Raw genomic sequence first — 1,153,433 nt, forward strand, 5'->3', positions numbered from 1 at the left:
GGAGAGGGCAGCGCTTGGAGGCTCAGAGGTTGGCCCATGGGACAGGGCAGCGCTTGGAGGCTCAGGGGTTGGGCTAGGGAAGAGGGGGGTGCTTAGAGGCTCAGAGGTTGGCCTAGGGGAGAGGGCAGCGCTTGGAGAGGCCAAGGTTGGCCTAGGGGAGAGGGCAGCTCTTTGAGGCTCTGAGGTTTGCCTAGAGTAGAGGGCAGTGCTTGGAGGCTCTGATGCTGGCTTTGGGGAGAGGGCAGCACTTGGAGGCTTAGGGTTTGGGGTAGGGAAGAGGGGGTGCTTAGAGGCTCAGAGGTTGGCCTAGGGGAGAGAGCAGTGCATGGAGGCTCAGAGGTTGGCATAGGGGACAGGGCAGCGCATGGAGGCTCTGAGGCTGGCTTAGGGGACAGGGCAGCGCTTGGTGGCTCAGGGGTTGGGCTAGGGAAGAGGGGGGTGCTTAGAGGCTCAGAGGTTGGCTTAGGGGAGAGAGCAGTGCATGGATTCTCAGAGGTTGCCCTATGGGACAGGGCAGCGCTTGGAGGCTCAGAGGTTGGCCTAGGGGAGAGGGCAGTGCTTTGAGGCTCTGATGCTGGCTTTGGGGAGAGGGCAGCACTTTGAAGCTCAGAGGTTGGCTTAGGGGACAGGACAGCACTTGGAAACTCAGAGGTTGGCATAGGGGAGAGGGCAGCACCTGGAGGCTCTGAGGCTGGCTTAGGGGACAGGGGCTCAGGAGTTGGGCTAGGGAAGAGGGGGGTGCTTAGAGGCTCAGAGGTTGGTCTATCGGAGAGGGCAGCACTTGGAGGCTCGAAGGTTTGCCTAGGGGAGAGGGCAGCTCTTGGAAGCTCAGAGGTTGGCCTATGGGACAGGGCAGCACTTGGAGGCTCAGAGGTAGGCCTATGGGGCAGGGCAGCACTTCGAGGCTCAGGGGTTGGGCTAGGGAAGAAGGGGGTGCTTAGAGGCTCAGAGGTTGGCCTAGGGGAGAGGACAGCACTTGGAGAGACCACGTTTGGCTTAGGGGAGAGGGCAGCTCCTGGTGGCTCGAAGGTTGGCCTAAGGGAGAGGGCAGCACTTGGAGGCTCAGGGGTTGGGCTAGGGAAGAGGGGGGTGCTTTGAGGCTCTGAGGTTTGCCTAGGGGAGAGGGCAGTGCTTGGAGGCTCTGCGGCTGGCTTTGGGGAGAGGACAGCACTTGGAGGCTAAGAGGTTGGCATAGGGGAGAGGGCAGCGCCTGGAGGTTCTGAGGCTGGCTTAGGGGACAGGGCAGTGCTTGGTGGCTCAGAGGTTGGCTTAGGGGAGAGAGTAGTGCATGGAGGCTCAGAGGTTGGCCTATGGGAGAGGGCAGCACTTGGAGGCTCGAAGGTTGGCCTAGGGGAGAGGGCAGCTCTTGGAGGCTCAGAGGTTGGCCTATGGGAGATGGCAGCGCTTGGAGGCTCAGAGGTTGGCCTATGGGGCAGGGCAGCGCTTGGAGGCTCAGGGGTTGGGCTAGGGAAGAGGGGGGTGCTTAGAGGCTCAGAGGTTGGCCTAGGGGAGAGGGCAGCGCTTGGAGAGGCCACGGTTGGCGTAGGGGAGAGGGCAGCTCTTTGAGGCACCGAGGTTTGCCTAGGGGAGAGGGCAGTGCTTGGAGGCCCTGAGGCTGGCTTTGGGGAGAGGGCAGCTCTTGGAGGCTCAGAGGTTGGCCTATGGGACAGGGCAGCGCTTGGAGGCTCTGAGGCTGGCTTTGGGGAAAGGGCAGCACTTGGAGGCTCAGAGGTTGGCCTATGGGACAGGACAGCGCTTGGAGGGTCAGAGGTTGGCATAGGGGAGAGGGCAGCTCTTGGAGGCTCCGAGGTTGGCCTATGGGAGAGGGCAGTGCTTGGAGGCTCTGAGGCTGGCGTTTTTTGCTTGAACATACATTACATACACCTGTGTCAAGTTTCCAAGATGATGTGTGGGTGATCCGCACAGAATATGTACAGAACGAACCTATTGTACTTCTTACCTGCTCTTCATATTTACATGTGTTTGTATAGATGGTCACTTCTTGCCCCAATTTATCACCTGTCTTCAAGTCTCTAATATGCATGGAGCAGCCACATGCATTTGCAGCTCATCTGTGTGTTTAGAACTGATGGTGTGAGGCAGGGACAGCCTTGAGCATGGTCGAGCTGGACCCAAGCCCGGGGCGCTAATATTCCGAGGGGCGCAGCAGGGAGCTGCTTGATTTAATGTTATGCGCACAGCAACTCGCCCATCCCACTTGGTTTCAATCGGGTCCCGTTAAAGAAATTGAAATCAACCTTTAATATACCTCGGACAAATTGTTAGAACCCCATCAACCCCCTGCCTTCCTCCTATCTTCCTCACACCTCCTGCCATCACACCACAAGGACTCCCGCTCCCACAACCAACACCAAATTTTCTTTCTGATCAGGATGCTGTTCCTGTCAATCTGATTTTGGGCTGGCCCTGGTTTGAGGCTATATGTTATGGCACTAGGTATCAGTGGATGCTGGTCAGTAGACTCTATGGTGGCGGTCGTTTACCACTGGTGGACTTTGGGCACCATACTGGTGCGCTCCAATTGGAGACCCAACTTCTCCCTCTGGACACGACATTCAAGATAGCAGGGGTAACCAGCAAAGCCTGACCATAGGAGACGATGGCGTTCAGAAACTAATATACACTATGAACAAAAGATAGAGACGCAGGGACACTGGACCCCAATCTCATACTGATCCGACCTGGATAGCTCATAGGATGGAACCCTAATGGCCTGAATTGTCGGGTGCTGAAGAAAAATGACAAGTGTCCCACCGAACATCTGGCCACCCATATGATGCTTCTTTTTGCCAGCGGGGATGAAATGGCCCCCATGCAGATCTTTCAGTCAGCTGGGCCTCATGCAGGTCTTTATGGGATCCCATCAGCTCCTCCTCCAGTCAGGTGCAGGGCGGCTCTCTTGCAGGTAAGCATTCTGTCTCACCACGGGTCACAGAAGCAAGGCGGCTTTGAAAACGTCCCAGAATTATGTCCCCTCTGGAGGGAGAGCAGCAACCCGGAAGAGTCCCTCCCGGAAGAGCCCCTCCATCTGTGGGGCTGGAATAATTGTCAGAGTGGGGGTGCTGCCATCAATATCACACCATTGTAGTCCTAGGGGTTTTGAAAACTCCAAGCATCACACAACAGACAAGTGTACAAATGAGCCACGTCCGTTCAACAAGAGAGTGGTCACAGTGTGGTACGTTGCCGGTGGAGCATTTTGGAGCACACTTTCACAAATATATAATATATATATAATATGGTGTGGTAGTGCTTTGCCACTTACAGAGAGCATGTTTTCTGTTGAAATGACCACTTAATTTACAGATGCAGTTTTACTGATATACCTATATAACACACAAACGATAATGTGTGGAAGGTGGGTTTCAGCAAATATTTGTGATTTGCACATCACCAAGAAAAGTGCCCTGATTTGTTTGATCCTATTAAAATCTTTGTTTCCATCACACTTCAGAATTACAAAAAAGTGCTTCATTTGTGCTTTCCTAACTACTTATTTTGAAATATGTCTATAGTTAATTTACAACAAAAAACAACTATAACCTTCAGCCTTTCCTTTCACACCAGCAAGATGTTCACATAGTTCACTTTGCCAAATTCTTTCACTTTGAAGTCAGAGAAGGAAAAGTAAAGACTTTTCCTCGTGTTAAAGGAATAAGCAGCAATTTGTCAGAAGACACCTCCTGACATTGGACCTCTGGCTTTGATCACACAGCAAATGTGACAAGAAAAAACAATCTAAGCTCCTCTATATTGCTCATTCACCTTTGGAACTCCAACATGGCTATTGTGGGGGGGCTGCAACGCGCACCTCTACTTGCAGCACCGGGGGGCTCTTTCAATTCCGCATCCTTCCACCTGTTCCACATCTTTTCTTGGGGCTGCAGCCATGAGCCCCAGTCAAGCATGTTTGAACTGGATATAGTGGATTTATGGAATGGACTCAGAGTCAGCTATCTGTTCCTGTTACCAGGAACATCACTAACAACCCAGGTAGTGGGATATGAACATGTTTCCCTCAGGCACAAGAACACCTTCCAGACAAAACAATGGGCTGATAATCCCACTCACCCACTAGGTAGAAGAGGTCTTGGGAGGGTGGCCCAGGAAAGTGAACCTGCACACTGGCATGTTCAACACCAATGTAACACCAGTGTAACCAACCTTTCCAATGGAAAGCTACCAATGTGTGCAATATACACATAGTAGCCCAAACCAATCCCACTATTCACTAAGCTATCCACCAACCACCTGCACGTGCTTACCCTCATACATGTCCCACAATCAAGACAAGGGAGTCCAAGCAAGAGGAAGTGAATGGACCTTTAACAGAGAAGAGCTTGTGGGCAGGCATCTCAGAGGGATGTGTGTGGATTATCAGGTCTCTGCCACCACAGTGTGTTGCGGTGTCTGTAGCCACCCCAGTCAGAAACTGGGGTACAATGTGTAGGTCCACCAGGTCATCAGAGCATTGCTCTGGTGACAAGCAGCACGGTAGGAAATGCACAGGGTAAAATCAGAAAGAAGCTTACAGGGCCGGGCCGCACAACATTTCCAAGCCATGGAGCAATCTCATGTCCCAACAAACCTCACTGTGCACTGTACAGGTGTAAGAGACTGGTGTTTTGAACCTCTCCTCTTCCACTACCACAGTCCAGACCCAGCCAAGGGATTATGGTCTGCTGCATTCTTCAGGACTTATTACACCCCTATATGGTAACTCATCGCAGTAATCAGAACCCCAGTAGTGTTTTCCCCGGGTGCCACATCAAAGGGCCATGTGGGCTAGAAGTGGCCCGAAGGCTGCATAGGGAGTAGCCTCGTACAGGGTATTCGGGAGCTTCATGAAGCATTGTAGTACCAGAGGATAATATTTTAGTGGTGGTGGCAGAAACAAAGTGAAATTAGTGTTACGTATAACTTGATTAAATAGCAAGCAGCTTGGTGCACATCATTTAGCAGACTAAGATTATCACTTCAAGAAGAGTTGCACAATCAAGTCTATTTGGAATTTCCTAAAAAACAAAAAAAAGCAACAAAAAAGCAGACGAGCAGTGGGTTTCCTTCTGATACGCAGTTGGTGGAGGAGGAACATGGGGCCTGATTAAGATGGTGGTCCGACGAGCGTCCGACAGCCATCATGTCGGGAACGGGACCGGCCGACAGGGAGTCAGCGATCCCGCCAGACAAATTGAGATTCAACCACCGTGGAGGCGGCCGCACACATGCCTCTTAGCATCGAGGCTTGTCCTGCAGCCCGAAAAAGGGGCTGCAGCACAAGCCTCACTGTTAAAAGGCATGTTTGAAAGCATCTGTGCACCTTGTGACAGGCACCATGTGGTGTCTGCCACAGGGTGCAGGAATGCCCCCCAGGCCCCACAATGAAGGACCAGGTGGCAAGGGGGGCTCGCTAGGGGCTCCCACAGTTACTTTCCACTGCCTTTTCATGGCAGGCAGACCGCTGGCAGGCAGAAAGGGACATTGTAATCCCTCTGGCAGCGCCTGAGCAGGCCCTGCCCCTATTGTAGGGATTGCAGTCCCACCGACGGTCTGACGGACTCCTTGGAGGCGAGGCGGACGGTCCTTCTGCCAGATGCCTCCACCCGCCGCATCCTAATGCAGCAGGCGGTCCTGCAGGGGCCAATGGCGGTGGGACCGCCACCGACAGCCTGACAGTGGCAGTCCCACCGCCATCGTAATCAGGCACATAGTTCCAATAGATGTTTGTGGTTCCAGAGAATGAGAGGTTTGGGGCAGGAAATGTTTTGAATTCAGTACTTAAGAAACCCCACTTCTGATTTCACTTTGGTCCCCAGATATGGGGGCAAGATTAGACAGGTCTGTGTGCTCCTTGCAGTGAGTGGCTTTGCAGGTATTGCCAGAGATGTTTTAAGGCATTGGCAAAGGGGGCAATTGCTCATGGCCCCCACCTTCCAAGGTGCCCCCTGGTAAAGTACGTTTTTCTCTATTTGGCCTCTGTCCATCCTACTTGGCGATATAAATGACTCTAGCTACCTCTCATTCTCTCTCTTTCTCTTTGCCCTGTTTCAGTGTAAAGATTTTTGGGGTCCAAAGCAAGACATATTTCAATTGTTTTAGCACAATCTTACTAAAGCTTAACAGATAATTTAATATTTTTGGCATCATGGAGGCTTGAATTAGCAAGAAACGGGCAATAAATCCAAATATATTCTGTACAGGGAGCCCCCAAATATGTCATCCCCGGACCCCCAAAATCCTTAAGGCAGTACTGAGTGCTCCAGTTTACTCTGAATGTATTTCTTGCTATGACTGACAGCTAATGCACACTTCTTGCGTTGTCATGAGCATGGGAAGAACTGACAACGAACTGGCGCTGGTGAGTCACCGTGGATTCCAAGACAGTCCTGTCATCAAGACACTGACTGCTCATGAGGGAAGCCAATCACAGCTGCCAAACCTGGGACTTAGCTGGGGGCAGAGAGGCAACGAGTAGGCACAGGACTGGCATCAAACATTTATGGAAAGATTCACACCCCAGTGTGGAGCACAAATTGCCCGGAGGGTGCACATTTGCTAAACCTCGCCCAGATTTTTACAAGGCGCTGTTATACCGAGCAGCACTTCTACAGAACTCAGCAAACTATTTTTCACATGGCTCTACTAAAATAGAAAATGTTCTTCCCCTTGGAAACAGGCTGGCAGAAATAACCCTACGACAAACTGGTCTTTGTGTTTGTGCCATATTTTACTTGTGTCTTTTTTTAGGCCTGGTTAGTTTTCTGTTAATGTTTTCATATAGAAATTTTAGCTATGATATGCTATTTTTCTCTTATTTATGATGCATGCACTATGTCTGAAAGCTGAGTGTGCAGATGCTTAAATTAATAAAGCATAAACCCTGAGAAGGTCTGTTGAACTGCACTCTTTGATTGTGTTGGGAAATGGTAACTTCTCCCTGTAAACATGGTGCCCCCATGCTCTAAACAATCAAGGGGCAAGCCAGTGGGTCTGGCACTGGCTGCTGACCTTTTGGCTTTGCCAGTGATTACTGTGTTTGCAAATGTGTTCTGTACAATGACACTTGATGCACAAGGGGCCCTGTAGCAGGGCCCGGGGAGCTGCGGGGCCCTCACTTTAGTAAAACATGCATTATCTAAATGTCAAATCCTATATTTTTTATGTAAAAGCATATATTGCACCAATAGTACCAAGCTCTGAAGGGGACTACTTATTATGCGGATGTGCACATTGTGCAATAGCAGAATGCCGTCACTCGCCGTGGGTAGGCCGATGGCTGAAGTAGGCTGACCTTGTGACCCACGCTGTGTATAGTGTCGTGGGCAGAGGCAAAATATGACACTGCGACAGACCACAGGAGGAAAACGTGATAGGCTGAAAGCCCCTGTATGGAAGTATTAATAATGTTTATATTTGTATTAAAAACAAAAGATTTTGGCTAAATTAGAACTAAAAAGTAAACATGAAAAGTGTGAAGTGTCTCCTTAAGAGGATCACAAAGAGGAGGAAAAACCCAAATGTTAAACATCCACCTTGGAAATCTTGTAGCTCTTGACTGTAGATGAAAAGATCATGTAGAGAGAAGACAACAAGCTACACATGACATCATGGAGAAGGAAGAGCCAAGCAAGATAAATCCAGGTGAAACCCAGCAGAGTGAACTGTTACAACAGATCAAAAATCAGGGAAAAAAAATAATAGCAAAGGCCACAAAAAAGGAATTGAAGGTGTTACGACACAACCATCGCATGTAGATGACTCCTTATATATATGATTCAAACAGGAACTGACATCACTGGAAGCCTCCTCTTCCATCTTGGATTGGAAATCTCAAACGGGTTTCCCTGGATGTGTCGCCATCTTGGAAAGGACTCATTAAACCGCTTGTCCATGTTTCCTTCCTGAAACTAATGGCTTCAATTGGTCATAGGACGCAGAAGTCCAAGTTTGAAATGCTTTGGTCTACATTATACTCTGTTTCCATGGAACTTGCAGAACACTCCTCTGGGTGACCAGAACAACAGAAACACCAGAGCCGACAGTGAAAAAGCTGCATGTCAAATTTTACATTATTTAGAACCCCAATGTTGTACCACTCTTGGGCATCGATTAAGTTGCAGGGTACATTGGACCCTAGTCATCCTATGACGCTAATGGAAGGACAGTTTATGCCACAAATTTCTTCAAAATTTCTAAATTCCTTAGGAATCAATTGACGATTTTTCCGCTGCACTCAGGACACTTGCAGCTACATGCATCTACAGGGGATTTCAAGACAAAATCATCTCAGATCAGTTAATTGAAAGAACAAGCAATAGGAAAGTTCAGGAGAAGCTATTATCCACTGAGGACCCTGATTTGGAGACAGCTCTAAATCTCACCAGAAGCATTGAGGATTCTCAGTTTTGCATGAAGGCGATGAATGAGTGTGTGAAGTCTAGTGAAGTAAACAACTCAACATGAAACACAATCCTAAACAACCTAAGAAAGGAACAAATACCAATATTTTGCGCAATTCTGAGGCCTTAGCATCTAAGACAAGAAGCAAGAAGAATTAGATTTTATGTTTACATTGTGATAGCAAGTCTCATCTAGGAAATGCTAAATGTTGTTGTGCTGTGAACCAAATGTGTTTGAAATGTGGCAAGAAATGGTATTTTGCACATGTATGCAAAGCTAGTTCAGGACAGAAAACCACTCCTTTGCAGACTGTTAAAACTGTTGAGGGTGATTTTAGTAACTTTGATGAGGAGAGCAAAGTTTTCCTAATGGTATCTTCCATATGTCAGCAAAAGAGTGGAGTGGTGGTGATATCATCCATGATTAGGTCAAGCAAAAGAAAACCATCATCTTGCGTTACCACTGTGAATAATAGGGATGTTAAATTCATGGTAGATTCTAGTTCCTTTTTCATGCTAATTAATGTGAAGGATTTTACTGGGTTGGGGACATTTAAGTTCATCAATCATGCATAAAATGTTTCGCGTATGAGGGCAAGTGGGTAGAGATCATGGGTAAATTTGATGCGAACTAGGAATTTGATGGAGACTTTGCTACAGGACCAGAATACATTGTCAAGAAAGGTGCACATTTGTTAGGTTGGGATGAGCAAGGGGAGCTTGGGATTGTTTTTGACCCCAATCATCCTTATATGGTATCATCTAAACAAAAATCGAAGGGTGCACAACAAACGGCCCCAATTCCAGCCCGGTTTGTCAGTTGCAGGCTGATGAGTGGGTCCAGGGATTATCCTGAGGTATTTAATGAGGAATTGGGAAAACTCAAGGGTTTTCAGCATCACATAATTCTTAAAGACGATGCGCAAGCGGTGGCTTACAAGGTACACAAAGTGCCATTAAGCTTGTGGGGTAAATTGAAACTTGAATTAGAGAGATTGTGTTTTGATGGGTATAATCAAGCTCATTGAGGGGTCGGAATGGTTGGCCCACATAGTTCTAGTGTGTAAAGCTGACGAGTCTCTGAGAGTTTGTGTGGATTGCGAGAACTAAATTCAAATATTTGGGTGGGTTACCAACCTATGCCTAACATCATTGAAAGGCTGGTGACTTTGGGTGGTGCTAGTTTCTTCACTTCTTTAGGTGTCTCTTCAGCCTACCACCAGATTGAATTGAGTAGGGATTCTAGATACCTCACAGCGTTCGTTATGTCGAACATTAGCATCAGCCGTGTTCCAGCGATTGATGAGCAATTTATTTAAAAACACCATAGTTGTCGCATTCTTCCATGGCAACATCTTGATAATTGACAAGAGAGAGTCGAAACATGATGACAGAGTGAGGCATGTGAGGTCTAGTGGATTGACTTTAAGAAAAGACAAATGCGAGTTTTTCGAAGATGGGGTGGATTATTTGGGTCACCATGCATCTAGTAGGGGAGCTGAGCCCAAAGTGAAAATCCTAGAAGCTATCCAAGGTGCCCCAAAACCCAAAGACCAGCTCAACTCATTCCTCGGTTTAGTGGAGTACTATGCCAAATTTGTCAATGCCTCCTCAGGCAAAACAACGTGTCTTCGTAAGCTTCTAAAAAATAAGAGACATATGTGAGAGGAGGAATGTGAGATGAATGTTGAATTAATCAAGAAGGAGATTGTGTGAGCGGACCTCCTTAAACCGTTTGACATAAATGATTTGTGTATCATCTTCACCCATGCAAGCAATCTAGGACTCAGTGCAGTGCTTATGCAAAAAAAGGGGCGATGGGCGTGAGGAAACCGTAGCTTTCTCTTCCAGGACTTTAAGGGGAGCTGAAATTACATATCCAACAATAGAGAATGAAGCTTCGACTTTGTGCTCGAGAGTGCAACATTTTGAAAACTATTTGTGGAGAAATAAATTTGTTCTTAGGACGGATCACAAATCGTGGGTGGATCGTTTTACAGAAAAAGGGGTTGGAAGAGCTACTCTGCGTATACCACATGGCAAGACAGATTGCAAGAGTTTCATTACAAGATGGAATATGTGGCAGGGGCCAAGAATTATTTGGCTGATTGTCTGTCTAGGTTACCACTGGAGGAGAGTGCGGAATGTGACAATAATGTTGGATAAGCTTGAGATGGTGTGTGCTGTATGTTCAGCTGATAACACTATGAGAGGAGCTCTATCAGAGCAGGAGCGGCTGGAGGCAATGTCAGATGATAGGGAGCTTCAGGATGTGGCAAACTTTGTTTTGTAGGGTTGGCTCGACAACAAAGATACCCCTACAGTATTGATTCCTTACACGATGGTAGAAGAGGAACTAGCCACTGTTGGGGGCATTGTAAGCAGGGGTGGACAATTGGTTTTCCGGAGAGCCTTTGCAGAAGAGTTTTGGATTTAACCCATGAAGGTCATTTTAAGATTCGTGCTATAAAGCATAGAGTAAGGGAGGATATTTTGTGGCCCGGGATGGACAAAGCTATCGAACATTATGTTTGGGAATGTTGCATGTGTGTCCTTTGCGACAAATCGCAAGTGACATGTCCCTCCCCTGCCAACCTGGTCATGACTTAAAACGCACCTAGGTGTAAGGTGACATTTGATGTGGCTGGACCCTTCGGAGTTACAGGTGGCACACCAAAGTATGCTTTAGTTTTAGTAGACTACACGACTAAGTGGCCTTGAGTGAAGTTTGTGGACAACATAAATTAAGAAGCAAGCATTAAATTAAATTCTTCAGGCAAGTATTCTTGAGAGAGTAATCAAGCAATCAACACAAAACCTTACCTATTCAGATTGGGTAAGGATCAAGAGGCCTGGTTTTATTACCATGAGTGTGTCAATGTTGTCTGCACCCATTTGTGTGAAGGAAGTGAAACATCATGTGGTAGTGTTAGAAAAAAGCAAAACGTGGAACAATTGTTTTGTGTCAGTGGTGCCCGAAATCAAAGCTGTGTAACATGTAGGTGGCAAAATGAGGATACAATCTGACTCTTTGTTTGTTTCTAATAAGAGGGTTCCATGTAAAGTAAGATTAAGTACTGTGAAGTTTAGGGATTAAACCATGTATTAACCATACCTTTATTGAGTTCTGCATACCTACGTTTATATACATTTTGTATTTCAGCTCTGAGTGTCCTTGAATTTATGATATTCTCTGCATGTTATTTTCTTTATATTTCATTATATTTATTTGTATATATTGTTTTCTTCAAATTGTTTATTCACTTCATTTTTGTGTAGGAAGGAGATTATGTACTGGGCTGGGGGCGGATTAGAATGGCGGGTAGAATGGAATGTGGGTAGTCCTGAGTTCTTAGAGTTCCCTCTGTGGAACTCTGTGTGGGGTGGCATGGAATGTGGCTAGTCTTGAATTCTTAGTGTTCCCTCTGTGGAACTTTGTGTGGGGTGGCTGAATGTGGGTAGTCCTGAGTTCTTAGAGTTCCCTCTGTGGAACTTTGTGTGGGGTGGCATGGAATGTGGGTGGTCCTGAGTTCTTAGAGTTCCCTCTGTGGAACTTTGTGTGGGGTGGCATGGAATGAGGGTAGTCCTGAGTTCTTAGAGTTCCCTCTGTGGAACTCTGTGTGGGGTGGCATGAAATGTGGCTAGTCTTGAGTTCTTAGAGTTCCCTCTGTGGAACTTTTAGTGGGGTGGCATGGAATGTGGGTAGTCCTGAGTTCTTAGAGTTCCCTCTGTGGAACTTTGTGTGTGGTGCTTTTGGCAGTTGCTGGCGGGTGTTGGAGCCAATAGGTACATGAAGCATTTGCTCCTCCCCGCTGTGTCTGCAGTCTCATTTCACCACTCACAGTCACTGAGTAAGCCACCGGTTACATTGAATACTAAACATACTATGACCCTAATGGAAGGGCAGTTTAGTGCTGCTGCCTGTGGGACTCAGGCACAATCAGGTGCTTCTTATGACAAATATTGCCAGTGCCCTTTGACCCACAGGAGCCAGTGGGTCAAAGTGCATTTCATTCTAGGGAGCACCAGTTCAATGTTAGCCAGGCCACAGAAGACCTGTCACTGGACTTGTTGATTGGGGTGAATGCCACCTCTTGCTGTTCCTGGACTTTTGGCTCTCCAGAACAATAGGTTGAATGAGTTGGGAAAAAATCCTACGGCGGTGCCTATCTTTGTGGAAGTTGTGCAGTCTGTGCAGTAGCCATCACCTCAGTTTTGTTTGCATTGCATCTCTCAAGCCACAGTCGGACCCTACAATAGCAGGTGTAGAGGAGTTTGGCTCTGGTTCACCCCTCGGCCAGCACCTACCCAGCCGGACATCGGACATTGTTTTCCTCACCTTCCCGTTGTGTTTCCTACCTGCATTCCTTACCCCTGTTTACCATTCCCCCTCTACCTTTTCACTCCCCATAAGACGTGTTTACGCTCTAATAACTCACATTATTGTGTAATTCTCATGTTTTTTTTCTCCTATGTCTATACCTGTCTATGTAATTATGTAACCTGTAACTCACTGATCCTCGTGTAAAGCGCTCTGATACCTCTGGGTCTAGCCAGCGCTATATAAAACTTTGCAACAAAAAAAAAATAGTAGATCTTTACTGCTCACCTCAGTGATTGAGAATTTAGAAATTAGACCTGCGCTTAGCTTTACAATGTCTTCTGCATGGAGGGGAGACATGGGAGAGCAACTGAGGAAAACATGCAGTGATGGAGAGCAGCAGCACTGGGTACCAATCAACGCTATGGAGGACCCTACGCCAGTGATTCTTAGCCTTTTGACTTCTGCGGATCCCCACTTAATCATTACTGGACTATGGGGACCCCTGAATCATGATTGGAATCCATGGACCCCCCCCCCCCCCCACTCAGACATTACTGGGAGCTGGGGACCCCAGCTTAAGCAATTGTGGGGATTTAAACCACAAAGCAATACACAAATACACAGAAACAAACTTTCATAAAACAAATACACAAATACACAGATGATGAAATATTTTATTTAATTCACAAACAAATTTAAAAATCTAATTTCTATTTATTTGGGGGGATTTACCTTTTTTCAATTCAACTGAGGCCACCCGTCGTCCATACTGTATTCTGTGTGATGCACATGCACTGGTCCCACAAATCAATCTGAGAACACCAACTTAATTTGTATCCTCAAATTGCTAATTCCTTTATATTTACTTAACATTTTCACATTTTCAATTTTACATTTAGTTTCTTTATTTACATACACTTTATTATTCTGTTAATAGTATTTATTTTTAAGTAGTCACAGACCCCCCGAGTATGCATCGTGGACCTCCAGGGTCCCCGGACCACAGGTTAAGAAACACTGCCTTACACCTTTAGTGGCTATATTAATAAGAGGGGCCCCCACCTCTCCTGTACCAAAGCGCCCTCATGCAAACCACCTACAATCAGGGGAATAAGGGTTATTAAACACTACAAGAAATATACAAGGAAAGCTAGAAGTCAGCATCCACACTGGAGTGCAAATAAAACATATGTACTGAACAAATATTCAACGCCCTTGTTAAAAGGAGTGCCACTCTGGGTGCACTACATTCAGCCGACAGAGTCTAGCACTCTATTGGTGAGCGGAAGAAAAATATCAAGTACAGCAATTTGGACCTGTGACACGGGTTTACTGCACCAGAAAACATGCAGGTGGAAATCAAAAAAGGAGGAGCAGTTTGGCACCGTAGGCGCTACGCTCAGGACTTTCAACTTTGCAGCCATTCAAAAGCCCATGTCAAGTGCATGGGAAGGAAGCACTCTGTTAGGTAAGTAGGTGGACAAGAGGGCCGGCCAAACAGTCATGTGCACTTAGGAGTGGGCAAACAACACAAACCAGTCCTCCCCTGCCCTGCTCCGAGTGCAGAGCAGCCCCGCCCACCCATCCGCCCTCAAAGCAGAACAAGCATAAAATGATAACTTTGAGTTATTTTCATTTTATGTTAATACTTCACACTGCTGGGGTAATTCGTTTAGGCTTAGATCCCCTTTGATCTTCCTTATATTGCTTTGAGGACGTTTTTTATTTTTTTCCCTATTTTGCTCCCCACCCTTTTTGTGCACTTGTTCTGGTATAGTGTGTTTAAAATCCCTCCCGGAGGAAGCCTCCCTTGTTCCTTTCATTGGCAAAAGAATTTTGCCCATTTGAGCTCCCTATCTGCTAGGCTCACTGATTAACGTCCTATTTCTTTTCTTTCATTTGTGACAATAGCTGCTCAACCTCCTTTGGGTCTCTAATGTTGAGCATTTTATTTCTCCACATAATTTTTAAAGAAGCTGGAAACCTCATTTGCACTGTCGCCCCAAGTTCTCTTAGTTCGGGCATAAATTGTCCAAGTTGCCACTGTCTATCTTGCGTCGCCTTGGCGACATCAGCTCTAATTCGGGAGTTCCAGTTGTCTTTGTTATACACTCCCTTTTTTAGTGCCTCACCTAGGATTCTTTCTTTAAGAGAATAAGATTTAAAGTTTATAAGGATTTTCCTTGGATTTTTCCTCAGTTTGTCTTTCCCGAAAGGATCTTGGTGCACTCTTTGTATATCTTCTTCCAAGACTACAGGATCTGACCAGGGGAAGTTTTCATTCAAGAGCGATATTATGAATTTTTTTATGTCGCCACCTTCTCTGCCTTCCGGTATATTCAGAATTTTGATGTTGTTTCTTCTGGACTGGTTCTCTATAGATTCTAGCTTATCTCGGAGAACTGCTTCACTTGACTTTAGTGCATTGATTTCTCTTTGTGAAGATTCTACTTCTTTACTGAGAGAGTCCATTGCTGTTTCCACTACTTTAACTCTTTCATCTAGGGCATTTAGCTTGGTATCGAAGGCCTCGCAAGTCTCTTGAATTTTTATTTGGTTCTTTTCAGAGATAGCAAAGTTATTTCTCATCTCTAATAATACAGTTTCAAGTAGATTGTTTGAAGAATTCGGACTCTGTTGGTCCATCATACTTGCATCTGTAAGTATAACCTCAGATGGATCAGTTGTCTTAGGTTCCGGATCTGCATCTGGGACAGAATCCATCGTAATCTCTAACTCTGTGTCGATCAGTTTAATCGCGGTAGTGTTTGTCGTTGCTTTGTCTTGAGTGGAGAAAGTGCTTGTTGGAGTGTTTTCCAGGGTCGTTTCTGGTGCTTGTTCCACTTGGGCTTGTATTTTGAAGAAAGATCTAAGTGAGGGAGTAACCTTCGGTCTTGGACCCGGCTCTGACAGATGTACCTTGGACCTGGGTTGTTTTTTTATTTTTATAAATGGAGCTGAAGGGGTTTTTCCAACTTGCTCAGTCTTTCTAGGTTTTATTTTTTTTGTACTAGCGAGAGTAATCTGAGGGGTGCTGGGATTAAGGGAGGTCGGGGGACAGTCTGACAGAAATTGTCTATTCCTAAGACAATAACTGGTTCCAATTCCGCCACCACTACCGATTTTGTCTAACTCGCCTACATCCCCCAAAAAACTCGAGAAATAATTCATTTTATGGATAATTCATCGCTAGTAAAGATCTTATCCTGGAATGTCAATGGTCTCAGAGTTAAAAAACGAAGGAGGTTGATCTTTGAGTATCTAAAGTTGTCCGACTGCAGTATTCTAATCCTTCAGGAGACTCACTTGTTGAAAGAAGAGTGGGAAAGTATCACAAAAAACCATAGATGGATAGACTCTTATGTCTGTACTAACCAGAATTGCAATGCGAAGGGAGTGGCTATTATATTTAAAAAAACAGCTAAAGTATCAGTAATAACAAGTATTATGGATAACAAAGGGAGATGGGCCATTGCGAATATAAAAATACAAGGTGCATTATACACTATAGTTGGCTACTATGGTCCTAACTCGGATGATCCAGAGCCTCTTCAAAATCTCTACTCTCAATTACTAACAACTCCCTACCCTATAATTTGGGGGGGAGACTTTAACATAATACTAGATCCAAAACTTGACAGACACCCTACTATGAAGATCAACCTACCAAAAATGAGACAGTGGATCTCATTATGTACAAAAGATCTAGGTCTAGTAGATATCTGGAGGGTGAAAAACCCTGGTATTAAAGGATTTACCTTTCAAAACAAAAGTTTGGGCCACTCTTCCCGAATCGATTTTTTTCTCCTAGACTCTAATTTAATCCCAAACATCACTAACACAGATCATATTCCAGCACATTTATCTGATCACTCAGCATTAGTCTTAAACCTACAAGTGAGAAAAAATATCACCCTCGGACGATGGACAGTAGATCGCTCAATCTTTCTAGATAATCAGTATACTGACTCACTTATGTCGGAAACTATAGACTTCTTCAAGGCAAATAAAGAAGGGATGCCTCCTCAGGTGGTCTGGGATACCTATAAGGCAGTAATGAGAGGTAAAATACTCAACATAGCAGCCTGGAAATCAAAAATGAGTAAATCCAAGATCAGACTCATCGAGGAAGAGATAGTAACTCTTGACAGTAAACTCGAAGGAGACCTACCAGACCTTACCAGAGTGCAACTAACAGCTGAAAGAAATCTAAAAAAGGAGAATTTAGCTGATCATCTAGAGGAGAGACTTAGAGAGAAACGGGAGACGAGTCAACTCTCCCACCATGAGTATGGCGAAGGATGTGGGAAGATACTGGCATGGAAAACTAAGACCGAACAAACCAGGAACAAGATATCTAGAATATGTAAAGCCCAATCGAATATACTGACATCAGAGGATTCAGAAGTGAGAAATGAATTTCAAAATTTCTTTAGTGAACTATATAAAGAAGAAAGCTTCCCGAACGAAACTCAACTCCAAAACTATCTGGAAACCATAGACCTGCCTTCTATAACCAACGAAGAGAGAATAGAGCTTAACAAACCAATAGAACAAGAAGAAGTCGAAACGGCTAACAAAAGCCTTAAGAGAGGGAAAGCACCAGGACCAGATGCTCTACCAAACGAACTATATCAGTCACTAAATAGAGTCTTAATTCCGCACTTAACAGAACTAATGAATGAAATCTTCATTAACAAAATAGATCTCCCTGCTTCATGGAATGAAGCAGTCATCAGTATTATATTGAAACCTGGTAAACATCCAGACCATTGCGAATCTTACAGACCCATATCCCTCTTAAATTGTGACTACAAGATCTACACTCAAATTCTAACAAAAAGATTGACTAAAGTAGTTAACCACCTAATTAACATCAACCAGAAGGGCTTCATGAAGGGACGACAGATTCAAGAACTAACCCAAGAACTCATTTCAGCAATCGATGTAGCAACTCAGGAAAAAATACCCTTAGCCATTATTACCATGGATGCAGCAAAGGCGTTCGATAGTTTTAACTGGCTATACTTGAACGCCGTACTAAATAGATATGAACTAGGAGATAACTTCCAGGACTCGATTAAATCAATCTATAGATATCCAACAACAAGAGTTTTAGTTAACAACAATCTTTCAGAGAAGCTACAGATCACGAGAGGCACTAGACAGGGATGTCCCCTGTCTCCACTTCTGTTTAATCTTTATATCGAGCCTCTAGCGACCAAGCTAATGACTAATCCTAAAATTTCGCCATTTACATACAATGGCTGGACGAAAAAAGTAGCTCTTTTTGCGGATGATCTGATGATCTTCACTGATAATTTTTTTAATTGTTATCATGATATCAAAGACACAATAAACCAATTTGGTGCAATATCCGGATATATGGTTAATCAGTCTAAGTCTGAAATTATGGAGTGGAATTGTTCCAGTAACCATCCCCTTCAAAAAAAGAGAATACGATATCTGGGTCTCGACATAATTAAGGATATACATAAAATTGCGGAAGTTAACTTTAAAAGGTTACTAAGTGAAACCAGGAAACTCCTAAACACGTGGAGTGGAATACCCCTAACCTTTATGGGGAGATCTAACATCATAAAAATGATGATTCTGCCCAAATGTACCTATATATTTAGCACAATCCCCCTAGAGTTTGATCAAACAGCAATAAAAAAACTACAGGGGGAACTAAACTCTTTTATCTGGGCTGCTAAAAGCCCCCGAATCGCATGGAACAAGCTTAAAATGAAGAAAGAACAGGGGGGTATAGCAAGCCCGGACTTGATTCAGTATTGTAGAGCCTTCCAGTTCAAATATGCAAGAGTCTTACTAAAAGAATATGAGTTATATCCACCCCATCTCAAAGCCCTAGTAGGACCAGTGGGAAACTTTTTGTATAAATTTGGACACTCAAAATTCTTCAAAAAAATCAAACTAAAAGTTCTCTTTTCTGCAGCTAAACTCTGGACTCAGATAAGAAGAATAACCAAAATCCCCTACTATAGCGACTGGGCACCGATCTGGGACTCACCAGGCACTCCGGAATGCCTCCAAGACAGCCTCTCAGCTCCTTTAATCTTAGCTGGAATTACTAGATGGGGGCAACTCATAAAGCAAGATAAAATTATAACTTGGTCACTTCTTGACAATCTTGTGGGAGGCTCCCTATCTAAATTTAAATATTATCAACTATCTAGCTGGGTAAAAGCAGAGCTGGAAATACACGAAGGAGACAAAGATCTGGAATCCAAAATGCTAACTACTGGAACTCAAAAGAAAGAAATTTCTCTTTGGTATTGGGCCCTTATCGAATCAGGAGAAGATATCACCAAGATAACAGAAAAGATCTGGAGGAGGGCACTGCCTACAGCAGACATCGAGAATTCTTGACAAGTATCTATGGGAAAATGTTGGGGTAATATAAAATCTGCTGCCCTAAGGAGAAATCACCTGTTTACTCTTCATAGAGCGTACTGGACACCGAAAAGGCTTTCAAAATTTAACACCACCGACCGGAAAAAATGCCCGAAGTGTGGAGAAGAGGAAGTAGACGACTTGCACATGTTTAGGCAGTGCCCCCAGATCAACGACTTTTGGAGCGAAGTTGGTAAGACCTTAGAGAGGATATTTAACTACCCAGTCAATGTAAGTATACATTTGGTTATCTTTGGGATTAGTGAGGAGGGGGCAAATCTTGTTAAATTAACAAAAGATCAAGAGAACTTGCTCTTTACTTTAATATTACTCGCAAGAAGGGAAATATGTGTTAACTGGATAAAATCCAACCCCCCCTCATTTACGGCTTGGATTAACTATATACATAGGATTTCCAGATTAGATAGAAAAGGGAAGACCAGCAAAAGATATAAATATTGGGATGTTTGGGAACAACAGAATATGCTAAACTAATTAAAACGGTCCAATGATTAAGCAACGGCAATACAATGGAAGCATTGTCTTCTAGAGTAGCCTGGAAGGCTAGCTCCACCCACTCCCCCTACAAGGGTTAAAGAGATGTAGAGATCTTGACAGACAAAGGGAAGCTCCCCCTACTGGTAATTCGTAAAAGGGGTAGCGAAAGGAAACTACGCAACTGTTATAAAGATCCCTGAGAAATCTCCAAACTCAGTATTGCAAAATGAGGACTAAAAAAAAAAAAAAAAAAGCAGCGGGGCGACGCTCCTCCGCCATAGCAGAGGTGCCGCCACTGCTATACATTGCAGATATTTTCAACTTTTACCAAACCTACAGAATTCCAAGGCATACACCTGGATATCTACGAGATTCATACTTTTAATTGATGAATAAGCTGCTTGTCATATAACCCCTTATGCATTTATAGAGCCCAATTCACAAACCTGCACAGATCAGAAAATATAAGTTTTGCCATGTGTGAATTCAGAAGATGTATTGGCCGATGTGCAAGATTAGCATACATGCCAACCCTTCCGATTCAGGTGGGAGACTACCGGTTCTAAGGTAGTCTCCCGCCTCCCGATTCAGGTGGGAGAGTACCGGTTCTAAGGTAGTCTCCCGCCTCCCGATTCAGGTGGGAGAGTACCGGTTCTAAGGTAGTCTCCCGCCTCCCGATTCAGGTGGGAGAGTACCGGTTCTAAGGTAGTCTTCCGCCTCCCGATTCAGGTGGGAGAGTACCGGTTCTAAGGTAGTCTCCCACCTCCCGATTCCTGCATGCAAAATTCCAATTTCTCGATGGGCTTCTGCTGACAGGGACTGGTCTTGAGTGCCTCGGAGTATGCACTGCCAGGAACCTGCTCTTGAAGGGCAGAGCACAACATTTGTGTCATGCTCTCACTGCCTACCACAGCGCCTACTCTGTGCTCCTGACAGATAAAAAAAGAAAAAGTATATTTGCATTTCTGATATCTGATCCTGCAGCAGCACGCTCTCAAATCCCATACATGAAAATACACCGACTCAGGCTTCCATAGAAGTCAATGGGAGAAATACATTCTCCTGCTTATTTTTTTTTAAAATCTCTCACTTTTCTGTTCTAAAATATTGGCATGTATGGATTAGATGCATGACTGCAAATTGGCTTACTCACACACTTTACCCCTGCAGATGTTTTTCATGGAGGGGAATAACAGGGTGGGTAACATTTCCAGATTCAAGTGTACCCACTTTACAAAGAGGCGCTTAAATCTGCACTTAGCCCACCGTCCTGTTGCAAAGGGCAGTCCTAACTTAGCACATGGCTACCACAGGGGAAGGCACAATGTAGTCAGGGGACTTCACTGGCTCCTGGTGCTCTAGTGGGTGATATTCTTATTGGTAGATGGGACCGAGCTGCGTCATAAGGCCTCAGTCGGCATGGCTCATGGGAGCCAATGAAAAGCAGCAGCGTCATGCCTGACGCTTTCATACTCATGGAGGACCAGATAAACAATGTGTGTTCTTTAACCCCTTCCACGCGGGGGTAATTCCCCCGCGGCGCGGGGGGGGCGGCGGCAGTGGCGCTGTGCTCGTGACGAGCCCAGCTCGTCATGAGGCACAGTGGAGCTGTGCTCATGACGAGCTGAGCTCGTCAAGACCCCGCCCACTGACTGATTCTCCCGCACAGGTGGGGAATCAATCGCGCGTGACCGGGCCGCGACCGTTATGACGAGCCCAGCTCGTCATGAGCACAGCTCCACTGTGCCTCATGACGAGCTGCGCTCGTCATGAGCACCGAAGCGGTTAAATGTTCTTTCTTCAACCCTCTGGCCGAATGCAGGCTCTGATTAATGAGCTCAGGAAATACACCCACACATTTTTTGCTCAGAAGCTATCGAAGGTTCGGGTGCCAAATACCAAGGCTGAGTGATCTTGATTCCACCTCATGCCAGTTTAATCCACCACAAGACACTCCCAGCTCCTTTATGTCACTCTTTTGGGCTCTTTTTCGTTGCTTCTTTCTCCCCTTGCCACAGTTTTAACTGCTTTTTCTTCCTCCTTCTTCCGTTCACCCTTTTGTGTTTTTTCTTGCTCTGGATCAAAGTTTGTTGAGAAAAGAAAGTGCCAGTCCTGAAAAATGAGTGCCACTGGCCCCACCTGCAACCACCGGCTCAAATTAAGCACTGCCCACAAATGAGCAGAGGCGTCCAATACACCCCTGAAAAATATGGGTTATGTATCCTCCTCTTTGTCACAGTTCTTGCACCCCTTGTACATGGAAATTGTCGAAGTAAGTTTAGGCGCACACGCGTGTGAGAGGAAAGCAGCGCAGATATTTGTGAACCATTGCATAGTTACACCACTATGGAGCACACCCTGACACCACTTGAAACATATGCACATCTTGGGCAGTTATAAGTGTCATTTGTGCATGTAGAACTCCTCAGATCCTGACTTTCTTAAAAAGGGTTCAAATTTCAAAGGCACATTTGAGATTTTCACCCTCTTTATTTCATTTACATAGTGTAAGAGTTTTGTGAATTGGGACAGGGGTGTCCACTTGACCATCAGCGAAACTAAACTGAAACCTATACAAGATACCCCCGGTTCCCATTCACAGACCCTCTGGAGAGCAGGTCTGGTTGTTGTAAACAGTCTTTTGATGACTTCCTGGCCACTTCTGCAATTCACAGATGTCAGCTGTGAGTTTGTAAAACGATTGCTCAGACAGCTGTTCCATGTATGGTGATCTCTTGTGTGTGTGGGGGGGGAGGGGGTCCCTGGGCGGGTTTTCCAGGGCCGGAATGCCCGGGAAGTTTTAAACACCCACAAACTTACCTGTTTCAGGTTCTTCCCAAACTATTTACCAACCCATTTCTGGCCTGAAAATGTTAAGAGGAGTTTTTCTTTAAAGGCTAGGGGTAAATCCCATTTTTCACAGGGAAAAGAATTCCCAGTTGGAAAAAAGCAAAAGCTTGCATTTGCACAGTGTGCTTTTTCACATGCATTTGAGTTTGTTATTGGATGTGAGTGGTGCTCGTCTGGCTTCGGAGTCCTTTGGACCTGGGGGGGGGGGGGGGGGGGGGGTGTCTAGCAGGAGCAGGTATGATCTGACTCTTTTCAAGAGTGTGGGTTCTGCTCGGGTTGCCAGCCTCGGTTGCCCTTCCACTTCCTTCTTCGTTCATGTGGTGTATTCAGTGCTTAATTTGTCAAATTATAGGTGTCAGGGCCCTGACCAGGACGCCACTGCTGCTTGCACTACCCATTGCCCAATCATGGCTGCCAATGACGTACCAAAACAACTACTAACCCTCTCTCTCGCCTGCAAGTGCTCAGTTCAGATTATTCCAGGCCCCCAAAGATAAAGGAATGACTGGGGAGACAGGTATTAATATTTTTTTATGTATATCTATTCATAAACAACTGTTGTTCTAAATTAGGAGAGCAGCGACACCATGTGGCAGACTGTCATAAGTGCAGTGTTGACAACTAAGTGCCAGTGCCCAGCACCAGAAACCACCGGCTCAAATTAAGCACTGGGTTTATTTGTTCAGCAGTAGACAGTAGCCTAGTTTTTTTTTTTAAATGCATGGCTACTGCTCGTGCACCAGTGCCAGTCCTTGTCTTTTTGAAATCCTACTATCACTCACCTCCATCTCTGCCTGGCCCATGTTGCTGTATGGATCCCGGGTTCTTCTCTGATTGGCCCGTTTTTTTGGTTCAGACACTAAGCATCCCACTGCTCTGAAGGTCAGGCTGGTACTCCGTAACTGCCCATATGTTTAGTCCTTATTACAATCATAATTTGCACGCCCATCTTTCACATACCCTCAACCGTCATACCCCCAGGGTCTTTGTCCCATAACAGGATAACCACCCCTGGGTAGTGACCACACACGACACGGGCACACCTCCCACCTAGGGCCGAACAAAAAAGAACACCCTTCCAACCACACATCCTATACGGTGCAGCTCGTTCTCCGTGTGGTCAAGCGCTTCAGCGCCCACACGGGGTAGTAAGCACTATGCGGATGCTACAGTACAATACATACAGAATTTTCACAGTGTTACATCTGGATGAAGTGACTGGTGTAGCTGTCCAGGTGTTACTTGGAAAAAAATTTGTAAATTCAAAACAAAAAGCTGCACCTTTTCTAGGTGGGAAGCCTGCAGTGCGGAGTGGATTTGAGAATCAGAAACTTCCATCGCCTTTTCGTGTCCCAGGGCACCCACACACTTTACACTTTTCCATGTGGGTTTTTTAGGATAATTCCCTCCTCCCTTCAGTTATCTCAACCCTTCACCCTTAACATGGGGCATTGCTTCAGGGGGAATATTTGGGGTGTTACACCCCCTAATAAGTGTATTCTGTATTAAATGGTTGGGTACAGGAGCTTTAACTCGGGTATGGTGAGCTGCTCCTTGGCCCCCCCACCCCCGCTTTGCTTCTCGTCTAATATAATTCAAAGCGCATTATTGTTGGGAAATCTGAAGCTCACCCCCCCCCCCCCACACACACACACCCAAGCTTACTGGCCCAGCTACGCCCCTGCCCTCTACTTATTTTAATCTTATTCTTTTTATTATTTACTGCACCTTCCTGGTTTTCTTTTTCCTGTATGTATTTAACTGGAAGAGACTGCTACCCCGCCTCTCTAGCCCCTTACCATTTTTTTAACCTCATCTCAATTTTTTTCTTTACGTTTTACTCTCTCCCAGCCCCATTTGACCTTCCTTTTGAATTTGTTTTCTATGTTTTTATTTTATTGGGCTAATTACCCCAAGTTTTTTGAGTCCAGGGATCATTGATCCAAGAAAAACATCTCACCCCGTTGGCATCGCCAGCGCCAGAGTCCCCAAAATGTCGGGATCTTTGAACACCTGTAGGTAGGTACACGACATTATGGGCAGATGTAGAGGGTGGTATTGATTCTGAACAATCTCCAGATTATCAAAATAGGTGGAGAAAGTGGTAAATCCGCACAGGAACCTGTAGGCGGAATTAACTCCCCCAAATTACCTCTACACTGACCAACATAAAGCATTACTCATAAAGTCCTCCACCAAAACACTCCGCATTACCTCTCAAAGAAACTGCACACTGCGGGCTCCACTCGACCTCTGAGAAGCACCAACACCCTACTCCTAATCCCACCTCTGCATAAAAAGAAAGCCACACAATCTCGCTCCTTCTCTGGTAATGTCCCTATTATCTGGAATGCCCTCCCAAAAAACCTGCGCTGTAATCCCTCCTATTCTAGTTTCAAAAAAGACCTCAAAACCCACCTCCTCAATTATTATTGGGGTTCCTAACCTGTGTCCTACTCCTGATCTCTTATCAATCACACGATATTTGTTCAGTAATATATACCCTGTTCACCATTTACCTAATTACTTAACCCCTTCAGTGCCCCGCCCTTTCCCCCTCCTGTGCCGGGCGTTACATTAGCGGGCGGGGTTCATGACGAGATAGTCTCGTCATGGGCACAGCGCAACCGTGCTCCATAACGAGACTATCTCGTCATGGGCATAGAAGAGGTTCAATGTATAGATCCTGCCCCTGTTTATTTATCTTGATTTGCATAATGCTCATGTTGTTTGTACTTGTATATTTCAAATTTTTGTTGCACTGCCTTTCATATGCTTTTATACCTATGCGCCTTATACTATCCTTATCTTGTAAAGCGCTCTGATACCTCTGGGTCTAGCCAGCGCTATATAAAACCTTCAAAATAATTAAAAATAAATAACTTTCCCAATTACCACCCTACTCTTATTCAGGCCCTTATTATTCTTGTGAAACGGGAGTTCACACTATGGTACCCTGCCCCACCTCCCCCCCCCAGTGATGTAAGAGCAAGAAAGTGCAAAAAAGAAATGAGCGTAAAGTCTGCAAGTGCCCAAAAGTTTCAAAAAGTTTTCCCAGTTTAAGCAAGGAGTTGAGGTTCATATTCCCCGATTTGTCAGGAAAACAAAAAGCATAAACCCACCTAAAGTCCTAAAACATGTCTGAGTGGCTGATGCTGCGCCAGGCGCACCCACTCACTCGGGGGAGGGGGGTGGGGCGACCGCTTTCTTGGTAAAGAGATAAAAAAAAAGCTTTGCTAAAATCATTTCCTTTTCCCCCTTATTTCTTTAGAACTTTCCCCTGTATAGAACAGCTTAGCTCTGATTCAAAGCTGTTGTTCCTGGGGGCCAATGAAAGGCCGCCGATCAAAGGCGAAGACAGAGAGCCGGGGGTGTAGTCTGCACGTGAGTAATTCAACCTAGAAGCAGGAATCCTCGGCAAACAAACGCAGACACCCCCCTTCACCTGGCAGCCAGAGGCAGGCAAGGGGAGCTGGATGCAGCCTGCATTTAAATAGCACGGGGCCATTGGCTGCTGGGGGCGCGAGGGGAGGGCCCGAGGTGCAGCTCCGGCGTAATTAGCTCACCGACGCAATTTCTGCCTCTTGGGGGCATAAATCAAAAGGGAGAAGTTTAAGGAGTGAAGCGCGAAGTTGAGAGGAAGGAAAGAAGGAGGCGAGAGAAAACAGGAGAGATAAGAAAGAAAGAAAGAAAGAAAGAAAGAAAGAAAGAAAGAAAGAAAGAAAGAAAGAAAGAAAGAAAGAAAATAAAAAGATTGAGTGCAAGAGGGGAAGCGAAAAGAAAAGAAGGAAAAATACAGAAAAAAGAAAGAACTACAGAAAGAAGAAGAAACTGGACTCACCGTCCCTGGGAAACCCTGCACTTCTCCCACTCTTGTAACCCAGATACTCCCCCCTCCCCCACGGCGCTTTGGGACTCGAGGAATATAAAGGGGGTAATCATCCGAGGACCGTGACCCAGGCAGGAGGAGGGACCCGGCGGCGCTTCCACCCCCCGCAGGAGCCCCCCACAACTGTGGATTATGCGTGCACCGAGAAGGTAAAGTGCAACCCCTGCCTGCGTTCTCAGCTGCGCCTGCTCCCTGCGCGCCTCAGCTGCCTGCGCCAGATCCCTGCGCGTCTCAGCTGCGCCGGTTCCCTACGCACCATGCGCTCCTCTGCTTCACCTCTCTCTGCGCGCCTCATCTGCGCCCGCTCCCTGCGCTCCTCCGGACCCGCTCCTGGTGAGGCGGGCTCTGGGTGCCTGGGCTCGCCTGGGACGGGGAGAGCTCCAGGCTACATTCATTGCCGCGCAGATCACATTTCACGCATGAAACAGGTTATTTTTAAGGGAGCCACATGGCCTGCGCGACGCAGCACGTGCAGAACCCATCTCTGATTAGACCATGCCGGGAGAAACCAGTGTGACACGGGCAGTAGTGCAAGGAAGGAATGGCACCTAGCCACTTTTTTATTAAAATGTGGAATTAAGCAATAACCAGGTTTCAGTTTGCCTCATGGGCCCCGGTGCAACTGCACCTGCTGCGCCGATGGGACCCTACGCTCCCGGAGGGAGCCCTGCACGTGTCTTTCTCCAGGGCTTGGCATCTGCTTGACATACGATACACTTTTCATATAGTGGTTTCCGCTGCAGTAGTTTGCACAGAAAGGTGAATACCAGTGTCGTTAGAAAGGCAATGTCAACTTCCTTGTAGGCGCGTTCAGTATTGTCATATACGAGAACCCAGGGAGGGGATGTACTCGATATCTAGTCATGGCGTCACAAGTCAATGACACTACTTTGGATGAAAGGCGGAGCGGGCATCTTTCGATTACAAACATGGGAATGAAATATGAAATGCGTTGATGTTATGGCGAGGATGTCGACACGCTTTACTATGTACATAATCTAAGTTTACTCCGCTCCACGGCTGGAGATGCCACTTGTGTATTTATACCAGTCCCGCTGGCTGCTACCCTGAAGATTTTCCCTAATCACTAAAACTCCCATGGAAGGGGGGGGGGGGGGGGGAGGGCTTAGTGTGCTGACATGTACCTGCCCGCGTTTCTCTCTCCCTCTCAATAATGCCCCTCACCCCAGACTTTCCCCAACCACTAAAACCCCCATGCCCAGGGGGGCGGCACAGTGAGCTGACCTGTGCCTCCCCCCCTGTGAAGACTTTCCCTGATCACTAACATTCCCATGCCTGTTGGGGGGGGGGGGGGGCGGGGGGCGCTCAGTTAGGTGATTGTACCTGCCCGCTGCCCCCCCCCCAGACTTTCCCTAAGGGTGGGGGGGTGCTCGGTAAGCTGATTGTACCTGCCGAGCCGTCCCCGAGCAGCCCCTCCCGTGCTCCACGCCCCCTCGGTTCTGCTCCGCAGGCTGTGCCGGGCAGGCTGCACGGTGGTCCCGGGGCTGCCTCTCACAGGCCTAGAACAGCCAGAAGCGCTCAGCCATGAAACCGTCGGTATAAGATCAAAGGCAGAACTGGGAATGAGGTCAGTGTGAGAGCAAAGGTAGAGCTGGGAATGAGCTCAGTGTGAGAGCAAAGGTAGAGCCGGGAATGAACTCAGTGTGAGAGCAAAGGTAGAGCTGGGCATGAACTCAGTGTGAGCGCAAAGGTAGAGCTGGGAATGAACTCAGTGTGAGAGCAAAGGTAGAGCTGGGAATGAACTCAGTGTAAGAGCAAAGGTAGAGCTGGGAATGAACTCAGTGTAAGAGCAAAGGTAGAGCTGGGCATGAACTCAGTGTGAGCGCAAAGGTAGAGCTGGGAGTGAGCTCAGTGTGAGAGCAAAGGTAGAGCTGGGAATGAACTCAGTGTGAGAGCAAAGGTAGAGCTGGGAATGAGCTCAGTGTGAGCGCAAAGGTAGAGTTGGGAGTGTGAGAGAAAAGGTAGAGCTGGGAATGAACTCAGTGTGAGAGCAAAGGTAGAGCTGGGAATGAACTCAGTGTGAGAGCAAAGGTAGAGCTGGGAATGAACTCAGTGTGAGAGCAAAGGTAGAGCTGGGCATGAACTCAGTGTGAGCGCAAAGGTAGAGCTGGGAATGAACTCAGTGTGAGAGCAAAGGTAGAGCTGGGAATGAACTCAGTGTGAGAGCAAAGGTAGAGCTGGGAATGAACTCAGTGTGAGAGCAAAGGTAGAGCTGGGAATGAACTCAGTGTGAGAGCAAAGGTAGAGCTGGGAATGAACTCAGTGTGAGAGCAAAGGTAGAGCTGGGAATGAGCTCAGTGTGAGCGCAAAGGTAGAGCTGGGAGTGTGAGAGAAAAGGTAGAGCTGGGAATGAACTCAGTGTGAGAGCAAAGGTAGAGCTGGGAGTGTGAGAGCAAAGGCAGAGCTGGGAATGAACTCAGTGTGAGAGCAAAGGTAGAGCTGGGAATGAGCTCAGTGTGAGCGCAAAGGTAGAGCTGGGAGTGTGAGAGAAAAGGTAGAGCTGGGAATGAGCTCAGTGTGAGAGCAAAGGTAGAGCTGGGAGTGTGAGAGCAAAGGTAGAGCTGGGAATGAACTCAGTGTGAGAGCAATGATAGAGCTGGGAATGAGCTCAGTGTGAGAACAAAGGTAGAGCTGGGAATGAACTCAGTGTGAGAGCAAAGGTAGAGCTGGGAATGAACTCAGTGTGAGAGGAAAGGTAGAGCTGGGAATGAACTCAGTGTGAGAGCAAAGGTAGAGCTGGGAATGAACTCAGTGTGAGAGCAAAGGTAGAGCTGGGAATGAGCTCAGTGTGAGCGCAAAGGTAGAGCTGGGAGTGTGAGAGAAAAGGTAGAGCTGGGAATGAGCTCAGTGTGAGAGCAAAGGTAGAGCTGGGAGTGTGAGAGCAAAGGTAGAGCTGGGAATGAACTCAGTGTGAGAGCAATGATAGAGCTGGGAATGAGCTCAGTGTGAGAGCAAAGGTAGAGCTGGGAATGAACTCAGTGTGAGAGCAAAGGTAGAGCTGGGAATGAACTCAGTGTGAGAGCAAAGGTAGAGCTGGGAATGAACTCAGTGTGAGAGCAAAGGTAGAGCTGGGCATGAACTCAGTGTGAGCGCAAAGGTAGAGCTGGGAGTGTGAGAGCAAAGGTAGAGCTGGGAATGAACTCAGTGTGAGAGCAAAGGTAGAGCTGGGAATGAGCTCAGTGTGAGCGCAAAGGTAGAGCTGGGAGTGTGAGAGAAAAGGTAGAGCTGGGAATGAGCTCAGTGTGAGAGCAAAGGTAGAGCTGGGAGTGTGAGAGCAAAGGTAGAGCGGGGAATGAACTCAGTGTGAGAGCAATGATAGAGCTGGGAATGAGCTCAGTGTGAGAGCAATGATAGAGCTGGGAATGAGCTCAGTGTGAGAGCAAAGGTAGAGCTGGGAATGAACTCAGTGTGAGAGCAAAGGTAGAGCTGGGAATGAACTCAGTGTGAGAGCAAAGGTAGAGCTGGGCATGAACTCAGTGTGAGCGCAAAGGTAGAGCTGGGAGTGTGAGAGCAAAGGTAGAGCTGGGAATGAACTCAGTGTGAGAGCAAAGGTAGAGCTGGGAATGAGCTCAGTGTGAGCGCAAAGGTAGAGCTGGGAGTGTGAGAGAAAAGGTAGAGCTGGGAATGAGCTCAGTGTGAGAGCAAAGGTAGAGCTGGGAGTGTGAGAGCAAAGGTAGAGCTGGGAATGAACTCAGTGTGAGAGCAATGATAGAGCTGGGAATGAGCTCAGTGTGAGAGCAATTATAGAGCTGGGAATGAGCTCAGTGTGAGAGCAAAGGTAGAGCTGGGAATGAACTCAGTGTGAGAGCAAAGGTAGAGCTGGGAATGAACTCAGTGTGAGAGCAAAGGTAGAGCTGGGAATGAACTCAGTGTGAGAGCAAAGGTAGAGCTGGGCATGAACTCAGTGTGAGCGCAAAGGTAGAGCTGGGAGTGTGAGAGCAAAGGTAGAGCTGGGAATGAACTCAGTGTGAGAGCAAAGGTAGAGCTGGGAATGAGCTCAGTGTGAGCGCAAAGGTAGAGCTGGGAGTTTGAGAGAAAAGGTAGAGCTGGGAATGAGCTCAGTGTGAGAGCAAAGGTAGAGCTGGGAGTGTGAGAGCAAAGGTAGAGCTGGGAATGAACTCAGTGTGAGAGCAATGATAGAGCTGGGAATGAGCTCAGTGTGAGAGCAATGACAGAGCTGAGAATGAGCTCAGTGTGAGAGCAAAGGTAGAGCTGGGAATGAGCTCAGTGTGAGAGCAATGACAGAGCTGAGAATGAGCTCAGTGTGAGCGCAAAGGTAGAGCTGGGAGTGTGAGAGCAAAGGTAGAGCTGGGAATGAACTCAGTGTGAGAGCAAAGGTAGAGCTGGGAATGAACTCAGTGTGAGAGCAAAGGTAGAGCTGGGAATGAGCTCAGTGTGAGCGCAAAGGTAGAGCTGGGAGTGTGAGAGAAAAGGTAGAGCTGGGAATGAGCTCAGTGTGAGAGCAAAGGTAGAGCTGGGAGTGTGAGAGCAAAGGTAGAGCTGGGAATGAACTCAGTGTGAGAGCAAAGGTAGAGCTGGGAGTGTGAGAGCAAAGGCAGAGCTGGGAATGAACTCAGTGTGAGAGCAAAGGTAGAGCTGGGAATGAGCTCAGTGTGAGCGCAAAGGTAGAGCTGGGAGTGTGAGAGAAAAGGTAGAGCTGGGAATGAGCTCAGTGTGAGAGCAAAGGTAGAGCTGGGAGTGTGAGAGCAAAGGTAGAGCTGGGAATGAACTCAGTGTGAGAGCAATGATAGAGCTGGGAATGAGCTCAGTGTGAGAGCAAAGGTAGAGCTGGGAATGAACTCAGTGTGAGAGCAAAGGTAGAGCTGGGAATGAACTCAGTGTGAGAGGAAAGGTAGAGCTGGGAATGAACTCAGTGTGAGAGCAAAGGTAGAGCTGGGAATGAACTCAGTGTGAGAGCAAAGGTAGAGCTGGGAATGAGCTCAGTGTGAGCGCAAAGGTAGAGCTGGGAGTGTGAGAGAAAAGGTAGAGCTGGGAATGAGCTCAGTGTGAGAGCAAAGGTAGAGCTGGGAGTGTGAGAGCAAAGGTAGAGCTGGGAATGAACTCAGTGTGAGAGCAATGATAGAGCTGGGAATGAGCTCAGTGTGAGAGCAAAGGTAGAGCTGGGAATGAACTCAGTGTGAGAGCAAAGGTAGAGCTGGGAATGAACTCAGTGTGAGAGCAAAGGTAGAGCTGGGAATGAACTCAGTGTGAGAGCAAAGGTAGAGCTGGGCATGAACTCAGTGTGAGCGCAAAGGTAGAGCTGGGAGTGTGAGAGCAAAGGTAGAGCTGGGAATGAACTCAGTGTGAGAGCAAAGGTAGAGCTGGGAATGAGCTCAGTGTGAGCGCAAAGGTAGAGCTGGGAGTGTGAGAGAAAAGGTAGAGCTGGGAATGAGCTCAGTGTGAGAGCAAAGGTAGAGCTGGGAGTGTGAGAGCAAAGGTAGAGCGGGGAATGAACTCAGTGTGAGAGCAATGATAGAGCTGGGAATGAGCTCAGTGTGAGAGCAATGATAGAGCTGGGAATGAGCTCAGTGTGAGAGCAATGGTAGAGCTGGGAATGAACTCAGTGTGAGAGCAAAGGTAGAGCTGGGAATGAACTCAGTGTGAGAGCAAAGGTAGAGCTGGGCATGAACTCAGTGTGAGCGCAAAGGTAGAGCTGGGAGTGTGAGAGCAAAGGTAGAGCTGGGAATGAACTCAGTGTGAGAGCAAAGGTAGAGCTGGGAATGAGCTCAGTGTGAGCGCAAAGGTAGAGCTGGGAGTGTGAGAGAAAAGGTAGAGCTGGGAATGAGCTCAGTGTGAGAGCAAAGGTAGAGCTGGGAGTGTGAGAGCAAAGGTAGAGCTGGGAATGAACTCAGTGTGAGAGCAATGATAGAGCTGGGAATGAGCTCAGTGTGAGAGCAATTATAGAGCTGGGAATGAGCTCAGTGTGAGAGCAAAGGTAGAGCTGGGAATGAACTCAGTGTGAGAGCAAAGGTAGAGCTGGGAATGAACTCAGTGTGAGAGCAAAGGTAGAGCTGGGAATGAACTCAGTGTGAGAGCAAAGGTAGAGCTGGGAATGAACTCAGTGTGAGAGCAAAGGTAGAGCTGGGCATGAACTCAGTGTGAGCGCAAAGGTAGAGCTGGGAGTGTGAGAGCAAAGGTAGAGCTGGGAATGAACTCAGTGTGAGAGCAAAGGTAGAGCTGGGAATGAGCTCAGTGTGAGCGCAAAGGTAGAGCTGGGAGTTTGAGAGAAAAGGTAGAGCTGGGAATGAGCTCAGTGTGAGAGCAAAGGTAGAGCTGGGAGTGTGAGAGCAAAGGTAGAGCTGGGAATGAACTCAGTGTGAGAGCAATGATAGAGCTGGGAATGAGCTCAGTGTGAGAGCAATGACAGAGCTGAGAATGAGCTCAGTGTGAGAGCAAAGGTAGAGCTGGGAATGAACTCAGTGTGAGAGCAAAGGTAGAGCTGGGAATGAACTCAGTGTGAGAGCAAAGGTAGAGCTGGGAATGAACTCAGTGTGAGAGCAAAGGTAGAGCTGGGAGTGTGAGAGCAAAGGCAGAGCTGGGAATGAACTCAGTGTGAGAGCAAAGGTAGAGCTGGGAATGAACTCAGTGTGAGAGCAAAGGTAGAGCTGGAATGAACTCAGTGTAAGAGCAAAGGTAGAGCTGGGAATGAACTCAGTGTGAGAGCAAAGGTAGAGCTGGGAATGAACTCAGTGTGAGAGCAAAGGTAGAGCTGGGCATGAACTCAGTGTGAGCGCAAAGGTAGAGCTGGGAATGAACTCAGTGTGAGAGCAAAGGTAGAGCTGGGAATGAACTCAGTGTGAGAGCAAAGGTAGAGCTGGGAATGAACTCAGTGTGAGAGCAAAGGTAGAGCTGGGAATGAACTCAGTGTGAGAGCAAAGGTAGAGCTGGGAATGAACTCAGTGTGAGAGCAAAGGTAGAGCTGGGAATGAGCTCAGTGTGAGCGCAAAGGTAGAGCTGGGAGTGTGAGAGAAAAGGTAGAGCTGGGAATGAACTCAGTGTGAGAGCAAAGGTAGAGCTGGGAGTGTGAGAGCAAAGGCAGAGCTGGGAATGAACTCAGTGTGAGAGCAAAGGTAGAGCTGGGAATGAGCTCAGTGTGAGCGCAAAGGTAGAGCTGGGAGTGTGAGAGAAAAGGTAGAGCTGGGAATGAGCTCAGTGTGAGAGCAAAGGTAGAGCTGGGAGTGTGAGAGCAAAGGTAGAGCTGGGAATGAACTCAGTGTGAGAGCAATGATAGAGCTGGGAATGAGCTTAGTGTGAGAGCAAAGGTAGAGCTGGGAATGAACTCAGTGTGAGAGCAAAGGTAGAGCTGGGAATGAACTCAGTGTGAGAGGAAAGGTAGAGCTGGGAATGAACTCAGTGTGAGAGCAAAGGTAGAGCTGGGAATGAACTCAGTGTGAGAGCAAAGGTAGAGCTGGGAATGAGCTCAGTGTGAGCGCAAAGGTAGAGCTGGGAGTGTGAGAGAAAAGGTAGAGCTGGGAATGAGCTCAGTGTGAGAGCAAAGGTAGAGCTGGGAGTGTGAGAGCAAAGGTAGAGCTGGGAATGAACTCAGTGTGAGAGCAAAGGTAGAGCTGGGCATGAACTCAGTGTGAGCGCAAAGGTAGAGCTGGGAGTGTGAGAGCAAAGGTAGAGCTGGGAATGAACTCAGTGTGAGAGCAAAGGTAGAGCTGGGAATGAGCTCAGTGTGAGCGCAAAGGTAGAGCTGGGAGTGTGAGAGAAAAGGTAGAGCTGGGAATGAGCTCAGTGTGAGAGCAAAGGTAGAGCTGGGAGTGTGAGAGCAAAGGTAGAGCGGGGAATGAACTCAGTGTGAGAGCAATGATAGAGCTGGGAATGAGCTCAGTGTGAGAGCAATGATAGAGCTGGGAATGAGCTCAGTGTGAGAGCAAAGGTAGAGCTGGGAATGAACTCAGTGTGAGAGCAAAGGTAGAGCTGGGAATGAACTCAGTGTGAGAGCAAAGGTAGAGCTGGGCATGAACTCAGTGTGAGCGCAAAGGTAGAGCTGGGAGTGTGAGAGCAAAGGTAGAGCTGGGAATGAACTCAGTGTGAGAGCAAAGGTAGAGCTGGGAATGTGAGAGAAAAGGTAGAGCTGGGAATGAGCTCAGTGTGAGAGCAAAGGTAGAGCTGGGAGTGTGAGAGCAAAGGTAGAGCTGGGAATGAACTCAGTGTGAGAGCAATGATAGAGCTGGGAATGAGCTCAGTGTGAGAGCAATTATAGAGCTGGGAATGAGCTCAGTGTGAGAGCAAAGGTAGAGCTGGGAATGAACTCAGTGTGAGAGCAAAGGTAGAGCTGGGAATGAACTCAGTGTGAGAGCAAAGGTAGAGCTGGGAATGAACTCAGTGTGAGAGCAAAGGTAGAGCTGGGCATGAACTCAGTGTGAGCGCAAAGGTAGAGCTGGGAGTGTGAGAGCAAAGGTAGAGCTGGGAATGAACTCAGTGTGAGAGCAAAGGTAGAGCTGGGAATGAGCTCAGTGTGAGCGCAAAGGTAGAGCTGGGAGTTTGAGAGAAAAGGTAGAGCTGGGAATGAGCTCAGTGTGAGAGCAAAGGTAGAGCTGGGAGTGTGAGAGCAAAGGTAGAGCTGGGAATGAACTCAGTGTGAGAGCAATGATAGAGCTGGGAATGAGCTCAGTGTGAGAGCAATGACAGAGCTGAGAATGAGCTCAGTGTGAGAGCAAAGGTAGAGCTGGGAATGAACTCAGTGTGAGAGCAAAGGTAGAGCTGGGAATGAACTCAGTGTGAGAGCAAAGGTAGAGCTGGGAATGAGCTCAGTGTGAGCGCAAAGGTAGAGCTGGGAGTGTGAGAGAAAAGGTAGAGCTGGGAATGAGCTCAGTGTGAGAGCAAAGGTAGAGCTGGGAGTGTGAGAGCAAAGGTAGAGCTGGGAATGAACTCAGTGTGAGAGCAATGATAGAGCTGGGAATGAGCTCAGTGTGAGAGCAAAGGTAGAGCTGGGAATGAACTCAGTGTGAGAGCAAAGGTAGAGCTGGGAATGAACTCAGTGTGAGAGCAAAGGTAGAGCTGGGAATGAACTCAGTGTGAGAGCAAAGGTAGAGCTGGGCATGAACTCAGTGTGAGCGCAAAGGTAGAGCTGGGAGTGTGAGAGCAAAGGTAGAGCTGGGAATGAACTCAGTGTGAGAGCAAAGGTAGAGCTGGGAATGAGCTCAGTGTGAGCGCAAAGGTAGAGCTGGGAGTGTGAGAGAAAAGGTAGAGCTGGGAATGAGCTCAGTGTGAGAGCAAAGGTAGAGCTGGGAGTGTGAGAGCAAAGGTAGAGCGGGGAATGAACTCAGTGTGAGAGCAATGATAGAGCTGGGAATGAGCTCAGTGTGAGAGCAATGATAGAGCTGGGAATGAGCTCAGTGTGAGAGCAATGGTAGAGCTGGGAATGAACTCAGTGTGAGAGCAAAGGTAGAGCTGGGAATGAACTCAGTGTGAGAGCAAAGGTAGAGCTGGGCATGAACTCAGTGTGAGCGCAAAGGTAGAGCTGGGAGTGTGAGAGCAAAGGTAGAGCTGGGAATGAACTCAGTGTGAGAGCAAAGGTAGAGCTGGGAATGAGCTCAGTGTGAGCGCAAAGGTAGAGCTGGGAGTGTGAGAGAAAAGGTAGAGCTGGGAATGAGCTCAGTGTGAGAGCAAAGGTAGAGCTGGGAGTGTGAGAGCAAAGGTAGAGCTGGGAATGAACTCAGTGTGAGAGCAATGATAGAGCTGGGAATGAGCTCAGTGTGAGAGCAATTATAGAGCTGGGAATGAGCTCAGTGTGAGAGCAAAGGTAGAGCTGGGAATGAACTCAGTGTGAGAGCAAAGGTAGAGTTGGGAATGAACTCAGTGTGAGAGCAAAGGTAGAGCTGGGAATGAACTCAGTGTGAGAGCAAAGGTAGAGCTGGGAATGAACTCAGTGTGAGAGCAAAGGTAGAGCTGGGCATGAACTCAGTGTGAGCGCAAAGGTAGAGCTGGGAGTGTGAGAGCAAAGGTAGAGCTGGGAATGAACTCAGTGTGAGAGCAAAGGTAGAGCTGGGAATGAGCTCAGTGTGAGCGCAAAGGTAGAGCTGGGAGTTTGAGAGAAAAGGTAGAGCTGGGAATGAGCTCAGTGTGAGAGCAAAGGTAGAGCTGGGAGTGTGAGAGCAAAGGTAGAGCTGGGAATGAACTCAGTGTGAGAGCAATGATAGAGCTGGGAATGAGCTCAGTGTGAGAGCAATGACAGAGCTGAGAATGAGCTCAGTGTGAGAGCAAAGGTAGAGCTGGGAATGAACTCAGTGTGAGAGCAAAGGTAGAGCTGGGAATGAACTCAGTGTGAGAGCAAAGGTAGAGCTGGGAATGAACTCAGTGTGAGAGCAAAGGTAGAGCTGGGAGTGTGAGAGCAAAGGCAGAGCTGGGAATGAACTCAGTGTGAGAGCAAAGGTAGAGCTGGGAATGAACTCAGTGTGAGAGCAAAGGTAGAGCTGGAATGAACTCAGTGTAAGAGCAAAGGTAGAGCTGGGAATGAACTCAGTGTGAGAGCAAAGGTAGAGCTGGGAATGAACTCAGTGTGAGAGCAAAGGTAGAGCTGGGCATGAACTCAGTGTGAGCGCAAAGGTAGAGCTGGGAATGAACTCAGTGTGAGAGCAAAGGTAGAGCTGGGAATGAACTCAGTGTGAGAGCAAAGGTAGAGCTGGGAATGAACTCAGTGTGAGAGCAAAGGTAGAGCTGGGAATGAACTCAGTGTGAGAGCAAAGGTAGAGCTGGGAATGAACTCAGTGTGAGAGCAAAGGTAGAGCTGGGAATGAGCTCAGTGTGAGCGCAAAGGTAGAGCTGGGAGTGTGAGAGAAAAGGTAGAGCTGGGAATGAACTCAGTGTGAGAGCAAAGGTAGAGCTGGGAGTGTGAGAGCAAAGGCAGAGCTGGGAATGAACTCAGTGTGAGAGCAAAGGTAGAGCTGGGAATGAGCTCAGTGTGAGCGCAAAGGTAGAGCTGGGAGTGTGAGAGAAAAGGTAGAGCTGGGAATGAGCTCAGTGTGAGAGCAAAGGTAGAGCTGGGAGTGTGAGAGCAAAGGTAGAGCTGGGAATGAACTCAGTGTGAGAGCAATGATAGAGCTGGGAATGAGCTCAGTGTGAGAGCAAAGGTAGAGCTGGGAATGAACTCAGTGTGAGAGCAAAGGTAGAGCTGGGAATGAACTCAGTGTGAGAGGAAAGGTAGAGCTGGGAATGAACTCAGTGTGAGAGCAAAGGTAGAGCTGGGAATGAACTCAGTGTGAGAGCAAAGGTAGAGCTGGGAATGAGCTCAGTGTGAGCGCAAAGGTAGAGCTGGGAGTGTGAGAGAAAAGGTAGAGCTGGGAATGAGCTCAGTGTGAGAGCAAAGGTAGAGCTGGGAGTGTGAGAGCAAAGGTAGAGCTGGGAATGAACTCAGTGTGAGAGCAATGATAGAGCTGGGAATGAGCTCAGTGTGAGAGCAAAGGTAGAGCTGGGAATGAACTCAGTGTGAGAGCAAAGGTAGAGCTGGGAATGAACTCAGTGTGAGAGCAAAGGTAGAGCTGGGAATGAACTCAGTGTGAGAGCAAAGGTAGAGCTGGGCATGAACTCAGTGTGAGCGCAAAGGTAGAGCTGGGAGTGTGAGAGCAAAGGTAGAGCTGGGAATGAACTCAGTGTGAGAGCAAAGGTAGAGCTGGGAATGAGCTCAGTGTGAGCGCAAAGGTAGAGCTGGGAGTGTGAGAGAAAAGGTAGAGCTGGGAATGAGCTCAGTGTGAGAGCAAAGGTAGAGCTGGGAGTGTGAGAGCAAAGGTAGAGCGGGGAATGAACTCAGTGTGAGAGCAATGATAGAGCTGGGAATGAGCTCAGTGTGAGAGCAATGATAGAGCTGGGAATGAGCTCAGTGTGAGAGCAAAGGTAGAGCTGGGAATGAACTCAGTGTGAGAGCAAAGGTAGAGCTGGGAATGAACTCAGTGTGAGAGCAAAGGTAGAGCTGGGCATGAACTCAGTGTGAGCGCAAAGGTAGAGCTGGGAGTGTGAGAGCAAAGGTAGAGCTGGGAATGAACTCAGTGTGAGAGCAAAGGTAGAGCTGGGAATGAGCTCAGTGTGAGCGCAAAGGTAGAGCTGGGAGTGTGAGAGAAAAGGTAGAGCTGGGAATGAGCTCAGTGTGAGAGCAAAGGTAGAGCTGGGAGTGTGAGAGCAAAGGTAGAGCTGGGAATGAACTCAGTGTGAGAGCAATGATAGAGCTGGGAATGAGCTCAGTGTGAGAGCAATTATAGAGCTGGGAATGAGCTCAGTGTGAGAGCAAAGGTAGAGCTGGGAATGAACTCAGTGTGAGAGCAAAGGTAGAGCTGGGAATGAACTCAGTGTGAGAGCAAAGGTAGAGCTGGGAATGAACTCAGTGTGAGAGCAAAGGTAGAGCTGGGCATGAACTCAGTGTGAGCGCAAAGGTAGAGCTGGGAGTGTGAGAGCAAAGGTAGAGCTGGGAATGAACTCAGTGTGAGAGCAAAGGTAGAGCTGGGAATGAGCTCAGTGTGAGCGCAAAGGTAGAGCTGGGAGTTTGAGAGAAAAGGTAGAGCTGGGAATGAGCTCAGTGTGAGAGCAAAGGTAGAGCTGGGAGTGTGAGAGCAAAGGTAGAGCTGGGAATGAACTCAGTGTGAGAGCAATGATAGAGCTGGGAATGAGCTCAGTGTGAGAGCAATGACAGAGCTGAGAATGAGCTCAGTGTGAGAGCAAAGGTAGAGCTGGGAATGAGCTCAGTGTGGGAGCAATGACAGAGCTGAGAATGAGCTCAGTGTGAGCGCAAAGGTAGAGCTGGGAGTGTGAGAGCAAAGGTAGAGCTGGGAATGAACTCAGTGTGAGAGCAAAGGTAGAGCTGGGAATGAACTCAGTGTGAGAGCATAGGTAGAGCTGGGAATGAGCTCAGTGTGAGCGCAAAGGTAGAGCTGGGAGTGTGAGAGAAAAGGTAGAGCTGGGAATGAGCTCAGTGTGAGAGCAAAGGTAGAGCTGGGAGTGTGAGAGCAAAGGTAGAGCTGGGAATGAACTCAGTGTGAGAGCAAAGGTAGAGCTGGGAGTGTGAGAGCAAAGGCAGAGCTGGGAATGAACTCAGTGTGAGAGCAAAGGTAGAGCTGGGAATGAGCTCAGTGTGAGCGCAAAGGTAGAGCTGGGAGTGTGAGAGAAAAGGTAGAGCTGGGAATGAGCTCAGTGTGAGAGCAAAGGTAGAGCTGGGAGTGTGAGAGCAAAGGTAGAGCTGGGAATGAACTCAGTGTGAGAGCAATGATAGAGCTGGGAATGAGCTCAGTGTGAGAGCAAAGGTAGAGCTGGGAATGAACTCAGTGTGAGAGCAAAGGTAGAGCTGGGAATGAACTCAGTGTGAGAGGAAAGGTAGAGCTGGGAATGAACTCAGTGTGAGAGCAAAGGTAGAGCTGGGAATGAACTCAGTGTGAGAGCAAAGGTAGAGCTGGGAATGAGCTCAGTGTGAGCGCAAAGGTAGAGCTGGGAGTGTGAGAGAAAAGGTAGAGCTGGGAATGAGCTCAGTGTGAGAGCAAAGGTAGAGCTGGGAGTGTGAGAGCAAAGGTAGAGCTGGGAATGAACTCAGTGTGAGAGCAATGATAGAGCTGGGAATGAGCTCAGTGTGAGAGCAAAGGTAGAGCTGGGAATGAACTCAGTGTGAGAGCAAAGGTAGAGCTGGGAATGAACTCAGTGTGAGAGCAAAGGTAGAGCTGGGAATGAACTCAGTGTGAGAGCAAAGGTAGAGCTGGGCATGAACTCAGTGTGAGCGCAAAGGTAGAGCTGGGAGTGTGAGAGCAAAGGTAGAGCTGGGAATGAACTCAGTGTGAGAGCAAAGGTAGAGCTGGGAATGAGCTCAGTGTGAGCGCAAAGGTAGAGCTGGGAGTGTGAGAGAAAAGGTAGAGCTGGGAATGAGCTCAGTGTGAGAGCAAAGGTAGAGCTGGAGTGTGAGAGCAAAGGTAGAGCGGGGAATGAACTCAGTGTGAGAGCAATGATAGAGCTGGGAATGAGCTCAGTGTGAGAGCAATGATAGAGCTGGGAATGAGCTCAGTGTGAGAGCAATGGTAGAGCTGGGAATGAACTCAGTGTGAGAGCAAAGGTAGAGCTGGGAATGAACTCAGTGTGAGAGCAAAGGTAGAGCTGGGAGTGTGAGAGAAAAGGTAGAGCTGGGAATGAGCTCAGTGTGAGAGCAAAGGTAGAGCTGGAGTGTGAGAGCAAAGGTAGAGCGGGGAATGAACTCAGTGTGAGAGCAATGATAGAGCTGGGAATGAGCTCAGTGTGAGAGCAATGATAGAGCTGGGAATGAGCTCAGTGTGAGAGCAATGGTAGAGCTGGGCATGAACTCAGTGTGAGCGCAAAGGTAGAGCTGGGAGTGTGAGAGCAAAGGTAGAGCTGGGAATGAACTCAGTGTGAGAGCAAAGGTAGAGCTGGGAATGAGCTCAGTGTGAGCGCAAAGGTAGAGCTGGGAGTGTGAGAGAAAAGGTAGAGCTGGGAATGAGCTCAGTGTGAGAGCAAAGGTAGAGCTGGGAGTGTGAGAGCAAAGGTAGAGCTGGGAATGAACTCAGTGTGAGAGCAATGATAGAGCTGGGAATGAGCTCAGTGTGAGAGCAATTATAGAGCTGGGAATGAGCTCAGTGTGAGAGCAAAGGTAGAGCTGGGAATGAACTCAGTGTGAGAGCAAAGGTAGAGCTGGGAATGAACTCAGTGTGAGAGCAAAGGTAGAGCTGGGAATGAACTCAGTGTGAGAGCAAAGGTAGAGCTGGGAATGAACTCAGTGTGAGAGCAAAGGTAGAGCTGGGCATGAACTCAGTGTGAGCGCAAAGGTAGAGCTGGGAGTGTGAGAGCAAAGGTAGAGCTGGGAATGAACTCAGTGTGAGAGCAAAGGTAGAGCTGGGAATGAGCTCAGTGTGAGCGCAAAGGTAGAGCTGAGAGTTTGAGAGAAAAGGTAGAGCTGGGAATGAGCTCAGTGTGAGAGCAAAGGTAGAGCTGGGAGTGTGAGAGCAAAGGTAGAGCTGGGAATGAACTCAGTGTGAGAGCAATGATAGAGCTGGGAATGAGCTCAGTGTGAGAGCAATGACAGAGCTGAGAATGAGCTCAGTGTGAGAGCAAAGGTAGAGCTGGGAATGAACTCAGTGTGAGAGCAAAGGTAGAGCTGGGAATGAACTCAGTGTGAGAGCAAAGGTAGAGCTGGGAGTGTGAGAGCAAAGGCAGAGCTGGGAATGAACTCAGTGTGAGAGCAAAGGTAGAGCTGGGAATGAGCTCAGTGTGAGAGCAAAGGTAGAGCTGGGAATGAACTCAGTGTGAGAGCAAAGGTAGAGCTGGAAATGAACTCAGTGTGAGAGCAAAGGTAGAGCTGGGAATGAACTCAGTGTGAGAGCAAAGGTAGAGCTGGGAATGAACTCAGTGTGAGAGCAAAGGTAGAGCTGGGAATGAACTCAGTGTGAGAGCAAAGGTAGAGCTGGGAATGAACTCAGTGTGAGAGCAAAGGTAGAGCTGGGAATGAACTCAGTGTGAGAGCAAAGGTAGAGCTGGGAATGAGCTCAGTGTGAGAGCAAAGGTAGAGCTGGGAATGAACTCAGTGTGAGAGCAAAGGTAGAGCTCGGAATGAACTCAGTGTGAGAGCAAAGGTAGAGCTGGGCATGAACTCAGTGTGAGCGCAAAGGTAGAGCTGGGAGTGTGAGAGCAAAGGCAGAGCTGGGAATGAACTCAGTGTGAGAGCAAAGGTAGAGCTGGGCATGAACTCAGTGTGAGAGCAAAAGCAGAGCTGGAACTGACATAATAGGATGTGAGTCGAGCTGGGAACTAGAAGGCGTATTTAATAATACAGTTCAGTTAGTTGAGCTCCTGCTGCAGAGATGTGTTACAGACTTATTTGCAGGCTACAAATTCAGAACTATGCAGGGTCAACTGAGCCTTTTATGTGTCCAAGGTCGACAATTGAGTTGGTTCATCCTCACATCTCTAATTTAACTGCAATAGTATCTTCTAAAAACATCGGCCCTTTAATAAGTAAAATCCGGCTAGAAAGAGCAACCTCGTTTTGGCAGCTTTCCTAAGGGCTCTGCTACCTATACTTCTGTGTGAGGGATCTCTCCTGCACAACTGAGGCTGTGATAGGATTTGTCAAGCGAAGAAGAGACAGTGGGGTATTCTAACTGCGAGGCGCTTCAGAACTGGTGTGGAGCCTGACGTCTGATTGATTCTGCTCCACCGGCCATACTGACTCTGTTCATGCTCCACAGGCTGTACCAACCCCACCGCAGCTCCAGCAGCCTCACTGACCCCACCCCAGCTCCACCGGTCCTACTAACTATGTCCCAGCTCCACCGGCCCTACTGACTCCATCCCGGAGCACCGGCCCTACTGACTCTGTTCATGCTCCACAGGCTGTACCAACCCCACCGCAGCTCCAGCAGCCTCACTGACCCCACCCCAGCTCCACCGGTCCTACTAACTATGTCCCAGCTCCACCGGCCCTACTGACTCCATCCCAGAGCACCGGCCCTACTAACTCTGCCCCATCTCCGCGGGCCCTACTGACTCTGTCCCAGCTCCACCGGCTCTACTGACTCTGTTCCAGTCCCACTGGTCCTACTGACTTTGTTCCAGCCCCACCGGCCCTACTGACGCTGGACCTACTGACGCTGCTTCAGGCTCACCGGTCCTACTGACTCTGTCCCAGCTCCATCGGCCATACTAACCCCACCCCAGCTCCACCGGCCTCACTGACCCCATCCCAGCTCCACCGGTCCTACTGACTCCATCCCAGAGCACCGGCCCTACTGACTCTGCCCCATCTCCGCGGGCCCTACTGACTCTGTCCCAGCTCCACCAGCTCTACTGCCTCTGTTCCAGCCCCACTGGCCCTACTGACTTTGTTCCAGCCGCACCGGCCCTACTGACGCTGGACCTACTGACGCTGCTTCAGGCCCACCGGTCCTACTGACTCTGTGCCAGCTCCATAGGCCGTACTAACCCCACCCCAGCTCCACCGGCCTCACTTACCCCATCCCAGCTCCACAGGCCGTCCTAACCCCATCCCAGCTCCACCGATCCTACTGACTCTGTCCCAGCTCCACCGGCCCTACTGACTCCATCCCCGTGCAACGGCCCTACTGAGTCTGTCCATGCTCCACAGGCCGTACTAACCCCACCCCAACTCCACCAGCCTCACTCACTTCATCCCAGCTGCACCAGCCCTACTGACTCCATCCCAGCTCCACCGGTACTACTGACTCTGTCCCAGCTCCACCGGCCATTCTGACTCTGTCCTAGCTTCACCGGTCATACTGACTCCGCTCCAGCAGCCGTACTGACTCTGCCCCATCTCCGCCGGCCGTACTGATTCTGTCCCAGCTTCTGCGACCCGACTGACTCTGCTCCAGGCCCACCTGACTGTCAGAGATATTGGAATTGTACAGTATGTTTACTTAAAGAACTACAGAGCAGTCGGTGTTGCCTTCCTCGCGCCTTCAATCGGGTGTACAGTGTAGTGTAATGTGTATATAATACAGAGTTAGTATACACTGTGGTCCATATACGATGTATATTGTGTATACGTACTGTGTATTTTATACTGTGTATAATAAGAACATTGTGTACGCTGTACTGTGTATTCTATGTCCTGAATACTCTGTATATAGTGTATACTGTACTGTATAAATTGTACTGTGTATGCTATGTGTATGGTGTATACTGTACACTATATAAGGTAGTACATATAGTAATACTGTAGTGTGTATTTTATACTATGCACAGTATGTACAGTGTGCACACAGTACTTACTGTGTATACTAGGCTGTGGATACTCTGTATATGGTGTATACTGTACAGTGTAAAATATGTATATTGTGTCTCCCGTAGTGTGTTTTTTATGCTGTGTATAGTATATAGGTGGGGTACACTGTACTGTGTATACAGGTTGTGAATCCTCTGTATATGGCGCAAACTGTGCTGCATTTACTGCATTTACCATCCTAACGGCCAATATTCGCGTCTCCCGAGAGAGAGAGAGATACAGATAGAGAGAGAGAGAGAGAGAGAGAGAGAGATACAGAGAGAGAGAGAGAGAGAGATGGAGAGAGAGTGAAAGAGAGAGAGGGAGAAAGAGAGAGAGAGAGATTGAGAGAGAGTGAAAGAGAGAGAGAGAGAGAGGGAGAAAGAGAGAGAGATGGAGAGAGAGTGAAAGAGAGAGGGAGAAAGAGAGAGAGAGATGGAGAGAGAGTGAAAGAGAGAGAGAGGGAGAAAGAGAGAGAGAGAGAGAGAGAGAGAGAGAGAGAGAGAGAGATGGAGAGAGAGTGAATGAGAGAGAGATGGAGAGAGAGAGAGGGAGAGAGGGAAAGGAATAAACACAGACACACTTACATTTGTGGACACTTCATTTTACTACCCGGTTAATTGGCCCTCATTTGATGTACTTCTTAAAAAGAGGAGTTTACTTCACACTGCAAGGCTTGAACCCTATGCCAGACAGAGCACATATGGATATTTACAGCAGACACACAATGCACTGAGCTGTTCTCCAGGGATTCGAACGTGCAGTCTGTAGGTTAGAAACAGACCTCTGCAGCCACCACATGCACCATATGAGCTGCCCTGCAGGGGCTGGTACCTTGCAGATCACACTCAGTGCTACACAGAAGACACATTAACATTGCTGCAAGTTGCATGTTCAAAATCAAACATAGCTGTGACATGCATGTGTGAATGGATTGTGTGTGAAAGGGAACCCTGCAAGTGGCCCATAACTTTCCAACAGTCGAAGCTTGAAGTCAGATCTCAGAGCAGCAAAGGTGGTACCCAAGGAGCAGCAGACCAGGGGAGACCCTGGGTGCGCAGAGGATGCTGGGGCCTGGGAACTCAGTGGCTACAGTGCTGAGGCGAGGGTGGCAGGGAGGCACATGGACTCTGGGGGTGGCAGAGGTGTCTACAAGGCTCTGGGTGATGAGGAGGAACAGCTTTGAAGCCTCGATGGCTCGCAGAGGTGTTTTGAAGGTATGAGAGGATCAGTAGAATCACACCAGGATCAGACGAGGCGCTCTCCGGGGCAGCTCTGCGGGGGGGGGGGGGGGGGTAGCCGACAGGGTGGCAGCGATAGCTGTTAAGGAGCAGCTGAGAGTCCTTGCGGTCTTGCTGAGGCAAGGTGAGTGCTAGTTTAGGGCTTCTGAGATTAAATAAGGCCTCCTGTTACCAGAGAACGGTCTCTTGGGCCCCCTGAGGGCCAGCAGCGGGTTCTGTGTGGTGGTGGAAGGCAGGGTTAGGTAGTCTGTGGTGGAGCGGGGCCACAGCTGACTGACTGGCCGAGTGCAGACAAAGAGGGTCTGACGTTTGCCTGAGGGTCGGCTGAGGGTGTCTAAGGGCTGGTAGAGTCTATCTGAGGTGGCTGTCGTCTAACATGGAATATATTAGGTTTGGATCAAGGGCGTTAAGGGCTTGCTGAGGCCTATAATCAGGGTCACTGGAATTATGCGATTCTGCGGCGATTATCGCATAATCATAGATTTGCCGCATTTGAACCATAACCCATCATCTGCTGCATAATCTGCAGATTGTAACAAAAAAAATTGTTTCTAGGGCAAACAGTTCAACATTTACTAAAAATGCAGCGACATGTGTTGCCGCGCAGTGGAAAGCCCTTTGCAAAGCTTGACTGGTCAACTTCCTGTTGCTTATTGCTATATTTGGGTGTTAAACTGGTACTAATGAGGTGCACTCAATGCCCAGACGGTGTTAACCAGTGTAAAAAATACAAAATAATGAAGTAATACTGTAAATAAATGTGACACATTATGCCGCATAATTTGTGCTTTCTTGCCACATAATTTATTCAACCTGGCTGCCTAATTTGGCCCTCCCTGCCGCATAATTCCAGTGGCTCTGCCTATGAGGTCTGTGAAAATGAAGGTAATGTGAGGGTCACCTAAGACTCCAGGAGAACTGAAAGTTGATCCGTGGTGCCAGGCTGAGAACCCTCTGCATAGGTGGCTCAGGGTGAATGAGTGCAAGATGAGGGACTACCAGGGGCCAGTGGAAGCCTAACTGGCTTTAAGGCCTTTTGGTGGTCTCTTAGGGGGTGTTCTGGTTGAGGGGTGCAGCGTTCAGAGCAGGCCTCTGCAGCAACCGGAGGGGACCTGTAATGTGTGTGCTACAGATGCTTGCATTTCTGTTATACTGTGACTGCTCAGTGTGTGTTTGTGTGTGTGTGTGCGCGCGCTCGCGCGCGTGTGTGTGTGTGTGAAGCTTGTACTGCTGTTGCCTGTGCTGTATACACAACGAGACACAATCTACATTCAGTGCTGGGTCAGGTGGAGACATGCACCACTGAGCATCCTGTTTGTGCCCAAAAACTTAGAGTTTAACCTCAAATATGGTTTTAAGTTTAATGCAATATGTTGACTATTCAGCAGTAACGATTAAATATCTTAGGAGGTTAGGTGGCTTAGGGGTCCAGCTAAATGTCTTTTTAATCAGGGGGACTGGGCGTAAACAAGACCGAAGACCACTGTCATACGTCATAACATTCTGTCTGGCACCGTCATTTGCATCGACTGGAAACTCATAAACAAGCATTTGTAATGCAAAGGGTCTCGCATTTGTTGCATTTAGAGCTATTGGCTTTGCAAATGAGAATGGTTTTTTTTTTGATTTTTTGTCTACAAATATCCTTTCAGTAGCATAGCTACAAAAGTCAATAATTTTTTTTTTTTAAAGTATGTGTCTGCTGTTTTCTTCCCTATTTTTAATTACTTTTGTGGCAATTGTGGCACGCCGCGCTTTAGCTTTAGATGTTTCAAGCTGAAGCCCAGCGTGCCGCCATTCCCACAAAAGTCAATAAATAGAAAAAAAGTGTGTGGCTGCCGTATTTTTTTTAAACATTTATTTAACTTTTGTAGAAATACAGTTGTGCGGGCTGGGCACAGCAAAACAAACCATGGGCAGCCAAGCGGCAAGATAATGAAACAGAAACAAGACTGTGGCTGCCATTGTTAACATTTAAGCGTGGTGTTCGGGAACTGCAGTTGGGGAAGTGTGTAACCGTTCTCCCTGCAATACCAGCAGACCAAAAGTCATTCACAACATAGTGCAAACAAACTGTAAACAAAACATGCCAAGTAAGAGTACATGTAATAGGGCCTGTACTTATGGGAGGTTACAACAGTAGAAAGGGAGGGACTAAGGAGGGACTACTGAACAAATTAACCAATGAAAGAAAAGCAGTCAAAAGAGCCAATTGAAAACCTGGACGGGCAATGGGTGGAGCTTGAAGGCAATATACTGAACACAGCATGTCTTGAAGAGACAGCGCAAGCGCTGAACAGGCAAAACCTAGAAACACAGTAAGAGGACAGAGACCGGAAGGTGAGAAAGGATGTGGCATAATGACCAGAGCTGCCGACTTCGGAGATGGGAGAACCATGTTCCTGTCTCGGTGTCCACTCAACATCCTGCGATTCTGGGCAAATCACTTAATCTACCCGTGCCTACAATTCAGTGATTTGTCACCATTACTGGTGATTTGCTGCGATTTACAAATCCTGGATTTACTAAGGTTTCTGTGGAGAGCCATGAACTGATAAAGCTGCTTTCGTACATTAATATTGCCATAAATTCTCCAGTTATCTAAACTTCACTCCATTACTGCCTGAGCCCCATCCTTAAGCTTAAGGTTGTATGTTGCTGCCCTGGAGTTGCTAGAAACTCCTATTTTGTTTTGTCATCCCTCATTTGAACCTCCTTCGATGTCCTGCAAATAAGTAAACACTTGTACCTTTTTCAAAGCCATATCTGCCGTGGGCATTGAAATATATTTTGTCTGGTCACTGTGTCCTGCTGTATCTGAGTTCTGGCCCTAATACCCCCTCCAGGGAGAGCCTTAACTGGTGTCTTTGATACTTTTGAAGAGTCAAGTGTACAAAGGGAGCGACTTGATATCTAAGTGGAGTACGGGAGCAGACGTGGCCCTGGAATACCAGTGGTAGATGGCAGGACCCACCTCAGACCCTGTTTAGTAATCACAGACTGCCTCAGGACCACTTGAAGAAGCCTGGTGCATCCTATGGAGGCCTTCTGTGACACCAGGGGGACTGACTGGTGTCCGTGGAAGCCCATTGTGATGCTGCAGAGGGCTCCAAAAATGTAAGCAGTTTTGATACTATGCATTAGGACCACCCGCTGTTCAGTGCTAAATGAGATACGCTCTGAGACAAACCTATATATTGATGGAGAGCTGCTATGCTTCTGTTGTGTGAGACCTCAAGGCACACAACCCCCATGTTCACACTGTAGCCAACTTGTGCTTCCTTTCTCCATGCACAAGGATGCCACTCTGCATACTTCTGGTGAGATAACAAAAGGTTGCGTGGAAAGGGCTGTGACATCAGAGCAATCCTTTGCATCAAGCACTCTTGTTACTGACCCCTGTATCGGGCAGGCGAGACCTCACCAACGAGCTTTGAGACCACACCACTTCTAAAAGCCAGTAGACACTACAACTGGGGCATGGGCAGGCCATGGTGCCCTACTCAAGCCTCTTACAAAGCTCTCAAATAGCTTGCAATGGTGCCTGTGTGATCTCAGAGCCATATTCTCATGCCCTTGCTGCAAGGCTACATGAAGAGAGTACCTGCTCTGGTGGCAAAGGGTTCCTCGTGCTGCGTGTGCGCGGCCAGCCTCACCCAAGCTCTAGAGTTTTCGGTCTGGAGAGATTGACCGGTGTCTTTCTACTCAACACTGATTGGAGGCTTTTCTGTAATGAAATTGATGTCAGAGACCTCATAGAAGTCTTAAAAACAAACTTATCATCTTCCAACACCTCAAATCATGTCACACAAGGCGGCGCTATGTACGTCTATACAAAGGTCGTGAGGTATTTACTCTACCATGACTGGAAATGTTCTGTAAAAGTGACCATAATACCCACTCTGCAGTAGATGACGTACTCATAGCATCTCAACAATGTTTTCAGCGTACCGTGGACAGTGGCTGAACCTATGACATGTTTCATGTAGCTCTCACCCACAGGAATAATGCAGCACTCAAGCGATATGAATGAAATATAACATTACATGTATGATGCATCATATATTCAGAACTGTAGAAAGGGCGACAGAGATGTAAATATCCGCCCGTTGTGACATAAACATAGACTTATATTATCAAATATAGTGATGGAGGAAGTAACTCAGTCTCTAGAAGGAAATTGTCAAATTCCTACAAAACGTTCATTTGTATATACTCGTTCCCACTACTCACACATGCATTTGGGCACGCTATCTCAATTGTGATATGGCCCCATTTCTCATTTTATATTTTGTATTAAGATTCTGTGTTGACTTTAGTAAGACTGTTCCCACATTGCCCCTAATGAACATCGCTACAAGGTACATAAACTTGATGCCAAACATCTAACAATTAGTTAGCATGCAAGTTAGCTTGTGAAAAACTGAAAGGAAAGGAAGTAACATATTTCCGCAATTCTTTATTGAGCTGGAAAGGCCGGTGCCAACATGTTTCGGTTGAACCTGAAGCAGGCCGGATAAGCAGCAGCACTGTGTTGTTGCATGTCCTAATGTACTTAATCGCCAGATTTTACGGTCATGAAGATTCTTGGGTGATTCTGAAGAGTGAGCAGCCGCACCCCACCTGCGAATGCTCTTCCAAAGGTCAGTGGTCCTCACTCCAAGAGATCTGGTGATACCAGCCGCGTGTTACTTCGCCTCGAGGACAATAACTTCTAGTTGACCTCCATTGATGTCAGAGTTTACAACACCATCTTAGGGTCAGGCAGAGTTGGAGCAGTTAGAGAAGATGAATTAGGTACAGTTTAACGATGGAAATCAGACAAGATAGCATTCCCAGTGACTCCCACTCTGCTACATACAGTACCCCACCTCTTTGCCTTTACTTTTTGAACATTTTAATATTTTACAGAATTGTTAGAATTGTTATTTCATTAATATCTCGTGCCTAATATCCTTGTAGACACAGAGAAAATAAGTATTTATAAGACAGTATTTACACAGCATTTAGTGAATTAGTCAGATCATATATAAACACAGGACCACAGGACATACATTATTTAGTTATTATACATTGATTTTCTCTTACTGCTCAAGGCTACCACGTTACTGAATGTACACTCCTTCTTACAACAAATGACTTAATGGTAATGAAGTTGTATTTTTATTATAATAACAATAATAATTACAAAACCAGTAACGTTTACCAAACAATTTAGAAGGAATAACACCACCACTAATAACTTTACTACTACAACTACTACTAGTATTACTACGACTACTACTATTAATAGTAATATTAGTAATAATTCATTTATCTGGCATTTTTTCGGAGTGTGCAAAGTTGCAATGGTTTTCCTCTACAAACTTTGATATCTTTTTTTCAACACCTGGAGGCTTCTTGAGGTTTGTGAAGTTTAAAAAGTTTTTTTTAATTTGCAGGGGAAAAAAACAGCAAAAGTATGTTTCGTGGGATACACCCCCTAACAATCCCACTTTTAAGCAGGGCATTTTTAGTGAAAACTGTTTTGCAGGAGAATACTTCCAAAAAACTCGTTTTCAAGTATTTTTTTTTTGCATAAAAGTTTTGCAAACTTTGACAAAGTTGGTAAATTCGTGAATTTACGAACTTTGCTGGTGGAATTATAATTCTGCACACCGGTAATGTTTTTTAGGGCTCTTGTTAGGTGCATGACATGAGGTTACAGGTGGGAAAGGGGCATAACTCTGGAACTAGTGGCATATCCGGAAATATTGAGCGTGTCTGTCCTTTCCTGGATCCCTCCAGGTTCAGGAAGATGAATGCCATGCTCTGTTTCAAGTTGTTGCTCATGGAAACCTTAGTGCTGCCGAGGATCACACACTCACTCGACTTTCACTCACTCCACAGAGAATCGTGTGGAATTTCCACCAAAAGGCAGACCTGTAGGAGTTTCAATGTACTTGAACTTCCAAAGACAGCTCTCAATGCTTGAGAATGTCAGGAGGTAAACAATGGATTTTACCCACTTTTATTGCAAGAGAAGTCAAGAATTGCTACTAATTACTCCATATGTATATTTTCACCTGAGGGATGGAGTGAGTTTCTTCCAAAGATATTATAGACGAAAGATGGAAGTGTGAAATTTCTGGATATCGGGCTAAAATTGTATAAGGAGGACATTTGGCTGCAAAATCACAGACTGGCACATTTGCCACGCTGGCAGTGAGCGAAGAGAGGTCTGATGGACACAAGAGGGGTTCATGCATTACTTTATTGGGGGGTTAGCGTGTCTCATGTGCAGTACCATGTCAGGAATGAAAGGGCACACAGTCCACATTACCTTGACAAAGGCAAGGGGTTTTTATGTCTTTGTTTGTAAGCTCTTGATCACGTCTTCACACTTCTGGGGGTGACATAAGAGTCCAGTGCAGCACCAGGTTTTCTACTTGGGCACAAGGCACGGGTGCCAGGCCCAGGTGGTAGCGCGCCTGCCACCCTCATACAGAAGCAACGCGCGCTGCCTGGCATCAGTGTCACTTTGACAACCCTGGTCAGTGATGGTGACCGAAGGGGCGGTGCATCTGAGTGCCAGGTCTCGAGGTGATAGGCGAACAGTTTGTTCGCTGGAGAATGGACAAAACATTTCCGAACTCAGCCCAAAAGGAACACCCCTAAACTGAGGAAGGGGGTCCCAGGCACGGAAGGCAACAGTTGGATGATGGGCCTTGTTGCATTTCAGGGTCGAACCCTCATATGAAGGGGGTGTCTAAGGTGTACACAGTGAGGGTGGATCTACAAAAGGGATTTGTTTTTTCTTGCACCAGTCACCGCCCCACCCCACCCCAGTCCTCTTGGACTCACCCTGGTCCAGTTGGTAGTGTCCAGCCTGCTGTGCCCCATGGGTACTGTATATATATGAGTGGACACACCGAGTCCCTCCCGCCAAGCCTGATGAGCCCAACCGCAGCATACCACGCCCACCCCCCTCCCAAACTTACTCAGCCTGAGACCTCACTTGGTTTTGGAAAGAGATTTGTAAACAACTCAGGCGGTATTTATTCATAAACTTTAGGCAAACATTCAGTAGTCAGATAACCACAGCAAAATTTCAAACATTTTTTGCATGAGTTTACATTCAGTCAAGTGTTTAACAGAGTCAGCTATACACCGAGTCACCTAACCCCTCTACCACCCTGGCAGTAAGTTTCAGTGAGTTCATGTTTGACTCGTGCCCGGTCACTCCTACCCTTACCAGGACGTTACTCGTTATGTGTCAATTCCCCAATCGTCTCTTAAAGAGGCTCATTTGAACTACTGCACCTTAAGCCACATGTGGGTGCCTGCTCGCCACAGAGCACTTACACCTTGGGCACCCCCGCACCCATCATAGTGCCAGCCCGTACAACCGGACCATGCCTTGGTCCCCTGGCTCGGACTGCACTCTTCAACCCCCAATGTGCCAGTGTACCAAAAGCGCCACAAGGCATGTGTTGAGCTAGGCTGGGGCTGCGGAAGCGACCGTCCCAACTCCTCCACTGGCACCCTATGTACCGAATGCTGCAAGAACACCCCTTTGAGGTCCCACAGACAAAGTTATCATGAAGGCATTCCTTAGTGACTTGCAAGGGTGACCTAGACATTCCTACCAACCATGAACTCACCCCACCTCAATACCACAAAAGGCAATTGGAAACTTGGACAAACCTGAAAAGCAAAAGACAAGGTTAGCTCAGTATAAGCAACCCCAACACACCACATAAAACCTAAGGGTAGGGTGGAAGGGAGAAACAGGGGGAAATCACGGGTCTTCTCCTGCGGCGCAGCATCGGGTGGTCAGTAAGAGAGATTTGGTGTCCGAAAAGGTCGAGCCCGAGTCCGGATCCTTGCGACACTGCACCACGAGACCCGCAATAACCCTGGGTCCTGCAGCGGGCCATGTCCCTTGACCTGGGGTGTACACCAGAAATGCCGACCGATCCCGCCGTGCCACACATAACGCCCGGCTCGCCACATTCGGGGTGCGCCTTTTGCCTTTTTCCTTTTGTAGGAATATTGCTGCCTTTGCACATTTCACAGTTGCATTGTTTGGTGTGCTCCTCTCATTGTGACTAAGTGGCCGTTGTGTGATGCGTGACTCCTTCTGCTAGTCCTGGTGTTTAAGAACAAACCATGACAAACCCAACAGGTCTGGCTTTTTTGTTAGGGATACTTGTGTGATTTTGTGGGTTTTGCCCGCAGCTGGCTTAGAAATAAAATCACACAAAGAATAGCAATAACTTGGGTTACAACAATAAGGAAGCTGGGAGTAGGTCCCTTTCGTGAGTAGTCGGCATCAGTAGAGTTAAGCTATGACCTCAAGAAAGAGAACTATGGAAAGGAGTAGAAGGTACTTTCAACAAAGTGTTGCATCTCTAGTAAGACGTTGTGCATGCATGTCTTTACTTTGTAAAAAGGAAAAACTTCAACCCAACAGCATGCAATCAAAGACAGTGATGCAAACCAAATGATCCTGCAGGCATAATTACTAAATAGACCTATGTCTTTTTGGCAGGCTAGGGAAACCAAGAAACATGTTCTTCTTAAACCAAAAAGCAATGAAGCAGAAATTGAAATGTCACAACCGGGTAAATACAAAGAACACGCGCTGGCTCAATTACAAGCTACACGTTGTGTTGCATTTGCAGTCTAACAAAAGGACTGCATGATACCCCCTCACCAGAATCTAATGGTAACAGAAATGGTACAAGGTAGCCATACACACAGTGCAATGACATTGACAGACATCCCATCCAAGCAATAGCAAAGGACGAAAACACAAGAAAGCCAATACCTTGTGGGGGCTGACTCAAAGCTCACTCTTTCTCTCTGCATTTCCACCTATGGAATATTTTTGAATATTGATGAAGTGAGATCCTCCAGATATTAAAGCTGGCTGCAGGCAGACATGATAAGGATCTTTGCATTATCTGGGGCCTGTAGTTTTTTTCCTGTGATAAGTGAAGTTGGCAAGAGCAGAAGTGGCTGTGTTGTTTGCAGTGTGCGGCCCTTTGGCAGCACTGGTCACATTTGCTTTACAAACTCAAACTCATGCAGGTTTCTTGGCTGGTTGTGTTTCATGTTCATTGCTATTTTTCTTTTTATTAGAGCTTTCTTCTTCAGTGCTAGTTAATAGCTAAAAAGAAGCTTTTAAACCTGTCATTAGATGAGGAGATTGTGGGGGACGAAGGGCGGGTGATGGGAAAGAAACGGACCCAGAGAGAGACGCTGCCGGCTCAGGAGGGAGTGACACAAACTGCAGGCAGAAAAAAGCCGACACGTCGGCAGCCAGCTCCAACACCTTCTGCCCCGCGGGCACAAACTTCTCGCTGGGACACGCCCGCCGTGGGCAGGACGCGGCTGTGCTCAGAGAGTGCTGTTCACGTGCCAAGACCGTGCACAAGGCGCTCTGCTCTGCTTTGTACTGAATATGAGAGAAGCATTGGACACGACGGGGTGCGCCCGGAGGAGCCCGATCCAAGATGGCTGCCCCCAGGCACGCGCGTGGTCTGGAACAGCACAGGGGCCTTCGTTTCTTCTGTACACTGGACATAACACAGCGGCAGCGCAACTAACTCGCCACTTTCAGAGATCGAAAAGAGCAAGAATTTTCAAGTTTAAAAATCACTAACTACAAAATGATGACATGCACCTGACCCCTCTGGCCTGGTGTTGGCATCACAAGAAATCACATTACATGATATGTCACCTGGATTAACGAAAAGGTACATGACGTGGTGTTAAGAGAATTCAATGTCATGGCATACATGAGTGATCTTTCAGTACTGTGGTTGCTTCTATTCCAGCCAGTGGAGCTTTTCATCAGGATACCCACCAGAAGCTATGTCAGCCACTAACTAACCTATAGCATCACTGCATTTTAGAAAACTCTGCTCCTTTCAGAGAATAATTGCAAACTCTCTTCCTGTTCTGAAATCTGGGTTTCATCTCATAGTGCTTTTTTTGTCCTGGGGTTGCAAGTGGTGGGCCCAGAACTCATTTTTGTGGACCAAGACTTATTTTTAATAATCAGCGTTAACCCGGCAAAGGCAAGAGTAAGGCTGGAAAGGAAGAGAGAAGGAGGATGAGAAAGACAGGAAAACTGCGACAAATGGAGCAAATAGGGAGGAAAAAGGACCTGCAACAGTGATATAAGAGGCGAGAAGTGTAGGGCGATGGACGAAAGAGCCAAAAGGAGGAATCGAGACGAGGTAGCTTTGGTATTTGCCACATTCGGCAGTGGCGGCAGAGGTCTCAGGCTCCTGATGAAAACTTTAGGCCTCTGAATGCATTTATTTATGTAATCCTTTATATATTTATTTGTGGATTACAAATTAAGCACTATATAACAGTTTCAATCTGCAGCTTGCCGAAACCGTAGGATTACTTGGGCAAATGTGTAGGCAGTTATTTTGTCAAAAAGAAGTGCTTGCCTAAATTCTACAAAAGTAGGTTTGGCAAGTAGGATGAAAGAGTGAGTGCAATTAGACCTGCGCCTGTCTCATCACAGTGCTGTCTGTTGGCCCGGCTGTAAAAGGCATTAGCTCCCTGAAGGCCTCTATATTGCAGCAAGGTGGGAGCTGACAGGAAGTTCTGACAACCAGCATGCCGCTAAGTCGTGAGATGCACCACTTCTTTCTGATTATTGCTGTATTTCAGAGTTCAAACCGTGGCTAAGGGCCCATTTCTTTCCTTGCACTAGGGTTCATGACTCACTGGCTATGCCGTAGCTCCACCCACCTCATCTTTTTATTTAGTGCACTTTATTTTTTTTACTATTAAAGTCGAATAGTGATGTAATATGGTGCCACCAGCCCCAGTGCAGGCAACGAAAATGTGCCTCACTGCCCCCTCTGTTGGGTGATGAAAGAAAGTCATAACTGTAGTGCGGTGGACCCCTCACAGCCCATAGCCCCTGAGCACCTGCTGCACTCATGACAGCTGAAGCTGTAATTCATCTGCGGCATCCTTTGTCCGTCAACACTTTCCCAGAAGAAGAGAAGTGCGGCCCGGAAGAAAGGGATGTATTGTACCAGGAGCGGCCTATTGTGACGCTGCACAGACACAAAAGAAAGACTTTGGCTGCTCGATTGAGGGCGTGAGCTCCCAGGTCACAGGAGGGGGTTAAATGGAATCTGCAGCAAATAAAATAACAAGGTTATGACACTAAAAGGTCACAGTGACTCTGGGGGGCCTGTGCTAGCTAACTCTGGTGCCATCAACTGATACTAGCTATGTTAGACGCATTCATGCTTTACAATCTATAAATGTTGCATGGGCTGTGAAAAAATTGAGAGGTCTGGAGAATAATGCTCCTCTTTGCACCCGTTTCTTTCTGAGGGCCCTAAACCGAGGATAAAGCAAGGGTGGAAGGCGATATAAACAACAAAATTACCACAATCAGGTCTCAAGCCAAATATGCATAATCAAAGCCCTCTTCACCAAAAGGAAGCCACCCTCTGGATCTTGTTCCTGACTCAGTATTTTATTTATTTATTTTATTTAGAAAGTTTTATATAGCGTGAACATGACCACCGAGAGTATCCGAGCGCTTTACAGTTTATGCACCAAGAAGGGTACAAGCAAACAAAACGCAAAATTCACAGTCTTATAATGTCCGACATTCTCGAGAGCCAGGCAGGTGGGCCACAAATCTACGACTATGGCCCCAGCATCAAATGGAGAAGCCGGACTGAGGCAAACATTTCTCCATCAGGAGCCCTTTGACTTCTTTTTTGAAGAGGACCATGGAAGGGTTCAACCTGACTTCGGGGGGAAGGGTGATCTGAAGATTCACACCAGAATAATCAGAGTAAATTCAGTCATTGCACATTACTCTTGTGATACCAAATTACCGAAATTATGCGATTAGGAAGCTTGAGTATTTAAGAGTAATTTGGGGCGAAAATCTTACCCCAGGAGCACAGGAACAACAAACTAAGAGAGAGCGAGCTCGCTGCTGCTGTCCGTGTCCGGTAGCATTTAGTGCTATTTTCTTAGCGCAAAATGCTTCGTCAGGGAGGGGCCTTTTGGGCACGAGGGTGCATTTTGCTCAATTTAGCTTCTCATTTAATTACGCATAATTATGAGTACGTTTGCGGTAATTACGAGTAACTATGCTAGAGACAATTATGCCAGTTACGCCCACCCCTACTGCTGTGCAGAGCTGGGGTGAAACGATACAGAAAACCCGACCGAACAATTTCAAATACACCTCCGCAAAGCAACAACCCACGTTTTCAGCTGAAGCCAAGACCCTCCTTACTGTAAAGTCGATAAAAACCCATAGTACTGTTGGGCAGCAGCACACACTTACTAAGGGCCTCAGTTAGAGTTCAGCGGACTCAGTGACAAATATGGTGGATATCCCTTCCGCTTTATTACAAGTGCATTAAATCCCATTGTCAGTGGTAATAAGGGGGACAGGTTATCCGCAGCGTTAGTGATGGAGTAACTTATCTGCTAAATCAGAACTTCAGAACCAACATGTATTGGGTGCTGCATGAATGGTATACGTGAGCGTACTTGCAAACGCTGAATCCACAGAGAATGCGCAGACCTACATGTCTTGAACACATGCTGTTCCTGAGATTGAAAGTCTAAATATTAACTTTCAGGTCTCAATATTTCTCTCTCAACTTGTGAAGTGACTTGCTGCTTTTGTTTCTGAGTTTCTGCTAATGGACAAGTCGTTGGGCTCCAGCTGTGCTCAGTCCGAGCTCCAGCTGGGACACAAATGGACCAATGAGAGCAGATAGTCCTTACATGCCCTCTCCTCGGTGTGTGCTGCCACCACTGCTGTGTCTCCGAATGGACACACATCACCAGGACACCGAACGAGACAATAGTCTGGGACCAGCCCGAATCCCCGATGCGACTCAAGAGTAGTGACCAGATCCAGTTCCAGCACTAAGCAGGAAGACATCTGAGGATATAGAAGCCTTATTTATTGTGCCACTAGTCCATGTTGTCAAATGTGACCAACCTTTGGTATAATTTGGTGGAGAATTTGGATCTTTCTGTCCAGGTGTTCATCTTCTCCAGCGGATCACAGGGGCCAGTTGCCACGGTGTCACGCAACACATTGAAATAAACACACCTGTGGTTAACAGAGCAGCTGCCTTTCTCTATACATGAGGTCCTGTTCGAAAGCCCGACTACAAATGACATCACCACTCACCATACCATACTGATCTGTACCATACCATACCATGCCACCCACCCCCACACCACACCATACCATACCACGCCACCCACTGCCACACCACACCATACCATACCATACAAACCATAGGTTTTCCAAGTATTAGGCGTGTCTCTCGTGTTTATTAAGCAATTCGGTGCGGATAGGTGTTCATGCAGGAGTTACACTAATTGAAACTGGTGGCCAGCCTTATATCTAAAGGAAGTTCCTTCTAGTTTTATCCCCAAGGCCTGCATAGTTTTGTTGCCCAGTCGCTGCCAGAAACCTGCATCTGGCTAAACAGGTACCCAGTTTCTTCAGTTCTGGGCTGTCGAGTGCCAATGGATATCGGTTGTCCAATGTTCAGACCCGCTCCCATGAACGAATTGCCACATTAGGATCAGAGTATGGACGCAGTCATACTTTGGATAGGCAGCCAGTGCAGATGTTGAGACCGGGCATAGCATATTTGCATTTTCAGCTCCTATCACTATTCTCCATGATTTTATTTAAGCCTTGTATCAGCCCGGCAAGGCCTCCTAGAGACAGAGCACCACCGAAGTGGACCCTGGATCCACTAATGACCCTTGCATTGGATGCTTGTGATGCCTCCTAGACCGATAGCTTAAGATGCATAGAGGTGGCTCAGTTTAACAGTTACTGCTATGGTGATCACCTGGTCTTCTACTGAAAGCCGTGGATGGAAAATAAAGCCCAGCGATTCAGGGCCTTATTTAGATCTCAGCGGATGGAATACCCCGTCACAAACGTGACAGATATCCCGTCCTCCATATTATGATCTCCTTAGTATATAATTGGATCGTAATATGGCGGACGGGATCTACGTCTCATTTGTGACTGAGTATTCCCCTCCGCCAAGAACTAAATTCTTCGAGATGTGATTCACCATAACGTTTGAGGACTCCGGGCCTGGTATAGAGTTCGACAGACAGAATACTCCTTCACTAACGTGACAAATAGCCCGTCCGCCATATCACAAGTGCCGTAGGATATAGTGTAGATTGGATACGATCAAAACTTTTGTTCTAGCGCTCCGTTGCTCTTGAGCTAGGGTCAAAGTCTACTAATACCAGCACATACGTGCACACACACACATAGTTCCTCCTGGTGTTGTTGAAAGTCTTTTGTTAGGGGAAGATCATCTAAGACTCGTCCTCACACATCGCCTACATGGAAGTCCTCTCTGAATCCTCTAGTTGGCCATACTGAGGCTGCAAGCAATAACGTATGATCATAAAGGGAAGTGAGTGGTTTTGAGTGTAGGAATAATGGCGCCACTTTAAGGAGAGTACCATCTAAGGAGTACCCTGAGCAGTCTGTATTGGTAACGGTGCTGAAAGGTGAGGAGCACCAGTATTCTCCCCAGATAATGGGCATATGCCAATTGGCTAAACAAGAAAATGTCCCCAGCACACGTAAACAACAATAAAATGGGTTAATTAAGCACGCTCTAAGCATCAAGTAGATGACGGCATTCCGTACTCGGAGTGAAACGAGAGGCGACTGCATTTTCACGGACCACAACAAATCAGGATTGTGGATTTTGAATAGTGAGACTTATTGGGATCTCCGTGACTGGCATATCGCGAATGTCGCCTTTACATTAGAACCCCCTTTTGCGGGTTGGAATTATCACCGTAAGCAAAACCTAACTAAAGAAGAACATAGCCTTGATAAAGTCGCGGGTGTAATACCCTGTGCGACGAAACACGTGCTGGCTGTTGGATGAACAAAGGAATAAAAGAAAGAAAATCTCAAGAATCATCGTACTTTGTTCTACTTGATGCTTACAGCGTGCTTAATTAACCCATTTTATTGTTGTTTACGTGTGCTGGGGACATTTTCTTCAATAGTGTATGGTCTAAAGCCTCACCAGAGGAAACAGGTACTTAAACACGTCCATTTTCTGTAAAAAATAAACTCTGACTTTTGTAAAGATTCTAATGGTAAAAAGGTCAACATGGGACCAAGTAAAACATATTGTTACAAAGTAACATTGACAGCGTTTTGTTGAAAGACATGGTTTTCTTTTTTAGTGTAAACAAGCATTGCAGTTGTCTCACACTCTCTGTCAGTGCCCCCAGGGCTCATCTCTCGGTCTGTCCATGTACCGTGTTGACACCACATGATTCAAGGTGCCCTTTCACCCCTATCTGAGAGCACTCAACTCCTTCTTCTAACTTTTTGGACTCATCCTCCTGTTCAGATGTCTCTGCTTCATAGAAGTTACAATCATATAGGGAAACCCTATATCCCATTCCAGGCTCAGTTTATGGCTACCTAGGAAAAAGGCTTGTTTAGAAAAAGACTTGAAAAATAGGGGTGTGCACATATGTGGAGACTTTAATTCACATATAATTATAAAAGCTGTATTGTTTGCAAACAGCATAGAAAAGGTAATCAGTGCACAGCAATATCAAAATAAGTACAGCATTCCTATCCGGTTTTAAAATCAGTAATCTAGACTAGAGCTGTTTACAGACACAATTTTCTTTAATTAAAAAAACAACTTAGTTATAGTGAGAGGTAATGAAAGAGACAGGAGAGCGTTCAAGTACCATAGGTACAAGCTACATAGTGCAGAGCTATGAGGCTGTGATGTAAACAAAAGTTGGTGACAAGTTTTGAAAGGTTTCCTTAGTAGTAAATAGTGGTCCTAGCAATTGACAGAACACAAGTGTTGGCAATGTTTCGGATACTGATATCTTCACCTATGATCTTCTTCAGGATGTGGTTATCTGTTTTGTTTAAGTCCTTTGCGATGAAATGCACATCCACTTTTCCGCAAGCAAACAATGTCAGCCATAGCAAAGATGCATGCAGAACCTAACATTACTATACATGTGTGAACACAGAGGCATTTAAAATAGTACTTACTCCCTTTTTATTTAATCTTTTTGAGAAACATACCTTGTGAGCAAAAATTGAATCAATTGTGGCATACCTTCGAACAACAACCCAATGTTACCTGAGACATATAAATGATACCATAGGTAGTGCATTCAAAAATGTGTTCCTTACTTTTTCTCAGAATGGTGTTAGTACATCTTCAGAAGCGAGGAGGAAGCCACGCTGTATCCAATACACTCACCCTATCTGGAACATTATGCATCAACTCAATAGTGTGAGCATGAACAGATGCATGATATATGACTGCTGAAAGCATCAGTCATGGGCCAGGAAAGTATGACTTTGTCCCATCCTTGTCAGCTGTCAAGAAGCACAGATACAAAGCTGTACATTGTGTTAACCCTTGGCGACAGAACCTAAACACCAGCCACTCTCTGGAGCGGGGCACATGCATTGCAATAGCAATGACAGCAAATGACCCTTGGAGTCTACGGTGGTTTAAGCGACACAAAACTCACGGTTGCTCAAAAGAATGATGCACAGCTTCACCACTTGCAGGAGGAACTCGCTGACCTCGCGTAGACACAAATATTTAGCCGTTAGAGCACATTTTAGACATTCTTTGATGCAGGGATTGTGCGGGGCGCCTTATTTGGGGAGTTTCTAGGTTTTGATATTGATTTCCATAAACACAACTCACACAGTGTAAACTAATGATGCAACTACCCTGGAAGTATGCGACAAGGATTTTCTGGGCTTCACTGCTTGTTCGCACAAGCGGATGGAGATGCCACGTATGCGAATGTTTGTCCTGGGTGGTGAGTCCTTCAGTTCTTCTCGCTCTCATCTCTTGTTTCAGTCACCTTAGTGGTTTGTGTGCTGAAAAAGTATTGACTTTCTTATCAAAAGGCAGATTCCCAGACAGGCAGGAGCTTTTGATAGGCCAGCGGTGCTGGCTCAGAGTCAGTCACATGTTGGGTACACAGTTAGGCCTTCCTCATTTTCTAGGCTTATATCATGGTCGCAGGATGGAAACAAAAAAGAATTGATCACCTTCATGTAACCTTTATATTGTCTGATGTTGAAAAAGCCGCAGATTGCTCTTGCACTCATTTTACGCTCACCACCGTGGTCCGAATACCCTACTCGGGGTGTGATTACAAGTGGGCCATTAAATTGCGACTCCTGAACAAACACCAGTTCCGCCTTTATTTGTGGTATGATATTTAAAGTGCCCAGTAAATGCTAGTGTGATAAATGTCACATCCTTCATTAAGTTTCAGCAGGTCAAACCTTTCCGAATTTACCACGGGAAAATGGCAGGGTTTACCGGCGCATGAGGACTTTGGTGCAACAAGCACCAACATCCACGTTATTCCCGAAAGAGCCAGATTAGGCAATAATAATTGCACCCAATAATTTCCAAACACCTTGGCGACAGATTTTATCAGGTGTGATATTTGACGGTACTCTGTAGGTCTGAAGCAGGTGGGACAATAAAGACACCGTTTGATAGTGGCGGCTGGTGGTTGTGCGTAATACTTGCCCTGAATTCCAACGAGTGAGCGAGCCCAATTTTCTAAAAGGGTTTAGGAGTTGCATTGTTTTCATAAATTTGTCCTGGTACCCTCTTATGCCAACAATTATACACCTTATGCCTGTGTCATAATTTTCCTATCGATGCATCCAGACAACATGGGTCAAAAATTATCTCTAGTATATCAAAGCCAGCACCTTGTTATAATTGCCTGCCTCACACCAATGCTTGTCGTCCTTAATGCCAAGAACTACCTCCAGTATGTTAGCACCACCGTTTTGCCATGGTTCTCCCATATGACAAGAACTAACCTCTAGTGTGCCAGTGCTAGCATTTTGCTATGGGCATCACTTTTGCTAAGAATTACCCCCAACATGCCAGTGTCAGCCTTTTCCCATGGTTAACCCTTATGTCAAGAATTGCCTACAACATGCCAACATTTTGCTCTCAGTCTCACTTAGTTTCATCTTATCCTTATCATTATCACTCACAGTTACACTCACTCTCATGTATACTCACTCACTTCCCTATCACTCACTCCCACTTACTTCCTTTAAAACACATATGCACACTCTGTCTCACTTCTGCTGGATTAAAATCACTCACTAACACTCATTCTCACTCAGATGCTTTCACCATCATTCATTCTCACTCACTCAGTCACACATACACTCAGTCACACACTCACTTTCTTATTCTTAGTCTACCTGGTTTTAAGTCATGGACTCACTACTCCTTACTCACATTTGCAATGTCACTCATGTCACTTAGTGTCACTCATTCCAGCAGACAGTCACTTTCACCCACACACACCCACTTACACATACACATGCTCTCTCTCTCTCTCTTCCTGCAGCATTAGCTGTGTTTTCAGAGATGGTCTAAAGTCAACGTAGCAGAGTCCAGAGTGGTAAGAACAACTCCTTCTTCTATTTCAGGAAGATCTTTCTTTGCATTTCTCTGGCTCCAAAGTGATGGAAATCCTGTAACATAAGCATTGGTAACACCCTTGAAGGGTTCACCAAGCGGTTGAAACGTGACCTAAAAACACAGATATAATAAAGCAATTTCTAATTTCCTTTCTAACGTTTACACATTCTAAAACCAAGGCCCGCTGGGACCCTAAAAGCTGGAATCTGATGGGAACAAAGAACTGAAGTAGGCTCAGAAAACAAACCTGCAGTATCAGTTTCACCTTTATGCCACACACACAAGACAAGCACTGCTCTGATTGGTCGTTGCTAAGGAGACACGCGTCCTTTCTTCAGTTAAAACTGCCACTCATGGCGACCCACAAATCCTTCAATTTTGTGACAAGATTTGTTGCGAGATGACGGGCGCACAGTGGCAACACTCTCCACTTCTAAACTTCGTATCTCAGTTTTTGATCGTGGAAGCTTTTTTTAACATTTTCTCTGTGTGCCTATACAGTGTACAGTATATAGTGCATTATCACTTTACATCATAATTAGTGTAGGTCGTTTTCTTATTTGAGTATTTGTGCAATACTTACATAAACCAGGCCCCAGCGTAATCTCACATAATGTTGGTAATTTTGCATTACACTTGTTACGTGAACCACCCAAAATTTAGCGATTATGCCACATTACGTAATTATGCGGCATTCACAGCAAATGTCCTGAATGAGAGGAGCAGCTATTTGCAGCACTTGTGTTTTTTGCGTTATTTTGTTGCGTGAAGTGCGTCCTTGTGTCTAAAACGTACATGAGGACACATTCCGCACTAAACTATAGCGCCAAGTGCAGGGTTTTCATTTGCATAATTAAACAACATTTCACATAATTTTCATGAAATTTCGCATAATTGTGCAAATGCAAAGTGCACAAACTTCGACTTCCCCAACATAAACCCACTGAGGTACCACAGTTGGCACTTAGAAGTCTTCTCTTGATCCTCCCCTGCGACTGTGCTTATGTAGCGGGCACTAATAAAATGCAAGTGCCATGTCAGGAACTACTTTTGAAAACATGCTTTTCAACACAAAGCTTGGTCAATACACTTGCATCAGAGCCCGAGTGAATCTGGGCAGAGCTCTGAGTGAGTCTGAGCACCATCATGGGGCAGAAGTGTGAGTCTGGTTACTTAAAAAAGCACAGCTCTTAGCAAGCCTGCATTACCAAGCGCTGTGCTCTGAGGGGGTATGCGCGTCACCAGGAGCACAGCTATCAGACTACTTGTATTGCAGAAAATGTACTACAGAAATATCATGATGCAAGAATATTTGAGCTCTCAGTGAACCTCTGTTATCAAGAGCAGTGATCAGAGTGAGTCTGGAATGACCATGGTCAGAGCTCTGATTGAATCTGTGTATCAAAGATACCAGAGCTGATTGCCTATAGCAGAGTTGAGTGTGGGCAGTGTAAGGTGTTAACTACACCATTGCTGTGGGTAAAAGTGGGTGTATTATCAAGAGTAGAACTCTGTGTGACTCTTATTAGACATTTACAACACCAGCACTTTGAGTTATTGATGACAGAAGAGATCTGAATGAATCTGGAGTGAACAAGCACATTATTCTATTGGATCTCATATTATCGAAAGTGATTGAATCTATCATTATCAAGGATCTCAGTATTGACACAGTAGCGGCCCGAGTAAGACTGTGTATTATCAAGGGGAGAGCTCTGAGAGAGTCTAGGTATTAGAAAGAACAGAGCTACCAGTCAGTATTATCAACATAAGAGCCATGAGTGAGTCTGGGTATTAACAAGATTAGAGCTCTGAGTGAATATAGCATTGTTAAGGATCTCAGTATTAACAACAGTAGCGGCCGAGTAAGACTGTCTATTATCGATGAGAGAGCTCTGAGAGAGTCTAGGTATTAGAAAGAACAGAGCTCGCAGTCAGTATTATCAACAGAAGAGCTATGAGTGAGTCTGGGTATTAACAAGATGAGAGCTCTGAGTGAATCTAGCATTATCAAGGATCTCAGTATTAACAACAGTAGCGGCCGAGTAAGACTGTGTATTATCAAGGGGAGAGCTCGGAGAGAGTCTAGGTATTAGAAAGAACAGAGCTCGCAGTCAGTATTATCAACAGAAGAGCTATGAGTGAGTTTGGGTATTAACACGAACAGAGCTCTGAGTGAATATAGCATTGTTAAGGATCTCAGTATTGACAACAGTAGCGGCCGAGTAAGACTGTCTATTATCAAGGGGAGAGCTCGGAGAGAGTCTAGGTATTAGAAAGAACAGAGCTCGCAGTCAGTATTATCAACAGAAGAGCTATGAGTGAGTTTGGGTATTAACACGAACAGAGCTCTGAGTGAATATAGCATTGTTAAGGATCTCAGTATTGACAACAGTAGCGGCCGAGTAAGACTGTCTATTATCAAGGGGAGAGCTCGGAGAGAGTCTAGGTATTAGAAAGAACAGAGCTCGCAGTCAGTATTATCAACAGAAGAGCCATGAGTGAGTCTGGGCATTAACAAGATTAGAGCTCTGAGTGAATCTAGCATTATCAAGGATCTCAGTATTAACAACAGTAGCGGCCGAGTAAGACTGTGTATTATCAAGGGGAGAGCTCGGAGAGAGTCTAGGTATTAGAAAGAACAGAGCTCGCAGTCAGTATTATCAACAGAAGAGCTATGAGTGAGTTTGGGTATTAACACGAACAGAGCTCTGAGTGAATATAGCATTGTTAAGGATCTCAGTATTGACAACAGTAGCGGCCGAGTAAGACTGTCTATTATCAAGGGGAGAGCTCGGAGAGAGTCTAGGTATTAGAAAGAACAGAGCTACCAGTCAGTATTATCAACAGAAGAGCCATGAGTGAGTCTGGGCATTAACAAGATTAGAGCTCTGAGTGAATCTAGCATTATCAAGGATCTCAGTAGTGACAACAGTAGCGGCCCGAGTAAGAGTGTCTATTATCAAGGGGAGAGCTCGGAGAGAGTCTAGGTATTAGAAAGAACAGAGCTCGCAGTCAGTATTATCAACAGAAGAGCTATGAGTGAGTCTGGGTATTAACAAGATTAGAGCTCTGAGTGAATCTAGCATTATCAAGGATCTCAGTAGTGACAACAGTAGCGGCCCGAGTAAGAGTGTCTATTATCGATGAGCGAGCTCGGAGAGAGTCTAGGTATTAGAAAGAACAGAGCTCGCAGTCAGTATTATCAACAGAAGGGCCATGAGTGAGTCTGGGTATTGACACGAACAGAGCTCTGCGTGAATCTCAGCTCTGGGCAATTCTTGTGTTATTGAGTGTGGAGCTCTGAGTCAACATGAGTATTTTTGAAGAAATGTCTCTGCTTTAGCAAGAGCGGAGCTTTGAGTAAGGATGCTGTTATTATGAGTAGAGTTTTTAGTGACTCTGGGTACTCATAAGAGATTACCTCAATGCCAGCAAGAAGTGATCTTTTAGTGGCTTTGCAGTGTTCAAGAAATGAGGTTGAAGGACTCTGGATATAATAAATGCCAAAATGTCAGGTAGAGTCTGAGCAGCTGTTATCAATAGCAGAGGACTGAGGGATTCTATTTACTTTTAGGACCACACTGCTGACTGAGTCTTTGTACCATCTAGAGTAAACCTATGAAGGACTCTGGATAGTACCAAGAATGAAGCCATTTTACAATATTAAAGAAAAAACTGTACAATAGAAAATGCACTTAGAGCCCTTAACCAAGAAGACATCTTCCATTTTATCGGGGCCTACATAGATGATTGTACCACTGAATATTGACACCAACAACATCGGGACAGACTGATATGACAAGACATAAGGGGACAAAAGAGTGAATGGTAAATGTATATAGAGACGTATAGATTTACTATTCCTAACTCTACATCTACGTATCTTGAAGATATATGTACCGAGTAGGTCCATATATATGGATCTAGGTATAGAAAGTCTAGACTTAGCTACCTGTTGATATTTTATTTTCGATTTTCTGCTCTAAATATTCTGTCCCATCGATATTGTCGATTTGATATTCAGGGGGCACACCACACAGACGGCAGAATATGAACAAATTGTTGATCTTTAACATTGTCATGGGACATATCAGACGTAGGTGTTAATGAATGAGTTGACGTACTAAGGGCACCATTAGGATGGCGGGAGAATGGGACCGCCCGCCATTGGTGCGGGGGTCCCGTCGGTGACATTAGGATGCGCCCGCCACACTGGCGGGCGCATCCTGCATACTTGACATTGCGGCGGAAGGTACTCTCAGCACCGTCCGCCGCAATGCCAAGAAGGCATGTCCTGCTGTTCCATGCACAATGTGGCAGGCACTGTGCGGTGCCTGCCATGTTTTGCATGGAACTGCAGGGGGTACCATAGGTACCCCCATATGCACCCCCCACCCCCCAGAATCCCTGGGGGCCCGCTACGGGCCCCCAGTGGCGAGAACCGCCTACCTTTCGCCGCCAAGGAAAGGCATGTCCCTGCCTGCATTCCAATATGGATGGTGGTGTCTACCAGACACCGCCACCATATTAACTGCTTTTCCGCCCGGTAGGCAATCGGGCGGATTGCCTACCGGCGATAAAAACGGCGGACGGTCTTTCCATCCGCCTGGGTCCCCCCCGCCATAGTAATATGGTGGGGGGAGAATGGCATGCGGGAGGGAAAGAATGTCAGGCGGATCGCCACCCCCATGCGAGAGGTGGCGATCCGCCCGACATTCTAATGGGCCTCTAAGTGTTAAGGTGTATAAAACATAACGCATCGTTTATGTCTCCAGAAATCCATGACGGGCCTTGATTCCAGAGCTCAGTATATTGGCCCAGTGATCTGAGGGTATAGTCAAGGCCTGGTTTTCTGAGGAGTGTTGCTGCATGGCACAGCATTCTGGGGGTCATTATCCCCTCAAACAGCACTAATTTGGGCATTATTTATTCTAAAGGCAACTCTTCCTTGTGGTATTTAACAATTTTAGAACAGTCTCACAGTTATTGATGTTCATTATTTCTCTGTGGTGCAAAGTTTTATTTTTATTTTAAAAAGTTGCATTTTTAAAAAACCTACAGCTCGAAACCAGTGCAGCCACGAAGAAACATAAGCGCTAAACTCAAAACACCGGTTTCTCCCAGCATGACTTTTGCCCGTTAAAATTGGGTGGAATTTGTGCTGGGAAAACCCGGAGCATTCCAAGTATCTCCCCTCAGAACGGCGGGAAAAGTATATTGTATCATATTAGAATACATGGCCTTATTCACAAAAAAGAGGATATTTATGTAGTTTGGCTTAAATCTGCATTCGTCACAGATATGCGTTTTTTGGTGAATTCACAACATTCCTCAAAGTTGAATTTTTGTGCAGGTTTGGGAACTCTTTCCTCCACCACCCAAACCTCACCAGGTTCATATTGGTTTCCACAGGAACATTCACAATCTGTCAATTGAGATTCATGTTTTTGTCCTGAAATTCCGGTTTAAATATATCACTTTTTAGATAAAAAAGCAGTCGATTGGACCCACCGCCTCGTTGAATAGTCAGTATCTAGGCATGCAGTTTCAATGCATGCAGTTTCAATGCATGCAGTTTCAATGCAGTTTCAATGCATGCAGTTTCAATGCAGTGTTTTAAGGCAACAGCACACAGTAACATGGAAGCAGCAGACTCGAAAACTTTAGCCTTTGGGAATAGGCTTGCTGGATATTTTCTGAGCCTCTGCTGTAATTCTGTAAATACCGCACATCTCCAGGTAATTACCGAACTGCCCCAGACGGGCTTTGCTGCTCGAGGTCACTTTCTGTAATATACAGTGGACACTCCAACTGGTCCACAAAATAACATTTTAATGTTGCAGAAGCGGTTATCGATGACGGCATTACAGACCCCGCCTCAAGACTGCAGGCATTTTGTACATAAAAGTAAATTCTAACTTTGTGAATTTTTTATAAATTAGCCAACTTCACCTCAAAGTTTGCAAACTTAAAATTACAATAGCAGGTGAAAAATCCTGCCAATGGTAGGTTTTGGGGAATAACGCTCCCCCCCCACCCTCCCCCAAAACATACCATTTTGGAGAAGTTTATGATAAAAAAAATCTACCAACCCACATTTCTTTTGACTGGAAATTTTATCCACAGGTGAAACTTTTCTAAGCAGACAAATTTAGAAAATTTCTGAAAAGCAAAGGTGTTCGTTCACCTTTGTAAATTTCACCAGTGGGATTATAATTTGGCTCACGGCTGGTTAGGACTGGGAATATTTTATCCCTGCTTTTCCAGTAAACTCTTTGTGTTGTGAAAATTTAGGTCCACAAATCAGTTGCCCGTAACTTTGTGCGGCAACACTCCGGTATATCCGGTAAATATGGAAACTCCTAAAATGGAGTCTATACCCGATAGAGGATTATCTCACTATTGCTAGTTCGGGTCCTCAAAAGGGGAATACCGCTGTAATACCCCATGTTTTCATCCAACCCCATTCCTGGCTTCTAAACTTCCATCCAGGTCTGAATCCGAATTACCAAGGGACTTCAGATATGGTTCTAGGCTCTCTTTCCAAGGCCCATGGCAATCCCGGCTCGATTAGAAAAAGCGGATAACGCCTGAATTGGGGGACAAGTTGTGGGAAAATACCACACTTTTTCCTTTTACTAATTTTGCAAAGTAAACCCTGGTTCTATTTATGTGAGGAAAAATTGAATATTCTAAATTTCATGGAATGGAATGTGGAAAAACATGCGGTATAACTGGTTTATCCCACATTCCCAGGGGTGGAACTTGGAATGACAGGTATTACCGCACACTGTAAATACCACACCCTGCAATATCAGTATTTACAAGTGTGGCATTGTGCGTTTATTGTGCAGCCAGGCAGCGTGTTGCAGGATGTCACATGGAGTAGACCGCTCCATCATTTTTGTGGCACGGTCACGAACAGGAGTGTTGGGCAGGAAGAGCGTTGTAACTTCTGGCAAATAAGAAGGAAACTTGACAGACGTTCACAGTGTCCAGTCCTTGGCCATCCTTAATCCAGGTGTAGGTGGGACTTTCTTCAATTTCCGGTGTCCTGGCATGATGGTTTTTGGCAATAACTTTGAATGTGTAGTGTCTATACTGTTACAGTCAAATATCTTTAATGTGTACATTCCTGGCAGCCTGCTGCATTGTATGGTCTTTGAATGTACTGGGCCTTGGCATGGCATCATAGTTTACAGGCTTTGCATGTTGTGTCAAAGAATGGCGGTATAGTGCAGCTATTATGCAGTATCCTGTCTTGTTGTTATAGTTTGATGTCTTTTATTTTCTAGTTTCCTGGAAAGCTGTTATATTGCATCATCTTTGAATAGCTAGTGCTGTGACTTGGTATTATAATTAGGCCCGGGCGAAATTTGCATTACGCTGGTGTAATTAGCATAATTTTGTGTTACTCTAGTCACAGGAAGTTCACTAAATTATGCATGTATGCCACATCACATAAATGCAGGGCGTTCATTGTGAAATTGTTACTGTGAATGCGCTATTTGCTGTAAAAAAAAATATAGAGGGATTGCATGACGCGAATGACAGTGCACGAGTGACTGTTTTGTGCCTTGCTTTTTGGGGGGGACTTTTTTTTTAACATGAAATATATATATTCTTATCATCAAAGAAGAGACGATGATTCATTTCTAGCTAAAATACAGTAAAAAATGTCAGTTTTGCAATTCATGTGATTTTGCCAAAATTCTGAGTAATTGCACAAAAGCAAATTACATGAATTACGCACACCCCTAGGTAAAATGCAAAGTCTTTCAATCGTCAGGTCATAGTATGTACCAAAAATGCAGATTTCATGCTCTTGAATACTTTAACATGCAATTAACATGTAGTGTCTGTGATTGTCAAGTTTACAAGCATGCAGTCAGAATGCAATTTGGAATCTGTGAATTGTAATTCAGTTCATAAGTTTATGTACAAAATAGGTAATAGAGAAAACTATTTTTCAAAGTTAGCAAGTCCATCTTGAATAAGGGTTGTGAAATGTCCAAGTTAAGGGCCAAGAGTGATGGAGTGAGCCAGCAGGCTGCTATGCATTGCATCAATCTGATGTACTATTCCTTCTATCCAATTAGAACACAGTAACTAACTCCAAACCTCATGGACCTCAGCATCCTCTGGTACTCATGGACCTCGGCATCCTCTGGTACTCATGGCCTCTAGCCCTACTGGACCACCATTCTGTTGGGAAGAGTAGAACTCAATCTGTTGGCCCGCAGCATGTTGTTTGGACTCAGAATCACTCAACATGTGGACTTTACCATGAGGGCCCACCCAACAGCATTCATTCTTCTGGGCATCAGCATAAAACTCCCTACTGCCCAATGTGTGAAATCCCCGGATGGTGTCAGGATGAGTGGTCATTCAATCTCACCCGGCATGTTGTTGGACAAAGTGTAACCCAATCTGGTGGGCTGCAGCCTTCTCGTGTGATGGAGTGTCATTTTGTCTGCCGGGTGCACATGCTGTTAGGATGAGATATCACTCTGTCTGTTAGACCTGGAATGCTATTGGGCACAAAACAACCCAATCTGGTGGACTGCAGCCTTCTCGTGTGATGGAGTGCCACTGAGTCTGCCGGATGCACATGCCCATAGGATGCTGTGCCAATATATCTCTTAGGCTGAAGGCCTCATGGGCACAGCATGCTGTTATGATGAACTATATCTGTATCCCTTGAACTCCCACCATTCTGTAGGTTCCAGCATTAATCGTTCACTTGGACCCCGTGCGCTGTTAAAATATTAACTTGCTTTTATGTGTGGCTAATGCAGTTTTACCACTTCCTAATGCTGCAAATGGCAGGTGATACTAGTGTTAAATTTAATCACATTTGAATAATCAACCACAGAAGGATGAAAGGTTGAGGTGACATTGCCACAAATAAACTCATGGCCTGCACATACCACATGGCAATTGCCAACTTGATGTCTATTAGATGCAGCGTCACTCATTCTGCCGAACTCACATGCTGTCAGAAACGAAGTGTCAATCCTTCTTTTAAGATTGAGTCTGTTTCAATCGTTAGGACCCATCTGTCCTTTAGGTTGCCGCGCCAAATAAGCGCTTGGACCCGGCATGCTGCGCGAGAACGTATATGTATCTCAGTCTCCTGGAGCTGGCGTGCTGTTAGAATGAGGTATTACACAGTCTTAGATTCCAACATAATGTTGGGATAATGTTAGGCATGACTCATCCTGAACCAAGAACGAGAAGATCTTATAGCTTTGCATGTCCTGGGATTGTACTACTGAATACCGACACCAACAATATCATGGTACAAGAATATCGAGGACAGAATATCGAACCGTAACCGTATGTTGCGAAGTATATATTTACTATTCCTAACTCCACATCTACGTACCTTGAATGTATATGTACCAGTTAGGTCGATATATGTGGGTTTAGGTATAAACAATTTAGAGTTACTTACCTGTTGATATTTGTTTTTGACATTCTGTCCCCAATATTCTGTCCCATAGATATTGTGGATTCGATATTCATGGGGCACTCCAATTCCGGGCATATACCTACTCTATCCAAGTAGATGACCTGCCATCCAGGAGGGAGTAGCCTGATGGACTTCACGGGTAAAAGGATCAGTGTAGGACTGAGGCAGATCCAACGGGTTGCATCTCTCAATGTGACATCTTCTTACTGATGCTTCTCACTCTCTCATCTTCTTACTGATGCTTCTCAACGTCCCAACTTCTTACTGATGCTTCTCAATGTCCCATCTTCTTACTGATGCTCCTCAGTGTCCCATCTTCTTACTGATGCTTCTCAATGTCCCAACTTCTTACTGATGCTTCTCAATGTCCCATCTTCTTACTGATGCTTCTGAATGTCCCAACTTCTTACTGATGCTTCTCAATGTCCCATCTTCTTACTGATGCTCCTCAGTGTCCCATCTTCTTACTGATGCTTCTCAATGTCCCAACTTCTTACTGATGCTTCTCAATGTCCCATCTTCTTACTGATGCTTCTGAATGTCCCAACTTCTTACTGATGCTTCTCAATGTCCCATCTTCTTACTGATGCTTCTCAATGTCCCATCTCTTTACTGATGCTTCTCACTCTCTCATCTTCTTACTGATGCTTTTCAATGTCCCGTCTTCTTACTGATGCTTCTCAATATCCCAACTTCTTACTGATGCTTCTGAATACCTCGGCCAGGCATGCAAATTACTCTTTCTGGACGCAGAAACTTCAGCCAGATGGGACTGTGTGAGGTTCCTTTGTAGGTGTTTGCCCATGAGAGGTGGAAGCAGTTCATCATCTCTATAGAGGTGGTCCCCAACTCCTAACTGGGCAGTTAGAGGCACGAGTGGAAGGTATAGACTGAGTGGAAGAGGTGGACAGATTTTAGAGTGTGGGCAGTGTCTCAACTGATTGGCATCTGATGCAGCTGGTGCCCTTCCAGGGAGTGGAAAGAGTATGCCCAGACATGGGTCCTGTGCTCTCTGTCCACATACAGAACCCTAGAGCTTGCTAGGGGAGGGAACTAGAGGCTACGGGGTGTTCAGGGTGAGCTGGCCTCCAAACCTAGTATGCACACACAAAAGAAGCCACCCTGAATAGATCTATGATTCTATACACATAAGCAAGCACTGTACACTCGATTAAGTGGGGTGCTGGGCATCTAAAAAAATGTGAAGGACTGTCCTCACACACCACCAGGTGTCATGCTTCATCATTGGCAGTCCTCGCTCTCTAGAAACTGTGTTTGGTAGAGAGTGGGCCTACACCTTGAGACAGTGAGGCCCTTCTAAAAGCTAAGTGGGGGCCGTGGTTAAGTGAAAGTTTAAAAACCAATGTAAACACCAAAATACATTTATTTATTAGGTGCTTACTTGATATTAAAAATCAAGAGTCGGGATTGGGGGAGCTAGTATTTCATCATCACCAGTGTTGTCAACATGTTTCTGCCATATTGGCCCGGAGGGTCCTTGGCATTCATCAGGACGAAATAGCTAGGGCTCCTATCTAACCTCTTCTGGTTAAGATACTACCACTTGGTAGGGTGACTTATGCCAACCACTACCTAAAGTTGGGATTTATTAAAACCTGTAAAATAAAGGTTAACATTGTGTCAAAGAAGCTGATGCTCAAGCATGTTTAAAGAATCAGAAATAACAGCAACTACATCATGCTTATTAACAAAATTATGCATGTGGATGTGGAACATGTGTCACTACAAACGTGGCACACATACATATTTGAAATCCTTACGTTTTGTGAGACCAGCTCACATTCCTACCCCAAATCAGGGACTAAGTTGCCCCATGAGAAGGGGGACTGAGGGACCCCTGTGGTCACACTCTAAGGTTAGAGTAAAAGAAATTAATGGAAGGTAAATGATTACGAATGCACTATGTCCACTTACTCTGACCAGGGGCTCAGAAGTGCGAAGCCTCTGGTTTCTCAAGCATACACCCATGCACACTCTTACTGTCTCAAGGTACGTCCCTTGCCGTTCTCCTAAAAGCGTTCTGTCATCACTGTGCCACTGGATTCAAGCTAGCCTCCTTGATATGGGGTGATACCCCGAAACCGGTCCCAAGAGGCTTGTTTTCGGTCCAGGGAGGGCCTGGCAGTTTGGGTGGACTGTTCCCATGAGGAGCAGGGTCAAGATTGATTTGCATATGACTTGGTCCAAACTAGTGTGGTGTGACGGACAAAACAACGATGGATTGAACCCGGATCTGTGACTGGTGGTGAATGCTTGATTTGTTCAGCATTCCGTCCATCATCTGTTCTTTTTGCACTTCCAGGGAGTCCCAGCAGCTAGATTTTAAAGAATTCCCAGTGGCGCCCACGTTCGCTCTGTGTGATTGTTTGTTTTCTGTTTCCTCACCCTGGGGTTCATTCATGGCCATGCTTGCTCAAGGATTAATCTGTGCAGACAGTATCAAAACTCCTGAGTAAACATAATGTGGATTATTGATTGCCGATTAGTCATGTTAAAGGCTTGAAACCCTTTGGCAGCCTGGTGCTAGCAGTATGAAGACGGAAGGCGCATGCCAGTGCCCGGGCATTCTCAGAACGACACCCTACACATCATGACGTCAGAACCATGGTGATCTGGTCTTTCAATGAGCCTGGCCACTACATAATGTCCATTTAAAGCACTGCAGTAAGGCTGTACCCTGCCATTATTCATTTTAAAATTGCATTTTTTTGCTTCGTTTTCTGTTTGCACGCTGTTCAAATGAGGGAATTTATAGGGGGGAGAAAATGAATGTTTTAAACTGTGGGAACTTGCCTTGAGTTACCTTCTTGGAACGTGCCTTGTACACGGGGCGTTCGTCTGGGAGACGTTTTTCTGGCATTTTAGCGGCCATCTTGAGTGCGACGCGCGTTTTTCGCGGTCAGCACTCTAGATGTTGCACGCTGTTCCTCGAGCCCAGCCACGCCCTTTAAGTAGGATGCCTGACAGGAAGCGCAGCGGACGAGCGCAGCGGGCGCGCCGACAGCGCGCCGAAGGCGCGCCAAAGGCAAGCCCTTCTGCGCCCGTCAGCGCACTGTCAGGGCATAGGGCATGTCATTCTGCCCGTCCTACCTCTGAGGTCCCCAGTCCACTTATCTCTTCGGCTGAGTGGCTCAAATCCTTACAGCCTCCTCGATGCCCTATTGATAAAATCTGCCCTAACCTCCCCTCCTCAGACTTTGTATGTGGTAGCTGTGCCTTTCGCTTTGCCCCAGAGCTTATACCATCTGATTCAGGTGCTGTTCTTTCCAGCTCCGTCTCCATCAGCGCCTGCCTCATTAATGCAAGATCTGTAAAAAAGCACTATTTGGATGTGTTCGACTTGATCATAGATAATAATCTGGATATCTTGTTTGTAACTGAGACTTGGCTTGATGCCGCTTCTAATCCCTTAGTGAATATGGCCACACCCATAGGATTTAAAGTTCACCGACTGGATCGCGGCACTGGCAGAGGTGGTGGCTTGGCCATCTGGTATAGGGACAATTGGACCTTTCGAAGTGAAACTTCTACTCTTTGGGGTAACTGCGAGGCCTTGCATTTCAGCTTGCAACTTTCGGCCCATTTCACTCTTGGTGGCTCTCTGATTTACCGCCCCCCTGGCTCAGCTGCGAACTTCTTAGCTCTCTGCAGTGAGGCTTTAGCTGAGCGAGCTTTGAGGTTTTCGAAATGTATCCTCCTTGGGGATGTCAACATCCACCTCGATTGCAGCGAAGAGGTAGATTCAGTTGCTCTTCTTGACTCTTTACATCTTGCAAACCTATCCCAAATGGTCGTGTTTCCTACTCATCAGGGTGGTCACACTCTTGACATGATTTGTACTAATTTCCCTACTTCTGTCATGGAGCCGCGCCCTGTGTCATGGTCAGATCATTTTCCCATCTTTTTCTCCTGGGCATTACAAGACGCTTGGAGACCGCCCAACAGTTATTGCCCGCCTCTTTCATTGAAGTTGGTTTCCACCCAGCTTAGCCTCGCGCTCGATGCCTCTCGAGCCGTCTTTGGCTCAGTTCTGGAGGCTAATCTTATCCAATTCAATGAGTGGATTACAGGTGCTGTTGCTTCGGTGTCGGCGGCTGGGCAGCCCAGCTTGAGAAGAGAGTCCCCCTCCAAACCATGGTTCACCCCCTTGCTACAGAGTCTTAAGCACAGCTGCAAAGTTGCAGAAAGGTCCTGGCGCTCCGGTGGATACCAGCTCCACGACAAAGTGCTTCTTAGATCTAAGCAAAAACGCTATTATAGAGCGACTGGGGAGGCCAAGGGCCTGTACTATGCTGCTCGTATTGAACGGGCTAATAACAACGCTAAAGAGATCTTTGCCATAGTACAGACTTTCCTTGCCCCTAGTGCTCAGGTAGCTGTGGCCCCTGCATCGGACACCTGGTGCAACACTCTGGCATCTTTTTTCAAGGATAAGATTATCAGCATCCAGGAGACATTTCGGCCTCGGATGAAGTCGGCTAGCACTGAGCTGGTTCCCACCCTGCCTAAGATCTCTTCAATCTCCTGCTTCTCTGAGTTCTGTCCGATTGACTTACTTGACTCTCTTAAAATTCTTAAAGCCCTCAAGTCTGGCTCGCCTTGCGATCCGTGCGCCGCCAGATTACTTTCTGATCTGGCAGATACCATCAACTCTGAGGTCAACTATTTGGTCAATCAATCACTCAGGGAAGCACTTGTACCCATGGCATGGAAACATGCTCTAATTCTGCCACTTCTCAAAAAGCCCTCCCTTGAGCCTCTGCTCCCAGAGAACTATCGACCTATTTCACTCTTGCCTAGTCTGGCCAAAGTTTGCGAGAAGGCAGTCACGTTCCAACTGACTAATTATTTTGAGGCGGCTGGCGTTCTTCATCCTGTGCAGTCTGGATTCCGCGCCTCCTACAGCACCGAATCCGCCCTGTTGGAGGTTTCGGAGTCGATTCGTGAGTGTCTGGACGCCGGCGGCAAAGCGGCACTTATATTGCTTGATCTCTCGGCGGCATTCGACACGGTGCCCCACGCCATGCTCCTTGAACGCCTCTCGGACATTGGAGTGTCTGGGAAAGCTTTGCTTTGGATCAGGTCCTTTTTGGAGGGAAGGCTGCAGCAGGTCTGGCTCCCTCCGTGTGCTTCGGTCCCCTTGAGAGTTACCACGGGGGTTCCGCAGGGGTCGTCACTTAGCCCTCTGCTTTTTAATATCTATGTGACTCCGCTGGTTTTCCTGGCGGAGTCCTTGCGGGCTAAAGTGATGGCCTACGCGGACGATACCCAACTGCTGTTCACTTGGAACAAAGAAGATGACTCGGTGATCAGACCTCATCAGTGTCTGTCCTCTGTCTTTCAGTGGCTGGCCAATGCACAGCTGAAATGCAATGAGGCAAAGTCGGAAGTCCTGCTGTTCGGCTCTTTTTCCTCTGAGTTTAGAACAAGACTTTGGCCCTCGGGCTTTCCATGTCCCCCAGTGATCAATGGAGCCGTCAAAAACCTCGGCGTTTGGTTTGATGAAAACCTGAACTTTGCCTCGCATATAAAAAAACTTGCTGGCACATGCTTTGGGCTTCTGAGGAGTCTTAAGAAGTTTCTTCCCTTGCTCCCAGACAGGGTTAGAGAAACGGTGGTGCGCGCTCTGCTTCTCTCCCGTCTAGACTATGCTAACGCCCTCTTGGTAGGGAGCCCTGGACACCTTGTAAGGAAATTGCAGGTGGTCCAGAATTCGGCAGCTAGACTTCTGGGCGGCCTGTCCTCCCGGCAAAGTGCCCGGGCCCAACTGCGGGCACTTCATTGGCTTCCCGTCGAGTCACGTCTTAAATTTAAAATGTTGTCAATTGTACAACAGGCCCTTCATGGTCTGGGCCCTAAGTATCTGCAGGACAGATTCTCCTTTTATATTCCTAGGAGACAGCTGAGGTCATCCTCATTGCTGCTCATGCAGACCCCAAAATTTAAGCGTGCTCGTTTGGGGGGCAACTCGTTCCCCGTAGAGCCTGCCTTGCCTGGAACGCTCTTCCCCTGTCTCTGAGGGCTATCTGTGACCCGCACCTGTTTAGAAAATCCCTGAAGACACTGCTGTTTTGATGGATATCGGTGGATGGCTGCCTTTTCTGTTGCTAGCGCCGGGACACTTCCGAGTATCTGTGCGCTCAATAAATCAAAATAACATAACATAACATAACATAGATCCCTGGCTGGATCACTATGCAGCAATTTGGTCAACTTGTACAATCTACCTCCCATATCATTAAAATTCATGAGACAGGCTTCATTCTATGAATCATGGTGAACAACTGTGACCACACGGGCAAAGAGACAGCAAGCCACCCTGGTAACTCTGTAAAGAAAAGATATTTCTTAACCAGGGGGAGACGTTCAGCAGAATGTCTGCCGAAATACAATTGCGTTGGTAATACATACTTTAAAGTAGGGTTGTCTATCATAGGTCCAGCAGGGCTGGATCTATTCCAGATCGTTTAGATAGCAACATTAGATTAATTTACTATAATTAATATAAATGGAACACATTTTCATTTTCAGTGATTATCCTGACAACTGCCTGGATCTGGACCTCTGGGACTTCTTTATGACCCTCTACTTTACACTTCCTTTTCCATCTCTTCATCCCAGGATGTGAAACAACATCCCCGTATCCATCAGGACTGGCCAGCGATGCTCCAATTTAGGAAAGAGCTGAAGACTAACCTCTTTAAATAGCACTACATCAAAATGCATTTACTGTCTACAAATTGACTCCAACTCCTATCACCAGGGCCACTGGAATTATGCGATTGTGCGGCCACAGCGATTTTTGCATGATTATAGATTTGCCACATTTGCCACATAATACATCATCTGCTGCATAATTTACAGATTTTAACAAAAAATAGTTTTTAACTCAAACAGTTCAAAAGTAACAAAAAATGAGATGACACATTTTGTCGCCCAGTGGAAGGCCCTTTGCAAAGCTGGACTGCACACCTTTCTGATGAAATACAGAAGTAACACTATTCCAAAATGTGCCTCATTATGCCACATAATCTGCCTTTTCTTGCCACATAATTTAGTCAACCCGTGAATTTCACGTAGGTGGCAAGGCAATCATATCTAATAGTAGACTTTGTCATGAAATTACCCTCACCAGAAATGTTTCTTGTAAACGTTTTCTAATGAATTATTTAGTTTTTGCATGAATTTTCGTCCCACTGCTGAAATGTGGAAAGGTAACAAAATTAAGTCGACAATTGTGGCTCCTTTGAAAAGTTCCCTCATCAGCATTATAATTGTGTACATGTTCCCTCAGGAGGAGACGCTGGCACATTGGTGCGAGGGCCAAGAGCCTATAACATGCCCTCAGAATGTATCCAAAGGTCAGCTGACGTCAGAGGTTGAATCTAGTCCTGCAGGGGAGGGGCGGGGACACCAGAGAGGGCCCCGTTTTGTGGACAGCCAAGCAGTGTCCATTAGAACATGGTATATATAACCCGAAAATGTCTCACCCCAGCTCGGGGGACGCTCCTGGAAGCGCCTGGCCTGCAGCCAGTTTAAGAATACGTCGGAGGCTCCACAGCTGAGAAAGATATTTTGAGCGCTTCAGTCTGTGGTGGTTTCTCACTCCCTGGCTTCTAACTTTGGAAGTTTGTCTACATTTCTGGAATCGGTAACGTTGGAGATGAGGCCAAATGAAACATTGAATCCATGTTACATTTTACACAACAATGCTGCTGCAAACATTAACAACGTGTTTAATGAAGCGCTGCATACCGACTTCTACCATTTCTAAGCGCTATTTATAACAGCTGATATTGTTTCCCCTTTAAATCCTAATCTATTTACAGTTCTAAAAAGGGTAGAAAGCTGAGCTGCTTTTGCCCCTATTCAAACTCGCAACCTGTAAACCACAAAAGATGTCAGCAGCGAGAGTTTAACTAACGGAGTCATCTTGCAGAACCTGAGCACCGTGGCGAGGTGACTAATTGAGAAAGCAGTGTGTCCCCTTCGAAATGTACAATACCTCACGTGTGGACAGTAAGGGCAGTTTACACAATAGGAACACAGTTGTTTTAGTTAAAGTTAACTTTAACTGCTCCAGATGTTCCACATAAGGCTGTGCGGCTCATGTTGGGGGCACACAGATTTGACATTGCACTGCCTGTCCTTTGATTTCTTTAGAAATCGTGCCCACTGCCCCCTGGGCATCACATGAGATGGCTCCGAATTTTGGAAAGGACAACCCCCTTACAGCGCCTCTTTGAATCTGCTGCGGGTCACACCCCTGTGGTTCATAAAACAAGTCAGGGGAGGGTGGATTGGTCTGTTTTGGCCCCCAAGGCATGCAATGCCCTTGGCAAGCATCCTAACTCACAGTTACCCTTCTGAAATTTAGAAAACAGATGGAACGCTTCTCTTCCTGCTGTTTCTACCGTCCAGTAAGTTTTCTTTGTCTGGACTACGAGTCAATGTAAACAGTTTCAGCCCTCAGAGGGAGTTCCTTTCAATTTTAGCACTCGTCTCAGTTTTTTAATCTTTAAAACCACCCAGCCTCTTACACCACATTGAATTTAGGCCTGGGCGAAATTTTAATTACAACAGCGAAATTCGTGAAGTTTTTGAATCTCGTGTTATGTGAAACTTCTCTAAAATTAACATTAAGCAGTTTACTTTTTTTTTCTTACCAGAGTGTGCATGTTGTACTAAAAAGTCTCACGCGATACCAGCAGGAGACTAGTTCACACATACAATTTCCTGCTGGAATCTCGTGAGAATTTATCTGCATGTGGTTCACACTTGTGGGGAAAAAGGGCCTTGAGACACAGACAAATCACATTTCTTTATGAAAGAATAATTTCATGATATTTTCATGAAACTTTGAGAAAGATTGCAAGACAAAAAGAAACAATTTTTGTCCAATCTCAGCAAATTGAAATCACGGCTGTTAAATAAATTAGGGGAAAGGAGCATTTCACAGAATGTTCTAATCAAAGCTCCTCGTTGTGATGAGCCCCGATACACTCATATGGCCAGGTATTGCCGAGTCCCTACCATCAGGCCGCCCCAAAATGCACACACGGTCCCTTCACCTGCCGGAACTGCAGCTACACCAGCCTCAGAGCCGACGAACCACCCGCCAAGAAAGACCCCAACCATCTCCGATACATACTACTGAACACCCGCTCCGCACGCAAAAACACGCTGTCGAGCTCTGGGACCTGCTCGACACAACATTCCCGGACGTCGCCTTCCTGACAGAGACCTGGCTGAACGACTCCTCCGCACCCGACATCGCCATAGCCATCCCAGACGGCTACAACATCACCCGCCGAGACCGCACCAACGGAGTCGGAGGAAGAATCGCCATTGTCCACAAGAACAGCATCAGGGTCTCGACTAGCACCGCCGACGCGCTCAGCGCCGCCGAACACATGCACTTCCAGATCCACACAGACCCTTACTCCACCCTCAGAGGCACCCTTGTCTACTGACCCCCCGGACCCAGTCCCCAGTTCAGCGACTCCATCGCCGACTTCATCAGCATGCACGCCCTGACTTCCACCGACTACATCCTCCTCGGAGACCTGAACTTTCACCTTGAGAACAACAACGACAACAACTCCACAACCCTGATCGATAACCTCGCCAACCTCGGACTGAAGCAACTTGTCACAACGCCCACCCACTCTGCCGGCCACACAAGCGACCCCGTCTTCTCCTCAAGCCTGCACGTCTCCATCAGCCACACCACCGAACTCCCCTGGACCGACCACCGCTGCATCCACTTCGCCTTTCAGAAACCCACCACACACCACCGCACCCAACAGATCCCCCGCCGCTGCTGGAGCAAAATCACTGAAGACCAACTACATGCAAACCTCGCTCTCAGCCCACCCACCGAATCCTCCAACACCGACGATGCTGCCCACAGCCTCAGACGCTGGATCGAGGACTGCTCCAACAACCTCGCCCTGCTGAAGAAACCCCCCCCACAGAGACACCAGCAAGAGGGCCAGTTGGTTCACCCCAGAACTCCTTGCCTCCAAGCAAGCCTGCTGGAAACTAGAGAAGGAATGGCACAGTGAACAAACTCCGAACACCCACGCAGCACACAAGGACGCCATCCGCAACCACCACCACCTCATCAGGGCGGCCAAGAGGACCTCCTTCAAAGACCGCCTCGACAACAAAGCACACAATAGCAAGGAGCTCTTCAACATCGTGAAGGAACTCTCCAACCCCAGCTCCAACACCAATGACATCCCGCCGTCGCAAGCCCTGTGCGACTCCCTCGCCACCTTCTTCCACCGCAAGCAGACATCCACAACAGCTTCATCACCCAGACAGCCCCAACAGACAGCAACACAACAGACCCTCCGCACACCATCGACCACGACACCCTGCAAGCCTGGGCCAGCGTGAGCGTCGATGACACCATCAAGACCATGAGCACAATCCACTCCGGCTCCCCATCAGACCCATTCCCGCACCACGTCTTCAACAAAGCAAGCAGCTCCATCTCACCCCACCTGCGCAGCGTCATCAACCTCTCCCTCGAGACTGCGACCTTCCCAGAGAGCTGGAAACACGCCGAGATAAACGCCCTACTCAAAAAACCTAAGGCAGACCCAAGAGACCTTAAGAACTTTCGGCTCATCTCTCGGCTCCCCTTCCCGGCCATGGTCATCGAGAAAATCGTCAACAGACAGTTAACCCGATACCTCGAAGAAAACAGAATCCTGGACCCTTCCCAGTCAGGGTTCCGCAGCAACCACAGCACAGAGACTGCCCTCATCGCTGCCACTGACGACAGGACTCTGCTGGACAACGGTGAGACCGCAGCACTCATCCTCCTAGACCTCTCCGCCGCCTTCGACACCGTCTGCCACCGCACACTACGTGCACGCCTCCACGCCGCAGGGATCTGAGACAAGGCTCTGGAATGGACCACCTCCTTCCTCTCCGGCAGAACCCAGAGCATCCGCCTCCCCCTATTCAGTTCCAAAGCCTCCGAGATCATCTGCGGCATACCCCAGGGATCCTCCCTCAACCCAACACTGTTCAACATTTCCATGGCCCCGCTCGCACACGTCGCCCGACAGCACAACCTCAACATAATCTCCTACGCCGACGACACTCAACTGATCCTCTCCCTCACCAAGGACCCCATCACCACCAAAGCCAACCTCCACGAAGGAATGAAGGCCGTCGCCGACTGGATGAAGATCAGCCGTCTGAAGCTGAACTCGGACAAGACGGAGGTCCACATCCTCGGCTCCAACCCTTCAGCCTGGGACGACTCCTGGTGGCCGACGGCACTAGGGGCAGCCCCGACACCCACCGACCACGCACGCAACCTGGGAATCATCCTCGACTCAACGCTCTCAATGACCAAGCAAGTCAACGCAGTCTCCTCCTCCTGCTTTAACACCCTCCGCATGCTCTGCAAGATCTACAGATGGATCTCGGCAGATACAAGAAAGACAGTCACCCAGGCCCTCGTCAGCAGCAGACTCGACTACGGAAATACCCTCTACGCGGGAGCCCTGACCAAGCTCATCAAACGACTACAACGCATCCAAAACGCCTTGGCACGACGTACCACGACACGGCCACATCACCCCCCACTTGAGAAACCTGCACTGGCTCCCCGTCAACAAGAGGATATCCTTCAAGCTCCTCATCCATGCACACAAAGCACTCCACAAGACCTGCCCAGCCTACCTCAACAGACGGCTCTCCTTCTACATCCCCAACCGCCAGCTACGCTCCGCCGACCTCTCACTCGCCACCGTCCCGTGCATCCGGAGAACAACCACCGGCAGGAGATCATTCTCCCACCTCGCCGCCAAGACATGGAACACCCTCTCACTGAGCCTACGACAGACCCAAAACCTGCTGACCTTCAGGAGGATACTCAAGACCTGGCTGTTCGATCAGTAGCGCCCCTCCCCCCCCCCCCCAGCGCCTTGAGACCCTCGCGGGTATGTAGTGTGCTTTACAAATGATTGATTGTTTGAACCTCCTTTCCAGAAACCCGGGGGCATTTTCCGTCTCCCTCTCCACCCCCCCCCCGCCCGAGGCACAGGGAATAAATGAACATCCAACACAAAATCTTGGATTAGGGTCGGATAACACCAGTGTAGAGCTACATGTGTAAAGTTATGTTTGTGAATAATGCTCCTTGGTGTAGTGTTTTTTTAACCCTGGGCGTAGTTCGCGAAGTAGCGCTACGCGTAGCTACGCAAAGTGCACTTCGCACTACGCGAGCTACGCGTAGCACTTCGCGAACTGCGTAGTACCCTGTTCGCACTGTGCAAGATGTCGTTTTCAATGATTGCACAGTGCGGACAAGCATCCGGCACTGTGCAATCATTGAAAACGGCATCTTGCACAGTGCGAGCTGTAGTTTTCTGCCGCTCGAGTAGATTTTTACTCGAGCTGCAGCTTTCTCAACGCAGACTGGTAGTTTCTCATCGCGAGCAGTCGCGAGCATACGCAACCACTCGCAATGAGAAACATGACCTCCCCGCATTGAGAATCTCGCCGGGAGGTTCATTTTCCACGCTCGCGATCGCCAACTTGATGTTGCTGATCGCGAACGAGGAAAAAGTCTCGCCGGGATGTCATTTTGCTTGCTCGCGGTCGCCAACTTGACGTTGAGGACCGCGAACAAGCAAAAAATGACCGCTGCACTACGCAATGCTACGCTACGCGTGTTTGCACTGTGCTACGTGCAATTCGCATAGTGCGAAGTAGCACAAACTTCGCAAACTACGCGAGCGTAGCGTAGTGCTTTGCCCAGGCTTAGTGTTTTTTTAAAAACCTTTGTCAACTGCACAAGGCTGGTGAAATTTAAGAATGTTGGTTGGAAAATTGAGTTTTATAGAACAATTAATGCAATCCATACTTTAGTTGCAAGAAAACGCCCCCTCCCCCCCCAAAAAAGCTTCTCTAGGGAAAATCACCAAGAGAACTTTTTAAGGAAATGTCACCGGCTTGTGAATTTTAACAGAGGTGACAGACTTCAGAGTTTGTAAAGGTTTCCACTTTTGCAAAACCTTGGTTGCAGTATTATATTTAAGATTCACAATTTTCGATTTTTAATCATTTTCTCCACAGAAATCAAGATATAAACCAGTCTGTTATCCTGTCTGTATTTTTTTTTTAAAATGGAAAATTAAAGTGATTGGACCTTTTACTGAGTGTCTTACTGTGCTGTGACCGCCAGACGAACACCTGTTTAACTGTATTAACTGAACTGAACTAACGAAGGTTAAACGGTATCAGCGTGCTAGCAGAGTAATGGAAGTATTTACTGCTAAATTCATTGTTTTGTTAATCAAATATTACTATTTATCAGTTGCGGCTCCTGCAGGTATGCGCAGTGGAACGGGGCGAGGCGGGGGGAGGGGGCGATGTCGATAGATGACGGAATAGGGAAAAATAAATAAATAAATAAATCCTATTCTGTCATCTGTCGGCATCCCCCCCTCGCCCCCCCCCTCCCTCCCACCGCACTTGCCTACAGGAGTTGCAACTGCTGTTTATCACTATTTATCATTAAACTCCTATTGTTCTGGAAGTGTACTGGTACACGTATAAGTTAAATACTTATACAAATAAGCCAGTTGAAATATTTTCAATGCACAAAATGTAAATGTGGATGCATATTAGAAATATGTGACATATAAAAATGGATAAATAAAGAGAGAGATGTAAAAAAAAAATAAGACAAGGAGTCATAATTTTACTTGAGCACAATCCAATTAAAACATTGTTTTTTTTACATAACATCACAAGACATTGGGGGTCTCAGTTGTATCAAGTGATAATTTCAAAGGTTAAATTAAGTGCAATAGTACAGCACATTCCCATCCTCCGTAGCGCCAGGAATGGGGTCGCTTCTTAGGGTCTGGGTCATCGCAGACCAGAGTCAAGAGACCCTGTTAATACTGTAGGAGTCTTTCATATTGTTCGGCTGTGAATCCTGGTAGAAAGTGGCCAGTAGGTTTGGAGTCGGCTTTTGTTTGGCTTAGTAGGGCGTCACATTGGACAGTAGCATCTGGATTCACATGTGGGTCTTTCAGGGGCATTGCCTGCATCAGGTGGGTGTTGTGTTTCACAATATCTTTCTCCATTGTGTGTATTTGATGCCTTTCTGTGCATACATGGATGTGGTTATATGAACATGGATGTACCAATGAGGCCGCAAACCCTCAGCAAACTAGATGGATTGGAGAAGTATTTCTTGGCCATGCCAGTGTCGGGAACTGTGTCTAATGCAGGGGTCTCCAACGAGTACCTTGGGAGGTGCTGGTAGCTCACTAGAACCCACAAAGTAGATCTCACGCCAAGCCCAGTATCTCATTCAGAGAGTCTGTGCATATTAAAGAAGGCCGCACCGCTCAACTCAAGACCCTTAGATTGACAGCCAGCCAATCCAATGGCAGGGCCTTATGATAACACTCAAACTCATACTGTGCTGTATGTGCGGTATGCCACATGGCCACCTGTATCCACTCTCTGTCCAACTAAACCACAACAAAACTGGCCATGTTCTAGGTGCTGCTCTATCCGTTGCACCATTTGTGTAAACAACAGACCATGAAGAGAGAGCGGCAACAGAACCTTGAGCTGTAACCAGGGTTGTCACTATTTTACAGTGACAAAATTTGCTAGTAGCTTAGGAGTATTTTCCTTGAACAGAAGTAGCTCTCACTACAGAACAGGTTGTAGACTCCTAGTCCAATGGTTCTGCAGGAGGCTGTTTGGTGTTGAGTGCTGGTGGTACCTCAACAACAGCCATTGAAAGCCTATCTGAGATGTGGTTGGTGCATGCGTTGTCTTGCCCTCTAAGATCCTCATTATGAGAGGGTTGGAATTCTGAGTTGTGTGGAGTTTACCTCACCCAACAATTACTGGGTACTATAAAGATTTGCCCTTGATTACATTTCAGCAGTTCAAACCTGCCCTCATTTAAAAGGGACTAGAGCATAGTGTTTACCAGTGCATTGAGAGTATGGCAAAGTGTATTCCAAAATGTACAAGTTACTCCACAAAAACTCAAAATAGGTGCAAATATCGCACCTGATAAATTCCAAACCAGGGGAAGTCGAATTGTACCAGGTGTGATAAATTGCACCTTCTCTGAGCCCTACTCAGTATCAGGAGCAATAAGTATTCTAGGGCCCACCAGTGGGCCTGTTACCAATCTGATAGAGGGAAACCAGGGCAGAGCCAGGCGGTCCCTCCCACACATTACCATAAAGATACAGGGAATCCTGAGCCAAGGTAGCCTGTCCCTCCCACACATTACCATACTGATACAGGGAATCCAGAGCCAAGCTAGCCTGTCACTCCCACACATTACCATAATGATACAGGGAACCCAGAGCAGAGCCAGGCGGTCCCTCCCACACATGGCACCATAACAATACAGGGAGTCCAGACCACAGCTAGCCTGTCCCTCCCACACATTACCATAAAGATACAGGGAATCATGAGCCAAGCTAGCCTGTCACTCCCACACATTACCATACTGATACAGGGAATCCTGAGCCAAGGTAGTCTGTCCCTCCCACACGTTACCATAATGATACAGGGAACCCAGAGCAGAGCCAGGCGGTCCCTCCCACACATGGCACCATAACAATACAGGGAGTCCAGACCACAGCTAGCCTGTCCCTCCCACACATTACCATGCTGCTACAGGGGACCCAGAGCCCAGCCAGCCTGTCCCTTCTACATAGGTTACCATACCCATGCAGGAAATCCAGAGCCCAACCAGCCTGTCCCTCCCACACATGGCACCATAACAATACAGGGAGTGCAGACCATAGCTAGCCTGTTCCTCCCACACATTACCATACTGATACAGGGCACCCATAGCTCAGCCTGCCTGCCCCTCTCACACACGTTACCATGATGACACAGGGAACCCAGAGCAGAGCCAGGCGGTCCCTCCCACACATTACCATGCTGGTACAGGGGATCCAGAGCAGAGCCAGGCGGTCCCTCCCACATTTGGCACCATAACAATACAGGGAGTCCAGGCCATAGCTAGCCTGTCACTCCCACACATTACCATACTGGTACAGGGAATCCAGAGCCCGGGGAGCCTGTCCCATATACACGTTACCATGCTGATAGAGGGAGCCCAGAGTTCAGTCAGTCTGTCCCTCCCACACATGTTACTTTACAGACACAGCGAATCGACGCCACAGACAGCCTGTCCCTCCTACTCATGTCATGTTACCATGATGATACATTGAGTCTATGTATCATCGCGCTAAGAAGCTTTCTTTCCTACCGTGAGGGGAACGGTTGCCAAGTGTTGCTGCATTTTGTCCCTGGACTGCTGTGTACCAGTTCCCCCAAACCCGTGAAGGGAACAATACCGGCCCGTTGCAGGGCTCGAACTTCAACCCCCAGAAGGCCTTGCGCTTTAGCGCGCGCATCACCAGCTGAGGGGAATCCCTCATAAGCACAGGCCGATCACCGCAGCGCGGGACGCGCTAAGAAGCTTTCTTTCCTACCGTGAGGGGAACGGTTGCCAAGTGTTGCTGCATTTTGTCCCTGGACTGCTGTGTACCAGTTCCCCCAAACCCGTGAAGGGAACAATACCGGCCCGTTGCAGGGCTCGAACTTCAACCCCCAGAAGGCCTTGCGCTTTAGCGCGCGCATCACCAGCTGAGGGGAATCCCTCATAAGCACAGGCCGATCACCGCAGCGCGGGACGCGCGCGGGCAGCGCCCGGGCGAAGCCCGGGACAAGGGCGGGACCGTTTGTGGCCGGAAGAGGCTGGGCTGGACCATCCCTCTGAGTCCCACTTCTTTGAGCACTGACAGTCCGAAAGGTTTGTCAAACCATTTGTAAATTCTGGCCATTGGTGTAGTATCTATAGTTTGTGCTATAGCAAACTGTGATAGGGGAGTCGTTAATATCATATTGTAATTCATTTGTTGTGTATATGTATATGGTTATTTAGCTGGTTCACCATCCTCTATAATACGCTTTAGGTTTGTATTCTCTAATAGAACTTGCACAATGAGAAAGCGTAATACCCATAAAACCTTACTTGCTCACAACCAAGATGCTATTACACCACAGCTTCCTAGCTTAACAGCGATAGACCGTATGTTACAAAAGACGATTGGCGTGGTGGCAAACGCCATTGAAAGTACGGAACGTCGCTTATCATTGCCCATGGGCTGTGTCCCTCCCCTCCCCTATCCTGATCTGTCACTACTTACTACCAATTCTCAGGATTCCACCCTATTACCTTCCTTTGTATCGCTTCCAATGACTCGTCAGGTTCCTGACACCGTAGTTGTGTCTTCTATGGATAATAATGTGTCCCTTAACCCTCCCCCTTTGCCATTCCACTCAAGGCTATCCCAGTCGCCGATCATATCAGCATCCCCTCGAGGTGGTTCCCAATTAATTACTAATTGTTCGAGGTCACCTAATCTGTCTGGGATGTCAGAGGATGCCCAAAACATGAGCTCGCCTCATGTAATTACCCGAGGTCAGTCTGCTAGGCTTAGATCTGAGCTATCCCATGGGGTAAATCCCTTTGACCAAAGATCTAGTGGGGGTAGGGGAACTGTAAAAAACAAAAAGTACCAAAAATCCAAGAAGCGCAAGATAACTCTTGAAAACTCTGATGTTAGCCATTTATCTGACAACCCTATTATAATATCCGAAACTGGTGGTGTTATTCCTGGAGACTCACCCTCACATAGGCTTGAAGCACTAGTAGGAAGACTTCCGGTACAACCCAACAACGAAACTACTAATACTAGTCCCATATTACCCCAGAGTGATGCTTCAAACCGGAAACATCTCTTAAGTCGTGCTCAAGAGGTTCCTCTAATTGACTGTATTGAAAAAACTATGAAGTCTCTTTTACTTCCGGTCAATGAGAGGCTTAAAGCTTTATCTACTAGGTTGGATAGGCTTGAGCAAGATATCCTTGACAACTTCTTTTCCTTAAAATCTCTTATTAAATTGCACGCAAAAAATAGTTCTACCTTACAGGAACAGAAGTCACAAGATCCATTGCTAATGCATACTGTTGCTATCTTAGAAAATAATAATGTTACCCCTGGTAATGTGGGTAGTGACAACTCTTCTGCATTAAGCTCGAAAAAAGGAAATAAAACGAGCAAAAGTTTAGCAACAAAAACTAATAAGGTGTTAAGAGCCGACCAAGCCTCTCAACCTAAGGCCACCCTCAATATCCCTAACAATGGAGCTATTGCGGGAAGTGAGAGAGTCGGTCCTGCCACACCTTCACAAAATTCCGGTGATAAATCCACTCCTAAGAATGCAATTGCAGTGAGGGCAAAATTGTTAAATAGTGTAGACAGGGGTGACAATGAACAGTCTAGTCCGCCCAATATTGACCTACCTTCAGCCAGCATGCCTTATGTGGTAGTATTGGTAGGAGTCCCTCAGCTGCCATCTGGTAAGATTGAAGCATACTCGGAACTGAAAAACAAAACTATTTATCACTTGAATAAAACCTGTCCTCTCCCTCGACAGCTAGATGGGAAGGTCCTGTTTGTTAGAAGGGTTGGCTGGGTAGGCAACAGACGCAAGGAGGTCCCTGGTGACTGTATCATAGTTAATTTTCGTGATGCACAGGCCGCGAAGTTTATTTGTAACCACCAGAATGAGTCCTCTAGCAGCACAATCAGAGTAGTTGGTTTAGATTTCTTTTATCCCTGTCAAGCTTCCCAAATACAATGGCCAGCACAGGGCAATAGATTTTGGGTTAGGCATATGAATGAGCACCATCCTTGTGCTACTTCTACCTATGGCTATATGGGGGAATTTTTTGACCACAACTTAGGTTTTTGACGTATCCATCAGTCCCCCTCGTATTTACAAATCAACCCCACTGATTCCTTCTCTTTGGTGCCCCCTTTAGTGGATATAAGTAGCACTCTGGATCTGGAAACCTCTTTCCATTGTACTCCCACTCTCAATCAAACCAATGTAGTGGTTAATTCCCCCAGAGATCAATTTGATCCAACATTGAATTGTATTAGTCCTACCCTGGAACCATTTAAAATTATTAGTTGGAACGTGGCTGGCATAAATAGGAAGTTGGGCCTGCCAGAATGGAACTCTCTGGTAGAAGACCATAAGATCTGTATTTTTCAGGAGACCTGGAGTCTGAAGCCCCTCCACAAAGTCGGGTATGTTACTTTCTTCCTGCCCGCAATACCCTCAAGTACAGGGAAGGGCCGCCCATCCGGGGGTCTCCTTATATGGGTAAGCGTTACGCTTGGTTGTAATATCACGCAAAAAGATACTAATTGCCCGGATATAATGAGAATTTTACTGAGAGGTCCCAATAGGGGGAGAGCCCTGGAAATAATTAATGTTTATGCCAGGGGTCCTAAAAATGGCTCCATTTCCCCTACAGTAACTCTACTCGAAAATGAGCTTAGAGCCGGCAGTGATGGGGCTCAGGTGTTGGTTGCGGGAGATTTTAATTGCTCATTTGAGCCCCTTGCGACCGAAGATATTTTGGACCTGGTGGAAGATGATTTAAAAAGAGGCATACCACCATTAACCATTAAACCAATTAAAAAGTGGTCCCAAAGGGTGATACAACTAAATGCGTTGACTATGGAGTTCGGATTGAGAGCTGTAAATGGCCGCACTGTCTCAGACTCAATGGGTGCAGACACTTACAATAGGGTGAATTGCTCTTCACGGATCGACTATATCCTACTTGATTTTTCACTTTGGAACTCGGTTCAGGATATGACGGTCCTATCTACTATTGAGAGTGATCATAACCCGCTGTCTCTAACCCTTAATGATCTATGGCCCAGTAAGACAAATGGATTGAGTCATAAGCCTGCCCCTAAAGTTTTACTATCCAATTGTGGGCGGCGTCTAAAGTGGAACAAAATAGCTCTAGACGAAATTAAACTCAATCTCATAGACCAGACCTTGTTGACCTCTCAAATAGAGCTTGATGCTATTTCTCAAAGTCCCCTTGCAATAGGTAGGGTAACCCTAATTTTTGAAGAAGCAATCAAAACTATAGGGGAGATTTTCTTTAAACAAGTGCCCCGGGGTAAACCCATAACAAATTCACAGCCGAAGGGCACCCACGATTGGTTTACTCCTGCATGTAGGCAGGCAAAAACAGCATTAATCAAAGCAATTAAGGGTAAAACACAATCCCTAATACAGTCCAATAGGACAAATTACAAACGGGTGATAGCTAGTGCCAAAAAGGATTGGGAGGATGAGTACTGGTATACCCTGAAAAAGGCTAGCTCTGCTAAGGATCCTAGACTTTTTTGGGATACTATCAGAGCTAGGAATAGACCTGATAGTAACCATATCACATGCAGTATCACCGGCCAAGCATGGTTTACCCATTTCTCCCAACTGTATACTTGCCCACAGGGGTCTAGCATTGGAGCACCATTTGACTACTTTGATTTAGAGGGTGATATGACCGAGCCCGATTATACAACTAAAGAAGTAGAGTCTGCTATTAAAACTATCTTACCCCAAAAAGCGGCAGGGCGTGACGGTATTCCTGGCGACTTGCTCCGCTACGATATTCCAACGTGGGGGAAGCTTATACACTCCCTGCTTGTTGCCATCCATAAAGGTGCGACAGTCCCGGAATCATGGAAGGGCGCGGAGGTAGTCCCTATTTTTAAAAAGGGCTTAAGGGACGAGCCTTCTAACTACCGCCCTATAAGCTTATTGGATACAACCCAGAAGGTAGTCGGGAAGGTCCTATTGGGGAGGATCCAACAATGGATTGAAGATAATGATATCCTCTCCAATTACCAAGCGGGGTTCAGAACAGGCACGGGAACAATTGAGCAAGTATTTAGATTAATGCTGATCTATTGGAAGGTCGTGGTTATAGGCAAAGGCAGTCTTTATCTCGCTTTCATTGACTTAAAGACTGCCTTTGACCTTGTGCCTAGGGAGATCTTATGGGAGGTCCTTTATAAAATGGGCCTCCCACGCTATATTCTCTCAATGTTGATGAGGCTCCACGATGGTAATTTTGCCCAAATTAGATGGGGTACACAGGGCGAAAAAACAAACAAAATCCCGGTGGATAGAGGGGTCCGTCAGGGATGTGTTCTTGCTCCCACCCTTTTTTCTTTATATGTCAACGGTGTGGTTGAGCATCTGTTAAAAGACCCTTCAGACGAACCATCCCTGGCGGGCGAGCGTGTTCCAACTCTCCTCTTTGCGGATGACACGCTGTTGTTATCCAAATCCCCAATGGGCCTACAGAAGCTCCTTAACAATTTTCAGACCTTTTGCTTGGAGCGGGGATTGGTCATTAATACTGACAAAACCAAATATTTGGTGATGAACCCCCCAAAAAAACTTGCCCGACCCCCTGTCCTGAATTCAGTACCCTTAGGTAGGGAGAGGGTATTTGATTACTTAGGAATACGCATCTCGCAAACAATGCAATGGACCTCCCACTTATCCAAAATGCTTCTAAATCATAAGAGGGTCACAGGGGCTCTACTAAAGGAACAGCGTCTCTGCACAATAAGACCGATAGCCCCGATTGTAGACATCTATAAAGCAAGAGGAGTTAGTTCAGCTCTATATGGAGCAGAACTATGGGGCACCCAAAATATAGATGAACTCTCCAAATCGGAAAACAAATTTTGTAGGTCATTGATGTTGCTCCCTCAGGGTACGCCAACTTTACCGATGATGTTTGATTTAGGCTGTCGTTCTATAGCAGATCTTGCAAAACTCCGGCCATTGCTCTTATGGGCCCGGTTGTGGCGGGTCCCAGAACTCGCCAAATACGCTAAAGGACTGTCCGAAATAATGGCATCATCAGGATGGCACAAAATAAAGTGGTTGAGAGATGTAAAAGCTTTACTTATTGCTCTTGGACTAAGTGAAGCATGGGACAATAGATCATCTCCACCAAAGGCAACTCTAAAGTCTCTATACTGGAATTGGGTTATGTCCCGAACATATGTTGATCAGTCTTTGGGAAAACTAACGGAGGACTTCCTGAAGTTTAAGGACTCACCCATTCGGGAACTGTATCTGGACATTATTGAAAAACCGTTCGATAGAGCTCTCTATTTCAAGTTTAGAGTTGGGACTCTCCCACTAAGAGCATTTACAGCACGATGGAAAATTCCGGCACAGACAACTGCCTTTTGCCCTTTTTGTACAACTTGCACCGAGACCCTAGCGCATTTCTTGTTCCAATGCCCGGAATATGTAAAACCCAGGAAAAAGTGGCTCAAAGCACTGTGTCGGCTGTTAGGCACTAGGTCACACATTGAGGCCCTGCGTATCCTAACGTCAGACTCACGCCCACTTTATGTCTGTGGTTTATCTAAATTTTTATCATGGGCCTGGTATTTACGTAGCAAAAGGCTTAAAATTAATGTTTAATTCCTTTTTATTGTTAAATTGCTAATTGCTTTTAACTTGTACAGAATGTATTTATCTCTTTGTTGAAAATTTGATGAAATCTAGTGATTCCTGTAAATGTTTTTAAAAAAATGGAAAATCTATTTATATTCAGCTTTTATGATATGTTTTATCGAAATAAAGCCTTTTTGACTTGACTTGACATTGAGTCTATGCAACGACAACCTGGTACTATGCAGATGCATAGCATGTCATGTTATCACGGTGGGTTGTAGCACGGGGGCTGCGTTCAGAGCTGAGAAGGATGCCACGAATCAACCATGAACACCCCCCTTTCTGAAACCCGGGGATGAACTCTTGCCAGGGCTGGTTTGGGTTTCCAGCCTGGCCTGGGATAGGCCTGTTGTCTCTGACAGACTGGCAGGGGTGAGCAGAGTGAGTGCCACGTGTCAGGCAGACAGACACTGCCCCAGCTCTACCAGCCCTCGGTACAGTAGCCTGTTTGTCTTGAGCCCTGGGGCAAGGAATGAAATGGTCCCTTGGCTGCTGTTTTATCTGTGGAATACAGTAATAACCAGGGATCGACGAGCCTCTCAGACCTTTGGGCCCTGGTGCCACTGCACCCGCTGTACCAATGGAAGCTAGGCCCCTGGCAGCCTTTCAGAGACAGCAATGCTCGCTAAAGTCTCCCTCCTTCCCTGCCGACCAGCCCACCCTGATTTCAATAAAACCGGGCCTTGTGACCGGGGCCCATTATGGCAAAGTTCACACGTTGCATGAGAACTGGCGCCGGGTCCTAACCCATACCCATTGTTTTCTGCCCGGTCGTTAACAGCAAGAGCTTCGGCTCCCTGCTCACAATGAGCGCTTTGTCTGCAGGGGCAGAACCCTGCCCCGCCCATAAGTGTTTTTTCTGTGTGTGTCTGATAGTTTGAAGATTTAATGCCCTTGTGTCGGGGCACGCCCCAGAGGCCGTGCCCACACGCGCCTCTGTACCCTGGCATGTTCATGAATGGAGACGAGGCTGGGGAGCTGTGCCAACATTCCTTCGTGACGTGTTCCAGTTTGTTTAAGGAGTAATAAATTGTTGTGCACATGCCAGGGCTTTTCAATGTGCCTCGAGGCCCTTGTGCTAACCCAAGAGCTGTGTTCACACTCGAGAATCTGAGAAACACTTTTATACAATGTATCACGTATACACTTTATAACGCTGTTCCATGGGTTCCACACGCCTGTACTATTTCACATTATCTTTGCGGAAGCTTCAGCTTCAAGTGGTGGATAGTTTTATTATTAATATTCCGCCTCTGTATAGCGCACAAACTGTAATTAGCCTGGCGTCACAGCGCTTGTCAACTGTTGGTTACTTTTTCAAATTAGGTCTTCCTCGATTTCGCTATGTGTGAAACGTGTAACGTTAGCTTCTTTTGTTTTCTATTCCGCTTTTTGTGGTTACTTCCTCTCCCCCGTTACAGCAAGTCTTCTAAACAAGCATTGACAAAGACAATGGGGCAGATCTATATTGGAGATGCGCCACTTTTACGCCGCCGTTGCGTCACTTTTGTGACGCAGCGGCGGTGTAAACCCTGCGCCACGTTGCGCCATATTTACATCGTGACGCATCTATGGAGATGCGTCACGATGTAAAGCCCTGCGCCACGTAAAACCTGCGTCAGGTTTCACGTGGGCGTGTCGACAGAGGGGGGGGCGTTCCGTCGCAGGAACGCCCCTGAAAAGTGACTCAGTCAAATCTATAAGATTTGACTGAGTCACTTTCCCAACGCTGATGCGCCAAAACCCTGCGCCTGCTTGAAGCAGGCGTAAGGCTTGACGCACCATGTTAGGGATAGGGTAGGTTGGAACAGTGCTGGAGTTGCGTCGCGACGCAACTGAAGCACTGCGCCAACCTTACGCCATCGGATGCGTCACGCATCTGTTTATTCCTGCGCCATGATGCGCCGCATTGTAAATGCGGCGCATCGTGTGTGGCGCAAGAGTAAACTTGCGTGACGCATCATTCCTGGCGCATCCTTGCTGATTTGCAGGGATGCGCCAGGAAACATAAATCTGCCCCAATATGTTTAGCTTTGCATCGTGAATCCACACGCGAAGCACAACGTATGGGCGGTAATACCACGAAATGACAGCCACATATTGCCAGGCCCGGTCATCTTTAAAACCTTGTGGAGACTCTGCTTGCACAGTTTCTTCCGCATCACTTGTCAGGGTTAGGTCAGTGTTTGCTGCTGGTGTTAACAGGCACAGCATGTTGTGCTGTCAGGTGTCATTAGTGCATGTTTGATGTATTTAAAGAGACAGGATTTACCGAGGGCCAATGGGATTATGCGGTTGTGCGGCTGCATTGTATAGTTATGGATTTGCCGTATTTGCCACATAATCTATAATCTGTTGCACAGTATTCTAGTTTAAACGGATCAAAAGTTACTTAGAACGCTTCGACACGTGCTGTCGTGCAGTGGAAGGTGCTTCACAAACGTCTACTCACCTTTCAATTGCGTATTGTTCTATTTGAGTGTCAAACTGTTACTAATGAAGAGGAAACTTTGTCTAGATAGTGTTAGCATATGTAAACATGCATTGGTAAATGCATTAGGTTTCGCCTATGTGATTAGTAATAAGCTGTTTTTTGTTGTAAGTTGTAGCTCGCTGAGTAGTTGTACAATGTAAGTTACAGAAAGTCTGTTAAAGCGATATGACTTGTTTATGTACAAAAAGGTAATATATTATGCTGTCACTTGTGGTATAGTGCAGGTAAGTGATAGCAACATTTTGAAAAATAAAATGAAAAAGGAAATAATAGAATTAATTGAAAGATCTGTTTAGATGAGTTCTGACAACGTTTGGGCTCGGTGTCACTGCACCTGCTGCATCATTCAACTCCTGTCCCTACTGACTGCAAGATAACTGCATTTGTGACTGCCTGTTTAGTAGTAAAATATAGAAATATTTGGTGTTTAGAGGAGTTATGACAACTTGTGGACCTGGTGCCCCTGCACCTGCTGCACCATTCAAATAATGACCCTATCGCCTGTAAGGTAACTGTACTTGTGACTGGCTGTTTAGTAGTAAAATCTTGCAATATTTGGTGTTTAGAGGGGTTCCTAGAGCTTTGGGCCCCGGTGTCACTGCACCTGCTGCACAATTGAAATCATGACCCTAGTGACTGCAAGATAACTGCACTTGTAACTTCCTATTTAGTAGTTAAATATCACAGTATTTGGTGTTTAGAGGAGTTCTGACTACTTGTGTCCCTGATGCCACTGCACCTGCAGCACCGTTGAAATAAATCATGGCCTGAGTGCCTGCTACATAACTGTACTCATGACTGCCTGTTTAGTAGTAACATTTTGCAATATTTTGTGTTTAGTGGGGACCCTAGGGCTTTTGGCCCCGGTGCCACTGCACCTGCTGTACCCTTCACATCAAGTCCTTTTTAACTGCTTGGTAACTGTAATTGCGACTGCCTGTTTAGTAGTCAACTATAGCAATATTATGTATTTAGAGGAGTTTTGACAACTTTGGCCTGGTGCTACTGCACCTGCTGCACCATTCAAATCATGACCTTGTTATCTGCAAGGTAACTGCACTTGTGGCTGCCTGTTTAGTAGTAAAATATAGCATAGCTCTTATATAGTTACTTTATTTTTAACGTGCAATGTTTATTAAAACATTTAGAATTTGATCATAATGACCAAATAGATTAAGTTGAAAAAATCTATCCAATAATGCCAACAAAGTGCAAAGAAAGATACTGAGGCTTGAATAGGAAATGCCACAAACATTCTAAGGCTAAAGCATCTGCTTTACACAAGTAAGTAATAAAAAGCAAGCATTCCAGCATACTGTTAGAAGCTGTCTGACTTTTATGTGGGAAGAGATCTTATCTTGCCAGTGAATGGGGCTTAAACAGTGAGAACAGCTTTATTAGAAGTATGATAAATGCTTGCAGCCAGAAGTTAACAAAAAAAAGTTCCACACAAAGCGAATTAACACAGATATTCCGGGACTGGAACTGATAAGAGCCCCCTTTTAAGATATATTAAATACAATAGATTTCATAAGCACAGTGCAAGCACTGTGCAGGCGAAACCTAAAAAAAGAAAAATAATGCAGTGATTCTGTCACAAAATGTGCGCATTACGCTGTATAATTTGCCTTTTCTTGCATATGATTTAGTCAACCCTGCCACATACTTGGTTAATTCCAGTGGCCCTGGATATAAATGCTTTAAATAGCGAAAAGGTTTTACAGTTGCTGTCGCCCGGTTAATTACCACTTAGCAATACTTTGCAATAAATACAATCTTCTCTAAAAGATGATCTTCAAAAACACACACACATACACACATATAGCTTGCGCACTATAGGACACAGAATATCTGAGTGAGTAAATGGGTGGATGTGAGTGAGCATATATATGAATGAGTGAGCGAGTGAGTGAGCAAATTAGTGAATATGTGAGTGAGCAAGTGTGGCTGAGCCAGTGAGTGAATGGGCGAGGAAGCGAGAGAGCAAATCAGTGAATGTGACTGACTAAATACATTGGTGAGTTAATACATAAGTCAGTGAGTAGATAAGCAACTGAATTTGTGTGAGTGAACATATGTGTGAGCAAACAAGCACAAATGAGTGCACGAATTCACATGTTAGTAAGTGAGGGAGTGACTACAAGTGAATGTGCAAGCGACTGAGTGAAGGAATATACCAGCGAGTGAGCACACAATAAGTGACTATGTGGGGATACATACATTTTTTATTATCTTGTTATGTGGAGCCCAATATTACAGCACCAAAGCACCATCCATTAGTTTTCAATTGTCTTTAGCTGCTCTTTCCTGGACTCCGCACTTTAAGTCTGCTTGCTTTCACACGCTCGTCGCACTGTGCACTTTACTCTTCATTTGTTTTTAAAATTGCTTAAAGAACTGCAACTTTTAATGTTATTTGGTGCTGCCTAGAATCTCTTAAAAAATTGATACTGACATCTTTTTAAAAGAATTGAATTGCTTGGGGCGTAATTTGAATTTTGTTGAGGGCTTGAAACATTTCTAGTGTGTTTCTACTGTTTCCATCACTGGGGCTATAATCACCTCCCCTGTAACCTTGCAAAGCCGCCATCTTCAGTGAGCTTACCAGTCTAGATGAGTCCTTGGGAGGTAGGGCTTAGAACAAACCAGGATAGGTGCAGGCCCACGGCGGCGATGACCGCGCAGTGGGCACACCGCTGGTGTGCCAAAGGCAAGCCCATATGTAGCTATCTGCGCCCGTTCAGTGGCCATCGCCAGCCCCCTGGTCTTTTAACGCCAGGTATTTATAAACAGCTTTATTCATAAAGTACCCTACTGTGGTCACACACTTGACCGCACTCGCTTAGATGGCATAGTGTCCTGTATATATTGCAAAAGCGTGTTTGGCTTAAGCTTTTCCTATGAGCCACCTCCTGTTAATAGATTTCTTGCGGGTGGACTGGTTAATGCACGTTCCCTCCCCAAACACGCGCAAGAAGTTCACGACATGATCATCGACCTACATCTTGATTTCTGGTTCATCACCGAGTCCTGGCTTAAACCTTGGCCCGACCTTGTCCTCGCTATTGCTCTCCCCCGGGGATATGCTCTCCTCAGATGTGACAGGGCTGAGGCATGTGGAGAACTCCTAGCCATTATTTTCCGCAACTTTTTTCAATTTAGCTTCTTTGAGATGGTCACCTTGAAGGGGGACGAAAGTTCCGTCTCTTGTTTCAAAATTAGCTCCTCTCAATCCTTTGCCGGGTGTTTAACCTATCCCCCTCCAGGCTCTGTTACGCAAATTTCACCCTATTAGATGATTTTAACTACTACTTTGACAATACTGGTGATCCTTTTGCAACTAGCCTCAGAGAGACTCTAACAATCATAGGCATCTCCAACTAGCGGTAGCACCTACCCATTCAGCGAGATGGGATCTGAACCAACCATCCTCTAGGGGTTTCTGAGGAAGCGGTAATTTAATCACGGTCAGATCATCCACTAGTCCCTTTTAGACAGATGAATGATGCTAGTAGCCTACCCAACCCCCTAGCTGACCACAGTCCCTATACCTTTCGTAAATGGGGTAAAATGACAAACCCCAATCTCACCCCCCCAACTATCTATGACTTCCCCTCCCCCCATGGGAAGACTTTCAGATTACCTCAATTTTCCCAAACAATGGATCACAAATACTGCCAACGAACCAGCACCCTTGTTCTGCCCTGGCAAACGACGCCCAAACCCATCTTCACCCTGGTACTCCCCTGCCCTAGTCGAAGGAAAGCTCCGCTGCAAGCAGTTCAAAAGTAAATGGCGCCAGGCCTACAAACCTGAGGGCCTGACTAGCTTTAGACAGGCCCAGAAATCATATCATAAATTGATTAGGGAGGCCAAGGAAACCTGCTTCACCAGCCAAGTCGAGCAGGTTAACTTTGTCCCCAAGAAAATCTTCCAAATATCGAAATCTCTTCTGCAGCCCAAAGTCATATCAAGAGATATCCCTCTCTTACAGACCCTCGGAGATCAGATATCCGCCTTCTTTGAAGTTAAGAAAAAATAATTTTACAACATGGATTTACCCCCCCCCCCCGGTCAGCCGGCCAATGCCACGTTAGTCTCCCTCCCGGAGATCTCGCTATCTCAATCTCGCCAAGCTATTCTGTCATTCAATTCAGGCTCTCCTCGAGATCCCTGCCCATCAACCACACTACATAAGGCCATGGACACAGTAAACCCATTACTTAATCAGATATTAAATGACTTTCTCTTCATGACTGAAGTTCCTGAAGCCTGGAGATTGTTGGTGGTTAAACCTCTGTTAAAAAAAACCCTACAGACCCTTCAATTCTGGCCAAATTAAGTCCCATTTTACTGATTCCCACACTGGCCAAAATGCTGGAAACAATTGCGAATGGAACTCACCTCCTTCCTGGAGAGTTCCAACACACTACACGTCTGCCAATCAGGCTTCAGACCTAAGCACTCTACAGAATCTGGTTTAGAGCGTTTCTGACAGATGGGGAAACAACTGGTAGCTATGGGACAATTCTCTTCAGCCAAGAGATCAGTGGCTTTTGGCGTTCCGCAGGGCTCGTCGCTCAGCCCTGCGTTATTTAATTTTTATATGGCTCTACTCATGTCACTGATAGCCCACTTTGGAATTGATTCCACATCATATGCGGACCACACACAATTGATCCTATCTCTTGAAAAGAACTCCTCTGGGTCCAAGCTGAAGTTCACAAACTACTTTGCCAGTGTTATCTGCTGGATGGAAAAGAATCCTCTAAAATGTAATACGAATAAAACCCCAATTCTCTTGTTCAGAAAGACCAACCTGTTCTCCCCTACGCAGTGTTGGTCTAACTCCGCCCCCCCTTCCCCTGCAACAGTCGAAGTGACAACAAATTTGATACTCAAATTTCACACCACTCTCTCCTTCTGCCTGTAAGTTCTTGCAGTGGTTGGTATGTGTTCACTCTGATTAAATCTCTAAAAGAATCCTTTGACTTCTTTCCTCTAGCTACAAAGAAAATAGTTGCCTTTGCCCTAATTAATAACTTCCAGTCTTGACTATTGTAACAGTCGTTATGCAGGAAGTTCAAAACAGCTGCTTCACAATCTTCAGATGGTACCGCATGCGCCTGCCAGATCGATGCTTAAACTCCCCAGACAGAGTTCGGCATCTGAAGTGCTTAGAAGACTACACTAGCCTCCAATCCACAAGAGGGTCTTATTCAAGATCCTAGCTCTGATGTTCAGAGCCCTAATGCCACTGGCCTAAGCCACCTCACTGCCCGATTCTGTCGCCACAAGACTTGGAGGATGCTGAGATCTTCTGATGCCAACCTTCTAAAACGTCCACATTTCAGAATTAAATCCCAGGGTTGGAAGTCTTCTATGGTGCCAAAGCCTGGAAGCAACATCCGGGTCAGCTTCTATTTATAGACAATAAAGCCGGCTTCCAAAAGAGTCTGAAGACTTGGGTCTCCCTTGCACCTGACACTTTTTGTTACTCTTTAATTTAGTTGGTGGCCCCTCTCTCTCTCCCTTGTAGTATCAAGAACAGGTTTTAAGCCGGCATCCAAGTAACCGCCAGGATGTTCTTTTATGAGTGACAGCATGCCATACAAATGCTTTATTCATTCATTCATTTATTCATAGAAGGTCCCTCTGGTACATGCCATTTCTGAGACATAAATTGCACATTTTATGTGGATTCCAGTGAAGATGGTTGGTAAATAGCCCGATGGAAGGTTTGAAATAGTCGGAAATACTATGTCCATTACAGTTCTAGGCATCAATTGTGAGCACAGGGATAACAATTAAAAAGAAATATACCTGCAGGGAATGGAATCCAATCAGTTATAACTCTGGGGAACCTATGGTAGTATCTGGTTCACCTCTGTCTGATACATTCCTAGACATTATAATGTATTCAGAGACCTACCGGACATCTTTGGCCTTCGAGGAGATATCGGCCATCTCTGTTAGACCATTGAGCGCTCTTCAGTAGCAGAGATCCTGATAGAGCTCTTTCAGACTGACAACCACAGAAGCATCTGATGGGGTCACAATCCTACGGCACACACTGAGAGATCTGCGTAAACCAAACCTTATCTAAGACGTCACCAAAGTCTTGGCTGCCATTTTGCATCAGTCAATTCACAGCCATAGTTAGTGGTAACTACAGGTGAATGGATTATAGTACCATCTGGGGTAGGTTGACCATCTCATTTCATGCCATTATGGACACTGTTTCCGGCCCTGAATTTTGTGTGATCACCTAATGCATTATGGGTGTTGTAGTCTTGCTTTGCTTCCATTGACATAATTAGGGTAACCCATCTAAAGAGAATGATTTGGCATTGGACATGTTCAGGACTGGAGGCTGTGCCCATAATACCCAGGAGAGAGGCAGACACCGTACAGCTTAGAAGGCAGAGAAAGGCTTATGAGAGGACTTCACTGCGTTCTGGAGTAAAAGCAACCCCATGAGTAACACAATGTCAGGTAACCAAACGCAACAATACCTTTAATACATCACCACAACCAATGCAAGAGTTCTATGTGTGAGGGTCATTCTGGTACTGGCAACTCCCTGGAAAAATACACACCTACAGTGCTCTAGTACACTGGTGAGCTGAGTGAATGAGTGAGTAAGCAAGAGAGTAAGTAAGTGAGCATGTGTCTGAGTGAATGAGTGAACAAGTGAGTGAGTATCTGAGTGAGTGGGTGAGTGACTGATCAAGCGATTAAGTGAGCATGTGACTTAGTGTGCAAGTAAGAGAAAGAGTTAATGAACAAGTGGGTGAGTATGTTACTAATAAACTGAGTGATGAGAGTGCAGGCGAGTGATTAAGTTAACGAGCAAGTGAGTGATCAAGCAAGCCAGTTAGTGAGTGAGTGACTGAATGAGTAAGTGAGTGAGGGAGTAAGTAGTGCATAAATGAGACAGATGATTTATTAAGTGTACTCTTTGGAATGTGTGGTTGTAGCGGGTAGTCCTAGATTGAAAGCATCGGGGTATTTGAGTCTTGGCGCTATAATGCGGCCCCCTCATTGAGTACTCTCCTAATGCAGCATGAGAGGCAATATCCGAAGAAGATTTAATGGGAACTGTGTTTTAACTACAAAGGTCTGGTTGATATGTGTTGTTTGCTTTAGAGAAGACAAGTATTCACAAGAAGCGCTGTTAGCTTTAGTCTGGGTGTTGGTTCTTGTGTGATTATAGGAAAGTTGCCAATGATGATAAAGCAAGTACGTTAGTGAGTAACAGCCAACTGGCTATGGGTGGTCGCTTATGTGAGGCACTTCCTATATTTTTATATAATTTTTATGACCCGGTTGTTTTGCATGTCCCTTGTCACGGGGCCTGATAAAAGTATCACACCTGGGCATAGGCTCTGTCTCTGAATGGGTATTCCATAATAAAGACTCAGGCGCCATGGTGTTGCACTTCGAGAAGCATATATTATGTGTGGCACATATCAAGGGCAGTGTTGTTGATATGGTTAACTACAAAGTTAGCCTGGCTGTCCAGGGATTGGTAGCACCCATAGCTAAGAAGCTAGATATCACCACTTGTATTGGTTTAAAGACAACATGCAATACTTTGAAGTAAACTTTGAGTCGACCGAGCTTCAATGCCATGATACTTCTTTCCTTTACAATGCAAGTTTAATTACTTGTCGCTCCATCCACGTAAGAGTTAGTTGCCGCCGGGAGCGTAGTACCTTAATATTTGAATGAATGTATTTGTAATATAAAGTCTTATGGCCCTAATCAATAACCATTGGGGTCTTGCTCTCGTAGGGAGACTTATTTCTTTAGAGAAAATGTACGGCTATATTGGAGTTCACAGAGTAACCCAAAAGTATTAGAGGAATGTAGAACGCTGTAATGTAATATGTTACATTTAGGTTTTTACCTCAAAAAATTAACACGTTTTATCACTAAAGTAAAAACCCAGGGACAGCCTTAGATTTCCTGGACTATTCAAACGGATAAATGTATGCATGTGGACTTTGCCACTTGGTGAGACAATGTATATGTGGAAATGTGAATCCAATGTGCCTTTGCACATTAACAGTTTCCATGGGGAAAATATTTTTTCCCTCGCAGAAACCCATCAAGAACAAGATTGTTTCCTACCAATTCCCACCCTAGAGCGGTAAAACTTGCATCTGCCCGGGACCGAAATACTGGGCATATCGGCAACAACCAGCGATAATTATCGCTCAGCGTTCTTAGCGTGAGGATAATTATCGCCGGGTAACGTGGATTTTTATCGCTGAGATAGCGTGCTATTAGCAACGCTTATCTCCTCAGCGATAAAAATCCTCACACTAGCTGCCTAACGTGAGATTATCGCTGGAAACCCAGCGATAATCTCACGCAATGTGGCGTTAGCTTCCTGATAGGGACTCACAAACTGAGCCATGATATCCACCTTCCATAGGATATCATGGCTAAGTCAGTCCTGAAGCAGGCGTAAGGAAAGTAGCGATAACAGGGGTTATCGCTACTTTTCCGGCCGCTATGCTTCATAGCGTGAGGCTTGATGATAGGAGAAATGTCGCTTAGCGACATTTCCAATCATGTCAGGTCAGGAACGCCCACTTTGCATTTCATTAGAGATGCAAAGCTAGGCGTTAGGAATCCCGACGCTAAAGCAAGGTTTCACGCGTTAGCGTGACCTTGCTAATTAGGCAATAAAATTATCGCCGCTTTTCGGCCGAAAACGGCCGCAAAAGCGGCGATAATTTTTTATCGGCACCTTGTAAATATGCCCCAAAATTTGGGTGCATTACTCGAGGGGACATTATATACCACAAATTGTGAGAGCTTTTGTTATTCCACTATATTTACATGTAGACCGTACCAGAAATGTACACAAATGTTTACATTTAGATCCTACTTAAGGAAATGTCAAATAGGCAAATGAACCTTGCGAATGCACAATTTCACCAGGTTTGGTTCTTGTGAATCACTGTTCGGCATTTACAGGCACGGAGGGAATCTTTTGTGCCTATTAGTATAACTTAAGGGTACAAAATGCTTTGAGACTCAGTCCCTAAGCATTTGCTAAGTAGTGTTAGGAAAGTGTTGGAAAACTTGAAGAGATCGACAAATCTCCCGCCTCCCTTCGATGTCTCACACAAGCACAGGGTGTGGATTAGCAGCAGTGTCTTCTCCCCCTCCCCCCACCCCTGGAGAGGTCTGTAGTCCTTTCCTTAGGGTATGAGGTGCCTATGTCCTTGAAAGGATACTTGTAGGCATGAGGCAAAGGAACACAAATTCATCACAGATTGGAACCACCAACCAATGGGAAAGCCTTTGGTTGTTCTGGTCAAGAGAGTGAAAAAAAATTTTTTTTTCATGAAACTGTGCAAAAATTACTTCAAAATTACTCAAAATGTCATGCCATTCCCCTTGGTGGAAACTTGTGTGAAATTGCGTGCAGGCGCCCACCTCATATTCCAAAGTCACATGAATTACCTAAAAGATGGACATTCAACTAGAAATTGACCCCGTATGCACTTTCTGCTCCCGCGAGACATTTTCCTGCTCGAACCTGTCCACCACGAGAAACACATTCTGATCAATTTCAGGATCAGCAAATTCTGCAAAATTCTCGTGCTGTACAATTTGCACCTTTTGAGACTTTCACAGGGGCAACAAACATTTTGCCTGGCCTTGGACTAAAGAGACTGTGGTGTAGATCCATGTATGTTGGATGTAATTGTCCACCCAGTTGTTGCTCAGTGTGTCCCATGACAACCTTCTGCTTTTGTCAGCTGGGTCATAGGGTGTTTACAGGTGTGCTCATTTGAACCTAGGAACATTCAATGATTCCATCTGTACGTTTTTTGAGGAAGAGTTTTTCATAGAACCAAAGTTCTAGCAGATCTTCTAAGAGTGATTTTGTTCCTAGGAACAAGGCATGGAGTGTGGCATGTGCAGGAGGTGGGGGCCTCAGCCCCAGCGCCTGAAGCTTTGACATGGAAGTTTCTAGGCGCTGTTGCCCTCTCATCGTGTTCACACTGCCTGCTGCCCTCTCAAGAAGGAATTACCGGCAGCTGGCTGCCTGCTCTGCTGCTGTGGGCGTGTGCTGAAGACATGTGCATAATGAGGGAAAGGTAATTAACTCCTGTTAACATCTGGCAGCATCTGGGCAACAAAACTATTGGCACAAGTGTCTCTAACCTCAGTCAACACCAGTGAACAAACACACCCTCTGCCTTTGCCTACTGCGTGACCCCACCTGAACCCAGAAAAGGAGGCAGACACCAGGAGCTAGAGGCTGGTTGGTTGAGCCAGCCTCAGTCTTCCATAGAGGCTGCGAATGAGCTGTGTAGAAAGCTCTCGAAGGCGTGTATCCAGGGCTATGAGGGTACCTTCTCTCTGGGTTAATCTGAAGCACACCTGGGTAGCATCCCCTTAGGGTACACACGTCCCAGTTATTGTGGGGTGATGGGTGATGGAGAGGGTAAGTGGGGAGAACCCCAAAGGGCTCCCAAATAGCAGGGTGTGAATGGAGAGGCCTTGAGCCATGGCTATGAAGTTACCTACTTTCTTGGTTAATCTGAAATGTACCTGGGTAGCATCCCCTTAGGGTACACGTGTCCCAGTTATTGTGGGGTGATGGGTGATGGAGAGGGTAAGTGGGCACAACCTCAAAGGGCTCCCAAAGATCAGGGCGTGGGTGGAGAGATATTAAACCAGGGCTGTGAAGTTACCTACTTTTTTGGTTAATCTCAAATGTACCTGGGTAGCATCCCCTTAGGGTACACGCGTCCCAGTTATTGTGGGGTGATGGGTGATGCAGACAGTAACCGGGTGTGGAGAGAACCCCAAAGGGCTCCAAAGAGCAGGGCGTGAATGGAGAGGCCTTGAGCCAGGGCTGTGAAGTCACCTTCTTTCTTGGTTCATCTGAAGCACACCTGGGTAGCATCCCCTTAGTGTACATGCATTCCCATCATTGGGGGTGATGGGTGATGGAGAGGGTACACGTGCGCGTGGAGAACCCCAAAGGGCTCTGAACCAACAGGGCATGGCTAAAGAGGCGTACAGCCAGTTTGACTTTTGGATGTAAGTCACTTCAGTCAGAGCTCAGTTCACTTCCACTGAAGTTCACACTCATGTACCTGAGACTCCTTAAAGTACCAACAAAGATGACAAAATAATCAAGACCTTTTAAGCTCCCAGGAAGTTTAGTGCCGGTGGGGGCGGCGATCCTCTTTGTGGGAGAGCACACTGCTGAGGGCCTGAGATGGCTCTGGGTGAGGGAGACTGTGCCACATGAAACTGGCACAGTGGGATGATTGTGCGCTTGTTAATCACGCCACACGTTCAGCAGTGTTTACTAAACTGGCACGCAGAGCGTGGCCTTCACAAAATACTGTTTAGTATCATTATAAACCATTTGTAAAGACCACAAACTCATCAGTCTCCTAGAGCTTCAGTCTCCGTTTCTATTGTTGCCCCTCTAAATATTAGTCAAAGCATGAGACTGTGAAAGATGAGGGGCTGGACTGGCCCTGCTGGGCTTCGAACCTTTAGCCAGCAGGTCACTCACATATCTTTGCAGGAAGTGCATGAACTATCTCAGCTACAATGCTGGTATTGAGACCCTGTGGTTTGCAATTTATAGTCGAATCTCTGCGGGAGGTGCCTCAACCCACTGAGATATGTTACTGCAATCTAAATGTGTGTAGCACAGATCCGCATAAAGGCCTTTAGGTCATAGTTACTTTGATTACAATCTGCTATCTGAATATTAGACTTAGATATCTTTGTCCGTCACATTATCCCCCTATCGTGCGAGCAAAAAGAGGGCAGAAAGGGAAGTGACCAGTGCTTAAATTGAGCCATTGGACTTAATTGTCAGCACCAGCGTTTGTGACACTCTGCCACAAGGTGGCGCTGTCTGGCTAATACAGAGATGACCACAACAACAGGTAATTATTAATTCAATATACAATAAATATGACTTATCTGCCGCGCAAGCCATTCTTCTAGCTTTGGGGGCCTGGAGTCGTCTGAATTGTCACTCTTGTAGGAGGAGTGTGGTGGTCAGCAGGTGTGTTGTTGCTATTATTGGCCGCGTGGCACGGGCATGTGGTGTAAGCGGCATTGGCCTCCAGACGAGAGCTCTGGCACTTTTTTTTTTTTTACAAATGAGGCGCTGGCAGAGTCGGCCTAGGCAGTAGAGATGGAGGTGGGAGGGGTGACCTTCAGATGGTAAAGAGGGCAGTGAAAGTGGGCAGAGATGGAAAAGAGGACAGTGATGCCAAAGCAGGCCTTTCATCAGATGGGACTAGGGCAGCCAGATCAGGTCTTTAAGGGGGGCAAAAAAAATTGGGAGGGGTTTTCCAAAAGGGGAATAATTAAGAATACTTTACTAGGGGCTTGGCCTAAGTAAAGAGGGGCGTGGCTTATAATATTTAAACTAAAATTCTGAACTTCCCAGAGCATGCTACCCAAAAAGGGTTTAGGGCCTCTCTGTCAGCTTTCTGTTATTGCATCCAGACATGTCACATACTAACAGACATGCATGGAGAACAAAGACCTATTGACATTGGCAATCTTATCTGTATCAGATACATGAGTGACAATGATTTGGTTGTGACAAATTAGAATTGAAAATCTTTATATGATGAAAATATGAGACTATGAATTAAACATTGCTAGGTTCTCTGGGCTTCAGAGTGTCTTAATATTTCCCATTTGTCCCTTTGCACCATTTTTTTGCAGTTTCTCGCTCTGTTAGACACTTGCATCCTTTTTCTCTCCATCTTTCTGAATTGCTCTAATTGTGCACGTCACATCTCATCGCCTTCCTTTCCTTCACCCTCTTTTCACTCTCTCCTGCATGCACTTCCTTGCTTCTGCTTCACTTACCACCCCCCACACAAAACAAAACACAAGCACTCCCCTGTAAGCACGGTTTGTCCTTTTACTTTAGCTCTACCAATATTTCAACAGCTGTGCACGTCCCTCACACACTCTTCCATAGAATCACAATGAGAATTGCCACTAGTGACTATTGCTCTGTGCGCTCTGCAAAGAGGCCAAGGTGTGGATGTGCATGAGTTATGACTCCTTGATCCACTGACAAGCACGGTGAGAAACGTGCACTGCCTTCAGCCTCAACTCTAGAGGTCTTAATCCTCGTTATAACCGCCCCCCCCCAACAAACTGGGCACCCACAAACCAAGCTGACACCAATCACCTTAACCGTTTTTACAGTCGTCGTTTACAAATCAACTACTGTTTTCCTTGCAAAGCTAGAAGCTTGACTATATGGTCAGATAGGGTCCATTTCAAGGTTAGGTTTTAACCACTGCTGGGTCTGAGACCCGAAGGGACCCGGCCCACTTAAATCCCTGGGTCTGTGTAGGAAGGAAATGGAGATTTGCTGACACCCTGGCGCCCTCCAAAGAGCCACAGAGAAGGGACAGCACAAGTTACATGTTATGAACTCTGCCCCCACTAGTCTGCCTTTTGGGGGCGCGAGCCCATCAAGCTGGGGAGAGCAGGTTGGTGGTTTGATGAACTAAAGCGCCTTGGGACTCGAGATGTACGTGAAAGGTTAGACCATCACTGTATGAGAAGACAGGAATCATCATTGGAGATCAAAGGACCCCAAGTTCGACCTCTGGTGACCCCTAAATGCTGTCCCTGACCCCACTGACTTCCTTACATCCCTTGTTGCCATAAAGTGGCAATACATACTAAAAAAAAGCATATTTTCATGTTCCAAACCCAGTCCCTGGACTCAGTCCGTCCTTCAATCCATCTTCACAGTTTTTACACGATGTCTGAAAATAAATTCTTTTTTACCCTTTATGTGTTTTCTATGATTTATTCTGTTTTATTTGTTTCCTCCTTGTTCTGGGTTGCATCTTCGAAGGCGCTCCAGTGCCTGCAGCAGCTGTAAATTAAACTTGTCATAAAACGACTGGTAAACGAAATAACATACTTACTATTTGATCATTTCAGTGCCCCTTGGGACAAAGACCATCAAAGCAGATAGATTTTTAAGGCTCGATTGTAATGTGTTTTAAACAACATGCAGGCACTGCTCAGGCCTCTCAAACTTTTCCTGGATATTTTTTTTAAAATGTATTCTGCAAATAAGACTTTTTACATCTGGAAAAGTAATTTTTCTTAATTTAGTGCAACATACCACCTTGGTACTATTGTGAATTCTTATATTTGTACATTTGCCACCATTTGATGGACTTAACGCCTGAGTGCAGTTTTACACACAGGAGGAAGTAGCTTATACTGAATCACACAAGCTGTCAAGTGAGAGAGCTGAGATTAGAATGCAGTGCTTTTGGCTTAGTACTTGGTAATTCAGGTAACAGACCACACCTTGTGCACAAAGGGGGGGCCAGGAGAGTGCCTGTAGCTTAGCAGAGCGATGTGTATTTCGTTTCTGAGGCCTGATATAAAGTGAGGAGATAATGGAACACGCTTCAGTTTCTGGAGAAAGTGCTAAATCCAGGGCAGAAACCAAGGGCTGAATTTCCCCACTCACATTATATCTCTTATGTCCTTCTGTAAGAGGATGAAAATAAAACAATATTCCAAATGCTTCAGAGATCTAGACCTGGTCAATAATCTGCGGGCGCTGCACTGGTCCATATTATAAGGGATTCCATACTATAAGGGATTCCATACTATAAGGGATTCCATATCCCACTGCAAGTCCTTGAACATTCTGGGCGCTGTGCCCAAAGGTAAACTTTCACATGCGTAACTCTGCACATGCGAGTTTACTCTTTTGTTTGAGTTACTTTACTACTTTTGGCTATCCACCATTTACAAGATTAAAGTTACTCGAAAGTTTAGACTTACATACCCCCCACCCCCGAAATAGGGGGTTGGGGAGTCAGTAAAAACTTCATATGCGAACGTAAAGTTACTACAGTTAGTGACTTTGTGACCTTATTGGACATTCCATACACCTGGCAGAGACCTCTGTAATGAGGCGGAGCTCGCTCTATGCTAAAGGATAGGGAAAAGTTTATTAAATTCAAATAATAATTAAAATATATACATGTTAAATGTTAACATAAATTAACTTCATATATTTATTTTAAAAGTAGTACAAATTAAATGCCAGCGAATGATGAACTTAATTTTGAATTAAATATTTAATTAATGTAAGTATATTACATTAAATACAAATTATGTTTTAAAAGATTTATTTAAAAATAAAATCAGCCTAAATTAAAATGTCATATCTATTTATTATGTATTAAAACTTACGTAAAGTTATATTTAGAAATGCATTTAATTAGTCTATTTCATTTTTAAACAATATAATATTACATTTATTTTTAAATGTAAAAAAGTACTTCAATATAAAGGTACATTAATATTTATTTATAGTTTATATTTATTTTTAACATTAAACTAAATCTATATATATTTTGAACAATGTTAAGTTAGTTAAGTCATTTTAATATTATTTCCTATGTGGTTCTGTTTTAAGTCCTTACCGCCATTACTCTTTATGGGACGCTGTTGCAGTAGCAGTGGTTGGCCATGGGTGGTGCTGGACGTACTTTATATCTGAGCTGGAGTACATTTACAACTGCTTTGGGAACTTTCATTTTAGAAGTTGACTTTGTGAATAGCAATGGTTTTACTCTTTAGTGGATGAGCACATGTCCCTCCCTAAACCCCTGCCTTAACCCTTCCCTTTTAGACGTAAGTATTCCCACTTTTGTGAACGCTCCCCCTTGTACCACCCACACTTACTGCTAAAGCGTATACCTATCTGTGTGGAAGCGGAGACCCCCGCACGTAGGTTCGTGAGCAGCAGTGTGTTGTGTTTGACAGGACTATTCTAGCTCCACTAAAAACACTACAAAGTGCAGTTGTAAATCGTCTCCTCTGTATTTCCTTTGTCCTACTTTCCTTGAGCTTCACTGAGGCCTGGAGGCTGTACATGCCTCAGCACTTGCCTGATTCTCCTAAGTGGCTAGTCCTTCCCTCCTATGCACATCACATTCGTTTTCATTAAAAATAAAACTATTTTATGTACCTCAAGCCTGTTGCAACTTGTGAAGCGCATTAAACCACAGGGAGCCTTCAGGCCAGTTTAGGAATCTAACCTCTCTTCTTAATTTAAACATAAACTCACATCTTCCTGTTGGTTGCAAACAATTTGAGACACATGATGAAACTCACAAATGTGAAATTTAGTGGACAAGACATTGATCTAAATCTTAATTTTATTCAAAGGTCATAAAATGTCAGTTAAAACGTCACCATGAACTGGAATGGGATTTTCAGCGCGGCCTTGATAAAAGTCAACGTGGCTCACAAATGAGGCAGAAGAGGCCAGCTTTCAAAGGTAGACCCCAGGGTCTTTACCCACAGTGCAAAGCTCTTTCCATTGGAATCAGCAAAGTCCTATAGGTCCTGGAGGAAGGCACATAGCTCTAGAAAGAGCCTACCTTTACCCTCTTCACATTGTGCAGCTCCGGGCTCCCAACCTCAGCTCTGGACTCTTAGCTCTAAATGACTGAGCACAGCTTCACCCCTGACAGACCCTCCTGGACAGACAACTCATTTCCTATGAAAAAAACAATTAGTACATTTATATAGTGCTTTTACCATTTGTCTAGTCTGTAGGCGCTACATTTCACAGGAAGATTGACATCCTTGGGCAATGATTGTCTCGACTCTATTTTGATTCCTGTCCAGGTGAAATCTCATTCCACGTTGTGGATGTCAATCAGACTGGAATAAAGCCATTTAAGCTACTTCCTAGGCCTTGATATCTGCCCCCCCCCACCAACGTTGGCCAACATCTCTGTACTCCTAGGTTTCTGGTTGTGAAAGGGGTCCTGGTTAGAACTTCTGTGTCTCTCTTTACCATAACCTCAGTCTGGGAAATCTACTGAGAACCCCAGTCCCTCCTCTCTCCCCAGGAGTCACTAAGTACATGAAAACCAGGGTTAACTAATCCTCTCCCCTGGGTAACCAGCAATCTTAGAGCCCACTCCGGGGTCTTTGAGAGCCCTGGCGCTCCTCATCATTGGTGAGCTGGCGACAAAAGCCCCCGTTACCTCAACAACCTGTGAGGGAAACTATTTGGACCCAACCTACAAAAACGGTGAACATTTACACCTGTGCATGTAGCAATAAGTGCGGGTGGCCAGTGTTGGGATTCGCAAACATTTTCTTTACTACGCCGGGAAAGATGCACAGTTGTAGGTCAGATGTCCTACTGGACTATGGGTAGCGCCAGGCAACCATTCTGCACATAGTTATCTGCCCGTCGTGGAGCTGTACCAGGGGTACAGCTCTGCATGGGGAAGTCCTTTTGTCTCCTCGGGCAAACATTTCCGGTTGAACAACCCCTTTCCTTATAGAACATTTGGGGGTGTTCTATTCCTCCACCACCCTGGAAGAGGGTTTAATACAGCTCTTTGCTGGAGCAAAACTGCGAGCATTTCCAGGGTGGAAAGGGGTCTGAGCTGAGTTTGTGGGCGCTCACACGTTCTCAAGGAAACTAGGCCTGGGCAAAAATTTCGTTCCGTTCGCGGAAATTGCGATAATTTGACATTTTTGCGTTCCGCGGAGAGCGCGAAAATGTCAAAAATTCCGGTTTCCGCAGCTTGGCGATAATTTGTTTCTTGCTCGCGCTGTAAAATGATACATTCTCGCGCGCGCGCGATCGCCTTACCTGAATCCCTGCGTTCGCCGACAAGTTTTCTTGATCCGGTCGCGTTCTCCATGAGATGTTGTATTGTTTTTAGCCATTTGCGCTGTCTCGCGACAGTTCGCGCCCGCAGTGACGTCATGCGTCGCGCGATCACGTCTTTCTTCTCGCGATCATGCACCGCGAGAACAACTCAAAACAAGATGGCCGCGCCCGCAAGCAACCACATGGGTAAGTTGGCGACCCGCAACCATGCAGAAAATCTCGCGAACATGCCGGAAAAAAACTTCCGCATCTTCGCGATATTTCTGCTTGTTTGCGATAATTTTAAACATTCTCGCGATAATTTGCGAAGGTTAATTCCGCAAATTCCGCCCACCTCTAAAGGAAACCCTTCCTGGCTCTACCCACTCCCGATCCCTTGCAGGGCTTTACTACTGTGAACATGTATGCCGTTGTAGCATAGACATGCCTGTACGTCTGCTGTGAATCCATTTGGGGATATCTAACAGGCAGAAATGCAACCATGTTCTGCTGCAAGCACACTTGGATGTGGCCTTCAGTTTGTTTTCTGTCTGGGTAGGAAGTGACCTCTTCCCTCCACCCCTTGGACATGGTTCTGCACCCCAGTCCTGCCCTGCATAACCCCATCTTTAGATAAGTCTCTCTCAAGTCTACCAGCTTTAGTGTAATCAAATTCTGATGTAACGCTACAATAAAATGGCTCACGTTGCGCTCTGCAGCAGTCACATTGTAAAGCTTCTTGTGTTTCTGTATAGTTTGTGTTACTACTGCCAATTCGCGACCTCAGTGTCGTAGTCACGTGGCCCTTAGTGGTAAGCCCACAAACTTTCTCAGCTATTGCTCTGAGGTCAGAGTACACTTTCTTCGCACACCTTCCATCTGCTGGTGTTCATTGTTTTCTGCTTTTAAAATATTGTGAAATTTACAGTGCTGGCCCACCTAAACAAGCATTTGCAATGCAATCAGTCTCGCCATTGGGACCTTATATGTATTTATCTATGCAGCACATTAGCCTAGGTGCTGAAATATCGACTGTTCTTTAACATGGATGAAATGTAAGCATTAAACTGCGTGACACGCCAGGTATGGGAACACATGAAGAGAAATATTGCCTTTCAGCGGGAAATGGCATAGTCCAAAGCTCTGTTTTTAATATAAAATCAGGGCCTTCAGTGGTCATTTCACTGAAACTACAAGATTTGAAAAAAATATTGTCTACGGGTGCTTCTGGAAGACAAATTCTATGGACTGGAATCTAGAGAATGCTAAAGTGATTCTGGTATTTCACTGACCTCTGCTGGTCGTTTTCTATCAAGAAAGTTAAATAGAGGCAGTTCCCAGAAATGTAAAAAAAGGAAAGTCTCTCAGCAGAAAGCAATTCTGGTATTTTACTGACCTTAGCTGGTAGTTTTCCATCAAGACAGTTAAATAGAGGCAGTTGAACAGAAAAATAAGTCCCTAAGCGGAAGGAGACAAGTCCTAGGGCTGATCTCCAGAGCCCACAAAGTACATACACATATAAGTATTCACTAAAAAAACCATAGGTTTCAGGGACGTTATAGTTAGTTGAACATTTGACTCATATAAAACCAGAGAAATTCGCCTGTTATAGTTAGTTGAGCTAACTATAACTCGCGCGCCCGCAATGCACTGCTGATGATGTCACATATTACATCACTCATGACATGGTCAGTGACATCACTGATGACATCACTGATGACATCTCAAATGACATCACTCATGACATCACTCATGACATCATCCAGTGAATGTGCGTTTCTATAAAATGTAAATATGTTTTATATATATATGCCAAGGTATATTGAAGAATGAATGCATTTACAAGTGCCTAAAGGAATTATTTTGTATGTGTGTGACTGACTGTATAAGTGAGTGATTGAACGTGTCTTACTGAATGCATGGATTAGTGACTAAACTGTGTAAAAGTCTGTATTAGTCTCTCCATTGGTGTGTAAGCAACTGCTTGGGTTGCTGAATACCTACATGAGTGTCTATATAGGTTGTTGATTTGTTGTCTGAGTATCTGTATGGGTCCCTGAGTGTCTGTGTGGGTGGGTGGGTGTATGAGTCTGTGCATAGATGTCTGAGTGGGTGATTCAGTGGTTGTACGGATTAAAAAGTGCATCTGGAAAGGGCTGTATGGGTGAGTTAGAGTGTCTATGGGTGTGTTGGTGAGTGAATAAATATCTCAGTGGTATATCTGTGACTAACTACATATGTTTTAAGCCACTATATGTGAGTGTTGGAGTATATAAATGAGTATACGTGAGACTAAGTTATTTCAAGAGTGGGTGTATAAATAAGTGTCTGCTTCTATCAGCTGACACTACTTGCACAGATGTGGCACAGCGGCCAGAGCACATGACTTAACAGCATATGACACACAGTTTGGGCTTACGCTTTAATCCCCGACTCCGGCAGCAGCTCAGCTTAGCAACATGAGACTCTAGACAATACCTCACATATATTCCGTACCCCAGGACTTTCATACCAGTACGGGTCAGTAGTTCGTCCTAGTAGTTATAAACACATCCGGATGCTACTTCCACAACTGTAGTGCAGCGGCCACGGCACATGACTTCACAGCATAAAACACACAATTTGGGCTCATGTTTTAAACCCAGAGTCCCGCACCAGCTCACCGTACCTGCATCAGACTCTACCCAATACCTCACTTAATTTCCATAGCCCACCACTTACACAGCGGTAGGGGTAAATACTTCGCTTCGCACCCCCTCTATAGCACACCCTAAACACCCCACAGAGGATACAGTGCTCTTACCCTCCTATTTCCCACTTCCCCCCCCCCTTTTTTCACCTTACTCACTTCAACGGAATCACAAAATGGTGGCCAACACTTCCTAGTTGCAACAGCTCACACCGCTCGCAGCCAATCAGCAACAAGCTCGTGCTTGTAACGCCTCAGCCAATCAGATGGCAGAATTCCCAAATATTGATTTCTGTAAATTTCGATATTTCTCAAAAACTACTGAACAAATTTACACCAAATAAACAAAAGCGTGATTTCTTGACCAAGACCCTTCTCCCTGCCAAATTTGTTGTAATTCCATTCACCCGTTCGACCTGTAGCCTTGTCTAAAGTTTCCTATGGAAATTAACATGGAGAAAACACGTTTTGGACCCCACTTTTTTCTTGGCCCACCCTTGACGAATCACACCAAAACTTTCAACATAGGAGATGATCTCAACAAAGAATTAGTTTTGAAAATTTCGGGAAGATTCGTCAATCGGCGCCAAAGTTATTGGGAATAGAATGTTGCCATTTTCCTATGGTAACTAAGTCTTAACTATAACTAACTACTGGTGACCGCCAGTCGGTAAAATACTAAAGTATATAAGTATATACTAAAGTAATTACAAGAGGTCTTGAATGCTCGACCTAAAAATTGAGATTTCCTGGTTTCTCTTCAGTATGTTAAGTTCTTCTCCACATGGCAAGATAAGTTTCACACTAATTCAACTTAGTCAACCTGGAAAATGTATTCAGAATGTTTCTGTCAATTTGACCAGTTGCAGAGTTTTTCTGTGCATAATGGCACAGTGCTGAAAACACCAGGGACTGCAGCACATAAAGCGAGCACAAAAGTGCTGATTTAAGACATGTCACCGCCACAGTTTTACTCAGATTGGTTTCCTAAATAGTTGAAGAAGTCCAGCAGCACCTGTCAGGAGTAAATGGCTGCCTGACATGGGAACTTTGCTGGCATATGATGCTTGTGGTGGAACATGTAGCAGCATTTTTAAACGTATCTCAGCGCATAATACAACATTAAAAACAAAACAACCTAATAACACAATTAAAACATAACAGGGCACAAACTAGTCAAAAGACATCTCAATACAGCAGTGACATTGCAAAACAACACCACATTGCAATAATAGGGCACAGAAAGATACCTTGTCACACATTACCATCTCCGAAACCCACTTTCATAATGTTGGTAAAAAGTGTTGCCCCAAAACACTGCCTTAAGGTACCACATAGGAGATGAAATAGAGCCAGCCAAAACTTGTGGTGTTCCGGCCTCAGCTGTTTTCAATATATCATGCACAATCATTTTATTAGTCCGGGAATAAAGATATATACACCAATTACATTTTCATAAAAGTCATTCGTTTGACGTGGGTGCAGCAAAGTGGAAAGCTTTGCAGACTGCAAAGTTCCAAAGATTTCCATAGCACTTAAAATATACAACTTCACTCATCTCCACTTTTTTCATATATATGTGCATAATCGGTTTATTTCCGGCCTCTGAATCTAAGATCATATCAAAACGCTGGGCATGTCATCTCTCATCAGGACCACTTCCCAGTGCACCTGCAACAGTGGAAAGTCCACCCACATGGTAGTATTTCCACTGTTGTAAGTTCAGACTTAGAGGCAGAAACGATTGTGGACCACAGAGAGTGAAGCTGCAAAATGCAGCTAACACCACAAAAGATGTAGATTTGTCCATCATCCCCTTTGGTTTTGCTTTGTTCGCCCCAAGTTGGCAGGGTATGCCCAGACGTGGGTCCCTTGCTCACTTTGCCACTGGATTCAAGATAGCCAGGCTGATGAGGGTTATGAACCTGAAACCGGTCCCAGGATGCTCTGGCCCAGGGAAGTTCGGGCTGGACTGTTCCCATGAGGCACAGGGTCAAGACTGATTTGCATATGGCCATGTCTGAACTGGGGTGGTAGAGTGAGCTAAAGGATGATGATGGATTAATCCCAGATCAGTTGACTGGGGGTGAGTGTTTGATTTGCTCAAACGCTCTGTCCATCATTCCCATTGGTATCGATTTGTATTTTGAACATTTTGCAGAAAATTTAGCACAGTAAATGCACTATTAGTTCTGTTCTGTTCCTGTTGAAGGTGGGTGTAGGCAACTATTCATAGTTTCAAAGCAACGTGGCTGTAGTGGAGGGTTGGCCCTCCTAGACCTACGCTGGACACCCCTTCAATAGTTTTAGACAGTATAACTCGGGATATGAATTTGTAACGCCTCACCTCTAGGTTCTACACAGTCACCTCCAGTATCTCACTTTCAGAGTGCACTTACTCTGAGATCGGTGTTATTTTCACGAGTCACCACTTGTACTGTGTGTTGAAAAGCTGAGCCGCTTCCCAAGATCCAGGTACCTGTAGCACAGGGGTGTCCAAAGTGCACCCACATGGGCAGATTCATGCAGATTATCAGGCTGGAGACATAACATGGATTTACAGTTAAATGATACTGAAGGGAATCTGTAGTTATCCTGATAATTAGGCATGGATCCGGCCCCCATGGACCAACATTTATGTTAAATTCTTGGAATGTTTTGACATAGGTAATCCACGTGATGATTCATTTTCTAACACACGGTGCCTATGTGGACCTCATATCACTAACGTTGCAGGTTGTAAACAACCAATCACTGAAGGGTTTATAGAGTGCGGATAATCACCCGTGTTGGTCTTAAGGCGCTGTCTCCAATCAGCAGTTCTTGGGGTTTGCAGAGTTGAATGGTTGCACCAGCCCCTTTGAATGGTGTAGATACAGGAGTGCAGGGCTCTGATTGGCCACCGTGGGATGTCACATACAAGGCATCACGTTTGAAGTGTGAAGGCATGGCCTGAGTTTCAGGGCTTCTTAGGGAACAGCCAGAGTGGCAGATGGGGCTTCTCACTGACAAAGCTCATGTGGTTAAAGATGGTTAAAGATCAGTTAGCAACTAGTGTGTCACCATATTTATTGCATTTTATAATCATGTACTCTGGGTACTATCAGAGCACGAGCTGCAGGCAGAGGGCTGGGCAGCAACAACACGTGGGTTGAGGACATTACATTGGCGACCCAGTACAGTCTGACCTTCCCTGGCAATCACTGTACCAGTGTTCATGGGGTGGAGAGCAGGGGGGCTCTCAGGGTGTTGAAAGTCTATCTCTTGGTGTTGTATTGGCCTGAAACCCATACTGTGTTAGATGTGAGGTCCCTTACTCTTTTCCAGCTGCTCTGTAACCTCCTGTTGCTTTTCTTCCTCCAGGCTCCGACGATGAAGGCGTGGATCCCGTTACTGACGGTACTGTACAGCGTGGTCTTCTCTCCTGAAGGGGCGGCCGGCCAGCGACGTAAGTGGCACCCACAATTGGCAGTCAGGTCTTTTTTTGGGGTAGGCATGAGTGGAAGGGGAAATGTGTGACATCCACAAAGGCACCCTTTTTTAAATGGGATGTGGAGGGAGCAAGGGGGGTTCAATGGCCAACTTCTCCCATGGTTGGTCGTTAACAAGGTTGAATGTCCCATCACAGAAGTTTTCTGGGCAGCCACCTGGCCTTCTCCGCACACCTTCATTTCGTCTGTGAAGGCGCAGCCGACACCCAGTATCTGCAGGGACAGTGTTGACATTGATCTTGCCGTTACTTCGGTCGAGGGACAATCCACCAACAGGTTTATTCAGACATATTCATTCACCCGCTTACGGATCCCTTCATAAAGCAGGTCTTCTCTAAAGTGTCTTTGTCAAGTGTTTGGAAGAAAGAGGCAAAGTCCACTCAAAAAATGAAGGAGGTTGAATGTCCAAGTCTGAACCCCTTCTTGGAATAGTGTCAGAGTAGGCGCGATCGGGGACAAATGATGGAGACGGGATCTGATTTATCCAGCAGTAAATTTACAACGAGGATCCGACCTGAAGAGCATCGATGAGAGCCAATAGCTGTCAAGTTTCCCAGGTCCATGCGTGATGTGGTGTTCCATTTCTGTTTCTTCCTTTGAATTCTGGGACTTGTAGTCTTGTTTTCTAATGGGATAAACAACACTACGAGTCCCAGAATTCAAAGGCAAAACCTGGACTGGAGCAGCACATGGACCTGGGAAACTTGACAGGGATGGAGCGCAGCCAGGTATCTTTATATAGTTCTTGATTCGAAGCTCTCTGCCAGAGGCATCAATTGTTTCCCTGTTCACCAACAGATCATGAACCACATTCCCTATTAACCATGGTGCTTCACTCAGATTAAAAAATGTGGAGTCCTTCTGGACCTCAAAATGATTTGGACACAAATTCAATGCTTATATGAGGCAACATTCAAAATATCTATGGTTTGGTCAATCATCCATATTTGACTGATCTCCAGATATTGATCTTCTGAAAATGTCCTCAATTTCAGACCAGGCTACCGTTGACTGAAGTCAGGTTGCAAATGCATGTATAAGCCAAAGCCGGCGCTCATACGGGTGTGGCGCAGTGGAACGAGTGTGGAGTGACTTGTACAGTTCCTGCTGACCAAGTGGGCATGCATAGAAGGCCTCTCCATGCACCAGTGGATTGTTTGTGCACTTTGTGAAAACATGGCACTAGGCCCTGAAGATTTTAAGGGTGCCCACACCCCTTGAGTACAACAAACCCTTCAAATCTTCTCCAGACATCAACCCTTCATGAGGTCAGGCAGGGAGCGGGAACGTGTGGTTGCCAGTGAGATATGGCTGCTCTAAGCACAACATTCTGTTTTCTGGAAGGGTGACCAGTTGTTCCTATAAGCAGCTCATTCCTTTCCTTTCCTCTCACTTCTTCCCTCTCTGGTTTCCTCCTCTTTCTCTTTCTTCATCTCTTCCGCCCTTCTCTCTCCATTCTTCCCCACGTCTCCTCCCGGGGGTGGATATTTACCCTCGTCCACCCATAGCAGCAGAGACATTCCCACATATCTCCACGAGAGATTACTGGCCAACGGTATCTCTTTCTGACTATCTTCAGTCACAATTAAAAATTTGCGAACATTCGTGACAAGAATTTTCAATTCTATTAAGGACAACGGAGGCGAGGATTATGCTTCTCATTCTTTGCTTTATTCCAACAGCAGCCAATAAAAAAACATATTTTTTTATTCCAAACTACAAATCCCATGAGTCCAATGCATCACGATACCATAGAGACTAACACAACATAAGGGCCCGTCGAGGCAGACACCTCCTCTTTCTTTGTGTGACCATTAACTGTTAAGTCCATAATTTGAACAAATTACTCCTCTTTGAACTGAGATCCTGAACCATTGTCTCTGTGAACCAAACATCCGGAAACCAATAGGTGAACTTCGGCTCCGAGGAACGAAACCCAGATGATCACAACAGGTGAGCGAGCCTCACATCGCAAAGGGAAAACCATTCCCAACGAACTCCTGAACAGAGAGCAATTTTCACTTGCCACTGGAATCTGAAACAAAGATAAAAATTCCGTAATAACGGTAATCCCCAAACCATGTTCCAATCTGAAATGGCATAAACTCTTCAGACATAAAAAGGGGGGGAAAGAGAGAGAATAATGAAGGCAATATAATGCAACCTAAAACCAACATCAATTGATTTACATATACATTCAATAATCATGTAAACTCTGGGTGGGATAATCCTCGCCTCCGTTGTCCTTAATAGAATTGAAAATTCTTGTCACGAATGTTCGCAAATGTTTAATTCTATGTCAGGACCGGAGGCTCCTATTATGATTGTTTAACCCCTTCAGTGCCCATGACGAGATGGTCTCGTCATGGGCCGCGGTTGCGCTGTGCCCATGACGAGACAATCTCGTCATGAACTCCACCCGCTAATAGAAAGCCCGGCACAGGGCGGGGAAAGGGCAGGGCACGCAAGAGGTTAAAGCCTAGCCACCACCACTGATGCAATATCCAATATAGGTTTGTAATAAAATGATTTAAAGGTAGACTCATTTGACCAATCCGCAGTGCTCATGATGTCGGATAGGGTTACGCCTAAGGAAAAAGATTTAGACGCCATTGCGCCCCGCACAGAATGTGCACCAAACTGAGAAACATCAATGCCTGCTTCATTCATGATCCAACGCACCCATCTCGCCAAAGTAGCTGACGACACTGGGCGAAAAGGCTTCTGCAATGCAATCAACAGTTGACCCTGCATGTCAGAACGGAAACTAGCTGTACTCACCTCGTACGCTTTGACACATTGCACCACACATAAATTGGGATTATCCGGAAAGGCCGAATAAGACACTGAAGTGGAATTGCTTTTGGTCCGTCTGGTGATAGAGAAAGTCACCCCTTCTGGGGAGAACCGACGCCCCGCGAGATCCAAAGCTCTAATATCAGAAACTCTCTTGCACGAGACCAAACATAACAACATCACCAGCTTGGCGGAAAGCCGTTAGGTGGCCAAGACTCCAAAAAGCGAAGCACCACTGTCACGTCCCACAAAAAAGTGTATTTTGGACACGGAGGTTTGACCATCCGGATACCCCTAAGCAGTTTACACACCAGAGGGTGTTCTCCCACTGGCTTGCCCTCCAAAGGAGCATGTCCAGCGGAAATAGCAGATCTAAAATTGTTTACTGTCCTATAAGCAAAACCAGATGACGCCAAAGAAGCAAGGAAATTCATGACCTTGGAGACATTAGCTGTAGTGGGATCGACGTCCCATTGAATACACCAGCTACACCACTTGTTCCATGCTGATGAATACCGCTTATGGGTATTATCTGACCATGCCTGCTTGACGAAGTTGGAAGCGTCTGTCGAAAGACCCGGGACCTTTCATCTGTCCCTGAAACTCGCCACGCTACGAGAAGTAGCTGACCTGAGATCACTAACGGATGAGGGGCCTTGAAAGGGTCCAGCAACAGGTTCCATCTCTGAGGTAGGAGAATTGGTGTCGCACAAGACATTTCCAGAACTATCGGGAACCAAGCTTGTGCTCTCCACAAAGGTGTAACCAACACCATCTCCATTCGCTGGCGTCTGGCCTGAGCCAGGACCCTGGAAATCATGACAAACGGCGGGAAGGCATAACAAAGGACTGATGGCCAGGTTTGAAGAAACGCATCCGAGGCTAGTGCCTCCGGATCCGGGCGCCAGCTGTAGAAATCCGGAAGTTGCTTGTTCAGCCGTGACGCGAACAGGTCCAACTGACACGGACCCCATAGGAGGTTCAGCATCCGGAAGACTCGAGGGTGTAACCGCCAATCGCTGTAATCCCGTAGGTACCGGGGATGCCAGTCAGCCACCTCGTTCTTCCGGCCCGGGAGGTATTCTGCCACTATTGACAGATTGTACTGAAGACAGTAATGCCAAAAATCCTTGGCAATCTCCGCTAGGATGCGAGATCGTGTACCCCCTAGTTTATTTACGTACCGGACTGCTGATATGTTGTCCATTCTTAGAAGAATGCAGCAGTTCATCTTCTGCGGGGAGAGACTGCGAATTGCGATCGATCCCGCTAACAACTCCAGACAATTGATGTGAAGGGAGAGTTCCTTCCGGAGACCAACGACCCCCCCGTCGAGATCGGACCGCAGCGGGCTCCCCAGCCCCAACGACTGGCGTCCGACTCGATCACTACTTCTGGATTGGACCTGAAAATGGCTCTGCCATTCCACGATTCCATGTGGTCGAGCCACCACAACATTTCCCACCTCGCTTCCTCTGAAAGAGGGATCTGATCGTTATAGCTGAGGCCTTTGCGGAGATGTTGAATCTTTTATCGTTGGAGAGCACGGTAGTGAAGGGGTCCCGGAAAGATGGCCTGAATCGAGGAGGCCAACAAGCCCACTACCCGGGCTATGGATCGTAAGGACACAGTCCGCTTGTTCACTATCGACCTCAACTCTTTCTTGATCGTTTTGATCTTGGGTGTGGGAAGGAGAAGCTGGCAGGTGCGAGAATCCACCTGAAAGCCCAGAAATTCTATGGACTGCGTGGGTACCAGAACGGATTTCTGAGAATTCACAATGAAGCCAAGGTTTTGAAGAAGGAGAATGAACCACTCCAGATGTGTCATCACTAAACGCAGACATTGCGCCATGATAATGACGTCGTCCAGATAGACGATCAGCCTCACTCCGCGGGAGCGCAGTGACTCCATCACTGGACGAAGGAGTTTCGTGAAGCACCATGGTGCTGACGAAAGTCCGAAAGGAAGAACTGCGTACTCGTAACAGACGCCTCGCCACAGAAATTGAAGAAAACGGCGATGAGGAGCGTATATGGGCACGGCCAGGTAGGCGTCCTTCAGGTCCAGACGGACCATCCAATCGCCTTCCTGCAGCAGATCGCGCAGAAGGTGGATGCCCTCCATTTTGAAATGGCGGTAAACGATCCATCCATTGAATTCTTTGAGGTTCAGAACCAACCTGTACCCGCCCCCTTTCTTCTCGACCAGGAACACGTTGCTGAGGAAACCGTGGGAATGGAGCCGAGACTCGACAACTGCCCCCTTCTGTAAGAGAGAGTGTATTTCACCTGTGATAAAACTCTGATCGAGTTGGGAAAAATGGATGGGAGGGGGGGGAAAATGCTGGACGGGGGTGTTGTACATTTCCAATTTGTAACCCTGTACCGTTTTCCAGGATCCAGGGATCCTGCGAGAGCGTTTGCCAAGCATGCAGGAAATATTGAATGCGACCCCCCCAACTGTACCTCTGAACAAAGGATAAGTCTCACCTGCAGATCCTGACTCCTGGTGGTTTCCCTGGTTGCCACCGAACCTGCCTCTGCGGAAACGGTTCCGCGCCCGTCTGGAGGGGTAGAAATTGGAGTTCCCAGAATAGTTGTCTTGGTAACCTCCTCTGTTGTGGTGTTGACCACGCGGGGCGCCTTTGCGATGACCTCGGCCGGACGACCGCCCTCGATTTCTTCCGGCCCTGGCGAAAACCGGTCGGAAGGCCCGCCGTAGCAATTCCTGCGCCTTATCGAGGCCGCTGAAAGTACCCACGAATTTGGTGAGCTCCTTCAAAAAAGTTGCCCGAAAAGGAGACCCTGGGCTACTGGACCTGCCTCCGATGAAGATAATTCCGCCAGTTTAGGGTCTAGCTTGAGGAGGATCGATCTCCTCCGTTCGCTAGACATAGCGCAGTTAGCATTGCCCAACAAGCACACCCCACGCTGCGCCCAACCAATGAGGTCATCGGGATTCACTGGAGACCCGGACTCTTTTGCCTGGAGACCCAACTCAAGAATTTTTGCCAACGGCCCGGACAAATCTAAAAGCTTGTCCTGGCATGACCGCCAGGCGCGGTCAAAGCCCTTTTTCGGGTCCTTAGAATATTTCCGAAGGTAGGTTATCATGGTCGGGTCAACTTCAGGGGTCTCCGCCACTCAGGCCGCCAAATCAGGTCTGGGGCACTCAGATTTAAGGGGTGCCCTGACGTCCTTTTCGAAAGGGCGACGGAGGTTTGATTGGAGGTAGTCCGCTACTTCCTGCAAGGGGGTCCATGCCGAAGAATTGGGGTGAATGATATCCGACGGATCGAAGGTCAGGTGTCTAGGCGGTGGCGTGGGCTCCACATGATGCTCCTTCCTAGTCTTTTTAGCATGGTGAGTGCATCCTTCCTGATCGGACTCACTGTTCGCCGAGGAATCTCCCTTGTCTTCGTGAGAAGACTCATTCTGGTCAGAATGCGCCAAATAAGCGTGATCATTCGCTAAGGCCTTGGATAGCCGAGCAAAGTCCTCCAAGTGAGGATTAGAGGCCTTCTTACCAGTTGGCTTGGGATGGCCCGTAATAATGGAAAGAGGACGCGCGCGAGCAGAGACGCGTCGTCCTCAGTGCCCCGTTCACTCCCGCTCCACTTTGAATACAGGCTACGGGCACAGAGCGCCCTGCCGGGGAGGCCGAAGCGCTCCCGATGATCAGTCACACACGCGAGTGACCCGCTACACGAGCAGCATACAGAACCAACGGACAACGAGCGGTAACGTCTCGTCATGCAAGTAAGCAATAAACGCTTTGTCAACAGTAAACTACCATAAAGACATTAAATAGTATAATGAAACTAATTATCATGCCCAGTGCGCGTCAAACCCATACACCACAATCAAATAAAAGCAGTAAGGGAGAGGCACTTAACTGGCTGCAGAGCAGCAAAGAAAGAGGAGGTGTCTGCCTCGACGGGACCTTATGTAGTGTTAGTCTCTATGGTATCGTGATGCATTGGACTCATGGGCTTTGTAGTTTGGAATAAAAAAAGATGTTTTTTTATTGGCTGCTGTTGGAATAAAGCAAAGAATGAGAAGCATAATCGGAGCCTCCGGTCCTGACATAGAATTCAGCTCTGCTGATGAGAGAGCGTGTGCCATGCTGCATCAGCAGTGTGAGTGTGCCATTGAGTGACATCAGTTAGCGGTCTAGTGTTGTGTGCTTGCTGGGCCCTGCAGTCCCCTCATATGCATCTGATTGGATGGTCACTCTCTCAGTTGAAACCAGGAGGGGGGGGGAGCAGCAAGCCGGAGCAGATCCACATTTTTAGACTGTGGAGGTCTCCTTTCCAGACACTGTTCGGGTGAAGACATCTCTCACCAGGGGGTCCCCCATTTTGAAAACTCCAGGGAGCCCCTTCCTTAATAAGTAGGTTCTCCCTTGATCTTTCCATCAGTGACCTTGAATAATAACGCCTTCCTGGTGAGTGCGTTTTGAGGGTGGGAGTGGGCATCGGTATCTGGTCTGGCCCAGTGACCGTATCACGTGACATTGTCAAGTCAAGACACTGACTGGTGAAGCCAGCAGCTCTGTCTGCATGTGTGAGGGTGGGAGTGGTCCGACTCCTGTTGCAAATGGATGAAATGCTGTCAAACACGGGGTCCAGGAGGGCCAGGAAACCCTGGAGAAAATGAGGGGGTCTTACAGCTTAGCTCAAATATTGAGGTTGTTCTGTTCCCACAGGTGTCTATTTCACTTCCATTCGATCATTCTGTTCCACCGAGTAAGTCACTTATAAGAAGGGAGCTTACAGTGAAGTCAGTTACTTCATGTGTATCAGTCGGACACATGGGAGCCTTCAGTGGTGATGGAATTCCAGTGAGAGGTGCAGATCAAAGCAGCACAGCGCCTTGTGAGTTGGAAGTGAAACACAACAGTGAGGCTTCTAGCAGTGTGCAGTGTGCAGTGCACTTATTGATGTATTGTCACTGAGATGAGCACATGCGTGAAACGGGTTCATGTGTGACTGAGTTCAGGAAGTTTGTTGCTGCTCATAATAATGTGAAGTGTAAACAGGACAGAGGGGGTCGCTGCAGCTCTGCAGGTTGTTTCTGTTTTATGATCAGTGGTTGCTCTAAAGGGGGGGATTGATTGTAACAGGGGCCGCCCAAAGCACCTGGAACCAGGGGCAATGATGTATAAATGTGCATTAGTAGCTCCAAGTAGAACCAAAAGAAGACACGTGGGTAATCACATTCAGGATCGGAAAAGTTCATCAACGAGTATCCATCAGTGGCAATAAGCAAAAGACTGAGTCCACAAAAGCGTTTTATATTTACAGTGTCAATCATGACTCAACATGTATGTGTGCTCAGTTCTCAGGCGATCACACAGTGAATATAAAATAAATAGTACCCAGTGTATATAAAAGAAAGCGACAATGGAACATCTCTGTAGTCTTTCTAAAAGGTACAGTTCTTTGACTCCCAACAGAACGACAAATTAAAGACCAATAATCCTTGTCCAGTTGTGGGAAGCGTCAGTGGTGTTTCGGCCCAAGTGAATGAACGGGTCATCATCAGGACGAGGCGAGCTTTATTGAGCGAGAGCATGGATTCGTACTTGGAATTACTAATGTAATTCAGTAACGGGAACACGCACCCTGAATCAACTGGGCGTAGGTGAACAGGGGTAAACTTTAGCCACACGAAGGCTACCGGGCTCAGCATGTAGAAGGCGTAGGCATCAGTCGGAGTGCCGCTTGGAACTGAAAGGATCAGGATGCCCAACACTATCATGTGCCCCATCCCTGCCACTCTTCCAGTCTATAAATCCCTCCCCATCGCTGTTGCCCACATTCCTGTCACACTTATAGTCATTGACACTCACCCTAGCTATCACCTCCCCTATCTCTGTCTCACTCCTAACCCCTGTCGAGCAGTCAGTCCCCATCCTCCTGTCCATCCCTGCCACACTCCCATACTATGTCACTCTCCAGTCACACTCCTAGCCTTTGTCACCCTCCCTATCCATGTCACACCCACAGCATCTGTCCCCCGCCCCATCCCTAAAACACTCATAGTCTCTGCTACCCTCCCACTACCTCCCACCCTCCCCGTTGCTGCCATCTCATCCTTGTGACACTCTCAGCCTTTGCCACCCTCCCTGGCCTTTCCACACTCTTACTCTCTGTCACACATGCAGTGCCTGCCGCCCTCCCGGTGCCTGTCACTTCCGCACACCATATATGACCCTTCCCATCACCTTCATACTTGGAGACCTTGCCACACTCTTTGTCCCTGTCAGACTGCCAATCCCTGCCACCTCTTTCTGCCGCCACCACATCCCTGTGGTACTTTTCTCCAGTGAAGCAGCAATTCTGGAAAACAAAAGTGATTGGCAAAAGATAAGTTGGGCTAGAGGGACTTTCTTGGGTTGGGAATACCAGGCCTCCCTTGCACTCTGATCGCAGGATGAGGTGTCCACCCCAGACCTGTGATCACAGGATGAGGTGTCCACCCTGGACCTCTGATCACAGGATGAGGTGGCTACTCCGAGACTATGATCACAGGATGAGGTGGCCACTCCGAGACTATGATCGCAGGTTGAGGTGTCCACCCCAGACCTGTGATCACAGGATGAGGTGTCCACCCTGGACCTCTGATCACAGGATGAGGTGGCCACTCCGAGACTATGATCACAGGATGAGGTGGCCACTCCGAGACTATGATCGCAGGTTGAGGTGTCCACCCCAGACCTGTGATCACAGGATGAGGTGTCCACCCTGGACCTCTGATCACAGGATGAGGTGGCCACTCCGAGACTATGATCACAGGATGAGGTAGCCATCCCGACACTCTGATCGCAGGATGAGGTGGCCATCCCGGCACTGTGATCGCAGGATGAGGTGGCCATCCCGGCACTGTGATCGCAGGATGAGGTGGCCATCCCGGCACTCTGATCGCAGGATGAGGTGTCCACCCTGTACCTGTGATCACAGGATGTGGTGGTGACTCCAGGACTCTGATCGCAGGATGAGGTAGCCACCCCAGAGCTCTGATCACAAGGTGAGGGATCCACCATGGCACTGTGATCACAGGATGAGGTAGTTACTGCATGAGTGCAGGATAGATAGAGTTAGGACAGAGTGGAAGAGCAGAGATGGAAGAGACAAAGAGAGAGACAAAGAGAGAGAGAGTAGCCATTTAAACTGCACCCACCGACCCTCTCTGGCAGTGTAACCCTCCATTTCCTCATCTCAGATACCTTCTCTGACCCATTACAATGTAGTGACCGAGCAGCACCAAATGTGCCGGATCTGAGATTCCAGTGTAAGATTATGCATTCCCCGCACCTTGCCCCCACACCGTCCCCCACTTTGCATGGGCCAGAAGGGGGGTCGCATGATTCTGTAATGGGATGCACGTCAAGGAAGATTCTATTTGAATGCACGTGCATGCTGCATTCACAGTACATCCATTGGATAAGGATGTGCGCTGTCAGCAGCAACATGTTGTGCCCTGTGTAGGTTTAGAAGTGACGCCCCTTCCACACCATGCGTGCATTCCCAGACTCCTGAGTCTGACAGTCCAGGGCATTCATGGAGGGGTGTCTGCCGCTTCTGGGTCCAGGCCATTGCACTCAGTGTGCATGAATGCTCCTTCTCAAACTGCAGGACTGAACCTCACAGCCCCGTCTGGAAGGAACCTCAGATTTGAGCTTTCCTCCACTGGACTGCTGCTCACAGGAGTCTGGGCGTGCGTGCACGTGATGGAGGGGCTCCTACTCACCTGCGGGTACATTTAGGGCCTTATTCAGATATTGTCGGATGCACTGCTTGAAATGGAAAAACAGAAGTGCAGGGACTCTGCAATTAAAAGTATAGCAGTTCTCTTGAGAAGTGCCGGTACTCTTCCTCTCAAAATAAAAAATTGCCGGTACGCTGTACCGGACAGTACCGGTCCATTTAAAGCACTGGACTCGGATGGAATATTCGCACAAATGCGACGGATATCTCTTCCGCCCTATTACGCTCTCCATAGGATATAATGGGATCGTAAAACGGCGGACGGGATATCCATCTTGTAGTATTCTCCTCCGCCAAGATCTAAATGAGGCCCTAGGTATAAGACATCTGAGTTTGGGAGTCTGTCTTAGGGGAAATATTACTTTCCCTCTGGACTGGACCTGAAGCTTCAGATTGAGTAATCGGAGCGTGTCTGCTCGTGAGGCATAAACGGCGTAACTCTGCAAGATGTCTCACTTCAAGACCTAGGCCAGTCCACATCACGGGCATTTAAAACTCCGCTAGATGTGCAAGGAGTCTCACTTCTAGACCTAGGCCAGTCCACATTACGGGCATTTAAAACTCTGCAAGATGTGCAAGGAGTCTCACTCCTAGACCTAGGCCAGTCCACATCACGGGCATTTAAAACTCTGCAAGATGTGCAAGGAGTCTCACTTCTAGACCTAGGCCAGTCCACATCATGGGCATTTAAAACTCCACAAGATGTGCAAGGAGTCTCACTTCTAGACCTAGGGCAGTCCACATCACGGGCATTTAAAACTCCACTAGATGTGTAAGGAGTCTCACTTCTAGACCTAGGCCAGTCCACATCACGGGCATTTAAAACTCCGCAAGATGTGCAAGGAGTCTCACTTCTAGACCTAGGCCAGTCCACATCACGGGCATTTAAAACTCCGCAAGATGTGCAAGGAGTCTCACTTATAGACCTAGGCCAGTCCACATCACGGGCATTTAAAACTCCGCAAGATGTGCAAGGAGTCTCACTTCTAGACCTAGGCCAGTCCACATCATGGGCATTTAAAACTCTGCAAGATGTGCAAGGAGTCTCACTCCTAGACCTAGGCCAGTGCACATCACGGGCATTTAAAACTCCACAACATGTGCATGTGCAAGGAGTCTCACTTCTAGACCTAGGCCAGTCCACATCACGTACATTTAAAACTCCGCAAGATGTGCAAGGAGTCTCACTTCTAGACCTAGGCCAGTCCACATCACGGGCATTTAAAACTCCGCAAGATGTGCAAGGAGTCTCACTTCTAGACCTAGGCCAGTCCACATCACGGGCATTTAAAACTCCGCTAGATGTGCAAGGAGTCTCACTTCTAGACCTAGGGCAGTCCACATCACGGGCATTTAAAACTCTGCAAGATGTGCAAGGAGTCTCACTTCTAGACCTAGGCCAGTCCACATCACGGGCATTTAAAACTCTGCAAGATGTGCAAGGAGTCTCACTTCTAGACCTAGGCCAGTCCACATCACGGGCATTTAAAACTCCGCAAGATGTGCAAGGAGTCTCACTTCTAGACCTAGGGCAGTCCACATCACGGGCATTTAAAACTCCGCTAGATGTGCAAGGAGTCTCACTTCTAGACCTAGGCCAGTCCACATCACGGGCATTTAAAACTCCGCAAAATGTGCAAGGAGTCTCACTTCTAGACCTAGGCCAGTCCACATCACGGGCATTTAAAACTCTGCAAAATGTGCAAGGAGTCTCACTTCTAGACCTAGGCCAGTCCACATCACGGGCATTTAAAACTCCGCAAGATGTGCAAGGAGTCTCACTCCTAGACCTAGGCCAGTCCACATCATGGGCATTTAAAACTCTGCAAGATGTGCAAGGAGTCTCACTTCTAGACCTAGGCCAGTCCACATCATGGGCTTTTAAAACTCCGCAAGATGTGCAAGGAGTCTCACTTCTAGACCTAGGCCAGTCCACATCACGGGCATTTAAAACTCCGCAAGATGTGCAAGGAGTCTCACTTCTAGACCTAGGCCAGTCCACATCACGGGCATTTAAAACTCCACAAGATGTGCAAGGAGTCTCACTTCTAGACCTAGGCCAGTCCACATCACGGGCATTTAAAACTCCACAAGATGTGCAAGGAGTCTCACTTCTAGACCTAGGCCAGTCCACATCACGGGCATTTAAAACTCCACAAGATGTGCAAGGAGTGTCACTTCTAGACCTAGGGCAGTCCACATCACGGGCATTTAAAACTCCGCTAGATGTGCAAGGAGTCTCACTTCTAGACCTAGGCCAGTCCACATCACGGGCATTTAAAACTCCGCTAGATGTGCAAGGAGTCTCACTTCTAGACCTAGGCCAGTCCACATCATGGGCATTTAAAACTCTGCAAAATGTGCAAGGAGTCTCACTCCTAGACCTAGGCCAGTCCACATCACGGGCATTTAAAACTCTGCAAGATGTGCAAGGAGTCTCACTTCTAGACCTAGGCCAGTCCACATCACGGGCATTTAAAACTCCGCAACATGTGCAAGGAGTCTCACTTCTAGACCTAGGCCAGTCCACATCACGGGCATTTAAAACTCCGCTAGATGTGCAAGGAGTCTCACTTCTAGACCTAGGCCAGTCCACATCACGGGCATTTAAAACTCCACAACATGTGCATGTGCAAGGAGTCTCACTTCTAGACCTAGGCCAGTCCACATCACGGGCATTTAAAACTCCGCAAGATGTGCAAGGAGTCTCACTTCTAGACCTAGGCCAGTCCACATCACGGGCATTTAAAACTCCGCTAGATGTGCAAGGAGTCTCACTTCTAGACCTAGGCCAGTCCACATTACGGGCATTTAAAACTCTGCAAGATGTGCAAGGAGTCTCACTTCTAGACCTAGGCCAGTCCACATCACGGGCATTTAAAACTCTGCAAGAGGTGCAAGAAGTCTCACTTCTAGACCTAGGCCAGTCCACATCACGGGCATTTAAAACTCTGCAAGATGTGCAAGGAGTCTCACTCCTAGACCTAGGCCAGTCCACATTACGGGCATTTAAAACTCCACAAGATGTGCAAGGAGTCTCACTCCTAGACCTAGGCCAGTCCACATCACGGGCATTTAAAACTCCACAAGATGTGCAAGGAGTGTCACTTCTAGACCTAGGCCAGTCCACATCACGGGCATTTAAAACTCCGCTAGATGTGCAAGGAGTCTCACTTCTAGACCTAGGCCAGTCCACATCACGGGCATTTAAAACTCCGCTAGATGTGCAAGGGGTCTCACTTCTAGACCTAGGCCAGTCCACATCATGGGCATTTAAAACTCTGCAAAATGTGCAAGGAGTCTCACTCCTAGACCTAGGCCAGTCCACATCACGGGCATTTAAAACTCTGCAAGATGTGCAAGGAGTCTCACTTCTAGACCTAGGCCAGTCCATATCACGGGCATTAAAAACTCCGCAACATGTGCAAGGAGTCTCACTTCTAGACCTAGGCCAGTCCACATCACGGGCATTTAAAACTCCGCTAGATGTGCAAGGAGTCTCACTTCTAGACCTAGGCCAGTCCACATCACGGGCATTTAAAACTCCACAACATGTGCATGTGCAAGGAGTCTCACTTCTAGACCTAGGCCAGTCCACATCACGGGCATTTAAAACTCCGCAAGATGTGCAAGGAGTCTCACTTCTAGACCTAGGCCAGTCCACATCACGGGCATTTAAAACTCCGCTAGATGTGCAAGGAGTCTCACTTCTAGACCTAGGCCAGTCCACATTACGGGCATTTAAAACTCTGCAAGATGTGCAAGGAGTCTCACTCCTAGACCTAGGCCAGTCCACATCACGGGCATTTAAAACTCCACAAGATGTGCAAGGAGTCTCACTTCTATACCTAGGCCAGTCCACATCACGGGCATTTAAAACTCCGCAAAATGTGCAAGGAGTCTCACTCCTAGACCTAGGCCAGTCCACATCACGGGCATTTAAAACTCCGCGAAATGTGCAAGGAGTCTCACTTTTAGACCTAGGCCAGTCCACATCACGGGCATTTAAAACTCCGCTAGATGTGCAAGGAGTCTCACTTCTAGACCTAGGCCAGTCCACATCACGGGCATTTAAAACTCCGCAAAATGTGCAAGGAGTCTCACTTCTAGACCTAGGCCAGTCCACATCACGGGCATTTAAAACTCCGCAAAATGTGCAAGGAGTGTCACTTCTAGACCTAGGCTAGTCCACATCACGGGCATTTAAAACTCCGCAAAATGTGCAAGGAGTGTCACTTCTAGACCTAGGCCAGTCCACATCACGGGCATTTAAAACTCCGCAACATGTGCATGTGCAAGGAGTCTCACTTCTAGACCTAGGCCTGTCCACATCACGTGCATTTAAAACTCCGCAAGATGTGCAAGGAGTCTCACTTCTAGACCTAGGCCAGTCCACATCACGGGCATTTAAAACTCCGCAAAATGTGCAAGGAGTCTCACTTCTAGACCTAGGCCAGTCCACATCACGGGCATTTAAAACTCCGCTAGATGTGCAAGGAGTCTCACTTCTAGACCTAGGGCAGTCCACATCACGGGCATTTAAAACTCTGCAAGATGTGCAAGGAGTCTCACTTCTAGACCTAGGCCAGTCCACATCACGGGCATTTAAAACTCTGCAAGATGTGCAAGGAGTCTCACTTCTAGACCTAGGCCAGTCCACATCACGGGCATTTAAAACTCCGCAAGATGTGCAAGGAGTCTCACTTCTAGACCTAGGGCAGTCCACATCACGGGCATTTAAAACTCCGCTAGATGTGCAAGGAGTCTCACTTCTAGACCTAGGCCAGTCCACATCACGGGCATTTAAAACTCCGCAAAATGTGCAAGGAGTCTCACTTCTAGACCTAGGCCAGTCCACATCACGGGCATTTAAAACTCTGCAAAATGTGCAAGGAGTCTCACTTCTAGACCTAGGCCAGTCCACATCACGGGCATTTAAAACTCCGCAAGATGTGCAAGGAGTCTCACTCCTAGACCTAGGCCAGTCCACATCATGGGCATTTAAAACTCTGCAAGATGTGCAAGGAGTCTCACTTCTAGACCTAGGCCAGTCCACATCATGGGCTTTTAAAACTCCGCAAGATGTGCAAGGAGTCTCACTTCTAGACCTAGGCCAGTCCACATCACGGGCATTTAAGACTCCGCAAGATGTGCAAGGAGTCTCACTTCTAGACCTAGGCCAGTCCACATCACGGGCATTTAAAACTCCACAAGATGTGCAAGGAGTCTCACTTCTAGACCTAGGCCAGTCCACATCACGGGCATTTAAAACTCCACAAGATGTGCAAGGAGTCTCACTTCTAGACCTAGGCCAGTCCACATCACGGGCATTTAAAACTCCACAAGATGTGCAAGGAGTGTCACTTCTAGACCAAGGCCAGTCCACATCACGGGCATTTAAAACTCCGCTAGATGTGCAAGGAGTCTCATTTCTAGACCTAGGCCAGTCCACATCACGGGCATTTAAAACTCCGCTAGATGTGCAAGGAGTCTCACTTCTAGACCTAGGCCAGTCCACATCATGGGCATTTAAAACTCTGCAAAATGTGCAAGGAGTCTCACTCCTAGACCTAGGCCAGTCCACATCACGGGCATTTAAAACTCTGCAAGATGTGCAAGGAGTCTCACTTCTAGACCTAGGCCAGTCCACATCACGGGCATTTAAAACTCCGCAACATGTGCAAGGAGTCTCACTTCTAGACCTAGGCCAGTCCACATCACGGGAATTTAAAACTCCGCTAGATGTGCAAGGAGTCTCACTTCTAGACCTAGGCCAGTCCACATCACGGGCATTTAAAACTCCACAACATGTGCATGTGCAAGGAGTCTCACTTCTAGACCTAGGCCAGTCCACATCACGGGCATTTAAAACTCCGCAAGATGTGCAAGGAGTCTCACTTCTAGACCTAGGCCAGTCCACATCACGGGCATTTAAAACTCCGCTAGATGTGCAAGGAGTCTCACTTCTAGACCTAGGCCAGTCCACATTACGGGCATTTAAAACTCTGCAAGATGTGCAAGGAGTCTCACTTCTAGACCTAGGCCAGTCCACATCACGGGCATTTAAAACTCTGCAAGAGGTGCAAGGAGTCTCACTTCTAGACCTAGGCCAGTCCACATCACGGGCATTTAAAACTCTGCAAGATGTGCAAGGAGTCTCACTCCTAGACCTAGGCCAGTCCACATTACGGGCATTTAAAACTCCACAAGATGTGCAAGGAGTCTCACTCCTAGACCTAGGCCAGTCCACATCACAGGCATTTAAAACTCCACAAGATGTGCAAGGAGTCTCACTTCTAGACCTAGGCCAGTCCACATCACGGGCATTTAAAACTCCGCAAAATGTGCAAGGAGTCTCACTCCTAGACCTAGGCCAGTCCACATCACGGGCATTTAAATCTCCGCAAAATGTGCAAGGAGTCTCACTTTTAGACCTAGACCAGTCCACATCACGGGCATTTAAAACTCCGCTAGATGTGCAAGGAGTCTCACTTCTAGACCTAGGCCAGTCCACATCACGGGCATTTAAAACGCCGCAAAATGTGCAAGGAGTCTCACTTCTAGACCTAGGCCAGTCCACATCACGGGCATTTAAAACTCCGCAAAATGTGCAAGGAGTGTCACTTCTAGACCTAGGCCAGTCCACATCACGGGCATTTAAAACTCCGCAAAATGTGCAAGGAGTGTCACTTCTAGACCTAGGTCAGTCCACATCACGGGCATTTAAAACTCCACAACATGTGCATGTGCAAGGAGTCTCACTTCTAGACCTAGGCCTGTCCACATCACGTGCATTTAAAACTCCGCAAGATGTGCAAGGAGTCTCACTTCTAGACCTAGGCCAGTCCACATCACGGGCATTTAAAACTCCGCAAGATGTGCAAGGAGTCTCACTTCTAGACCTAGGCCAGTCCACATCACGGGCATTTAAAACTCCGCTAGATGTGCAAGGAGTCTCACTTCTAGACCTAGGGCAGTCCACATCACGGGCATTTAAAACTCTGCAAGATGTGCAAGGAGTCTCACTTCTAGACCTAGGCCAGTCCACATCACGGGCATTTAAAACTCTGCAAGATGTGCAAGGAGTCTCACTTCTAGACCTAGGCCAGTCCACATCACGGGCATTTAAAACTCCACAAGATGTGCAAGGAGTCTCACTTCTATACCTAGGCCAGTCCACATCATGGGCATTTAAAACTCCGCAAAATGTGCAAGGAGTCTCACTTCTAGACCTAGGCCAGTCCACATCACGGGCATTTAAAACTCTGCAAAATGTGCAAGGAGTCTCACTTCTAGACCTAGGCCAGTCCACATCACGGGCATTTAAAACTCCGCAAGATGTGCAAGGAGTCTCACTTCTAGACCTAGGCCAGTCCACATCATGGGCATTTAAAACTCCGCAAGATGTGCAAGGAGTCTCACTTCTAGACCTAGGCCAGTCCACATCACGGGCATTTAAAACTCCGCAAGATGTGCAAGGAGTCTCACTTCTAGACCTGGGCCAGTCCACATCACGGGCATTTAAAACTCCGCAAGATGTGCAAGGAGTCTCACTTCTAGACCTAGGCCAGTCCACATCATGGGCATTTAAAACTCTGCAAGATGTGCAAGGAGTCTCACTTCTAGACCTAGGCCAGTCCACATAATGGGCTTTTAAAACTCCGCAAGATGTGCAAGGAGTCTCACTTCTAGACCTAGGCCAGTCCACATCACGGGCATTTAAAACTCCGCAAGATGTGCAAGGAGTCTCACTTCTAGACCCAGGCCAGTCCACATCACGGGCATTTAAAACTCCGCAAGATGTGCAAGGAGTGTCACTTCTAGACCTATGCCAGTCCACATCATGGGCATTTAAAACTCTGCAAGATGTGCAAGGAGTCTCACTTCTAGACCTAGGCCAGTCCACATAATGGGCTTTTAAAACTCCGCAAGATGTGCAAGGAGTCTCACTTCTAGACCTAGGCCAGTCCACATCACGGGCATTTAAAACTCCGCAAGATGTGCAAGGAGTCTCACTTCTAGACCCAGGCCAGTCCACATCACGGGCATTTAAAACTCCGCAAGATGTGCAAGGAGTGTCACTTCTAGACCTAGGCCAGTCCACATCACGGGCATTTAAAACTCCGCTAGATGTGCAAGGAGTCTCACTTCTAGACCTAGGCCAGTCCTCATCACGGGCATTTAGAACTCCACAAGATGTGCAAGGAGTCTCACTTCTAGACCTAGGCCAGTCCACATCACGGGCATTTAAAACTCCGCTAGAGGTGCAAGGAGTCTCACTTCTAGACCTAGGCCAGTCCACATCACGGGCATTTAAAACTCCACAAGATGTGCACGGAGTCTCACTTCTAGACCTAGGCCAGTCCACATCATGGGCATTTAAAACTCCACAAGATGTGCAAGGAGTCTCACTTCTAGACCTAGGTCAGTCCACATCACCGGCATTTAGTGTGAGAGTCCAATCCAGAAGACATCCTAAATCGGGGCTTTTCTCTGGACTGGCATGTTACTCTGAGCAGGGCGAGCATGGTTGCACGAAATGTGTAAGGGGCATCCCTCTCAATCTACTCAAATCTGTAGTCTGGCTCGTCAGACACGGTAGACTGAACATGCCTGCTCAAGTGGATGTGGGATCTCTGGAAAAGCCTCTTTCCCTAACTTTTGTAAAATTAGAGAGAAGCCCCTTTTACTCCCACTGTCTGGTGGGGTCTTCATCCCTCTGTGTTTGCTTAAGTGTGTGACATGTTGAGGCTACTTCTTGGGCGGGTGGGCGGCAGTAAAGAGTACGTGTCTGTCCTCCACATAGAAGTATCTTCGGTCAGTGACCCTTAGCATCTCAAGCCAGCAAGCCTGGGAGCCTCTGTGCCATGATGAGGGCCACCCTGACATAACAGTGGCAATTCTTGGGGTGGGAGGGTGGAGTAAGGAGTGTGGGTCTGTCCTCCACATAGAAGTATCTTCTGTCAGTGACCCTTAGCATCTCAAGCCAGCGAGCCTGGCAGCACCTGTGCCCTGATGAGGGCCACCCTGAGATAACAGTGGCAATTCTTGGGGGGGGGGGGAGAGGAGGGGGAGTAAAGAGTGCGTGCCCGTCCTCCACATAGAAGTATCTTCTGCCAGTGATCTTTACCATCTCAAGCCAGCGAGTCTAGGAGCATCAGTGACATGTTGAGGGCCACCCTGAGATAACAGTGGCAATTCTTGGGGGGGGGGGGAGAGGAGGGGTAGTAAAGAGTGCGTGCCCGTCCTCCACATAGAAGTATCTTCTGTCAGTGATCTTTACCATCTCAAGCCAGCGAGTCTAGGAGCATCAGTGACATGTTGAGGGCCACCCTGAGATAACAGTGGCAATTCTTGGGGGGGGGGGGGAGAGGAGGGGTAGTAAAGAGTGCGTGCCCGTCCTCCACATAGAAGTATCTTCTGTCAGTGATCTTTACCATCTCAAGCCAGCGAGTCTAGGAGCATCAGTGACATGTTGAGGGCCACCCTGAGATAACAGTGGCAATTCTTGGGGGGGGGGGGGAGAGGAGGGGGAGTAAAGAGTGCATGCCCGTCCTCCACATAGAAGTATCTTCTGTCAGTGATCTTTACCATCTCAAGCCAGCGAGTCTAGGAGCATCAGTGACATGTTGAGGGCACCTCTTCCATAATGGTAGCAGTTCTTGGAATTTTCTGCGTATCTGTGACAAGACGGTACACACCCACGGCATAAAGCTATCTCTTGCATAAATGTAAATGTTGTAGACTTGTAAAGCGCACAGCTGCCCCAGCAACGGGGCGTCCCAGCGCTGTAGACCGCTGGGGAACCCATCCTGGCTATCCCTGTGAGATGGTCCCTTTCTGGGTATCTCCAAGGTGAAACCAGGCATCCCCGGCGTCTGTGGGGGGCCGTTGTAGAGATGAGGCAAGCTTAATGCCCAGAGTTGCCGAGTGTGTTCCTGGTTAGAGTAGGTACCGAGGCGAGAATTATCAAGTCCGTTTTGACCCTGGTCCAAGACCCTGCCGCGTCGGGAATTGAACCCTGGTCCCCAGCCGATTCTCTGCTTACGGGTCTGCCGCCTCTAACTAGTGAGCCACACCTCTCCACAACGATGTTTATTTGGGATATAATAAGAGGATGCATCAAACTTTGGTGCCCACCCCTGATGTAATGCTTACCATGACATAATGGTGGTTATTCTTGGCATACTTTCGGCATTCAGGTCACGGGCCACAATAGTGCCCACCTCTGAAACAATACTGACCCTGGCATAATGGTGGGAATTCTTGGTATAGTGAGGGGCTATGCAGGGAGGGGCACCCATCCTTGACATAATTCTGGCCATGGAATAATGGTGGTAATTTGTGGTATATTATGGTATTCATTGAACGATGACGCCCACCCCTGGCATTATAACTAATCAGGGTATAGCTGTGGTATTTTTGGCCTAAAGTGGGCATCTATGTCACGTTGGTACCCAGTCTTGATAAATTCTTGGCCATCCCATACGGTGCTAATACTTTATGTATTGTTTATATTCGTGATATGTGCCCCAGTGATGCCCAAGCAAGCAGCATACTTCCTCTTAGTGGTTGGCATATTGTGGGCCTCCATTACACGAGGGTGCCCACCCCCACATAATGACAGCAGAAATGTTTGGCATGTTATAGACATTCTTTTCATACGGCGATGATAGATATGCATGGAAGACTGTGATATTTGCAGAACAAACATATTTACTAAAAACAATTTATTACCAGTATTTAGGACAAGGGTGGTTTTTTTTCATAAAAAGGAGGGACATATTTGGGAAATTTGAGTTAATTTATCTAAAAAAACATAAAATTCATGGCAAAGCAGATCCTTTAGAAGTCAAAGATTGTATATCATGGTGAGTTTTGGAGACTTGTCACTGAAATATTTTTTCCTTGATGATATCTGTATTATTTCATGACTGGTGAAGACATTTCATCAACTGTTTTGCTTAAGCTTTTCAAAGCATTATGACTAAACAAACTTTGATTCCTGAGCCTGTATTATTTTAGCTGTAGCTCTGATGTTGGACTTTTTAAGGTCAATTGAGCTCAGTTCACTAGAGCCTGATATTGTGAGTTCTGCTTACCTTTTAATATTATCTCACTGTCCCTTAAAAAGTAGATTTTTATCATAAGGTACGAGTGAGAAAATGTAGAATAGAAAAGTGGAAGAAAGTGGAATGTAGAAGTGAAAAAGGTGCCAAATACAATTGAAAAATGAATAGACCATGTGAAATTGATTTGGCCTTTTATACATTTGTTAGTGGAAGTGGGTTGAAAAAAATCACAGTTGTCCCCCAGTTTTTTAAAGTTTTTTCAATGGAGGGTAATCTACAAACACCCTGGTGAGTGTAGGACTTGCTTGGCTATGATGCGCCTTGCTATATCATGAGTGTCCCTTCATAACCTATGGTTCTATAGGTAATTTAGGCAGTACAAATTAAAGTTACTATCTGAGAGTTGATTTCCCTGCTTCCCTGGAAGCATTTATGGCTCATTCACTGTGTGACGTTCATACCGGGTATCTACACCCCGACACTGCCAGTCTTTCCCAACCACCACTGACCATTGCTTCCATTAATATCACCTCCATTTTGGAATTTCAACAGCTGTAACTGACCAAGGTGCACCACCAGTAGCATTTTATTCTCCCAGCACAAAAACCTGCCTCTCCCACTGATTCTGCCAGATCACAGATTACCTGTAAAGTACTGGACTGTTTGTTCTTCAAATACTTGAATTTAGAAACAGCCGAAAAGTGTGTTATTAAAATACGAATTATTCATTCCTACAGGCAAAACTAGCTCCTGTAGTGTAACCCAAGTCACTTAGCGGGTGAGACACATTTGATGTGTACTATAGGATAAAATCACTGTTTTGCCTATTTCTGTTTATAGATAAAAGGAATCTGGATGGTAAAAAGTCCTAAAGGATGTGCAGGGCACTTGCTATCAAATAATGTAATATTACATTGAATTCAAATGATATTATTATATACACATACTGTGTTGGCCAATGCAGGATAGGAATTCTTAGAAAGATGACACAATGTTAAGAAGAATTAGTTTAGCAAGAACATGAAAATTCAAAAGGGAAAGCTGCACAATCTCCTAGTAAGGATGGTCCAAGCAAAACGGAACATAATGTAGGCTTAAATGTACCCCGTATGGAGTAAGTAATGGGTGTTATACCTGACCAAGTTGGATAAACTGTGTTCTCACTAAGGGTGGGTTTAGTAGGCAATATGGCCTCATATAAAGAGCCTAATATTGATATATGATGTAAGATTGATTCTCCTGCTAGATCTTGTATTGAGGAAGAATGTGTTGGTAAAAGTGACCTACAAGATATTCAGAGCCATACTTGAAATTACTGTTCATCCTCCAATATTATAAAAAAAACAGCCCTTAAAGAAAGAAGACCTACCGACGAAGGAGGAAGAGGCAGATAGATGCTCCGAGTCAAGGAATAAAGTTTTGAATACCTTTGAAGAACCAGTAGATTGTGTTTGTGTTAGACTATGGACTCCCAAAACCTTCCAATTCACTAGAATCATTATTATTGACATTGAAAGAATAAGGCGTGATGCCTTGTTTAAATTATTTTATGTAAGCCGAGAACTCCTTCAGAGAGTAAGACAGTCTTGTCATCCTCTTTAGCTCTAGGAGAATAAGATCCTGGGGCAATGATGATTCAACCCCAGCTAAATGGACATCTTGTGGCCACTATTGAAGGGTACCGAAAGAGGATTACCAGGGGCTGCTTAGAAGTTACGGTTCAATAAAGACCTCTTCTCCGAATACAACTTTTAATACGCAGTCTCCACCATTTCTAATTGTGTTACTGAGTACTCCACTTATAGAAAAGGGTCAGCAGGTGGAACCAGAGGCAACTTTGAATATGTCCATACACACAAATCCTACCCATTTGAACGCTTGTAGTAAAATTATGGCAGAACATTGACTTTAACAGAGCCTTACTAGACAACCCAACCCGGCGATTGTATTGTGATAAAATTCAGTGATCCGAGTAGGGTGGAAAGTGGAAAGAATCGTACTAGAACAGAGTGATCAAGGGTTACCAGAGATGGCAATTCCTCAGATTTTTCACCATTAATAATTTTTACCCGTTGTAAAATCTCCACAAAACTTTCCAGACCAATTATTTTCTACTTTGGAAGATGGTGCAAAATTTGGCTATTTTCCATAGACTTTGTACTCATGCGTAGCGACCAATCGCTGTTGCAATACTCAAGTTCCACCATGGAAGAGAACTTGTAAATTGCCAACTCAGCTTATGGACAGTCAACAATTGCAGATCCAAGTAATGTGGCAGGTGAACAGGACTTGGTCCATGTTATGGAATACAATGCTTAATAAAGGTCTTGACATCTGTCACAGATGTGATGTCATTCGTCCTCGCAGTTTAACACTTGATATTTAGGGGTGGAGGCTGTGCCTTCCTTACGTTTGTCAGATCGTTACATAAACCCTAGGAATAAAATGTGCAGGTATATCCGCACTAAACTACACGCATTATATCGCGAGATAATATTTGATCATCAACTTCGCCATACCACCACATCACAAGGTAAGTGTAATAGGGTTAGATAGATGAAAAAGTAAAACAATAATACCATTTCTACTATGACAATGTATGGTTGGTGATGGGCTGGATATGATCAATTGTAGGTCACAATCATTCACCTCCAAATAGTCTCATACAAGCCCATAACACTAGTGCTTTAAGGAAACATAGAACCAGAGAGATCTCCGAGGACCTCTGAGGCAACTTTGACTGAAATACAGAAAGGTGTTCCAAACAAAAGCAATGATAACAGGAAATCGTTCCTGCTTTCCTGGAAAAAATCTGGACTATCAGCAAAAATGTATATTAAATGAACCTTCTGGTTTAGATGTTTTACCAATCTCCTGCATCAATGCAAGAAAACCCATGCGGCCGGCCTTGGCGGAGGCTTGACCTTTTTATCTCGGAACATGTATTGTATACTAAGGGGCAGATTTACAAGCCCGTTGCGACACTTTTACGCCGCCGTTGCGTCACTTTTGTGACGCAGTGGCGGCGTAACCCATGCGCCACGTTACGACTTATTTACAACTTGACGCATCTAGGCAGATGCGTCACGTTGTAAAGCACTGCGCCACATGCAACCTGCGTCAGGTTTCATGTGGGAGTTCCGTCGCAGTATGGGCGTTCCGTCGGAGGAAAGCCTTGGAAAAGTGACGCAGTGAAATCTACAAGATTTCACTCAGTCACTTTTCCGATGCCGCTGCGTCAAAACCATGCGCCTGCTTGAAGCAGGCGTAAGGCGTGACGCAGCATGTTGGAGATAGGCCGGGTTGGAACAGTGCTGGAGTTGCGTTGTGCCCGCGACGCGACTCTCGGACTGCGCCAACCTTACGCCGGCAGATACATCATGCATCTGCTTATCCATGTGCCAAGGCGCGCCGCATTCTAAATGCGGCGCATCCATGGTGGCGCACGGGTAGTTTTGCGTGACGCGTCTTTCTTGGTGCATCCCTGCTGATTTGCAGGGATGCGCCAGAAGTTGTAGATCTGCCCCTAAAGGTTCTAGACACACACACCACCATAATGTTTAGACCACAAAACGGAGTCACCGTTGATCCGTGTTAATCTTTACGTTAGTTGTTTTTGTTTGGATGAGTCTTCTTTGTAGATACTAAAATCATATACGGGAAACACCGAATTAGATCTGCAGCAAGAGTTCTGCAATTATAAAAGAGGGGGTAATTTTAACACAAACAAGCACTGGCAAAACCAATCGGCTTTGCCTTTGTCACCTACTGGCTTTTCCAATGGTTTTTGCTGATGCTCTGCAGCTTTGGCAAAAAGCAAAATGCCCAGATGGGGTTCCAGGTGATAAATTGAAAGATCAATCGTTTCTGACTCTTTGGTACTGATTGTTTAATCAGAAGAGGTTTAATGGAAACAGCATGGAACTAGTCACTTATAATTCTGATTTTCAAATGGGGAGATAGGGATGTCCCTCCTGTTTTTAAGCCTCATCTTTTCTAGATTCCACTACGAGGCTCATCAGTAGCTTATTATCACAGCACATCCAGCCTTGGTCAGCGAAAGAGCACGGTGTGATAGAGATAGATAGATATAGAGCTTTGGAGCCAGTGTTGACATCACAGAACAATCAGCCTTTGACTGTTAGTAGACTTATGTTGTGATCAGTACTATTGGAGGTGGGGCTGTCTGCAGGTGGCCGCCATATTGGAAAGGTTGCACTGTAATTTTTGACTTTGGTGAAGAATCCTCTGAAGGCGGATGCAGTTCTTTTAAATGAACACTAGGCGTCAGACATGTACTTCCTGGAGACCTCTTCACACGGTGGGGGGCAATCGATTCATCAAAGGGGCGATGAATGCTGCTCTTGATCAATGCTGCAGTGCTTTATTATTAGAAATGTTCATGTTCTGCAGGGATTAATTTCTATAGTTCCCGAAATTCAACAAAGACCACACACTTACAATGAATACTGTAAAATCTCAAAATGATAATACGTCAATGAAGACGCAGCAGAAAACCTTTTATAAAAAAAAACTATACGAGTGAAAATGTTACATTCCATGGGTGTGTGAAGTTGCCAAATGTTTGCAAGCTATGCAAAGGACTATGAAAAACATCTCAACTTCGCAAAGGTTGTACATTTTTGATTTTCCACATCAGCATGAAAAATCTTGATTTTTGCAACAATATTTGCTGCACGCCTTCCCATTTATCACTAGGAAAATGCTTCTGCCTAATAGATACATTGGAAAAAGCTATTCTGCCAAGAAGCGCCATTATGCTTAGAAAAGGTAAACGTCCAGACAAAGATTCCTCATACATTTTTTTTTGGTTCAATTTAATTAGAGAGAAAAATCTCTCACAATGTAGAAAAAAGCCCAGGACTGCAAAGTCTAATCTTCTGGTAAAATTAGACTGGCTTCAATCTCTGTACTCCCTCCATCCTAAGATTGTGTCTTGTGTTTGGGGTTGCCACGGCGGAATGTTGATGGTGGACATTGGAAGGGTCACAGATGCGCTCCTGGCCTATGGCGCGCTAACCAGGTTGTCTTCTCACCTCTTCCTTCCAGAAACATGTTCCAACGTGTACTCCTCCGACGTGGTCTTCGTGGTGGACGGATCCTCCAGTATCGGGAGGAGCAACTTTGTGATGATCAAACAGTTCATGGAAGGGCTGGTGGTCCCATTCGTGAACGTGGTCAGCGCGGAGGGGGTGCGATTCGGAGTGGTGCAGTACAGTGATGACCCCAGGTAAGAGCCTTTGAGTCGCCCCCTTCTGACAGTGCCCCAATGTCCTGGGAGATCGTCTCCAGTGGCGCTCCCCATACTTACCCTGTTGCTTGTTTGCATCCCATTCATGCTTTCACCTCTCTGGTTCTTTGCATCAAACACCAGGATCTGGGTGTGAACCCTGTGCCCAGGATCTCTCTCTCATAAGTCATAATAGCCTATTTTAATATTCCTGCAAACTGTTTTTGAATAATGTGATTTTATTTTACTGAACAACTGGGACATATTGTGCTTAGGGTTTTCTAGCCAGTGACCATCAAGAAGCACAGTATGTGGCAACCACATGTTTGCTAAATTAGTGCCCATCATGTGTCCCATTTCTACCTCTATGACTCTTACCTATGATAGGGACATCCCTGTGTGATTACACAGGTGGACATCTGATTTTGAGTGCACGCTCCATGCCTGGATGCATTGGTATGCATAATGAGTCACACAACTGTGACGCACGGTATGAATATTAATGAGGCAGGCTGGATGTGATTGGTTGCACCTGCCCTATTTACCCAATCCCAGTCTAGTGTCATGGAGAGAGTGATGTGATATATATATATATATATTCACTTAAAAAAACATAGGTTTCACACATGTTATAGTTAGCTGGACATTTCACTCGTAAAAAACCACTGAAATTCCCCCGTTATAGTTACTGCAGGCAACTATAACTCACACGACCGCAATCCTCTGCTGATGACGACAGATATTACATCACTGTATTTAGACACTTATTTACCCATGTCTTCTTTCATTAATCTTTAGCTATACATATATTACAATTTTTTTTTTTTCATAAAGACACATATGTCATCAGTGATGTAATATCTGACGTCATCAGCAGAGGATTGCGGTTGCGTGAGTTATAGTTGCCTGCAGTAACTATAACGGGGGAATTTCATTGGTTTTTTACGAGTGAAATGTCCAGCTAACTATAACATGTGTGAAACCTATGGTTTTTTAAGTGAATTTGCAAGGTTTTTTAAATGCTAATTCGTAACTATAACGTGTGTGAATGCTAAGTTCAAATCAAATCAAATCAAATCAAATGAGCTTTATTCAGTAAGTTAATTTCAAACCATAAAAGCGTATACAATATTACATTTCAACATTAATACAATACAAAACATATAAGTTAAAAAAAGTTAATAGACGATTTAAAAAGGATCTCATAAAGGCAGTACAGTTAGGATATGTGCAAAATAGCAATCTTTGGAGCGAGAAAGGTCAAATAGCGTTTCTGATTAAATGTTCATAAGTTTAGCTCTCAGTATGTACAAATCTACAATCAAGAATTTAGTTCTGTATGATATAAAAATAGATTACGAAGTAATATAAAACAAAATATACAAAGCAATGAAATGTACATACAAAACCTCAAACATAGAAAAAGGTCAGATATTGTCGTAATGTATTGCGAGATCAAAGTTGAACAAGTTTATGACTCTTTAAAGCGGGAGAAAAAAAAAAAAAGAGATAACCCCCAACTACAATATTAGGAAGCTTTGGGGGATATATCCAAAACAACGTTTGGTATCTTATGATTACAGTACTCCAGCTTAACATCTATGCGTAGTTAATTACTGTATGTTCAATGATATTTAAACACTATCGCTATTGTTAAGAGAGTCTAAAGCTATGCTATTATGACGTTTGAAAAGATTTTTTAAAAAGAAAATGACATTTAAAATTATGCAATCATTATCAAGACATTGGAGAGCCATGAAAGCGGGACGACATTGGCGAATGCCCCAAATTTTCAAGATTGGAATTATCCATTTTCTTCTCAGGTCTTTATAAAATTTACAAAACAAAATAGCATGAATTGTTGATTGCTCAGAAATGGCGTCACATGGGCAGTTTGGTAAGTTTTTAGACCAATTATTAACAGATGGAAAGGTGACCAACCTATGAAAGGTGTTCAATCGGAATCGGGTAAGAACAAATCTATCATAACCATTTTCAGTATTTTGTAAATACAATTGCATACCAAAGGAGGATGCTAAGTTATGTATTTATAATATTTTTTTTCAGGTTTTTCACCGTGCGCGCACCGTGAATTATTTATTTATTTTTTTAAATCGCGAGGTGCGCGCACCGTGCACGCACGGTATGCTTCACGCACCGTGCGCGCGCTGTGGGCACTCGGTGCGCTTCGCGCACCGAGCACGCACGGTTCGCAGTGCGTGCCGTGCCGAGTGCCCACAGCGCGCGCACAGTGTGTGAAGCGTACCGTGCGTGCACGGTGTGCGCACCTCGCGATTTAAAAAAAAATATATATATATTTTTTTCTCCCTTGTGGGTCCTTGGCTAGGGGGTCAGGAACTGTCCACTCTGCCCCTTTTTCATGTTCTCCAACTTTTGTTTTCACCCCCTCAGACAAAATGGCGGCCGACACTTCCTGGTTTCGGCCGAATCGAATGTTTACCGACATCTAACAACCAATCAGAATTGCGCTCGCGCACGGCAGGGTGCGCGCACAGTGCGCGCACGGTGCGCGCGTATAGATATTGATAGGCTTTTAAATGCTATTTTCTCAGGAAATACTGAACAGATTTTCACCAGACCTGCAAAAGGCACTTCCTTGATCTTATGGCTACCTCTCTGCCAAATTTCACGTAATTCTGTTCAGCCGTTCGGGCTGTAGCTGCGACTAAAGGTCCTATGGAAAAATGCATGGGGAAAATGCGTTTTGGGAACCCCCCTTTTTCTCGGCCCCCGCTTGACGAATCACCCCGAGACTTTCAGGGTAGGAGCTGAGCGGAGCGCCCCATTAGTTTTGAAAATTTCGCAAGGATTCGTCAACCGGCGCCAAAGTTATTCAAAATAGAATTTTGAGATTTCCTATGGAAACTAGGTTGTAACTATAACTATCTACTGGCGACCGCCAGTAGATAATATAATAATATATATATATATATATATATATATATATATATATATATATCCAGAAGAAGAAGCCCAGCTTCAGATAGCCACCAAGCATTCATTCGCAGTGGAAATGGCTGCACGCAAATGATCCCGACCCGTTTTTGCAGTTATGCTTTGATTACAGGTATGTGGTCCACATTCAGCAAGCCACAGGTGTATTTAAAATCAAATGTCACATGATTCTAAAATAGAGTCAAACATCTCCCATAATGCATGACTAATGTTCCAGCAGTTAGGAGCGAGGATTGCAAGATTTGCACACTAATTTTAGTCAAATGCACACGGCCACTTTACTCCGATAGACTATGGTAATGTGAACTATAACTGCAAGTGATTTAATGCTATCAAGCATGACCGTAATATTGGAATGCAGTACCAATAATTGCTGGAACATTATTGATGCATATGTGTATATTAGCGTTAGGGTGTTTTTTGATTTTTGTGGTGGTTGAGGGTATAGGGTGGTAAGAGTATTTTTTTTTTAGTTCAGGGGTGGGTAAGGGAATAGGGTGGTAAGGCTGTTTTTATGGTTTAGGGATGGGTAAGGGTAAGGGTATTATTATTATTGTTAGAAGCACTCAGCTACCCAAGCAGGGTTTCCCGGCGCTTAGGTCGAGGCAGGGCCAGACCGGGCCACCAGGTTCTTGCAAACGACGGTCAGTGGGGTGCAGCTTCACTGAGACTCAGGTAATTCCAAAACGTATAGCCCAGGGATGCAAAGGTGCGACATCCCATACGTACAAGCCAGTCTGACTCTAGGAAACATTCTGAAGGACCGGTTGAGTGATCGCAGTGTGTGAACAGGCTGGTAAGGAACCACCAATTTTTGTAAGTATCGCAGACCTGTGCCTGATAAACTAGCCTTAGGCATGTAGTATATCAATCAATCATGGCATTTGCAAAGCGCACTACATACCCGCGAGGTCTAGGGGGGGGGGGGGGGAAGCTGCTACTGTTCGAAGAGCCAGGTATAAGGCTTTAAACTGCATTCGTTTTACCACAGTGAGCAAGTGAAGCTTGCAGAGGAGGTTCAACACAGAGGCACGTTTAGGGAGTCGATATAAGAGCACAGCCACAGAATTCTGGACTACTTTTAGGCGTTTAATAGAGGCCTTGTTTGCTTCTAGATATAGGATGTTTCCGTAGTCCAGTCTTGAAAGTATCAAGGCCTTGGACCACCGTCCTTTGTGCTGAAAGTTCAATCATCCAAATGATTTATTTTAACCACTTCCACACCACAACGCAGGTGGAGACCACCTTAGCATCCTGAGGTCTCATTGACAGATTCTCATCCAGCCAAAAGCCTAGGTTCTTTATCTTGGGGGGGGGGGGCAATTTATGCCGGGTGTGGTGGCTTAGTGGGCTAATGCATTCACTGTAAGGGCCTGTGTTTGACCTCATGGTCACAGGTGCACTCAGCATTTCATTCTTCTGAGGTCAATAAAATGAGTACTGTTGGGTAACAATAAAGATCTATTATTCAGTGCCAAGATACCCTTCTGGGTGAACATGTGCTTTACAAATACACTTGTTTATGGAGTGCCCTGAGAGTCTCAGGCCAATGCTTGCTATGGACTCCAGAGCTGAGATTTATTGGCTAAGACCATTACCCATCCGGGTATAGGGTGGTAATCGTGGGTTTTGGTATGGGCAAAGGGGTGTTTCAGGGTTTAGGGTTGGTTAAGGTAATAAGGGTGTCGTTTTGGGCAGGTAAGGGCATAGAGTTGTAAGGTTATTTTTAGGGTTTAGGGGTGGGTCAGTGTACAGAGTGGTAAAGTTACAAAATTTAAAAAGTAGGGAGTATGGTTATCCCCTCCCATTTTAGAAAGCATTTTAATGTATAATAAAAAAAACAAAAGGAGGAGGTTGTCGGGTCTCTCCCAATAAAGCTTTGTGGTAACCACTCTGTAGTGATGGTTAGCGGTAACAGAGATGGGAATTCCTCTGATTTTACACCATTAATAAATTTGCACCCGTTTGACGAATCTCCACGAAACTTTCCAGACCTATTCTTTTCTACTTTGGAATATGGTGCAAAGTTTTGTAGTGATTAGTCATGGGGGTGCAAAGATAAAAGGGGTGGGTCCCAAAAACAAGTTTTGGCCCCAAGGCATTTTCCATAGACTTTGTACTCACGCGTAGCAACCAATCCCGCAGTTGGATTTGGTTGAAATTTGGCAGGATTGTAGACTATGGTGCGCCGATGATCATTTTGGGGACTGAAGGGAAGTAGGTAAGAACCTTTTAAGTTATAAGGCATTTAAACGTAGGCATACCTGTTGTTGCAGTAGTTGTGCGAAATGTCGCAGTAGTTTGCTGTATACCGTGGTATATATCAATGATAAGTTGTTATGTGATTGGCTGATGACTGCCTTTACAAAAATTAAAATCACCCATATTGTTTTTCAGTACACTTTTGCTGTATTCTATGTTGCACCCTTAGATATAGGTAAGTATTAGGTTTTGATATTTTTCCAAACCTATTACCAGTTTATTAAAGTGGTAATAGGTAGGGAAAATGATTTATAAGTCTTTATATATATATATATATATATATATATATATATATATATATATATATATTCACTGAAAAAACCATAGGTTTCACACACGTTATAGTTAGGAATTAGCATTTAAAAAACCCTGCAAATTCACTGAAAAAACCAAAGGTTTCACACACGTTATAGTTAGCTGGACATTTCACTCGTGAAAAACCATTGAAATTCCCCCGTTATAGTTAGCGCAGGCAACTATAACTCACGCGACCGCAATCCTCTGCTGATGACGTCAAATATTACATCACTGTATTTAGACACCTATTTACCCATGTCTTCTTCCATTAATCTTTAGCTATACATATATTACAAATATTTTTTTTTCAGAAAGACACATATCTCATCAGTGATGTAATATCTGACGTCATCAGCAGAGGATTGCGGTCGCGTGAGTTATAGTTGCCTGCGCTAACTATAACGGGGGAATTTCAATGGTTTTTCACGAGTGAAATGTCCAGCTAACTATAACGTGTGTGAAACCTATGGTTTTTTCAGTGAATTTGCAAGGTTTTTTAAATGCTAATTCCTAACTATAACGTGTGTGAAACCTATGTTTTTTTCAGTGAATTTTTACGTTTTTTTAAATGCTAAGTTCTGTATTTATTTATTTATTTTTTTAAGGTTTTTCACCGTGCGCGTACCGTACGCGCACGGTGCGCTTTGCGCTCCGTGCGTGCGCTGTGGGCGCGCGGTGCGCTTCGCGCACCGCGCCCCCACGTTACGCAGTTCGCGTAATTTTTCCGTTTCTACCGTACACGCACGTTAAGCGCACTTCGCGATTTTTTAAAAAAAAATTAAAAGAAATTTTGGCCCTTTGGGGTCCTTCTGGGACCCCCTGACAAAGGCTAGGGGGTCAGGAACTGTCCACCCTGCCCCCTTTTCACGTTCTCCACCTTTGTTTTTCACCCCCTCAGACTGCGAGAGACAAAATGGCGTCCGACACTTCCTGGTTTCGACCGATTCGAATGTTTACTAAGATCTAACAACCAATCAGAATCGTGCTCGCGCACGGCCGTGCGCGTACGGTACATTATACCATACGCGCACGGAGCGCGCCTATAGATATATATATTGATTTAAATGCTATTTTCTCAGGAAAAACTGAACAGATTTACACCAGACCTGCAAAAGGCACATCCCTGACCTGAGGACTACCTCTCTGCCAAATTTCAAGTAATTCTGTTCAGCCGTTCGGGCTGTAGCTTGGACTAAAGGTCCTATGGAAAAATGCATGGGGAAAACGCGTTTTGGGACCCCCCCTTTTTCTCAGCCCCCGCTTGACGAATCCCCCCGAGACTTTCAGGGAAGGAGCGGCCCACCTATTTTGAAAATTTCACGAGGATTCGTCAATCGGCGCCAAAGTTATTCCAAATAGAATGTTGCGGATTTCCTATGGAAGCACGGTCCTAACTATAACTATCTACTGGCGACCGCCAGTAGATAATATATATATATATATATATATATATATATATATATATATATATATATATATATATATATATATATATATATATATATATATATATATTCAAATGTACGGAGTACAGCGATACTTTCTAGGAAGTACCATGGTACTTAAAAAGATTTTTTTTAAAAGCAGGTTCAAAAATTAAAAATACACTGTACTGCACTAGATTTAACAGTGTATTTTCAATTTTTTATTTTACATATTTAATTCTTTACAAAAATATTTATGGAGTACATGGTAACACCTAAAAATGACTGTGTTATTTACAAAAATGTTAAAAGTCTCTGTACAGTGCTGTAAAAATATATAGAAAAATATAAATACACTCCACTACCTATTAATAGTTGAATAAATTGGTACTAGGTTAGGGAACAAAAATAAAACCTAATACTTATCGTTATCTAAGGCCCTAATCCAGAACGCAGTGAAACGCAGAATACACTGCGTCCTCAGATGTATATTTTTGCTCTGTCTGGATTTACTGAGACTGCAATAAACAGCTTCTTTACGTGCCTTTTCTTTTCAGGACAGAGTTTACATTTACCCGGTACAGAAATGGCACACAAGTGATGCAGGCCATCCGGAACATTTCCTACAAGGGGGGTAATACGCGGACTGGAACCGGCTTGAGATACACAGCTGATAACTTCTTTGGCCCCAACGTGATCCGACGGGATGTGCCAAAGGTAATAATTTGATTTTTTTTTAAACAGGGTTGAATGCATTTAATTGATAGGTAACATGTTACGTTGAAACATGTCGACAAGAAAATGGTGCATTTATTATGTTCACTACATTCTTGGCTGTGGAGCCTAGAAGACACACGTTCCAATCATAGCTTCTCTGATGGAGCCACGTGTCTGATCCTGGGAGAATCACTTAGTCAACCTGTGGGTTTTACAAGTTGGCATAGTTATACTTCACCAACGTTTTCAAATTAGTGTTGAAAATTATGGAAACCTAATGAAGTTTTAAAAAAAAGAGTATGTTACACTGGAAAAAAAAACTGCAAAAACTTTTGCAGGAAAAATCAACCTCCCAGAAATATTTTGCAGGTAATTTCACACAGGAGAAATTTTTGCGAAGGCGATAACTGTTCAACTTGATGAAGTTGTGAAGTTTGTCATCACCCTTACCTTAGATACCTTTTCTACCAAAATTGAAAGCAAGTTGATTCTTATTACCTCTTCATTCAAGTCTCAATCTTTACTAAAACCAGGTAGCCTTTACAGCATGAGACAGTACCGCTGTACCTAAACATTAACACATTCTGTGTACCATAGTTTGAAAACATCGAAGTCTGCCCTATTAAAGGCCATCTATCGCAGAATGGTCTCTTTGTAGGTTTTGCCTACAGAGTACAGCCTTTGTCTGTTTCATGATGTAAGGAATATTGTGGACAGTACCAAGACTTACTGCAGGTTTTGGGTCCGCCCACTGCTTATCACTGGTTTGCTTTCTTGTCAATCTCACTGGCTTGTTTCTTATTTCGCAGCTTTTCTTCCTCTTATTGGTTCCCCATTCCACCTTGCACCTCCAGCATGGCTTCTTTACCATCCTTTTCATTAGATGACTCGATTCTTTCACTGGTTACATTTAGGAAACTACTTTTTTCATTTACTTTAGTCCTCTATTGAAGTGCATGTGTTTTCTTGCTCTCTTCCTATCCCCGTCCCATTTATTTATTTAATGCCTTTTGTTCCGACTTTTAAGAATTTTCAGATTGCTGCAACTTGCTACCAGGCTGCTGCTCTCCGTAAATGCACCTTTGCACACGTTGAAAAAAAAATCTACCTATCCAAAGTAGGTGTCTACCATCTTTGAATGTTAAATTTGCAAAAAAAGTCAAAATGGCTACCATTCGGAAGAAGGGCGAGGTCAAATATGAGAATACGAAGGTGATGGTCTTCCCTGACTACTCCAGAGACGTGCAAAAACAGCGCCGCACCTTTGACCCAGTGAAGGTGAAACTCTGAGCTCTTGGGATCCAATATATGCTCCTGTTTCCTGCCAAACTAAAGGTTCTTTTTCAAGACAAGACACATCTTTTCCAGACACCAGAGCAGGCATGGTCATGGATTGAGGAAAGACCTCTGTTGAGGCAGGCAACCCTGCCGGCGGCTCTTTCAATGGCCGACACACAGCGGGGCCTGGACTGGGGCCTGAGCAAAGAAAGGCGACGGAGACGACAGCCCAGGCGCCGGACTCAGGGTATGACTACCCCGGGAAGATCCCTACGACCCAAGGGCCGGAGAAACATTAACACAGATACGGATGATGCTACTGCCCTCGAATGTATGTCAAAAACCTCGCAGAGGTCAAGTGGAGACGAGACCTCTGCAGAAGCCTTCAGATCTGCGGTCGAAGATGGCGTGCACGCCCTTCTGGAACAGATCCAACACGTGGAGGCGTCAGGCTCGGACCCTCCATGCAATAACCCTCAAATCCAGCAGTTGTACAGTGGAGATGAAGTGAAAGGATGAACTGGGGCGAGCCGCCCTCTGAGGGACGATGTGGGCTTCCTGAGGTTTGGAGGACTCTGGCCACTTTTTGGGTAGAGGGAGGCACACAGTGAATTGTCCCCTTAGTGTTCTATAGTTGAGTGGGCAGGGGAGGGGGTGGGCAAGAGACCTCTGGGTGGTCTACCTGCACCAGTGTTGTCCTGTTGACCAGTTAAGGGGTGACAGGAGTGCCTGCAGAGTATGGGGAGGGGGGTATGCTGGGGGTAGCTTGTTATTTGAGACTTAGAGTTTGGGGTAAGAGGGGGGATTGTTTTGTTTAACAGAATTACACGTGCAATGACATTGATGCAGGGTGGCATAGCAATGAAAAGGCAAATACTGTGATATTACAAAATAGACAGCGGTGGGAAGGAGGCAAAGGGATCGCTGACATGTCAGACATAATACACCACCGGGATGGCTACATCTAATTCAGAAATGCACTCGATCCTCTCATGGAACGTGAATGGGATGGGAAGCAAGGTTAAGAGGGGACTAGTGGCTGCGTACTTCAAAAGGTTGAAACCTGATGTCATCCTCCTGCAAGAGACACCTTTGAATGGCACTAAATGTGGGTTCCTAGGCAGGGGGGCCTATAGACTTGTGGCACACGCTGAATTCTCCACAGGGGTGAGGGGCGTGGCAATACTACTCAGGAAAAACCCGCCCTTCAGAGTGGAATGCAGCTGGGCAGACCCCAATGGCACATATGTGGCGATTAAAGGGGTATGGAATAGGAGGCACATCACATTTATCAGCGTATATGCACCACTTAAGCTCCAAAAGCAAACAATGGACAAACTCATAGCAATTCTCTTAGAAGCTGGGTCAGACACGCACATTATAGGGGGCGACTTTAATGATGTTATGGACCCCACGACGGACCGCACGACTGTCCCAACTGGGAACACTAAGGAGACACCGCTTAAACGGTTTACACATACCCTAGCGCTTGCGGATATATGGCGTCGACAACATCCTCAGTCTAGAGTCTACTCATTTTACTCAGGGGCACACAAGGCCTTTTCACAGATTGATTACATATTTGCTCCAGTGGGGGAACTTGGGGAGGTCCACAAAGTGGAGTACCTGGCAAGGGGCCTCTCGGATCACTCACCCCTGTGGCTCACGGTGGGCTCTCGTACACACCGACAGAAGGGAGAGTGGAAACTGAGCCCGTGGGAACTTAAAGACCCTCAGGTCGCATAAGGAGCTTAGGGTGGATACGGAGTTGTATTTTAAAGAAAATCTGGGGTCGGTGGATTCGGCCATCACCCTGTGGGAGGCCTACAAACTGGTGCTAAGAGACAGGGCACAAAATATTATACCACATAAGACACATAAGAAACAAAAAGAACATGAGGATATCACGGGGCTGGAATCCCAGTTGCTGCAGCTCGAGTCACAGGCAAGCGCGGGTAGTGACCCCTCAATGCTACGCAGTCTACAACTCCTCAGACAGGAATACTTTTCATTGGCCAAAAACGATGCACAGAATGCGATACAGGCCATGTACCTGCGCATATATGACGTAGGTGAAAAGACTGGTAGGTTACTTACATGGCTTAGTAAGAAAAAGCTCGACAGTAGGTGGGTTGAACAGATAGAAACAGAGGATGGTCGGACTCACACGACCCCTACCTCAATAGCTAATGCCTTTGCAGACTATTATGAGGCCTTTTACACGTGGCGTCACCTGGCCGAAATGTCCCACATACAAACATATCTTCATGATATACAACTCCCCAAATTAGTGGACACTGAGTCCAAGATGTTGGATGACAAAATCACAGCAGAAGAACTCGCATCAGCAATTGGCCAAATGAAAGCAGGAAAGGCGCCAGGACCTAACATGCTACCTCCGGAGTTCTTTAAGCAACATGCAGCACTTTTTGGCCCGCATCTTCTCCAACTATACTTGGAGGCGCATGAGGCGGGCAGCCTCCCCAGAGACTTGCGGTCGGCCACAATTGTAGTAATCCCCAAAAAGGACAGGTCACCGCAAGAGTGTAGTTCATATCGCCCAATCTCTCTCCTTAATATGGAGACAAAGATATTGGCTAGAATTTTAGCAAACAGGCTAGCCGTAATCATTACCAGTCTCATTTACAGGGACCAATCCGGCTTTATGCCCAAACGATCGACAAGGCTTAATTTGAGGAGATTGCACAATTGGTTAGAAGAGGTTGACGGTAGAGAGGATCCACACCTGGTACTCTCCCTCGATGCTGAAAAGGCATTCGATACTGTCCACTGGCCTTTCCTCATGTCTGTATTGGAGGAATTTGGAATTGGTCCGATATGCAGACGCTGGATCGCTGTGCTTTACGAGAGACCAGTGGCCAGGGTCAATGGAGCTGTGTCACGGGAATTCCCAATAGGTAGAGGCACCCGACAGGGTTGCCCCTTGTCACCCCTGCTCTTCGCCATGGTGTTGGAACCACTCGCCTGTGTGATCCGACTGCACCCGGACATCACGGGATTTAGTAGCAGAGGAGATGCAGAGACGGATGAACGCATATCCTTATATGCGGACGACATCTTGATGTACGTTACAAACCCAGAGAGGATGCTCCCCTCAATTATGGATAGCTGCGAGACTTATGGTTTTCATGCTGGGTACAAAATTAATTGGGAGAAATCGTACATATATCCAGTAGGTAAGAGTAAAGACCAGGCTCTTGGCCACAGTCACCTTCAGTTGGCCCGGGAGGATTTTAAGTATTTAGGGATTTATGTTACCACCAATGCCGCAAGGGCATTGGAACGCAATCTCTATAGGGTGCTCAGGGAGTTTCGAGTGGACGTCGAAAGGTGGGGGTCTCTGCCGCTAACGTTGTTGGGCAGGGCAGCACTGTATGAAATGATAGTGCTCCCCAAATTTCTTTACGTAATGCAGAATACCTACCAGTTCATACCAGTCGAGGTGCTCAATAAAATTGATGATCAGTTGCGCAGATTTATCTGGGAGGGGAAGCCTCCTAGGATAGCATTGGCGACACTGCAACGTAACCAATACAGCGGCGGTATATCGCCACCTGACCTTCGGGCGTATTACTGGCCGGCCCACCTAGTCGTTTTGAACGAGTGGCAGCTTCCAGTGAGAGATCACCCCACATATGTACTTGAACGCACACAGTTTGCCAAGCGCCCACACACATATTACTTATATGGAGGGAAGGGGGCAGCTCGACTCCTGACTGCGTCACAGATTTTTTATAACAGCCTGGAAACAGGCAGACCGACAAATGAAGTGGGATGGCCGGATCACTAGGGAAACCCCTCTTTGGGTCGGCACCCGGCTTCAGGAAATTACAAAACTCTGAGGCTTCCAACAATGGGACCTACTAGGCTTTTCACAACTCAAAGATATCATACACCGTAAAGAACTGGTCACATTCTCACACCTACAGACTGAATATGACATGAGCAAGACTCAACACTACAAATACTTGCAGCTGACCCATGCCTGGCGAGCACAACACCTAGACACTAATGACATTCCGGAATATGCGCCACTGGAGGGGCGACTACTAATGGGAGAAATTGCGGAGAAAGCAGTTTCATGGACCTATAGGACGATAATTAACAACAAGCCGGACACTTTACAGAAGTTGCGGGTGAAATGGGAAGCAGAGTTAGGTGAGATGGAAGACTTAGATTGGGAAATGGCACTGATGCATCCACGTGAGGTGGCTATTAAGTCCAAGCTCCGACTGATACAATTTAAATACCTTCACAGAGCATATTATGATAGGCCGCGACTACCTCGTATAGGGAGGGCGGAAACACCAGACTGTTTGAGATGTGGAGTGTCGCGGGGTACATTTTTTCACACGGTGTGGGACTGCCCACGGATTCAACAGTATTGGCCCAACATGCTGGGAAGGTTGGGTACGGTCCTGGGAGAGACGATACCACTCAGTCCGCAGTTCGTATTTCTGGGGATATCCACTGACATTGATCTCCCTAAACCAAAGTTAACCTTACTTCAGTTGGGATTGGTGGTTGAGAAACGTGACTTGGCCAAGGCATGGGGGGCTGTGGCGATCCCGTCCCCGACGGAGTGGGGAAAAAGTATGGATATGTATATGTTGGGGGGAAAAGAAGACCTATAAAGCACGGTGCTTCCCCTAAAAAGTTCTGGAAAATATGGAAGCCATGGTTGACACACTATGGGGTTGTCGCTCTCTGATTCACAGTGATCTCTTGCGATGGACTTGTGGGTTATGCAGCTGAAAGATGCTCCCAACAAATGTATAAGACTCTAGAACAGTTACTAGATTATCCGCCACTGTTGTTCTTATATGATGCCGATGTCTCGCTGAAGGTGCCACTGTGTGCTGCTATTAATCAATGTCTTTGTAATGTATTAAAGAAAATGTTAAAAAATAAATAAAAAAATTAAAAAAATGGCTACCATTGCATATGCATGATGACATGCATGGTATACATCATCATGCAGGGACATTTTTTTAGCTGAAGGAAATCACCAATTAGCAATAACCATTTTTTTCTGTTTGCCAATGCTGACCATCAGGGTCGGACTGAGAAACCAAAGCAGTCCTGGCAAATTGTGTCAGACCAACCCCCGTACAGTGCACAGAGAGTGCAGCGAGCAAGCCTTACCACTACAAGGGGGGCTGGTGTTAATGTTAATGTTAGGAGGATTTATAGAGCGAGTGGCTAACCAAAGGCTTCCCAGCGCTAAGCGATGGACTGATGAACTGACAGCGGGAGAACAGGCACTGAGTTGACCTCGGTGCACAACCATGTTTTTAATTTGCTCGCGGGAGTGAGTTCCGCAGCTTGGGCGCCAAGTGGGAAAAAGCTCTCCCACCCCATCTGGCCCTTTTTATTCTGGTGGTTTTTAACAGGTGCTCAGAGCCTGGTCTCAAACATCTGTTGGGAAGATGTCGGCACACCAGCTTCCTAATCTTGCTGGGCCCTTTGTTATTTATAGCTCTGTGGGTTAGGCAAAGGGCTTTGAACATAGTTCTGGCCTCGATCGGAAGCCAGTGTAAGTTTCTGCAGTGTTCTGAACTACCTGTAACTTCCTAATCACATGTTTGGGCGCGCCCAAGAAGAGTGAGTTCCCGTAATCCAGTCGTGAGGTGACCAAGGAATGTATGACCATTTTCCTTAGCTGTGCAGGGATAAGCACAAGGATCTTGCGCAGCATTCTTAGTCGCCCAAAGTACGTGCCCACCTGCTGGGGTTCTCTCCCCAAGAAAATTAGGGCAAAAGAGAGTGTTTTCTGGGACAGTACCTACATGTCCTTCCATCTTAAATGAATGATCTGTCAGTATGGGACCCTTTTTGTCGGCTACAATGCAGCCCAGTGGGTGCATCCCCAACAACTTACAATGCAAAGGTGAAAACATTCACATCACAACTTTTGGATTTAGTTTTTAATTAGCCCTACAGACTGCATGTTGTGAGAGGTTCTCACAGATTTTACATCACAGGAAGCAACAATAATTTGCCCAGGACCACACGTTTTTGGCTCACAGGAGAAGTCTGGGATATGTTCTGGATCACGTCATTATTTTTGCTGATCATAGGACTGTTTCTGTTTGCTTACGTCCATGTGTGCTTGTCTCCTCTGCCTGGAGCGGTGTCCTCCTTGAAGAGGCTGCGTGTGACCTGCCCTGACGAGGACCCATGCTGTCTGCCTTGTATCCAGTTGTCCATGCCTTGGACTTTGAAGCTGTGTCAGGCACATCCTCCCAGCAGAACGAGCATCCCCTCTCCATCTGCAGCAGTCACCCCTCTGGATGAGTTCAAACAGAGGGGGCTGCTGCTTTGCATCTGGCTCTGGGGGTCTGCAAGCAATCTGCGTTATGTCCCCCCCCCCCCCCCTCCCCTCCCCAAGGTCTTCCTGGCCAACGGAGGGTTCATGCAGCACGGTTTGCCCTCGTAAGACTGTAGGGCAGGCAGGATGTGCAATCCACGAGTGGCAGGGACTAAAATGAGGGACACTAAAGGTTTGCTCACAAACATTGTGAAGTTGTCCGGGTCCCCTCCAGAGAAATTCACTCACTGTTTCCTTGTTTTTGTTGTTGTTTTTTTTGTTTTGTTTAAAGCTTCTCCCGCAAAGTTGGATGAAGTTGGAGGACTCGGAAATCTTTGCATACTGAAAGAAAGTGCAACATTGGGCACTTGTGCTCAACTTTGAGGCAAACCCCTGCTTGTAGCATGTTTCTTAAGGTATTTTGCAGCCAGTAAAAAGTGCCAGAACTTAAAATGTTCGATCAAGAAGTCAAGAAAGAATCAAGTTGAGCAGGTTAGCCTGGACGGATACATTTAGCTTAAAATCTAATGTAATTCTTCTAAAATACCTTTACCATCCCAAATCTAAAGTTAATCTATTTTATTCTCAAGTTTAGAATATTACACAAATCAAAATGCCTTAAAAGAGATATTGATTAGTCTGAAAGTGTCCTGGTGCTTGTCGCCTGCAAGTGGCCTGTTTGAGATTCATGCTATGGACAGTCCCAATTTTTAAAGGTATAGGGCTCACAAAATTATGGCTGAATTATTAAGCCTACCCAGTAGTGAAACCTTGCCGGCCTTTCAAGAAGACCACCAAATATGGAAAACATCTCCCATGATATTAATCATATGTACATTTTCCACAGAAATAATAATTTTGCCTAGCACTATTCTGTAGGTTGACAAGATTATTTAAGACAATTTTATGTTTGGGAAGCTACTGGGTCTGAGGGCCAGTCTAAGCTTTGCATCAACCCCTGATAGTCTATTTGTCCACTGGCCAGTATCATTGCAGAACCGCAACGCTTTCAGCGCAGAGTCACGTCTTCTGATTGGCCTCCTCTTAAGTGACTTCATCAAACAGCTGTGGGTTTTATAAGTCATATGTGGCACCACAGGATGTATATGTTATTGCATGTCAGATCGATTTTGTAGGATTTATCCCTCAACAGCAGTGCTTAATTTGAGCAGATGGTTGCAGGTGAGGCCCACCCGCACTCATTTTTGGGGACCGGCTCCTATTTTTCCTGTATAACAACGTGCTGGCAGAAATGCTGCAATTAATCTCAGCAATTGGCATTTGCTAGGTCACATTCCAGTCCATCGTTTTTTGCCCACCATGCCTCGCTAGACAAAGGCAGCTTTCTGCAGATCTGTAATGCTGCTGCTCCTCATGGGAACAGCCTGTCTCAAAACACCAAACGTGACCCTGGCCACTAGCAAGCCTAGACTGGTTTAGCCCTACCAGGTGCTCATCAGTAGGGTGTAGATTGTGTCCTATGGCATAGTAAGCTCACGATCCATGTCTGGGCATACCTGTCGCACTTAGGTCATCAGCTGCAACAAGAACATGGTAATGGATGGAATTCCTGGATTAATCTTATCCACTGGCGACCACTCAGGCCACATTCCAGTCCATTATTTTTCGCACACCATGCCACTCTAGACAAAGGCCAACCTTATGCAAATCAGTACTAGCCCTGCTCCTCTTGGGAAAAGTGCATCCTTACCCGGTAGGCAAGACCCCTCCAGAAGGTACCACAAGCATCCAGAGACCAGGGCTGGAATAGGAACTTAAATCAGCCCTGGCAATTGTGTCGGACCAGCCTTCCCTGGGGGGGCAAGTGTGAAGCACCGCTGCTTTCGTTACTGGGGGCCAATATTGCAGCACTACTGCAAAACTGGCCCCCAGTGACAAACCAGGCCCCTGCCACTTCAAAACCAGCCCCCACCCTTCCAGCCTTCTGGGGAAACGCCTGTTGCCTGCTACGGCCAGTCCGGCCCTGCCAGAGACCAGTTTCGGCCTACTTAGGGAATGTGGAAATTAGGTATGAGTAGTTCTCTGAGGTGTAAGGTTGCATTGAGGATATGCGAAATTGGGGAAGAGCTGTACCCTTTTGCAGGAGGAAACCTAAAGATGTGTTGTACCCCTTGTGTTGCGCCTGGAAGCCCCAAGTTCTGCCTAGTGTCCTCTGGGACGAGTCATCACTGTGACTGAACGGAAAGTTTCCATAGGTGCGTGGTACTGGAGATATAGTGTGTCTTTGTTTTCTGTTGTGTTTGTTTCACATAAATGTACACTGGACCAGTCATCATTTTGTTTAAACGGCAGAGAACACTGGTGATTGTTCATTTTCCAGAGGGTGTGGTGTAGGGTGCAGATCTCGGTGCTTTCTTCCATTTAGCACTTGATCATGTTGGTTTTGCCAGCTGGTGTGACTGGGTGTTTGGCATGTTGAAGTGTGGGGCTGCTCTTTTGTGAAGGAGTGCATTGACCTTGTGGGCATGTGTGCATTGCTTGTGGAAGATAGAGAAAGTGTGTGCTTTGTCTTGTTGTTCCCAAGGGGATGATGTGGTGTCATGACAAGTCTGGTTTGTCCTGAGTGTAGGGAAAGAGGATTTTCTAGTGACTTGTTCTATCTGTGTATGCATGTGCTGAGTGGGCATGCTGTAGAATGCTGAGCGTGGATGGTGAGAGAGAGAGAATGTCATGATAAATGGTATGTTGATGTGAATTCTGTGAGAATGTGATGATGCATGGAATGTTGAGTGTGGATGCTGTGAGAATATGATGATGCATGGAATGCTGAGTGTGGATGCTGTGAGAATATGATGATGCATGGAATGTTGAGTATGGGGGCTGTAAGAATGTGATGGTGCATGGAATGCCGAGTGTGGATGCTGTGAAAATGTGATGATGCATGGAATGTTGAGTGTGGATGCTGTGAGAATATGATGATGAATGGAATGTTGAGTGGGGATTCTGCAAGAATGTGATGATGCATGGAATGTTGAGTGTGGATGCTGTGAGAATATGATGATGAATGGAATGTTGAGTGTGGATGCTGCGAGAATGTGATGATTCATGGAATGTTGAGTGTGAATGCTGTGAGAATGTGATGTTGCATGGTATGCTGAGTGTGGATGCTGTGAAAATGTGATGATTCATGGAATGTTGAGTGTGGATGCTGTGAGAATAGATGATGAATGGAATGTTGAGTGTGGATGCTGTGAGAATATGATGATGAATGAAATGTTGAGTGTGGATGCTGCAAGAATGTGATGATTCATGGAATGTTGAGCGTGAATGCTGTGAGAATGTGATGTTGCATGGTATGCTGAGTGTGGATGCTCTGAGAATGTGATGGTGCATGAAATGTTGATGTAGGTGGTCTGGGTGAAGCTTTGGAGCTGATTACAGTTGGATGGAGAATGGAAAAGCGTATCTCTTACCTGAGTAGCTCCAGACTACAACACACAATAGTGGAAACTCAGGGATAAGGGGAGGAGCCCACCACAGGGTGGTGAAAGGCTTGGCCCTGGCACTCGCCTGGCCTAGTGTATCAAGAGATTATGACAACGGCAAGTATTACAATCTTCTATTATACACTACGCCGGCGTTCTGGAATCTTCCTCTGCTTTCCCTGCTCTCTATGCAGGTCAGTAATATTCTATTCCTCTCTCTGAACATTGTGCAGAGTGTTTGGGCTAAATGTGTCTGCTGCAGAGAGGCCTGCAGTGGCGGCTTCTTCTCTATGGTGGAGGAGCGTCACCCCACTGCTTTTAAGCAGTGCAATATGAAAACAAAATTATAATAACTGAGTTATTATCATTTTATGTGTTTTGTGCTGCTTTGTGGAGGAGTGGGTGGGCGGAGCGCGGCTGCTCTGCTCTAAGAGTAGGTTTGACCACTTCTAAGTGCATATGACTGTTTGGCTGGCCCTTTTGGGCCGCCCAAAACAGTCACACGCACTTCCTGTTTTTCATGCAGGCTGCTTTACAGCCTGCATGGAGAACACACCCAGACCCCCATTCCCTGGCTGAGCGTCGAACCAGGACGCTCAGACCAATCACAACGCTGTATTGCAGCATTGTAATTGGTAAGAAGGGGAGCCTGGGTGCTTACCAATCACAACGCTGCATTGCAGTGTTGTGATTGGTCAGTGGGGCCTGGCTGTGCTTCCTGTTCCTCGAGTTCAATGAGGAGAGCAGGAAGCACAGCCAGGACGGGGGACCCGGCGGTAAGGTATGTTTTTTTAATTTTTATATGGCGCACATCCCCCCTCCCCCCCGCCCCGCTTGACCCACAACCCCCAGCAACCACCCGGCCACCCGCAAGCCATGACTGCCGCCACTGGGTGCCTGAACAGGGCCAGAACCCGTCCAATTTAACCAGTCAGACTACTGATCTCGTAAAAGGCATTCTACCTTTAGCTGGGTGTTTGCTAATGTATTCAAGCTCTGTTTAATATTATGATGCAGCCTCATGCCTCATGTTTAAAACAAGCATTGTCAATGCCAATAGTTCTTACTTTTAAGGAATGATGCATGGTAATGTGAAGCATTACAAGTATATAGCAAGGGAATAGATATATATTTGTGTGGAAGCAACGAACTGTAGGATAGTATTGGTTATTATGTTTTAAAGGTCAGGTGACAATTGAACATTCGAGCCAAACCTAAACATCCACGTTAATGACTGCCCAAACCCCGTCTGTGCTGCTGCCAGAGAAAAACACCATCACTTTTCTAGTTATCTAACACACTTTAATAGCTTTACAATGTCATGTGTGTACCCCTAAAAGTTAATGCTCAGGCAGCTGGATAAATAAAAAAAAGGATCACAGCTGTGTGGCAGGCAAGCACTCTGTGTGGAAGCACACAACTTCTGCCCCATCAAAACATGTACTCCTGGCTCTGAACATTTGGGCGGAGCCAAAGCCCCTCTCTAGTGGTCCTCAAATAATAGACCATAAACATGCAGTGACACATCAGCGAGGTTCATATGCTGTGTGACGTAAGTTCCTGTAATGTAACTACATACTTTCACTTTCACTTCCCCTATGCTTTTGGTGAAATTACAGCACTGACAAAGGAATTATCAGAGACTAAATATTGGTATGATCCCATGTTTCAGTGTCCTATTGACAATAGCCCTCAAGGATGTGGTGTGATTACCAGATGTGGCACTAGTAATGATGGCTTGATTGAACACTGCAGAAGCATTGCTCCCTTCCTGTCTCTTGAGGCTTGTCAGCCATGATGACACTCATAGGTGTACTGAGTCACAGGTCCACACCACTCTTGCTCTGTGGAGCTCTGTGGAGCTGTGTGGAACTCCATAACTATGTCCATGTCAACACAGTGGGGGCCTGGAAGGATGTCTTTACCAGTTGACCTGTCCACTGACGCTATCTCACTTGCCCCTTCCTAGGTCGCTATTTTGATAACAGACGGGAAGTCGCAGGACGACGTGGACCAGCCAGCGCAGAAGCTCAAGAGCCAAGGCATCAAAGTATTTGCAGTGGGTAAGTGTCTGTCATACCTTTGGGGGAGGCTGATCTTAGCACTGGGTGGAGTAATACGTCCCATGGTCTCCCACATCACTCCTTCCACTGTGTCCATACATCATTAGGACCATATGTACAGAGACACTTAAGATTGACAGCAGAAGAGGAGGCAGTGACCCTTCTGATCTGCCTGCTGCCTGTCGCGTCTTACCTAGTCATTTTTTACACCTGCGCATTTGAATGGATTTAAACTCAATATGCCCCCGATTAACAAATGTACATTTGCACCTGTACATGAACTCCTAGGGACGGATTTAAATGTATAACTTTTTGGAAGTCACAAACATTTCCAGTAGTGTGCTACCACATCATATACACAAGATGCACCACAAACTGTCATAGTGGTATCAGACTCAAGAAAGGAAGAATCTTAATAAATGGAAAGAAATCTTAAATCAAACCTCTTCTTGATTTCAGTGTTGTGAGGTGATCCTACAGGTACACCCCAGAGGACAGGTGTTTCAGGGCAGTGGAACCCTCTTTTTTCCAACCTCACATGCTGCATTCACTCCACTTATATTGAAGTATCATCTGTGCAGCCACGAGGCCCACTGGACACATCCTTCATGTGATCCACACATCTCTACAGAGTATGAGTACCACAAATTGATAATTGTCTTCCAGAACTTTCCAAACATTTTGTTGAACCTATTGACAATGATTCAGATACCTACTGGCCTTTGCTCATTTGGAAGATGTACTTTATAGCTTCAAGACCAGTTCACTGTAATAGTCCACGCTACACCAAATATGTGGAAGTAATGTCAGGTTGCCACACTGATTCAGTCTTATCAGCCCATGATAAACCTATTCTCTTGCTTTCCTATGTCATCAGCACTGTGAATTTTAAAAAAAGGGAGTGAAAAGGGGGATCCATGCATTAGTGCAGATGTACCCGCTGCCGCTGACGTCCCTCTACCCACGCAGCGGTGCAGGTTGCATTCCCTGGTGCATAAAGTTCCAGGGCCTGACTATCCACATTTGGAAAGTGATCACGTGGCTGGTGAGTGGTGCCCTTGCCTCTCCCCTGGTACAACTTACGTATATGAGAAGTGATGACCTAGTAAACATTGCCTTGCTGCCTTGGTCCTGTCCACTTTGGATGGGATATCTGGGGGGATATCTGGCTGCAGGGAATGGTCGAGTGAAGTTACACTTCACCTCTGATGAAAATCAGGAACATTTCCTATCGTTGTGAAGATTGAAACTGCCCAACTTTACGGGCAAAGTTTTATTTTCGTCCTCCCCCCCATTTTCCCTGTTCTACACCTCTTTATGTGGAACACAAGCACAGCATTGCAGAATGGGTGGAGTTGGCTAAACTTTCACAAAACCCACCCCAAAAAGCTCATCAGATATTTCTGAAACCTCCCTGAAAAATTGTGCAAAATGTTGCAACAATACTTTTGGACACATGTTCCCAGTCTATCTCCCTGCCCGGCCATAGATGAGTCCAGAGACGTTCACCGTGTGCAGAGAGGGTCCATGCTGAGTGTGACCACATCCATATATATGATTCTGGGGCACCTCATTCATTCGGTCTAGAGTCATATGTATTGTCTCGAGCGCAAGCCCGCTGCCCATCAGGGTGTGTGTAGAAGGAATGGAGGTCACAGAGTCACCTAAACACATCTGGCTGTTTTGCATTTAACTGATGTCTGCTTTCAATATTTTAATAAAAATATCGTATTTTGTAATATTTCTATTACTGTGTATTTCCTGTGTACTTCCAAAACAACAGTCTCCATCTGCCTGTCTGGAAAGGAGCCACCAGGTTGATGTGGTTGCCCTCCCCCTCCCCCAGCAGACACCTGCGGAGACTTCATTACATCACTCATTGGGGGTCTTCAGGGGATGGGTTGACACCCTATTGTACATATGTTGTGGTTTGTGGTATGGAAACGATTTTCAATTTGCCTAGCATGACAGCTTTTTGGAGTATGAACATTCTTTCTGTGGCCCCACTACATATATATTAAAGCATTAATTTGTTCAAGATGGCCGTGAGAGCGCGTTGCACCAGGAATGGTGCAAAGATTTTCAGCTTAAAATGGTGCTTCCCCGAGTTCCTTGCAGTAACTCGGAGCCACCACCAGGTGGTGATCACACCGGTGCATCCTTACCTCACCCGTAGGAAGTGTCACCCTGGCAGCCATTGGTTTAGAGGGAAGCTGAGCTAATGGTCACCTTAGCTTCCATTTAAAATTCTAATTAAACTTATAATAACAATTATTATTACTCAATTCCTCTAGGACTTATGCTAATGGTGTAAGAATGTAGCTGCCAGTGCAGAATTTCTAATGCCCCTGAAGGCAGTATATTTCTATGGGAACCTCACCGTATGGAGAACATCTGTCATCCAGTTTGACAAGAAGCGCGGGAGTGTGGGGCAATTAACAGCCACCAACAAACTGCGTGAAAAATAATAAAAGATGTGTAATATTATTGTTTGGTTCTGTACCTTTTACAATAGTCCAGAAATGAAAATGTGAAGAATGGAATGCAAACCGACACCAAGAGCTGGCAAGTTACTGGTGCCAAATACACCTAGAGAGGGGAAACTATTCATGTTCATAGGTGCAGAAAAAACAGAAAAGCCCACAAGCGTTGGGGAGGCCACTAATAGGGAACTCTGCAAGCTACAGGCAGGATAAAACTATGGAACTATGGAAGCTACAGGCAGGCTAAAACTATGGAACTTTGCAAGCTACAGGCAGGATAAAACTATGGAACTATGGAAGCTACAGGCAGGCTAAAACTATGGAACTTTGCAAGCTACAGGCAGGATAAAACTATGGAACTATGGAAGCTACAGGCAGGCTAAAACTATGGAACTTTGCAAGCTACAGGCAGGATAAAACTATGGAACTATGGAAGCTATTGGTAGACCAATATTAGAGAACTCCAGTATTAAGTGGACCAATAATACAGAACTCCACAACTACGCATAGGCCAATAATAGGGATCTCCACTACTATGAGTAGGCCAATAATAAAGAACTCCACAACTACGGCATGCCAATAATAGGAAACTCCACAACTACGGGCAGGCCAATAATAGGAAACTCCACAACTACGGACAGGCCAATAATAGGGAACTCCACAACTACGGGCATGCCAATAATAGGAAACTCCACAACTACGGGCAGGCCAATAATAGGGAACTCCACAACTACGGGTAGGCCAATAATAGGGAACTCCACTACAGCAGGTAGGCCAATAAAACGGAACTCCTCAACTACGCGTGGGCCAATAATAGGGAACTTCACTACTACAGGTAGGCCAATAATAAGGAACTCCTAAACTACGGGTAAGCCAATAATATGGAACTCCACAACTCTGGGTATGCCAATAATACGGAACTCCTCAACTAAGCGCAGGCCAATAATAGGGAACTCCACTACTATGGGTAGGTCAATAATAAGGAACTCCATAACTACGGGTAGGGCAATAATAAGGAACTCCACATCTACAGGTAGGCAAATAAAAGAAAACTAAGCATAGGTCAATAATAAGGAACTCCACAACTACGGGTAGGCCAATAATAGGAAACTCCACAACTACGGGTAGGCCAATAATAGGGAACTCCTAAACTATGGGTAGGCCAATAATAGGAAACTCCACAACTACGGGTAGGCCAATAATAGGGAACTCCTAAACTATGGGGAGGCCAATAATAGGAAACTCCACAACTATGGGTAGGCTAATAATAGGGAACTCCTAAACTATGGGTAGGCCAATAATAAGGAACTCCACAACTACGGGTAGGTCAATAATAGGAAACTCCACAACTACGGGTAGGCCAATAATATGGAACTTCTAAACTATGGGTAGGCCAATAATAGGAAACTCCACAACTACGGATAGGCCAATAATATGGAACTCCACAACTACGGGTAGGCAAATAATACGGAACTCCACAGCTACAGGTAGGCCAATAAAACAAAACTAAGCATAGGCCAATAATAAGGAACTCCACTACTATGGGTAGGCCAATAATAAGGAACTCCACAACTACGGGTAGGCCAATAATAGGAAACTCCACAACTATGGGTAGGCCAATAATAGGGTACTCCTAAACTACGGGTAAGCCAATAATAGTGAGCTCCACAACTATGGGTAGGCCAATAATACGGAACTCCACAACTAGGGGTAGGCCAATAATATGGAACACCTCAACTATTCATAGGCCAATAATAGGGAACTCCACTACTATGGGTAGGCCAACAATAAGGAACTCCACAACTAGGGGCAGGCTAATAATATGGAACTCCACAACTATGGGTAGGCCAATAATACGGAACTCTGCAAGTCACAGATAGGCCAATATTAGGGAACTCTGCAACTACAGGTAGGTCAACAATAGGGAACTCCACAACTGTGGGTAAACTAATAATACGAAACTCCATAACTACGGGTAGGCCAATAATAGGGAACTCCACAACTATGGGTCGGCCAATATTAGGGAACTCGTAAACTACGGGTAAGCCAATAATATGGAACTCTGCAAGCTACAGCCAGGCTAAAACTATGGAACTCTGGGAGCTATTGGTAAACCAATAATAGAGAACTCCAGTTATGAGTAGACCAATGATAGGGAGCTAAACGACTATGGTGAGGGCTATAATAGGGAACTCTATGACTATGGGTAGGGCAATAATAGGGAACTCTACAGCTACGGGTAGACCAATAATAGGGAACTCCTCAACTACTGGTAGACCAATAATACGGACCCCCACAACTATGCGTAGGTCAATAATAAGGAACTCTGCAAGTCACAGGTAGGCCAAAAATAGGGAACTCTACAACTACCAATAGGCCAATAATAGGGAACTCCTTAACTATGCGTAGGCCAGTAATACAGAACTCCACAACTATGGGCAGGCCAATAATAGGGATCTCCACAACTACGGGTAGGCCAATAATAGGGAACTCCACAACTACGGGTAGGCCAATAATAGGGAACTCCTCAACTATGGGTAGGCCAATAATAGGAAAGTCCACTAATACGGGTAGACCAATGATAGGGAACTCCACATCTACAGGTAGGCCAATAATACAGAATTCCTCAACTACGGGTAGGTCAATATTAGGGATCTCCACTACTATGGGTACGCCAATAATAGGGAACTCTACAAGTTACGGGTAGGCCAATAATAGGGAGCCCACAATTACGGCTAGACCAATAATACGGAACTCCACAACTATGGGTAGGCCAATAATACGGACCTCCAAAACTATGCGTAGGTCAATAATATGGAACTTTGCAAGTCACAGGTAGGCCAATAATAGGGAGGTCTACAACTACAGATAGGGCAATAATAGGGAACTCCTTAACTACACGTAGGCCAATAATACGGAACTTCACAACTACGGGTAGGCCAATAATAGGGAACTCCACAACTACGGGTAGGCCAATAATAGGGAACTCCAAAACTACGGGTCGGCCAATAATAGGGAACTCGTAAAGTACAGGTAAGCCAAAAATAGGGAGCTCCGCTACTACGGGTAGACCAACAATACGGAACTCTGAAAGTCACAGGTAGGCCAATAAAAGGGGACACTGCAAGATTGTGTATGTGCAGACAAACTTGGCAAAGCTATGGCTTACTGGAGTTAATATTTGGCTTATATGGTCAAACTGCAGTCTGTCTTCTTTGTTCATGATTGATTATTCTGATCAAGGGAGCGTAGGACGGATGGGCAGAGAGTTGGCAGGAATAGTAAAGGGGAAAGAAGTTCAGCGTAACAGATATACAAGGAGGCACAGTAGCAGATGGACTCTGAGCTCCACTGAAAAAAACAGGCAGGTCAAGAAGCAGACAAAAGACACCATCAGAGGTTGAAAATGCCCACCAAGAAAATAAATCCATTCACAGATGTGTCAGCACAAGAGGGAAAGGCAGAGACGAATGGTGAGGTAACAAGTCGGGCATTAAGCGGAGGTGTCGATTAGTAGCAGCTGCTGTCCCTGGGGTTCCCATTGGTAACTACCCTTTCACCCTACAGTGAAAGAGGGCAAAGTAGGACGAGAGATCATATTAGGTTTTGCTGGAGAAAAAAACAACACATCGGAAGCCAGCATTTAGCTTGAAAGTTCTCCCTTAAAGATAGTCTTAATGGGAAAATTCTCCTCCAAGAATATTGTTACAGAGATGCGTGTCGAAGGCAAAGTGCTAAGTTCACAAATTCTGAAATTTTGAGAAGTGCAACATTTGTGAACTTTGATAGGGTTTTATTTCTGCTCCCCTCACACATGTAGTGTCTCTTGCCCACATCACAGAAACCTTGCACTACAGAAACAAGCATTTACAATGCAATGGTCTCGGCATTGTTAAAGTTAGAGCTATTGGCATTGCTCATAACCCCCACCACAAATCTTCAACACATCACTTAACCAGCACTCTTAACCCCCTTTATTCTCCCGATGTAGGCAGCAGTAGAACGAAAGCACCAGCTGGCAGAGTTATATATTTATATAGCGCGAACTCGCCCGGAAGTTATTGGAGCGCTTTACATAACCCCGTATTTACATTACACATTCAGGATTGGGAGATTTGGAGCGCCCCGCATTAGTGCCGGCTACGTTACACATTCAAGCACGGGGAAGGATGTGGACGCGACCCCGAGGGACGAACTCTGGCTTCCAGCACAAAAGTCGGCAGTCTAGCCGACGGGCAAAGTAGTGATATAGCCTGAACTCGCCCGGAAGGTATTGGAGCGCCTTACATGGCCCCGTATTTACATTACACATTCAGGCATGGGGAGATTTGGAGCGCCTTACATGAGTGCCGGTTACGTTACACATTCGGGGAAGGATGTGGACGCGACCCTCAACACAACACTTAACCAGCACTCTTAACCCCCTTTATTCTCCCGATGTAGGCAGCAGTAGAACGAAAGCACCAGCTGGCAGAGTTATATATTTATATGGCGCGAACTCGCCCGGAAGTTATTGGAGCGCTTTACATAACCCCGTATTTACATTACACATTCAGGCACGGGGAGATTTGGAGCGCCCCGCACGAGTGCCGGCTACGTTACATATTCAAGTACGGGGAAGGATGTGGACGCGACCCCGAGGAACGAACTCTGGCTTCCAGCACAAAAGTCGGCAGTGTAGCTGACGGACAAAGTAATGATATAGCGTGAACTCGCCCGGAAGGTATTGGAGCGCTTTACATAGCACCGTATTTACCTTACACATTTCAGCACGGGGAGATTAGTAGCGCCTTACATGAGCGCCGGTCACGTTACACATTCAGGCACGGGGAAGGATGTGGACGCTACCCCGAGGGATGAACTCCGGTCTCCAGCACAAAAGTCGGCAGTCTAGCCGACGGACAAAGCAATGATATAGCGTGAACTCGACCGGAAGGTGTTGGAGCGCGCCACATAGCACCGTTTTTTCATTACACATCTCGGCACGGGGAGATTAGTAGCGCCTTACATGAGCGCCGGTTACGTCACCCATTCAGGCACGGGGAAGGATGTGGACGTGACTCCGAGGGACGAACTCTGGATTCCAGCACACGGCGAGGCAGAAAACAGGCACACAGGCAGCATCTGAATACAGAGAATCTTACTCCCAGAAGAAAACAAGCACACCACTGCCTTTCTCCGAGGTGAAAGCAGAAATGCCTCGGAGAAAGGCAGCGGCGTTTTCGGATTCGGGGGCGTGTTTTTCTCAAACAACACGCCCAGAGAAAAATCGACAAAAAACACGCCCCCGAATCGCAAAAAGACGGGGCTTGTTTGGAGAGACAAGCCTCTTCTCCAATGGCTGACCAGCATTTAAGAGGCCAGCCAATGGAGAAGAGGAGAGAAGAAGGGTGGGTTCAAGCCCCTCTTCTCCAAGTCATTAAATCTCGCGAGCGAGACTGCGCAAGCGCAGCCTTCGCTAGCCGAGACCTAAAAATGAAGCCTTTAATGCCCCTTGTGTAAAAGAGAACGGGACAAACAGTATTCGCACCAGAGCAAACACAGACAAGCACATTTCCATCTATTTTGCTGAGTTCGTACAATAAACAGATGAAATACAGTGTTCCATTTTTCAATAGTAAATTATGTGACTAAGCTTGAGGCGAAATCCAGACTTCTTACATAAGTAGAAAATTAGACCAAAATCATTTTGTTCTCATTTTTAAGGAGTTTTCCTGACAGGTTTTCGTTGTTGAGATCTCAATAAACACATACAATGATTTATTTTTTGAAAAGTGTGTTATACATTTTTTTACATTGGTTCTACAATCTGTATTTTCTATTCTGCTCTGGTGCAAAATGTTTGTGATATGAATGGAGGGACTTAATGGTGCAGTTTGTACGGTGCAAGCAGCACAATATTGCAAAACAGATTTGACATTTCCAGAGCAAAGTTCAATTGAAAAGGCACCATATCTTCAGAAGGGAATCACAGACTGGTTACAGTCGATATCCAATGCCAAAAAAATCCCAATAACTCGGTTGAACAGTTGTTCTCATTCCCAGTAACTGTTTATCAGCCTCCCCATGATCACAGTGCTAAAAAGAAATGCACAATGGCCTGCCCCCCATGAGTCTAAAGTTAAAGGAAATCCGAAAGAATGGGAATTCATGACTAACACTAGGACATGCATTTGTGGTTTTCTTTTTTTTTTTGGGGGGGGGGGGGGGTTACATAGCGCAAAGTCAACCTGAAGGCATCAGAGCGCTTTACATGAGCACCAGTTGTGCTATAGACGGACACATTCATTTTGTTAGCTACGGGGAGAATAAGTGATTTGCCCAGAATCACAGGATGCTGAGTACCCCTGCCGAGACTCGGACCTAGTTCCCCAGGTTTGAGGTTGACCGCTCTGGCCATTAGATCACATCCTCTCCACAAAGTGGCACTCTCTTCACCCCCACTACCCTCTCCTCCCTTGAGTGAATTCGATGCTTTCCTAGACGACTTGCAGGTGGTCGATCGGCTTTCCACAGTGGATCATGATACGTTTTCCAAAGTTATCCACAATGCTGAGGACCCTTTTCCATTCTGATCCATATGACTGGGGCAAAACTTCATTATTTACAAATATTTTGTCTTGGAAACAAGCCAGTGAAGCTTTGGTTTAATTTAATGAAGACCTGATGGGCCAGGTGTCCCAGTATGGGAAAACGCTCTTTCGACACATCTGATTTCATGGATTCTTTTGAGGAAGTACCAACCATCTCCCTTGGATCCCCCATATATCAGCTCCCTTCATACTCCAGAGAGGTTGGTACAGATATGCTGAGCGCCAGTCCACTGATACCACCCGTTACATTCTGCATGACTGGATCAGCAGGCCAGGGCAATGCTCGCTTCTGTAGTGCGGCACCTAAGACTAACAATGCTTGCTGGTATAGAGATGGCATCTGGAGTTAGCAGCCACCTTCCAGAAGATATGAGGACATAATTTTCTGGTTTGTATCGGAGAGGGATGGATGCTACGCCTGCTGTTCGAGTTGGTATGGATTCAGTTATTAGACGACATTGATGGAAGAGGATGACTGGTTTCTCAGGAGATGTTCAGGCCCACCTTCTTAATATCCCTCTGCGTGGATTCAAGTGCTTTGGCGAGAGAGGTGTTAATTCCAACGAGGGTTAAACAGAGTAAGGCTACATAAAGCTCTAGGTTTAGCCTGACCTACCAGAAAATTCCATCGCCAATACAGAAAGGTAGGCGGCTTTGGCAGACAGGGAGGATACTCCAGGTATTTTCTGTTGCCAAAAAGAAGTAGGTCTCTGGCAAATTTCGGATTTCCGATTCCTAGAGATGTTTCTATAGAAATAGTTAAAAATGATGCGCTCTTTCATGTTTTTGCTGCCTTGTATTCGCAAAACTGAATAGTGTCTCTGGATTTGCAGGACACTTACTTTCATGCTGCAGTATGTCCTCAGCACAGGCTGTATTAATGACTCATTGTTGGTGCCCTACGTTCGCAATGGAAGGTCCTTCCATGTGGCCTCACGACAGCTCCAAGTGTACTCACAAAAGGGTTAGCTGTAGTTGCAGCTAAACTTCACCGGCAGGCAATCTATGTGTATCAGCATTTAGATGATTAGCTCCCTGAAGATGCATTCTCCTCAAGCGAGGTTAAGATATTTAGACATTACAACTTGGCATGATTTGAGGTTCTCAATAAATTGTGAAGATCTCAATTGGTAGCAACTTAGAACTCAGTCGATCCACTATATGTGCCGGATACTCATCAGATTGAAGCTTTTGCTCCTTCCGACAGCCTCGGTCTCATTAAGTGGATGATGTCTCAATTTTCTTTTTTTCAGAATCAAGTGGCTAGACTAATACTCAGGGTAGTGAGTGTGATGGCTTCTTGTTTGTTTCATCGTGCTCACGTGCACATACATTGGCTCCAGTTGACACTGCAGTCAGTAGAACAAGTTTTGCAGAAATCCTAAAGATTTGCTTGTTTTGCACCTCCAGACTATTCAGCATCTGGATTGGTGGGCAATCTGAGACAACCCTTTGAAGGGGCAGGTGTGTCATCCAGCTTGACCCGACGTGATGTTGGTGACGGACTCTTCCCTATTCGGGTGGGATGCCCTGCTTACCTGGGTGATCTGAATTTCAGTGCTATGTGGTCTTGGAGGGAAACCAGACTACATATCTAATAGATGGAAAGGAAGGTGATGCGTTTGGCTCTCAAAGTATTCCTGCACACTGTCCAGGGCAAGCAGGTGCAGATTCGTACCTAGAGGAGAGGAAACTGAATAAAGAGGTGCCAGAACAAACACTCCTCTTGTGGGTTGGGGGGAGTGGGAGGGAGTGGCTGGGGGGAGCACTTTGCCAAGTGTCCTACAGGAAATGCCTTCTGGTTTGATCAAGACATGGTTCAGGTCAGGGGCCCCTAGTGGAAGCTTTCAGGATACATTGGACCTACAGTCTTCATACCACCTATACCATTTATTCAATCAGCACTAAAAAAATATCAGATTTCAAAAATCAAAGGTCATCTTGGTGTTCCAGGAGGCCTTGGTTTCCTCATCAGCTACGGTTAGTGCAGGATGCACAGTGAAGTCTTTCACTCAGGGAGGATTTGATGTCCTAGAGCAGCCCTCAATTTCAACATTTTCTCTGAAGGGGCAAGTTTTCTTTCTTGTCTAAAGTTGCATCTACTTTTAACTGTCCTAAGTGATATTGGTATCTTCTTTCTTTCCGCCGACTCATTATCCAAATGAGGACTAACAATTGCCCCATCTGGATCTTCATGGGGCCTTGAGTTTTTACATTAAATCGACTAAGGATTTTAGGACAGATGATAATCTATGTAAATGCTTTTTGGGTGCACAGAGCTGAGTAAAGCAGTCCGAAAGCAGACCATCTCTGTGTGGATCTCAGTAGCAGTTGCTCGATGTTAGGAACTGGCTCAAAGCAGTGCCTCGCGGCTCCAGAGTTCGTTCCACCATGGGCACTGCAGCAGCTACCTATGCTGTCTTGAGGAGTGTTCCAACCCATGACATATGCAGCGCAGTGACACGATCATCAGTCCAATCATCTGCTAAGCATTGCTGCATTTCTTCTGATGAGAGTGAACATCCTGAATTTGGTAGAGCGGTCCTTCATTCTTTTATGCTTTGGGGTAGGATCCTTGACCGGCCTGCTGAATACTGCTGTGTGAGGGTTCGCGTAAGGAGTCTGTGGGGCGAGTGGAACCATTAGAAGAACATGTTACTGTCGGTAACATTCTTGCTGATGGATACAAGGTCTCATATGAATGTTACCAAAGGTATGTAACTTTTTTACAACTTTGCAGCAGGACCATGCGAAGTTCAGACTCTAGATATTCTGTGATTTGCAAAAGTGCTAATTAAATGCTTAGCCTCCTTCATACATTCAAGCACAAGAATACTCTTCAGAAGAACCGATGGATAAAAATAGTGAATTGATCATGAAAAGCTGGTGGTGTGCACAGGGGAACCAAGTACAACTGAGGCCATGTTGGGTGTGAGTTTAAAGAACTGGGTGACAAAGGGTAAACTAGGTGGACCTTCTTGCTGTCTGGCTGCAGTCAAAATATAATTCTGATATTTATTTTCAGCTACTGTTGGTTCAGTGGTACTCCCAGTGCCTGATGTGTCCTCTCTCACCTTCACAGGGATCAAGAACGCTGACAGTCAAGAGCTCATCAGGGTGGCATCCACCCCGTCCGACGACTACTTCTTTTACGTCACCGACTTCAAGATCCTGGGGACGCTCTTGCCGCTGGTGTCTCGGAGAGTGTGCACCAGCACCGGAGGGATCCTGGAAACCGAAGGCAGTAAGCAACGACCACCCATCTTTGGGGTCCGCCTCTCTAGTAGGAGAATGATAACAAAGAAGCAGAACCTTATGACATGGACTAATATTTAGCTTTTGTTATACTCACTTTTTTAGCATGTCTGCATCACACTAACCACATGGCTTCTCTCCCTGTGCCGAAGATTTTTATAGAGTTAGTAGTGACATGGGCACCGGGGTATAGTTCTGTTCAATAACAATGTTTAGGACAGTGGTGTTGGTTTTTAAAGGATACTTTGGGTCATTAAGGTAGAGTGCAGAGGTTGAACATGGCTGGTGGAGACTTAGAAGGTGGGAGGCAAAAAGAATGGAAGGCAGTGAGAACAGTTGTATTGTAGCTGCGTAATTAAAAGGGGAAGGTTTGCAAGTTTTTATGAAGTTAAAGAGACAGGCAGCAGCAAGTGTCAAATAGAGACCTTTGTTTGAGATAACTTTATATTTCACGACTGTAGTAACATGGAGTTAGTGGCTCTCATTGGGTGTTTTTTACACATTGGGATCGGCGTAGTGCACATAAGTACTCACCTCCTTGTCGCCTATGATACAGAATGGACTACAATCATGATGGACTATGGATTCAAGGAATCACATAAGTAGCAAATACAGTTCCAAATGCAGAGTTTCCTATATTCTTTCCAGATAACGTCGCCTCAGTGCTTCACTCTTGTGGATTTGGTCTGGATTAGAGGTTGCATTAGATATGGATTAGATGTAGGATGGGATGTGGTGAGATGTGGGTTAGATGCAGATTTTATGCAAGTTAAAGATAACGTGCATCGATGCTGTCCAGTAGTTACTAGCAGCTTAAACTGGCTCCATACCTTAGTTCGACATACTCTGTCTTTATGAAGCAGAATGCCACTCTTCGACACACCACTTTCCCATCTTTGGCAGAGAAACCACTAGGCCAAGCGGAAGAGGGCACTACTTGTCGTTTATGTGGTTCACCCAGAGAAGACCTAAACCATCTCGTTGGTATCTGCCCAAACCTAAAGAAAGCTAGGTGAGACTTATAGATAAAAAAACATTCAATTCCAGAGGGATTCGAATTCGTAGGCAGGCCATTATTGCCTGCTTAAATACTGATGACCCTATATTAAACTATCGATTCATTTAATTCCTCACCAAATTCCAACAAGTTCTGGTCATTAAGTGCAGAACGTTGTGATTATGTTTTTGGCTCCTGTTCTAATGTAGTTCGCCACACGTACTGAGAAATTTGTACATACTTTTAATGAGCTATTTATTGTAACTTATTCCTTTTCTATGGTTTTAATTAACTGATGCAAATAAAAATAAATTGAATTGAAAATTAAATGGAAATTAGACATGTATTAGATTCAGAGGAGGTGTGGATTCAGAACGAATTAGAAGAATATTGGAAGTATGTGAGATGTGGATGTGAAGGAGGTGTGGATTAGATGTAAATTAGAATTGGATTGGATGCAGAATAAACGCTGGTTATAAATCGATTATACGTGGATGAGGTGTGTATTAGATGCAGATTAATTAATATTGAAAGCATGGTAGATGTGGATGAGGTGTGGATTAGATGTAAATTAGAATTGGATTGGATGCAGAAGAAATGCTGGTTATAAATCGATTATACGTGGATGAGGTGTGGATTACAGGCAGAATAATTAATATTGAAAGCATGTTAGATGTGGATTAGATGTAAATTCGAATTGGACTGATGCAGAATAGACAATGGTTATAAATCGATTATATGTGGATGAGGTGTGGATTAGATGCAGAATAATTAATATTGAAAGCATGTTAGATGTGGATGAGGTGAGGATTACATGTAAATTAGAATTGGATTGGATGCAGAATAAACGCTGGTTATAAATCGATTATACGTGGATGAGGTGCGGATTAGATGCAGAATAATTAATATTGAAAAAATGTTAGATGTGGATGAGGTGTGGATTAGATGTAAATTAGAATTGGATTGGATGCAGAATAAACGTTGGTTATAAATCAATTACACGGGGATGAGGTGTGGATTAGATGCAGAATAATTAATATCGAAAGCATGTTAGATGTGGATGAGGTGTGGATTAGATGTAAATTAGAATTGGATTGGATGCAGAATAAACGCTGGTTATAAATCGATTATACGTGGATGAGGTGTTGATTAGATGCAGAATAATTAATATTGAAAAAATGTTAGATGTGGATGAGGTGTGGATTAGATGTAAATTAGAATTGGATTGGATGCAGAATAAACGTTGGTTATAAATCAATTATACATGGATGAGGTGTGGATTAGATGCAGAATAATTAATATCGAAAGCATGTTAGATGTGGATGAGGTGTGGATTAGATGTAAATTAGAATTGGATTGGATGCAGAATAGACAATGGTTATAAATCGATTATATGTGGCTGAGGTGTGGATTAGATGCAGACTAACTAATATTGAAAGCATGTTAGATGTGCATGAGGTGTGGATTAGATGTAAATTAGAATTGGATTGATGCAGAATAGACAATGGCTATAAATCAATCATATGTGGATGAGGTGTGAATTAGATGTAAATTAGAAGTGGATTGGATGCAGAATAAACGCTGGTTATAAATCGATTATACGTGGATTATACGCAGATTATACGTGGATTATACGCAGATTATTTAATATTGAAAGCATGTTAGATGTGGATGAGGTGTGGATTAGATATAAATTAGAATTGGACTGATGCAGAATAGACAATGGTTATAAATCGATTATATGTGGATGAGGTGTGGATTAGATGTAAATTAGAAGTGGACTGGATGCAGACTAGACGCTGTTTATAAATCAATTATAGGTGAATGAGGTGTGGATTAAATGCAGATTTGATGTCGATTAGAACTGGATTGGATGTGGATGGCATGTGAATTAGATACAGGTTAGATATGGTTATAATGCACATTAGGTATAGGTTTAAACTATAGATTAGATGAGGATGCAGTGTAAACCAGTTGCAGTTAGATGCAGGTGAGAAGTAGATTAGATGTGGACGAAGTGTGGATTAGACATTGATTTGATGCAGATTAGAAGTGGTTTTGATGTGGAGGAAGTGTGGAATAGATGCAGATTAGGCATCGATTGGGTCTGGATTAGCTGAATGGAAGACCGGAAATAGATGCAGACTACATGCAGATGAGAAGCACATTAGATGTGGATGAGGAATTGATTATATCAAATGCAGTTTATAAACATATTAGATGTGCAAGAAGTGTGGATTAAATGCAGATTACAAAGACATAAGAAGTGGATTAGATGTGGGTAACTATGGTTGAGATGTAGATCCATTAGATGGTGATCAGATGTGCCATTTATGTTCCATTGACCCCCTGTAGGTACAGACTCTATGTCAAGATGGCTAAACACTGAGCTGGAGGGAAAGCACCCTTTGTGTTACCTTTCGGAAAGCAAAAATCTCATACAATGCTCCTAAACTAATTCTATATTCATTTCCCATAGGACATTAGTCTAAATGAGTGGTCTTCCAGGGAGTGCCTAGTAGTTATATCAGATTTTACATCTTTACTGCAGTCCAAATGAGCCATACTACAGTTCTAGCTGAACTCCTTAAGAAGGCTTTTTCTACAGTTCAGATGCATAGATTCCAGGCTTCCTGTGACATACTTTTGGAATACACCATAAAGCCTAGAAGAATGACTACCTAAAGAACATCTGGGATGGGCTACATCTTTTAAAATGACTTAAAATCAATCCACTTCCAGCATAGTTGAGTGACCTAAAACTTATGAGTAGATGGTTAGAAAGCCCTTTAGCTCCATGCCAGGGATAGCTGTTCGATCAAGCCTGCCCTTCCCTGGGCATCCCTAAATGGCCATGATGGGGTCGCAGGTATTATGTCGCTTGGTGTTCTTCATCCAGGACTCAGTTTCAGCTGCAGAGACTCTAAAGCTGATTGTTGTTACTGGGTTTTAATTAAAGTTTTTTTGCATCACAGAGTTGACATGGAAATAAAAGCTCCCCTGTAAGATGTCCTATTTGAGAACCCTGTTGGCTCTTTTAAAACCAGAGGGTACACTAGGATTCAGGAGCACTGTGTGCCCAAGAACTGCATTTATATAAATGAGGCCATTAATTGAATTTACAGTTTAATTGTCCAAATGTATTGACTAAAAATTAATAAAAGTAGTATCCATGTCATATCTGAATAGAAGTATTCCAACATTTCAGGGTCAGGCATAGTATTCGAGACATTGTGGGGCATATTTACGACTTTTGTGGCGTAGAGTAGCGCAGCAAGTCACCTTGCTGCGCTGCACTGCGTCATAGGGAAAAGGCAGGAATGTACGGTATTTATCCTCTATGGCATATTCCTGTCCTATTTCCTTGCGGTGGCACCAGTTTGGCAGCCTAGCGCTAACGAAGGCATCTTTGCACCATGGTGCATGGGTGCCTGTGTTGTAGGCAGGATTGTTTTGTGCAGGACGGGGCACCTCGCACAAAAAGAATCCTGAGGGGCTTTTTCCTCTTTCTATGCAGCGCACAGTAATAACGAGGAGAAGTAAAGATATTTCTCCTCGTTACACCTCACCTGGAGAGGGGTATATTTTTTGCGCATCCCCAGGTTTACAAGGTTTTGTAAATCTGGGAATGCGTCAAAAACCATGAGAGTTGCATTGGAACACCCATGCAGTGCCCATGGAACGCCAAACCAGGGAAAATTAACGCAGCGATTTGCACTGCGTTGCATTGCTTCAGATTTGTAGAGCCACTCAAAGCCACGCAAAGTGGATTTGTGTGGCTTCAAAAATCTGACATAAGGTTTGCGTCGCTCTTGAACCACCTTGCGTGGTGCAAGAGTGATGCAAACTGAGTAATAAATATGGCCCTGTATTTCAGTCTATGAGAAGAGGGGGTGCTAATTACCCAGAGTTCTGGCTCATTCCATCAGCCTGGGAAAGCCTCCTCTCTACCCAGATCCCCGGGATTGTTCACCCTTGCTGCCCATGACCCATCCAGCCGGACTCCTCGACCATCTTTATGGCTCTGGTTCCCCCTGGACGTCTTTATGCCATGATATTGCATCAGGAGCACATTTAATTTAATTTGTTTATTTTTAATGTAGCTATAATCAAGCTTTATAACAGTGGATTCAGTGTAGGAATATGAAAAAAGAGCCTTAAAAGCCACATTAGGGCTACACCTTAACAGAACATGACTAACAGTGAGAATGTGTAACATCTGGTCAGATGTCAGTGTTCACAGAAAAATGGGACGTACAGAAGCAAATGTGCAAATATAATAAAAGTATATAAAACTGTTGTCAAAATGTCATCAGAGAGGAATGTTCCCAGATATCTGAAGTGTGACTCGTCGCGTTGGTGTTATGCACGCATTTTAATAACTCATGCACCACACTCACAAATGTACCTACTCACCAGTAAGAAAACAAGTTAGTGTTTTTCCAGGCTGAATAAAAGAAAAGTGCAGTGGACCTTTATGTTTGTTGCCATGTAGCATGAGCTGCGGCAGGAAGGGGGCAGTGCATGGTATGTGGAGGGGCTGCTGAGCGCCATGTTGGAAGGGCACTGCATGCCATTTCACGCCTGGTGTCCATGTCGTGTTCACTCTGCCTTAGGTACTTACAAAGGACCAACGAACCTGGTGATCTCCGAGCCCACAACAGAGTCTTTGAGGATTCGCTGGACTGCAGCGACCGGCCCGCTGACGGGGTACAAAGTGCAGTACCTCCCACTGACCGCTGTGGGGCAGCAGATCCCTGCTGAGCTTCAGGAGGTAGGTGCGCTCTTCTGAAACATGCGCCTTTAGACAATGACGCGCGTAGTAGAGATGGGCGAGCCACCAAATGAAGTGGGAGAGCCAAAGCCAAGTCAAAGGTCTGGCTTGGCTCTGAGGGCCGGATTCATAGAACAAACTTAAGACAAAATCCTAAACTTACTACTTTTGGTATTCACAGAAGACATTTAGTAGTAGTAAAGTTAGGATTTTGTATTAAGTCTGTCTTAAGTCTGTCTTAAGTCTGTCTTAAGTGTGTCCTAAGTTTGTCCTAAGTCTGTCTTAAGTCTGTCTTAAATCTGTCTTAAGTCAAACTTAAGACAAAATCCTAACTTAGGACAGACTTAAGACAGACTGAAAACAGACATAAGACAGACTTAAGACAGAATTAAGACACAATCCTAACTTTACTGCTACTAAATGCCTTCTGTGAATACCAAAAGTAGTACGTTTAGGATTTTGTCTCAGATGATTCTGCGACCTTTTTTTCCTTTTAACTCGCATTTAGGGAATAAGCCACATGGGGTGGGGCTTTTGAAGGTGGTCGAGCCATCGCAGAGTGAGACAGCGCTCCAAGTTGTGAGATTCTGGGCAGTGCGCGAGGCTTGGCCCTCCGCTCTCAGTGATGCCCCCCACCCCCAGTTTTTGAGCTGCTGTGGGCTGGCTGGTCTGGCGTCTTATCGCAGCCGCACCCGAGTATTTCAGGGGTCTTTACAAGACCATTTACTTGATAGCGAGGCTATGTTGCTTTTTCACCCCTTCTTAGAGCCCCTGCATCTCCACTCTGCCTATTGCTGGAAGAATCCCCCCCCCCTTCCGAAATGCTTCAGTCTTACACCTGCCATGAGGCAGGTGTAAGATATTGACGCAATGTCGTCCTAGAAGTGGTGCACTGAGTTCTCATAGATTTCAATGCGCCATTTCTGAGGCTTTTTGAAGGGGAACACCCACCCTGCATACAATATACCTGGCGCTGGTATAATGTGGTGCAGGGGTTTACAAAGTGATGCATCGGCCTAGATGCGTCACTTTGTAAATAGGGCTCAACATGGCACATTTTTTATGCTGGCAGTGCGTCACAAAAAGTGACGCACCGGCGGCATAAAAGTAAAGCAAGGCCTCATAAATAAGGCACTTAGAATTTGGACGAGTGTTCCTTTGCACTGTCAGGGACCTAATGAAATGAAATAGTGTATTTAATAAAGCGTGCAGCTACTCAGACTACAGTATCCTGGCGAGTGACAGCGGGAGGAAAACGTGTATAAAAGACCCATCAGTTATTAAAAAGACAGGTTTTTAAGTTCTTCCCGAAAGAGAGTAGGTCTGTGATTAGTCTCAGAAACTCAGGGAGTCTATTCCACAATTTTGCACCTAGAAAGCCGAGGGATCTGCCTCCAGTGGGGGCACAGCATGTTTTAGGCATAATGGCCAGGTTGGCATTGGAAGATCTTAGGGGTCTAGATGTTGTGTAGCGATTAACACGCTTATGTAGGTAGCCGGCTCCTAAGCCGTGGAAAGCTTTAAAGAAGATGGTCATCGCTTTGAAGTCGATCCGTTCTTTTATGGAGGGCCAGTTTAGAGACTTAAGAATAGGGGTCATACTAGATCTGTGTTTAGGTCTCAGGATGGCTTTGGCTGCCGCATTTTGTACCACTTGTAGGTGCTGTATAAGGTATTTGGGAAGACCGAGGTAGAAGCGGTTGACATAGTCAAGCTTTGATGTCACCAGGGCTTGCACCACGATCGTTCTGCTCTCAAGCGGTAACCTTGGCAGGATTTTTTTTTTAGCATCCGGTGTATGCCTAGGCAATCTTTTGGATTTGAAAGTGCATAGAGAGTGTCTTGTCTATGACAATTCATACGTTTTTTTTTTCTCCATTTCCGCGGGTGGGGGTGGCAGCTCTTTTGGCCACAAAGAGTTCCAGTCAGGCGTTTCTGGATAACCAAAGAAAACAACTTCAGTTTTGTCAGGATTGCACTTCAGCTGATTGATCTTAAGCCAGTTAAAAACCTTTTTGAGGCAAGACCTAATCATTGCCTGTCAAAGTCGGTTCCTTTTTCACATGTAAAAATCAGCTGAGTGTCATCAGCATAGGAAACTATTTTGGCGCCCTCTTCCTCTACCAGAAATGCAAGGGGGATAGATATATATTAAAAGGGTACTGAGAATGGAGCCCTGAGGGACACCTACATTCATGGCCAGAACCGGGGATGAGAAAGAGGGGAGCCAGATGTCTTGAGATCTATTTGCCAAGAAGGATGACATCCACATTAAGGCGGTTCCACCCCCCCAGGCCGATGTTAGCAAGTCTTTCCAGGAGCCTCTCATGTGGGACCGTGTCGATGGGCGCTGACAGATCGAGCAGTATCAGAACAACCTTGCCTCCCTGGTCCAGCTTACCCTTGAGAAATTCAGTCACTTCCAGCAGAGCGTACTCTGTACTGTAGTTAGCCCTAAAACCGGATTGGGACTCATGAATGAGCTTCCCAACTTCACTGTGTTTTTGGAGGGCCTTGTTTACATGCTTCTCTGATACTTTGCAGAGGGCCGGGAGAAGGGAGATTGGCCTGTAGGTGGCAGGGTCTGTCGGTTTGGCGTTAGCCTTTTTGTTCAGTGGAAGAATCTTAGCATTCTTCCATAAATTCGGCATGTTGCCTGAGGAGAGGGAAACATTAATGAGCTGGTTTACCAGGGGGTTTATGGTGGGAACTAATAGGTTCAGGATATTCGCTGGATATGGGTCAGTAGGAGAGCCAGACTTAATGCTTTGGAGAAGGGTCAGTGACTCTTGAAGCTGAAACGCAGGAAAAGCTAGTAAAGATGGAGGATCCAAGAGGTGAAATTTGCTAGAAGAACTAAGGTATAAGGTCATTTCTTCTTCTGAGATGTCAGTGAAGGCTTGTTGGATCACAGAGATCTTTTTGTAGAAGAATTGAGCTATTTGATTATACCATTCTTCCGTGCATGGCCCTTCCTTTGTGCTGGCTTGCGGGTGGTAAAGGTAAAGGATTTAACTATGCTAAAGATTTCCTTACTCCTATTTTGGGCATTTTCTATCTTAGTTTGTAAGAAGTTTTTCTTGGCTGCCTTCACGAGAATGTAATGATCTTTTAAGGTGTCTTTATACTCCTTGTCCTCGGGTCGATAGGATTTACACCATTTCCGTTCCATTTTTCTACAATTTGTTTTGCTAGATCTGAGGGAATCGTTTAACCATGTAGCTGGTGGGGCCGACCTCTTTGAGGAGCGGGAAACAATCGGTACCGCTGCACCAATGTTGGTTCAGAACCATGAATCTATTGAGAGGGCGTCCGAGTCGGGCTGCCAGACAGCTCTGTTGAGGAACGACCAAGGGCACCTGCTAACATCGGGATGGATATTTTATGGAACTTCCTGTAATTAGGGACCCTCTGCCCTGCGTTAGCCTGAGGGGCTGTGGCAGAGTTGGGAATGACACATTTTAATATGAGGTCGTCACACCAGGTAATGGTAAGAGGTAGACTTACAGATATGTCAAAGTTGTGAAAGATTTGGTTTAGGGTATGACCCTTCTCATGGGTGGCCGAAGAAATAGATGAAAACATGTTGCAGGCCTGCAGCGTCTCCAACAAGGAAATTGTTTGAGGGCCTTTTCCATTGTCCATATGTATATTGAAATCTCCCAGAATAAGGCAGTTGTTGTATTTTAAGGCCAGGGAGGTGGTGGCTGTTTTAAGCGTAGTAATACATTTTCCAATTGCACCGGGAGGTCTGTAAATCAGAAAAACAGCTATGCTATAATGGGGGACTAAGGTACAGCGGAAGCCTAAGGACTCTGCACCCTCGATGTTTTCCATCGGGATGGGAGAGCAGTCTAGTTTTTTTATTGTAAATTATGGCGACAGCGCCCTTCCCTTACCACTCGGTCGGTCCCTCCTAAGGATTTTATAACCTTTAAGCATGGCCGAGGTGATAGTAGGGTTGGAGGCTTCAGACAGCCAGGTCTCAGTGAGAAATAAAAGATCAGGCCGTTTGTCTAAAAGTAGGTGACACATGTGTGGTTCATGCTTTTGCATAGAGCGACAATTCAAAAGGGTGGCCTTTAAGTTCTCCTTTTTCCTATTGTTTTTACACTTATTGTTGCGTGGAAAGATCTTGGGTGCAAGTTTCCTGGGCTGGAGGAGGGACCAGTTGCACTTATTGCATCGAAAGGCTACCTCCAGGCTCGGATCAGCCGCTGTACACTGACGTAATGGTAGCCGCCTAAGGCTAAGCAGTTTTTCCCTATTGTAATATAGTGGAAGAAACTCGCCGGAGGAGAACTGGGTAGCATGGCCGGTGCCAGATGCCTCCGGGATGCTGACGGGCACAGATGGGCCTGACTTTGGGGCGCCAGTGGCGTGCCCGCTGCACGTATCCGTTTGCATCAGGAATATATAGGCTAATGCCTATGATGCAAACTGGATCGCTAACGCAGCTGAGGAAGCAGAAACTGCATGGGTGGAAGTGAGGAGCCTGATAGTAACCCCATCCCTCTGCACAATCGGTGTATCAGCCGCGGCGGACCTGGACTGGAGGAAAAGCGAGATGCGAATCGGAGCAGCTACGGAGGTGTAGGCAAGCAGAATCAAGTAAAGTGCAAGTGCGCGTAGGTAGGAGAAATTGTTAAAAAGCACAGAGTAATTCAGCCACACATATACAATTTTAAAAGTATTAAAAACCTAGTAGCAGGGCAGAAAACACGAAATCCTACCGCTGTCAGCTGCACACGTCCGTGTACATCGGGAATATATAGGTTAATGCCTATGATGCAAACTGGATGGCTAACGCAGCTGAGGAAGCGGAAACTGCGTGGGAAACAGGGGCTCAAATTGGATCATAAATTCAAAGCTGTTCTGAACAGGGGCCCCCAAAATATGTTTGGCCCAGGGCCCCCAGAATCCTTAAGATGTCCCTGCGGTATTTCTCACCCGGGGGCGCCTTCAAGACACCGGATCATAACATATCAAGGCTTGGTGCAAAGAGCTCCCCGGGGCGCGTGGTTCCTCTCGCCCTGGGTGTGGTGACCAGAGATGATGGATATGTAGCCATATTTCCAAATGTCGAGGGGGTGTGTGATCTGCTGACGCCAGGGGACGCTGTCACTTACTACGAGATTACTCTCCTCTCTGAGACCAGCCACCTGAGGCTGTGTCAGGCATGGTCCGTGCAGTGACGCGCTGCTCCACTGCCCTCGAGGGTGGGGAAAGAGCAGAAGGAAGCAGAGAAAGAACACGAGGAAAGTGACAGATAGGGAGCAAAAGAGAGACCCGAGCACGAAGGAAAGGAAATAAATCATTTACAAAAGAGAGGGCGAGAGAGGAAAGAGGCGAAAAAGAAGGCGAGCGCTTACAAAAGAGAACTGAACGAGGGCGCGAGAGAATGACGGGGACAGAAAACACAAGACTGGGATATGGACAGAGAGAAGAGAGGGGGTAAGTGGGAAGGAGAGGCCACGGCGAGAATTAAAGAGAAAGGAGAGAGTGAGACAGCAGACGAGAGTGCGAGAGAGAAAGAAAAGGGGGGAAGAAAACAGTTACAAGAGACAAGTGAAAGATGGTGGAATATTGAAAGGGGGGATCATGAGAATGATAGAAAGAGAGAGTATGGCGAGAAGGAGAGCAGGGCAGAGGAGAGAACACGGGCAATTCAGGAAAACAAGAGAAAAAAGAAAGAAGAGAGAGGTAGCGGGAGACATTAATAAAGAGGAAAAGACTTTGCAAAGGGAAAGCGGCAAAAGAAAGAGAAAGGAACAAGGACAGGGACAAGAGATTGAATAAAGAGGAAACAACAATAGAGAAAGAGAAGAAGTAAAAGAACAGAGAGGAAAAGGTGTTTGGACAGAAAGAGAAAGGGCCTTACCATACGGGAAGTGAATGAATGGGCATGGAGAGAAGAAGGAGAAGACAGAAAAGGACTAAAGATTTGGAGAGTAGGAAATAGTCGGACAACAAAAGAGGAAGAGTTATGGGTTCCGGGGTACAGAATGAAAAGAGAGAGAGAGAGAAGGGAGCAAGCGAAGAGATGGCCCGAAAAATAAAGAACTGAAGTTACTTCAGGTGAAGAAACAAAATGAGACGATAACAATGTGGAAAGAGGAGGTGAGCAATAGTGAGGTGAAGGAAGGAGAGAGAGAAACGGTCGTGAACGTGAGAGTAAACGGCAGCAGTAGGGGAGACAGAACAGAGCGTGCACTATATTTCTGTAGCTGTGGAGCGTCTCATGGCTGACGAGCCCAAAAGGAACAATTTGATCGGCTTTTGACATTTGAGGGTTCCTGCTGTCTGGTGGAGTGCTGCACGATATGTGAATCTAGAGAGGCCTCTAGCCGCTATCAAGGGTTTGAGATCCACCAGAATCCTGACTGGTCATAAAAAGAGAATAAGTACTGACAGGGAGACATCCCTCTAAGCAGGGCATGTCACCTACCTGGACTGTGACTGTTGATGAGATCATAAGGTATGCTATGGTCGTCACAGGGTGACATCTACCTGGGAGGCGCCCTGGACCCAGCAGGCGGCATGCTGTCCATGAGGACATAGGGTGCCCCAGGATCCTCCCCGAGACTGCAGTGCTTAATTTGAGCCGGTGGTTTCCGATGCAGGGCACCGGCAATTAATTGTCAACACCGGCACTTATATCAGTATTCCACTTGGTGGTGCTATTTGTATAATTCAGTGATGAACATAACAACAGATGTTTATTAATTCAATATAGATTAAGAATGACTAATACCTGCCACCCAGGTCATTCTTATATCTTTGGGGGCCTGGAACAGTATGAATTGTCGCACTTGTAAGAGTGCGATGGTTACTAGTTGTGTTGGCACTGTCATTGGCTGTACAGACACAACTACCTCAACACAGCCCGGTGGAGAACATGCTAAGCGCGCATGACTGTTTGGCCGGCCCAAGACAGCCGGCCAAACTGTCGGTCGCACTTACAGAGTGCCACCACTCTTGCCCCTGCTTCTCCGACACATTCCAGCCCTGCCCCGCCCCAAACCAGCTGAGCAAGGACGGAAGAATAAAATGATATTACCAATGCTTTATTATCATTTTCTTTTTTCTTTTTCACCAGCTCACAGAGCAGTGGGGCGACGCTCCTCCGCCTTAGCAGAGCAGCCGCCCCTGCAATAGAGCCCTCACACAGCAACATCTCTCTAAGAGGTGCCTGAGAGTAGACCCAGAGGACATAGGGTACAGTAGGGTCCTCATAGAGAGACATCTCTCTAGGAGAAGCTTCAGACCAATCGTTAAACATGATGTCCATCACAATATAGAGTACAGAAGGTCCCTCACAAAGCAACATCTCTTTGATGGAGGCCTGAAACCCCAAGGGACACATTCTGTCCATAACGGCACAAGGACACTATGGACCTCACTGAGAGACATCTCTGTGAGAGGGTTATTAGACCATGCAGGACAAACACTGTCTATAAGGAAATTGCAGAGGCTAGTATGCTGACTCAGACATCTCTCGTGACGGGTTCCAAATGTCTAGATGCAGCACTCTCCATGAAAGGTATGAAGTCAAGCTCCCAAAGCTCTTCATTTTGTTGGACAGATCTTTACTGACTGGTCCTGGGTGGAGAAACTCACTCAAGATGATGTTCAGGGGCAGACATGGATATTCTGGGCATCTGAATGATGGAAACATCCCAGAACGACATCACTCAATATGAAAGAAGTGAATTACTCACGGATCTGACAGACTGATCATGAATCTTAAAAATTACCATAGACTCTATAACACTAATGTCACTGTGAATAGCACAAATAGCTAAATAAGATTTGTAACTGCCTTTCACATACAATACACAGAGAATTAAGGTTGTGGTATTTAACCATGTGCAGTCCTCTAACAATTAAACTGCTATGTACCGAAACGTCAATTTTTCTGAACTCCAAATTTAACTCTTGCACCCCATGTTTTTCTCAGACTAATGGTTTTTAGACCCATTTAGTGCCCCTGTCCCACCACAAATAACCCCTCCCAATGTCTGCAAATGCAGACAAGAACTGCTTAGGAAGTTCTGTAAGTTAGTAATGTATCCCGTATCATCTCCTCTGTGATTACCTCACTTTGGGGAGAGCAGGAACTGTTAAAGGCAAAGATACCTACCCCTTTCTTTACATTTTCTACTTTGGTTTGCAATTTTCCTGATTTAGTTATCAAATGAATTGAAAAAAACAATATTGCCAATCCATCTTGACCATTGGAGTTAAGTAACAAATGTGCTATTGGTACCGTTTTGCAGCTCAGTGTCAGAGCCGGCGAGACAACGGCTGTGCTTCGTGGGCTGAGGGCTGGCACGGAATACGCCATAACTGTGATTGCACAATACGCAAACAGCATTGGAGAGTCAGTGTCTGGTAATGGACGAACAGGTAAGTTACCATCTTTTTCCTGATTGATTTGAGAGAGAGGGAGCAAGGAGACTGCCTGGGCATTTTAGTTTGTCACAATATGGATGGAAAGATTGGAGCCAGCATGCGCATAGCCATGGAAATAAAAGAAATACTTTGAGGTAAAGTATGTAAAGATGGGTCTATTGGAGAAAGTGGAAGAACACCAGGCACAGTGTATTTGATCTATAAAACACGTCAACTCTAGAAGAAAAGCAATACTTCTAAATTGGAGATACAATCATTAATAAAACAATGAAATTGTTTATGAATTATTTTTTTTTAGAATTTATTCTTATTTCCTTTTTTTTAAATCGACATGATTAGATTTTTTTGATAAATGAAGAATGTACATAAAACAGAATTCATAACCACAATTGGTCACATCCATAGACCAAAGCTAATTACATGAGTCTATATTTTCATTACATTGAGTTTGAATTAGTGCACATGATATAACTTAAATACATCACATCTTAATACAATACCTTCTGTTATTTAAATCTGCAATAATCGATGCTAGACAATGAAATCTTAGCGGCTTGTGGACAAACTATTGGCGACTGGGTGACAAACAACGCGTTTCGGCAATGCCTTCGTCAGGAATCCGCTCATTGTGGTTCACTTATTTAAAAATGTTCTGTATCTCTTTCTTTGTGATATACATATATGGATTTGCCTCTAGGTTAGAGCTGTCCAATAGGCTTCAAACCTTTTGATAGCCAGTCAGGAATTCAATACTGAATGTTTCAATTAGTTTTCAGGATAGACTATCAAATCAGGATTAGCTTGCCTTATAATGATAATGATGAGAGAAAACTGTCCTCTTCTTATTGAATACTGTTCAAGGCTACTTCATAACATCTCTGTATCCGTCATTAAGATGAATAGAACTCCCGGCAGCATAAAGATCCTCTGCTCAGATTGGAGTCAACCGTCCTCCAAGATGGGTCTTCCAGGATGATCAGAGTCTTTCTCTGAAAGGCAAAAAATGACGTCATTGGCTTAATTTAATAGAAAGATTATTTTCGGCTTTCACTACTGAAATATGGATACAATATTTTTAAGAACACTGTTTAAAATCAAATTACCTTTCCAACAAGAAAGTATAACTTTGATTTCCATCGCAAATGTTACTTATTTTGTTATTGCTTTTTTAATCTTCAATATAAAAAATATAACACAAAAAAAAATCTAAGTACCATGTGATCTCTTTTCAAAGTCAGTCTTACAATAACTAGCCCACGGTGGTGTTTCTTTTTCCGCATTTAACACATACACAAGAAACGTTAGGGTGCAGCGAGACAGATGCAACTGTGTGTACATTAGTACATCGTGTAGTTCTTGTTGTGATGGTGAGCGGTGGTTTAGCCACATATACAGCGTCCGCAAATCAACATTTATGGTTCCATTAATAATAATAAATGCACTACCATATAATAATTTTAGAGTTAGCGTAAAAAAATGTCATAAGAATTTTAGTGTTAGTTTAAGGATAAAGAAAACTAATTAGAAATTAAAGGCACATGATAAGTAAATATTTAGATAAGAAAAATAACATAAGCAAAATAGCATACACAAAAAGAAGAGTGGTGCAATACTAGAAAAGAAAGAATATAATTCTACAAAATGTAATGTATGACCTTCACTATAGATGATGTAGCTGTAAACAGAACATAGAGTCATCACAATGTAGGGTCATTATGATGAAGTGCTCTTGTTGTAGTGTCCCATCATATAATCCTCGCAATAAGTCCCACGACACAGTGGTACTCGATGTAGTGACAACCAGCCAAACTGTTCCATACATATGCCGGACAAAATAATGTCAAATTCCTACTTCATCAATCCAGCTCTAAGGTAAAGAGACCTTTTTTGAGCTTAGTGTCTCATGTTCACCTCCATCACTGTCCATTTCGCGCTATGAATTCTTAAGCCTCGATGTGTGCCAGCTATGGTTGGCATGGCTGTTGTAAGAGTGAAATACATGCTGTCCTAACCATATCTTAAGCATTTCAGTGGTATTTACATGTTACTTCGTAACCACAGCTGCCCTTTAACACTATTTTTAAGTGAAAAAGATGTATTTATTTGTGGTGATCCAACAGTTTTGCTTGATGTATATTAATCTTAGTATTTTTATATTTTACATACCATACGTAACTTACATACTTACCGGTCCACACTCTGGTATCCAGAATTAGTGGATCTGAAATTGTGGTAAACCCAAGGGGGCAGATTTACAAGCCCCTTGCGTGACTTTTGCGCTGCAGTTGCGTCACTTTTTTGACGCAACAGCGGCGCAAACAACCTGGCCTATTTACAACGTGACGCATTTAGGGAGATGCATCACGTTGTAAAGCCCTGCGTCACATTATACCTGCGTCAGGTATAATGTATGCTGGGTGGGCGTTCCCACACAGGAAGGCCTCGTAAAAGTGACTCAGTGAAATCTACAAGATTTCACTGCGCCACTTTTAGGACGCCACTGCGTCAAAATCTTACGCCTGCTACAAGCAGGCATAAGTAGTGACGCAGTGTAGTGGGAATAGGCCTCAACACGCATTGCTGGAGTTGTGTCGTACTTTTGACACGACTCCAGCAATGCGTAACTTTTCCGCCAAAAGATGCGTCAGAATGTCTGACGCATCTGTCAATCATTGCGCCATAGTGCGCCGTATTGTAAATACGGCGCATCTATGGTGGCGCAAGTGTTTCTAAGGGTGGCGCAGGGAAAGTGACGAAACGGTACAGATGCGTCCCTTTCTTGTAAATCTGCCCCAAGGTCTTGTATCGGAATGATTGTAAACTGAACATCTCACCCTCTACAAAGCCCCCCGGAATGTCCTGGAGGAGCGCTGCAATTCACATCTACTTTAAAATAATGAACTTCTGTATTCATTGTATGTGAATATATCATGCAAACTCCCATAGCTGCAATAAAACATCATTAGTTAATAGTGTTTTTATTCCTTTTACATGCTATGCCCCAACCCACAATACACGCACACGTTATCAGAACTGGTCTTACAAGCGGTGAAGAGTTTGTCCCTCCTTTGTGTTCACAGTCACTGTGCTTCAGTGTTTAACTAATGCCTTTGGTGGGTTTCCTTCTGTTTTGTTTCTCACAGGGAGCCAGGCTGGAGTGCTAAACTTCAGAGTGGTGGAAGCGGGGCCTACCTCCTTACGGCTAGCGTGGGCGGTGGGCGCGGAACCACCCCTGACCTACAGAATCACGTACACAGCTAGAGGTAAGGCTACTAAATGCACCTTCATGGGAGATAAGTGAAAATTACAGCCAACAAACTCTTGAGCCAATCAATTATCAGCGAGTTAATTCCATGGTACGTTGTTGCATGCGTTCAGACTGCCATTCTGTAAATGCTGATTGGTTGTTCCCACTGCCTTAGGTTCTGCCTCTTCTCTAAGGTAGCACTTTTTGATTGACTGCTCCGTGCGCTATTTGGCACACTTGGCTATCATCAAGATGTATTTTTGAATGGCAAAGACCCCTGTCCTGATGAAAGTCCCTTTTAAAATAACAGTAGTCTGAAACATGTTGACACACACCAGTTGCAGCACACACTGGATACCTCGGAACCAGTGGTTCTCTAATTAATTCATGCATGTCTCTAAGCCAGCATATCATTAGCTCATGTAGCACTTATTAGTGAGTGTTTACAGCTGAAATTTAAACCAAAGGGGATAATGGACGGAGTGTTGAACATTGCAAGCACTCACCCTCAGTCAACTGATCTGGGTTTAATCCATCATCATTCTTTAGATCACTCTGCCACCCCAGTTCAGACATGGCCATATGCAAATCAGTCTGACCCTGTGCCTCATGGGAACTGTCCAGCCCGAACTTCCAAGCTATGTCTTCCCTGGACCGGAAACAAGCATCCAGGGACCGGTTTCGGGTTCATAACCCTCATCAGCCAGGCTATCTTGAATCCAGTGGCAAAGTGAGCAAGGGACCCACGTCTAGGCATACCCTGCCAACTTAGGGCGAACAAAGCAAAACCAAAGGGGATGATGGACGGAGTGTTGAACATTGCAAGCACTCACCCTCAGTCAACATATCTGGGTTTAATCCATCATCATTCTTTAGATCACTCTGCCACCCCAGTTCAGACATGGCCATATGCAAATCAGTCTGACCCTGTGCCTCATGGGAACAGTCCAGCCCGAACTGCCAAGCTTTGTCTTCCCTGGACCGGAAACAAGCATCCTGGGACCGGTTTCGGGATCATAACCCTCATCAGCCAGGCTATCGTGAATCCAGTGGTGAAATGAGCAAGGGACCCATGTCTGGGCATACCCTGCCAATTTAGGGCGAACAAAGCAAAACCAAAGGGGATGATGGACAGAGTGTTGAACATTGCAAGCACTCACCCCCAGTCAACTGACCTGGGTTTAATCCATCATCATTCTTTAGCTCACTCCGCCACCCCAGTTCAGACATGGCCATATGCAAATCAGTCTGACCCTGTGCCTCATGGGAACAGCCCAGCCCGAACTGCCAAGCCATGTCTTCCCTGGACTGGAAACAAGCCTCCTGGGACCAGTTTTGGGTTCATAACCCTCATCAGCCAGGCTATCTTGAATCCAGTGGCAAAGTGAGCAAGGGACCCACGTCTGGGCATACCCTGCCAACTTAGGGCGAACAAAGCAAAACCAAAGGGGATGATAGATGGAGTGTTGAATATTGCAAGCACTCACCCCCAGTCAACTGATCTGGGTTTAATCCATCATCATTCTTTAGCTCACTCCGCCACCCCAGTTCAGACATGGCCATATGCATATCAGTCTGACCCTGTGCCTCATGGGAACAGTACAGCTGAAATTTATACAGCACTATTTTTTTAATATATTTAGCAGTATTTTACACAAGTGGCTTCTTCTGTACACTTTAATGAAATTATTGTTTGAAGGCAATGCAATACCGTAATATTAGACACAATGGCCCAAATGTATAACATTTTCACTCAACCCAGCAACCACATTTGCTGCTGTGCGTTGCGCAGGGGGAAAACACAGCGCAAGGTCTTATTTAGTAAGAATAGCCTGCTGCTGCCCCCCTCCCCCTTGCATTGACACACATAGAGGCTGCCCTGCACCATGCAGAATCTTGCACCGTGGCACAGAGGTCAGTGTGGTCTGTCTAGCTTGGGATTTGTACTGAAAGCATACCTTACCAGTTCAAATGCTTATGCCTAGACAAACTCAGAAGGTTCTGACGCATAAGCTGTATGCTGTACACTATAGAAAACATGCAATGCTTTGGGGTTTGTGAGAAATGATCACATTTCCTCTTGTGTATGCCTGTTTCCAAGAGGCATTAGATTTCGACTTTAAACCCAGTTTGTCTGTCTTAGTAGATCGGGGTTTGCATCAAAACCTGCTTGTATCTGGGCTGATCCGACCTGTTAATGCCCCAGAAACACCCCTCCTCTTGATGCAAACCATGTCAATTGGATCCAGGGCCGGACTGGCTGTAGCGGGCATCGGGTGTTTCCCCGGGAGGCTAGAAGGGTGGGGGGCGATTTTTCAGTGGAGGGGGCTTTTTTTGTTTCTGGCGGGCGGTTTTTGTAGTGGGGCTGCTATATCGGCCCCCAGTAACAAAAGAAGCAGGGCTCCTCTGAGTTCGCAGTCCGGCCCTGATTGGCTCAAACCAGGGAAAGCGGGTTTGTTCTCAGAAAAGGGCATCTGAGGAAAGCCTTAGTACATTTGGGCAATTGATATATAAAAATTAGGTGCAAATCCATCAGTAAGCAGCTACAATACATGGAGGACCTGAAGGAGTCAGGGGAGCGGGAGGGGGGGTGGGGCAGCAAGGATTAATTGGGAAAGACTCCCAATAAGTACAATTTTGCTTCCTTGTCTCTGCCCACCCCCAAGAGTGGGCAAAGACAAGGAAGCGAAATGTTATTTACTGGGAGCTCCAATTTGTACAAACAGTACTGCACCTCGGTGTTTTGCCCATTCCCACAAGACCTGTGCCCTTTGTGTGCTTTGCCCAGTGCAGGGAGTGAGGGCAGGTGTTCTGCAAGCTCAGTGACGTCATGAGATGTGCCTTACCACGGCTGTAGGGGAGCTGCAGGGCGGGGCCTTACACTCACAGTGGACGTTGAGCCCGCCCGGAAGCCCTGCTCAGTTGCGGTGTTTTGTGCTCCGCTTGGTTGTTCCAGCTGCCAAACGCCAAGATGAATAGAGAAAGCATAGCGGCTCGAAGCTCAAGCCTCGGAGTGCCTCGGCGAGCGAAGCACCTGCCTCTAGAGACACCAGCTCCTCCATACGTGGCACCCCTCCAGGGCTTAACATGCCGACAGGAGCGCTGGTTCAAAGAGAGGGTCTCTTCCGGAACGGGTGTAACCCCTTCTGCTTATGTAACCCCTTGTCGGTAGCTTTTACCCGTTAATGAGTATTTATCAGCAGTGGTCAAGCCAGATTTGATATTACTATTTTGGAAAAGATGCTTTTAGAATTTTTTTAATTTTCTGCCTAAGCCAAAAGGCTGGTGTACAGTGCCAACTGGCTTATCATAGCCACACTCTGGGATGGGCACTGAGAGCTCTGCCCAGGGGAAAAACGTTTTTAGTGTGTAGGGTCGTCTGTGGGAACTTTTACCCTATTGGTAGGTAGTGAACAGGCGTTTCCCCCACCCACAGGCTAGCATGGGCAGAAATATGGCATCTCATGTACCCTCCTCAGAACTCTCCTGGACCTGGGGAGAATCCGAAGAAGGGCTGCCATACTGTCTGAAGAATCCGAAGAAAGACTGAACCCACCGGCTTTGAACCTAGGGCCCCAGAAGCGGCTCTAAGGGTCAGTTGGCTGCCCTCCTGTTTGAGCTACTGGGACACAGCAAGTTCCAGAGGCCTCTCTCCGTGCAACTGCACAGCTGACCAGTTCCAACTGGAGCTGCTCTGGACCGTGCTGCTGGCCTCTGTTGGAGTGAGTCCTAACCCCCAAGTGCTGCCCACCAGGGCCTGGACCCTTTCCAAGTGTTAGAGGGCACTCCTCATGTCTACTCTACAAACTCTGAGAGTAAGAAACTTTTTCAAACTTTTTGCCTGGAGAACTGACGTGGACCGGCATAGCTGTCAAAGCCGCACCAGCTGATGTCAAATCGCCGGTCAGTCTCAGCTTTCTGGTTTGCCCCACTGAAGGAGATCTGACTTCCAGAAAAGTTTCCAAGGCCAAACTTAGAGGGCTTAGTCGGGAGCGACACTGAGCAGCATCCCATCGATGTAAAGGCCTTCATGGGCACAGACCTCAGACTTTGCCCGCTCAGAGCTTTCCCGCCTTCGTCAATGATTGCACCAGGACCCCGCTCTCCAGCAGCCCACTGTTGCTGAGCCCTGCTTTGGATCCTGCCTGCCTTGCCAATGACTCATTGACAACCACTTTTTTGCTATTAAATTTTCTAAGTCCGAAGTAAACTTTCCACAGGACGAACCTATCCTTGTATCTGACCGGTGATCCATTGTGGTCTGTCTTAACTTTTGACTTTGACCCGGTCTAGTGCGACGAGATAACAGAGGTTGGCAATTTGTGCCTTTTAGTGCATTTTTAATTCAAACATTAGAAATTCATATCTCTGGTTCTACTTGTTGGATTTCTGTCGTTTTGGGGTAATTTAGTTTATTAAAATGTACTGTTTTTTTAAATTGGTTTGGGATTTCTAGCCTCTATCTCTTGGAACATAAGGTGGTACCTGGGACCCCAGCTCCAACACAGAATTTATTGTTGGTGACCTCAGCACTTTCTAGCAATTTAGGGACCTCCCCCCTGTCCTTTGAGCCCACTTTCCACTTTTTGTCTTAAGAAGGACTCAGCCATGCCTCTGAGAGTCAATACTTCCTCAATAACTGGCCAACTAAAGATACTCATATTAAGCAAATGCTTTGCATTATCAAGGTAGTCCTCTTGCACATTTCTGAAATTCTGTACTCTTCTTGGCACCCTCTTCCAACTTTCAAAGTGGCAGCTCAGTTTCTGCCAGTGTTTTCCCCTATGTGCCATATTCTTTTTAAAATCCATCACTCCTTTTTAGGTCTCGCCTGGCGTAGGCTGCGCACATGCGCAGTCTCGCTGGTGAGATTTAATGATATGGGGTATTTTCTGTAAAGGGCATTAAGCTCCGCCCTCTTTTCCATTGGCTGGCGTCACCGTTTATGCTAAACGGTGGCCAGCCAATGGAAAAAAGCTGTTGGTGACGTATTTGCTCTTCTTTCTGAGCTGTCCCATTTGGACGGGCTCGTCTGCCTTCCTTTGGTCGTGAAAGTTTTCTTATCTTTATGGGGCCATGTGTTTCAAACAGATGGCCCTATAAAGACAAAAAAACTTTCACTACGGACGAAAGTGAAAGCGGACCGTGCTTGTACGTGGTCCGTCTCGGCCGCGCTTGTGTTTTTTCTCTCCCTCCACCTTTCCCTGCATCGCCTTCTTTTTTTATGAAGTAAGTGTCCTGTGTTTGTTAACAATGCCTCGTTGTGAGAAGGCCGTGATTGCAGCTAAGAATGTGGCCCAGGCAGTTGCTGTAGTTACAGAGGGGAAAGGTAAGGCGAGAGAAGTGAACCGACAGGAATGAGTGCGTCACCTGTCTGCTGCTTGGGTGTTTAGTCACAACGCGGGATCGCTGGTCTCAGCGAGAGCAGACCTAACTGCCTTTTGCGCGCTTTCTACCTCAGAAGGACAGGTTCTCAGAGTCAACAGCTACCTGTCATGTTTTTAAACTCTGCTACAAACTGCTCGGAAGCCAGGCTTGTGTATTTTAGATTTGATGAGTAATGGCACTTGTTCCTTTGGGTTCGGGAGGGGGGGCAGAGCAGTTAATATGCCACGCCCCACACTGCTTCCAGCTGCCCGACCTCCGCTCGTTGTCGCCGTGTTTACAACTGCGACACCCGTCTTTACAGCAAACTCATTAGCCAGGATGGGGATCCTATGTCGTCACCAGATTCTCATCATGCCCTGGGCTGTATCGCAGGCACACTGAGACAAAACTCCAAAGGCTTCGGCGAGTGCAGACAAGCAAGATGGCGGGCTCCTCTGATCCCCTGGAGGAGATGCTCTTCTCCGAGGTGGACGAAAAAGCCGTCAGCAACTTAGTGGGTTCTCTCGAATCGCAGCTGACTGGACATGGGCCTGGTGCAGCAGGGGGTGTAACTTGGGCTTCTCGGGGGCTGAGCACTGCTCAGCAGCAGCACAGAACTGGTGGCTCAGTGCTCAGTAGAGGAGTGACTGTAAGCGGCGGCAAGAGCCAACTTCTCTCTACTGTCAGTGCTCAGCCTGTTGCAGGTGCGCATGTAAACAGTCAGGGCAGGCAGCAGCAGCCATCGCATGGGGCACCCCATGTCACAACATCGATGGCTCCCCATGCCAGTGTATCACTAATGAGCCCATCTGTCCCAACCACAGCACTAAGAAGTTTCAAATCACCAGCAGCCACTTTGCCACCGGTGAGCCCTTCAGCCCCTGCAATAAAAATGAACTGCTCGCCCCTACCTTCTTTATCTACACCTATCAGGAGCTCGACTCTGCCTGCTGCTAACAGTCACTTCCACCAGCCTACTCAGCACAGCTCCACGTTGCATACGCATCCTGCAGGGGCAGTCGGCAGTGCAAGCAGCAGTAGTTCAACCATGACTATTCTATGCAGTCCCAAAAGTGCATCTCCCACCGCTCATCAAAGTCCGCTTCAAGCCAACTTGATGTATGACGCCAACCAGTCCTCTGTCCATTTTCAAAGTCCTCAAGCTTACATAGCAGCCATTACACAAAATGGGCATTGTAGCTCAGTTGACCGTGTATTTATGCAGAATGTGGACTGTGCAAGGCACACTTACGCACCAACGTCAGTAACACACGTTGTCAACCACCAGAATCCATCTATAACTCACTGTAAACTGGACTTGCAAATGCAGCCTAAAACATCAGTTGTGCAATTTCACCATGCTGCAGGAGCCGCGCCTTGCAAACCCTCAACGTCTCTTCCAATGATGATGCCTCCCACAAGCATAACGCACAATACTCCATGTTCTGCCTCTGTAGTGTCCAACAACGACACCCTGCGCACCAGTATTACACCGTCACCCCTTGGGTTGGGTGTTCCATGTTCTGGCATGCAGCATAGCACAGTTGCACATGTCATGTCCAACCCATCACTGTCGCCATCACTGAGGCATGCGATGGTGACTCCTCCGAGAATAGTTGCCCCACAGCTCATTATGCGGCCTCCTCAACAAAGCACAATCCAGTTACCTCCAGGTCTTTCTATACCACCTGGTAAGTGAAATTGTAATAATTGGAGCCTTCTTAAGTTTTTTATTTGGACACACCATTCTGTATTCCATATTTGTATTGATGATACCCATACATGAATCATAGTTATGGAAAAAACTTTCTAGACTTTTCACATATTGTAAAACTATGCATCGATATGAATAGATTATTAATTCCTCAGTGATTTCTGAATTTAAGGACCATGGTGAGATCCTAAAGAAAAAATCATCTAAAGGATTAAGTGTTTATAGTTGTTTTGTTTTTGTTTCATGTAAAAATATCTGTTGGACTTGTGAATTTGTTTTGATGGACTCAGGTGAGATCCAAACCTTGTATATTTTGATTGAAACATAACAGGCTCATCGTGAGATCGCCTCAAGAAAGCATAATTCAGTTGCCTCCAGGTCTTACCACATGGTAGGGAAAATTGTAATCCATGGAGCCTTCTTGCCTTTTCAATTTGGATACAACATTCTGCATTCCAGGAATACAGAGTGGTGTGTGATACCACCCCATTGGTTAAACAAGCATTTGCAATGCAATAGGTCTTGCATTTACGCGAGTTTGAGCTATTGACATTGCAAATAATAATGCCTTTTATTTTGTTTTGTTTTAAAAACATAAATAAAAGGCAGTTATTTACAATGCCAATAGCTGAAACTCTCGTAACTGCGAGACCTATTGCATTGCAAATGCTTGTTTACTTTTCCAAGGGTGGGGATATAGTAGGTACTTTTTTTTTAGTCCAACCAGTATGCAAATGAAGCGGCCTATTCACAAAGGTAAACTTACATGTGATTAAAACTACATGTGTAAGTTTACTCTTACACTTTTGAGTAACCTTGCTACTTTAGGCAAATAAATATTTACGAGTGTAAGGTTACTCAAAAGTGTAGACTTATATGTCTTCAACCCATATCTTCTGGGTTTGGAGTCTAATTTATGAATATAAAGTTACTACTTGTAACATTTCACATGTAGGCAAATATCTCTGTCACAGTGGTTGAGATTTCCTTGTGGTAAAGTATAGGGAAAAGTTTATAAAAGTTTTTTTTTGTTTAAATGTTTATAAATACATGCTCAGCTTTCTATGGGATTCAAGCCTAATGCGTAAAGGCATGGTGTTCCACGATGGGGGTCCTTGTACGGTGAACCAGAAGCCACATCTGGAAATAGGCTTCATTTGGGAACCAGAAGCATTTTCTTGTTTTTTCTGCTGAGTGCTATGGATTACCCCCTCCCCCGTCTTGCATTTTATCTATGCATGCACCATCGCAAAAAGAATGGAGATGGTGTCTGAAAGGCCCCCCCCCCCCCCCCCCCTTGGCCAAAGTGCAGGATGTCTTTGACCCACCTGCTTACCTGGGGGCAGGAGGGGGCTCTTTGTCCAGCAGTTTACTAGAGGGTGAGGGCATTTTTAGAGCTCTTTCCCATAGTCGGGTTATCGTGTGCCCCACAAAGGGCTGCAGCGTATATTCTCTGCACCACACCCATTCCAGTGTCAAGCATGGCATAAGTAAGCCCCCATACTTTGCCCAGTGTGCTCGGGGAGTGTATTCTTTAATCTCTCCCAGTATTCACAAACATAAGGGGCGATTGTAAAATTAACATTTCTGGCATTTCTGATTTTGTACACCCCCACCTTTACTAATGCGGAGAGGAGGCCTTTATGGGACTTAGCCCCCACCTTGCCTAAGGTCAAAGGGCTTGATGCTTTTATTTATGTGAGCCTGGCCCGGTTCAGGAGTGGTGTGTATTCCATCCTTCGCGGAGTGTGAAGGGTCCTAACAAACTTTTACCCCCAGCCTTCCCCAGGTCTGGCAGTATATCTCTTTATCCACCCCACCTTGTGCAATGGGGGAAGGAGCCATATGCAATTTTTAAACCTCATCTTACCAAGGGCCAGGACTTTATGTATTTCCCTACCCTTCTCACGTGCCGGCTCGATGTGTGTCCCCCTTTCTCTAAGTACCAGGGTATGTATTTTTATCCACCTCTGTCTTGCCCAAGTGGAGGGTATTGTATGACCCCAACACCGCTGCATTTTCAGAGTTATTTTCAACAAAAATCTAGCAGGGAAAAAACACTTATTTGGAAAAGCTACCCACCAGGGGTGTAATACAGGCCCCCGCGGTGCGGGAGGGGGGCAAGCTCCAGGGGGCCCCCTCAGCACAGTGCTCCGGCCGGGAGCTCCTGATTGAGTCCAGAGGGGCCCCTCCACGTACCTTGCAGGGGGCCCCCTCAAGTTTCGTTATGCCACTGCTGCCCACTTATCCTTTTGGCACAGTCTACACCAAATTTGGTATGGTCAGAACTTGGATTTTTAATGGGGTTTCCTCCTAGTTGCCCCACTTTGGTCCCCCTTTCTCCTGCGAGGCTGCCCAAAAACATGTCCAACAGCCAGTACTGGTTTTCCATAGGAAAAGTGAGGCAGCAGTCTTAGAGCTCCACTTAGTGGTGGCATGAAATTACAGCATAAGGCACCGTAAATGTTTGCCTTTCGGTGTATGTGGCGCTCTCGAGAGAGCTTAAAATCGCCATAGAACACGTGCACACCCAATCATTTGGTAGTGACCCAGAGATCTTTTAACGTATTCACTAGGGTGTGAGGCCACAGTAATGGTGCACCGCATTATACGACTGTCAATAACATATCGAGCACTGAGACAATATTGAGATGCTGCAACTTCTTCGAGATACTTGCTTGGAAAAAGATTTTGGGGCTGATGCCTGAGCGGGCGATTCGCAAATAGTTGGTTCAAATTGCAAACCAGGCACTGAACGCTGCTCACAAGGGCGGGAATCCAGCCCTCCTGGCACGTGGCGGCAGAGGCCAAGTACAGGGGCTGCTTTTCTGCAGAATGGGCAACGAGCACTAGTGGTGGGGGGACTCTAGCCTGTATGTGGGATATGTTTCAAAGGAAGCCTTCCATATTTTATTGCATCATTTTTAAAGTGATTGACGTGCGAGAGTGATGGAGGGAGTGTATTTTCAAAGTGGCTTAGTGCAACCTTGATCACCTCTTGGTGCTTGAGAATTTAGAGAGTGGTTCTGGGGTTTAAGTAAGATATCAGGTTAATATGGCAGCTCTCTATTGTAGTCCATGCTTCTCGGATGTGACTGACTCTGTACCAGCCCTAAAGCCATAATGTTAATGAATATTTCATCTTTTTGTTTTTCCTGCCACCAAAGGAGATACTCAGACAGAGGAGAAATCCCTGGTTGGAAGTGCTGTTTCCGACACACTCAGCGACCTGCTCCCCAACACCGAGTATGTCATCACCCTGTACCCCCAGTTCCTGCGGCAGACTGGGGCACCCTCTTCCATCACGGGCCGGACACGTAAGTACTGCAGTCTCTCAAGGCATGTTCCTCTGACACATCTGTCAATGCCTCAAATAACATGTGGGTCAAATTTACAGAGACATCCCTTCTCCAGTCCTGGGCGTTCATTGACCAAAGCCATCCATTCTGCAAGTTGTATTCATCAGAACCTTTCGGACTACAATGACCAGAATGCTATGGTTTGTAAAAAGAAAGCCCTGATCCGAGAACACAGATCCCTAGTGCCATGGCAGCATTTGAGCACCAGAGAAAGGTGCAGTTCAGTCTTATCCTTTCACCAGTGCGAACAACCAAATGAACGAAAGGACAGAGGGTTGCAAGCCACGTATCAATATGCCATCGTCCTTGGGAGGGGGGGGGGGGGGTTGACATCATTTAGTGGGCAGGTAACTTTTACCTGAATTCAACAAAAGTAAAGGAAATATAAAAAGTGCTAATAGAATGGAGCAATACATATAAGTACCTAAATGGGTCCAGTTGGCAGAGAAGGGGGAGAGGTTGGAAAAGACAGGGATATCTACGCACCTCACCTTAAGAAGAGGAACCCCTTTCAGAGGCGCAGAGGCGCTAATCTACGCAGAGGCGCTAATCTACAGGCCGCAGAGTGAGGCTAGAAGGGCGCGGAACCAGAAAATAAACTGCTAAATGATTGGTGAATTAATTGAGCTGGAAACACGAAAGGGGCTGGCTATGATCGATGCACTACTTCTAGTAGTGTGGGAAAAAAGTAGAGGTGCCAGCCCAGTGCAAGCGGGACTTCTTCAATTCACAATCGAGAACCAATGAAGGAAATGTGTTTACTATGAAATGCACATTTTTCCTTTTCTCACATGTTTGATATGAAACATCCTGTGAGTAGAACAAGAAGTTACCTAAATGGGTAGGCATCCAAGGGGTCTTGAAACTCAATATTTTGAAATACTGTAAATACATTATAGAGCCGACCTAAAGCCTGTATGAAAAGGGGGCCCCCATCAAATTCAAATTTATCTGGGACAAAGGTACAGGCATCTATGTAATCCACCATGAGCCTCTCTCTTCTGGTTCAACAGAAAATACATTTAAAAAAGACAATCAGGCACATGCATCAAGGTTGGATTTTGCGAGTCCTTAATTGCGATAATTAAGGAATCGCAATTAAGGACTCGCAAAAGCCTATGCATGAAGGAATCGCTGTAAAAATAGCGATTCCTACACATTCCTTATTTGCGAGTCGCAAATAAGGAATGGCTTCCCATTCATTCCTATGGGAATGAATGGGAAATTGCATGCGCAATTTGTGAGTACCAATTCGGACCTCGCAAATTGCGCATGCTATTTCAGGGCACAGGGGTGCGAAAAGGACACCCTGTTGCACCCCTGAAATTGATCTGTGCACATATGTTGCGCACACACATGCCCTAAGGGCATTTGTGTGCACAGCATGAAACTTTGAAAAATGCACAAAAGTGCATTTTTAAAAGTTTTTGCAAATTACCATGAAGTTCAGCTTCATGGTAATTTGCGCCCCCTATTAGCGAAATCACTATTTTTTTTACTTGAATGCATTGCATTTAAGGAATCTCAATTTGCGATTCCTTAAATGCAATCACAATTTAAGCAATCACAATTTAGAGATTACTTAAATTGCGATTTTTGCATTTGAGATGATGCATCCCAAATGCAAAAATACCGGTCGCAAAGGGGCAGATTCTGAGAATCTGGCCGTTTGCGACCGGTTTTTCTTTTGATGCACGTGCCTGATACATTCTTAATTCTATCACTTTTCTCATGGCTGTAGTCAATAAAGGGTGTCAATTATCCACCCTTTGTAACAAAAGACATAGGTCGCAATCTGGAATGCTGGAAGCCAGACAATTTTTTTTTTTTTAAATGATGGAAGAGGGGGGAGGGGGTTTCCATTTGTTTCTTTTAACTCAGACATTTGTCACCTGCTGGGATTTGCTCCAGGGGTTACGTCTATAAGAACTGGCACCTATTTTGATCATGGCAGGTTCCACCCCCCCAAAACTGCAGTATGCGGTTGTTTTCATCTCTTATGAAGCAAAATGCATTTCCTCTGAGTTGGAACTTTAATGACGCACAAATGAAAGGCTTAATAATATGTGTTGGATAGACTGCCAGTGGGCAACAAGTTTTCAAACAAAACATCTCATTCCTTCTGTCAGTCACTAGGCCTTGGCAAGTAATAGTGAAACCACTTGAAAGTAAGTGCAGCACCTCACTCATGTCAACAGTCCAAAGGGTCACCGCTCATTGTCATTTTTTAGTTTCATAGGTTGTAGGTCTTGTGGCCAGAACTACTCTATGCGCGGAACAATTCGGCTCTTAGGGCCTTTCCTGAAGGTGAGATTTTCAAATCTTGAGCCAAATGCCCGCATTAGCTCTGGAATAAAAACAACTGGAATTTTAAAAAAAATCAGAAAAGCTGTGGAATTGTGCTCTGCACTGACTACCGGCTGACATGACATCTCCAGGAGTCAGAGTACTTCAGACTTTGGGGGTTGTGGCTGCATCGGGGGCGTGGCTGCTTTGGGGGGTGGGGAGACCTTGCCGCTTTGGGGGCGTGGCTGAATGGATTTCAAGGGAGGAACCAGTCTCGGTCCAAGAGGAGCATTTAATAGACCCAGGGCCGGCTTTAGGGCTGGTGGCGCCCTGTGCGACAATGTCTGTTGGTGCCCCCCCAATGACCACATCTGCCACGGATGCCCTCGCTAGCACCCTTTAACAGAGCCCCTCAAGTCTCCATAACCACTGTCTCTGATTAATTTAGCTTTATAGCACCGCCTATACCAGTGTAAGGTGTCAGAGCACTTTACATCACACACATATGTATGTAAATCAGTGTATAGGAAATGTTACATCAGACTACAGGGTGCAGGAGAGACATGTCATCGATACTCGTAGGCAATAACGTTTAAGAGTCCTTATTCTGGAAAAGCACAAATTCAGAATTTAAAACGTAACAGCATTGTTAGGGGTTCTCTTTTATAATAAGAATTGTTTTCTACCCAAATGAACCCTTTTCGCAAGATTAGGATGATGAAAGACTGGGCAAAAAAACCTATAGCTCTAACATATACCTTGCAGTTAGCAGCAGCTCTTTGAGGAGAGTTAATAGCTCATTGTTCTATATTAGGATTTTGCCTTAGAAACAACAAGTTACAAAAGGAGCTCTCTTATAGAAGCAGGAACCCACTGACCTGTTTACATTATGTGCACTTCGTTATCTGCATGGTGCTCGTTCTTAGCAGCAGGCATTTTAACCCTCTGCGCTACCTTATGATGAGTCAAAGGTTCCATTAGACAAACCTCCGTTCTCCTTCCAGGGAGACCATTAATCACCAAAGTTATCTTGACATTTTAATTGATGCCTGGAAATTGCTGGAGGCCTTGAAGGCGGCAGCAGGTGCTTTAAAAATGATAACTAAACTAGTAAAAATGACGCCCCCACCTGAAGTCAGCGCCCGGCACTGTGGCACCGACCGCACAGTCCTAGAGCTGGACCTGAATAGACCCCTAGGGGACCGCGATAAAGTGCTGAACACAGTGTTGTATTTTTAATGAAATACAACAATGAACCACTCTTTAATGGGCCATCAGTAATATTTTTGTCACTCATATCTTGTAGATATCAACGTTTTGAGGGAGAGTGGTTAAGAATCAAATATCCTTCAAAGTTACTCACACTGTGGGTATTTTTGGACTTTTAGGGAGTTTGGTATTGGCAATCATGCATTTGCAGTCAGAAAATATTTAACTAAGCAAAGCTGTAATGTTTGGATTGTGAAGTATTGCTGATTTTAGTGTGAGAAAATATGTGTGTCATTCAAGGGGTGCCCTTGTGATTTTTATTTTTGCAGGAGTCATGGTGGGACGCTTAGCATTACAAAGTTTGAAGACCGCCTCCATAGATGCACTCACTCATAATCTCTATCCTGGCTTCTTCTTCTCCCCCGAAGCAATACCTTTTCTATTCTAAAAATTTTCCAAAAATCTAGCGCCATAGCACAGGCTTTTTAGTACTCCACCTTTTGTTCTCCTTCGTCATCAGAAATGGACTCACCCTTGCACCGCGAGTGCACCGCTTCTGTGGATAAAGATCTCATCCCAAACCATGCGCATTATTTTAAAGGGTACACACAAAAGCTCTTTCTCGGTCTCGCCATGGAATGGGTTGGCACCCTTCCCAGGTAAAAGCACCGGCAGTTGGTTCACTGTTCTGCAGAGCCCCGGGCATGACCCTTGAACAGAACCTTACAGAAATCTTCAGTGTTCATTTTTAGGTCTCGCCTGACCCAGCGCATGCGCTGGTCTGGCGAGACTTATTGAGAGGGCTCCAAAAAGTGCTACCAGGCCAGCCTAGAGCTACAGTGCATGTGCGCAGGCGTGTGCGCCGCACTTTACCGCGATTGCTTTCACTTTCACGGCCGCGCGGCAGCTTTGATGTTTGATCGTGATCGCGATCACTTTCATTTTCGCGGCCGCTTGGCATAGCCAATAGGTCTCGCTTTTGGGACCTTATAAGTATTTAGTTATGCAACTGTTGCATGGCTAAACACTTATAAGGTCCCAAAGGCGAGACCTATTGGCTATGCCAATGCTTGTTAACAAGGCCTCTCTGTCTTCGTTCACTCTATAAGACAGAGGTCATCAGGGCACCTATAGAACCATTTTAACGTGCTTTCTTCTAATGTTCACTGTTTAAAGAATGTAGGGGGATATTATCAAGACAGGCGGCGATAAGTTTATCGCCTGTCTTTATAATATGCCCCCTAGTGATAAGGGAACCGATGATCAGCATTTGGTGATTTTCCTAATTAGGTCGAGCCTCGGCAGTGCATACGCTGCTCTGCAGCATGTTGTATTGGAGTTTGGAATTGAAGTCCCGCCCACTCTCTGCCCATATTTGTCATTGCCCTTCGTAAATGCTGGCTTCTGATTCGTTAATAGGCTTGTTAGTCCCTCCTTAGTACCGCCTTGTCTTCATTTGTAACCTCCCATGAGGACTGGCCCTTTTACTTCAGTTATTACATGTATGTCTTTTTTTAGTCTGTGAGCACTATTTTCTTTAATGAGTTTCTCCTGCTGCAGGCACGGCATGCTTTCCTGCAAGATTCAGCCAGCCATGCGAGCTTTAACTTTCCGAGCAGCCCGGGACAATGGCGGTCACTTCTTTGAACAGGTCTCACATTTACAAGAGTTTGAGCTATTGGCATTGTAAATAACAATGGCTTTAATTTTATGTTTTAATAATTAACGCATAAATAAAAGGCATTGTCATTTACAATGCCAATAGCTTAAACTCTCGCAAATGCGAGACCTATTGCATTGCAAATACTTGCTTTTATACCGGCCGCGAGTAGACATTAAAATACCAGTCAGGTCTATTGCGTATAGCTTGGTATACAATACAACACAGAGGCAATCCTTGCTCAGGATTGGAGGGCTTTTGCGTCAATCTCAGCTGCATTGCTCTTATTTGTGTCTTTCCTCCCTTTCTGTGTTTAACCCTGCGTGTTGTCATTTCCTGTGCATCCAAACAGAGCCTCATTAAGCAACACCAGTTTCCTGCCTTTTACTGCCACCTAGTGGTCACTAGAAAAACTGAATCAAAATCTAGCTCTGGCGAATCAATATAATGAATTGTCAGTGCCAAGTATGAAGAAATAATACATTACCAAGGCTTGCTTTCATCATGTCAAACACATCTGGATAAACTGCAAAGTTAAAGAAATGAATGTTTCTGTAGTTAATGTAATACATAAAACTTCGTCCTTTAACCTTTGCAGAATCTTTGTAAATATATATTACATTACATGGCCTCAATACTGGGACTCAGTTTAATTTCCCTATTACGGTCTGCTTATGATATTACATATCTATGGTAAGTAAAAGTTTTTCTATTGTAATAATTTATTACAGTTTAGCTGTGACGTCACAATAGCCAGCAGACAGTCTGAATGGCAGAATTACAAATGCAATCACATTTAGAGAACTAGGGCCTATTACGAATTATTTGGTGCAAGGATACTGGGGTCCAGATGGTATTCCCGCCAAAAATAACTGACATTACAAGTTACTTTATACGGATTGACAATACCATGGAGACCTGGGAATACCAGGGCCTTTCCATATGAATTCACCCTTTCAGGCTAAAAAACGGGTCCTTCTTACCACCTGATTTAACAGGTGGTGAATGGTGTCAGAGGGTGGTGAAGGGCAGATAGGGGGGAGGCTGGGAGGCCACCTGGGGGATCATAGGTTGATAGCCCATGGTGCTGGAAGAGGTGGGCGGGGCCATCCTGTGTAGCTAGTGTCTGGCCCTGCTGCTATCCAGATACAGTTGTACCAGGTGCGGATCCAAATCAGGCAAAAAATGGTCCGGTGTTTCCTGACCTGGTAAATTCAGGACCAGAAACATTAGACCACTTGTGGGCGCCCAGAGCGCACTGCTCCAAGCAACTCTAGTCGTAATCAGGACCTAAAAAGGAAAAATGTCGTTCATGCCCCCCCTCCCCACTTCTGAACTTACATCCTGAAAATCCAGTCTTTAGCTCCTAAAAAACATTTTTTGTAGCGTATTTATTGCTCTTCTGGGATTCAATAAAGGAGAACAGGCTGCAAGTTGCCGCGCATTCAACAGTCCATGATCAGCTTGGATAGCATGTACATACGGATATTGATACAGAAATGTACAGACATTACAGAGAGATGGTTCACAGGTAAATTCCTGTGGTGTGTGGGATGAACGTTTCTTGTAGAGTTGAATCCTCAGCTTTTTCTGAATTGCAGGTTGTTTGGAGCAGTGATTGACAGCGGTGCTGTTCCATATTTTACGATGTAAAAGAAGGCGGCCAGTCTTCTGCTTTTCAGGTCTTGCCTAAAGACAGCTTTAGCAGTCTTGTCAGCCTCATATTTTCCAAAGCAAATTATACAAAAATACATATATATGTAGGAGCTCCCAATCAACACTCTTACACCATTGGTCTGCTGACATGTCATTCCAATTATACTCCCTCCCAAACCTCTATAAGGTATAGATCAACAGACCAGTCCCTTTCAGTGATTGGATGCTTTCACTTTGACTGACTGCATCTTGTGCTTGCACATGTACAAATGCACCAAAAATATTGTTCCCTAACAATAGGACTTGTAACTCACTTGCACTTCCCAATGACTGATAATCCCTACCCTGTGCATAGTAGGGTTTCATCAAATATTTCCATAACTCTCAAGGCATAATTGAGAATGTTGATTCCTCACTATAAATCAGCTTTGGTATATTTATTTTTCCTACAGTAAATGAGCCCAGGTAATTAGAACAACTAGAGTGTGTATGTAGATTTCTACGTTGAAGCCACACCCCCTCAGGTTTGTGATTGATAGTTCAACCACTTCTATCTGGCTTAAAAGTGACCTCTAGTAACATCTTGTGAACTGCACCTCTTCAAGAACAAGTTGGTCAGTACATAGGTATAGCCCAGGAACTAAACCAGGGTGCCAAAATATTAATTGAAAACACTCCTCCTTCTCTTAACAAGCTGTCAACATCAACATGCATAAAATTAACTCACTCTAGGAAATGCACTTGTACTTACCAGTGAATGTTCCTATACAAAGTAAGGTGTAATCACTTAGTTTTAATAAAAATCGTGAAATGTATTGAAATTGTAATTTTGACTCCTTACTATAAAACAATAATCCTATGGGAAACAAGCACAAATGATTAAAACAGCAAACTTATGTATGCAAATTTATATATTAAAGCCACACCCCCTCAGCACGGTGCATGTCAATTGAAGCAGTGTCATGTGACTTGAGCAGGAGCTCTGTTGACAAGAAGTGGAACTGCAGCTTCATGAAAGAATTTCAATGCGTTTGCATTTGACTCAAGAGGGACACCTAGTAGCGACTAGTGGAACTGCAGCTTCATGCAAGAATTTCAATGCTTTTGTATTTGACTCGAGAAGGACACCTGGTAATGACTTGTGGTCCATTGGCTTTGACTGCATTTTGCTGCTTTCTACCAAGTGCGTAGCATAAGGCAGGGGCCATGTTACTGGGACATCAATAATGTACCGCTTGAAAACAGTTTCCCAACAATATCTTTGAAGGCATCCATATATATTAAGCTGTCTTCATAAGCGTTCCGTAGTAATCAAGACATTTATTGAAAGTTGCAATATTGATTCATCAGCATATATCAGCGTTGGCATGGTTACTTAGCCTATTGAAATCAAGCACAATGTATTACAGTAGCAAAAGTGGATATGTACGTTTTGATGTTGAAGCCGCACTCCCTCAGCTTTGTGGAGGACAGTTGTAGCAGTTGCATCTTACTCAAAAGGAACATTTACTAACATGAGCTTTGGGACAGACTTGTTAAGCAGTTGCTTCTGACTCAAGAAGGACATCCCGTATTTACTGGAGGTACTGCAGCAATGTGAAAGGCCAGACCCATTGACTTTGCTAATACTTGTTTTCTTCTGAGTTGAGGTGGCCGCATATAATTTATGGAGGGCTCTTTATGAACTTGAAATGTTCCTCCACCAATCCACGGTTGATAAAATGTACGAGACATATCCTGTCTGCTTTGAAGTGATTTTTTTTTTCATTACAGACATCTGATGGGATCAGGTTTCTGGCTGGAAGCCCATTTTTATGTAGTATTTGGAGAGGGGAGAGCCCTGTCAGAGCATGTCTACACAAAGAAACTGTCTTTGCAATTCTGATTCCCTCTGAGTGCATGCTGATGAAATCAAATAGAGCTGGGCTTGTGTTAGGTAAAATGGGAATTATATGTTCTGATCTATTTCTTTTTTAATTAATTTCACTTTCAAGGGTAAAGGATGTAAATTCTCCTTGATCCTAAACCACGCCCGCGCTTCTCTGATCCAAGATGGGGAGTAGCAGCAAATCGCTAACGTAATTAGCGTTTTGTGTTTTTTCCCCCAGTGAGCTCAACTATCTTGTGGGCTCACTGAGGGTCCTCTCTGTGTATTGGATTGAGACACCAACCCTACCGTCTAAGGCTGAGAAGTGTGTCTCTCGTTCAGAGAGTGACTGCTGCTGTTCTAACGGGGCTTTGTGGCACTAGTGGTGGTGGCCGTGTGATTTGTGGTGCACGGACAGGGCGTTTTCCAGGTACCCAACCAAGAGACAATGCCTATTGGTGTCCCCTTTGTAAAAGGTCTGCCAGGCTCCCTCAGTCAGAATCCTTTGCTTCCATGTGTGTGGGGCATGCATGGGGGGTGTACATGTCTGAAAGGATTAGTGCATAAGGGAGCTCATTGTGACAAGATGTCTGTCGCAACCGAAAATGATGGAGGGCTTTACGCGCGGCTGCACTGGTCTCTGCTCACCTGAGAGCTTGTTCCTTCAATTCCTTTCTCTCTTGCCGCAGTAAAATCTGGGGGGGACAGGTCTTTCCTCCTTTGTAGTTGCAGTCTTGACTTTGGCAGAGCTCTACCAGCACAGATCTATTTTCTGCTATTTTCTATTTTCTTTGGTGATCCTGGTTCATCCGTGACTCCCATACTCACTAAAGGGAGAAGTCTTGGAGAAACAAGATAGACAACCATACCTTGTTTAAGTCTAATTCTAGCAATACACACAGGAATGGTAGAATGAATTAATGCACTAATTTATATTATTTATATGGCACAGCAAATAGCCTAAAAAAGGGTGTCATGGTGCTAAAGGTTAGACAAGCAATCAGGATGGATAAGCAGAAAGTAATTTTTTTTCAATTCCTTCTGAAACTGCAAGTGGTTGGAGTTGCTCCTGATCCTGCTAGGAAGGGTGTTCCAGAGTTTGGCTGCTGCCGGAGCGGCTACGCAGAATGTGAGGAACCTTCACAACACCAGATGATAAAGAACACAGGGTGTGCCAATGGCAGTGCCGCTCAAAGTTGTGTCTGAAATATGGTCGGTGCTGGAGATGGCCTGGTGGGCAAAACATGGTGCCTTGAAACAGACACATTTCTGAACTGGAAGCCAGTGAAGATCTTTTATGTCGCTTAGATGGAGATGCACAATGCAAATTAAGTAAGAGCCGTGCAGCGGAGATTTGTACAGTTTCAATCTCTGTAGAACGAAAGAAGGAAGACCAAAATAGAGAGAGTTTCAGAAGCAAAAAAATGCCCAGAACACCGGCTTGTGAGCAGATACAGAGAGAAACTGGATGATCTTATGAAACATTCCCACCTCTGACTATGGAAAGTCTGACCTAACTATAACTACACAGTGGTATCCGCCTCTGTGTAAAATATATATGATATATGTATAAACCCAGGACAGGGGACTAAGTACCAGAGTCCTGTATATAATTCGGAAAAGCCTTTTTTGTTTTGCTAATAACTTTCGGCGAATCTTCATAAAACTTTCCAAAAATGCTCTTTATTGCCTAGTTTGAGCATGAAAAGTTTCGGGGTAATCCACCAAGTGGAAGTCGAGAAAAAGAGGGGTTCCCAAAACCCAAAATCCCCTATCATTTTCAGTAGACTTTTCTAAGAATCATTAAAGTGAAAACTGAAATTACACCAAATTTGTGAAGAAGCTAGATTTTGGACCAGAAAGTGTGCTTTTCGTGTTTTGGTGAAATCCGTTTATTTGTTTTTGAGCTATTAAGGAACAAAAATATTTGTATGTCTGGACAGTCACATTACAGCGATGCTTGCAAGAGTCTGTCTAACCCAATTTTAAAAAATAGAGTGTTTTGATTGGCCCTGGGTGCTTTTTTTCCCTTGGGCCAGTTCATTTCTGTGGGAGCAAGAGCTCTCATTGGCTGCCTGCAGCTTAGCAAAATGTTGCAGGCAACCAATATAAGACTCAGGGACTTAGTGCCCTGTCCTGAATTTATTGTAAAAAATGATATAAACAAGAAGGGTAGGGTTTCTATGCTCCCCTAGTCCCCGTGGAAGTGTCCCAGAGGAATCCCCTGAGACAAAATTATATATATTTTTTTTTAAGAAAAAAGCTGCGATCCAGTGGAAGACCATCTTTTAAGTTCTTTTATAAAATGCTGGCTGGCATTTTATATTGTAATATTTGGACCCCCGGGGTAGGCTGGTATTTGGGAAGGGGGCGTGAGTGAAGCCCCTCCCCTCAAGCCAGTCCAGACCCTAGGGACCCCATCCCCGGGCCAAGGGGAAAGGGCATATATATATATGTGTGTATTAAAGAGTGGCAGTAGCCACTCTCTGGATACAGTTAGGGTGACCAGAGATAGTATTTGTCCCTTGATAACTTGGCACCCATTTGATGAATGTCCTCAAAACTTTGCAGGCCTGGTGTCCCCCATTTCATTCTTGAAGTCCTGAAAGTTTAGTGGCGGTTCATCAAGGGGGCACAGAGAAAAAAGGGGCGATCCCAAAACGGGTGTAAAATTCAATGCATTTTACATGGACTTTTTATTTCATGTAGCGCGAAAACCGTCACTCGAATTGCGACGAAATTCAGAAGGATTATAAATTATGGTGCGCAGATGACTCTGTGTGGTACTGCATTAGGTAGGATAAGTATTTCATAAGTGTTTATAATTTAGCTATGTCTGTGGACGCAGTAGTTCCGCAGTACTCCCAAGGTATGTTGTGAAGGCAAGTCATTAGCTGATTGACTAATGACTGCTTTTACAAAAGTTAAAGGCAGCCATCTTGTTTACACCTCGAGTTTCCCTGTGTTCTGTGTTACGCTATTCAATGTAGATAAGTATTAGGTTTGCTATTTTTTCTATGCATAGTACCACTTTAGTAAAGTGGTAATAGGTAAGAGAAACTATTTATAAGTTTATATATACGGTTTTTTTTTAAATGGAGTTTCGCAGAACTAGAATGGTACTGCGAATCCCCTCAAATAAAAAAAAAACAATCGGAAATACAGTGTAAGACACTATATTTTATTAACATAGTGTGCTAAAGTGTTTTTACAGTTTTAGATATTTAAATATTCACATAAAAGTGTACAGAGTAGTGCTGTAATTACTAAAAATTACCACGCTACTCTGAAAACAAAAACACACTTCACCAGTGATATAAACATGTAGAAAAATTTATAAACAAAAATGTTAACCTTTGAAAAAAGTTTTGGGGTCCTGCACTACTCTGTAGTTTTAAAAACAAATATATAGAAAGTTATAACTATTTTACTCTATCTAGTACCACTTTACTAAAGTGGTAATAGTTAGGGCAAAAACACAAAACCTTGTACTTAAACTACACAAACATGAGAAATTGTGCAGTTCTAGTAATATCTTAAATGTGTGCACCACTTTTACACTAATATAAGTCATACTTAATATTCACATTTCAACTTACACACCACCTCGAAATTCACATAACTCGTGCACATCTGTACTCAGTCTTCTCATCTCACTCGCCACACTACATTAACTATAACTCGCTATTTTATCATGCAGCGTGGTCAGGCAAATCATGTATGCACACGTCATAAGTGTTTTTATTAATGCAGGGATTTTACATGCTCTAACTTCTGTAATACGCAAGTGTATAGGTAGTGGATGGAGAAGGAGAGAATTATAGTTAATGTAGTGTGGCGAGTGAGGTGAGAAGTCTCTGTACAGATGTGCGCGAGTTATGTGAATTTTGAGGCGGTGATTCATTGATTACCAACACCTGCTCCGCAGCACAAGGATTTAGGATTATGCTTAATTCCCATTGGTTCTCCACCCTAATACATTGACTCCTTTTTAAACTACATAAAGTTTTATGTTAGTATTCCTATCTTTGAATAGAAAAATGATTCTGTGTTAACCTAGTATGTCTTTTGTGTCCTTCAAAGGTGGCTGACTTTGTATCTGACCTTTCTAACTCTAATAGACTAATCATATTACCAAACTGTTCATTAAATCTTTCTTTAGTATTAATAGTGCATGGAGTCCCACAATTAGATATTAATGAGAGATCTTTCCCTAAAGTCCTTACCTCACGCTTAGGCTGGCTCTTTGGTGCATTGGCTGCGACCACTTCTTTCCCTAGTTAACCGCCCTCTTCACGATAATCATTACTAGTATGCTATTCATGTGGTATCAGCTTCGTAACCATCTTAAACACATCGGGTGTTGCTTCTAAAAAAATTATATTATCTTTAGTATCACTACGTACTCTAGCAAAATGCCCAGTTCTCCCACAGTTCTTACAATATTTCCCAGTTGCAGGAATAATTTCAAAGAGACCACAAAACTAACTACCACATTTATAACATTTCATTGAACTTTTCTTCATATGTGGCTCTTCTTTGGTCATGCATGTGGTACACTACATACCTCATGAGTTTTCCTTCTTTTTATTGACTGATTTGACCCATGACGTTGACTGCACTATAACCTTGGCTGTAGCTATGGTTTCATGGAGAGTGGCGTCACCAATAATCTATAGGTTCTCCTGTAGTTTCCTGCTGCTTATGTGGTTGGTTGTCTGATCTCTTATCATTTTGTCAGTCATGTTCCCAAAATGACACAATCTGAGTAAGAACTGAGGACCATTTGAGAAGTCACCAAACGATTCCCATTGTAAACCCCGATTCCCTTCAGTGCAGTGCTCTCTCTAGCTTTCAAAGGATTGTCCAGCCTTGCTGCATACAGGTCAGGCATTCCATCGTGAAATCAAGAATGCACGTGCAGAGGGTTGACAGTTGCTGCTTTGGTTGGTAGAATGTTTAGTCAGGAGGGGTAAAGGCGGATGGAGAAAATGAGACTGGGAGGAGAGGCTCAAGTGTAATATTAGAAAATATATTGTCACTGAAAGGGCACTGAAACCCGAACACTCAATCCAGCAGTGGGACTGATGAATGAATGAGAGTGATTTATAAAGCACAAACCTCTGCCCAGGGGCGTCTTGGTGCTATAAAGATGGGTACAGCTACAAAAATGGTAGTCCTTGCAGATACTCTAACATCTCCTAATCCTGAGAGAAGAGCCACGTTTTCCAGGCCTTTCTGAAGGTAGCGAGGGCACAGCTTTGAGTTCCAAAGGTAGGCTAACCCAGCAAGCTCCCATGTTTAAAAGGTTGTAGGAAGGGTGCTACTACCCCTTTTATGGCACCTATCACTGCAGGGAGCTTTCTCTAAGTATGTATTGCAGCTCCAATCCCTGCAGAAAGAGAACCTTCACCGGTATGCTCATCTCTCTAAAGACCTGCCCCTTTCTCCTGTGATTTCCCCCTGCAATAGAAAAAGGGAAGTACTTCCGGGAGATGGTGGTCACTTCCCTGGTATGCAAAAGACAGCAGTCCTTTAAAGCCAGGATTTGGGTGGTGTTTCTGTCCCTAAAGAGAATAAAGATAGACAGAGGCAAAGAGAGTGGCAATGGTATAAAGGCAAAGCTGCAGACCTCACCCCCTTAAAGCTTGTTCTATGAGCAGGTGTAAGTAATTTCAGGAGTAAATCAAGAGCATGTCATGCTCACATACAAATTGTTGTATCTTGGGTCTTTATTTGGGGTTTGTAAGTAATAACTGAGAACTGCGGCTTGCCTTGCCACATGCGTGTAATACACGTTTGTGCTAAGGCTTTTGATTTTCATGTTATTTCTTTTTGTTTTTACTACAGTGCGCCTGGAAGCGGTCCAAGGACTGTCAGCGCAAAACATCACGTCCCAGAGCGCAGAGATGTCATGGAGGGGTGTGAGCGGCGCCACTGGATATCGTATCTCCTGGAGACTCCTGTCAGGTGGGTTGCCCTGCACACCGTGGCATAGGCAGGGACTGTGTTTCCATAAGGCAAGGTGCATCTGCAGCCTTAGGGCGCCGCTGGACACTGCATTTCCTGGAGGCTCCTGTCAGAGGGGTGACTGTGTGAGATGTGGGAAAGGTTTGGGTGGCTCTCCATATGACAAGGTTAAGCAGTAGCCTCAGGATGCCGCTGGATATTACATCTCCTACAGACTCCTGTTAGGTGGACCACCCTAGACGCAGCAGCAAACCTAGGAATGGTGCTTTATAAGTAGAGCTGAAGCATCAGCCTCAGGACACCACCAGATACCACATCTCCTGGAATCTCCTGTCAGGTGGATACATGCAACATAAGCAGGGACGGTGCTTCCATAGGACGAGGGAACCGAGCAGTCCAAGTGCACCTCAGGATAGCACATCTCCCAGAGACCCCTGTCAAGTGGTTCATACCCTCTCCTGTGGCTTATGGGGTGTTCAGTCACTAGCCGTAGGCTCTAGCCCACCACGTTTGAGCCTGCTCTCATGGTTTACTGCTGAGACAGGGAGTGTGGGCCCAAACGGCAAATAAACCAGGTGTCTAAACAAGGCAATGGTACTCCTTTAACAATTTAACACTCATAAACTGTGCACGATTTCAAGTGGTGGGTAACAGTAAGGTCAATGGGGATGCAGGCCTCTCCTAAGGGACCCTGTCCAGGGTCACAGTCTGCTCCCCAACTTAAGAAGACTGATATACCTGATGGCAACCATACCAATGAAGGAGCAAGTCATCTTGCTAATGTCGCTCGATATAGTAAAAGCATTCGACTCACTGATTTGGGGTATTCCAGATTAAATGCATGATCCTTGGCCTTGGATTGATAGGCTAATTTAGCTGTTGTTTGCTGATCTGACCGCAAAATCTAGGACAGGAGAAATTGTTTAGAACCAATGGACGGTAAGCAAGGGCCCTTGTCAGGGATGTCCTTTGTCTCCATTGCAGTTAACCCTGGCCTGGCCGATGCACCAAAGAGCCAGAGGGAACGGCATCATGAAACATGAATGTCAAACATGGAACATATCTCCTTGCTCCCTTATGACATTCTTTTTTACATTAGAAATCTAGAGGTAGATCTAAACCCAATAATTACAATAATAGATAAGTTTGGTCTTGTGTCTGGTTTGAGGGTCATCCGGGGAATATCTTGCCTTATTCCCTTGAAGCCACAAGACGGGTGTACCCCACTAAGATGGGCATCAACACATTGAAATCCCTGGGAGTTTAAGTGCACCAGACCAGAGACGACCTACTAGAGGGCAACATACGGCAGGCACTAGCGGCACTGAGAAAGTCAGTGGCATTCTGGGCTCCACTATCATTTTCAATAAGGTAGCCCTCTCCCAAATAATTATGTTACTCCGCCTACTGTATTTTTGTGACTATTCCGGAAATTATGCCAACGGGGCTCTTTTATGAGCTATAATCAACGTTAGTGGGTGTGATATGGGACGCGGGCCGATGAGGAATGGCAGTGGAGAACGTGCAGCAGTCAGTGACTGAAGGGGGCGGGAGGCTCCCGACTATGAGCTTTAATATGTTGGACCCCAACTACCCTGTGTCACCCACTGGTTCATTATGCACAGAAATGAAGAGACCTATTTTTTGCAAAATCAAAAACTGTTGACGTTAGCACAGCCAAAGTGGGCAAATAGAGAGAACGTGTCTCTCCCGATGATAATGCTGGGAACGCTGCTGGAATAGAACTCAAAGAAAGGCAGCATGCACACCGGGGATCCCCCTGAGAGGCCTTACAAGACTTCATGATATATAACTCCAAGTAGACATAAATGGTTGAGAGCCAGCTTAAAAAGGAAGGAGACCTGTTTTCAACAAATTTCCTGTGTACCCTTCTGCGGGTTATGTAGTGTAGTAAGGGCAACTATGGAACCTTGCAATCAAGTGATGATCCAGTGGATAAAGGCAACCTTATATCAGGCACTCCTCAAATACAATTGGAGGGATCATCTGGGTGTGAAGCTCAAATGGTAACGCAAGACTGGGTATGAGATGTCGGATGAGGAATGGATCAAAGTGAAGGAATATACCACAAGGATATTGTTGTGCCCCGGACTTGTTGAAAACAGGACACGGCAAGTTAAGGCAAAAGCATTTATGGTAGGTTCTTCGAGCCACTGCTGCTCTCACGCCTAGCGAGTGCCGTCAACTATCGCACTTCAAGTCCACCCACGCACGAGAGCACCACAGCATCACATGGACGTTCCAAAGAGAACCTTTAAACAAGCATAGCTAAGCACAACATATTACCTCTTTTATTTAAAAACACAAATGAACAAAGGAAAAAGAAAGAGCACCCACAACTCCCAAAAAGAGGTACCCCAGAAAGGCAAAGAAGAAAAAGACATAAAAAATTAAATAGCATTACAAACATGAAATAAGATGGCACAGGAAGTACAATATGGCTTGTAGATACATTGGGCACAATCCTATTTCAAATAGCATTACAAACATGAAATAAGATTGCACAGGAAGTACTATATAGCTTGTAGATACATTGGGCACATCATCTTAGTTTCCAGAGAACACGTCTAGCACGACACGACCTCCTTGGTGCCACGCTAGACCCATGCTCACCAGAAGAAGGAGTAGAGGTTACCTCAACCTCATTCCTGGAATAGTTGGAGGATTCCGGCCTTTGGCTGCTCCTGAAACGTTCACAACTTTGCTAGCATTCTACAAATGCCCACCACGTACCATACCAGCACCACCACACCTTTTCTCGACACACACAGGATCATCAAAAGACAAACCACCTTTTTTAACAAAATTTGTGTATTTGACGCGAACCATGTCACCAGGGAGCAATGCAACAGGCTTTGCGGAATTCTTTTGATCTTACCTATCACAAATGTTTTTGTGCCACTTCAACCCTGGATTCCAACGCACTATGGTCCACTATGGTCCACCCAGCATGACACCTTGTCACGAACAGTTCTGAAAAGCCAAGCCGGGTTAAAGCAGACGTGGGCACCCGACCTCTGAGAGACACGAAGGGCACTACTTTAGTGAGAGAATGGGGTGTAGTGCGGTAGACCACAATATGGATCTGACTGCAGCCTCCACGTCGTATCAACCAATCCATTGGTTTGAGTGTGTCCAACTGAGCTTCTCAAATGCTTAACTCTGGATTCACACAGAAACACACCCAATTCCTGACTTACAAACTGCACACCATTATCAGAAACTAGTGCTTTCGGGAATCCCTCTCTCATAAAAATCTATTTTAGGAAATTAATGGCACTGCTCGCAGTGGGAGAAGCACAAAAGCATACTTCTGGCCACTTGCTGTGAAAATCCATCAACACAAACGCAAAGCGAAGATGGTGAGGAAGAAAACCCACCAAATCAATTCCCACCTTAAGCCAAGGCTTTTCTGGAAAAGGGATGGGCTGTAGAGGTGGTGTGACAACTTTGTAACCCTTCTCTGTGCCACAACCGATGATACACTCTTTGACTTTAGACTCAATGTCCTTGTCCATTGAAGGCCACCAATAGTGCAATCTGACACGTCTCTTTGTCATAGTAGCCCATAAATGTCCTTCATGGGCACAGACAACCAGCTTGGCACGAACATTGAGAGGGGGAATGCACCTTCCATCCCTCATGATGATTCCATCTTCAATGGACAGCTCATCAGCAATCTTGCAGAACCGTTGACTATCAGGAGACACACATCTCTCTCTGGGCCAAGCATTCACAATATATTCTTTAACTTTCCCCAGAACTAAGTCTTCACACAACGCCTTTTGCTACTCACTCTCACTGCAAGCTTTATTTTTCACAGCATCCACTGAAGCAATAAAACAGTCCTCCTTGACCTTTTCCACATCAAGCATATCATCGTCATTGATGGGAAGTCTGGACAGCAAATCAGCTCTGATATTTTCCTTTGCCGGAATGTGTTTGGCCACAAAATCATATTGAAGCATTTTAGTGGTGAGGCGATCAATGCGAGTTGTGGCATACATAAGACGCCCCCCCCCCCCCCAGATGTATATGAGAGGCTTATGGTCAGTTTGAATAACAAATTTCCTGCCCCAAACATAAGTCCTGTGAACTTTTCACATGCTCAATAGCACGTTAGATGCTCCTTTTCAATCACAGAGTAATTCAATTCTGGATCACGCAGCACTCTGGAAGCGCAACTGACAGTAACTTCACCTTCACCAGAATGTTGGGTCAAAACAGCTCCCAAGCCATAGTTACTGGCATCTACCGTTATAGTGCAAGGAACACATGGGTCATATGCGCTAAGGGTTTTTGCATTAATCATCTCTGACTAGACCAGCTCAAACGTTTCTTGGCAATTTTCATTCCACTGAAAAGTAGCATTCGCTCTTAACATACTGGAGAAGACCTTCATTTTGCCAGCATAATCTGGAATGAAACATGAGTAGAACTCACACAGACCCAAAAAGGAGCGTAAATCATCCTTGTTTCTGGGACTGGGACACTCAACAACAGCCTTCACCAGACCAGGCCTAGGACTAACACCTTTAGCAGACACCAAATGCCCCTAAAATTCAATCTCTTTCTTCCAGAACTCACACTTATTTGTTTTACGACAATACCCTTATCCTCAAATATGCGAAGCACAGTCTTCAAAACAATATCATGTTCTTCCAAATGTTTAGAAAAAATAAGGACATCATCTTGAAAGATGACCACACCTTTTTCATCGAGAAGAATCGTCTGCATTATGCATTGGAAAACAGAGGCCGCTGAAGCGAGCCCGAAAGGCATTCTACAGAACTGAATTGAACTAAAAGGGGAATTGAAAGCTGTTTAGTGATGAGAGTCATCATCCAAAAGAACTTGGTGGTACGCAAAGGCAAGATCTATCTTTGAAAACCACTCTGCGCCCCTCAACTCTTCCAACAGGTCACCAATTTGGGGAGAGGGTGGGAATCAACCCAAATTTCTTTGTTTAGGCTTCACAGGTCAATGCACAAGCGTATATCGCCAATACGTTTACGAGCAACAACCAAACGACTCAACCACAAACTAGATTCTATGGGTTCAATAACCCCACAACTGTGTAATCTGTCCAATTCTTTCTTGAGATCCGACCTGAGGCTAAACGGCACAGACCTAACCTTGTGCTTCACGGGGTCTTAGTACCATGTCTTAGTACCATGCCGAAAAGGCCTTGGTGGTACCATGCAAGAATAGTAAGTCCACGAACAGCTACATAAATTTTGCCCTGCATTCTACGCCCCCTGAACTCAAGTACATCTTCGATAAACCCCTCCAGCTCAATTCAGCGTCCCTCGTAAGAAACAGGTGCTCTGTCAGGAGGAAAAAGATTTCTTAAACTAATCATAAGTAATCACATATATACGAGCTCCAGAATCCACAAGCAGTTTCAGGCAAACGCCACCTACCAACACATCTACATAAGGGTCCACACAATCAGCCGGATCACCAGAGACAACACCATCATCCGTGACAACTACAATCATATCTTATAAACTTTGGACGAGTTAACTCTCACATAAGGGTTCATTCTGCATTACACAATTGATTTTGTCAGATTTACTGAAATTGACTGGCACACTTTGGCAGGATGTCCTACTTTGCCACAATTGTGACACTAAGCATTCCTGGCAGGGCAAATTCTGTTGTCTTTACCATGTGGTGCATAACCACACCCAAAAAATGTAATGGTTCTTTTGAAGAAAGATTTCTCATTAGACTTTTCTTTGCGCGAAATGTTGCTAGAAACATTTGCAGTAGCAATTGCATTTCCGAACTCCTTTGGAGTGCAATTTACATTATTAGTCACATGCATCAAAGGAAAAACCGGTCGCAAACGGGTAGATTCTTAGAATCTGCCCCTTTGCGACCGGTATTTTTGCATTTGGGATGCATCATCCCAAATGCAAAAATCGCAATTTAAGGAATCTCTAAATTACGATTACTTAAATTGCGATTGCATTTAAGGAATCCCAAATTGAGATTCCTTAAATGCAATGCATTAAAGTAAAAATATTAGCGATTTCGCTAATAGGGGGAGCAATTTACCATGAAGTTGAACTTCATGGTAATTTGCAATAACTTTGAAAAATGCACTTTTGTGCATTTTTCAAAGTGTCATGTTGCGCACACACATGCCCTTAGGGCATGTGTGTGTGCAACATATGTGCACAGATCAATTTCAGGGGTGCAATAGGGTGTCATTTTGACACCCTTGCACCCTTGAAATTGCATGAGTAATTTGCGAGTACCTACTGGTACTCGCAAATTGCTCATGCAATCTCCCATTCATTCCTATGGGCCTGGAGGCCCATAGGAATGAATGGGACGGCATTCCTTAATTGCGACTCACAATTTGCGAGTCGCAATTAAAGAATGTTTAGGAATCGCTATTTTTTTAGCGATTCCTACATGCATAGGCTTTTGCGATTCGTTAATTGCGATTCCTTAATAATCGCAATTAAGGAATCGCAAAAGCCTACGCGGATGCATGTGCCAGTTAGTTCTTTGAGAAATTGTTGTGCTAATTCAACACTTTTTGCCACTTTTATGACGTCTTCAAGACTAGGGTTACCCATAGTAAGCAATTTCTGTTGAATCTGCTTGTCCAAACAATGTGCAACGAACTGGTCCCTGACCAACTGGTCAAGGAATTCACCAAAATGACAGTCAGCGCAGAGTTTACGCCTGGCACTTATGTAGGTATCAACATTCTCACTTTGTAAATGTACATGTTTAAAAAACTTGTGATTTAATACAACTAAACTAGGTTGCACATCAAATTTGGTAACTAGTTGCTTCACAGCTTCTTGGTATTCATTGATGACTTCACCCTCACCCAATACCAAATCAGGAAGATGTTCGTAGACATCTCTACCTTCGAAAAATAAGGAGTGAAGAAGAAGCCACTTCTTCCTTTCAGCCCTTAAGCGTGAAGCCCCAATGGCCCCCAAGTACGTTGCGAAAGCGTCAAACTACTGTCTCCATTAAATATTAGGACTTCCAGGACTTTCCAAAAATGGCGGTGGAGGGTTGACAGACTGCATATCAAGATGTAAATGGGTATAGAAGCAAATATAAGTATGCAGTGTAAATACTAACAGGAACCATAAGCAAGGGATATTGATGTCAATGGTATGCACAACACATCCAAAGCAGAAAACAAGTAGAGAAAAAACAATGTCACACTAGAATCCAGTGGGTGTAAGTGTCACAGCTTCTCCAATGTTGCACGTTAAACGTGTTTAAAAAGGAAAGTACGTAAGGTAAGTTTAACCTTTGGTATGCGTATCACCGAACATCAGCTGTTACACGCTTTGTATATTAACGGTTTGCGTATCACCGTTTAAAAAAAAAGAACGAGCGCAGGCAACCTCAACCTTACCGCACAGATGATAGGATAATGCCAGAGTTGCTTGAAGGTGAGAACAACAACATCCTCGTAGGCGCACACGTGCACTCGTTCAACCACAGATGTGTGACCAACTTGAGGTTGGGCTCTTTTCTTTATTAAACTAAGAAGACAGCTGTAAATTGTCTGCGCAGGCGAGCCCGTGAAGTAAGACCAGACAGCCAACTGACAGGTAGGAGACAGCAAATAGCCGTGCGATGGTTGAGCGAAGGTCAGCGTTGTAGCTTATTTAAATCGTGCGTGTTAATGCGCAGGCATGCGCATTGGTTGCAGAAAAAAAAAATCAGTCCTGCGAGCTGCAAACCACAGATGCCGCCTGTTAGAAGGGCGCTCTCCGGGGAGTCAGAGGGTGTCGGACTGACCACCCCGAGAGCCACCGTTCCGTAGGAAAGTAGCCGAGCGCCGCTGAGAAGCCTCCTGGGCGAGGTCCTTCTCCTATGATCGTACCAGCCAAGCAACCCCACCACCACAAAGGGACACAACAAGGGTATCAATTCTCACAAGTCTTTATCGGTATTAACAGGCAGGTTTTCGGTGGCAATATTCGCTGGGACGGAGGCCGGGGCGGGCCGCGTCGCGAAGGCTGGTGCGGGTAGCGGGGTACAATCCAGGGGGACTCCGAAGGGTTGGGGCTGCCCCCGTCGGGTCGGGTAGGAGGGTTCAGGACCACGCCACGAGGCCGGGTCCAACACCGCCCCTTCAGCGCACCGACTCACCTCCAATGCTGGCTCACCATACTGGTACTTCAGGAGTCGGGAGAGGCAGCACTTGGATCTTCCAACTTTAGGCAGGTAAGATGTGCTGTAGGGTATCTGCGTATTCTCAGCTGAAGAGATGCGCCGGGAACGTTACAGTGGCTCACCCCGTCATCGCCAAAACGATGTTGTGCCCCCGGACTTGTTGAAGACAGGATATGGCGAGTTTAGGCAAAAGCGTTTATTGTAGGTTCTTTGAGCCACCGCTGCTCTCACCCTTAGCGAGAGCCACCAACTGTTGCACTTCGAATCCCCCCACGCACGAGAGCACCACATGGAGGTTCCAAAGAGAACTTTTAAACAAGCATAGCTAAGCACAACAGGTATCCTATGAATGCTGATTTATTCATACTAAATTCTGTTTTCCTCAGCAGAACTAACTGAGTCTGAGAAAGTCGAGTAAGATGAACACAAGAATAAAAGACTAATGCCCTAGGTGCAACGGAGCTAAAGCTGGGTTTTTTATTTCTACAAGGCCTAATACCAAGGCCCAAAAGGATGAACTACAACTCCAAATTTGCTGACTTAACCCTTGCTCACTTTGCCACTGGATTCAAGATAGCCTGGCTGATGAGGGTTATGAACCCGAAACCGGTCCCAGGATGCTTGTTTCCGGTCCAGGGAAGACATGGCTTGGCAGTTCGGGCTAGACTGTTCCCATGAGGCACAGGGTCAGACTGATTTGCATATGGCCATGTCTGAACTGGGGTGGTGGAGTGAGCTAAAGAATGATGATGGATTAAACCCAGATCAGTTGACTGGGGGTGAGTGTTTGATTTGCTCATATGCTCCGTCCATCACCCCCTTTGGTATCGCTTAACCCTAATCATAGCAAAACACTGTATTTCCATGTCTTTGGGAAACGACCAAGGCGCCAGACAGGGAGATCTGGTTGAAGGAAACTCAAAAGTGTGCAGAGGCGAACTGCATGGTGGTGAAACTGATGATTGTCCATTTGAGAGGCAGAAATTGCTGAGAGTATGGGGCCCAGTATTGTTGGAACTAGAAAGGCTTGTTGAGTATAGATTCCTCTTAATAACGTTTCCAAAAGGAAGTCAGTTAGAAAAGCGGGCAAACGGGTAATAGATTAGCATGTCAGCAAACTACAGCGAGTGCACTATGTGTCTTAACTTCATGGACACTACTTTCCGGTGACACAATGATGTGTATCACTAATTGCCACTGATATCCAATTGCAACAAGCCATGTGTGAGATATCATACCGTATATGTATAAAAACTTTCCAACAATTATGGACTGAACTGACCATACAACTTAATGAAATGGTTATAAAAAGAGAAGGTGCCTCCAGAGGAAGATCTAGGAGTGGTCCATCAACAGTGATCCCACTGAAGGTCTCACAATCTACATTCCTTTGTCTGCTCATTGAATTGTCAAATATAATAGCAAATGTCTATTCTTTTCTGCAAATTCCCATCATCAGTACGATGGTGGCAGGACCGGTGAGAGAGCGCATCACCCAACCTTCAAATCCCTAGTCTTTCCAAGTTTCAAGGTGTCTCCCATACCACTTGTTTTACATCCAGATCCTGATATTTACACCAAACAAAGAGGCTTTCTTCTGGCTGTATTCTGATCTGGTTTTGCAAAATCGTTCATCTGGTACAGGTAGGCGTTGGAGAACAGGGATGCAGACTAGCCATGTTTACTTTTTACAATCGGATTCCCATTGGGGTTGGTTGCAAATGCTAGGGGCAGCTAAAGTATTTTAAAGGTGATCTCAAGCCAAAAATTTATTTTTAATTCCTGAAGTCTCTATCCCCAAGACCTCTTTTTAAGGCCCAGTACAGATTACGATAAAAAATCCTGCTAAATCTGTTCTAGAGCTCAAGCTTTCTCGATAATTTAAAAACCCAAAATGTAAATTCTTATATGAACTTCAATCATGTTAAATGCTACTGGAACCCTGCATCTTTTACCTTTTAATCAAGCCTACATTCATGTTCCACAGGGCAAGGTGAGCAGGACGATGAAGTGGAAGGCGACCAGAGCTCCTACGTGATCCAGAGCCTTCTGCCCAGCACCGTCTACCGCGTGACAGTCACTCCCCTCTATGGCACCAGCGAAGGCAGAGGGACCTCAGCTGAGATCAGAACAGGTAGGTGGAGCAAAAGTCTATGGGGCTTCCTCAATGAAAGGTGACAGAGGCCCTCAACTGATAGTAGCAATGGTGCAGAACTCTGGTTTCTGGTTTCTGGCATGTGACCACCTCCAGCTGCTTCCAGTGTGGTCCACTTGAGGTTTTCTATACATCTACCCAAAGCGGCAGTTCTGTGTATGATGCTGCTGGTGCTAACATGTGCAAACAATTAATGTGTTGGTGATGGATGTAAGATGTCCCGCCATGGTAATAAGGTAGGTGCTTCCTTAAAATGAGTGCTGTCAGCCATCAAGACCCAATGGGGCAGATTTATAATAACTGGCGCATGCCTGCATATCAGCAGGGATGCGCCAGTTATTGTGCGCCACAGCTCCGCCACCAAGGATGCGCCGCATTTACAATGCGGCGCACCATGGGGCAAAAACGGCACAGATGCGTGATGCATCTGTGCCGTAAAAGTGGCGCATTGCTGGAGTTGCGTCGCAAGCGCGACGCAGCTCCAGCAATGCTTTGGGGGGACCTATCTTCACAATGCTGCGTCAATCCTTACGCCTGCTTCAAGCAGGCGCAGGGTTTTGACGCAGCATGGGCTCAAAAGTGACTGAGTGAAATCTTGTAGATTTCACTCAGCCACTTTTAGGAGGCGTTCCTGCGACAGAACGCCCCCCCCTGCACAGGTACGCCTACTGCTGGCGCAGGGCTTTACAACGTGACGCATCTCCCAGATGCGTCACGTTGTAAGTACCCCGCACCATGGCGCAGGATTTGCGCCGCCGCTGCGTCACAAAAGTGACGCAACGGCGGCGTAAATGAGGCGCAAGGGCCTCGTAAATCTGCCCCAATGTTTCTAAAGAACCCTCTCACCTCACAACTAAATTCAAACACCCTGTACACTCAACCTCTAGCTTTGTAATACTGACTTTGTACCTAATAGATAGAAAGGTACAACCTATATTATTTTAGGTCCTAGAGGAGGGGAAGCAACAAGAAGCTGAGAAGAACTCCTAAACCGACCTAGATCATTTATACAACTGGCCAATAAGGCTCATACATCAAACATCTTCTGAAACCGAAATGAGTTCATAGAACTGTATTTATTATTTATAAAAATATTTTTTCTTTTTTCTTTTTCAAAACTTCATTACTATAAATTGGCACTAAACATAGAAAAAAACATACACCATAAATAACAATCCAATAATATCAATACTTTAATACATTTTATGAGCCTTGCTTCATAAATATCTTAATACCTCAGTTGGCCTAACGTGACTAAATGAAACAGACAGTGCAATATCTTAAAAAACAAATAATCAATACAAATGCAAAAATGACAAAAACAAAGATAACCCCACACTCATCCATCAAACCTGCAATCATACCTATCAACTAACTCATCCATTCTCATCCATGAGCTAGGTCGATTTAGAGGTTCTTCTCAGCTTCGTACTGACTTCATACCTCCATAATCAACAGCTGCCACTTTTATTTTGGAGATTTGGTTTAGACTTCTTTTGGAAAAAAATATTTATGCAGAAATGTGTAATAAACTCAATAGAAATATATATCCGTTTCATGAATGACTGTGTAGGATGTCTGTCAGTTTATAGCTAGGCAGCTCTTCTGATTGAATTAGGTATCATAGAGTTGTGTGAAATCGTATTTTTTTATTTTTAAAATTAATCTTAGAAATAAAAAGTGAGGTTCTTTTCAGATGTCATGATTTGTGATGAATGATAATTGTAGTGTTATGGTATCCCTTAAAAATCATATATTGATATTGAGAAAAGGGATTCATTAATAATAGCCCGCCTTGAAGGGGCATCCATATTAATTGTGAGTGTTCCTAGAAAATCTGTATGAGTCATCGTCCCTCTTTACAGGTCTACACCACCACATACGCAAGTTCTTTATCACTTTTGCCATTAAAGTAAAGCTAAATACTGGTCCACCCAGGCTGCCTTCAAAGGCCCTGAGTCGGACGATTGGGAATCCCAGTATGAAATTCCGCTCAATAATGACTAGTGCATTGCCCCCGCTCTCACATTTACCAGGTGTCGGGACAATGGGCCTCATTTGACCGACAAGGATATCCAATCAGAAACATTGGTTCGGAATAACACCAGGACACTCTAGTTTGAGTAGCTGTGCGCTATACCTAATTCTCCTCATTCATTCATTCACTCATTCAACAGGCAGCATTGCAGCCTGGACCCATTTTCCTTCCTCTGCTCGTTCCTATACTGGGTCTTCCTTGCAACATACAAGTCTCCTTTGCCCTCCCCGCACCCCCACCCTTCACACCCTCATCTCCCCATCCAGCAGCAGGCCCTTGTTAGGTACCCACTGCAGCTTGCACCGCCACTTGCCACTGCTAGTGCTGCCAATGACAGTGCTAACGCAGCTACTAACCATCACACACTAATGCGACAACTCGGACTATTCCAGGTGCCCGAAGCAAAGCAGCAGGTATGTGTTGTTTTTAATGTATGTTGAATTAACAAACAACTGTTGTTCTGCTCATCTCTAAATTACACAAACAGAACCACCAAGTGGCAGCTGACAATTAAGTGCCAGTGCCGAGGACGGAAACCACCTCTAAAGTTCAGCACTGCCCCCACTCACATTTATCATCTGCTCCGAGGAGTGGCAAATGTGAGCAAGGCTGGTTCTAGGGACGTGCGACCGGTTGCACTGCACCGGATGATGACTTCAGTGGGCGAAGTACCATTTCTTCAAATGTATTATGGGTTTAAGAGCACCTACTGCCACGTTCCTTGCCTCCAACATTTTTCCGGCAACAATAAAAATGTCAAGGTAACTCTGGTGATTGATGGACCTGCTGCAGAGAGACTGGAGTTTTGTCTGGTGGAAGTTTTGACTCATAAAGTAGCGCAGAGGGTTAATATGCCTGCTGCAAAGCATCCGTACCATGCAGATCACAGAAGTGCATATAATGTAAATAGTTCAGTAGGTTACTGCTTTTGTCAGAAATATCATTTTGTTACTTGCAGTTTATAAGTTAAAATCCTAATATAGAACAGTGAGCTATTTCCTGTCATCAAGGTGTCGCGTGTAGAAATACTTGTGACAGAGCGTGGTTATGAAAACTTGTGCAGCACTACCAAAGGGTGATAGTTAGGGAAGCATGGAGAAGGAGGTCATTGGGGGCACCAACAAACATTGTCGCACTGGGCGCCACCAGCACTTAAGCCTGCCTTGAATGTGAGTAAGAATCCCATGTGAAAAAGAACACTGTGTGTAATTCCACACGGTAAAACTGTGTCCACATGGTAATACCCATTCTAAGGGGATAAACTCGTGATTGCATGGTACAGGCTGGGTGTTACGTCATGGTGCTAGTTTTTCCAGGTGCGGCTTACTATCCCCTGGCACTGTGCAACTTATAATCCGCCAGCAGGACAGCGGCAGCCGACACAGGTAAACGCAGTGGGGCAGTAGGGTGGGACAGGAGTGGGACGGGGTGGGAAGGGGGGATAGTCGACAGACGACGAAATAGGTATAATTCAATAAATAAATGATACCTATTCCATGGTCTATCGGCTTCCCCCCTGCCGCGCCCTGCCCCGCCCCACCGCGCTTACCTGTGCCATCTGCCACTGCTGCAGGATAGCTCCAGGATTTATCTAGAAGAGTATCTACTTCACTCCCCCCAGGCCTTTCTCCTCAGCTCTCTGCACCTCAAGGAAGACAGAAGGCCTCACTTTATGGGAGTCTTAGGTACTCTAAACCCAATACATGGAAGGCATGATGCACAGCAACCCATGGACAGGGATAGTCAACAACCTCCTCGCTTCTCCCTCGGAAGTAAGAGTTGAAAAGTTATATCTTTACTTTCCTGTAGGAAAACCTCCTGTCATTTGTCACCATTGTCAGCCATCCTCCTTAAGAGAAGGCACAAGGTCTTCATTAGACCTAGATGCGGCTGTGTGTCACATACAGTCTAGAAGCCTAGCACCTGAGAGGGGTTGGTTATTATAGTAACCATTCCTTATAAGCCTAAGGGGTGCAGTTCCCTCCAATTTAATTTTTTTGATCTCTTAACCAGAGTGTCATGTTCTTACTTGTTCCCAAAGTTTTTAATCATTTTTGAAATATTGTTTCTGTTCATTTTTTATTAATAATTTTAGGTCTTTAGAAAGAAAAGTGTTTAAAAACGTGAAAAATAAGTAACTACATACATACTAAAGTACAATCTATGCACATAAAATGGTAAGTAAAATTATCATATTGCCATAAAGTCAGAGTTCAATAAAACCTTATGATGTGTTAACATAGTACCATTTCCTTTATACACCATAATAGTCACAGAACTCCATAAACTACTACAGAATACTAGAATGAGTGTATGTCAGTCTTACTTAAATTAAGAAAAAACATAAAAACATAATTTCCACTGCACACAGCATAATTTCACTTCACAGTGGTCCTGCAAATCCAACTGTGTGGACTAAATGTGCAATAACTTCCAGCCTGATGTAGAAAGCCCTTTTGCAGTTGCAGTTAAAACTAACACAGACTTTGTGATCAATATATGGCATTTTACAATTAACAGAAAGCCCTTCTAACCTGTAAAAGGGCTCTTGTGACCCTTTGCAAATCTCATGTACCAATGCTTTATGACCGCAACTGAGACACAAAGCAGGCTGCTTAAAGTATTATATATTTTCAATTTGGGAATGTAAAAATTAGGGTAAACGGTCTGGCCCTTGCTGACCTCCATCCCTTGCATTCACAGCCATTGACAGGAATTCTCAAATTTCGACATGCCTAATTAATATTTATTAGGTAGGTCATTTTGCATGCTTCTCCATGAATGGAAAATGTATGATGCAGCCTATAAGTACATGGGTCGCCTCTCATATTGCACATCCATTCGCTAACCAATCAATATGTAAACTGCATATTCTGATTTGCAAATGGCGATTGGCACATCAGGGCTATAGTATCAGATCACAGCTTCCCATAGTTCCATTTACAATTTCTGGAGCCAATCTCCCAAAAAGGAGTCCCAAATAACAAAAATGTACTAACTACTCACAGTCAACCGACAAAAGGGAACTCTTACTCTGGTTCACAGAAAGCGATAAACTGACTGTGCCAGAGCACTGACCACAAAAGGCAAAGTTCTAGCTATCAATTAAGGGGACCACCAGGGTCTGGTGACTAAAGGGCAGTGGACACGGTTCAATGAAAGCCCATTTACTGCAATAACTGGTCTACAAAGTCAGAGCAATGAAACCGCTGGTGGCCAAAGACTCCCAGTCCACCCCAAAGTACTAAACTTCAGGGACACATTAGACTTAGTGGACATTTGTGGTACAAAGTCTTGGGTTTTGAGGAAACCAATTGCAACTGTTGAACTATGATTTAGGGTTTTGATCCAGTAGCACCTTCAGATAATATCTCTGGAACCTTATTGTGTACAGAGATTGTTCAAATGATACCATATAATTCAATCTCTCCTGTTGGTCATCGAACATATTGTGTTTTAAGTTTAGCTTCAGCCAGCTGGGAATCAAGGGACTTAGGTACTTCCTAAGAGAACATTCGCACAGGGTTCAGTTAACTGGGCATGGCTTCTTGTCCTCCTGGACAATACAACCTCCTCTGTTTAAGGGCTGATCTCACAAGCAGAGATTTCTGCAGGGTCTTTTGCCAGTGAATGGCCTTAGGCAAACAATTTCCAGGGTTCTGGTATTGCTCAGACATTTTACTGTGTTGGTGCAGTAGGGCCTTTTCAGAAGTCCAGACAAGTCAATCCTACAAGCTCAATTTGGCAAGTATTTCACTGAAACCGGGGTCAGGGTAGGGAAGGGAGGGCCATTCAAGTCAGAGTGATTGGTTCAGAAATTCTAAATCCAGGAAATCAAAGTCAAGAGTATCTTTGTAGGCTTTCCCTTTGGGCTTTTTCAGCAGATGGGGAGCACAAGTATTAACTGGTCAAGTACAGAGCAGACTCCTTGCAAGGGGACTCTGCAACTTTCTGGCAATAGTCTGACTGGGACTTGTGACAAGGTAGACAAACCTGCCCGAGATCACACAGGGAGTTGAGGTAGAATAAGAATCACATACTTAAGCTCTGCACAAGGTAACAAAGAACATCACAACTCAGCAAATAAAGACATCCAAGAGACAGATCAACATTCAGCACAACTAACTCCCAGGGCATGGAAGACAAACTTAGACAGTATTAACTAGAAAGTGAGGCAAAGCACTCTAGGGTTCCACATGTTACGGCTGAAGCTCTGTAAATTTCTTACCCACAACCGCTGTTACCAAAGCTGACTGCAAAAAATCGACATGTAAGTCAATATGAAAAGGCACAGCTTGGGGAGCTTGCACCTACGGTGACATTATAACTGTAATGCAAAGACAACACAGTGGCTGAGAAACACCACCAGGGATGTTAGCTGTGCCTGAGTCCTGGCAGTCAAACAGGAATGTGGAAAGCAGTAATAGCAAGACTGGAGAACTGAATACACAGCTACAATCAACAAGAATCTAGAGAGGAGTATTAACTACCAGGAGAGAATGAAAAATGTAAGAAACACTTGACACAAAACAAGCAAACGTATCACACTAGAAAACTGGAAACTCAGGCAGAAGGGATAGGAAAGCAATACACTGAGAAACACAGGAGGAGGGAGTCAGAGAGGAAAGTCTAGGACTTGGAAACAGGAATCCAAAGAAGTGAGAGTTCAACCAATCAAGTTACACTGACCTATGCACCAATCTCCATGTTACTTACTGTATATTGAGGCTATGAAATTATGGTAAAAGAATGTTGTGGACAAAATATTGAAAAGACCAAAATATGGAAAGGTAAGTGCATATACTATAAGTACAGATTTACTCCTCTTAACAAATAGTATATAAGATGCATATATATATATATATACATATGTCGAGAAAACGGGATTCCACTCGAGCTCTCAAAAACTTCTGACACAGTAAACCAGGTTCTAGTTCATATCCAAGTGGGGGTTTATTCTCTTCATAAACCCACCGTGACGCGTTTCGCCACCGTGGTGGCTTGTTCACACAGTGATTTTCAATAAAGATGCCAATACATATACTTCCGTGTTGGTAGTCAATAAACATAGTGAAAGGACACCGTTAGTACAACAGGTAGCCGTATTTTGGGCGCCATCTTGTAACATCTTAACATAATGTAAAATCATGTAAAATCATGCATAACTGTTCTTAAACACGGTTTTTACGCTATACATTCATTGATCCACAATTGTTAATCTAAACATGTGGGAACTGTCCTATGCACATTCGTATGTATGCGTTGTAAATTTCCGTGAGGTTACGCTCATAGTGGGTGCGCATCCTCGTGTATGCTGGACTATGTGAGCAATTTGTCTCACAATTGCACTCGAAACATAACAAGATGCAAATGAAAAAGTAATCAACAAACGTCTAAAATATTATGAAACACCCTGGCTAGTGGGTATAGCGCTGTCCTTCATTTCCGCGTTACTCGTTTCATGTGGAATAATGCTAGAATTCCCCTGATTAGTGGGTAATGATTATGTGATTGGTGCGCGTCCTCGTGTAGGTGCTAGACTTTGTCTCACAGTTAAGTATTCAATATACCAAATGGAAAAGAAATACATCCTTAAGGCGTCTAGGTTGTTGTGAAATACCCGGGCTAGTGGGTGTAACGCTGTTCTTCATGTAAGATGGCTATTTTGTACAAACATTTAAAGGTATATGAATCATGATTATAGGCAACAGATATGTATAAATGCTACCCATTAGTCCTTCAGCAAACTGTAAATGGAAAGTAACATAACAGATAAACCGGCATCCAACTTAATACCCCCTACTCCTACGAGTAACCCGTGATTTCCCAATAACACAATCAAAGTAATATAGTCAAAAGTGTGTGTTAAAATCTTATCTCAGTGTTGTGGCTGCAGGATGATCTGAAGAAAGGGTAGGGATCACGTTGGCACCATAGATGACAATTCCCTTCCTTTCCTCCTGTGGGAAATAGAAATGTAGTTGTCAGACTCATGAGGTATTGTTAGACAAAGACCTTTACCAGCTCACATTTTAGGATAAAAGATAAAAGATAAAACAATGAATAACACAGGTATGTTGTATATGTACAGTACTTTGCAGCATAGTCATACAGCGATGTGAATCATGACTGTTTTATCATAGTTTGAGAATTAAACACATAGTATCATGATGCCCTCATTCCTCTTGTAAGTGAATGGCCATTTCTTCATCCAAGTTATGGCCTTCGGGAAAGAGGGTGCACATACCTATGATGTGTCTTGATTCTCGTTGCCTAAGTCTTAGCACACGATTTCCACCTCTCACTTTCGGTAGAACCTGCTCAATTGCATAATATCTTAGCTTTTTGTAATCTGAAAAATGGTGACTGGCAAAATGGCGGGCTATCGGGTATTGTTTATCATTGTTAGTGATAGCCCGCATGTGTTCAAGTACACGTTTTTTTGCCATATGTGTTGTACTGCCCACATACCGTAGTTTGCACGGGCATTCCAACACGTATATGACAAAAGTGCTGGCACATGTGAGAAATTGGGAAATGGTGATCATGGTGTTTGTACTCGTATTCCAGAATTCTTTCACCATTTTGCTGTTACTGCACGCCTTACAGTGGCCGCATGGATAGAAGCCCTTTATATCTAGACCCCTCCCTTCAACATTGGTTGTCAGATCGCTATGCACCAAAGAATCTCTGAGGCTGCGGCCCTTTCTGTATGTTATACTGGGTCTTTCTGATAACGACTTGCCAACTATGGGGTCATTTCTTAGAATGTTCCAATGACGATTGATTACCTTGCGAATCTGGGTAGAATTACCATTATACGTCATAATCAAGCGTGTGTTGTTGCCCTCTTCATTTTCGCTTTCAAGTGCTTCTTTCTCAATTTGAGCTAGAGTACTCGATCTCTCAACCTCGGTTACCCTGGCGACTGCTCTTTTGAGAACCCATGCTGGATAGCCTCTAGCTTTAAATCTCTCTATCATGATTTGTTGTTCACTCAGGAAGTCAGCGGGCGAGCTACAGTTCTTCTTAGCCCTGAGCAACTCCCCATAGGGTATACTCCACTTGAGGTTGTCGGGATGGCTGCACAGAGCATGAAGAAGAGTATTGCCCGCTGTGCATTTCCGATAGAGAGTTGTGTGGATGGTATTGCTTCTCACTACTACTTGTGTGTCCAAGTATTCAACTTTCTCCTTACAGCGTGAGATTTTTTTCATTGTTATTGAGTTCTTCTATGAACTGCAAAGCATCTCTTTCTGTGCCCTCCCACACAACAAAAATGTCGTCGATGTACCTGAGCCACATTTTTACATTTGTAAGGGCTTTCTCGAAGTTCTTGTTTTTCTGAATTTCCTCTTCCCAAGCCCCCATAAAAAGGTTGGCAAAGCTTGGGGCAAAGCATGTGCCCATCGCGGTACCATGTCTTTGTCTATAGACTGACCCATTGAACAAAAAATAGTTGTTCGTGAGACAGTACCTCATCATTTCAAGAATCATATTGGTATGTTCTAAATATCCAATATTTCTGCGTTTCAAATAGTGGGCACAGGCCTGTACCCCTTGATCATGGTTAATTACTGTATAAAGCGAATTAACATCTAAAGTTATAAGGATATAATCCTCTTTCCACACCAAATTGGCTATTTTGTTTAAATAATCTTTGGTGTCCCATACATATGAGGGAAGGGTACATACAAAATCCCTCAGAAAATGGTCCACATACCTTGAGATGTTTTCCAGCACACTGCCTCTTGAGGAAATAATAGGTCTGCCTGGGGGGTTTTCTTTATTTTTGTGTATCTTAGGGAGCAGATACATCACTGGTAAAATGGGATAGTCTTTCTTTAGAAAACAGAATTCCTCCCATTCTAGCAATCCCATCTCCCTCCACTCATTTAGTAACTCCCAGATCTTGCAGACACTGTTGTTGTATTCTGCTTTGGTGGAGATTGTGTAGGTGTTACTGTCACTGAGTTGGCGCTGAGCTTCGCTGACATACTTTTCCCTTGGTAGAATGACGATATTGCCACCTTTGTCGGCTGGTCTAACCACCAGACTTACATCGGTTGCAAGCTCATTAATGACGTTTTTCTGTATGGCTGTCAGGTTGTGTTTGACATTTTTCATCTTTTTGGGCCAGTTATTCTGCCTAAACTTCAACATTTCATTATTTACAACATCCTGAAAGGTATCAATATTGTCGTGCCCTAATTTGGGTACAAAAGTTGACCTAGGTCTGAAAAGGCTACATGCAGATTTGTCATATTTGATTTCCAACTCATCTAAAATGTGAAGAGATTCTGGGCTCATATGTGTTTCGTCCTGATTAGTTTGGAGCTCATGTAGGGCAATCACGGTGTCAATATCCCCTATCGATAAATCATCTTCTTGTGTGTTTCTTGTTACCTGTTGTTCCCTACTCTTCACTGGTTTCATTTTGTGCCACTTCTTAAGTTTCAATTTTCTGCAAAATTTAAATACATCAATTTTACTATTGACATAATTCATAGGTACTGCAGGGCAAAATGACAGTCCTAAACATAGTGTTCTTTTGTCTTTGTTACTCAGAGTTTTAGAAGTTAGATTTACAATAGTCTGATTTACCATTACATCATCCATTATTGGTTCTTCTTGGAGTATGTCTGTTTTCTTCCCATGTACTCCATATTTTTCTCTCTTCTCTCTTCTCTGTCGGGACCTTTTCCTCCTCTTCCTCTGGTACCCCTTCCTCTTCCTCTTCCCCTTCCTCTCGGAATCGGTGAGTCTTCCTTCCGGTTCATCCTGGACATTGATCTCGTTGTTTGCCGGCTCTCCTTCATGAGCCGGTATTCGTCTAAAAAAGTTGTTTTTGGTCTGGTTCCCAAGTCCGGATCAGAAATTGAACCCTCCGATGTTCTTGTTGTCTCTGAGTCCTCAGTGTTAGTATCACTGTGGTCTGTTAGTTCCTCCTCACATTGTTCCTGTTCGTGCCTTATATTCTTTTCTGGGACTTGACCCTTTTCATACAGATGATCATATTTCTTGCTGTATGTTAGGACCCTGCCAGATTCGTAGTCTCCACAATCTCTGTGCAGCTTGCGTTGTTTCCTCCTTTTGATGTCATCCTCCATAAGCTTTAGACGTTTCTTCATTTCATCTAAAAACTTCTTGATTGTTTCTTGGTCATCATGTGCGCTGAGCACCTCCTTTATCTGTTCTATTTCTTGTTTGATCTTCTCTCTATCAGACCAAGCATACTTCACAAGTATTTCAAGCATGTTTCTGGAACTTGTCGCAGAGTTGGTTGACCAGTCCTCCAACATTCGGGGGTCTGGAGAGTCATAAGAGGGGGTTATATAAATCCTTAATCCTCGAGGTACCATAGATTTATCGATGTAATCTTGCAGAGATGTTGCCTCCCACCATTTGGAGGTTTCTTGTTTATGTAGCTTTTCAAATTTTTTAAGAGTTTCATGAATGGTTTTCTCCTTTGGTGTGACGGTCTGGGTATGTTTCCCAACTCCTGGTGCCCTCGCAAATAATGCCTGTGCCGCTTCCCTGCGTTCCCTTTCTTCCTCCATCCTTAATTTTCTGGGAAACCAGAGGAATCCCTTATGAACTTGGTACCCGGTACTACTATGCGTGTCAGAGAGTTCTCCTCTATAAAGTATAGAGTTCCCCTAGCCCCAGGGTCATTGCCATGCGCTTTCTGAATGATATGGAATATCACATATGTGGGACTATCCAGATTCCATATCATTCAGAAAGCGCATGGCAATGACCCTGGGGCTAGGGGAACTCTATACTTTATAGAGGAGAACTCTCTGACACGCATAGTAGTACCGGGTACCAAGTTCATAAGGGATTCCTCTGGTTTCCCAGAAAATTAAGGATGGAGGAAGAAAGGGAACGCAGGGAAGCGGCACAGGCATTATTTGCGAGGGCACCAGGAGTTGGGAAACATACCCAGACCGTCACACCAAAGGAGAAAACCATTCATGAAACTCTTAAAAAATTTGAAAAGCTACATAAACAAGAAACCTCCAAATGGTGGGAGGCAACATCTCTGCAAGATTACATCGATAAATCTATGGTACCTCGAGGATTAAGGATTTATATAACCCCCTCTTATGACTCTCCAGACCCCCGAATGTTGGAGGACTGGTCAACCAACTCTGCGACAAGTTCCAGAAACATGCTTGAAATACTTGTGAAGTATGCTTGGTCTGATAGAGAGAAGATCAAACAAGAAATAGAACAGATAAAGGAGGTGCTCAGCGCACATGATGACCAAGAAACAATCAAGAAGTTTTTAGATGAAATGAAGAAACGTCTAAAGCTTATGGAGGATGACATCAAAAGGAGGAAACAACGCAAGCTGCACAGAGATTGTGGAGACTACGAATCTGGCAGGGTCCTAACATACAGCAAGAAATATGATCATCTGTATGAAAAGGGTCAAGTCCCAGAAAAGAATATAAGGCACGAACAGGAACAATGTGAGGAGGAACTAACAGACCACAGTGATACTAACACTGAGGACTCAGAGACAACAAGAACATCGGAGGGTTCAATTTCTGATCCGGACTTGGGAACCAGACCAAAAACAACTTTTTTAGACGAATACCGGCTCATGAAGGAGAGCCGGCAAACAACGAGATCAATGTCCAGGATGAACCGGAAGGAAGACTCACCGATTCCGAGAGGAAGGGGAAGAGGAAGAGGAAGGGGTACCAGAGGAAGAGGAGGAAAAGGTCCCGACAGAGAAGAGAGAAAAATATGGAGTACATGGGAAGAAAACAGACATACTACAAGAAGAACCAATAATGGATGATGTAATGGTAAATCAGACTATTGTAAATCTAACTTCTAAAACTCTGAGTAACAAAGACAAAAGAACACTATGTTTAGGACTGTCATTTTGCCCTGCAGTACCTATGAATTATGTCAATAGTAAAATTGATGTATTTAAATTTTGCAGAAAATTGAAACTTAAGAAGTGGCACAAAATGAAACCAGTGAAGAGTAGGGAACAACAGGTAACAAGAAACACACAAGAAGATGATTTATCGATAGGGGATATTGACACCGTGATTGCCCTACATGAGCTCCAAACTAATCAGGACGAAACACATATGAGCCCAGAATCTCTTCACATTTTAGATGAGTTGGAAATCAAATATGACAAATCTGCATGTAGCCTTTTCAGACCTAGGTCAACTTTTGTACCCAAATTAGGGCACGACAATATTGATACCTTTCAGGATGTTGTAAATAATGAAATGTTGAAGTTTAGGCAGAATAACTGGCCCAAAAAGATGAAAAATTTCAAACACAACTGACAGCCATACAGAAAAACGTCATTAATGAGCTTGCAACAGATGAAAGTCTGGTGGTTAGACCAGCCGACAAAGGTGGCAATATCGTCATTCTACCAAGGGAAATGTATGTCAGCGAAGCTCAGCGCCAACTCAGTGACAGTAACACCTACACAATCTCCACCAAAGCAGAATACAACAACAGTGTCTGCAAGATCTGGGAGTTACTAAATGAGTGGAGGGAGATGGGATTGCTAGAATGGGAGGAATTCTGTTTTCTAAAGAAAGACTATCCCATTTTACCAGTGATGTATCTGCTCCCTAAGATACACAAAAATAAAGAAAACCCCCCAGGCAGACCTATTATTTCCTCAAGAGGCAGTGTGCTGGAAAACATCTCAAGGTATGTGGACCATTTTCTGAGGGATTTTGTATGTACCCTTCCCTCATATGTACGGGACACCAAAGATTTTTTAAACAAAATAGCCAATTTGGTGTGGAAAGAGGATTATATCCTTATAACGTTGGATGTTAATTCGCTTTATACAGTAATTAACCATGATCAAGGGGTACAGGCCTGTGCCCACTATTTGAAACGCAGAAATATTGGATATTTAGAACAAACCAATATGATTCTTGAAATGATGAGGTACTGTCTCACGAACAACTATTTTTTGTTCAATGGGTCAGTCTATAGACAAAGACATGGTACCGCGATGGGCACATGCTTTGCCCCAAGCTTTGCCAACCTTTTTATGGGGGCTTGGGAAGAGGAAATTCAGAAAAACAAGAACTTCGAGAAAGCCCTTACAAATGTAAAAATGTGGCTCAGGTACATCGACGACATTTTTGTTGTGTGGGAGGGCACAGAAAGAGATGCTTTGCAGTTCATAGAAGAACTCAATAACAATGAAAAAAATCTCACGCTTACCTGCACCATAAGTAAGGAGAAAGTTGAATACTTGGACACACAAGTAGTAGTGAGAAGCAATACCATCCACACAACTCTCTATCGGAAATGCACAGCGGGCAATACTCTTCTTCATGCTCTGAGCAGCCATCCCGACAACCTCAAGTGGAGTATACCCTATGGGGAGTTGCTCAGGGCTAAGAGGAACTGTAGCTCGCCCGCTGACTTCCTGAGTGAACAACAAATCATGATAGAGAGATTTAAAGCTAGAGGCTATCCAGCATGGGTTCTCAAAAGAGCAGTCGCCAGGGTAACCGAGGTTGAGAGATCGAGTACTCTAGCTCAAATCGAGAAAGAAGCACTTGAAAGCGAAAATGAAGAGGGCAACAACACACGCTTGATTATGACGTATAATGGTAATTCTACCCAGATTCGCAAGGTAATCAATCGTCATTGGAACATTCTAAGAAATGACCCCATAGTTGGCAAGTTGTTATCAGAAAGACCCAGTATAACATACAGAAAGGGCCGCAGCCTCAGAGATTCTTTGGTGCATAGCGATCTGACAACCAATGTTGAAGGGAGGGGTCTAGATATAAAGGGCTTCTATCCATGCGGCCACTGTAAGGCGTGCAGTAACAGCAAAATGGTGAAAGAATTCTGGAATACGAGTACAAACACCATGATCACCATTTCCCAATTTCTCACATGTGCCAGCACTTTTGTCATATACGTGTTGGAATGCCCGTGCAAACTACGGTATGTGGGCAGTACAACACATATGGCAAAAAAACGTGTACTTGAACACATGCGGGCTATCACTAACAATGATAAACAATACCCGATAGCCCGCCATTTTGCCAGTCACCATTTTTCAGATTACAAAAAGCTAAGATATTATGCAATTGAGCAGGTTCTACCGAAAGTGAGAGGTGGAAATCGTGTGCGAAGACTTAGGCAACGAGAATCAAGACACATCATAGGTATGTGCACCCTCTTTCCCGAAGGCCATAACTTGGATGAAGAAATGGCCATTCACTTACAAGAGGAATGAGGGCATCATGATACTATGTGTTTAATTCTCAAACTATGATAAAACAGTCATGATTCACATCGCTGTATGACTATGCTGCAAAGTACTGTACATATACAACATACCTGTGTTATTCATTGTTTTATCTTTTATCTTTTATCTTTTATCCTAAAATGTGAGCTGGTAAAGGTCTTTGTCTAACAATACCTCATGAGTCAGACATCTACATTTCTATTTCCCACAGGAGGAAAGGAAGGGAATTGTCATCTATGGTGCCAACGTAATCCCTACCCTTTCTTCAGATCATCCTGCAGCCACAACACTGAGATAAGATTTTAACACACACTTTTGACTATATTACTTTGATTGTGTTATTGGGAAATCACGGGTTACTCGTAGGAGTAGGGGGTATTAAGTTGGATGCCGGTTTATCTGTTATGTTACTTTCCATTTACAGTTTGCTGAAGGACTAATGGGTAGCATTTATACATATCTGTTGCCTATAATCATGATTCATATACCTTTAAATGTTTGTACAAAATAGCCATCTTACATGAAGAACAGCGTTACACCCACTAGCCAGGGTATTTCACAACAACCTAGACGCCTTAAGGATGTATTTCTTTTCCATTTGGTATATTGAATACTTAACTGTGAGACAAAGTCTAGCACCTACACGAGGACGCGCACCAATCACATAATCATTACCCACTAATCAGGGGAATTCTAGCATTATTCCACATGAAACGAGTAACGCGGAAATGAAGGACAGCGCTATACCCACTAGCCAGGGTGTTTCATAATATTTTAGACGTTTGTTGATTACTTTTTCATTTGCATCTTGTTATATTTCGAGTGCAATTGTGAGACAAATTGCTCACATAGTCCAGCATACACGAGGATGCGCACCCACTATGAGCGTAACCTCACGGAAATTTACAACGCATACATACGAATGTGCATAGGACAGTTCCCACATGTTTAGATTAACAATTGTGGATCAATGAATGTATAGCGTAAAAACCGTGTTTAAGAACAGTTATGCATGATTTTACATGATTTTACATTATGTTAAGATGTTACAAGATGGCGCCCAAAATACGGCTACCTGTTGTACTAACGGTGTCCTTTCACTATGTTTATTGACTACCGACACGGAAGTATATGTATTGGCATCTTTATTGAAAATCACTGTGTGAACAAGCCACCACGGTGGCGAAACGCGTCACGGTGGGTTTATGAAGAGAATAAACCCCCACTTGGATATGAACTAGAACCTGGTTTACTGTGTCAGAAGTTTTTGAGAGCTCGAGTGGAATCCCGTTTTCTCGACATATTGATTTACCGGTTCTCCGCCGGTCTCGCGCCACCCCTCAACGGATTGGGAATGCTTAAGGAGTAACTTGGATTGATATATACATATATATAGGTCTCTCAAACTGTCACAAGAATGAGTTCAATTACGCAAACTGCAGAATGGACTTGTACAAATTTGTTCGAAAGTTAAAACTGTCAAAACTACATAAGATCAAACGCCTCCAAGGGACCATGGAATCCCTACCAATGAATACTCCCCAAGAGAAATGAACTAATCTAACTATAATGGATGTACCTGTTCTCAAAGAACTGTGTTCTCTATAAAATGAGAACAATAATGAAAATTATACAATTGACACGCGCTCGATGGAAAATGAAGAAACTGACTCTATAAATCTGCAATTGGAGAGTGAAGATCATACCCCTTTTTGTCCTAGGTCACGCTTCATACCCCAAATGATGAGGGATAACTTGGACATTTTTTCTGAAAATGTGACAATGGATTTAAGACGATTGTATTACAACATGGGTAATCAAAAGAGGATGACTGAGCCCAAAGAAGTACAAATCCAGAGAGTTATAAATAAAATCCAAAAAGAACAAGGAGTCCTAGTGAAACCTTCAGACAAGGGGGGTAATGTTGTGCTTTGGGGACGAGATATGTATAAAAATGAAGCATTAAGTCAATTAAATAACAGAGAATGCTACAAACAAATTGAAAGAGTGGACTATTAAAGAGTAAAGGATACATTTTTTGAAAGACTGCATAGCTGGAAGGAACAGGAACTTTTAAGCGGGGACGAGTTCATGTTTGTGAAGCAGGATAATCCGGTTATTCCAGTATTTAATATAATCCCGAAAGTACACAAAAGTATTGATAACTCACCAGGGAGGCCTATAATTTCATCATGCAACAGTGTATTCAAGAATGTTTCCAAGTATAAAGACTATTTTTTAAATCAGATTGTGAGGACATTTACATATAAGAGATTCAACTGACTTTTTGAAACATAAATATGATGTACGATGGGATGAGAATATGGTGTTACTAACTCTTGATATTGCTACATTATATACCAGTATACGACATGTTGTTGGGTTAAGGGCCACAGAATATTTTTTAAGAACAAAACCAATGAGATTTTTAAACCATAACAAAATGCTGCTGGAAATGATGGAGCGGTGCCTCACTAAAAATATTTTTATGTTTGGAAATGAGATGTTCCAGCAAGAACAGGGGACAGCTATGGGCACCTGCTTCGCCCCCAGTTATGCTAATCTAAATCTTGGCTGGTGGGAGGAGCAGGTGCTCGGTGGCCCTAAACTGGAACATTGGACAGAGAATGTTTTGATATGGTTAAGGTTTATTGATGATGTTTTCATGTTGTGGCAGGGCACTGAAGCCAACATTGATCTGTTCATCAATGACCTTAACAAAAATGATCTCAATTTGAAATTTGTGGGGAGGGAATAGAGAAAAAGAACTTCTGAAATTAGAAACATATTTTATTCTTGAGTTCGATAGTAAAGAACCCAATGATTTGAATATCGATGAGGATTTCTTTACATGCCTGTATTGAGCACTGCTTTAAAGTTTGCATATTTAAAGGAACTATTTTGTCTAATTTTAAGAGTTATTACATTTAAGGAGAAGGACAAATGACACAAGCACTTTAACACTAAGCACTTTCGAGTACTATTGGAAGCTGCTAAGCACTTGCACTTTGTATTGAAATGTTAAAAATGGAAAAGCATATGAATTTTAATATACCGAAGCAGTAAAGAAAGAGAACAGAAATTCAGCACTTGCACTTTAGTAAAAATTTAATGTAAAAAAAATAAGAATTGAAGTCATGCACTGGCACTTTAACAAGGATATGTTCGTTGTGAACCTAGAAATTGTAAGTGAAATATGAGCAGCTAAGGAACGTTATGCACTGCAGCACTTAATGTAAAAATAGGGAAATTTCAATTTTTTATGTATCTTTTGCTTTTAATTTATTGAGTAAATCATGAATTATATTGCTCAAATTGAATCAAAAGAAGACAATGTGCACTAGCATATAAAGTGTTGAATATGTAAAGCATTACAACATGTTCCAAAATGGCGCCTGAATTTACACAGTGAACTGCTTTGATGTGCAATGGGGTTTGTCCTTTGTCAATGTCTATGTATCACTAAATGTATATAATGATTTTTAAAACGGCGCACTGCATAGTGAACGAGGCTGCATGTAGCAGCTGAAGCGCGTAGATGCCATCACCGTGTGAATAAAGAATCGAATGAAAAAAAAACTTGGAGTATATATATATATATATATTTATATATATAGTCAAGGTACAAATATGTGTAGGTAGGTATAGAAAATCTATACTTACTTACCTTTCCATTTTTTTTATTCAATATTTTGTCCTCGACATTGCCTTCTCTCGAAAATCTGGTTTCGATATGTAGGGTGCGCGCCTTTTAGACAGGTATATGCTGCATGTATGAAGGTGGCACATTCAGTGCCACTTGAGGAAAGCTTGATAGTGCCTTCAGTGCCAGACATCTGCCTCAATGAAGTTTCTTTTGTGTGTTCATTCAGCCTTCTATGTAGGCCATTATGAGCAGGAATATTTTTAGTTTTTTCTTAAGAGTTGCAAAGTCAAGCATGGTTAGATGTGAGGTGAATCTGCTGTAAATTCTTCGCGGTTTGTTGCTGTGCTGTGCTCCATGAAGTTCTACAGTTCTACAGTTTGCTGTGCTGTTACCTGGAAGGAGGATTCGCTGCTGCAGAAGGGAGGACCCAGTCAACACCTCGCGGAACCCGCTTCGCGGGTCCCGCATCGCCAAGGTCGCCAAGCCGAGTGTTGTTACCTGCAGTGTGTGTGCACGAGTGACAGGGCTGCGAGCGCTGGGAACCGGGACTCACTCTCCCAGGAGCCCCGGCGATCCCAAGGCCAAGTCACCTGGCCCGCTCTCCCTGACCGCCCCGCCCCTCATGTTCCTCCTAACCAACGCCTACAAGAAGTGACGTGCCTCGCTGCGCGGGAGCGCGCGGGAGTGCCCGGGGCTAAGCCCGGGCAAAGGGCGGGCCCTCTGTGGCCCTCAGAGGCACGAGAAGGCGAGGCGAGGCCACCCCCCTAAGGTTCGCCGTCTGGGATTAGTAAGGTACAGAACTCTATTAACCCTCATTACCCTCAGGTCTTCTGCCATCTGCCTGTGGATCCTGACACATACCTTGGTCAATTGGCTCGGTCGTTTGTAAGAGGTAGGCATTATGGTAAGGAAAAAGCCCGCATCTGCTGCGACGGAGCCCCTCAACACAATGCTCTCATATGTGGTTCAAAAAGTCAATAAGATCAACAATGAGAGGAGGCAATCGCTAGGCTTGAGCCAATCGCCAGTTCTTCCGTTAGAAAGCCCGCCCGCAAGGGCATCTGCTCCAGAGTTACTGACCACACCGCCAGTTCTTCCCCAGTCGAATAGCCTAGTTCATATCCCACAAGACTTGGCTAGCGATGCAGAAGATCCTCATGTTTTGGTTAACTCGTCGGCCAATAACGGCAATACCTCAGAGCATAATCACCAGTCATTTTCCATCGAGGAAGTACCGTCACCGGGGCAGCCCGTTCCACGGCCAGTGAGAACCTGTAGAAAATCTCACTCAAAGAGAGGGGGGAAACAACAAGGCAGGAGAAAGGCAGCTACACCACCCCCAAGACGTGAAGGGCAACAAATTGACTTTGATGCCGATGCAGAATCCAGACGTATTGTTGATGATGAACTCTTTAATCGGATCCAAGATATGATTGATATAAAAATTAGGACAATCATCAAGCCCTTGATTGGTAAACTGGATAAATTAACTTCGGAGGTTAAGAAGGCGGGGGGTGCACAAAGTAATCTGGTGGTAGAGGTGGCCAATCTATCTGCTCTTGTCACAAAATTGGCATCGGGAGCCGTAGAGGCTCTACCAAAAGAGAGTGTCCCACAGCCTACACTGCCAGAGGGCCCCTTAGCAGTAGCTTCAACTCTATTAACGGCTCCCAGTCAGGACCTAGCAGGCGGAGCCGCGCCGACATCATCATCAGGGGACATAATTGGGACAATACATGAGGATATATCAGCCCAATTTATTTTGGAAGCCTCCCCAGTTGTGCTAGTACTAGCAAATGTCCCAGTCTTAGCACAAAACAAAATAGAATCGAAACAGGACTTGAAGGATAAAGCTCTTCATTGGCTTACTACAAACATGACCATGGCCCCCCAAGGGATGGATAGTTTAGCAAGGGATATTGTTATGACCAGGAGGGTACCTTGGATTGGGTCCAATCCCAAAAAATTTAAGGGGGACTGTGTGATTATAAACTTTGCCAACACAGAGGTCCTCCCAAAAATTTTGAATAACATCTTCCCACCCCAAAGGCGAAGCGGCTCTATAGTCCCGCTCACCCTAAAATTCTTCTATAGTGAGGCTCAGCTCCCTACCTTTTCTAACCCTACTAGAGTTAGGAGAGCGAATAACGCCCCAAACTGGGATGGCGGTTTTAGACATAGATTCCCCAACGAGCACCCTGGGCCTATATTTAACTTTGAGCACGGAAGATCTAACCACGCGCATGAGTCAAATTTGTGGCCTCCCATGCCACCAGACCCTGCCGTTAATGGTTGGGGCCCGGGTTGGATGGGCCAGGATCCCATTGGGCGAATCAATAGGTTCGTACCATGGGCGAGAAACGATTACTTTCCGATACGCCCAAATACCCCTTTACCTATGTGGAACATCGCAGCTATGGGTCAAGGTCAGGCAGCTACCCCTTTTGATTGGGGGGGCGGATTGGGGAATAGGTATGCTCCCTTAGCGGATCTAAACAACTGCGATTGACTTAAACCTTGCAATGTCCGAGCAAGTGAGTCCATAACTAGACCCGAAATAAACCTTAGCCAGTGTTACACCAATGACGGTCTCCGCCTGCTTACATTTTATGAAACACTTGAGAGTTATGTCCCGTTGGACAACCCTGGGCTATCATACCAGGGGGAGGGTTGCATAGCGTCAACCCTGAACATCGTTCCAACACAGAACGCACCTGAGGTAGCTCAGAACAAGGCGGTCAGATCCTTAAGCTTAGCTGAGGGGTGTTTGTTGGGGGAAAAAGAGCTGAGGTTACCTACCAACGCCTGTAAAATTATAACTTGGAACATAGCTGGCTCATCTGCAAAACGACAGGACAAAGCATGTGTGAGCTTTATTTCTAAGCAACATATAATTGCCCTGCAAGAAACGTGGGACATATCGGCTAATTTCTGGTGGGATGGATTCACCTGCTTCTCTATCCCTGCAGTCCCTAGCCGCATGGGCAGAGCTAAAGGAGGTTTGGCCATTATGTTTTCTCTAGATCTGAAGGGCACCTATAGGCAGATAAATACAGATTCCGTAAACATCCTAATGGTTGAAAGGACGACTAGTAACAATTGCAGGACGATATATATTAATTTTTACAACTCTAGGAACAGCGAACACAGTGGGAGTAATGTCGCTAACCTAGATAATATCTTAAATAAAGTGTCTCAGAATATCTATTTAGTTTATGAGTTTATCCTATTAGGAGATTTTAATATTCATCTATGTAATCTGGGTTGTATGGGAAGAGGTGACAATGTAACTGAGGGGGGCGAGGAGGCCCCTCGGGGCCCCCACTTTGAACACTCTACAGAGGGGCTTGAGTTAGAAGAATTATTAGCAAACCATGACCTTTATGAACCCGATAAGGGCGTTAGGGCGCCAACCTACATTGGCAGTCACCATGGCTCAGTGATAGACTACATCTTTGTTTCACAAGGTATTTTAAACCGGTCTATGGTCTATTGTACAGTCATAATACCCTACAGTGACCACAACCCTGTACTACTTGAAGTGGCCTGGGGTGGCCAGATGGGAGCACCGCCAAAAGCACTTAAACCAGCACACCCCCTGAAACCCTGCGACCAAGACAGACGACTGAAATGGGCCAAAGTGATCCCGGATAATTTCTATGAAATAAATTTTCCAAAAATAAAGGACAAAGTGGCCATCTGTCAAAAATCGGGGGCGCAAGGTAAAGAAATTATAGAGGCTTTTGAGGAAATTTGTGGCCAGGTGGCTAAGGATCTTTTAGTCAAGCCAAAAAAAGGATTTTCTGGAACAAAACGTTGGTTTGATTCTGCTTGTTCAAAAGCGCACAGAGCATTGTTGACAGCGTTAAAAACCTCTCCCAGGGCTGGGGAGGATATTGTTAGAATAAGGAAACGCTACAAGGTTGCCATTAAGAACCGCAAAGAATCCCTTCAACGCGAAGCATGGGAAAATCTCCTCTCAGCTGCAGTACTGAAGGACAGTAAAAGATTCTGGGAGATCATTAGACAACCGTTATTTTCTGAAGACAATAATGCTCTTATGGACTGTGTGATCACCGACGACAAATGGCTAAACCACTTTAAAAATGTATATGAGGGTGGGTCCAAAGGAACTGCAGATGTTTCAGTACCTGCTATAGTGGCAGACCCGTTGGTCTTCAACCCCGAAGAAGTAGAAAAAGCCCTGATGGCCACAACAAGACATAAAGCTCCCGGCCCTGACGGTGTTCCCGCTGATTTTTTCATGTACTCTCCCAAATTGTGGTCGGCGGTATTGTCGAAAGTGTTTAACGCAGCCAACAACCATGTACCCAGTTCTTGGGCCACATCCACCATAGTCCCTATCTATAAAAATAAAGGCCAGCGAGATGATCCCGCCTCCTATAGGCCCATATCTCTTTTGGACTCAACGGTAAAAATATTAGGCAGAGTTCTTCTAGCCAGACTTAATGACAACGTTGAGAGCCGTGGAGGGTTGTCTGAACTACAATATGGATTCAGAGAAAAAAAGGGGACGATCGAACAATGTATAAACTTACATCTATTAATTTCTAAATATACAGTGGCAAAGGAGGGCTCCATGTTCCTTGCATTTATGGACCTCTCCTCTGCCTTTGATCTGGTGAATAGGTCGAAATTGTGGCAGTTATTGTTGGAGATGGGCATTGATGAGTCTTTGGTTGTGTTTATGGCTAAACTGCACCAGGAGCTTTTTGCAGCTGTCCGAGTCACAAATGATGGCAGACGTACCCCCCTGTTTAAATCCCTTAAGGGGGTGCGGCAAGGCTGTATTCTAGCCCCTGTATTATTCACCATCTACATCAACAGGCTGGGCAGTCACCTGCAGGGACAGGCAGCCGACGTTCCGCATGCAGGAGATGTCAAAATTCCAGCGCTCCTGTATGCGGACGATGCAGTGCTGATAGCCCGCACTGGGGTAGGCTTACAGCATCTCCTGGACGCTTTTGGTAGCTTCATGGAGACGCTGGACCTTAAGGTAAATGCCTCTAAATCACACACGATGGTCATGGGGCGTGAATGCAACAAAAAAAGACACAAAACATTTTTTTGCAGGGGAGTCCCTGTCACCAACGTGTCCACATTTCCATATTTGGGGGTAATATTTGACCAGAAAGGAACTTGGGGCCCTCAGATAAGAGCAAAAAGATTGGCGGTAATAAGATCCTCCTCAGCGGTTTTGGGCTTTGCTGGGAAGCTAGGGGCTAGGCCCATGCAAGCCCTTCTGAAAATCTACAAGAGCAAACCAGTGGCCATAGCGGCCTATGGTTCCCAACTGTGGGGTTACGTAAACCTGGATCCAATTCAGAGAGCAGAAAATAGATTCATTAGATCCTTGCTCTCAGTCCCGCAATCCACCCCAACGTATTCCATCCATAAGGAGGTGGGTCTGCCCTATCTGTCTGATACCCTGAGCCTTGCTCCGCTAACCTTGAGGCTGAAATTGTGGACAAATGATGACCTACCTCTGAACCACAAGATTTTGCACGATGTCTTATCCTTGGATAAATACACCAGTATCCCTTGGTTGGCATATGTAGCTAAAACCCTTGCAGATCTGGGTCGCCCAGATCTTTTTTCATCTCCGGAAAATATTAGGAGACAGGACATAGTAACCATCAAAGAGTTATTTAGGGATAGGCAGGAAGCACGGAGGGAGGATCTCGAAGTGTTGAAACCCGCAGTAAGGGCACATAACCTCCTGGTTTGTACACCCTCACTCGCCCCCTACTTGAACTTTGTCACATTCCCATATCACAGGTTTTTATTATCAAAGTTCCGATTTAATTTGATACATTTTTATCTAGGTTCATTTAAGACCTGGCAGAAGCCTGAGCAGGCCCCACCGTGCTGCTGCGACAATTTTTCGGTGCAGGATACTCTGCACTTTGTTATGTTTTGTAGTATATACCATGAGCAGAGAAAGAAATATTTGTTGCCTATTTTGAAAAAAGCTGGTTTTGTCCAAGTAAGACCAGCCCTGCTCTTTCTACAACTACTACCTAACATACATGTTACTTTTTGTATGGCAAACTTTCTGGTAGCCGCAATGCGGGCGAAACCTGTTAGCCATAGCTTACTTTAAAACTTCTCTTGTTGTTAGAGCATGTTTACGTGATAGATTTGTATAGAAATATTTTATCCATGTCTAAAAAAAATTTTTCTGTTTGTTTATTAGGTTTTTTTGTGTGTGGGAAATGTAAATAGATGTATAGTAGGCATTGCATTGCAAAGTAATTTTTTTTCGTTCTTTGTATGACTTGTAATAAGTCGAATAAAGATATTCTGACTGACTGACTGATGTAAAGTCTAGTTGCATTAGTACTATATGGTGACATGTCACTCGTGAGTACCTTTCCAATGGGCCGCAGCCTAGTGGAGCAGACTGGACATGTTTGTAACTATGCTTTCTTCTCAGAATCAGGAATAGTGCAGACCCTCCGCACATACATCGTGGGTCCCACAACAATCCGAGTGAACTGGAACATCATTCCTGAGGCCAGAGGCTACAGGCTGGAGTGGAGGAGGGCCACAGGTAAGTGGAATCAAGCCCTTGTGTCCCTGCTCTTTTAACACACTCTAGATACCTTCTGTGTCAATAGAAGACGCACTGGTTTCTTGGTCAAGGAAGCCTTGAATCTGAAGAGACATCTCTTGATGTGGGGCTTAAGGGGTCTTGAGTGTGGGCTAGACTCTCATGTGGTCTGTACTGCTCAAATGTGACCTTTGGGGGGATAGTGCAGTCCATTGCGCTTTACAAACATTGCATTTATCGACCTATCATGGAAGATGTATGTGTCATTTCAGAGTGGTACTCGTTCAGTAAATTAGATTAAATGATACGCCTCAAACCAACAGACCTGTATAGAATTCTGTGAATAGTTTAGCAACCCAAGACATATAAAATAATATAGTTTGTACTTCAATCAGAGGGGGATCAGAAGTGTTACCTTCATTAATTAGGCCAAAAATACATTTTTTCACAAATAAACTGTCAATAACGCATTCATTTTCTTGACATTCTCACTGCTTCTGATGAGAAGTTCCAGAGTGGAGCTGGGCTCATCTTGTTACTTTGCCCCAGTTTTATTTTTGCAGTAAAATCAATGTGTAAGGCATCTGAACTCCAAAGCTATCCAGGCACCATCACAAAGCCTGGGCCTTGGTAGGACCAGAACAAAAAGTTGACTTTCTCTAAATCGCTCTGGACTCAAGCCATTTCTTAATTCCAGGGGAACATCAATACACCACCTTGCCCCAGCTACCTGCATCTGCCTACCACTCAATATAGGTTTCTTGAAATTATTAGAGACCAACACAGCCTAATCACAGGACCTTAGCCACCTAGACAGTACATGAAGTTTCAAAACTGAAATGCCATTGACGCGGGCCTATTTGACGTGTGCTTTTCTTACTCACGACCAAGACTGGTTATTTATTTATTTATTAGGCGTACAAATCACACCTGAGGGGATCTCTTGGTGCCCTAGCAGCGGAAGACAGTTCGCAGTGCAATATCGAGGCTAGAGATTGAACAGCCAGGTTTTCTGAAGTTTTTTTAAAGAGAGGAAAATCAGGCAGGACTTTCACCTACTGCGCAATTAGAATCCAGAGTAATTTACAATGTTTGCCCGATATAGTCCCAATGTTGAGCACCAGGAACAGCCCTTATAGTGGCATTTTGGATTTATTTGAAGCCTTCTCATGAACTTCTGGGGTACTCAGTTGAAAAGGGGGCATTAATAGTCCTGTCTAGCTCCAAGATGGCTCTGTTGCTTTCTGATAAGTGTTGCCATAAACATGAATATGGTAGGCAATAGTATTGGCATTGTCTTCCGTTATGAGTTGACTATCTAAAACCACCTTTAGAAACTCCACTCTTTTTCTTGATTTTACTTCAGAAGTCCCTACAATCATGGTGTTATCGGTGATCGTTTATCCCCTACGGCCCTCAAACCCACTGGTAACAGTTCAGTTTTACTAGAGTTGAAAGCTAAGCAGGATAAAGTGTTTGTCATTACAAAGCTCTGCTCTTTGAACAGGAGGACGGTGCATTATTTTAGCCTCAACTTCCTCTTTTGGAGGTGGGACATCTTGGTATTCTCTAAGGTTATGAGTCAGAACAGGTATGGAGCATATCAACCTTCCGTTGCAATTCATTCTCGTAGAGGAGGGGGCTTATTTAGTGCAGTATGCACTGACCTCTCATCCCACAGGATATCTGTAAGTTCCTCCTCTTAAACAGAAACTCCAAGCAGAAAGAACTTGGTGGTCTCCAGTTCTGAAATGGGAGGCTCTTTCATAGGAAGTACTTGCTTCACAAAGGTCAATAAAAAAGTTATGTCGGGACTAAAAGACATCCCATAGTCTAGCCGTTGACTTAAAAACTATTTCCAGTCACAAGGTCTTCTCTTTTTGCGTGTAATTGTAATACTCTTAAGGCATTGGTGTTGTGCCAAGATGCACACTGGTCTCATTTCCACTCAAAAGATTTCTCCTTGTTTCCTCTGTGACCCTTCAGCTTTCACGGTCCTTTCTTTATTTTTGCCCATCATTGATTGGATAGCAATAGGATGGAAACCAAAAGTTGAAGATGAGTAGAGCTGATAAGGTAAGGCAGGAAGAGAAATTCTTGTCCTTAGACAGCACACGGAATAAAGCGTAAAAAACAGGAAAGTAAATGGTGTGATTAAACAAAGAGAATGATCGCAGAGATGTTAAAAATCAGGTCCAAACTAACATTGTGTAGAGACTAAGCAAAGGATGTTATATGAATCAGGATGGTGTGGGAACTCTGTTTCATTATTATCATTTCTCCTTCGCAGGGTCAAAGACACCCCAAACTGTGCAGATGTCCACTGATACCGACACATACGAAATCACTGGCCTTAGACCGGGTACAGAGTATCGGATCACTCTCTACACATTGTATGATGGGCGCGAGGTAGCAACCCCCGCAACAACCTCCCCCACTGGTAAGTTGTACCACATTGAAGGCCAATAACATTAGGGATGGAAGAACTGGATTTGGGCTGCTGAGGGATGCAGCCAGCGGCCAACAGGGCGATGGACCTTTGCAGATATCTGGAGTCATTCTGGGCACTTTATGAACTATAGTAGATCGGAAAATGTGTCAATCGCCCAGTATGATTTTGATATTTTCAAATAATCTGGCACTGCAGACTGTGAATGACCACTAATTGTCCCAACTATGAAGACAAGACAGAGCTGAAGGGACTCTGAGATGTAGGCCTTCCTTATATTTGTTTAGATGTAAACTGGCTATACCGAAGGTAGAAGGTTTCACTATAGGCTGTGCCACAAAATGGCTGGCAGAAGTGGGGAAGATAACAGATAGACTGAGCCAAGCTAGTGGTTCCTCTCCATGGGACATTAAAGGTGTCGGGTGAGTTGAACTGAATGAAACCTTTTATCCATATTGGTCTTTCATATTCATTGTTGTGTGAAGAAATACCTCATTACCCAGTTTGTCAGACTGCTGACCCTTCTGATAAACAACACACATTACCAAGACCAGGTTGCCTTTTCTGAGTGTTATCTAGGGCTCTGGGAAGCAGAAGGCGTAAGAGGACAGTACCACTGAGTGTGATTTGGAACCTGGTGTACAGGTGACATCGGATGACGACTGATGCACGAGATCCAGTAACAGCAGAGAAGTGGTAGTGGAAGGACACCTGCCTAAGTAACCAAGTGTTTAGTTAGGCTGGATATGGGCTAAATCTAGTAAATATTATTGAGTCAAGCACTGGCCACAGAGGTCAACGATAAAGTCACACAGGGTGGCTATTTACCATTGGTTCCTAGTGTCAGTCTTTCTACCCACAAAAAGTCGCAAAAAGTGGTAAGAAGCAACTCTTAAAACAGTCACTTGTTCTGTAGGACTGCTACTTTTTGCCTCACAACCGGATAACATTACTCAGTCAAAGTCAATGCACCATAGAAGTCTAACCATGGCTGCTCAGAGCTCTCAGTATTCCTCATCACCTAGGCTGCCTGGCTGTGGGTTGCGAGGCTTCACCTCTAAGAGCGTCCTTTTTTGGGATATTAATAAGGTAAAATCCAGAATCAAAGAAAATTACTGAGGAGCAAAAATATCTGCCTCATTATTTCTTATTTAATATTCCTTTTATTGTTCCTTAGTTACTCCAGCAAAGTGGTGTGCACCCTGAATATCAAACCCACTATATCAGTGGAAGAGAACATCAAGGAAAAAATATCAAGAAAAAATATAGACAGTTGAGATTTTCTATACCCAACTCTACATATATGTACTTAAGTGGCATATTTATATATATATATATATATATATATATATATATATATATATATTACCTACTGGCGGTCGCCAGTAGGTAGTTATAGTTAGGACCACGTTTCCATAGGAAATCCGCAACATTCTATTTGGAATAACTTTTGCGCCGGCTGACGAATCCTCGCGAATTTTTCAAAATAGGTGGGGCGCTACGCTCCGCTCCTACCCTGAAAGTCTCGGGGGGATTCGTCAAGCGGGGGCTGAGATAAAAGGGGGGTCCCAAAACGCGTTTTTCCTATGCATTTTTCCATAGGACCTTTAGACACAGCTACAGCCCGAACGGCTGAACAGAATTACTTGAAATTTGGCAGAGAGGTAGTCCTCAGGTCAAGGAAGTGCCTTTTGTAGGTTTGGTGTAAATCTGTTCAGTAGATTCTGAGAAAATAGCCTTTAAATCAATATATATATCTGAGCCAGCTTACGGTGCGCTTACGGTACGCTTACCGTACGCGTACGGTGGCGTGCGCGAGCGCGATTTTGATTGGCTCTTAGATCTTATATATATATATATATATATATATATATATATATATATATATATATATATATATACATGGATAGATAGATAGATAGATAGATAGATAGATAGATAGATAGATAGATAGATAGATAGATAGATAGATAGATATGGTGCATACATGTGGAGTTAGTAATAGTAAATATACACTTCCCTAGGTCCACTTACCTTCGGTGTTTTGTCCTTCGATATTCTGTCCTCGATATTCTTGTATCTCAATATGATGTCAATATTCAGTTGTACAAGCAGTAAAGCTTCTAGAGACCAATTACAGTTTTCGTCCACTCGATCCACCTGAAACAAACTGTGGCTGATCAGCAGCAATTACCTTTTGGGACCTCACCCACCCTGTGTGATGGAAGAGGCCTCTGTCTAGAACACCAAGGGACTTGCTGAACTTTAAGTGCCATGAACACACAATTTGTCCTCCTCACTAAGTCCCTTCTCCCTTGTTCCTGTTCTACTGTATGTTCATTCAATAATTGGTCCTTCACTGGCATCGCAACTCTCTGTGGGACCCAGATGAGAGGCAGGTCTGAAAGCCACTGGGGCATATTTACAAGGCCTTTGCACCACAGAAGTGTCACTTTTGTTTATGCTCCGTGGCGCCGAATGCTGAGCCATATTTACAATGCCAAGCAAAATCATTCTGCATGGCTTTTCATGGCCTTGTAAATATGGCCCTTTCAAGCATTACTCTGTATGAAAGGGGCGTTCCATGGGTGTTGCTGTGAGTGTTCCAACACAACACCCATAGATTCTAACGCATTCCCAAATCTACAAGGTTTTGTAAACCTGGGAATGCATCAGATTGTAACGCCTCCCCAGTGAATGCGTTAAAGTGGCACAATGAGGGGAAATACCTGTATTTCTCCTCGAGGAAAGCACAGGGATGTGCCGTACTGTTGTAAATACAAATTATCCCTGCACTTTCCTTATGGTGCTGCTCGGCGCAGTAAGATGGCATGGTGCACCACGCTGCCTCATTTTCTAGTAAATATGCCCCCCTGTGCTGTACAAACACAGACCCAAGACCTACTCACCTTCAGAAGACTCTTCAAGCCCTGGCTCTTCGAGCAGTAGCGGCCCCCCCCCCCCCCAGCGCCTTGAGACCATCACGGGTAAGCAGTGCGCTTTATAAGTACTTTGATTGATTGATTGACACACATTAACCCTTGCTTGTCCTTGCAGTGGGCTCTATTTCCAATCTGAGGGTCACTGAAACTTTCGGCAAGACAATTCGCCTCGCCTGGACAGGAGTGGTTGGAGCCAACCAGTACAAGATAGTGATCCGAAGCGCAGATGGTAAGTATCTCTTTAAAAAGACTTATAGATAATCCTAAATTGTGTAATATTTTTCTGAAAAGTAGCAACATTTCCAAAAACTTGGAGGCATATCAGCAAGGGCCGGCGATAATTATCGCTAAGCGCACTTAGCGCTAGGATAATTATCGCCGGCTATCACTGCTTACTATCGTGGAGATAGCGTGCTATCAGCAATGCTTATCTCCAAAGCGATAGGAATGCAAGAGTTAGCTGGAAAATAATGTGATTATCGCTGAAAATCCAGCGATAATCACACTACGACCAGCGATACCTTGCTGATAGGGCAGGGTGGTCGTAGCCATGTAATCCACCTCCCATTGGATTACATGGCGTAAGGAAAGGAAAGTAGCGATAACTGTGGTTAGCGCTACTTTTCTTATCGCTATGCTTGTTAGCGATTCCCTTGATAATTGGAGAAATGTCGGTTAGCGGCATTTCTCCAGTTATTTCGGGAAGGAACGCCCACTTTGCATCTCATTAGAGATGCAAAGCTGGGCGTTCAGTAAACAGGCGCTAAGGCATGGATTCACGTGTTAGCGTGTTCATGCTGATAGGGCGATAAAATTATCACCGCTTTTCGTCCGAAAACGGACGCTAAAGCGGCGATAATTTTATCTCCTCGCCTTGCTGATATGCCCCTTAATTGCTTGCTGAGATGGAAACTATTTGTTCGGGAAATCCTGGCAGCATTAGTAATGGGAAACTTATCTCCCAAGTCCTGTTTATTGATTAAATTCTTGAAAAGCTGCTGGTGAAATTCAGCACAGCCAAAGCAAAGTTCAGGTTATAAAGGGATAAAGGTCAGGGAGCACTGTAGCAATGTTCAGAAAATTCTCTCGTAAAGGTCACTTAAGCAGTGGTAACGTTCACCAAACCCCACAGTGAGGTTCACTCAAACCAGTGATAATGTTCAGACAACCCAATATTATAATACTGGAATTCCAGTAAAGCTTCGGAACCCCTGAAGTAAAATATAGGTTACCAAGTTGAAGAATCTTTTAAAAACTGTGATTCTAGAACCTCAGGAAAGCCAGTAGTATAGTTATCACAATTATTAACTATTAATAATAATAATAATAACTTGTTTATAAATAGCACTTATGCTATATACTCATCTCTTAGGCATGGAAGCTGAAAACTTCCATGCAGGTTCAAACTCAGGCTCCACATATCATCACATCTGATAGCAGAATTTTTTCATGACACTGAATCATCGTCCCAGCTAAAATTTGTGTAAACCAGTATTACCATATTCCAGATTGTGAGATAAATCACAGAGGTAAAGTTGGTTGGTTTGGCACAACAAAATAGACAAGTCTCGGTCCATGCACCATTAAAAAAGCCTCCAGCATCCAATAACAGAACAGTTTACAGAGATACAATGATCCTCATACTTTCAATGCATTATGTGGCGGGGACTGGAGGGTGCAGATATCAGGGGACACCTCAGTCCAGGAGCTACTTGTCAAACTAGATTATCTCAGCCAGTAGTAAAGCACATGTTCTTTAGGAGCTAAATGTGTTTACGTCAGCCCCCAGTACACCATAAGAGGAATCCTTTCTATTACAAGGGCATGCTGAAACATTCACTATCTTCTATGTGACCAAGATTTGACATTCAGAACGTGTTACTGACAAAGAAGTGAATCCCCTGGACCACCTCTGTCAGTTACCTTCTAGTTGAGTACACAACTCAGTAACAGTTGAGAACTTCACAAGTGTGCTGCAGATCCCAAAATACTCCTGCCTCTTCACAGTCTGCTTGACAGCACTACCTACAGAAGAGTTCTGTGAGGTCCTGGACTGATTGATCATGTTCAGTCATTCACACACTCAGCCTGGAATCTGGTTCACCTGACTTGAAAAGCACCACAGTGACCTTCCTCTTGAATGAACCCACCATGGAGTCCACTACTCTGAGTACATAGATTCCTGACTTGATGGTGGTGAACCAGTGGCAGACGTTCATAGAGTGGGAGTGACCTTTGGGGCATCTGTGGTGCAATCTCCCCCGACATGGGATTTAGATGGCACTAATATGCTACCCTGGAGGTCTCTCCTCTGAGGTCATTCTGTACCTGTCGATGGCATGCAGCCCTGTGGCCCATGCTCTCCGTCTGGAACTCTGTGCTCTAGTTGTCTTTGTCTCTGAAGCAGTTCTGAGATAGAGCAGGTCTTGAAGGACAGGTTGAACCAGCAGAGCCTGGGGTCCTTCAGGCCATCCCTCTTCTCTATGCCTTGCAGTGTTTCAGAGGGTTTCCCTCTATCCTGCCACTTTTTCTTACTTTTCTTTTAAAGCCCCTAGGTTCCCATCTTACACTCACAATGTATATATTCTTCTTCATGTCAGTGCCTTCTATAAAAGATTTGTCACTGCATCATGGAGGCTGTAGATAGGGGGAAATTGGCTGAATGACAACACCGCTAAACCGACATCATGTTACTCACGCCTCATCATGTGGTATCTAATGCGACAGCCGGCCCACCTCCTCCCACCTATTTAGACACTTCATACAATATTCAACAAGGGCAAACAACCTAGCCTTGGACTCCAGCACATGGGGTCCTCTTTGGAGTTATTCTAACTTCATTCTGTACTGCCTTTCACCCTCATTCCTCTTCCCCCCAAATCCTCCCCCTCCTGGCATGCATTGGGTCCTTTAATTACTCAAACCTCATTGTGGCAACACTTTGCAGGAGATACTTTACCAGTGCAACAATTCACCCACGGAAATTTCAACTGATGTTTGGCCCAATAAATAGTGACTCCGGTTCTAGTGTTTGGTGGTCATTGAAACCCTTAACTTTCAATGGCCGTCACCCTTTTGCCCCTCGCTGTCTAACCAGGATGCTAGCTTTGCATTTCGTAGGTAGATGGGGCTCCTGTAAAAATGTTTGGTAATTTTGGTCACATGGCTTACTCAGTTACATTTTGTTCATCAAGGTTAGGGATTTGCTGAATGATTCAATGGTGAGATGAGGTGTATCTTAGCGTTGTCAACAGTCTTCTCTAATGGCATTTTAGCATTGCTTGTTGTGGATTGTAAGACAGTGATGGATTGTCTGTTGGTTTTCATTCTTTCACTGGTGAATTTCGTAGGGAACCAGATGGAAAGTGAGTCGAATTCCACTTTTCTTTTTGCTTGCTGTCAGAGTGAGTTTATATGCATTTGTATAATATCATCCATATGCATATGTGCTTCTTCTTAAATAAATAAGCAATCAGACATATAGATTTATTTGTGCTTATTTATGAAGTAATATTGCCATCTGGTCAAGCCTCTTGGGCATTTCCAGGTTATGCCTCAATTTTCCTTCATGGTTAATGTGTTTTAGGTCAGAGGGCAATGATGATCCACTACAAACCATAGCTACATTAGTTAATTTGATTTTACTTAGTTTTTGTTTATATAGGGCCCAATTAACAAAAGAAATCTGAGACAAAATCCTAACTCTACGACTTTCGGTATACACAAAAGGCATTTAGGAGTAGTCAAGTTAGGATTCCTAACTTTACTACTCCTAAACTGAGACAAAATCCTAACTTTACAACTTTCGGTATCCACAAACGACATTTAGTAGTAGTACTATTAGGATTCCTAACTTTATGCTCTGAGTGATATCAACCTGATTATCTTGATCTCCAAGGCCACGCCTTGGGCAGATAGCCTTGTGGAGATAGTTCTGGACTTGCAAGGGTAAAAAATTTAAAGTCCCCACTTTTCCAACTTTTCGGAGTAGCTGCTCTTAGTCACTTCTAACACTCCAGGATCTTAAGCACAGTACTAAGGGGCGGATTATGACATTTGGTGCGCCACCGCTATTCACCCGCTGCCTCAAAGCCATGGGAGGGGATGCATGGGGAGGGGTAGTTATAAAAAATCACTTATCTGAAGCTGCTGGCCACCTCGCGCCTCGGTGTTCTGCTGCTTCCTGGTCCCAGCAGACACTGGAGCAGCATCAGAGAATCCCTGTGCAATCCCAACACTGCTCTCATGCTATTTGTAATAGCATGAGAGCAGCATGGGGATTGGTCAGAGCGGGTTGGTTTAATGATCGTTCAGGCACAGGGAGTCTGTGCTGTTTCTCCAACCCATCTGTGGAATACAGCTGGGTGGGAGAAACCTATCTGCACATGTCTGTGTGGCCAGCCTAAGACGGCCGGCCAAACAGACATGCACACTTAAAAGTGCACACACCACTTGTTCCTCCTCCTTCCCATGGCCCGTCCCCGCCCCTCCCTACACATGTTGTCTCAGCAAGCTGCTGAAAAATATAACGATTATAAAATGTCCTTATATATGGCTCTGAGCCATGTTTTAGATGCCAGCCAAGTGGATGGCACAATAAGTTCTGCTGTCCACATTGACGTTTAACTTCAATGCTGTTAGTGTATTTTCTGCACCACACACTAGGGCTTTACAGATTAAATGTGTCATTTGAGGATTAGCCAATTTTACTGTGGTTTAGGTTTTAGGGGTCAGAGTGCATACACTAGGGACAGGACGGCAGTATCCCAGCCCACATAGTTCAGAAACCAGCAGCATCAGTCCAAAACGAAATGAGGTTTACCATGTAAAAAAGTTATCTTCTAACATTTCTGGTAAATCAAAGGTTTGTGAAAGCACAAATGATGACAAAAAGAATGATTATAATTTGTTATTTTAAGAAAAACAGCTGCAAATTGGCAGAAAAAATATGGTGTCTCCTCATGCATACGGCGCCCCACTGTAATACTTCTGATAAAGTCGGATTCTTATCTGTCCTACCATCACCAAGAATCCTCTCAGGTCGCCAGGATCTTTTTATCTGCTAAATGGTGTAGAGGGGAGGAAATCCAATTTTTAGCACATAACCAAATTAATCGAATTTGAACTCTAAAGGACCACTGACTCCAAATCTCAAATTTTAGGGATTTATTACAAAGCCAAAAATAATTGCACGTACAAGCACCTCAGCACGAGGTTAAGGAAATAAATGGGCACTAATACATAAGGAGAATAGTCAGCTCCAGAAGCATTAGACAGGCAATAGTCGCTCCAATCTCTATATTAGAAGTCATTAACCTAAAAGAAAATCAGTTAGTCTATCCCTACTCTATCTCTAAGGTGACATAAGTGAAGACTTCCTTAGAAGTGCACTCACTTTGCTCAGAGCTCGTTCTAAGATGCTCCTTCCAGCTTCCCATCTAAACCTCAACTGCTCAACCCATGGGGCACTGTCCCTAATTCAAAATCTCAAAACGTAGAGCACGCCCTCCGTCACACCTCTCCAAACAGGTCTTCTTCCAGTACTTTTCCACTGAAACTTGTATCCCATCCACTGACGGTTTGCTTGGCCTTGGGTCCCAGGCACCTTCTCCGCCGAAAGTTTCATCCCTACATTCCAGTATACTCCCATGTTGGCTTCTCATGCCATCCTAACTCCTGAAACAAAGGGTTAGTTTTACTAACGAGCTAGGTGTCCTTGCACCTGCAACAGAAACATGGGAACGAAAACTTTCCACTTCTCTGAGACTTTCTAACATCTCTAAAACCCAAAGCCTTACCAAGGGAAACCATTTTCGGCCTACAATGTTTAGCTAACATAAGAAACAAACAGGCCTTTCTCTTAAACATATATGCGGTTAGGCCTTTGCACATTTTAACACACATTTCTAAAATCACTCTATAAGGATTGATGTCATTACACTTCATATAAGAGTAATCAAAACTACACGTGCAGACTTTAATATGGTGCACGTTTAAACCTAAGGCATCACATTATACGGGAACCAGTCATTATGCGTTTCTAAAATACATTTTCGATTAACCACTACATTGAGCTTCATAAATGGCATGATTACATTTCTATTTGCACTATTATATGCTGATTTTAGTATTACATTTCTAAGTCACACGTTAATACAATCCCGCTAAATAAATGGGTGCGGACTAACAGTGATTATGATGCACCCCTACACATTTCAGAATAACATGGCGCTCTGTCAATTCCATCAGCTCTTGGGAAACGATTCAAAAAAATGAGCCATAAAGTTGTGTCCTATGTTGGTACCACTATGTTTGCTCTCAGCAAGAAAAATGCCCCCACATTACAAAAGTGGGCACTTGTATCTACCATTATAGTTTCTGTTCTGGTAGGCTGCATCATTGCTATTTTTTGTGATGATGGATATTCCCCGAAATCACAATCACAGAGGTAAAATACGGTAGAACAATTCACTAGTAAATTTACTAAGTAGCTATCTGACATTACTTTTTATATAGAAATATGGTGTATAAAACCATCTCCACAATATTTACAAAACATGCCATTGGAAGTGCACCTCCTTCAAAATTGATTCAACAAATATATATTAGCTGTATGTGTTTTAAAACTTAAATGATTCTTTTCAGTTCTTAAAATGAAGGTAGCATTATTATTATAAATCTGGTCTTCACGTTGCAACATTTCATCCATTTCTATTCTTCCCTGTGTCTGGTCGGATCACTCTATGATCTCTTTCTCCATCCATCTGGGCTCTGCCGAGAAAGCTCCTCCTTCTAAAACCATCTTGGCACGCAGCTGGAACCAGATTGATCTTAATTCTCTCTCATCTTCTCTGGCCCTATCCGCTCCTGACCTCACTAACTTGCCCTTGGAAGATCAGGCCGAAGCCATTACTGTTTGGCTCTCCTCCTCTTGTGATCAGGCCGCCCCCCTCAAGAGGGTTAAGCGTGTTCGACCTTATGATGCCCACAAATGGTTTACTTGTGAACTAAAAACTCTTAAACTGGGTCTCAGGCGCTCTGAACGTCAGTGGAGACGGAACTACTGTCCCACTCTCCGGCTCAAATACAAAACCCTCTTGAACGAGTACAAAAGTGCTATTTTAGCGGCCAAGACCAAATACTTCACTGAGAGAGTTACCTTCTCTGCCAACAAATCGCGTGAAATTTTTTCTTTAGTTCATAGTCTTGCCACTTCTGACCGCACTTGCACATCTTTGGTTCCTTCCCAATCTTTATGTTCCTCACTCAATGATTACTTTATTGATAAGATCCTTACTATTAAGGCCAACATCCCTCCCGTGCCCCAACCTGAACTCTCTGCCTTTTCTTCTTCACCCTCTTCTTTTAATTACTTTCAACCCATTTCCTCTCTGCTTTTTTTGGATCTGCTTGCCAAAGTTAAGTCCGGTTCTCCTGCGGACTGTGCTCCTGCTCGCATCCTTAGAACTCTCTTTTCTAGCTGCCCTGCTCCCCCTCTTGCTCTTCTTAATGCTTCTCTTACTTTGGCTACTGTCCCCTCCTCATTCAAATCTGCTATCGTTCTTCCTATTCTTAAAAAACCTAGTCTTGACCCCTCTTTGTTATCTAATTTCAGGCCCATTTCTCTGCTTCCCTATCTTGGGAAGATCCTTGAAAGCTACGTCACCACTTGCTTATCCACCTATCTCGAGGAGAATCGTCTTTTGGCCTCCCACCAGGCGGGTTTCCGCCCTGGCCACTCTACAGAGGGCGTGGTGCTGGCAGTCATGGATGAACTTAAGGGGAAAGCTGATAGCAGTCTCCCCTAGGCCCTGGTTCTCCTCGACCTGTCCGCTGCGTTTGACACGGTCGATCATGCCATTCTTCTCGACCGCGTCAGCGCAGTGGGCATTCAGGGCGCTGCCCTTTCTTGGATCGCGTCCTTCCTTTTAGGCAGGACGCAAGCGGTTCATCTTTCCGGATTTTCCGCTCCCCCCGTTCAGTCACCTGTGGGGTGCCGCAGGGCTCTTCTCTTTCCCCTCTTCTTTTTAATCTTTATATACGCCCTCTTGTCTCTTCTCTTCTCGAGCTGGGGGTTTCTGTGTATAACTACGCTGATGACCTCCAGCTTGTTTTCGATCTTTCATCCCCTTCTCTTTCCCTTCCCAAATTTTGCTCTACTCTAGTTTTTATTTCGCAGTGGATGAGCTCCAATCATTTGAAGCTCAATCCGGATAAAACGGAGCTTGTCCTCACCGGTGGTCCTTCCAACCCCTGGTCCCCTGTTCATTGGCCTCTTTCTTTTGGTCCTCCCCCGGTACCCGTCTCTTTTGTCCGGACTTTGGGCATCAAGATCAGCCAAGACCTGTCTATGCACTCACAAATTAGTTCTGTTGTTTCTTCATGTTTCCTTTCCCTTCGTATCATTCGCAAGATCTCTCGGTTTTTTTCGGTTGATGCTCTCAAAACTATAGTCATCGCTTTAATCATCTCCCGCCTTGACTATGGGAATGGCCTGTATGCTGGCATCCCGGCCTATGAAACCCGCCGTCTTCAGGCCATCCAAAATCAGGCGGCCCGACTTATTCTTCACTTACCCAAATGCTCTCACATCACTCCTGCCCTTAGGTCTCTCCACTGGCTCCCAGTACATTTCAGATCTTCTTTCAAACTCGCCTGCCTGGCCTTCCTGGCCCACCATCGTTCTGCCCCCCTGTTCATTAACTCCCTTATCACCTCTCATGCCCCTGCTCGCACTCTTCGTTCCTCATCACTGTCTTTGCTTCACATTCCCCGCTTTTGTAAAACTCGTACCGGGGGCACTCGCTTCTCGGTTCTGGCCCCTCGGCTTTGGAATAGCCTCCCTCTTGCTATCCGCTCCATCCCCATCTACCGTCACTTCCGCAAGGCCCTCAAAACTTTTCTTTTTTCCCAGGCTTTTCCCGGCTAGTCCTTTTGGGTTTTTTCTGTGAGCATGTTTGAGCCCCCAGCGCCAGGAAGCCGCTCTGGCCGCAGTGCGCTTTATTAAATTCCTCTTTTCGTTTCATTTCATTTCACTGTATTTGTAACTGCACTAATCATGTTAACTGGTACAAAGAATATGGCTAATGCAGTTATTATGCCAAGAAAATGGCCATCATAATTACAGGGTGTGTTGCTAAGTGTAGAACCGTTTGTTGTAATAACCCTTTAGTCCCTTAGATTGATAGAAAAAAGGTTGCCTAACTCATCACTGCCAAATGCTTGGGAGGGGAAGGGGATCAGAAATATGAAGGATGGTGAACTTTTTTGGGCGTTCCCATTGCGGAGCCCATTTTAAGGGGCACTGCTATGGGACTGCCAAAAAAAGGCAACCCGACACGAAGAAACTCGTGATTTGGCGGGCGGTGGGCACATTTGTTTTGTTTTGGGTTTAGTGGTGCGGGAGCGGTCCGCTCCCATACCATCAACCCATAATCTGGCCCTAAGTGTTTAAAACTAAAAGAACTTCAAACTAAAAGTTTGAATCTAATTACTTAGATTAATTGTCATAGAACAGATATTGCAAAAGTATAGCTTATTTCATAAAAAACACCAGCAAGATCAAACTGTTTAAGAGTCTGAAATTGAATCTTAATATTAAAAGGATTAATACAATCCTTAAATTGTTAAAATAACATAATGGTAATAATATACGGGAATTCATTTTCAGAAGGTGCACTGCCTTTGGCATGATTTCTACTAACATCAGTGTGGCATTTTTCAGTTAAGGTTTCATAAACCATACTTACAAATGAACAACAATGTGACAGAAATGTCAAATGGATGAATGCACTTTAATTAAATTATATCCCATCCTATCTGTTGTTCACAGATCTACGGCTTGGTCTTACTTTGACTGTTTCTTGCAGGTACCTACGAGAGGACAAGACTGATCCCAGGAACACAAAACACAATTGAAATTGATGACCTGAGTGAGGACATAAAATACACCCTGCGTATCTCTGCTCTGGCTGGACGGAGTGAAGGCATTGCCGTCCCAATTACAGTGCGCATAGGTAGGTATTGCATGGTCACTATCAAATTGTAATAAAAACCTTCTAAATGTCAGCTACTGAATTTCACTGAGGAAGGAGAAACTGGACCTCTTAGATTAAGGGCATTTTGTTTTTCATAATGACTGTATGGATGAGCTATTGGTTTGGATTCAGTCGGTCTGCTATCTAGTGAGTCAGTTAGTGAGTCAGGTAATCATCCTCCAGTGAATGAGTTAGCTAATCATCCATTCATTGAGTGAATTAGCTAAAATGTGATTGAGTCAGTGAAAAGCTACATCGGGTAGTCATTTGCAGAGTTAGACGCTCTAGCATTCAGCGTGTTAATGACTGAGGGCCCGATTCACAGAACTAACTTAAGACAAATTCCTAAACGTACTACTTTTGGTATTCACAGAAGTTAGGATTTTGTCTTAAGTTTGTCTTAAGACAGACTTAAGACAAATTTAAGACACACTTAAGACAGATTTAAGATAGACTTAAGACAGACTTAAGTTAGGATTTTGTCTTAAGTCTGTCTTAAGTCTGTCTTAAGTTTGTCTTAAGTTTATCTTAAGTCTGTCTTAAGTCTGTCTTAAGTTTGTATTAAGACAAACTTAAGACAAAATCCTAACTTCTGTGAATACCAAAAGTAGTACGTTTAGGATTTTGTCTTAAGTTAGTTCTGTGAATCGGCCCCTGACTGAGCTGTTCAGCCAGTGAGGGAGAAATTCAGGAATTCATTGAGTCCATCAGTCGGTCTCTCAGTCATTCAAAGTCTTTTATTGAATAAGCTATCACTTGAATCAGTCAGTCAGCCACTTACAGCATAGAGCTCCTTAGGTGAAACCCTGGAAGATAGTACAAGTTAGAGCCTCCATGTACACATTGTGTTTTCTAGGGAGTGATGGGAACTTCTGTCTTGGTCGTTAACTCCACTATTTGGTATTCTGTGCATTTATGGATTTCAGTATTTTGTGGTTTTCTCATGTTTCAAGTATTAGCTTATTTTATCTTATGTTTTGTTTTTATTTCTTAATTTTTGCACAATAGCTTTTAAGCAAAAATGAGAAGTAAGCCAATTAATCAGTCAATCATTCAGTAAAGAATGAGTGGGTCAGTCGTTCTGTTAGCCGGTTATCATTAGTAGGAAAGTGATTCTACAAATCAAAATGTCAGACTGACTATCAGTAAGTAGTTTTGCTTCAGTGAGTGAATGTGAAAGTCATCAACAAAGTGAGCCAGTAAGTCAGTCAGTCAGTCAATACTTAGGGACTAGGTGAGCAATAGCACCGGTGATTCTTTCGATTAGGTAAAGCATCACTTAAAGAGTAGTGAATGGATGTGCTTGAATGTTACTATAAGAAATTGGGTTATTAGTTGAGGGGGTAAGTACCCGCCTCTGGTTATAATCATAGTTCTTGTCAGGATGAACCACTGAAGTCAACAACTGAACCTGAGCTCAATCCCCTTGTAGCCAGAGCACAGAGCAGACAAGCTTAACTTAGAGACAATGTTTAAAGTATTTATGCAGTACTAAAACAGTAATAAAAATCCCCAAAATAATAATAAAAATAGAGTGAAATTTAATAAACAAAATAACACCAAAATGGCAAAAATCCAATAAAGGGATTAAAAAAATGTTTTTAGTAAGAAATAGCGCCAAAAAGCACAAACTGGCAATGATAATAATAATAATACAATTTACAAAGTGCACGGCTAACTTAATGCAAGGTGTCCCAGCTCCGGTATCTGATCTCTGCCCCCTGCCTATGGCTTTGACATTCTCGAGCACCCTGATTTAAACTGACAATCTATAGTCACAGTACAACAAGACCTAGGCACAATTTGACACTGACCATAATCGAGTGCGGGTCTGATACCACAACCAGGTTCATCCTGGGGAAACAGTTTACCTTCTGACTTCCTTTTCAATCCCAGTCCCCCACAGGAGTACACTCCTAAAGCTCCCCAGGACCTCTGGGGAGGTCCTTAGAGACGCAGAGGGTGGCAAGCAGAAGCTAGCAGCAGGGTCTAGTTCAGGTCTAGTTCGTACTGGTCAGCTGTGTAGTTGTAGGAAAGGCCTATTCTATGTTGTTGTGTCCCTGTAGCTTCAAAAGAAGGTCACCCCTACGACCCTTGGAGTGCACTTCTTTGTCCTGGTTACAAGAGTGAGAGCAGGTCAAGTGTTCTAGGCTCTCAGTTCCAGACAGTAGGTTCAGTCCTCTCCTGATCTTCGATAGATCCATGGGTGTTCTGAAGTGGGTACATGTAGGAGATTGCCGTGCACACCATTATTAGTACTCTTACTCATTTTAACACATCTTTCCAATTTAAATCTGTATGCGTGCTCACTGGATGACGTGATCTGCTCTCTTATCACGTAAGTAATAAACAGCGTTCAAGTATGGAGCGAACTTGCACTCCAGATCCAGGGGCACAGCTGAATGTCACCTGATGGATGACTTATGTCTTTCTTTTCCGTTCACATTAATCCAAAAATAATCCATGTAATCCAAAACTTTCAATTTAGTTTCATTTTATTTGTTCTTTCCACACGTGATTGGCATTTACGCATTTTCAAAGCTTCTCAGTAGCTTTGAAAATGCGTAAATGCCAATCACGTGTGGAAAGAACAAATAAAATGAAACTAAGTTGAAAGTTTTGGATTACATGGATTATTTTTGGATTAATGTGAACGGAAAAGAAAGACATAAGTCATCCATCAGGTGACATTCAGCTGTGCCCCTGGATCTGGAGTGCAAGTTCGCTCCATACTTGAACGCTGTTCTGAAGTGGGTGCCTGAAAGTGCCACATGTATGCCTGGCACAAGCTAGTAGGTGGAAATGACCCCTAGGCATGCCCTAACCAATGGGTTAGAGGTTCCTGGGGCTAAACCTACCAACTTGGGGAATTTTCAAGATGGCAAAAGCCTTAGTTCACACTGAACTTGTCACTGAGGATTGGGGGGTTGTGGGGAGAGTACTATGGCAATCCTAATATCCTCCCATATCTAACAATTAAGTCCAGTGTGAGGCTGGTGCCGTATCCACAATGTTTTCAGAGGCGGTAGTCGAGTAGAGCAAAAGCTTAGTTTTCAGTAACAAGACAGTAGTTGCACAAGAATTGTTTAGCCATCTTGTTTCTCTCTTTTGATATGTGACCCACGTGTTATATTTAAACCCAGCAAACCTGGCAAACAGATTTTGATACTGGAATAACGCAGTGATGGAAGCCTGCCTCACTGAAGAGACAATTAAACGGGCCAGCCTAAGTATCAGCTAACATTTGTCGGTGACAGACAGTGGAGGCCTTATTAAAGTGCGCCATGATTGTCAAATAAAAATCCATAGCTGACCTGTCAAGCAGAATTTGACACTTTAATATCAAATAGGGTCATCTCAGCCCCATCCTGCATATTCTGTCATGTTCAGAGGGGTCGCCTCTCAAAAAGGATAATCTCAGCCCCATCCTGCATATTCTGTCATGTTCAGACAGGTCACCTCTGCCCATTCAGGTCAGTCCATTGTTTTCTCCTGGGTGAATTTCATGCTAATTCACAGCTATTCAAATGCTAATTACTAGGGGTGGGCGGAATTTGCGTAGTCGCGCTACGCAAAGCTCCACGAAACGGTAAAAAATCTCCGCGAGCACGCAGAAATTCAGCAAACATGCGGAATTGCTTGTTCGCGATTCTTTTTTCCTGTTCGCGAACACTGTTTGCGTGCTCGGGGGAAATATCTTGCAAACACACATTTTGAGAACACGAACAAGCAAAAAATTCCGCAGAATTTTGGACAATTCCGTGTTCTCCGCAGAACGCGAAATTACCCAAAGTCCGCAAATTCCGTGAGCGGAACGGAATTTATCGCCCAGGCCACTAATTACTGCCTGGCAGAAGTGGGAAAGTAAAAAGCAGATTAGCCTGTAGCAGGGAAAAGGTAACTTTCAAAAAGTTACTTTTCCTAATATTGAGTAAAAATCTAACTTCACCATTGAATTGGATTTTTAATACCTTTTAAAAATTGTTGTTTGCATGTCCTACTTTTAAATGCCATACACCCTGACCATAAGGCAATACGGCTTACTTAAAGGTAATTTATAAATAATTAAAAGGAAGGTGTAGGCCATCAAAAGAGGTTATTTTTACACATCAAATTTGTTGTTTAAACTTCAAAGCCAGGCTACAAAATGTAGGCCTGCACTTATGTTTGCATTGTCACTGTAGCGGATGACTCAATGGGTGCTGCTGTTCACTAGTGACATTTAACTTACATCCCCTTGTTACATTTTGTACCGTGTATTAGGGACATAAGTAAGTTAAATATGTCAATTAGGAGTATTCCAATTTCACCATGTTGAAACGAGGAGCACTAGTACTGCTTAGCGGGGATAAAGTGCACAGAGTTATATGGCCAGCATGAATACAGGGCCCAGCAAAAGGCAAAAATGTGACCATGTAGACAAGGTAGATTTCCTACATTTACTCTGAGAGCAATTTATTAAGGGATTGAGTTCACCAACCAATAGATCTGTTGCCAAGCCATTTGGTTGGTGTTCCATTGAGTGAGGTATTTTGTCAATGAACCATTCGAGGAGCATGCCAGTAAGTTCATCATTGTCTCAAGTGCTCATTGCTCATTTCACTCAGTCACATTCAGAGAGTGACTAAGTGACTGAGCGATTAAGTGAAGAATTTGCCTATTTTCCTGTGAAAACCAAACTTCTATCAGGAACTTTGTCAAAAAAACACATTAGAGCACATTTCCATGAAGTGTTTATAAGACAAATGATTCTTCAGACCAAACAAAAGCATATCTGATTGCTTTGGTATTGGAGAAATTGTGGGTGATTAGTCTAAAGATGGTAACCCAGCGCCACACATTTTCTCACTTCTATGAGATTATGGGGCATATCAACAACAACTGGCGATAATTATCGCTAAGCGCACTTAGCGCTAGGATAATTATCGCCGGCTAGCGTTGGTTTTTATCGCTGAGATAGCGTGCTATTAGCAACGCTTATCTCAATAGCGATAAAAATCCTCACGCTAAGTGGCTAACATGAGATTATCGCTGGAAACCCAGCGATAATCTCACGTTAGCTTGTTGATAGGGACAGACAAACTTAGCCATGATATCCTCCTTCCATAAGATATCATGGCTAAGTCAGAAAAATACCAGACGTAAAAAAGCAGCGTTAACCGCGGTTAGCGTTATTTTTTTTGTCTCTAACAGGGTTAGCGATATTCTTGATAATAGGAGAAATGTCGCTTAGCGACATTTCTCCTATTATTTTACTCTGGAACGCCCCCTTTGCATCTCATTAGAGATGCAAGGCGAAGCGTAGAGTAAAAGGGTGCTAACATGCAAATTTGCATGTTAGCACCCTGCTGTTGATAGGGTGCTAGTTTTATCTCTGCTTTTTTGGCTTTTAAAGCCAAAAAAGCAGAGATAAAGCCCTTGTTGATATGCCCCTAAGTTATGCTATATGTGAGAAAGGGGCTCTGTATATACTGTTCCCAAATAGGTACAGGGTGTACATAGTCCACAGTCCCCAGAGGTTTGGCAGAGGCTAAAGTTAGATATAACCTTACTCTCTAAAGTGGTAGCTTGGTCGAGCAGTAAAGCAGTTTCAGAGGACAGTGTAAAGCATTTGTTGCACACACTCAGCTAGCAAATGGTCTCACACACTCAATAACTGAACTCTAGGCCAATGGTTTATATATAAAAAATATATTTTAGAACCAACAATAGGTATTAAAATATACTTTCTCAGAATGAGATGCTTTATATAAATACTTTTGCAATATGCAATTGACTTTTGTAGAAAGTTACAAGTGGTTGCAATAGGCAACCCAATTTTAAACACAATAATGCATTGAGTTCAATGAAAGTTTCAAGTTATTTGCAACAGATTACTTTTAGGATTACTTTTGGAATTCCAGGACTGGATCCTAGATTCAGTCCTGGGTCAGTACTTAGAATCAAGTGATAAAAGTCGACTTAATTACTGTGATGATTTTAGACAATATTTTGCTATTTTAAAAGTTGACAGAAAATATTTCATAGAAAACAGTCAATGATTCCCTTTGGAAGAAAATTCAAGTTGCAGGTATAGTATGTTCTCGTTACTTTTGTAATCCAGTACTGGGTACCTAGACTTAGTACTGGGACCTTTATCCAAAACAGGTACGCAATTACGTTTTCAGAAGTTATACGATTTTTAAAGAATATTTAAAGTTTGCAGAAATTGACTCAGAAGAAATTTCACAGAAAAACAGTCAATGGTTTCCTATGGGAGAAAATTGGGTTACTGGTAAGTACAGTTGTAAGTATTTTTCAGAGTCAGTGCTGGGCACCAAGATCCAGCACTGGGAGCTCACCTAATAGCAGGTGAGTATTTTCGTTTTCGTTACTCGGCTGATTTTTGGTGAATATTTTAAGATTTGAAAAGTCCACACTTGGAAGAAATTTCAGGAAAAAGCCAGTCAATGTTACCCTACGAAGAAAATTGAGTTATCGGTTTAAAGGTAAGTACTCGACTGGCAGAGTTAAGGTTCTGGGCATAGACTCGGGGGTCTCCCAGGGTCAGGTAGGTACAGTTGGTTCACCCTCAGCGGCACAAGGGCGGCCGGGTGCAGAGAGAGTTAGGCCCAATGTTATCCTATGAGAGGTAGGGGGGCCTTGGTTGGTGGCTGCTGACTAGCAGGCCACGCGGCTGTGGGAGCTGGGCTCCTGGTCACTTACTCAGGGCAAGTGGGGAAGTAGGTAGGTGTAGAGATTGCACTGCCAGGGCCACTCGGGCGGCTGGGTGCAGGGTGCTTTTGAGCCTTCGGGCGCTCAATTGATTTCAATGGGAAATCTCCGGTTTAGAAAAAGACTGCAAGCTCGGGGACGAAGATTCTTCAGGTGCCACCACCACTTCGAGAAGTAAGTTGGGTAGTTGGAGGATAAGTAGGTACCCCGGGATTGGGCACAGGGGGCCGGGGGGTGCCGGGTGCAGGGGTGCCTTTTGGTGTCGGGAAATCTTACCCTCTGTTGATCGCGGTTGGGAGGGCACCTGGTTCTGAGGCTGCAGGCTTCTTCAGGAGTGTCGAGGGAGGTCCTTGGGTGCCGGACTCGGGGTCACAGTCGCCGTGGGGTCGTTCTCGTGGTCTTTGTTCACTCCGGCACAGGCCAGGCTTGGCTGGTGCAGAGTGTGCTGGGTTTGCGGTTCCGGGCTGCTGCCAGGGATTAGAAGTAGATTTTGAGTAGAGCCTCTACTCATAGGAGTCCCAGGGGGCTTAGAGTCAAAAGGTAGCCAGGTCCTCCAGGGTTTGTGAGGTTGCTGGCCACAAGAGATGCCGGGTTGGAGCAGGAGCAGGTTCGAGGGTCGACAGGCCGGTAGGGCTGGGGCCAAAGCAGTTCATGTCTTCCTCTTCTTAGCAGCTGCAGGGCAGGTCTTCTTTCTTCTAGCTCTTCTTCGGATTTCGGAATCTGGAATCTGGGGAAGGAAGGTTAAGGGTGCCCATAAATACTAGATTTAGGGGCGTTACAGGTAGGTGAAGGGCAGGGACCAATGGGTCCCTGTCCTGGGGTGGGTACACCCCCTATCCTACCTCTCTCCTGTGGGAGGGGGGCAGTAGCCTAATCCTGATTGGGCAGGGCTCCCCATGTTCAAGATGGCGAGAGCCCGGGGATGTGCTTCACCTTGCCTCCCCCACCTGAGGGGTGGGCAGGCTGACACATCCCCTGTCCTTATTTGGGGTTTCTGGCCAAGCTTCCCGCCAGAGTGGGGGGTTGCAGTGGCCTGGGGAAGCTCACAGAGGCGGCATGCCTTTGAAGCTTTCCCCTGCCCATCCTGGGGGAGGAGATTTAGCACCTCGCCCAGGATGTGCATTGTTGCAGACCCAGGAGAGCAGGGGCTCTCCTACCCAGGGGTCCAGCCACATGTCTGCTGTGTGGCAGCCTAGGCAGCCTCAGAACAGACGTGGATTGTAGGTTAGGTTTCAGGGGGCCTCTCTAAGATGCCCTCTGTGGTGCTTGGTACATTAAATCCCACACTGGCATCAGTGTGGATTTAATGTGCTGAGCAGTTTGATACCAAACTTCTCAGTCTTCAGTGCTGCCATTATGGTGCTGTGGAGTTCGTGTTTGACAAGCTCCCAGCACCAAGTACTCTTAAATGGCAGCACTGCACTTACAGGGCCCATGAATGGACCTGGGTACTGTAGGGGCACAGGGCTCCTGCCTCTGTGCCCACACCACTGGCATAGGGCACCCAGCTAGAGGGGTGGCTGATGTATGCCAGGGCACTGTAGGTTGTGGGCATGGCACACAGGGATGTGTGCCATGTTGTCTCTCTGTTTTGTCTTGTACCAAGACACTCAGCCTGCCTGGGCAGTGTGTGTGTGTTAGGGTACAGGGCCTTTAAGGGTGGCACAATGAGTGCTGCAGCCCTTAGAGGCCTTCCCTGGTCACAAGGCCCTGGGTACCTAGGGTACCACATACCAGGGGCTGACATGTGACCAGAGTTTGCCAATTTGGTTTTGAGGTTTCTGTTTAGGGAAGGAACATAGGCCATGGGCACCTGAATGGCAGGAGTCCAGGGCACACTCAGTCAAAGTACATTCAGCAAAAAGTGGGGGCATACCATGCAAGAAAGATGGCACTTTCTCACACTATACAATTAGCATGTAGAGCAGTATTCACAGATTACCTCTCCACTTGGCATTTAATGTGGCATCTTTGGTCACAATCCTGGGGTTTCAAAATGATGGGTTTCTATGAGCTGGAGATTGGTAGCTCACCACCTGGTCTGAATGATTGTGGATGTTGTTTTGGCAGAGAGTGTTTTCAGATAGAAGGGTCTCAATGAGACGGAGATGGTTAGACCTTCCTGTGGCCTGAATGATTGTGGGTCATGTTCGGAAGGAGGGGTCTTTCCTATTAAAGAGTCTCTATAAGGTGAAGGTCATCAAACCATTCCTAGATCTAAATGATTGTGGGTTATGTTGTTCAGTGTTTTCTCATTGACTGATCTCTATGATGTAGAGATCACCCCCTGGCCTGAATGATTGCGTGTGACGCTGTTTGGAGGGTGGGTATTTTCAGATTGGATTCCTGTGAGGTGGAGATCATTAGACCACCCCCCATCCTCAATGTGGTTGATGTCATTTGGAGGGTGAGTGTTTTCACATGGAATGGTCTCTCTGGGGTGGAGATCTTTATGCCATCTTCTGTCTCAGTGACTGTATATGACATTGTTTAGAGAGTGGGTATTTTCCCAGCAAAGGGTCTCTATGACGTGGAGATTGATAGATCCAACCCCTAGCCTGAATTATTGTGGTTGATATTGTTTGGTAGGTGTATTTTTTACCATTTAAGATTTTATATGAAGTCGGGATCATTAGACCAACTCCTGGCCCATATAATTGTGGGTGATGTTGTTGGAAGGTGAGTGTTTTACCATGGAAGGGTATCTATGAGGTAAAGATTGTTAGACTGTCCACTGGCCTGCATGATTACGAGTGATGTTGTTTGGAGGGTGAGAATGCTTGATTTGGGTTGTATTTATAGAAGGAACAACAGTAACAAAAGAATATTTGTCAAAAATATTTTTATAAAATATTTTATTAACTTATTGCAAAATAGAAAAATAAAACATTGATATACATTCATTAAAACTAGTTACATATTTTTTTTAATCAAACAACACAGAAATAATGAATATCATTTTCATAAGAATTCCAATGCTGTTTGGCTATCTTGTTTTCACATGCCTATACACATCGATGTTATATAGAAATCAAATGATTTCACATCTTTTTATCTAAAACTTTTCTTATCATTTCATTTAATAATTCATGTCCATTTTCATTTTCATATTTGTACTTTGATGAAAACATAAATCCAATTAGACTTTGGCTGATCCTCTTCGTCTCCCTGCGGGACTTTGCATCATGGAATTACTGGAACAGAGTGACTAAGAATAAGCATGTGATAAATCTTTGTTTCCTATTTAGTCTTTCCAAGGGCTGGTGGCAATACTACTAATTTGATATACTCTGAAAAAGGTGCATTATATGCCTTATAACATTTTCTGATATAACTGTCAGGCTGATCACGTAGTGGATTTGATGAGGAGAATATCATTCAGTCAAACTGAGAAACAAATTCTCCTGAGTTTTGCCACTTTAGCCCTGAAGAAGCGCACAGCCACACGAAACATGTGTTGTCCAAGGAAGCTAAGAAAATAAGACAATACATCTATTTTTTTCTTCAAAATACAAAAAAGAAAAGTGAAAGGACCATGGATTATTAACTGAAATTATAAATAAACTGTGTTAAATCAATGTTGAAACCATTGGATTTGTATATAACATTGGTGTGTATAGATATATGAAAACACGATAACAAAGTGATCAATGGCATAATGTATTATAAATCCCTCTGTCACTCATAAATAAGGGTCTTTACATGTCCCTTTGATTTGCAATTTGTTTAGGATCGCAAAAGGGTAGTCGGAAAGACTTCTCTAACTCATAAAAGTGCTTTTGCATATTGGAAAAAGCCCTTTGGTGGGGGCAAACTCAGTGGTTTTGTGAATCGCAGGCTTTGCAAACTTAAACAGTCTTTGCATACCAAGCCCCCAGCTTCTTAAATGGAGATGTCCTCTCCTGTTCAATCAGTCAAAGGTTTAGGGGGAGGAGGTTGTGCTTAAGGCGGACAAAGAAGATCGAGTGACCTGCTCTGCCTCTCATTTAAACAAGATTTGATCATTATCAGCCAGACCTGTTTGGAAATCCTTGCATAAAGCACTTCCAATAGTTAATCGGAAAGATAAATGTGCAATTTAATACTCCGCTCACTATTATGCTTGCACTTTTTTCTTTTTTCATTTAAAATTGCCCTCTCTCAGGTCGGAGGCCTTACGACTCACATCGTCAGTTTCAATTTCGACTGGATGATTTTGATTCAGCTGGTCGGAATTGAAACCTGCCGGTCATAGTTATGGCTCATGAAACCCGTTCGTCAGTCGGAATCGTCACGTAATCCAAATGGGCGGTGGTTTACGCCATCCGGATTACGATGCATGGTTTTCAGCAGGATTTCCATTCAGTCCTTTTCGCCATTGAAACCCTATCGGAAAGCGTGTTTGGGGACCCCTAGCAGGGCCCCCTTTCCCTTGCGGCCCCACCATAGGTGCCCCCTGTTAATGCCTGCACCCTCTGGCAGGCACCTTGAGGTCCGCCCGACATCGTAATCGGCCCCTCAGTCTTTTTATATTCCTGCCATTTTCTTGTTTATCTAAAGTTGCTCTTGTTATTTTAATTTGTTAGATAAAAGTCACAGCTTATATCTAAGTTTTCAAAAAGGTTTCCGAATGAAAAATTTGATTTTGTTAATATTTAAGCCATGTTTTAGAACCATGGCATTGTCCATAGATAATATTGTGGTGTAAGCAATCGTAGTGTTCTTTCAGTCCTAACCTGATTTCTCATGTTTCTTTAAATATGTTGTTGTCACGGACAAGGCCAAAGCATCTTCATCTTTTAAAACATGCGCTATGTCACTCACACATCCTTTCTCTTCTACCACTCCAGAACCAGCACCCATTGGTACAGTCACCAACCTGCGGGTCCTCGACATGAGAGGAGGCCGGATACGCCTCTCATGGAATGGAGTGGCCGGAGCCACAGAGTACCTGATCGTGGTCAGAAACACAGTGGGTAAGAATGGTCAATGGAGGTGAAGGTAATTGAGATTGTTGAGCACTGATGATTTGGAGCTATTACGTATCTACATGGTATTTATGGAGAGTGAACCTAACCAAAAGGCAGTGGAGCGCCGTACAGGATCAGAAGCAAAGACAGAAGTGTAGTGTTCTTTAAGGAGGTTGTTATTCCAGATCCTGGTTGAATAAATGGAGAAGCCCTGTTGACTTTTTATTTTTATTTTGCACTTTTCGACTCCAGTCTGATGGTGCCATGGCTGGGTGTGTACATAGAGTCACTTGGGGGTAGTAAGATTTTCATCCAGATAGGAAAGAGCACCTATCTAGGTTTCTTTGGCTATCACACTGGGTTCATAAAATATTCCAAATCTACTCGAAAAATTAGAAACATTGACTGAAGTTATGATAGATCTTATTGTGTTATTCAGTAAAGATTGATGTATTCAATATATTGTTTTGATGACTGTATTGGTTGCATGAAATCTGGAACACCATCTCCACCCTTTCCCCTGACATTGCCTTCATCACCGAAAAGTGGCTCAACCCCTCCTCGAACCCTGACATTGCCACCGCAGCACCCGACTGCTACAACATAATACACAGAGACTGTACCAACAAACATTGCGGGGGCATCGCCATCATCTTCAAGGAAATCATCTGATGGACCATCACCAACGACGACTCCATGCCTCTCATGGAAACCTCAATTTCCAACTACAGACCGATGCCAAGACCACGTTAAGAGACACCCTCATATACAGACGCGGGGACACTTAACAGCTTCTGCAACGCCATCCCCAACCTCATCGCCCCCCTGCTGACTCCTACCACTACATCTGACTCGGCAACCTCAATTTCCACGTCGATAACCACAACAACACTAACTCCATCACCCTCCTGGAGAACCTGAAAAAACATTGGCCTCACCCAACTGGTCATCAAACTCACGCACAAGGCGGGACGCACACTCAACTCCATCTTCACCCCCAGCAACAGAATCAAATTCAGCCACATCACAGACCTCACCTGAACCGACCACGCCATTGTTCACTTCACCTTCTTCAACACTCAGCACACCATCATGAAGCATCACAGCTCCTGCCTCTTTAGCTGGGGTATGGTAACTGAGACACAGTGGACACAGGCCCTTACACCACTCAACCAAAAGCTTCATCAGACTTTGACCAGGCCATCCTGAATTCCTCCACATGGATCACTAAATGTGCTAACAGAGTCGCCCCTTTTGAAACCAGCAAAAATAAACAAAACCTCAAAACAAGCCAGTTGGTACATCCCATGGCTCAGAACCACCAAGCGCAACTGCTACCTACTCGAGAAATAATTGCGCCCCAGAAGGAACCCCTCTCACAACAAAGTAGCCCTCAGCAACTACCACCTCTGCATCAGCCAAGAAAGCAGCTATCGCAGCCTGCATCAATTCAGCGCTCAACCACACGAAAGAACTCTTCAAAATAGTCAAGAAATTCTCCCCTCCCAAGAACGCTGCAACACCCTCTTGGACAACTTCCACAACAAGATTGCCACCATCTACAACAACTTCGACCCCCAACCCACCGCTCTCAACCTCAACAGCCTCAACCAACCAGCGCACACCAGCCGAATGATCACCACTTGGTCTCCACTCACCACTCAGGCCACCATGGCCATCATGTCTTCCATCCACTCCAGGATACCCACCAACCCCTGCCCTCACCGTCTCTTCAAACTTCGAACCAACCCAATCAGCACGGAACTCACCATCATCATCAACACCTCCATTACCACAGCAGTCTTCCTGTACAGAGGGAAATACGCAGAGGTCAGACCTCCTCCTAAAGAAACCCTCCGCCAACCCCAGCGATCTCAATAATTATTGATGGATCTCCCTGCTCCCGTACCCTGTCAAAGTATTCGAAAAAGTCATCAGTCAACAACTCCCCGAATACCTGGAACAAAACCACCTACTTGACGCCTCAAAATCAGGATTCCATGCCTACCACAGCACTGAGAATGCACTGATGTTGCCACAGACGACATCAGGACTCTCCTCAGGTGCAGAGAGACAGTGGCCCTGATTCTCCCCAACCTCCCTGCCGCATACGACACTCTTTTTCCACACCCTCATCGACAGACTCTACACCATCGACATTCAGCAAAATGCCCTCAAGTGGCTCGCCTCTTTTCATACAGGATGCACAAAGAACATCCAGCTACCTCCCTTCACCTCTGAACCCAAGGGCATTATATGCGGTGAACCCCAAGGATGATCCCTCAGCCCGCCCTTGTTCAACACCTACATGACCCCTCTCTCAGATGTAGTCAGATCCTACAGCCTCAACATAATCTCCTACGCTGATGATGCTCAACTAATCCTCTCTCTCACCGAGGACCCCTCCAACGCCAAAACCAACTTCTGCGACGTCATGACCTATGCAGCAAACTGGATAAGAGACAACTGCCTTAAACTCAACTCCGACAAGACTGAAGTCCTAATCTTCAGGAAGAACCCCTCCTTTTGGGATCCCAGCTGGTGGACAGCAGAACTCAGACCAACACCCACACCAACAGATCATGTGTGCAACCTAGATATTATCCTCAGCAACGAACTGACCATGAAACGACAAGTCAACACAGTCTCCTCCTCCTGCTTCCACACCTTCTGCATGCTCAGCAGAATCTTCAGCTGGATCCCAGTCAACACCAGAAAGACCTCCACTTAGGTCCTTGTTACCAGTCGCCTTGATGACGGCAACGTTCTCTACGCCTGCATCTCCGCCCAGCTCCTCCGAAGACACCAGACCATACAGAATGCAGCAGCCAGACTCATCCTGGACCTCCCCAAACGGACTCACATCACTTCCTACCCAAGAAACCTCAGTTCAAGACACTCATGCATGCCTACAAAGCTCTACATTAGAAATATATTTCAATTTTAGAAGTTACAAATGTTTCTGACAGTTGCTGGTTCCATGGAGTAATCCTGAAAAATATTAGCAAATTCCTATTTATGATAGCATAAAGACATTTCTGCATGTTTAAGCATGCATTGTAGATTTCCACTTTATATGAGTGCTGTTGACCTTTGACGCTTTTTTCGCCTCAAGGAAAATATTTTGGGGTTGCTATGTATAAGTAATATTTATCACCATTCTAGCTAGACCCTAAAACAATTCTTAAAGAAAATGGCATCTTTATTCTTGGAAGATTACCCCTAAGTTTGGAATAGATTTATGATTTTGTTTGGAATTCACAAAAAATCCAGTATTTCTGAAAAGCTGCGATATTTACAGCTTTGGAGAAATACAGACATTCTGAAACGTTTCATTTGTATACATTTAGTTGGTGTATGTTTATGTATTTGTAAAAGTGTGTTTGCGCCTGTGAACTTTCTTATTCTGTTTTCAATGGGAAAACTATTTTTGCTTCTGGAGACGTCCTTTCACCTCAGCAGCCACCAATTCTGCTGTTGGTTCTTCCCCATTCCCATCATGGATAAGTACGTACTCCTGCCATTTAAAGGGGTAATTCTCCTCCCATAGTCAGATTTGCAGCATGACATGTAAATGTTTGTGAATATACACATCCTCTCAAGTCTTTTGTTGTTCATCTACTTTCCAGAGCATCCATTACCAGCCCTGTGAGTAGATGATTTTCTCCCCCATAATATATAATCATATTTTGTGTGCTTGTATGTGTGTGTAAATTGAGTTGCAACTAAAAATTACCATTATGTGAACACAAAATGTTACTTTAAACTTATGAAGCAAGTTACTTGAGCACCTAAGCTCAACTTAGATTTGCAAAGGCTCTAAGAACCAGGCCCTCATCCACACCTGGCATCACTTTCTTTGGAGCATCCAAGTAGTGTAGCAAATGTAAGTGGTGGTCCTCACAGAGCCCTCACGGAATGGAAGAAGTGTGGAAGCAATGTCCAAATGGTCTGATGCTCTCTGTGCCTCCAGGATTGGCAAAGCGTATCCCTCACTCCTTACACTCCTCAGTAGCCACATTATTGAAGGAGGTCCACAAATGTATCAGTCCATGCACCCTCATTTTCACCAGGGTTGTCCTACAATCCAACCTGGCTGCATCATCACCCAGCCACCCTTATCCTATGTTGATTCCAATGAGAGACAATTCACGTCATAGGGCATGCCTTTTAAGAAACATGACATCTAGGGACTGAAACTGCATTTGTACTTCCATTCTGTACAGTCCAACTCAGTCGCCTCACACATGCTCCTTATGCCTCTCTCCCACTTTTCATCATTACTTGCTGCTTGACTCCTTATTTTTTGTTCTTCTTCCCTTTCCAGATGGCACAGAAGTAACAAGCCGTGTCCGTGGTGATCAGAACATCTTTGATCTTCAAGATCTCAAGGAAGGTGTTCCATATAACGTTAGACTGACAACTCTAGTAGGCACGAGGGAAGGGCCAGCCGTCACCATCACTGTCCGGACAGGTAGGCAAACTCTGGCAGGTTTTGGCGGTAGGTATCAAATGAAGAAGCAAGCTCAATATAACTTGGAAAATCCAGTGCCCTGTGGGAGGGATGCTGGAATATTAGAGGCGAGGCGAGTCTCGGTTTCTAAGTCGCTTTAGCCTTTCATATTCTCTACAGTAAAGTTATTTCAGATTATAGCTGGCAAATAGGATAAAAAATTGTTTGGCTTTTTAGAAACGTGCTTGTCCATGGCTGAGTCCAATTCGCTATGTAAATTTTGATATGCTTTTGTCCCACTGTCCTCTGATGGGATAAAACATCGAGATGGAGGCAAGAGATACCAAAATTCATACCAAATAGTGGTAATAAACTCATGATTATAGTTTACAAAGTGATTAGGAAGCACTGAGGTAAATAGTAATATCTTAATGCCTCCATGTCTTTGAAAACCAACCCAAGGGTGGGGGGGGGGCATGACCATCTGCACACAATGGTGGCTGCATTGTGAGCTTGCTCCGCAGAGCCAACCAGAATCCTATATTGCACATTCGACCCAGTGCTGTTATTGATGTTTTCTTCTGCCGCTTGAGAACTACCTTCCTCCAAGAACATAGGGCCCAAGAGTTCATCAGGCTGCGAGCCAAGGGGGGGCCGAATCAACAGCTGGTGCTTGTGGCCTGGCCATCTCGCTGGGTCCCATCTGCGCTCACCATCGAGGAGGCATGCGGCGCCACCGACCCAGAGTTGCAGAACACCGGAAGAAGGGGAAGAGCCCACCAGCAAGTTCCCAGCAGAACACGGCCCCCATAAATTGGAATGGTATAACGTCTGAAGTGAGGAGTGCTGCAGACCTGCCAAGGGCTAACCATGTGGCCGGTGGGAAATGCCCAAGAGAGGGGTGCAAGCACCTGACTTTGACCCCGAGTTGGCAGGGGCCTGCAATGGAGGGAGTGGTAGAGTGAAGCCTCAGCGGGGCACTGCCGCTGGTTCTGCGGGTCATCCGTGGGGGAAGGACCATTAGACTGTGGGCCCCAGTCTCATTGCATGAGGAGGTACCTGCCTGGAGATTCTGCAGAGCCATCTGCCGCTGCCGGCTGATGATGCTGGAGTGAGTAGGGCTGACGGCCTACGGGCCTGTGGCGCAACTCCCCTGCCTGTGAGGAGGGACAAAACACAATATAACTTCCCCACTCACCCCCGCTTCCCTGTCCTGGTGGTGATGGGGCCCGGTGGAAGACTGGCGAGCCTGCCATATGTAAGGGACCCCAGCTCCCTCAAAATCTATTCTTAAGGTAGCTATCACCCTGAGTATAACCCCTCCCCTCAGCACCACAAGAAGCACGACATAAGGAGTAACCTGAAGGGTTCCCTGTACACACTTGGTTTTACCGGGCACAATTCCCTTTCCAAATGATGGGGAAATCAAAAACATCTTCCGTGCAACAAAACAAAATTGATAAGTATGCCAAAAACACGCCAGGAACTCCATAGGGGGAACCTCACCAGGGGATACTACTGATTCACAAATCACTCCGGAGCAGATTTTTCAAGCCATCTGTGAACTCAGCACCAATATAGTGAGAGAGGTTGGAGGGGTTGGTGTGGAGGTCGGACTGCTCCACCAAGACGTAAGAAAAATAGCAGACAGTCACAGATACCGATAAACGAATATCCACTACAGAGGATATAATGCAGACTCTATCCACTGATGTGATCAGCCTATGGGCAAGAGTGGTCCATTTTGACTCAGAGTAGTAGATGCGGAGGGCAGCTCCTGAAGGTACAACCCCCGCCTTGTTGGCATTATGGAGGGAGCGGACGGATCAAACCTGGAGGCCTTCCTACCTACATGGTTGAAGTCATGGTTACCTGCGGAGATCTTTTCACCATGCTTTATTGTTGAGAGGGTGCACAAGTGCAACCAGATTCTACACGAATCAGTATGTACTCTGACTACACTATCCTGGTACAAAAGAAGATCCTCTCTGGCAGTCAAACAAAAGCTGAAAGCGATGCAGATGACCCTCCTATGTTTCCAGCAAAACTGAAAGTTGTACACAATGGAAAAACTAATTTCTTAAAAACACCCCGAGCAGTTTGGGACTGGCTGAAAATAATGGATTCTAGAAAATGTGGAAGACCCACCGACCACACCCGTCCCAGAACCTGAAGGGGCACAAGGAGTGGATTCTGCACCCATTGAGAACAGGCAGATCAAGGGGATCAGGATGGAGACTACACCCCCAGAAAGAGGGGACAGAACTGATATCCTCATCACCACAGCTCTAATGAGAGGGCCAGAGGCAGCGAGTCCTGCTCCAATGCTGAAGTAGATGCCAGGGACGATCCTCTAAGAACATCGGACCTTGTAACTAACTGATACCTGTATATCCTTTTGATAAAGACGCTCATTTGATAGATCATGGGAGAGTGTCGGGATGTGGTGAGCTGGCAGGGACATTGGGACATGCAGGGACAACACATTAATCACACATTGACTCACCCATTTTCAAGGCTTGAGGTTTTGCAAGGGCCACACACCCCGCAGACCATATGCACAAACGTTGGGGACGAGCGATGGATACTTCATGTTTAGAAGTGTAATGAGGTGGGGGGGGGGGGTAGTTGGGATACTGTTTAGTTTAGTTAGTCTGAATTTGTGTTCACACTTCACACAACGGCGCACAGGCCATCATTTCCAGCTTCTGCACCACTCTAATCCACCATGACAGACTCCTGAAATGTATTTTATTTTAAATACTTTTGTGGAATGTCAGTGGGTCGTATAACAAAATTAAGAGGAGTGCAGTCTTTCCCAACCTCAAAGGACACTCACTATCCATCATATTACTGCAGGAGACTCACCTAATGGGCAACAACAGTTGCATTCTATGCCGAGGTGACTACACCAGGGTATACCACACCGGCCATACCAATACCTCCAGAGGGATGGCTGTCCTCCTACATAAACAATTTCTGTTACAAGTCCCCAAAGCATATCAAAAGCTGGCCAGATTTACAGTTATAGAAGGGAGTATGGGTGACGGACACTGGCCCATTGACTCTGTCTACGCCCCCCACCCTGGTAGAGGATACACTCTAAGCACTCACACACATCCTGCTAAAACCCTTCACGAGATGAACAATGGGGGGTGGGGCCTTCAACACTGTTATGTGTCCTACCCTCAACACAAACAGCACTCAACCTTGCAAATATGCCGCATATTTCAGCCCTGCAATAAAGAATACACATTCTACTCCCACCTGCATAGTTCCTCTACCAGTATTGATTACTTCTTCCTACCCTCTGTTGATGCCACACTGGTAATACAGGCAAGCATTCTACCCTGTGCATTGACAGACTATGCCCCCACAATGATAATATTAAAATCACCTATAGCAGCCTGGACTATGGTGCGTGAGCGCCTGGTGTGTACAGGACATTTCCTTCGCTGACATCCTTAGGCAGCAGATTACTGACTATATATAAGGGGTCTGTGAACTCCCAGGCAGTGATTTGGGAGGCACTGAAGGCAGTCCTACGGGGGCAGGCAATGTCTTATCAAACAGCGGCGAAACGATAGAAATACCTTAAACTAACAGAGCTTGAGGTAGCCTACACCATAAAGAGGGGGGAGGTGAGGGACCCAAGGATGAAGACTATCAGCACAAGATAGGGCTAATGCGGCTGTCACTCTGGCAAAAACTGCCAGACTCCGCAGCCCTCTCTCATATGGCAATGTGGAAGGAATGCCAGCCACAAAGTGCGTTTCGCAAATGTGTACTGGGACCTTAAGATGGAGGCGTCAGAATCACTTATGCAAATCTATACTAGTGGACAAGCCATATCACCCTAGTCAATGACTGGCTCTTTGCGGATCACGCAGAACCTGCAATTTCTGTGGAACTACGGCTCTCAAACAACATAATGTATTCGATCTCCTCTAGGAGCCCCACAAATGCACTAACCTCCCCTGGCGACCATGACATCACTAACGTACTGTCACCAGGCATTGCGGTGGATTAAATGGTATGACGTACCAAGTGGGGAAACACCACTATGGACTGGAAACTGGCTGAAACACAAAGCAAGTTTAAAAGGATTTCAAACTTGGGACCCCATTAGAATTTCCAAGCAGTAAGGCACATGGGAAGGCAATTTAATATGCCCCTTTCAGTATCTCAAAGACACATATGAAATGCGCAAGTCTCAAGTCTACCTGTGTCTTCAAAATAAGACATGCACTTGAGCAGCACTGTGCAAACCTGCAGGCACTCCCAGATCACAACCCCATGAAAATACCAAACTACGTGCTTTACAGCAGACTTGGACCTCATGTATGACCGACTTTGCCCAAGCCCTTATCGCCTTCTGGGTAAGTGGGAAAACGCAGCTGAAAGTCTCAATATTTTGCTTAATCCTGTTGAGCATTTTATGTCAAGTAACGTGTTATGCCCAATAACACGAGAAAGCACACCCAAAACAGATAATTTCATAATTTCTCTCAAGCTCTTGGAAGGTGTTGAGTTGGCCCTTTGGACGCTTTTGTATATTTCGCTGTCACTCATCCACTTCAGAGAGAAACCATGGCCTAGTGCAGTGGCTCTTAAACTTTTGACTTCTGGGGACCCCCACTTAATCATTACTGGAATCAGTGAGCCTCCACTGAGTTATTATTGGAATCCGGTGAGTGGGGACCCCTAAGCAATTTCAATGATTTGAACTGCAAAACAAGTCACAAAAATACAAAAACAAGCATTCATCAAACAAATACACAAAAGTTTAAATATTTAAGTTAATTCACAAACGAATATAAAAAATCTAAAAGTTTATTTTAATGGGACGGTGGAGCTTTTCTAAATTCAATAGGCCATATTATTTTCTGTTTGATGGACTTGCACTGCTCCCACGAATCAATCTGAGGATACTAACTTCATTTTTAGTGTCCAATTTCAAATTCCTTCACATTAACAGAATGTTTTAAAATTGAAATTTTACATTTTGCTTCCTTATTTATATACCCTTTAAGAATATGTTTCTATTATTTAAATGTATAAGTAGTCCGCTGACCCCCTGAATAGGTGTTGCAGACCTCAAGGGGTCACCAGACCGCAGGTTAACCATCATTGGTCTAGTGGATAGTTTCGTATTGGGAAAACACAAGACCTTGGCAGTGCCCGATTCCGGACAAATCACTTCATCTTTTTTTGACTCAGTCCCTTGTCAACAGCAGATGATAGCACCTTGAGGCGCATCAGCTCACGCTGTACTCACTCACACTCAAACCGTGTGCCTCATACACCTGTAGGGACATTTGCAAATGTATGCCCCCATCAGGGGGCACTAGCACAGCTCTAGTTTATTTTTAGCATCCTGCCAGCATTGCTCTCTCTGGATGATATCTGTATTTGGCTTTTTGTAGTTTACTCACATCACAAAATCACTGGGCATTTTAAAGGACCCCTCGTCTCAGTCATACACGAACATTATGTCGCTGAGTCACCAAGTCTTTGAAAACCATCTGTAAAGTATGAGCAATGCTTGCATTTGTACATTATCTATGACTTTATTCCTAGTCAAGCATTCCCTTTTGACTCGCGTGGAATGTTCATACGTCAGGAGGTATGTATGCATGCGTATAGTATTCTCATAGCATGACAATTCATCATCATTCTCCCACTGATGTGTGCTTAGTTTACAAAGGTATATGGTGAAGGATAGCCTTTTAACCTATTTTATCATCTAACCCACTTTTTAAAACATCTATGGAACTATGCCCTGCACAAACCCATGAAAACCTTGTTTGATGGGTGCAGTTACCCACCTGTCTAGCATTAAGCCTGGGCAAAGCACTACGCTACGCTCGCGTAGTTTGCGAAGTTTGCGCTACTTCGCACTACGCGAATTGCATTTAGCACAATGCAAACACGCGTAGCGTTGCGTAGTGCAGCGGTCATTTTTTGCTTGCTCGCGGTCCTCAATGTCAAGTTGGCGACCGCGAGCAAGCAATATGACATCCCGGCGAGACTTTTTCCTCGTTCGCAATCAGCAACATCAAGTTGGCGATCACGAGCGTGGAAAATAAACCTCCCGGTGAGATTCTCAACGCGGGGAGGTCAGGTTTCTCATTGCGAGTGGTCGCGTATGATCTCGACCGCTCTCGATGAGAAACTACCAGTCCGCGTTGAGAAAGCTGCAGCGCAGAAAACTACAGCTCACACTGTGCAAGATGCTGTTTTCAATGATTGCACAGTGCCGGATGCTTGTCCGCACTGTGCAATCATTGAAAACGGCATCTTGCACAGTGCGAACAGGGAACTACGAATTTCGCGAAGTGCTACGCGTAGCTCACGTAGTGCGAAGTGCACTTTGCGTAGCTACGCGTAGCGCTACTTCGCGAACTACGATGTCAGATCCATTAGGGTGTAAGAGAGATGCTGAGTTAACTGGTGAAAATTCTATAATGTTTGTGAAAGAACACACAAAGCTTTTAGGGGCATATCAACAACAACCGGCGATAATTATCGCAAAGCGCACTTAGCGCTTGGATAATTATCGCCGGCTAGCGTGAATTTTTATCGCTGAGATAGCGTGCTATTAGCAACTCTTATCTCCATAGCGATAAAAATCTACACGCTAACAGGCTAACGTGAGATTATCGCTGGAAACCCAGCGATAATCTCACGTTAGATTGTTGATAGAGACAGGCAAACTTAGCCATGATACCCTCCTTCCATAGGATATCATGGCTAAGTATGAAAATTAGCAGACGTAAAAAAGCAGCGTTAACCGCGGTTAGCGCTGCTTTTTTTGTCTCTAACAGGGTTAGCGACATTCTTGATAATAGGAGAAATGTCGCTTAGCGACATTTCTCCTATTATTTTACTCTGGAACGCCCCTTCGCATCTCATTAGAGATGCAAGGGGAAGCGTAGAGTAAAAGGGTGCTAACATGCAAATTTGCGTGTTAGCACCCTGTTGTTGATAGGGTGCTAGTTTTATTTCTGCTGTTTTGGCTTTTAAAGCCAAAAAAGCAGAGATAAAGCCCTTGTTGATATGCCCCAAACTCTCTTGATGCTAACTGAATAAGCCCTAAATTCATTGCCCATTCCTCTGACCCTGCTTCTGCTAAGTTTCTGCATTTCCTCCACAGGTCAGGTTCACAAAACTACTTACTCACGAAAGTGCAACCTAACTGTGCAAATCACTTTTGAATGAGTGAATGGCCACTTTTGTTATCACACTGATGCATGATATTACCCCAGAAGGTTGTGATGTTACAGTCCATGTCCAAGAAGCACTTGAATGTTTATTTATACCCATACTCCTGCTAGTCTGTAGGTATTTGCTACCTTTTCTCTGCCCATTCACACTTCAAGAATGGTACCAGATTTAATAAAATGAAGTGCAGGAGTAAATCCCTTTCCCGGGCGAGTATGTGCAAGCAATACCCCCAAACTGGTGGTGAAATGATACGAAAAATGAAAAGTCGAACCACAGTAATGCAGAGGCACTTTCAGATGTGCAGTTATATACTGTTTACACTGATTGGGAATTGGGAATTGGGAATTCATAAAGGTTTTCAGAGAGTACTCATGGAAGCTGCAAGCGTCACAGGATTCCAGAAGTACTCTTGGAAAACTCTTGTGAATTCTAAAAAATTTAAAATCACCCCTGAAATGTGAGAGTAATCCTACGGGTGCCGATGTCACCAATTTGGCTTTAAGCGATACTGTATTTTGTCACCTTTACTTTTTAATCTGTACCTCGCGAATTTGAATGACAACCTCAGCAGAGCTTACTGCTTTCCACCAAAACTCCAAGGGAAGACGGTGCAGATGTTACAATATGCCAATTGCACGATATTTATGGATCAAACAGCAACTGGCCTTCAAAGGGCCTTATCATCTCTGGCTGAGTACTGTGAGAAAAATAAACTCAGCATTAACACATCGAAAACTGAGATCGTAGTCTTCGGGAATAAGAAAAACAAAAAAGGTGCTTGGTATATATATGCCCAGAAGATTGAAAGAGCACCTAGCATCAAGTCCCTAGGGGTCTGGCTTAATGAACGCGGCCTTCCTACTCCAAACATCAAGGCTCTAGCAACATCAGCCAACGCCTTGACTTTAGCTTTTCAGTGACTACTTCGAAATCTCCCTGGCCCAGACTTGACAGCAATCTGCAAAGTCAAAGAAAGCAAACCAATGCCCACATTGGAATACAGAGCATTTGTTTATCTAAATCAGACCAGACTCAATGCCAATATTATAGGTGCTTATTCAAGTTACCGGCATGTTCTGCACACGCTCAGGTCAGTTTCGAGTGCAACCTGCTTCAACAAAACTATGTGTTGCTCGCCAGCTTCTTATCCATGTGCTACAAGCTTGCATTAGCTGAGCAGGGTAAAATAAATACAAAGAAGGGGTCGTCTCTACCTATGATTTTCAGAACGTACAATGTATCGTTTTTTAGGTATATCAACACTAGGACTAAGACAAAAGGAAAAAGCAGATAATTAAATCAGAACATGATCAAAAAACAAATTTATAAGTGTTTAATTTTTTAATTTTTTGAATTAGATCGATTTCAGACAGATAAATTCAGTGCATTGACTGATGAATAATTGATACAAAAAAACTTTCAAAATAACAATGAAAATACTAAACGAGGTCCCAGGCGTACTCAAATACTCACTGACTTACACATTCATACCGAAATCAATCCACAACATCAGCACTCAAATCACACATTCACATATAAAAAGAATACTCAATTAATGAACAAGGCTCAATATGTACACAAAATCATATGAACATTCGGGATCGTGTTAAGTGACATATGTTCAAATTTGAGGAATTAGGACTTGGGTGGGCCACATGTAGACGCCAGGTGAGCAGGGGTCATTAAAAAAACTCCTGTGGGCCATTACACACGATTTCGCAATCTGTCTCCTAGAAGCTTGTCCAGGTAGCCACAGACCATCTGGTTGCCAGAGGCCTATTGAAGACTGCTTTGCCCCCCAAAAGAATGAAAGCACTGAGGAAGCAAGCAAGGCTCTTGACAACTCATGAGGAGGTACGCTCTATTAACATCTGCACTCGGCGCGCCGTGGAGCACGTGGAGCTCTGAAAAGCCAATTTTTGTTTTCCTCGCTTGCGCTCCCCAACAGGTTGGCGAGCGTTAGCACGGAAAATCCACCTCCTAATGAGATTTTTGCTCATTTGTGCTCCCCAATGCCAAGTTTGTGATCGCAAGTGAGAAAAATCCTCCTCCCTGCAAGATTTCTCAATTCAGACAGTCGTATTTCTCAATACGGGTGGTCGTGGGTGGTTGCGACCGCTCGCGTTGAAAAACATTCTGTTTGCATTGAGAAAGTTGCCGCTCGGGTAGAAAATCTACTTGAGTGGCAACAAAGAAGCAGAATCCTCTTGCGCTGTGCATGATGCCGTTTGTGTTGATTTTCCAGCGCAGGGCAAACATCCAGCGCTGAAAATCAATGCGAACAATCATTAGCAAGCAAGCGTAGTGTGGCGGAGTTTTTTTGTCACTTCACGGAGTTCCGCGTAGCTGAACTCTGCCCAGGCTTACTGATGGCAAGATTTATCAAATCATGACAATTGCCTCGTCAATGCTTAAAAATGTTGCAGCTTGAGAGCAAAGCCCATACCACTATGCTGGGCATGCTCCCCTTCAAGATGGACCAGATGCCCTTATTCTTAGCTGGAACTTGCACGCCTTGCGCTTTAATTTTAGTATATATAGACAAAGGTCCTGTCACTTCTGTAGGTTCTGATTAGCACTTGCACTTTTGCTGAGCATTTGTCTGAGCTTTCCTGTGAACTCGCGTGACTGCTATCAGGAATAGGGTTTTTGCTGCTATATTGTTAATCATGTGTCAGTGTGCATTTTATCCTGTTATTGGTATATTTTATAAACTGTATGATACATGATCTCCCGCTGCTGCTGTTATGAATGGGGGTTTTCTGCTACTTTTTTAAATATTATTAATCATGCAATTGTGCATGCTGTTTCTTGTCAATGGCGTCTTGTATAATCTGCATTGAACTGGGTGCCCTTTTTATTGTGAATGTTTGCCATGTTATTAATTAAACGTGCAAATCAAAATAAACCTAAACTTTAAATTTAAGCTACTGGTGCAGATGTGTGCTATTCTATAAGAGAAGCGTGACATGTATATCACAAATACGAGTACACACTACTTTGGTAAGGTAGGTACAATATAACTTTATCATGGAGTCAATACATAATAGAACCGTATAAAGGTCTGTGAATTGGCCAATAATTGTGAGATCATGTAATGTGCAATTTTCTTCTTAAATGTGAAAGAAACCCAAGAAGAATATTAGAGGGATGGAAAAGGTAGATATTCTGTTATTGAACTCTGTGCCAGCAAGCGCTAGTGCCCCGTCACTTGTAGATTGTATTCCACTGAGCATCCTAAACCCCATCATGAGCAATCTGCTTTCTCTTCTCCGGCAGAGGATGTGTCTGTACCCGTGGTCTCAAACCTGCGAGTGACTGAAGCAGAAGCTAACCGACTACGGGTGGCGTGGACCGGGGTAGCACGAGCGACAGGGTACAAAATCATCTGGCGGCACAGTGATGGTAAGTGTAACCCATTTTACCCCCTCTAATGATATCTGTTCCATTTATCTGATGATGTTGTCAGTGCTTAATTTGAGCCGCTAAGCACCGGCACTTAATTGGTTTCCGGCGCTCGGCACCGGCACCTAATTGTCAACACCACACTTAGGGCAGTCTGCCACAAGGTGGCGCTGCCCATGTAATTTAGAGATGAGCAGTATAACAGTTGTTTAGGAAAACAATATACATAAAAAAAAATACTAATACCTGCCTCCTCAGCCATTCCTTTAGCTTTGGGGGCCTGGAATAATCTGAACTGTCGCATTTACATGCGATAGAGATGGTTAGGAGTTGTTTTGTCAGTGATGACAGGGGCGATGGGTTGTGCAAGCTACAGTAGCCTCCTGGTCAGACCCCTGGCACTTAATAGTTTACAAATTAAGCACTGGATATTGTCTGTCTTGAGTCAAGAGAAATAAAATAACAATGGGAAACCCTGAAAAACTTGACAATGATGGTCCTTCAAACATTCAATCGAATGGGCTTTACAGAATAGAGCCTTGCGGAAAGGTTAACTAGAGACATGTTTATTAAAGGGCATTCCTGTGTGATGGACTTTCCCAAATATTATAATACACCTACATTTCCGAAATAACATGCTAGGTTTAAAGTAAATATTGATGTTGGTGAAAGTTTGGAAAATGGGTGCATTTTTGGAAATGTCACATTTGCAAATGTTGGAATGTAAGTGGGTTAGCCCACACACAGGAAAGAAAATGTCACAGGTTCTTGATATGGCATTTCATAGATATGTAAAGGAGGACTAGAATAAAAATAGAAATCAGACTTAAATCCCGAATTTGGTATAGTATGAAAGCAAAGCCCAGTAATCATATGTGCTGTGTTTCTAAACCACAGATGCGTTTTGCGGGAAAAGATGTGTACACGTTTATACCATGTCCATGAGATTTTACTGAGGTTTTAAAAATTTTAAAACACATGGAGCCTGATTCAGATCTTGGTGGATCGGGTCCCCCATCGCTTTTTTTGCGGATTTCCCACCCAAAGCTTTGGTCGTCTACCTGCTTGATTTATATGTTGGCTGGTTACTGGAGGGAAGACTTCTGCAGTCCCACTGACTGCCCCAGGATCTTTCTCGTGCATCAACAGCGTCCGAGGCAGAAGCTGTTTTTGGAGGAAGTCCTGCCAACATTCCCGCGGTGCAGATTATTCGGAGCCTTTCCATCGAGGCAACTGAGGCGGGGACACCTCCAAGCGCGAGTTGGCGGAATCAAAGAAAAAGAGCTAAAAACTCACCTTTTTACGGGCCCCTCCACCGATTCATTCTTAAACGCCATTGTCCATGTCCTTCCTGTGCTGCTGCTACTTGACCTTGGAGCTTACCCACCCCATTGTCATGGGGATGTAAGGTAGGCATTTGTGGTGGGTGCGGGTGTACATTCAATGGTGTATGTATGTTGCTGGTGTGCAATGCTATACGTGAAAAATATGGGCAGTACACATTACCGACATAGACATATAGGAAGATACACAACATATATCTGTTTTGTGATGAAAATAAAAAGTACTTACCAGTCTCCACACCACCATGGCCTCACTCCGTGAGCACACCCCAGCTTGGCCAAACCCACCATCATGACGGCAACATAGTACTGATAGCCATCAGAGAAGACCCTCCCTGCGGCACACTGTCTGTTGATGCCACATCTAAATACGGTGGGGGGGACGCCATAAGCTTGATGGCCCACCACCACGGCAGGACCGCGGTCGTCCCGCCAAGATCTAAATCAGACCCATAGACCCATAGTTTGAGATACAGCATTGTAGAAACATTTTGAATTAAGTTATAAAATAGTAAAATAAAATATTTTATTGAAGTTAACGATGGTAAATAAATCCATGAAAGTAGTAATAAATTAAAGAGCTCATTGTTTGCTAGACTACTAAACTGTATTCCATTCAGTTTATTATAGGGTTGAGCAACTGTCTTTTGAAAATAAATGTGAAAAAATGTATCCTTATTTTTAAAAAAGTACTATTAAAAACACAGAATACTTTTAAACAATTTACAAATTCCTATCTCAAATAACTTTACCCTAACAATTATCCCTTTAAACTGAGAACTCTTATTGCAACAGCTGCAATTATTTTGCCCATAAAATATCAATAGTCCATATTTAATCATTTACTGTGCAACAGAAAACGTTTGCATGCAGTTGTACAGAAGATAGCTTTATTTTCCCCTTGGTATATTAACTTTGTTGCCAGCTCTCATTATACATTTGAGTTCTGTAAAAACAATTCTCAAAAGTCTTTTCTTTCGAACAGTATGTATTATCCGTAAATTCTCTCTATTTTATTACTAAGCCATTTGAACTAAAACAACAATCTATCTGTTTAGAAAGACAAGATCTTGGATACCTGTCATCCCTAAAAAGTGCATCTGAAAAAAATAGAATTTGCTACATCTCTCCAATAGCTTTCCAAAAGTATTTGAGTCAAGTATACCTGCACTGTTGTTGTCTGTCCATGGATACAAAAGACAAATTATCAAAGTATAAAGGTCTGTAAAATCACTGTCATAGCTCTTCAGCTGAATAGCTGTCAAAATGAGATCTTTAAAGATTCTTAGTTGTCTGTCAAAGTCAATTAATCTAAATCCCAACCTAGGTCTGTGCCATGTTTCCTTGTAGCCACCAGATGGTTAGGTAAACTCCTTCTAGGCTTATAGGATTTATCGAAGAAGAACCATTAATGGAGCTTCAAACAGGTCAAGTATAACTTTCCCGTAATTCAACAGTTGATGTGTTAACCAAATCTCAAATAAATCATTTGAAATACCTATAGATATTCTAAAATTGAGTAGATTTTTTGGTTTGGCTTAGAGTTTCAAAACTTTTATTGCTGTATTAAATATTTGGAAAATATGTCATATCACGGAATTATAGGTAAAGGGGGAATACTTTTAGGCTTTCACATGTTTATAAAGTGCATAAAAGTATATCAGTCAACCTTGGCATTAAGCTCCAAGAGTGAACCCTTGAAGCTGCAAATCTAACAGTTCAGTTCAGTGTCTTCCCCAGTAACATTTCACATAAAGGTCACACCTAGATAAGCAAAACTTATGACTCACTATAAAGAATGGTTGGGTAACGAAAGAAAAAGCAATCCTAGGTTTTCAGGCATCCTCATGAGAAAGTTGATATAAAATTCATCTAAATCGGAATCATTTACATTTACACTATCATGAAAATCTGGCATGGTTCTGGCGCTCATGAACCCAGGTGTGTAATTATCATCCATAGGCCATATGATGAACTAATTTAATCTTTACTCATCCAAGTGCATGATCTTTGTCTTATTATAATCTTTAGTAAACTTATTCTTCTATAATACTAAGGCTCAAATGCACACTAAATACTGATCAGTTTGTAAGAAAAAAACAGTTTTGACCGTATACACCACAGACTAAAGGAAATTTCCCCAGGTATCGATAGATGAGAATCTGTGTGCTATACACACCTTTGGGAATCTGCTATAAGTAAGGTAAATACCCAGAGATAAAAGAATGCTCCCCTGCCTCAGTCCATCATTTCTCACAATGCATCTGATATGATGAAACAGTTAGATCTCAGGTATCAGTATACAAGAACCATACTGCCGTCAACAGGTTTGGTCTCTCTGTGAGATGCCCTGACAGATATAGGGCAGTTGCTATTTGGTCATACTCCTTTTCTGAAATCAAATTGATTAAATTAAATTAAATTGTAATTACTCACCCCGCTTTGGAGCTGAAGCAATACATCTTCTAACAAAGATTGTTGCTTTCACTAACAAAGTGCTCTTAGCTGGCAACTCAATTCTGCCTGTCACATTTAGTTAAGATTAGGAAACTTGTGCTACCATTCCCATTCCCCAAGAGTCTGGTTGATAAAGTATACACAAGAAAATGATATCAAAATTAAGTTCTGGAACCAGATTTTAACATTGAAAGAGATATTTTGGTCTTGGAGCTCTGGAGTCATTACAGCCAGGAATCACCTTGGTATTCTTGGGCAAAGTAGTAAATTTGCCTATGAAGTCTCTTTTTTTCTTTCCTTGTTTCCTTTGTGTCTTTTGTTGACTTGACACTTTTATTTCCCTTTCAATACGTCTCTCATTCTTTTATACTGGTTTTATAGTTTGCTAAGGTATAACCTTAAGTTTATTTATAATCTCATGTATAATTGAAATGCTATGAGAATGTAAATTAGCTGTTCTGTATCTCTTTTTTCCTGCTGTTATGAAATTTTAAATGTGATTATAATAAGTAAATGAAAGTTTGAACTGTTCAGATGTGGCCTGTGCACACAGAAATGACTGTCCCGAGGTACTGGTGGCATGCCTAACTCAGCAAGCGCCATGGACCTGACAATTGGCGGATTGTCATAAGTGCCGGTGTTGACAATTAAGTGGAGGTGCTGAGAACCGGAAAGCGCTGGCTCAAATTAAGCACTGCATATGACCATTTGACAGGATTGATTTTTCAAGACTTTAAAATAAAAATAAAAGAAAGTATTTGATTCACAAAACAAGCATAAATTGTGCCTCACATTAAATACACCTACTTATGCATACGTTATACCTCCTAAAGTGATTCACAAAACATTCTACTTTTCTCAAGTCAGAAGAAACATGTGTTAATGACTAGTATTAATGTAAGCGCACCCTTTACCCGAACCTCTGTGGACGTGGTCTGTGCATTTCGTTAAGTGCTGAGGCTTATCGTTCAGAAAGATTGAAGATTATTTGAATTCATATTATATATTATCCTACACACCCTCTGTGAAAACTGAGGTAGTTGGTAAACTTTCTCAACCTTTCAGTTTTAACATCTGCATTTTTCAGGTGTAATAGAAATGTGCTGAAGGTGTGGAAACTTAATTTACAAATATTTGTGAATTGCAGATTCTCCTAACGATTTGTGACAGACAGCCTGCTTTTATTTAAGACAAAGGAGGCGCGTATTATGCAGTCTCTTTGTTACTGTTTATTAGCACAGCACTTCCACGCACCACAATACCCAAAATCCTGCACACCCAGGGAGGAAGTGACGCAAAACAAAATAATTACCCATAGTATAATTAGCACCAATCACAAGTGACTTCCTCTTTTTTTGATACATCCACAAAATCTATAGTCCACGTGTAATGCAGATAACAAAAACAACAGAAGAAATCCAAGTGAAAGCCACACACATTTAGGGCCTAATTATGATCTTGACGGATGAGATACTGCATCACAAACGTAATGGATATCCCGGCCGCTGAATTACAATTACATTATTTACTATGGAATTTGTAATACGGCGGACGGGATAGCCGTCATGTTTGTGATAGACTGTCCCATCCGCCAAGATCATAATCAGGCCCTTCTTGGTCTTGGCACTTCTCCTCCTAACACGCAATCTCGGTCCCAAGCTGGTTACACCCTCCAGTCCATTCAGTGGTTGACATCTCGGGTTGGCCTCTGATTGGTTGCCCTCTGAGCTAAAGATAATCAAAGGATGTATATTAATAACCATTCTCAGGGTGGGCAAAAGCATTTGTTGGATAATATTCACCTCCATTTTCTTTAATGAAATCAGGATTCTCCTTCAAACCTGGTTAGGAGACTCTTCAATTCTATTACAAGACAAGGGGCTCATAATAGCATGTTCTAAGCATATTAAAAGCTGTGATTGCTGCATGTTTTACAAGTTTACAGTAAAATGTCTTACAAGTTGATACCCTGACCAATCCGTGGGTTTCAGAATGTCCTCTAACCATGTTCCAACAAGGAGAGCCTTAGAAGACACAGCCCTCCTTGGCTAAATGAGCCTCAAATTATCCTGTGTCAACACCTGATAACGACATCACCTCTTTCACTCGTCTACTCAACATTGTTGACGTTACTGCAGCAAATCGTTTTCTTAGAGTTATCGATCACTGAAGAGAAGTCGTTACCTCTCCTATTATGTGGACAAACTGTTTAAGACAACTCTCTGCACAAAGTTTCGGCTGTGATGGAAAACTCGGAAACCACATATGTAGATGTATCTTTAGTGCTCCTTGTAATATTACAATGCATTTACAAGGGGCTTTATGGCAGTGAAATCTGGGGGTACATTAACTCAGATGATCTCTAAATTGCATGATTCAAGACCAAGTTAACTTCCCACATAGTGGAATATGCAACCTTCACATCAATGGATACTTCCCAACTGGTTTCCCATCAACATTCTGGTGTCCTGCTGACACTACCAACTAATAACTGTTAATCGTCCTGTAAGATTTCTGTCTCTCACCTAGCCACGCTAAGAAAATTGACACCTCTACCACGACATCAGATGAAACGGGATCCATACCCCTTTGAAAACACCAGCCATTCACATTCCAGGCTGACCTGCAAGCTTTGACTGTTCCCTTGGCCCATGAAGCTCTGAGGTAGCCTGAAGCTGTAGACAAAATTCTTGGCACATCTGTGAGCATCCTGAGAGGTTCCATTCCTCTTGCAACAACTTGTCCCGCAACACCAGACTGTGAGTCGGACCATAGGTGCTCGTCAACACCTATTGAAAGACCGGCTGTTGGACTGAACAGTCTATTGACAGTTACAACAGAGTGGAGTACCAGGGCAGACTCCTCTACAAAGGCTTTTCCATCACCACCTCTGCAGATTTCCTACGTATCTGAGTCAGAAACCAAGGGGTCATAGCACAGGGTAAAAAGTATAGAGCATTCCCTGAGACCAATCCTGGAGAGAAGCATCCATTCCTAGGGCCTCCAGATCCAACCTCCAGTTGAAGCATTTCCCCAGCTGAGTTGTCAGCCTGGACGCGAGTAGATCTATACCAGTGGGACTCTTACTTTCTCCAAAGCCTTGAAAACCTTCCAATCTAAACTCCGTTAGCTGCTGTCGCAAAGAGTCCGCTGCCCTGTTGGACGACCCTGGAAGATACTGTGCCACAGGTGAGATTCCTTGTTTGAGGCAAACTTACCATAGGGTCTTTGATAACTCTCTCACTGCTTTTGATCTCGTCCTCCCCAACTTGCTGATCTACCTGAGTGCCGTCACATTGTTCACTTTACCAGGGTTTGAAGTGAAAATAAGCCTGCAAAAAGCTCCTAACACGAAGGGCCTTACTACGAGTTTGGCGGTCCTCCTGTCGGCCTGCCACTGCCGTGCGAACAGGAAGACCGCCAAGCCCATCAGGCGCCCCCTGTCGGATTACAACTGTAATTCATGGTAGGCAGGCGGTGCTGCAGCAGTCTCACAGCGTCGGCAGTATAAGGCTAATAGGTGAGCCTTTATTGCAGACGCTGCTGTGACAGCACTTGCAGCACGTTCCTGCATGTATGCCACACCATGCAGGAACTGGGGTGCAATTCCAGGGAGGTACAACACGTGCCCCCCCTGCATGCACCCCCAGATCTGGCGGGGACCCTGTTAGGGCCCTTTAGTTGCCTCTCCAGCACCCTTTTCATGGCAGGCACACCGCCATGAAAAGGGCGGTGAAAAGGCAACTCATAATATGCTCTGCGGTGGCGGTAGTGACACCGTCAGCATATTGAGACCGCCAGAGCAGCAGCATCCCTGATCCCATCGGAGCCGGTGGTCTTGTGGCGGTCTGATCGCCACACTCAAAATACAGCTGGCAGACCCGCAGTGTGTTGTGGTCGGACTGCCCCCACGAGTTCGGCGGTCCGGACGACCACCGTCCTAGCAATAAGGCCCTTATTGTGCATTGAGGACTCCCTCCTAGACCATCTTCCTTCATTTGAAAAGGTGCCACACCTGCTCCCCCATCCCCAGAGACTTGCATCCGATTCATGACTAGATGTAGGAACGTAGGGATGATGGCGATCTGTTCCAGGCGTCTGCATTGGATAGCCACTAATCTAAGTTTGCTTTCGCTTCTGTATCTAATGAAGCCTCTTGTGAACAACCATGACTTCTGTTATAGGATGCCTCATTTTTAACCTCTGGAGTGCCCTGTAAAAAAGGTGCCCTGGGAATGTCACCTGTAGCAGAGTTGCCTATATAATCTGCAACATTTTTAAATGAAGAAGACAACACTTATGAGATAGAATTTGACACTGAAGTGTCCAAAACACACATAGATTTCTTTTAGATATTTCCTCCTCCAATTCCACAATATGCTCTGTATGGTTTTTACCGGCTTCATTTCCCACGGCTGCTTATTACCAAACCCCGGGGAATCAATTGAACCCCCACAGTAGTTTAGTATGGCTTTCAAATCTCATGGGAGAAATACCCTTCCCGTTAATTGTGGTCTCAATAAAATAATCCTTACACTTTTCAAAAGATATCGGCCCTCAATACATGCATGTATATGACATTTCAAGAAGTAAAAAAAAAAAAATCAGTTTTACTTTCACAAAATCCATTTTTTTTCCCAAAATGATCCTATTTGAATGAATTTTTATTGCAGGCACACAAACAGGGAGACTCCCGATCTCGAAACCCCTCACCGCTGCAAACATTTAGAGCACGTGTAACAGACGCCCATCCCCTTCGCAGGCCTCTCTCCGATGATAGCAACAAGGTAGCTTCCTGCTACTTCTACCGCACATCCCACCTGTTATAAGGTATCCAAACGGATACACTGTCAATGAAACTTGACAACAGGGGCAACACTCACATAGATCCCTTGCCACAAAGTATCCATTGAAAACAAAGGCCCAGGAGGACAGCAAGTGCTTTCCACTAACATCAAACTCTAAAAAACACAAAAGAACACTCTCGACCACATGTACGACCATTTAATTTTGCGATTTGCAAATTGCGATTTTTAGCGAGTTGCAACTAGCGAGTCACTAAATTAAATGTACTAATGTGTCTCGCAATGGGGTCGCAAATTACCTGCCTCATTAATATTCATGAGGCAAGTCACAATTTGCAACCCGTTGGGAATGGCAATGACACAGGGATGGCGGCCGCTGGGCCTGCTGAGACAGTAGACTCCCCTGCCTGTGTTTGCTTTTCAACCAAGCAATATATTTTTTTTAAAGCAGCCGTTTTCCTTAAAGATTTCTCATTTTTTAAGGGCAGGCATTCACAAAGGGGAAGGGGTCCTTCTGGGACCCCTACTTGAAGTAGGTGGTAAACTGCCGCATTCCGGTCCCAAAATAACCCTAACCCTAGTTTGCAAGTTGGTAACAGGTTACCGACTCACAAAATATGGTTGGTGCATGGCAAACAGCTTTTTAGCAGTCGCTAACGGCCTGATTCTCCATTAGCGACTGCAAAAACAGTCTTATATGTGCCGATCTATTACTTTATCACTTCTACAACAACACCAAGCAAAAAAAAAGTTATTGCAACAACAAGAAAAAAAAAAGTCACTTTTGATTAGTGCTGTTTATACTGAGGTTAATCGTTCTGTTTGGTGCCACTTCCTGCCTTGCCTGGAAGTACAGAATTATGGGCATTGCAGTGCATTGAAGTGCGGTGTAAATAAGCAGGGAGAAAACAGACCTTATAGTATAAGCCTCATGTCTTGTAATAGAACTGCTGGTATGTTAAGATGCACAGAGTGTTCCCACATTTGTGTATAATGTCCCTTATTCTTATTCTCAGACATCCCCGGGAGTGGCCTTAGGTATAACATGAGGTCAACACATGTACACTTTCTTGTTCTTTTTTATGGAGTAGATTATGCAGTTGTATGCGGATGCATTTACACCTGACTCATGCTATCTGGGTTAGGCATAAGTTATGTTTTTTTTTTACTTATAACATACTTGCACATACTGGCACCCCAATTCAATACGTACGGCACAATTTATCAAGTTGTGGTAACCATGTTTACAGGGAAAATCAGAGGTAACGTGATGACCTCATATTTTTTTCAATTTGCAGTAAAGTTTTACCTGCATCAAAACTGAGAAATCTGCTACCAACATTTCACTTGTGGTACATGTTGACAAAAATCTGCAGTGATTGTTTTATCACATATTACATCACCTTCTCTAAGTCTGTTGTAAATACCAAGCACTAAGTAATTACCACTAATGATACCTCCAGGTTTACCACAGTTTCCATCTCCAGCTTCACTTTGGGATTAAACTCACTTTTTTGCACATGCCTAATGGCTTTTTTTAATCTATAACAAAATTTTCATAAGTCCTACTTCGCTTTTTGATTGTCTATTTGGTTTTCTTCAGGGCGCGAATTCTCAAGGTTGTTGCCGGCTGAACCGACCTCTTTTTACATTGACGGCCTGGAAGCCAACACAGTCTATGTGATAGCGGTGTCTGCTCAGATCGGGAGCAGGGAGAGCGCTCCAGTCACCTTGACAGCCAGGACAGGTGAGCGACATCCTTGTCAATACAATAATAGTGTCCCACCAAATGTCTCATAGAAGGCCTGATTTTGTAATGGGACTTTTTTGAAATGTACATATATGCTGCGTTTCAGGCGAAACTGCTCCTTCTGACACTCAGGTGTTGTTATTTATGTTTCTGAATATGGTTTTCTGAAGAGTGAATGTGCTGGTGAAAATAGACACAAGTAGCACATAAAATAACAAACATCAAACATCAATAGACTGATGCAGAGGTAATAAAGTTTCAATGTAAGAGCTGCAGGTGCCCTTCAGAAGTGTTTCACAGCCATTCCCACCGTTGCGGGGTCTTGCTCAGTCCGGTGTTACGGTGCTGTACCCGGATGCTTTCTTGGAAGAGGGATGGGCAAATCCTGGCCCAGGAGGTATTCAGAAAGTCAAACTGCCAGGATCTCTTCACACACAAGCTTTAATGAACATAGAGACATTAGACATGGAAACGTGTGTCGGCTGAATTTCTGGCACAATGATTTACCTTTTCATCAAATGCTCACCAACCACAATAGACTGTTTCAATCATCTTTGTAATACGAAGACACTAGTTGGGTGTTTTGTCATGGGTGTGACTCCATCACATTTAAGAATTGATTTTAGGGATGACATTCAGTTTTTTTTTTTTGCTGGTTTAAGTTAATCCTGTATTTTCCTTGTGATATTTTTCTTTTCATTTTTACAAGATAAGGTATTATGTCATCCTAGAAGCTTAGGGCAGATTTGATTTCAAAGCACATGCTTTTACTAGCCCCAGCAACCACTCACTTGCTCTTTCTTGCTGCTCCCCAGTGGCTTTACCTCTGAAGAGCCCTAGGAGCCCAGCGACTCATGTGTTGGATGTGCTGCGGCCATGGGGTTACTCCTTCTCCACTGCCATTATTTATTCCCTCTCTGCCCTTTTGTGTTGTTACCACAGACTCCATGTTGTTTTGTGGTTGCAGTTTGTTTAGTGGTTTTAGTCCCACAGCCCTGCTCGCTGTTGCTTTTTATTTTCCCCAGTGAGGCCACACCCTCTGTATAAAGTACCTTTGCCCATTTGTGCATGTTGAAGAGGCCATTTTGTGCCAGTGGTCACAGGCTTATTTTCTTTGCCCCCAGTACACTGCCTCTCCTCATCTGCCCTGGCCATGTGGGTCACCTCAAGGTCGGCCTCAGTGTAGACTTCCAAATTCTGATCCCTGGTATGTGACTTCTGGTCACGTGAGTGTGTTACTGTTCAATTGTGGTTCCGTCTAGATTCCGTAGAATGATGATGGTAATGTTCCTCCGGTGTGTTCCACCAATGTCCCTTTTTTATGCCTATTTTTGTCACCTCTGGTTGCCTTTCTTCTCCTCTCTTTGCTCCATCTCCAGCAACCGCTGACTGAACTCTTTCCTGTGCCTCTTTAGGAGATGTGGCTGTGGGCAGAGTTACTAACCTGCGAGTTACGGGAAGTGAAGACACCAAGATCAGGATTGCATGGTCCGCGGTCTCGAGAGCCACAGGATACAGAGTGACGTGGAGACGAAGTGATGGTGAGCCAGACCTCTTTAACACTAGGCTAGAGCTACACTTCATTATATTTTTCTTATTTTCAGGCTTGGGGAGGATGTGACTCTTCTGAATCAGGTGTGACACATTCTGTGCTAAGCACTTTCATCCTTCACTTGGGGGAGGGATCCGAATGAGGGAGATGCTCTGTGGAGCCAATCAACTCATTCCAAACCAAAAGATGGGCCAAACAGAAGAAGGGAGAGTTCAAATCGAGAATTTAGTGTTTATGACCATAACTTGAAAATGAAAGAAGCTGTTTTGTGTTTTGTAGGCTAATTTGCATACGACTGTTCCCCGTCTGTTGTGACAAAGTGAGCATAAAAATGGAGATGAATTCGACTAAGAGTAATTAACAGTAGCAGAGATTAATTAGTGCATACCACTTATAATTATTTTCTTAGACTATTTTGTATGAGCAGTGTGTAAAACCTAAATTTACACTAGCGTTCTTGGGACATTATATCTCAATAAAACAGGCAGAAGACTCCACAATGTGCGAACACATGAATTCTCTAAACTGACCCTTATTACTCAGCTAGGCTTCAAAAAGGCATTGCACTCGGTCGAATGACCCTTCCTCTAATCAGTTGTAAAACACGTGAACTTGTTAGTATACTTTCGCAAATGCGTTCAACTACTCTACAGCAGCCCATTGGCCAGGGTAAGAGTCAATCAGGCATTATCCCAAAAGTTCCTGATACAGAGGTGTTCTGGATAGGTCTGCTCTTGTTACCCTCCCTCTTTGCTCTAGTAGCCGAGCCATTGGCCGAATTGACCAGGCGTGATGCTCTGCTCTGGTGGTTAAGATGGGCCGAAGGCTCAGACGACTGCATCTCTCTGGATGTAGACAATGTCCTATTGTTGCTTGGCTAATACATATGTTTCAGGTTTACGGGATGTATCAGGCCTAAGGTAAATCACCATTTTTCCCGCTGGTGGAGCCATACAGATACCTCAACATCCAGTAGGTGAAAGGCCCCTTCACGTACCTGGTGGGTGCAGGTGTTGATAGTCTTGGATATTTGCTGGGGGGATATGAGCATTGCCCCCACACCCCTCCCAGCTCATGGCCAGGGGCCACATGGCATGCTGGAGCTCACTCCCCCTAAATCTCCTGGGATGTATTGCTTTACTTAAGATGTTTGCTGTTCCCTAGCTGATGTATACCCAACAGAACTATCTTTACAAGATGCCACCCTAATGATTCACCAAGTGACAAACTGAGATCCATAGGGGAGGATCTCCTCCAAGAGGTGCACACAAAAAATATATCCAGGTGCCACTGTGTTGGGGTCTCGGAGCGAGAGATATGCAACTCTACTACTGGGCAGCACAAATGCTTCCAATCAATGACTGGATACTTGGGGACAGGGACAACCCGGCCACCTGATTGGAAGTAGCTGAATTTCAAGACTCTGCCCCATGGTCATGGCTCTATGACACCAGGATGCCTTCATGAGTATCCCTTTCACAGCCATCACTATTGTATGTTGGCACAAAGCCCTAAAGTGCATGGGGTGTGCCACAAGGCTCACCCAGGAAACACCCTTATGGCTGGGGAACTGGTTCAAACATGCAACACAGCTGAAAGGGTTCCAGAGGTGAGAAAATTGGGCATTTCGAAGCTCGGAGATTTGTGGACACACAGGCACATTCTTTCCATTGAGCAATTAAACACGGAATACAACCTACACCAATCCCAGTTTATCGTCTAACTGCAACTGAGACACGCTTTAGAAAATATAAGGAATGCTTCCAACCTGCTCTCTGAATACAACCTATCTGACCCCAAACTCACGCTGGTGAAAAGTGGGTAGAAGGGCATCTCGCATTTGTACAAGGCCCAAGTAGTCAACACATCTGATCCCATGGCACCCTTGCGAGAACGCTGGGTCTCTGACATAGGAGAAACCAACGAGGAACACTTGGTAGAAGCCAAAATGGTAGCCAAGCAGCTTGTGATTTCAAGGCATTTAATGTTAATCTAATTTAAATACCTCCCAAGAGTGTACTACACACCCCATAGGCTATGGAAGATGGGAAGGGCCCTTAGTCCCAGGTGGCTAAGATGAAGACATCCCGTAGGGATCTGGTTCCACATCATATGGGAATGCCTGGTCATACGGATCTGCTGGAAGAGAATACTCTCTGTGTTGGAAGAGGTAACAGGGAGTGTTCCCCGGATGGGATGGTCTTCAAGACAACACATCTTGGTGGGTATCGAGTGTGTATTGGCCAAGCGGGACATAGCCATATACTGGAGATCCAGAAGGCCCTCTTCATCCAGGAGTGGATAAGGAAAATGGAGTTTTGGGCAATAGCTGAGCAGGCGGTCTATAGATTAAGACAAAAATACACCACAATATGGGGACCCTGGAACAACCACTTTCACATTTCGTGAACCAGGGGCGGCCAGTGGGCCCACACCCTGTGATAAGGACCTGCTCTGCTACTTGTTTGTCATCCGAAGTGGTAGTGGGGGTAAATGTGGTGGGGGGATCCAACCCTGCGGAGTTCTTCTAAAACAATGCAGGGTGCTTCTTGTGTCTAATGCTGTTAAAAATGTACCCGATTTATGGTTTTCTTACTGCAAAAGCAATAAAAAGGATTTTAAAATACAACAAAAATAAAACAAATACAGATAGAAGACATGCTTTCCGATCGTTAAGGGTTAGTGGTTTGTTTACAAAACTGAAATAGTAGTTTGTGAGCTAGGTACAACATGTGCCACTGCTGACCAAAAATGTCCCTTATTTTAGTTTTATGGTTTTGGGTTATAAGGTTATATCTGTGGGCAGATCCCAAAAGACCAAAGAAAAACAATACCCCAAATTCAGGTGTCCTAACAGACCTATGCCTCCAGCTAAGCAAATTTCTTTCAATCCACAGGTATCGAGGTCTCTAGGACAGTGACGGGCAACATCTTGTCTGCAGAGATCACCGATCTTGAGCCGGAAACAGCCTACACGATAAGGGTCGTTGCCTTAGTGGGAAGCAGGGAGGGAAGCCCAACTTCCATCAGTGCCCGAACAGGTAAGTCGACCAGAGAGTTGAAGGGATTGGCATCACCCAGGGTACTACTTTAAAATACTTGGAAAGTGATGCAGTGATGAGCTGGGTTATGCAAATACTCATTGCATTCCAATTTTTACCTCAAGGAATTTCACAGTTGATTAACTCCACGGATGTGTAGAGCATGGAGTGTCCATCTTAAAACACTTCTTTCTAGGGATGTCATTCAGGCGGATTCTTAATGTGTCCAGATCACTGCTGGCATGACAAATTTGGGCCACAATTTTACCTAAAATAGTCTAATGATAATATATTTTATAATATAATAATTATTTTATATAATCGAATAATTCTACAACACTGACAGAAAATTGGGCCATGTGCTCATTTCTTAACTTACCAGATGGTTGGAAATACGTTTTTTGCTCCAAAAGTGTCACCACACACCACTAATGTAGCTGGCAGGGTTAGGCAGGCGTCCTTTTATTATGGCGATGCTTGTAGAGTGTGGATAGTTTTCTATTTTCCCCTGTTGTGGGTGGGAGCAGGGGTTTGCCTAGGCTGCAACACAGCAAAGGCATGCCTATGTCCAACACAAAAAACCTATTCTGACGAGTGGAGATGGTGCGTATTAAAAAATAATATACTATTAAATGGACTACGTTTTCTTTCTATTCAAGTGCAGGAAACCCATTATCCACTGAGAACCTAAAGGAACCCAGCCTCTTTTGGAAACATTAAGGCTGCTTACTTCATGGAATGTACAAGTGTATGAAATAATTTTATGACTTGCACACTTCTTAAAGATTTAGAAGAACCTACACCGTGATTGGTGGGAGAGGGTGCAATTCATTTATTTATTTATAAAGTTTTATATAGCGCGAATATGACCACCGGGGGTATCAGAGCGCTTTACAATATATGTGGCAAGAGGGTACATGTAAACAACCAAGAGTAACCAAAGAGAAGGAATCATATACATGAAATATGGAATTGGAGCTTGATCTAGTATTTTAAGTGAGCTTATTACAGAATTATATTATAGACTCCACCTCCATATCCCATCTCAATACATAGCTGGATCGACACTTATTTTCACCAAGAGATTCTCCGTAGAATGGGCATAGTCTATACACTCAGTGTCATACAGGAGCAGTGCCCAACAACTGTGCATTGTGTGAAGTCTGACGGTCTAAGATAAATATATTTTGTTTTATGTAGTATATATTTCTAGCCTTGATCCAAGTGAGGGTGAGAGTTAATGGAGCTAATGATTGTGGACTTTTCCCGATCAATGCTGAAGCCTCAATAGTTGTCGGTTTTCTTGTAACCAATTGTTCTGTAACAAATAGATATTCTCTTAGTTATTGTATTTGTCATGTTTATGATTATCCACACAAATGCTCTCAGCTTCTCTTGACCATAATTTCAAGGTCCCCACTTTAGTGCCCAGGAATTTAGAAAGGTTCCCTTGCTCTTATAAAATGTTTTCCTTTATGTGTCATCTGTTTCCTGCATGGCCCATTGTAGTTTTCCCTATGTTAGCCTAATTTTGCACATTGTAGAGCGCATTGTTTTTTGTTTTGCACACATCACTATATAAACACGCTTGCTTTTGTTCCACATTATATCTTCACACAGAACCTGCGCATGTTTTTGTGTACTGTTCTTTTCTTGGATTTAGTCTTAACACCACAGACAAGGTCAAGCAACAATGTCCCTACGGGGTCTGCCAGTAATCCTATAGATCTTTCATATATAATCATATGTACTCATTTAGCTTCACCAGCAAGGTAGAGGAATTTAGGTTATGCTGGCTTATAAAAGTACAGGGTTTTTCGTGGCTTATGGATTATTAACCATGCTAACAGTATTTTTAGTATGCATTTGTTTTCTAATTGTGGCACAAATACTGCATTTTAGAGTAACATAGTTTAAATAAATATTTTAAACTTCCTTTGTGTCTCTTGTTTATCTTATTGTGGACGAGTACGAGTGAGAGAGCAAAAGGGTGTGTCCTGTTCCCGCGATTCCTGAGAGGGTCGAGAGTGTTGTGTTCCGGGGTGCCAATTCACTAGTTTCTCTGGTGAGGTTAGGAGGGCAAGTGAAGCACTATAGCTAGTCGGACTCTGGCTCATAGGTATTGAGGTGGTATGGTGACTCACTCTCTACATACTGATGTTCTATAGTCCGAAGCATAGTTCTGTTCCTGAGCAGAATCCCTGCAAAGGATGGTGACTGTACATGTATTTTATAAGAAACCATCCTGGCTCTTGACTCCTACCCAAAACCACAATTATCCCCACTTTCCTAGCTTGACTGTCAAATGGGCCATAACAGTAGCCTCTATGTGCCATGCTTATCCTGAGTGTTATATACAGTGTCGAAGGCAGGGCTATCTTGAGGCATTATCCATCATAGGTCTCTTAACTTCCTTCTCACAGTTTCCCAGTAATTGGGCCTGACCTTCCGCTATGAACTGTTCTACATATTTGCTCTGCCCATCTTCATCATATATTAGTACCAGAGAGGTCCACAGCTTGATTCTTTTTTCAAGTCCAGTGCCAACCATTCAGGGCCGTAGAGTCAGCCAACCTTATATTACCCTATCATTTGCCTTGACGTTCCCTAGTGCAGGTCATACCTACTAGTGTTGTTCAAACTGAACATCTCTGAGATATTTGCACTTCATTTTGAGGTATGTGGATAAGACTTTAGTGTATAGTATGTCAATCAGAGCAGCAAATTGTGGCGAATGAACCTCTACCTTTCCCTCAACCTTAAAGATTCTGGTCACTGTGCCGGTATTTCCCATCACTACTGTGTGTGTTTTGGTGGAGTAGAAGGCGGTGTCTGAGTTGTAGGTGTTCCAGTGCCAGTGGGCATGTATGGTATGGTGTTTGTAGCTTCTGAAAACCACTTGCTCATGCTCCAGGACTATTTGCGTCTGTGTCACAACCACTGTCTTGAGTAGATTATGTGTCCTATTCCACTGACATCTATTACAAGCTTTTAATTTTCTTGTGCAGTGTGCAGGTGTGTCTCTACAAGTAGCACATTCCCAGTGTGGACCCTTATGGCCGATTACGATGCGACCCATAAAGACTCCGACCGCAGGGCCGCATGGTAATAGGCTACTCGGTTTCCTTACTGACCGTCTCATTATGATAGAGGCGGTCGGATAGGAAACCGGCCGTTCATTCCGGCTGGCTTCTGATGTGCTCGGAGAGCCCGTCCCCCAGTTGGAAGCTGGCTAGTAACCTCAAGGGCGGGCCTTTCTGCCCTTGAGATTACGATGCACGTATATGACATGGTATCCATGCTGGCCTGTCTGACATAGAAACCATGTCAGAAAGTGTGTTTGGGGGCCCCCAGCAGGCCCCCTTTTGGTGCTCAGCCTCCGGTTGGAGGCTGTTGATCCCTGCATCTTGGGCAGGCACCTTGAGGTGCTTGCCGCGGGGTGCAGGGGTGAACTGTACCTCCCATTTCACTATGGAGCATTCATTATGGCCAGTTTACGACCATAATGCATGCTCCCATAGTGAAATATAGGAATGTGACCGAGCAGTGTTCGGTCGTATTCTAATGAGGTGGTCGGGACCGCCGACCGGGTGTCCGTCAGTCGGTCCCAGGACTAAGTCGGTGTTGGGCGGAAGGAATTCAGCCTCACATCATAATAAGGATCTCAGAGTCTTCTGACTTTCTGACTGAGCTACAAATAGATTTTACATTTTGAGTCTAGGACTGAAATCCTACTGTACATTTGTTTTTATTCCTGATGAAGCTGGGGGCCTTCTTGGACTAGGACATAGATCTTGAGGCATTCATCATTTTGATCTCCTGTCATTTGCCCACTGCAAGATACCCAGTTTATCCTATCTTCTGACGTCTGAACAGATAACATTCCATTATTTCCGAGTACTAACTTGAATCACATAGCCCCCATTAATCACATACATCTGCCCTCATGAATCACATAAACTTGCCCTTATGTAACCCATTAACACTCTTCTGCTCCCAGGCAAAACTCTGGGTTTATTTTTTCAAGACTAAGGAGGGGAATGAGTAGCCGTGTTTTCAGCTAGGAAGCATTGATTGAAACAAATGAACAGAGACTGGGTTTAAATTAGGAAGGTGAGCTAAGGCAAACTAAGTGGCTATGTTGCAGACTTATGATGCTGGTGACGTAGGTTCTAACCCTGGCTAGATGTGCAATGTAAGTTATGCGTAAATGTTGCTTTTTGTATTGCCCTATCCATGACTAACCAGTTGCGGCAATGATCTGCGTAACCATTCTTCCTCCTAGAAGCTGATGCACTGCTGCGTTATTCTGTAGAGTTTGCAAAATAAATGCATTGAATGATATTCGCTGGGTGCGGTCTGGGATGCCATTCATCTTGTGTCTCATAGCATCACAAGGTGATAGATTCCCTCTAAGGGCATATCCCTAAGACTGGACTCACTTCTCTGCCATGTTGCAGCCGGTGCATGAACGATGTGATAATGCTCAAGGCTCTTCTGTCTGATCCAGTGTGTGCGCTTGGAATGTCGCTGTCACTCTGGAGTACATCATCCCATCCGAGGTTTGTGAAGAACATGAAGACCAGATGCGAAAGAGGACTCATTAAAAGGGAGTTACGACACAGCCATTGTAACCCCCAATGAGAAGAAACCCAGTATAAGAGGATGCACCTTTATGTGGACAAGTAATCCAAGATGGTGGTAATGTTAGTCTGATGGCCTGGAGAAGGCTCCGTGTAACAGAACCATATATTCAATGAGAGGGTAGTGGGTGCCTGGAAGAGACTCTTAGCAGAAGAAGCCACAAAGAATAAATCAGGCGTAAAACCCCTACAGCAGCAAAGGAACATAGTAAGCCACAATTTCTTTTATCAGAGTCAGAGTCAGAGTCAAATTTACTTTATTCGGCTAATTGTAGCCATCAAAGTACATAAAACAAATCAAATCTGCAATCGATAAGAGCCATAAAATGATTATTATTAATCTTCATAGGGTCCTGCCCGACTCAAAATTCATTATCCACGATAGGACAAGGTACACTCCTTCAAATAATGCCACAGTTCATACAAAAATGGAAATACAGACCACTAACACATAATTAAGCCTGGGAATAAATAAATAAATAGAATAAATATATAAAATACAGTTAGCCCAGCATTAGTCTTATCCAGCATTACATATAAAAAAAGCATCTTGTCTGCAGAGATCACCGATCTTGAGCCGGAAACAGCCTACACGATAAGGGTCGTTGCCTTAGTGGGAAGCAGGGAGGGAAGCCCAACTTCCATCAGTGCCCGAACAGGTAAGTCGACCAGAGAGTTGAAGGGATTGGCATCACCCAGGGTACTACTTTAAAATACTTGGAAAGTGATGCAGTGATGAGCTGGGTTATGCAAATACTCATTGCATTCCAATTTTTACCTCAAGGAATTTCACAGTTGATTAACTCCACGGATGTGTAGAGCATGGAGTGTCCATCTTAAAACACTTCTTTCTAGGGATGTCATTCAGGCGGATTCTTAATGTGTCCAGATCACTGCTGGCATGACAAATTTGGGCCACAATTTTACCTAAAATAGTCTAATGATAATATATTTTATAATATAATAATTATTTTATATAATCGAATAATTCTACAACACTGACAGAAAATTGGGCCATGTGCTCATTTCTTAACTTACCAGATGGTTGGAAATACGTTTTTTGCTCCAAAAGTGTCACCACACACCACTAATGTAGCTGGCAGGGTTAGGCAGGCGTCCTTTTATTATGGCGATGCTTGTAGAGTGTGGATAGTTTTCTATTTTCCCCTGTTGTGGGTGGGAGCAGGGGTTTGCCTAGGCTGCAACACAGCAAAGGCATGCCTATGTCCAACACAAAAAACCTATTCTGACGAGTGGAGATGGTGCGTATTAAAAAATAATATACTATTAAATGGACTACGTTTTCTTTCTATTCAAGTGCAGGAAACCCATTATCCACTGAGAACCTAAAGGAACCCAGCCTCTTTTGGAAACATTAAGGCTGCTTACTTCATGGAATGTACAAGTGTATGAAATAATTTTATGACTTGCACACTTCTTAAAGATTTAGAAGAACCTACACCGTGATTGGTGGGAGAGGGTGCAATTCATTTATTTATTTATAAAGTTTTATATAGCGCGAATATGACCACCGGGGGTATCAGAGCGCTTTACAATATATGTGGCAAGAGGGTACATGTAAACAACCAAGAGTAACCAAAGAGAAGGAATCATATACATGAAATATGGAATTGGAGCTTGATCTAGTATTTTAAGTGAGCTTATTACAGAATTATATTATAGACTCCACCTCCATATCCCATCTCAATACATAGCTGGATCGACACTTATTTTCACCAAGAGATTCTCCGTAGAATGGGCATAGTCTATACACTCAGTGTCATACAGGAGCAGTGCCCAACAACTGTGCATTGTGTGAAGTCTGACGGTCTAAGATAAATATATTTTGTTTTATGTAGTATATATTTCTAGCCTTGATCCAAGTGAGGGTGAGAGTTAATGGAGCTAATGATTGTGGACTTTTCCCGATCAATGCTGAAGCCTCAATAGTTGTCGGTTTTCTTGTAACCAATTGTTCTGTAACAAATAGATATTCTCTTAGTTATTGTATTTGTCATGTTTATGATTATCCACACAAATGCTCTCAGCTTCTCTTGACCATAATTTCAAGGTCCCCACTTTAGTGCCCAGGAATTTAGAAAGGTTCCCTTGCTCTTATAAAATGTTTTCCTTTATGTGTCATCTGTTTCCTGCATGGCCCATTGTAGTTTTCCCTATGTTAGCCTAATTTTGCACATTGTAGAGCGCATTGTTTTTTGTTTTGCACACATCACTATATAAACACGCTTGCTTTTGTTCCACATTATATCTTCACACAGAACCTGCGCATGTTTTTGTGTACTGTTCTTTTCTTGGATTTAGTCTTAACACCACAGACAAGGTCAAGCAACAATGTCCCTACGGGGTCTGCCAGTAATCCTATAGATCTTTCATATATAATCATATGTACTCATTTAGCTTCACCAGCAAGGTAGAGGAATTTAGGTTATGCTGGCTTATAAAAGTACAGGGTTTTTCGTGGCTTATGGATTATTAACCATGCTAACAGTATTTTTAGTATGCATTTGTTTTCTAATTGTGGCACAAATACTGCATTTTAGAGTAACATAGTTTAAATAAATATTTTAAACTTCCTTTGTGTCTCTTGTTTATCTTATTGTGGACGAGTACGAGTGAGAGAGCAAAAGGGTGTGTCCTGTTCCCGCGATTCCTGAGAGGGTCGAGAGTGTTGTGTTCCGGGGTGCCAATTCACTAGTTTCTCTGGTGAGGTTAGGAGGGCAAGTGAAGCACTATAGCTAGTCGGACTCTGGCTCATAGGTATTGAGGTGGTATGGTGACTCACTCTCTACATACTGATGTTCTATAGTCCGAAGCATAGTTCTGTTCCTGAGCAGAATCCCTGCAAAGGATGGTGACTGTACATGTATTTTATAAGAAACCATCCTGGCTCTTGACTCCTACCCAAAACCACAATTATCCCCACTTTCCTAGCTTGACTGTCAAATGGGCCATAACAGTAGCCTCTATGTGCCATGCTTATCCTGAGTGTTATATACAGTGTCGAAGGCAGGGCTATCTTGAGGCATTATCCATCATAGGTCTCTTAACTTCCTTCTCACAGTTTCCCAGTAATTGGGCCTGACCTTCCGCTATGAACTGTTCTACATATTTGCTCTGCCCATCTTCATCATATATTAGTACCAGAGAGGTCCACAGCTTGATTCTTTTTTCAAGTCCAGTGCCAACCATTCAGGGCCGTAGAGTCAGCCAACCTTATATTACCCTATCATTTGCCTTGACGTTCCCTAGTGCAGGTCATACCTACTAGTGTTGTTCAAACTGAACATCTCTGAGATATTTGCACTTCATTTTGAGGTATGTGGATAAGACTTTAGTGTACAGTATGTCAATCAGAGCAGCAAATTGTGGCGAATGAACCTCTACCTTTCCCTCAACCTTAAAGATTCTGGTCACTGTGCCGGTATTTCCCATCACTACTGTGTGTGTTTTGGTGGAGTAGAAGGCGGTGTCTGAGTTGTAGGTGTTCCAGTGCCAGTGGGCATGTATGGTATGGTGTTTGTAGCTTCTGAAAACCACTTGCTCATGCTCCAGGACTATTTGCGTCTGTGTCACAACCACTGTCTTGAGTAGATTATGTGTCCTATTCCACTGACATCTATTACAAGCTTTTAATTTTCTTGTGCAGTGTGCAGGTGTGTCTCTACAAGTAGCACATTCCCAGTGTGGACCCTTATGGCCGATTACGATGCGACCCATAAAGACTCCGACCGCAGGGCCGCATGGTAATAGGCTACTCGGTTTCCTTACTGACCGTCTCATTATGATAGAGGCGGTCGGATAGGAAACCGGCCGTTCATTCCGGCTGGCTTCTGATGTGCTCGGAGAGCCCGTCCCCCAGTTGGAAGCTGGCTAGTAACCTCAAGGGCGGGCCTTTCTGCCCTTGAGATTACGATGCACGTATATGACATGGTATCCATGCTGGCCTGTCTGACATAGAAACCATGTCAGAAAGTGTGTTTGGGGGCCCCCAGCAGGCCCCCTTTTGGTGCTCAGCCTCCGGTTGGAGGCTGTTGATCCCTGCATCTTGGGCAGGCACCTTGAGGTGCTTGCCGCGGGGTGCAGGGGTGAACTGTACCTCCCATTTCACTATGGAGCATTCATTATGGCCAGTTTACGACCATAATGCATGCTCCCATAGTGAAATATAGGAATGTGACCGAGCAGTGTTCGGTCGTATTCTAATGAGGTGGTCGGGACCGCCGACCGGGTGTCCGTCAGTCGGTCCCAGGACTAAGTCGGTGTTGGGCGGAAGGAATTCAGCCTCACATCATAATAAGGATCTCAGAGTCTTCTGACTTTCTGACTGAGCTACAAATAGATTTTACATTTTGAGTCTAGGACTGAAATCCTACTGTACATTTGTTTTTATTCCTGATGAAGCTGGGGGCCTTCTTGGACTAGGACATAGATCTTGAGGCATTCATCATTTTGATCTCCTGTCATTTGCCCACTGCAAGATACCCAGTTTATCCTATCTTCTGACGTCTGAACAGATAACATTCCATTATTTCCGAGTACTAACTTGAATCACATAGCCCCCATTAATCACATACATCTGCCCTCATGAATCACATAAACTTGCCCTTATGTAACCCATTAACACTCTTCTGCTCCCAGGCAAAACTCTGGGTTTATTTTTTCAAGACTAAGGAGGGGAATGAGTAGCCGTGTTTTCAGCTAGGAAGCATTGATTGAAACAAATGAACAGAGACTGGGTTTAAATTAGGAAGGTGAGCTAAGGCAAACTAAGTGGCTATGTTGCAGACTTATGATGCTGGTGACGTAGGTTCTAACCCTGGCTAGATGTGCAATGTAAGTTATGCGTAAATGTTGCTTTTTGTATTGCCCTATCCATGACTAACCAGTTGCGGCAATGATCTGCGTAACCATTCTTCCTCCTAGAAGCTGATGCACTGCTGCGTTATTCTGTAGAGTTTGCAAAATAAATGCATTGAATGATATTCGCTGGGTGCGGTCTGGGATGCCATTCATCTTGTGTCTCATAGCATCACAAGGTGATAGATTCCCTCTAAGGGCATATCCCTAAGACTGGACTCACTTCTCTGCCATGTTGCAGCCGGTGCATGAACGATGTGATAATGCTCAAGGCTCTTCTGTCTGATCCAGTGTGTGCGCTTGGAATGTCGCTGTCACTCTGGAGTACATCATCCCATCCGAGGTTTGTGAAGAACATGAAGACCAGATGCGAAAGAGGACTCATTAAAAGGGAGTTACGACACAGCCATTGTAACCCCCAATGAGAAGAAACCCAGTATAAGAGGATGCACCTTTATGTGGACAAGTAATCCAAGATGGTGGTAATGTTAGTCTGATGGCCTGGAGAAGGCTCCGTGTAACAGAACCATATATTCAATGAGAGGGTAGTGGGTGCCTGGAAGAGACTCTTAGCAGAAGAAGCCACAAAGAATAAATCAGGCGTAAAACCCCTACAGCAGCAAAGGAACATAGTAAGCCACAATTTCTTTTATCAGAGTCAGAGTCAGAGTCAAATTTACTTTATTCGGCTAATTGTAGCCATCAAAGTACATAAAACAAATCAAATCTGCAATCGATAAGAGCCATAAAATGATTATTATTAATCTTCATAGGGTCCTGCCCGACTCAAAATTCATTATCCACGATAGGACAAGGTACACTCCTTCAAATAATGCCACAGTTCATACAAAAATGGAAATACAGACCACTAACACATAATTAAGCCTGGGAATAAATAAATAAATAGAATAAATATATAAAATACAGTTAGCCCAGCATTAGTCTTATCCAGCATTACATATAAAAAAAGCATAAAAATACATTTTTACGTAACAGGATTCAAAGCCCTGTCCACAGGGAGATTCATAGATAGCCTATTCCTACACCTGATTGCACCTATTATAAAACTTGCTACCACAAAACAGACCATAGGTGAGGCCAGCATTTGTAAATATACCAACGCCGGCCTAACTTGCTCAAAGTTACATCCTCTAAGCAAGGGAATAATACATTTTCTGCGCAAGGAGTTATAATATGCGCAGAAAAATATTATATGAAGAGTATTCTGGTCTGAGAAATTGTTGCAAGGACAAGGATTTAATGTTCCCTCTTTGAAATACCTTTTGGGGAATGCAAGGAGCCAGGGAACCATGTTCATCCTAAATCTTATTAAGACATAAAGATGGTATGGTTTGTTTATATAGGATAAATATGGTTGTGTCTGCCGACCCAGGCTCAATATAGCAAAACTTCTCACCATGGGTTTTTTCAGCTCATTCTCCTCCCTTAGTACTCTTCGTCTATCTAAGAACTCCTGCTTGAGGTCTCTAATGGCCGATTTACTCAGGCTCAAAAATAAGTCGGGACGGCCAAGAATTTCCATCTGGTCCTTAACCCCTTGTGTGCCCCGCCCTTTCCACGCCCTGTGCCGGGCGTTTCATTAGCGGGCGGGGCTCATGACGAGATAGTCTCGTCATGGGCACAGCGCAACCGTGGCCCATGACGAGACCATCTCGTCATGGGCACTCAAGGGGTTAATGTATCTAAGCCACGGAATGTCTAACATCTTTTCCAGGGTAAGACACTCTCCAATGACCAATTGATTAAGATTTGGGGTAGCTTGTGCCCAAATTCTCAGCCAACGCAATAACGGGGCAACCGCAATTTGGTCAGAAATAAAACCTGCTCCTAATTCCTCGTGTATGTTAAAAACTGGCGAAGAAGCACGGACCGAGACCAATCTGCGGAAGAAAATATTTTCGACCCCCTGAATTTCTCTTACATCTGCATAACCCCAGATGTCACTCCCATAAGTCGCCATAGGGAGACACTTAGCATTATAGATCTTTATAAGCGCGGGGATTGCTTTTGAGCCTATTCTTTTTGCAAAGTCTAGAGTGGCCCCCGATGCTCTGGCTAATGCATTCTTCGTGTGTGCACGCTGCCTGCATCATGAGCGCTGGTCGTCAAAAAGTACCCCTAGGTATGGGAACACGGAGACTTTTACTAACACAAGACCCTTGCAATAGAATTTGACCTTCCTTGCCCTTTTTGACCCTATGGACATAGCATGTGATTTTTTAAAATTGGTAATTAAATCTAAAGACTCCATAAAATTTAAAAAACAGTTAAAAAGGATTTGCACAATTTCTTTTATCATTTATGTTAGGGTATAACAAAATATAAAACTTTCTCTAATAGCCTGCACACAAAATTAGAAAAATAAAATTAGGGGCTAAAGAGAATAACCTATAGGAAAAATACAAAACCTTAAAAATTTGCAGAAAAAGGAGGAAAAATACAGATAATCAACGTATGACAAGCCTCACGGGGCTTACACCTCTTTGTGAATCAGCCCTGAAATATCCACCTCTCTAGTGGACACCTTCCTTTCTACTTGCACTAATTGCATATAAATATTACCCAAATAGTCCCATTGTATTCCTATTTTAGATCTTTTGGGTCAAATTCACAATGTAAGCGTACTTAAATGAGTAATTCAGGAGTGCTAATTACATACTCCAGTCCAGAATGTCTTTATGAAAAGGCCCTGTGTACAAAATGCACTCAGGAGCCACATTATGTGCCTCTTTGAGGATGTCAATGGGAATAAGGCATCAAAGTCAGTGTCAAAACTCCCAGAGCAGTGAAACATGGCCACTGCTGGAGATATTGCATACCAATGATTGACATCCTCACTGCACCATTCTCTTACACTCCATGTCACACTGGCAGTGACTGATGCGCATCACTGCACACTGTTCCCCTATTATCCTTGTCATTCTGACAGTCATTCATGCCCTTACTGCACCCCTCTTCCTACAATCCATGTCATTATGTCAGTGACCGATACCCTCACAGCACCGTTTTCTTTATAATCCAGGTCACTCTACCAGTGATGGACACCCTCATTGCACCACTTCTTTTAACCTCCTTGTCAATCTGCCAGTGATCGATGCCCTCAGTGCACCACTTCTCTTAACCTCCTTGTCAATCTGCCAGTGATCAATACCGTCAGTGCACCACTTTTCTTAACCTCCTTGTCAATCTGCCAGTGATTGATACCCTCACTGCACAGTATTTTCTATAATCCAGGTCAATCTGCCAGTGATTGATTCCCTCAGTGCACCACTTCCTTCAACCTCCTTGTCAATCTGCCAGTGATTGATACCCTCAGTGACAACTTCTCTTAACCTCTTGTCAACCTGCCAGTGATTGATGCCCTCAGTGCACCACTTCCTTCAACCTCCTTGTCAATCTGCCAGTGATTGATACCCTCAGTGAACCACTTCTTTCAACCTCCTTGTCAATCTGCCAGTGATCGATACCCTCATTGCACCACTTCTCTTAACCTCTGTGTCACTCTGCCAGTAATTGATACCCTCAGTGACCACTTCTCTTAACCTCTATTTCACTCTGCCAGTGATTGATACCCTCAGAGACAACTTCTCTTAACCTCCTTGTGAATCTGCCAGGGATTTATGCCATTAGCGCATCACTTCTCTTAACCTCTGTGTCACTCTGCCAGTGATTGATACCCTCAGTGCACCACTTCTCTTAACCTCTGTGTCACTCTGCCAATGATTGATACTCTCAGTGCACCACTTCTTTTAACCTCCTTGTCAATCTGTCAGTGATTGATACCCTCACGGCCCGACTTTTGCAAACCTCCATGTTACTGTCGAGTTGTAAATACAGTCACAAAACCACTTCTGCTGTAATGTAATTCATGTCACTGCCATAGGTTGATGCTCTCGCATCACCATTTCTCCTATTATCCATGGCTCTGTGCCAGTTTTCGATGCCCTCACAGTACCCCTTTCCATATAATTCATCCCACTGTGCCAGTGATTGATGCCCTGGCTGCTCCCATATTCTTCTCATCCATGTCACTCTGCCAGTGATTGATCACCTTACTGCACCACTTCTGCTGTAATCCAGGCTATTCTGGCAGTGATTGTTCCCTTCTCTGCACCACCTCCCTTATTATATATGTCCCTCTGCCACTGATTGGTGCCCTCACTGCATAATCCATGTAACTCCTTCAGAGTTGATGTTGTCACTGCACAACTTCTTTCTCTAATACACAATACTATGCCAGTCTCATTGATGCAATCACTGCCCCTTGTCTTAGAAAAATGCAACTCTGGTAGCGATTGCTGTCCCCACTGCCCGTTCTCCGAAGGTGAATGACACAAATATCAATTCCAATCTATTATGTAACCTAAATATAGTGTCAAAAACATCGTCACTACACAAATATCGTGGACCAGAATACCAAAGGTAAGAATATTGTTTTTTTAATGCATATAATATCATTTTTACAAATTTTGTTCTATATAATATTGTTTACCTCAATATAGATGTAGTAAATATCCTTTTATATGAATTTAATATATATTAGTACTTATATTAATTTTATCTGTTAGTATTATTAATATAATAGTTCCACGTTTTTTCAAAGAGAGTTTTTGACTTTTAATGTGTAATTTATTTATTTTTTAAAATATTTAATCATTTATATTGAAGTAGCAGGTTGTTGGGTTTGTAGTGGAATAGGGCAGGAAGTAATTGAAATTATAAATCATTGTTTTTTAATTTTATTTTTTTATGGCAAATAAATATTTGTTGGCAATTATGTATGTAAATTAGCTAAATGATAAATTGTTATATAAATAATTTAAGTGTATTTTGTGATTTTTAATGTAATTATTTTTCTATATAGTTTAATTAGTCATTTATACTTTAGTAGCGGCTTTTAGGGGGTGCCATAAAATAGGGTAGGAAGATATTTGAATAATAACTTTTTATATCACTTTTTTAATGTAAATTCAATATTTATGTGGTAATCAGGTATGTAAATTGTTTAGTTGTTTATTGTGTGATTAGTTTGATGTATTTTAATTAATTATTAGTTTGTTGATAAGTGTATGTAAATATTACGTTTGTGAAGTATATTTGATATTTATTATTGGTTTTATATCTATTTGTTTTATATAATTTCTATTTTATTACTAATGTTATGGGATTTATATTTTTTGGCATGTTTGTGGTTATTTTATGGTTATAGGGACAGAAGTATGCTTATTGGTAATGCTTTTTTTTAGTTTTTAATTATTTCATTACATTTTATTTATTTATATAATATATATATTTTATTTTGAATATGTTTTAATAATATAGGGGCTCATTACGTTAACAGACAGTCGGACCGCTGCCCTTTATCACTTCGGACAGGAGACCGACTGACGAGCAGGCAGCGGTCCAACCACCCATTTTGGATGAGACCGCTGTGCTGGCAGTCGCTAAAAGTGCTGTTTTAAATTGCGGCCTGTTCTGCGGCTCAGGAATCGGCCCGCAGCACAAGCTGCAGTTTGAAAGAGCACTTTGTTCACATCCATACACCGTGTGCCAGGCACCATGTGGTGCCTGGCTCACGGTGCATGAATATGTGTGCCATGGCCACTTTAAGGTGGCCCATGGGGGCCCTACATGGGGCCCCCAAAGTACGTTTCCGACAGGGTGTCGGAAAGGAACATAGTAATCCCTACAGCGGTTCCTGTGCAGGCACCACCTCCATACTAGGGATATGATTTTGAGATCCTAAATCCTGTCGTAGGCAGTAGTCTTTCCCCCCAACCTCTGCGCTGTGACCGCCTGCATCCTAATGCAGCAGTCATACCGTAGGCCTGTCTGTCGGTAGGACCACCACTGATGGCATGTCGGTGGTGGTCTCACCAACATCCTAATCAGGCTTTTTGTTTTGGTAGCTATTTCAATATTTTGTTAAAAATATTAGTACTTAAATGCTATATTTAACTTCTTAAGCCCAACATTTTCCATTTTTTTGCTTACATTGGTATGGGAATAATAAATATGACTCCTCCAAAGTTCAACACTTTTCCTGATTTTTCTTACGTTTTGAGTGGAAATATTAAATCTAACACCTCTAAAGTTTAACACTCCCTGCTTTTGATTACAAATACAAGGGAGTAGGTATAGTAAATCTAGTCCCTTCAAAGTGGAACACTTTGCTTACGGTACTTTACATTGGAGTTACATCACTTAGTTTTGCTACTGTTGATTAATTTTAAGTATTTTTGTTTTTATATTTTGTATTTTTTTATTTATACATTTTTTTAATGTATATTTATTTGACATTATTTCTTTATTTGTGCTAGATGTTTTTGTTTATATATGTTTATTTTGATTTTACTTTTTCAGTTATTGTTAATATTGCTGCTGTATTTTTAATTGTTTAAATGTTGTTTTATATTTTTAAAATATAGATATATATATTTTATTCATATACTTAGTTCACAGTCATTAAAACTAATTGTATACATTATTTTTCATATTTAAATTAGATTATCTATATGTGTTACTTTTATTTTATTGTTAACATTTTTTATTTAATGTAATTAAAACAAATGTTTCATTTTATTTTTTATATGTTTTAATAATATTTTATATCTATAAATATAGCTATATATGTAGCTACACGTATCTATATATGTACTATTAAAACTTTATTTTACATTATATGTGTATTCAGTACCTTATTATTTTCAATAAATTCATTATAATGCTATATATGTGTATATATTTATATACTGCTAAATCAGTATCCTTTTTGATAATATTCTGTTCAATAATATTTATGACACAATATTTTCTTACTTTACATACAAGGTATGTAAACTCGATATTTTTGTTGCCGATATTTTTGAAGCAACATTTTTGTCATTCGATATTTTTGTTCTCGATATTCTGTTATACAACCTTTCCGATAATGCTTATCATTCTGCTATTAATTGATAACCGGCTTGCAAACCATTTGCTTGCGCTTGCTGTTACTCTGCAATTGATCGTTCCCCTCTTCATATAATTTTCCCATAATGCCACTCTGCCATTGGACTACCTCTGCCCTTTTTTCCATATAATTCCAGTTATGCTGCAAATAATTGATCCCCTTGATATATAATTCTTCAATAATGTCACCTAGTCATTGATTGATACTCTCCTTAAATTCCCTTCCCTTATACTTTTCATCACCGTGCCAGTGATTGATGCTATTTTGGCTCCCTTTCCACCATATTCCATATCACGCTCCCGGTGATTGATGGCCTTAGTGAACTACCTCTATCATCTGTGTCACTCTGTCAGTAATTAATGCCCTCACTATACCAATATTCCTATAATTCATGATTGATACCCATGCTAAACCAGCTATAATCCATGCTTGCCTGCTAGTGACAGCCAATGATTGTTGCACTCGATGTACCAATTCTCCTATAATCCATGTCACGCTGTCAGTGAATGCTGCACTCACTGCATCCCTTCTCGCATAATGCTTTTCACTATGCCATCGAATGATATCTTGCTATACTCTACCTGCGAAGGATTCCACCTCATCGTTTCTTCTTCTCCATCTTGCAGGGTTTGAGGAGGTGGGTATCGTGAGCCGACTGCGGATCTTTGAGTCGAAAACTAATCGTATACGAGTAACATGGATTGGGATCCCAGGGGCCACTTCCTACAGGATCATGTGGAGTCGAACAGATGGTAATGTATCATTCAACCACATGTGCAGTGAGTCGGAGAAGTAGTATCTGTCTTATGCATAGCACCAAGAAAAAGGTCAAGGAGGGGCTTTCCTGAAATCTGTAAATCAAGAAGCCCCATTATATGTGTATTGGGCTATCTAAATCAAAACATGGAGTATTTTAGGGGCACAGCAAACATCTCTGGTAGTCATGCTCATCATGTCAATATTCTGTTTTTTAGGGATTGGCACTGAGGGTACAAGAGAGGTGCCTGGGGACACCACATCCTTTGACCTGGTGGACTTAGATGGAGGCGTGAACTACACAGTGAAAGTAATTGCAGTGATACGAAATCAAGAAGGAGACCCTGTCTCTATCAATGTCAAGACACGTAGGTTCTTCACACTGTTTGTTTTAGTTGTCACAATGGTTTTGCCATTATTTTGGCCACCAATTGAGGGGCTCTGCATTTTCCAAATTGTGAAAACCATGTTAATTACATGAAATCATAAAAATTGTTCAATTAATTGATTTATTCATCGTGTTTTTTTAAGAACTATGTGCTTCTTGGCCTCCACTTCCACTGACGTTTAGATAGTGGCGCAGTAGAGTTACCATATTATTCAATGTTGACCGGACACAACACTTCTAATCAAAGGTCTGCTTTCTACAAATCATTGTGTGTTTAGAGCTGTATTCTCTATTTTCTTCAACGGAAACAACTGGATTGGCACACCTTTAAACAAAGTCCAGGACTGGCGACATGGTGCCCTGCTAATGTGGAGTGAACTTCACCCTTCAGTGGTTCAAGGAGAGAATTGTTGAAAAAACGACACCCAGCAGTACTCGATTTGAACCAGTGGTCGCTGGTAGGGTCCACAGAAACTGATTTCTGGTGAGTGAAACGTATATTCCTCACCGGACTTTGGCCCAGAGCAAGATGGAGAAAAATAACCAAAAAGGGGAAAGAAGAAGGAAGACACAGACTGAAAAACAGTAACAAAGAAAGAAAGCAGTTATGAAAATGAACCTAAAAGGCTGAGACAATGGCAGGTAATGTCTGTTGGCGGATGAAAGAGGCATGAGGTTGAATCAACACTACGAAGCCCTGGTATTCACTACCCCTAAAATTTGCTAGCGTCAACCTTAGACTTCTGAGCAAAACCTTGGGACCAGGCACTTTTACAAATTAGGCACTGGCATCCATGGCAACAGAGAGTATGCCAACATCATTCCTATTGTGATGTTGATAAGTCTGACTTGGTAGTAAGGATGAGCTGGAAAATAAACAGCATAGAGTTGACAATCTCTACTCAGGCCTTGCATTCACCAGTTTGTTAACAATTTGTTGGGCATTAGTCTCATCCATCTGCACAGGAAGTGACATCACTAGATTTCCCATCATCCATCTGGACAGGAAGTGACACTGCAGGATTTCCCTTGATCCATTTCACACAGGTAGTGGCATCACTGGATTTCCCATCATTCATCAGCACAGGAAGGGACATCATTGATTTCCAGCCAAAAATATCTTTACTTAATGGAGGCTGCAGCACGGACATGCAGCAGACGCGTGCAGCACGTGCGCTCGTAGCACGCATAAGGCGTACCAAAAACAAACCCTACAGCACCTATTTGTGCTCATCCACGACCAGTGTCAGGAGCCTTGGTCAACACCTACATGCCCCCATTTGCAAGCATCATCTGAGCCCACGGAATGAACATTATATCCTATGCTGACGACACCCAGCTCAAACTCTTCCTCTCTGATAAGACGCCAAACACCAGGACCAGTTCTTACGCCTGCTTGACCAAAGCCGCCAGATGTATGAAACCAACTGCCTTAAGCTCAACATAGACAAGACAGAAGTAGTGATCTTCAGCAAAGAGACCTCGCTTTGGGACTCCAACTGGGGACTGATGAATTTGACCCACAACCCTCCTGATAACCCATGCAAAGAACCTCGGAATAGTAATCCGCAACCAACTAACCATGACTAGCCAAGTGAATGCAGTCTTCATCTTCTGCTTCCACACACTCGATGCTCAAGGCAATCTTCAATTGCACCCCACCAACACTTGCAGAACCGTCACCCAAGCCCTCATCATCATCACTAGATTATGGCAGCACACTCTATACTGGCATCAACACTTAACTAACCAGAAAACTCCAGACCATACAAAGCTCTGCTGCCAGGCTCACCCTCAACTTCCCACCCTGCACTAACAACACCTCGCAGCTCAGATCGCTCCACTGGCTCCCAATCTACAAACAAGCATACTTCAAACTCCTCACGCACACATACAAAGCTTTAGACATTGACTCCATGGAGCACAACAACCACAAAAACTTCCACAAACCTACCAGACAGCCGGACTCCTACTTCCACCCTTCCCCAACCCCGCACAAGCAGAACCAGATCCGTCAGTTGTGCCTTCTCCTATCTTCACTCCTGAACAACCTGCGTCGGAAAGTCAAAGCCTCCTCCTCAGTTCTTGAATTCCACAAGAAGCTGAAGACCTGGCTCTTCACCTAGCCCTCATCCTGGCTCGGCCCTTACAGCTCCTTCTTCAGGATCTCCTCCCAGGTACGCTGTGCACAATACAAAACAACATAACATAACATAAAATGAAATAACATAATGTAGCATAGCATAACATAACATAGCATAACGTAATATAACAAAACATTCCATAACATAACAAAACATAACATAACAGGCATATGAAACCTGCATTTCTATACTGTTGTAGGGAACATTTATGCCCGGTGAATGATCGTGGTTAGACCACATCCGACCCATAGGCATCATAGGAAATGTGTCTTTAATGAGGTACAAAGTCTCGGGAAGTCTTTGGTGCTGCTGGAAGGTACCGAAGAGAGCTGAGCCTTGGACATGCAGTGATCGGCCTCTGAATATTAGTATCTGGCTCACCCTATGATAAAGAGGTTGTTGGACCTCAGGTTTCGGGTCTATAAATAGCTAGTGCTGGGTATTCTTGATGAAACAGCCCAGGACTGGAAGCATGGTGCCCTGCTGATGTGGAGTGAAGAGCACCCTCAGGAGATGGAAGGAGAAGAAGAATGGAAAAAGGACATCCAAGATGGGCAAAGGCAGGCTGACTATCGATGCCAACCAAGATGACTGATTTAAGCATGACTTGTAAGGATTAGTCTCTAAATCCCAGCTTTGAGTTGTACAGATGTCCAACAATCCTAGTTTCACAAGTGTGTCCTATCGTGTTTTGTTGTATAAATGACACCATCATCACGCAGTTGTAAAAGCTGGGGAATAAAATATATTTTTGGTATTTTTCATTCATTGTGGTTTTTAACATAATACACATACCATGAAGTATGAGTGCATCTGTGACAGATGATGTTATTAAACCAGATATGTGGAGTAAAGGGATGAGTATTGACAGCCTTTATCTGAATCTGAACTCACTGCGGGCAGCCATTGTGCCCCTGAACCCACTACATACAGCCTTGGCTGTGTGCAGCAGCGCTAGACACAAGTTTGGCTTTTGATCATGCCCCGTGGCCAGTCCCTATGCACCTAAACCCACTGTGCATGGCCTCTGAATCCACTGCCAATGGCCTTTGGCCATATACAGCAGGCTTTGAGAACATGGCATGCCTTTCACCCAGGTCTGTGCCCAGTCCTTGTGTCCCCGAACCCACTGTCGTCATCCATCCAAAGCAAAACCAAAGGGGGTGATGGACGGAGTGTTGAACATTGCAAGCACTCACCCCCAGTCAACTGATCTGGGTTTAATCCATCATTCTTTAGCTCACTCCGCCACCCCAGTTCTGACATGGCCATATGAAAATCAGTCTGACCCTGTGCCTCATGGGAACAGTCTAGCCCGAACTGCCAAGCCATGTCTTCCCTGGACCGGAAACAAGCATCCTGGGACCGGTTTCGCATTTGTCACCCCGAGTGGGAAGGGTATGCCCAGACGTGGGTCCCGTGCTCTCCATGCCACTGGGATCAAGCTATCCTGGCTGAAGAGGGGTAAACCCCCAAAACCGGTCCTAGGATGCTTGTTTCCAGTCCAGGAAGGACCTGGCTTGGCAGTTCGGGCTGGACTGTTCCCATGAGGCACAGGGTCAAGACTGATTTGCATATGGCTGGGTTCAAACTGGAACGGCATGGTGAGCAAAAAAACGATGGATTTAGGCCCAGATCTCTGTACTGGGGTGAATGTATGACATTGTTCTCCATTCTGTCCATCAACTGTTGTTTTTGCTTTGGTCATCCATCCAAGGCATCCTCTGATTGCGAATCAAATGCGACATAAACAAGGTGGCTCCCTGACAATTTTTCAGTTTTTACAAATATTTTCATTTATGTTTGCAACGTTTAGGAACAATCTGCCAATCAGAGGGCTTCTTTTAATTTTTTACTGTTCCCAATGCTCATAAACAGAGTAACTACAAGTATATTTACAACTCACACATTCACATCGGACAGGTACAATTTTGTGAATTGGCTTGACCAAATTTCATGAAACCTTCCAAATATGGTGACTTTTTGTTGAGACTGGTACTGACAGGCACTGAGTAAAGGCACTTCCTTAATTAGAAGGTAAAGTAGGTAAAGAACCTGCACTCCTCAGCAGGGATGCAGTGTGTATAATGGGAGAGTATCAGCACTCCTCAGCATGGGTAACATATTTGTAATTGGAGAGTACCATCTCTCCTGATCAGGGGTAAAATACTTATAACATGAGAGTACCAGCACTCTTCTGCTGCAGTAAAATACTTATAACGGGAGAGTACCAGCGCTCTTCAGCTGCAGTAGAATACTTATAACGGGAGAGTACCAGCACTCTTCTGCTGCAGTAAAATACTTATAATGGGAGAGTACCAGCGCTCTTCTGCTGCAGTAAAATACTTATAACGGGAGAGTACCAGCACTCTTCTGCTGCAGTAAAATACTTATAACATGAGAGTACCAGGGGGGCGGAGCCAGGCCGGCGGCCAAGATGGCCGCCCGGGCTCCCGGCTCCGTCGACTCTCTCTTTTTGCTGCTGGACCTAGCTGTCGGGGCAGCTCTGCCGACACTCTCCTGGATGTTGGAGAAGGACCGATTTCACCGAGAGTCGCTCCGGCGGCTCTCCGAGCTTCAGGGACGAAGATATGCTTCCCGGTCGGTGTGGCCTACGCGGGTCCCGGAGCCGGGACCTCACGTGATACTGTAGCCGGTGGCGAGTGGAACAACAACGGCCGGGAAAACACGGTCACCCGCGGGGGCGCTCGAACCCGCCCTGAACAACATCCTAGCGCCCATTGCTGAGTGCCGTCCCCTCATGCCGGACGGGCCCACCCACCCGAACGCTGCCTCGCTAAATGTGGACGTGTGACGCTGCTCTGTGTCTCTCTGCTGGAGATTGGTACGACCCGCTAGCTGCTGCCTGTATCCCGCGATTTGGCGGATCGGGGCCGATTGCTGCATGGCGATTTGGAGTCGTTCGGATACACTGGATGGCGCAGATGAGACCTCTGGGGGGCAGTTGCGATGGCTATCACAACGGGTGCCACCGGGGAGACGTCCGGATGGCACAAATGATGGAGGCTCTAGTGTGAACTCTGGTGGCTTTAATGCTGTGCGCCCCATTTGGTAGTGATACCCTCATGGAACCCTGCCCGCCCGAGTCGATGGCGATGCGCATTTCAAAAGGAGTGTGGAGTTCGGAAGCCCCTTCCCGTGTTTTGGAAGCACAGCGAGTGGGTTTGGTTCGCATGGCGATTAGTCCCCGGCATAAGTGGAAGTATGAGAGAGCCTGATGCGGTATTTTCACTGTGTGCCTTTGCCTGGTGACTCCCTCTACGATCTGTGGTATGTCCCGGATGGGTATCTCTACGGGACCCTATACGTTGCTGATGAGTGGACGTTGGTGACTGGGGTCTACTTGATCGCTACAAAGGGCATCGTCGGAATGGAACTTGGTCCATGGACTAATGGAGTGTTCGGGGATTCCATCGGATGTGAGACTGTGGGGACTCCTTTATTGCCCTCTCCCTTGTGGCAGACATCGTCGCGCAACCCATTTAAATTGAACTGCCTACTCTTCCTGAACCGGACTATGTCTTGCTGCGTGGGAGGCGGTTGTGGGCTGTGAACGGCTGTGCAATGTGTCGTGTCCTGGCGTATTGGAAGAACTCCTACTCTTCTTTGGATATCCTTGTCTATTGTACTCTTGGTGCTTTGTTGGCTACGTTTTGTGTGGACTGGGACATGTTTCTGATAATGGCCGGGTGGGGCTGGGTTACGAAATAGTGATTGTTGAGTCGATGGGTTCCTCGGCTGTCCTGCAGCGGAACGGATATACCTGTAAGTTACGCGGAGGGGCCGGGGGCCTGTACTGGTGAACCCCCCAATATATCTTTCTCTTTTATATTTCCTTCTTTTATATTTCTCCTTTCTTCTATATTTCGGGTTCCGTACACCGGGCGACAGGCACGCTGTTAAGGGGGAGGCCGTAGCCATTGGCAGAGGTGCAGGGTGGGGGGTTAGGGGGGAGGGGTACTACTGTTCTTTCCTTTTATGTTCCTAGGGCCTCTTTCTTATTCTTTGTCTCTCTTGGCTTTCTCCTACTTCTCCTCTTTCTTTTTTATTTCTTTTGGGAACTGTCTCACAGGTTCCTCTCTATACGTCCTGGTATTACAGATTACAGGGGTGGATGTTTCTTTAACGTTTTTATATTGCAGCGGGCATGAATCTGTATTGGTGGGCGAATTGTATAGCTCATTGTCTATCCTGTTTAAGGTGCGTCACCGCCAACGTCCTGCCTACAGTAGTCCCGCCTGTGAATATCCTGAGCTGTGGTAACCCCTGTCCTTTGTATTATTGGATTGTGCGGCATTAGATCCTGTTCTTTCTTAAAACTCTAAAAGAAACCTCTTTCATCCTGGTGCCGATATGGTACCGATACTATCCTGAGTTACGACGGGGCATTTGGGAGGCGGGTTGTTGTACTCTTGTGGATTGACTGATTTGCTTTGATCGACTCTGTACTACTGGCCGACTGTGATGGTTTCAGGCCCGGGTTTGTAACTGCTTTATGTACCAATAAAGGTTTATAAAAAAATAAAAAAAAACATGAGAGTACCAGCACTCTTCTGCTGCAGTAAAATACTTATAACGGGAGAGTACCAGCGCTCTTCAGCTGCAGTAAAATACTTATAACGGGAGAGTACCAGCACTCTTCAGCTGCAGTAGAATACTTATAACGGGAGAGTACCAGCACTCTTCTGCTGCAGTAAAATACTTATAACGGGAGAGTACCAGCGCTCTTCAGCTGCAGTAAAATACTTATAACGGGAGAGTACCAGCACTCTTCAGCTGCAGTAGAATACTTATAACGGGAGAGTACCAGCACTCTTCTGCTGCAGTAAAATACTTATAATGGGAGAGTACCAGCACTCTTCAGCTGCAGTAGAATACTTATAACGGGAGAGTACCAGCACTCTTCTGCTGCAGTAAAATACTTATAATGGGAGAGTACCAGCGCTCTTCTGCTGCAGTAAAATACTTATAACGGGAGAGTACCAGCACTCTTCTGCTGCAGTAAAATATTCATAGTGATAGAGAACCGGCACTCCTCAGCAGAGGTGCAACACTTATAATGGAAGAGTACCAGCACTCCTCAGTGGGAGTAAAATACGTATAATGGGAGAGTACCAGTACTCCTCAGCATGGATGCTGTACCTATAATTTGACAGTAGTGGGACTCCTCAGCAGAGGTGCAATGCCTACAATGGGAGAGTACGAGCACTCCTCTGCAGGGGTAAAATATGCATAATCGGAGAGTATGAGCACTGTTCAGCAGGGGTGCATTACCTAGGATGGGAGAGTACCAGTACTCCTCAGCAGGGCTGCAGTACTAATTATGCAAGAATACAGTACTTCTCAGCATGGGTGCAATGCTTCTAATGGGAGAGTACCGGCACTCCTCAGCAGGGGTAAAATACTCATAATCAGAGACTACAAGCAATTCTGAGCAAGTGTGCAATGCTTATAATGGGAGAGTACCAGCACTCCTCAGCAGGTGTGCAATGCTTATAATGGGAGAGTACCAGCACTCCTCAGCAGAGGTAAAATATGCATAATCGGAGAGTACCAGCACTCCTCAGCAGAGGTAAAATATGCATAATGGAAGAATAGCAGCACTCCTCAGCAGGGGTACAATGCTTATAATGGGAGAATAGCACTACTCCTCAGCAGGGGTGCATTACCTATGATGGGAGAGTACCAGCACTCCTGAGCAGGGATGCAGTGCTTATAAATAGAGAGTACCAGCACTCCTCAGCAGGGGTGCTATGCTTATAATGAGAGAGTACCAGCACTCCTCAGCAGGGGTAAAATACTCATAATCGGAGAGTACCAGCACTCCTCAGCAGGGGTAAAATACTCATAACCGGAGAGAACCAGCACTCTTCAGCAGGGCACAAATATGATAATGTGAGAATAGCAGCCCTCCCCAGAAGGGGTGCATTACCTATGATGGGAGAGTACCAGCACTCCTCAACAGGGGTACAATGCTTATAATGGGAAAGTACTAGCACTCCTCAGAAGGAGTGCATTACATATGATGGGAGAGTAGCAGTACTCCTGAGCACTGATGCAATGCTTATAATGGGAGAGTACCAGCAGGCCTCTGCAAACAGTTATGCGGTGATAGTCAGTATCACCACTTTAATATTTCCATTTCAAACACTGTTGGAGGAAGTTTCTTATTGGGGTCGCATGCAAACCTGTACCATTGGACCCTGACCTTACAAACCCCACAACATTGATCCCTTCATTGGCCATTCTGCCCAGAATTAGGCAAAATCAACATGAGTATATTATGCCGTCTTTACAAAGGTGTGGTGCTTGTTGCATAAGACAATATAATTATTGATGAACACGTTTAATTATATTTACTAAAAATACAAATAAAGAGACCTTATCTTTCACCGCTGAGAAAATAACTACTGTTATAAACAGATCCAAAGCAATTCTCCCAAAAATCATCAGTTGGAGGATAGTCCTGGTTATGATGCAAAACTAAAAACCACTACAATTCACAAATTATGCTGATGGATATAGCAATATCTCTCAACACCCCCAACTCTCTTCCCCCTTTCCATCCCTCCCAACCCTCCATTAGAAATGCACAGAAAGCAGTGAGCTCTGGCATGGGTTTTAAGTTTCGGCTACAGCGCCCATGCGTTCTCAGTGAAAGGTATTGTGAATAAAAAAAAGCTTAAAAACAGACTTAGAGCTCACCCATACTTACCAATACTTACCATTGGTTGGCTCCTACGTTGCTGTAATTTCCTTGCTTCTCATTGGTCAGGGCCCGCTGCTGCTTCCACTTTCTCTTCGGTTCTTCATCCCGTCCGGGAAGTTTGGACCATTTCCTGTCTCTGCGGGCAGTGTCCGTCCACTGGGCTGCAGATTGGAGAGGTACTTTCTTATTTTTAATCCAGCACTCTTTGAGAGTTCCTGTGTTTGCAGGCAATCTCTTCCCCTCCACATACCTCCCCCCCTCTCTCACAACATTGTTGTTTTCTCTGTCCTTCTTACCCCTTCCTGCATTGATGTTGCCTATGTAGGGTTTTTTGCAGTTTCTTTTTACTTTTTATTTTTTTATATATGGCACAAACTCGACCCAAACATACTGGAGTGCTTTACATGAGCACCAGTTACATTACACAAGGACACATTCATTTTTGGTAGGCATGGGGAGATTAAGTGATTTGCCCAGAATCACAGGATGTTGAACTGACGCTGAGACTCGAACCTGGTTCCACAGCTCAAATGTCGGCAGCTCGGGCCATTATGCCATATCCTCTTCCTCTCTTGCATGACTGTGTGAGTAAGGGTGGCTTCATGAGAATTCAGTTAGAGTCGTAGTGATACTGGAGAAGCATTTTCAGGGCATTCTGTTTTGTTCTTTTTAGGTCTCAGCTAGACAGCGCATGTGTGTCTCGAAGAGACATGTAGTATATACTTTGTGGGCTTCAGCCTGCCCATAGGCTTCCCATTTGCTATCACCATCGTCGCTCTCGTTATCTTTTTCCCCATTTGTCCATAGCATGTATTTGTCATGCCTCTTCCTGTGTTTAGTCCTCCCCTAGAGCATGGACCAATTACACTATCTCTCCACTGCTTTCATTTTAAGATCTGTTGGAGGAACTACTTTTTATTTGTTAAAGAGCACTTAACACAAGTGCTTGTGTTTTCACTCACTGCTCTAACTCCTCAGTAAACAGGCGTGTAAATCTTGTTTACATTTGCTGTGCATTCAAAGACCGAGGTCAAATGCCAGACGCTGTGTTCCAAAGGCGCTTGTTTAGCTATTTTACATATGATTGCTGTACATCAACACTCAGGTGCGGCATCAGTATGAGATACTTGTAATACTGCGTGCCCGTGATTGACTTTCAAAATACGTGGCTAAATCACACTTCTATCACTTTTATTTACCAAGTTTATTTGGGTGCGCATTACAAACAAAATCAAGTGAAGCAAAGCCTTTGTTTAAGTGCATGAAGTAAAAGAAACTCACACGCATTCATAATTAAATGTAATGTTGCACAAGCAAATCAAAGTTAAATACTTTCAACATACTGTGTTTCTTTTTTATTTTAAAATTTGCTGGTGCAGCATTACTTTTAATTCTGAGTGCATGTGATTTAATTGTAAAATATACGATTAAACAAAGGCTTTTAATCACATGATTTTCTTTGTAAATATATACCTAAATAAACTATTTCCATTGCTGTGATAGAAGTGCAATTTATTTATTTATTTATTTATTTATTTCAATTTAAGTACACTATTTCTGTTGCACTGTATATTTTATGAATCCTGTTTTGTAAAGTAAGGATTTTCAAGTCAACATGGGAGACGTAACAAAGTCATAATACTTTTTTTTGTTTTTTAAGTAATCTCCTGTAATACGAGTGAGTCTTATCAGAATTGTCATCTCTGGTTACCCTGAAGGAGTCTTGTAATAACAGTCTAAAGAATGAGGTTGCCTTCATAAAGTTACTGATCACGCTCTATACCAATAGTTCTACTTTATTCTGCGTAATTTACAGCAATACATGGGCCCGAAGTTTGCTGTGAGGTGAGGCACGATGAGGTCCCCCACCCTGCTTGTGCTGTGAACACAAAACGTGTTGAATACAGTTTGCGGAAGTGGCTCTGGTCCTCTAGTCCAACATGGACGCCATGGTCTGTGGCTGCCAGCTCTGCAGCTCTCTGGACCACAGACTCGTTCTGCAGCTGGGAAAGGGAGCACGTAGAATAGACAGCGCTGCCACCAGGCTTCAGAGAGCGGACGCTGGACACAAGCGACTCAACCTGAAGCAATGGCAACATCTGCCGCTCTTTCGTTCTCAACTTGTGGAAAATGTTATTGTCTTCTTCCATGAGGGAGTGTCTGTCAGTGGTACAAGGGACATGGACCAGCACCTTGTCATATCTGCTACTCTCGACTTCACCAATCCTTCTCCCATCCCATGAAGTAATACGGACACTCTCTGAATTGCTCTCGTTTTCGGGGATGTAGCTGTGGAGAACTCTTTGGAGTCGTGGGGTGCGGGAAGCAGAGATATCATTGGCTGCAAGCTAACAACACATCAGAGTCTGAAGAAGGGCTAGTGTTTTTCCGCCTGGTGTCCACATGTCCAGGACAACATCACCTGGTCGCACACCACGAGCCAAGACAGGCATGACCGATACAGCATCCATCAGATAATATGAAAGAATTCTACTTTCATCTGGCTCAGAGTTTTGTATTTTCTTGTGAGACTCGTAGATGAAATCTTGTGCATTAAGAAGCTCCTGAATCACCTTTTCTGTCTCTCCAAAATTGTTGACGAGCTCCATATTTCATTCCTGATAAGAGAGTGATCCGAATGGAGGGCCACTGGTCTCTAAATTGGACACTGTAGTTCATGTCAAAGTTCTGCAGCTCCATTTTAGCATGAAATCTTCGGCATGGTGGCAGCCCATTTCTTCTTGTATTTGTATCGGCAGAATGTCATTACAGGGACGCACGCCCTGAGTGTGCACTGACACTCAACCAACGCCGCCGCCATTTCCATAAAAGTGCAATTTAAGTGTATGTTTTGGGTGCAATCACAATTAAAAATGTTCCACCAGCAAATAAGGGTACAAATAAATGCAATGGTTTGCCAGTGCAACATTACTTTTAATTCTGATGTACTTTTAAAATACTTTCTTAAACATTTTTTTTTAAAAAAAAAGGCTTTACATCGGTTTCACATTTCAGGTTTCAGACATGCGCTCACATAAAGCTTCTATGAAATACACAGAAGTACACGCTTATATTTACATCTCCCCATGACACGCTATGATATCAGGCCTGTGCGCTTGATTTCAATTTTCACAACCATCAGATTAAAATTGACCATCACATGGAAACAACATTGACTATTTTTTATTTATCAACATACATTTCATTTATATACCTTTTATTAATGTCTTTCATGTGATGGAACATGAAATGTATAGTGGAAACAAACATACTTAGAAGGAACATATACATTGTTTTATGCAGGCAGGAAGACCACAGTAACAAAAAACAGTTGCTTACTTTATGCCAGCTAATGTAAATAACATTGTTATTACAGTGTAATTACATCATGCCATTTGTAAACGGAGAACTGCTGTGGAGCCGTCGCTTCTCTATGTCGATGCGTGTCTGCTGCTCTGCTTTCAGTGCTCCGCCCCCGGAGGGGCGAGGGCACATTGCACGCTCCGCCGGTGATTCTGCCAGGAGGGCAGGCCTCACCTGGCACTGAGTGCGCATGACTGTGCTGATATGCCGTTAGAATTGACAACGCCTATAGACATTAACATTGACAACGCCTATAGCTCTTGGATTGCCGAGAACTATTGGCTTTGTAAATGCTTGTTTGTTTTTTTAGTTTGCAGTTGCCATAACTTGTTTCATTTTGCAGTAAACTTTCATTCATTGTACCAGTGCATCAATGGAAAGTAAACTTGCTTAATGGCCCAATCAAACAGAGCCGCGACAAAGGCCACGGTGTTTCATTCACATGAACATAGGGGCAGATTTACAAGCCCCTTGCGCCACTTTTGCGTCACATTTCCCATGTTAAAAGTGACGCAAAAGTGGCTTGTAAATCTGCCCCATAGATTTTAGTTTCTAGCCTTTCTTCCTCCTAATGGTGATTAGATGAGTGGCTTGACTTGAGTACAAATAAACATTTGTTGTAGAGCGCAAAAAAACATTGAGGCAAATGTTTGCTTTACAAATACACGTCCTCATACGTGTCAGCTGCGCACGTGTACATTTCCAGTGAGCTTTAATTATTGCTTGCGCTGATGAATTTCCACTCACAGCAGAAAGATTTGGACTGCCGAGGAAGCAAATAGCATTTTTAGGTCTCGCCTGACCCAGCGCATGCGCTGCTCTGGCGAGACTTATTGAGAGGGCTCCAAAAAGTGCTACCAGGCCAGCCTAGAGCTACAGTGCATGTCCGCGGGCGCGCGCGCGCCACACTTTACCGCGATTACTTTCGCTTTAGCGGCCGCATGGCCACCTTGATGTTTGCACGTGATCGCGTCACTTTCACGGCCGCAGGGCCGCTTGGCATAGCCAATAGGTCTCGCTTTTGGGACCTTATAAGTATTTAGTTATGCAACTGTTGCATGGCTAAACACTTATAAGGTCCCAAAGGCGAGACCTATTGGCTATGCCAATGCTTGTTTCTCTATGTGTTTGTATTTGCCATGCATCATTCCTCTAGAGTGAGTCTAGACTACCCCTGGGCAAAGCACATCTGAGTGAAAAATCTGTTTTCATAGCACTGTCACCCTGCAACAAGGCACCCAATATGTGCTGGTTTGATGTGGTTCTTTTCTAGCACATTCACTGTTCATCCTCTTTTATTTCCGCTGCACTTTAACAGACCGGGCCGGACTGGCCGTAGCAGGCAGCATCTTTTCCCCAGTGGGCCACCAGGGTGGGGCCCGGTTTTGGACCCCTGGTGGGCCACTTTTGTAACTGGGGGCAGGTTTTGCAGCATAAATGCAATGTCAGGCTCCGGTAACAAAAGTGGCAGAGGTGAGACGGGGTGGTTCTTTCTACTAGCGCCCCAAGGGTCCGGCCGCGGGCCGAGCTGTCGAGCTGTTTGCCAGGGCCGGTTCGGTTCCAAGGCCGGCCGTATCGAACAGTTATTATATATGTTTTTTTATTCGATTAGCAACCACTGGTCAGGTAAACGCATTTCACTGACTGTGACATAAGTATCTCGAATGTGCTCTCTGCCTCACCTCTCTCTTTTTAATTCACTGCCTTCTTCCTGCTCCGGGCAAGCGAAGAGTCAAGCTACCTGACCTAATGACCACCTGAAAAGTGACCTGCGTGCACTTAGAAACCTCAAAACTGCAATACTTTGCAAGCAGAATACTTCTCGCAGCATGAGTTGATTAGGACATCCATTTGCATAATTAAACAAGCATTGGCAAAGCCAATAGGTTTTGCCTTTGCAGTACCTTTGGGCGGCATCAATATATTTTTTAAGACGGGTTGCTGTGCAACTTGGCTTAAAGTAAACAAAAAAAGTGCTGTGACACAGTTAATGATGGTCGCACCTTAGCGTGTTGTTTTATTTACTTTAAGCCATGCAACATCTTTAAAAAACATTGACAACGCCACTAGGTGTCTCATAAGCGAAACCATTTAGCTTTGCCAATGCTTGTTGGTCATGCTCTGCTCCCAGTGAAACTACATCTGGTGTTGGCTGGTCTCTACCATGTCCAATGAGAACTGAATGCAGTACGTGCCCTTCAGCCCCCAGTCTGCACATTCCTTATTACCTTAATCATGGCCTTGGGCCCTGAGCACCAGGAAGTGGGAACGTTTTTTAACTTCTCAAATCTTAGTAATTTACATGGTCATTTGATAGTAAATGTCAACTTATGACCTCACCCATATAACTTTATCTCACCTTGACTTAATTAGCATGCAACTTCCCTTCATCCACCTTTAGTTAACATTTCAGTTTTTGCTAAGTTAGCACAGCTTTGTATTACTAGCTCAAAGATATAAGCAATCCAAAAATGTTTTTTCTCCTGCTGCAAACAATTCAGGTATGTAGCAGTCCCGGGAGAGGGCATGCCCTTGTGTGCAATTCATATTGGTGTAAGTGCAGAGTTTGGGTTAGAGCGAAGACCACGGATTCGGGTTGTAAGGTAGAAAAACACGCTCCTGTGACTAAATACAGTACTTTTTTTCTGGGAAAGGGGGATTTTCCAACTCTCTGGCAAGTGTTTTGTTTCCCACTGAGGTTGGGCTGTGCCCTCGTGCCCTCACATGGCCCCACACAATTTGTTCATGAGTGTGATACCTTGAACCACAGTTCGTGACTTGCGAAGCATTGCATCATTAGATGGGGCCATAGTGAAAATGTTCTTTTTTTGCCAGGTAATCAGATTACTTTTATATTTCAAACTATCTATTATGAACTGGCATTGGAACATATTGGTCCAGATTTACAAATCATCAAGGTGGCCATTTATATTGTGGTGATTGTCTTCCAGGCAGGTGAAGGACATCACTTCCACCTTCCTGGCTGAAGACCTCCTGCCATACTAAGTTTCTCCGCCAGGCAGTCAGGGATCTCTCTGCCCTCAGTGGGGTCTTCACTATGGTGGTTCCATTGGTGGCAGTGAAGCTTTGCTAAGTGGGCGCCATGTTTGATGCGCTCGCTTTGCAGCATTTTTTTTTCAAGAATAAACTAACAAAGCGGAAGTTAATTCTTAAAATGTAAAAAGATCCATGCGCCCGATGCGCAGGGGGGGTTTTCCCAATGTGTGGGGTCATTGGGCAATTTCCCTCCTTAGGACTGCCATACAAGGGTAGAGAAATTGAGTGACCGTCGTGCTGCCCAAAATAGGGTGGAATGACCGCCACTATGACCAGCCGGCCCTGCGGTTGACACCACAAAGAGCTGGCAGTTGTCCTTGAAAAAACATTGGAGGAAGATAGACTGAGTTTCTCAGGTTTTGCTTGCTAAATTCCCACAACTCCCAATTTGAAAATCAAAAAATAACTAAAAAAAAAATGAATGATGGCAAACAATGAAAAACTAATAAAACTGCTGGGTGTTGAGATAGTATTCTACAGCAAATTAAAATTCACTAAGAAACGTACATAAAAGAAAGCTAAGGTTAAGTTATAACACCATATTCCTCTGAAAGTTCCCAGTCGAGATTACCGCACTACTGAAACCATTACACACCCATGGCAAGCTCTAATGCAAAGAGATGTGGATGATGTAAGGTGTGTTAGGGCCCGATTCACAGAACTAACGTGAGGCAAAATCCTATACTTACTACTTTTGGTATTCGCAGAAGTTAGGATTTTGTCTTAAGTTTGTCTTAAGACAAACTTAAGACAGACTTAAGACAGACTTAAGACAGACTTAAGACAAACTTAAGACAGACTTAAGACAAACTTAAGACAGACTTAAGACAGGCTTAAGACAAACTTAAGACAGACTCAAGACAAACTTAAGACAGACTTAAGACAGACTTAAGACAGACTTAAGTTAGGATTTTGTCTTAAGTTTGTCTTAAGTCTGTTTTAAGTCTGTCTTAAGTTTGTCTTAAGTCTGTCTTAAGTTTGTCTTAAGACAAACTTAAGACAAAATCCTAACTTCTGTGAATACCAAAAGTAGTAAGTTTAGGATTTTGTCTTAAGTTAGTTCTGTGAATCGGCCCCTTAGAGTAGAAGTAGTGATGTTAACCATATTTGGCCGATTTCAGAGGATTTATGATTTATTCCATTAGTGGAGGTCCCCTCAATATGACTCACAGCTGAGTGACCTGTATTTCTCCTTCTCTCCCTTCGCTCCTCTGGGTGGATCTTCTTGCAGCGGAAATCACTCCTGTAAGCGGCGTTGGAAATCTGCGTATAATTGAATCAGCCGGGCAACGTATAAGGATCACGTGGACCCCAGTGGCAGGAAGTTCTGGCTATAGGGTGAGCTGGCGACTGGCCGAAGGTAAGCATGGGTCGAATCTCCAGCCCGCATGATCCCTTCACTTGCATTTTTGAAACAATTCATTTAGAGTTTTAAGGACTTGTCTTATAAAATGACAACAGTATAGATGGGGAGAATACAGTCGTCGACAATGTCAGCTAAGGTAATCCTTTCTACATTCTTCTTTGATATAGCCCTATATTAACTCTCTTAAATGTTACAAAAACACAATCTTGATTTTTTTGACAGATGCATCCATTGGCCTTTCTGTGGTGCAATAAGTTTTCAAGCCATATTGATAAGATGTGCAAAGTAAACATGACTTTTTATTTTTACTGAGATGGAAAAAAACAAATAATTAGTTTTAGACTTGCCCAATTTACACAGTTTCAGTTGAAGGCTGTGCACAGCGGGTATTGGCTCCCAACAGGAGGTTGGCCATGAGCAGTGGGGATTGACTGATGGAAGGAGGTTGTGAGCAATGCAGTTGGAAAACTTCCTTCAACACCCAGACAGAGTAAGGGCCGCCGGAAGAAGGACATTACAGTGCCTGGCCTGTGAGGAAGATGTCATTTTTTTCCCCAATACATCACTGCCAGGAAAACCCTAGTGGTGAGGGAAAGAAAACAATCAATGACCCTATGAGAACATGTCCAGGTTTTGGCAGTGGCGTAGCTACTCACTTTGCCGCCCATGGCGGTTCTTTCCTTTGCCACCCCACATGGAACAGCAGGGGGGAGGTTGCTGGCGAGTCCTGTGTTTGCGCCCCGCGGCGAACTCAGATAAGAGCAGGGGAGGGGGGCCGCCGCCCCTAAAACTCACGCCGCCTGGGGCGGACCACCCACCCGCCCCTCCCTTGCTACGCCACTTGAGTGGGGGGGGTACTAGTTTATAGTTTTTCTGAAACAAACTCCCACTTTGGGAGTTTATTTCAGAAAAACAAAAGTGTTTGAAAGGTTTAGGGATCGGCTTTCAAAACCGACCGAAACAGCAGTTCATTTGAATGTACCGGCCGCTGGGCTGGTGGTCATCTCTAACTTTGACGGACGGTAGTCTATCAGGAGGGTGGAGGAACTGTCCTTCAAATGCTAAATCAGGCCCTTAAGCAGTTGACGCATCTAGAACTGGGCATGTGAGGCTTGTAACAGCCAGTTAAATGGTTGATGTTGGAGTGCTAGAGCCATCATACCTTTATTCAGAAATATAACAAAATATTAATTTCAAATGGCAGTAGGTCTTAATTTATTATTCTATGGTTAAACCTTCAAATATTTTGGCAATAAAACGTGTACTCAATCTTGCACTCTCAGGTTGTACATGTCCTGAGAGAAGGGAGTAGTGATTACGTGGGGGCTTTAATATCAAGATGTGGCAGAACATGTGGGTGGCGTAGTCTACGCAACGACGCTCAGCTATCCGTCGTTTTGGATAGCCTCCAGCAGCTTCCACACTTATATCCATCAAAATGAGATGAATACGTGGTCATACCAAGGTGCCCTGGTTGGGTTTTACAGATTGTGGGATTAACAAGATATGTTGTTGGAAAGAATGCTTCGCCCCCTTTGTAGCTGAAGCAGCTCCAAAGATTTTGATATGTCGGGAGCCATTTTTGAGTGACCATTTCCCAGCTGAGGATATATCTTGCAAGTAGACAGATGGGCACCAGAAAGCAACCAATCCAGACCCTGTCCTGAAATGTCTTTTTTGATCAAAGCTTATGAGCTGAGGCATCATTTCATTGATATTTAAGACTTGAAGACTAACCATTTATGCAAAAGGTAATATGTCCCACTCCACCCATCAGCTGTTGTGAGCAGGTGATGTGTGGGCCACAGTAAAAAACAGAAATGGGTAGGACTACCCTCAGGTGTATTCTGCTCTGAGGCTGCATAAACCCCGCATCAGTCTGAGATAATAGGTAGGGCCACAGTACAGAGAGGCGTCCCATTTGTATAAACTGGACTTTTGCACAGTTCACCTTTAACCTGGACTATTATTAAGAGGGTTTGTTTCCTATGTATGTCTTGATTTGTGCTGCCTGTACCTAGATTAAAAAAAATATGAGTTTGCACATTTTTGAGCATTAAGATGAAGACATTCCTCTTCCAAAACGTTAACCAAAGCTCTGCATAATATATATATATACGCAATATTGCTTTTTGATGTAACTCTTACATGTCCTCTGACCCTTCCGTAGCTAGCTTGAATGATAACAGGTCACATCATTCCTGGTACCTTATCTCCTCATTCCACTGCTCCTCTCCATACCCTACGACGGTCTTCTCGTGGCACCTTCCCTCTGCACACCCAGACGTTCCTTTCCTACTGTTGTTCCTCCCCCAGATCTGCCTCTCCTGATTTCCCCCTACTTCTGTCAGTGACACTTCCCTAGCTCCTTCTGCCCCACTGCCTCATTCTGTCAGCCCCACTTTACTTCTGCCCTGCCCTAGACTGCCAGTCCCTTTAATGCCTCTCTGCTCTAGTCTGTAGGCCTGTCCAATGTTTCTGAAAGGAATGAGGCCAAAGCAATGCGGGCCCTCTGGATGCTTCACCTATGTTTTTAAAAGGTGCCGTATGCATCTGTTTCTAAGTGTTAGTTTGAAAAATCTACTTCTGGTAAAGAGACACTATCCAGCGCCATCTTTTGGGATGTCTATGTAAGTCGCCTCATTATTACTCAAGATGGCAGGCTTGCTGACAATTAAAAATCTATACATATATTTTGCTGAAGGAGTGCATAGCTCTGGAAAGAGTGGGGTCTGGGTTATGGCTTCTTCGCCCATCCCCTTGTGAGGGCCTTCTTCGTCTACCTTTCCTAATCCCTTTTTTCTTTGCTGTTGTATACCTAGGCCCGTCTGCTTCACATTCTTACACCCTTATGCATCCATGTGTCAATAATTTGCCCCGTCCCCAGTTTGTGCCATTTGCTGTCTCTTAATCTAAATCCTCGGACACTCACTGTCACATTTTCACCTTCATTTTTCCTCTGTCTCAATCAGGACTGTCTACCTGTCATGCTTTCCACTCCCAACACCTGGAAGCCTTGAGCACACTTCTTCTGCCTATTCCTCACGTACTGCCCTTGTCTGCCTTTCCTGCTTTTCTTCTCCTCTCTCCAGAGTACTGAGGTGACCTACAGTTCCTAGTCCAATCTCTTATTTTCTCTTTTCCCCTTGTTCACTACACTGCTCTGGTCACCAGTCTGACTCCTTTGAGCCCCCAAGTAGTTCTGCTCACTGTAATTCATCCTCTCATTCAATAAACTCTCTGCCCCCACACCATCAGTTGGAACCACTCTCCCACTGCCTACCTTGACTGTTGCTCTCAATTTGCCCTCACCACCGAATAGGTCTGTGTGCCCCACCCACTCACCCCCACCTTACAGTGCCCTGCTTCACCCCCTTTCACCTGCTGTGACATCATTGTCTGTCTGCCTCACATCTTCCCATCAGTTAGTCCCAATTTTCTGCTCCCTTCCTTATCTTCCCCTGACCCCTGCCGCCACCACTGCGCTGGTCTGTTTGTCCCATTCCTTCCCGTCCACCTTTGTATCTTCAGCTTATTCCTTATCTCTTTCCTCAGCCTCTCGGTTCATCTGTCTCATTTCTCTTCATCTATTGGTCCCTCTCTTGCGCTTCCCGCCCTGATAATCCTGGTCTCTCTGTCCGCACCTTCTTCCATGCAACAAAGAGCTTTCTAATTCATGAAACGGGGCCTTGAAGCCAAATCTTTTCAGGGTTATTTGAGATCTACCTTTCTTGATTGACTGACCCTTGAATTTACTATTGTCTTTCTAACTCTGTATCACAAAAGTGCCCCTCTTCAGTGAGAGGCTGAGGACAGAGGTAGGTGACCTCAGCAGAGTGATGAGTGTTCTGGATTCAGTAAACCAGGTCCAAGTCTTGTTTGTTCTTTCCATCTGGCAGGTGGTTCGGAGATAACTCGGGAGATCGGTGGGGATGCCTCCTCCTACGAGATCGGTAGTCTCCAGCCAGGTGGTCGTTACTTGATCCGAATCACAACCCTTCTCGGAGATAGAGAAAGTGAACCAGTGTCGATCACAGCCACCACCGGTAAGTGTGAGGTGCACAGCAGAATAACATTTTGCAATTTGGGAAGGCAGAAGGGGCCCTGCCTATGCCCACAGTCTGACACTTTCCATAGACTTTTATAGTAATATATAGTAAGTGCCTGAGGATGTTCACCTGTAAGCCCAGGGCTTCTACACTCAAACTGATAATGATGACCGGATACAAGGCAGTGTTTCTGTGGTAGACAATTGTTTGATTGTTACAAGTAAAAAAGTTCAATAATGATAACTAAAATACAAAATACTACAAAAAGGTGCCAAAAAGCAACACATGGTTGAAAAAACTAGTCTGCGAGCAGCAGAGAGGAACTTCCAAATAACAAAATGTCATTTTTCCTGTGGTTATGAACATTCTAGCACCAGCATGTGGTTCTGAAAAAGTGCAAAGTGCACAGCTACCACATTATATCCATAACGCGTATGTGATTTAACTGCAGGGTGACATGTTAGTGCAATATAAAATACTGTAACAACAATGTTATGTTATGGTATGGTATGTTATGGTATGTTAGGTTAGGTTAGGTTAGCTTAGGTTAGGTTGTACCATGCCACTAGTATTTACACTGCATATTTCACCAACTTGTATAGACTCAATGTGCTTTTGGAGACCAGCTGTCCCTTTTGCACTGGCAGGGTGTTCTTCATTGACTTGAGTCTTAAAGTTCTTATATCATTGTGTTTGGTCAGTGAAGGTCGGTCTGTTGCATTTAGTATTTAGTGGTGGTTACTGTTGTCCAGAGGTGTGGTGACAATGTGTCCAATCCTGCCAGGACTCATTATAGTGTCATTTCTATGTGGTTATGGTTGCCACTTATTTATTTCCATGGTGCTGTTTCTGTGCCAGGCTCTCCCTATATGTTTTTGTTTAAACCCACACAGTCCAGTGTTCCCTCTTGGTAACTTATTTGTGTTATAAATGAAGAAATAGAGTTATTTATTTAACTAAATGTCTTTGGGGTTACTCCTTAGCCCAGTTACCACCAGTCACCAACCTCCGAGTAACAGAGGTCCAAAAAGATGCTGTAACGCTGACGTGGAACCCAGTGCCGGGCGCTGTCAATTATATCCTATCGTGGAAACTGCCAACCGGTAATTGTCAACATTTTAATGTTTGGAATATTCACCCAATGAAGATATTGTTGCAAGGGACCTTCCTCCAGATGTTGTGGAAATCTCTGAGCACAGCTGGCTGCTGATCTCTGTTCTCCCTCATCCTGTCTCATGGCTTCTTTCCTAGAGCGAGAGGAGACCCAAAGGACCCTGTCCGGGTCGAGGAACGTCTACCAGGTGACCGGCCTCCGACTAGGGCGCCAGTACAGCTTCTCCATCCGCCCTGTGTATGATGCGGGGAGGGGACCAGAATCAACCATCACAGAGCGTACAGGTGAGAAAGATGGATGCAAAGTCAGTCCACATGGAGGATAAGTATTGCCCAATGTCAACATATTGGACGCGTTTGTTTGTATCCCTCGCCTGCCTTTTCACTCCTGTGTGGAAGGGTCCCAATAACAACATAGACAACCTGAGCCTTGGTCTCGTTGTCTACGATGCCTCTTGGAACACATACATGAAAAACTTCCCTTTTCTTACTAGTCACACATCTACAGTGCTACATACTATAAGAAGCAGCAGCTATTTCTATTGAAACATCTGTACTTTCTTTTCTTAATATTGGTAGTTTGTGATGCCAGAGTGTGCCTGTAACAAGAATATTACATCAATACTCTCTGGTAATAAATCATTACGAGTACAACATCATAGTGTCTTCTTCTGCGACCCCAGCCCTGTTGGGTTTGCGACACCCTCACTCAGTAACCTCACTCTCTGGTGGAGGGCGGCCTGTCACAGCTGCCGGAAGAAGTAAAACCTGTACCAGACCAGACACACTGAGCGTAGACTGCAAAGTCCCCAAATGCTTCTCACTGGGGCAGCTTAAACCCTAAACCCACAACCCTCTGACAGTTAAACACCAACGCTGTGCAGCCACAGATAGGCTTCCACAGAAAAGGATTGGCCGACCACTGATCTCAGGTTCTTCCGCCCCTGCACCTCTGGAAGACCTCAGAATAGAAACACGAGGGGCAAAGGTCCAAGGTGGTCCCACCCCAAGTGTACACTGTGCATTCTGTCCTGTACAGGCTGTGCATTCTGGATTTCCAATAGGGCCAACAAACCTAGAAGTCTCACAATGCAAAAATAAACAGGCCAGGAAGAGCTACTTATACATTTCCTGCACAAAATGGAGATGATGGGGGCTGATATATTACATTGGCAAAAGGATAATAAAGCGCCTTGGTGCACCCTGAACACATGGAGGCGCTTGGTCCGCAGCCTCGTTTATCAGTATTGCCACACAACTTCTTGGTGACGTACAATATACATGTAATGCACTTTTGGAAGAACGTTATCCCATATGTAATACATGAAAAGCTGTAACATCTCTCTACTCCTGTACCTGGTTTCCATATAACATTCTTGCTGTGGTATCAATATTCACCTTTTATAACACAATTACATCCCTAGTCTGTTGTAATAACTTATTACGGTTAAGTTGTAACATCAAAGGCCTGCTGCCAGAGCCTTTCAACAGTCTTGAGCTCAGGCTGAGCACAAAATCAATTGGCACATAACACTTGAACGATGCTAGCTTTTCAGATGCCTTACACCTGCACTTTTGTATCCAGTTCATTCATTCACTAGCTATAAGGAGACATTTATAGCACTATGTTTAGTGATTACATTGCTGTTGCCTGTTTGATGCTACCCCACTAAGCCAGGATTTACCATGGTTTGCATTATGCTGCTTTAAATATGTTTACAATGTGAATACTGTGTTTATTTCACAGTGCCAATCCACAAGTGTTCTGCACATCTGCAACGGGAGGATCTCTTTACTCAGAAGCAGGAGGCCTATTCGCAAAGTCTTTCCAGGAGCCAAGTGCCTTATTATGACTTTGGCGGTCCTCCAGCTGCGCCGCCAGTGCCGTCTGCTGGAGAACCGCCAAAGCCGCGGTGCGCCCGCCCGTTGGATTACGAGTGTGATCCTAGTCGGGAGGCGATCTGATGGCAGGGGTCTGTTAGGCACATACAAGAGCCTAACATGCAGCCCGCCGCTGTGAGACCATCTGCAGCACGTTCCTGCACAGTTTGGCATGCATGTCACACCATGCAGGCAAAGGGGTGCAATTATAGGGGGCACAACATGTGCCCTCCTGCATGCACGTCCAGGCCCAGTAGCAGCCAGGGATCCTGTTAGTGCCCCCTTAGTTGACTTTCCGCCAACTTTTTCATGGCAGGCTCACTGCCATGAAAAGGGCGGTGGACAGGGAACTCAGAATATGCTCAGCAGTGCCACAGCAGAACCGGCAGCCTAATCCTGCTCCTGACTCTTGCGCGACTGCTGCGGGATCGGGATCCCCTAGCGGATGCAGCGGTCCTGTGGTGGTTCAACTGCCACACTCGTAATACTGCGGGCAGGGCGGACCCACAGTGTGGCGATTGTTGGAAACAGACACAGTACTCATAATAAGTCCCTTAGTTTTGCAAGTGGATATGGCACCTACAAATACGTATTTTCCGTTAAATTTACAGATGTTACGCATACATGAGTGGGGTTTAGAAGGACATTTGGGGGGCATTTGACGGGGAGAGTACGGAGGTGGTCAGAAAATATCTATTTGTTAATTTAATTTATGAATGTTCACGAAAATTTCCAATGCATATCATAAACATATTTGAACTTTCAAACATTTCTATGTGTCAAAGGTGCAAGGAGTGTGGGCTCATGGGTTAATATTATCCATGTGCACAGGACATGCGGGTGTAGAAAGGACTTTCATGGAGAATCATTTTCCATGAAAAGGACAAACATAAGAAAGCTATTCTAATATTGTCTATAATTCTTTATCCGGCATGTGACATCATGATAATAGCCAGGACGCATGCATGTGTGTTAGGACGCACTTTTGCATGGAAAATCTGTAAATCAAACAGTTCTCAATCTCCACAATGTGTGCATCTGCAGATTTAAAACTATTTTCAAAAACGGGTCCTATGGATTTAAAAGAAGGTTAAGAAGTGGGGTGATGGTGTGGTTATGCATTTAATGAAATTATGTACCCCCTAATATTCAGTGACTTTAGAGAGACACCAGGCCATCGGCCTCTTTCCTCTATTTGGACACGGCAATCCTCCATATGTTGTGGGGGTATTTTATATGATTGCCGGTTTTCCATCTTCGCAGATAAAAGTTCAAGAACAGCAATACAAAACATTGTTTCCATGGCCGGACTGGCAATTCATCCCATTGGGAATTTCCCCAGTGGGTGGAGGGGCTGGATTCATTGGAGGTCAGTTTTTGAAAGGTCAGCAGCCACTGCCTCTGTGTCCAGCTCCCCAGAGATGTATGGCAGCAGGTCCAACGTGATAACGAGAGAGAGAATAAAGAGATAGGGAGGACACCTTCGCAGGTGATAGTGCCCTTTACAAATATGCATAACATACCAGGGAGGAACTTGGGGCGGGTTTGAATATTTTTGGGAGGGCGACTTTTGGATTCTAGTCTCGTCCTGCCTGTTTCCCACTAGTATCTCTTACCATCTTGTTCCAAGAAGCTGCTATCCTCATTGTACATATATTTTGTCCAATGACCAGTTCTAAAAATTCCCTTCCTCACTCATTCTCACAAGTCGCTGTGTGTCGCTGTGAAGCAGTGTTACAGGGAGCGAGAGTCCGCGCAGAGGGCTGCCGCCGCCGCTGCTGCAAGCAGGCTGAGAGCCGCTGAGAACCGCGAGCTGCGCCCCGCTGTGTTTCCACCGTAATTTCACCATCTTCTGCCGCTGGGGGCCTCCCCGGGAGAGGACGTGCCGCTGGTGTGGGCCTGCGGCGGACGCGGTCGCAGTCGCAGGTCACTGGAGCTGAGCGGCTCGGCCTCACGGGCGGGAGAGCACGGAGAGCCAGCGCGGTCCGTGGTCTGTTGCTGGTTTGCTGCAGAAGCCCCCGCCTACATTGTACTGTAGGCCACTGGGCCGCCGCTATCCGGAAGCTGTAGGAAGCTGGGGGAGTTGGGGGAGTTGGAACGCTGTTGGATTGAAGGAACCGGAGGAATTAGTGGTGGCGCACGGAGCTGGGAGCCGGGAGCCTCCCTCCACCTGCCTTTGCGCCTGCCTTTGCCTCTGCCTTTGCCTTGCTCTCCTTCCCTCGCTCCTCACACATTGGCACCAACAACAGCAGTGACAGCGACGGAATTGACCCCACTTTCGCCTGAGAGGGTAGGACAGAGAGACGGGGGACTATTCTAGAAAAACGGACTCCAATTTAAGTACGCCTTTAGACCCGACAGGTGAGGAGTGAGTGTGTTTGCACGAGTCGGGCCCTAGGGGATTCCCTGAGATTGAAACTGACAGAATCTGAATCTGTATCTGAGAAATCTATGAGCTACTGGTTCTTGCACTAGTTAAACAGATCCCAGGGGGGGAGATACAAGATCGCAATGAGCAACCAGGCATCATAAAGCCCTCAATAGGCTCTTGAATACGAACATAGATTAAAAGATTACAGATTGAATATTAAATTATTAAATTATAATCATGCGATCAGGGAGAATAAGGAAAACGATAATAAAGGCGAAGTCAAAAGCTCAACTCAAAGCAGAGAAAAGGAAAGCGGAGAATGTAAATAACAGTACTTTACAAGAGCAGAATCTTAATGAATCTTACGTGGACTTTTTAAAGATAAAACGCGAAAACTGGACATAACGGAGACAAAAGGAAAAAATAATGATAAAGACAACGACAAAGATAAAGATAAAGATAAAGATATAAACTCAACAAACACAAATTTAGAAAAAAGTTAGTCTCAACTCATCATTCCAACTATAGCCCCTGCATGGAATAAATGGGAAATGAATAATCCTCCGCCAATTATTCAAATTGTTACAATTTGCACACCAAAAAATACAACTAATGGAAACAAGGGAAACAACCCTTGTATTTACCAACCTAAGATATACACGAAATCTTCTTTCTTGAAAGACCCAACAACTGCAATTTTCTCAAAAACCAGTGTGTTAAAAGGCTTACAAACCCCTCTTTTGCCTCTTGAATCAAACTGTTTTAATTTGACACCTCAAAGTAACCCAGGAATGCAACAATCTATACCAGTTCAGCAAGGAATTACCGTTAAAACAGACACCAGGAACACCGAATCAGCTAGGTCGGCTCTTCAAATAAATAATGAACCAACAAAATTAACGGAGACCCCTTGTGCGAAAGGACTTCAAACAAATAATGTTATTACACAATTCGATATCCAATTCGAAACGGCAAGTAACATAAATCTGGAACATAAAAATCAACTGTTAACTCCGTCTACACAGGATACTTCGCCATTTTTTGACGATTTAAGTGAACTTGCCCATCAACTGCAAAATGAAAAACATGATAACATCGATAAAAATACACAAAGCCCACAAATTATACAGGGACTGGTAGTTGATATTTCACCTATGGCAAATATAAAACCATTTGTTAACATGAAGCCACAGGAAGACAAAACAACAGGGGAGTCCATGGTAAAACACCTACATGAGAATACAGTAAAAGATAAAAATTCAAAGGAAGTAAAAATAAAAGACATGGAAACAAAGGGATCCCCACTTAAATTAGAACAAAATAGGGGTCCAGGCATAGATCCAAACCAATTACTACCAAACCAGGCGGAAACAACATCATCTAAAAATATCCTTTCAGACAGCACCCACCAGATCTCACTTGTGGACAAATCAAATAAAAGCGATATGTCCTTCCTAGCCACGCAAGAATGGGAAGAAATGGTCGCTTCTTATGATCAAGATACAATACCAGATAAAAATTCTCCGGAAGATAAAACATATTTAAATAATAATATAATTTGGGAGGCAATGCTAAGCACAATGCAATATTCAACAGCGGCATTGCAGTACCAATCACACAAAATGGACCTTCAGCTGACAATTTTACAGGCCCTTGCTGATTCGACAGTGGGAATAGATAAGAAATTAGCTGGCCTGAATGATTTAATAAAGAGGGGCCAGGAAGGTACTTATGCTATACAACAAGTTAGCCAAGAATGCACATGTGCACCAATAATTGAAAAGCTATCTATACTACCAACTATATTAGGAGACTTATTACTCGACATAAAAAAAGTTCTCATCGATCAAACATTATTAAAAATCGCAAACACGACGGTTAAAGAAGTACTTTTATCAACAGATAAAACGGAAATTCTTGCAGATAAAAACTCTCCGCAAAAACAAAATGAATCTCAAGAGGAAAGCGGGCGAGTAGAGACCTTGGGAAATGACACTCTGGGAGTAAAAAATGTCCGTAAAAACAAAAGGAAAGGAAGAAAAAATAAACAGTTAAGTATAGGACATCATTCCTTTACTGATATCACAAGTGATCAACGGCTAATATCTCAAAATACTCCTCCACAAGTTTTGAAGTCAATTAAGAATAAACCACAACAAATAGTAACACGGAAAGATAGCCGCTCGGGAAAACTCATAGCTGTAATAGAGAAGCAAGACTCCTCACCAACCATTCAAAACCAAAGGGAAAGGTCAGAAGAAATGAAACGTAATCAAGATACATGTCCCCAAGGAAGACCGCCCCCTCAAAAGGAGGATACAAATCAGACCTCAAATATTCAACTTAACTCTCACGAATATAACGCTGTGGCTCACAGAAATAAAATCGATACGAACTCTGGGGCAATCGAACAACTAGTAGGGTCTAATGACCTAGAAAAGATAAGGCCGGTACAGAACACACGGGTAAACACAAGCCACATGATCGTTAGTCGATCCTACGATAATCATCAACAGGAAAATAAAGTAGAATCGAATATCATTATATTTCATCCGCTATATGAATCGAGAGGGCCTATGGACATACTAAATAGACAGAACATCTTACAACTCTTACACTCTAATAAAAAATTAGAAAACATCATGTCCTCTGACTTACGATCGATTGAATTTTTACGAAAAAATATCCAAAACTCAGAATCCACTAGAGCGACATGGCAAAATTCTGAGATTACAAGAAGAATTTATCAGGAAAAGGATTGCTTCAAAAACTGGGGAATAGATTTGGAGCTAGTTATAATACCATCATATCCTACTCCTTTTCTAACAAACAGAACAACTAACTCAGATAAAACAATTAATTCAGTATTAACTTAAGAGGCGCTAGAAGTAGAAGCCCCGGAGTCAATAGGGATGAGAACTCTCTAACTACAATAGCGAATGGCGTTCCTCAACTTACACAACCACAACTTTCAATATATAAAAATTGGCAAGGAATCCAATGTGCCATTACAATAGAGGCCAATAAATGACCTGACCGGACAATTACTCATTTACCACAAACTAAACAAAGTGGGATAAAAATAAGCACCTGGAACATCAATGGTCTAGCGGCTAAAATGTCAGAGCAAGAATTTTTGAGCTATATAGAAAAATTCGACATAATACTCCTGGAAGAGACCTGGAAAGATAATTTATTTAGTTTGAAAGGATTTGCATCACTTTCGACTCTAGCAACTAAGACCTCAAATCCAGGTCGTAGCTCAGGAGGCTTATCGATATTAACCTCTGCAACAACTATTGGAGAAACTATACCAATAAACATTAAAATATCACCTCCAAATAGTGTGCAAGCCATAAAAATAGAGCTGAATATAGATAAACAAATACAGACAGTAATAATAATAAATATCTATTTACACCAAAACGGGAAGAAAAAAGCTATTATAGAATTACCTGCCGAATTAGACAGGTTGATGGAAGAGGAAAAAACGGACCATATTATTCTTGCAGGAGATTTTAATATGCATCTTATAGAAACGGCTCAAACCCCAGACTTTATACAAGAGATATCAGACGCCTGGGAAGTACCAATCCAGACCCCTGAACCTAAAATTAAAATGATTAGTGGAGCAAAAAAACTTCTGCAGGAATTAGAACATCGTAATTTGAGGGCTCTGAATGGCCGCTTTAGCGAGGACCAACCACCGGCGGCAACTTTCCACACGACTAAAATTTCAACACACTTGGACTATACCTTCGCGAGCCTAGGTCTTTTTAATAATATAACGGCTTTTGAAATTGGTAATATTGACCTTAGTGATCATTTTCCCCAAGAATTAACCTTGAGAGCAAATCCAGCAGAGATATTTCCAGCAGCCACAGAAATAGTCCAAACTAATACCATCAATCTCAAGCGAATAAGATGCAACTCGGAAAATATAGAGACAATAGCTGCAACCGCAAAACAACTCTACGCACAAACGGACAAAAAGAGTTGCAACCCTTTAGAACGCTGGAATAATTTCACCAAAACTCTCAGAGAGACATTTCCGAGCAAATCAAAGAAGAAGGAAAAATCAGCCTCATATAATTCCAACAAAATAGCGAAATGCCCGGAGATTAAGAGATTGACCCGAATTATAAACCAAACATTAAAATTATTACGTAAACATCCATTTAACTGGCAACTGCAAAACACCTTGCGACAAACAAGGAAAATATTAAAGCAAAAAAGGTGGAGAGCTAAGCAAGAGAAAGATCATAAAGCTTGGGCATTACTGTACTACGAGGCAAAGCAAAAAAACAGTGCTAAATTTTGGAAAAAGGCTTCAATGCTGCTGAGACCAGGACATCACGGGATAAACTCCAACGTCACCGAAGCAAGATGATATACTTACTTATACAAACACTTTAATGATTCGGAACCAACTGTGGATACTCAGATAACAGGTGCAACAATAAGAAATTCTGCCCTTAAACCAGCCCCAGAGATTAGTAAAACAGCGACAAGCGAGGCAAGACACAAAATACTCTACCTGCCAGAACAGAACAAAGAGCAGTCGATTAAAACATACTTAATGAGCTCATCAGAAGAGAACCCAGACAGAGAATTACAACTTATCAGGAAACAAATAGCAAAAGGTTGGAGATTAGGAGCACATGGGCCTAATGGAATTCCTCCAATGCTATTTAAGCAAGATCCCGATTTTTGGAGTAAAGTTCTGGATCCAGTTTATAGATATGCCTTAACATATATGAAACTACCAGATTCATGGAGAGGTTCGATTGTAAGCCCGATATATAAACAAGGAGGACGCGACAATCCAAACAACTATCGGTTAATTGCCCTAATAGATGTAGAGGCCAAATATTATGCAGGGATCCTTCTGGAAGAACTCACAAGATGGACAGCTGAAAACAACATCATTCCCATAACGCAGACCGGTTTCCAAAAAGGCCAAGGAACAACAACGAACATCTTGGCCCTGTCCATACTTATGGATGCTGCAAGAGAGAAAAAACATGCATTGTACCTCTGTTTTATAGACTATGCAGCAGCATTCGATCATGTGGACCGTAATATACTCTGGTATAAACTGACAAAATGGGGGATACCTTCGCCACTTCTGAACCAACTCAGACACCTATATACAGACACATGGATTAGGATAAAACTGGGAGAAGGTTCACGATTATCGAGAAAAATTCCAACAAACAAGGGCCTCAAACAAGGATGCGTCCTTTCACCAGTATTATTTAACCTCTTCATGGCTGATTTGCCAGAAGAATTGGACAAATGTTCATCTCATGGTCCATCACTAGGAGGAAAAACCTTGACAAACCTACTCTATGCCGATGACCTAGTTTTACTCAGTCGCACTCCGATTGGCCTACAACGCCTTTTGGATACAACTAACAGATTTTCAAAAAGAAACATCTTAAATATAAACTATTCAAAAACCAAAATTATGGTAGTGAATTACCATAAAAAATCCACGCCAAAATGGTACCTGGATGGGCAAAGAATACAACAAGCCACTACTTATAAGTATCTGGGGATCCTCCTGGATCACAACAACTCGTGCAAACCACAGCTGGAGACCTTAAAGAAAAAAGGTATGACATCCTACCTGGCACTCAAACCATTGAAGAATCAGCTACCAGACCTCTCCCTGGAACCTTTCTTAAAAATAATGAGAGCCAAATTTCAGCCTACAATCTTATATGGGAGTGAACAAATGAGAGGGAGAGACGCTTTAACGCTAAATAATATTATAACAACTGCATATCGGGTGATATTCCAACTTCCAAGATATGCCTCTCCAGCCCAACTTCGATTGGAATTTGGTGTACAAAATCAAATAGTGGAGAGAATGGGAGCTTATGCAAAAAGCTGGCACAAAATCAGACTAGCTGAAAAAGGCACTTTAAACGACCTTTTATGGACAGAATTCACACGAAACAGCAAATCCCCATCTAATAAATATCTCAAAGATTCAATCGAGAAACTGGGCTTAGAGAACCTATGGAATACTCCAGTATCCCACAATGTTTTTAAAAAACTGGCGACAAAGGCAACAAAAAGCATCTCCCTTGCACTAGATAAGGAAACATTGTCAAGACGAACCCATGGATGGACAGTTATAAACAACTATAAAAATGGCAACCCTCAAACCTATCTAAACCTAGGAATAAAGATCCATACAAAACAAAAATTCTTGAAGTTAAGATTGGGGGTTGGACCCATAAAAGCACTATTGCCGCCATGGAAAAGAACAGGACAAGACAGTGAATGTAGATTATACGGCCTGGGTGAAGAGAACATTACCCACATCATCTGAATATGTGAAAAACTGAAAGACATAAGGGTATCCTTATTAAAACCTTTTTTTATACAGCATGGTGTGAGGACTTGCAGACAAGGAATACTTCTATGTTATAATCCGACTGTTACTCAATTAAACTGTCGCCTTACAAAATTTTTGGATATTACAGAGAAAAGATTAAATATCCAATTAGATTCGCTAATGGTTTAACGAAACAGCGACAATTTCTCGGATGATCGGCAAATTCCTCCTATTTGCACGTTTTAAGAATATTAACCTTTTCTCTTTTTATATTGTATAATATTTTCCGATTTTTAGAAAAGTGTTCCTTTTATTTTTAAATGTATAGATGTTATATTAACAAGAAATTGTGTTTTCTTTGTATGATCACCATATGCAATGATTTTAATTAATTATGCATAATACATTTACTTACTTACTTACTTACATATATTTTATTTAGACCAGCCGGTTCATTAACAAAGTTAACTTACACTTGTGAGTAATTTACATGTGTATGTTTACTTTTACACTTTTAAGTTACTTTACTACTTTTGGCAGTTCATAAAATCCCAATGTATTGTTAGTCAAAAGTGTGGACTTACACATCTCCACCAGCTGAAAAGGAGGGTGCAGCCAAATTCACAAGTGTAAGTTACTACTGCCAAAAAGAAATGGTAGCAAGTTCAGCACCACACATGGCCAACCACTGATACTGCAACACCCTCTCATAGAAAATAATAGACACAGAACTTAAAATATTGATAAATTAAATTAAATGACAATATTTCAGATAGTTAAAAATAGATAAAAATATAATTTCCTTATTTTTTTCAAATCTAAAAATAAAACACCCACCTCACACATCATCAAAGAGTTCAGGCTTCCTATTCAAAGAGAAGCATTCTTTTTCTCAAAGTTAAAAGTTCTTTGAAACAATTGTCAGTCTTAGCAGATCCCGTCACTTCATGGTTGCATGTACAGCAAGGTGCTTCTTGTGAGAGTTCAGCTTCTTACCCATGTATGATTCTTCTTTTATTTTTCAGTTTGTGGCAGAGGTCGTGCGGACATAGTCTTTCTGGTCCATGGAACTCAAGACAATGCATACACTGAAAGTGCTGTCAAAACCTTCCTCACCGATGTGGTGTCCTCGTTAGGAGGACTTGGGCCTGATGCCACCCAGGTATGTGTTCCTTTGATTCAGAAAATTATTCCTCATTGTTTTATTTTGAGTCCAGAAAGGCTATGCCTGGCGAAATGTAATCTTCCTAGATCCATCTGCTATTAATGTGACTCAAGCTGTGCTATCATACGTCATAGTGTACAGAGGGGTGCATGGAAAAGTCCTCAGATATTTCACTTGTGCCGCACACCACTAACAGTCATCCAGATGCTTAAGATTTCTTTGGCGCGCCAGCTATCCCTGTGAGTAGTTACAAGGTATGTGGTGGAGGGTTCTTCAGCACTCATTGCTTCTCCCTCTAGAAAACCATCCCCATTGCAGCAGGTTTGAAAGATGGTTCCTGAGAGTCAGGAGAGTGTCAAAGACCCAGAAATTCACTACTACTGAAGAACTGTAGAGGACATAGTGCTTAGAAACAATAACCCCTCATCATTGGCTCTATAGTTTTCCCCTCCGCCCTTTGCCTGGACATGCTCCGACGTACCTGCCGAGTAGCATCAAGCATTAGTATATCCCAAATAAATAGAACAGTGGTCTTACAATTACTCCGTAACAGTATAAAAGTGATGGATGAAAATTGTTGAATCAATTGTAACCAATCAGTCGTAACCACTGCAAATTCCTCTGGGTAGATATTGCTTCCATTTCATTGTTTTTAGCTCATTTATGCAGTTACAGAAGTGGACCTGACTTTATGCCGATCAGTTTGTCTTTACCCCTAAGAGAGCATTCAAGTATGAGCTGGCAAGGCACGTCTTCTTAAAGAAAGAACACAGAAACGCATGTTGGCATCATGGGTCTTCGGGGCAAAACCTAAGGAGGAGAAAGCATGTGACCCACTTTGGGGTGCTCCCTCTAACTTTGGGGAGTCTCATTCAGACAAGAATATTGTGATTAAATAAATGCATAAATCCATCTCAGTCACTGGGAATTTCCCTGAGTATCTTTCCATTACATGATTGTTGCTTACTATTACATGATTGTTTCTTTCCATTACATGCTTGTTGCTTACTATTACATGATTGTTGAGCTCATCTGTGGAGTTGCAGATGTAGAACAACCTTATGCTGATCAGTCGTTGCCCCGCCCAATAGCAGCATTTGAACCTGCACTGTCTGGACGTATCACCCTTGAACTGTACCCCAGCAGAACAGAAAGAGGATTCATCTTTGTTTGGCCTCATCCGCTGAGTGTTGGTTCAGTCCCTTTGCATAGTGACCTCAGGAAGCCTTATTCTGAAGAAGATGTGTGACCAGGGGGCACCACCAAGACACTGTGAACAGTGTGTGACAGCAGTTCAGAGGGCCTGCTTTCTGTATTTTATTTTTTTATCCTGGTTGCACATGTTGTTATCTGAGTGTACAGAGAAGAGGTCTTCCATTTTGTATAAAGGTCTGCCCTTTTGAGGCACTGAGAGATGCACTCCATGGCCCTTGCTGAGATATTTCCCAAATCCCTTGTCGGCCATCCCCAGAGGAGTGTGTTGTCTCTCCCAGAAGCCTTTGTCCTTTCCTTCTTCTGTGATGCTCCTAATACCTCTCTGCCTGGCTTCCACACAGATAGGTCTGGCTGTTTACAGCTTCCGAGCCCGTCCTTGGATCCTGCTCAACCGCTCCAGTGAAATTAGCACTGTCGTGCAGCAAATTCGGACCATCCCATATCAAGAGCCCAGTGGAACATCGATGGGTAAGATACAACGAAGTGTTCGAGTCAGCGACTCTCTGTGAGATTACACTGAGGGAAACATTGAGCTGTGCTGCCCTTACACCCCCTATGCTGATCCTAGGTCTACATCATATGGAAATCTCTACCCCCTAAATGAAAATCCCATACTCTCAAAAATACATTTACTGAAGGTGAGGAGTGGGAGAGAAATGGGGAGGTTTGAGGGAGGTTATCCCTAAAATAAAGGGACCCGTGATAAACAAAATAATGTAAAAAATTGTGGTAATGGTTTGTTGGTGATGGGTGGTGCTGAAAAGTTCCTTTAGCTGAATATAGATCCCCCTAGGTCGGTAATGCTGAAGCAGTGACATTGACACTGAGCGGCAGCAGTGCTGTAGTGTCGGATTGGTGTATTCTTTCGTTAGTGTTGTACATTGGTGTGTGTCCACATTGAAGCAGTGCACACGTGTTGTATGTTTCTTCCAGCTACTTAAGGCAGTTAAGTGCCTGGTCGCAGAGATATGTTTGTAGCCCTCAAGTTAGTGTATGAAACGTATGTAAATCTTATATATCCTATAGGAAACCCCAAAAGCCAATCCAGTTTGTGGTGCGGCCCAAACAAATAGTGCTTTGAGCCTAGTGTTAAGGGTCTCTGACCTGGCAGCGAGGCACATGAGTTGTTATAATGTGTACTTGGAGTTAATTTAATTTAATTTAATTAATTTAATAACGATTTCTAAAGCGCCTGGTGACCAAAGGGCATCCCCGCGCTGTGAATTTGCAATCCTGTTGAGGGGAAAGGGGGGGGGAGAGGTACTCATAAGGGAACACTATTTAGGGAATAGGTGTGTTTTAAGTTTCTTGCGGAAAGCCAGGTAGTTAGGTTCAAGTCTGAGGGTCCGTGGAAGGGCGTTCCATCCAGCAGCCGCCTGTACGGAGAATTGTCGTCCTCCTGTGCGAGTTTTTTTAAATCTAGGTATGCTGGCCAGGTTCTCATTCTGAGATCGTAGAGATCTGGTTGTTGTGTAGGGGGTAATTATTTTTCTGAGAATCTCGGGGCCAGTACCGTTGATCAGCTTATGTGTTGTGCACATCGCTTTGAATTGCACCCTTTGGCGCACAGGGAGCCAGTGCAGAGCTTTGAGGGCCGGCTTGGCGGACACTCTGGAGGGGAGGTTGGTGAGAAGGCGTGCCGCTACGTTCTGTGTCCGCTGAAGTTTTGTTAGGGTGGCCTCAGGGGCTCCTAGGTAGACCATATTACTGTAGTCCAGGCGGGACAGTACCAGTCCCTGGATGAGTAGTTTCCTAGAGTTAGGTGGAAGTAGGGGGAGAATCTTGCGGGTTGTGCGTAGGAGCCCGAAGCAGGTGCCTGAGGTTTTCGCTGCTTGTGTCTTCATAGACAACTCGGGTTCGAGCCACACGCCGAGTGTTTTAATTTCACGCTTTGGGGGTGGGATTTCCCCGAATACGTCAGGCCAGAGTGCTGGGGGGATGGTCGTCCATTGTTTCCCTAGGAGCATGACCTCCGTCTTTGACCCATTGAGTTTTAATGATGAATTATTCATCCAGTTATGAATCCCTGTAAGACAGTTGGTTAGGTTTTCTGGGTGGTCTATCAGTTGGGACAGGGAGACGACCAGCTGAGTGTCGTCAGCATAACTTACCATTTTTATATTAAATGGTGTCACCACATCCTCAAGGGGGGCCATATACGCGTTGAAAAGCGTCGGACTCAGGGAGGAGCCCTGAGGGACACCGCTTGTGAGAGGAAGGATGGATGAGTGGTGATTGTTGTCCCATACTTGGAATGTGCGCCCTGTCAGGAATGACTCAATCCAACTGTGTGCCGTCCCAGTTAATCCTGCATCCGCCAGTCTATGAAGAAGGACACGATGGTTGACTGTGTCGAAGGCAGCGCTTAGATCATTAGTCGTTAAATGTATTCAAATACAGACTTTACCTTAGCCATGTCCATGTTGGTGAACTATACAAAAGACAAATTGGAAATAAAATACATAAAAAGAAAAACTAGCCAGAGAGAGGAATGGAGTCATGCAGATGCAATAGAGGATGTATGAATTAGTAAAGGCTTCAGGAGTAGGTGGAGTTTGGGAGGTGCCATCTAGCAGGAGGCTTGCCAGTGTGGGATCTGAATACATCTCTCATTTCATCCCTCCTCATTCAGTACTGAAGGAAGGGCAGACAGAGAATGACAATGACATTTTACATCTCTCCATGTTTCAAAAAAATTCCCTTTAATTTGTATTTCATAATACTTGTTGGAAAAGTATTTGTTCTAAAAGAAGGCAAGGTTCATAGAACTTGAATATATATTTTATTTAGTCAACATTTTTTTACCCTATTAACTGAACACACATTGAATGAAATGTAATCAAAAACAAAGGCTCAACATGAGAGAAACACTACAAACACAGCTTATTGGCCCAATTTTCTGAGTCCTTATTTGACCTCAGATTGACCCTTGAGGGACACGGTTGGACCAGTTTATGTCTGTCAGAGTTGGTCACACGCTTGACAGTTCTCCTTAGACACTGATGGCAGGTTAGCACGACCAATCCCTTGAAACATTTCACGTAACCCGACAGCTACAATTTTATAGATTGTACTTTTCTCTAACTCCTTTAGCAGGCTTTTGTTTTTTGTAGGAATATCTATTGTTTCCAACACATAACATATACTTACAGTGCGCTTTGAGGGAGTCCCTTGCTCCTGATTGGATGTCTTTGTTGTCCATCTAAATTGTTTGCTCTTGATTCGATGGCTTTTCTCCCTAATCATGTTTTTGTCCTACCCAGGCGCATTTTGGTCTGTCGGTGTTCTGGCTCGATGAGTTGTATCCTTCATTTGCTAACTTCAGGGGATTCTTTTTTTGCCCTTGTTATCTCTCTTCTGGTTGTCCTTCCTCACCCATGCCCTCTCTTTTTGCTCAATAATAACTTCCACTTTATTGCACTGCTTTGCTCTTTGTTTTTTACTTTTTTAGTTTAATCTAACTATTAAAGAATTGCCTTCTTGTGTTGTGATGTGTAAACATGTGGGTGTGTCAACACTTCCGTTTGTGCATCAGCAGCCATTTTGGAATGGATTTCCTTTAACAGAACGCCCATCGCTATTTTGCCATTCATTCATGCACATATGTCATAATGCACTTGCCCACATGTTAACAGCAGGAAAAAAGCATTGGCAAAGCCAATTGCTCAGTCTTTTAGAGTCGAGACCTACTACTGGCTTTGCCAATGAAGCTTAAATGTTGTTGCTTTTGCCCTCACCATTTTGGCAGATATCTTATCCATGCATCTGGCGCGCTTTCTGTGAAGCACTTTCCGAGGTTACTCTTGAGCCTTGCGCTAAGTGCTTTGTACTTATACTCCTGAATGATGTAAAAGTCTTATTCACGTCAAGCTCCTCCGTATACGTTTCTGCTCTTGCATTCCTCCCCATTAGAGTTCAGCATTCATTGCTCCCCTCTTTTTTTCTTTGCTTTATTGTCGTTAATCGTGTCCTCTTGGAGGTGCCGCCATCAGAGCTGTGTATTGAGGTATCAAGGGTGTCATGGGCCCTAGTGCAAGTAGGGGAAGTGGGCTCAGTGTGGATTATAAAATGCAGCAACACTCTGGGTTCATTGGGCTCCTCAGGTTTCTGGGCCCTGGTGCCACTGCATCTGCTGCACCATGGATAGCTCCGCCTCTGGGAGACAATATTCTTGGCTTTAGAGAGAAAATAAAGCATTCTTTTTCTTGCTTGTTGTACCTCTACATTTGCACTCCATGATTCTTTCTGACCACATTGCCCTGACACTCTGAAGGTGCTTGAACCACATCACAGGACATCGCCTGAGTGTGTCATTGCCTTTTTTCATGTTCAAGAGGTGACACCATGTCTCTCTTCTCTCTCTCAGGCGTAGCAATCGATTTTGCGAAGAATTTCATGTTCACTCCCAGCTATGGCAGGAGAGCAAATGTACCTGGAATACTGGTGATCTTTGCCGATGGACCGTCTGGGGATGACGTCTTGGAACCAGCAAGAGCGATAAAGGCAACTGGTAAGTTCTTATCAATCCTCAGACTACTGATATAACTGACATTGTTCATTAGAGAGATGTACGCAGGAGACTGAATCATAGGTATGGGGAGATGGGGAAAGTATTTCCTCCAAACTTCAAAAGCAGCATTTCTTAACATAAGATTTCTGAATTGCTAGTTCTAAAATGAAATACATTCAAAAGGAACATTTCCCAAAGTGTTTGTTCTAAAAACATAGAAAAGTATGGGGAATGTGAAAGGGTTGGGGTGAAGAGTATAGGGTTTAGGATGTGGGAATAAGACAGAGTTAAGGATTAATGGTAAAGGGATTAGGGGCATATGGATAAAGGTTTCACGCATATGGCATAGATATTAAGGGTTAGGATTTAAGGGTTAAGAGTTAGGCGTATAGGCTTAGGAGTATATGGTTAGAGGTATAGATTTAATATCATCGGACTTGGGGTTAACTGTTTATGGTGAAAGATATGGCTTAAGGATATGTAGTATAGGGTTAAGGGTTTGGGGATATAGATTTAAAGGGCATAATAGGGTTAATGATGTAAGGGGTTCGTACAGTAAAGGATGAAGGATATGAATGTAATGCTTTGGAAAGGATTGTGGTAAGGATGTGGAGTTAAGGGCAGGCCTGGGCGTAGTTCACTGAGTTTCGCTATGTGAAACAACGCGGAGTGACAAAAAAACTCCACGGAGTTCCGCAAGTGGCGGAGTGCAGTACGAACTGCCGTTTGCGCTGATTTTCCTGCCGTTCGGGTAGAAAATCTACCCGAGCTGCAGCTCGCACTCGCCTACTTACTGTTCGGGACAAAAGGGGGTGGTGATAGACGGAGCATCAGAACTAATCAAACACTCACACCCAGTCAACAGATCTGGGTTTGATCCATCACCGTTCTTTAGCCCACTCTGCCACCCCAGTTCAGACATGGCCATATGCAAATCAGTCTGACCCTGTGCCTCATGGGAACAGTCCAGCCCGAACTGCCAAGCCATGCCTTCCCTGGACCGGAAACAAGCTTCCTAGGACCGGTTTCTGGCATTTCAGCCGTCCTCAGCCAGGCTTGTTTGAATCCAGTGGCAAAGTGTTCAAGGGACTCACGTCTGAGCATACCCTGCCAACTTATGGCGAACAAAGCGGTACAAAAGGGGGTGGTGATAGACGGAGCATCAGAACTAATCAAACACTCACACCCAGTCAACAGATCTGGGTTTGATCCATCACCGTTCTTTAGCCCACTCTTACAAAAGGGGGTGGTGATAGACGGAGCATCAGAACTAATCAAACACTCACACCCAGTCAACAGATCTGGGTTTGATCCATCACCGTTCTTTAGCCACTGGATCCGTCCATCACCACCCCCTTTTGTACCGCTTTGTTCGCCATAAGTTGGCAGGGTATGCTCAGACGTGAGTCCCTTGCTCACTTTGCCACTGGATTCAAGCAAGCCTGGCTGAAGACGGCTGAAATGCCAGAAACCGGTCCTAGGAAGCTTGTTTCCGGTCCAGGGAAGGCATGGCTTGGCAGTTCGGGCTGGACTGTTCCCATGAGGCACAGGGTCAGACTGATTTGCATATGGCCATGTCTGAACTGGGGTGGCAGAGTGGGCTAAAGAACGGTGATGGATCAAACCCAGATCTGTTGACTGGGTGTGAGTGTTTGATTGGTTCTGATGCTCCGTCCATCACCACCCCCTTTTGTACTACTTACTGTTCGGGAGCGCAAGCGAGGAAAAAACACCACTACACTATACGAAGCAGAATTTTCTGCACTCCATGAGCTCCGCAGAGTGTGAAGTGCAGAAAACTCCGCAAACTCCTCGAACGGGGCGGAGTTCACCGCCCAGGTCTAGTTAAGGGTATAAGTGTTGGAAATTTGTTTAATTTCTTAGTTAATTTTAGGTTGTCTACACATGAAAAAGATTTGCTTTTCAAAGTAACACTACCCTTAATTAATTTCAATGAACACACTTCAGTTTCCAAGTGATGCAATTAGAAGTACTAAGCATGAACTGATCTTCTTTCTCATTGAAAGAAAGTAGGATTAAATAATATACAATACTAGAGTTCTCGGTGAATCCGACCGTCCAACTGCCTAGTGTGCAAGTTCTTTTTTCAGATATTCAAGCTAACCAATGACTATGTAAATTATATCATTGTGTGTACATGTATCCATTGTGGAGATCCTTAAATTCTGGCATTCATGTAAAACCCTCCTGGATCAAATCCGGTCTGTTGCATTGAGTATTTAGAGCCACAAGCAATTTCCACAAAATTAGTTTGCCTAAATGTGAGTGAAGACAACTTCAGAGCAGAACAGACTGAATTGTCAAAGACAAAAGGACTCTCCAGGAGGCTAGAGGCTCCACACACACAGGGGTGTGGAAGACTCGTTGGCCCTCTTGAACCAATTGCGTAGAATTCATCATCACTTCTGAAGCCGTCACAAATCTCAGTGACCTAGAACTTTTCCTGTAGGGTAAACCTTTTATGTCTTATTCTATCTTAAGGTGATTTCTACAGGCTAATACAGGTGTTAGAACTCGTCATGTCATGCCACACTTGGGACTGATTTATTTATTGGCAGATGGCATATTTGCCATCGCCATTTGTAGTTCTTTACTCGCGCCAATGTGAGAGCACTCTGCCCGCCATTTTTAGAGATGTCCACTGTCCCTGTGGACATCTCTAGCATTTCCAGGAACCGCCACCACGGTAACTTACAACTTTACAAGCTACATATTTGTAACTTTAAACTTTTTTTTATTTTCAAAAAAGACAATCCCAAAGCAAGATTTTCTTTTTGAAATTAAAAAGAACAATGACCACCTCACCATGGGAGAATTCTCCCATGGCAAAGGTTTTCATGTACACAGCAGCCATGCACTCTACTTGCACTAAACACGCAGGTGCCTGTCTACCTGGGCTCAACTTTGCTGGGATGAAGATGTCACAGCCCAGTGGGAATGACCTCAACCAAGCAAAGTGCTTGGCGGTCCTCCACCTCATAGTTTTGAGCCCTGAAGAACCTGGAACTGAGTGTTAATCAGTGACATCTCATTGCGTAGTGTGGGGTCAGCGACGCTCACTGACCCCATCTCACTGTTTGTGGAATAAGCGGCAGTCACAGTCAGCCAAAGAAAGGAGGTTTCATTCCCAGCCTTCCAGGAACCTCAGAGCATCACTAATGCAGCCGGCAATTCTTTTTTCCAAAATGTTTGATGTGTGTGTGCGTGCGTGTGTGTGTGTATGAATGAATGTATGTGTAGTTATGTGTGCTGTGAATGTGTGTGTGCATGTCTATGTGTTTGTGAATGGTGGGTGTATGTGTGCATGCTTGTGAATGCATGGGTGTGAGTGAGTGTGCAAGTAGATGGGTGAGTGTATGTGTGTGCAGGTGTGTATCACCTGCCACCCCCCCCAACCCTGCTTGAATTACCGGCTACCGCTGCCCTACCCTGGCATGGAATTTCTATTGTTGCCTGACCTGAAGAATGTCCTGACCTTTACACAGCCCATCAGGGGAGCACAGTCATGGTAAGTTCAAGATGTCTGTGTGTTACTCTGGGTGCTGGTGTCAGAGCAGGTGTCCCTGGCGGTGTGTGTTCTTGGGGGGGGGGTGTAAGAGAGTGAGGGAACATGTTTGTGTGTTATGAGTTTTCAGTGTGCATGAATGGTTATTCATGGAATGACTGACAGTGTTAGTGAGAATTTAGTGGAGTGACTGGCATCGTGCTTCACTTTGGGAGACTCCTTCAACTCCAGGGAGCATTGAGGTAGCTGGCTACAGCTTCCAAGGTGAAAGGCCGGAAAAATGTTTGTTACACTCAACTAATTCTAAACTTCACCAGTCTCTGCTGCCATTTAGCTGGCCTCTTGTTGTCCTTCCCACAGTGTGAAGGTGCCTGGTTGACGTAGCTAGGTGGATTTGATGCAAGGCCCTGGTTTGTTTCTGCTCTAGCCGGTCCCAGTTACATTGGCATAGTGCTTGTGACCCCTAGGTGAATGCACTTTTGAGGGCGTGTACAACACGGTCCACTGATTTTGCAAGGAATGTAATTCTCACACCCTTTAAAACATAAACTTTCAGAGGTAATGTAGGCAGCGGTTTTTAGTTGATTGTCCGTGGCTGCAGGGCTGTAATATTGGCCTCCACCAAGCTGGGTGTCTCCTTGTAATTTTGAGCTAGACGCCAGACTATTTAAAAACGCTCTCACGTTTGCTAAAATGACGTCACCAGCACACTTGAGAGTGCCTTAAAATACTAGAGCTCAGGATCAGCGCTGTGCAAAGGGATTTTTTTTTTGTATAGAGCACATCCTGAGCTCCTGTATTTTAAGGCGCCTCCCACTTTCAAATTCCACCAGCCGCCACTAGTGATTGCCACACATATTTCAATGTCCTGCAGAAAGTCAGACAAGAAAGCACTTTTTGAAATGCTGAGGGTTAACAACCTGTGAATTCACTATTATATATTGCTTGCTTGTTTATCAGTGCCTTCTTGTAAAGGTAAAGTATTGTTCATGCCTCAGTATGTTATGTTATGTTATGTTATGTTATGTTAAAATTATTTGTAGAGCGCATGTACACTGGTCGGTTTCTTGGCATTTAATATAGGAGTATACTGGGTCCTGGTGAGTTATTCAAATGCCTGAATAAACAACCATGTCTTAAGGAGTCTCCTGAAAGTCAGAAGGTTTGTACAGGATCTGGTGTCTAGGGGAAGGGCATTCCAGAAGTGGGGGGCCAGCACCGCAAATCTGCTGCCACCTTGTCGCTTTTGTTTGTAAGACGGTGTGACTAGGAGGTCTGTAATGTATGTACATTTATGTACTTAAATATTTGATATATATACCAATGAATTTTTAATTTGCTTCCTGTTAAGTGTTGTATCTCATTGGGCCCAGCCTCTGGTAAATGTGTATATGTCTTGAAACATATTCTATGTTTTAGGTAAATTGTTTCATAAATATTAATAAGGGTTTTTCCTACCTTCTCAATCTCTTTTTTCTTCTCTCGCTCTGTTTCTCGCTCTACGCATCCGAGTCTCCCTTCCCTTCTCCTCTCTCCTTCTCTATGCTGTAACAATCTAATACTTCTGCTTTCCTTCTCCTATTCTGTTTCTCTTTCACTCTCTCCTTTCTACTCATCCTCTTTTTTCTCTATGTGTGTTTATTATTCGCTTTTCTCTTTCACTGCTGTCCACTTCCCTTTTCCTCAAATGTCGCCTCCCACTCTTGCTTGTTTCTCCCCTCACCCTTTTTCTAACTGTTTTTTCCATCTCTCTTTCTCTCTCTCTCTATCACTTCCTTACACTCTCACACCCCTCCTTGTTCCTCATCTCCTTTTCACTTTCAATCTCTCTCTCTCTCGGTCTATTTCTCCCTACTGCTCACATCCTTGTGTCTCTATTTTCTTCTTCCCACTGTTTCCTCTGGGCTTTTTTCCTAATCACGGTCCAGGAATCCAGGTCATGGCAGTGGGAATGGATGCTGCAGACCGGGAACAACTGCGCCGCATTGTGACCAACCAGAATCAGCGCTATGTCTTTTACACCCAGCAGGAAGATCTTTCGGAGCTGGAGGATGGCCTCTTAAATGCCTTATGTAGTCCGATTACATCACAGCAGGTAAAGATGAGGCTTATCAGTAAGAGGTGCTGAGGTATAATGAAGCCCATCACCAATAGACTCACAAGCACCCCTACAAACATACAAGCATAATTAACCCCAATATTTCCCTTTCTGGCTTGACCTCCCCATTGAAGACCCTCTCTGGATGTAGACCACTTCTTAGCTTGTAATGATCCAGTCTAAATAGATTTCTAACTGTAACACTATCCCTGGAGGTTCTGGGGCGAGCAGCCATCTCTATCCGATGAAGTCTCTGAGGATAAACAGTTATCTGGCTACCTTTTGAGACAAAAAGCTTTGCAAAATTAGAGTTTTGTAAATCCTGATTCTTCCCCATTCCTCTGCGATCCTCATGTGGAGAATTTTAGAGACCACTTCTAGCAGTGGATGGAGCTCGGTGACTCAATAGATTTTACCAATCTGAAGTTATTTATACTAGTGGAATCTATGTTCCTCTTTCCTCCATCTTGTATTAGTATTCAGGAGAACCCACAGAAACTTTTGTTCATGTGTTGTTCCGATAGCAGATTATCACCATCCTTAATGCCAGACAGCTGGGTGAAATGTGTTGTTTTCAATTTCACAGACTGATCAGCAAGGATGCACCGTCCAGTGTCCAAAGGTAACTTTATGTTTTTACATAAAATAACTTTAAGAGTATGTTTAATTCTTACTAAAGTAAATTTATATATTTAAAAGCAATCTTGAGCTATCCAAGGGGACAGTCATTTCTTTGTAGAACATCTTCAATTTAGATTTTATTGGTTACATTTTTTCCATTAATAGTGTAAGTTTCATTTGTCCATGAACGCCTTTGATTCTTTCAATAATGTATTTAACTTCTCAAAACGAAATTTCAGTTCACAATGGAGTATGTTTAATGTTTTGTATGGAACGTTGAATTCCTCTGTGGTATGAATGTCTAGTTTCCCTTAATACAGATTAATTTTTAATTGGATACGTGTAATGTTCAACTTAAATCATGTTCTATTGAGCTTTAGCTGGACATCCTATAACATGCACCATAAGAAATATAGACAATATGAAATAAACAGCAAATACAGTATGGAAACCAAAAACAAAATACATTTAAAGTGCAAGTTAATGTTTATATATTATAGACTACCTGAAATTCTATAAAGGTCAATTTTAAATGTTCAGCGGTTAAATGTAAATCTTTTAAGAGATTTTTATATTCTTTCAATAGGTCTATTTATATATTTCAATATTTTGTTATGTTTTTTTAACTTTAAGCCTAATTCCTCACAGGTTACATTTAATTCCTCCAATAGCATGTTAGACATTTTTATAAGACATTCAACTACTTCATGTGTGAACGTTAATATTTTTATAACCTAAGTGTTATTCACGTCATATATTCTCCTTCAAGAGACAATTTAAGGTAGCATAGAGTAAATGTTTGATTTTAAAAGGTATATTTAATTTTTGTATGATTAAGTTTAGCTCTTCCTAGGGTAAGTTTAATTTCAATATGCATAGTTTGAATCTATAGAGTAATAGATTTGATTTTGTGGTTTATGCTTAATTTCTACTGGGATAGGTTAAATCTCTCTATGAATATCTGCAATTCTTCATAGAGGCACATTTAATGTCCGCAGATATAGTTATTTTTCTCTCCCTGAATAAGTGCAATTCTTCATAGGTTAATTTTGTTTCCTGAAGTAGAATTAAAGGCCCGATGTACGACCATTTTTAGCCATTGCAAATGACAAATTGGCTTATATGCAACCACTAAAAAGGGCTGTAGCATGCACCAAACCTATTTTGCGGGTCAGTCCCTGTTACCAACTCACAAAATAGGTTTCGAGGGCTGCTATTAGGAAGGGGCGTGCGAAGGACGTCCCTTCTTAATAGAGTCACAGGGGCATGTACAATTGTTTTCCTACCATAAAATATGGGCGCAAAACAATCGTATTTACCACCAATTTTAAATTGGTGGTAAGCCAATCACAAATGGGAAGGGGCCCCTTCCCCTTTGTGATTGACAGTGAAAATGTTTTTTAAGAGCAGGCAGTAGTCCCACGGACCACTGCCTGTTCTTAAAAAACTAAACGGTAAAGTTTTTTTTTTTTTTTTTAATGCAACCCGTTTTCCTGTAAGGAAAACAGCCCGTATGTTTTTTTTAAACTGCTTTATTGAAAAAGCAAACACAGCCATGGTGGTCTGCTGACCCCAGCAGGCCACCATCTCTGTGAGTCCCGGCCATTCCCAATGGATCGCAAAATGCGACCTTCCTCATAATTATTAATGGGGCAGTCCTCTGCCACCCATTTGGGAATCGCAAACAGTGTCTCCGACACTGTTGTACATCAGTGTTTGTGACTCGCAACTGGCGACTAGCAATAAAATGCAAATTGCGAGTTGCAAACACCTGAGAGATGTACATCTGGGCCTAAATTCCCCTTTGTAACCAGGTATATTTCAGATCTCCAATTTCTGTGTAGGTTAGTTTACTCTTTTGAAATACTTAATGCTGCCAGTCTAAGTCACTTTTCCAAATCAGATGTTGTTGCTCTTCTACCTAGTTATTTCCAGGTCACATTATTATTGTCCTGCTGTTTGTGCTAGTAAATCATTTGCAACAGTGCTACAAGACACAGGTCCTGTATTTTGGGTCATCACAAAGACATAACGCTCCTACCTATCTCTCTCAACCTTTCTTTGTAAAAATGGCAATGAGGCAATTTGATTACATTGATTCTTGAGTTTTGCATTTCAGGGTGACAAGGGAGACCAAGGTGCGCCTGTAAGTATTATTTCTTTCCAAGATACTTTTTATTATAGTTAATTCTGGTTGTATTTACTGTGTTCCTTTAGACTTTGCAGTACACTGCTTTTCATATGAGTACTGTGAAACATGAAGCTTTCAGTGTGTAAATCTGATGTACATCTTATAAAGGTGGTACTTGGGTTTAACCCAATGCTGAACTGTAAAGAACGAGGGGGCTCACATAGGTATTAAGGAGAAGAGCGACTAGATTCACAAGAAGGAAAATGATGCTAGTACCAGTGAGTAACTGAAATGAACAAGTGTCGGTGATAGGTCATTAAGAAATTGACAGTGTTTAGGTAAAATGAATGAATGGGTGAATTTATGAAGAGTGTGTGAGAGGATTGAACACTTAGGGTCTGATTATAATGGTGGTTGGACGAGTATCCGACTACATCGGAGCCCGATGGAGACCTACCAACAAGTGGTCGGCGGCCCTACCCGCAATGTTATAATGCGACCACCATGTAGGTGTTCGGAAACATCCCTTTTTCTATTGCGGCTTGTGGTGCGATCGGAAAAGGCCTGCAACAAAAGCGGCATAGTAAAAGGCATGTTTTTAAACATCCATGCACCGTGTAGTGCGTGGCACATGGTGCATAGATGTTTTGGGGGGCCCCTTGGCCACATAGCGAAGGCCCATGTGGGGCCCTGCAAGGGGACCCCAAAGTCCCTTCCCGAAAGCCTTTCCATGCTGGTGGGATCGCCACGAAAAGGCTGTGGGAAATGAACATCATAATCCCTACAGCGGTGCCTGCGCAGGCGCTACCTTCATTGTAGGAATTACTGTCTGACCACCGCCCCGATGGGCTCCTTGACATCTGTTGGAAGCGCCGGTCTTTCCCCACAGCCGCTGCGCTCTGACCGCTGCTATCATATTCCGGCAGTCAGACCGTTCCTCTGGATGTCGGGCGGCCTGCCACCAACAGCCTGTCGGTGGCAGTCTGCCCGACATCTTAATGAGGCCCTAAGTGGCTGGATGGGAAGGCAAGTGATGCACATCCTATGAATGCTTGACCTGGTTCATCAGAGGCAAAGCAATTGGTTGAAAGACATGGTTGTCCCATTCTAGAAAAAGACATTTCTTAGGGTTCATGGGGAGTGATGCTGAAAGAGTGTTCCAGAAGTATGGTTCTGGCAGGGCTCTTGACACCACCTTCTAGGGTCTGAACTACACTTTCTGAGACAATGCAGATATTTTCTGAGAGTAGAGTGTGTTCTGGAGTGAGGGTTCTTGATGAAGCAGTAAAACTAAAAGTCTGGGTCATATTGGATAACTGAGCTCCTTTAAAATCATGGGGAAATATTGCATTGCATAATGAGATCAAATGGCCAACTCACTGAATATTCAAAGGACTAGTTTTTCACTGATTAAAATTCCATTCCCTGCTGTGTCCTCGCTGAGGGGAAAGTCCAGACTGAGGACTGCCTGCCTCGCCCCTGTTCCCTGATTCGTGAATCTTACACAGCCTGTGTCCGTGCTTTTCCGTTCATCACAGAGTTTTGTTTTGTTTATGTCTCTGAGACCAGCATGTGCGCGTCAAGTGGAGGTGTGGTCAGAGTATGTTCATACACAGCACACTGACACGCGTGTATTAAAACTGGTATATGTGAAGTGCTCATCAGAGTTGAAAACCAGTTTCATTATCATATGTTTGTGCCTACATTGCGACCACATGCGCAAAGCCATCTGATCACTTCTGCCCTCTTCACTCCAGAGACAATTTGTAAATTTGATGCGATAGTTGTATGTCACGATAGGGAGGTTAGAAATATCAACCCGCACATATCGAGTACCACTGTATCATCAGGGTAGGCATATACGGGGAAGTGTACATTCACTATTCCAACTTTCACATATCCCTACCTTGAAATATGATGGTGGTTGACATGAGTGTAGGCTGATGCTAAACCTTTGATATTGTCACTCCCCGCTGATTTGAGATGCCGTAAAGTAAAACCGCCCCTCAATAGTACTCAACTATTCATCGCACATGGAAATGACTTCATGCATAAGGTGATCTACTGAGCGGCTTGAATTCGTCTGACTTTATCGACCACATCATTGTAACTCTTTTTTATCCCTTACAGGGGCAACCCGGGCGCACAGGGTTGGGTGGAAGCAAAGGAGAGCCCGTAAGTATTTCTCTATAACAATCTTGTTTCTTTGCTCCTTGATTCTAAACAGGCCTGGGCGGTAAATTCCGTTCCGCTCGCGGAATTTGCAGAATTGCCCAAAATTCCGTGAAGCACAGCTTTGCGGACTTTTTTGCTTGTTCGCGCTTTCAAAATGCGTGTTCACTAAATATTTCCCCCGAGCACGCAAACAGCGTTCGCGAACAGGAAAAAAGCATTGCGAAGGGGCGGAACAAGCAATTCCACGTGTTCGCGGAACTCTGCGTGCTCGCTGAGATTTTTTACCGTTTCGCGGACCTTTGCGTAGCGCAACTAAGCAAATTCCGCCCACACCAGTTCTAAACAATATCTTGTTGGTGTGAGGTTGCAGAGGAGAATGGTTGGGAGATGACAAAAGAGGGGACTCTCGTTCTTAAATTTCAGGGTTGAGGGAACACCAATGCCATCATTTTCACCTCCACAGATTTAACATCTGCAGTGAGATTTCACATGAAGGATCCACAGGACAGAGCCTTTTTTGCATCTGGGCCATTTGATCAGCTGCTCCTTACACCTGAGCAAAGATGCTCAACTTTAGTCCACAGTGGCCGGATCCTTGCCAGGTTCTCAGGATATCCAGAGGGGATACATAACCATAATCAGAAATGACTCTCAGAAAAACTGGAAAGGCCGTCTCAGGGTATTTTTGCACCTGAGCCAAGAGATATATTTTTACTTGTACACCGGTAAGAGAAATTCAAATTAACCCGGCGTAATTTGGGGATTTTTGTGTTATGCTTGTTGTACCAAATCCCTGTAATTACACCACACTACATAATTACGCAAAATTGTATCGCGGGAACAACGAAAACAACCAGAACATGAGCAGCTATTGTTCGAAGCTCTTGTGTTTTTGGCTCTGTTGTGACACAAGGATGCATTTTGTGCTAAACTATAGGACTAAGCATCAGGTTTTAATTTCATGTAATTCTGGCTAGTTTTGCTGAAACTTCCTTAAACCTCATGTAATTACATGATAGCAAATTATGTGACTTTCACACACCCTGATTAAGCCCTGATGCTGAACGCTGCAGGGCTATATGTTGGTGTATCTGTGGAGCATGATAGCAAAGGTAGGCGTACACAACTCCCCCTGTGTAGGACAGGCCCTGCTCCTGTGTATTAACTTTGATATTTGATTAGAGGGGTCTTGGATTTTGGACAGCATACCGTCTCTTCACATGAATGAAATCTTATGATGCCAGCACGTGTGTCACTGGTCACCACCTGCTGACAAGACCTCTTAGGGGAAGGGGAGTAACCAAGATGGGTGAATCTCTGAAAATAAGCAGAGAAAGTAAACAGAGATAGTAAAATATGCATGTGTAAAATTTCTTGATTTTGTTGGAGACACATTTTCCATCGATTTTGTAAATCTTTGGGTAAAACTCTGCAACATTTGTACTGCATTCCAAAAAACGTTTTCTTCATTTATCTTCTTTTCAGGGGCGTAATGGTTTACCAGGGCCTGTGGGGCCGGGCGGGCCACGTGGACCACCAGGAGAAACCACAGTGATCCCAGGGCAGAAGGGTGAAAGTGTGAGTACCCTTTGACGTACGACTCATAAATTCTAGTGGCTGTATCTATTTTTTACTTCCTTTTCCCCGAAAAACCATGGGCAGATCTGTAGAGTAATTGGGATGTTTCTAGGCTACTGGCCGCTTTGAGAGGAAGGATGGGCTAAAGCAGGCGGTCTCAGGATAGTGCGAATGGATAGTACTGGACAGAAAGATCATGTGACTTAAAAAGATCAGGGAGACAACTAGACTCCTTGATATAGCTGCCTCAGCAGATTCCTCAAGCTGTCACTTCTAAAAGTTCATTAAGGCTGGGGTGGAGTCAAGTACATGTCAGAAGACCTTGACAAAAGACTGATTGTGCTCCAAGCGTGGTGGCTTTTCAGAGGCATCTGTCCATCGTGGAATCTCCTGCTTTCCTTACAGGATAGACCAATTTACCTCCACCCCTCTGCATCTAATGTGACTCCTCTTAGCCCTTCACAGTGTTGCTTTACTGTTCATTTTCCATATTGTTTCCCATTACTTTCTCTCTACCCTTGCCACCTCCTGTCTTTGCATGTTGTCTTCTTCTCCTGCAGTTGGCTTGCATTGCACCAGGCAGTTATGGGTAAACCTGTAGACAAACAATTTGAACTACTGACGATTTGGAAATTCTATTTTTTTCTTCTAGGGAGACCCGGGTGCAGATGGTGTTCCGGGGAGCCCCGGGCGTCCCGGTATCCCAGGCTCTGCAGGTGGCCCGGTAAGACGTTCATCCTATGAGTTGTATGAGGTATAGCATTGATGCATTCAATTTTCCCAAAACTACAGTGTACATACACTATCAGAAATGCAATAATATACAAGAGCCAGAAAAGTAAGTAACGATGGCATGATATCTCCCGCATGTACAAAACACAAGAAATCCATATCAATCTAAAGCCACAGCACCAATGTTGGAGACCCAGACAACAATCATATCCCTGAAACAGTTGAGCGGGAAAGCAATTCCACCCATGACAACAGTTGAGAGTAGCCACCGAACAATCATTGATTCAGACTAGTCTCATAACATCCTGACAACTGCATAACAGAGACGGATGGATGGGGTACTCAACGTAAAACACACAACCATACGACCTGCTGGACTCAGAAATTAAAATCTATCCAGGCATTAAATAAGATTTTTCAGTATCCAATGATCACGGAAGCATCCAATCTACCCATGTGGCTCATTAGAGGAAATGGCTGCTTCTGACCAGATAGGCCTTTAAGAAATGCGACTCAAAGACGATTCCCATTATGGGTGGGCTACTACAACAGGCGCATAAAATGATGCAGAAGAACAAGTAGAGAAGTAGATGTTCCTTGAAGGATCCTTTTCTTCCAAGGACTGCTGTGTACAGATCTTTAAACGGTGGAGAGTGTTGCCTCCATCAAGATGCTCTGAGTTAGCACAGCACAGGAGTTCCTCTGGGTAAGGAACTGCTCATCACCCGAGTGGCACAGCATTGTCTTTCTGGTGCTACGCGGGTGCATTGACGAATTTTGCAAGAGTAGCTTAATAGTACTGAATTGGGGGGCATATCAACAACAACCGGCGATAATTATCGCTGAGCGCACTTAGCGCTCAGATAATTATCGCCGGCTAGCGCCGATTTGTATCGCTGAGATAGCGTGCTATTAGCAACGCTTATCTCATCAGCGATAAAAATCCTAGTGCTTAATGGCTAACGTGAGATTATCGCTGGAAACCCAGCGATAATCTCACGTTAGCTAGTTGATAGGGACTCACAAACTTAGCCATGATATCTACCTTCCATAGGATATCATGGCTAAGTCAGTCCTGAAGCAGGTGTTAGGAAAGTAGCGATAACAGGTGTTATCGCTACTTTTCCTGATGCTATGCTTCATAGCATAGGGCTTGATGATAGGAGAAATGTCGCTTAGCGACATTTCTCCTGTCATGTTAGGTCAGGAACGCCCACTTTGCATCTCATTAGAGATGCAAAGCTGGGCGTTAGACATCCCCACGCTAAAGCAAGGTTTCACGCGTTAGCGTGACCTTGCTAATATAGCGATAAAATTATCGCCGCTTTTCGGCCGAAAACGGCCGCTAAAGCGGCGATAATTTTTTACCGCCTTGTTGTAAATATGCCCCTTAGTAAGGTGAGCTAGGGGTTGCTTGTGAAGCTGAAACTGGTTAATGCTCCTATAACCTCTGGCGTTGGCAGTCCTTAGCTGTTGCTCCATTCTAGACTCTTGACATGATTAAACTACTCCTGTCATAGCTTACTTTCGCAGCATCAGCAGTGCTTGTTTTGCTACAGCTTCTACTATTACTGAAACCGGCTTATGAAAGAATTCTCTTGTCTTTATTTGTTTACAGAGGTCCTTGAAATTGAGTTTGATTCTTGCACACGTGCCACTGCCTCTCTTTTTAATAATATTTCCTAGAGAATTCATCTAGAGATGATCAAAAACAGAAGAGGCAGGAACATATAAAAATGAAACAAATTGTTTGTGGTCCACCATTGGCAGCCCACCTGATGATATCTATTTTTATTCTAGGGTTTTCAAGGCAAGCCTGGGCTGAAAGGAGAGCCTGTAAGTAAAGTAGCCTTTTTCCAAGAAAAGAGCCTCGCCAGCGAATGAAGAGACAGCATTTATTGACTTTTTTCTTCTGCTCTCAGGGAGAAGATGGCCGTCCTGGAATCGCTGGCCCAAAGGGAGACCGGGGACTACGGGTAAATTTATCTCACTACATCATGGAATGTTGCACATGATTAAGGTGTCTTCAATTAATGATGCAGCAGCTAAAAAACATTCCCATTGGAGCTTGTATTACATGAGGCCAAGCTTTAGTATCTTTGCACCTTCCATGGAGTAAGATGAGCCACGCCATAGCATTCTTAGCTAATATCACCCTGGAGAATAGATTTTGTTTGTTGGGTAAGCAAAAGCATGTTCCTTTCAAGAACTCAGTGGACATATTCAGAAATATAATTAAGATGTAAGAAGCCTGACCCCCAAAGATTTTCTCTATTAATAGGTGTCTTAAAATAATACACAAAACATTAGGAACCCTACTGTCTAAGGTGTTTATTGCATAAATAGCAAGTGACATAGTGAATATTCAGGAGACAATTGTCATTTCAACAGACCAGAGCTCTCACCCAGAAAAGGCCACTGTGAGCATGTAATTCTAAAATGCATGCAACGCTTTGCAGCTTTTATCTCAATACAAGACAATGGAGAATAATCCTGCGACAGAAACTTGTTGCTTCAACTTACTAATGAGTAGATGGTAGGATCTTTTCTCAGCGAAAATGTGAGACGTTCTAGAAAGCAAGACAGAAATATATGAACATATTGATTAATTAATTTCCTAAAATCCCGCTTTTGCTTGGCAACATTGAAAGGATGCTTATACCGTACCCACAGGAAGTGTGCAAATATACTACTGGGAATAAAATGCCTTCTAGGCCTACAAGAGTCATGAAACTTATCAAGCATATTGAGGCTAGTGGGCACTTCAGATAATAAAAAAACAACATCCAAATTTGATTATAAAATATATCTGTGCACGTTCTGATATGCAGGTACAGGGGGGATTAACTTTAAAGCAACAGGAATACACAATTATGTTTTCAGAGGTGTCACTTAGACTTTAAGATTAAAAAGCAAGCCAGGATGCATGATGAACGTTGTTGACTGGAAGATGGACAACTGCCCCAAACTCAGAAGTCAGAAGTCCTCATCTTGGGGAACAACGCCTCACCATGGAACAACTCATGGTGGCCTGTGGAACTCGGCCCACCCTAACAGACCACCCCCGTAACCTCGCCATCATCCTGGACAGCAAGCTATCTATGAGGACACAAGTCAATGCAGTGTCATCCGCCGGCTTCTACACCCTTCGCATGACACGCAAGATCTTCAGGTGGCTCCCAGTCAACACCAGATGGACCGTCACTCAGGCCTCATCACCAGCAGACTGGACTACGGGAACACACTCGAGGTCGGAATCACCACTCTCCTCCTGAAAAGACTATAAACAATACAAAACTCAGCAGCTAGACTCATCCTCGACCTCCCTAGAAGGACCCACATCACACCCCACCTCAGGAAACTACACTGGCTCCCGATACAGAAGAGATGCAAGTTCAAGATGTTGACCCACGCATGCAACGCCTTGTACAATGAGGGACCAACATAAATCAACAAATGCCTGACCTTCCACCAACCGACAAGACACCTTCGATCTGCTTCCCTCTCCCTCGCAGACACCCCATGGATCTGCCGAACCAGCAGCAGAGTACGCTTCTTCTAGCACCTGGCAGCCAAGGCATGGCATAACCTCCCCCTGCACCTCAGGGCCGCACCGTCGCTCCAACAATTCAGGAGCGAACTCAAGACCTGGATGTTCGAATGAACAACCCACCTCCCAGCAGCCAACATCTCAAGTGCCTCAAATTCCTCACAGGTGATTTGCCGCGCTCTAAAAATGTATGCTTGATTGAGGAGCGAGTGAGGAGTAAGTCAAGAGTGCATCATACCTACTACAAGAAAAGAAAATTCTCAATTGGGCTCTTGGGTGAACCATGAGTGACAGGGGTCACTGCGTGAGTGAAACAAACACGGTGACAGGTTTGACCCTCGTAGACCACTTAATGAAGAACTAATCATAGCTGCAACAGGGCCAGTAAGATGTACCTACATCAATGTGAGATGTCTGCAGACACAAGCAAACAGGTGGACGCCTGCTGCAAGCCAGAGTTTTCCTATCTCCCACCATTTATTTTGGGGCTCACTGTTAAAACAGAGAAAAACTTCAAGCAGTTACAAATTCCAAAGTCAAGTGAAAAACACTTTCTAGCCCTTATTGGACTGACTGAAGCTACTGCTCCGGATACTTGGTAACATGTTTATAAAAGGTCTTCATTCTTCAGTCTAGATTTTTGTAACTTTTTTTTTTTTTTTTTTGTAAATCTTTTTATTAAAACTGATTCGACAACATGGCATAGTATCGCAGAGTCACAGCAAAGGCGGCAGCAAAACAAAGGTTCTTCAGAATACAATCATTTTACACAGTTGGAATTACATGGTGAGGGAGACATCTGCGTCAAACAATCGGGGGGGGGGGTACATATGTTACCATGATATACGTTCCAAGGGGCCCATATCTTGGACCATTTGTGGGGGCAGCCCCGAGCAGTGTACACATATTTTTCCCGCTGCATGCACCAATCAAGGTCTTTTTTCCAGTCCGCAATTTTGGGTGTATGTGAAGCCCCCCAGAGCTGTGCGACATTTCTTTTGGCTATCATGCAGCCGAGTGTGACCCACTGTATGGCGTAATTGTTGAGGTCTGTGGGCTCCCAAATATTAAGGAGGCATCTGGGAGCTTCCGGCTGCATCTCGATTTCCAGAGTGTCACTCATAATTTCATGTACCTTGCCCCAGTATTCCTGAATTAGCCTACAGTGCCATAGTGTGTGCATAAAGATGCATGGTTGTGCGCATCCCCGTCTGCAAGATCCATCCGTCTGGTCCCCCATGCGCACCAGTTGGGGCCCCGTCACATATATTCTATGTAGGATTTTAAGTTGTACCAACTGGAGCCGCGCTGATATGGCGACTGTCTTAGGGGAGGAAACCGCCTCTTGCCACTCTTCGTCGTCTAATTCGATACCATCTTCTGTCCATTTCTCTCGCAACAAGGTCAGGGGGTCGCTCATATTATTAATAAGTTTCCTATACGTAAAGGATATAGCTCGTTCAGGCATGTGTCCATCTAGAAGTCTGTCCTCTAATGGGGAGCTGTCCGGTAGGGAGTCTTCACCAGTTAATACGGACTGGAGTGCATGTCGGACCTGAAGGTATCTAAACGACTCAGAATCCGCCAATGAGTACTGGCTCTGAAGAACGCTGAACGGCTTTACTCCCTCTGCACCCCACAGGTCCCCAATATTGGAGATGCCGATAAGGTCCCATTTGTTAAAGCCTTTGGAGTTTCCCAGATAGCCTAGCTGTTGTGAGTCCCAAAGTGGGGTGGCAAGCGTTAGTCTGTGGTAAATTTAAATTACCTAGACTTAATTTATGCGGTAAAATACAATACGAATAACTCAGTAAAAATAAGAGGCAGAATCCGTGGTATTCGAGGGTATAATAGGGAATTTATTCCTTACAAAGGAATGATGGTTCGAACCAGGCAATCGAGTTCCGTCACCACGAAGGTTCAGGAAGGGATCAGCAATACATTATTGACAGGTTATAGCATATATAGTAATGCATTACAGTAAAGACAGATGCAGGAGGCGTTACAGCTGATAAGAATACACATACGTAATAAAAAAAGGCGTTACAGTAGGCGTGCATAGAGGCGTATACTAAAAACGTCATTATGATGATGACACAAGTGGGTGGATCCATAAGAGAATCCTGCAAAGTCAGCAAAAAATATATAGCAGAGATGCGCACGCAGCCGCATGACGTGTGATTGACGTGTAACTAGAGGGTGAAGGGAATTTGACATTTAGCCCTACATGAGGAGACAGAAGTCTGGGGTGTCAGGACAACCTAGTCCTAAATCATATCTAATATCTTGTGTTTAAGGAACTATATTATCTGGAAGGAAAGGTCTTTTCGGACAGAGTCTATTCTATACTGACTGCTAGTGCGTGTACAAGCGTCTAAGTGTCTACATGAGATGCGAGGGGGCATGGGCCTACCCTGGTAACGAGAGTCATGAATTACTTGCACGGAGACAGTAAGGCCGGGCCCTTTGCTCTGCAGCTGGAGGGATGTTTACCTAAGCTACTAGACAAGAATGCATTTCTTGAGGAGCGGAACAGATAACTTGAAGGCTGAATACAGTTTTGGCAGGCAACAGGCCGGGCTAGGCACCGTTAGCCGCGCAGGGAGTAAGACAAAGTTCATGGATACAGATGCAGGTTCAGGCTGGAGCATTCAGAGGCAGAAGCAGGAAAAATCTCGATGGCAGAATTCAGGGCCTACCTTGCCAGAGCTGGAAAACGTGAAAAGTATACCATATAAAGACGGTGGCAAGGCATACTTAGGAACGGAATATCTGGCCCATTCATGGCAGATATGAAAGAGTACATATTAACGTTGGACACAATTGTATTTGCGTCTTCATAGCTTAAAGTGGAGGGAACATACATGTACTTGTAGCATGTACATGGAGCCGTTGGGGTCTAGATAGGGGACACAATTGACCATAAAAATTCATATTTCCTCATTCCCTCCTTGTCCCCTACGACCCTTCATGAAATATCGATCTTCAGGAATCCATCAATCTGTTCATGTAACATCATTTGCTCTTCTTTCTTCTTCCGGGATCTTGAATGAAAACTTGAACGTGGAATACACGATGTGGCACACAGGCCGCAAATCGCTGGTCCACATTGTAGACATAGGCTGCAACTGAATACTATGAGAAGGCCAATACCTAGGAAGGATAGGACTTTCCATCCCCGGGCTGACAACACGCTCCAGAGCCAACCGGACCATGTCCAGGTGCCTGCATTCTGATGTATCTGGTTTGCAATCTTGTGAAGACGAGTTATGGCTTTATATACGGATGGCGCGTTTTCTGGGATGAAAACACAGCAACTTGATCCGATGACCCTACAAGCTCCGCCCCTATCTGCTAGGATGACGTCAAGGACAAGACGATTTTGGAGAACAACAATCCGCATCGCAGACTGCTCCTCTGTTAAGTTGCCTAGGGCAGAGGTAGTTTCATTCACTACTGCTTCAAGGGTTCTGGTTAATCTACGTATCAGTTTACTGTTTGAGACAACACCTATGTAAGGAAAGAGACCTTTATTGAAGTCTGTATATTGTTCCTATGATGTTTCGGTGTAATCAACAATCGGGATATCTCTCTGGGGTCTATGGTGTACTAGATTGGTATTTCTATGATAATCAGGAGGGGCTAGGAAAACAGGTGGCAGAAGAAATGCAATGTAACAGGTACCATCCCAATCTAGGGGTAGGCGTATATATGCGGTGTGACCACAGATGAAGTAGGAATGACGGGAAGCTCTAAATGTAGACTTGCCTTTATCACTGAATTCGATCACAGTAGTACATTTACTATGACCCAGGTGTACTGAACCATTCTTTCTTACACATAATTCACCTTTGACTGGTAATACGGACATAGCAGGCAAGACTAGTGTAGCTTCAGATTCAACATTTAGAATCATGAGGTTAAGTGTAAAATTACCTAATCCATATACTTCATTTTCTAGGTCAGTTCCTGTTCTTTTGGGAAGTCCCTCCTTGTTAGGATAACAGGCTTTAAGCAAAACTAAGTTCAGGTTTCCCCATACCCAGTTTCTCTGGTAAACTACGGTGTGTGAATCTAAAGAGTTAATCAAACTAAACCATGTTCCACAGGAACCATTGTGTGTGAACGGATACGGAAAGAGAGGCAGAACTCCTTTGTATTTCTGATAGGGAGGGAGTCGGCCACATATCCAACAATTTGTAGCATTGCTGGTCTGATGGGAATGGTGTAACATACTAATGAATGTGTTGTTGCGCAGCACAAATCTATAGGACAACTCATGTGGAGGTAGTTCACTAAAAGAATGTTCGGCAGTAACATTGTAAGCACGCTTGAAAATAGGATAGTACATGTGTAACAGTATACTTGCAGCAATAATAAAAAGACTTAGAAAAAACATAATCAACAATGTCACTATACAGTGACTATGAAGTGATTTACAGTATGCATGTTTCTTGAGCTGTTTCTGTCTATTTCTCTCTCTCATTCGGTCTAGAGGATACATGTCAAAGACTTAATTCAACCGATTCACCTTGGAGAGGACTTAAACAATCGAATTGTCTGACTTGCTAGACCTTAGTTTCAGTTTGTACTCCTGTGATTCGGTCTTTTCAACCAGGGGGAGTTTTGAATCAGTCTCTGGAAGGGGGCAGGGCTGAGAGTTCAGATCGGATGGTAGTCCATGAAATTTCTTGATATGACTCGAGTGTAACCAACCCTTGCGACCCTCGACCTTCACTGCTGTCCTCGTCGTTAGAAGAACCAGTTTTGGTTGTTGCCAACGAGGCTCCAACGGGCTCCTCCTGTCGAAGTTTCTGACGAAAACTAAGTCCCCCGGAACCACTTCATGGGGCTTTACCTCGGTGTTGTCGGAAAAGGCTGCAGCTACCTGTGAACGGCAAGATTGTAGTGCAGACATCAAGGAAGCAAGGTAATCTGTCAGCATATTACAATCAACATCAGTTATTTTACGAGGTATAGGCGTCCCCCACATATTTGGTGGCCTACCGAAGACCACCTCGTACGGGGATAGCCCTGTGCGAGAATGTGCTACCATTCTCATGTAAAATAGTGCAACCAGTAAGGCTACTATCCAGTCGACACCTTTCTCTCTACAGATTTTAGAAAGTCGTATTTTCAGGGTCTGATTATGACGTTCCACGAGACCTGCTGCCTCGGGATGTCGGACACAGTGGAATTTCCATTGATAGCCTAACAAGAGTGAAATGTGTTTCATTAGCTCGGATGAGAACGGCTGGCCATTATCTGAGTACACGATACGGGGCAAACCATACCGTGGGAAGAATTCACGAACTAATTGTTTGGCAGTAGTCGGGGCAGTGTAATCTGAGACGGGATACGCCTCTGTCCAACGGGAAAGAGCGCATACAATTACGAGGACATATTTGAATCCTCGACATCGTTCCATCTGGATATAATCCATCTGGAGGACTTCAAAAGGGTGATCGGGAGGTTGAAATCCACCCTGCTCTACAGGTACGCCCTTACCTGGATTGAACTGACAACAAATCATACAAGTTCGGACTTTCTGTTTGGCTGCAGCTCGTAAGTGTTTGTTAAACCAAATGTGTTGAATACTGTCTATCATAGCTTTTTCTCCTAGATGTGCTGGACTATGTATTGTGTTAATGATAACTTGAACCATTGAGTCGGGGAGAAACCATATAGATTTTCCCTTCGTCATCCATCCCTGATCTGTTTGGATCCCTCCTAATTCAGTCCATTTCTTTATTTCCTCTGGTGTAGCATGTGTTTGTATGTCAATTACATCAAGGGCGGGATCCTTAACTGTCATGCAGTGTGTCGGCGTCGGAACTATTGTCTTTGTCAAGTCAGTTGCATGAGTCTGATTCTGTGCTGTTTGCTTAGCTGTTCGGTCTGCTAGGTCGTTACCCTGGGAAATAATATCGATGACTTTTGTATGGGCTTTGCACTTCATGATAGATATTGAAGTAGGTAGATGTATTGCATCTAACAGAGCTTGAATGAGGGGGCCGTGTTGAATGTTGGCACCGTGAGAAGTCAAATAACCCCTCTCTCGCCAAAGGACTCCGAAGTCGTGTACAACTCCGAAAGCATAACGTGAATCTGTGTATATGTTAACTTTTCTATTCTTGGCTTGAATACAGGCTTGTGTCAGAGCAATAAGCTCTGCTGCTTGAGCTGATAATGTGTCGATACAATTTGTTTCAATGACTTCGGTGTCTGTCGTGACTGCATAAGCGGCCACTAACTTTCCTGTACTTGTTCTCATACATGAACCATCTACATAAAGTGTCAGGTCTGGATCTGGTAATGGGACATCTGTCAAATCTTGTCTGGGTTTCGTCGTAATAGTAATGACTTCAATACAATCATGTGCCAGTGGGTCTGTTCCACTTAATGGCAAAAGTGTGGCAGGATTTAATGTACTACAACGTCTGATTTCTATGTGTGGCTGAAACAATGTGAGTTCGTAACCTGTCAGTCGTGCTATAGTCAAGTGTTGTGTCTGTGTCCGGTTCAAGAGAACCTCTACTGCATGTGGTACCTGTACTGTCAATTGATGTCCTAATACTATGGAATCACTTTGTCTAATCGCTAGAGCTGTTGCTGCAACTGATTTCAGACACGCAGGAAGAGCTTGAGCTAGGGGATTTAATGTGCTAGAAAAGTAAGCACATGGCTTGTGTGATCCTGCTTGTTCCTGCGTGAGTACTGACAAGGCAGTACCTTCACGTTCTGTAACAAAGAGTGTAAAAGGCTTACTGTAACATGGTGTCGCTAAAACAGGTGCTTGGCATAAAGCTTTCTTTAAGTCTTCAAAAGCTTGTGTATGTTCTGGAGTCCAAGGGAGGACAGTCGATGTCGCTGTCTCCTGGGTTGTCAACTGAATGAGAGGTTTTGCTAAAAATGCATATTGGGGAATCCACTGCCTGCAGTACGAAGTGAGGCCTATGAAGGCCCGTACCTCCTTTTGTGTCTTGGGTGGTGGCATGTTTACAATTAACTGGATACGGTCAGGTGTGAGCTGTCTCCCCCATTTGGACAGCAAGTGCCCTAGGTACACAACTTGCTGGGCACAAAATTGCAGCTTTGAAGGGGACACCTTGTGCCCCTTGTCGGCTAGGAAATGTAAAACCGTCAGTGATGCTTTTTCACATTCTGGTTCGCTTCGGGCGGTGATCAGCAGATCATCGACATACTGAAGCAGTGCAGTGTTAACGGGCATGTGGATACTGTCAAGTTGTCTTTTCAGTGCTTGGCTGTAGATGCTAGGACTTTCTGTAAATCCTTGAGGTGCGCGCGCGAATTTAAAACTTCGTCCATTTAAACTGAATCCGAACAAATATTGGCTTTCCGGATCGATTGGGACGCTGAAGAAGGCGTTCTTGAGATCAATTACAGTAAAGAACGTTGCCTCTGAATCAATAGCTGTCAGTAATGAAGAGATATCTGGGACCACGGGATATTGTGGTACAATGCATTTATTCAATTCGCGCAGATCAATAACTAATCGATATACTGGGGGTGCTTTTGGATCTGTTCGTTTAAGAATCGGAATAATCGGAGAATTACATACATTGGAGTCCGTTTCTACAACCACTCCTTGTGCAATGAGCTCGTCAATGATTTGCAGTAAAGCCACTACAGCATCTGGCGGTAGTTTGTATTGTCGCATTCGTGGTAATACCACTCCTGTTTTGAGTGTAACTCGATATGGTGTAATGTGCATACAACCTACATCAGTGGGGCCTTGTGCCCATAAATGTGCAGGTAGATTCTGTAACCGGTGATCCATGTCTCTAGACACGTAGTGACCTTTAAAGTCACGCAAAAATAGTCGTACTCCGTCCGGAGAACAACATATTATAGCTCCTAGAGCTTTCAATGTTTTTATACCTAACAAGTTTTCTGGGCATGATTTCGTAAGCAATAGATCTGTAGTCCGTGTCAATGGACCAACTGTAAATGCAAGTGGTTGCGATACTTCGTTAATAGTGGGCTTTCCTGAAAAACCAAGGGAAATATTTTGTGAGCCTGAGAGGGGTGCCCCTGGGACTTCATCGTGACTTATAGTTGTTCTGCTTGCCCCTGTATCAAGTAGAAACTTTCTGTCTTTCCCTAATACTTGACTCTGCACATAGGGACCCTCTTGATCTACAGGAACCTCAATAAGGGGTAAGCCAACTTCCCTCTCTAGGCTATTTCATGTGTAACGCTGATATTCTGGATAGTCATTTTGTGCATACTGGTACATCTGTTGTGTCGTGTTTTGTGTTGCAGCGATAGGCTGTGGCTGTTGTTGTGGAACCACTACGGTCTGTTGTGGAACCGGCATAGGCTGTGCATGTTGAGGTGCTTGTTGTGGGATCTGATCCTGTCTAGGCGGACGTGGTCTCTCCTTTGTTTTACCCGTAGAGATATTATGTTTCAGAACTGCACAATCGTTTATATAATGACCTGGCTGTTTACAATAGTTGCATGTCCCTTTAACGGGAACCGCTGAATTACTGGACTGTGTCGCACCCTTTTTATGACCGTCAGCTGGAATTGACTGAGCGACAAGCATTTTCATTTTCGTGTCTTTCATACGTCTTTGTTCGTGTTCTTGTTCTTCTCTAATTCTATTCTGGTGATACTGTAACATTTGTAACATTTGTGATGGAGTGTTAGCTTGCCAAGTGCTCTCAACTTTCAATACTCTGTTTTTAACCTGCGGCAGGGAATTCTCGACTAGTTTTGTTACAAAAAGATGTGGATATGACTCGCTATTTGCTTTCAGGCCGCTATTAATACCAAAACATTTTTCAAATCGGGAATAAAAATCACTAGTGTCTTCCTCGGGTTTCTGTTTACAAGCTGAGATTGCTCCCCAATCTTCCTTTTTCGTAGTTAATAAACGTGGCAATACTTGTATTAATAAACCTGGCAATGCTTTTGTTTTGTCCCCAAGCCCTACGCCTGCAGTTCTGCTATTTTCTTCAGTTTCTAATGCGGTCCAATCAATCTTTTGGTCTCCCACTTCCCATTCTTTTTCCTTGAGTTTCTCATAAATACCGGCAGGCAATAATACTTTCAATATTTTCATAATGTCAGGATAGGTATAATCACCCATGAGTAACATGTCCTTTAGTTCACGGTGAAAACCTGCTGGATCTTTGTCATGGCTGGGCACCAATTTTTTCATTTCCAATAGTTCTATTTTGGTTATGGGCGTGTACACAAACACGCGTCTAAACGTATTGTCATCATTTCTTACTGGGTGTACTTCGCGTAAGGGATTCTGTCTGTCTATGTAATACGTTTTGCTCTCTATGGAAGGAGCTGGATCATGTTCTGGACACAAAAAGGCACTATATCTATGTCTGTATTCTAGAATTACTTTAATTAGATCGGTACCTAAACCTCTCCATTTGTTCATGAGTAGTTCTATCAATATATCAGGTAGGGGACCAGGATCGGAGTGTTGGCCTTTATATAATATAAGGAGATGTTGTATCATGTCTATACTAGCTAAACGCTGTTCGTCTGGGGCGAGATTCAGAAACGTGTGTGCTAGCGCATCATCACTGTATTTTTCAGAGCTGTCAGCCCATTGTACTGCTGACCTGGCTAATTCTTGTTCATCCATAGAATCGAGCACATGGTACCCCCTTCGTTCTCGGAGTAATTTATCAGTAGCCTGGAATAAGTGTTCAGGGGTCCTTGGATTTGTAATAACTGTTTGAAAAATTCTGTTACATTCTGGACGTATCGGACGTATTGTTTTATTAAAAGATCGTCCTTTTCCTACATAAGCTATCATTTGTTTAGCTGGTAATTCAAATTGTCCTGTGTTCATTTCTGACTGTTCCTCCTCCTCTTCCTCTGATTCAGTTTTATCTGCTTCTACTCTGCTTTCATGTATTCGTTCTACTTCTTTTCTGATCCTTCGGCACATGGCTTCTATACACTTCTGTTTATCATGTCTCCCGTCTGTTATATTCTGACCCCATTTGGTAAGTGCTTGCATTTCCTCCGAATCTACCTCAGGCCTATCTCTATTTCTGATCAAACAGTTTATGAAAAAGCGTAACAATAATTTTTGTATATCTACTTTCTGGTATTCCATGGCTTCGGCAATACTTTCAGGACCTTGCCCTGATTGGATAAAGCGATATATTTTGTCTAGATGTTCAACCATTCCTGGTAACGTCATTAAATATTTTGCAACTCGTCGCAAACGTACTGAAGACAGCAACATTCTGTCGTGTTTTCCTGGCACTGGATCATATCTACAATCGGAAAGAGGCTCGTTTAATATATTGTCTGATATTCTTTGGGGTGTACGTTGATATGCTAAATCCCTATAAGTCAATCTAGTTGTTGGCGGTGGCGTGGAAAAACCTCCTGTCGCACCCCCTGAGGTGCCAAGTCCAAAAGGATTTGTTGGGTGTAGGGTAGAGAGTGTGGGTGCAGGAAGGACTGTAGAAACAGATGGAATGGTTAGAACTTGAGTAGGAGTTTGTTGCTGCGGAGGTGGGTGCAGCTGATTTTGGGGTTGAGCGTCGTTAACGGGGGGTGTGCGTGGCTGCGCACCATTAGCATATTCGGGGGCTGCATCGTCTAAATAGGAAGAAAGAAAAATGTCTCTTGCGGTCTTGGGATGTACTTTAATCGGGAGTAACGGAGGTGGCAGATCTTTTGGTACCTCCAAGGTGGCCTTAGGCAAACCCTCGGCCAGAAGAGGATACATACCATTCATAAGAGTGTTTCGTTGTCTGTCTACTTGTTCTGTTTTTACTCGGGTACCTTCATCAATTAAAATGTTTTCTCGGGCTCTTTCTGAATCTTCCCTACTTTTCTCTTCCTTTCTGAGCGCTTTCTCTGTGCGCCTATGCGATTCTTTACGCCATAGTTCAATGGCATCTTTCTGTGACTGTCTGGCTTTCTTTTTCCATAACGCTTCTTCTATTCTCATGATGCAATCTGCATCCCATGTTCCAGCAGCGGGCCATCTCTGACTCTCTGCCAAATCCTTGGTGTAGTCCACCCATAGATCAAGATATAATACGGCATCTAGGCCATGTTTATGGTACATAAAGTACCCTGGAGTGTCCCTAGGTGGGATGGGAACAGCTTCCTCGAGTATCCCTTTTCTAGTTTTTATCTGTCTTAATTTTGAAAATAACGGCATCTTGAACCTTGTTACTTAATTCTTACTCGATTTTTGAACACAATAATTACAATAAACACAATAATGAAGATCAAACAATCACTCATACCACGACATTTAAAACATATCAAAACGTTTTAGAACGAACAATAATAATTAGAATAAAACTAGTTAACTGCATAATGCTAAATATACTGTATGTACTGCTAAACAGCACAGATACACTGCTAAAACAGTGCAGACCAGGTCTGTGTACCCAGACCCGTCTTGACCGGCACAAACTAATGTGCACGTCTAGATGCGTCCACAGCAACGGTACTCACCGGGAAGCACGGAACGGAAGGCCTCGGAAGTCTGGACTGGACTAGACCAAACTGGACTGGACTCGACTCGTGACTTAGATACTTCGGAACTTCGGAATCTGGTGGGCCTCTGTATACCTCGGATCTTGCTCTCTCAGCTAGGCTCTGGTCGGGATTCTCCGCACTCCTCACCGCCTCGTCTGGGTGTTGATCGCAGCCTCAGTCGCCCCCGTTGGCCTGAGGGAGATACAGGAAATCCTGCGGGTACGCGTAATTGTCCGTCCGGCTGTGGCAGGAGACCGGGTCTGCAACGCACCTCCGGCGCGTGGGGTGTGAGAGGTGTCCCTATTCGGGCGCCAATTATGTGGTAAATTTAAATTACCTAGACTTAATTTATGCGGTAAAATACAATACGAATAACTCAGTAAAAATAAGAGGCAGAATCCGTGGTATTCGAGGGTATAATAGGGAATTTATTCCTTACAAAGGAATGATGGTTCGAACCAGGCAATCGAGTTCCGTCACCACGAAGGTTCAGGAAGGGATCAGCAATACATTATTGACAGGTTATAGCATATATAGTAATGCATTACAGTAAAGACAGATGCAGGAGGCGTTACAGCTGATAAGAATACACATACGTAATAAAAAAAGGCGTTACAGTAGGCGTGCATAGAGGCGTATACTAAAAACGTCATTATGATGATGACACAAGTGGGTGGATCCATAAGAGAATCCTGCAAAGTCAGCAAAAAATATATAGCAGAGATGCGCGCGCAGCCGCATGACGTGTGATTGACGTGTAACTAGAGGGTGAAGGGAATTTGACATTTAGCCCTACATGAGGAGACAGAAGTCTGGGGTGTCAGGACAACCTAGTCCTAAATCATATCTAATATCTTGTGTTTAAGGAACTATATTATCTGGAAGGAAAGGTCTTTTCGGACAGAGTCTATTCTATACTGACTGCTAGTGCGTGTACAAGCGTCTAAGTGTCTACATGAGATGCGAGGGGGCATGGGCCTACCCTGGTAACGAGAGTCATGAATTACTTGCACGGAGACAGTAAGGCCGGGCCCTTTGCTCTGCAGCTGGAGGGATGTTTACCTAAGCTACTAGACAAGAATGCATTTCTTGAGGAGCGGAACAGATAACTTGAAGGCTGAATACAGTTTTGGCAGGCAACAGGCCGGGCTAGGCACCGTTAGCCGCGCAGGGAGTAAGACAAAGTTCATGGATACAGCTGCAGGTTCAGGCTGGAGCATTCAGAGGCAGAAGCAGGAAAAAGCTCGATGGCAGAATTCAGGGCCTACCTTGCCAGAGCTGGAAAACGTGAAAAGTATACCATATAAAGACGGTGGCAAGGCATACTTAGGAACGGAATATCTGGCCCATTCATGGCAGATATGAAAGAGTACATATTAACGTTGGACACAATTGTATTTGCGTCTTCATAGCTTAAAGTGGAGGGAACATACATGTACTTGTAGCATGTACATGGAGCCGTTGGGGTCTAGATAGGGGACACAATTGACCATAAAAATTCATATTTCCTCAAGTCTATTACTCCAGCCTAGTGATTGTGTCACAGCGTGCCAAATCTTGACTGTGTGTTTGGTAGGCCCCGTGAGAGGGTATTTGTTAGGCTTGGAGTACAAGGCTCGAGTGTAGGTTCCGTTAGGGAGGAGCCATCGGTCCATACGGAACCCTGAAGCGTCAGGGGGGCTGTAGGTGCCATGGTTTATCGCTGTGAGGTGAGCAGCCCAGTAATACTTTCTGATGTCTGGCAGTCCGATGCCACCGTCGTACCAACTAAGCGTGAGCTTTAGCAAGGCGATGCGTGGCTGCCCACACCATAGGAGGTCCCTCTGGAGTCCCTCTATCTCCCTAAAGTACGAGTTGGGGACAGGATCAGCGGCATTTTGTAAAGCATAAAGGAAACGGGGTAGGGACATCATTTTAAATAAGGCAGCCTTGCCTTGTAACTTTGTTTTTATGACCGAGTGGCCCGGTTCACAGAACTAACTTAAGACAAAATCCTAAACTTACTACTTTTGGCATTCATAGAAGTTAGGATTTTGTCTTAAGTTTGTCTTAAGACAAACTTAAGACTGACTTAAGACAGACTTAAGACAAACTTGAGACAGATTTAAGACAGACTTAAGACAGACTTAAGTTAAGATTTTGTCTTTAGTTTGTCTTAAGTCTGTCTTAAGTCTGTCTTAAGTCTGTCTTAAGTTTGTCTTAAGACAAACTTAAGACAAAATCCTAACTTCTGTGAATACCAAAAGTAGTAAGTTTAGGATTTTGTCTTACGTTAGTTCTGTGAATCGGCCCCTACATCTCTGTAGTAGATATTTTCACTGGTTACTGTTTTTAAGCTAACTCAAAATGTGGTGGTCCAATGAGGGGCCTCTGGGACAGGGCGCCAGATTACCACTGTAAGCATTAAGACTAGGGGGGTTCATGATACGATTCAGGTTCATGATACGATTCTATCCGTCCCTGAGATGCCCTATGTTAGAATCCGGGTTCTCTGGTTGGCACAGGTAGGTACTTGTGACAAGCAGGGAACCTTTCCTCTAGTCAGGGTAAGGGGTTACACTCCTAAAATAACCCCTGCTCACCCTCTAGGTAGCTTGGCGCGAGCAGACAAGGCTTATCTCAGAGCGTTATAGGTTAAGCATTTGTGAACACATACAGTAACCAATTGACAACACTACAAATGGACACCACACAGGTTTTTATATTAAAAATAAGGATTCTTTATATAGAGTTACCACAAGACCATTAAACGACAAAAGTACACAATACTGTTACTTTAGATGGTAGAAGTTTGCTTAGTTCTCTTAAGTTCTTAAATGCGACACTTTAAGTCAATGTACCTTAGATGCGACACGCAGGGCAACGAAAGTGTTGCAACGATGCTGATGTGATGAAGTTTCTGGTGCAAAGAAAAAAAGACGTGAAGATCTTCCAGATGCGTTACGCTTCTCCGATGTTGCGAGAAGACTCGACTCGATGCATCAGCTACAGCGGCGTCACCCCTTTACGCGTTGCGACTACAGCGGCCTTGGCGGTGGCACTCTTCTCCGACGTTTGCGAGACGCTTCCGCTCAATGCGATGCTGCAGCGGCATCACCCCTTTACGCGATGTGACGACAGCAGCTCCGACGGCGGCACGCTTCTCCATGGATGCGAGGCGCTTTTCTTGCAGCGGTGCAATGCGACCACTACGATGGCTGCGATGGCGACACACTTCTTCCTCGATGCGAGATTCTTCTCTTGATGCGGTGCAATGCGTCAGCTACGATGGCTGCGATGGCGACACGCTTCTTCGGCGTTGCGAGACACTTCCGGACGGCGGCACGCTTCTCCTCCTCGAGTCACGCTTCCAGCTCCTTGCGACACGCAGTCCCTCAGAAGGCCCAACAACAGCAGCAGGCACTTCCAAAAGACTCTGGGGAGCTGGGGGTGAAGTCCACTGGTCCTGGGACTTCGTTCAGGGGGCAAGCTCAGCACAAGCACTTGGAGATCTTTTAAGCACAAGTTGAATTAAAGTCTTTGTAGTCTTTTCTCCTCTCCTTTCAGCAGCAAGGCAACCACTGCAGGCCAATCCCCCAGGTCAGGGACAGTACTCCTCCTTACAGCTTTCCCAGTTCCTTCTCCTCTGACAGAGGTTCTTCTTGTCAAGCAGGATCTAATTTCTTGGGAGCAGGGTCCCAATACTTATACCCCTAATTCCTTTGTTCCTCTGGGGTAGAAGGGCCTTTGCCCAGTCCAAACCAGTTCTTGAGCACTTTGTTGACATGACTCTGCCTTTCTATTCAGGGTGCAGGGCAGAGACATCAGCCGCTCCACAGGAGGTGGAGCCAGCATTGTGGTGGCAGAGCACAGCCCTATTCAGAGTCCAGGTGTACTCCTCCCACCCATCTGGCTGTCAATCTCTCTATTCACCATCAGGCTACCTAGCCCTGCCCCTATGGGTTTCCCCAGCCCTGTCACTCACACAACCAGACAGGCAGATACACATCATAGCAGAGGCGGGCTGAAATGGTTAGGCAAGCAAATACCAACTTTCTAAAAGTGGTATGTGCAAACACAGAATATTAAAATAAACTTTACTAAAGGATGTATTTTATTATTCTGAGTTCAGGCATACTAAACTCGATTTTCTACTATGTTCCCTGGGTCTGTTAGGATCATAGGATGTAACAATCCTAACAGCCCATTCTGGCCTATGGAGAACAGGTAGCCTTACAATAGTGAAAAACGAAAATGGCTGTAATTCACTATTAGGACATGCCACACACATCAGGGCTTGTCCTACCTTAGGCTTACAATGCACCCTGCCCTGGGGCCTACCATAGGGGTGACTAATATGAAGTTAAAGGAAGGTTTAGGGACTGGGAAGTGGATGCACTTGCCCAGTCAGCATGACAGTACCAGACTGCACGCAGGATCTGCAATGGCAGACCTTAGATACATTTTACCAGGCCGCTTCTGTGGGTGGCACAACCAGTGCTGCAAGCCCACCAGCAGCATTTGTATTTACACGCCATGGGCACTCCTGGTGCACGTTACTGGGGTCTGACAGTAAACCAAATAAGCCAATCATGGAATCCAACCAACATATACATTTTACATAGGGAGAGCATATGCACTTTAGCACTGAACAGCAGTGGTAAAGTGCCCAGAGTCATAGAATAGCCAACAACAGGTCAGAAAAAGTACAGGTGGAAGGCAAAAAGTTTAGGGACCATCCGGCCAAAAGGGCCAGGTCCAACACCCTCGGTGCCTAGGTGCAAATTCCCTGTTACCCCAAGACACGGTGGTTATTTTTAATGCTGAAAGTTGTTTCCTTCGGACTGGGCATCGCAGTACTGCAGAGCCTTTGTACACAGAAGTAAGAGTGGCACATTTCAGCCAGTTGCACAGATGAAATCCGGAGCAGAGAGGGGGGGTTCAGCTTAGCACGGGCGGGTCAGTGTCTGTCTCTGCGCAGTGGCCTCTTCTGTTGGAAGTCTCCGCAGTTTAGCTGACATGTCTCTGAATGTGATGTGCCAGGTTTGGTTGGGGCAGAGTCAGTGGGCTCCGAGACGCCACTGGCTCTGTCGCAGCCCTGCAGACAGTTCACGGCTGCTTCCAATGGTCGCCTTTGAATGCAGCAAGTGCGGGCAGCCTGTGTCTGACAGGTCATCAAGCATCTATTTTACACATCTTTGCACCTCTCGTAAAGGGGAACACGCCCCATTCACAAGAGGCCCAACGGAGATTGGTTGCTTGAATACGGGGCTTGTGGCTGTGTGTGGGCGGCGCATGGTTGCAACTCCGGCTTTGCAAAGTTGCAAATATATACATCCTTTACAGCCAGGTTTGATGCAAACAAAACCCAGAAACACCCACCTCAGTATCTGAGGTAACCTGGAATCAACCAATAAACCATCCGAGCGGCGGTTCTTTTATGTTGTTTGGGAATCAATCAGGAAAGGACGGTAGCAGATGGTCTGTTGAGTATCTGATAGGGGCGGGGGGGGGGGGGGGGAGGCACGAAGTACTTGGATTCTAATTTTGAACAAATGTGTGAGCCTCAGAAAACCACTTCTCCCTGTTTCTCTGTCCCTTCTTCTGACTAAAATGTGAACGTTTGATAAATAGGTTCTAATATCTCTAGCACTGTATAAAATATAGGATATTTTTAAGGCAGCATTTTGATATAATTTAGTCATATGGACTTTTGTATTGCCTCTAACTGCTGATTTTATTTTTAGGGAGAGCCTGGGGAAGTCGTGTCCACCGGCGAAGGGGGGCTTCCTGGCAAGAAGGGGGAGGCTGGCGACCCGGTGAGTCCCAGCGCTGTGCTGAAAAGATCCTTCCATGTTAAGACGTGTGATCCTAGTCACTTTCCATGGCAGAGGCAGGGGCCCTGGTGCGCTGTGCATTGTCTGTTCTGTGTGCTGTCGTCACTTCCTGTCTGGTAAAATCTCTAGGATTTACAATGTCACACATTCTCCTATTATGGATATTCAGTGATCATTTTTACACAATTATTTCGATCTGTCACAATTTCCCCGTTTAATAATTTTCACACACCATTTCCAAATTATTATAAAAATATTTAAACCGTGTGTATGGCCATGTGTCAAGCCTTCATCTCCGTAAACATTCCAGCACTGGAGTGAGGCTCGCGAGTAACACAGACGAGAAGAACTCGAAGGGAAGCTGAAAGGTTACAAAGAACAATAAATGTGTTGAAGAATGAATTTAATCCATTTATCAACAGGTGACCTTTTGTGGTTTACAAATATTGCAGGTCGAAATGAATTTGTATACAGCAGAACCCAGGAGCTACAGTTCTGGGCTGTTTTCTGGTGTCATTTCCCTGGGTGTTACCCGAGGAGATGCGCCCTCTGAAGCCAGATTGTGGCAACACCACAAACATCTCAGAATACCCATCCAGTCCCACTTCTGCCCATAACGTTGATTTCATGAATGTTGGAATTAGGGTGCGCAAAGTCCTAGAGGCAGCTGGGACTATCGACTTTGGGCAACATTTGGGTGTCGTCGACGCGGGACCTACATTTTATCGGTTGATAAACACGTTCTCGATGTGCAACCTCGCATGAGTTTTGATATGAATGCTGCCTTTTCCTTGCCATTAACTTTTTGTTTGTGAGTACAATATTTTTTTGTATTCTATAGCAGTAAAGCTGATTGTCAAAAAGCATTTTCCCATGTAAACAATCCGGTTTACTGTTTCTATATGAAATGTGTGGTTTACATGTGTGATCCTCTGCATGTAATGAAATGTGTGGTTTACATGTGTGATCCTCTGCATGTTGCTCATTTACTAAGCGTCTCCTTCTTATCCACAGGGAACTCCTGGCCAGACTGGGAATCCGGGGCAGAGGGGCTTCCCTGGACCGACGGGGCCCCAAGGGCCAGAGGGCCGAGTGGGCCCCACAGGACCCCCTGGACTGTCCATTAAGGTATTATTCTGTAATAATCAAATGTATGACGTCCACGTCAGAGGAGGCCTGCTGTCATCATGGAGTGTGAAGTTCCGTCCATAGGTCTCAATCTCTGATTGGTCAAAATGCTCTTTCCATCATTCTCTGTCTATGCAAAAAAAAACAAGCATTTGCAATGCAATAGGTCTCGCATCACTAAAAGTTTGAGTTATTGGTGTTGCATAATTATTTGCAAAGCCAATAGCTCAAACTTTCAGTAATGCGAGACTCATTGCATTGCAAATGCTTTACCTTTGGTATAATCGCGGCACCTGTGCTTTACTTATAACATCAAAAGTAAAGCGCGGGTGCCGCATTTATACCAAAAGTAAAGAAAAACAAGTGGCGCGCGTCACACCTGTGTCTGGGCACGATCATAGCTCCTCCCACGGCCTATTGGTGTCTATTACGCGCTTGGTGCGCGTAATAGACACCAATAGACCATGGAAGGAGCTATGCGCGTGCCTCGGGCCAATTGCTGCAGTCTTTTAGAATAAGACACATGCAAAGGCCAATGGGGGAGCTGAAAAGAAAATGCACATGCACAAGCGTGTGGGATTCCAGGATCCATTTCTGAACCCTGGACAAAAGGACTCTTGCCTGCGTGAGCGCTGTTGCGCTGTGCAACGCAGGTCGCGAGAAATAAAAATCATGCAAATGTGGTCTATCTTAGGAAAATCGTAATGTAGGCGTGTCCAGTGTACATTTCATTCACCACTGAAGCAGGCATGCGTTTGAATTGTGTGTGTGCACTTTAGAAAGCGTATGCGTAACATTATTAAAATGCAGTTCCAACAACGAGAGGAAAGCTGGATACACTGGGGAATGGTATTCAATTTAGTGACCTTGGAAGGTCGAAACCCCGAATCCATCCTGCTAGGATTCAGCTCATAACAACATTTTCAGCTGTTCTCATTCAGCTCACTGAGCCATCCGCTGTCCTTAGGTGATGCGGAAGGTGGGACGGAACACATTAAACTCCCCAATAAATTTGTGACTTATGTTGAAAGGAGAGATTTGTTACAAAAATAGTCAAATTGCATAGTTGAGGACACTCAATAGTAGCCTTAGATAAAAGGCTGGCAGCGGCTCGTACTCTTTACAGAACTAAAACGAGGTTGAACAAAACCTACCTAATCAGTGTAGGTCAAGAATGCCAAGTACTTGGACTTGCACATGTCTCATAAATACTCTATACTAACCCCATAACTCCTGTATACAAAACCCTTAACTCTGCACCCCAGACATCACATTTACAATTCAAGCCTTTGACCCTGGTCTCAACCATATACTCTAAATCCTTTAACCTTTAATCCCATAACCTTAACCCTAAGCCTTTCACCTTATACCAAAGATCCTGAAACCCTTCATCATATACCACAAATGTTTAACCCGATACACTATACCTTTAACCTCTAACTCCACAGCCTTAACTCCTAAACACTTTACCTTTAACGCCAGCACCAATATCCCAAATCTGTAACTCTTTGTCCTATCTTAATCATAATCTTAATCATAATCCTATACATCGAATCCTTAACCCATAACCATATCACCCTATACTTTGGAATCCTCAGCTATGCCCTTAAGGCTCTTACCCTCTAGTTTTACACCGGAAATCCCAGCCCTTAACCCCTTAATCCCTTTCCCCAAACCATATTTTCCAAACCATTAATCCTACTCCAAAGTGCTTTACCCTTGTACCCTTCACTGATAACCTCATACCTTTAACCCCTGTGTCCTTTACCTTATAAAATAGACTTTAACCATTTCCCCCAAACCCATACCCTTATTCTCGATACCACAATCCCGTAACACTGTAAACTCATAACCCTTTAATCTTAACATCTAACCCATAACCCTTATACCTCAAACTCTTACACTATATTTTTAACCTCTTATTCCATACCCCTTAACCCCTTCCACACTGTCCTTACTTCTGTATATTTTACGGACGTACAGTTTAAGAAGTGTTGCTTTTTTGATGGATGTGTTTTTAGAACTGATATTTGGGAAGTGCTAATTTTAGAAGTGTTGCTTTAAAAGGTTTGAAGTGAAACTGGCAGCGAAGTGCGTGCAAAGGACCTCACGCTGAGGTGCAGTAAGAAACGTGCAGTGAGGAGCATGTGCAGACGTTTGCCTGGAAGTGCTTTCAATAAAGTGCCTGTGAAAAAGCTCACAGTGAGATCCGGTAAGGACCTTCCACTGGGGTCTGGTAAGGATCTCACACTGAGGTCCAGTAAGGAGCTCACACTGATGTCTGGTAAGGAGCTTGCAGTGAGGTCCAGTAAGAAGCTTGCATTGAAGTCTGATAAGGATCTCACACTGAGATCCCAGTAGGGAGCTCACACTGAGGTCCGGTAAGGAGCTTTCAGTTATGTCCAGTGAAGTGCTTGCACTGAGGGCCGGTGAGGTGCATGTGAAGAAGGTTGCCTGGAAGTGCTTTCAATAAAGGGCCTGTGAAAAAGCTCACAGTGAGATCCGGTAAGGACCTTCCACTGGGGTCTGGTAAGGATCTCACACTGAGGTTCAGTAAGGCGCTCACACTGATGTCTGGTAAGGAGCTTGCAGTGAGGTCCAGTAAGAAACTTGCATTGTTTTTTTTTTTAAATATTTTTTATTTTTTTACAAGACATACAGGATTACTACAGAGTTGACAGTACAGAGAATACCACGGAAAAAGCAGAAGATACAGAGAATGCAATTACAATGATAATAATATTGTTCAAGCCAGCTCCCCCTGAATCCATTGCTGAAGAGGGTCCCAAATTTTTCTACCAAGACACCTTTTCCTTCTGCCTTTTTCTCTATAAATGGCCTTTTCTTTATTAAACGAGGCTAAGAGACGGGCTCTCCATGCTTCGAATGAGGGAGGAAGGGGACTAATCCATTCTTGGGTTATGCAAGCCCTAATTAGAGCCATAGAGATAAATAAAAAAGCTTGTTTTCCTTCTGGTAGCGTATCTGAATTCACACCAATCAAAACAAGTTCCCCCGTTAGAGGAGGTGAAGACCCAAGTACTGTATTCAAAAATGTCTGTATTGCCTCAAAAAAAGGTGCTAGCCGCGGGCAGGCAAAAAACATATGTATTGAGTCTGCAGCCTGACTGCCACACCTATTACATACTATTCTCGACGTCCCACCCCATTTAAACATTTTTAAAGGCGTATAGTATAGATCAAATACTGCCATATAGTGCTGAGTACGTGATCTACCAGTAACCAAAACCAGGTTAGCCAAGGTAATTGATTCTTCTAAGCAAATAGCCTTAGATCCTAACCTCTCTGCCCATCTTGCTGCATGGACAGCTAAATCATCAAGACAGGTATCCCAAAAAAGTCTGTAGTAAAAACCAATTCGTTTTTTTTAATGAAAAGATTATCAACTTGCATTGAAGTCTGATAAGGATCTCACACTGAGATCCCAGTAGGGAGCTCACACTGAGGTCCGGTAAGGAGCTTTCAGTTATGTCCAGTGAAGTGCTTGCACTGAGGGCCGGTGAGGTGCATGTGAAGAAGGTTGCCTGGAAGTGCTTTCAATAAAGTGCCTGTGAAAAAGCTCACAGTGAGATCCGGTAAGGACCTTCCACTGGAGTCTGGTAAGGATCTCACACTGAGGTCCAGTAAGGAACTCACACTGAGATCTGGTAAGGAGATTGCAGTGAGGTCCAGTAAGAAGCTTGCATTGAAGTTTGGTAAGGATCTCACTCTGAGGTCCAGTGGAGAGCTCACACTGAGGTCCAGTAAGGAACTCACACTGAGATCTGGTAAGGAGATTGCAGTGAGGTCCAGTAAGAAGCTTGCATTGAAGTCTGGTAAGGATCTCACACTGAGGTCCGGTAAGGAGCTCACACTGAGATCTGGTAAGGAGCTTGCAGTGGGGTCCGGTAAGAAGCTTGCATTGAAGTCTGATAAGGATCTCACACTGAGATCCCAGTAGGGAACTCACACTGAGGTCCGGTAAGGAGCTTTCAGTTATGTCCAGTGAAGTGCTTGCACTGAGGGCCGGTGAGGTGCATGTGAAGAAGGTTGCCTGGAAGTGCTTTCAATAAAGTGCCTGTGAAAAAGCTCACGGTGAGATCCGGTAAGGACCTTCCACTGGGGTCTGGTAAGGATCTCACACTGAGGTCCAGTAAGAAGCTCACATTGATGTCTGGTAAGGAGCTTGCAGTGAGGTCCAGTAAGAAGCTTGCATTGAAGTTTGGTAAGGATCTCACTCTGAGGTCCAGTGGAGAGCTCACACTGAGGTCCGGTAAGAAGCTTACACTGAAGTCTGGTAAGGATCTCACACTGAGGTCCGGTAAGGAGCTCACACTGAGATCTGGTAAGGAGCTTGCAGTGGGGTCCGGTAAGAAGCTTGCATTGAAGTCTGGTAAGGATCTCACACTGAGATCCAGTAGGGAGCTCACAGTGAGGGCCGGTAAGGAGCTCACAGTGAGGTGCATACGAAGAAGGTTGCCTGGAAGTGCTTTCAATAAAGTGCCTGTGAAAAAGCTCACAGTTAGATCCGGTAAGGACCTTGCACTGGGATCTGGTAAGGGGCTTGCACTGAGGTCCAGTAAGGGTCTCGCACTAAGTTCCGGTAAGGAGCTCACACTGAGGTCCGGTAAGGAGCGTGAAGTGAGGTCCGGTAAGGAGCTTGCACGGAAGTGTGGTAAGGATCTCACACTGAGATCCCAGTAGGGAGCTCACACTGAGGTCCGGTAAGGAGCTTGCAGTGATGTCCAGTGAAGTGCTTGCACTGAGGTCCGGTAAGGAGCTCGCAGTGAGGTGCATGTGAAGAAGGTTGTCTGGAAGTGCTTTCAATAAAGTGCCTGTGTAAGAGCTTACAGTAAAGTGCAAGAGAAGGCAGACCACATCTCACCTGCTCTATTTTTCTCTTTCTAGGGGGAGAAAGGAGAACGAGGTGAGAGAGTAAGTGTATCTCCTCCTTCTATTTAAGTTCCATTTTTCTCATTTTGTTTTCCCTGATCCAACAGGTCCACGAGACAGGCAGAAATACCCAGATTATATCCAAGCACAGATGTTGTAGTTTTATTATTTGTTAAAAGGTACATTCAAAAGTAGAATGCTGACATGGTTTAACAATACTATACACGAATATATGTATATCCATTTAAGAAACACAAAGGCACTGTATCAGCATCTCATTTGTTCAGGTTTGGTCACACAACATCACATATTCCACACTATTTCCCAAGGGGACAGACCGTATTTTTCTGGATAATACCACCCACATGATTATGCGTGCAGTGTCATTCATCCAATAAAATGTGAAACTAGCATTGGCAAAGGCAGTCGATCTGGCTTTTTTTGTGGTAATGTATGCAAATAGAGGCACAAATGTAATTTTTATGTGTTGCAACATTCAATCCGGGCCTGTTTGCATTAAACAATTGTATGTAGTTCACAATAGAGAAGGGAGTGTGGGTGCAAGGAGATTTAGAGACATGAGAGGGTTAGCTCCCCAACCTAGGTATATATCACAAACAAGAAACCCTCGGGTCTAGGAAAGAAAAACTGTCATAGGGGTGACCTGCCGTATTGGGAAGGACAAAATCCCTCACCCACCAAAGGTGGCATGCTTCATCATTGGGATTCTCCTCGTGCTGTGATGCGTAGTCACGACACAGGCTACAACCCCCTTACTGAGAGGGAGGAGCTCAGGGATGTTTTGTATGGAAAAGGAGGTGTGCTAAATACCACAACAAAGAGCTCAAGGTCAGCGAGGAAGCAGCACAAAAGGAAAGTGTGTTGAATTAAAAGGAACTCTTGGGTATGTAGTTTTCCTTTATTGGAACATCCCTAGGAAAGGTTTAAAAACAGGGAACTGGCGGGAGAAGCATATACCAGCCGTTAGTAACAAAAGGTGGTTGACATGTTTCAGCCTTTTAAACCCTCACGTAGAGGTGCCGTGGCTTTCTTCAGGACCAACTAGTGCTGCTGGTCAACAACTTAAATACGTCTGAGATTGTCAAGAAGTGTAACAAACAAAATTATTAGTATTATACAAAACCATCCAGTGATGCTAAGTTCGTCTTAGTTTTTTCGGGGTGATTCACTGGTGGTCCTCGTAAGTGTAAGGAAGCAAGCCTCACCTCAACCTGGCATGTGGCTCAGGAAAAAATCACCGCCCTGTACTCGTGCGATCAGGAACTCGTAGCCACATCCAGAGGGGAGCCTTCCAAAAAAACTAAGACAGTTTTTTATTAAATGGATATACATTAAAAATGACATATATCTGCTGCCCAAGCCATTCTTATAGCTTTGGAGGGCACGGAATGGTCTGAATTGTCACACTTTTAGAATGTGATGGTTAGTAGTTGTGTTGGTACTGTCATTGGCAGCGCTGGCAGGGGCAATGGGTGATGCAAACTGCATTGGCCTCCTGACGAGGGCCCTGGCACTTAAAAAAAAAAGCACTGTGGCATGCACTAGGATCCCATAAGAAAAGGCACCAATGTTCAGTGAAATAGCAAGGGCAATTTCATAAAAAATAAAAATAAATGTTGGATAACGGGGCGGGGAGCATGTTTGGATACGGGAGGGAAATGAAAGCAGCACATGTAAGGGAGATGGGCAACAATGTAAAAAGCACCGTGGGGAAAATGCAGAGGGGGCATCACGGAGCAGGGGAGGCAAGGAGAGTGTATTGAAAAGGAGCGCGTGGGAAAGGAAAAGCAAGAGAAGAGACCAGGGAAGCATTCACGACCATAGCTGGCTGGATTTAAAATAAATCAGGCAGCAGCAAAGCAAATAGGTTTGACATTTGCATGGTTCATGCAGTCATGCACCATGCAAAACTGAACCATCTCCTGGCACACATTGACATGCAGGCACACTTGCTGTTGTCAAACACCAGCTTCTCAACTTGGAGGAAAAATCTCTCCTTAAATGAAAAGGCGCTGGTTCGATGAACCGCTATCCTGTAGCACTAAAGGCGGCAGGAGACCGACATTGATGTCTTTTCCATGGCTGAAGACATTTCTTTCATGCCTAGATTGTATGGGGGTTGTTTCCAGCCTCAACACATGTTTGGTTCTCTGGCTATAGTGAGCCCGCCATCAGCCATTCATTGCCACCCTTTGCGCGGTCCTCCAGAAAGGCTTTGGTGGGAGCTTGAATGTGGTCCCTTCCAGGCATCATGGGTACTGGTCTGAGAGGAAAGGACAATTTCCTGATATAGAGGTAAAAAACAGACCCAATTAGGAAAGTCTGGATACAAGATGTGCTTCCTTATGGGACATTGCTGCTTGTGGTAAATACAGAACAGTTTGGTCACTGTTCATTGAATATGTGTGTGATGGGAGATGTCGTGATGTCCCAAGCTCTCTTTGAAGGATGATTGCGATTAAGCTCTTTCGGGGCACCACTGGCTGTTGCCATGACTGTCATAGATGTACGTATTGAAAACAACCATTGTAAATAACCTACCTTAGGAAATGGTCCTACAGATACAGAAAACCACCAGCTGAGCTTTAACTTCACAGTAGAGTTGTTTAGTCGAATTATTTACTACAAAACCACAGTAACATTGTGCACTGTAAGGAATCAGACAACATGAAACTAATGAGATACTAGAAGAATGTGTTGTTAAGTGACAGTGTGTGACATTTTAAGCAAGCACTCAGAGATCTCACACTACTCATTATTTGGCGCTTCCACACAATGCGTTTGTAACATTGATTGCAATTGGACATACCGTAGCTGCTATATTAACCCCTGTCCCTTGCAAGGACTTTGTAGCGTTACGCTGCTTTCTTTGATTTTTCCTACTCTTTTTTTTGTTCTGTGACTATAACTCTCTGTAGGTGCATCCTGCTGTCTCCAGGGTACCTACGCTCGCCCTTCCTCATTGTCTTACTTTAGAACAAGAATAACAGGGATACTATCTCCTAAAAACCTGGTCTGGTGGCTTCCTTTCCATTGAACACATGCACCTATCTGATATTAGTGTGCTCTAAGCTAGTAGAAGTGTCATCAGTCCTACTCAATGAGATGTTCATAATTTGAAAACAATTTCAAAGTAAGACTTGGGTGACCTCTAATGAGAATGAGGAAGAGGACATATAGAATGACTAACTCTACACCCAAGCACCATTCATTAATACATTGTCCCCCCATCTCCTAGGTATCTCTGCTGCGAGTTAAATCATTTGTCTAACTGTACATTTCTCTACCTTTTTGTTTAGGGCTTACCAGGACTGGTCAATGGCGTTCTGACCAAAGGGGAGCGCGGCAGCCCGGTGAGTCCACGCTTTCTATACTTCATGATAGAGCAGTTTTTTGGGTCTGCTCTCATTTTCTTCGGACATGGGACACATCACTGCCATTCTAGACAGTAACTTGGGGGCATATTATCAAGAAACGGCGTTAAAATTATCGCCGCATTAGCTGCAGGAAACTGCCGCTAAAGCGGCGATAATGGGCTTGATAATATGCCCATGAGAATTCCCTTAGAAGCCCATGTTCTGGTGTCAACATGGGCTTCTATTGGAATTCTCTGCAGCATATTATCAAGCCCATTATCGCCGCTTTAGCGGCAGTTTCCTGCAGCTAACGCGGCGATAATTCTAACTTTAGAGGGCCGAAAGTAATTTTAGCCCCCAAATAGATTTCCCGTGGCCATTGGACCCATGTGGATAGTCTGCAGGCTCAAAGAGATGGGAAAACAGGTAGGGGTCTCATTGACTCACCATAGCGTAAATCAGGAGGAACAAGTCAGAACGGAGACCGCTCAGACTCGCCAAAACCCTTATAGGGTAATTTATATACATGTGCTCCCGCCTACTTTGCTTCGGAAAACTCAAAGTGTACTACTAGAATGATAGTTAGAGATCCTTAAGAGACTTAATCTATAATATAGCGCCTGGCAAACAATAATGGTAACAATATATAAAAATTACCACAGGTGAATAATAAAAAATTGAATATAATAGAATCCCCAGTATTTTATCAATGGTCTACACACGCCTGTGTTTCATAACATACCAGAAGGTAATATCAGCATTTCAAAGTAACATGCATTTTGATAGATAGATTAATTACTGACATTTGCAATGCATCCTACAGTGAGATGTACCTAGGAAATGTATTTCAAGCATTCTAATATATAAATGCATGACACCTCGAAAAAGAACAGTTGAGTAAAACAATTGTGTTCAAATATTAATTCTTCACCGCTCTTAGTATTACTGAACTTAGGAGGCATCCACATTCTCTTATTCTGGTGCTTGAAGGGTTGGAGTCACTAACCAAAGCTGCTTTTTCTGTTGTTTCCCCATTTCCAGGGCCCACCTGGTGATAACGGCAGCCCAGGGCCAAGAGGACCACCTGGACTTTCAGGACAGAAGGGTGACAAGGTAACCTAAGTCAATAACAACTGGTGGGAGACAAGATGCTGAATGGACAGGAAGAACTTAGACACACATACAGACACACACATACACACATACAAACTCACACACACACGCTTGCAGTCTCATAGATTAACCCTGACTCCTCACTCCGATGTGCCTTAATGAAGTACAACGCCAAATCGAAGTTACTTAAAGATAAATGGGTATATGCCTCCGACTACTGTATGTAACATTAGGTAATAGCAAGCCACCACTTGGGTAAAATGCTTGGAACTTAGTGGCCCTACACTGAGGATGAACTGGCCATTAGGGCTATCATGCTGGTGTCACTGAAAACACCCTTGGAAAGTTTCAGGCTAGACATTAGCTCTGAAGCCGGCTAGGGCGGGTCCCGCGAATCAGCATCATGTCAAGGAAGCCTGACCTATGACTAACCGATTCTGCACTTGGTCTACCAGATGTTTAAATTCACTGTGAAATACCCCGCTTTGGAACTGTACTGTCAGCCTCTATTAGTTCACTGCTGCTAGTTATTCCACTAATTCAGGGTTTCAGTGGTGCTGCCTTTGAATGAGAAGAGTGGATCCTTATTTGACACTTTAATTAATACATGAAAAGAGCGAAGCCTGTACACAGCTCAGTAGATGTAATATCTCACCCTCCAGCAAGAGCAAAGCCTGGACACAGCTCAGTAGATGTAATATCTCACCCTCCAGCAAGAGCAAAGCCTGTACACAGCTCAGTAGATGTAATATCTCACCCTCCAGCAAGAGCAAAGCCTGGACACAGCTCAGTAGATGTAATATCTCACCCTCCAGCAAGAGCAAAGCCTGTACACAGCTCAGTAGATGTAATATCTCACCCTCCAGCAAGAGCAAAGCCTGTACACAGCTCAGTAGATGTAATATCTCACCCTCCAGCAAGAGCAAAGCCTGGACACAGCTCAGTAGATGTAATATCTCACCCTCCAGCAAGAGCAAAGCCTGTACACAGCTCAGTAGATGTAATATGTCACCCTCCAGCAAGAGCAAAGCCTGGACACAGCTCAGTAGATGTAATATCTCACCCTCCAGCAAGAGCAAAGCCTGTACACAGCTCAGTAGATGTAATATCTCACCCTCCAGCAAGAGCAAAGCCTGGACACAGCTCAGTAGATGTAATATCTCACCCTCCAGCAAGAGCAAAGCCTGTACACAGCTCAGTAGATGTAATATCTCACCCTCCAGCAAGAGCAAAGCCTGTACACAGCTCAGTAGATGTAATATCTCACCCTCCAGCAAGAGCAAAGCCTGGACACAGCTCAGTAGATGTAATATCTCACCCTCCAGCAAGAGCAAAGCCTGGACACAGCTCAGTAGATGTAATATCTCACCCTCCAGCAAGAGCAAAGCCTGTACACAGTTCAGTAGATGTAATATCTCACCCTCCAGCCTGTACACATATTGTAAGACTAATATGTAGCATAACATTCCCTGAATTCCCTGGCCTTACGCTTCCTGTTTCTGTGGTTAGTTCTGACGCCTGGAGTAGCCTGTATTGTAATAATGACTGCAGAATCTGCCTATCGTAACTTATTACCAGCACCTTCTTGTGCCACAGTACAGTGTACAATGTAGTGAGCCTAAAAGGATTCTTTGGAAATGGAGAGTGCCAACACTTGTAAAGTTAAGAGAGGTAAAGGATTGGGCGACATGACACCATGAGCATACCCCACTGTATTATGATTGGTAAAGTACCCATAAAAATAAGCTATTGTAAGTCATCAAGGAGCTCGGTGACTATATGAAGACCCTTTACATACAGTCTAAGCCACTTATGTTGTCACATAACGTGTCTGTGATTTGCAATATCCTGATTACTTTGAGTTTGAAGTCCTTTGTCTCATAGACAGCATTTCTAGCACCAAAACATCTTGAGATGCTTGGCCAGTTCCCCAGGTGACCATGCTACATTATTCACATCAACAGTTGAGGTCGTACATGTCCAGTTGACTTTGCACCCTTAGTACAGAATGGCCATAACAACACCCCACCACATCTCTCCCCGCTTCCTCTACTATCTTAACTCTTGGCTACCATTTTGGAAACTCCCTGAATTGATGGTAGATCTCTCCCTACAAAGGGGCCATTAAAGCCTCTGGGTGTTCACACTAGTTTTCTTGTCACCTTAAACACCAATGGGCAGATTTATTAGGCCCGTTGCGCCATCGGAACGTCACTTTTTGTGACGTTCCGTGGCGCAAAAGCCTGCGTGATATTTATCAGGCAGCACTGAGCCACTTTTTTTGGCTTAATGCTGCCTCATAAATATCAGTCCCTTTAATGCAGTGTTCTGCGTTAAAGGGGCGTGCAATGGGTGTTGCTGCCCCAGATTTACGAGAAATCGTAAATCTGAGGCAGCGCCAAAAACTTCCGCCTCCCCAGGGGAGGCATAAGGGAGGCGCAACGGGGAGAAATATCTTTATTTCTCCTCGTTTTTCCTTTTTCTATGTGTGCTGCATTCTGCAGCACCCATACAAAGAGGAAAAACCTCTTGTGATTATTTTTGTACAGAAAGGTTTCCCTTCCTGTACAAAAATATTCATCTCCGCAATGCAGGCACCCTTGCACCATGGTGCAGAGGTGCCTGCGTTGGCGCAGGCAGCCCATTGTGCGCCGGCGCAGGGGAAAAGGACAGTAATGCGCCGCATTTTATAGATACGGCGCATCCCTGCCCTTTTCTTTTGCCGTAGGGAAGCGCAGCAGGAAGGCCTGCTGCGCTTCCCTACGGCAAAACCTCATAAATCTGCCCCCAAAAGTCACATATGTTTCCCATTTGCCTACCCATGACATGTGCCACAGGATCTACTATTCCCAGTCAGGTGTCCATTCAGAACACTATTTGCAAGAAGGCATCTCAGTGGCTGATATTGCTGCTTCTTTAAGTCTCACCAACTGGGTAGCGCCAGCTGTCTGGTCATGAAAGACTTCTTGTGGGATTACCAAAACCTACAGTGGGCTTACAGCCCACCTCGTGCTTGCCATTGGTTGGCTTTATTGTCACTTTTATTTGATTTCTTCTTATTTGATGGCTTGCCTTCCTCTTCATCTGTTTGTCCTTCCCCTGGAGCATAGGCTCTTTGCGATCATTTAAATTGGCTGACTTGCCTCCTTCCCCTTCACACTTTTGGGAAATGATTTTTTCTTTTTTGCTTAAACACTCCATGAGTGTGCTTGTGTTTTCCAGCTATTCCATCATGTGTTTCCCCTTTGCCAAATATCTGCCCCAGCCTCCTTGATGCTCTTTCCCTCGTTTGCTGCTTGGTCTGTCTCTCATGTGGTTACCTCCGGCCGAACACTCACCCCTGCAGTCTGTTTCACTCTTCAACCATGTGCTTCTTCTCCCATCCCCGTGTGCTCACTCACTCACTCGTGTGCAGCCCTTCCCCTACTCCAAGTTAGTTCTGCTTTACCTCCACCACCCCCCACTCCCCTCACCCTCAACCAATCACTCCCTTCCACTCCACAGTCCTTTTTTATATATTTAATTTTTTGGGGGCGGACCAGGCAGTAAATTGCTGGCAACCCCTCCACCTTAAAGTTTTTTTTCGCATAAGTGAAAGTGAATTTTATTCATTTCCCTATCCATCTTGGAACAGTAAATTTAAAAAAAAGGTACCTGTGTCATTTTGTAGATGTGCTCATGCGTAGTGAGGCATGTGCGCACTTGCAAGGTGGTGCATGCATGCATATATCAGCCAGCTTGTGTGTGCCTATGAAATGATGTGGCCATATCATCGTGCCTTTTTTCTTTTTGGCCAATCATGCACAGGGTCCTCAAAAATGCTTTTTGCCAGTGGTGCACAGCATCTGCGAACATTTACGAACCAACCCATGTTGTTTCCCCCCAATGCTGGTACTTCATGGTTGTACTCCTCCTGTTATAGGACCTTGATTAAACACTTCCTCATTCTCTAACCACTGCATTATTATATTTTTGGTGACAGGGCGAAACAGGAGAAGGGTTGCCCGGTCCAGCAGGGCGTACAGGAGATCCTGGAGATCGGGTACGTCAATCAACAGTGCCTACCTGGCTGGGCTGTGCTATGCTAATCACAATAACTAACACAGCTTTGTGTTTTTTTCCACAGTGGAATTATATATATCAGTGAATACTAAAAATGGAATAAAGACTAATGTACATACACCCTCCTGAAAATGCCTACTATATATATAGTCCATTTTACTAAGAAAGCACAGAGAAGAAATGGTTTGGTTCCGCTATATCTACAAGATAACAGCCAGACAGTTACTTTGTGTCAAGCCTATGATGCAGGGGTCAAATGAGCATCCGGGCACTTGTTATGGTATAGTTCAGACTCAGAGAAGTCTATTGCTTTAGAGCATTTGGCATAAAGAGAAGCAGAATCTTTAATATAGGCGTGTCCAACAGCAGCCAAAGGGGTCTAACAGCAGTCCAAACACTTCAGTGTGTGTCATTGTGTCCCACGGTGTTTCATGAGGTGTGCCTGATGTTCGGCTCAATGGGTTTCAGCGGTCAAGGCCAGCACAAACTGACATTCCATAGGTGGATGCACATAAAGGTGGGTCAATGTTGGCACAGGAAGGCCTAGGCGCATATGTACCCGTGTGCACTCACTAGTATCCACCGTGACTGGAACATTTGGTCTGTCGATTTCTTCAGTGATGGCAAAAGGAGTCCCATTGCGTTTCAGTGGAATCTTATCTTTCCAACATCCTTTAACCCATTCGTTGTCCTGCATATCCATAGTAATTATTCTATTTCAGAATTGCGAGGTATGCACATACTTTGGTTTAAAGCAGCAACATTGCCTCAGTTCTGCAAAGCACTCCTCCATTTTGAAATTAAGTAGATTTCCTTCATTTGATCTTGCATTTCCCCCCAGTGTTTATTTCTCTAAATGATATTGGCGTAATGAGGAGGTACCAGTTCTATCCCTAGTAAAATTATTGCTCACAACTCCATATGCTGCACAAGGTCTATCCATGCATTGATGTAGCATTCACCGCGTCTATTGGGGATTTATGGCATATCAAAAACCATGTGAACCTTTGATTCTGCACAGGACATCCTTCTTCAACAATCTGATTCTTGTGTGATGTCAGTCTTTACAATTCTCAGTGTCAGTTAACGTCATGCAGCGGGATAACCAAAAAGTGATAGATGTAAATTACGGAATCAGTCTAAACTGCTTGTACATTTAATTCCAGTGTTTATTAGCTTCTCTGTACGTTTATAGAAGCGGACCTGCCATATGCAAATTATTATTGGGTAATCTCCTAAAGGAAGAACAACTCACTTCATTAAGTCACTTCCTCTCTGCATGGTGATGAAGCAATCCTACAAACAGATTTTGGCCTCATTGGGCCTCATCACCCCGTCTAATAGTCTAATACGCTTAAAGACTAATAAATGGGAAGCTACCCAAAGAAATTCCCACAAAGTAGGTTAAATTCAGGCATATAATGGACATTACTTTTTAAGTTGTTAATCTTGTCTCTCTAAGTGAGGAGCCATCCCAGATGTGGATCAATAACGCCTTACACTATTAGGAATCAACCCGCACCTCACCCAACAGAGCCAAAATAACATGACTTCAGAAATATATATGTACTACCTTTTTAATCTCACTGAATGGATCTACTTAAGGACCTTTCATTAGCACTTTCTTTGACATCAATTTATATGAGAGTTTTTATATTTAGGCGTGTGGGCCAAAAAGCCTCGAATGAACCCTGGTTACTTGTATTAATTTCACAGGGGATGTGGCCTGCACCTTCACAATGGACCTCCTTTTGGGTGCACTGCTCAGACTCATTTAAATATGGTTATTCTCTTTCTGTAATAATTCAGCAAATGGGATTGGAGTAATTCTTTAATCTCCATCCATCACTTTAAAATAGGACCAACATACTTTAACAATATGTGGACTATTCAGAAACTACATTTTGTAGTATGTTTTGTAGTTGTAATGCTTTTCACAACCCTGCAAGCAGCGGTTATGCCTCCATCTCTTCTATACGTAAATGTGTGGAGGTCGGTGCCCTGACTACAGCGTCTGGGCACACATTGGTGTACAATTTAGTAGTGAATGTAGGAGGAACACAGAGGAGTTGCTGGAAAATGGGAACCACTTATGAAGAACGGGGAGGGGTTTGGGGAGGAGTAAGGAGGGGTTTAGTGAAGGTCAGGGAGGGATTTAGGGAGAACAATCAACCCACCCACAAAGGAGTAAGTCTGTAGAGCTATTCACAAACTACACTTCTAAAGTTACTACACACAAAAAGGGACCCAAAACAGAAGTGAAGTACTCCGGCTCAGAACTGAAGTAAGGCCAGCACCACAGATGATCAACCACTGGTATTGCAACCCCCCTCCTAGAGAGAATGATGGACTCAATATCTGAAAATAAAGCCTCATAGGAAATAATGTTCAATTATATTACATTATTAAAATATTACAAATATAGATAAATAAATTCAACAATGCAAAAAATATTTTATAGAAATAGTACACATCAGTTTAATAGTAACCCCAGGGACCTCCTCACAGAGGAGACAACCTTCAGACTCTGCTGGAACCGGTCCCAACGGCGGGCGGGAGTGTTACATCCGTATGCACCGGAGATGCCGCTGGGGATGCTGACGGCACTACCACACGGGGGCGATTGGTCGCTATTACAACTCTGGGAAGAAGCGGGACTGCAGGTGGTGGGAGACCTGTATGAAGACGGGATTCTGCTGACCTACCAAACTCTCCAAGAGAGGTTTGATTTACCAAGGGGAGGCTTCTTGCTGCACGCAGCGCTTACCAGAGCGATGCAGGCGCACTGGAAGGAGGGGCTGATGGAGCCTAAGACGTCGATGGCTTGCCAGTACACCATGATGACGGCAGGACTTTCAAAGCGATCACGTGCCTATATTCTAGAATGCTTCTGGAAAACCTACCGCCCCTAACTAAATTGAAGGAGAAGTGGGAAACTGATCTAGGTAAAGCTATCCCTGATAGTGCGACGAGCCTGGAAGAGCACGAGGAACGCAAGGTTTCAGCTAGTGCACTTCTATATCCTCCACAGAGCTTACTTGACACCTGGGAAAATCCAGAGATATTTTAAGGTTGCGGGGGCGGCATGTCCCAGATGCATGAGAACTGGGGTGGAATTGGATCATATGCTGTGGTCTTGCCCAGCGATGGGTCTTTACTGGAAAGAGGTGGGAGATACCCTGAGCGAGGTGACAGAGAGGCGGCTGGTGTTTGATATGGCCGTTAGTATATTGCACTGGTTCCCACACACGCCCAAAACTAAGATCACAAGCAAATTCATAGATATGGGACTTATTTTAGCGAAACGAGAAATCACGAAACGTTGGAAAGCAACAGTGGGTCCCACTAGTAAACGATGGATAGGGGAATTTCTTAAATGGGCCACCAGTGAGGGCGCGTTACGGTATCAATGGGCGTGCAGACGCAACGACGATAAGGCGCTAGAAGCGTCAGCTGCATGGGAGGCGCTAGTACAGGCACTACGAGATTATGAACCGTATGCTGATGGCGGAGACCGAGTCGGGGATGAGGGGATAGCCCCGGAACAAGCTGGGTACATCATATAACTCAACACATAGATATTCCTCGGAATGTAGGATACCAGAGGACAGAGGCGGCCACCTGAGTTGTTGGTGAGGACTGAGGGAGGGGGAGGGAATTTATAATTTTCATAGTGTTTAGGGGTAGGGTATTTGGTATGGAGGTTTTTTGTTTGTTTGTTTGACGCATAAGCTCTGGAGAGATTTACATGGCCTTGTATTATGCACTGTATGACTACCGGGGGTTTGTGATTAATCCTCGGGGAGCATGTGGCAAACAAGGCAAAAACAGTTTGTATGGATCTATATGTGGTTGTACAAAAAACCAATAAACTATGTTTTAAAAAAAATCAGTTTAATTGTAATATGTTTTAATATTCTTTTTGCATTTAAAAAGTAATGCAAAAATATATTGCATTAAATATTAAATATTATTACATACATTCTGTGCACTTGTAATAATTATGGATGCATAGTAAAAAAAAAATCTTACTTTGTGTGGGTATTTATTTTTTAATTTAAACTTCAATACATTAATTTTAATTTAATTGATTATATATACATTCATTAAAGATTTATTTCAAAACTAAGTTAATAGTGGTGTTGCATTTTCTAAATCTTCTATTTTGACTGTGTATTGAAAAACATAATTGCAGCTTAGATTTTTTTCTTGGTTTTATTTATTCTTTTAAAAGTGGTGTTTCTAACATATAAGTACGTTTTAGAAAGTTAAGAAAATCCATACTTCTTTTATTGGAAGTGCAAGTCAACAGTCACACCTGTTACCTTCATATTTTGTGGATATTCAATTAATCTCTAAAGCTTAAGCTGGCTCATATATTTGCTGTTTCTAAATCAGGCCCTCTTATCACCATAACAACCCTTTCTGCCTTGATCACACCGTACACATACTCCTTTTTCCTTTAGGTTTAAAGCATTTACATACTTCTTTGTTTATGTTTCTGCAGTGAATCTAAATTAGACTATTTCTTTCCTGTGTAGATGAGTAAAGTGACAAAAAACAAATAAAAGATAATCTACTGTACTTGGCTTTCACTATGCCTCCTTAAAATGTACAGGCGGTGTAGTAAAAGTGATTTTTCTGTGTCTGCATTCTGCTAATGCAAAACTGCAGTTTACATGCTGCAACAGTTTTACATTTTCTATTTGGGGTTTCAATTACACTAGTATATTCATATTTTAAATCTCTTTTAAAATGGGTACATTGAACACAAATATAAATTTGCTGTTTATATTATTTGTCTTTTTTGTTACACTAGGGTCCAAGAGGTCCTCCAGGGGAACAAGGCGGTAAGGTCAGTATGGGTCAGATCATGATTTCATCCTAAATAACAATATTTTATTACTCATAGCAAATCTACTTACAATAAAAAGAGACAAGACGTGGCAACAGGCAGTTTTTATAAGATATAATTTTGATCTTTTAAGCACAGGAATTAATTTTTTCAACCAAAGACTTTTGGTGCTAAAAAAGCGTATTGGCAGCAAAAACTGCTTAATGAAAGTACTTAGATGGCTAAAACACTCATTGTGCATTCAAATATCCTAAATCTGGCAAGCACCATTATTGATTAATTTCCATATCCTTGTCAAAGAAGACAAAAGGCATACACAAAATAAAATAAATAGCTTCACCAGCAAACTAAATAATCGATGTGTGAGCTACAGTTTCTGGTACAACATTGAATAGTTGTATCAAAGTCAAGGAAGTGGATAAGAACTGTGACAAGCAACAACACAACATTACAGTAATGAAGACTAAACCCAGGAGAGCCTGGTACCAACTCTCTCACCAGCAAAAGGGAAATGGTTCCTCCTAAAAAGGGGCCTTAGAACTGCTGCTCAAACTCTCAGACAACTGCATCTAGATGGTGGACTGTCCTAGTCCTCGGCCTTCCAAACTCTAGACTGGGCCTTCTTTGCGATAGTCATACATGCCACAGTAAGCCTCATCAAGGGCCTTAAGAAACATGACAAATCTCCTCACCCTGATTCAATCCCACTGCCTGGCTGTACCATCTTCAAAACCAGCTGCATCAACTACAAAGCCATCATGACCAACACCCCGCCCGCCTGGTTGACGAGCTCAACACTTTCTGTGAGCCTTGAAACACCCACAGACAGTACACCATCCGTCTCTCCATCTTCATCTATGCACCAAAGATTTGGAACAACATCCTCACATTCATCAAGACCATTCCAACACTGCTCCAATTTTGAAAAGAAGACACACCTCTTCAAAGAATACTGTATTGCGATGTAACAGTCAAGTAACAGTCCTCTTCTACTCTCAGAACCTAGATAGATCTCAAATTGCTCAATGATTCAGTCATTGCACTACACAAAGAAGACATACATACTATTGTACATACATATATTGCTGGCAAGCATAAAAGGCATTCCCATAATCATCCTCATTGCAATACTTGCTATATATGGAGATGACAAGAAGTAAGTATTGAGTGTGTCTCAAAGAATTCCCACAAAGTGGAGTGCTGGATCTCCTTCGATATCTAGACATTATTATGGGACAGCGACAGTCACCTTCTCATGAAGAATAACCCAACTGAGCTTATTGGTCTGTGTGTTTAGCACACCTAGGACATGAATATAAAGATAATGGAATTATGTATCTGATCCCATGAACCAATGTGGAAAGTCAGATAAACTAGTAACAGATAAGGAATCGCCCTTCTTGTCTCTTGATCTAATCCTTTTACAAGCATCTATTTCTTGCATTCTTTTAAAGGCATGGCCTAGCTTTAAAGGTAATGATGCAGTGGCAAACTTACCAATAGTACAGCAGCAAGTGGATTTATTTATCTCAGGTTTTTTTTCAAGTGCCACGAGACACCAAGGTAGCCTCAGAGCACTTTGGTCTATGTACAAGAATAAAGGGAGGTCTCAATCTACATCTGGAAATTAAATTAGCAGTTTAGAGCATGGAGCAAAGGATATTATTACTCGAAGCCTTTTCAAAATGATTCTTTAACAGAGGAGTCTAGAGAGAGTAGGATAAACTGATGTCCTCGGTGTAGGAGTTCTCGGTTTAGGCTCAACCAAACCTGAAACACTTTGGTTAGTGAATCCACACAGTGGGATCTGCAGCTAAAATTACATATGTACATTGCAACATTTGCTGCAAAAACAGGTCAGTGTCCACAGTACCACCCCGTGGCAAGATGTTCCGTTTACTGAAATGTACACAGTATGAAGACATTACAATGGATGAATAAAGGTGAATTTACAAAGCGTGACTACCACCTCGTAAAGATATCCTGGCACTAGATTGAAACGATGGAAGCTGTTCATATTGCTATACATAATTTGTAACTGTAAGTTGTAAATTACAATATATTATAACATGCAGTGTGTAATGTTAATACATTCACCTTCAAATATAAGTAATTGATGAATCTCGCATGGATACATTGGAGTTTGTAAACATGTCTTTCTCAAAATTAAACATAAAAAAAGTGTCTGTTTCTAACAGGGTGACCGAGGATTGCCTGGAGAGCTTGGAGAATCGGGAGACAAGGTGAGATCCGGTGGAAGCAATGGGTTAATGATAAGATTGAATGGATTATTTAAAAGGGTATTCCATCGGTGTTAGGATGGTTCTGCAAGTGTTGAGACGCCTACTGATTTACAGTGTATTCTTGCTCTCATCATTTTTTCCCTGTACCGGAGTGGGGGTTGATAGTGTAGATATATATAAATATATATATAATATATATATATATACAAATATTTATATATATTTATATATATATATTCACTGGAAAAAAACATCGGTCTCAGGGACGTTATAGTTAGAAATTAACATTTAAAAAACCTTAGCAATTCACTGAAAAAAACACAAGTTTCAGGGACGTTATAGTTAGTTGGACATTTCACTTGTAAAAAACCAGAGAAATTCAGCTGTTATAGTCAGTTGAGCTAACTATAACTTGCGCCCCCGCAATGCACTGCTGATGACGTCACATATTACATCACTCATGACATGGTCAGTGACATCACTGATGACATCTCAAATAACATCACCGATGACACCACTGATGACTTCATCCACGTGATCATCTGATGCACATCCTAATGCCCTAATAAAACATTGATACACCGAATTCGGTCAATTTAAAAAAAAAAAAATGCTTTCTTTGGCCCTGGGGTCCTTGTGGGACCCCCTGAGCAGGCCTAGGGGGTCAGGGTGTTTCTAGCCTGCCCCCTTTTCTTGTTTTTCAATCTTTTTTCCACTGTTTTCTTGTGACTCGGTTACCGAGTCACAAGATGTCTTCCATTATTTTCTGGTTTGGAGTGTTGGCAGCCAATCAGAAGTCAGCTCGTGCTTGGGAGAAGTCGCGGATCCTCCTCGGTGCTCAGATATCGATATTTTTATATTTTACATTTCTCAGCAACTACTGAACGGATTTACACCATTTAAATAAAGGCCGCTTTCTGAACCAAGAGCTACCTGTTTGCCAAACTTGGTGTAATTCCGTTCAGCAGTTCGGGCTGTAGCCGTGTCTAAAGTTTCCTATGGAAATGAATATGGGGAAATCGTGTTTTGGAACCCCCCCATTTTTCTAGGCCCCCGCTTTACGAATCACCCCGAAACTTTCAAGACGGGAGCTGACCAAAGTGGGCCATTAGTTTTGAAAATTTTGCCGAGATTCGTCAAACGGCGCCAATGGTAAAAGAAAAACTCTTTTTGAATAGAAACAAGGTCCTAACTATAACTAACGCCAGTAGGTTTTATATATGTGTTTGTGTGTGTGTGTGTGTGTGTTTCCTACGTCTCTTGCGAGGAACATCAATGTACCTCACCTGAACTGCTTGCCATTAATTTATTAAAAAGTGCTGGAGAGCAGTTCTGGAGTGGCTCACTGATCTCTTTTGAGAGGAGCAAGAGAAGTGACTTTTGACATGTATGAGCAGGTGCCCTAGATACCTGCTGGTGAGCCCCGGCCCATTCTTTGGGAGTCTTGAGCCTTCAATCTCCATTGGGTCAGGGGGACCACTCATCCTTGTATAAGCCACATAAAAAATCATTCTACTATAGGGCGCTTAATTCAGGACACTTTGGTTGGTGACAACTCTATAAAAAGTAACTGAGAAGTATTAGTGTCCCTTACACACCCGGGGCATAGTCTGGGAACCAGAAGATTTCCCAACCAATCAGAGCAGCTGAAAAACTAATTCAGCCATGTCAGGCTGCAGAATTCCATCTTGGAGTACCACTCGACCCATCCTTAAGTCCAACTATTCTTTTACGCTTTTGGAAATTTGTGAAGATTATTAGATGTTTGTCAATATACAGAGAGTGGTACTTCTCTTCCATAGGTCTTTCATTCATTAATGTCATAAACACTTAAAAATATCACCCATGGCCATGAATGGTGGACAGGACTATTCAGTGCTTATGCTGTTAATGAAGTCCTGTGATGTGTGTGCCATCTGTCAACAGTTATGGGATGCTTGGGACATGCATGCCACCTTCCTTTATTGTATGACTCCATCTCTTCTGAAAGAGAGCTAGGACTACAGTTAATTAACGTTTCCTTCTTGTATAATCAAATGTGGATACAGTACACATTTCCTAACATTAATAGTTATTTTCTTCCAATGCTTAGGGGGACCGCGGGCTTCCGGGGCTGAATGGACTAAAGGTAAGATAAAGTCCTCCAATGACAAATTAATTTCTATTAAATGAAAAAATCCATGCAAACTGAAACAGGAGTGGTGAACCTTTTAAGTAGTGACATTTTGACATACCCTTTTACCACAGGCATCATGGTGTTGATTTCTTGTATTGCCGTTATTTAAAATGCAGATGGGCGGCACCAAACCTCTTAGTATAATTCCTTCTCAGATAATTTAATTCCCTTAAGTGGCTTTATCCAAAATTAGTGTCAACAATTACAGTCTAAAGAGCAACAAGTCCTTGATTGTTCTGTTATGCTGGATAAGGTTTAGTGTAGGACTGCCCTATGATGAAACCATGGTGTCAAGCTACATGCTGCATCAATATTCAAGATGCAAGGCTCTCAAACCTCCCATGGTTCTGTTATTTGGGTCGAGATGTAGAATAGATCTCATCTGAGGTGATATTTTGGTACTAGGTTAAGTGTTCCTTTAATGTTTGAGATGCTTTTTCCTAAACAAGCTGTTGCCTTACAGGTGGAACTGTTAGGAAATCCCTCCTTTTCCCTTGGTTCCTAATCTTTTTGGTGGTCCGCTTGGACTAGCTACAGTTAGTAAAGATGGGATAAGTTGATGATTAGACACTGATGCAATTTGTTTTTTCAATTTCAGGGAGCAGCAGGAATACCAGGCCAGCCTGGACCCGCTGGGATTGCGGTAGGTGCTTTCTTCTATCTTTGGGACAAGTGGGGAAGTTAATGTGTGATGTTGTAGTGAGCAGGTGGATGGCATATGCCACTGTTAGCATAGGAGGTGGATGCAAGCGCTATACCAAATAAATCATGCTCAGGAACTCAAACAAGTCTCCTCTGGTGCGCTGCCTTCATGGGAGTGCTGGGGGGGGGGGGGGGTATTTCTCACAATATCTTCACCTGAGGAGGGGGCATCTCCTTTAGAAAGAGGAAACTTCTCTTTATTCATCAGAAATAATACCAGCCTACTTTTTCTCTACTTAAGAGCCTTAGGGCCGGATGTACGACCATATTTTGCATGCACAAACTGGTTTGCGACCTGTTTGCACATGCAAAATGTGAAAAGGATATGTACAATTCCTAAATAGCAAGTTGCAATTTATTTGCGGCTCGCTATTAAGAAATTGCGTGTCGCTATTAGGAAGGGGCGTTCCCTTCCTAATAGCGGACGCAACCCCATGTATGAATGTTTTGCGCCCGTAATTGCGGTTGCAAAACACTCGCAAATTACCACTCTTTTCAAGAAATGAAGCGAAATGTTTCATTTTTATTTTTTAAATGTATCCCATTTTCCTGTAAGGAAAACGGGCTGAATTAAAAAAAAAAAACGTTATTGAAAGGCAATCCCAGATATGGAGGTCTGCTGAGCCCAGCAGGCCACCATCCCTTGGAGGGCCAGCCATTCCCAATGGGGTCGCAAATTGCGACAGGTTCATTAACATTCATGAGCCTCACAATTTGCGACCCCATTGGGAATCTCAAACAGTGTTAAACACACTGTTGGACATGGCAAATAGCGCCTGGCAAATTGCGAGTCATAAATGCGACGCAGTTTGCGAGGCGCTATTTGTCAGGTCGTACATCTGGCCTTAGTGGAGAAAGAGTACAAATCGTGCAGTCTACTGCCTTATGTTTAGGATAAAGGCAATAAATACACTGTAAGAGTGAATCATCAATGTAAATCTTCCTACTTCCACAAGATAAACAGGTTTTAAAAAGAGATCTCTTCTCCTTGTCAGCCATGGTGACAGTTGGTGGCAGCTGCTGGCAGTTGATGACAGTTGCTGGTCAGACCACAGATCTCACTGCTCCAGAAATTGAAACAATCTTTCCCTAGAAACAACTCACAGTACATCAGAGCTGAAGAAAGGGCTGGTTCAAATCCAGGGCAGACCAAATTGGAAACACAATTTCAGGTTCCCTGAAAGGTTACAGTTCTGACAGGGGACTCCCTCACACACAACTTGCAGTATAAATCTGAACTATGAGAGAGAGAGAGGGGAAGAAAGAGAAATAAAGAGAGTGAGAGATAGAGAGAGAGAGAGAGAGAGAGAGAGAAAGAAAGAGAAAGAGACAGTGAGATAGTGAGATATTTGTGCATGTGTATCTGTGTGTGTGTACTGTGCTCTCATGGGTCAGAAGATGCCAGTGATTTACTTGCTGCCTTTGATACCAGCAGACTAAAGTTATAACCCTGTCTTCAGTGCATGCCCAACTTATGTGATCCTTGGGAGACACTTGATATCCTTCTGCCTCAGATATATTGGGGGAAGGGAGAGGGGCAGGGCTCCCAATTGAATTCTACAAAGCATATGAACATCTGTTTGATGGCCCCCAAGCTATTGGAGTTATATCAAACTGCTTTAACGGAAGGCCGACTCCCGGCTACCCTGCAGGAATCACTATTGTTGTTACTCCCAAAGCCTGGGAGGGATCCTTGGAGTTATCCTCGTTTTGCCTGCTTTCCATATTGGGATTGGATTACAAGATCTTGAGTAAGGTCATAGCGGGTAGTTTGTACGAGCTCATGCCATGACGGGTCCACCCTGATCAGAATGGGCATGGTAATGTGGGAGGTGGCAGGGGTGGGCATACTAGGGGCCTATTTTCAGGATAGGGTGCTTCAGCCCTTTGACAGGCTACAGGAGGAAAATGATCTCCCGGCAGGCTACTTCCTAGCCTATGGCCAACTACAAGCTGGACTAGACTGGTTGTGGCATATCACAAATACAGAACCGATCATCATCATCTGATACACACACTCCACATTATTGGAGGCGGTAGTCACCTTATTACAGGATTTATTCACGCATTGACCTACACTATGCACAACCCCTTGACTGCACTCCGCGGAACTTGGGAAGGTGACATAGGTAGAGCACTCATGCATGAGGAATGAGAGCATGCACTTGTGTACCATAGGAAACTGTCAAGGAATGCTATGTTCCAATATATACAACATAACATTTTACATAAGGCCTATTTTAGACTAATGGCACTTCACAGAATGTTCCAGTCATCCACCTTGGGCGGACATGGCTCACATGTTCTAGAGCTGGCCAGCAACTGCGGCATTCTGGTCTGTGGTTGTAGGGGCATTAACAGAGGCGACTGGCTGCACTGATTTTTACACGATAGAAGGGATGTTGTTGAGGGTATTCAAGTGCTCGGCAGCTGTTAAAGCTGCAAATCGCTTCATTGATTTGCCATTACTTATTGGCCGCATCCTCATCACCATGAACTGGAAGGCACAAACATTGTCAGATGTTAACCACTGGTGTGCAGCGACGCTTAAATGGGACAGGGCTGAGGCAACAGTCTTGAGGCGAGAGGAAGCCGACGGGCTGCGAAGGCTCCCTATAGCAGCAGATTAAGAGGTGCTATTGTTGAATGTACAGACACACATAAAGGCATTAAATAACTAACCCCCGCATTAGGTTGATAATTCGGCTATGCCACAAAGCGCTTTGAAATGCACCTTTTCCTTCTATATACCGTGATGCAGCAGGAGGAGACGGACACTATTAATTTTGGACTAAATAGTTGCAACCCAATCGTCCGAGTATTATATGATGTGATGACACCCCTACATGACTTTATATTTGAAAAATACTGTTCATCCAGCCAACCATTATCTGCCCGTGTTGCAGGCACACATGTCATGCACAGTATTTTTTTAATCAAAGATAACCAATGACAAATTAAAAACTGCATACCAACCCTTACTGTTTTTCATGTGGATGGCGATATATCGGCCTTGCATAGTACAAAAGTGCCTTATCTTGAGGAACTTTCACAAAAAAGTGCTGATTCAAAACAGTTTCAGATTTTTAGAATTTGAAAGTTAAAGCTAACCTCTTAATGATGGAAAAGACCATATTAACATCCTGTATATAGAAGGAGGGACCAGGCCGAATTTAGTGGGGCCAAAATAAATTGACTCTAATAAGTAAAGGGATCACCTTGTGTAAGAAGGAAATTACTTTTAATTCACTGATTGTATGAAACACCACAGAAGAGGCGGGACACTCACTCATGGAGTCAATGAACAGCGAATTTAACAAGGCATTCTGGTCTCTAATCATGAACAACACCTCACCATTCCTGCCAAGGCAGAAACTCATATCAATGCCAGTACATGCCCAGTTGATAAAGGCAGCAGTACTCAAATGAGTCAAAAAACAACTGCACAATATCTTGATATGGCACCCTAAGAAACTAGTAAAGCTGAGCCTCCCACTGACCTGAACGTGATGTCACATAGAAAGGATATTATCAGGCGTGATAGTAGTGAGAAGAAAACATTTATTCCTATATGGCATAACATTCACATACTGTTTGAGCATAAAAGTCACATCCTCCCTCTCCCAAACCTATGTAAGACCTATAAGATAAATGTCTACTCCTGCATGGGTAGCGCTTTATGAGACATGATGAACCGTTGGCTCGCGGAGAATTGATTGGATCGTTTGTATTAACATTAGGAATGTTGATTGATTTGTTGCACTTCAGTGGGCATGTTTCCTTTCCCACTAGGTCCAGGGAAAAGAGAAATGTTTTACTCAACAAAATTGTTATTCGGACCAGTGATAATTGAAATGTATTTTACTACTCATTATTGTATCTATTGTACATGATCATACGTATGTAAAAGTACATGTGATATATTTAGAAATAATATTTGTATCTGGTAATTACCTGGTCATTGTCTGATGGCTGGGATGCTATAAACATCCAGCACTTATTACAGAAAGTTTTGATTTGACTGCATGGAAAAGTCTACATATCGGCATATTCTCATTGGCATGATATGGGGGATATCTTCCGGGTGCACACTTCACTTCCATTCACTCAATCAAGTCTGTCTTTTGTGTTTCAACCATGCCTACATCCGGACTCATCATGGACCCTAATTTGTCATCTGCTTTGTGCTTTAAACAGGGACTCCCTGGAGCTTCAGGGCCACGTGGCGAGAAGGTAGGAATCTGTTAGAACATTTCATTACAAGGTTACAGATTTAATTTGTTTCATACAACTTTGCACTGGATTGTCCAAGTAGTATTGTAGCTGGTCCTAAGCCAAATTACAGCCCAACCATACCGGATGGGGACAGATCTTTGTACTTCATCATCCCCTTAGACACCCTTTTGCGATTGGCAGTCTTCACATTCAGAGTCGAGAGTTGGTAAAAAGCAGTAGATGGTCACCCAGTCCTTGAGGTACCCAGGCATGAATGTGAGCATACAGTGCTTCGCAATCTGGGCCTTGTAATGATTAACAAATGCACAAGTTGGAAGACAGTGCATTTCCACTGAGATTGGGATGAGTTGCGCAGACTGGTTGGATCACCTACTCCATGCATTCACTACCTTTGGAAATTGTTTTGAGTGCTGCTTGCTAATCCTCTCTCCCTTTCTTTTCTTGTGACATCTGCCATTTTTCCTCGGTAGTTAACACCTTTAGACAAACATCATTGACTTAAATATTGCCCCATGTAGTTTCCTAGTTTCTGAACTGTTTCAATCAATTCTCCTGGAGGTGTTACCTCTGCAGTAGGAGCCAATGGGCTTGATAGTCAAAGCCATTTATGGCTGATAACCTTGTTTGCAGCAAAAAATGGCTACATTTGGTCCTGACAGTTATCCACAATGCAATCCTGCAGGCGTAATTCGTTTTAATACTGGGTAATCTTCACCAGGAGTGCATGGAATTTGCAAATCTCAAGCAAAGATCGGTAGTGGGCTACATTCTCTCCGTCCAAATTCTGTGCAGAATTAACGAAAGGAGGAAGCCCAGGAGGGAAGGATGCTGACACAGCCAATGCTAACCTCTGCACACGCATTAATCAGGCACTAGACTGCACAGCCCCTTTGCTAAAAACCAAATCTGGGGGACGCATAAACAAAACTGCCCCGTGGTTCAACGCTGAACTAAGAGTTCAGAAAACTGCACTGAAAAGAACCGAAAGAGAATGGCGAAAGACTCTCTCTGAAGAAACCAGAAAGAATTATCTAACCGAGAGACGAATCTACCATGGACTAATCAGAAAGACAAAAACAGCATATTTTACGAATAGGATCAGTGAGGCTGGTAACTCGACGAAAGAGCTGTTTTCACTCTACAAAACTCTTTCAAGCGGAAACCCAGCTATTGCCCCCGCTGACTGCTCGCCAGAATTGTGTGACAAAATCGCAGATTTTTTCTCAGATAAAATAACAAAAATCTACTCAGCATTCCCCACGCAGTCCAAAACCGGGGCAGACTTCGTTGAAAGCCCAAGGGAGTGGGGAGATAAACCTAGACTTATCAACTTTACTACCCCTCCCACGGAAGATCTTCTAAAAATCTACAGGTCGGTGAAGTCGGGCTCTCCGAGAGACCCTACCACACCGAAACGCCTGACGGATAGTCTAAGGGTACTAGAACCATACATTAGACATGTACTCGATGTATCTTTTACCACCAAGACAGTACCTAGGGAGTGGAAAAAGGCGGTGGTTCTGCCCCTCAGGAAGAAACCTACCATCAGTTTTGAGAAACTTGACAATCTCCGCCCAATTTCACTCCTGCCCTACCTAGCCAAGGTGGCCGAAAAAACGGTCAATAAACAACTAATGGACTTCGTGGAAAAGGCTGCCTTATTGCACGACACCCAATTCGGATTCCGCCCCCGCCACTCTACAGAGTCCGCACTGCTTACTGCAGTTGAGACCCTACGTCAGGGGGTAGATGAGGGACACACCATGGCCCTCATCCTATTGGACCTGAGTGCAGCGTTCGACACTGTGGCGCACGACAACTTGCTACAGTGTCTGAACAACGGAGGTATATCCGAAGCTGCACTCCAATGGTTACAATCCTTCCTGACAGGGAGAAGCTTCCAGGTTCGCCAGGGCGACCACTACTCGAGAAACATAGGTTTGGGTCAGGGCGTCCCCCAGGGTTCGTCCCTGAGCCCAACCTTGTTTAATCTCTATGTCTCTCCAGTGGCTTCAATTGCCGTGAGTCACGGATTGAGCATCGTGTCATACGCCGATGACACGCAGCTGGCTATCTCCCTATCGCGTGCACCCGGTCTTGCGATGGACAGTTTAAGGAACTGCATGCAAGAACTTGCAGCCTGGATGTCCACCAACTGCCTTAAGTTAAACGGCAACAAGACCGAGGTGCTCGTGGTGGGGGGGAACCCATCTGTTTGGTCATCGGCGTGGTGGCCTCCATGTCTGGATGAAGCTCCCATACCCCGCCAGGGAGTAAAAAACCTAGGCGTATGGCTCGACGATGACCTATCTTTTGGACCCCAAATAGACCGAGTTGCAGGCGTCTGTTTTGGTGTCCTAAAAACCATAAGGAAGGTCCTTGACCTCCTTCCTATGTCAGCACGGAAAACACTGGTACATGCCCTTGTGACATCACGCCTAGACTACGGCAACCTACTTTACCTGGGTACCACCTGCAAAGCCATGAATCGCCTTCAGGTAATACAGAACGCGGCAGCCCGTCTCATCCTAAAAATCCCTAAACGATCAGACACCAAAGCCGCTCTCAAAACCCTCCACTGGTTGCCAGTAAAAAGCAGAGTGGAATTCAAAGCCCTCTGTACATGCCACCGCATCCTGGCTAAGAAATCTCCTATTCCACTCCAGAACTTAGTGACAAGGTATACACCTGCGCGCGAGCTGCACTCCTGATATGAGGGCCTACTTAAGGTTCCTAGGGTCAAAAGAGCCTGTATTGGCGGACGCTCCTTCCGCTATCTGGCAGCGAAAAGCTGGAATTCCCTCCCTCTCCATCTCCGTCTGGATCCATCCGAATCCAGCTTCCGCAAGAACCTAAAAACACACCTGTTCTCCAGATAACGGATCACTGGTCTCCACCTCGCTCAGAGTTCTTCAGTTGCAGCGCGGGGACACGCTTTGGCGTAACCAAGCGCTTTATAAGCTACCCTTATTATTATTATAGTGGAGGGATCAAGGCATGGGTTGTTTTGCAAATTTCTGAGCACCCACAAACTCTAGAGCTTGTAGGCCTTCACAAACTCCTATCCGACCCTTTCTTACTCTAAAAATCTTAAGTGATTTACCCCCGAAAAGGACTGGAGTAACTTCCTTTCCAGAACTGGATCAAACCAAATTCGGTTGGCATGAAGGGTAATGAATTTCTCCATGACCCCATGGAGAAAGATAAGAAAATAAATGTGCTTTAGCATCGACCAGCCTTTAAAAAAAATATCATATGACAGACTTGAAGGCTGTGACTACTGCGGGTTCCACTTGTTCTATTGCTGAGGTTTGTGAGTGTTGAAAAATCGTAAACCTGCGCTTGTGAGGTACAGTACTTCTATGTGTGAAGGTCTAGCATTCCCTTTGTGAATAAAGCCCAATATCCTAGATGTAGCCTTACAGTGTTGGGAACAGAAATAATACATCCTTCCCATTTTTTGCTGGTCATATATTTCCTTCCTCATCTCAGAATACATTTTAAGTTCACTTCACAGCCTTATTACAAGAGTCGGGGGCTGATTTAGATTGCAGAGTACATATTTTACTCTGTCAGGGCAACGGAGTAAAATACTCCATCATTCTTATGAAGTAGCTATACTCTGTATTTATGGATTTTGCTGCCCCAGTTGACACTTCTAATATTGGCAGGAACCACCGTCACGGCGGTTCTTCTCAATACATTGAAAGTGTGCTGTTTGGCTCCATCAACATGACGGTACCGTACGGCACCCTTTCAGTATCTGTTTTTTAATTTTCAAAAACAAATTCCAAAGTGAGATTTTCTTTTTGAAAATAAAAAAAAGGAATGACCCTCTCAACATTCAAGTTTTCTGCCATGGTGTGAGGGTCATTGAGATGTTTTTATTTTCACTTACATCCACATTTTCGATGGTGATGCCTGAAAGTAAAAACTGCCCATTTATCTGCCCAGTCTAAATAGGGAGGGCATACAAATGGCCAAACCTCCAACGGCCCTCTCTCTATCAGGCCATCAGTAGTGTATGTCAGCGGCAGAGACGGAGTAGTCTCCGTCACTGATCCTAAATGAGGCGGGCAGAACTTCAGTTTGACGGACAGGGTACTCAGTCGCTGTTGCAAAGGAGTACCTCTCCACCAAACTATAAATTAGGCTCTTAGTGACTTGGAGGCCAGGCCTCTTTTAAATGTAGGAAGTGAGATCTCAGTGCATGGATTTAACTCCTTGTTACAAGAGACGATTCATCACCACAAGTTAGGGAAAAGGTCAACAGTATGTGGTATAAGCAGTGTAATAATACCTTAGATTGGGCATAGTTTTGAGATCAATTGATAGACAACCCCACAATCCCTCCCTTGTCTAATGCCCTTTGAGCTCTCCCTTTAGTATCATTCCTCAAGACTTCTGTACCCTTGATGCATGTCTTGTAGTTGGCTGAACTCAAACCAGGCTGCCACCTGCTGGACAACTCTAGCTGCTGTTCCAAAGCACGCCTCAAGATGATTCCTCCCTTTGATGCATCAGGAGTATCTTAGCTCTTCAATTCACCTGCAAAAAAGACACCCTCATCTGCAAGTTTCTTGCAAGGGCATGCATCAACTGCAGAACTGATCAATGCCTTCACCTGTGTGTTGACTTCTTTCCATCAGTATTGTTTTGTTCAACAAAACTACACATCCCTCAATCAATCCATAGTTCAGTTTATCCACTTGTAACCGGGTCAGAAGGAAAACGCAACAGGCTACGTCGGGACAAGGAAGGCTTTATTTTTAAATAGTCTCTTCTTTTTTGGGATGCCAGTTTCGGATAGCCCGGTAGGATGATATAGAGCCTTGAAGGTGAGTGTTCCTCTTCTCTGTGGGGCGATGGGGTACTCGTTTAGGCTGTTCGACGGCGTGGGTCTTCAGGACCGGTAGATGCAGAGAGGGGACTCTCCGGGGTCCGCCAAAGACAAACAGAAAAGTGGGAGTCAATACAACCGTTTGTAAGAGTTCAAGGGACTCGGGAGTGAGGGAAACACACTGGTGCACACGTGAAAGAGAGAGAGAATCCGTACGGGTGGTGGGGAGGAGTGCCAGTGAGGGGAGGGTAGTCTCTATTTACACAGCACGGGCGGCGAGCGACAGCGTCTTTTAGCCCTCAGCCTTCTCCCGCCTCCCGACCCAACCCGAGAAACGGTCCCGTACCTGGGTCAGCCACGCTCCTCCGTGGGCGTGGCTCGGCGAAGCTTGGTTGCGGAGTCCTCCTGTCTCCGGCTTCCAGTCCCCTGTAGTACTCCCTCCGCCAGGGCTCGATCTCTTCTCCTGGCGTCCTCGCGGTTCGTCCTGTAGTTGTCTCTCCGGTCCTCCGATCTCCTTCTCCTCTGCTCTCGCTCCGGTGTCCGTGCACACTCTGTTTCGCTCTTCGGGAGTTCTTATTGACTGCCAGATACAGCCGTCATCGCAGGGGGCGGGGCTTTCTTGGAGCATGTCCCAGTTAAAGGGGCCGACTTCACAGTCCGACACATCCGTTAGGGAAGCCGTCCACGAGTCTCCCTGCTGAGAATAAAGCATATGGTCCGTGACTTCCCGAGCTGCCCACCAGTCACCCCCTGGTCTGACGCCTTCCCCGCTGATCTTGTGACACCACTTTACTTCCATCGTGAAACTGGAACACTATCGACAGCTTCACTGAACCCATCTTAGATCACATATCCATGTGCCCCACCATGCTACAAACAGACTTTCTGCTATACTATTTAGAAGGTCTCAGGCAATTCTTGCCTTTACATGTTTTCCCATTATTTTCCTGACTATTAATGCCTGGCTGATTATCCTGTAGTTTCAGCCTCTTCTTCACTTCCGCTTTAAGGAGTGGGGCTTACACCTGCCTTTCTGCTGTCCTATTCTGGGATGCCTTGATTCTGATCCCGTTGTGCTATCCATCTTCATCTTTCCAAGCTCCCACAGTACCCTTATGTTATTTGTGAATGGGTTGGCCTCGACGTGCTCTCTTCAATTCATATACACATAACTACTCTCTCGTCCCTTAGAGTTGCTTCCTATAGTTCATTGATGTTTTTTTTTGTTTCAGGGGGATCAAGGAGCACCCGGAGAACCTGGAAAGTCGGTGAGCATTGGGGGGGACTGTTTGTTTGCACAGAATGTATTATGTTTCTTGCTTCTAGGAGTGGAAAGCTGCTGAGAAAAGTGTCAAACATAAGAAAAGCCAAGTAACTAAGCCAAGTAACCCACACTTGTCGAAGCTCAGTTTAAGGTTAAATGTGTTGAAAATTGATTGTCTCGGTTTGTGTTGCCAATTTTTCTTTCATTAAGGGGTTCATAAATTAATTTGCACACAGTTATGAGAGACCTTCTAAACATTTGTCACTTTCGAGCAATCCCTGATGGATGCCACGTGCACACATTTTGCTGTACATCATTGGAGCCCGGGAATAGAGGGCAGTTGTTTCCATGGTTGGTAGAGGCTCGGTGTAGTGGATCTGGCACAGGATCATCAATTCTTCAATAAATAGTGTCCCTTCTTGAACTACAATGTCTTAAAATGACTTTCAGGGGCTAACTACATCCTGTGGTGTGCTGCCTCTGTCTCTTTTTAATGGACAAAGGGGCTGATTTAGATTTTGTCGGAGAGGGTACTCTGTCGCAGCAAACTAAAGGTCCACCCACCTGACTTACAGATGGGCAGACTTCAAGAATGTCAGGAGACCATTCTATCTCCGTCACTGACATGCTCCTCCGACTGGCTGACGGAGTAAGGGCCGCCGGAGGTCTGACCATTCGACTGCCTGACAGATTTAGAGTGGGCGGTCAAATACTCAGTTTTTACTCTTCCTTACTTCCATGAAAAATGAGGCAGTAAGGGACTGTAAGCATGTTTAAATGACCCCCCACACTATGGGAGAGAACTCCAATGGTGTGGGGGTCGTTAGTTGATGTTTTCCAATCCTGCTTTTTAAAAAACAAAAACATGTTAAATGTTTGCTGAATGGTATTGACATATTCACAGAAACTGCTGTGTTGGCTTTAGAGTTGTCCGCGGGACTGGTAGACAACTCTAAAAATGGCGGGCATATGCCATGCCAACTGAATTACCTCCACCCACCAAATTCCAAACCAGCCCTAAAGTCAAGAAACCAGGTCCATCATGTTGCACCTTTCTGTGCATATATATGAACACCTGGGACATAAAACATTTGTGACTGGAGCTATTTCACGTCCTCAGGTCTTAGTTATGGCAGTGCATGGTGCAAACAATTCTACTACCATAATAGGAAAACAGGTCACTATAGGCATTAATGTGTGACCAGAATCTGTGTGCTTATATGCTGTGTTGCGTTTTGTTCTGGCGGTGATGTGTTTTTGCGCTGTATTATCACTAAGTGTTGCGTTGCATTCTGTTTTGACTGTTTTGTTGTTCTGTGCCTTTGTATGTCTAAATTGTATTGTTTAGTTGCTTTGTGCAAGTTATTGTGCTGTGCTCAGTTGTTTAGATATGTCAGTGCTGTTACATTTCCATCCAAAAGAAGCACATGCCTTTAAATTACCTCAACAAACAACTATTTACCACTGTCTAAGGTGCAACAAAGAGCGCTGCTGCGGCTTCTCAACTACTTACGGCACCAGACAGAACAGTGCCAGAGACTGTGGGCCCGATTCACAGAACTAACTTAAGACAAAATCCTAAACTTACTACTTTTGGTATTCACTGAAGGCATTTAGTAGTAGTAAAGTTAGGATTTTGTCTTAGGTCTGTCTTAAGTCTGTCCTAAGTTTGTCTTAAGTTTGTCTTATGTCTGTCTTAAATCTGTCTTAAGTTTGTCTTAAGTTTGTCTTAAGTCTGTCTTAAGTCTGCCTTAAGTTTGTCTTAAGTCTGTCCTAAGTTTGTCTTAAGTCTGTCTTAAGTCTGTCCTACTACTTTTGGTATTCACAGAAGGCATTTAGTAGTAGTAAAGTTAGGATTTTGTCTTAAGTTTGACTTAAGACAGACTTAAGACAGACTTAAGACAGACTTAAAACAGTCTTAAGACAGTCTTAAGACAAACTTAAGACAAACGTAGGACAGACTTAAGACAGACTTAAGACAGACTTAAGACAGACTTAGGACAGACTTAAGACAGACTTAAGACAGACTTAAGACAGACTTAAGACAAAATCCTAACTTTACTACTACTAAATGCCTTCTGTGAATACCAAAAGTAGTAAGTTTAGGACTTTGTCTTAAGTTAGTTCTGTGAATCGGGCCCTGTGTCTTAAATCAGCTCCTGCAGTGCTCGCTTCATGACACTTTAAAGGGTTCGGCAAATGTACAGAAGAAAAATGTGTGGGTGTGAGTCGTACGGGTCATTCACTTTCTCGAAAACGTGTTTTTGCCCAATTATTTTAACTCCTGATTTATTCTGTTTAACGATGATTAATCATTTTCTCTGTTTTCCCTCTAGGTTTCTGTCACTGGTGGATACAAAGGAGATAAGGTAACAGTGCTGAGTTCAGAGATACTGCCTCATCAGTGCCCAGTAGACTAGGAAAGAGTAGAGAAGTGAGAAAGTAAGTGAGTGAGTGAGAGAGTGAGCACACAAGCAAGCGAGTGAGTGAGTCTTGGAATAAGCAAATTATTGAACAATTAAATAAGTGAGTGAATAATTGAGGGTGTGAGTCTTTGAAAGAAAGTGTGAACAAGTGAATAAGTGAGTGAGTGAGTGAGTGAGTATGAATAAGCTAGTTGGCAAACAAATGAGCAGGTAAGTGAGTGAATTAGAAAAGTTATAAGTGAGACTTTTTTATAAGTGAGTGTTTGAATGGGTGAGTAAGTGAATGAGGGATCGACAAAATGAGTCTTAAAATGAGGGAATGGTTGAATGAGTGAGTGATTGGATGAGTATTTGAATGAGTATGTGATTGAACAAATGAATAAGTGAGTGAATGATTCTTTGAATATGTGAGTGAATGAACTAGTGAATAGGCGAGTGAGAAAGGAAATTAACATGTGAGTTTTTGAATGAGTGAATAAACAAATGAGCGAGTAAATGAGAAAGTATGTGAGTGAGCACCAGAGTGTCACTCTTCACTTATCTACTAGATTAATAATGGTGAAGGGACATGAGTTGAAAGGCAACAACAGAGCAGTCCTCACTGAGCTCTCGCGCTTGATGGTCTGGACCAGTTGTGCCCCGTGAGACGAAATGGACGACGGACACATTTTGTGAACAGGCAACTCTAACAAGACATTTAAGAGTACATTTACCCCACTGGATTTGAACCTGTGACAAAGAGTCATTCATAAACACCTTCTGTGGATGGAGTAGTCAACTGAGCAGTCACATCGAGCTCATAAGAAAGTCTGGGGTGTTTCATGGCAGGCTTTTGCTTTTGAAAGTCCACAAGGGCTGGGGAAAAGTCACTCAAATCAAAAGATATGCCATACTAGGAGATTTCTACTGAATGCCCAGCTAATAGGCTGTGACAAGGCATGCACAACTATTACAATTGTATTTCAAAATCTCACATTCCATACAATAAATTCATCAACAGATAACCAGTGATATTTCAAGTTCAGTTATATTTTGAAGCAATCAATTTTCTATGAAACTTAATCTTCCACACAGTTATAAAATAAAACAGAATTTCTTAACACAAAATTGAATTTTCAATCATTCTTTTTAACATATACTATTATGATGTTCCATGCATCTTCATGTCAATTGATGTTCATTATGCCCAATGCATTTTGTAGGCCAATAATCCCCTGTGTGACGATTAGTAGTAACCCTATCACTGAGAAAAAGTAGGGTCTGAAGAAAAGCACACGCAGCTCTTCACTCACTCACCCGCTCACTAGTTTGCTCACTGACTTAAGAGACAGCAGAAGGATGAGACATGTCTGGGTGATTTCTCACTGTTGTCTTGACTCATGAAGCCCTGGATGGGATCGTTGGAAATCTGCAGCCGTAAGATTACTCCTGTGCTTGCAGAAATTTTCTGACTTTCATGAGGTTCACAGAGAAGTCTGAAATGCCTCGGAAATCTAGAAGAGTCGCACGTTTCTAGTGGCGGAGGCGTAAAAGTTACTCATGAGGAAAATCCACCAGATGGAAAATTTTGCATATGTAAAATTGACATAAATGTGCATAATCACTTGGAACTGTTGGTGTTCTCTACAAAAACTGCTTCCCTTGTAAGAATGCTCTTCTCCTACACTAAAGTATGGGGGGGCCTCTTCCAGGTTTCGCCCTGCAAGCACTTACTCCTGCCCTTGATGGGAGCACATCTGTGTGAATTTGCCAGCAAGGAGTATATGAATTGCCACACAAGATGAGTTACTGGGTGTTCACCTACTTTTGCCTGTAGGCCCAACCCGAAACGCCCACACACCCACTCCTAAGCCTGAATTTGTAATTATGGAAATTCCACCACCCTGGCAGAATGTTTACGTTCTCAGATGCACTCTGCACGGAATAAATTCTGCCATTTCTGATTCTGTGAATTTACCCGCACAAACAGCTTTTTTGCACACCTAAGTAGAACTTGGGTGTGAAACAAGACAACACGTCACTTGGTCATTCTTCCAAGAAGCCATTGCTCATCAGATAGTTAGCAGACATTGAGTTAGTTTATCAGCTTAAATCTCACCCATCATGAACTGGTGAAGTCCATGTCAAGGAAACTCAAAGTTTAGGTCTATTTTTATGAAAAGTCTGCGTGCCTTTTTAATTGTAACCATTTTCTGTGGATTAAAGAACTAGGGCCAGATGTACAACGAGTCGCAATTCCAAATGTACAACAGTGTCAGAGACACTGTTAGTGATTCCCAATTGGGTCGCAAAATGCGAGGCTCATCAATATTCATGAGGCACTCGCATTTTGCGACCCCATTGAGAATGGCTGGCCCTCCTAGGGATGGTGACCTGCTGGGTTCAGCAGACCACCATGTCTGGGACTGCTTTTAAATAAAGCAGCTATTTTTTATTAAAAAATGCAGCCCATTGTCCTTAAAGGAAAACAGGATGCATTTTAAAAAAAAAATAAAAAATGAAATGTTTTCATTTCAATTTTTAAGGGCAGACAGTGGTCCCTGGGACCCATGTGGACCACTGCCTCCCCTTAAAAAATATTTTCACATGCATTAGCAAAGGGGAAGGGGTCCCCTGGGGACCTCATCCAAAGTGCGACTGCATGAGGGTGGTAATTTGCGAGTGTTTTGCGACCGCAATTGCAGTCACAAAACATTCGTACATTGATTTGTGGACGCAATTAAGAAGGGAACGCCCCTTTCCCAATTATGACTCGCAATTCCTAAATAGTGAGTCACAAATAAATTGCGACTCACTATTTAAGAATTGTACATGGCCCTGTAGGTTTTTGCATGCGCAAACAGGTCGCAAACCCGTTTGTGCATGCAAAAACAGGTCGTACATCTGGCCCTAGATACAGCCAGTATTGTCTTGCCAAAGTTCAGGTGCCATTATTTCTACGTGTTGTGATCGTGGTGAAGGTGGTTCTGATTCTTTGGACCTGTAATTACTTTCCAGGGACTGTGTTGTGCTAAATTGAGTGTAATGATCAGCCCTCCAACACCCTTAGAATGGAATGCTGGAAGACAGCTAAGAGCAGTAAGTGGCATCTTCATAGGAGCTTCTTTACATCCTGACAATCTCCCCTTTCTCTTTTAGGGTGACAGGGGTCTTCCAGGATCAGAAGGGCCCAAGGCTGACAGAGGAGAACCGGGAGAAAAGGGAGATCGAGTGAGTACCGAACAAATATCGTTTTTGCTTTGGAAAATATATTGAGGATTGTAGATCAGAAATTACCCTTAATAGGGAGCATTAAAGAACGTGTGATGGCTGTTTATGTTGACCCATCTACAGTTTTATGTTGCTTATGTACTTTTTGCCACTTCAGCCTTTGAAGGCCACCATTTTGTCTTAGACAGGCTGGGATTCTGTATGTCCATCAGCAGTGGGAGCCATTTGAGCGCAGCTGTGATGTCACACCAGTGTGCAATGACATTGGCTGAGCTCTGTAGTGATGTCATAGTAGACTCCAGGGTCCACGTTCTACTGCTACTCTCTGCTCTGTGATAGGACTCCACAAGCAAACGCCATCGCTGTGTACTACTGGACCATGCGCAAACATTTAGGGGTAAATAAGAAATGCTGGGCTGTACGCCAACATGTCAGGGGCATTGTTCAGTACTCGAGTGTAACAAGACAGGCAAAATCACAAAATAAGAAATAAACACCACTCCCCGAATGAAAGCGGCAATATCTGGTGCTACCCCAGAAGCTTGCTGTTGATGTGGATTCCGGGTCAGGGGTGACTGGCCTACAGGAATATCTGAGGAAATCCCACAAGGTAAGTCCTTGGGAAAGTTTGGAAAGGAGGTGGGACAGAGCTTGTTCGCCCCTTTCGTTACAAATGTTCTACATAAGCCCCTCAGTCCTGTGATAAAGTAGGTGTAAATGTTGAATTCTGCAATCAGGTTTGTCTGCAGGTTTCATTATTTTCTTACCTTTTTGTAATTAAGTGTGCTTTCGCTTTCCATCACAGGGGTCCCCAGGTTACGGCACCGCTGGACAACCAGGAGCCAAAGGCGAGCCCGGAGAAAGGGTGAGTAATAGGAGAGTTCACAAGTTTATGAGCAGATTATTCAAGTAGGCACCATCTCATGTACACATTTAATGGCACCCCTGCACTTACCATCTCAAGATTTAACAAGCATTGGCAAAGTCAACAGGTCTGGCATTGACCACCAACCTTTCAGCTTTGTCAATGCTTGTTTTGTTTTGTCATGGTTTTTGCAACATTTTATTTTTGGGAAGTTCTGGGCCCTCATAAATCTTAAAAAAATAAAACAACATTGACTCATTTCAAAAAAGCAAACTTTCCCATAGTAGTCCCTGCACTTAATGGTACTACTTTGTTTGTGGATCCACTCCTTGTGAAAGAGCAAAATTCTGTGACTCATACTGAAGTTTTCCAATTACAAGACCAACAGAAGAAGAGGGCTTGCTGAAATGAAAGCTCCTATCATTTATATTATATGCAGATATACCATTGGCTGTCACCATTGGGTAGTTATAGTTAGGATCATGTCTATAGGTAATCTATTTTTGGGGTTTCTTAAATGTTTGGCACTGTTTGACAAATCTTCACAAAACTGTCAGCAAAAACAAAAATCACGTCAGCTCCTACGGTAATATTTCAGGGTGATCTGTCAAGCTGGCAGGTTCTGACTGGCTGTAGCAGGCAGTGGGAGTTTTGCAGATAGGCCGGAAGGGTTGGGGCCGGTTTTGCAACAGTGCTGCTATATCGGCCCCCTGTAACAAATGCAGCAGCAGCGCTAAAGCGGAAGCAGTGCTACTTCTCACTAGCACCCCCCACCCCGGGGTCGGTCCGGCAGAATTGCCAGGGCTGGTTTGTGTTCCCAGTCTGGCCCCGCAAGCTGGTGGTGAGAAAAAGGGGCGTTCCAAAATGTTTTTACCTATTCATTTTTCCATAGGAACTTTAGACACAGCTACTGCCCAAACCGCTTCACGGATTTACACCAAATTTGGCAGAAAGCTAGATCTCCATCCAGAAAGAGTGTTTTTTTTTATTTTGTTTAAGTCTGTGCAGTAGTTTTTGAACAATTGATGCTCAAAATCTTTGTATATATCAACGTGGGCCTGACGAATCTCAAGCTGAGATCCTATTGGCTGCTACCACATCAACCAGAATGTGGCACCAGCCATCTTAAACTCAGAACTCAGTCCTGAGTCCTATAAAACAGTGAATGTGTTGCCCCCATCCCCGAGCCTAAATAAGCCCCCTGAACCCCTTCCACTGGGGCCGAAAGTGGAAAGGGCAGGCAGCCCCCCCTCCCGAGCCTTAAAAGGCTCCAGGGACTCCATTCCTCCGGTCCGGCTAGTTTCCCTGCCCGCATCAGCATATAGTTATCCCAAGGTACTATAACGTGTGCCCTAAAGTAACACAAACAGAAAGTTTAACCATACATCACTTTAACTCAAAATTCTCTTGACCAGTCTGCAACAATTACCCCACCTATTACATCACTCATTACATGATCTATGACTTTACTTAAAACATCACTGCAACATCTGAAATTACATCATTGATGAAACAACGTGCACTTCGGGGTGCATAAGTTATAGTTCCTTGAGATAACTATAACTGGGGAATTTCAGTGGTTTTGTTTTCTTAAAACAGCATGTTTTAGCTGACATTTTCACCTAACTATAACGTTCTTTTAGTCTTTGATTTTTTTTCAGTGAATATATATACATATATATTACAGCTAGCCACTGTGTAGTAATAGTTATGATTCGCAAGGATAGGAATTCCTTGAATTTCTGCTTGCTAATAATGTTTTCCCCGTTGAACGAATCTCCACAAAATGTTCCAGACCTACAGCTTTTTCTACGTTTTCACTGGGCATCGTAGAGTGGCGAGTTATACTTTATGTAGGGTGCCTGGCGAGCTGACAACACTGTGTTTGAGATGTCTTACAGTACTTTCATGGTGGTGCGCAAATAATGCTAATAATAATATTTGTTAGGTTGAGGAACAGTTTGGTTGTTGGTTATTGCATGTTGCCATGTGCCAAATACGCCTTATTAGTAATGTATGTGTTGGTTATTACGTTTCAGTGTACATTTCAGTTTATATTGATGGTTGAGTTGGGCTGCATGCTCAGTACTGCAAGACAGGCTAGGAATTTTAATTTATGGACCTGTAGGTTGACTCTCTTTTTTTATAGCCTTATCAGCAGTGTGGGGAAGAGGTTGAGTTACCCATCTGTGTGCTGTGTGCTGTTATATATAAACATGCTAGCTGTGCGTGTCCAAGTGCCATGGATGAAGGGAAGAGTTTTACTCTGTCAAGAGTGATAGAGGTTTTTATGAGATAGTACCCAATGGTGTGTTAAACTTGGGAAACTATTACCCTCTTCTCAGAGGCTGCAAGAGGAAGCACCTTGTGGAGTGAACATGTAGGGAAGTGTAGTACCCTGTCTTGAGAAGGTGCATGTAGGAGTACCCCATGGAGTGAAAATGTAGGGCAGTGTAGTGCCTCATGGTGTTGTGGGTGATAGCCATAAGTGCCCAGTCACCATTCTGTACAAACAGGAACATTTGATAGGTGTGTGGTACAGGAGGCAGAGCACATTTGTGATTGTTTTGTGGTGTGTTTGATTCGGTTTGTCTATAAAGTAGTCGGTCAGTTTTGTGTTTAAATCATAATGTTTGATGTAGCTCTACTGTATTGTAGGTGAGTACTTTTTTCTGTTTATGTGGTCTGGTGGTTGTATTGCTCAACTGCTCTAGTGTTTAACTGTTCTATTGTTTCAATAATATTTCAGTATGTATCTACTGGAGAATGTTAGCATTGTTTTTGAAGACATCCCCATTTTTTCTGGTGCAGTTTCCAGGAGGAGGGGTACTGGGTCAGATGAAGTGCTTTCTTTAACTTTACCGTTTGTCATGTTGGTTTGCTCAGCAAGTGTAACTGAGTGTGGGGCATTTTGCAGTGCTGGGCTGCACCTTTATGTGTGAGTGTGTGGAGCAGTGTATTGTCCTTGTAGGAATGTGTGCATTGCTTGTGAAAGATGGAGAAGGTGTGATAGTTTGTTGTGCTGTGTAGGTTAATCTAATGAGGTAGATGTCTGGTGACATCGTCTACGAGTGTAGTTGTGACACCAGGTTTTTTGTTGCAGTCTGGTCAAGGAAATTTTGAGTTGAAGTGATGTATGGTTAAACATTCTGTTTGTATTTGTTAAGTGCTTTAAATGTGTAGAATTAAGAATGACAGGAAAACTGTTTGTCAAAGGAAACATGTTACTGTTGGAGTACTGCATAAATACTTTACATATTGCCTCTAAGGTAAGCCCGTCTGGTCTGTGCCGTAGCTATGAGTGGGTGAGCTCAGGTTTACTTATTGACTTTTGTGGTTCCCCTGACAATTATTTATTCTCTCCCCTCTCAACTAATAACTTAATTTCTTACACCAGGTACCAACTAACTATTAATAATGTTGTGTAACCCATTATTTACAGCTCATGGCAGATCTCCTGTTGAGAGAACTGAGAGAGAATTTGAACACATAGTGCTAAAAAATACATTCTTCTTTCTTCCTTCCACTAGGGGGTTGCAGGACTGAGTGGCAAAAGTGGACCAAAGGTATGACTTTTCATGAACTATTTGAACATGTTTATTTCTTTGCAGGAAGAATGAGCATATATTAATATACCATACAAAGTGCTGCCGTGTGGTCAGCATGTACCTGGTGCATGTTGTCTTGTAAGGATGCTTGGCCATTGTTGTGCTATATATATTTTCCATTCTCCTCTGTCTAACTGTGATGTTATGGATTGAATGTATGTTAGGTACATTGGACTAAGAAGAACTGAATTCTAAGTGCCAAACCTATGAACCCTTTATTCTGCTGATCACAACCTTCAGTGCTCTTCAGTAGATGCCCACATCATACAGCTGAAGATGTCCTACTCAACCTTGGGTGGTCAGGACACTTTGCCCCCAATGCCACCGGTGCACTGAGTGCATTGTGCTTTTGAGCCCAGTGCAGGACTATTTTGTTTGTGCTTCCCTTTATTGCCTTTCTCTTATCTTAGTGTTCTCCATTTACCCCATATTGCTTTTGTTGTGTTGTACAACACATTGGTGCCCCATTCAGCCAACATAGCAGAAATAAAACAGAAAAGATAATGAGATTTGCTGATTCCAACAAGTCTTGTTTGCTTATGTTTTCACTCTCAGGGAGACCAAGGGGACCCAGGAGAGAAAGGAGAACCGGGTAAAGCAGGCGCACCTGGACAGATTGGGCTACGTGGAAAGGAGGTAATGTGTCTATTGATGAAGCTTCCATTGATCTTTGTGCTACAGGAGACTGATCAAGGACCTGAGACTTCTACACTCATTAATGAGTTTAGGGAAACTGCAATTTTGCATTATTCATAGCTTGTTGGGATCATACAATAAGTGATTTTGATTTAATGTATACATTTAATTCAATGTGAAGTTAAAGCACAACACAACTTCATCACAATAATTATAGCAAACATACAAGGCTATAAAGTTAAACAGAAAAACCAAAATAGATGTTGTACCCTCTTGTTAAAAGGCTTTTCAAAATCTTGTTATTCAGGCAATCTGCTTAGAAGAAAAGAACCAAAAAGAAAACACAAATAAATGCCGTTCTTAAGTGATAAATGACTAAAAAAAGTTACACACTTTTAAGACCTCTGCTTGTCATTCCAAATGAACATACCTTACCCTACTCACAAGCAATCTACTATTTGTATATTTACAAATATTACATAGAAAATACATCAATACGGTTCCAAAATTCTTAAAGCCTGTTAATGATAGGGTACAGGATTAATATATAACTTAAAATTATTGATGGAAAGGTGTGAATGAAGAGGATGGTTCTCACCTCATGGTTCTGAGTGACATAATACACAACTCGAGCTACACTCTTGTCTTTCAGATGCCCCTCATATCCCCTCTGCGTAAATCATTCCTGCTGCTCATGTATATCATGTACAGTTACTCATCTATACATTTTTAGCTGTCCAGTATTGATCATATTCTAAAAAGATCCTGTATGATATAAGCATCGGAGACTGAGTCCATTGTCACTCACTACCCAGGCTGTAACAGCAGAAACATATCAACTGATGGAGAGGTACCAGAACCAGTACCACAGCCTCCTGAAAGAAACTAAGAGGAATGCCCTAGTAGACCGCATCAAAGCCAGGACAAACCACAGCAAGGAACTCTACACCACCGTGAAGACTTTCTCCAATCCTGCCGCCACCGAGAATGAAATTTCGCTCTCCCAGTAACTGTGCAACAACCTTGCTGACTTCTTCCATGACAAGATCATGGCCATCGACAAAAACTTCGAATGACAGCCCTCTGCCTTCACCAGCATAAACCAGCTCAGTCCCACAAACACTAGCCCCATCACATGCTCACCCACTGAGACCTCCTCACCAAGCAAGACAGTATCACCATCATGCACTGCGTGCACTTGGGAGGACCCACGGACCACTGCCCCCACCACATCTTCAATCTCGGAAACAAGAGAATCGGTGATGAGCTCAGTAAAGTCCTGAAAAACCTCAATCAACTCGGCCTCCTTCCCTGAGAACAGGAAACACACTGAAGTGAAACCCCTCCTGAAAAAAACATCCCAGCCGAACTAAGGAACTACCAGTCCAGCTCTCTTCTCCTATATCCACAAAGGTCCTCAAGAAAGAGTTCATTCAGCAACTCATACAACACCTGGAATGCCACACTCTCCTGGAACTCACCCAATCCGGATTTTGAGCCAACCACAGCACTGAGACGGCACTGATCGTAGCCACTGATAACATCAGGGACCTCCTGGACTCCGGGGAAACAGAATCCCTCATCCTCCTGTTTGCCATCAAATCCTGATCAACAAACTCCATCACATCAGGATCTAAGGAGATGCCCTGAAATGGATCACATCCTACCTCACCTGCAGAACACAAAGATTCCGTCTTCCCATTTTCACCTTGAAGCCCAAGAAGATCATCTGCGGCGTGCTACAAGGATCGTATTTCAGCCCCACTCTCTTCAACACCTACATGGCCCCCGCAGCTGACACCGTCAGATCGCATGGACTCAACATCATCTCCTACTCTGATGACTCCCAGCTCATCCTCTCACTGTCCGAAGACGCATCAACCTCCAGTGCCAACTTCGACAGATGCATGAGGAATGTCAGTGACTGGATGAATGACAACTGCCTTGAACTCAACATGGACAAGATGGAAGTCCTCATCTTTGGGAACATCATCTCACCATGGAACGAGGCATGGTGGCCCACGGAACTAGACTCACCCCCCACCCCAACAGACCAGGCCTACAACCTATGGATCATCGTAGATAGTAGAAACAAGAGAAACAAGTCAATGCGTTCTCAGCTGCCTGCTGCCACGCCCTTCACATGCTCCGCAAGATCTTCCGGTGGCTCCCAGTCAACACCAGAAGGACTATCACGCAGGCCGTCATCACCAGTAGACTGCATTGCGGAAACACTCCACGTAGGAATTACTGCATGCCTCCTGAAGAGACTCCAGATGATACAAAACTCAGCGACAAGACTCATCCTTGACCTTCCCACACAAACCCACCTCACCCCCACCTCAAGAAACTACACTAGTTCCCGATCCAGAGGAGATGCCAATTCAAGAAGCTGACCCACGCCTACAAGACCCTGCACAACGAGGGTCCAGCATACATCAACAAAAGCCTCACCTTGCCACCAATTGACCAGACACCTTCGATCTGCTTCCCTCTTCCTTGCAGACACTCCATGGATCTGCCAAACTAAAAGCAGAGGAAGCTCCTTTGCGCCACTGGCAGCCAAGTCATGGAACAACCTTCCCCTGCAAGTTAGGACCGCACTGTGGTTCCAACAATTCAGGAGAGAACTCAAGACCTGGATGTTCAAATGAACAACCCACCTTGCGGCAGAAAACAGCTCCAGCGCCTCGATACCCACATGGGTGAGCTGCACCGCTCTGTAAACGTTTGATTGAGAGGTGTGTGGTAAAGGGATTCACTTCACCTTGTGATCCTCTGCATCTTACACTGGATTTAGCTCTTATCTAGAAATCAGGGGATTTTCCATTAATCACATCTTATGGATGCAGGAATAAACAACAAGCAGTGGTTGGGGGAGGTGCAGGAATAAACAAGCATTGGCAAAGCCAATCAGTCTCGCCAGTGCGAGAACTATTGGCTTTGTCAATGTCAAAGGGTTTTAGCATTGCATGACGAGAAGATAATTGTTTCCCAGGAAAATGCAGCACCCAAGTGCCCACAGCTGATGCGCCATTACTCCTTTGTGTAACCATGGGAATACATGAACAAGGCAACCCAAATTACATTTACCATTTGATAGACAGCAAAACACAATATGAAATGTGTCAATTCCCTTTAGTGAGTGCTGCCAAAATAATCTAGCAAAATCATGATACTTATTTTGTTTGCCTCTCAAGAACAGAAGGTACTGTCTACCTTAGTGCAATTCATACTTGTGACTTGCATGTTACACATATGCCTGTGGCAGGCACTCAACCCACTGATCTATCCGACTGCCTAGAAGTATCACAGCCAGCGATCATCAAAATGCTGAGATCGTTGCAAGATTGATTGACATTGTCAAATTTTTTACCCATGTGTACAGTATCACAGGTGCTTGGCAGCATGGTCGAAAGTGAAAAAAAGACAAATAATTGCTATGACGCCCAGTGCTAACTGCCTCATGATGCTTGCTTCTTTTTTTTTTTTTTATATTCTTTACTTTTGGCCACGCTGCACAGAAGCCGCAATGCTGTACAACATGGCCAAAAAAACAAAGACACAGCCAATAGATTTCGCATAGGAAAGACAACGTCTCGCAAGTGCTGTATGGTCGAGACCTAAAAAGTGCATATGTCAGCAATTGTTGCGTGAATGAATGGTCATGTCTCCCTGTGGCCAGATTAAATTTTTAAGACCTGTGATGTATCACTGTGACAGTCTGCTTTGTAGGAGGCTTGCCTATGGTACTGAAGGATCCATTTGTGTTAAAGGCCTTAAACACTTTTACAGCTGGATGTCCATGCAGCTGAAATGAGATACAAGGCCTGTGATACAGGAGAGCCATGTAATGCCTCCCTCAGGGAGATGGGGCGGCTATGGCCTCTCCTCGTGGTAGTGTCTGTATTTCACAAGACTTGCATGTCAGGTCTGTTTTCTTTTCCTTAAGCGCACTATTAGGGGGCAAGAAGCGCTTTCATTGGATGTCTGCCACGCGCTCAGCTCTTCCACAGGACGTGAACAACTGAGCAGATGGTAGCCTCGTCGCCAATGGCGTCCAAGCGATTTGAGCAAACAGGAGTTATCGCAGTCCATAGTACACTAAAGGGCTTATTTACAAACCCCTTGTGCCTCCGGCGAGTGAGTTTTAACATGGGGAAAAGTGACGCACCGGTGGCGCAAGAGGCTTGTAAATAAGCCCCTAAGAATTTTGCACCAGGGCAAAATACCGAATTTGCTCTGATTTAAGAAATTAAACAAATATATTTTTGAAACTTTTAAAATGTGAGAGATGAAAATAAATTTGAGGTAAACCTGTTTCCTTTTTCTTATAATCAGTTTGCTTTGTTATTTTGGGTTCAGTGTTTATTTGCTATAAACTTTAATACACATATAAAAAGACTTGTGAATATTGACTGCATCTTGCAACTTTTTCGTTATCCCTTTTTTCTCTGGTGCATCACTTGATATAATATCGACACGAGCAGCCACTTTGCTCCATTCCCTTCAACGCAAACAGATAAAACAGCTCAAAAGAGCATTTGATCCATTTTAGCACAATTGCAGGCCCTGAGCACATTGACACATTATAATGCACCAGTGCAGTGCGTTCAATGTCTCTGCTCTAGTCTGTTTAATCTGCAGCTGATTAGCATTAATCACGTCAGGGTCCCCACTATCTGTACGTCTGGGTCGATATATTGAGTGGCCCATTGACTTGTGCACTAGTAAGACTTATTATGCAGGACGTTAAGGTTATTCTGTTGAACTGCCATCACCCAGCATTGCAGGTGGAACATTCCTGTCGCATTCGCGAAACTGTTGATCTGCAAACACCCAGCACTGCAGGTAGAACATTCCAGTTGCTGTCGCTAAGCCGGCGAACTGCAATCACCCAGCAATGCAGGTGGAACATTCCTGCTGCAGTCGCTAAGCTGGCAAACTGCAATCACCCAGCAATGCAGGTGGAACATTCCTGCTGCAGTCGCTAAGCTGGCGAACTGCAATCACCCAGCAATGCAGGTGGAATATTCCTGCTGCAGTCGCTAAGCCGGCGAACTGCAATCATCCAGCAATGCCGGTGGAACATTCCTGCTGCAGTCGCTAAGCCGGCGAACTGCAATCATCCAGCAATGCAGGTGGAACATTCCTTCTGCAGTCGCTAAGCTGGCGAACTGCAATCACCCAGCAATGCAGGTGGAACATTCCTGCTGCAGTCGCTAAGCCGGCGAACTGCAATCATCCAGCAATGCCGGTGGAACATTCCTGCTGCAGTCGCTAAGCTGGCGAACTGCAATCACCCAGCAATGCAGTTGGAACATTCCGCTAGCAGTCGCAAAGCTGGCGAACTGTAATCACCCAGCACTGCAGATGGAACATTCCAGTTGTAGTCACAAAGCTATTGTACTGCAGTCACCCAGCACTGCAGGTGTAACATTCCTGCTGGAGTCACGAGCCTGTTGAACTGCAATCACCCAGCACTGCAGGTGTAACATTCCTGCTGCAGTCGCGAGCCTGTTGAACTGCTATCACCCAACACTGCAGGTGGAACATTCCAGTTGTAGTCACAAAGCTATTGTACTGCAGTCACCCAGCACTGCAGGTGTAACATTCCTGCTGCAGTCGCAAGCCTGTTGAACTGCTATCACCCAACACTGCAGGTGGAACATTCCAGTTGCAGTCACAAAGCTATTGTACTGCAGTCACCCAGCACTGCAGGTGTAACATTCCTGCTGCAGTCGCGAGCCTGTTGAACTGCAATCACCAAGCACTGCAGGTGTAACATTCCTGCAGCAGTCGCGAGCCTGTTGAACTGCTATCACCCAGCACTGCAGGTGGAACATTCCAGTTGTAGTCACAAAGCTATTGTACTGCAGTCACCCAGCACTACAGGTGTAACATTCTTGCTGCAGTCGCAAGCCTGTTGAACTGCAATCACCCAGCACTGCAGGTGTAACATTCCTTCTGCAGTCGCGAGCCTGTTGAACTGCTATCACCCAACACTGCAGGTGTATTATTCCTGCTTCAGTCGCAGGCCTGTTGAACTGCAATCACCCAGCACTGCAGGTGTAATATTCCTACTGCAGTCGCGAGCCTGTTGAACTGCAATCACCCAGCACTGCAGGTGTAACATTCCTGCTGCAGTCGCGAGCCTGTTGAACTGCAATCACCCAGCACTGCAGATGAAACATTCCAGTTGCAGCCACAAAGCTGTTGTACTACAGTCACCCAGCACTGCAGGTGGAACATTCCTCCTGCAGTCGCGAAGCTGTTGAACTGCTATCACCCAGCAAAGCAAGTGGAACATTCCGTTTGCAGTCGCAAGTCTGTTGAACTGCTATCACCCAGCACAGCAAGTGGAACATTCCGTTTACAGTCGCAAGCCTGTTGAACTGCTATCACCCAGCACAGCAAGAGGAACATTCCGTTTGCTGTCGCAAGCCTGTTGAACTGCTATCACCCAGCACTGCAGTTGGAACATTCCGCTTGCAGTAGCGAGCTTGTTTAACTGCTATCACCCAGCACTGCAGGTGGAACATTCCGCTTGCAGTCGCAAGCTTGTTTAACTGCTATCACCCAGCACTGCAGGTGGAACATTCCGCTTGCAGTCACGAGCTTGTTTAACTGCTATCACCCAGCACTGCAGGTGTAAAATTCCGCTTGCAGTCGCGAGCTTGTTTAACTGCTATCACCCAGCACTGCAGGTGGAACATTCCGCTTGCAGTCGCGAGCTTGTTTAACTGCTATCACCCAGCACTGCAGGTGGACCATTCCTGTTGCAGTCGCGAAGCTGGTGAAGTAAACAGAACTGCAAGGTCCAGGATCTGCAAGTTTTGCAAATGCCGAACTACAAGATTCGTTTTCATAGTAACAATGAACAATGAAATAACGAAGTGATTTCAGAAGATCAAACCTGAAAATCACACTTTCTTTGCTCATGCATAACTTGACAGTAAAGAATAAGGACAAAATGGAACTACCCAAGCCACTCGCGAGTGTGAAGGCATTCCCTGCTCAAATTCATGCAATGAGCCAAGTCTGCTCTGTAGCCAAATGCTGAGCATCATGTGGGACTAAGTGGATTGGTCCCTCTGGCCTCCAACCTGTGGGTTATATTTTTAATTAGACAATTAAAGCCCTCAAATGGCAAAAATATGAAAACAAATAAAACAGGCCCTATGTGATTGTGGAGCACAGAGCAGGGTAGACAAAGGCATGCGTCCTGATCATATGAAGACATCACTTGCAGATGAAGGCCAGCGCACACTCATACTAGTGTCAGCACACATGCATACTAGTGCCATCATACACTCATACTAGTGTCAGCACAAACTCATACTAGTATCAGCACAAACTCAAACTAGCTTCAGCACAAACACTCATACTAATGTCTGCACACACATTCATACTAATGTCAGCACACACTCATACTAGTGCCAGCACACACGCTCATACTAGTGTCAGCACACACATACTATTGCCAGCATACACTCATACCAGTGCTAGGTCACATTCTTGCTAGATTCAGCACACACTCATACTAGTGCCAGCACACACTCATACTACTGTCAGCACACACTCATACTTGTGCCAGCACACGCTCGTACTGGTGTCAGCACACACATACTAGTGCCAGCATACACTCATACTAGTCCCAGTTCACATTCATACTAGTCTCAGCACACACTCATACTAGTGCCAGCACACACTCATACTACTGTCAGCACACACTCATATTTGTGCCAGCACACACTCGTACTGGTGTCAGCACACACTCATACTAGAGTCAGCACACACTCATACTAGTTTCAGCAACAACTCATACTAGTGCCAGCACACACTCATACTAGTGCCAGTATACACTCATATTAGTTTCAGCACAAACTTATACAAGTTTCAGCACACACACTCATACTAGTGTCAGCACACACTCATACTAGTGCCAGCACACATGCTCATACTACTGTCAGCACACACATACTATTGCCAGCATACACTCATTCTGGTGCCAGGTCACATTCATACTAGTCTCAGCACACACTCATACTAGTGCCAGCACACACTCGTACAACTGTCAGCACACGCTCGTACTGGTGTCAGCACACGCTCGTACTGGTGTCAGCACACACTCATACTAGTGTCAGCACACACTCATACTAGTTTCAGCAAAAACTCATACTAGTGCCAGCATACACTCATATTAGTTTCAGCACAAACTCATACAAGTTTCAGCACAAACACTCATACTAATGTCAGCACACACACTCATACTAATGTCAGCACACACTCATACTAGTGTCAGCCTACACTCATTCTAGTGTCAGCACACACTCATACTAGTGCCAGCACACACACTCATACTAGTGCCAGCACATACACTCATAATAATGTCAGCACAGACACTCATACTAATGTCAGCACACACTCATACTAATGTCAGCACACACTCATACTAGTGCCAGCACACACACTAATACTAGTGTCAGCACACACTCATACTATCATACTAGTGCCAGCACACACTTGTACTAGTGCCAGCACACACACATACTAGTGCCAGTATACACACTCCTACTAGTGTCAGCACACACATACTAGTGTCAGCACAAACTCATACTAGTTTCAGCACACACAGCTGTAGACTCAGAGGGCCCGATTCACAGAATTAACTTAAGACTAAATCCTAAACTTACTACTTTGTGGTATTCACAGAATGCACTTACTACTTTTGGTATTCACAGACTGCACTTTCTACTTTTGGTATTCACAGAATGTATTTACGACTACTAACTTCACGTCCGCACTCGGGCCGGAAATTCCGGCCCAGAGGCGGAGCTTCCGGCCCGGAGGCGGGGATTCCGGCCGGTGGCGGAGATTTAGCCATGGCCGAAATCTCCACCTCCGGGCCGGAAGCTCCGCCTCTGGCCCGGAAGCTCCGCCTCCTGGCTGGAAGCCCCGCCTCCGGGCCGGAAGCCCCGCCTCCGGGCCGGAAGCTCCGCCTCTGGGCCGGAATTTCCGGCCCGAGTGCGGACGTAAAGTTAGTAGTCGTAAATCCATTCTGTGAATACCAAAAGTAGTAAGTGCAGTCTGTGAATACCAAAAGTAGTAAGTGCATTCTGTGAATACCACAAAGTAGTAAGTTTAGTATTTGGTCTTAAGTTAATTCTGTGAATCGGGCCCAGAGGGGTTTGGTAAAACGGCCCCAGGCATGTCCTGCTGCCTCTCTCAGCCCTCTAGTCACGTGCACTGGGTGAAAGTTGGAGCAGAGATGATAAGTTAAAGACAGAGGTGCAGAAGCTGCTGACTACTGAGGAAAACAAGGCTGGAGGTGTGTAACATGAGAGAGAAGGAGAGGCTGGAGAAATTGGACACAACAAGATGGGAAAACATGAGGGGAAAGAGGAAAGGCTGTGCACTCCCAGCGGACGCAAAACGTCAAATGCCCTAGAAACCTGCAAAAAATAGGTCGTTCTGTGAAGTCAGCACTGAAAAAATAGACTTCTCCAATCAATTAAGAAGGTGAAAGCAAAATGCCTAATGGACCGTAGAAACAGAAGAATATGCACAAAACCATCAAATTAGAAGTGGGCAGCTGAGCGAGAGAGAGCGAAGAAAGCCATCAAATCATGAGCAAGGGAAGGTCCAAAGCTCACTCTCCGCATATGTTAAAGCATTGCTCACAATTGTCGGTAACTGACAGCTAAAGCTGTCTCTAGCAAGACCACAGGAAGCGTCCACCTCCAGCCCTTCGTTGCTAGAGCTCAACTGGACTTAACCATGACATGTCATCAGGTTTTGGAATCTCTTTTTATCAGAAACCTGCTTCAGAATAAAAACAACCCCAAACCTGACCAGAGGGACTCACTTTATGAAGAAGTCAAGGGGCACCACAAGTAACCTCCCAGTCCTTAGAGACCTGGGCATGTTCTACAAGCTAGAGAAGACTAGACAGAAGAAGAGGAGGGTGCAGTAGAGTATGGTAAAGTAGAGTGTAATTCATTACTGTACAATGTTGTAGAGCACTGTACAACAGAACACAGTCTGGAAGAGTAAAGGGCTGTGGAGTGCAGTGTACTGGAGTACGGACAGTGAGTGAGAGTCAAATGTGGAAGAACAGAGCATAGAATATACTACAAGCAGATTCAGTGCAGAGGAAGAGTCAAGGGCGGGAGGATACAGCTGAGGTTGGCAGCGCACAGTAAGGTGGGCATATTAGGACGCAATCGAAGAAAAGCCCAGAGGCAGAGTACAGCGTAGTAGAGCATAGTGTACAGTAGGCCATGGAGTAAAGCGGAGCAAGGAAGAGTAGGGGATTGTAGAGGTCTGCATAGTACAACTGAGCACTTTACAGAAGAAACTAGAGGATGGCACTGCCAAATTCAGTACGTTTAGTAGAGTCCAGTAGGGTAGATTGCGTTACAGAGGTTTGGTTAAGGTCACAAACAGCGTAGAGTAATACTGTAAAGTACTGTACAGAAAAATAAACAACTAGGTAGGCAATCAGAGCATTACATAACAAAGTGAGACCTTGTAGCAGCAAGTTGACTACTACCGTGTATGTATGTGGCATGAATTTAGCACAAACCTATTTGATGGCGGTAAAGCACCGTAAACGGTCTTATGTAAAGTGTGATAGAATCTAGTAATTTTCTGCAGAGTACATTGTTCAAAATTGGTGTCAACTAGGGTAGAAATAATATAACAGACGAGTTCATGACCTAATGGGATGTTGACATGTTTGTATACTACATGCCACAGGATCATGTGACTGGCAGGACATGTTATTCTGAGTTATGATGTATTTTCAAATTTCTTCTTCACTGCAGGGCGAGCGGGGGGAGAAAGGGGACGAAGGAACGCCGGTGAGTGTCTCATCAGTGGTGGGGATGTATCCTCCCTGTTTCATTTCTGATTCTTTCTTAAGGTGTTTAGTTTTAGTTTAGTTTATGTATGCTTCTGTCTTTTCTTGTAGGGGGAAGCAGGCACTCCAGGCAAGAATGGAGAACGAGGGCCCAGGGTGAGTAGAATACAGTGTACCCTGCTACCAATGTGGGCCCCTCAGGCCCCTGGACCCCTCTCTTTGCCCCACATACAACCCCATTATGGTCTCAAGTCAGTTTCTCCTATCCTCCTTTTCTGATGTCGCTCAAACATAATCCGCATTTCTTTACTTCACGGATTTACTACAAACTAATGTGACATGTTCCTCTCTGGCATCTCACACTAAATGCCACACACTCCCTCTTGCTCAGTCCCACCAGGAGAGAGGCTGTATACTTTGCCTATTCCACTGCCAACAATACTCTTTCCTCTATTATGTTTTCTCTCCAAACTTTGTTGGTGTGTTGATTCTTTATTATTATGTTAGAGTTATTTAAACAGCACGATGTGATTTAATTCTGCCCTCAGTGCATTCACCAACATCTGTCCACGGCCACCTGCTTAACATCTGGAGGATCCAGAGTCCTTTCACCTTTGCCTCAAACAAGACACTGGTTCATGCTCCAAACCTCAGCAAACAGGACATCTTCTGAGCTTTAACTTTCTCTCTTTCCACCTTACTTTTTATCTCATCGCGACCTTTGCACTAATAAAAACATAAAATGAATGGAAAATGCATGTCAAATTAAGAAGAAAAATGTAACACAGTAGACAAAAAGAAAAGCAACAGAACCACGACCATTAATCAAGAGCAGCATGGGCAGATCATTTATCAGTAAAACAAAGCTTGCTGTTGATGAGGGGGAGTGGCAGCATTTCTCAGTAGCTGGGCACAGACCCACTGCCAACAGGAACCAGGGACCAGAGGAAGTCCCACAGCATTGCTCAAGCAGGGACCAGAGGAAGTCCCACAACATTGCTCAAACAGGGACCAGAGGAAGTCCCATAGCATTGCTCAAGCAGGGACCAGAGGAAGTCCCACAGCATTGCTCAAGCAGGGACCAGAGGAAGTCCCACAGCATTGCTCAAGCTGGGACCAGAGGAAGTCCCACAGCATTGCTCAAACAGGGACCAGAGGAAGTCCCACAGCATTGCTCAAACAGGAACCAGAGGAAGTCCCACAGCATTGCTCAAGCAGGGACCAGAGGAAGTCCCACAGCATTGCTCAAGCAGGGACCAGAGGATGTCCCACAACATTGCTCAAACAGGGACCAGAGGAAGTCCCACAGCATTGCTCAAACAGGAACCAGAGGAAGTCCCACAGTATTGCTCAAGCAGGGACCAGAGGAAGTCCCACAGCATTGCTCAAACAGGGACCAGAGGAAGTCCCACAGCATTGCTCAAACAGGGACCAGAGGAAGTCCCACAGCATTGCTCAAGCAGGGGCCAGAGGAAGTCCCACAGCATTGCTCAAGCCGGGACCAGAGGAAGTCCCACAGCATTGCTCAAACAGGGACCAGAGGAAGTCCCACAGCATTGCTCAAGCCGGGACCAGAGGAAGTCCCACAGCATTGCTCAAACAGGAACCAGAGGAAGTCCCACAGCATTGCTCAAGCAGGGACCAGAGGAAGTCCCACAACATTGCTCAAACAGGGACCAGAGGAAGTCCCACAGCATTGCTCAAACAGGAACCAGAGGAAGTCCCACAGTATTGCTCAAGCAGGGACCAGAGGAAGTCCCACAGCATTGCTCAAACAGGGACCAGAGGAAGTCCCACAGCATTGCTCAAACAGGGACCAGAGGAAGTCCCACAGCATTGCTCAAGCAGGGACCAGAGGAAGTCCCACAGCATTGCTCAAGCCGGGACCAGAGGAAGTCCCACAGCATTGCTCAAACAGGGACCAGAGGAAGTCCCACAGCATTGCTCAAGCAGGGACCAGAGGAAGTCCCAGAGCATTGCTCAAACAGGGACCAGAGGAAGTCCCACAGCATTGCTCAAACAGGGACCAGAGGAAGTCCCACAGCATTGCTCAAACAGGAACCAGAGGAAGTCCCACAGTATTGCTCAAGCAGGGACCAGAGGAAGTCCCACAGCATTGCTCAAACAGGGACCAGAGGAAGTCCCACAGCATTGCTCAAACAGGGACCAGAGGAAGTCCCACAGCATTGCTCAAGCCGGGACCAGAGGAAGTCCCACAGCATTGCTCAAACAGGGACCAGAGGAAGTCCCACAGCAGTGCTCAAGCAGGGACCAGAGGAAGTCCCAGAGCATTGCTCAAACAGGGACCAGAGGAAGTCCCACAGCATTGCTCAAGTAATTTTTCAGCACTGAGATATATTGCTCCTGTTGGTTTCTGCTGGTTCTCCTTCTCCATCAGGGCAACCCTGGTGTTGGGGCCAGCAAGCCTTGCACCCTATCTTGGCTCCTTGCGGGCTGACCTCAAACTGTGCTTCTCTATGCTCTTTTAGTGTCCAAGCTATCAACGTGGCACAGATATTAAATCAGCGTTGAGTTACGTAACTGGTCTGTCTAACACACATTCGATCTTAGGCATTTTATTGTTCTGAAAAATTGCTATATTCCACTGGTTCCAGGACTGCAATACCTGTCCCCAGCCAAGATTTTCCAACTCCACTTTTTACTAGAAACAGTCCTTATTACTTCCGTCGTTTACGGTTGTCCCCTTTCATCCTACCGAGGGACTATGTTCAAATGTTCAGAATTAATTTATCACATCAGTGAAAATAAATTTTAAAACACAGTACCTACAACCACGTACATCCACGGTGGGGAAAGTCGCATGAAGACCCTTGGTAGCCTCTTCTGCAGAGCACATGATTACGCATCCACACCATGCTGGTATAGAGAAGGGCCAAAGTGGCAAATCCCCAAGGGACTAGCATCATAGGGAAACCTCATCTACAGATCACACGATTGACTACTCAAGCTCTCTATGGTGGTGGGGGCTAATCTTTACCTATAAACTATACAGGCAATACAGAACTCAACTACAGACACACACACACTCTTACTTTACCATAAAAGTTAAATAAGGCAATCTCACAAATTCTCTTCGACCACTCCACCTCGGCTATGAATTTTAGGATCATTGCTCTCTCCTGATGCGGACTAAGATGGAGATAAATCCATACATTGCAGCGCACCGAGGCGTTTATCCACGCTTTAATACATTTGATGCTCACGTCAATCCACCTTTTTACCTTTCTTCTCAAAGAACGCTGTGATCCACAGCTACACTGACACTGTCTCTTTCCTTAAAGGGTCTGCCGGGAATACGTGGTGTTGTCGGTGAAAAGGGAGACCCAGGAGATCCAGGCGAGCCGGGCAGGGGTGTAAGTATCATTCCCCTGTTTAGTGCACCCCAACATAAAGGCCCTTGTCCTTCATCATCTTCCCGCTCTCTCTTTCTCACCTTCTAGGGTAGCTCTGGACCTGCTGGAGGTAAAGGAGACAGAGGTGATCCGGTGAGTACATAGTGAAACTTTTCTGTGTCGTGGGCATGTTTTTTAAGTGTACATAAGTTCTGTCACCTTCACTAGCACAAGAGCACTGCTGGATTTATTTTATTACAACAGCTAAAAGTGTGTTTGTCAATTACACAGCTAGAGTAGATGTGTCCTGTGCATCCCCACTCTCCACTACAGTTTGGGGGAATGTACTTGTGCTGTGGATGTTAGTGACACAGCAGCACTTGTGCCCCCACACACTGGTTTAAGGCAGGTGAAGTCTAGGAGAGAAAGGGAAGAGCCTGTAACATAAGGTGATACAGGGAGAGCACTGTGTATGTCCATCCAGCAATAACTGCAGACACAGCATTCGAACATTGGATTCTGAGCTACGGCTTTTGCATGGTGAGTAGGGCTCCCCGTTTTCCATTTTTACTGAATTCTACAAATAGATACAGACAAAAAACAATGTGTTTCCAGTCTGCCTTTATTTTTAAAAGTGGAAAAATACAGATAATTTGACATCTTCTCAGTGACTCTTATTGTTTTTGCTCATGAATTTTGAGCCATAAATCATGGACATTGAGATCGTCTAGAGTCAAAAAAACACATTACATTTCCTTAAATAACTGCATATCTTAACATATGTTTGTGCTATTATGCAAACATTTTCATGTGGCTTTATAGTTCTATATTATTTGGCTGCTAAATGTGCTAAAATCGCAGAGGCATGAAAGTATGAGTGCACATTTATTGGTTAAATAAATGTGGATATGTATGAATTACTGCGTCACAAAATGAATGTGGATAAGTACAGATAAAATTCCCCAAAAATAAATATGGATCAATAAAGATGGAAATGTTAAAAAAATAAATACCACAACACTGGAAGCCCTAGTTGTGAGTCGCTCCTCTTACCTCTCAGCGACACCGGCAGTGGGCACTGTGCAAGGCTGGCACACAGATTCACTCTCACAGCTATGTAAAGGCTGCTGTTTAGCATTAAGGGAGAGTGCGTTTCCTAAACGTTTGCTAATGTACACATTCAAATCTCATATTTATAGGCCTGAATGTCTTTTATTAAATGCAAACCCATTCTGTCCTGTTACACAAACTTAGTGATAGTAACAGTAAAATCAGCACACATTGAATTTCTTTCCCACAGAGTTCTGCTAGCTGAGTAACTTGTCGATACAACATTGGCCTCCAAATGCTTTCCACCACTCACAAGGATGTGGTCTGCAATCAGCACTGAATAGAAACACATTAGTGGCAAGGAACAGTAACACACACACTTTTAAAAAGTGAAATGCAAGCACTGTCATACTGAAATAGATACAGTTCATTAACTTTATTTGAATAAACCTGAAGAGGGCACACTACCACTGACATGTTTGCTAATTTGGAAACATTTTGGAAACAACATAAATGTTTTATGAGCTATAATAAAATTAAATTAATTGTAATATGTTATTACTGGTCTTTTTACCCGACTATCCTGATATTGCCCACAGCCAGCCTGGTCTCACTCGCTGCCCACCCCAAAATATTCCATAACCAACCTGTTCAGACCACCCTCCACCCAATATCCTCCATTAGCCACCTAAACGGTTACACAGGTGATTAGGATCGGGCCTACGTGTCACTCTGATCTGACGGCACCACCCGATGATTACCACTTCCCTCCCTGATCAGCAGCGCGTATTATCGTGGTCAGGGCACCTAGATCACTGATGGGCTGCATTGCTTGCCATGCTTAGTCCCACCTCCTGTCATGCGCAGCCAACATCCGGCCCTTGTAAGACCACCTCTAGCCCTCCTGAGCAACGAGCTACCTCCTATCATGTGCAGCACCATGCGGTCTCCTAAGCTGCTCAGCCCCACTTCCTGTCAATCACAGTTCCACATACTGCACTGGTCAGTCCCGTATCCCATGCTGCTCAGCCCCACTTCCTGCAATGTACAGTCCAACATACGGCACTGGTCAGCCACACCTCCTGTCATCTGCAGAGTTGTATGTGATTTCATAGTGCAACGATTTAATGGAATACCATTACTGAGAAACCATTTCATCTAAACCATTTATTGGAAATCGTCAGTATGAATGGCATTTACCATTTCATAGAAATCAATTCATAGAACGACTTTTTATTAAATTAGCTTCTGCATACTTATGTTTTCAAAGTATAAATGAAATGGTTGCAGGTCTTACTTTCAGAAACATTTTTGTCGAAGGTATTTATTTTAATCCTTTATGTTAGGGGACATTTTCTCAGATTTACATTGTCAAACAATTACTTTTGATGCTTTTTATTCACTGAACACTCACCACCCCTAAACACCATCTATCTCTGCCCCCTAAACATACCTCCCGATTCATAAACTACACCCATCCCTGACCCCTGAACTCCACTGATCCATGAACACTAAAAGCACTTTCTAACCCTAAATTCCAGTGATACATGAACCCTAAAACCCCTCACCACACCTAAACTGCACCTATCTCTGACTGCTAATCTCCACTCATTCCTGAAACCTCAAAGTTCTTTCTACTCCTAAACTCTACTCATTTCTTAAACCAAAACCCCCTCACTACCCCTAAATTCCACCCATCTCCGACCCCTTAAAACCTCTCACAGACCCTAAACTCCACTCATTCTAGAACCCTAAAAAACACTCACCACCCCTAAACTCCCCCATCCCTGAGGCCTAAAACCCTTTCTACATATAAACTCTACCTATCCATGAACCTTTAAAACCCCTCACCCCCCTAAACTTCACCCATTCCCAAAGACTAAAAACCCTTCACCACCACAAAACCAGGCCTGTGCAGAGTTCGTGGAGTTCTGCTACGTGGAACTCCGTATAGTGACCAAAAATCTCCACCACGCAACGTGGCGTTCAGCAAGCGGCGGAGTGCATTTGGTCATGCCATTTGTGTTGATTTTCACCCCCGGGTTTTTGTCCCACGCTATAAAAACAGCGTGAATGGCACAATGCAGAAATGTAAATGTGTATGTACTTGTATAGCGCACTGCCACCCCCAACGGGGGGGTCTCCTGGCGCTTTTTACTCATACTGCTGAGGAACCGTTCCTGGCCTTTCCCTGTGACATTTCCACTCCTGGGCACCCCCATGGTGAAGCCAGGCATCCCAGCGCTGCTGGGGCTGTTGTGGAGATTAAGCAAGCTATCTCTGAAAAACTTCCCTACTCCTAAACTCCACCCATCCCTGAATCAAAAAACTCTCACCTCCCATAAACATCTCCCATCCCTGAACCCAAAACAACTCTCACAACCCCTAATCTTCAGCCCAGTGTGTGATTTTGGATGTTTTCTTAAAGTTGTCTTTCCTTTAAAATGTTTCCTTTTATTTTCGGTTCATTTGTATTTCCTTAAAATTGGTTTTCCATGATTTGGTTTCCTCCAATGTGGTTTCTTAGTTTTCGTGTTTTCATTAATACACACACTTCACATCTGCAGTCCTACATTTACCCTGCTCAGCCCACCTTCTGCACTCTTGAGTTGACATCCCATCCTGAGCTCAGTCCCGAGCTGTGCCCTGCTCAGCCCTCCTCCTGCCCTGCTCAGCCGCACCTCCCATCATCTGCAGTCCCAGACCTGCTCAATCTGACCTCCCGCCCTGATAAACTCCACCCCAGCTCTGTTTAGTCCCACCTCCCATCCAGATAAGCTCCGCCTTTCACTCTGCTCAGTCCCGCCTCCTGCCATGCTCTGCCCAATCTTCCAGAAGCTCCCCCTCACGCTGTGTTCAGTCCCACCGCCTTCTGGGAGAGCCACGTAGCCGTCTTTTTGCCGTCGCAGCCTGTATTTTAAGTAAGGGCTGGTAAAATATTGGGAAAATCAGTGCATCATTTTTAATTTCTGAAACATGAACCTAAACCAGTAAACACATAAAGAAATCATTTGAGATGTATTTGGGAGCTCTCTAACTCGCTTTGGGGTGATTGCAATGTTACAAAAGAATCTTAACAATTTTACACAAATTCTTTGTCTCCAGCTCTTGTCCTACAGAAGGTATCTGAATTACACCAGAGCCAGTTCTACCACTGTTTATAACTTAGGCTTGCACCAACACCTTATATCTCAGAGCTAGAGAACCGCCCGGAATGTAACCCTATAGGAGATGACAAAATGACACAGGTTTATCGTTCATTATGCACCATGTGGGTTATTCACTCGCCACACTCCGCTGGACCTGGGAAAGGGACTTGGGATCCTATAAGGATGAGGAATGGGAAGATGCCAGGACTTCTCCGTGACACTCAGCAATTGCACCTAGAGTCCATCTTGCCCGGTTGTAAAATATATCCACAGGGTCTACCTTGTGAGATGCAGATGGTGTAAAATGGGTGTGGCCACCTCCTCTTCCTGCCTCTGCTGATCAGTGCAGGATGGAGGCATACAGGCAGGGCTTTAAGTGGGCCGGGTCCTGCCGGTGCGCAGCACCAGCAGTTCTAAAAAGCAGGTGCCGAGACGGGTCCCTATCTGGCTCTCAATTTTTGCCCTCACTGTCTGGGTGAAAAAAATAGTCTGAACTCTGCAGCAGAACTGCCCTTCACTGCCTTTGATGTAACTTCAAGGAGACTCAGTATAGTTCTTTCACAGTGACATCATTTCAGAATGGAAGCATTTTCAATACTATATACAACGAAGCCATAGTTGTTGCTAATTTATCTCATGCAACTAATAACCATTGTTGTATGTGTAATGTTACTTGTTGTATTATATGTCTGGATGCAGTCACAGAAGCAGCAAAATACCAGTGGGATGGCACACTATACTGACAGTTTTTTTACCCCACTTAAAGCCCTGCATACAGGCCCTGATTACGATCTAGGTGGATGGAAAAATTCGTCACAAAGCCTATGGCCAGGGGCGGCTCCTCCCTTATGGCAGAGGAGCGTCGCCCCACTGCTGAGAGGCAGCAGAGGCGAACGTGAAAAATAAAATGATAACAAAAATATTTTATTATAATTTTTTTTTTCTTAGGGAGCCAGAGCAAGCCGCGTCTTGGAGGGGCGGGGCCATCCTGGGAGTGTCACTGCGTCAGCAGGAGAGAGTAGGAGTGGTGGGCACTGTAGGGGGTATATCAGCAACAACCGGCGATAATTATCGCTAAGCGCACTTAGCGGTAGGATAATTTTCGGCAGGCTAACGCTGAATTTTATCGCTGAGATAGCGTGCTATCAGCAACGCTTATCTCAAAAGCGATAAAATTCCAGGCGCAAGCTGCCAAATGTGCGATTATCGCTGGAAATCCAGCGATAATCGTACAACGTTTGGCGATAGCTTGCTGATAGGGCAGGGCAGACTCAGCCATGATATCCACCTTCCATTGGATATCATGGCTCAGTCAAACTAAAAGCAGGCATAAGGAAAGTAGCAATAACCGCGGTTAGCGCTACTTTTCATTTCGCTATGCTTGTTAGCGTGCCAATTCATAATTGGAGAAATGTTGGTTAGCGACATTTCTCCAGTTATTTTGGGAAGGAACGGCCACTTTGCATCTCATTAGCGATGCAAAGCTGGACGTTATTGTGACGGGCGCTAAGTCAGCAAAACACGCGATAGCGTGTCTTTGCTGATAAGGCAATGAAATTATCGCCGCTTTTCGCCCGAATACGGACACAAAAGCGGCGTTAATTTCATAGCGCCGCCTTGATGATATGCCCCTAGAGGTGCGTATGTCGGTTTGGCCGGCCATTTTAATATGGCCAAAACTGTCATGCACACTTACATTTCTCCGTCCCAGCTGTGCTGCACAGGTTTCTTTCTGCCTTTCTCTGCTGATTCCAATGACGGTTCTGACACGGTTTTTTGTTGCATTCTCCTGCTTTCATCTTTTATTTTCTGCTTTCTATTTTCACCATTCCAAATGAAATACCTATGTGCACCAAATAGTTTTGTGTAATAGAAATTGCATTAACGGTTGACTTGTACACTTGTAATTTTAACCTTAACTGGTGACGTTCCAACTTCTTTTTCATCTGTCCGCAGGGCCCGCAAGGCCCCCAGGGCCCCGCAGGGAAAACCGTAAGTGACACCTTCCAATTTCTGTCTTCTATCGTCATGTCTGTACTCCCGTGCTCGTTTATTGATGACACGACGGCTGCCTCCTCAGCCAGGGGTTCACCCATCGAGTCAATTCCTTTTTTCCCAACCACGAGGAAGTCCGAGATCAATGTACACAGAAATTCTGCTTCATAATATACAAAATTACTTCCCGCCCCAAAAATATCCACCATCTTTAAGACAATGGCGCCATCTCGTGCTCATAATGAAGATCTACGTGGTAGAATTTGCAAATAAAAATGCTATGAATTACGTACATTCCTGTCCTTAAATGGCGGAGGCGGCAAGTGCACGTTTCAGCTTTTGTTTACTGCTTTTAATTTAACTTTCAAGAAATACCGGCTTGAAATCGAGCAGGGAAGGTCGCTAATGCTTGAGGCTAAGATTTGCGAATCTATTTATGTGAAGATGTCTCAGGTGCATATCTCTTGCAATACCACCCCTGCTCTTGGCACCTTTAAAATTAAATAGCAAGGGTCCTATTTACGAGAATGACACGCAGTGCAGCGCAGCAAGTAACCTTGCTGTGCAGCGCTGTGTAACAGGGACAGGGTAGGAATGCGGTGTATTTAAGGCAATACGGCGCATTCCTGCTTTTCCCATGCACTGGTGTCCTTTTGGCAGCCTAGCACCAACGCAGGCAGGATTGTTTTTCGTACAGGAAAGAACACTTTCCTGCACAAAAACAATCTGGAGAGGCATTCTGCAGCACACATAGAAAGAGAAAGTAACGAGTAGAAATAAAGACATTTTCCTCGTTACGCCTCACCTCAGAAGGGGTATCTTTTTGCAGTACTCCCAGGTCTACCAGTTCGTGTAAATCTGAACTTGTGTCAAAAACCATTGGAGTTGCATGGGAACATCCACACAATGCCCATGGAACACCTTCCATGGGCAGAGTAACGCAACACAGTGATTTGCTCTGCGTTGTCTTACTCCAGATTTGTGGAGCCACTGAAGGCCACGCAAAGTGGCCTAGTGTGGCTTCATAAATCACGTGTAAGGTTTGCATCACTCTTGCATCACACTGTGTTGCACAAGAGCAACGTAAAATAGGCCCCTGACTTTCAAATTTTCAGGGCCTCAATTATGGGGTTTTTATGTAGGGCAGCGCAGCAAGTCACCTTGCTGCGCTGCCCTGCATGAAAGTGAAAGGGCGGGAATGCACTGTATTTATCTGATTTGGTGCATTCCTGGCCTTTCCCCCTGTGCTGTCACCGTTTCGGCAGCCTGGCGCTAACACAGGCACCATTGCACCATGATTCAAGGGTGCCTGTATTGTCGGCGGAATCGTTTTTATGCCTGAAGGGCCAGATTCCTGCAAAAAAAATCCAGAGAGGCCTTTTCCTCTTACTATGGGAATAGGAATAAACGAGGAGAAATACAATTATTTTTCCTCATTATGCCTCACCTCAGGAGATGTAAGGTTTTGGCGCATCCCCAGGTTTACTTGGTCTTGTCGATCTGGGGAATCATCAAAATCCATGGGTGTCGCATGGGAACACCCACTGCAACACCCATGGATTGTCTCTCAAGCGCAGAGTAAGGCAACACAGCGATTTGTTCTGCCTTGCCTCACTTCATATCTACGAGGCCATTCAAGGCCACGCAAAGGGGCATACATATGATTCCAAGGTTTGTCCCACCGCAGTGTCACAAATGTGCAACTACAGTAGAGGAGGTCCCTTAGTATTTTTCCTGTCCATAATAGTACTTGTGTCATATAATGACTGAAATCAGCACTGAACCATCATCTGTTGCATCTTGAAAGATAAGAGCAATTACTTTACTGCTCATCTCTCCCCAGACATCTGTGAATATGTTTTTTCACACGTTTGTTTTCATTAGTTTCAGAAACTTAAATTCCTTATATGTGTGTTTTTTTTCGCCAATAATATCTATACAACTGGTGCAATTAATCCTTACAACTGTGTTTGTCAAATTTATGTTAACTACCATACCCTCTTATCTAGAAAATGTTTTAAGCATAGGATTAGCACAGTGCCATCCACTGTGCCAGAAGTGGGAAAAGGCTTTTGACATTTTATAGCTCAGCACAGATATCACTGTGCTAATCCTATGCTTAAAGTCTTTGCTGTAGAAATGGCAAAAGACTTTGGGGCATATTATCAACAAACGACGTTAAAATTATCGCCGCTTTAGCGGCAGAAAACTGCTGCTAAAGTGGCGATAATGGGCTTGATAATATGCCGCAGAGAATTCCCATAGAAGCCCATGTTCTGGTGTGAACCTGAGCTTCTATGGGAATTTTCTGCGGCATATTATCAAGCCCATTATCGCCGCTTTAGCGGCAGTTTTCTGCCGCTAAAGTGGCGATAATTTTAACGCAGTGCTTGATAATATGCCCCTAAGTTCTTTTCTAGCTCGGCGTGGATGGCACTGTGCTGATCCTATGCTTAGAAACTTTGCTAGAAAAGCAGACATTTGAGGTGAGCAGATTCAGAGGGTCTCTGGTGTTGAGGGTGCTCTATACAGGAGCTGAATTTAATTGGCACTCTAGACCTTTAAGGGTATTCTTTTAAGATATATATATTTATATATAAACATATATTTAAACCAAAGCTTAAAGTGACCTTATAGTTAGTCATTGTAACAATGTCTTAGTTTACATTTTGAAAAAAAAAAAAAAAAAAATTCACTGAGAAAAACGAAGGTTTAAAGGACGTTATAGTTTGGTGAAAATGTCAGTTAGAACGTAACGTTTTAAAATAACAAAACTACAGAAATTATCCAGATATAGTTATCTCCAGTAACTACAACTCATGCCCTACAGTAACTATAACTGGCGTCCTCGCCATGCACAGTGTTATTATTGATGTAACTTCATATGTCATTAGAGATGTTATCAATGTAGTCATTGAACATGTCATGAGTGATGTAATATGTGAGGGTACACACAGTGCGTGCCAAGGGCGGTGTGGTATGGTATGGCTAAGTTGAATGATAAGATACATGTTAGCCTTAGGCTCTGATGTAGATTTGGAAAGAACGATTTCACCAGTTTATTCTTTTATTGATATCTTTTTTCTCCTAATATTCATGTTTTAGATTTTCAACGAACGTGGTGGAGATGGGCCAAAAGGTGACAAGGTAAACTGCCAATGTTTTAAAAACGGTAATTTTTGCTGGGTGGCAGATGCCTGGAACGGCACACACTGTATTTTTATGTGCTGTTCTCCTTTTAATGTTTGAACTTGAAAATGAATGTTTGTCCTTGTCAAGTGGACACAATTATTCAACAGTCTGAGAAGTGAAAAAATGTATGCTCCCTTGAAATGTGCTACTCACCCATTGACATGCACACTCAAATACTCCCACTCACGTAGTCGCTAATATGCTCACACATTCACACAAGCAATCACACGCTCACTGATTTCCATTCAGGCTCATTGCTCACCATTCACTTGCTGATTGTTACCACACAATCATGCATACAATCCTACAGAATAAATTGTTCACTCAGTCACACACTCAGTGCTATGATCAATGAAGGATTACCTTCTATGACACTAATTGCACTTGTAATGTATTGCTCCCCGAATCATTAATGTATGCTGTCTATGAAGCTATTTGTTTGACCTTCTCAGAAAATCAATAAAAATCTGTTTAAAAAAAAAATCAATCAAACATTACCTTACACATGTGCTTAGAACCATTTACTCACCCACTCATTCATTTACTCACTCACTCACAACTTCCATCACTTACACTGGTGCATACACTTATTCACACACATATACTGAGTGAGAAGCATATTTGCTTGACAATTGCCTCTCACTTACAAAATCATCTAGTAACTCTCACACTTATTCATGTCCTCAAATATTAGCTCATTCACTCACTTGCATATTAACTTCCAGAGCAACACACACTCTTTCACTCAATCACTTCATCGATCAAGCCTTCATCTAAAAGGTAAGCTGCCAATCCCCTAGATGCTCATTTCCGATACAACTCCCTCCTTAAGCGAAGGAGGATGGGAGGCTGCCAGATCTCAGTGTGGGGGTTGGCCCTGATTCATCTGAAGCCTAGCGAGTTTGTCTCTGTAGATGCTGTGAGACCCTCCAGAGATGCTGAGCTTGCCAGTTGTGGTGAGGTGCTTGCGTCCACCACCTTGTAGATGACGCTTCAGGCATTGAGGGTGATTCTTCATAGTCATGCCCCTCACTGGTGAAGCACTCACGCCCTCTTCAATATATCAACTTATCTGTTGCACAAGAATCTCAAATACAATAGAAACTGGCTGCATCATTTTGTTACTGAAAGGAGTTTTGGAAACTATATCCCACCCTTATGATAAAAACCCAAAACAAAAGATGCCAACCTGACAAAATCAGGCTGATAAAACTACATTTTGAGGAAAAGTCATAATGATAAAATACAATTTTTCATGAAAATACAAGGATTTTCATGAATCAAATATACCAGTATCGGGTTGCAATCTCGGAACCAGCATGTGTTGAAAAACAAATCTTACATTTTCTTCAAAATGTGGAATTATAAGAATTAAACGTGAAGTGAAAAAAATTAGTTTCAAAGGGAAAAAGCACAAAACGGCATTGGGAGCATTTCTTCTGTGTCTGCTTAGACCCAGGAGGAACATGGATACATTACACAGAAGAACAAAATCAAGAAGAGAAAAAGAAAGGTAAATATGGAAAATGGGGTAAGTGAGGACTAGGAGAAAAAAGGAAGAGAGAGTCATGGACATGGTGAGAGACGAGGGGAAGAGGTGGGGGTTTATGGGTGAACACGGTGCTAAAAGGGGAGTGGGGAAGGGACACCAATCGATAAAAACTAAAATAATAAGAATGGCGGAGGAGGAAAAGGACGGGGTGCTAACCCCTCCGCCCTACCACCCTTTAAAAAGAGAAACAGAAAAATGAGAAAGGAGGCAGCTTAAAAGAGTGAGAGAAAAGAAACCAATAGAATTTTTTTTTTCTTCAAGATGGGCTTACACTAGGTTTGTTTCTAGGTGAAAATCAATCATAAAAGGTTAGACAAAAAGTTTTGCCAGAACTAGCTTCGTCAGGTTTTTCATTTGATCTTTGGAATCACCTCGAACCCTGGTAGAGATACTTTGGAAATTTGCTGTGATACAATTGCATGACCAGGTTTATGCTTGCACCCTCCTGCACAACTATCTGTCTGGGGTCTGCTGCAGCATTGGGAATGAAGACTCAGATCCTAGACTAGTTCTCCAGTATGAATCTAGACCCGGGCAAGATTAGACCCGACTCATCGCAAGCACAAAGCCACTGTGATTCATCGTCAGTTGTCATCTATCCAAAAAAATCAACATTGCCAAGAAAATTCAGATTGCCTGGTACCAGCTATCATTTCAGCACAGCATCAACCATTTTCTTTTCCAAAAACCACCCACACTCTGAACTTATCCTGTCTGGGTGGTGTCAACACCCTACCCACTGGCATCCCAGCGTCCTCTCTGGCTCTATGACCAATTGTGCTTCATCATGTTCAAGATTTGCTGCGTCATTGGCAGTAAAAACCAACACTCCAAACTATCTGGCAGATAACTCCTCCTCTCCGTTGGCCAACACAGCCCACTAAGCAAGACATTACCACACTTTAAATCAAAATAAGAGAAGAGCAGAGAAGAAGACAAGGTGTACACTCCCATCACCTGTTATAAAAGTCTACAGATCTAGGCACCTTGTATTTTTGCAAGCATTCTTTACTACCAGAGCCACGCAATAAAATACCAAATAATGAAAATGCGAACAATATGTTCATCGTGTCCGTTGTCGCACACTGCAAATAACAAATTAAATGCCAAGTGATTAGATTATTGCAACAGCGTGTTTGTGGATTTTGCCCAATGTTCCTTCTCACTACTGGACAAGGTGCGTAACTTCTTCTCCAGAACTTTATTTAAGTTTATTCAACTTGCCAAGACAAACTCCCACCTCGCCCTTTCCACCAAAAAGCTGTGGGGGTCTCAGCTAAAAACTGTCACCTCCTCAAGCAGTTGCCAAATAGTTTATAAAGTGGTTCCTGACAGTGGCACAAACACCTTGTCCTCATCCTGACTTGCTACACACCTGTCATGAATTCATGATCTCTCCATCTTTGGGGTCCTTATCATTGACTCCTGATATTCAATCGCGAAACAAATTTGAAACCAGCCTGAAGAAGCATCTCAAGAGATCGGAAGCAAACAACACTTGAAGATGTGCGTTAGTTCTAAAACTGCAAATAGAATTATCGTGAATCTATGGCATGTCCTGTCAAAATTTGGAATTTGTTTTACTGATTAGCAATCAATAATCAGTTTTTTTTACAATGCCTTAGCCATGCTGGATATCATGCTGTGTACTAACTCTTTTTTTGTAGGGCATTTCTACATGAAATGCCAGGCCACTCATGTTAAATAAAATGAAGATACATGAATAGTGTCCCAGGACAGTTCAGGCTGCTCCATCACTTTCCCACTTCATGAAGGAGGTGAAAACACATCTCTACACAGAGAATTCAATCTGTCAACAACAAAAAACTCTTGACCCTGGTAGCCACTCATATGGAAGTAGAAACTTCATCCTTTCGCCCTCTTCCTCTCCTCGTCTGTGTACAAAATCCTGAATCATTTCTGGCCTGATTCTTGTGCATATTCAGTACCTGACCACATTATACCGATCCCTATTCCTTTTAAGTTAAATTTGTGGTTTATAAATTCACTTACTCCCAAACTCACTCAGATTCATTCATGCATTCACAAACTGACTCATTAAATCAATCAGTCACAGCCACATAGACATTCAGTAACTCAGTCACTCAAACAGATCCTGCCCACAGTTCTCCCTGAAATTATAATATTTTATAATTAAGGTACTTCTCAAGACAAACTTCTATTGAACCTTGATTTGAGGTAGAGAAGGAGAGAGCGAGAGAGAGAGAGAGAGAGAGAGAGAGAGAGAGAGAGAGCGAGAGAGAGAGAAAGGAGACGAGAGAGTTAGAGAGACAGAAAGAGAGAGCGAGACTGCCAATTCTGTATACGTGGGGAAAATGGAGTAAGAGGGAGAAGAAAGGCCAGCCTTGAAGAATCCAAAAGCAGAGACAACTATATTAAAAGGATCACAACAAACTGTGACTGTGCTGGTCCATTATTAAGTTTTATTGGTTTAGAGATGTTTTTCCCCTTCTAGGGAGAGACCGGCGACCCTGGAGAAGATGGAGCTAAAGGTGTAAAGGGAGACGCTGGGTTACCAGGTGCGAACGGAGAAAGGGTAAGTTCCAATCCTAGAGGGTGACATGTTGAGACTGCATGACAGACGTCCTGAGCTTTGTACGGATACTGTGCACCAAAGGCAATGGGTGTGATCGAAAAGCTGCTGTTTTACTAAGAGACCCGCCCACAGGCAGTAAAAATAGGTCCGTTTATGCGGGGCATTGCCTTTGGTCAGTCCTGATTGGTGCATCGCACTGTCCAGAGGAGGATCCGACCTTAACATCTGAGAACCATCAGCACTGTTCTGCTTACATCTTCGGCACAAACCCCTATGTGAGATGCACTAGTGACGCCTTCCAAGCGACCACCATATGAACGTGATCCTCGTTTCACAGACAGCCGTTTTTGCACTCACATGTGTCCATGAGAGTAGTAAATTTGCATGTGTTGCCAGGGTGGGAAACTGCTTGAAGGTTTAGGACTTATTAAATTTTGTTTGAGTGTAGGCCCGCCCCAAAACACCCATAAACTCATGCTTACTAAAAATGTATACATCTGGAAATCTCACAATGCTGTAGGACTCATGTGAAGCACACCCCCCCCCCCCCCCCCCATCCATTCCCATCCTCTCATAAAGGGTTTGTCTGATTGTTGCTCAAGATACTTCGGCCTTGTGGGGGTCTTGTCTTTCTACAGATTGGCCAAAGGGTAGATATGAGTTATAGTTGTGGCTATAATGGCCCATTCCGTTCTTCAGAATGTACCTCAGAATTTCTGAAAATTTCACAAATTCTAAAACTAAATCATCAAATGCTTTTGAGTTGAACTTGCTGTTTAGCATTCTGCAAAATCATGAAAGTCAGCAATTTCTGTACAGCCAGAACACCGGCATATGCTACGTCTGCACATGCACTGAAATGCATAATTGAGAAATTGATGCTTGGACAACAGTGACTGCCAAATGACCATTTGTTTACAGAATAGTAGAGATTTCCTGCATGTCACATTTTGCTAAAATACTTTATATGGGCCTAGTCATCACAGAGTGTTTGGATGACCTATGATGTTATATTTTTTTCATTCATATTATAAACTATGTATTTCTGTGCAGGGCATAGAAGGACCACGAGGACCGCCTGGAGCTCGCGTGAGTCTGATTTCCTCTTGACGTGCATGCAATGCCTTCTTGTGTTTTTCCCATTGCAACGGCTGCTTCTGTTTCCAAGATATTGCTGCTCTGTTGTTGTGTCTCTGCACTACTGTAACATACTCTTTCTTGACTTTCACAGGGTGACTCAGGAGACAGAGGTCCAGCAGGGGAGAAGGTAAGGGGTGTACACTGCAAGGCACACTACTTGCATCTCCTGCGCTACCCTGGAGGATTATCATTGAGTCATTGTGGCCTATCTATGTGCTAAATGCAACACTGTCTATACTACTATTTTATTGCACTGTGACTGCGACTTGAAAGACTGTATAGCTGACCACGCACCAACCTTAGTGGCCTGCAGTGCTGCTTCTGAGGATGTCGAGACAATGTCTAGTGTCTCACCTTTTGGAACGTTCACATCATCCCCTGAAACCCCACGGCACAACTATCCCACTTTCCAGTTTCCTTTTACTGGATTATAGTTATTAATGAGTTTCCTCACAACAATGGGACATTATTACCCTCCCCTGTGGGATTTAACCTTCCTTTGAGCCTTAACATTGGTCAACACCCTCTGCAAAATGTGTTAACTGCTATTAGTTGCCCTCCCCTTAAATAGGAGTGTGAGCATAAGGTGAGGGTGTACAATAGGAGCAGAGGGCAATTAACAGCTGTTACGCTCAGCAGCCATCAGCACCTATCATTTAATCTCACCCCCTACAAGCAGACAAACTTCTCATCCATTCCTGTCTACTTCAACTCCCAGCTTTGCACTGTCACTGAAGTTAGAAGACAGGCAAAAAGTGGTTGTTATTTCCAGCATTCTAAGGATTGTGATTGGCTGAGCCAATCTTAGCATTCTATAAAAGGTGTTCATTGTAGCAATTCAACAAAAAACATATTCTAACGTAAGGTTTATATAGTGTGTATACCCAGTTTTGTATCCATTTCCTGCTGCTAGTTGTTTAGCAATGACATACCGGTGTTTGTTGCTTTATTCTGTTATCCTTCTGTCCATACTATGCCGCAGAGTTTCTTCCATCGTCTAGCGCTATCGCTGATCCTGTTGTTGGGTCACTAATAATTTTTAGTTCTCGATACTTCTCAGTGAAGTTTCATTTTGTTTTGCAAAGCTCAACATTTGACAAGAGGCTGTGCTGAGAGATGGAAGTGAATTGTGTGGGCTTAAGTACTTATTAGCATAGACCAGGCTGTCATGTATGCATGTATACATGACATTGGGCTGAGTAACAGCATGCCATTAAACTTTGGCCCAATGTTTATCATGTTAGTTTGCAAAACACACTGACTTCTGCTCTTTTCCACAAGTTGCTGTTCTTGAGTTCAAGTGTCTGAGTCAGTCTGTCTATGATTACAGGTCATATTGTAGCAATGTCTTGTGTTGTAGGCCCCTTATTCATGTCATTAATGTATAGTAACAGCTTGCTTGTTCTGTAAATGGCTCTTGAAACAACTTCTTTCCCTGCATTATCCTGTCCATCACCTTCCCTTGTGCCCGCCCTGTCGAATGCCTTGTGCCCACTCAGCTCGCAGAACCTTCGCAGAGACCGTGGCTCCAGGCGGTGTCCTTCATTCCACCGGATCCTGTGCATTCTCATCCAGATTCCCAGTGGGATGAAGCTCATTAACTGAGTCAAATGAGTCAAACAGCTTCTGCTGGCAGCCACTGACATCTCTGGAGGCCACTCCATATGCCCCAATGGACAATCAGAGGAAGTACGGCGACACCCTCTTGCAACGCCCATGTCTGTCCTGAGCTCAGGGCCTTATCTCTTTACTCTTTCTATCACAGGGCGATCGGGGCCCACCCGGGGTGGACGGACGGAATGGTTTGGATGGAAAACCTGGACAACCTGGAGTACCAGGGCTGAGGGTGAGTATTCTGATAAACAAATTGGTAGAAAGATCATATTGTAAAATTGAATGCCAATACCAGCACTAGAGGCCTTATTCTCATAGGTAAACTTACACATTTGTGCAAGTTTACTCCTTTTCGGTATTCACAAAATGATCAATTAATTTAATATTTTTTGACTCTGCGGACTCTGCAGTCTGGGCAGAGACCTCCGCACTTGAAAATATAGGCCCCTCTTTTCATGTGGGGAGTTCTCTGCCCCGACTGCGAAGTCTCCAGAGTCATACAGCTACTATTAAATGACCGTTTTGTGACTACGGAAAAAGAGTAAATTTACACAAATGTGTAACTTTACATATGTCAATGAGGCAATAAGTGTTCCTAATTGGAAGAGGTGGTCACATGTCAAATTTTCTGGGAAGCTTGACATATGGCCAGTTCGCACCTGGCACCACCACTCCTATAGATGAACTAATGTACAAAGAGTTTCGATGCTTTTCTTCAAAGCCTATCTACCTAAGTGCCCAATTCTTTGGCAAATATCGCATTTCAATCATTTATGGTGCTTGGGACTGGTGGACAAACATCTGTGGTAAATGGATTTGAAAGATGGTCATTTACTTGAACCAAATACATCATATTACAATGAAGGCTCCTTTCAGTCTAAGAGATGTAGACTTTTTTGCTGTATTGGCCTTTATTTCATAGTGACTTGTGCTAAATCTTAACCTCCATCTTTGCCTTCTCTTCATCACATGACTTTGAAATAAATGCATATTTCTTTAGAACTTGAGATCCTGTTTAGAGTTTGAGATTATGACTTACTTTATATTTTCTGTTTCCTTCCATAGGGAGACTCCGGAAAGCAGGGTGATCCAGGACGAGACGTAAGTATTAAATGTTTATAAGGTATATGCTGCAAACTGCATTGCCTCTAGGCACAGTAATAGCTTACGGACTAGACCTTATAGTCAGCAGATCGTATACAAAGTCACTTACTGCCTCATTTCCATGCTGTGGTACAAGTAGAATCAGGCGCAAACTGTTTTCGTGCAACGTTTTACACTTTGTGTGCATCAAAGGTTTGGCGCATACAGTGGTTAGACCCATTTTATTGCACATACATTTCCTCAAGGGGTTACCTAAAGGGAATTGTGTTGACAAAAAATTATTCTAAGAGGCAAAACTTGTAATAAACTTGATTGCAAAGGCGGAGTTCAGTTATTATTGGCCATCAGCCAGTACAACACCTTGACTTTGTAGCAAAAAGCAACCTCATAACTACATAAACAATATTCGACATGGTGTTTTTCGCACAATTCTTCTGTAGCAGTCAGAATGAAGTCTTAAAGCATCACTTCTGTTATGGCTTATGAATACTCACCAGGTGGTAAACCCAGCAATATTGTAATTAATCATTATTGCTACAGTATGGAGTTGGATCTGGAGCAGATTCTGATGATAATACTTTGGGGCAGATTTAAAAGCCCCCTGCGCCACCAGTACATCACTTTTCGTGACGAACTGGTGGCGCAGGGGACTCCTCCATATTTACAAGGACAGGAAAAGCCACCCTGCGTGACTTTTCCTCTCCTTGTAAATACGGCCCCTTCACACGCAGCAGTTTGCGTTGAAGGGGCATTCCATGGGTGTTGCTGTGGGTGTTCCCACACAACACCCATGGAACAAGACACAGCTCCAGACTTACAAGAAATCGTAAATCTGGAGAATGGTCTGAATGCTACGCCACCCTAGTGGTGGCGTAGGGAGGTGCAACGAGGAGAAATGTTTTCATTTCTCCTCGTTTTTTCCTCTTTCAATGCATGCTGCATTCTACAGCACGCATTGAAAGAGGACAATGCCTGTAGTGGTTGTTTTTGTGCAGGAAGGTGCCCCTTCCTACACAAAAACAATCTAACCACGAAGCAGGCATCCTTGCACCATGGTGCAAGGGTGCCTGCACCAGCGCATGGCTGCAGTTTGTGCGCCAGTGCAGGGGGGAAGCACAGAGATGCAACATATTCTTGTAAATATGTCGCATTCCTGTGCTTCGGAAGTGCCGCAGTGTGGCGCAGCCAAAGGGCTTGCGGTGCCACGCTGCGGCACTTCCTTGTAGATCTGCCCCTATATGTCTATAGGAAAATAACAGCTAGTGGGACGCAATCAGCAGCTAAACACTTAGGGCCTGATTCACAAAGGTAAACTTCCACTTTTGTGGAAATTTACAATTTTTTGCTATTCCGAAACTACATGCTTAATTTAATTTTATGACTGCGGAGGACAGGCCTTTCTTTTTATGAGTGGCGTAAAATTGCCCATTCGTTCAATATGTGTTTTCTTGGTTATAAGTAGGTTTGTGGAACCATCACAGTGAAAGTCTAATCCCACCTTCTAAACTCAATACATTTAAGGCCCCTGAAAGATGATGTGACCTCTCTATGACATAGAAGAGATAGATTCAAAAACTGGTAGGGCCCGATTCACAAAAGTAATCTGAGACAAAATCCTAACTTTATGACTTTCGGTATTCAAAAGGGCATTTAGTAGTAGTAATGTTAGGATTCCTAACTTTACTGCTACTAAACTGAGACAAAATCCTAACTTTATGACTTTTGGTATTCAAAAGGGCATTTAGTAGTAGTAAAGTTAGGATTCCGAACTTTGCTGCTACTAAACTGAGACAAAATCCGAACTTTATGACTTTCCGTATTCAAATGGGCATTTAGTAGTAGTAAAGTTAGGATTCCTAACTTTACTACTACTAAACTGAGAAAAAATCCTAACTTTACGAATTTCTTTATTCACAAAAGGCATTTAGTAGTAGTAAAGTTAGGATTCCTAACTTTACTACTATTAAACTGAGACAAAATCCTAACTTTACGACTTTCTGTATTGAAAAGGACATTTAGTAGTAGTAAAGTTAGGATTCCTAACTTTACTACTACTAAACTGAGACAAAATCCTAACTTTACTACTTTCGTTATTCACAAAAGGCATTTAGTAGTAGTAAAGTTAGGATTCCTAACTTTACCACTATTAAACTGAGACAAAATCCTAACTTTATGACTTTCAGTATTCAAATGGGCATTTAGTAGTAATAAAGTTAGGATTCCTAACTTTACTACTCCTAAATGCCTTTTGTGAATACCGAAAGTCGTAAAGTTATGATTTTGCTTCAGATTACTTTTGTGAAACGGGCCCGTAGTTCTTGGCACACATGCTAATTGATGGAATTGAGCAATGCCAAGAGTTCACCATCACCATCACGCGATCATGCATATTCATATGGCCAGCATTTAAGTTAGGGGAGGGAAGGCAGCGGCCTCATGGTGCTAGCTCCAGGGAGAGGCACATAATCCAAGAGGCCTCAGAACATTTCCTTTTTTGTCATATGGAGAGTGCTCCAGGTGGTCAGCTTCTATCTTTTGCTGAAGAGTGAAACATCCTGGTGCTGTTATGACTGATTATTACAATCTATAATGCATCACCCTGTGTTTCTAAATGTTAGCATGTTTCTCAGCATCTTACACACTCTTGTTACAGGGGCTGCCCGGCCTGAGAGGGGACCAGGGACCTCCAGGACCAATCGGACCAGTTGGACCACCAGGGCTACCTGTGAGTACTTGTGAATACTTGGTCAGTTGCGCTTGGCATGGATGGCAGACACGGATCCCATGGAATCACAGGGTCTGGGTGGGTTATTTCTGACCAGTATTGATTTGCAACGGACAATGTCAGCGTTTGTTTCTTGGTTATCTCTTTTCTACTTATTGAACTATTTGTAAAGCGCTCTGATACCCTTCTAGGGTCAAGTTCACGCTATATAAAACTTTATAAATAAATAAATAAATAATGGACGTTCCCAGATGAGATTACCTTACTCAATGCATCTCCCCGTCTGGTCCCTCCCTCTCGCGGAATCCACAATGTAAATAATGCAAATTCTGTAATCTTTTGGGTTTATCTTTTATTGATAGGAGACAAAAGTTCTAAAATGTTTCTTGGCTTGACTGTGTTATTCTTGGGGATGGCAAATCCCTCCTTGGGGATATGAAAATTATTTTCAAATTTCTTTTAGGGTAAACCTGGAGATGATGGAAAACCGGGGCAGAATGGAAAAAACGTAAGTCTTTTCTCAGTGTATGCTTCTTGTGGAATGTACACACAGCTGTTAATTGACAGATCCTGAGAGAAAATGAGTTTCATAAAGGCCTCATCGTTGAGTTCTATGCTGCATTAAAAAAGCAGTCCTTCCAACCTCCCTGTTTAACCGCTCAACGTTGTTTCTGTCCGCCATATACGACGCGCTGAGGACCACCATGACAGAGCCGGCCTTTGCTTAGAGAGCGGCCTTGGTGCAGCCTAAGTTGACACCTCTTCCCCTTCTCACTCTTCCTCTTTAATTGTACGCAGATTGAAAATTTGGAATGAAGGGGAGGGAGGCAAGATTTAACCCCTTGCGTGCTCTTGACGGAACCACGCCGTCATGAGCCACGGGCGGCGTGTGCTCATGACGGCGTGGTTCCATCATGCCGCGGCCGTTGGCGGCCGCTCCTCCACGCGGCACTAATTTCCCGCCTGTGCGGGCGAAATAGAGAGTGGGCGGAGTCGTGACGGAACCACGCCGTCATGAGCACAGCTCGCCCGTGACTCATGACGGCGTGGTTCCGTCATGAGCGTGGCGGCGCCGCGCTCACCCCTCACCCCCCCAGCGCTGCGGTGGAATTCGCGCCGCAGCGAAGGGGTTAAGAGCGCCATGTAAAACAAAAAAACAAGGAGCAGACACTGGTGCTAGCAGCCTTCAGAAAAAGTTATAAACACACTTTTCTTTGAACCAAAGTTGTTGGGAGACTCCTTCAAGGAGCTCCAGCTCCCCTTGGAGGTCGGCGCCCTGGGCGTGGGCCCAGCTTGCACATGCTACATGCCAGCCCTGACATGTGCTATATTTCAACTTGCAGAACCGCACCGCCTTCTGTCTCAGTCTGGCACTTAAATAACATCTGTGCATCATTTTAGTTACCTAAAATGTAGCATAATGCTCCTGTATAAATAAAAGACTCCTGTACCCCCCTAGCCTCTCACCCCTTATGGCGAAGCACTGTGCAGAACTGTCCAGGTCACCTCCACGGCCACCTGCCGGTGCACATGTGAAGGTGCAGCCCGCTATTCCACCAGTTCCTTCTCCACATGTCATCTCTTCCCAGGAAACCATTGAGCACAAAATGGTGGATGGGAGGTGTGGCAAATGTTTCCACTCTACTTCACTTAAAAGCAGCTAAATAGTGGCTAGAGAAACTCTGCATACTACCTATTGCTCAAGCATAAGTAACAATTTATACAGCCCCACCCATCTCATTTAGGTCCTGTCATTTAAGTTCAGCTAGTCCCTAGATACTAAATACTTTCCCGAGTATGCCACCATGTCTTTCAGATTCTCCTGCTGCAATAGTTGTTCTCTGTAAAGTGTGCGTGCCTCTCCTTCTTAGAGCAATGTTTATAGTTAAATAAATAAATAGGATATTTGAACTTTCTTAGAGCTACAAAACGTGTTTTTTGTTGATTTTTCTATTAGATTTTTCCAAACCCCTTTCTAAAACAACAGAAGTGTAGACTGAGCTTGACCTGCATTTCAGGGACACAGTGAACCTCCTCTTAGCAGCTACAGGGGGGACTTCCACTGGGGCCCATGGCCCAAAGTCTGGGTCAGAATAAAACTCTAAGTACTGAGTTTAAGAGGAGGCCCATCAATAGCATTTCACAGAAATGCAATGATGTAGCTAAGAGATGAGACTGGAGCTATAGCAATGAAGGCGGTGTAGGAGGAATTATGAAAATTAGGAAGAAAGGACAGATGCAAGAAGAAGAGACAGTAAGGAAGCAAAGAAAACATAAGATGATGTGAAAAAGAAAAAGTAGGGAAGAAAGAGAGAGCAAAGATAGAAAATTGGAGAGGAAGAAATTAATCCATCCAAATCCCTTAAAATAGGTTAGCCTCAACCCATTGGCTGTACTTTATGTTTTTTCTGGCCTATGTCATTAATGTCCCTTCAAAACCGTCTATAGAGACATTTTTTTCTGGCAAATTCTTTAAAATAGGGCACTGTAAATTGCACTAATTGGCCCCTTTTCTTAAAAAAGGGTCCTTAGGAGAACACCCCATTGCACCACCATTCCTATATTAAACTTTTGTAGGGACGGTTGGCCTCCCGCGCTTGTGTTCACTTGACTTAGTGCCTTCAAGGCATGGTTTAAAGTGTGGGGGGGGGTGCTTCTACATTCAGCGCTTTTGGTCATTCACTAAGTCTGCAAATGAAAACTAAGGGCATTATTTAGAGCTTCGGCTGCAGGCTACTCCATTACAAATGTGGTGGATAGTCCCATCGGCCGTATTACAAGCGCATTACAGCCTCTGGTACTTATATTACGGCAGACAGGATATCCGTAACGTTTCCAAAGAGTCTCACTTTAGCCAGACTCTAAATAAGGCTTTAAATTCAGACTTAAGACGAGCTTCACTTGCACTTTGTAATACAAAAAGATGCAACTGGCAAGTGTGTTAGCAGCAGCATTACCTTTCCTGCCATAACCAAACAACCCACAAAATAACTGATATAGCGGACATTTTTACGCATTTAAATTGTGCAAGGATGCGCAATTTTAGTTTTCAGTCTAAACAATTTGAGCAGCTGTACAATTATGTAGAATTTTAGTTTTGATCTTTTCTGAACAGTGCAAAATGGGTTCAAAACGTTTAAAAATGTATAATGGAGGAGATGCGGCCGCGTAAGAGGGATGTCAGGTCTGAGCCACCATGTAATAACTGTAACAGAGATGTGTACAATGATAATAAGAAACTGTACCAACCAACTGCAATATGTGTTTACAGGTATGAATCTGTTTTGCCCTATCTTTAATAAATAAAAAGATGTTTTAAAAAAAAAAAATGTATAATGTTTTACACTGTTCTTGTTTAGATCTGCTGTAAGGATGTTAGGCCTTTTCAAATATGTGCTGTTAAACATTGGGCAAACCACAAACCTATTTGCAATACTGATGGCAAAGATCAGTCTTTATTTATTGATGTTGAAACTAAAGTGCATCCTGTTCATGTGCTAGCCTCTATTTTGGACACAAATGTTGCCCTGTCCAATCAGAAGATATTACAAAGTAATAGTCATTGAAACAGTCTTGTGCTATCAACCGGTCTGTTTTACTTAGAGTTCACCCAGAACTGAGCTTTGTTTGATGACTATTAAATTCACCCTCCCTTCATCACAGTTATAACTTGTGAAATGTGGAATCCGCTTGTTGGATTGTCTCAGCTTAGTCTGAACTCTGAGCAGTCGTATTTTATTCATGAGTGACTGTGAGTGGCTGTGACGTGGATTTGCGCTAGTGTGCAAATGCACAATGTGTGCAAATTCACAAAGTATTTCAGTTTAGCAAAACAACTTTCACCTTGGGCGTCTGAGGATGTGTAGGGGAGCACTGCAAATACAAGCCAACACACACATGCACAAGCGCAGCGTGGGCTTATGTCGAGCTATTGGGCATTTGTGGTGTTTTACCACTGAATGGCAGGTTGAATCTGCACAATGTGATGCTTATTTGCAGGGCCCATTTATATGGTTACCTGGTTTCTGTTCTTGTTGTGGTTCCAGTTGCTTCCACGTAGGACCTAGTTTCATCATTGATGATTTAATTGTTCTTCTTCTTTACAGGGTGAAGAGGGGACCCCAGGAGAAGATGGCAGGAAGGTACGGTACCAGTCGAAGGACCCATGCGTTCAATCTCTAAGCAGCCTAGAGAAGCTTCAAGATTCTAAAACATTACCTGTATAATGGCGTTCCAAGTGGAAAGGCACAATAGACAGGGCCACAATATTAGACCCAGCAACATTGTGTGAAGTACAGAATTATGTGTGATGCATCCTAGATGCTATTTAGTTGTATCTACAAGTCCTCTTTCACCATCCCTTACTCCTTATCTCCTAACAACAAGATGTGTCTGTCTACAGCAAAAGGTCGGGCAATGCAGCTGTTCACTGTGTCTAGTAACAGATGTGCAGTGGGCATCTGATGAGGACCACTGCAGTCACTGTTGTTACCAACAGATTGTTCTAGTTTGCAGAGAGTTGCTGTATGGCACTCATCATTTTCCTGTGCTTTTCTTTTACCTGTCATCAGGCCTGTTATCTCAATTTATCATACTAAGACCACAGCTTCCAGACTTCATTGAGTTATTACATAAAATCCTTTGACAGGAAGCCTGCTGTCCTAATGACATGGTGTCATCCGACAACCCGCTACCTTGCTCATATTAGCCAATAATCTTCTCTCCAATTAAGTGCAGCACCCCTAATTTTTTGAAGTTGATAAGATTACCACCAAGCTGTCCTAAATGCATATCCCTGTTGATTTAACAGATACTCAAATACATACTGGGACCATCACATTATATATATATATTAAGTATTAGACATAAAATAAATCCTGGGCTCACTACAATGAATATCTTCACTAGACATTGCCCCTTCCTTGCACAATACCCACTTCACTGCTGCTAAGTAGTAGACAGAACCCCATTCTGTTGACTTGACATGTGCTCAACCCATCATGTGTTGCATCACAAGCATGTAGAGGGTGAGCCGGCATGGGGGTGCATTGACAGAGAGCACAAGATTGACTAGGTAGTCATGGCTATCTAGGTAGACAGAACCTGCATTAGTATGTGCTCCAAGGAAAGATAAACATCAGACATGTCAAGTTACATTACACTCCAGCCTGATATCAAGCACTGGCTGATTGATCTTTTGGGAGAAAAAAAAATTCCTCGCAAGCTTCTATTTCTAAATAATTTATATTTTTCTGGTACTGGCCTTTACAAAAGAATGATGCTATCCCATAAGAGAGCCCAACTCAGTTGTCATTGTTAGAATGTCTCATTTGAAACACTGCTAGCATTTACTTCTTCTTCTGCTTATATGATTGCATTTGATTATTTTTGTGTTTGTTAATTCATCAAGCCTAAAACATCTCTTTTGTTCTCCTGGTCGTATATCTTTAGGGAGAAAAGGGGGAATCAGGGACCTCTGGAAGAGATGTAAGTAACAATGAACTCTTAGCGAACTACTTGATAAACTGAACAATATCATTTGGGAGACGCCTATTTTTGCTGCCTTTAACTTGATAAACGAAAATACAGCGGGGAAGTTCTGTACTGGGTCTATTAGTAGAAAATGATTAGTAGGAAAAAAAGATGATAAAAATGGATTGAACAATAATAATTTGTTCTAAAAACTTTGGGAGTAAAGCCATTTTGGTGAAACAATTACAACCATCATATTTTGATCTAAATATAATTCCTGTAGCATTTATGGATACAATTCAAGATGGTTGCTGATCATTTTTAATAATGGCTTTAATAGGAAGTTTTATCCGGCTGTGCCCTTTAACGTCCTAGAACCCACAGCTTGATATCACCAACACTGACAGAAATACTTTTTGCACACTAAATTAAAATTTTGGGTTAAACATAGGTATAGTACATAAAATAAAGTTCAATGACTTTATAAAGCCATTTTTGTTCAATTGTGTTTTATTACAAAAATCAAGAAAAATAGCTTTGTTCTGATTAACAGGGGCGAGATGGGTCGAAAGGTGAACGTGGAGAAACTGGGCTTGTGGGACTTGTTGGACCTCCTGGTGTCCCTGGACTTCCCGGACAGGTTGGAGTTCCTGGCCAGGTGAGAGATACCAAACACAACCATCCACACAGCATCTGTAACAGTATGATATGGTGGGCGTACCTAGACATTTCAGGCAAAAGCAAAACAGGTTGAGTTCAACCCTTTCTGGTGCATGGGATTATGTAGGAAAAGTGTATCTTCCTTTGGGTTGAAATTCGCTTTAATTGCTGTGAATAAACTTTTTTTAAATTGGAACGTATGTTCTAGCAATACTTTTAGAAGGCATGTGTTTGGGGTATAAGATCTTGCCAGTCATCTATCTCACAGCTGGCTGGGCAGTGTAATGGTTTCTGGGAGCCTATAGTGGTTATTTTTTCTTTTTGTTCTTGTGAGCAGGGAGCAATTCACCCCATGGTCTTATCGCACTATTATTTCTCTGTGGGCTTGTGCAGAGCAGCAACTGCCTCTAAGAGGCAGCCACTTATCTTAAACCTAGGCTTTCAGGATTACTAAAATACATGCAAATTGCTCCAATAAAATTATTTACATGCAATTTCCATCATGCGCCATCATAGCGGACTTCACTATTTAGTGAAATTAGAGGCAGACCTCCCAATAGCAAAGTTTTCCAATTAATATAAATTTGTAGGAGTAATCCCAAGTAAGTGTTGAGTCTTGCCAGTCTTGTGGAAATGCGGAGGAATCATTGATCGATGTTGATTATATAATGGACCCAGAAAAAGGAAAGTATGGTATATTCTAAAACAGATTAATGTCTGACATCAAAATATGTGATAGTAAAACACCAATATTAAAATCACATGCATTGTCACCTCTAGAAGGCCGCTACACCTTCAAATCGACACACTTCAACCTCAATATGCCAATCTAATTAAAAAAGAAAGTAAAACTCGTCAATCCTGTAAAGCAAAAGCAAACTACCGGCCAATTGTAAGTGTTGAAGGAAGCCAACTGTAATCCCACACTAGGAAGTGTCGGAACCCCCGAGTTGCAGAATTATTCGGTCAATATGAGCTTGTAACTTGCAAAATATTAATTTATTATTATTATTATTTTAAAATCATCAGTATTATTATTATTGTTATTAGTATCATACATTGGCCATTTAACCAGGGACCGGTTGTCCTGATGCTATCAACCCAAAGATCCCTGATACACACTCACACAAAAAGAAGCACAGTTCAAAATCCTCACCCAAACTTTCAAGGTAGTACATAACACTGGCACGGCATACCTCAACAATCATATCTGCTTTCACAAACCTTCCAGACACCTCCTCTCCTCTGAACTCCTACTTGCACTCATCCCATGCATACGGAAAACGGAATCCAGTGGCCGAGCCTTCTCCTAAAGCATAGAACGACCTACCACTGCATAGAAGCGCCTCCTTCTTGAATTCCACAACAAGCGAAGCCCTGACTTTTTGAGTAGTCCCACTAGGCCATGGGTTTGGCTAGACTCACACCTGCTCAGCGTTAGGATACCCTCCAGGGTGATAGCGCCCTCTACAAGTCTGCAGAACATAACATAACATACAGAGAGAGGAGAACATGATGGCTTCAAAACTAGCAGTGGACAAATTCAAGCAGTGTCCACACCTCAAATATCTGGAATATTGGCCCAAAAATTAAAGTCACCTAAAATAGGAAAATTATTAGACTGAAGACAAAGGGGCATATTTACTTTCATAACCATTGACACAAATTGGGCAGTGGATGCCAAAGAGTGGTACACCAACTGTGATTTAGAAAAAAAAGCAGTAGAATACGTAATGTTACTTAAAAGGGCCCCAGCTAAAATAAAGGACGAGGAAGGATGGAAATGACAATTGATGGACAATCTACCTAGACAATCTTTGCAGTCAATATCAGTGATTTAAATGTTCATAAGAGCTACGTAAATGTCAGGTCCTGGGCTCTCCTAAAGCCAGGACTCAGTTATAAGTAAACGTGCTCACCATGTATGGTGAACAGCCTGGCTGAGTAACAAACAAGTGAGAGACCGAAGTAATGACATTCCCCATGAAGTCAATGAACTGTAGGATTATATTCTCATCCGGGATCCCTGACTTAGCAATCCAACATACATGGATTCCTTTGGATAAACAGGTAGCTTCTAGCAAAATTGTTTTAGAGTAGGTGCAAATGGCTTGTCTTCCGCACGCCACTAGCACCGCTGCACATTGACCACCAATAAATAGGAAGCAGCTGTTCTACACATGTTCCAAGAAAAAACTAGAGAGGTAAGTCCACAGAGCGACCTACTCCCTACTACCATGATGGCACCTGTAGTAGGGGTAAAAGTCAGTACTGTCTGTCAGTTGCAGGGAACTGTTACATTGGTCGGCCAGTTGGGAGACAGGAAGTTGGTAGGAATATGCACCCCACAGCACTCTTTCTAAATGCAGTACTGAAAGCTAACACCCCAAAGGGAGATCTAATTTGCCCAAGAGAAATTAGCCATATAGAGGCAAGGAGTAAACTTAGAAGAGCAGCCCAATTCGTACAATCTTGAATACACTATTTAACGACTGCTGCTTTAGTCAAATGGCATGAAACATAGCCCTATTTATCTGCAGCAGCTGGGGTTGTATTATAATTGGTAGACAGGCCCTTCTGCTTGCTGTCTGTGTTAAATGCATTTATATGGTGCATACTCTAAGCCCATACCAGTGCCCCATTTTGTCATTGGTAACACCTACAGTGCCATTTGGTTCCATCCCTTTTCGCCCAGGTTTCAAAGACTCCATCACAGATTGGCATCTGTAGTTGTAGCAGTATCAGAAGACAGTGTGACATATTAGTTGTGTTATAAATGGGTGGGTATAGCTGGAAGTCCAGCCAGGTGACTACTGCTGACCATGTTAATTGGCTTGCGCTTTGCCTAAAGTGTTTGTCTGAGTTAGCTGGCAGTATTGTGTGCTGCTTTGGTTACCCGGCATTTATCTGCTGGCTTACACGGCCTGTGCTGAGTGGGTGTTTTGAATTCTGTTTAGACGTATACTGTTGTGTAGTGGTGGGTTGTGATGGTCTGGGTGAATATATTGTCCCACCAGAGAGGTTGGTGTGTACCACATTGAATGTGTGTAAGGTGTTTTGTTTAATATGATGTGCTGGTAGTTTGTGTGCATAGGTATTTAATAATATGAACTGGTACAAGCACATTGCGACCAAACTATATGTCATGTCTGCACTTTGTTTTTTGTATACAGTTGTCTAGTGTTTTCTGTAGGACATTGGGCTATGAGTTATGTACAACTCTTACCATTACAAGTACAGAGATCTCATGGAGAGTACAGTACCTTGGAAATGGTGTAAAGGAGCAGGGTTAATGTTAACGTGCCCGGCTACAGATGAAATGTGGGTGTCAAAGAGCCACATCAGAGGCCAAGCGGTGAACTATGGGAGCTGTTACCTGCTGGAGGTATACCTGAGAGTAATTGTTTTTTGTGTTTTATTTCCTAGGGTATCCCAGGCATAGCAGGCTCTCCAGGAACAAAGGTAAGGAATTGGAAAACAAAACCATGACAATTGGGAAAACAGAAACTGTTTAAAGGAATGTAACTGGGAAGACCACCCAGTACATTGTTGGCCTTTCCAGGGGTCTTGCACCCTATAGAGAGGGACAGGCCTTTTGCTTAGGAGCCAGGGTAGACATGTCAAACTTCCAATGTTCAGGAAGTTGCAAAGTTGTGCTCCTTTGCACACCATCACCTGCGGTCACATTGTATTCCAAAAAACATATGCTAGTGATTTATTCCACTAAAAGAAGAACTGCTGACAAAAAATAGGATTTTAATTTTTTTTCCACAGAATCTGCTTTATGCAGGATTTTTCACCACATGTTTATAAGTTGACAAAGTTTTGTTAAAAGCCTCCTAAAGTACCAATTTCAATATTTCCTCCCTAAAATTGAATCAGTTAATACAAATCGCTATCAAGTAAACACATATATAGTAAAAGCAATTATAACATCTAACAATATGCAACTATCGACAGTTTTTGCAATCACTGTACATAAAATTCACCTTTTTGACAAATATCACAGTTTATGCTAAAACAAACTGCATCCCTTTACATATAGATGCCACATAACGGGTGTGAAGGACGTCCCCAAAGCCTCACTCAGGCCCCAGATTTGTGTAAAAACATAAATGATATTGCATTGACTCGCTTCTTAATGAAGCAGCGTACAACCTGAATAATCACTAAAAGACAACCACATTTCTCTAAATCTCTACGAGTGCCAACAAGAATTGTAGCCTCCTTCTAAGCTGCATGGTCTTTGAAAGCACAAGAGATTGATAACTTTGTGCGGGGATGACACAGTAAAAGTTAGAAGACAGTCAGGGCCTGATTCACAAAGGTAAATTTATACTTCTCTGTACGTTTACGATTGTTTGCTATTCACAAAAGGATTTACGAGTAGTATCTTTACGAGTGCAGAGTCTCAGTGAATTCAGTGTTGTTTGACATTATGAGTACTTGAATTAGTTGGAAGCAGATAATACATTTAAAAGTATTCCAAATGGGGGGCCAAAGATATGCCTTTCCCCAGGCCTCAAAAATCCTTAAGATGTCCCTCCACATTCAGCACTACAGAGGCCGACAGACATGGAGGCCGATCCACACCCAGCTTTAGGTCCTTAAATGTAAGGATGTTCTCTGAGATCTGCTTAGCTTGGGATGGCTTTACCTCCACCCATATCCCTTTGTAGAGCGATTGGATCACCTTCTACAGAGAAGCTGCTGTGGCTCAAACAAGCTTTTTCCCTATCAGCCCCAATCCACACCATTGAAAGCTGCACTGTAGTCGATGAAACATGTTTAAAAGTTCTCCGGAGACATGGACTGCCTGATTTCTCAGTAATGTGACTGCTAAGATGTTTCCGAAGGTTCTACCTTGGGCCCTAAAACCCTTTATGCCTCTTGGATATTGGTGCTAAAACTGTCCAAACTATTTGGTTATTTTATATGAATGATTTTAAAGGGGCCATTCAGTGGAGAGAAAAAAACAGCTCTCTTCATCCAGTCCTCTATCTTTTACAATCACCAACAATACTCATTCTAGAATGTTCCTTTGATGAGGTCAGCATGGGTTTTGAGATCTATTTTGACATCATTGTGACATCATTCACGAGATCGCCCTTTAAAAAAATGCAGATCCTTCCCACACAAACTGTGGCTCCAGTAGCTCGTCAAACAGAAATGTCCAATCAACAGGAATATGTATTGTTGTGTTCTCAACTTCTCTAATCTTTTCTTGTTTTATATTTTAGGGAGACAGAGGAGAGACCGGACCGAGGGGTGAACAGGTACAGTCAGAGACACGTCATGTTTACTGTAATTACACAGTCAAGCTTCACTACGGTGGAAGCTTGTCAACGAACACCGGACAGGGCAAGACGCATCTATGATTGTTTGACTTGTTGGAAAAGGCCTGCTTTTGGCTACATAGACGCCCTCAATATTGCCAGGCCATTTGACATTACTTTGTGGTTTTATGGCGAGTTATTATACTGAAAGGTGGCTGTTTCTCAGCGGAAATGTGCGCAGGCCCAGTTTCTTATTGTGCCTTGAGTCTGGGGTGAGATTCCCTTGTTAAAACCGTCAGACAGGCTGCTTTGTTTGTGAATTTTCATAGACAGAAATGTATCTTTTGTACTTCACTTTAAGTTGGATGCTTCGCTGCCAACTATTTTTCTTCTTTACAATGTGTTATCTTTTACACTGTTCATCTTTGGCCTCCACTCAATCTCCCTGTCTGTCAAAGCATTTCAGTTCCATCACATGAAAGCGCTCCAAAGAGGGCAAACCACACCTGTGATTGTTTAACGTGTTTGAGAGTCATGTTTAAAGTTACACTGGGCAGGCTCTGATGTGATCCTGAGCAGGGAACCTTGGTTTAACAGCTTACTTGCTTACCTTGCATCCTGGACGATGAGTCCTAATCCTGGCTTTGGCCGCTTCAACACAAGCTCTGTGATTCTGTGAAACAGCTTTATCTGCCTGTGGTTTAAAGTATCAACAAGAATTATGGGCCTGATCTTGACTCTAACGGACAGATCAAGTACCATGGTCGTGGTAGAGTTGTTAACTACCGCCATGATGAGGGAACTCTGCCCGCCATATTTAGAGGTGTCCACCAGCTCAGTGGACACACAACAGTTCCTGTAAATACATTCAACACTTGATGGATGTCTCTGGCAACACAACGGAGCCATACATCAAACTTTCAAACTTTTTTTATTTTCAAAAACAAAATCCTAAAGCTTGGGTATCCTGTCTGCCAAACTCTAAATCGGGCCCTTTGTTTGAACATGTTCTGCTTCTTTCCAAAGATGTTTCCATGAGCACAGGGAGACAAGAGAGTAAGCATCCCTGTCCAAGTGTCAATGTTTCCTGGGTCCTTATCACACCAATGATCTGCTGTTATATAGGGCTTGGTTTTAGGATGGGCTTGCAGCGGGTCAAGTGATGGACTGGTGAAAGCATCAGAACAGGAGACTCTATAACAATCACACACAATGCTCACTGTAAGGACTCATTTAAAAAGGCACTGTAAGGGCTCATTTAAAGAGGCACTGTAAGGGCTCATTTAAAAAGGCACTATATCAAACACAGACCCTCTCCTGCATCATCCCTAATTTGTGCCAGTTTGTGCCGGGTTCAGTCACTAGATTTTGGCTTTGGCCACAAGTATTTTTATGTACCCGCATTTGGTGACTTTGGCGCTTTCTTGCCCAGCAAGGTAATCTGCAAGACATCAGGGGCTAAATGTACGAAACGTTTTTGCGTTCGCAAATGGCCAGATTGGCAGAAAATGCCTTTGCTGATGTACAAAGCCCACATTGCGATTCAGTAACCTGTTACCAATCGCAATTTGGGTTTGCGAATCGATATTTGGGAGGGTCGTGTTTGGGGCATCCCTTCCAAATATCGATTCACATTGGTATGTACAAATGATTTGCAATCGAAAACACGGTCTCAAAAAATTTGCACTTTACTGCCAACTGAAAGTTGCTGGTAACCTATTCATAAATGGGAAGGGGTTACCTTGGGACCCCTCCCCCTTTGAGAATGGGCCAATAAATATTTTTGGCTCTTAAAAAATAAAAATGAAACTTTTCACTTTTTATTTTTAAATGCATCCAGTTTTCATTTAAGGAAAAAGGACTGCATTAAAAAAATTGCTTTATCTAAAAGCAATCACAGACATGGTGGTCTGCTGTTCCCAGCAGGCCACCATCCCTGTGATGGCAGCGAATCCAGTGGGTCACATATTGCGAACTACCTCAATAATATTCATGAGGTAGGTCTATTTGCAACCCACTAGGAATCTCTGTTTAGGGGATGGGGTTAAATAACCCATTTGTACATTGGTGATAGCAATTAGCAAAAAAAACTCTATTTGGTAATCGCTACTACTATTGTTCATACATCAACCCCAGGTTACAAAGTGCACATCGCACCTCGTAATTGCCACAGCAGTAAAAACGAGTGCAGAAGCCATTTGTGCTGGTTTTTAGTGCTGCTTTTCCGCCTAAATGAGACCATAAATGTTTCGTAGCAACAACTCAATAGGGCTAGACAAGACTTCTGAGTATGATCTGCATAAAAAGCTCCAAGATGAGGCCAAACCAGTGAGCCATCAAACCACTTGAGGACTAGAGGTGGGCGAGCCAACAGATTAACAGGGTGTGCCGAGCCTGAGCCAAGGGTCTGTCTTGGATCTTAGAGCCGGAGCTTGAGACCACTGATTATGTTTACTATGAAAATCATACAACAAACATCGCACAAAATATGATTAAGTCTCTATAAAACTCAAAAAGCGTCTTTGTTTAACAGATGGTAGTTTTGACAATATATTATGTCAAACACAATAGCTTTTTGTACAACTCGTATTCTAAACTCACTTATTTGAAAGTGCTTTCATAAGCTATAATGAAGAAAAAAGAGCTTTAGTTAAATAAAATATTTACCTAAGATCACACAATTTATGAGGGGAAGCTCAGATTTATACAGGTTTTCTGGTTTCACTTTTTACAAATTAGCCAGTAAATGGGTATCTATCTGTCTTTTCTTAAGTTAAGTGTTTTTTCTTACCTCTGTGTACATTTTTTCTGCAGTTTTTGCATAGCGCAAACTCGGCCTGAAGTTATTGGAGCACCAGTTAAATTACACAAGGTCACATTTATTGTTAATACCCATGGGAAGATAAAGTGATTTGCCCAGAATCACAGGATGTTGAGATGACTCTGAGACTCAAACCTGGTTCTCCACTCCCAAAGTCAGAAGCTCTGGCCGTTACGCCACATCCTGGGTAGCGGGAGGGAGGCAGGCTGAAGCCACTTGAAAGCTCGGCTCATTATAGGGTCGGGCTTCCAACAGGCCCTAATAATCATAATAATGATAATATTAGTAATAGCACAGGGAAGGTTTCGACGATGGATTCTGGGCGACAAGAAATAAGCAAGAGCATCCCCATTTTTCACAGCTGTCCTTATCCATATACAATTTCTTGTTGTATGCGCGCTCCAGATCTGTTCCTTATTGTGAACAAGCATTTCAACTTCCGGAATTTAAAACATATAGAATTATAGATGGGTAACAGTGAATAATGGGGAGGTTTTTCACCTAGGGGTTCCGAGTGACATCAAACAGACAATGATAGGTTGTCTATAATGTCACTCACAATCCCAGGGTGGATAAAATCCCTGTTATTCGCTGTCAACCCATCCTGGACCGCATGAAGTTATGGTGGCCAAAATCGTCTTCCTATGCTCTTGACTTCTACTCCGGATCTGGGAAGTCATGGGGCGCCACATTTAACATGGCGTCTCCTCCCTGTCTCAAACATAAAATAAATACCTGGCCTCCCACCATGATTCCTCTCCAGCTTCCCATCCTCTCCCATCCCAAAGCTCTGCTCTCTTCTCTCCATCAGAGCATCCGGTAGGGAACAGGGATTTTATCCACCCTGGGATTGTGAGTGACATTATAGACAACCTATCATTGTCTGTTTGATGTCACTCGGAACCCCTAGGTGAAAAACTTCCCCATTACCAGATTTAGAATATGGCATTCAAAATAGTATCTTTCAGTTTGAGCCGTACATAGCATATAGGATCACATATGGGTAACAGTGGAAAATGGGGAGGTTTTCACTGAGGGGTTCTCCATGAGATCATATAGACAATAACAGAAAAGTCACTCAGAACACCAAGGTTTTTAGTACTTTGTCTGCACTGCTAGTGATGTACTGCAATGGATTTAAGGTGAGTGTGATCACACTTGACTGGAAGGGCCTGAGGTAGCTCCTTCTGTACCAGTACTGTCCTGTCAGATTGGACCTTCTTGTCAACTCAGAAATGGAAGCATAACACTTGAAGAAATGCTTATTAGAGTGTAAACATTGCCAAGTAGGTTGAGAGAGTCCAATAATCTCGTCAAATAAATATGATATTCAGAAATTGAATTTCCATGCCTATTTGTAGAAACGGAGATCCTCGTTTATGAGGCTTTGGCGCATGGCAGCACCGCAAGGAATCTTGCAGCACTGCCCTGCAGTAAACGAATCGGACAGGAATGTGCCGTATCGATGAGATACAGTGCATTCCTGTATTTTTCCCTGGTGTGGGTGCACTATGGGTTGCCATGCGCCAACGCAGGCACACTTGCGACATGGTGCAAGGGTGCCTGAGCTGCAGGAGTGATTGTTTTTGGGCACCAAGGGGCACCTTCCCTGACAAAAACAATCAATGGAGGCGATTTCCTCCTTCTGTGAGTGCTGCAAAAGAAGGCAGTACACATAGAAAGAGGAAAGAAACGAGGAGAAATAAGGATATTTCTCCTCGTTGCATCCCCCTAACGCCACCGCCCCCCCCCCGCCCCCCCCCCGCCACGGGGTGACGTTAGAATCTGACGCATTTCCCAAGTTTACGATTCCTCGTAAATCTGGGAATACTTCAGATTCCATGAGTGTTGCGTGAAAACACCCATAGCAATACCCATGAAATGCTTGTTTCACGCAGTGTTCTACGTGAAAGGGGCACATATTTACAAGGCCGTGAAAAGCCATGCATAGTGATTTTGCGTGGCCTTGTAAATATGCTGCGGCACATTGCACCACTGAGCATCAAAAACGTGACCCTGAATGAGTAAGGACTAGCACGTTTCCAGTTGGCTAATGGTATGGCAGGTCTGAGTGCTGGTTTAGCATGGGTGATGCATGCCATATGTGTTGCTGCACTTCTCTCTCAGCCGCTGGTCTAAGGCCTGGCCACTCACCAGGCACGTCCACACAGCACATGTTCAGAGTGCATAGGATTGCACAAAAATATAATAAAAGCATTATTTTATTTAGAAGCTTTCAGTGTTCTTGAGCCTTTTCATCTAATGTTAAAATGTATTATGGATATGCCATCAGTGCTGGTTAAGCACAAACACATGAAAATACAACAATGCCGTCAAGAACAGAGAGTCGTGCCTTGAGCAACACAACTTTAAATGTCATCACACCTAACCTGGTTCTCTTGTGTCTCGTGTCTTTGCAGGGGCGGCCTGGAGAGACCGGCCAGAAAGGAGACTCAGGAACTGCTGCTGTGAGTGTTCGTTGAAGCGTTGTGTGTCCATCAGTCAGCATCCATGACCTTTGCTAGTTTATCCCTGAGTGCACAGGTGTACCAGTAGGGATCTCTGCCCTGCTCCCTCTATCTGGGCAAATTAAACAGATGTAAATAAACTGAGACATCACTTCTATTTCTCATAATATATGCCTGATGTGGGTGCTTGCATACCAGCCACTCTGCTGCCTGTGTGGTAGAGAAAACAACCAGCACAACACTTTGCTTAGGCCATCTCATTCGGATTTTCATAGCACCAGTGATGGCTCCCGTCTCCATGGCGAGAACACTGCATTTGGAAAACTCAGTCGCAGCGGGTGACCTGTCCAGTGCCTCCACCATTCCTGACTTACCCCCCTGACTCTAATAACCCAGGCCCTTATGCCCTATCCTCATGCTGCGCCCTCATGTCGTACCTTTATATCCTACCCTCATGCTCCAACCCAAGCCCCAGCCAAATGCCCTGTCTGCCTTAAAATCACTATGCTCTTTGGTTCTCAGCCAACCTGAGGTGGATACGCTTCCAGTACCCACATTTGTAAATTCCCAGACATGCTGGGGCTTTCCTCCCAGTATCAGACCTGCCAACTCACACAGTGCCACCACGTGTCAATAGATTTAGGCGATCCTCACCCTGACTCCCAGTGAGATGCCAATATAGCAGGGTATACGCCAAGTGAGCTGGTGACCCCGCAGAGAGAAGGTATCCATCTCATGTTCTGAGGCCCAATTCAAGGACTTCACAAGATGTTGGTGGAAGCCTCAGAAGGCTTTATTTGTTTTTGGGGAAGGGTCTGCTTGAAGTCCTGCACCTTTTCTTGGCCAGGTCCACTCCTTGTTTGGCCCAATTGTGATAGGCTCAAATCCTCGCATTCACTCCAGATCCCGCCCATCCGGTGACCCTCTTCCTCCTCTCACGCAGTAAAATTATTTACAAAGGTGGCACATCTGTAACATTTGAGACGCAGGTTTCATGCCAGAGAACTGTTGCTCCACTCTCAGGCCCACCAATTTCACCTGCCATATTAATGTTGGTGAGGAACACAGAGAAACATCCTGCTGCCAGTCGTCTCTAAATAAGCTACATCACAAGAAATATACTGCTGATATATAGGCACCTGTTTATCTATATATGGAATAGCCTGAAATGCACAAAATGGCTGTGACTCACTGTGGCATTTCCCACCATATAGAATAAAGCCTATTTAGCAAATGATATATGTATGAGTTTTCATATACAGAACTTTGGAGACTTTATAAGCAGAAGACTTATACAGATATTGAGCACTCTTCGACCCCTACTAGAATATCCTTAAGCCATGATACATAGGAACTGCAGCAACAACAAATCCCCTCCTCCCCCCCATGTGAACATTCCCCACAACTCTGCAAGGCCACAGGAGTAAACATGCTTGAGCACTCATTACTTTGTTCCTGAACAAGAGATGGAGACAGTTTTCTTCTTTCTGAATAACAGCTCTGCATCTGTTTATATTCTTGTTTCAGAATGTCGAAAAATCCCTTGAACTCCTGGGAATTAAGGTAAGCGCAGGAAATGTCAGTTATGCCAAATGCTTTACACACACACAACCATTAACACAACCCTCCTCCTGCCTCGTGTCTTTTACACTCTATCTCTGTGGCTCTCCTTCCCACCAGCCATCTCCTACCTGGTGTTTTATGTCTACTTTCCCTTGTATGTGTTTTCTCTCCCTCTCTCTGTCAGCCTGTCTACCTGTGTGTTTCTCTTCCTTCCTTTCTCTTTTGTCCTTTCTCTTTCTCCCCTCTCTATCTGTCAGGCTCATGTTCCCATTTGTATCTAGTAGTCTGTGTATCTGTCTCTCATTCCCTCTGTCTTTCTTTTTCGCTTTCTTTCGCCCTCCTATTTTCCACTCCCATTTTCTCCCCTGCTCTTTCCTTCTCCCTCCTCTTACTTCCTTGCCCAGTGTCTCCTGCTCTTTATGTTTTCTTTTCCTCTCGCTCATATATCATCTCACACTTTCTCTTTCTTTTCCATTCTCTTTTTTGCTCTGTTTTTTTTTCGGGGAACATCGTTTACAACGCGGGGATTACATCGTGATGCCATTACATCGCGGTTTTTACAACGCAAGTCGTTACAACGACTTGCGCTAGATGGTGCTCTAGGACAAGGAATAGTATAATTTACTATCCAACACCTTCCCTACTGTACGTAGACTGGAGTTGGAATAGTAAATTATTCTACTCCTAAATCCAGCGCCCTCCAACGCAGGTCATTGTAACGACTTGCGTTGTCAAAACCGCGATGTAATGTACCGCGATGTAAATGTATGCGTTGTAACGTCATACATCCGTTTTTTTCAGTCTCTCCTATTCCCCATTTCCTACTATGGTATTTTTCTTCCTGACTCTTTTGCTATTTTACCCCGACTGCCGCTCCCTCTCCCTATTTCCACTGTGCTGCATGTTCTCCAATGCCCATCTCCTTTTCTTACCACCTTTCTTTCGTTTCATCAGATACGTAGTAAATTAAAAATTCTTTCATATTGTTCATATTTCATATTGACTGAGAGTTAATCTCATGATATGTGGCTAGTTGGCAGCTAATAACAGGTAGACTCTTTGATGCTTATTTTTTGATAACATGTACTCTACTTTGCCTTTTCTGAACATTTTGATTCACTCTTGTGTCTTTCTTTTACAGACTTCCACCTTGAAAGACCTCATTGACTTGCATGATGAAACCTCTGGACTGCTCCCGGGAAGGAGAGTGCTAAAGGGTGAACCCGGAGAGCCAGGAGCCAAGGGATCCCCTGGGAAGGATGTATGTGTCTGGTATTCAGTTTTCTATGTCTAATTAATGCAAAGATGTGGATAAATAAGAGGAAAAGTCTCTTCAATTTATTTGATATGTATAATGAATTTTATCAGGAAAATAAGTACACAATTGGCAAAGCAGTAATAAATGAAAGCAGCTTATAAGAATACTCTCTTAAACTGTCAGAAGTGCAAAATACATACAATATCATATTAATCAAAAGAGTAACAGGATAATATTAGACAAATCATTTTTAGATGGTTGTAAAACTAGTCATAATTCAAATTATAAACCAGATTTTTAACAGGGGGAGAGTGTAAAAGAATATGTATAAACATACTTTTTGACAAGGAGCCTGACCAATATCCATTAATTTAATTAATATTTACTATTTTCAACTTGAGAAGGTGCCAGCGGCATGAGTATCACAATGCGCAAACCTTTCAGTATCCCCATGTAACTTGGACAAACTTATAAGACCCCTGAGCAACACAACATTCAAATGTCACTACAAAAACAATTATTATCTCTTAGTGGTATTCCTTTGTCTTTTTATTCTTCCATCTTCACATAGAATTATGTCACTTCTGAAATTCAGTTTTCATTCCAGACATTCTTGTAGCCAACACGTGTTTTGTCATTGGTACATAAACTAAATTGACTTCATCAGGGCTTTTCACAGAATATCGCAAAGTATGTAAAATGTTGTTTTTAATCTCATACAGTAACTGAGTCCTCAATCACAAGTCATATCAAGTAAGAATCATCAATGCTTCTCTCGCCTCTGGTTGTGTACCTGATTCCCTCCAACTAGGTCAAATCACATCCATTCCCAGAAATCCCAGGGCTGGCTCAAAGGATCTCAACAACCTCAGACCTATCTCCAAGCCAAAACTATGGAAAAATGCATCTTACAACAACTCAACCGGCATATAGAGAATTCCAACCTACTTGACTCCTTCCGATCAGGGTTCAGGAAAGGCTGTAGCACAGAAACTACCATGCTCAATATCGCGGATGACATCAATAGATCCTTAGACGAAGGGGATGCATGCATACTTATTCTACTTGACTTATCAGCCGCCTTTGACACTGTGAATCACCCAGCCTTACTGGAATCACTGAAGATTCGGTCTGGTATCAATGGCACAGTTTTAAAATGATTCACTTCTTACCTTCAACACCGATCACAACAAATCAGAATCAAGTCTTTCCTCTCGAAACCCACACCTGTCTCTCTTGGTATCCCCCAGGGCTCAATCCTCTCCGCTTCCCTTTTCAATCTCATCATGGAGACCCTTACTATCATCCTGAAGCAAGCTGGGATCAAATTTCACCTCTATGCAGACAACACTCAACTCTACTACAAAATCAAATCACCCAGTGACATCCTACATCATGTATTTGTAAAGTGCATGTTCACCCGTAGGTCTCTTGGCACTAAATAACACATGTTTATCGTTACCCATCTCAATGGTACTCATTTTATCAACCTCAGATGGATGAAAGGCTGAGTGGACCCACAAGGAATTGAACCTGGGACTGTTACCTCTGCCCTTTGACCAGTGAGGACATTTTGCAGTTTGCGGGAAGAACGGCGAGGAGGCACAGCATACGGGACTGCGAGGTCCAGGGTGCACGCCTCCAACCTTTCTAAAGCACACCTGGAACCTCTTCCCGGCCCCGCCTCCACCAATCCCACGCCTCGCGGCCCCCGCTTCGCGGGGGCCGCTCGGAGGCCCGGACTATTTAATCGCAGCTTTCGGATGATCGTGTTGGGACTGTTACCTCTGCCCTTTGACCAGTGAGGACATTTTGCAGTTTGCGGGAAGAACGGCGAGGAGGCACAGCATACGGGACTGCGAGGTCCAGGGTGCACGCCTCCAACCTTTCTAAAGCACACCTGGAACCTCTTCCCGGCCCCGCCTCCACCAATCCCACGTCTCGCGGCCCCCGCTTCGCGGGAGCCGCTCGGAAGCCCGGACTATTTAATCGCAGCTTTCGGATGATCGTGTTGGGACTGTTACCTCTGCCCTTTGACCAGTGAGGACATTTTGCAGTTTGCGGGAAGAACGGCGAGGAGGCACAGCATACGGGACTGCGAGGTCCAGGGTGCGCGCCTCCAACCTTTCTAAAGCACACCTGGAACCTCTTCCCGGCCCCGCCTCCACCAATCCCACGCCTCGCGGCCCTCGCTTCGCGGGAGCCACTCGGAGGCCCGGACTATTTAATCGCAGCTTTCGGATGATCGTGTTGGGACTGTTACCTCTGCCCTTTGACCAGTGAGGACATTTTGCAGTTTGCGGGAAGAACGGCGAGGAGGCACAGCATACGGGACTGCGAGGTCCAGGGTGCACGCCTCCAACCTTTCTAAAGCACACCTGGAACCTCTTCCCGGCCCCGCCTCCACCAATCCCACGCCTCGCGGCCCCCGCTTCGCGGGAGCCGCTCGGAGGCCCGGACTATTTAATCGCAGCTTTCGGATGATCGTGTTGGGACTGTTACCTCTGCCCTTTGACCAGTGAGGACATTTTGCAGTTTGCGGGAAGAACGGCGAGGAGGCACAGCATACGGGACTGTGAGGTCCAGGATGCACGCCTCCAACCTTTCTAAAGCACACCTGGAACCTCTTCCCGGCCCCGCCTCCACCAATCCCACGCCTCGCGGCCCCCGCTTCGCGGGAGCCGCTCGGAGGCCCGGACTATTTAATCGCAGCTTTCGGATGATCGTGTTGGGACTGTTACCTCTGCCCTTTGACCAGTGAGGACATTTTGCAGTTTGCGGGAAGAACGGCGAGGAGGCACAGCATACGGGACTGCGAGGTCCAGGGTGCACGCCTCCAACCTTTCTAAAGCACACCTGGAACCTCCTCCCGGCCCCGCCTCCCACACGCCCTCCCATCTATATTAAGGACTTCGCCCACACGCGCTAGCGGTACGCGCGCAGTCGCAGCTCGGGCGAAGACCGGGCAAAGAGCGGGCCCTCTAAGGCCCTCCGAGGCCGATCGAGGCTGGGCTGGGCCAGGAGTTTGTCTGCTGTTCTGTGGGATTTTGTAGTATCTAAATATCATCATGGCTTCTAGCGAGAATGTTATGTCAGGGGAGAAACTGAGGACTGTGGTAAATGGCCCCCTAGATAGTTATTTTAAAAAGACATTTGTAACGGATAAGGATCAGGATATTACTCTGGATGAGCGCAGACTTGAACGTCGTCGCTCTATTGAGAACATGAAACGTAGAGCCTCAGAGGTTGCTTCCTCCCACGTTCCTGTTGTTGATTGTGGTAATTGTGGTGATAGCGACACCCCCCTTTCTCAAGAGGGCGTTCCGCTATTACTACGTGATTGTTCGCCCACAAACTGTGTCCCTAGTGTGCATGTTATCAGCGACTCTCTCCCTTCAAATGTCAAAAGATATTCTAAAATCTCTAATACACGGCTTACAGGCCGGGGGGTAGGAAAAAGGGCTAAGAATCTGACCAGAGGGATTATTCGTGGCCCTCCTCCTAGGAAAATAAGGCGTAAGGAGGGGGTGATCAATATCCCTAGGATCCATCATTCAGAATTCGGCCAACATACTTCAAATGGTTCTGTTTCTGGGTTGGAAACCGGGTCAGATCATAGGCCGATAGCGGCCATTAGCACTCTTCCAAAGGCTGTGAACCCAGTTGTGTCCACCCCAGAGCCTGCTCTACCAGCTGTTGTTTTCCCGCAGGCGCCTGTTATCCCCACTGATCTGTTAACTAAACTGGGGGACATGTTTAGCACTCTCATATTGCCCATTACTGACAACTTGAGGAGGCTGGAGCATAGGCTAGAGAACATTGAATCTACATTGAGAAATTTGGCTGTCGTAGGTAAGGCCCCAGCGGATGGTATTAGTATTCAAGCTGCAGCTCCCCCTATAAACTTATCTAAGGAAACTCCGGATTTCAGTAGGAATGTAACACAGACTGTGGGCCACATAGTTCCCGAAAGGGACCTCTGATGCCCATGGAACATCTAGTTAGTAAGCCTGTTACTGATTCGGTGGAGGAGGTCAGCATTGCCCCAGTAGGGATTACATGCCAGGCGCAGGGTAACCCTAGGTGGGAGGGGGGCCCCGGGATCCATGGTCTACAGGTTGATTTACCCCCAGAAGCTGTGCCCTTAGTGGTGGTGTTGACGGGGGTCCCTGTACTGGCTGATAATAAGAGTGAAGATTTCTCCCAGCTAAAAAACAAAATTATACATTGGTTAAGAATATATAGACCTATAAATAAGAATGTAAATGGTGAGATATTGCATGTTAGACGTCTCCCATGGCTTGGTGGAAGAAATAAGGATGTCGACGGAGATATAGTTCTGATTAATTTCAGAGACCCAGAAGCGGTAGCTTTTATATTGAATTGGCCCCTGGGTAACGGCAATAGTCAAATTTGCCCCCGAGCTCTGACCTATTTCTATCCTAGGTCCTTGGTCTTCCCCACATCCCATGCAAGGAAAAACCGCATAGTTCATTCAATCGCTCCCACAGCACTACATGCTACAAATCTGCGATTCGATCATCAAGGTTGGAATATGATACCCTTCAGAGGCCACAGGAATAACAACCGGAGAATGGAGTACCTGAGGCCCTTTACACCCTTAGAGTTAGGGAATAGGTTTGATGTTTTTTCCGGCATGGATGATTGTGATTGAAAATTACAGTTTGGGCAGGGTAAGAGGGAGAGTCAAATTGTAGGTAGAGTTGAGGGGAACGCTATTGTGTTATCTAATGAGGCTGATGACCCCCAAAACAGCGATGGGTTTCTTCTGGATCCGGAAACCAGGGTCGCCATTTGCTCTCCTTCCCCTACCCATATTCTGTCTGCAGGAGTCAGTAGTAGTAATACCAGCAAGCTAGTAAACCAGGTAGAGCATATTGAAATACCCACTTCAGGGATTGTGGATATGGAAAGGGGAGTTATTCCACCTCCGCCCCCTAGTGGGAAAGACGTTATTCGACTGTTATCCTGGAACATAGCAGGGTTAGAAAGAAAACGAACTATCCCGGATTGGAACAACTTTATCGAAAAATTTGATATATGTATGTTCCAAGAAACCTGGAGTTTAGTACCAATTTATAAAACGGGATATGCTACTTTTTGTGTACCTGCTTACAGTAGTGGTAAGGGTAGACCCTCTGGGGGCCTACATATTTGGATAAAAGTAAATCTAAACTGGAACATTTCAGTTCATGATTCCGAGTGTAGGGATATTCAACATCTTACATTACCAGGACAGGTGCGGGGAAACAAGATGGAGTTATTTAATATCTACGCTAGAGGGACCCAGGGAGGTAAAATGTCTTGTACTTTTACAATTTTGGACCAGGCACTAGCTAATTGCCCACCAAACTCTAAAATACTTGTGGGGGGAGATTTTAATTGTACATTTGAACCCTTAAGTGAGGATGACCCCCTGGGTTTAGAGGAGGACGACGCTAGCTGGTCTATTCCCGCATTGACATTACCCCCGATTAAAAATTGGTCTGCAAAGGCGCTACAGATTAACGCCCTTACGGTGGATCATAATTTAAGAGCAGCAAATGGTAGATCCCCTTCCGATCGGGACGGGGCAATGACGTTTAATAGACTTAATAGCCCGTCCAGAATTGATTATATTTTATTGGACGTCACTATGTGGAGTGACCTGGTTGACATGGAGGTGAGCCCCTCGCAGGATAGCGACCACAATCCCTTATGTATGTCGTTGAGGTGGAGGGATTTAAAAAGTAACCAAAATCCAGCCCAATTGAAGATAACAAAGGAGGTGATCCCATACGACGGCAATCGAAGATTGAAATGGGAGAAGGTAGGCTCTCACCCAGATAAACTGGCAAAGATTAAGATGCACATTGATGGGTTGATTACCGAGCTGAAGGTTATAACCATGGTGACAGGGGTGGTCAATGACACGCTCTTCCCACAGATTTACACTAATGCCATTGAAGAAGTTGGCAAATTATTTTTAACCCGGAGCTCTAAAACAAATGCACCTAAACCCAGCAATCCCTGGTATTCTACAAAATGTCGGGCAAAAAGACGTGAGTTAACTGTTGCCCTTCGTAATAAGAACCAACCGCTGGTGAGAATAGCTAGGAGGGAGTACGCGGAAGAACAAGCTCGGGCAAAAAAAGAATGGGAGGAACTGTATTGGCAGGACCTTAAAAATGCATCTAGAATGAAAAATAGTTCACTGTTTTGGGATCTGATTAATAAAGCCAGAAATTATAATAGGCCACTGATGGCTAATCATATTACTAGCCAACAATGGTATTCCCATTTTTCAACAATTTACGGTGACCATGATGCACCCAAATATCTTTTTCGAGATCCAGTATTTTCGGTTGAGAACTCATATGAGCCTTCGGAGGTTTTAGAGGCCATAAGACACCTAACCCCTAAGAAGGCAGCTGGCCAAGATGGTATTCCGGGGGACCTCCTTATAAAAGAACCCGTAGTTTGGGCTACAGTCATTGCATTAATAATGAATCTAATATCTAGGGGCCATCCTGTCCCAGACTCGTGGAAGGGGGCCGAAGTAATCACGGTCTATAAGAAGGGGAATAGGGAGGACCCCGCCAACTACAGACCAATTAGTCTGATAGACGTGATTCAGAAAGTGGTTGGAAGGGTCATCATTTTGCGAGTAGGTATATGGATGGATGAGAAGCAGGTTCTTTCTCATTATCAGGCCGGATTCCGGAAAAAAGTAGGTACAATGGACCAGGTCTTCCGCTTTTTTTCGATCTACTGGAAAACCGTGTTAATTAATCACGGTAGTCTCTACCTGGCCTTTATAGACCTCAGGATGGCGTTCGATCTGGTCCCTCGTGCTAGGCTATGGGAAGTTTTGGAAGAGCTGGGCTTGCCAGGTTACCTACTGGACCTTATAGTCAAGCTCCACGAGGGTAACTACGCAAGAATCAGATGGGGTACCCAAGGCCAATTGACTGAGAGGGTGCCCGTGAGGAGGGGAGTCCGCCAGGGCTGTGTCATGGCGCCGACTCTATTTTCCCTATTTGTAAATGGTGTGGTGGACCACCTGGGAGAAGAGCCGGCGGATGCACCATCCCTGGCAGGGGAAAAAATACCAACTCTCCTCTTCGCGGACGACACCATTCTGATTTCAAAAACCCCGACAGGTCTCCAAAAGCTATTGCACCGATTTAGCGATTTTTGCAATGACAGGGGCCTCACAATTAACACCTCGAAAACCAAACTTATGGCCATATCCCCTTCCAGAAAAATTTGGAATAATTTTTCGCTTAATGGTGAGTCCTTGGAGATGGTGGAGTCCTTTGACTACCTGGGAGTTAGGGTGAATAGTCGGATGTGCTGGATTGACCATCTGGCTAAAATGTCATTAAACTTTAAAAGAGTTGCAGGGGTGGTAATGTGTGAGCATAGAGTGTCAGTGAGCAAACCCGTGGCCCCGGCCCTAGCTATTTACGAAGGCCAAATATTACCTAGTGCTCTGTATGGCTCTGAGCTCTGGGGGTTTGAAAATATTCCGGATTTAATAACCTCTGAAAACAAATTCTTGAGAGATTTGGTTGCCTTACCAGTTTCCACCCCATTGATACCTTTACGTCTAGACATGGGCAGGCGTCCCCTTAAGGATATTGTGCGCTTGCGCCCCTTACTTTTTTGGGCCCGGCTGAGAAGAACTGAGGAGCTTAAGAACTATGCTGCTGCATTGGATGAACTTATCTTGTTGGATAAAGGTAACAGGATTAAGTGGTTGTGTAACCTGCGGCAGCTGGTGGGATCTATGGGTCTTAGTGATCTATGGAAGAATCAATCTCCCCCACCTAAACTAGTTATTAAGAAGCTTTATTGGGAGTGGGTCCAGCTGGAGTCTTCTCGTAGTGGCACTGGGGGTTCTCTCACTGAGCGGTTTTTGGATCATAAGGGGTCAAGGCTATTTGAACCATTTCTTGACTACATTGAGAAACCCTTTTGACAGATCACTATATCTAAAAATTAGATTTGGAACCCTCCCTGTAAATGTTTTTACTTCTGGGTGGAACTCACATGGTAGTCCAACAAAGGCGTGCCCGTGCTGTGCAGCCCCCATTGAGTCCTTGGCACACCTTATGTTTGCTTGTCCGGCTTACAAGGTACCTAGGAGGATATGGCTAAAACCATTATGTAGGGGCCTGGGCCTTCGTTGCCACGCAATGGCCTTGCGAGTACTTTGTACCGATACATCCTCCTCTTCATTGGTGTGTGGTGTCGCCAAATTTATCGGGAGTGCTTGGGTGATTCGCATGAGGAAACTTAGGCCTCAACTTACTACGTAGACCGGGATTATTATGTTGTAAATGATGATTTTTAATATGTTTTTTGTAAAGTGAAATTTTAAGTGTTATGTGGTATAAATTCCAGCGATTTTACTGACTTTTTATCACATGTCTAAATAGGTCATGTTACTGTATACTTACTTTTATGATGAAAATTTTTATCGAATAAAGTATAAAAAAAAAAAAAAAAAAAAAAGAACCTGTGACAATGAGGTTGAACACAGGCCCCTGCAAGGGATGCATTTGTCCCCTGAGCCACCAGACCCAGCACACTGAGTAATATACAATCTTGGTTTAACTCCAACCATCTAAAATGAAACCCCACCAAAACAGAAATAATGTTGTTCTTCCCCCATGTAACCACCTTCCAATTAGAGCCTGAAGGTTCTAAATTGTTCCCTCACTCTTTCCAACTCGGCTAAATCCTTAGGCTTCACCCTGGATAAAAACTTGTCAATGAAGGATCACATAAAAAACTCAGCCAAAGGAGCGATTTACACACTAAAACACCTAAACAAAACCAAACCATTCATTCCCGCGGATGATTTCAAATGGGTCGTTCATTCTCTGGTCCTCTCCAAACTTGACGACGGGAATGCTATCCTCACAGGGACCCCGAAAACGTACCTCGCTCCCCTCAGATCAGTACTAAACATGGCAACCCAGCCCAGCCCACAACAGACATTAAACAGTATGACCACATCACTCCTACACTCAAAACCCTCGAATGGCTTTCCATCGAAGGAAGATGCAATGACAAGACTTCCTATATCACCCACAAATCCATTCACTCACACACCTCTGACTATTTAGATAACAAACTCACAAAAGCAGGAAGAATCAGATCACTGAGAAGCTCCAACGCACTTCTACTCGTTCCACTAAAAAAGAAATCAACCCACACACGCTCTTATTCGGGTAATTCTCCCAGCATATGTAACTCTCTCCTGAGGGACCTACAATGCAACCCCTCCTTCACCGGCTTCAAAAGAGACCTGAAACGCCATCTCCTCGACAAATACTGGAACACATGAGCAATTCTTGAACGCGGTTCTATTAGTCCCTCTTTCTCAGTTCTGACCCTGTTGTACAGTTGGATGCTTTCTTTGCCTCTTTTCCCTAGAAGGTCTTTCTCTCTCTGGACTCAAAGTATGCGATTTGTCCACAGTCAGTAACCGTCCTCATAACTTCTGTCAGTGTACATATTGTTTCTTTTTGTATTCCACTCGCATTGCCTAATATTTTTTTTTAATTTGTATTTATTGTTGTTTGTACTTGAACCTAAGAATGCTGCGCGTCATATACTCAGTTACTGGATTATTACCTTGCTCTCGATTCTGTAAAGCGCTCTGATACCTTCGAGTCTAGCTAGTGCTATATAAAACCTATAAATAAATAAATAAATAAATAATAAGAAGGTCCCTAATCTTCTCGTATTTGCAGAAATTCAGTTACGGCAGTTTTGTCACCCTTATTCCAAAGTCCTCAAACTCATGGAGAGTACTCCCATGGTCCGTGTATACCGGCATACACGGACCATAGGAGTATCTTTCATGTCTGCTCCGTCTGTGTAAGTGTCTCTCTATCAGTTTGTATCTGACATTGTCTGTTAATGTATGTCACTTGTAGGCCATTTCTGCCTGACCGTGTTTGTTAGTGTCAGGCCATGCCTATGTGTAAATGTCCACATCTGTTTGTCTGTGGTAGTAGAATTCTGTCATTGTCAGTGCCTGCAAGTATCACTCTATGTGTGTCTGTCATCGTCTGCCTGATGGTGGCTTTTTGTCAGTTTCTACCAGTGTCAGTCTTTAATGGTTGGCAATGTCTGTGACTGCCTGTTTGGAGGTTTCAGCATCTTCCTTTTAGTGTTCTTGTTGGTTGTTCACTATCCCTGTTTGTCACGGTTCAGTCTGCTTGGCAGTGCGTGATTGTTTGTAGGTATCACTCTTTTATTGTATCTGTGTCTGTTAGTCGCTATCTATATGGATATCTCAAAGTGTCTGCCAGTGTCCCTGTCTGCCTATATTGCCCCTGTATGCTTGTCAGTTAGTTCCCTGCCTATTTGTATGCCTCAGTAAGGGTCTATAGCTGTCTGTCCAGCAGTGTCTAGGTGACAAGCCTTGTTCAGCATAAAAGGAGCATGACCAAGGACAGAGAATGAATTCTCTTAATCTGTGCAATCATGTAATTTGATGATTATGACATTTTGCCTTTGAATTAATACCTCTGGTTCTTGCTTGCAGGGAACAACAGGATTTCCAGGAGAGCGAGGGGACAAAGGAGACAAGGGCGACCAGGGGCCCGCTGGCCCTCAAGGACCCATAGGCCGTGCCATTGGTGAAAGAGGCCCAGAAGGGCCCCCAGGACAGGCTGGAGAGCCAGGCAAACCGGGCATTCCAGGGGTACCGGGGCGTGCCGGAGAACTCGGAGAAGCAGGGCGGCCCGGTGACAAGGTGAGTGAGATGGACTGAGCAGAGCAGACATGTTCAGCAGAGATGGGAGCTGGCTCCATATCAGTATTTATGTCTCTGAAAACACAGAAATATCACTTAAGTAGAGTGCGGACTGATTTAGAGGAGGCCTGTGAGAAAAGTTCAATTTGTGAAATCCCAAGCTTTGCATTATGTGAACTTAAAAAAAATGTTCTGACATTTTGTATTTCTCAATTATGCTGAATTTGTGTCTGCTGCAGACTGGTCTGTGCAAAAGCTATTGCGCCAAGAGCTTTGTGAGGAGAATAGCGACTCACGCATGATCATTTGTTAAATTCATGAGGCTTGCTGGTTGAAGTTTCAGCATTCTAAAAAGTGGCATGACACAGACATCGCTTACATGTATTTACTTTCATGATACATATTAGACTGATTTGTCTATCTGCCATTAGTAAGCCCCTGCAAGACTTTTGGGCTTCCGGTACTTTCACACCGTAGTTTTGAGGAGTCCATCTCAGACCAGAGTCTGTTATTGGCTGTTCCAATTGACGCATCAGAATTAGTTGTAATAGTGGTTCCTTTTCTGTTTCTTTTTACGTGTCTTAGTATTTTATGTATTTTTTATTGGTTCTCTATAGCTCCCATATAGGCTTGAATCAGTATGAATGCTGTATCGCTTCAGGAAGTGATAGGATGGGAGCAGTGACATCATTGACACTGACCTGGATTTCTTATCAGTGGATTAGTGCACTATACGATAAAATATAACATAACATACCATAACATAACACCGGCACAGATGCAGGAGTATCTAACTCAGGAAGAATTTTAGATAAACCTCAGAAGCCACTTGAGTCTTCGCAAATTGTGCTCTCCTGAACTTCAGGTGCTCGGCTTTAGGGTGAAGCAGGCGTGAAAATATGCCGAAAAGTGCCTTCTGGGTACTCTTTGGTTGGTAAATAGAAATAGTGGGCATGCCAGTATTAGCCACTGATAGGTTCTTTACTTATCTGCTGTTGTATCTGTTGTCATGCAACGACACAGCACCGACCCAGGCAGAAGTAGAGTTGGCCATCGAACCACAGAGATGGTATTCTAAGAGGTCAATTGTAGGTATCTCAACTTTTTTATCAGGTCTGCCTGACATTTTGAAATTTATGGACCTTGATTGGAAGCAGTTTTGGACATCTGGGCATGGCGTGCATGCTAAACCCCCCTCACTGAATGCGCTTTTACCAAACAAACTTGCCATATAATTGGCAGACTCCAAGTGGCACATGTTTGGGTAAATCCAGAGTAGAGCTGTGCAAAATGCGCACAGGTGGCATACATTTCAAAAGCCTAATGTGATATTCACTGTGGCTTTTCACCATCCACATGTAGGGTTTTAAAATATGGAAGCAAGGTTGAGCAGCAGGTTTGTAGCTCTTACCAGAGTCACAGTACAATATTTGACATAAGGACGACGATGTATCAGATGACAAGTGTTTCTACTATTTCAGAGAAGGAAAATTTGGGTTTCTCTGAGTTTATTTTGAAAGAGTACATGGCCGTTCATCTTAATAGGGTAACAAGGTAAAGTTTCAGATTTATTATGGCATCTAATACAGCCACCCATACTCAATATGTGTGACATCCGTCACTTTCATAGCTACCATCTTTTGTCATATTCCTCCCCTGCCTCAAGTGTGGGACAAGTTTACTCTATTCTCTGATCTCTCTATCTCAAGGGCTTTTTTGTGCCATTTTGCTTTCATGCGATTGTGATCAATGTTTCTTGTCAAAACTTTATACTACACCCCACTCTCAGACAACAGGCAGGGGAGTGGGTTCATGTATTATAGGACTTCATCATATTTTTTGTACAAAATTTGCCTGCCACTTTTTTTAGGTTCACACCTGTACCATCAGATTAGATAACTTCATAGATAATCCTTCCTATTCTACACCTCCTTGGGTTATGGACACACACCATTGCAGTGTTTGGGCATTCACAGGTAGCCACAGGAGGTGTTCTAGACTATATGGAAATTTAGCTTTTCCTTCACAGATCCCAACCCCAAAACTTTAGTTGGGCTGCAGAAGAGGAAGTCGCATGCCAGTTTCCATCACAAGCCCCACTAACTCCTAACCCTAACTGCCTTTCTACGTTGTTGCGAACTGTGGCGGCTCCACCGCTAAGGTAGAGGAGGGTCCCCCCGCTACTCCGTAGCAGGAAACATAGAATGATAATAACGTGTGTTATTATCATTTTATTTTTCCTTCTGCTGCGACAGCTTTCGGGGCGGGGCTGCTCCGAGGACAGAAGAGCAGGGGAGGAGTGGTTTGCCCACCCCTAATTGCACATGACTGTTCGGTCAGCCCTCTCAGGCTGCCCAAAACAGTCATGCGCACTTCCCATATACTCGATGCAGGCTGCATTACAGTTTCCCCCGCCCTCACCCCTCCGCCCGAGTCCGGAGCAGCTGCGACTGGTTGCGAAGTTTCTTGATTCTCCGATTGATTCTTCTGTAGGCCAGGCACTTTCTAGCATCCATGCTCATTTGTTGTCTCTCATGTGGTGACGTACTTAACATTATAGTTTTTGACAAATAGTGATGCAGTGCTCACATATAGCTTCTCCTTTCTGTGCTTCTCCTGTCCTGATTGGTTGTACTGACTTGTTGTAGGATCCGGCTCCATGTGTATGTGTTCAGAAAGATATTGAGTTACTATTTGAAATTCTGAAATATTTACAATGTTTTCTTTGCAGGGAGAAAGGGCTGAGAAAGGAGACAAAGGAGATTCGGTATGTCAAAATATACATTTCTTTACTTGCATGGTATATGTTATTTTACTCTTTAAATACACAGGTATATGATCTCTTAGCTCGCATAATACTAATGCATACAGTCGATATAGATTTTAAGAAATGTGTGTGTGTATCAATTCATAAGCTGCCCTTGGTTTCAGGTCCATCATGTGCACAGAGGATCATCTCTAGCAGATATTATATATTATCTTAAAACATTTATTGCATGAAGAACTTCACTTACATCCCATCTGTGTGCTGCCAACAGACCAGCACCTCAGAGGCTGTGCAGCAATACGTTAACCCCATCACAGGCCACAGTGGAGACAGAACCTCACCTAGTGCTTTGCAGGGAAGAGCTCTCAGGTGCAATTATCTGGTCCTCATGAACCTGGACATGCAGTTCTTAAGACTAGTACACCTGATTGGCCGTGTTTGTCCTAAAAATAGAAGCTTGTGGATAAAAGCAAGACTAATTCCAGAAGGAACATGGTGTGGTGCTACAGGCTGAGGGCAGACATGGGTTCTTGAAAACCAAGGGGAGTCGCTTCTGGGTGGAGATGTCCTGCTTCTAGAGAGCCTGCTGCAAGTGTTTGATGGAGAATGTGGAATCACACGATCTTTAAGATGTTTTGTTCATTTGTCATCCTACGTTACACTAAAGCCATGTCATCACACAGCATCCCCATGGGGGGCCGCCAGTCCCTCCTTCAAGGGTTTCTAAGGGCAGGGGCTAGAAGAACAAATAGGTCTAGAAATAGGATTATGGCAACTCTTGAAACATTTAGCAAAGTCAAGGATGAGTGGAAGGAGATTTGGGAAGCAGGTGCAAATTTCCCATGTGTGTTTCTCACAGCAAACTCCCGAAGAGGGTGTACGGCTGCCCAGTCGGGAAAATCATTTATTGAATATCTTAGCTTAAAATGTTCCTGTAGCATACCAAGCTGCAACCCATCTCCTTTGAACTTCTTTGAAGCACTGCTTTCTTTGCCAGTGAACGCTGTACTAACATCTTGTGGACCTCACTGGCAAATAAAACATCTCTGGCAATAAGCTGTTGATAGAGGCCTGTAGAGTTAGCATTGAAAGAATCAAGTTGGCTAGTTACAGGCAAGTAGTTATACAGCGATCCACCGCCTATAACAAACTGTATCTTTGTGCACATTGGAGAGTATACATGCGGTTGAAAAACATTTATCCTATTAACTTTTCCTATTTCCTCCACAGGGTAAAGATGGCGCACCCGGCCCTGTGGGCCCTATGGGTCCAAAGGTAAATGACTGTCTAAGATGTAGGTGTAATAATGACTGCAAAGCTAACATAGGATATACATTGTAGGTGGTTACAGCATAAACCTGTGGTAACAGCACAATGACCCTGCACTTCTCTTGTTTTCAAGGGGAAGAGGCAACTTTGCTAATCTACAAGCCAGTTCCTGAAATGTCTAGTGGGGTCAGGCGTATGGCTCTAGGCCTGTGCTGATAGGTCTGGGGCAAAGTAAGTCACACCGGAGGCATGGAAACTTGTCAGTTTTCTGTTCACACCTACTATCTTTTCAGAGGCAGAGCCCAGTTGATATATCTCATGTCTACCAGAAAGGACATGCAGGAGAAGGTAGACGTCTGTGGTCAGTGACCTTTGGCAGTGTTCTGATGGCTGTTTTCATTCCAGGGAGAAATTGTGGAGTTGATTGCGGCCGGGTTACCTGGTGAGCGAGGTGTCATGGGACCCAAAGGAGTCAAGGTTGGTGACATCACTTTTGACGCAAACATGCTTTATATAACCCTTCTTGAGATCTTTTGGCTCCGCATGCGCAAGCACAGAATTCACTGAGGCCTATAATACCCGCAAATATTTATAAAGATATTTTGCATATTATTTCTTCCATTATATTTATTGATTACTTCGTTTCTCCATGTGTTTGAACTTTTTGTGAAAACTATCAGATTTTAGATCCGCTGTTTTCCTTCAGTTCTTCCTTTTAACTAACAGCTCGAGCCATTTGTTCTCTTGCTTTGTTCAAACATCCAACCCCCAAAGTATCTGCATCCATTTTTTCAGTTTAGTTATACCAGAGTAGAGACACAATTTAAAGCGAAACAGCACATTTAAGTCCCATTGTTGGGGCTGTATGTGTTCCTTACATGATTTATGTGTGTATTTATTACGTCATGGGTTTGAGGTTACCATCTATAGTAAACATGCTGGCTGGGTTCTGCAAGTAATAGACATAAACAAAATACGAATGTCCATGCATGTTATCTAATAATCAGAGGTGGCACTATATTTGTTTTGGTAGCTATACTTAATTTGATTATTCAGTGTTTCCCAGATGAGAAAGGGGTTTGAAGCAAAATCTCGAAGCAACTCATTTTCTGGTCATTTTAATTCCTCAAGAGGGGCATGTTAGAATTCTTGCAAAGGTGGTAAAATGTCTATCTGATAGAGACTTTCTAGCTGCAGATTCCTTACCTTTCAATTCCCCAGGCATCAGGCTGGATCTGGAAACTTTTGTATGAGCAGCACCCCTTGCACGCCCCATTGGGTGGCTCCATTCAGCTATGCGTGATGTCATCGGCGTCGCTAGCGACCGTTATGAAGTTGCGGTCACCTATGTATGCGCTGCCCAGGTGCGTGGACGTCAGGGTTTTTCACTTTTCCACACCAGGAGCGCAGGCCATGAAGTCCCTGACATGATTATGTTCCATAACTGGAGCCCTGAAAAGGTAGCAATCCGAGCCCTAACAAATGAGTCCGCCGAGCGGGGAGGCATGTGTGGGTCTGTAAGGAATCTGCAGCTAGATATGGTCTCTACAAGATAATGCGTTACTGAAGGTAAGTAACTTGTTCATCTGGTAGAGACTTCTGGCTGCAGATTCCTTACCTTTGAATAGATACCCAAGCCATACCATCCTGGCTGCAGACACATTTTCTCACACTAAGAAGGCCTTCAGAACCAAATGGGCAAAATGTCCATCCCTGCTGACTTGACTGTCCCGGCAGTAGTGTTTGGAAAACATGTGCAAAAATGCCCAGGTTGCTGCTTGGCAGATGTCCAGGACTGGGACACCCCGAGCCAAAGCTGGGGCCGCACGCCTTCCTCCTGGTGGAATGAGCTTGTACGCCCTCATGAGGCTGCTTCTTAGCCAGGGCATAGCATATCGCAATGCAGGGAACGACTCGGCAAGAAATAGTCCGTTTCTGCACTGCCCGACCTTTTTTAGCTCCCGCGTACCCCATAAAGAGTTGGTCATCCACCCAAAACTCTCTTGTGCAGTCAAGGTAGAACGACAACTCTCTTCTCGGGTCCAGATCAGTGCTTAATTTGTAAAATATTAAGTGCAGGTGCTCAAATGTTTTTTAGTAGGCCGCACCCACTTTCCCGGCTACGCCCGCTTCCTCCAGAGGCTCCACCCACTTCCTTTATTGGTTCCACCTACATCCACAAGCCTCAATACTTCATAGCCACCTCCTCACATCTTGAGTTCCGCAAGAAGCTGAAGACCTGGCTCTTCACATAAGCACCTCTGGGACCTCACACCTACACAGCTGCCCAAGTGCTTGGATACCCTCTCGGGTGATTAGTGTGATAAAACACATCAATATATCATAACATAATGTAACATATGGGAAGCCTCTGACAGCAACTTAAAAGTGAACTCAAATTAGAGAATGCGTGTAATTCTCAAAGTGCATCTTTAGGAGACTTGAGGCAGCTTTGTAAACTAAAGAGAATGTGCTTGTACTGTGCTGTTTAAAAGAAAGAAAGGGATGAAGGAAGAAATACATTAAAGAAGGCAGCAACAAATGCAGGCAGGAAGGGGAGTACTGGAGTGAGGACATATATGAGTAATGGATGACAGAAGGAGGAAATAAGAAAAGAATGTGAACGGAAGAAATGAAGGGATAGAGGGAGAAAGAAAGTGAATGATGTGTGATGGATGATAGAAAGAAGAAAGGAAAGGAGCAAGATAAGCATAAGGAAGAATGGAGAAAGAAGAAATAAATGGACCAAGGGAGGAAGAATGGGGAATGAAGGAGGGTGTAGGAAGCAAGAATGGAATGAGGGTGTAAGTAAGCAAGAAGCAAGATGGGAAAGGAGGCATGGCAGGAGGTGCAGAGGAAGAGAAAAAGGGAAAAGAAAAAGATGGGACGAAGGAAAGAAAGGAGGTCAGGGGAGTGGATATGAGTATTAAAGGTACGGGGTCAAGGAGGGACAGAGAGAATAATGACAGTGTAATATTGCAAAGAAATTGAAAAACAAAAGATTGAAATACATTTGTGTCCTTCATATACTATGTATGTTTGTAAAGCACATATTCACCAAAGGGGGCCTTGACACTGGATTTAAAATGTTGTTATCCAGCTCATAGGCACAAGTTTTATCAACCTCAGAAATAAGAAAGACTGAGTTGGCACACCAAGATTTAAATGTATGACCCTGAGGACAAACACTGATTCCTGGAGTGGTTATAAAGAAATGCGCAAGAAGGAAAAACATAAAAGGGAGAGTGAGGAAGGAGGAGAGGTCTGAAGGCAACGATAGATACAGTAGACAAAGAATGTGAAGAGAAGTGAGGAAAGCAGAGATCGGGAGTGCAAGACTGGCGTGGAACATGATGAGACGGAAAAAAGGAAATAGGAAAAGGGGAAGAAGAACAGACAGCGGGAGTGCGTGAAAAGAGAGTGCAAGGGAAAGATGAGAAGGTAAAAAATAATTAGCAGTTAATGAGGGGAGGTGGCGATTAAGAGGAAACGTGGACGTAGGGCAGAAAGTGAAAGAAGAATGGAGAGAAGGGAAGGAGTACTGTGTGAAGGGTAGGAAGAATAGCAGATACTGAAGAACAGCAAGAAAAGAGTACACCTCTGCTTTATTAAAAAGAGAGTAATTAATTATGTAAAGTTGAGGGGTGACAGGGCTGTAGCGTTCTTGGCCTGCCTCATGAATGCATTGCTGTGCTTTCCAAGACACACAACAGCGATTTAGGACACCATTACACTGAGTGGCAAGCCTGGGGAAGGTGCCATTTGGGCATACATTGTGAGAGCACGTGGCATGTGTTAGTTCTAAGGCCTAGTTCTTTCAGAGTGTATGTGACCATGGAGCTCCCCGCACCTCCTTAAGCTTGGTGCATGCGCTGCAAAAGAGATTGATGCATCGTGCGCCAGGAGCGCCAAAGCCAGCGCTGCCAACATGTTCACTTACAAAACTCTTTAATTCAACCACTGACATTGACTTGAGAATTGAAAAATACATCACAAATTAACTAACTCCATGTGAAGATAGAAAGAATGCCATATTTTTAAATGACGGCATCCTTTTATAATTTGTCCACTTCAGGCTTGTTTGCACAGGTGTGCCTGTGTAGCGCATCCTAAACATTCTACATTTTAACCAGTGTGCACTGAATCCTTTGCACAACATGGATGACTCTTTAGTCCTCAAGAGGCAACAGTGGTGGAAGAACCAAAAAGAATATTATGACTCTTTCAATTCAGCTCCTAAATGGTAATTATTTTTTCAAATCAGGTAACCCTTTCCATCTTATAATAAGACAATTACATACAGTGTAGTGGGTCATGGGTGGTATTTTACCATAAGTGGTTTTAATTATGGAGACGGACAATGGTTTCCGCAGCATACTATTGCTCATTTTGCTTTTGGACACTTTAATCAACAGGCATGGATGTTTGTATCAATACGTTTCAGCTGTTGTGTTCATTCGTCCAGTAATTGAATTTAGGGGAAATTAAACGAAAGGACACACTTGCAGAGTTAATGGTCACACAAATGCCAAGAAACCACATATGCCAGTGTTAGCCCAATAGCGATATAAACAGCTATGCTAATGTGCACTGCTCTTTTATAGCGTAGCTATCTCCTTTCACAGCAATAATTATTCAACATTCTTCCGGCATTGCAGACCCGTGGTCGCATCCTTAATGTTTTAAAAAAGTAAAAAAGTGAGGCCATTGCAATATGTGTATGTGCCAAACATAGCCTAAAGGCATAGAAATACGCTTCAAACCTTTGTAAGCAGCCAAAAGAAACGTTTTAAGCACCGACCAACACAGACTGACCTAGACTGAGTGCAGAGCAGCACATGCACACCGTAGTTAGTGGTGGGCCATGAGCACTTTGAATGCACAATTAGAGACAGCTCCAGGTCAGTGCTGATAAAAATGCATGCTTCCCACTCTTTTAATTTCAGAAAGGCAGGGCAGAAAAATAATACTTTCACAGATTTAATTTTCATAGTATCCTGCTATCAACCCAAACTATGAGACTCAAGCGCAGCTTCTGGCAACCATCATCTGGATTTTACAAGGCAATAAATTAGGGCGACCAGATTTTCAGGAGGAAAAACTGGGACAGGCACAGACATAGAAATAGGACTAAATGTCCTATTACGTCTCAGGGCATCAAAGGTGATGCCAACAACTATAACCATCTCCCTTCGAATCCCTTCTCCAAATACAGAGAATGATTGGAATAAATATCTCAAATGCTTATTGGCAGCCCCCTCTGCTTCCCCTTTCTTCATTTCCCTCCAACAAGGGCACGTAGTCCTTTGGGTGACCTGAAATCCCAGAAGATGCAACTCCCTGCTGCAGAGTTGACATCCTGTCCTGGACTGATTGTTAGAAACATCCAGAGCCAACCGATCCATCCTTGAGACCCAAGACCATTTGACCACCATCACCCCCGAATACTACATACTGGAAAAATCTGAAATTTAAAAAATTGCATTTAAGTCATTAACGACGTCTGTTGAACAATGTTTTTTTCGTTCGTTTCCAGCATGCTCATACCGTCAGAATAATTGCTAAATGCATCATGATTCAATAATCTTGCGCAGAACGATATACATGTTAATTATTAATTTTTTAAAAACGGATGGAAAGGGAGGAAGGAGAAATACATCACAATTCTTTGCAACCGTGTCCGGGACGTCTGGTCACCCAGGTGAGGTTTATATTATGGCCACAGGCGAGAACCCAGTAACGGTTCTTCTTCAGTGTTCCAGAGGATGCTGTCTTACAATAACTTCCAGGAGAGTTCTGAAATATAGAGTGCTCTCTGGTGCTCTCTCAGTGTAGATACAAATTGATGGGGTCCCCAGCAGAATATGATGAGGGGCCCCAGAGTCTCCCATATGTCACAAATATTCAGTAAATGGCTGAGGTCGACTTAGACTGGGTAAATTGAGAGTGAGAAACCTCTCTTCTGCCTCCACCGTGCAGTATCGTATGGTGTGCAGATTGCATGTTTAAGTGAAAATGAAAACTGGGCATAATTAAAAACAAGACCCAACATTGAGGCGACGTCATTGCATTCTAACCGTGACGCTGAATGAGGGCCAAGTGCAGGGCAAAGGACAGCGGTGGCCCCTGTGATATATCCAAAGCGCAGGCCCTCAGCACGAGAGACAGGAGATCAGAAAAATGTGCCTAAATGCCAGGTAGTTAAGTTATCTATTTTTTGTGCGTGAGGCTCTTGTTGCTTTTGTGGATCAAGTAAATCTAATATATCAAAATTATACCTGCATTAACGGCACTGGTATTCGTATATTTTTACTCATGCTGGACGTTGTATTTGTAAAATGTCTATGAGCAGTCCTGCACACTTCCAGCCTGCCGTGCCACAGCTCTGCCAAAAGCCCGCCCTCAGCCATTCTTTAACAGAAATGAATCTGTTCACGGCGTGACATCACTAACATGATGTCCACGCTCTTTCACTTTCAGTATGTGGACCAGGGTGGGACTTCCTATAAAACATTCCAGGCAGCAGCCACAGGAGAGCAGGAAATTATTACCGGGCCATCGATCTGCCGGAGAAGAAAAATTACATAGACCCGGCCCGGTGAAATAAGTGCCAGTGCTGAGCACTGGAAAGCTCCGGCACAAATTAAGCACTGGTCCAGATGGTGGATTCGCTTCTCTTCCTTAGAGATATGCGGGGGAGCAAAGAAGGTGGGTAGCATGATTGATTGACCCAGACGGAATGGGGTCACTACCTTTGCCAAGAATGAAACCCAGAAAAAAACACCCTTTATCCACAAAGACCATCATATATGGAGGCTTGGATGACATTGCCTGCAACTCACTCACCCTCCGAGCCAATGTTATTGCCACCAGAAAGGCTGTTTTGATAGTAAGCAGCCAAAGGGGACAATTATGCACGCAAGGGGTACTGCTCACGCAAACGTTTCCAGATCCAGCCTGACGCCTGGGGGAATTAAAAGGTAAGGAATCGCAGCTAGATATTGTCTGTACCAGATATTGCATTACTGAAGGTAAATAACTTGTTCAATACCTTCAGTAGATCATTTTAAGGGGTCCATTTTTTAAATGTAGCAACCACATGTGGGCTGGCCCATGAGATAACTGGGAGATACAAAAAAGGCAGGGTCTGTGAAAAGTGGGCAGGGCTAAGGACTAGTCAGTCACACGTCAGGCTGGCTTTGTGTGGCTCAGCTTTATTGATTTTTGCGTGTTTGGGCTTTCAGCACCTAAATAAGGGGTACCCTTTCCCTAGTATGGTGTACTGTGTTAATGACCGAACCCAAACACCCCATGTAACAATGTGACACACTGTACTGCCAGGTGCTGACACCCCATTTCCCATCCCAGAACCTAATGCTTATCCCTTGTTCTTCCTCTTCCTGTGCAGGGCGACCACGGAGCTGATGGCGAAAAAGGTCCCAAAGGAGATAAGGTCTGAGTATAGTAAGTCTTTTGCCACACCCTTTGCTGCCTTGATGTGGCCAATAAGAAGCAATCTCTTCCCGCTACTACCGCTTTCATTGGCTGTTTCTTGTTGGCTTGTACAGCTGTTTATTCTTTCACTTTAAGATAACATACATGCATTACTTTAGAGGTTTTTTGTATGGCTCCCTAGGGGAAGCTAAGGAAGGGGGTGAGCTAATGTTCCTTTTGGATATGTTGACAAGTTGAGATCTTGGAAGCTGAGGTGGAAGGATGTTCCATACTCTCAGCAGAGGTTACTGCAGATAAAGTTCAAACGCCAGGCCAGATGAATGACTTCTCCAGATGATTGAGGCTGTGACCATCGTAAACATGGGGCACTCATTTTTATTTACATGAGTGAATATATTTGAAAATTATAAACATAAAATGAATCGGATATGGTTTATTGTAAAAAGACAATACGAATTAGGTAAAAAAATATACTTTTGGAAAGCCGGTGTAAAGTGCTAGTGTGAATATTGGTTCCAAAAATGTATTCCCTGACAACCTGTTGAGCCTGAATACTGTAATGCAGAAATGTGGTGGTGTGTCTAGCATAGTGTGTGACTCTGCCAGTTCTTTCACTTTCAGGGTGGAGACGGGCAGAAAGGAGATCGCGGTGATTCTGGAGAGAAAGGCAGAGATGGATCACAGGTAAGAAGATTTTTCCTTTGCTCACCCCCTTGGAGTCAGAGATTTATCTTCACTGTACAATACTGTGCCTTTTTATCAGTATATCCACATATGTATGGGGGACAGCCTAGAATCAACCAACACATCCTCAGTATAGCAAGACCAGAATCGACAAAGCTGTTGAAAAGACTAATGTTGTGGGAAGCTCATCGAGAAATGCTATATATATGTAAAATAAACAAGTTAGCAAGAGTACAAAATGCATCTCCTACTTCAGAATTTCTTTGTACTACCAAGGCTCCAATGTGAATGGGCCACAGGGGGAGGTGTGGCATCTCTGTCTGTGTGAGGTTTTTGGGTGTGGTGTATGAGCATCCGTGTTTATGTCTGTTTCTCTTTGTGTGTCCCTGTGTATCTGCACATGCATCTGTGTGTGCAATGGTAATGGAGGGTACAGGGCAAAAGTACTTTCATAGCACATTATTAATGTCTTGTAACATGCCCTGAGCAAAGTAAGTTTGTCTGGAATTAGAGCTGTAGGAAGCTGGGTTTCTGTTGCAGCAACTCCCCCACTTTTTGCCAGACTACTGATGCACTTTGACTTGATGTGCCCTGGGTCACTTCCAAATAGGTTCCCAGGGCCTGTGTTCTTTCCCAAAACTGTACCTTGTACCCCCCCATTGGCACCTCTATGGCCACATGTCAATCCCTTGTAAAAGGTACCATGGGTACCAAGGGCACTGTGGCCAGGTAAGGCCTCTAAGGACTTCAGCACGTATTGTGCCACCCTTAGAGGCTATGCACCTTTACACACACACACACTGCCTTTGCAGGCTGCGTGTTTTTGTTGCAGAACAAATTGAAGAGTTGGCATGGCACACATCCCTGTGTGCCATGCCTACAACCCACTGCCCTTGCATAGGTCAGCCACCCCTCTAGCTGGGTTCGCTATACCAGTGGTGAGGGTACAGGTGCATGAGCCCTGTATCCCTACAGTGTCTAGATCAATTCTTAAACATTAAGAGCATATGGTGCTGTGAGTTTGTCATTACAAACTCCACATCACCATAATGGCTTTACTGAAAACTGGGAAGTTTGGTATCAAACTTCTCAGCACATTAAACCAACACTGATGCCAATGTGGGGTTTAATGTAAATATGAACTCAGAGGGAATCTTAGAGATGCCCCCTGAATAACGACCAGCCTCTGGTGGGTTCCCTGACTGGTACACACAAGCCTGCCACCACGAGACATGTTTCTGGACCCCTGGGGTGGGAGCCTTCGCTCCCTGAGCCCAGAAACAAAGCCTTTCCTGGGCAGAGGTGATCACACCTCCCCCAGGCCAGGAAGAGCCATCTGTGGCAGGGGAGCTTCAAAGGCCTTGCTGTCTTAGTAATGCAACCCCCAGCCTCTCCTGCTATCAGGAGAGGCCCCCTTCCTCTCTGCCCTCCTTTTCAACAGGAAGACAGACGGTAACATTTAGCACAGCCCAGAAGGTGTGCCCACCTCTGCCAACTCCCCCACTCAGGTGAGGAATGCGAGGTGAAGCCCACTCTTCAGTGCCCGCCATCTTGCAGATGGCAGGCACTCTCTAATCAGGATTAGGGATTGTGCCCACTCCCCCACGTGGGGTGAGCACACCATGGGTGTAGTCACCCTAAGGTCAGTAGCGCATTGGTTACTGACCTTGAGACCCCTAAAACGCCTCCTAAATACAGTATTTAGGGGGCAGCCCTGAACGAAGAAGACAGATTCCCGCAAACTACGGAGAAGAAGGACGAAAGAAGACCCCTGACAGAGGAGACTGCAGAGAAGAACTGACTTGGCCCCAGCCCTACCGGCCCATCTGCAGTTTCCAGAGATCCTGCGCCAAAAGTTTCCTTGTCCTGCAGCCAGCGACCTCCAGGACCCCTGGGAGGACTGACTGCCTTCAACAAAGACCGATCTCCTGTGAACAGCAGCTCTGTTCAAGAGAACACAAGATTGGAGCATATTTCACTAAGGGCATTGTGGCCACAGTTGCACTCTTTAGTCGAGTGCCCCTCATGAACTTATGCAGGACATCAACTTGTACTTCAACCCATACCTTTGCCACGCATAGTTTCCTGGGTATCCAGATGTTGGCCCTAAGACTATAGCTGACACTTCCAGTCCTCCACTTGTTTCATCCCAGGTACTCAGTAATAATACACAGGTTAAGAAGCCAGGCAAAAATACGGAAGGAAAATTACACTCCAGACACTGGTTCAGAATGGTGTCAAAAGCAACCACGATCATATCAGAACCTCTGCTCAAATATCTTGTACAAAAGAAACACAAAATACAGTGTTATTGTTTTTGTTTTAATACAAAACATAGATTCTGTTGCGTATGTAACACCAATGACATCATAAGATTTACATTTCTCTCTGCAAGGAAAGACTGTGATTAGCCCCAGTGCTTCCTCGACTCAGTCCTAGAACTGAACAGCTGAGGAGAGGCTTCAGAATCGCTGAAGTGGAGAAGGAGGCTCAGCAGTGAAGCAAGAAGGGCATGTGATGTAGTTGCTAAAAAAAGTAACTTACCAATGGAGAGGCTACCGGGATGATGAGCAATAGCACCTGTAACAGGGCAGCTAATACAAGAATGTAGTAAACAAAACAAGTATTCAGAAGGCACACAGGAGGTATCAGAGGGAGAAATGGTCTGAGTCTGGAGGGCCGGAAAACCAAAAGGCACACGCTACATAGGTGACAGGTGCAGAATGCTGAGTGGCAAACTGCACGGTAGCAAAGGAGCTGAGGCAACTGGGGGATTTTGCCAGGCAGTGTCCAAGTGCCTGCCTTCAGCTTATATCATCACTGCATCCCAAAAGCTCCACCCACAACCCAGTATTGTCCATCAAGCTATGTTCCAGGATGCCGTTCTACATATATGAAAACTACCTCTTCTAAACTTGAATGAGGGCTTGCAGCCTGATGTCTCAGTATTAACCTTTCATAGGCGAGATGTTTCCCACTAATCTTGACATCAAGTTGAAAACTGAAACAGCAGTTGGACGTGCTGTACAGTACAGCCTGCTTCACTTATGTGAGCCTCATGTCCGCCCTTGCTCTTTCAAAAAGTAATTTACTACTTTGGTAAAGTTAACTCAAGCATATGAATCTATGAAAGATCCAATGCCAGAGAAAAAATGTGTTTACCTGTAACTATTCTTCTTGAGGATTGGCATCTTTCATAGACACATATGCACCATTCATGATGCTACCAGTAGTTCCTTAAGCAGAACTATGAAAATCTAACAGTTGGTACCTCAGAGGAGGGTTGGACATCTGAGCTCCTCCACCTCTTTTCCTGGAGTTTGGGTCATAAAATGAGGTGGGTTGGCTACACGTAGTCATTGGTCAATGGCTGTTCCCAATGTTATGTGCTGTATATGGATACCACTGTGGTAACATTCCCTAGTAAGCATTGCCAATCTGATGTCGGGGAATAAATCAAGCATGTGAATCAACGTGAATTCCAATGATGTAGAATTAAATTAACCGTGTGCATCAGATTCTACACTCCTACTGAAGATACTATAGGTCTCCAGAACAACTTGCCAATTCATCACAAGTTCAATATTTACTTTGTTGTTGTGATAAGTTTCCAAGAGATTGCAAATGCATTGAAAAAGTTTGCATCCAGTTCGGCCTATCAGAGCGCAAATGTCGCAATAATGATTACAATAAGTTGAAGAACCAGGGAACCTGACATTTTTAATGGCCAAGGGCCCGATTCACAGAACTAACTTAAGACAAAATCCTAAACTTACTACCATTTTGGTATTCACAGAAGGCACTTACTCATTTTGGTATTCACAGAAGGCACGTACTAATTTCGGTATTCACAGAAGTTAGGAGTCCTAACTTTAGGACTCCTAAATGCCTTCTGTGGATACCGAAAGTCTTAAAATTAGGATTTTTCTCAGTTTAGGAGTCCTGAAGTTAGGAGTCCTAACTGTACTACTCCTAAACTGAGACAAAATCCTAACTTTAAGACTTTCGGTATTCACAGAAGGCATTTAGGAGTCCTAAAGTTAGGAGTCCTAACTTTACTACTCCTAAACTGAGAAAAATCCTAATTTTAAGACTTTCGGTATTCACAGAAGGCATTTAGAAGTCCTAAAGTTAGGAGTCCTAACTTCTCTGTGAATACCGAAATGAGTAAGTTCTTTCTGTGAATACCAAAATGAGTAAGTGCCATCTGTGAATACCAAAATGGTAGTAAGTTTTGGATTTTGTCTTAAGTTAGTTCTGTCAATCGGGCCCCATGAGTTGGCCCTTCACCGTCTGCACATAGCATGAACTCTTAACGGTTAAGAAATAGTTGGAATGGCTAGAACAGATGGCTAAATAGGTATGTTCTGAGGCTTGGTCCAGTCTAGTGGAAAATTAGCCTGATTTACACACTCATTTTGTAGTACGTAAATTAATGTTACAGTATTATTACTGCTGAATTAGTATATTGACATTAATTAATCATGTAATACGCATTTAAGTTGATGAGTTAATGTGCTGTAACATTGTATTTTATTAGTCCTAGGTTAATAATAATTGTTAAAAATGTATTTACATTTATATTATACACCAACATAGTTATATATTTTTAAAAGAATAATAAACTTTCATATTTTTCCCTATACTGTAGGAGGGAGATCTCCACCTTAGTGAGGATGATTGCCATTTATGTGCGTAAAGTTATGAGTAGTAACTTTACGCTCATAGATATTGTTATAGTAGGCTCCACCCCCAACTTGAGGTGTTGGAGACATGTAAGTCTGCACCTACGTGTATATTTACACTTGAGAATAGTGAATATCAAAGAAGTATAGCTTTACACTTAGGTGCAGGAGTAGATTTACACATGATTAAATCTACACATGTAAATTTACCTTTTTGATTCACACCCATTGTCTCTAAGTCAACCTGTCCAAGATGGGTAATTTTGCGGCAGATATACGATGACGCGAATGTTCCTCATTCTAGAATCAGGGCACACTAGGGTGTTTCATCGAACTGCAAATAGCAGAACTCCAAAATTCAGACCCTCCCTGCATGAACGTCTGTCAAGATGGGTCAAACCTCCCTCCTGAGACATGCCAGATTAGGCAAAGTTCTGCAAAACCAGATCTTCTGTTATGAGCAGACTTCAGATACTCTCCCAGTGAGTGGCTAAAAGATTGCCAGCATTTCCAGCCACATCCTCTAACTGGCCAGTGCACCGTTTACAGTCACTAAGACATTTCCCTTTGACAGCTGTAGTTGCATCGTTGACATATTTCAATTCACTAATGCCACAGTAAAGACATCATGATATTGTGGAAAATAAGGCATCTTTGCAACCACTTAATGCTGTGTACCAGTGTCTGAGTCTTGTGTATTCATGTATGATATGTTACATTATTGGACTTGTTCCACCCATTTAACATGTTCTCTGCCTGTCTTCATGTAGGGCCCTCCAGGAGAAAGAGGACCAGCTGGACCAGAAGGAAAACCGGTGAGTAAGAAACTGAAAAATAGTGGTCACTAAAGAATACGCAGTGTAAACAGAAAAACTTTTACTAGAGGTATCCAAAATGGGTGTATACAAAACTTTTTACATTTAAAATGTATTTAATACAATCTTGCAAGCACTGTAATATGCAAAGCTTATAAGGTTTAACAAAGAACAGGGTTAAACTCTCTACTTCCTGACCCCTGCAAGGATTATCCTCACAGTCTGACCCACCAGTATACTCCCCACAACCAGATCCAGCCACGTTCACCTCCCACACTCTACACTCCTCCTGTGGCCCTCCCTGGCTCCTCTTACCAGTTGCCTAGAAGGGCAGCAAGCTCCAGTGATCCCCTGTTCCGAAGTGTCTCCTGCTTTCAGAGTTTTTGAAAGGCTGAAACTGTCAGCCCAAAATTTGTCAGAGGGAGACAGTCCCATAGGTTCTTTTATTAATTAAATTGGGTGACATCTGGAGTCTTTCACTATGGCCACATTGTCCTGGCTTCACTGTGTGTGCCTTATGAATTAAGAGAAATGTTTTAAAAAACCCATTCTAAAATAAACAAGTTAAAGCAGGTAGAACAAAAAACGACAAAGCTCCAAATTTTGCACAATTGTCTTGAAATACACAATGTTTGCAGACCTGTAGGATTTTAAATATATATGAACAAATGGAAAGGAATGTTTTTGAGGCTCAATATTTCACAAGACTAAGTATGCATAATTAAGCACTGTAGCTCATTGCTGAGACTATGAGGCTGGTAAAAGCCCCAAATCTAAGTGATAGTTCAGAGCAGAAGGCAAGAGTCTATAACAAGGGACAGGGCCTTTAACATCTATACTAGTCTGAGACAGGATAACCTTGATAATAATAGATTGCTATTAGAACACTGCACTCACTGAAGACAAAATGCTCTTAAATAAACAAGAGGAAACAAAAAGACATCTTTGGATTATTGTTGTGCAAGCCATTATTGGCCCTGAGCTCATTCCATGCTTTCAGTGGAGGTCTCAATATTCGATTGTTCTAGTTAAGTAACATTATCCAGGTAGGTAGTGACTGGGATGAAGTCAGAGTGCTCAGAACACAGCCAAAGGCCCTACCCTACCCCCGTCAGCAATTACCTGAGAGAGCCCCGCCCTCTGAAAAAATATTTCTATTATAAATCAGACTCTTAAAATTTGGAGTAAAATGCACAAAATATCAGTTAGATGGTGAGTTTTTCATGAGGCTATTCAGGTGGAAGTTTAAAAAAAGCTTATCTGCTGGTGTTTTGTAATGTCAAGGATCCTCCATTTGTGTCCCATTGAAATGCATTGTAGTGAATGCCTGGTTTTGAAGGTTTCCAAAAAAGAAGCTTATAGAAAAGGTGAAAAAAGATTTCAGTCACAATATAAATCATTTGAGAGTGTGCCAAAATAGTTTTAGAAGAGTGGTGAGTTCTGAGGTGGTTTCACCCTGTTAAAAATACTAATCCCCTGCTGGGATTTGATGAACCATGTTTGATAAAAAGCAGTATTTCTTATAGTTTTCTTATGGAAATTAGAATCAGTGCCCCAGAGGATGAAATGAAAACACATTTTCTATAAATTCACAAATAACTTCCTCGGCCGTGCTAGAAAAGTCTGGCAGTCGAGTGGAACATGCACTTCCAACAGTAGCAGCCTGTCATCTGATTCCTCAGTGCTTTACTGCAAATGTTTTGAAGTTGTTGAAAGGATGTGACTTCTAAGGTAAGTTTCAGAAATCCTCAATGAGCATCAAAGTGCGACCGACGGCCAATACAGTAAATAAGCAGCAGCCAGATGTTGCGAAAGAAGCATTCCACCCCCTCTTCCACTACATGGATGTTCTTTTCAAACATCCCAACACAGTAAGAACCCAACACATCTTCCCACAAGATTAATCATTAACGAACAAACAATACACACAGACAGAGACAAATATAGCAATTACATTAAATAATCATGAGACTTTACTGGAAAATAACATCTCTCAGACGACGTCCTTCAAGCCATTGCAGCATAATTCGAACATTCATGTTTACCCTTATCTTCATCAGGGTAAACCCTATGTTTCTGTATTGACAATTTCCCAAAATGTCAACATTTCCCATTCTCTAGCCTCACCACATTCTTCAACACTTTAATCACTTTCATGAGAGCAGAGAAATAAGAACTTTCCCACCACCACCACAGCTCTGAGGAAGTTTAACTCTTACCACATCCCCTACATTACACTTGACTAGGCATCAAAGTGAGAGCGGTAGCAAATGCAGTCAACCAGCAAAGTCTCATGTTTCAAAAGAAACATTTTAAGCCCCCTCTCCTAATTCATCTAATTCATTGAAGTTCTATTCTAAAATTGCACTCAAACAACAGTGAGAACTCAAGAGTAGAGTTTTTAGAGATGCAGGATGTTGAAGTTATTTGAAGACGAATGAGTAGTGGGGAGTGAGACTCCTCAACCCTGTCCTGGTGTAATGCAACTGGTGCTCATGTAAAGTGCTCTGATACCTTCGGGTCAAGTTCTCGCTATATAAAAGTCCCCCAAAAAAACAAAAAAATGAATTGCTATTTGTATGTTTAATTATCTTTTTACTTCCCATGCCCTTTTGTCAGCAGATGCATCTCCCTGCATAAAGGTGCTCAGGCTTCAAAATACATTTTATTTATGAGATAAATAAGAGAAAACTATAACACTCCTCTAAAAATATATAGTTTTTAAATCGATCACTCTGTATGCCTTATGAATGACTACTTTCAGAGAAGTTTTTTTTAAACATATTCTAAAATAAACATGTTAAAGCAGATAGAACAAAGAACGATGAAGCTCATATTTTGCACAATTATCATGAAATACACAATATTTGCAGACCTGTACATTTTTAAATAAATGATATGAACAAATAGAAAGGAATGCTTTTGGGGCACATTTATTTCAGGAACCTGTAGTAGCAGAGAAAAAAAAAAATCCCTGTACAAAGGCAGCCTTTTACAAAGGAAATTGAATCATTCTAAAGCTGTCTCGCCAACAGCATGTCTCCAAGAGATTGACATTCTGTGAACTAGGTCAACATTCTAGTTCTTTTTAAGAATGCTGTGCTCGTCACGTGTAGCTGTTATGGGGAAGAGGGCATATTGATATGTGGGTTGAAGCTATAACAAGGCTTGTCTCAGATCCCAGCTATGAATCTCAAGGGTACTTATCAATCAGATAATAGCCAATCAAATACAGAATTTGTTATTGTACAGCTTTCTGATTTACAATAACAAATGGTCACCTCTACATTTTGAATGGAGAATGGAAAACCAAAGAGAAAAATAATGAAGTTATTCAAGAAACAAAGGGCCATGTGTATGTGGCTTTTTTAAGTCACACCTGGCTTGATTCACAGAATTGGGCCATTTGCGACTGGAAAAAGCATTTTTCTATGTCCAAAGGCCCATTTTGTGATTCGGTAACCTATTACCGAATCGTAAACTAGGTTAGCGATTCGGTATTAGGAAGGGGCATGTTAATAAAGACTTGCAGTGGTATGTAAGAATGTTTTTCAACCAAAATGCAGTCGAAAAACATTGCATTTTTATCACCAACTTTAAGTTGGTGGTAACCCATGCGCAAATGGGAAGGGGTCTCTAGGGGAACCCTTCCCTTTTGTGAATGTATACAAAAACGTTTTTTATGAGCAGGCATTGGTCCCACTGACCACTGCCTACTCTAAAAAAGAAAAAGAAAACTTTTCATTTTTGTTTTTGAAATGTACCCCTTTTTCTTTTAAGGAAAACGGACTGTGTTTCAAATACAAATTGCTTTATTTAAAAGCAAACAAAGACATGGTTGTCTGATGTCCCCAGGAGGCCATCATCCCAGTGTTTTGAGCGATTCACAATGGTTCGCAAATTGCAACCTTTGTCATGAATAAAAATGAGGTAGGTCAATTGCAACCCCATTAGGAATCGCTAAAGGTATCAAGGACACATTACTACATAGGTGTTTGCAATTTCCTAATAACGCAACGCAGACTTTTGCTATTAGGAAATCGCAAAATGAAACCTACGTACATGTGGCTATAGGCAATTGAAGAACAGGAGCATGTATGATCAGTAAATAATGTCCCCTAGAGACTTTGTTATCCTGCAGAGATTTCTGTTTTCGTAAAGTAACAAAAAGGAATAAAATACAATAGAGTAAGAGCTAGATGTTGTAGGAAATACAATAGCACAAAAGAATAATAAACAAAACAGCTTTCAAAGAAGTGGTTTAAGTTTAACCTTGTAAGACAACTCCATCACACTAACCGTAAACAACACATTTACTCAAACAATAATCTAAATTTCCGCACTAACATATAATGTAACATTTACTGTTCAAATAATAAATTCACACACTGACCATTAACATAACCCTTTCACCCCTTTGGGGCTCACGACGGCCCCCGGCCATCACGCGTCACGTTAGGCGTGTGCTAAAGACGGCCGGGGGCCGTCAGAATCCCCCCCACTTGTTAATTCTCCCGCACATCGGGAGAATTAACACCGCGCTCAAGGGGTTAATTTACTGCTTCCACCCAAGTAACCTTCACATTAAAGCATAACTTTTTTTCTAAAATATCATACAAATAACCTTCACACTAAGAATCTTCATAAATGTTTGTATCACAGCATCTTCATTTGTAGTAAAGCATGACCTCCCAGAAGCTTTATACTATTAAGCATATACATTTTATCAACATTTATAAAAATGATTAAAATATCTACAATATAAAGCAAACACTCATTGAGAATGGATTTTACTGAATTTTAACTGTTAGCCGAACAGTCCCGCATCCCCTTTTCAAACACATGATTTACAGGTGTCTCATTTTAATTCCAGTAATGATTGATAAGCAAATAGGACCTTCTTATACTGCATTTTTACAATGTTCACAAATTGTGTGTTTTCTTGGTACTTATGTCCAAATTCCAATGAATTCATAGTCCCCAGTGTGAAAAGTAATCTTACATCTTCTCATGTTCTGCTGTTAGTAAACACTCAAATAAAATTACACCCCCCCTATATTATCAATAAAGGTAGCAGGCAGTCTTCTTCAAACTTTCATATATACATATAACTATAGAACCATTTTTTTAAAGTACATTTTTTGGAATGCTCACAGAGTTCATCGAGCATAATACCCAATGTACTGGCTGCCTTTTTCAAAAGGAAAGACTTGGGGGCAGATTTACAAGCCCCTTGCGTCACTTTTACGCGCCCGTTGCGTCACTTGTGTGATGCAACAGCGGCGTAAAAAATGTTGCACATTTACAACGTGACTCATCTAGGGAGATGTGTCACATTGTAAAGCCCTGCACGACATTATACTTGCGTCAGGTATAATGTATGCAGGGTAGGCGTTCCCACGCAGGAAAGCCTCGTAAAAGTGACGCAGTGAAATCTACAAGATTTCACTGGGTGACTTTTAGGACACCACTGTGTCAAAACCTTATGCCTTCTTGAAGCAGACGTAAGGAGTAACGCAGTGTATTGGGAATAGTCTGCAACACTCATTGCTGGAGTTGCGTCGTGCTTGCGACACGACTCCAGCAATGTGTGACTTTTCCGACAACAGATGCGTCAGAATTTCTGACACATCTGTCAATCCTTGCGCCATACTGCGTCATATTGTAAACACGGCGTATCTATGGTGGCGCAAGGGTGTTTCACGCAGGCGCACAGAAACTGACGCATCTATACAGATGCGTCAGTTTCTTGTAAATCTGCCCCTCTATTTTTACTAACTTTCTGGTCTGTGATTTGATTATGCAAAAGTTCCTGAAAAAAATCTTCGGGTGATGTTTGCCAGGGATATCAAAACCTAATATTTGAGCATAATCTTTGTATAATGCACCGATCATTCACAGGAATAGTCTTACAATAGCAATCAAAGGTAACACCTTTTTACTAACTGTAAATATCAACTTTTATCTAGTTCACCTGACCACACACTACTGGTACAATTTACTTAATGTTACCAAATTTGCCATTATCTCCGCAGAGATACCTGGGCTGGAATTTACAATACCAGCCAGTAACTCCCTATGAGATAACAGGGGTTACATGTTCCCTCCAAAATGGGAAATTACATGAGGACCTGGTTATACTGTGTCCGGTACTGCCTATGTTTCCCTCTTCCAGGAGAAATAATGGGTCCAGATCTCCACTACTTGCCTATTACAGTCACAGAAACCATCACATTTAATTTAACCCAAGCACAGCTAGTAGCCCTTTGCACTCACTGCATACATCACAATGTATCTAACCTAATCACAGCTAGCCTCTAACACTCACTGTAAAGTTCAATATATAATCTAACCGTAAAACTAGTCTCTAACGTTGTCTGTATATATCACATTTAATCTACCCTAAACATAGCTAGTCCCTGGCACTGATTGTAAACAGCACATTCAATCTAAACTGAACACTTCCAGTTTCTAACACCCACTGTAAACATTAGATTTACTACAGCTAACAAGCATTTGCAATGCAAATCGGCCTCGTCTTTGAGACCTTATATGTATTTAGCAATGCAACAAATTAGCCTGGGTGCTGAAACATCTACTGTTGTTTAACATGGATGGAAAGTAAGCACCAAACTGCGTGACACACCAGGTATTATTTTTGTTTTTTAAAACATAAATAAACGGCATTGTCAATTACAATGCCAATAGCTTAAACTCATGTAAATGCGAGACCCGGCCCACTTAAAGCCCTGTATACATGCCAACATTTATTGTGTAATGTAACTGTTAGCATGCACGGTGATAAAGTGACGTGATCAGTCAAGCCCCCTTTCGTACCACTTGTAAAAATCAGAATTTGCAAAAGCGTGTGTTGGCGCCACCAAGCCAGGCTATTGGCTTTGTCAAATGCTCCTGCTGGCCCTCGGAGGCCTGCTTACCCTTGGCGTTCACCTGGCAGCGGACGGCACGCCATGCAGTCACAGCCGGCTGCCAGCACAGACCTGTTCTGCACATGTGTTCCATGCAGGGGGCATGCTGCCTGCGCCTCCCCGCCGAGGTGTGCCTCCGTGGGAAACAGGGCAGTCGGTAAACCTCAGTGGAGAGGTTATTTTAGGAGCCCACCCCCCTCTCCTGCAATGGCTATGTTCCTGGCGGCGGGGAACACACAAGCCAGATTCGTGTTCACATTCTTGCTGTGCAAACTAAATATGCAAATAATCATACACAGAATTATTTATCCGGTGGCAGTGAAAATCAACCCCTGTTTTTAGAGACTCTTTCCGGTTTAGAGGTTGCCTCTTGCAAGGACGTGGCTTTGGTTTTAGGAACGTGGTATTAAGTGTGGCCTGCTTTGATGTCCAGAGGTGGTCTCCCCCTCGGCCGGCCATCACGAGGCCGCAGCCGGCCAAAGTACGGCCATATAGTGCGTCGTTTTATTGGCTAATACCGGAAGAGTATTGTCACCAGACTTGGCATCATAAACTCATGTAAATGCCGCGGCCTCCCTCCCTGGGCCTGCCGGAAGATGTCTTCTGTGTTACACACATGTGGCTAGTTCGCACCAGAGATTCAAAAGCAATGCTAGCCACGACATACTTCAAACGCTCCGGGAGGGGCCCGAAGGTGAATGTCAGATTTCAAACCACTTCCGGCTGCCCAAGGGGTTATTTCCGTTCCGCAGGGTCCCTGCAAAAATAAAAAGAATAAAGACAGAAAGCTAACCAGCACGTGTCTCACAGGAGCTATAGGTTTGAATGTCTCCACATTGTAGCTTGCGCCAAACATATTGTAGTTGACATATATCCTTATCATCGAACTACCTTTCTTTTTGCAGTAGTTCAATTGTTTAGCACGCGCACGTGCATCAACATGCATTTAGTGCATTAGTGTGCATGTATACAAGATTCATATGTCCACATATACGTACAGGCACATACGCAGATTAGTTTATCCAGACATATCATACTCATAATCTATCTATCCATCCTTCCATCTACACACGTACACACATTTGTTTTCATTGGTATATAACCACATATGTGACACACACACACACATACATACACAATATACATATGGACACTCGCGTGTATATGCATATGAATGTATAAAAGACATGCAATACTGCAAAAATGGGCGGAGTGCATTTTTGTAAAATATGCATCGTAAATGTATGGTAATGGAACTTAAATGTGTGTGTGTGCATGACCATTTTCAATATGTACGTGTGTGTTATAAGCATATATAGGCACACACGCCATATACATCCATATACACACACTGTGAAACATGCGTGAGAGAAAGGGGACAGAGAGTGAAGGTGAGAGAAAGATAACATATAAATTGTTTTAACACCAGACAAGTAACCGACTGGAGTGACATGGAGACCCGAAAACCCAAAGAAGTGACCGAGCCTTTAAAAATCACACGTCGTGAAAGCTTTTTAAAGTACGTGTCGCGCAGATATTTGTGCCTGTGGTATGTATGCAGTTACAATATGCAGGTATGCAGTCCTATAAGCACACACACAAACATGCTGACACAGAGACACAAACAGGCACACACACAGACCCAGCCACACGCATATATGGGCACAGAAACACACGCGCATTGGTACACACACAGACTCAGAGGCATACACATACAAAAACACATACACAGACATACTGACTCAGACACAAACACACCCGCACAGCTTGGATCGATCTTTAAAATTCTTGATGATTAGTTTCCTGGAGCCCCCTGAGACTGCAGCTTTCGCTGCTGCCAGGGAACCGCCGCTGCCCTTTGTCAGCCCGTTGGTGTGGCCGGCCGCAGCGGGTGAGAAGCCAACTTTTCTAGGAGCCTGCTGCTCCTCTTCCGCCATGGCTGCTCCGTTACTAGCGGGGTGGAGGCCTGGGCTCGAGAAGTTACTGTTATCTAGGTAGATAAATGTTGAAGGAAAGTCACGCAGTGCACGACACGAAAGAGGTTTTGGCACTTTGATGCAGCCACGCGTGCACGGACACTCAGCTCTCTCCTGCCAGAAACACGGGAAGTATGGTACGTACACTGGTGGTGACTCCTGCCGCTGCCGCGGCGCACTCACACCAGGCAAGACAGCCTTTGCCAGCTGCCTCCCCCTCCACAGAGCATCTCGGGAGAGGCGGTCCTATTCAAACAGAACCAGGACACACGGCGCACTGGTAGGGGAAGAGGAACCTGATATTCACATAGGAGACTGCCACTGAGGCTTTCATGCTTCTGCTGTCAAACAGCCCGCACCGGGTAAGGTGAGTGCTGGAGCCAGGGGAGCTAATTCGCGTGCCCTCACCAAACAGCAGTAAGAGGCACACATGGATAATAACAACAACTGCCTTGACGTCACTTCACATGATGCGCACGCAAAGAAAGTGCACGAAAGGGAGTGCGGGTGGGAGGGGCCGAGAAGGACCAGACTTTAAAATGTTTTGTAAACTACATGTCATCAAATCTTAACACAAATAGTACCTAACACTCTCTGTAGGAATCATATAATCCAACCCAAGCATTACCAGTTCTTAATACTAACTTCAACATCCTATTTAATCTAACCCAAAGACGTCCAGCCCGAATACTCAATGTATGAATCACATGCAATCAAACCACAGCACAACCAGCACCAAACACTCACTGTAAGCATCACATGCGACCAAACCCCAACACATTTGTCACCTAAAATTTACTGAAAGCTGCACATAAAATTAAGCCCCAGCACAAGTGTATGTGTGTGTATATATATATATATATGTGAACAAGGGCACTAGTTGCTTCAAACGCGTCGTCAGAGGAGGTGTGAATAATAAAGAACATGTTACCATCTATCCGGGTGTCCGTTGCTCTCTTTTCGCCGAGAGGAGGTCTTGGGAGCAGTTTTTGTTGTGAATATATATATATATATATATATATATATATATACATATATATATATATATATATATTCCACCAATCCCGCTTCCAAGAAAAACGGGCTGACACATGCACCAGTGCTTTCCAGTTAAGCTTTATTTTCACCATCTCGTCACATCCTGCTTTGATAAAATATCGCCATCGCTGTAACATCTGGCAGATGCGTTTCGGCTTCTTTGCCTTCCTCAATGCCAGCTATGTGTGACAGAGGACGCTGTTGGGAGTCTAAAAAGTCTCATACTCACTCCCATTGGAGGATGCTTGTGGCCAAAGAAAAAGGACTGCAGGTTCAAGTTCGTACTCTCACTGCTAGTTGTTTATGTTGTCCCCTCCAAATCGCAACATTCCAAACCCCCAAAAATCAGCAGGATGCGGTCCAAGTCATGCTGCGTGTGGGGAAAACACAGTCCAAATCCGTGGTCATAGTTCAGTGACTATGCTCCAAGCATACGATAATGCCCTGACATCGTCAGCTGACAGGTCACATTCATCCCGCTGCGGCAATTCTGATGGTGATTTGGCTCACTAGGAAAATTATTTTTTGGCAGACTGAAAAAACAAAGGTTACAGGGACGGTATAGCTAGTTTCAATGTTTACTCACACAAAACCAAAGAAATTCATCAGGTATAGTTATACATATGGTTATACTTATGTTAAGAATCTATAACGTGTGGCCTAAAGTTACTTAATGGCGCAAGTTATAGTTCCTTTAGATAAGTACAACTATAAGTATAACTATAACTGATGAATTTCGGCGGTTGTGTGGGTAAAACGTGAACCTAACTATAACGTCCCTGTAACATTTGCTTTTTTCAGTGAATTTTGATGTTTTATTAACGTAAAGTAATATATAATTACCGTACATTAATACAACCACTGCCTTGCATGACTTTTGGCTGTGCAAGGCGGGGGTTGGTCACAGGCCAGGCCCCACGTCCAAACTACCCCACTTCTACCCAACCCCATGCTGCACACAGCCTTTGCCGTGCGCGGAAGGGGTTTGGTGGGTGTATTTTTTTTTAATCTTTGGATCCATCACAAAGTTACACTGGGAATCGCACTGAGCCCCATGAGGGATCCACACATGGGTCAGAAAAAAAATAATTTGGACAGTTTCTTGCCCATGAGGGGTTCCTCATGGACCCTTCCATGTGTCCTATGGGGTCAGAATACCTGTATTCTGAACCCTTATGTGTTTTTACAGTGTAATCTCCCCTCCCCCGGCCCAAGCGACAAACAAAATGGTGGCTGCAAGTTTCATTGCAGGTTGTGGCCAACCAATCAGGGCCTTCCTTTTCGCCCAGATCTGCGGCTCGCCTTCATGTGGAAAAGCGCTGGACATGTGGGTACCTTATTACCTATCAGGATAAATTCTTCTTTACATTATATACATTTTATACATATGCAGCTACAGAATCCTGACCTTAACATCAAGACACTCCACTACTTGGTCGATGGACCAATTAGCTGGACTGGTTGATGGTGAATTAGAACCAGCTAAAACACAATTAAAGCCTAGGAAACATTTGGTATTGTCAGTAATTAATTAAAGAACCACAAACTCATTTTGTATTATTTCAACTGTGTTTATCTAATAATCATTTCCATGCGTTAGCATTTATTCACTACAGTTCATAATATGAATTAAGTTTTATTTTAAAGAGAAATCAGACATTTAGTAAATAAACATGAATTTAGAAAGCGCAGTTAATTAATTACCAATTAGGAAGCGTCTACGACTTTCTGATCAAATAGAGAGTTATCCGCATTCTCTGGTACAATTCCCAGGATAGACTATCCGACCCACAGCAAAGATCAAAACGTCAGACGAAATATAGGATACACTGCAAACTTCTCTCCCGAAAGCCAAAGAAACCCAAGGCAAACCAATTTAAATCGCCACCAGCTCAATGCAGACCCAACACCATGAAAGATCAACCCGATGTCCACCCCCCTTTGGCGAATGAGGGCTTTATATACCCTTTTTCCCTCTTACTTCATATTAACATGCAACATTTTAGGGGTAGAGAAATGTTCTGATTGGACAGTTTGGGGTTATCTGTAAGTTTTCTAAAAGTTTCACAGGGTAAACTGGTTCTTCATGAAGACTTGGCATAGGAGGGCGCAAATTTTATAATGTTCATTTAGCTCCCAGGCGAGAGCAGCAATTGTAACAGTCTGAGGAAAAGAAGTCATCTTTCCACAGGTTTTGTATTGTCCTTTCCGCTGTTCCCACACCGTTGTCAGTTGGCAGGCAAACAAGTTCCTATCCTTGACAAGGAACACGGTGTCATAGATTTGGGGTCATTTGGAGATCTCCAGAGCCATCCGATTCTGCGCAGAAATCATCGCGCTCACATGGTGGCATCTTCTTCAGAGACTCCATCTTGGGTACTGCGGCCTAGTAGGCCCGAATGCCAACTTAAGCAAAAACAGACATAACAATAATTAGAATATAGAAATGGAGATTCTAATGTTTAAACCCACACTAATTCTAATGTATATTAGTATTTCCCTAGCTGTAGCAACATTTAAAGCGATAATACTCACCATTTTATAGTCTTGAAAGCACAAACAATCACAAAGCAACATAAATCATGCAATTTTCTATATCACCACAATCTAAGGTTAGTTTGCGTACTATAATTAATTCAATAATTATTCTGCCATGTAATTAGCATTTTAGTCCCACGTGTATCTCGTGTTTATCAAGGTGCAAAAGTTGATTAGTAAAATGTCACTGCAAACTAGTTTTTGCAAGTTAAATTTAGAATGATTACGTAATTAATTTCATGCACTTTAGAGGACGTAAACAAGATGTTGTTTTACCTGCTCCATCACTACCAAATTTGGTGTAATTCCATTCAGCGGTTTGAGCTGCAGCCGTGTCTAAAAATTGCAAAATTCCTGTAGACATTGCATGGGGACAAAGCATTTTTGGGAGCCCCCCTTTTTCTCAGGATCGCTTTACAAATCACCCTGAAACGTTTCAGGCAACAGCTCAACTATCGTGTGTACTAATTTAAAAATGTTTGTGAAGATTTGTCTATTAGCGCCAAAGTTATTAGCAAAATAAAAACACTTTGTCTATAGGTAAAGTTGGTCCTAACTATAACTACCTACTGGCTATTGCCTGTAAGTGATATATATAATATAATATATATATATATATATATATATATATATATATATATATATATATATATATATATATATATATATATATTTATATATATTACAACCAATCCTGATTTAAGTAAAAATCGGACACCGACACAGGAGATGCTTTCGCTATCCAGCTTGGGTTTATTTCTCTTTACGCTGACGCGTTTCGGCACAACTGCCTTGTTCACATCAATATATATATATATACACACACACACACACACACATTACCTAATGTCGGTCGCCAGTAGGTAGTTATAGTTAGGACCACGTTTCCATAGGAAATCCGCAACATTCTATTTTGAATAACTTTGGCGCCGGTTGACGAATCCTCGCGAATTTTTCAAAATAGGTGGGGCGCTACGCTCCGCTCCTACCCTGAAAGTCTCAGGGGGATTCGTCAAGCGGGGGCTGAGATAAAAGGGGGGTCCCAAAACACGTTTTTCCCATGCATTTTTCCATAGGACCTTTAGACACAGCTACAGCCCGAACGGCTGAACAGAATTACTTGAAATTTGGCAGAGAGGTAGTCCTCAGGTCAAGGAAGTGCCTTTTGTAGGTTTGGTGTAAATCTGTTCAGTAGATTCTGAGAAAATAGCCTTTAAATCAATATATATATCTGAGCCAGCTTACGGTGCGCTTACGGTGCGCTTACCGTACGCGTACGGTGGCGTGCGCGAGCGCGATTCTGATTGACCCTTAGATCTTAGTAAACATTCGAATCGGTCGAAACCAGGAAGCGGCGGCCGCCATTTTCTCTCTCGCACTCTGACAGGGGGTTGAAAAACAAAGTGCAAATCAGGTAAAGGGGCTGTTTACACAGCTCCCAAGCACCTAGCCATGTCGAGGGAGTCCCCAACGATCCCCCAAGTGAGAAAAGGCAATTTTAATTTTTTCAAAAATTTCGCCGATTACGCTTACCGTACGCGTACGGTAAGAAATAATAAAAAAAAAAAAATATATCCACATTCTCCCCACCCCGTGTGCAAACGGTGCCCGAAGGGCATCTTTTGTGCATGGCTCATCAGAGATAAACAAAACATATATTTTACCTGTCACAACGATGCTCATCATATGACCTCCATGTGCGCACGGTGCGCGAAGCGCCGCGCACCGCGTGCTCACTGTGCACGCACGGTGCGCGAAGCGCACCGTGCGCGCACGGAACGAACTGCGTTAAGTGGGCGCGCACGCCACAAATGGCGTAAAGTAACTTAGCATTTAAAAAACCGTACAAATTCACTGAAAAAACCATAGGTTTCACACATGTTATAGTTAGCTGGACATTTTACTGATAAAAAACCAATGAAATTCCCCCGTTATAGTTACTGTAGGCAACTATAACTCACGCGACCGTAATCCTCTGCTGATGACATATGTGTCTTTATGAAAAAAAAATATTTGTAATATATGTATAGCTAAAATTTAATGGAAGAAGACATGGGCAAATAAGTGTCTAAATACAGTATTAGCATCAGCAGAGGATTGCGGTCGCGTGAGTTATAGTTGCCTACAGTAACTATAACGGGGGAATTTCATTGGTTTTTTATCAGTAAAATGTCCAGCTAACTATAACATGTGTGAAACCTATGGTTTTTTCAGTAAATATATATATATATATATTACCTACTGGCGGTCGCCAGTAGGTAGTTATAGTTAGGACCCTGTTTCCATAGGAAAACCGCAACATTCTATTTTGAATAACTTTGGCGCCGGTCGACGAATCCTCGCAAAATTTTCAAAACTAATGGGGCGCTACGCTCCGCTCCTACCCTGAAAGTCTCGGGGGGATTCGTCAAGCGGGGGCTGAGATAAAAGGGGGGTCTCAAAACACGTTTTTCCCATGCATTTTTCCATAGGACCTTTAGACACAGCTACAGCCCGAACGGCTGAACAGAGTTCCTTGAAATTTGGCAGAGAGGTAGTCTACAGGTCAAGGAAGTGCCTTTTGTAGGTTTGGTGTAAATCTGTTCAGTAGATTCTGAGAAAATAGCCTTTAAATCAATATATATATCTGAGCCAGCTTACCGTGCGCTTACCGTACGCGTACGGTGACGTGCGCGAGCGCGATTCTGATTGGCTGTTAGATCTTAGTAAACATTCGAATCGGTCGAAACCAGGAAGCGGCGGCCGCCATTTTCTATCTCGCACTCTGAGGGGGTGGAAGAAAAACAAAGGCAAAAAACATATAAAGGGGCTGTTTAGACTGCTCCCAACCACCTAGCCTTGATGGAGGTGTCCTCAAAGAACCCCCAAGGGCAAAAATGCAATTTTAATTTTTTTCGAAAAATCGCCGATTACGCTTACGCTAAAAAAACTGAAAAAAAAAAAATATCCATATTCTCTACACCCCGTGAGCAAATGTTGCCCGAAGGGCACCATTTGTGCATGGCATATGACCGTCCCATAGCACAACAAAAAATCAAACAATACCTTTCACAACGAAGCGCATAATATGTCCTCCATGCCGCACGGTGCGCGAAGCGCACCGTGCGTACCTGGGCCATCCAGCATAATGTGGCCACGCGGTGCGCGTAGCGCACCGCGTGCCCACCCAGCGTGCACGGCACTAACTGCGTAAAGTGGGCGCGCGGTGCGCGAAGCGCACCGCGTGCTCACTGTGCGCGCACGGTGCGCAAAGCGCACCGTGCGCGCACGGAACGAACTGCGTTAAGTGGGCGCGCACGCCACGAATGGCGTAAAGTAACTTAGCATTTAAAAAAACGTACAAATTCACTGAAAAAACCATAGGTTTCACACACGTTATAGTTAGGAATTAGCATTTAAAAAACCTTGCAAATTCACTGAAAAAACCATAGGTTTCACACATGTTATAGTTAGCTGGACATTTTACTGATAAAAAACCAATGAAATTCCCCCGTTATAGTTAGTGCAGGTAACTATAACTCACGCGACCGCAATCCTCTGCTGATGACATATGTGTCTTTATGAAAAAAAAATATTTGTAATATATGTATAGCTAAAATTTAATGGAAGAAGACATGGGCAAATAATTGTCTAAATACAGTATTAGCATCAGCAGAGGATTGCGGTCGCGTGAGTTATAGTTGCCTGCACTAACTATAACGGGGGAATTTCATTGGTTTTTTATCAGTAAAATGTCCAGCTAACTATAACATGTGTGAAACCTATGGTTTTTTCAGTGAATATATATATAGGTCGCACTCACGGGTCAGTCATAATTCTTTAATCTTCAAAGTTGTACTGGCCAAATCCTAAAGAAAAGCCCCTACGCGTTTCGGTTGGTATGTGATTCCTTGAGAAATACAGATTGATTTTCATACTGACAACCCACAAACAACTCTGCTGATTTTTGCCATTGTCGGGACTACTAGGACTATGCTGTATGGAATCCAAATTATGTGGCAAGATTATTGCTTTTGCTGAAACAAATGCAAGATATGTGGCTCATTTCATAGCAGTATTATTTTCCTCAATTTCTTTTTAATCTGCAAATTGTGTGGCAAATGTGGTTCACGCGGCAGCTGCAGAATCACATAAATTCACAGGCCCCCACCATTGTCATTTGGTTAATTAACCATTTATTCATTATAGGTGAACAAACCCTTAACATTCTAATTCCAATCTGTTCTCATTGATTGTAGCATTTTGAACACAGCTTTTTCAAGCTACCTACCCCAAAATAAAGATATAATATGAAGAAAATACAAAGCAGGTAGCAAGTGTGCCATCTTGTTGTTTTGGTGACATTTATAAATCACTCAGCCTTCAGTTTCATGGTTTATGTTCACACACACACACTCTCTCTCTCTTTCTTTCTCATTCTCTTTCTCTATAAATATGTACACCTTGGAGTTACCCTCTTTGTAACTGCATTGTTCCCCCAGTCCGCTGCCTAAGGATTGACTTGTCACCATGTTTGCTACACTGGTCTGTTAAGAGGAAGCAATTTCTAATCTATTTTTCTCATGAATAAAAAGAGTAAAAAGAAAAAAGAAAATCTAGAGGAAGCAAGTTATTAGCTTTTGCCAGATTGTGTAGGCCTTTATTTATAGCCATTGCAAATTGTTGTTACTGACATAGTTTATTCTCAAGATTTCAGTGAAGATTATTTGCAAAAAGCCTATACCATTTTGGTCTGATGCTCTGTGATACTACTTTCTGTACTGCCAAGGTCAATGATGTCACCTCTTTTACCTTAATAATTTGTTGAAACGCCAATGCCATGTTAATGTTTTCTTTGCAAAGAACACTATTACACTTTCTCGAACTGACTTTCATCCTTGTGTGCAAGGAAACCTTTCTATTCTGTTCAAATGAGCCATGCTAGCGCTATTGTTTCTTTGATGTCTTGCATTTTTGTGTCTGTTGCTTTCGATATAGGGCGAGCAAGGGTTTAAAGGGCCACCCGGCCCGGCTGTAAGTAACCCGATGAGAAGGACTCCCTCGTGGGTCCTCTATAGGTGGCTGTCCGGCTTCCATATACAGTGGCTTTCCTGTGCTCTTCTTGCCTGGTCAACCTGTCTCTCTCGCTCTCTCTCTTTCTCTGTCTCTATAGTGGTCTTGCGCAACTTTGCCTTGTGCTCGAGCATCGATCGAGCAGGCATGCGCCAGACTGGGCAATCTCTTGGCGCCTTTTCTCCCCTCTAACATTGTGGCATGACTTAAATATTTTCAGGGTTTGCCCGGCTTTCCTGGAGTTCTTGGACGACCGGTAGGTTGTGTATCCCTTCTCACTCTGCCTCTCCCTTCACTTGATCTTTGCATGCAGTGCTTCTGGGGTGCCATTTAACATTGTTTTGAAATTATTGTTGATTTTTTTGAATAATTATTTTGCATGAGCCAATGATGGTGTGATTTGGGTGAGAGGATGATCGTATGGCATGCCACACAGATCTGAAGCACAGAGGCGGACTGGCTCAGAGAGAAATTGAGTGGTGTCTTGCTAGCCTAAAGCCTAGAAAAGGGTTGCATGGATGGCTGAAGCAGGGATCTGCACATTCCAGACTGTGCCATTTGGAGACACACATTTCCTGATTTGCCCATGAGCCAGTCCCCCTCTATTGGAAATCCATCATGGTCAGAAAGACAAACCCAGCACGGTCAGTAGTAATTTAAAGTAATTATCTTCTGGAGGTTTGGTTGGTTCCTGTATGTCTAATCAACATTCTTGTTCATTTACCAGGGGTTAGGTGGCAATTTTACTGAAAGTCCAATTCCTGGTGACTTCAATTGCATCAGTACTTGAATTTATGCAGAGTTAATTACATCTGTTCCTCAAGCTCTCTCTTGAGGTATCTTGGTGCACTGTATTGTGAGGAAGGCCGCACTGACAAATTCCAGATCAATAACTATCCACCTAGGTAGTGATAGATTCTTGATCCCAGTGCACAAGTCATAATTTTAACCAGGCACCAATAAACCACCTTAAATTCATACTTGCCCTGAAGGCCTTCACAGGGATATCATTCAACTCTCTGACACATACACAGGGATTGATACCCAAAAAAACATGTCCACTGGAATCTCCCCATAAGATTGAGTTCTAATTGATTTGGTCAGTGCAATCACTGACAGGCGTGCTGGGTTTAAAGTGACCGACGGATCATCCAAGCTGTTCTAGAAGTCAGACTCCAATGGAATGAGCTACAGCACTGTTGTTATGAATCACCTGCTTGTTGGGCCGCACACTGGGCACTCTTTGGGGAAGCAGGACCTGCATGTAATGGAAGGGATGTTCTATGATGTGGAGTTAATGAACCAGTGTTTCAATAGCTCTCCTGGGGAGTCGTATCTTTTTGGTGCATTCCCAGGTCTACCACTTCTTGTAAATCCGAGAATGCTTCAAAATCCAGGGATGTTGCAAAGGAATACCCACGCAATGCCTATGGAAATGCCTCACTGGGCCAGAGTAATGCAACGGAACAATTTGCATTGCATTACATTTACTCAAGATTTCTGAAACAACGCATGAATCTCATTTTACATTTGCGCATTGTGTGGTGCAAGAGCGACCTAAATGGGGCTCATAAATATGCCCCATAGTGTCATAAGCCAGTGTAAAACCAGAACCATCAATGGACCATGAAACGGTGTAAAACCAGAACCATCACTGTGCTATAAGACAATGTGCTGTCGGAACATTCTCTCAGCATAACATAGTGTTAAATGCCGAACCATGAGTGGGTCATAACATAGTCTGCAAATTGAACCATCAATGCCCCATAAGACAGTGTGCTGTCACAACCATCACCGATGCATAACAGAGTCTGCGGACAGAAGTCAACTGTGATGTGCCAGGCTGATGCACCACTGCTTCTTGCATGATTCTTTGATGATGCCGAAGGTCCATGCTGCTATCACCCATAAACAGTGAGTTTGAGTGAAAGACACATGAACTGATTATAACAATAATTTGGGTAGTGCTGAGATTACCCTTCAGTTACTACTCACTCTTCCTTTAACACACACACATGCATTGTCAACTCATGTTGAAGCAGGAGTGCCAACAGCAGTGTGCTTTAAGATGTCAGCTGTGGACCCCGCTCAGCTCATCTTCAAACTCTCCTCAAGCTGCATCCCAACTTTGCTAAGAGTCGGTGCAGCAGCTTGCTGATACAAAGGCTGAGCTTTAACTTCTTTCTTTGTTGTTTTTAATCCAGGGCACTCCAGGTGAACCAGGTGCACCAGGCCCACCTGTAAGTAATGGTCATGTTTATGTTGATACAGTTTACCCCAATGCGGGGAATGGGGCATTTATATGACAGTCTATAATTAAGATGGATGGTGGCGTGAGCAGTATTATCAAAGTAAGGACAAAGACAGCTAAAAGCTCTGCGCCAGAGGCAAGGGCTCAGGCAAGCCAATGAGCTGATGTTCATAGGAAAGAAAAGGAAAAGCAAATAAAAAGGATAGGAGCAATAGGGGAAGTAGAAAGCGGTGCAAGCTGCAATATATGGAGCAGAGTTATGGGGGTATGGTCATTTAAATGAGCTGCAAGTAGTGGACAACAACTTTTTGAGATCATTGTTGAAGCTGGGCGCAGGTACTCCGTGGCTAGCTCTATATTGGGAGTTAGCTGTCATCGTTATCTTGGATCTGGCCGCATTAACACCGGTCTTGTACTGGATACAATTAAGTAGAACACTAGGTGCAGTCATTTACTTAAAATCTGTATTTGAGATGGTAAATTACGCAAGTGTGGGTGGAATATGTCTGGGCTGTGTGGACACTAATTAAGTATGGTAGTGGAATGTAGATTAGATCCAATGTATTCTAGGTTTTATTTGTATAATTATCAGATTTTATTGATGTAAAATGAATAATTATGCTCTTTAACATGAATTTTATGTTGTAACGCTATTGCTGATCTATATATAGATATATATATCAGCAAGGTAGCGCATATATAGATATATATATATATATATGTACACACACACGCACATGTATGTATATATTAGAGAAGTATGGAAGAAATGAGGCAGGGATGAAATGCTGGACCGTAGAAGTAAAGGGGGGAGGATAAAAGAGTGAGGTACCATGAGAAAGGAAGGATCAGAGTGAAAATGAATGGATAAAAATGAGCAAAAAAGAGGAAGGGGTGAAAGTTAGAAAGGAAGGAGACAAAAAAGAATCCCTGGAAAGGAAGGCAGAAGGCAGGAAGGATGGACAGGGAGGATGGCTAGAAGGCAGGCAGGTAGAAGAGGCAGAGAGAGCGAAGGATGAAGGGCAGTAGCACATGGATGACAAAGAAGCAATGGAATGTGTGAGGGAAGGAATGGGCTAAGTAGGAGAAAAGAAAGAGAAGGTGGAAAGGAGAGGGAAAATAAGAAGAAAATATGGAATAAAGATAGAAAAGTTAAATTAAAAGCCCCATCTATCCATTTCTCCACATCCATCCTCTGACAAACTCCAATTGTACTGCAATAGGTATATATGAAAACACTGGCTCGAGCTATCCTGGTTAATATATTGTAAGATAACATTGCTCTGTTCTCCTTTCCAGGGCCTTGCAGGATCCACAGGTGCTCAGGGACCTCCAGGAATAAAGGTATTTAACTAACATTAGACTGCACAGATCAGTCATTTGGGGTCAGACATACCTTGGCTTTTGCAATTGCAAACCCTGTGATACACAAATCGCAGGGTTTGAAACTGCAAAACATAGCTTTACAATGCACGCAAAGCGCCTTTATGAGTCAGACACGTTTTTACGACTTGTAAGAGGGCCTTTGTGACCGGTTTCACATTATCAGTCGGAGGAGCAGTAAGGGGGTGCCCCTCCAATAAATTATGATGATTAGCATGCATCAATAGTTATAGACCGCAATTGCCATCATACACCATTGATCATATTGAAAACCCCAGATAGGTGATGGTAACTTATTCACAGGGGAAGCTGTCCCATAAGGGAATAGTATTGACAACTGTGGGACAAGCAGACAGTGGAACAGGGGACCTTCCCTCTGATGTCTTCCCAAAAGTCAAACATTGTTCTTAAAAGCAGCTCCTGTATCTTAAATGAACATAGGATGCTATTTAAAAAAAAAGCCCAAAAGGGTCACAATGTGTGGCATGCTTTACTAGTATTCATTAAGCATGTCATTGTGTGACCTCCCCCCACTGTAAATGGAAAATCTGCAAAGCAGTCTTACAGGCTGCACCACAAATTGGAAGCCCATTCGCAAACCAGCCGACGTGCAAACATTTTTGAATGGGTGTATGAACTTCTGGCCCTTGATTCTGCCTTAGTTAGAAATAGTGCTGTGCTCCCTAATGTAAGTCAGAACTTCGCAGCATATTGTGAGTGTGTACATTTTCTATTTAACTTCCCCTATCAATGTGCCCACCATCGGCCTAAAGGACATTGTTAAATGAGTGTAAAATATAAATACAAAGTGCATTACAATCTTGTTTCTGTCTTCTCTGTTGATAACTTTGTTTTCCTCCAATCTAATGTTTAATGTCACCAGTCTACTTTCTCCATGTGATTGGGCTCATCTTTGTTAAGCATTTAATAATGATCTTGTTTTAGTAAAGCAGCGCCAGGGACATAACATCTACCAAGACACATTGACAAGTGGCCCAAGTCAATATTTACACCAAATAGATATTGTGAGAACGATATTGCTGTAGCTAGTTGAGCAGAACATGTATCACAGTAGGATGTCAGCAGTGAATTCAAAAGAGCATTGTTTTCAGATTATATGTCTCAGAAATCAGTTCTGTGGCCAAGTTGGCAAGCACAGTGATAAACTTTACAAGGCTGCGGAACATCAAATCAAAAACAATCTGTATTCAGTAGTTGTCAGAAAGATAAACTCCTTATTTTCATTCTGCAGGGGAACCAAGGTGAACCCGGCCCCAGTACACGAGTAAGTAGTAAGGGGTCTTAAAGCATTCCTCTTTCAGATGCTTATCTCTTCATATTGATTATTGTCTATTTGTTTTTGTGACATGGATCATTGTGTAGCAATAGATCCAGAATTACCTCCCAATTTGTTGCAGCTAAAAAAAACTACACAATATGAACCTATACGTAACCTCCACGCAGTTCAGGATATGGCATTAAAAAGTGCTGCATTCTGAATTTTACCTTTGTGATCCTACAATGTAATTGTTAACAATTTAAAAAATTATGCTTGTTGATCAAATTGTATCAATTTATGCTGCTGATTATAATGTGATCATTTCATGGCCAAACCATCATCAAGATTGGGGCTTAATTATAAGAATGAAGGTTATATCTACCAATTTTCAATATGGGTGTTTACTAAATATGATGAAGGGTGCTTCTATAATAAAAAGAATTTACATAATAGAAGTCCTAGAAAACATATAAAAATTCTCAAAGAGGTTATTTTAGGTAAGTAGTTACATCAGTTGAATCATGGTGTTTGATCATATTAAACAAAATGACTAAGGATTAAACTGACCATTTGTAGAAGAGTTTCTTAATGCATACACAGATTTCCTGCTCAAAGTCTGAAAATGGACAGAAGCAGAGATGTGTAGAAAGTTGTGGGACTAGAAACTATATAAAATGCCCATAAAAAAAGGGTTTACAAGAGAAGGACCTGAAAATAGACTTTCCACAAATTTTATATTTTACAAAACATTTTGCTAAAAGGAAAAACAACAACAAACAAGAACACTCAGTTTGAAGATTATTTCAGCAAAATGTTTTGTTGAAAATATCTAAGCATTCGCTTTGGGTAAAGTTTTGCATCAAATAATTTTTTAAAAGGGAATATACTTTGCTCCTGCAAAAACTGAAAACATTTTATTAAGCTAAATGTGTATTATAATTGATTAGCAAACTGCTATGTTTCACCTATTTATGCTGGAGGAATTATCATTTGCATACCTGTGTAATTGGTCCCTATCATATTTTATATAGCTGTTTTACATTTGAAATTGAAACAAGTCACACGCTTTTCACCACAAATAATCCCTATACATTTCTGAGATATGGTGTTTGCAGACAAACCTTTTTTGAGCAATAGATTAGCAGTAGGTTTGCATAGACTTTCATGTCCTAAAAACATAAGAACATATCTAAAACTAATATAATAGTTTTTGGAAAACAAATGAGGTACTTTCTGGTTCATTGATGGTGATTGAAGAGCAAGTAAATGAGAGCAAATTCTCAGAGCTTTCATTTACCTTGACTTTATAGAGGAGTTAGTATTTTAAATATGTAAGGGAAAGGGTCCGCAGAGATCTGGCGAAAATCAGTTGCACCAATAAAAGTCTTTAATTCTTCCCACTGCTACAGGTATATTCCATATGCATTCCTACCTGGTGTCTTGGTCTTCTCTCCAAATTACAAATTATATATATGCTCAAAATATATGTGCTCTTCTTATGTATAATACAATTATTTAGGCAGTTAAAAATAAAAAAAATATTTTTTAGAATGCATTCAAGCATTTTTGAAATTCAATTTGTGTGAGTTAGGTCTGTTGTGGCTAAAATATAGTTGTATAAGTATTATAAAATTAATGATATACATTAACAGTTTCCAAAATGTATGAGACACAGATGAGTTGATTTGCTGCACAAATGTGAGCATAACAAAGTCAGTTAAAATGTAATATGATTTTTAAAGAAAGCATTTTGAAAATCAGGTGTAATGGTACAAATATGGGCTAATGTGTTTTTTCTTGAGTGTCTAGTAAACTCCATTGTGGTGGCTGGCATCAATCCCCTGGTTCAAAAGTAAATTGATTTGCCTAGCACATAAATATTTTCAGTGGGGTGCCACCATTATCTTAAGGGAAAGATACATATGTGCATCCCAACCAGATCACTGTGGTCTGAAAAGGCTTGACGAAACATGTACTAGGTTTCAAGTAAGCCTCAATCGACACTCGAGGATTCCGGGCACAGGCAGCTTTCAATTGGAATTATATAGCTGGTGCCCTACCTTGAGAACACAACGTTCCGCATTTCAGATGATAGGTGAAGTGAGCTATAACTCAATGGACTAACCAACTGCAGATATTCTTCATTGCGTTCCGCAACCTTTGCACAAGTGGGCAACTGGCTCTGAATACGTTTTCTAAACGCATATTCACTTATCACCCTCACACACATTTGTACGGCAAGCATGTAATGACTGTTGTGTTGAGTGCAGTCCAGCAAGCAACAGAACGGACATTTAAGCACACCTGCGTAAACGTTGTAAAAAATGTATGCCATAAATGGCGAATTGCATGTATTTCATTATAAGGTTGTTATCTCAATTAATTTCTAGGGTCCGCCAGGTCCTCAAGGCAACGTTGGACTCCCAGGTCCCACTGGACCACCTGGTATTGTGGTAAGTATTTTTGTGTGGGTGGGTGTGGACGTTGTTAATTCAATTTTTCATTTTTTGGGCGATTCACTAAAATCCAAGATAACTCCTAGGAACCCTTGACAATCACAGTTTTAAAGTGAGGTTACTTTTGTTAATACTTACACATCTGTATATTTACATGATGCACATCTGCATGTGTTCATGCTTTAAAAATCGTATTAGAACTTACAATTTTTTCATTAACATAGGGAGAAATCACTTGTCCCTTGCCCTCATAAAATTTTGAGGGTAGCCCTATCCCGCAGAGGTGTCCTGTTGCTTAAGGGGAATACAGCAAGCAGAAGTATCTATCTGAAAAAGAGTCATGTTTCTTTCTATACTTTATTCTACATGTATGTAACTTAGTGATATATATATATCTTCAAGGTATGTAGATGGTGAGTTAAGATTAGAAAATCTGCTCTTATGAATATACACTTAACTGCTCTATGTTTTTGTACTCAGTATTGTAACATACAACCGTGGTGGTACACCCACCACCATGCTGATGTCCCTGGTCTGCATGGTGGTCTTACATGGCCTCTTGGTAACACCTAGGTCGGCTGGCCACTATTCATTGCATTCCCAAGATATGATAATTTGCTGGTGATTTACGAAACATTGCCAGGCATGCATGGTAGTGAGGCGGGGCGAATCCAAGGATACCAGAGTAATGGAGATCTTTGCAATCCTCTGGAATACCTTTCCAGAAGGGAGCAGGCACCGCCCAATCAAAGCAGGAATCCTGTGATTCGCTTGCTGGCAACCCAAAAGCATGGTGGGACCTTGGCAGTAGAAGGCTATTACCACCATCCACTGAGGTCTTAATTGAGGCCAATGAGCTTTGTCCATCCCTGTAATTTGTAGGAATTATTGTGACATATTTTTGATCAGTGATGTTATACTACACTGCCCTCTTTTTGTAGATATCATTACTTAGCATAATATGTGTATTTGTGAAGCACACCTTCACCTTTTGGGCATCTTGGCACTGAATGGTCGATGTTTATTATTACCAGACTCATTGGTACTCATTTTATCAGCCTCAGAAAGATGTAAGGCTGAGTGGGTTCACCAGGATTTGAATCAGTGACCATCATTTCAAACACAGATCCCTGGTGTGGATACATTAGTCCACTGAGACAACAGACCCAGAAGGTAGTTCCTGCTGCGCTCTTTGTAATGTTTTGTTTTGTTATATTAGGTCACTGTCAGCAGTAGTGTGTTTCTTGACATGCTTCCTAATAATATAATGTTTTACATATATCCCTTTTCCACCCCAGGGACCGCAGGGACCCCCAGGAGTACCAGGGCTAGCGGTAAGTTTTTTTGTACACTAAGGAAGCACACATGGTTTTATATGTGTATATATATATATATAAAACGTAATTTATTTTAACATTATTTCTTAAGGGGTTCCATTATTTTAAGTGCCTACCTTCATCTTGTGGTAAATAATTTAATTACCGGGACTTAATTTGATACGGAAACATAATAAAATAGCTCAGTAAATAAGAGGCAGAATCCGTGGTATTAGAGGTTCGGAATGGGCTTTATTCCAATGATCGATTATAATCGGTTGCTCCAAGTTCCATCACCACGGAGGTTCAGGAAGTGAAGTACATACATTATTGACAAGAAATGACTTTTATAGAACATACATTACAATGAAGCGAATGTGGTAGGCGTAACAATTGATAAGGAAAATGACGATTCACATGCGTAACCGAAAATAGGCGTAATGAGGAGTAAAAGGGAACATAATTGGTTATGATGTCATATATAGGTGGATCTATAAGATTATACTTGGCATAGATGCGTGCGCAGCAGCATGACGTGTGATTGACGTGCAGCTAGGGGGTGAAGGGGACTTGACATTTAGCTCTACATGTGGAGACAAGAAGTCTGGGGGGTCAAATCAACCTAATCCCAAATCATATCTAACATCCTATGTTTAAAGAACTATGTTATCCACAAAGGGAGGTCTCTTCGAGTAGAATCTTATTCTATACTGACTATACTGACCATTAGTGCGTGTACAAGCGTCTAAGTGTCTACACTAGATGCGAGGGCGGGAATCTTCCATAGTAACAGGGCTATGAATTACTTGCATAAAGACAGAGAAGCCGGGCCCTTTGCTCGGTAGCTGGAAGAATGTTTACTTAAACTACTAGACAGGAATGCATTGGGCAGGGAACGGAGCAGATAATTTCGAAGGTGAAGTACAGTTTTTGGCAGGCAGCAGGCTGATGTCAGGCTTCGTGAGCCGCGCAGAGAATGAGACAAAGTTCATGGTCACAGATGCAGGCTCAGACTGGAGCTTTCAGAGGCAGAAGGCAAGAAGAGTTTTGATGACAGAATCAGGGCCTACTTGCCTGGACTGTAAAATGGCATAAGTGAACCATATAAAGCCGGTGGCCTTTCATACTTAGGAATGGAATATCCGGCCTATTCATGGCGGATCTGACAGAGGACAGGTTGACGATGGACGCACATGTGTTTGCGTCTTCATAACTGGAACTGGAGGGAACATACATGTACTTGTGATTCATACATGAAACCGTTGGGGTCCAAGATAGGGGACATAACTGATCAGAAAAATCCATATTTCCACATTCCCTCCTTGTCCCCTACTTGCCCGTTAAGAGATATCAATCTTCATCAATCCATTGATCTGTTCATATAACATCATTTGTTCTTCTTTCTTCTTCCGTGACGAATGAATTCTTGGTGGTGGAATACACGATGTGGCACACAGACCACAGATCGCTGGTCCACATTGTAGACATAGACAGCAACTGAATAGTATGAGAAGACCAATACCTAGGAAAGATAGGACCTTCCATCCAAAGGTAGATAATACACTCCAAAACCAACCGGACCAAGACCAGGTGCCTGGATTCTGGTGTATCTGGCTTACAATCTTATGAAGGCGAGTTATGGCTTTATATACAGATGGCGAATTTTCTGGTATGAAAATGCAACAGCTTGATCCGATGACCCTACAAGCTCCGCCCCTATCAGCCAGGATGACGTCAAGGACAAGACGATTTTGAAGCACAACAATCCGCATAGCAGACTGCTCTTCTGTTAAATTGCCTAAAGCGGAAATAGTTTCATTCACTACTGCTTCAAGGGTTCTAGTTAATCTACGTATCAGCTTACTATTAGTAACAGTACCTATATAGGGAAAGAGACCTTTATTGAAATCTGTGTATTTTTCCCATGCTGTTTCAGTGTAATCGACTATTGGGAGATCTCTCCTTACTCTATTATTTACTAAATGAGTGTTTCTGTGGTAATCAGGGGGAGCTAGAAAAACAGGTGGCAAAAGGAATCCAATGTAGCAAGTACCATCCCAGTCTAGAGGCAAACGTACATATGCCGTCTGACCACATATGAAATAAGAATGGCGAGAAGCTCTAAATGTAGACTTGCCTTGATCACTAAATTCTACTACAGTGGTGCATTTACTATGGCCCATATGTATGGAACCATTTTTCCTTACACATAGTTCACCCTTTACTGGAAAAATTGACATAGCGTGCAAAACTGGAGTAGCTTCGGATTCGACATTTAGGATCATAAGATTAAGCGTAAAATTACCTAATCCATACACTTCATTTTCTAGATCAGTTCCTGTTCTCCGGGGAAGTCCCTCCTTGTTGGGGTAGCAGACTTTAAGCAAAATTAAGTTCAAATTTCCCCATACCCAGTTTTCTTGATAAACTGCAGAATTCGAATCTAGAGAATTAATTAAACTAAACCATGCTCCACAGGAGCCGTTGTGTGTGAACGGGTATGAAAAGAGGGGTAAAATTCCTTTATAATTCTGATAGGGAGGGAGTCGGCCACATATCCAACAATTTGTAGCATTGCTAACCTGATGGGAATGATGTAACATACTAATGAAAGTGTTATTGCGCAGCGCAAATCTATAAGACAACTCAAGCGGAGGTAATTCACTAAAAGAATGTTCAGCAGTAACATTGTAAACATGTCTAGAAGTAGGATAATATATGTGCAACAATATACTTGCAGTAATTATTAAAAGACTCAAAAAAAACAAAATTAATAACGTCATTATGCAATGGCTACGCAGTGATTTACAGTACGCCTGTCGTTTCAACATTTTTCGCGATTTTCCATGATTCAGGTCTAAGGGATACATGTCGGAGACAGATTCAACCGCTTCACCTTGGAGAGGACTTAAACAATCAAATCGTCCGACGGTTTAGGCCTGAGTTTCAGTTTAAAAAGTTCCTGACTGTTGGCCTCAGCCAAAGGTAGTTTTGAGTCAATTGGTGAAGACACACGAGGTGGGCTATTCACATACGAAGGAAGTCCATGAAATTTCTTGATATGACTTGAATGCACCCATCCTTTTCTGCCTTCGATCTTCACGGCTGTCCTTGTGGTGAGCAGGACCAATTTGGGTGATCTCCACCTGGGCTCCAGCTGAGTCTTTCGGTCGAAATTCCTCACCAGAACGAGGTCCCCCGGAACTACGTCAAGGGGTTTCACCTCAGTGTTGTCGGGAAAGGCTGCAGCTACCTGTGAACGACAAGATTGTAGTGCAGACATCAAGGAAGCCAAGTAATCTGTCAGCATATTACAGTCAATATCAGTTATTTTTCGTGGCATAGGCGTCCCCCACATATTTGGTGGTCTGCCAAAGATCACTTCATACGGGGATAGCCCTGTTCGAGAGTGTGCTACCATTCTCGTGTAAAAGAGTGCAACTGGTAGTGCTACTACCCAGTCGACACCTTTCTCCCTGCATATTTTGGACAATCTAATTTTCAGGGTCTGATTATGTCTTTCTACGAGACCTGCTGCCTCAGGGTGTCGGACACAGTGGAATTTCCACTGATAACCTAACAAAAGTGAAACATGTTTCATTAATTCGGATGAGAACGGCTGGCCGTTATCTGAGTGAACAACACGTGGTAAACCGTATCGTGGGAAGAATTCTCGAACCAACTGTTTGGCAGTAGTCGGGGCAGTGTAATCTGAAACCGGGTATGCCTCCGTCCACCGGGAAAGAGCACAAACAACTACAAGAACATATTTGAATCCTCGACATCGTTCCATCTGGATATAATCCATCTGGAGGACTTCAAAAGGGTGATTAGGAGGATGAAATCCACCCTGTTCTACGGGAACGCTTTTTCCTGGGTTGAACTGGCAACAGATCATACAGGTACGGACCTTTTGTTTGGCTGCTGCTCGCAAATGTTTATTGAACCAAATGTGTTGAATGCTATCCAGCATGGCTTTTTCTCCTAGATGTGCTGGACTATGTATAGTGTTAATTATAACTTGGACCATTGAATCAGGAAGGAACCACACAGACTTTTCCTTCATCATCCATCCTTGATCCGTTTGGATCCCTCCTAATTCGGTCCATTTCTTTATTTCCTCTGGTGTAGCATGTGTCTGGATGTCAATTACGTCAAAAGTAGGATCTTTAACTGTCATACAATGTGTTGGCGGCGGGACTATTGTCTTTGTCATGTCGGATGTTTGTGTTTGAGCAGTCTGTTTAGCTGTTCTGTCGGCTAGATCATTGCCTTGAGAAATGATATCAGTGACTTTCGTATGAGCTTTACATTTCATAATTGATATTGCAGTCGGTAGATGTATCGCATCTAATAAGGCATGAATGAGGGGTCCGTGCTGAATGTGGGCACCGTGGGAAGTTAAATAACCTCTCTCTCGCCACAGCACGCCGAAGTCATGTACAACTCCGAATGCATAACGTGAATCAGTGTATATGTTGACTTTTTTATTTGTGGCTTGAATGCAGGCTTGTGTCAGAGCGATGAGCTCTGCGGCTTGAGCTGACAAAGTATTTATACGATTTGTTTCAATGACTTCAGTATCTGTTGTGACTGCGTAAGCAGCCACTAACTCTCCTGTATTTGTTCTCATACATGAACCATCTACATACAATGTCAGGTCTGGATCTGACAATGGGACATCGGTTAAGTCTTGTCTGGGTTTCGTCGTTATAGTAATAACTTCAATACAGTCATGGGCTAGTGGGTCTGTTCCGATTACTGGCAAAAGTGTGGCCGGATTCAATGTGTTACAGCGTCTGATTTCTATATGTGGCTGGAACAATGTAAGTTCGTACCCTGTAAGTCGTGCTATAGTCAAGTGTTGTGTTTGCGTTCTATTTACAAGAACCTCTACTGCATGTGGTACTTGAACTGTCAATGGATGTCCTAACACTATGGCATCGCTTTGTCTGATTGCTAAAGCTGTTGCGGCCACTGATTTCAGGCACGCAGGCAAAGCCTGAGCTACTGGATCTAATGTGCTAGAAAAATAAGCACATGGTTTGTGTGCTCCTGCTTGTTCCTGTGTGAGTACTGACAAGGCAGTACCTTCGCGTTCTGTAACAAAGAGTGTAAACTGTTTTCTGTAACATGGCGTTGCTAAAACAGGTGCTTGACATAAAGCTTTCTTTAAGCTTTCAAAGGCATGTGTATGTTCTGGAGTCCAAGGGAGGACAGTCGATGTGGCTGCCTCCTGTGTTGTCAACTGAATGAGTGATTTTGCTAGAAATGCATACTGAGGGATCCACTGCCTACAGTATGAAGTGAGGCCTATGAAGGCCCGTACCTCCTTTTGTGTCTTGGGTATTGGCATGTTAGCTATTAACTGAATGCGGTCGGGTGTAAGCTGCCTTCCCTCCTTGGACAGCGAGTGTCCAAGATAAACAACTCGCTGGACACCGAATTGCAGCTTAGAAGGGGACACCTTGTGTCCCTTTTCAGCTAGGAATTGTAAAACTGTCAGTGATGCTTTCTCACATTCGGGTTCGCTTCTAGCGGTGATCAGCAGATCATCGACATATTGAAGCAAGGCAGTGTTAACTGGCATGTGGATACTGTCAAGTTCTCGTTTCAGTGCTTGGCTATAGATGCTGGGGCTTTCTGTAAATCCTTGAGGTGCGCGTGAGAATTTAAAGCTACGTCCATTTAAACTAAATCCGAACAAATATTGGCTTTCCGGATCTATTGGGACGCTGAAAAAGGCATTCTTGAGATCAATTACAGTAAAGAATGTTGCTTCGGAATTAATGGCCGTCAATAATGACGAGATATCTGGGACCACAGGAAATTGTGGCACAATGCACTTGTTTAATTCGCGCAGATCGATAACCAATCGGTATACTGGCGGGGCCTTTGGATCTGTTCGTTTAAGAATCGGAATTATTGGTGAATTACATACATTGGAGTCTGTTTCCACAACTACTCCTTGGGCAATGAGCTCGTCAATGATTTGTAGTAAAGCCACTACAGCATCTGGTGGTAACTTGTATTGTCGCATTCGTGGAAGTACCACTCCTGCCTTTAGTGTGACTCGATATGGTGTAATATTCATGCAACCAACATCAGTAGGGCCTTGTGCCCATAGATGTGTAGGTAAAGTCTGCAGTCGGGGATCCATGTCTCTAGATACATAGTGACCTTTAAAATCACGTAAAAACAATCTTACTCCTTCCGGAGAACAACATATTATAGCTCCTAGAGCTTTCAGTGTCTTTATTCCTAACAAATTTTCTGGACATGATTTAGTAAGCAATAAATCTGTAGTTCGGGTCAAAGGTCCTATAGTAAGTGGAAGAGGTTGTGACACTTCATTAACAATAGGTTTTCCTGAAAAACCAAGGGAAATATTCTGAGAGCCTGAGAGGGGTGCCCCTGGAACTTCACTACGTTTTATGGTTGTTCGACTTGCCCCTGTATCGAGTAAAAATTTTCTGTCTTGGCCTAATAATTCACTATGCACATAAGGTCCTTCTTGATCTACAGGGATCTCGATAAGGGGTAAGTCAACTTCCCTCTCTAGGCTGGTTCATGCGTATCGTTGATAATCAGGATAGTCATACTGTGCGGTCTGGTACAGTTGTCTTGTCGTGGTTTGTGCGGCAGCAACGGGCAGCGCTGGTGCAGCTGGCACAAACTGTACAGACTGTGGTGGAGCTGGCATGGACTGTGTGTGCTGCGGGGCTCCTTGTTCATTCTGATCCTGTCTAGGTGGCCGTGGTCTTTCTTTTGTATTACCTATGGCGATATTATGTTTCAAAACTGGACAATCGTGTACGTAATGACCTGGCTTTTTACAATAATTGCATGTCCCTTTTACAGGTCCTGCTGAATCACCGGAATGTGTCATACCCTTTTTATGTCCTTCAGCTGGAACTGTCTGAGAAACTAGCATTTTCATTTTCGTGTCTTTCATGCGTCTGTGTTCATGTTCTTGTTCCTCTCTAATTCTATTTTGATGGTACTGTAACATTTGTAACATTTGTGATGGAGTGTTACCTTGCCAGGTACTCTCGAATTTTAATACTCTATTCTTTACTTGGGGCAGGGCATTTTCTACTAATTTTGTTACAAACAGATGTGGGTATGATTCGCTACTTGCTTTTATGCCACTATTTATACCAAAACATTTTTCAAATCGGGCATAGAAATCACTAGTGTCTTCATCTTGCTTTTGTTTACAGGCTGAAATTGTACCCAAATCTTCCTTTTTCGTAGTTAATAAACGTGGCAGTACCTGTACTAGTAAACCTGGTAGTGCTTTAGTTTTATCCCCAAGTCCTGCTCCTGCAGTTCGGGCCTTTTCTTCTGCTTCTAATACGGACCATTCTATCTTTTGGTCTCCTACCTCCCACTCTTTTTCCCTGAGTTTCTCATAAATGCCAGCAGGCATCAATACCTTTAATATAGTCATAATGTCGGGATAGGTATACTCTCCCATGAGTAACATGTCTTTAATTTCTCGGTGAAAACCCGCTGGATCTTTGTCATGACTGGGTACCACTTTCTTCATTTCTAACAATTCTATTTTCGATATGGGCGTGTATACAAACACGCGTTTAAACTCATTGTCCTCGCCCTTTATTGGGTGTACTTCTCGTAAAGGATTCTGTCTGTCCATGTAATACGTGGTTCTTTCCTTAATGGGTAGTGAAACATGTTCTGAACATACAGAAAGAATGTACTGCTTTCTTGATTCTAGTATTTCTTTAATTAATTTAGTACCTGAACCTCTCCATCTGTTCATGAGTAATTCAGTCAATATATCAGGCAAGGGACCAGGGTCCGAATGCTGACTCTGATATAGTATAAGGAGTTGTTGAATCATATAAATTCCAGCTAAACGCTGTTCGTCTGGGGTGAGATTCAAAAACGTACGTGCTACTGTATCATCACTGTACTTTCCGGGACTGTCAACCCAATGGACAGCTGACCTGGCTAATTCTTGCTCATCCATAGAATCGAGGAAATGATAACCCCTTCGTTCTCGGAGTAATTTGTCAGCTGCTTGGAATGAATTCTCGTTAGACCTTATATTAATTATAGGTGTTTGGAAATTCCTGTTATTATCTGGACATATCGGACGTATCGGGTCAATAAGACATCTATTATTATTACAAGATCTTCCTCTACCTACATAGGCTATGGTGTCTGACTGTCCTGTGGGCAGTCCTGATCCTTCTTCTTCGTTTTGTTCGAACGGGTCTACCGTTAATCTTTCTTCGTGTAGGCGTTCTATTTCTTTACGGATCTTTCGGCACATGGCTATTATACAATTTTGCTTATCATGTCTTCCTTCTGATATATTCTGACTCCATCTGGTAAGAATTTGCATTGCTTCCGGGTCTACCCCCGATCGGTCTTGATTTCTGATCACACAATTTATGAGGAAACGTAACAGTTCCCCCTGTATCTCCACTTTCTGATATTCCATAGCTCTGTTAATACTTTCAGAATCTCGCCCTGTTTGGACAAAATGGTATATATTATCTAGATGCGCAGTCATTCCTGGTAACTTCCCTAAATACACCGCGGCTCGTCTGATACGTAATGATGCCAGGGTCATTTCGTCCTCTTTGCCGGGCACAGGGTCATATCTACAATCGACAAGAAGTTCCTTAAGCGTACGAGCATTTATGAGTTTGGGGGTACGTGAATGTGCTGACTCTTGAAAAGTAAGTTTATTTATTCTGGGTGGCGTAGAAAAAATATTGGTAGCACCTCCCGTAGCCCCGTCTGGGGTATCGGGCGTGAAAGGATTCGTTGAACGTGATACAGCAACTATAGGTGTTGACACAGCTATAGAAGTAGCTGTAGGAACGGATGCAGAAACAGATGTGTTTGCCGGAACTTGTGTCAGGACTTGTTGCTGTAAAGACACGGGTACTGGATCTTGGCGTTGAACCTCCCTGGCAGGCGGTCTATGTGGGGCGGGATTAGCATACTCGGGAGCTGCGTCATCTAAATATGAGGAAAGAAAAACATCTTCTGCGGTTCTAGGATGCCCCTTAGGATGTACCTTTATTGGGAATAATGGGGTTGGCAAGTCTTTTGGTATCTCTGGAGTAGCCTTAGGTAATCCTTCGGCCAGAAGGGGATACATACCATTCATAAGGGTATGTCTTTGTCTGTCTACTTGTTCTGATTTCACTCTTGTACCTTCTTCAATTAATAGGTTCTCTCGTACTTTATTTGAATTCTCTCTATTTCTCTCTTCCTGTCGGAGGGCTTTTTCGGTACGTCTATGAGATTCCTTACGCCATAATTCAATGGCATCTTTCTGAGACTGTCTGACTTTCCTTTTCCATAACTCTTCCTCTACTTTCATGATGCACTCTGCATCCCAGGTTCCCGCTGTGGGCCACCTCTGACTTTCTGGTAATTCCTTGGTGTAGTCTACCCATTAATCAAGAAATAATATAGCATCTAAGCCATGTTTATGATACATGAAGTACCCTGGAGTGTCCCTAGGAGGAATAGGAACGGCTTCTTCGAGTACCCCTTTTCTTGTTGTGATCTGTCTTAGTTTCGAAAAGAGCGGCATATTGAGAACTGATCTGATACTCGATTTTGAACAAACTTAATACAGTAAACACGATAATGAACAGTCATTCATACCACAATATGCAGAACGTACTTAAAACATTTAACATTTAACATTTTACCTGGACAGTCAATAAATGATGATGGTCTAAAGAAACTTAATCACTAAAACATAATACTCGACTTTAACCGAATTATTCTGAATTTTATATACTTGATATACTAGATATACTGCTAAACAGTACAGATACACTGCTGAAACAGTGCAGACCGGATTTGTGTACCCAAACCCGTCTTGACCGGCACAAACTATGTGCACGTCAGAATGCCTCCCCAGTAATGGTACTCACCGGGTAGCTCGGAAACGGAAGGCCTCGAAAACTGAACTGAACTTGAACCGGACTGGACTCGACTCGACTCGTCGGAAACTGGACTCGACTTCGGACTTCGGGAACTGGTGGGCCTCTGTATACCTCGGATCTTGCTCTCTCAGCTAGGCTCTGGTCGGGATACTTCGCACTTCTCACCGCCTCGTCTGGGTGTTGATCGCAGCCTCAGTCGCCCCCGCTTGACCGGAGGGAGATACAGGAAATCCTGCTGGTACGCGTAATTGTCCGTCCAGCTGTGGCAGGAGACCGGGCCTGCAACTCACCGCCGGCGCGTGAGATGAGAAAGTGTCCCTATTCGGGCGCCATTCATGTGGTAAATAATTTAATTACCGGGACTTAATTTGATACGGAAACATAATAAAATAGCTCAGTAAATAAGAGGCAGAATCCGTGGTATTAGAGGTTCGGAATGGGCTTTATTCCAATGATCGATTATAATCGGTTGCTCCAAGTTCCATCACCACGGAGGTTCAGGAAGTGAAGTACATACATTATTGACAAGAAATGACTTTTATAGAACATACATTACAATGAAGCGAATGTGGTAGGCGTAACAATTGATAAGGAAAATGACGATTCACATGCGTAACCGAAAATAGGCGTAATGAGGAGTAAAAGGGAACATAATTGGTTATGATGTCATATATAGGTGGATCTATAAGATTATACTTGGCATAGATGCGTGCGCAGCAGCATGACGTGTGATTGACGTGCAGCTAGGGGGTGAAGGGGACTTGACATTTAGCTCTACATGTGGAGACAAGAAGTCTGGGGGGTCAAATCAACCTAATCCCAAATCATATCTAACATCCTATGTTTAAAGAACTATGTTATCCACAAAGGGAGGTCTCTTCGAGTAGAATCTTATTCTATACTGACTATACTGACCATTAGTGCGTGTACAAGCGTCTAAGTGTCTACACTAGATGCGAGGGCGGGAATCTTCCATAGTAACAGGGCTATGAATTACTTGCATAAAGACAGAGAAGCCGGGCCCTTTGCTCGGTAGCTGGAAGAATGTTTACTTAAACTACTAGACAGGAATGCATTGGGCAGGGAACGGAGCACATAATTTCGAAGGTGAAGTACAGTTTTTGGCAGGCAGCAGGCTGATGTCAGGCTTCGTGAGCCGCGCAGAGAATGAGACAAAGTTCATGGTCACAGATGCAGGCTCAGACTGGAGCTTTCAGAGGCAGAAGGCAAGAAGAGTTTTGATGACAGAATCAGGGCCTACTTGCCTGGACTGTAAAATGGCATAAGTGAACCATATAAAGCCGGTGGCCTTTCATACTTAGGAATGGAATATCCGGCCTATTCATGGCGGATCTGACAGAGGACAGGTTGACGATGGACGCACATGTGTTTGCGTCTTCATAACTGGAACTGGAGGGAACATACATGTACTTGTGATTCATACATGAAACCGTTGGGGTCCAAGATAGGGGACATAACTGATCAGAAAAATCCATATTTCCACAATCTATCAGAGGTTATTGTCAAACAAGTAAATGGCATGTGTGGTGCTAGACTTATATATATATATATTTGCAACTGTTTTCGGTCTTTTAAGGCTGTGGTAACCATAGAAGTGCAGTTTGTGAATAAGAATAGGCTTACTCTTTTGTGGGTAGATGCATGTTCCTTCCAAACCCCCCTTCTTACTCCTTTCTTAGCTCCTCCTATTTTGCAGTGAGTGTTCCTAATTTTCTAGCCACTGCACACTGCCCTTCTCTCATTCATTACTAAGATGTAGACGTACATATGGTGAGATCTCTGCAGTCGGGGTGATGATAGGAGAGGCGGAGACCTCCACATGTTGGTTAGTGAATAGCATTTTGAAGTACCTGAGTAGTACTGTTGTAGTGTTACTACCAATGAAGATTCTGAATAGGCCCTAGGTTGGTAGCCAAGCATTTGGTGAGTGTGTGAATGAATTAGGCAGTGAGTAGAAATGTGAGTGAGCAAGTCAATAAGCAACTGGGAGGGTGAGTAAATGAGTCATTAGGAGTGAGTGTGTAAAAAAGACGGGCTGACTGAAGAGAAGAAGATCTCTTTTGTAGAGAATGCTACATACTTGTCATTAGGTACACACCACCATCGCTGTTGATAATCTGTTGATAGTGGTATGTGTATTAAGTGTTGGTATGACCAGGAGGTGCTACCATTTGCTCAACCAGAGGATCCGGTTATCTGGTGGCTCCCTTGTTGTCAGAGAAACATTTAAAAGTCCAGGGGTATAAAACTGTGGAGACATTACAGAGATTTAAATACCTCTGGGGTATAACTGCAACAAAAGGAGGGAGGACTTAAAAGGAATGTTTACATAGCCCAGGGCTATAAATGCAATAGAGAAGAGAGGATATTTAATAGCTCTAAATATCCCATGGCTATGAATACAATAGATGGGTAGGGACGAGAGGTGCAATATGGGTCTAGACATGTAATGCCATAGGGGTACAAATATAGTGCACAACGAAAGAGTATAAAGACAATAGAGAAGAGAGGAGATATGGTAGATGCACTTAAAACCTCCTGGGTATAAATACAGTAGAGGGAAGGCGTATGAACATTAGATGCATTTAAAAAGCTCAAGATACAAACACAGTAGAGGGTTCAACAGAAAATAAGATATGGATATTTAAATACTAAAGTTGTCTAGAAAGGAAAAGGGGAGATATGAGAGAGATATTTAAAATTCCCAGTGGTATATATACAGTAGATGAGGATGAGGTGGTATGTGAGAGGACTCAGGATTTCTCATAGGTACAACTACAGTAAAGAGAAGAGGTATGAGAAAGAAGAGATAGGGGAGAGATGTTTAAGGGCCTTATTATTAGTTTGGTGGTGCAGAAGCAGGACCGCCCCGTTCCCCACTTCCAAACATGTGTAGGAACCACCCGCGATGGTCAGGAGGTTTCTCCTGGTCTGGCGGGTGGTTCTGCGACGTTCCCAGGGTGGTGCCTATGCAATAGGCACCACAATGGGAACGTCAATGGCAGTACCTGTACGCCATGGATTGTTGCATTCCCTGCCGTGCAGGTACTTGTGTGCATGCACACAGAGGGGCACATGTTGTGCCCCCCTGTGTGCATCCATATGGAATGAGGCACCAGGGTGCTCTGTAGGGCCCACTTTGTTTCCTCATCACCACAAGGTTGCACCCCTATGAAAAGTGTGGCATGAGGAAACTCGTAATATGCTTGGCGGGGCCGCAGCGGCCCGCCAAGCATATTGCTTCCTTAAGACTGCTGCGCCACTACCAGGGATCTCTGATCTCTGCTGGTGGCAGTGGTCCAAGGGTGGCCCGACCGCCCAGGTCCTAATAGGGCAGTTGTAAGACCGCCGCGTCCTAGCGAGTCTGGCGTTCCGTGGACAGTCAGACTTGCAATAAGCCCATAAATTCCATAGGTAAAGCAGAGGAGTTAAAATGGTGAAAGAGGCTCCAGAGTTACAAAAGGTAGCTTTCCATCAGTGCAAGACTGGTAATATGTGGATATATAATGTGTATAATTTAACTCTGGAGTGATGTTCATTGATGGGTGATTGAGTGACATAAGACTGTCCACATCAATAAGGAAATTTGCACGTTTTGAAGTAAGCAATTAGATTTCACATATGTATTCTAAGCATTGCATTATATTTTCCATTTTCACAATTTTAGGCTCAGGAGATTAAGGAGTTTGCTCAGAATCACACAATTTCAGTCAATTTCTGAAGCTTAGATTTGAGCCCGGATCAAGTAGGTTCCAAAGAGAGAAGTTCAGCCACTTGACCACATCTTCCCCCTTTCTAAGGTGCATCAGTTCACACCCCTGAATGTGTGATATGTGCAAGTTAGCAAAAGAATTAAAAAACACCTGGGACAGGCATCGGGGTGAAGTTTTAAGGAGAGAGCAAAGACTGAGCTGGAAAGGTGGAAGTGTTGTAGCACCTTGTGGCATGGTAGGGTGAATGCACTGGCCTGTCCTAATCTGCAGTTTATGCCCAAGTATTCATGTCATCTAAAACCCAGTCTCATTCGGTTGTTATTATCATGTTTCCTTTTCCAGGGTGAATCAGGAAAACCCGGAGTTCCTGGAAGAGATGGGGTGCCTGGTAAAGATGGGGAAATCGGTTTACCAGGAAAAATGGTACTGAGCGCTTTATTATACTTTTTTCATTTTGTACTTTTAATGCATCCTGTTGTTAGACAGGAAACTAACATAGCATATCATAGCTTTCAGAAGTACTGACATCAGATGATATAATATGTGAGGGGTATCAATTTACAAGTGAGAAATCTCTCACACCTACTGCAATGTGAAGAGACGTGATAACATTTATGGGAAAGTCGTTTGAAAGTGTTTTCATCACAATCCTCAAATATTCTTATGTTTTTGGGCATCCCTTTGCCTGCTATATCAGTTCTTTGATGTTTGTGGCTCTGCCCATTCCTGTAAACAGTTTCTCTCATGGGAATGTTTGATTAGCTTCTAGTATCTCTACAGATGTCTCTCTTGGCCAGCAGATACCTCAGCCATATTAATGTTTTCCGACCTCGAGTACCACCCATATCTTCCTGAATCCCTACATGTCTAAATCTATTCTATATGTATTCTTAGTGCTATTTCATGAGTGTGGGCAATAGTTTGCTAATAATGTTGGTTTTCCCCACACTTCTCACCACATGGAAGAAGTCCTCCACATCCCCATGACAATGAACATAGCAAGAGTGCCTTTAGGGTGTAGTAGGTTCAACATAGGTTTTGAAATTGAATTAAAAACTAAATTATTATTGCTAGTTCTCTGTGTGGCATTGTTGCCTCTCTCCACTCATGTTCTTCTAACTGCCCTACATCTTGTTCTCATTTAAGACGCAGCCCTGCAAGTTGATCAGGAGCATTAAATACCAGGGTACAATACATCTGGGAAAACTCCCCAGGTCTAGCCTACAAATATCTTGTCTTCTAAAGGGTTGAATTCTGGGAGGTCTGGCTGACCTGTCTTGTTTATGACCAGAGCAGTTTTTGGGGTTATGGCCCTCTGGACCCCTTTAGCACCGCAACCAAGGGTCCAGGACTGGTAGGGCACCACTTGGGGGTTCAGGACTCACTCAGACTGAGTCCAGGTGCGGGTTCAAGATGGTCAGAGGCTTTTGTGTCGCTGTGGTTCTGAACAGGAGTTCAGCAAGCTAGCCTTTGGAGTCACTCTGGTAGTCCTGAGTTCAGGTGAAGGTGCAGTTCTTCCAGGTACAGCAAAGCAGTCTTGAAGAGTGCAAAGTAAGTCACAGCAGCAGGCAATGCTCTGAGAGTCCTTCTGCAGGTCCAGGAGTGAACTGAGGAGCTCGTGTATGAGGTCCTATTTTTGTTCCCTGGTGCCCTACTTCTGGAAGGTGTGAGAAGCTTCTAAGCAGTGATGACATGCATGGAATTTGCTGGGTCCTCTGCCTTGACTCCAAGCTGGCTGCAGTGACAATGTGGAGGTGATAGATCCTTTGTGTGAAGGCAGGGAACTCTGTATTCAAGTGAGGCTGTGCTCACCTCTGTCCCCCATCCTACCAGCAGATGGCCCTTTCAGGCACACCTAAACCCTCTTTCCCTTTCTGGGAGTAATTCACAAAGTGTAACTGTCAGTTACACCCAGGCATATGATCCAGGACAGGCATAAAATGGCTAAGGGCAGAAAAAGGCCAACTTTCTAAAAATGGCATTTTCAAAATTGCAATAAAAAAACAGACTATACCATTAAATTGTGTTTTTCATTACAGTTCCAAAGACACCAAGCATGATATAGCTACCTGCTTCCAATTGGAAATTACAGCTTATTAAATGTACTAAGGACTCTCCAATGTTATCATATGGTTGGGGTAGGCCACACAGTAGTGAAAAATGTATTTATGAGTTTTTCAAGAACAGGACATGTAAAACATAAAAGTGCATGTCCAACCTTTTAATTACAATGCACCCTGCCCTATGGGTTACCTGGGGTCTAACTTAGGGGTGTCTTAAATGTACTAAAATGGGAGTTTAAGGCTTGGCAGAGGTTTCTTGCCAAGTTGACATATCTGTTTAAAACTGCACTCAGGCTGCAGTGGCAGTCCTGAGACATTTTGTAAGGTGCTACTTAAGTGGGTGGCACAATAAATGCTCCAGGCCCACTGATAGAATTTAATGTAGAGGCCCTGGATATATAGTATACCACTCTGTAAGGGACTTATAAGTAAATTAAATATGCCAATTGAGTCTAAGCCAATGGAAGCATGTTTTAAGGGAGTGAGCACAAGCACGTTAGCACTAGTTAGCAGTGGTAAAGTGCACAGACTGTTAAGACCAACAAAAATAAGTTCAGCAAAATGGAGGAGGAGAGGCATAACGTTTGGGTGAAGACCACCTTAAGGCTGAGAGGTCTAATACCTGGCCAGCCCCCCTACGTTTATGCTGATTTCACTATTACCAGCTGCCTCAAAAATGCTGGAAAAGCTTGTTAACATTCTGCTATCTGGATACAAAAAGTATTTTGATGTGCTACACTAATCTCAATCCAGCTTTAGGCTAAGACGCAGCACCGAAACAGCACTGTTCGAGGTGTCTCAATCTGTCAAGGCCAGACTGCTGCTTTGATTCTTTTAGATCTGGCAGCAGTATTCAATATGATGTCCCATCAGACATTTCTACAGCGGTTGGTGGAGATGTTGCTTTGCAGATCAGCTCTGCAATGGATTCACTCCTTTCTCTTGGTCAGGGCAAGCGGTATCCTAGAATCCTTCACATCAGCACCAAAAGCACGAAATTATGGTATCCCTCATGGGTTCTCATTAAACCCCACTTTCTTTAATATTAATGTGGCCCCTTTGGCATCTATTATTGAATTATATGGTATACAGGTGATCTAGTACAACGGTGATATGCAGATTAATCTTTCTTTAGGAGAGAAGGCAGCAATACCTCAGCTAGCATTTAAGAGATGCCTAGTCCATGTGGTTCAGTGGATGAGGAAGAGTTGCTTGAAATACAACTCTAACAAAACTGTGGTGTTCTTGTTTGGACAGGTGACAGAGGGCTGGCCCAGGGACTGGTGGCTGGAGGAGCTAGGCCTAGCGCCTGAGCCTACAACAGTTGCTAGAAATCTGGGAGGTGAATTTGACAATAAGTTGGCTTTTCACCTCCTGATTCTGCCTGTGGTGGGTTCATACTTCTCTCTGATCTGGGCAATGAGAGCGACCTTGGATTTCATCTTGATAGAAACTTGAAAAAGAATTGTGTATGCAATGATAACATCAAGCATTGACTATGCCAACGCCTTGTATTTGGGGCTTCCCAACTACAAAGTCAACCAATTGGAGATAGTGCAGAACACTGCAGCCAGGCTGATTCTACAGTTCCCACATTTACAACCCATAGCTCATCACCATAAAGAGTTGCACTGGTTGCATGTCAGAAAAGAGAATATCTTCAAAGCAATGGTAATTGCTCATTGTGCTTTTAACACACCTACTACTAAACACCTTGGCAACAGGCTTAACCATTACCACCCGGCAAGATCTTTGAGATCTTCCAATGTCTCCTGCTAAAGATTATCAAGATTAGGCTTTCTACTCATGGCGGCCAATTGTTCACATACTTAGGGTCTAAGATCTAGAATAACTTCCTCTCTCATTGCGCTGAACGGCTAAGGAAAACAGTTGCTCACTAACTAATGTTGCAATTTCTTTATGCCTGGCATTCTGCTTCTTGCGCCAGGATGCCATGAGGGCAGCTGTGGACTTTACAAGTTTGGTCTGATTTGAATATGCAGGTATGCTCTGGTTGTTCCCTGAATTACTACCTTGAATTTCCACCCACAGCATACATTCGGAGGAGACTGTTCCTACTTTTAACTCAGAGTATAACTTTGATTCTACCATTGTTGTTGTAGGTTGGTTTAATCCTATTTCAATCAATAAGTGATCAGAGAGGCTTCTGGGAAGAATTTTCGAGTTGGAGACCCAGGCCAGGTCTGTCGCCAGAAAGAAGAAATAATCTATGTTGGGGAAACCTCTTATTTTATTCGCAAAAATATGCAAAGGCCTTTTTGCCTACCTGCAAGCATCAACAAATATCAAAAAGTCCTAAAGACATCACCCATTCAGAGAAAGAGACTGCCCTATGTCTTGTTGCACTTGGACCATGAGTTTCGAGCTCCCTATGCATTTTATTTTAAGTTTCCTCCTGCAATGATCATCCCCATTGGCTCCTCTGCAACCAGAGTACCAATCTCTTCTAGCGTACTGCGGACTAATGTAGGGAGTGCATTAGTCTGGGAATATTTCAGGCCTTATAGAGAGCCTTTCACCAAGACATATCACCCTTGCCGTTCAGGTCTTAGTTACCATTAGTGGGAAAGACTGCGTAAGTAGTATAGCCACCCCCTACAACCTTTGGTAAAACCCCAGCCTGGTGTACCCATATTGACCTAAGAAGTTGCAGTTTGTGCCTAGAAACTGAGTCTCTTGTGACACAGATGTATCTGGTGAATGTCTTTTAACACTTGTTATTAAGGTCATTTACGTTCCAAGATATTATTTTGCATTCCCCTACTCCTGGTTGCTGAGTGTTGGTTGAGCAGTAAGATAATAAACGATAATAGACAAACAATGAAACTTTTCACAAAGTGAACAAGGTTAGCAAAACTAAAAAAAAACATTGAAATACTCTTTCCACCAAGACCCCCACCCTATGATTCCACCCTAGAAGCATCTGTCACCCTTATGAGTCCCCAAAACTTTGCTGTATCACCTAGTTTGCACCTCTAAGAAACTTACAGCCAGGTGAAATTATTATTGGCCCAATAGGCAGGATCCTTTCAAAATCAATCTTTCAAGCTGCAAAGGTTGAGAGGATCTACAGGTATCCTCCTCCCATTTGGCCACCCAATCGCAGATCGCCTCAGCCATTTCAAAGAGCCTTTCAACAGACTTTGTGTGATAAAGGACTTTAAGTTTAGCAGGGTATATTAGCATGTAGGATACATTCATAGCATGTAGCTCCTGTGTGACACCATCAAATGTCTTCCGCTGCTACGGGGCCATGCAAGTGTAGTAAGGGAATATTAGATTAAAATAATTCTTAACATTCTATTTTAGTCTTTTGCCATGCTGCTCTGGGGGTCTCATTGTAATCTTTGTGATTGAGGTCTTGAGACAGCACTTGACTGTTTTTTTTTGTGAGAGCCTGATGTTCTCTATTGATGACAAGAGGAGATTTTCTCTTCCGGGAGCCAGGTGTGTGACCATTCCTCAAGAACTTTTTCCAGGGGTGCCGCCCTTCTGCCCCTCCTGGAACCCCACCAAGCAGAAATTATTGTAACTTGTCAGTCTCTCTGCATCCTCTACCTGTTCTTCCATTCATTTCCTTTTCTATAAAACCACAAATGCAACTCTATCTGTTATCTAGCATTTAAAATGATCTACTACTTCGCCCTTCATGCTGCAATGTGCACTGGTTTGTGGATTCATCACTTTATGCTGTATTTATATACTTGTACCCATTCACATTATTTGGTGGAACCCTGATCGGTCAACAGATAGTGCTTTTTGTAGGCCCTTTTTGTTTGTTAATTAGTCAAGAAAAATTACCAAAAAACACCATCATTATGGGCAGGATGTCAAGGACTGCATTGTGTTTTAATTGTGATTTCCAGATTTGTTGTTTCAGACATATTCTGAAACTGGCAAAAATCCAGTGTTGTCCCTTCAATGTCTTTTTCTTTGAGTATTCTGCCTGGTGCCTGAATTTTATTTTGTTGTGAAAGTCACTTACTCAATCAAAGGATTAGGAATGGAAGAATTTAGCTTTCTGCAAAAATGCAGTCTTTTCCAAAAATGAAAGCAAGGCATTCTATGACTTCTTCTCTACAAAAACTAAGTGAAACTCTGCTCTCAGCTTTGAATTCTGTGTAACATTTTGATCCTTCTGAAAACTATCTCTTTGGCTGTTTTATGTTGAGCTTTCACCCTGGATCGATTTAGTTCCTTAGGACGTCAGATTAGGTATTTTTCTCTCAGAAAATGCCTATCCAGGCTCTGTGAACCCTGTGTGGTGTTGTATTGTGTATTGCATTGTACTGTGCCAATTAGAAAGTATCCATACACCTATGGGCTTCTTGGTACTAAATGGGACAGGTCAAATCAGACTTTAAAACAAGCTAAACTTTAATCTCATGTGGAACTTGGGAATAGAGGGCGTTTTGTGCAGGTTCAGTGGTAGAGAATTCAATAGTCATAGATAGCAGAAAGAAGAAATATCTTACTTTTCATTGACTGTGTAAAGTAGGCACAGCCAACATTCACTAAGTAGCATCTTTAGGGTGTGCGGACGCATGAGGAGACAGTTTGTGCTGATAAAGGAGGGATCTGTTGCACCTCTTGCTGTGTATATCACACAGATGTCCCCATGATGGATGCTGAGGTTACAAGATACCCTTGAATCAATTTTAAACAGTTTAGCAGCCAAGAGCTTCGTTGTGCCAGTGTTCTGCCTCATGTGTGAACATACCAGTAAAGGTTTTGAAATGCTCAAATAAAGGCTATTGCCATACTGCAGTCTTCAGGATATTAAATGCTGCTGCTGCACAAATAATGCATTAGCTTATAATTACAAATGTATTCTGATACCAAGAGAACAAATACAGTATGTATTCATGGTATGGATTAAAGTGTGAAATGTGATATTACTAATTCCACACTTCACAAAATAGTGTATGCCATTGGTTACTGACATGTGACATGCACATGTGTGTAGGAATTTTTTTTTGTATTCACAGTCAGAGGTTGGATTGGCCAGAATGGCTTCTAATTGAACTGAAATGTATCAGTGATTCCTTCCATTTATCACATAATTCTTTGGTAACACTGTAGGGTTCCTCTAATATGCTTCACATTTTTAAACTCTGCACAGCCACCAAGATGCTTTGAGGATTCTGGTAATGGTGGAATACATTGAACACTGTTCCTTAAGACTGGATTCACCAGTTTGTCACTTGACATCCTTCATGTTTACACTTAGTTCTCACTAGGTAGGAGTAACAGCCTTCCGCCTCCAAGCTTCAAAAATATGGAATATACGCCTCCTACGGGCATCTCTCTTCCTTTTTATCCCTCAGGCATAACCTCAAGCCCTGTTTGAACTCAATGGACAGTGGATTAACATCAGTGGTCTGCAACCACAAAAGTGGTAAAGCATCATCTATTTGTTGATGAAGGAACTTTATTTTCTTCTACTGAAACAGAGGATAACCTTCAGATCTATGTGTATTGTCTTCAAGGCCATACAGGGCATGGGCCCTGTACCCCTGCAATGGAGATTTAAGAGATACACCCCTGGGAGATGCCTCAGTTCTGCATCAGCGAACCTCCTCTGTGTAACCAGATCCGTAAGACTAGACAAGGTGGATGAGCCTTTATGGTTAAGCAGCACAGCTTTGGAACAAGTTGTCAGTCACTCTTAGATCGTCAACTGAACTATTGCAGTTCAGAAAAAGCCTTGAAGACCTGGCTCTTCCCCATGTGACCGTGTGGTCTCCATGTGCTTACACCAGCAGCTCCTCTGTCCAGATGGAAGCTCTTAGCGCCAGGATACCTGTATAGTGACAGTTGTGTATTATAAATGCTATAAATAAATACTAGTGCAATCCCTTCCCTCTCACTCACCCACTCACTCTCATTTTATGTTAAAATGCTAGATTATACTTTATCGAGTTGCTGTGCAATGAGTTGTAAATGAAGAGCACAGGGTTACCAGTGATGTACTCTACATTTTTCCCATTGTCTTTTAGGGTATTCAAGGTCCACCAGGCCCTGCTGGCCCGAAAGGCATGGTGGGGGATTCTGGAACACCTGGCGAGGTAAGCTGAGCTGCCTTTTGGTCTTTTGCCATAATCACCTTATGTTTTAGCAGACTATGAGGATTAATGCACTATCCACTATAAAAGACTGTTGTGGTCATTAATGTACATCTCATATTATTTTTTCACGTTATATTATTTCTTTGCAAGTAAAACTGTTATTAATAATGGTTTGACCGCAGAGTGCTGAAGGAAGGGGTAATATTGCAAAGTAATTTGATCTACTTTCCATTTTCTCAATCTGAGAGTTAAGTCACATCCTACACTGAATGTCAACAATCTACCCCTGCAGCTCTGCTCCTGCATTTTTAGCTGATTTACCATTTTTGTGTAATTCACAAGGATTTCCTAAGTACTGTTGGGACACGGTGACTGTCACAGTTTTTCCAGAAATGCTCCTGTAATTGTTTTTGTAATTAAATTTTTTACAATACAAATTTCCTTCCTAACGGAGAAGCCACTTACCTCTCCACACCACCTATTTTGGAGGTGTTGACTCTCATTTCCACCCTCTCAAGGATTTACTCCTTTATTTTCTATGAGCTAGTCTCCACCCAGTTCTACGACAGAAAGGGTTCAGCAAAATTATGGAAAATACTCACAAATAATAGGTTGGTGCGTGTACAACGTTTAAGACACTCCTGGGAGTACAATTACTCGTGTGAAAATAATCATGTAATTAAATATATAAAGGTCTTTTGCATGTGCAATTGAAAACGACACACCCACTTAGCTTTATAAAAACATAACGAGACTTGGTGGAGTGCACACTTCCTCGATGGCTGCTCCAGTGCCGATGCCCCTGTGACGCCCCTCGGTGGCACCACCCCCATCGTTATTCCCGATTCTGACATCGTCCGGCACCAACTACAGCGCTGACCTGGTCCATGCTTCCCAGAGCAGAGCCAGTGCCTTATTTGTTTGATAGGCCAGGTGAGGGAGACAAATGGGGGGGAGGGGGTCTATGGACCTATATGGTTACCAGCTCTGATATGAGGAACAGGACAACTGGTACGAGGAACTGGCGGAGGTCACTGGCTTAGACACCTCACGTGACAGGTGCCTGGTATCTCCTCCCACCTTAGCTACGGAGGAGGGATCTTTTTTTTGCAATGGTGGTGCCTAGGGCGGCTGAGGTCCTGGATGTTACGTTGCCCACAGTGGCAGTCAAGACAAAAGTCTTGACGTAGGTGCTTCAGCTAGGAGTCTTTCCTTCTGAACCCTTTCTCCTCTCCAATGAAGCCTTTACATACGTCCTACTCGGGACCTGATCCAAGCCCTACACAGGGGCTCCTGTGAATAAGACGATTGCCTGCCACCATCACCCTGCTCCTGTAGACGCCAAGTTTCCTTACGTAATTACCCTTGGTCCCTAATGATCCTTGTTTTTGTAACGTCAGGATTAATCACAGCACGTTCCCACCACTCCACTGCATATGCAATTGAAGAGGCTAGATAACTTTGGCAAGAGACTGTTCCCTTCCGCCACCCTAGCACTGCAGTCAGTGAACACCGCTTGCCTAGTGAACAGTTATTCCCTTATGATATGGGTCTTGGTTGTGCAAGTGCTGCCTATGGTCTCAGGGGAGGCCCGAGTCATACTTACCCAGCTAATGCTTATGGGCGAGATGCAGCAAAACTCAACGTAAGGTGTGGGCTTGACACGACTGACTGAGCTATTACTTTGTCAGTGGCCTTGCTGCGCTACGCCTGGGTGAGAACGATTTGCTTTTCAGGGGATGCCAAGGCTTCGCTCATGTACATGCCCTTTAATGGCTTTTGCCTCTTTGGAGAGGAGGCAGATTCAGCAGGAACGCTTTAAGGACAGCAGAACTGCGGCCATGTCTTTGAGCTTGTCAATGGCCCCTCACCAACTCCAATCCACCTTCCACCCTTTTCTTGCCCAAATAAGGGGTCTCCAGCCACGCCATTCCCACCCAGCCACCACAGTCAGCAGGCTTACCAGATTTTTCGTAGCCAAAGACGCAAATGCCATAGACAATGTAAGACAGGCAGCCAATGGCCGGGTCAGTCCACCACCTACCAACCTTCCACCACCAGCCGCTGCTTCCAAGCCTCTTTAGTTTGCCCTCCAAATATCATGGGCACCCATAGGGAGGCAGGATATGCCATCACCTACTCCACTGGTGGTCAGAGGCATCAGACTGCTGGGTCTTACAGATTGTCCAAAGGGACTCCTCTCTACCCTTTGTAACTACGTGCATGTGCAAGTGTCACCCTAGTCCTTTCATGGCCGGAGATGGGGATCAAACAGATAGCATGCAGGTTACCAACGACACTGTATTTCTCAGTCCCCTGCCCACTGGCATCTGCCCCCAGGTTGCTTTAGTTTGCCTTTAGTGCACACAACCACACTGTAGGAAGCAGGATCAGACATTTTCTCCCAGGGTGGAAGTGCATGGCATCCAACAGTTGGGTCCTTCAGATCGCCCCTCAGGGTTGCGCCCTACTGTTCCTTTCTAGCCCACCACAGCTTCCTCCCACATAAGTGTGACTTTCAGTGGCGCACCTATCCATCTTGATGCATGGGGTGCAGGCTCTACAGGCCAAAGAAGCCATCGAGAGGGTGCCATCTTTGGACTTCGAAGTTATCACTCCTATTTCCTCATGCTGAAGAAGGACAGAGGCTTTCATCCTATTTTAGATCTTCTCCATTTGAATCCATTTCTACGGAAGGACAAATTCAACATAGTCATACTTGCCCAAGTTCTGTCTGCCTTGGATCTGAGCAACTGGAAGGTTGCTTTGGATGTGCAGGAGGTGTATTTTCATGTGCCTGTTCTGCACGGTCACAGACATTACCTGTGGTTCAAGGTTGGCCAGGAGCATTTTCAGTTTGCCATGCTCCCTTTCTGCCTTTCTAGTGCCCCTCGGGTGTTTATGAAAGTGCTAGTAGTGGGCACCTCCAGATGCCAGCAAACCTCCTGACATCATTGGAGTTCTTCATGAGTAAGCCGGAGTCACACCGGACTCCTTTGCAAAGGCTTCACTTTTCAGTAGCTGTTCTAGACTAGGTGCAGGTCCTGTCCCCAATAGCAATGAGTCCAGGTCATTTGGCCTATGATCCCAGTGTTTCAGCTTCTGTCCTAGATCTAGGTGAGAGCAGGTCTGAGGATCTTGGCCTGCTGGCTTCATGCATCTTCCTTGTTCAGTTCACCAGATGGCATATGCAGGCTCTCCAGTGGGATCTGAAGTCTCTGTGGGCCCAGAATCAAGGAGACGTCACATTTCATCCACGATTTTGAGGAGATCTGGCAGCTTGATCTCACCCTGACCAGCGGCAGACCTCTCTCCCAACCAGAACTGTTGGTGGTGACAGATGTCTCACTGCTGTGCAATGGGGTAAACTCGGAGAGGTTCACATCAGAGCACCCTAGTCTCTGGCAGCACATAAATCTATTGGAACGGCGGGCTATCCTTGTGGCATTAGAGACCTTCCTGCCATCCATCAAGGAAAGGCTGGTGCAGATTGTCATGGGGAGCACCACCACCATGTGGTACTGCAGCAAGCAGTGTAGAGTGGGATTCTGGGTCCTGTGCCAAGAGGCTTCTGGGGTTAGCTGGAACATCAGGGCATCTCCCTGATCATGAAACACCTGGTGGGATCTTTAAATGCCAGGGGAACAAGCTCAGCTGATAACGCCTGGTGGGTCACAAATAGTGGTTGCATTCCATGGTGGCTTAGGGCATCTTCCAACAGTGGGGAGGGTCCTGGCTGGATCTTTTCACTGCAAACACAAGATGATTGATGGAGTGCTGAAGCTTTTCAAACACTCACCCCCGGTCACATATCTGGGTTTAATCCATTGCTGTTTTGCTCACTATGCCACCCCAGTTTAGACCCAGCCATATGCAAATCAGTCTTCCTCAGGGGATCAGTCTAGCTCCAACTGCCAGGCCAGGTCCTCCCTGGACCGGTAACAAGCATCCAGGGACCAGTTTCGGGGTGTGTGGTTGAAAAGTTTCAGCACTGTCCATCATCTTGTTGTGGTTGGATTTTTTCACCACCATTGAGAATGCGCAGTGTCAAATCTTTGCACGTTGGAGTGTGGTACCCTGAACCTCCAGGTTTGAACACCTGTCCTCTGAATAGGCTACCACTTCGAGTGGATCATCTGTGACAGCAGCAGAGCAGGGATCTGAACCCAAATCTGCAATCTACACTTCCAAGAGTGGATATTGAGTAGAGGCAGTTTACTGTATTAAATGTACCAGCTTAGGCTGTGGATGTCATCCTCGCAACTGGGTGTCCCTCCACAAAGTACATTCATGCCGGACATTGGGACAAATGTGTGGTCTGTTGCAGAGTCTTCAACACAGTTATCTTTTTGTTTTATCTTTAGCCCAGCAAGATCTTACAGTGGGCACTAGTAAAGATTATTTGTAGACCCGACAGCTTTTGTGTGTTTCCAGAGCGAACATCCTTGTTTATATCACCTGGTGTGGTTTGTTAAAGGTTTGACACACATGTTCCCTCCCAAACTGTTTGTGGTGACACAATAGAATCTTAACTTGGTCCTGATGTTCCTCATGTGTACCCCCTTCAAGCCAATGCACTGCTGCAAGTTGCAACTACTAACTTACAAAATGATATTCCTCATTGCAATCACTTCAGCTCATTACATGAGTGAGCTTCAAGCTCTCTTAGTGCAGTTGCTCTACACCACCTTTTTCCCAGGCAAGCTGATGTTGAGGACCTGGGTGGCCTTCTTGCCAAAAGTGGTGACGCCTTTTCACGTCAGTCAATCCATCACTCTCCCAACGTTCTTTGCCACGCCTCACATCTTGAAAAAAGAAAGACTTCATTGACTGGACCCCATAAGAGCCTTGAGCTTTTACATCGATCGCACCAGAGACCATCGGGTGGAGGATAAGCTTTTTGTGGGGTTCTTTATGGCAAATAAAGGTAAGGCAGTGCAGAACTCTGTCAGTGAGGCTAGTCCTTTGCATTAAGATTTGCTACACATTAGCTAAAAAGCAGCCTCTGGAAGGACTGAGGGCCCATTCAACCAAGGCCAAGGCTGGAATCACTGCATTGGCATGCAAAGTGCCTCTTCTAGACATCTGCCAGGCCACGACTTGGGTGTCAGTGCAAATGTTCATAAAGCACTACTGCCTTTAAAGGGAGGTCCACCAGGAAGGGCATTTCACCCATTCGGTCCTACAGGACTTTTTGGTCTGAGCCCACTCCACACGCCCTCCACATTGGAAAGTACTTCTCTGGAACCTATTACAAAGATGAGAAATCTTTGGTTTGAAGTATCCATCAGAGGAACAAGTTACTTACCTTTGGTAAAGCTATTTATGGTGGATACTTGATTTGACCACAGATTTCTCACTCTCTTCCACCACCCTATTCTGTGGTGTAGTCTCTTTTTACCATCAAAAAAGGTTTCAAATTAGGGATCTGCACACTGGTACCTCCAATTGTTTTGTGTTCTGCGTCCAAGGGCCCAGAAAGCAACGAGCAAGATACTGACATCAGTGCACTGTGGTGGCGCTTATATGCGACTCTGTTCTGTCACTCTCCAGGTAGATAAGGCCAACGCAGAGCAACACAATGCCACCTAGTGTGTGTGGGAGCACTACTGTGAAAAAAATTCTGATCCAGTCTGGTGTCTGGGTAATGTTTTAAATGTTAGAAATCTGCAGTTCGATAGGAGTGTTCATAGTATTAATGAAGGTAAGTAGCTTATTCAGTAGAGACCTATCCCTCTCCTTTTTTGCATATGGACAGTAGTTACACTCCCATCCAAAAATATTCAAATGTATCAGATTTCAGTCTAAATTGAAAGAACGGGAACAGAATTTGGGACCAACAATAAGGACCAATTTTGAAGGCACTATTTGAGCGGGTACTGGCAGACCTTTTAAAAGACTGAGGGGCAGATTTACAAGCCCCTTGCTCCTCTTTTACGCCGCCGTTGCGTCACTTTTGTGATACAGCGGCGGCGCAAAACCAGCGCCATTATGTGGGGTATTTACAACATGACGCATCTGGGAGATGCGTCACGTTGTAAAGCCCTGCGCCAGAAGTAGGCGTTCCTGTGCATGGGGGGGCGTTCCATCGCAGGAACGCCTCCTAAAAGTGGCTGAGTGAAATCTACAAGATTTCACTCAGTCACTTTTGAGCCCATGCTGCGTCAAAACCCTGCGCCTGCTTGAAGCAGGCGTAAGGATTGACGCAGCATTGTGAAGATAGGGCACCCCAGAGCCTCGCTGGAGCTGCGTCGCGCTTGCGACGCAACTCCAGCAATGCGGTGCCTTTACAACACAGATGCATCATGCATCTGTCCGTTTTTTGCCCCATGGTGCGCCGCATTGTAAATGCGGTGCATCCATGGTGGCGGAGCCGTGACGCACAATAATTGGCACATCCCTGCAGATATGCAGGGATGCACCAGTTATTGTAAATCTGCCCCTGAATTGTAACATTATATCAACTATATTCATATTAATGGAGGAAATTTCAAATCTAGATCCAGAGGTGGGCAGGCAACAGAATTGGCGTAAAGAGTGACCCACACATACTCAGACATATGTGGAAAATTACCCCGAGGAACACCTGTCAAAGTGGTTTTGTTGGAACAAAGGCAGAATTGTGAGCAGAATTCTACATTTCTGCTTCTCATAGTTCACTCCAGAGAAATTATTATATCATGTAAACATTGTCACCTATACGTTTACTGTATGGTGTGGAATAAATGACTGAGCACACCACATAGTACCTAAGTGAACCTTTCTTACTTAAAGTGACCACTTGCAAGCCTAGAAGTGCAAGAGCGGGTATCAAATGAATATTGCTGTGTAATATGGCTGCAAGAATCGTACAGCAAAAGTGAATCAGCAGCATTGCTTATATTTAATGAACTAGTCCTCTAAAAAAGAAGCCTTTTGTAAAAGATCTTTCAGCTTTTCAAGGACTGAATTTGTTTACTGAAAATATATGTGACTTATGTCTCTCTGAAGAGGTACTCATCTGATGAAGAACATTAGCAGTAAAATGGCTGTTGCTCTCTATCCTTTCATTTAAAAATCTGCACAATTATTATTGAACTTTCAAGAAAGAAATATATAATCAAGCATACCTCTGCATCGATCGGGGTCAGGAGTTGTAGGCAGAAATGTCAACAGGCAACAAGCCAATCAAATATTCATTCATACAGTTGACAATCAACATGCGTGTGCTGTCACTCCTTAAGATTGCTATCGAGTAGGTCTAACTGAGTGGAACCTGGACCTCCCATCGTAATGAAGGATATTGTAGAATTAATGCAGCCTAAGCAAGTCAGTAGATCATCTAGACACTTTTTCACCATTTCCAAGCATAAAACATCAAGTCACTTACAGGCCCAGTGATTAGGGCGATGCCCAAGTTTAAAATAACAATTTGTTATATGCAACATAATGGCCTGCTCAACCTTGGGTTACATGTGGTATTTGTGTTGTAGTATATTTCAATTAGTGGCTCCTTGTCGCCTGTATTTGAAAGTATTTTGATTGGGATTACAACAAGGTACTGGAACATGTTAAAAGACCATAAGCCCAGAAACCTTTGACAACAGTTCTCATCTGCTGGTGTGTAATATTAACAGACCTTTATTTCAAAAGTAGGACATTTGTGGTAATATATCTTTCTAAATTCTTGATTCAGCTGTTTGAAAAATGCAAATTGAAACTCATTTTTCAGAAGTATTACAAATACTGTTTAGGGGAGTTTCTGAAGCAAATCTTTCTGTTTTGACTGTAATCCTTAAAGTGTCTTCCGACAAATTTAATATTTGTCAAAATGGCAAGTGTCTATCTTTTCCATTCATTCTCTGTATACATAAAAATGCTACAAGTGTTAGCTTCTATATGCAATTCCCAGCTATCCAATTAATGTAATATTTTACAGTATGCTGTGCCAATCACAAGTGTAGATGACATCATTCGATTGGATACATTGGTGTGGCCATAACAAGTATTTAGATTCTTTTGAGCATCCTGGAAACATGACTGGTTCATCACGTATACTTTATCCCTTGAATGAACCTAACTTCACACTTTCCACGTGCCCATTATCCTCCCACTTTACTTTTGCTCCAAGCTCTTAATCCTCTGTGCTCAAATAGCCCAAGCAACCTCATAATGTCTTTCCTGGAGTTCCCAGTTTTCCTCTGGGGTTACCTGTGTGCTCCAACCTCCTTTACCCTGTCAGTGCATGTGTTCCAAGCACCTTACATTCTCCCTTTGTGTGCGGTTGTGCGTCAAAATATTGAGAACACAAATATCTCACTTCAAAACCATCTAAACCAATATTGATTCCAAAAAAATCATGAAGATAAGTATATACAGGTAAATCTAGGATTACTAATCTTAACTCCACATCTATGTACTGGGCAGGTATATGGCAGGTATGTGTGGAGTTAAGTCTAGTAAGCGTGTAACAACTTGCATATATTTAACTTCACTGGGTTTTGGTAAGCAATATGCAGGCTACGATCTTTTCCGAGCACTATTTTTGGCACTTCATACTGTCTTTGAGTGACTGTAAGATCTTCAGATTGATGTCCATGTGAGTATCTGAATCAAGCCTTGCTTTTATGCCGTCAGTCTTTGTCCAGCAGGCTCCTCAATGTCTGACCACCTGTTCAAAAAGGGTACGCTGGCACTTATGTACCCTATGCCTGCTTGTGGAGAAGTGTGGCTCAATGGTTAGAGTGGCAGACCCTAATGCAGAAGTCTGGCCCGGGACCAGGGTTCAATCCACGCCCCGGCGTGTCTTGGGCTCAATTTCCTCAGACCTGTTAATTCTCGCCTCGTGCCTATCCTAATCATGGGTCCCACTCTGCAACTCTGGGCAATAGCTTGCTTAATCTCCACAACGGCCCCAACAACGCTAGGATGCCTGGCCTCACCTTGGGGGTGCCCAGGAGTGGACACTTCACAGGGAAAGGCCAGGAAGGGTTCCTCAGCGGTATTCGTACAAGCGCCGAGATGCCTCTGGGTAGTCGTGCGCTATACAAGTACCTCTACATTTACCTTTACATTTGAACTGGTGATAAGAGCTAGAAACTTTGTGAGACATGTGCTGCAGTGACACTTTGACGTTCTTCTTCTTTATTTCGACTGCATCTGTTGGAGTTTGTTTGCTGGTTTTTGGGCCGTGATGGTAATTCCTTGAGGAAGAGGCTGCAGGAGTGCTTTGAGGCATAGTTCTGCCTGTTGTTTACGTCACTTGGTTACCCTAGTTGGGTTTAGCTCTACAATGAAAAATGAAGTCGTCATGATTTGAAGCAAACTTTTTTATTACAAAGATCACATTTTTAAACTATCCATACTTTGATAAACCAGGATCTAAGGTGCATTTGTAGTGGCAAATATGTTACCATATTCTATTAATTAACACCCTAGTATTTTAGGCAGCCTCTTGTTCACAGGATGAAGCTCAAAACTAACATACTCAATGCTATTGAAAGTAACTTAGATAGTTGTTACACATAGAAACCTAAAACCGTTAACATTTTAATGATGCAGTCTTTCTTCTTCCAATCTGCAGTTCGTGGTTGGACCACCCGGACCGAAAGGAGAAAGGGTAAGAATAGAAGAAATAAATACACAACAAAATGAGGGCTGCAAGGAAGCCTGTCTACCTGCAACAGGGTCCTTTGTGTTGAGAAATTAGTTTATTATAATAAATGTAAAATACAAAATGTGCATGAGCTGTCACTTTACATACTCTGTGTGCCCTTTGCTAAACGGTCACTTAGTGGCATCTACTCTGCAGTTGTCTCAGCTTAGAATTAAAGATGTGGCCACAAGATCCATTTTTCTTTGTTCTTTGTAATACAGCTAATTTTGCAAGTTTGTGCTTGGTATCAATGCAAATATATTTTAAATCTATGACCCGATATGAAAGGGTTTTTGAGTCGCAATCGTTGAAGTTCACAAAATCACAAAACCCAAAGTTGGATTGCATCAAAATTGTGTTGCGAGTTGCAAATGCCTGTGCACATCACAATGCACACTTTGCCTCACATTACGAACTATTAGGACAAGGGGGAGGGATAGGGGTGCCCCTTTTTACATCCTTAGGAGCTCTCTATGGAATGTTTAAAAGGTTTGCAGCCTCAGTTGCTGTTTTAAACATTTGATGGCTTAGAGACACTCAGAAGGGGTGGTATCCATTCTTAACCTCTTCAGTGCCCCGCCCTTTCCACGCCCTGTGCCGGGCGTTTCATTAGCAGGCGGGGTCCATGACGAGATAGTCTCGTCATGGGCACAGCGCAACCGCGCTCCATGACGAGACTATCTCGTCATGGGCACTGAAGGGGTTAAAGTGGAAGTTGGCAGTGAGACCCAGCTTTCACTCAGTGAACATGGGCTATGGACATTGGTATGTATGTATGTATATGTGGTATGTATATATACTGCAAACCTAGCCCAAGGCAGTAGGCAGATCACAGAGCAGTCAAGAAAGTGACAGTGAATCCTGGAGCGGCCCGGGCTTACAACACAGGCCTCCAGCGCTCAGGGGAAATGCCCGATGGAATCAAAGGCCTGTCCAGCCATGGCTAATGTGATTCCTACATTTGTTTCGGCACAAAAATATTCCTGGGTCGCAGACCAGTGGCTGTGCAAACAAGCATTGAAAACGCAATAGGTCTCGCCTTTGATTAAGTTATAGCCATTTGCTTTGCTGATGGTATTGTATAGCAAAGCAAATGGCTTTAACTTAATCAAAAGTGAGACCTATTGCATTTTCAATGCTTGTTTTCCCCTGGGACCGCCTTATGGACACCCAAGGGCAAGCCGGCAGTCGCAGCTACAGGGGGTTTAACTCGTGCTGCTTTACAGCTTTCCCTACAACCTCTTACTGTATGCCCAGTCCTCCCCCTTCCTCGTCACCCTGAGGCGGGTTTCCCCAATGCCTCACTGCTCCATTGTTGTACTGCTCGTCGCACCATTGTTCTGATCCTTCTTGCTGCCTGGTTCTGTTCACTATTAACATTCAATTGCTGTTCCTTTGGGAGATTCAAAACAAGGAGAAAGGAGGGCGAATAAAGAAGAAAGACACTGGCTTGAGGATATTTTTATTTAGACAAAAAAGCGAGGTGTGATCCGGAGTGTTGCAGTTGAGTGATATTGGGAGTGTGAGGATAGGCTTGTGGGAAAGAGCCAAAGTGTTCAACTTATTAGCAGCACACGGGCACAACTCATAACGTGTATTTAAAGTCACTAACAATCAGGTGCGCAACAAGTGAAGTAGATTATATTCATATGTACACAGTAATATTACTGGCTGAATTCGGTGAAGAGAAGGGTTCATGTTTATGAGGATTCCTTCAGGTCCTGCAAGCCTGCTTGGCATATGCTCAGGTCACGCTCCCTAAAACTAAGCCACTCTAGGTTCCCACACAGACACTCAGTGTTATTTCTGGGTGCGGAGGAACGGCTACCAGGGACGGGGCTGCATGCATTTGGTGACTGTCAGCAAAGTACTATGAGGCAGATCACAGCTGCACGCTGCGTCAATGTACCAACGGTGCGCGTCAGAAAAACGACGACACACCACAAGTTTATGGAAATGGAAATATGGTTGGGGCAGACATTGCGTGGGGTAGACACAAACACGCGATTAGTGGGATGCGAGGCACGTTCATTGGAGCACCCCATCACAGTGAACGGAAGTACATGCACTTGCCGTCTTTCCATACCTATGTAGCAGCGTTATACAAACCAGGTTTTTTTTAACCTATGTACTGTTCAGTTTCCAGAGCTTTACACAAGTGCCACTCACTGACAAGACCCAACGCCATTATGAAAATACGTTTATACCTGCATAGGATTTTACTACCCTGAATCAAATGCCGCATAAGAAATACAAAATAACATGTAATTCAAGAAACAAAAAACAAACTGCAAATAAATCCAGCTGACTGAACTCTGAGCATTGACAGAACTCTAATGATATTTTGATTGGGAGGGCTAGCAACCCAGAGATCTCTTAAGGTCGGAGACACTTCTGGAAAATCTCAGCCCAGCTAAATCATAAACAAAAGGCGGAATCTGAGGAAACGTCCTTAACAACCGGCTGCACAACATTCTGTTCAGCCCTTGCATTCAGCCCGACTCGAAGCTCGTTAACCCCGTCACCCTGAGCAGGAGCTGGGAAGGGGGGGGTGGGGGGGGGCAAGAGAAACACAGCACCGACCAGAGTACCAACAACTTCTGCTCATAATAGGTGGGCAAGACACTGAACCGGAAACCAGAGTGGGTTCAGTTCACAGCCTCTGTCCGACCTACACATGAAAGCATGGCTGACATTCTACATAACGTTTGACTAAGACCAGTGGGTGGGGGAGTGTTCATTGCAAATGGATTACTGGTCCGTAACCTCTATGGGATGTTCAGTGAGGGGAATGCCCGCTCTGAAGCATGTGGTGGATCTGCAAGTCGTGAGTTTGAATCCCAGCGAGGCCGACTCAGCCTGCCATTTTCCTTGAGTCTGCACTGAGTTGATTACTATTAAGCTGGTTAACAGTAACATATGATTTACAGCGTATAGAAACAGCAGGACTGAGGACTGCTGTATGAGGCGATACATAAAAGGGAATTGTAGTTTTACAAAACCATTAGTAGACGGACGGTGGTGTAAGCTAACCCCTGACGCTGTCAACGTTTCAGATCTGGCAACAAAATGCAGATCGTGTGCACATGCTAAAGGGTTGTGAAGACAGCTTTTGAACACAAGCTCTCGGCTTTTGCAAACACAGCCGCTTGTTTATAATTAAAAATAAACATGCGGCTGCCCTTTGCCAAAGGCGAATGCTCACAAAAAAGTGCGTAGCGGCTAATTAGGAGGCACTGTCTCCCGCCGCCTGTAAGAGATCCAATCCCCCTGGGCGTGGATCAAAGGAGACAGGGTAGCAAAAATGAGGGATTGACATGCCTTCAGTGCAATGATTGCACTGGCTTTGGCATAATTTGTGACGCCAAACGATGCGCACGAATAAAAACTGAAGGCGGAGCTGGGACGAGGCTTCTGGAATCGTATCGATTCCAAGAAGCCTCGTATGACGAGAGCAGCGCATGCGCTGCTTACGTCAGGCCAAAACCTAAAAACAGCAGCTGCTTAGCAACCCAAGAATGATACATAGGGCCATGGTCTTGCCAATTTTCCGACACACATAAGCAGTCCAATTTGCTGACAGTGTAATTGCAACTTCTTTTTTCTTCAAAACAAAAACGTGGCTTGCTGTGTTGTTCAGATGTTTTGACGCCAACAACTAATATGAAACAAATATTTTTGTTGGGAGGCTAATTAGTTAATACGCTTGGTTAAATAGAACAACAGTAATTTCTAACAAGATATACTTAAATACGTTTTTATTTGTTTCTAGGGAGCTCCCGGCGCCCAAGCAGAAGTCATCCTAGGCGAACGTGTGAGTTATGTTAAATATCATTACAATTGTTCAAATAATTTGGAATTGCAGATCTAGCATTGTCTATTTGTGTTAATCATTTGTTATTTCAATCGTTAGAGTGCCCATTGTTGCTGATACCCTGTTTTAAGGGATGTTACTGGTAGGAAAAACGGACCCTAGAATAAGAAAAGTAATAGTTGTCTTTTTTAATTAATATTTTTTAGGGTGAAAAGGGTGACCGAGGAGTGCCAGGCCCTAGGGGAGAAAAGGTGATTAGCCAACCAATTTTAAAATGCTTCTGTTATTATTATTATTATTATTGTTATTTTGACATATTGACCATTGTCATTGGACTAAATACAGTTGTCTCAAAACCCAAATTTCATGAAAATTGCACAATATTTCTGAATCATATTCTGTACTTCATGGAACTTACATCATAATGAATCTGTATGATGCTTTTGAATAGGGAAAACATCTCAATACACCCTCTAGTACTCACTGACATTTGGCAAATCACCATTGCCTCCATGAAAGACAAAGGTTCATTTCTAGTAGTGTTTGCTGCTTGGTGAAATCTCTCGCCTAAATGCTTCTTTTTGTTTCTTTCTCCTTTCTGTACCTTTTTTGAGCAGTCCTGTTTTTTTAATTCTTTTAAACATGCCGCTCTTCCTCTTCCCTCATTGATTTGAGGTACACAGCATTGTGGGAATGGGGGCAGGGCGCGACCCGGATGCTATTGTGGTCAGTGACGTAGCGTGGGGGGTCCACAGGGGTAGCTGCCCTGGGTGCGAATTCGTAGGAGCGCAAACATTTTTTTTAAAGTATTGCGCCCCCTAACCCGTGGACCGGTAGCACTTCCTGAGCTAACAGTCCACGGGCTATGGGATGCAACACTTTAAAAATTTTGCCCAGAGTGCTGGCAGCCCACACTACACCGCTGATTGAGATCTCTGTGGCCGCTGTCCTTCTTGAGCTGTTTTGTTTTTAATGGACAGGTTTTTGCCCTGGTGAACCCTGCTTCTTTTTTATTTACGTGGGGCTGCCCCCTCTGCTGTCAGCTACTGTTCTGCGCTCCCTGCTACACCCCTCAGACATTTCCCCACCTCCAGCTGCCCCAGTAGAATGCAGGCGGTGAAATATCTTCCACAGAACGACACACGCAGGTAGGTTGCGTACTAAAATTAAACTATAATTCAACGTTTCACCATAATCAGACCTCATAATAAGCTGAATACTGCAAAGAGCAGCTGAACAATCCTTTACTTCTGCAAACGAATGTGCTGCCGAAAGCAGTAAGAACCTTTTTCACTGAAAACTCTGCCATCAGATTAAAATAAAGAAAAATGTTGCTGCCCATTTTACTTGACGTATCGAAAAAAGGGGGGAGTGAGAGTATAACTTGGGTTCGTCCTCCTCAACAAGTATTTAATTCACAAAATGAAACTCAGCTATGTCAAGCGGATCAACTCTCCACTGAAGAAAACACTTTTTGGGTCCATCCCGTTCCGCTACGGATCGCGGCATGCTGCGATCTACGGAGTACGCATGAGCAGTTTTTGATTTTATACAATGATAAAGAAGGCGTTAAAAAAGAGTGGGGTTTTTTTGTGCTGGAGTGTAGTTTAAAAGTAACTGGCTAGTAGATGTATCCCATTTATTCTGACCTCTAGTCGTTATGGTTACGAAGGGGGAACATAGGAAAGGAGGATATTATGTACCTGCTTTCCTAAAGGTCGACATGTTTCAAGTTGTAAAGCTATTGGCTTTTCTTCAGGACCTCGGAAAACTAGTTTCTTGGCACCACTCCTGCTAACTCACACTGGGCACACACTCTTTGCATGCCAAAGAGTAAGGTACATATTAATTTACCGCCTATTAGGCATTCACTGTCTGTATTTATGTAAGATGCTTCAATGTTGCATCATGGTTCCTCCGGGGGAGAGGGTAGCTTGTAGTCACACTCACACCAAGGCTCAACCTCTTCCTCCATACCTATTTGGTGCACCTCCGGGGACAGCCCTTTTTACTTCAGACAACAGAGAGCCAAATATTGTTTTACAATGTTAAACCTACTAACTTTAAGCTGAAACACCATTTGAATAAAAAAGTAAAATTTTCATGCCAACTGAACCAAATTAAACTTCTAACATAAAAATATGTGACGGTGAGGCTCAACGGTCTTCATTTGGGGGCCTTGGGGACATTGACAAATCACTAGTATGTCAGCCTTGTCGTTTATTTTCATGTCACAACAATGCTTTGATGGCATTATTGGACCTTCCTACATAGCTACATCATGACGCAATGTTCTATAAGTGAAGGGTAACAGCCAAGAGCCATGTGACAGTAGAACCATAACAGAAGCGCCTTCCTTGACGAATCTGATATCCACCGTAAGCATTAGAAGTCACCAAACTCTGGTCCAAACAAAGGATCCCTTGCTCACTTTGCCACTGGATTCAAGCTAGCCTGGCTGATGAGGGGTATTGAGCAAGGGACCCACCCATCATACCCATCCCACTTAGAGCGAAATGTGCTATGCAAACAAATGATGGATGGAATGCTGAATAATCATACATTTACCCCTAGTCTGGGGTGAGTGTCTGAAAAGTTTCATCGCTCTGTCCATCATCTCCTTGTGTTTGCTTTGTTCGTCCTAAGATGGCAGAGTATGCCCAGATGTGGGTTCCGTGCTCACTTTGCCACTGGATTCAAGCTAGCCTGGCTGATGAGGGGTGTAACCGCGAAACCGGTACCAGGATGCTTGTTTCTGGTCCAGGGAGTTCCTGGCTGGCTGGACTGTTCCCATGAGGAACAGGGTCGAGACTGATTTGCAGATGGTTGGGTCTGAACTGGGGTGGCGAAGTGAGCTAAAGAACGATGATGGATTCAACCCAGATCTGTGACTGGGGGTGAGTGTCTGAAAAGTTTCAGCGCTCCGTCCATCATCTCCTTGTGTTTGCTTAATTTGTCTGTACACCCGTCCTATGGCATTGCATCGTTTCACACACAGGAACTGTATATTCCAAGGTTTTTTAGGTCTCGCCTGACCCAGCGCATGCGCTGGTCTGGCGAGACTTATTGAGAGGGCTCCAAAAAGTGCTACCAGGCCAGCCTAGAGCTACAGTGCATGTGCGCGGGCGCGCGCGCCGATTTTACCGCGATTACTTTCTCTTTCGCGGTCACATGGCCGCTTTAAAGTTTGATCGCGATCACTTTCGCGGCCGCACGGCCGCTTGGTATAGCCAATAGGTCTCGCTTTTGGGACCTTATAAGTATTTAGTTATGCAACTGTTGCATGGCTACACACTTATAAGGTCCCAAAGGCGAGACCTATTGGCTATGCCAATGCTTGTCTTTACTTCTTTGCGGACCTGGTCTGTATGGCAGATCAAATGTGATGGTTCTGTAGTAGGGGATCTCTGTGTATAGTCATAATCATGTGAATAGTCCCGTCCATGTGCGTGGACCCCGGAGCACTTCAATAGATATATAGTCTCTTAAGGTGTCTTCCATTGCAGTCCTGCATAGACACTTAAGAGATATTAAAAGACAATAATGCAGCCTGAAAACACCAGGCTACTCTGGCCATTACTTCATCCTGAATTGAAAAGGATAGCCAGGTAACAGTCACATTCAACTATTTCACTAAGTTTCACACATAGAGAAACTTCCCTTCACAAAAATCCCTTTTCATGATATAGATGAAGGGTCAGACAAGCCCCATAGGCTGCCATTATATGTCTGCAAATGGATACCGTGCCTTTAAGGATCCTTCCAGAGACCCTCGGTATCCCATGATGCCCAGCCAAAGGCCAGCTACTTTCAGTTCTTTTTTCCGGCTCCTGCTAGCAGGACCCTGGAGCATTAGCTCTTCATTTTTTGAGCTTTTTATTCACTTTTAGTGACTATTTCTGGATTTTTGCAGTTTCACTCAACGTCTTTGGCCTTTATCTACATTCTGCTGTGATTTTTTGGCAGAATTTCTGCAGTTTTCTTGTCTCTATACTATCTCTATCTGACAAGTGCTTTGCCTGCATTTGAAATAAAGGCCAAAGCTGAAGCTCACAGAGTGTGTATTCTGTGCTTGCCTGTGTCTTATGTCTTTGACACCTGCCTTCTCTGTAAAATCCTTTCCAGGCACCCTGCGGACAGGGAGAAGATTCGGCTCCCAGGGTTGGAGCAGGGAAGATTGAAGGCATCTTCTTCAGCCTCTGAGTAAGGAGAGGGTAGGTCCTCTACCAAATCACATGCTGTGACCTCTGGGGTTCTCCCCAGTAGGAACGTGACTAAAAATGACGCGGTTCTGGTCAGTGTCGAGGATGGCGACGTCGAGAGCAGGTATGGCACCGATATGCTCTCCGTCGACCCAGGACTCCGGTCGACGCGACGTCAAAAGCCGACGTCTAGGAGTAGACCTGGAGGACCTCGACATTGTGGAGCTGATCGGCATCGAAGTGAGGATCGACGTCGAAGTGAAGTGGTGCTTGACGTCGAAGTGGAGTAATGCTCGACGTTGTGGTGACGTCGAAGTGGACTCGACGTCGAAGTATGGTGATGCTCGACGTCGAAGTATAGTAATGCTTGACGTCGAAGTATAGTGATGCTCAACATCGACGTCGAAGTGCTGCTCAACGTCAAAGTGAAGGTCGAAGTCGGAGTGAAGTGATGTTCTACACCGTGGTGACGGTCGACGTCGTAGTGATGGTGATGTCAGCGTCATGGGTGTATCGAAAAATAAATAAAATTTACGTCGAGGGGTCATTACCGGTGCTCGACGTCTAGGTCCCGTTCCCAGCCTCGCTCCGTGGTGAGCCTATAATCGTCGCCGGGGACTTTGTGTTCCCAGCAATGTCGACTCCCGATGCGGAGCAGTGGATCAACCCTTCTGTTGGGGAGTCTGGGGCTACTTACACGTGGTCCGCTCGTAAGCAAGGGACATTGGTCCCTTCGCTTAGATTGGAGTATTCACGTACCTACTCACCATCTAGGTCGCCTCCTGCTCCGCCCCCACTGGTGATACCACCGGGGATACCTCAGAATTCTCTCCGGCTCTTCTCCCACCCGCCTCCTCGGGGGGCCTATGGCTCCTAAGCCTGCGACCCCCGTGAACCTTGACGACCTAGAACAAGGTCTCGTTTTGGGGCGTCGGTCACATGGGCTCCGCTGTCTTCCACAAGGTCCCGTCGTCACCGTTATGGAAGGTCTCGGTTCAGGCATGCCAGGGATGCATCTTCCACGAGTACGGGGAGGTGCTCTCCTACGCTTATGAATTTCCCCCATAGCGGGTTGTTTACTGGTTGGCGGTACTCAACTTTCGTCCACAGCTACCTGCCAGGAGGTTCTGGCTTCGAAGCTCCCCATACAGTCGACATCAGTGATGTTTAAGACTCTACAGATGAATCATACAAAAAAAAAAAAAAAAAAAAAAGACAACGAGAGAATGAGAGAATTTTTTCACCCACTGCTACCATTGGTGCCGGGTTTGGAGGAACCGGCGGTAGTACTGTTTAATTTTTTCCGGAGTCGGACCCGTCCTTCCTCCGGTTGGACCCTACTCCTGACTTTGTCACAGAGGTGGTGGCATGAAAACAGCATGCTGTGGCCCGCTCTAGCTGGGCTGTTGCGATAGATCCCTGTGTGAGTTCCTTCACCAATTTGTGGATCTCCTGCCCAGAGACAGGAGGATAGCCTTACAGAAGATAGTCTTAGGGCCTGATGGTTTTGGATCTAATCATCGGCGCTGCAGCGGATAGTTCGCTCCTGGCGACCCCTGGGTATTGCCATGGTTTTGTTCTATGGCGACAGACTTGTATTCGTCTGACATCTCTGAAGCCTGCGGCACAGCAGTGTGTTTCTAATCTCCCGTTCTCTGGCGCAACTCTTTGGCTCCCATGCGGATAGCGAGGTGGCCCGCATGAAGTCCGAAGCGAAGACTTTGAAGGCTGTATAGTTCTATGTGCCTTCCCCTCTCCAATGCACGCCTCCATATGAGACCCCTGCAGGGATGTCTGGAGGCTCAGTGGACCAGACACTGGGGGTTTGAGAAGACTGGATTCAGCTGTCATGAAAAGCTCTACAGTCCATCCGCTGGTGGTGCTCTCCACGAAATCCCTTCTGGGGGATTCCGCAAGGAGATGCCCATGCAACCTGTAGTGCTGATTGCTTCTCTACATGGCTGGGGTGCGCATTCTGACCTCCTTCGGATACAGGGAACATGGTCCTCAAATGGGACCAGATTCCACATCGTCTTCATGGAGCTTCGAGCAGTCTGGATGGCGTTTGGCGTCCGGATGCACAAGGCAGCACACATGGAAAAAGCAAAAATGAGGAGAAATAATGCATTTTTCCTCCTTTCGCCAACTTTAAGACCAGGTTTTACCTGGTCTTAATTTTGGCGCGCCTTCCTATGTACGCCACCCTTGTACATAGGGGGCAGCATAAAAACCAATGGGTGTTGCGGTGGAATGCCCACCGCAATACCCACCCCTTTCACGCTAACAATAGCGTGAAAGGGGGCCTTATTTGCAAGGTAGCCTCAAGCCACGTTAAGTGGCTTAACGCTGCCTTGTAAATAAGGCTAAGCCCCTATCACCAACACAACGTCGATAAAAGTGATGTTGTGGTGGCGATAGGGGCTTGTAACACTAATCTCTTGCAAAGAATGGGACTTTCCCCCCACCAAGACTCACCTCACTGCACCTTCTGTAATCTTTGTAATTGACCCCTCTGCCCCAGGAGATTCCAGACATCAGGGCCCATTGTTACAACAACAGTTACACAAACCTCTGGCTTCTACAATAGAATGTACTTCTTAGCACAGGAAAACAGGCTCCGCTACAACTCCAACTTTTGAAAAACATATTGAAACATTTAATTTTCTTTTTACTGCAGCCAACCAAACATTATAGGGACAGGGTAGATAACTGTATTAATAAATACTGCCTGCTCATCTTTTTCATGTAAAATAAACATGTAATATAAACATATATGCTGCAGTCCATTAAAGCCATATTGTAGTTCTCGTCCTCTAGCCTCGGGTCTTCACTCACTGGAATTACTGGAGTATAATCACTTAACATGAGCAATTGTAGGTCATCGGATTGAAGACAAAAATTTGAAGGCACCAGATCCAAAATGCGATACCAATAATAAATAGATGCATCATAGGTAACTGTGAATTATGGGCCTGGTGTATCAAGGTATTTTGCATTTGCAAAGCATGCAAGTCACAATCATAGGGTTTGCCACTGCAAAGTAGTTACTATTTATAAAAGCCGTTTTATGAGATGGAATTTCTTTTCCAAATTGTACAAGCAATTTTGTGTCCCTGTCCGAATTACAATCAGGAGGGGGCGTGCAATGGGCTCCCCCTTCCTATTTGTGATTCATAGAGGAATGCACCAATGGTTGTTCACCTCAATCGCGGTCACAAACCACTGATCGGATACCGACACATCAAAGTGGAGTATCTGATTCCATGTGGGACATCTTCCTCCTTGAGAATCGAGATAGTGGTCGCAAGGGGAAACCATATTTTATTTTTTTAAAGGCACTTGTTCCTTTAATGGACATGGGCTGCTTTAAAAAAAAATCCCATTTGAGAATATCAATGCAGCACCCTGAGAGATGGAGACAAGCCCATGCCATGGGTGCAGTGTGCTCCTTCAACTGCAATCAGAGGATGGGCACAGAGGTGAGTGCAGTTGGCTGCCTTGATGATGCAAGCCTCTCACGATAGAGCATTGTGTGATCATGAAAAGGTGAATCAGGAAGAAAAGGAAACACCTGATAAGGATTTGGCAAAAAACTTCTTTTATGGAATACGTAAGCTACTCCACTGCATGTGTGGAATATTTTACACTTTGATTATTCACATGTGAACATGACAATCTGGTGTAAGCAACTCATTGCATTTGTTGCACAGGTCATATACAAATTGGCTAGAAGCAGCAGGGAACAAGCTAGCTCCCAAAAAACTCCTCCGGTAACACAGGTCGCATCCCTCCTCTCCCTGGTATTCTCAGGAACTTAAAGATCAAAAACGGGTCCGTAAGCACCTGGAAAGAAACTGGAGGAAGGAATATAAAGACAAGGAAAAAAAAGAAAACAAATTGAGTCTCGCTCATTATAAACAACTGCCCCATAAAACAAAACAAGAGTTTTTTATCAAGAGAATTAACTCCACAAAAAACTCTCCCAAAGAGCTTTTTAAAACTTAGACTACCTTGGCTCACCCACCTTCTCCCACCATCCCGGCTATCCAGGAACTCTGTAACAAATTAGCCAAGTTCTTTTTTGACAAAGTAAATGCCATTTTTTTTTAACTTTCTCTGATTCAATAAGTAAAACAATCCGTGTCCAGTCGACTAGCTCTAATGTAGATAAGAGTGATTCTTTCATACTGGACAGATTTGCCCCTTTAACGGCCTTGGACACTCTCAATCTTCTTATGAAAGTGAAGTCAGGCTCCCTGGATGATCCATGCCCAATATCTATATCAAAACTTGCATCTGAGCCAGTTTCACAAATACTGACTTCCATCATAAGCACAATGTTTTTGGGAGGGTGTTTTCCTAGACTGGAAATGGGTATCCATTCTGCCCCTGCTAAAAAAAAACAGCGTGGACGCTAGAGATCCCAAAAATTTTAGACCCATTTCCAGACAAACACTCCCTGCGAAAATCGTAGAGAGAAACATGAATGCGCAACTCAACCTGTTTCTGCAAGAATCTCAGGCACTGAACCCAACCCAGTACGGTTTCTGAGGGGGGCACAGCACAGAAACTGCGCTCTTCAAGTCCACAGAAGAGATTAGGACTATACTTGACCATGGAGGTAAAGCCGCATTGATTATGTTGGATCTCTCAGCGGCCTTTGATACGGTCCATCATGTTTTGTTGATGGACCGATTGCATGAGATTGGAGTCCAGGGCACCGCCTGGAAACTACTCAAATCCTTATATCTAACAGAACTCAAACTGTCTCCCTTGGCGAATTCACGGCCGAATCATTTTCTCTGCCCTGTGGAGTCCCGCAGGGGTCATCAATGAGTCCGACACTCTTTAACATTTATGTGTCCTCATTGGCGCCCCTAATTGAATCTTTTGGCTTTGGTCTGACATCCTACGCAGATGACACCCAAATTGTGGTGTCTATTCGGCCAGAAGAGTTGCTGGGAACTGCATCCCGGCTCCAGGACTGCATTAATGCCGTGGGGATCTGGATGGCTCAAAACTGCCTTAAGCTCAACTCCGGTAAAACGGAGGTTGTGTTTTTCGGCAACACCCCATTTTCTGGACCCCTGACTGTTGGCCGGACACATCGGGTCCTCTTCCCACTCCTAGTAGGAAGGTGAAGAACCTGGGAGTGTGGATTGACAATAAACTTAGCTTTAGGGATCAAGTGAATACAGTGGCTTCATCTACATCGTACATCCTTAAATCCTGTAGGAAAACAATGCCATTTCTGCCTAAAGACACGCAAAAATAGATCACAGCCTTAACAATGTCTAGGCTGGACTATTGTAACAGTCTTTATTCTAATATCCAGGAAGGGCTTATGAACAAACTGCAAATCCTGAAGAATGCTGCGGCCAGACTTCTTACTGGCACACCAAAATTCACCCCGATCTCAGCTGAGATAAAAAAAACTTCACTGGCTGCTGGTCAAGAAGCGCACTCAGTTTCCCTTCATGGAGCTGGGCCAGAGTACTTAAAACAGCAATTTAGTTGGTATTTACCAAAAAGATCACTGCGGTCATCAGAAGCAAAACTGGTGTTGGTGCCCTTTGTGAAAAAAGCCAATTGAGGTGGCAGAAGCTTTGTAGCCAGTGCAGCCAAAGCATGGGATGGTCTCCCACTACAACTAAGATGCATGACCAATCTACTGGTCTTCAGGAAGGCGTTAAAAACATGGCTTTTTATTAATTAATTTCGACAATACTCCCATCACTTTAGTCCCTGATAGGACTTCACACAGTGCCTCGACACCTTCGGTGAACAGTTAGCGCTCTATAAATGTCATTAACAGGTACTTATATGGCCATCACATACAATGGTGACTTAGGACCTTATTATACGTTTGGTGGTGCGGGACCACCCCGCTCCCACACCGCCCACCAGATTAGGAGTTGTCTCCTCTCTGGCGGGTGGTTCTTTGGCATTCCTACGGCAGTGCCTATGAGATAGTCACCACAATGGGAATGTCAAAATCAGTACCTACACAGCATGGACTGCTGCAGTCCATTTCGTGCAGGTACTGGTGTGCATGCACACAGGCATGGGGCACATGTTGTTCCCCATGTGTGCATCCACATGGTGTGACGCCCCAGGGGGCCCTATAGGGCCCCCTTTGTTTCCTCACTGCCACACTTTCAATGGCAGTCGCACCGCCATGGAAAGTGTGGTGGTGAGGAAACTCGTAATATGCTTGGCTGGGCCACAGCGGCCCCGCCAAGCATATTGTGGCCTCAAGACCGCCGCAGTTGCAGTGGTCCCAGGGCGGCCCGACCGCCCTGGTCATAATGTGGCAGTCAGAAGACTGCCACTGCCCTGCCCTCGCAAGTCTGGTGGCCCTCCTTCCGCTCAGTAATTTTACGTAGTAAAACGGACTGGTTTACTACTTATTACTTCTGTTATTACTTATAAAAGTTCAACCAGTTGTACATTGACTTGTTTGAGAGGTGTGGCATGTTTATTTCCTTACATCCATGGCTGTGCAAGGCTTTGTGACTTTTGAGGGTACGACTCACATTTGCAATCTGCTCTCTTCAGACACCATTTGCCCAGGTTGTTCCCTATAGACCCCAACGTGTTTATGCCTATACAGATTTACATCGCATGATCTTGACATGTATTATGCCCAATCGGCATTTGCTGAGTTGGTTGTGAGTTAGACTTAAGCATGGACATTTTTGACATATCTTCCTTTTCTGGTCCTTCGTTTATTACCATCCAGCCAGAAGGTTTTTGATGAAGGCCACTGGTTGATGAACTCTTTCCAACCAAGTTGGAAGAAATGTTAAGCTGTAAATGAGTTTGCTTTAGTTTTTTTAATTCCAGAAATTCTGTCAATCTAAACATTGTCTCTTCTCTTAGGGAGAAATTGGAAGAACCGGTGAAGCCGGGGATCCTGGCGAAGATGTAAGTGATTTACCATGAAAGAAGGACCAGACCGCACATCTGGGGGTTGGCACAATCATGACAGCTAAAATATGCCAACTGGGTCTGACTTAATGAACAGCGATCTTTCTAGAATGGTAGCAGCCCATCTGCTCAGGCGCTAGTTCGATTGAAAGGATTATAAGCCACAAGGACGTTTTTGAGGCCAATTATTGCAAACACACGCCTTTTTGTGGCCACTTGTGTGGGAATTAAGGCACTCGTACCGCGCTCCAGGAGGAGTTTGACGCGCTCACACGATACCGGTCAGCGCTCTTGCGCTTTTAAAACTTTAGTTGTTATTTTTGGTAGCGCTTAGCGCTTTTTAATATTATCCCGTTTTTAAGGTGCAAATTGTGTTTTTCGATCGGACATATAGCGCTTACCCCCACATAAAAGTTAATAAGCACCGCTGTTGGGAGCGGACTCACTTAGCTCTCTGGACACACTCTCGGAACGGCGTCCGCCATCTTGGGTGAGGCAGGGACTCCTCGTGGTGACACTCGGCCAGCGCACTAGTTTCGCAGACCGGACTCCACGCCCTACTTAAGGTGAGCTTGAGGCTCGCTCTGCCTCGAATTAAGGCACTCGTACCGCGCTCCAGGAGGAGTTTGACGCGCTCACATGATACCGGTCAGCGCTCTTGCGCTTTTAAAACTTTAGTTGTTATTTTTGGTAGCGCTTAGCGCTTTTTAATATTATCCCGTTTTTAAGGTGCAAATTGTGTTTTTCGATCGGACATATAGCGCTTACCCCCACATAAAAGTTAATAAGCACCGCTGTTGGGAGCGGACTCACTTAGCTCTCTGGACACACTCTCGGAACGGCGTCCGCCATCTTGGGTGAGGCAGGGACTCCTCGTGGTGACACTCGGCCAGCGCACTAGTTTCGCAGACCGGACTCCACGCCCTACTTAAGGTGAGCTTGAGGCTCGCTCTGCCTCGAATTAAGGCACTCGTACCGCGCTCCAGGAGGAGTTTGACGCGCTCACACGATACCGGTCAGCGCTCTTGCGCTTTTAAAACTTTAGTTGTTATTTTTGGTAGCGCTTAGCGCTTTTTAATATTATCCCGTTTTTAAGGTGCAAATTGTGTTTTTCGATCGGACATATAGCGCTTACCCCCACATAAAAGTTAATAAGCACCGCTGTTGGGAGCGGACTCACTTAGCTCTCTGGACACACTCTCGGAACGGCGTCCGCCATCTTGGGTGAGGCAGGGACTCCTCGTGGTGACACTCGGCCAGCGCACTAGTTTCGCAGACCGGACTCCACGCCCTACTTAAAGCTCGCTATGACGACGCGCAGCGGAGTCGCCGGACCCACGCCGGAGTCCAGCCAGAGTCCTGCCCGTCTGGGCTCGTCCGGGCTCAGACGGGCTTAGGGCATGGCACTATGTCAAATTTTCTACCACTGCGTATCATCTACTCACGAGAGGAGTTACTTGCATTACGCATCAATTCCCCGGAAAAGCACCCTGTTACCAACTTGGGTGCGCGGACACTCCCCCCACGAGGATTGGACGCATTGCTTCATCCTCCTCCTGATACAAGTACTTTACTATGGGGCATGCTTAATTGCAGGTCACTTCCGTGTCATGCCGTAGAAATTAACATCCTTATTCAAGAGCACGAACTAGACATCTTGTTTCTGTCGGAAACGTGGATTACTCCTGGTTCTGATGCGGACATTGTACTTGCCCTCCCTCCAAGTTACCTTATCGGTCATTTGGATAGACCTGAGGGACGAGGGGGTGGACTTGCCGTTATCTATCGGGATAACCTTAACTGTAGGGTCTGGAGGGGCTTGGTGGCAGATTGTGAGAGTTGCCACTTTTCCATACAGGTATCACCAACGGTTACATTGGCTGGCCTGCTTATTTACCGACCCCCGGGTAAGGTCGGCAACTTTGTAAGCTCTGTGATGGAAACGGTAACCCTCTTGGCAACATCCACATCTTCCTTCATTGTGCTAGGGGACCTGAACCTGCACTTTGAGGACACGGCGGACATGATTGCAGCAGACCTCAAAGGAGATCTATCGGCTTGTGAGCTCCGGTTAGTCAACTCAGGAGCCACCCACGTGAAGGGCCATTTGCTGGATCCGGTATTTTCGAACATCCCTCGGCTGAGGGCCAGACCAGCTCTTCCGCTCCCATGGTCTGATCACTCCTTAGTGTCGATGGAATGGCAAATCAATCTGCCCTCTAAACCGGCACCTCAAGAGGTGGTGGTGGACCGTATATGGTCGAGACTACCGATCGGTGACTGGACTCAGGCCCTGGCAAATTCACAACCCGTAGCTGAGGCAGACCCGATTCAAGGAGATGCTGACCTCAACCGATGGTTGACTGCCTCGCTTGATGGCCTCATACCGGTGAAAACCCTACAGAAGAGGGAGAAACGAGTGGGTTCTGCCCCCTGGTTCACGGATGAGCTCCGCCGGCTTAAGAAAGGATGTAAGAAACTGGAAAGGGCCTGGAGGAAGAAATTTGATGCGGCCAGGCGCAAGGATTACTGGACAGCGATGAGAGCCTATAAAGCGGCCCTCCGCCTGGCAAAAGCACAATTTTTTGAGGAGCGAATACAACTTGCCTCAAACTCCTCCAGGGAGACCTTTAAGGTGGTGCAAGAACTGCTAAAAGTTCCTGAGCCAGTAGTCACCCATGACCCTGAGAGGTGTAAGGAGTTGGCTAATTTTTTCCATACTAAAATAGTAAAAATACTAGACTCTTTACCCCAGGTGGCTATATTTCATGGGATTCAAGAAGAACCCCTCCCTGTGGGGATAAAAGAGGGTCCCTTCTCCCTTGACATGTTCGGCCCAGTTTCAGAAAGTGAAACATTAAAAGCTATAGTTTCCATAAAAAGCGGTTCCCCCATGGACCCTGTCCCTTTTAAAATTCTAAAACAAGCGACAATCGCTGTGGTTGGGCCCATTACGAACTTGATCAATGCCTCCTTCTCTCGTGGTTTGGTGCCACCCACCTGGAAAAAAGCCGTGGTCAAGGCTCTTCTAAAAAAATCTAACCTCGACGCGACTGAGCTGGCCAATTTCAGGCCCATTTCTCTGTTGCCAGGTCTCAGCAAAATTGCTGAGAAACTTGCTAACCATCGACTGTCCAACTTTCTTGAGTCAAATGGCCTGCTCCGAGACTCACAGACCGGCTTCCGTCCCGGCCACGGCACCGACACGGCCCTCCTGGCGGCCGTTGAGGAATCGAGGCGCATCTTAGATTCGGGAGGATCAGTGGCAGTGATCCTCCTGGATCTGAGTGCGGCATTCGACACCGTTGACCATCAGGTGTTGACCCAACGGCTGTCAAAGGTGGGTGTGGCAGGTGTCGCCCTGAAATGGCTCTGCTCATTTCTGGAAGACCGTTCCTATCAGGTCTGGGAAGGAAGCAACAAGTCTCCATCTATTTCTCTCCAGTGGGGGGTGCCGCAGGGCTCGTCCCTGAGCCCGACATTATTTAATGTCTACATGGCCCCCCTGGAGGATGTGGTGACCCCTTATAACATCAAAATCGTCAGCTACGCTGATGATACTCAGCTGGTGGTCGCCCTTCCTCAACTGGTGGAGAACCCTGACTTGTTGCACTCATGTCTGGCGGACGTCCACACCTGGATGAGCAGTTCAGCCCTGAAGCTGAACGGCTCTAAAACAGAGATCATGCTGCTTGGAAACAAAGCGCCACCACTGCCACCTTCATGTTGGCCAAGCTGTATGGGTGACTTTCCAACCATGAAAGAGGAGATCAAGAGCTTAGGAGTCTGGCTGGAGCAAGATCTTTCCCTTAGAACTCACGCCAAAAGAACTGCGGGAGTCTGTTTTGCCCTGCTGCGGGCTGCGCGGAAAATTCTTCCGCTTCTTCCTTTTCCATCAAGGAAGTTGTTGATTCAGGGTTTGATAACATCTCGCCTTGATTACAGCAACAGTCTGTTTCTGGGCGCCCCTGAATCGACTTTTAACAAGCTTCAGCAGGTGCAAAACGCGGCAGCTAGACTCCTTATGGGTATCCCCCGGACAGAATCCGCCAGACCCGCTCTCAAGGCACTGCACTGGTTACCGGTGCGGGAGAGAGTACAGTTCAAGGCACTGTCCATCGCCCATAAAACATTCCAGGGCGGCGGGCCCCCTCTTTTAGGGAGCCTGGTAGTACCTTATAAAGCGAATAGAGCACTGAGGTCTGACCAGAGGTGTCTGCTCCAGGTCCCGAGAGTAAAAAGATCACGCACGGGAGGGAGGCGATTCTCTGTGCATACAGCAATGCTCTGGAACTCCCTCCCATTAAAACTCCGCGCTGAGACCTGTACCCTGCGTTTTCGCAGAGACTTGAAAACACATTTGTTTCCCCGGTGAGTCGCTATCTCTACTCCATGGTCCCACGGTCGATGCACTGTTCATAGCGCCGGGATGCCCCAGGGTAGCTGTGCGCTATATAAGTTTTAATAATAATAATAATAATAACCTTAAAGTCCTTAGTGCAGTACCGGCCCTATCAGAGACACTTGGTAAATAGTAATGAATATGTGTATTCCTAGCAAAATGTAACAAAGTAGAAGTAGTATAATATGAGTAATTTAGCATTACTTTTGCTTGTTACATGAGAATTTGACAAAATGCATTTCTTTTTTTTTTTTTTTTTTTTTTTTTTTTTTTTTTGAAACCGTTTATTGCAGTTCGTAAAAGTTACAGGTATGGGCCTACAACCATCCGGCCGGCCGCTAGAATGACAAAAACATATTGCACACATACAGTAAAAGTCTCTAGGCAGTGCAGAGCAGTGAAACAGGAGTAATCAATGGTGCAGGCCACACAGCTCCAAGCCCACAGTACGGTTCCCTTTTCTTGAAACAAAACAACACCAAAAAACCACACCCGCAAGGCAACCCGCGATCCAAAATAACAGCACGTGCTCCATAAGTGGGGGATCCAAACCAGCAGCAGAACTCTGGAGAGGGGAATGGGAATAGATCAGGGACTGGGGGACCGCGCGCCCGCGGCTGAGGGAGGGGGGCCGTCTAGGGAGACGGAGCAGGCGAGGCAGCCGGTAGCAGTGGTGGCTCACAAATACCCCCGCGGTAGGCGTTCCAGGGGCCCCAGAGTTTCACCCACGCCCCAGGCTTACCTCTCGCCACATACACCACCTTTTCACGAAACATACACCAATCCATATGCTCTTTCCAGGCCGACACCGCAGGGGGCCTCTGGGATCCCCACAATTGAGCAATGTCGCGCTTGGCTATCATGTATCCCAGAGTCACCCACCGCGTCTGCGGGACCGAATAGTCATTCGGTTCCCATACATTCAGCAAGCATCTCCTCGCTTCAGGCAGCAGCGCAACACGCGTCACCACCCGCAGGACCTCATGCACACCACGCCAGAATCGCTCCACCTTCGGGCACTCCCACAGTATATGCATGAAAGTCGCCAACGCACCACAGCCACGCTTACACATTCCGTCACCAGCAAAACCCATACGCAGAAGCCTTGGCCCCGTCACGTAAACCCGGTGAAGGATCTTGAGCTGGACGAAACGAAGGCGAGCCGGGATGGCCACCTCTTTCGGAGAGGCCACCGCGGAAATCCAATCCTCATCGTCCAGCTCCAGCCCGTCGGCAACCCAAGCCTCGCGGAGATTAGTCAGCAGGCACGATCTATCGTTGATCAGTTTTTTGTATATGAGGGAGATCGTGCTGTCCGGGACATGGCCATCTAGGACTCTGTCCTCCAGGGGGGAAGACTCCGGAATGGATGCGACATCCGGGAAGACGGAGCCCAGCGCATGGCGGACCTGTAGGTACCGAAAGTACTCACTGCCCTGCAGCTGGAACTCCGCCTGCAGCGTCTCAAAAGTTTTGAATCCCCCCCTCGTCCAGAGATCTCCCACCGTGCTGATTCCGATCGTGTCCCACTTCTCGAAGCCCTTCGACGTCCACAGGGAGCCCAACCTCTCAGACGCATACAGCGGTGACGCCCGGGTCAAACGGTCCTTCCACCCCATAGCTGCATTAGCCGCGTGCCAGACACGCACCATGACACGCGTCGGTCCCGTCAAACGGGAGTCGGGCGCGCCCGCGTAGAGCGCTCGATTGTAATCGCCACCGGGCAGGAGCATCTTATCCATCTCAAATGCCGGGTTCAAGGCGGGCCCGTAAAGGCCATGATTAATTGCAGCTAGTTGGGAGGCCCAGTAATACCGTTTAATGTCAGGGAGGGCGACCCCCCCATCGTACCACGGGAGCGTCAATTTAGCCAGAGCAATGCGCGGCCTCCCGTCCCAGAACAGGCGCCGCTGGAGGCCCTCCACCTCACGGAAATAGCGTGCCGGGACCAAGTCCATAGTATTCTGGAGGGCGTAGAGGAAGCGTGGCAGGGACATCATTTTAAACAAGGCCGCTCGGCCGAGCGGCGAGAGCGGCAGACGCCGCCAGCGCACCACGTCCTCCCTCAAACGCCGGAGGGGGGTAACAAATTCCGCTCATAGCGGGCCTCCGGGTCAAGAGTGATATAGATACCCAGGTACCGAAAACCTTGGGAGGCAATCTGGATCGGACAGTCCCGTGGTAAGGCCGGAGCCTCCCCGGAAAGCACATATACACAGGATTTCGCCCAGTTGATGACCAGGCCTGAGTTGCGACCGAATGAACGCAAAACATCAACCAGGACGATCAGTGATTTACGCGGGGAGGCGAGATACAGAAGGATATCGTCAGCATAGAGGGACACACGGTCCTCATGCTCGGGGGTCCAGCGGAGACCACGGATAGAAGGGTGCCACCGCAGCCACTCCGCCAGGGGCTCCAGGGCCAGGGCAAACAGGAGAGGCGACAGGGGGCAGCCCTGTCGCGTACCCCTCCCCAGCGCGAATGGGGCCGAGACTCGCCCATTCACTACCACCTGCGCCAATGGGCCCGAATATAGCAATTTGACCCAGCTAATGAAACCCGGGCCAAACCCGAATTTTGCCAGCATCGCCCAGATGTATGGCCATTCAAGCGTATCAAACGCCATGGTGGCGTCCAAGGACGCCAAGATGGCCGGCTCCCGCACAAATGGGACACGCGCGAGCACCCCGTGCAAGCGCCGCAGATTGAACGCCGTGTTGCGGTGCGGTATAAAGCCAGATTGGTCTTGGTGGACCAAATCGCCCACCACGCCAACCAACCTGTTGGCCAACACCTTGGCGAGGATTTTGGGCTCCGCGTTCAAAAGCGAAATCGGCCTATAGGATGTGACCCGTTCACGGGGCCTCCCCTCCTTGTGGATCACCACAATTGTGGCTAGACGCTGGTCCGGCGGGAGGGAACCCCGCGAGTGGGCCGCCAGGAACATCCCGCGCAGGTGGGGCGCCAACACATCCGGGCGTAGCTTGTAGAGCTCGATGGGAATACCATTGGGGCCCATGGCCTTGCCGGATGCAACCGAGCGAATAGCCAAGGCAATTTCGTCCGAGGTGGGAGGGGCGTCCAGCGAATCCCTGTCCTCCACCGTTAGGGAGGGCAGTGCGATGTCCCGAAGCAGGGCATGGGAGTCTGCCTCCGAGCAGGGGGAAACCGGGGAGTAGACTTCGCGGAAATAATCCGCGAAGCAGGAGACAATGGCTTCCGGCTCAGTGACACACGCACCATCAACACTCTCAATCAAAGGCACCACACGGCTCGCTCTCTCCCTCTTATCCAACCACGCAATCAATTTGCCAGCCTTATCACCCACATCATACAATCGCCCCTGCTGCTCTCTACTGAGGCCCCTGGCCGCCTCCGTGACGAGGGCCCGATAGGCCGCCTGCTTTAGGTGTAGAACATGCAACTTGTCGTCTGTTACCCCGCTTCCCAGGTCACCCTCCAGTTCTGCAATCTCGGCCTCTACCCGGGTCACCTCCTCCCGCTCGCGCCGCCGGGCATGGGAGATAAAGGAGAGGGCCTCCCCTCTAAGGACTACCTTGAAAGCCTCCCACAGGGAGATGGCCGAAGAGACCGACCCCACATTCTCATCGAAATATCGCTGTAGGGATTTGATCAAATCAGCACGAATGGTGGGGTCGCGCAAATACCATGCATTGATTGGGGCCACCCTGCCATCCCCCCTCGGGAAGACATCGAGATGCAACAACAATGGGGAGTGATCTGAGATACCCCGCGCCAGATGGCGCACCTCCCCCACCCTCCCTGCGTGGGCCGCCGGGACAAGGATGTAATCAAGCCGCGAGAGGCTACCATGGGCACCCGAGTGGAAGGTGTACTGTCGCAATACAGGATGCTTTAATCGCCAGCAATCCACCAGGCCCAGCGTATCCAGAAGGCCGGGCAGCCACGCCTGTGCCCGGGGGAGGTCCCTAGGGGGATGGCGATCCATAGACCCAGAGGCTACCGCATTAAAATCCCCTCCAACCACCAGCAGGCCACTCGGAAGGTCCAGAAGGAGGCGCCCCAGGTCCGCAAATGTGGTGGCTTGTAACCCAGGCGGGACGTACACTGATATAAAGATAAACACTCTGCCCTCCATTCTTCCCACCAGAACCGTGTAGCGTCCCCTCTCATCATGGCGCACCTCATCAATCTCCAACGGGAGCGAGTTCTTGATCATAATACCCACCCCCCGCGAGCCCGAGGTGAAGCCAGAATGGGCCGCCAAACGATATCCCCGCCGGTTCATTGCATGAAAGGAGTTACCTATAAGGTGCGTCTCCTGCAGGAAGACAACATCTGGTGAAATACGTTTTAAGTACTGCAGGACCACACCACGCTTAATCCTATCCCCCAGGCCGTTAACATTCCATGACAACACAGCCAAATCCCTACCCCCCATCATACGTCGAAACAATCGGTCGTCCCCCATCGAGCATCCTAAAAACAACAACATAGTAGCGGGTTTGCCCTGCGGTGCTAACAAACAACACACCCCCCCCACCCCCCGGTCCCAACAAAACTCCCCCCTCCCTGCACCCCTGCATGAGCCCAGACAGCCCCCCCAAAGTGCAGTGTGCCTGTCGCCCCATAGCTAAAATACTAACTAGTCCCCCAGAGGAGGAGGGAAGCCCCCAACAGACCCCGCACGACCTCCATAGGAGGGGAAAATACGCAATCAATAAATGGTGAAGGAACAACGTCCAGAGCAAGGCCTACGCAGTCATCCCTCAATTCTGCTCCGGCGGGCCCTCCTCGCCAGCCGCGCCCCCCCCGCCCCCCCGGCCCCGATCTCCAGGCAGAGTGTCCAGCCAGTCCCCAGCCGCCTCGGGCCGATCGAAGAAGTGCGTGCGACCATCCACCTCTACCCTCAGCTTAGCTGGAAAGAGCATTGAGTACTTGAGGTTCAGGTCCCTTAGGCGACGTTTAACACCAAGAAAGCTCTGCCGCTGCTTCTGGACCGCCGGGGTAAAGTCTGGGTAGAAATGTACCTCCATGTTGTCAAGCTTGACCGGTCCCTGTTGTCTGGAGGTCTGGAGGATAGCATCTCTGTCCCGGAAATTAAAAATCCGGGCAATGAGAGGCCGCGGCGGGGCACCAGTCTTAGGTCTGCCCCCGGGGACCCGGTGAGCACGCTCCACCGCAAAAAGCTTACTCAGCCCCCGGGGCTGGAGATGGGTCAGGATCAACTCTTCCACGAAAAGATCCGCCGCCTCCGCCTCTCGTCCCTCCGGCACCCCCACAATACGGACATTATTCCTCCGGGCCCGACCCTCGGAGTCCTCCAGTCGCCGGTCCATCAGGGCGCTCGCCTGGCCAAGCCGGCGCACCTCCTTCTGGAGGGCCACCACGTCTGTCGTGAGGCTCGTTGTGGTGTGGGCCAGGGAGTCGACTCGGTCGTTTGTTTTGGACAAGTCTGCCCTCACAAGGCTCACATCCACCAGGACCGAGTCTATTTTTTGCGCTAAGGTGTCGAAACGCTGGTCCACCGAGGCCTTCATCTCTGCGATGGCGCCCATGACGTCCCGGAGGGTCAGATCCACCGGATGAGCGGATGCCTCCGTCGGGCCCACCGGGGATGCACGCGATGTCTCCGGAGAACCCTTCTGGAGCGTGTAGCGGTCCATACTGTTGGCCTGGTGCGCCGTGCCACGGCGGGTCGTCTTCACCTTCGCCCGGTCGCCATCTTGTTTGGTGGACATGCTGGCTCTTCCACCGTCGTGCCAAGCACCCCAAACGGGCCGCTATACCAGGTCACGGGTGCCAGGGGGGGGGCAGGGGCGACCACCGAACCGCGGGTCAACCCACCGCCGGCGGGTCAGCCGGGCTCCTGGACAAGGCCACACCACCACACCCCGCTCCGCAGTCCGACCCCGCTTGAGAGCTAGGAGGGCGCAAAAGCGAAAGTGAAAGTGCGGGGTACGCCAGTCGCCCAGCCCCGTTCGCCGCTGTTATTCACTTTGTCCCCGGATCGCCCCACTACTCCAATCCGGGGGGCCGGCGAGGAGAAGGCCACAACCTTCGATCGATGCTCCCACCGGCGTCCGGGGTCCGATTCGAGCCCAAAAAACGGGTGGCGCCTCAGCTCCGGTTCCCCAACACAGTCCCCTCAACAAGGACAGGATATCGCCAGGATTAATTCAGGAGGTCGCGGAGGTCCTCGGGAGCCTCGCACCTACGCGGCCATCTTGGTTGCGCGCTAGGCTCCTCCTTCCAAAATGCATTTCTGGTGTAAAATATTCATCCCATTTGGAGCAAAATTACTCTCCTTCAGATAAAAAACAGAATCATTCAAAGTCTATGAATTCTTTGTTAAAATCTCAGAATCTCCATAGTTTACGAGCGGTGTGTGAGTTACATTTGGTATCGCAGTCTTTTTTCTCCTTTTTTTCCTAGTGCAAATATATTTCTGTTATATAAAGCTGCTTGTTCCATTCTGCATTATGTAAGCGGTAAAACTACGACAAAGATGTTGTCACCAATGAAACGTGTCTAAAATGTTACACACGCACACAAAACATACACACAGAAAGGCAGGTGCATGTACATGAGTGTGCAAGGACGCACAAATAGCCTTGTTTTACTTCACATTTCTCAATACATGTAAGCTCCCAATTCACATTTATTATGCAATTTCTCCAAAATATAATATTGTAAGCATTGTCAAACATGTTGTGTAACCTGTATCAATGCTTCCATTTAGCCTGGCCGATGTGTATTGTGTTGACCCGATGAGATACAACTGATACAACAGAGCACTTCTTCTTTATTGCAAGACTGCAGGAAATAACTAAACTTTTATCTAATCTTGTCATGTCTTTGTCTATGCTACTGTATTTTCTAAGAATATATAGCGGTAACTGATTATATAATGAGCCTTTTATGTATGTGTTTGCTTACAGGGTGCTAAGGGGTCATCTGGAGGTAAAGGTGACAAGGTAAGCCTCATACCATGTCTTATCCTGGTCAGGCATTGGAGGGGAGGTGGTTTTAAAGTGTTCTTTTAATGGTACATCCATACTAGTTCCTCTCGCTTTATGAAGGTTCCCTTCTGAACCCGTCCTCTGCACCCCACTCCCCAGCCCTGATGAATGATACTCCTTGATTCACAAAGTCGCCTACCAGACCCTCTGAGTACAAATGGAATACTGCATTGAGTCATTCCAACTCGTTCACCCAAATGTGTATCATTAGTGACGTATAGGCTCATATGGTCTGCACTCTAACATCAGGCTTTGCTTGGTGTGTGCCCCATCCTTGTCTTTCTACAGCTGTTTCCCTCAGTCTCTGTGTCCTGCAGTGGTAAACTGATCAATATTCAGATCAGATTCAGCAACAGGCTATTGCATTTGAAAGCCAAAAAGTTCTGATGCAAAGTTGAATACATGTCGTCCATGCCTGACATGTGTCGGACTGACTCCTCCCAACCCCTGTCCTTCCCTGTGATGCACAGTTGTTAGAAATGATCCTACTTCCTCGTTATGTCATTCTGTTTCTTGATGTGGCCTTCTCGAATTAAGGGGTATGTCCAAAGACTGTTCCATCCATTTCCTACTGCTTCTTTAGAACAATGAGTGCCTGCATTGCTCTCAAAGCTCTTCCACTTACGCTATTTTTCCATGTAAATTTCCAGTTCCCAAGAACTCATTAGGAACTGCATTTAGAATTGTAAGCAGGTGGACTGGAGGACTCCAGCATCATTATTGAAATGTACAAACTGACCCATGTGGATCAGACAGCCTTCCATTACCCTCCGGTCCAGATGTTCTGCATTTTAAAATGACACAGGACTTTTTAGCTAAAGCTGTTTCTCTTTTGATTAAGACGGTCTTATTTTTACAAAGGGTTTCTGTTTTTTTTTAACTATGTCTACTTTAAGACATACCTCAGATTCTTGTTTTCTGCCTTAAGATAGCATTTCAGGCTGTTACTCTCAACTTAAAACAATTTTAAGATTTCTTAAACCAGGGAAAATGTTGGTAACTCATGTATTTGTTTCCTACTAGTCATATCCATGGTCCTGTAGTTTACAGTGGTCCATAAAAAAACATATGTTGATACATAATTGTTTATTCATTCTCAAAGGGTGAAGCAGGAATTGGGTTGCTGGGACCACCAGGACAAACAGGACCCCCGGGACTAAAGGTACATTCTGTTTACATTTTGTATTTGCTGTCTTTCTCTTAGTGATTTTGTAGACAGGTATACATTTTTATTTTCAAGCAAATAAGCAAACTCTAAACAAGCAAGCAAACAAAATCCAACTTGTAAAGTATCAAATCTGAAAACATTCAAATTGTTATTTCAAACCTTTATTCATTTTTCAGAAGTTAACAAAGGGCATCAGATAAAAAACAGGGGCCAAACAAGGCAGGGAAGGGATGCTATGTACAAAGGTAGGTCAGAGACAAGAAGCAAAAGATGGAGTTCGCTTGTGAAGGAGTGATTTGGAGGAAGAAGGGAGATATTAGGCGCAAGAAGAAGTAGAAGATTGTTTATGTGGATTCAAGCTAAATCATCTGAACAAATCAGATTGAAGCAAAAGAGTTTACTGGAGAAAAGGAGACAAAATGGTACATGTCTCAAGTCAGCTTGCATGGATTTCAAACCTTACCAGCCTCCATGGGTGTGAGGTTAGCCAACTTTAATCTTCTTGCCACCAGGCCTTCTAGATACAAACTATTTGGGACATATGTATGACCAGGAAAAGACTACATGACACTCCAGCATGACTTGAAATCTCCCTTTTACCATCGGCCTATGGTTGGGACTAGACCATGCTATTGGCTCTTCCAGACACTACATCAGCACTGTTAATATGGTCAGATGTGTAAGACCCTATATTCAGCTACGGTGTTAGCTCATTTAGACTAAACTGTAAGGTTTCTCGATCTTACCAAAAACGACACTTGAAGTTCGTACCATTGTTGATCAAGTCAGTGCCCGTTCTCTTCTTATTCAGCACTTCAAACTTTATTCCTCGTCAATGGACATAAATCTGATGTGCCTTCCAGTTGTGTGATGAACTTTAGAAAAACCTAAAAATAATAATAATTTCCAAGGTCATTCTGAGCTTCCTTTTGTAATACTTAAAATGTTAATGTCTATGATATGAATAAAATAAATGGACATTGCATTTTTCAACAGCACAAGTTAGACTCCGCATGTTAGGTTACAGTGCTGGCACATAGACTATCCTCTATGACTTGCTGTCATGCCAAATATTAGTTTACACTTGGCAATGTAAGGTATATGTAGATACCTCTGAAAAAATATACACATTTGCACGAGAAGTGAATTTTCTTATGCTTAAAATTATGCCAAAGTAGCATAATTTCAAATATGTGTAAATCACAAAGAGGCACATTGTGGACAGTTTGGGGTAGGGGCACCAGCCGAAGGTGGTAAACAGTGCAAACTCCCAGGTTTATGTGTGTTCACAGAACTTTTTAAGTTTGTTTCCCAACCTGAAACCAATTGTGATTTTCTTCCATTAACGAGAGAAGTAAATCTGTTTTCAATATGGGACACCCCCAAAATTGGTGAAGTGAAAAAGGTAAACTATGCAGAAAACAAAACTTTCAAGTGTAAGCACACTTGTGTAGAACATTTAAGCATGTGCAATTGAGCACTTTATGCATGCTTCGAAGTAACACAGAATTCACAGAGAATTCCAGCAGCCGTCTTGGGAGTCTACAACTAGCACCGCTTCCTGGGATGGGTCCTGGAACTCTTTGTCAATTCCATGCTTATTAGAAATCTGCTCCAAACCTAGATGTAAGACTAAGGGACTTTTTTTCTGACTAAAAAGTGATTAAAATATTCTCACTGAAAACTGTTTCTTTTATATTTTAGGGTGACTCTGGCTTACCAGGCCCGCCCGGCCCTCCAGGACTCCCTGGTATTGCTGGGACCCCTGGACAATCTGGTCCGAGAGGAGAAAATGGACAAGCAGGCAGCCCTGGAGTACCAGGAGAAAGGGTACAGAGTCTTCTTTCGTTGACAGTCATTTTTTATTATACGGTTTGTCATATTTTGTATGGTTCCAAGGCAGCTACATAGAGTTGCCTTGACCAGGTGATGATCTCAAAGACACTCAGTCACTAATGAAACTTCCTTCCTTGTCCTTCATGGCGTTTTATGGCTGAGATCTCATGTGCCCTCTCTTAATAAAGTGAACATCATGTGCTGACCAGTCATATTTGTCAATGTATCCACATTTCTAGGAAAGCTCCCAAACAGTTAAAGTAACCTCAAAGTTGATTTCACATCCTCCAAAGCTAAGCAAAGTCCTTGATCTTCCTTCAGTGTGCCTCTTCTGCCCATCACCAATTCACTAGCAAGCCAATGTGACATAGCCAGGGCATCATTGCCCCTAATGCAAGGAAGAAAAGTGGATCAACATGTTCCTTAATTACACAGTGGATAACAGTCATAGTTGGCGCTGCGATGGCTCCTGACCCCTCCGGACATGGTGCCACTGCACATGCTGCACTTATGTTAGCTATGCCTCTGGCAGACCAATTGACATGTCTTCTTTCTCTCCTTGTTGCAGTTCCACTACTTATGTATTTAATTTCTATCTCCATTCAGCATTGTGAAGGACTTTGTGCTGCTTTGAGTGGCATGTGGTTCAATTAAACCGTGTTACAAACCACACCCCAGCTGGTGTTCCTTGAACCCGTAATGTTTAAAATATATCCATATCTACTGTTTGCCTTAGCCAAATCCTGAGTGGTTGATAAACTAAATAGGGAGAGAGAAAGAAGTTTCAATAAGTTAATGGAAGTAGAGACAATTTTAATAAGAATAGCTGGTCAATAATCATTTCCACCACTCAGGAAAATGGTAAGTCGTACATAGGGTTCTGGATCAATGTCTTGCTCTTGGTACCTTAATCTATCATTTTAGGACCTGATATTGGTATCGAATGAGCTATGCCAAAAGTATCTGTGTGTTCTTCTTGACTTCTACGATAGTTTTCAATAATTCATTTTTTCTGTTAGGGTTTGATTGGTTTTCCTGGCAGAGATGGAAGCCCTGGACCACAAGGCCCTGCGGGCCCTGCTGGATTACTGGTGAGTATCTCGCTGATTATGCAGAGAGCACTACTGAATTACACGGTAATCAACCACAGAAAATCAGAAGGCTGTACACTGACCACAAATTCACTACACAACTTATTTATTTACCTTAGAATTTCAATTGAATTTGACACAATCTCCACAGATATGTTTTAGATGTAAGCATGTACAACAGTATAATTTTGTTGTCAAAGCTGGGCAAATTACACAACTTTTGAACTTCACAAATTTGCAAAATTTGTATAATTTGCCCAACTTGCTATAAACAAGATTTGATTTAGCTTTCTTCTGTATAAAACTATGTTGATCAGATTGTGTTTATTCCATTTTTGTAAAAAAGAAAACTTTTTTAATTTAGTAAAGGTAGCAAATGAAATGGGAAAACAACAAATTCATGAAGTTGGGTGAGATACAGGTTCACAACATCATTCTCTCTGAATTATATGCAAATAGTCCTCCTGCATATTTATTGTGTGCAGGCCGAACAACCTATCTGGAATTCATTATGTGATGAATAAACTACTCAACCTCGTATAAATTTAAAAATACATTAAATGCTTAATATAATTTAGTTGCAATTAATTGTTTTCCTTGTCTTCTAGGGAGCACCAGGTCCTTCTGGGCTGAAGGGTGATAAGGTAGGTAGAAATCCTGTTTGGTGTTCTCACTATCAGTTGAACTGTAAGTTACTATCATTACTATTCCTAAAGTTATCCTCACAACCTGATGCTGTGTAAACTTCAACACATGTCTAACAGCTGCGGTCCGCGCAGGTAACAGTGGTGGGGCGGTAGGGCCGTGTAAGGGGGGATTCCGAGGGACAATGCAGAGGGAAAATTAATAATTTATTGAATTTTCCCTCAGCATCGCCCCTCAGAATCCCCCCTTACACGGCCCCACCGCCCCACCGCTGTTACCTGCACAGACCGCAGCTGCTGTCTAATGAATCAATAGAGCTAGGAATTAACAAATGATGACTCCATAGCAGAGGCCTCTGGGTATTTTCATCATGTTTTACACCTTGGTCACTCTTCCAGTACCACGAGGAAGCACACTAACTAACCAACGTGTAAACAGAAGACCAGCTCAGATTGGAATCACCAACTGCTCACTTCCTATTTCATTGTAAACTATCCTGAATCATAACTCAGGGCTCCTGGCCTCATTGCACCTTCCATTGCTATCTAGCTAGGTTTGCCCTCCACATGTGGAAGTGCCTACATATACAGATATGAACAATATCACTACCGTAATCGAGCATAAGCTCAAAACAAGAAACAAACTGATCAGTTGTGACTACAACACTTGGGAGGGCAGCTAATATTTTCAGTACCATTGTTTTCCCTCGATCTCTGCAGTTATCTGCAAGAGATGTTGATGCTTAGTGGTGACACAACCAGAGTAGAATCATGAAGTGTAACTGATAAATGGGAGATGGTTATCAAGGGAACCTTAAGAACCAAACACAGTGAAAGTCACAATGTTTATTGTAAGTTAATTAAAATCATTAACATTTCTAAAACCTTTCACAAATCTCAAATTATTTTAATATACACCCATGATAAAATAGTAAACTTCATATACAAAAACACATGAAGTATAAATAGACCTGTCAGTTAAAACAATGTATATGTTTTCACGTCATTCACAGTTTACCATATAAATACACGGAGCAACTTTGGTACCCAGGCATAGGTTCAAACCAAAACTCTCTTGAGTGGAGAAAGATCATTAAAGCCTACAGCACACAAACCCAAAAATGTAACAAATGATGCATTGCATTAAACATTTACAAATACATTCTATATATTTCACCAGCCAGGCTACCCAGTTAGATGATATACCTTGGATCAACATGAGTTTTTTGACTCCTCCACCCTAAATGTTTCTTAACCAAAATTTACCTTTGAAGAATAAAGTAGCTTTACATAAACAGCGTAAACAAGGCTTTTCTTGTGATAAACACTTAAGATTCAACTCTGCTGCTACCACTGAAAAAATTCCAAGAACTTGAGTCCAGGACATTCGTGGCATGTAATGAGCTGCATGGGATTGTACAGATAATCCTGCATGTGCCACGTAAACATGCATCACTTACATGCTTTGAGAAATTGCACTAAATCTGCTTGATGCAAAACGTTCTTGGAAATCATCTTTTGCTGTCACTTTGAATATATTGCATGGCATAGTGCGATTCTATGTGGAGACTAGCGTCAAATTATCATGCTGTAGTTTTAATTGTGATGACCAAACTGGCATAATGTGGGAAGAGTATTTCTCAAAAGTCAAAACATAATTGGTGATTCTGTGCCTGTTTAGTGTCAAAGGAAGCAAAAAGTGATCTAAACACATATCTTTGTACAAGGTTAAAATTTCATGGGACTGCGTCTATTCCATATATTGAAGGTTGTATAAACGTTGGTTTTACCACCAATAACATTGTTTGGGCACAGAGGTTGAAGGACTGTGTTTATGCTCCTATGCCCAAGCATAGTGATCTTTGTCTTGTCAATAATAGCTTTGTTTCTGTATTCTTGATTAAACCTGACTCATACATTCAAGGCCCTTGCCAGCCCTATGGGTGTCCAGTCACAAAGGACAGTCTCTGCAGCATACTCAAGGACTCCTTACAAGCTTCAAAGCATTGATGAGATGAGTGAGGAACATCAGCATTCCAGGCACTGTTCTGAGGAGCTGGAGTCACGTTCGACTCCGCGTCTCCCCCTGTTTCCAGGAGCCGGAGCGACCCCAGCTCAGGTAAAAGAGTTTTACAAGGCCATCCACCCAGTATTTGAGTGGGCCGACCCATCTGGTGTGTCTTCAGGCCCCACGGGGTTGGAGGAGACCCCATCAGGTTCTATGCCGGCGGCTCTGGCCTCGGTTGCACTGGGATCTCATGGATCCGATTTGTGATCGGCGCTGCTCATGCCAATGCGACCTACCCCAGGTGCTGGTCCCGAAGTCAATGCTCTTGGTGCTGTCGGTGTCTAGCACAGGGGCTCCTGTGAACAGGACTATAGCACAGCGCCATCGCCCCGCCCTGGGTGATCCAAGCTTCCTCAGCTGACATCCTACCAGTGAGAGCTTTGTATTCCAAGCCTCAACATCCCATGGCGCGTTCCCTTCCACTCCCCCAGATAGAGAATCCAAGAGGCTGTATGCACTTGGGAAGAAGATGTTTTCCTCCGCCAGCCTAACATTGCAGCCAGTGAACACTGCATGCCTTTTGGTCCGTTTCTTGCATAACTTATGGGAAACGGTGGGGTAAGTGCTACCACAGGTCCCGGAGGAGGCCCAAGCTGTGCTCCCCCAAGCAGTGAAAGATGGGAGAGATGCAGCAAAGTACACCATTAGGTGTCATTTGGATACGACTGACTCACTAGGTTGAGTGGATTTGTCAACAGTGGTCTTGCGGCACCATGCGTGGCTAAGAACATCTGGATTTTCTGGGAATGTCCAGGCTAATCTCATTGACATACCCTACGCTGGGACTCGTCTCCTCAGAGAGAAAGCAGACTCAGTGCTGGAGCGGTTCATGGACTTGCCGGCTATGGCAAAGTCCTTGGGTCACTCAGTGACACCTCGCACCTAGTCTTCCTTTTGCTGCTTTCATGGATATGGAAGGGGCTTTCAAACCTATCAGCCATATGCCAGCCACCGTCCTGCACAGACTTGCCAAGTTGTGCGAGGATTTGGACACAATGCATTCCGACCTTGGGGAAATGGTAGCCAGAAGTAATCCGTCAGCCACTCCCCAGCAGCTGCACCCTCTAAGCCTTCCTAGTTGGGTTCTGCAAGACCATGGGTGTCCAGTTGGAGGGAGAATCCAACATCATATCCTCCTCCGGCTGTCTATAGCATCGTTTCACAAAGATCGGAGACTTGGTGGGGCCTCGCCAGGGGTAGAGAGGACCTCCCTGAGGAGGTGGGAAGGGATACATCCTCCCTATGGATAACTTGTTTTACGAAAAAGAAACCCCTCCTGGAACATAGCAGGGTCCCTAAGTGGTGAAATAAAGAGAGGGGAAGAAAGGGGGAAAAACAACCAAAGATTGGAGGGGGTGTTCTGAAGTGGAACAGAACATCTGAAAGAGTCTACACCTTGCTGATTCAGTGATGTCCCTGAGTTGTAAGGTGAGAAGAGAGGGAGACCCTTTTGTTATTATAGCCCTCACTCACTCTAATAGTGACATGCTTCATCATCGGGTTCACCCTGGCTCCTAATTGTCAGGGTGGGCTATAATAACGAAAGGGTCTCCCCCTTCTCACCTTACAACTCAGGGACATTACTGAATCAGCAAGGTGTAGACTCTTTCAGATGTTCTGTTCTACTTCAGAACGCCCCCTCCAATATCATTGGTTGTTTTTCCCCTCTCTTTATTTTGCCACGTAGGGACCTTGCTAGGTTCCAAGAAAGATATATTTTTCGTAAAACAAGCGATCTATAACATCGAACAAATGGGTCTTGCAGATTATTCGGGATGGCTACTCCCTTCCTTTTCTATCTTTTCCCCCTCCTTTATCGCCATCTCAAGGACGGCTGGCGGAGGATTATCTTATCTTGCTCAGAGAGGAGGTTACAGCTCTCCTGGCCAAGGGGGCTATAGAGAGGGTTCCGATATCAGAAGTAGGCAGTGGTTGTTATTCCCACTACTTTCTGAAACCCAAAAAGAACAAAGGTCTTCGTCCTATTCTAGACCTTTGGACCGTCAATCTATTTCTCAAAAAAGAAAAATTCAAGATGCTCACATTGGCTCAGGTCTTGTCTGCCCTAGACCAAGGACACTAGTTTGTAGCATTAGTCTTGCAGGATGCGTAGTTTCACATTCCCATCCTGCCTGCCCACAGGCAATACCTGCGGTTCAAGGTAGGCTACGAACGCTTTCAGTTTAGTGTGACGCCCTTTGGCCTTACCAGCGCCCCTCAAGTGTTCACCAAGGTGATGGCGGTGGTTGCAGCTCATCTGCACTGGACACACTGCAGTTTCGGGGTTATCCTCTGTGCAGTGAGTCCAGGATATTCAGGTTATGATACTAATGTTTCTTTATCCTGAATTTCAATGAGAATGACTGTGAGGCTGCTGGGCCTTATGCCCTCCTGCATCCTGTTGGTAAAATATGCCAGATGGCATATGCAGGTTGTGTAGTGGGACCTAAGTTCCAGTGGGCGCAGCATCAGGGGAATCTCTCCGACATTGTCCAGATCTCGGAGGAAACTGCAAATGCCCTGCAGTGGTGGCTAACGGACCCCAGTTGGGTCGGAGGCAGACCCCTCTCCCTTCCCCAACCAGACCTCACAGTGGTGACAGATGCGTCACTCCTGAGATGGGATGGCCATTTGGGAGAGGTTGAGCTCATAGGAATTTGGTCTCCGGTGAAGTCAGTACTCCACATCAACTTGTTGGAGCTCTGGGCGATCCAATTGGCATTAAAAGCATTCCTTCCCTCTGTCAAAGGGTTAGTTAGTGCAGATCTTCATCGGCAACACCACCGCCATGTGGTACTGCAAGAAGCAGGGCATGGTGGGGTCGTGGACCCTTTGTAAAAAGGTCCTGCGTCTCTGGACGTGGCTGGAACAGCAGGGCATGTCCCTGGTGGTTCAAAACCTGACATTTAACTAACCCATCGATGCCTAGCAGATCACGAATGGCCTCTCTGTCCAGAGGTAGCACAAGGTCTCTTTCAACAGTGGGGAGAGCCTTGGTTAAATCTGTTCACCTCCGAAGAGAACAGGTAATGTCAGCAGTATTGTGCGCTGGAGTTTCCAAGTCAGCTCTCGCCTGGCTACGCCTTTGGTCTCAAGTGGAGCTGAGGCTTCCTGTATGCCTTTCCGTCCATACAACTTCTGCCCAGACTTCTCAAGAAGATCAAGAACGATCAGACCCAAGTCATTCTTGTGGCTGTGGACTGGGCACGGAGAGACTGGCATCCCTAGCTTCTTCGAATGAGTATCAATCTTCCGATCAGGCTGTTCCTTTGGGAGGATCTTCTGTTGCAGCAGCAGGGAAGGGTCCTCCACCTGAACCTGTCAACTCTGCGCCTTCTTGCATGGAGATCAAGCGGCGACAGTATATAGCTTTTGACCTTCCGTCCAAAGTCTGTAAGATTATATTGGCGGCCTGGCAGCCCTCCACCAAGATGGTATACGTCTGCCATTGCCAAAAATGTGTAAAATGTTGCACAGAAAAGTCTTTTGACCCTCTTTCTGCCTCTCTTTCTGATATTCTTCTTTTTATTCTTACCCTTGTCCAGCAGGGCTCTGCTCTGGGCACTCTCAAGGGTTATATTTCTGTCTATTCGCTTTCTTGCGGGTGCCTGACCAACCCTCTTTATTTAAGTCCCCTATTGTAAATAGGTTCCTGAATGAGCTTGTACATATGTTTCCTCCTGTGCCCCTAATTATGCCTCAGTGGGATCTGAACCTTGTTCTCACTTACCTCATGTGTGCTACCTTTGAGCCTCTACATACCTGTCTCCTCAGGTTGCTGACCATCAAAACAGTATTTCTAGTGGCAATATCATCTGCCCAGAGGCTGAGTGAGCTGCAGGCTTTATCATCCAAGCCTCCCTATCTCATGATATTCCCACCCAATCCTCTTTCCTTCCTAAGGAGGTGACCCCATTCCATCTGGGTCAGTCAGTCACACTACCCACCTTTTTATGCCCCTTCAAATCCCTTTAAGGAAGAGGAGTGTCTCCATCGGCTGGACCCAAAAAGAGCATTGTCGTTCTACCTTGACTGCACAAAAGAATTCCAGGTGGACAACCAACTCTTCGTGGGCTATGTAGGAGCTAATAAAAGGTCAGGAAGTGCAGAAATTAAACAATTAATGCTGGGTAATTATCTGTATTGAGATCTACTACACCCTGGCTAGAAATCCGCCCTCTGAAAGCTTACGAACCCAATCCACCAGGGGGAAGGCTGCGAACACGGTGTTAGCGCGTGGAGTGCCGGTCCTGGACATCTGTCAGGCTGCAACGTGGACTTTCCTGCACACGTTTGCTAAACACCACTGCAGTGGACAGTTTGGCTTGGGTATCTATTCAAAGGTAAGGAATCTGCAGCTAGAAGTGTGTATCAGATGAACAAGTTACTTACCTTGTGTATTTGGTAGAGACAATATCTAGCTGCAGATTCGTTACAGACCCACCCATGCCCCCCGCTCTGTGCCCCCTCTTTTCAGGGCCCTAGTTTGGACAAACACTAGTCGGTTCACTGCATGGCTCTGTGCTTCTGGCGTGGAAAACGTGAAAAGCAACTCACGTCCGCGCGACTGGTTGGCAGCTATATAGGTGATAGAGATCTCACTTCCAGCGCCAATAACACCAACGACGACTCACGGAACCAAACAGAGACACCCAATGGCGTGCAGGGGTACTGCTCACGCAAACGTTTCCAGATCCAGTCTAACACCTGGGAAATTCAAAGGTAAGGAATTTGCAGCTAGATATTGTCGCTAACATATAATGCGATACCCATGGTAAGCTTGTTCTTTATTAAGTTGTCTGAGGTTTCTATCTAATAAGCACTCTTAATTCAAATGGTCTAGAAAACCATGGCTTTAAAAAGTCAACAGGAGAGCTATAAATAACAGCTCCCTTATTATGGGGCTTGATCATGGTCCCAAAGACAGTAACCATGGCCCCTTATGCTGCCTGGTGTTATGTTATGCGTAGCACCGGACAGCAGAAGCCTAGCTTGGTGCACTAAACCATCAACCTTAGAAGGGTGTTAGTGAAGGACCCTTATCTCAGTTCCAGTAGGCACAGCACAAATACTGAGTTGTAGTCAACCCAATGCTCTCTTCCTCCAAATGGTCATATGAACCTGAACAAATAAAGAGAGCACAGCAAAATGTCTCATTCATTTCTTAAACCTATTTCAAATGGATCCATATCATCTTGGCCTTCATCTGTTTTTCTTACAGGGGGACCCAGGAGTTGCCCAGGCGGGACCTAGAGGAGACAGGGGGGACCCAGGCCCAAGGGTATGTCAGTTTCTCTTTCCTAGCTACAGTCGAGATGTCAAGTTCTCAATGATCATGCTGTATCATGAACTCTATGTTCCTTAGCTTGTTCTTATGTCTACTGCCGGTGTTGTCTCTTTTCGTTACAATCATTCCCTCTTCTCTCCCTCCTTATCACTAATTGTAATATCGCCTTTCACCCAAGAATGACCTTGAAATTCCCATGTCTTCCTGGATACCTATTGCTGATCTTCAATTTTCATATTGATTTTTAGGGTGAAGATGGACGCCCTGGGCAGGAGGGGGATCGTGGTCCAGCTGTAAATATTTTAATTAATTCTTGAATTCACTGTCATTTTTTTTAAGGCTGAATGTATTTTCCATCAGCAATGATCACCGGTGTTTTTATATTTTTATTTTAGGGCCCTCCTGGAAACCGAGGAGAACGGGGCGACAAGGTACCGTAAGGGAAAATGGGTTTTCCATTTGAACGGCATGATCTTTCTGTTCGTTTAGGGTCTTCTGTAGTATTTGGTAGAGTGTGCTCTGTTTCGTAAGATCAGAGGAGAGATATTCTCTGGTGTCCCGGGAGTCCATCTCCTTTGAAATGTTGAAACCTGTGGGGATGGATACTGCTATATGTGTGTACCCTAATAATACAAGCATTGGCAATGTAGGAGGCTGGCTTTGGCAAGCATACCTTTCACTTTGTGCTTGCATGAAAATGAGAAATTAAACGTTAAAAGTGAACAACTATAGTAAATGAAAAATTAAATGAAAGAAGAGATTAGCTCATCAGCCAAGGCTCTGAAGTGCCCTTTTTATAAGCAGATGTGCTCATGTGAGCAATCAAAATGTCCTCACAAACAGTGCAAGAGAGCACTGGCTGCGGTGAGCTGACCCACTGCCGCATTCTGTAAGCACTGCCGGGTGGAAGCAAAATGTAAATGACAATTTAAGACCTGTCTAACCCAAAGCCTCTTGATGTATGTATGTATTTATGTATGTATGTATTTACTGTTTTTAATGGTTTCATTTTTAGTACATGAGGCTGTGAGATAGGTAAAGCTGTATCAAGGCGAAATCCAATAAAAGGTTCATAGGGAAAGAGAGTCTGTGTTAAATAGACAACAATACTATAAAGCAGATTAAGGAATCTGCAGGTGAACATATAATGGCAATGGTGCGAGGTCATTAATATGTAAATCAAATACTTTCTCGATTAAGACCTACTTCTGAGGATTAAAGGCACATGAATACCGTCATACGGAAGAGGTGTGGCGCCGCGACAGGGAGACTGACTCTGGAATCTGGGGATCACGGTTCGATCCCCGGCGCTGGCGACAGATTAGCCCAGCACCATGTGACTCTGGGCAATAGCTTGCTTAATCTTCCCGACGGTCCCTAGCGCCTAGAGACCCTTACGGGTGATTGTTCGCGCTTTACAAATGTGTATTATTATTATTATTATAGGTCAGCATGAAATACTAAAACAATGAACATTAATATACTAAAACACTGAGTTCAGAATCAGGATATTCGCTCTCGTTATCATTCTCGGAGCCTCAACGAGCCATCCCATTGGCACTTCAAGGCTTTGATTTAGAAAGTGGCACCAATCATCAGTGTCTTCTCCCGCCAAATTTCCCTCACTCTAATCCTGTCTGCTTGATTAATAGTTTGTAGCAGGGATCAGCATTCTGCCAATCTTGTAGAGCAATCCCCCTCCTGTGCCTTTACGCAGCTGGTTGCACTCCATCTCAAGGTCAGGTGGTACTTCATCTCTTGTGGCTGAGTAGGAGCAGTGGTGAGTGGGGTTGCCTCTGGGTTCACCATCTCATAGCGTGTCCCGTCAAGGCCCTCAAGGAGTTGCATATGTTCTCTCTGTGATGCCCCTATGAGATACCCAGACCTAGGAAGAGAGCCAACCGCCCTCATTACACCTACAACCAGAAAACATGGGTAATGACTTGAGTTACTGGGTGTAATGCATGGCGTAGCGTATGACTGACCCGTTTGTGACACTACACAAGATCCAGGTTTCATTACGCAGACATGCAAGGCTGCATGGCAGAACAGGGCATTAGCCTCTCAGTAACACTACTACCAGGCTGATGTCTACCACTACCCCATCATGGTCAGTGCACTCCCAAACTGGGAGAAAAAAAACTGCTCATCATGGAGTCATTACAGCTTTACAATAAAACGCAGGGATTTTGGCAGAGCAGGTGTGTCCACCTACATTTAAAGGAGGACATCTGTATTAATATGACCAGCTAAATTGTATTCACTTTTTAGTATTCATTTATACGCAGCTGTGTCAGAAATGCATATCTCACTTGCTTACTGGCTTATTCTCATCTCTCTTAACAACATCCTGCAAAAGAAATAATGGAAGTACTCGGCTCACCCATGAATTTAAAAGCAAAAGGATTCTAAATATGCCAGGTCGATAGTGTGAAAATACGTAGTCTAGTACAATGCCCAGACACCAGCATGATTAACAAAGGATGCACATTCCCACAGAGTAACTTTTAACCATACAATGCAGCAGTTTCACATCTTAGTTTAAGGGTCATTATATAAACAGGCTTTGTGAAACCTGCTTACATTTTTGTCTATGTGACTACATGAAACATCATGACATTGATTAAAAAATACTCCCTCATTAAATCACACTTTCTTTATGGGATATGTATATATTGCACAATTCGAACAAATACATTAATCAGAAACAGTCCATGAATAAATAACAAATATCCTTGTCTGTGAGAACAATGCACCACCATAACACACAATTCACAAGTATACACATTTAACAAAAAATGCGTAAACAGTGCTTATCCCTCTCACAAGAAGATAAGTGTAAATTCAGTGTTCTACATGGACAGAAAGACTGTCACAACATGAACTGCTATAAGACAAGAAATTCCTTGTGCCCTGCTAGCAGTTATAAATTGTGTGTTATGTTAATATCCAGTTGTACCACAGAGAACCGTTTTCTTGCATGTGTTATACTGTTGGAAATTATGCCTTTCTTACTATGTAAAGGTGATGAACATAACTAACTACAGATAAGGAGATACGTCAGTCCAAGTCATGGTGAAAAAACAAATATTAATATAAATGGGCTTATAGGAATAGAGTTGTGGGGAGAAACAGTCCAAGTACTGCTTTTGTCCTGATGATGGCCTCAAGCATTGAGGGTGATGAATAGATCGAAACGTTGTCTATGTGATGCTATTTTGTGTAATTTGTGGAGTTTGGTGAACAGAAGCCAGAACATCAAATCTACAATGGTCTTCTTGTGAAAGGGAACTGCGATTGCTAGACTGTGTAACTCTTCTTTCATATAAATATGTAGACCTAGGTACTTTATGGCCATGGTTCTAGAGTATGGAACTATATGGCAAAGATGGTTTCTCAGTTATGAAGCTCGTATGCAAGAAATGTTTGTAAATTATATACCTCTTGGATAGAGTAAGCTCCCCTGTTGTAGTCTCTTTTCTGATAAAGCTACATAGGCAATGGTACTCTCTGGCTGCAGAAAGTTCTTGAGTGTAGTCCTATGTGCTAGTTCAGTCTCCTAGACCAATGAAGTCACAGCCTATATACTAATATAGACTGTTGCAGTCTCTGCCAGTGATGGCTCCTGGACTGTGAACAAAGGCAGATGTTGTTTCAGAACTGGACTATCGATGTTTGTGAGTTCCCTCCACCAATACCACAAGAACTCATTGTATTTGATGTACTATCTCCAATTTATTCTGAATTAGGGTATTTTACAAATTCTTGTTTTTATTTGTGCCTGTGCAATGGCAAATCATCTGAAATTAATGTTAGGTTAAAGTTATTCTGTTTACATTTTCTCACCTCTTTTCTCTTTTATAACAGGGTGAGACAGGACTTGTAGGAATTAAGGGAGACAAGGTAAGTGACTGTGCCGCTGCTCACTTTAATGAACTTTGCCTTTCGAAAAAGAGCTTTGCAGAGCATTAAGGACAGCTGGAAATTTCATGACATACCATTATCTTACAGGACTAGTGCACAGCCAGGCACAATGGCACAGAAGAACGAAAGCTTTTTGCATTTCTTAACTGGCCAAATGACAATTTCGGCCCGTTAAGAAATGCAAAACAGCCTTTTCATATATACAAAGGCCAGAAACCAGTCGCAATTTGCAATTTCTAACCGGTAGAATTCACAAATTGTGACCGAGATTTAGGAAACACAGATAGGTATTACCTATTTGCAATTTCTAAAGCACATGTACAAAGCATTTCCTAAATGCGAATTGGCCATTTAGGAAATGCTATTGCCATCGACTCAAATTCGATGGTAACCATGTGCATTTTTAATGTGACATGAAGCGCACATATGGCCCTAGGGCTCAGGTGCACTTACATGTGCCTCCAGGGGGACCTTAAGCCCAGAGGCACCCTTCGGTTTTGATTTCCTAAATTGTGATTTGCTAATAGGAATCGCAATTTAGAAAATGCAAACCATTTCCTATTTAGCCCATAGGTGGGAATGCAATAGCATTTCCTGTTTGCGATTTCCTATTAGCGATTCCTACTCTGTAGGAAGCGCTATTAGGAAATTGCAAATTTTGTACTTACCATTTTGCATTTCCTAAATAGGGATTCCTATGGAATCGCTATTTAGGAAATGCAAAATAAGAATTTTGTACATCTGGCCCAATATGCTCTGCTGAGCTCCCTGCAGACCAGTTCATGTCTGAGCCTGGTGCCTTGCACAGAAAATATAGTTGGTATCAGGGTCCTACAGCTCAACCTTCCACTCGGAACGTAAGTGTAAACAGAACTGTGGGAGACAGACAGAAATCATTGTGTAAAGACTGACTGTAAGTGAACTATGTGATTCTGCTCTCAACATTTTGAAGAAGCACTGAACAATGACCATCCTATGCAACTGAATGAGTGATAACGCTTGATTATGGGAGTGAGAGAATGAAGAGACATAAGCAAATGAAATGATTTGGGACTCACTGAATCTGCAAATGAACACTGTGAAATAATGAGCAGGAGGATGAATCAATGAATTAATGGACAAACAGATAAGTGGGAATCAGTGGGAATTATTAATATGTTCATTGCCTGAAGGGCTGGATGTCAACAGGGGATATTGGAGTTCTTGTTTACAGTAACTCATGCTCTTACCTGCCACACCGGTTGGTATGTCATGAATTCTAGTGTTGTTTTTATATTCATATATTTAAGTCCTCAGTTGCTATAAATCACCGTATGTAGCAACAAAACACAAGAATAGCTCCTTGCTTCCGTTTGTCTGCCTTTGCCCATCTATCGCTTTTGCTCGGTGTCCTCCTAACTCTGCCCCCTTCTTCTATTCCTTCCCTTGCTTTACCTCCAACTCTTCCTCCATAGTTTTGAGGCATTTTCCTTCCACTACCATGTCCTTCTCTGACTTTGCCCTTCTCCATGGTCTGGGAGAATGACTTCCTTGTCATACTCTGCCATTTATTTTACTCTTTCTCTTGGTTCTCGGGTCTATGCCTACTCTTTCCACTCCCTTGGCATATCCAGTCTCTTTTTCATTCTATCCTTCTCCAGGGTTTAGGAGTGTTCTGAAAAAGTTTTAAACACGTTGGAACACTTCGCACTCTGAATTTAAATGAAAGAATATGTATCAGAAATGTCTAAACCAAGGCTTGTTTCTCTTAACTGGCCCTGCTGGTCATTACTTACTTTTTTGCAGGGTGATACCATGACAGTCGAAGGACCATCGGGAGCCAAAGGAAACAGGGGCGAGCCGGTACGTTACTCGTAAAAACAATTTGAGCGCACAAGAGCCCTAGACCTCAGCAGGCTTAGGCAGTGCTAGAAATGATGCATTACACTTGTGATTGACTGCTTGGTGTCTGTTTAGGGTAAAGCAAATTAATGCTATGGGGCATGACAAAAACCTCACATTCTGGAGAACGCACACATTGATGGGAAAAATATAAACAACCAATATTTGGGGATAATTTACTATATTATTAATTCAAGAACTTTTGTCAGTTCTAAATATGTCTTTTGAAGGCTAGAATCATTAACTCAAATGTTTCAAAGACTCTGTAGGTGTGTTTATTTAATGATAAGTGTGTTAAAAAGAGTAGAGTAATTTAGAACTAAAAACTCTAACTTGACTGAAGTTTTCACATAGGTTTTTGAAACATTTAAGTAACATCAATTAGGTTTAAAAGTTGTGAATGAACCTTAGAATAGTCACACGAAATATACTAACATATCTTTTATAAGTTCCCCACTATTCATTCTAACTTTTTAAATCGAAATTCTAGCTTTTAAAAATAAATCAACAGCTAGCACAAAAAGTTAAAAACAGTTTCAGAATGTTTAGCTAGAATTTCCAACTGATTAATAGATCCTACTTGCCTCTGAACTCAAACGCAAAAAGAAAAATTCAAAAAGTAATTTTAAACTAAACACAACCAACTGCAGATTAATAAACGGCCCGACTGATATTTAGTACTATTTAACTATCAAGCCTTAATGTTACCAAAAGATTTAATGTGAGTAGGAGGGAAGTTTTCCTAATTGACCCACTTTTAAAAAAAACCTAAACAAATCCTTAGCTAGTAAAAATAAATCTCAAAAATGTTGCATACTGTTTAACTGAATTTCAAACTGATAAAAATAAATCTGAATTGCCTGTTAACTAAATACAGAAAGAAAAAGGCAAGAATTTTTTAAAATTTAATTCCAACCAATCACAGGATTTTAAACCGAGTTTTAGAGATATTTAACTATCAACTATTGATGGTCACCATGGATTTTATGTGAGCAGGTGTGAGTTATTCGTAACTTACCCCTTAGTTTAGAAGAATTATGACACCTATACTTATAAGAAAATGTTTTCAAAATAGGGCCTAAAGTTACTGAAATTGCTCATAAAGTCAGTGTTTGAAAATAAAACAAAGATTGGCTAATCTTATGACAAGTTAAAATTGTTTGTCTGGTGTCCAAGAAATGGTTTGTGTTGAAATGGGAAAACATTTCTTGTTCATACTCATGAATCTGCAGCGTTGCAGACACATTTATTATTTTAAAGAATCCTGGTTAGGACAAAGGCTGCAAACCCAAGATTTGAAAGTCAATGTAGTAATGTTCAAAACTCCCCAAAACATCAGCAATACCAGGGCATTGGAACTGGAAGATTGGGGATCGCCCCATCTTCATATTTGTTCATGTTCATGTCTTCTATCACTTTGGTTACGCCTGTTCTCCTTATGAAAATACCTGATTCATTATAACCGATTTTAACTTCCTAAACTTTCTTGACATAGTCCTACTTTACTTCTTGGTGAATATCATTTAATGTAACATCCTGTATAACATGTCTACTCCACATGCAAGGTCCCTATCATTCATCTGTATAATGTCATTATGCCTCTTTCCTTCCACTGCAGGGAGATCGCGGGTTAAAAGGTTCTGAAGGAGAAAAGGGGGACAAAGGAGACCAGGGAATATCTGGAGAAAAGGTAGGAGACAAATGATTTCCTAAAACAGGTTGTATCCAACTGGCAATTCATTAAAAGAAATATATACTTTTTCTAAGTGAGAGCACTCTAGCTAATTATGAGATGAATGGAAATTATAGCATTTATGAGATGGTATTTCAGTAGCAACTGAACCTTTTGGCCACAGTCTCGACAGTATGTAAAAACATAGACTACAGAAACATGTTTTTGCCCCATTCTCTATGTGATTTTTGAGTGCAGATCCAAGGTTGAAATTCACAAAACCTGAATTTGTACTAGTAAAGTCATTTGAACATCTGTAATATTACCGCAGTATTTTGTGACAATACACATGAGTAAATACTTCTCAAACGAGGGTTATGGTTTCTGATCCAATGACATTCTGGAATTGGAAGAGATTAACTCCTGTCAACGGCTGGAGCGAATCTCTTTCCGGGGCATGAATGTGAAGGGAACATCCCAAAAATTGGCAGTGATGCAATGGGAGGAGAATCTCCCCAGGGAAAGGGGTTTTCCAGTAGAAAGAAAGAAAAAAATTGTTGCAATTGCACAGGTGCCAAGGAGAGGTCCCTCTATGGGGAAAATATTTCCCAATACAAAAAACCCCAAAAGAATGAAAGGAACTTGCAGTTGCACACAATCAAAGGCATTTTTACATGCACAATTGTCAAATTTGTGCATGAGTCCCCTTTGCATACACAGAATTTGGAATTTTCAAAAATGTTGTATGGAGTTATTAGGTCTCGCTGGCGTTGCAGCGCGAAGCGCTGCCACCAATGAGAACTATTGTTGCCGTGATGCCTGTCAAGGGAGACAGACCGGGGCACGCGCAGCGATCGGGGTCTGTGGACGCGCTTGCGCAGACGCGCGCGCACACACCCCGACGCTGCCGACCACCCTCACCGCGGCTGCCTAACGCGCGCGCACACACCTCGCCACCGCCGCCGCCCACCCCTGTTTAGGACTTGTTGTTATGTTATATCTTCAGCCTCTGTTCTGCTTGGCCTGCCGGGCTTGCGGTATCCTCTGGGCTCGTGGACATGCTTGTGTTCTATGTCTCGAGCCCAGTGTTCCGCGATTCGGCGGTTGAGCAGAGGCGGCTTCCCCGTCTGATGTGGTCAGGTTTCGTTCGTCCTTACTTGAAGAATAAATACTTCTAATTTGCTATGGAGCCTCTTTGATTGATTTACAATATTTTAGGCGCCGATCTGAGAGTCTTAGAGGAAAGGTGTGCACGGAACGACAGCGAACAACCCACCACCAACTGAACATACGCGATGATTAGCCTCCGTCTGAACACGCGTAGGTATAACGAGAGACTGCGCTAATTTTGACTAATTAAAGGTACTGTTTCATATCCACTCAGCTTAAATCCTGCTTGTGTCTGTTCCTGCCGCACGCCAGGCGGGGGCGGATCCTCTGTCTGGGTTCAGCCGCGCAACCTCTTGGAGCTGCATATGGGTGGTGACTTTTGGAGGCTTTCCCATTAAAGCGGCAAGGTCACACTAAAGTGGCATGGGCGATCTTCAAGCCCACCAGCAGCACGCTCTTTGGGGGCACTGTTATTGCAGTGAATTCACTTACTTCGTTAAAGCGGCAAGTCGCGCTAGTAATCCTCCGCTGTAAACTCCCTGTGTCTGGAAGAACAAACAGAGTCTTTTTTCCCTTGTCTAGTTTGTCCTGCAAATTTTTCAGAACGGGCGGGACCATCCGTTGCTTTGGTTTTGGACCTGTTTTAACATGTTTCATTGAAGGTGCTTTGAACGTCAAAGCAACTTTTGACCCTGCTGAAGCTGCAGTATATGGTGTTTCAGTGCCGACTGCTTATCTGTGTGCTTCGGTGCTTGAGTCTCTTTCGACGCCAAAGGAAGCTTCGGGTCCGATGTTTGTTGCTTTGGCTCCGAAACTCTGTGTTGATTCGAAGGTGCCAAGCCAGATTTCTTCCGTGCCGATACAAGGTGTATTTTAGGGCTTTAAACTTCTACACTTGTTGATTGTTTTGCAGCGATAGTGACTTTAGTACGCTCTTGAGCCTGTTGTCGGAGACCACCATCGTCAAGGGCAGTGGGGTTTCTAAAGCCACTTTACTAGTCTTTGTAGGGGTTTGGTAGGCTTTTGCTGATGTACTCCCCTGCCTTTGTAGATATGGATCAGGGTCTAAGTCAGAGCTGTCGCCACTGTTAACCAGCAGCATGGGAATGTCTGTTATCGCCATATGTGCCTCAGTATCACCCGGTTCTTCTTCGGGGTTTGGTGACTGTCCCACGAAAATGTCAGGCGAATCTTCGGTGTGTCACTGCACGGATGAGTGGGACTAACAACATTCTGTATGCTGCCGAAGTGTCTTTTTCTAACGGAATGCCATGCACGCCTCACACCAGCTCGTGTAGTGAGCTGGAGACAAACTGAGATTGCACATTCTGTGTTGGTTTTGCCTAGAGTATTTGGCATGACACTTCAGACAGAGGCTGAAGGGTGTCTTGACCCTCATTGTCGTGGAGTTTATGGAGTAAGGTGTCTGGAGTATGGTGACTGGAAAAAAGATATGAGCAAAGGCAGGAGAGATGAATATTTCTGTAACATCAGCCGGTGTATGCGATTGTCTATGCAGTTGTTGAAGAAAACAGGGCGCTGAATAAGGCCTCAGAGCTGGAATCGAGCATTGGTCCCACAGCAGCGATCTTGACGTCTGAGGCTGATGGTGGGAAAAAAAAACAATCTAACAAAGGAACCAACAAACATATGCAATATGAATTGGAGGAGTAGCCACAATACCTCCTTACTCAAAGACTTCTTCGAAGAAAAACAACTTGCAAAAGTCCGAGCTCAACGCTAGATGGCAGGATACAGTAAGCATATGCATCTACGGCCAACACATGCTACGAAAAGTACATTTCTTCACCCTATCCTACTTTCCAAGAATGTTTCCATTGCCAAATATGCTTTGCAATTACAGCTACTAATTTTATGGTAATATTTTTTATTAACATTTCTGTCTGCATTTATCCATATTCATTTTTGGACCATTTCGGTGGTATTTATCCATATTTATTTTGTGTTTTGAGAATAAATAGAGGCATAAAATGGTATATTTCTACATTTATTGAATTGCTAAACATACACTCATATAGATACCAGTCTCATTTTAGCAAATAAAGCAGTCAAATATTACAAACCCCTACAACCACAGGTAAATATAAACATTATCTACAAATATATTTTAAAATATGTCTGTACTCAAGGAAATCTCATCCTGTTTTTAACTTCCCATGCTGTCTATCTGCTCAGCTGTTGGGCTGGAAATCATGAATGACACCATGAAGAGTCACTCAAAAGAACACAATTTTCAGCATTTTCCACTTTTAAAAATAAATAGACCGTAAACAGACTGTTTTCTGTATTTATCTGTAAAAATCAGTAAAAACGGAAAACTGAGACCCTTATTTGTGATCCATTCTCCTTCAAACCCAAGTGATTGTGATCGTCTAGATTTAAAAAAGTTTTTAGGTCTCGCCTGAGCCAGTGCTTTAGCGCTACTCTCACGAGAGCTTTTGTAAATGGGGGATCTGGAAGTGCAAACGAGTGCTTTCAGCCCTCCAAATACAGTGCATGTGCGCCGGGCACGCGCACCATTTGGCAGCCTGCGTGATCACTTTCGCGGCCGCTTTTATGTCCTCAGTGAGCCTCGCGGCCACTGAGGACATCAAAGCGGCCGCGAAAGTGCACACCATTTGCCAGCCTGCGTGCCTCTCTCACCTACCCCCTCCTTTATACCACTTCCTGCTCGTTTTTAAAGTGATCTTTTTCAAGGTTACTCAGTTTTAATTATATTTAATGGATGCATTTAATTCCCTGAGTTTTTTCCTAACTCTTCAGCTTACCTGCCCGAAAAGACGGCATGCCAAGTTCAGAGAATTCCTTTCGGTAAATTACTTAAAGGATGCGCCCCCCACCCCCCCCTTCCCGAGAGCCTCGCGCAGACCCCTTCTCAAACAGGACTTCCCCTCCCATGGCCGCTGCCCTCTCCTCGGCTAGAGGACAATGACTCCGAGTGAAAACGGAAGAAAGCGTGTGAAAATTGGAGCCGTGCTGGGGACCGAACCGTGACGTGATGTGTTGTTGGAGACTTCTTATTAACTGGCCATCTCCGGTTGATATTTTTGCAACTTTGCCCCTACCTCTAAACGGAAAATTATAAAATCCACGTTTGTGTTGCAAACTCATCATCTTCTGTCATGCCCCCATACACCCTCCCCCACTCTCTAAAACTTCACAGGACTCACACAAGCAAAGCGATCAGTTGGCCAAACATTGTACGTTTGTCGTGATTTAAAGCAAGCCGCAAAAGTACGAACACATTTGTGGTCCACTCCAAATGATGGAGACACAAAGTGAAGATACAAGCCTTAAAGCGATTATTTGCTGAAAGCGGCCCAGAGGTTCTGCACAAGACATCACGCATACATGGGACTGAATGTCAGTAAGGCTGCGGCATACAATTCAGTCAAAACAACTGCGTTTTGGGAGTTGTAGTCTTATTTTCTGCAGGTGAACGCCACTAACGCCCCGGACAGCAATTCGTTTTAAAAGAGAGTGCATACACAAGAATACCCGATTATAAATATTTCTGCCCACCTTGTGCACTTCCCATCACGTCCTGAACTCTTGTAAATCTTTTTTTTTTTCTTCAGTTTTTTATAGCACAAACTCAACTCGAAGGAACCAGAGCGCTTTCCATAAGCACCGGTTGCATTGCAAACGAACACGTTTTTTGTAGTCACGAGTGATTTGCCCCGAATCAAGGAATGCTTGAGTTAGTTCTCTAGCTCAAGGCCAGCCGCTCTAGCCGTTAGGCCACCAGACCCTTTTTGTTTTGTCTCGTTATGATTTTTGCCTTCGCTCTATTACGCGCACTATGCTCTCTACAGCGCTCTGACACCTATGCTGAGCGTGGTCTTTGCAGTGTGTCAACCTCAACAAACAAACATTCACAAACAAAAGCCATTTCCCTTTCGAAATTTCACCTCAGTCAGGATTAGTGTAGACTTAAAACAACAGCGCGATGTCTGTAGGAGGGGTAGGGGCCGTGGGGCTCGCACCACCATAAATTAAGGGTTAGGTGAATGAAAGAGGGGCGGTCGTATAACACAAAGGTGCACTGCGAAATGCAGTAAACACCCAAAATGTGCAGTTTTCTGTGTGAAAGAAGGGATATCGTATCACAAACGTTTTGAAGCTAAGTTGCAAGCACAAATACAAGGAAAGGGACAGAATCCCGCACCCCCCGGAATTCCCTGGAGTGTAAAAGATTTTTCTCAACGGGGATAAATATTTTCCCAGTGAATAAACACCAAGTTATTGAGGCAAATGCACATTATGCAAAATGCCAGTGTGGCATTGTAACTTACTTTTTTCGAGCAAAATGCATTCTTGCCAATTTTGACTGAAGGAGAGCGCTTCGAAAACAAAAATAGCACACTATCGCATGCGATGCGAACAGCATCTTTTCTCAATTACATGACGTTGAGTAGGTACGAGCCTCGGGGTTGACTTCACATCCTGTGATTCTCGGCAAATCACTTAATCTCCCTGTGCCTATCAAATCAAGCATTTGCAATGCAATAGGTATCGCATTTATGCAAGTTTAAGCTAATGGCATTGTAAATGGCAATGCCTTTTATTTATGTTTTAAAAACCAAGTTATAAAAAAGGCATTGTCATTTACACTGCCAATAGCTCAAACTTGTGTAAATGCGAGACCTATTGCATTGCAAATGCTTGTTTATGGAATGTTGAGATTTGGGCAGTCTAAGTTTTGAAGATTAGGGAACTGTTCTATGAGCATCTGTGCCTTACACAATACACACAAGAGGTGACAGGAGAAAGGCTTGCAATAAATCTAACCAGTGGCAATAGCTCCGGGTAGCATTCCAACCTATCATCGTTCTTTTGCACACCGTGCCACTTCAGTTTAGACCCAGCCATATGCAAATCAGTCTTGACCCTGCTCCAATAGGAACAGTCTAACTCGAACTGTCAGGCCAGGTCCTTCTTGAATCACAGGACAAGAAACCCAAGACCGGTTTTGCCCTGATTGGGGCTCATCAGTCAGGTGTATCTTAGTTCAGAATGATTAAATTAGACATATTGAAGGCCGTAGTTAGGCAAGTTGTTCACAAATATCTGACGTAAGATCTTGATTTATTTAGTTGCATTAGCTTTTAATATACAATGTTGCATTAGCAACAGTTTTGTGGGTAGATATTATTCAAACTAACAATTTTTTATAATGCCTTGGAGATCCTTTTTTCTAGCTAGGCATTGTTGGTCAATGTAAGAGGTGTGTGTATAGGGTCAAGATGCTGCTGGAAGATTGAGCTTACGTAAAACTGAATCTTTTACTCATTACCTTATAACCACTCAGTTTTAATCTGTTCATGAATCAGACTGAGCTTAATTTCTAAGTCAGTTAGAAAATTTGCGAAAATCGTGATATTCAGTACATCCGCAAAGTCAGTTCAGCGAAGGGTATTGATGGTGTCCACACAGCATATTCAATACATTTACCAAGTGAAACTGACTTTGGGCGTATATCCCCGAACATTGAACTATATCCCTGTCTTACATCAATAAGAAACAATATTTAATCCTTTTAACAACACCTGTCCAGGAAGATTTTAGATCTGTATCTGTATAGGAGTGAAATGAATTTACATACATTAAAAGCAATTGTGAAGTAATATAAACAGAATTATTTTGTACACATTTCATTTTGATAGCACTTCCTGTGTTATAATTGCTTTCAATGTGTATGTGATGTCACTATGCTGGGTGAAATTAAATGGAGGGGAGAGCTCTTAATGACTTGTGAGACGCGGCAACTATTGCAGCATATACAACACATTCTACAGCCTTTCCTTATATACCTTGGGCCTCGTTTATGAGGATTTTTCGTAGGGCAGCGCCTCAGGCCTTCCTGCTGTGCTGTCCTACAGCAAAAGAAAATGTCAGGAATGCGCTGTATCTATCAGATATGGCGCATTCCTGTCCTTTCACTTGCGCTGGCGTACAATGGGCTGCCGTGCACCAATGCAGGCATCTTTGCACCATGGTGCAAGGGTGCGTGCATTGCGTGGATGATTATTTTTGTGCAGGGAGGGAAACCTTCCTGCACAAAAAAAATCACAAGAGGCTTTTTCTTCTTTCTATGTGTGCTGAAGAATGCAGCACAGATAAAAAAAAGGAAAAACGAGGAGAAATAAAGATATTTCTCCTCGTTGTGCCTCCCTTATGCCTCCCCTGGGGAGGAGTACGTTTTTGGTGCTGCCTCAGATTTACGATTTCTCGTTAATCTTGCGCAGTGTCAAAAGGCCATGGAAGTTTGCCGGGGACACCCCCAGCAACACCCATTGCACGCCCCTTTAACGCAGAACACTGGGTTAAAGGAAACGATATTTACGAGGCAGCATTAAGTCAAAAAAGTGGCTTAGTGCTGCCTCGTAGATATGGAGCAGGCTCCTGCGCCACGGAACGTCACAAAAAGAGACGTTCCGGCGGTGCAAGGGCCCTCTTAAATGAGGCCTCCTGTTGCTTGGGGAGGGGTTTCTCTGTTACACATGGTTTTGGTACACTAATGTACTCTGCAGAAAAGTGAAATACAGTTGTATTAGAAACACCAACTGTTTTGTGAATTTGGTTTACAGGGAGTAAAAGGCGAGCCGGGTGAGAAAGGATCTCCGGGCTTTCCTGGAGCACGAGGCCCTGGAGGACAAAAGGTAAGACATTTTTCCTAGAAACATGAGGACAAGCACATCTTCACACATTCCCAAACAATAAACATGTTTAAAGCTCTCATGATTTCTTTTCACATGTGACACTGCCATGGCTGGGTATTAGACACATAAACCCAGTCAGTGCTAGCCTTGGTAAAAAGACTACTGTGTGTGATGAAACCTTACTTTCCACCTGTAATCCTTATTAATAATGATTTCGAATGATTGTAGAATGAAACACAAAAAATAGCATTTGGTGCAAGGTGAGATTATGTGTGATCCAATGACCAGGAATGTCGAGCAGCTACCAACTCAGAACCTCATTTGTCTTCAGATGAGTATTATTCATAATGAATTCATAAACAGAGCTTAGAAAATTGTACAATTTAGCTAATGTGAGTGAGTAGATTGTTTTAATTGACTTTAACTAGAGGTTTATGCGTTTAACCAAGGGATCTTAATGAATCAGTTCTGTATATCACTTTTCTAGCACTTTTTCTGGGTTTCTAGATTGAGCCGGAAAGTAAAACATAATTCAGAGCCTACAGTGACAATAGCAGGAATTAGACAATAACTGAACATCTATTCTGCCAACTACCTTCAGATGGCTTGATGATTGGTTTGTGTGCCAAATGATTCCACAAAGTAGAAATGTGGTGTCTTCTGATCCATGTCTCACTGGATTTTCTTCAAATCCACATTTAATAGGGAAAGCGGCTGCACAGTTACCTGGAAAAAAAATGATTAACAAAATAAAACTGGGCAATCCACTAAATTAACTTGTACATCACAAAAAGAGCTTTGAACGACACTCTCTGGCAGGCTTTGTGCTTGTGAAGGCATGTGATGGCTGGTGAAAAAGCCTTTCACTGGCTGCGACACGTGCAGAAGGTTTCTGAAGCCACTATGGATGACCGATCATTTATTGTGGAAAGCACAAGCAGAGGACATTGCAGTAGTCAAGCATAGAAGAAAAATACTTCACTGACAGTAACCCCTTTGCTCAAAATTCTAAGCTGGTAAAGGTAAGACTTTGTCACTCCTCAATACGAGCATCAAAAGTGAGTAATTCATCACATTAAAGATACAAAGTAGTTATGAATATTTGTGGAGATTTGGGTTAAGTCAAGACACCTGGCTAAAATTTGTAAATCCAAGGATTTTTAACACTAAGCACAAGCACCACAGTTTTGGTACTGTTTAAGAAAGTTATGTTTCTTCCTTTGATACCCACCTCCAACAAGTGAATTGAGAGTACCAAGAGTTGTAAGTGTCAGTTCGAAGGAATATTGGTGTGTGTAAGATGTAGAGTAATATGTTGTGAAGGATGGGAGTCCTTCACATGTAATAAGTCTGCAGGTTTCTCTTTACTGGTCACCAACCACTTGACTCTCCCATGGTAGCGAAGGAGAGGCGTCTAAGGCCTACTCAGAGTAGGGCTAGTACCTGCAACTTGCTAGTAGACAACAACAACACTCAATAAATTATTGTTCAGTCAGTACTTTTTTCTTTTAAAAAGGAAAAGTACTTTTATTATGTAGACAGTAATAAATACTACGCACAAATATATACAATCAGGTCAATAGGGAATACCTTTGGCGATACGTTAGCATGTTACTCCCCTAGAGGACCCTTAACCGTATAACCACAGTACCCGCATCTATACTAAATGCAAGATCACAATAAAAGTGGATGTCATTATCAGTAAGGCAGGCCTACTGGCTTTGTCATGGTGTCACCACATGAGCTAAAGCAATGACATGTTATAATTCACCATTGCAAGTCAATTGGGATAGTACCAACATTGAATACTATTCCTCTTATTATAATTAAAACCTTTCATTGTCATCCATTAACATGAAATAAGCACTGTATTGAATGGCACGTCTTCAAGTCTTTCTTTTACTGTTATTAGGCTGTTATTGAAGCTCCAGGTACAAACAATAAGCAGAGGTCCCCACACACCAGAGCTTATAAGCAAAAACCTCCAGCCCTAGGAAGCTGCTGCCGGGGTCCTGGGATTCAATCCACTGGAAGACTTGGGGCCAGTGCCAAAAAACATTTAATGTGGGGCTTCTATCCTTCCTGCAGCCCACAAACACACTTCAGGAATCATGGTCGGTGGCACCACAGTAGGCCAATAAGCAAATCAGAAATCCATCTCGAGGTTTGTGGGGTGCTCCTCGGCTACAGCTGAGAATACTGTATGTACTTCTCTGCTCTGTTTTCTTGAAGCAGCGGCCTCCAACCACATATTTCTTCTCCATTTGTTTTCCCATTTAGAGTGCCCCGGTCCCAACCACAAGCTCTTTGGGGGTTATTGGGTGTTGAGGGGTGAGTCCCTGTGGCCCAGGCCGGCTCCATGCATGCTGCACTTACTGTGCAGTGCACCGGAGGTGGAAAATTGATTCCTTTTCTCCCACTGCTGCGGGAGCCAATTAATTTCCTTTGCAGACACTGGCTGCCAGCAAAGAGCCAGAAGGACAGCGTGGCCTGCCCCACCCCCCTGACACAGTCACAGGGACAGGCGATGAGCCCAGTCGAGATCACTACTGTCCCGAGGATGGTGCACTCATGCAGTTCCTTGTTTACGGTGGGCTGGGCCCTGGGAGATGGGGTCCCCTGGCCCAAAAGTTGGTATTGGAGAGAGATCCTGAAAACGCTCACTTCCCTTCAAGATTAATAAATCCAGGTTACAGACCCTGAGGGGTTTGGCCTTCATTTGATTTTATAAATTCCATTGCGAAGAGACATGCACTTTGTTCTCTACCTAGTCGTCCCAGGAATCCAGACTATGTCTTGGGCCGTGTATTGCCAATTTTGCCATCATTGGACTCATTTTGCTCCTGGTACCCAAGGCTAGCCACCAGGAGCATTCTCTTCTGGCTTCCTGGCTCCACGCACCAGACCTGTCTTCTGCCTGAGCATCTGGTGCTGTCTCTTGCCTGGGGTGCTGGGGAATCTTCCACAGCCTCTCCTCCTAAGGAGGGGGGCATCTTCCACAGCTCCTCCACCACCAACCAGCTTACACTCTCCCTCCCAAACTCCCAGGTCCCACAGCCTTCTTATTACTTAAGGGAGGCCAGGCCCAGTCCACATAAGTCCCGGAGGAACAATCCAGGGTACCTCCATCAGGTCCATTCCTCCAACAGAGCATAAGGGGGCCAGCGCCACTGACCCTGGAGAGACCCATCCCAGTCCTGGGGGTCAGCTGGAGTTAAAGTCCTTCAGTCCATCCTTGCAGGGGCATCAGGAGGCTTCTCCTCCCAGCTAGGCATTGGTTCCCCATTGTCACTCCCAGGTCCAGTATCTTCTCTTTGTCTCTGTATATTCCAAGGGCTTTTAAGTGTGGGTGAAAAGTTCTAGAAGATAGGCACCCCTGGTAAATCCTAGGGTGCCACATCATCACTCCACCCACGTTCCAACCTTCATGCACAGTGTTCTGGGAATTACCAATATGGCGACTTCCCTGGAAAGAGCTTCCCTGAGAGCCTCAGTTCCACGCTTCAGTGACACCGTTGCACACATGTGCTCACGTGCAAGCATGTAACCAGTCCAAAGCCACTTACCCTAGCTGAATAGCAGCGGCCTTATCTTAAAAAACAGATACTATGGGTAGCATTCTCGGTCGGTTCATCATGAATTTACCGTGAGTGTGATGGACGTGGTGAGCCTCACTCACTGTAAACAGTCCATACACCTGGTGAAAAGCGAAACATCCAGGCAATTAATAGAGTGGAACCCAATTGCTGCAGCGTGTCTTTAGTGTAAGTGAAGTTCAAAGCTAGTGATAAGGTTAATGAATAGTGTGACATACATCTGAAATAGCCAAGAGCTCAAAGACTGGCACAGCGGATCTCCATAAGGCAAAGGCTTATCAGGAGAAATAAAAGTCTAAATGTCCACCTGCTCGGTGCCTTCATACAAAAAAGACGACAATTATAATTGCCGGGCTCCATGACCCTTGCCTTGCCACTGGCTGAGCAGGATGGAATGACTGACAAGGCGCGTAAATTCAAAAGGATGACAGCACGGAGACTCATGTTGCCTGCCTCCTGAAAGAGCTCTTCACTCAAGGCTAATAAAACAGACTGGATTCTGAACTTGTTCTTAAATGTTTTTTGGAAAAGGATCTAGCAAATGTTTGCTTCCAGTAATCTCATGAGCCGCCTAGTAACAATGCCCCCCTAACTTAACAGGATAATGAAAGGTTCAGAAGAGACCAACAGTAGCCTGGATCATTAGTGCAAAATAGTATTTGTTCTGTGAGGCTAGTGACTATGGTTTGCTCCAGAACAAGGGGAACAAAGCTTGAGCACAGGCATTACTGAAATGAAAGGCAGGATGGACACTACATTTAAAAGTGTGCATCAGGTTTCTCCCTATGCGGATATCATTATAGCAGTCTGAGTTGCATTTCCTCTTCATCAATACAATAATATTATTGAGAGTCAGTGGGGTGGATCTGATAAGAGAGGGTCTGACTGAGCCTGTGTCATCCTTTTCTCTTGCTCTGGTGGAATGAGGTATTTCTGACTCCCTTATCTGACCCTGTGGCTCAGTTGACCAGATCAGCAATATTCACGCAAACCTGAATGAAATCTCTGAATTTTGTGATCAACTGAATCAGGGGAATCTAACCTTTTCTGCAATAAAAGCAACTTATGTTTAATGAAAATCACCCAGAGCTACTAACATTATTAGTGTCTTAGTAGCGACAACATTAGACCAGATCATGTTAATGGCCACGATATGCAAGGTTACCAGCAGTGATCACATTGGTGCAGGGTTGCCAGCAGTAAGGTAAAAAAGGCTTTGTCAATTTGGAGTGCCTCTATGTGGGGAATACATGAGAGCCACAGCTTCAGTGCCCCTGGCACCAATGTAATAATACTGGTAATACGCTTACCCAAACGCTGCATGAGTATTATTCAATTATCAGCCTTACATGTTTTGGAAATGCAACCATTTGTCTCCAAACATCAGCTCATGAGTTATGAAAATACACACATTTTTGTGTGAATACAGGCTTTCTAATTTTGGTATTGATATATTAATTCACCCAAGCAAAAGCTTCTAACTGAGTTGGCAGGGCGGCACCTAGGAGAGTGTCTTACAAGTATCTGGAGAGCTACTGGTAGCTCACAAGCTACTCGTTGGTGAAGTTTCTTCTAATAAAGGTATAATTTGCATCATCACACAGTTGATGAAGAGGGAAAGCCCTTGGCCCTGGCTGAAAGACTTCGTCTGAGAGGATGGCGGCCTTGGGATTTCTGCACTCTAGTGGTAATAGAAATTCGTCTGTATGATGTTGTTTTCCTTTTTATGATGTGTTTGATAACTCACATGGTCCTCTCACTGGCAGTGACAACTGTCCGGCTGTCCTTGATGTTGCACTCATATTTCCAAACTGTGACATTGCCTCTCAGGAAGGCATGTCAATAAAACAGCCTCAATGTGCCCAGACTTACTTTGTTTGGCAAATGCTCGCATATTTGAGAGGTCAGCATTGCATGGTACCTCTTAGAGGAGCAAAAAGGGCAGGACACCTCGTGCTGGGGAAGAGGATTTTAAGGCTTGCATTATACAGCTGTTTTCATCAGTAGTTCAATGTCACAGATGCCCAAGGTAACTGTAACGTCTTCAGTCAAGGCATTCTACCCTCATCCCCACCCCCCCAGCTGGAGAAGAGAAGAACATGCTCATACGTCAGCATAGAGCATTCTCAAGTAAACTCTTCTACAACCAGTGCAAATGTTGGCAGACAATGCACTGGCATTGATGAAACCTATGTAATCAAGAGCAAAGAATGGTTCCTTATCTCATGAGATTGACCTTTCTGTTGTTGGGTGATGCATAATTATTAGTGCTAAAGATACAACAACATCTTAATGATACTATAAGAGACTTCAAGGTTTTCCTCATCAGCAAAGACAGGACAGGGAGAACAGAGAGCAACTTGGGTGACTGCTAATGTTTATGTCAAAGTGCCACTCTGCTCTGGAAATCCAGATTAGGACCTTGAATAAAATACTATAACTAGAAGTTACACCAGATGTAAATATGTCCTAACTCTCTTTTCTCTTTTTTTGGCAGGGAGAAGTCGGAGAGTCGGGACTTCCTGGCGAGCCAGTAAGGTCCCTTTCTAACTTACATTTTCACTCCTTCTGCATGAGCACATGAGGAGCCAGCCAGTCACTAACGCTCTATTGGTGATCCTTGTTTAGGGACTATCAGGAAAGGAAGGAATACCAGGAGGCAGAGGAGAGAAAGGAGATCTGGGGCCCTTTGGAATGCGAGGACCTAAGGTCAGTGATCCACTTATGTTTCATCTCTCTATCTCTTTCTGTCACTCTCACTCTCTGTGCTCTTTGTGAAACCGAATATTCCAAGGCACAGACAACACTATGGCTTTTTAGAATTTGTGTGTCTGCAACTGCAACAAACCACATCAGTTCATACAGTGTATTGTCATAAGGAATGCTGCCTGGGTGCCAGTGTTACACATTCACCTCCCTGTACATTTAATGTTATGTTATGTTATGTTATGTTATTTTTATTTGTACCGCGCACAGCTGCCCCAGCAAAGAGGCGTCCTGGCGCTTTGAGAAGGTGAACACAACACAACACTAAAAGCGGACAAAAGGAGACGAGACACAACAGATAAGCTAAACAAATAAAAAGGTCTTGATAGCCCGTCTAAACTGAAGGAGTTCATCGATGGCCCGGATTTGTGGAGGAAGAGAATTCCACCAACTCGCTGCCAGGACTCGAAAGGAGCGGCCACCAATTCTGCTCAACTTAAAACGCGGGACCACTGCTAAGTTCTGGCCTAGCGATCTAAGAGTGCGAGAGGGGACATAGGGGATCAGCAATTTCTCCAAAATTTGTGGGGGAGTACCCTTTAGGATTTTAAATGCAAAGCAGAGAACCTTAAATCTAATCCTCTGCTGCACAGGGAGCCAGTGGAGAGAGCGCAGAGTATTGGACACCGAGCATCGCCTAGGCAGACCTGTCACCAGTCGGGCCGCAGCGTTTTGAACCCGCTGGAGCCGCAGAAATTCTGACTGGTTTATCCCCGCCAGTAGGGAGCTGGCGTAGTCCAGCCTGGACAGCACTGATGCTTGGACCACCAGCTGTCTTGTGGGTGCATCAAAGAATTTGAGGATGGGTCGAAGTCCTCTGATGATGCCATAGCAAGAAGCCGCCACCTTCTTGGTATGACAGATGAAACTCAGAGAAGGATCAAGCCACACCCCCAAGTTTTTTATCTCTGCCGCTGGGAGGGGAGTCACACCCAACTCCGAAGGCCACCATTTGTCATCCCACAAAGCCACCTGTTTACCAACCACCATAATCTCCGTCTTCTTGGTGTTTAACTGGAGACAGTTGGAATTCATCCAGTTAGCCACTTCCCGCAGACCATCACAGAACCTGGGAGCCTCCAGGTCTGAGTCCCCACTCAGTGTGACCGCCAGCTGCGTGTCATCTGCGTAAGAGACCATGGTCAGGCCCCACCGCTTGACGACCGCAGCCAGCGGTCTCACATACAGATTGAAAAGGGTGAGACTCAGTGAAGACCCCTGTGGGACTCCCTGGTCTAGCGGGTAGGATGACGACTTACCGGGCGGGATCGCCACCTGGAATGACCTATCCGTAAGGAAGGAACGAAACCAGTGCAAGGCGGAGCCAGAAACGCCCACCTCCTCAAGACGCCGAATCAGAATCCCGTGCGAGACCGTGTCGAAGGCGGCACTAAGATCTAATAACAGTAGTGCCGCCGTCCGACCGGAATCCAGCACGGAACGCAGATGCTCGACCATCGAGAGAAGGGCCGTCTCCGTGCTGTGACCCGCACGGAACCCGTTCTGGGTAGGGTCGAGAATGTTAAGCCTACCAAGATGGTCTGTAAGAGTGGCATTCACATGGGCCTCCGCTATTTTCGTGGCCCAAGGGAGAAGGGAGATAGGGCGGTAGCTTTCAGGTTTAAGGGGGTTAAGGGTCGCCTTCTTCAGAATTGGCGTGACTACTGCCTGCTTCCATCTAACGGGAACCACTCCAGAAGAGAGAGACAGGTTGATCAAGGACAGCACCGGGGTACGGCAAACCGGTGCCAGGGTCTTGAGTTGGGCCGGTTTCAGCGGGTCTGCCGGAGATCCAGACTTGATTTTGGCGCTGAGAAAGTCAAACACCTCCAGAGATAAGGGGGGTAAGATGGAAAGACATTCCCCCTCACCTAAGGTGCGACCAACCTGCTCTAGCATCAGGGAACCCGTTGGGAAAGTGCGATAGATGGCTTGCACTTTTTCATGGAAGAAAGAGGCCAAACCCTAACAATGTGAGTCCGAGCATATTTCCACTGCAGTTGCTCTCTTCGCCATCAAGTCCTTTAATACTTTAAAAATAAGTTTCGATGGATTGGCAGAGTTCTGAAACTGTTGAGCATAAAAGGAAGCGAGAGTTTGACACACTGCCCTGTGATAAATCTTGACCTTGGCCAGATAACATATTTTCAGATCTGGGTCGTACGACTTCCTCCATAATCTTTCGGCCTGTCTACAGGCCCTCTTAAGAAATGCCAAGGAAGTGTCATACCAAGGGCTCGGCTCCTTCCGGTGACACTTGGACCAACACATAGGAATCAGAGAATCGAGGGCACCAGATATCCACTCACAGAAGGAGTCGTATCCACAATCGACCTCGGTGAGCGGACCTAAAGGAACCTTCTCGAGCTGATGGTAAAAATCCTCCAGTCTTAATTTGTTCCAGTGTCGTTAAAGAACAAGTCTATCCTGAGATAGAAAAGGAGAGTCAGACAAAGAGCATGCCGTTTTCACCAGCATGTGGTCTGTCCAGACCAACTGGGAGGAACCAAAAACTCTGAGTCCTTCTAGATTTGTGAAGAACGGGTCAAGAAAATGCCCACCTTTATGTGTGGGGAAAGTAATCATCTGCGAGAGCTGTAAGGCCTCAAGATCCGCCAGAAAGCTCCTAATAGAGGGTAAAGAAGGGCAGTCCAAATGGAGATTAAGATCTCCCACAACATTAAAATTTGCGCATCCTAGTGCCTCTATGCTAATATACTCAGGAAGAGCAGCCCTAAAAACAGAGTCACAGCCCGGAGGCCGGTAAATTAATAACCCAGAGAAGGTAAACTGGCGACTAAATGCTATTTTAAATAGGGCACCCTCACACCCCAAAAGTTCAGCGGCTTTCCACTCGGAGGGATAACACCGTTTGGTGGCCATCGCAATACCTCCACCTCTAGTCGTCCGATTTAAAGTGAAAATAGCATACTCTGGGGGAAAGGCTAGGTTAATTATCGAGGAGTCAGAGTCCTGGAGCCACGTTTCCGTCAGAAAAAGCACATCCGGCGAACTATCAATAAGAAGGTCGTAAACCTCCTGATGGTGCTTTACCACAGATCTGACGTTTAAGCTCCAGATACTCAGGTCCCGTTGTCCTATCCTCTTTATAACAGGCCCCAAGGAGCGTATAAGAGAGGGGGGTTCCAATGACCAAGCACCACACCTACAATGATATGGGCCACACAGCGGGACTACAGGCGAAAACTCGCAGCGTGTACATCGGTCCCGAAGGGCCAGTAGATCGGCCCTACTATAAGTTCTCAAAGGTATAGTCATGATGGCCAGGTCCAGAGTTCTGCCGCGAGCCGCTCCTCCTTAGCGCAGACGGGCCGGACTCTGGCACGACTCAGGCACAGCGAAGGCACGCCCACTGCGCGTAACCACTGCGCGTTGGAGGGAGCTTTAAATAGGCGTCCCTCCACTCAGCCGGAGCGCTAGACCGCTCGTCAGCAACACCCACCCAGAGTGACCACCACTCCAAGATGGCGCCCAAAGTGACCACCACTCCAAGATGGCGCCCAAAGTGACCACCACTCCAAGATGGCGCCCAAAGCCAATCCCACCCCAGAGACCGGACCCGCCAAAACAGCGGTGAAGGAACCATTAGAGTGCAGGTGAGGGGGTTATAATAAATCCTTTTAAAATCAGGGCAAAATACAACTAAGAAAAACACAAATAGTTATAAGGGTAGCTTTAAAAATGATAGCGCGGTATTGAGGCGCATAGCGCGATGCAAAGCGCGAGTTAATCAAGTGAGTGTAAACGAGTGCATGGAATGCAGTAGTACTGGACAATTTTCTGCAGAGCTGTTTTCTTACCACAAAAAATCCAAAAGAAGTTAAATGTCATGGAAAGCAAGAAGAAGGAAGACATTCTGGGTAATGCCCAGGATACTGTATTGATGCCGGAAGAGCAAGAACAGACTAGTTGGTAGAATGAGTTGAACCTTAATGCTTTTCCTGGTTCATATAGCTGCAGGGACAAGCAAGCAATATCAACTCTGGGAGTCTGTGAAGAAAAGTTAGCCTTTCAAGCACCCTTGTTACTCTGGATGGACATGGACAAGAAGTCAAGGCCCAACTCAGAAAAAGTGGTGCAGGGTGAGTCTCGGTACAGTACAGCATAAATCAGTCTGCAAAACGATCTAAGTCAGTGGCCATACAAACTCTTGCTGAAGTCAAAGTAACAGAAGAACTTGCAGGGGCAGAAGAAAAAAGAAGGGATGGTACCTCTGCGCAGGTGGTCTGGGAAGTTTGTCATTACTGGAATGCTGATAAGAGAGAATGCTATCTCAGGATCCCTGCAAATTATAAATGTAGGGCATCTGTACATATAGAACTTAGCAAAGTGTACTGGAAGTTGGAAGAAGAGTGATGCAAGTCCTGGTACTGCTGCACGAATGAGGAGACAAATCATGAAGTACTTTGACTCAAGTGTTAAGAGAGAACAAAATAAGGTGGGAACTAAAATGCACGTGGCATGAAAGGGTCTGCCAAACTGTACTCGGAACAACAAAGCCTCAGAAGAATGAAACTGGATCCATCTTCCATTGATCGGGAATTGATAAAAAGCAATGGTGGAAAAGAACAGAGGGCAGACAGTGCAAGGAGTGCTTCTGACAGAGGCTCTGCTAACAGAATCCCTGCAGTTCTTGCACCTCTAAGGCACTAGTTATGAGCTGTAGAGTACTGGGGCAGAATTACCGCAAGGTAGATTCACAAGCAAATATACAGTTATCATGTGGTACATCCGACCCAGTACTGTGAACTTATGGGTTAAACCCCATGGAATAGGGAATTATCATGTGGGACTGATTTTTATAGATGTTAATACCACTTGAATTCAGCAGTAAAAGCGTCATGTGATTTGACTGTGCAGGATTAGTGCACAGTAAAATGGGGTCTGGTTCTCCTAAACCTGGAAAAACTGGGTGTGGAATAACTGAGTTCAATTAGTTGGTTCCTTTCCGCTTGACTCATAATAAGGGCCTAAGTGGTGTGGGGAAACAGGGGTTTGGCAACACTGGAATAGTGCGGTTCAAGCAAGTTCCATGGCATCTTTAATATAAATATCTTATTGTTTACTTGTTATTATATACTGGACTTCCCCTATTTTTAAGCCCTGTAAATAAGGTGTTCCTATTGCTAAATTTCATCCTACTCAATGGACTGACCTCAAAATGATGCAAGGGTAAGTGGCCTTTGCTGGCTTCCAACTCGTTAGATGTTGCCACCGAGGTAAATGCATTTTTCAAGTCACAAAGTCACATCACATGGGAACTAAGACCATGGGCTATCAGGATACACTTGAGGATGGGTGTTCACACTGATCTCAGTTCTTTTAAGTGATAAATGCTTGTATGAGCCACACCTGTCCAGGGGGTATCGTTTATGTTTTCTCATGCCCATAGACATGCTTTCTGATAAAAGACATGATCCAATACCCCGTAAAGAAAGATCCAATAGGGATTTAACAGACACCTGAAGTAAACGACAAATGGGGTATATATGCCTTGGCAAATCTATGGTCACTTGGAGTTTCCTGGATACCAACCTCACCCTCAATGAACACATTGCAAAAAACCAAAGAAAACAAGGACAGATTGATATTCTCTTTGTCTTCTAAAGAAAGTGAAACATTTACTTCCAGAAAGCAACTTCACAACTGCAGATGAAGTCCTCGTACTCTCAGATCTGGAAGTTGGTAACACCGTGCTCCATGACCTCCCAGACTCCACACTGGCACCCTTAAGGGCACCCTCAGCACGTCTCATCCAGGGCCTGAAGAAATATGATCAGATCACCCCCATCCTGGTGGAAGTCCTCTGGCTCCACTTGCTGGCCAGCACCATCTACAAAAGCAGCTGCAGATTTGCAAAGTCATCATGACCCCTCTGTTTCTCATGCAGACAAGCTTACCATTTCTGTTGGTTCTCGGCACACCCACAGCCAGGATACCACCGTACTGCAGACTAAGAAGTGTAAATAGGAAAAAAACAAGACAGCAGGGCTAGTCCATCAATGCAACCAGGATATGAAACAACGGGCATAGTTACAAAGGCTTATTGCCAATGAACATGGCTTAACACAGCCTTGTAAATAAGGCCCCCTTTCACGTTACACTTAGCGTGGAAGGATAGGGAGATGGGTGTTGCCATGGGCGTTCTGCCGCGACACCCATTGATTTTGACACTGCCCCCTATTTACAAGGGTAGTGTAAATAAGGGGCTGCGCCAAAATTAAGACCATGGAAAATCTAGTCTTAACATGGGGAAACGAGGAGAAATGTTTAATTTCTCTAGTGATTGTTCATGTGCAGGAAGGTGACCCTTCCTGCACATAAACAATCATTAAAAATGGCGATTTGAAACGTCTATGTGTGCTGCATAATGCAGAACACATAGGAGTCACAAATCACCATTAGTGATTGTTTATGGGCAGGAGGGACACCTTCCTGCACATAAACAATCATTCCCTCAACTCAGGCACCCTTGCATTATGATGCAAGACTGCCTGCGTTGGCGCTAGGCAGCTGAGCTTAGTGCCAGCGCTAGTGAAAACGAAGGGTTTTGTCGTACCATTGTAAATACGGTGCATCCCTGCATTTTCAGAATGGCGGAGCATGGCTTTAGCAACTTTTACTTAATGGCACGCTTCTCCATTCACTTGTAAATATGCCCTACTATCCCCGTATCCATCAGGGATGCCCCAACGCTGCTCCAGTTTAAAAAGAGCTGCAGATGCACCTCATTAACGATCACTACATCTCAATGCATGAACCATTCACAAACCAGTTTCCACTCCTAACAGTTGTTGACTTTATGCTTGTCTTTGAACATATAAGGTACTTTGATGCCTTTTGGTTAGGTTTATGCTATAGTATTACCAAATACTTTACATAAATACATACATGTAGAGCAGGGGCGCCCAGCCTCAGCCCAGAATGGCTGGACCCTTGCCAGATTTACAAGATATCCACAAAAGGTACAGTTACATACAGTGAATCTTAATGACAATCACTTTAATATTCAATGGTGATCCTGAAAATCTGGCATGATCTTAACCTTGCTGAATCCACCACGCTGGATACCCGTGCTTTAAACAAATGCCACCGCTCCTCAAGCGGTAAATGATAGTAGACGTCAAACCTACACCTTGGCCTTAAGAGGACCATCTACCAAAAGGGAGGAGAAGGAGATAATGTATTCCAGAATACAACGTCAGTGATGAAACTTTTAAAACATTCACCACCAGTAACAGATCTAGGTTTAATCCATCGTAATTTTGCTCGCCGTATCACCTCAGATTAGACCCAGCCATATGCAAATCAGTCTTAACCCTGCTCCCCATGAGAACAGTCCAGCCCGAACTGCCAAGCCAGGTCCTCCCTGGACCGGAAAAGAAGCATCCTGGGACCAGTTTCAGGGTTTTAACCCTCATCCGCCAGGCTAGCTTGAATCCAGTGGTGCGGCAAGCACTGGACCCACATCTGGGCATATCCTTAGCCACTTAGGGTGCACACAGCAACACCACAAAATAAAAGTGATGGAACATATACATTTCGTGCCACATGGCTGGAAGGCGATTACATCGTGTGGGGGTGGCTGGAGAGCATCCAGATGAATAACCACTAGGTAAATGATGAGGTAAACACACCCAACAGCCGGCTGAATTATAGGCCAAATAGGATTTCTCAATGAGCTGGAGCCTCTGAAGACCCTCAGTAATCGGGAAGTGTTTATCATAAGTTAGGCTTCTGAGGAACATTTTTCTTCTGGTATTATTTTTAAGAGGGTTGTTATAGTGGTGCTAAGTGTAGAAGGTATAAATGTAGAGCCACCAGGAAGCTTACTCCAGCAGAAGGAGGGAAACCACAAGAGAGTTCATACCTTGCAGTGGTGTAGCAGTGCTATATGCTTGGCTTGCAGCAAGAACTGCATGGAAAGGTGGGTTGTGGAAGTCAAAAAGTCAAGAGAGTGTCACTATATTCAACAGTACAGGGAACAAAAAGAACAGGACATTGATGTGCTTCTTGTATAGTACAGCAATCTGATGGTCACTTGAGGAGAGGGTATGAAAGGTCAGTGCATGGATTTGTTGCTAGTAGATGACAGTGTTCTGATGGTCAGTATGTTCAAGGTACAGAACTTACATGACCTGGATGTATTGATAGAATAACCCGTCTCACTGATGCCCACATGAGAAGGATCAATCGTTCAGTATGTTGATAGTGTAGATTAGCACATTGATTGTCACTAGGTTCCAGGTACTGAAGAAGCTGCTTAGATCTCATATTGATGTTGTGCAGCTTATGAGTGATCATTATTGTGTTTCAGGGTGATCGGGGGATGAAAGGAGCCTGTGGACAGGACGGTGAAAAAGGTGACAAGGTAAGAGTGATCAACCTGTCACATGGAACTAAACAATTGCATAACTATTATGGGAACTTGCACAGATTTGCTTCACTGCTATGCTTCATTCGCCAAATGTGATTCTCACCGAAGCCCTCTATACCAAGATTAGAAGGAGCCTCCTAGGGACTTCACCTTGAACCTAATATTTGCACCTTCTTCTTTGGCCCAGCCACAGGACAGTAATGGTCTGAATTGAATCAGGTCAGCAATGTGGCTTCTGTTGTAAAATTACAAATGGGACTCACGGCCCCTGCTGCTTTCGCTCGCTATATTAAAAGAACTCGGTGGTCTGATGTATCTGATGGCAAAGGTTCCACTAGCTTTGCAATGGTGTCCACCATGAGCAATGATGAAGCCACTGAAAATGGTGTCAGGTGAAGCATCTAACTTAAGATGGCCACCTCTGTGGAAGAACATTGTATAAACCATAGCAAATCTTTGATGGAACACCCTACAAGTGGCAGTGGTGTGTCTGGAAAAAACTCCCCGCATGGTAAGGGCACTTGCAGTGTAGGTGTTGACAATGTATGTCCACTCTGTGGACACATTTCCATCAACAACATTTTTGGAGGAATTCCGCCAAGCTACACTAGCATGGTGGGATTGTGATCAGTATATTTCTCCTGAGGTGGTTCTTAGTACACTTATCAAAGCTCACTTATGGGAACATCCCTCACCACTATTGCAGCGCAGCAAAAATAAGGCTGACACTCCTCTGCAAGTGGTCACCTGTCCTGCTGACAACAGGTTAAAGCAAACTCACACCTACTCCTTTCTTTCAGGGAGACGCGGGCATTCCTGGCAGAATGGGACTTCCAGGAAGGAAGGGAGACATGGTAAGACAACACAGTCGGTTTCATGTGTATTTTATTTAATTTATTTGAAAAAGAACACAATAAATCACTTGCCATGATATAAACATGGCAGCAAAATATAAAGGAAGACCCTGAAGGATGAAAGAGTTTGAGCAAATTGTGCCTGGGGAGGAAGAGCATTTCAAAGGTTTATGGGGATGAAGCGAAGTCAGCAACAATATGACACAAGGTTATTTTATGAGTCAAAAATATGTGGTTATGTCTACTTAACTTTGTTCCATATATTTCTGTCTAGGGAGAATCTGGAGCTCCAGGAATGCCGGGTGCACCAGGCAAAGAAGGTCTCATAGGTCCCAAGGTGAGATTCCTTTAAAGCTAATTCAAAGTTACTATCTGCCCCTGTTGTGTGTGGGTGTTCTTCAGATTCACAGCAAGTGGTAAGTACATCTTTCATTTTCTCGATCCAATTCAGTTTCACTTCTGCTGCAGTCCTTACCTGAAATGTTGTGGGAATGACCAGGGAGGCATCACACCAAAACATAGACCATCTTCTTGCTTTCACCCAAAAAGTTGGAGACCAGAAACAATAGATCTAGGTGTACAAGGGTCACACTTTGCAATTGATCACAAATGTATACTAGACACTTGTAAAGAGCCAGGTTCACTGGGGTTTCAATTTTTAAGGAATCCATCATACTTGACAAGTAGTTGAAGGAAACACCTGAGCCCTTAGATACTCATGCTAAACCACCCAGGGAGCTGTCACAAAAGACCTCAGATAACATTTGCAGTGTGAATATTAAACTCCTTTCTTTGAGAAGTTATAAGTAAAATTGTTTTTCATGTAATAAAAAAGTTGATGCTATTGCACAAGAGTATTATTTGCCAACCAAAAATTTTTTTTCATGTGTAAAATATGTTTACTGTTTAGCTGGGTTGTGGCATGGGTGAAACAGTATATTTTTGGCATAAAGTCTGTTTTCAGATCATACAGTTGATCATCACATTCCTTGTAGATGTTTGCATATGCATCCTAACCAGTTAATACATGCACACTCACTGGCACTTTCCTTTATATTTGGTAATTCCTTCAAAATTATATTTCACCAAAAATGAATTCTCTAAATGTCTTTTGATTCTAAAATTTGTTGTTTGTGATCATTTTGTTTTTTGAATCCTTTCTCAGGAGATACATGTTTGTATCTCTATTTGAAAATTAGCTCAAAATGTATATTAGTAGAACAGTTCTCATATTTTATAAACCAAATTGCAATATTCTACACATTCCAGATACCTGTTGCCAATGCAAACAGTCCCCCTCCCAACTATGTCCATGTATATCAGAAGTAGGACAGAAAATGTCACAATTGCACTTGCAGGTTTTTGAAGCAGGAGCTAAATCTAGTAACAGAGTTGGCAAAGTATGACTTTTGCTCCACCGAGCTGAATGTCATGCTGGATTGCCTTTATAAACGCGATAATGACAAACAGCCTCGCCTATATGCAGGATTTTGCATTTCTCATGAAATTTCCTTTGTAAAGAGTTTTTGTCACTCTAATATGCGGCAAGAGCAGGACTAAAGATGTGGGGTTCAAGAAGTGCCCTAGCACAAACATTATGGTGGTAAGATGACCTGCCTGCATGTGACTTTACGGAAAAGCCTTGGAAGGTTAGGAAGAGGAACATCGTGTTTGTAGTGTTAGAAATACTAGGCTAAGGTGTGCACAAGTTTATGGCATTTTGGACCTTTTGTGGATATCAGCTGGGAGGAGGCCCAGTCTTGCAGAACATCTTATACTTCTCCCTTAGGGCCTTATTTTGAGTTTAGTCAATGGGATACTCCGTCACATACTTGGCAATGTCCTGTCCACTGTATAACAGTATTATAACCTGTGGTACGTGTAATGCAGCAGACGAGATATCCACCATGTTTTGACAAAGTATTCCATCTTCCAAACACAAAATAAGGCTCTTTAGCCTAAACCATTAGGACAATGCTAAAGGCATATTTCAATCAGCTTTATTTAATTAAAAATGTTATCTGAACACTGTGTTTCGTAAAATGCCCATATTGAGCTTTGTCGCTAATTTTGTTGCACTGAAGAACAGCCTTGGTTGATTATTCCTGAACTCCTTGTTCTGGGAGAGGATACGTGAAAATCACCGTTCCTGTAAGGTCTGGTTGTGATCAGGAAACCCTGCAATAACCAACCATTGATTGTGCCCTCCTCTTGTCTTTATTGGGTGGCACAACTTTGTTGCTTCATTTGACCTCTCAAATAAAGATTTGCATTCACTTTTAGGATAGAAAACACAAACAACCCAAGCTCAGTTGCTTAAAATAGACCATCATTGCATGGATTGTGCTGCGAGTGGCCCTAGAAAACAGTTTAGACTCACTTATGTCAATAACGCTTTCTAGCCTGCATGTGAGGGATGAACTGCGAATATGTGACTTGATGATTTGCATAAAGCTCTCTGCCTGCCTTGATTTCTCCATCTCTTCTCAGGGTGACAGGGGCTTTGCAGGCCAGCAGGGACACAAAGGAGACCAAGGAGATAAAGGAGAACGGGTGAGTTGCACTGAGTTGTGATGAGATGTGACCAGCATCTGAAATTAATGGGCAGTTGTTTTTTTCTCTGGTTTCGCATTAACATTAGATTACATTCTGGCACATAGTTAGTGGACTTCCTAAAAGCTGATGCTTCCTAGAAGTGGAGGGGAGGTGTATAAATAATTGACATCCCGTATTTATATACCCGGCAGTCTATCTATGCGTCCCCCTAGCAATGATTCTAGATATGGACCAGAGACATGGAATTAATCTACCCCTCAACATTTTAGGACAGGATAACTTACTATTCTAACTTCAGATGATTAATACAACAAGGTGTGCATCATGAGATGATTAAAGTGAGTAACAACAGCAAGTTTGTGTCAGTGTCTGGGCGTTGAGTTTCTCATAGTTTCTGGTCTTCGTCTGCCAGAGGTAAGGGTGACCCCTTCTGGTAGCCACATTGATGCTCGTGCAATGTGACAAGTGCCTTCCAGACACAAGGAGGAAAAGACAGAAGAAAAAAACCTTGTCGACAACAACAGGAAAAGGATAAATTCGAGACTGGAGATCACAGATGGAGATGAGGTAAACTGGAGACGAGAGGACGCTGAAAAAGTTCTGGAAGAGGATCCAAGACAAGGAAAAACCTGGGACAAAAATTATGCTAGGGGGTGAAGAACGTGATGGAAACTACCTCTGAATGCATTGTGACACAAGGACGTGTCCCAAGTGCTCTCCTGATATAGGTAGGTACAAGAAGTATTCCATGATTCCTCCAGTCTCCATCCACTTGGGCTGCCATATAAAAGACAGGGAAAAAATGGCCACCATCTTAGATTGAGCTGGAAAAAATAACCAGGTCCAAAAAATACTGTCATATTTGAAGTTAGATCAAGGGACATGGAGTGCTCTGGAGAATCAGCATGACAGGCCCTGGTTGCTAAGTGTTTTTAAATGCCCCCGGCCGCCCTGTTTTACAAGAAGACTTCCCAGCCTGAGTTGGCCCAAACACGACAGTCTCAATTCCCATTCGCAGGACTCCCAGGTGGGATGAGGAAGACACAGGGGATGTGGCATAACAGTCTGAGACTAAAACTGTGCACGTTTGATTATGTACTGATGCATTCATGCAGTGTGCATGCAAGCTCAGGAGAGGCTTAGAATCACTGAAATGTGTGAAGCCTCTACACAAATCACTGGTCAGTGATTCTTACTGGCATGTTGGACATGGTGTGGTGGCTTGAGCCATGAAACATGCCTGCAGGCAAATTAATTATTATCTGAATGTAGTAAAGTACCAGAATCCTGATTTCAGCTCTATTACTGTCCGGTGGGAGATTGTGCTCCGCTAACTTTCAGCCCCTGGTATTTGCAGAAGTGTTCCTCTTGGAGGAGAATGGCAAGGAGCTCTTACATGGAAACAATTGGAGCGCTTGAGCAAATGTAGATGCTTAGCAATTTCCAAATAATTGTAATTTCACCGGCTTTTGGACACGACTAACAGTGGTTTATCTCAAGAAAGCAAAGTGCGAAGGGGAGGAATGGGGCAAAGAGAGCAAGAAGATTCTGTGATTCGGCAATGGGATGGGAGAAGAGGAATGTTGTGAATCTCCATGAGCATCGTATGGACTCCGAAAACTGAATTGCAAACAATGTATGACAACAAAGTGGCCCTCTGGCTCTTTATTTCTTCCATTCTCAAGCATGAACCTAGAGACACAAATGCAACCTTCAAATGTAGCTGCAAACTGACCAGTGGGGCAAGGCACAAATTCCAGGAATAAATGACCTCAAAAATTGCATTTCACCCCATTCCATCACTCCAGCTCGAGTGGAGAATACTCGTTTTAGATGTAGCCCCTTTGACGCGGCAAGCAAAAGAACAAAGTGTTGACCTTGGAAATAAAGTAGAGAGAACATCTCTTGACCTACACAGTGGCCACCACCAACTATACAACAAATTATAGAAGTCACCTCACATTCAACTTCACAGTGCCCATTTTGGGCTGCAGAAGACCCCAGTACTATAGCACTCAATTGTAGCCTTTTTTAACTGAAAAGAATTTGCTACAAAAGCAAAATCCGTCTGCTATCAACCAGTCTACATTATAATAAATTCTATGCCCTCGATCAGTGGTGGGTAAGATGTCGAGGAGCTTCTGATGTCTTAATAGAGGCTTTGGATCTAGATAAGGAACCTTTGAGATGTTATATTGTGAAACTCTAAATAAAACCTGACTCTCAGAGAATTAGATCAGCGTTCCCCTGGGAGCAAAGAAAGATGTAATGACACTATCAATGCAGACTTTGCAGCCAGACAAAATATTGAATATGAACGAGTGCCGCTCTTCTATTCAGAACTAGCCTGTGTCTACAGACGTCCTTGAAATGACTGAGACTACTGCTATTGGATTAACTGGATGTGAAAACTACTTTGAGATAGCAATGAAGCAAAAGTAACTAAAGATTTTGCCTCTGTCATGTAGGAGGGGAACACCACAAATATCAAAGGATCAGGATAAACATCAAACTTCATTACTTAGGAACTTCTAGACCTTCAGAGCAAGCTCAGTATAATAAAATAAATCCACAGACATGGGACTCATTTTACTGTTTATCTCCTTCATTTATCGCTCTGTCACATTCAGTCTGAATTGAGCTGTTCTCTGAGTCTCAAGCATTATTAGCATGCTTGCCAACTAGACAGATCACAAGCCTTAGGCCCTCAATTCACTAAGGGGCACATGCATCAAGCATTTTTGTATTCGCAAACGGGCCGATTCTGCGAATCGGGCTGTTTGCGAAGGCAAAAAATGCTTTCTAATGCAGAAAACCCTATTTTGCTATTCGGTGACTTGTTACCGAATCGCAAAATGGGTTTGAGATTCGCTATTAGGAAGGGGCTTGTTTTGGGTGTCCCTTCTTAATACCAAATCGCATCGGTATGTAGGAAAGTTTTGTAATCGTGAATGTGGACGCAAAACATTCGCATTTTACCACCTACTTCAAGTAGGTGGTAACCCGTTCGCAAATTGGGGACCCCTTCTCTTTTGTGAATGTTTGCTACAGCATTTTTTAAGAGCAGGCAGTGGTCCCATGGACCACTGCCTGCTCTTAAAAAATTAAAAGAAAACTTTTCATTTAAGGAAAACGAGCTGCTTTTAAAAAAAAAAGATTGCTTTATTTAAAAGCAATCACAAACATGGTGGTCTGCTGACCCCAGCAGGCCACCATCCCTGTGATTTTAGCAATTCCCAGTGGGTCGCAAACCGAGACCTACCTCATTAATATTCATGAGGTACGTCTATTTGCGAACCAGTGGGACTCATACATTTGATATAGCGATTTCCTAATTGCGATTCGCAGGTAACCGCAATTAGGAACTCAGTATTTCAAACTTTTATACATTTGGTCCTTAATACATGCCTGTGGCCTAGGGCAGGTCAAATGGCCCAATATATTGTGAACAAAGATCAAAAAGAGGCGTTATAGAAAAAAAAACCTTCATCGCTGCAGAGACAGGATATGAAAAGGCCAATGGTTTGCACAATTATAAAAATTATCCCATGCAAACAATGTTTTTATTTGAACCAATTGCCCTTTTGGAAGTAGGCTTGGAATATGACGTGGAGATTGTGAGTTTACTACTTCTCATTAAATGCTAAATACATCTATATTTGTCTTTAGGGTGTGGCAGGTCCTATAGGTGTACCAGGGCCTAGAGGTACAGAGGGAACATCTGGCCCACATGGTCCTCCCGGCCCTGTCGGCACAAAAGGTCCCGAGGGCATCCAAGGACAAAAGGTAAGTGATGCGGCGACATTTGTGGGCTTCTGGAGCTCGAATGCTTGAACTAATTCATCATATTTAGAAAAGGCATAAAATACACAGCTAACCCTTAAACTCAAAAAAGTTTCAAAGATGCTGTGAAAAATACAACCACGGTTTCTTGTGCATATTTAGTGATTAAAATGTGTATTGCTCCGACTTCTCATTTAAGACCCTCTAACCAGTCTTGCTTTCCATATGCATTGCTCTAAGACAAAGTCCTGTTCTGCCTTCATTGATGAAGAGATATTTATTTCATTTATTTTATATCTTTGTGTAGTGTTGGCTTGGGCCACTTTTTTGGACTAGTTTTTTCCTAAACATCAACAGGATCAGGGAGGTCTTAGATGCATGGGCAAGTGTATTGCCCTTCGTGGGGCTGCCCTCTATTAGTAGATAAGTGAGGTCCATCTAGCATATAGAAGTAGGAAAAAGAATCACTAAATATGCTTATTAGCAAAATTCTTTTAATTGGATTAAGCACATTAAGAAGCTGAAACCTGTCTCAAATATTTACGTGACTCTAATAGCTGATTCTTATTTCTGCTGATTTTTTGGCATGCTGCAACATATTGCATTCCTTGAAAAAGTTCCCCAAAACTGAGGCAAATATACCTAATTCTGAATTTTCTGGTGTACATCTATAGTTTTAAGAAGTTATGTGGTCGGGAGAGCACACCGTTTATAATTTTTCTTTTCAACTTGAATGAGTTTTAAATTTGCGGTGCGACAGCAGGGTAGAAGTTTGTCCACTTCTACTGAGAAAATTGTAGTTAAATGACAAGCTGTTGGCTTGTGTAAAGCTGTGCACTGTTCGCCTGGTGTGTACTGAGACACTACAGTTTTTCGAAAAATAGTTCAGTTTATTTCTGACAATGTCAACATAAATTCAACCTTATGTTAATATATCACACGTGGTGGCATAATGAAGTTTGTATACAATATGCTTTGATGTACATTATGAAGAAAAATGACACATAAAAATAACTTTTTACATCATCATTAAATTTCATCAAAACATTACATGATCATTGCATAACATTTTAGTATGTATGCCCAATGCATTTCGGAACACAGTGGTTCCTTCATCAGGGGCTGATCTGAAATGAAAGTAAACATGTGTGTCATTGATGGTGTCATTGGAGGCTCAAAATCATGAATTAAGTATGTGGATATGAATGAGTTGTTATATGATCATATCCTACCTGTAATGGATTATTGGCTTGATATGCACTGTGAAATGAGGGTAAAAAATGAGTTAGTGATACCCTGTGTTCTAAGTGTTTAGAGGAAAAGTACTGCCTGAACGAAACTTTAACATCAAACCGTCTCATGGGCTTACCTCGATGAGGATTTAGTATGCAAGCTGTGGAGAAACGAAAATACTAATTGAGCGTTGGATCAAGCTCAGAATCATAACTAATATAAGGACAAAGCTAAAATGCTCAAACGTTGATAATGAGAAGTAACTGCTCGCTTACCTCTAAAGTGTGATATTCAGAATTACTGAAAAATAATGACAAGAAAAAAAATTTTCAGGAACTATTCTCAGGGGAGGTATCTGGTGTAAAGATCAAAATGCTATGAAAACCGCCTTACCTAATAATAGCTTTGACATAGAAGAAACGAAATTCTCCGTGATTCAGGTCGGGTTTGAAAACGCCACGGATACCGCGTTTAAAGAGAACGTAGCTATAGAAAGAGGACTGATCGAGAGAAATCTGCTCCAGAGTGATAAGTAGTAAGCGCCATCTTAGAACGGTGGAATAATGAACAAATGAAACGCGTATGATAAAAGCAATGTTTTCAAATGCGAAATAGTTGGGAAAGAGACTTAATGTAAAAAAGAAAGAATGAAAACTACTGGAAATTTGTGATAATTCAACAGAATGGTGTTGAATATTAAATGAACCCTGTGGGCGAGTCAAGACATGAACCTTGAAGAAAAAAACGAATTAAAAAAGGGATTATGTTTTCTATGATGTCCAGAAAGAATCACCTATGAAAAAATAGTCTATGAAAAATGGACTCTCACATGAGTGCGTAAAGTATTCTGTCGTGAGGTAGCGCGATGTTTCCAAAAATAGAAAATGCCAATGTATATAACATAAACTGAACTGAGATAATGTGAGAATGGGAGTTGAAAACAATTAAATACTCCTGGTGACTGTTCTACCCTGTAGTAAGTCTACAACCCATGAGATAAATGTGCTAATGTGGGATATAAAACCTGCTGTGGTTATTTGCTCTGTGTGTGTAAAAAGGATCCCAGGACTGTGATAATCAGGAATTATATATAGTCAAACGTTCAAACCTAACATCATTTCATAAAAAACATGACATGTCTAATCTGTCATTAATACCCTGTGGAAGCATGGTATCAAGGTATTTTATCCAGTATACTTCGCGTTGTAACAATTTAAGGTGATTGTTAACCCCTTGTTGTGTTGGTGTTTGTTCAATCACTTGAAATCTCAATTGGGATATTGTGTGGTTTGCTTCTACCCAATGGTTTGCCAAAGAGGAGCTCAAATTTTTTGTTCTTATGCGACTTTTGTGTTCTGTAATGCGGATCTTGATTTTTCGCTCTGTTTTGCCGACATACATTTTGCCGCAAGGGCATTTAATGCCATATATTACATTGCTCGCATTACAATCACTGGTGTGTCTCAACAGTATGTTTTTTCCTGTGTTGGGATGTGTTAAAACATTTCCCACAATCACATTATTGCAATGTGAGCAGTTTGTACATTTCAAAGTTCCTTTGAAAGGGGTCATTGGGTTAATGTCTTTACGTGAGGTTAAAAGTTCTCGTAAATTTTTACCCCTAGTGTAAGCATGTAGTGGAAGATTCCCAAAAATGTTGTTGAAGTCTGGTTCTTGGGTGTTAAAGTTTCGTTCAGGCAGTACTTTTCCTCTAAACACTTAGAACACAGGGTATCACTAACTCATTTTGTACCCTCATTTCACAGTGCATATCAAGCCAATAATCCATTACAGGTAGGATATGATCATATAAGAACTCATTCATATCCACATACTTAATTCATGATTTTGAGCCTCCAATGACACCATCAATGACACACATGTTTACTTTCATTTCAGATCAGCCCCTGATGAAGGAACCACTGTGTTCCGAAATGCATTGGGCATACATACTAAAATGTTATGCAATGATCATGTAATGTTTTGATGAAATTTAATGATGATGTAAAAAGAAGTTATTTTTATGTGTCATTTTTCTTCATAATGTACATCAAAGCATATTGTATACAAACTTCATTATGCCACCACGTGTGATATATTAACATAAGGTTGAATTTATGTTGACATTGTCAGAAATAAACTGAACTATTTTTCGAAAAACTGTAGTGTCTCAGTACACACCAGGCGAACAGTGCACAGCTTTACACAAGCCAACAGCTTGTCATCTATAGTTTTAGGCATATTGCTGAAATTCCTCTTCTATCATTGCACTGAGACTGGCTGTAGAAAATAAATATATGACTCTTCTAGCAGTAATGATACTTAGGTTAACTTGAGCCACTTCCCACTCAACTCCATTTGCAATTACTATAGTGTTAAAACATATTTAAATTTGTTGTTTCTATGTGCTTTGTGTTCTGATGATCTTACATGTGGTCTATGCTGCATTACGGTATTAATAAATACATATATTCCCAGACTTTTATTGCCACCCACCAAGGGCCAGATGTACGACCAGCAATTTTGCGACTCGCAAAATTGTGATAGTACATGGCCATTCCAATTTTAGCATGTGCGAACGGGTCGCTAACCCGTTTGCACATGCTAAAATTGGTCGTACATCTGGCCCAAATCCGTTAAATACTTGCTATCTTTCAATGATGAGTGCTTGATTTATTAGTTATTCATGATCCATGTATTGAACAATTAAGTGTACATATTTAATACTGGTGCACATTCTACACACATTGTTCAAGAAATGAAAGCATTATTATTCATGCACTTTTTGTTCCCACTCAGGGCGAAAGGGGACCTCCAGGAGAGACGGTTGCCGGACCCCGCGGGCTCCCCGGTGTAACAGGAGAAAGAGGAGAGCAGGTTAATCTCATTACTCCTCATTAGACATGATCTAGTATTAACTGTATATAGATTTAACCCCCAACTAGTGTCTCTGTAAGGAGTAATGATGGTGCCATGAATAAATGTCTTACATGTAGGCAGCTCAGTGGACTAAATCACCTGAAGGCACTTCAACTTAGTGAATTGCTTCTGCAGTGAATTTAGAAAGTTTTTTTTTAAAGAGTGGCACAGCGTCACATTTCATAACCAGGGTCCTGCAACTTTTCTAAGCCTAGAGAACAATGCAAGCTGGTCATTTAGCCTTGCATAACTGCCCTTCAGGCTCTTTTTCACGTCCCCTTAGAACCACTAACACCATTACAAAGTAGGAGTAATGAATCATGCATGCCAAACATAAGGTCCTGATGAATATCCCTTACCAGTAGAGGCACTGACGAAGGGCTGAAACATGTTGACCCAATTTACAAGATGATTTGGTCCTAATAGCCCCCATTTTTGTCCTTTTATAATCTTGTGTAGAGGAGAAATTAATAAGTGAAGTTCATTCTACCTGATAGACAAATGTTAACCACTCAGATTCTCCCTATAAACTCCACACGTAACCAACACGCATTAAGAGATCAAGGTGAGCCACCCTGCAACATTTTTGCTGGTGAATGTGCGACACTGTTCGGCAGCCATGCCATCTACTGTGTGTGAAGGGTATACATCCTTTTTTGTAAGAAACAGGATAGCAAAGTGCTACTAACCCAGGAGATTCGTGGATTTCTAATCTGTTAACCAAGTACTGAGGTCATTTTCTCGATTATTCATAGTCTGACAGGGAGGATGTACTTCGGGTCCTTTTCAACTAATTCCCACTCTCTTTGATGGTGTAATTTCCCCAAATGCACTCTCTGATTATCCAATGATTTATTTTAAGTGTTCTTTACCTGTTCCATGGGTGCTTTTGTAAGTGAAACCCTGATGGGAAGTCATGTCATTTCAGGGTGCAAGAGTTACAGTGAAGGGTTTGGGTTTGTCAGGCCATGAAAAGATAGGAGCTGCTTCTAACTCCACTAGGATATGTTGAAGTAGTTGGAAGAAGCTGTGTAATGTACCAACACAGATCAGTTATGGGTACCAGTGATCAGTTCTATGATGACTCCCAGTCTTGACACCATGTTTGCTGAGGTTGGTTCATTGTCCAGGGATGAATATATATGTTTGGTCTTTGTGTGGTTTCCTTTGATTAACTGTAATTCTTTACACAACTGAGCTTCAGTTGACTGATATCCATAATTACGTAATAAACATGCAAGAGTTTGTTGGTGATGTGTAGGTATAGTTAGATGTCATCAGCACAAGAATGAGAGAGGGGGTCCTGGTCACTAATGAGCTTTAGGAGAGCACAGGTAGAAGATGACAAGCACAGATGAAAGGTGTGAATCATACAATGCTCCACATGAACCTTCGAGAAGGTGGGTAGGAAGGGTGCACCATTCGATGTATTGAGTTTAGTTGCAGAGAAAGGCTGCAAATCAGAGGACGAAGGAGTCTGAGGCACCTGCTGCTTTAAAGTAGCAATACAAAGGTATGGTTCAAAACGTGGGGGTGGAAAATAAAGGGTTTTCCTACGCAACCATTTATTTAGCAGTCTTTGCCATTTTTATGAAGTTTGAAAAGCTTTAAAATATCGAATATCTGGCAAAACACCCTCTTAAGGTAAGTCCTTCAGAGAAAACCCCTACCAGAATTCCCTTTCAGCAGGAGAATTCTCTTGCAAAACAGCAAATACCGTTGCTAAACATTTTTCCAACCAAGACAATGTCTCTTACAAAACCTTTTCACCAAAAAGATTTCTTGCAAGCAAAGTTTGGAAACTCAGCAAAGTTTGCAAACTGTACAAAATATTAACTTTGTCCCTGTCATCCAACTTTGAGGACGGCAAAGATGTTAAATTTGAGGTTTGCATTCAGGTACCACTCACGCTTGCATCTCGCACATCATGCTCCCCTACCATGCACACACAAGACCTTACCAGTTTCCTTTTTTAGCCAAAGAGCATGAACCAGAAGCACCTTCTTGCACGCTTACTGAAGTCCTATACTGGGTTTCTTCAGCACATGGCTTTAAGCCATGGACATTATGTCATTGACCATTGGCAGCAGTTAACTTGCTTAACCTCTGCATCTCTTGCCTGGGGAAGAGTCATCCAGGGCACCCCTGCATTCTGGTTGTTATCATCGGTATTACCCTCTGGATCAATCTGGCCTGCATGCAGAGTATGCAATCAACTTGGGCACTGGTTCATGGCTACCAAGTGGTCATGAGTGCCTTTCCTGTCAATGAGGTCGTAAGGCACCCTAATCAGGGACCCAGCACCTCCGTGTGGATTTTACCATCACTGGAATTAGTAAGTGGGTGAGGAACCCTGGAAAAGGAGTGTGTTGTACTGCTTCTCCTTTATACTAGGAACCTGTTTCAGCCAGGTTTACCTGTTAGGGGCCTGTGAAGGGTAGCCAGCATCTAGGAGCATATAGCTTTTCGGTGACAACACCTTCCTCAGCTCCTTTGCACTGTCTTGCAAGTCTAGCTGGCTACAGGGATGCCAGACCAACACAGGCCTATATAACTGAGCACGTCTCACTTTCTGGGTGCAGCACTGGAAGCTGGTAGCATCAAGCAAGTCTTTCCAACTGGGTGTGAGTCAGGGGCCAGACTCTCAGTTTGCTACTGTGATTTGAGTTCACCATCAAAAAGTAGAACTTAGGTTGTCCTATGGGCTTCCCCGATCACAGTTCTGCGTGAGCCTGTCCATCTGTTGATTCAGGTACAGAAGGTGGGTGAGAGGGCAGAGACCACCCAGTCAGCCATCAAAAATCCCCATCACAAGAAAAAGCAACAGAATTATGTCTCCTCCATCATTTGTCACACCCTCAGTTACTCCCCGAAAGACAAGAGGCACAGAGAGAACTCACCGGTCTCTCCCCAAGTCCACCATTAGTTTAGCCACCCACAGCAGTCTTTTTTGGAGTTCCTCCAACAATGGATGTGCACCAGATGGAGGAGGATGCGGCCCCATCGTACTCCATGATGCTCCAGATTTGGAAGAACAGAACTCTGCTCTGAGCTGCACAGCTCATTCAGCAGCTTAGGGTTTCAGTGGGGTCAGAGATGATACTGGAGGATGCTCACTTGGCTTCCAGTTTACCATGGAGGGCGCACTCCACAGTGGAAAAGTCACATTCATCTGAGTAATCAGACCAGAAGCATCTGGATTTGCTACGGCCTCCCAGCTCGCACAGTTCCAAACATGGGCTTTCTCAACTTTTCGACCTCCATCCTCAGGTCAGACGTCCTCCCTGAATGGCTTTAATGCAAAGCTGAAGGTTGCAGAAGCTTCTCCATACCCTCCAATCCTCTTTATGGTGGGGAGCAGTAGCCAAAGGGTGTCTCCTCTTGGGACCTTGTATGCTGTTATTTTCTGTGAAATGTGTCATTGTGAAATGGGCAATGTGTGTTCTTTTACAAAGGAGCATGTCTCAATTGCCATGTAACTGCAGTTTGGTGCTAAGTTTTAGAACTTGGACAAGGAAGACCAGCCAATGGCTATAACAGTACTGATCTCCTCTTGTACAATGTACTCATTTCTATTTTTCAGGGCAACGTTGGACTAGATGGCAGTAAGGGAGACAGAGGAGTGCCAGGCATGACGGTAAGACATGTTCTATTATCCATGTGAGTAGAAAGTGTAGTTACACCATTGTACACAAACCACATTAACACAAAACAACTGTCAAAGTCAAAGAAGAGGAAAGTATCCAGAATGCCCCTCTGCATAACTGTACATAGACAGGTGAGTGCCTTTAACAGATCTTAACAGATCTGCTTTCTCAGGAACCTTATGAGTCTTGGTAGGCTCAAGTCTACAGGCTCCATTTCCTGCTGATGGAGTTAAGGTTGGAACAAATACATACATTGTATGTTTGAGAAAGTGGGGTATTATAAATATATTATATTATAGTACCTGCATATTTTAAAGTTCTAAGGCCATTGTGCTACACACAAACATCATAACACACATTCCTACTATCAGAATTTAGAGATGATCACTTGACTCTCCATCTGCAAGGCTACATCTCGAAAAGAAGGGACTGGAGAAGAGCTTAGGTCTCTAAGCATGTCCTGCTTACATGAGTATTCCCCCTTGCTCTTCAGAATTCATCAAAATCAATGGAAAAAGAGCATCAGAGGTTGCTGCTGTGCCCCCCAATTGAATGCTGTATGCACTAACAGTGGCAAAAGTGCATTTGACATCATTGCATTCGTCTCTATATCACCAGACAGTGGGTGTTTATAATTATTACAGATCTGTGGTTGGCACCAGGGGCAGGAAGAGTGGCAGACTGGGATACAGAACAACCAAAACATCTGGCAAAAAGCTGTTGACTTTGAATGGTCTGCAGCCACAGTCAATCCCTTGTGCAAAACTAAAGGGACTCTGTGGACCCCATGGAGATCTCGAAATACTAATTATCCAATGGAGGAGGCTTGTTTTTCTTGTCTTTCCTGGCTCCTTTCAGCTGGCAGCAGGAAGGGAGTACATGGCAAATGCTATAAATGCTGTTGGGGTGTGCCCTGGCACCCTAACCTCCTACAATCAGCACAGATATGTTATCTAGTGGCCACCAGCTCATACCATTTCAACTCCATCTACAGCTCGTTCCTTATATGGCCAACCCTAATAGCAACAGGTTACCATTGTGTTGATTAAGTCCTGCTTGGTCCATGCAAACAGTAACAAGCATTGGCAAACCCAATAAGCCTCACCTATGCAAAAGCTACTGGATTTGCCAATGTCTTTTAGCCATGTTGTAAAGCAGAGTGGAGTGGAGTAGAGTGGAGTGGCATGGAGCAGAGTAGTGTGGAGTGGTGTAGTGTGGAGTGGAGTGGAGTAGAGTGGTGCAGAGTAGAGTGGCTTACAGTGCAGTGGGGTAGACTAGAGTGGTGGAGCATAGACTACAGTGGCATAGAGTCCAGTGGCATAGAGTGGAGGGGTGCAGACTAGAGTGGAGTGGCATAGAGTGGAGTGGGATGCAGAATAGAAGGGCGTAGAGTGCAATGGCGTTGATTAGGGTGGCATAGAGTGTTGCAGAGTAGAGAGGCGTGGAGTGGCATAGAGTCGAGTGATGCAGAGTAGTGTATTGTGGTGTAGAGTGCAGTGGCATAGAGTGGAGTGGTGCAGAGTAGAGCGCGATGGCGTAGAGTGGGGTGGTGCAGAGTAGAGTTTAGTGGCATAGAGTGGAGTGGTGCAGAGTAGAGTACAGTGGCATAGAGTGGAGTGCTGTAGAGTGCAGTGGCATAGAATGCAGTGGTGCAGGGTAGAGTGGAGTGGCTCAGAGTAGAGCAGTGTGGCATAGAGTGCAGCGGTAGAGTAGATTGGTGCAGAGTAGAGTATAGTTACATGGAGCACAGTGGCATAGAGTGCAGTGGTGTAGAGTGTAGTGGTTCAGAGAAGAGTAGAGATGCCATAGAGTGCAATGGTGTAGAGTGCAGTGGTGTAGAGTAGAGTGGAGTGGCTCAGAGTAGAGCAGTGTGGCATAGAGTGCAGCGGTAGAGTAGATTGGTGCAGAGTAGAGTAGAGTTACATGGAGCACAGTGGCATAGAGTGCAGTGGTGTAGAGTGTAGTGGTGCAGAGGAGTAGAGTGCCATAGAGTGCAATGGTGTAGAGTGCAGTGGTGTAGAGTGGCATAAAGTGCAGTGGCCTAGAGTGCAGGGGTCTAGAGTAATATAGTCAAAGACCTATGACAGAACCTCAGTTCAAGTTCTATGGGGTCCTAATCTCTGAAGAGAAGCCACTCTCATGGGCTTTTGTCAATGTTTCACAGAGGCACTGCACTGTGTTTTGGAGAAAGTGAAAGAAAACACACAGAAACTATGTTTTACTCAGTAAATGATATTTGGGGGACAAGAAATAATGTTGCAGCATTCTTTATTTGGAAGGCACGCAGAATAGTCACACTTTACAATACAAGGATATGCATATCTCTGCCAGACCTATTTGTTAACGTAGGTGAGCTAATTTGCATACATTGTTTGGCATAAAAGAAGCAACATAGAAGGGGGAAGGGTGGGAGGGAATAGAAACTACGTGTACAGGGCTATGGGAAACAGACTGAAAACACAAGCCCTCATATGGAGTGCTTGAATCCCCCCAAAAAAGTAGCTCCAAAAATGGGGGCAGTGGAATGACCCAAATACTTGGTCCATGCTCCAGGGGAGGGCCAAACTCAAGAAGAGGGCACAATGCAGGTATGCCTAGAAAAACGGGGATGAAGGAAATGAGAGCGATGCTGAAGCTCACAAATGGTATGCAATGGGTGGGCTGTAAGCCCTCTGTATGGTAACAAAATGTCTCGCAGAGCCAACGCATGCGCTGTCAAGGCGTAACCTAAAAATGAAGGACTTGAGAAGAAAGTATTGAAGAAACAGAAGGCATTCAGACTTCTGCAGCCAAAGTCTTTACTAAGGTGATATTGATTACATCTTCATGGGTTGCTTACACAAATGTGTATCTTTGAAGTCTCTGTGTAAAGGACATAAGGCAGTTCACTGAACTGGATCTTAGATTTTTATCAGCAGGCTTATGTCATACATGTCACTCATCCTCTAACACCTTCATCTGCATACAGCAGCACTTATCAAACAGGTTGAGTCGGGGCCTTAGCTTTACTGTTCTGGCTACATCATTCTGGGACTGTCAGCCTCTTCAGACGTACAATATGCCAATCCACCTTAATTTTAGAAGAACATTTAAAAAAAGTAATTTTGATCCATAATCCAAATTTTTCCACCCAAACAAAATGTCCTTCCAACACCAACAGACAATAGCAATAATTACAGATTACTTCATAAACATACATTAACATCAGAAGACAGTTCAGCAGTATCATTGGCAGCTAAACGGACAGCAATCTATGCTTTCCTTTACTTTCGCTCATTCGTTTTTGTTTTTTTGTGTCGCAGGAGGATGAAGTTCGAGGGTTCGTCCGACAAGAGATGAGCCAGCACTGTGGTACGTGACATTGACTTTCTAAAATTAAACATCACCCAACAAACCTTTCGACAAGGAGATCCTTGCATGGTGTATCCATCCTGAGGGACTAGTGGTATCTTTTGTTCCAAAAACAAATTGAATGAATGACTTATTTAATTTAAAAAATGTTCTTTGCAACTTGCTACAACCCAATGTGACATTGTCATTACTCTTACAAACAACCTAAGATTCAGTGAGTTCTTACTGTAGACAAAATGGGTAGGAAAAAATAAACAGGAGTTTGGCCTCTTCCATCCTCACTGTTCATGTTCAGATCAGTGGCATCAACAGTGCCATGACCCAGCGGAATACTTTACTTATGTTGCTATTTAATCAGAAAGGGAGGCCTTTATGTAGAAATATATGTTTTGGTGTAAGATAGAATTTAGCAATAGGAGAAGTGTGCAGTTAGACATTTTCCCTGTTTTTATCCACATAGAAAACATTTTATACTTGAGGAAATACCTTCCACAACAGTGCGAAAAAAATGTGTGATGCGTGGAGCACTCCCCCGCCCCAAATTGCACACTTACTCTAAATTTGTTCAAGTAAGTTTTATTTTGTATTTAGGGTAGGAAATATCAAAAGGTATGTTTGTGACTACCTACAAAGTTCAACTTCTGTGGTGCTCCCAACCTTCCCCCTCGTCCCCTTAACCCTCCCTTAAGAGTACATGGTGTGAAGTTTAGGGTTTGCAGAAAGAAGAGGGGTATCCCCTTGTGCGGGTAAATAGAGTTGGGGAATGTGTGAGCACCCACATAGATGTATCTTTATTTATATTCACAAACATTCCTAGTAGTTGCTTAAAACCAGCTTTGCCACCTAATGTTTGGGTGAACATTTCAATAGTAAGGACAGGATTTGAAGTTTGGTAGATGAGTTACTCCAGCACATCCACCTTGATACAAGTGCCATAGGATAAAATGCCCTGGTAATAAACCGTGCAAGATATCCATGACGTTTGTGCCAGAGTACCCATCTGCCAAACTTTGAATCAGGCCCTAAGTGTGAAAAATGTATGCACGTCTATATTCTCCCAAATTTTAAGGTTGCACAAGTGATATTATTTTCCTTGTGGAGAATAACTAAACAAGCGACACTGTAATCTTTGTCCGTGCTTATTCAGGTGTGGTTAGTACTTGGGAAACTGCAAGTCCCTAATGTCCGTTGAAGAAGGGTGTAAATGGCCTTATGTGTACAAAAGAAGATGGTCACCATCGTCCCCATGTAGGGTGAGATGAGTAACTCAGAGATAATGAAACAACTTGCCTTTGCTATATAGTTTCAGTGCAGAACAGTAAGGAATACAACTGTGAACTACAAACTCCAGCAAAATGAAAACAACAACCACAGAAATGTTAATAAGAGAGATAACATTCGAATAACATCCAAACACTTGACTGGGTCTCAGGCTCGCGTGTTGCAGGTGAAGCAATCTCCTAGGCTGTAGGTGGCTTAGGGGCTAAAAACTGGCCATAACGTAACATGCATACCTCCTGTTCAATTAAGCAGGAAATACACATGACCTATGGTAAAATGTGCATTGACATATTGTTCATTTGTAACTTAATTTTAAATGTGCAAGCCTAAACATGTTCACTCATAGCAGTGCATATGGGTATGAGACAGTCCTGTTGAAATGTGTGTTCATAGACTTAAAATGCTCACTCACTGTAGCTTTCTCTCTGTGGCTCTGTACCTGTTATCATTGGAGCTCTTATGTATGAAGATTGGTTTACAGAACCAGGCGAACCTGTGTGATGAACAGATCATTGTGTCGATGGACTGTCCTCTTTGTTTAAAGATATACTTATACCAGTCTTCCCCAAAGGCGCCTTGTGTCACAGGTGTGCGGTGGGTCAGCTGTGCGGAAGGTGACTCTGAGGGGGTGAGGATAGAAATGCAGAGGCCAAAGAGCTGGGCATCCATGTGGGAAACAACAAGGTCTTGTACAGTGATACAGAAAGCCAAGGATGGCCACAGTGCTAATATGTTGTGCCAAAGGCTTGTCCTGGCTGGTTGGACATTTTTGTTGATGTGATCCTTGAGGCTGAAGATCAGGGAACCTCTGATTTTGGTACAAGGTCAGCAGGATGCGGAGAAGCTGTCGAGAAGCTTTGCGTTTAGACAGTCCTCGACTTGCAGGTCTTTTGTTAGATCTAGCATTAGTCGACATCAGGGATACATGACTCTGTGGTTTGTAAGATTGTTTTAGAGTGGGGTCGCCAACCTCTTCTGTCCTAAGAGCTACTTATGTTCAATGAAAATCATCCCGAGCTACTGATATTAGTGGAGTAGTAACCACCCATCCAATATTGTCAACAGTGATCACATCAGTGGATCAGGAAGGCTCCCAGAAGTAAAAAAACATTCTGATGGATACACCTGCCAGTGGATTCCTCACCTTGTGAATATCCCCTGCGCCAGCATTCCCCGGAACTTTTTTCCCCAGCTCTCTACGCCGACGTGGACAACGTCATAATAATGCATCGGTTCCGCTCGCGACTCCGTATGACGTCACCGGAGCCATAAGAAAGCCACGTCGGCGTGATGACGTCAGTTACCTGTTTTCCGCGCCGTCGACGCGCAACGGTTTTTCCAGCACTCTCCTGCTACTTTGTAGTCGTTTGGCGTGTTACTGTTGGAAAAAATTGTTATGTCTTCGACTAGGAAGTCGGGTTTTAAACCCTGTAGGGAATGTGGGGGCCACATGTCTATGACAGACCGACATGAAGATTGCTTGTGGGGCTCCATCCAGAGGTGGTTCGTCACGTCTTTCGGTCGTGGGGGACACCTCGGGTGGACCTGTTCGCCACCCGCGAGAACACGCACTGCCCGTCATTCTGCAGTCTTCAGTTTCTGATGCAGGGGGCGTTGGGGGACGCGTTCCAGTTGAGTTGGAGCTCACGACTCCTTTACGCGTTTCCTCCCATACCCTTGATTCCTCGGGTTCTGAGGAAGGTTCGCCAAGACCGGGCCCAAGTTATTTTGGTCGCCCCGGATTGGCCAAGAAGGGTGTGGTATACAGATCTTCTCCACCTCTCCTCGTGCCCTCCGCTCCGTCTCCCTCTGAGGGCAGACCTCCTCTCGCAGTCGGAGGGGCAGGTTCTACACCCCCACCTCCAGAGCTTTCACCTTCATGCCTGGAGATTGAACGGGGCAACCTGAATTCCTTCACTCTCCCCCCTGATGTGGTGGATGTTATTTTATCGGCCAGGCGACACTCCACCAAGTCCATTTACTCCTACAGGTGGTCTAAGTTTGTTAAGTGGTGTGGAGAGAGATCCATTGACCCTTTAAAAGCCCATCTTTCTGATGTGCTTCAGTTTGCTCTTTCCTTGGCTCAGCAGGGCTGTGCTGTGGCCACGGTCAAGGGCTATCTATCGGCCTTATCGGCTTTTCTATGTCTTCCTGATCAACCGTCATTGTTTAAATCTCCGATTGTACTGAGGTTTATCAAGGGCCTTGCAAACATGTTTCCTCCTACTCCTTTTGTAATGCCACAGTGGGACCTTAATCTTGTCTTAACCTTTCTGATGGGGTCCCCGTTTGAGCCTCTTCATAGTTGTCCTATGAGGCTGTTGTCCTTTAAGACGGTCTTTCTTGTAGCCATAACCTCGGCAAGGAGGGTGAGTGAGCTTCAAGCTCTTAGTTCTAAACCCCCTTTTCTAACATTGCATGCTGAAAGGATGGTTCTCAGGACCAGGGCTGTTTTCCTACCTAAGGTAGTCACTCCGTTTCATTTGGGGCAGTCTATTACTCTCCCTGTTTTTTATCCACCTCCTCATCCCTATAAAGAGGAGGAAAGACTTCATCGCCTGGATCCAAAAAGAGCTGTCAGCTTTTACTTGGACAGAACGAAGGACTTTCGTCTGGACGATCAGCTCTTTGTGAGTTATATTGGTCCTTCTAAAGGAAGAGCGGTGCACAAGCGCACTTTATCGAGATGGATCATCCTTGCCATCAAGATCTGCTATGCCCTGGCTGGTAAGATTCCTCCTGAGGGTATTAGAGCTCATTCAACTAGAGCTAAGTCATCTACATCTGCTTTGGCCAGGGGTGTTCCTGTGGCAGATATTTGTAAAGCCGCGACTTGGGCCTCCCTCCATACTTTCGCAAAGCATTATTGCTTGGACTCTGAGATGAGGAGGGAGGGCCACTTTGCGCGCTCTGTATTGCAAGACTTTCTGGTATAGGAAGGTGGACACCCTCCTCCGGGAGTGGGGACTGCTGTGGGAATCTATTCACAAGGTGAGGAATCCACTGGCAGATGTATCCATCAGAAGAACAAGTTACTTACCTTCGGTAACGCTTTTTCTGGTGGATACAGTATCTGCCTGTGGATTCCTCACTTGCCCACCCGCCTCCCCTTTGTCCACCTTTGTATACCTTAAAAGTTTTCTTGTTTGAAATGTTGTTTTACTTTCTGGTACATTGGTAGGAAATGCTTGTTTTATTTAGCTTTCCTTTTGTTTATGTACTATGTATATTTGATTGTATATTGTATACTGTGTATGCTTTGAATCTGTCGTTGGTCCACCTGTGCGCCTCGGGGGCACGGAAAAAATGGGTGGAACTGACGTCATCACGCCGATGTGGCTCTCTTATGGCTCCGGTGACGTCATACGGAGTCGCGAGCGGAGCCGATGCATTATGACGTCGTCCACGTCGCCGTAGAGAGCTGGGGAAAAAAAGTTCAGTGGAATGCTGGTGCAGGGGATATTCACAAGGTGAGGAATCCACAGGCAGATACTGTATCCACCAGAAAAAGCGTTACCGAAGGTAAGTAACTTGTTCATCATCGTCACTTTGGAATGCCTGTGCATGTGTAATACATAACAGCCATAGGTGAAGTGCCCCATGGCTCCAAAGAAATAATAGGAGTTTTGAGTCTTTCTACCGCTAAATGGTTTATTACTCAAATAATACCTTTAAAACATTTTAGAAAAATCTGCCATTTTTCTTTTAATATCAGTTATGTGTCCTTTAAATACACCCAATTTCGTATGGTGTACACATTTTTTAACTTTTGATATACATATATTAATTAAACAAAGCAAATGATTATATATTGATAGCCATGGCTGCACGGAGGAGAGCTACTTACAGGTAGCTGGAGAGCTACCACTAGCTCACGAGCTACTCGCTGGAAATGGCTGTTTCAGACACAGAATGTCAGTTGTTTGTTGTCAACATAGTGGTGAAGGATCCCCGAGTGACTCTAAATGTCAGCATAGGGTGTTTAGACAAACTATTGAGGAAAACATGTTGTGTGGACAAAATACAGTGTTGAGAATATTAAGGACAAAAGTATTGTGAATGTTAGTTTCTATGGGAAAGCAGAGTTTTACTATACTTAACTCCACATCTATGTACCTTGACGGTATACATATATATATATTATCTACTGGCGGTCGCCAGTAGATAGTTATAGTTAGGACCGTGTTTCCATAGGAAATCCGCAACATTCTATTTGGAATAACTTTGGCGCCGGTCGACGAATCCTCGCGAAATTTTCAAAACTAATGGGGCGCTACGCTCCGCTCCTACCCTGAAAGTCTCGGGGGGATTCGTCAAGCGGGGGCTGAGAAAAAAGGGGGGTCCCAAAACGCGTTTTCCCCATGCATTTTCCCATAGGACCTTTAGTCCGAGCTACAGCCCGAACGGCTGAACAGAATTACTTGAAATTTGGCAGAGAGGTAGTCCTCAGGTCAAGGATGTGCCTTTTGTAGGTCTGGTGTAAATCTGTTCAGTAGGTCCTGAGAAAATAGCATTTAAATCAATATATATATCTGTAAGCGCGCTCCGTGCGCTTACCGTAAGCTTACCGTACGCGTACGGTTCCGTGCGCGAGCTCAATTCTGATTGGTGGTTACATGACTGTAAACATTCAAATCGGTCGAAATCAGGAAGTGTCGGCCGCCATTTTCTGTCTCTCGCACTGAGAAACAAAGGTGGGGAACGTGAAAAGGGGGCAACGAAGAGAGTTGCAGACCCCCTAGTGTTTGTCAGGGGGTCCAAGAAGGACCCAAAAGTACGAAAAATACATTTAATAATTTAAAAACAAAATCGCGGAGTGCGCGTACGGTAAGCTTACCGTACGCGCACGGGAAAAAAAAATAAAAAAAATAAATAAAGAAGTAACAATCACATTTATTAAATAAATTAAAGGACCCTCAAGGGAGAAAAAAACAAATGTTACTGTGTAAAAAAAGGCGAGGCGCGCACGGCATGGACTGCGCAACGTGGGGGCTCGGTGCGCGAAGCGCACCGTGTGACCACAGCGCGCGCACGGTGCGCGAAGCGCACCGTGCGCGCAGGGTGTGCGCTCAGTGAAAAACCAGAAAAAAAATTTAAAAAATAAATACATAACTTAGCATTTAAAAAAACGTACAAATTCACTGAAAAAACCATAGGTTTCACACACGTTATAGTTAGGAATTATCATTTACAAAACCTTGCAAATTCACTTAAAAAACCATAGGTTTCACACATGTTATAGTTAGCTGTACATTTCACTCGTAAAAAACCAATGAAATTCCACGTTATAGTTAGATCAGGTAACTATAACTTGCGCGACCGCAATCCACAATGTGTAATTTCAGATGTCATCATTGATGTCATGAGTGATGTCACTGACCATGTCATGAGTGATGTAATATGTGACGTCATCAGCAGTTTATTGTGGGCGCGCAAGTTATAGTTACCTGATCTAACTATAACGTGGAATTTCATTGTTTTTTTACGAGTGAAATGTACAGCTAACTATAACATGTGTGAAACCTATGGTTTTTTAAGTGAATATATATATATATGGGCTTACAGCGTCTTCTTCATAGAAGGACTCGCACTCAGGAGGGAAAATCAACTGTTTATTTAGTCACTCGTAACGCATTTCGTCAGTGATCAAGTCAGTTTCACTGACGAAACGCGTTACGAGTGACTAAATAAACAGTTGATTTTCCCTCCTGAGTGCGAGTCCTTCTATGAAGAAGACGCTGTAAGCCTATTGAACTACCGGGAGACCTGCTCGGTTTTTACTCGCCACCTGCCTATGGGACACGGATTCCAGAAAACAAGGTCGTTTGTGGTTAATATATATATATATATATATATATATATATATATATATATATATATCGGAAAGTTCCAATTCCTGCTACTTCCACTCGACGGCGGGGAAGAAGGAAACTCGGACCCCGCTGGACTTCAGGTAGGATGTTTATTTATTGCAGTTCACAACCCACGCACGACGCGTTTCGGGCCTCAAGAGCCCTTGATCACATGCAAATTCACCTTTGCCTTTCCACTTTTAAGTGTATTTTAAGTTTACCACCCACTTCCCCTGTTCTGTGTCACATGGTAATGAACAAGGTAGAAAGACTTACGATATATGCTTAGATAAGCTGAATCCATTGTAGGAATATGTTGCTTGTAAGTCTTAATACAAATATATGTTTTTTACGTTTTTTTGCATATTTGCATTGTGCAATCAAAACAATTTCAGGATAAATCCATAAAACTATAAAATTTAGCAGCAATTCAAGATAAAAAACGAACTCCTTAGCTGGATGAATCCAGTACCATGGCAGAAAAAGAAAGTGCATAAGTGCAATAGCAGCAAGATAAAATTTAGAAAAGTGTTGATGTGCAAATGTGCAAAATGGTGCAAAATGTGCAAAATATTTCATTATACAGTGCAATAGGCAAAATACCTCATAAAACCAGTTACAATGTAATAAATATGTAAACAATCATGAATATTGATAACAGTAAAATTACATTTTTTTAAAAAAATGTGTATATGTACTGTTAAAAAGCATATACTATGAGATTGCACATACTCAAAAAAACATATAGTCTTTTGTTTTTTATTCTAGAAACTATTTTGTCATAGTTTTTTTGATTCCTTTTATGTGTGAGTGGCGACAGGTTGCATTCTTTTTATTTCTCTTTCTACAACGCACATCTTTTTGTAAATATTGTCTTTAGATAATCTATAGTGTTATTTTTGGTAATTTGAAAGTTAAACCATGGATCATGACCAGATTGTGTTGTCATATGTTCCCATTTCCTCTCCCATTTAGTCTTATGGGGTGGCTCTGTGTTACGCATGCCGGGTATCATTTTGTATCATTACTATATCTTTTTTAATGTACCCATTCATAGGAAGTTGTGCATATCCTCTGTGTTGTTTAACCCATTCGGCCATTTGCTATCGAATTCCAAGATGATCCTAGTTTCCAACTGTCTTAATTTGCGCTCCCTATTCCCACCCCTTCGTGACTTAGGGACTGCGTTAATAACAAAGTATGTTAGACAGTTGATATCGTTGGCATGGGTTCGCTTAAAATGCCGTGCCACCGGATAAACTGGATCACTATGTAGAATGGCCCTGATATGCTGCAATATCCTGACGTGCACCTGTAGCTTCGTACTCCCGATGTAGCTAAGGCCACAAGTGCACGACAGGACATATACAGCATACTCGGTTTTGCAGTTGTAATGGCCACGTATTGGTATTGGAGATTCACTGAATGGAGTTGAGTAGTGGGTCTTTTTACAGCCAAACTTGCAGGCTCTGCAAGTTGCACATTTTCTAAAACCGTTGCTGGGTTGTAACCAGCCAGCCGTTTTCCTGGTCTCTGGGGAACTTTTATCTAAGATAGATCCCATGGTTTTACCTCTTCTGAATGTGATCATCGGAGTTTCTGTTAATCTGTTGCACAGCACATTATCAGTCATCACTATAGGCCAATGCTTTTTGACTATAGCTCTAATTTTGCGTTCTTCATTGCTATAGGTTGTGATTAATCTTGGACTGTCAACCTTGAACGTTCTTGCATCTGATACACATTGAATCTCAGTGTTGGTGTTTTTAAAGAGACTCTGCCTCGGACGTGTGCTTGCTTTTCTGATAGCGTCGCCAATGATCTTATCACTGTACCCTCTAGCTTTCAATCTTCCCACCATTTCATTAGTGCACACATCGAAATCTGACTCATTATTGCAGATCCGCTTAATTCTCAGAATTTCTCCATAAGGGATGCTTGCAATTAGATGCCTGGGATGTGAACTCTTTGCAATGTGGTTTTGGCCAGATCGCTCAACAGCGGGTGCAGGCGTTGGGCCAAACCAGTGTCCATAAATCAATTTTGAAACAAAGGACGCCTGCACTCTGGAACTTTATAGGTTATTAGGTTTTATTAACAGAGCCCAGTCTGTCACACCAACGCGTTACGCCCATTTAAATTAAATATAGCCAAGGTACACAGATGTGGAGTTAAGAATAGTAAATCTATACTATTTGCACTTACTTTCTCGATATTTTGGTCTTCGATATTTTTGACATGATATTCTGTCGACACGATATTTTTTGAATTAATGTTCTATCACACATCTCAGCATGGTGGGTGCTCAGCTTATTTGATGTCTAATAGTATTTAAGTATACCAACATGATTTACTTGGTGCTCAGTTCTTAATATTTCACTACTAGATAAGGTATAGGTAAGTAGAAAGTGACACTATACTCATTGGTTTCTTCTTATTATCAAACTATCATTCTTTAACAGATATTATACACGTTAAGACTTCGCTAGAACAAGTATAGATTTTATGTTGATGAGTAAATTAAATGGTCCTTTTTTCTCGTTTCAGCTTGCGGAGGTGAGTTGTGTTCAGTGGAATTCAGCAAATACCACATCTTGAATACTGCAATGCTGTCGCTGTGTGATGGCTGGTCGGGGAAGGTTCAGTAGGACATGCTAATATTTTTAAAATTGTGCTCCTATTAAAATGCTATTTGTAGTTTAATGGTACCTTTTTAGGGTCATCCCTGATCACAAGCCAGTAGAGTTCCCTTAGCCCTCAGGTAAAACAGGTTGACCAGCATACCAGCTTGATAAGGGAAAACACACCTTATTATCCATGTATCAGTCTCAAATGTACTTGGACAAATTACATGTGCAGCATGTAACAAACCTATCAGAGGCTGTGCAGGTATTTCATTTATTTGTTATAAGTTACTGCCATTCTTCCACCTAGCGTGATCACACATGAAATCAACACTGTGTTTTGTAAAGATTTATTCAAAACCAATATAAGTGCAGAGTATTTTTAACAATATCGCTGAAGGTATAAAAATAACAGGAATGAGTAGGTATGAAAATAATGCAAAAATGACGAAAACAAGCAACGTATTACATTGTGGAAATTCCCTTCATATCTAGTTCCAGATAATAAACATGTTAGCACCAAAATTCTGCCATGCTATAAAGGTTTGGTATTTAGATGTTTTTTTTGCTGTTATGTGAGCAGACTTCATTTATATTCGGCAGCCCAAAACATGTCTGCAGGACAGCTGGATTGTGTGTGTATACAGCACTGGTATCTGGTGTAGTCTTGGGCTATTTGAAACAGTGCTGCTCCTGGAATAAAAAAGCTTCTCTCACCCTGAGAGAGCCATTAGGGATCATTTTATATAATTTCTTGACATTATTTTGAGAAAAAAAACCCTTGTGATGCATGATGTAGCGTGCGAAGAAAACCATGTGGATTCACTTATGTGTGGAGAAGTGTAGCTCAATGATTATAGAGTGGCAGACCCTGATGCAGAGGTCTAGCCCGGGACCAGGGTTCAATTCCCTGCCTCGGCCGGTCTTGGGCTCAAAAATTCCACGGACCTGATAATTCTCACCTCGGTGCCTATTCCAATCATGGAGTCCCACTCTGCACCTCTGGGCAATAGCTTGCTTAATCTCCACAACGGCCCCCACAACGCTAAGGATGCCTGGCCTCCTCCACCTTGGGGGTGCCCAGGAGTGGATGCCTCACAGGGAAAGCCAGGATGGGTTCCACAGCGGTATTCGTACAAGCGCCTTGAGACCCTTGCGGGTGAGTAGTGCGCTATACAAGTATCAAATTTACATTTACATTCAAATTTACATTTGTTCACTTTAAAGCCACTGTGCCTGTCTGAATATATGAAATAGAAGCACACTCTCAAAATACACTGCACACAAAGGACACCTTGTTACATGATAATAATGATAAGGGCATATGAAGTAATCAGCATATGCAAATGAAGAGTAAAATTTGGACTGTTTCTGCAAGTGCACAAGATTAGAGGCTCTTAGGTAGATAATGCAAAAACATAACAGAAAGTTGTTAGAAACAAAGTACAGTGACGTAGATTTAGAGCTTGCGGGATTCCAACAAACTTAAGTTAGCTTAGCTGACGATTGAAGAAGGAGACCCTCTCCACATCGTCTGCATCACTACTGTTCATACCTAAGAAATGGTGGACAATAGAGGCTAACTGGACTCTCCCAAACATGTAAACTGGAGGTTTCCTGACAAGTCTTGGTACCTAGTATCTGGAGTGTGGCTGAAATACAGGACTATGGATACAGCTCTGGCATGTTTCTTGTATCAGGTGAAAACTAAGTCCGTAGTATCAGCTGAAGTCCTACGTAGATTGGGAAACCTATCGACTCCCTGCACAGCTCCCACGGATAAGAATTTAGAAAGTGGGATTCAATGGGCAAGAGGTTAAATGTTCTAGCTGCAGATGCGGCTAAAGTAGCCAACTCATCAGCTATAAATGCTAGATTCGACAGGCAGCTATGGAGCGATATAGCACCTTTGCTGGACAGGATGCCAGATGAGGAACACACGGCTATGGCTAGAGCTACATTAAAAGATGGGGAGCAAACTTCAGCTTCACTAATAGTTGTGGCAATGGATGCTTTTCCTGCACATTTTTGGATGATTGAAAATTGCACACTCATCGGGAGGTGTGCCTGGCTGACAAACACCTCTTTCAGATTGGAGGTTCAATCACGGGTTAAGATTGTGTCCTTTAATGGGAATAATGTCTTCTGTGAAAAAATAGCTGACGCATTCTGTGAAAAAGTTCCTGACGCACTTCAAGTAATGAAGGCAGATGCCGAGACAGCACGATCATTATGAGTGCTTCACAAAAGGCAACCATTCAAGTGACACAGATGACAGTATCAAAGGTCGACTCAGTGATCAGTTTTTTAAACTCTACAAGCAGTATGGAGCTTATGACTAACAATCGATCCAACAAAGACAGCTTCGTGGCCAGGCTATCAGACAAGGCCAGTGCGAGGACGTAATCTGCCAAAAGGAGGTATGTCCTGATTTGACCTGCAGCATCTCACTCTCTAGTGCAGCTGCCAGTAGGAGGCCAAATGTGATATTTTCTAAAAAACCTGTCAGAAGATAACCACAGACAGATGGGTCTTAGATCTTGTCACGCATGGTCAGACCATGGAATTTCAGCAGATACCTCCTTTCCTGCAACAGAAAACAGAAAGACACAAAAAAAAGATTTATGTCAGTAAGTGCTAAACCTGTTGATAAAAGATGCCACAGAGGAAGGATCATCAGAAGAAAGGTACATGGGCTTCTACTCCTGATTATTTCTTATATTAAAGAAATGAGACCAGTATTGGATTTAAAGAATCCGAACACATTCGTAAGAAAGCAAAGTTTTAACAATATCACATTGCACAACATTTTACCATTATTCAAGAAAGGTGATTTTTTAATATCTCTGGAACTACAGGACACCTACTTCAACATCTCATTTTATGTGAAGCGCAGATATTTCCTTCATCCTCATGGTAGCCGGTCATCACTATCATTTCAAAGCACTTCCTTTCTGGCTCAAATCTGCCCGCATATCTTTACAAAAGGCATTGCCTTTGATTGCAGCATTCATAGGGAGCGGAGATGTTATGGTGTATCCGCACCTGGATGACTGGCTTATAAGAGCAGACAACTTACAGGGAGCACAGTACATGACCAGCTTGACAACGAAAGTCCTTTTAAACCTAGAACTAGCCATCAACAAGAAGTTAAACCTATTGCAGAAATAATATAGGAACAATTAAGCGAGCAGTGGCAACCAATTTATGAAGGATGGGATGATATTGTATGAATAACTTCACAGATAAAAAAGGCTCTTCAGTGGTGCATCAGGAAAGTGAACATCTGCAAGGGACAGCCACGGCAACCACTAAAGCCCCACTTCTGCATGTAAGCTGATGGACCACTGGCAAGATGGGGAGCTCAATTAGAGAATATGCAGGCTAATGGTTTATGGTCAAAGTAGGAATCTCAATTTTACAAAAATATATTGGATTTGAGAGTGGTCAGGTTAGAGCTAAAAGCCTTTCTCCCTTTAGTATAAAACTTTCATCTCATGTTGAGAACAGACAATACTACCACCATATTCTGTATTGCAAAAAGGTGGAACAAGATTGCTGTTTGTTTCCCTAGAGGCACAAAAGTAATGGAGTTGGGCTATTTATCACAAGATGGATCTTCCAGTGGAGCACGTACCGGGGATCCACAATGACATATTGGTCCACCCGTGCAGACAATACTCGGTCGCATACCACTGGAAGATAGATGACAACCATCTAAAAATAACATTTCAAAGATGGGGCAGACCTTGTGGGACAATGTTTGCCACAGATCAAAATGATAAGTTCCCAAACTTCACAAACAGATTGTTTTTCGCAGGCTCGCAAGGAGACACCTTCTCGATAGATTGGACAGAAAAATTTGTATACGCATTACCTCCAATACCACTAATTCCAAGAGTAAAATGCAAAATAAAAACAGAAAGCTGGAAGGTAATCCTGATAGCTCCAGCAGGAGTAGTTTAGCATTGATATGCAGTGTTGTGGGAAATGTGTGTGGAGAAGCTGGTTCAACTCAAACTAGATGTGAGTGCTTTCATGGAACAGAGCAGAAATACCTCACCACAACCCTCAGTCCCTTCTTTTAAAAGCATGGCACATCAAGGCTTGGAATATAGACATCTGCAAATTTCTTAACTTAAGAGTGTAGACAAATCCTGCAAGAGAGCAACTTTAAAGACATATGATCTAAAATTAAAATATTTTGTGTCAGGGGCAGAAAGGAAAGAAAAAGTGGATGCTAGAGATGGCACCACACCAATTCTTGCCTTACCTTTTGCATCTAACTAAGTGCGGATTATTGTTCATACAGTCAAGGTCCACCTAGCCCCAATATCTAGGTTCCTAAGATCTCCAAATAAGTTAACCATGTACTTCCAAAGAGTTGTGAAAGAATTAATGAAAGGTCTACTCAGGTGATTTCTACCCTCTCCCAAAATGATCAGGAGTAGCAATTGAACACTGTATTGATGACTTTTATTAAGTCACTTTTTGAACCAGTTCTAAAGGCATCTGTTCAACATTTGTCTTTGAAAACGACATTCCCATTAGCTATTACATCAGCCAGAAGCGTGAGCGAGCTTCAAGAGCTCCCCTGTAAGGAGCCATATTTGTGTTTTTCAAAGCATAAAGTGACCCTTGCTACCAACCAACCACAAATTAATTCCATAAAGTGCTTACATCTTTTCACATGAGAAAGAAGATTTCAGTACCATCATTCTTTGCAAATCAGAGTACGTCTGAAATTCCTTTATCTGCATGTAACAAAGGCTTTTAGAAAGATTGATCAGTTCTTTGTAGCTTTTGGGCCAGGAAATAAAGGCAAAGCAATTGCTGAGTAGATTCTTAGGAAAATGGATTGCTGCTTGTATCATGGCAGCTCATGCATCAATGAACAGACCATTGACAAGGCCAGTTAAAATGCATTCCATAAGAGCAATGGCAACAACGAATGCCCTGTTTGCTGGGATTCTTCTAAGAGACATTTGCAAAGCAGCAAATTGGAGAACAATGCATGTTTTTGTTAAGCATTGCTGCATTATGGTGCAAACCAGCAGATAAATTGCAGTGGGTCATGCTGTGCTGAAACACCTTTTCTCTCAGGGTAAGCCTCATTCCTTCCTTCTTCTGTTGTTTACTATACTGCTATGATAATCTGAATTCAAGCATATGAATCTATGAAAGATCCGATGGTGGAGAAAGAAAAAGTTACTTACCTGTAACTCTGGTTCTCCAGCATTGGTATTTTTCATAGAGTTACATGCTACCCATCCGCCTCCTCTTGACATGTCTTCCTTTTATTAGTAATGTGCACTTTACTGGCTAGGAAATCTGAAACCTGGAGGACATTGGCCAGGGAGCAGCTGACGGGGCTCACCTCTTTATTGGCTGGAGTTTGGTTCATGTATACTGATGTGGACAGGATGGACAATTTTGTCTTAAATTCAGTATTATTGAGTGTAATGTATACTGCTGTATTAACATTGTTAGCATCGGTTCCCACTCTGATGACAGGGAATAATTCAAGCATGTGAATCTATAAAAGATATCAATGCTGGAGAACTGGGGTTACAGGTAAGTATCTTTTTTCGTTCACTGTATCTCAAATTCCACAAGCATCTAGTCTAACGAGATTCACTCTGTTCAAAATATTCCAGTCTTATAGACCAACAACCCTGTCTAGAATTATTACAGTTTTGTTATATTCCTGTCTGCCTCTGGTCTTTAGATCATAGGACACCAAAGAGCATTTGGTTACTCAAAAGAGTAAGTAGGAGAAGTGTGCATAGTTGTTCATACATAACCAACCTAGTTATGCAACCCGAGCATATCAATAAACTAATCCTCTTTCCATTCACGAGAGAATACTGCTGTACACTTAGCAACTTCGGAATTTCCCAGTGGGCTGGCTTGACTATTAGTGCCTATATGGTCTTAAAAGAAGCTAGTTGTATATGGTATGTCCAAAACATTCAGCTGCTCCATATGTCTGCAGAGATTTGGTGCAAGGCTCAGAGAGATACTGCAACTAGCCCAAAGCCTTGAGCATCTTTTTCCAGCAGCCCACTCAAGTTACTCAAGTTCCTCACTAGTAGTACCTTGCATGGAGAACCCCATAACACCGTAGTGTATATTTGCATTAGAGAAAACATTACGTATAAAGCAATTTTAATAATGCTTCTAGCACGATACAACCCTCTGAGAGCCCTAAGAAATAAAAGATTGATACAGATGTTATGTAAGTGTTGTTTTCTGGAATTCTTTGTGTCTTTTTTATGTGTGTTCTGTTTTAAAGATGTTAAGTGGGTTGTTTAAAATCTGGTGACTATTCTGTGTTTTACTAACAGTTGTACTTTTGCCCTTTGCTCTGACTATGTTTGATGGATGGAGGTGTTAAAAAAGCATCCATGAGGAGGGAGCATATCTGTAATCTTGTAGATCTCTTGGCAATGACTGAAGACTCTCCTTGAGAAGAGCTTACATTAAAAGGGAGCGCGGGGGCTGCACAGGTCTCTTTTGTCTGGAGTCTGAGCCAAGATGGAGACACTTTAAAGAGCTTAATGATGAAATAAAACACATTCACCCTTGGGTTTCTTGTCATTAAAATAACAGATGTTTATTGTTACCCAACTGAGTGGTAACTCATTGTACCTATCTCAGAATCATGAAAGGCTAGGCGGACCCACCATGTTTAAACCTTTGATCATAAGATCAAACGCAGATTCCTGGAGTTAATGCGTTAGTCCAGTGAGCCCCCAGACCAGGCCCAGCACCTAGGGTCTTACTGTTCAATTAACAGGGATATGATTGATGGCGTTATAGGGTTGATTTAAACACACAACATGGAGAATCACAAAACTGAAACTCTGTGTCAGCCCCACATCTGTAGATCTGGAAATATTCGGCTTTGAACGGATGAGCTATTTCTTTTCAGCTCACCTCTAGTAGTACCCCCAATCTAAGAGCTACCTGGATAGGACTGAACTTTATAGGACATATTCCAAAAGCACAGCACTTTTAGTGCGGAGAGGGCTCCCGGGCAACATGCACAAATGTCACAGAGACCAGCCAAACACTAGCATGTTAGGTGGGCTTGAAATTAGGTCCAAGCTTATAGACAAATAAACCTAAAACTCTTAACATTAAGGGATTCGAAACATATATATATATATATTATTTAAGGTTAATTAAATCACAAACACCCTAAAAATATATATTTAATTTATATGAGGTGTGTTTGCTCTCACTGCCCTGTCTTAAGTCAAACTGCAGTGAAACATGTTGGCATGTAGATTTAAAGATACAAGTGATTAGGCTTAAATTAACTACATACATTTATCCTAAAGACTTGATGTTTAGTTTGTTGTAGCCAGCTGAATATCTCTGGCTATTCCAATGGTGCTAACCTGATTTTGATCTCCATTTCACAAGTAATTATGGAAGATACAAATGTGGGCAGTATTTGAGGTACTGCCAAGCCATACGCAGCACCCAGTACAATGTTCAACCAGCGTTTTCTTCTCCAGGGCAAAAAGTATTTTTAAAAGTATGTTTAGCAAAAACATGCTCAACTTTCGAGATGAAGCTTGAATCTGCTCGACTCCTCTTAAGATTTTAATTGTTGTGTGAACCAAAAAACTTAGCAAAATGTTTAAATCAAATTTGCTCTCTGGCTTGTTGGTATTTGCATATTTATGTGAAACCAGAGTGCACTGCTTTCTGTGTCCTTAACAACAGGGGGGATGAAGGGTCAGTTATGACAATTTGCTCATGAACCGTCCATAGACTTCAAAGGCTGGAGCAGGAACCAGTTAATTTTGATTAATTCAAGTTTGCATGGTGGACATCTAACACTGCTTCACTAAGCATTAACTTAACTCAAATGTCCAGAGGCCACAAAGTCCAGACAATATCTGTACCCAGACATTACCTGTGTCCTCCTAATTTGGCAGACAAGATTTAGGTTACAGCCAAGATTGATTTAGGACAGCCAATTTTGATGTGAACCCACAGGATATGGTGGTATCAATTTCTGCTGCAAAAAAAATATATATGACAGCATACATTTTCAACCTCCTTGGGCTGATGTACCTACAATGTTCTTCAGACCCGAAATAAGGTACTACAGAGGGAGGTACTCAGGAAATGGAGTTTACTATATTCATTTGCTCGGCCTTCAGACTGAGTACCTGATCCAGATCTTGGCGGATGGGTTACTCAGTCCGCTGAATTATAAATCCCATTGTATCCTAAGGGATTCATATTCCAGCAGATGGGATATCCGTCACCATTCTGACAGAGTAACCCGTCCACCAAGATCTGAATCAGGCCCAGTGTAAAGTCAAGGTGCAAAATGCTAAAGTTTGCGCCATTTTAACAGCATTTGCAGTGCCTTGTGCACCATCTCAAAGTGACAAATTTAAAGGGGATGGACCAAGACTTGTAAGTGCAAATTAGTCATAATGGAAGGGCCTGTTTGATGCTAGGTTGGTGTGGTGAAACCCGCCCACTAACCAAAGAAATAGTACCTCGCTTGAAAGACTCAAAATAGTCTTAAAATAGTCTTAAATGCAAGTAGGCAAAATTTGATTTGTTGGACTGATCATGAAATTAATTGTCTTGATCAATATATCTTCATATATTGATTAAGACAATTAATTTCATGATCAGACCAACAAATCAAAGTTCGTCTACTTGCATTTAAGACTATTCATTATAATGTCTGAAAAAAACTACACAATAAACAGTCATTAAACGCATACAACAAATTTATAATCCAATCTACACCCTGTGTGAGTCCAAGGCAGCTTCATGCTTAAATGTGACTAACCCCACACCGAAGCTTGTGTGGATGGATATTCAAAAAATGACAAAATTATAAAACACATTTGGTTTCGGTTAATTTTTTCACGAAAGTCCTTACTGCTGTAATTGTCCATAGCGATTTGCCTGCCCCCAGCAGAATACAAAGTAAAGAAAGGCGTGATGTTTCAACTGGGCTGTACATTACTTGATGCTTAACGAAGGTACAGCAGCGCAAAAGACAGTTAATTAAAAAACCTTAGTGCAAATGTTTATATTAATACTATTTAATCAAGTGTAACTCAGGACATATGACCAAGGCATTAATGTTTACAATGTTCTATTTAGAACAGAAGATTTGAACCTGAACAGCAGATGTTTAGATTACAAAGCACAGTAGAAATTATATGAACTGGAACATGCAAGCAATTAAATATAAAATGAATAGGTATTATTTTCTAAAATTCAATCTCTCTCCCACCCTCATCTTAACTCTATATTCTCTGTGGGTGGACAAAGCCTCAAAGCTTGTCTTGAAACTTTACCTAAGTTGGCCTGTTTCACGCCTTGTCACGTCTCATTTACAAGGTTCGTTAAGTTCACAAACTGAACCTGCTTTGTTTGTGGGAGATACATTTACACTTCAAAAGGTTTTTCACTAGAGAACTTACATTCTGCAACTAACAGTGAATTTCTCAGGCAAAAAACATTTGCAAGCATGAAATATGTCCAAGAAGGTTAAGGGAGAATTGTTCTGCTGTTTGTGTTTCAAACTTTGTAAAATTCACAAGGTTGTAAAGCTTAAAAAACATATTAGTCGCAGAGGAAAATTCCACACAACTTTACACACACAATTTTCCCTAAGTATCTAAGAACTTCCTGACTCTATCCTCAAGTTAATACTTTTATGGCATAATCACCCTTATGCATCAAGCCAAAATCCAGTCGGTAAAATACCGATTCCTTATTAGCTCCCGGTATTAAGTAAAAAATACCCAATCCCAATGCATCAACCCAAAAGCAGAAATCGGTATTTAAGGAATCCTTAAATAGCGATTCTTTAAATAGGGATTCCTTAAATACCGATTCCTTAAATAGCGATTGCATTTAAGGAATCCCAAAGTGAGATTCCTTAAATGCAATGCATCAAAGTTAAAAAATTAGCGATTTCGCTAATAAGGGGAGCAAATTACCATGAAGATGAACTGCATGGTAATTTGCAAAAACTTTGAAAAATGCACTTTTGTGCATTTTTCAAAGTTTCATGTTGCGCACACACATGCCCTTAGAGCATGTGTGAGTGCAACATATGTGCACATATCATTTTCAGGGGTGCAACAGGGTGTCCTTTTGACACCCTGGCACCCTTGAAAGTGCTCCAGCTATTAGCGATTCGGTAATACCGAATCGCTAATACAGAATGGCTTTACATTCATTCCTATGGGCCTCCAAGCCCATAGGAATGAATGGGTAGGTATTCCTTATTACCGATTCGGTATTACCGATTCGGTAATAAGGAATGTTAAGGAATCGCTATTTGAATAGCGATTCCTACATGCATAGCCTTTTGCTATTCCTTATTAGCGATTCCTTATTTTTCGCTAATAAGGAATCGCAAATGCTAATGTTGATGCATATGCCCCTTGGTCTTTCTGTGGACCTCATGCATATGGTACATGTTTTTAATTTATCGGTTTGTGGAGTTGTTTTTAAAATGTCTCAAAAATCTTTAAATTTTAAGGTTAAAGTATGTTGTGGTAGCAAGAGGATTAAAATTGAAAAAATTAAGGATGACCTGTAGGATAATTAAAATTGAAGATCTCAAAGTTGCTGCTTTAATCATGTTACAGTCTTATCCTCCTCACGGCCTTGAGCCCAAGCCACAGGCAGGGGGTGGACAATAAGGGCAGAGTAATTAAATCCCTTGTAGGTGAGGGCACTCTCTTCACCCCATCGAAGAAGTGAATTCAGATTACTTTGCATGATGAGAAAAATAGCTCTCTTTACTGTTGCAAAAAAGAGCAGTGCTGGTGCTACAATACAGAGGTGTTAGTCGCCACACAGACACAGAAAAAAGTAAATTGTGGGGCACTTAAACACCTGGCAGGGCTCAGAGGGGCAGTGAGTTGGCAGCAGGGAATGCTCCCTGAGCAGGCCAGAAATGCTAGCTTCAGCCTGCAAAGCGAGCCTTCTAATTAGCTGGTCAGCTCCCAACATTCCATGCAGGTTGCTATCAGAGTTTGTTAATAAATTAATAGGTTGTATTCTTGTATTGCATGTTATATTGTGAACTAGAAAAGTACGTGTTAGCATGATTCTCCTACCCCCTTTGTAGAGTGTTCTGATACCTGATGCCGGATTGGATAACATTCTTTTTGGCAACTGAATTCTTGGTTCACTGTCCTAAGGGGGGGCTCTGACTGCAGTGAAGATGCTTGGAACACCAGTCTGCTCCCTCACATCTTCATGAGCATCATTCTTCAAAAGTCAGAGTCTCTTCCAGTTAGCTGATGTACAGTGGTGGCACATACTGACACCCCTTGCTCAAGCCAGGATCAGTTGACATCATTGTATGATGACAGCTTGCAGGCTGTTCTTGTACGCTTGCTCTTGCAGGGGCATTAACTGTGCATGCATGATTTGGACAGGGCCTGCTGCTTCTGCTTAATGCTTGGCTTCATCAGTCGTTCCTGTGTCCTCCGTCTGAATATATGTTATATCCTTACACCTCCCAGGTTTTCTCCCCAACTATCCATCCTCCCCATCGTACCCGTCTGTTAAGTCACGTCTAGTCCCAGTTCTAAAGTTCTCTCACAATGAGGAAGAGGAGGGTGAGTCTTGTCTTTCAGGTTCTTTTGTTGTACACTAAATAATGCCACAATTTGCAATAACATAATTATAATTTAATCTCAGAAGTATCGGAAAAGTGTTACTGCTGCTTACTAAACGTGTTATGCTCAGTATTGACTTTTAATCTAGGACATTCCATATTATGTAAACATGTCATATACTGCTCATTGATAAAACATAATTAAAAATCAGAGCGAAGAGAAGCTGATGAGTGGGTGGGCAGCTGTGTCTCATGGCTACGCTGTGGTTTGTGGCTGTGCCACACATTCCATTCGCTCAATTTGGACCATCCCAGATGTTTTCCCTTACTGTTTAGTTTAGCCCAGGTTTAGTTCATATGTATTTGACCCTATCACTAATAGTTGTACCATTGCTAAAGTTGTGTCCATCCCCGTTGTTCAGCTGCATCACACCCTATTTGAATGGCCCCTGGTGTCTCAGTTATTATGTTTTTTTAATCAACCATCACAAATGTTTATCCATCCCCTGATGTGAGTTGCCTGCCTGAGGTTGTTTGAATTGGCCCTGACTGCAATTGAATGATCCACCTTTATTGTTATTTATCCAATTCACTTTTAATGGTTCAACCCCCCTTAATATTCCATTAACATTTTTTGGTTAATCTATGTTTCTACCTCTCCCCTGAAGTTATACGGTTCATCCTTAATTCTTTGACCAGAGTCAGATGTACATCCCTTATGTTCTTTAGCTATTTGTTCTTTAACAAATCCTTGAACTGTTTAGCTTCCCCATGACATTAGAGTACCTCTATTTGATATGGATCAGCCATAGCTCTGAAGTCTTTTGCTTAATCCCAGGCCTGTGCTGGTGTGGTTTCCTTATTTACCACTGTTCTTTAGCTTCATGTCGGATGTTGCTTGTCCCATCCCCAATGAAGTTTGATCCACCACCTATTTTGTTTGGTTCCATCCTTAAAGGTATTTTCCCACATCAATGATGTTGTTTTTCCAAATCCACAGTTTTCTTTAGCCCAGTCCTGGCTGCTAATTTGACCTTTCCTAATGTTGTTGTGTTGTTTGTTCCCTCATGGCATGTTGGCACATCACTCTTAGAATGTTGCCACATCACTGATGTTGTTTGGCACCAGTCTCTAATGAGCATGTGTTGGTTGGCTCCATTCCTTATGTTGTTTGGTTCTTTCAATGATGTTCTTTGGCATGCCCCTGTGTTATTTAGTCTGAGTGTCATTTAGCTCCAAGTCTGAGGTTCTTCTGCTTCCCCTTGTGGTTGCTTGGCCCTTCTGGTGGTGTCTTAATTATGTCCCAATTGCTGCATGGACTTCCCTTTGTCGTTGTGCCTGATTCATAATGTTATGTGGCTTCTTCTTAATGTTGTTAGACCCACTAGTGATGTAGGTTGATCTACATCTGATGTTAGTTTACTTTACTTAGATGTTGTTTGTGTCTCGTCTAGAGTTACATCTTGCCCACAGATGGTGTTTAACACTCTCTTGATATCTTTTAGTTTTATTCCTACTGCTACTTTTGTTTGGTCTGAACCTGATGTGAATTGTCCTCATTCCCTAATGTTCTTTAGTGCACCTGATATGTTGTTACTAACATCCCTAGTGTTTTAGCGTGTTGTCCTCTATACTGTTTCTGACATTGTTTAGCCCACTTCTATTGTTGTTTGGTCTGTACCTGGTGATATTTAGTTTCATTTGTGATCTTGGTTGTATTTCACCCCAGTGTCTGACCCAGCTATAATGTGACTTGACACACATTGGCTGGTGCAAGATGATGTTTAAGATAGTTTGATCTGTGACACATATTATTTGCTCCACCATGTGCTCTGTGATCCACCATGTCATTTAGCCCTATTTTTTCACATCTGGTTCCTACCTAATGCAGTTTTGGATGCAACACATGGTCTTTAGAACCATTTTGAATGTTGTTTAGCTTGCTCTTGGTGTTCAGACCATTTATATGTTGTCTGGTCTGCCGTTGGTATTGTTTTGTCCGCTCCTGACATTATCTCCACTTCTGAAGTTGTCTGCAGTGCCTCTGACATTGTTTAGTTAACAACTAAAGTTCCTTGTTTGGTTTCTGATGTGTACTTATTCCTAATGCTGTTTGGCTACTACCTGATGTTGAACTGACCTATTGTTATTTGGCTACCCAGAAGATGTTGCATGTCTCTCTACTCGTGTCATACGGCCACATTCTTTATGTTGTTTATCACACCCCTCATGTCATTTGTACTCTCTCTAATATCGTTTAGACTCTCCCTGATGTCTTTGGCTCACCCTTAGTGTTTTTGTGTTTAGTATTAATGAAAAATGCATTTAGAATAATGTGACCACAACATAATGAGCAATACAGTGTTCTCATGCTGTCAAGTAAAAGCAGTAAGATTTACAGAAAATGTAAACTAATATTCTGTGTTGTACACATCATTGGTCATTTAAAGAGAGAGTGCAGGGCCACTCTCTCCATCCACAAGAAATCTGACCTTGAATGTAAGCTATCTCAGAAGCTTTACTTCTGCCTCAATACCTTGCTCCATCTTCGAGCTCCGTGGCTCGTACACGGCGCCTGTTCCATAGATGAGGTGACATCTTGTATCAGACAATGATGCTTGAGTCGCCTGCATCTGAAGAGAGTTGAATCACAGAGCTTCTTGTGCGCAGAGCACAGAACGTACCCTCAGGCTTAATGCAAAGCAGCTGCTGGATGGTTGAATGAGACCATTGTGCATTACACCTTGCCACAGAGATTTCCATCAAACAGTTCTTGTAGTTATTAGAATGTGAATCAGCTGTAGGCCTGCCAGATTCAATCAGCTTCACTTACACAATCTTCCTAATATTTTAGCACAAGTTCTAAAGTGTATTCTGCTCAGGGAGGCAGTAGTCATGTTCATTCCACTCACAATCATTTTGGTATGCTCGATTTCTCTTTTTGATTAGCGGGCTAAGGACAGTCTCTCTTTTGCAGGGCGTGAGTTGCGAGTGGTCGTGAACACCAATGACCCCGAGTATGAACACGTCTACACAGTGGAAGACTACAACGAGGCCCCAGAAGAAGAGGGAACTGAGAGCACCCTGGGTGATGGTGAGTTGTCTTATAAACCATAGGTTTTCCCAGTAGCTGCTGGGGCAAGACATGCTAATCATTCAGAGGGCTTCGGTAGATGGCATTCACTTCTCTGAGATGTCAGATGTGTTCAGAGAAATTAGTGATATTGCTCGAAAGGACCACCAGTTTATGGTCCCATGCCATGTGCGACACCATCAGCCAGAGGAAGCATTTTAAGCTAGAGTGGCATGCATGCAAGGACTTGTAACCAGTGCTTAATTTGAGCCGCAGGTTTCCCGAGCTCGGCACCAGCACTTAATTGTCAGCACCCACTTCTCTGACAGTCCAACACATGATGGCGCTGTCTGCCATATTATGAGATAAGCACAACAACAGTGTTTAGTCAATAAACATTACAAATAAATAACATCTGTCGTTCACATTATTCAGCTTTGAGTGGCCTGGGATAGTTTGAATTGTCACACTTTTAGAAGTCCAATAGTTAGTACTTATGTTGGTTCTGTCATCTGCAGTGCTACCAGGAGAGGTGAGTTGTGCAGGGTGCAGCGGCCTCCCGAGAAGGGCCATGGCACTTACATTTTAATAAATTAAGCTCTGTTTGTAACTGCAAACCTAAATATGAAAACGTGAATGTACAAGTGTAAGAATCCGAAGCACTGTTCCCTAAAATTACATGTATACAAAAAGGTGTTGCACAGGAAATTAACTACTTAAGTAATATTGCATGATGTATCTTACACAGTGCTTTGCTTTTTAGGCTCAGTAAAAGCTTAAATAAAAGGAGTAACTGACAGCTGCATGCGCACTGCCTCAAACACAGTCAAGCAGCACATAAGCTTGTTCCTGAGCCCCACTGATGTACATCTTTTGTAATTGGTCACAAACAGTCGGGACAAAAAGTAGTTTATTTGAGCTTTTTCGCCAGTATCTGCTACACTGTGAAGTTATTTGCCTCAAGCTGATGCGCCTGCTTATGCCATTAAGCTTGCTTGTTCCATAGAGGCCATTTGTTACATTATGTTTGCTTGTTACATCATTATCGCTTGTTGCATCAAGCTCATCTTATTTTATGCTTGCTCGTTACATTATGCCAGCTGGTTACACCAAGGTTGCTTGCTACGTCATGCCTGTTTGTTACCTTATGCCAACTTGTTCCATCATATTTGCCTGGAACATATGCCTTTTTGACATGTCAATCACCTTTGCATTACTGAGGACAAACGTGATGGATACCCTGTCCAGCATATTACAAGTGCCACAGGCTGTCATGCACTTGTAATAGGGCACATGGGGTTTCTGCCACTCTTGTGATGGAGTACCCTGCCTTCCAGACTCTAAACAAGGCCCTAAGTCGTGACCAAACGCTCCTACAGCAGTGTTAAAGCAATCAACACTGGATCCTTCTGTCCTGGATACATTTCATCTAGTTCAAACAATCTTCTTTCCACTCTAAAGCTACAATAAAGGGCAGCAATATGTTGCCTCACACAGGTCATCAAGGAATTCAATTATTTGGGTGCTGTTCATGTGGCCTTATCGTCACTGGAAACAATGACCGTGTGCAACACACAATCTCAGATTACATCAGGGGAGTTTTGAACAGCAGCGATGTCGAAACATTGATTATGCTCAGTCATTTCTGCTTCAGATGCTGTGGCTCACCAAGTCTTCCTGAAAAGTCTCCAGCAATGACAGCTTCTCCTGTTTTCTTCTAGTTCTGCCCACTGATTGGTGAAGGTTCTCCTGGGTCCTCAATTTAATCAATTTATCTTATGATGTACCAGTGTCCACTGGCTGCTCCCATTCCTTCATTTGGTTTTCACTTATTGTGCTCTTGGGAGTAACACTTAAGTCACAATCAGACTTGATGGCAACCAACTGTTGTCCCCAGCAAAGTCCAGGACATGTGTATAGGCAATGAACTGATGGAGGAATCTAACTTCTGGGGAAACAGATGTATTGGTGACTGAAAGACAAGAAGAGCTTTCCATGCCACTCATTTTATCAACTGGGTTATTGATGTACTTGATCGCATCACTCCTTGTAAACAAAAGTGTTCTTCAGAAAGATTCCCTCTATACCCCGGTGTACCAACGACCCTACAGCAACCAATCAGCACTGCAAAGGTTTGGAAAGGCAATGGAGACTCGACTATAATCCTATCCAGGAATAAAGAAGAGCTTTGAATGTATTAAAACCTATATAAGAATGCCTGCACTGGCTACTATAAGTCTAATCAAAGATCCAATCTATTCCTTGGGCACATTTTTAAGTTAGTGAAAAGCCTTTTCTCACCCAGTTCCACTGCCACCTCTATTTCTCCCTAACCCAAACTGTGTAACTCAATCTCTTTATATTTTGAGGATGCAATTTTAAAGCTCTTTAGTTCCTTTAGTCCAATTTAGTTAATTGCAGGAATCTATCCTCAAGATGTGTTACCTGTGACCACAGCTATCCTTTCCGGGTACCTACTCTAGTCTATCTAGGGTCTCTCTAGAAGATCTCCAGAAGACCCCTGCCCTCCTTGGACTTTCAATCTGGCTCACAGCTCCATAGCACTGCAACTTCTTGCCTTGTGTCATAATTCTTAGTTTCTTACTACTTTCCGTAAGCCTGGAAAGAGACACTGATCATTCCATTACTGTAGAGGTCTTCTGCTGATCCTTCAGTTTTGGCTAACTATCACTCCATTTCCTTTCTTTGTTTTCCATCTAAGCATCTGAAAAAAGAGATAAATGCTGTGCTTTCGGCTTTTATTGAATCCAATTGCCTTCTAGACAACATGCGTGCTGGCGCCTGCTCTCTCCACAGCACTGAAACTGCCTTACTTGCCGTCATTGATGACACATGGATGTTGCTTGACAAAGGAGGCAGTGCAGCGTTGATTCTTCTTCATGTCAAGTGCCTCCTTTGACATTCCCTCTAACACCCCCCTCTGTCAAGGGCTTCACGAGGGATAAAGCTCATTGCTGCTTATCTGAAAGATCATCAATTGGCCATGTCAACCTACAATTCCTATTCCAGATCTTTGATATGTGGGTGCCGTAAGACTCTTCAGTATTCCCTACCCGCTTAAATATTTGTAACTACTCTAGCACAACTTACTCAGGGTTTTGGCTTTGTCCCTGGAGTCCTGTGTAGATGGTGCATAAATGTTGGTCTCTTTTGTAGACACTGTTTCTGCCAACTTAACCAGGTTCCATGCCTGTTTGACCACCGTTGCCCAGTGAACAAGTTGAAATTCTTTAAAACTGAACGTCAAAAGGCTTAGCTGCTGCTCTTTATTTTCTACTCCTGTTGATGTTCGTCTCCGTATTTCCCCCCCGTTTGAGTCATGCAGGAGTCTCCAAAGAATCTACAAACAATCTAGGAGAACACTTAGATGTCTCACTGTAATTTAAAGAACAAATCAATGCTGTTAATTCTACATGCTTTCACTCTCTGCGGATCCCCCGGATGTCTTTCATTGACTATGATAACTTCCTTTGTCTGGGCCATCCAAGAGTGGCCTGCAGCTTTTTCAACGCATCCACAATTTCGCCTCAAGATTGTTACATAGGGCCTGATTTAGATCTCGGCGGTTTGGGTTGGATAAACCGTCCACTGAAATATAAATCCCTTAGGGTTCAGTGGGATTTATATTTCAGCAGATGGGATATTCGTCACCGTTGAGTAACCCATCCACCGAGATCTGCATCAGGCCCTTAACCTTCCCACTCGTTACTCAGTAACATCTCATCTTAGAAACCTGCACCGGTTGCCTGCGGTGCAAGCCTGCTGCTTAAAGCCCTCAGCATTGCTCACCGCATCTTTTACAAGGTTGTAATTGCCTTTATTCAGTCTAGGATCAAACTTCAGCCAGGAACCTCTACGTTTGGTGGATGCTTTTCTACTAAGTGTTTCCTCACATTTTCACTCGAGGTCTAGTAATAGACCCCGCTTCTGTCTGGTGCCTAAGCTCGGAAATTCTTTGCCCGATTCTCTCTGCACAGGATCCAGCCATTTCAAGTTCCATGAAGTTTGAGACTTGGTTTTTCCAGTGGCCCACTTCCACCTTTCCAGCCTGCTAGCACCAGGATACACACCGGTGTATGAGTTTGCACCCTTACAAATCTTCATCTTTATCATCATGATCAAGAAGAGCTCAGAACACTCTGGTTCTTGCTCTCAAAGGTAGGGACATTATAAAGGCAGTCCACCAAGTGAAGATTCTGGGTTTCATCCTAGGTACCCACTTTTCTCCAGCTGCCCAGGTTAATGCCCCTGCAGAGGCTTTCTTTTCCACTTAAGTTGCTCCGGAAAGCCTGCCTAACGGAAGTGTGATACAGTCATCTACATTAAACTAGGAAAGGGGAAGCTGTTTATGATGGAACATCGAAATATCCAGTAAAACATGGTGGTGAAAACAAAGCTTGTCGTCCAACGCCTCTGGGCCTTAGCGAGCTTGCACAGCAGCTTTAGCTTGAGCCAACTCCAATGACCACCGGATGAGGGACCTCTTTGCTTAGAACATAAAAGCTTTCTGCTACTTTCGCTCAGTCCTTTCTGAAATCTTAATGTGGCGCCTATTTTCAATGTTGCTTCCACTTCCAAACTCTTGTGGTTTGTTGATTTCATGAAGCAAGACTGAGTGGCAGAGTCAATTCATCCCTTCTTTTGTCTGATCCCTGGCACCTGGAGGCCTGCGTAGAAAGCATTACAGTAGTCAAGTTTGATATTGTCCCCTGTGTTCACTACTAGATTTCTGTGGCAGAGGCTCCGTCTCAGGTTTTAATGCTGAAAATAGCACCTACCTTCACTGTATTATTTGTGAGGGAATTCTAGGGCTGCTATGTTGATAAACGTAAGTATTTGTGTCTGAAGCAGCAGAGGAGACTGGGTAACTGACAGAGGGTATGCAGTCAGAGGGGATGCTGTGGACCCAGTTGGAAAACACCTTTTCGACTTTCATGTTAACGTTCTTCTTTTCACCCACTTCTCATTGGTGGTAAGACCTTTAAAAATATAGGTGAACTAGTCTTGTTCTCCATTGACACTGTTGTAGTTCTGACTGTTATCTGCATAGTTGTGTAAGGAGAACAGAAAGCACAAATAGGGGTGGGAGAAATATTTGGTCAGCATGCAAAATGAATGGACTTCCAGAATTCCTTTTGCAGTTCAGATAACAAGTTCCTTCAACAAACCCCCCAAGCTTCTGATTGGCTGCCAAGAACACACAGATAAATTCTGATTGGGTGGATGGCAGGCAGACTGTCAGGTTAGCTAAAACTTCAGGTTGTTTCAGTATTTCTAATTGAATGTCTTGCAACCAATGAGAATTTGTTTCTGTCTTTGAGTATTCTGATTGTATGCTATGCAGCCAATCAGTTTACCTGGAGGGTGCACTTCTTTCTGGACCAGGTTGATATCCAGGAGAGGTTAGATTGTCCCATTTGGACTGGTCTTGGCACCAGAATCCTTTGATAGTCATTGTTCAGCTGACCATCCTCCCTGCAGTTTGGCCTCTACTTTCTTGACCATGGATGTGAATCTGTAAAATGGCAGCTATCTGTTGATCCGTATATGGGGATAGGAAATATTGTCTCCGTCCAGTCCCTTGTAATGAAGAAGAACAGGTTATCAAACTTAGAGGATTGCATTGAGTTGAATTGCAGTGGCAACAATGCACCTGAACCATTTAACCTTTGGCACTGATGCCTCACTAAAGCGTTCTGATAACAGAATTGCAATAAACGTCATCAGAGTGTTAAAGACGTTTAAAAAGTTGAACATCTTTATGAAGTTAGTGTCGACATGGGCAAATATCTTGTCCCAGATTGCTACAAAGACAGCTTCCATACCATGTGTGGGACAAATCTCTGTTTGCAAAGTTCTCGCAATGTTTCACGTAGTACCTTTACAAATCTAAAACACTGTACTTTGGTGAATATCACAGCCATCCCATACCTTGGTAATGTCTCTTTGCTAATCAACCACCCTGCTAACTTTGAGATTCTTCCTCGGGGAGGCAACTGGAGCTCACTAAGCTCAAAGTGTCCACTCTGAACGAAAATCCCACTAATGAATCTGCAGGGTCAAAACTGGCATTGTCTTTGGACGGTGTTCAGAACAAGGGCAGGAAATTGCCCTGCGACACTTAAATTGGAAGAACAGTCTCACTGTACAATGTCTAATTGATATGTGTGTGTGTGTGTGTGTGTGTGCGCGTATATGTGAGTGTCTGCATACATGTCCATGTGTAACATGATATTGCAACGCCAGTAATGCCTCTCTTGTTCCAACTCTAACCCGCGTCATGCATGTATTAACTGATTTCAGCTTATAGTTGCATTAAAAGCGCTTTGCAAATAAAATAGCCTCGGGATAAGCATGGCTCCTCAAAAGGAGAAGGAATCCAAAATGGTATTGGACTGGTCTCATGGCATGCAGTCATTGCCCAAGGTTTTTGATTATCCCTCCATGACCTCATAGCATCCATTTCATTTTTCCATGTGGTGACTCAGCTTTAGGGATTTCTCCTGTTTCAAACAGTGACGTCATAATTGACTGCTTTGCTCCCTGTTTGTAGAGGTGATCATCCCAACCACGACTGCAGAGCATGAACGGGCTAGGAGAGAAACCCTACAGGAAGGTAAGAAAGACTTGTCTGGCGGCTCTCGTCTCAGTGTGAGAGTCTGGCACCCATCCTCAGAGAGCTCCATTTCCCACCGCTTTAAGTACAAATTCTTTACTCAAGCTGAAAATCTGATTTAATTCCACTCTTTTCACTCCTTCTGGAAAAAAAAAATACAAGATTAAAAATAATCTGTAGCCAAATAGAGGATAGATGAAATACCCCATAAAGTATGTATATTTACACCTGATATCAAGCAATGGCATCAGGAACTACAGGAGTTGAGTTCTAACTGGGAGATGTGGCTTTCTATTAGGCTATAGGGTTGACCATCCACGCTACAAGTAGCAATGATAATAACCCATTGATGTTTCAAGGTTGCGTAACTGTTGGTGCCACTGGAGACAGGCTTGAGCAAAGTTTATCCAATGGGCTACGATTAAAGAGAAAGTAGTAGCATAGACCTTGAGAAACAACTAATAACTTTGTTACATCTTCAAAGACTTACATGTGCCACACAGCAATGTTTAGTATGACGGGTGTGTCATAAGCTGTTAATCTGGGCACCTGAAGACCAAACTTCTCCTAGCCTGAGAGCTACAAAGACTTGATGTGGTTGTTGGGTATCTTGCCCCCTCATGCGAGCTTTCAGCTTTCCATACTGTGGTGTACAGAGGTTGTAGAGTGGGCCTCTAGTGAGCACTTGGCACTGCAAACCAAAACATAATGGATAATTGAGAGAGTCCTCCCCCCAACGGATGTGCTTACTGTTTCAGGGTATGCAGTAAGCATGTGCATTATTATTCTTGTTTTTAATTAGTGCTCGCATAGCCCTTGGTTTCAGTACTTTTTCTGACACAAGTTAGGCTAAACAACTTTCTGTTATATTACCTGAATTGCACAGTCAAAGAGACCGAGACCTCAGTGTGTCCACTTTTAACCCCCATATGTCTTCATCCTTTAGTTGACATAAAATGGTGTTGGTTTTCAGGTGTCCACATTACATTGACAAGATCCAACAATAAACTTACTAAGACTCTCAAAATCCCAACCTAAAAGCAGGAATGTGGCTTAGCGCACATTTGGACTGAATCAAAGTTGATCCTGTTTGAAATGAAGAATTATGTCTTCAAAGCTAACAATTACTGGTTTCTGCTATCAGCAATTCTTTTCGGAGCCTGTGTCACTGTGGGAGCAGTGGGTTGCTAAACCTAAGGTCTGGATGTGAAGAACATGAAAGTGGACACACATCTAGCCACAACAATGAAATCTATAGGACATATCCCTTCCCAGAAGATGCTTGAATCATCAGTACAACTGTACTATTGAATAACGAGGCTACGAATATGAGTAATATACAAGAATATCATGGGCAAAAATCAAAATGTAGGTGCACATAATGGAAGTATAGATTTCCTGTTCCTAACTCCTCATTTATGTACCTTGAAGATGTATATATATTTTCAAGGTACATAAATTTGGATTGGTGTTAGGTACATAAAATCTATACTTAGCTTTTGATATTTTGTCCTCGTATTTGTATTTCTCAATTTTCCAGCTTCAATATTCAGAGGGCTACCTACCATCAGTAGCAGCATCATATGAACAGGCTCACCTGTCAAAGACTTGTTATTTGTAAGTGTGGCCTATGGTTGTGGCTTACCTCGTGGTTCTTTAAAAAACAGAAATTAGGTTACACATTTTCCAAGAAGCTGGAGAGCCAAAGATACATGGATGTGTTTGACCCAAATTATGGTTCGCCAACACCATATCAAGGCACTTTTATCACTCTTCATTTAGTCGGTGCATTAAGTAACTGTTTACAAAAGGTCCTTTTTAACCCTTTCACCGCGGCGGGAATTCCGCCGCGGTGCTGGGGGGTGCGGGGGGGCAGCGCGGTGGCGCTGTGCTCATGACGGAGCCGCTCCGTCATGAGCCACGGTTGGGCTGTGCTCATGACGGAACGGTTCCGTCATGACTCCGCCCATTTGCGTTGTCCCCCCGCACAGGCGGGGAAACAGCGCCGCGCAGGCGGAGCGGCCGCCAACGGGCGTGTCATGACGGAACCGTTCCGTCATGAGCACACGGCAACCGTGGCTCATGACGGAACGGTTCCGTCATGAGCAGGGAAGGGGTTACAACTTTTTCCAAATTGTTACAGCTGTGTAAACAGTCTTCCTTTGAGATTCCAATATGTGTTTTGCAAAAGCTTTGCCAGGGATACCTTATATAATACATTCATATAACACATTCATTACTCAATAATCCACTTCCATATTGTAATCAAATTTGCTAAATATTCTGTAAAGTGCAAAAGAAATGGAAAGGTGTAAATTAAATGCATGATTATGAGAAAGAAAAGACCAAAGATATAATGTCATCCATTGATTACAAGTCCTGTAGTCTCATGGCAAGCCAGCATTATAATATTTGAGTTGTATTGCATGTGACATCATTGGTGCAAGTCATCCTTTCAAAATCATGTCTCAAACTTAAAATCATCATTATAAAACATTAGATAGACCCAACATATGTCGTTATTGGACATTATTGCACATAACATTTATACACAGTACTGTTTACCTGTGTTAAAAAACTGATTTTAAGTTTTATACATGAAATTTGAAACGATTGTCCTGCTATGAAATTATGAGATTTTTATCATCGTCAGGTCATTATATATCACTGGTCTTATCTTTCTCCATACCATGCTTTTAATTGATATATTTCCTTTTATTTTGAACTTTACAGTATGTGTTTGCACATTTGATCACAATATGATTGTGGATCATTGAGAAATGAATGTATGATATGAGATATTGCCCTGTTAAAGCTTTTCGAAAAAAACATATTGGAATCTTGAAAGAAGACTTTTTATACATGCGCAACAATTTGGAAAACTGTTTTAAAAAAAGAAAATTTTGTAAACTGTTACTTATTGTATCGACTAAATGAAGAGTGATAATGCATTGATACAGTGCGGTGCACCAAAATCTGGATACAATATTGAAGTAATAGGGTTCCTAGGCAAAGGTCCATTTGTAATAGGAGGATCATACCAGTGCTGATAGATCATGAGTGACCCGCAGTAGAGAATAGATGCATATGCCTACGGCCGAAGGGACATTGTGCACAGCTCTACTCTCAAGGTGTCCATTTTCTGGGAACATCAAGCCAAGCGAATGTCTTATCTCTGAGTGGTAGTGACACGAGGAGTGATGCCACATACCTACCAGAAAGCATAAAAGCAAGTAATAAAGCATGTCAAGTACATTCCTGCCAATGAAGCGCCGCAGCGTAGTCCTGGCCAAGAGAGGTTCCATCTAGACATTGTTACTAAAGGGCTTCGTCAGGTGAAGCCCATTTTTATGCTGACAGTTTTACAATCTATAGACATGCAGTGTTGTCCATCAAGATTGTTCCTGCGTTGTATTTTGGTTATTTGCTACTTGTCCTTTCTTTGCCCTCTTTTGTTTGCATGTGTGGATTTAGTGTGAGTCTGTTACTTTGTATGTGCAGCTGGTCTCCAACACGAGGACCAGGGGAATGGGGCACATATCTGCCCAGCTGGTCTCCAACATGAGGACCAGGGGAATGGGGCACATATCTGCTCAACTGGTCTCCAACACTAGGACCAGGGGAATGGGGCACATAGCTGCTCAGCTGATCTCCTTCCTCCCACTAAAATGTCTCTAGGTGGGTGGTTGAAGGGATGGAGGCTTCCAGCAAGACAGACAATATCTGGGTTCTCAAAAGGTTAAACCTTCTCCTCTACCCATGGACTCCCAATGGTTTATCTTCTTTAGCGCATTTACTCATTTAGAACAGTCAAAGGGTCTCCCCACTGGCTAAACTTTGTGGTTTATATACTTGCCCAGTTTTCTGATGTACAAAGGCAGGGTTCAAGTCACATAAAGAGCCAGTTTTGAGAGTTATACTGTAGAATGCAAGGTGATTGTCCTCTAATTCCCTGTTGTATGCAAAACAATTTTGTCCGGTAATGCCAGAGTGATTTTCATCACTGAACAGGTTGAATTTTGACAATCAGCCACCTTTTGGCCAAAACAGATCCCAAAGTTTACTCAGTAAAAAAGCTCTAAGAGTGACAGTCTTCAGCCACACCTAGGGGCATATTTACAAAGAAATGACGCAGCACTGTAACCAATTTAGCAGCATCATGCTGCGTCATTTAAAAAACGCAGAGATGCACTGTATTCACAAGAATATGGCACTCTCCTGTGTTTTCCCTTGCGTCGGCGCTAAAAAAGCTGCCTAGCACCAACACAGAGCCCCCTTACGCCATGGAGCAAGGGTGCCTGCATTGCAGGAATGATTAAGTGCAGGAAGGGGCACCCTCCTGCACATAAACCAGAATTAAAGGTGGATTGCTCCTTCTTTGTGTGCTGCAGAATGCACCACTATGATGTTTGCTTTTCAATGGTGTTAATTTTTGGCAGTGCCTCAGTTTACAGATCCTTGTAAATCTGGGGCAGTATTAAAAAGCAATGGGTGTTGCAGTGGAACGCCCACAGCAACACCCATTGCATGCCCCTTTTATGCAGAAAACTGTGCGAAAGGGTACTATATTTACAATGCCGCGTTAAGCCACACAAAGTGCCTTTGCTCTGCAATATAAATATGGAGCAAGGCATTGCGTTACCGGAGCGTCGTAAAGAGTGACACTCCGGTGGTGCAATGCCCTGGTAAATATGCCCCATAGTCCCGCCTTTAACCTGCACTGCAAGATCTCCTGAAGTCAGTGTTTCTGAGAGACCCCTGAAGGCGTGCCAAGAGGGTCTAGCAAGATATACCTTGGAGTTTATCCACTTGACCTCGTGTCTTTCATCAACCAAGGAACATCAGCTGCACCTTCAGAAAATATTATAGGGGCTTCAAGACTTGAACTAAATTGCCTATAGACAGCTGTAGCTGTCTGTCAGAGATCTCATGTTACCAATACAGACAAGCACCTATACCTGTGAGAATTAGCCTTTTCTGCATGGTCACCCCATATTTTTTTTACTTTTGCTGGATCCCGTATTGTTGCAGGCATTCAAACTTGATGAACTTCAAACCCTGCTAACCAGTGGCACGTGCTCTTCCCTTAAACGTGGTTGAATTAACAGTTTTCTAATTGGTATTTTAACCTTACTGATAGGTCCCAAATGTATGGTGCAAAATGTACCCATGCCTTGTAATTGTGATTAGTGAACTGCAACACCTATTGTGCCGTTTACTACAGTGACAAGTGTAAAACGTGTCTTTGCACTTACCGTCGTAGCCTGACTGTAGCAGTTTAAACTCTACAATTCTAACTGTCAAAATAAACCTTTTTGACAAGTCAAAACCTCCCTTCTCAATATGAATACGTCACCCTTTTGTTGGCCTTGGAGACCACAGGGCAGAGTGCATGGTACCCAAAGGTAAGGCACATAGAAATGGAATGTTAACATGTCCTTTAAGTGACTGAAACACTCAAACGCTATTTTTCAATGTGGCAAGCCTAGCAGTCCTATGTAGAAAACCAGAGCACAGATGAAAATTCCTAATACCGTGTCTTGGTAAGGGGACTACTGTTTTTAATAGTTAGTAAAACATCTAATTCAGTGGTGAAGTTGGATTTTTAATAAGAATTGAGGAAAAGTAACCTTTAAATATAATGCTTGTTGCCTTTTCCCTGCCTGGCGTGCCTGGAGGACAAATTTGCATTGCTCTCCCACTTCCGCTAGCCCATAATTAGCTCTTGAATAGGTGTGAAAAAGGTGGGAATGTTTCCCTGGAACAAACGATAGCCTTACCTGAATGGTCAGAGATGACTTCTCTGAACCTGACAGAATATGAACAGTGGATCTGTGAGAATCCCTTTTGACCTTACTGTGTCACATCCTACTTGAATGTCAAATCCTGCTTGATAGGTCTTCTAGGTTTGTATATAAAACCAGGGGCACACTTGAAAGGACGGGAAACGGATGCCAAAACAATCCTTGTGCATCCACTGTTTGGTTGCTGAAAACACGTTTGTTCTACCAGACTTCTGTCTCTGGCTTTATTTTGTGTATTATGACTGCCCAAAACTGGACTTTAGTGTTAGATGTGGGAGAACACTAGGATTACAATATTTGACTCCCCCCCCCCCCCACACACACACACCCTTGGCCCCCAGAGCCCAAGTTAAGTGTGCTGAAGACATTTGATATCTTTTAAATGCTCAAAGTAGGTAGGGTTGGTTCCAGACCTTTTACCCCAATAGTTACGGCGTGCCTGGGAGTCATTCCCACTCACTAGCTCGTTTGTGACAGCCATATATGTGGCATCTCCAGGAACCAACTTCAGAGCCCTTATGGACCTGAGGAAAAAAGAGAAGAGGACTGGACCTGCTGTCTGTGACCTAAGAAGAACCCTTAAGAACTGGACCTGGACTGGCTTGTACCCAGGGCAAAGAAGTGGACTTCATGAGTCGATTAGCTGGCCTCAGGTTCAAGCTACAGGGATATAACAAGCTACAAGAGTCCTTTCCTGCAACTGCACAACTTATAAGTTGCAACTCAACCAGCCTACTTTTGGCCTCTGCCTGACATCCTCTGAGTCTATAAGTGCCCTCCCCAGAAGTCCAGGAGGGGCCTTTAGTAGTGTACTCCGGGGAGGGTGGGGGGGGGATTGAGACATAAAGGACTAAAGTCAGAAGGTAAAACCGTTTGATCAGGATGAACTTCGGTGTATTCGACCCACGCTCCATCGCTGCTAGTGTCAAATTGCAACTAGGCTCTAAGTCTACTGCGACCATTGACTATTATTGCCACTTTATGCTGCTTGAAGCTAATCCGACATAAAACTTATAAAAATAATATCTCTGGTGCCTCTTATGGATTTTTCGTCATTTTAATGTCATTTTGTTCATTACATTTTTTGCTATTTTTCCAATTCAGCTTGGGATTTTTATTATGTTGCATTTCGACTTTACAACTGTACTTTACACATTGCCCTAGGTACCATGGGATTGAGCTTGGGTTTATTTAGTGGCTAGTAGTGTTCACCCTGACAAGGGTTTTCATTTTTCCTAGAGGTTAGGATTCACCCACCCCAAATAGTAATACAATTTCTTTCAATAACTAAATATAAACAGTAGAGAAGAGGGGGCTTTTGGTCAGCCCCCTTCAACCATTAGCCATTGTATTTGTTATAAGTTACCAATGGCTGTGTGTGCTGTCCTTTTGTATTTTTTCATTGCCAAGTTTTATTGATTTGCTTCACAAGCATTGCTGCACATGCACGGCAGGCATCTTAAAATGGAATTTCAAACAAGCATAAGAAACTGCAATATAAGATTGCCGTGTGTGCGCGCATGCACAGCGGCACTTCTGAGGGCAAAAAATAAAATTGCTAGAGCCAATAGATCGGTGTTTGGTAGCAGAGGTGAACCCCATGGGTTTTGCAAGTGCTTGTTTCAGAGTGTGTGGATTACTTCTTGATAAGTAATTATGTTTTGCCCTAGCTTTGCAGACCGTTGCTTGGTTCCTGCATGTGCCTCTCCCTCACTTCCCTAAGCTCATATACGAAACCCATCCCCTGCTTTCTCATTGACTCCACAGATGAAATGTAAGTGGCAGGGCAGGAGTACTTTTAGTACAAAAATATGGAGAGGGAAGGAAACAAGGAAGGGATGGAGAGAGTGGAGAAGATAGTCAGAGAGTAGGACAAAAGAGCAAAGACTGACTGGTTGTAGAGTGGTGGATGGGGCATAAAATGGGCCAACAAGCAGGTTCAGATGTGGCAGGCTGGACAGAGTATACAGGCAATAGAAACACTTGGGAGGAATGCCATTTGTCTGCAGAGGGTGAAGCAAGAGCTAATACAGGAGTGGAGGAGAGCAGGTGAGACTAAGGGGTTCTCTGATGGGTTGACTGCCGCGCTTCTCCAGCGCTGCCTCCACCCAAGCTGCGAACAGCACGCCACAATCTGAAAATGACTACAGACTGGCAATCAATCAATCAATCAGGGAATTGTAAGCATGCTACTCACCCGTGAGTGTCTCAAGGCGCTGAGGGGAGGGCTCAGAAAAGTGGCAACACTTTGCCCTGAAGCACCTCCCATGGTGAGAGCCGCTTTGGAGGTAATACATAGTGGCATGGGGCCACTCTGCCATGCTGGCTCTATTGCAATCTCCATAAACCCACCATCAAAGTAGGGGTCTGTCTTCTGAAAAACCAAAGTCCTCCACACATTGGGATTTCTTCTCCATGCATATGAGAGATTTAATTGACTATTCCTTCCCTGAGCACAATGGTTACGTGGCAGACCAGGATAGCAACATACATGGGGGGATCAGAGAAGCTACCTCAAATACAAATCCGTCTCACTAGAGAGGCTGTAAATGAGATGGGGAATATGAGTTGGGGGATAGGAATGTTAACAAATTTTGGGAGGTGTCACATTATGGCCCGCCTCCAAATGAGGCCATTAGAGCCACCAATCAGCAGCCATCATGCAGCATTGTTAATAACAGCACAGTATTCTGCTATGTTGTGCTTACTGTTGTGTCTAACTATTGGGATCAGTGTTGTAGATGTATATCCCCTGAATAGTAGAGCTCTCTGTGATTCCATCGTTGCCCTTCTACCCAACAGACCGCTGCTACCTGCCCATGGATGAGGGCACCTGCTCCAGGTACACGCTAAGATGGTACTACAACCAAAAAGTTGGTGAATGCCGACCCTTCATTTATAGTGGCTGCCACGGGAACCTCAACCAGTTCGACAGCCAGGAGGATTGTGAATATGTGTGCATACACAAGACAGCGGCAGGTAAGCGTGTGTCAGATTATGAAACCAATTTATAATCAAGCAGCCAAGTGGGATGATGACGCAGGCCCTGGGAATATCAGACATGTCAATCTGAGCATGGAAGAGAATGACCCAGCTTCATTGGTAGCTGCACATTTGAGGTGCGAATTGGAACTTATAATGTACTTTGCACATTACCCCAATTTTAGGTAAACTGATGAGAACTGTCCTTTGACCCAAAGTAGATTTTCAGAAAGGCCGGGATGAGAATGTGTTGCTTTGAAATAATGGGGGCTTTTTGAGCAAGCAGAGTTTGCAGTTCATTGTGGATTTAGTTGGCATTTGACCTCTTGCAAGATGGTTCTGTCATAATATTGAGCTCAAACATATTAAGGACATTAACCTTGGAGGTGCATAGATGTGAAGTAATACGAACAACAAGTGGTCCTAACGTTCCTCCTTGGAAAGACCAAAGAGGTAAGGAATCTCTTAATTTAATTAGCCGAGTCAGAAGTTTTTTCTCAATTGATAGTTGCATAAGAGAGAACTGCATATCCTACAGCACGCGCCAGAGAGAAAAAAACAACAGCTGTATTCAGAGGAAATCTTTTTTTCTATTTTATTTTCATGTTATACAAATAGCAAAATCATTGCAACATAGGCAGTATATCAATGAACGGTTGCTCTAGGAAAGGGTGCAGGGAAAGACATACTCGTGTGAAGTGAGTGAGAGAAGGAGAGTTCAAAGGAAAATTATTGAATAACAAAATATCACAATTTACAGTAGACATTGGCAGGGGTTACGCTGAGAACAGGCCCCTAAATGGTATCTAAATCGGTCAGAATGCGATTGTCCATCGTCGATGGCAACCACGGTAGACCTCCAAGGGGCACCAAACATAACAGGTGAATATCTCGAAACTGACCAGATGGCCTGAGCTCCCATAAGACCTGGGGCACCCACTGAACCCATCAGCTCACCATCTGAGACTGGTCAACTGGAATTTACTCATGGAAGTAAAGTTTAATTCTTTGCTCGGGTCACAGCATCCTGGTGTACTTCATGCTCAAAGGCCTGGTCTTTGACTTGCCTTGATAAGGGGAACAGTAACAGTAACAAGCACAGCTCAAACACTGGAAATGTCTTTGTGGGTTGGTAAACAGACTCTCCATCACAGCCCAGCCAAAGTACAAAAGGTACTGGTAAACAGCAGTAATTATTCTCCTTTGGCTACACCTGACAGGAAGCCCGAGCCAATCAGACTTGAAGCTACCTTTAACTTTTAACCATTAAATCCCTAAAGACTGGCCCTCCCTTCTATTTCCTCTGAATTTTAGGGCATTTATAACACAGGCGAATGGACCTTGCATCAAGTGGTCATTGGATGTGGTTTCAACTCTGACTTCCTCAACTGAGCCCCTCAGACGACCCCTAGCACTAGCCAGGAAGGAGTCCGGGTGCTGTTCCAGGAGGGGGCGGAAGTGAATTTCTGGAGTAGAGCTGCTGGGACAGGAGCATAAAGCTTGTAACCGCCACAAACAAGCATTTGCAATGCAATAGGTATATCATTTATGAGAGTTTCAGCTATTGGTATTGTAAATGACAATGCCTTTTATTTATGTGTTGGTTTTAAAACTGATAAATAAAAGGCATTTACAATTCCAATGGCTTCAACTCTTGCGAATGCGAGACCTATTGCATTGCAAATGTGTGCTATACATTTTTTTAAAAGCATTAGGATAGAGCGTGTACCGCCTGCAATAGCAGGCAGGACAATGCTATTTGAGAAAATAGTGCTCGGAGGCTGTAATTAAAATCTACCGAGCAACAACACACGTAACAGGTGGTGTCGCCATGGGAGGTTACAAAATGAGACAAGGCGGTACTAAGGAGGGACTACTAAGCCTTTTGACCAGTGAACAGCCACAGTTTACAGTGGAGAATGAAACAAGCCAATGAAAAATGTGAGCAGAGAGTAGGCGGAGCTTCAAGTCCCTACCTCAATATCGCAAACCTCACAGAGCAGCGCATGTGCTGCCCGGGCTCGACCTAAAAACGACAAAAGACAACTTGGGAAGCAGTACCATGTAGTGCAGCCATTCGTCATGTCCTCTACAGGACGGTATTCACATGGCACACAGTCTGCTAGGGATGTAATAGGCCACACATGCAGCACAAGGCCTACACACCAAGGGAGATATGTTATGACCTCTAGAATGGTTTTATAGGGACTGCAAGAGGGCTTCTCCACTCGAAGGAAATCAGTAAAACGGCAGTGCTCCTGAACGAGAATCAGTTGCCAGCCACAGGCCAGTCCTGTTAAATCTGGTGTGAGAGATAGTAGTAACCCACAATTATGAGTGGAATATTGTTTGGGTGCACCACTAGCCAGCACACCCATGTGCAAATCCTGGCACCTGTGGATTCAGATTGTTTACCGGTGAAAAACCTCAGTGCACAACCGAAGCTGGCCAGAAGGCTAGCACAGCTTATCCACCTCTGTGAGGACTGTTCTCCCTTCATTCCCTTGACCAAATGACTTTGTACCAAGGCACTCAAACCTTTATGGAAATATAACTGTAATATTTTGTTACTAGTGGTTTTCTTGTTCTGCTTCATGTGAAATTTTCTTATCAGTGTCGAGGAAATTATTGTGGAATCAGCGCCATGAAACCGCTCGGTGTACGTGCGCCTAATGAATTCCTTTAACATAACATAACAAAAAACATTTGACCATTCATGTGGCATCATTATTAAAACTGCATGCACTGTATAATGCAGCATATTTTACCGCATATTTATTGTATCATCCCTACTCTTCTATTTCTCGCTGATGAATTTAGGAATTGGCTCTTGGGTTATCAATTCTCTGGCTTTACCAGCTCACTGAGATAATGTCATCTGCCTATACTATAGGTGCCCTACAGATGCTGTTAGCATATATTTTAACTCAGCACTCTAGTGAGAGTTACAACAGAAATGTCTCCCTCTATTTGGAAATGTATTTCTTGAAGAAATAATGTCACTAGAGGTTCATCAATGAACCTCATGTCTACTCTGTGCGTAAAATACGCTTTACCTACAATCTATACACTGCATTGTGTAATGTGCTTCATAGTAACTTAAATATTCTCTTTATGTTTTTTTATCAAAACAGACTCGCCACGTGCAACTGGGACTGAGGAAGTCAAGAAAGAATGAGAATTATATAATTTTTAGTATTTTTGAACAATTTGCCCTGGTTTTCCAGGGCAACGACAGGAAAGAAGACTTTAAGCCTCCATCTTGGGTGACAAGGTCCTTGGGATCCAAATGTTGACACTTTCAGCAGATACCATCAAGAGGCTCAAGGGCAAGAAGAAGTCTGTTCATGTCATATTTCTACATCTGGGAAAATAATCTTGTGTTAACTGTAAAGTTATGTTATGCTCTCTGTAACGACTGGTGCATGAATATTTGCGGTAGCAAAGAAATGGTGCTATTTTTGTACGTTGTAAGTTCTTATTTTTGTAACTTAAGGTGAAATGTGTATCAAAAAAAAGAAAATATGGTCTGGTCACTTTCAAATTAGGGATTTTTTTATTTTTTATTTATTAATGCTCACAATTAATAAGTTGACCAAAAACAGTCTACAGGCAAACTCGGAACAGGTTTCTAAAAAGTTAGCACATTGATGCTTTGCCCCTTCAAGAGATGAAAGAGCCACATATGTTGTCTTCAAATACCATGAGTAGGTCACTGTCATAGTGGAAACAGTAAAATGTTCTTGAAATGTCTAGGCCTTAAAATTCTTCTGGTGTTATAGGGTGCTGGTCTTGAAAAATGTTATCGCATGCAGCTGAAAAGAATTTGGGAAATATTTGAATTGGTCAAGCAAATTTAAAGAACCTGTACTTTCATGTCTTTTAATCTTTAAGAGACCCTTTTGTTAGGCTCAATGAGTTAGAACTAGGCATTTTATTGTGGTTCTTTTATCTTTTGTAGTGGAAACTTTTTATAAGGTTGGTGGGTCATAAGCACTAATTCAGCAAAAGAAATATTTCTTTTAGATTTGGAGATTAAGATATCAGTTTATGAAACTGAATCCCAGTGTCTGTTCCTCATTTTCACTAGCCAACCATTGACAATATTAAAAAAAACAAGTTTATTTCAATAATTCCACATAAATATTATAATAAGATCACCTGTGCAATTTTCATTTATTAATAAATCCATCCAGTAGTTAAAAGAAGAATAATAAAATGAGTATGAATGAAAGAGTGGAAGGCAAACTCACATTTGTGCCTTATAGGGTGGACTCTGTCACTTTATCAGACTTTGTGCCTTCTGTAGCATAACTATATATAGGGGGCTATACAGCAGAATTCTTCCCAGGCATAGATATATATATGTGTGGGGATGTTATTTTAAATATCCCATGTGTGTCAGATATCATTGTGATATTTCAGACAAACAGGATACAGTTATTTGCCCATCCCATGGTGCAATGGTACATCAAATCAGAAATGGCATGTGTGTTCTTTCGTCTAGGGCATGGACATTTCAACGGTTCACAATTCACCATATCGGTGAGCTAAGAATTTCTGAAAAACAGAACATTGTCGTTATTTGTGGTAAACAAAAAGAGCACCACATCTCCTTGCTCTGTTAATGGCTCTAGATCTTATCATACGCATGGGCTTGCGTTACCATAGTGACGTGGTAATCCGTCATAGATGCATCATGAGAAGTCCGTTGACGCAGTAATACATCATAGATAAATCAGGAGATGTCCCTTGTGCCTTAGTGACACAATTGAATCTTGATTGAATGGAGAATTGAGGCTCCGATGCATGAGTTCCATCAAACTAAAACTAAATTAAAACAGATTTAAGTGATAGTGCAGAGGCCTAGTTTCCATACATGGATAAATAATAAAGAACTTCATTGAAGCCTACTCCTTTATGCAGTATTTGACAAGTATCTTTGCACCAATTAAGGTTGGTGAAAAGATGCTATGACCATATAGTATCCTTTCCTTCTGCCCGATCCCTACCAACTTAGTCTGTGCCATGCAACTTTGGAATGTCAAGGTATAAAAAAGGTGTGGTGCAAAATTTGGAATGACAAGTATCAAAAAAGGTGCGGTGCAAAGAGAATAAAAATCACAATTAGTGAAATACGCAGTAAAGTTTCCAACGGCTGTATAATAATAAGGCCAAAGGTGTATAGTCATCCTACAATGTGTCTTGGCCCCAACTCCTCAGTATATCTCTTGCTTTTAACTTCATCAGGTCTGGCATTAGCCAAGATCTTTTGATTTTACTGAAATTATATGTATAATATACTTACTTATAGATGCTTTCAGTCAGCCCCCTTCATTCATTGGTCTGTTATTGCGTCATTCACGTTTTTCTGCAGTCTGCTGCAACCTATAGAGTAGGGCAGTGGGTCAGCCCACTTCAGCAATTGGCTAACTTCAGTGTGAGTGATGGCATTCTGCCCATTTAAAATGAGCAAATCCACTCACAAAGTAGTTCCCTTCAGTGCCTGAGACTACTATCGCAAAGTGTGATTTTTGAAATCAAAAACACATTTCTGCTTTTAGACAAAGTTTTGGGAGATTGACAGCTGCTTCCTCAACAATATAATTTAGCAAAAACAAAAATGTACAAAGCCAGAAGGCTCCCAGCCAATGCTTGTTTATAATTCCCATTGCGATGGACGCTTGGCCCAATTTGTTGCCTTTCTAATAGTTTTTGTTGCACATATTTAGTTTCCAACTTGATACATACCTCTTTACTCAGGCTCCTCCCTGTGACTCTATTTGTGGAAGAGAGACCAAGCATTAAGGACTGCAGATGCTGTGAGAAATGCTTCGGATGGACACTGTTCCACCTGAATATTTCTTTTAGCTTTGCAATATTCCAGCATGTGGCTGTGACCCTAGAACATTTTAACATCTGGAAGGGTGCAATGCCGACTGCAAGTGACGCCACTTTAGTAGACAAGTGGCATGGGCATGCCCTATCCATTCAGCACTCTTTTGTGTATCAAGGTGGTCTGAGGGGCACTGGTAGCATGCCACATTTGTATTTGGATTTTTCTGTGTTTTATTTTTTTTTCCGCTCATAATGACCAACACTGCTCTCAGGTTTTGAGAGTTGAGGTAGATGCAAGAAGGGGATATGACAGTTATGGCTGCTTATGTGGTGCTTTGATATTAAGTATGACAGTCTGGGAGCCGGAAATGTAAGGCTTTCCTCAGCCAGACTTCATACAAAAGGTGCTGGAGAGAAACACAACTGATTGCTCCTTCAAGGTTGCCTTCAGAGCGCTGAGGAGCCTCTGAGAGTCAGGAACGTGATCATTCCTTCCGCTCTCTGGACTAGGACTTCCAAAAATTGCTTTCATGCTTCTCTTTATGAAGACAAGAATTGCCTTCTAGACCAGGAGCTGGTTTGGAGTAGTTTGGTAAGCAGCTCTGACAGCATGCCCCAGACAGGCTTCAGTTTGGAGGAAGTGTCTTCCGTGCAGCTAGTAGCACTTGCAATGACACAGGAAGAACCAAATACGTTGGGAGTATAAATCGTTGAGGTTCTCTACCCTATCCTAATTGGGAACTCTTCCCTCTAGAGAAGGCATGACCAATTGTGTGTCAAAATATTGAATACAAAAATTTCAACCTGCAACAATACAGACTGAAAGACGTCAACTTGGACAATATTGTCAAGGGAAGCATACACAGGAGAGCGTAGATTTACTATTCCATCTCCACCTCTATTTGCAGTGACGATTCTATGCTTGTCCATATCTTGCCGTCGATATTTTTGGAAATCAGTATTTCATAGTTGGTGCTGTGTTTCCAGACAGCTAGGAGCTGTAGATCAGCTGAAACTGTAAATAAAAAGGTAGGCATGTCGTGTTGCCACAGTTGAGTTATTCTTTGCCTCGTTTGCTCTATGATAGACCAGCAGGGTGTGCACCACCAAACAGAAAAGGAAGGCTCCAGGACACCTTAGACAATAATGTACCAAAACTTAAATATTTTCTGCCAAGCAGAAAATTGCATCTGCCACACGGGCTAGTTGGAGAATTCTATTACTGGACACTCCAGGGAAGCCCACGCAACTCCTGTGAGGAGACTCTGCTAAGCAGTGGTGTGGGAGGCACCAGAAGATAAGTATATTTTGTCTCACTAACATACTGTTTTAGACCAAACTGTCCATGTAGTGATGGACAGTGGTGCACCCACACACCATGAAAGGTGCAGACTTTGGTCTAAGACCACCAAATTTATACTAGAGTGGGGTAACGTCCTGCGTCTATCTGTGATCATCTCTTTCTGGACTCATAGAAAGCATTCACATTCATTTAACTCTATAAGACAAGGTCACTAAATAGTATTGGACCAGAATATCAGGGTCAGAATATCATCAGCCATTACTATTGTCACCTAAATATTGTTTACAAAAGTATAGCCCACTGGAGTTAATAATAGAAAATAATCAACAGCACAACGGTGCTGCTTACACCGTAGTTTCTGCGTTGACCTCATTTTGACTATGCAACTACCTGGGCAAGGGAACAACTTGCCTGTTTTATCTGAGAAGAGAATCTTTGATAGATTGTGTAGGTGAATATCAAATATATTAATCATGATGTCAAATAAAATGGAATATTGTTATAATCTCACATGTCTTGTCAAATATTAGCCTGTGGACTCATCTTGTTGACTTTTCTCCGGACCAGAACCTTCCTGGGCTACGCTACAGTCCAGGCGGGCTTTGACTGGTATGGCACTGTTGTAATGCTTGGACTTTACATACAAACGTTGTTTGGGACTGGGAAAGACCCTCGCATTTGGCAAGAATAGTAAGATTATCCTATTTAAAATGTCACCTAAAATCCTAACTACATGAGATATTTTTGGGGAGGGAAATGTTATAGGTATGAATGCATATTTTGTATATATTGATGCAAAGTACTTACTTTAAAAATGCTTTATTACAAAAGTCAGTGTTCAACCAAATTATCAAAACAATCAGGGGAATGCCCCTACTGGTGCTTCAGTCAATTTTTTGACATGCAGATGTTTATAGCTTATCAAAAACAAAAGTTTGTAAGCACACTTGTTTTTTGTCTTCATCTTTGTTGTGTTTAAAATGTCTTTCTGTATGCCTGATTGCAATAACAATGTATTTTAAAGCAATTGTCAGACGTATTTTAGTCGCTGAAACTTCTGCAGGGATACTGCTGGATAACCAATAAAAGTTAACATTCCCTAAAGTTTAAAACTCCTGTGGATACATTTTGCTCTTAATTATAATGCGACAAGTGTGTACGGTACTCTCATTGCCTTCAGTGTAACTCATTAATACTGGCCATGGACATCTTGACAATATCAATGTTTCTGCATCAGCCATACTCCTATCGCAAACCTTTCCTTTCTGATAGAAATTGAATTGACAACGGAGTGTAGCAAAGGGAGGGTACCATTGGGAGAGGAGGGATCTTCTGAGAGTGGAGTGGGCTTCATACAAATCTGAGGAGCATCCATGACTGTGTACATCGCAGCTCGTTTCAGAAGATGGCAGTGGTTCTGGGAATGCATCCTGTATCTACTCAAGGCAGTGGATCTGGGACTGCATCCTGGATCTACTCAAGGCAGTGGTTCTGGGACTGCATCCTGGTTCTACTCAAGGCAGTGGTTCTGGGACTGCATCCTGTATCTACTCAAGGCAGTGGATCTGGGACTGCATCCTGGATCTACTCAAGGCAGTGGTTCTGAGACTGCATCCTGTATCTACTCAAGGCAGTGGATCTGGGACTGCATCCTGGTTCTACTCAAGGCAGTGGTTCTGGGACTGCATCCTGGATCTACTCAAGGCAGTGGATCTGGGACTGCATCCTGGATCTACTCAAGGCAGTGGTTCTGGGAATGAATTCTGGATCTACTGACGATCCACATTCCACCAATAGATCCTCCTTTTCTGATTGGTAGTGGTTATTCAATTGCTACGGCACAACAACCCACCTCTGGCTGGTGCTCCTCCAAAGGCAGTGGGTTTGTGTTTTTTTCTTGTCACAAAATCTGAAGCTCCATTAATGCTTTAGCCTTAATTTAGGGACCCAATAAATGCTTGTTATTTTGACATTCTCCCGTATTGAATCTTTCATAGATTCACATGCTTTTATCTTCCCTTTCGTCATGGTGGGAGTCTCGCGGTAGTTAGTAAAGTAGTACTATAAGAGTACATTATAAACCACCAAAGGGAGCCCTAGACCTCAACTCCTCAGCAGAGCCATCAGACCTCAGATTTCTAACTGCACGTCGTGTGTAAGGGAGTCTCCCTGAGCTCTGCTCAGTTTGTCAGTGAGTGAACTTTTGACCCTGCTAGAATTCACCTCAAGGTACTGTTTTTCTACCTTCTTTGCTTCTAAAATGTCAAAGGGAGCTAGGAAATGGCTTTTTAGACCTTGCAGGTCTTGTGGGAAGGCAAGACTTTTCTCTGAAGACCCCACCAGGACTGTCTTTATTGCCTTTATCCTAAACATACAGCCAAGGACTGTAAATACTGCAGAACATTTTCAGCCAAACCTCTAAAGGATAGAGAAGCCAGATTGTTATTATGGCTCCAGAAAAAAAAAATCTTAATCTGATTCTGGATCGGATGTGGAAGAGAGTCCTGGGCCATCCTCAGCTGAGAGGAAATGTAAAAATGAGGGCACTACCTTATTAAAGCCTGATCCTAAGAGATTCAAGGCAGAAAAATCATCCTCTGCTGATAAAGCAGTCCTTAAGCAAATAGACTCTGGCCTGAAGAAGTCTTCTGCTGCTTCTCTGCCTGTCACACCTCTAAAAAAAGGCTTCGTCGTCGAAAAAAGCTCAGTTGACGGACCCGTCGTCGAGATCTTCAGTCAAGTCTCCATCGACGTCTAAGGCGAAGACCGCATCGACGACGGCTGTAGTGATGGCCTCGTCGACAAATGCGGTGACGACAATTCCCTCGTCGATGGCATCATCGCCAGCACTGACAACGACGACTAGTACATCGACGATGACGTCTACAGCCCCGTCGACGGGCGTACCATCTACGACGTTCTCTATGGTCTGCCCGTCGACGATGTGTGTAAATCCCCCTATAGACTGCTGATATCGACGACAATCACTTTCTAATGTCTTCTGTCGTCGATGGCATTGTGGATGGATCAAACACAGGACATAAAATGCCACCAGTTTGTCCAAAGGTCTCCAGGTTTGACATCTCTTTCCAAGATATCACCTTTGCCTCCCTCTCACCTTCTTGATACGGAGGAATCAGGAGATTAAAGCTTGTTTGGTCAGGCTTACAACCCTTCACAGCTCAGGGTTAAATGCCAGGACACAGACGAAGAAGAGGAGACGCATATGTAGGACACGTATATGGAAGGGGATTACTCTTTCACGGGTCGTCCAAGGGCCCAACGATATGACTCTTTCCAAGAACACTATCCGTATGAAGCTTATTAGAGCGTCAGGAAGCACGAGGCGATTCCATGTTGGTGCCAACCTCCCTGCTCACCGGCCTTAGGCACATGCTCAATGATTATTATAAACGATTTCTGGACTCTCAGGGCCCGATTCACAGAACTAACTTACGACAAAATCCTAAACTTACTACTATTTTCGTATTCACAGAAGGCACTTACTCATTTTGGTATTCACAGAAGACACTTACTCACTTCGGTATTCACAGAAGTTAGGAGTCCTAACTTTAGGACTCCTAAATGCCTTCTGTAAATACCGAAAGTCTTAAAATTAGGATTTTTCTCAGTTTAGGAGTCCTAAAGTTAGGACTCCTAAATTTACTACTACTAAACTGAGAAAAATCCTAATTTTAAGGCTTTCGGTATTCACAGAAGGCATTTAGGAGTCCTAAAGTTAGGAGTCCTAACTTTACTACTACTAAATTGAGAAAAATCCTAATTTTAAGACTTTCGGTATTCACAGAAGGCATTTAGGAGTCCTAAAGTTAGGAGTCCTAACTATACTACTACTAAACTAAGAAAAATCCTAATTTTAAGACTTTCGGTATTCACAGAAGGCATTTAGGAGTCCTAAAGTTAGGACTCCTAACTTCTGTGAATACCAAAATGAGTAAGTGCCTTCTGTGAATACCAAAAAGAGTAAGCGCCTTCTGTGAATACCAAAATGGTAGTAAGTTTAGGATTTTGTCTTCAGTTAGTTCTGTGAATCGGGCCCTCACGCTCCAGTCTTGCTGACACCTGGGGGCCCGGGCATTCAAGTTACTCCACCACCGCCAGTAGTTACTCCGCCGCCTGTTGTGAAGGAAGAGAAACTCCTCAGTGCATTACTATTCAAGACGATTACATCGAGAGTGAAGCTGACGATCAGCCTGAGGAGGATGAGATCAGTCAGGGCCCAGACTTCAATTGCCATGAATGGGATGATTTTGTCGCCACTTCTTTGCCGTCGCCTTTCCCTCCTCCAACGAGTTCCCCCCCGGAGACATCGGGGGCTTCCACGAGTTACTGGAAAGGGCCTCTAGAAGATTCGATCTACCTTTTCCTGTGGTGCAAACGGATTGCTTCCTTTATGAATTTAAGGACCCGGTTAAGAAATCAGTTTGATCCATACCTATTGTGGATTAAATATGGAACGAAGGTTTGAAGATTATGAGGAATCCGGCATCAGCTCTAGCTGTGTTTCCGAGAATGGAAAAGAAGTACAAAGCACCTGATTCTGCTCCGGCGTGTTTGATTGGACATCCTCAGCCAGATTCGGTTATAATGCAAGCTGCACAGAGGCCATCCAGGAATCTGAAAACTCCTTTTTTGGTGCCTCCAGATGGAGAAGGCAAGTGGCTTGACAGCATTGGCAGACGCTTAGCTACTATGGCCGCTACTTCCATCAAGGCTTCTGATGCCTTAGCGATTTTAGGACATCACGACCGTCAGTTATGGTCAGATCTCGCACCTCTTCTTAGAAGGAAGCAAAAGACCTCCTACAAGAAGGCGCCTGAGCTTTTTCAGAAGTAATTGACTCAGCAATGGATTTATCTTCAATTGCTTTCAGACAAATGGCAGGTGCCGCTGTCCTCCGTAGACAGGACTGGCTTAGGGTGACATCCTTCCGCCAAAGGTTTTAGACATGCCCTTGGACGAGGAGAACCTGCTTAGGAAACACGTGGACGAGGAGCTACATGGTATCAAAAAGGATACTGAGACGGCACGCTCATTAGGCATGCTGCAACAGAGGCGCTTTCAGTCCTTTCGTGGAGGTCGAGGAATGTTCCAACAGAGATCATCCCATCAGTCATACAGGTTTCAACTGTATTCCCAACAAGGTTATAGACCGCAATATGGAGGACAACAACAACAGCACTTTCATGCTTCCAATGTGTTATACAGTCAGAAATCAGCCATACACAAGCCTTCAACGTGAGGAAAATCGCAAGATTCCTCTAGGCGGCAGTGACATTTTTCATCCACCAGCCACCTCAGCTCTACTTCAGCCCCTGCAGTCTCATAATCTTTCTCTCTTTCTGGGCGAATGGCAGGTCATTACAAAGGACAAATGGGTTCTGGACATCATCCATCGCGGCCACACCCTAGAATTTGTCCACAAGCCTCCTCGAAATCCACCCTCAAGAAAAATACATCATCATCTTTTGTTAAAGCAATAAATCTTGACCTTGCTGAAAAAGGGGGCAATTGAAAGAGTTCCTTTCAGTCAACGAGGAAAGGGCTTTTATTCCAATTTCTTTCTCGTAAAAGAAAAATGTGCGAAATGGAGACAGGTCATGGATCCCAGACAGCTGAACAAATACATCAAGAAACAATCATTCAGAATGTTATCCCTGCGAGAGATTCTCTTATTGGTGTACAAGGGAGATTTCTTAGCATCCCTCAATCTCTTGGACGCATACTTCCACATTCCCGTTCATACAAAGCATCACCAATTCCTGAGGTTCGAGGTGGCTGAGGATCACTACTAGTTCAAGGTTCTGCCCTTCGGCCTTAACTCAGCCCCCAGAGTTTTCACGATGTGTGTGGCTCTGGTAGGGGCATTTTTGAGAAGGCAGGGCCATCAGGTTTATCCCTACCTGGATAATTGGTTGGTGAAAGGGCCTTCGTTCCACTCTGCACGAAAATCTACATGGGCTTGTCAATGACTGTTCAAGTCTCTAAGCTTGCAGCTCAACGTAGCGAAGTCATGCTCGGTTCCAAGTCAGAAACGTATTTTCCTTGGAGCGATTCAGGACATCTTGCTGATGAAGGCGTTTCCCACTCCAGAAAAAAAACACAAAATAATACACTTAGCACCCCTTCTGTGCGCAAGAGAGTCCACTTCTGTAAGAGTATTAAAATCTTTACTGGGGATGCTGTCATCATGCATCCCATTGATTCTGAATTGTCGGCTGCACATGAGACCTCTCCAGGAGCAGTTAGAAATGCAGTGGATTTAGGCGCAGGACTCCTTCGAAGACACCATCCTTATCTCTCAGGCAATAAAACAGGCTCTGTCAATGTGGGAGTAAGAATGCAATATCTCTCCAGGCCTCTCATTTCAGGCAATACATTCCAGTTACGTTATAACTATGGATGCCTCAATGGGCGGTTGGGGGTGCGCATCTTCAGGAGTTGCAAATCCATGGAAAATGGTCCGTGCAAGTAAGGCAACTGCACATCAATCTCTTGGAATTGAGGGCAGTTTTCCTGGGACTGCAGGCGTTCCTTCCGAGGATCCAAGGATCTTCTGTTCTGGTAAGAACAGACAACACCACAACGATCTTCTATCTGGTCAAACAAGGGGGCACCAGGTCTCTCACGTTATCGGACCAGGCACAGGAAATTTGGAGATGGCTAATTCGCAGAAGATAACGTTGCAGATAGAGCATGTTCCAGGTGTGGACAACGAGTGAGCAGATTCTTTAAGCAGAACCAATTCCCAGTGTCACGAATGAGAGTTAGATTGGAAACAGCTGCGGCGAGTGTTCAAACTGTGGGGTACTCCAAAGCTGGATCTCTTCGCAACAGCAAGCAACAGGAAGTGGGAAAGGTTCACCAGCAGGTTTCCTCAGGCCAACTCTTGGGGCAACGCTCTGCAGATGCAGTGGACGGGGATGTTCGCCTACGCTTTCCCGCCGTATCCCCTCATCCCAAGGGTGCTGAGCAACATGAAAAAAGAACCATGGGGCATATTAACAAGGGCATTAACTCCGCTTTTTTGGCTTTAAAAGCCAAAAAAGAGGAGATAATCTTTTCGCCCTATTTACAAGAGGGTGATAACATGCATTAGCGCATGTTAGCACCCTTTTACCCGACGCCTCCCTTTGCATCTCTAATGAGATGCAAAGTGGGTGTCACTGGGCAGTACAACCTTGCAAATATCGCTGATGTGCACATCGCGATATTTACAAGGCCACCCCAGCATTTAAGCAGACGTTAGTTTTTGGAGAAAACCGCTGTTTTCGCCAAAAACTAACGTCTGCTAAAATGCAGACTTACCTATCCCTAACATTGGGGGTGAATTAATGTGAAACGACCACAGGGTCGTATCAGCAAGGTTATCGCCGTTTTTCAGGGAACATCGCTGGAAAACCAACGATGTTCCCTGCAAAACGGTGATTTCCCCGCTATCGCTGGAATTTTTATCGCCATGGAGAAACGCGTTGTTAATAACACGCTACCAGGGCGATAAATTCCAGAGATAGACAGTGATAAATAAACAAACGCTAAGCGCGCTTTGCGTTATTTATCGCCGTCTCTTTATGATATGCCCCTTTGTCATCTCATTCTCATAGCTCTGGCATGGCCGAGGCAGTTTTGATTCCCAGAGCTTCTCCTATGCTTGATATCTTCACACATTCTCTTTCAACCATTGCCAAACCTACTGTTCATGGACAACAGCTAGATTGCTCACCCTCATATAAAATCTCTGAGTTTATTAGCTTGGAACCTCACGACTATGAATTCACAGATCTAGGCATTGCTCCTGGTTGCAAGTCGATTCTTCAGCAGGCTAGAGCTTCTTCCACTAATCGGGCATACGCTGCAAAATGGAAGAGATTTTGTCACTGGTGCGTAGAAAAGGACATACATCCTTTACTCTCGACCCCGGAGCAAGTGTTGCCTTACCTACTTCATTTAGCAAAGTCACAGTGGGCTCATTCATCAATCAAAGTACACCTGGCTGCAATTTCCAGGTTTCGCAGAAAAACGGGCAACCTCTCGCTGTGGTCGACGAGAATTGTTAAAGAGTTTATGAAGGGCCTCTTCAGAGTGTTCCCACCCTTAAAGCGCCCGGAAGTTCCTTGGGAGTTAAACACAGTCTCGGCCGAATTGATGAAATCACCCTTTGAGCCAATACACAAAGCTGACTTAAAGTACGTGTCATGGAAGATGGCTCTTCTATTGGCCCTCATATCGGCTAGAAGTAGTGAGATTCAGGCTTTCACTGTGGCTGAATAATTTCTTCAGTTCAAGCAAGACAAAGTAATATTAAGAACAAACCCTCACTTTATACCAAAGGTTCCAACTTCTTTTCACTTGAATGAGCCGGTAGTGCTCACATCGTACTTTGGAAATCCTTCAACCCCTGCTGAAAGAGCGTTGCATTCTTTAGACATAAATAGATGCTTCAAATTCTACATCCATAGAACAAAGACTGTCAGGAAATCGGTTCAGCTCTTTGTATCTTTTACTTCTCCGAGGAAAGGGCAGGCCCTTTCAAGGAGAAGCATTGCACGTTGGATCTCTTCTGCAATCGTTTTCTGCCAGAACAAAGCTGGAAAGCCTCTGTCCACAAGGAAAATGGCAGCCTCTACAGCCCTTTTTTCTGGGGTATCACTTCCAGACATTTGTAGAACGGCGACATGGTCCAACGTGCATACGTTCACCAAGCGCTACTGCCTAGATTCGGCATGGAAAGCAGATGCGGCAGTGGGTCAAGCAGTCCTGAAGCATCTATTCGCTTGAGGTACAGTCTATTTATATATATATATATATGTTCCTCTATTGTACTTTGTCTATTTGGTTTCTCAGCTTTATGTCTATAGTACATGACTTGGTTTTTAATGATGCATATAAATCTATATGGTTACGTATGTTTTTAAATGGTTAGTTCATTCTCAGTGCTTACGAAGGTCTTCGCCTAGTCGCAACGATTTAAAGAATGGTACTGCTATCTACTCTGATACAAGCATGTGAATCTATGAAAGATTCAATACTGGAGAAACAAACAAGATTCACGTGTGGCCCCCCCTCCTCCCCATCTAGGCTTACCACTTCTTACCTCATGCTACTCTTAACCTTAGCACACTTGTGCGCAAAATCGGAGGTCTGATGGCTCTGCTGAAGAGTTGAGGTCTAGGGCTGATCTCTGATTGGTCAAAGTTTGGACCTACATAAAGATGCTGACGAATGTTAAAGTTTTCCTTACACTTTGGTGGTTTATAATGTACTCTTATAGTACTACTTTTTGAACTACCGCGAGACTCCCACCATGACGACGGAGAAGATACAACCATGTGAATCTATGAAAGATATCAATACTGGAGAACCACAGTGTACATGTAAGTAACTTGTTTTTTCACCTCTGCTGGGTTCTCAGGACATTGAAAAGAAATGCCTCACCTATAATCAAGCCTTGGTCTTTCCACACACTGATTAAGGTAGCATACTTTGTATTGAGCTATCAAGGCTCAAACATGGATTCGCCGAAGGCAGTATTTCATGCAACTGCTCATATAATCACACATGACAGAATCACAAACTCCATCTAAATAAAAAACTCCACTGGCTCCACCTTATATGCTGCATCAGTTACTGTACATGGCTACCAAATCAAAAAATAAATAGACTGTGTTATGTCGGACTTGAGTACCCCATTCCCAGCCTTGCATGTCGTAAACCTAATCAGATGTGGTGCACATTCTTGCCTGAGTTTTCACTTCAGCACATGAAAGATCCTCAGAGGTATTAGAAACCAGATAACAGGCAACATTCCCAAAAAGCAGCCTTGAATCAGGCGGTGTAATACAAACATTTGTGTAAGAATCAACCAATTATTATCCTCAGTAAGGGTATGATGCTCACATTGCTAGCATAACACCTAATTCACTCAAAAACAATAACAATTTGAATCTATTCTCTTGTAGTTTCTTAACATAAAACACACTTCCAAAAACATGAGATTTCTTTTATTTAACAGTAAAATCAAAGGAGAAAAATAGTATGCCATGCTTTGAAAGTAACTTTTGAGATTGTTGCATGCCAAATCATGGCATATAAACGTGCTGGCTCAACAGTATGATAAATGTAACAAACAGATAATAGAATCTAAAACATATAGAATAGCATTGCACCTTTACTGTACTTTGGTTGAAAACAGGAATATGTATCTGTTTTGACAACAAGTAAAATGTATTCAAAAGTGTAAAATAAAACTAACGCTTTGTTTAGTGTTTCTCCAGCATTGGATATTTCATAGATTCACAAGCTTGAACACTTCCCCGTCGTCAGACTGGGAACCCTGGGTAACATTATAAACAGGTGTACACATATGAGCATTTCTTAACATTGACATTCAATCAAACTTTATCCAAGCTATCCACATTGTTATAATGATCCAAACTCCAGCCAATCAGAATCCCTTCTCAGCCAGCTGTTCCCTTACTGATGCTTCCAACTGTCGTATTGTCTACTGCATGTACGGGTGTGAGGAGTCCTATCTGACAGCTCTGTGGAGAGAGGAAAACAGTTTACAACGATATGGCTGAGGCAGCACTTAAAGTCTGTATTTAAAACATGTAATTCGTATGGAGAAAAAGATTTACATGGAGGATCTACTTACAAAATGTTTATACTGCCTGCACCCTGTGCATAAGCCAGCAGATTGCAGTATTTGTAAGACATTTTCCACAAAGACTTTCAAATATTGTGAGCGGCGTCTGGCCATTTTGGAGAAAGAAATGGATAAATGAAATACATCAGAAAATCAGGACAAAGGACCCACAGACTGTTAAGTCTGACATCTGGACAAAAGCACTCTGGTGAGAGACAAAAGAAACACAAGACAGAGAGTGGTGATCCTGGAGGAGAGATTACTTGTAGAACATCTATGGTAGCTTCAGTGTCAGATGCCAAAGTAGCAGTGAAAAAAGGTAACAAGAAAAGGTCAACAATACAAAAGTTGTCGACGAAGGGAAAAGATCAGAAGTTACCAACGAAAACACCAACAATGGCAGTTACAAGTGCTAAAGTGAACTTAATGATGGAAGAGGCCAGTTTAGGTTCACCATCCTTGAAAGAGATGTCGACGAGTGTGTTACCGTTGATGAGCGATACATTGATGACACAGGCATCGTCCACGGGTGGTAAGCTGTCAACAAAAGAGGTATTGTTGAGGAAGGAGGTAGCATTGACGAGGGAGGTACTACCACCCAAGGAAGTACCGTCGACAGGGAACATGTCGTCAATGAGAATATTGCCTTCGCCGAGTGGAAGGGTGATGATTGAAAAGAAGCAAACACTTGTAACACCTACTACACCGAAAAGTCCTTTGAAGGAAATGAGAGTTGAGGAAGTGGAACCAATATTGGAGACAATGCTGGTGTCGCCAGTACCTCTACATGCATGATATTACTTATTACAGGACTCTTCCCCTGAGGGTCAAGCTCGATCAAGAAGGCTCAGAACATGATCTGGAACAGATAGAGGCTTTTCTTAGTGATGATAGCACCGAGGAAGAGTAAGGTGCTACTTGTCCAGAGGATTTAAATATTCAACACATCTATGATTAAGAGGATGAGGTGGAATACGAGGATCATTTACAACCCAAGAAGAAAGTTTAGGAGATCCATGTGACAGAATCGTTAGTACAGGTACCAATGTGCATGTTGACATCATTGCAAGACATGTTTACAGCTATTTATAAAAGACTTCCACCTAAGTCAGCACAGAAGGGGCAGGAGTTGGCATGAAGTCAGCACAGAAGGGGCAGGAGTTGGCATGAAGTCAGCACAGAAGGGGCAGGAGTTGGCATGAAGTCAGCACAGAAGGGGCAGGAGTTGGCATGAAGTCAGCACAGAAGGGGCAGGAGTTGGCATGAAGTTAGCACAGAAGGGGCAGGAGTTGGCATGTTGACATCATTGCAAGACATGTTTGCAGCTATTTACAAAAGACTTCCACCTAAGTCAGCACAGAAGGGGCAGGAGTTAAAACCAACAAAGACTCCTCAGCTGCCAGTTTTGCAGCCAGATCAAGAACAACAGGGCTATACCCAAATCACCCTATGATACCTGGGTATAAGGGACAATATATATATATAGAAAAGGGGTATCACGGAAAAGATACGTACAATTATTCATAGAGAGAGCACATTTAATTACCCTTTCAGAATTATTAAATAATAATAGCATACATCTGGCATCATTTACAGTATATCACAAGGAAACAGGCGTTTATACAAAGAAAGATACAGACACATATATAACATACCATCAATACAATATATAACAACAGACAATTAACCCAAAGGAAAACATTTTTATGGGAGTGTCCCCTTAAGAGGTATCAGGCGGACCACTCGGAGGTAGTCAAACTGAATAATAGGGAACACAAGCAATGTGGGCAAATATAACCCGAACTTTGTAACATGTGTCCCAGCGACAGTCTGTAAATCACTGAAACTCAAGTGACTCCTCCATTCAATATCTGTCGACGTGACCACGTTTCAGCCACAATGAACTTCAGGCCTCTTCAGGACAGGGGTTAAATGGCAAATGTATCTTCCAAATTTAGATCCAAAAGTGAACTCACTCGCAATTGATGGGAGCGTTCTAGTGGTGACTTAATTGCGCTTCAAAATTATGCCTACGGCAGAGATCGAAACACCGTTTCACCGACTGATTCGCACTTCGTCACTAAGCCTTCGTCAAAGCTCAAAGCACCGTATCGCCAACAGATTTAGGTCGAACACGGGCAGTCTATAGACTCGAATCCTCAAAGTAACGCCAATCCACACACACGCGGGTTCCGAAGTAACGTTTTGCAGCCAGGGCATACACAAACATGGGGAGGTCAAGAGAAAACATTGACAGAGGACATGAATCCAGAGCATGTGGCTTCAGATGAAGGAGAGCAAGATGGCGGAGGAAAATCACCATTGAGTGGCAAAGACAGTAATGATGTAGATACTGACGGAAATAGTGCACACAGTCAACCAAGGTGCTCAGCAGAAGATTAAGAATCATATTAGTTTATGGTGCAGAAGGATGCTAGTCCAGGACAGGCACGAAGGAGTGACACTGGAAGGTTTCATTCTCTAATAGAGAAAGCTTCCGAACGTTTCAATCTTCCAGTCTCTGGTTCAGAAAAATCGCACAGGGGCACATGATCTATTCCTATCTTAGAACACATACGGGAGGTAGGTTTGGCGATGATGGAAAACCCAGCAAGCGCATCAGTAAATCCATCAAGACCTGAAAAGAAATACAAGGCAACAGATGATGCAGCGGGATGTATTTCAAATAAGGTGCGTACTGATTTCATAATTTCAGCAGCCGCACAACGGAGATCAAGAAATCATTCATCCCCCTCTTTAGCACCAGCAGATAAGAAAGGCAAAAATGGCATTTCATGGGAAAGAGAGTAAATGTTGCCTGTAGATGCGATTTAGATTGCTAACTCATCATTATGGAGCGACATGACACTACTCCTAGAAAAATTGCCCAAGGAAGATAAAGATAAAGTAAAGGCAATATTGAGAGACGGAGAACTAACGTTACCAATATTTTTTGCAACGGCCTCTCAAAAGATGTGCATTCGTTAGACATTGAGAGATGGCCTTTTGACTCTGCCCCAGATTTACAAGAAATCGTAAATCTGAGGGAGGCGTAAGGGAGGCGCAACGAGGAGAAATATCTTTATTTCTCCTCGTTTTTCCTTTTCTGCATTCTGCAGCACACATAGAAAGAGGAACAAGCATTGGCATATCCAATAGGTCTCGCCTTTGGGACCTTATAAGTGTTTTGCCATGCAACAGTTGTAGTTGCACCAAGGATATTGTGCTGCATAACTAAATACTTATAAGGTCCCAAAAGCGAGACCTATTGGCTATGCCAATGCTTGTTAATGTACTCTTTAATTTCTACCAAGTTTTCCTAATGGTACTCAGTTGCTTGAGATTTCACCTTTTATCAGTACATCGGCACCCAACCTCTGTCTAGCCCCACAAGGAACCTGCCCACCCCAACCAGAAGGCCATTACGGCACGGCATAGTTTACCCTACCCTTCCAACAACACAACCACGCACCCACATGCATATGCACTCATACATACTTACTCCTGCCATGGTGGCTCCTAATGAAATAAATTAGGTTCCACAATTCTACAACATGTGCACAGGAGGCCCTTTCACTGCTGTGCTGATGGAATCAAATCAATTCCATATGCAGAAGATTGCCACAGATAGGAGACACGCTGTTCTTGCGCAAGGCAAAATAAAATCTTTATTTAGATGACATTGTAGGTACGAAGAAAGTAAGGATTTCTACAAACAGTCATGTGATTAAATGAAAATGTATTTTTACTTTCTTACTAACACAACCATGGTTAATAAGAATTACATTATTTGCTCTCTAAAAGCCAATTTTACTCGCAATGTCGAAAGAATGGGATGCTGGCGAGAGGGGTATTTTTTCCTTTGATTATTCTTTGCTGTAGTAAAAATTATACATTCTCAGAGACTGCCTGCTGAACATGCAGCCGTTTACGCTTCCTCTGTGGAACGGTTTCCACCTCAGAATCAAGGTGGAAGCTCTGGGCGCGCGCCTTTTTTAACGAGCGTTTTAGCTTCCGAGCTTCCACCAAAGCTCTGAAGAGTGTCACGACGTGAAGGCCTTGTCACTTCATGTGATAATCCCCTCTGGAAGGAGGGGGGGAGGAGCGGAGGCAGGGAGCAAGCAAGAGGAAAGACAGATGGGCCTGAATGCTGGCAGTGCACGCGTGCACCATTGCGTGAACGCAAGCTTGTCGCCAGCCAGCAGCACTTTGAAAAGCTCACCTACTAAAGTCTCTCCGAGTAGCGCATGCGCGCTGACTCAGCGAGACCTAAAATGTATTCTTCATTCTGAACGACACAGGTTTTATTGCAGCCTTGCTCTAAGTTTCACACTTGAAGCAGGGTATTTTAGAGAGAATGCTTCATGCCGCGAGCAGAACTCTGCTGCTATCGCAAGCATTGTCAAAGCCAATAGGTTTTGCCTTTGTGACCTGGTTGCTTTGTCAATGGCTAAGTAAGAAAAAGAACCTATGACTAAGCCTCCCACATGGTTTTGTAGGCACACGCAACATTGTTCACGCTCCTACATAATGACACGGCCATTTTTTTTCTTTCGATTTGCCGATCTGAGTTGGAACAGCATATAAGAAGAAAAAATGTGCAAAGGCATACTTGAAGTGTGGATCGGGGGAGTAACACGGAGGGTGTGGGTGGGGAGGGACCAACACGAAGGGCATAGTTGGGGGCCAATACAGAGGGAGTGGGTGGTGGAAGCATCGCATGGGTGGGTAAGAGAAGTAATGGATGACAGATACGGAGGGCACAGGTGGGGAAAGCAGCATGGAGGGTGGGAGGGTGAACACAAACAGGGACTGGGCAGGAGAGGCAAAGGGGCAAGAGATTGACGTGGAACAGATGGGAGAAGCACACAGACGAGAAACCAACAGGGGAGAACGCGAGAGCGAGGACAGTATGAGGGGCAGATAAAGCACACACTGTCAGAGAGCAACATGGAGTGCAGGAGTAGAGAAATACATGAGGGAGACAGCACTCTCGTGGGCATTGATAAAGCAAGAACATGTAGCTTAAAATAACGCTGTTAGCTTGTTAAACATTAGCACGAATTAGGTTAAAAAAAAGAAACCGAAAAATGAAAATGTGTCTTTCACTAAACATGCAAATTGACATGTGATATGTTTAGCCTGATTTTCTTTTGTATTCAGCATCCATTTCTATCTTTTTTTCATTGTCAAGATAAGCTAGACCTCAGTCACTCTTTATTCCTCTGCCTTGCATTTATTTTTGCCTCTTAATGTGTTTAAGCAGAATGTGGCATACTGCAAATTTAAATAGTTTGTGTTAGCCTCAGAAAATGTCATTCTTGTAGACTGTGCTAACTTCGACAAATCATTTCTTTCCCTCCTAAGCTACATGTTCTCATGGCTTTTAGACAGACTCTAGCTGTCACCTGCTCTTCATGATGAATAGTCAATAGTTAAAAAACAATGAGTGTACGCATAGAAAATTAAGCCTATGATGTAGACCCGTGGAAACTGCAACTAAAATGTTTCTGATTTAGACTAGTCCATTGTCAGGCGATGGAGTTCTGAATAGCAGATAGAGTGAGCTACAGGGTTCTCCTGGGAACTTAAAGTGATACCAGTGTACAGAGGCATTTGCAACTTAGTATTTCACTTGAAGATAATGTTATCTGCTTTCTTCATATGTTGCCGTGGGAATAAAGAAGGATGCGACAGGTCATCGGATGATCCTTTTACCATTGACTGATGATGACCTGACACTGGACAGGATGGATACATACATTTTTTGGTTTTAATATACGTGTTCCTAGTTAGAATCAGCCAGAGTCCACTGCCCATGCTTTAGAAAAGCACTGAGAGCTTTATGCTGCCCAGCCTGGTCCAAACTAATTGTTTAGTGACTATCTCCTAACTTTACACTACAAGCTACTGCTGATGGTGTTTTCAGAACTTCCTTTAGGTATAGAACAACTGCTGTGGCTAATTCCTGATTGGGAGAAGACTCCGGCGGGATATCCAGAACTAGTCTTTATGAGAAGTTAACTATACTTTAATTGCCATTTCTAAATGCTCCTTAAAATTATCGCTCTTTTGTGAAAGGACTCTTTATGGGTTCTGATAGGTCAGAATCTCTTAGTGTGGAGTAGGGATTTAGGTAAAATTCCTTTATGGGAAATGCTGTGCTATTTATCTGTTTGCTGCTAATCATTATTATTCTCAACATTTCTGTAAACTGCTTTATCTAATTTAAATTTAAATAAAGAGAATAACATTCAAAACACTAAACTTAAAAAGATAAATAAAACTGTAAAAACTTACTTAAACTCTTATTATTGACTGAACATAAGGAGCAGTGTTGAAACTTGATATTGATTTATGCTCCATTCTAAAAAGGTGGCAAAAATTCAGTCGACCTGGAGCAAGCTGACCCGCACTCCCTAATTATTACTGGATGGTGGTCATATGGTGCAGGGTGTGAGGATGTGTATTCTGTAGTGTGAGTTGAGTATTTAAAGGTTTGTATATGGTTGAGTGTGAATGCATATTGTGCTATTTAAAGGAGGCCCACCTTTTAGGTGCTTAGTGTGCGTTCTTTCTGTCTGGATGGAGCTGTGCTGTATGTGAGTGGATGGAGCTGTGTTGTATGTGAGTGTGGTGTGAATGTTCAGGAAGGTGTACAAGTTTAAGCATCTTCATTGAGTGATGAAATGTATGATGGAGTACACTCCAGCCGTGTGAGATCCCACCAGGAGTCAGTCTGAGAGCTCAGTATGGGATGGACCAGCCCACACAGAGCCCAATACCATGGCTGTGTGTGAGTGTATGAAGAAGAATTATTCAATTCACTGTACATGCATACACACTAAAAAGACCTGCTGAAGCGCGCAGTCAGTATGTGCCAGGCATATTCATCTGTTTCTATGTTCATTTTCTAAAGGGTACAGAGCTTTTTCTGCTCTGTGTTCTAAAAGCCCACATATGTCAATTATATGTCGGAGTAACATTTAACATTTTCAAATCTGAAACCATATGGTGTGGCACCAGGATATCGGCTGACGACAATACTGTGTCCTAAATATGTTTCATAAAAGACATTGCCTCAATGGGTTTAATAATAGAAAATGTACACCCAATGAGACCGATAATTTTGCAAACAATATTTGGGATGCGATATTGATGTCAGTGATATTTACATCAACAATATTATGACACACAACCACCGCAACGATCTCACGTGCGGTAGGTGAAAGTGAATAACAATAATACAATAGAGTTTGAAATTAAAAGTGTCAACAGAAGAGCCGCCATCAGTACTCTAGACAGATGGCATGGTGGGTGACCCCAGAACTGTAGAAGGCGATGTTCTGGGGAGCACCGGGCTTCGAGCACATGCAGCAGCTTCACAAAGCTGCGCCCAGAAGGTGGCATTATTCTGCCCGGCTTTCCTCAGAAATGGATGCTATAAACAGGCCTGCCACACGCTGCTGTGAGCTCTGCGGCAGATGCCACCTCTGCCGGTGGGCAGATAAAGGCTCGGCGTTCGCCTGGCTCTCACAATGGACAGCAGGCATCTCTTTCCTACCGAACGCCTCGTTGGCTCGCCGGGCCCTCCTAGCTTCCTGAGCAGCTCTCCTTACATATGAAATTGCTGAGGGACTGAGTTTTTACAAAGGAGCACACTAGCTTCATTTAATCTATTCAACTCCATTCAATTCAATTCCCATGCACTTTATGCAATTAGCCCTGGAGGGATTGTGCGGGAGAGGCTGCACAGATCCGCTGATGAGAAGTGAGAGCTGCTTCTGAGGCAAGAGGCAAATTGCCGAGATGGGAGAAATAATTCACCTCAAATGAACATGGCAGAATGCCACACCCTCATGCCGTCTACTGTACGTTCTTGAAAAGATACTCTCCGTCAGAGACTGCCTGCTAAACATGCAGCCCTTTACGCTTCCTCTGCGGAACGGTGTCCTCCTCAGAATCAAGGTGGCGCAGGCGGAAGCTCTGGGCGCGTGCCTTTTTTATGTTTAAAACGTTTTTTATTGAGACAAAACAAACCATGGGGGAGGGGGATAGGAGGCAGGATACATGGAATACAGTCAAAGAAGAAGGGATGCATCTCCAGAGGGTTGGCAATAGGTGGCGCGGTGGCTCAGAGGGAAGAACACAGTAACTGAACGCTAGAATTACAAGCTGTGGAGTCCCACGCGCGTATCCGACACCCCAAAGCTGAGCAAGAGCATCCCCCCCCATCAACACCTCAACAGAACACAATCCCCCCCCTCCCATCCCCCACCCCCCCAGCAACAAAACAACAACACTCCCCCCTCCCCCCCGTCCTATGGTCCCGCATCAAAGTAGCCCTAACCAGGAAGCCCCGCTCCCCCCCCCCTCCCCGGGGGTCCCCATCTCACATGTAAGCTAGTCCGCCGGGGTCACCGGCGGCCTCAGCCTGAGAAGCCTAAGGTACCTCGGGCAGGTGAGCTCCCGGAATTCAGTGGACAGCAGCGCTAGAAAGGGTTGCCATAGCTCTTCAAATTGGTCTATCTCCCCCGCCACCGTGAGCGACAGCTTCTCCATCCCCAGCACATGCCAGAGCCTATGCAACCAACCGGTGATGGAGGGGACGGTGGATGTGCGCCAGTGGATCAGAATGTTCTGAACCGCAGACCCCAGCGCTATTGCAATCTGCCTACCCCTGCGGGACTTCAGTGGGTACATTAGGTCATTGGGGAGGCCCAGCAGGACATACGCCGGGAGTCGCGGCAGCTCTATCCCAAAGTGCTCATCCACCTCGTCCAAGACTTCTTTCCAGTAGGCGGTCAGCACTGGGCAATCCCATAGAATGTGTGTAAGGGTACCTTCCTGCCCGCAGCTCCGCCAGCACCCCTTGTCAGTGTGTTTATGCATTTCATACAGTCTCTCCGGGGTGTAGTACCAGTATGTGGACACCTTAGTGAATGTCTCCGTAAGGCCCGTGTGATATGCAGAGTGCCGAGCCCGATACGCAATTTTGTCCCATTCCTTATGGCTGAGTGTCCTACCCAATTCCCTGTGCCAGCGCTCCCTCCCCGGGTTGTAGTAGTGAAACGGCGGGGGTTGTAGGTGTTTGTACAGATCAGTGATCAGTTTAGCGTCGGAGGTCCGAGTAGCCAACCACCGCTCGTACGGTGTAAGTAGACGGGCAGCGGTGGCACGCACCTGAGGCTGGAGGGCCCAATGCCGAACCTGCATGTAGCGCAATCTGTCCAGCTCCGTCAGGCCGAACTCCTGGCGGAGTTGCTGAAAAGGAACCACGCCTTCCGGGCCATAGATCTGGCAGAGTGCCCTGCAGCCCGCCCGTACCCAGTGGGAGAAACCCCCCGGCTCCATCCCTGGGGAGAAGTCCGGGTTGCCCGTAATGGGCGTGAGCGGCGAAGGGAAGCTGGTAAGGCCCCGGGTCTCGCAGACCGCGTCCCACACACGCAGGGGGACCCGCGTAACAAAGGAAGCGTAAAGATTAGGGGGGCGATGCGTGCGGCGCAAGAACGGAACCTCTTGTAAGGTGCGGCCCGCCACTGCCTGGTCTTGGAAGAGCCAATGTTTGTCGGACTCCCACCTGCTCCACTCCACCAGATAGCGAAGCTGTGCCGCCTGAAAGTACTTACGGAGGTCCGGAATGCCGAGACCCCCCGCTTCCGGAGCAAGCGTGGAGAGGACCCTCTTCATGCGTGGCCTGCGGCCCTGCCAGACAAAGCGGGAGATGTCAGCCTGCATTTGTCGGATCCAGCCCACCGGGGGTTGGAGCGGAAGGGCTCGGAAAAGATATAGTATCTGGGGCAGCACCGTCATTTTGACCGCCGCGATTCGCCCCAGCCAGGACAGCAGGCCTTTGTTCCATCGGCCAAGCTCGTCCTTGATCTTCCTGCTGAGGGAGGCATAATTGGCCGTAACCATCTCCGATAATGTAGGCGCCAGCAGAATCCCCAGATACGGCACCGTGGACGAAGACCACTGCATGGGGAAGAGCCGTTGAAGATCCCTCCTGGTTTCCGCAGCCAGAGACACGTCCAATGCCATCGACTTGCTCATATTCATTTTGAAGCCGGCCACCCCCGCAAAGGCGTCCAACTCTCGGAGGCAAGCAGGCAGCGACCTCCTAGGGTCGTCCAAAGTCAGCAGGACATCATCCGCGTAGAGACTGACGGTGTGGACGTACTGGCCCATCCGGACCCCGACAGCATCCGGGTTATTACGGATCCTCTGAGCAAAAGGCTCCATGTAGAGGGCAAACAAGAGCGGCGAGAGAGGGCAGCCCTGCCGCGTGCCGCGCTCGATGGCGAAGCCACCAGAGCTACACCCGTTTACCCGCACCGACGCTGAAGGATGCTTATAGCAATTAAATACCATGGTGCGGAACTTATCGCCGATTCCCAGTTTTTGGAGGACCCGCTCAAGATACGGCCAGTGAACTCTGTCGAAGGCCTTCTCCGCATCAACGGACAACAACATCCGCTCCCCCGAGATCCTGGAGGCCTTCTCCAGAACATGCGTCACCCTCTTGGTGTTGTCAACCGTCTGTCTACCGGGCACAAAACCAGCCTGGTCCGCCTCCACCAGGTCGGGGAGGTGTGGACCCAGCCTGGATGCGAGAATCCCCGTGTACAACTTGAGGTCGACATTTAGGAGCGAGATGGGCCGGTACGAGCCGCAGAGGGCCCGGTCCTTCCCAGGCTTCGGGATTACCGCGACCGCCGCCCTCAGGAGATCCGGAGGGATGGCTCCCGGTTCGGAGAAAGAGTTAAACAGCCGCGTAAGAACAGGGGCCACGGTCGTGCAAAAAGTCTTGTAGAATAGCGACGTGTACCCGTCCGGGCCCGGGGCCTTGCCATGTTTCAGCCGCGCGATAGCCGAAATCACTTCCTCCACATGTATGTCCCGCTCCAGGTGGTCAGCCTGGGCCGGGTCCAGTGCCGGGAGGGTCACCGACTCCAAATAGCTATCGGCATCCCGTGGCGAGGAGGGCTCCTCAGCATATAGCGCCTCGTAGAAGCCGCGGAAAGTCTCCGCTACCTCCGCGTCCCCGGAGACAACCCCCCCGTCCGCACCCACCAGTTCTTTCACAACGCTGCGCTGTTGCGCGACCCGGAGCCGGTGTGCTAGGAGCTTGCCACATCTGTCCCCCCCAGTGTAGTAGGCATGTTTCAAGCGTAAGGCGGCGTACTCCGCCCTATCAAGATCCAGAGCGGAGAGGAGCTTCCTCGCTGCCTTCAACTGCCTCCATACCCTCGGCGCTCCCGTACGGCGGTGGACCTGCTCAAGCTCCCGGACTTGGGCTGTCAACTCATCCCTCTTCAGTTGCCGCTCCTTATTCTCGGCTGCAGAGATAGAGATGAATTCCCCCCGTAGGACGGCCTTCAGTGCCGCCCACTGTGTCGCCTGCGAAGTGTCAGTGTTGCTGTTGTGAGTGAGATAGTCCTGTATGACCTCCCCGACGCGTTGTACCACCGATTTTTTGTGTAGAAGTGTGTCCCGGAGGCGCCACGCCCCCCGAGAGGGGGAGGCCGCCGGCCACCGGAAAACGCCGGTGACTGGAGAGTGGTCAGACAGGGTCAGGACCCCGATGTCCGCCGCCGCGGCAGCGGCACGCATCGGTCCACTCACCAGGAGGTAGTCCAGCCGTGAGTAGGTGCGGTGTGCGTGCGAGAAGAAAGAGTAGTCCCTATCCGTGGGGTGCAGGGAGCGCCAGAGATCGTGCAAGTCCATTTCCGCAATCCGGGCCTTCCCAGCCTGGGACAGTTCCCCCGTCTGCGGAAAGCGCTGCGCCGATCTGTCCATCCCAGAGTCAAAGACAATGTTGAGGTCTCCGCCCAAGATAATGTGTCGGTCTGGGGAAGCAGTGACATCCACCAGCGCGGAATCTAGGAAGCGCTCTTGATGCTCGTTTGGGCTATAAACGGAGCCAACCGTAAATGCTATGCCTCCCAGGCGCATGCGATACGCAAGGAGCCTCCCCTTCTGTTCAGCACACTTATGCAACACCTCCCCCCGAAAGGAGCTCGCTAGGAGAATGGCCACCCCCGCCGTCTTGTTCGCTGCCGAGGAAAAGAACTGGGTGGGGAACTTAGCAGAGCGCATCCTATGGCAGTCTCGGGGCAATAAGTGTGTCTCCTGCAAAAGGCAAATGTCCGCCTGCGTCCCCTCCAGCAACGACAGGATCGCTCTGCGCTTCACCGGGTTATTCAGACCCTGAACATTAAGGGTCACTACCTTTAGGCCCGGCATTCCACGCAGGGATCGGGAGCGCCATGCAATGGGTAGGGAATCAGCGGGTGGGGCGCGCGGGGCCGCAGCGCGGGACAAGCCAAAACAAAGCGGGCATAGACAACATCGGACGGGACCTTCCCAACCCCAAAACAACCCCCTCCCCCACCCAAAACACAACCTCGGCAACTAGCCATCCCCAAACTCAAACACCCCATAGTCTCAGTCAAGCCCCAAAACGGGCAAGTCCGTAGAAAAGAGCAAAGTGGACGTCCAGCCACTCACCTCCACCCGCTCCCCCCAACCCCCCCGCCCCGTGCCAAGCATTTTAAGAAGCTAAAGACATCTCCCCCCGGAGTGTGTGTTAGGCCGTCAAGGCCACGCTAGAGGAGCCGGTCGAGTCCCCGGCCGCCGCCCTCAGGGCGTCAGCCCTGTCCGCCCTAATGGTAGGGGAGTCCGGGCGCCCTGCGCTGGTCGCTGAGCGCCGCCTCGTTGACCTCCGCCGATTCCGTCCCTCCGAGGACCTCCACGACGGCGTAGCTCCCTCCTCCTCCGCTGCCGTGAGCCCCAGGACACCACAAATGTCTTGCAAGGAGCGTAGCTGGTGTAATACTCCGTTCCACCGAAAAATCAGGCGGAAGGGGTGACCCCAAGAGTACGGCGTTTCATGCTCGCGCAAAAAGTCAGTGGCAATCCTAAAGGACCTGCGTTTCTGCAGAGTGATGGCGGAGAGGTCCTGGTAAAGCGCCACCGGCCGATCCCGAAAGGTCAGGGGCTGTTTCCTGCGGGCTTCAGCCATGATACGCTCCTTTAGTGGAAAGTCGGGCAGGAAGGCCAGAATGTCCGGTGGGGGTGCCGATGGCTGGCGCTGACGGCCAACCCTATGCGCCCTGTCGATGCTGATGGGAAAGTCCGTGGCCTCCCCCAGGATCTCTCGGAACAGGGCCCGCAGGTAGCCCCCCAGATCGGACCCCTCATCCGCAATCGGCACGCCACGCACTCGGATGTTGTTCCTCCGAGATCTGTTCTCAAGGTCCTCAGAGTGGGCCTGGAGCTCCACACACTGTTCCCGGAGGCGAAGAACGTCCTGCTGGAGATGGACTATCTCCTCCGCTCGCTGTTGGCCCTCCGTCTCCGCCGCTTCCACACGCTCACCTAGGCCCTCCACCTCTCTGCGCACTTCTCGGACTTCGCTGGCCACCTCCCGCTTCAGTGTCTGGAAGTCCTCCCTGAGGGTGCTAAACAGTTCCTCCATAAAGGCCCTCGTGACGGGTGGCTCCCCTCCAGTCACATCTGCCGGAGCCCGGGAGGGCCCCGGTGAGGGCTGTGTCCTGTCCCGCAGGTGCTGGGCCCTGCCAAGCATGTCCGGCAGAGTACGGTCCCCTTTCTTCGGGCCTCCTTTTCCAGACATCGCCAGCTCCGCAGTCGGGCACCGATCCAGGCGCCCCAGGGATGCTCAGCCGCCGGCAAGCACTCGGCCCGGGTATCCCCCACAAGTGAGGTCGCTGCGTCACAGGTGACAAAATGGCGGCCTAGTCCGGTCACCGTCATCCACAAGAGCTAGCGTGAGACAACCAAGGGGGCCGCAGCGGAGGGGTCCCAACAGCTCATCCCTCCGGTAGTCAATCCAGCAATAGCGGGAGGTCGCCCGCAGCCAGCAGCCAGGACTCCAGCGGAGGCCGCCACCACTGCTCCTTCGGGGACAAAATGGCGGCCGGGCGGAGCAAGCCAAAACGACTAGGCCCGGCGACACCTCCGGGGCCTCCGAGGCACCCCGCAGTAAAATAAGTTCCACCACCGGCCCCCGATTGTCACGCACAGGGGGCCAGATGATCCGACCCCATCAGAGAGTCCGCCGTACCTCGGCTAGGGGTCAGGGCTTCCGCAGTGCAAGGTGTCGCCATCACCAGTCCGAGTGTCGGGGCACCCGTCCCAAGCCTTCCACACCGTCGGGCCCCTTCCCGCCGGGCTCCTTCAGTCACCGTCGAGCGGCGGGCCAGTTCCCCTCCAGACCGCAACTTTCAGCACCAGGCCCAACCGAGGCGCCCGGACAGCTCTCCAATACGCTCCGCCCCTCGGGCTCGCCGCCGTCGTCCTTTGATCTCGGGCGAACTTTTGGGGGGGTTCCCCCGGGGCGATCCGGACCAAAACAGCACCGGTGTATGCCCCTGATGTTCCGCCACGCTCCTCTCCCGCGCTGAGCCTCAGCGGGGGGAGAGAAGCATAAGAAAAGGGCTTTAGCTTGGTCGGGCCGGAGGAGCTACGGGAGGAAGCGTCCGCTCACCCCGCCATCTTGGCCACGCCCCGCGCGTGCCTTTTTTAACGAGCGTTTTAGCTTCCGAGCTTCCACCAAAGCTCCGAAGAGTGTCACGACGTGAAGGTCTTGTCACTTCATGTGATAATCCTCTCTGAAAGGGGGGGGAGGGGCGGAGGCAGGGAGCAAGCAAGAGCAAAGACAGATGGCGCTGAAGGCTGGCAGTTCGAGCGTGTACGCTCGCGTGAACGCAAGCTTGTCGCTGGCCAGCAGCACTTTGAAAACTCACCTACTAAAGTCTCTCCGAGCAGCGCATGCGCGCTGACTCAGCGAGACCTAAAAAGCCTATTGTGATTATTTTTGTACAGAAAGGTTTCCCTTCCTGTACAAAAATAATCATCCCAGCAACGCAGGCACCCTTGCACCATGGTGCAAAAGAACCTGCATTGGCGCACGGCAGCCGATTGTGCGCAGGGGAAAAGGACATGTAAGCGCCATATCTTATAGATATGGGGCATTCATGACCTTTTCTATTGTCGTAGGGAAGCGCAGCAGGAAGGCCTGCTGCGCTGCTCTATGGCAAAACCTCATAAATGAGGCCCGCAGTATCTAAGCAGACAATGGCACAATGGATTGGGACTTGTATTGCTGCAATTCACACAGTGAGGAAAGGGCTGCTGACGAGCACGTTGGAGCTTACACGTGTTAGGAAAACAGGAGCGGCGACTTACATTTAACAGACGGGAAATTGCCACAGAAAATGAGAGTGAACGCCAGGGCTGGATGCCATAGTGGCAGTACACTTTATAACTGAGAGGTGACTGAACCACTTGAAACAGAAGTGATACTATACAATTTTTTCCCCCGGCGGGGTACCTCTTCCCTAGAGCACACACAAGAGCCTGAAATTGTTAGGCCACATTGGTTCCTTTACCCATGTCCTGATGAAGCCCGGAAGGAATGGAGGCTGAAACGTGTCGACAGTTTTGTTTGGAGGAATCCACTTGAAAACAAGATTCATAATTGCATTTCAAGGCACATTTAGTAAATGTTTGTAGAGGTGTAAAAACCTCATGTGCAAAGAGGATTACCTCACTGTGTATCACCTAGATTGAGTGCGCGAACACTGACTAATTGTAAAAATATGTGGGTATAGGTAACAAAAATTGATTTATGTTTGTCTATAAATGTCTGTTCTGTAGATGCTTATATATAAAAATTGGTATATGTTTATGTCCATAAATGTTTGTTACGTAAATGTTTATATATGTGTAAAATAATCATTGATTTTTGCAAAGGAAGTTATTGTGGTATGTGTATCTTTTAAATTGTTTAAATATTGGAATGCAATATTGACCAAGTATAGGGTAATTTGATGTTCCCTATGAGTAAATAAGTAGATATATTTTTTCCTCCATACCAACCTTTTGCACAATGTGACGCAGAGTCAGGACTCATCTGACAAGGGCAACGGCTATGACTGCAGCTTACTTTGCAGGAGTATCGTTAGCGAATATTTGCAAAGCAGCAACATGGAAAGCGGCACATGCATTTGTAAAGCCTTCCTGGGTAGACTTGCAAGTGAGTAAGGAAGCTGCAATGGGTCAAGCGGTTCTCAAGAATAAGGTAAGCCTCATTCCCACCTTCCACAATTTTGGAATATACTTCTGTGTTAGTCTGAATTCAAGCATGTGAACCTTTGAAAGATCCAGTGCTGGAGAAGGAAGAATGTTTCTTCCATGTGACTCTGGTTCTCCAACATTGGTATTTTTCATGGATGCCTTTGCTTTGTGCAGAGCTGCCAATGGATTAAGCACAGGTTAATGTAGTGGTTCACCCTGAGAAGGATTGTATTTATTATTTGAGTGGGGTTCCCCCTCCTAACTAACAACACAATTTCTTACAAGGCAACATTGGCATCAGCAGTGCAAGCTTCCCTCTTGCATGAACAGGTACATAGTGATAACCGTTGTACAAGCTTTCCTCCCTGACAGAAAAGTTCTAGCTCTACAAAATCAAAGCAAGCTTCCTTGCCCACATTTACTATAATTTTCTGATAGGGCTGCATCACTTTGTGGTGCAGCCCAACGCAAAATCATTTTTGCCATTTAATAAGCCATGCAAAGCCACTTTGCATCGTTTAGTACATACAAAGTAATGCAAGAAAGCTCATAGCACTGCCTTGCATTACTTTGCGTCGGGTAGGCTTTACACGAGTGGAACTTAATAAGGAGAAGTGTCTTCATTTCTTCTCGTTTCTTCCTCCTTCCATGTGTTCTGCATTCTGCACCACACAAACAGTAATACGCCCCTAAAGATTGTTTTTGTACTATTGTGCAAGGGAGCCTGAATTGGCGCTGGGCAGCACTCAGTGCACCAGCAAAAGGAGAGCTAAATCATTGTAAATATGGTGCATTTCTACTCTCTCCCTTCCGCACAGCACAGCAAATTCTCTTGCTGTGCCACGTTGCGTGAAAAAATAGCTAATGTGCCCCACCTACATAGAGCAGGTACTGCACAGACTACCTCAACAGCACAAACACACATATCTATTGTATGCTTCAGTGTGGTTGTATGGATTGTTAAGAGTATGAATGGCTGAGTGGCTAAGTGGGAGTGAAAGGCTGTATCGATGTGTGAGTGGACAGAGGAGTGGGTGGTAGGAGGGTGGAGTGAGTTGGTGGGCCGTTGGAGGAGTCAGGGACTTGATGGCTCATGAATATATGGATGAATGTTGAACTTGTGTGGATGGATAGATGGATGAGTAGATGTATGTGGATCCAGAATGTATGTGAAAAGATGATGTTTGGAGATTGATGTGTATTTGTGCAAAGTTTAATGATGGTCAGTTTGTGTGTTTATAGGTGGAATAATGGTCATCTTGTGTTTGAGGTATATGTGTATGTCTATTGTGTGTGGATGGATGTATGTGTAGACAGATCATGTGCGAGTGCGCGCATACGGAAGAATCCATGTACCATGATGGTGCTTGGAGCTGCTCTCCTTGGCACACAGTGAGCTGTAATAAAGGGCCTGTGACCTTGTAGGGCACTTACATCTGCCTGCCGGGCAACAAAGCGCTGTGAATCACAGTGATGGGACAGCGCCACCATCTAATCCCACTGGGAATCCCAATACTAGAAAATCACTGTGGTGCTGGTGTTTGTGCACTTATGTGTCATTGCACAGTGTTCCAAGATTCTGAAAATGACAACCATAATGTCTTTCATAAGAAGCTGTGACTTTGACACTACTGGCTGTAAGATAGCTACATTACAGAAAAGTTCATAACAATGAATAGAAGAGAGCCATCTCAGAATGAGGTAACATCCGGTAGCACTGAAAATAAAGGTGTGACATGCACAGTCCAAGAGTGAGCTATCTCAGAATGAGGTATAACTTGTGCTAGCACTTAAAATAAAGGTGTGACATGCACAGTCCAAGAGTGAGCTATCTCAGAATGAGGTATAACTTGTGGTAGCACTTAAAATAAAGGTGCGACATGCACAGTCCAAGAGTGAGCTATCTCAGAATGAGGTATAACTTGTGGTAGCACTTAAAATAAAGGTGTGACATGCACAGTCCAAGAGTGAGCTATCTCAGAATGAGGTATAACATGTGGTAGCACCGAAATGTAGGGGTGACATACGCTTTCCAAGAGTGAGCTATCTCAGAATGAGGTATAACTTGTGGTAGCACTTAAAATAATGGTGTGACATGCACATTCCAAGAAGTGAGCCATCTCAGAATGAGGTATAACTTGTGGTAGCACTTAAAATAAAGGTGTGACATGCACAGTCCAAGAGTGAGCTATCTCAGAATGAGGTATAACTTGTGGTAGCACTTAAAATAAAGGTGTGACATGCACATTCCAAGAATGAGCTGTCTCAGAACGAAGTATAACATGTAGTAGCACCAAAATGTAGGGGTGGCATGCACATTCCAAGAGGGAGCTATCTCAGAAAGAGATATACCATGTGGTAGCACTGAAATAAAGGGGTGACATGTAAGCCACCTCTAAATGAGGTATTACGTTCAGCAGCAGTGGTAAGAAAAGGAGTGCCATGCACATTGCAACAAGGAAGCCATCTCAGAACGAGTAGAACATGTGGTAGCCCTGAAATAAAAGGGTGACATGCACATTCCAAGAGTGAGCTATCTCGGAATGAGGTATAACTTGTGGTAACACTGAAAATAAAGGTGTGACATGCACAGTTCAAGAGTGAGCCATCTCAGAATGAGGTAACCTCCGGTAGCACTGAAAATAAAGGGTGACATGAGCATTCCTAGAGTGAGCTATCTCAGAATGAGGTATAACTTGTGGTAGCACTGAAATAATTGGGTAAAATGCGCATTTCAAGAGTGAGCAGAAAGAGGTATACCATATGGTAGCACTAAAGTAAAGCGGTGACATTCACATTCCAAGAGGGAGCTATCTCAGATAGAGGTATAACATGTGGTAGCACTAAAATAATTGGGTGAAATGAGCATTCCAAGAGTGAGCTATCTCAGAAAGAGGTATACCATGTGGTAGAACTGAAATAAAGGGGTGACATGCACATTCCAAGAAGTAAGCCGTATTTAAATGGGTTATAACAAATAATGCAAGCTAACTATACAGAAAACACAGGCTAACTACAGAAGTAATGGGGGCTAACTATAAAGAAAAAAAGCTAACTAGGCAGTAGTAATGCTAGCTAACTATTCAGAAAACAAAGGCTAACTATACAGAAGTAATGCGGCTAACTATACAGAAAAACAATGGCTAACTATACAGAAGTAATGTGGGCTAACAAAACATAAAATCAAAGGCCAACTATGCAGAAGAGAGCACAGTAATGCAGTCTTAACTATGCAATAAACAAAGGGCTCATTAGGTGGGGGAACAAGCAACGGTTATTACGCAGGCAGACAGGCAGTGGCGGCTGCCTTGTACCAAGGATGGTGAGGCGGTGGGGTTCGGGGGGGAACAAAAAATATAATAAAATTAATTCACTTACCTTCTTGCACCCTCGGGTGACTTCCAGGAAGCTCCTGACGCAGGAAACTGCACTACCCATTCCTGGCGCTGCTTTCAAAGCATGAAAGCAGCACCAGGATTGGATAGAGCAGGCTGTCCCAGTGCTCCTAAGAGCACTGGAGGCCTGCACTTTGTCTTACCCAGCTGTCTAAGACAGCTAGGTTAGAGAACTTTAAAATGCGCATGTCTGGCTGGCCGTCATAAGACGGCTGGCCAAAGAGACGTGCATATTTTTAAGCACACAGCTCCCTGAGGCTGCCACTTGCCTCATCGGCTGGCCCTGTCCTGACACTTAGTTCAGGACAGGCTGCTGAAAAATAAAATGGTAATTAATAAACTTTATTCAAATGGAGGAAAGCCCCTGCATACAGGGAAGAAACTGCGGTTCAAGCAGCACTGAGGGGCTGGAACAGAGGCAAACGGGAAGAGGTAAGTGAGCGTCACACAGTGGCAGAATCGGGAGACCTGCTCAACGGTAGCAACGGGGAGCTGGCACAGGACCATGCCTTCTGGCACTCCTCACTCGTCTTCAGACACTTGATAGCTCCATGCCCCACTCTACCAGCGGCAACGACCCCGACTCGACCGCTCTCCTCAACAACCTCGCTAACCTTGGACTGAAGCAGCTCGTCAACACGCCCACCCACAGAGCGGGTCACACCCTCGACCCCATCTTCGCAGGAGGGACTAACATCTGCTTCAGCCACACTGCCCATCCCTCCTGGAGAGACCACCACTGCTTACATTTCACCTTCAACACCACCACCGCACCCAAACCCGCCCCGCGCCCGCCGCGACGGAACTGGAGCAAGGTCACAGAGGAACACCTCAGCACCACCCTCCGTCAAAACCCCCCATCACCACAGACGACACCAACTCCGCAGCCAGGGAATTTCACCGCTGGGTCTCCTGCTGCGCCGACAAGCTCGCACCCCTCTGCCCCCGCCACACAACGCCCTCTAAAAGCGACATGATTCACTGCAGAGCTTCAAGAAGCCAGATGATCCTGCAGACCCCTGGAGAAGACCTGGCTAAACCTGAGTACCACGGAATCACGGAACAACCACAAGAGCGCCTTGAAGGATTACCACCAACGCATAAGAGACACCAAACGGATCTTCATAAGAGACAAAGTCCAGATCAACGTGTCCAACGCCAAGGAACTGTTCAACGTCATACAGCAGTTCGCCAAACCCACCTGCAAATCCACGGATGTCACACCCTCGCAGGAACTCTGCGACAAGCTCAGCTCCTACTTCCATCTGAACATCAAGGTCCTCTACGACAACTTCAGTGAACCAACGACGAACACCAGCCCCCTACCCACCCCCGCCGACATACCTACCATCACGTCCTGGGATCCCGCTACCGTTAAACTCAACACCGCTACCATGAAGAAAACCCACTCAGGAGTCCCAACGGACTCCTGTCCATCGTCCATATTCCACAGGGCCGCCGCCGCCATTGCACCCGAACTAGGATGAACCATCAATGCCTCCCACAGGTCAGGCATCTGCCCAGACAACTGGAAACGGGCAGAGGTAAAACCCCTCCTCAAAAAACCAACGGCCGACCCTACGGACCTGAAAAACTACCGGCCCATCTCTCTCCTCCCCTTTGCGGCCAAAGTCACAGAGAAAATCGTAAACACCCAGCTGACCACCTTCATAAAAGAGAACTCCATCCTGGATGCCTCCCAGTCTGGATTCCGCAGCAACCTCAGCACCGAGATCGCCCTCCTCGCCCCCACCGACGACATCCGCATGCCACTGGATCAGGTGCACACCGCGGCCCTCATCCTGCTAGACCTCTCCGCAGCTTTCGACACCGTCTCACATCGCACGCTCACTGCCAGACTTCATGACGCGGGAATACAAGGAACCACCCTCGACTGGATCTGATCCTTCCTCTCCGACAGAACCCAGAGGATCCGTCTCCCTCCCTTCCTCTCCAAACCCATGGAAATCAGCTGCGGAGTACCCCAGGGATCATCTCTCAGCCCCACGCTCTTCAACATCTACATGGCCCCCCTCGCTGCCATCGTCAGACAACATGGGCTCAACATCGTATCCTATGCCGACGACACCCAACTCATCCTCTCATTCACGAAGAATCCCGAAGACACCAGACTCTGCTTCCAGGAAGGAATGAAGAACGTGGCAGTCTGGATGAAGGACAACTGCCGGAAGCTAGACTCAGAGAAAACCGAGGTCCTCGTCCTCGGACCCTCAACCACCGCCAGGGACAACACCTGGTGGCCCTCCACCCTCGGGAGCCCACCCACCCCTACAGACCACGCTCTGAACCTCGGCATCATCCTTGATTCCTCCCACTCCATGAACCGCCAGATAAAATACCGTCGCCTCCATCAGCTTCAACTGCCTTCGCATCCTCCGTAAGACGTTCAAGTGGATCTCCCCTGACTGCAGAAGGACCGTCACCCACGCACTCATAACCAGCAGATTGGACTACGGCAATGCCCTCTAGGCCGGAATCAACAAAACTCTCCTACACAAACTCCAAACCATCCAGAATGCTGCAGCCAGACTCGTCCTCGGGACACCACGCCAGGAGCACATGACCCAACACCTACGAGGCCTCCAGTGGCTCCCCGTCGAAAAGAGGGTCACCTTCAAACTCCTCACCCACGCCTACAAATCTCTCAACATCGGACCCAATTACCTCAACGAAAGACTATCCTTCCACGTACCCAAGAGGAACCTCCGCTCTGCCGACCTTGCCCTGGCAGAGGTTCCCCGCATCCACAGAAAGAGAACCAGCGGGAGAGCTTTCTCCTACATCGCAGCGAAAACCTGGAACAAGCTTCCTGTGACCAGCAGACGCTCCCCCACCCTGCACACATTCAGGAAGGACCTCAAGACCTGACTCTTCGACTGACCCGGAGCCTCCGCCCTTCCCCCCCCCAGCGCCTTGAGACCCTCGCAGGTGAGTAGCGTGCTATATAAACCCTCTGATAAATTGATTGATACCTTGACACTCCATGCCCCCTGACTCTCTTACCACTCCTTACCGCTCACTCTCCAGACACTCTTTATCCCTACCTCTCCACACGCTATGCCTCCAGCACTCCTCAGTGCACCCTCTCCAGACACTCCTTGTCCCTCCCTCTCCACACGCTATGCCTCAGAGCACTCCTCACCGCTCCCTCTCCAGGCACTCCTTGTTCCTCCCTCTCCACACACTATGTCTCCAGCACTCCTCACCGATCCCTCTCCAGACACTCCTTGTCCCTCCCTCTCCACACGCTATGCTTCCAGGCACTCCTCACTGCTCCCTCTCCAGGCACTCCTTGTCCCTCACTATCCACACGCTATGCTTCTAGGCACTCCTCGCTGCTCCCTCTCCAGGCACTCCTTATCCCTCCCTCTCCACACGATATGCTTCCAGGCACTCCTCATTGCTCCCTCTCCAGGCACTCCTTATCCCTCCCTCTCCACACGCTATGCTTCCAGGCACTCCTCATTGCTCCCTCTCCAGGCACTCCTTATCCCTCCCTCTCCACACGCTATGCTTCCAGGCACTCCTCATTGCTCCCTCTCCAGGCACTCCTTTTCCCTCCCTCTACACACGCTATGCTTCCAGGCACTCCTCATTGCTCCCTCTCCAGGCACTCCTTGTCCTTCCCTCTCCACTCGCTATGCTTCCAGGCACTCCTCAGCGCACCCTCTCCAGACACTCCTTGTCCCTCCCTCTCCACACGCTATGCTTCCAGGCACTCCTCACCGCTCCCTCTCCAGACACTCCTTGTCCCTCCCTCTCCACACGCTATGCTTCCAGGCACTCCTCACCGCTCCCTCTCCAGACACTCCTTGTTCCTCCCTCTCCACACGCTATGCCTCTAGCACTCCTCAGCGCACCCTCTCCAGACACTCCTTGTCCCTCCCTCTCCACACGCTATGCCTCCAGGCACTCCTCAACGCTCTCTCTCCAGACACTCCTTGTTCCTCCCTCTCCACACGCTATGCCTCTAGCACTCCTCACCGCTCCCTCTCCAGACACTCCTTGTCCCTCCCTCTCCACACACTATGTCTCCAGCACTCCTCACCGATCCCTCTCCAGACACTCCTTGTCCCTCCCTCTCCACACGCTATGCTTCCAGGCACTCCTCACTGCTCCCTCTCCAGGCACTCCTTGTCCCTCACTATCCACACGCTATGCTTCTAGGCACTCCTCGCTGCTCCCTCTCCAGGCACTCCTTATCCCTCCCTCTCCACACGATATGCTTCCAGGCACTCCTCATTGCTCCCTCTCCAGGCACTCCTTATCCCTCCCTCTCCACACGCTATGCTTCCAGGCACTCCTCATTGCTCCCTCTCCAGGCACTCCTTATCCCTCCCTCTCCACACGCTATGCTTCCAGGCACTCCTCATTGCTCCCTCTCCAGGCACTCCTTGTCCTTCCCTCTCCACTCGCTATGCTTCCAGGCACTCCTCAGCGCACCCTCTCCAGACACTCCTTGTCCCTCCCTCTCCACACGCTATGCTTCCAGGCACTCCTCACCGCTCCCTCTCCAGACACTCCTTGTCCCTCCCTCTCCACACGCTATGCTTCCAGGCACTCCTCACCGCTCCCTCTCCAGACACTCCTTGTTCCTCCCTCTCCACACGCTATGCCTCTAGCACTCCTCACCGCTCCCTCTCCAGACACTCCTTGTCCCTCCCTCTCCACACGCTATGCTTCCAGGCACTCTTCAACGCTCCCTCTCCAGACACTCCTTGTCCCTCCCTCTCCACACGCTGCCTCTAGCACTCCTCAGCGCACCCTCTCCAGACACTCCTTGTCCCTCCCTCTCCACACGCTATGCCTCCAGGCACTCCTCAACGCTCTCTCTCCAGACACTCCTTGTCCCTCCCTATCCAGACACGCTATGCTTCTAGGCACTCCTCGCTGCTCCCTCTCCAGGCACTCCTTATCCCTCCCTCTCCACATGCTATACTTCCAGGCACTCCTCACCGCTCCCTCTCCAGGCACTCCTTGTCCCTCCCTATCAAGACACGCTATGCCTCCAGGCACACCTCACTCTTCCCACGCTTCTCTTGACACTCCACTTTATCTTCAGATACCTCTAACACTGCTCACCGCTCCCTCTCCACACACTCCTTGTCCCTCCTAAAGTAAGTGGCCCTCAGGGGCCACCCGGGTTACTTACAACCACCTGTTATACCTTTCCAAATGATGAAGAGTCGGTCAGTCAGTCGAGAATACAAACATGCTTTATTATCACTTCTCTGCAGAGAGAGCCCAGTTAGACCTGCACCCTAAGATGTCTGCCGAGGGGACTGACTCCCCCTGGGCTGCAATATGGTATGATCCCTCCAAGATCCTCCAACCACGCCCACAATGGGAAAGTACTAGCTTAGACTGAAGATGAACAATGCAGGCACAGTGATGAGCTACCACCTGCTAGATGGGTACATGTTATCAGCATGCCAAGGTTACTGTGCTGGGGCTTGGCGTCTCCCAACGTGAGAGCAAAAGCTACACACAGGGATCGTAATGTGAGGGCAGAAAAGATTATACATTTGCAAGCCAGAATACAACCTTGAGAGCGAAAGAAAATTATAATTGGATACCGTGTTCTGCTGAAGCAGGCAACTTGGAAGCAACGAGGCCTAGTGCATTCACAGCCTAAGATGGATCACGAAATACAAAATGGAGTCACGCGAGCTAACTGAAGCTTACACATTACGGGGATAACTCAGTGGGTTGCACATTACGAATATGCATGATATCTAATTTAGCCGCACTCTGCTAACCTAACACACTGTATATATGTATATGCGACCTATGGGAGGGGGAGGATTATTTCAAACTTAACACTCCCTCTCCAGACACTCCTTGTCCCTCCCTCTCCAGACGCTCCTTGGCCCTCCCTCTGCAGACGCTCCTTGTCCCTCCCTCTCCAGACACTCCTTGTCCCTCCCTCTCCAGACACTCCTTGTCCCTCCCTCTCCAGACGTTCCTTGTCCCTCCTTCTCCACACACACTTTGTCCCTCCCTCTCCAGACGCTCCTTGTCCCTCCCTCTCCACACACTCCTTGTCCCTCCCTCTCCAGACGCTATGCCTTCAGTCACTCCTCGCTCCTCCTTCTCCAGACACTTCATAGCTCCATGCCCCTCTCTACCCTGACACTCCATGCCGCCTGACACTGCTCACAGCTCCCTCTTCAGACGATTAATGTCCCTCCTCTCCTGACATTCCCTGTCCCCTTATGACACTTCCCTCTCCTCGCTCGTCGGACACTCCAAGCCCCTCACTCTCTCTTCCTGACACTCCATGGCCCTCTCTCCAGATCCTCTCAACTCTGGCACGCCTTGCCCTCCATCTTCTGATTCTCAATGCCCTCTTCCTCCCTCCACCATGAACCCCGTCTCCTGACGCTCCCTACCCTCTTCTGACACCCCTCGCCCTTCAAGTCCCTCTCCTGACCCTGTGATGTGCCTTCCTCTCCACGCACAGACATTCACCTCCTCCCTTCAACTGACACAAGCTCGATAGCTGCCCACACTCCCTGATGAACCCACCCCCCTACCTAGCCCCCTCCCTGCTCTTCCTCCTTGCTTTGACACCCCGTGCCCCTCCCTGGCCTGACAGTGAATGCCCCCCCCCCTTTCCTGACATCCCATGAGATTCTACCTACCCCCTCTGTCCTGTCCTACCACTCAGGTGAGGGCCGCGCCCGTCTCTGCGATGACAGCCCTCTCTTCCATGACATACTCCTCACATGTCTGTCCTCAGACCTGCTAATGCTCCCTCCTCTCCCACATCAGGAACCCCACTCCCTCAGGGATGTACATCCTGTCTCCCGTCCTCTATTATTACACTCAGAGCTGCACATTCTGTCCCCCCTCTTCTGTGAGGTCACTCTCACAGGCCTACTGTCCTCGCCACACTCTCTCTGACAGCTGCACGCCCTACCCCTCATCTTGGAGGTCACTCTTGAGTGCTGTACATCCTACTCCTTACTTTGTGATGTCCCTCCTGCAGGCCTGCACACCCTCCGCCCCTGTGAAGTCACTCCTCCAGGCCTGCACATCTTGACCCCTTCCGACCCCTTTGTGATGTCACTGCTCAAGACCTGCACACATCGCTCTTTGTCATATCACTCCTCCAGGCCTCCTCTTCCTGCCTCCCCACTCCTTTGTGAGGTCACTCCTCCAGGCCTTTACACCCCCCTTGGAATGTCACTCCTCCAGGCCTGCACATCCTGCCCCTACCCTCTTTGTGATGTCAGTCCTCCAGTCCTGAACATTCCCCCTTGTGATTTCACAACTCCAAGCCTGTACCGCCTGCACCCTCCCCCCCTTTGTGATGTCACTCCCCAAGGCCTGCACATCCCTCATTGTTATGCCTCTCATCCAGTTTAGTACATCCTGCACCTCCTTTGTGATGTCACTCCTCCAGGCCGCCAAATCCTGGCCCCACCACTATGTGATGTCATTCCTCCAGACCTGCCCATCATGCCCCCCTTCTCCAGGCTTTTACATCTCCGCTTTTGAGGTCACTCCCCCAGGCCTGCACATCCTACCCCTACCCTCTTTGTGATGTCACTCCTCCAGGCTTTTACATCTCCCCTTTTGAGGTCACTCCCCCAGGCCTGCACATCCTGCCCCTACCCTCTTTGTGATGTCACTCCTCCAGGCCTTTACATCTCCCCTTTTGAGGTCACTCCCCAAGGCCTGGACAGCCTGCCCCCTCTTTGGGATGTCACTCCCCCAGGCCTGTACAGCCTGCTCCCCCTCCCCCTTTGTCATGTCACTCCTCCAGTCCTGCACATCCCCCTTTGTGATGTCACTCCCCCACCACTATATATCCCGAGGAGGACAGTGAACCCCAGAGTGATGTTGGGGCAGTAAGGGCGCAGACTGGGCAATTCTTTGAAGCATACGCAATACCAGGTCTTAGGTATTAAATATGACGAGAGAAGCATTGCCCCCACGAGGAGACGTGTTCAGGCCGATCCCTCTCTTGGCACCTGTCCTCTCCTTGTGGGATTCAGTCAGCTCCTGGACCTGCCAGCGATGTGTTGGGGGGCTCCGGAGGGGGCCTGCCATCATACGCATGCCTGCGAGGATATGCCTGGTGTGACTGACTACGGGGATTTATATCGCTCCGCCCACAGACGTGATGGCGCGGTGTGGTTCTGAACATCCATGACATTTGCCTCTGGATGGGAACAGCCATGGCCTATGCCTCGTGGACTTCGTGTTTATATTGGGGGGCAAGAGAACTTCACAGAGGCAAACCAGGCCACCTCAGTCGAGGCACCGTGTCTCCCTTTGTGGGCGCAGTTGACAGGGTGAGTGGTATGAATGCTCAGTAGCAGGGGTCAGAACCTTGGCGTGGTGCTACTGCTCACCAGCCTCGAGGGCTGGTGCTAATCTGACCTGTGTGCCTGGAGGGCTGGCGCTAATCTGACCTGTGTGCTTCGAGGGCTGGTGCTAATCTGACCTGTGTGCCTGGAGGGCTGGCGCTAATCTGACCTGTGTGCTTGGAGGGCTGGTGTTAATCTGACCTGTGTGCCTCGAGGGCTGGTGCTTATCTGACCTGTGTGCCTGGAGGGCTGGTGCTAATCTGACCCTTGTGCCACGAGGGCTGGTGCTAATCTGACCTGTGTGCCTCGAGGGCTGGTACTAATCTGACCTGTGTGCCTCAAGGGTTGGTGCTAATCTGACTTGTGTGCCTGGAGGGCTGGTGTTAATCTGACCTGTGTGCCTGGAGGGCTGGTGCTAATCTGACCTGTGTGCCTCGAGCGCTGGTGCTAATCTGACCTGTGTGCCTCTAGGGCTGGTGCTAATCTGACCTGTGTGCCTCGGGGGCTGTTGCTAATCTGACCTGTGTGCCTCGAGGGCTGGCGCTAATCTGACCCTGTGCCTCGAGGGCTGGTGCTAATCTGACCTGTGTGCCTCGAGGGTTGGTGCTAATATGACCTGTGTGCCTCTGGGGCTGGTGCTAATCTGACCTGTGTGCCTGGAGGGCTGATGCTAAACTGACCTGTGTGCCTCTGGGTCTGATGCTAATCTGACCTGTGTGCCTCAAGGGCTGGCGCTAATCTGACCTGTGTGCCTGGAAGGCTGGTGCTAATATGACCTGTGTGCCTGGAGTGGGAGTGCTGAGATGAGAGGGGAGGGGAGTGCATCCTGAGGTGAGAGGTGAGTGCATCCTGAGGTGAGAGGTGTGTGCCTCCTGAGGTGAGAGGAGAGTGGCTCCTGAGGAGAGAGGTGTGTGCCTCCCGAGGTGAGAGGTGTGTGCCTCCTGTCCTGAGGGGAGTACCTCGTGAGGTAAAAAGAGTGCCTCCTGAGGTGATGGGAGAGTGCATCCTGAGGTGAGAGGTGTGTGCCTCCAAAGGTGAGAGGGGAGTGCCTCCTGAGGGGAGTACCTCCTGAGGTGACAGGTGTGAATGTTCAGTAGCGGGGGTCATAACCTAGTCCCAGTACTACTGCTCACCACCCTCGAGGGTTGTTGCTAATCTGACCTGTGTGCCTCGAGGGCTGGTGCTAATCTGACCTGTGTGCCTGGAGTGGGAGTGCTGAGATGAGAGGGGAGGGGAGTGCATCCTGAGGTGAGAGGTGAGTGCATCCTGAGGTGAGAGGTGTGTGCCTCCTGAGGTGAGAGGAGAGTGGCTCCTGAGGAGAGAGGTGTGTGCCTCCCGAGGTGAGAGGTGTGTGCCTCCTGTCCTGAGGGGAGTACCTCGTGAGGTAAAAAGAGTGCCTCCTGAGGTGATGGGAGAGTGCATCCTGAGGTGAGAGGTGTGTGCCTCCAAAGGTGAGAGGGGAGTGCCTCCTGAGGGGAGTACCTCCTGAGGTGACAGGTGTGAATGTTCAGTAGCGGGGGTCATAACCTAGTCCCAGTACTACTGCTCACCACCCTCGAGGGTTGTTGCTAATCTGACCTGTGTGCCTCGAGGGCTGGTGCTAATCTGACCTGTGTGCCTCGAGGGCTGGTGCTAATCTGACCTGTGCCTGGAGGGCTGGGTGCTAATCTGACCTGTGTGCCTGGAGAGCTGCTGCTAATCTGACCTGTGTGCCTGGAGTGGGGGTGCTGGAGTGAAGAGGTGAGGGCATCCTGAGGTGAGTGCCTCCTGAGGTGAGAGGGGAGTGCCTCCTGAGGTGAGAGGAGTGCCTCCTGGGGTGAGAGGTGTGTGCCCCCTGAGGTGAGAGGGGAGTGCCTCTTGAGGGGAGTACCTCCTGAGGTGACAGGTGTGAATGTTCAGTAGCAGGGGTCAGAACCTTGTCCCAGTGCTACTGCTCACCACCCTCGAGGGCTGGTGCTAATCTGACCTGTGTGCCTCGAGGGCTGGTGCTAATCTGATCTGTGTGCCTCGAGGGCTGGTGCTAATCTGACCTGTGTGTCTGGAGGGCTGCTGCTAATCTGACCGGTGTGCCTGGAGAGCTGCTGCTAATCTGACCTGTGTGCCTGGAGTGGGGTGCTGGAGTGAGAGGTGAGGGCATCCTGAGGTGAGTGCCTCCTGAGGTGAGAGGGGAGTGCCTCCTGAGGCGGGAGGGGAGTGCCTCCTGAGGGGAGTCCCTCCTGAGGTGAGAGATGTGAATGTTCAGTAGCGGGGGTCAGAACTGTGGCGTGTTACTACTGCTCACCAGTCTCGAGGGCTGGTGGTAATCTGGCCTGTGCACCTGCTAATCTGACCTGTGTGCCTCTAGGGCTGGTGCTAATCTGACCTGTGTGCCTCGGGGGCTGTTGCTAATCTGACCTGTGTGCCTCGAGGGCTGGCGCTAATCTGACCCTGTGCCTCGAGGGCTGGTGCTAATCTGACCTGTGTGCCTCAAGGGTTGGTGCTAATATGACCTGTGTGCCTCTGGGGCTGGTGCTAATCTGACCTGTGTGCCTGGAGGGCTGGTGCTAAACTGACCTGTGTGCCTCTGGGTCTGATGCTAATCTGACCTGTGTGCCTCAAGGGCTGGCGCTAATCTGACCTGTGTGCCTGGAAGGCTGGTGCTAATCTGACCTGTGTGCCTGGAGTGGGAGTGCTGAGATGAGAGGGGAGGGGAGTGCATCCTGAGGTGAGAGGTGTGTGCCTCCTGAGGTGAGAGGTGTGTGCCTCCTGAGGTGAGAGGAGAGTGGCTCCTGAGGAGAGAGGTGTGTGCCTCCCGAGGTGAGAGGTGTGTGCCTCCTGTCCTGAGGGGAGTACCTCGTGAGGTAAAAAGAGTGCCTCCTGAGGTGATGGGAGAGTGCATCCTGAGGTGAGAGGTGTGTGCCTCCAAAGGTGAGAGGGGAGTGCCTCCTGAGGGGAGTACCTCCTGAGGTGACAGGTGTGAATGTTCAGTAGCGGGGGTCATAACCTTGTCCCAGTACTACTGCTCACCACCCTCGAGGGTTGTTGCTAATCTGACCTGTGTGCCTCGAGGGCTGGTGCTAATCTGACCTGTGTGCCTCGAGGGCAGGTGCTAATCTGACCTGTGCCTGGAGGGCTGGGTGCTAATCTGACCTGTGTGCCTGGAGAGCTGCTGCTAATCTGACCTGTGTGCCTGGAGTGGGGGTGCTGGAGTGAAGAGGTGAGGGCATCCTGAGGTGAGTGCCTCCTGAGGTGAGAGGGGAGTGCCTCCTGAGGTGAGAGGAGTGCCTCCTGGGGTGAGAGGTGTGTGCCTCCTGAGGTGAGAGGGGAGTGCCTCTTGAGGGGAGTACCTCCTGAGGTGACAGGTGTGAATGTTCAGTAGCAGGGGTCAGAACCTTGTCCCAGTGCTACTGCTCACCACCCTCGAGGGCTGGTGCTAATCTGACCTGTGTGCCTCGAGGGCTGGTGCTAATCTGACCTGTGTGCCTCGAGGGCTGGTGCTAATCTGACCTGTGTGTCTGGAGGGCTGCTGCTAATCTGACCGGTGTGCCTGGAGAGCTGCTGCTAATCTGACCTGTGTGCCTGGAGTGGGGTGCTGGAGTGAGAGGTGAGGGCATCCTGAGGTGAGTGCCTCCTGAGGTGAGAGGGGAGTGCCTCCTGAGGCGGAAGGGGAGTGCCTCCTGAGGGGAGTCCCTCCTGAGGTGAGAGATGTGAATGTTCAGTAGCGGGGGTCAGAACTGTGGCGTGTTACTACTGCTCACCAGTCTCGAGGGCTGGTGGTAATCTGGCCTGTGCACCTGCTAATCTGACCTGTGTGCCTCTAGGGCTGGTGCTAATCTGACCTGTGTGCCTCGGGGGCTGTTGCTAATCTGACCTGTGTGCCTCGAGGGCTGGCACTAATCTGACCCTGTGCCTCGAGGGCTGGTGCTAATCTGACCTGTGTGCCTCAAGGGTTGGTGCTAATATGACCTGTGTGCCTCTGGGGCTGGTGCTAATCTGACCTGTGTGCCTGGAGGGCTGGTGCTAAACTGACCTGTGTGCCTCTGGGTCTGATGCTAATCTGACCTGTGTGCCTCAAGGGCTGGCGCTAATCTGACCTGTGTGCCTGGAAGGCTGGTGCTAATCTGACCTGTGTGCCTGGAGTGGGAGTGCTGAGATGAGAGGGGAGGGGAGTGCATCCTGAGGTGAGAGGTGAGTGCATCCTGAGGTGAGAGGTGTGTGCCTCCTGAGGTGAGAGGAGAGTGGCTCCTGAGGAGAGAGGTGTGTGCCTCCCGAGGTGAGAGGTGTGTGCCTCCTGTCCTGAGGGGAGTACCTCGTGAGGTAAAAAGAGTGCCTCCTGAGGTGATGGGAGAGTGCATCCTGAGGTGAGAGGTGTGTGTCTCCAAAGGTGAGAGGGGAGTGCCTCCTGAGGGGAGTACCTCCTGAGGTGACAGGTGTGAATGTTCAGTAGCGGGGGTCAGAACCTTGTCCCAGTACTACTGCTCACCACCCTCGAGGGTTGTTGCTAATCTGACCTGTGTGCCTCGAGGGCTGGTGCTAATCTGACCTGTGTGCCTCGAGGGCTGGTGCTAATCTGACCTGTGCCTGGAGGGCTGGGTGCTGGGTGCTAATCTGACCTGTGTGCCTGGAGAGCTGCTGCTAATCTGACTTGTGTGCCTGGAGTGGGGGTGCTGGAGTGAAGAGGTGAGGGCATCCTGAGGTGAGTGCCTCCTGAGGTGAGAGGGGAGTGCCTCCTGAGGTGAGAGGAGTGCCTCCTGGGGTGAGAGGTGTGTGCCTCCTGAGGTGAGAGGGGAGTGCCACTTGAGGGGAGTACCTCCTGAGGTGACAGGTGTGAATGTTCAGTAGCAGGGGTCAGTACCTTGTCCCAGTGCTACTGCTCACCACCCTCGAGGGCTGGTGCTAATCTGACCTGTGTGCCTCGAGGGCTGGTGCTAATCTGACCTGTGTGCCTCGAGGGCTGGTGCTAATCTGACCTGTGTGTCTGGAGGGCTGCTGCTAATCTGACCGGTGTGCCTGGAGAGCTGCTGCTAATCTGACCTGTGTGCCTGGAGTGGGGTGCTGGAGTGAGAGGTGAGGGCATCTGTACTGCTCGATTTTTCCGGCCTTTTCTTGTGTTAAAGAATAACTAGTGTGACTTCAGTCTCTTTCCATCCAAGTCTAAGGGTTAGAGTAGTGTATAGAGCCTATTTATTAGGCACTTCGACATGATCCTGTGTTCTTCCCCATAGATCAGGGTTTGCACACATATCCTAGGGGATAGATTCGTTAGTATTAGGGGTAATCTGTTCTGTAGTGAGGGTATTTCATGGAGCCGTGCTGAATTCAGGCCTGGTAGGCCTTAAACGGGAGAGACTCCATCTTTCTTCCTGCTCCGGCAGCTTGGGATGCTTCTAGGTCATAGGCAGTGTTTTAGTTAGGAGGTGTTATTCGCTTGGAGAGAACCGGTTCAGGCCGGCCCTTATCGAAGGATTGTATTTTTCTTCATGCCGAAGACACTACATCAGGCCGGCCGGCTGGGAACGTGTCCTTGGCACGGGGAGGTACAAGAATTTGGTGGGCGGCAGGTTACGGGCTGGAATTTTCCATGAGAAAATGCACCTCTATATTAGTGAAAGTCTGAGGCAGATACTGGTACTTACTTCAGTCCGTAGGCGGCATCTAGCCGTTAGCAGTAGAGCTACTACTTATTCCAGGGAAGACAGATGACAAACTTGAAGGCGGAGAAAAACCGAGAGACAGATACTCTTCTAGCAGAATTGCCAGAGAGGAGAGAGTAGCCGATGAGGAAGAGGTCCCAGTGACTCGGAGAAGGGAGCTACGGAGGTGTGATCTCCAGGCGAGCCGAGGCACAGACGAGAAGGGAACCTAGATGACCATTGAGTGCAGGCTACATACGACTAAGGTGATGTCGACCCCTTTTTTTTATTAGAGTGTACAACCTAATCTTTCACTTTTTCTTTGCAGGTTATATGTTATAAGGTGATGTTATGTGATCGTGTATGTAATGAATAAATAAAGTATCCAGTTTGTAGTGAACCAACATGTGCTATGTATTCTTGCATGAGAGGGTAGCCTATTCTTCTAGTCAGCTGTGACTTGATATGAACAGATGTTAACCCTGATCAGGTAAGTGGTAGCTGAATAAGGGAGGAAGGAGCCCCTCGAACCAGAGGACAAGTTGTGTTCTAACTGGCAGTTCTTGTGTGATCTGATAAATAGTAACACTGATTCCCTTGTTGTATGTTATGGTAATTATAGGATGAACTCGTGCTAAGGCTGCCGTCTGGGTAGGAAGTCCTGGGTCCATCTAGGACCGCGAGGCTGAGGCTGCCGTCTGGGTAGGAAGTCCTGGGTCCATTTAGGACCGCGAGGCTGAGGCTGCCGTCTGGGTTGGAAGTCCTGGGTCCATCTAGGACCGCGAGGCTGAGGCTGCCGTCTGGGTAGGAAGTCCTGGGTCCATCTAGGACCGCGAGGCTGAGGCTGCCGTCTGGGTAGGAAGTCCTGGGTCCATTTAGGACCGCGAGGCTGAGGCTGCCGTCTGGGTAGGAAGTCCTGGGTCCATTTAGGACCGCGAGGCTGAGGCTGCCGTCTGGGTAGGAAGTCCTGGGTCCATCTAGGACCGCGAGGCTGAGGCTGCCGTCTGGGTAGGAAGTCCTGGGTCCATCTAGGACCGCGAGGCTGAGGCTGCCGTCTGGGTAGGAAGTCCTGGGTCCATCTAGGACCGCGAGGCTGAGGCTGCCGTCTGGGTAGGAAGTCCTGGGTCCATTTAGGACCGCGAGGCTGAGGCTGCCGTCTGGGTAGGAAGTCCTGGGTCCACTTGGGACCGCGAGGCCGCCGATTATAAAAGGTATATGTATATATATATATATATACATATATATATGTATATGTATATATATATATATATATATAATAGGAATTCCCTGTCCTTAGGTGGTATATATACATGTGGTTACTTATTGTGGATAGGCCCTAGGGAGGGGGGGGGGTAACGTTCTGGCTGGGTTAGAGAGGCTCTGATGAGCGGGTTCTATCTGATCCGAAAACCCAAGCAGAACATTTGGCGTCACGAACCGTTTACGTATTCTGTGTGCGTTGTGTTGTATCGTGTTTGCTGTCGGCGTGTGCGTGGTTTTGTTTGTATATTCTTTGTGATATACTTGTGTGTCTAGCCTTTCTTCTTCTTTCTTTTCTTTTTCTTCTTCTTTCTTTTTCCCGATGTTTTCTAGAAAATTTAAATCTACTTTTAAGTTGCCCGTTGATATTCCCGGATGGGATTCAACGCCATATGATGTGCTGGCTCGTGAAGTGAGCTAATTGTGCTGAGTTAGAATTGGTGTGTGTGTGTGTTTAAGCGTGTTTTGTAAAAAGTGCTTATAAATAGCTTGCTACGTGAGGCAGAAAGGGCTGGATCCCTTTCAAGTGTTGGTTAAGGAATGCATATCAAATGTTTTCAGTTGCAAAGTGAATGTAAGATATCAGAGCATAACTCTGAAACGTGGGACTCCCTTGAGATTCCAGACTCCGGAGTTGTAATGAAGGGTGTTAATCAGCAGGAGATTAATGACATTTTAGAGAGAGACAGCGGTGTTATTTTAAATGTGTTGCTTAATATGCATCAAACATGTGGGCATTTGCAAAAAGAACGTAGTGAGTTGAAAACAGAGCTAGTTGATGCCCAGTTTGAAAATATATCTTTGAAGACAGAATTAAACGTGTACCAGGCTGTGAAGTTGTTTACTTTGACCAGCCAGAATGATTCAGATGTGATAACTGTAACAGAGAATGCAGTCTGGCTACGAGCTACACAGACGGTTTTAATTAATTCTTCTGGGGAGCTTTCTCAGCCAGAAAGGAATGTGCATGAAAGTAAATAGACTAATGTTTTAGGCTTAACGATCACCGGTTGCGGACATAAATTAGACATGACAGTGGATGATACATTTTGCTTCGAAAGAGAAATGCAACAATATGATTTTGAATGTGAACAGCAGATTGTGTACAATAAGTCTGATATGTGGTCACTCCATAAACATGTACATTTATTTGGTGAGTTAATTCAAGAGCAATGTGCCCTTTTTAGTTACAGGAAAGTGCAGGGAAATAACAGGTCACTTTTAAATTCAGATGCTGGACAAATGTTGTGCTTTTGCGCACCAACAGATACTGGACAGAACAGAGTTGGAGAAAATGTGGTTTGCCTATGGGAGATTGCAATGGTTATTAAGTGGCATGTACAGACAGAAAAACAGTTTGCACAGGATTTGATAGAAAGTCCTGAAGTGGAGTTTGAAACACAAGATTTCCCAGTGAAGGTGCCCTATGTTACAAAGGAAATTAATTTGAAACAGTACAGAATGCCTGATGGGCGTGAAGGGATCAGTGAGATCATCCAGCAACGCTGAGCAGAGCTTAGGCTTTCTGTGAAGTCCGAGGAGGAATTCCTACGGGAGGGGTCATCCCATCTCAGCTCCTCTCCTCGGTAGGCAGGGACAGCTTCATGGAGATAGATGTCTGGGAGGCTTGCAAAGGCGCAGGCCCCCCCCCATGAGGAGAGTCACAGATAGTCCACGAAAGTTGGCAGGAGTGCAGATCACTCCGACCTTGAAGGCGATAAGGTGCGAGCTAGAGACAGCCGGAGAAGTCTCTGCTTGTTATGTTTGGCAAGGGGCCATTTAGTGTCCGCAGAGATTTGTGAAGGGGGGCAGCACCTGTGAGGGGTGCAGTGAGAGAAGTGAGAGAAGGAGACTGCCCCAGCCCTTCTTGCTGTGTATAGAAAAAGAGGGATTTTATCAAGACTTCAGAGGCTAAAGCGTTAGTAGTATTCTTACACAATTCCCCAGAGCTGGAGGAGACCTATGTAGACAGAAATTAAAATATTGTATTTTTAGAAATGCAAGACGGAAGAAGTGTACTTTTGAAAAATGTTTTTTGCAAGAAGAGTGATGCTTGTTTCTTTTTCAGATTCGCTCAGTTCTCCGCGTGTGAGTGGGACTCCCTTCTCCCGTGTGAGTGGGGCCCTCCCTCTCCCCCTTCCCTTCCCTCCCCCCCCCAAGCCTGGAGTGATCACCAGACGAGACGGTGGCGGCTGATGCCTGTGGCTATCCAGAATGGATGGGGTCTTCCCTTGTCAAGGAGATACAGCTGCTGATATATACCAGAGAGCATGATGGACTGCTTCTTTCCAAGCAAAATGGGATCAGCAAAGTGTGGAACTGTTTCCTTCACGTGAGGCCAACTTTATATGCATGAAGGCTGTGTGCCTTTCACACAAGGTGACTGCTTGTGTGACGGTGAAAACAAACGACAAAAGAGGGAATTACAGGATGTGCTTTGCCAGAACTGTTTTATCAACGTGAAGTTCAGATGCGATGGAAGACGGCTGTGTGTTTTTTCACACTGAAGGACTGTTTTTGTTTTTAGCGATGGAGACAAATAGAGACGCTTTGCAGCGATCAGAGTAGATATTTTCTAAGTTAGTGAACAGTACTAACCTGTAGCTGTTGCTACAATATATGAGTTTGGCAGTGGAGTTTCCAGTTTAACCATTAGAGGCATTAGGAGCATTCAAAAGCTTGATTCGTTTATTTTGTGTATCCATTCAACATGTATCTAGATATCTATGAGCTATTTCTAGATGCACCTGAGTTATTGCTACTACATGTGTTTAGAGAATGCAGACTTTATTTGCTCTAAAGTGATTATCATATACCTTTGATGAGTTTTTCAGGTTTGCAGTGGAGCATTTCGATCATAGTTGCTTTTTCGTCATGATTTGTTTTGAATTATGTATTTTTGTGTAGCCACTTCAACACATGAGTTGCTGTTTCAACATGTGCTTTTTAGTAGTTGTGACTTTTAATTTAGACATGTGGTTTTAAATGGTTTTGCTTTCAATTGAGATATGCAGTACTTTAATGATAGTTTTGTTTTTCAGTTATGTAATACAGTTGCTATTTGCTAGATTTTGTTTTTGACATATGTGAATGGTGATGATCAAGGGTCATGGGGTGCAATGTAGTGAATCAGCCACTTTTGTGGTCTGACACCCTATGATGACCCTCAACCACCACCATTCTGTACTGACTTAAGTGTGTTCTGCCTTTTAGTGGAATAGTCTTTCCAAGAATAGAAGGTATGGTATGTTGAGGTGCAGTCTTGTGGGTGGTGGTGCACACATGTGCTCAATGTTGTATACTGAGGGATTTAGCGTATAATGTTATTTGGGTTAGGTGAATTATGATTTTGACCTATTGGCTTTGACGTGGTCTAATGTGATTCTGCCTTTTGACTTTACCTTGCTTCAAACTTTTCTGTGTGCACAGTGGTGCTTGTAAGTTGTGTGGATGAGAATTATTGGTGTTCCTGCTTTGGCAGTCTATAATGCCAAATCTATTGGGAAAATGGCCTGCTGGATGGTGAAATCCATTAATCATACTTCTACAGTCCTGTCTGACATGCTATTGGACGCCCAGGGTGAACGTAGGGCCATTTTGCAAAATCGAGCGGCCATTGATTATCTTTTGCTTAAACATGGACACCATTGTTCTGATTTTGAGGGTCTTTGTTGTTTTAACCTGTCTGATCATACACAATCCATTCGCGCTCATATTAATAAGTTACATGATTTGACGGAAGAAGTTAGGAAACACATTGATCAGGGCTGGTTTGACTGGCTCTTTAATTGGTTACCTGATTTGCATTTATTACGTCAAATATTAGGAGGTATTCTGATTACTATCGGCATCTTGATTTCTATCTGTTGCTTTATTCAGTGTATTCCTTCACTACTTCAATTCTGCACACTTGGTACTAGACATAGATCAGTTAGTTTTGTTTCATATTATTCTTCCACCGATGTTAGTTCTGTTTAATGAATGTATAATAGACTGAAGTCAAGGGTGAAATGTACTGCTCGATTTTTCCGGCCTTTTCTTGTGTTAAAGAATAACTAGTGTGACTTCAGTCTCTTTCCATCCAAGTCTAAGGGTTAGAGTAGTGTATAGAGCCTATTTATTAGGCACTTCGACATGATCCTGTGTTCTTCCCCATAGATCAGGGTTTGCACACATATCCTAGGGGATAGATTCGTTAGTATTAGGGGTAATCTGTTCTGTAGTGAGGGTATTTCATGGAGCCGTGCTGAATTCAGGCCTGGTAGGCCTTAAACGGGAGAGACTCCATCTTTCTTCCTGCTCCGGCAGCTTGGGATGCTTCTAGGTCATAGGCAGTGTTTTAGTTAGGAGGTGTTATTCGCTTGGAGAGAACCGGTTCAGGCCGGCCCTTATCAAAGGATTGTATTTTTCTTCATGCCGAAGACACTACATCAGGCCGGCCGGCTGGGAACGTGTCCTTGGCACGGGGAGGTACAAGAATTTGGTGGGCGGCAGGTTACGGGCTGGAATTTTCCATGAGAAAATGCACCTCTATATTAGTGAAAGTCTGAGGCAGATACTGGTACTTACTTCAGTCCGTAGGCGGCATCTAGCCGTTAGCAGTAGAGCTACTACTTATTCCAGGGAAGACAGATGACAAACTTGAAGGCGGAGAAAAACCGAGAGACAGATACTCTTCTAGCAGAATTGCCAGAGAGGAGAGAGTAGCCGATGAGGAAGAGGTCCCAGTGACTCGGAGAAGGGAGCTACGGAGGTGTGATCTCCAGGCGAGCCGAGGCACAGACGAGAAGGGAACCTAGATGACCATTGAGTGCAGGCTACATACGACTAAGGTGATGTCGACCCCTTTTTTTTATTAGAGTGTACAACCTAATCTTTCACTTTTTCTTTGCAGGTTATATGTTATAAGGTGATGTTATGTGATCGTGTATGTAATGAATAAATAAAGTATCCAGTTTGTAGTGAACCAACATGTGCTATGTATTCTTGCATGAGAGGGTAGCCTATTCTTCTAGTCAGCTGTGACTTGATATGAACAGATGTTAACCCTGATCAGGTAAGTGGTAGCTGAATAAGGGAGGAAGGAGCCCCTCGAACCAGAGGACAAGTTGTGTTCTAACTGGCAGTTCTTGTGTGATCTGATAAATAGTAACACTGATTCCCTTGTTGTATGTTATGGTAATTATAGGATGAACTCGTGCTAAGGCTGTCCATCTAGGACCGCGAGGCTGAGGCTGCCGTCTGGGTAGGATGTCCTGGGTCCATTTAGGACCGCGAGGCTGAGGCTGCCGTCTGGGTAGGAAGTCCTGGGTCCATCTAGGACCGCGAGGCTGAGGCTGCCGTCTGGGTAGGAAGTCCTGGGTCCATCTAGGACCGCGAGGCTGAGGCTGCCGTCTGGGTAGGAAGTCCTGGGTCCATCTAGGACCGCGAGGCTGAGGCTGCCGTCTGGGTAGGAAGTCCTGGGTCCATTTAGGACCGCGAGGCTGAGGCTGCCGTCTGGGTAGGAAGTCCTGGGTCCATTTAGGACCGCAAGGCTGAGGCTGCCGTCTGGGTAGGAAGTCCTGGGTCCATCTAGGACCGCGAGGCTGAGGCTGCCGTCTGGGTAGGAAGTCCTGGGTCCATCTAGGACCGCGAGGCTGAGGCTGCCGTCTGGGTAGGAAGTCCTGGGTCCATCTAGGACCGCGAGGCTGAGGCTGCCGTCTGGGTAGGAAGTCCTGGGTCCATTTAGGACCGCGAGGCTGAGGCTGCCGTCTGGGTAGGAAGTCCTGGGTCCACTTGGGACCGCGAGGCCGCCGATTATAAAAGGTATATTACCTACTGGCGATAGCCAGTAGGTAGTTATAGTTAGGACCACGTTTCCATAGGAAAACCTCAACATTCTATTTTGAATAACTTTGGCGCCGGTCGACGAATCCTCGCGAATTTCTCAAAATAGGTGGGGCGCTACGCTCCGCTCCTACCCTGAAAGTCTCGGGGGGATTCGTCAAGCGGGGGCTGAGATAAAAGGGGGGTCCCAAAACGCGTTTTTCCCATGCATTTTTCCATAGGACCTTTAGAACGAGCTACAGCCCGAATGGCTGAACAGAATTACTCAAAATTTGGCAGAGAGGTAGTCCCTAGGTCAAGGAAGTGCCTTTTGTAGGTTTGGTGTAAATCTGTTCAGTAGATTCTGAGAAAATAGCCTTTAAATCAATATATATATCTGAGCCAGCTTACGGTACGCTTACCGTACGCTTACGGTAAGCGTACGGTGGCGTGCGCGAGCGCGATTCTGATTGGCTCTTAGATCTTAGTAAACATTCGAATCGGCCGAAACCAGGAAGCGGCGGCCGCCATTTTGTCTCTCGCACTGAGAGAGATTTTTAAAATCGGAAGCCCAAAAACATGTAAAGGGGCTGTTTTGACAACTCCCTCCCACATAGTCATGTTGAGGGAGTCCCCAAACATCCCCCAAGTGCAAAAACGGTTTTATTTTTTTTTCGGCAATTTCGCGGGGTACGCTTACCGTACGCTTACGGTAAGCGTACGGTAAAAAAATAAAAATAAAAAAAACACTATCCACACTTACCCCACCCCCTGTGCTTTTGGTGGCCGAAGGCCACCAAATGTGCTGGGGTTATTACAATGGAAAAAAACACTATCCACACTTACCCCACCCCCTGTGCTTTTGGTGGCCGTAGGCCACCAAATGTACAGGGCTTATTATAAGGGAAAAAAACTTAGCATTTAAAAAACCGTACTAATTCACTGAAAAAACCATAGGTTTCACACACGTTATAGTTAGGAATTAGCATTTAAAAAACCTTGCAAATTCACTGAAAAAACCATAGGTTTCACACATGTTATAGTTAGTGGAAATTTTACTGATAAAAAACCAATGAAATTGCCCCGTTATAGTTAGCGCAGGCAACTATAACTCACGCGACCGCAATCCTCTGCTGATGACATATGTGTCTTTATGAAAAAAAAATATTTGTAATATATGTATAGCTAAAAATGTATGGAAGAAGACATGGGCAAATAAGTGTCTAAATACAGTATTAGCATCAGCAGAGGATTGCGGTCGCGTGAGTTATAGTTGCCTGCGCTAACTATAACGGGGCAATTTCATTGGTTTTTTATCAGTAAAATTTCCACTAACTATAACATGTGTGAAACCTATGGTTTTTTCAGTGAATGTATATATATATATATATACATATATATGTATATATATATATATATATATATATATATAATAGGAATTCCCTGTCCTTAGGTGGTATATATACATGTGGTTACTTATTGTGGATAGGCCCTAGGGAGGGGGGGGGGTAACGTTCTGGCTGGGTTAGAGAGGCTCTGATGAGCGGGTTCTATCTGATCCGAAAACCCAAGCAGAACAGCATCATGAGGTGAGTGCCTCCTGAGGTGAGAGGGGAGTGCCTCCTGAGGCGAGAGGGGAGTTGCTGACTGTCGCTGCACTGGAAGGATCGTGTTACTCCTGTTTTGTGTTTTTTTTTGCAGATTTATACAGTGCGAACTCGACCCAAAGGTATTGGAGCACTTTACATGAGCGCCAGTTACGCTGCACAAGGACACATTCATGTTTTGGTTGGCACAGGGAGATAGGGGCTCAAACCTAGTTTACTGGCACCAAAGTCGGCAGCTCCGGCCATGAGGTCACATCCCTGTTGTACATTTGAGAGGAAATAAATTACGTTTTGGACCATATTTGTGTACCTCATCGCTACAATAGTTAGTTACACTGACACGCCGAATCTTTCCTTTCCACCTACGTAGTAAAATTTCAAAGCGCGCAGTGCTTGTAAATTTAAAAAAGAATTGGCAACGCCAATCGGTCGCGCTTGTTTGTAAAATTGAGACAGAGGAAACAAGACCCGCGGCCGCCATGATTATTTAATATGTTAATTTTAAAAAAACAACGGGCAAGCCGTGCACAATGAGTCGTGCCTCTTTCATTTGAAAGCCGGCGCTGTGCTGAACCAGTGATCGAAGAGGGGGAAAAAAGAAAAAGTACACCTAGGTGGAACAAACAAGTAAATTGGCAAGTAGCCGTGGCTGTACTAAAGAGAGACTAACAAGCCTATGAATGAATCACACGCCAGCATTTAGGAAGGACAAAGGCACAAGCCAATGACAAATGTGGGCGGGGCTTCTCCGTACAGTACCTACCCCAGATCGCCAGTGCAGTGCTTGCGCGCTGGCTCAGTCTCGACCTAAAAATGCATCTATGCCATGAGTGCTTGTTCTGACTTGCAATACCTTAGGACAATTTGGTGCCATCCAATTATGGTACATACAGAGCCCATAGGAGAACACACACAGGTGTAATTGGCAGAGCCCACAGTATCTCACGCACAGGTGTAGTCTACTGAGACCACAGGAGACGCACAGGTGTAGTCTACAGAGCCCATCGGAGCACACATACAGGTGTCATCGGCAGAGCCCACAGTATCACATGCACAGGTGTAGTCTACAGAGCCCACAGGAGCACACGCACAGGTGTAGTCTACAGAGCCAATAGTAGCACACACACACGTGTAGTCTGGAGTAGACTTGGGCAAGAGTCCGGTGGAATCCAAGGAGGGATTCTTCAAGAGAAAAACCTGCAAGCAGAGGGGACAGAGTCTGTACCAGTTGAAATTCACCAGGTGGCACAGAAGAGCAATGCCCACCGATGTCGGATGGATCAGAAGAGTTGGCGATAACCTTGTCCATGCTGCTATGGAGATTTGGCAACGCTGAGGTAGACCAGGAACCGTGCTTGAGCTGTCCCATGTTGGAATTCGAGAACCAGTGGGTCTGTGTCCCGCGGGAGCACCAATAAGCCTTGGCAGTTGCAATGGGCATGGAAAGAGAAGAAAGAGAAACGGCGGGACCAGCAAGGTCCAAGGGACTCACCACAAGCAGGAGAGTCAGAGCAGGCCCTGAGCAAGCAGGGGAGCCCACTGAAGCAGTGGCAGATCCTCAGGAGGACCCACAGGCTGAAGGCATAGGCGTCGCAAGAGGACCTTGAGCAGCTCATCAAAGATGAAGGTCCACTGTGCAGATGTGCTCTGCACAGTGCACATCTGTACAGTCTCCACTTCTCTCACCTCTATCTCTGCTCTGTGACTGTCTCTGGCGTCACTGTATCCTCCCACCTTCTGCAGATCAACACATCTTCTGTGGTCCCTTGACTATCAGTGCTCTCCTCCCTTGCATGTCTCCTTGCCTGTCCTGGTATTTGGGGGTTGTGGATTAAATGGGTGAATGGAGCGCGGTGGCCTAGTGGTCTTTAGTAGAGGGTGCCACGGAGGGTGGTTTTCGGGTTGGTCTGGATCTGCAAGTGCAGGTGCTCCATGTGGGTTGTGGGGTCGTCTGGGTGGGTGGTCAGGCGGAGGCTGCTTTTGTGGACAATGGCGATGCCTCCTCCTGGCCGGTTGGGGTCGTCCTTGTGGAAGATCTGGTAGCCATCAGGGATGGTGATGGCAATGTGTGGTGCTGAGTTGGCGTTCGTCCAGGTTTCCGTAAATGAAAGCGACGTCGGGTGAGGTGGCGTTGAGGAAGTCCCAGATCTCTATGACGTGTTTATGGAGGGATCGTACGTTGAGGAGGATGCAGTTGACCGCTTTGGGTGCGTTGAGGGTCGATTTGTTGGGTGATGGAGCTGGGGTACAGAGGTGGGTGAAGGTGTGGTGGTAGTGAAGGCAGGAGAGAGGGTTGTGGTTGGTGCTCGGCGTAAAGAGCTGGCAGTTGTTGCATCTGGGGTTGAGGTCATGGAGGCTGCTGGAATCATAGCGGAGGCAGTTCAGGAGGCCAGGGTTCCTGGTGCTAGGAGTGGTGGGGACACAGCAGGGATCAGACAGGCTTGCCTTTGGTATGCCTTTGGCATGCAAGCGGCGCAGCCGCATAGCGGCAGCCATTAACTAGGGTGAGGGGGGAGGGTGGGTCAGCTGGGAGGTGGGAAGCAGAGAGCTATAACCGGAATGGCACAATGGAGGCGGGAGGGCCACGGGGCCATCAGTGGTGGGAAAAGGCCGAAGGAGGCATGGGGAAAAGAAAAGGGGGCACAGAAAAAGGAAATAGTAAAAGGAAAAAAACAGGAAAACAAACAGAAACTGAAAAAAAGAGGAGAAAAGGAAAAAAGGAAAAAAAAAAGGCAGAGAAGAAAGAGAGCAGAAGAGCAAAGTGCTCTGACCACCAGGGATGTGGCGCAGGCAGGAGCCTGCAGGTGGAGGAGGGCCCCGATCACCCTGATACAGAGGGCAGCACTGGTGGAGCTGCACGGAAGGAGACTAGGTCTGAGGACCCCCAATAGTTAAACCCTTAAATACCCTTTTGCTGTTTTTATGTGTGCTGCACAATGCAGCACATGTGGAAACAGCAGAACAAGGAGAAATAAAGCATTTCTCCTCGTTTTGCATGTTTAAGACCAAGTTTTCACTGGTCTTAATTTTGGCGCTGCTTCCTATTTACGCCAGCCTAGTAAATAGGGGGCAACGTCAAAATCAATGGGTGTGGCAGTGGAACGCTGACCGCAGCAAGTGAAAGGATGACCTGTAAATGTGGCGAAGCCCCTTTCACCACCACAAGGTTACTAAAAGTGAAGTTTTGGTGGCGATAGGGACTTGTAAATATGCACCTAAGTCCTGTCTGGGGGGTGGTCACACCTCCCTGTGACAAGAAACCTATTATTCTACCTTCCCCTGCTTGAGCTCAGCTTAGCAGCAGGAGGGCAGAATCGTGTCTGGGGTCAGCAGCAGCACTAGCTTGCTGGCAGACCCTGTGTTACTGGGAGTACGTGGGGCTTCCCGGAGGAGCCCCCCAGTGCATGAAATCATACCCACAACACCGGTAACGGTGTTGGGGTATGATTCCAACATGTTTGATACCAAACAGGCCCAGGCTTGGCATAGCCAGTATATAGTTAGCCATAGCTTAATGACGTATGGCCACTATATGTATCAAAATGGCTGGCCACACTTGCAAAGCCTGGAGAATCGACTCCGGGGTTTGTAGGGGTGTCTTGCTCATGCAGGGGCACCTCACACTTATAACCCAGCACCCTGCCTTTAGGACTGGAAAGCCTGCCTTTGGGGTGACATAGGTTTCAAGTGTAGTGACCTGAGATATAAGGAAACATATATCTGTCATAACTGGTGCTAGCACCAACCTACACAGGCTACAATGGCAGGCCTGTAGTCACAGTTCAAGTGGTCTCCCAGCGGTGGCACAATACATACTGCAGCCCATGGGAGATCCCTGGTGTACCTATGCCCTAGGTACCTTAGTACCATATACTATCACCAGTGGCCTATTGCAGATGTACAGAAGTACTTTCCATAGTCAATTTATGGAGAAAGCACAATGGTGTCCTGATGAGCAGGATCCCAGTCAGACTGGTCAAAAAAACATACTGACACCAGAAAAAAGTGGGGGTAACCATGAAGCAGATCCTACTTTCTTACACTCACTTCCTCTTCTGAAGAGATACTATGCTGACAATCTTGTATGTATACTTCTGCGGCATTCTCTTTTCATTTTTTACTTTCTCTAACCCACTGTCCACTGATTGTGTATGTGCATGGATGCGAGACAGCAGTGTGAAAAAGTGCATGAAAGTTTGAACAAAGTGTACATGAGAAACTATGCATGAGTGTTAGTGCATATGTGTGGGACTATGTTTGTGTTACAGCATAGATGTTTGGGTTAATGCAAACGTGGGAAGTTTATCTAAGAGAAATTGGGAGCTAGAGCTTTTGAGACCGTGCAAGACCTGCTACTCCCCATATGTAGACTGCCAATAGTATCTACTTTGCGTGTGGTAGCTGAAAACATTTGCTGAACAGAGAAATGTGCAGAACTGTCCTCCCCTATCAGCACTATGGAGCTTTTCTACTCGACCGATGTGCAATAAAAAGCTATGTTTTGCACAATTTCAAAAAATTCCCCTGTTGGAAACTCTCTCCCCTATCCTTCCTCTAAAAATGTATGACCCATAGGACTTTGGTCAGTAGTGCTGTCCAAATGTGCTTTGAAATATACATGTCACAATATTTCGATCAAATCTACTTTAGAGAAAACACCTTAGTCTTTCTCTAAATATAGTCTTTATATCATATCAAGTTTTGAATAATGGGAATTTAAGAAATTACTTTCTAAGATCATTTCTTCCCATGCATCATGAACATCAGATTTCATGTTTCCAAATTCACTCTCAGTGTAGGGTTGTTGAGGCTTTTTGCAGGCAGGAAGGTCAAGGAAACATATAAATGCTGGAGACTTGAAGTGCAGAATTTCAGAGGTCTCTCACCATATCTTTGAGGGGTGTCCTTCACCATCTGTTACACCACTGACAGCAACTCGCAAGAGAAGGTATGCCAAAAGACAGACTGCGGTGGGGTCAGCTCCAGTATCCTGTGAGGAGCGATGGACGGCCATGATGGTTGCATAAAGTGCATTAACTCTCGTCCAAGGATGCACAGATAACTGCTCCTAAGAAGACTACAAGCCTTAACATGGAAGCTTATAAGGCAGGGGAACACAGTAAGTTAAAATACATCAGTGGGCTAAGGCACCTTCTACAGAGCTCCATGTGCAACCTGCAGATCACAGGTTCTGATACTAATACATTAGTATGCCTGCTACAACGACCTGTGTATAGCCTGCATGCCACTTGTTTAGAAAATGTCAAGACTTTGCTAGCACCGAGTGAAAGTTTGCATGGAGCAGCAGCTTTAGGAAACTTAGGGGCATATCATCAAGGACCGGCGATAATTATCGTTAAGCGCACTTAGCGCTGAGATAATTATCGTCGGGTAACGTGGAATTTTACGCTTATCTCAAAAGTGATAAAATTCAAAGCGCTAACTGCCAAATGTGAGATTATCTCTGGAAATCCAGCGATAATCTCACAAAGTTTGGCGATAGCTTGTTGATAGGGCAGGGCAGACTTAGCCATGATATCCACCTTACATTGGATATAATGGCTAAGTCAAATTAAAAGCAGGCGTAAGGAAAGTAGCGATAACCAAGGTTAGCGCTACTTTTCTTATCGCTGTTAACGTGGCCATTGATAATTGGAGAAATGTCGGTTGGCGACATTTCTCCAGTTATTTTGGGACAGAACGCCCACTTTGCATCTCATTAGAGATGCAAAGATGGGCGTTACGGGAAAGGGAGCAATAGTGTGACCTTGCTGATAAGGTGATAAAATTATCGCCGCTTTTCATACGAAAACGGACGCAAAAGCGGCGATAACTTTAGATCGCCTCGTTGCTGATATGCCCCTAAATACTTTTACTCTCTCTTTTACAGAATGTATTCAGGATTCTTCCTGAAACTCGATCATTTCCAAGAGGCTAGATAAACAATGATCCTAAAGGCTTTATTATCATAACAGTGAAAAGGGATGTTATATGAAAGAGGACACTGCCTGCCTGAGACGTGATCGAAGTGATTCTATACACCACCCACAGATTAAAATCATTGAAAGATAGTTCAAAAGGTTAATGTGCCATCAGCAGCAACCTTTATGTGGCTGTAATTTTGGCAGCAAATGGAACAAATGAGTGGGGAAAAGAAGTGATTTGCCCAGAATAACGCAATTTGTGAGTGGATGATAGGGACATTTACTTTTGAGAGCATCGTCTAGGCCTTCGTCTTCAATTCTGGTTGATTAATCAATGATTTCAATCAATCAACAATTTGTAGAGCTCTGCTTATCACCAGTGAGGGTATCCAGGTGCTGGGAGGGGGGCTGCTGCTGGGAGTTGTCAGTCGAACATCCAGGTTCTTAAGCCATCTCTGAACTTCTGTAGGGTGGGCGCAGTCTGGAGGTGGAGTAGGAGACGATTCCAGGTCTTGGCGGCTGGGTAGGAGAAGCTGCGGCGCCGCTTCTGCTTTTGTGGAAGCAGGAGTATGGGCGAGGGGGAGCGAGGCAGAGCGTTGTTGTCTGCCGGGTTGGTGGAAGTTCAGTCTGTGGTTGAGGTAGGCTGGGCCTAGGTCAGCGTTTGAACTGGCACCTTTTTTGGACAGGGAGCCACTGGAGCACTCCGAGGTGGGGGGTTTTGTGGGGTCTTTGTTGGAAAGTGACTCTGTATATACTGTTCCCAAATAGGTACAGTGTGCACAGAGTCCACAGTCCCCAGAGGTTTAGCAGAGGCTAAAGTTAGATATAACCTTACTCTCTAAAGTGGTAGCTTGGTCGAGCAGTAAGGCAGCATCAGAGGACATTGTAAAGCATTTGTTGTACACACTTAGGTGTAGATTCCGATCCTGGAGAAACCGGGTATGAACCGTCGGACGGAGCATTTTCTCCGTCCGACTCGTACCCGGTAAAAAAACATTACAAATATGCAAGTACGATCCGTACGGAAACACTATTTCCGTACGATTCGTACAAAACACTGACCGACGAAAAAATACATACCAATGTGATCCGGGACAGCGCCGACGTGACGTCCGGACGCATTCAGGCCGCGTTTCATGAACCAGGAAGTACGATTCGTACCGACGTCACTCCGCACGGATTATATTTTCCGGCAGCCAAAAACTGCCGGGAAATCAGGACGACGCGCAGAAGGAGCACCTGTACGCGACGGACAGCCATGGACCCCAACCTACGTGTCATCCCGGCCCTCATAGCAGTCCACCTGCTGTACAGGAACCGACGCAGATGCCGCAGAAGGTCAGAACAACACCCAGGGGCAAAGGGGGGGGCAGGGGCAGGAAACATAACCCCCACCCAAGTCACAAATCATACATGCACTGTACATACCTGACCTCCAGGGCCTGGTCACTTCGAGGGGGTGGGGGCATGTCCACTAAGGCCTGCGTAGTGGACATGGACGCGAACCGGTAACACAACAATTGCGGTACGTACCGTACCCACGCCTTAAGAGCGTGGGTACGGGTCGTACCACGCCCACCCCTACGTCACCCCAACAATGGCGGTACGGCCCGTACCCACGTTCTAAAGGCCTGGGTACGGGCCGTACCAGCATTGGTGGGGTGACGTAGGGGTACGCGTGGTGCGACCCGTATCCATGCTCTTAAGGCCTGGGTACGGGCCGTACCCCCAATGTTGGGGTGCTGTAGGGGTACGCACCATACCCACGGGCCGTACCCAGGCCTCCAGAGCGTGGGTACGGGTCGTACCACGCCTACCCCTAGGGCACCAGTACATCATTGATACATGGCGTACACACGCCACGAATGATGTCATAGTGCCTGGTGCAGCATCTGACCAGTATATTGGGGGGGGTTGAGGCCCAGGTGAGCAGTGTACTGCACCAAGGGTGCAGGCGGGTGGGTGGGTGTCATGCTACGATCCACAACAGTGGACAGAGACATAGGGGTGGATGGCCATTACTCCCAGCAGTGCCCAGACATAGGAGGGGTGGGTGCAGAGTCCTCCCAGCAGTGCCCAGACATAGGAGGGGTGGGTGCAGAGTCCTCCCAGCAGTGCCCAGACACAGGAGGGGTGGGTGCAGAGTCCTCCCAGCAGTGCCCAGACATAGGAGGGGTGGGTGCAGAGTCCTCCCAGCAGTGCCCAGACACAGGAGGGGTGGGTGCAGAGTCCTCCCAGCAGTGCCCAGACATAGGAGGGGTGGGTGCAGAGACCTCCCAGCAGTGCCCAGACATAGGAGGGGGGTGCAGAGTCCTCCCAGCAGTGCCCAGACATAGGAGGGGTGGGTGCAGAGTCCTCCCAGCAGTGCCCAGACATAGGAGGGGTGGGTGCAGAGTCCTCCCAGCAGTGCCCAGACACAGGAGGGGTGGGTGCAGAGTCCTCCCAGCAGTGCCCAGACATAGGAGGGGTGGGTGCCTATCACTCCCAGCAGTGCCCAGACATAGGAGGGGTGGGGGCAGAGTCCTCCCAGCAGTGCCCAGACATAGGAGGGGTGGGTGCCTATCACTCCCAGCAGTGCCCAGACATAGGAGGGGTGGGTGCCTATCACTCCCAGCAGTGCCCAGACATAGGAGGGGTGGGGGCAGAGTCCTCCCAGCAGTGCCCAGACACAGGAGGGGTGGGTGCAGAGTCCTCCCTGCAGTGCCCAGAAATAGGAGAGGTGGGTGCCTATCACTCCCAGCAGTGCCCAGACATAGGAGGGGTGGGTGCAGAGTCCTCCCAGCAGTGCCCAGACATAGGAGGGGTGGGTGCAGAGTCCTCCCAGCAGTGCCCAGACACAGGAGGGGTGGGCGCAGAGTCCTCCCAGCAGTGCCCAGACACAGGAGGGGTGGGTGCAGAGTCCTCCCAGCAGTGCCCAGACACAGGAGGGGTGGGTGCAGAGTCCTCCCAGCAGTGCCCAGACACAGGAGGGGTGGGTGCAGAGTCCTCCCAGCAGTGCCCAGACATAGGAGGGGTGGGTGCAGAGTCCTCCCAGCAGTGCCCAGACATAGGAGGGGTGGGTGCAGAGTCCTCCCAGCAGTGCCCAGACATAGGAGGGGTGGGGGCAGAGTCCTCCCAGCAGTGCCCAGACACAGGAGGGGTGGGTGCAGAGTCCTCCCAGCAGTGCCCAGACATAGGAGGGGTGGGTGCCTATCACTCCCAGCTGTGCCCAGACATAGGAGGGGTGGGTGCCTATCACTCCCACCAGTGCCCAGACATAGGAGGGGTGGGTGCAGAGTCCTCCCTGCAGTGCCCAGACATAGGAGGGGTGGGTGCCTATCACTCCCAGCAGTGCCCAGACATAGGAGGGGTGGGTGCAGAGTCCTCCCAACAGTGCCCAGACATAGGCGGGGTGGGTGCAGCGTCCTCCCTGCAGTGCCCAGACACAGGAGGGGTGGGTGCAGAGTCCTCCCAGCAGTGCCCAGACACAGGAGGGGTGGGTGCAGAGTCCTCCCAGCAGTGCCCAGACATAGGAGGGGTGGGTGCAGAGTCCTCCCAGCAGTGCCCATGGAAAGAAAAGGGTGGAGTACCCACAGTTACAATGGCCACAATTGTCAGTCAGGTGCTCAAAGACCCTGCAGAACACGTAGCACATGTGTGTGAGGTTGGGAGCACACACATGCATAGTGCGTAAAAGGGAACATGTCCACATGAAGTCATGTCAATATACTCCATACACAAGTACAGTGACCACCAAGGATGCCACTAATGATGCAGGTGGAGACATTGCCCAGCATGCATGGCCAAAGTTGAACAGATCCGTCTCACACCAAGGAAATGTAGACACAGCTCAGCTCAGCACTACATTTTGGAAACACCCTGCAGGGAAGATGTCAGGGTCCACAGAGGAAGGAACACACCTTGGGACAATGTCACCATGCACTAAGAGCTTACATGACCAAAGATTATTTGCAAATACCTTGTGATGGCACACAGATACCAGAGTCCACCCCATGAGCAGCACAGCACCACATTTCCCAGACACATAACACATTATCACCACCCCAAATCATGGAGCAGCACCACCAACAGCAATACCAGAAAAGCAGTAGTAAAGGAAAAAAAACATTGCTTTATTCAGCATGAAAATAAAATTGTTTTTAAATGTTCACTATTCACAAGGCCAATAGGGCAGTCCATCTTTCAATTCCTGGTGGGGGACACATTGGGCCGCGTGTCCCCTAGCTTGCCTGCACAGTTCATAGTTCCTTTCCTTCCACAGGGGGGGGGGGCATCATGTGGGGGGGAAGGACCAGGCACCGCAGGGACAGGAGGGGAAGGGTAGGCGTTGTGGGTGCAGGGACGGAGGACTCCACCACAGGGGGTGGGGCAGCGCCAAAGGTGGTGGTTAGAATGGCGCTGCACACGGTTGCAAGGTCCCCCAGCGTCTCCCCTGCACCCGAAGGAACCACAGGCCCCAAGGAGGGGGGGGTTCGGAGGGATGGGTCGCAGCGCTACTGGGGGAGGGTGTGGACAGGGGGGGAACTCAACTACCCTGCCCATGTCCTGCCTCCACTGCTTGCGGGGTGGTGCCACACTGGGGCTGATGGACAGACTGGGCAGGACTGACCCTTTGTCCGACTCTTGAACAGGAGAGCTGAGGGGAGTGGATTTGGAGGAAGTGGGTCGTGAGGAATGTGGACTCCCACTGTGGCTGCGTGTCTTCCGTTTGCCCCCCGACCCAGTGGGTGTGCCTACTTCACCCTGTGCGTGCGTGACGGGAGGTGTGCGCTTGGGCTTCCCTGGTGGTGTGCTGCCTGTGTCTGGTGGGGTGCGTGCATGGGGACGTCTGGGTGTGTGCTTTGGACAGGCATGGGAGTGAGAAGTGTGGATGGTGCAGGGGTAGGGGGGGACGCAGCGCTGCAGGAGACCCACTGGACCTCAGCAACATGCGTTGGTCAGACATCGCAGCTGACATGCCCTCCATGTACGACTCCATCTGTGTGAGCACTCGGGTGTGGCCATGGAGGACATTAAGCAGCGATGTCTGACCAACCTGCAACTGGCACAGAATGTCCACAGACTCGGCATTTACGGCAGCAGTGGAGACAGGGGCAGGGGGTGCGGTGCCTGGCAAGAAGGAGACATGTGGTTGCCTAGCACGGCCGGAAGGGACCCGAGCAAGTGGGAGGCCGGTGATGGGAATGGAGGGGGCGGCGAGAGATGGAGTGCTGCTTTCAGCTGTGGGTGCAGCCTCCGCCCCCTCAGAGAGCTCAGCCTCGGACCCGTCAGCGTCATAGTCGGTGGTGGGACTGGACAGGTCCTCCGCCTCACTCCCCTCGGCCTCCGTGCCACTCGCTGCACCAGACTCGACAGCACTGCTGGCACTGGTGCTCGTTCCCTCCTCAAGGTCCGTGCCAGTGTCTCCCTCGGTGTCCCCCGACGATGCTGTGGGCAAGGTGAAGAGACAGGAAATAATCAGACACCTGTATACATATGTCACATTATAATTAGGTCACCCTGTACAGTGGACACATGTAGCACACTTAACGGAAAAACAAATTAGTCCAGGGTACAATGCCACAGAGCCCAACCTATGGTGCAGACACAGATAATGTGCACATTGTTGGATGACACACATGATACCTAGGAAAAGGTGCCCCAGGGGACGGTAGTGGCCACACTACTCCATGGTCCTGGATGTATATGACTGCAACTGAAGCAACCGTCCCTGCACTATGCATATCTCCCACTCATGCACATCATGTCAGAGGGCACAGCATTGGACATGCATGCTGTAAGGCAGTACACTTGTAAGACACACTCCTATGTCGGGACTCACCATCAGTGCCAACTAACATGGACCCCACAATGACTGAACTGGACAGGGCACAGGCAAGGTCCCAAAACCTGTTACACACCACCCCCACACATGATGCTGCAAGCATTGAGCACTTGGATAAACTGGCAGCCTAGATAACCTTGTGCAAGAGTGACTACACACAGACCAGGGAACACATGTCAAGGAGGGGAAGGGAGGAAGAACAGCACCGGTTTACTTTGGGGAACAGGATATGCACTGCACATATAAACCCTGGCAGTGTATCCATGCAACTGCGCACTTCCAAAAGCTGGTGACACACAACAAAAACACATGTACCTACCCCCTTCCTGCTGCTGCTTCTCCTGTAAGCGCCTATCCAAGTCAGGGAAGACCACCGCCAGCACACGCTTATGGATGTGGGTCAGGCGCCGGCGCCCACGGTTCTTGTGGCTCTCTGGTGAGTCCCCCAGCAGGACCCGTGCGATCCTCCTCGTCCAGCACCGGATATCCTGCCAGCGTTTCCTCACCTGGGCCAGGCGCCGCTTCCGACCCTCCACCTTCCTCACACACTGACGGCTTGCTTCCATATCTCCCCCTTGGCATAGACGCCTACCTGGGAGGATGCAAAAGTGAGAATACTTAAATACACCTGATAAATGTCACAGAGACACACATGATAACAATTTTGCAGGTTTGAACAGGGCATAGTATGCAGCCAACTCATTGCACCTTTGTCATAGGGACATTATCCTCTGGAGAAGGGCAAATGCACTATGTGTCAGTGAAAGTACACAGGTGGCATGAGGGGTGCGACACAATCAATGATCCAGGCTCACACTGTGCGTCACAAGCTACACCAGGATTATGTACAGCACCTCAAAGCAGTCACATGCCCCAGGCCACTCACGCAACCTCAGCAGAGTACACAGACACACACAGGCACAGGATAATCACCTGCCATTGGCAACTGCGGGTACAAACCTCACTCTGCACATGTGCAACTAGACTGGGGGGTGTCACAGGTGTGGGGCTGGCTCAGCAACAGACACACATCACTGCTCCCTGCTCACATCAGATGGGTAGGGTATATCCATCCCTCATGCAGCTGGTGTGCAACTCTCCACATATACACTCACCCACATGACAGGGGACACACACACCAATGTCCACGGGACGACCACATCATTTGGACACTCTCACCACAGGTACACTAAACTCACACACATCTGTGGATACAGTCACCTGTCACACTGGGGGGGACCACAGAATCACATCAGGACTGTAGAAACAACATTCCTAAGAGGATTAGCCAGGCTGAATGTGGCATGCACCATGCAGTGATTGTCACTGTAAACACTATGCAAGTGAGGAGTGCAGACATGCACTACAGCATGCTCTGCATGGGAGATATGAGGCATTCCCCCCCCCCTGGGACCCACTCTAAAGAACATTGCATGTCTGTCACACCTGGACACAATGCCAGAAGTCACAGTCACTAAAAAGGGGCACAGTCTAAGCTAGTGGAGTCAGCACTCACCTGCTCCCCTGGTCGACCATACAGCATGGTGTACTGTGGGAGGATCACATCCACCAATGCCACATTCTCCTCCAGGGTGAATGGCTGGGCCCTCTCCACAGACCTGGACATGGAGCCAGAGGAATCACGAGCAGCAGCAGTGTTGTGGAATGAAAGGATGTGCAGGCAAGTGCTCTCTCATGGGACCTGTCTGCCTTATATCTGCCTTTCTGGGCTGTTTCATTTACAGGAGTACAGAGTGATTGGTCACTCACATTTGCATCCTACGTTTCCTCCAATCCCTTTAAACCTACCCCAGTGAGTGCCTTTGCATGGTTTAAAAATTGAGCATGATGTCAAGTCAACAACCACTTTGCAACAAAGTATATTGTCTCCAACCGACTTCTGCTGGCCACCTGATGCAAAATGTAAAACTTGAAACTCGGTCTCCATGACAACCAGCATGCATTTAGGCACTTATACTTGTCCCTCATGTGTCCCCTATGTTATTTCAATTTTCCCACACAGGTACGGTGTGTTCCACGGCCCTAGGGCACCACTACTCCAGTGAAACGGACCGTACACGCGTGTGTACGGTCCCTATCACTATGGGAGTGCTGGCGTAGGCGTACGCCATGGTGATACGGTCCCTACACACGTGTGTACGGTCCATATTACTATGGCGTACGCATACGCCAGCACTCCCATAGTGATAGGGACCGTACACACGCGTGTACGGGCCGTATTACTATGGCGTACGCATACGCCAGCACTCCCATAGTGATAGGGAGCGTACACACGCGTGTACGGTCCGTATTACTATGGCGTACGCATACGCCAGCACTCCCATAGTGATAGGGACCATACACACGCGTGTACAGTCCGTATTACTATGGGGTACACATACACCAGCACTCCCATAGTTATAGGGACCGTACACACGCGACCGTACACACACGTGTACGGTCCGTATCACCATGGCGTACGCCTACGGCAGCACTCCCATAGTGATAGGGACCCTACACACGCCCTCAGAGCGTATGTACGGTGCGTTTCACACCTGACAGTGGTGACAGGCGGCACACAGAAAGGAATTGAGCTGTCATACTTGGCCAAGGCTGGACATCAAGGCATTGTCTGTGCAGTACTACATGTGTCGGGCATAGGTGTGTCAGGCTGTGATGTGGCACATTACTCCTGAGGTGTCAAGCCAATAGATGTGTGATGAGCTGTGTACACATGTCATGTGTGATGGTGCACTATGTGCCACACATCCCCTTCACTCCTTTGACATGTGTGCATGTAGTACAGACTTGTTGAGCGATGCGTCACTGGCATGGCACCGTCACCAACACCCGCAACTGTCCCCTGATGCCAGGTACACGAATTATTACACCTGACATGTGACTACCCGCGTTGCACGATGTGACTATGTCATGTGTGTGTCATGTGTTCCCATAAGCTTGCTGTTGGTGTTCCATCAAATGCATCTGCAGTTGCTGCAACTAACATGTGTCTGTGTGTAGATGGGCATGGCACACTATTACGCACACCAGGCCACATGTGGAATCAGACGTAAGGTGTGTATGCATGCATCGAACATGGACTTGCGAGACAAGGACATATCTGCGTAGTCTCTATGTATGTGTGATCAGTCTTCACATGTACCCCTTCATGGCAAGGTGTGTGGTCTGTCCTATTTTCAAGGACATGTGACCTGTGCCTCTAGTGTTCCGCAACCTGTCTGTATGATAAACATCCTTCTTCTGCACATATGTGGATGTCTGTCACTCCTGTAATGCGTCTGCCTGTTCACTTACACTGGCCCACAGCTAGTATCATGCCATGGCATGTGGAGGTTCAGAATCCACATTTGTAGCTGGCTCTTGGTAGGAGTGTCACCTGCCTGGCATACGTGTCCAGGACATATTGCACAGACCTGACTCTGTATGTAGCATATGTGTATTGCCTGTTGAACATGTGCTCAGTACATTGACATTGTTGTTGTACTGTACTCACTCTTCGTTGTCCCTTCCAAATTACTGCAGGGCTCCGCCTCTCCCACGACCTATTCCAGACTTGGCTGACCTGAGGGAACGTGACTGTATACGCCACTACCGCTTTCCCCGACCATTGATTGAGAACTTGACGGCAAGGCTGGCACCACACCTCCAACCACTACACAGGTATCCTACTGCACTGACACCCAAGATGAAGGTGATGGCAGCCCTACATTTCTTTGCCACGGGTACCTTTCAATATACCATTGCTCATGTTGGTGGCATGTCCCAGACCATGTTCAGCCGTGTTCTGCATGATTTTTTAGAGGCCTTGCTGGTTCACCTGAATGAGTTCATCAAGTTCCCAACTCCTGAGCAGTTGCCAGGTGTCAAGGGTGAGTTCTATGCCCTGGGAGGGATGCCCCATGTCATTGGGTCCATAGATGGAACACATGTGGCTTTGGTACCACCACAGGCACAGGAGGTAGCGTATAGGAACCGCAAGCATTACCACTCCATTAATGCCCTTGTGGTGCGTCTTGCCAACATGGTGATTTCCCATGTCTGTGCTCGTTTTCCAGGATCAGCACACGATGCCTACATCATGAGGCGTAGCAGGGTGCCTGAAATGATGCTGCAGCTGCGCAACGAACGAGCATGTATTGTTGGTGGGTACACTCTGTCAGTCCTGTATTTAGCGTCATCTTCCTGTCTTACTGCTTCTCCTGACCCACTTTTGTCCATGATGTTTCCATGTAGGGGACGCTGGCTATCCCAACATGCCATGGCTGATCACGCCTCTCCGCAACCCCAGAACGGCTGCCGATCACCGCTACAACAACGCCCATGGGCGGACCAGGCGAGTGATAGAGAGGACGTTTGGCCTCCTGAAGAGCCGATTCCGTTGCCTCCACAAAACCGGCCGCGCACTCCCATATGCACCGGTGAAGGTCTGCAAAATCTTCCTCGTGTGCTGCATGCTGCACAACATGGCAGTGGAGAAAGCTGTGCCACTCATCCTGGATCCGGATGAGCAGGAACATCCACCTGTGGAAGATGAAGGGCTTGGTGACGAGGCAAGTTATGTGGAGGAGGAGGAGGCGGAAGAGGACATCCGGAGTCGGCTCATATGCACCTTCTTTGCTTAGTGGTGAGTTCCAGTGTCTGAGTGTGCACGCATTGGGCCTTGTGTGGCATGTGTTGCAATGTGTGTGTCCATCTGCATGTATGCCAAGTGAGTCAGAGGTGTGTTTGGATGTGTCACTCGAGTGATGGTGCAATAGAAGAATGTTTTTCCTGAGTCATCATTTTCACCTAGCATGTTGACAACCTTATACGTGTCGAGTACATGTGCTTTCATGCGGAGGTGCTTCTTTTGGCTGACTTCTTGTGTGTCTCTCATCCCCAGGTATTTGCGCATGCTGTCTGCTGGTGGCATTGTTGTGGTCCTGCTATTCCTCATGAACACAGCAACGTGTGCTGACTCAGCGTTACATGCACGGACAAGTTTGAAAATCTCCTTAGGGTAAGGGATGCAGCACGGCTTTTTGGGTGTGGTATTTGTTTAGAATGTGTGTGCACTGCTCCTGTTCATGTTTGGTTACTTTGCATACATGTAGAATCACCATGGGGCACATGACATGGAGCTGGATTCACCTGACTTGATAGTCAGACTTGGTGACAGTCATCTGTAATGGGATAGTGGATTGTGATGAAGGCATCAATGTGTGTAACACTGCCCTCGGAAACATACGGGTTGCACCGGGTTGACATAGTGTAGGACTTCCCCATTGGAGGCTCAATTGTGTATAGCAGCCTCTCCGTGAGCGGCAAGGGGTGTTTAGCTGTAACCCGTCACTTGTGTGCCAGTTCTATGGATTTCCAGCATCTGGGGTGCAAAGGGGGGTGCCAGTGTCGGTCCCACATGTTCATCCACATGACCTGTGTATCTGTTAAGAAAGATGCATTTGCCTTCCGACACACATGACTAATAAAGGTGTCCCTCTGCCTCCAAGGTGCCTCACCTCTGTCAATGCTGGTCTGTTGCCACTGTGCATGCGGCATGTCTGGCATAGTTATCAGAGATAGTGCATATGAGTCTATGTGTAGAGTAGCAAGATGCAAGCTGTTTGTCAGGGATTAAAATCTGTATTGTGCATGATGTACATGGCTGTGTAGGTATTGTGGCATGTCAGTTTCCACGACGGCAACTGTGCTGCATGTGCATCCATTGTGTGTGTGTGTGCCATGTTGCAACAGACATTCCTTCCTTAACATACACCTTTTCCATTGTTCCTTCCTGACATCCTTGTCTTTGTGTGCAACTTGTGCCATTGTTTTCTTCACATGGCGCATGCTGCTGCAGGCCCTGCAGCAAAAGCACACAGTGTCTAGGCACACGAGCTGGTGTTCATTATGGATTGCTTGCTCACATGTGCTATGCTAATCAGCAGCATCTGTGCCTCATGCTGCAGCACACTCTGCATTATGCACAAGATCCCCAGTTCCATCCACCTCAAGGCAAGACAGACCATCCCCCAGGTTAACTACAACATCCGTGTCTAATCCTACCCTGCACTCTACGGACATGTACGTTACAACTCCCATGATACTTGTCCACATACAGGGTGCATCTGCACGGCTCTGCGTCTACCACCGGCGACCAAGCCACATCAACGTCCAACAGAGATAGCGGGAATGGATCACTGCCAGCTGCAGGATGACCTTTACAATCCACGCCCACACTCAGGATGCAGCCCACGACCACAACACAACCTTGTGGCACTGTCATCCAAGACCCCATTGTGCCATCTCCATGCATCCAACCTTGACCTGGCCATCATTCTCCACATTCACCTGACTCAAGCATGCAGGACATGGTTCTGCCACCTGTCTACACATACCTGGGAGTCCCACACCAGGACACTCCACATGATCCCTGACCTCTGCGCATGACTGTTGCTCTTCCAAATAGGTCTGTACGCACAGTTGTGCAGGAACCCCCTCAGCTGGTTTTGCCCATCACGGGTGAGTATGGTGCTCCATGTCTGTATTGGATGATACATTGTGACCCATGTGTGTCCTGTGCCAGACTGAGACCCCAGGGTATGGATGGTTGGAGTTATTTCAAAACTCAGGCATGGTTAGACTTTACAACAAAATCAACAAGGAGGGGGGGAAATAGACCACTTGTCCTGTGTACCAGGGTCTTATTTAACGTAGTTGGTGTTAAAAAACCCTCATATACGTACACAAGTCTCGGGCGGTATATGTTGGTTCTCCGCCTTCGTGTGTCGTAATAGCATTATCATTGGGTTTTTTTTGTCCAAATGCTCGCCTCCCCATGGAGGAAGACCAACTGGTTCTGCAGTAGTGGTCAGAGAGATAAAAAAGAGGGTGTGCTCGTGCTCAGTGAGAAGGTGATTCTGAAGATAAAAATCCTGCTGTCAAAACTCTTTTTCTTTATTCTTGAGATCTTTGACTTGGGAAATTAAAATCGTGAACGTGCATGTGGAGACCTAGTTATTGGTCTGATGCACTGGTTATTGTCTTTAGAAGGTCTGGTCTACATGTTTCAGCCTCGTGCAGAGTCTAGAGGCTTTCGTCAGGACCAAGGGGGATTAGGGGGAGCTATCTTGGGCTCACCTTGTGAATTCTGGGGCGGTTATAATGTACTCACCACCCTAGATGTAAGGAGTCAGATCTAATAGTATCTGTTCCTTGTTTTAGAATTGAACATCTTGCTTCAGGATATTAGTCAGGTGGTAGAAAACCTGTTGCGGTTCCTCCGGCAGACCCACTTGTTCTGACTCTGACGTTATCCTGGGACCAAGATAGCTCCCCCTAATCCCCCTTGGTCCTGACGAAAGCCTCTAGCCTTCTAAAGACAATAACCAGTGCATCAGACCAATAACTAGGTCTCCACATGCACGTTCACGATTTTAATTTCCCAAGTCAAAGATCTCAAGAATAAAGAAAAAGAGTTTTGACAGCAGGATTTTTATCTTCAGAATCACCTTCTCACTGAGCACGAGCACACCCTCTTTTTTATCTCTCTGACCACTACTGCAGAACCAGTTGGTCTTCCTCCATGGGGAGGCGAGCATTTGGACAAAAAAAACCCAATGATAATGCTATTACGACACACGAAGGCGGAGAACCAACATATACCGCCCGAGACTTGTGTACGTATATGAGGGTTTTTTAACACCAACTACGTTAAATAAGACCCTGGTACACAGGACAAGTGGTCTATTTCCCCCCCTCCTTGTTGATTTTGTACTAACCATTGGAAGCTGAATAGACCACCGCTTCTTTTTCCCTCCCCCCCATTGATGATTTGTAGACTTTACAACACACACATGTAATGGAATAATGCAAAATGACGGCATCATCTCTTGATTGTGATGAATTTTATTTGTGGTGGGGTACGTGTTGGGGGGGATGACAAGAGGTGCTTTCCGGGTGTGTAGAATCCAACGTTCACTGGGGGAGTTGGTATCCTTGCCATTGGAAGTCATCAGAGTCCATGCCACAGTCTTTGTCAACATTGGTCAGACAGTGACCAGCAAGTCCATGTGGCAGAGAATGTCATTTGATGATGTGCTGCTGTTGGGCCAGAGGACAGGTGCCAGGCCAGGTGACCTGGGAGATGGTGATGTTCCGCTGACTCTCACGGTCTTTTGCGTGGACGACCCACCTTCCTCCGGGGACCCTCGGAAGCAGGCCGTGACGATGCTTGTAATGCTCCGTCGGATGAATCCTCCTCCTCCTGATCCCTCCCTGTGGCTGGTGGTGATGTTCGCCTGGTGGCACAGGGAGGGTTGCCCATGTTTTCAGCAATCCGACGGAGTGAACGGTTCATGTCCGTGTGTACCGCCAGGAGCTCAGCCAGTCTTGCCTCCATCCGTCCTTGGTGTCGCTGTTGACTGGCATATTGCTCGGTCTGCATGTTCTTCATCTCGTTGAGGGCCTCCACTACCTGGCTGATGCCCCTGGTGTCACGCCGGTATGTGTCCAGGATGTTGCTGACGTGTGACATTATCGGTTCCTGAGCTAACTGGTCAGGTTCGCGCCTCCGCCGTCCTCCACTCCCACCGCCCCTGCCCACTTGGGCCTGGCCTGCCGTTGTGGGCACATCGGGTCTCCGGGATCCCTGAGGGATGGCATTTGCAGTGTCGCCTGCCTCCTCCTGGGTGCCCGGAGTACCTGGTCCCTCCTGGTCAGACTGGCTGTGTTCTCCCCGCTCCCTTCTTATGACGCCCCCTCAGCGACCGCGCAGCGGACGCGCGCAGCGGGAGCACCGATTGAGCGCCGAAGGTGCGCCAAAGGTAAGCCCGTCTACGCCCGTCCGCGCCTGGACCGCGCCCAGCGCCAGGACCCCTGGCCCCCGCCGGACCTACGACGCCGCCACCCTCATCGCACTCAACGACGGACGAGTCCCGGGATGCTACCGTGCCACCCCGAGACGCACCCACGGACCCTTCAGCTGCCGCACCTGCAAGTTCACCTGCATCCGGACCCGCCCCACACCAGCACCCGCCAAGCCGAACACCAGCAGCAACCACCTCAAGTGCATCCTGCTCAACACCCGCTCAGTCCACAGACACGCCATCGAACTCTGGAACCTCATCGACACCACTGCTCCTGACGTTGCCTTCCTCACGGAGACCTGGATGAACGCCTCTTCAGCGCCCGACATCGCCATCGCCATCCCAGAGGGCTACAAGATCACCCGGAGGGACCGCACCGCCAACCAGATAGGAGGAGGCATCGCCATCATCCACAGGAACACCATCCGCATCACGACCTACACCGACGACATCCTGACTACCGCCGAACACCTACACTTCCGGATCCACACCGACCCGAAGACCACCCTCAGAGGCACCCTGATCTACCGACCCCCGGGACCACGCACACAATTCAGCGAAGACATCGCCGACTTCGTCAGCCCGCATGCCCTCCCCTCCGCTGACTACATCCTCCTGGGGGACCTCAACTTCCACCTGGAGAACAACAACGACCACAACACCACCACCCTGCTCGACAACCTCGCCAACCTCGGACTCAAGCAACTGGTGACCGTCCCCACCCACCTCGCCGGACACACACTCGACGCCGTCTTCTCCTCCAGCAAAGACATCGCCTTCAGCCACGCCACAGGACTCCACTGGACGGACCACAGCTGCGTCCACTTCACCTTCAAAAGAACGACGACCCACCACCACCAGCAACCGGTCGCCCGCAGAAGTTGGAGCAAGATCACAGCCGACCAGCTCGCCGCTTCCCTGAGCCAGCACCCTCCCGCCAGCTCAGCGAACCCCAGCCAGGCCGCCGACAACCTCACGAAGTGGATCAGCAACTGCGCGGATGAACTCGCCCCACTGAGGACCCCGCCCAGCAGACCCGGCAGCAAGAAGGCCCCATGGTTCACCGACGAACTCAAGAGCTCCAAGAAGAACTGCCGAGCCCTCGAGAAAGCCTGGAGAAGGGAGCCAACCCCGGACAACATGACCACCCTCAAGCTTGCCACCCGGAAGCATCACCAACTGATCCGCGACACCAAGAAAACTGCATTCAAGGACCGGTTGGATAACAATGCACACAACAGCAAGGAACTCTTCAACATCGTGAAAGAGCTCTCCAACCCCAACGCCGGAAACAACAACACCACCCCATCGCAAGAACTCTGCAACTCCCTCGCCTCCTACTTCCACAACAAGATCGCGGACATACACAACAGCTTCAACACCCTACCGACGAACGCCACGTCCAACCCGACCGAACCACCGCCCCCCACCTCCACCCGCCGCGCCTGGACCCCGATCTGCACCGAAGAAACCGTCCGCATGATGAACTCCATCCACTCCGGATCTCCGACCGACCCCTGCCCTCACCACGTCTTCAACAAAGCCGACGCCGTCATCGCACCCCACCTGCGGGACATCATCAACACCTCCTTCACCACCGCCACCTTCCCTGAGAGCTGGAAGCATGCCGAACTCAGCGCTCTACTCAAGAAACCAACAGCGGACCCCACCGAACTCAAGAATTACCGCCCCATCTCGCTGCTCCCGTTCCCAGCCAAAGTCATCGAGAAGACCGTCAACAAGCAACTGGCCGCCTTCCTCGAGACGAACGGATCCCTCGACCCCTCACAGTCTGGCTTCCGAGCCAACCACAGCACCGAGACCGCCCTCATCGCTGCCACCGATGACATCCGAACCCTGATGGACAACGGAGAAACAGCGGCCCTCATCCTCCTAGACCTCTCCGCGGCCTTCGACACCGTCTGCCACCGCACCCTAGTGCAGCGCCTCCGCAACGTCGGAATCCAGGAGAAGGCACTGGAATGGATCATCTCCTTCCTCGACGGAAGAACACAGAGAGTCCGTCTACCACCGTACAAGTCAGAGGCCACCAAAGTCATCTGCGGCGTCCCTCAAGGATCCTCGCTGAGCCCAACCCTCTTCAACATCTACATGAGCCCCCTCGCGGCCATCGCACGCCAACACAACCTCAACATCATCTCCTACGCCGACGATACCCAGCTGATCCTCTCCCTGACCAACGACCCCGCCGCCGCCAGAGCCAACCTTCACGAAGGAATGAAAGAGGTAGCCGAGTGGATGTCGACCAGCCGCCTGAAGCTGAACTCGGACAAAACGGAAGTCCTCATCCTGGGATCCTCGCCCTCCGCCTGGGACGACTCCTGGTGGCCCCCCGCCCTGGGCACCGCACCCAAACCGACAGACCACGCACGCAACCTGGGCTTCATCCTGGACTCCTCCCTCTCCATGACCAAGCAAGTCAACGCCGTCTCCTCGTCATGCTTCAACACCCTGCGCATGCTACGGAAGATCTTCCGGTGGATCCCCACCGAGACCAGGAAGAATGTCACCCAGGCACTCGTCACCAGCCGACTGGACTACGGCAACGCCCTCTACGCCGGAACCACCGCCAAGCTCCAGAAGAGACTCCAACGGATCCAGAACGCCTCAGCCAGACTCATCCTCGACATCCCACGACACAGCCACATCTCCGGACACCTAAGAGACCTGCACTGGCTCCCGGTCAACAAGAGAATCACCTTCCGTCTCCTCACCCACGCACACAAAGCTCTTCACGACCAAGGCCCGAGCTACCTCAACAACCGCATCAACTTCTACGCTCCCAAACGACACCTCCGATCAGCCAGCCACGCCCTCGCCGCCGTCCCCCGCATCCGAAGAACGACAACAGGAGGAAGATCCTTCTCCTACCAGGCCGCCAAGACCTGGAACTCCCTCCCGACCGACCTGCGCCTGACCCAGGACCACCTCGCCTTCAGGAAGAAGCTCAAGACCTGGCTGTTCGGGCAGTAGCAGCACCCCCCCCCCCCCCCCCCCCCAGCGCCTTGAGACCCTCCGGGTGAGTAGAGCGCTCTATAAATGCCTATGATTGATTGATTGATTGATTGTTCTTGTGCATGAGCAGGGCTCCTGGGTGTATCCTGGGATGTGACAGGAATGGGGGTGGTGGTTGGCCCAGTTGTACCTGACGCAGGTGCTGCAGGTGGTTGGGCACCAGAGGGGCCAGGTTGGTCGGGGTCATCCACGGAGTGGTGAGAGTCGTCGCTGCCGGTGGGATCCACTTCACATGGAGCCTGGTCCTGAGATTGACGACGTTGCCCTGTGTGTGAGAGAGAGACAATGTTAATTGTGTTACATGCGACATCCATGTTTCATACATATTCAAGTTGGCACAGTTCCTCTGGGTAGTTGGATATGTCTAGCATTCCTCTCACAGTGCACTTGTTCATGGGTATGTCCCTTGGCCACAGCTTTCGACACTTTACCTATGTGTGACACACTCTTAGTTGATTCATCATTTTTTAACGCAGTCAGCAGTGTAGTGAGCGGGCGTAGCGAGCCATGCAGAGCCGCCTTACGTGTTGCACTGTACGTGGTCAAATGGTGTTTTTTCCATACAATTTGAGAATGCAGGTAGGTAACGTATGCATTTGTGACTGGGTTCTAACAAACACAGTGAGTGGGTATACTGGGTGTAAGGTTAGGTTTGTGCCTGCAGCACGGATCTACTCGTGCACAGATTGACACATGGCCCAGTGTTTTGCAAAGGAAAAAGGGGGGGTTAACGCACTGGCAAACCTTGTCTACATGCACCCAGTCCACCTGCTGACGAGCGGACATGCCCACACCACCCAAGGGTGATTTGGTCTCCCTCTGTCTCCCTTTCTCCCTCGCTCTGTCAGCCTCCTCCCTCTGTCCATCTCCCTCTGTCTCCCTTTCTCCCTCCCTCTGTCAGCCTCCTCCCTCTGTCCGTCTCCCTCTGTCTCCCTTTCTTCCTCCCTCTGTCAGCCTCCTCCCTCTGTCCGTCTCCCTCTGTCTCCCTTTCTCCCTCCCTCTGTCAGCCTCCTCCCTCTGTCCATCTCCCTCTGTCTCCCTTTCTCCCTCCCTCTGTCACCCTCCTCCCTCTGTCTGTCTCCCTCTGTCACCCTCTGTCTCCCTCCCTCTCTCTCCCCCTCTCCCTCCCTCTGTCTGTCACCCTCTGTCACCCCAGCCCAGCTTCCTGGGCACACACAGTTTGCAGGTCTTTCAAAGGCCATTGGCTTGTTCATGTGGCTTTGTATCTAATCTCCAGGCACCCATTGGGCGGAGTGTCTGAGGCTGCTGCTGTGGCGGTGTGTGCTGACACTCTTTCACAGTGATGCCTCTTCATTAGCTGCTGTTATGTGCAAATTGTGCCTTCATACCCATGTCATCCTGCAACGCGGCCACCATTTGCAGGCAACACAGTACTGTGTGGGGACACACTGTTTGTATGGCTCTGCCCTAGGCCATATGGGCTGAGGGCATTGTTGTCTGCTTCTGAGTTGCACAATGTTAATTTTGAGGCCCACCCTCCCGGCATCCGGGACATCCTGTCTTGTGTTGGTGTTTTGTGTGGCCTGTGACTTGGCATGGCCTTGCTTGGTGCATGGGGCATGGAGCCGCTAGTGGCATGTGCGTGTTTTGGGAGTGTGGTTGTGTCCGGTGATGGCTTTGGGGTGGTTGCGTGCATTATTGGGATTTTGGTTGTGGATGGCGTTCCCCCCATGTGAGGTGAGTTGTTTGTGTACTCACCAGGCTCTCGGACTCCTTCTACTCCGTGTACTCCCACCGGCGGCAGCGTGGCCATCACCTTCTCCTCCCAGGGATGGTAGTGTACCGGTCTGCGGGGCGGCCCTCCTCCAGTGATGTTCCCCTGGTTATGATCCTCCGTCATTTTGCGGCGGACCGTCCTCCGCAGATCGTACCACCTGGCTTGGCATTCATGCCTGGTCCTTCTGGTGGCCCCAACAGCATTCACACGATCAACGATCCTCTGCCACATGGCAGATTTTTCGGATATGCTGGTCTGTCTGACCAATGTTCCAAAGAGCTGTGGCTCGACTCTGATGATTTCGTCGACAAGGATGTCCAGCTCCTCCCTTGTGAACTTTGGATTCTTGTTAGTGGGCATGGTGTGGGGTGTGGGTGTGGATTGTTGTGGGTGTGTGAGTGTGGTTGTGAAGGTGTGTGTGTGAATGTGATGAGGGGGTGTTTGTGATGGTGGTTGTGTGAAGGAGTGCAAGTGTAAGGTGTATTGATGGTTGAAGTATGGTGCAGTGCGTTGTCTCTGGGGTCTGACAGCAGTGGATCTGTTGCAAAGGATCATGGTTTGTGTGTGTTGGGCCTTTTTATTGGTCCATTTGTGGGTGTGGCTGTGTTTGAACTTTGGGTGGGTGTGTTATAAGGAGTGGTTGTGTTTTGGGCCTCTGTTTAGCTGTTTGGCAGTCGCAGGTCAGTGTATAGGTTGTATTTGGGCTTGTTGGACATGTTTTGTGGTGTTGTGCGATTCGAATTGACTCTCCTTGTGTTGTTTTGCTTTGTCATGGTTCAGTACGAGTGTTTTTGGCGTCTGAAAGGTGCGTACATCGGCCATGTTCTTGTTCAGTGCTGACCTTTGCTATGGCTTAGTATGACTCCCACATGCGCGATGTTGGGTGAGGGTGCTGGTGTAGGGGCCTGGGGTAGGGTGCGTACAGACACGGGCAGGGTGTTGGTCCGCACCATCCATGGGTGGTGGGGTTTCGCCCCATACATACACGGGTGAGGGTTGGCTCCATACATACACGGGTGGAGGTACGCTCCATACATACACGGGTGGGGGTATGCTGCATACATACACGGGTGGGGGTATGCTGCGTACATCCACGGGTAGGGGTTCGCTCCGTGCATACACGGGTGGGGGTACGCGCCGTACATACACGGGTGGGGGTACGCTCTGTACATACGCAGGTGGGGGTTCGCTCCGTACATACACGGGTGGGGGTATGCTGCGTACATACACGGGTGGGGATACGCTCCGTACATACACGGGTGGGGGTATGCTGCGTACATACACGGGTGGGGGTACGCTCCGTACATCCACGGGTGGGGGTACGCTGCATACATACAAGGGTAGGGGTACGCTCCGTACATACACGGGTGGGGGTACACTCCGTACATCCACGGGTGGGGGTTCGCTCCGTACATACACGGGTGGGGGTGCGCTCCGTACATACGGGGGCTGGGGGGGTGTTCGGCGCGTACATACGAGGGCTGGGGGGGTGTTCGGCACGTATGGGGGCACATGTCTCCATGGTTTCTATAGGAGTTCGCTCCGTACGGTGTTTTTTTCCATACGGTTGTACAATCGGACGCACGGGACGGATCGTACTTGCGCGCTCGGACTTAAGTTTTCCGATTCGTACGTAAAATTGTCCGGGGACGTGTCGGACACATTTTCCGACCCGAGGACGTGTGGGGGAATTTTCCCCATACGAATCGTACTTGGCAGTTTGCACGGTACTTGTACGATTCGTACGGAAAAAAATCCGGATACGATTCGTACGGGGAAAATTTTTACAGGATCGGAATCGGCACCTGAGTCAGCAAATGGTCTCACACACTCAAGAACTGAACTCTAGGCCAATGCTTTTTGTATAAATATGTACAGTTATTTTATTTTAGAACCAACAATAGGTAACTTTCTCAGAATGAGATACTTTAGTTAAATAATTTTCAATAGGCAATAGACTTTGGATGTAATAGATACAGTTGTTGCAATAGGCAACACAATTTCAAACACAATTATACATTGAGCTCAATGGGAATTCTTAATAAAATGCAATAGATTACTTTTTGGATTACTTTTCTTCCCACAAGACTGGATCCTAGATTCAGTCCTGGGACAGTTCCTGTAAACAGTTGAGTAAAAGCGTTTTGGTTACAGTAGTGATTTTTAAGCAATATTTTGGTATTTTAAAAGTTGACACAAAAAACTTTTTATCACAGAATCACCAATGTTATCCTATGGGAGGAACTTCACTTAGCAGGTAAGTGGGGTTATGGTTACTTTTTCTAACTCATCCTGGATACAGCACTGGGGCACCACCTGTAAACAGTTGGAAGAATGTGTTTTAGTTATACAGGCGATTTTTAGCGAATATTTGTAAGTTTGCAAAATCGACACATAAACTTTTTCAGCAAAAGCCAGGCAATGTTTTCCTCTGGAAGGAAATTCAAGTTACCGGTAAAGTATGTTCTCGTTACTTTTGTAATCCAGTGCTGGGCTGCTAGTGCAGAACTGGGGCATCTATCTAAAACAGGTAAGCAGGCTGGGTTAGTTGCTCGACACTGCCGTGCCTAATGAATGAAGTCTAATGTGTCTTACATAGTGTTTTTACAAATATGCAATGCAAAGTTTCCCATCATATCTGACAAACACAAATATATGCCAAACACTGCCCCCCTCATTGCTGCTAGCCCACCCACCCACTCCATCCCTTCCGCCTCGCTGCTGGGCCTCCTCCATCCCTCCTGCGTTGCTGATGGGACCTACCGCCCATCCCACCCACATCGCTGCTGGGACCACCACCCGCCATCCCTCGGTGTCACTGTTTGGACCACCACCCCCCATCCGTCCCGCGTCGCTGTTGGGACCACCCCTCACCCCCCCATCTCTCCCGCGTCGAAGTCTAATGTGTCTTACATACTGTTTTTACAAATATGCAATGCAAAGTTTCCCATCATATCGGACAAACACAAATATATGCTAAACACTGCCCCCGTCGCTGCTGGCCCACCCCCTCCATCCCTCCCGCATCGCTGCCGGGCCACCCCCATCCCTCCTGCGTCGCTGATGCGACCTACCACCCATCCCACCCGCGTCACTGCTGGGACCACCCCTCACCTGAGTAGTGTTTCTAGGAGCCGTAATGTGCCCCTTCACCTAACTAAGGTGGGCGTTGCCTTAGCGGGATGGAGCTTCTTGATAGGGCTGCGTGAATGCTTTTAGATGTGTAGCCTGTATGCGAAGTGTAACCTACTATTTTACTGTTGTAGTGTGTGCAGAGGGGCCGTGACTCTCGAAAGGCAAGCCGCGAGTGAATCATGATGCCCCTCCTCTCCTCAATTTGTTTCCCTGTGTCACGTACCTGTTACACGCACTCTTGGAGGAAATAATGTTTTCTAAGTGCCAATGTTGCTGGTTTGTGGGAATAGGCTCCAGTTTAACTCCGACACTTTAATAAATATCGTACTGCGCGTTTTAGTAAAGTTGTTCTGGGTAAAATCTTTTTTTTTTCATTGTGTGTATCATTATCCTGTATGTTTATTGTGCTTCCTCCCACTTCCCTCCATGATGTGCTCACCCTGTGTGCTTCCTCCCCACTTCCCTCCGTGATGTGCTCACCCATGTGTACTCCTCCCCACTTCACTCTGTAATGTGCTCACCCATGTGTACTCCTCCCCACTTCCTTCCGTGATGTGCTCACCCATGAGCACTCCTTCCCACTTCCCTCCATGATGTGCTCACCCTTCTGTGTTTCCTCCCCACTTCCCTCCATGATGTGCTCACCCTTTTGTGCTTCCTCCCCAGTTTCCTCCGTGATGTGCTCACCCTGTGTGCATCCTCCCCACTTCTCTCCGTGATGTGCTCACCCATGTGTGCTTCCTCCCCACTTCCCTCCGTGATGTGCTCACCCTTGTTTGCTTCCTCCCCACTTCCCTCCATAATATGCTCACCCTTATTTGCTTCCTCCCCACTTCCCTCCCTGATGTGCTCACCCTGTGCGCTTCCTCCCCACTTCCCTCCGTGAGGTGCTCACCCATGTGTGCTTCCTCCCCACTTCACTCCGTGATGTGCTCACCCTTGTTTGCTTCCTCCCCACTTCCCTCCATAATATGCTCACCCTTGTTTGCTTCCTCCCCACTTCCCTCCCTGATGTGCTCACCCTGTGTGCTTCCTCCCCACTTCCCTCCGTGAGGTGCTCACCCATGTGTACTCCTCCCACTTCCCTACGTGATGTCCTCACCCATGTGTTCTTCCACCCCACTTCCCTCCATGATGTGCTCACCCATGTGTGCTTCCTCCCCACTTCCCTCTGTAAACTGCTCACCCTTGTCTGCTTCCTCCCCAATTCTCTCCGTGATGTGCTCACCCTGTGTGCTTCCTCCCACTTTCCCCTGTCATGTGCTCACCCATGTGTGCTTTCTCCCCACTTCCCTCCGTCATGTGCTCACCCTGTGTGCGTCCTCCCCACTTCTCTCCGTGATGTGCTCACCCATGTGTGCTCCCTCCCCACTTCCCTCCATGATATGCTCACCCTTGTTTGCTTCCTCCCCACTTCACTCTGTAATGTGCTCACCCATGTGTACTCCTCCCCACTTCCCTCCGTGATGTGCTCACCCATGTGTACTCCTCCCCACTTCCCTCCATGATGTGCTCACCCTTCTGTGTTTCCTCCCCACTTCCCTACCTGATGTGCTCACCCATGTGTGCTTCCTCCCCACTTCCCTCCATGATGTGCTCACCCTTCTGTGTTTCCTCCCCACTTCCCTCCCAGATGTGCTCACCCATGTGTGCTTCCTCCCCACTTCCCTCCATGATGTGCTCACCCTTGTGTGCTTCCTACCCACTTCCCTCCGTGATGTGCTCACCCTGTGTGCTTCCTCCCACTTTTTTCTGTCATGTGCTCACCCATATGTGCTTCCTCCCCACTTTCTTCCATCATGTGCTCACACTATGTGCTTCCTCCCCACTTCCCTCTGTGATGGCTCACCCTTGTTTGCTTCCTCCCCTCTGTCCCTCCTCGCCCTTCATCCTGCACCCCCAAGTCCAACCCCCCTCTCTAGCATCTCCTCTCCTGTACCAGGGCACAGTTTTACACCTTACATCCTCTCCTCTCTTCCCATTAGCTTAATTTACCTCAAAAATGGATTTGCTTCAAGTAAATAAAAGGCATTGTCATTTACAATGCCAATACCTCAAACTCTAGTAAATGCGAGACCTATTGCATTGCAAATGCTTGTTTTGTATGGTTTGTAAAATCAATTTTACACTCCGAACTGGGACAGATCAATGACATGAGGGTCCCAGATGTACTTTCAATGCACAGTAAGTCATTTAACTTAAATAAAGGGTTAGTAAATACAAAAATAAAGTAAAATGTAAATGATGGCCACAACAAACCACAAAACAAAACACTGCACGGTCAAGCATTCTCCAAAAAGTACACGCTCTCTATATTCAGAAATGTGTGTGCATCTTAAAGGACCTGTAGTATGCCTGATACAATCCAGCCCATTGGAAGAAGTTTACATAATTTTCCAAGCAAAGGTGACCTGATCATTTAATTCTGTTCACAGTGCAGCCGAAATGACCCCAATAAATGAAGGAGGATTACCCAGACACTAAGGCAAACAACTGTGCATAGTACACATCTGGACATTTCCATAGCACACTCCTTCTTTGCCTTTGGTGACACGTAGATCAAGCCAGGATTTCCAACCAACATTTCCCAAGGCAGTTGATAAGTCTGAAAGGACAATCTTTGTGTGGAGGGTTAGTTAAGAGTCCAAATTGGTTTTTATTCTACCTGTAATATGGGATTGCTTTCAGTGTGCGCAAGGTGCCACGCGGAGCTGCATGCCGGACTCACATGATTGTATTGTAATTGTATTTATATAGTGCTTACTACCCCAGATGAGGCGTCAAAGCACTTTTTCAGCGAGTAGCACGCTACTCCGGGACCCATAAAGGATTAGTGTTGAATTAGTATAGTGAAACATGCAAGTAAATCTTAAGTGGTGGATAGGTTAGTCAGTTGTTTGGATTCGGAAGGATAGCGGAAGGATAGAAGAGGAAAAAGGTTTGTATTTATATAGCGCTTGTTACCCCTGATTGGGTGTTGAAGCACTTTTTTGGGGGGGTGAGTAGCACGCTACTCTTGAACCCATAAGGATTAGTGTTGAATTAGTATAGTGAAATATGAAAGTAGTTTGAGTGGTGGATATGTTAGTCAGTTATTTGGATTAAGAAGGGTTAGGGAGAGGTAGAATAGGGAAAAGAAGTGTGCAGCTACTTTCGAGATATTGTCATTTTGCCAAACTGGATCCAATACTTTACAAATTCCCTTAGCACTTATGTAGGCAGGGCCGTGAGCCATGGTAACCACAGGGAGCACGTACGCATTAGGGAGCAGCCATCTCTGCTTCCCGGACAAATCAGCCCAACACCCTTCCTCATCAAGATGCCCTGTATTTTCCTCCCATATTGACAATATATTCTGGTGTTGCCTCTAATGTCTCCTCAAACATTTGGTTTCTGGAACTCACCTTGCAGGTCCTGCCACAAACATCTTTTTCATCTTTGAGCTAGCTGTCTTTTTTTTATTCTTATTGGATGTGTGGGGGCATCTTAGCCCCACCATCCTTTATTCAAATGTGTTTTTATTGATTTTTTCAAACATAATATTCCAGTACAATTCAGGTGTTACAATTACAATGTATTTGCATTTCAATACGATTATGGCACCTGGGCCAATGTGTCAGTAAGATATCTCTTTTTTTTTTTAAAACCTTATTTTTCATTTTAACTACAAAAACATATTGTCAACGATACAGCATATAGGGACATACCTTCGATGTAGTTGTTGATACTCGGTACGGGTGGCAGCATTGGAGATAAAAAGGCACAATAGGGGTACATATTCATCCGTAAGTATAACACAGTGAGATACAAGCATGGGATATACCAAACACACACAGGCTCTTCACTGCTGGAAATAATTATCTCGCCCCCCAATATTATCAGGCTGCCCTTCCTCATCCGACTCGCTTTCCCCGTTCCCTAGAGTATTGTGAGCGGAGGTCTCTCCCTCCGTCAGCCCCGAAGTACACATTTCTCGCCAGTCCATCAGGTCTGCTTGTCGTTTCTCGTCCCTGCGGGTAAGTTTCATATGTGCTTCTTCTGTGACCACTCTCACACATCCTTAAGCCAGACCCCCAATTCCGGGCCTCTCTGTCCCATCCATGTTATGGCCACCCTATGTCTAGCTAGCACTAGTATTAATTGTAGCAATTTATATGGAATTGTCCTTTTCTTGGGCTTCCTTACGGATGCCAGTTGGCAACACAAAGGCTCTGGTCTGAACTGAAGGCCCGTGGCTTCACTAATCTTACTGACCACACCCGTCCAGAACTGCCTGTCTACTGAGCACTCCCACGCCAGGTGCTGAAAGTCCACTTTTTCTATGGCGTACCTCGGGCATCTATCATCCCTGTCACGTGAAATGCGTTTTAATGTTACCGGGGTTAAGTGTGATGTAAGAAATTGAAGTGCGTCAGTTTAAATCTGGCATTGCAGGAGACAGTGCGTGCAAGGGTGCCTATGTGTGTCCACTGTTTCTCTTCCAACTGTGCGCCTAGATCCTTCTCTCAGAAGTCCACACTCCCAGTTCATGGCTTTATAGAGGAGAGAGATCAGTTTGCGACCAGCAATACACGTAAGCAGGATATCTAATGTTTGTGTTGGATGTGGAATGTCCTGGTATTGTGGCCAGGTGACCTTTACCACCTCCTGGATACCTCTGTAGTGTAAGAATTGCCCCTGCCCGAGGCCAAAGCTCTCCTCCGCCTGTTCATAAGTGATAAATGTCTCATTGGGGACAAGGTCAGCAAGAACTTCACAGCCACCCTCCATCCAGGATTGGAATGACATATGCATTCCCATGCCTGTAAAGGGGGCCAGTATCCAGATCTGTAGCTCCCTATGAAATGGTGCTTTCCCTAAGACCTTCTCAACAAACCACTGCCACATGTTGGCTGTGTTGTGTCTCACCACGTAGGGGAGAGTTGCCTCTGCTCCCGTGCCCTGCATTAGCGCTGTCTGATGTGTCAGGGTATCCGCCCTGCTGGACAGAAGGCGTTTTCCCCAATTTTCCACGTCAGACAGCCAGTGGGACGCAGGTTGCAATTGAGCAGCATAATAATATGGGTCAAAGCGTGGAGCCTCCAAGCCACCCTCTTCATAGCTGCGTATGACAGTGTTTAGGGCTATCCTACTTCTCAGTCCAGCCCAGAGCAGGGACATGAGAATCATATTCAGGGTCTTGAAGATGCGCGTTGGTAACAGGCATAGAGAGTTCTGGAGGACATATAGGGTTCTGGGAAGCATCACCATGTTGAAGATGGCCAGACTGCCCATCAATGACAGTGGAAGGGTATTCCAAAATGTCACAGAATGCAGTAGGGACATGAGGACCCGGGTCTAAGTTCCTTGCAAGCGCTTGTGTGTCTGTCGGCGCAACCTGTATCCCAGGTATCGGAAACACGCCCGCTCCCATCGTATTCCCAGGTCTGGGAGATCCTCTAGGGGCACCGAAGCTAGTCCCAATGGAAAGATCAGTGACTTATTACGATTGACTCTCAATCCAGATACCTCACCAAATCTATCCAATTGACGCAGCAGTTCATCTAGCTGTCTCTTTAGCTGTCTGGTCTGCAAACACATTTCCTCTCCCAACACCATCAGTAATTGCTTTATAAGCACTGCATTTTATTATAACCAGGCATTTGGGAAGGGTCAAAGCTGTCAAAAATCTATGTATCAATGGGCCATTTTGTATTCGTGTTCCGTGCGATGTGAGGAACCCTCTCTCTGCCCAGAGGTGCCCAAAATTATGGGCCACCCCAAAGGCGTACTGGCTGTCAGTATAAATATTGACAGTCAGTCCTTCACTCAACTCACAAGCCTGGAGATGGGCAACTAATCCTTCTGCTTGGGCTGATTGGTATGGGACGCGGGAAGTCTCAACTACAGTGTGTAACGTGGTGATTGCATATGCTGTAGTGGTGGTACCATCTGGCAATTTGAAACACGAGCCATCGACATACAGTTCCCCTTGGGGGTCAGATAAGGGAACATCGGTCAGGTCTACCCATCCATTCGTCTCTTCCTTCGTTCTATACACACAATCATGGACATTGTCCTTTTCGTCCGAAGGGAGGGGTAGTAATGTGGCTGGGTTCAAAGTAGTGCATCGTTTGATGGTAATGTGTGGAGCAAACAAGGTCAATTAATCTCCAGTAAGACGTGTACTAGTAGGGTGTTGTGTCTTTGTTTTGTTCAAAAGTGTGTCCACAGCATGGGGTACCATTACTGTGAGATCAGTATCAAGAGCGAGCCCTGACGATTGTCTATTAGAAACCACCACCACAGCAGCAGATCTTAGGCAGCTTGGGAGGTCTCTGGGGACATTATCCAAAAGAGCAGAGAAGTAAGAGCAGGGTCTCTGCTTACCTCCGAAACCCTGTGTTAGAACAGAGAGCGCACAGCCATCCGCCTCATGCACATAAAGCACAAAAGGCTTCTGGTAGTCAGGAGTGCCTAGCACAGGAGCAGAGCAAAGCGCAGTCTTTAATTGCTCAAAAGCATGTTGGCATGCAGATGTCCAAGGCAGGGGTTCATGCACTTCTTTAGTGATCAGGTTAAGGAGGGGTTTTGTTAGTAGGGAATAGTTTGGGATCCAGTGGCGACAGTACGATGTTATTCCGATAAAAGCGTGCACTTCATGTTGCATTTTTGGCACAGGCATATTAGTGATAGCAGCAATGCGCTCTGGTGTTAGTCTGGACCCTCCTTTGACAATAGGTGACCTAAGTAGGTGAACTCCTGTCGACAATATTAAAATTTGGAAAGGGATACCTTATGTCCATGTGACGCAAGATGCAACAGTAATTTAACTGTGGCATCCTTACAACCACCCTCAGTATCAGAAGCGTCGAGGAGGACGTCAACATACTGCAATAGCACATTACCAGCGGGAAGTACCAAAGAATCTATTTGTGTTTTTAGAGCTTGAATATTGATGCTAGGGCTTTCTGTATACCCATGAGGAGCCTGAAAGAATCTAAAGCTCCGCCCAGCGAGGGTGAAACCGAACAGTTATTTACTATCTGTATGAATCGGAATGCTAAAGAAAGCATTCTTTAAATCTATTACTGAAAAGTATTTCGCTGGAGGGGGAATCATGGTCAAGATCGTGGTGATGTCTGCAACAACAGGATACTGAGGAATCACTATTTCATTGACCTCTCTGAGGTCAATAACAAAAATGATAGACATCAGGGTGAGCATCAGAATAGTCCGTATGTGCCTTTTTAAGAATAGGAAGAATAGGGCTATTACACACATTGGCTGCTGTCTCCTCAACAACACCAGACTTAATCAAATCCTGTATTATCTGCAACAAAGCCTTTCTTCTGCCTGTGAAATCTTTTACTGGGGAATCTGATTAGAGACTGGTGGGATCTGGAGTAACCCCACATCCGTGTCTCTCGTAGCCCACAAAGTGGGAGATAAGTCTTTAAACTCAGCGGGGAGAGTGTCATCCTTTGTGAAGCATTGCCTCGCACGGGCCACCGTAGGCCCAATGGTCATGTAAACACCATCAGGAGAACAAGATATAGTCGCATGTAGTCTTTTTAGCAAGTCCAGTCCCATCAAATTCTCCCCAACATTTGTCGTTAACAGGAATAGCGAGTCAACCGTAAAGGGGCCAATAGGCAGAGCAAGGGGTTTGGAAAAGGGGCTAACAACCAGAGTGCCTGAATAACCTACAGAAACATTATTTTGGCCAGACAGACATGCCCCCGGGACCAGTGAACGAGAAACAGAGCTATTCATAGCACCAGTGTCAATCGGAAATATCTTAGCTGTGCCTTGCAGATCAGCAGTGACATAAGGTCCGTGTTGATCAACAGGCACTGGAACTGGTCCCTTACCCTCTCCCTGGCTGTCCTAGCTATGGAACATCCCAGTTACTTCATCCATGTCATAATTGTCGTGGTAGTACTGTCTCCCTCTGGGGTCGTCAAAATAATTCTCGTTCTGACGAATCTGTGATGTGCCTTCCGACTGCCCCTCTCCTCGGCCTCCTCTTCCTCTTCCACCTCCCCTAAAACCCCTACCTCTTGGGACCTCACCTTTCTGCAACAACACCGGACACTCGTTCCGCCAATGTCCCTCCTGCCTACAATACGCACATTTGTTTAGTCCAATAGGTGCCCCAAAAGCACTTCCCCTATCAGACCGAGGTCACCATTGGGCTGATCCAGATCCTCTGCCTCTGCCACTTCCCCCTGTCACTTGCTGCATTAACACTCTTGTCTTCAAATCCTTTGACTTTTTCTCCACCTTCTCTTTTTCCTCATTCTTCCTATGTTCATAGTACTGTGCCATACTCAATATTACTGATGGGGATGAGGTGATCCACGTACTTTCCGAAACCTGCACTCTAGCTGTTATCTTGGAAAGCAGGTTATTAACAAACCTGCTGACAGTCGGATACCACCCTCCAATGCAACGGTTTTGACCACTAAAATCTAAGAACACCCCTGCAAACCTGGTAAAGAAATCAGACACACTCTCATCCTTCTTTTCGCGACATGCAGTCAGCTTATCCCAATCCACTCGTCTCGGGAGGATTAGAGAATGCTTATAAGTGATCATGCCACCCGGCAAGGCTAATAACTCCACCTTCGGCTTGTTGCCAGGTTTGCGTTCCTTGTCCTATGCCCTGATCTGGTCCCATCTTCCACCCAATTCCGCTACATGATCTTGAGTATACTCCCGTCTCCAAATATCTACGGGTACTAACAAACTAAAAAATAGCTCAATATCGGCTAGCGTCATTACTGTGGAGGACGCCGCTTCTGCCAATTCTTTGTAATATGCTGTCGTATTTTTGTGAAGGTCCAGTAGTTGAGCTTTAAGGGAGATAACCTCACTCCTTTTCAAGGAGCATATATCCACTGTTCTTGAAAACGGGCATCGACCCCTGGACGAGTAACAACATTATTATCATCTCGCAACTCCGTTATTCCGGGATGATAAATGGGATGAACCTCTATCATGGGAAACTGCATCACTAATGTTGGGACCTTTTGGAGCAGCCTACCTCGATAACCTACCAACGTCGTTACATTAGTGAAAACCTCATTGGGGCCCATTCCTGTAGTGTATACTCTGTCTCGTATATCATAGATAATCTGCGGTGCAGTACCCTGGTAGCACTATTCCCACAATCCTATCAGCTCCAAGGTTTCGCCTTCTCAGGACCACAGCCGATGATCACCAGAAGAGGGGACACCTGATCAGCCGGGCGGGGCAGCCGCGAGAACCACGCTTGGTCATTGTGGGGTACCCCGATCCGCCCGACCAGACGCACCCACCGACTCTGCAAATCACCTGTTCAGGCACCAACTGAAGGAAGTGGCCCTCAGGGGCCACCCGGTTTCTTACAACCACCTGCTATGCCTTCCCAAAAGATGAAGAGTCGGTCAGACAGTAGAGAATACAAACATGCTTTATTATCACTTCTCTGCAGAGAGAGCCCAGTTAGACCTGCACCCTAAGATGTCTGCCGAGCGGACTGACTCCCCCTGGGCTGCAATATGGTATGATCCCTCCAAGATCCTCCAACCACGCCCACAATGGGAAAGTACTAGCTTAGACTGAAGATGAACAATGCAGGCACAGTGATGAGCTACCACCTGCTAGATGGGTACATGTTATCAGCATGCCAAGGTTACTGTGCTGGGGCTTGGCGTCTCCCAGCGTGGGAGCAAAAGCTACACACAGGGATCGTAATGTGAGGGCAGAAAAGATTATACATTTGCAAGTCAGAATACAACCTTTGAGAGCGAAAGAAAATAATAATTGGATACCGTGTTCTGCTGAAGCAACGAGGCCTAGTGCATTGTCCCTCCCTCTCCAGACGCTCCTTGTCCCTCCCTCTCCACACACTCCTTGTCCCTCCCTCTCCAGGTGCTATGCCTCCAGGCACTCCTCGCTCCTCCCTCTCCAGACACTTCATAGCTCCATGCCCCTCTCTACCCTGACACTCCATGCCGCCTGACACTGCTCACAGCTCCCTCTTCAGACGATTAATGTCCCTCCTCTCCTGACATTTCCTGTCCCCTTATGACACTTCCCTCTCCTCCCTCGTCGGACACTCCAAGCCCCTCACTCTCTTCCTGACACTCCATGGCCCTCTCTCCAGATACTCTCTGCCTCTCAACTCTGACACGCCTTGCCCCTCCATCTTCTGATTCTCAATGCCCTCTTCCTCCCTCCACCATGACCCCCTGTCTCCTGACGCTCCCTACCCTCTTCTGACACCCCTCGCCCTTCAAGTCCCTCTCCTGACCCTGTGATGTGCCTTCCTCTCCACGCACAGACATTCACCTCCTCCCTTCAACTGACACAAGCTCGATAGCTGCCCACACTCCCGGATGAACCCCCCTCCCCCCCTACCTAGCCCCCCCTCCCTGCTCTTCATCCTTGCTTTGACACCCCGTGCCCCTCCCTGGCCTGACAGTGAATTCCCCCCCCCCTTCCTGACATCCCATAAGATTCTACCTACCCCAACTCTGTCCTGTCCTACCTCTCAGGTGAGGGCCGCGCCCATCTCTGCGATGACAGCCCTCTCTTCCATGACATACTCCTCACATGTCTCTCCTCAGACCTGCTAATGCTCCCTCCTCTCCCACATCAGGAACACCACTCCCTCAGGGATGTACATCCTGCCTCCCGTCCTCTATTATTTCACTCACTCAGAGCTGCACATTCTGTCCCCCCCTCTTCTGTGAGGTCACTCTCACAGGCCTACTGTCCTCACAACACTCTCTCTGACAGCTGCACGCCCTACCCCTCATCTTGGAGGTCACTCTTGAGTGCTGTGCATCCTACTGCTTACTTTGTGATGTCCCTCCTGCAAGCCTGCACACCCTCCGCCCCTGTGATGTCACTCCTCCAGGCCTGCACATCTTGACCCCTCCCGACCCCTTTGTGATGTCACTGCTCAAGACCTGCACACATCGCTCTTTGTCATTTCACTCCTCCAGGCCTCCTCATCCTGCCTCCCCACTCCTTTGTGAGGTCACTCCTCCAGGCCTTTACACCCCCCTTGGAATGTCACTCCTCCAGGCCTGCACATCCTGCCCTCACCCTCTTTGTGATGTCCCTCCTCCAGGCTTGCACACCCTCCGCCCCTGTGATGTCACTCCTCCAGGCCTGCACATCCTGCCCCCACCCTCTTTTTGATGTCACTCCTCCAGGTCTGCACATCCTTCCCTGCCCCCTTTGTGATGTCACTCCCCCAGGGCTGCACATCCTGCCCCTACCCCCTTTGTGATGTCAGTCCTCCAGTCCTGAACATTCCCCCTTGTGATTTCACAACTCCAAGCCTGTACCGCCTGCACCCCCCCCCCTCTTTGTGATGTCACTCCCCAAGGCCTGCATATCCCTCATCGTTATGCCACTCATCCAGTTTAGTACATCCTGCACCTCCTTTGTGATATCACTCCACCAGGTCGCCAAATCCTGGCCCCACCACTTTGTGATGTCATTCCTCCAGACCTGCCCATCATGCCCCCCTTCTCCAGGCTTTTACATCTCCCCTTTTGAGGTCACTCCCCCAGGCCTGCACATCCTGCCCCTACCCTCTTTGTGATGTCACTCCTCCAGGCCTTTCCATCTCCCCTTTTGAGGTCACACCCCCAGGCCTGGACAGCCTGCCCCCCCTTTGTGATGTCACTTCCCCAGGCCTGTACAGCCTGCTCCCCCTCCCCCTTTGTGATGTCACTCCTCCAGTCCTGCACATCCCCCTTTGTGATGTCACTCCCCCCACCACTATATATCCCCGAGGAGGACTGTGAACCCCAGAGTGATGTTGGGGCAGTAAGGGCGCAGACTGGGCAATTCTTTGAAGCATACGCAATACCAGGTCTTAGGTATTAAATATGACGAGAGAAGCATTGCCCCCACGAGGAGACGTGTTCAGGCCGATCCCTCTCTTGGCACCTGTCCTCTCCTTGTGGGACTCAGTCAGCTCCTGGACCTGCCAGCGATATGTTGGGGGGCTCCGGAGGGGGCCTGCCATCATACGCATGCCTGCGAGGATATGCCTGGTGTGACTGACTACGGGGATTTAAATCGCTCCGCCCACAGACGTGATGGCGCGGTGTGGTTCTGAACATCCATGACATTTGCCTCTGGATGGGAACAGCCATGGCCTATGCCTCGTGGACTTCGTGTTTATATTGGGGGGCAAGAGAACTTCACAGAGGCAAACCAGGCCACCTCAATTGAGGCACCGTGTCTCCCTTTGTGGGCGCAGTTGACAGGGTGAGTGGTATGAATGCTCAGTAGCAGGGGTCAGAACCTTGGCGTGGTGCTACTGCTCACCAGCCTCGAGGGCTGGTGCTAATCTGACCTGTGTGCCTGGAGGGCTGGCGCTAATCTGACCTGTGCGCCTGGAGGGCTGGCGCTAATCTGACCTGTGTGCCTGGAGGGTTGGCGCTAATCTGACCTGTGTGCCTGGAGGGCTGGCGCTAATCTGACCTGTGTGCCTGGAGCGCTGGCGTTAATCTGACCTGTGTGCCTGGAGGGCTGGCGCTAATCTGACCTGTGTCCCTGGAGGGCTGGGTGCTAATCTGACCTGTGTGCCTGGAGGGCTGGCGCTAATCTGACCTGTGTGCCTGGAGGGCTGGTGTTAATCTGACCTGTGTACCTCGAGGGCTGGTGCTAATCTGACCTGTGTGCCTGGAGGGCTGGTGCTAATCTGACCCTTGTGCTTCGAGGGCTGGTGCTAATCTGACCTGTGTGCCTCGAGGGCTGGTACTAATCTGACCTGTGTGCCTCGAGCGCTGGTGCTAATCTGACCTGTGTGCCTGGAGGGCTGGTGCTAAACTGACCTGTGTGCCTCTGGGGTTGATGCTAATCTGACCTGTGTGCCTCGAGGGTTGGTGCTAATCTGACCTGTGTGCCTCGAGGGTTGGTGCTAATATGACCTGTGTGCCTCTGGGGCTGTTGCTAATCTGACCTGTGTGCCTGGAGGGCTGCTGCTAATCTGACCGGTGTGCCTCGAGGGCTGGCGCTAATCTGACCCTGTGTGCCTCGAGGGCTGGTGCTAATCTGACCTGTGTGCCTCGAGGGTTGGTGCTAATATGACCTGTGTGCCTCTGGGGCTGGTGCTAATCTGACCTGTGTGCCTGGAGGGCTGGTGCTAATCTGACCTGTGTGCCTGTGTGCCAGGAGGGCTGGTGCTAAACTGACCTGTGTGCCTCTGGGGCTGATACTAATCTGACCTGTGTGCCTCGAGGGCTGGCGCTAATCTGACCTGTGTGCCTTGAAGGCTGGTGCTAATCTGACCTGTGTGGCTGGAGTGGGAGTGCTGAGATGAGAGGGGAGGGGAGTGCATCCTGAGGTGAAAGGTGAGTGCATCCTGAGGTGAGAGGTGTGTGCCTCCTGAGGTGAGAGGAGAGTGGCTCCTGAGGAGAGAGATGTGTGCCTCCCGAGGTGAGAGGTGTGTGCCTCCTGTCCTGAGGGGAGTACCTCGTGATGTAAAAAGAGTGCCTCCTGAGGTGATAGGAGAGTGCATCCTGAGGTGAGAGGTGTGTGCCTCCTGAGGTGAGAGGGGAGTGCCTCCTGAGGGGAGTACCTCCTGAGGTGACAGGTGTGAATGTTCTGTAGCGGGGTCAGAACCTTGTCCCAGTACTACTGCTCACCACCCTCGAGGGTTGGTGCTAATCTGACCTGTGTGCCTCGAGGGCTGGTGCTAATCTGACCTGTGCCTGGAGGGCTGCTGCTAATCTCACCGGTGTGTCTACAGTCCTCTTTCTTTCCCATGTTAGACACTACTCCCAACCCAACAGTCCTCTTTCTTTCCCATGTAAAACACTACTCCCAACCAACCAGTCCTCTTTCCCATGTAAAACACCACTCCCAATCCAACTGTCCTCTTTCCAATGTAAGACACCACTCCCAACCCAACAGTCCTCTTTCTTTCCCATGTAAGACACCACTCCCAACCCAACAGTCCTCTTTCTTTCCCATGTAAGACACTACTCCCAACCCAACAGTCCTCCTTTCCCATGTAAGACACTACTCCCAACCCAACAGTCCTCCTTCTTTCCCATGTAAGACACTACTCCCAACCCAACAGTCCTCTTTCCAATGTAAGACACCACTCCCAACCCAACAGTCCTCTTTCTTTCCCATGTAAGACACCACTCCCAACCCAACAGTCCTCTTTCTTTCCCATGTAAGACACCACTCCCAACACTACAGTCATCTTTTTCCTGTTTGCTGACTCCTTCCATTCTGTGGGTTACCTCTCATCCTTCGTCTCTCAATGCAGTTTCCATCCTCCTTTCTTTCGTGCCCTCTGTGACCATCACTATGATGTCCATGGGGTCTCCCTCACGCTCTGTGAATGTCACTAATTGTATTTCTCACTTGCTGGACACTCTTAACTTAGTGTTCCCGGGTACCCAGTTCACTCCCTACCTCTTTTTTCAGTTTTTTCCCTCATTTGTTCTCTACTCTCCCAGATGTCCCTCTTTTCTGCCTTTACCTCTTTGAGCTTTTTCTTCCTTCCTCTTTATCTCTTCATCAACTCTCCTGTCTCACTCCTGGTCTCTTGTATCCATCTCTCTTTCACTTACTTTCCCTCTTACATGCACACCTTCATGAGTGCTCCTTTATCACTCACCGGCTGTCCTTACCCACTGTCACGGGCAGTCCCATTCAATCTCCTTTTCTCTCTGTCCTCTACTGTACCATCTCCTATCCTCTTTCAGTCTCTCTTCCCGATTTGACATCCAATTATCCCCTGCTGTCACTCAGGCTTTGACTACCCTTACCTTCTGGCTGTAGTGTTCCTCCTCACTGACAGTCTGCACTTTTCTCACCTCTTCCTCTGGTTTGTGACTGTCTCTGCCGTCACTGTACTCTCCCACATTCTGCAGCTCAACACATCTTCCTCTGTGGTCCCTTGACTATCAGTGTGTGTTCCCAGCTCTCTTCCTTCGCATGTCTCCTTGCCTATCCTGATTGTTTGGGGGTTGCGGATTAAATGGGTGTTATGGAGGCGCGCAACGCACATTGCGCTTAAAGAGCTTTAACCACACACCCTCCCCCCGTCGTATGTGTGAGCCTGGGCTGAGACAGCTTTCCGGGCACACCGCGCAGTCGCACCCGAGTACTTCACAGGTCTTTCAAAGACCATTTGCTTGTTAACGAGGCTTTGTTGTTTTTTCACCCCTTCTGTAAGCCCCTGCATCTCCACTCTGTTTATTGCTGGAAGAATTAGCTCCCCCCAAAATTTTCTTGTAGATAACTCGAACCTAGCTGCATCCCCACTTTTAAAGTCGGCAGTTCTGGCTATTACGCCAACACAGTTTCGTTTAAATCTTTTGCACTGGTCATTGGCCATGCCCAGCCTCCGATTGGCAAGGCGGGCATGGCCTCTGCCTGAGGCCAGTTGGTGGGCCGGTTTTTAGGTCTACTAAGGACTCCACCCCTGGTGCACAGCATGAAAGGCAGTTGTTACAGCCTTAACAAGCATAACCCCAAGGACGTGAAGTCAGGCCAGCGAGCTAATGTCAGAGGTAGAACGAAAATGGGCTGCTGCGCCCTGCCTGTCACAGCGTGAAGTGTGCCTGCTTCCCTCCAGGTGTGCCAGAGTCTGCAAGGAGCTGCTGGTGGGAAGCCATTAGCACTTACTTTTCAGGGGACTGCAGCAAGGGAGAGGGCTGGAGCATGGGGTGGTGGGTGTTGGTGAGGGCCAGGGAGGGAGTGCCCCACTATTTTTGTCTCCCTCCACTCCATGGAACAGGCGGAGATTAAGCAGTTTCTGCTCCTCTCCTTTGTCTGCCAGATAACAATTACTGCGGTCAACAGGGACAGGCTGTGGCCTTAGGTGACTTTGAAACTGGGAAACCAGGTTCAAGTCCCAGCGTCAGTTTGATATCCTGTGATTCTGGGCATATCACTTTATCTTCATGAACCTAATAAAAGAATATGACCCTCTGTAATGTTATCAGGTGCTCAAGTAAAGCGCTCCAATGCCTCGGGCCTAGTTTATATTTGATAAAACTGCAGGTAAGGAAAGTGATACTATTTTTGTTTCTTTTTGCATTTACACAATAGCATCATTCCCTTTCTCAGAACGTACACGTGATGCTAGCAGCAAGTAAAACCAAAAACAGAGGCACCTTTCACCAGTCTCTGAACATTGGAGGGCCTCTCTTAAGTACTGCAAAAAATAAATGGAATATCATAAAAATGTAGGTGTAAAAGGCATATGATGTTCCCCAGTGAACATTAATCAAAACATCCACAGCAGACGTATGGATAAAAACCACAATTAAAAGTGAGTTCCTAGTTTTTTTGATAAATCTGTGCTTCTAAAGTATATTTTTTTCATTGGAATGTTAACTTCTTATTTAAGTAATGGTTCTATAAGCTTTAAAATACTTTTACTACCGCAAATGTTTGTCATCATTTAGATGCATTATCCTAACTAAGCAGTGTATTGCGAAAGGTTGCGATCTGGAATGTGGGCCACTTTTATTTTGCTGCCTGGGCCGAACTGTGGCACCATTCCAACCCTGACCATGCCCAAAGGGTGGAACCAAGTTAAGTTAGCAAAGGGCATATTAACAAGTGCTTTATCTATCCTAAGTGCCCTTAGCGAGAGTCAGAGCAGGCCCTGAGCAAGCAGGGGAGTCCACTGAAGCAGTAGCAAATCCTCAGGAGGACCCACAGGCTGAAGGCATAGGCGTCGCAAGAGGACCTTGAGCAGCTCATCAAAGATGAAGGTCCACTGTGCAGATGTGCTCTGCACAGTGCACATCTGTACAGTCGCCACTTCTCTCACCTCTATCTCTGCTCTGTGACTGTCTCTGGCGTCACTGTATTCTCCCACCTTCTGCAGATCAACACATCTTCTGCGGTCCCTTGACTATCAGTGTGTGTTCCCTGCTCTCCTCCCTTGCATGTCTCCTTGCCTATACTGATTAGTATTTGGGGGTTGCGGATTAAATGGGTGAATGGAGCGCAGTGCCCTAGTGGTCTTTAGTAGAGGGTGCCACGGAGGGTGGTTTTCGGGTTGGTCTGGATCTGCAAGTGCAGGTGCTCCATGTGGGTTGTGGGGTCATCTGGGTGGGTGGTCAGGCGGAAGCTGCTTTTGTGGACAATGGCGATGCCTCCTCCTGGCCGGTTGGGGTCGTCTTTGTGGAAGATCTTGTGGCCATCAGGGATGGTGATGGCAATGTGTGGTGCTGAGTTGGCGTTCGTCCAGGTTTCCGTAAATGAAAGCGACGTTGGGTGAGGCGGTGTTGAGGAAGTCTCAGATCTCTGTGACATGTTTGTGGAAGGATCGTACGTTGAGGAGGATGCAGTTGACCGCTTTGGGTGCGTTGAGGGTCGATTGGTTGGGTGATGGAGCTAGGGTACAGAGGTGGGTGAATGTGTTGTGGTAGTGAAGGCAGGAGAGAGGGCTGTGGTTGTTGCTCGGTGTAAAGAGCTGGCAGTTGTTGCATCCGGGGTTGAGGTCATGGAGGCTGCTGGAATCATAGCGGAGGCAGTTCAGGAGGCCAGGGTTCCTGGTGCTAGGAGTGGTGGGGACACAGCGGGGATCAGACAGGCTTGCCTTTGGTGTGCCTTTGGCATGGAAGCGGCGCAGCCGCATAGCGGCCGCCATTAACTAGGGTAAGGGGGGAGGGTGGGTCAGCTGGGAGGTGGGAAGCAGAGAGCTATAACCGGAATGGCACAATGGAGGGGGGAGGGCCACGGGGGCAGCAGCGGTGGGAAAAGGCCGAAGGAGGCATGGGGAAAAGAAAAAGGGGCACAGAAAAGGGAAATAGTAAAAAAGAAAAAAACAGGAAGAAACTGAAAGCAAAGAGAAGGAGAAAAGGAAAAAAGGAAAAAAAAGGCAGAGAAGAAAGACAGATCAGAAGAGCAAAGTGCTCTGACCACCAGTGATGAGGCGCAGGCAGGAGCCTGCAGGTGGAGGAGGGCCTCGAACACCCTGACACAGAGGTCAGAGCACGCTCGAAAGCAGCACTTAGCTGGTGGAGCTGCACGATAGGAAAGCAGTTTCACTGACTAGGTCTGAGGACCCACCAATAGTTAAACCCTTAAATACCCTAGGAAGGGGGTTAAGACAACTCAGGGGTCCCTCCCAGAGGAGGGGCTGGACAGAGGGGGGGACTACTCCCATGTCCTTTGTCCAATTTCACGCCAGAGCAGGAGCCAAGAATACCTTGAACTGGCTCAAAACGGAGTATGCAAGCAGGGCACCAAATGTGCCTTTCAAAGCAGTCTGGTGGCAAGTGTCACCTCCCCAGCCGAATACACTAAGGGGCATATTTACAACGAAGTGGCAGAGCACTGCATTAGCCTCCTTGGCTGAATGCCGCGCTCCGCCACTTCAGAAACGCAGGGCTGCACCATATTTACAACAATATGGTGCAGCCCTGCGTTTCCCCCTGCGCTGGCGCTAAATTTAGCAGCCTGGCGTCAATGCAGGCACCCTTGCACCGTAGTGCAAGGGTGTCTGCATTGAGAGGAAGATTGTTTATGTGCAGTAAGGTGTCCCTTCCTGCACATAAACAGTCTTTAAATGGCGTTTTGTAACTTTCATGTGTGCTGCAGTTGCAAAACGCATTTGTTTTTTGAGGGGATTTTTTCTGTGCAGGAAGGGTCACCTTATGGTACATAAACAATCAATAGCCTTGTGCTGTTTTTATGTGAGCTGCACAATGCAGCACACATGGAAACAGCAAAAACAAGGAGAAATAAAGCATTTCTCCTCACTTTGCATGTTTAAGACCAAGTTTTCACTGGTCTTAATTTTGGCGCTGCTTCCTATTTACACCAGCCTGGTAAATAGGGGGCAGCGTCCAAATCAATGGGTGTTGCAGTGGAACGCTGACCGCAGCAAGTGAAAGGGTGACTTGTAAATGTGGCGAAGCCCCTTTCACCACCACAAGGTTACTAAAAGTGACGTTTTGGTGGCGATAGGGGCTTGTAAATATGCACCTAAGTCCTGTCTGGGGGTGGTCACACCTCCCTGTGACAAGAAACCTATTATTCTACCTTCCCCTGCTTGAGCTCAGCTCAGCAGCAGGAGGGCAGAATCGTGCCTGGGGTCAGCAGCAGCACTAGCTTGCTGGCAGACCCTGTGTTACTGGGAGTACGTAGTACCAAACAGGCCCAGACTTAGCATAGCCAGTATATAGTTAGCCATAGCTTAATGAGGTATGGCCTCTATATGTATCAAAATGGCTGGCCACACTTGCAAAGCCTGGAGAATCGACTTTGGGGTTTGTAGGGGTGTCTTGCTCATGCAGGGGCACCCTCACACTTATAACCCAGCACCCTGCCTTTAGGACTGGAAAGCCTGACTTTGGGGTGACATAGGTTTTAAGTGTTGTGAACTCAGATATAAGGAAACTTATATCTGTCATAACTGGTGCTAGCACCAACCTACACAGGCTACAATGGCAGGCCTGTAGTCACAGTTTGAGTGGTCTCCCAGCGGTGGCACAATACATGCTGCAGCCCATGGGAGATCCCTGGTGTACCTATGCCCTAGGTACCTTAGTACCAAATACTATCACCAGTAGCCTATTGTGGATGTACAGAAGTACTTTCCATAGTCAATTTAGGGAGGAAGCACAATGGTGTCCTGATTAGCAGGATCCCAGTCAGACAGGTCAAAAAAACATACTGACACCAGAAAAAAGTGGGAGTAACCATGAAGTAAATCCTACTTTCCTACACTCACTCCCTCTTCTGAAGAGATACTATGCTGACAATCTTTTATGTATACTTCTGCGGCATTCTCTTTTCTTTTTTTACTTTCTCTAACCCACTGTCTAAGGTCTGTGAGAAACAGACTGTGTATGTGCATGGATGCGAGACAGCAGTGTGAAAAAGTGTATGAAAGTTTGAACAAAGTGTACGTGAGAAACTATGTATGAATGTTAGTGCATATGTGTGTGACTATGTTTGTGTTCAAGCGTACATGTTTGGGTTAATGCAAACGTGGGAAGTTTACCTAAGACAAATTGGGAGCTAGAGCTTTTGAGACCGTGCAAGACCAGCTACTCCCCATATGTGGACTGCCAATAGTATCTACTTTGCGTGTGGTAGCTGCCCTCCCCTATCAGCACTATGGAGCTTTTCTACTCGACCGATGTACAATAAAAAGCTATGTTTTGCACAATTTCAAAAAATTCCCTTGTTGGAAACTCTCTCCCCTATCCTTCCTCTAAAAATGTATGACCCATAGGACTTTGGTCAGTGATGCTATCCTAATGTGCTTTGAAATATACGTCACAATATTTAGTTAAATTCTACTTTAGAGAAAACACCGTAGTCTTTCTTTAAATATAGTCTTTATATCATATCAAGTTTTGAATAATGGGAATTTAAGAAATTACTCTCTAAGATCATTTCTTCCCATGCATCATGAACATCAGATTTCATGTTTCCAAATTCACTCTCAGTGTAGGGCTGTTGAGGCTTTTTGCAGGCAGGAAGGTCAAGGAAACATAAATGCTGGAGACTTGAAGTGCAGAATTTCAGAGGTCTCTCACCATATCTTTGAGGGGTGTCCTTCACCATCTGTTACACCACTGACAGCAACGCGCGAGAGAAGGTATGCCAAAAGACAGACTGCGGTGGGGTCAGCTCCAGTATCCTGTGAGGAGCGATGGACGGCGATGATGTATGCATAAAGTGCATTAACTCTCATCCAAGGATGCACAGACAGCTGCTCCCAAGAAGACTACAAGCCTTAACATGGAAGCTTATAAGGCAGGGGGACACAGTAAGTTAAAATACATCAGTGGGCTAAGGCACCTTCTACAGAGCTCCATACTAATGCATGAGTATGCCTGCTACAACGACCTGTGTATAGCCTGCAGCCACTTGTTTAGAAAATGTCAAGACTTTGCTAGCACCGAGTGGAAGTTTGCATGGAGCAGCAGCTTTAGGTAACTAAAGACTTTTACTCTCTCTTTCACAGGATGTATTCAGGATTCTTCCTGAAACTCGATCATTTCCAAGAGGCTTGAAAAATAATCATCCTAAAGGCTTTATTATCATAACAGTGAAAAGGGATGTTATATGAAAGAGGACACTGCCTGCCTGAGACGTGATCGAAGTAATTCTATACACCACCCACAGATTAAAACAATTGATTGTTCAATTGGTTAATGTGCCATCAGCAGCAACATTTATGTGGCTGTACTTTTGGCAGCAAATGGAACAAATGAGTGGGGAAAAGAAGTGATTTTTCCAGAATAACGCAATTTGTTTGTGAGTGGATGATAGGGGCATTTACGTATGAGAGCATCGTCTAGGCCTTCGTCTTCGATTCTGGTTGATTAATCAATGATTTCAATGAATCAACAATGAATCAACAATTAGTCGAGCTCTGCTTATCACCAGTGAGGGTATCCAGGTGCTGGGAGGGGGGCTGCTGCTGGGAGTTGTCAGTCAAACATCCAGGTTCTCTGAACTTCTGTAGGGTGGGCGCAGTCTGGAGGTGGAGTAGGAGACCATTCCAGGTCTCGGCGGCCGGGTAGTAGAAGCTGCGGCGCCGCTTCTGCTTTTGTGGAAGCGGGCGTGTGGGCGAGGGGGAGTGAGGCAGAGCGTTGTTGTCTGCCGGGTTGGTGGAAGATCAGTCTGTGGTTGAGGTAGACTGGGCCTGGGTCAGCGTTTGAACTGGCACCTTTTTTGGACCGGGAGCCACTGGAGCACTCCGAGATGGGGGGTTTCTGGGGTCTTCTCAGGAAGTCGAGGATTTACCTGGCTGCAGCATTTTGGATCGCTTGCATTCTGCTCAGCAGTTGTGAGATAATGCTCACATAGAGGGAATTTCCGTAGTCCAGGCAGCTGGTGATGAGGACTTGGGTAACTGTGCATCAGGTGTTGATGGGAAGCCATTTGAATATTTTCCGGAGCATGCGGAGGGTGAGCGAGGAGGCTGAGGAGACATCATTTATCTGCTTCTTCATGGTGAACTTGTTGAGTATGATGCCAAGGTTTCTGGCACGGTATATGGGAGTGGGCAAGGAGCCCAGTTCCGCCTGCCACCAGGAGTCGTCCCATAGGGAGGTGTTGCTCCCAAATATGAGTACTTCTGTTTTGCCGGTATTGAGTTAGATGCATTTGTTTTGCATCCACCTAGCTAAGGTCAGGCTAAGGGGGGCTTGGAAATCCTTGTCTCCTTAAAGAATGGACATTTGAAAGCAGATAAGTTATGGGGTTCGTCTTGCTATCAAATGTTGTGCCTTGCAATCCCAGGTTTATTGGACATGCTTTTCATTAACTTCTATTTTAGTTATTTTGTAAATCATCCTATTGACTTGGTTAAGGATCTCAATGCATTTGTGTCGGATTACCTTTTGCGCCATCCAGACAGGGGGCGGTTCTCTGGTTGGGCGGTTTTAATTCCATCATTTGCCCTCTAGGGAACATGCGGGTGCGTGGGGTTTCAGATGAATTCAACGAGAATTTGGCCCATTTTTTACATACCCTTCATGGGGACACCCTGAATCAAAGTATTGTCGAGTTTAATCCTCATTGTAGCGTTTATTTTTCCATGGAAAAGGGGCCCCTATGTCCCACACTCACCTGCAAAGGAAGAGGTTTCATATAGTTCCATACTTTCTTTATTCCTATACAATACCTTCATTTTAGAGACATCACAACCCTATTTCCATAGTTCTTTCAGGTCCTACTATCCAAATCAATAGGGACTAATTTTCCCACTGAATTAAAATATTCAGTCAATATGATATCCATCTTCAGTGGGCCAAAATCGACCATAAGAAATTTTGGATCAATTTAATTTCTCAGAGCCAAAAAGATATCATGGTTTGTCTGGCAGAGGGTGTTACTCCTGTTGACATGGTCCAGAGCTTTGAGGCCATTTGCACCCAAGCCGCCAATCAATTTGCAATTTAGGTTAAATCTGAAGAGCACCGTCCCTTTAAATTGGTTTCCTCAAATTGCACAGCAGCCTTAAACCAGGTTAAGGATACTCTTAAAGAGCCCCCACCTAACAATGTTCAAATGAAATTGCTTAGGACATCGTACAAAGCATTCTTTGCTGCTAGAAAAAGGGTAGTGAGGTCCCAGGCCCGGTAAGATCCTCATACAGCATCATCACTACGCGATGCTAAGGCTTTTTGGGGAGTCATCAATAGGTCTTATTTTAGTGATAACAATTCCTTAGTTGCATTAGTCCAGCTGCCGAATGGCTTGACCATTTTTCGGACAGTTTTGGTAGTTCCTGTTTAACTCAAGACAAGCAACTGGTTTCCCTAACCGCAGACGAGGTCCTTGCCCTGAGTAATGCCATCACTGTAGATGTAGTAATGACAGCCATTTCTAAGTTCTCCTCAGGTAAAGCCCCAGGTGTGATGAGGTACTCATTGATGTTTTTAAACAAAACCCTGACTTTTGGGCACCACTCTTAACAAATGATTTCCGAAGCGTAGTCTTAGGTCAGATTCCTTCTTCATGGAAGGACTATATTATAGATTGAATTTTTAAAAAGGGTAATTGAAATTCGCCTACCTGCTATAGACCTATATCCCTTTTGGATTCCTCGGATAAACGTTGGGGAGTGTAAAATGTGCATTATGATCATCATATGAAGGTTCTTGATCAGATTGATTGTGTCACTGTAATGTATGCTTATTGTCGATGATTGTTAATAAAAAGAAATAAAAAAAAAAAAGGTTGGGGAGTGTAATCCTCCACCTCCTTGAGGAATGGGCTAGCAACACTAAGTTCTTTTTGGAGGCCCAATTTGGTTTCCGCCCTGGAGTTCGAAGGGTGGAACAATCTTTGAACCTCCTTGTGATCTTAGGAAAGTATGTGCTAGCCAAGGGTGTGGCAATTAATGGATTTGTCCAGCACTTTCGACTTGGTTGATGGGGAGAAGCTCTGGACGATGATGGGGAAGGCCGGAGTAAATACAACATTAATTGATCTCTTGATAAGATTACATCAGGGGGCGAAGACACGGGTCCGTTTTAATGCCAATGGAGACTGCACCCCTTTCTTTATTTTCAGATAAGGGTGTCAGACAGGGCTGTATTTTAGCGCCTTTTCTTTTTTATATTAACGCTCTAGAGAATGAATTGATATTAAGATCTCCCACGGGTAGGGGACTGCTTCGTCCCTGTACTTCTTTACGCAGATGACACGGCCCTATTAACTCGTACAATGAAAAGACTTCCATTGTTATTAAATATCTTTAATGACTTCATGAGGAAGCTTAACTTTAAAATCAATAATTCGAAGTCCTTCACGATGATTAGTGGACCCAAAAAGACCCCTTCCCGGCCCCATAATGTTGCAGTGACTCCTATCACAAGAGGTCAGAACTTTAATTACCTTGGGATAATGTTCTCTTTTGACCTAAAAATGGAAAAAACTCTTGATCCCGGGAGCAGGTAAGATGGAGGAAACAATAGGGGCTATATTTCGATTTTCAAAAAAATTAGGCCATAAACCAATTCAGGAGTTAATTGCCCTGTATAAATCGAAATGTGCTCCCCTGGGAACATACAGGGCAGGGAAGTGGGGTTACACCATACCAAGTTTAATATAAATGACAGCGAACAAGTTCTTTTGTAGGCTTTTAGCTATACCAAGGAGCACAGCCAGTTTAATCACTCACTATGAATCCAGCCTTCCTTTCCTAGAGGACATAATCTTAGCCGCCCCTTTGCTCCTGTGGTTGAAAGTATGGACCTCCCCAATTTGTTCATTCTCGAAAGACAGGTTGGTGGATTGCGTAAAATTAGAATAAGGAAACGCCATTCCGTCGTTATCCACGTCAAAAAAAATTGTCAGACTTAGATCTTCCTCTAGTTTTTTCTTTCGCCAAATGAACTTTTTGGCAGTGCAAAAATCGAGGTTAAAACTGCATTTTACCAATATAGAACCCAGAGGAGACTCCATAATCAACACTCTTCAGTTACAGTTTGCGCTACCTAGACCTTAAACAAGAGGTGGGGGTTGAACGCTATCTTCATTGGGTAACTAATTTAGAACATTGGTTCTATCTTACCTGTTTCAGATTAGGCACGGTTCATTTCATGGTAGCGCACCCTCAACGGGGCTCTTAGTTTCATAGTTCACCATCATGTCCCTGTGACGGCATTGACAAACGCTTGCCCACTTCTTGTTTTTTTGTGGGTTCTACATTTAACCTAGAAGGCTTTTCTACGGTCCCTAGGGCAGTCCTTTGGTGCCAGATCTCATAGCGCCTGTCTGTCACGCCTTTTACACTTTGAGTCGGAACTGTGCTCTCCGCCATCATTAGTTTTATCTCTGAGTCCATAAAAATCTGGAAATCTAAGAGGTAAAAGTTTCAGTACTAACTGTAGCGTATCAACATTACTTCAAAATCATACTTGCACACAGAGTAGTGACCATTTTAACTTTATAATATATTTTCATGTCTGACTCTTAATTCTATGGGTTTGATAACTGTAGCACATCAACATTATTTGAAACTTGTATTTGCACCCTGAGTATTAACCATTTTAACTTTGTTGTTGTTCTTTTCGAAAATGCCTTTGCACATGCGGTAGGTTTTTATTATTATATATCTATACAGATTTGAGCTACATTGATTGATGAATTGACTGAAAGTTAGCAATTCAGACATCCCAGGCAACTTAACGGACGCATTATGTGTCTTTTTTATGGACTATTTGGAGATTTTTGTTTCTCTGGTTCTGTCTTAATCTCATGGCACTTTATTGTCAATAGATGTATTATTATGAATGTAATTCAATTTACACATTTACATCCTGATCTTTTTTTATACTGTGTTTTACATGTTGTATACCGTGCAGTTTTATGGTTCGTCGAACTGAAATAAACATGATTGACTAACTGACCGAAGTCCTGGTGCACCTGTTCTAATGTATTCCTGCTCAGGTTAAGGAGAGTCACTAGAAGTATATTAACCCAGACGTGGAGAGGAAGAATGAGTCAATATCCTTGATACGTGACAGAACATGAGTCTGCTCCGTAAGGAATGAAATGATGATCAAGTGGTATGTTGCGTCTAAAGCTATGCTTGAAATCATAAAGTATGTTTAAATGAAATATCCTAATAAATGTTAATTTTGGATACCTGTATACATGAAAACTAAGTAAATGTTAATTGAATATAGAATAGATGTTGTGCTTGATAGTTTCCTATATCTATATGGCAGTGAACATAAATGTGACCCAATTACATGTTATTTAGAAAAATAACTGTACTGATAAATACACATTCATCCATTTATCACCATTGTTGAGCGAGAGGAGGGGCAGCATGACTCACTGAATCATGGTTCGAACCCCTGCCATGCAATGCTAATTAACTCGCATATTATGTCACTCATGACATGTTCTATGACATCATGGGTAACATGCTATTTCTGAAATTACATCATTTATGACAAAACTGAATGGTGGAGGCGAGGCACAGTTATTTTAGAGTACAAATTTTAGTTAACTATAACTGGTGGACTTCTTCAGTTTTGTTTATTTAAAACTATGTTTTAACTTACATTTTCTCTTAACTATAACATCCCTTTAACCTTTGTTTTTTTCAATGATGACATTTCTTTATATATGAACACACAAGTATATCCACACACATATGTCTACAGAAACGCTCTTGACTGATTAATAAATGTAAAAGTATTTTTTGGCCTTTCATGAATCTGTGAGGTAAGGGACATGCAATCTGCCTCCTACTTTGTAAATCAATCTCATAATAACCTGTTTTTATAAAGTCCAGATCTGATCACTGGGCTAAATTACATGCCGACATTAAACAAAATAACAGCGCCAGTTTCTGGAGAACCATAAATCAATTTATTCACCCTAACCACGATGGGATTTCTTTGAATATTTCAGAGGAAGTATGGGTAAAATACCTTAGGTCTCATTTCCATCAAGACATGGAGCTTAGTGCACCTCTCTTTCCAGTCTGCATATACATAATTCATCCAGCCCTCGTTTGTTCTATAACATCCACTTTTTATCCATTTCTCTTATTTGCACATGGTGAATGACACAAATAACAAATCAAAAATATTTTTTGACAGAAATTTCATGTAAAAAATATTGACACTACGAAAATACCAGAAAACAGAACCTAGAAGATAAGCTATTGTTTTTATGTATGCAATATCGTTTTAAAACATATTGTTCCATATAACACTGTTTACTTTAATGCAGATGTATGAAATAATGTTTTAATTAATTTAATATATTAGCTATTATATTATTTTATGCATTAATATCATTAACTTTATTGTTTTAATTTTGGTAAAAATGAAAACTATAGTTTGTCATTTTATGATTCAATTATGTTTATTTAATTAGTAGTTTATAATACAGTAGTAGATTGTTGGGTTTGTAGGCTAGTAGGTCATAAGTTATTTGAATGAAAAACTATTTTTATTTTTTATTATTTTTTATGTTTATTACATATTTGAATGGTAATTATTTAAGTAAATTAATTGATTAATTGTATATAATAATTACATTTGTTATGATCAATTGATAAATTTTAGTTGAACTAATAATTTATATTTTCTAAAAAAGGTTGTTGGGTTTTTTAGGAAAATGGGGTGGTGCGTTATACATTTAAAAAAAACATTATTCATCAAATACGTTTTCACATTGATTAAATATTTAATTGGCAATTATGTTGTTTTTGATGTGTTAAGGAAATTTGTTTTAATAAGTTCTTAATTTACTGATTAGTGTATTTAATTTCATTTTGTAAAATGTATTTTATATTTTTGTTTTTTGGGGATGTGGGTTGTTTTGGGACTTAGAGAGGGAAGTATATTTATTTTAAAGTTATTTAAATTGGTTTTTATTTGCTACATTATTTGGGTATTATTATTATACTTTTAATCATATTTATGTATGTATACATTCTTTATTTTGAATATGTTTTAATGATTTAATGTTGCTAGGCATTTTGCTGTTCATTTAAAAATGATTAGAACTTCTCAAGTCCACCACTTTACCTGCTTTTGCTTACATTGGCATGCAAGTAATTAATCTAACCCTACCCAAGTCTAACATTTTCCCCACTTATCCTGATACTGAAGAAGGAATAGTAAATATTAATATCTACATTAGTTTGCGAGCATGATATGGTTATGCATCTATTTATTAATTTTAAGTTTTACATTAATATTTATGCATTCATTGAATGTAACATGTTTTAAAAATTACTTCATTATTGTTTAAATATTGTTAATCAATATATATGCATATATCCATGTATATCTATACATATATATATATATATGTATATATATATATACATATATCGCACCACACTCTTCGAATTGAAAAGTAACGCACGGACGCCTTGGAAAGTTGCAGTTATGTAGATTTATTGACTGCAAAAACGCAACGCGTTTCAGCTTTCGCCTTGGTCACGCTTGAAGCAAACTCTTGTGACAACTACATTTAAACTAGTGCTGACAACATAGAAAACGGACTACTCGTAACACCAATGGTGAATACAAAAAGGAAAAGTGGTGGCCATCTTAGCACTATACATGACTCAATTGTACTGCCTAATTGCAATTACCACAATGCCACTGAAAATGCATTCTGGAGTGGCAATATTTCATATTAATGATTCGTAGTGCATAACTATTTACAAAATTCATCAATAATACAAATATTCGTGAATTAAATCATGTTCACAAAATTAAGGATATACCTTCATAATGCCCTAGTGGAATAGTAGCATATACATAATTGTAGTCACACTCCAGTTAACAATACACAAATGGCGAACTGCCCAAGTGGGCTAATAAATCAGTAATATAATTGTGCGCAGACGGAGTATTTAAATTCATCAGAAGCCCGTTCAAAAAGTAGATACCAATACCTAAAAGAAAAAAATAATTACATTTTAGTATAAAAAGACAAGAAATATTTACAACAGCAACATTTGCACATATCATAACATATACAATTATTGGTTATGCAAGTGTACAGACAGTTCTTCACTTGAGTTCAGCCCCTTCGGAGCATGGTCTCAAAATCAACAATGTATCTAGACTCCAATTGTCTCAAATGAAGTAATTTATTTCCTCCGCGCGTATCATCATAAACAGCATCAATAACCACCATTCTCAGCAGACTTTCATTCTGAGAATGCTGGTCAAAAAAAATGTCGAGCAACAGGATATTGTCTGTTGTTATGTCGTATTGCTCTAATATGCTCAAGCACTCTTTTCTTGGCACGATGAATTGTGCTGCCTATATATGCCTTATTGCATGGACAGATAAGTGCATAAACACAATACATTGTGTTACAAGTAAGGGCCTTCCTGATGATAAATTCCTTACTAATGCTGGAAATATGCAATACAGTACAATCAATGCTGTTTTTGCATGCTTTATGCAAAAACCTTACAAACGAAATTGGTCATGAGAGGGTATCCGTACAGGTTGGTTAAACGCTCTCTTAAGAGAGCCTGGTATTATGATCGGGAGGCACTGCTACAAAGCAAAGATGGCCTTGTACCAAAGCAGGAGTTAATCACCTGTGTAACTACGTTTGGAACTGAATCTAATTCTATAAGAAAGATAGTAACAAAAAATTGGCATCTGATTCAGAAAGCCGAACCACAGATGTCATTACCCCGTTTTGCATTTAAGAGGGCGAGAAATCTGAGGGATCATTTAGTTAAAACATACAAAGAACCAATCCCCAATACATTAACAAATTTATGGGGGTTGCCGCCTATAATTGGGCACTATCCATGTGGACATTGCATTGCTTGCCCTACTACATCTGTCGTGAAATCATGTGTTCTCAATGGGAAAGAATGGACGCTGCGACAACATTCAAATTGTCTAACCAAAAATGTCATCTATTGTATAGAATGTCCTTGTGCATTGTAATATATTGGAAAGACAACACAGGAAGTAAAAAAACGAATAATTCAACATCAATCACGCATCAGATGTAAAATTGTAACTGCACCAATGGTCGAACATTATCTGGAAAAACAGCATACTCCTTCAGATATGAAATGGTTTGTCTTGGAGACTGTGAAGAATACTAAACGAAGGCAGAATGTAGATCGTCTTCTTGCACTGAAGGAAAACAGGTGGATTTGGTCAGCCAAAACAGTTGAAATGGGATTAAACTCCTTTGTGGAATGGCAAGCGTTGGCTACTTTATAAATTTGTAATCTGATTTGTCTAATTTGTCTCTGTGTGACAATATTATTGCCACAAGGGCGCATATAGTATTTAGCAGATCTGGGATATTCTAGCGGTCATCATTGGTATACTCGGTAAAGTGGTGATACATCTGGGCTCGTTTTAGGAGCCTATTTTTATAATATCTTCTAAATACTTTATAGAGTACCGAGGCTTTACTATTAGCGAGAAAGCTGAATATAAGAATAAAAGTGGAGACTATAAGGAGTATATATCGTGCTACACCAGTATACTATTGATAATTAAGGTATTGTTAGCATAATGTCAAGATGGCAGAACAGGTCACTGATAGAAGATCTATGCTGCTGTTCGTAGATTACGTGTGATAATCACGCGAAAGTTGTGATATATCTTGGCTCGTTTTTAGAGCCTCTTTCTAAAATTCTCCAAATACTTCATAAAATACTGAGGCTTCGCTTTTAGTGATAAAGCTAAATATATGTGAAAAAAATAGAGACTATAAGGGGTACATATCCTGAAACTTCAGTTAATCTTGGGCAATAGGGTAATGTTTACAGAGTGTTAAGATGGCCGACACGTTTTTCCACTAACGCTGGGACGCTGACATGGCAGTGCTTTAAATTTCTCAGCTATCGCATGGATGATGCTCGGTCTGTTTGGCGAGTGAGTCACGGGAAAGTTAAGTCGCTGGAATAAGAGAAGAAAATAAGTAAGTTATGTGAGAGATAGTGGGTATTTAACTCCCATGACTTAGCAGAACTTTAGTCTGAGTGTATTCTTTGATTATTTTCCAAAATAAAGGGGTGCAGACGAGTGGTGCCGACTTTTATGTAAGTAGTAGCCGGTTTCCCCAATACGAGTGACTCTTATACTCTAGGGTTTAGTACGATTTATTGTGGGTGACTTGTTCACTGACTGTGGTTTTTTTGATTCTGATTTAGTGCTTCCCGTATTGAAGGACGTTGTAAATTTATAATACAGGTCGGAAAGTTTCGAAATCACGATGGAGTGAGTCTTCTGGTTTTTTATGCGTAGGTTGAGGTTTTCACAGGACGGTGTTTTGCTGGTTTCTCTGTGATTAACACCTCATTGGTGTGTCTCACTGGTGTCTGTTAAGTGTTTGGGGTCATTGGATAGGCACTTGGTATCGGGTGGTCGAATTATACTACACCTGTTTTCCTTTTGTGTATAGATGACACAAACTTTGAACTCAAATGATTATGTGTGTTGAAGATTTGATTATTAAATGTATGTATATTGTTTTTATGATAGATTCATGGTGCAACATTTGTCCTGAGGATGGTCTCGTTGATTTGTTTGTTCGATATTGAGACCGAAACGTCGACGCTACGACACTTCTTTTATACATACAACTATCACTTGACGCTATCAGGAATCACATTTTGATGAACTAATTGATTTCAATTTATGGCCAAATATGTATGGCTCATATTTTTGTGTAAAAAGTCTCATATACTACTGCATATGGGATTTAAAAAGAGACAGTAGTTTTTTGTTGCCATTCATGAAATGATATGTGGATTGATATTCATTGCTTTATTGGATGAAAATATTGAAGTATATCAAATGATTAAAACTTTGATAAAAAATATAAAAAATACAAAAAATGAACTTGGGTCATTGTTTACTTTTGTTGTGTGACTGAATATACCCAATTCCTTGGGGAAGATTGGGTTGCCCTATTGTTGTATCTGGCCAAAGAGACATGCACATTTTTAAGCTCACAGCTCTCTGATGCTGCCACTTGCCTCATCGTCCTGCCACGTCCTGACACTTAGTTCAGGACAGGCTGATGAAAAATAAAATGGTAATAAATAAACTTTATTCAAATGGAGGACCGCCCCTGCATACAGGGCAGAAACAGTGGTTCAAGCAGCACTGAGGGGCTGGAGCAGAGGCAAACGGGAAGAGGTAAGTGAGCGTCACACAGTGGCAGTATCGGGAGACCTGCTCAATGGTAGCAACGGGGAGCTGGCACAGGACCATGCCTTCTGGCACTCCTCACTCGTCTTCAGACACTTGATAGCTCCATGCCCCACTCTACCAGCGGCAAAGACCCCGACTCGACCGCTCTCCTGAACAACCTCGCTAACCTTGGACTGAAGCAGCTCGTCAACACGCCCACTCACAGAGTGGGTCACACCCTCAACCCCATCTTCGCAGGAGGGACTAACATCCACTTCAACCACACTACCCAACCCTCCTGGAGCGACCACCACTGCGTCCATTTCACCTTCAACACCACCACTGCACCCAAACCCGCCCGCACCCGCCACGACGGAACTGGAGCAAGGTCACAGAGGAACACCTCAGCACCACCCTCCGTCAAAACCCCCCCATCACCACAGACGACACCAACTCTGCAGCCAGGGAATTTCACAGCTGGGTCTCCTGCTGTGCCGACAAGCTCGCACCCCTCTGCCCCCCCGCCAGACAACACCCTCTAAAAGCCACCTGGTTCACCGCTGAGCTTCAAGAAGCCAGATGATCCTGCAGATGCCTAGAGAAGACCTGGCTAAACCTGAGTACCACAAAATCACCGAACAACCACAAGAGCGCCCTGAAGGATTACCACCAACTCATAAGAGACACCAAACGGATCTTCATAAGAGGCAAAGTCCAGACCAACGTGTCCAACGCCAAGGAACTGTTGAACGTCATACAGCAGTTTGCCAAACCCACCTGCAAATCCACGGATGTCACACCATCCCAGGAACTCTGCGACAAGCTCATCTCCTACTTCCATCTGAAGATCAAGGTCCTCTACGACAACTTCAGTGAACCAACGACGAACACCAGCCCCCTACCCACCCCCGCCGACATACCTACCATCACGTCCTGGGATCCTGATACCGTCAAACTCAATGATAAACCACAATACATCAGAGCACACCCGATCGTTATATCTATAACCCAACAAGGAAGTCAAAAAAGAATAGAGTGGAAATTCTTCCACAAAATACGTTCCAATTATGCTGGTCAAATGTCCTTTCAATTGAATTTAAAGCAAAATCTTGAATCAGGTCCTTCCGTTAACTTTTATTTCCACTTTTCAAAACACGAAGAACAACAGCAGCCGACGCACAATTCACCCCCTGGGCTTTTTCAAGGCTCTAATTTGAAATTTTCGTGTCCGATTGGTGCTGACCCTGCTTTGTTAAAATAGCCTCCGTATTGGTTATTGCAGAAAGACTAGCGGATAGAGTTTCACCCAATGACGGGCAGTAGAGAAGAGTTTTCGGGATGTTGAGTCCTTTTCAAGTGCTGCCTCGCAATATTGAGGAACGCTTCATTCTTTTGTAACTTTTGATCTCAAACTGACCTTGATACATCCATTCTGTATTGTCTTGTCTGTGTCCGTGGTCATCACCGGCAGCTACGCCATCAAACTCAACACTGCTACCATGAAGAAAACCCACTCAGGAGCCCCAACAGACTTCCGTCCACTGCACATATTCCACAGGGCCACCGCCACCATTGCACCCGAACTAGGATGAACCATCAACGCCTCCCTCAGGTCAGGCATCTGCCCAGACGACTGGAAATGGGCAGAGGTAGAACCCCTCCTCAAAAAACCAACGGCCGACCCTACGGACCTGAAAATCTACCGGCCCATCTCTCTCCTCCCCTTTGCGGCCAAAGTCACCGAGAGAATCGTAAACACCCAGCTGACCACCTTCATAAAAAAGAACTCCATCCTGGATGCCTCCCAGTCTGGATTCCGCAGCAACCACAGCACCGAGATCGCCCTCCTCGCCCCCACCGACGACATCTGCATGCTACTGGATCAGGTACACACCGCGGCCCTTAACCGTGATAGACCTCTCCGCAGGTTACGACACCGTCTCACATCGCATGCTCACTGCCAGACTTCATGACGCAGGAATACAAGGAACCACCCTCGACTGGATCCGATCCTTCCTCTCCGACAGAACCCAGAGGATCCAACTCCCTCCCTTCCTCTCCAAACCCAAGGAAATCAGCTGCGGAGTACCCCAGGGATCATCTCTCAGCCCCACGCTCTTCAACATCTACATGGCCCCCCTCGCTGCCGCTGTCAGACAATATGGGCTCAACATCGTATCCTGTGCCGACGACACCCAACTCATCCTCTCATTCACGAAGAATCCCGAAAGCACCAGACTCTGCTTCCAGGAAGTAATGAAGAACGTGGCAGTCTGGATGAAGGACAGCTGACGGAAGCTAAACTCAGAGAAAAACGAGATCCTCATCCTCGGACCCTCCACCACCGCCAGGGACAACACCTGGTGGCCCTCCACCCTCGGGAGCCCACCCACCCCTACAGACCACGCTCGGAACCTCTGCATCATCCTTGACTCCTCCCTCACCATGAACCGCCAGAGCAACGCCGTCGCCTCCACCAGTTTCAACTGCATTTGCATCCTCCGTAAGACCTTCAAATGGATCCCCCCGACTGCAGAAGGAACGTCACCCACGCACTCATAACCAGCAGATTGGACTATGGCAACTCCCTCTAGGCCGAAATCAACAAAACTCTCCTACACAAACTCCAAACCATCCAGAACGTCGCAGCCAGACTCGTCCTCGGGACACCACGTCAGGAGCACATGACCCAACACCTACGAGGCCTCCAGTGGCTCCCCATCGAAAAGAGGGTCACCTTCAAACTCCTCACCCACGCCTACAAATCCTTCAACAACATCTGACCCAATTACCTTAACAAAAGACTATCCTTCCACGTACCCAAGAGGAACCTCCGCTCTGCTGACCTCGCCCTGGCAGAGGTTCCCCGCATTTGCAGAAAGAGAACCAGCGGGAGAGCTTTCTCCTACATCACAGCGAAAACCTGGAACAAGCTCCCTGTGAACATCAGACGCTCCCCCACCCTGCACACATTCAGGAAGGACCACAAGACCTGGCTCTTCGACTGACCCGGAGCCGCCGCCCTCTCCCCCCTTGAGACCCTCGCAGGTGAGTAGCGTGCTATGTAAACCCCCTGATTAATTGAGTGATACCTTGACACTCCATGTCCCCTGACTCTCCTAACACTCCTTATCCCTCCCTTTCCAGCCACTCTTTATCCCTCCCTCTCCACACACTATGCCTCTAGCACTCCTCAGCGCACCCTCTCCAGACACTCCTTGTCCCTCCCTCTCCAAACGCTATGCTTCCAGGCACTCCTCACTGCTCCCTCTCCAGGCACTCATTGTCCTTCCCTCTCCACACGCTATGCTTCCAGGCACTCCTCACTGTCCCTCTCCAGACACTCCTTGCCCCTTCCTCTCCACACGCTATGCTTCCAGGCACTCCTCACTGTCCCTCTCCAGACACTCCTTGTTCCTCTCTCTCCACACGCTATGCCTCCAGGCACTCCACAACGCTCCCTCTCCTGACACTCCTTGTCCCTCCCTATCCAGACACGCTATGCCTCCAGGCACTCCTCACTCTTCCCATGACACTCCACTTTATCTTCAGACACCTCTAACACTGCTCACCGCTCTCTCTCCCCACACTCCTTGTCCCTCCTAAAGTAAGTGGCCCTCAGGGGCCACCCGGGTTACTTACAACCACCTGCTATACCTTTCCAAATAATAAAGAGTCAGTCAGGCAGTAGAGAATACAAACATGCTTTATTACCAATTCTCTGCAGAGAGAGCCCAGTCAGACCTGCACCCTAAGATGTCTGCCAAGGGGACTGAATCCCCCCCGGGCTGCAATATGATCCCTCCAAGATCCCCGAACCACGCCCACAATGGGAAAGTACTAGCTTAGACTGAAGATGAACAATGCAGGCACCTGCTAGATGGGTACATGTTATCAGCATGCCAAGGTTACTCTGCTGGGGCTTGGCGTCTCCCAACGTGGGAGCAAAAGCTACACACAGGGATCGGAATGTGAGGGCAGAAAAGATTATACATTTGCAAGTCAGAATACAACCTTTGAGAGCGAAAGAAAATAATAATTGGATACCGTGTTCTGCTGAAGCAAGCAACTTGGAAGCAACGAGGCCTAGTGCATTCACAGCCTAAGATGGATTACGAAATACAAAATGGAGTCACGCGAGCTAACTGAAGCTTACACATTACGGGGATAACTCAGTGGGTTGCGCTTTACTAATATGCATGATATCTAATTTAGCCGCACTCTGCTAACCTAACACACTGTATATATGTATATGCGACCTATGGGTTATTTCAAACCTAACACCCCCTCCTTTTAGCAGGGGAGGCTAAATAAGCTTTATTCGCTAGCAGGTAGGGTCTTTACAATTCTAAGGAGGTGGCAAGGAAAATGTGGCATCGCTGCATATAAGGCAACACTTTTCAACATTCAAATATTCCCTTGTCTATTCGCATCAACTCTTTTATTTTCAGCATCATCATGAGAGACATTTTATTATCATGTCCTGGCAACTTAGGGCTAGGGGTGAGCTTACCAATACAATTTGTGCAACAGGCTGGGAGACAATTGATGCATAGCCAACATGTGAAGATGGCACCTGTGATGGCCACTAAGAAAAGGCGTATCTTCCATCCCATCCAGGAGGTGAACAGATCCCAAAACCACCCTGTCCAGGACCATGAACCGTTGTCCTGGTGGATATCAGAAACTATTCTATGCAATTTCTGGATGGCAGAGTACACAGTAGGGGCATGATCAGGAATGAAAACACAGCAACTGCTGTGGATGATGCGGCAAGCTCCTCCCCTGTCTGCAAGGATGAAGTCAAGAACCATCCGGTTTTGAAGGGCAACGAGCCTCATAGCCTGAAGCTCAGCCGTCAAGTTAGTGAGTATACCTGCTGTGGTATTAATATCCCCTTCTACAACCCTGGTGAGGCGACGAATGCTAAGGCTGTTATACATAGGCCCCCAGAGAGGTAGCATTCCCTTCATGGCGAGGGTGAACTACTGCAGCTTGGTATCTGTTTGATCAATATCTGCTGTATCTATCACTCTTTTTACCCGAGACAAGGATGCACTCCTCCGCTGCAGTCTATGGTCTTTGTGGTAATTAGAGGGTGCAATATACACAGGAGGTAAAAGGAAAGAAACATAACACCGGCCCCACTATCCTCTAGGGAGCCATGTATAAGCAAGTGCTCCACATACAAAATATACATTAGGAGGCATAGGCAAAGGTGGGCTACTGGTAGTGGTCAATCAATAGGTGTAATTACAAATACTTTGGTCTACTGGAATGTTCCCAGAACCTTATACACAGAAGCTAGCTGCGGTGTAAACTACAGGTACGGGCATAACATTGGTATCAGGGTTATTTTGTGCACGGAAAGAATTGAATTATTTGGTGACATTGAACCCCTGAAAGTCCAGCATCTCATCCTGTAACCAAGTAACATTTTTATTACTTTCATAGACATTCATACAGGCCTCTGGTTGTAAAGTACCCTCCTTTACTCTTTTCCCGGGAGTAAATCCCTGGTGTACTACTATGTACTCCAACACTGCTTTATAATCAGAATTCGTCATGTTCATCGTCTCGGCATGGGAATGCGTATACACCATGGAAAGCAACTGTGACCATGCCTCACAGCTACTAAGGTGTGATAGAGGTAGAACCACTAGAAGATCATTTTTGTGAACAACAGAGGGGAGTAGCCCACACACCCAACAATTTGTGGTATTCGTTGTATTGTGTACCTGGTGGAGCATTTGCACAAATGCATTGTCCACGTAAGTGTTGTAATCCATCTAGTTTTCTCTCTTTTTCTATATTGGTTTCTTCCCCCTCCCCTCTGCTCCCACTTAGAACGTTCCACTGAGAGCTTGCATTAGACTGTTGACATTGACAATGACAGTTGAGGAGAGTGGATGATCAGAATAAAGAAGCACTTCCTTACCTGCAGTGGTGTCTTCATTTACTTTCTGAATTTCAACACTGGCGACGAGGATGGGATTTCAACACAGGCGACGATCCTGCGCAGGGGGCAGCTGATCATCTCCCCTTTCAGTACTCTCTCCGAGGTAAATCTTCTCTCCAGTTGGATGCAGCTCCTTATTGGGCTTTAGTCTTTGGGAGACTTTGTGCCAAGACTTTGTCACGATTCTCCATTGCCTCAGGTGCAGTGTCCCGGTGAAGCCTGGAGCAACGCTGACCACCCTTTGCTAGGGTTTCATTCAAGTGACTTGCGGCAGAGTATCCGGTCTTGCCAAGCAGAGCGGTGTTGGCTGGGTGCTCATCTGTCACTGGCACCGAGGGTGTCTGCCGAGAATCGCTGTATCTCACCAGCAACTCTTCCGCGAATTTGTTCCGGTCCTGGCTGGGCTGTTGTGAGCTGTGGTGTTGTGGTGCTCTACCAGCAGCGGAAGACTGGTGTTGTGGCCTCCTTCACTCCTTCATTTCCTCAGTGTGGTGCCTGCTTCCATGAGTGTCCCCACTGTGTGAGACTTATTCCTAGTGTTCTTCTGGCAGCGGAAGGCCAGCGTTTCTGTGTCCCGTCGGCGCTGTGAGGGACTCCATGAGCTTCTGTCTTCTGTGGAGGCCTGGTGTTCTAGGTTCTGTCAGCACTTTGAAAACTTCGTGATGATGCTGACTGCAGCTTAGACCCGCACATTCAGTTCCTGTCAGCGCTCCAGATCACGTTAGGGAATTCGACGTCTGCTCTGTTCCTGTCAGCGCTCCAGTGCCCTGTGGTCATGATCAGTATTGCAACCTCGATCTGCTATTTATTTCTAAGTTCACCGCTGTGTTTGTCTCCAAAACCTGCCCATCTGCAAAGCATCAAGTAAGAATTTCCTTGTATCCTATTCTCCTCATCCTGTCTGCCGCGAAGTTCATGCCTTGTGGTGACCTTACTCTACGTTGCAAATTATACTGTGTGTCAAACTCTCCAGCGGTGACACACACACTTCCCTCATCATTCATTGTGCCCCCTCAGCCTTCTTTAGCTTTTAATTATTCGTGACCCTAGTTTGTGCTTTGCACTGACACACTCACCTTCCTCCTTCACAACTCATCTGTGTGTGTCACAACTCATCTGTGTGTGTCAACCTCCACAGCGGTGACACACACACCTTCGTCCTTGCAGTCCTTGCTCCTTAATATCTTATTGAACCCACAGTAACCTCTGCTCCACATTTAACTCACAGTAATCCCCTCTTCTGTCTCACCATGGGTACCCCTGGTATAAGCCAACCACCATCATTTCCAAATGATTATGGAGACCCCGAAATCCATTGGAAGGACTGGATAAAATTATTTGAGTCATACCTTATTGCCATGGGGGGAGACAAATTCTCTGCAATGCGCAAACAGCACATCCTATTACATAATTTAGGAGTCCATGGTCGCAAAGTGTACGAAACACTTACTGAGCCCGAATTGGAAGATGATGATGACTCTGATGTGTATGATATCACTCTCATGAAATTGGAGGCACATTTTGGGGACAAAGTCAATGTTGTCCTCGAACGCCATAAGTTCTTTAGCAGAGTGCAAGGTAAAAATGAGTCCATCAACAACTACTTAGCGGCGCTAAGAGGACTCACCCAGCTATGTGAGTTTGGAGATCTAAATGATTCCCTCATAAGGGATCAACTGGTCAGGTGCACGAACAGTTCGAGAGTGCAGGAGAAACTACTTGCAAAAAACCCGACCTGGAGAGAAGCAGTTCCATTAGCGCCATCTATAGAACATACTGCCAAATACTGGAAGAAGTGGGGGCTTCTGTCCAAGCAGAGGTTTCAAACAGTAAAGTGCTCAAAGTTAAAAACAAAGAAGTTACAAAAGAGGTACCTACCACAAGATCCACGAAAGAAGGACAAGGTCTCAAATGCTTTAGATGCGGCAGCAACAACCATTTGGCCAACACTCCTTTCTGTTCAGCGTGGGGTGTTGCATGTAAAAAGTGTAACAGAAGAGGTCACCTCGCCAGGGTTTGTAGAGATGGGGAAAATAATACTGTAAAAACGGTCAGTGGGGAAAAGTAACCACCTGCAAAATTTGTATTGCAGTTAAAAAACTGTGATCAGTCCGCCAAACCCAGTTAGCCCAAATGTACTGTACATATTGACAATAAGCCTATAGAAATGTATGCAGACTCCTGTTCTCCTTTTACCCTAATCAATATCACGAACTTCAAGAATTCCCTGTGTGGCATTAAGTTAGAGTTAAGTCCACCAGATATTTCACCTGAAGGGTACACCAAAGACCCCATCCCCCTGGTCAGCATGGTGAGAACCCACATTGACTTCAAGGGGACATCTACAGTAAGTAAAGTGTATGTGGTCGAGAGTGGAGCTAATCTCCTGGGCTGGCAACATCAGAAAGAGCTAGGGATTATACTTGACCCTAACAACAAAGACCAAGTCATTCTGGTGGAAGCTCCCAACAGCAACAGTTCCTTATGTCATGCTTTTCTGGAGCTGTTTGCTGACAGATTAGGAAAGTTGAAGGACTTTCAACATAGGATTAAGGTCAGACAAGGTGCTAAACCTGTCATTCACAAAACCCGTCCAGTACCTCTCCTTTTGAGAGAGACCCTCAAAGCGGAATTAGACAAATTGTGTGAGATGGGAGTCATCCAACCCATAGATTCTTCAGAGTGGTTGGCGCCTTTAGTCTTAGCGTCCAGATTCAATGGGCAAGGTATCTGCCTTTGCGTGTACCTGCGCAGCCTCAACGAAAAGATATGGGTGGAAAAGTTACCTCTAACCAATATAAACGAGATGTTAAGCACCATGGGCAGGGTGAAGTTCTTTGCAGTCACTGATCTCTCGATGGCTTATCACCAGGTGGAATTGCACCCGGAGTCTACACCGTTGACGGCATTTACCTCTCCCTTTGGAGCCTACATGTTCATCAGGATGCCGTTCGGTCTGGCCTCTGCGGCAGCAGTTTTTCAAAAGATAATGCAGCAAATCCTCAGTGGCATCAAGAACACCCTATGCTTCCAGGACAACATACTAATGTACGGGTCAACCATGGAAGAACATGATAGCGTTCTTAACTCAGTGTGCCAAAGACTCACGGATGCAGGGTTGACGGTGAAACTGGACAAGTGTAAGATCAAGGAGAGCTCAGTAGACTACCTGGGGCACACTATTTCTCAAGAAGGTTTTGACGACTGCGCCAACACCCTCGCCCCACTGAAGAAACCCCCCCACAGAGACACCAGCAAGAGGGACAGCTGGTTCACCCCAGAACTCCTAGCCTCCAAGCGAGCCTGCCGGAAACTAGAGAAGAAATGGCACAGCGAACAAACTCCGGACAGCCACGCAGCCCACAAGGACGCCACCCGCAACCACCATCACTTCATCAGGTCTGCCAAGAGGACCTCCTTCAAAGACCGCCTTGACAACAACGGACACAATAGCAAGGAGCTCTTCAACATCGTAAAGGAACTCTCCAACACCAACGACATCCCGCCGTCGCAAGCCCTGTGCGACTCCCTCGCCTACTTCCACTGCAAGATAGCATACATCCACGCCAGCTTCAATACCCAGACAGCCCCTACAGACAGCAACACAACAGACTCTCCGCACACCATCGACCACGACCCCCTGCTAGCCTGGACCAGCGTGAGCATTGATGAAACCATCAAGGCCATGAGCATAATCCACTCCGGCTCCCCGTCAGACCCATTCCTGCACCACATCTTCAACAAAGCCAGCAGCTCCATCGCACCCCACCTGCGCAACGTCATCAATCTCTCCCTCGAGACCGTGACCATCCCAGAGAGCTGGAAACACGCCGAGATCAACGCCCTACTCAAAAAACCCGAGGCAGACCCTAGAGACCTCAAGAACTTCCGGCCCATCTCACTGCTCCCATTCCCGGCCAAGGTCATCGAGAAGATTGTCAACAGACAGCTAACCCGATACCTCGAAGACAACAGAATCCTGGACCCCTCCCAGTCAGGGTTCCGCAGCAACCACAGCACCGAGACTGCCCTCATCGCCGCCACCGACGACATCAGGACACTGCTGGACAACGGTAAGACCGCAGCCCTCATCCTCCTGGACCTCTCCGCCGCCTTCGACACCATCTGCCACCGCACACTATGCGCACACCTCCATGTCGTAGGGATTCGAGACAAAGCCCTGGAATGGACCACCTCCTTCCTCTCCGGCAGAACCTAGAGCTTCCGCCTCCCCCCATTCCGATCCGAAGCCTCCGAGATCATCTGCGGCGTACCCCAGGGTTCCTCCCTCAGCCCGACACTGTTCAACATTTACATGGCTCCGCTCGCACACGTCGCCGACAGCATGACATCAACATCATCTCCTACACCGACGACACTCAACTGATCCTCTCCATCACCAAGGACCCCATCACCGCCAAAGCCAACCTCCACGAAGGAAGGAAGGCCATCGCCGACTGGATAAAGACCAGCTGACTGAAGCTGAACACGTACAAAATGGAGTTCCTTATCCTCGGCTACAACCCTTCAGCCTGGGATGACTCCTGGTGGCCGACAGCACTGGAGGCAGCCCCGACACCCACCAACCACGCACGCAACCAGGGAATCATCCTCGACTCAATGCTCTCCATGACCAAGCAAGTCAACGCCGTCTCCTCCACCTGCTTCAACACCCTCCGCATGCTCCGCAAGAACTACAGGTGGATCCCGACAGATACAAGAAGAACAGTCACCCAGGCCCTCGTCAGCAGCGGACTCGACTATGAAAACGCCCTCTACGCGGGAGCCCCGACCAAGCTCATCAAACGACTGCAATGCATCCAAAACGCCTTGGCACGACTGGTCCTCGACGTACCACGCCACGGCCACATCACCCCCCACATGAGAAACCTGCACTGGCTGCCCATCATCAAGAGGATATCCTTCAAGCTCCTCATCCACGCACACAAGGCACTCCACAAAACCGGCCCATCCTACCTCAACAAACGGCTTTTCTTCTACATCCCCAACCCCCAGCTCTGCTCCGCCGACCTCGCACTCGCCACCGTCCCGCGCATCCGAAGAACAACCACCGGCGGGAGGTCCTTCTCCCACCTCGCCTTCAAGACCTGGAACACCCTCCCACTGAGCTTACGACAGACTCAAGAACTGCTGACCTTTAGTAGGCTACTCAAGACCTGGCTGTTCGATCATTAGCAGCCCCCCCCCAGCGCCTTGAGACCCTCACGGGTATGTAGTGCGCTCTACAAATGTTTGAGTGATTGAGACCTAAATACAGTTTGATACAAGGAGTCGAGGATGCTCCATACCCAACCAACAAAGAAGAACTAAAATCCTTTTTAGGTCTGGCCGAATACATGGCCAAGTTTGTAAAGAATTTCGCGGAGTTGTGTGATGGTTTACGTGACCTCTGAAAAAAGAGTAAGAAATTTACATGGGAGGAGAAACATAACAAAATGATCGACAGTGAAAAAACAAATTCTGGATTCACCAGCCTTAGGGCCTTTTGATCACAAAAAGAAGACGATGCTAACCACCGATGCATCCAATAAAGGGCTAGGGGCGATGCTATCTCAAAGAGGTGAGAATGGTGACACAATAATAACATTTGCTTCCCGGTCCCTTAGTCCCTCGGAACGCAACTATTCGGTCATCGAGAGGGAAGCGTTAGCATGCTTCTGGGCGATGAATCACTTCAAATTCTTCCTGTGGAGTGCAAAATTAATTATACGCACGGACCACAAACCATTAACCTTCATGTTCTCATCCAAAAACAACTATAAATCTCCTCGCATTATGAAATGGGTGCTGGGTTTGGAGAACTATTGCTTCAGAGTAGAATACTTACCTCGACCTGAGAATGTAGTTGCAGACTATTTGTTGAGGTCCCCCCCAACGTCAGTCACTGCGAGGACCAATCAGACATTTCCATATTGGCCACACATCTTCCATCCCTAACTAAGGATGAATGGGAAGAGAGTGTGAGGAATGACAGTGACATGAATGCTCTCTAAGATTTGATCATTAGTGGCTGGCCTGAGAACCGGTCTGAAGTCCCTGACACCATTAAAGACTTTTGGGAAGTAAGATACGAACTAACCCTCATGGCAAATAGAATATACCGCAGCGGAAAGATTGTTCCACCCAAAGACCTCAGGAATAAAATAATTGACCTTGCCCATGAACGCACTTCGGCAGGAGCCTCATGAAAAATAAAGTCAGAAATACTTTTTGGTTTCCAAAGATGGACTCTTTGGTAGAAATGAAAGTAAAAGAATGCACCGGCTGTTCTAAAAGTGACAAGAGCAAAGTGCTACGAAAAGATCCCCTATCGCCTGTTGAAGTTCCGGAGGTACCGTGGACCAAGATAGCCATAGACATAATTGGGCCCATGGAAGTTTTGGGGCCCCAAAAGAGGTTCATGTTTGTCCTCATAGACTACAACTCTCATTGGATCAATTTCAAATTTACACCGACCACTAACACGATCACTCTCATCTCCTTTTTGGAAAATATATTTTTCTTGGAAGGCATACCAGCGACCTTGGTTACAGACAACGGGATGCAGTTCACCTCCAAGATGATGAGAGAATTTCTAGAAAAGTTAAATATAAAACATGAAAAAACTGTACTCTATTGTCCTAAAGCCAATGGGCTGGTGGAAAGAGCTAACTGCATGGTTAAGGATCACATCCAATAAGCCATCACCAATAGCCAAAAGGTCGACGAATCCTTGAAAGAATTCATCTGGGCATACCATACTACACCCAACCTCATCACAGGGGTCTCTCCTTTTGTAATGTTAAGAGGGAGGGAACCCAGCACCAAGATGAATCCCCAGTGATTGGAAGGTGGGAAGAAGGCTATCCCCAACCATGAGACAAGCCAAGAGAAAATCCAACAATACCAAAGGAAATACAAGAGTTGGTATGACCAGAAACACAGAGTTAAAGATCATGACTTCCAAGTCAACACACCTGTAGTAATAAAGAAACCCACACATGTACAACCAGGGCTTAGCAAATACCTACCTTCCCAACGAGTGATAAAAACTAGCAAGAATGTGGTCCGCCTAGAAAATGGACAGACTTGGAGTGGCGATAGGCTGGTTGACATTGCTTAAGTCCCTACCAATCTCCCATCTGGAATATGTGTTGTAATCCACCGTTCACTTTGCCTAAGTTGTTTCCTTTTCTCCCCTAGGAAGGGAGGTGTAATGTAATCCATCTAGTTTTCTCTCTTTTCCTATATTTGTTTCTTCCCCCTCCCCCTCCAGTGGCGTAACGAAAGCTGAGGGGGCCCCCCTGTAAAGTACATGGAGGGGGCCCCCCGACCCACCACATACCACTTTGCCACACCGTTCAAAAATCGGGTATATTTTTTATTGAAACCTCCAACATTTAATGAAATGCCTCTATATTCGCATGCTCAAAGTTCTAATAAGAAAGTGAGAAACACTCTTAACATATAAGCTACGCCATTTGTAACATTATTGTCAAGAGCAGATTATTTAACTAAAACAGAAATCAATAGCAAGGAGCGGTCCTATTGATTCAGGAATTGCCTATCGCTGAAGAACAAAGAACAACTACATAGGGTTTGAATTGGAATTGACATTGATGGAAAATAACTTTAAACTTTGAAAAACAACCCCAAACCTGCAATTTCACAGACTCGACTGACAATATAGACGAGTAGTATACAAGATTTAACTCTGTATCCTGCCAGCTCCAAGAGAAATAAACTGGTGTGAATTATGTGCATGTCACACAGTTGCATCTGTCAGGGGTTGTGCATTAAAATACCCACTCTATAGTATTTAAAATGAACTGAGGAAGCAATTTCAATCTCTACCATCATGGCCTTATTAGTAAGCAGGACAAAAACAGGCAGGCAAACAAGGCTGAGGATGAAAACTGCTTGGATGCTTCAGAAAACTGATGCAGATGTTTGTCTGTATTTAGCATTTCTGTATTGTAAACTATTACAAGATTTAAGGTGCACATGCTATAGACAGGTGCAAACAACACCATAAATAACACAGCAAGTACCTAATGACAGAGTCTATACTAACTGTAGCTGATGAACCAAAGGAAAAAATGCACATACTTCCAAAGTGCATAATAAAAGAATCAGCAATCCAGCAATATACAAAACTCAAGCGTGTTTTGTAAAGCAATCCCCCTTTCTTCTTGCATCAAGGTGAGAACACTTTCAAAGTGCATGATAAAAACAAGTCCAGCAGTATGCAGAAATGACGCCAGGTTGGTCAAACAATTCCCCCTTTGGTTTGTGCATGAAGGTGCAAATATTTCAGAGTGACTGGTCAAACAATAACAAGCACAGCAGCATACAAATATCAAACCAGCTTAATCAGACTATGGCCCTTTGGTTTGTGCATGAAGGTGCAAATATTTCACTGTGACTTTTTAAACAATTACAAGTACAGCAGGTAGCAGCATACAAAAATCAAACCAGTTTATTCAACAAGTGCCCCTTTGGTTTGTGCATGAAGGTGCAAATATTTCAAAATGACTGGTAAAACAATAACAGGTACAGCAGGCAGCAGCATACACACATTATTGTACTCTTCCCAGACACACACACACATCTAGAGCAGAGTCACTACTCCTGCGCAGCACTACACATCTACCTAAAGTAGGTCAAGGGTGAGTCAAGCACGGGGGGGCGTGGCTAAGATGGCCACCGAGACGGACGCGTCTTGCTGAGGCTCCGGGATCGGGCTTTCACCTCGCCTGTTCCCGTGGAGCCTGGGGGCGACCCATGTGTTCCTGTAGTTGCCCGGCGGCGTGGAGAGTTCGGCGCTGAGGTTCCGGTAGCGGATCGGCTCCCGGGGGCCGGCGATCGCAGCGGGAGCTACCCGAGCGTGGAGGAGCCGACCGCAAAATGGCGCCCAACCGGCTCCGCCGCGGCTACTGACGGCCAGCGATCCCAGAACGGGGACACCAGCTGGCTACCTCAGGCGAGGTTCGCCCGGAGTGACGGAGCTGGGCACGGTGTGGAGGAGCAGTTTGGCGGGGGAGCGGCACGGCCGCTGACACCGGCTGGAGAGGAGTGCCGCCATTACGGTCCACCGCGGGTGTGGGCGGCCCCCGCGGACCAGGCCCCAAGACGAAGGTGCCGGCGGTGTGCGGAGCTGGAGGCGGCGACCCCCCAGGGGGGACGACTTCTGCGGGAAAGGAGCCTCGGATATCACCAACGAGAGCGTCTGCCTGACTTCAAGATGGCGGTGAGTGGCGGCCCGGCGGAGTGAGTGGAGCGGCGAAGTGGAGCGACTGTGGGGTGCGCGTCGACCCCCTGGGACCCGGAGGTGCTGCCCGGACTTCGATCCACCGGCGACGCTCCCCTGGGATCGACCTGAGGTGCGGGGCAACAGGCGTGGGACTTGTGAGGCACCGACGGTGGCCTGGTCACCTGGACGGCGCACTACTGGTCTGGAGGAGGCCCCGGGCCTGGTCTGAAGGACGCGCAGTGGAAGGCGCGGGCCGCGGGGGCAGGACGACGGGAGTCTGCGCCAGGGGTGACACCTGCTCCGCCAGCGAAGAGGCCCGGCGGGGGGGTGACGACGGAGCACCGGGACTGGCCCCGGTCTCAACTAGCCTGGATTTCGCGCCTGATCCGCGCCTACGATAGCCTCGCCAGTCGCCATCATGGGCAAGTCCAGGGCGGTGGTGCCAGCATCCGGAGCGGCGTCGGGGGGCCCGTCCGGTACTCGGGGAGGGGCCCCGGCGGCCGCAGGATTGGTCGCGGACCCGTCCTTGTCGATCAAGTTGGATCAGGTCCTGGCGGCGATCGAACAGTCGCGACTCTCGCTGGAGCAGCAGCTGGGCACCCTCACTACGGACGTCAATCTTCTCCGCGACGATCACCGTAAGCTGGCGGATAAAGTCACGGACAACGCCAAAGCGGTCGCCGACCTCCAGCCTATGGTGGACACCCACCAGGACTCGATGCGTACCTTGTTGAGTCGCATGTCCGCCATGGAGGAGCGTGTTGACGACCTGGGGGGGCGGTCTCGACGCTGCAACATCCGCGTCATTGGGCTGCCGGAGGGAATTGAACGGGCAGATGCGGTGGAGTACGTGGAAGCTTGGACTAAGTCGTTCACCTCGGGCGAGGACCGAACGGCCTACTTCTCTGTCGAGCGGGCGCACCGCGTGCCAGCTCGCAGGCCGCAGCCGGGAGCCCCACCTCGCCCGCTGCTGGCCAAATTCCTCCACTTCAGGGACCGGGATGCCGTACTGCGAGCAGCCCGACAGGCGGGCCCCTTACGCATTGAAAACAACACGGTTATGATCTTCCCCGACTACTCACGGGCAGTCCAGCGCCAGCGGGCGTCCTTCCTGGAGGTGAAACGGCGCCTTAGAGCAGAAAACATACAGTACTCTCTCCTATTCCCAGCCCGGCTGAAGATCATCCATGGCGGGGTCACTCACTTTTTCACAACGCCGGAGGAGGCACACGACTGGGCGGACCAGAACTGTACGGGGGCCCGGAGGAACGGGCGCCCTAATGAACAGCGAGCGCCTGCGGGGGGCCGGAGGAGGCAGCGCTCGCGTAGATGGGGCCACCAGGGTACCCCCGGGGGGCCGTCGCGCACCTTGGGGTCACCGGACTTGGAGCAGATCGTCCTGGAAAGGCGACAGGCCATCAAAGCGGTGGAGGGCCTACGTCCGGCCTCCCCGGCGACGGACCTGGAGCGGGCCCCCCATGTCTTCACATCAGAGGAGGAAGAGGACAGTGAGGCGACACAGTCCGGGATTGACTCGGGGGCCCTGCCTTCAGTCACCCCGCAAACGGCCGACGATCTGATATGAGTGACTATGGACAAGGGGACACACATTCGCAACCTGGGCCACCGTTTCCCCTGCTTCCTGTTACTATTGGCCCGGCGCTAGTAGCGCTCTCCCCGCCGCCCTGGGCACTATCCCTCCTCAGCAGCGCCCATATTCCCCAAGTGGCTCATCCTAGATATCGTACACAGCCCACCCGTAGAGCCCGCTGCAGGCGCCGCCGAACTCCCCCCTTCCTACTAGGTTCATGCTCCCATACAACCCGGGAGTCAGTTTGGACGTACCGCGCTTGGCGATAGGTCCTCCAAGTTGGGGCAAGTTCCGTTCGCCTCACCATAGTTTACCTCTCCCTCCTCACGTACACCTTTTGCACTATGTCCATTCCCATGCACTGCTGCGCTCCCACGATGCAGGGCGGGACCCACGGGGGGGGGCGCGGGGATGGGCGCCGGGGGGCCTCTGGGGGTCCCAACTGACCGGCCCTGCGAAGCGCGTTAGCCACATGCACTGATGGCACAAGCCGGTAAAATCACACTCCTCACACTGAACGTGCGAGGCATGCACACGGCGCGCAAGCGATACTCTGCATACGCATACATCAAGCGGCACCAGGCACACATTGTGCTCCTGCAGGAGACACACCTTGCGGCGGGGGAGGTGGCGAAACTGCGCAGGCGTTGGCGTGGGACTTTGTATGCTACGACTTACTCTGCATTCGCCCGCGGTGCCCTCATATGGGTGCGACCGGGGGTTCCTTTTCAGGAGATATCGCACGTAATAGATCCGGAGGGTCGTTATGTCCTCTTACTTGGTCGATTAGACGGCCAGACGCTCTTACTGGGAAGCATTTATGGGCCGAACGTGGACCAGTCCAAATTTTGGGACGCGCTATCCACCCCCTTAAGCGCATACGCGCAGGTGCCGTGGATCCTGGGGGGCGATTATAATTGCGTGCAAGACACCACCTTGGATCGCTCCCATCCGCCCCCCCCCCGCTTCCCCCATCGTCACACAAGCCAAACGGTTCACGGCCTGGCTGCACCATTGGTCCTTGGCGGATGCTTGGCGGGCTCGGAACCCCACCACTAAGCTATACTCCTTTTACTCCCGTCCGCACAACCTCAGAGTGCGCTTGGACTGTTTCCTCTGTTCCCCCGCCGTCCTTTCCACCGTTCTGGACGCTGACTACCTGGGTAGAACTATATCGGACCATGACGCCCACACAATCACGCTGCAGTGGCGCCCGCCACATCCCCCTGTCCCCACGTGGCGCTTACCTTGGGACAGCCTTGAAGACCCGGTCTTCCGCCAGACCTTGGCGGACCACATCGGTCATTATTTCTGGGAGAACGCCGGCACAGCTAGTACCCGAGCGTCGGAGTGGGATGCCTTTAAGGTTGTGATGCGTGGCAATTGCATCCGACATATTACGGGGGTCCGGCGGGTCCTCGAGGGCGACATTCTGCGGACAGAGGAGGCACTGGCCGCACTCACTAAAGAGACGGATCCGGCCAGGTTCACGCCGGCCGCGCAGGCTAGCGCCGAGACTGCATACGCCGAGGCGTTGGCAAGCATGCGCCGGTTTAATTTTGCGGCCTACGCTGCTAGGGCCCACACAGAGGGCGACAGGGCGGGTGCCCTGCTGGCGTGGCTCATAAGACAGGACGCGCGCCTCCCGACCATCACGGCCATCCATGACGTCCGGGGCACCCTGGTGCATTCGCAGGGGCAGATACTTCAGGCCTTCCAAGAGCACTACATGCGCTTATACACAAGCCCCTGTCTCGTAGCGTCGGCTGCGACCCCGGCGGCCTTCCTGGACCGTATTCGGCTCCCCCGCATTGATCGCGATACGCGCCAGGACCTCGATCGCCCTATCAGGGCGGCCGAACTTCGCCACGCCATGAAGGCATTAGCCACCCATAAGGCCCCCGGCCTCGATGGCTTCCCCCTAGACTTTTACCAGACGTTCGCGACACAGTTGGTCCCGCAACTTGAGTTGCAGCTCCGAGCGGCTGTAGACGCGGGAGTCCTGCCTCGTTCCATGCGCGAGTCCGTCATAGTGTCCCTCCTTAAGCCAGATAGGGACCCGCACCAGCTAGGCTCCTACCGACCTATCACTCTGTTGTCGGCGGATTACAAAATCTTTGGGAAGGCCCTGGCTGACAGGTACGCCACGGTCCTCCCACGGCTGGTACACCCGGATCAGTGTGGATTCGTGCCCGGCAGACACACCTCTTCTAACATACGGCGGTTGTTCCATGTGCAGGACCAGGTGCGGGAGCGATTCCCCCGGGCGGCGTGTCTGGTGCTTGACCTTGAAAAAGCGTTTGACACGCTTTCCTGGGCCTACCTGTTTCAGGTCCTCCTGCGCATGGGCGTTGGACCCAAACTGTTAGCTTACACCCGGCTCAGTTACTCCTTGCCCAGCTCCAGAGCGCGCATAGGCCCTCTCATTTCGGCCTCCTTCCCGATCCAGCGCGGGACCAGACAGGGGTGTCCCCTCTCTCCCCTCCTCTTCGCCTTGGCAATGGAGCCGCTGGCGATCATGCTGCGCGAGGAGAGCGGGGAATGGGGCATCCCGATCGGCAATTCTACCATGCAGTATCGATGTACGCCGATGACGTACTCATATACGTCCGGGACATCACGATTGATTTGACCCCGATATCGCGTATCCTGCATGACTTTGCAGAGGTGACGGGCCTCAGGGTGAACTGGGCCAAGTCCACTGTCTACCCCTTGACACAGGCTGTGCCCCAGGGACCGATACGAATGGGAGACGTTGAAGTCTCGTGGAGTCCCCAGGCGGTCCGCTACCTCGGAGTTAAGCTGTACCACACACCGCAGGATATATATGAGGGGAATTACCGTGCGCTGATGGGCACCATCCGCTCCCAGGTCCATTTCTGGAAGGGTCTCCACCTGGCAGTGCCGGGAAGGATAGCCGTGGCAAAAATGATCCTGGTCCCGCGCCTGCTGTACCTCTTCTCCAATCTTCCGGTGGTTCCTCCGCGATCCCTGTTCCGGGAGCTGGATACTCTGCTCGGGACCCTTATTTGGGGCAGCGGTCGCCGGCGGATAGCCCTGGCGAAACTGCAACTGCCCCTGGATCAGGGCGGGTTAGCGGCTCCCTCGTTCGAGGCGTATTTCCTTGCCGCCCAATTGCAGTGGGTGTCGCGTTGGACGGCGGGCCGAGCTCAGGAGGAGTTGATCACGGAAGCGGGGCGGATCCCGACCCCGGCCGTCCACCGCATGCTGCTGCCGGGTGCAGCACCGCCAGTATCCCGGCCCCTTCAGGTCATGACGGCGCGCGCCTGCTTGGCACGAGTTCATCGCCTTCACCGGGACACCCCCCTGTACTCCCTGCTGCTGCCGTTGGTGGGGCTCCCTAGGGGCCGGGCATACTACACGGAACAAATGTTGCGGGCGTGGACGGCACATGGGATAACGGAGGTGGGAATGCTGTTCTCCGGTGACAGTTTGCAATCCTTCGAGGCGCTGGCGGGAGACTTCGAGCTGCCCAGGGGACAGTTCCTCCGGCACCGGCAGCTTCTCACGGACTGCCACAGGCAGTGGGGAAGGATGGAGGCGGAGCCCCCCACACACCCGGTCATTCACACGATACTGCAGATGGGTCCCGGCCGCCATCTCGTCACGTGGATATACAAAGCGGTGAGAGCCCTGCGGAGTCCTACGTTAGCGACCCTCCGGGACCACTGGGAGGATGATTTCCAGCGGCCCCTACACGACAGGGAGTGGGCTAGGGCCCTCGAATACACCAAAAAAGTGTCCCGCAATTACCGTTTTAAAAATATACAGCTGCATGTTCTGCACCGGGCGTACCTAACACCTGAAAAGCTGCAGAAATATTACCCTGACGGGGCGTTCTGCTGCCCTAGATGTCTGGAGCCCGCGGCCTCGTTCAAGCACATGTTCTGGGACTGTCCGACACTACACAGTTACTGGCACACAATTCACACTGCCCAACAAGCGGTCACGGGGTTCCGAGACCTTGACACATGGGAGGCGTGTGCGCTGGGGATTCATGACCGTCACAAGTCGCAGAAAGTGGAACGGAGGTTCGCTTTCTTAATGTTGCTCCTTGCTAAGCGATGCATCGGTATGCACTGGAAGTCGCCGGGGGGGCCCCCGGCGGCGGCATGGGTGGGGGCGGTCAAGAAATGGGGTAAGGCGGAGGAAACCGCACTTAGAACGGAGGAGGCCCGAGGGATGCGCAAACACCCGATCTCCATGCCCTGGGCCATGTTATTGCACTCCTTCACGCAGGAAACAGCGGCTGCAGCGAGTACTCAACCGATAGATCCCCTGGGGGCGCCAGCGACCGCAGAGCCCTCCCGGGGAGCGGCGCGGGCAGTCCAAACGCCCGGGGCCTCGCAGTGGCAGGTGCCGCATGCTCTGCCACCGGACCCCTCATAGGCTGCTGCTGGTGCCCCGGCCCCCCCGGCGCGCTCCCCCCTCCCGGCGTCCGCGCCCCCCTGGCTCCCCCCCCCCTTTTTCTGTCCTTGCTCTCTCACGCTGGTCCAGCTCTCGAGCGCATAGTTACAAGCATTCCTGATAGCCGACATAGTGCACCCTTCCCAACCCCCTGGTTCCTTGCCCCCAGTTCGTTCATAGTTATCCACTGGCTGCATTTCTCTCGCCTTCGCGGCACTACGCACAAGGGTCCAAACACACTGCGCGGCGCCCCTGCGGCGCAGAGATCAGGCCGCGCTCCGGTAGGACACGCACAATGGCTGCTCCCGGGAACACACACCGGTGGCCCTACTCAGGATAGGGCTGGGTGGCCTGGGTGCCCACAAGACTGTGAGGTCCAGAAGGCTACGACTGAGCGCGCTTGCTATGTAAATCTCTGTGCTGATGGCGTTACCACCTGTGCCTGTGTATGTCTTTCCATATAAATGCCAATAAAAACGTTTTTCAAAAAAAAAAGGGTGAGTCAAGCACAGTGAACCTTCAAAAAAGTGAGTGAGCCTGTAAGCCTCACTCCAATGACACAGGGTTAAAAGGACCTGTTCTCTACTACTGATCACTACACAGTATACTGCCACCAACGCCGTTGTGCTGCTTAACTCCTGGTGAAGGAGGTAGCCTTCCACCACTATGAGGATAGCACTTTGGGTGCTCCTCCTGGTCTAACAAGGCCACATTCCAAGATACAGGCCTGTGTCATGACACACCTGCATGATCTGTGCTCACCTATGACAAAAAAATCAGCAATAGGTATCCAGACAACTAGGATAGATAGATAGATAGATAGATAGATAGATAGATAGATAGATAGATAGATAGATAGATAGATAGATAGATAGATAGATAGATAGATAGATAGATAGATAGATAGATAGATAGATAGATAGATAGATAGAGAGAGAGAGAGAGAGAGAGAGAGAGAGATACCATATTCTTTAGGGGGGGAAAGCCATTTGTATGCAATTATTAAGGCATTTCATGCCAGGATCAAGATCTTGATTGTAGGTTTCGAAAACCTCTCTGAAACCATAATAGTATAGATAAATAGCTTGTTACTCTTCTCCTAGAGCCGGAAGGTGCACATGGTACCATAAATTGAGGTAACACTTAGGTTTTCTATATCATCTCATCTTACTTTATAGTCTATTTTGAGTTTCTTCCTGCTAAAAAAGATCCACTAACATTTCTCTTCAAGATTAAAATATTTAGCAATCTCTTTTGAATGCTAAAGTTGTATTTCTCGCTATGGTTATAAAAGCAGAACATGCAGCAGTTAAGGGTCATTGGGTAGGCACTCAGGGGAAGCCAATTCAATATTTCACCAAAAATGATGCAGAGAAAATGAATCGGTTTAAATCAAAGGAAACATTGGGCCCCCAATTACAAGTGGTTTGGATTAGGATGCCAGGATATCGTCTAGCCTGAAAGAGGGATTCCTGCCGGTATATCCAGATTTAAATCCTGCTCTTCTGAGTACTGGTCCCTAGAATGAGAATTAACACATGAACTGGGAATTACTTGGTCCAAAACAGCATGTGGAGCCTTTCTTCTGTGGATAACTCTGCTTCGATTCACCACCAGCTATTAGGTGGTGATAAATGGGTGCAGGACCAGGTCAGCCTTTGTAGGGTGGGTAGGGCTTCAGTGGTTATTAGAGGCAATGGGTTCTGATGTCGTTGGAGGGGACCAGAGAATGGTGTATATTCTTGGGGCTGAATGCCAAGCGTAAGCCAGGAGTTTTCTTGGTTTATTAAAGAAATTTTGAAGTAAGCCAGGAGTACTGCAAGAATATGTCATACCTACTGGTGACAAACCTTTTGTGAATCAGGCCGTGTGTGAATTGAGCTTCATGAGCCAATTCACAAAAGATTTGCAGGACATGGGTGAGACTTACACATTTAGTACTCCTATCGTACTCATGAATAGTAGACATAAGGAAAACTGTTCCAAGCTTGCTCCTGCCTTGCTCACAGAATTCAAGAGTAAGCCAGGAGTACTACAAAATTAAGCCATAGCAAAACCTTCGGAGATATTGGCCTGTATCTTCCCCTCTGCCATGTCATTACACATTAAAAAGATCTGCAAAAGGTAAACTCGCAGACACATTTTTCATCTTTGCTAGCTTTGTTGAAAGTGAAAAAATATATTTCTATGCAGTAAAAATGATGACACTATGCAGAGACAAACTTTGCAGGATTGAAATGGGAAACTGCAAGCTTCGCAAATGGAAAGAATTGGACACTCTGTAAATCTTTGCGAGTTAAAAGTGGCACCCATATGCACTCTAACCCTTAAACCTGTTGTGCATCAAATGTCCTCTTTTGGCTGACACTATTACCCTGTTCATTCTTTTTAGGTCTCGCACCTAGCGTTGCAGTGCGCAGCTCTGCTCACGCAGCACGAGACATTTAGTAGGTAAAAATGGGGTTTCAGAAGCTGACCTAGGAATGGCACACGCACGAGCGTGTGTTTTTCCTTTTGGGACACGCTATTGGGCTTTGCGTGCGTGTTTTTTACAAAGAAAGCACGCAATAGGCCAAAGGTGGGCGCATTGCTCCGCCCATGGCCTATTGGTGTCTATTACGTGCACCGGCCGTCATGTGGTTTCAATTATCGTGCCCAGACACAGGCGCAATAATTGAAACCACATGGCTCGTTGTGGCACGGGCTTCTTCTATTTTCCATCCATTTCCCAGGGAAGCACCTAAATAAAAGAAGGAAAAAGAGGTGGGCTGCTTGTGCGCACCACTCGTTTTTTTATTCCCATTATGGCAGTAAGATCTCCCCGTTTGCAGTTGACCGTTTGCAAGTGTGACTTTTGCGTGTGTTGGGAAGCGCCACGCGGGGGGTGAGAAGCTGGGGTCTGCTTCCAGCGGGCAGTGCTTGTTTGCTGAAAGGTGCAGGCCAGTTGGCTCATCCACTACCGCTCTTGCCTGCGACAGTATAATAAAAATAATCTTCTCATTGCCTGTGCCGCTCCCTGGTTGAGGCCGTCCCCTGTGGCGCCGCAACGCTCCCGTCAGGTTTCCGCTTAGCAAGCTGGGTTAGTTGCTCGACACTGCCGTGCCTAATGAATGAAGTCTAATGTGTCTTACATAGTGTTTTTACAAATATGCAATGCAAAGTTTCCCACCATATCTGACAAACGCAAATATATGCCAAACACTGCCCCCCTCATCGCTGCTAGCCCACCCCCTCCATCCCTTCCGCCTCGCTGCTGGGCCTCCCCCATCCTTCCTGCGTCGCTGATGGGACCTACAGCCCATCCCACCCACGTCGCTGCTGGGACCACCACCCCCCATCCCTCTGTGTCGCTGCTGGGACCACCAACCTCCATCCGTCCGTGTCGCTGTTGGGACCACCCCTCACCCCCCCATCTCTCCCGCATCGAAGTCTAATGTGTCTTACATAGTGTTTTTACAAATATGGAATGCAAAGTTTCCTATCATATCGGACAAACACAAATATATGCTAAACACTGCCCCCCGTCGCTGCTGGCCCACCTCCTCCATCTCTCCCACATCGCTGCTGGGCCACCCCCATCCCTCCTGCGTCGCTGATGCGACCTACCACCCATCCCACCCACGTCGCTGCTGGGACCACCACCCCCATCCCTCTGTGTCGCTGCTGGGACCACAACCCCCCCACATCTCTACTGGGACCACCACCCCCCATCCCTACTGCTTCACTGCTGGGACCACCACTGCCCGACCTCTAGAAATCCCTTCCTCTCAATCTCTGATCCCAATCGATCAACAATTTCTTCTAGAAACTAATCTTTTCAGGCCCATTTTCACCTTAATCATTTTGCCATTTCCAGCAGTGTTTCGTAACTACAAATCTTTCAATGTGCAGTTTCAGAATGTTGCAATTTAGCCTTATTAGAGCTCAATTTAAAGTGTCTCAGGGCCTGTGAGGTGCAGTTGTGCTACAGAAAAATTTCAAAAACAAATCTGAGGTTTCTGAATAGGAAAATGGCTACATAAGATAGGATGGTAAATCTATCAGGAGGACGGGGGCTGACAGGTCGGTTTTTTCAAACTGGAATGACTTCTTGTTTTTATAACACTCAGGATAGGAGTCAGACAGACACTTATGTTTCCCTATTTGCCCTTTTTCCAAAAGGTTTGGGAAATAGTACAAAGGCTAGCTAGGGGCAAACAGTTTCAGCGATGTTACTAACCATGCACTGACCCTTTTACCCCTCTAATATTGGAGGACAAGGCCCCTAACCTGAGTAGTGTTTCTAGGAGCCGTAACATGCCCCTACACCTAACTAAGGTGGGCGTTGCCTTAGCGGGATGGAGCTTCTTGAAAGCGCTGCGTGAATGCTTTTAGATGTGTAGCCTGTATGCGAAGTGTAACCTACTATTTTACTGTTGTAGTGTGTGCAGAGGGGCCGTGACTCTCGAAAGGCAAGCCGCGAGTGAATCATGATGCCCCTCCTCTCCTCAATTTGTTTCCCTCTGTCACGTACCTGTTACATGTGCTCTTTGAGGAAATGATTTCTAAATGCCAATGTTGCTGTATTGTGGGAATAGGCTCCAGTTTAACTCCGACACTTTAATAAATATCGGACTGCGCGTTTTAGTAAAGTTGTTCTGGGTAAAATCTATTTTTTTTCAGCGTGTGTATCATTATCCTGTATGTTTATTGTGCTTCCTCCCACTTCCCTCCGTGATGTGCTCACCCATGTGTACTACTCCCCACTTCACTCTGTAATGTGCACACCCATGTGTACTCCTCCCCACTTCCCTCCGTGATGTGCTCACCCATGAGCACTCCTCCCCACTTCCCTCCATGATGTGCTCACCCTTCTGTGTTTCCTCCCCACTTCCCTCCGTGATGTGCTCACCCTTGTTTGCTTCCTCCCCACTTCCCTCCATGATGTGCTCACCCTTGTGTGCTACCTCCCCACTTTCCTCCGTGATGTGCTCACCCTGTGTGCGTCCTCCCCACTTCTCTCTGTGATGTGCTCACCCATGTGTGCTTCCTCCCCACTTCCCTCCGTGATGTGCTCACCCTTGTTTGCTTCCTCCCCACTTCCCTCCATGATGTGCTCACCCTTGTTTGCTTCCTCCCCACTTCCCTTCCTGATGTGCTCACCCTGTGTGCTTCCTCCCCACTTCCCTCCGTGAGGTGCTCACCCATGTGTACTCCTCCCACTTCCCTACGTGATGTCCTCGCCCATGTGTGCTTCCACCCCACTTCCCTCCATGATGTGGTCACCCATGTGTGCTTCCTCCCCACTTCCCTCTGTAAACTGCTCACCCTTGTGTGCTTCCTCCCCAATTCCCTCCGTGATGTGCTCACCCTGTGTGTTTCCTCCCACTTTCCTCTGTGATGTGCTCACCCATGTGTGCTTTCTCCCCACTTCCCTCCGTCATGTGCTGACCCTATGTGCTTCCTCCCCACTTCCCTCCGTGATGTGCTCACCCATGTGTGCTTCCTCCCCACTTCCCTCCGTGATGTGCTCACTCTTGTTTGCTTCCTACCCACTTCCCTCCGTGATGTGCTCACCCTGTGTGCTTCCTCCCACTTTCCTCCGTCATGTGCTCACCCTGTGTGCTTCCTCCCCACTTCCCTCCGTCATGTGCTCACCCTTGTTTGCTTCCTCCCCACTTCCCTCCCTGATGTGCTCACTCTTGTGTGCTTCCTACCCACTTCCCTCCGTGATGTGCTCACCCTGTGTGCTTCCTCCCACTTTCTTCTGTCATGTGCTCACCCATATGTGCTTCCTCCCCACTTTCTTCCATCATGTGCTCACCCATGTGTGCTTCCTCCCCACTTCCCTCCATGATGTGCTCACTCTTGTGTGCTTCCTACCCACTTCCCTCCGTGATGTGCTCACCCTGTGTGCTTCCTCCCACTTTCTTCTGTCATGTGCTCACCCATATGTGCTTCCTCCCCACTTTCTTCCATCATGTGCTCACACTATGTGCTTCCTCCCCACTTCCCTCTGTGATGGCTCACCCTTGTTTGCTTCCTCCCCTCTGTCCCTCCTCGCCCTTCATCCTGCACCCCCAAGTCCAACCTCCCTCTCTAGCATCTCCTCTCCCGTACCAGGGCACTGTTTTACACCTCACATCCTCTCCTCTCTTCCCATTAGCTTAATTTACCACAAAAATGGATTTGCTTCAAGTAAATAAAAGGCATTGACATTTACAATGCCAATACCTCAAACTCTAGTAAATGCGAGACCTATTGCATTGCAAATGCTTGTTTTGTATGGTTTGTAAAATCAATATTACACTCAGAACTGGGACAGATCAATGACATGAGGGTCCCAGATGTACTTTCAATGCACAGTAAGTCATTTAACTTAAATAAAGGGTTAGTAAATACAAAAATAAAGTAAAATGTAAATGATATAAAACAAATCCGAAAATGATAGTGGAGCCTTTTAACTACCAGCACCTAAATGAATATTGCTCCTAGATTTAACTCCCTTTTATACTTTTGAGGGTGTATGTGCACACCGATCAGCACCCACCATCACAATGCTCGTTCCTACAGGAACTCTATAATTCTTTAGAACAAAAGCACAGGTGCACCATACTACAAAAAGCAAATTAATTAGAACAACTGTAAAGTCCAAGTCCAGTCGATAAAATCGATGAGAATTCTTTTATTTTATCTCTTTATTCCAGATTCATATGGTGTAAACATAGAGACACAACACAGCCAACGCGTTTCGTCCTGATACAGAACTTCTTCAGGGCACTGTATATAAGTCAAAATATCTTCATACGCAAAGAAGGGTAAGAAAAAGATGATAATCTCAATGATAAAATTCCATCCAGAAAGATCTTCATAAAGTTCATCACATATACAGTCTGTAGGACCGGGGGTCACCAGGCCCTATGGGTGTAGCGTGGCGCGAGCAGGTAGGCACCCAAGGGCATACGTGTAAAGTGACCATACAGCACACACATACACTGAGACAGGAAACGCACGCAATACTTGACTCCACACAGTAGTTTGGATAAAACCAATCAGTTTTATCTCGTTCAACATTAGGATCAAAAGCAGTGCATTAGAAATACATTTGGTAGGTCATTAACATATCGAAACCTGGCCTGGAATCAAAGCGCAGCACATAGCAATTCAATAGCGCTTTACAACATTGCATTTACCATAGCGCTGCACATAGCAATTCAATAGCGCTCAGAACATGGCATATAACCATAGCGCTGCACTTAGCAATGCAGTAGCGCTTCAAAACATGGCATATAAACATAGCGCTGCACATAGCAATTCAATAGCGCTCAGAACATGGCATATAACCATAGCGCTGCACATAGCACATCAATAGCGCATCAAAACTGGCACCTAGACACAGCGCTAAACTTAGCACATCAATAGCGCTTCACAACTGGCATCTAGACATAGCGCTAAACATAGCACATCAATAGCGCTTCAAAACTGGCATCTAGACATAGCGCTAAACATATCACATCAATAGCGCTTCAAAACTGGCATCTAGACGCAGCGCTAAACATATGGCCCCCAGGCATAACGCGGTTCTCAGTGAATCAATAGCACTTCAGATTTGGCAGCTCCACATAGCGCTTTAAAGCATGGCACTCAGCACAGAGCACTAAACCTTCTAGAACACTGCAGTGCTAATCATTCTATCCCTGGAGTACCAACTTTACAGTTCCCTGAGGCGCTCACCGGTAATCCCATCAGAGCCTTTCTTGGGGGGGTTTACCCCGGGTCCCTTCTCCTCCTGTCCCGCCGGGCCAGAGACACAGTTAATTATTTCTTACGCGGCCGCCGGGCGGTGCGGTGCCGCTCCCAGGCATTAGGGGGCCCACGGGGCTCCACACGGGACTCCCCCGGGGGAGGGGCAAGCCTCAGGCCTCGGTACGGCCGTCCGCCCGCCTCCCCAGGGGTGTTACCTGGCTCTTTGGTCCCTCGAGGGGTAGCCAGGCACTCCTGGAATCCTCCCGGCGACGTCCGGGTCGAGGGGGGAAGGCGCGGGGCTCCCGGTCGGGCCAGACGTGGCCGGGGAGGTCCGCGGTGGGCAATGACGATGTCGGCGATCTCCCTGCGGCTTCAGAGGCCCGCGCCCGCAGCCGCCAATGACAGCGCGGTCTGCGGGGGCGCGGCCCACTTGTCCAATGGCGCACCGGCGGGGGTGGCGTTTGGCAGTCCGCCCCCGTCAGGTGACTCCGGCCTCAGCTTCAGGGCATTGCGCGGCCCTCGCGGGATACCTCCAGGCCTGACGAGGCCTTGGCGGTGTACCAGCGGTCCTTTCCGCCCTCCGACGGCAGCGACGGGGCCCCGGGCTTCTCCACGGGCCCCGGTGACAACGGGGGCAACTTTTACGGCCCTGGGCCACAGCGGTGAGCGATTCCTTTCTAGGGTCCCTGATGGGGGTGGCAGAAGTTAAGGGCTGGCCCCCGACTCAGGGGGTGGCGATATGTTCGGCGCCTAGCGCCCCCTTGCTCCCACGATGACGCCCCAGCTCAGGGCAGGCAGGCTGGGAGGCAGCAGGCCACACACCAGTGGCAGAAGCAGCTAGAGGGGGGCTGGCAGCTGGGATTGCAGCACTCACCAGCAGAGCAGTCAATTAGAAATGTAGCGCTCACCGGATATAGCGCTCTCCTTCCACAGGCAGCTTGAATCTAGCGCTCTCTCTCCGCAGGGACTGTAGTCAGGGTCCCCCGATGCGCTTGCTGGTTTCTGTACCCTGGGTTGAGGGTCTCTTGAGGGGGGGAAGTTGAGTTGATGGCAAAAGGCAGTTTAATCAGTCTCTGCCAGTCGTCCCTGGGTTCTCCTCCCGCCGGGCCAGACCAGTGGGTCAGTTCAGGATCCCTCACTCACTTAAAAGGCAGCGCCTAAGCCCTGTCACTTCCAGCAGCATAGGTCCCTGACTAAGCCCTACCGCCTAAAACTCCTGCGTAGGCTTCTCCAGGTCTGCGTTGCCCCAACTATAGCTTTCCCTCGCCCTGTGGACAGTAGAGGTGGTTAGGTAGGCTCAGGGCCCAGCACACAGGCCCATGTGGCGGTAACCCCTGGCAGCAGGTCCCCTCTCTCTCAGGTCCACCCTCTGACTGAGCACATGGCAGCCCAGCTCCGCCCTTTATACGCCCCTAACCCCACCTTCCAGACAGTGCCAAAAGCTTCTAGAAGTGTCTGGGGAAACTGGGTCTAACTGGCCTAGGGGGACGGGTAGAGCACCCTGGGTGCCAGGCTTCCCTCCAAAAGCTGGGGTTGCTGGGAAATAACCACTAGACTGTTAACCCAGCTCAGTCAAACGGCGCAACAACACAGCTATGGCATCCATTTTAAGTTACATGTTTAAAATGGGGAAACTCAGTCTGCGTACACCATCACACAGCTTCAATCTTCGCATTCATTTAACAGGCGATTTCCCTTAAAAGCGAAAAAGTTTCAGGGAAAAAGGGCCAAGTCCAACACAACCCCCTTCCAGCCAAAAGCCAGGGTAGACCGATCAATGCCTTGATGGGCTTCCCTTCTTGGGGCGAGAAAAGGTGGACGCAGGCCCGCAACTGCAGGAGCACCCGCAGGTTCTCCTCCACTCTGGAACCCGATGGTTCCCTCTTTCAAACTGTGGGGGCCTTGGAGCCTCTCCGGGCGAGTGCACCGGGGCGCAGGGTAGGCTCCTGCCTGCTCCGGTGCTTAAACCAGCCGCGAGCCTTCGGTGGGAGGCGGGGTAGGCTCCCGCCCTCCTACTTCCGGTTCTGGTTGTCCCGGAGGCCCGCCCCCGGCCTGCCTGACTTCCTGGTCGGGCGCCGGAGGGGCGATTTTGCGCGATTTGCGGGCAAATGCTGGGTGGGCACCGGCTCTTTTAAAATACAATAAATCGAGGTGGGCACTCGATATGGGCGGCAATGTCCCTGGCAGGGTGGGCACCTGCCAGGGGACTTCAGGATCGGCCAAGAACGGGGCAAATGCCGTGTGGGCATCGGCTTTCAGAAATAAAGCGCTCCTAGCCCTATAAGTCACATAAAAGAGGTCCGGCAAAGTTCTCCTCTGTATGCAGCAAGGCAGGGGGTGGCAAGGCTGGGCCCAGAGCCAGCTCACTGGGCCTCCAGGCAGGGAGGTAGTCCAAGTGGCAGTCCTCTGGCCCCGCAACAGCCGCAGCCCCCTCAGGCAGGATCCTGGAAGAGAGAACCCCTCTGTGGGGACACAGCCCCATTTTTATACACCTTTTCCCTTTGTTCTTGGTTCAGGGTGAGGGGGGAAACCAGTCGCAGCTGGTTGGGGAGCACCCTTGATGTGCTCAGCCCCTCACTCTATTCGCTGCCAGGGCTAGGGTCATCAGTCGCACCAGAGGGGCGGAGCCAGCATTGTGTGGGGAAATCCCAGCCCTATTCAGGTCCTAGGTGTACTCCTCCCACCCATCTGGCTGCTGATCTCCCCATTCACCACTGGGTGACTCCTCCTGACTCTGGGGATTCCCTAGCCCATCACATGACCTCAGCCAGCCAATCACGCGCCAGGCAGTCACTGCACATTTATGCCAGCGTCTAGAAGTGGCACTTCCCCACTAGCTACATAGACACCGCACACATCATCGCGCAGCATTTAATCACACGAGTCTGCACATACCAAACTCGGCCCTGCACTCCCCATGCATCAGGAACCACCAGGGACACATACATTCCCCCATGCATTCCTATGGGAGGGCAGGCCAACCTCACTACACGCACGCACTTTACCCTGGGACACAGCGGTAAAGTGCGCAGAAACTAAAAATCCCTACCAGCAGGTCACCAGTAAAAGCAAAAAGTTTAGGGGTGAACCTGCCAGAAGGGCCAAGTCCAACAGGAATAGTTTGGGATCCAGTGACGACAGTGCGATGTTATACCGATAAAAGCGTGCACTTCGCGTTGCATTTTTGGCACAGGCATATTAGTTATGGCAGCAATGCGCTCTGGTGTTAGTCTGCGACCCTCCTTCGACAATAGGTGACCTAAGTAGGTGACCTCCTGTCGACAATATTAAAATTTGGAAAGGGATACCTTATGTCCTTGTGACGCAAGATGCAACAGTAATTTAACTGTGGCATCCTTACAACCACCCTCAGTATCAGAAGCGACGAGGAGGTCGTCAACATACTGCAATCGCACATTACCAGCGGGAAGTACCAAAGAATCCATTTGTGTTTTTAGAGCTCGACTATTGATGCTAGGGCTTTCTGTATACCCTTGAGGAGCCTGACAGAATCTAAAGCTCCGCCCAGCGAGGGTGAAACCGAACAGTTATTTACTATCTGTATGAATCGGAATGCTAAAGAAAGCATTCTTCAAATCTATCACCGAAAAGTATTTAGCTGATGGGGGAATCATGGTCAAGATCGTGGTGATGTCTGGAACAACAGGATAATGAGGAATCACTATTTTATTGACCTCTCTGAGGTCAATCTCAAAAACGATAGACATCAGGGTGAGCATCAGAAGAGTCTGTATGTGCCTTTTTAAGAATAGGAAGGATAGGGCTATTACACACATTGGCTGCTGTCTCCTCAACTACACCAGACTTAATCAAATCCTGTATTATCTGCAACAAAGCCCTTTCTCCTGCCTGTGAAGTCTTGTACTGGGGAATTCGAGGCAACACAGCATTGTCTTTAATCCGAATAGAGACTGGTGGGATCTGGAGTAACCCCACATCCATGTCTCTTGTAGCCCACACTGTGGGGGATACGTCGTTAAACTCAGCAGGGAGAGCGGCATCCTTTGTGAAGCATTGCCTCGCATGGGCCACTGTAGTCGCATGTAGTCTTTTTAGCAAGTGCAGTCCCATCAAATTCTCCCCAAAATTTGTCGTTAAGAGGAATGGCGAGTCAACCGTAAAGGGGCCAATAGTCAGAGCAAGGGGTTTGGAAAAGGGGCTAACAACCAGAGTGCCTGAATAACCTACAGACACATTATTTTGGCCAGATAGACATGCCCCAGAGACCAGTGAACGAGAAACAGAGCTATTCATAGCACCCGTGTCAATCGGAAATGTCTTAGCTGTGACTTGCAGATCAGCAGTGACATAAGGTCCGCGTTGATTAACAGGCACTGGAACTGGTCCTTTACCCTCTCCCTGGCTGTCCTAGCTATGGAACATCCCAGTCACTTCATCCATGTCATAATCGTCGTGGTAGTACTGTCTCCCTCTAGGGGTCCTCAAAATAATTCTCATTCTGACGAATCTGTGATGTGCCCTCCGACTGCACCTCTCCTCTCCCTCCTCCTCCTCTTCCACGTCCCCTAAAACCCCTACCTCTTGGGACCTCACCTTTCTGCAACAACACCGGACACTCGTTCCGCCAATGTCCCTCCTGCCTACAATACGCACATTTGTTTAGTCCAATAGGTGCCCCAAAAGCACTTCCCCTATCAGACCGAGGTCACCATTGGGCTGATCCAGATCCTCTGCCTCTGCCACTTCCCCTTGTCACTTGCTGCATTAACACTCTCGTCTTCAAATCCTTTGACTTTTTCTCCACCTTCTCTTTTTCCTCATTCTCCCTATGTTCATAGTACTGTGCCATACTCAATATTACTGATGGGGATGAGGTGGTCCACGTACTTTCCGAAGCCTGCACTCCAGCTGTTATTTTGGAAAGCAGGTTATTAAAAAACCTACTGACAAACAGTCGGATACCACCCTCCAATGCACGGTTTTGACCACTAAATTCTAAGAACACCCCTGCAAACCTGGTAAAGAAAATAGACACACTCTCATCCTTCTTTTGGCGACATGTAGTCAGCTTATCCCAATAGACTTGTCTCGGCAGGATTAGAGAATGCATATAAGTGATCATGGAACCCGGCAAGGCTAATAACTCCGCCTTTGGCTTGTTGCCAGGTTTGCGTTCCTATTCCTATGCCATGATCTGGTCCCATGTTCCACCCAATTCCGCTACATGATCTTGAGTATACACCTGTCTCCAAATATCTACGGGTACTAACAAACCAAAAAATAGCTCAATATCGGCTAGTATCATTACTGTGGAGGAGGCCGCTTCTGCCAATTCTTTGTAATATGCTGTCGGATTTTCGCGAGGGTCCAGTAGTTGAACTTTAAGGGAGATAACCTCGCTCCTTTTCAAGGAGCATATATCCACTGTTCTTGAAAACGGGCATCGACCCCTGGACGAGTAACAACATTATTATCATCTCGCAACTCCGTTATTCCGGGATGATAAATGGGATGAACCTCTCTCATGGGAAACTGCATCACTAATGTTGGGACCTTTTGGAGCAGCCTACCTCGATAACCTACCAACGTCGTTACATTAGTGAAAACCTCATTGGAGCCCATTCCTGTAGTGTATACTCTGTCTCGTATATCATAGATAATCTGCGGTGCAGTACCCTGGTAGCACTGTTCCCACAATCCTATCAGCATAGCCAACATATGTTTAAGAGCATGTTGCTGTATAAACGGCTTGTAGTCCTTCATCACACTCCACACATCTTCCACACTATAAATCGAGTTCTGTGCCTATTGTGCAGCCTGATCAGCCACCATTTGCTTCTCCTCAGTACCCACCGCGGAGCGCTCCAACACTTTCTCCATGCGATCTCGCGCCATTGCCCAATTCACTTCATGCACTCCACACGCAGGCATCTCGGTATTCTGCAATAATGCCTGGGGTGACACAATCACAGGGGAAAGAGCAGATGAAGAGACAGGTACCATCGTAAACAAAGACTGTGTCGTAGGAGTAAAAGGGGGTATTGTATCAGATACAGAACTAATAGATAAAACAGGGGAGCTAATGGCTCCCGCTCCTGTGACTTGAGAAAGCGTAGAAAAAACAGGCGAGCCGAGGCCAAAGCAGTGGAGCTGGAAGAAGAACAGCCAGAAATGGTGGTACCGGGGGCCGGAGGCTGGGATGTCAGAATTGTAGGACATATACTTTCAAGGAGATAGGGAGGCGGGGTCGTGTATCTAATAAGTCCTCAATAAAAACATCACCTTCCTCTCGAGCAACGTAACATTTTTTGCTCTGCAATCAAAACTTCCTGTCTGCGCACTCTATGCCTTTCTCTATCTTCTCTCTCTCATATGCCACCGCTTTCTGCAGTATTGTTTGAGTCTGTCTCTTCCGAGCCTCCTTCTTTGCTATCATACGCCGTTGCTTCGCTTCATTTTGCTACACCCTCAGAGAATCAAACATTAACTGCCTGCTCCTTAAGCAAACTTGTCCTGCAAAAAACTCCACTTTTGTTCATCAAATGTGCCAGTAAGTGGCCACTGTAAGTCCGCATTGTCCTTCGTATATTTATTCCACAATGTGCTAAACATAATAGGGCCAATGCCATGCTTAACATATACATCAAAATTAGGGGTACCCTCCGGAGGCGCAGGCTGACTGTCTTCCAATCGAGCATCAGTAGAACAACATCGACATCCAAAACACCCCAACTTACTCAAACAAGGCATCTTAATTTAAGACACATTTACCGTCCTCCACGGACAAATAAAACCCCAATCCCACAAAACGGTCAGAGAATCGAACCAAGTAACCGGAAAATCACACCCTACAGTCCAGAGACTGCACCGAACTAAAAAAGACAGGCCTCGCCAGCCCCAGACCTTTTTCGTACAAAATACGCCAAATTTCCAATTGGCCTGGCAGAGTGCTCGCAAACACTCTGTGTCTTTAAAGGCTCCGCAACCCCATCAAATTCAAACAAAACAGTCCAAAAACCGTACCAAGACACAGCCCGTCGGCTAGTGTAGTTCAAAACAGTCCAGAGACCGTACCAAAACACAACCCGTAGACTTGTGCCGTTCAAATGTGGCGCCACAATTTTCCAAGAATCAAATCACTCACCTGGTGCACTCAGGTTGAGTCAAATTATTGTCCACTCCAGACTCTTCGGACAGTCAGCTCCAAGGTTTCGCCTTCTCAGGACCACAGCCGATGATCACCAGAAGAGGGGACACCTGATCAGCCGGGCGGGGCAGCCGCGAGACCCACGCTTGGTCATTGTGGGGTACCCTGATCCGCCCGACCAGACGCACCCCCCGACTCTGCAAATCACCTGTTCAGGCACCAACTGAAGGAAGTGGCCCTCAGGGGCCACCCGGGTTACTTACAACCACCTGCTATGCCTTTCCAAATAATGAAGAGTCGGTCAGACAGTAGAGAATACAAACATGCTTTATTATCACTTATCTGCAGAGAGAGCCCAGTCAGACCTGCACCCTAAGATGTCTGTCGAGGGGACTGACTCCCCCCAGGCTGCAATATGGTATGATCCCTCCAAGATCCTCCAACCACGCCCACAATGGGAAAGTACTAGCTTAGACTGAAGATGAACAATGCAGGCACAGTGATGAGCTACCACCTGCTAGATGGGTACATGTTATCAGCATGCCAAGGTTACTCTGCTGGGGCTTGGCGTCTCCCAGCGTGGGAGCAAAAGCTACACACAGGGATTGGAATATGAGGGCAGAAAAGATTATACATTTGCAAGTTAGAATACAACCTTGAGAGCGAAATAAAAGAATAATTGGATACTGTGCTCTGCTGAAGCAAGCAACTTGGAAGCAAAAAGGCCTAGTGCATTCACAGCCTAAGATGGATCACGAAATACAAAATGGAGTCACGCGAGCTAACTGAAGCTTACACATTACGGGGATAACTCAGTGTGTTGCACATTACGAATATGCATGATATCAAATTTAGCCGCACTCTGCTAACCTAACACACTGTATATATGTACATGCGACCTATGGGAGGGGGAGGATTATTTCAAACCTAACACTCCCTCTCCAGGCACTCCTTGTCCCTCCCTCTCCACACACTCCTTGTCCCTCCCTCTCCAGACACTCCTTGTCCCTCCCTCTCCAGACACTCCTTGTCCCTCCCTCTCCAGGCGCTATCCCTCCAGGCACTCTTCGTCCTCCCTCTCTAGACACTTCACAGCTCCATGCCCCTCTCTACCCTGACACTCCATGCCGCCTGACGCTGCTCACAGCTCCCTCTTCAGACGATTAATGTCCCTCCTCTCCTGACATTCCATGTCCCCTTATGACACTTCCCTCTCCTCCCTCGTCGGACACTCCAAGCCCCTCACTCTCTCTTCCTGACACTCCATGGCCCTCTCTCCAGATACTCTCTGCCTCTCAACTCTGACACGCCTTGCCCCTCCATCTTCTGGCTCTCAATGCCCTCTTCCTCCCTCCACCATGAACCCCCCTTTCTCCTGACGCTCCCTACCCTCTTCTGACACCCCTCGCCCTTCAAGTCCCTCTCCTGATCCTGTGATGTACCTTCCTCTCCACGCACAGACATTCACCTCCTCCCTTCAACTGACACAAGCTCGATAGCTGCCCACACTCCCTGATGAATCCCCCTCCCCCCCTACCTAGCCCCCTCCCTGCTCTTCCTCCTTGCTTTGACACCCCGTGCCCCTCCCTGGCCTGACAGTGAATGCCCCCCCCCCTTTCCTGACATCCCATGAGATTCTACCTACCCCCTCTGTCCTGTCCTACCTCTCAGGTGAGGGCCGCGCCCATCTCTGCGATGACAGCCCTCTCTTCCATGACATACTCCTCACGTGTCTCTCCTCAGACCTGCTAATGCTCCCTCCTCCCCACATCAGGAACCCCACTCCCTCAGGGATGTACATCCTGCCTCCCGTCCTCTATTATTTCACTCAGAGCTGCACATTCTGTCCCCCCCTCTTCTGTGAGGTCACTCTCACAGGCCTACTGTCCTCATCACACTCTCTCTGACAGCTGCACGCCCTACCCCTCATCTTGGAGGTCACTCTTGAGTGCTGTGCATCCTACTCCTTACTTTGTGATGTCCCTCCTGCAGGCCTGCACACCCTCCGCCCCTGTGATGTCACTCCTCCAGGCCTGCACATTCTGCCCCCACCCTCTTTTTGATGTCACTCCTCCAGGTCTGCACATCCTTCCCTGTCCCCTTTGTGATGTCACTCCCCCAGGCCTGCACATCCTGCCCCTACCCCATTTGTGATGTCAGTCCTCCACTCCTGAACATTCCCCCTTGTGATGTCACAACTCCAAGCCTGTACCGCCTGCATCCCCCCCCCCTTTGTGATGTCACTCCTCAAGGCCTGCACATCCCTCATTGTTATGCCACTCATCCAGTTTAATACATCCTGCACCTCCTTTGTGATGTCACTCCTCCAGGCCGCCAAATCCTGGCCCCACCACTATGTGATGTCATTCCTCCAGACCTGCCCATCATGCCCCCCTTCTCCAGGCTTTTACATCTCCCCTTTTGAGGTCACTCCCCCAGGCCTGCACATCCTGTCCCTACCCTCTTTGTGATGTCACTCCTCCAGGCCTTTACATCTCCCCATTTGAGGTCACTCTCCCAGGCCTGGACAGCTTGCCCCCCTTTGTGATGTCACTCCCCCAGGCCTGTACAGCCTGCTCCCCCTCCCCCTTTGTGATGTCACTCGTCCGGTCCTGCACATCCCCCTTTGTGATGTCACTCCCCCACCACTATATATCCCGAGGAGGACTGTGAACCCCAGAGTGATGTTGGGGCAGTAAGGGCGCAGACTGGGCAATTCTTTGAAGCATATTCAATACCAGGTCTTAGGTATTAAATATGACGAGAGAAGCATTGCCCCCACGAGGAGACGTGTTCAGGCCGATCCCTCTCTTGGCACCTGTCCTCTCCTTGTGGGATTCAGTCAGCTCCTGGACCTGCCAGCGATATGTTGGGGGGCTCCGGAGGGGGCCTGCCATCATACGCATGCCTGCGAGGATATGCCTGGTGTGACTGACTACGGGGATTTATATCGCTCCGCCCACAGACGTGATGGCGCGGTGTGGTTCTGAACATCCATGACATTTGCCTCTGGATGGGAACAGCCATGGCCTATGCCTCGTGGACTTCGTGTTTATATTGGGGGGCAAGAGAACTTCACAGAGGCAAACCAGGCCACCTCAATTGAGGCACCGTGTCTCCCTTTGTGGGCGCAGTTGACAGGGTGAGTGGTATGAATGCTCAGTAGCAGGGGTCAGAACCTTGGCGTGGTGCTACTGCTCACCAGCCTCGAGGGCTGGTGCTAATCTGACCTGTGTGCCTGGAGGGCTGGCACTAATCTGACCTGTGTGCCTGGAGGGTTGGCACTAATCTGACCTGTGTGCCTGGAGGGCTGGCGCTAATCTGACCTGTGTGCCTGGAGGGCTGGCGCTAATCTGACCTGTGTGCCTGGAGGGTTGGCACTAATCTGACCTATGTGCCTGGAGGGCTGGTGTTAATCTGACCTGTGTGCCTCGAGGGCTGGTGCTAATCTGACCTGTGTGACTGGAGGGCTGGCGCTAATCTGACTTGTGTGCCTGGAGCGCTGGCGTTAATCTGACCTGTGTGCCTGGAGGGCTGGCGCTAATCTGACCTGTGTACCTGGAGGGCTGGCACTAATCTGACCTGTGCCTGGAGGGCTGGGTGCTAATCTGACCTGTGTGGCTGGAGCGCTGGTGCTAATCTGACTAGTGTGCCTGGAGGGCTGGTGCTAATCTGGCCTGTGTGCCTGGAGGGCTGGTGCTAATCTGACCTGTGTGCCTCGAGGGCTGGCGCTAATCTGACCCTTGTGCCTCGAGGGCTGGTGCTAATCTGACCTGTGTGCCTCGAGGGTTGGTGCTAAAATGACCTGTGTGCGTCTGGGGCTGTTGCTAATCTGACCTGTGTGCCTCTGGGGTTGATGCTAGTCTGACCTGTGTGCCTCGAGGGCTGGCGCTAATCTGACCTGTGTGCCTGGAAGGCTGGTGCTAATCTGACCTGTGTGCCTGGAGTGGGCGTGCTAAAATGAGAGGGGAGGGGAGTGCATCCTGAGGTGAGAGGTGAGTGCATCCTGAGGTGAGAGGTGTGTGCCTCCCGAGGTGAGAGGTGTGTGCCTCCTGTCGTGAGGGGAGTACCTCGTGAGGTAAAAAAGAGTGCCTCCTGAGGTGATAGGAGAGTGCATCCTGAGGTGAGAGGTGTGTGCCTCCTGAGGTGAGAGGGGTGCCTCCTGGGGTGAGAGGAGTGCCTCCTGGGGTGAGAGGTGTATGCCTCCTGAGGTGAGAGGGGAGTGCCTCCTGATGGGAGTACCTCCTGAGGTGACAGGTGTGAATGTTCAGTAGCGGGGGTCAGAACCTTGTCCCATTACCACTGCTCACCACCCTCGAGGGCTGGTGCTAATCTGACCTGTGTGCCTCGAGGGCTGGTGCTAATCTGACCTGTGTGCCTCGAGGGCTGGTGCTAATCTGACCTGTGTGCCTCGAGGGCTGGTGCTAATCTGAGCTGTGCCTGGAGGGCTGGGTGCTAATCTGACCTGTGTGCCTGGAGAGCTGCTGCTAATCTGACCTGTTTGCCTGGAGTGGGGGTTCTGGAGTGAGAGGTGAGAGGTAGAGGGCATCCTGGGGTGAGTGCCTCCTGAGGGGAGTACCTCCTGAGGTGACAGGTGTGAATGTTCAGTAGCGGGGTCAGAACCTTGTTCCAGTGCTACTGCTCACCACCCTCGAGGGCTGGTGCTAATCTCACCTGTGTGCCTCGAGGGCTGGTGCTAATCTGACCTGTGTGTCTGGATGGCTGCTGCTAATCTGACCGGTGTGCCTGGAGAGCTGCTAATCTGACCTGTGTGCCTGGAGTGGGGGTGCTGGAGTGAGAGGTGAGGGCATCCTGAGGTGAGTGCCTCCTGAGGTGAGAGGGGAGTGCCTCCTGAGGTGAGGGGAGGGCCTCCTGAGGAGTCCCTCCTGAGGTGAGAGATGTGAATGTTCAGTAGCGGGAGTCAGAACTGTGGCGTGTTGCTACTGCTCACCAGTCTCGAGGGCTAGTGGTAATCTGGCCTGTGCACTTGGAGTGGGGGTGCTGATGTGACTAGCTCTTGTGACCCTAGAGCAGTGGTCTTCAAACCTTTCAATGTAGTGCCGCCTAAATGGCAAAAAAAGATTCATCGGGGGGGGGGGGGGCGCTCAGAGTTTTTCATAATAATTTTATGAAATTGGCAATGTTTAAATATGTGTAAACATTCAAACATTGCACATATCTTAGTTAAAAATGTAATTGAATGCATGAGTGCCAAGTATACTATTCTGGCCATGCAGGCCTTACTAACACGTACAGTATCCACAGTGACTATTAGAAGTGGGAGTGGGGGTTTGAAGAATATGTAGAATCTCTTCCTTGTGATACCTTCTCTCAGCTAGGATGTAAATAGCAAAAGATGTTAGTGATGGCCCATTACAGAGCGGATTATTGACGCTCATTTTTTTCAGCTTCACACAAAGCATTGTTATCAGCAATGCTTCTTATGGTTTGGTGCCCTCCCTTCCCCCATCACTTGAGGCCCCCTAAGAGTGCCTGCCCCCCAGTTTGAAGGCCCCTGCCCTAGAGTTTAGAGTGTGAGGCCTGCATTCAGCTTTCCTGAGCCCAACAGTCCTTTCTTTCCCATGTAAGACACTACTCCCAACCCTACAGTCTCCTTTCCTGTGTAAGACACCACTCCCAACCGAACTGTCCTCTTTCTTTCCCGTGTTAGACACCACTCCCAACCCAAATGTCCTCTTTCTTTCCCATGTAAGACACTACTCCCAACCCTACAGTCTTCTTTCCTGTGTAAGACACCACTCCCAACCAAACTGTCCTCTTTCTTTCCCGTGTGAGACACCACTCCCAACCCAAATGTCCTCTTTCTTTCCCATGTAAGACACCACTCCCAACACTATAGTCTTCTATCTATCCCATGTAAGACACCACTCCCAACCCAACAGTCATCCTTCTTTTCCATGTAAGACACCACTCCCAACCCAACAGTCATCCTTCTTTTCCATGTAAGACACCACTCCCAACCCAACAGTCCTCCTTCTTTCCCATGTAAGACACCACTCCCAACCCAACAGTCCTCCTTTCCCATGTAAGACACCACTCCCAACCCAACAGTCCTCCTTCTTTCCCATGTAAGACACTACCCCCAATCCTACAGTCCTCTTTCTTTGCCATGTAAGAAACCACTCCCGACCCTACAGTCCTCTTTCTTTCCCATGTTAGACACTACTCCCAACCCAACAGTCCTCTTTCTTTCCCATGTAAGACACTACTCCCAACCAACCAGTCCTCTTTCCCATGTAAGACACCACTCCCAACCCAACAGTCCTCTTTCCCATGTAAGAAAGCACCCCAACCCTACAGTCCTCTTTCTTTCCCATGTAAGACACTACTCCCAACCAACCAGTCCTCTTTTCCATGTAAGACACTACTCCCAACCCCACAGTCCTCCTTTCCCATGTAAGACACGACTCTCAACCCAACAGTTCTCTTTCCAATGTAAGACACCACTCCCAACCCAACAGTCCTCTTTCCAATGTAAGACACCACTCCCAACCCAACAGTTCTCTTTCTTTCCCATGTAAGACCACTCCCGTCCCTATAGTCTTCTTTCTTTCCCATGTAAGACACTACTCCCAACCAACCAGTCCTCTTTTCCATGTAAGACACTACTCCCAACCCCACAGTCCTCCTTTCCCATGTAAGACACGACTCTCAACCCAACAGTTCTCTTTCCAATGTAAGACACCACTCCCAACCCAACAGTCCTCTTTCCAATGTAAGACACCACTCCCAACCCAACAGTCCTCTTTCTTTCCCATGTAAGACACCCCTCCCAACCCAACAGTCCTCTTTCTTTCCCATGTAAGACACCACTCCCAACCCTACAGTCCTCTTTCTTTCCCATGTAAGACACCACTCCCAACCCAACTGTCATCGTTTTCCTGTTTGTTGACTCCTTCCATTCTGTGGGTTACCTCTCATCTACCCTAAAATAAGTCTAGTAGGAAAAATGCTAACATGTCACTTAGCAATCGTGCTTAATTCTAAACATATTCGCTGTGGGCTCGTTTTGGGGTGTGTTCTTTAACGCACGCTAGCGTTATGGGCTCGCTGAGTGTTATTATTTGTATCTGTGTTCCTGAATGTCGGGGGAGCTCTCTGTAAGCAGCTGCTGCGAGCACTTTGCCAGGGCCGGTTTTGGTTCCCAGTCCTGCCCTGGCTGGCAGGATCGTGTTACTCCTAGTTGTGCACTTGAGGAATTAAAGTACATTTGGGCCCATATTTGTGTACCTCATCATGGAGTTTTAATATTTGTATGTGTTCTGTGTTCCTGAATGTCGGGGGAGCTATCTGTAAGCAGCTGCTGCGAGCACTTTGCCAGGGCCAGTTTTGGTTCCCAGTCCGGCCTTGGCTGGCAGGATCGTCTTACTCCTAGTTGTGAACTCGAGGAATTAAAGTACATTTGGGATCATATTTGTGTACCTCATCATGGAGTTTTAATATTTGTATGTGTTCTGTGTTCCTGAATGTAGGGGGATTTCTCTGTAAGCAGTTGCTGACTGGTGCTGCACTTGGATGATCGTGTTACTCCTGTTATTTATTTATTTTGCAAATTTCTACAGTGCGAACTCGACCCAAAGGTTTTGGAGCACTTTACATGAACGCCAGTTACGCTGCACAAGGACACATTCATGTTTTGGTTGGCACGGGGAGATAGGGGCTCAAACCTAGTTTACTGGCACCAAAGTCGGCAGCTCCGGCCATGAGATCACATCCCGGTTGTACATTTGAGAGGAAATAAATTACATTTTGGACCATATTCGTACACCTCATCGCTACAATAATTAGTTAAACTGACGCCAAATCCTTCCTTTCCGCCTACGAGTGAAATTTCAAAGCGCGCAAGGCATGTACATTTTAAAAAGCATTGGCAACGCTAATCGGTCTCGCTCGTTTGTAAAATTGAGAAGGTGTGGCAGAGGAAACAAGACCCGCAGCCGCCATTATTATTTAATATGTTAATTAACAAAACAACGGGCAAGCCACGCACAATGAGTCGTGCCTCTTTCATTTGAAAGCCGATGCTGTGCTGAACCAGTGATCGAAGAGGGGGAAAAAAGAAAAAGTACACGTAGGTGGAACTAACAAGTAAATGGGCCAGTAGCCATGGCTGTACTAAGGAGAGACTAACAAGCCTATGAATAAATCACACGCCACCATTTAGGAAGGACAAAGGCACGAGCCAATGACAAATGTGGGAGGGGCTTCTCCGTACAGTACCTACCCCAGATCGCCTGTGCAGTGCTTGCGCGCTGGCTTAGGCTCGACCTAAAAATGCATCTATGCCATGAGTGGCAAACACCCGGTGCTTGTTCTGACTTGTAATCCCTTAGGACAATTTGGTACCATCCACTTATGTCACATACAGAGCCCACAGTATCTCACGCACAGGTGTAGTCTACAGAGACCACAGGAGACGCACAGGTGTAGTCTACAGAGCCCATCAGAGCACACACACAGGTGTCATCGGCAGAGCCAACACTATCACAAGCACAGGTGTAGTCTACAGAGTCCACAGGAGACGCACAGGTGTAGTCTACAGAGCCCTTCAGAGCACACACACAGGTGTCATCGGCAGAACCCACAGTATCACATGCACAGGTATAGTGTACAGAGCCCATAGGAGCACACGCACAAGTGTAGTCTACAGAGCCAACAGTAGCACACACACACGTGTAGTCTGGAGTAGACTTGGGCAAGAGTCCAGTGGAATCCAAGAGTGAATTCTTCAAGAGAAAAACCTGCAAGCAGAGGGGACAGAGTCTATGCCACTCGAAATTCACCAGGCGGCACAGAAGAGCAATGCCCACCGATGTCGGATGGTTCAGAAGAGTTGGCGATTACCTTGTCGCTGCAGCTGTGGGGACCTGGCAACGCTGAGGTAGACCAGGAACTGTGCTTGAGTTGTCCTATGTCGGAAGTCGACAACCAGTGGGTCTGTGTCCGGCGGGAGCACCAACAAGCCTTGGCAGCTGCAACAGGCATGGAAAGTGAAGAAAGAAACGGCGGGACCAGCAAGGTCCAAGGGACTCACCACAAGCAGGAGAGTCAGAGCAGGCCCTGAGCAAGCAGGGGAGTCCACTGAAGCAGTAGCAGATCCTTAGGAGGACCCACAGGCTGAAGGCATAGGCGTCGCAAGAGGACCTTGAGCAGCTCATCAAAGATGAAGACTCACTGTGCAGATGTGCTCTGCACAGTGCACATCTGTACAGTCTCCACTTCTCTCACATCTATCTCTGCTCTGTTACTGTCTCTGGTGTTACTGTACTCTCCCACCTTCTGCAGATCAACACATCTTCTGTGGTCCCTTGACTATCAGTGTGTGTTCCCTGTTCTCCTCCCTTGCATGTCTCCTTGCCTATCCTGATTGGTATTTGGGGGTTGCGGATTAAATGGGTGAATGGAGCACGGTGGCCTGGTGGTCTGTAGTAGAGGGTGCCACGGAGGGTGGTTTTCAGGTTGGTCTGGATCTGCAAGTGCAGGTGCTCCGTGTGGGTTGTGTGGTCGTCTGGGTGGGTGGTCAGGTGGAGGGTGCTTTTGTGCACAATGGCGATGCTCCTCCTGGCTGGTTGGGGTGGTCCTTGTGGATGATCTTGTAGCCATCAGGGATGGTGATGGCAATGTGTGGTGCTGAGTTGGCGTTCGTCCAGGTTTCCGTAAATGAAAGCGACGTCGGGTGAGGCGGCGTTGAGGAAGTCTCAGATCTCTATGACGTGTTTGTGGAGGGATCGTACGTTGAGGAGGATGCAGTTGACCGCTTTGGGTGCGTTGAGGGTCGATTGGTTGGGTGATGGAGCTAGGGTACAGAGGTGGGTGAAGGTGTGGTGGTAGTGAAGGCAGGAGAGAGGGCCGTGGTTGTTGCTCGGCATAAAGAGCTGGCAGTTGTTGCATCCGGGTTGAGGTCATGGAGGCTGCTGGAATCATAGCGGAAAGCGTTACAACAAACAAATGATGGACGGAATGCTGACAATGCAGACATTCTCCCCCAGTCAAGAGATCTGGGTTAAATCCATCGTTCTTTTGCCCACTACGCCACCCCAGTTTAGACATGGCCATATGCAAATCAGTCTTGACCCTGTGCCTCATGGGAACAGTCCAGCCCGAACCGCCAAGCCATGTCTTCCCTGGACAGGAATCAAGCATCCTAGGACCGGTTTCTGGCTATCAGCCGTCATCAGCCAGGATAGCTTGACTCCAGTGGCGTAGTGAGCACGGGTCCCACGTCTGGGAATACCCATCCCACTTAGGGCGAAAAGCGTTACAACAAACAAATAATGGACGGAATGCTGACAATGTAGACATTCTCCCCCAGTCAAGAGATCTGGGTTAAATCCATCGTTCTTTTGCCCACTACGCCACCCCAGTTTAGACATGGCCATATGCAAATCAGTCTTGACCCTGTGCCTCATGGGAACAGTCCAGCCCGAACTGCCAAGCCATGTCTTCCCTGGACAGGAATCAAGCATCCTAGGACCGGTTTCTGGCTATCAGCCGTCATCAGCCAGGATAGCTTGACTCCAGTGGCGTAGTGAGCACGGGTCCAACGTCTGGGAATACCCATCCCACTTAGGGCGAAAAGCGTTACAACAAACAAATGATGGACGGAATGCTGACAATGCAGACATTCTCCCCCAGTCAAGAGATCTGGGTTAAATCCATTGTTCTTTTGCCCACTACGCCACCCCAGTTTAGACATGGCCATATGCAAATCAGTCTTGACCCTGTGCCTCATGGGAACAGTCCAGCCTGAACTGCCAAGCCATGTCTTCCCTGGACAGGAATCAAGCATCCTAGGACCGGTTTCTGGCTATCAGCCGTCATCAGCCAGGATAGCTTAACTCCAGTGGCGTAGTGAGCACGGGTCCCACGTCTGGGAATACCCATGCCACTTAGGGCGAAAAGCGTTAAAACAAACAAATGATGGACGGAATGCTGACAATGCAGACATTCTCCCCCAGTCAAGAGATCTGGGTTAAATCCATCGTTCTTTTGCCCACTACGCCACCCCAGTTTAGACATGGCCATATGCAAATCAGTCTTGACCCTGTGCCTCATGGGAACAGTCCAGCCCGAACTGCCAAGCCATGTCTTCCCTGGACAGGAATCAAGCATCCTAGGACCGGTTTCTGGCTATCAGCCGTCATCAGCCAGGATAGCTTGACTCCAGTGGCGTAGTGAGCACGGGTCCCACGTCTGGGAATACCCATCCCACTTAGGGCGAAAAGCGTTACAAAAACCAATGATGGACGGAATGCTGACAATGCAGACATTCTCCCCCAGTCAAGAGATCTGGGTTAAATCCATCGTTCTTTTGCCCACTACGCCACCCCAGTTTAGACATGGCCATATGCAAATCAGTCTTGACCCTGTGCCTCATGGGAACAGTCCAGCCCGAACTGCCAAGCCATGTCTTCCCTGGACAGGAATCAAGCATCCTAGGACCGGTTTCTGGCTATCAGCCGTCATCAGCCAGGATAGCTTGACTCCAGTGGCGTAGTGAGCACGGGTCCCACGTCTGGGAATACCCATCCCACTTAGGGCGAAAAGCATTACAACAAACAAATGATGGACGGATTGCTGACAATGCAGACATTCTCCCCCAGTCAAGAGATCTGGGTTAAATCCATCGTTCTTTTGCCCACTACGCCACCCCAGTTTAGACATGGCCATATGCAAATCAGTCTTGACCCTGTGCCTCATGGGAACAGTCCAGCCCGAACTGCCAAGCCATGTCTTCCCTGGACTGGAATCAAGCATCCTAGGACCGGTTTCTGGCTATCAGCCGTCATCAGCCAGGATAGCTTGACTCCAGTGGCGTAGTGAGCACAGGTCCCACGTCTGGGAATACCCATCCCACTTAGGGCGAAAAGCGTTACAACAAACAAATGATGGACGGAATGCTGACAATGCAGACATTCCCCCCCAGTCAAGAGATCTGGGTTAAATCCATCGTTCTTTTGCCCACTACGCCACCCCAGTTTAGACATGGCCATATGCAAATCAGTCTTGACCCTGTGCCTCATGGGAACAGTCCAGCCCGAACTGCCAAGCCATGTCTTCCCTGGACAGGAATCAAGCATCCTAGGACCGGTTTCTGGCTATCAGCCGTCATCAGCCAGGATAGCTTGACTCCAGTGGCGTAGTGAGCACGGGTCCCACGTCTGGGAATACCCATCCCACTTAGGGCGAAAAGCGTTACAACAAACAAATGATGGACGGAATGCTGACAATGCAGACATTCTCCCCCAGTCAAGAGATCTGGGTTAAATCCATCGTTCTTTTGCCCACTACGCCACCCCAGTTTAGACATGGCCATATGCAAATCAGTCTTGACCCTGTGCCTCATGGGAACAGTCCAGCCCGAACTGCCAAGCCATGTCTTCCCTGGACAGGAATCAAGCATCCTAGGACCGGTTTCTGGCTATCAGCCGTCATCAGCCAGGATAGCTTGACTCCAGTGGCGTAGTGAGCACGGGTCCCACGTCTGGGAATACCCATCCCACTTAGGGAGAAAAGCGTTACAACAAACAAATGATGGACGGAATGCTGACAATGCAGACATTCTCCCCCAGTCAAGAGATCTGGGTTAAATCCATCGTTCTTTTGCCCACTACGCCACCCCAGTTTAGACATGGCCATATGCAAATCAGTCTTGACCCTGTGCCTCATGGGAACAGTCCAGCCCGAACTGCCAAGCCATGTCTTCCCTGGACAGGAATCAAGCATCCTAGGACCGGTTTCTGGCTATCAGCCGTCATCAGCCAGGATAGCTTGACTACAGTGGCGTAGTGAGCACGGGTCCCACGTCTGGGAATACCCATCCCACTTAGGGCGAAAAGCGTTACAACAAACAAATGATGGACGGAATGCTGACAATGCAGACATTCTCCCCCAGTCAAGAGATCTGGGTTAAATCCATTGTTCTTTTGCCCACTACGCCACCCCAGTTTAGACATGGCCATATGCAAATCAGTCTTGACCCTGTGCCTCATGGGAACAGTCCAGCCCGAACTGCCAAGCCATGTCTTCCCTGGACAGGAATCAAGCATCCTAGGACCGGTTTCTGGCTATCAGCCGTCATCAGCCAGGATAGCTTGACTCCAGTGGCGTAGTGAGCACGGGTCCCACGTCTGGGAATACCCATCCCACTTAGGGCGAAAAGCGTTATAACAAACAAATGATGGACGGAATGCTGACAATGCAGACATTCTCCCCCAGTCAAGAGATCTGGGTTAAATCCATCGTTCTTTTGCCCACTACGCCACCCCAGTTTAGACATGGCCATATGCAAATCAGTCTTGACCCTGTGCCTCATGGGAACAGTCCAGCCCGAACTGCCAAGCCATGTCTTCCCTGGACAGGAATCAAGCATCCTAGGACCGGTTTCTGGCTATCAGCCGTCATCAGCCAGGATAGCTTGACTCCAGTGGCGTAGTGAGCACGGGTCCCACGTCTGGGAATATCCATCCCACTTAGGGCGAAAAGCGTTACAAAAACCAATGATGGACGGAATGCTGACAATGCAGACATTCTCCCCCAGTCAAGAGATCTGGGTTAAATCCATCGTTCTTTTGCCCACTACGCCACCCCAGTTTAGACATGGCCATATGCAAATCAGTCTTGACCCTGTGCCTCATGGGAACAGTCCAGCCCGAACTGCCAAGCCATGTCTTCCCTGGACAGGAATCAAGCATCCTAGGACCGGTTTCTGGCTATCAGCCGTCATCAGCCAGGATAGCTTGACTCCAGTGGCGTAGTGAGCACGGGTCCCACGTCTGGGAATACCCATCCCACTTAGGGCGAAAAGCATTACAACAAACAAATGATGGACGGATTGCTGACAATGCAGACATTCTCCCCCAGTCAAGAGATCTGGGTTAAATCCATCGTTCTTTTGCCCACTACGCCACCCCAGTTTAGACATGGCCATATGCAAATCAGTCTTGACCCTGTGCCTCATGGGAACAGTCCAGCCCGAACTGCCAAGCCATGTCTTCCCTGGACTGGAATCAAGCATCCTAGGACCGGTTTCTGGCTATCAGCCGTCATCAGCCAGGATAGCTTGACTCCAGTGGCGTAGTGAGCACAGGTCCCACGTCTGGGAATACCCATCCCACTTAGGGCGAAAAGCGTTACAACAAACAAATGATGGACGGAATGCTGACAATGCAGACATTCCCCCCCAGTCAAGAGATCTGGGTTAAATCCATCGTTCTTTTGCCCACTACGCCACCCCAGTTTAGACATGGCCATATGCAAATCAGTCTTGACCCTGTGCCTCATGGGAACAGTCCAGCCCGAACTGCCAAGCCATGTCTTCCCTGGACAGGAATCAAGCATCCTAGGACCGGTTTCTGGCTATCAGCCGTCATCAGCCAGGATAGCTTGACTCCAGTGGCGTAGTGAGCACGGGTCCCACGTCTGGGAATACCCATCCCACTTAGGGCGAAAAGCGTTACAACAAACAAATGATGGACGGAATGCTGACAATGCAGACATTCTCCCCCAGTCAAGAGATCTGGGTTAAATCCATCGTTCTTTTGCCCACTACGCCACCCCAGTTTAGACATGGCCATATGCAAATCAGTCTTGACCCTGTGCCTCATGGGAACAGTCCAGCCCGAACTGCCAAGCCATGTCTTCCCTGGACAGGAATCAAGCATCCTAGGACCGGTTTCTGGCTATCAGCCGTCATCAGCCAGGATAGCTTGACTCCAGTGGCGTAGTGAGCACGGGTCCCACGTCTGGGAATACCCATCCCACTTAGGGAGAAAAGCGTTACAACAAACAAATGATGGACGGAATGCTGACAATGCAGACATTCTCCCCCAGTCAAGAGATCTGGGTTAAATCCATCGTTCTTTTGCCCACTACGCCACCCCAGTTTAGACATGGCCATATGCAAATCAGTCTTGACCCTGTGCCTCATGGGAACAGTCCAGCCCGAACTGCCAAGCCATGTCTTCCCTGGACAGGAATCAAGCATCCTAGGACCGGTTTCTGGCTATCAGCCGTCATCAGCCAGGATAGCTTGACTACAGTGGCGTAGTGAGCACGGGTCCCACGTCTGGGAATACCCATCCCACTTAGGGCGAAAAGCGTTACAACAAACAAATGATGGACGGAATGCTGACAATGCAGACATTCTCCCCCAGTCAAGAGATCTGGGTTAAATCCATTGTTCTTTTGCCCACTACGCACCCCAGTTTAGACATGGCCATATGCAAATCAGTCTTGACCCTGTGCCTCATGGGAACAGTCCAGCCCGAACTGCCAAGCCATGTCTTCCCTGGACAGGAATCAAGCATCCTAGGACCGGTTTCTGGCTATCAGCCGTCATCAGCCAGGATAGCTTGACTCCAGTGGCGTAGTGAGCACGGGTCCCACGTCTGGGAATACCCATCCCACTTAGGGCGAAAAGCGTTATAACAAACAAATGATGGACGGAATGCTGACAATGCAGACATTCTCCCCCAGTCAAGAGATCTGGGTTAAATCCATTGTTCTTTTGCCCACTACGCCACCCCAGTTTAGACATGGCCATATGCAAATCAGTCTTGACCCTGTGCCTCATGGGAACAGTCCAGCCCGAACTGCCAAGCCATGTCTTCCCTGGACAGGAATCAAGCATCCTAGGACCGGTTTCTGGCTATCAGCCGTCATCAGCCAGGATAGCTTGACTCCAGTGGCGTAGTGAGCACGGGTCCCACGTCTGGGAATACCCATCTCACTTAGGGCGAAAAGCGTTACAACAAACAAATGATGGACGGAATGCTGACAATGCAGACATTCTCCCCCAGTCAAGAGATCTGGGTTAAATCCATTGTTCTTTTGCCCACTACGCCACCCCAGTTTAGACATGGCCATATGCAAATCAGTCTTGACCCTGTGCCTCATGGGAACAGTCCAGCCCGAACTGCCAAGCCATGTCTTCCCTGGACAGGAATGATGGATTAAACCCAGATCAGTTGACTGGGGGTGAGTGCTTGCAATGTTCAACACTCCGTCCATCATTTCCTTTGGTTTTGCTTTGTTCGCCATAAGTTGGCAGGGTATGCTCAGACGTGAGTCCCTTGCTCACTTTGCCACTGGATTCAAGCAAGCCTGGCTGAAGACGGCTGAAATGCCAGAAACCGGTCCTAGGAAGCTTGTTTCCGGCCCAGGGAAGAGATGGCTTGGCAGTTCGGGCTGGACTGTTCCCATGAGGCACAGGGTCAGACTGATTTGCATATGGCCATGTCTGAACTGGGGTGGCAGAGTGGGCTAAAGAACGGTGATGGTTTAAACCCAGATCAGTTGACTGGGGGTGAGTGCTTGCAATGTTCAACACTCTGTCCATCATTTCCTTTGGTTTTTGCTTTGTTCGCCATAAGTTGGCAGGGTATGCACAGACGTGAGTCCCTTGCTCACTTTTCCACTGGATTCAAGCAAGCCTGGCTGAAGACGGCTGAAATGCCAGAAACCGGTCCTAGGAAGCTTATTTCCGGTCCAGGGAAGACATGGCTTGGCAGTTCGGGCTGGACTGTTCCCATGAGGCACAGGGTCAGACTGATTTGCATATGGCCATGTCTGAACTGGGGTGGCAGAGTGGGCTAAAGAACGGTGATGGATTAAACCCAGATCAGTTGACTGGGGGTGAGTGCTTGCAATGTTCAACACTCCGTCCATCATTTCCTTTGGTTTTTGCTTTGTTCGCCATAAGTTGGCAGGGTATGCTTAGACGTGAGTCCCTTGCTCACTTTGCCACTGGATTCAAGCATACCTGGCTGAAGATGGCTGAAATGCCAGAAAGCGGTCCTAGGAAGCTTGTTTCCGGTCCAGGGAAGACATGGCTTGGCAGTTCGGGCTGGACTGTTCCCATGAGGCACAGGGTCAGACTGATTTGCATATGGCCATGTCTGAACTGGGGTGGCAGAGTGGGCGAAAGAACGATGATGGATTAAACCCAGATCAGTTGACTGGGGGTGAGTGCTTGCAATGTTCAACACTCCGTCCATCATTTCCTTTGGTTTTGGAATCATAGCGGAGGCAGTTCAGGAGGCCAGGGTTCCTGGTGCTAGGAGTGGTGGGGACACAGCGGGGATCAGACAGGCTTGCATTTGGTGTGCCTTTGGCATGCTAGCGGCGCAGCCGCATAGCGGCTGCCATTAACTAGGGTGAAGGGGGAGGGTGGGTCAGCTGGGAGGTGGGAAGCAGGGAGCTATAACTGGAATGGCACAATGGTGGGGGGAGGGCCACGGGGGCAGCAGCGGTGGGAAAAGGCCGAAGGGGGCATGGGGAAAAGAAAAGGGGGCACAGAAAAAGGAAATAGTAAAAAAGAAAAAAACAGGAAAACAGGCAGAAAAGGAAAAAAGGAAAACAAAAAGGCAGAGAAGAAAGACAGAGAGCAGAAGAGCAAAGTGCTCTGACCACCAGGGATGAGGCGCAGGCAGGAGCCTGCAGGTGGAGGAGGGCCTCGAACACCCTGACACAGAGGTCAGAGCACGCTCGAAAGCAGCACTTAGCTGGTGGAGCTGCAATGAAGGAGAGCAGTTTCACTGACTAGGTCTGAGGGCCCACCAATAGTTAAACCCTTAAATACCCTAGGAAGGGGGTTAAGACAACTCAAGGGTCCCTCCCAGAGGAGGGGCTTGACAGAAGGGGGGACTACTCCCATGTCCTTTGTCCAATTTCACGCCAGAGCAGGAGCCAAGAATACCTTGAACTGGCTCAAAACGGAGTATGCAAGCAGAGCACCAAATGTGCCTTTCAAAGCAGTCTGGTGGCAAGTGTCACCTCCCCAGCCGAATACACAAAGGGGCAGATTTACAACGAAGTGGCAGAGCACTGCATTAGCCTCCTTGGCTGAATGCCGCGCTCCGCCACTTCAGAAACGCAGGGCTGCACCATATTTACAACAAGATGGTGCAACCCTGCGTTTCCCCCTGAGCTGGCGCTAAATGTAGCAGCCTAGCGTCAACGAAGGCACCCTTGCACCATAGTGCAAGGGTGTCTGCATTGAGAGGAAGATTGTTTATGTGCAGTAAGGTGTCCCTGCCTGCACATAAACAATCTTTAAATGGCGTTTTGTAACTTTCATGTGTGCTGCTTAATGCACATAGAAGTTGCAAAACATAATTTTTTTTTGGGGGGGGGGATTTTTTATGTGCAGGAAGGGTCACCTTATGGTACATAAACAATCAATAGCCTTGTGCTGTTTTTATGTGTGCTGCACAATGCAGCACACATGGAAACAGCAAAAACAAGGAGAAATAAAGCATTTCTCCTCGTTTTGCATGTTTAAGACCAAGTTTTCACTGGTCTTAATTTTGGCGCTGCTTCCTATTTACACCAGCCTGGTAAATAGGGGGCAGCGTCAAAATCAATGGGTGTTGCAGTGGAACGCTGACCGCAGCAAGTGAAAGGGTGACTTGTAAATGTGGCAAAGCCCCTTTCACCACCACAAGGTTACTAAAAGTGACGTTTTGGTGGCGATAGGGGCTTGTTAATATGCACTTAAGTTGTGTCTGGGGGGTGGTCACACCTCCCTGTGACAAGAAACCTATATTCTACCTTCCCCTGCTTGAGCTCAGCTCAGCAGCAGGAGGGAAGAATCATGTCTGGGGTCAGCAGCAGCATTAGCTTACTGGCAGACCCTGAAAGGCTGTTACTGGGAGTACGTAGGGCTTCCTGGAGGAGACCCCCAGTGCATGAAATCATACCCTCAACACCGGTAACAGTGTTGGGGTATGATTCCAACACGTTTGATACCAAACAGGCCCAGGCTTGGCATAGCCAGTATATAGTTAGCCATAGCTTAATGACGTATGGCCTCTATATGTATCAAAATGGCTGGCCACGCTTGCAAAGCCTGGAGAATTAACTTCGGGGTTTGTAGGGGTGTCTTGCTCATGCAAGACACCTTTGGGGTGACATAGGTTTTAAGTGTAGTGACCTCAGATATAAGGAAACGTATATCTGTCATAACTGGTGCTAGCACTAACCTACACAGGCTACAATGGCAGGCCTGTAATCACAGTTTGAGTGGTCTCCCAGCGGTGGCACAATACATGCTGCAGCCCATGGGAGATCCCTGGTGTACCTATGCCCTAGGTACCTTAGTACCAAATACTATCACCAGCAGCCTATTGCGGATGTACAATAGTACTTTCCATAGTTAATTTAGGGAGGAAGCACAATGCTGTCCTGATTAGCAGGATCCCAGTCAGACTGGTCAAAAAAACATACTGACACCAGAAAAAAGTGGGGGTAACCATGAAGCAGATCCTACTTTCCTACACTCACTCCCTCTTCTGAAGAGATACTATGCTGACAATCTTGTATGTATACTTCTGCGGCATTCTCTTTTCTTTTTTTACTTTCTCTAACCCACTGTCCACTGATTATGTATGTGCATGGTTGCGAGACAGCAGTGTGAAAAAGTGCATGAAAGTTTGAACAAAGTGTACGTGAGAAACTATGTATGAGTGTTAGTGCATATGTGTGTGACTATGTTTGTGTTAAAGCGTAGATGTTTGGGTTAATGCAAACGTGGGAAGTTTATCTAAGAGAAATTGGGAGCTAGAGCAGACCGTGCAAGACCTGCTACTCCCCATATGTGGACTGCCAATAGTATCCACTTTGCGTGTGGTAGCTGAAAACATTTGCTGAACAGAGAAATGTGCAGAACTGCCCTCCCATATCAGCACTATGGAGGTTTTCTACTCAACCGATGTGCAATAAAAAGCTATGTTTTGCACAATTTCAAAAAATTCCCCTGTTGGATACTCTCTCCCCTATCCTTCCTCTAAAAATTTATGACCCATAGGACTTTGGTCAGTGGTGCTATCCTAATGTGCTTTGAAATATATGTCACAATATTTCGATAAAATCTACTTTAGAGAAAACACCGTAGTCTTTCTTTAAATATAGTCTTTATATCATATCAAGTTTTGAATAATGGGAATTTAAGAAATTACTCTTTAAGATCATTTCTTCCCATGCATCATGAACATCAGATTTCATGTTTCCAAATTCACTCTCAGTGTAGGGTTGTTGAGGCTTTTTGCAGGCAGGAAGGTCAAGGAAACATATAAATGCTGGAGACTTGAAGTGCAGAATTTCAGAGGTCTCTCACCATATCTTTGAGGGGTGTCCTTCACCATCTGTTACACCACTGACAGCAACTCGCAAGAGAAGGTATGCCAAAAGACAGACTGCGGTGGGGTCAGCTCCAGTATCCTGTGAGGAGCGATGGACGGCCATGATGGTTGCATAAAGTGCATTTTCTCTCGTCCTAGGATGCACAGATAGCTGCTCCCAAGAAGACTACAAGCCTTAACATGGAAGCTTATAAGGCAGGGGAACACAGTAAGTTAAAATACATCAGTGGGCTAAGGCACCTTCTACAGAGCTCCATGTGCAACCTGCAGATCACAGGTTCTGATACTAATACATTAGTATGCCTGCTACAACGACCTGTGTATAGCCTGCATGCCACTTGTTTAGAAAATGTCAAGACTTTGCTAGCACCGAGTGAAAGTTTGCATGGAGCAGCAGCTTTAGGAAACTTAGGGGCATATCATCAAGGACCGGCGATAATTATCGTTAAGCGCACTTAGCGCTGAGATAATTATCGTCGGGTAACGTGGAATTTTACGCTTATCTCAAAAGTGATAAAATTCAAAGCGCTAACTGCCAAATGTGAGATTATCTCTGGAAATCCAGCGATAATCTCACAAAGTTTGGCGATAGCTTGTTGATAGGGCAGGGCAGACTTAGCCATGATATCCACCTTACATTGGACATAATGGCTAAGTCAAATTAAAAGCAGGCGTAAGGAAAGTAGCGATAACCAAGGTTAGCGCTACTTTTCTTATCGCTGTTAGCGTGGCCATTGATAATTGGAGAAATGTCGGTTGGCGACATTTCTCCAGTTATTTTGGGACAGAACGCCCACTTTGCATCTCATTAGAGATGCAAAGATGGGCGTTACGGAAAAAGGGAGCAATAGCGTGACTGTTGGACAGGCCTCACAGACGGCTCGCTCCCTCCCCGCTCGACAGGGCACGAACTCCGGCCCACCTGGCATATCCCCGCGACAAGCACCTGTACTCCGTCTCCCGACGGACCCTCTGCCCTCGGACCCCTACTCATCACGGGGTCCAGCCCCACCGGCTTTCCCGGCCGGGTCAAGCCGCCATCTTGGGCCCTGCACCACGCGGCCGCATGGCCTCCCCTCGACCCTAACCCCGGGCCTGGCCGGCCCCGACATCCCGGCACCACTATCCGCCCAGGAGGTGAGCGGACCACTTGGCAGGTCAATGGGAGACCGAAGTGTCAAGGGCTCTCCCCCGCCAGGTGCCGATCGCCCCCAGCTCCCCCAGGCACTGGCGCCACCCCCTGCTGGGTGTCTGGACACCTTCATCCCGGACCCTCCGACCTCCAAGTGCGAGGGTCCGGACATCAAAGGGCACCAGCCCTATAACTAAGGCAGTTCCGGAGCAGGAAGGCAGTTGTATCCTGGAGTCGAGAGACACCGAGTGAACTCAACCCTGACGGTCTACTGGCGCTGCCGTAGCCCGCTCTTGTGAACCATCGTCCTGCCTGCTGGCGCTGCCGCGGCCTTCTGCAACATTCATCTTCCTGGGACCTGCTGGCGCTGCCGCGGCCCGTTGTGTCGACCATCCTCACCGGGACCTGCTGGCGCTGCCGCGGCCCTCTGCAACCTTCATCTTCCTGGGACCTGCTGGCGCTGCCGCGGCCCGTTGTATCGACCATCCTCACCGGGACCTGCTGGCGCTGCCGCGGCCCTCTGCAACCTTCATCTTCCTGGGACCTGCTGGCGCTGCCGCGGCCCGTTGTATCGACCATCCTCACCGGGACCTGCTGGCGCTGCCGCGGCCTTCTGCAACATTCATCTTCCTGGGACCTGCTGGCGCTGCCGCGGCCCGTTGTATCGACCATCCACACCGGGACCTGCTGGCGCTGCCGCGGCCCATACCACCTAACCACCAAGCTCGAGGATTGTGAGCTCATCATCACCTCAACCGAACTACCTGATTGGTAAATAGACTGTCCCGCTACCCCCTTCCCTACCTTGCGAGACTCTAATCGAGGGGACCCCTGAGTCCAGACCTCCTTGTACCATTTTACCGTACCTTAAATAAGTGCTTATAAAGAACACTGAACCTTATCCGTGTGTGATATTCGTCTGTGGGGGGGAAGTTACTTGTCTGTACGATCGCTGGAGACGGCTCTCCCCGGAGACCTCTCCCCCTGACCCCGGCCGACCCTCCCGGTCCGTCTACCTTTTCTAACATTGGTGGCCAGCGGCGCGATCCGAATCAACGCGTAATCGTACAGAGAGTAGCTCGCCCCACGACAAAGCACGATGTCGACCAAAGATAGCAGCTCCACCGAGAAGTTCCAAATGGAGAAATTAGAAGAATACAACCACCGCAAACTGAGACAATTTTGCATAGAACTTGGCATTGCTACCACCGGCCTGAGTACCAAGGATGATCTAAAGCGCGCTCTTGAGTCGTGGACAGAAACTGGGGTCGCAAGACCCTCCGACCAAAGCAGCGCCACACCAGACCAAAACAGCATCACACCAGAGGGGAACGCCACGACTCCCGAGGAGCGGGGAACGGGCCTCTCACAGGAGGAGATACGAGAAAGAGACAGAGTCAGACTACACGAATTAGAGATGGCACGACTCAAGATGGATGGGGAGCTCAAGTTAGCTGAACAGAAACTCAACCTCGAGCATATGCGGCTTCGAGAGGAACGAGAAGAAAAGCAGAGACAGAGAGAGCTGGAAGAGAAAAAAATAACGCTCGAGCACGAGCGCCAACTGGCGGAAATAGAACTGCGCAAACAGAATAAGGAACTGGGGGTGCCTGAGCGACCACACACCCCGGGACCAAGCGAGAAAAAAGTTCACATCCCCAAGGATGTGGTCCGCGAGTATGTCCGAGAAGACGACATACAACAGTGGTTTAAAGCCTATGAGATCGCAATGACCTCCCACCGGATCGACCGGAGTGATTGGGGAGCCGGACTTTGGGGGAGATTTATCAACGAGGGTCGCGATGCCCTGCTGCAGCTCCCCGATCACCAAATGTCGTCCTACGACCACATGAAGGCTGCCCTCCTAACCCGCTACGGCCTCACGCCCGAGATGTACCGCCAGAGGTTCAGAGATTGCACCCGGATCCCAGGTACAACTTGGGTGGAATACGTGAACTATTTCAGCCGGGCCTTCGAGGGTTGGATCAAGGGAAGTCAGGTCACCACCTACGAACAACTCTTCAACCTTATGGTATGGGAACACCTGTCAAACAACTGTTTCGTCGAGCTCAGGCAGCACCTACTCGACAGTAAGCTGACTGACCCCCGGCAGCTCGCCGCAGAAGCTGACCGGTGGGAAAGCACCCGGGTGGGCCGGAAAGGGCCACACGACCAGAACAGAAGCAACCAAGGCCAGCACCGTCCTCGGGGAGGAGGAGGGGGCCAGGGGCGAGGGAGAGACGCCTTACCAGCAACACCCGTGGCCAGCACCCCGCCTCCGGCCGGCCGGGGCAACCCCCCGTTGCGGCCTGGGTACCGAGCCAACGTCACGTGCCACCGGTGCCAGCGAGTAGGCCACTACGCCAACGATCCGAACTGCCCGCTGAACCAAACACCCAAGCCCCGCCAGGTAGCTGCCGCTGCCCTGGGGGAAGAGCAGTCGTCGGAGGGACCCGAGGAGTGTGAGCCGGACCAGCAAGGGTGGGAACCGGCCGCCATGGTCCTGGCATGCTTAGGGGGAAGAGACATGGTTCCGCGGGCTCCCCTACCCGCCAACACCAGAAAATACGGTCAGTGGGTGACCATTAATGGACAGAGAGCCGAGGCCTTGCGTGACACCGGCGCCAGCGTGACGGCCGTCCGCTGTCACCTGGTGAAGCCCGAGCAGATCCTGCCGAACATTCTCTGCCCCGTCCGCTCGGCAGATAACTCTGAGAGCATGTGTAAGATGGCCTGCGTCCCGTTTGAATGGGGAGGGGTCTCCGGCCTACTGAAAGTGACGGTCCGGGACGATGCCCCCGTGGACTGCCTCCTGGGGAATGACCTCGAGAGTTCCCCGTGGGCCACCGTCGAGAGAAGAGAGCACTTGGGGATGCTGGGCCTTCCGGACTGGGCCTGCATAACCACCCGATCCATGGCCGGCCGTGCCGCCCCCCGTTCAGAAGAAACCGAATGGCCAGCACCTCCGCCCCCGGTTGCCCCCGTAGAGGACAACGGCGAGTCCGACCTCCCGGACCAGACTACCGAAGAAGACGCGCAACCCCAGGACCTTCCGGATCTGGCTCAGTGGCGGCAAGAGGGGGGGCCCACCCAAGAACAGTTCCGCCAGGAGCAAAAGACCTGCCCCTCCCTCGAGGGACTCCGCCAACAAGCCAGCACCCAAAACGCCGGGGACACCACCGGAACCCACTGGGTCTACTGGGATAACGACCTGCTCTACAGCGAGCAAAGAATCGCCGAGCTGGGGGGCGGTCGAGTTCTGGTGGTACCGCTCCGCTTCCGAGACTTTCTGCTCAACCTAGCCCACGATGTCCCCCTGGCTGGACACCTGGGCCAGGATAAAACGTACAGTCGACTGGTGACCCACTTTTTCTGGCCGAAAATGAGGAATGACGTCCTGAACCACTGCCGATCGTGCCCCACATGCCAAGCCAGCGGGAAGAGTGGCCGGAAGCTGAAGGCCCCTCTACAACCCTTCCCCGTGGTCACCACCCCGTTCGAAAGGGTGGGGATAGACATTGTGGGACCTCTGGACCCCCGCACGGCACAAGGACACAGGTTCATCTTGGTACTAGTGGACCATGCCACCCGCTACCCCGAGGCGGTGCCCCTACGGACAGTGACCGCTCCAGTGGTTGGCCGGGCCCTGATGGGGATCTTCTCCCGGGTAGGCTTCCCCCGAGAAGTCGTCAGCGACCGAGGCACGAATTTCATATCAAAATACATGAAGTCCCTCTGGCAACAATGCGGGGTCACCTACAGATTCACGACCCCCTATCACCCTCAAGGGAACGGACTAGTGGAGCGGTTTAACCGCACTCTCAAAGGGATGATTGGGGGATTGGAAGAACCTCTCCGTCGCCAGTGGGATGTACTGCTCCCGTGCCTCCTCTTCGCCTACCGGGAAGTTCCCCAGAAGTCCCTCGGTTTTAGCCCCTTTGAACTCCTATACGGACACCCTGTGCGAGGGCCCCTCAGCCTAGTCAAGGAAGGTTGGGAGATGGCCCCCCTAACGACCCCTCCAGACGTCTTCAAATACATCCTGGCCTTATGAAACCAGACCCGGCGCTTCAGGGAGATGGCCAAGGCGAACCTCGAGGCCAGCCAGGAGGACATGAAGAGGTGGTATGATCACAATGCCTCCTCCGTTGAATTCGAGCCTGGGCAGCAAGTATGGGTGATGTCCCCCACCGAACCGTGTGCCCTGCAAGATAAGTGGACGGGGCCCTTCAAAGTGGTCGAGCGCAAAAGCCCCGTCACTTACCTCATCGACATGGGGTCTTCCCGGAACCCCCTTCGGGTCCTCCACACCAACCGGCTCAAGCCGCACTTTGTGCGCTCCGAACTAAGCCTCTTGATGGCTACAGACAGTGGCACGGAAGAAGACTCCGAGCCCCTCCCGGATCTCCTGAAGACTCAGGAGAAGGACGGCTCCGTGGACGGGGTCCGGCTCTCTGACGCCCTCACTTCGGAGCAACGCCAGGACTGCCGGAACCTCCTGCTGCAGTTCGCTGCCCTGTTCTCCCTCACCCCCGGGGTCACCCCCTGGTGTTTGCACGACGTAGACACCGGGGACAGTCCCCCTGTCCGGCACCGGGCCTACCGCGTACCAGATCGGGTACGGGCCTGCATACAGGAGGAAGTGGCCAAGATGCTCACGATCGGGGTCATCGAGCCCTCGGACAGTCCCTGGGCCAGTCCGGTCGTATTAGTTCCCAAGGCCGCTGCCCCCGGCTCCGCTCCTGAACTGAGATTCAGCGTCGACTACCGGGGCTTGAACGCTGTCACCCGGACCGACGCTCATCCCATCCCCCGAGCAGACGAGCTGATCGACCGGCTGGGGGCCGCCCGCTACCTCAGTATCTTCGACCTAACGGCGGGCTACTGGCAGATCGGCCTCACCCCCAGGGCTCAGGAACGGTCAGCCTTCTCTACCCCCGATGGCCACTATCAATTTAAGGTCATGCCCTTTGGCATGAAGAATGCCCCCGCCACGTTCCAACGCCTTGTGAACCAGGTCTTGGCGGGGCTTGAAGAATTCAGCGCTGCCTACCTGGACGATATCGCTGTATACAGCCGCCACTGGTCCGACCACCTCCGTCACCTCCAAGAGGTCCTACAAGCCCTCCAGCGGGCCGGCCTCACCATTAAGGCCGGCAAGTGCCAGATTGGCCAAGGGTCTGTGACCTACCTTGGGCACCAAGTGGGGAGCGGGCTGGTGGCCCCACTACAACTTAAGATTGCTGCCATCCAGTCCTGGCAGCCCCCCGTCACCCAGACCGAGGTCCGAGCCTTCTTGGGGCTCACCGGCTACTACCGGCGGTTCGTGAAGGACTACGGCAGCATCGTGGGGCCCCTCACGGGTCTCACATCCAAGAACCAGCCAAAGCGGGTCAATTGGACTCCTGATTGTCAAGCGGCCTTCGAGGAGCTGAAGGCCGCCCTGTGCACCGCCCCGGTGCTCCAGGCCCCCGATTACAGTCGGGAATTTGTGGTGCAGACCGACGCCTCCGACCACGGCATCGGAGCCGTCCTCTCTCAGTTGAACCCCGAAGGTCATGACCAGCCGGTGGCCTTCATCAGTCGACGTCTCCTGGCCCGAGAACAGCGTTGGAGCACCATCGAGAGGGAGGCATTTGCAGTAGTGTGGGCCCTCAAAAAGCTCCGACCCTATCTCTTCGGTACCCACTTCCGGGTACAAACCGACCATCGACCCCTGCAATGGCTGATGCAGATGCGGGGGGAGAACCCAAAACTCTTGCGCTGGTCCATCTCCCTGCAGGGAATGGACTTCACCGTGGAGCACCGACCAGGCCAAGACCACGCCAACGCGGATGGCCTGTCCCGCTTTTTCCGCCTCGACGAAGAGAGTCCCCAAGGAGATGGGTGACTCTCCCCGCCTTCAGCTGGGGGGGACGCATGTTGGACAGGCCTCACAGACGGCTCGCTCCCTCCCCGCTCGACAGGGCACGAACTCCGGCCCACCTGGCATATCCCCGCGACAAGCACCTGTACTCCGTCTCCCGACGGACCCTCTGCCCTCGGACCCCTACTCATCACGGGGTCCAGCCCCACCGGCTTTCCCGGCCGGGTCAAGCCGCCATCTTGGGCCCTGCACCACGCGGCCGCATGGCCTCCCCTCGACCCTAACCCCGGGCCTGGCCGGCCCCGACATCCCGGCACCACTATCCGCCCAGGAGGTGAGCGGACCACTTGGCAGGTCAATGGGAGACCGAAGTGTCAAGGGCTCTCCCCCGCCAGGTGCCGATCGCCCCCAGCTCCCCCAGGCACTGGCGCCACCCCCTGCTGGGTGTCTGAACACCTTCATCCCGGACCCTCCGACCTCCAAGTGCGAGGGTCCGGACATCAAAGGGCACCAGCCCTATAACTAAGGCAGCTCCGGAGCAGGAAGGCAGTTGTATCCTGGAGTCGAGAGACACCGAGTGAACTCAACCCTGACGGTCTACTGGCGCTGCCGTAGCCCGCTCTTGTGAACCATCGTCCTGCCTGCTGGCGCTGCCGCGGCCTTCTGCAACATTCATCTTCCTGGGACCTGCTGGCGCTGCCGCGGCCCGTTGTGTCGACCATCCTCACCGGGACCTGCTGGCGCTGCCGCGGCCCTCTGCAACCTTCATCTTCCTGGGACCTGCTGGCGCTGCCGCGGCCCGTTGTATCGACCATCCTCACCGGGACCTGCTGGCGCTGCCGCGGCCCTCTGCAACCTTCATCTTCCTGGGACCTGCTGGCGCTGCCGCGGCCCGTTGTATCGACCATCCTCACCGGGACCTGCTGGCGCTGCCGCGGCCTTCTGCAACATTCATCTTCCTGGGACCTGCTGGCGCTGCCGCGGCCCGTTGTATCGACCATCCACACCGGGACCTGCTGGCGCTGCCGCGGCCCATACCACCTAACCACCAAGCTCGAGGATTGTGAGCTCATCATCACCTCAACCGAACTACCTGATTGGTAAATAGACTGTCCCGCTACCCCCTTCCCTACCTTGCGAGACTCTAATCGAGGGGACCCCTGAGTCCAGACCTCCTTGTACCATTTTACCGTACCTTAAATAAGTGCTTATAAAGAACACTGAACCTTATCCGTGTGTGATATTCGTCTGTGGGGGGGAAGTTACTTGTCTGTACGATCGCTGGAGACGGCTCTCCCCGGAGACCTCTCCCCCTGACCCCGGCCGACCCTCCCGGTCCGTCTACCTTTTCTAACAGTGACCTTGCTGATAAGGTGATAAAATTATCGCCGCTTTTCATACGAAAACGGATGCAAAAGCGGCGATAACTTTAGATCGCCTCGTTGCTGATATGCCCCTAAATACTTTTACTCTCTCTTTTACAGAATGTATTCAGGATTCTTCCTGAAACTCGATCATTTCCAAGAGGCTAGATAAACAATGATCCTAAAGGCTTTATTATCATAACAGTGAAAAGGGATGTTATATGAAAGAGGACACTGCCTGCCTGAGACGTGATCGAAGTGATTCTATACACCACCCACAGATTAAAATCATTGAAAGATAGTTCAAAAGGTTAATGTGCCATCAGCAGCAACCTTTATATGGCTGTAATTTTGGCAGCAAATGGAACAAATGAGTGGGGAAAAGAAGTGATTTGCCCAGAATAACGCAATTTGTGAGTGGATGATAGGGGCATTTACTTTTGAGAGCATCGTCTAGGCCTTCGTCTTCAATTCTGGTTGATTAATCAATGATTTCAATCAATCAACAATTTGTAGAGCTCTGCTTATCACCAGTGAGGGTATCCAGGTGCTGGGAGGGGGGCTGCTGCTGGGAGTTGTCAGTCGAACATCCAGGTTCTTAAGCCATCTCTGAACTTCTGTAGGGTGGGCGCAGTCTGGAGGTGGAGTAGGAGACGATTCCAGGTCTTGGCGGCTGGGTAGGAGAAGCTGCGGCGCCGCTTCCGCTTTTGTGGAAGCAGGAGTATGGGCGAGGGGGAGCGAGGCAGAGCGTTGTTGTCTCCCGGGTTGGTGGAAGTTCAGTCTGTGGTTGAGGTAGGCTGGGCCTAGGTCAGCGTTTGAACTGGCACCTTTTTTGGACAGGGAGCCACTGGAGCACTCCGAGGTGGGGGGTTTTGTGGGGTCTTTGTTGGAAAGTGGCTCTGTATATACTGTTCCCAAATAGGTACAGTGTGCACAGAGTCCACAGTCCCCAGAGGTTTAGCAGAGGCTAAAGTTAGATATAACCTTACTCTCTAAAGTGGTAGCTTGGTCGAGCAGTAAGGCAGTATCAGAGGACATTGTAAAGCATTTGTTGTACACACTTAGGTGTAGATTCCGATCCTGGAGAAACCGGGTACGAACCGTCGGACGGAGCATTTTCTCCGTCCGACTCGTACCCGGTAAAAAAACATTACAAATATGCAAGTACGATCCGTACGGAAACACTATTTCCGTACGATTCGTACAAAACACTGACCGACGAAAAAATACATACCAATGTGATCCGGGACAGCGCCGACGTGACGTCCGGACGCATTCAGGCCGCGTTTCACGAACCAGGAAGTACGATTCGTACCGATGTCACTCCGCACGGATTATATTTTCCGGCAGCCAAAAACTGTCGGGAAATCAGGACGACGCGCAGAAGGAGCACCTGTATGCGACGGACAGCCATGGACCCCAACCTACGTGTCATCCCGGCCCTCATAGCAGTCCACCTGCTGTACAGGAACCGACGCAGACGCCGCAGAAGGTCAGAACAACACCCAGGGGCAAAGGGGGGGGCAGGGGCAGGAAACATAACCCCCACCCAAGTCACAAATCATACATGCACTGTACATACCTGACCTCCAGGGCCTGGTCACTTCGAGGGGGTGGGGGCATGTCCACTAAGGCCTGCGTAGTGGACATGGACGCGAACCGGTAACACAACAATTGCGGTACGTACCGTACCCACGCCTTAAGAGCGTGGGTACGGGTCGTACCACGCCCACCCCTACGTCACCCCAACAATGGCGGTACGGCCCGTACCCACGTTCTAAAGGCCTGGGTACGGGCCGTACCAGCATTGGTGGGGTGACGTAGGGGTACGCGTGGTGCGACCCGTATCCATGCTCTTAAGGCCTGGGTACGGGCCGTACCCCCAATGTTGGGGTGCTGTAGGGGTATGCACCATACCCACGGGCCGTACCCAGGCCTCCAGAGCGTGGGTACGGGTCGTACCACGCCTACCCCTAGGGCACCAGTACATCATTGATACATGGCGTACACACGCCACGAATGATGTCATAGTGCCTGGTGCAGCATCTGACCAGTATATTGGGGGGGGTTGAGGCCCAGGTGAGCAGTGTACTGCACCAAGGGTGCAGGCGGGTGGGTGGGTGTCATGCTACGATCCACAACAGTGGACAGAGACATAGGGGTGGATGGCCATCACTCCCAGCAGTGCCCAGACATAGGAGGGGTGGGTGCAGAGTCCTACCAGCAGTGCCCAGACATAGGAGGGGTGGGTGCAGAGTCCTCCCAGCAGTGCCCAGACACAGGAGGGGTGGGTGCAGAGTCCTCCCAGCAGTGCCCAGACATAGGAGAGGTGGGTGCAGAGTCCTCCCAGCAGTGCCCAGACACAGGAGGGGTGGGTGCAGAGTCCTCCCAGCAGTGCCCAGACATAGGAGGGGGGTGCAGAGTCCTCCCAGCAGTGCCCAGACATAGGAGGGGTGGGTGCAGAGTCCTCCCAGCAGTGCCCAGACATAGGAGGGGTGGGTGCAGAGTCCTCCCAGCAGTGCCCAGACACAGGAGGGGTGGGTGCAGAGTCCTCCCAGCAGTGCCCAGACATAGGAGGGGTGGGTGCCTATCACTCCCAGCAGTGCCCAGACATAGGAGGGGTGGGGGCAGAGTCCTCCCAGCAGTGCCCAGACATAGGAGGGGTGGGTGCCTATCACTCCCAGCAGTGCCCAGACATAGGAGGGGTGGGTGCCTATCACTCCCAGCAGTGCCCAGACATAGGAGGGGCGGGGGCAGAGTCCTCCCAGCAGTGCCCAGACACAGGAGGGGTGGGTGCAGAGTCCTCCCTGCAGTGCCCAGACATAGGAGAGGTGGGTGCCTATCACTCCCAGCAGTGCCCAGACATAGGAGGGGTGGGTGCAGAGTCCTCCCAGCAGTGCCCAGACACAGGAGGGGTGGGTGCAGAGTCCTCCCAGCAGTGCCCAGACATAGGAGGGGTGGGCGCAGAGTCCTCCCAGCAGTGCCCAGACACAGGAGGGGTGGGTGCAGAGTCCTCCCAGCAGTGCCCAGACATAGGAGGGGTGGGTGCAGAGTCCTCCCAGCAGTGCCCAGACACAGGAGGGGTGGGTGCAGAGTCCTCCCAGCAGTGCCCAGACATAGGACGGGTGGGTGCAGAGTCCTCCCAGCAGTGCCCAGACATAGGAGGGGTGGGTGCAGAGTCCTCCCAGCAGTGCCCAGACATAGGAGGGGTGGGTGCAGAGTCCTCCCAGCAGTGCCCAGACATAGGAGGGGTGGGGGCAGAGTCCTCCCAGCAGTGCCCAGACACAGGAGGGGTGGGTGCAGAGTCCTCCCAGCAGTGCCCAGACATAGGAGGGGTGGGTGCCTATCACTCCCAGCTGTGCCCAGACATAGGAGGGGTGGGTGCCTATCACTCCCAGCAGTGCCCAGACATAGGAGGGGTGGGTGCAGAGTCCTCCCTGCAGTGCCCAGACATAGGAGGGGTGGGTGCCTATCACTCCCAGCAGAGCCCAGACATAGGAGGGGTGGGTGCAGAGTCCTCCCAACAGTGCCCAGACATAGGCGGGGTGGGTGCAGCGTCCTCCCTGCAGTGCCCAGACACAGGAGGGGTGGGTGCAGAGTCCTCCCAGCAGTGCCCAGACACAGGAGGGGTGGGTGCAGAGTCCTCCCAGCAGTGCCCAGACATAGGAGGGGTGGGTGCAGAGTCCTCCCAGCAGTGCCCATGGAAAGAAAAGGGTGGAGTACCCACAGTTACAATGGCCACAATTGTCAGTCAGGTGCTTAAAGACCCTGCAGAACACGTAACACATGTGTGTGAGGTTGGGAGCACACACATGCATAGTGCGTAAAAGGGAACATGTCCACATGAAGTCATGTCAATATACTCCATACACAAGTACAGTGACCACCAAGGATGCCACTAATGATGCAGGTGGAGACATTGCCCAGCATGCATGGCCAAAGTTGAACAGATCCGTCTCACACCAAGGAAATGTAGACACAGCTCAGCACTACATTTTGGAAACACCCTGCAGGGAAGATGTCAGGGTCCACAGAGGAAGGAACACACCTTGGGACAATGTCACCATGCAGTAAGAGCTTACATGACCAAAGATTATTTGCAAATACCTTGTGATGGCACACAGATACCAGAGTCCACCCCATGAGCAGCACAGCACCACATTTCCCAGACACATAACACATTATCACCACCCCAAATCATGGAGCAGCACCACCAACAGAAATACCAGAAAAGCAGTAGTAAAGGAAAAAAAACATTGCTTTATTCAGCATAAAAATAAAATTGTTTTTAAATGTTCAATATTCACAAGGCCAATAGGGCAGTCCATCTTTCAATTCCTGGTGGGGGACACATTGGGCCGCGTGTCCCCTAGCTTGCCTGCACAGTTCATAGTTCCTTTCCTTCCACAGGGGGGGGGGGCATCATGTGGGGGGGAAGGACCAGGCACCGCAGGGACAGGAGGGGAAGGGTAGGCGTTGTGGGTGCAGGGACGGAGGACTCCACCACAGGGGGTGGGGCAGCGCCAAAGGTGGTGGTTAGAATGGCGCTGCACACGGTTGCAAGGTCCCCCAGCGTCTCCCCTGCACCCGAAGGAACCACAGGCCCCAAGGAGGGGGGGGTTCGGAGGGATGGGTCGCAGCGCTACTGGGGGAGGGTGTGGACAGGGGGGGAACTCAACTACCCTGCCCGTGTCCTGCCTCCACTGCTTGCGGGGTGGTGCCACACTGGGGCTGATGGACAGACTGGGCAGGACTGACCCTTTGTCCGACTCTTGAACAGGAGAGCTGAGGGGAGTGGATTTGGAGGAAGTGGGTCGTGAGGAATGTGGACTCCCACTGTGGCTGCGTGTCTTCCGTTTGCCCCCCGACCCAGTGGGTGTGCCTACTTCACCCTGTGCGTGCGTGACGGGAGGTGTGCGCTTGGGCTTCCCTGGTGGTGTGCTGCCTGTGTCTGGTGGGGTGCGTGCATGGGGACGTCTGGGTGTGTGCTTTGGACAGGCATGGGAGTGAGAAGTGTGGATGGTGCAGGGGTAGGGGGGGACGCAGCGCTGCAGGAGACCCACTGGACCTCAGCAACATGCGTTGGTCAGACATCGCAGCTGACATGCCCTCCATGTACGACTCCATCTGTGTGAGCACTCGGGTGTGGCCATGGAGGACATTAAGCAGCGATGTCTGACCAACCTGCAACTGGCACAGAATGTCCACAGACTCGGCATTTACGGCAGCAGTGTAGACAGGGGCAGGTTGTGCGGTGCCTGGCAAGAAGGAGACATGTGGTCGCCTAGCACGGCCGGAAGGGACCCGAGCAAGTGGGAGGCCGGTGATGGGAATGGAGGGGGCGGCGAGAGATGGAGTGCTGCTTTCAGCTGTGGGAGCAGCCTCCGCCCCCTCAGAGAGCTCAGCCTCGGACCCGTCAGCGTCATAGTCGGTGGTGGGACTGGACAGGTCCTCCGCCTTACTCCCCTCGGCCTCCGTGCCACTCGCTGCGCCAGACTCGACAGCACTGCTGGCACTGGTGCTCGTTCCCTCCTCAAGGTCCGTGCCAGTGTCTCCCTCGGTGTCCCCCGACGATGCTGTGGGCAAGGTGAAGAGACAGGAAATAATCAGACACCTGTATAGATATGTCACATTATAATTAGGTCACCCTGTACAGTGGACACATGTAGCACACTTAACGGAAAAACAAATTAGTCCAGGGTACAATGCCACAGAGCCCAACCTATGGTGCAGACACAGATAATGTGCACATTGTTGGATGACACACATGATACCTAGGAAAAGGTGCCCCAGGGGACGGTAGTGGCCACACTCCTCCATGGTCCTGGATGTATATGACTGCAACTGAAGCAACCATCCCTGCACTATGCATATCTCCCACTCATGCACATCATGTCAGAGGGCACAGCATTGGACATGCATGCTGTAAGGCAGTACACTTGTAAGACACACTCCTATGTCGGGACTCACCATCAGTGCCAACTAACATGGACCCCACAATGACTGAACTGGACAGGGCACAGGCAAGGTCCCAAAACCTGTTACACACCACCCCCACACATGATGCTGCAAGCATTGAGCACTTGGATAAACTGGCAGCCTAGATAACCTTGTGCAAGAGTGACTACACACAGACCAGGGAACACATGTTAAGGAGGGGAAGGGAGGAAGAACAGCACCGGGATGTATGACGTTACAACGCACACTATTACAACGCATGCACTTACAACGCATTTTTTACAACGCATAATCCATTACAACGCATGACATTACAACGCATGACACTACAACGCATTTTTAAAAAATACCTTTACAACGCACTACCATTACAACGCATACTACCTTTACAACGCATACCATTACAACGCATAATATTAAATTACATTTAAGGTAAGTATTAGATAGTATAGGGGTAAAAATTACTATTCTAACTCCAGGGGGTGCAACAGTAGGGTAAGTGTTGCATAGTGTAGGGGTAAAAATTACTATTCTAACTCCAGGGGGTGCAACAGTAGGGTAAGTGTTGGATAGTGTAGGGGTAAAAATTACTATTCTAACTCCAGGGGGTGCAACAGTAGGGTAAGTGTTGGATAGTGTAGGGGTAAAAATTACTATTCTAACTCCAGGGGGTGCATCAGTAGGGTAAGTGTTGGATAGTATAGGGGTAAAATTACTATTCTAACTCCAGGGGGTGCATCAGTAGGGAAAGTGTTGGATAGTATAGGGGTAAAAATTACTATTCTAACTCCAGGGGGTGCATCAGTAGGGTAAGTGTTGGATAGTATAGGGGTAAAAATTACTATTCTAACTCCAGGGGGTGCATCAGTAGGGTAAGTGTTGGATAGTATAGGGGTAAAAATTACTATTCTAACTCCAGGGGGTGCATCAGTAGGGTAAGTGTTGGATAGTATAGGGGTAAAAATTACTATTCTAACTCCAGGGGGTGCATCAGTAGGGTAAGTGTTGGATAGTATAGGGGTAAAAATTACTATTCTAACTCCAGGGGGTGCATCAGTAGGGTAAGTGTTGGATAGTATAGGGGTAAAAATTACTAATCTAACTCCAGGGGGTGCATCAGTAGGGTAAGTGTTGGATAGTATAGTGTAATATTATGCGTTGTAATGGTATGCGTTGTAATGGTAGTATGCGTTGTAATGGAATGCGTTGTAAAGGTAGTTTTTAATAATGCGTTGTAGTGTCATGCGTTGTAATATCATGCGTTGTAATGGATTATGCGTTGTAAAAAATGCGTTGTAATGGTAGTGCGTTGTAAAAGTTGCGTTGTAAAGGTTGTTCCCCACAGCACCGGTTTACTTTGGGGAACAGGATATGCACTGCACATATATACCCTGGCAGTGTATCCATGCAACTGCGCACTTCCAAAAGCTGGTGACACACAACAAAAACACATGTACCTACCCCCTTCCTGCTGCTGCTTCTCCTGTAAGCGCCTATCCAAGTCAGGGAAGACCACCGCCAGCACACGCTTATGGATGTGGGTCAGGCGCCGGCGCCCACGGTTCTTGTGGCTCTCTGGTGAGTCCCCCAGCAGGACCCGTGCGATCCTCCTCGTCCAGCACCGGATATCCTGCCAGCGTTTCCTCACCTGGGCCAGGCGCCGCTTCCGACCCTCCACCTTCCTCACACACTGACGGCTTGCTTCCATATCTCCCCCTTGGCATAGACGCCTACCTGTGAGGATTCAAAAGTGAGAATACTTAAATACACCTGATAAATGTCACAGAGACACACATGATAACAATTTTGCAGGTTTGAACAGGGCATAGTATGCAGCCAACTCATTGCACCTTTGTCATAGGGACATTATCCTCTGGAGAAGGGCAAATGCACTATGTGTCAGTGAAAGTACACAGGTGGCATGAGGGGTGCGACACAATCAATGATCCAGGCTCACACTGTGCGTCACAAGCTACACCAGGATTATGTACAGCACCTCAAAGCAGTCACATGCCCCAGGCCACTCACGCAACCTCAGCAGAGTACACAGACACACACAGGCACAGGATAATCACCTGCCATTGGCAACTGCGGGTACAAACCTCACTCTGCACATGTGCAACTAGACTGGGGGGTGTCACAGGTGTGGGGCTGGCTCAGCAACAGACACACATCACTGCTCCCTGCTCACATCAGATGGGTAGGGTATATCCATCCCTCATGCAGCTGGTGTGCAACTCTCCACATATACACTCACCCACATGACAGGGGACACACACACCAATGTCCACGGGACGACCACATCATTTGGACACTCTCACCACAGGTACACTAAACTCACACACATCTGTGGGTACAGTCACCTGTCACACTGGGGGGGACCACAGAATCACATCAGGACTGTAGAAACAACATTCCTAAGAGGATTAGCCAGGCTGAATGTGGCATGCACCATGCAGTGATTGTCACTGTAAACACTATGCAAGTGAGGAGTGCAGACATGCACTACAGCATGCTCTGCATGGGAGATATGAGGCATTCCCCCCCCCTGGGACCCACTCTAAAGAACATTGCATGTCTGTCACACCTGGACACAATGCCAGAAGTCACTAAAAAGGGGCACAGTCTAAGCTAGTGGAGTCAGCACTCACCTGCTCCCCTGGTCGACCATACAGCATGGTGTACTGTGGGAGGATCACATCCACCAATGCCACATTCTCCTCCAGGGTGAATGGCTGGGCCCTCTCCACAGACCTGGACATGGAGCCAGAGGAATCACGAGCAGTGTTGTGGAATGAAAGGATGTGCAGGCAAGTGCTCTCTCATGGGACCTGTCTGCCTTATATCTGCCTTTCTGGGCTGTTTCATTTACAGGAGTACAGAGTGATTGGTCACTCACATTTGCATCCTACGTTTCCTCCAATCCCTTTAAACCTACCCCAGTGAGTGCCTTTGCATGGTTTAAAAATTGAGCATGATGTCAAGTCAACAACCACTTTGCAACAAAGTATATTGTCTCCAACCGACTTCTGCTGGCCACCTGATGCAAAATGTAAAACTTGAAACTCGGTCTCCATGACAACCAGCATGCATTTAGGCCCTTATACTTGTCCCTCATGTGTCCCCTATGTTATTTCAATTTTCCCACACAGGTACGGTGTGTTCCACGGCCCTAGGGCACCACTACTCCAGTGAAACGGACCGTACACGCGTGTGTACGGTCCCTATCACTATGGGAGTGCTGGCGTAGGCGTACGCCATGGTGATACGGTCCCTACACACGCGTGTATGGTCCATATTACTATGGCGTACGCATATGCCAGCACTCCCATAGTGATAGGGACCGTACACACGCGTGTACGGGCCGTATTACTATGGCGTACACATACGCCAGCACTCCCATAGTGATAGGGAGCGTACACACGCGTGTACGGTCCATATTACTATGGCGTACGCATACGCCAGCACTCCCATAGTGATAGGGACCGTACACACGCGTGTACAGTCCGTATTACTATGGGGTACACATACGCCAGCACTCCCATAGTTATAGGGACCGTACACACGCGACCGTACACACACGTGTACGGTCCGTATCACCATGGCGTACGCCTACGGCAGCACTCCCATAGTGATAGGGACCCTACACACGCCCTCAGAGCGTATGTACGGTGCGTTTCACACCTGACAGTGGTGACAGGCGGCTCACAGAAAGGAATTGAGCTGTCATACTTGGCCAAGGCTGGACATCAAGGCATTGTCTGTGCAGTACTACATGTGTCGGGCATAGGTGTGTCAGGCTGTGATGTGGCACATTACTCCTGAGGTGTCAAGCCAATAGATGTGTGATGAGCTGTGTACACATGTCATGTGTGATGGTGCACTATGTGCCACACATCCCCTTCACTCCTTTGACATGTGTGCATGTAGTACAGACTTGTTGAGCGATGCGTCACTGGCATGGCACAGTCACCAACACCCGCAACTGTCCCCTGATGCCAGGTACACGGATTATTACACCTGACATGTGACTACCCGCGTTGCACGATGTGACTATGTCATGTGTGTGTCATGTGTTCCCATAAGCTTGCTGTTGGTGTTCCATCAAATGCATCTGCAGTTGCTGCAACTAACATGTGTCTGTGTGTAGATGGGCATGGCACACTATTACGCACACCAGGCCACATGTGGAATCAGACGTAAGGTGTGTATGCATGCATCGAACATGGACTTGCGAGACAAGGACATATCTGCGTAGTCTCTATGTATGTGTGATCAGTCTTCACATGTACCCCTTCATGGCAAGGTGTGTGGTCTGTCCTATTTTCAAGGACATGTGACCTGTGCCTCTAGTGTTCCGCAACCTGTCTGTATGATAAACATCCTTCTTCTGCACATATGTGGATGTCTGTCACTCCTGTAATGCGTCTGCCTGTTCACTTACACTGGCCCACAGCTAGTATCATGCCATGGCATGTGGAGGTTCAGAATCCACATTTGTAGCTGGCTCTTGGTAGGAGTGTCACCTGCCTGGCATACGTGTCCAGGACATATTGCACAGACCTGACTCTGTATGTAGCATATGTGTATTGCCTGTTGAACATGTGCTCAGTACATTGACATTGTTGCTGTACTGTACTCACTCTTCGTTGTCCCTTCCAAATTACTGCAGGGCTCCGCCTCTCCCACGACCTATTCCAGACTTGGCTGATCTGAGGGAACGTGACTGTATACGCCGCTACCGCTTTCCCCGACCATTGATTGAAACTTGACGGCAAGGCTGGCACCACACCTCCAACCACTACACAGGTATCCTACTGCACTGACACCCAAGATGAAGGTGATGGCAGCCCTACATTTCTTTGCCACGGGTACCTTTCAATATACCATTGCTCATGTTGGTGGCATGTCCCAGACCATGTTCAGCCGTGTTCTGCATGATTTTTTAGAGGCCATGCTGGTTCACCTGAATGAGTTCATCAAGTTCCCAACTCCTGAGCAGTTGCCAGGTGTCAAGGGTGAGTTCTATGCCCTGGGAGGGATGCCCCATGTCATTGGGTCCATAGAGGGAACACATGTGGCTTTGGTACCACCAAAGGCACAGGAGGTAGCGTATAGGAACCGCAAGCATTACCACTCCATTAATGCCCTTGTGGTGCGTCTTGCCAACATGGTGATTTCCCATGTCTGTGCTCGTTTTCCAGGATCAGCACACGATGCCTACATCATGAGGCGTAGCAGGGTGCCTGAAATGATGCTGCAGCTGCGCAACGAACGAACATGTATTGTTGGTGGGTATACTCTGTCAGTCCTGTATTTAGCGTCATCTTCCTGTCTTACTGCTTCTCCTGACCCACTTTTGTCCATGATGTTTCCATGTAGGGGACGCTGGCTATCCCAACATGCCATGGCTGATCACGCCTCTCCGCAACCCCAGAACGGCTGCCGATCACCGCTACAACAACGCCCATGCGCGGACCAGGCGAGTGATAGAGAGGACGTTTGGCCTCCTGAAGAGCCGATTCTGTTGCCTCCACAAAACCGGCCGCGCACTCCCATATGCACCGGTGAAGGTCTGCAAAATCTTCCTCGTGTGCTGCATGCTGCACAACATGGCAGTGGAGAAAGCTGTGCCACTCATCCTGAATCCGGATGAGCAGGAACATCCACCCGTGGAAGATGAAGGGCTTGGTGACGAGGCAAATTATGTGGAGGAGGAGGAGGCGGAAGAGGACATCCGGAGTCGGCTCATATGCACCTTCTTTGCTTAGTGGTGAGTTCCAGTGTCTGAGTGTGCACGCATTGGGCCTTGTGTGACATGTGTTGCAATGTGTGTGTCCATCTGCATGTATGCCAAGTGAGTCAGAGGTGTGTTTGGATGTGTCACTCGAGTGATGGTGCAATAGAAGAATGTTTTTCCTGAGTCATCATTTTCACCTAGCATGTTGACAACCTTATACGTGTCGAGTACATGTGCTTTCATGCGGAGGTGCTTCTTTTGGCTGACTTCTTGTGTGTCTCTCATCCCCAGGTATTTGCGCATGCTGTCTGCTGGTGGCATTGTTGTGGTCCTGCTATTCCTCATGAACACAGCAACGTGTGCTGACTCAGCGTTACATGCACGGACAAGTTTGAAAATCTCCTTAGGGTAAGGGATGCAGCACGGCTTTTTGGGTGTGGTATTTGTTTAGAATGTGTGTGCACTGCTCCTGTTCATGTTTGGTTACTTTGCATACATGTAGAATCACCATGGGGCACATGACATGGAGCTGGATTCACCTGACTTGATAGTCAGACTTGGTGACAGTCATCTGTAATGGGATAGTGGATTGTGATGAAGGCATCAATGTGTGTAACACTGCCCTCGGAAACATATGGGTTGCACCGGGTTGACATAGTGTAGGACTTCCCCATTGGAGGCTCAATTGTGTATAGCAGCCTCTCCGTGAGCGGCAAGGGGTGTTTAGCTGTAACCCGTCACTTGTGTGCCAGTTCTATGGATTTCCAGCATCTGGGGTACAAAGGGGGGTGCCAGTGTCGGTCCCACATGTTCATCCACATGACCTGTGTATCTGTTAAGAAAGATGCATTTGCCTTCCGACACACATGACTAATAAAGGTGTCCCTCTGCCTCCAAGGTGCCTCACCTCTGTCAATGCTGGTCTGTTGTCACTGTGCATGCGGCATGTCTGGCATAGTTATCAGAGATAGTGCATATGAGTCTATGTGTAGAGTAGCAAGATGCAAGCTGTTTGTCAGGGATTAGAATCTGTATTGTGCATGATGTACATGGCTGTGTAGGTGTTGTGGCATGTCAGTTTCCACGACGGCAACTGTGCTGCATGTGCATCCATTGTGTGTGTGTGTGCCATGTTGCAACAGACATTCCTTCCTTAACATACACCTTTTCCATTGTTCCTTCCTGACATCCTTGTCTTTGTGTGCAACTTGTGCCATTGTTTTCTTCACATGGCGCATGCTGCTGCAGGCCCTGCAGCAAAAGCACACAGTGTCTAGGCACACGAGCTGGTGTTCATTATGGATTGCTTGCTCACATGTGCTATGCTGATCAGCAGCATCTGTGCCTCATGCTGCAGCACACTCTGCATTATGCACAAGATCCCCAGTTCCATCCACCTCAAGGCAAGACAGACCATCCCCCAGGTTAACTACAACATCCGTGTCTAATCCTACCCTGCACTCTACGGACATGTACGTTACAACTCCCATGATACTTGTCCACATACAGGGTGCATCTGCACGGCTCTGCGTCTACCACCGGCGACCAAGCCACATCAACGTCCAACAGAGATAGCGGGAATGGATCACTGCCAGCTGCAGGATGACCTTTACAATCCACGCCCACACTCAGGATGCAGCCCACGACCACAACACAACCTTGTGGCACTGTCATCCAAGACCCCATTGTGCCATCTCCATGCATCCAACCTTGACCTGGCCATCATTCTCCACATTCACCTGACTCAAGCATGCAGGACATGGTTCTGCCACCTGTCTACACATACCTGGGAGTCCCACACCAGGACACTCCACATGATCCCTGACCTCTGCGCATGACTGTTGCTCTTCCAAATAGGTCTGTACGCACAGTTGTGCAGGAACCCCCTCAGCTGGTTTTGCCCATCACGGGTGAGTATGGTGCTCCATGTCTGTATTGGATGATACATTGTGACCCATGTGTGTCCTGTGCCAGACTGAGACCCCAGGGTATGGATGGTTGGAGTTATTTCAAAACTCAGGCATGGTTAGACTTTACAACACACACATGTAATGGAATAATGCAAAATGACGGCATCATCTCTTGATTGTGATGAATTTTATTTGTGGTGGGGTACGTGTTGGGGGGATGACAAGAGGTGCTTTCCGGGTGTGTAGAATCCAACGTTCACTGGGGGAGTTGGTATCCTTGCCATTGGAAGTCATCAGAGTCCATGCCACAGTCTTTGTCAACATTGGTCAGACAGTGACCAGCAAGTCCATGTGGCAGAGAATGTCATTTGATGATGTGCTGCTGTTGGGCCAGAGGACTGGTGCCAGGCCAGGTGACCTGGGAGATGGTGATGTTCCGCTGACTCTCACGGTCTTTTGCGTGGACGACCCACCTTCCTCCGGGGACCCTCAGAAGCAGGCCGTGACGATGCTTGTGATGCTCCGTCGGATGAATCCTCCTCCTCCTGATCCCTCCCTGTGGCTGGTGGTGATGTTCGCCTGGTGGCACAGGGAGGGTTGCCCATGTTTTCAGCAATCCGACGGAGTGAACGGTTCATGTCCGTGTGTACCGCCAGGAGCTCAGCCAGTCTTGCCTCCATCCGTCCTTGGTGTCGCTGTTGACTGGCATATTGCTCGGTCTGCATGTTCTTCATCTCGTTGAGGGCCTCCACTACCTGGCTGATGCCCCTGGTGTCACGCCGGTATGTGTCCAGGATGTTGCTGACGTGTGACATTATCGGTTCCTGAGCTAACTGGTCAGGTTCGCGCCTCCGCCGTCCTCCACTCCCACCGCCCCTGCCCACTTGGGCCTGGCCTGCCGTTGTGGGCACATCGGGTCTCCGGGACCCCTGAGGGATGGCATTTGCAGTGTCGCCTGCCTCCTCCTGGGTGCCCGGAGTACCTTGTCCCTCCTGGTCAGACTGGCTGCGTTCTTGTGCGTGAGCAGGGCTCCTGGGTATATCCTGGGATGTGACAGGAATGGGGGTGGTGGTTGGCCCAGTTGTACCTGACGCAGGTGCTGCAGGTGATTGGGCACCAGAGGGGCCAGGTTGGTCGGGGTCATCCACGGAGTGGTGAGAGTCGTCGCTGCCGGTGGGATCCACTTCACACGGAGCCTGGTCCTGAGATTGACGACGTTGCCCTGTGTGTGAGAGAGAGACAATGTTAATTGTGTTACATGCGACATCCATGTTTCATACATATTCAAGTTGGCACAGTTCCTCTGGGTAGTTGGATATGTCTAGCATTCCTCTCACAGTGCACTTGTTCATGGGTATGTCCCTTGGCCACAGCTTTCGACACTTTACCTATGTGTGACACACTCTTAGTTGATTCATCATTTTTTAACGCAGTCAGCAGTGTAGTGAGCGGGCGTAGCGAGCCATGCAGAGCCGCCTTACGTGTTGCACTGTACGTGGTCAAATGGTGTTTTTTCCATACAATTTGAGAATGCAGGTAGGTAACGTATGCATTTGTGACTGGGTTCTAACAAACACAGTGAGTGGGTATACTGGGTGTAAGGTTAGGTTTGTGCCTGCAGCACGGATCTACTCGTGCACAGATTGACACATGGCCCAGTGTTTTGCAAAGGAAAAAGGGGGGGTTAACGCACTGCCAAACCTTGTCTACATGCACCCAGTCCACCTGCTGACGAGCGGACATGCCCACACCACCCAAGGGTGATTTGGTCTCCCTCTGTCTCCCTTTCTCCCTCGCTCTGTCAGCCTCCTCCCTCTGTCCATCTCCCTCTGTCTCCCTTTCTCCCTCCCTCTGTCAGCCTCCTCCCTCTGTCCGTCTCCCTCTGTCTCCCTTTCTTCCTCCCTCTGTCAGCCTCCTCCCTCTGTCCGTCTCCCTCTGTCTCCCTTTCTCCCTCCCTCTGTCAGCCTCCTCCCTCTGTCCATCTCCCTCTGTCTCCCTTTCTCCCTCTCCCTGTCACCCGCCTCCCTCTGTCTGTCTCCCTCTGTCACCCTCTGTCTCCCTCCCTCTCTCTCCCCCTCTCCCTCCCTCTGTCTGTCACCCTCTGTCACCCCAGCCCAGCTTCCTGGGCACACACAGTTTGCAGGTCTTTCAAAGGCCATTGGCTTGTTCATGTGGCTTTGTATCTAATCTCCAGGCACCCATTGGGCGGAGTGTCTGAGTCTGCGCTGCTGCTGTGGCGGTGTGTGCTGACACTCTTTCACAGTGATGCCTCTTCATTAGCTGCTGTTATGTGCAAATTGTGCCTTCATACCCATGTCATCCTGCAACGCGGCCACCATTTGCAGGCAACACAGTACTGTGTGGGGACACACTGTTTGTATGGCTCTGCCCTAGGCCATATGGGCTGAGGGCATTGTTGTCTGCTTCTGAGTTGCACAATGTTAATTTTGAGGCCCACCCTCCCGGCATCCGGGACATCCTGTCTTGTGTTGGTGTTTTGTGTGGCCTGTGACTTGGCATGGCCTTGCTTGGTGCATGGGGCATGGAGCCGCTAGTGGCATGTGCGTGTTTTGGGAGTGTGGTTGTGTCCGGTGATGGCTTTGGGGTGGTTGCGTGCATTATTGGGATTTTGGTTGTGGATGGCGTTCCCCCCATGTGAGGTGAGTTGTTTGTGTACTCACCAGGCTCTCGGACTCCTTCTACTCCGTGTACTCCCACCGGCGGCAGCGTGGCCATCACCTTCTCCTCCCAGGGATGGTAGTGTACCGGTCTGCGGGGCGGCCCTCCTCCAGTGATGTTCCCCTGGTTATGATCCTCCGTCATTTTGCGGCGGACCGTCCTCCGCAGATCGTACCACCTGGCTTGGCATTCATGCCTGGTCCTTCTGGTGGCCCCAACAGCATTCACACGATCAACGATCCTCTGCCACATGGCAGATTTTTCGGATATGCTGGTCTGTCTGACCAATGTTCCAAAGAGCTGTGGCTCGACTCTGATGATTTCGTCGACAAGGATGTCCAGCTCCTCCCTTGTGAACTTTGGATTCTTGTTAGTGGGCATGGTGTGGGGTGTGGGTGTGGATTGTTGTGGGTGTGTGAGTGTGGTTGTGAAGGTGTGTGTGTGAATGTGATGAGGGGGTGTTTGTGATGGTGGTTGTGTGAAGGAGTGCAAGTGTAAGGTGTATTGATGGTTGAAGTATGGTGCAGTGCGTTGTCTCTGGGGTCTGGCAGCAGTGGATCTGTTGCAAAGGATCATGGTTTGTGTGTGTTGGGCCTTTTTATTGGTCCATTTGTGGGTGTGGCTGTGTTTGAACTTTGGGTGGGTGTGTTATAAGGAGTGGTTGTGTTTTGGGCCTCTGTTTAGCTGTTTGGCAGTCGCAGGTCAGTGTATAGGTTGTATTTGGGCTTGTTGGACATGTTTTGTGGTGTTGTGCGATTCGAATGGACTCTCCTTGTGTTGTTTTGCTTTGTCATGGTTCAGTACGAGTGTTTTTGGCGTCTGAAAGGTGCGTACATCGGCCATGTTCTTGTTCAGTGCTGACCTTTGCTATGGCTTAGTATGACTCCCACATGCGCGATGTTGGGTGAGGGTGCTGGTGTAGGGGCCTGGGGTAGGGTGCGTACAGACACGGGCAGGGTGTTGGTCCGCACCATCCATGGGTGGTGGGGTTTCGCCCCATACATACACGGGTGAGGGTTGGCTCCGTACATACACGGGTGGAGGTACGCTCCATACATACACGGGTGGGGGTATGCTGCATACATACACGGGTGGGGGTACGCTGCGTACATCCATGGGTGGGGGTTCGCTCCGTACATACATGGGTGGGGGTACGCTCCGTACATACACGGGTGGGGGTACACGCCGTACATACACGGGTGGGGGTACGCTCTGTACATACGCAGGTGGGGGTTCGCTCCGTACATACACGGGTGGGGGTATGCTGCGTACATACACAGGTGGGGATACGCTCCGTACATACACGGGTGGGGGTATGCTGCGTACATACACGGGTGGGGGTACGCTCCGTACATCCACGGGTGGGGGTATGCTGCATACATACACGGGTAGGGGTACGCTCCGTACATACACGGGTGGGGGTACACTCCGTACATCCACGGGTGGGGGTTCGCTCCGTACATACACGGGTGGGGGTGCGCTCCGTACATACGGGGGCTGGGGGGGTGTTCGGCGCGTACATACGAGGGCTGGGGGGGTGTTCGGCACGTATGGGGGCACATGTCTCCATGGTTGCTATAGGAGTTCGCTCCGTACGGTGTTTTTTTCCATACGGTTGTACAATCGGACGCACGGGACGGATCGTACTTGCGCGCTCGGACTTAAGTTTTCCGATTCGTACGTAAAATTGTCCGGGGACGTGTCGGACACATTTTCCGACCCGAGGACGTGTGGGGGAATTTTCCCAATGCGATTCGTATGGACTTTTTCCCATACGAATCGTACTTGGCAGTTTGCACGGTACTTGTACGATTCGTACGGAAAAAAATCCGGATACGATTCGTACGGGGAAAATTTTTACAGGATCGGAATCGGCACCTGAGTCAGCAAATGGTCTCACACACTCAAGAACTGAACTCTAGGCCAATGGTTTTTGTATAAATATATACAGTTATTTTATTTTAGAACCAACAATAGGTAACTTTCTCAGAATGAGATACTTTAGTTAAATAATTTTCAATAGGCAATAGACTTTGGATGTAATAGATACAGTTGTTGCAATAGGCAACACAATTTCAAACACAATTATACATTGAGCTCAATGGGAATTCTTAATAAAATGCAATAGATTACTTTTTGGATTACTTTTCTTCCCACAAGACTGGATCCTAGATTCAGTCCTGGGACAGTTCCTGTAAACAGTTGAGTAAAAGCGTTTTGGTTACAGTAGTGATTTTTAAGCAATATTTTGGTATTTTAAAAGTTGACACAAAAAACTTTTTATCACAGAATCACCAATGTTATCCTATGGGAGGAACTTCACTTAGCAGGTAAGTGGGGTTATGGTTACTTTTTCTAACTCATCCTGGATACAGCACTGGGGCACCACCTGTAAACAGTTGGAAGAATGTGTTTTAGTTATACAGGCGATTTTTAGCGAATATTTGTAAGTTTGCAAAATCGACACATAAACTTTTTCAGCAAAAGCCAGGCAATGTTTTCCTCTGGAAGGAAATTCAAGTTACCGGTAAAGTATGTTCTCGTTACTTTTGTAATCCAGTGCTGGGCTGCTAGTGCAGAACTGGGGCATCTATCTAAAACAGGTAAGCAGGCTGGGTTAGTTGCTCGACACTGCCGTGCCTAATGAATGAAGTCTAATGTGTCTTACATAGTGTTTTTACAAATATGCAATGCAAAGCTTCCCATCATATCTGACAAACACAAATATATGCCAAACACTGCCCCCCTCATCGCTGCTAGCCCACCCACCCACTCCATCCCTTCCGCCTCGCTGCTGGGCCTCCTCCATCCCTCCTGCGTTGCTGATGGGACCTACCGCCCATCCCACCCACATCGCTGCTGGGACCACCACCCGCCATCCCTCGGTGTCACTGTTTGGACCACCACCCCCCATCCGTCCCGCGTCGCTGTTGGGACCACCCCTCACCCCCCCATCTCTCCCGCGTCGAAGTCTAATGTGTCTTACATAGTGTTTTTACAAATATGCAATGCAAAGTTTCCCATCATATCGAACAAACACAAATATATGCTAAACACTGCCCCCGTCGCTGCTGGCCCACCCCCTCCATCCCTCCCGCATCGCTGCCGGGCCACCCCCATCCCTCCTGCGTCGCTGATGCGACCTACCACCCATCCCACCCGCGTCACTGCTGGGACCACCTGTTAGAAATGAGGGGGCTCTGGTTGACGCAGGTGTGAACCCACAACAAGCAGGGACCCCTTACTTCTTGTCAGGGCGAAGGATGACTCCCCAGAATAACCCCTGCTCACCCTCTAGGTGCGTGGCGCGAGCAGTCTAGGCTAAGTCTCAGGCGTACACGGTTAAGCAAATGCAATTACACATACAGTAAACCCCTTGCATGCACCACAAACGGACACCAATCCGGGAGTATATAAAAATAAGCTTTTATGTAGTTTCAGCAGAGTTAAATACAAGGCCCAGTAACGTTGAACTGACGGGGCCACAATTCTTGGAAATACGGTCAAGTTCTCTTGGTTTTACGGAAAGTTCTTTAGGCGGGCACAAGGTAACTGTAGGCCTCAGCGCACTTCGTGCTGAAGCAGCGCCCGGGGAGCACACAGCAGATGACAGGGAAATAAGAACGTTGCGGACCCTGGATCCGATGCGAGCTCGCGGTCGAGTTCGTAAGTACAGTACCTTGTTTCTTGACGCAAAGGCGGGTGCGGGATTTCAGCGGCTCTTCGACAGAAGAGCGAGGCGGCGTCCGGGGCTCCCACACTTCACGATGGGGGTCTGATCTTCAGGCTCACGACAGGAGCGGGGTGTTGCAGGTGGCGGGTGAACAAAGCGGGGCAGCCGGGCACGCCGATGCGTCCGGGCCGTCCGAGGCTTGGAGATGCTCACAAACGCCGATTCCGGCGGGAGGGTGAAGGGGCACAGCGAGCCTCCACGAGCGAGGTGACGGGGCAGCCCAGCACAGCGTAGGGGGAGCGGCTCCGATCGAGCGAGGCTCTTCCCAAGGCGGGGGCGGCTAAGCAGTCCTGGTCACGGCTCAGGGAGGGACTGGGCACGAGGGTCACAGCTCCGGCGAGGGAAAGGACACCACAGTCCAGCAGCAGGCGAGTGAAGATCAGGTAGAGCCCAATGTTCCTGGGGCTCAGTTCAGGGGGCAAGCTCAGTTCCAAGCCCTTGGAGATCGTTTTGGAAAAGCACAAGTTTTGAAAGTAAAAGTAAAGTAAAAGTATTCAGCAACAGTTTCTCTTCTCTCCTTTGGCAGCAAGGTCACCACTGCAGGCCAATCCCCCAGGATAGGGACAGTCTTCCTCCTACAGCTTTCCCGGTGCCTCCTCCTCAGGCAGAGATTCTTCTTGGTCAAAAGCGGATCTAGTTTCTTAGGAGCAGGGCTCCTCCATTTATACCACAAATCTTTCGTTCTCCCAGGCCAGGGGGGCCCTTGCCTAGTTCAGTCCGGTTTCTGAGCACTTTGTTTACGTGATGCAGGCTTCTTCTTTCAGAGTGCAGGGCAGAGTCATCAGACGCTCCACAGGGGGTGGAGCCGGCATCGAGGTAGCGGAGCACTGTCCTATTCAGAGCCTAGGAGCACTCCTCCCACCCATCTACCTGTCGATCGTCCTATTCATACCAGGCTACCTAGCCCTGCCCATCTGGGTTCCCCCAGCCCTGTCACTCACACCAGCCAGACATCAGATACACATCACGCAGAGGCGGCTGAAATAGTTAGGCAAGCAAAGGCCAACTTTCTAAAAGTGACATTTGCAAACCCGGAATACTAAAATAAACCTTGCGAAAAGATGTACCTTATCATTCCGAGTCCAGGCATACTAAACTCGATCTCCTACCATGTTCCCTGGGTCGGTTAGGATCATAGGGTGTAATAATCCAGGCCGCCCATACTGGCCTATGAGAACAGGGTAGCCTTACAGTAGTGAACAACAAAATGGCGGTCATTCACTACCAGGACATGCCACGCATCTAGGCTTGTCCTACCTCAGGCTCACAATGCACCCTGCCCGTGGGCCTACCAGAGGGGTGACTAACATGCAGCTAAGGGAAGGTTTCGGGGACCGGCAAGTGTGGGCACTTGTCGGTCGGCGCGTCAGTACCAGACTGCACGCAGGCTCTGCGACGGCAGACCTTAGACGTATTTTACCGGCCGCTTCCGTGGGTGGCACAACCCGTGCTGCAAGCCCACCAGCGGCGTTTGCCTTTACATGCCCTGGCGCTCCTGGCGCACTTTACTGGGGTCTGATAGTAAATCAAACAATCCAATCATGGAATCCAACCAACACATACAATTTATAAAGGGAGCACTCGCACCGTGACACTGGTTGGCAGTGGCACAGCGCGCTGAGCGGCCAACACCATAAAATCACATGAGGCACAGCGACAAAAAGAGGAAGGGAGACTCACGCCAAGGTGCCAGGTCTAACACGTGTCCCCTCCAGCTGAAAGGTGGGGAGAACTACCCTACCCCAGGGAGTTCCTCACCACTAAGGCGGAAAAATCTGGACAGACCGTCAGCATTGGCGTGATCTGTACCAGGGCGATGTTCCACCGTGAAATCCATCCCCTGTAGGGAAATGGACCACCTCAACAGCTTGGGATTCTCACCCCTCATATGCATCAACCATCTGAGGGGCCTGTGGTCCGTCTGAACCCGGAAGTGAGACCCAAACAAGTAGGGTCTTAGCTTCTTCAGCGCCCAGACCACAGCAAATGCCTCACGCTCAATAGCACTCCATCTCTGTTCCCGTGGAAGTAACCTCCTGCTAATAAAGGCTACGGGTTGATCTAGGCCCTCCTCATTAATCTGTGAAAGAACAGCCCCCACACCATGCTCTGAAGCGTCTGTCTGAACGATAAACTCTTTGGAGAAGTTGGGAGCCAAGAGCACGGGCGCCGTGCACATAGCAGTTTTCAAGGCCTCAAAAGCTCTCTGACAGGTGTCAGTCCAGATCACCTTCCTGGGCTGCTTCTTCGAAGTCAGCGCTGTCAAGGGGGCAACCAGGTTGCCATACCCCTTGACAAACCTCCTGTAGTACCCGGTGAGACCTAGGAAGGCTCTCACCTCCGTCTGGGTTTTGGGCGCCTCCCAATTCAGGATGGTTTCTATCTTGGGCTGAAGGGGTGCCACCTGGCCACTCCCAACTTGGTGTCCCAAGTACACCACGGAACCCTGCCCGATCTGGCACTTACTCGCCTTGATCGTGAGGCCTGCCTTCCGCAGCGCCATCAACACTTCCCAGAGGTGTCGCAAGTGTTCCTCCCACGTGGAGCTGAACACGGCGATGTCATCCAGGTAGGCTGCACTGAACGAACCCAGCCCAGCCAACACCTGGTTGACCAATCTCTGGAAGGTGGCAGGGGCATTCTTCATCCCAAATGGCATAACCCGGAACTGGTAGTGCCCATCTGGGGTGGAAAATGCTGACCTCTCTTTGGCCCCCTCGGTCAAGGCGATCTGCCAATACCCAGACGTTAGATCAAACGTGCTGAGGTAGTTGGCAGCCCCTAGCCGATCGATGAGCTCATCAGCTCTGGGGATGGGGTGTGCGTCAGTCCTAGTGACTGAATTGAGTCCTCTGTAGTCCACACAGAACCGGAGTTCGGGTGTGGCTCCCGGCGCTGCAGCCTTTGGGACCAAGACCACGGGGCTGGCCCAAGGACTGCTAGAAGACTCAATGACCCCGAGTGCAAACATCTTGGAGACCTCCTCCTTGATGCATGTCCTCACCCTGTCAGTCACCCTGTAGGCCTTGTGCCGTACAGGAGGGCTATCCCCAGTGTCCACATCATGGACGCACCAATCAGTGACACCAGGGACCAGGGAAAACAGATCAGAAAATTGTCCCAGCAACTGGCGACAATCATCCTGTTGCTCAGGGGTCAGGGTGGAAGAGAGGATGACACCATCCACTGACCCATCTTGCTCCTTGGCTGACAGGAGGTCCGGAAGAGGTTCGGTCTCCTCTTCCATCCCCGCATCTGTTGCCAAGAGCATGCCCACTTGGGACCTCTCCAAGTGGGGCTTGAGGCGGTTGACATGTAGGACCCGTAAGGGGTTCCTGGGAGTCTTCAGGTCCACCACGTAGGTAACAGGACTCTTTCGCTCCACCACCTCAAAGGGACCGGTCCACTTATCCTGGAGCGCACACGGCTCCACGGGGGCCAAGACCCATACTTTCTGCCCAGGCTGAAGCTCTACCAGAGTGGCATTCTGGTCGTACCACCGCTTCATCTCCTCCTGGCTGGCTTCCAGATTTGCCTCAGCAAGTTGCCTGAAACGCCTAGTCTGATTCCTGAAGGCCAGCATGTAGCTATATACATTCTGGGGAGGTTTCCTGGGAGATTGCTCCCAGCCTTCCTTGACCAGACTTAGAGGTCCTCTGACGGGGTGACCATACAGAAGCTCAAAGGGACTGAACCCCAGAGACTTCTGTGGCACCTCACGGTAAGCGAAGAGAAGGCATGGTAAGAGGACGTCCCACTTGCGCCTCATGGGTCCTTCTAGGCCCATTATCATGCCTTTGAGGGTTCGGTTGAATCTCTCAACCAACCCGTTTCCTTGGGGGTGGTAAGGTGTGGTGAACTTGTAGGTTACACCACACTCTTGCCAAAGAGATTTCATGTACTTGGACATGAAATTGGTACCTCGGTCAGACACCACCTCTAGAGGGAATCCCACTCGGGAGAAAATTCCCATCAGTGCACGTCCCACCACGGGGGCCGTCACTGTCCTCAGAGGAATGGCTTCCGGGTACCGGGTGGCATGGTCCACCAGGACCAGGATGAACCTATTGCCCATCGCTGTCTTGGGGTCCAGTGGCCCTACAATGTCGATCCCCACTCGCTGGAATGGAGTACCGACCACAGGGAATGGCTGGAGTGGAGCCTTCTGCTTCCTTCCACTCTTTCCACTTGCCTGGCAAGTCTGGCATGTCCTGCAGTGAGTATCCGAACTCCTGCGCATTTGGGGTCAATAAAAGTGGGTGACAAGCCTTTCAAAGGTCTTGTCCTGCCCCAAATGCCCTGCCAATGGCACATCGTGAGCCAGCCCCAGTAGGAAGGCTCTGAAGTCCTGGGGTACCACCAGCGCACGGGCTGACCCAGGCTCAGCAACCTTAGGCTCTGTATATAGGAGGTCGTTCTCCCAGTAAATGAAATGTGATCCTGACTGATCACCTGCGGCCTGGTCTGCAGCCTGCTGCCGCATACCCACGAGAGAAGGGCACTCCTTCTGTGCCTTGCAAAAGTCCTCCCTGGTGGGACCCCCTTCCTGCTGCCAATGGGTCAGCTCCGGCAGGTCTCCCAGTTCAGCTATCTGCTCCCCTGTAGGCTCCAGGGCATCCCCCTCAAGGTCTGCTTCCTCCTGGACCGTGGGAACTTCAGGGGCCGGCTTCCCACGCCCCTTGCCCCTTCTCTCTGAGGCCGGTTCCTGGGCCTCCCTCTCAGGCTCCAGGACCTCTCGAGTACCTTTACTGGCTGCCATGGACCGTGTGGTCACACACGCCCAATCCGGCATACCCAACATCTCCAGGTGAGCACTCCGCTCCACCTGAGCCCAAGGTGAGCTCTCCAAATCGTTCCCTAACAAACAGTCTACAGGCATGGCGGGCCTCACAGCTACCTGAAGAGTACCAGAGACCCCCCCCCACTCGAAGGGAACCTGAGCCACCTTGCAGTGCCTCTCTGTGTTGTCAGCGGCAACAACGGGATAGAATGCATTGGGGACCACCTGCTCCTGAGACACCAGGTGACACCTGACAGCGGTCACACTGGCTCCTGTATCTCTAAGAGCTTCCACCCTATGGCCATTTATGGTCACCCACTGCCTGTACTTCTTAGTGTTCTCAGGCAGCTGGGTTGGAGGGACCACTTCACGGTCTCCTAGCGAGACCAGGGACATCTCTGCGGGACCCCACCCACCTTGGACATCCCTCTCCTCCCCCAAGGCTACACTAGTCACCTGCCGGGGTGGAGCACCAGTGGGTGCTGGTTTACCAAACATCGGACACTTCACATCAGAGGCAAAATGCCCCAAATTGTTACACCTGTAACATCTTACGGGCCCCTTCTGAACAGGAGGACCTGTCGGGGCCCCGGTCGGTTTCTGGGGTGGGGGAGGCTGAGAACCCTTCCCTTGGTTCCCGTGGGGATTATTTTGTGGCCCTTTTTGGAACTGCTTCTGTTTACCCCTGTCCCCCCCACTCTTCTGCTGGGGACCCTGCCCACCTTTGGCGGAATCTCCCACGGTACCCTTGTGGACCCTGGTACTGACCCAGCGGTCCGCCTCCTCAGCAAGCTTCCTCGGGTTAGTCAGCTTACTATCGATCAGGTGCTGGCGCAGCTCAGGAAAACAATTACTGGACAAGTGCTCCCATGCCATTAGATCAAGAAGCCCTTGATAATCAGTCACCTTACTACCCTTCACCCAACCATCCAGCGCTCTGCAAAAGAAAGTCACATACTCCACATACGTACTATTGGGAATCTTAGTGCAACCCCTGAACCTCTGTCTATATAACTCAGGGGTCAACCCATACCTAGTCATCAATGCTTCCTTCATATGGGGGTAAGAATTACGAACATCAACAGGTAAATCTAACAGTGTGTCCCGCCCTTCACTCAGGAACCTTCCCCACAACCCCGCTCCCCAATCTTTCTCAGGGACCCGGTGGGAAGACATGGCTACCTCGTAGGCTCTGAACCACTGCCCGATGTCGTCATTCCTGAAGAACTCCTTCACTACATCCTTAGGAATATAAACTCTTGGTTCCGCCGATCCTGGCGGTGTGCTGCCACCAGAGGGATTAAGCTCCAAACTTTTGGCTTTCAGCTCCAGCTCCCTCAGCTTCATGTCATGCTCTAATTGTAGTTTCTTTTCTTCCATGGCTAATCTTTGTTTTTCCATATCCATCTGCCCATGAAGTTTCGCCATTTCCACCTCGTGTGCCCGGGTTGCTGCCCTGTCCGCCAACTCCTCTGGCGACAGGCATCTGCCGAACTCATGGACACTTTCTGGTGGAACCACTTCCACCTGATTCTCTGGTGCCTTTGACTCATACCAGGCCCTCAGCGCCTTTACGAGTTGCTCCTTCTTTTTCAATCCAGTTTGGGCAATCCTGAACTTGGAGCAAAGACCTTTCAAGTCTTCATTGGTACGATCATGAAGTGCGCCTTCCTCCCAATCTATGTCTTCAAATCCAGAGATTACGGAAGCCGCCCTTCCGGCGGAAAGTGAACCAGGCATGGCTCTAACAACGGAGATTCTTGGCAAAACAAAAACAATGCTAGCCTTGTGGCTGTGTTACTGGTCTGCTCTCACTACGTGGTGATCAGTGATTCACTACACGCAAACCACAAATGCAAATCCGTAAATCCTCACCGCTGCCACCAATGTTAGAAATGAGGGGGCTCTGGTTGACGCAGGTGTGAACCCACAACAAGCAGGGACCCCTTACTTCTTGTCAGGGCGAAGGATGACTCCCCAGAATAACCCCTGCTCACCCTCTAGGTGCGTGGCGCGAGCAGTCTAGGCTAAGTCTCAGGCGTACACGGTTAAGCAAATGCAATTACACATACAGTAAACCCCTTGCATGCACCACAAACGGACACCAATCCGGGAGTATATAAAAATAAGCTTTTATGTAGTTTCAGCAGAGTTAAATACAAGGCCCAGTAACGTTGAACTGACGGGGCCACAATTCTTGGAAATACGGTCAAGTTCTCTTGGTTTTACGGAAAGTTCTTTAGGCGGGCACAAGGTAACTGTAGGCCTCAGCGCACTTCGTGCTGAAGCAGCGCCCGGGGAGCACACAGCAGATGACAGGGAAATAAGAACGTTGCGGACCCTGGATCCGATGCGAGCTCGCGGTCGAGTTCGTAAGTACAGTACCTTGTTTCTTGACGCAAAGGCGGGTGCGGGATTTCAGCGGCTCTTCGACAGAAGAGCGAGGCGGCGTCCGGGGCTCCCACACTTCACGATGGGGGTCTGATCTTCAGGCTCACGACAGGAGCGGGGTGTTGCAGGTGGCGGGTGAACAAAGCGGGGCAGCCGGGCACGCCGATGCGTCCGGGCCGTCCGAGGCTTGGAGATGCTCACAAACGCCGATTCCGGCGGGAGGGTGAAGGGGCACAGCGAGCCTCCACGAGCGAGGTGACGGGGCAGCCCAGCACAGCGTAGGGGGAGCGGCTCCGATCGAGCGAGGCTCTTCCCAAGGCGGGGGCGGCTAAGCAGTCCTGGTCACGGCTCAGGGAGGGACTGGGCACGAGGGTCACAGCTCCGGCGAGGGAAAGGACACCACAGTCCAGCAGCAGGCGAGTGAAGATCAGGTAGAGCCCAATGTTCCTGGGGCTCAGTTCAGGGGGCAAGCTCAGTTCCAAGCCCTTGGAGATCGTTTTGGAAAAGCACAAGTTTTGAAAGTAAAAGTAAAGTAAAAGTATTCAGCAACAGTTTCTCTTCTCTCCTTTGGCAGCAAGGTCACCACTGCAGGCCAATCCCCCAGGATAGGGACAGTCTTCCTCCTACAGCTTTCCCGGTGCCTCCTCCTCAGGCAGAGATTCTTCTTGGTCAAAAGCGGATCTAGTTTCTTAGGAGCAGGGCTCCTCCATTTATACCACAAATCTTTCGTTCTCCCAGGCCAGGGGGGCCCTTGCCTAGTTCAGTCCGGTTTCTGAGCACTTTGTTTACGTGATGCAGGCTTCTTCTTTCAGAGTGCAGGGCAGAGTCATCAGACGCTCCACAGGGGGTGGAGCCGGCATCGAGGTAGCGGAGCACTGTCCTATTCAGAGCCTAGGAGCACTCCTCCCACCCATCTACCTGTCGATCGTCCTATTCATACCAGGCTACCTAGCCCTGCCCATCTGGGTTCCCCCAGCCCTGTCACTCACACCAGCCAGACATCAGATACACATCACGCAGAGGCGGCTGAAATAGTTAGGCAAGCAAAGGCCAACTTTCTAAAAGTGACATTTGCAAACCCGGAATACTAAAATAAACCTTGCGAAAAGATGTACCTTATCATTCCGAGTCCAGGCATACTAAACTCGATCTCCTACCATGTTCCCTGGGTCGGTTAGGATCATAGGGTGTAATAATCCAGGCCGCCCATACTGGCCTATGAGAACAGGGTAGCCTTACAGTAGTGAACAACAAAATGGCGGTCATTCACTACCAGGACATGCCACGCATCTAGGCTTGTCCTACCTCAGGCTCACAATGCACCCTGCCCGTGGGCCTACCAGAGGGGTGACTAACATGCAGCTAAGGGAAGGTTTCGGGGACCGGCAAGTGTGGGCACTTGTCGGTCGGCGCGTCAGTACCAGACTGCACGCAGGCTCTGCGACGGCAGACCTTAGACGTATTTTACCGGCCGCTTCCGTGGGTGGCACAACCCGTGCTGCAAGCCCACCAGCGGCGTTTGCCTTTACATGCCCTGGCGCTCCTGGCGCACTTTACTGGGGTCTGATAGTAAATCAAACAATCCAATCATGGAATCCAACCAACACATACAATTTATAAAGGGAGCACTCGCACCGTGACACTGGTTGGCAGTGGCACAGCGCGCTGAGCGGCCAACACCATAAAATCACATGAGGCACAGCGACAAAAAGAGGAAGGGAGACTCACGCCAAGGTGCCAGGTCTAACACCACCCCTAACCTGAGTAGTGTTTCTAGGAGCCGTAATGTGCCCCTTCACCTAACTAAGGTGGGCGTTGCCTTAGCGGGATGGAGCTTCTTGATAGGGCTGCGTGAATGCTTTTAGATGTGTAGCCTGTATGCGAAGTGTAACCTACTATTTTACTGTTGTAGTGTGTGCAGAGGGGCCGTGACTCTCGAAAGGCAAGCCGCGAGTGAATCATGATGCCCCTCCTCTCCTCAATTTGTTTCCCTGTGTCACGTACCTGTTACACGCACTCTTGGAGGAAATAATGTTTTCTAAGTGCCAATGTTGCTGGTTTGTGGGAATAGGCTCCAGTTTAACTCCGACACTTTAATAAATATCGTACTGCGCGTTTTAGTAAAGTTGTTCTGGGTAAAATCTTTTTTTTTTCATTGTGTGTATCATTATCCTGTATGTTTATTGTGCTTCCTCCCACTTCCCTCCATGATGTGCTCACCCTGTGTGCTTCCTCCCCACTTCCCTCCGTGATGTGCTCACCCATGTGTACTCCTCCCCACTTCACTCTGTAATGTGCTCACCCATGTGTACTCCTCCCCACTTCCTTCCGTGATGTGCTCACCCATGAGCACTCCTTCCCACTTCCCTCCATGATGTGCTCACCCTTCTGTGTTTCCTCCCCACTTCCTTCCATGATGTGCTCACCCTTTTGTGCTTCCTCCCCAGTTTCCTCCGTGATGTGCTCACCCTGTGTGCATCCTCCCCACTTCTCTCCGTGATGTGCTCACCCATGTGTGCTTCCTCCCCACTTCCCTCCGTGATGTGCTCACCCTTGTTTGCTTCCTCCCCACTTCCCTCCATAATATGCTCACCCTTATTTGCTTCCTCCCCACTTCCCTCCCTGATGTGCTCACCCTGTGTGCTTCCTCCCCACTTCCCTCCGTGAGGTGCTCACCCATGTGTGCTTCCTCCCCACTTCCCTCTGTGATGTGCTCACCCTTGTTTGCTTCCTCCCCACTTCCCTCCATAATATGCTCACCCTTGTTTGCTTCCTCCCCACTTCCCTCCCTGATGTGCTCACCCTGTGTGCTTCCTCCCCACTTCCCTCCGTGAGGTGCTCACCCATGTGTACTCCTCCCACTTCCCTATGTGATGTCCTCACCCATGTGTGCTTCCACCCCACTTCCCTCCATGATGTGCTCACCCATGTGTGCTTCCTCCCCACTTCCCTCTGTAAACTGCTCACCCTTGTCTGCTTCCTCCCCAATTCTCTCCGTGATGTGCTCACCCTGTGTGCTTCCTCCCACTTTCCTCTGTGATGTGCTCACCCATGTGTACTTTCTCCCCACTTCCCTCCGTCATGTGCTCACCCTATGTGCTTCCTCCCCACTTCCCTCCGTGATGTGCTCATCCATGTGTGCTTCCTCCCCACTTCCCTCCGTGATGTGCCCACCCTTGTGTGCTTCCTACCCACTTCCCTCTGTGATGTGCTCACCCTGTGTGCTTCCTCCCACTTTCCACTGTCATGTGCTCACCCATGTGTGCTTTCTCCCCACTTCCCTCCGTCATGTGCTCACCCTGTGTGCGTCCTCCCCACTTCTCTCCGTGATGTGCTCACCCATGTGTGCTCCCTCCCCACTTCCCTCCATGATATGCTCACCCTTGTTTGCTTCCTCCCCACTTCCCTCCGTGATGTGCTCACCCTGTGTGTTTTCTCCCCACTTCCCTCCGTGATGTGCTCACCCATGTGTACTCCTCCCCACTTCACTCTGTAATGTGCTCACCCATGTGTACTCCTCCCCACTTCCCTCCGTGATGTGCTCACCCATGTGTACTCCTCCCCACTTCCCTCCATGATGTGCTCACCCTTCTGTGTTTCCTCCCCACTTCCCTCCCTGATGTGCTCACCCATGTGTGCTTCCTCCCCACTTCCCTCCATGATGTGCTCACCCTTCTGTGTTTCCTCCCCACTTCCCTCCCAGATGTGCTCACCCATGTGTGCTTCCTACCCACTTCCCTCCGTGATGTGCTCACCCTGTGTGCTTCCTCCCACTTTTTTCTGTCATGTGCTCACCCATATGTGCTTCCTCCCCACTTTCTTCCATCATGTGCTCACACTATGTGCTTCCTCCCCACTTCCCTCTGTCATGGCTCACCCTTGTTTGCTTCCTCCCCTCTGTCCCTCCTCGCCCTTCATCCTGCACCCCCAAGTCCAACCCCCCTCTCTAGCATCTCCTCTCCTGTACCAGGGCACAGTTTTACACCTTACATCCTCTCCTCTCTTCCCATTAGCTTAATTTACCACAAAAATGGATTTGCTTCAAGTAAATAAAAGGCATTGTCATTTACAATGCCAATACCTCAAACTCTAGTAAATGCGAGACCTATTGCATTGCAAATGCTTGTTTTGTATGGTTTGTAAAATCAATTTTACACTCCGAACTGGGACAGATCAATGACATGAGGGTCCCAGATGTACTTTCAATGCACAGTAAGTCATTTAACTTAAATAAAGGGTTAGTAAATACAAAAATAAAGTAAAATGTAAATGATGGCCACAACAAACCACAAAACAAAACACTGCACGGTCAAGCATTCTCCAAAAAGTACACGCTCTCTATATTCAGAAATGTGTGTGCATCTTAAAGGACCTGTAGTATGCCTGATACAATCCAGCCCATTGGAAGAAGTTTACATAATTTTCCAAGCAAAGGTGACCTGATCATTTAATTCTGTTCACAGTGCAGCCGAAATGACCCCAATAAATGAAGGAGGATTACCCAGACACTAAGGCAAACAACTGTGCATAGTACACATCTGGACATTTCCATAGCACACTCCTTCTTTGCCTTTGGTGACACGTAGATCAAGCCAGGATTTCCAACCAACATTTCCCAAGGCAGTTGATAAGTCTGAAAGGACAATCATTGTGTGGAGGGTTAGTTAAGAGTCCAAATTGGTTTTTATTCTACCTGTAATATGGGATTGCTTTCAGTGTGCGCAAGGTGCCACGCGGAGCTGCATGCCGGACTCACATGATTGTATTGTAATTGTATTTATATAGTGCTTACTACCCCAGATGAGGCGTCAAAGCACTTTTTCAGCGAGTAGCTCGCTACTCCGGGACCCATAAAGGATTAGTGTTGAATTAGTATAGTGAAACATGCAAGTAAATCTTAAGTGGTGGATAGGTTAGTCAGTTGTTTGGATTCGGAAGGATAGCGGAAGGATAGAAGAGGAAAAAGGTTTGTATTTATATAGCGCTTGTTACCCCTGATTGGGTGTTGAAGCACTTTTTTGGGGAGGTGAGTAGCACGCTACTCTTGAACCCATAAGGATTAGTGTTGAATTAGTATAGTGAAATATGAAAGTAGTTTGAGTGGTGGATATGTTAGTCAGTTATTTGGATTAAGAAGGGTTAGGGAGAGGTAGAATAGGGAAAAGAAGTGTGCAGCTACTTTCGAGATATTGTCATTTTGCCAAACTGGATCCAATACTTTACAAATTCCCTTAGCACTTATGTAGGCTGGGCCGTGAGCCATGGTAACCACAGGGAGCACGTACGCATTAGGGAGCAGTCATCTCTGCTTCCCGGACAAATCAGCCCAACACCCTTCCTCATCGAGACGCCCTGTATTTTCCTCCCATATTGACAATATATTCTGGTGTTGCCTCTAATGTCTCCTCAAACATTTGGTTTCTGGAACTCACCTTGCAGGTCCTGCCACAAACATCTTTTTCATCTTTGATCTAGCTGTCTTTTTTTTTTTTTTATTGGATGTGTGGGGGCATCTTAGCCCCACCATCCTTTATTCAAATGTGTTTTTATTGATTTTTTCAAACATTATAATATTCCAGTACAATTCAGGTGTTACAATTACAATGTATTTGCATTTTAATACGATTATGGCACCTGGGCCAATGTGTCAGTAAGATATCTCTTTTTTTTTTAAACCTTATTTTTCATTTTAACTACAAAAACATATCGTCAACGATACAGCATATAGGGACATACCTTCGATGTAGTTGTTGATACTCGGTACGGGTGGCAGCATTGGAGATAAAAAGGCACAATAGGGGTACATATTCATCCGTAAGTATAACACAGTGAGGTACAAGCATGGGATATACCAAACACACACAGGCTCTTCACTGCTGGAAATAATTATCTCGCCCCCCAATATTATCAGGCTGGCCTTCCTCATCCGACTCGCTTTCCCCGTTCCCTAGAGTATTGTGAGCGGAGATCTCTCCCTCCGTCAGCCCCGAAGTACACATTTCTCGCCAGTCCATCAGGTCTGCTTGTAGTTTCTCGTCCCTGCGGGTAAGTTTCATATGTGCTTCTTCTGTGACCACTCTCACAAATCCTTAAGCCAGACCCCCAATTCCGGGCCTCTCTGTCCCATCCATGTTATGGCCGCCCTATGTCTAGCTAGCACTAGTATTAATTGTAGCAATTTATATGGAATTGTCCTTTTCTTGGGCTTCCTTACGGATGCCAGTAGGCAACACAAAGGCTCTGGTCTGAACTGAAGGCCCGTGGCTTCACTAATCTTACTGACCACCCCCGTCCAGAACTGCCTGACTACTGAGCACTCCCACGCCAGGTGCTGAAAGTCCACTTTTTCTATGGCGTACCTCGGGCATCTATCATCCCTGTCACGTGAAATGCGTTTTAATGTTACCGGGGTTAAGTAAGTGTGATGTAAGAAATTGAAGTGCGTCAGTTTAAATCTGGCATTGCAGGAGACAGTGCGTGCAAGGGTGCCTATGTATGTCCACTGTTTCTCTTCCGATTGTGCGCCTAAATCCTTCTCCCAGGAGTCCACACCCCCAGTTCATGGCTTTATAGAGGAGAGAGATCAGTTTGCGACCAACACCACACGTAAGCGGAATGTGGAATGTCCTGGTATTGTGGCCAGGTGACCTTTACCACTTCCTGGATACCTCCGTAGTGTAAGTATTGCCCCTGCCCGAGGCCAAAGCTCTCCTCCGCCTGTTCATAAGTGATAAATGTCTCATTGGGGAAAAGGTCAGCAAGAACTTCACAGCCACCCTCCATCTAGGTTTGGAACGACATATGCATTCCATGCCTGTAAAGGGGGCCAGTATCCAGATCTGTAGCTCCCTATGAAATGGTGCTTTCCCTAAGACCTTCTCAACAAACCGCTGCCACATGTCGGCTGTGTTGTGTCTCACCACGTAGGGGAGAGTTGCCTCTGCTCCCGTGCACTGCATTAGCGCTGTCTGATGTGTCAGGGTATCTGCCCTGCCGGACAGAAGGCGTTTTCCCCAATTTTCCACGTCAGACAGCCAGTGGGCCGCAGGTTGCAATTGAGCAGCATAATAATATGGGTCACAGCGTGGAGCCTCCAAGCCACCCTCTTCATAGCTGCGTATGACAGTGTTTAGGGCTATCCTACTTCTCAGTCCAGCCCAGAGCAGGGACATGAGAATCATATTCAGGGTCTTGAAGACGCACGTTGGTAACAGGCATAGAGAGTTCTGGAGGACATATAGGGTTCTGGGAAGCATCACCATGTTGGAGATGGCCAGACTGCCCATCAATGACAGTGGAAGGGTATTCCAAAATGTCACAGAATGCAGTAGGGACATGAGGACCCGGGTCTAAGTTCCTTGCAAGCGCTTGTGTGTCTGTCGGCGCAACCTGTATCCCAGGTATCGGAAACACGCCCGCTCCCATCGCAGTCCCTGGTCTGGGAGATCCTCTAGGGGCACCGAAGCTAGTCCCAATGGAAAGATTAGTGACTTATTACGATTGACTCTAAATCCAGATACCTCACCAAATCTATCCAATTGACGCAGCAGTTCATCTAGCTGTCTCTTTAGCTGTCTGGTCTGCAAACACATTTCCTCTCCCAACACCATCAGTAATTGCTTTATAAGCACTGCATTTTATTATCCCCAGGCATTTGGGAAGGGTCAAAGCTGTCGAAAATCTATGTATCAATGGGCCATTTTGTATTCGTGTTCCGTGCGATGTGAGGAACCCTCTCTCTGCCCAGAGGTGCCCAAAATTATGGGCAGGTTCCTAACGGGTGCCGAGCAGCGAGGGCGTAAGTGTACTTCCCGCAATCCTTAATATCTCCTGTTCTATATTGCCACAGTTCTGGTTACCCAGCCGCTCGTGGCCTTGTCCTTTCTTTTCCTCCCTCTCTAGGGTGTGCCATTTTGTTCGCACCCCCACCCCGGGATCCCTGAGGCAACGAACGGTCTGGCCTCATAGTAAGAACCTTTTTCCATACTCATGCATCTTTGCCTCCTAGAAATGATGCACGGGCCATGTCCAATGAGTTCCCGGCCCTCTTTTGATCTAGATTCTCACGTAGCGTTTAGGCTCCACGTGTGTTTCGATATACAGTACTAGTCACGTTATTCAGGTGAAGTCCGGTGTACTTCCCTGACACTAGTACCTGGATAATCGTAGAGCACGGATAGCACAACTTTATGCACCTGAGGTACTGATTACTGGCACAGTCCCATCCATGCACTATGTTTTGTGCCTGTAGCTACGGCGCCTTATAATGAATTGACCACGCACATTTACAATTCTTTTATGTTTTGTCTTGTGTTTGTATGTCTTTTCTCATTATAGAGTAAACTCGTTTCTCTCCACCTCGATACCACTTGGCGGATTTTGAATTGTTTATTTATACTTTTTCACATAACAGCCCACGGTAGGGTGAACCTTAGCGCGTTTATACCTCCGGGGCTCTCACACTCCCACTCTGGTCCTGATGAAAGCCTGTGAAACACACCTAAGGCAGAAACATGTTGACCGCCATGGAGTGAATCCGGTCTGTTATTTTTTTGACCCTCACTCCTTTTTAATCTCTCCCAATTAGCAAAACTATTAAATTATATATTTTTTGACTCAATTGGGTATTTTTAATTTCAAATTCACTGTCACCTCACAAATCCCGCTCCGCAGTAACCTGGCGTTGTAGCACACTGGGATGGCACTCGGCCATACCCAGTGGAGCCCGATGATGAAGCATGTCACCAACCAGGTTGGTGAGTGAGGGCTTTCATACTTAACCTGTATTACCTCCCTAGGTCTGTGTTCCTCCCTATAACGTTTTGGGTAGGTTCCGACCCTGGAGACCCGTGCCTTTTGGATGGTAAGTGCCTTGTAGACACTACACTGACTTTGTTGTTTTGGAACTTTTCCCTTGAGGAGACTAGTCGTGTTTTTACCCTTCCTCTTCTGTTGTTGATTGTCACCCCAAAGGCGTACTGGCTGTCAGTATAAATATTGACAGTCAGTCCTTCACTCAACTCACAAGCATGGAGATGGGCAACTAATCCTTCTGCTTGGGCTGATTGGTATGGGACGCGGGAAGTCTCAACTACAGTGTGTAACGTGGTGAAACGTGGTGATTGCATATTCTGTAGTGGTGGTACCATCTGGCAATTTGAAACACGAGCCATCGACATACAGTTCCCCTTGGGGGTCAGATAAGGGAACATCGGTCAGGTCTACCCATCCATTCGTCTCTTCCTTCGTTCTATACACACAATCATGGACATCATTGTCCTTTTCGTCCGAAGGGAGGGGTAGTAATGTGGCTGGGTTCAAAGTAGTGCATCGTTTGATGGTAATGTGTGGAGCAAACAAGGTCAATTAATATCCAGTAAGACGTGCACTAGTAGGGTGTTGTGTCTTTGTTTTGTTCAAAAGTGTGTCCACAGCATGGGGTACCATTACTGTGAGATCAGTATCAAGAGCGAGCCCTGACGATTGTCTATTAGAAACCACCACCACAGCAGCAGATCTTAGGCAGCTTGGGAGGGCTCTGGGGACATTATCCAAAAGAGCAGAGAAGTAAGAGCAGGGTCTCTGCTTACCTCCGAAACCCTGTGTTAGAACAGAGAGCGCACAGCCATCCGCCTCATGCACATAAAGCACAAAAGGCTTCTGGTAGTCAGGAGTGCCTAGCACAGGAGCAGAGCAAAGCGCAGTCTTTAATTGCTCAAAAGCATGTTGGCATGCAGATGTCCAAGGCAGAGGTTCATGCACTTCTTTAGTGATCAGGTAAAGGAGGAGTTTTGTTAGTAGGGAATAGTTTGGGATCCAGTGGCGACAGTACGATGTTATTCCGATAAAAGCGTGCACTTCACGTTGCATTTTTGGCACAGGCATATTAGTGATAGCAGCAATGCGCTCTGGTGTTAGTCTGCGACCCTCCTTTGACAATAGGTGACCTAAGTAGGTGACCTCCTGTCGACAATATTAAAATTTGGAAAGGGATACCTTATGTCCATGTGACGCAAGATGCAACAGTAATTTAACTGTGGCATCCTTACAACCACCCTCAGTATCAGAAGCGTCGAGGAGAACGTCAACATACTGCAATAGCACATTACCATCGGGAAGTACCAAAGAATCCATTTGTATTTTTAGAGCTTGAATATTGATGCTAGGGCTTTCTGTATACCCTTGAGGAGCCTGAAAGAATCTAAAGCTCCGCCCAGCGAGGGTGAAACCGAACAGTTATTTACTATCTGTATGAATCGGAATGCTAAAGAAAGCATTCTTTAAATCTATCACCGAAAAGTATTTCGCTGGAGGGGGAATCATGGTCAAGATTGTGGTGATGTCTGGAACAACAGGATACTGAGGAATCACTATTTCATTGACCTCTCTGAGGTCAATCACAAAAATGATAGACATCAGGGTGAGCATCAGAAGAGTCCGTATGTGCCTTTTAAAGAATAGGAAGAATAGGGCTATTACACATATTGGCTGCTGTCTCAACTACACCAGACTTAATCAAATCCTGTATTATCTGCAACAAAGCCTTTCTCCTGCCTGTGAAATCTTGTACTGGGGAATCCGATTAGAGACTGGTGGGATCTGGAGTAACCCCACATCCGTGTCTCTCGTAGCCCACAAAGTGGGAGATAAGTCGTTAAACTCAGCGGGGAGAGTGGCATCCTTTGTGAAGCATTGCCTCGCACGGGCCACCGTAGGCCCAATGGTCATGTAAACACCATCAGGAGAACAAGATATAGTCGCATGTAGTCTTTTTAGCAAGTCCAGTCCCATCAAATTCTCCCCAACATTTGTCGTTAACAGGAATGGCGAGTCAACCATAAAGGGGCCAATAGTCAGAGCAAGGGGTTTGGAAAAGGGGCCAACAACCAGAGTGCCTGAATAACCTACAGAAACATTATTTTGGCCAGACAGACATGCCCCCGGGACCAGTGAACGAGAAACAGAGCTATTCATAGCACCCGTGTCATTCGGAAATGTCTTAGCTGTGCCTTGCAGATCAGCAGTGACATAAGGTCCGTGTTGATCAACAGGCACTGGAACTGGTCCCTTACCCTCTCCCTGGCTGTCCTAGCTATGGAACATCCCAGTTACTTCATCCATGTCATAATTGTCGTGGTAGTACTGTCTCCCTCTGGGGTCGTCAAAATAATTCTCATTCTGACGAATCTGTGATGTGCCTACCGACTGCACCTCTCCTCGGACCCCTCCTCTTCCTCTTCCACGTCCCCTAAAACCCCTACCTCTTGCGACCTCACCTTTCTGCAACAACACCGGACACTCGTTCCGCCAATGTCCCTCCTGCCTACAATACGTACATTTGTTTAGTCCAACAGGTGCCCCAGAAGCACTGCCCCTACCAGACCGAGGTCACCATTGGGCTGATCCAGATCCTCTGCCTCTGCCACTTCCCCTTGTCACTTGCTGCATTAACACTCTTGTCTTCAAATCCTTTGACTTTTTCTCCACCTTCTCTTTTTCCTCATTCTCCCTATGTTCATAGTACTGTGCCATACTCAATATTACTGATGAGGATGAGGTGGTCCACGTACTTTCCGAAACCTGCACTCTAGCTGTTATCTTGGAAAGCAGGTTATTAACAAACCTGCTGACAGTCGGATACCACCCTCCAATGCAACGGTTTTGACCACTAAAATCTAAGAACACCCCTGCAAACCTGGTAAAGAAATCATACACACTCTCATCCTTCTTTTGGCGACATGCAGTCAGCTTATCCCAATCCACTCGTCTCGGCAGGATTAGAGAATGCGTATAAGTGATCATGCAACCCGGCAAGGCTAATAACTCCACCTTCGGCTTGTTGCCAGGTTTGCGTTCCTTGTCCTATGCCCTGATCTGGTCCCATCTTCCACCCAATTCCGCTACATGATCTTGAGTATACTCCTGTCTCAAAATATCTACGGGTACTAACAAACCAAAAAATAGCTCAATATCGGCTAGCATCATTACTGTGGAGGACGCCGCTTCTGCCAATTCTTTGTAATATGCTGTCGGATTTTTGCGAGGGTCCAGTAGTTGAGCTTTAAGGGAGATAACCTCACTTCCTTTTCAAGGAGCATATATCCACTGTTCTTGAAAACGGACATCGACCCCTGGACGAGTAACAACATTATTATCATCTCGCAACTCCGTTATTCCGGGATGATAAATGGGATGAACCTCTGTTAGACGGCGACCTCAGAGGAGCCCGGAAGGGAGTCCTTACTACCCTGAGACCCACCCTCGAGTATCGTAGCCGGGCACTGGCGGGAGACTCCTCAGGTGGAGAAGTCTCGTATCGAGGATCGTACTTCGGGCACCACACGACACAGAAACAACACACCGTGCGTTCTCAGGAACCAATCTTTATCAAATAGGTTAGCACTGCAAATATGTACAAGGAGAGCGCGGGCTCAATGAGTCTCGGAAGGGATAGGGGGTAGCGGGACAGTCTTTGGCACAAAAGTTCAAGGTAAGGATGTACCCGGCACACAGCTCACAATCCTCGAGCTGGGGGGTAGGCTGGTTGTCGTGGGGTCCGGCGGGACCAGTGGAGTCTGTGGAAGCCGCGAGTCACTCAGCGGGCTCAGGTACAAGTTCGGAGGTCTTACGATCTTCAGGGAGCCGCGAGTCACTCAGCAGGGCTCAGGTACAAGTTCGGAGGTCTTACGATCTTCGGGGAGCCGCGAGTCACTCAGCAGGGCTCAGGTACAAGTTCGGAGGTCTTACGATCTTCAGGGAGCCGCGAGTCACTCAGCAGGGCTCAGGTACAAGTTCGGAGGTCTTACGATCTTCGGGGAGCCGCGAGTCACTCAGCAGGGCTCAGGTAGTTCTAAGTTCCAGGAGCCGCGACCACGTCAGCAGGCTCTCGTTGTTCCAGCGTCGAATCTGCCGGACAGTCCCAGAGCACCCCTGGTTATAGGTCGACCCCCCTTTGATGTCCGGAGTCTGTGCAGGCAGGGGTCTTGTCACCTGGGGGTCGCTTGTCGGGGGTTTCCTGCCATTGTCTTTTGATCCTTTCAGGCCGGGTCGGGAGGAGTCCCAGACACCCAGCAGGCGTGGAGCCAGCCTTCAGGGAGGCCGGAGGGCCGATCGAAACCCATCGTCCCAGGGGAGTTTCAGAGGTGCGATAGAAACTGCTCCTCCCTCTCTCAACCCCTGGAAGCGGGATGTCCTCCAGCCGGAGTGGCGCCTCTAGGCCCGGGTCGCGCTGGGGCCGGGCGGCCATCTTGGTGCATGGAGTGGGCACGCGGGCCCGGGGTGGCCGAAAGGAGAGAGGCCATGGACGAGGGTGTCCGGGTTGAGTGCGTGTGTTCTGGTGGAAAGGCTTGGTGAGGCCGGGGGATTGGGGCCGCCGGCAACAGGTTAGGTGATGTGGGGACCAGTAGAGCCATGTTACGAGGCCGGGTCCAACACGCGTCCCCCCCAGCTGAAAGCCGGAGAGAACTGCCCATCATCTTGGGGGGTTCTCTTCGCTGAGGCGGAAGAACCGGGAGAGGCCATCGGCGTTGGCGTGGTCCGTCCCAGGACGGTGTTCCACGGTGAAATCCATCCCCTGAAGGGAGATTGACCACCGCAGTAGCTTGGGGTTTTCTCCCCGCATCTGCATAAGCCATCGCAAGGGCCGATGATCGGTTTGGACTTTGAAATGGGTGCCGAACAGGTAAGGGCGTAGTTTCTTGAGTGCCCAGACCACGGCAAAGGCTTCGCGCTCAATGGTACTCCATCGCTGTTCTCTGGGTAACAGCCGCCGACTGAGGAAGGCGACAGGCTGGTCCAGGCCTTGGTCATTCATCTGGGACAGGACGGCCCCAATGCCATGCTCGGACGCATCGGTCTGGACTACAAACTGCTTGGAGTAGTCGGGAGCCTGGAGGACGGGGGCCGTGCACATGGCCTTCTTTAGGGCATCGAACGCCTCCTGGCAGGCGGTTGTCCACTGAACCTTTTTTGGCTGTTTTTTGGATGTGAGTTCTGTGAGGGGGCCGACAAGGCTGCCATACCCCTGGATGAATCTGCGGTAGTAGCCAGTGAGGCCCAGAAAGGCTCGGACCTCCGTTTGGGTGGTGGGGGGTTCCCAGGCCACGATGGCGTCGATTTTTGGTTGTAGAGGGGCGACCTGGCCACTCCCGACCTGGTGCCCCAGGTAGACTACTGATCCTTGTCCAATTTGGCACTTGCTGGCTTTTACTGTCAGGCCTGCCTGGCGCAGGGCGGTTAGCACCCTCTGGAGGTGCTGGAGGTGCTCACCCCATTCGGAACTGAAAACGGCAATGTCGTCCAGATATGCCGCGCTGAACTGTTCTAGCCCGGCCAGGACTCTGTTTACCAGTCGCTGGAAGGTGGCCGGGGCATTTTTCATTCCGAAGGGCATTACGCGGAAGTGGTAATGCCCATCTGGGGTGGAGAAGGCAGACCGCTCCTTGGCCCCCTCGGTGAGCGCAATCTGCCAGTATCCGCAGGTGAGGTCGAAGGTGCTGAGGAACCGTGCTGCCCCGAGTCGGTCAATGAGCTCGTCGGCTCGTGGGATGGGGTGGGCATCGGCTCGGGTGACGTTATCGAGCCCCCGGTAGTCCACACAGAACCGGAGCTCGGGGGCGACACCGGGGGCCGCTGCCTTCGGGACCAGGACCACGGGGCTGGCCCAGGGACTGTCAGATGGCTCGATCACTCCCATGGTCAACATCTTTGAGACTTCAGCTTGAATGCAGGACCGGACCCGGTCGGGGACCCGGTAGGCTCGGTGTCTCACCGGCGGGCTGTCCCCGGTGTCCACGTCATGGACACACCAGTCGGTGACTCGGGGGATCAGGGAGAAGAGGTCGGCAAATTGTCCTAGTAGCTGGCGGCAGTCCTCTTGCTGCTGGGTAGTGAGAGCTGGGGAGAGATTCACTCCTTCCACGGAGCCATCCTGCTCCTTGACACACAGGAGGTCCGGGAGGGGATCGGACTCATCTTCGGCCCCGTCATCGGTGGCCAGCAGGAGGCTTAGTTCTGTCCGCACGAAGTGAGGCTTGAGGCGGTTCACGTGAAGGACCCGGAGGGGATCCCGGGGCGACTGGACGTCCACCAAGTATGTGACTGGGCTCTTCCGCTCAATCACTTTGTAGGGCCCGGTCCACCTGTCCTGGAGGGCGCCTGGCTTCACGGGAGCCATGACCCATACTTGTTGGCCCGGCTGGAACTCGACCAGAGTGGCATTCTGGTCGTACCAGCGCTTCATCTCTTCTTGGCTTGTCTCTAGGTTGGCCTCGGCCAGTGCTCGGAACTTCCTGGTCTGGTTCCGGAGGGTCAGAACATAGTGGAACACATCTCGTGGGGTGGTCTGGGGTGCCGCCTCCCACCCTTCCTTAACCAAGCTGAGGGGACCCCGGACGGGGTGTCCATAGAGCAACTCAAACGGGCAGAACCCTAGGGACTTCTGGGGGACCTCTCGGTAAGCGAACAAGAGGCAGGGGAGCAGGACGTCCCACTTACGCCGGAGGGGCTCTTCTAGGCCGGTGATCATCCCTTTCAGAGTACGGTTAAACCTCTCTACTAGGCCGTTCCCCTGGGGATGGTACGGGGTAGTGAATTTGTAGGACACTCCACATTGTTGCCACAGGGACGTCATGTACCTCGAGATAAAATTAGTTCCGCGATCGCTCACGACCTCGCGGGGGAACCCTACCCGGGAAAAGATCCCCATCAGGGCCCGGCCCACTACGGGGGCCGTGACGGTGCGTAGGGGGATCGCCTCAGGGTATCGGGTGGTGTGATCCACCAGGACCAGGATGAAACGGTGACCTTGGGAGGTGGGGGGGTCCAGGGGCCCCACGATGTCGATCCCGACTCGTTCAAAGGGGGTACTGACGACTGGGAAGGGTTGGAGGGGAGCCTTGCGCTTCCCCCCACTCTTCCCGCTAGCTTGGCACGTGGGACAGGACTTGCAGTGGGCTTCTACGGCTGCTCTCATCTTAGGCCAGTAAAAATGGGTCACGAGACGGCTGTAGGTCTTGTCTTGACCCAGGTGGCCGGCAAGGGGGACGTCGTGGGCTAAGCCCAGGAGGAAGTCTCGGAAGCGGAGGGGTACCACCAGCACCCGACCGGATCCCAGCTCCACCGACTTCTGCTCACTATACAAAAGGCTATTTTCCCAATAAATTCGGTGCGTGCCAGTTTGGTCGCCTGCGGCTTGGCCCTCGGCCTGGCGCCGCAGTCCGACCAGGGAAGGACAGGTGGCTTGCTCCCGGCAAAACTCCTCCCGGGTGGGTCCACCCTCGTGGCGCCATTGGGCCAACTCGGGTAGATCGCCTAACTCAGGGACCGGGGCGGTGTCGGACAGGGAGGGCTCGTCGCTGGCGACGGGCCCCTCCGATGGGCGGACGGGAGGACCCTCGGGGGTTACTGCTCTGACTTCTTCGGTCGGGGCGTCTTCGACTTCTCCCAGGGGGGTGAGTCGGGCTGACATAGATCGGGTGGTGGCGCACACCCACTCGGGGAGCCCCATCATCCCTAGGTGGGCCTTGCGTTCGATGTGCTTCCAGGGCGAACTCTCCAGGTCGTTCCCTAGGAGGCAGTCGACCGGCTGGGAGGTTCTTACGGCCACCCTCAGTTTACCTATTACTCCACCCCACTCAAACGGCACCAGAGCTACCTGACACATACTCTCCCTATTATCGGCGGAAATGACTGGGCAAAAGACGTTGGGGAGGATCTGCTCCTCGGGGACTAAGTGCCTGAGGACACCGGTGATGCTGGCCCCGGTGTCCCGCAGGGCCTCTATTTGGTGGCCATTGATCTTAACGAGCTGCCCGTATTTCTTCGTGTTGGAGGGCAGGAGGCTACCAGGGACCATCTCCCTATCTCCCAGGGATACTAGGGCCATGGCTGCGGGTTCCCATTCCCCGGCTTCCTCAACCTCCTCCCCCAGGGCTACGTTGGCTATCTGTCTTGCAGGGGTGTTTTGGGTGGCCATGGGGCACTCTGGGTCATTGGCGTAGTGCCCGGGCTTCTGGCAACGGAAGCAAGTGACGGTTACCCTGTGTCCCCGTCTCCCGGGGGGTCCGGTTACTGGTGGGGGGGGCGCTGGGAAAGGTGGAGATTGGGTCTTCGGAGGACTAGGCTGGGACTCTCTCTGGCCTCCCTGGTTCCCCCCTCCTCTCTGGCGGGGTGGTCCCTGACTGGCTCGGGGGTATTCTCCTACCATGCCCCGGGTGACCCGGGAGTTGGTCCAGCGGTCTGCTTCCACCGCCAGCTTCCTGGGATCGGTGAGTTTGCTGTCGAGCAGATGCTGGCGTAGTTCCACAAAGCAGTTCGCAGCCAGGTGTTCCCACAATAGGAGGTCGGTGAGTTCCTCAAGAGTGGTGACTTTGCTGCCCTTGACCCACCCATCGAAGGCCCGACTAAAAAAGTTCACATATTCTACCCAGGTGGTGCCCGGGATTTTCCTGCAGTCCCGGAATCGTTGACGGTACATCTCGGGGGTGAGACCGTACCTTGTGAGTAGAGCTTCTTTCATGTGGCTGTAGGAGGTCTGCAGAGAGAGGGGCAGGTCGAGCAGGGTGTCTCTTCCTTTGCTCAGAAATCGTCCCCACAACCCTGCCCCCCAGTCCTTCTGCGGGACCCGATGGGAGGTCATGGCGACCTCGTAGGCCCTGAACCATTGCTGAATGTCATCGTTTTTATAATATTCCTTGACCACATCTTTGGGGATGTGGACCTTCTGCTCCGCTGGGGAGGTCGCCTCTCGGTTTCCCGGGGGCCTCCCTTCCTCACTTCTGGCCTTGAGTTCGATTTCCTTCAAGCTGCGTTCGTGCTCCAGTTGGAGCTTCCTTCCTTCGTGTTCCCGTTGGAGCTTCTTCTCTTCTAGCTCGCCTTGCACGCGCATTTGCTCCACTGCTAGCTTTTTCTCTGCTAACTTTAATTCGCCTTCGATTTTGAGCTTAGCTAACTCGAGTTCGTGATTGCGGCTTCTCTCTCTGTCCGCGAGTTCCTCCGGGGATAGGCCCCCTTCTGTTACGATGTTTCGCACCTGATTGTTGCTGCTTTCGCCTTGGGAAGGTTCTGCCTCGTCGGGGTGCTCCCCCGTGTTTTCCGGGCGGGAGGCCCCGGTATCCACCCAGGCTTTCAGTGCTTTCTGCAAATCTTCCTTGGTGTTGAGACCGGTGGTAGCGATTCTAAGTTCTTTGCAGAATTGCTTTAGTTCTTTGTGTGTGTATTCTTCTAGTTGTTCTACCTGGAACACCCTGTTGGCGTTGATTTCTGCGGGGATCACGGTGTTTCCTTCTGCCATCTTTGTTGGTAGTGCGTCCGTCGTTCACAGTACGATCTCTCGGTGATGGGCCCGAATCCCGTCGCTTACCACCAATGTTAGACGGCGACCTCAGAGGAGCCCGGAAGGGAGTCCTGACTACCCTGAGACCCACCCTCGAGTATCGTAGCCGGGCACTGGCGGGAGACTCCTCAGGTGGAGAAGTCTCGTATCGAGGATCGTACTTCGGGCACCACACGACACAGAAACAACACACCGTGCGTTCTCAGGAACCAATCTTTATCAAATAGGTTAGCACTGCAAATATGTACAAGGAGAGCGCGGGCTCAATGAGTCTCGGAAGGGATAGGGGGTAGCGGGACAGTCTTTGGCACAAAAGTTCAAGGTAAGGATGTACCCGGCGCACAGCTCACAATCCTCGAGCTGGGGGGTAGGCTGGTTGTCGTGGGGTCCGGCGGGACCAGTGGAGTCTGTGGAAGCCGCGAGTCACTCAGCGGGCTCAGGTACAAGTTCGGAGGTCTTACGATCTTCAGGGAGCCGCGAGTCACTCAGCAGGGCTCAGGTACAAGTTCGGAGGTCTTACGATCTTCGGGGAGCCGCGAGTCACTCAGCAGGGCTCAGGTACAAGTTCGGAGGTCTTACGATCTTCAGGGAGCCGCGAGTCACTCAGCAGGGCTCAGGTACAAGTTCGGAGGTCTTACGATCTTCGGGGAGCTGCGAGTCACTCAGCAGGGCTCAGGTAGTTCTAAGTTCCAGGAGCCGCGACCACGTCAGCAGGCTCTCGTTGTTCCAGCGTCGAATCTGCCGGACAGTCCCAGAGCACCCCTGGTTATAGGTCGACCCCCCTTTGATGTCCGGAGTCTGTGCAGGCAGGGGTCTTGTCACCTGGGGGTCGCTTGTCGGGGGTTTCCTGCCATTGTCTTTTGATCCTTTCAGGCCGGGTCGGGAGGAGTCCCAGACACCCAGCAGGCGTGGAGCCAGCCTTCAGGGAGGCCGGAGGGCCGATCGAAACCCATCGTCCCAGGGGAGTTTCAGAGGTGCGATAGAAACTGCTCCTCCCTCTCTCAACCCCTGGAAGCGGGATGTCCTCCAGCCGGAGTGGCGCCTCTAGGCCCGGGTCGCGCTGGGGCCGGGCGGCCATCTTGGTGCATGGAGTGGGCACGCGGGCCCGGGGTGGCCGAAAGGAGAGAGGCCATGGACGAGGGTGTCCGGGTTGAGTGCGTGTGTTCTGGTGGAAAGGCTTGGTGAGGCCGGGGGATTGGGGCCGCCGGCAACAGGTTAGGTGATGTGGGGACCAGTAGAGCCATGTTACGAGGCCAGGTCCAACAACCTCTCTCATGGGAAACTGCATCACTAATGTTGGGACCTTTTGGAGCAGCCTACCTCGATAACCTACCAACGTTGTTACATTAGTGAAAACCTCATTGGGGCCCATTCCTGTAGTGTATACTCTGTCTCGTATATCATAGATAATCTGCGGTGCAGTACCCTGGTAGCACTATTCCCACAATCCTATCAGCTCCAAGGTTTCGCCTTCTCAGGACCACAGCCGATGATCACCAGAAGAGGGGACACCTGATCAGCCGGGCGGGGCAGCCGTGAGAACCACGCTTGGTCATTGTGGGGTACCCCGATGCACCTGACCAGACGACCCCCCCCGACTCTGCAAATCACCTGTTCAGGCACCAACTGAAGGAAGTGGCCCTCAGGGGCCACCCGGTTTCTTACAACCACCTGCTATGCCTTTCCAAAAGATGAAGAGTCGGTCAGACAGTAGAGAATACAAACATGCTTTATTATCACTTCTCTGCAGAGAGAGCCCAGTTAGACCTGCACCCTAAGATGTCTGCCGAGCGGACTGACTCCCCCTGGGCTGCAATATGGTATGATCCCTCCAAGATCCTCCAACCACGCCCACAATGGGAAAGTACTATCTTAGTGAGGAAATATGAATTTTGTGATCAGTTATGTCCCCTATCGTAGACCCCAACGGCTCCATGTGCATGCTACAAGTACATGTATGTTCCCTCCAGTTCCAGCTCTGAAGACGCAAATACATGTGCGTCCACCGTCAACATATCCTCTTTCAGATCCACCATGAATGGGTCAGATATTCCATTCCTAAGTATGAAAGGCCACCGACTTTATGTGGTTCACTTTCCACATTTTACAGATTCAGGCGAGTAGGCCCTGAATTCTGTCATCAAGCCTTTTCCTGTCTTCTGCCTCTGAAAGCTCCAGCCCGAGCCTGCATCTGTATCCATGAACTTTGTCCTACTCCCTGCGCGGCTAACGGTGCCTGATCCAGCCTGTTGCCTGCCAAAAACTGTATTTCACCTTCAAGATTATCTGCTTCGCTCCTCATCCGATGCATTCCTGTCTAGTAGTTTAGGTAAACATTCCTCCAGCTACCGTGCAAGGGGCCAGGCCTCACTGTCCTCGTGCAAGCAATTCATAGCCTCCGTTACCATGGAATATTCCTACCCCCCTCGCATCTCATGTAGACCCTTAGACGCTTGTACACGTACTAACAGTCAGTATAGAATAGATTCTATCCTAGAGACCTTTCCTTTTGGATAACACAGTTCTTTAAACATAGGATATTAGATATGATTTGGGATTAGGTTGACATAACCCCCAGACTTCTGTCTCCACATGTAGAGCTAAATGTCAAGTACCCTTCACCCTCTAGTTGCACGTCAATCACACGTCATGCGGCTGCGCGCGCATCTCTGCCAAATATTTCTGCTGACATTGCAGGATTCTTTTATGGATCCACCCACTTGTGACATCATGTATGATGACGTTTATTAAATTACACCCATATATCCGCCTCTATTAGTTACGTATGCACCTTTTATCTGTACTATCAGCTGTTACGCCTCTTGCATCTGTTTCACTGTAATGCATTTTCTATAAAACTGCTTATCTGTCAATAATATATGCCCTTCCTTCCTGAACTTTCGTGGTGATGGAATAGAAGCCCGTAATTCGAATTACATTCCTTTGTATAGGAATAAAGCCTTTTTAAACCTCTAATACCACGGATTCTGCCTCTTATATTTACTGAGTTATTCTTCCTAGACTTTACCGCATAAGAAATAGTACCGGTAATGAAATATTTACCACATAAATTGGCGCCCGAACAGGGACACTTTCTCATCTCACGCGCCGGAGGTGCGTTGCAGGCCCGGTCTCCTGCCACAGCTGAACGGACAAAAACGCGTACCTGCAGGATTTCCTGTATCTCCCTCCGGCCAAGCGGGGGCAACTGAGGCTGCGATCAACACCCAGACGAGGCGGTGAGAAGTGCGAAGTATCCCGACCAGAGCCTAGCTGAGAGAGCAAGATCCGAGGTATACAGAGGCCCACCAGGTTCCGAAGTTCCGAGTCCAGTCGAGTCGAGTTCAGTCCGGTCCAGTTTCAGTTCCGTTCCGAGGCCTTCCGTACCGAGCTACCCGGTGAGTACCATTACCGGGGAGGCATTTAACGTGCACATAGTCTGTGCCGGTCAAGACGGGTTTGGGTACACAAATCCGGTCTGCACTGTTTCAGCAGTGTATCTGTACTGTTTAGCAGTATATATAGTATGTCTTGCATATAAATAAGTATTATCTAGTGTCAGTATTATGTCAGTAACTAGTTTTCTATTAGTTATCATTGTCCGTTAAAACTGTTAAATGTTAAATGTTTTAATACGTTCTATACATTGTGGTGTGAATGACTGTTCATTATTGTGTTTATTCGTATTAAGTGTGTTTAAGATTAAGTAACCAGATCTAAAAATGCCGCTCTTTTCGAAATTAAGACAGATCAAAACTAGAAAAGGTGTACTCGAAGAAGCTGTTCCCATCCCACCGAGGGACACTCCAGGGTACTTTATGTATCATAAGCATGGCCTAGATGCCGTATTATTTCTTGATTTATGGGTGGACTACACCAAGGATTTGCCAGAAAATCAGAGATGGCCCGCAGCAGGGACCTGGGATGCAGATAGCATCATGAGAGTAGAAGAAGAATTATGGAAAAAGAAAGCCAGACAGTCACAGAAAGATGCCATTGAATTATGGCGTAAAGAATCATACAGACGTACAGAAAAAGCGCTCAGACAGGAAGAGAAAGGTAGAGAGAATTCAAATAAAACCCGAGAAAATCTATTACTTGAGGAAGGTACCCGAGTAAACTCAGAACAAGTAGATAGACAAAGAAACACTCTTATGAATGGTATGTATCCTCTTCTGGCCGAAGGGTTACCTAAGGCAATCCGGGAAATACCAAAAGATTTAACTCCTCCATTGCTCCCGATAAAAGCACATCCCAAAACACATCCCAAAACAGCAAAGGACGTTTTCCTTTCCTCCTATTTAGATGACTTAGCTCCCGAGTATGCTAATGCCATGCCACCCACACCGCTTGCCGATGGTGTTCAACACCAAGAGCATCCGTCTGTATCCCCGCAACTACAAACTCCTACACAAGTTCCCACAGGTCCGTCCGTTTCTACAGTCTTTCCCACATCCACAATCTCTATCCTACGTCCAACGAATCCTTTCGTGCCTAGCGCCTCAGATGGTGCTACAGGAGGTACGACAGACATGTTTGCTACCCCGCCGAGAAATAAACAGACCCTTAGAGATTTAGCACTCCAACATACACCCCAATTAGCGACATCCGACATGTTTAAAGAACAGCTTGTGGATTGTAGATATGATCCAGTGCCAGGTAGACAGGACAAATTGCTCATATCATCACTACGTATACGACGAGCTACATTATATTTAATGACGATACCAGGAATGGTTGAACACCTAGACAATATATATCGCTTTGTCCAAACAGGGAGAGGTTCAGAAAGTATTAACGAAGCTATGGAATACCAGAAAGTGGATGTACAAAGACAACTACTACGTTTTTTCATAAATTGTGTAATTAGGAATCAAGACAGGCCCGGGGCAGATCATGATACCATGCAAAAACTTGTCAAATGGGGTCAGAACATATCAGAAGAGAAACATGATAGACAGGCATGTATAATCGCCATGTGTCGAAAAATCCGCAAGGAAGTAGAACGTATACATAAAGAAAGACGAGAAACAGACAGAGTAGAATCAGAAGAAGAGGAGGAGCAAGATTCAGAACAAGTGGAGACGATAGCTTACGTAGGTAGAGGAAGACCCCATAATAATACTAGAGGCTTTAATGGTCAGATACGTCCAATACGTCCAGAATATAATAGGCATTTTCCAAATCCTATGTTAAATACAAAATCCCCTGAACACCTATTCCAAGCCGTTGATAAATTACTCCGAGATCGAAGGGGGTACCATATGCTCGATTCCATGGACGAACAAGAATTAGCCAGGTCAGCAGTACAATGGGCTGACAGTCCCAGCGACTACAATGATGATGTACTTGCACACACGTTTCTGAATCTTGACCCATACGAACAGCGTTTAGCTAGTATATACATGATTCAACACCTCCTTATATTATATAAAAGCCAACACTCCGATCCAGGACCCTTACCTGACATATTGACAGAACTACTCACGAATATATGGAGAGGGTCAGGTACTGATTTGATTAGGGAAATTTTAGAATTCCGAAACCAATATTTAAATTTCGTATGCCCAGAACACGTTCCAGTTCCCATCCTAGGAAGAAAAATGTATCACCTAGATAGACAGAACCCGTTACGCGAAGTACACCCAATCAGAGGTGACGGTAATAACTTTACACGCGTGTTTGTGTACACGCCTATAACTAAACTAGAATTATTAGAAATGAAGAAAGTAGTACCCAGCCATGACAAGGATCCAGCAGGTTTCCACCGTGAAATAAAGGACATGTTACTCATGGGAGAGTATACCTACCCCGACATTATGAAAATATTAAAAATCCTATTACCAGCTGGTGTTTATGAGAAACTTAAAGAAAAGGAATGGGAGGTGGGAGACCAAAAGATAGATTGGACAGCATTAGAAAACGAAGAAAGGGCCCGAGCTGCAGGAGCAGGACTTGGGGAAAAGACTACAGCACTAGCAGGACTACTAGTGCAGGTACTGCCACGTTTATTAACTACGAAAAAGGAAGACTGGGGTGCAATCTCAGCCTGTAAACAAAAACCAGATGAAGACACTAGTGATTTCTATTCCCGATTTGAAAAATGTTTTGGTATAAATAGTGGCATAAAAGCCAGTAGTGAGTCATATCCACATCTGTTTGTGACAAAATTAGTTGAAAATTCCCTGCTGCAAGTCAAGAATAGAGTATTGAAATTCGAAAGTACCTGGCAAGGTAATACCCCATCACAGATGTTACAGATGTTACAATATCACCACAATAGAATTAAAGAAGAACAAGAACACGAACAAAGACGTATGAAAGATACAAAAATGAAAATGCTTGTTGCCCAGTCAGTCCCAGCTAATGGTCATCAAAAGAGTGATTCCGCAGGTCCTACGAGAGGGACATGCAACTATTGTAAACAACCAGGTCATTATATACACGATTGTCCAGTCCTAAAACATAATATTGCTACAGGTAGAACCCAGGAGAGACCACATCCACCTAGACAGGATCAGAATCAACAACCAATCCCTCAGCATGCACAACCTAGGTTAGCTCCGCAACAACTAGCTCCGCAACAAGGAGCTCCACAACAGACCGTAGCGCCACCACAAACGCAGCCTATTGCTGCAACACAAGCAACGACACAACAGATGTATCAGTATGCACAAGCAGATTATCCCGATTATCAGCGATATACATGACATAGCCTAGAGAGGGAAGTTGGCTTACCCCTTATTGAGGTTCCTGTAGACCAAGAGGGACCTTATGTACATAGTGAACTATTAGGGGAAGACAGAAAGTTCTTACTTGATACAGGGGCAAGCAGAACAACTATAAGACGCAGTGAAGTTCCAGGGGCACCCCTCTCAGGCTCACAAAATATTTCCCTTGGATTCTCAGGAAAACCTATAATTAATGAAGTTACACAGCCTCTTCCACTTACGATTGGTCCATTGACACGTACTACAGATTTATTGCTTACTAAATCATGTCCAGAAAACTTGTTAGGTATAAAAACATTGAAAGCTCTAGGAGCCATAATATGTTGTTCTCCGGAAGGAGTACGACTATTTCTACGTGACTTCAAAGGTCACTACGTGTCCAGAGACATGGATCACCGACTGCAGAATTTACCTACACATTTATGGGCACAAGGCCCCACCGATGTTGGCTGCATGAATATTACACCATATCGTGTCACACTAAAAACAGGAGTAATACTACCACAAATGCGACAATACAAGTTACCACCCGATGCTGTTGTGGCTTTGCTGCAAATCATTGACGAACTCATTGTACAAGGAGTGGTTGTCGAAACTGACTCCAATGTATGTAATTCCCCGATAATTCCGATTCTTAAAAGAACGGATCCAAAAGCACCACCAGTATATCGATTAGTTATTGACCTGCGCGAATTAAATAAATGTATTGTACCACAATACCCTGTGGTCCCAGATATCTCTTCATTACTAACAGCTATTGATTCAGAAGCAACGTTCTTCACTGTAATTGATCTCAAGAATGCTTTCTTTAGCGTCCCAATAGATCCGGAAAGTCAATATCTGTTCGGATTCAGTTTAAATGGACGAAGTTTTAAATTCACACGCGCACCTCAAGGATTTACAGAAAGCCCTAGCATCTATAGCCAAGCACTGAAACGAGAACTTGACAGTATCCACATGCCAGTTAACACTGCCTTGCTTCAATATGTCGATGATCTGCTGATCACCGCCCGAAGCGAACCTGAATGTGAAAAAGCGTCACTGACGGTTTTAAAATTTTTGGCTGACAAGGGGCACAAGGTGTCCCCTTCTAAGCTGCAATTCTGTGTCCAGCGAGTTGTTTACCTTGGGCACTCGCTGTCCAAGGAGGGAAGGCAGCTTACATCTGACCGCATCCAGTTAATCGCTAACATGCCACCACCCAAGACACAAAAGGAGGTGCGGGCTTTTATAGGCCTCACTTCATACTGTAGGCAGTGGATCCCTCAATATGCATTTCTAGCAAAACCACTCATCCAGTTGACAACACAGGAGGCAGCCACATCGACTGTCCTCCCTTGGACTCAAGAACATACACATGCCTTTGAAAGCTTAAAGAAAGCTTTATGCCAAGCACCTGTTTTAGCAACACCATGTTACAATAAACGGTTTACACTCTTTGTTACAGAACGCGAAGGTACTGCCTTGTCAGTACTCACGCAGGAACAAGCAGGATCACACAAACCATGTGCTTATTTCTCTAGTACATTAGATCCAGTAGCTCAGGCTCTTCCTGTGTGCCTGAAATCGGTGGCAGCAACAGCTTTAGCAATCAGACAAAGCGATGCCATAGTGTTAGGACACCAACTGACAGTACAAGTACCACACGCAGTAGAGGTTCTTTTGAACCGCACACAAACACAACATTTGACTATAGCGAGACTTACCGGTTACGAATTGACATTGTTTCAGCCACATATAGAAATCAGACGTTGTAATACATTAAACCCTGCCACACTGTTACCAGTGGGCGGAACAGATCCATTGGCACATGATTGTGTCGAAGTCATTACTATCACGACGAAACCCAGACAAGACTTGACAGATATCCCTTTGTCAGATCCAGACTTGACATTGTATGTAGATGGGTCATGTATGAGAACAAGTACAGGAGAGTTAGTGGCCGCTTACGCAGTCACAACAGACACTAAAGTCATTGAAACAAACTGTATTAACACTTTGTCAGCTCAAGCCGCAGAGCTCATCGCTCTGACACAAGCCTGTATTCAAGCCAAAAATAAGAAAGTCAACATATACACAGATTCACGTTATGCATTCGGAGTCGTCCATGACTTCGGCGTACTGTGGCGAGAGAGAGGTTATTTAACTTCTCACGGTGCCCACATCCAACACGGACCCCTCATTCAAGCCCTATTAGACGCGATTCATCTACCTACTGCAATATCGATTATGAAATGCAAAGCCCATACAAAAGTTACCGATATCATTTCTCAAGGTAATGACCTAGCTGACAGAACAGCTAAACAGACTGCTCAGAATCAGACTCACACAACTGACATGACAAAGACAATAGTTCCGACACTAACACATTGCATGACAGTTAAGGATCCCGCCCTTGATGTAATTGACATACAGACACATGCTACACCAGAAGAAATAAAGAAATGGACTGAATTAGGAGGGATCCAAACGGATCAAGGATGGATGACGAAGGAAAAATCTATATGGTTTCTTCCCGACTCTATGGTTCAAGTCATCATTAACACAATACATAGTCCAGCGCACCTAGGAGAAAAAGCTATGCTAGACAGCATTCAACACATTTGGTTCAACAAACACTTGCGAGCAGCAGCTAAACAGAAAGTTCGTACCTGTATGATATGTTGTCAGTTTAATCCAGGTAAAAGCATCCCCGTAGAGCAGGGTGGATTTCAACCTCCCGATCATGCTTTTGAAGTCCTCCAGATGGATTATATCCAGATGGAACGATGTCGAGGATTCAAATATGTTCTCGTAGTTGTCTGTGCTCTTTCCCGTTGGACAGAAGCCTACCCGGTTTCAGATTACACTGCCCCGACTACTGCCAAACAGTTAGTTCGAGAATTCTTCCCACGGTACGGTTTACCACGTGTTGTCTACTCAGATAACGGCCAGCCGTTCTCATCCGAACTAATGAAACACGTTTCCCTTTTGTTAGGCTACCAATGGAAATTCCACTGTGTCCGACATCCCGAGGCAGCAGGTCTCGTGGAACGTCATAACCAAACTCTGAAAATTAGACTGTCCAAAATATGTAGAGAAAAAGGTGTCGATTGGATAGTAGCCTTACCAGTTGCGCTCTTTTACATGAGAATGGTAGCACATTCTCGAACTGGGCTATCCCCGTACGAGGTGATCTTCGGTAGACCACCAAATATGTGGGGGACGCCTATACCTCGAAAAATCACTGATGTTGACTGTAATATGCTGACAGATTACCTGGCTTCCTTGATGTCTGCACTACAATCTTGTCGTTCACAGGTAACCGCAGCTTTTCCCGATAATACTGAGGGGAAGCCCCATGACGTGGTTCCTGGTGACCTGGTTTTGGTCAGGAATTTCGACCGGAAGACCCAACTGGAGCCTAGGTGGAAGTCACCTAAGTTGGTTCTACTCACTACAAGGACAGCCGTGAAGATCGAGGGACGCAAAGGGTGGTTGCACTCGAGTCATATCAAGAAATTTTATGGACTACCATCCAGTGTCAATATTCAACCTTGTATTCCCTCACAGACAGACTCAAAGCTCCCCTTGGTTGAGAAGTCAAAACCAGAACTTTACAAACTAAAATTGAGGTCTAGCAAGTCAGACAATTTGATTGTTTAAGTCCTCTCCAAGGTGAATCGGTTGAATTTGTCTCTGACATGTATCCTCTAGACCGGAATAGAGAAAGAAATCAGCAGATACAGCTTAAAAAGCATGCGTATTGTAAATCACTTCGTAGTCACTGCACAGTAACACTATTAATTTTGTTTTTTCTAAGTCTTCTGATCATCGTTTTCAGCATACTATTGCATATGTATTACCCTATTCTTAAACGTGTTTACAATGTAACTGCAGAACATTCTTTTAGCGAATTACCTCCGCATGAATTGTCCTATAGATTTGCGCTGCGCAACAACACATTCATTAGTATGTTACATCATTCCCATCAGACCAGCAATGCCACAAATTGTTGGATATGTGGCCGACTCCCTCCCTATCAAAACTATAAGGGAGTTTTGCCCCTCTTTCCATATCCGTTCACACACGATGGCTCCTGTGGAGCATGGTTTAGTTTGATTAATTCCTTAGATTCAAATTCCGCAGTTTATCAAGACAACTGGGTATGGGGAAACCTGAACCTAGTTTTGCTTAAAGTCTGCTACCCTAACAAGGAGGGACTCCCCAAAAGAACAGGAACTTATCTAGAAAATGAAGTATATGGATTAGGTAATTTTACACTTAACCTCATGATCCTGAACGTTGAATCTGAAGCTACACCAATCTTGCCTGCCATGTCAGTATTCCCAGTAAAAGGGGAATTATGTGTAAGAAAGAATGGTTCCATACACATGGGCCATAGTAAATGCAACACTGTAATAAAATTCAGTGATCAAGGCAAATCTACATTTAGAGCTTCCCGTCATTCCTACTTCATATGTGGCCAGATCGCATATATACGTCTACCTCTAGACTGGGATGGTACCTGTTACATAGCATTCCTTCTGCCACCTGTTTTCCTAGCTCCTCCTGACTATCACAGAAATACCCACTTAGTACACAATAGACAACAGAGAGATCTTCAATTGTCGATTACACTGAAACAGCATGGGAAAAATACACAGATTTCAATAAAGGTTTCTTTCCATATATAGGTACAGTCACTAATAGTAAGCTGATACGTAGATTAACCAGAACCCTTGAAGCAGTAGTGAACGAGACTATTTCCGCCTTAGGCAATTTAACAGAAGAGCAGTCTGCTATGCGGATTGTTGTGCTTCAAAATCGTCTTGTCCTTGACGTCATCCTGGCCGATAGGGGCGGAGCTTGTAGGGTCATCGGATCAAGTTGCTGCATTTTCATACCAGAAAATTCGCCGTCAGTATATAAAGCCATAACCCGCCTTCATAAGATTATAAGCCAGATACACCAGAGTCCAGGCACCTGGACTTGGTCCGGTTGGTTCTGGGGCGTGTTGTCAGCCTGGGGATGGAGAATCCTATCCTTCCTAGGTATTGGCTTTCTCATACTATTCAGTTGCTGCTTATGTCTACAATGTGGGCCAGCGATTTGTGGCCTGTGTGCCACATCGTGTATTCCACCTCCAAGTTTTCATTCAAAATCCCGGAAGAAGAAAGAAGAACAAATGATGCTATATGAACAGATCGATGGATTGATGAAGATCGATATCTCCTGAGGGTCCGTAGGGGACAAGGAGGGAATGAGGAAATATGAATTTTGTGATCAGTTATGTCCCCTATCGTAGACCCCAACGGCTCCATGTGCATGCTACAAGTACATGTATGTTCCCTCCAGTTCCAGCTCTGAAGACGCAAATACATGTGCGTCCACCGTCAACATATCCTCTTTCAGATCCACCATGAATGGGTCAGATATTCCATTCCTAAGTATGAAAGGCCACCGACTTTATGTGCTTCACTTTCCACATTTTACAGATTCAGGCGAGTAGGCCCTGAATTCTGTCATCAAGCCTTTTCCTGTCTTCTGCCTCTGAAAGCTCCAGCCCGAGCCTGCATCTGTATCCATGAACTTTGTCCTACTCCCTGCGCGGCTAACGGTGCCTGATCCAGCCTGTTGCCTGCCAAAAACTGTATTTCACCTTCAAGATTATCTGCTTCGCTCCTCATCCGATGCATTCCTGTCTAGTAGTTTAGGTAAACATTCCTCCAGCTACCGTGCAAGGGGCCAGGCCTCACTGTCCTCGTGCAAGCAATTCATAGCCTCCGTTACCATGGAATATTCCTACCCCCCTCGCATCTCATGTAGACACTTAGACGCTTGTACACGTACTAACAGTCAGTATAGAATAGATTCTATCCTAGAGACCTTTCCTTTTGGATAACACAGTTCTTTAAACATAGGATATTAGATATGATTTGGGATTAGGTTGACATAACCCCCAGACTTCTGTCTCCACATGTAGAGCTAAATATCAAGTACCCTTCACCCTCTAGTTGCACGTCAATCACACGTCATGCGGCTGCGCGCGCATCTCTGCCAAATATTTCTGCTGACATTGCAGGATTCTTTTATGGATCCACCCACTTGTGACATCATGTATGATGACGTTTATTAAATTACACCCATATATCCGCCTCTATTAGTTACGTATGCACCTTTTATCTGTACTATCAGCTGTTACGCCTCTTGCATCTGTTTCACTGTAATGCATTTTCTATAAAACTGCTTATCTGTCAATAATATATGCCCTTCCTTCCTGAACTTTCGTGGTGATGGAATAGAAGCCCGTAATTCGAATTACATTCCTTTGTATAGGAATAAAGCCTTTTTAAACCTCTAATACCACGGATTCTGCCTCTTATATTTACTGAGTTATTCTTCCTAGACTTTACCGCATAAAAAATAGTACCGGTAATGAAATATTTACCACATTAGACTGAAGATGAACAATGCAGGCACAGTGATGAGCTACCACCTGCTAGATGGGTACATGTTATCAGCATGCCAAGGGTACTGTGCTGGTGCTTGGCGTCTCCCAGCGTGGGAGCAAAAGCTACACACAGGGATCGTAATGTGAGGGCAGAAAAGATTATACATTTGCAAGTCAGAATACAACCTTTGAGAGCGAAAGAAAATAATAATTGGATACCGTGTTCTGCTGAAGCAAGCAACTTGGAAGCAACGAGGCCTAGTGCATTCACAGCCTAAGATGGATCACGAAATACAAAATGGAGTCACGCGAGCTAACTGAAGCTTACACGTTACGGGGATAACTCAGTGGGTTGCACATTACGAATATGCATGATATCTAATTTAGCCGCATTCTGCTAACCTAACACACTGTATGTATGTATATGCGACCTATGGAGGGGGAGGATTATTTCAAACCTAACACTCCCTCTCCAGACACTCCTTGTCCCTCCCTCTCTGCACACTCCTTGTCCCTCCCTCTCCAGATGCTCCTTGTCCCTCCCTCTCCACACACTCCTTGTCCCTCCCTCTCCACACACTCCTTGTCCCGCCCTCTCCAGACACTCCTTGTCCCTCCCTCTCCACACACTCCTTGTCCCTCCCTCTCCAGGTGCTATGCCTCCAGGCACTCCTCGCTCCTCCCTCTCTAGACACTTCACAGCTCCATGCCCCTCTCTACCCTGACACTCCATGCCGCCTGACACTGCTCACAGCTCCCTCTTCAGACGATTAATGCCCCTCCTCTCCTGACATTTCCTGTCCCCTTATGACACTTCCCTCTCCTCCCTCGTCGGACACTCCAAGCCCCTCACTCTCTTCCTGACACTCCATGGCCCTCTCTCCAGATACTCTCTGCCTCTCAACTCTGACACGCCTTGCCCCTCCATCTTCTGATTCTCAATGCCCTCTTCCTCCCTCCACCATGAACCCCCTGTCTCCTGACGCTCCCTACCCTCTTCTGACACCCCTCGCCCTTCAAGCCCCTCTCCTGACCCTGTGATGTGCCTTCCTCTCCACGCACAGACATTCACCTCCTCCCTTCAACTGACACAAGCTCGATAGCTGCCCCCACTCCCTGATGAACCCACCCCCCCCTACCTATCCCTCTCCTTGCTTTGACACCCCGTGCCCCTCCCTGGCCTGACAGTGAATGCCACCCCCTTTCCTGACATCCCATGAGATTCTACCTACCCCAACTCTGTCCTGCCCTACCTCTCAGGTGAGGGCCGCGCCCATCTCTGCGATGACAGCCCTCTCTTCCATGACATATTCCTCACATGTCTCTCCTCAGACCTGCTAATGCTCCCTCCTCTCCCACATCAGGAACCCCACTCCCTCAGGGATGTACATCCTGTCTCCCGTCCTCTATTATTTCACTCACTCAGAGCTGCACATTCTGCCCCCCCCTCATCTGTGAGGTCACTCTCAAAGGCCTACTGTCCTCACCAAACTCTCTCTGACAGCTGCACGCCCTACCCCTCATCTTGGAGGTCACTCTTGAGTGCTGTGCATCCTACTCCTTACTTTGTGATGTCCCTCCTGCAGGCCTACACACCCTCCGCCCCTGTGATGTCACTCCTCCAGGCCGGCACATCTTGACCCCTCCCGACCCCTTTGTGATGTCACTGCTCAAGACCTGCACACATCGCTCTTTGTCATATCACTCCTCCAGGCCTCCTCCTCCTGCCTCCCCACTCCTTTGTGAGGTCACTCCTCCAGGCCTTTACACCCCCCTTGGAATGTCACTCCTCCAGGCCTGCACATCCTGCCCTCACCCTCTTTGTGATGTCCCTCCTCCAGGCTTGCACACCCTCCGCCCCTGTGATGTCACTCCTCCAGGCCTGCACATCCTGCCCCCACCCTCTTTTTGATGTCACTCCCCCAGGCCTGCACATCCTGCCCCTACCCCCTTTGTGATGTCAGTCCTCCAGTCCTGAACATTCCCCCTTGTGATTTCACAACTCCAAGCCTGTACCACCTGCACCCCCCCCCCCTCTTTGTGATGTCACTCCCCAAGGCCTGCACATCCCTCATCGTTATGCCACTCATCCAGTTTAGTACATCCTGCACCGCCTTTGTGATGTCACTCCACCAGGCCGCCAAATCCTGGCCCCACCACTTTGTGATGTCATTCCTCCAGACCTGCTCATCATGCCCTCCTTCTCCAGGCTTTTACATCTCCCCTTTTGAGGTCACTCCCCCAGGCCTGCACATCCTGCCCCTACCCTCTTTGTGATGTCACTCCTCCAGGCCTTTACATCTCCCCTTTTGAGGTCACTCCCCCAGGCCTGCACATCCTGCCCCTACCCTCTTTGTGATGTCACTCCTCCAGGCCTTTACATCTCCCCTTTTGAGGTCACTCCCCCAGGCCTGGACAGCTTGCCCCCCCTTTGTGATGTCACTCCCCCAGGCCTGTACAGCCTGCTCCCCCTCTCCCTTTGTGATGTCACTCCTCCAGTCCTGCACATCCCCCTTTGTGATGTCACTCCCCCACCACTATATATCCCGAGGAGGACAGTGAACCCCAGAGTGATGTTGGGGCAGTAAGGGCGCAGACTGGGCAATTCTTTGAAGCATATTCAATACCAGGTCTTAGGTATTAAATATGACTAGAAGCCTTGCCCCCACGAGGATACGTGTTCAGGCCGATCCCTCTCTTGGCACCTGTCCTCTCCTTGTGGGATTCAGTCAGCTCCTGGACCTGCCAGCGATATGTTGGGGGGCTCCGGAGGGGGCCTGCCATCATACGCATGCCTGCGAGGATATGCCTGGTGTGACTGACTACGGGGATTTATATCGCTCCGCCCACAGACGTGATGGCGCGGTGTGGTTCTGAACATCCATGACATTTGCCTCTGGATGGGAACAGCCATGGCCTATGCCTCGTGGACTTCGTGTTTATATTGGGGGGCAAGAGAACTTCACAGAGGCAAACCAGGCCACCTCAATCGAGGCACCGTGTCTCCCTTTGTGGGCGCAGTTGACAGGGTGAGTGGTATGAATGCTCAGTAGCAGGGGTCAGAACCTTGGCGTGGTGCTACTGCTCACCAGCCTCGAGGGCTGGTGCTAATCTGACCTGTGTGCCTGGATGGCTGGCGCTAATCTGACCTGTGTGCCTGGAGGGTTGGCGCTAATCTGACCTGTGTGCCTGGAGGGCTGGCGCTAATCTGACCTGTGTGCCTGGAGCGCTGGCGTTAATCTGACCTGTGTGCCTGGAGGGCTGGTGCTAATCTGACCTGTGTGACTGGAGGGCTGGTGCTAATCTGCCCCGTGTGCCTACAGTCCTCTTTCTTTCCCATGTTAGACACTTCTCCCAACCCAACAGTCCTCTTTCTTTCCCATGTAAGACACTACTCCCAACCAACCAGTCCTCTTTCCCATGTAAGACACCACTCCCAACCCAAATGTCCTCTTTCCAATGTAAGACACCACTCCCAACCCAACAGTCCTCTTTCCCATGTAATACATCATCCCAACCCTACAGTCCTCTTTCTTTCCCATGTAAGACACTACTCCCAACCAACCAGTCCTCTTTTCCATGTAAGACACTACTCCCAACCCAACAGTCCTTCTTTCCCATGTAAGATACCACTCCCAACCCAACAGTCCTCTTTCTTTCCCATGTAAAACACGACTCCCAACCCAACAGTCCTCTTTCCAATGTAAGACACCACTCCTAACCCAACAGTCCTCTTTCTTTCCCATGTAAGACACTACTCCCAACCCAACAGTCCTCCTTCTTTCCCATGTAAGACACTACTCCCAACCCAACAGTCCTCTTTCCAATGTAAGACACCACTCCCAACCCAACAGTCCTCTTTCTTTCCCATGTAAGACACCACTCCCAACCCAACAGTCCTCTTTCTTTCCCATGTAAGACACCACTCCCAACCCTACAGTCATCTTTTTCCTGTTTGTTGACTCCTTCCATTCTGTGGGTTACCTCTCATCCTTCGTCTCTCAATGCAGTTTCCATCCTCCTTTCTTTCGTGCCCTCCGTGACCGTCACTATGATGTGATGTCCATGGGGTCTCCCTCACGCTCTGTGAATGTCCCTCATTGTATTTCTCACTTGCTGGACACTCTTAACTTAGTGGGGCCAACTCTTGTTCCCGGGTACCCACTTCACTCCCTACCTCTCTTTTCAGTTTTTTCCCTCATTTGTTCTCTACTCTCCCAGATGTCCCTCCTTTCTGCCTTTACCTCTCTTTGAGGTTTTTCTTCCTTCCTCTTTATCTCTTCATCAACTCTCCTGTCTCACTCCTGTTCTCTTGTATCCATCTCTTTCACTTACTTTCCCTCTTACATGCACACCTTCATCAGTGCTCCTTCATCACTCACTGGCTGTCCTTACCCACTGTCACGGGCAGTCCCATTCAATCTCCTTTTCTGTCTGTCCTTTACTGTACCATCTCCTATCCTCTTTCAGTCTCTCTTCCCGAATTGACATCCAATTATCCCCTGTTGTCACTCAGGCTTTGACTACCCTTACCTTCTGGCTGTAGTGATCCTCCTCACTGACAGTCTCCACTTTTCTCACCTCTTCCTCTGCTTTGTGACTGTCTCTGCCGTCACTGTACTCTCCCACATTCTGCAGCTCAACACATCTTCCTCTGTGGTCCCTTGACTATCAGTGTGTGTTCCCAGCTCTCTTCCTTCGCATTTCTCCTTGCCTATCCTGATTGGTGTTTGGGGGTTGCGGATTAAATGGGTGTTATGGAGGCGCGCAACGCCCATTGGGCTCAAAGGGCTTTAACCACCCCCCCCCCCCGTCGTATGTGTGAGCCCGGGCTGAGACAGCTTTCCGGGCACACCGCGCAGTCGCACCCGAGTACTTCACAGGTCTTTCAAAGACCATTTGCTTGTTAACGAGGCTTTGTTGTTTTTTCACCCCTTCTGTAAGCCCCTGCATCTCCATTCTGTATTGCTGGAAGAATTAGCCCCCCCAAATTTTCTTGTAGATAACTCGAACCTGGCTGCATCCCCACTTTTAAAGTCGGCAGTTCTGGCTATTACGCCAACACAGGTTGGTTTAAATCTGTTGCACTGGTTATTGGCCATGCCCAGCCTCCGATTGGCAAGGCGGGCAATCGGCCAATGTCGATAGGCCTCTGCCTGAGGCCAGTTGGTGGGCCGGTTTTTAGGTCTACTAAGGACTCCACCCCTGGTGCACAACATGAAAGGCAGTTGTAACAGCCTAAACAAGCATTATCCCAAGGACGTTAAGTCAGGCCAGTGGGCTAATGTCAGAGGCAGAACGACAATGGGCTGCTGCGCCCTGCCTGTCACGGGAAACAGCCTTTACCACGAAGCATTTTCTACGCATTACGTTTACAATGATACACTTACCTCGTAAACGTCTTCACAACGCGTAATGCTTCAACGACCATCTTCACCACGCAAGCAACGTCATCCTAATCCAAAAAAAAGCATCCGTCCGTTTTCAGTGTCGGCGGAGACCTGCGGAAAAAGGAAAAAAAAGAAGGGGGCTTGGGGGGGTCTCCCTCCCAAAAAAAGAAAAAGCGGAGTAAAGGTAAAATTGAGGTAACGGCAAAGCGTGGAAAACACATTCCGTTGTAACGCATGCGTGGAAAAGGCATGCGTTGCAACGGAATGCGTAGTAACGACATATATTCACCTGTCACAGCATGAAGTGTGCCTGCTTCCCTCCAGGTGTGCCAGAGTCTGCAAGGAGCTGCTGGTGGGAAGCCATTAGCACTTACTTTTCAGGGGACTGCAGCAAGGGAGAGGGCTGGAGCATGGGGTGGTGGGCGTTGATGGGCGCCAGGGAGGGAGCGCCCCACTTTATTTTTGTCTCCCTCCATGGAACTGGTGGAGATAATGCAGTTTCTGCTCTTCTTTGTCTGCCAGATAACAATTACTGCGGTCAACAGGGACAGGCTGTGGCCTTAGGTGACTTTGAAACTGGGAAACCAGGTTCAAGTCCCAGCGTCAGTTTGACATCCTGTGATTCTGGGCATATCACTTTATCTTCATGAACCTAATAAAAGAATGACCCTCTGTGATGTTATCAGGTGCTCAAGTAAAGCGCTGCAATGCCTCTGGGCCTAGTTTATATTTCATAAAACTGCACGGAAGGAAAGGGACACTATTTTTGGTTTCTTTTTGCATTTACACAATAGCATCTTTCCCTTTCTGAGAACGTACACGTGATGCTAGCAGCAAGTCAAACAAAAAACAGAGGCACCTTTCACCAGTCTCTGGACATTGGAGGGCCTCTCTTAAGTACTGCAAAAATAAATGGAATATCATAAAAATGTAGGTGTAAAAGGCATATCATGTTCCCCAGTGAACATTAATCAAGACATCCACGGCAGACGTATGGATAAAAAACACAATTAAAAGTGAGTTCCTAGTATTTTTGATAATTCTGTGCTTCTAAAGTATATTTTTTTCATTGGAATGTTAACTTCTTATTTAAGTAATGGCCCTATAAGCTTTAAAATACTTTTATTACCGTAAATGTTTGTCATCATTTAGCTCCATTATCCTAACTAACCAGTGTATTGCGAAAGGTTGCGATCTGGAATGTGGGCCACTTTTATTTTGCTGCCTGGGCCGAACTGTGGCGCCAATCCAACCCTGGCCATGCCCAAAGGGTGGAACCAAGTTAAGTTAGCAAAGGGCATATTAACAAGGGCTTTATCTCCGCTTTTTTGGCTTTAAAAGCCAAAGAAGCAGAGATAAAAATATCGCCCTATCAACAACAGGGTGCTGTAATGCAAAATTGCATGTTAGCACCCTTTTTCACTACGCTTCCCTTTGGGCGTTCCAGAGCAAAATAATAGGAGAAATGTCGCTAAGCAACATTTCTATTATCAAGCTTCACGCTAACCCTGTCAGAGACAGAAAAAGCAGCGCTAACCACGGTTAACGCTGTTTTTTTACTTCTGCTAATTTTCAGACTTCGCCATGTAATCCAATGGGAGGTGGATTACATGGCTAAGTCCACCATGGGCTATCAACACGGATATCCCTATCCTTGTAGTTTTATCGCTGCATTACCAGCGATAACCTCCCAAAATGCCGCTGTCGCTGGATTTTTTATTGCCTAGGCGGTTAGCGTTGTTAATAACGCGATAACCAGGCGATATTATCCAGCGATAGCGGGCGTTAAAAAAATTTACGCTAGGCGCCCTTAGCGTTAATTTTCCCTGTTCCTTGTTAATATGCCCCTCAAGTTCCTGAAGCCGCGACTCTGTGATTCAACAGGACACTTCATTTTATTTTGCTCTGAATTAGGGTTTTATAGTCAACTTGGAGAGAATTTCATAGCACCATTGTTGTCAGGGCGCCACGTTAATCAAACTCGACCAGCTAAGTTCTGCGATTGTTGTTTAAAGAAGCTATCAGAAAGACGGCTGAGGATGCTTCATGGCTGATGGATGCTTTATGATTTATTGTGCCACGATGAAATTTTTTATTGGTTTTATGCATTGCTGTAATAATACTGTTCATTTGAATTAAGATTTTATTCTGCATATTTTCGTATGATGTCTGTTATGTATATATAGTTCTGTGATTGGGATGTAATATTTGCGTTTTTGTTTTTTGATCCGAAATAAAGATAACTACTCTAAAATAAGACTAGTAGGAAAAAAGAACACCATACGCAATGCTAACATGTCACTTAGCAATCGTGCTTAATTCTAAACATATTCGCTGTGGGCTTGTTTTGGGGTGTGTTCTTTAATGCGCGCAAGCGTTATGGGCTCGCCGAGTGTTATTATTTGTATCTGTGTTCCTGAATGTCGGGGGAGCTCTCTTTAAGCAGCTGCTGCGAGCACTTTGCCAGGGCCAGTTTTGGTTCCCAGTCCGATCCTGGCTGGCAGGATAGTGTTACTCCTAGTTGTGCACTCAAGGAATTAAAGTACATTTGGGACCATATTTGTGTACCTCATCGTGGAGTTTTAATATTTGTATGTGTTCTGTGTTCCTGAATGTCGGGGGAGCTCTCAGTAAGCAGCTGCTGCGAGCACTTTGCCAGGGCCAGTTTTGGTTCCCAGTCCCGCCCTGGCTGGCAGGATCGTGTTACTCCTAGTTGTGCACTCAAGGAATTAAAGTACATTTGGGACCATATTTGTGTACCTCATCTTGGAGTTTTAATATTTGTATGTGTTCTGTGTTCCTGAATGTCGGGGGAGCTCTCTGTAAGCAGCTGCTGCGAGCACTTTGCCAGGGCCAGTTTTGGTTCCCAGTCTGGTCCTGGCTGGCAGGATCGTGTTACTCCTAGTTGTGCACTCAAGGAATTAAAGTACATTTGGGACCATATTTGTGTACCTCATGGAGTTTTAATATTTGTATGTGTTCTGTGTTCCTGAATGTAGGGGGATTTCTCTGTAAGCAGTTGCTGACTGGCGCTGCACTTGAATGATCATGTTACTCCTGTTTTTTTGTTTTTTTTGCAGATTTCTACAGTGCGAACTCGACCCAAAGGTTTTGGAGCACTTTACATGAACGCCAGTTACGCTGCACAAGGACACATTCATGTTTTGGTTGGCACGGGGAGATAGAGGCTCAAACCTAGTTTACTGGCACCAAAGTCGGCAGCTCCGGCCATGAGATCACATCCCTGTTGTACATTTGAGAGGAAATAAATTACATTTTGGACCATATTCGTGTACCTCACCGCTACAATAGTTAGTTACACTGACACGCCGAATCCGTCCTTTCCACCATTGTAGTATAATTTCAAAGCACGCAGTGCTTGTAAATTTTAAAAAAAATTGGCGACGCCGATTGGTCGCGCTTGTTTGTAAAATTGAGACCGGGTGGCAGAGGAAACAAGACCCGCGGCCGCCATTATTATTTAATATGTTAATTTTAAAAAAAACAACGGGCAAGCCGCGCACAATGTGTCGTGCCTCTTTCAATTGAAAGCCGGCGCTGTGCTGAACCAGTGATCGGAGAGGGGGAAAAAAGAAAAAGTACACCTAGGTGGAACAAACAAGTAAATGGGCCAGTAGCCATGGCTGTACTAAGGAGAGACTAACAAGCCTAAGAATGAATCACACGCCAGCATTTAGGAAGGACAAAGGCACAAGCCAATGACAAATGTGGGCGGGGCTTCTCCGTACAGTACCCACACCAGATCGCCAGTATAGTGCTTGCGCGCTGGCTCAGGCTCAACCTAAAAATGCATCTATGCCATGAGTGGCAAACACCCGGTGTTTGTTCTGACTTGTAATCCCTTAGGACAATTTGGTACCATCCAATTATGGTACATACAGAGCCAACAGTAGCACACACACACGTGTAGTCTGCAGAACCCACAGTATCACATGCACAGGTATAGTGTACAGAGCCCATAGGAGCACACGCATTTGCTGTCAAAATCAATGGGTGTTGCAGTGGAACGCTGACCGCAACAAGTGAAAGGGTGACATGTAAATGTGGCGAAGCCCCTTTCACCACCACAAGGTTACTAAAAGTGACGTTTTGGTGGCGATAGGGGTTTGTAAATATGCACCTAAGTCCTGTCTGGGGGTGGTCACACCTCCCTGTGACAAGAAACCTATTATTCTACCTTCCCCTGCTTGAGCTCAGCTTAGCAGCAGGAGGGCAGAATCGTGTCTGGGGTCAGCAGCAGCACTAGCTTGCTGGCAGACCCTGAAAGGCTGTTACTGGGAGTACGTAGGGCTTCCTGGAGGAGACCCCCAGTGCATGAAATCATACCCCCAACACCGGTAACGGTGTTGGAGTATGATTCCAACATGTTTGATACCAAACATGCCCAGGCTTGGCATAGCCAGTATATAGTTAGCCATAGCTTAATGACGTATGGCCTCTATATGTATCAAAATGGCTGGCCACACTTGCAAAGCCTGGAGAATCGACTTTGGGGTTTGTAGGGGTGTCTTGCTCATGCAGGGGCACCCTCACACTTATAACCCAGCACCCTGCCTTTAGGACTGGAAAGCCTGACTTTGGGGTGACATAGGTTTTAAGTGTTGTGACCTCAGATATAAGGAAACTTATATCTGTCATAACTGGTGCTAGCACCAACCTACACAGGCTACAATGGCAGGCCTGTAGTCACAGTTTGAGTGGTCTCCCAGCGGTGGCACAATACATGCTGCAGCCCATGGGAGATCCCTGGTGTACCTATGCCCTAGGTACCTTAGTACCAAATACTATCACCAGTAGCCTATTGCGGATGTACAGAAGTACTTCCATAGTCAATTTAGGGAGGAAGCACAATGGTGTCCTGATTAGCAGGATCCCAGTCAGACAGGTCAAAAAAACATACTGACACCAGAAAAAAGTGGGAGTAACCATGAAGTAAATCCTACTTTCCTACACTCACTCCCTCTTCTGAAGAGATACTATGCTGACAATCTTGTATGTATACTTCTGCGGCATTCTCTTTTCTTTTTTTACTTTCTCTAACCCACTGTCCACTGATTATGTATGTGCATGGATGCGAGACAGCAGTGTGAAAAAGTGCATGAAAGTTTGAACAAAGTGTACGTGAGAAACTATGTATGAGTGTTAGTGCATATGTGTGTGACTATGTTTGTGTTAAAGCGTAGATGTTTGGGTTAATGCAAACGTGGGAAGTTTATCTAAGAGAAATTGGGAGCTAGAGCAGACCGTGCAAGACCTGCTACTCCCCATATGTGGACTGCCAATGGTATCTACTTTGTGTGTGGTAGCTGACAACATTTGCTGAACAGAGAAATGTGCAGAACTGCCCTCCCATATCAGCACTATGGAGGTTTTCTACTCAACCGATGTGCAATAAAAAGCTATGTTTTGCACAATTTCAAAAAATTCCCCTGTTGGATACTCTCTCCCCTATCCTTCCTCTAAAAATTTATGACCCATAGGACTTTGGTCAGTGGTGCTATCCTAATGTGCTTTGAAATATATGTCACAATATTTCGATAAAATCTACTTTAGAGAAAACACCGTAGTCTTTCTTTAAATATAGTCTTTATATCATATCAAGTTTTGAATAATGGGAATTTAATTCACTCTCAGTGTAGGGTTGTTGAGGCTTTTTGCAGGCAGGAAGGTCAAGGAAACATATAAATGCTGGAGACTTGAAGTGCAGAATTTCAGAGGTCTCTCACCATATCTTTGAGGGGTGTCCTTCACCATCTGTTACACCACTGACAGCAACTCGCAAGAGAAGGTATGCCAAAAGACAGACTGCGGTGGGGTCAGCTCCAGTATCCTGTGAGGAGCGATGGACGGCCATGATGGTTGCATAAAGTGCATTTTCTCTCGTCCTAGGATGCACAGATAGCTGCTCCCAAGAAGACTACAAGCCTTAACATGGAAGCTTATAAGGCAGGGGAACACAGTAAGTTAAAATACATCAGTGGGCTAAGGCACATTCTACAGAGCTCCATGTGCAACCTGCAGATCACAGGTTCTGATACTAATACATGAGTATGAATGGGGGTGTTAGTATGCCTGCTACAACGACCCGTGTATAGCCTGCATGCCACTTGTTTAGAAAATGTCTAGACTTTGCTAGCACCGAGTGAAAGTTTGCATGGAGAAGCAGCTTTAGGTAATTTAGGGGCATATCATCAAGGACCGGCGATAATTATCGTTAAGCGCACTTAGCGCTAGGATAATTATCGTCGGGTAACGTGGAATTTTATCGCTGAGATAGTGTGCTATTAGCAACGCTTATCTCAAAAGTGATAAAATTCCAAGCGCTAACTGCCAAATGTGAGATTATCACTGGAAATCCAGCGATAACCTCCCAAAGTTTGGCGATAGCTTGTTGATAGGGCAGGGCAGACTTAGCCATGATATCCACCTTACATTGTAAATAATGGCTAAGTCAAACTAAAAGCAGGCGTAAGGAAAGTAGCGATAACCAAGGTTAGCGCTACTGGAGAAATGTCGGTTGGCGACATTTCTCCAGTTATTTTGGGACAGAACGCCCACTTTGCATCTCATTAGAGATGCAAAGATGGGCGTTACGGGAAAGGGAGCTAATGCAAGGATTCACGCAATAGCGTGACCTTGCTGATAAGGCGATAAAATTATCGCCGCTTTTCATCCGAAAACAGACTCAAAAGCGGCGATAATTGTAGATCGCCTCGTTGCTGATATGCCCCTAAATACTTTTACTCTCTCTTTCACAGAATGTATTCAGGATTCTTCCTGAAACTCGATCATTTCCAAGAGGCTAGATAAACAATGATCCTAAAGGCTTTATTATCATAACAGTGAAAAGGGATGTTATATGAAAGAGGACACTGCCTGCCTGAGACGTGATCGAAGTGATTCTATACACCACCCACAGATTACAATCATTGAACGATAGTTCAGAAGGTTAATGTGCCATCAGCAGCAACCTTTATGTGGCTGTAATTTTGACAACAAATGGAACAAATGAGTGGGGAAAAGAAGTGATTTGCCCAGAATAACGCAATTTGTGAGTGGATGATAGGGGCATTTACGTATGAGAGCATCGTCTAGGCCTTCGTCTTCGTCTTCGATTCTGGTTGATTAATCAAGGATTTCAATCAATCAACAATTTGTAGAGCTCCACAAAGATGACCCCAACCGGCCAGGAGGAGGCATCGCCATTGTCCACAAAAGCAGCCTCCGCCTGACCACCCACCCAGATGACCCCACAACCCACATGGAGCACCTGCACTTGCAGATCCAGACCAACCCGAAAACCACCCTCCGTGGCACCCTCTACTAAAGACCACTAGGCCACCGCGCTCCATTCACCCATTTAATCCGCAACCCCCAAATACTATTCAGGATAGGTAAGGAGACATGCAAGGGAGGAGAGCAGGGAACACACACTGATAGTCAAGGGACCACAGAAGATGTGTTGATCTGCAGAAGGTGGGAGAATACAGTGACGCCAGAGACAGTCACAGAGCAGAGATAGAGGTTAGAGAAGTGGAGACTGTACAGATGTGCACTGTGCAGAGCACATCTGCACAGTGGACCTTCATCTTTGATGAGCTGCTCAAGGTCCTCTTGCGACGCCTATGCCTTCAGCCTGTGGGTCCTCCTGAGGATCTGCCACTGCTTCAGTGGGCTCCCCTGCTTGCTCAGGGCCTGCTCTGACTCTCCTGCTTGTGGGGAGTCCCTTGGACCTTGCTGGTCCCGCCGTTTCTCTTTCTTCACTTTCACTTTCCATGCGTGTTACAGCTGCCAAAGCTTGTTGGTGCTCCCGCCGGACACAGACCCACTGGTTCTCGACTTCCGACATGGGACAGCTCAAGCACGGTTCCTGGTCTACCTCAGCGTTGCCAGGTCCCCACAGCTGCAGCGACAAGGTAATCGCCAACTCTTCTGAACCATCCGACATCGGTGGGCATTGCTCTTCTGTGCCGTCTGGTGAATTTCAAGTGGTATAGACTCTGTCCCCTCTGCTTGCAGGTTTTTCCCTTGAAGAATCCACCCTTGGATTCCACCGGACTCTTGCCCAAGTCTACTGCAGACTACACGTGTGTGTGTGCTACTGTTGGCTCTGTAGACTACACCTGTGCGTGTGCTCCTATGGGCTCTGTACACTATACCTGTGTATGTGATACTGTGGGTTCTGCAGACTACACATGTGTGTGTGCTACTGTTGGCTCTGTATGTACCATAATTGGATGGTACCAAATTGTCCTAAGGGATTACAAGTCAGAACAAACACCGGGTGTTTGCCACTCATGGCATAGATGCATTTTTAGGTCGAGCCTGAGCCAGCGCGCAAGCACTATACTGGCGATCTGGGGTAGGTACTGTACGGAGAAGCCCCGCCCACATTTGTCATTGGCTTGTGCCTTTGTCCTTCCTAAATGCTGGCGTGTGATTCATTCTTAGGCTTGTTAGTCTCTCCTTAGTACAGCCATGGCTACTGGCCCATTTACTTGTTTGTTCCACCTAGGTGTACTTTTTCTTTTTTCCCCCTCTTCGATCACTGGTTCAGCACAGCGCCGGCTTTCAAATGAAAGAGGCACGACTCATTGTGCGCGGCTTTCCCGTTGTTTTTTTTTAAATTAACATATTAAATAATAATGGCGGCCGCGGGTCTTGTTTCCTTTTGTAATCCAGTGCTGGGCACCTAGTGCAGCACTGGGGCATCTATCTAAAACAGGTCAGTAATTACGTTTTCACAATTGGTGAGATTTTTTAAGAATATTTGTAGTTTTCAAAAATCGACAGAAGAAATTTCACAGAAAAACAGTCAATGGTCTCCTATGGAAGAAAATTGGGTTAGCGGTAAGTACGGTTGTAATTACTTTTCAGGGTCAGTGCTGGGCACCAAGATCCAGCACTGGAATCTCTCCTGATAGCAGGTGAGTATTTTCGTTTTCGTTACTTGGTTGATTTTAGGTGAATATTTTAAAGTTTAGAAACTCCACACAGAAGAATTTCCAAGTGAAACCAGTCAATGTTACCCTATGGAAGAAAAGAGAGTTATCGGCTTTTGGGTAAGTACTCAACTGGCAGAGTTAAGGTTCTGGGCATTGACTCAGGGGTCTCCCAGGGTCAGTTCAGTACAGTTGTTACACCCTCAGTGGCACAGGGGCAGCCGGGTGCAGAGTGAGTTAGGCCCAATGTTATCCTATGGGAGGCAGGGGGCCCTTGGTTGGTGGCTGCTGGCTAGCAGGGCACGCGTCTTTGGGTGCTGGGCTCCTGGTCACTTGCTGGGTGCAGGGTGCTTTTGAGCCGTCGGGCGCTCAATGGATTGCAATGGCGAAGCTCAAAAATGAACAAAGGCTGCAAGCTCGTGGACGAAGATTCTTCAGGGGCGACCACCACTTTGAGTGGTAAGTTGGGTAGTTGGAAGATAGGTAGGCACCCAGAAGTTGGGCACAGGGGGCCGCATGGCGCCGGGTGCAGGGGTGCTTTTGGCGTCTGGAAATCTTACCCTCTGCTGATCGCGGTTGGAGGGGTCCCTGGTTCTGAGGCTGCAGTGGTCGTCAGGAGCGTCGAGGTGTGTCCTTGGGTGCCGGATTCGGGGTCACAGTCGCCAGGGGGACGTCCTCAGGGTCTTTGTTCACTCTAGCACAGGCCAGGCTTGGCGGGTGCAGAGTGTGCAGGGTTCGCGGATCCTGGCTGAGGCCAGGGGTCAGCTACTTGCTCTCAGCAGTACCACTGCTTGTGGGAGTCCCAGTTTCTTAGAGTCACAAGGTAGCCTGGTCCTCCAGGGTTTGTGAGGTTGCTGGCCACGGGAGATGCCGGAGTTTAGCAGGAGCAGGTTCGAGGGTCGACAGGCCGGCAGGGCTGGGGCCAAAGCAGTTGGTGTCTTCCTCTTGTGAGAAACTGCATGGTAGGTCTTCTTGTCTCTTGATCTTCTTTGCTGTTTCGGAATCTGGATCTAAAGAAGGAAGGTTCAGGGTGCTCCTAAATACTACATTTAGGGGTGTTACCGGTAGGTAAAGGCAAGGGACCACTGGGTCCCTGCCCTGGGGTGTGTACACCCCCTATCCTGCCACTCTCCTGTGGGAGGGGGCAGTGGCCTAGTCCTGATTGGGCAGGGCTCCCCATCTTCAAGATGGCGAGAGCCCGGAGATGTGCTTCACTTCGCCTCCCCCACCTGAGGGGTGGGGTTGGCAGAGGCTGGCACACCCCCTGTCCTTCCTTGGGGTTTCCGGACAGTCTTCCCGCCAGAGTGGGGGTTTCGAACCGGTAGGGGCCAGTTGCTGAGTACAGCAAGTGGCCTGGAGAAGCTCACAAAGGCGGCATGCCTTTGAAACTTCCCCTGCCCATCCTGGGGGAGGAGACCTAGCACCTCGCCCAGGATGTGCATTGTTGCAGGCCCAGGAGAGCGGATGGCTCTCTACCAAGGGCTCCAGCAACATGTCTGTTGTGTGGCAGCCTAGGCAGCCCCTCAGACAAGACGTGGATTGTAGGTTAGGTTCAGGGGGCATCTCAAAGATGCCCTCTGTCGTGCATTGTATATTAAATCCTGCACTGGCATCAGTGCGGGTGTAATGTGCTGAGAAGTTTGATACCAAACTTCTCAGTCTTCAGTGGAGCCATCATGGTGCTGTGGAGTTTGTGCCCAGGAATGGACCTGGGTACTGTAGGGGCACAGAGCTCATGCTCCTGTACCCACACCACTGGCATAGAGCACGCAGTTAGAAGAGTGGCTGATGTATGCCAGGGCAGTGTGTTGTGGGCATGACACACAGGGATGTGTGTCATGTCGACTCTCTGTTTTGTTATGTACCCAGACACTCAGCCTGCAATGGCAGTGTGTTTGTGTCAGGGTACAGGGCCTCTAAGGGTGGCACAATAAGTGCTGCAGCCCTTATGGGCCCTCCTTGGTCACAAGGCCCTGGGTACCTAGTGTACCATTTACCAGGGGCTGACATGTGGCCAGGGTTTGCCAATTTGGGTTTAGATTTCAGCACAGTTTTTAGGGAAGGAACATAGGCCCTGGGCACCTGATTGGCAGGAGCCCAGGGTACACTCAGTCAAAGTACATTCAGCAATTCAGCAAAAAGTGAAAAAGAGGGGGCATACCATGCAAGAAAGATGGCACTTTCTCACAGTCTTCTCAGGAGGTTGAGGATTTGCCTGGCCACAACATTTTGGATCGCTTGAAGGCTGCTCAGCAGTTGTGAGATAATGCTCACATAGAGGGAATTTCCGTAGTCCAGGCAGCTGGTGATGAGGACTTGGGTGACTGTGCATCAGGTGTTGATGGGAAGCCATTTAAATATTTTCCGGAGCATGCGGAGGGTGAGCGAGGAGGCTGAGGAGACATCATTTATCTGCTTCTTCATGGTGAACTTGTTGAGTATGATGCCAAGGTTTCTGGCATGGTAAATGGGAGTGGGCAAGGTGCCCAGTTCTGCCTGCCACCAGGAGTCGTCCCATGGGGAGGTGTTGCTTTCAAATATGAGTACTTGTGTTTTGCCGGTATTGAGTTTGATGCATTTGTTTTGCATCCAGCTAGCTATGCTGGTCATGCACCTGTGGAAATTGCTTTTGGTGTTAGTGGGGTTTGAGGATAGCGAGGGAGAGGATGAGCTGAGTGTCGTCAGTGTAAGATATGATGTTTATACCATAGGATTTGACCAGCGTGGCCAGGGGGCCATGTATGTATAGCAGGGTTGGACTCTGAGAACCCTTGGGGAACCCCACAGATGATGTTCTTTGATCCTGAAGTGTAAGGCGGGAGGTGGACACTCTGGGTTTTTCAAGTGAGGAACGAAGCGAACCATTTAAGGGCATTTCCTTAGATCCGCATCTGATGCAGTCCATGTAGGAGGGTGTAGTGTGACACTGTGTCGAAGGCTGCAGAAAGTCGAGGAGGATCCGGGCTGCGGTCTCTCCCTGGTCTAGGAGAGATCGGATGTCCCCTGTGGCTGCGATTAGGGCAGTTGCTGTGCTGTGATTAGCTCAGAATCCCGAATGGGATGGATCCAGGAGGTTATTGATCTCTAGGCGGTTGGAGAGTTGTCTGTTTATTGCTTTCGCCATGACTTTAGCTGGTAAAAGGAGCAGGGAGATGGAGCGGTAGTTCTTGAGTTCTTCTGGGTCAGCAGTAGTTTTTTTTTAGCAGGTTGATGGGAAAACCTGCGGTTTGTGTCATAATGAAATTTAAGATTTTAGGAATATTCTTTTGGACTTTTGTTCCTTTTTGTCCTATCACTTTAAGTATTCTCTGCCCAAGAATGCTATTTAGATTTTGTTTATATGAACAGGAGTTCAGTTGGATGAACTGGTTGGTACTTCGCTGTGGATGTGTGCCGCAATTTCATTTTTCCTATAATAAAGCCTTCATCTTGGTCTAATTTATTCCTGCTCAGTTTAAGGAGAATCACTACATTTTTGGCGATGAGTAAATGAATTACATAAAAACAAGTGTAGATAAAATTACTTGGAAACCTCAAACTAACCTCAAGCTTAATAGTTTTGTTAAAGCTAAACCCTTTTGTTTTCGCTGTAGCAATCCTAATCATTAGGTAACAGTTTGGAATATCCTGCATTCGGTGTGCTATCCAAGGCTTATGGGAAAAAAGGACATTTTGCTAGAGGAAAAGTCAATAAAATTTTCAGACCATGATTTTTCTCGTTTCTTCAAGGAATAATTAGTAGTACATGAACCTGATGTCTTTCTTTTTAACTACAGTGGCAAGCCTAGTGACTTCATTGGGTATTTTGAAGCCAACATTGAATTCAGAGGCAATCACACCACTGGCAAGACTTATGTACCAATTAAAGATGGTACCACGTTAAGTTAGCCTCATTATAAGCTTTTAGGCATCTATCTTGAGCCAAAGTCTATTTCTCAAGTTGAGTTGCCTGCTGTTCCCTGCCCACACTGACCTTTTGCTAACAACGAACCCGGCTGGGGTGGGACTATGTCCCCCAGGCTGCTCCAGGGTGCCATAGACACAAGGGCATTTAAGAGCGCGATGGGAGTCCCACAGCGCAGGTTGCCTGCTGTTCCCTGCCCACACTGACCTTTTGCTTCCAAACAAACCACACTGTGGTGGGACTATGTCCCTCAGCCTTCTCCAGAGTGCGGCAGGAGTCCTGCAGCAAGAAACTTGTGGGTTACGCCCAGGTGTGTGCCCCTCGGCCAGACAAGGCTGGGCTAGTACCCTTCTCCTGGCCCTGAACCCTCATGCTCTTGGTGCCTCTTAGACCTCTCGACCCTCACCCTTGGGGTTCCAGAAGACCAGGCAAGCTTTACCCGTCATTTTTGCCCGATTGTATCCCTTTGACTATGGGAAAAAAAAGACCACAGCAACCAGGAGGCCCAGAAGGGATAAAGGGGATTCCTCACACAGCCTCAATTACCACCTACTCCGCGATGGGTGCAATCTCTTCTGAACTCAAGATTGTAGAAAGTCGCATTGACGTGGTACAAAAGTTGATTCTGTCAAAGGATTTGTTAGATTCTCTTACAGTGGTGGATGTACATTCTGCCAGTCAGGGGGCAGCGCCAGCCCCACCCCATATACCCTTGGAACCAGATATTGTCATTCAAAGCCCACATATTCCCCCAGATGCTCCTCTTAACTACTCGCCCCCAACAGAGACGATTCCCAGGTCCTTAAGGTACCCCAAGTTAAAAGAAAAAGGTGAAATGACACTATAAAAGTTGGTATAGGAGCTATCAAACCGTGCGCTAAATGCAGAGATTCACAATTTTGTCTTGATCCCAACACTTCTCTCCACATTAAAGCTGCCCTATTGGAGGTGTGCAAGCCCCTTTTCTCTAATCTAGAATCCTTCTTGATTCATCTTCAGAATGAGATTTCCACCCAGTTGAATCTCCATGGGGATCAAGTTCAAGCACTTACGATGCAATGCACTTCTTCACCTCCTGACCTAGATAACCCAAACCAAATGCAGCCTCCGCCTCCAAATACCACTATTCCCTTATGTACGAGAGGGGGACCACCGCTTGAGCCCGGCCGTATCCAATTGACAGTGTCTGCTCAGTCTCAGAATCTCATTGTAGCAGTACCAACACCATCTTCACCATCCTCCCTTTATTGGCCCTGATGACCGGCGACTATATGGTAGAACAAGCCTCTGCTTGTGGTAGCCTGGCCCATGGACGTGAGCGCGGGGACTGTTTGCAACTCCCACCGGACTGTACTCCATATGTCATCATCCTTGCGGGGGTCCCCCCAGAGCAGACAGGTGGACAAGAAAGTTGGCACAGTTTAAAGAACAAGGCTGTCCATTGGTGGAACAGAACCTCGGGGTGGGAAAGGAACCTTGCAAACAACATTATCATGGTTAGGAGGGTTAGAGGGAAGGGCCTTCCAAGGAGTCTATTAAGGGGGGCTGCATGGCTATACATTTCCGAAACCCCAAACTGGCACCTTTTACACAGAATCAAACATTTTTCCAATGGCCCCAGGGGCTTCAGTTTAAGTTTGATTTGTGCTCTACCACTGGGTTTTTTCTATCGGCCTTCTTTATTGCCCCCTCCTTCCTTGGGGAGGCCTCTGAAAAATTTAAGTTTCACACCTGATTCAACTTTCCTCCACCCAAACCATTTTGCTGTCCTAGAAGGGCTGTTGGAGGTTGATTGACTGGACGAGATACCAGCATTTACGCCACCTTCCCCCTCCGAAGATTACCCTGGTTTCGCACTTTTTTCAGAGGATTAAATTATTTCAAACCCACTTCGTTTTATATCATGGAACGTCGCTGGTATAAAGAATAAATTGAGTAAACCTGACTGGCTAGAAATTATTAAGGATATTGACGTGCTTTGCTGTCAAGAGACTTGGTCTCAGGAGGACTTTTTTATTGATGGCTTTCAATCATTCTGTTTACCAGCCTTACAGGCCACGCTAAGGGGGGCTTGGGGATCCTTGTCTCCTAAAGAATGGGCTTTTGAAAGCAGATAAGTTATGGGGTTCGTCTTGCTATCAAATGTTGTGCCTTGTAATCCCAGGTTTATTGGACATGCTTTTGATTAACTTCTATTTTAGTTAGTTTGTAAATCACCGTATTGACTTGGTTAAGGATCTCAATGCATTTGTGTCGGATTACCTTTTGTGCCATCCAGACAGGGAGGCGATTCTCTGAGTGGGTGATTTTATTCCATAATTTGCCCTCTAGGGAACATGCGGGTGCGTGGGTTTCAGATGAATGCAACCAGAATTTGGCCCATTTTTTACATACCCTTTATGGGGACACCCTGAATCAAAGTATTGTGAAGTTTAATCCTCATTGTAGCGTTGATTTTTCTATAGAAAAGGGGCCTCTATGTCCCACACTCACGTGCAAAGGAAGAGGTTTCATATAGTTCCATACTTTCTTTATTCCTATACAATACCTTCATTTTAGAGAGATCACAACCCTATTTTCATAGTTCTTTCAGGTTCTACTATCCAAATCAATAGGGACTAATTTTCCCACTGAATTAAAATATTCAGTCAATATGATATCCATCTTCAGTGGGCCAAAATCGAACATAAGAAATTTTGGATCAATTTAATTTCTCAGAGCCAAAAAGATATCATGGTTTGTCTGGCAGAGGGTGTTACTCCTGTTGACATGGTCCAGAGCTTTGAGGCCATTTGCACCCAAGCCGCCAATCAATTTGCAATTTAGGTTAAATCTGAAGAGCACCGTCCCTTTAAATTGTTTTCCTCAAATTGCACAGCAGCCTTAAACCAGGTTAAGGATACTCTTAAAGAGCCCCCACCTAACAATGTTCAAATGAAATTGCTTAGGACATCGTACAAAGCAATCTTTGCTGCTAGAAAAAGGGATGTGAGGTCCCAGGCCCGGTAAGATCCTCATACAGCATCATCACTACGCGATGCTAAGGCTTTTTGGGTAGTCATCAATAGGTCTTATTTTAGTGATAACAATTCCTTAGTTGCCTTAGTCCAGCTGCCGAATGGCTTGACCATTTTTCGGACAATTTTGGTAGTTCCTGTTTAACTCAAGACAAGCAACTGGTTTCCCTAACCGCAGACGAGGTCCTTGCCCTGAGTAATGCCATCACTGTAGATATAGTAATGACAGCCATTTCTAAGTTCTCCTCAGGTAAAGCCCCTGGTGTGATGAGGTACTCATTGATGTTTTTAAACAAAACTCTGACTTTTGGGCACCACTCTTAACAAATGTTTTCCGAAGCGTAGTCTTAGGTCAGATTCCTTCTTCATGGAAGGACTATATTATAGTTCGAATTTTTAAAAAGGGTAATTGAAATTCGCCTACCTGCTATAGACCTATATCCCTTTTGGATTCCTCGGATAAATGTTGGGGAGCGTAAAATGTGCATTATGATCGTCATATGAAGGTTCTTGATCAGATTGATTGTGTCACTGTAATGTATGCTTATTGTCGATGATTGTTAATAAAAAGAAATTTAAAAAAAAAAAAGTTGGGGAGTGTAATCCTCCACCTCCTTGAGGAATGGGCTAGCAACACTAAGTTCTTTTTGGAGGCCCAATTTGGTTTCCGCCCTGGAGTTTGAACCGTGGAACAATCTTTGAACCTCCTTGTGATCTCAGGAAAGTATGTGCTAGCCAAGGGTGTTGCAATTAATGGATTTGTCCAGCACTTTCGACTTGGTTGATGGGGAGAAGCTCTGGACGATGATGGGGAAGGCCGGAGTAAATACAACATTAATTGATCTCTTGATAAGATTACATCAGGGGACGAAGACACGGATCCGTTTTAATGCCAATGGAGACTGCACCCCTTTCTTTGTTTTCAGATCAGGGTGTCAGACAGGGCTGTATTTTAGCGCCTTTTCTTTTTCTTTTTTATATTAACGCTCTAGAGAATGAATTGATATTAAGATCTCCCACGGGTAGGGGACTGCTTCGTCCCTGTACTTCTTTACGCAGATGACACGGCCCTATTAACTCGTACAATGAACAGACTTCCGTTGTTATTAAATATCTTTAATTACTTCATGAGGGAGCTTAACTTTAAAATCAATAATTCGAAGTCCTTCACGATGATTAGTGGACCCAAAAAGACCCCTTCCCTGCCCCATAATGTTGCAGTGACTCCTATCACAAGAGGTCAGAATTTTAATTACCTTGGGATAATGTTCTCTTTTGACCTAAAAATGGAAAAAAACTCTTGATCCCGGGAGCAGGTAAGATGGAGGAAACAATAGGGGCTATATTTCGATTTTAAAAAAAATTAGGCCATAAACCAATTCAGGAGTTAATTGCCCTGTATAAATCGAAATGTGCTCCCCTGGGAACATACAGGGCAGGGAAGTGGGGTTACACCATACCAAGTTTAATATAAATGACAGCGAACAAGTTCTTTTGTAGGCTTTTAGCTATACCAAGGAGCACAGCCAGTTTAATCACTCACTTGGAATCCAGCCTTCCTTTCCTAGAAGACATAATCTTAGCCGCCCCTTTGCTCCTGTGGTTGAAAGTATGGACCTCCCCAATTTGTTCATTCTCGAAAGACAGGTTGGTGGATTGCGTAAAATTAGAACAAGCAAACGCCATTCCGTCGTTATCCACGTCCCAAAAAATTGTCAGACTTATATCTTCCTCTATTTTTTCTTTCGCCAAATGAACTTTTTGGCAGTGCAAAAATCAAGGTTAAAACTGCATTTTACCAATATAGAACCCAGAGGAGACTCCATAATCAACATTCTTCAGTTACAGTATTGCGCTGCCTAGACCTTGAACAAGAGGTGGGGGTTGAACGCTATCTTCTTTGGGTAACTAATTTAGAACATTGGTTCTATCTTACCTGTTTCAGATTAGGCACGGTTCATTTCATGGTAGCGCACCCTCAACAGGGCTCTTAGTTTCATAGTTCACCATCATGTCCCTGTGACGGCATTGACAAACGCTTGCCCACTTCTTGTTTTTTTGTGGGTTCTACATTCAACCTAGAAGGCTTTTTCTACGGTCTCTAGGGCAGTCCTTTGGTGCCAGATCTCATAGCGCCTGTCTGTCCCGCCTTTTACACTTTGAGTCAGAACTGTGCTCTCCGCCATCATTAGTTTTATCTCTGAGTCCATAAAAATCTGGATATCTAAGAGGTAAAAGTTTCAGCACTAACTGTAGCGTATCAACATTACTTCAAAATCATACTTGCACACAGAGTAGTGACCATTTTAACTTTATAATATATTTTCATGTCTGACTCTTAATTCTATGGGTTTGATAACTGTAGCACATCAACATTATTTGAAACTTGTATTTGCACCCTGAGTATTAACCATTTTAACTTTGCTGTTGCTCTTTTCTAAAAGGCCTTTGCACATGCGGTAGGTTTTTATTATTATATATCTATACAGATTTGAGCTACATTGATTGATGAATTGACTGAAAGTTAGCAATTCAGACATCCCAGGCAACTTAACAGACGCATTATGTGTCTTTTTTATGGACTATTTGGAGATTTTTGTTTCTCTGGTTCTGTCTTAATCTCATGGCACTTTATTGTCAATAGATGTATTATTATGAATGTAATTCAATTTACACATTTACATCCTGATCTTTTTTTATACTGTGTTTTACATGTTGTATACCGTGCAGTTTTATGGTTCGTCGAACTGAAATAAACATGATTGACTAACTGAACGAAGTCCTGGTGAACCTGTTCTAATTTATTGCTGCTCAGGTTAAGGAGAGTCACTAGAAGTATATTAACCCAGACGTGGAGAGGAAGAATTAGTCAATATCCTTGATACGTGACAGAACATGAGTCTGCTCCGTAAGGAATGAAATGATGATCAAGTGGTATGTTGCGTCTAAAGCTATGCTTGAAATCATAAAGTATGTTTAAATGAAATATCCTAATATATGTTAATTTTGCATACCTGTATACATGAAAACTAAGTAAATGTTAATTGAATATAGAATAGATGTTGTGCTTGATAGTTTCCTATATCTATATGGCAGTGAAAATAAATGTGATCCAATAATATGTTATTTAAAAAAACCTGTACTGATAAATACACATTCATCCATTTATCACCATTGTTGAGAGAGAGGAGGGGCAGCATGACTCACTGAATCATGGTTCGAACCCCTGCCATGCAATGCTAATTAACTCGCATATTATGTCACTCATGACATGTTCTATGACATCATGGGTAACATGCTATTTCTGAAATTACATCATTTATGACAAAACTGAATGGTAGAGGCGAGCCACAGTTATTTTAGGGTACGAATTATAGTTAACTATAACTGGTGGACTTCTTCAGTTTTGTTCATTTAAAACTATGTTTTAACTTACATTTTCTCTTAACTATAACACCCCTTTAACCTTTGTTTTTTTCAGTGATTAAATTTCTTTATATATGAACACACAAGTATATCCACACACATGTCTACAGAAACGCTCTTGACTGATTAATAAATGTAAAAGTATTTTTTGGCCTTTCATGAATCTGTGAGGTAAGGGACATGCAATCTGCCTCCTACTTTGTAAATCAATCTCATAATAGTAACCTGTTTTTATAAAGTGTTTTTTATTTCTGTAAATATCACATTCCTAATGAATTTACGGAGGCAGGTGACAGCAGCACAAGGTTTGAGCTCCCCCCTCAGCATATCCTGCATGGGGTGCTCTCGTTTCACTACTTGAACACGTACAGAAAGTGCACCTACTGTGTAATCTCGACATTTATATGAGTGTGTATATTAATATTTCCTTTACAGTAACAGCAAGTCCCGGTTCTCATACATATCTATATCTGTGTGGTTTAAATGACTTGGTGATTCTCATGTTCACGGATTTCTTTAAATAAAAGTCTCCATTACTCTCCTTTCATTTCATAACTGAAAATGTACCCATTTGAATAGTGTTTTACATCTATATTGTAACTGTATATGTAACTGTAAACATGCATTTAAAATGTGTACTGAAATGCTTTCTGTACTAAAGTTGGCCAGAGGTCTTAATCTTTTGGATTTCGCAATGTTTCATTATAACGTGAATACTTGCTCTGGATGCAATATTTTTCTCTCCTCTGCAGGTTCAGTTAAATGAGCTCATGGTTAAAGAAAAGCACAATGTGTGAAAGAGATAGTGAGGCTCAAAGGACTTTCTCTTGGCAAAGATAAGACAATTTAACGAGAAAGGGAGGACATTTTAATGTGTAGACCAAAGGAAATAAATCTTGAGTGTAACTGCCAACTTCTTGTTGTTTGAATATCAAATTAGACATGTGACCGAGAATTCTGGAAGTTTTCTTTTGGTGGGTATAATTGGGCATTAGCTTTGATCAGATTCCCCTTAAGACTCTAAGAGGTACAGACCTCATTGTGACAGCTCGGTTGTGTGGCTTTATGCTATACAATATACTTTACCTTTAAGAACTTCTACAGACGTTCTGCCATGCTGACACCTTTCTCTGATTAATAGGGTTTCCCCGATTCCCAGTTGGGATAGGGGTTTAAGTAGAACTTTTTAATTAAACTCATGTATAGGCAAGAGGATCGAAACTTTCCATCTGCTCATCAGACATTGTTTCTTATTCTAGCCCTCATTACGACCCGTAGCCTTGGTGGCAGTGCGGGCACCCTGGCACCAGCGGTCAGCTAGCTCTATTAGAACTTGAGTGGTCAGACTGCCATTGCACTGCCGCAACCGCCAGTGATCAGAGATCCCTGGCGGTGGCCCGGCAGGCTTGTGGGCGCAATATGCTTGGCTGGACTGCAGCGGTCTGTTCAAACCTATTAGACGTTTTCTCTCCACCGCGTTTTTCATGGCAGTTCCTACTTCTTGAAAACCGTGGTGGAGAAAAACAAAGGGGGCCCTACAGGGTCCCCTGCTGCCTCAGGGCCATAGGGTGCATTCAGGGGGGCACATTTTGTGCCCCCTGTGTGCATGCACCCCCAGTACCTGCACGGCATGGACTGCACCATGAAGCAGCACACATGAAAGGTACAAAATGGCATTTTAGTATTGTTTATGTACAGCAAGGGACACATTCCTGCACATAAACAATCCTCCCCTGCACACAGACACCCTGGCACTCAGGTGCAAGGGTGTATGCGTTGGCGCTAAGTTTAAGAACTTAGCGCCGTCGCAGGGGGAAAGTCAAGGCTGCACCACATACTTGTAATTATGGTGTAGCCTTGCGTTTCCGAAGTGGCGGAGCGTGTCATTATGCCCAGGAGGCTAATGACACGCTCCGCCACTTCAGTGTACATATCCCCCAATGAGTTCTTAATATATTATGCTAACCAGTATGGCCCATATGTGACTCCAGCACTTTTAAACCTTCATTTTCTTACGTAACATTTCCTATACATTGATTTGCACACTTGTATGATTTATTGTCTCATTATACTCTATGTGTGATGTACAGTGCTCTGACACCCTACATTTGGATGAGTAACGTTTTAAAAGAAATTAATTAAAAAAACAAAATTAGTAAGTGCTAATTTATTACATCATATAAGACGCAAAAATAGCAAATATTTAAAATGAAGGAAAGATGCTCTGTGTAAAGTAAATATAAAGTGCTTGTGCAAGATAAGTGCTTGTGTTATTGCAATCAATCAATCAATTATGTACAACTGATTTGAACATTTTACAATAATCTGTCCATGGTTTGATTTTTGGACCATTAAGGCTGTACATTCACAGATATAGCCCTCCTATGACAGCCAGCTTCAACACAAGAGTGAGAGTGTTGAAAAGGTTCCAATAGGTGTCACCTTTATGACCACAACCAATGCCGTCCTCTCCGAGGGCCATGCACTTTTGTGGTATATTCCAGAATGCTGTGTATGAAAGTGTGATACTTTAAGACTCAGGACGACAATCAAGTCACAATATAACAACTCTAAAAAATACCATGAAAAAAGAACTGACCATGTGGTAAGACCAATCTGGGGTTGGCATTCGGCTCAGATAACTTTTCATTTTTTTCAAATCACAATTGCGAAAAATAGCATACTGTTAAAATATAAATTCACAGATTCTAAATCTAATATAGCTAAGAAATTTTTAACTGAGAGGTATTTCACTTACCTTTCTCCCAGGCATATAAATGTATGCATGCCACATCCACCCAAGGGATAACCCTGTTCACCAATGTATATCTGAAAAATAGCAAAGTTATTTTAAAAAAAAAAGACTTTACCAAATCTGTACCTTAGTAGACTGAAATAAACTCTAATAAAAAATGGCTTCACAAACTGCAATTGTACAGATGCCATCTATATGGTGAAATGTCCCTGCGATGTGATGTATGGAGGACAAACCAGACAAAAACTTCACACCAGAATTCTGCAACACTGCGGTCGAGTGTGTTTCCAAAGTTTTCAAGAAAGTATCTTAACCTTGCTGAAATAAAGTCGTCCCTCTGGTGCACCTCTCTTTCCAGTCTGCATATACATCATTTATCCAGTCCTGGTTTGTTCTATAACTTCCACTTCTCGTTGATTTCTCTTATTTGCACATGGTGAATGACACAAATATCAAATCAAAAATATTTTTGGACAGAAATTTCACATAATAAATATTGACACTATGAACATACCAGAAAACAGGACCTAGATGATAGGCTATTGTTTTTATGCATGCAATATTGTTTTAAAAAATATTGTTCCGCATAACACTGTTTACTTTAATATAGATGTATGAAATAATGTTTTAATTAATTTAATATATTAGCTATTATAATATTTTATGCATTAATATTATTAATTTTATTGTTTTAATTTTGGTAAAAATGAAAACTCTATAGTTTGTCATTTTATCATGCAATCATTTTTATTTAATTAGTAATCTATAATACAGTAGTAGATTGTTGGGTTTGTAGACTAGTAGGGTTATAAGTTATTTGAATGAAAAACTTTTTCATTTTTTATTATTTTTTATGTTTATTACATATTTGATTGGTAATTATTTAAGTAAATTGATTGATTAATTGTTATATAATTAATTACATTTATTGAGATCATTTTTTAAATATTGTATTTTTTATTTAGTTTAACCAATAATCTATATTTTAAAAACAGGCTGTTGGGTTTGTAGGGAATGGGGTGGGATGTTATACATTTAAAAAAACATTATTCATCAAATACGTTTTTACATCAATGAAATATTTAATTGGCTGGTATGTGTTAAGTAAATTTGTTTGTTTTATTTTAATAAGTTCTTAATTTACTGATTAGTGTATTTAATTTTGTTTTTGTGTAAAATATATTTTATATTTGTATTATTGTATTAGTTTTATTCCATTACTATTTGATATTATTGTTTTACGTAAAATCTATTTTTGTTTTTTTGGGGATGTGGGTATTTTTGGGACTGAGAGAGGGAAGTATATTTTAAATTCATTTAAATTGGTTTTTTATTTGCTACATTATTTGGGTATTATTATTATACTTTTAGTGGTATTTATGTATGTAGTATACATTCTTTATTTTGAATATGTTTTAATGATTTACTGTTGCTAGCCATTTTGCTGTTCATTTTAAAAATGATTAGAACTTCTCAAGTCCAACACTTTACCTGCTTTTGCTTACATTGGCATACGAATAGTTAATCTAACCCTACCCAAGTCTAACATTGTCCCCACTTATGCTGATACTGAAGAAGGAATAGTAAATATTAATATCTAAATTAGTTTGAAAGCATGATATGGCTATGCATCTATTTATTACTTTTAAGTGTTAAATTAATACTTATGCATTCATTAAATATAACGTGTTTTAAAACTGGCTTAATTATTGTTTAAATATTGTTAATCATTATATATGCATATATTCATGTATATCTATACATATCTATCTATATCTATCTATATATCATACTTTTTATTTACATTACTTATTAAAACTATTTATTTGTGATTATATTATTATTTAGTAGGCAAATATTTTAACTAAATTATTTATAGTGTTACATATGTACTAAAATGGGATATACTTAGGGGCCAATTACCACCAGACTCGCAGTAGCGCAGCAGTAGCGGTCCTGCAGCTGCCCTATTCTGATGCAGCCATTCGGACTGCGGCCGCTGCGCCTGCTGCACCAGGGAAGCGCCATTCCCTGGCAGTGGCACAGCAGACAGGGGTATCCAATATGCAATCAGGACCGCCGCTGTCCACCGAGCAGATTATGAGTTTCCCCAGCACCAGCCTTTTCATGGCAATGAGCCCGCCATGAAAAAGCTGGCGGTGGAGAAACAACCATGGGGATGCATTCAAGGGGACACAACATGTGCCCTCCTGTTAGGATGCACCCCAAGTTCCAGCATGGCATGGACTTCACAGTCAATGCTGTGCTGGAACTGCTTTTGCATTCCTATTGCAGTGCCCATTTCAGGGCACCGCCATGGGAACAGCACAAGAAAAGCCCGCCAGACACGAGTTGAACTCGTAATCTGGCAAATCAATATTGTTGCTGTTGATATTCTGTCATACAACCCCTGCACATTTTGTTCTTATTAATTCTTTTATGATTCGCTCTGGGTTTAAATGGGCTCCTTACAGGAAGACTGTAATTCTAAAGTGCACAGAAATAGAATGCCTGTGCTTGAATTCTGATAGAAGTTAGAGATACTTTCCAAGAGGAAAAATGTTCCTGGTGCCTTCCACGCAAGAGGACCTCGTTAAATGGAAGCAAGAACTTCGCCACTGACAAAGCGGGTTGCCAGATAGCAGTCAAAATGTTGGATTTTGCCTCCATACTTTACAGATCACAGTTGTAAATCAGGAGAATTCCTCTGAAGTGGGCCAGAGGGGTAAGGGATGACACATTCTGGTGGTGTGTCCAGGCCACTCTAGATATGACCCAGCATCAGTATTATAAGGGAGAAGCAGGTTATCAACCTCCAAATTATCATCCTGTATATGGCCATGGTCTTTGTCAGAGCTGAGCTGAATATCTCCCCCACTGGGCACATCTCTGAGCCTGACAGACCTGCTCTATCTTGGGAACATCATTCATGTTTAGCTTAACTCTCTCTCTCATCACACAAATAATTTCCTCTAATGTTGATGGCTTAGAGAATGATGCTGTAGTTGTTCCTTGGGTGGCATCTGTGTTTGGGTCGAAGGAGGTTCCAATCGAATACAAGAGCAACATGGAGCTCATCTACAATTGCACAAAGAATATTCGTAGAAAGCGACATGTTTGAGAAATTTTTAAGACCTGGGGGATAACTATTACCCCATACATTAAGCCAGGATACCCTGACCTGTTAATGCCAAAGCACACACGGGAAAATGAGGTGCCTGCAAACAGTCCTAGTACATTGGTGCTGAAAGGAGCCATGGGGCACTGTAAAATGAATGAGGAGCACCCTCCAGCGAAACCTGAAACCCATCATGATCCTAGTACACTGCAGAATTGGGATTCTGACGTAGGATGGATCTAGAGAACAATAAATAATAATAAAAAAGATTGACATCTTCCTTGTCCACTGCAAAGTTCCGGCACCAAAGGGTCTATATGAATATGCTAATGGAATGTGAATGGATTGCCAACAGTGATCAGATCTGGACTTTGTCACCCATATAAGGGCGTTTGATATTGTGGTGTTACAAGAGACGTGGCTGATTGATTCTTCTCATTTGCAGGGTTTCCTGCGTTTTTTCACAAGTGCACTTACAGGGGCAAAGTACGGACACCTGCAGGGAGGTTTGGTCATATATGTTGCAAGTACAACCAATCTCATTGTCCGTGAATTTGGTCCTACATCACCAGAAACCTTAGCTGTAAACTTATTCTCCCCAACATCAACACATGTAATGGACACCAACATCATAATAAATGGGGGCCGATTACGATCCTGGAAAAACCCGGTACAAACAGTGGGTTGGAGCGTTTTCTCCGTCCGACTCGTACCGGGTTGTAAAACTTTACAAACATGCAATTACGATTCGTACGGAAACACCATTTCCGTACGAATCGGAAAAAAGACCAACCGACAGAAAAATACATACAAATGTGATCCGGGACACCGCGGACGTGACGTCCGGACGGAGTTAGGCATGTTTCTACATACCAGCAATTACGATTCGCACCGACTGCAGTCCGGATGGGAATATTTTTACGGCACCCAAAAAGTGCCGGAAAAGCGAAGTACGCGGCGATGCGAGCTGATTAAGGGGCCCGGTACGTGCCGTACCCCCCCCCACCCCCCGTATGTACGGAGCGTACCCCCCAGCCCCCCGTATGTACAGGGCATACCCCTGTACCCCCCAGCCCCCCATATGTACGGAGCATACCCCCCAGCCCCCGTATGTACGGGCGTACCCCTGTACCCCCCAGCCCCCCGTATGTACAGTGCGGACCCCCAGGGGGTACGCTCCGTACATACGGGGGCTGGGGGGTACAGGGGTACGCTCCGTACATACGGGGGGCTGGGGGGAACAGGGGTACGCCCCGTACATACAGGGGGCTGGGGGGTACGCTCCGTACATACGGGGGGCTGGGGGGTACGGGGGTACGCCCCAGCCCCCCGTATACGGGGGGCTGGTGGGTACGCTCCATACATACGGGGCTGGGGGGTACGCCCCGTACATACGAGGGGCTGGTGGGTACGCTCCGTACATACGGGGGGCTGGGGGGTACGGGGGTACGCCCTGTACATACGGGGGGCTGGTGGGTACGCTCCGTACATACGGGGGGCTGGGGAGGGGGGTACGGCGCGTACCAGGCACTTGTTTGGACATCTTCATGGATGCTATGGGAGTTCGCTCCGGACGGTCTTTTTTCCATGCAGTTGTACAATCGGACGGATGGGACGGATCGTAATTGCGCATTGGGACTTCAGTTTTCCCATTTGTACGTAAAAATGTCCGGGGACGTGTCGGAGACTTTTCCCGACCCGAGGACGTGTGGGGGAATTTTCCCAATGCGAATCGTATGGACTTTTTCCCATACGAATCGTACTTGGCAGTTTGTACGGCGCTTTTACCATTTGTACGGAAAAAAGTCCAGATTCAATTGGGTTGGGGCAATTTTTTCCAGGATCCTAATCGGCACCTAAATGTTTATATTCAACCAAAACGAAAAAGCAAAGGAAATGTGTCATTTTGTAGAAACATGTATTAGAGAAGGGCCCACAACTGACCTCATTCTCGCCGGGGAACTAAATTTAATACTAATGGGTTCCTCCTTGGATGAAGAAGTGGTAATACAAAATACAATTTGGAACATCACACTGCAAGGGAAACTGCATCCATGCAAACAAACTAAGACAGGACAGTTGGCCCTGGAGGAACTGGAACATCTAAATTTAAGAGATCTAAACGGCAGATCAGCTGGTGACAACTCTCCTGTAACAATACACAGCTCAACATATACGATACTGGACTACACTTTTGTCTCCCTAGAGTTCATTCCAGCTGGGTGACAAAGGAGATAGTGACCACCGGCCACAAGAAATCGAGTTCAGAATAATTGTTCCTATGTTTGAGCGGTGCGGGCCTACTCAAGGATCAGATTTTACCATTGACCTTAAAAGAATCAAACTCAGGACTGCCGCAGACTGCAGGATGCTGGGAACTGCAAGAGAGCACTTTGAATTGAGGGCTGGATAAGACGAAGTTAGGAAATGGGAAAAATTCACTACAACTATGGCAGTATATGCCACCAAGATCAAACCACAAACCCAGCAGAGATTTGGTGGAGTGAAGTCCATATAACAAACCGCAAAGAAAGAAATCAAGCTCACTAAAAATTCCATCTATCGCTCATTGAGACAGCTTTGGTGTTAGCCAAATGATACAATACAATTAAATTTACTACGAAAGAACAAAGCACTATTGAAAAAACAAAAAAGTGATGCAAACAGAGATGCGGAGAACGACCTCTGGGCTAAATTACATGCCGACATTAAACAAAATAACAGCACCAGTTTCTGGAGAACCATAAATCAATTTATTCACCCTAACCACGATGGGATTTCTTTGAATATTTCAGAGGAAGTATGGGTAAAATACCTTAGGTCTCATTTCCATCAATACATGGAGCTTAGTGCACCTCTCTTTCCAGTCTGCATATACATAATTCATCCAGCCCTAGTTTGTTCTATAACATCCACTTCTCATTCATTTCTCTTATTTGCACATGGTGAATGACACAAATAACAAATCAAAAATATTTTTTGACAGAAATTTCATGTAAAAAATATTGACACTACGAAAATACCAGAAAACAGAACCTAGATGATAAGCCATTGTTTTTATGTATGCAATATCGTTTTAAAACATATTGTTCCATATAACACTGTTTACTTTAATGCAGATGTATGAAATAATGTTTTAATTAATTTAATATATTAGCTATTATATTTTTTTATGCATTAATATTATTAACTTTATTGTTTTAATTTTGGTAAAAATGAAAACTATAGTTTGTCATTTTATCATGCAATTATGTTTATTTAATTAGTAGTTTATAATACAGTAGTAGATTGTTGGGTTTGTAGTCTATTAGGGCATAAGTTATTTGAATGAAAAACTATTTTAATTTTTTATTATTTTTTATGTTTATTACATATTTGAATGGTACTTATTTAAGTAAATTAATTGATTAATTGTTATATAATAAATTAAATTAATTTTGATCATTTTTTAAATACTGTATTTTTTATTAATTTAACTAATAATTTATATTTTTTTTAAAAAGGTTGTTGGGTTTGTAGGAAAATGGGGTGGTGCGTTATACATTTAAAAAAACATTATTCATGAAATAAGTTTTCACATTAATTAAATATTTAATTGGCAATTATGTCGTTTTTGATGTGTTAAGGAATTCTTTTTAATAAGTTCGTAATTTACTCATAAGTGTATTTAATTTCTTTTTGTAAAATGTATTTTATATTTTTGTTTTTTTGGGACTTATAGAGGGAAGTATATTTATTTTAAAGTTATTTAAATTGGTTTTTATTTGCTACATTATTTGGGTATTATTATTATACTTTTAATCATATTTATGTATGTATACATTCTTTATTTTGAATATGTTTTAATGATTTAATGTTGCTAGGCATTTTGCTGTTCATTTAAAAATGATTAGAACTTCTCAAGTCCACCACTTTACCTGCTTTTGCTTACATTGGCATGCGAGTAATTAATCTAACCCTACCCAAGTCTAACATTTTCCCCACTTATGCTGATACTGAAGAAGGAATAGTAAATATGAATATCTACATTAGTTTGCGAGCATGATATGGTTATGCATCTATTTATTAATTTTAAGTTTTACATTAATATTTATGCATTCATTGAATGTAACATGTTTTAAAAATTACTTCATTATTGTTTAAATATTGTTAATCAATATATATGCATATATCCATGTATATCTATACATATATATATATATGTATATATATATATATATATATATATATATATATATATATACATATATCGCACCACACTCTTCGAATTGAAAAGTAACGCACGGACGCCTTGGAAAGTTGCAGTTATGTAGATTTATTGACTGCAAAAAACGCAACGCGTTTCAGCATTCGCCTTGGTCACGCTTGAAGCAAACTCTTGTGATAACTACATTTAAACTAGTGTTCACAACATAGAAAACGGACTACTCGTAACACCAATGGTGAATAAAAAAAGGAAAAGTGGTGGCCATCTTAGCACTATACATGACTCAATTGTACTGCCTAATTGCAATTACCACAATGCCACTGAAAATGAATTCTGGAGTGGCAATATTTCATATTAATGATTCGTAGTGCATAACTATTAAAAAAATTCATCAATAATACAAATATTTGTGAATTAAATCATATTCACAAAATTAATGATATACCTTCATAATGCCCTAGTGGAAAAGTAGCATATACATAATTGTAGTCACACTCCAGTTAACAATACACAAATGGCGAACTGCCCAAGTGGGCTAATAAATCAGTAATATAATTGTGCGCAGACGGAGTATTTAAATTCATCAGAAGCCCGTTCAAAAAGTAGATACCAATACCTAAAAGAAAAAATGTATTACATTTTAGTATAAAAAGACAAGAAATATTTACAACAGCAACATTTGCACATATCATAACATATACAATTATTGGTTATGCAAGTGTACAGACAGTTCTTCACTTGAGTTCAGCCCCTTCGGAGTCATGGTCTCAAAATCAACAATGTATCTAGACTCCAATTGTCTCAAATGAAGTAATTTATTTCCTCCGCGCGTATCATAAACAGCATCAAAAACCACCATTCTCAGCAGACTTTCATTCTGAGAATGCTGGTCAAAAAAATGTCGAGCAACAGGATATTGCCTGTTGTTATGTCGTATTGCTCTAATATGCTCAAGCACTCTTTTCTTGGCACGATGAATTGTGCTGCCTATATATGCCTTATTGCATGGACAGATAAGTGCATAAACACAATACATTGTGTTACAAGTAAGGGCCTTCCTGATGATAAATTCCTTACTAATGCTGGAAATATGCAATACAGTACAATCAATGCTGTTTTTGCGTGCTTTACAATTTTTGCAGCAACGGAAGCCAGGACGGCCACCAGTCCTAGGTTTGATGGTATTCGTCACCAAATTGGGGCTTAAATCATCTCTTAGTGATTTGTTCCTTTTGAAAGTGATTTGTGGATGATTATTCAAATATTTCTGCAAATTACTGTCAGTTAACAATACATGCCAGTGTTTCTCTAAAATATGGCGCACATCCTGCGCTTGTCCTGAATACATGGTAATAAAACGAAGAATCTCACACTCAGTTTGTTGTTTCACTGGATGCAGTAACTGATTACGCGTAACCTCATCCACTCTCTTGCATGCTTCAGTAATAGTTCTTTGATGGTAACCCCTCTCTCTGAAGCGTTGCATCATTGTTTCCTTTTCCCTTAAATAGCTACTTTCAGTACTACAATTACGCTTAGCGTGTAATAGTTCGCCATAGGGGATACTGTAAACCAGCTTACGGGGATGTGAACTAGAAGCGCTCAAAATGCTGTTTCCAGCAGTTTTTTTGCGAAATAGTTGTGTGTGTATGATGTGATCTTTTAATTCCACTACATTATCCAGAAATTCAACAGTGGTCCTACTAATGTGTTCTGTAAAGACCAAATTATACACATTGTCATTAAGTTTCTTGACAAATGCACTTGCAGAATCAATGTCACCATTCCAGATTAAAAAGATGTCATCTATATATCGCAGCCATAGGACACAGTTAGCAAATTCCGCCAGCTGTGAGGCTACCCGCTCCTCCCACCAGCCCATGACTAAATTAGCAAAGCTGGGGGCGAAGCAGGTGCCCATTGCTGTCCTTATAACACTGTTGCACTTATGCACCTTACTTGATTAACTCGAGGTAAACAAAGTGTTGGACTATTGTAGAAATGTATACAAATTAATTTTTTGTCTTTTTTATTTTTTAACACGGTTAAGTAAGCACAACATTATTAGTCACATGTTATGGAATAAACTCTCTATTGTCATTAATTACCAACAAGGGGAATTGTTTAGAAATATATTGAATCTTATAAATAGAGGCATTTAGGCCTTCGAATTTCCAAGCACACCTTCTTGGTATCTGTTATGCATTAGCAATGAATGAGCATGTATAAATGACCAGATCAATAGTAACTCTTCCATGTCTACCAAAAATGTAATGAGCACTAGCACTTTAAATAGTGGGCCTGACAATGCGTGTGGTCAGGTGATCAAAGCCGCTTGGACGGCCGAAACGCGTCTGGACATAGGGGAATAAATAAAGCAAACTGTTTGGTATAACAGTGGTCTGTGCCCGTGATTTTCCTCCAGGAAAAAGAATTGTGAGTTGCTTCAAGTTTTACCGGTGAATGGCTGTTGCCGGTTCACAGACCCCCTCCTGGATAGAGGTTTTGCCATAATCAGCTGACTGCCTATGAGGTCGCCGAGCGGATACCGCCACGGGCTCGTGGTGAGTGACGGCGGGGACCCCTGGGGCACTACGTGGAGTCCGGAGACATATATATATATATATATATGTATATATATATATATATATATTATCTACTGGCGGTCGCCAGTAGATAGTTATAGTTAGGACCGTGTTTCCATAGAAAATCTGAAAATTCTATTTTGAATAACTTTGGCGCCGGTTGACGAATCCTCGTGAAATTTTCAAAACTAATGGGGCGCTCTGCTCAGCTCCTACCCTGAAAGTCTCGGGGTGATTCGTCAAGCGGGGGCTGAGAAAAAAGGGGGGTCCCAAAACACGTTTTCCCCATGCATTTTCCCATAGGACCTTTAGTCGAAGGTACAGCCCGAACGGCTGAACAGAATTACTTGAAATTTGGCAAAGAGGTAGTCCTCAGGTCAGGCATGTGCCTTTTGCATATATGGTGTCAATCTGTTCAGTAGTTCCAGAGAAAATTGCAGTTAAAAGCACATAAATATCTATAAGCGCGCACCGTGCGCGCACCCTAACGTGCGCGAGTGCAATTCTGATTGGTGGTTACATGTCAGTCAACGTTCGAATCGGTCGAAATCAGGAAGTGTCGGCCGCCATTTTGTGTGTTGTGTGTGTGACAGGGAAAAAGAAAGGTGGAGAACGTGAAAAGGGGGCAGGGTAGAGCGTTCCTGACCCCCTAGCCTTTGTCAGGGGGTCCCTGAAGGACCCCGAAGGGTGAAAAAAACATTTTATTTTTTTTTCAAAAAATCGCGGGGTGTGCGCATGGTGTAAAACCTTAAAAAAAAAAAAAAAATTAAACGAGTGTAAAATAAATATATAAAAAATATAATAAAACATACATAACTTAGCATTTAAAAAACCTTACAAATTCACTTAAAAAACCATAGGTTTCAAACACGTTATAGTTAGGAATTAGCATTTAAAAAACCTTGCAATTTCACTTAAAAAACCATAGGTTTCACACATGTTATAGTTAGCTGGACATTTCCCTCGTAAAAAACCATTGAAATTCCACCGTTATAGTTAGTTCAGATAACTATAACTCGCGCGACCGCCACTCTATCACAAGGATGATGTCATCAGTGATGTCATGAGTGATGCCACTGACCATGTCATGAGTGATGTAATATGTGACGTCATCAGCAGTGGATTGCGGGCACGCAAGTTATAGTTATCTGAACTAACTATAACGGTGGAATTTCAATGGTTTTTTACGAGTGAAATGTCCAGCTAACTATAACATGTGTGAAACCTATGGTTTTTTAAGTGAATATGTATATATATATATATATATATATATACATATATATACATATATATATATGTATATATATATATATATATATATATATATATATATATATATATATATATATATATATATATATATATATATATACATACATATATATATTATCTACTGGCAGTCGCCAGTAGATAGTTATAGTTAGGACCTTGTTTCCATAGGAAATCCGCAACATTCTATTTGGAATAATTTTGGCGCCGGTTGACGAATCCTCGCGAAATTTTCAATAGGTGGGGCGCTCCGCTCCGCTCCTACCCTGAAAGTCTCGGGGGGATTCGTCAAGCGGGGGCTGAGAAAAAAGGGGGGTCCCAAAACGCGTTTTCCCCATGCAATTTTCCATAGGGACATTTAGTCCAAGGTACAGCCCGAACGGCTGAACAGAATTACTTGAAATTTGGCAGAGAGGTAGTCCTCAGGTCAGGGAAGTGCCTTTTGCAGGTCTGGTGTCAATCTGTTCAGTAGTTCCTGAGAAAATCAAAAGTAAAATCATATATATATGTGGGTGGAGCCTAACCACACATCTCATCCTGAGATCTGATTGGCTGTCAGGACTTCATCCAAGAAGTGTTGGCAGCCATCTTGGGACCAATATACATGATAGCACCGCATTAAAAAGCATTGCAGTTAATAGAAGGTTTTAAGACTTTAGTTACATTATAAATCATTTGTTGATGGTACCATACTCATTTTAGGAATTGTGGTATGTTCTAAGGTGATTTCACCATGTGAAAAAGCCTTCTGCTGGGATATCATGATTGAGAGAAAAATATTTTCTCATGCTTTTCCCACAGAGGTTTGGAAGGTGATCTATAAGCTAAACTGAGAGCTTATTTTCTGTAAATTCACATTATCCTTCTCAGTCATGTGAGAATGAAGTCTGACATTCTCAGTAAAACATTTACATCCAACAAGGGCAGAGACTGTCAGTTGATTCCTTTGTGTTCTACTGCAGCTTCCCAGAGTGATCCAAAGAACAACTAGAGAGCTAACAGTCCTACTTATGATAAACATATGGCACACCTGAAGCCATCTTGCTTGGATTAAAGTGGTAACTCTTAAAACATTTAATTTAAAAAGGAACAAAATGAGGGGGTTCATTTTTCCATAAAAAGTATGATTAGTGCTGCAGAAAGAAAAATTAGGGCACATTTTGAGTGACTTCTCAAATCCTCTTCTATTTCATGAAAAAATTCTCACATGCAGACTGAAACATGCACTTTCAATACCAGCAGCAGTTTTCCCTGGTGAGCAGTAGCTTTACTACAGTGATCTAATGAGCAAAACGAGTGCTAACATTCTGAATTCATGGCAAATGTGTGACACATCTGAATGCCTTCTTGATGGAATCAAATTAAAAAACTGAAAGTATTTCCTACTGAGGAGACTGCAGTAAATGAGGAAATTAGGAAACTTCATAACAAATAAGTCTCCCAAGATGGCCACCAGAGACAAAAGAGCCCAAATGTAGCCCAAATATCACCCAGATGTAGCCCAAGTATAGCCCAATGACAGAATGTCCCAGAGTGTTCTTAAAAACAACTAGAGCGCTTACTGTCTTCATTATGACAAAAGTATGGCACACCTGAAGCCATCTTGATTGGAATAAACTGGTAACACTTAAAACATTTAATTTAAAAAGGAACACAATGAGGGGGTTCATTTTGCCATAGAAATTATGATTAATGCTGAAGAAAGAAAACGAGGGCACATTTTGAGTGACTTCTCAAATCCTCTTCTATTTCATGAAAAAATTCTGACATGCAGACTGAAAAATGCACTTTTAATACCAGGAGCAGACTTCCATGGTGAACAGTAGTTTTACTACAGTGATCTAATGAGCAACTAGAGTGCTAACATTCAGAATTTATGGCAAATGTGTGACATATCTGAATACCTTCATGATGGAATCAAAGTAAAAAACTGAAAGCATTTCCTACTGAGGAGACTGCAGTACATGAGGAAATTAGGAAACTTCATAACAAATAAATCTCCCAAGATGGCCACCGGAGACAAAAGAGCCCAAATGTAGCCCCAAATCACCCAGATGTAGCCCAAATATAGCCCAATGACAGAAGTGTGCAAAACACTTATTATTTTGTGTTTTTGCAGTGTTATATAGTGCAGACTTGTCAGGTATTGGAGTACTTTACATGAGCATTGGTTACATCACACAAGAACAAATTCATTTTGGTTGTAGACATGGGGAGACTAAGTGATTTGACCAGAATAACAGAATTTCGAGCTGAAGCAGAAACTCCAACCTGGTTCCCCAGTTGCAAAGTCTGCAGCTCTGGAAGTAACACCACATCCTCTCCCCTAAGTGCAACATTTAATCAAGTGATCAACTGGATAAAAAAACATAAAGATAACAAATAATTTAAAAGTGCTTTGTCTCTATTTGAAAACTCAGAAAATATGTCCTTATTTTAGTCTTTTAGAGCACTAACCATAATTTTGATGCCAATAAGACCCTCTCATATATGTAATTTCTAAAGGAAATGCTCTAGGTATTACAGTTTTGATTACATCAAGATGACGTCAGGCGTGCCACACTTTTGTAATAAGTATAGAATGTTACCAATCTAGTTGTTCATTAGGATACTGTGAGAGGCAGAGGCCAGGGGCACGGACTCTAAAATTTGAAGGCAGGTAGAAGGGTGCAAAGGCAACAATTTAACCACACTGAGCAGGCAGGAAGGGCCGTGGCAGCACAACAGACTATGGAGGGCAGTGGAAAGGGGGGCAGGGGCAACAAACAATACAGGACTTGCATGAGAGGCTGTGGCAATGTAATAGACCATTGTGGGCAGAAGCAAGAGGCAATGGAAGTACAACCATACATGCCAACAGACCAGATTCAGCCAGGAAACGTCCAATGTTTTTAAGCTCAAATGGGCTTTATTTGATCTGTCTCCTGTCTACAATCTCCTCTTTTTCAATGTAACTCAAAGGGGAAAATCAATACCCCAGTTTTTTTTCAAAATCTCCCTCTTACCAAGTTCAAAATGTTCACAAGTATGGTACATTGGATCATGGAAGGAAATTGGGTAGGGACATGGACTTGGATAACAGAGGATAGGAGGGACATGGAGAGGTGCACCAAACTGACCCTGCAGGGCAGGCATCAGGGTTTGCAGCAGCACAATACACCACACCGGGCATGCGGGACGGAAGTGCAGCTCAACAATCCATAGAAAGCAAGAGGGAGGGGACAGGACCATGCACATGGACAACAGAGAACAGAGGGGCAAGAGGCAATGGTAGCTAGCTGACCATAATGGACAGACAGGAGAGAAAGCTGCAGCATAACAGACCATAAAGGGCAGGAGGGACGGATCAGGGGCATTACAATGGAACAGACAGGAGGGAGGGAGTAGGGGTCTGCACATGTAAACAGAGGGCTGGGGGCAAGGGGGCAGGGCAGGAGCAGCAAGATAGCCATGGAGGTCAGGCAGGATGGGCACTAGAAGCAAGACACACCATGAAGAGCAACACTGAGACTGTGATGGCATACACACAGACCATGGAGGGAAGGTGGGAGGGGGTCAGGGGCAGCTAACCGACCACACAGGGAAGGTGGGAGGGGCCATGGCAGCACAGAAGACCATGCATGGCAAGTGGGAGGGTTAGTGGCAGCACAATGGCTATGATGGGCAAGAAGGAGGGTGCAGGGACATGCACAAAGGACGATGGAGGATAGAAGGGAGGGTCAGGACCTGCGGAGGGAGGCCACGGCAGGGCCCTCTCTCTCAGGCTGACTACTAGCAGGGGTTTGCCCGTTTGCCCGGAGCGGGGACGTCTTAGGCCATAGGGCCAGATGGAAGGTGGCTGCTGAGGACTTACTGCGGGCACAATGACTGGGGGGGTGGGGGTAGAGGGGGCGGCGGGTGGGGGATGTAGGGTAGACATGCAGTGGAACGGATTTCTCCTGATGTGTATTTTGAAGGGGGATTCCTCGTCTGCTGGTCATATGTGTAATGTTGGTCTGCAAGACCCTGGGTGTGAAAACTTAATAAAATCTTTAAAAAAAAAAAAAAAAAAAGAAGGGAGGGTCAGGACCAGTGCACAGACAAGAAAGTTCAGGGGAAGGGGCCTCACAACAGACCGCACGGGGCAGGCAGGAGGAGCAGTTGCAGCACAACAGACCAGGGAGGGCAGAAGGGTGTGGCAGTACAATGGACCATGTAGGACAGGAGGAAGAGGATAGGGGCATGGCATGTGGACAGGCAGGGTGGAGGTGGCAGGGACAGGTTACAGTCATCTGACAATGCTAGGCAGGTGGGAGGGGAGTGGCAGCTCAACAGAACACTCAGAGTAGATAGGAGTGGCAGGTCCATGGAACATGGTGGGCAAAAAGGATGGAGCAGGGGCATGCACAAAGACATCGGAGGGCAGGGGGGAGGAGAATAGGGGCAGCAAGCTAAGCACAGAGTTTAAGCAGGAGGTCAATGATGGGGCATAGAATTGGGCAATGGAGGGCAGGAGGAGTGGACTGGTACATCATACTAAATTGAGGGCAGTGGCAGCACATCAGACCATGCATGGCAGGAGGGAGGAGGCTAGTCCATGGATTCACACAACAGAGGATAGGGAGGAGGGGGATGGGGCAGCAAGCTAACTGTTCAGAGAAGGCAGGTATTAGGAACTTTATTGTTTTTAAAACGTGTGTCTGTGCGAACTACTTAAAATATGAACAAGTATGCAGCATAATCTCACTTTTATTCAGGAAGAAGAGGACGTTTGTGACTGTGACTCCGGGCTCACTTGGCAGAAACACCCCCTGACCCTCCACCCCCTATCGCAAAATGTAATGCCCGTGAAAAGGGTAGGTGAACACAGTGTTATATAGAACATAGTCCTGAGAGCACGATTGAAAATGAAAACTAGATATAGTGTATGGTATAAACTATGCACCAAAAAGTGTGATATAAGATGAACCAGGCGTGAAATATAATATGCAATACATTGTGCGCAATGACAGATTCATTGGAGAGCGCGAGATAGCACAGGCACTAGCGCGTGCTATGCGATATGCGCCTTGGAGTGTAATATGCACAGGGCAGTGTTGTGTAACCTGACTAGTCTCTAAAGTTGTAATATAAAATATGTGCTGGGGAGTGTAACGTTGCATATGCACTGTGACAAAGATATGGATTCCAGATTGTAATATGTATGGCATAGCACTGTGCGTTATAACATAGGCATCGAGGAAGGCACGTTAGATGGGGCAATATAACCAGTGCGAAGACAAGTGTGGCATGACATATTCACGGGGTGGTGTTACAGTGCACATGGGCTAGAGAGTGTCATAGCATATGCACTAGCTAGTGGAATACAACACAGAGGTGTGTGGCACTCAGCAGGCAATGGTGGGTGTAACACAGCATTGGGCTCTGCCAGGAGCGCACTGTGACTCTCAAGTGATGTTCGTCCCCTTTCCAGAGAGTAAAATAAAAAGTATTACACATCCGGCAGTGGATGTGTGTTTTATTAACCGTGAGGGGGGTTTCTTGCATAGTTTTGGTAAAATGTTTGTCGAATACCCTTTGAATGGCTTGGTGTGCATGTGTATTAAATGTGCCCGTCAATAGCTACCCATGTTTGTATAAATAAACGACAAGGGTGTCTACCGGGTAGGCACGGTTGGGCATCAGACATGTCAGAGCTTCACTAGTGGTGTAAATACATTCCACGTGGATTCATTGTATGCATAGTCGCCTTTTAATGAATATCACGCAAATCGTCATGGTGATAGTTACGTACGGTTTGTCCAGCATGTCCTGGGTGTGTCTATAAATATTAATTTTTTTAAAATAATAAAAAACAGTGGCCGGCCCTGGGGATTGGGGTCAAAAAAATATTATTAGGAGACAGGCCCTGGGGGATGGGGTCATCAGGGCCAATAAATTAGAATAATAAGGGGAACCACACAGCCCCCCTTCTTAAAAAATTAAAATAAATAAAAGACTGGCATCATGCCGGAGGCCACGCCCCCTCCTTGTAGCACTCTGCAAACGCGCCCCCTGGTGAATTGTAAGTTGGGGAATTAATTCCTCTTCAATACTGAGGGTCCCTGAGGGCCAACTAGCCCAACAGGCATCTCCGGTATGCGCCAGGGAGCTGCGCTGCAGACAGGTGTTCTGAGGCCAAGCCCCTTTTTACACCTCTCTGTAACGCAGCTCTGTGGCGCTTACTGGAGGTACCTAGTGGTCTAGTTTGACCCTAGGGACCCTTAGGATTCAAGGGGACTTAATCTCTCAACTTAGAACAGCCACAGGGCGCGTTTACACAGTGGTGAAGGGAGGGGACGGGGCCTGAGGTGATGTGTGCAAACACGCACTATGGCACGTTTTAAATTGGGGATATAATTTCCCTTCAATACTGAGGGCCCCTGGGGGCTACCTAGCCCACCAAGTGCTTCCAGTAAGCGCCACTGAGCTGCATTGCAGAGAGGTGGTTCAGGCCGCGCCACTTTTTACACCTCTCTGCAACGCAGCTCTGTGGCACTTACTGGAGGTACCTAGTGGGCTAGTTGGACCCTAGGGACCCTCAGGATTCAAATGAACTTAATCTTCCAATTAAAAACGGACACAGGGTGTGTTTACACAGTGGTGAAGGGAGGGGACGGGGCCTGAGTTAACGTGTGCAAAAACGCCCTGTGGCCTGTTTTAAGAGGTAGTTTTAATCCCCCTGCCCTATTATATACTAGGGGCTTACAGAGGAGTCATGCTAATCACAGGGGGACCCCAACGCATAATGTTCCCTAGTGTATGTAGGTGTTTTCACTGTATTCTAAGTGTCTTTTAACATAGCACTGGCTCTAGGACTGGTTAGTCAGACTCAGTTACCTCCAGTATCTGTCTGAAAAAGTTGAGGGTACAGGATGATTTTGCAACAAGGCTTCTTTCTGCTCTTCTTTTTGTTCTTTCTGCACGTTATCCTTCTTCCTGCACTTTTCTTCGTCTTTGAGGACTTCTGTTGCTTCTTTCTGCACTTCTTTTTTTTCTTTCTGTGCATTTTTTCTTCTTTCTTCACATGTCCCATCTCTGTAGGCATAGGTAGAAATTAGCATTTAAAAAAACCTTTGAAATTCACAGAAAAAACCATAGGTTTCAGGCACGTTATAGTTAGGAATTATCATTTAAAAAACCTCAGAAATTCACTGAAAAAACCATAGGTTTCAGGGGTGTTATAGTTAGCTGGACCTTTCACTTGTACAAAACCATTGAAATTCCCCCGTTATAGTTAGTTCAGCTAACTATAACTCGCGTGCCCGCAATGCACTGCTGATGACGTCACATATTACATCACTCATGACATGGTCAGTGACATCACTCATGACATCACTGATGACATCTCAAATGACATCACTGATGACATCACTGATGACATCATCCTTGTGATAGAGTGGCAGACCTCCTCTCACCCTAATATAACCTTTGATACACACACATTAAAAATAGAGACTAAAATTTTCAAAAAAATTGACATACCAATACCAGTTACAACAACCTCTTCAGTAATTCTAAGATCCACATACACATCCACTCATTCACCAACAGTCCTATACAGTCACTCATACATGTACTCACTCATCATATGTACTCATACACCTATACATCCTGTTACATAATGCCACTCATCCATAGAGTTACTCACACACATAGTCACTCATGCTAATAAAGAATCAAACATACATTTACTTGCATATACAGTTATACACACACCACCACACTTACTTCTACGGAAACTTACACATACTTAGGGCCCGATTCACAGAACTAACTTAAGACAAAATCCTAAACTTACTACCATTTTGGTATTCACAGAAGGCACTTACTCATTTGGTATTCACAGAAGGCACTTACTCATTTCGGTATTCACAGAAGTTAGGAGTCCTAACTTTAGGACTCCTAAATGCCTTCTGTGAATACCGAAAGTCTTAAAATTAGGATTTTTCTCAGTTTAGTAGTAGTATAGTTAGGACTCCTAACTTTAGGACTCCTCAATGCCTTCTGTGAATACCGAAAGCCTTAAAATTAGGATTTTTCTCAGTTTAGTAGTAGCATAGTTAGGACTCCTAACTTAAGGACTCCTAAATGCCTTCTGTGAATACCGAAAGGCTTAAAATTAGGATTTTTCTCAATTTAGTAGTCCTAAGTTTAGGACTCCTAACTTTAGGACTCCTAAATGCCTTCTGTGAATACCGAAAGCCTTAAAATTAGGATTTTTCTCAGTTTAGTAGTTGTAAAATTAGGAGTCCTAACCTTAGGACTCCTAAACTGAGAAAAATCCTAATTTTAAGGCTTTCGGTATTCACAGAAGGCATTTAGGAGTCCTAAAGTTAGGACTCCTAAATTTAGGACTACTAAATTGAGAAAAATCCTAATTTTAAGACTTTCGGTATTCACAGAAGGGATTTAGGAGTCCTAAAGTTAGGAGTCCTAACTATACTACTAATAAACTGAGAAAAATCCTAATTTTAAGACTTTCGGTATTCACAGAAGGCATTTAGGAGTCCTAAAGTTAGGACTCCTAACTTCTGTGAATACCGAAATGAGTAAGTGCCTTCTGTGAATACCAAAATGAGTAAGTGCCTTCTGTGAATACCAAAATGGTAGTAAGTTTAGGATTTTGTCTTAAGTTAGTTCTGTGAATCGGGCCCTTAGTCTTTTAAACAATCACTTACAGAAACACATACTTATTCATACAGGAACTCTTTCAATCTCTCACTCTCACATATACTCACTTATATACACCAATAGTCACATATACTAGTATAAAACATATGTAGTTACTCATAAAGACACTATTGAGACAGTCATTCACTCACTAACACACCCATACAGTCCTGCACACATGCTGTCTTCAACACATACAAACAGTGAGTCACTCATTCATGCACCTATGCACTACGTAATACCCCCCACCGAACCATGCAGACACTCAGACTGATACTCAAAAAACCAACTAATAACCTATATAGACACTCATGTAGCTACTCATCAACCCATGCAGCCACTTATACACAAAGTGAGAGACTGATACAGATATTTACATATTTAAACATTACTCACTAAGCCATGTATTCACTATGATACACTTAATCAGTCAGTTACACAATCAATTTTTCAAAAACAAATCATCCATTTAGACACTTATATACCCATTTATTCTTCCATCGACCTTGAGATATACATATATAAAACATATTTAATTTTCAGAAAAACACACATTCACTGGATGATGTCATCAGTGATGTCATCAGTGATGTCATTTGAGATGTCATCAGTGATGTCATGAGTGATGTCACTGACCATGTCATGAGTGATGTAATATGTGACGTCATCAGCAGTGCATTGCGGGCGCGCGAGTTATAGTTAGCTGAACTAACTATAACGGGGGAATTTCAATGGTTTTGTACAAGTGAAAAGTCCAGCTAACTATAACACCCCTGAAACCTATGGTTTTTTCAGTGAATTTCTGAGGTTTTTTAAATGCTAATTCCTAACTATAACGTGCCTGAAACCTATGGTTTTTTCTGTGAATATATAATATATAGAAACGCGTCATGGCGGCATTCACTGCAAGAAAAAAAAAAAGAAATAGCACTAATTGGTGTCCGTTTCCTACTTCAGAAGCCTCGAGTATTGGGATACTTCTGTAAAAAGTTTGGATTCTTATGCATATATATATATATATATATATATATATATATATACACACACACACACATATATATATATATATATATATATATATATATATATATATATATATATAGGTTTGAAAAAAGAGTTACCCAAAGGCTGGCACACACAGGTAAGTATACGCTTCTCACAATCAGTGCAAAGTACAAGAAACAGTACCCCACTGTAACATTGGTCCTACGCGTTTCAGGCCGTAAAGCCCTTCCTCATAGATCAGAAAGAACATGGCAGCAATGGTGTGATTCTACACGTACCCTCTTTTATTTCAACTGTCCAAAGTGTGCGCTCAATTGAACACGATGAATTATGGGATTAGTAGTACATCCGACCCAAATGGGTCTCGCCTTGCCATGCGTCCTTCAAAATATTAACATGGTAATCAGATTGTACTTGCAGCCGCTTGCAAATAATTAAGAGAGCACCTCCTGTTCCATCTCACGCAAAATCCCAGCGGAGACAGACCCGCATCCAATTTGCAGTGGTGACGAACCGTGGCCGGGGGAGCCACTAATGTGTCTGAAAAAAGAGTTACCCAAAGGCTGGCACACACAGGTAAGTATACGCTTCTCACAATCAGCGGCAATGCACAAGAAAACATTCCCCCACTGCATTTTTGGTCCGACGCGTTTCAGGCCGTAAAGCCCTTCCTCATGGATCAGAAAGAACATGGCAGCAATGGTGCGATTCTACTCATACCCTCTTTTATTTCAATTGTCCAAAGTGCGCGCTCAATTGAACACGATGAACTATGGGATTAGCAGTTCCATGCACATTTCAACAATGAGCCATCTCAGAACGAGGTATAACATGTGGTAGCCCTGAAATAAAGGGGTGACATACATATTCCAAGAGTGAGCTATCTCTGAATGAGGTATAACTTGTGGTAGCACTAAAATAATTGGGTGAAATGCGCATTCCAAGAGTAATGGGGGCTAACTATAAAGAAAACAGAGGCTAACTAGGTAGTAGTAATGCTAGCTAACTATTCAGAAAGCAAAGGCTAACTATACAGAAGTAATGCGGGCTAACTATACAGAAAACCAAATGCTAACTATGCAGAAGTAATGCGGCTAACTATACAGTAAAACAATGGCTAACTATACAGAAGTAATGCGAGCTAATTATACAGAAAAACAATGGCTAATTATACAGAAGTAATGTGGGCTAACAAAACATAAAAACAAAGGCTAAGTATGCAGAAGAGAGCACAGTAATGCAGCCTTAACTATGCAATAAACAAAGGGCTCATTCGGCGGGGGAACAAGCAACGGTTATTACGCAGGAAGGCAGGCAGTGGCGGCTGCTTTGTACCAAGGATCGTGAGGTGGTGGGGTTCGGGGGGAACAAAAAATATAATTAAATTAATTCACTTACCTTTTTGCACCCTCGGGTGACTTCCAGAAAACTCCTTACGCAGGAAACTGCACTACCCATTCCTGGCGCTGTTTTCACAGCATGAAAGCAGCACCAGGTTCGGATAGAGCAGGCTCTCCCAGTGCTCCTAAGAGCACTGGAGGCCTGCACTTTGTCGAACCCAGCTGTCTAAGACAGCTAGGTTAGAGAACTTTAAAATGTGCATGTCTGGCTGGCCGTCGTAAGACGGCTGGCCAAAGAGACATGCACATTTTTAAGCTCACAGCTCTCTGATGCTGCCACTTGCCTCATCGTCCTGCCACGTCCTGACACTTAGTTCAGGACAGGCTGATGAAAAATAAAAAGGTAATAAATAAACTTTATTCAAATGGAGGACCGCCCCTGCTTACAGGGCAGAAACAGCGGTTCAAGCAGCACTGAGGGGCTGGAGCAGAGGCAAACGGGAAGAGGTAAGTGAGCGTCACACAGTGGCAGTATCGGGAGACCTGCTCAACGGTAGCAATGGGGAGCTGGCACAGGACCATGCCTTCAGGCACTCCTCACTCGTCTTCAGACACTTGATAGCTCCATGCCCCACTCTACCGGCGGCTACGACCCCGACTCGACCGCTCTCCTCAACAACCTCTCTAACCTTGGACTGAAGCAGCTCGTCAACACGCCCACCCACAGAGTGGGTCACACCCTCAACCCCATCTTCGCAGGAGGGACTAACATCCGCTTCAACCACACTACCCAACCCTCCTGGAGCAACCACCACTGCGTCCATTTTACCTTCAACACCACCACCGCACCCAAACCCGCCCGCACCCGCCACGACGGAACTGGAGCAAGGTGACAGAGGAACACCTCAGCACCACCCTCCGTCAAAACCCCCCCATCACAACAGACGACACCAACTCTGCAGCCAGGGAATTTCACAGCTGGGTCTCCTGCTGTGCCGACAAGCTCGCACCCCTCTGCCCCCCGCCAGAGAACGCCCTCTAAAAGCCACCTGGTTCACCGTTGAGCTTCAAGAAGCCAGATGAACCTGCAGACGCCTAGAGAAGACCTGGCTAAACCTGAGTACCACGAAATCACCGAACAACCACAAGAGCGCCCTGAAGGATTACCACCAACTCATAAGAGACACCAAACGGATCTTCATAAGAGACAAAGTCCAGACCAACGTGTCCAACGCCAAGGAACTGTTCAATGTCATACAGCAGTTTGCCAAATCCACCTGCAAATCCACGGATGTCACACCCTCCCAGGAACTCTGCGACAAGCTCAGCTCCTACTTCCATCTGAAGATCAAGGTCCTCTATGACAACTTCAGTGAACCAACGACGAACACCAGCCCCCTACCGACCCTCGCCGACATACCTACCATCACGTCCTGGGATCCCGATACCGTCAAACTCAATGATAAACCACAATACATCAGAGCACACCCGATCGTTACATCTATAACCCAACAAGGAAGTCAAAAAAGAATAGAGTGGAAATTCTTCCACAAAATACGTTCCAATTATGCTGGTCAAATGTCCTTTCAATTGAATTTAAAGCAAAATCTTGAATCAGGTCCTTCCGTTAACTTTTATTTCCACTTTTCAAAACACGAAGAACAACAGCAGCCGACGCACGTTTCACCCCCTGGGCTTTTTCAAAGCTCTAATTTGAAATTTTCGTGTCCGATTGGTGCTGACCCTGCTTTGTTAAAATAGCCTCCGTATTGGTTATTGCAGAAAGACTAGCGGATAGAGTTTCACCCAATGACGGGCAGTAGAGAAGAGTTTTCGGGATGTTGAGTCCTTTTCAAGTGCTGCCTCGCAATATTGAGGACCGCTTCATTCTTTTTTAACTTGTGATCTCAAACGGACCTTGATACATCCATTCTGTATTGTCTTGTCTGTGTCCGTGGTCTTCACCGGCAGCTACGCCATCAAACTCAACACTGCTACCATGAAGAAAACCCACTCAGGAGCCCCAACAGACTCCCGTCCACTGCACACATTCCACAGGGCCACCGCCACCATTGCACCCGAACTAGGATGAACCATCAACGCCTCCCTCAGGTCAGGCATCTGCCCAGACGACTGGAAACGGGCAGAGGTAGAACCCCTCCTCAAAAAACAAACGGCCGACCCTACGGACCTGAAAATGTACCGGCCCATCTCTCTCCTCCCCTTTGCGGCCAAAGTCACAGAGAGAATCGTAAACACCCAGCTGACCACCTTCATAAAAGATAACTCCATCCTGGATGCCTCCCAGTCTGGATTCCGCAGCAACCACAGCACCGAGATCGCCCTCCTCGCCCCCACCGACGACATCCGCATGCTACTGGAACAGGTACACACCACGGCCCTCAATCGTGATAGACCTCTCCGCAGCTTACGACACCGTCTCACATCGCATGCTCACTGCCAGACTTCATGACGCAGGAATACAAGTAACCACCCTCGACTGGATCCGATCCCTCCTCTCCGACAGAACCCAGAGGATCCGACTCCCTCCCTTCCTCTCCAAACCCAAGGAAATCAGCTGCGGAGTACCCCAGGGATCATCTCTCAGCCCCACGCTCTTCAACATCTACATGGCCCCCCTCGCTGCCACTGTCAGACAACACGGGCTCAACATCGTATCCTGTGCCGACGACACCCAACTCATCCTCTCATTCACTAAGAATCCCGAAGACACCAGACTCTGCTTCCAGGAAGGAATGAAGAACGTGGCAGTCTGGATGAAGGACAGCTGCCGGAAGCTAAACTCAGAGAAAAATTAGATCCTCATCCTCAGACCCTCCACCACCGCCAGGGACAACACCTGGTGGCCCTCCATCCTCGGGAGCCCACCCACCCCTACAGACCACGCTCGGAACCTCTGCATCATCCTTGACTCCTCCCTCACCATGAACCGCCAGATTAACGCCGTTGCCTTCACCAGTTTCAACTGCCTTCGCATCCTCTGTAAGACCTTCAAATGGATCCCCCCGACTGCAGAAGGACTGTCACCCATGCACTCATAACCAGCAGATTGGACTACGGCAACTCCCTCTAGGGTGAAATCAACAAAACTCTCCTACACAAACTCCAAACCATCCAGAACGCCGCAGCCAGACTCGTCCTCGGGACACCACGTCAGGAGCACATGACCCAACACCTACGAGGCCTCCAGTGGCTCCCCGTCGAAAAGAGGGTCAGCTTCAAACTCCTCACCCATGCCTACAAATCCTTCAACAACATCTGACCCAATTACCTTAACAAAAGACTATCCTTCCACGTACCCAAGAGGAACCTCCGCTCTGCCGACCTCACCCTGGCAGAGGTTCCCCGCATTTGCAGAAAGAGAACCAGCGGGAGAGCTTTCTCCTACATCACAGCGAAAACCTGGAACAAGCTCCCTGTGAACATCAGATGCTCCCCCACCCTGCACACATTCAGGAAGGACCTCAAGACCTGGCTCTTCGACTGACCCGGAGCCGCCGCCCTCCCCCCCTTGAAACCATCGCAGGTGAGTAGCGTGCTATGTAAACCCCCTGGTTAATTGAGTGATACCTTGACACTCCATGTCCCCTGACTCTCCTAACACTCCTTACCCCTCCCTCTCCAGCCACTCTTTATCCCTCCCTCTCCACATACTATGCCTCTAGCACTCCTCAGCGCACCCTCTCCAGATACTCCTTGTCCATCCCTCTCCACACGCTATGCTTCCAGGCACTCCTCACTGCTCCCTCTCCAGGCACTCATTGTCCTTCCCTCTCCACACGCTATGCTTCCAGGCACTCCTCACTGCTCCCTCTCCAGACACTCCTTGTCCCTTCCTCTCCACACGCTATGCTTCCAAGCACTCCTCACTGCTCCCTCTCCAGACATTCCTTGTTCCTCTCTCTCCACACGCTATGCCTCCAGGCACTCCACAACGCTCTCTCTCCAGACACTCCTTGTCCCTCCCTATCCAGACACGCTATGCCTCCAGGCACTCCTCGCTCTTCCCACGCTTCTCTTGACACTCCACTTTATCTTCAGACACCTCTAACACTGCTCACTGCTCTCTCTCCCCACACTCCTTGTCCCTCCTAAAGTAAGTGGCCCTCAGGGGCCACCCAGGTTACTTACAACCACCTGCTATACCTTTCCAAATAAAAAAGAGTCAGTCAGACAGTAGAGAATACAAACATGCTTTATTACCAATTCTCTGCAGAGAGAGCCCAGTCAGACCTGCACCCTAAGATGTCTGCCAAGTGGACTGAATCCCCCCCGGGCTGCAATATGATCCCTCCAAGATCCCCCAACCGCGCCCACAATGGGAAAGTACTAGCTTAGACTGAAGATGAACAATGCAGGCACAGTGATGAGCTACCACCTGCTAGATGGGTACATGTTATCAGCATGCCAAGGTTACTCTGCTGGGGCTTGGCGTCTCCCAACGTGGGAGCAAAAGCTACACACAGGGATCGTAATGTGAGGGCAGAAAAGATTATACATTTGCAAGTCAGAATACAACCTTTGAGAGCGAAAGAAAATAATAATTGGATACCGTGTTCTGCTGAAGCAAGCAACTTGGAAGCAACGAGGCCTAGTGCATTCACAGCCTAAGATGGATTACGAAATACAAAATGGAGTCACGCGAGCTAACTGAAGCTTACACATTACGGGGATAACTCAGTGGGTTGCGCATTACTTATATGCATGATATCTAATTTAGCCGCACTCTGCTAACCTAACACACTGTATATATGTACATGCGACCTATGGGTGGGGGAGGATTATTTCAAACCTAACACCCCCTCCCTTTAGCAGGGGAGGCTAAATAAGTTTTATTCGCTAGCAGGTAGGGTCTTTACAATTCTAAGGAGGTGTCAAGGAAAATGTGGCATCGCTGCATATAAGGCAACACTTTTCAACATTCAAATATTCCCTCGTCTATTAGCATCAACTCTTTTATTTTCAGCATCATCATGGGAGACATTTTATTATCATGTCCTGGCAACTTAGGGCTAGGGGTGAGTTTACCAATACAATATGTGCAACAGGCTGGGAGACAATTGATGCACAGCCAACACGTGAAGATGTCACCTGTGATGGCCACTAAGAAAAGGCATATCTTCCATCCCCAGGAGGTGAACAGATCCCAAAACCACCCTGTCCAGGACCATGAACCGTTGTCCTGGTGGATATCAGAAACTATTCCATGCAATTTCACACAGTAGGGGCATGATCAGGAATGAAAACACAGCAACTGCTGTGGATGACGCAGCAAGCTCCTCCCCTGTCTGCAAGGATGAAGTCAAGAACCATCCGGTTTTGAAGGGCAACGAGCCTCATAGCCTGAAGGTCAGCCGTCAAGTTAGTGAGTATCCCTGCTGTGGTATTAATAACCCCTTCTACAACCCTGGTGAGGCGACGAATGCTAAGGCTGTTATACATAAGCCCCCAGAGAGGTAGTATTCACTTCATGGCGTGGGTGAACTACTGCAGCTTGGTATCTGTTTGATCAATATCTGCTGTATCTATCACTCTTTTTACCCGAGACAAGGATGCACTCCTCCACTGCAGTATATGGTCTTTGTGGTAATTAGAGGGTGCAATATACACGGGAGGTAAAAGGAAAGAAACATAACACCGGCCCGACTATCCTCTAGGGAGCCATGTATAAGCATGCGCTCCACATACAAAATATACATTAGGAGGCATAAGCAAAGGCGGGCTACTGGTAGTGGTCAATCAATAGGTGTAATTACAAATACTTTGGTCTACTGGAATGTTCCCAGAACCTTCTACACAGAAACTAGCCGCGGTGCAAACTACAGGTACGGGCATAACATTGGTATCAGGGTTATTTTGTGCACGGAAATAATTGAATTATTTGGTGACATTGAACCCCTGAAAGTCCAGCATCTCATCCTGTAACCAAGTAACATTTTTATTACTTTCCTAGACATTCATACAGGCCTCTGGGTGTAAAGTACCCTCCTTTTCTCTTTTCCCGGGAGTAAATCCCTGGTGTACTACTATGTACTCCAACACTGCTTTATAATCAAAATTCGTCATGTTCATCGTCTCGGCATGGGAATGCGTATACACCATGGAAAGCAACTGTGACCAAGCCTCACAGCTACTAAGGTGTGATAGAGGTAGAAAAACTAGAAGATCATTTTTGTGGACAACAGAGGGGAGTAGCCCACACACCCAACAATTTGTGGTATTCGTTGTATTGTGTACCTGGTGGAGCATTTGCACAAATGCATTGTCCATGTAAGTGTTGTAATCTATCTAGTTTTCTCTCTTTTCCTACATTGGTTTCTTCCCCCTCCCCCTCCCCCTCCCCCTCCCCTCTGCTCCCACTTAGAACGTTCCACTGAGAGCTTGCATTAGACTGTTAACATTGACAATGACAGTTGAGGAGAGTGGATGATCAGAATAAAGAAGCACTTCCTTGCCTGCAGCGGTGTCTTCATTTACTTTCTGAATTTCAACACTGGCGACGAGGATGGGATTTCAACACAGGCGACGATCCTGCGCAGGAGGCAGCCGATCATCTCCCTTTCAGTACTCTCTCCGAGATAAATCTTCTCTTCAGTTGGATGCAGCTCCTTATTTGACTTTAGTCTTTGGGAGACTTTGTTGCAAGACTTTGTCAAGATTCTTCATTGCCTCAGGTGCAGTGTCCTGGTGAAGCCTGGACCAACGCTGACCACCCTTTGCTAGGGTTTTCTTCAAGTGACTTGCGGCAGAGTACCCGGTCTTGCCAAGCAGAGCGGTGTTGGCTGGGTGCTCATCTGTCACCGGCACCGAGGGTGTCTGCCGAGAATCGCTGAATCTCACCAGCAACTCTTCCGCGACTTTGTTCCGGTCCTGGCTGGGCTGTTGTGAGCTGTGGTGTTGTGGTGCTCTACCAGCAGCGGAAGACTGGTGTTGTGGCCTCCTTCACTCCTTCATTTCCTCAGTGTGGCGCCTGCTTCCATGAGTGTCCTCGCTGTGTGAGACTTATTCCTAGTGTTCTTCCGGCAGCGGAAGACCAGCGTTTCTGTGTCCCGTCTCTCTGTGAGGGACTCCATGAGCTTCTGTCTTCTGTGGAGGCCTGGTGTTCAAGGTTTTGTCAGCACTTTGAAAACTTTGTGATGACGCTGACTGCAGCTGAGACCCGCACATTCAGTTCCTGTCAACGCTCCAGATCACGTTAGGGAATTCGACGTCTGCTCTGTTCCTGTCAGCGCTCCAGTGCCCTGTGGTCATGATCAGTATTGCAACCTCGATCTGCTATTTATTTCTAAGTTCACCGCTGTGTTTGTCTCCAAAACCTGCCCATCTGCCAAGCACCAAGTAAGAATTTCCTTGTATCCTATTCTCCTCATCCTGTCTGCCGCGAAGTTCGTGCCTTGTGGTGACCTTACGCTACGTTGCAAATTATACTGTGTGTCAATCTCTCCAGCGGTGACACACACACTTCCCTCTCAGCCTTCTTTAGCTTTTAATTATTCGTGACCCTAGTTTGTGCTTTGCACTGACACACTCACCTTCCACCTTCACAACTCATCTGTGTGTGTCACAACTCATCTGTGTGTGTCAACCTCCACAGCGGTGACACACACACCTTCGTCCTTGCAGTCCTTGCTCCTTAATATCTTATTGAACCCACAATAACCTCTGCTCCACATTTAACTCACAGTAATCCCCTCTTCTGTCTCACTATGGATACCCCTGGTATAAGCCAACCACCATCATTTCTAAATGATTATGGAGACCCCGAAATCCATTGGAAGGACTGGGTAAAATTATTTGAGTCATACCTTATTGCCATGGGGGGAGAAAAATTCTCTGCAATGCGCAAACAGCACATCCTAATACATAATTTAGGAGACCATGGTCGCAAAGTGTACGAAACACTTACTGAGCCCGAATTGGAAGATGATGATGACTCTGATGTGTATGATATCACTCTCATGAAATGGAGGCACATTTTGGGGACAAAGTCAATGTTGTCCTCGAACGCCATAAGTTCTTTAGCAGAGTGCAAGGTAAAAATTAGTCCATCAACAACTACATAGCGGCGCTAAGAGGACTCACCCAGCTATGTGAGTTTGGAGATCTAAATGATTCCCTCATAAGGGATCAACTGCTCAGGTGCACGAACAGTTCGAGAGTACAGGAGAAACTACTTGCAAAAAACCCGACCTGGAGAGAAGCAGTTCCATTAGCGCCATCTATAGAACATACTGCCAAATGCATAAAAGAAATGAAAATACTGGAAGAAGTGGTGGCTTCTGTCCAAGCAGAGGTTTCAAACAGTGAAGTGGTCAAAGTTAAAAACAAAGAAGTTACAAAAGAGGTACCTACCACAAGATCCACGAAAGAAGGACAAGGTCTCAAATGCTTTAGATGCGGCAGCAACAACCATTTGGCCAACAGTCCTTTCTGTTCAGCGAGGGGTGTTGCATGTAAAAAGTGTAACAGAAGAGGTCACCTCACCAGGGTTTGTAGAGATGGGGAAAATAATACTGTAAAAATGGTCAGTGGGGAAAGGGAACCACCTGCAAAATTTGTATTCCAGAAAACTGAGATCAGTCCGCCAAACCCAATTATCCCAAATGTACTGTACATATTGACAATAAGCCGATAGAAATGTATGCAGACTCCTTTTCTCCTTTTACCCTAATCAATATCACGGACTTCAAGAATTCCCTGTGTGGCATTAAGTTAGAGTTAAGTCCACCAGATATTTCACCTGAAGGGTACACCAAAGACCCCATCCCCCTGGTCAGCATAGTGAGAACCCACATTGACTTCAAGGGGAGATCTACAGTAAGTAAAGTGTATGTGGTCAAGAGTGGAGCTAATCTCCTGGGCTGGCAACATCAGAAAGAGCTAGGGATTATACTTGACCCTAACAACAAAGATCAGGTCATTCTGGTGGAAGCTCCCAACAGCAACAGTTCCTTACGCCATGCTTTTCCGGAGCTGTTTGCTGACAAATTAGGAAAGTTGAAGGATTTTCAACATAGGATTAAGGTCAGACAAGGTGCTAAACCTGTCGTTCCAAAAACCCGTCCAGTACCTCTCCTTTTGAGAGAGACCCTCAAAGCGGAATTAGACAAATTGTGTGAGATGGGAGTCATCCAACCCATAGATTCCTCAGAGTGGTTGGCGCCTTTAGTCTTAGCGTCCAGAGTCAATGGGCAAGGTAATCGCCTTTGCGTGGACCTGCGCAGCCTCAACAAAAATATATGGGTGGAAAAGTTACCTCTAACCAATATAAACGAGATGTTAAGCACCATGGGCAGGGTGAAGTTCTTTTCAGTCATTGATCTCTCGATGGCTTATCACCAGGTGGAATTGCACCCGGAGTCTACACCGTTGACGGCATTTACCTCTCCCTTTGGAGCCTACATGTTCATCAGGATGCCGTTAGGTCTGGCCTCCGCGGAAGCAGTTTTTCAAAAGATTATGCAGCAAATCCTCAGTGGCATCAAGAACACCCTATGCTTCCAGGACAACATACTAATTTACGGGTCAACCATGGAAGAACATGATAGCGTTCTTAACTCAGTGTGCCAAAGACTCACGGATGCAGGGTTGATGGTGAAACTGGACAAGTGTAAGATCAAGGTGAGCTCAGTAGACTACCTGGGGCACACTATTTCTCAAGAAGGTTTTGATGACTGCGCCAACACCCTCGCCCCGCTGAAGAAACCCCCCCACAGAGACACCAGCAAGAGGGACAGCTGATTCACCCCAGAACTCCTAGCCTCCAAGCGAGCCTGCCGGAAACTAGAGAAGAAATGGCACAGCGAACAAACTCCGGACAGCCACACAGCCCACAAGGACGCCACCCGCAACCACCATCACCTGATCAGGACTGCCAAGAGGACCTCCTTAAAAGACTGCCTCGACAACAACGCACACATTAGCAAGGAGCTCTTCAACATCGTAAAGGAACTCTCCAACACCAACGACATCCCGCCGTCGCAAGCCCTGTGCGACTCCCTCGCCGCTTTCTTTCACTGCAAGATAGCATACATCCACGCCAGCTTCAATACCCAGACAGCCTCTACAGACAGCAACACAACAGACTCTCCGCACACCATCGACCACGACCCCCTGCTAGCCTGGACCAGCGTGAGCATTGATGACACCATCAAGACCATGAGCACAATCCACTCCGGCTCCCCGTCAGACCCATTCCCGCACCACATCTTCAACAAAGCCAGCAGCTCCATCGCACCCCACCTGCGCAACGTCATCAATCTCTCCCTCGAGACCGTGACCTTCCCAGAGAGCTGGAAACACGCCGAGATCAACGCCCTACTCAAAAAACCCAAGGCAGACCCTAGAGACCTCAAGACCTTCCGGCCCATCTCACTGCTCCCGTTCCCGGCCAAGGTCATCGAGAAGATTGTCAACAGACAGCTAACCCGATACCTCGAAGAAAACAGAATCCTGGACCCCTCCCAGTCAGGGTTCCGCAGCAACCACAGCACCGAGACTGCCCTCATTGCCGCCACCGACGACATCAGGACACTGCTGGACAACGGTGTGACCGCGGCCCTCATCCTCCTGGACCTCTCCGCCGCCTTCGACACCATCTGCCACCGCACACTACGCGCACACCTCCACATCGTAGGGATTCGAGACAAAGCCCAGGAATGGACCACCTCCTTCCTCTCCGGCAGAACCTAGAGCGTCCGCCTCCCCCCATTCCGATCCGAAGCCTCCGAGATCATCTGCGGCGTACCCCAGGGTTCCTCCCTCAGCCCGACACTGTTCAACATTTACATGGCCCCGCTCGCACACGTCGCCGACAGCATGACCTCAACATAATCTCCTACGCCGACGACACTCAACTGATCCTCTCCATCACCAAGGACCCCATCACCGCCAAAGCCAACCTCCACGAAGGAATGAAGGCCATCGCCGACTGGATAAAGACCAGATGACTGAAGCTGAACACGCACAAAATGGAGGTCTTTATCCTTGGCTACAACCCTTCAGCCTGGGATGACTCCTGGTGGCCGACAGCACTGGGGGCAGCCCCGACACCCACCGACCACGCACGCAACCTGGGAATCATCCTCGACTCAATGCTCTCCATGACCAAGCAAGTCAACATCGTCTCCTCCACCTGCTTCAACACCCTCCGCATGCTCCGCAAGAACTAAAGGTGGATCCCGACAGATACAAGAAGAACAGTCACCCAGGTCCTCGTCAGTAGCAGACTCGACTATGGAAACGCCCTCTACGCGGGAGCCCCGACCAAGCTCATCAAACGACTGCAATGCATTCAAAACGCCTCGGCACGACTGGTCCTCGACGTACCACGCCACGGCCACATCACCCCACACATGAGAAACCTGCACTGGCTGTCCATCATCAAGAGGATATCCTTCAAGCTCTTCATCCACGCACACAAGGCACTCCACAAAACCGGCCCATCCTACCTCAACAAACGGCTTTCCTTCTACATCCCCAACCGCCAGCTCTGCTCTGCCGACCTCGCACTCGCCACCGTCCCGCGCATCCGAAGAACAACCACCGGCGGGAGGTCCTTCTCCCACCTCGCCTTCAAGGCCTGGAACACCCTCCCACTGAGCCTACGACAGACCCAAGACCTGCTGACCTTTAGTAGGCTACTCAAGACCTGGCTGTTCGATCAGTAGCAGCCCCCCCCCCCAGCGCCTTGAGACCTTCACGGGTATGTAGTGCGCTCTACAAATGTTTGATTGATTGATTGAGACCTAAAAACAGTTTGATACAAGCAGTCGAGGATGCTCCATACCCAACCAACAAAGAAGAACTAAAATCCTTTTTAGGTCTGGCCGAATACATGGCCAAGTTTGTAAAGAATTTCGCGGAGTTGTATGATGGTTTACGTGACCTCTTAAAAAAGAGTAAGGAATTTACATGGGAGGAGAAACATAACAAAATGATCGACACACTGAAAAAACAAATTATGGATTCACCAGCCTTAGGGCCTTTTGATCACAAAAAGAAGACGATGCTAACCACCGATGCATCCAATAAAGGGCTAGGGGCGATGCTATCTCAAAGAGGTGAGAATGGTGACACAATAATAGCATTTGCTTCCCGGTTCCTTAGTCCCTCGGAACGCAAATATTCGGTCATCGAGAGGGAAGCGTTAGCATGCTTCTGGGCGATGAATCACTTCAAATTCTTCATGTGGAGTACAAAATTCATTATACGCACGGACCACAAACCATTAACCTTCATGTTCTCATCCAAAAACAACTACAAATCTCCTTGCATTATGAAATGGGTGCTGGGGTTGGAGAACTATTGCTTCAGAGTAGAATGCTTACCTGGACCTGAGAATGTAGTTGCAGACTATTTGTCGAGGTCCCCCCTCAACGTCAGTCATTGCGAGGACCAATTAGACATTTCCATATTGGCCACACATCTTCCATCCCTAACTAAGGATGAATGGGAAGAGAGTGTGAGGAATGACAGTGACATGAATGTTCTCAAAAATTTGATCATTAGTGTCTGGCCTGAGAACCGGTCTGAAGTCCCTGACACCATTAAAGACTTTTGGGAAATAAGATACGAACTAACCCTCAAGGCAAATAGAATATTCCGCAGCAGAAAGATTGTTCCACCCAAAGACCTCAGGAATAAAATAATTGACCTTGCCCATGAAGGCACTTCGGCAGGAGCCTCACGAAAAATAAAGTCAGAAATAGTTTTTGGTTTCCAAAGATGGACTCTTTGGTAGAAATGAAAGTAAAAGAATGCACCAGCTGTTCTAAAAGTGACAAGAGCAAAGTGCTACGAAAAGTTCCCCTATCACCTGTTGAAGTTCCGGAGGTACCGTGGACCAAGTTAGCCATAGACATAATTGGGCCCATGGAAGTTTTGGGGCCCCAAAAGAGGTTCTCATAGACTACACCTCTCATTGGATCAATTTCAAATTTACACCGACCACTAACACGATCACTCTCATCTCCTTTTTGGAAAATATATTTTTCTTGGAAGGCATACCAGCGACCTTGGTTACGGACAACAGGGTGCAGTTCACCTCCAAGATGATGAGAGAATTTCTAGAAAAGTTAAATATAAAACATGAAAAAACTGTACTCTATTGTCCTAAAGCCAATGGGCTGGTGGAAAGAGCTAACTGCATGGTTAAGGATCACATCCAATTGGCCATCACCAATAGCCAAAAGGTCGAAGAATCCTTGAAAGAATTAATCTGGGCATACCATACTACACCCAACCTCATCACAGGGGTCTCTCCTTTTGTAATGTTAAGAGGGAGGGAATCCAGCACCAAGATGAATCCCCAGTGGTTGGAAGGTGGGAAGAAGGCTATCCCCAACCATGAGACAAGCCAAGAGAAAATCCAACAATACCAAAGGAAATACAAGAGTTGGTATGACCAGAAACACAGAGTTAAAGATCATGACTTCCAAGTCAACACACCTGTAGTAATAAAGAAACCCACACATGTACAACCAGGGCTTAGCAAATACCTACCATCCCAACGAGTGATAAAGACTAGCAAGAATGTGGTCCGCCTAGAAAATGGACAGACTTGGAGTGGCGATAGGCTGGTTGACATTGCTTAAGTCCCTACCAATCTCCCATCTGGAATATGTGTTGTAATCCACCGTTCACTTTGCCTAAATTGTTTCCTTTTCTCCCCTAGGAAGGGAGGTGTGTTGTAATCCATCTAGTTTTCTCTCTTTTCCTATATTGGTTTCTTCCCCCTCCCCCTCCAGTGGCGTAACGAAAGCTGAGGGGGCCCCCCTGCAAAGTACATGGAGGGGGCACCCCGACCCACCACCTACCACTTTGCCACACCATTCAAAAATCGGGTATATTTTTTATTGAAACCTCCAACATTTAATGAAATGCCTCTATATTCGCATGCTCAAAGTTCTAATAATAAAATGAGAAACACTCTTAACATATAAGCTACGCCATTTGTAACATTATTGTCAAGAGCAGATTATTTAACTAAAACAGAAATCAATAGCAAGGAGCAGTCCTATTGATTCAGGAATTGCCTATCGCTGAAGAACAAAGAACAACTACATTGGGTTTGAATTGGAATTGACATTGATGGAAAATAACTTTAAACTTGGAAAAACAACCCCAAACCTGCAATTTCACAGACTCGACTGACAATATAGACGAGTAGTATACAAGATTTAACTCTGTATCCTGCCAGCTCCAAGAGAAATAAACTGGTGTGAATTATGTGCATGTCACACAGTTGCATCTTTCAGGGGTTGTGCATTAAAATACCCACTCTATAGTATTTAAAATGAACCGAGGAAGCAATTTCAATTTCTACCATCATGGCCTTATTAGTAAGCAGGACAAAAACAGGCAGGCAAACAAGGCTGAGGATGAAAACTGCTTGGATGCTTCAGAAAACTGATGCAGATGTTTGTCTGTATTTATCATTTCTGTATTGTAAACAATTACAAGATTTAAGGTGCACATGATATAGACAGGTGCAAACAACACCATAAATAACACAGCAAGTACCGAATGACAGAGTCTATACTAACTGTAGCTGATGAACCAAAGGAAAAAATGCACATACTTCCAAAGTGCATAATAAAAGAATCAGCAATCCAGCAATATACAAAACTCAAGCGTGTTTTGTAAAGCAATCCCCCTTTCTTCTTGCATCAAGGTGAGAACACTTTCAAAGTGCATGATAAAAACAAGTCCAGCAGTATGCAGAAATGAAGCCAGGTTGGTCAAACAATTCCCCCTTTGGTTTGTGCATGAAGGTGCAAATATTTCAGAGTGACTGGTCAAACAATAACAAGCACAGCAGCATACAAATATCAAACCAGCTTAATCAGACTATGGCCCTTTGGTTTGTGCATGAAGGTGCAAATATTTCACTGTGACTTTTTAAACAATTACAAGTACAGCAGGTAGCAGCACACAAAAATCAAACCAGTTTATTCAACAAGTGCCCCTTTTGGTTTGTGCATGAAGGTGCAAATATTTCAAAGTGACTGGTTACACAATAACGAGCACAGCAGCATACAAAAATCAAACCAGTTAAGTCAACCAATGCCCCTTTGGTTTGTGCATGAAGGTGCACATATTACAAAGTGACTGGTAAAACAATAACAGGTACAGCAGGCAGCAGCATACACAAATTATTGTACTCTTCCCAGACACACACACACACATCTAGAGCAGAGTCACTACTCCTGCGCAGCACTACACATCTACCTAAAGTAGGTCAAGGGTGAGTCAAGCACAGTGAACTTTCAAAACAGTGAGTGAGCCTGTAAGCCTCACTACAATGACACAGGGTTAAAAGGACCTGTTCACTACTACTGATCACTACACAGTATACTGCCACCAACGCCGTTGTGCTGCTTAACTCCTGGTGAAGGAGGTAGCCTTCCGCCACTATGAGGATAGCACTTTGGGTGCTCCTCCTGGTCTAACAAGACCACATTCCGTGATACAGGCCTGTGTCATGACACACCTGCATGATCTGTGCTCACCTATGACAAAAAAATCAGCAATGGGTATCCAGACAACTAGGATAGATAGATAGATAGATAGATAGATAGATAGATAGATAGATAGATAGATAGATAGATAGATAGATAGATAGATAGATAGATAGATAGATAGATAGATAGATAGATAGATAGATAGATAGATAGATAGATAGATAGAGAGAGAGAGAGAGAGAGAGAGAGAGAGAGAGAGAGAGAGAGAGAGAGAGAGATAGATACCATATTCTTTAGGGGGGAAAAGTCATTTGTATGCAATTATTAAGGCATTTCATGCCAGGATCAAGATCTTGATTGTAGGTTTCGAAAACCTCTCTCTGAAACCATAATAGTATAGATAAATAGCTTGTTACTCTTCTCCTAGAGCCGGAAGGTGAACATGGTACCATAAATTGAGGTAACACTTAGGTTTTCTATATCATCTCATCTTACTTTATAGTCTATTTTGAGTTTCTTCCTGCTAAAAAAGATCCACTAATATTTCTCTTCAAGATTAGAATATTTAGCAATCTTTTTTGAATGCTAAAGCTGTATTTCTCGCTATGGTTATAAAAGCAGAACATGCAGCAGTGAAGGGTCATTTGGTAGGCACTCAGGGGAAGCTAATTCAATATTTCACCAAAAATGATGCAGAGAAAATGAATCGGTTTAAATCAAAGGAAACATTGGACCCCCAATTACAAGTGGTTTGGATTAAGATGCCAGGATATCGTCTAGCCTGAAAGAGGGATTCCTGACGGTATATCCAGATTTAAATCCTACTGTTCTGAGTACTGGTCCCTAGAATGAGAATTAACACATGAACTGGGAATTACTTGGTCCAAAACAGCATGTGGAGCCTTCCTTCTGTGGATAACTCTGCTTCGATTCACCACCAGCTATTAGGTGGTGATAAATGGGTGCAGGACCAGGTCAGCCTTTTAGGGTGGGTAGGGCTTCAGTGGTTATTAGAGGCAATGGGTTCTGATGTCGTTGGAGGGGACCAGAGAATGGTGTGTATTCTTGGGGCTGAATGCCAAGCGTAAGCCAGGAGTTTTCTTTTTTTTTTTTTTTTTTCTATTTCTTTTTCTTGGAATTTGGTAATTTAAGCGTACAAACATCATGTTTCGTAAAGATGACTGTGATACATAAGTAGCAGAGTAGACCATCATCAATATAGAGAGTACGTTTTACATCTTATTCAGTGTGGATGCGGTCTGTGTTGTAGCAGGTCTTTGCCAGTAAGAAAAACTGGGGGGAGAACTAAACTGGGATGTGCCATGGGGTTTTTAGTGTTTAGGCCAGGCGTGTACTGTGGGTCCATTATTGCCTACTCGTTAGTGCAGCTTCTATTCACCTGGGAGGAAGCGGGTGCGCGGGCTGACTTGGGGGGCCGTGGAGTGTGGCAGACAGGCGAGGACGGACCCGGCGGGTCTAGGAGTGGCGCGGGAAGTCGTGGAGGGGGATCCCCTGCCTCGGGAGCCTGTGCTGTGTGAGGCTGTACGGTGTCGGGGGTATGTAGGTCCGTGCCCGGGACCTCCGGGGTCTGGGATTGTCTGAATTGGTGCAGTAGAAGTGCCCATTCTAAAGAGATTGGGACCTTGCGGATACCTTTGGCTTCTTCCTCGCGGATTGCATCCTCCTCGGCTGCCGCCCATTTAAGAACCGCCCCCACCCATGCCGCAAGTGGGGGACCCGATGGGGCCCGCCAATGCATGGCTATACAGCGTTTGGCCAACAGGTGGGCTAGGAAAACAAAGCGCATTGGTATTTTGTGTCGTTTCCTCCGTCCGAGTCTGCCCAGCGCGCAACCCTCCCAGGTAGTCAGGTGGGTCAGCCCAGTGAGATCTCTGAGCGTTGAGTGGATAGATGACCAGTAGGTCTGAATGCCCGGGCAGGTCCAGAACATGTGGGAAAAGGCTGCGTCCCCCGCTTTACAACGAGGGCAGAGGAAGGTCGTGTCGGGGTAGAAGCGTTGAAGGCACGCTGGCGTTAGGTAGGCCCTATGTAGGATGTGAAACTGTATGTTCTTAAACCGGGCATTCCTGGATACTTTTTTGGGGAATTCTATCGCTCTTTCCCACTCGCTATCATGAAATGGTCGTCCTGCTTCCTCCTCCCAGAGGGCCCGTAGGGATCCTAATAGTGGGGATGTCAGTTCCCTAATCGATTTGTACAACCATGTGGTGAGATGGCGACCCGATCCCATTCGTAATATTGAGTGGAGAACTGGGTGTGTGGGGGGTTCCCCCGATGTGAGGTCGGAGTATGGTCGGTAGTGGCTGAGAAGTTGGCGGTGGAGCAAGAACTGGCCTGGGGGCAGGTCATAATCGTCCATATGCTGCCGGTACGACCGGAGCTGTCCTTCTTCAAACAGTGCTTCTGCCTCGGCTACGTCTCTAGACGTCCGTTCCCGAAGCATGGCAGAGGTGAAAAACCCCCCGTGTCTGGGCCAGCAGACTAGCGGTAGCAATGGTGTGTATGGGGGGCATTCTGGTGCCATGCGATGTATACGCTGAACGCACTTCCGGGCGATGTCTACTTGTAGGGGGTAGGTTCGAGTGGGGCGAGATCCCGGTAAAAGTAGGCGGCGTAACTCTGGTATGGGCATACGACCTGTGGTAGTACATGTTTCGAGTATTTATCTGTCCGCCGTCCAATATGAGAGCCACTGAAGCTGCAATGCCAGGAAGTAGGCTTCAAATGACGGTGCACCGAGCCCCCCCTGTGTCGTGGGTAATATCAGCTTTGCTAGCGCGATCCTGTGCCGCCCTTTATCCCATATTAGGGAACTGAGGAGAGTGTCTAAGTCCTTGAAGAAGGAACGGGGTGGGATTACTGGGAGGTTGGAGAAGTAATATAAGAGCCGCGGGACCATTATCATCTTTGCGAGGGCTACCCGGCCTATCGGGGCCAACGGGAGGCTCCGCCAGAACCCAATGGAGGATCGTATCCCTGCGAGTGCCCTACGGTGGTTACCCTCATAGATGTCGGCTGGGGAGTGGTATAAGCGAATCCCGAGGTATCGGGGACCCTCTGCCGCCCAATGTATTTTCCGGTCACCGATCCAGACTTCCTGGGAGGAGGCGCCTGGATGGAGGGGGTACACCATCGACTTGTCCCAGTTCACTTTCAAGCCCGAGGCCTCCGTGAACTCCATCAGGGCGGTCTCGAGCATGGTGAGATCCGCCGTCACGTCTCGTATGTATATGAGGAGGTCGTCTGCGTACATGGACACGCAGTGCGTGACGTCTGCTAGTGGAATACCCCAGGTCTGCCCGTCCCGGCGGAGCCGGATAGCCAAGGGCTCCACCGCGAGCGTGAATAATAAGGGCGAGAGGGGGCACCCCTGTCGCGTGCCTCTGTGTATTGTGAATTCCGGGGAGATGTAGCGACCAAGGCGGGCCCAAGATGTAAGGTTGGTATAGAGCAGGCGAGTGTAGGCTATGAGCGTGGGACCCAGTCCTGCCCGTCCGAGGACGGCAAAGAGGAACTGCCATGTTAGGGTGTCAAACGCCTTCTCAAGGTCCAAAATCAGACACGCCGCCCGAGGGAATCGGTCGCCAAGCTGATCCTGGATGTGAAAGAGGCGCCGGATATTGTGAGAAGTATTCCTCCCCGGGACAAAACCACATTGGTCAGGATGTACCAACGGGCGTATAATTTGTGAGTATCTATCCGCTAAGATTTTCCCCAGGATTTTGCAGTCGGCTGTAAGTAGTGTGATGGGGCGGTAAGAGGCTAGGAGTTGGGGTTCCCGGTCGGGCTTCGGGAATGTCACGATCACCGACGCCCTCATGGAGCTGGGTAGTTCACCGATTCTGAGTGCCGAGTCCAGCACTGCTGATAAACGGGGAGTCAGCAGCGGGCCAAAGGTGGCGTAGTATTCGAGTGGAAACCCGTCCAGGCCTGGGGCCTTACCACGGGCCAGGGCTCGTATAGCGCTTGTAATCTCAGTGGCTTGTATCTTTGCATCCAACCCCTTCTTGTCCTCCTCAGAGATCTGGGGGAGGGGGAGAGGGTCTAGGTAGTGGTCGACGGCCCCTGGAACGAGAGGTGAGGGGACAGTATAGACCGCTGAATAATGTTGGTAGAATGCCTGGAGGATTTCATCCTGGGAGTGAACCAGGGTGCCCTGGGGGTTTATGATTGCGGTGTGGGTCGGACTTCAGCATCTTGTTTGGCGAGCCATGCCAGGAGTGTGCCCGTTTTATCACGGTCCTTGTGCATTCAGGTTGCATAGGTCCGGAAATTGCACGCCCCTTGATATGCTGATTTGGCTTGGGGGACTTGGGTCACCGTCATTACCCACTGGTCTGCGGCTTTAGTGGCCATGGCCAGTCGCTGTTCCGCCTTCACTAGGGCTCGCTCTAAGGTATGTCTCACCCCGACCCTCTGCTGAATACATTCCCCGCGAGCTACCACCTTGAAGCCGTCCCACTCGACCAGGGTCGACGATGCAGTCCCCGTGTTATGAGTAAAGTAATCTGAAATGCTGTGTTGGTGTTCGTGCGTGAAAGCCTGGTCTGTGAGGCATTCCAGAGATAATCGCCATGTGGGGACTGGGGGGTGCGGGGGTCTCCACTGGAGGCCGTGAATGTGTGCATCGTGATCTGAAACGACTCTGCCCAGATAATCTGAGTGGCATACTTGCGGGAGAAGCGTTGCGGTGCATAGGAATCAGTCGAGCCGGACTCGCAGGTTGTGTGAGATGGAATGGAAAGAAAAAATGCGGGCCTGGGGTTGGGCAGTCTCCATGCGTCTGTGAGCGACCAGTGTGCGACCCATGCTTTAAATCGTTCGATTTGTCTGTAGGTGGGGGAGTGTGGTCTGTGACATGAAGCCCCATGGCGGGGTGGGACATGTGTGAACCGGGGCATTAACAACGTGTGGGGGTGTGGGAAACTGTCCCAATACATAGGACTCATCGTTTAGGAAACGGTGTGTCCAAACTTCCTCCCGTAACACGAGGGGGGATAACTGCACTATGTGATAGGGGGTGACGGTATGCAAGTGCGAGGCCACCCGTTGAGTGGGCATGTAGAAGGAGCAATGCGCGTCATGTGTAGGATGGCAGCCCCTGTGTTGGAGACAATGGGCATGAGGTGAACAGTACATATAAGGATACAGTGTGGTGGTCTGTGTGCCTGAGTTGCCATAGGGCAAGGTAGGAGAGGTCAGTCCGTCCAGCAGACCATCTGCGGTTTGCGGGGTGGCGTGGGGGAGTGCCGCCAGGTCTGCTCCTGAGCCGGTGCCGCCGCTGTCGTTTTCGCCTTCTGATGAGAACAGGTGCGGGGGTCGATCTATGGGTTCCGAGGGTGGCGTGAAGCGTAGATCGATTACTGCTTGCAGAGCCTCGCGTCTCTTTCGCATAATCTGTTTGAGGTCGGGCGAGTCATGAGAGCCACTCGTTGTTCTGGGCTCGATGTGGCGAAGCTTCTTGGGACGTTTCCGAGAGCGGAAAGTTTTGAGAGGCGAGCCCCTTTGGGGATGAGGATTGGGTGCCCGCGAGCAGTGCTGATCTGCCCAGTCTTGTGCGGCTTCCACGGATGTGAAGAAGAGAGAAGACCCGTTATGGAGGATCTTTAGGCGGACTGGGAAGAGCAAAGCGTATTGAATCTTATTATCTCGTAGTCGCCGCTTTACGTCTAGGAAGGAGGATCTCTGCTGTTGGACTGCTCGGGCATAATCCGGGAAAATCATTATTTGTTTTTTTTCCACCCGTAGTGGCGCCGCCAGTCGCGCCGCCCGGAGTACCGCATCCCGATCCCGGAAGTGTAAGAACTTAGCTAGGAGTGGCCGGGGCGCCGCACCAGGCGGGGGTCTCTGGGCCGGCACTCGGTGAGCTCGCTCTATGGAGAAGAAAGCTGTACGGTCTGAGGGCGGGGTAAAGGATTTCAGCCATGTGTCCATATAGTCTATGGTGTTTCCTCCCTCGATACCCTCCGGTAGCCCCAGCACTCGGAAGTTGCAGCGTCTCGAGTGGCCTTCCAAGTCGGTTGCGCGCTCTTCCACTGCAGTTAGACGGGTGAGGACCCCCTGGAGCGTCGTCTGGTGTTCTTTCAGCATTGGCTGTATTTCCTCTAATGTCCGTTCCTCTGTGCGCACCCGGTCAGCCAATTTACGGTGATCGTCGCGGAGAAGGTTGACATCTGTCGCCAGGGTACCAAGGCGTTCCTCCATAGACGGACGGGATAGCTCAATGGCGGCGAGGACCTTATCCAGTTTGTCCAAGATTGATAGGTCTGCAGAGGACGCCGTACTGGGGGACCAGGTGGAGGTCTTTGGCATGTTCTCCGGGGCTGTCTCTGGGACCGCTTGGTGTTGCACGGGCCTTGATTTCCCCATCTTGACTCCCCGTGGGGTAGGAGGGCCGGTGCCGTTGGTCAGGTCCCGAGAGCCCACAGTGGCGCCAGGGGTCCGCGAGGGGAGGACGGGCGCGACGGTGAAGGATGGCGAGAGAGCGGCACCAGAGAACAGCAGCCCGGGCTGGTATTCTGGGTCTCCCTTCGCAGGCAGGGCACAGGAGTCACCAATGTCAGACCTCAGGGGCCACCCGTATGGCGCTTCCAGTTGTTGACCACCCACACAGAGATCACGTCTGCGTCCGATGCTATGGGTGGGAGATCACTTGCGGCGTCCTCGTGAATGAGGGTGCCCTCCACAGGATTCGAGGGCAGTCCTCGCGGTGTCCACGCAGACCAAGTCCCTTCCAGGAGCCCACAACAGAGGTGAGACCCCCGCTGTCCCTCAGGGTGTAGTCTGCGAGGCCTGGTCGTGAGTGGTGGGGGAGCCCGGACTCGCTGCACACCTCCCCAGAGTCTCCCCGGGCCACCACTGTGTCCGGTGTCCGGGGCGCCCCCTGCAGGGCGTAGGGCTTGTCGTCACCTCGCTCCAGCGCGGCCCCTCGCGCCGGTCCTCTCCAATCCCCAGGGCCTCCGGGGCACCAGGGGGCTCTCAGGTGGTCCACAGCAGGTAGACGGTGGGCGGGCCGACCAGGGGCGCACCAACCCCCCCGGATGCTGCTGAGGAGGCCGTCACTGTGGCGGTCACGGAGATAGAGGCCTCACTGGTGGTGTGGGAGAGAGTCCGGTGTCCTCTTGGCAGCCATTTTAAGATCAGGCAGGCATCGTGTGAGCGGGTTGAAAAACCCCCTCCAGGCCGCGCTGCCCCCGCCGGGTCCCAGCTCTTCCCCTCAGTCTCCCCAGGAGAAGGTCATGGGAGGTACCTGGGGCTTTCAGCGGCAACGCTAGGATCCACTCCCGGCTCACGGCGGGCACTCAGCGGCCGAGATGGCGGGTCCGCTAGGAGCGGCAATGCTTATCCGCGTCACGGTGTCCCACATCGATGTCCCCGGGTCCGCTCCCGGCTCATCTCGCTCAGGCAGTCGTGCAGGAAAAGCGCAGTGCGTTGCTGCCCTCGGTGTCTCCCCCCGCTCCGTCTCCGTCTCCTTCAGGGGAGTTCCGGCGCCATCTTAGGTCCCGGGCTGCGGTGCTAACGTCTCCGTCTGGGCGAAGCCTCGCTCCTGAGGCTCGAGACGCGTTCAGGTGCCCACCGGGATCACACCGCCATGCAGATACAGTCCGGTGTTCCCTGGGCCGCCGAACACCCGCTACAACGCTCCGTAGCGCCTCAGAGAGGCGCCCTAGCACGGAGCCTCAGCAATGCGTGACCGCCATCGTGGCTGGCTTAGCCACGCCCCCCAGGAGTTTTCTTGGTTTATTAAAGAAATTTAAGCCAGGAGTAATGCAAGAATATGTCATACCTACTGACAAAACTTTTGTGAATCAGGCCGTGTGTGAATTTGTGAATTGAGCTTCATGAGCCAATTCACAAAAGATTTGCAGGACATGGGTGAGACTTACACATTTAGTACTCCTATCGTACTCATGAATAGTAGACATAAGGAAAACTGTTCCAAGCTTGCGCCTGCCTTGCTCACAGAATTCAAGAGTAAGCCAGGAGTACTACAAAATTAAGCCATAGCAAAACCTTCGGAGATATTGGCCTGTATCTGCCATGTCATTACACATTAAAAAGATCTGCAAAAGGTAAACTCGCAGACACATTTTTCATCTTTGCTAGCGTTGTTGAAAGTGAAAAAATATATTGCTATGCAGTAAAAATGATTACACTATGCAGAGACAAACTTTGCAGGATTGAAATGGGAAACTGCAAGCTTCGCAAATGGAAAGAATTGGACACTCTGTAAATCTTTGTGAGTTAAAAGTGGCACCCATATGCACTCTAACCCTTAAACCTGTTGTGCATCAAATGTCCTCTTTTGGCTAACACTATTACCCTGTTCATTCTTTTTAGGTCCTGCGCCTAACATTGCAGTGCGCAGCTCTGCTTACGCAGCGCGAGACATTTAGTAGGTAAAAATGGGGTTTCAGAAGCTGACCTAGGAATGGCACATGCACGAGCATGTGTTTTTCCTTTTGGGACACGCTATTGGGCTTTGCGTGCGTGTTTTTTACAAAGAAAGCACGCAATAGGCCAAAGGTGAGCATTGCTCCGCCCATGGCCTATTGGTGTCTATTACGTGCACCGGCCGTCACGTGGTTTCAATTATCGTGCCCAGACACAGGCGCAATAATTGAAACCACATGGCTCGTTGTGGCACGTGCGCGCGCACCACTCACGGGCTTCTTTTATTTTGCATCCATTTCCCAGGGAAGCAACTAAATAAAAGAAGGAAAAAGAGGTGGGCTGCTCGTGCGCACCACTCGTTTTTTTATTCCCATTATGGCAGTAAGATCTCCCCGTTTGCAGTTGACCGTTTGCAAGTGTGACTTTTGCGTGTGTTGGGAAGCGCCACGCGGGGGTTAAGAAGCCGGGGTCTGCTTCCAGTGGACAGTGCTTGTTTGCTGAAAGGTGCAGGCCAGTTGGCTCATTCACTACCGCTCTTGCCTGCGACAGTATAATAAAAATAATCTTCTCATTGCCTGTGCCGCTCCCTGGTTGAGGCCGTCCCCTGTTGCGCCGCAACGCTCCCGTTAGGTTTCCGCTTAGCAAGCTGGGTTAGTTGCTGGACACTGCCGTGCCTAATGAATGAAGTCTAATGTGTCTTACATAGTGTTTTTACAAATATGCAATGCAGAGTTTCCCATCATATCTGACAAAGACAAATATATGCCAAACACTGCCCCCCTCATCGCTGCTAGCCCACCCCCTCCATCCCTTCCACCTCGCTGCTGGGCCTCCCCCATCCCTCCTGCGTCGCTGATGGGACCTACAGCCCATCCCACCCACGTCGCTGCTGGGACCACCACCCCCCATCCCTCTGTGTCGCTGCTGGGACCACCACCCCCCCATCCGTCCGTGTCGCTGTTGGGACCACCCCTCACCCACCCCATCTCTCCCGCGTCGAAGTCTAATGTGTCTTACATACTGTTTTTACAAATATGCAATACAAAGTTTCCCATCATATTGGACAAACACAAATATATGCTAAACACTGCCCCCCCCCGTCGCTGCTGGCCCACCCCCTCCATCCCTCCCACGTTGCTGCTGGGCCACCCCCATCCCTCCTGCGTCGCTGATGGGACCTACCACCCATCCCACCCACGTCGCTGCTGGGACCACCACCCCCATCCCTCTGTGTCGCTGCTGGGACCACATCCCCCCCACATCTCTACTGGGACCACCACCCCCCATCCCTCCTGCTTCACTGCTGGGACCATCACCGCCGACCTCTAGAAATCCCTTACTCTCAATCTCTGATCCCAATCGATCAACAATTTCTTCTAGAAACTAATCTTTTCAGGTCCATTTTCACCTTAACCATTTTGCCATTTCCAGCAGTGTTTCGTAACTACAAATTTTTCAATGTGCAGTTTCAGAATGTTGCAATTTAGCCTTATTAGAGGTCAATTTAAAGTGTCTCAAGGCCTGTGAGGTGCAGTTGTGCTACAGAAAAATTTCTAAAAGAAATCTGAGGTTTCTGAATAGGAAAATGGCTACATAAGATAGGATGGTAAATCTATCAGGAGGATGGGGGCTGACAGGTCGGTCTTTTCAAACTGGAATGACTTCTTGTTTTTATAACACTCAGGATAGGAGTCAGACAGACACTTATGTTTCCCTATTTGCCCTTTTTCCAAAAGGTTTGGGAAATAGTACAAAGGCTAGCTAGGGGCAAACAGTGTGAGCGATGTTACTAACCATGCACTGACCCTTTTACCCCTCTAATATTGGAGGACGAGGCCCCTCACCTGAGTAGTGTTTCTAGGAGCCGTAATGTGCCCCTTCACCTAAGGTGGACGTTGCCTTAGAGGGATGGAGCTTCTTGATAGGGCTGCGAGAATGCTTTTAGATGTGTAGCCTGTATGCGAAGTGTAACCTACTATTTTACTGTTGTAGTGTGTGCAGAGGGGCCGTGACTCTCGAAAGGCAAGCCGCGAGTGAACCATGATGCCCCTCCTCTCCTCAAGTTGTTTCCCTGTGTCACGTACCTGTTACATGTGCTCTTGGAGGAAATAATGTTTTCTAAGTGCCAATGTTGCTGTATTGTGGGAATAGGCTCCAGTTTAACTCCGACACTTTAATAAATATCGGACTGCGCGTTTTAGTAAAGTTGTTCTGGGTAAAATCTACTTTTTTTTCATTGTGTGTATCATTATCCTGTATGTTTATTGTGCTTCCTCCCACTTCCCTCCATGATGTGCTCACCCTGTGTGCTTCCTCCCCACTTCCCTCCGTGATGTGCTCACCCATGTGTACTCCTCCCCACTTCCCTCTGTAATGTGCTCACCCATGTGTACTCCTCCCCACTTCCTTCCGTGATGTGCTCACCCATGAGCACTCCTCCCCACTTCCCTCCATGATGTGCTCACCCTTCTGTGTTTCCTCCCCACTTCCCTCCGTGATGTGCTCACCATTGTTTGCTTCCTCCCCACTTCATTCCATGATGTGCTCACCCTTGTGTGCTTCCTCCCCAGTTTCCTCTGTGATGTGCTCACCCTGTGTGCATCCTCCCCACTTCTCTCCGTGATGTGCTCACCCATGTGTGCTTCCTCCCCACTTCGATCCGTGATGTGCTCACCCTTGTTTGCTTCCTCCCCACTTCCCTCCATAATATGCTCACCCTTGTTTGCTTCCTCCCCACTTCCCTCCCTGATGTGCTCAACCTGTGTGCTTCCTCCCAACTTCCCTCCATGAGGTGCTCACCCATGTGTACTCCTCCCACTTCCCTACGTGATGTCCTCACCCATGTGTGCTTCCACCCCACTTCCCTCCATAATGTGCTCACCCATGTGTGCTTCCTCCCCACTTCCCTCTGTAAACTGCTCACCCTTGTGTGCTTCCTCCCCAATTCCCTCCGTGATGTGCTCACCCTGTGTGCTTCCTCCCACTTTCCTCTGTGATGTGCTCACCCATGTGTGCTTTCTCCCCACTTCCCTCCGTCATGTGCTCACCCTATGTGCTTCCTCCCCACTTCCCTCCCTGATGTGCTCACCCTGTGTGCTTCCTCCCCACTTCCCTCCGTGAGGTGCTCACCCATGTGTACTCCTCCCACTTCCCTACGTGATGTCCTCACCCATGTGTGCTTCCACCCCACTTCCCTCCATAATGTGCTCACCCATGTGTGCTTCCTCCCCACTTCCCTCTGTAAACTGCTCACCCTTGTGTGCTTCCTCCCCAATTCCCTCCGTGATGTGCTCACCCTGTGTGCTTCCTCCCACTTTCCTCTGTGGTGTGCTTACCCATGTGTGCTTTCTCCCCACTTCCCTCCGTCATGTGCTCACCCTATCTGTTTCCTCCCCACTTCCCTCCGTGATGTGCTCACCCATGTGTGCTTCCTCCCCACTTCCCTCCGTGATGTGCTCACCCTGTGTGCTTCCTACCCACTTCCCTCCGTGATGTGCTCACCCTGTGTGCTTCCTCCCACTTTCCTCTGGCATGTGCTCAGCCATGTGTGCTTTCTCCCCACTTCCCTCCGTCATGTGTCCACCCTGTGTGCTTCCTCCCCACTTCCCTCCGTGATGTGCTCACTCTTGTTTGCTTCCTCCCCACTTCCCTCCCTGATGTGCTCACCCATGTGTGCTTCCTCCCCACTTCCCTCCATGATGTGATCACCCTTGTGTGCTTCCTACCCACTTCCCTCCGTGATGTGCTCACCCTGTGTGCTTCCTCACACTTTTTTCTGTCATGTGCTCACACTATGTGCTTCCTCCCCACTTCCCTCTGTGATGGCTCACCCTTGTTTGCTTCCTCCCCTCTGTCCCTCCTCGCCCTTCATCCTGCACCCCCAAGTCCAACCCCCCTCTCTAGCATCTCCTCTCCTGTACCAGGGCACAGTTTTACACCTTACATCATCTCCTCTCTTCCCATTAGCTTAATTTACCACAAAAATGGATTTGCTTCAAGTAAATAAAAGGCATTGTCATTTACAATGCCAATACCTCAAACTCTAGTAAATGCGAGACCTATTGCATTGCAAATGCTTGTTTTGTATGGTTTGTAAAATCAATATTACACTCAGAACTGGGACAGATCAATGACATGAGGGTTCCAGATGTACTTTCAATGCACAGTAAGTCATTTAACTTAAATAAAGGGTTAGTAAATACAAAAATAAAGTAAAATGTAAATGACGGCCACGACAAACCACAAAACAAAACACTGCACGGGCAAGCATTCTCCAAAAAGTACACGCTCTCTATACTCAGAAATGTGTATGCATCTTAAAGGACCTTTAGTATGCCCGATACAATCCAGCCCATTGGAAGAAGTTTACATAATTTTCCAAGCAAAGGGGACCTGATCATTTAATTCTGTTCACAGTGCAGCCGAAATGACCCCAATAAATGAAGGAGGATTACCCAGACTGTTAGACGGACCGGGAGGGTCGGCCGAGGACAAGGGGAGAGGTCTCCGGGGAGAGCCGTCTCCAGCGATCGTACAGATAAATAACTTCCCCCCCACAGACAGACACCACACAAGGAGAAGATTTAGCGTTCTTTATAGGCAATTTCTTACGGTACGATGGAAGGTACAAGGAGGTCTGGACTCAGGGGTCCCCTCGATTCAAGTCTCTCAAGATGGGGAAAGGGGGTAGCGGGACAGTCTGGTTACCAGTCTGGTAGTTGAGGTGGTATGGTGGATGGCTCACAATCCTCGAGCTCGGTGTTCTAGCTGGGACGGGCCGCGGCAGCGCCAGCAGGTCCCGGTGAAGATGGTTGATACACGGTCTGCGGCAGCGCCAGCAGGTCCCGGAGAGATGGTCGATGCACGGTCCGCGGCAGCGCCAGCAGGTCCCGGTGAAGATGGTCGTTACAACGGGCCGCGGCAGCGCCAGCAGGTCCCGACGAGGATGGATGTTGCAGAAGGCCGCGGCAGCGCCAGCAGGCAGGACGATAGTTCACAAGATAGGGCTACGGCAGCGCCAGTAGTCCGTCAAGGCTGAGTTCTCTCGGTGTCTCTCGACTCCAGGATACAACTGCCGTCCTGCTCCGGAGCTGCCCTAGTTATAGGTCTGGCGCCCTTTGATGTCCGGACCCTCGCACTTGGAGGTCGGAGGGTCCGGGATGAAGGTGTCCAGACACCCAGCAGGGGGTGGAGCCAGCGCCTGGGGGAGCTGGAGGCGATCGGCACCTGGCGGGGGAGAGCCCTTGACGCTTCGTTCTCCCATTGACCTGCCAAGTGGTCCGCTCACCTCCTGGGTGGATGGTGGTGCCGGGATGTCGGGGCCGGCCAGGCCCAGGGTTAGGGTCGGGTGGAGGCCACGCGGCCTCGTGGCGCAGGGCCCAAGATGGCGGCTTGATCCGGCCGGGGGAGCCGGTGGTGGCTCGGTCCCGTGATACATGGATGTCCGGGGGCAGGAGTTCCGTCGGGAGACGGAGTGCGGGTGATTCGTGTGGGTCACGCCTGGCGGGCCGGGGCTTAGGCCCTGTCATGCGGGGAGGGAGCAAGCCCTTCGTGTGGCCTGTCCAACATGCGTCCCCCCCAGCTGAAGGCGGGGAGAGTCACCCATCTTCCTGGGGACTCTCCTCGTCGAGCCGGAAGAAGCGTGACAGGCCATCTGCGTTGGCGTGGTCTTGGCCCGGTCGGTGTTCCACGGTGAAGTCCATTCCCTGCAGGGAGATGGACCAGCGCAATAGTTTTGGGTTCTCCCCCCGCATCTGCATCAGCCACTGCAGGGGTCGATGGTCGGTTTGTACCCGGAAGTGGGTACCGAAGAGATAGGGCCGGAGCTTTTTGAGGGCCCACACCACTGCGAAGGCCTCCCTCTCGATTGTGCTCCAGCGCTGTTCTCGGGCCAGGAGACGTCTGCTGATGAAGGCCACCGGCTGGTCATGGCCCTCGGGGTTCAGTTGGGAAAGAACCGCTCCGATGCCGTGGTCGGAGGCGTCTGTCTGTACAATGAATTCCCGACTGTAATCGGGGGCCTGGAGCACAGGGGCGGTGCACAGGTCGGCCTTCAGCTTTTCGAAGGCCGCTTGACAGTCGGTGGTCCAGTTAATCCGCTTCGGCTGGTTTTTGGACGTGAGACCCGTGAGGGGCCCCACAATGCTGCCGTAGTCCCTCACGAACTGCCGGTAGTAGCCGGTGAGTCCCAAGAAGGCTCGGACCTCGGTCTGGGTGACGGGGGGCTGCCAGGACTGGATGGCAGCGATTTTAGGTTGCAGCGGGGCCACCAGCCCGCTTCCCACCTGGTGCCCGAGGTAGGTCACGGACCCTTGACCAATTTGGCATTTGCCAGCCTTAATCGTGAGGCCGGCCCGCTGGAGGGCCTGCAGGACCTCTTGGAGGTGGAGGAGGTGGTCGGACCAGTGGCGGCTGTACACAGCGATATCGTCCGGGTAGGCAGCGCTGAACTCCTCGAGCCCCGCCAAGACTTGGTTCACTAGACGTTGAAAAGTAGCGGGGGCATTCTTCATGCCGAAGGGCATGACCTTGAAGTGGTAGTGGCCATCGGGGGTAGAGAAGGCAGACCGTTCCTGAGCCCGGGGTGTGAGACCGATCTGCCAGTAGCCTGCTGTTAGGTCGAAGATGCTGAGATAGCGGGCGGCCCCCAGCCGGTCGATCAATTCATCTGCTCGGGGGATAGGATGAGCGTCGGTCCGGGTGACAGCGTTCAAGCCCCGGTAGTCGACGCAGAATCTCAGTTCAGGCGTGGTGCCGGGGGCAGCGGCTTTGGGGACCAGTACAACTGGGCTGGCCCAAGGGCTGTCCGAGGGCTCGATGACCCCGATCGTGAGCATTTTGGCCACTTCCTCTTGGATGCAGGCCCGTACCCGATCTGGCACGCGGTAGGCCCGGTGTCGGACAGGGGGACTGTCCCCGGTGTCCACGTCGTGCAAGCACCAAGGGGTGATCCCGGGGGTGAGGGAGAACAGTGTAGCGAACCGCAGTAGGAGGTCCCGGCAGCCCTGGCGTTGCTCTGGGGTGAGGGCATCGGAGAGCCGGACCCCGTCCACGGAACCGTCGTTCTCCTGAGTCTTCAGGAGATCCGGGAGGGGTTCGGAGTCTTCCTCCGCCCCACTGTCCGTAGCCATCAGGAGGCTGGGTTCTGAGCGCACAAAGTGTGGTTTGAGTCTGTTGGTGTGGAGGACCCGAAGGGGGTTCCGGGGGGTCCCCATGTCGATGAGGTAAGTGACGGGGCTTTCAGCTTACGGCCGCTCTTCCCACTGGTTTGGCACGTGGGGCAGGACCGGCAGTGGTTAAGGACGTCGTTCCGCATCTTCGGCCAGAAAAAGTGAGTCACTAGGCGACTGTAGGTTTTGTCCTGGCCCAGGTGTCCAGCCAGGGGGACATCGTGGGCCAGAGTTAGTAGGAAGTCTCTGAAGCGGAGAGGCACCACCAGCACTCGACTGGCCCCTAGTTCTGCGATTCTTTGTTCGCTGTATAGCAGGTCGTTATCCCAATAGACCCAATGAGTTCCGGTGGAGTCCCCTGCGCTCTGGGCGCTGGCTTGCTGGCGGAGCCCCTCGAGGGAGGGGCAGGTCTTTTGCTCCTGGCGGAACTGCTCTTGGGTGGGCCCCCCTTCTTGACGCCACTGAGCCAGGCCGGGGAGGTCCTGGGGTTGAGCGACCCCTTCGGCCGTTGGTTCTGGGGGGTTGGTCTCGTCGTGGTCCTCTACTGGGGCGACCGGGGGCGGAGGTGCTGGCCATTCTGGATCTTCTGATCGGGGGACGGCACGGGCGGCCATGGACCGGGTGGTTACGCAGGCCCAGTCCGGGAGGCCCAGCATCCCCAGGTGCTCTCTTCTTTCGACGGTGGCCCACGGGGAACTCTCAAGGTCATTCCCCAGGAGGCAGTCCACGGGTGCATCATCCCGGACCGTCACCTTCAACAGGCCGGAGACCCCTCCCCATTCGAAGGGGACGCAGGCCATTTGACACAGACTCTCGGAATTGTCGGCTGAGCGGACGGGGCAGAGAATGTTCGGCAGGATCTGCTCGGGCTTCACCAGGTGACAGCGGACGGCCGTCACACTGGCGCCTGTGTCACGTAAGGCCTCGGCCCGACGTCCATTAATGGTCACCCACTGGCCATATTTCCGGGTGTTGGCGGGTAGGGGGGCCCGCGGAACCATGTCCTTTCCCCCTAGGCACGCTAGAACCATGGCGGCCGGTTCCCACTCTTGCTGGGCCGGCTCATATTCTTCCTGTTCCTCTGATAGTCGTTCTTCCCCCAGGGCGGCGGCTGCTACCTGGCGGGGCTTTGGTGTTTGGTTCTGCGGGCAGCTCGGGTCATTGGCGTAGTGGCCGACTCGCTGGCATCGGTGGCACGTGACGTTGGCTCGGAACCCCGGGCGCATCGGGGGGTTGCCCCGCCCGGCCGGGGGCGGGGTGCTGGCCACGGGTGTTGCCGGGATGGTGTCTCTCCCTCGCCCCTGGCCTCCTCCTCCTCCCCGGGGACGGTGCTGGCCGTGGCTGTTTCGGTTTTGCTCGTGCGGTCCTCTCCGGCCCACTCGGGTGCTTTCCCATCGGTCAGCTTCGGCGGCGAGTTGCCGGGGGTCAGTCAATTTACTGTCGAGGAGGTGCTGCCTGAGCTCGACGAAACAGTTGTTCGACAGGTGCTCCCATACCATAAGGTTAAAGAGTTGCTCGTAGGTCGTTACATGGCTCCCCTTGATCCAACCCTCGAAGGCTCGGCTGAAATAGTTGACGTACTCCACCCAAGTTGTACCCGGGATCCGGGTGCAGTCTCTGAACCTCTGGCGGTACATCTCGGGCGTGAGGCCGTAGCGGGTGAGGAGGGCAGCCTTCATGTGGTCGTAGGACGACATCGGGTGATCTGGGAGCTGCAATAGGGCATCGCGGCCTTCGTTGACGAACCTCCCCCATAGTCCGGCTCCCCAATCACTCCGGTCGATCCGGTGGGAGGTCATGGCGATCTCGTAGGCTTTGAACCACTGTTGTATGTCGTCCTCTCGGACATATTCTCGGACAACATCCTTGGGGATGTGGACTTTTCTCTCGGTTGCTCCCGGGGTGTGCGGTCGCTCAGGCACCCCCGGTTCTTTATTCTGTTTCCGGAGTTCTATTTCCACCAGTTTGCGCTCGTGTTCGAGTGTTATTCTTTTTTCCTCGAGCTCTCTCTGTCTCTGTTTTTCTTCTCGCTCTTCTCGGAGCCGCAGATGTTCTAGATTTAGTTTCTGCTCGGCTAACTTTGTTCACCGTCCATCTTGAGTCGTGCCATTTCCAACTCATGTAATCTGGTTCTTTCTCTTTCTTGGATCTCCTCCTGCGAGAGGCCCGTTCCCCGCTCCTCGGGAGCCGTGGCGTTCCCCTCTGGTGCGACACTGTTTTGGTCGGGGGATCCGGTGACCCCAGTTTCCGCCCACGACTCAAGGGCGCGCTTTAAATCGTCTTTGGTACTCAGGCCGGTGGTAGCAATGCCTAGTTCCATGCAGAATTGTTTAAGTTCGCGGTGGCTATATTCTTCCAACTTATCCATTTGGAACTTTTCAGTGGAACCGCTATCTTTGGCTGACATCGTGGTTTTGTCGTGGGGTGAGCTACTCTCTGTACGATTACGCGTTGATTTGGATCGCGCCGCTGGCCACCAATGTTAGACGGACCGGGAGGGTCGGCCGAGGACAAGGGGAGAGGTCTCCGGGGAGAGCCGTCTCCAGCGATCGTACAGATAAATAACTTCCCCCCCACAGACAGACACCACACAAGGAGAAGATTTAGCGTTCTTTATAGGCAATTTCTTACGGTACGATGGAAGGTACAAGGAGGTCTGGACTCAGGGGTCCCCTCGATTCAAGTCTCTCAAGATGGGGAAAGGGGGTAGCGGGACAGTCTGGTTACCAGTCTGGTAGTTGAGGTGGTATGGTGGATGGCTCACAATCCTCGAGCTCGGTGTTCTAGCTGGGACGGGCCGCGGCAGCGCCAGCAGGTCCCGGTGAAGATGGTTGATACACGGTCCGCGGCAGCGCCAGCAGGTCCCGGAGAGATGGTCGATGCACGGTCCGCGGCAGCGCCAGCAGGTCCCGGTGAAGATGGTCGTTACAACGGGCAGCGGCAGCGCCAGCAGGTCCCGATGAGGATGGATGTTGCAGAAGGCCGCGGCAGCGCCAGCAGGCAGGACGATAGTTCACAAGATAGGGCTACGGCAGCGCCAGTAGTCCGTCAAGGCTGAGTTCTCTCGGTGTCTCTCGACTCCAGGATACAACTGCCGTCCTGCTCCGGAGCTGCCCTAGTTATAGGTCTGGCGCCCTTTGATGTCCGGACCCTCGCACTTGGAGGTCGGAGGGTCCGGAATGAAGGTGTCCAGACACCCAGCAGGGGGTGGAGCCAGCGCCTGGGGGAGCTGGAGGCGATCGGCACCTGGCGGGGGAGAGCCCTTGACGCTTCGTTCTCCCATTGACCTGCCAAGTGGTCCGCTCACCTCCTGGGTGGATGGTGGTGCCGGGATGTCGGGGCCGGCCAGGCCCAGGGTTAGGGTCGGGTGGAGGCCACGCGGCCTCGTGGCGCAGGGCCCAAGATGGCGGCTTGATCCGGCCGGGGGAGCCGGTGGTGGCTCGGTCCCGTGATACATGGATGTCCGGGGGCAGGAGTTCCGTCGGGAGACGGAGTGCGGGTGATTCGTGTGGGTCACGCCTGGCGGGCCGGGGCTTAGGCCCTGTCATGCGGGGAGGGAGCAAGCCCTTCGTGTGGCCTGTCCAACACAGACACTAAGGCAAACAACTGTGCATAGTACACATCTGGATATTTCCATAGCACACTCCATCTTTGCCTTTGGTGACACGTAGATCAAGCCAGGATTTCCAACCAACATTTCCCAAGGCAGTTGATAAGTCTGAAGGGACAATCATTGTGTGGAGGGTTAGTTAAGAGTTCAAATTGGTTTTTATTCTACCTGTAATATGTGATTGCTTTCAGTGTGCGCAAGGTGCCACGCGGAGCTGCATGCCGGACTCACATGATTGTATTGTAATTGTATTTATATAGTGCTTACTGCCCCAGATGAGGCGTCAAAGCACTTTTTCAGCGAGTAGCACACTACTCCGGGACCCATAAAAGATTTGTGTTGAATTAGTAACATGCAAGTAAATCTTAAGTGGTGGATAGGTTAGTCAGTTGTTTGGATTCGGAAGGATAGCGGAAGGATAGAAGAGGAAAAAGGTTTGTATTTATATAGCGCTTGTTACCCCATATTGGGTGTTGAAGCACTTTTTTGGGGGGTGAGTAGCACGCTACTCTTGAACCCATAAGGATTAGTGTTGAATTAGTATAGTGAAATATGAAAGTAGTTTGAGTGGTGGATGTGTTAGTCAGTTATTTGGATTAAGAAGGGTTAGGGAGAGGTAGAAAAGGGGAAAGAAGTGTGCAGCTACTTTCGAGATATTGTCATTTTGCCAAACTGGATCCAATACTTTACAAATTCCCTTAGCACTTATGTAGGCTGGGCCGTGAGCCAGGGAGCACGTACGCATTAGGGAGCAGCCATCTCTGCTTCCCGGACAAATCAGCCCAACACCCTTCCTCATCAAGATGCCCTGTATTTTCCTCCCATATTGCCAATTATTCTGGTGTTGCCTCTTTGTATTTCCCTGACGTTTTCTAATGTCTCCTCAAACATTCGGTTTCTGGAACTCACCTTGCAGGTCCTGCCACAAACATCTTTTTCATCTTTGATCTAGCTGTCTTTTTTTTTATTTTTATTGGATGTGTAGGGGCATCTTAGCCCCACCATCCTTTATTGAAATGTGTTTTTATTGATTTTTTCAAACATTATAATATTCCAGTACAATTCAGGTGTTACAATTACAATGTATTTGCATTTCAATACGATTATGGCACCTGGGCCAATGTGTCAGTAAGATATCTCTTTTTCTTTTTTTAAACCTTATTTTTCATTTTAACTACAAAAACATATCGTCAACGATACAGCATATAGGGGCATACCTTCAATGTAGTTGTTGATACTCGGTACGGGTGGCAGCATTGGAGATAAAAAGGCACAATAGGGGTACATATTCATCCGTAAGTATAACACAGTGAGGTACAAGCATGGGATATACCAAACACACACAGGCTCTTCACTGCTGGAAATAATTATCTCGCCCCCCAATATTATCAGGCTGGCCTTCCTCATCCGACTCGCTTTCCCCGTACCCTAGAGTATTGTGAGCGGAGGTCTCTCCCTCCGTCAGCCCCGAAGTACACATTTCTCGCCAGTCCATCAGGTCTGCTTGTAGTTTCTCGTCCCTGCGGGTAAGTTTCATATGTGCTTCTTCTGTGACCACTCTCACACATCCTTATGCCAGACCCCCAATTCCGGGCCTCTCTGTCCCATCCATGTTATGGCCACCCTATGTCTAGCTAGCACTAGTATTAATTGTAGCAATTTATATGGAATTGTCCTTTTCTTGGGCTTCCTTACGGATGCCAGTAGGCAACACAAAGGCTCTGGTCTGAACTGAAGGCCCGTGGCTTCACTAATCTTACTGACCACCCCCGTCCAGAACTGCCTGACTACTGCGCACTCCCACGCCAGGTGCTGAAAGTCCACTTTTTCTATGGCGTACCTCGGGCATCTATCATCCCTGTCACGTGAAATGTGTTTTAATGTTACCGGGGTTAAGTAAGTGTGATGTAAGAAATTGAAGTGCGTCAGTTTAAATCTGGCATTGCAGGAGACAGTGCATGCAAGGGTGCCTATGTATGTCCACTGTTTCTCTTCCAACTGTGCGCCTAAATCCTTCTCCCAGGAGTCCACACCCCCAGTTCATGGCTTTATAGAGGAGAGAGATCAGTTTGCGACCAGCACCACACGTAAGCGGAATGTGGAATGTCCTGGTATTGTGGCCAGGTGACCTTTACCACCTCCTGGATACCTCTGTAGTGTAAGAATTGCCCCTGCCCGAGGCCAAAGCTCTCCTCCGCCTGTTCATAAGTGATAAATGTCTCATTGGGGACAAGGTCAGCAAGAACTTCACAGCCACCCTCCATCCAGGTTTGGAACGACATATGCATTCCCATGCCTGTAAAGGGGGCCAGTATCCAGATCTGTAGCTCCCTATGAAATGGTACTTTCCCTAAGACCTTCTCATCAAACCGCTGCCACATGTTGGCTGTGTTGTGTCTCACCACGTAGGGGAGAGTTGCCTCTGCTCCCGTGCCCTGCATTAGCGCTGTCTGATGTGTCAGGGTATCCGCCCTGCCGGACAGAAGGCGTTTTCCCCAATTTTCCACGTCAGTCATCCAGTGGGCCGCAGGTTGCAATTGAGCAGCATAATAATATGGGTCAAAGCGTGGAGCCTCCAAGTCACCCTCTTCATAGCTGCGTATGACAGTGTTTAGGGCTATCCTACTTCTCAGTCCAGCCCAGAGCAGGGACGTGAGAATCATATTCAGGGTCTTGAAGACGCGCGTTGGTAACAGGCATAGAGAGTTCTGGAGGACATATAGGGTTCTGGGAAGCATCACCATGTTGGAGATGGCCAGACTGCCCATCAATGACAGTGGAAGGGCATTCCAAAATGTCACAGAATGCAGTAGGAACATGAGGACCCAGGTCTAAGTTCCTTGCAAGCGCTTGTGTGTCTGTCGGTGCAACCTGTATCCCAGGTATCGGAAACACGCCCGCTCCCATCGCAGTCCCAGGTCTGGGAGATCCTCTAGGGGCACCGAAGCTAGTCCCAATGGAAAGATCAGTGACTTATTACGATTGACTCTCAATCCAGATACCTCACCAAATCTATCCAATTGACGCAGCAGTTCATCTAGCTGTCTCTTTAGCTGTCTGGTCTGCAAACACATTTCCTCTCCCAACACCATCAGTAATTGCTTTATAAGCACTGCATTTTATTATCACCAGGCATTTGGGAAGGGTCAAAGCTGTCAAAAATCTATGTATCAATGGGCCATTTTGTATTCGTGTTCCGTGCGATGTGAGGAACCCTCTCTCTGCCCAGAGGTGCCCAAAATTATGGGCCACCCCAAAGGCGTACTGGCTGTCAGTATAAATATTGACAGTCAGTGCTTCACTCAACTCACAAGCCTGGAGATGGGCAACTAATCCTTCTGCTTGGGCTGATTGGTATGGGACGCGGGAAGTCTCAACTACAGTGTGTAACGTGGTGATTGCATATGCTGTAGTGGTGGTACCATCTGGCAATTTGAAACACGAGCCATCGACATACAGTTCCCCTTGGGGGTCAGATAAGGGAACATCGGTCAGGTCTACCCATCCATTCGTCTCTTCCTTCGTTCTATACACACAATCATGGACATCATTGTCCTTTTCGTCCGAAGGGAGGGGTAGTAATGTGGCTGGGTTCAAAGTAGTGCATCGTTTGATGGTAATGTGTGGAGCAAACAAGGTCAATTAATACCCAGTAAGACGTGCACTAGTAGGGTGTTGTGTCTTTGTTTTGTTCAAAAGTGTGTCCACAGCATGGGGTACCATTACTGTGAGATCAGTATCAAGAGCGAGCCCTGACGATTGTCTATTAGAAACCACCACCACAGCAGCAGATCTTAGGCAGCTTGGGAGGTCTCTGGGGACATTATCCAAAAGAGCAGAGAAGTAAGAGCAGGGTCTCTGCTTACCTCCGAAACCCTGTGTTAGAACAGAGAGCGCACAGCCATCCGCCTCATGCACATAAAGCACAAAAGGCTTCTGGTAGTCAGGAGTGCCTAGCACAGGAGCAGAGCAAAGCGCAGTCTTTAATTGCTCAAAAGCATGTTGGCATGCAGATGTCTAAGGCAGGGGTTCATGCACTTCTTTAGTGATCAGGTTAAGGAGGGGTTTTGTTAGTAGGGAATAGTTTGGGATCCAGTGGCGACAGTACGATGTTATTCCGATAAAAGCGTGCACTTCACGTTGCATTTTTGGCACAGGCATATTAGTGATAGCAGCAATGCGCTCTGGTGTTAGTCTGCGACCCTCCTTTGACAATAGGTGACCTAAGTAGGTGACCTCCTGTCGACAATATTAAAATTTGGAAAGGGATACCTTATGTCCATGTGACGCAAGATGCAACAGTAATTTAACTGTGGCATCCTTACAACCACCCTCAGTATCAGAAGCGTCGAGGAGGACGTCAACATACTGCAATAGCACATTACCAGCGGGAAGTACCAAAGAATCTATTTGTGTTTTTAGAGCTTGAATATTGATGCTAGGGCTTTCTGTATACCCATGAGGAGCCTGAAAGAATCGAAAGCTCCGCCCAGCGAGGGTGAAACCGAACAGTTATTTACTATCTGTATGAATCGGAATGCTAAAGAAAGCATTCTTTAAATCTATTACTGAAAAGTATTTCGCTGGAGGGGGAATCATGGTCAAGATCGTGGTGATGTCTGCAACAACAGGATACTGAGGAATCACTATTTCATTGACCTCTCTGAGGTCAATAACAAAAATGATAGACATCAGGGTGAGCATCAGAATAGTCCGTATGTGCCTTTTTAAGAATAGGAAGAATAGGGCTATTACACACATTGGCTGCTGTCTCCTCAACTACACCAGACTTAATCAAATCCTGTATTATCTGCAACAAAGCCTTTCTCCTGCCTGTGAAATCTTTTACTGGGGAATCTGATTAGAGACTGGTGGGATCTGGAGTAACCCCACATCCGTGTCTCTCGTAGCCCACAAAGTGGGAGATAAGTCTTTAAACTCAGCGGGGAGAGTGTCATCCTTTGTGAAGCATTGCCTCGCACGGGCCACCGTAGGCCCAATGGTCATGTAAACACCATCAGGAGAACAAGATATAGTCGCATGTAGTCTTTTTAGCAAGTCCAGTCCCATCAAATTCTCCCCAACATTTGTCGTTAACAGGAATAGCGAGTCAACCGTAAAGGGGCCAATAGGCAGAGCAAGGGGTTTGGAAAAGGGGCTAACAACCAGAGTGCCTGAATAACCTACAGAAACATTATTTTGGCCAGACAGACATGCCCCCGGGACCAGTGAACGAGAAACAGAGCTATTCATAGCACCCGTGTCAATCGGAAATATCTTAGCTGTGCCTTGCAGATCAGCAGTGACATAAGGTCCGTGTTGATCAACAGGCACTGGAACTGGTCCCTTACCCTCTCCCTGGCTGTCCTAGCTATGGAACATCCCAGTTACTTCATCCATGTCATAATTGTCGTGGTAGTACTGTCTCCCTCTGGGGTCGTCAAAATAATTCTCGTTCTGACGAATCTGTGATGTGCCTTCCGACTGCCCCTCTCCTCGGCCTCCTCTTCCTCTTCCACCTCCCCTAAAACCCCTACCTCTTGGGACCTCACCTTTCTGCAACAACACCGGACACTCGTTCCGCCAATGTCCCTCCTGCCTACAATACGCACATTTGTTTAGTCCAATAGGTGCCCCAAAAGCACTTCCCCTATCAGACCGAGGTCACCATTGGGCTGATCCAGATCCTCTGCCTCTGCCACTTCCCCTTGTCACTTGCTGCATTAACACTCTTGTCTTCAAATCCTTTGACTTTTTCTCCACCTTCTCTTTTTCCTCATTCTTCCTATGTTCATAGTACTGTGCCATACTCAATATTACTGATGGGGATGAGGTGATCCACGTACTTTCCGAAACCTGCACTCTAGCTGTTATCTTGGAAAGCAGGTTATTAACAAACCTGCTGACAGTCGGATACCACCCTCCAATGCAACGGTTTTGACCACTAAAATCTAAGAACACCCCTGCAAACCTGGTAAAGAAATCAGACACACTCTCATCCTTCTTTTCGCGACATGCAGTCAGCTTATCCCAATCCACTCGTCTCGGGAGGATTAGAGAATGCTTATAAGTGATCATGCCACCCGGCAAGGCTAATAACTCCACCTTCGGCTTGTTGCCAGGTTTGCGTTCCTTGTCCTATGCCCTGATCTGGTCCCATCTTCCACCCAATTCCGCTACATGATCTTGAGTATACTCCCGTCTCCAAATATCTACGGGTACTAACAAACTAAAAAATAGCTCAATATCGGCTAGCGTCATTACTGTGGAGGACGCCGCTTCTGCCAATTCTTTGTAATATGCTGTCGTATTTTTGTGAAGGTCCAGTAGTTGAGCTTTAAGGGAGATAACCTCACTCCTTTTCAAGGAGCATATATCCACTGTTCTTGAAAACGGGCATCGACCCCTGGACGAGTAACAACATTATTATCATCTCGCTACTCCGTTATTCCGGGATGATAAATGGGATGAACCTCTATCATGGGAAACTGCATCACTAATGTTGGGACCTTTTGGAGCAGCCTACCTCGATAACCTACCAACGTCGTTACATTAGTGAAAACCTCATTGGGGCCCATTCCTGTAGTGTATACTCTGTCTCGTATATCATAGATAATCTGCGGTGCAGTACCCTGGTAGCACTATTCCCACAATCCTATCAGCTCCAAGGTTTCGCCTTCTCAGGACCACAGCCGATGATCACCAGAAGAGGGGACACCTGATCAGCCGGGCGGGGCAGCCGCGAGAACCACGCTTGGTCATTGTGGGGTACCCCGATCCGCCCGACCAGACGCACCCACCGACTCTGCAAATCACCTGTTCAGGCACCAACTGAAGGAAGTGGCCCTCAGGGGCCACCCGGTTTCTTACAACCACCTGCTATGCCTTCCCAAAAGATGAAGAGTCGGTCAGACAGTAGAGAATACAAACATGCTTTATTATCACTTCTCTGCAGAGAGAGCCCAGTTAGACCTGCACCCTAAGAGGTCTGCCGAGGGGACTGACTCCCCCTGGGCTGCAATATGGTATGATCCCTCCAAGATCCTCCAACCACGCCCACAATGGGAAAGTACTAGCTTAGACTGAAGATGAACAATGCAGGCACAGTGATGAGCTACCACCTGCTAGATGGGTACATGTTATCAGCATGCCAAGGTTACTGTGCTGGGGCTTGGCGTCTCCCAGCGTGGGAGCAAAAGCTACACACAGGGATCGTAATGTGAGGGCAGAAAAGATTATACCTTTGCAAGTCAGAATACAACCTTTGAGAGCGAAAGAAAATAATAACTGGATACCGTGTTCTGCTGAAGCTGGCAACTTGGAAGCAACAAGGCCTAGTGCATTCACAGCCTAAGATGGATCACGAAATACAAAATGGAGTCACGCGAGCTAACTGAAGCTTACAAATTACGGGGATAACTCAGTGGGTTGCACATTACGAATATGCATGATATCTAATTTAGCCGCACTCTGCTAACCTAACACACTGTATAAATGTATATGCGACCTATGGGAGGGGGAGGATTATTTCAAACCTAACACTCCCTCTCCAGACACTCCTTGTCCCTCCCTCTCCAGACACTCCTTGTCCCGCCCTCTCTGCACACTCCTTGTCCCTCCCTCTCTGCACACTCCTTGTCCCACCCTCTCCAGACGCTCCTTGTCCCTCCCTCTCCAGATGCTCCTTGTCCCTCCCTCTCCACACACTCCTTGTCCCGCCCTCTCCAGACACTCCTTGTCCCTCCCTCTCCACACACTCCTTGTCCCTCCCTCTCTGCACACTCCTTGTCCCTCCCTCTCCTGACGCTCCTTGTCCCTCCCTCTCCAGATGCTCCTTGTCCCTCCCTTTCCACACACTCCTTGTCCCGCCCTCTCCAGACACTCCTTGTCCCTCCCTCTCTGCACACTCCTTGTCCCTCCCTCTCCAGACGCTCCTTGTCCCTCCCTCTCCACACACTCCTTGTCTCTCCGTCTCCACACACTCCTTGTCCCGCCCTCTCTAGACACTCCTTGTCCCTCCCTCTCCACACACTCCTTGTCCCTCCCTCTCCAGACGCTCCTTGTCCCTCCCTCTCCAGACACTCCTTGTTCCTCCCTCTCCAGGCGCTAGGCCTCCAGGCACTCCTCGCTCCTCCCTCTCCAGACACTTCATAGCTCCATGCCCCTCTCTACCCTGACACTCCATGCCGCCTGTCACTGCTCACAGCTCCCTCTTCAGACGATTAATGTCCCTCCTCTCCTGAAATTTCCTGTCCCCTTATGACACTTCCCTCTCCTCCCTCGTCGGACACTCCAAGCCCCTCACTCTCTCTTCCTGACACTCCATGGCCCTCTCTCCAGATACTCTCTGCCTCTCAACTCTGACACGCCTTGCCCCTCCATCTTCTGATTCTCAATGCCCTCTTCCTCCCTCCACCATGAACCCCCTGTCTCCTGACGCTCCCTACCCTCTTCTGACACCACTCGCCCTTCAAGTCCCTCTCCTGACCCTGTGATGTACCTTCCTCTCCACGCACAGACATTCACCTCCTCCCTTCAACTGACACAAGCTCGATAGCTGCCCACACTCCCTGATGAACCCCCCCCCCCTACCTAGCCCCCCCTCTGCTCTTCCTCCTTGCTTTGACACCCCGTGCCCCTCCCTGGCCCGACAGTGAATGCCCCCCCTTTCCTGACATCCCATGAGATTCTACCTACCCCAACTCTGTCCTGTCCTACCTCTCAGGTGAGGGCCGCGCCCGTCTCTGCGATGACAGCCCTCTCTTCCATGACATACTCCTCACATGTCTGTCCTCAGACCTGCTAATGCTCCCTCCTCTCCCACATCAGGAACCCCACTCCCTCAGGGATGTACATCCTGTCTCCCGTCCTCTATTATTACACTCAGAGCTGCACATTCTGTCCCCCCTCTTCTGTGAGGTCACTCTCACAGGCCTACTGTCCTCGCCACACTCTCTCTGACAGCTGCACGCCCTACCCCTCATCTTGGAGGTCACTCTTGAGTGCTGTGCATCCTACTCCTTACTTTGTGATGTCCCTCCTGCAAGCCTGCACACCCTCCGCCCCTGTGATGTCACTCCTCCAGGCCTGCACATCTTGACCCCTCCCGACCCCTTTGTGATGTCACTGCTCAAGACCTGCACACATCGCTCTTTCTCATTTCACTCCTCCAGGCCTCCTCATCCTGCCTCCCCACTCCTTTGTGAGGTCACTCCTCCAGGCCTTTACACCCCCCTTGGAATGTCACTCCTCCAGGCCTGCACATCCTGCCCTCACCCTCTTTGTGATGTCCCTCCTCCAGGCTTGCACACCCTCCGCCCCTGTGATGTCACTCCTCCAGGCCTGCACATCCTGCCCCCACCCTCTTTTTGATGTCACTCCTCCAGGTCTGCACATCCTTCCCTGCCCCCTTTGTGATGTCACTCCCCCAGGGCTGCACATCCTGCCCCTACCCCCTTTGTGATGTCAGTCCTCCAGTCCTGAACATTCCCCCTTGTGATTTCACAACTCCAAGCCTGTACCGCCTGCACCCCCCCCCCCTCTTTGTGATGTCACTCCCCAAGGCCTGCATATCCCTCATCGTTATGCCACTCATCCAGTTTAGTACATCCTGCACCTCCTTTGTGATATCACTCCACCAGGTCGCCAAATCCTGGCCCCACCACTTTGTGATGTCATTCCTCCAGACCTGCCCATCATGCCCCCCTTCTCCAGGCTTTTACATCTCCCCTTTTGAGGTCACTCCCCCAGGCCTGCACATCCTGCCCCTACCCTCTTTGTGATGTCACTCCTCCAGGCCTTTCCATCTCCCCTTTTGAGGTCACACCCCCAGGCCTGGACAGCCTGCCCCCCCTTTGTGATGTCACTTCCCCAGGCCTGTACAGCCTGCTCCCCCTCCCCCTTTGTGATGTCACTCCTCCAGTCCTGCACATCCCCCTTTGTGATGTCACTCCCCCCACCACTATATATCCCCGAGGAGGACTGTGAACCCCAGAGTGATGTTGGGGCAGTAAGGGCGCAGACTGGGCAATTCTTTGAAGCATACGCAATACCAGGTCTTAGGTATTAAATATGACGAGAGAAGCATTGCCCCCACGAGGAGACGTGTTCAGGCCGATCCCTCTCTTGGCACCTGTCCTCTCCTTGTGGGACTCAGTCAGCTCCTGGACCTGCCAGCGATATGTTGGGGGGCTCCGGAGGGGACCTGCCATCATACGCATGCCTGCGAGGATATGCCTGGTGTGACTGACTACGGGGATTTAAATCGCTCCGCCCACAGACGTGATGGCGCGGTGTGGTTCTGAACATCCATGACATTTGCCTCTGGATGGGAACAGCCATGGCCTATGCCTCGTGGACTTCGTGTTTATATTGGGGGGCAAGAGAACTTCACAGAGGCAAACCAGGCCACCTCAGTCGAGGCACCGTGTCTCCCTTTGTGGGCGCAGTTGACAGGGTGAGTGGTATGAATGCTCAGTAGCAGGGGTCAGAACCTTGGCGTGGTGCTACTGCTCACCAGCCTCGAGGGCTGGTGCTAATCTGACCTGTGTGCCTGGAGGGTTGGCGCTAATCTGACCTGTGTGCCTGGAGGGCTGGCGCTAATCTGACCTGTGTGCCTGGAGCGCTGGCGTTAATCTGACCTGTGTGCCTGGAGGGCTGGCGCTAATCTGACCTGTGTCCCTGGAGGGCTGGGTGCTAATCTGACCTGTGTGCCTGGAGGGCTGGCGCTAATCTGACCTGTGTGCCTGGAGGGCTGGTGTTAATCTGACCTGTGTACCTCGAGGGCTGGTGCTTATCTGACCTGTGTGCCTGGAGGGCTGGTGCTAATCTGACCCTTGTGCTTCGAGGGCTGGTGCTAATCTGACCTGTGTGCCTCGAGGGCTGGTACTAATCTGACCTGTGTGCCTCGAGCGCTGGTGCTAATCTGACCTGTGTGCCTGGAGGGCTGGTGCTAAACTGACCTGTGTGCCTCTGGGGTTGATGCTAATCTGACCTGTGTGCCTCGAGGGTTGGTGCTAATCTGACCTGTGTGCCTCGAGGGTTGGTGCTAATATGACCTGTGTGCCTCTGGGGCTGTTGCTAATCTGACCTGTGTGCCTGGAGGGCTGCTGCTAATCTGACCGGTGTGCCTCGAGGGCTGGCGCTAATCTGACCCTGTGTGCCTCGAGGGCTGGTGCTAATCTGACCTGTGTGCCTCGAGGGTTGGTGCTAATATGACCTGTGTGCCTCTGGGGCTGGTGCTAATCTGACCTGTGTGCCTGGAGGGCTGGTGCTAATCTGACCTGTGTGCCTGTGTGCCAGGAGGGCTGGTGCTAAACTGACCTGTGTGCCTCTGGGGCTGATACTAATCTGACCTGTGTGCCTCGAGGGCTGGCGCTAATCTGACCTGTGTGCCTTGAAGGCTGGTGCTAATCTGAGCTGTGTGGCTGGAGTGGGAGTGCTGAGATGAGAGGGGAGGGGAGTGCATCCTGAGGTGAAAGGTGAGTGCATCCTGAGGTGAGAGGTGTGTGCCTCCTGAGGTGAGAGGAGAGTGGCTCCTGAGGAGAGAGATGTGTGCCTCCCGAGGTGAGAGGTGTGTGCCTCCTGTCCTGAGGGGAGTACCTCGTGATGTAAAAAGAGTGCCTCCTGAGGTGATAGGAGAGTGCATCCTGAGGTGAGAGGTGTGTGCCTCCTGAGGTGAGAGGGGAGTGCCTCCTGAGGGGAGTACCTCCTGAGGTGACAGGTGTGAATGTTCTGTAGCGGGGTCAGAACCTTGTCCCAGTACTACTGCTCACCACCCTCGAGGGTTGGTGCTAATCTGACCTGTGTGCCTCGAGGGCTGGTGCTAATCTGACCTGTGCCTGGAGGGCTGCTGCTAATCTCACCGGTGTGTCTACAGTCCTCTTTCTTTCCCATGTTAGACACTACTCCCAACCCAACAGTCCTCTTTCTTTCCCATGTAAAACACTACTCCCAACCAACCAGTCCTCTTTCCCATGTAAAACACCACTCCCAATCCAACTGTCCTCTTTCCAATGTAAGACACCACTCCCAACCCAACAGTCCTCTTTCTTTCCCATGTAAGACACCACTCCCAACCCAACAGTCCTCTTTCTTTCCCATGTAAGACACTACTCCCAACCCAACAGTCCTCCTTTCCCATGTAAGACACTACTCCCAACCCAACAGTCCTCCTTCTTTCCCATGTAAGACACTACTCCCAACCCAACAGTCCTCTTTCCAATGTAAGACACCACTCCCAACCCAACAGTCCTCTTTCTTTCCCATGTAAGACACCACTCCCAACCCAACAGTCCTCTTTCTTTCCCATGTAAGACACCACTCCCAACCCTACAGTCATCTTTTTCCTGTTTGCTGACTCCTTCCATTCTGTGGGTTACCTCTCACCCTTCGTCTCTCAATGCAGTTTCCATCCTCCTTTCTTTCGTGCCCTCTGTGACCATCACTATGATGTCCATGGGGTCTCCCTCACGCTCTGTGAATGTCACTAATTGTATTTCTCACTTGCTGGACACTCTTAACTTAGTGTTCCCGGGTACCCAGTTCACTCCCTACCTCTTTTTTCAGTTTTTTCCCTCATTTGTTCTCTACTCTCCCAGATGTCCCTCTTTTCTGCCTTTACCTCTTTGAGCTTTTTCTTCCTTCCTCTTTATCTCTTCATCAACTCTCCTGTCTCACTCCTGGTCTCTTGTATCCATCTCTCTTTCACTTACTTTCCCTCTTACATGCACACCTTCATGAGTGCTCCTTTATCACTCACCGGCTGTCCTTACCCACTGTCACGGGCAGTCCCATTCAATCTCCTTTTCTCTCTGTCCTCTACTGTACCATCTCCTATCCTCTTTCAGTCTCTCTTCCCGATTTGACATCCAATTATCCCCTGCTGTCACTCAGGCTTTGACTACCCTTACCTTCTGGCTGTAGTGTTCCTCCTCACTGACAGTCTGCACTTTTCTCACCTCTTCCTCTGCTTTGTGACTGTCTCTGCCGTCACTGTACTCTCCCACATTCTGCAGCTCAACACATCTTCCTCTGTGGTCCCTTGACTATCAGTGTGTGTTCCCAGCTCTCTTCCTTCGCATGTCTCCTTGCCTATCCTGATTGTTTGGGGGTTGCGGATTAAATGGGTGTTATGGAGGCGCGCAACGCACATTGCGCTTAAAGAGCTTTAACCACACACCCTCCCCCCGTCGTATGTGTGAGCCTGGGCTGAGACAGCTTTCCGGGCACACCGCGCAGTCGCACCCGAGTACTTCACAGGTCTTTCAAAGACCATTTGCTTGTTAACGAGGCTTTGTTGTTTTTTCACCCCTTCTGTAAGCCCCTGCATCTCCACTCTGTTTATTGCTGGAAGAATTAGCTCCCCCCAAAATTTTCTTGTAGATAACTCGAACCTAGCTGCATCCCCACTTTTAAAGTCGGCAGTTCTGGCTATTACGCCAACACAGTTTCGTTTAAATCTTTTGCACTGGTCATTGGCCATGCCCAGCCTCCGATTGGCAAGGCGGGCATGGCCTCTGCCTGAGGCCAGTTGGTGGGCCGGTTTTTAGGTCTACTAAGGACTCCACCCCTGGTGCACAGCATGAAAGGCAGTTGTTACAGCCTTAACAAGCATAACCCCAAGGACGTGAAGTCAGGCCAGCGAGCTAATGTCAGAGGTAGAACGAAAATGGGCTGCTGCGCCCTGCCTGTCACAGCGTGAAGTGTGCCTGCTTCCCTCCAGGTGTTCCAGAGTCTGCAAGGAGCTGCTGGTGGGAAGCCATTAGCACTTACTTTTCAGGGGACTGCAGCAAGGGAGAGGGCTGGAGCATGGGGTGGTGGGTGTTGGTGAGGGCCAGGGAGGGAGTGCCCCACTATTTTTGTCTCCCTCCACTCCATGGAACAGGCGGAGATTAAGCAGTTTCTGCTCCTCTCCTTTGTCTGCCAGATAACAATTACTGCGGTCAACAGGGACAGGCTGTGGCCTTAGGTGACTTTGAAACTGGGAAACCAGGTTCAAGTCCCAGCGTCAGTTTGATATCCTGTGATTCTGGGCATATCACTTTATCTTCATGAACCTAATAAAAGAATATGACCCTCTGTAATGTTATCAGGTGCTCAAGTAAAGCGCTCCAATGCCTCGGGCCTAGTTTATATTTGATAAAACTGCAGGTAAGGAAAGTGATACTATTTTTGTTTCTTTTTGCATTTACACAATAGCATCATTCCCTTTCTCAGAACGTAAAACCAAAAACAGAGGCACCTTTCACCAGTCTCTGAACATTGGAGGGCCTCTCTTAAGTACTGCAAAAAATAAATGGAATATCATAAAAATGTAGGTGTAAAAGGCATATGATGTTCCCCAGTGAACATTAATCAAAACATCCACAGCAGACGTATGGATAAAAAACACAATTAAAAGTGAGTTCCTAGTTTTTTTGATAAATCTGTGCTTCTAAAGTATATTTTTTTCATTGGAATGTTAACTTCTTATTTAAGTAATGGTTCTATAAGCTTTAAAATACTTTTACTACCGCAAATGTTTGTCATCATTTAGATGCATTATCCTAACTAAGCAGTGTATTGCGAAAGGTTGCGATCTGGAATGTGGGCCACTTTTATTTTGCTGCCTGGGCCGAACTGTGGCACCATTCCAACCCTGACCATGCCCAAAGGGTGGAACCAAGTTAAGTTAGCAAAGGGCATATTAACAAGTGCTTTATCTATCCTAAGTGCCCTTAGCGTTAATTTTCCCTGTTCCTTGTTAATATGCCCCCAGGAGAGAATTTCATAGTACCATTGTTGTCAGGTCGCCACGTTAATCAAACTCGACCAGCTAATTTCTGCGATTGTTGCATGACGAACATGTTTCTCTATTGTATTTTTTTTAAAGGAGCTATCAGAAAGACGGCTGAGGATGCTTTATGGTTGATGGTTGCTTTATGATTTATTGCGCCACTATGAAATTGTTCTATTGGTTTTATGCATTGCTGTAATAATACTGTTCATTGAGATTTTATTCTGCATATTTTCGTATGATGTCTGTTATGTATATTTAGTTCTGTGATTGGGATGTAATATTTGCGTTTTTGTTTTTTAACCCGAAATAAAGATAACTACCCTCAAATAAGTCTAGTAGGAAAAAAGAACACCATACGCAATGCTAACATGTCACTTAGCAATCGTGCTTAATTCTAAACATATTCGCTGTGGGCTTGTTTTGGGGTGTGTTCTTTAATGCGCGCAAGCGTTATGGGCTCGCCGAGTGTTATTATTTGTATCTGTGTTCCTGAATGTCGGGGGAGCTCTCTGTAAGCAGCTGCTGCGAGCACTTTGCCAGGGCCAGTTTTGGTTCCTAGTCCCGCCCTGGCTGGCAGGCTTGTGTCACTCCTAGTTGTGCACTCGAGGAATTAAAGTACATTTGGGACCATATTTGTGTACCTCATCATGGAGTTTTAATATTTGTATGTGTTCTGTGTTCCTGAATGTCGGGGGAGCTCTCTGTAAGAAGCTGCTGCGAGCACTTTGCCAGGGCCAGTTTTGGTTCCCAGTCCGGCTCGTGTTACTCCTAGTTGTGCACTCAAGGGATTAAAGTACATTTGGGACCATATTTGTGTACCTCATCATGGAGTTTTAATATTTGTATGTGTTCTGTGTTCCCGAATGTAGGGGGATTTCTCTGTAAGCAGTTGCTGACTGGCGCTGCACTTAAATGATCGTGTTACTCCTTTTTTTTTTTTTTTTTGCAGATTTCTAACGTGCGCACTCGACCCAAAGGTTTTGGAGCACTTTACATGAACGCCAGTTACGCTGCGCAAGGACACATTCATGTTTTGGTTGGCACGGGGAGATAGGGGCTCAAACCTAGTTTACTGGCACCAAAGTCTGCAGCTCCGGCCATGAGATCACATCCCTGTTGTACAATTGAGAGGAAATAAATTACATTTTGGACCATATTCGTGTACCTCATCGCTACAATAGTTAGTTACACTGACACGCCGAATCCTTCCTTTCCACCATTGTAGTAAAATTTCAAAGTGCGCAGTGCTTGTAAATTTAAAAAATAATTGGCGACGCCAATTGGTCGCGCTTGTTTGTAAAATTGAGACCGGGTGGCAGAGGAAACAAGACCCGCGGCCGCCATTATTATTTAATATGTTAATTAAAAAAAACAACGGGCAAGCCGCGCACAATGAGTCGTGCCTCTTTCATTTGAAAGTCGGCGCTGTGCTGAACCAGTGATCGAAGAGGGGGAAAAAAGAAAAAGTACACCTAGGTGGAACAAACAAGTAAATGGGCCAGTAGCCATGGCTGTACTAAGGAGAGACTAACAAGCCTAAGAATGAATCACACGCCAGCATTTAGGAAGGACAAAGGCACAAGCCAATGACAAATGTGGGCGGGGCTTCTCCGTACAGTACCTACCCCAGATAGCCAGTATAGTGCTTGCGCGCTGGCTCAGGCTCGACCTAAAAATGCATCTATGCCATGAGTGGCAAACACCCGGTGCTTGTTCTGACTTGTAATCCCTTAGGACAATTTGGTACCATCCAATTATGGTACATACAGAGCCCATAGGAGAACACACACAGGTGTAATCGGCAGAGCCCACAGTATCTCACGCACAGGTGTAGTCTACAGAGACCACAGGAGACGCACAGGTGTAGTCTACAGAGCCCATCAGAGCACACACACAGCTGTCATCAGCAGAGCCCACAGTATCACACGCACAGGTGTAGTCTAGAGAGTCCACAGGAGACGCACAAGTGTAGTCTACAGAGCCGATCGGAGCACACATACAGGTGTCATCGGCAGAACCCACAGTACCACATGCACAGGTATAGTGTACAGAGCCCATAGGAGCACACGCACAGGTGTAGTCTACAGAGCCAACAGTAGCACACACACACGTGTAGTCTGCAGTAGACTTGGGCAAGAGTCCGGTGGAATCCAAGGGTGAATTCTTCGAGGGAAAAACCTGCAAGCAGAGGGGGCAGAGTCTATACCACTTGAAATTTACCAGACGGCACAGAAGAGCAATGCCCACCAATGTCGGATGGTTCAGAAGAGTTGGCGATTACCTTGTCGCTACAGCTGTGGGGACCTGGCAATGCTGAGGTAGACCAGGAACCGTGCCTGAGCTGTCCCATATCGGAAGTAGAGAACCAGTGGGTCTGTGTCCGGCGGGAGCACCAACAAGCTTTGGCAGCTGCAACAGGCATGGAAAGTGAAAGTGAAGAAAGAGAAACGGCGGGACCAGCAAGGTCCAAGGGACTCACCACAAGCAGGAGAGTCAGAGCAGGCCCTGAGCAAGCAGGGGAGTCCACTGAAGCAGTAGCAAATCCTCAGGAGGACCCACAGGCTGAAGGCATAGGCGTCGCAAGAGGACCTTGAGCAGCTCATCAAAGATGAAGGTCCACTGTGCAGATGTGCTCTGCACAGTGCACATCTGTACAGTCGCCACTTCTCTCACCTCTATCTCTGCTCTGTGACTGTCTCTGGCGTCACTGTATTCTCCCACCTTCTGCAGATCAACACATCTTCTGCGGTCCCTTGACTATCAGTGTGTGTTCCCTGCTCTCCTCCCTTGCATATCTCCTTGCCTATCCTGATTAGTATTTGGGGGTTGCGGATTAAATGGGTGAATGGAGCGCAGTGCCCTAGTGGTCTTTAGTAGAGGGTGCCACGGAGGGTGGTTTTCGGGTTGGTCTGGATCTGCAAGTGCAGGTGCTCCATGTGGGTTGTGGGGTCATCTGGGTGGGTGGTCAGGCGGAGGCTGCTTTTGTGGACAATGGCGATGCCTCCTCCTGGCCGGTTGGGGTCGTCTTTGTGGAAGATCTTGTGGCCATCAGGGATGGTGATGGCAATGTGTGGTGCTGAGTTGGCGTTCGTCCAGGTTTCCGTAAATGAAAGCGACGTTGGGTGAGGCGGTGTTGAGGAAGTCTCAGATCTCTGTGACATGTTTGTGGAGGGATCGTACGTTGAGGAGGATGCAGTTGACCGCTTTGGGTGCGTTGAGGGTCGATTGGTTGGGTGATGGAGCTAGGGTACAGAGGTGGGTGAATGTGTTGTGGTAGTGAAGGCAGGAGAGAGGGCTGTGGTTGTTGCTCGGTGTAAAGAGCTGGCAGTTGTTGCATCCGGGGTTGAGGTCATGGAGGCTGCTGGAATCATAGTGGAGGCAGGTCAGGAGGCCAGGGTTCCTGGTGCTAGGAGTGGTGGGGACACAGCGGGGATCAGACAGGCTTGCCTTTGGTGTGCCTTTGGCATGGAAGCGGCGCAGCCGCATAGCGGCCGCCATTAACTAGGGTAAGGGGGGAGGGTGGGTCAGCTGGGAGGTGGGTAGCAGAGAGCTATAACCGGAATGGCACAATGGAGGGGGGAGGGCCACGGGGGCAGCAGCGGTGGGAAAAGGCCGAAGGAGGCATGGGGAAAAGAAAAGGGGGCACAGAAAAGGGAAATAGTAAAAAAGAAAAAAACAGGAAAACAGGCAGAAACTGAAAGCAAAGAGAAGGAGAAAAGGAAAAAAGGAAAAAAAAAGGCAGAGAAGAAAGACAGATCAGAAGAGCAAAGTGCTCTGACCACCAGTGATGAGGCGCAGGCAGGAGCCTGCAGGTGGAGGAGGGCCTCGATCACCCTGACACAGAGGTCAGAGCACGCTCGAAAGCAGCACTTAGCTGGTGGAGCTGCACGATAGGAAAGCAGTTTCACTGACTAGGTCTGAGGACCCACCAATAGTTAAACCCTTAAATACCCTAGGAAGGGGGTTAAGACAACTCAGGGGTCCCTCCCAGAGGAGGGGCTGGACAGAGGGGGGGACTACTCCCATGTCCTTTGTCCAATTTCACGCCAGAGCAGGAGCCAAGAATACCTTGAACTGGCTCAAAACGGAGTATGCAAGCAGGGCACCAAATGTGCCTTTCAAAGCAGTCTGGTGGCAAGTGTCACCTCCCCAGCCGAATACACTAAGGGGCATATTTACAACGAAGTGGCAGAGCACTGCATTAGCCTCCTTGGCTGAATGCCGCGCTCCGCCACTTCAGAAACGCAGGGCTGCACCATATTTACAACAATATGGTGCAGCCCTGCGTTTCCCCCTGCGCTGGCGCTAAATTTAGCAGCCTGGCGTCAATGCAGGCACCCTTGCACCGTAGTGCAAGGGTGTCTGCATTGAGAGGAAGATTGTTTATGTGCAGTAAGGTGTCCCTTCCTGCACATAAACAGTCTTTAAATGGCGTTTTGTAACTTTCATGTGTGCTGCAGTTGCAAAACGCATTTGTTTTTTGAGGGGATTTTTTCTGTGCAGGAAGGGTCACCTTATGGTACATAAACAATCAATAGCCTTGTGCTGTTTTTATGTGAGCTGCACAATGCAGCACACATGGAAACAGCAAAAACAAGGAGAAATAAAGCATTTCTCCTCACTTTGCATGTTTAAGACCAAGTTTTCACTGGTCTTAATTTTGGTGCTGCTTCCTATTTACACCAGCCTGGTAAATAGGGGGCAGCGTCCAAATCAATGGGTGTTGCAGTGGAACGCTGACCGCAGCAAGTGAAAGGGTGACTTGTAAATGTGGCGAAGCCCCTTTCACCACCACAAGGTTACTAAAAGTGACGTTTTGGTGGCGATAGGGGCTTGTAAATATGCACCTAAGTCCTGTCTGGGGGTGGTCACACCTCCCTGTGACAAGAAACCTATTATTCTACCTTCCCCTGCTTGAGCTCAGCTCAGCAGCAGGAGGGCAGAATCGTGCCTGGGGTCAGCAGCAGCACTAGCTTGCTGGCAGACCCTGTGTTACTGGGAGTACGTAGGGCTTCCTGGAGGAGCCCCCCAGTGCATGAAATCATACCCCCAACACCGGTAACGGTGTTGGGGTATGATTCCAACATGTTTGATACCAAACAGGCCCAGACTTAGCATAGCCAGTATATAGTTAGCCATAGCTTAATGAGGTATGGCCTCTATATGTATCAAAATGGCTGGCCACACTTGCAAAGCCTGGAGAATCGACTTCGGGGTTTGTAGGGGTGTCTTGCTCATGCAGGGGCACCCTCACACTTATAACCCAGCACCCTGCCTTTAGGACTGGAAAGCCTGACTTTGGGGTGACATAGGTTTTAAGTGTTGTGAACTCAGATATAAGGAAACTTATATCTGTCATAACTGGTGCTAGCACCAACCTACACAGGCTACAATGGCAGGCCTGTAGTCACAGTTTGAGTGGTCTCCCAGCGGTGGCACAATACATGCTGCAGCCCATGGGAGATCCCTGGTGTACCTATGCCCTAGGTACCTTAGTACCAAATACTATCACCAGTAGCCTATTGTGGATGTACAGAAGTACTTCCCATAGTCAATTTAGGGAGGAAGCACAATGGTGTCCTGATTAGCAGGATCCCAGTCAGACAGGTCAAAAAAACATACTGACACCAGAAAAAAGTGGGAGTAACCATGAAGTAAATCCTACTTTCCTAAACTCACTCCCTCTTCTGAAGAGATACTATGCTGACAATCTTTTATGTATACTTCTGCGGCATTCTCTTTTCTTTTTTTACTTTCTCTAACCCACTGTCTAAGGTCTGTGAGAAACAGACTGTGTATGTGCATGGATGCGAGACAGCAGTGTGAAAAAGTTTATGAAAGTTTGAACAAAGTGTACGTGAGAAACTATGTATGAATGTTAGTGCATATGTGTGTGACTATGTTTGTGTTAAAGCGTAGATGTTTGGGTTAATGCAAACGTGGAAAGTTTACCTAAGACAAATTGGGAGCTAGAGCTTTTGAGACCGTGCAAGACCAGCTACTCCCCATATGTGGACTGCCAATAGTATCTACTTTGCGTGTGGTAGCTGCCCTCCCCTATCAGCACTATGGAGCTTTTCTACTCGACCGATGTACAATAAAAAGCTATGTTTTGCACAATTTCAAAAAATTCCCTTGTTGGAAACTCTCTCCCCTATCCTTCCTCTAAAAATGTATGACCCATAGGACTTTGGTCAGTGGTGCTATCCTAATGTGCTTTGAAATATACGTCACAATATTTAGTTAAATTCTACTTTAGAGAAAACACCATAGTTTTTCTTTAAATATAGTCTTTATATCATATCAAGTTTTGAATAATGGGAATTTAAGAAATTACTCTCTAAGATCATTTCTTCCCATGCATCATGAACATCAGATTTCATGTTTCCAAATTCACTCTCAGTGTAGGGCTGTTGAGGCTTTTTGCAGGCAGGAAGGTCAAGGAAACATAAATGCTGGAGACTTGAAGTGCAGAATTTCAGAGGTCTCTCACCATATCTTTGAGGGGTGTCCTTCACCATCTGTTACACCACTGACAGCAACGCGCGAGAGAAGGTATGCCAAAAGACAGACTGCGGTGGGGTCAGCTCCAGTATCCTGTGAGGAGCGATGGACGGCGATGATGTATGCATAAAGTGCATTAACTCTCATCCAAGGATGCACAGACAGCTGCTCCCAAGAAGACTACAAGCCTTAACATGGAAGCTTATAAGGCAGGGGGACACAGTAAGTTAAAATACATCAGTGGGCTAAGGCACCTTCTACAGAGCTCCATACTAATGCATGAGTATGCCTGCTACAACGACCTGTGTATAGCCTGCAGCCACTTGTTTAGAAAATGTCAAGACTTTGCTAGCACCGAGTGGAAGTTTGCATGGAGCAGCAGCTTTAGGTAACTAAAGACTTTTACTCTCTCTTTCACAGGATGTATTCAGGATTCTTCCTGAAACTCGATCATTTCCAAGAGGCTTGAAAAATAATCATCCTAAAGGCTTTATTATCATAACAGTGAAAAGGGATGTTATATGAAAGAGGACACTGCCTGCCTGAGACGTGATCGAAGTAATTCTATACACCACCCACAGATTAAAACAATTGATTGTTCAATTGGTTAATGTGCCATCAGCAGCAACATTTATGTGGCTGTACTTTTGGCAGCAAATGGAACAAATGAGTGGGGAAAAGAAGTGATTTTTCCAGAATAACGCAATTTGTTTGTGAGTGGATGATAGGGGCATTTACGTATGAGAGCATCGTCTAGGCCTTCGTCTTCGATTCTGGTTGATTAATCAATGATTTCAATGAATCAACAATGAATCAACAATTAGTCGAGCTCTGCTTATCACCAGTGAGGGTATCCAGGTGCTGGGAGGGGGGCTGCTGCTGGGAGTTGTCAGTCAAACATCCAGGTTCTCTGAACTTCTGTAGGGTGGGCGCAGTCTGGAGGTGGAGTAGGAGACCATTCCAGGTCTCGGCGGCCGGGTAGTAGAAGCTGCGGCGCCGCTTCTGCTTTTGTGGAAGCGGGCGTGTGGGCGAGGGGGAGTGAAGCAGAGCGTTGTTGTCTGCCGGGTTGGTGGAAGATCAGTCTGTGGTTGAGGTAGACTGGGCCTGGGTCAGCGTTTGAACTGGCACCTTTTTTGGACCGGGAGCCACTGGAGCACTCCGAGATGGGGGGTTTCTGGGGTCTTCTCAGGAAGTCGAGGATTTACCTGGCTGCAGCATTTTGGATCGCTTGCATTCTGCTCAGCAGTTGTGAGATAATGCTCACATAGAGGGAATTTCCGTAGTCCAGGCAGCTGGTGATGAGGACTTGGGTAACTGTGCATCAGGTGTTGATGGGAAGCCATTTGAATATTTTCCGGAGCATGCGGAGGGTGAGCGAGGAGGCTGAGGAGACATCATTTATCTGCTTCTTCATGGTGAACTTGTTGAGTATGATGCCAAGGTTTCTGGCATGGTATATGGGAGTGGGCAAGGAGCCCAGTTCCGCCTGCCACCAGGAGTCGTCCCATAGGGAGGTGTTGCTCCCAAATATGAGTACTTCTGTTTTGCCGGTATTGAGTTAGATGCATTTGTTTTGCATCCACCTAGCTAAGGTCAGGCTAAGGGGGGCTTGGAAATCCTTGTCTCCTTAAAGAATGGACATTTGAAAGCAGATAAGTTATGGGGTTCGTCTTGCTATCAAATGTTGTGCCTTGCAATCCCAGGTTTATTGGACATGCTTTTCATTAACTTCTATTTTAGTTATTTTGTAAATCATCCTATTGACTTGGTTAAGGATCTCAATGCATTTGTGTCGGATTACCTTTTGCGCCATCCAGACAGGGGGCGGTTCTCTGGTTGGGCGGTTTTAATTCCATCATTTGCCCTCTAGGGAACATGCGGGTGCGTGGGGTTTCAGATGAATTCAACGAGAATTTGGCCCATTTTTTACATACCCTTCATGGGGACACCCTGAATCAAAGTATTGTGAAGTTTAATCCTCATTGTAGCGTTTATTTTTCCATGGAAAAGGGGCCCCTATGTCCCACACTCACCTGCAAAGGAAGAGGTTTCATATAGTTCCATACTTTCTTTATTCCTATACAATACCTTCATTTTAGAGACATCACAACCCTATTTCCATAGTTCTTTCAGGTCCTACTATCCAAATCAATAGGGACTAATTTTCCCACTGAATTAAAATATTCAGTCAATATGATATCCATCTTCAGTGGGTCAAAATCGACTATAAGAAATTTTGGATCAATTTAATTTCTCAGAGTCAAAAAGATATCATGGTTTGTCTGGCAGAGGGTGTTACTCCAGTTGACATGGTCCAGAGCTTTGAGGCCATTTGCACCCAAGCCGCCAATCAATTTGCAATTTAGGTTAAATCTGAAGAGCACCGCCCCTTTAAATTGTTTTCCTCAAATTGCACAGCAGCCTTAAACCAGGTTAAGGATACTCTTAAAGAGCCCCCACCTAACACTGTTCAAATTAAATTGCTTAGGACATCGTACAAAGCAATCTTTGCTGCTAGAAAAAGGGTAGTGAGGTCCCAGGCCCGGTAAGATCCTCATACAGCATCATCACTACGCGATGCTAAGGCTTTTTGGGTAGTCATCAATAGGTCTTATTTTAGTGATAACAATTCCTTAGTTGCCTTAGTCCAGCTGCCGAATGGCTTGACCATTTTTCGGACAATTTTGGTAGTTCCTGTTTAACTCAAGACAAGCAACTGGTTTCCCCAACCGCAGACGAGGTCCTTGCCCTGAGTAATGCCATCACTGTAGATGTAGTAATGACAGCCATTTCTAAGTTCTCCTCAGGTAAAGACCCAGGTGTGATGGGGTACTCATTGATGTTTTTAAACAAAACTCTGACTTTTGGGCACCACTCTTAACAAATGGTTTCCGAAGCGTAGTCTTAGGTCAGATTCCTTCTTCATGGAAGGACTATATTATAGTTCGAATTTTTAAAAAGGGTAATTGAAATTCGCCTACCTGCTATAGACCTATATCCCTTTTGGATTCCTCGGATAAACGTTGGGGAGTGTAAAATGTGCATTATGATCATCATATGAAGGTTCTTGATCAGATTGATTGTGTCACTGTAATGTATGCTTATTGTCGATGATTGTTAATAAAAAGAAATAAAAAAAAAAAAGGTTGGGGAGTGTAATCCTCCACCTCCTTGAGGAATGGGCTAGCAACACTAAGTTCTTTTTGGAGGCCCAATTTGGTTTCCGCCCTGGAGTTCGAAGGGTGGAACAATCTTTGAACCTCCTTGTGATCTTAGGAAAGTATGTGCTAGCCAAGGGTGTGGCAATTAATGGATTTGTCCAGCACTTTCGACTTGGTTGATGGGGAGAAGCTCTGGACGATGATGGGGAAGGCCGGAGTAAATACAACATTAATTGATCTCTTGATAAGATTACATCAGGGGGCGAAGACACGGGTCCGTTTTAATGCCAATGGAGACTGCACCCCTTTCTTTATTTTCAGATAAGGGTGTCAGACAGGGCTGTATTTTAGCGCCTTTTCTTTTTTATATTAACGCTCTAGAGAATGAATTGATATTAAGATCTCCCACGGGTAGGGGACTGCTTCGTCCCTGTACTTCTTTACGCAGATGACACGGCCCTATTAACTCGTACAATGAAAAGACTTCCATTGTTATTAAATATCTTTAATGACTTCATGAGGAAGCTTAACTTTAAAATCAATAATTCGAAGTCCTTCACGATGATTAGTGGACCCAAAAAGACCCCTTCCCGGCCCCATAATGTTGCAGTGACTCCTATCACAAGAGGTCAGAACTTTAATTACCTTGGGATAATGTTCTCTTTTGACCTAAAAATGGAAAAAACTCTTGATCCCGGGAGCAGGTAAGATGGAGGAAACAATAGGGGCTATATTTCGATTTTCAAAAAAATTAGGCCATAAACCAATTCAGGAGTTAATTGCCCTGTATAAATCGAAATGTGCTCCCCTGGGAACATACAGGGCAGGGAAGTGGGGTTACACCATACCAAGTTTAATATAAATGACAGCGAACAAGTTCTTTTGTAGGCTTTTAGCTATACCAAGGAGCACAGCCAGTTTAATCACTCACTATGAATCCAGCCTTCCTTTCCTAGAGGACATAATCTTAGCCGTCCCTTTGCTCCTGTGGTTGAAAGTATGGACCTCCCCAATTTGTTCATTCTCGAAAGACAGGTTGGTGGATTGCGTAAAATTAGAATAAGGAAACGCCATTCCGTCGTTATCCACGTCAAAAAAAATTGTCAGACTTAGATCTTCCTCTAGTTTTTTCTTTTGCCAAATGAACTTTTTGGCAGTGCAAAAATCGAGGTTAAAACTGCATTTTACCAATATAGAACCCAGAGGAGACTCCATAATCAACACTCTTCAGTTACAGTTTGCGCTACCTAGACCTTAAACAAGAGGTGGGGGTTGAACGCTATCTTCATTGGGTAACTAATTTAGAACATTGGTTCTATCTTACCTGTTTCAGATTAGGCACGGTTCATTTCATGGTAGCGCACCCTCAACGGGGCTCTTAGTTTCATAGTTCACCATCATGTCCCTGTGACGGCATTGACAAACGCTTGCCCACTTCTTGTTTTTTTGTGGGTTCTACATTTAACCTAGAAGGCTTTTCTACGGTCCCTAGGGCAGTCCTTTGGTGCCAGATCTCATAGCGCCTGTCTGTCACGCCTTTTACACTTTGAGTCAGAACTGTGCTCCCCGCCATCATTAGTTTTATCTCTGAGTCCATAAAAATCTGGAAATCTAAGAGGTAAAAGTTTCAGCACTAACTGTAGCGTATCAACATTACTTCAAAATCATACTTGCACACAGAGTAGTGACCATTTTAACTTTATAATCTATTTTCATGTCTGACTCTTAATTCTATGGGTTTGATAACTGTAGCACATCAACGTTATTTGAAACTTGTATTTGCACCCTGAGTGTTAACCATTTTAACTTTGTTGTTGTTCTTTTCGAAAATGCCTTTGCACATGCGGTAGGTTTTTATTATTATATATCTATACAGATTTGAGCTACATTGATTGATGAATTGACTGAAAGTTAGCAATTCAGACATCCCAGGCAACTTAACGGACGCATTATGTGTCTTTTTTATGGACTATTTGGAGATTTTTGTTTCTCTGGTTCTGTCTTAATCTCATGGCACTTTATTGTCAATAGATGTATTATTATGAATGTAATTCAATTTACACATTTACATCCTGATCTTTTTTTATACTGTGTTTTACATGTTGTATACCGTGCAGTTTTATGGTTCGTCGAACTGAAATAAACATGATTGACTAACTGACCGAAGTCCTGGTGAACCTGTTCTAATTTATTGCTGCTCAGGTTAAGGAGAGTCACTAGAACTATATTAACCCAGACGTGGAGAGGAAGAATGAGTCAATATCCTTGATACGTGACAGAACATCAGTCTGCTCCGTAAGGAATGAAATGATGATCAAGTGGTATGTTGCGTCTAAAGCTATGCTTGAAATCATAAAGTATGTTTAAATGAAATATCCTAATATATGTTAATTTTGCATACCTGTATACATGAAAACTAAGTAAATGTTAATTGAATATAGAATAGATGTTGTGCTTGATAGTTTCCTATATCTATATGGCAGTGAAAATAAATGTGATCCAATAATATGTTATTTAAAAAAACCTGTACTGATAAATACACATTCATCCATTGTTGAGAGAGAGGAGGGGCAGCATGACTCACTGAATCATGGTTCGAACCCCTGCCATGCAATGCTAATTAACTCGCATATTATGTCACTCATGACATGTTCTATGACATCATGGGTAACATGGTATTTCTGAAATTACATCATTTATGACAAAACTGAATGGTAGAGGCGAGGCACAGTTATTTTAGGGTACGAATTATAGTTAACTATAACAGGTGGACTTCTTCAGTTTTGTTCATTTAAAACTATGTTTTAACTTACATTTTCTCTTAACTATAACATCCCTTTAACCTTTGTTTTTTTCAGTGATTAAATTTCTTTATATATGAACACACAAGTATATCCACACACATATGTCTACAGAAACGCTCTTGACTGATTAATAAATGTAAAAGTATTTTTTGGCCTTTCATGAATCTGTGAGGTAAGGGACATGCAATCTGCCTCCTACTTTGTAAATCAATCTCATAATAGTAACCTGTTTTTATAAAGTGTTTTTTATTTCTGTAAATATCACATTCCTAGTGGATTTACGGAGGCAGGTGACAGCAGGACAAGGTTCCTACTTCTTGAAAACCGTGGTGGAGAAAAACAAAGGGGGCCCTACAGGGTCCCCTGTTGCCTCAGGGCCATACGGTGCATTCAGGGGGGCACATTTTGTGCCCCGTGTGCTTGCACCCCCAGTACCTGCACGGCATGGACTGCACCATGAAGCAGCACACATGAAAGGTACAAAATGGCATTTTACTAATGTTTATGTACAGGAAGGGACACATTCCTGCACATAAACAATCCTCCCCTGCACACAGACACCCTGGCACTCAGGTGCAAGGGTGTGTGCGTTGGCGCTTAGTTTAAGAACTTAGCGCCGGCGCAGGGGGAAAGTCAAGGCTGCACCACATACTTGTAAATATGGTGTAGCCTTGCGTTTCCGAAGTGGCGGAGCGTGTCATTATGCCCAGGAGGCTAATGACACGCTCCGCCACTTCAGTGTACATATCCCCCAATGTGTTCTTAATATATTATGCTAACCAGTATGGACCATATGTGACTCCAGCACTTTTAAACTTTCATTCTCTTACGTAACATTTCCTATACATTGATTTGCACACTTGTATCACTTATTGTCTCAGTATACTCTATGTGTGATGGACAGTGCTCTGACACCCTACATTTGGATGAGTAACGTTTTAAAAGAAATTAAATAAAAAAACAAAATTAGTAAGTGCTAATTTATTACATCATATAAGACGCAAAAGTAGCAAATATTTAAAATGAAGGAAAGATGCTCTGTGTAAAGTAAATATAAGGTGCTTGTGCAAGATAAGTGCTTGTGTTCTTGCAATCAATCAATCAATTATGTACAACTGATTTGAACATTTTACAATAATCTGTCCATGGTATGATTTTTGGACCATTAAGGCTGTACATTCACAGATATAGCCCTCCTATGACAGCCAGCTTCAACACAAGAGTGAGAGTGTTGAAAAGGTTCCAATAGGTGTCACCTTAATAACCACAACCAATGCCGTCCTCTCCGAGAGCCATGCACTTTTGTGGTATATTCCAGAATGCTGTGTATGAAAGTGTGATACTTTAAGACTCAGGACGACAATCAAGTCACAATATAACAACTCTAAAAAATACCATGAAAAAAGAACTGACCTCATGTGGTAAGACCAATCTGGGGTTGGCATTCGGCTCAGATAACTTTTCATTTTTTTCAAATCACAATTGCGAAAAATAGCATACTGTTAAAATATAAATTCACAGATTCTAAATCTAATGTAGCTAAGAAATTTTTAACTGAGAGGTATTTCACTTACCTTGCTCCCAGGCATATAAATGTGTGCATGCCACATCCACCCAAGGGATAACCCTGTTCACCAAGGTATATCTGAAAAATAGCAAAGTTATTTAAAAAAAAAAAAGACTTTACCAAATCTGTACCTTAGTAGACTGAAATAAAGTCTAATAAAAAACTGGCTTCACAAACTGCATTTGTACAGATGCCATCTATATGGTGAAATGTCCCTGCGATGTGATGTATGGAGGACAAACCAGACAAAAACTTCACACCAGAATTCTGCAACACTGCGGTCGAGTGTGTTTCCAAAGTTTTCAAGACAGTATCTTAACCTTGCTGAAATAAAGTCGTCCCTCTGGTGCACCTCTCTTTCCAGTCTGCATATACATCATTTATCCAGTCCTGGTTTGTTCCATAACATCCACTTCTCGTTAATTTCTCTTATTTGCCCATGGTGAATGACACAAATATCAAATCAAAAATATTTTTGGACAGAAATTTCATGTAATAAATATTGACACTATGAAAATACCAGAAAACAGAACCTAGATGATAAGCTATTGTTTTTATGCATGCAATATTGTTTTAAAAAATATTGTTCCGCATAACACTGTTTACTTTAATATAGATGTATGAAATAATGTTTTAATTAATTTAATATATTAGCTATTATATTATTTTATGCATTAATATTATTAATTTTATTGTTTTAATTTGATAAAAATGAAAACTATAGTTTGTCATTTTATCATGCAATCATTTTGATTTAATTAGTAATCTATAATACAGTAGTAGATTGTTGGGTTTGTAGACTAGTAGGGCTATAAGTTATTTGAATGAAAAACCTTTTTCATTTTTTATAATTTTTTATGTTTATTACATATTTGATTGGTAATTATTTAAGTAAATTGATTGATTAGTTGTTATATAATTAATTACATTTATTGTGATCATTTTTTAAATATTGTATTTTTTATTTAGTTTAACTAATAATCTATATTGTAAAAACAGGCTGTTGGGTTTGTAGGGAATGGGGTGGGATGTTATACATTTAAAAAAACATTATTCATCAAATACGTTTTTACATTAATGAACTATTTAATTGGCAACTACGTTATTTTTGATATGTGTTAAGTAAATTTGTTTGTTTTATTTTAATAAGTTCTTAATTTACTGATTAGTGTATTTAATTTTTTTTTGTAAAATATATTTTATATTTTTTTTATTGTATTAGTTTTATTCCATAACTATTTGATAATATTGTTTTACGTAAAATCTATTTTTGTTTTTTTGGGGGATGTGGGTATTTTTGGGACTGAGAGATGGAAGTATATTTTAAATGTATTTAAATTGTTTTTTTATTTGCTACATTATTTGGGTATTATTATTATACTTTTAATGATATTTATGTATGTAGTATACATTCTTTATTTTGAATATGTTTTAATGATTTAATGTTGCTAGGCATTTTGCTGTTCATTTAAAAATGATTAGAACTTCTCAAGTCCACCACTTTATCTGCTTTTGCTTACATTGGCATGCGAGTAATTAATCTAACCCTACCCAAGTCTAACATTTTCCCCACTTATGCTGATACTGAAGAAGGAATAGTAAATATTAATATCTACATTAGTTTGTGAGCATTATATGGTTATGCATCTATTTAATATTTTAAGTTTTACATTAATATTTATGCATTAATTGAATGTAAAATGTTTTAAAAATTACTTCATTATTGTTTAAATATTGTTAATCAATATATATGCATATATCCATGTATATCTATACATATATATATGTATATATATATATATACATATATCGCACCACACTCTTCGAATTGAAAAGTAACGCACGGACGCCTTGGAAAGTTGCAGTTATGTAGATTTATTGACTGCAAAAACGCAACGCGTTTCAGCTTTCGCCTTGGTCACACTTGAAGCAAACTCTTGTGACAACTACATTTAAACTAGTGCTCACAACATAGAAAACGGACTACTCGTAACACCAATGGTGAATAAAAAAAGGAAAAGTGGTGGCCATCTTAGCACTATACATAACTCAATTGTACTGCCTAATTGCAATTACCCCAATGCCACTGAAAATGCATTCTGGAGTGGCAATATTTCATATTAATGATTCGTAGTGCATAACTATTTACAAAATTCATCAATAATACAAATCTTCGTGAATCAAATCATATTCACAAAATTAATGATATATGATATACCTATGATATACCTTCTGCTGCCGTGTCATCTGGAAATCCGGTGTATTCAAAGGATTTGTATGATTAATGGGTAACCGCGATTCAGGATCGTTACGCGGTGAGTGACTTCGGCATTGTGGGACTTTTAATCTCAATTGAGAGACGCAGCGGCTTCTGAGCTCGGGCTGGTTAATCTGCTTGCATCTGGGGCGTTGTTCGTTGTCGGTTGACGCGAAGTGCTCCGCAGTGCGAGCGCAGTTACTCCGGCCCGGGTTTTTGTTTACCGCGCTGTCTGCTCAGCCAGCTTTGACGGGAAGGGAGCTGATGTTACATTGAAACCGACGGGTTTCATTTTCAGCATTGGAAAATTGTAGTAGGTTTGAAATAGAATGGCTGAGGCTGGCCAAAATGTCCAAAACCCGCGACCTTTTCCCCTTGGTCCCTCTTAGATATAAATTGTAGATGTCAAGTTCTCCCAAACGTCCCAGGGTTAGCCTAACTAGTTGGATGTCAGGGGACCCAGTGGGTATCTCGCTTGCCCTTGGAAATCGATCCTGCCGGGCCCAGATGGTTAGGCCACCCATAGGGCGTCCTTCAGGACCCTTGATGGCTGGGACGTGAAAATTCAAGTATCTCAACAGAAACTGGGGCTCGCTGGACCAAGTTTCCTGAAAGAGGCAAACGTCGTAATTACTGGTGAATTGAACCCATTCAGGAGAGTCCATCCTTGCCTTCAGGCCAGCTAGATTCCAGGAAATCAATGTACCTGGCCCTTGGCCTGGCGAGGTGCCTTGATGAACAGCAATAGAACTTTCCTCATGTGGCCTCTCGTTCACCCCATGCGATCCTGGTGTTGAATCCCTCTGTGGGGTGGACGTCCCAGGTGAAACCAGGGAAACAACATCAGGTCCACCAAAGAGCTCACTTACAGCTACTGTGACGTCCTTAAGAATTAGTGATTTCTTATCTCTCTTCCCCGGTCAATACTGGGCGTCTAGATTGCTCGGACCCTTGCAGTGTACAACATAAACAGAGGGTGAAATGATAGGCCCGGGGTTCAATCCACTCGTCGCCCAGTCCTGTCTAGTTATACCCTCATAATTAGGGGATAGATTGTAAAAATGATGTAGATCATGCACCTCGATCCCCGATCGGAACCCAAGGAATGTGTAGTCACAAATAAACCTCGGTATCCGCCTATCTGCAAAATTTACAATAATAGAATCGCCCAAAACATCTTTAGGTCTAGAGCCCACCCAGCTGACCCTTCTAACAAATAAAATCCTCCCATTCATATTGTTGGGGATTGGTCTGTTCTTGTTTAACCAATAGCTTACTTTGTTTTTAAGTTCTTGGAAGGATTCACGTTTGCTACTTGGTAATTCAGGAACACCAGTTAACACTACTACATAAGGAAGGGATTCAGGTGGAAGGTGAATGTGGGCCAGGGGGAGTTTAGGGGAATTTTTGTGAGTGTCTAGATTTACAACTTCACTCTCACCCGTGCCTTCCTTAGTGGGATTACTCCTGGATAGGATGCTTGTCCCTCCCTCCCTCCTGAAAGTTTGATTAGTGTGCACCTGAGTCTTTAAAGGACCAGAACCTGGACCTATGTTTGTTATCCCAGGAAGTTTAATGATAGGAACCGGTACAGAGGTCATAGGCTTTTCGTGGGGTGGACAATTGGGTTTAACGATATCTTTTAAAGAAAATTTAACAACATTTTTCAGTGAACAAAAATTGTCAAGAACCGTTTGCTCCAAACGTTCAATTTTAACTCTGACTAGTTTTACCCTTTCCAAGAGAGGGAGGATTAGTGATCGGACCACCTGCTCAATCTGAGGGATCATGTCACCACTAAAAGGCAGAACAGGGACGCTTTTGTTACCTGCGTCCATGATCAGGCAGTCATCGGGAGGTAGAGCGTCGGGCTTGGCCGCGCTTTTTACTATTTTTGACATTTTCGCCTGCCTAGCGCCTAGAACATCCCCCCACGTTTCCTCTTGGGTTTAACAGGTCTTGATGTTTTATTGCCAGCCCTTGTCTGGGGGAAGGTAGCTTTGGGGTTTAATAAATCCACGCCTGCCACGGCGGGGGCACTGTTAGTAACACCATTGTCCTCCTTAGACCTCGTACTATCTGGTGGCGTATTGGGATTTGTCTCGGTGTCTTCAGACTGGGGCGGGTCATCACAACCGTGCCCCCCTATCCTGTTTGGGGATTTAACCAGGGCCAGGGTGCCAATAGATGATCGTCTGGTATACATTGGTTCAGTTGAAAGGCGCTGCTCGGTAATAGCGATTTCATGTTCTAATACTGAGACGGCTCTGGTAATGAATTGGTCCAGAGTACCAGACACTGTCGCTGACCCCACTATTCGCTTCCCTTTCCTTGTCATTTTGCCACAGTACGCAGGTTTACAGAATAATTAGCAGACTTGAATATTGAACAAACCCAGGAGCAATAATCAATCAATGACACAACGTCTTGCTGGATCACTATTTGTTAGAGGGGTGGCCCAGCCCAGCCTTGTCCGGCCCCGGACGGCCACAGGCGGCCCGCACTTTGCCCGGGCTTCGCCCCGGTCTGCGCCCCGCTCGCGTCCCGCTCTCGCGAGGGTGGGCATGTCTCAAGTAGTAATGGGGGGAGGGATCGGGAAGAGGCCCCCAGCTGCAGGCAATGTTCGCTGCGCAAGGTCCGCTGGTCCTCGCAGTCCCGAAAACAAGTTTGGCAGTGAAACAAACCCTCTTCGCTCAGTGACACCCGGTCTGCTCCTCCGAAGCGGGGAAAGTAACTGCTGGTGCAAAGAGAATGTCCAAGCCGACGAGCAGCACCCACGAGGCGGGGCCCGTGAGGCGTTATATTCCGTAGGTGGGAGGGAATGGGAAGAGGCCCCCAGCTGCAGGCAATGTTCGCTGCGCAAGGTCCGCTGGTCCTCATAGTCCCGAAAACAAGTTTGGCAGTGAAACAAACCCTCTTCGCTCAGTGACACCCGGTCTGCTCCTCCGAAGCAGGGAAAGTAACTGCTGCTGCAAAGAGAATGTCCAAGCCTACGAGCGGCACCCCAAATTTGCTAACTGTGTCCTGTGGCTGCGATATATAGATGACATCTTTTTAATCTGGAATGGTGACATTGATTCTGCAAGTGCATTTGTCAAGAAACTTAATGACAATGTGTATAATTTAGTCTTTACAGAACACATTAGTAGGACCACTGTTGAATTTCTGGAAACTGTAGTGGAGATAAAAGATCACATCATACATACACAACTATTGTGCAAAAAAACTGCTGGAAACAGCATTTTGAGTGCTTCTAGTTCACATCCCCGTAAGCTGGTTTACAGTATCCCCTATGGCGAACTATTACGCGCTAAGCGTAATTGTAGTACTGAAAGTAGCTATTTAAGGGAAAAGGAAACAATGATGCAACGCTTCAGAGAGAGGGGTTACCATCAAAGAACTATTACTGAAGCATGCAAGAGAGTGGATGAGGTTACGCGTAATCAGTTACTGCATCCAGTGAAACGACAAACTGAGTCTGAGATTCTTCGTTTTATTACCATGTATTCAGGACAAGCGCAGGATGTGCGCCATATTTTAGAGAAACACTGGCATGTATTGCTAACTGACAGTAATTTGCTGAAATATTTGAATAATCATCCACAAATCACTTTCAAAAGGAACAAATCACTAAGAGATGAGTTAAGCCCCAATTTGGTGACGAATACCATCAAACCTAGGACTGGTGGCCGTCCTGGCTTCCGTTGCTGCAAAAATCGTAAAGCATGCAAAAACAGCATTGATTGTACTGTATTGCATATTTCCAGCATTAGTAAGGAATTTATCATCAGGAAGGCCCTTACTTGTAACACAATGTATTGTGTTTATGCACTTATCTGTCCATGCAATAAGGCATATATAGGCAGCACAATTCATCGTGCCAAAAAAAGAGTGCTTGAGCATATCAGAGCAATACGACATAACAGATATTTTTTTGACCAGCATTCTCAGAATTAAAGTTTGCTCAGAATGGTGGTTATTGATGCTGTTTATGATGATATGCACGGAGGAAATAAATTCCTTCATTTGAGACAATTGGAGTCTAGATACATTGTTGAATTTGAGACCATGTCTCCGAAGGGGCTGAACTCAAGTGAAGAACTGTCTGTATACTTGCATAACCAATAATTTTATATGTTATGATATGTGCAAATGTTGCTGTTGTAAATATTTATTGTCTTTTTATACTAAAATGTAATTAATTTTTTCTTTTAGGTATTGGTATCTACTTTTTGAACGGGCTTCTGATGAATTTAAATACTACGTCTGCGCACAATTATATTACTGATTTATTAGCCCACTTGGGCAGTTTGCCATTTGTGTATTGTTAACTGGAGTGTGACTACAATTATGTATATGCTACTTTTCCACTAGGGCATTATGAAGGTATATCATTAATGTTGTGAATATGATTTAATTCACAAATTTGTGTATTATTGATGAATTTTGTAAATAGTTATGCACTATGAATCATTAATATGAAATGTTGCCACTCCAGAATGCATTTTCAGTGGCATTGTGGTAATTGCAATTAGGCAGTACAATTGAGTCATGTATAGTGCTAAGATGGCCACCACTTTTCCTTTTTTTATTCACCATTGGTGTTACGAGCAGTCCGTTTTCTATGTTATGAGCACTAGTTTAAATGTAGTTGTCACAAGAGTTTGCTTCAAGCGTGACCAAGGCGAAAGCTGAAACGCGTTGCGTTTTTGCAGTTAATAAATCTACATAACTGCAACTTTCCAAGGCGTCCGTGCGTTACTTTTCAATTCAAAGAGTGTGGTGCAATATATTTGGGGCTGCCGGTTATCCCTGCACGGACCGCCCTGCCAGACAGACTTTATCTTTACCGGGATTGCGCTGATATATATATACATATATATATATATATATATATATTTATATATATATATATATATATATATATATATTCACTGAAAAAACCATAGGTTTCACACATGCTATAGTTAGCTGGACATTTCACTCGTAAAAAACCAATGAAATTCCCCTGTTATAGTTAGTTCAGCTAATTATAACTCGCGCGCCCGCAATCCACTGCTGATGACGTCACATATTACATCACTCATAACATGGTCAGTGACATCACTCATGACATCACTGATGACATCTCAAATGACATCACTGATGACATCACTGATGACATCATCCATTGAATATGTGTTTCTGAACAATTTTAATATGTTTAATATATATAGGGAAAGGCCTGTTTAAGAATGAGTGGGTGTACAAGTGTGTAAATGGATGATTTTCTGTGGTGCGTAACTAACTCTATAAGTGAGTCATTAAATGTATCTTACTGCAGACTAGTGACTAAACTGTGTAAATGTCTGTATGATTCTGTATGTTGGTGTATAAGTGGCTGCATGGTTTTGTGAATACCTATATGAGTGTCTATATGAGTTTTTGATTGCTTGTCTCAGTATCTGTATGGGATCCTGAGGGTTTGTGTGGGTAGGGTGTGTGTGACTCTATGCATAGATGTGTGAGTGGGTGATTCTATGGGTGCATGGTTTTAAGAGTGCATCTGTGATGGACTGTATGGTTGAGTGAGTGTATGTATGGGTGTGTTAGGGATTGAATGTACATCTCAGTGGTACATTTGTGACTAACTACATATGTGAAAGGCAGTATATGTGCGTGTAAGAGTATATAAGTGGGTAGATGTGAGAGTGTGTGATTGTGAAAGTGACTGTATGGATGAGTGTGTGCTTGTATCAATGATTCTATAAGAGCGTAAGAATGTGATACTATGTTTATGAGTAAGTGAACTTGAGTGTGTATAACCACATAGGTGAGTAAATGGGAGTGTGATTATTTGCATGACTGAGTAGGTGTGAAAGTACCTCCATGGATGATTGGTAGTGTGTGAGTGTCTATATAGGTGTATAAATGCATATGATAGTTTTGTATGTTGTGACTGTAAGTATGAGTGACTGTACAGGTGAATGAGTGGAGGTGTATGTAGACCTAAGAGTTAATAAGTGGGTATGTAGTTATTGGTATTGCAGTATGTATGGTTTTGAGAATGGAACTCTTAACTTTTGAGTCGGTGTATCAAAGATTATATTAGGGTGTGATAAGATGTGGTAATTTATCACATGGATGACGTCATCAGTGATGTCATCAGTGATGTCATTTGAGATGTCATCAGTGATGTCATGAGTGATGTCACTGACCATGTCATGAGTGATGTAATATGTGACGTCATCAGCAGTGGATTGCGGGCGCGCGAGTTATAGTTAGCTGAACTAACTATAACGGGGGAATTTCATTGGTTTTTTACGAGTGAAATGTCCAGCTAACTATAACATGTGTGAAACCTATGGTTTTTTCAGTGAATTTGCAAGGTTTTTTAAATGCTAATTCCTAACTATAACGTGTGTGAAACCTATGGTTTTTTCAGTGAATTTGCAAGGTTTTTTAAATGCTAATTCCTAACTATAACGTGTGTGAAACCTATGTTTTTTTTTAGTGAATTTGTAAGGTTTTTTAAATGCTAATTCCTAACTATAACGTGTGTGAAACCTATGGTTTTTCAAGTGAATTTGCAAGGTTTTTAAATGCTAATTTATGAATGTATTATTATATTTTTTAAATATTTATTTTACAATAAGCTACCTATATATATAGTTATAGATTAACTTTATCCTGTAATATGGAATAGCTCCGTTTTTTTAATTTTTTTTATTTGGATAGAGTTAAACAGCATAGTTAATACCTTCTATAAACTTATAAACACTTTTAAAAATATATATATTTTTTTTAAGGGTTTTTGTCCGTGCGCGCACGGTGCGCGCACGGTGAACGCATGCGTACCTACTCCGTGTGCGCATGCGTACGTGCTCCACGTGCGCATGCGTACGTTGTGCGTGCTCCGTACACGCATGCTCTGTACGCGCATGCGCGCATGCTCCGTACGCGCATGCGTGCGTGCTCCGTGCGCGCACCGTGCGTGTACTGTGCACGCATGGCAAGTCATGTGATTTAGAAACAACACTTTTCATTGGTTTATAGTAGTTTCAGGTCATGTGATTAAGAAACAACACTTTTCATTGGTTTATAGTAGTTTCAGTTCCAGAAACTTCCAACACCACACCCACTCCCCTCATTATTACTTCTGATTCCCTGGGAGAAGGAGCTGAGCAGCTTTTCCAGTACTCCAGTACTTGAGAATGGCAGAGCAGCAGTCATCTTCTGGGAGTGAGCAGGAGACCCTTGTGAGACAGAGACAGAGGAAACAGAAAGACTCTTTTATATGGCAATTTTTTACATTTCCAGACGGGCAGAAGAAGGTGAATCCTCCAAAAGTCACCTGCACTCTTTGTGATCGTGTCTTATCAAGAGGAGATCCTAAAAAGAAATACTCTTTTAGTATCTTCACTATGATCAGGCACGTTAGAGATGTACATCCTGTGGCTTATGCTCGAGCTGCTAGAGAAAACCCTCCAGCAGCTCAGCCGAGCACATCCGCAGCAGCTCAGCTGAGCATATCATCGGCAGCTCAGCCGAGCACTTAATCTGTGGCCGCAGCTTCACCTGCTTCAGTTCCTCTGGATATACACCCTCTGTTTAAGAGGGTGCATATACGGTGCAATGCGTGCAATGCTCTTCTCTCTTATGCGGACACCAGCATTCCCCTAATAGAGAGCAAGATACAGCAGCACACGTGCGGCACCCTATAATTTTTGCCATGTATTTTTTTCCTCTGTCCCTCAATTAACACAACGGCTCTTTTTATAGCCACCTAACATCTAAACACTTAAATTTGATTTTTAATTCTATTTTTTTTATGATTCCACCGCAACGGTGCGTGTACGGTGCGCGTACGGTGCGCGCACCGTACGCGCACCCCACGATTAAAAAAAAATATATATATATGTTTTTTTCACCCTTCATGGTCCTTCAGGGACCCCCTGACAAAAGCTAGGGGGTCAGGAACTCTGTACCCTGCCCCCTTTTCACATTCTCCACCTTTCTTTTTCACTGTCACACACAAAATGGCGGTCGACACTTCCTGATTTCGACCGATTCGAATGTTGACTGACATGAATCCACCAATCAGAATTACACTTGCGCACGGCACCGTGCGCGCACGGTGCGCGGCTATAGATATTTATGTGCTTTTAACTGCAATTTTCTCAGGAACTACTGAACAGATTGACACCATATATGCAAAAGGCACATGCCTGACCTGAGGACTACCTCTTTGCCAAATTTCAAGTAATTATGTTCAGCCGTTCGGGCTGTACCTTCGACTAAAGGTCCTACGGGAAAATGCATGGGGAAAATGCGTTTTGGGACCCCCCCTTTTTTCTCGGCCCCCGCTTGACGAATCACCCCGAGACTTTCAGGGTAGGAGCTGAGCGGAGCGCCCCATTATTTTTGAAAATTTCGCGAGGATTCGTCAACCGGCGCCACAGTTATTCAAAATAGAATTTTCAGATTTCCTACCGAAACTTGGTCCTAACTATAACTATCTACTGGCGACCGCCAGTAGATAATATATATATATATATATATATGTTACAAAAAAGAGTTACCCAAAGGCTGGCACACACAGGTAAGTATACGCTTCTCACAATCAGCAGCAATGTACAAGAAAACAGTCCCCCATCCTCCGTAAGACCTTCAATTGGATCCCCCCCGACTGCAGAAGGACCGTCACCCACGCACTCATAACCAGCAGATTGGACTACGGCAACTCCCTCTAGGCCGAAATCAACAAAACTCTCCTACACAAACTCCAAACCATCCAGAACGCCGCAGCCAGACTCGTCCTCGGGACACCACATCAGGAGCACATGCCCCAACACCTACGAGGCCTCCAGTGGCTCCCCGTCGAAAAGAGGGTCACCTTCAAACTCCTCACCCACGCCTACAAATCCTTCAACAACATCTGACCCAATTACCTTAACAAAAGACTATCCTTCCACGTACCCAAGAGGAACCTCCGCTCTGCCGACCTCGTCCTGGCAGAGGTTCCCCGCATTTGCAGAAAGAGAACCAGCGGGAGAGCTTTCTCCTACATCACAGCGAAAACCTGGAACAAGCTCCCTGTGAACATCAGACGCTCCCCCACCCTGCACACATTCTGGAAGGACCTCAAGACCTGGCTCTTCGACTGACCCAGAGCCGCCACCCTCCCCCCCCTTGAGACCCTCGCAGGTGAGTAGCGTGCTATGTAAACCCTCTGATTAATTGAGTGATACCTTGACACTCCATGTCCCCTGACTCTCCTAACACTGCTTACCCCTCCCTCTCCACCCACTCTTTATCCCTCCCTCTCCACACACTATGCTATGCCTCTAGCACTCCTCAGCGCACCCTCTCCAGACACTCCTTGTCCCTCCCTCTCCACACGCTATGCTTCCAGGCACTCCTCACTGCTCCCTCTCCAGGCACTCATTGTCCTTCCCTCTCCACACGCTATGCTTCCAGGCACTCCTCACTGCTCCCTCTCCAGACACTCCTTGTCCCTTCCTCTCCACACGCTATGCTTCCAGGCACTCCTCACTGCTCCCTCTCCAGACACTCCTTGTTCCTCTCTCTCCACACGCTATGCCTCCAGGCACTACACAACGCTCCCTCTCCAGACACTCCTTGTCCCTCCCTATCCAGACACGCTATGCCTCCAGGCACTCCTCACTCTTCCCACGCTTCTCTTGACACTCCACTTTATCTTCAGACACCTCTAACACTGCTCACCGCTCTCTCTCCCCACACTCCTTGTCCCTCCTAAAGTAAGTGGCCCTCAGGGGCCACCCGGGTTACTTACAACCACCTGCTATACCTTTCCAAATAATAAAGAGTCAGTCAGACAGTAGAGAATACAAACATGCTTTATTACCAATTCTCTGCAGAGGGAGCCCAGTCAGACCTGCACCCTAAGCTGTCTGCCAAGGGGACTGAATCCCCCCCCCGGGCTGCAATATGATCCCTCTAAGATCCCCCAACCACGCCCACAATGGGAAAGTACTAGCTTAGACTGAAGATGAACAATGCAGGCACAGTGATGAGCTACCACCTGCTAGATGGGTACATGTTATCAGCATGCCAAGGTTACTCTGCTGGGGCTTGGTGTCTCCCAACGTGGGAGCAAAAGCTACACACAGGGATCGTAATGTGAGGGCAGAAAAGATTATACATTTGCAAGCCAGAATACACCCTTTGAGAGCGAAAGAAAATAATAATTGGATACCGTGTTCTGTTGAAGCAAGCAACTTGGAAGCAACGAGGCCTAGTGCATTCACAGCCTAAGATGGATTACGAAATACAAAATGGAGTCACGCGAGCTAACTGAAGCTTACACATTACGGGGATAACTCAGTGGGTTGCGCATTACTAATATGCATGATATCTAATTTAGCCGCATTCTGCTAACCTAACACACTGTATATATGTATATGCGACCTATGGGTGGGGGAGGATTATTTCAAACCTAACACCCCCTCCTTATAGCAGGGGAGGCTAAATAAGCTTTATTCGCTAGCAGGTAGGGTCTTTACAATTCTAAGGAGGTGGCAAGGAAAATGTGGCATCGCTGCATATAAGGCAACACTTTTCAACATTCAAATATTCCTTCATCTATTAGCATCAACTATTTTATTTTCAACATCATCATGGGAGACATTTTATTATCATGTCCTGGCAACTTAGGGCTAGGGGTGAGCTTTCCAATACAATATGTGCAGCAGGCTGGGACACAATTGATGCACAGCCAACATGTGAAGATGGCACCTGTGATGGCCACTAAGAAAAGGCGTATCTTCCATCCCCAGGAGGTGAACAGATCCCAAAACCACCCTGTCCAGGACCATGAACCATTGTCCTGGTGGATATCAGAAACTATTCTATGCAATTTCTGGATGGCAGAGTACACAGTAGGGAATGAAAACACAGCAACTGCTGTGGATGACGCAGCAAGCTCCTCCCCTGTCTGCAAGGATGAAGTCAAGAACCATCCGGTTTTGAAGGACAACAAGCCTCATAGCCTGAAGCTCAGCCGTGAAGTTAGTGAGCATACCTGCTGTGGTATTAATAACCCCTTCTTCAACCCTGGTGAGGCGACGAATGCTAAGGCTGTTATACATAGGCCCCAAGAGAGGTAGTATTCCCTTCATGGCGTGGGTGAACTACTGCAGCTTGGTATCTGTTTGATCAATATCTGCTGTATGTATCACTCTTTTTACCCGAGACAAGGATGCACTCCTCCGCTGCAGTCTATGGTCTTTGTGGTAATTAGGGGGTGCAATATACACGGGAGGTAAAAGGAAAGAAACATAACACCGGCCCGACTATCCTCTAGGGAGCCATGTATAAGCATGCGCTCCACATACAAAATATACATTAGGAGGCATAAGCAAAGGCGGGCTACTGGTAGTGGTCAATCAATAGGTGTAATTACAAATACTTTGGTCTACTGGAATGTTCCCAGAACCTTCTACACAGAAACTAGCCGCGGTGCAAACTACAGGTACGGGCATAACATTGGTATCAGGGTTATTTTGTGCACGGAAATAATTGAATTATTTGGTGACATTGAACCCCTGAAAGTCCAGCATCTCATCCTGTAACCAAGTAACATTTTTATTACTTTCCTAGACATTCATACAGGCCTCTGGGTGTAAAGTACCCTCCTTTTCTCTTTTCCCGGGAGTAAATCCCTGGTGTACTACTATGTACTCCAACACTGCTTTATAATCAAAATTCGTCATGTTCATCGTCTCGGCATGGGAATGCGTATACACCATGGAAAGCAACTGTGACCAAGCCTCACAGCTACTAAGGTGTGATAGAGGTAGAAAAACTAGAAGATCATTTTTGTGGACAACAGAGGGGAGTAGCCCACACACCCAACAATTTGTGGTATTCGTTGTATTGTGTACCTGGTGGAGCATTTGCACAAATGCATTGTCCATGTAAGTGTTGTAATCTATCTAGTTTTCTCTCTTTTCCTACATTGGTTTCTTCCCCCTCCCCCTCCCCCTCCCCCTCCCCTCTGCTCCCACTTAGAACGTTCCACTGAGAGCTTGCATTAGACTGTTAACATTGACAATGACAGTTGAGGAGAGTGGATGATCAGAATAAAGAAGCACTTCCTTGCCTGCAGCGGTGTCTTCATTTACTTTCTGAATTTCAACACTGGCGACGAGGATGGGATTTCAACACAGGCGACGATCCTGCGCAGGAGGCAGCCGATCATCTCCCTTTCAGTACTCTCTCCGAGATAAATCTTCTCTTCAGTTGGATGCAGCTCCTTATTTGACTTTAGTCTTTGGGAGACTTTGTTGCAAGACTTTGTCAAGATTCTTCATTGCCTCAGGTGCAGTGTCCTGGTGAAGCCTGGACCAACGCTGACCACCCTTTGCTAGGGTTTTCTTCAAGTGACTTGCGGCAGAGTACCCGGTCTTGCCAAGCAGAGCGGTGTTGGCTGGGTGCTCATCTGTCACCGGCACCGAGGGTGTCTGCCGAGAATCGCTGTATCTCACCAGCAACTCTTCCGCGACTTTGTTCCGGTCCTGGCTGGGCTGTGGTGTTGTGGTGCTCTACCAGCAGCGGAAGACTGTTGTTGTGGCCTCCTTCGCTCCTTCATTTCCTCAGTGTGGCGCCTGCTTCCATGAGTGTCCCCGCTGTGTGAGACTTATTCCTTGTGTTCTTCCGGCAGCGGAAGACCAGCGTTTCTGTGTCCCGTCGGTGCTGTGAGGGACTCCATGAGCTTCTGTCTTCTGTGGAGGCCTGGTGTTCAAGGTTCTGTCAGCACTTTGAAAACTTCGTGATGACGCTGACTGCAGCTGAGACCCGCACATTCAGTTCCTGTCAGCGCTCCAGATCACGTTAGGGAATTTGACGCCTGCTCTGTTCCTGTCAGCGCTCCAGTGCCCTGTGGTCATGATCAGTATTGCAACCTCGATCTGCTATTTATTTCTAAGTTCACCTCTGTGTTTGTCTCCAAAATCTGCCCATCTGCCAAGCACCAAGTAAGAATTTCCTTGTATCCTATTCTCCTCATCCTGTCTGCCGCGAAGTTCGTGCCTTGTGACCTTACGCTACGTTGCAAATTATACTGTGTGTCAAACTCTCCATCGGTGACACACACACTTCCCTCATCATTCATTGTGTCCTCTCAGCCTTCTTTAGCTTTTAATTATTCGTGACCCTAGTTTGTGCTTTGCGCTGACACACTCACCTTCCTCCTTCACAACTCATCTGTGTGTGTCACAACTCATCTGTGTGTGTCAACCTCCACAGCGGTGACACACACACCTTCGTCCTTGCAGTCCTTGCTCCTTAATATCTTATTAAACCCACAGTAACATCTGCTCCACATTTAACTCACAGTAATCCCCTCTTCTGTCTCACCATGGATACCCCTGGTATAAGCCAACCACCATCATTTCTAAATGATTATGGAGACCCCGAAATCCATTGGAAGGACTGGATAAAATTATTTGAGTCATACCTTATTGCCATGGGGGGAGAAAAATTCTCTGCAATGCGCAAACAGCACATCCTATTACATAATTTAGGAGTCCATGGTCGCAAAGTGTACGAAACACTTACTGAGCCCGAATTGGAAGATGATGATGACTCTGATGTGTATGATATCACTCTCATGAAATGGAGGCACATTTTGGGGACAAAGACAATGTTGTCCTCGAACGCCATAAGTTCTTTAGCAGAGTGCAAGGTAAAAATTAGTCCATCAACAACTACATAGCGGCGCTAAGAGGACTCTCCCAGCTATGTGAGTTTGGAGATCTAAATGATTCCCTCATAAGGGATCAACTGGTCAGGTGCACGAACAGTTCGAGAGTACAGGAGAAACTACTTGCAAAAAACCCGACCTGGAGAGAAGCAGTTCCATTAGTGCCATCTATAGAACATACTGCCAAATACTGGAAGAAGTGGTGGCTTCTGTCCAAGCAGAGGTTTCAAACAGTAAAGTGCTCAAAGTTAAAAACAAAGAAGTTACAAAAGAGGTACCTACCACAAGATCCACGAAAGAAGGACAAGGTCTCAAATGCTTTAGATGCGGCAGCAACAACCATTTGGCCAACAGTCCTTTCTGTTCAGCGAAGGGTGTTGCATGTAAGAAGTGTAACAGAAGAGGTCACCTCGCCAGGGTTTGTAGAGATGGGGAAAATTATACTGTAAAAATGGTCAGTGGGGAAAAGGAACCACCTGCAAAATTTGTATTCCAGTTAAAAAACAGTGATCAGTCCGCCAAACCCAATTATACCAAATGTACTGTACATATTGACAATAAGCCTATAGAAATGTATGCAGACTCCTGTTCTCCTTTTTCCCTAATCAATATCACGGACTTCAAGAATTCCCTGTGTGGCATTAAGTTAGAGTTAAGTCCACCAGATATTTCACCTGAAGGGTACACCAAAGACCCCATCCCCCTGGTCAGCATGGTGAGAACCCACATTGACTTCAAGGGGAGATCTACAGTAAGTAAAGTGTATGTGGTCGAGAGTGGAGCTAATCTCCTGGGCTGGCAACATCAGAAAGAGCTAGGGATTATACTTGACCCTAACAACAAAGACCAAGTCATTCTGGTGGAAGCTCCCAACAGCAACAGTTCCTTACGCCATGCTCTTCCGGAGCTGTTTGCTGACAGATTAGGAAAGTTGAAGGACTTTCAACATAGGATTACGGTCAGACAAGGTGCTAAACCTGTCGTTCACAAAACCCGTCCAGTACTTCTCCTTTTGAGAGAGACCCTCAAAGCAGAATTAGACAAATTGTGTGAGATGGGAGTCATCCAACCCATAGATTCCTCAGAGTGGTTGGCGCCTTTAGTCTTAGCGTCCAGAGTCAATGGGCAAGGTATCCGCCTTTGCGTGGACCTGCGCAGCCTCAACGAAAATATATGGGTGGAAAAGTTACCTCTAACCAATATAAACGAGATGTTAAGCACCATGGGCAGGGTGAAGTTCTTTTCAGTCATTGATCTCTCGATGGCTTATCACCAGGTGTAATTGCTCCCGGAGTCTACACCGTTGACGGCATTTACCTCTCCCTTTGGAGCCTACATGTTCATCAGGATGCCGTTCGGTCTGGCCTCCGCGGCAGCAGTTTTTCGAAAGACAATGCAGAAAATCCTCAGTGGCATCAAGAACACCCTATGCTTCCAGGACAACATACTAATGTACGGGTCAACCATGGAAGAATATGATAGCGTTCTTATCTCAGTGTGCTAAAGACTCACGGATGCAGGGTTGACGGTGAAACTGGACAAGTGTAAGATCAAGGTGAGCTCAGTAGACTACCTGGGGCACACTATTTCTCAAGAAGGTTTTGACCACTGCGCCAACATCCTCTCCCCGCTGAAGAAACCCCCCCCACAGAGACACCAGCAAGAGGGACAGCTGGTTCACCCCAGAACTCCTAGCCTCCAAGCGAGCCTGCCGGAAACTAGAGAAGAAATGGCACAGTGAACAAACTCCGGACAGCCACGCAGCCCACAAGGAGGCCACCCGCAACCACCATCACCTCATCAGGACTGCCAAGAGGACCTCCTTCAAAGACCGCCTCGACAACAACGCACACAATAGCAAGGAGCTCTTCAACATCGTAAAGGAACTCTCCAACACCAACAACATCCCGCCGTCGCAAGCCCTGTGCGACTCCCTCGCCGCTTTCTTCAACTGCAAGATAGCATACATCCGCTCCAGCTTCAATACCCAGACAGCCCCTACAGACAGCAACACAACAGACTCTCCGCACACCATCGACCACGACCCCCTGCTAGCCTGGACCAGCGTGAGCATTGATGACACCATCAAGACCAGGAGCACAATCCACTCCGGCTCCCCGTCAGACCCATTCCCGCACCACATCTTCAAAAAAGCCAGCAGCTCCATCGCACCCCACCTGCGCAACGTCATCAATCTCTCCCTCGAGACCGTGACCTTCCCAGAGAGCTGGAAACACGTCCAGATCAACGCCCTACTCAAAAAACCCAAGGCAGACCCTAGAGACCTCAAGAACTTCCGGCCCATCTCACTGCTCCCGTTCCCGGCCAAGGTCATCGAGAAGATTGTCAACAGACAGCTAACCCGATACCTCGAAGAAAACAGAATCCTGGACCCCTCCCAGTCAGGGTTCCGCAGCAACCACAGCACCGAGACTGCCCTCATCGCCGCCATCGACGACATCAGGACACTGCTGGACAACGGTGAGGCCGCGCCCTCATCCTCCTGGACCTCTCCACCGCCTTCGACACTATCTGCCACCGCACACTACGCGCACACCTCCACGTCGTAGGGATTCGAGACAAAGCCCTGGAATGGACCACCTCCTTCCTCTCCGGCAGAACCTAGAGCGTCCGCCTCCCCCCATTCCGATCCGAAGCCTCCAAGATCATCTGCGGCGTACTCCAGGGTTCCTCCCTCAGCCCGACACTGTTCAACATTTACATGGCCCCGCTCACACACGTCGCCGACAGCATGACCTCAACATAATCTCCTACGCCGACGACACTCAACTGATCCTCTCCATCACCAAGGACCCCATCACCGCCAAAGCCAACCTCCACGAAGGAAGGAAGGCCATCGCCGACTGGATAAAGACCAGCTGACTGAAGTTGAACACGCACAAAATGGAGGTCCTTATCCTCGGCTACAACCCTTCAGCCTGGGATGACTCCTGGTGGACGACAGCACTGGGGGCAGCCCCGACACCCACCGACCATGCACGCAACCTGGGAATCATCCTCGACTCAATGCTCTCCATGACCAAGCAAGTCAACGCCGTCTCCTCCACCTGCTTCAACACCCTCCGCATGCTCCGCAAGAACTACAGGTAGTTCCCGACAGATACAAGAAGAACAATCACCCAGGCCCTCGTCAGCAGCAGACTCGACTATGGAAACGCCCTCTACGCGGGAGCCCCGACCAAGCTCATCAAACGACTGCAATGCATCCAAAACGCCTCGGCACGACTGGTCCTCGATGTACCACGCCACGGCCACATCACCCCTCCACATGAGAAACCTGCACTGGCTGCCCATCATCAAGAGGATATCCTTCAAGCTCCTCATCCACGTACACAAGGCACTCCACAAAACCGGCCCATCCTACCTCAACAAACGGCTTTCCTTCTACATCCCCAACCGCCAGCTCTGCTCCGCCGACCTCGCACTCAACACCGTCCCGCGCATCAGGAGAACAACCACCGGTGGGAGGTCCTTCTCCCACCTCGCCTTCAAGACCTGGAACACCCTCCCACTGAGCCTACGACAGACCGAAGACCTGCTGACCTTTAGTAGGCTACTCAAGACCTGGCTGTTCGATCAGTAGCAGCCCCCCCCCAGCGCCTTGAGACCCTCACGGGTATGTAGTGCGCTCTACAAATGTTTGATTGATTGATTGATTGAGACCTAAATACAGTTTGATACAAGCAGTCGAGGATGCTCCATACCCAACCAACAAAGAAGAACTAAAATCCTTTTTAGGTCTGGCCGAATACATGGCCAAGTTTGTAAAGAATTTCGCGGAGTTGTGTGATGGTTTACGTGACCTCTTAAAAAAGAGTAAGGAATTTACATGGGAGGAGAAACATAACAAAATGATCGACACAGTGAAAAAACAAATTCTGGATTCACCAGCCTTAGGGCCTTTTGATCACAGAAAGAAGACGATGCTAACCACCGATGCATCCAATAAAGGGCTAGGGGCGATGCTATCTCAAAGAGGTGAGAATGGTGACACAATAATAGCATTTGCTTCCCGGTCCCTTAGTCCCTCGGAACGCAACTATTCGGTCATCGAGAGGGAAGCGTTAGCATGCTTCTGGGCGATGAATCACTTCAAATTCTTCCTGTGGAGTACAAAATTCATTATACGCACGGACCACAAACCATTAACCTTCATGGTCTCATCCAAAAACAACTACAAATCTCCTTGCATTATGAAATGGGTGCTGGGGTTGGAGAACTATTGCTTCAGAGTAGAATACTTACCTGGACCTGAGAATGTAGTTGCAGACTATTTGTTGAGGTCCCCCCTCAATGTCAGTCATTGCGAGGACCAATTAGACATTTCCATATTGGCCACACATCTTCCATCCCTAACTAAGGATGAATGGGAAGAGAGCGTGAGGAATGACAGTGACATGAATGCTCTCTAAGATTTGATCATTAGTGGCTGGCCTGAGAACCGGTCTGAAGTCCCTGACACCATTAAAGATTTTTGGGAAGTAAGATACGAACTAACCCTCATGGCAAATAGAATATACCGCAGCGGAAAGATTGTTCCACCCAATGACCTCAGGAATAAAAGAATTGACCTTGCCCATGAAGGCACTTCGGCAGGAGCCTCACGAAAAATAAAGTCAGAAATAGTTTTTGGTTTCCAAAGATGGACTCTTTGGTAGAAATGAAAGTAAAAGAATGCACCAGCTGTTCTAAAAGTGACAAGAGCAAAGTGCTACGAAGAGTTCCCCTATCGCCTGTTCAAGTTCCGGAGGTACCGTGGACCAAGTTAGCCATAGACATAATTGGGCCCATGGAAGTTTTGGGGCCCCAAAAGAGGTTCATGTTTGTCCTCATAGACTACACCTCTCATTGAATCAATTTCAAATTTACACCGACCACTAACACGATCACTCTCATCTCCTTTTTGGAAAATATATTTTTCTTGGAAGGCATACCAGCGACCTTGGTTACGGACAACGGGGTGCAGTTCACCTCCAAGATGATGAGAGAATTTCTAGAAAAGTTAAATATAAAACATGAAAAGACTGTACTCTATTGTCCTAAAGCCAATGGGCTGGTGGAAAGAGCTAACTGCATGGTTAAGGATCACATCCAATTGGCCATCACCAATAGCCAAAAGGTCGAAGAATCCTTGAAAGAATTCATCTGGGCATACCATACTACACCCAACCTCATCACAGGGGTCTCTCCTTTTGTAATGTTAAGAGGGAGGGAACCCAGCACCAAGATGAATCCCCAGTGGTTGGAAGGTTGGAAGAAGGCTATCCCCAACCATGAGACAAGCCAAGAGAAAATCCAACAATACCAAAGGAAATACAAGAGTTGGTATGACCAGAAACACAGAGTTAAAGATCATGACTTCCAAGTCAACACACCTGTACTAATAAAGAAATCCACACATATACAACCAGGGTTTAGCAAATACCTACCATCCCAACGAGTGATAAAGACTAGCAAGAATGTGGTCCGCCTAGAAAATGGACAGACTTGGAGTGGCGATAGGCTGGTTGACATTGCTTAAGTCCCTATCAATCTCCCATCTGGAATATGTGTTGTAATCCACCGTTCACTTTGCCTAAATTGTTTCCTTTTCTCCCCTAGGAAGGGAGGTGTGTTGTAATCCATCTAGTTTTCTCTCTTTTCCTATATTGGTTTCTTCCCCCTCCAGTGGCGTAACGAAAGCTGAGGGGGCCCCCCTGCAAAGTACATGGAGGGGCCCCCCGACCCACCACCTACCACTTTGTCACACCGTTCAAAAATTGAGTATATTTTTTATTGAAACCTCCAACATTTAATGAAATGCCTCTATATTCGCATGCTCAAAGTTCTAATAAGAAAGTGAGAAACACTCTTAACATATAAGCTACGCCATTTGTAACATTATTGTCAAGAGCAGATTATTTAACTAAAACAGAAATCAATAGCAAGGAGCGGTCCTATTGATTCTGGAATTGCCTATCGCAGAAGAACAAAGAACAACTACATAGGGTTTGAATTAGAATTGACATTGATGGAAAATAACTTTAAACTTTGAAAGACAACCCCAAACCTGCAATTTCACAGACTCGACTGACAATATAGACAAGTAGTATACAAGATTTAACTCTGCATCCTGCCAGCTCCAAGAGAAATAAACTGGTGTGAATTATGTGCATGTCACACAGTTGCATCTTTCAGGGGTTGTGCATTAAAATACCCACTCTATAGTATTTAAAATGAACTGAGGAAACAATTTCAATTTCTACCATCATGGCCTTATTAGTAAGCAGGACAAAAACAGGCAGGCAAACAAGGCTGAGGATGAAAACTGCTTGGATGCTTCCGAAAACTGATGCAGATGTTTGTCTGTATTTATCATTTCTGTATTGTAAACTATTACAAGATTTAAGGTGCACATGATATAGACAGATGCAAACAACACCATAAATAACACAGCAAGTACCGAATGACAGAGTCTATACTAACTGTAGCTGATGAACCAAAGGAAAAAATGCACATACTTCCAAAGTGCATAATAAAAGAATCAGAAATCCAGCAATATGCAAAACTCAAGCGTGTTTTGTAAAGCAATCCCCCTTTCTTCTTGCATCAAGGTGAGAACACTTTCAAAGTGCATGATAAAAACAAGTCCAGCAGTATGCAGAAATGAAGCCAGGTTGGTCAAACAATTCCCCCTTTGGTTTGTGCATGAAGGTGCAAATATTTCAGAGTGACTGGTCAAACAATAACAAGCACAGCAGCATACAAATATCAAACCAGCTTAATCAGACTATGGCCCTTTGGTTTGTGCATGAAGGTGCAAATATTTCACTGTGAATTTTGAAACAATTACAAGTACAGCAGGTAGCAGCATACAAAAATCAAACCAGTTTATTCAACAAGTGCCCCTTTGGTTTGTGCATGAAGGTGCAAATATTTCAAAGTGACGGGTTACACAATAACGAGCACAGCAGCATACAAAAATCAAACAGTTAAGTCAACCAATGCCCCTTTGGTTTGTGCATGAAGGTGCAAATATTTCAAAGTGACTGGTAAAACAATAACAGGTACAGCAGGCAGCAGCATACACAAATTACTGTACTCTTCCCAGACACACACACACATCTAGAGCAGAGTCACTACTCCTGCGCAGCACCACACATCTACCTAAAGTAGGTCAAGGGTGAGTCAAGCACAGTGAACTTTCAAAAAAGTGAGTGAGCCTGTAAGCCTCACTCCAATGACACAGGGTTAAAAAAAAATCAGCAATAGGTATCCAGACAACTAGGATAGATAGACAGATAGATAGACCAAAAATGAGGCAGAGAAAATGAATCGGTTTAAATCAAAGGAAACATTGGGCCCCCAACTACAAGTGGTTTGGATTAAGATGCCAGGATATCGTCTAGCCTGAAAGAGGGATTCCTGACGGTATATCCAGATTTAAATCCTGCTGTTCTGAGTACTGTTCCCTAGAATGAGAATTAACACATGAACTGGGAATTACTTGGTCCAAAACAGCATGTGGAGCCTTCCTTCTGTGGATATCTCTGCTTCGATTCACCACCAGCTATTAGGTCAGCCTTTGTAGGGTGGGTAGGGCTTCAGTGGTTATTAGAGGCAATGGGTTCTGATGTCGTTGGAGGGGACCAGAGAATGGTGTGTATTCTTGGGGTGAATGCCAAGAGTAAGCCAGGAGTTTTCTTGGTTTATTAAAGAAATTTTGAAGTAAGCCAGGAGTACTGCAAGAATATGTCATACCTACTGGTGACAAACCTTTTGTGAATCAGGCCGTGTGTGAATTGAGCTTCATGAGCCAATTCACAAAAGATTTGCAGGACATGGGTGAGACTTACACATTTAGTACTCCTATCGTACTCATGAATAGTAGACATAAGGAAAACTGTTCCAAGCTTACTCCTGCCTTGCTCACAGAATTCAAGAGTAAGCCAGGAGTACTACAAAATTAAGCCATAGCAAAACCTTCTGAGATATTGGCCTGTCTCTTCCCCTCTGTCATGTCATTACACATTAAAAAGATCTGCAAAAGGTAAACTCGCAGACACATTTTTCATCTTTGCTAGCTTTGTTGAAAGAAAAATAATATATTGCTATGCAGTAAAAATGATTACACTATGCAGAGACAAACTTTGCAGGATTGAAATGGGAAACTGCAAGCTTCGCAAATGGAAAGAATTGGACACTCTGTAAATCTTTGCGAGTTAAAAGTGGCACCCATATGCACTCCAACTCTTATACCTGTTGTGCATCAAATGTCCTCTTTTGGCTGACACTATTACCCTGTTCATACTTTTTAGGTCTCGCGCCTAGCGTTGCAGTGCGCAGCTCTGCTCACGCAGCACGAGACATTTAGTAGGTAAAAATGGGGTTTCAGAAGGTGGCCTAGGAATGGCACACGCACAAGCGTGTTTTTCCTTTTGGGACACGCTATTGGGCTTTGCGTGCGTGTTTTTTATAAAGAAAGCACGCAATAGGCCAAAGGTGGGCGCATTGCTCCGCCCATGGCCTATTGGTGTCTATTACGTGCACCGGCCGTCATGTGGTTTCAATTATCATGCCCAGACACAGGCGCAATAATTGAAACCACATGACTCGTTGTGGCACGTGCGCGCGCACCACTCACGGACTTCTTCTATTTTGCATCCATTTCCCAGGGAAGCAACTAAATAAAAGAAGGAAAAAGAGGTGGGCTGCTCGTGCGCACCACTCGTTTTTTTATTCCCATTATGGCAGTAAGATCTCCCCGTTTGCAGTTGACCGTTTGCAAGTGTGACTTTTGCGTGTGTTGGGAAGCGCCACGCGGGGGGTGAGAAGCCGGGGTCTGCTTCCAGCGGGCAGTGCTTGTTTGCGGAAAGGTGCAGGCCAGTTGGCTCATCTACTACCGCTCTTGCCTGCGACAGTATAATAAAAATAATCTTCTCATTGCCTGTGCTGCTCCCTGGTTGAGGCCGTCCCCTGTGGCACCGCAACGCTCCCGTTAGGTTTCCGCTTAGCAAGCTGGATTAGTTGCTCGACACTGCCGTGCCTAATGAATGAAGTCTAATGTGTCTTACATAGTGTTTTTACAAATATGCAATGCAAAGTTTCCCATCATATCTGACAAACACAGAAATATGCCAAACAATGCCCCCCTCATCGCTGCTAGCCCACCCCCTCCATCCCTTCCACCTCGCTGCTGGGCCTCCCCCATCCCTCTTGCGTCGCTGATGGGACCTACAGCCCTTCCCACCAACGTCGCTGCTGGGACCACCACCCCCCATCCCTCTGTGTCGCTGCTGGGACCACCAACCCCCCCATCCGTCCGTGTCGCTGTTGGGACCACCCCTCACCCCCCCATCTCTCCCACGTCGAAGTCTAATGTGTCTTACATAGTGTTTTTACAAATATGCAATGCAAAGTTTCCCATCATATCGGACAAACACAAATATATGCTAAACACTGCCCCCCTTCGCTGCTGGCCCACCCCTCCATCCCTCCCACGTCGCTGTTGGGCCACCCCTATCCCTCCTGTGTCGCTGATGCGACCTACCACCAATCCCTCCCACGTCGCTGCTGGGACCACCACCCCCATCCCTCTGTGTCGCTGCTGGGTCCACAACCCCCCCCACATCTCTACTGGGACCACCACCACCCATCCCTCCTGCTTCGCTGCTGGGACCACCACCGCCGACCTCTAGATATCCCTTCCTCTCAATCTCTGATCCCAATCGATCAACAATTTCTTCTAGAAACTAATCTTTTCAGGCCCATTTTCACCTTAACCATTTTGCCATTTCCAGCAGTGTTTCGCAACTACAAATTTTTCAATGTGCAGTTTCAGAATGTTGCAATTTAGCCTTATTAGAGCTCAATTTAAAGTGTCTCAGGGCCTGTGAGGTGCAGTTGTGCTACAGAAAAATTTCAAAAACAAATCTGAGGTTTCTGAATAGGAAAATGGCTACATAAGATAGGATGGTAAATCTATCAGGAGGACGGGGGCTGACAGGTCGGTCTTTTCAAACTGGAATGACTTCTTGTTTTTATAACACTCAGGATAGGAGTCAGACAGACACTTATGTTTCCCTATTTGCCCTTTTTCCAATAGGTTTGGGAAATAGTACAAAGGCTAGCTAGGGGCAAACAGTTTGAGCGATGTTACTAACCATGCACTGACCCTTTTACCCCTCTAATATTGGAGGACGAGGCCCCTCACCTGAGTAGTGTTTCTAGGAGCCGTAATGTGCCCCTTCACCTAAGGTGGACGTTGCCTTAGAGGGATGGAGCTTCTTGATAGGGCTGCGGGAATGCTTTTAGATGTGTAGCCTGTATGCGAAGTGTAACCTACTATTTTACTGTTGTAGTGTGTGCAGAGGGGCCGTGACTCTCGAAAGGCAAGCCGCGAGTGAACCATGATGCCCCTCCTCTCCTCAAGTTGTTTCCCTGTGTCACGTACCTGTTACACGCACTCTTGGAGGAAATAATGTTTTCTAAATGCCAATGCTGCTGTATTGTGGGAATAGGCTCCAGTTTAACTCCGACACTTTAATAAATATCGGACTGCGCATTTTAGTAAAGTTGTTCTGGGTAAAATCTACTTTTTTTTCATTGTGTGTATCATTATCCTGTATGTTTATTGTGCTTCCTCCCACTTCCCTCCATGATGTGCTCACCCTGTGTGCTTCCTCCCCACTTCCCTCCGTGATGTGCTCACCCATGTGTACTCCTCCCCACTTCACTCTGTAATGTGCTCACCCATGTGTACTCCTCTCCACTTCCTTCCGTGATGTGCTCACCCATGAGCACTCCTCCCCACTTCCCTCCATGATGTGCTCACCCTTCTGTGTTTCCTCCCCACTTCCCTCCGTGATGTGCTCACCATTGTTTGCTTCCTCCCCACTTCCCTCCGTGATGTGCTCACCCTTGTGTGCTCCCTCCCCAGTTTCCTCCGTGATGTGCTCACCCTGTGTGCATCCTCCCCACTTCTCTCCGTGATGTGCTCACCCATGTGTGCTTCCTCCCCACTTCCCTCCGTGATGTGCTCACCCTTCTTTGCTTCCTCCCCACTTGCCTCCATATTATGCTCACCCTTGTTTGCTTCCTCCCCACTTCCCTCCCTGATGTGCTCACTTGTGTGCTTCCTCCCCACTTCCCTCCGTGAGGTGCTCACCCATGTGTACTCCTCCCACTTCCCTACGTGATGTCCTCACCCATGTGTGCTTCCACCCCACTTCCCTCCATGATGTGTTCACCCATGTGTGCTTCCTCCCCACTTCCCTCTGTAAACTGCTCACCCTTGTGTGCTTCCTCCCCAATTTCCTCCGTGATGTGCTCCCCCAGTGTGCTTCCTCCCACTTTCCTCTGTGATGTGCTCACCCATGTGTGCTTTCTCCCCACTTCCCTCCGTCATGTGCTCACCCTATGTGCTTCCTCCCCACTTCCCTCCGAGATGTGCTCACCCTTGTTTGCTTCCTCCCCACTTCCCTCCCTGATGTGCTCACCCTGTGTGCTTCCTCCCCACTTCCCTCCATGAGGTGCTCACCCATGTGTACTCCTCCCACTTCCCTATGTGATGTCTCCACCCATGTGTGCTTCCACCCCACTTCCATCCATGATGTGCTCACCCATGTGTGCTTCCTCCCCACTTCCCTCTGTAAACTGTTCACCCTTGTGTGCTTCCTCCCCAATTCCCTCCGTGATGTGCTCACCCTGTGTGCTTCCTCCCACTTTCCTCTGTGATGTGCTCACCCATGTGTGCTTTCTCCCCACTTCCCTCCGTCATGTGCTCACCCTTTGTGCTTCCTCCCCACTTCCCTCCGTGGTGTGCTCACCCATGTGTGCTTCCTCCCCACTTCCCTCCGTGATGTGCTCACCCTTGTGTGCTTCCTACCCACTGCCCTCCGTGATGTGCTCACCCTGTGTGCTTCCTCCCACTTTCCTCTGTCATGTGCTCACCCATGTGTGCCTTCTCCCCACTTCCCTCTGTCATGTGCTCACCCTGTGTGCTTCCTCCCCACTTCCCTCCATGATGTGCTCACCCTTGTTTGCTTCCTCCCCACTTCCCTCCCTGATGTGCTCACCCATGTGTGCTTCCTCCCCACTTCCCTCCGTGATGTGCTCACCCTGTGTGCTTCCTCCCACTTTTTTCTGTCATGTGCTCACCCATATGTGCTTCCTCCCCACTTTCTTCAATCATGTGCTCACACTATGTGCTTCCTCCCCACTTCCCTCTGTGATTACCAAAAAGACAGCTCCTGATGCGGAAGCCGGGAGTATTGCTCGCTATTTTTAAAGAATCAATCTGCTACAAAATTGTTTTTTACCTGTGTGTCACTCTGCCCTGAGCACTCCCCCCTGAATTCGAGTCGCCGTTCACGCCGCACAGCCGATCTAAACGCTTCTGCGGGTGTAACCATTCTCTTGCCGCCAATTACGAGGACAGTGAGGCCACGCCCACCACCCTGAGGCCACGCCCCCTCTACTTGGTATTTAAGTCCCGCCAAACCCCAAAGGCGCTATTACCAAAAAGACAGCTCCTGAGGCGGAAGCCGGGAGTATTGCTCGCTATTTTTAAAGAATCAATCTGCTACAAATTTGTTTTTTACCTGTGTGTCACTCTGTCCTGAGCACTCCCCCCTGAATTCGAGTCGCCGTTCATGCCGCACAGCCGATCTAAACGCTGCTGCGGATGTAACCATTTTCTTGCCGCCAATTACGAGGACAGTGAGGCCACGCCCATCGCCCTGAGGCCACGCCCCCTCCTTTCCCTTACAAAACATGTGCCTGGGCCGGACGGTAAGTCCGTCTGCGCCCGTCCGCGACCGGCCGGGACTAGGGGCTATACCCCCTGCTGGTTCGACTCAAAACTCGTCCACACCCACCCGCTACTCTCGCAACGAATTGCTAGCCTTTCATAATGATAATAAGGGTATAAAAACACATCTATGTACCCAAACGGGGCCAGGATTATCCTATGGACCAATCTCCTGCCTCGCTTGTCGCTGGTCCAGCATGGGTCAAACCCCATCAGGAAAGCACACAACCCATGCAAAAAATCACTTGACTCTGAACTGTCTATATTTTAACGCTAGATCCTTACCTAGACACGCCCTGGACATCTGGGATCTACTTATATCTAAGACCCCGGACCTAGTTTTAATTGCCGAAACCTGGCTATCCGAGACCAATGCTCCAGACTTAGCAAACGCCCTCCCCTCTAATTACAAAATCATTCCGCAAGACAGACTTGGTAAAAGAGGAGGGGGGGTTGCTGTGATATTCAGGGAACAACTAACATGCTTTGTGGAACCTACAACTGCCCACATCGAACATCAGACCTTACCTTTTAAAGTACTTTACGAGGGCCTTACCATCCTAGCTGGTGCAGTTATATACAAACCCCCTGGACAACAAGCCAGTCTCGGCACCAAATTATTGAATCAACTTCTGCCACTCTGTCTGAAACACAAAAATTATCTAATTATTGGTGATTTTAACATTCACTACGAGAAAATGGATGCCCCGGGAGCCACCCAGCTTGAATTTGACATGGGAATTCTCAATCTTAAGCAGTGGGTAGTGGGCCCCACTCATACTGCTGGCCACACACTAGACCTACTATTTACTAATATCGAATCCACCAACATAAGAGAGGTCCACCCCCTATCCTGGTCGGACCACTCCCTTATTTCCTTCTCATTCGACCTTCCCGGTAAACCTCCGAAATCCAAGGTAGCCCCTCATATCAACGAATCCAATTGTGAGAAACACTTTCAAGAGGCTATTATTAAATTATCGGAGGACTCCTCTGTCTGCAATGATGTTGCCCTACTAGATGCTGGAATATTGCAAACATTAAATAAACTAGCCCCGATGCGGGAATCCAGAAAAAAATCTATAACAGAGAAATGGTATACCCCCCATCTAAAAAATCTTAAAAAGGAATGCCAAAAAACTGAACATCTATGGAGACAGTCCAAAGACAGCGAAACGAGACTAACCTATGTCCATAAACGAAAGCAGTATATTTTTGCCATCAAAAATGCAAAAAAGGATTACTTTACTCAGCGTATTCAAGAAAACAGTAATTCAGCGAAAGAACTGTTTAGGATAGTGAAGGAGCTTAGCAAACCATCCAGCACTTCACAAACACTCACCCCCTCGACCGAGGCTTGTGAGCGTATCAGTATCTTCTTTTCTGAAAAGATCAAGAAAATAGACTCTACTTTCACCCCCCAACATACCCACAGCAACTCAGATAACCCATACAAGATTGCGATGTTACCAGAAATACCCACAGCCCCACCAGACTCAGGAAATGCACCCCGCTTAACCAGCTTTGAACCACTCTCTGCAGATGAGGTTCTAGCAGTTCTAAACACAGTTAAATCTGGATCTCCTTTGGACCCCTGTCCCCACTTCGTGTTTTCAGAAATTGCGCCCACGCTCTGCCCCCTGATCACTCAACTTTTCAATAAATCGTTAATCACTGCTATCTTCCCTGATGTCTGGAAGCATGCCTCTGTGACCCTCCTTCTGAAAAAAGCGGGATCCGACATTCTCAATCCAGAGAACTACAGACCAATTTCCCAGCTTCCTTACCTCTCTAAAGCTCTGGAGAAATTGGTCAATGCACAGATGACTAGGTACCTAGAAAGTAACTCCCTTCTGGATCCCTCCCAGACTGGCTTTAGAGCCAATAACAGCACCGAGGCAACGTTGCTGGCAGTGTCGGACAGTATCAGATCCTCCACCGATCAAGGTGGAGCGGTGGCGCTGATACTGCTTGACCTGTCAGCGGCATTTGACACGGTATCCCACGAGTGTCTGATGAACATACTTCAGAGCAAGGGAGTTCAATCCACGGCATTGAACTGGCTACACTCTTTCCTGAGCAACCGTACCCAGGCAGTACATATGGGTCAGTTCCATTCAAGGCCCAACCCCATCGGCTGCGGGGTCCCTCAGGGCGCCTCACTGAGCCCCACTCTTTTCAATGTCTATATTTCATCTCTTGCTGACATCGGAAGGAAGTGGGGCATTGGCATCTGCTCCTATGCGGACGACACGCAGTTGATGGTGGCCATGGACGAAGGGCCAGATGTAACCAAAACCAAGCTACATGACTGCCTTTCCGAAATGGCACAATGGATGCATGATCACTGCCTAAAGTTGAATGCAGGTAAATCGGAGATTCTTCTGTTCGGTGGTGCCAAACGTGTGTGGGATACCACATGGTGGCCACCTTCATTGGGATTGGCCCCCACTCCAAAACAACATGCCAGGAACCTGGGAATCATCATGGACGATGCCTTGTCCATGAAGGACCACGTCCGATCCCTTTTTGGCAAGGGCTTTGCCATACTAAAACTTCTTGCCAGGATATTTCCCTGGATACCCCTAGATTGCAGACGCTCAGTCCCACAGGCCCTTTTGGTCAGTCGCCTGGACTATGGCAATGCGCTGTTGTAGGGATGAACGAACATTTATTCTCCCGCTTACAGGTTCTGCAAAATCTGGCGGCCAAACTCATCTGCAACAAAGGTAAACGAGACTCAGCATCAGAATGCTTAAAGAAACTTCACTGGCTCCCGATGCGTCAGAGGGCTGCCTTTAAATTGCTTAGCCATGCCCATAGGGCTTTACACAAGACTGGCCCCACAATTCTCCAAGGGAAAATTGAATTTTATGTGCCCAATAGGAACCTACGCTCATGTCAATCAGCTTTGGCTAAAATCAAACGCATTTACAAAGTTAGAACAGGCGGCCGCTCCTTCTCTTACCTAGCAGCAAAAAGGTGGAATGAGCTCCCCACTGACCTAAGACATACTACAAATTATCTCCAGTTTCGTAGAAAGTTGAAAACCCATCTCTTCCCCAATCCTTAAACATCTCAGCATACGCCATCAGCAGTCCTTATTTTGGTATAAAGCGCCGTGATATCCCATGGGATGAGTGTCGCGCTCTATAAAAACCGCAAATAAATAAATGGCTCACCCTTGTTTGCTTCCTCCCCTCTGTCCCTCCTCGCCCTTCATCCTGCACCCCCAAGTCCAACCCCCCTCTCTAGCATCTCCTCTCCTGTACCAGGGCACAGTTTTACACCTCACATCCTCTCCTCTCTTCCCATTAGCTTAATTTACCCCAAAAATGGATTTGCTTCAAGTAAATAAAAGGCATTGTCATTTACAATGCCAATACCTCAAACTCTAGTAAATGCGAGACCTATTGCATTGCAAATGCTTGTTTTGTATGGTTTGTAAAATCAATATTACACTCAGAACTGGGACAGATCAATGACATGAGGGTCCCAGATGTACTTTCAATGCACAGTAAGTCATTTAACTTAAATAAAGGGTTAGTAAATACAAAAATAAAGTAAAATGTAAATGATGGCCACAACAAACCACAAAACAAAACACTGCGCGGTCAAGCATTCTCCAAAACGTACACGCTCTCTATACTCAGAAATGTGTATGCATCTTAAAGGACCTTTAGTATGCCGGATACAATCCAGCCCATTGGAAGAAGTTTACATAATTTTCCAAGCAAAGGTGACCTGATCATTTCATTCTGTTCACAGTGCAGCCGAAATGACCCCAATAAATGAAGGAGGATTACCCAGACACTAAGGCAAACCACTGTGCATAGTACACATCTGGACATTTCCATAGCACACTCCTTCTTTGCCTTTGGTTACACGTACATCAAGCCAGGATTTCCAACCAACATTTCTCAAGGCAGTTGATAAGTCTGAAAGGACAATCTTTGTGTGGAGGGTTAGTTAAGAGTTCAAATTGGTTTTTATTCTACCTGTAATATGGGATTGCTTTCAGTGTGCGCAAGGTGCCACGCGGAGCTGCATGCCGGACTCACATGATTGTATTGTAATTGTATTTATATAGTGCTTACTACCCCAGATGAGGCGTCAAAGCACTTTTTCAGCGAGTAGCACGCTACTCCGGGACCCATAAAGGATTAGTGTTGAATTAGTATAGTGAAACATGCAAGTAAATTGGTGGATAGGTTAGTCAGTTGTTTGGATTCAGAAGGATAGAAGAGGAAAAAGGTTTGTATTTATATAGCGCTTGTTACCCCTGATTGGGTGTTGAAGCACTTTTTTGGGGGGGTGAGTAGCACGCTACTCTTGAACCCATAAGGATTAGTGTTGAATTAGTATAGTGAAATATGAAAGTAGTTTGAGTGGTGGATGTGTTAGTCAGTAATTTGGATTAAGAAGGGTTAGGGAGAGGTAGAAAACGGAAAAGAAGTGTGCAGCTACTTTCGAGATACCTTATGTCCATGTGACGCAAGATGCAACAGTAATTTAACTGTGGCATCCCTACAACCACCCTCAGTATCAGAAGCGTCGAGGAGAACGTCAACATACTGCAATAGCAAATTACCAGCGGGAAGTACCAAAGAATCCATTTGTATTTTTAGAGCTTGAATATTGATGCTAGGGCTTTCTGTATACCCTTGAGGAGCCTGAAAGAATCTAAAGCTCCGCCCAGCGAGGGTGAAACCGAACAGTTATTTACTATCTGTATGAATCGGAATGCTAAAGAAAGCATTCTTTAAATCTATCACCGAAAAGTATTTCGCTGGAGGGGGAATCATGGTCAAGATTGTGGTGATGTCTGGAACAACAGGATACTGAGGAATCACTATTTCATTGACCTCTCTGAGGTCAATCACAAAAATGATAGACATCAGGGTGAGCATCAGAAGAGTCCGTATGTGCCTTTTTAAGAATAGGAAGAATAGGGCTATTACACATATTGGCTGCTGTCTCAACTGCACCAGACTTAATCAAATCCTGTATTATCTGCAACAAAGCCTTTCTCCTGCCTGTGAAATCTTGTACTGGGGAATCCGATTAGAGACTGGTGGGATCTGGAGTAACCCCACATCCGTGTCTCTCGTAGCCCACAAAGTGGGAGATAAGTCGTTAAACTCAGCGGGGAGAGTGGCATCCTTTGTGAAGCATTGCCTCGCACGGGCCACCGTAGGCCCAATGGTCATGTAAACACCATCAGGAGAACAAGATATAGTCGCATGTAGTCTTTTTAGCAAGTCCAGTCCCATCAAATTCTCCCCAACATTTGTCGTTAACAGGAATGGCGAGTCAACCGTAAAGGGGCCAATAGTCAGAGCAAGGGGTTTGGAAAAGGGGCTAACAACCAGAGTGCCTGAATAACCTACAGAAACATTATTTTGGCCAGACAGACATGCCCCCGGGACCAGTGAACGAGAAACAGAGCTATTCATAGCACCCGTGTCATTCGGAAATGTCTTAGCTGTGCCTTGCAGATCAGCAGTGACATAAGGTCCGTGTTGATCAACAGGTACTGGAACTGGTCCCTTACCCTCTCCCTGGCTGTCCTAGCTATGGAACATCCCAGTTACTTCATCCATGTCATAATTGTCGTGGTAGTACTGTCTCCCTCTGGGGTCGTCAAAATAATTCTCATTCTGACGAATCTGTGATGTGCCTACCGACTGCACCTCTCCTCGGATCCCTCCTCTTCCTCTTCCACGTCCCCTAAAACCCCTACCTCTTGCGACCTCACCTTTCTGCAACAACACCGGACACTCGTTCCGCCAATGTCCCTCCTGCCTACAATACGTACATTTGTTTAGTCCAACAGGTGCCCCAGAAGCACTGCCCCTACCAGACCGAGGTCACCATTGGGCTGATCCAGATCCTCTGCCTCTGCCACTTCCCCTTGTCACTTGCTGCATTAACACTCTTGTCTTCAAATCCTTTGACTTTTTCTCCACCTTCTCTTTTTCCTCATTCTCCCTATGTTCATAGTACTGTGCCATACTCAATATTACTGATGAGGATGAGGTGGTCCACGTACTTTCCGAAACCTGCACTCTAGCTGTTATCTTGGAAAGCAGGTTATTAACAAACCTGCTGACAGTCGGATACCACCCTCCAATGCAACGGTTTTGACCACTAAAATCTAAGAACACCCCTGCAAACCTGGTAAAGAAATCAGACACACTCTCATCCTTCTTTTGGCGACATGCAGTCAGCTTATCCCAATCCACTCGTCTCGGCAGGATTAGAGAATGCTTATAAGTGATCATGCAACCCGGCAAGGCTAATAACTCCACCTTCGGCTTGTTGCCAGGTTTGCGTTCCTTGTCCTATGCCCTGATCTGGTCCCATCTTCCACCCAATTCCGCTTCATGATCTTGAGTATACTCCTGTCTCAAAATATCTACGGGTACTAACAAACCAAAAAATAGCTCAATATCGGCTAGCATCATTACTGTGGAGGACGCCGCTTCTGCCAATTCTTTGTAATATGCTGTCGGATTTTTGCGAGGGTCCAGTAGTTGAGCTTTAAGGGAGATAACCTCACTCCTTTTCAAGGAGCATATATCCACTGTTCTTGAAAACGGACATCGACCCCTGGACGAGTAACAACATTATTATCATCTCGCAACTCCGTTATTCCGGGATGATAAATGGGATGAACCTCTCTCATGGGAAACTGCATCACTAATGTTGGGACCTTTTGGAGCAGCCTACCTCGATAACCTACCAACGTTGTTACATTAGTGAAAACCTCATTGGGGCCCATTCCTGTAGTGTATACTCTGTCTCGTATATCATAGATAATCTGCGGTGCAGTACCCTGGTAGCACTATTCCCACAATCCTATCAGCTCCAAGGTTTCGCCTTCTCAGGACCACAGCCGATGATCACCAGAAGAGGGGACACCTGATCAGCCGGGCGGGGCAGCCGTGAGAACCACGCTTGGTCATTGTGGGGTACCCCGATGCGCCTGACCAGACGCCCCCCCCGACTCTGCAAATCACCTGTTCAGGCACCAACTGAAGGAAGTGGCCCTCAGGGGCCACCCGGTTTCTTACAACCACCTGCTATGCCTTTCCAAAAGATGAAGAGTCGGTCAGACAGTAGAGAATACAAACATGCTTTATTATCACTTCTCTGCAGAGAGAGCCCAGTTAGACCTGCACCCTAAGATGTCTGCCGAGCGGACTGACTCCCCCTGGGCTGCAATATGGTATGATCCCTCCAAGATCCTCCAACCACGCCCACAATGGGAAAGTACTATCTTAGACTGAAGATGAACAATGCAGGCACAGTGATGAGCTACCACCTGCTAGATGGGTACATGTTATCAGCATGCCAAGGGTACTGTGCTGGTGCTTGGCGTCTCCCAGCGTGGGAGCAAAAGTTACACACAGGGATCGTAATGTGAGGGCAGAAAAGATTATACATTTGCAAGTCAGAATACAACCTTTGAGAGCGAAAGAAAATAATAATTGGATACCGTGTTCTGCTGAAGCAGGCAACTTGGAAGCAACGAGGCCTAGTGCATTCACAGCCTAAGATGGATCACGAAATACAAAATGGAGTCACGCGAGCTAACTGAAGCTTACACGTTACGGGGATAACTCAGTGGGTTGCACATTACGAATATGCATGATATCTAATTTAGCCGCATTCTGCTAACCTAACACACTGTATGTATGTATATGCGACCTATGGAGGGGGAGGATTATTTCAAACCTAACACTCCCTCTCCAGACACTCCTTGTCCCTCCCTCTCTGCACACTCCTTGTCCCTCCCTCTCCAGATGCTCCTTGTCCCTCCCTCTCCACACACTCCTTGTCCCTCCCTCTCCACACACTCCTTGTCCCGCCCTCTCCAGACACTCCTTGTCCCTCCCTCTCCACACACTCCTTGTCCCTCCCTCTCCAAGTGCTAGGCCTCCAGGCACTCCTCGCTCCTCCCTCTCCAGTCACTTCATAGCTCCATGCCCCTCTCTACCCTGACACTCCATGCCGCCTGACACTGCTCACAGCTCCCTCTTCAGACGATTAATGTCCCTCCTCTCCTGACATTTCCTGTCCCCTTATGACACTTCCCTCTCCTCCCTCGTCGGACACTCCAAGCCCCTCACTCTCTTCCTGACACTCCATGGCCCTCTCTCCAGATACTCTCTGCCTCTCAACTCTGACACGCCTTGCCCCTCCATCTTCTGATTCTCAATGCCCTCTTCCTCCCTCCACCATGAAGCCCCTGTCTCCTGACGCTCCCTACCCTCTTCTGACACCCCTCGCCCTTCAAGTCCCTCTCCTGACCCTGTGATGTGCCTTCCTCTCCACGCACAGACATTCACCTCCTCCCTTCAACTGACACAAGCTCGATAGCTGCCCACACTCCCGGATGAACCCCCCTCCCCCCCTACCTAGCCCCCCCCGCTCTTCCTCCTTGCTTTGACACCCCGTGCCCCTCCCTGGCCTGACAGTGAATTCCCCCCCCCTTTCCTGACATCCCATGAGATTCTACCTACCCCAACTCTGTCCTGCCCTACCTCTCAGGTGAGGGCCGCGCCCATCTCTGCGATGACAGCCCTCTCTTCCATGACATACTCCTCACATGTCTCTCCTCAGACCTGCTAATGCTCCCTCCTCCCCACATCATGAACCCCACTCCCTCAGGGATGTACATCCTGCCTCCCGTCCTCTATTATTTCACTCAGAGCTGCACATTCTGTCCCCCCCTCTTCTGTGAGGTCACTCTCACAGGCCTAATGTCCTCACCACACTCTCTCTGACAGCTGCACGCCCATCTTGGAGGTCACTCTTGAGTGCTGTGCATCCTACTCCTTACTTTGTGATGTCCCTCCTGCAGGCCTGCACACCCTCCGCCCCTGTGATGTCACTCCTCCAGGCCGGCACATCTTGACCCCTCCCGACCCCTTTGTGATGTCACTGCTCAAGACCTGCACACATCGCTCTTTGTCATATCACTCCTCCAGGCCTCCTCATCCTGCCTCCCCACTCCTTTGTGAGGTCACTCCTCCAGGCCTTTACACCCCCCTTGGAATGTCACTCCTCCAGGCCTGCACATCCTGCCCTCACCCTCTTTGTGATGTCCCTCCTCCAGGCTTGCACACCCTCCGCCCCTGTGATGTCACTCCTCCAGGCCTGCACATCCTGCCCCCACCCTCTTTTTGATGTCACTCCTCCAGGTCTGCACATCCTTCGCTGCCCCCTTTGTGATGTCACTCCCCCAGGCCTGCACATCCTGCCCCTACCCCCTTTGTGATGTCAGTCCTCCAGTCCTGAACATTCCCCCTTGTGATTTCACAACTCCAAGCCTGTACCGCCTGCACCCCCCCCCCTTTGTGATGTCACTCCCCAAGGCCTGCACATCCCTCATCGTTATGCCACTCATCCAGTTTAGTACATCCTGCACCTCCTTTGTGATGTCACTCCACCAGGCCGCCAAATCCTGGCCCCACCACTTTGTGATGTCATTCCTCCAGACCTGCTCATCATGCCCTCCTTCTCCAGGCTTTTACATCTCCCCTTTTGAGGTCACTCCCCCAGGCCTGCACATCCTGCCCCTACCCTCTTTGTGATGTCACTCCTCCAGGCCTTTACATCTCCCCTTTTGAGGTCACTCCCCCAGGCCTGCACATCCTGCCCCTACCCTCTTTGTGATGTCACTCCTCCAGGCCTTTACATCTCCCCTTTTGAGGTCACTCCCCCAGGCCTGGACAGCTTGCCCCCCCTTTGTGATGTCACTCCCCCAGGCCTGTACAGCCTGCTCCCCCTCCCCCTTTGTGATGTCACTCCTCCAGTCCTGCACATCCCCCTTTGTGATGTCACTCCCCCACCACTATATATCCCGAGGAGGACAGTGAACCCCAGAGTGATGTTGGGGCAGTAAGGGCGCAGACTGGGCAATTCTTTGAAGCATACGCAATACCAGGTCTTAGGTATTAAATATGACTAGAAGCATTGCCCCCACGAGGAGACGTGTTCAGGCCGATCCCTCTCTTGGCACCTGTCCTCTCCTTGTGGGATTCAGTCAGCTCCTGGACCTGCCAGCGATATGTTGGGGGGCTCCGGAGGGGGCCTGCCATCATACGCATGCCTGCGAGGATATGCCTGGTGTGACTGACTACGGGGATTTATATCGCTCCGCCCACAGACGTGATGGCGCGGTGTGGTTCTGAACATCCATGACATTTGCCTCTGGATGGGAACAGCCATGGCCTATGCCTCGTGGACTTCGTGTTTATATTGGGGGGCAAGAGAACTTCACAGAGGCAAACCAGGCCACCTCAGTCGAGGCACCGTGTCTCCCTTTGTGGGCGCAGTTGACAGGGTGAGTGGTATGAATGCTCAGTAGCAGGGGTCAGAACCTTGGCGTGGTGCTACTGCTCACCAGCCTCGAGGGCTGGTGCTAATCTGACCTGTGTGCCTGGATGGCTGGCGCTAATCTGACCTGTGTGCCTGGAGGGTTGGCGCTAATCTGACCTGTGTGCCTGGAGGGCTGGCGCTAATCTGACCTGTGTGCCTGGAGCGCTGGCGTTAATCTGACCTGTGTGCCTGGAGGGCTGGTGCTAATCTGACCTGTGTGACTGGAGGGCTGGTGCTAATCTGCCCTGTGTGCCTACAGTCCTCTTTCTTTCCCATGTTAGACACTTCTCCCAACCCAACAGTCCTCTTTCTTTCCCATGTAAGACACTACTCCCAACCAACCAGTCCTCTTTCCCATGTAAGACACCACTCCCAACCCAACTGTCCTCTTTCCAATGTAAGACACCACTCCCAACCCAACAGTCCTCTTTCCCATGTAATACATCATCCCAACCCTACAGTCCTCTTTCTTTCCCATGTAAGACACTACTCCCAACCAACCAGTCCTCTTTTCCATGTAAGACACTACTCCCAACCCAACAGTCCTTCTTTCCCATGTAAGACACTACTCCCAACCCAACAGTCCTTCTTTCCCATGTAAGATACCACTCCCAACCCAACAGTCCTCTTTCTTTCCCATGTAAAACACAACTCCCAACCCAACAGTCCTCTTTCCAATGTAAGACACCACTCCCAACCCAACAGTCCTCTTTCTTTCCCATGTAAGACACTACTCCCAACCCAACAGTCCTCCTTCTTTCCCATGTAAGACTACTCCCAACCCAACAGTCCTCTTTCCAATGTAAGACACCACTCCCAACCCAACAGTCCTCTTTCTTTCCCATGTAAGACACCACTCCCAACCCAACAGTCTTCTTTCTTTCCCATGTAAGACACCACTCCCAACCCTACAGTCATCTTTTCCTGTTTGTTGACTCCTTCCATTCTGTGGGTTACCTCTCATCCTTCGTATCTCAATGCAGTTTCCATCCTCCTTTCTTTCGTGCCCTCCGTGACCGTCACTATGATGTGATGTCCATGGGGTCTCCCTCACGCTCTGTGAATGTCCCTCATTGTATTTCTCACTTGCTGGACACTCTTAACTTAGTGGGGCTAACTCTTGTTCCCGGGTACCCACTTCACTCCCTACCTCTCTTTTCAGTTTTTTCCCTCATTTGTTCTCTACTCTCCCAGATGTCCCTCCTTTCTGCCTTTACCTCTCTTTGAGCTTTTTCTTCCTTCCTCTTTATCTCTTCATCAACTCTCCTGTCTCACTCCTGTTCTCTTGTATCCATCTCTTTCACTTACTTTCCCTCTTACATGCACACCTTCATCAGTGCTCCTTTATCACTCACCGGCTGTCCTTACCCACTGTCACGGGCAGTCCCATTCAATCTCCTTTTCTGTCTGTCCTTTACTGTACCATCTCCTATCCTCTTTCAGTCTCTCTTCCCGAATTGACATCCAATTATCCCCTGCTGTCACTCAGGCTTTGACTACCCTCACCTTCTGGCTGTAGTGATCCTCCTCACTGACAGTCTCCACTTTTCTCACCTCTTCCTCTGCTTTGTGACTGTCTCTGCCGTCACTGTACTCTCCCACATTCTGCAGCTCAACACATCTTCCTCTGTGGTCCCTTGACTATCAGTGTGTGTTCCCAGCTCTCTTCCTTCGCATGTCTCCTTGCCTATCCTGATTGGTGTTTGGGGGTTGCGGATTAAATGGGTGTTATGGAGGCGCGCAACGCCCATTGGGCTCAAAGGGCTTTAACCACACACCCCCCCCCCGTCGTATGTGTGAGCCCGGGCTGAGACAGCTTTCCGGGCACACCGCGCAGTCGCACCCGAGTACTTCACAGGTCTTTCAAAGACCATTTGCTTGTTAACGAGGCTTTGTTGTTTTTTCACCCCTTCTGTAAGCCCCTGCATCTCCACTCTGTCTATTGCTGGAACTCGAACCTGGCTGCATCCCCACTTTTAAAGTCGGCAGTTCTGGCTATTACGCCAACACAGGTTCGTTTAAATCTTTTGCACTGGTTATTGGCCATGCCCAGCCTCCGATTGGCAAGGCAGGCAATCGGCCAATGTCGATAGGCCTCTGCCTGAGGCCAGTTGGTGGGCCGGTTTTTAGGTCTACTAAGGACTCCACCCCTGGTGCACAGCATGAAAGGCAGTTGTTACAGCCTTAACAAGCATTATCCCAAGGACGTTAAGTCAGGCCAGTGGGCTAATGTCAGAGGCAGAACGACAATGGGCTGCTGCGCCCTGCCTGTCACGGGAAACAGCCTTTACCACGAAGCATTTTCTACGCATTACGTTTACAACGATACACTTACCTCGTAAACGTCTTCACAACGCGTAATGCTTCAACGACCATCTTCACCACGCAAGCAACGTCATCCTAATCCAAAAAAAAGCATCAGTCCGTTTTCAGTGTCGGCGGAGACCTGCGGAAAAAGGAAAAAGAAGAAAGGGGGCTTGGGGGGGTCTCCCTCCCAAAAAAAAGAAAAAGCGGAGTAAAGGTAAAATTGAGGTAACGGCAAAGCGTGGAAAACACATTCCGTTGTAACGCATGCGTGGTAAAGGCATGCGTTGCAACGGAATGCGTAGTAACGACATATATTCACCTGTCACAGCATGAAGTGTGCCTGCTTCCCTCCAGGTGTGCCAGAGTCTGCAAGGAGCTGCTGGTGGGAAGCCATTAGCACTTACTTTTCAGGGGACTGCAGCAAGGGAGAGGGCTGGAGCATGGGGTGGTGGGGGTTGATGGGCGCCAGGGAGGGAGCGCCCCACTTTATTTTTGTCTCCCTCCATGGAACAGGCGGAGATAATGCAGTTTCTGCTCTTCTTTGTCTGCCAGATAACAATTACTGCGGTCAACAGGGACAGGCTGTGGCCTTAGGTGACTTTGAAACTGGGAAACCAGGTTCAAGTCCCAGCGTCAGTTTGACATCCTGTGATTCTGGGCATATCACTTTATCTTCATGAACCTAATAAAAGAATGACCCTCTGTGATGTTATCAGGTGCTCAAGTAAAGCGCTTCAATGCCTCTGGGCCTAGTTTATATTTCATAAAACTGCACGGAAGGAAAGTTACTATTTTTGTTTCTTTTTGCATTTACACAATAGCATCTTTCCCTTTCTCAGAACGTACACGTGGTGCTAGCAGCAAGTAAAACAAACAGAGGCACCTTTCACCAGTCTCTGAACATTGGAGGGCCTCTCTTAAGCACTGCAAAAATAAATGGAATATCATAAAAATGTAGGTGTAAAAGGCATATCATGTTCCCCAGTGAACATTAATCAAGACATCCACGGCAGACGTATGGATAAAAAACACAATTAAAAGTGAGTTCCTAGTATTTTTGATAATTCTGTGCTTCTAAAGTATATTTTTTTCATTGGAATGTTAACTTCTTATTTAAGTAATGGCCCTATAAGCTTTAAAATACTTTTATTACCGTAAATGTTTGTCATCATTTAGCTCCATTATCCTAACTAACCAGTGTATTGCGAAAGGTTGCGATCTGGAATGTGGGCCACTTTTATTTGCTGCCTGGGCCGAACTGTGGCGCCAATCCAACCCTGGCCATGCCCAAAGGGTGGAACCAAGTTAAGTTAGCAAAGGGCATATTAACAAGGGCTTTATCTCCGCTTTTTTGGCTTTAAAAGCCAAAGAAGCAGAGATAAAAATATCGCCCTATCAACAACAGGGTGCTGTAATGCAAAATTGCATGTTAGCACCCTTTTTCACTACGCTTCCCTTTGCATCCCTAATGAGATGCAAAGTGGGCGTTCCAGAGCAAAATAATAGGAGAAATGTCGCTAAGCAACATTTCTATTATCAAGCTTCACGCTAACCCTGTCAGAGACAGAAAAAGCAGCGCTAACCACGGTTAACGCTGTTTTTTTACTTCTGCTAATTTTCAGACTTCGCCATGTAATCCAATGGGAGGTGGATTACATGGCTAAGTCCACCATGGGCTATCAACACGGATATCCCTATCCTTGTAGTTTTATCGCTGCATTACCAGCGATAACCTCCCAAAATGCCGCTGTCGCTGGATTTTTTATTGCCTAGGCGGTTAGCGTTGTTAATAACGCGATAACCAGGCGATATTATCCAGCGATAGCGGGCGTTAAAAAAATTTACGCTAGGCGCCCTTAGCGTTAATTTTCCCTGTTCCTTGTTAATATGCCCCTCAAGTTCCTGAAGCCGCGACTCTGTGATTCAACAGGACACTTCATTTTATTTTGCTCTGAATTAGGGTTTTATAGTCAACTTGGAGAGAATTTCATAGCACCATTGTTGTCAGGGCGCCACGTTAATCAAACTCGACCAGCTAAGTTCTGCGATTGTTGCACGACGAACATGTTTCTCTATTGTATTTTTTTTAAAGAAGCTATCAGAAAGACGGCTGAGGATGCTTCATGGCTGATGGATGCTTTATGATTTATTGTGCCACGATGAAATTGTTTTATTGGTTTTATGCATTGCTGTAATAATACTGTTCATTTGAATTAAGATTTTATTCTGCATATTTTCGTATGATGTCTGTTATGTATATATAGTTCTTTGATTGGGATGTAATATTTGCGTTTTTGTTTTTTAATCCGAAATAAAGATAACTACTCTCAAATAAGTCTAGTAGGAAAAAAGAACACCATACGCAATGCTAACATGTCACTTAGCAATCGTGCTTAATTCTAAACATATTCGCTGAGGGCTCGTTTTGGGGTGTGTTCTTTAACGCACGCTAGCGTTATGGGCTCGCTGAGTGTTATTCTTTGTATCTGTGTTCCTGAATGTCGGGGTAGCTCTCTGTAAGCAGCTGCTGCGAGCACTTTGCCAGGGCCAGTTTTGGTTCCCAGTCCCGCCCTGGCTGGCAGGATTGTGTTACTCCTAGTTGTGCACTCAAGGAATTAAAGTACATTTGGGACCATATTTGTGTACCTCATCGTGGAGTTTTAATATTTGTATGTGTTCTGTGTGCCTGAATGTCGGGGGAGCTCTCTGTAAGCAGCTGCTGCGAGCACTTTGCCAGGGCCAGTTTTGGTTCCCAGTCCCGCCCTGGCTGGCAGGATTGTGTTACTCCTAGTTGTGCACTCAAGGAATTAAAGTACATTTGGGACCATATTTGTGTACCTCATCGTGGAGTTTTAATATTTGTATGTGTTCTGTGTGCCTGAATGTCGGGGGAGCTCTCTGTAAGCAGCTGCTGCGAGCACTTTGCCAGGGCCAGTTTTGGTTCCCTGTCCGGCCTTGGCTGGCAGGATCGTGTTACTCCTAGTTGTGCACTCGAGGAATTAAAGTACATTTGGGACCATATTTGTGTACCTCATCTTGGAGTTTTAATATTTGTATGTGTTCTGTGTTCCTGAATGTCGGGGGAGCTCTCTGTAAGCAGTTGCTGACTGGCGCTCCACTTGAATGATCGTGTTACTCCAGTTTTTTTGTTTTTTTTGCAGATTTCTACAGTGCGAACTCGACCCAAAGGTTTTGGAGCACTTTACATGAACGCCAGTTACGCCGCACAAGGACACATTCATGTTTTGGTTGGCACGGGGAGATAGAGGCTCAAACCTAGTTTACTGGCACCAAAGTCGGCAGCTCCGGCCATGAGATCACATCCCTGTTGTACATTTGAGAGGAAATAAATTACATTTTGGACCATATTCGTGTACCTCATCGCTACAATAGTTAGTTACACTGACACGCCGAATCCGTCCTTTCCACCATTGTAGTATAATTTCAAAGCACGCAGTGCTTGTAAATTTTAAAAAAAAATTGGCGACGCCGATTGGTCGCGCTTGTTTGTAAAATTGAGACCGGGTGGCAGAGGAAACAAGACCCGCGGCCGCCATTATTATTTAATATGTTAATTTTTAAAAAAACAACAGGCAAGCCACGCACAATGTGTCGTGCCTCTTTCATTTGAAAGCCGGCGCTGTGCTGAACCAGTGATCGGAGAGGGGGAAAAAAGAAAAAGTACACCTAGGTGGAACAAACAAGTAAATGGGCCAGTAGCCATGGCTGTACTAAGGAGAGACTAACAAGCCTAAAAATGAATCACACGCCAGCATTTAGGAAGGACAAAGGCACAAGCCAATGACAAATGTGGGCGGGGCTTCTCCGTACAGTACCTACACCAGATCGCCAGTATAGTGCTTGCGCGCTGGCTCAGGCTCAACCTAAAAATGCATCTATGCCATGAGTGGCAAACACCCGGTGCTTGTTCTGACTTGTAATCCCTTAGGACAATTTGGTACCATCCAATTATGGTACATACAGAGCCAACAGTAGCACACACACACGTGTAGTCTGCAGAACCCACAGTATCACATGCACAGGTATAGTGTACAGAGCCCATAGGAGCACACGCATTTGCTGTCAAAATCAATGGGTGTTGCAGTGGAACGCTGACCGCAACAAGTGAAAGGGTGACTTGTAAATGTGGCGAAGCCCCTTTCACCACCACAAGGTTACTAAAAGTGACGTTTTGGTGGCGATAGGGGCTTGTAAATATGCACCTAAGTCCTGTCTGGGGGTGGTCACACCTCCCTGTGACAAGAAACCTATTATTCTACCTTCCCCTGCTTGAGCTCAGCTTAGCAGCAGGAGGGCAGAATCGTGTCTGGGGTCAGCAGCAGCACTAGCTTGCTGGCAGACCCTGAAAGGCTGTTACTGGGAGTACGTAGGGCTTCCTGGAGGAGACCCCCAGTGCATGAAATCATACCCCCAACACCGGTAACGGTGTTGGAGTATGATTCCAACATGTTTGATACCAAACATGCCCAGGCTTGGCATAGCCAGTATATAGTTAGCCATAGCTTAATGACGTATGGCCTCTATATGTATCAAAATGGCTGGCCACACTTGCAAAGCCTGGAGAATCGACTTTGGGGTTTGTAGGGGTGTCTTGCTCATGCAGGGGCACCCTCACACTTATAACCCAGCACCCTGCCTTTAGGACTGGAAAGCCTGACTTTGGGGTGACATAGGTTTTAAGTGTTGTGACCTCAGATATAAGGAAACTTATATCTGTCATAACTGGTGCTAGCACCAACCTACACAGGCTACAATGGCAGGCCTGTAGTCACAGTTTGAGTGGTCTCCCAGCGGTGGCACAATACATGCTGCAGCCCATGGGAGATCCCTGGTGTACCTATGCCCTAGGTACCTTAGTACCAAATACTATCACCAGTAGCCTATTGCGGATGTACAGAAGTACTTCCATAGTCAATTTAGGGAGGAAGCACAATGGTGTCCTGATTAGCAGGATCCCAGTCAGACAGGTCAAAAAAACATACTGACACCAGAAAAAAGTGGGAGTAACCATGAAGTAAATCCTACTTTCCTACACTCACTCCCTCTTCTGAAGAGATACTATGCTGACAATCTTGTATGTATACTTCTGCGGCATTCTCTTTTCTTTTTTTACTTTCTCTAACCCACTGTCCACTGATTATGTATGTGCATGGATGCGAGACAGCAGTGTGAAAAAGTGCATGAAAGTTTGAACAAAGTGTACGTGAGAAACTATGTATGAGTGTTAGTGCATATGTGTGTGACTATGTTTGTGTTAAAGCGTAGATGTGTGGGTTAATGCAAACGTGGGAAGTTTATCTAAGAGAAATTGGGAGCTAGAGCTTTTGAGACCGTGCAAGACCTGCTACTCCCCATATGTGGACTGCCAATAGTATCTACTTTGCGTGTGGTAGCTGAAAACATTTGCTGAACAGAGAAATGTGCAGAACTGCCCTCCCCTATCAGCACTATGGGGCTTTTCTACTCGACCGATGTGCAATAAAAAGCTATGTTTTGCACAATTTCAAAAAATTCCCTTGTTGGAAACACTCTCCCCCATCCTTCCTCTAAAAATTTATGACCCATAGTGTTAAATGGTAGCGGCAGTTTCAGTCGATAACCTTTCAAGTATTTGCCCGGCGGTAATCGCCTCTCATACCACTCGATAATTTACCAATAAAAGAGGCAGGCGCCGGAGACTGGAAGGCAGGAAACAAAGTTTTATTCCGTCGGAGCAGAACACATCAGATCAGACAGCAAGGTATCGACACGAGGTGCTCTAACTGCATCTCTGAGAGCTGGTCTCTTATACACTGGTTTATTGCTTTATTACACATAGTACATTCTTGAGATTCCCTTGATGTACGGGGGGAATATCCCCTGAAGCCCCGGTTCAGATCCGATCCCACACATAGATACAGTAGAAGTTCCCACCCCACCCACAGTAGGAGATGGCTATTGCGCAGCAGGGTATTCCGCCAATTCCTGGGAGGTGTGTGACCGGTCGGGTCTCAGGGAGTAGGGGCTTTGATCTACTGTAATCCCTTTGATGTGGGGTGTTTCCCTTACAGTAGGGGCAATAAACTGCATCCGCAGGGCTAGGTGATGGCCTGGGACCAGTTCAGACAATGGGGCGCAGAGGAAGGGGGTTATCAAAGGAGAGGCATGACCATGTATGGGTTGTCGGTCGGAAGTGGTTCCGTAGCAGGGTCGCGCAGAAAGAGAGGGTTTATGGCCTGTATGAGAGAGCGGGGGTGGCCAGCGCGCGGGGGATGCTCGCAGCGCCAAGGGGACCGCGCTGGCGATTGACAATGAGTGGGGAGAGAGTGGGGTGCCTAAAATGGCGGCCGTGCATTCGCTGTGCGTGGCGCCGAGGAGAGGCAAGATGGCGCAGATAATGTTCAGTTTGTAAGCTAAATTTCCACAGTCCTCCCTTTTAACATATCTCGCCAGCTTGTCTAGTTCGGATTTATCCCCATAATACTACGGACCTCCACCTCATAAAGGGCTTTCATCCGCTCTGTTTCAAAGTTCAAAGTCTTAGGGCAGATGCAGTTCATAAAAAGCGAACATAAAGGTGGCAGACACTGAATCCCCAAGCAACATCCACATAGTATCACAATCGGTATTAGGATAAATGAAAACAGCCTCCATCCCCAACTTTTAATAGTGTCCCAAAACCAACTCCCCAGCGACCATTCTTCTTGCTCTTGATGGACCTCTGTGGACAGTCTGTGGAGGTGTTCAATTGCTTTGTAGACTGAGGTTGAGTTGTCTGGTACGTAGGTACAACAGCTGGACCCAATGATGCGGCATGCTCCTCCACGATCAGCCAGAACCACATCTAGAACGAGGCGGTTCTGAAGGGCCACTAAGCGGACGGCCTGGAGCTCGGCGGTGTTGTTGGCGAGGGCGCCAGCCGTAATGTTCATTGCCGTTTCGACTGCCTGGGTTAAGTGGCGGATGGCACGGCTGTTTGCCATTGGGCCCCAGAGTGGAACAAGGCCTTTGACTGCGTCCATGAACTGTGCTCCGGTGGAGTCGGCCTGCACAATGTCTTTGGCCCGTTTCTGTCGGTGATGGTTTGCTGGGGCCACATACGTCGGAGGAAGGACAAAGGCGATGTAGCAAGTGCCTCCCCAACCTCTCGGGAGCCAGGTGTAGGCCTTAGTACCACAGACGAAGTACATATTCGGGGAGGCAACAAAGGAGGGTGGGTCAACTGAATCCAATGTTCGGGTGATGAGGCAGGAGCTGTGGCCCACCAGCTGTGCCCCCAGGCCTTCGAGGCATACAGATCCAGTGATGTTGATGACGGACAGGGCCACTGTTAGGGTGGCGGCCGTCCGTTTTCGGAGGTAAGAGAAGGTGGGTCTGGCTGGATTGTTGAACACTTGCATTTCAACTCGTTCTTTGGCAGGGATGTCCATGTGAAAGGAAGTGTTCGATCTCAGAGGGCAGAAGAGGGCGGAAGTTCTACCAGTTTTGTTCATCCAGAACCCATGGTAGAAGTGTGACATGGTTCTGCCGGAAGTGGCATTGTCCTTGTAGCTGACTTTTGTCTTTGCGCCACATGCCGATACTGTCAAGCATAGTAGGCGTCGTCTTGTTGCTACGCAGAGCTATTTCTAGCGCTTCTATCTTATGGTCGTCGAAGGATCCCATCAGTGGCCACTGACTTTCGGGGTCCTTCTTGGTATATTTATGCCACAGCTTGCTATAAGCTACGGCGACTAGTCCATATTTAGTGAACATGTCCTTATTAGGGGTGCCTTCCAGTGGAGCCGGGTGGTTCACCTCTAATAAGCGGTCCGGGCAGAACCAACTACCAATCAGTGGGGAGAAGATAGGCATGACGGGTTTCAACGGGGACAAAAGTCAGCACTACCTATCTTTTCACTGCTTGCAAAGACTAGACAGAATATCTCTATTCTTCGTTATTTGTAAGCAGAGAATACCTCCAAAGAACCAATATCGAACAACTAGTGTTCGGACAATCAATCAATCAATCAATCAATGGGGAGATAAAGATAGGCACGACGGGTTTCAACGGGGACAAAAGTCTGCGTTACCTACCCTTCACTGCAAAGACTAGACAGAATATTCCTATTCTACGTTATTTGCAAACAGAGAATATCTCAAAAAGCACTATTCTTCAAAACAATCAATGTTCGGACAATCAATCAATGGGGAGATAAAGATAGGCACGACGGGTTTCAACGGGGACAAAAGTCAGCTAGGATCAGCCAGGCGAGGCAGGAACCATGGACAGAAAAAGGTGAAGGGATGAAAGGGATTGAGTGCCCAGTGGCATGTGGTAGCAATCCACAGATCCAGCAGTTAGTGGCGTTGGTGGCAAGATTGTGTTGGTGGAGCAACTGCACAAAAGAGTTATTCCAGAACTCCTTACGCCTTTCTCGGAGTTGGGGTGAAAGTGAGATCAGATGGTGCTCCTTCGTGGTGGTAGGTTGAACGGTGGTCAGCAATGTCTTATGAGCGGGTGTGTTCTCCTCCATGATCCAGAAGGTGACCATGAGGAGAAGGCAAAAGAGAAGGGTAATAAAAAGTGTTATAGTCTTAAAGCTGTGCATTCGGTCAGTCTTTGGGTTTTTGTAGGGGATCTTCGGACGTCCGGTTGCTTCCATCACCTTCATGTCGGGCGCTTCCATCACCTTCGAGAGACTCGGTAGCGGGCAGAACCACAGACTTTGCTTAGTTTCTCTCCTGGTGGCCTTTGAAGTGACTAGGCTACCGCTCTGAGATTTCCACTTAGCCTGTGGTCTGCTTAGCCGAAGTTCTCTCCTTTCATCGCAAGTTATACCCTTCTTTGGATGGCACAGTGGGATCGGGATATTCAATCAATTCAAGTGTCTCTGTATCCGGGCAGCGGCTCAGGGATGGTCGGTCTTTGTTCAGAAGTTCCTCTTGGGCGGTGACGTTGTCCGTGGTTGTCAGGGTCGGTGATACCTTCTTGCAGTGGTGTGCATGCAGCCAATTGCGTTTCCCCTCCACTCGAAGAGCTGTTCGGGTGGTGATCAGGACTTGCAGGGGGCCCGTCCACCGGGGCTCCAGACTCTTGGTGCGCTGGAAGTTACGCACTAAGACGAAGTCACCTGGTTGGATGTCGTGCCCGGGGCCCCTGGAAACATCGGGAATGGCGTGCAGCACCTGCTGATGGATGATAGACAACGTTTTAGTTAGATTGTACAGATAATCAGACATGAGGACGTCCGGGACGTCGTGGATGGATGTCGGTTTTGGTGCAGTCCAAAGGTTCATGGGCCGCCCGAAGACGACCTCGTAGGGGGTTAAGTGGTGTTTGGTGGGGGTGGAACGCATTGATAGCAATGCTAGTGGGAGAGCGTCTGGCCATCTTAGCCCTGTGGTGGCGACTATTTTTGCTATCTTAAGCTTCAATGTGGCATTGTGTCGTTCAACCAGGCCTGCAGATTGGGGATGGAAAACCGCATGGAACTTCTGTTTTACACCCAACCCTTTTAAGATGAGTTGGATAACTTCGGCTACGAAGTGGGGGCCATTGTCGCTCCACAAAATTCGACAAAGGCCGTATCGGGGGAAGAATTCCTTCAGTAGTACCTTTGCGGTAGTCATAGCGGTGTTGTCATGGGTTGGGTAGGCTTCCACCCACTTGCTGAAGGCACACACAATGACGAGTACATACTTCAAACCTTGGCACCTTTCTAGCTGGACATAGTCCATTTGTAGGACTTCAAAGGGGTGATTGGGGACCCCAAACCCTCCCCGGGGTACAGCAGTTCCTTTCCCAGGGTTGTGTTGGAGGCATACTAGGCATTGTTGGACTAGACGTTTGGCTGAGTCTGGTATTTTGTCGTTGTGCCAGACTTTAGAGATGAGTTCGATCATGGGGGCAGACCCTATGTGTGCGGGGGAGTGAGCCATGGTCAGCATGGGGATCAAGTATGAATCTGGTAACAACCATTTGTTCAAGTCTTTGGTTCGCCAGCAACCGTCATCGTCCTTCAATCCCACCCGGGCCCATTCAGTTAACTCGTGTGGTGTGCTGGCTAGTTGGATATCCCTAATTGTTTCCCTAGCATCCTTCCATTTCTCAGTTTGTGACCTGGTCACGTACATACGGGTCGTGGACCTATTCTCGGCTGTGGTTCGGGCAGTAATGTCAGCTAGTGCATTTCCCTGTCCTATAATGTCTGTCACCTTCTTGTGTGCCTGGCATTTGATCACAGCTAACCGTGTGGGGAGGAGGACTGCTTCGGTCAGGGCAGAGACTAGATCTCCATGCAGGATGGGTGTGCCATGAGAAGTCAAGAATCCCCTCTCTTTCCATAAGAGCCCAAAGTGGTGAACTACCCCGAAGGCGTACTGACTGTCTGTGTAAATGTTTGCGGTTGTCCCTGCTGCCAGGATGCAAGCTCGTGTAAGAGCAATTAGTTCCGCCGCCTGTGCGGATCGCTGTGTGATGCGGCTGTCTCAACAACTGTTCGGGCTGTGGTGACTGCATAGGCAGCTGAGGTGGTGCCATCGGGGAGCTTGATGCATGAGCCATCCACCCACAGTTCTCCGTCAGGGTCCGGGAAGGCAGTATCCCGGAGGTCAACCCTACTCTTGGTTTGTTCGTCGGTGAGGGTCACGCAATCATGTATAGGGGATGCATTGGGGTCAGCGTCAGGGAGAGGCAGTAGTGTAGCTGGATTCAGAGTGGTGCATCGTTTCAATGTGATGTGGGGTGCAAGCAGAGTCAGTTCATAACCGGTCAGTCGTGCGCTAGTCAGGTGTTGAGTCTTGGTTTGGTTCAGGAGGGTATCAACAGCATGGGGTACCAATACCGTGAGGGGGTTCGAGAGCACGATCCCCTCACTTTGTCGGATAGAGACAGCAGCGGCGGCTACTGCTCGAAGACAGGCGGGCAAAGCTCTGGCTACGGGGTCGAGAGTGGCAGAGAAGTAGGCACAAGGGCGTTGCTTAGGGCCTATGGACTGGGTTAGGACAGACAACGCACATCCCTCCCTTTTGTGGGTGTAGAGGGAGAAAGGTTTAGTGTAGTCTGGGGTTCCTAGGACTGGGGCCGAGCAGAGGGCGTCTCGTAATTCTTTGAAGGAGGATTGACATTCAGGTGTCCAGGGGAGGGGGAAGGGGACATCCTTAGCCAACAGGGAAAGCAGAGGCTTTATGGTAAGACTGAAGTTTGGCAACCACTGTCGACAAAAGGAGGTGAGGCCCACTAGGGATCGTACTTGCTTCTGAGTTTTGGGAACAGGGGTTTCTAGGATGGTTTGAATTCGGTCAGGGGTAAGTTTCCTCCCGTCTTTGGATAGTAGGTGGCCTAGATACGTTACCTGGGGCTGGCAGAATTGCAATTTCTTTCTGGAGACCTTGTGACCGTTCTCCGCAAGGAAGCGGAGGAGGTGAATGGTGGCTGTGACGGCAAGAGGAGTGGTGTCGGCCGCCAAAAGAATGTCATCGACGTACTGTATCAACACCACTCCATCGGGTAGTTGGACTGCATCCAGTTGCCTCTTGAGGGCTTTGGCTGTAAATACTGGGACTCTCAGTGTAGCCTTGGGGTGCCCTGCAGAATCTGTACGAACGGGCTTTTAAAGTGAAGCCGAACAGGTAGCGGCTGTCTGGGTGGATGGGGATGGAAAAGAATGCGTTCTTGAGGTCAATAACAGTAAAGATGGTGGCAGTGGATGGAATCAGGGTGAGGATGGTGGTGATGTCTGAGACTACGGGGTACTGGGGTATGACTACTTTGTTAACCTCTCGCAAGTCAACAATGAAACGGTAGGCTTTCTCATCCCCCTCGCCTTGCTTCTTTACAATGGGTAGGATAGGGCTGTTGCAAACATTACTGACTACTTCTTCTACCACTCCTGCCTCGACCAGGGACTCGATGATTTCCACCAATGCCTTCTCGCCTTCGGGTGATATCCGATACTGTGGAAGCTTTGGGAGCACTGCGTCCGGTCGGACGGTTATGTGTACCGGGTCGATCACCATGCGCCCTACATCTGAGTCGGTTTTAGCCCATAGATGTGAAGGTAATGTGTCGAGTAGGGACGTATCAGCATCGGTTATAGAGAGCATACGCCGTGTGTGACAGGGTCTGGACAGATCTGGGTTATCGTGTAGGATGACTCGAACTCCGTCTGGGGAGCATCTGATGGTGGCTCGAAAATGTTTTAGCAAATCGAGCCCCATAATAGCATCGGGGGTGTTGGAGGAGAGCAGAAAGGTCGTGTCAGTGGTGTTATCTTCTAAGTCAAAGGAGATTGGTGCTGATAAGGGGTTAGTGGAGGGCGTTCCGTCAAAGCCTATTGAGGTTACGTGTGAGCCAGACAAGGGTGCCCTAGGAATCAGTCGTTTAGATAACGCACTACGTGTCGCCCCAGTATCTACCAGGAATGGAGATTTTGTGCCCAAGACCTTAGCGGTGACGTAAGGACCTTGCTGGTCAACACGGAGTTCGACTGGATCCCTCCCTTGTCCCTGGCGGTCCTATGCGAAGTCATGGGTGCTCTCGTAGTCGGACTGCTGATACTGGTTTTGTCGGGGGCGATCAAAGGTGTTCGGTCTGCCTGGCCTGTCGTTGATGGTGTTGTTCGTGTGCCCTCGTCCCTGTCCTCTATTTCTGGGGTCATATGCTGTGTCTCTGGGGTCCCTATTCTTGTTCATTTCCAGAAGGACCGGGCACTGGGATTTCCAGTGTCCGAACCCTCTACAGAACGCACATTGATTCCCATCTAAGTCTCTCCGTCCGTTGTAGGGTGTAGGTGTATGGTCTCTAGGGGGTAGCTTTCTAGGGGCGGTTGGTTGGTAATTCTCTTTTGGGGGTTCCCTTCCTATGGTCACCCCTTGCAACTGTGCTATCATCACCCTCTCCTTTAATTCCTTTTTCTTCTTCTCTGACGCCCTATCGTTCTCGTTCTTCTGGTTTTCGTAGTACTGGGCCATCTGGAGAATTGCTGCGGGTTTGGAGGTTGCCCAACTACTCTCGCTGGTCTGTAGTTTCTGGGAAACTTCTGGCGACAGACCCTTTACATAATTCTGGACAAAGAGGTGATGTCCGGTTGCGGTGGTCATGTCTTGGCCACTGTAATCGGAGAACACAGTCTCGAATCGGGAGAAGTATTCAGACACATCCTCCTGGGGTTTCTGGCGGCAAGCCGTCACTATCGACCAGTCTACCTTTCTTTCTGGGATTAGAGTCTTCAGCTTTTGTACAATCTTGTCTGGGAGCTCTAAGATGGCCTTCGGGGGTTTCTGTCCTGGTTCTCGCTGTTTATCTATGGTATCGAGTTGTACCCAGGTATATCCGAACGGCTCAGCGTGGTCAACTTTCCGCTAACGTCATTATCGTTGAGCCTAAGGCTGTACCCAATTCAGTGTAGAAGGCAGTCGGGTTCTTTCTCAAGTCGGGTAGAGTCTTTCTAAAGGTCAAAATATCTTGCCGGTCCCACGGCAAGATATACCAGACCCAGTTATATACAACCCTTCCCTTCGCATCTTGGTGGTTGATGTCGTCGTGTGTTCCCTGACCCCGTGGGGGGACCCAGTAGGGGGCAGCTTCTTTAATGGGCATCATGGCATCGGACCTTCCTCCCTGGGGCTTAGTTGCTATGGGGGTTTCTGTTTTGGTGGTCTGTCCATGTTCTTTAAGGTGTCGGTAGACCTCGAGTGTACGAGTGAAGAGGTTCGCTACATCGCCCTCTCTTTCTTCCCCAATGTCTACCTTCCTATATAGGGCCGCTAAGCCTTCGGGACCTTTATCGTGGTACCTATCCTCATATGCATTCAGGGCGTGATAACAGAGCCGTACGACGAAGTGTCGTCTGCGGCTGTCGGCGTACGAGTTATACACGTCTGTTATATACTCCTCACTTTCTTTTCGTTCCACCAGCGTCCCTACTATCTTGTCAATTCCTGCTCGTTCATCCTTAGTTAATCGATTCATTCTGGTGGACTCTTTCTTTCCTATCTCATGGTCGTCTAGCGTTGTAGTCGACGTTGGGTTCGGCACAAGAGGCTCAGCCGGCGCGGAGGCCGTGAGGGCCGAGGCCCCTGTACTGCTTTCGCTCGTGTTCGGGGGTTGTGGGTGTTGCACTATTGATTGGGAGGGTGCATACGGAGGGGGCATGTAAATGATCGGGGGACCTAACAGTAACTCGTCATTCGTTCGCTGCTTGGAGGACAACTCAGAGTAGAGCAAAGAAGGGGTCCTAACAGCGTACTGGCCTGAGGTTTCGGGCTCCTGTCTTAGTTTAGTTTCCCTTCTCTCCTTTATGTCTTCTTCTAACTTTCTAGCGGCAAGGTGAGCTGCCTTTCGTAATTCCTTTTCTGCTTTTACTTCTTCCCTCTTTTTCCGTTGCGTCGCTTCTTTGCGCCACATGCCGATACTGTCAAGCATAGTAGGCGTCGTCTTGTTGCTACGCAGAGCTATTTCTAGCGCTTCTATCTTATGGTCGTCGAAGGATCCCATCAGTGGCCACTGACTTTCGGGGTCCTTCTTGGTATATTTATGCCACAGCTTGCTATAAGCTACGGCGACTAGTCCATATTTAGTGAACATGTCCTTATTAGGGGTGCCTTCCAGTGGAGCCGGGTGGTTCACCTCTAATAAGCGGTCCGGGCAGAACCAACTACCAATCAGTGGGGAGAAGATAGGCATGACGGGTTTCAACGGGGACAAAAGTCAGCACTACCTATCTTTTCACTGCTTGCAAAGACTAGACAGAATATCTCTATTCTTCGTTATTTGTAAGCAGAGAATACCTCCAAAGAACCAATATCGAACAACTAGTGTTCGGACAATCAATCAATCAATCAATGGGGAGATAAAGATAGGCACGACGGGTTTCAACGGGGACAAAAGTCTGCGTTACCTACCCTTCACTATTTGCAAAGACTAGACAGAATATTCCTATTCTACGTTATTTGCAAACAGAGAATATCTCAAAAAGCACTATTCTTCAAAACAATCAATGTTCGGACAATCAATCAATGGGGAGATAAAGATAGGCACGACGGGTTTCAACGGGGACAAAAGTCTGCGTTACCTACCCTTCACTATCTGCAAAGGGAGAGAGAGAGAGAGTATTTCTACTCCTCCCCGTTTGTAGACAGCGAATATCTCAAAAAGAACAATCAATGAGCAATACTAGTATTTCCAAAGCATCAAACAATCAATCAATTATTTCTCAATTTGTCGTGTATCACGACCTTACCCGGACCGCGTGGACAGTTTCTCGTCTTCCGCCTCCAGCGCCCGATCGTCCTCTACTCTCCGTATTTGCCGCGGCACTCCTGATGGTTCCCAGTCAGGACCGTAGATCACTCGAGAGAGGTCTGCTCGGAACCAGTGAAGTTCGGATGATCGGCTGCCAGACGAGGGTCTATTGGGCAGGAGCTCTCCCGATCGTTGCAGTCGTTCACTCTGTCGTCGGGACCTCTCCCACTGGATCCACGTGTCGCTGATGGGCCCCACGTTTGGGACGCCAATTGTTAAATGATAGCGGCAGTTACAGTCGATAACCTTTCAAGTATTTGCCCGGCGGTAATCGCCTCTCATACCACTCGATAATTTACCAATAAAAGAGGCAGGCGCCGGAGACTGGAAGGCAGGAAACAAAGTTTTATTCCGTCGGAGCAGAACACATCAGATCAGACAGCAAGGTATCGTCACGAGGTGCTCTAACTGCATCTCTGAGACCTGGTCTCTTATACACTGGTTTATTGCTTTATTACACATAGTACATTCTTGAGATTCCCTTGATGTACGGGGGGAATATCCCCTGAAGCCCCTGTTCAGATCCGATCCCACACATAGATACAGTAGAAGTTCCCACCCCACCCACAGTAGGAGATGGCTATTGCGCAGCAGGGTATTCCGCCAATTCCTGGGGGGTGTGTGACCGGTCGGGTCTCAGGGAGTAGGGGCTTTGATCTACTGTAATCCCTTTGATGTGGGGTGTTTCCCTTACAGTAGGGGCAATAAACTGCATCCGCAGGGCTAGGTGATGGCCTGGGACCAGTTCAGACAATGGGGCGCAGAGGAAGGGGGTTATCAAAGGAGAGGCATGACCATGTATGGGTTGTCGGTCGGAAGTGGTTCCGTAGCAGGGTCGCGCGGAAAGAGAGGGTTTATGGCCTGTATGAGAGAGCGGGGGTGGCCAGCGCGCGGGGGATGCTCGCAGCGCCAAGGGGACCGCGCTGGCGATTGACAATGAGTGGGGAGAGAGTGGGGTGCCTAAAATGGCGGCCGTGCATTCGCTGTGCGTGGCGCTGAGGAGAGGCAAGATGGCGCAGATAATGTTCAGTTTGTAAGCTAAATTTCCACAATAGGACTTTGGTCAGTGGTGCTATCCTAATGTGCTTTGAAATATATGTCACAATATTTCGATAAAATATACTTTAGAGAAAACACCGTAGTCTTTCTTTAAATATAGTCTTTATATCATATCAAGTTTTGAATAATGGGAATTTAAGAAATTACTCTCTAAGATCATTTCTTCCCATGCATCATTTCAAGATTTCATGTTTCCAAATTCACTCTCAGTGTAGGGTTGTTGAGGCTTTTTGCAGGCAGGAAGGTCAAGGAAACATATAAATGCTGGAGACTTGAAGTGCAGAATTTCAGAGGTCTCTCACCATATCTTTGAGGGGTGTCCTTCACCATCTGTTACACCACTGACAGCAACTCGCAAGAGAAGGTATGCCAAAAGACAGACTGTGGTGGGGTCAGCTCCAGTATCCTGTGAGGAGCGATGGACGGCCATGATGGTTGCATAAAGTGCATTAACTCTCGTCCAAGGATGCACAGATAGCTGCTCCCAAGAAGACTACAAGCCTTAACATGGAAGCTTATAAGGCAGGGGAACACAGTAAGTTAAAATACATCAGTGGGCTAAGGCACCTTCTACAGAGCTCCATGTGAAACCTGCAGATCACAGGTACTGATACTAATACGTTAGTATGCCTGCTACAACGACCTGTGTATAGCCTGCATGCCACTTGTTTAGAAAATGTCAAGACTTTGCTAGCACCGAGTGAAAGTTTGCATGGAGCAGCAGCTTTAGGTAACTTAGGGGCATATCATCAAGGACTGGCGATAATTATCGCTAAGCGCACTTAGTGCTATGATAATTATCGCCAGGTAACGTGGAATGTTATCGCTGAGATAGTGTGCTATTAGCAACGCTTATCTGAAAAGCGATAAAATTCCAAGCGCTAACTGCCAAATGTGAGATTATCACTGGAAATCCAGCGAGAACCTCCCAAAGTTTGGCGATAGCTTGTTGATAGGGCAGGGCAGACTTAGCCATGATATCCACCTTACATTGGATATAATGGCTAAGTCAAACTAAAAGCAGGCGTAAGGTAAGTAGCGATAACCAAGGTTAGCGCTACTTTTCTTATCGCTATGCCTGTGAGCGTGGCCATTGATAATTGGAGAAATGTCGGTTAGCGACATTTCTCCAGTTATTTTGGGACAGAACGCCCACTTTGCATCTCATTAGAGATGCAAAGGTGGGCGTTACGGGAAAGGGAGCTAATGCAAGGATTCACGCAATATCGTGACCTTGCTGATGAGGCGATAAAATTATCGCCGCTTTTCGTCCGAAAACGGACGCAAAAACGGCGATAATTTTATACCGCCTCCTTGATGATATGCCCCTAAATACTTTTACTCTCTCTTTCACAGAATGTATTCAGGATTCTTCCTGAAATTCGATCATTTCCAAGAGGCTAGATAAACAATGATCCTAAAGGCTTTATTATCATAACAGTGAAAAGGGATGTTATATGAAAGAGGACACTGCCTGCCTGAGACGTGATCGAAGGGATTCTATACACCACCCACAGATTAAAATCATTGAAAGATAGTTCAAAAGGTTAATGAGCCTTTATGTGGCTGTAATTTTGGCAGCAAATGGAACAAACGAGTGGGGAAAAGAAGTGATTTGCCCAGAATAACGCAATTTGTGAGTGGATGATAGGGGCATTTACGTATGAGAGCATCATCTAGGCCTTCGTCTTCAATTCTGGTTGATTAATCAAGGATTTCAATCAATCAACAATTTGTAGAGCTCTGCTTATCACCAGTGAAGATATCCAGGTGCTGGGAGGGGGGCTGCTGCTGGGAGTTGTCAGTCGAACATCAAGGATCTTAAGCCATCTCTGAACTTCTGTAGGGTGGGCGCAGTCTGGAGGTGGAGTCGGAGACGATTCCAGGTCTTGGCAGCAGGGTAGGAGAAGCTGCGGCGCCACTTCTGCTTTTGTGGAAGCGGGAGTATGGGCGAGGGGGAGCGAGGCAGAGCGTTGTTGTCTGCCGGGTTGGTGGAAGTTCAGTCTGTGGTTGAGGTAGGCTGAGCCTAGGTCAGCGTTTGAACTGGCACCTTTTTTGGACAGGGAGCCACTGGAGCACTCCGAGGTGGGGGGTTTTGTGGGGTCTTTGTAGGAAAGTGGCTCTGTATATACTGTTCCCAAATAGGTACAGTGTGCACAGAGTCCACAGTCCCCAGAGGTTTGGCAGAGGCTAAAGTTAGATATAACCTTACTCTCTAAAGTGGTAGCTTGGTCGAGCAGTAAGGCAGTATCAGAGGACGTTGTAAAGCATTTGTTGTGCACACTCAGTCAGCAAATGGTCTCACACACTCAAGAACTGAACTCTAGGCCAATGGTTTTTGTATAAATATATATAGTTATTTTATTTTAGAACCAACAATATGTATCAAAATATACTTTCTCAGAATGAGATACTTTAGTTAAATACTTTTCAATAGGCAATAGACTTTGGCTGTAATAGATACAGTTGTTGCAATAGGCAACACAATTTCAAACACAATTATACATTGAGCTCAATGGGAATTCTTAATAAAATGCAATAGATTACGTTTTGGATTACTTTTCTTCCCACAAGACTGGATCCTAGATTCAGTCCTGGGACAGTTCCTGTAAACAGTTGAGTAAAAGCGTTTTGGTTACAGTAGTGATTTTTAAGCAATATTTTGGTATTTTAAAAGTTGACACTTAAAAACGTTTTCTCACAGAATCACCAATGTTATCCTATGGGCGGAACTTCACTTAGCAGGTAAGTGGGGTCATGGTTACTTTTTCTAACTCAGTGTTGGATCCTGGATCCATCACTGGGGCACCACCTGTAAACAGTTGGAAGAATGTGTTTTAGTTATACAGGCGAGTTTTAGCGAATATTTGTAAGTTTGCAAAATCGACACATATAAACTTTTTCAGCAAAAGCCAGGCAATGTTATCCTCTGGAAGGAAATTCAAGTTACCAGTAAAGTATGTTCACGTTACTTTTGTAATCCATGGGCATCTATCTAAAACAGGTCAGTAATTACGCTTTCACAATTGGTGCGATTTTTAAAGAATATTTGTAGTTTTCAAAAATCGACAGAAGAAATTTCACAGAAAAACAGTCAATGGTCTCCTATGGAAGAAAATTGGGTTAGCGGTAAGTACGGTTGTAATTACTTTTCAGGGTCAGTGCTGGGAACCATGATCCAGCACTGCGATCTCTCCTGATAGCAGGTGAGTATTTTCGTTTTCGTTACTCGGTAGATTTTAGGTGAATATTTTAAAGTTTAGAAACTCCACACACAAGAATTTCCAAGTGAAACCAGTCAATGTGACCCTATGGAAGAAAAGAGAGTTATCGGCTTTTGGGTAAGTACTCAACTGGCAGAGTTAAGGTTCTGGGCATAGACTCAGGGGTCTCCCAGGGTCAGATCAGTACAGTTGTTACACCCTCAGTGGCATAGGGACAGCCGGGTGCAGAGTGAGTTAGGCCCAATGTTATCCTATGGGAGGCAGGGGGCCCTTGGTTGGTGGCTGCTGGCTAGCAGGCCACGCGGCTTTGGCTGCTGGGCGCCTGGTCACTTGCTCAGGGCAAATGGGGAAGTAGAGTAGAGTAGAGGTTGCACTGCCAGGGGCACTCGATCGGCTGGGTGCAGGGTGCTTTTGAGCCGTCGGGCGCTCAATGGATTGCAATGGCGAAGCTCAAAAACGAACAAAGGCTGCAAGCTCGTGGACGAAGATTCTTCAGGTGCGACCACTACTTTGAGAGGTAAGTTGGGTAGTTGGAAGATAGGTAGGCACCCAGGAGTTGGGCACAAGGGGCCGCATGGCGCCGGGAGCAGGGGTCGGGAAATCTTACCCTCTGCTGATCGCGGTTGGAGGGGTCCCTTGTTCTGAGGCTGCAGTGGTCGTCAGGAGCGTCGAGGTGGGTTCTTGGGTACCGGATTCGGGGTCACAGTCGCCAGGGGGACGTCCTCAGGGTCTTTGTTCACTCCAGCACAGGCCAGGCTTGGCGGGTGCAGAGTGTGCAGGGTTCGCGGTTCCTGGATGAGGCCAGGGGTCAGCTACTTGCTCTGAGCAGTACCACTGCTCGTGGGAGTCCCAGTTGCTTAGAGTCACAAGGTAGCCAGGTCCTCCAGGGTTTGTGAGGTTGCTGGCTACGGGAGATGCCGGAGTTTTGCAGGAGCAGGTTCGAGGGTTGACAGGCCGGTAGGGCTGGGGCCAAAGCAGTTGGTGTCTTCCTCTTGTGAGCAGCTGCACAGCAGGTCTTCTTGTCTCTTGATCTTCTTTGCTGTTTCGGAACCTGGATCTAAAGAAGGAAGGTTCAGGGTGCCCCTAAATACTACATTTAGGGGCATTACAGGTAGGTAAAGGTAAGGGACCACTGGGTCCCTGCCCTGGGGTGGGTACACCCCCTATCCTGCTACTCTCCTGTGGGAGGGGGGCAGTGGCCTAGTCCTGATTGGGCAGGGCTCCCCATCTTCAAGATGGCGAGAGCCCGGAGATGTGCTTCACCTCGCCTCCCTCACCTGAGGGGTGGGGTTGGCAGAGGCTGGCACACCCCCTGTCCTTCCTTGGGGTTTCCGGACAGTCTTCCCGCCAGAGTGGGGGTTTAGAACCGGTAGGGGCCAGTTGCTGAGTACAGCAAGTGGCCTGGAGAAGCTCAAAAAGGTGGCATGCCTTTGAAGCTTCCCCTGCCCATCCTGGGGGAGGAGACCTAGCACCTCTCCCAGGATGTGCATTGTTGCAGGCCCAGGAGAGCGGATGGCTCTCTACCCAGTGGTCCAGCAACATGTCTGTTGTGTGGCAGCCTAGGCAGCCCCTCAGACAAGACGTGGATTGTAGGTTAGGTTCAGGGGGCATCTCTAAGATGCCCTCTGTCATGCATTGTACATTAAATACTGCACTGGCATCAGTGCAGGTGTAATGTGCTGAGAAGTTTGATACCAAACTTCTCAGTCTTCAGTGGAGCCATCATGGTGCTGTGGAGTTTGTGTTGATGATCTCCCAGCACCATATACTCTTAAATGGCAGCACTGCACTTACGGTGCCCAGGAATGGACCTGGGTACTGTAGGGGCATAGGGCTCATGCTCCTGTACCCACACCACTGGCATAGGGCACCCAGCTAGAAGGGTGGCTGATGTATTCCAGGGCAGTGTGTGTTGTGGGCGTGGCACACAGGGATGTGTGCCATGTCGACTCTCTGTTTTGTTCTGTACCCAGTCACTCAGCCTGCAATGTTTGTGTCAGGGAAAAGGGCCTCTAAGGGTGGCACAATAAGTGCTGCAGTCCTTAGGGGCCTTCCTTGGTCACAAGACCCTGGGTACCTAGTGTACCATTTGCCAGGGGCTGACATGTGGCCAGGGTTTGCCAATTTGGGTTTAGGTTTCAGCACAGTTTTTAGGGAAGGAACATAGGCCCTGGGCACCTGATTGGCAGGAGCCCAGGGTACACTCAGTCAAAGTACATTCAGCAATTCAGCCAAAAGTGGGGGCATATCATGCAAGAAAGATGGAACTTTCTCACAGTCTTCTCAGGAGATTGAGGATTTGCCTGGCCACAGCATTTTGGATCGCTTGCAGTCTGCTCAGCAGTTGTGAGATAATGCTCACATAGAGGGAATTTCCGTAGTCCAGGCAGCTGGTGATGAAGACTTGGGTGACTGTGCTTCAGGTGTTGATGGGAAGCCATTTGAATATTTTCTGGAGCATGCGGAGGGTGAGGAAGCAGGCTGAGGAGACATCATTTATTTGCTTCTTCATGGTGAACTTGTTGAGTATGATGCCAAGGTTTCTGGCATGGTAAATGGGAGTGGGCAAGGAGCCCAGTTCCGCCTGCCACCAGGAGTCGTCCCATGGGGAGGTGTTGCTTTCAAATATGAGTACTTCTGTTTTGCCGGTATTGAGTTTGATGCATTTGTTTTGCATCCAGCTAGCTATGCTGGTCATGCACCTGTGGAAATTGCTTTTGGTGTTAGTGGGGTTTGAGGATAGCGAGGGAGAGGATGAGCTGAGTGTCGTCAGTGTAAGATATGATGTTTATACCATAGGATTTGACCAGCGTGGCCAGGGGGCCATGTATGTATAGCAGGGTTGGACTCTGAGAACCCTTGGGGAACCCCACAGATGATGTTCTTTGATCCTGAAGTGTAAGGCGGGAGGTGGACACTCTGGGTTTTTCAAGTGAGGAACGAAGCGAACCATTTAAGGGCATTTCCTTAGATCCGCATCTGATGCAGTCCATGTAGGAGGGTGTAGTGTGACACTGTGTCGAAGGCTGCAGAAAGTCGAGGAGGATCCGGGCTGCGGTCTCTCCCTGGTCTAGGAGAGATCGGATGTCCCCTGTGGCTGCAATTAGGGCAGTTTCTGTGCTGTGATTAGCTCAGAATCCCGAATGGGATGGATCCAGGAGGTTATTGATCTCTAGGTGGTTGGAGAGTTGTCTGTTTATTGCTTTCGCCATGACTTTAGCTGGTAAAAGGAGCAGGGAGATGGAGCGGTAGTTCTTGAGTTCTTCTGGGTCAGCAGTAGGTTTTTTTAGCAGGTTGATGGGAAAACCTGCGGTTTGTGTCATAATGAAATTTAAGATTTTAGGAATATTCTTTTGGACTTTTGTTCCTTTTTGTCCTATCACTTTAAGTATTGTCTGCCCAAGAATGCTATTTAGATTTTGTTTATATGAACAGGAGTTCAGTTGGATGAACTGGTTGGTACTTCGTTGTGGATGTGTGCCGCAATTTCATTTTTCCTATAATAAAGCCTTCATCTTGGTCTAATTTATTCCTGCTCAGTTTAAGGAGAATCACTACATTTTTGGCGATGAGTAAATGAATTACATAAAAACAAGTGTAGATAAAATTACTTGGAAACCTCAAACTAACTTCAAGCTTAATAGTTTTGTTAAAGCTAAACTCTTTTGTTTTCGTTGTAGCAATCCTAATCATTAGGGAACAGTTTGGAATATCCTGCATTCGGAGTGCTATCCAAGGCTTGTGGGAAAAAAGGACATTTTGCCAGTTGCTCTAAAAGTTTGTCTGCTAGAGGAAAAGTCAATAAAATTTTCAGACCATGATTTTTCTTGTTTCTTCAAGGAATAATTAGTAGTACATGAACCTGATGTCTTTCTTTTTAACTACAGTGGCAAGCCTAGTGACTTCATTGGGTATTTTGAAGCCAACATTGAATTCAGAGGCAATCACACCACTGGCAAGATTTATGTACCAATTAAAGATGGTACCACGGTAAGTTAGCCTCATTATAAGCTTTTAGGCATCTATCTTGAGCCAAAGTCTATTTCTCAAGTTGAGTTGCCTGCTGTTCCCTGCCCACACTGACCTTTTGCTAACAACGAACCCGGCTGGGGTGGGACTATGTCCCCCAGGCTGCTCCAGGGTGCCAGACACACAAGGGCATTTAAGAGCGCGATGGGTGTCCCACAGCGCAGGTTGCCTGCTGTTCCCTGCCCACACTGACCTTTTGCTTACAAACAAACCAGACTGTGGTGGGACTATGTCCCTCAGCCTTCTCCAGAGTGCGGCGGGAGTTCCGCAGCAAGAAACACGTGGGTTACGCCCAGGCGTGTGCCCCTCGGCCAGACAAGGCTGGGCTAGTACCCTTCTCCTGGCCCTGAACCCTCATGCTCTTGGTGCCTCTTAGACCTCTCGACCCTCACCCTTGGGGTTCCAGAAGACCAGGCAAGTTTTACCCATCATTTTTGCCCGATTGTATCCCTTTGACTATGGAAAAAAAAGACCACAGCAACCAGGAGGCCCAGAAGGGATAAAGGGGATTTCTCACACAGCCTCAATTACAACCTACTCCGCGATGGGTGCAATCTCTTCTGAACTCAAGATTGTAGAAAGTCGCATTGACGTGGTACAAAAGTTGATTCTGTCAAAGGATTTGTTAGATTCTCTTACAGTGGTGGATGTACATTCTGCCAGTCAGGGGGCAGCGCCAGCCCCCCCCCATATACCCTTGGAACCAGATATTGTCATTCAAAGCCCACATATTCCCCCAGATGCTCTTCTTAACTACTCGCCCCCAACAGAGACGATTCCCAGGTCCTTAAGGTACCCCAAGTTAAAAGAAAAAGGTGAAATGACACTATAAAAGTTGTTATAGGAGCTATCAAACCGAGCGCTAAATGCAGCGATTCACAATTTAGTCTTGATCCCAACACTTCTCTCCACATTAAAGCTGCCCTATTGGAGGTGTGCAAGCCCCTTTTCTCTAATCTAGAATCCTTCTTGATTCATCTTCAGAATGAGATTTCCACCCAGTTGAATCTCCATGGGGATCAAGTTCAAGCACTTACGATGCAATGCACTTCTTCACCTCCTGACCTAGATAACCCAAACCAAATGCAGCCTCTGCCTCCAAATACCACTATTCCCTTATATACGAGAGGGGAACCACCGCTTGAGCCCGGCCGTATCCAATTGACAGTGTCTGCTCAGTCTCAGAATCTCATTGCAGCAGTACCAACACCATCTTCACCATCCTCCCTTTATTGGCCCTGATGACCGGCGACTATATGGTAGAACAAGCCTCTGTTTGTGGTATCCTGGCCCATGGGCGTGAGCGCGGGGACTGTTTGCAACTCCCACCGGACTGTACTCCATATGTCATCATCCTTGCGGGGGTTCCCCCAGAGCAGACAGGTTGGCAAGAAAGTTGGCACAGTTTAAAGAACAAGGCTGTCCATTGGTGGAACAGAACCTCGGGCTGGGCCAGGAACCTTGCAAACAACATTATCATGGTTAGGAGGGTTAGAGGGTAGGGCCTTGCAAGGAGTCTATTAAAGGGGGCTGCATGGCTATACATTTCCGAAACCCCAAACTGGCACCTTGTACACAGAATCAAACATTTTTCAAATGGCACAAGTGGCTTTAGTTTAAGTTTGATTTGTGCTCTACCACTGGGTTTTTTCTATCGGCCTTCTTTATTGCCCCCTCCTTCCTTGGGGAGGCCTCTGAAAAATTTAAGTTTCACACCTGATTCAACTTTCCTCCACCCAAACCATTTTGCTGTCCTATAAGGGCTGTCGGAGGTTGATTGACTGGACGAGATACCGGCATTTACGCCACCTTCCCCCTCCGAACATTACCCTGGTTTCGCACTTTTTTCAGAGGATTAAATTATTTCAAATCCACTTCGTTTTATATCACAGAATGTCGCTGGTATAAGGAATACATTGAGTAAACCTGACTGGCTAGAAATTATTAAGGATATTGACGTGTTTTGCTGTCAAGAGACTTGGTTTCAGGAGGACTTTTTATTGATGGTTTTCAATCATTCTATTTACCAGCCTTACCGTCTACCTAAGGTCTGGCTAAAGGGGGTTTGGGGATCCTTGTCTCCTTAAAGAATGGGCTTTGAAAGCAGAAAGGTTATGGGGTTCGTCTTGCTATCAAATGTTGTGCCTTGTAATCCCAGGTTTATTGCACATGCTTTTGATTAACTTCTATTTTAGTTATTTTGCAAATCACCCTGTTGACTCGGTTAAGGATCTCAATGCATTTGTGTCGGATTACCTTTTGCGCCATCCAGACAGAGAGGCGATTCTCTGGGTGGGCGATTTTAATTCCATCATTTGCCCTATAGGGAACATGCGGGTGTGTGGGGTTTCAGATGAATGCAACGAGAATTTGGCCCATTTTTTTACATACCCTTCATGGGGACACCCTGAATCAAAGTATTGTGAAGTTTAATCCTCATTTTAGCGTTGATTTTGTCCATGGAAAAGGGGCCCTATGTCCCACATTCATGTGCAAAGGAAGAAGTTCCATATAGTTCCATACGTTCTTAATTCCTATACAATACCTTCATTTTAGAGAGATCACAACCCTATTGTCATAGTTCTTTCAGGTCCAACTATCAAATCAATAGGGACTAATTTTCCCACTGAATTAAAATATTCAGTCAATATGATATCCATATTCAGTGGGCCAAAATCGACCATAAGAAATTTTGGATCAATTTATTTTCTCAGAGCCAAAAAGATATCATGGTTTGTCTGGCAGAGGGTGTTACTCCTGTTGACATGGTCCAGAGCTTTGAGGGCATTTGCACCCAAGCCGCCAATCAATTTGCAATTTAGGTTAAATCTGAAGAGCACCGTCCCTTTAAATTGCTTTCCTCAAATTGCACAGCAGCCTTAAACCAGGTTAAGGATACTCTTAAAGAGCCCCCACCTAACACTGTTCAAATGAAATTGCTTAGGACATGGTACAAAGCAATCTTTGCTGCTAGAAAAAGGGTAGTGAGGTCCAAGGCCCGGCAAGATCCTCATACAGCATCATCACTACGCGATGCAAAGGCTTTTTGGGGAGTCATCAATAGGTCTTATTTTAGTGATAACAATTCCTTAGTTGCATTAGTCCAGCTGCCGAATGGCTTTCACCATTTTTCGGACAATTTTGGTAGTTCCTGTTTAACTCAAGACAAGCAACTGGTTTCCCTAACCGCAGACGAAGTCCTTGCCCTGAGTAATGCCATCACTGTAGATATAGTAATGACAGCCATTTCTAAGTTCTCCTCAGGTAAAGACCCAGGTGTGATGGGGTACTCATTGATGGTTTTAAACAAAACTCTGACTTTTGGGCACCACTCTTAACAAATGTTTTCCGAAGCGTAGTCTTAGGTCAGATTCCTTCTTCATGGAAGGACTATATTATAGTTCAAATTTTTAAAAAGGGTAATTGAAATTCGTCTACCTGCTATAGACCTATATCCCTTTTGGATTCCTCGGATAAAAGTTGGGGAGTCTAATCCTCCACCTCCTTGAGGAATGGGCTAGCAACACTAAGTTCTTTTTGGAGGCCCAATTTGGTTTCCGCCCTGAAGTTGGAACCGTGGAACAATCTTTGAACCTCCTTGTGATCTCAGGAAATTATGTGCTAGCCAAGGGTGTGGCAATCCATATGGCATTTATGGATTTGTCCAGCACTTTCGACTTGGTTAATGGGGAGAATCTCTGGACGATGATGGGGAAGGCCGGAGTAAATACAGCATTAATTGATCTCTTGATAAGATTACATCAGGGGACGAAGACACGGATCCGTTTTAATGCCAATGGAGACTGCACCCCTTTCTTTGTTTTCAGATCAGGGTGTCAGACAGGGCTGTATTTTAGCGCCTTTTCTTTTTCTTTTTTATATTAACGCTCTAGAGAATGAATTGATGTTAAGATCTCCCACGGGTAGGGGACTGCTTCGTCCCTGTACTTCTTTACGCAGATGACACGGTCCTATTAACTCGGACAATGAACAGACTTCCGTTGTTATTAGATATCTTTAATGACTTCATGAGGGAGCTTAACTTTAAAATCAATCATGCGAAGTCCTTCACGATGATTAGTGGACCCAAAAAGACCCCTTCCCGGCCCCATAATGTTGCAGTGACTCCTATCACAAGAGGTTAGAATTTTAATTACCTTGGGATAATGTTCTCTTTTGACCTAAAAATTGAAAAAACTCTTGATCCCGGGAGCAGGTAAGATGGAGGGGACAACAGGGGCTATATTTCGATTTTCAAAACAATTAGGCCATAAACCAATTCAGGAGTTAATTGCCCTGTATAATATAAATCTAAATGTGCTCCCCTGGGAACATACAGGGCAGGGAAGTGGGGTTACACCATACCAAGTTTAATATAAATGACAGAGAACAAGTTCCTTTGCAGGCTTTTAGCTATACCAAGGAGCACAGCCAGTTTAATCACTCACTTGGAATCCAGCCTTCCTTTCTTAGAAGACATAGTCTTAGCCGCCCCTTTGCTCCTGTGGTTGAAAGTAGGGACCTCCCCAATGTGTTCATTCTCGAAAGACATGTTGGTGGATTGCGTAAAATTAGAACAAGCAAACGGCATTCCGTCGTTATCCACGTCAAAAAAAATTGTCAGACTTAGATCTTCCTCTATTTTTTCTTTCGCCAAATGAACTTTTTGGCAGTGCAAAAATCGAGGTTAAAACTGCATTTTACCAATATAGAACCCAGAGGAGACTCCATAATCAACATTCTTCAGTTACAGTATTGCGCTGCCTAGACCTTGAACAAGAGGTGGGGGTTGAACGCTATCTTCTTTGGGTAACTAATTTAGAACATTGGTTCGATCTTACCTGTTTCAGATTAGGCACGGTTCATTTCATGGTAGCGCACCCCCAACAGGGCTCTTAGGGGCATATCTACAACGCGGCAATAGAAAATTATCGCCGCTTTTGAGGCCGTTTTCGGACGAAAAGCAGCGATAATTTTATCGTCTAATTAACAAGCTCAAGCTAACGTGTGAAACATTGCGTTAGTGCAGGAATTCCTAAAGCCCAGCTTTGCATCTCTAATGAGAAGCAAAGTGGGCGTTCCTGACCTGACATGAGAAATGTCGCTAAGCGACATTTCTCCTCTCATCAAGCCCCAGGCCATGAAGCATAGCGGCAAGAAAAGCGCTAAGTGCGCTTAGCGATAATTATCGCCGGTTGTTGCTGATATGCCCATAAATTTCATAGTTCACCATCATGTCCCTGTGACGGCATTGACAAACGCTTGCCCACTTCTTGTTTTTTTGGGGGGTCTACATTCAACCTAGAAGGCTTTTTCTACGGTCTCTAGGGCAGTCCTTTGGTGCCTGATCTCATAGCGCCTGTCTGTCCCGCCTTTTACACTTTGAGTCAGAATTGTGCTTCTCGCCATCATTAGTTTTATCTCTGAGGCCATAAAAACCAGGAAATCTTCACATTAGTGAAAACCTCATTGGGGCCCATTCCTGTAGTGTATACTCTGTCTCGTATATCATAATCTGCGGTGCAGTACCCTTGAAGCACTGTTCCCACAATCCTATCAGCGTAGCCCACATATGTTTAAGAGCATGTTGCTGTATAAACGGCTCGTAGTCCTTCATCACACTCCACACATCTTCCACACTATAAATCGAGTTCCATGCCCAATGTGCAGCCTGATCAGCCACCATTTGCTTCTCCTCATTACCCACCGCGGAGCGCTCCAACACTTTCTCCATGCACCATTGCCCAATTCACTTAATGCACTCCACACGCAGGCGTCTTGGTATTCTGCATTAATGCCTGGGGTGACACAATCACAGGGGGAAGAGCAAATGAAGAGACAGGTACCATCGTAAACAAAGACTGTGTTGTAGGAGTAAAAGGGGGTATTTTATCAGATACAGAACTAATAGACAAAACATGGGAGCTAATGGCTCCCGCCCCTGTGACTTGAGAAAGCGCAGAAGAAACAGGCGGGCTGAGGCCAAAGCAGTGAAGCTGGAAGAAGAACAGCCAGAAATGGCGGCACCGGGGGCCGTAGGCTGGGATGTCGGAATTGTAGGACATATACGTTCAAGGAGATAGGGAGGCGGGGTCGTGTATCTAATAAGTCCTCAATAAAAACATCACCTTCCTCTAGAGCAACGTAACATTTTTTGCTCTGCATTCGAAACTTGCTGTCTGGGCACTCTATGCCTGTCTCTATCTTCTCTCTCTCTTATGCCACTGCTTTCTGCGTTATTGTTTGTGTCTGTATCTTCCGAGCCTCCTTCTCTGCTCATACACCGTTGCTTCGCTTCATTTTGCCACACCCTCAGAGAATCAATCATTGACTGCCTGCTCCTTAAGCAAACTAGTCCTGCAAAAAACTCAACTTTTGTTCATCAAATGTGCCAGTAAGTGGCCACTGTAAGTCCGAATAGTCCTTCGTATATTTATTCCACAATGTGCTAAACATAATAGGGCCAATGCCATGCTTAACATATACATCAAAATTAGGGGTACCCTCCGGAGGAGCAGGCTGACTCTCTTCCAATCGAGCATCAGTAGAACAACATCAACAGCCAAAACACCCCAACTTACTCACACAAGGCATCTTAATATAAGACACATGTACAGTCCTCCACGGACAAATAAAACTCCAATCCCACAAAACGGTCCGAGAATCGAACCAAGTAACCAGAAAATCACACCCTACAGTCCAGAGACTGCACCGAACTAAAAACAACAGGCCTCACCAGCCCCAGACCTTTTTCGTACAAAATTCGCCAAATTTCCAATTGGCCTGGCAGAGTGCTCGCAAACACTCTGTGTCTTTAAAGGCTCCGCAACCCCATCAAATTCAAACAAAATAGTCCAAAACAGTAACAAGACACAGCCCGTCGGCTAGTGTAGTTCAAAACAGTCCATAGACCGTACCAAGACACAACTCGAAGGCTTGTGCCTTTCAAATGTGGCGCCACAATTTTCCAAGAATCAAATCACTCACCTGGTGCACTCAGGTTGAGTCAAATTATTCTCCACTGCCGACTGTTCGGACCAAACATGCAGCTCCAAGGTTTCGCCTTCTCAGTTCCACAGCCGATGATCACCAGAAGAGGGGACGCCTGATCAGCCGGGCGGGGCAGCTGCGAGAACCACGCTCGGTCGTTGTGGGGTACCCCTATCCGCCCGACCAGACGCACTCCCCGACCCTGAAAATCACCTGTTCAGGCACCAACTGAAGGAATTGGCCCTCAGGGGCCACCCGGGTTACTTACAACCACCTGCTATGCCTTTCCACATAATGAAGTCGGTCAGACAGTAGAGAATACAAACATGCTTTATTATCACTTCTCTGCAGAGAGAGCCCAGTCAGACCTGCACCCTAAGATGTCTGCCGAGGGGACTGACTCCCCCCGGGCAGCAATATGGTATGATCCCTCCAAGATCCTCCAACCACGCCCACAATGGGAAAGTGCTAGCTTAGACTGAAGATGAACAATGCAGGCACAGTGATGAGCTACCACCTGCTAGATGGGTACATGTTATCAGCATGCCAAGGTTACTCTGCTGGAGCTTGGCATCTCCCAACGTGGGAGCAAAAGCTTCACACAGGGATCGGAATGTGAGGGCAGAAAAGATTATACATTTGCAAGTCGGAATACAACCTTGAGAGCGAAAGAAAAGAATAATTGGATACTGTGTTCTGCTGAAGCAAGCAACTTGGAAGCAAAGAGGCCTAGTGCATTCACAGCCTAAGATGGATCACGAAATACAAAATGGAGTCGCACGAGCTAACTGAAGCTTACACATTACGGGGATAACTCAGTGGGTTGCATATTACGAATATGCATGATATCTAATTTAGCCGCACTCTGCTAACCTAACACACTGTATATATGTACATGCCAACACTCCCTCTCCAGACACTCCTTGTCCCTCCCTCTCCAGACACTCCTTGTCCCTCCCTCTCCAGACGCTCCTTGTCACTCCCTCTCCACACTCACTTTGTCCCTCCCTCTCCAGACGCTCCTTGTCCCTCCCTCTCCACACACTCCTTGTCCCTCCCTCTCCACACACTCCTTGTCCCTCCCTCTCCAGACGCTCCTTGTCCCTCCCTCTCCACACACTCCTTGTCCCTCCCTCTCCACACACTCCTTGTCCCGCCCTCTCCAGACACTCCCTGTCCCTCCCTCTCCACACACTCCTTGTCCCTCCCTCTCCAGGCGCTAGGCCTCCAGGCACTCCTCGCTCCTCCCTCTCCAGACACTTCATAGCTCCATGCCCCTCTCTACCCTGACACTCCATGCCGCCTGACACTGCTCACAGCTCCCTCTTCAGACGATTAATGTCCCTCCTCTCCTGACATTCCCTGCCCCCTTATGACACTTCCCTCTCCTCCCTCGTCGGACACTCCAAGCCCCTCACTCTCTCTTCCTGACACTCCATGGACCTCTCTCCATGGAGTCTCTGCCTCTCAACACTGACACGCCTTGCCCCTTCATCTTCTGATTCTCAATGTCCTCTTCCTCCCTCCACCATGAAGCCCCCTGTCTCCTGATGCTCCCTACCCTCTTCTGACACCCCTCGCCCTTCAAGTCCCTCTCCTGACCCTGTGATGTACCTTCTTCTCCACGCACAGACATTCACCTCCTCCCTTCAACTGACACAAGCTCGATAGCTGCCCACACTCCCTGATGAACCCACCCCCTACCTATCCCTCTCCTTGCTTTGACACCCCGTGCCCCTCCCTGGCCTGACAGTGAATGCCCCCCCCCCCTTTCCTGACATCCCATGAGATTCTACCTACCCCAACTCTGTCCTGTCCTACCTCTCAGGTGAGGGCCGCGCCCATCTCTGCGATGACAGCCCTCTCTTCCATGACATACTCCTCACATGTCTCTCCTCAGACCTGCTAATGCTCCCTCCTCTCCCACATCAGGAACCCCAGTCCCTCAGGGATGTACATCCTGCCTCCCGTCCTCTATTATTTCCCTCAGAGCTGCACATTCTGTCCCCCCCTCTTCTGTGAGGTCACTCTCACAGGCCTACTGTCCTCTCCACACTCTCTCTGACAGCTGCACGCCCTACCCCTCATCTTGGAGGTCACTCTTGAGTGCTGTACATCCTACTCCTTACTTTGTGATGTCCCTCCTGCAGGCCTGCACACCCTCCGCCCCTGTGAAGTCACTCCTCCAGGCCTGCACATCTTGACCCCTCCCGACCCCTTTGTGATGTCACTGCTCAAGACCTGCACACATCGCTCTTTGTCATATCACTCCTCCAGGCCTCCTCATCCTGCCTCCCCACTCCTTTGTGAGGTCCCTCCTCCAGGCCTTTACAACCCCCTTGGAATGTCACTCCTCCAGGCCTGCACATCCTGCCCTCACCCTCTTTGTGATGTCCCTCCTCCAGGCTTGCACACCCTCCGCCCCTGTGATGTCACTCCTCCAGGCCTGCACATCCTGCCCCTACCCTCTTTGTGATGTCACTCCTCCAGGCCTTTACATCTCCCCTTTTGAGGTCACTCCCCCAGGCCTGGACAGCCTGCCCCCCCCTTTGTGATGTCACTCCCCCAGGCATGTACAGCCTGCTCCCCCTCCCCCTTTGTGATGTCACTCCTCCAGTCCTGCACATCCCCCTTTGTGATGTCACTCCCCCACCACTATATATCCCGAGGAGGACTGTGAACCCCAGAGTGATGTTGGGGCAGTAAGGGCGCAGACTGGGCAATTCTTTGAAGCATATTCAATACCAGGTCTTAGGTATTAAATATGACGAGAGAAGCATTGCCCCCACGAGGAGACGTGTTCAGGCCGAGCCCTCTCTTGGCACCTGTCCTCTCCTTGTGGGATTCAGTCAGCTCCTGGACCTGCCAGCGATATGTTGGGGGGCTCCGGAGGGGGCCTGCCATCATACGCATGCCTGCGAGGATATGCCTGGTGTGACTGACTACGGGGATTTAAATCGCTCCGCCCACAGACGTGATGGCGCGGTGTGGTTCTGAACATCCATGACATTTGCCTCTGGATGGGAACAGCCATGGCCTATGCCTCGTGGACTTCGTGTTTATATTGGGGGGCAAGAGAACTTCACAGAGGCAAACCAGGCCACCTCAGTCGAGGCACCGTGTCTCCCTTTGTGGGCGCAGTTGACAGGGTGAGTGGTATGAATGCTCAGTAGCAGGGGTCAGAACCTTGGCGTGGTGCTACTGCTCACCAGCCTCGAGGGCTGGTGCTAATCTGACCTGTGTGCCTGGAGGGCTGGCGCTAATCTGACCTGTGTACCTGGAGGGCTGGCACTAATCTGACCTGTGCCTGGAGGGCTGGGTGCTAATCTGACCTGTGTGCCAGCGCTCCAGGCACACAGGTCAGCCCTCCAGGCACCTGTGCCTGGAGGGCTGGGTGCCCTCCAGGCACAGGTCAGCCCTCCAGGCACCTGTGCCTGGAGGGCTGGGTGCTAATCTGACCTGTGTGCCAGCGCTCCAGGCACACAGGTCAGCCCTCCAGGCACACTGTGTGCCTGGAGGGCTGGTGCTAATCTGACTAGTGTGCCTGGAGGGCTGGTGCTAATCTGGCCTGTGTGCCTGGAGGGCTGGTGCT

At 46.0% G+C, this 1,153,433-nt stretch overlaps 3 protein-coding genes and 1 pseudogene across 3 annotated transcripts; 3 read left to right on the top strand and 1 right to left on the bottom strand.

Moving 5' to 3' along the window:
- The first annotated feature begins 26,396 nt into the window (after positions 1 to 26,396).
- COL7A1 (collagen type VII alpha 1 chain) lies at positions 26,397 to 317,870 on the top strand. The gene is made up of 22 exons (XM_085624371.1): positions 26,397 to 26,547; positions 122,105 to 122,189; positions 148,945 to 149,125; positions 156,642 to 156,801; positions 169,826 to 169,919; positions 182,078 to 182,239; positions 187,864 to 188,021; positions 196,301 to 196,430; positions 199,580 to 199,699; positions 209,932 to 210,081; positions 224,652 to 224,771; positions 234,946 to 235,092; positions 260,528 to 260,644; positions 262,935 to 263,084; positions 266,151 to 266,264; positions 275,905 to 276,051; positions 287,616 to 287,741; positions 292,063 to 292,209; positions 302,695 to 302,820; positions 313,029 to 313,172; positions 314,591 to 314,716; positions 317,625 to 317,870. Exons 2-22 carry the CDS (start codon positions 122,114 to 122,116, stop codon positions 317,819 to 317,821), a joined length of 2,892 nt encoding a protein of 963 aa, XP_085480497.1. The 5' UTR covers positions 26,397 to 26,547; positions 122,105 to 122,113; the 3' UTR covers positions 317,822 to 317,870.
- On the top strand, positions 205,493 to 206,749 carry LOC146797368 (uncharacterized). The gene has a single exon (XM_085627500.1). It carries the CDS (start codon positions 205,493 to 205,495, stop codon positions 206,747 to 206,749), a length of 1,257 nt encoding a protein of 418 aa, XP_085483626.1.
- Positions 317,871 to 322,963: 5,093 nt separating the features above from the next.
- On the top strand, positions 322,964 to 724,249 carry LOC146797369 (uncharacterized). The gene is made up of 102 exons (XM_085624372.1): positions 322,964 to 323,070; positions 334,889 to 335,014; positions 335,237 to 335,386; positions 351,932 to 352,060; positions 355,966 to 356,112; positions 357,099 to 357,218; positions 357,367 to 357,513; positions 368,855 to 368,991; positions 370,551 to 370,677; positions 374,576 to 374,719; positions 380,174 to 380,340; positions 380,930 to 380,965; positions 383,084 to 383,110; positions 385,226 to 385,270; positions 386,756 to 386,848; positions 387,501 to 387,572; positions 389,381 to 389,416; positions 389,503 to 389,556; positions 408,362 to 408,433; positions 409,466 to 409,579; positions 414,488 to 414,514; positions 417,793 to 417,846; positions 418,891 to 418,962; positions 422,945 to 423,004; positions 427,844 to 427,879; positions 430,078 to 430,122; positions 432,215 to 432,250; positions 432,897 to 432,941; positions 437,198 to 437,233; positions 443,309 to 443,344; positions 445,677 to 445,709; positions 448,905 to 448,976; positions 449,782 to 449,841; positions 453,372 to 453,407; positions 454,005 to 454,085; positions 464,915 to 464,950; positions 465,061 to 465,105; positions 468,252 to 468,323; positions 468,411 to 468,455; positions 474,458 to 474,493; positions 477,602 to 477,643; positions 481,717 to 481,797; positions 482,851 to 482,886; positions 483,029 to 483,064; positions 484,703 to 484,783; positions 485,617 to 485,652; positions 488,309 to 488,380; positions 488,844 to 488,888; positions 492,487 to 492,522; positions 493,832 to 493,867; positions 494,406 to 494,510; positions 497,939 to 497,974; positions 499,753 to 499,788; positions 505,030 to 505,077; positions 506,605 to 506,640; positions 507,782 to 507,901; positions 518,466 to 518,675; positions 521,407 to 521,442; positions 522,673 to 522,717; positions 523,117 to 523,188; positions 530,120 to 530,164; positions 530,788 to 530,850; positions 536,306 to 536,350; positions 553,809 to 553,844; positions 556,088 to 556,123; positions 557,434 to 557,478; positions 558,770 to 558,802; positions 561,187 to 561,249; positions 562,551 to 562,586; positions 576,589 to 576,669; positions 584,330 to 584,398; positions 593,961 to 593,996; positions 597,805 to 597,846; positions 598,053 to 598,097; positions 608,931 to 608,975; positions 620,307 to 620,342; positions 621,490 to 621,549; positions 623,260 to 623,385; positions 624,411 to 624,482; positions 625,091 to 625,126; positions 632,416 to 632,475; positions 632,730 to 632,774; positions 632,877 to 632,912; positions 636,349 to 636,384; positions 638,191 to 638,247; positions 639,905 to 639,976; positions 647,680 to 647,751; positions 653,845 to 653,880; positions 653,976 to 654,056; positions 662,452 to 662,505; positions 663,312 to 663,365; positions 663,640 to 663,702; positions 665,856 to 665,918; positions 669,591 to 669,707; positions 673,737 to 673,814; positions 677,440 to 677,493; positions 680,806 to 680,858; positions 702,149 to 702,244; positions 705,221 to 705,337; positions 711,891 to 711,953; positions 720,560 to 720,736; positions 723,874 to 724,249. The coding sequence occupies exons 2-98, from the start codon at positions 334,996 to 334,998 to the stop codon at positions 702,192 to 702,194; spliced, it is 6,171 nt and encodes a 2,056-aa protein (XP_085480498.1). The 5' UTR covers positions 322,964 to 323,070; positions 334,889 to 334,995; the 3' UTR covers positions 702,195 to 702,244; positions 705,221 to 705,337; positions 711,891 to 711,953; positions 720,560 to 720,736; positions 723,874 to 724,249.
- Positions 345,986 to 347,101, bottom strand: LOC146797370 (5-cytosine rRNA methyltransferase NSUN4 pseudogene; annotated as a pseudogene).
- Positions 724,250 to 1,153,433: the final 429,184 nt, after the last annotated feature.

The sequence above is a fragment of the Triturus cristatus genome, chromosome 9 (genome assembly GCF_964204655.1).
Source record: "Triturus cristatus chromosome 9, aTriCri1.1, whole genome shotgun sequence".
NCBI lineage: Eukaryota > Metazoa > Chordata > Amphibia > Caudata > Salamandridae > Triturus > Triturus cristatus.

Bases quoted from the DNA above. Each gene is read 5' to 3' on its own strand.
- COL7A1 (XM_085624371.1), top strand. From the start codon at position 122,114: ATGAAGGCGTGGATCCCGTTACTGACGGTACTGTACAGCGTGGTCTTC. The intron at 266,265-275,904 runs GTAAGTATCTCT...TGTTTCTTGCAG, and splicing joins AGTGATCCGAAGCGCAGATG to GTACCTACGAGAGGACAAGA. The intron at 302,821-313,028 runs GTAAGTGTAACC...GGTTTTCTTCAG, and splicing joins CATCTGGCGGCACAGTGATG to GGCGCGAATTCTCAAGGTTG.
- LOC146797368 (XM_085627500.1), top strand. From the start codon at position 205,493: ATGGCGGGCTCCTCTGATCCCCTGGAGGAGATGCTCTTCTCCGAGGTG.
- LOC146797369 (XM_085624372.1), top strand. The intron at 445,710-448,904 runs GTAACAGTGCTG...TTTCTCTTTTAG, and splicing joins GTGGATACAAAGGAGATAAG to GGTGACAGGGGTCTTCCAGG. The intron at 662,506-663,311 runs GTAAGAGTGATC...CCTTTCTTTCAG, and splicing joins ACGGTGAAAAAGGTGACAAG to GGAGACGCGGGCATTCCTGG.